Genomic DNA, 922,500 nt, shown 5'->3' with positions numbered 1-922,500 from the left:
GAGCAGGTGCCACTCGAGAAATTGGCAGTTTAGATTGTTTCTCCGCCATTAGCACAGCTGCGGCACACCGACAATCTTGAGTTTGAACCAGAGACGGGCTTTGGTTTTGAATGGTACGCGCTGTGCAAGAGAGGGGTGTGATCAGCGCGTACACGAGCGTGATTGACACTGCTAAGACATTCCTCCTGGCTCTGATTGGTTGTTTCTGACCGGGAGCGTGTATTTCTGCAAATGACAATAGGACCACTGGGAGGAGCCAGAGGAGCTTGATTTTTTTCACAGATTATCTGTCTCATATTCTACTGTCAGGACATAATGACAGTTTTAACAAATATGTAAAACATTTTTTTTATTTTTTGCAAAAGTTACCTACAGCAGCTTTAACTGGCTACAATTCCATGTAACAGATTTCTAAAACATGCATTTTTTATTTGTTTCAGGAAATTCATCAGCAGCAGCCTGTAGCCCAAACAAGCAATGCAGCGATGGATAAGGATAGCCTGGATGTGGAAAATCCACCTGCTGCTAAAGCCAAGAAGAAAACTCTGGCCAGTTTCTTCAAGGAAAACACACGGACAACACCAACAGCATCAACCACATTTGATCCCATGGTACAGTTTAGAGTAGCAGTGGATGCTGAACTCAACGCTTACATTTACATGCCAAGTGTAGACCATGGAGAAGACCCACTGAAATGGTGGAAGTTTCACAAAATAAACCTCCCTTAGGCTATGCAAACTAGCACAGAAATATCTGTGCATACAAGCAACAAGCCCTGCATAAGAGAGAGCTTTTAGCACTAGTGGTAATTTTGTATCGAATCATCGCTCCTGTTTGAAACCAGAGAACGTGGATATGCTTGTTTTTTTTGGCAAAGAACCTCTCAAGTGATAAGTAGAGCCTTTTAGAAGGAGGATTTGGAAGTACCAGTTGTTGTTGTTGTTTTTTTCTTTTTTTTTCTTTAAATGGCCAACAACAGTGTTAGTGGTTTGATTGAGTGAACCACACTTATATCCAGTTTCCTATTTGAAAGTTTATACAAAGCATGTTACATCCTGCTTAAATGTCTCTGTTTGTTTGGACAGAATGTTCCAAATATCTTATTTTCATGAACATACTAATTTTCTTATTCATTGTTCTATTTATTTTATTTACCTGTACTATTGAGACAATAAGAAGTTTGCAGTAATGCAAAGATGTTATTATTTAATTTTGTAAAACACTGTGCATTTATTTGTTGTTGTTGCTTGTTTGAGTTGAGAAATACACATTTCAGCATTATCACTAATCTGTGTGTGTGCATTTTCCTTGAGAACCAAGCAAGTTGACTCATGATAACATTTGTTTATTATATCGCTATCGCAATCGCAATATTGACCACAATAATCGCAATATGACATTTTTCCAAATCGTGCAGCCCTAATTCAAATTGTCACACAAGTGTCTTACCTTACTAAAGCACATTAGTGTAAATTCTGCTTCGAAATTTACAACTAAATTGCATATTATAACCAACATTGTGAAATCAACGTGTTATCATTTCAGAAGTTATAAGCAGTGTTGTGCAAGTTACTTCCAAACTGTAATACATTATATATTACTTGTTACTGTTATTTAAAAGTAATTCATTACCTTACATTATTACTGTCTCAAAATTGTAATGCCTTACATTACTCCTGTATTACTTTTGAGTTACTTTCACCAAAATAAGTAGAACTTAACATTCTAAAATGACTAGGGCTGTAACGATACGCAATATGAAACCGAAATCGCAGATCCAATGCCACCACATCTTTAAATTACAATTAGTTTTATTTGAAGTTAACATTATGAAATACGTAGACCACAAAACTAGTTGAGGATAAATTATTTAAAATTGGGGAATTCCAGCGTTTTGGACGTGACATTTGCAGTCAAAACTTGAAATCTAAATTCTCAGAAAATGCATTTAATACCAAAATATTGAAACGTCTGTTTATCCATGGGCTCCTCCCTGAAAGGAGTCCAGACATTAGAAAAATATCAGTCTACACATGCGTTTTATATTTAATATTAGGGAAATAGACAGTCATGCGTGACAAAAAAATCTTTAACTTTTAGGAGACAAAATATCTTTTTTTGTAATTCTGTGAATTACACTGCGCAAATCGGATGAAGAAGGGTTGGCTCTCCACAGAACATAAAATATTCTTTTTTTTTCTTTTTTTCGTGTTCGCATTTATGAGGAAAAAACAATGTTACAGACGTGACAGTTCTCCGTTACCGAAACTCAGCGTATAAGGTAGCCTACTTCACGGACCTGAGAAATATATCTATATTGAAATGTCTACTTGTAAACAGTACAATTCAAAACGAAAGAAAACGGACTGCTCCCTGCTTATCTGTATGGAATGTGCATTTCTCTCTGGCGCATTCACTACTGCGAAGATCACGAGTCAGCATCGTCAACTTCATCTTTATTAATAAACAATTAAAATGTCTCCTTGCTATATTTGACATTCATAATCATTGCTTTTGCCGGTTCTTTGTGAGAGCTTTTAGGTGCTTATCGGCAGCGCCGCCGCCCTTACATGAACGCGTCACCACCGCATCAAAAACATGATTGCGTGATGAAAACATGAAAAATACCACATAAACATAGCCTAACTGTTTAGAAAGAAAACACAGAACGAATAGCCTAATGCGCATACGTCCATCTCGCGAATGTATACTCTCTTCTTCATGTCATCTTCATGCACCATTAGCCGCTTTTCCACTGGCCAGCGCGAGCACAGAGGCCGAAATCATGCCTCACGGCACTCTTGTAAAAAATAAATCGCTATACAAATATATCAGACGCTGCCATTTATTCTTTATTTACAGACTTGGACACCACACGCGGCTATTGACTGACCACGAACAGGTAATTTAGCCTACTTGCATTTTTCATTCGTTAATGTCTCGCGGTCTTGCTGTTTTTTTGTTTGTTTTACAATTAAAACTAAAAGTCTGTTGTAACGCAACGCAAGCCTTACTGAACATGTACCGAGTAAAATATTACGATCGATCTACGAACGCCGATCCAAGTGCGCTGGTGAGAATGTGAACGAGCTATAAGTTGTGATAAGGTGAGCGCGAACAGCAGGCTTGGATCGGCGTTCGTAGATCGACTGGTATAGGCTGTATTTCAAAGATGGCTTCTGCCTGTATACGCGAAGTTGACTGTATGTTTAAAATATCTTCTTATTAAACTGTCTGGACACTGACAAAGTTCTCAATGCTTCGGTTTGAAGGTAGGGAGCCTCATTATGCTACCGTGCTAGTGTGGGGCTATTTTGAGCCTTGTTAGTGGTATTAACAAGCCATTTTTATTTGTCATTACTGTGACGACCTCTGCTGCTGCTTTTGAGAATTGCAGTTTGGTACCGGAGCCCACTAATTGCCTCAATTGGCGATCAATTGGAAACACCTGTGACCGTGCCTTAGACGCTTCTTAAGAGATCACCAACTGAGCCAAGGGAGAGGGAACTTTGGTTTTGGACTTTGCTTTTGGACTTTGCCTTTTGCTTGCGTTGTATTTTGTTACTTTTTGCATTTACATTTCAACTTCAACATTGCATTACACTTTCGACCATGCATCTTGCTTTACACACTGATCTTGCTGATGAATACAGAAACACTTCTATTTTGTTTAAATGTTTTCATTTTATTATTTAGTTTTGTATTACTTTTGTAGTTAAATAAACATTACTTTTGAGCCTACAATTTGGTTTACGTGTGTCCCTTGTTTTTGTTGCTTCCCTTGAGCCAAGGGTCGTAACAAATTGGGGGCTCGTCCGGGCTTTGGTTATTTGATTGCGTAAAAAAAAAATTTGGATGTTTAGTTTGATAATTGATTATTTGTTGGACACACAAAAATGTTTTTGTGCCAAAGTCAATTTGTTCACCGTGTGAAATCACCAGTTGGTAAGTACATGTGCAATATTGTTTTTTGAACGTGAGTTTTCTCTGATAGGCATAGCGGCATGTTTCTTTTGAGACGTGTCGGATTTGTTATTTTTGTGTAGTGTTGTGGTGAAAGTGGGTAGTAGTAATTATCTCGGGAGCACATCCGTGGTGTTGAAGGCGTCGCTGGTTTGACCAGTTGCGTTTTTCACCCAGCGGGCTATAGTGCATAAATACCCCCCACCAGTAATCGCATGAAGACTAGGGTTGAGTTAGGTAGAGGTACTGGAAAGGTAGAGGGAAAACTCTCGTTATTTGATTGCACTGTGCTGAATAAATTATTCTGGTCATTTTAGCATGGCTGATATTGATGAGTTTGTTAGTTCACCTTCTCATGAATTTTTGGACAGGTGTACTAAAGAGCAATTATTAAGTATTGCTGAACGTTATGAAATTGTGATTAAAGATAAAAGGCTCAAAGATAATGTTAAAGTAGCTTTGAAAATTGAGTTGATTGAAAAAGGTTTCTTAGACACCAAGATGGAGGAATATGTACCAGTGGCATCTGAATTAAAAAGTAATTTGTCTTTTGAACAGCAAAAAGAGCTGCTACAATTAAAGATGGACCATGAGAAGTTAAAACTGCGTGCGGAACAAGGTAAAATGGATTTAGAAAAGGCAAAATTGGATTTGGAGTTTCTCAAGCTCAACCTGATGAAAGAAGGTAAGCTTTCTAGTTCTGGTCAGGAACAGAGTGTGTTGTTTTCAATCAATTCAAACCTAAAACTTATTCCTAAATTCAATGAAGAAGATCCTGATACTTTCTTTACTCTATTTGAACGCATGGCAAAATTAAGGAACTGGTCAGATGATGATTGTGTTGCGCTGTTACAGTGTGTGTTAACTGGGAAAGCACAAGTAGCATTTTCTTCATTGTCGGTTGATGATTGTAAAGATTATGATAAAGTTAAATCTCTAATCTTAAAAGCATATGAATGTGTACCCGAAGCATACAGACAGCGTTTTCGATTGCAGAAAAAAGACCAGTTGCAAACAAACTTAGAATTTGTGCGTGATCTGAGAAAACACTTTAATCATTGGTGTTCAGCATTAGACATTAAAACATTGGAGGATTTAATTCACTTGATGGTGTTGGAACAATTTAAAAATTCCGTCCCGAGCCGTATAGCTATGTATATTAGTGAGCATAATGTTAAAACGCCAGAGGAAGCGGCAATGTTGGCCGATGATTTTGTACTGACGCACAAAACCACTTTTGTGGATTGGCATGCTCGTGATGTTCAGTATGTAAAGTCTCCGTCTAAGAGTAACCGTGTTTTCACTGGAAATTTTGACCCAAGCAAGATTTGCAATTACTGTCATGAGAAAGGACATTGGAAAGCAGATTGTCCTGTCCTTAAAAATAAATTCAAACATAATGCACAAAATTCACATGCTAAGCCTTCTGCTCTTGCGGCACCAGTTCTGTCTTCAGGGAGTGAAGTTGTTGAAAGTAAAACACTTGATGTTGATTTCTCTTCTTACTCGCCTTTTATTACAGAGGGGCGTGTATCCCTGGTTGGAGAGAAAGAGGAAATCCCTGTTAAAATCTTGCGGGATACTGGCGCAATGGATTCATTTATTTTGGAATCCGTATTGCCTTTTTCCTCGCAGTCTCATACTGGTGAGAGTGTGTTAATTCGTGGAATAGGACTGAGTACTCTGTCTGTGCCTCTTCATAGGGTAAGGCTTCAGTCCGATTTGATTCAAGGTGAGGTTGTAGTGGGAGTACGACCAGCTTTGCCAGTTGAGGGGGTCCATATTATTTTGGGAAATGGACTGGTAGGTGAACGTGTGTGGGCTGATACGTCAGTGTTTCCCATAGTGACCACTGATAATAAAATTGAAACTGAACTGAGTTCTTTGTGTCAGGATTCAGCGTGTGTTGTGACTCGTGCAATGAAACGTGCCAATGAGGATGAAGTGTGTGATCAAAAAGAGATAAAATCTGATAAAATCTGCACTAAGTTGTTTATGCCTGATTTGTCTGCCTTGTCTTTTCCTGTTTCTACAGAGGATTTAGGAATAGAACAGCGGACTGACTCCTCTTTGGATGAACTCTTCCAGAGTGTTGTTCTTCCGGTAGAGGAGTGTGACGTTTCCCGTGGATATTTCGTTCACAATGGAGTGTTGTTGAGAAAATGGAGTCCTCACAAAGATTTTGTTGGGGATCCTGTTTTTCAAGTAGTTGTTCCTACTAAATTTCGACAAATGATGATAGAAATTGCGCATGATCAATTAGGTCATCAGGGGGTGCGTAAGACTTATGATCGCCTGTTGCGATATTTTTTTTGGCCGCGATTAAAACGAGACATCTCTGCTTATATTAAGAGATGTAAAACCTGCCAATTAACGAGTAAACCGAACCAGGTGTTGAAACCTGCTCCGTTGAAACCAATTCAGGCTACTGGTGAACCTTTCGAGCATCTTATTGTCGATTGCGTAGGGCCACTTCCCCGTTCGAAGTCTGGTAGCAGTTATTTATTCACTGTGATGTGTTTGAACACACGTTTTCCTGCGGCATATCCACTGCGTACCATTACGTCTCGTTCTATTGTGAAAGCTTTAACCCAGTTTATATCCGTTTTTGGTATTCCAAAAATCATCCAAAGTGATCAAGGTTCGAATCTCACTTCGTATCTCTTCCAGCAGGTGTTAAAACAGCTGCACATTAAGCATAATCAATCTACTGCGTATCATGCACAAAGTCAGGGTGCATTGGAGAGATTCCACCAGTCGTTAAAGTCACTTCTCCGTGCGTACTGTGTGCAGCTGGATAGAGATTGGGAAGAGGGTTTACCATGGATGATGTTAGCTGCACGTGAAGTAGTCCAGGAGAGTATGGGTTTCAGCCCTAATGACTTGGTCTTTGGCCATAATGTTCGTGGACTGTTGTCTGTATTTCAGCAGGTTGGTAAAGCTGTAGAGCCTCCTAAAAACTTGGCGTCATATGTTTTGGGGTTTAAAAATCGACTCATCCAGGTTAGAGAACTAGCTAAATTAAATCTGGGAAAACATCAGAAAAACATGAAGCAATTCTATGATCGTACGGTTGAACATCGAGTGTTTGTACCAGGCGATCAAGTTCTTGTCTTACGGCCTATTGTATCTTCTCCTTTTGAAGCAAAATTCGATGGCCCATTTGTTGTACAACGAAAGTTGACTGATGAAAATTATGATGTCTCAATGCCATCACGGAAAAAGTCAGTTAAACGGTGCCATGTAAATCTATTAAAACCGTATTATGAAAAAGAAACCAAACCTGTAGAAAATTTGACACCTTTGCATCCAGCACTTTCGGCAGTTTCTATCGGTGGGGGTAATATGAGTTTGGTGGGTGAGGAAGAGGAGACCATTTCGCCCGATGATTGTGTTTTTCGCGGCCGTTTGAATAATTCAGAGTCCTTGCACAACTTGGAGTTTACTCTCCGTCATTTATCTCCTGTAAGATGCCAGGAGTTATGTGACCTATTACATAGTTTTCCCGAATTATTTGATGATGTGCCATCGCGTACAGATTGGGTTGAACATGATATCGATGTTGGGGATGCAAAACCTATTAAACAGCGTTTTTATCGTGTTGCACCTGAAAAACGGGAATTGATGGAGAGGGAAATTAAGTATATGCAGGATCACGATATTGCAGTACCTTCTTTTTCTGAATGGGCTTCCCCGTGTATTTTAGTTGGAAAGTCGGACGGTACTGTAAGATTTTGTACGGATTTCCGTAAAGTTAATGCATTAACAAAACCGGACTGTTTTCCTTTGCCCCGCGTCGAGGACTGTGTGGACCAGGTTGGCTCAGCCAAGTTCGTCAGCAAGTTTGACTTGCTGAAGGGCTATTGGCAGGTGCCTTTAACCAAGAGAGCACAAGAAATTTCATCTTTTGTCACTCCGTCAGGATTACATTCTTACCGGGTCATGAGTTTTGGCCTGCGAAATGCTCCGGCGACTTTTCAACGCCTCATGAACCGAGTAATTTGTGGCCTTGAGGGTTGTGCCGTCTATTTGGACGATTTAGTCGTTTTTAGTGATAGTTGGGAGTCTCATTTAAAACGGTTGCGTTCGGTGTTGAGACGTTTGTCTGATGCTCGACTTACAGTGAACTTGGCCAAATGTGAGTTTGCGAAGGCGACCGTGACGTATCTCGGGAAGGTGGTAGGGAACGGCGAAGTGCGTCCGATACAGGCTAAAGTGCAAGCCATTCAGAATTTTCCTTCCCCAACGACAAAGAAAGAGCTTATGAGGTTTTTAGGGTTGGTAGGATATTATCGATCTTTTTGTCGAAATTTTTCTACGGTGGTGGCACCGTTGACCGACTTGTTAAAGGGTAAGACGAAGTTTTTATGGTCTTACAGTTGCGAATTGGCTTTTGAGAACGTGAAATCCTTGCTGTGTTCAGCGCCTGTGCTTATGGCTCCGTGCTTTGACAAACCTTTCACGTTGCACGTCGATGCCAGTAATGTTGGAGCTGGAGCTGTCCTTCAGCAATCTGATGTGGATGGAGTAGACCATCCAGTTAGTTTCTTTTCGAGAAAGTTTAACACATACCAGCGTAATTATTCTGTGGTCGAAAAGGAAGCGTTAGCCCTTATTTGGGCCTTGCAGCACTTTTCTGTTTATCTTAATTCCTGTGCACCTATTGTGATCTACACGGATCATAATCCATTAACCTTTCTCAACTCTTTGCAGTGTCCGAATCAGAGGTTGGTTCGGTGGTCCTTATTTTTGCAATCCTTCTGTCTGGATATTCGACATATACGAGGATCGGAAAATGTGGTAGCTGATGCGCTGTCACGCGCTCCTGATGCACTCTAATCTATTGGATTTGAATTTATTCTCTTTGGCGTTTTTGGGAGCTGTCTTCGGCCCTGTACTTGGGTGTATACTTTGCCTGTTTATTGAGATTTGTTTGTTTTGTTACAGGGATCTTTGTGGGAGTCCCTGTCTTATGGGGAGGGGTGTGACGACCTCTGCTGCTGCTTTTGAGAATTGCAGTTTGGTACCGGAGCCCACTAATTGCCTCAATTGGCGATCAATTGGAAACACCTGTGACCGTGCCTTAGACGCTTCTTAAGAGATCACCAACTGAGCCAAGGGAGAGGGAACTTTGGTTTTGGACTTTGCTTTTGGACTTTGCCTTTTGCTTGCGTTGTATTTTGTTACTTTTTGCATTTACATTTCAACTTCAACATTGCATTACACTTTCGACCATGCATCTTGCTTTACACACTGATCTTGCTGATGAATACAGAAACACTTCTATTTTGTTTAAATGTTTTCATTTTATTATTTAGTTTTGTATTACTTTTGTAGTTAAATAAACATTACTTTTGAGCCTACAATTTGGTTTACGTGTGTCCCTTGTTTTTGTTGCTTCCCTTGAGCCAAGGGTCGTAACATTACACTATGCCCAATATACTAGCGTTATACTAGCTTTATAGGCTAAACGGTTTGTAGAGATAAAACTATTTACATTCGATAATCATGAAAACAAATCTCAGATAACGGTTGACTAGGTAACAATGTGTAATTAGACCAAAGGTTCATTTTGCGCCGGAGTTCTCCTTTAAAGATTTTTTTGTCACGCATGACTGTCTATTTCCCTAATATTAAATATAAAACGCATGTGTAGACTGATATTTTTCTAATGTCTGGACTCCTTTCAGGGAGGAGCCTATGGATAAACAGACGTTTCAATATTTTGGTATTAAATGCATTTTCTGAGAATTTAGATTTCAAGTTTTGACTGCAAATGTCACATCCACAACGCTGGAATTCCCCAATTTTAAATAATTTATCCTCAACTAGTTTAGTGGTGTAGGTCTACGTATTTCATAATGTTAACTTCAAATAAAACTAATTGTAATTTAAAGATGTGGTGGCATTGGATCTGCGATTTCGGTTTCATATTGCGTATCGTTACAGCCCTAGTCATTTTAGAATGTTAAGTTCTACTTATTTTGGTGAAAGTAACTCAAAAGTAATACAGGAGTAATGTAACACATTACAATTCTGAGACAGTAATATTGTAAGGTAATTAATTACTTTTAAATAACAGTAACAAGTAATATGTATTACAGTTTGGAAGTAACTTGCACAACACTGGTGATGAAAACATGAAAAATACCACATAAACATAGCCTAACTGTTTAGAAAGAAAACACAGAACGAATAGCCTAATGCGCATACGTCCATCTCGCGAATGTAGACTCTCTTCTTCATGTCATCTTCATGCACCATTAGCCGCTTTTCCACTGGCCAGCGCGAGCACAGAGGCCGAAATCATGCCTCACGGCACTCTTGTAAAAAATAAATCGCTATACAAATATATCAGACGCTGCCATTTAGTCTTTATTTACAGACTTGGACACCACACGCGGCTATTGACTGACCACGAACAGGTAATTTAGCCTACTTGCATTTTTCATTCGTTAATGTCTCGCGGTCTTGCTGTTTTTTTGTTTGTTTTACAATTAAAACTAAAAATCAGTTGTAACGCAAGCCTTACTGAACATGTACCGAGTAAAATATTACTGAAAATTGATTAGTAATGCCTTACACTACTGCGTTACAGCAAAAAGTAATATGTTACTGTAATGCATTACTTTTGTAACGCGTTACTCCCAACACTGGTTATAAGGACCATCACAGCGTAGAAGAAATTGGCGTGAATTATAAAATTGACCTTAATAATAACGTCTTATTCAGAATTCGTCTTATTAAAGTTCACAACGTAATTTCGGGAACCCAATGAATAATCTTTCAATGAACTGCCGGAGCATACAAGCCGCCGCTCACCTTGCTCGGGCATCAGCTGTTTTGGCATCCCTCAACCTCCCTACCTCCACCAACATAATTTAGTCATCTTGCTACTATATATACTCATCATCCAAGCATTAATAGTCCCACTGGGGGATATATCTAAGCTCGAGTTGAAGCTGCTTCCTTAAGTCGAGGGACCACTGTCCCTCCATTGCGGACAGCAAGCCAAATACGCTTAACCGCATTAGCTTAAAGATTATATGGGCATAGAAATTCGTGAAACATAATGAAATAAGCAGCTTGGAGGTTTTATGTTTTCAGTGTATTCCAAACTAACTGCAGTATTTAAGACTGCGTGTGGAAGTGGAACAACTTGTGTAAATACATATTGTTGTTACAAAATGTAGTTACATAATTCCTGTTACACATGTGTACTTACTAAAGTGAAAAAAGTGTTGCTACCAATGTCCTGTTACACATTTGTACTTACACATATCATTCTGTGGGTTGTTCCATATGCGTAGTTACACAAATATTACAGCTGTAGATACTATGTACCAATGTGTAATTACACTGTAGTTACATACTATGTACACATCTATTTACCATGTAACAGGTATTAGGGTCAGAATATAAAGTGGGACCAAAAAAAATAAAAATACCAGAAAGACTCATAGTTCATTCCTTTGGCAGCAACATCTAGCAAAATGTGAAGAAACCTTTTCATTTAAAGGTTTTTCTATATACATGTTCAGTTTCAGTGCCAACCCCCCAAAAATTATGCAAATCTTTATTATTTTATGTTTGATACAGCCTATAATATAAAATTGATGTAAGCGCCCCTGGTGTCATTATACGGTGGCATCTTTCATTTCTTGCTCATTTTGCAAATAAGGAAATGGTAATTAAGGACCATTTACTCCACAAATATGTGGAATTGAAGGAAAACAAGATTATTAAAACATGGCCTTAGCACTCTGGGCAAATGAGAACAGCCTCCATATATGTCCAGATCACACTGCCAGTGCTACCTATCACAGTACTTCTTACATTACTGCAATTTTTGACTGAATACACAGTATTCTACTGTCAACTACTGTGCACACAGTAAATTACAGTATATTACTATAGCACAGTAAATTACTATAGATTTCACATGTGTTTTATACAGCGTGGGAAATCATTGTGTGGAAAAGTGCAGCAAAGAACATTTCTCCTTTGCATAGAGATTTGGAACAACATGTGGGTGATTAATAACAGAACTTTCTTTTTTGGGTTAACTTATACTTTAAGCAATCTGATGTCTCATCTATACTCATTTGCAGCCTCAGAGGTTTTTTTTTCTTGCCTTTAGCCTCCTAAATCTTTATCTTTCTCAGTATTCATATATCGGTAACCCCATTCCTGCATTCTTTGAGATCCCCAAAGTAAAATAATAATCTCTTTGCTCTTAATTTTCTGTTCCACTCATTGAAAGCGCCTATAAGGCTGTTCAACCTGCCTCATTCAAATCCTCTTCTCTGGAGTTGGAAGTCTACTAGCTTACTACTGGCCTTGCTTTCATAAAATATGTATTATTGTGATGTTCTATTCTTTTTGAGAGTGTAGGGGGCAGCGTGTATTTGGAGATTGTATCCATGATTTACAGCACTTCAGACTTACCAGCTTCCCATACCCTGCAATGCCATGTTCAAAGAGACATCAACTAACAAGAAAACCATGGCCAGTCAAGCTCCTCTGAGAGATAGGGCTGCCATGCTTTATAATGTTGGTAAATTAATATGATGCACAGACAAACAGAAGATGAACATCTTCGTCTGATTGAGCAATCCACACTGGAGTATTCAGGGATGATGTGAGATATTCTGATCTGAGTTTTTCTGATGTGATTGATAACCCTGTAACAACTAGGGCTGTCAACTTATTAATTTAGTACAAATGATGCATACAAAATTAACATATTTAATCATGTCCCAACCTGTAGATATGCTATATTTTTTGTCCTATTAGATTTTTCAAAAAACAAACAATACTATTTATTTTATATATCCAATGTTTTTTGTCTGAATCTAAAGCCATGTGGTGCCACAAACTAAATCATGTGGTGCAACCAGCATGCAAGAAAAAACAAATCTTTTAAAATATTAGATTATAAAACTTTTTGATGGCAAGGTTAGTTTGTTATAAAATATATTGGTCTCTAAAACCTCAATGATATTTATTTTGCATTTATGTATTTGGCAGATGTTTTTTTTTTATCCAAAGCATCTCTCATCACATTTAAGGTATACATTTTTCATATTTATTTATCAGTCCACACTGTTTAAACTACAGGAATATTACAAATTTATGAATTAATAATTCATGATATTTGTATACTTTAACCTTTAAAATATATTTTTAAATACTTTTTACCCTGAAAAATCTATTTCAAAAGCTTTTTGAAAAATAATGATTAAGATCAGGGCTCCCCGGGAGTCTCCCGTATTTCACACCCATCCCCCGCCCCCCTCCCATTTTGTTATTTCTCCCGTGAAACTCCCGTAATTTGTATGGCCCAAGCGTCGTTATATGAATAATCACATCAATATATTATTCCAAGGTTGTCCAGTTGCCAGATCTAGTATGAAACCCATCCTACTCGCGCAATCAACACATCATAAAAATTTCAACCCATTTGTGAGTTTAACCTGCAACCTACATCCCAGTTGCGCTGTTGATATCTGCGCTGGTTGTAGACGCGGGAAGTTGAATAATCACTGGTAGAAAAGGGAAAAGAAGACTCAGTGGTAAATATTATTTAACGCAATTAACGCAGCATCCATTTTTTCTGTCATCCTTTGGCTGCATGGCGTTACATTATATGATGCGCTCTTATTCTTGCAAATGCTTTTAAACCATTCAAGCCAAGACAAATTGAGCGCCAGAATCAAGTTCTCTTTCGGCTTGAAGAGTGCAGTTCAGTGGTTCATGTAGGATGTCTACAAACCAGAAGGTTGGTGGTTCAATCCCCGGTTCCACCTGGCCAAGTGTCGAGGTGTCCATGAGCAAGACACCTAACCCCAGCTGCTCCCGACGAGCTGGATGGTGCCTTTATGGCTGACACCGCCGTCGGTGTATGAATGGGTGATTGTGAGGCAAAAATGTAAAGCGCTTTGGTGGCCATTGGGTCTGTGAAAGCGCTATATAAATGCAGTCCATTTACCATTTGAAGTTGACCGAACACTAACACGTGCAATTATGCCGTTTTGTCGAGTAAGAGCAGAATGAGCAGTCTTAAATGAGTTAAATAAAGTCTTAAATGAACGTAAAGAGTTGTGAGAGAACGAGGCGCTTGTGAGATCAGCGTCTCTGTCAGCAGCGGCTGGTTTTAAAGGGACAGCAGCCAATAATACTGTCAGTCATTAAAGTTAATCAAAGAACAAAGGTAACAGAGAAAATCAGTCACTGCTCTTGACTAAAAAACTTTTGTAACTTTAATAAGGATTAATCTATATATAATTTAACATTTATGCAGCCCAAACGGTTTGATAACTTTATTCAATTTCTGTATATTTCCTACCTTTTAGACAAATATTTAAAATATACTGCCTTTATGTTGTTTCTACATTAATTTGTAGATTAACTGTGAAATTATGACATTATAAAATATATTAAAAACATTAGTTTTTTTATGGCGATTCATCATGATTAATCGCAGAAAAAAATATGTGATTAATCTAGCTAATTTTTTGCAATCGATAAAAAAATAAAATAAAATAAACATGAATAAGTCTTATTCATGTTTTTATTGAATATTATGTATTTATTTATGTTAATATCTGTGCAATTAATGTGTATTTAGCCTGCCTCTGCCATCTAGCACCCCCCATAATCCCCCCAATCCCCCATTGGACTGTTTAAGCGCAATAAGCAGCTAAACTCAATTTAGAACTGAGAGGCAGCTTTAAGCGCACTTTGGGTGCAAGCACAAAATCTGCGTCAATGAGTAAAATTATGACCAATACGCACAATCCCACACCAAAATCCAAGCCCTGTAACACCAACAATATTCAACTGGAGCAAATGAAACGAGTGAGTGAGAGTGCGGGGTTATGTGTCAACTCGCTGTCGGAGAGATGAGAGGGCAAGAAAGCGCAGCTGGTATCGCGTATCTATTCTCCAGAAAATGAGTATTGGAAGCATTTCAGATATTTCGGTATTGATATGTATCTAAAAATCAATATTTTTGACAACACTACATTGCACTTAATTTATTATTTTAGATGCCTTTTTAAAATTCTACAATTTAAAAAATGTATTATGTATAAAATTCAACCTGCCAAAGTGGCTAGTAGGAGTGACTGCATTACACGCAACTGCTGAAATCCACCCGCATTTGGCAGGTTGGCGGGTGTTAATGTCAAGCACTGATTAAGATGTATTAAGGGAGTACACCACATGAGTCATTCACTTTAATCTTTTCTTGAATATGGTATAAAAGTCACAAACATATGAAACCAACATCAATACAAAGAGTACATTTCTAAGAACTTGGCACATGATTTTCTTTATCGTGGACACTCTCATGTCATTGACCCATGAACGGAGCACAACTGAACAGTGGAACAAAAATGTTTTACACTTGACTTTATTCATGGAATAAGGCACTATCCAACCTCTGAAGACATCCTAGAGCAGGGCTGGGCAACTCTGCCCTCAAGCTTCACTGAGCATTTCTAATCCAATGCCCTCAAGATTCCTGCAGAGTTTAGCTCTGATCAATCTCACTTGTCTGTAGCTTTATAGTAATCCTGAACAAAGTTGCTTTGAGGAAACCCTCCAAGGTTAGACTGCAGTACGCAGGGAAGGAAACAATAGGCTTTTTAAATAGATGTCAATAAAGGAAAGGCTTCACTACGCTGAATAAACTACTTTTTGCAACATTGACACAGTTATTGAACTGAACCAACACTGACCTGGCTTGAGCTGAATAATGAAAGTACTGCTGCTTTACAACAGAATTTGATTTTGTCTCATATCTGATAAAGTTTGCATCATTGATTCTGTTATTTCACTGTTTATTACTGTGAAGCTGCAGAGACAATCTGTATTGTATATAACACTATATAAATAAAAGTGACAACTTTTGTGGGAAAAGAGCTTAAAAAAAGAATGAATCGTCTTTCAAATAATCTTTAACATGTTAAAACATGTTTTAACACGTTGATTCGGTTTACAACACTTTCCATTAATTTATATGGTATCCGCAAACAGTGATTGACTGTTGCACAACCCTGAATGAAATTATTATTTTTTTAGATATGAGAATGACAGTGACCATATCCCAGCCTGCATGTGAACCTGGACCCTTATCAAACTGTTTTTTTTTCTCCCTGTCTGAGAGTGTTGTCTCAGTTATGTGCACACAAATGCTCAGTCTGCCAGGGCAAATGCAAAGGTCACAGAGTCAAGTGGACAAATTGTAACGGTGGTGGCTGCCCTTAACTTAAAAAAATAAGTTTGGCCATTTTTCGGCGAACCATTGCCCTTGAAATATTGGCCCGAAGCCAATAGAAGCGGCGGCGTCAGTGAATAGTTGTAATTCTACAGACGATTCGGAAACATCATTATAGAAAAATGAAATGCCGTTCCAAGTATTTAGCAAGCGAGTCCAAAATCTGAGATCGGACATGCACCCTTCGTCTAGCTGGATTGAGTCGCTTAAATTTGGCACAGAGTGGGTCACATTAACAGGCAAGAGATAAATGCCCTGCCTTGAGGAATGACACTCATAGCGAAATTTAGGTGACCAAGCAGAGAAAGCATATCATGCTTAGATATGACGCGTAATGAGAAAAAGGCCTCTATAAAGAGAGCAGCCAGAAAAATGGAGCGTAGCTAGAAGAAAACAAAATTAGAAGTTTTTCGCATTTCGTGGAGAGAGAGCACGATTGCGTACAGAGAGGCCTTAAAAACCGATAGATCTGCTTATTTTTAAACACTCTTAGAAGAAAACAAACACAACCCTAGGTATTTATTCGAAACAGTAGCTAAATTAACGAAAAATAAAACTACAACACCGGACGTTCTCAAACAGCACAGCAGTAATGACTTTATGAACTTCTTTACTTGCAAGATTGATAATATTAGAGAGAAAATTATAACTGTGCAACCGTCTACTACAGTTTCACATCAGACAGTGCGTTGTAGTCTCCCTGAGGAAAAATTTGATTCATTCATTGTTATAGGAGAGGAAGAATTGTCTAAACTCGTTAAATCATCTAAATCGACAACATGCATGTTAGACCCCATACCGACTAATGCTTCCGGTCATAAGCCGCTTTCCGACCGGAGGGACTTTTGCAGTTCCTAGAACCTAACGTTCCTATAACCATTTTTTTTGCGTGTTCCGACCGGACTAAGTTGGGATTTTTTAGTTCCTCAGACCGTAGTTCCTATAACTCTTTCAGTACCTAGTCTAGAGCGAGGACTTTTTTAGTTCCCTTTCCATAGGTCTACGTTGATTGGTTCAACTTATAAGTCACGCCCACTGTCAACACATTTTATTCACTGTCTGTTGCAATTCGCCTATGTAGGCTATGCTAACTCATAACTTAAGACAAACATAATGAATTCAACCAGCTAATTGCTAATGCTTGCTAAACTTACCCGTCGTTTTGTTTGCCTCCTGCGCTCTGCTCTTCTATCTTCTTCCATCATATTACTTAAGATCATATTACGCTGGAGCCTTCGTCTTCTGTGTTTTTCTGAACAGAACTCAAGATCTTTAAACGCCGCCGTTCGTACTCCGTTATTAAGGTCCCGGCAAGGCAGAACAGGAACATTCCGATAGCCTCCTCCATGCTGGTTTGTTGTTGTTGTTGTTGTATGTGGCGCCGCCGCCGCCGTGCTTGCGTCACTCCCTTACCCCTCCTACCAGTTCCTATGGCCACTTGGCCAGTGCGAACGCAAACAGCAAAACCGAGTTTGGGGGAGAGTAGTTCTTAGAACTGTTTAGAAGTGGACAGTTCCTATAACTAAGTAAAAAAAAAAAAAAAAACCTGGTCGGAAAGCGGCTATTGATGCTTCCAGAGGTCATAGATCCTCTTCTTAATCATTAATTCATCTTTGTCACTAGGATATGTATCGAAAACTTTTAAGCTGGCTGTTATTAAACCTCTTATTAAAAAAACGCAACTTGATCCTAGAGAATTAGTCAATTACAGGCCGATCTCGAATCTACCTTTTCTGTCAAAGATACTTGAAAAGGCAGTATCCTCAACTATGTCCCTTTTCTAGAAAGAAATTATATCTGCGAGGATTTCCAGTCAGGATTTAGACCGTACCATAGTACTGAGACTGCTCTCATTAGAGTCACAAATGATTTGCTCTTATCATCCGATCGTGGCTGTATCTCTCTATTGGTGTTACTTGATCTTAGTGCTGCATTTGATACCATTGACCACAATATTCTTTTACATAGACTTGAAAATAATGTTGGCATTAGTGAAATTGCATTAGCATGGTTCAAATCATACTTATCTGACCGTTATCAGTTTGTAGCAGTAAATAAAGAGATGTCTTATCGATCACAAGTTCAGTATGTTGTACCACAAAGCTCAGTACTAGGACCGTTGCTGTTCACTCTGTACATGCTACCTTTGGGACATATCATTAGGAAGCATGGCATTAGTTTTCACTTTTATGCTGATGATACTCAGCTCTATATTTCTTCATGCCCCGACGAAACGCACCAATTCACAAAATTAACGGAATGCATAGCTGATATAAAAATTTGGATGACTAGTAATTTCCTACTACTTAACTCTGAAAAAAATGAGATTCTAATTTTTGGCCAATAAACTTCCTCACTTAATAACCTAGAATACTGTCTAACAATTGATGGCTGCTCTGTCAAGTCTTTGTCGTCGGTTACAAACCTGAGTGTGCTCTTTGATACCAATCTCTCATTTGAAAGTCACGTTTCTAGCATCTGTAAAACCGCATTCTTCCATCTTAGAAATATATCTAAATTACGACATATGCTTTCAATGAAAAATGCGGAACAGTTAGTTCATGCATTCATGACCTCAAGGCTAGATTATTGTAATGCTCTACTGGGTGGTTGCCCTGCACGCTTAAAGGTACAATATGTAAGAATTTTGTAATAAAATATCCAAAAATCACTTGCACAGTGTGATATATTTCCTGCAGTTGTGTACTTACAATATCCCTAAAGTCTCCAAAGATTTTTTATTTCAGAGAAATTCCAATTTTAAATAAGTGGCAGTCCCGGAAAAAATGTCACCTGTCAATGATGCAATATCCACGCTATCCTCGGTTTCCGTTCATACTGCCATAGCCATTGACGTAACCATGGCGACATACGTGGACAACTGCGTAGTGCGTAACGTTTAGCGGCACGCAGTTCTTGTTTCTTTCAAACATAGACCATGGCAAGCAGACTTTGGGACAAACAAGGAGAACTAAAATGAGGATCAATATCAGCGTGGCGTTTTTGAGATGCAGAGAGCTCCACGTCCGCGACTAACTTGGACTTGACAGAGCTTCACGAGTCACGACTTGACAGCTTTATTAGACAGGTGAGCAAATGTACATAAAACAAATCAATGTTATATAACATTAGCTCAACATGATGAAATGTTAGAATATGGTCAGTATGTTATTCTAATGTTGATCTAGCTTACTGCTAGTTTCGTATAGCAAACGAACTAACACGTAGAATAACATTATAACTTTCAACACATTTAAATGCCGTTTAGTGTGATAGTGTAACGTTAGACCAAGTGAAGCAGCGCAGCGTTGCATCACAAGTTTAATTCGTCTAATAAACTGACCTGTGTGAGTTATCCAGCACTTGCGGGTAGTTCGGTAGAATTAAATGTCCTTATTCCTTTATATCCGCGGGACTCGCGTGTGATATCTGTCTCTTTAGCAATCGTGACCTGCTTCATAGCACTGTAATGTTAAAAAACATGAATGTTTGCACTCATCCATAAACATTATCAGATCCATCAGCTTGAAAGCAAGTCCCATCATTCAGCTCATCACGGCCTCATCAACCTACGCCTTTGTTATTGTTGGAAACTGCGTCCTCTTGTGGCGAAAAAATCTTACATATTGTGCCTTTAATAAATAAACTACAGCTGGTCCAAAATGCAGCAGCTAGAGTTCTTACCAGAACCAGGAAGTATGACCATATTAGCCCGGTTCTGTCAACACTGCATTGGCTCCCTATTAACCCTCTGGGGACCAGAAACGCGCCGGCGCGTTTTGCTCGTTTTTTTTCACATAGCAGAAAAATAGACTTAAAGTACTACCATCATTTCTGTTCATATAGAGCTAAGAAATATGAGAAAATAATCTGTTAAATGTCTACTTTTTTTTCTGCCCACATACAATCGAAATAAAATATTGTGCTTTTGTAAAATAAAGAAAATAAACAGGGTGTGCGTTCTGCCTCTCGGTCACCGTGAACTTTTTTTCTGGAGCACGTCTCTAATCTTCAACACAACTCAGCTAATACTATTCACCCAGCCATAAGCAATATATCTTTTAAATCATTTGAGTTTGTACTTTTAAATGATCCGATTCAAAACTAAAATTAATATTCTCCGTTTATGTCATCTATATAAAAAGAGAGACGTGTCAGCCCGTCTCATTATCGTTCTCTCAGCTGATTATCTCTGGTAATGTGACACGCCCACGGACAGCACGCGCTATTCAAACGCAAATATGTGAAGCAACACATTGAGACGCGTTAACGCCCATAAACTCTGAAAACACACATTATTTTTTAGTCAGATTAATCTACTGTCGTCTTGCGCGGCCATATGAGGAACAATCCTGGGACAATTTACCACAGAACAAGTACTGGTTTATTTTCACTTCGAGGAGGAGCAACAGATTCAGCTGAGAAGTAAGTGTTTTATGCAAGTGCTTTGTTCTAATCGCGATATAGAATAACGTTAGTGTCTGTAAACGGAAAAATAGCATACTGTTTAAATGTGAATCATGTTTGTGTGTGTGTGTGTGAATGAATGAATGAATGAATGAATGAATGAATGAATGAATGAATGAATGAACACACAGATACGTACTGTTACAGACTAAATAAAAGACAACATTTCGTTGACTAGTTTTGGATAAAGTTTTTACTCTAAAATAGACATCAAATAAGCTTTTGTTAGGAGTTTCTGCTCATATGTTAAATATATAGTATGTTTTGTCAATAAACTAATCAACTAAGATGTTATAGTATTTGTTCAAACTATATCAAAATAATGAATCCTCAACTTTGAAATATGTATGATCAAACTAAGACATTTATGGAAAAAGACAATTTTCTTTTCAAGATGTTTCCAACTCTAACTTTGAACTTTGAACTGAAATAAAACCATGTCTATATGGTGAAGGGTGTGTGATAGAAGTGTCCAGACGTATGCACACTGTATTTTCCTTATAAATCCAAACAATCTAAAAGCCATTCTTTTTTTAAATCTCCTCATTCTTTGTGCAAGGCTCCTGTAATGATATGGCCTGATAGCACCTAATAGGGCCATTATGGGGAGGGTCTTTGTCTTTCTCAGGTGTGAAATGCCACACATATTAATGAGAGATCACGCCTCCTGCATAAAGCTTTCTCAAACAAAACACGTCATTAAAAATGTCAAATACTTTATTGACTTATCTGAATGAGTAGTCAGGATGATTCTCACATAGTTTTGGAGCAAATATTCTGGACTATGTGATACAATTTTCAAAAGTATTGTGAAGAAATAATCAATATGTGTTTTGTGGTCTTATTTCAGCAACTTTAATTTTTATTTTTTTTCAATAACCACGCATAAACATTATTCTCTTAAAAATACAAACATGTACATACATGTTGCTCACTTATCATGGTAGTCCCGTCTGTGCTATATAGAGTGAATTTACACCTTTGCCATTAACATGTTTATAAATAACTGAAAAAAGCACAAATGTCAGTGCATGTCAAAACATCCCAAGGGCCCCAAAAACACTCTAGTCCCCAGAGGGTTAAACAGCGTATACATTTTAAAATATTGCTGTCTACCTACAAAACACTAAATGGTTTAGCTCCCCAGTACATGTGCGAGCTCTTAACGCATTATAGTCCTTCACGTCTATTGCGATGTAGAAAACTAGCTCTATGAAATATTAATAATCAATCTTAACTTGTTATAATTGATTATGAATATTTGGATCAGAGAGAAAAGAGAGCTGAAGCAGAATACAGTAAAGCAAGAAGTTATAGCATTGTTTGATGTTCAGCAGATCAACAGCCTGAGCAAACCATCAGTTTAGTTCTAACACGCCCTTTTTTAAAAGGGGTAAGGATACTTAATGTATCAAATAATGAGACTAGTTTGATACTTGCATGTCTCGTCCAATTGCATTAAACTGTCCTGATGCAATTTGTTGAGGCTCCAATTGATCTTTGCTGATGTGGTCTTGATGAGAGAGAACCAGTGGGAGTCAGAGGATCTTTGGTGAATGGAAAGACAAGGCCGCAGCCTGGCACAAACTTGAGGGACTTCTAGTTCAGCATCATCTTCACGTTAGGACTTCTTAGGAAGGACCAAGAGAGTCAGAGAGCAAGAGGCTAAGAGCGCAAGGGGCTCAGAGCAAGAGCAAGAGGACAAGAGAGTGCTGATCTTGATCAGTGATTGCGTGAGCCAATAGGAAGCCATCCCTTTGGAGGGAGTTATTTACGACCCTTTGTTTTCTAACACATCTCTTTGACCTAGCATACACATGATACATTATGGACTTCTATAATTCAATGTTAGGCTGCATAGATTAGGTCAGCCGGAATTGGGAACACTTCCCTTAAATCCTGATGTACTCGTTACATCATAAGAAGAATGGCATCTACGCTAACTTTAGTGTCTTTGTTTATCCCGAGGTTTTCCCGCAGCCTGCTGGATCCAGGCGGTATCCAGATCTGACGAAGGAGATTCGCCTGGACCCGATGACAATGCGGTGCTGAAGTGTCAACTATCCTTTCCCTATGGAGGATCCCTTTCCCACTCTACAGATAAAGCGTTATTGAACATCCGGTTCGCGTACCTCGAAGTGATAAAATAAAACAAAATTCTTTATCAAATGTATAGGCAAGACAAGTAGTTTGTTTAGGCATGGTTTGTAGGGAAATTACAAACCTGCGCACATATATTCAAACGAATATAACTATAGAATCAATTTTTAATGCGCATGTGAACGCCATCAAGTCACAGGTTCGCGTTTAAAGTCTGTTTAGAGAGAACGCCTTCGTCTTAGTGGCCCCTAATGTAATAACAAATGATAATTTTGCTGGAAGTGAATCAATCAAAACTAACTTTGGCTGGAAATAACATTATTCAAAAATCGCTATAAAGCCAAAACAATCTCTGTTACCGTAAATTGTATGTTTATCTCTGTAAAGCTGCTTTGAAACAATCTCCATTATTAAAAGCGCTATATAAATGAAGATGACTTGACTTGACTAGCAGGGTATTTGAATGTTTAGGTTCATTGGGTGTTTATGAAAAGAATCTTCAAGATTCTTATAATACTAATGCGTCATAAAGTTAGCAAAATGTAATGTAAATTAACAAATGAGGGACAAAGATTGGATTTTATAGAGACTAAACATGCTACACATATGATTTTGGTTAACCATAGTATGCAAGCAGTGTTGGGCAAGCTACTTAGAAAATGTAGTGAGCTAAGCTAGCAGTTACTCTACATTAAATGTAGCTTCACTACACTGAAGCTACCACCCTGGGAAATGTAGCAAGCTAAAGCTACAGCGATATGGCAAAAGTAGTTTACTACATCTAAGCCATTTAAAAAATATATATTTTTATATTGAACCAACTTCATTCCAAGTCAATGCTATCTCGATGATCAATAAAACTGTCAATCAAACCTATAGACGGGCATAATTTGTCAGTTCACTTGTTTATTCAACAACTGTTCCAAACCAATTTGGCAAAAAAAACAAAAAAAACATAACATAACTATATAAAACCATATAACTATATAAAACTATAACAAAACCAGGTGTCAAGAGTGTGTGCATCTTTTCCCATTAAGTACAGTTCTCACGTGTCAGCCCAAGGATTGATATTGGTACGTGATGTCATACGGAGCAGAAGATGATAGTAATCATGAAATATGAAATCGGTTTTATTTTTCCCCACATTCCAAATTCAGTTTTATTTTGTTTTCATTTTTCTGGACTCCCATTTTAATGCTTAAATAAAATTTTAGTAATCAAAAATATGTGTAATTAATAGAAATTTTGAAACGTATACAATTTAACTCGCCAATTATGGCGCCAATTATGGCGAGCGCTTTGTCGGCCCGTTCGGCAGCGGCAACAGGAACGGACCGGGTGAGCGACTGGTTGCAATGGCCGAGACCAACCGGCTGTTTATTGGCAACAGTCTGTTCAAGAAACGCCCGGCCGCCGATGGACATGGATGTCCCCCAATGGAAAGACAACCAACGAGATCGACTACGTCCTCTGCAGCCACCGTCGCATCCTGCAGGACGTCGCTGTCATCGGCCGCAAGTTCTTTGACACGGGCAGCGACCATCGGCCGGTAAGGGCCAAGCTGGTCATCGACGGCAGGACCGAAAAGCGCGTACTGGCAGCTAGCAACCGGGCAAAGCTACCGGTCACCATTGACCTGGCCGCCTTCTACACTCTGATCGACCACACCAACTGGACCCAGCTTGAAACCGACATCGACCAGGACTACAACCACTTTATTGGCCTGCTCAAGTCAAGCCGCGATGCAGCTGCAGTGCCGACCAACAGCCGAGCCAGCCAAATTTCGGACGCCACCAAGGCCCTAATGCAGAGGCGGAGGCAGATACGCGCTGACGGACCCACACATGTTGAGTACGGCCTGCTGTCCAAGCAGATCCGGCAGCAGCTTAAGACCGACCTCGATCAATACAGACAGAGGCGCCTGCTGGCGACAGCCGAGGGCCGCAAGAGCCTGAAAAAGTGCAGGCGGGCGATGCAACAGCAGCGTGGCCAAATACCAGCACTGAAGACAGCAGACGGGTGGACGACCAGGACTCGGTCCGGCATTGAGGCCGAGTGCAGGCGTTTCTACAGTGATCTATTCGCCAGCAAGGTGCCCGTAGCCCCACCCAACCTTCAACTCGACCAGCTGGCGCCCATCCTACCAGTGCTGGAAAGCGAGGTCCGACATGCAGTCGAGCAGGCACAGGCAGACCGGGCGCCTGGCTTGGACGGCGTGGAGATCGATCTGCTCAAAGCAGGCGGCCACTCCCTTTGGACGGCCATGGTGACCCGATTCAGCCGCTACATGGCACAATGTCAAATCCCCAAACAGTGGAAGACGGCCAAGACAGTACTGCTGTTCAAGAAGGGTGACCGTGAGCTGCTCAGCAACTACCGGCCGATCACACTGCTGTCGGCCGTATATAAGATCTTCACCAAGGTGCTGCTCAACCGGTTGGCCAAGCAGCTAGACGAACAGCAGCCCGTCGAGCAGGCCGGATTTAGATCTGGCTTTAGCACCATGGATCATGTGCAGGTACTGAACCAGCTGCTCGAGCGGACCAGGGAGTACAAGATGCCGCTGGTCCTGGCCTTCATCGACTACGAGAAGGCCTTCGACTCGGTCGAGATCAACGCCGTGCTGCTCGCCCTTCAACAACAAGGCATTGGTGACGAGGATGTGGCCCTGCTGCAGGAGCTGAACAGCAACTGCGCCACCACCATCACCCTGTTCGACCGGCCGCTTAACATCGAGGTCGGCCGCGGAGTCAAGCAGGGCGACACCATCTCGCCTAAGCTTTTCACCGCCTGCCTCGAGCAAATTTTCCGGCAGCTCAACTGGAACGAGGTCGGCATCAAGATCAACGGCCCTGGCTCAATCACCTGCGCTTTGCAGATGACATCGTGCTGATAGGCTGTTCGGCGGTCGATGTACAGCAGCGGCTCGACCAGCTCAACCAGGCTGGTGCTCGGATCGGCCTCAAAATCAATCTGGCCAAAACCATGAAATATAATGAATAATTTGTGTGTCTGATTGGTCCAGACGCTACAGCGATCTCAAAATTCTGGCCAGTTGATAATACCTAGAACATCAAAATCAACTGCTGGCGGTAGATCCTTTTCCTATTTAGCACCTAAACTTTGGAACAGTCTCCCTAACATTGTCCAAGAAGCAGACACACTCTGTCAGTTTAAATCTAGACTAAAAACACATCTCTTTTACCTGGTATTCACATAGAACATTATACATTTCTATTATTCAAATCAGTTAAATGATTATTAGGCTGCATAGATTAGGTCAGCCGGAACCGGGGACACTCAATGTACTCGTTACATCATAAGAAGAATGGCATCTAGGCTAATGTCAGTCTTTCCATTTATTCCGAGGTTTACTGAAGTCAGCCGGATTCGGGCCATATCCAGATAAGACGGTGAACCTGCGCCTGGACACAACCACAACGCATCCCTGAAGTGCCAGCCTCATCAGCCCTGTGAAGGCCTCATGGACACCTCAACAAACTCGTCTCCATACCGGCTTGATGACTGCGATCTCCAACCAGGTGGAACTGGATAATATTGTGAATGTTCTGATCCAATTTGACTTCTGACCTGTAATGCTGCCTGAATCATAATCGCACACTGTTCGTTCGTAGGCCAGAGGAGAACTGGCCCCCGACGGAGCCTGGTTTCTCCCAAGGATTTTTTCTCCATTCTGTCACCTGATGGAGTTTTGGTTCCTTGCCACTGTTGCCTTGGCTTTTGACTTGCTTAGTTGGGGACATTTAATTATTCAACAATATTTTTGATCTGCCTTATTTCAGGTGGACGATGACGCAATTTTCTTCTAGAAACAAACTTCTTGTATTATTTTCATGTTATCACTGTGAAGCTGCTTTGATACAATCTGTATTGTAAAAAGCGCTATATAAATAAAGGTAACTTGACTGACTTGACTTGACTGACATATTGTCTGACCTCGATTAAAATCGATTATTAAAATAGTTGTCAACGAATGTCATTATCGATTAGTTGGTCTGCTTACGTCACGGGGAGCGTTTACTGGTGATTGGTTGAAACAGGCCAATCATGATGCTCTCTGTCTTACATGCGCTGCGCTTCATGAGACACACACAAGGTCTCTCTCCCTTCGCCGATCTGCCGTGCGCGCAGAGACTGAGATCTTTTTTACAGTCTATGTTTGGAGCACAGTCTCTTCTGTCTCGCATGCGCGCTCTTGCTTGCGCGCTCTAGATTCCGGGAGTTTGAACTAATTTGCGGGCATCAGGGAGCCGCTATCAATATGCGGGTGACTTCCGGAACTTCCGCGAGACTTGGGATGTCTGTATTTTGTCTCGAGCATCAGGTTGCGCAATCAGTTCGCTCGCAACATAAGTGATGGATTAAAATAGCGCTACCGCAGAAATAGGTTAAATTAAAACGGTGTTTACAAAGTGAAGCACTAAATATAAAGGCAGTTAATAACAGCAGCAGTAAAAGATTGTTTTTTAGTCACTGTACTCAGTGGTTTTCAGCGAATGCTTGTGCACTAATGGATCATTTTTCCTGTCCTTTTAATCAAGCCTGTTAGCTTGCTGCGTACCTCCACTCTGTTCTCTTTTTATAGCATTTGTCTACTATTAAGTTTCAATTGTTTTTCAAACGCGATCTACTGCGGCTCTACGTTCACACGCTTGTTTTCAGTCTTTCTATATTTATTTGATCAATTATCCTTATAATTCAATTAATTTTAGATAAAAATTAAATGAATTATATATTTGAGATGTTTTTAGTTTATATCTTCACATCTGAACAACATGTCTGTGTAAATTTGTTTTAACAAAAATTGTGTTAAAACACATGTTGGATATAATTTTTAATTAATTTTACATTAATCACGGTTGTCAACTTGCCATCAGCAATTATCATTAAAAACAAAGCAAATATTGATATTAGTAAAACTCAATGTGTGGCTTTTGCACTTTTTAAAGTACACTTTTACACATAAATACCCTTGTGGCGAGCAGGACGAGGCCGAGGGATGTGAGAGGACGGCGAGAGGCCAGTGGCGTGAGTGATAATGAACCACACCTGTGAGACGATTAGTTGGTCTCGCAACTCTCACGTCCCTCGGCCTCGTCATGCTCGCCACAACCCTGATTTAGGGTTTTATTTAGTTATAATAAACAAAAAATCAAATGTAAATTTTTATCCGATTAATCGAAAAAATTATTGTCCGATTAATCGATTTTCAAAATAATCGTTAGTTGCAGCCCTAAACTGCTCAGAGGTCAGAACACCGCCAGCATTTCCAGGCAATTTATGTGCCAGGAGAAATGATGGTCCTGCCATAGACTGTCGAAACGGCTTTCCGGCGACATGACGCTCCCAGCACGGGGCCTTGGGACAGAAACCAAGGTTTTTTACACATAGATAGAGAACGAAGGAATCTGCGCGTAACCCAGATCATGCGGAATGGGTTCCCCCTCTGGGAAACCCCCTTGATTTTCAACCACCACTGCAGGGCCCTCATGTGCAGCAGACCTAATGGAATGACGTTGGACGCTGCTGCCATGAGCCCTAACACTCTCTGAACATGTTTCACAGTGATGGCCTGGCCTAGCTCTGTCCTGGTCACCGTGACCAGGATGGACTCGATTCGTGCAGGAGACAATTGTGCCCGGATCGTGACCAAGTCCCACACCACTTCCAGAAACGTAATTATCTGGGCTGGTGCCAACACACTCTTCTTTGTGTTGAATCTCATCTCTAAGCTCTGGATGTGGGCAAGGACGACATCTAGATTGCGAATTGCCAGCTCTTGTGACTGGGCCATAATAAGCCAGTCATCGATAAAGTTCAGCACCCTGATACCCTGAAGTCTCAGTGGCGCTAGAGCTGCATCAATGCATTTGGTAAATGTGCGAGGGGAGAGAGCTAGGCCGAACGAAAACACCAAATATAAGATAACGCTTCGCCCCCGAAAGCGAACCTCAGGAACTTCCTGTGATATGGAAGGATGGATATGTGGAAGTATGCGTCCTTCAGATATATCGTGACAAAAAAGTGAGCATCTTGAACCTGAACCTCTTCAGAGACCGATTCAAGTGCCTGAGATCTATAATTGGATGCAACCCCCCATCCTTCTTGGGAACTATGAAGTAGCGGCTGTAAAACCTGGACTCACTGTCCGGCAGAGGAACGCATTCTATAGCCTCCTTTACCAGCTGGGAGTTTACTTCCTGTTCCAATACCCGACCCTGCTCTGGGTCGACTGCAGTCTAGACCACCCCGCTGAATTTCGGTGGGCGGAAACCGAACTGCAGCCTGTACCCTTTTCTGAATAGTGCGCAGGACCCAAGGATAAATATTCGTGAAATTTTTCCATGCCCTGAAATAATCTACCAAAGGAACCAGCCTCTTGAGGCTGGCTTCGTGTATCGTTTGAGATTAGTTCTCGACCCCCTGAAGCAGCTCTCCGGCAGGGTTCGATCAAAAATAATTCTCGGTGTGCGGACGTGAGCGCTGCCTGGCCGCAAGCCTGTGGGGAAGACAGTGCAGCGTGCGTTCGTGGGGAAACCGATGCGTCCCGAAGCGCACTTGCCGGAAACCGACATCGATTTCCTGTGGGCTGCGCGGAGGAGGCGACCTCGATCACTCCGTCGCGGGTGGGGCAGCCCAAAGAGGTCCTACAGGTCCTATAGATTAAGCCAGAGATGTCTCTCCATGACCACCATAGCCGCCATAGAACGGTCGATAGCGCGTGCCGTTTCTTTGGTGACACGGAGAGACAGGTCGGCAGCCTTACGGAATTCAGCGATATCGTCAGGTGTTGGACCCTCGTCCACATAAATATACTTAAGAAGGTCGGCCTGGTAAGCCTGCAGCACTGCTATTGTTGGCAGACTGGCACCAGCCCGACCCACAGCCATATAAGCCCTGCCCACCAAAGTAAATGTATCGTGGCAGGGTTTGGTGGGCAGCACCAGCGTCTTCAGGGATGACGCAGCGTTGGGTGAAAGATAACTAGCCAATGGCTCTTCCACCCGAGGCATCATCCCATAGCCATTTTCTCTCGCCGCCGCGATGTTACTATAATCAAGGACAGGGGGGTTGGACAAGCGAGACTTGTGTGGGAAAAAATGGCAGACCCCGGCGATGAGGCTTGCTCTCTGTGCTACAGGAAGCGCTCGTCCATCTCTGCGCTTCCTGCCTTTCATGTGGCCAACTGATATTTAAAAAGGCAAGTTCTGTCCAAGAGCAGAATATACGGTGACAGATCTGCGTGATGTGCATGGGATGGAGAGACAGCTACAATGTGCTGTAAATTTTCCAGCAAAGCTTGTAGAGGTGAATGGAAATGAGCTTTTGTCTGATGACATCTACTCAGCTCCGAAGAACAAATCTGTATCAGGGGACACACACTGCTTCCTTTATACCCGGGGAGTGGTGCATGCAAATTCCACTCACCAATTATCATTGGCCTTTTCTGAAGAGGTGTTTGGGGCTCCCAAATGCGACCCCTCATCACATCAACACCACTTCGACTTGACCACAAATAATGGCACCCTTGGTAAATATGAGCAAAACTATGTAGTGACTGAGACAAATCAGACACACAATTATTTGTGATATTTAAAAAATAATCTTTAAAATCCCTTAACCAACAACAAAACAATACACAAAGGTATCTGGCAACCCCCAAAAGACAGAAAGGGCCTCTGGTTACCGTGGGAGCAAAGGCATGCCAGAGAGATACATAAAAAAAATTAGAAGGCAAAGGCCCCAGCAAAGACACAAAAGTTCCATAAAAAAGGGACTTATTTCCATTAATTCATAGGAAACCTTATATGAATGAACTTGCATATCCCCAGGACATTGTGTGTATGATTATTACGGTCTTATATATTGTCTTTGGTATGGTATCAGGGCCGGATTAACCATTAGGGCAACTGGGCACTTGCCCAGGGGCCCACGACATCTAAAGGGCCCTGGGCAGCAGGGGCGGAGTGGCAATCGGGAGAGTCGGGAGTTTCGAGGCCGCGAGGGCCGGTCTGATAAAATGTATTCATTGCAAGTTCGCCATGCGCACTTGTGGCCAAAGCGAGGGGAAGAAAAAAAATATTTTAGATAACGGAGCGTATATTTGCACTAAGTGCCTGTCTTTTTAGCAAAAAGACGCCCGTCACAGAATAGCTACAGTGGCGTAGGTCGTAACGTGTGAAGTGCTTGAAAGCAGCTTTTGATGCGCTCGACCCGAGTTCGAATCCGCCTTTTGCCGAACTCTCTCTTCTCCCTTTTCCCAACACATATGAGATGTAAAATGTATAACCTAACATGAAGGTCTCTAGCGTTATATTTGGCCAACGAACTAAAATCGAAACCATGATATGGCTTTGTGCCTTTATAAAACAGCACAAGACTTTAAGAATAGGCATCTTGTGTGTGCTGGGTGATTTAAAGAAAAGTGCGCTCTTTGCTCACTCGATCAGCATGGTTATCTGGGGTTTTCTCCTAAATAAAAGCTCAAGGGTTTATTTCTTGCAAGTGAAGAAATTAGGACAAAAGTATATACATTTTCCTGTATTATAGTGTAATGTAGACTAAAATATACTTTTGAAATATTCATTTTCATTTATAGTACATTTATAGGCTATATTATGGATTTAACGTCATAGGAATAATTATATAAATCATTATTACATTATTATAATAATTGTTTGGCATCCTAAAACACCATTGATAATGTAATGTAGACTGAGACTCTCATAACTAAAAAGATGTTTGAGCCCTGGTACAAGTCAATGCTTTTTCTTTGTTCAATGAGCAGTTCATGGGTTGAAGCTCTTAATTTTGACCTCTCAAAGAGCACCAGATTGATGCATTTAACCTTAAAATGTACAAAATTTTCTTGCGGGGGAGCATGCCCCCGAACCCCCCTAGAGGCACAGAGGTCCACCCAACATAGTTTTACAAAATCCTATGGGAAAGAATGACCATTTATGAACTTTACTCCAGCATAGCAACAAAGTTCCTTTTAAGTCAGTAAAACTGTAAATGCCATATTAAAATGTCCTTGGACAAAATATACATTTGGCCCTAAGGGGGGGCCTACAAGACATTGTGCCCAGGGGCCTGTGAACTCTTAATCCGGCCCTGTATGGTATACTGTTTTATGCATGTCTTATGATAGACTTATTAGATAATGTACCCTACTCCTACTCAGATGTACAATGTAAAATCATGTATCCAATTTCCCTATGTGATCACGCATTATTTTATAGTTTTTGCCTATGTATTAATCCTTGAATGAATGTGTTAGTATTACTCGATAAATCAAGATCACATTGTAAGTGAAACAGGGTCAATTTAGCTCAAACGGAATTATTAATTAATTTATAGGGAATTTTGAAAGAAACACTTATTTTATGGCCAAACAAATGACTCGTCCAGCGTTCATTTAAACGGGCCGTTACTATCAGCTCGGCAGCGGATAATAATATCCAAACTATAGTGAAAGCACTATTTATTAGCATCAGCATAACATAGATCAGCAGTTTAACCCTGTGGGGTCCACAGGTTTTTGGGGCCCTGGAGAAGTTTTGACATGCCCTGACATTTGTGCTTTTTTTGTTTGCTTATAAACATTAATAGCAAAAATGTCATTAAACTGTATTCAGCACAAACTGGGCTACCAAGGGGACACTAGAATACTGATTCAGGGAGAATCAGAATGCCAAATACTGACTGACGAGAGGAGGAGCTGGGGATGGAGGAGGGTAATTAGCTTCTTCGGGTTCGGGTCCGAGTCTTACGTTCTTCCTGTCAGTCCCATAGAGGCTATGCTGTCGGTACCGGAAAGAGAAATGATTAGTTTACCTCGCGAGTCTTTGGGTCTGATTCTTCTGAGTCTTTCGTTCTTTTGTCACGTGACGTGATGTGATAGTGCTGGACACATAAATGAGTTAATAATTCCCAAACTTTCTTATAAACAAGCAGTTTTGGGTCTCAAATTATAGCTTTTTTATTTCTTTCAATTTATAATTTTTAGAATTTCTGTCATGTTGGTTCTTTTCCATATGAATGTGGTAGCCAACTAAAAAGTCGGTAATGCTTTAAACTTTATCTATGATGGGGAAAATCACTTTGATAAAGATACCTGTAGCCTAATAACAACATGTAGTTACGTGACATCAAACCGAACGACTCGAACCAGAAGACTCGAGAGATGAACTAATCAATTCTGTATCCAGTACCGACTGCATAGCTCAGCTTATGTAGCTGTCACGCGATGAATCACACTGTCTGGGGCCTCTGGAGAACCCAGAACAGCTTTTTGCATAAAGCTTAAGGTAAAAATAACTGCCATTAATTAGCAAACATTACTAGAATCTTATTACTATGCAATCAGATAAACTGTTCATTCATTACATCTCTGTCTTTATCCCCTTTTTTCCTCTTCTCCTTTTCTTCCCTGCATCAGAGGGCTTCTGTCTTTTTGACGCTGTAGGCTATCTATGGCATACTATAGTGCTAATTTATAATGTGTCATTTGGCCATCCGTCACAATCAGGTAACTTTCACCGTGTCTACAACTGGTGCGAGCGGCCAGGCCCGCTTCTATGGGGGTGCTTGAGTGTGTTAAGCACTCTGAAACTAAAGCAATGCTATCTACATTGGATACGGTGAGTGGCGACCCGACACAACAAATTTCCAACGGTAAACTGATTGCACATTCTATCTCTGACGAACTTCAAGCACTCGCTGGGTGGGGGAAGATCAATGCGGTGGACTGGGATGATGCGGGGGACTTAGTGAAGTTTTTTTTTTTTTTTTTTGCTTTATTTGGCAATATTTAGAATAAATAATATTAAAATAGTATTAGTAAAACAAAACAGAACAAAACAAATCACTAATTTTGACGCCCCTATGGATGAGTGGCACACCTAGCATTTGCCTATTCTGCCTTTGTCGCGGGCCAGCCCTGTGCGCAAGTACACATTTCCCCCAGTGAGTCTCAGTGCACAGACACTGCGCGGAATCAAGGAGAACAACAAGTCTTATTGGTTGCGCCATACTGGCCCAACCAGACTTGGTTCTCAGAGCTTACACTTATCCATATGTGCTGCTGACTGTTACCCTAACGGTTAGTCCCCATGATGAATTACAATAGTAACCAAGATGTTTTCTTTTGTTTTGGTGTGCATTGCATTAGTAAAAATATATGTAGATTTGTATATAAAGTTTTTTTCACAAATGTAATTTTAATGGTATTTTTTTGTGCCATGACCTTGTGGGCGGCAACTATTATGACGTTGCTCTACAGACTTACTAGATGTCCCATTCTAGTGGGTTAATGCTTAGGAAGAGTCTAAGCCTCAGAAGGAAACAGCCTCACCAGGATGCAGGCTTCTGATTTAGAGACACCCATAGACCCCTGGGAACATAGATCCACTCCAATTTCATTTGCTCCATAAATGTGGTAAAATAAGGATCTCTTTTTTTGCATTAAAACAAACAGGGGAATTTGATGGGTTGCAGTTATTTACAATGCTATAACCATGGCACAATGATTATGTGCAAACAATTTTTCTTTTAGTGAAGCCTCTGATAATCTGTAAAGGGTATTTGTTTTTGTTCTGTATTAGATTTTTGTATGTTTGTGTAGTGCTTATTAAATAAAGGTTGATAACTTTTATTAAACTTTAAGTGTGCTGCAAGAAAAACATTTGATGAATTGTCAAAAGTAATCAAGCTGCATTTTTTGAGGATGTCTATCTGTCCAGCATCTTTTTCTTTTTTATATTAAATACACTACAGACACCATCTGGATCTGTAAAAGCTTTACTGCTATAATGGTAAAACATTAAAATTAAATGGAGAGACAACAGTGTTACTTGTTTGAAAAAAAAAAGACATATATTTTTTACTTGTTTGAAAACAATTTTTTTTTCATATATATTGTTTTGTTTCACTAGTGGCACTGAAATGATATACTTTATTATATACAATTATACACCTTTAAGGACAGAGCAACGTTGTGAGACTGTAAATATGTGCAGCCTGAATTGGGCTTGTGAGGTCCATTCAGTATTCTATTTGCTCACACTGTGAGTGTCACAAAGAAAATGTTAATGTATGTGTGATATTTGTGGAGTGTCCAGATGGAAACCGTGTAAAGGAGAGGGCCAAGATCATAGGAACACAGACACACACACACACACAGTTGGGTTTTTATGTTTTATGGGAACATTCCACAGACATAATGATTTTTATACTGTACAAACTGTATACTATATTCCCTAACTCTAACCCCTACCCCTAAAGACAACCCTCACAGAATACAGAATTTTTTCCTGGATGTAATTATTATTTTTTAAATATAATTTATTAACGTCTAGGGTTACGTCTCTGCGCTTGGTGCTCTGGGAACACTTTTTTTTATTGTGTAACACGTCAATGGAATTGACTTTGAATTTTTATAGCCTCGGACAGTGACGTCATCGGAATGCACACTCATCATAGGCTATAATTAGATGTGCCACAGACAGGTGCATCGACAGGTATCATTTTGTATAAAGTGCAGTCCTGGGACATCCTCAGTGGGGCAATAAAGTGCAACATCTTGTTCCCGCTTTTTCAGGGAAAAGGGTTACAGTCAAGTAACCCGAGACGTTGCCTTTCAAAAGCTACAGTTAATGCTGCACTTGATTCAGTGCTCTTCGAACGAGAATACCCACACTGCCGCACTGTGGGTGTCTGGACCCCTCACGGTTGTGTAGTGTGTGCTCACAAGAACGAAAAGGTCTCAGATACGAGGTTGTGATGTTGACTCAAGGACGTATGAGCCCTGAGTGGCATGGACATCCAAACTGTAAAATCTTATTAATGTGTGCGGAAAGCCCAGTGTCCCTCAGTTGGTACCCTTCAGGGGCCAAACATGAAGGTTCCACAGCTCGGGCCGGGGATGAAATAGTATCTCCTGCGCTTGAGACAGAAGGTTCCTTCTTTCCGGCATCGCCCAGGGTGAGCCGTCAAGGAGAGATATTATCTCAGAGAACCATACTCGGTTCAGCCAGCGCAGCACTATCAGTAAGAGGCAAGGCCCTTGTTGGTGAACTATGGCTAGAACTCCCGGGAGCAGAGAAACCGGGGGAAATGCATACGGGGCATTCTGGGCCATGTATGCACCATCGCTTCGAGACCACGGGGGGCTGGGTGACTCAGAGAGAAGTAGAGGGGACATTGCGCTGTCTGTTGGGAGGCAAAGAGGTCCACCTCTGCTTCGTAAAATCTTTCCCAAAATTTGTTTCAGTACCTCTGCCTGGAGTTTCTACTCCCCCGTTGGCATTCTCTGTCTGGACAGTAAATCTAATACCACATTCAGATGTCAAGGGATATTGACTGATCTGAGCGACAGGAGCTTGTCCTGAGCTCAAAGAAAAATTTGACTGCCGCTGTGTTGTCCACCCACAGAGTTGTCCACATGGCAGCCTCTCAGCTGCAGAAGGAAGTATTTCAGGGCCAGAAATACAGATATCAACTCGAGCCAGGTGATGTGCCAACCAAGCTGATGACCCTCCCATTCCCCTTGGGCTGGACGACCACTTAAGACCGCTCCCCAGCCCAACAGGGAGGCTTCTGTCGTTAGCATTTTGCGACGGCAAGACGCACCTAGAGTGGGACCTCAAGGTGAAGAACCGGGGTCTGAACCACATCTAAACTGATGGCAGATAAGGGTTACGTGCCGGGTGCTACGTACCCACTTAGCACTCGGCACATAACCCTTATCTGCCATCAGGGATTGATCCTTGGATGAAATCCTCTGGCTTTGAGCCACAACTGAAATAATCTCATGTGCAAAAAGCCCAAAGGGATCACCGTGGATGCTGATGCCATGAGACCCAACATTCGTTGATACTGATGAACAGTACCATCTTAGCCTAGCCTGACTTTGCTCAGGGTGTTACAAATGATCTCCACTCGAGCGAAGGACAACTGTGCCCGCATCGTTATCGAATCCCATACGACCCCTAAGTATGTCGTTCTCTCGGTAGGACGTTGAGTCTCAATCCTAGAGAAACTAGATGAGCTAGAACAGGGATGGGCAACTTCGGTCCTGGAGGGCCACTGTCCTACAGAGTTTAGCTTCAACCCTAATCAAACACACCTGAACAAGCTAATCAAGGTATTCAGGATTACTAGAAAGTTACAGGCAGGTGATTTTTTTCAGGGTTGGAGCTAAACTCTGTAGGACAGTGGCCCTCCAGGACCGAAGTTGCCCATCCCTGAGCTAGAACGACATCCCTGTGTCATGACACCAGCTCTTGTGATTGTGCTAATATTAGCCAATTGTCGATGTAATTCAAAATACGAATGCCCTGGTGTCGCAGTGGAGCCAGTGCTGCATCCATGCACTCCGTGTATGTGCGGGGTAATAAGGCTAGGCCGAATGGAAGAACCCGATATTGAACCTCACAACCTGTGTTGTGGCAATATTTCTATATGAATATAAGGGTCTTTGAGATCAATCGTGACGAACTAATCACAATGTTGAATTTGCGACACGATCATCTTGACAGTTACCATCTTGAACTTGAGCGTTCTGTCGGAACAGTTCAAGTCTCGAAGATCTAAAATCAGACGCAACCCCCCGTCCTTTTTTGGAAACCAGGAAGTATCTGCTGTAGTAGCCTGACTCTTCCTCTGGAAGGGGAACATGTTCGATAGCCCCCGAAACGCCAGAGGCGGCGGGGATGGTACAGAGCTTTCGTGGGGATGCCAGGAAGGGGTGGGCTGATTTATTTTTAATTAAATGAACAGCCACCCCCACAGAGCTGGGCACAAGACCATCAGGTTTTCTTCTATTTTGAAATAATAGTCCCATGATCTGGCCATATGGGGGCTGCTAAGTGCGACAAGCCGGTCCCCAGTCTTGATGAGGGGGAACGCGAGTCGCCACACTCTGCTTTTGTTAACGTGGCCAGTCTAGCTGTAACCTGGCCACCACACGAGTCACCACCTCAAGTAATTCCTCAGACGCTTTATCATCACACTTCGGGATTGAGCAAAAAGACATCTGGATTTTGGAAAGAGCGCGAGCGAAAGGGACGGACCCGTACGATCTGGCTGATCGTATGGATCAGCCAGATCCATACGAGAGCCCCACAATGGCAAAGTGGGTGCTGGGCCATGGAAGTAACCAAGTCGAGCACGTCGCATCTTAACCGTGAATAATTCACAATGCTCGCCCTCGCCATATTCCTACGTAAGGGCAGCATAATCTTACCCCAAACAAACAAACCAATACTGGTGTGTGTCGCAATCATGAACACAGAGGCAGACACTGTTTGCTTTGCAAATCGCTCATTTCTTTTCTTTTTCACTTTTGAGACAGAGTGAGAGGATAAAGAGAAAGATTTTCTGCGCACTGCCTAGTAAAAACTAACTCCTAGCAGAGAGAGCTTGTCACACACACAAAAAGTATGGTCTGAAGACAAAAGACCAGTTGATGCACCTGTGGTACATCTAATTATATCTTCTGACGAGCGCGCATTCCAATGACGTCAACGGCTATAAAAGTTCAAAGTCAATTCCATTGACATGTTACACACATATATTCAGAGCCGGTTCCCAGAGCGCTGAATCAAGCGCAGCATTAAGTGTAGCTTTTGAAAGGGAACATATTTTATGAGCTGTTTTCCTCATGGGGAACAAAAAAATGTCCCCATCTTTCTGGGGAATTTTGACCGGGCATTGTAGGGTTTACCAGAACCACACACACACACACACACACACACACACACACACACATCTCTGCGTCATAGCTAACATGATAAGACAACAGCAACAACAAGGAAATGAAAGGACTGAATATTTATTCAACGTAAAGAACAGCAAACCAGGACACATAAAGATTGAAAACAACACTAGAATACTGCCATTAGCACCACAAACAAACTTTTACAACAAAAATAAAAGCAAAACACCTTGAAATCAAGATTTAACAAAAACAACATATCTGACAGTCTTTCTTAGCGCTACACAGTGGCAGGGTGGCCACAATGACACAATGGTCATTTTGCATCATTCAAATGACCATTCAAACTAATTGTTTAGATTGCACAACATTTTGTTCCAATTTTTTTCATACAAGTTGGCCATACATAAGACACTGCGAATGTTAAAGTCCATTTATTTCATATACCTCACAGAAACCTTCACACTTAACCCAAGTTCACAACCTCACAATTATAATCTGTAATTACCCAGGGTTCACTGAAGAAACATTTGGGTTTCAGATGTGTTTGACGACGGTGCCACTTGAAAACTATTGCATCATGCATGTAACAAAGTAAGTAAAGGTCATCAAGAGCTTGATAAAGTACAATCACTGTAAAATTTACTTCTCAATTATTTAATATGTAATACTCTTTGTTTGGTCTCCAACCTAGAATCCTAAGCCACCAACAGAAGAAGGTACAGAATCTGCTAGGCTGACCAAACACATAAGCAAGAGGGTCATAAGGGCAAATGCAAGTATGTTGTCCTATTGTAAATACTTAAAATGCATTCTTGCATTAAATTAGTTAATAATAAACCTCACACTTAAGGGGTTGCTACTCAATATCTCATCTGATTTGTGCATTAAACCAGATGGGATATTATTCAGCTAAATGTCAATAGTTTAAAGTGCCACTATTATGCTATTTTAAAGTTTCCAAATGTTGAGTCTCCTATGCATCAAAGCTCAAAACTGTTTAATTTAATTTTTATACATTTGCACATCACCACATTTTCAATAATTCTCAAACGACTCGTCAGATGAATCAATCTCTCTAAATCCCTCCTTTCCGCAAGCTACTCTGCTCTGATTGGCCAGACAGCTCAGTCTCTTGTGATTGGTTTACCGTGTACAGCACGCGCGTCAAAAACAAAAACGCCCATTGCCATAACACAACAGCTCTGCGTGTCCTGAGGCTTCCTACACCATAAACTAAACACAGTAACGAACAATGACGTCGATTTTACCATATCAATGCGAGCGCGATGAAGAAACATTGGAAGAACTATTCATTCAACCCACACCTCCATCGCAAGGACGAATCGAGCAGGATGTTTCTTAGTGATACGCTACTCAGTTTGAGGTACATTATGAGATGTTGCAACTGTAATTCCTCACCATCAGCATTAACAAGTGCATGTCCATCAACAAACCGATTATTTTACTTGTACTAATTTATTTACTGAGAATTTTTTCTAATATAATGTGGTGAACACGTGGAAACTGTATCAATAACAGTGCATGTATGCAATGTATACATTAGCCGAGCTCTAGCGCGAATGACTGATGTAACATAAACGTTGGTAAAAACAAATATTGCTCCATGCCTAATCTTTACTCAAAGTAGTGAGAACGACAGACAATCTGCATTCATAGACACAGTTTTAGGTAATAGTGGCCCACAACTGATTAGCAGAAGTATTCCAGTAAGACAGTGATAACGTGGGTTAGCCAGTTAGCAGGAGACCTACTCAATATAAAACTCAAAAGTAAGTATTTTGAACACCATCCTTCAAGAGCAAGCGGTTTGCGAATCCTGCATTGAACTCTGAGATTTGAGAAGCAGTCGTCAGTAAAATAAAGGGAACATAGCAAAAGTTTAGGATTATACTGCTGTGATATCATGGTAAAGATAAATTTCAACCACTGATTCTTCACATGCTCGTCCTTGGGCAGTGAAAAAAAACTGGCTTTACCTTCACATTGTTGAGCACAGCATCTTCTCGACATGATGCTATCCAGTATCCACAGGAATCAGCTGCAGGTTTGATGTTCAAGTTTTCCCTGGTATCTGTACGAGCAATAAGTGGGCGGTTAATATGCTAATGTTTCGTCTTGATGTCAAAATGACTTATGACTCGTTTGAAAAACGATTAATTTCATTGACTCAGAGTCTACTCTTACTTTTGAAAGACAATAAATTTATATACGGTGCACTTTCAGATTTAAAACTGTGCAGGATGTTTTCATTCACTTAGAGCTATGTTACACACTACATGAAAGGTCATTTTCAAAAATTCATAATAGGGACTGTAACTAACTTGCTCAACATGAATAATAATAATAAAAAAAAAACTGTTTACACTGATGCCCACTATCTAGCGCCTCGTGCGGCAAAGCTGAGAATGTGACTAGCATAGTAACTCCTCTTCCATGAACTATTAACAGAACAACAATCTAGATGCTGAAAAAAAATTCTGATGACAATATTTCGATAGTCCACTTTAGACATTCTACTACAACATTGTACTAAAAAGAGAAAACTTTTTACTTTGCGTTTTTGCATGCAGACGAAAACGTTGTATTTTGCATGTCAGGCCAGTAGTTGGCGATGGCACTTTGAAAATAAACTATGCGCCTTTAGACTGAACATGACGTCACCATTTTCACAAATTTGCATTTTTGTAACTTACACGGAGACGATGACAGTATCGGTTTCAAAAACTTGCACTTTGAAACCTCTTTTCAAAAGTTTGTGTTTTCAGCCCTATCAGTATTAGGAGACTGTTAGATCAGGGTTCTGGTTAGGGTTAGTAGAATAAGTTGACATTTACTTGCATATTTATAGTCAATATAATATCTGTTGGGGTACATCCCAATAAAGTCCTTGCAGATATAAAGATATAAAAGATATAAAGATATAAAGATATAAAGCAGTAAGTCTACTAATACTTTAATGACTGGTAGTTGACATGTAGTTTCAAAGATACTTATAGTTAATTTAATATATAAAGTGGACTATTAAAATAATGCGTTACCAAAATAATAAAATAAATCAGTTTAAAAAATGCACAAGATTTAGGCTACCAAACCTTTCTAGTTTCCATTGACAAAACCACAGGCATTTGGCAAAATTCACTGAACTGTATTTGACTCAATAGCATTGAGCTAGGCTGATGATCTAAGATGAGAGGTGTATCAGCTTGTTATTCCACTAAGGGTATAAATCGGTAATGGTGTCAAATAGGTCAGTTGTTCTACCATTGGGGCAAAGTCTCCATCTTTACAGGGTTTCGCAAATTGCTGGGAAATCAAATGCTAAGCTAAAGCAACTTCTCTCAAATTAACCCATCACAACTGCTCGTGCAAGAAACTCAATATCAAAGGGCAAATCATTCCCCTACACTTTCTCTAAAGGTCATTTGGCACAGCTGATAATTTGGCTATAATCATGATGTATGGCCGAGGCAGCAAATTGTAAACATAGCAGATTTTTTGAGGCAGGCGGCTTCATCAATTCACTTGTGCTCCAGCACAACACTTTACTTAAAATTTATTTCGACTTTCTTTTCTTTTTGGACATTTATGGTACAACTTTTATTGCAAACATATATCCATGACGCACATCTTAGTAACTGTGGGACAAAAAGAGACCGCTCTCGCACAACTGCACTAATATAATAGACATTGAATCATCCGGTATGTCAGAGAAAAAACTTTCCCAAGTTCAAGTGAGTCAAATCATGAGTCAAGAAGTGTCGCCTTAATGAGATTTAGAGGGATTTTAGTCGTTCCCTATGACATGGTCTATGTCGCCTATGTCCTTGTTCTATCAGCCTCTTGCTATTGAATCACAGTGTGACACGACATAACAAAATATCTAGCATGCGCCAGAGTACAAGAAGCATGACGTGACGAACCACCAGGAGGCACAAGATTGATGTATTCAAAACAAACCAACTGTCCTTACAAGATAATGTTTGTCTTACACTATTACATTAATAGAAGCCTGGCTTTCCCACTACCATTTATCAAGAATAAAGCTTTTTGGAAAGAACAAGCCACATTTCAAACCCAGATATTGTGAAAAGAAATCAGAAAACTGAAAAAGATAACATCTACCACGGCTCCACAAACCACAAGGTTTGTCAGATGCAATTGGGACATGCAGCAAAAAAGAAAGAAGAAAAAAAAGTAGCTTTTTTTTCTTCTTGATACAGTATATACAGGGAGCCTGACAGATTGTACATCTGCCTCTTCACAGTAAATGTTCAGAAAAGTGCACACAATGTGGTACATCTGGCAGATATAACATTAGGCTAGTGTTATTAGCAAAGATGCTAACTGTTCAACATTACCCAGAAATATAAATTTCAGATCTGAAACACACAAAGGGGCAAAAGGGGGACATAAAATGTGTAATCAGCTTAACACCAATATTTTAAACAGTAAATCAGCATAATTTTGCAAGTTTTTCAGTTAGAATTTGTCAATTACTTTACCAATTAGCTAACTAATATTAGCCTATACGTGCATGTAAAAAGCCAGATGACACACATTTTAGACAAGTATGCTGACAAAATTTACATAAGTAATATGGCAATTGACACAACTACGTTTCCCACATCTCCTATTTTAAGTTGGCTGACAACATCTAAAAAAATATTACATCTTTTGCTTGTTCTTATATTTGAATAAACTATTAAGACACTACCCTGATAGCACACGTAAGCTATGACAGAGATGTATATTTGATGGGCATGTTTGGATTAGTTTGCTAAAAAAAAATCCTGTCAGATGTTCAAGACATTTAGAAAATATCTTTAATATGTTTATGATTTAGAATGTGTGTAAAAATGCATATTAAAAGTTGGTTATCAGATGCTCGTATACAACAGATATTTTCCAAATGAGGTGTTCTTTAACATGACTTGGAGATGTGCGTGTGCTATCTGGCATAGCTCTGCCCAATATTGTTTTTGTACATCTGTAGTGAAGCTGTCAATGCCTTATACAGTAAAAGCATAGATAATGTATGCTATCAGATAAGTAAATAGATTAAAATTCCTATATAAATATACTTCTTAGATGTGGTTTTATTTATGATTTGTACTACTTGTGTCAACAATCAATACCAACACCAGCTGATCTAGCCCTACCATAGCTCACATGAAATGTAAGGAGCCTATTGAATATGGCTATTTGAAGGGCCCTTACGAGATACAAAAAACATGAAGCCTAATTCAGAAAGATATAGCATATGTGGTGATGTAACTAATGAAAAGATTGTCATGCATTCATTTATTCTTAACACATCCTTAATGGGAGACAAAAAAAACTATACTTATTTGGAATGTTAAAATAAACAAGAGCCCTATCCATTATTTTACTAATAAATCCACTTAAACCTGATGAGTGAGATTTTATGTTGTGTGTCTGAAGCTATTGATCAACAGACACATTAATGGTTCATGAAACAAGTGAAATGGCAAAGTTAATGTTTTTTTGCTTAATATAGCTTGCTGTCACATAAGTACATACTTTACGCAACTTCTTAGTTTATCTACAAAAATGTCTCTATTTAAATTCACATGAAAACCTATCACTTTCTAAGTGAATGCAAAAGATTTTTCGGTTTCACTTTATTTTGATGGTCCCTTTAACACATTCTGTTGACTATAAGTAACGTTGCAACTGCATGTCTACTAACTCTCATTAGAGTGTTAGTAGAGTATTAGTAGACTGGTAGGGTTCAGGTTAGAATAAGTTGACACGTAGTTGCAAAGTTACTTATAGTCAGTAAAATGTCTGTTGTGGGACCATCACAATAAAGAGTTAGCAGATATTATGCAGACAGTCTACTAATACTCTAATGAGAGTTAGTTGACATGTAGTTGCAAAGTTACGTATAGTCAACAGAATGTTCAAAAGAGACCATCAAAATAAAGTGTTACCGATTTTTCGGTGACACTTTCTATGAAGACCATGCTTATAATGAATAATAGCTCCTTTATACGTATTTATAAGTGTGTATTACTATTTAATAAATACACGGATAAAGACTCATTAAGACATTTACTGCATAATAAGTTATAGTTACATTTATATTATTTTTTATAATTCCTTATAAGTCATGCATTTGCTTTTTCAATGCGCATGCTCATAATCTATTATACACTGATTTATAAGTATTAATTAGTCAGTCGAATGGTTCCATGATTTCCATTACACGAGAGTAGATGTTAAAACTTCATGCTGATTTGTACTCGGCTTTCGCCAAGATAAGCAAAACTAAGACGTAGCTTTACAGTAAACTATGCTTCTCCATCCATTTACGCTTCTTTCCATAAGGTAGTGTGACTCCCCTTCTGTCCGGCGTTAACGGCAGCAGTGTACTTGGCGCGTTAGCGCACGCGACGGCTGCAACTACAGGACCAGCACGACAACCGTCTGGATTGAACCGAGTAGGGGACATCTCTAGGTTCTTCAAGTGGGCACCTTCCGTCCTCAGTGTTTCGTCGACTAGCCCACGACACCTCAAGAGGGCTCGACAGTGACTCTGGCGTCCCAGAGTCACCCCCCTCCGTCCCCCACTCAACTCAGCCCAGCTTACTGACCTCTACATCCCTCCTGCTGCTGAGACCTAACCACAATATCACAATCTCTCCGCGACCCAACCATACGCGCCAACCCGTTGACTAAGGCTGTCGAGCCCCACTGGTGCGTTAATATGCAGTTTCAGTGGACAACGGTTCCGTATGGCATACCACCTACCGCAAAACACAATATCTACCCAACCACCCGTCATTCACGCAATATCCACAGGAACGTATACAAACAAACCAACAGACTCTTCAAGTTTTCAAGAACTCTACGAAACCGTAGCGTGGCGGCCTGTACACAGCCAGCTAGAATCTTTCCGTCTCAACCACAGCCAGTTGCTGCTCCTTTCTGCTGCTTCAGATAAGTTCTTTACTGTGCGACGCAACTCTTGGCCACTGAATCCGACGTCTCTGAGGAACCGGGTTGTAGAGTGTGCCACAAAACCTCGACAACCCACTTCCACTGGATAAACCTGGACTCTCCATCCTCGCTGTTCTGCTTCAGTGGCCAGATGAGCATACCGCAGTTTCTTCCTCTCATATGCCTCATCTACCGCATCCTCCCATGGCACTGTTAACTCTATCAGTTGAACAATGCGTGCTGATCCAGACCACAAAACAATATCTGGTCGTAGGTTAGTGGTGGCAATCTCAGGTGGAAAAATAAGCCGTTGGTCAAGATCAGCCAGCATCTTCCAGTCCCTAGCAGCTTCCAGTTGTCCTGGGCGAGAATTGGTGTTAACACCTTTTCTTGGTGGTTGCTCGCCTGGGCGGAGGAATATTGTCTTCTGCGTGTAATGTTTTGCTAGAACAGGTGGCAACTTATTGGTCATGTTACGCTTGCCTTCTAATGCTAAAGCCAAACATCGCAGTACTTGGTCATGGCGCCAAGTAAACCGACCTTGGCTAAGAGCCACCTTACATCCTGTCAAAATGTGCCTTAATGTGGCAGGTGATGAACACAAAGGACAAGAGGGATCCTCTCCTACCCAGAGGTTTAGGTTCTGCGGTGATGGGAGAACATCATATGTTGACCTAATAAGCAAACTGATCCTACTCTCTTCCATTGACCAAAGGTCTTGCCAGCCCATCTTACGTTGTTCCACACTCTCCCATCTCATCCACTCTCCCTGCTTGGCCTGTGAAATGGCCTTTATACACCTCATCCTCTCCTCCTGCTGTCGCACCTCGTTGACTACCAGCTTCCTCCTTTGAGCTGGGCCTGCCTTGTGCCATTTAGGAGGAGCTAAACTGAGCCCATAACCCCCTCTTCCATGCTGTACCTGTCCCACGATATCCCTAATTTGAAGGGCAGCCTTTGCCTCTACTACAGATTTCTTTGCTGACCACTTTCTACCAGTTTTTAAAACAGGGGCTGCCTCCCTTACACATTTGTCGCGTGACTCTACTAAGGTCATTTCCAGTCTGACCTTGGCACACTTGAACTCCTCGGTTAAAGCAGAGACTGGCAGCTGCAATATTCCTTTACTATAAAGTCCTACTCTGCTGAGGCAGCGTGGAACTCCCAACCATTTCCTGATGTATGAACTTACCAACGCTTCCAGCTTCTCCACTGTTGTCAAAGAAACCTCGTACACGGTCAGTGGCCACAGCAACCTCGGCAGTAGACCAAACTGAAAGCACCAGAGTTTTAGTTTACCAGGTAGAGCACAGCTGTTTATGCTCTTCAACCCTTCCACTGCTTGTCGTCTAACTTCTCCCACCCGAACTGTGTCCTTTAGATCCCCATCGTACCATCTCCCAAGACTCTTCACTGGCTTCTCAGAAACTGTTGGTATTGCCTCACCATTAATGAAGAATGTTTTATCTACTACCTTTCCTTTAACTATCGAGATGCTCCTTGATTTAGAGGGCTTAAATTTCATTCGTGCCCATTCAATATTATCTGTTAACTTCCCCAATAACCGATTAGTGCAGGCTACTGTTGTAGTCATGGTTGTCATGTCATCCATGTATGCTCTGATTGGTGGTAGTCGCATCCCAGAAGCCAAGCGCTCTCCTCCTACTACCCATCTTGATGCCCTCATGATTACTTCCATCGCCATGGTAAAAGCCAGTGGAGAAATGGTGCATCCTGCCATTATTCCAACCTCTAGGCATTGCCATGCAGTGCTGAATTTTGGAGTTAAGAAACTGAATTGCAAATCTCCAAAATAGGCTTTCACTAAATTTGTTATTGACATTGGTACTCTGAAAAAATCAAATGCTGCCCAAAGAAGCTCATGTGGCACTGAACCATATGCATTAGCCAAATCCAGGAATGTCACATGGAGCTCCTTCCTCTCCTTTTTAGCTGACTGAATTCGTTGCCAGATAACATTGATGTGTTCTAAGCATCCTGAGAACCCTGGAATACCCGCTTTTTGAACTGAGGTGTCAATGAAGCCATTCTTTAACAGGTAGGTGGACAATCTCTGGGCAATAATGCTGAAGAAAATCTTACCCTCAACGTTTAATAGTGAAATAGGACGAAACTGACTGATGCTTGTAGCATCTTTTTCTTTAGGTATAAAGACTCCACCTGCTCTGCGCCATGCTCTAGGTACAACCTGTTTTTCCCATGCCACTTTTATCAATTTCCACAGAATTCGCAGAACTCCTGAAGCACTCTTGTACACTCTGTACGGAACTCCATTAGGCCCTGGAGATGATGAAGCCCTTGCCTTTCTCACAGCCTGCTCTACCTCTTTCCACTTAGGTGCACAGACCTCCATTTGGTATTCTGGTGGGTTGATAGGTGGTATGTCTGATGGAATTGACATAGGCTCATGCCTTTTTGCATCTGTATGCGTGTCCTCCAAATATCTCTCTAGCTCAATCCTAGATGTTTTTAAAGTGCCATTCTTCTCACTGGTGAATAACTTCTTTACGAATTTGAATGGGTCTTTATAGAAATGAATGTATTTATAAAGATGCAACCTGCATTGCTATAATGTTATTAAATTAAAGTTACAATGACTTTGTGATTCAGATTTATTTCTGTCAAATAAGTGAATCTATTGTTATTAATAGCCGTGTTATGTTCTTATAAATACTCACTGTGAGTGATACTAGTTACTAACCTCTATAAATGCATCATTGATGGCTTTAAAGGATTAGTTCACTTTCAAATGAAAATTAGCCCATGATTTACTCACCCTCAAGCCATCCTAGGTGTATATGACTTTCTTCTTTCAGACGATTACAATCAGAGTTACATTAAAAAAATATCCTGGCTCTTCCATGTTTTATAATGGCATTGGATTGCAACTAACAGATTGAAGCTCAAAAACGTGCATCCATCCATCGTAAATTAACTCCAAACGGCTCCTGTGGGTTACAAGTTACAAAGTAAAATTCTAGCTTCCGGCCAAACGCAGTCCGTCGCATTAGTTGCACTTTAAACTTAAGTGGAATGCATATGTTCGTTTGGCCGGAAGCTAGTTATTTTACATTATAAAGTTTTAAATATTAATATTTTCCTTACACAAACTCATCACTTTGCTTCAGAAGGCCTTTATTAACCCCCTGGCGCCGTTTGGAGTTCATTTGCGATGGATGGATGGATGGATGCTTTTGAGCTTCAATCTGTTGGTTGCAATCCACTGCCATTATAAAACTTGGAAGAGCCAGGATATATATTTTTTTATATAATTCCGAGTGTATTCGTCTGAAAGAAGAAAGTCATATACACCTAGGATGGCTTGAGGGTGAGTAAATCATGGGCTAATTTTCATTTGAAAGTGAACTACTCATTTAAATAAAGTCAAAACATAGGATGCTATTTTCCTAAAACAAATGTTAAGAAATCATGAAGATGAATAGATTTTAGTATAATGAATCATGAAGCTCATTATGCATTTTAAGTTGTTTACTTGTAAATGTAATTAATGTACACTAATTCCTGTAATAAAATAATAGAAAAAACCCAACGCTATCTCACGACCAATTCGTACGAATTCGTACGAGTGATTAAAAATATATTTCTAATTCATACGACCTCACTCGTACGAATTTGTACGATTTGTCTAAACCCACGTGATGGGTAGGTTTAGGGGCGGGGTCAGGGGTAGGTCATTCGTACGAATTCATACGAATTTGGTGACTCGTAAAATATGTACAAATTAGCAACCTCGTAAAATTCGTACGAATTGCCGTGAGATCGGGCTGAAAACCCCCACAGCAATCATAAAAACGAAGTTGAATTTTTTTTATCTTTTTTTAATGCTACATACTAGCAAAACACTGCAACAATAATTTTTTAAGTATAATTTCAAACTGCTATAAGCAATACCATGCATATGGCTGAGGAGATATAGATTTGAACAAATAAAAATAACCATTCATAACCTCTAATGCAAACATTTGTCATTAAAGACATACGGTAATTGACAACTAATTGGTACAGCAAACAAGTGTCTCTGGATCTATTTTATATTTGATAATTTATAAATCAGTGTATAATTGATTATGAGCATGCACATTGAAAAAGCAAATGCACGACTTATAAGGAATTATAAAAATAATATAAATGTATCTATAACTGTTCTTATAATGCAGTATAGGGCTTAATGAGCCTTTATAAATATATTTATAGAATAGTAATACTAATAAATTGGGCAATAACTCATAAGCATGGTCTTCATAGAAAGCGTTACCGATTTTTCTTCTAAAACCTGATGCATAATAAAAATTGAACACACTATGTAAAAATAATTTAACTTATAAGGAAACAATAGTGATAAAAGCAAAAATGCACATCCATGATGAGTGTATGTAATAAGATTATCTAAAATATATGCTTAAATTAACATGGCATTGAAACTACTTCTACATTTTGTGTACATGACATCTCACACACAGGAAAATTAATATTGGCTTGCAGTTGCCAAATTAACAAGATTTTATGATTCAGATAACAATAAAAATAGTGCATTCACAAACATGTACAATACATAAATCAAGAAATCATCAGTGTAAAGATCAAAACCACCAACACTTTTCAGTGTGAGGTTCTGGAAATGCATGTTCCTTCCTGTGTGGCACTGGCCCACATCTAAAATCTGGTCTTGATATTCTTCACAACTAAAATGCTTTATAGCCTGTTATAGTGTCATAATTCACTCACTACTTTCTCTGATCCCAGCTGCTCATATTGGCCATAAACAAAGAACCGTTGGCTGGCGCAGAGCCTTGCTTTTAACCATCAAGTCTAAATCAACTCGCATGCCGGGCGACTCCGAGTTTAACACCAACCACCTGTGAGAGATCAATCAACACTGACGTTTTTCAGTAGGCAGGCATAAGCTTGAAGACAATGTCAGCATGTGCCAAACTATTCATCTCTATGGCGAGTGATTAAAAAGGCACACAGTTTCTTTATCTTGGAGCCTGCTCAGGCTGTTTAAACAATAGAGTCACTGGACAGGTAAATGCACAGATATAGACCCATGGGGATGAGAACACAACTCTAGATGATATTACTCTGGGTCTGCGCAGTGTCAAAGGACAGATAGTTAATAATGATGCGCCTACAGACATCGCTACTGGCTGCTGAAAGGCTACAGGTACTTGTCATGGCGACCGACAGCCAATGGTGACTGAAGTTTTCTTCCTGATGATAGACAGTGTGTGAAGTGAGGGAGGGTTTAGTGGGTAAGTAATGATCATCCATACAAGACCAGTTATAAAGTCATAATATTAATTATTCATACTTTACCTCATGCAACACAGGAAATGTCACATACAAATTTGGAAAACTACTGACTAGGGTTATGTGTCTACGTGGCTGTTTGGCACTACTACAAAATGTAGGGGGAAAAAAGGATAATGGGAATTTTGGAAAATGAAAACAGTAGCATGGTCGACTGGCAGTTTTTCTCTTTTGGCAGTCGCCATGTTCATTTCTGTGGGCTGGACCGGTTAATGGTCGGCTTTCTGTTGACATACGTGGCCCAGTAACCCAGGTTGAAGATGAAGAAGAGCACTGGAAAGATGATACGAGAGATCTTGTCCACTTTGCTGACGCGATTGTATGACTTTTTTCCACCGTCCGGCACATATTCACCATCCATTTTGGGTAGTCGGATGTCTCGGGCCGACTGTGATGGGGTGGATGTGGATGTGGATGTGGCACTCTTGGAGATGGTTGTCAATCCGGGATCTTTGGCTACGCCCATGCTGTAGGTTCCCACAATGTTGAAAGTGTTATTGGTCTTCTTGGAAAAGGATGCCGACTCTCGCCTCTGTGGAAATGTCAATAGGAAAAATGAGGGCAATGATTATTAAAAGAAGCGAAAGTATACCTTGTCAGTTCTTTTGTGCAAAAGTGAAACATTCATCTTACTGATGGAGCTTTTAATACATCTGTTTTCTCTTACTGCTCAAAATGTGATCTGAAAGGTAAATCCAATTTATTCAAGCTTGTGATGAAATATAACGTTCCAAAGATTTAAATCAAATCAATTTGCAATGATGCATAAACAAAAATATTACTGATTGAGCCAGAATATGGCATACACAGGAGGAAATGTACTAAGAATAAATTGTGGCCACTTATAATTGTGCAATCTGCATTGTTTTAGCACTCATTTTTACTAAAGGAATTATTCAAATCAGGTGCACTAGTGCAAACATGTCCACAGAATTTCTGCTGAATGTATTTTACACCTTGCAATTCCCATATCTTATGTGGAAGATGCAGCAGATTATTTCCAGTGCATTTGGTACTTGGTTAACCTGTGGGTATTTAGTGAGGAAGACACGTTTTAACACTCAAACTGAAACTGCCATATTAAGCCTTTGTTGTTGTCATATACTGTATGTATATTTAAATATATATATATATATATATATATTGTTTGTGTCTGTGTGTGTGTCAACGACTAAGGCATAATAGGGCAGTTTCATGTAAATCTCTTTCTTCCTTACTTGTTTGCTATTGCTTTTCTGAAAATTTGTCAATTTATCAACACCTTAAAGTTAAACTTGGAAGTGCTCATCAAGTTCTTTAATCAGGCAAATATATGGGTACTGTTATGACCGCAGGGTGATAAAGGAGCCTTTGCAGTTTGCTTTTGATAAGTTTTTTATTTTTATTCAATAGCCAAGGTTCTTGTGAGAAAAATCTTTTTTCCCCTCTCGAAATTAAGGACGTCCACAAAACTGCCAGGGATTGTCAAAATGTAAAAAAAAGTAAAAGTAAAAATGAAAGGAAAATGAAAGGAAAATAGCATTAAACAAGCTTCACCCACAGTTTATACTGGTACATGAATTAGAGCCATTCTTAAATTTCTCATTCTTAAACTCACTTAACAGTTGTGTCACTTTTGTGTATGATATTTTGCACTGTATTCACAAAGCACCCACAACCCAGGTTAAACAGATGCTACACTGGTATATACAGGTAAAACATTGTGCCATACATATATATGTGCCGTAGCCTATATTAGACTTAATATAGATTGTAATTTATTAACCAACATAATCCAAAGAACAATTTAGCACAGACTCTTTAAGGCATTTGACACATTACCTGATTAAAATGTGCAAAAACATTTTTTTTTTTGTGCAATGATATTTAAAAAAAAAGATGAGACTCTCAGAGGAGGCAAGTTTTCCAGCTTGAGTGAGCTAAATGAATGCATGTCCATGGTAAATCGCACAAGGTGCCATAGTGTAGCTGAAAAATGACAAAAAGGAAGATATGCCCTGGAAGCAATCATACAGTAGCCTACTACTACACACAAACACACACACATACTGGTGGTCTAGTCATAGCTTCCAGGTTTCTGAATGGATATCTAACCAGGCTAGCCTGGGAAAACCCAGACAACTTCCGGCAAATTTAGATTTGCTCTGAAAGTTAGTCTGGCAAAGAGCTCATCCAAGCCCATTTCCAATTCGTCGAAATCGCGGCACCAATTAGAAACGTTGGGGCGGGCTTTACACGATGACGACAGCGCTGGGATTTTAAAGCAGGTTTTGTAGCCTACATTACAAAGATGGATGCCGCCGTCGAACATCACTCGTTCGAATCCTTCGTTTCCTTTTAGTTAAAAACTGAGCAAAGAACAACACTCGGAGATGTTTTTCCGCCGCTCTGCATACGTCATCTCCTTCATCGCTCTGATTGGGTTTAGGTCTATCCGCGACGTCCGTTGGTGACGCCCCTCTGGAAATGATTTGTCTATGACGCTTTGCCAGACTATTAATAATGTAGGCCAGACTATTAATAATGTAGGCTGATTCGAACGAGTGATGTTCGACGGCGGCATCCATCTTTGTAATGTAGGCTTCAAAATCCCAGCGCTGTCGTCATCGTGTAAAGCCCGCCCCAACTGAGAATGGTCTGGTTTTAACCAGGCTATAACCAGGCTTCATTCTTGAGCCATAAACATATCACAGCGAGAAACATTGTATGCCAGTAAACAAACAGAGCCTCAGTAAGCAGGCTACACAACAAGAAACAAACACAGAAGCTGTCTAGTCTAGTCTAGTCTAATCTATTAATAAATCTATAATGCTATAATAAATGCTAATAATCTATAATAAAACTATAATTTTAATAACTAAAGCTTCACTACATGCATGTATACTTGTTCATTGCGGCGAGCAGGACGAGGCCGAGGGCCGTGGGAGAACGGCGCGAGGCCGGTGACGTGATTGCTGATGAGCGACACCTGAGCGTCGCACCGGTCTCGTATCTCTCACAGAGGAGCGGAAGCATAAAAGGAGGAGTGACGATGGTGAAGGACGAGAGAGGCCAGGCCTGGATTTATGTTGTGTTGTTTATGTTTTATTATGTGACAGCAGTCGTCCGTGAGGGGATGCTGTCTTTTACTTTCCTTTCGTTTTGTATTTGTTTTGTCATTAAATTCTTTATTCGCCGGTTCCCGCCTCCTTTCATCCCATAACATAATTTATATCATAAATTCAATGTTGCTGCTATTTTGGATTCCAAAATTCTTTCAAAGGAATAAGGAATTCACCCACAGAAAGTTTTTTAATAGCATTCTTGTCATTCCAAACCCATATGACTGTCATTCGTCAGTGGCACACAGAAAGTTGAAATTTTGTGGAATATCCAGGCTGCTCTTTCCCAAACACGGAGTCTGAATGATGACAGGTGCATTCGAGCCATAAAAATAAAAGTAAAAGTAGTCCACACTAATCTGTCATAGGACTTCAGAGTATATGTGACCCGTGCTGACAAAATGAGTCGCAATGAGCACATTTTCAAAAATTTGTTATTTTTATTTTCACATTCTCTACTAAAAAGCCTTCAAATGATGGTGAATGATTTATTGGAATCAGACAAAAAATGAATGAGCTAAAACCTGTTTGAAGTCGATAGAGTCAGCAAAGTCAATTTTGAGAAAAATCAAATTAAAGTTTTCTGAAGGTTCCAAAACAAAATCACCTAGCAACCATACCTTAAAATCCCCGGTAATAACACCAAATTGGGCACATACCAAGTCAAAACCAAATATCTATAAGAAAAATATATATTCAACTTTTTTTCCCATGATACCACAGTTGTTTGATTAACATGATTGAAACAGACAGCTTATATTAAGACCAACCTGTAGTGCACGGATCAAATATAAAGTTACACATCAGATGTTTTTCCCCAACAGTTAACCAAACGTTCAAGACATAACATATAATGTTTGTGTGAATAGTCGCCAAGACAGATATTTTGAAATACTGTATTCTGTGTATATGTGTAGCCTATAACGGGATCACACACTGTCTGAGGCGTCTTTGTGTGCACGCTTTTTTGGACGTGTCAGTCAGCGCGGGATCATTTTGTTTACATCAGCATGGGTTTGAAAATCACATTTCATTGGTTCAGACTTATACCATTGAGAATTCGCTATGAATATACACAAAGGGGGAAGCGAGAGAAGACAGCATTTTTCATGGACAAAGGAAAGGTAGGCTACTCCTCTCAGAAAACTTACAAATAAAGATACTTTTAGATGTTTAACCCTCTGGGGTCTAAGGTATTGTTGGGGTCCTTGAGATGTTTTGACATACTCTGACATTTGTGCTTTTTTCAGTTGCTTATAAACAAATTACTGGCAAAGGTGTAATTATACTATATTTAGCACAAACAGGGCTACCATAATTTGTTATCAACATGTATGTACATGTTTGTATTTTTGAGAGAATATTGTTTATGCGTGGTTATTGAAAAAACTAAAACTTAAAGTTTCTGAAATTAGGCCACAAAACACATACTAAATATGTGTCCACAAGACTTTTGACTAATGGATGTTGTCGCCTAGAGTTTTTTCTTCAAAATGATCTGAAAAGCATCCTGCCTTATCATTCACATAAAACAATAGATTGGTTTAAATTTAAAAATGACACTTTTTGTTTGGAAAGGCAATATGCGCAGGGGTGTGACCTGCTGAGATTCACACCTGAGAAGACAATGGGCCCGCATAATGAGCGCATAATGGGGCTGCATACTAATGACCCTTTCATTCAGGTGTGTCACTGAGCCACAAGAATGCAATGACAATATATATATATATATATATATATATATATATATATATATATATATATATATATTTATATATATAGGCCTAATACAAAATTGGTTCACAGTTCCAATTATTTATTTATTTTTCAAATTGTGCTTGCAAATTGTATAATATCAAATGTAAACATTTATAGTAATTGTGCAGTTAATAAAACACAATACAAATAATTTAAAGAGGAGGCTTATATTGAGCTTTTAAGATTTACCTAAGATTTATTTATATGTAGCCTACATATATTTTTGCTATTTTAATAAAAAGGTTACAATTACAACAACAATTAAAATTTTAACTATATTTCAAATGTAATCTTTCTTTGTATATACTAAAGTATACATTTTATCATACATATTTCACAGTTGTGGATTTATTAGTTTGAATATAGCCTACAATCGAACAAACACTATAACATCTTAGCAAACAAGCTTATTTGATGTGGCAGTATTTTACAGTAAAAACGACATCTTGTCTTTCATATGTAACATATCGTTTTTATGATTAGGACATATAAATGTTAATTTGCAGTTTAATACGTTGCTTATACAAAAATATTTTATTTCAACATATTTCAGTCGATTTTTACTCATCTCAGTATTGGAATATAGTTAGGTAAAAGCTGTTCATTCATTCACACACAAAATGCGATTCATATTCAAACAGTCTTTTTGTTTACAGACACTATTTCATATCGCGATTAGAACAAAGCACTTGAAAATAAAGAATGTACCTATTCCTCAGCTGGATCCGTTGCTCCTCCAAATGAAACTACCTGCACTTCTGGGGTAATTTTTTCCAGGATTATTATTAAGATAGTATTATTCCTCACAGCGTCGTAAATATGAGTCTCTTTCGGTGGGTTATCCAGCTGATGTGTGGGCGTGGATCGCCTCAGAGCATTTGTGTTTGAATAGAGCGCGCGCTCAGTGGGCGTGGTCAAATTAACTTTAATGACCTGAGACGAGAACGACTATCATCTCTCTCTTTTCGTACAGATTACATAAAATGAGAAAATTAGTTTTTTATATAAATTACTTCATTTAAAAGACGATAATTCAGGCTTCATGCCTGTGTGCCTGTATACCTGTTTGACTGAGTATTTGCAGAGTTACAGTTCATTTTTCGGACGCGTTTCAGAATGGACTTCACTGACAGAGAGAACGCAGAACGCACATCATGTTTATTTTTCTTTATTTGGCGAAAAGCACAACACTTTGTTTTTATTGTAAGGTTCCACAAAAAAAATACAAACTTAACAGGATCGAATGATGTACAACACTTATATGTAAGATTAAAATCAACAGAGTAATTTTAGTCTCTTTTGCACTGATAAGGAAAAAAGTGAGCTGGTATCGCCGCCGACCCCAGAGGGTTAATTGCTATTTGGAACATTGGGATCACTAGACGAGGGCTTATAAAACTCATTTTTGTGAAAACCTGAAATGCGACATTTTTCACTTGTAGTTCGTAATTAGCCCATGCACATTCCGACTCATTTTGCCAGCATGGGTCACACACACATATATATATATATAATGACACATACAAATATATATATATGACAGGTACAGTATTTCAATAGTATAAGCTTATGTTGTACAAACAGATACTGTATTTAGCCGTGCATAAAGTACATGTAAACGTATTTGAAACATCTGTGTATTTGAAAAATATTGCATTTATCTCACTTCAGCTGTGGTAAAGTATGCAAACACAGTGCGAGCGTAACTACGGGAAGCAGAAAGTGTCTTACTTCACGTCGCCGTTTTCAGCTCCTCCCGCCTGCACGCCGCAACTTTCGCCTATCGGTTACATCCAGCCGCAGCTGATGTCGAACACACATACACACTCCAAACAACTGATTCAAAACAAAAGAATTGTAAAAGTTTCAAAGCTTCTTGAAGCAGTGTTTCTAAATCGACCATCCCTACCAGAATGACATACTACTTCCTAAGAGATTCTGAAGTGTGCATAAGATGTGTACACATTTTACAATCCCATGAGGCCATGGGAGAGGATTTGTGAATGGCAATGAAGAGATGTTAATCAAATGACGCTGGTAGGTCACATGATAATGACAACATGACGAATGTAATACGCCCGGATTATATTAATACTACACCAATTCATACTATATAGAACACACTTTTTTTTTTACGGTTGTGAATTACTTAAATTACTACAAAATATGTACCTACTCAAATATGCGATTTCAGACAAAGAATTTGTGTGTTTACCAAAGCTGCTGCGTTTGCACTTCTTCCTATGTGTAGTACCATCTTTGTTTTCTTTTGTTCAATTAACAAAGTAGGTGCACTTAGATCCTCTGCTGCTCTTCCTTTACCTGCCCACTGTGCCCATCCATGACAATATGGAATGATTGACCATTGCTCATTCACTTTCAATCTATGGAAAAGATCATTGTAAACATTGTTATAATATATCTCATTTTGTGCTCCACAAAAAATAAAGGGATACAATAAAAGATGTGTGGGAGTAACTGATGACTGAACTTTTATCTGACAAGAATCAGACAATTAGCTGACTTATAGCTGGTTTCAAAGATTTTAATATCCTTCATAAATACAAGAAAATAAGAATCTTTAAATGCGTAATTAAAGGGATAGGTCACCCCAAAAATGAAAATGATCCCATGATTTACTTTATTAAGTATCATTGCTCTTCCAAGCTTGTTAACGGTAGTAAATAGCGGTCCTGAATTTGAAGTCCAAAAAAGTGCATCAATCCATCATAAAAGTAATCCATTCAACTACAGGGGGTTAATAAAAGCCTTCAGAAGCAAAGCGATGGGGTTTTGTAAGAAAAATATCCATGTTTAAAACTTTAAAAACTTAAATAACTAGCCTCTGGCACATGGCCTACGCAAGTCGACTTACGCCAAAAGAGTAACCCCTGACGCAATGTAGGAGTAGTGTAAGCTTTGACGCCTCTTGCGGTTCAAACAAATAGGGCTGGGCAACAAACTCAAGCACCTCTTCTCTTATACCGAAATCCTCTGATATTTTTCTTTAAAAATTCTCGTTTTAGACTTCTAATTTGTGACTTGCTCTATCCTCTGCGCTTCTGTGTTCGCCAATACGTCAAGCATCAGGTCAGGGGTTACTCTTTCGCCATAAATTGATGCTAACGGCCATCTGCCAGAAGCTAGTTATTTTAGTTTATAAAGTTTTAAATAAAGATATTTTTCTTACACAAACGCATCGCTTTGCTAGCAGAAGGCATTTTTTATATATATCTCCAATTGTGTTTGGCTGAAAGAAGAAAGTCATATACACCTAGGATGGCTTGAGGGTGAGTAAATCATGAGGTAATTTTCATTTCTGGGTGAACTATCCTTTAGTTACACACTGAGAATTTTACTGCAGAAAATCACATAGGAGGGTTTTGATGTAATGCTATCAGATGCTATAATCCTCAATATAATAGCTATGTGCAAACATTTTAATCTTCAGTTAGGTCTCTGATGATCTGTTAAAAAGAGCTGGAAATGTGGATTACATGAGTGTAATCCTCTGTGAAAAAACGATCATCTATGATTTAATATGCAGAGTCAGCTTTACAGGACATGAGTGACTTTGATAAAAATAGGTTACCGAATCAGCGTGTTTGACAGCTATCAGAATAAACTAGGTTAGTGGTGCTTACCCAAGCAAAACTCACTGGCATAGTGCTATGCAGTTGCTAAGGTATTTTTAGAGCATGTGTTCTTATGGGATGTTAGGTATTCTGGTTTCTATAAACCAGTATTTATTGTGAAAGGCAATATACAAATTAGAACTATTAACAATTGTTTTGATATAGTTATAATATTTTCCAGATAATACTTTGCTTAATTTTAGTACACAGTACAATACACACACTGTAAAAAAATACAAATATGGAAAATAACTAAATACATTTTTTCACAGTCGTTTATATAATTTGTTTTAAATTGTACTCACAACTCTCTAAAATTACAAACAAAATCTGTAAAATTAACAACAATTTGAAGTATTATGCTATAAATGACAAATTACAGCAATTCTCATTTTCTCAGTATTTCTTCAACTGTATCATTTATAGTTTTTTTTTTTTCTGTTTTATTAAATTACATACAAATTTATGTAAAATTACAAAAATATTGGCGATAATACACTGAACAAAATAATAAACGCAACACTTTTGTTTTTGCCCCCATTTTTCATGAGCTGAACTCAAAGATCTAAGACTTTTTCTATGTACACAGAGGCCTATTTCTCTCAAATATTGTTCACAAATCTGTCTAAATCTGTGTTAGTGAGCACTTCTCCTTTGCCGGGATAATCCATCCACCTCACAGGTGTGGCATATGAAGTTGCTGATTAGACATCATGATTATTGCACAGGTGTGCCTTAGGCTGGCCACAATAAAAGACCACTCTAAAATGTGCAGTTTTATCACACAGCACAATGCCGCAAGTTTTGAGGGAGCGTGCAATTGGCATGCTGACTGCAGGAATGTCCACCAGAGCTGTTGCCCGTGAATTGAATGTTCATTTCTCTACCATAAGCCGTCTCCAAAGGCGTTTCAGAGAATTTGGCAGTACATCCAACCGGCATCACAACCGCAGACCACGTGTAACCACACCAGCCCAGGACCTGCACATCCAGCATCTTCACCTCCAAGATTGTCTGAGACCAGCCAGCCTGACAGCTGCTGCAACAATCGGTTTGCATAACCAAAGCATTTCTGCACAAACTGTTAGAAACCATCTCAGGGAAGCTCATCTGCATGCTCGTCGTCCTCATCGGGGTCTCGACCTGACTGCAGTTTGTCGTCGTAACCGACTTGACTGGGCAAATGCTCATGTTCGATGTCGTCTGGCACTTTGGAGAGTTGTTCTCTTTACGGATGAATCCCGGTTTTCACTGTACAGGGCAGATGGCAGACAGTGTGTATGGCGTTGTGTGGGTGAGCGGTTTGCTGATGTCAAATTTGTGGATCGAGTGGCCCATGGTGGCGGTGGGGTTATGGTATGGGCAGGCGTATGTTATGTACAATGAACACAGGTGCATTTTATTGATGGCATTTTGAATGCACAGAGATACCGTGACGAGATCCTGAGGCCCATTGTTGTGCCATTCATCTACGACCATCACCCCATGTTGCAGCATGATAATGCACGGCCCCATGTTGCAAGGATCTGTACACAATTCCTGGAAGCTGAAAACATCCCAGTTCTTGCATGGCCAGCATGCTCACCAGACATGTCACACATTGAGCATGTTTGGGATGCTCTGGATCGGCGTATACGACAGCGTGTTCCAGGTCCTGCCAATATCCAGCAAGTGGAGTGGACCAACATTCCACAGGCCACAATCAACAACCTGATCAACTCTATGCGAAGGAGATGTGTTGCACTGCGTGAGGCAAATGGTGGTCACACCAGATACTGACTGAATTTCGGACCCCCCCCCTGTCAGTCATTTTACCGTTTTTTTAAAGATGTGAATCAAGAAGTGTGCGATGCAGTAGGATGGTCCACCCCTCATACTTTTATCAGATTCTATAGCCTGGACATTCCTTCTACGCCAGGCACTCTAGTGCTCTCTTCCTAAGTGTGCCTGTGCAAAGCTTCACAATAGTGGGTACTCATTCCCCAAAGTGTCGTCATCGACTCAGTGCTAGTTCCCTCGATAGGGAACGTCTCGGAGGTTAAGACTGTAACCCTTGTTCCCTGAGAAGGAAACGAGACACTGCGTCGATGACGACACTTTGGGGAATAATCCCTTCGCCATGCCTCCCCCTGCCTGGGAGCGACTTGCTTCATTGCAGAAGCTATCTCTGTTGTGTGTCGGTGTCCCTTTGTAGCTTCCGTGTATGCCATCACATGTTACGTCACGACGCAGCACCAATCAGGATTGGATTAGTTTCATTCATACTTCAGAAGCGTTACGCTAAGAGCGTTCCCCAAAGTGTCATCATCGACGCAGTGTCTTGTTCCCTTCTCAGGGAACAAGGGTTACAGTCGTAACCCAAGACGATTTAGGGTTAGGTACAGGGTTAGTACCTAGTTATTACCCAGTTATTGTAATTACTCTAGTAAGTACCTACATGGGGAACAGGACTGTAAAAAAGTGCTACCTTTTACAGTTTTGAGTAACACATTACTAAAATTGTGTAATAAAGATAATTTGATCTAAAGTGAAAAGTAGGTACACGGAAAAGTGTACTGGTACACGTATTCATACCCAACTGTTTCGGTGCAGGACTTCCGGTATGGTGCACATGTGTACCAAATGCATTACATTGCAACATTAAGGTCTCCTGTTTTGGAACACTTCAGTTTCCCAGTGAATTATGACAACGGACAAAGACATGTGGATAAGATAAAAGTGCACGACGAATACAGCCTTGTAGCCCAACCACCAATAATCGCAATAAGCTCTGTGTTTTGTTACTTTCGATAAAAAACTAAGTGTAATTTTTTTAATTCTGTCCATTTTATCACAAAATTCATATAGAAAATGACATTTTGACAATCTTTAATGTGGCGTGACAGATAGAGATCTCAGTTCACGCGGTAGCGTGAGTGAACGTGATCATCTCTTCCTTGTTACAGAATAAACATGAATGGACATCTGAAGGTATGTTGAAAGATACAGTACAACTTATTGAAACGTATCATATCTCGTGTAATCACTCAATCAGTGTTTCAATGGCGGAAAAACATCAATAACAGCTTGTAAAAAAAAAAAAAGTCACGTAGCATTACATTATTTACCTCAGAAAAGTCATTCAGTGTCCCCAGCTTTTTAGTTTGCTAGAGAAATTAACTCGTTCGCTAAATATATGGACTGTATTAGCCTATATATTCATTTTACTGAACCTGTTAGTGATGTCTTGATTATTTACTGTAGGTTTAAATCAATCTGTCATGAAAATGACAGCCACTGTGCATAAATGATTATATTTCAACAACGAATTGGAGTAAAAACAGAATTTTATTATTAGATTTAGAAGTTAATGCAAAAACTGCCTTATGTGCATCATGTGCATGTTTGCTTACAATTTGTTATTTGAGTGTTATTATATCTAAAAAATAAATAGCAATTGAATTTAAGCTAATAATTTGGGCTCTGTTGTTAACCTTTAATATTATAGTAATGTGCAAGTAAGGGCTCCATACATAGTTTACAGCATTAGTGTCACGGTGTGGTGTGGGTTGAAGAAAGTCCAAAGTCCAAAGGCTCCAATACAAACAATTTACTTAAATTTTACTCACAGGTACATACTGGCAGGCAGGATGACAGGCAGGATAACACACACTCTAAACACAATTATGAACAAAGTTATATAAACGAGAACCGACTAGGACTGACTGAACAGAGGGAAACTAAATACAGGTACAAATGAACACTAACGAGGTGAGGACAGGTGACACAGATGATGATGATGACGAAGAACCAGCCCAGTCTCATCCCAAGACGTCATATGACTGACGCTTTTGACCATACGTCAACATCCGACGTTTTAGGGTACCCTTTAACGTCAGCTAGATGACGCTATCTAATCATAACCCTACCCCAGACCTAAACCTACCCGCGTCATCTAACTGACGCTAAAGGTAAAGCGTCAGTTAGATGACGCCCTAGGATCGTCATCTAACTGACGTTAAAGGGTACCCTAAAACGCCGGATGTTGACGTATGGTCAAAAGCGTCAGTCATATGATGTCTTGGGATGAGACTGTAGGCTTGTTCGACTTCATGCAGCTCTGCGCAGACCGATCGGCGGCAGACTTGAAACAGTGCATGCCGGTTAGAAATGTTGTCCGACTTGATACAGCGCCGACGCCACGTGACTGTGACGTATGCCATCAAAGTACCGCGAGAGCGATTCGAGAGTAGCCGGGGAACTCAGCCAGCGCAGCTTCTGAAGAGCGGCTGCTCTGGGCTGCACGAGCTCTAATGACGACACAGCTGTTCCACGATTGGCCGGATTCACCGCATGACAACGATCACGTGCGTTTCGTGTTTATTCGGTTTATTCTCACACCTTTAGTTCCACTAAAGCTCACAAATCAGTTTTTTTATAACAGTAAACACTCTTTTCATGTAGTCGCGATGTATTGTGTTATGTTTATCAAAATAAAACTGATTAAAAAACGTTGATTCCACTTCATTGATAGTATAGTTGTAGGCTTATGTTGAACTTTATTCTTGTTCAAACAAACGCTGTATGAAGCAGTACATAAAGTATTGAATGAAAATGTCTCTGAAACATCTGTGTATTTGGCAAATATTGCATTTATTTCACTTCAGCTGTGGTAAAGTATGCAAACACCACGTGACCGGTCACTACGGGAACCAGAAAGTGTCCGACTTCACGTCTCCGTTTGCAGCTCCTCCCCGCCTGCACGCGGCTACTCTCGCCGATCAGTTACATCCAGCCACAGCCGATGTTGAACACACCTTGTGTTAGAAGAACAGGTGGGTAATGAGGGAGTGAGTTCAGGTGTGGAGACAAGGAGGATTCTGGAAAGTGTAGTGAAGACGAAGACAGGATGGTGCAGACGATGACTGTGACATATAGCAGAGATGCATTTTTTATCCTTAAGAAACTTTGAGATATAATTGAATTAATTTAAATTAAATTAAATTAATTGAAGACAGAGACACAATTTGTACAGTAAACCACTTTTTAATTTAAAAAAGCAATTTTATGTTTAGCTCCCTTTCGTTGTCACTCCGAGTTCCGTCGGATGACGACGAATGGGGTTTCGCTTAGAAAGCCAATCGACTTCGAGTACTACAAAACGAGCCAATGGCAAAGAAATGCCATGGGTCTGCGGAATTTGCATAGCGTAACTCCGCCTCACCTCGTGGGTATTTAAGGAGAACGCTGGCAGCAAATAGGCATGTTTTCGCTTCGGAGCCAAGGTGATCCTTCGTTCCACAAGTCATTCCTGTACTGTCAGTTCTTCAAGACGAGCGAGATTCTCTGGTGTTGGTGTGACGGCGATCTCCGGCGAGCGCGCACTTCCTGCTTATCTGTCTGTGGTTTGACAGCGAGTGTGTTTCTCCCCGGGCGCTTCAACACAGTCAGAGTTTCTTTTCCTCTCACAAAAGAGCTTGCACGCGGCACGTCTTTTTAAAGATGCCTCGCCCGTGCACTTCTGGTTGCGGTAGACTCGTTGCCGACTCTGATGGGCACGAGCGTTGCATAGTGTGTTTGGGCATTGATCACGCTAGAGCAGCGCTCGTGGATGACTCATGTTCTCTCTGCGGGAACATGACCATCGCAACATTACGATCAAGACTCAGTGATCTCGCAAGAGTGAGAGCCCCCTCATCCACACCCCGATCTACTGACTCTAGAAATAGAGCTAGTACTTCGGCTGGTGGCCAGGGTGATCTGAGGGTGACGGTTTGGAACCAAGCGCCGACTATCAGTCCGTGCCCAGCCGCACCCTCTCCAGTGTTGCAACCCGTGAGTGCTCAGGGGATTCCGGCGGGATCATCTTCGGGTGCCCCGCGGGTTTCCTTTGGTGCTCCAGAGGAGGACGCGATGTCTATCGCGGCATCACAAGGTGGGTCTGAATCTTCTGGAAGTGAAGACTCATCACAGCTGCCGCCTTCGGGTGTGAATACAGTTGTGTCAGAGTCTGATCCGGAGATGACGGCCATGCTGTCTCGAGCCGCCGCGAGCATCGGGTTAGAGTGGACCCCCCCGCCCTGCCCCGAGCGCTCGCGGCTGGATGATTGGTATTTGGGTCGGGCTGCGGATCCCCGTCCCCGTCAGGCCCCGATACCTTTCTTCCCGGACGTGCATGATGAAATCTCGAAGTCCTGGAAGACTCCCATGTCTTTCCGTGACCGCTCGATGATTTCATCCGCCTTTCCTCCCCTCGATGAGGCCGCTGCCCGTGGGTACACTGGGCTCCCCCCGGTTGAACGCTCTGTTGCGATGCAACTGTGTCCTCAGAGCGCTTCTTCTCGTGGTGAGCCTAAGCACCCATTCAAAGCCTGTAGGTACTTGTCTACGCTAGTGGCGAAGTCCTACAGAGCTGCAGGACAGGCAGCCACCTCTTTGCATGCCATGGCCATTCTGCAGGTCTACCAGGCCCAGATGCTCAGGGACATGCACGAGGGCAGGACAGACCCAGGGCTCTTCAATGAGCTGCGCGCCGCCACCGACCTTGCTCTCCGAGCGACGAAGGTGACCGCACGCTCCCTGGGTTTGGTGATGTCCACAGCTGTGGTCCAGGAGAGACATCTCTGGCTGAACCTTGCTGATATGAAGGATGCCGAGCGGTCCCGGCTGCTCGACACCCCCATATCACAAGACGGCCTTTTCGGCGGTGCAGTCGAGGATTTTGCCCAACAGTTCTCGACTGCTCAGAAACAGACTGAGGCTATTAAGCATATTCTGCCCCGACGGCCCGCTGCTGCCTCCACCCAGCCGACCGGGCAGAATACTCAGTCTGTTCGCCGCCGAGGGCGCCCTCCTACGGCTCCCGCCCCTCCCGCCCGGCCCAAGCAGCAGCCTTCACCTGGGCCCGGTCGCGGAGGAAGCCGTAAGAAGGCGCCCCAGCCCTCTCCAGCCCCGCCCCCCGCTAAACGCTTGGCCCGGCGCTGCGAGACGGGCTGCTCAGGAATGTTGTGCACTTCTCAGGAGATGGTGGCAGGACCACTCCTTCCCCCGGTGGAGGGCCGGGGGAGAATCTTTTGTTCTCCACTCCCCGCTGCTCACCCTCGGGTGGGCAGCACCCTAATGTGGTTAAAGAAAGAAGTGACACATTCATTCCTGAGCACACAGAGTTCTCGGACGACACGGTGCGCCGCCCCCGGGCCGTGCACCCCTCGTCCTCCTCTGTCCCAGAGCCGGATGACAGTGCGCGCCGTCCCCGGACCGTGCCGCTCTCATCCTCCTCTGTCGCCAGACCCCTGGCAGAGCAGACCCCCGTGGAACGTTCGTCCTTCCCTGGTCTCCTCTGTCAGGACGCGGTCTATGGCTGTACCCCCACACCGGGCCGCTATGCCGTCCACGTCTGGGTCAGCCATACCGCCTCGCTGCCCCACCGACAGGAAGTCTGTGGTTCGCATGACCCCGCTGGTACAGTCCTTGGGAGCCTGGCTAGAGCTTCCCAATCTGTCCCGCTGGGTCGCACGAACGATCAGGCTCGGCTACGCGATTCAGTTCGCGCGGTCTCCTCCCCGCTTCAGGGGAGTCCGCTCCACTTTGGTCGGTGGCAATGCCCCTATCATGAGAGCGGAGGTTGCTACCCTGCTGGCGAAGGGTGCGATCGAGACTGTCCCTCCAGCCGAAATGAAGACCGGCTTCTACAGCCCGTATTTCATTGTCCCGAAGAAAACCGGTGGGTTACGGCCAATCCTGGACCTGCGCGTTCTGAACCGCTCCCTTCACAGGCTGCCGTTCAAGATGCTCACCGCCAAACGCGTTTTCGAATGTGTGCGGCACCAGGATTGGTTTGCAGCGATCGACCTGAAGGACGCCTACTTTCATGTCTCCATCCTCCCTCGACACAGACCGTTCCTCCGGTTTGCTTTCGAGGGGCAGGCATATCAGTACGCAGTTCTCCCATTCGGGCTAGCCCTGTCTCCTCGCGTCTTCACGAAGGTCGTCGAGGCAGCCCTTGTTCCCCTCCGGGAACACGGGGTTCGCATTCTGAACTACCTCGACGACTGGCTAATTCTAGCTCACTCTCGAGATCAGCTTTGCGAAAACAGGGATTTGGTGCTCCGCCATGTAGCCCGTCTGGGCCTTCGGGTCAACTGGGAGAAGAGCAAACTTTGTCCCGTGCAGAGGATCTCTTTTCTCGGTATGGAGATCGACTCGGTCGCCATGTCCGCGCAGCTTACGAGTGAGCGCGCGCAGTCACTGCTGACTTGCCTGAGACAGTTCGAGGGCAAGAGTGCGGTTCCACTGAAACTTTTTCAGAGGCTCCTGGGGCATATGGCATCCGCAGCCGTGGCAACACCGCTCGGATTACTTCATATGAGACCGCTTCAGCTTTGGCTTCGCGACCGAGTCCCGAGGTGGGCATGGCAACACGGCACTCTCCGAGTACCAGTTACTCCGACCTGCCGTCAGACCTTCACCCCGTGGTCGAACCTCAGTTTTCTACGGGCCGGAGTGCCCCTGGAACGAGCTTCCCGGCATATTGTCGTAACGACAGATGCCTCTACCACGGGCTGGGGTGCCATGTGCAATGGACGTGCTGCCGCGGGCTCCTGGACAGGACCCCACCGCCTATGGCACATCAATTGCCTCGAGTTGCTGGCTGTACAGCTCGCCTTGCGCCGCTTCCGAGCCGTGCTCAGGGGCCAGCATGTACTAGTCCGTTCAGACAATACCGCGACCGTAGCGTACATCAACCGTCAAGGTGGTCTGCGCTCCCGCCGTATGTCGCAACTCGCCCGCCACCTCCTCTTATGGAGTCAGAAGCATCTGAGGTCGCTTCGTGCCATTTATATCCCCGGAGCCCTGAACTGTGCAGCCGACGAGCTCTCATGGCTTCAGCCCCTCCCGGGAGATTGGCGACTCCATCCCCAGTCGGTTCAGCTGATTTGGGACCAGTTCGGGGACGCACAGATAGATCTGTTTGCCTCTCACGACTCGACCCATTGCGCCCTGTATTATTCCCTGACCGAGGGCACGCTCGGCACGGATGCACTGGCGCACAGCTGGCCGCAGGGCCGCAAATATGCGTTTCCCCCACTGAGCCTTCTTGCGCAATTCCTGCGCAAGGTCAGGGAGGACGAGGAGCAGGTCACTCTGGTCGCGCCGTATTGGCCCACCCGGACCTGGTTCTCCGAACTCATACTCCTCGCGACAGCACCTCCTTGGCCAATTCCTCTGAGGAAGGACCTCCTTTCTCAGGGACGGGGCACCCTATGGCACCCTCGTCCCGATCTTTGGAACCTCCACGTGTGGCTCCTGGACGGGACGAGGCAGGTTTGAGTACCCTACCACCAGCGGTGGTGGCTACCATCACTTCCGCTAGAGCGTCGTCCACGAGACACGTCTATGCGTTGAAGTGGAACCTCTTCGTCAACTGGTGTTCTTCTCACCGAGAAGACCCCCGGAGATGTTCGGTCAGTGTCCTGCTTTCCTTTCTTCAAGAGGGGTTGGAGCGAAGGCTGTCTCCCTCCACCCTCAAGGTCTATGTCGCCGCTATTGCCGCACATCATGACCCGATAGAAGGTAAGTCTGTGGGGAAGCATGACCTGATCATCAGGTTCCTGAGGGGAGCGAGGAGACTGAATCCTCCTCGCCCTCCTCTCGTACCCTCTTGGGACCTCGCAGTGGTCTTAACTGCCCTGCGCAGCGCTCCCTTTGAGCCTTTGCAGTCAGTCGAGCTTAACTTCCTGTCAATGAAGACAGCGCTTCTGACTGCATTGGCCTCCATCAAGAGGGTAGGGGACCTGCACGCATTCTCCGTTGACGAAGCGTGCTTGGAATTCGGGCCGGGTGACTCTCACGTGATCCTGAGACCCCGGCCTGGATATGTGCCCAAGGTTCCTACCACTCCCTTCCGGGACCAGGTGGTGAACCTGCAAGCGCTGCCCCCGGAGGAGGCAGACCCAGCCGTGGCACTGCTCTGTCCAGTACGTGCTCTTCGCATCTATGTAGACAGAACGCAGTGTTTCAGGACCTCAGACCAGCTCTTTGTCTGTTATGGTGGGAAGCTGAAGGGAAAGGCTCTCTCCAAGCAAAGGTTGTCTCACTGGATAGTGGACGCCATTGCTCTGGCATACCAGCAGCAAGGTCGACCGTGCCCCCTTGGTGTGACCGCCCACTCCACCCGGAGTGTCGCGTCCTCTTGGGCTTTAGCGCATGGCGCCTCGCTAACAGACATCTGCAGAGCTGCAGGCTGGGCGACACCTAACACATTCGCCAGATTTTACAATCTTCGAGTGGAGCCAGTCTCCTCCCGTGTACTGTCTTTTTCAAGCTAACATGGGATCCGTTAGGTGTCTTCGCTTGCTCGCCATGCCACTCCTCGGACTGGATACGTGCGATATTCTCCTCAGGTGAGCTTTCCCGAAAGCCCTGAGCTCCTCCAGCACTGCTGACGCTGGCGCCAGTGTCTATTGCCTGCGCGTCGGCTAGGTGCCTTCCGTGTGCATGGTACCTCCTCTGAGCTACCCCTACATGTGTATTTCCACTGTAAGCCTCTCTGAGCGTGTGTCTTTCCCTCGGCAAGCCACCTTGCCACCCCTGGGGTTGAAATATTCCACCTGCGGCTGGACACCCCAGTGATTCCCCATATGCATCCCTCGGGTCATATGTGTATTTTTAAGTCCCCCCCTCTGGGTTGGCAGTAATTGCATACTTCCCTAAAAGATCTGGGATATGCTCCCCAGTGTACCTTGGTATTCCTGTGTTAAATAGGAGTCCTTCGTCCGTGCTAGTCTCACGACAGGGATCTCAGATTTACGCAGGGCACTGGAAGACAGCTGAGAAGTGGCGTGATTAGACTGGTATCCCCATTCGTCGTCATCCGACGGAACTCGGAGTGACAACGAAAGGGAACGTCTCGGTTACGGATGTAACCCTCGTTCCCTGAGTAGGGAACGGAGACGTTCCGTCTGCCTGCCACTTCCGCTGTACCGCGGGGATCGCCTGAGCTCAGTCTTGGCTCCTCAGCGAAGAAAACATGCCTATTTGCTGCCAGCGTTCTCCTTAAATACCCACGAGGTGAGGCGGAGTTACGCTATGCAAATTCCGCAGACCCATGGCATTTCTTTGCCATTGGCTCGTTTTGTAGTACTCGAAGTCGATTGGCTTTCTAAGCGAAACCCCATTCGTCGTCATCCGACGGAACGTCTCCGTTCCCTACTCAGGGAACGAGGGTTACATCCGTAACCGAGACGTTTTCCTCCCCCTGCTGTACCGAACCCGAAACAAACCCTGACTTTAAAGCCGACTTTAAACCCTGAGGTATGTACCAAACCGTCGTTTTGTGTTTCGTTACACCCCTAGTGAAAAGTATATCCACATTAATTATTGATTTGTATGGCACTCATTGAGTGTTATTCAAGTTTATTCATCAGAATAAGCCAGTAATTATGGCTTAAGTAATAGTTGCCAGTAAAGACAATTTCTGGTGTGTTCATTACTTGACTAAATAATGCCCATATTAAATTTTTAATATATGTTCAGTTAATCATTAACTACTGGTGAATTGATCCTTAAAATAAAGTGTTACAAAAATAAATAAGCAAACAAACAAACAAACACAATGCATTGTGGTCCATATAAATCTCTAATAAGAGCAAAGGAACTACTGACACCAACACAAAAAGAAAACGGTTGCTTCTGAGTTCTGCATTGGGAGATGCCAGACCATTGGCCCTGTTTTCTGATGCCCATATCTGTGCTAGGGATCTCACAGTGGGGACTGCTGCATGCTGCTTCCCCAATCACAGGCCATCGATTCCTGCTACTACACCAACACCCGAGTTTCTAAATCACAGCCTAGGCTTATGTCAGCATTAGTAAAGGATCTCAACTTCACATCCAACATGACCCACACTGATACAACTGTTACTTTGGCTTAGGTCTCATTTGCATTGTGTATTGGCAAGATAAGCTCCAAGAGTTCACTGAGAAAATACGTAAGAGAATTAGTATGTGATCAACACTCCAAATTCTGCACAAGTGCTTTTGTTCTGGAAGTACAAAGAGATAGAGAGAGAAAAAGAGAGAATGTTTTTGGATTTCAACACACCTTTATTACAATTATCCTAAACTAATACCTACCTAAGACATAAAATGTACACATACAATTCATATCAAATACCCAAATCAAAAATCAATATACAGTACATTACATTTTTTTTTATAACATGTACAAACTGTAAACTCTCATTAATAATTTCACACAAAGCCCCCTTATAACACCAAATCAATTCAAAAGACATAATATCCCCCATTGCCTTATAATACCAAAAGTACAATTAGAATTCTGGATTTCACTAGGTTAAAACCTGAAACAATGGTATGAGCCTGTTACAATACAAAAAAGCATGGACTATATTTTCTTTCTTGAAGCAAAAAGGACATTCATTGCTAATACCAGGGTCTATAACTGAAAGACCATTCTCTGCAATAGCATCATGCATAATTCTCCATTGTAAGTCTCACATTTTCTTTGGCAAAGGTGACTTATATAATGCTCTCCATTCTGGTTTAACATTCTCCCCTAGATGGATAAAAACATTTGTACATCTTGGGACACGTAATCCATACAATTCTGCTCTTAATTTGTTTAAGAGGGGCTCTATAACCAAAGTGTATAGCATTCTAGACAAAGCGCAGCCTTGTCTGATACCTCTAAAAACTTTAAAAGGGGCACACAAATTCCCATTCATTTTCAAAACACTTTCAACATTATTGTACAACACTTTTATCAAGGAAACAAAATCATTGCTAAAACCAAAGGCTGTTAATGCATTCCATAAGTACATGTGTTACACTCTGTCGAAAGCTTTTTCTTGGTCAATGGACACTAGTCCAAAATCCAATTTAAGGCTTTTGCCAATATCAAAAATATCCCTAGTAAAATAAATATTATCAAAGATTCATCTCCCTGGAACACAATACGTCTGGTCAGGATGAATGATTTGACTTAGAACTTCACCCAGTCTATTTGAAAGACTTTTGAACTATATGAAAGTAACTTATAGTCAGTACACAACAAGCTCACAGGTATCCAGTAAAAAAAAAAAAAAAAAAAATCATTTAGATAACCTTTCTTTGGCAATAATGTCAAGTCACCTTAATTTATATAAAGCTTTTAACAATACAGCTTGTTTCAATCTGTATTGTGTGTGGGACTGTGGGGAATGTGAGGACTGCTGTTCTACAACTTAAAGGTAGTTCTGTTATGACAACTCTCGGAGTGATTGGCATGGTAATGGGTATGACAATGTTGTATGTTTGGTCTTGACGGAATAGATCTGCTACGCTGCTGCTGCTGCTGCTGCTTTTATTGCTGCTGCTGCGGCAGAGCAAGTACAGGACTTGCTCCTGCCAATACATACACTACATACATGACACACAGCTGTGAGCAAGCTAGACATGCTGCTGCTGTACAATATAGCATACATGAATTACCCATAGCAGATCGATACAGGTGGAGCTTGGGAAGGTGGAGGGTTTCTGAAAGTGCGCTGCACTGCTAAGGCAAATGCTACCCAAGTATTTGAAGGTTGAGCAGCGAGCTCATTGGCTACTGATACAGCAGGAACCAATCAGCTGCACCCTATAGATAACGATGTGATTAAGAACAGGTTAGTATCATGCCAGAACTTTGTATTTCTGTCATGACAACTTTCGGAGTGATTGGCATGGTAATGGGTATGACAATGGGTAACGCTTCCTTTTACAGTACAGTACTTACGTGTACTTACCTAGAAAGTACTGGCTAATATAAGGTAAGTACATGGGTTAGGGGTAAGTTTAGGGGTAGGTTCAGGGTTAGTACCTAGTTATTACCCAGTAATTATAATTACTATAATAAGTACATAGTAAGTACATGGGTAACAGGACTGTAAGAGGAAGCGTTACCTGACAATGTTGTATGTTTGGTCTTGGCGGAATAGATCTGCTACGCTGCTGCTGCTGCTTTTATTGCTGTACAATACAATATAGCGTACATGAATTACCCCCCAACAGAGCAGGTGACATGGTATTTGACAATACAATACAAGCTGAGTGTACTGTATGTCAGAAAAGGCCAAAAAGGTGTGTGAAGCATCTCGTAGTGTAGCCCTATGTGTACTAGTGTACCCCTTTTTTTTTCAAGGGGTGTCCCCCTAGTGACTTATCAATGTGGTGTTCTACGTATGTGCCTACATATCAGTGTATGCATGCCACTAAACTAAGTAGTCTGGGTCGTAAGGCTTGGCTCTAGTGTCCTGTGACTCTGTGCCCCTGGGCTACCACGCCGAATGACTTAACTTTAGGGGCCTATGACTATGTGTGCTTGAGCTGAAATCTCAAACATATCCAATTAGAATGCGCATTATGTGTGGCTTTAACAAATGGTAACGTTGCAGGCTAATAGATATGAAAATAACCCCCCCACAACCACCTGAGCAAATAATCGTCATTGTCAAACCCTCTATACTCCTATTTGTAAATGTGGAGTCATTTGGACAATGGATGAATAATGGAGTATGACTAACGAGTATTTCCAGACAGCCTTGGTTTCCAGACCTGAGAGAGATGCTGGCGGCTCCTCCTTGGCGGATTCCCCTCAGGAGGGACCTACTGTCTCAAGGGAAAGGCGTGATACGTGAAATAGGTTCGAAGGTGCAAACTATTATCCGCTATCTCTGCGCAAACCTCAAAAACGCAAACCCGCGAAACATAGACGGTGCACACATCACGTGTTCAGTCCATAGGTATGCGTGTTTGAATATGCGTGCAGGCGTGTAGTCCTTCTTCACAAATCAACCCTCAACAAACTACTTGTCTGGTCCTAAAAATGTATGATACAGATATTGTCGCGTTTAAACCAGAATTATCCAGACAAATCCAGACAAAGTTTTATCTGTACAGAGGTAAAGGGAGGGAGGCCTTCACAGGGGATAGGCTCCAGCACCCCTGCTACCCTAGAGAGGAAAAGTGGTTTGGAGAATGTATAGATGGATGGGTGGAACTATGTGCTTCATAAATTATATAAATGTGATATATTTTCCTTTCTGTCCTGACGATATCTCAGCTTTTTTTTGTCCTGAGGACATACTCAGATTAAAGCAGACAGACTCTGCATACCTGCTGTGCAAAGTAATATCCTCGATTTCAATGCACATCTCCTTACTCCTCATGTGGAGACCTCATTTGCAAGGGCACTGGAGCAGCTGAAAATAACTCTGAGCTGAAGATGTCTGTAATGATGTAGATAAATCTAACAATTTAACCCATAATCAGTCATTGGGTAAATATTAAATGTTCATATAGTTGAGAACTTCAGCCCTTCCTAATCCTAAGAAGGTCAGATGTCTTAGAAGGATGTAACAGAATTTTTTAGGTGAATCATTTGGCTGGTATAAATTACTTGTGTGATCTTTCATTTTACAAATTTAAAACCAGGTTGTATGTGAGACTGTGTGTGTTTGTGTCCAGGGGGATTCTTGAAGGTATGTTAATATTTGCAGACTGCTTAAAAAAAATATAGGGCCAGATTATACCACAAATACCAGTAAATTGACAAGCGCAAACCTTAGTAAATCACCTTGCATGATTGATTTAAATACTCTCCCATAAATTTTGCATTTGATAGGGAAACTCCTACAAATGCATATGCAATAGGGTCAGCTGCAAAAATAACTGTGTCCACACCTTGTCAGCGCCAATTTTTTACTGCGTGTCTTTAGTAAATCTAACAGTATTTTTTTTTAACACCAAAAGAGGGTTTGTGCTGGTGCAAGCTGTTAGTAAATCTGGCCCATAGTGTTTTCTCTTTATTGGCTTTTTTGTTACATCCTATCTGTCAGCCAGAATGAAGTAAACAAGTTTTAAAACTGGTAACAAGGTAACTGCTGTCTTCGCTGCGCTGCTAGTATGGAGGAGTGATCCAGCTCTCAGATTTCATCAAAAATATCTTAATTCGTGTTCCGAAGATGAACGAAGGTCTTACGGGGTTGGAACAACATGAGGGTGAGTAATTACTGACAGAATTTTCATTTTTGGGTGAACTAACACTTTAACACAAGCAACAATAAACATGATATTATTTGATATGAATAATATAAAAAGTTTAAATATGATGGTTTCATTATAAATATGATGATTACCTCTCTTAATAAATTATATTAATTGTCTGAATCTAACTATGTCATGTCAACAAATAGAAAAGTCAGTCAGTTATTTATGATTATGTAAATTAATTTTTGTGCTATTAGTCCCAACAGCAGGGGAGCTTTTTAGCCCAAATACCATACTTTCACATATTCTTCAGTTATTGAAAATCTCTTGTTGTTTTTTTCACCTTGAACAAAAATGAAAATCATTAGTAAGACCTTTGTCTCAAAATATATTCTGCAATTTTAACGATTCTCATTTTCTACATACATCTATAACATTTGAAAAACAACATTACTATTAGATAACAGAATCAACTTTGTATTGCTGATGATTGCTATCAAAAACTATGACTGCATCAAAAATATGCTAAATTTCCGCATGCATAGTGAAACGTGGATATTTAGGAAAGGTTTTGTGCCTTCTAGTGGTTTAGAGGAGAATACAATCAAATACATATTTTACAGCAGCGAGCCTTTAGCCCTGTTGTACCGTCTTATTTTCTTTAGAAACACAGAAGGAGACATGTGTTTTTATAGTCCTGGACACTCTTTTCCATCCAATTATAATGAATTGGGACTTAAAAAAAAGGGGGTTGTTCTGAGTGGTTGCGGATTATGTAATCAAGTAACAAAAAAAGGAAAGCATTACATTTACATTTTTTTTACAACAAAATATCTGAGTTTCAATTCATATTTAAAAAAAAAAAAATTAGCAGAAGTTCCTTTTCAAAAGCTACAATCGATGCTGCACTGCTTAGCGCATTGGGAACGTCTTTAATCGTGACCAGCTGTGAATATTATGTGAAAACACGTCAATAGAATTGACCCAGAGGTAATATAGCCTCGGTCGATGACGTCATGATTGCGTGCGCACCCGCGACGCGAGGCTATAAATAGATGAGCCACAGGTGCATCGTCAAGATCTTTTTTCTTCAGATCACTCTGTGCATGTGTGCGTCAAAACTCTCACTCTCACTCTATATCTGACTACAGATCTTTGTTAGGAGTTAGTTTTCAACTGGCAGTGTGCAGAAAATTCTCATTTCTCAATATTTTTCTCTAAAAGTTTGTTAATAGAGTTTAAAAAGTCAAAAAAAGAAAAGAAATTAGTCAACAGCAGAGTAGGAGTAAGTAAGTTGTGTTCCTCCATGCTCCCGTCCCATGTCTGAGCTGGATACACACGATTACTGCTTTGTTTGTTTGGGGGAGGAGCACACGGTTCTGGCGTTAGAGAAAGGCGAGTGCGAGCATTGTGAACTGTTCACAGTGAAAATACTGCCTGCTCGTCTGAACTATTTCCAGACCTCACCTACATTACCATCGTGGTGTGATGAGCAAGAGACGGGTCCTTCCCTTTCTCTTGCTGTATCACCAGATCCACACGTTCCCTCGCATGATCACAAAGCGCGCTCCAGTGCTTCTTCGGCTCGCTCGGGGGATGGTGATTTGTCTCTTGGGTCTGATGACTGTGAGTGGCCGTCCTCTGAGCATTCCTCTCGCGAAAATAAATCTGTCGAGGAACTGCTCGAGGTGGTCACTCCCGCAGTGGCCAGGTTGCAGCTTGACTGGCCTCGCGATCAAGAGCCCCCCAAACAATCTAAGCTAGAGGATAGGTTTCTGTCCGGTGGCAGGGGGGAGGGACCAAAACATTAGTCTCTCCCCTTTTTCGAGGACCTCCATGATGAGCTGTCCAAGTCATGGAGTAAACCATATTCTTCCCGTGTCTTTTTGCCCTCAACGTCGACTTTTTCGACTATCATGGGTGCAAAGTCACGGGGGTATGGGGAGATCCCACATGTAGAAGAGACCCTCACGAGCTATCTCTCGCCTGCTTCGGCATCTTCCAATAAGAAACCTACCCTCCCCACGAAACCATGTAAAATAACATCAGCATTAGTGGGTAAAGCTTATCAAGCTGCAGGTCAGGCTGGTGCTGCGCTGCACACTATGGCAGTGTTACAGGCGTACCAGGCTGACCTATTGAAGGATTTGAGTGCGGGCAGCACTATAGATGAGGAGTCTTTCTCGGAGCTGCTTAGCCACAAATCTGTCTCTTCGTGCGACCAAGTAAACGGCCCGTGCCATCGGCTGTTCAATGTCTGCTTTGGTCAGCACGGAGAGGCACCTGTGGCTTAATCTAACAGGAATAAAAGATAAAGACCGGGTGTTCCTGTTAGATTCCCCAGTCTCGCCCTCTGGCCTGTTTGGCGACTCTGTCAACACAGTCGTCAGCAGGTTCAGAGAGGTTAAAAAGCACGAGGAAGCGTTTGTACAGTTTCTTCCTCGCTGCACTCATAGGGAGGGGCCATCGGCCACCCAACCTCTCTCTTCGGTCCTTCAAGAGCCCGGGAGATGAAGAAGCAGAGTGTGGCGAGTCGTGCTCCCCCTCAGAAAAACTGGGGACAGGCTCGTCGCGCTCAGCAACCTCCCAAGCCAGACCTCAAGACTATTATTAATAAGAAGAGGAAGTCCTGATGGTCTGGTGCCCGGTCTGGTGGGGGTAGCCCCCTGTGGGATGGGGCGCAAATTACATCTAATCACCCCATCCCGTTACCCTCACGAAACCTGTCCATCCCCGTCATCTTTGGTGCTTCGGGGGGCAGCGGTTTCCAGCGAAATGTTAGATGTGTTAGAAATGTCGCCAACGGGTCTAAGGGCTCACTCCACCAGAGGGGTCGCCTCCTCTGCTGCCTTGGCAAGGGGAGCCCCCTTACAAAATGTTTGTGATGTTTGTGTCAACATGTCGAATCGGCCGAAACAAAGCCGACGAGGACCAATTTCAGCCGACGGCATGGAACCGTGCGGAACACACCGAGGAAACTTAGTCGGCTGATGCACAAAAACTGCCTGACGGCTGACCGTCGGCTTGGTGTGTTCCAGGCTTTAGGGGCTCCGTAAATCTTTAATATTTGGCAACTTCTTTTAGAAATGCTACAGCCACTGTAATTTCTTGAATAAGAAAATGTGGACATCAAAACATGCAAACTCAGAGCGAGGGTTTAGACTTTTATTTTGAAATCGCAATGAACAGTTTGCATATTTAGAAACATATAATGATGTATTCTCCTGTGTTGGCATAGGTTTATAAATGATTCACCTTACAAATCTGATGTAGTGACACACATTGCGTTCCCAAATGAATGTTATAAGAAACCCAAACACACAGTATATGCAGAGAAGGAGTTTGAGACGCTCCACACATGTAAATGATAACAGTTCATGTGGAGGCAGTGGTAGCATCTGTGAACGGAGTCGCTCTGAGAAGCACGTAACCTGTATGTAAATAATTAAAGCACTCAATAGCATTATCTATGCTGTAGTGCATTTTTAAAATGGTTTTAATACATTGTGCAGCCTTAGAAAACGGTCTAAAAATGTGGTTCATGGAACCTCGTCCGTTGAACGTACCACTTCCGGTATTTTGCCGGTTACTCGACTCGGCTAAATTGCAATCGAGGATTTTTTAAAATCAAGTATTTGAATTTCCTATGATATTCTAGTCTCTAAAAATGTCCTTCCTTTAATGTTAGTCTACAAAATTGTTTGCCCATTTTTTTTGTGTAAATAGTTGTGTAGGTAATTACATAATATGACTGATGTAGCAAGCTGAATATGTTATCAGATGTTACTACTATCCCTATCACCAAAACTGTGAGCCACTCTCAACAGTGGAGGCGAGACTTCAAAAGAGCAAACGGGCGGTGCAGGACCTTCTTCCCACTAAGGTAAATCACATCAACCCCAATCTGTATGTCATTCCATGTTCCAAAGACAAGTGAACCTAAGAGAGCACAGAGGTCAGTGTCCAACTCGATCTGCTGTGGAAATACAGTAAAGAATCAGTATAATAGCCAGTATCCAGTGTTGGTCTGTAGAACGAGTTCTGTTAGATAATGTCTGTAGTTAGGAACCACTCACGCTCTTGCTATCACACCACTTTTTCAGCTGTGACTATGTGACCCCGCCAACCCCTGCGGTAAAGCCAATGAGATGAGATCCCAACGGTTCAATTTCTCATCACGAGGCCAATCTTCAATACCAACCCATTTCTTGTTCCATTAATCATTCTCTTTTCCTTTCCTTAAAATATATTCTCTTTCTTCCTGAGTGTCTCATCTGTTTGTCTGTTGCTTGCTCTGCTCTTTCTTTTAACTATAACAAATCAGTTTTCATCTTTCTCTTTAGGCATAGACCCCTGTGTTTTCACTTTGTTTTCAATCTATTTTTCATCTGAGTGCTTTCTTCTGCTTTCGATCATTCTCTTTCTTGCTATAAATAGCCATTCATCTCAAAGGTCCAGCAATTGTAAACGGTCTCAAAGCTGCCCATAGCTGTTATTTTGGCATTGGCACAAGAGTCCAGGGGCCAGCCTGTCATTTGAGGAGTGAAGCCTGTTGTACATAAACAGTTATCAGTAGCTTTGCTTGATCCATGTAGCTTCACTTGATCTACCACCACCACCACACAATATGAATTACATTTGACCATATATATATTTCTATTTATATATATCAATTAAGAGGCACTTGCTTTAGGTTTCATCTGTCCATCCACTTCACCAGCAGCTGCAGGTTGTTTATTGAAAAGAAAGATGGCGGACACTATCCATGAATCGACTACCGAGGGCTCAACACAATCACGGGTTATCATGAGTAGCACAAAACTAAACTCAGAGAAGGGTTAACTGACCCAAACTGCATTGTAAAAGTGTTCACAAATCAGAATGGTTCATTTAAAACACTCAGGGAAAGGTTAACTGACATGTGAAGGTTTTCTCAAATCAGAATGGTTAAGTTACACACTCAGGGAAGGGTTAACTGACATGTGAAGGTTTTCTCAAATCAGAATGGTTAAGTTAAACAATCAGGGAAGGGTTAACTGACCCAAACTGCATTGTGAAGTTTTTCTCAAATCAGAATGGTTAAGTTAAACACTCAGGGAAAGGTTAACGGACCCAAACTGACATGTGAAAGTTTTCACAAATCAAGCTCAGTCTAGTGTTTTTGTAATCCAATGGTGTGTGTGTTTATTATAAATTGTTATTATAACTTACATTGTTAAACATGAAAGACGGACTTGGCGACCGGTTTACAGACAAGAGCTTTGCTGTGAAAAAATTCACAAATCTAGCATGTCAAGATGACACTGGGTTCAGACTTCTTAGTGACCGACTTTTGGAGCTATGTATTTAAAATAAAAATTCAGGGGGAAAAAAATACTGATTTCGGACCGGAGTAACCCGTTACACGAATTCACAAATCATAACGACATGAGATATTAATTGCATGTCTACGACACCGCACCTTTTGCTCGTATTTTAACACAAAAGAGTGTGTTTTTAATGTTTATGAATAAAATGTAACGTTACACAAATTAAATAAAAATGACCAGCGTCTATCTCTTGTATGCTGTTAGCGAGCAGCTGCTCTCTCCCCGGGTCTCAGTGCTTGTTTTCAACAGAAACACTCTGACAGCCTGCTCTCATTGTCTGTTGAGAATTTATTTTGAAGAACCATATTTCATTTATAAGGGTTAATAAGTTAATATTCATGTTAAGACAGTTAATGTGATAAATAATTAGTTCAAAACATGGATTCAAGTTCTCCGTCGCTACCACGGGTTTCCGTCATTCAAACTTCACAGAGGCAATTTATGAGATCAATGTATCGGAGAACAAAAAAGTGTTGGCTGATTTTTATTGACAGATTGTCACACTCTACAGCAGGGATGGATGGGCAACTCCGGTCCTCGAGGGCCACTGTCCTGCAGAGTTTAGCTCCAACCCTGACAAAAATTTGTTTTTAGTAATCCTTAAAAAACATTGATTAGCTTGTTCAGGTGTGTTTAATTAGGGTTGGAGCTAAACTCTGCAGGACAGCGTGTGCACGCCTGACCAATGACAGTGTAGTGACCACCATACATTTCAATTGAATATTTGATTTGAAGGGATACTTACACTGGTTAATTTCTAAGAAAATTGATGCTTTACGTTGTAGAAAGGACAGTAATTGTAATAGTTCATTTAAATGTTTTGAAAGGGAAATATATTAAAATATGAATGTTACATGTATGTTTAAAAGAGAAATATATTACAATTTAAAAATGGTGTTAAAAGATAGTGATTGGAAAGCTGTTTAAAAATATAAATAATTCCTTATAAAAGTCAGTAATTTCATTTGTGTTATTTAACATACAGATTGTGAATTCATGATGAATAATTGTTTTGTTTGCACTAAAATATCACTTGCATTCATGTTGAAAATTAAGTTCATGCTACTTAGAAATGTGTTTTAATGTGGCCTAAAAGCTTCTTCACCTTACTTAAAACATTATGTTGGATCAACTTAAATACGTGCATTCATGTTGAAAATTATTAAGTTCATGTTACTTAGAAATGTGTTTTAATGTGGCCTAAAAGCTTCTTCACCTTACTTAAAACATTATGTTGGATCAATTTAAATACTTGCATTCATGTTACTTAGAAATGCGTTTTATTGTGGCCTAAAACATCACTTTGAATTAATGTAATTCTGCCAGCAGTCTTAACCTAAATATTCTAGTGGAAAACGTTAACATATTTTTTTTTGTTGACCCAATGTTTTATTTTTTAGAGTGTGTATGTCAAATCAGAGAAGTGTGAATTCCACACCACAAACATTAGCTTTTTTCGGGAAACTGCGGCACTGGTTAGAGGGGGGCACTCATCCCTTTCAAGTAATCACTGACCACAAGACCCTGGAACACATCAAGAGTGCAAAGACACTGAACACAAGCTCGTTGGTCTTTGTTCTTCACTTCCACTTGACAGTCTCCTACCGTCCAGGCAGCAAAGACAGTAAGGCAGATGCTCTCTCCAGAAGGTATGATCCTATGCACACTACTTAAGGTGAGTGAGTGTGTCGGATGATTCCTTCCCAAATTACTTCCTTCTTAGGAGGATTGTTGGTAACACTTTAAATTAAGGTTTCCTTTGTAAAGGGCCTATAAAGATTTTCAATGACTAATTACTAATATACAAATTGTTGATATTAATGTTGATACAAATCTGCAATAATTAACGCAATACCTGGCAAATAGTGCTTATATTTATTAACATTAATTTTATGATACAATAAAAAACAGACTGTATTCTCATTAATATATCATGCCTGTGTTGCTGTTGCTTACCAGTAGCTATTCTGTGTCTTACAATACTCTGCAAAAACTTCATGATACATATTCACAGCAATGTATAAAAACTGAATTATTGTTTATCAAAATGAAATGTATAGGGTGGATCATTTAATATATATGATTTAATGAATTATTAATATTAATATTAACTTTAATAACCAATGAAAGTGCACCTTAATATAAAATGGACACATATGAACCATTTATTCATGAGTTACAAACATGAATAACTCGTGAAAGTGAACTATAATGTAAAGTGGACACCTGTGAACCATTTATTCATAAGTTATAAACATTAAATGTTATATTTGATTTATTCTGTATGATTCTGAAATCATTATTCCTAGTATAAATTAGTGTAGTATTACCGCAAATCTCTATCAGGATAGATCATACCGAAGGCCCAATGAATGGAGCATGGAGCACATCATCTGGGACATTCCGATTTCTGACTATTACTGACTTAGCAAGTTGCAGTTTTGTGAATATAAAAAAATGTTACAATTTTTGTAATGAGCAAGCAGAGAGTGGCTGACTTAAAGGTAAAATAGATCGCCCTGCATCCTCTGTCTAATGTCATAACTGGCTAGTTTGTTGGTGAGCTCATGATTCGGCCGATGTGCAGTCTCAATGCGATACCTCAATGAACGGATATTTGAACTTATGGGATACCCAGAATAATCAATTATATAAATTTATACATAACCAATATTAATGGTTATTTTTTTAATGGAAACACAATCTAAATTTAATAATCATTTGAAATTGGAGTCAGATTAAGCGTGGAGTTAAAGTAAAATTTTAACTAAATTCTGAAAATTAAAATTAAAACTCCACCAGAGCGCTGAAAAGATACACACGCATTATACCTTTGCCTACGCCATTGGTCCTCACATACTCAAATAAGTACTGAGTAATATTAACCCTCTGGGGTAGGCAAACGCGCCGGTGCATTTTGCTCGATTTTTTTCAGATAGCAGGAAAATAGACTTAAAATACTCCATCATTTATGGTCATACATATTTAAGAAATATGAAAAAATAAACTGTAAAATGTCTACTTTTTTATGTGTCCACTTACAATCGAAACAAAACATTGTGCTTTTGTAAAATAAAGAAAAAAACAGGCTGTGCTTTCTGCCTCTCCATATTTTTTCTGGAGCACGTCTCTAAACTTAAACAAAACTCAGCGAATACTATTCACCCAGGCATGAGCAATATGAACAAATCTTTTCAAGATGTTTCCAACTCTACCTTTGAATCAATTCTGTAGAATGGCCCCTATAGCCTATTTGAACAGGATTTGTTTCTAGGTATGACTGTGTACTCAAAATGTGCTTTTAACTTTCATTTATATTTGGATTATATTGTTAACGGCAGTTAACGGGGCGGCAGTGGCTCAGTGGTTCATGTGGGTTGTCTACAAACCGGAAGGTTGGTGGTTCAATCCTCGGTTCCACCTGACCAAGTGTCGAGGTGTCCATGAGCAAGACACCTAACCCCAGCTACTCCCGACGAGCTGGATGGCGCCTTGCATGGCTGCCGTCGCCCGTCGGTGTATGAATGAGTGAGTGAATGGGTGAATGTGAGGCAAATTGTAAAGCGCTTTGGTGGCCATTGGGTCTGTGAAAGCGCTATATAAATGCAGTCCATTTAACTATATTCTAAATAAATTAAAAGCAATATATATATATATATATTTTGTCCTCACATTCTTTCTAGTAGTTCCCTCTTAGTGACATACCTGACTGAAAGGCTTATTATGCGGCTCATTATGCGGCTCATTGTCTTCTCAGGTGTGAATCAGAGCATATATAGCTTACCAGGTGGATATCCTTGTTTGCAGCAAATGCCTCGCTGGTAGGATTTACTTGTGTCCTTTTGGAGTGTTCCGTGACTGATTGGACTTTTTGATACAATGCAGCAAAAAGGACTGGGGTACATTTGTCTGGGACTAACTAAATTCGCGGTAAGAGATATGCGATTCATCTGTTAGTGCAAAGACTACAGGGACTACTATAAGTTACGACAAGGTGGACTTTGCTCTTGTGGTTGATTAGTGATATGTATATTCTGGGTGTTTGTATAATACACATATTTTTGCATCAGGAAATGACTGAACTATTTGTATCTTTATTGATGTAACATTGCTAATATTTACAACCTGACTATCAAGGAGGCCTTAAAGAAAAGCCTACAATTTCAATTTCAATGGCTATCCAGGTGGCCCGATGAGGGCCAACGCTTTATACAAAGTGGTGGCCTCAGGAGAAACCCCGGAATAGGAACAAGCCATCTCACGCTAACAGAATCTGTTTGAAGCTCTCGTGCACGGCGGGCTCACTAGACATTTCTCTATGAGATGAAGCCAGCCTGTACATCACTGGGTGACCAAGATTGGCACAACCTACTACATAAACCTAACGACTCTAACACAAGAGGAGGCCTATGATAAGGTATGCAAGCCTACCTATAAAAAAGGGAACTTCAGGGCCCTAATTCCTAATTTTAATATAGTTTCCTATCAAACATACCCCTTAATACTTTCTAAACAGGGAACCAAGGTCTAAAGTTTAACAACCTTACATAATTACTCATTACAGCGAGATGGCCTTTCTGCTGGGCCTTAGGCCTGTCGCACCTCCAACGGTGCTTTTGGTGGACTATGCATGGCAGAGGCGTCCTTTCTCTGAGGCAGGCCTAAAACCTGACCGCATACCACACGGTTTTGCTGCTGCAGGATCTTCAGCTGGGGACCACCGCTCATTGACGTTTCACCCCTTAACCCAGAACGTCTCATGGTGGTGGGGCAGTGAACAGGGACGTCTCCCTGACACCCCCTGCAGCAAAACCTAACTTGATGTTACTCCCCAAGCCTTGTCTCGTCGTTTCAGCCAGAGCCAGTGGCTTGCTTTCTCAGCTTCCTCAGAGAGCTCTTTGGTGGATCTACTCAGTGTGGCTCCCCATAGTCCCAGGTCCTTGAGCAGACATGATATTGATCTGCCCACAAAGCCTCTGGCTCCCACCTCCACCGGGTACAGCCTCACACTCCATCCACTTTCCCTGCACTCCGCAACCAGGTCTGCATACTTCGCCTTCTTTCTCTCGTGGGCAGCTTCCAGTCCCTCCTCCCATGGCACTGTCAGCTCGATCAGTATTACTGACTTCACAGCTGCAGACCACAGCACCACATCTGGTCTTAAGGTGGTGCTGCATATCTCCTGTGGGAACTGGAGCTGCCTTCCCAAGTCCACTTACATCTTCCACACCGCCCCTGGTGTTAAAAGCTTGGCAGGTTGTCTCTTGCTGGTATGCATTACGTGTTCCCCCTTCCTAATGAAGTGGATCCTGCATCGGCTCTCTGATGGACTCTGGTTGTTTGCCTCCTGTCGACTTTTCTCCAGCACCTCTGCCAGCTTTCTGTGCACTTGGTCGTGCCCCCATCTGAGCCGCCCCTGTGTCAGTGCTGTTTTACAGCAAGACAGAATATGCTGGAGTGAGGCATTGATGGTCCCGCAGAGGTCACAGGATTGCTCTGTTCCAAGCCATTGGTGGAGGTTTTTAGGGCTCGGGAGGGTGTCGCACGTTGCCCTAATGAGGAAACTGAGCCGAGCCTGTGGCAGTTTCCAAAACTCTGCCCAGCTGATTGCTCGGCTCGCGACACCCTCCCAAGTTGTCCACTGCCCCTGCTGCCCCTGTACGACAGACCTCACTCTGATCTCCTCCTGCTCAATCCTGGTGACCTCTGCAACAACAAGGTCCTTCCTCTCCTTCCTGCTTGCCTTGGACCATGGGATGGGTGGCTTGCTCCATCCAAGACCTGCCCGTCCTGTCTGGAACAATGCCCACGACTTGTTGATGTTGCAGTCTTCCCATCACCTTCTCCACCTCCTCCTTGCCCCTCCATTTCCTTCCAGTCTCAACTCTGGCATTTGCTCAGCCACTGTCCTGTCGGAGGAGTCTCTTAATTCCATCACCAGCCTTGCCTTCTCCTTCCTATAGCCCAGGGTGATGGATTTCAAGGGTAGCTGGAGTGAGTTCCATCCATACAGGCCAGCAGCTGAGAAGCACCGTGGTAGGCCAAGCCATAAAGACCTACCAAGATCATCATCCTGCTGCTCATAGAGTGGCGGCCTAAATGTTATTCTTCGAATGAAGGCCTACCACCCAAAGCTAGAAAGGGTGCGCTCACTACCAAGCCCGACTTCAGACCTTCAGAAGCATTCCGTTTAATAGGAAAATGTCATCATCGATACAGGCCTCAGGTCTGATGTAAAAAGCGCCTGGCGTAAAGAAAAATAGGTGGGAGAGGAAGAAGAGAGGAGAGGGTGGATATTATTCACCCTCAGAGGAAGGGGATCCTTCACTGACGCTGTGAGTGCCTGTGCTGGATCACCTCCCTCAGATCCCTCTTCTTCCTTGAGTCGCGCCTCCTCTGCGACCTACTCCTTGTAGTAGGAGGAGGAGCTCAAGAGGCCATGCTGAACCTATGGCCCTGTCTCCGATCCTCGAACCGGGATGGGCCAGGCCCCCCTGGCTGTCTGGGCGTGGATTCGGACCGCAGTGGAATGCATGATTTGAATGCAGCCGAGCGCACCTTCGCCTCTCGGAACTTTTCCACCACCGTCTCAACGGAGGTGCCGAAAAGTTCAGATGGCAAAACCGAGGCATCTAAGAGAAAACCCTTTTCTTTCTCCCTGATGTCAGCCAGGTTTAGCCACAGATGTCTCTCCATGGCCACCATCGCTGCCATCGACCTTCCAAAGAGCCAGATCTGTGGTGTGGCGCAGCTCGTCCACTGTGTCAGGGGAGAGACCCTGCCCCTGATCCAAATCCTTCAGCAGGTCGGCTTGGTATGCCTCTAACACAGACATCGTGTGTATGGCAGCCCCAGCCTGACTTGCTCCTGTGTGTGCCCTGCCATTCAATCGAGGTGTCATCGTGAGTGGCTTGGAAGGCAGGGCCGGAGCTTTTAGTGCCGATGCCTCTCCAGCAGCGAGATAGTTCGCGAACGGCTCGTCAATTGGGGGCATCGACACATACCCATGTTCATGTTTGCTCGCTGCTGATGATGGATGCGGGCAAAATATGAGTTCCTCCATGCCTTCTTGATCTCAGTATACAGATCAGGAAGGAATGTAAGGCTCACAGGAGTTGGGGAATTGTGGCCAGAAAAGAACCGCTCATCCAGCCCGCCGCAAATGGCTCCTTCCCTCACGCACTCCCACAGCAGCTGAAGCCTCGCTGAAGCGTGCTCCATACCTCTTCTTCACCCTCATCAGCCATCTCCTGCTCTGTCGGGCTAGGTGCCAGCAGAGCACTTGCTGCTGGATCAGAGGATGTAAGAGAGAACACATCCTCGTCCAGCAGCTCACCCTTGCGAGCTTCTGACGGTGGTGAGAGAAACACCTCTCTCAAATTCATCAGTGAGCTCCATTTGGGAACTTCATGATCCGAGTCTCCACAGTGCCTCAGCACGAGCGGGACCCGAACCACTGGGTCCAGATGCCTGTCCCTCTTCCCTCGAGAAGAGGGCCAGACGAGACTTTCTAAGAGGAAAACTCTCACATTTTGCACAATCAGGTCTCTCAAGAGCTGATCGTGCATGCTCTTAGCCCAAACAGTAAATCCACAAGTTGTGTGTGTCATCTGGTGTCAGAAACCTGAGACACGGATCCACACACTTCTTGAAACGCTTATCACTTGCCACAATTGTTACCTTTTTAAGGTGATTGCAAATCAGACAAAACAAAAGATGAAAAGACACACCTGTGCAATAACCATGCTGTCTAATCAGCATCATTATCTCGGATTGGATGGATTATCTCGGCAAAGGAGAAGTCCTCATTAACACAGATTTAGACAGATTTGTGAACAATATTTTAAAGAAATAGGTCTTTTGTGCACATAGAAAAAGTCTTAGATCTTTGATTTCAGCGCATGAAAAATGGGGGCAAAAACAAAAGTGTTGCGTTTATAATTTTGTTTAGTGTAGTTATTAGATTATTACATTAGATTATTCGAGTAAATTGAAACCTAATATTTACATATAAAAGAGTAATTTGTGAATATACGTGTGTGTTTGTGTGTGTGTCATGAAGATCTGGATACATCCAGTGACTGCGGTGAATAGTGCTGCTGGCAACAAGGGAAAGACCTTGTGACAGCCTGGAGAGACAGCTGACAGGAGGAAAGAGACCCCAATGGGGCTGGTAAGGGTTAGCTACCCTTGTCGGCAGTATCCAGCTCCATGTTTACAGGATGCTGGAGACACCCACCCAAGGCTTCTGAGAAATTAAAGAGAAAAATACCCCTAGAGTCTGTGAGAGCGGGGGCGGAAGATGACTCAATGTTGGAGAACATGGTTAACGACTTAGGAATGGAAATGGATATGAGTATGGAGAGTAAGACTAGTTCAAGATCTGCAGTTAGTAAAGTCATTGAACTCCAAGTTTGTGTCTGTGGCTGGAGCAAGGCGACAACGGTCAGGGGTTTGAAGGTTCATCAAGGGAAATTGAAATACTTGAGGGAGAAGGGACAAGGGCCTCGCATTGATCAGTACTTCTTACGAAGTCAGTCAAGTCAGTCGAATGAAATCCAGCGACAGGAAGCAAACCACAGCTCGCAGGATATCAGCACCCCTGTCATTGACGAAAGGAGGGCTTGCACAGGTAGTGATGAACATATTCATACTTGTGAACCCGGTCAGGCTAACCAGCATAAGAGAGAAAAGAACCTCAACGGGCATAGGCCTGGAGTTAGATGGCCAAGAGCTTGTGAGAAAACTGCATGGGACACGGTAAACACAGATCTATGCTTTGCATTGGAAAGATTAACTGGTACAGTTAAAAAGAAGCTGGATAAATTTGGGGACATCATTTACGCATATGGAAGTGAGAGGTTTGGTGTGGAAAAAAGGAAGGAAAAAGTACAAACTACTCCTGGAATGTCTAGACGGCAGCAGAAAATTGAAGGGTTAGTTAGAGAAAGGAGACAGCTGAGGAAGCAATGGAAAAGAGCAGAACAAAGTCAGAAGGAGGGACTCAATCTCTTACAAAGGGCCATAAAAGATAAGCTGGCAACATTACGCAGAGCTGAGCGCCTACGGAAACGCTATAAAAAGAAGGAACGTGCGAGGGCTAATTTCTATAAAGACCCATTCAAATTCGTAAAGAAGTTATTCACCAGTGAGAAGAATGGCACTTTAAAAACATCTAGGATTGAGCTAGAGAGATATTTGGAGGACACGCATACAGATGCAAAAAAGCATGAGCCTATGTCAATTCCATCAGACATACCACCTATCAACCCACCAGAATACCAAATGGAGGTCTGTGCACCTAAGTGGAAAGAGGTAGAGCAGGCTGTGAGAAAGGCAAGGGCTTCATCATCTCCAGGGCCTAATGGAGTTCCGTACAGAGTGTACAAGAGTGCTTCAGGAGTTCTGCGAATTCTGTGGAAATTGATAAAAGTGGCATGGGAAAAACAGGTTGTACCTAGAGCATGGCGCAGAGCAGGTGGAGTCTTTATACCTAAAGAAAAAGATGCTACAAGCATCAGTCAGTTTCATCCTATTTCACTATTAAACGTTGAGGGTAAGATTTTCTTCAGCATTATTGCCCAGAGATTGTCCACCTACCTGTTAAAGAATGGCTTCCAATCAGAGCATACATGGATGACATGACAACCATGACTACAACAGTAGCCTGCACTAATCGGTTATTGGGGAAGTTAACAGATAATATTGAATGGGCACGGATGCAATTTAAGCCCTCTAAATCAAGGAGCATCTCGATATTTAAAGGAAAGGTAGTAGATAAAACATTCTTCATTAATGGTGAGGCAATACCAACAGTTTCTCAGAAGCCAGTGAAGAGTCTTGGGAGATGGTACGATGGGCATCTAAAGGACACAGTTCGGGTGGGAGAAGTTAGACGACAAGCATTGGAAGGGTTGAAGAGCATAAACAGCTGTGCTCTACCTGGCAAACTAAAACTCTGGTGCTTTCAGTTTGGTCTACTGCCGAGGTTGCTGTGGCCACTGACCGTGTACGACGTTTCTTTGACAACAGTGGATAAGCTGGAAGCGTTGATAAGTTCATACATCAGGAAATGGTTGGGAGTTCCACGCTGCCTCAGCAGAGTGGGACTTTTTAGTAAAGGAATATTGCAGCTGCCAGTCTCTGCTTTAACCGAGGAGTTTAAGTGTGCCAAGGTCAGACTGAAATGACCTTAGTAGAGTCACGCGACAAATGTGTAAGGGAGGCAGCCCCTGTGTTAAAAACTGGTAGAAAGTGGTCAGCAAAGAAATCTGTAGTAGAGGCAAAGGCTGCCCTTCAAATTGGGGATATCGTGGGACAGGTACAGCATGGAAGAGGGGGTTTTGGGCTCAGTTTAGCTCCTCCTAAATGGCACAAGGCAGGCCCAGCTCAAAGGAGGAAGCTGGTAGTCAACGAGGTGCGTAAGCAGGAGGAGAGGATGAGGTGTATAAAGGCCATTTCCCAGGCCAAGCAGGGAGAGTGGATGAGATGTGAGAGTGTGGAACAACGTAAGATGGGCTGGCAAGACCTTTGGTCAATGGAAGAGAGTAGGATCAGTTTCCTTATTAGGTCAACATATGATGTTCTCCCATCACCGCAGAACCTAAATCTCTGGTTAGGAGAGGATCCCTCTTGTCCTTTGTGTTCATCACCTGCCACATTAAGGCACATTTTGACAGGATGTAAGGTGGCTCTTAGCCAAGGTCGGTTTACTTGGCGCCATGACCAAGTACTGCGATGTTTGGCTTTAGCATTAGAAGGCAAGCGTAACATGACCAATAAGTTGCCACCTGTTCTAGCAAGACATTACACGCAAAAGACAATATTCCTCCGCCCAGGCGAGCAACCACCAAGAAAAGGTGTTAACACCAATTCTCGCCCAGGACAACTGGAAGCTGCTAGGGACTGGAAGATGCTGGCTGATCTTGATCAACGGCTTATTTTTCCACCTGAGATTGCCACCACTAACCTACGACCAGATATTGTTTTGTGGTCTGGATCAGCACGCATTGTTCAACTGATAGAGTTAACAGTGCCATGGGAGGATGCGGTAGATGAGGCATATGAGAGGAAGAAACTGCGGTATGCTCATCTGGCCACTGAAGCAGAACAGCGAGGATGGAGAGTCCAGGTTTATCCAGTGGAAGTCGGTTGCCGAGGTTTTGTGGCACACTCTACAACCCGGTTCCACAGAGACATCAGATTCAGCGGCCAAGAGTTGCGTCGCACAGTAAAGAACTTATCTGAAGCAGCAGAAAGGAGCAGCAACTGGCTGTGGTTGAGACGGAAAGATTCTAGCTGGCTGTGTGCAGGCCGCCACGCTACGGTTTCGTAGAATTCTTGAAAACTTGTAGAGTCTGTTGGTTTATTTGTATACGTTCCTGTGGATATTGCGTGAATGACGGGTGGTTGGGCAGATATTGTGTTTTGCGGTAGGTGGTAAGCCATACGGAACCGTTGTCCACTGAAACTGCATATTAACGCACCAGTGGGGCTCGACAGCCTTAGTCAAACGGGTTGGCGCGTATGGTCGGGTTGCGGAGAGATTGTGAGATTGTGGTTAGGTCTCAGCAGCAGGAGGGATGTAGAGGTCAGTAAGTTGGACTGAGTTGAGTGGGGGACGGAGGGGGGTGACTCTGGGACGCCAGAGTCACTGTTGAGCCCTCTTGAGGTGTCGTGGGCTAGTCGACGAAACACTGAGGACGGAAGGTGCCCACTTGAAGACCCTAGAGATGTCCCCTACTCGGCTCAATCCAGACGGTTGTCGTGCTGGTCCTGTAGTTGCAGCCGTCGCGTGTGCTGACGTGCCAAGTACACTGCAGCCGTTAACGCCGGACAGAAGGGGAGTCACACCACCATATGGAAAGAAGCGTAAATGGATGGAGAAGCATAGTTTACTGTAAAGCTACGTCTTAGTTTTGCTTATCTTGGCGAAAGCCGAGTACAAATCAGCATGAAGTTTTAACATCTACTCTCGTGTAATGGAAATCATGTGTGTTGGTTTAAATGTATGCCACATATAAATAGCACACACAATATAGTGTGTGTGTGTGTGTGTGTGCTATCTCTATTTGTGGCATACACTTAAGCCGACTATGGATAAGTACCTCATCATGCAAGCACACTTCAAAAATATTACACATGCCATTAATACTTTGGACTGATGTATGAAAAGGTGGTTTCAGACTCCAAAAACAGAAGGGGATTGGAGAGAAATCGCAGATGATATCTACATTTCTACAAATGTCAGTGTGGGGGCACAGGGCAGACCCTCTGATGCTGGAATCTTTGCACAGACAGATTTAAAGAGACCCCTCCTCAACATTCCCTCCGCAAAACCGCTGCCAGGCTCAGCAACTGGAGCCCTCTGTTTTGGGAGACAATGCATACCCTCTCTGTTGCGACCTCATGAAGCCATTTCCTTTCTGCCAAATGGATAATGACTAACTGGTGTTCAACTACAGAATCTCTTGCCAATCGACGGAGAGTCTTCCGCAAAACAATAGTGCTCAACCGTGACAAGTAACTCCTAATGCATCAACAAATGTATACATATACATTCATATGCAATATTGCTTGTAATATTTATCACTGCTCACTTGGTAGGAACACTGTATTTAGGGCAAAGAAAATGCAGATTATATGTATGTTTTTTTCCTACTTGCCTAGGTATCAGCATATGTGGCATTACATGTAAATCAGAGTTTATTTTCACAGCAATTATGCATATTCACACATACTGTAGACACACAACACCTTTTTCATCCCATTTGTTGCTAAACTTAATGTCCAAGGGCCTGATGTATAAACGTTGCGTACACACAAATTATTTTATTGAAATGTGCATACACAATTTTCCCTGCACATACCAGGATTTATAAAATTTAAACTTAACATAAATATGTGCGCACCATCCACATACTTTAGACCAGGGATGGGCAACTTCAGTCCTGGAGGGCCAATGTTCAGCAGAGTTTAGCTCCAACCCTAATCAATCACACCTGAACAAGGTATTTAAGATTTTCAGGATTACAAAAAAAAATCTATAAGCATTTAAGTTTTTTTTTAGGGTTGGAGCTAAACTCACTGGGACAGTGGCCCTCCAGGACCGAAGTTGTCAATCCCTGCTCTAGACCATGCGTACTGGAGTGAGCAAAGTAATGAAGTAGACAGAATGATTTTAAACACTGTTTTCATTTTGATATACACATTTAGATTAAATATTCCACTCTAAATAATATGGAAATAATATGCAGATGACGTTATACATAGTAAAACTAGGTGTTGTAAGCTCCATATATGGTTATTTTGGGGAGGAGACGGTGGAGATGCATGTACGCACAATCTTCTGGGTTTTAAAAAGGGAATTTTGTGCAGGTTATGTAAAAAAAGAAAGATAATTTATTTTGCCAGGAAGGAATCTTGTCCTTTGTAAAAAAAAAAAAAAAAAGACGAAGAACTATACAGTATATAGAACTATATATAAATAAAAGTTATGAGACGGGCAGCGTCGCCTTTCTGTGTGTGGCTCGACGCTGTGTCCTGGATCTTGCTTGCTGCCCAGGCCGCACCAGAGCACATGTAGAAACCACAGGGGTATGCCCTCTGCGATGTGCAGGTGGAGGGGCAGCCCTCGGGGTTCTAGTAGCAGCTGCATCCCGCCGGAGGAAGATTGCCTTGATCACCTTAGTCTGTTTCTGTACTGCTGAGAACTGCTGCTGGGCAAAGTCGAGAATCTTCATCTCAGCTAGGTACAGCCAGAGATGGTATTCCTGGACCACCAGAGTGGATATCATCTGGCTGAGGGCCCACACCGTAACCATGAGGGTGAGGTCAGTCGCCGTGCTCTGTTCCTGCATCGGAGGCAGCCTGTCCGGCAGCACTGTCTTAGCAGCCTTAGCAGCAAGCGTGGCCGAGAATTTACAGGCCTTGGATGGGAGGCGCGGTGCCATCTTTAAAAGACACAACATCACCCATGCTTTGCTCTTTTGTTTTGAAGGGCCCAGGGGTGAAATCGCTGAAGGTGAATGACAAAGCGCTGTGAAACCACCACTCCGAAGCAAAGAGCCTGAATGATTGAAAAGCCGGCAAGCTTGTATATACGTATGTCCGGGGAGTGGCTTGCCTTGCAAATCTCATTCGCCAATGTTCATTGGCCACGCTCCCATGTGAGACCCCAATATGCCAGTATAGACGTAACGTTGAACATGACTGAATGAAACTCCTAAAAATGCATATGCAATTAGGTCAGCTGCAAAAATAACCCTGTCCACGCCTTTTCAGCACTATTTTTTCACTGTGTTTCTTTAGTAAATTCTGACAGTAATTTTTAACGCCAAAAGAGGGTTTGTGCTGGCCCAAGCTGTTAGCATATCTGGCCCTAGGTCTGATACATCAAGTTAATTATCGTAATTGATCCAAAAATATATAATGAACTAAAATCAGTTATAAATGAATTGTTCATATTTCCATTTGAGCTCATTATAAATGCTACAATGCTCTCTTATCCCCCTCAAAGGACTTCCTACAGCCATCAAAACCACTAATGCCCTGTTCTATCAAGTTTTCAGAATCTATGGACTACTAGAGGATATTGTTTTGGAATGTGGACCTCAGGTTCACTTCCAGAGTATAGCAAGATTTTTGCAAACACCTAAACATCAATCTCAGTTTAAAATCTGGTTATCACCCTCCAGCAAAAGGTCAAGTAGAAATACTTAACTGAGAAATTGGATGCTATCTGAGATCCTACTGCAGCTGTGACCAACAAAAATTTAGTGACTTCCTCCTTTGGGCGGAATATGCACAAAACTCTCTAACTCATTCCTCCACAGCACTCGCCCCCTTCTAATTTGTGCTAAGCTATACATCCCCCACATTCCCTTGGTCTGGAGAACTGTCTGAGGTAATCAGGAAAGCAATCATGTTAGAATTCAGCATGCTGTGAGAGCTCAGAGGATTCAGGGCAACCACAGGAGGAGTCCCCACCTTAACTTCCAGCCAGACCAAAAGGTCTGGTTGTCCTGAGATCTTCGATTATGTCTACCCAGCAGGAAGCTCAGTCCCAGCTTTGTTTGCTCTTAGGTAGGGATGGGAATCGAGAACCGGTTCTTCTTCAGAACCGGTGCCCAGTGAATCGATTCCTTGGAACCGTTATCATGCCTGCTTAACGATTCCGCTTATCGGTTCCGCTCGTTGCAAATGTGTCATGACGTCACACACGCGCTGCATTATTTTGGTTCAGAACGCAGCAAACATGGCATCGAGGCAGAAGTGCTCTTAAGTTTGGTTATATTTCACGCGAAAAGACGACAATACGGTCACTTGCAAGTTGCAACACTTGAAAAAATTCCATTTCGTCAAAGGGAACTACCTCCAATATGCAGAAACATTTGGCCACACAGCATGCAATTCATTTGACGCGATTGTGAGTAATTAAAAATGCTCCAACTACTTTAAAAGCCTACATCTGGGCACATTTCGGCTTTTATGACCAACCTGGTAAGCACGACCTAGAGAAGAGACAGTGCGTGTGCGCTCATGTCACGCACAAATAGAATATGCAGGAGGTAATACCACTAACTTGAAATACCACGTTAGCCGTGTTCACTCGAGCTGTTATAACGCCTGCAGAGTCTGACTGCTTTAGAGTAAGCATGAGCTCCAATATCACCCGGACATCAGCCAAAAACAAATCATCCACCCGCCCTAATGTTCTCTGATTTAAGTATCCGCACCCGATGGTCAAATAACAAGTATTCTGTGTTGTTATGCGTGATTATAAATGGATGATCGTCTTCAACAGCGGACTCGTTGACGGATGCGCGTGTCTCTAGGGTAACATATACACTGATGAATGAGCGCTGCTTTTAAATGAACATTTCTTTAAAACAAAATTTATTTCACAGAATTTCATTTTCTTAATGGCATAAACAGACTTTAGTCCCATGAAACTTAAACTGGAATGTCACTGTTTCAGTCACTGCGACTTCCTGAACAGGCGAACACGCACACACACACACACACACACACACACACACACGCGCACATCACTTTTGAAGTAAAATTGAAAATTGGATGCAGTGCATCGTAATGCATCGAGATATCGAATTGAACTGAATCGATGACATGATAATCGTAATCGAACCGAACCGTGAGACACACCACTAATACTCTGTGCTGTGTCTTCTGATCAGATATTAAAGCGAGTTAATACAAACAAACAAATTTGTACTTATTCCCTCACCCAATGAGAATCGATAAGAGAATCGAAAAGGAATCGAATCGATAAGCTATAACCACTGTCCACTTTAGTGGCATGCAGCCATATATATATCTGAATAATAGGAAGGGCCCACCAGCTAAGAACGTATTGTTGCAAAATCTTAAGATATTGTATCTTACAATATGTTACCCAGTTGTAAAGTCACAAACAATAAAGACAGAAATGAACTTTTTATACATTTATATCAATTTAGGAAACAACAAACAAACAAAACAATGCATTTATATGAAAATAAATTGAAATTAAACCAGTTCAACAAATGAAAACAATATCCACTCTCATGGTCTATAAAGAAAGACTTAATCAGTAGAAAAGAAAATTACAAATGAAATCTTATAATTGAATGATTCTTTGAGTAATTAAGGGAATCACTACAAAGAAAATTGAATGTCCAAAGCAAAAAAAACAACCTTCAAGTGCTCTTCCAGTAGTCCAAGGAAATCCATAAAAAAACTAGATAGCCCACAAAATCACAGTCTTGTACTTAGGATATTTGTTAATCCACATGGTAATGCAGTGATATCAATCCATTGGTTTAGAAACCACTTGACGTCCATTTCAGTTGGGCCTTAGCATTTCATATGGACTCAACCGTCTCAAAATATAAAGCAACGTATAAAGAGTCCGTCTACAACAAAAAAAGAAAAAGATATCTATAGTACTATTATATAAATCAAAATGAAAAACAATTACACAACATAAGGAGGAACAAAACTTACATGATTGAACTGGAAACAATGTTTCTCAATCAGGACTCCAATAAGTGTTGCAGGAGGTGCTTGAATAAAACCATGCTTCCCTCTTCCAAACAACTGACTTCTTCTATACTCCCATCCTTTTAAATACCAGAGGTTCTAACGCTCATGAGCCCCCCTAGTGGTGAGTATGATATCACAGTAACAGCTAATACTGTTACATACCCCTCTCCTCAGAAAGAGATTTGCCATAACCATGACAAATCTTAAGATTTTGCACGTGATACGTTTCAGTACTGTCTGGATCAGAAATAAAAGAAACAGAATAATTAACTGGCCCTAACTTTTTGTTAACTTTTGCTGGCCCTTTCCACTTAGCAGACAGCTTAGCCATGAATCCTTCATCGGCTCTAGATAAAGGATGTGTCCGTGCCCAAACCACATCTCCCTCTTGGAAATGCACTGGCTTACGATGCTGATCATAGTATCGCTTTTGCTTGGCTTGAGCTCGGTTCACATTCTCTTTCACAATAGCAAGGAGTTCTTGTTGTCTGTCAAGGATGGGATATGCAGGGTTATTAGGATCAGGCGGTTTAGGTAAGGCTCTCTCCATTGGACCTTTTAATTTACGTCCAAGCGCTACTTCAGCAGGTGTAAAACCTGTACTTTCGTGGTAGGCTGTATTAATAGCAAACCTGAATTCGGCGATCCATCTATCCCAAAACTTATGGTGGTCTCCGACGTAAGAGGCAATCATGGTCTTCAAGTTTCGATTGACTCTCTCTGTCAGATTTGTTTGGGGATGGTAGGCTGTGGTCAGTTTTTGAATGACTCCCCACTGCTTGCACACCTGACCAAGGAGTCGAGAGGTGAATTGGGCACCACGATCTGATACCAGGTAGGCTGGTGTTCCCCATCTGGTAAATATCTCCTCTACTAGAACTCGGGCTATCTGAGGGGTTTTAGCAGACCTAAGGGGAAACAACTCCACCCACTTAGAACAATAATCCACAATAACAAGAAGATACTCGTTTTGTTTGAAACTTTTTGGAAAAGGCCCCATGAGATCGATGCCCATCATGTAGCCAGGTTCAACAATGGGTGTAGACTGTAGGTAACCAGATAATTTTGACATGGATGGTTTGTATTTTTGACAGACTTGGCATTCTTTACAATGTTTCCAAACATCAGCTCTGATAGTTGGCCAGTATACAGTTTCCAGTAGTCTGAGCAAGGTCTTGAGTTTACCTAGATGACCACTGAGAGGATTGTCATGAGCATACTGAACAAAAGCTTGATGATGAATGGAGGGAATGACAAGTTGAAGTTTTTGACCTTTCCGTCCATCTGGAACACTACGGAACAGGAATCCATTTTCTGTTACATAATGAACTCGTGATGAGTCTTGTGGGATTTGAGATGGTACTTTGGTAATCAATTCTTGTATTTCTGGATCGTTGTTTTGAGCTATAGCTATCTGAGATAAATCTACTGGCATACTGACTGGTGATGATATTAAATTAGATGCTTGAGCTACAGCAATAATGTCAGGTGAAATGGTGAGGCTTGAAGCTCTGGATAATGCATCAGGTACCACATTACACTGACCTTTTCTGTACTTAACAGTAAAATGAAATCCTTGTAGTCTTATGGTCCATCTGATGAGACGTGATGATGGTTTGGGATGTTGAAAAGCCCATGTCAATGCGGCATGGTCAGTTAATACTTCAAATAGTCGTCCTTCGAGATATGGCCTCCATTTCTCCACTGCCCACACCACTGCTAGGCACTCTTTCTCAGATACCGAGTATGACCTTTCTGCCCCTCTCAGTAGTCTGGATGCATATGCAATAACGTGTTCTTTCCCTGCACATTCTTGTGTAAGAACGGCTCCCAAACCAACGTCACTGGCGTCCGTTTGAACTCGGAATGGTTGAGTGAAGTCAGGGGAGGTTAAAACGGGAGCTTGCATTAAGTCTTGCTTGATGAGATCGAGTGCCTGTTGGCATTGATCTGTCCAAGTCCAGGTAGAGTTTTTCTGTTTCAAAGCATGAAGTGGAGCAGCCTTCTCTGAGAAACTAGGAATGAACCGATGGTACCAACCGGCCATCCCCAAAAATCGTTGAACGTCTTTGAGAGACCGTGGGATGGGAAATGAACTAACTGCTGACACCTTGGTGGGATCGGTTTTGATTCCCTCACTTGAAACAACATGGCCTAAGAAAGTGAGAGATTTTTGAATGAAATTGCACTTTTTCAGGTTGAGTGTGAGACCTGCTTTGTGGAAACAATTGAAAACTTGTTGGAGATGTTGGAGATGGTCTTGCTCATTTTTGGAATACACCACGACATCATCAATGTAAACCATACAACATTTACCTTTCAACTCCCGCAATACATGTTCCATAAGTCTCTGGAAAGACGCTGCTGCATTTTTCAGTCCAAAAGGAAGACGTAGAAATTCATATAACCCTGAGGATGTGATGAAACCCGTTTTTTGAATGCTATGAGACTCCATTTCCAGTTGCCAATAGCCACTCTTTAAGTCCAGTGTAGAGAATACAGTTGCCCCATGTAATGACTCTAAGATGTCCTGTATTTGTGGCATTGGATATGCATCCAGATGAGTTTTGGCATTCAACCCACGGTAGTCAACACAGAGTCTTGATCCTCCATCTTTTTTCTGAACCACCACCACTGGTGATGCCCATGGAGAGCAAGATGGTCGAATGATTTTCTTATCAAGCAGCTCCTTGACTTGATCTTCAATAAAACTCTGTTTTTCAACGGAAACCTTGTATGCTCTCTTTCTAACAGGTACTTCATCTGTGGTGATGATGCGGTGCTTGATCAAATTGGTATATCCAATCTCCTGGTTGCAAACAGTGGGCCAGCTTAACATGAGATTTTCCAGCTCTTGCTGTGTCTGCATGTCAGTGTCTGCTTTCTCCGATAGTTGATGTATAGAATGGAGTACTTCATCACTGTAAGGCTGTAAAGGTATGGCAAGGTAAAAGTTAATGGTAGAATGAATGTCCTGATGAAGGAATGGAAAGAAAATTGGTGGTTCAGAGCCTTCCATTGGAAAAAAACCATACTGAGCATTATTGAAATCCAAGACCATTCCTGATTTCAACAGAAAATCCATGCCCAGTATGATGGGTACTGTTAAGTCAGTGTCATTCATTATATACAGGATAAGCTCTATTGGACGATTCTGCACTTCACTCTTCCACACCACCTTTCCAACAGCGGTTTGGCGTTGTCCGTTGGCTAAAAGGAAAGTTTGTCCCCCACCAGGTAGGTATATTTCTTGACGGCTTAACTGTTTCCAGCATGACTTTTGAATTAATGACAAAGTACTGCCAGTGTCCACCATAGCAGTTACATGCGTGTCTTGTAGAGTTATAGGAATGATAAGGTTTCTGATGTCGTGTTGCATAAAATTTTGGCAAGTCTGGACAACTCTGGTATTGGCTGCTGCTGATTTGCGTTGTGAATCGTGATCTGGAGGATTTCTCTTCTTTTGCTCATCTCCATTAACTTGACTCCAGTATTTCTTGGACTCAAAAAAATCTCGTTCTATCTGTGTACCTACTTTTACGAGTTCTCCTACATCTTTTATATTGCCACGTAGCAAACTAGCAAGCCGTGGGTTACAGTTACGTAAAATAGCTTGCACTACCTCTCTTTCTACCATGTCCTTCTTCCATCTCAAGCACAGAGCTCGATAGTGAAAAGCAAAGTCTCTGAAACTTTCTCTTGCACCTTGTCTTCTCTCCATCAGCTTCCTTACTGCCAACTCTTCATAATCCTCACTGAGAAAAGATAGCAGAAATAATTTTTTAAACTGTTTCCAATCACGGACATTCCCTTTCTCTGCCATCCACCAATCTTTTGCAGTATGTTTAAGTACAGCAGTTAAAGAAGCTAAAATTTCACTATTCTTCAAAGGTCGAACAGCGAAATACTCCTCACATCGTTCGATGAATAAGATAGGATCTTCATCCGGGCTATTGCTGAAACTAGGGAACTCAAGTTTGACTGGTGGGTTGTACTGGTTTGAACTGTCCATGACAGATTGATTATTTGACTGAAGACTGTAGGTTTGATCTCTCAGTGATCTGTGAACAGTACTGGTATTCTTAGGCTGATTTGGGGTGGATATAAAAGGCTGGAAAGCTTGTAATCTCTGTTCCAATTGTTGGTCTCTTCTCTTCAAACAGTCTAGCATTGACTGTCCAAGATCTTGAATGCTCAGTTCTAGATGTTTTTTCACTCTGCTGCACTCACGGTCTATTTGGTATAACAATTTATCTTCTGTAGCTTTGCGTTGCGATTCAAAATCAATGAAGGAAACTTGTTCACTCACACGTTGATTTATGTCGGTAATCTGCTCCTCGAGTTTGGTGAAACGTTCTGTGAGTTGTTCTAACATCTCTGAAACAGCTGTGGAAGGATGGTGTGTCGGTTCTGCATAAATTTCAGGTGGTGGTGGAGGTAGAAATTGGACTTCCTTTTGGTCGTCGTCCACAATTTCTTCCTCCTCTGAATCAAGGTACAGATCACTGAACGTATTAATCAACTCTCGTAGTGGTTCTCTGTGGGTGCTAAATGGTGCAGATGAGAAATCTGTATTGGGTACGGGCTCATCCTCATCCAACACTTCTAGACTAGCCATTTTATTTATTTATTTACTAACGTGTAAGGGTTTATATGGTGACAAACACTGGAATATTTTCAACAACCTATATGAAGTCTGGTGGTCCTTGTTCGGGCGCCATTTATATAACCACTGTCCACTTTAGTGGCATGCAGCCATATATATATCTGAATAATAGGAAGGGCCCACCAGCTAAGAACGTATTGTTGCAAAATCTTAAGATATTGTATCTTACAATATGTTACCCAGTTGTAAAGTCACAAACAATAAAGACAGAAATGAACTTTTTATACATTTATATCAATTTAGGAAACAACAAACAAACAAAACAATGCATTTATATGAAAATAAATTGAAATTAAACCAGTTCAACAAATGAAAACAATATCCACTCTCATGGTCTATAAAGAAAGACTTAATCAGTAGAAAAGAAAATTACAAATGAAATCTTATAATTGAATGATTCTTTGAGTAATTAAGGGAATCACTACAAAGAAAATTGAATGTCCAAAGCAAAAAAAACAACCTTCAAGTGCTCTTCCAGTAGTCCAAGGAAATCCATAAAAAAACTAGATAGCCCACAAAATCACAGTCTTGTACTTAGGATATTTGTTAATCCACATGGTAATGCAGTGATATCAATCCATTGGTTTAGAAACCACTTGACGTCCATTTCAGTTGGGCCTTAGCAATTCATATGGACTCAACCGTCTCAAAATATAAAGCAACGTATAAAGAGTCCGTCTACAACAAAAAAAGAAAAAGATATCTATAGTACTATTATATAAATCAAAATGAAAAACAATTACACAACATAAGGAGGAACAAAACTTACATGATTGAACTGGAAACAATGTTTCTCAATCAGGACTCCAATAAGTGTTGCAGGAGGTGCTTGAATAAAACCATGCTTCCCTCTTCCAAACAACTGACTTCTTCTATACTCCCATCCTTTTAAATACCAGAGGTTCTAACGCTCATGAGCCCCCCTAGTGGTGAGTATGATATCACAGTAACAGCTAATACTGTTACAAAGCAATATCGATAATGGAATCGGAGTCGTTAAATTCTTATCAATTCCCATCCCTACTCTTAGGGCACTTAGGTATTTTTACCTGCCCTACGAGGGAGGAAGGTGTTCAAGGCCAGGACTTCCCTTGCAATAGAGCACTGAAACTGTATCTTTCTCTTGCTGTAGAGGGAGGAGTAGCTTCATTAAGCAGCCTATGGCTCACAATTTTGCACCGGGGGGTTGATTCGTCTTGACTCTGACTCTTTATTCTGGAGAGTCTATTTATTTTATGCCCACTATTGTCTGCATAATTTAGCCAAGTCGAAGATCCACTTCAAAAGGGAGCGTCTCATGTTACGACTGTAATCATGGTTTGCCATGCATCGTATTTTGCAGGCATCCTCTTGACGTCAAAGACTGCCATCAGCCAATCAATTGTCGTGTTTGTTACATGTCTTCAGACACTGGTCACACAGAGGGAGTTCCCCATAGCATCAGTTCCAGACGGCGTGTCTCTTTCCCCTTCTCAGGGAACCGTGATTACAGTCATAACTAAGGGTGCTCCGATCAGGATATTTGGGGCAGATTACAGAAGCCTTATTTGCAGATACCGATCATGGGGTCTATTTGAAGCCTTTTTTATCACGTAGCATTATTTATAGGGCCACTCCGATCAGAATTTTACAGTTATTAATTCAGGGCCTACATTTTTTTTTGGAAACTGGGGTGAATTTCCTCCTTAATTTATCAAAAAATACATAATTATCTCAGCTAAATGTTTGATCACGCAATGCATTTTTGTTTTTCAATTGGGCAATTTTGTTGCACAAGCTTGATTTCAAACTCTGAATTGAATTTACACAAAATAGAAGTAAACAGTTAATAATAAAATAAGAACAAATAAACAAATTACAATAAGTAGCACAAATAAATGCAATAATAATGATACAAATGAAATAGACAGTGCTTTAAGTTTTCTCAGGTAGGTCTAACAGTAGTATTCAGGTAAGAAATAGTACAGAAATTGAATAAACAAATGTAAAATACCGATGGATAGTCAGATTAATCCTAAAATTTAAAGTTACAAAATATATTCAGTCAAGAGTAGGGCTGACTTCTAATAGTCGAGGATTCGACGATTCGATTCGGAGAGGTCTGATTCGACTATGAACCTCATAGTCGAATAGTAGGCAAGTGTTATGAGGGGTGTGACGTTATTATATAACCGTGAGACCGACGGTAGTTGAACACCGTCATTAGAACTCTATAACCGCCAAAACCGTGCTATTAAAATATTTTTTACAAACATTTTGTATCATAGAGAATGTTTAAATACTAATATCATCTTACGAGGGAAACGGAGGCGGAGTTAGTGGTGTGATCGGAGGCTGAGTGCTGGAGATGATTCGGGAGAGGTCTGTGCACCTTTACTGACCTCCGCTGACACGGAGTAAAGCCTTGTTTATACTCGACGCGTCCGCGCGAGCGCGAAGGTGCGCACGGCAAAAAAAATTACGCGTTGGGTGCGCAAGACCGGCAAGACCCCATTGCTTGGCTGTGTGCACAGCTTTATTTGTAACAGCGCGCGCGGTGCCGCATCCGAGGATGAACGACTTCAAGCCGAATCTGCCCGAGCATGTAGGCTACTCTCACCGCACTGGCACGCAGTTTGTGCGTCTAAATCGCAAAGTTCATTGCAAAGTTTTTTGTTAAGGTTTTGTGTACTGTGTGTGATTTATTTAAAACAAAGCACGTTCATTGCAACGTTGTTTTTGTGTTAAGGATTCATTTAATGGAAAGCACATTCACTTCTAGTTGTCTTGCTGTTCATTTTAAATAAACGTAGAGCGAGTTGTCCTATAACAGACGAACAGTTATTAAACCGAACGTCTAGCTGCTATCTAAAAAAAAAAAAAAAAAAGGTTCGACTATCAGTCGACTACGGCAAAATCTAATGAATCAGATTCGACTATGAAAATCCTTAGTCGAAAACAGCCCTAGTCAAGAGTTTAGATGTCTTTTGTTGTTTGATTAGCATTAATGGCACAAACGGCAACAGGTTTATTAGGCTGCTGTCACTTTAAGACAGCTGTCAAAATATACTGTCAAGGCTCTTTCACATGAGCGCAATGTGATAAAGCTAAGCGAATCGCCCACAAACGGAGCTTTCACACTGAATGCAAAATGATTGATTGCCTTCAGCTAGTTCACGCCAGCACAATAGGTGACGCTAAACACACATTTGAACAACATTTTTCCTCAAGTATGTAACTTGTAGGTTTTCCCATTTGACTTTACCCATGACTGCTGCACAACATACAACAGCAAATTAAGATAAATAAAGTTTGGTACAACACAGAAACCATCATCGGGTGCATGTAATAACTTCCGACAGCGATCTTCAAAAGTGTATTTTGATTGAATAATGGGCAGACGTGCATTATTTGTAGTGTTTTATAGTAAACTGAATGGTACACCTGCTAAGCATTTCTCATTCTTTATTGTTGTAAAAATACCCAGAGCAGCATACAGACAAACATACAGAACATATATCATCGTATAATCATATTTATTTGGCTTCATGTTTCATCTGTAGAAATGTGTCTCTCATTTGTATATGTGTGGAACTGTCTGGAACTCAGAACGAGGAAATGAACACAACGTCGTCATTCGGAAGAGCAGGATTTATGATCACATAATATGATTGACAGCTCTAGAGCGAATTAACTCTCTGACTTATAATAGACACGCACGGAAGAAAGCAGCGCTCTATGCCATTTCAAGCTCTTCAGATTGCATAATTCAGTGGAACATGAATAGAATGATAATCTATATAAAGAACGTGTAAAAATATATCTGTTCTCAGACACCAATGATAACACTCAAAATCCATTCTCTTCTCCCTTCCGGGAAAAATCTCGCTTTGTCGCGCTGCGATAGATCGCGCCCGATGTGAATAGCTCCATAGGGATCTATTGTTTCTTCATAGCGACTTACATTCACACCGTTTAATCACGCTCCGTGTGAAAGGCCCTATACACTTGCGTTTTCTTTATCGACTGTTTACTTTTATTTAAGACATAACCAACTGTGTTTACGTGAAAACTCGGCAAGACAGTAATTTTGTACATGTGTGTATTTAACTATTAAAGCGCATTTTGACCATTGACCTGTTAGGCGGCTTTATGTGTGCACGCTTTGAGCGTGCATGAGTGCCCTGTCTCTCAGAGAGCGTGCGAGTAGGCCTACTGAATGGTTTAAAAAGTGACAATTCCGTCAACTGTGCAGCGTGCAATTCGCTTATGTAGTGTGTGATGTAGAGATGTGAAGTCATTTGCACATTTAGAGAGAGAGAGAGCGCTGATTCTCTCGTGCCATTTGTGAAATTACTTCTCACAAAGTTTTCAATTGACCGATTTATTTAATAAAGATGTATGAAGTGTACTAGCCTGGTTAAAACCATACCATTCTCAGTTGTAACTGAGTTATGGTCTGGCAAAGCGTCATAGACAAATTATTTCCAGAGGGGCGTCACCAACGGACGTCGCGGATAGACCTAAACCCAATCAGAGCGATGAAGGAGATGACGTATGCAGAGCGGCGGAAAAACATCTCCAAGTGTTGTTCTTTGCTCGGTTTTTAACAAAAAGGAAACGTTCAAATCGCTTAAAACAGACGCGATAGCTGATTCGAACGAGTGATGTTCGACGGCGGCATCCATCTTTGTAATGTAGGCTACAAAATCTGCTTCAAAATCCCAGCGCTGTCATCATCGTGTAAAGCCCGCCCCAACGTTTCTGATTGGTGCCTCGATTTCGACGGATTGGAAATGGGCTTGAATGAGCTCTTTGCCAAACTAACTTTCAGAGCAAATCTTAATTTGCCGGAAGTTGTCTGGGTGTTCCCAGGCTAGAAGTGTACCTCACCTTCAGTATTAGAATTATTTTTCCTGCGCCGACAGAGATTGAGATGACGCCACTGAAAGTCATGCCGCACCTCTCAAGTTCACAATTGGCAAATTGAGAGATTGCCGATTGAGTACTTAGAAGTGATTGTCGGCCGATAGCCGATCAATCGGAGCACCCCTAGTCGTAAACTAAACATTTTGTAAACATTCCCCCAAACTTCCATAAAGGAATGCGTTGTGAAAATTAGCATTTATTCAACTAACTAATGTTAGAAAAAGTTTTTCATCCATATTATACATACATAGTCACTCACTTTTTTACTCCATTTTTTAACAGCCGACTTTAACTTCTATTGTCCAAGCCTATACGTGCTATCAGTTTTGCATTGTACTCTCTTCGGAGAGACTCTGCAGCTGTTCTCGACGCTTTCTGTAGAAACACAACATTTCTATTCTATTGAACAGTTAATGAAGAAGTAAAGTGTTTCTCGACAGATTAAGCATGGGTTACAACAAGAGGACGAAACAGGAATTTATATTAGTGATTCCCAGGTACAATATCTCCTCATACTGTGAGCAATGCGGCACCTCGCTGAGCTTTCTCTGCAGCAATTCACATGCATTAGCTCTAAGCACTTCATTTCTCAGAGGTTATCAAGGCCAGGACAGAGGGTGGCAATAATCAAGAGCAAGCAAAAGCGGTGGGGGAAAAAGAGAGAAGGTTGGCAGCCCTTAAACTTATTGAGCGGGAACAACCTCGATGAAAAATTACAATAGTGACAAGCTTGCTAACAAGAAAGCCCATGTTAGTTTAGGATTTATATGCTGAATATTTATTGCTTATTGTCTGGAGGAACTCTATAAAAAAATGAAACAGTGATTGATTACACTGAGAAACACTATAAAAATACACAAGCTTAAAAGGTAAAGCTTACTGCAATTTTGGGTAACACTTTATTTTAAGGTGCTTGTAATAAGCAGTAATTAACAGTTAATAAGACACTTATAAGACCTTATAAGATGCATATAAGCATTAACTACTTCATATAAGGGTTAATTAAAGGTCCAGGCCCTGAAGAGATCAGGGAAACTACTCCCTCTTGGGAAGGTCAATTTTTAAGTGACTGGGAGTTTGTGTTACCATTTATGTTTGTTCGGCTGTTCTAAAAGTGCAATGTATTGATACTTGAGAAATTTATTATTTTATTTAATTTATTTATTATCATTAGTTAATGCTTATATGCATCTTATATGCATCTTATAAGGTCTTATAAGTGTCTTATTAACTGTTAATTACTGCTTATTACAAGCACCTTAAAATAAAGTGTTACCCACTCAAGTGTACAGGAAGTACTGTACTTTTACAGCATTGTGACATCCTACTCCAACGTATTAAATGGTCTATCTTACCCGCATCTCCTGGGCCTCCTTCTGGCCATCCCAGGCCCAGCTGCGCTTTGTGAAGTAGTTGACGGTGGCAAACTCAATGAGAGCAGAGAAGACAAAGGCATAGCACACTGCCATAAACCAGTCCATGGCTGTTGCATAGGCCACCTTGGGAAGTGAGTTCCGGGCACTTATACTCAGTGTGGTCATAGTCAGGACAGTTGTGACACCTAAGAATGGAAATTGATAAGTGTTAGATAAGTGTAAGCATCACCTGTTGTGGTCCAGATTACAGAAAATGTGGAGTAATCTTTTAAAATATCAGTTTGCTTGACATTATAGTTGATTTAGCTAATATAAACACTTTATATATAATTATATATAATTATATAATTTAAACGCTGACAATCAGTGACTGGGACTAGTTTTAAGCCTTAAACAAAAGTGAACAAAAATGTCCATGGAATGAAACACTGAAATGTATTAATATACACAATAATTAAATTAGCATTAGGTATGAATGTTATACATTGTAATTAATGGCACTTTTTGTAATTTAATAATATTAACATTAAAAACTTTTTTTTTTTTCAAGCTTGTCTTTGTTGTCTGAGTGTTTGGTTTCTAAAATGTCTTTAATTTAGACTGCATCATTCCCTCGGTAGCCGGGAGCTCACTGCACAAAATAATGCAGACAATATTTGGCACACAAGTTCATCCTTGTTCCTAGTGAACCCATATTTAATGTTGTCTGGGTTGTATTTTCTTTTACGCTGTGTAGATTTGTTATTGGTTAGATATGAGTTTATTTAATTTCATTTTTCCCCCCTGTCTTATAAGTGCAGAAAATATGCCCTAAATATGGTTGCATTGTATAATTTGTTCCCCTGTTATGTCCCTAATAGGTCTGTGACATATTTTTGGATCAGGACCCACTTGCTGAGAACCAATGTATTTAAAGGAATAGTTCAAAATATAAATGTTGTTATCATTTACTCCTCATATCATTCAAAGCCTGTTTTGAGTTTATTTTCATGTTACAAAAAGGAGAAATGCAGCAGAAATATATAGTTCCTTTTTTCAATACATTGAAATTAAAATTGTAAATTAAAATTGTAATTGGTCAAGCTCCAAAAAAAAAAAAAAAACACTGTAAAAGCAGTCCATATGACTTCTGAAAACTTTTGAAGACTGATGATTTCTGAAGTCATATCTTTGTGTGAGAAAAAGAGCAATGAAAGATCCCATTCTGCCATAACTGTCAAATCTCATTCACACTTGAAGTTCAAAACAGGGGCCTTTTTAGGGGCCTTCAGTCTTTTATTTTTTATAAATTTCATGAATATCGACTCAAATGAAATCCAATCGGTCTCATCGAATTTTATCTTGATCGATATATGGCTTATGCGATAAACGCGGATGGAAACGTTATTATGGCGCGATCCATTTTGCCTAGTAAAACTTTGTTCGCAAATGTTGGCTTGAATGTTGTGAAATTCGGTGAGAAAAAGAATGGAAACACCTTAACATGTCTCGAATCAATTCGATATACCAATTTGATCGCAAAATAGCATGTGACGTCATTACGCACAGGTTTTTATCCGCTTTAAAGTCATTGGATGGAAACACACTTTCACCAGCTTTATTCGCATGAGGTTTTTTACCGAACTTCAGATAATTCGATTGACAAGTGGATGGAAACATGGCTAGTGACAGACAGCACTTATGCACTTATTTAAATTGCTTTTTAGAGTAAATGACAGAGAAACGTGGAGTTATCTTGATTGTGACACATTTATTAGCCTTAGAGTAAAGATATTTATTGGTAAAATGATAGATTTATGTGCTGGTTTTTTATTATATTAATATACATTTTGTCCATATTGTTAAAGGTACAATATGTAATAATTTTTTATTCAAATATCCAAAAACCACTTGTACAGTGTTATATTTCTTTCAACTGTGTACTTCCATTATCCTAAATGTTTCCAAGAATTTGTAAATTCAGAGAAATTCACAATTTTAAAAAGTACCCGTCCCTGTTCACTTGTCGCCTGTCAATGACATAATATCCGCGTTATCCCTGGTTTCCACTTGTACTGCCATAGTAACGACATACGTGGACAGCGTAGTGCGTAACTTCTAGCGGCACAATGTTGTTGCTGTCGTTCAAACATTATGAACCATAGCAAGCAGACTTTGGGACAAAAGGAGAACTAAAACAAGGATCAATATCAGCGAGGCCTTTCGAGATGCCGAGAGCTCCACGTCCACGACTAACTTGGACTTGGCAGAGCTTCACGAGTCACGACTTGACAGGGATGCCACTCTTGCATGTACTTTTTTAGACAGGTGAGCAAATGCACATAAAACAAATCAATGTTATATAGCAACGCATTCTCACCCCAAGGCGTCACTAAAATGACAATTTTGACCATGCTTCAATATTTGACGCTTTAGGCACCCTTTGACGTCAGTTACATGACGCGATCCTAGGGCGTCATCTTACTGACGCTTTACCTTTAGCGTCAGTTAGATGACGCGGGTAGGTTTAGGTCTGGGGTAGGGTTAGGATTAGATAGCGTCATCTAACTGACGTTAAAGGTAAAGCGTCAGTAAGATGACGCCCTAGGATCGCGTCATGTAACTGACGCTAAAGGGTGCCTAAAGCGTCAAATATTGAAGCATGGTCAAAATGATTCCCAAGGCGTCAGTTTCATGACGCCTAGGGATGAGAATGGGCTGTATATAGCTAAACATGATGAAATCTTAGAATATGATCAGTATGTTATTCTAATGTTGATCTAGACTCAAATGCTGTTTAGTATGCTCTTTAGACCAAATGCAACAGCGCTTTGTTACCTCAAGTTTAATTTGTCAAATAAACTGACCTGTGTGAGTAGTAATTCTGCACTTACGGGTAGTTCGGTAGAATTAAATGTCCTTATTCCTTTATATCCGCGGGGCTCACGTGTGGCGCTGATATCTGTCTCTCATTAGCAATCACGACCTGCTTCATAGCACAGTCGTGAATATTTTCACTCATCCATAAACATTATTAGATCCATTAGCATGACAGCAAGTCCCATCATTCCGCTTATCACTGCATCATCAACCTACGCCTTTGTTATTGTAAGAGGTTAGCGACCCCTAGCGGCGAAAAAACAAACATATTGTAGCTTTAATAAATATGTATGAATATTGGTTGGTTAATTAAAACGATTTGAAATTAATTCATTATTCAGGGGTTGACTTGATGGGTAGTGTACAATCTAGTACTGTTCATGCCTAACGTAGATTACAAACAATATAGATATTTAATTTTTTTTAATCAAACCATTATTGGGGGCTGAAATCCTAGAATCACCCCTGTTTCAAAACATTAATATGTGAGGTTCCCTTTTCTTAAATGTGCACAAGCGTAGAATTGAGAGCTACAGTGTGTCAAGGATAGCTGTGTTTTATCAAAAGAAAAGATTCATGATGCAGAATGAATGAAAACATTATTTTAATGAACATCAAGAGATCCAGCAAAACAATTATCATAAACTACACAGAACAATGAACAGAAAGAACTGAGGGCTTAAATACACAGAAGGAATAATCCAACAGAACAAGAAACAGGTTCGCAACTAAATCAGAAACCATGGTAACAAATTATGAACGAGAACTCAGGAAAGGTGACAGGGAAAACGAACATGATCATGAAACTAATGATTTCCATTACACGAGAGTAGATGTTTACCTGTTAAGCTGCAAGCCCACTTTTGAAAAATCCCCAGAAATGGCATTCCCAAACTGAAACAGATACAGTTCATGAACCCTTTGCACTAAAAGCACAAGTATGATCTCATTTGAAAGCTTACACCTGGTAGTTTATTGTACATGTAGAATTAATTATTGTCATAATGATTTTTAAAAAAAAAATAGCTTCAAAGTTTTGTAAAGTTATTAGAATTTTTTTTTATGAAACATCTTCATGAAAATAAAATTGAAGTTGGCCCTGGAGCAATCTAGAAATGCACTGCAGCTAAAGCCATATGTGTGACCATTTTATATTTAAAATCTGAAAATGATAAGTCTAAAACTCTGTATTTAGTTAAATGTTTTTCAAGATCATGTCAAATTACTTTATTTTAATTAGACTGATTTAGTATCTTCAATGCAAACTGATGTTTAGTCATCTATTCAGTCTATTGTCTAGCTATTGTTTTGTGGTGCAAAACGAGTCCCATTCAGTGTCAGTCTCCCCTGCACACATTTACACCTCTCCAGACTGGTTATTATGGCTCTAAATATGCATTTCTTTTGTCTGCATTATAGCTACTAACGACTGGCTATTCACATGCTATTCATAGGGTTTCAAACCCTAATTTCTTTTATCAAAGTTCTCACTAAATATTTGAAACTGGTTTCAAATGCACTGAAACATTTCAGTAAGCATTCCTATTTAGAATAAAAAACATAAAACAATAACTGCTGGTATAGCAGGTGCACCTGGGCTAGCTAGCATTTTAGCTTAGCACACCATCAATACACGACCATTTATGAGATTAAAACCATGTCTGTTCTCCAAACTTACTTTATAACGCAAGTCGAGTGTTTTAAATAATCTTCTGTGATCTGATTTGGCTTCAGATAAAAAAAAATCAGACAGAAAATGTATTATTTATAGTGTTCTGCACGATGATGAAATCTCTATCGATTAGCATTACATTATAAATATAATCTATTATTATGAAATACCTGGCATGGCTTGAAGAACACAGGTAACTCAAATATCATTGCAATCATGTTTATTGTCTTCAAAACATCTTTATCTGCACTTTACAGCGATCTCTGGAAGCTTGTTGTGGCAAGACTTCCTTGTCACATGGTTATGGCTCTTCTTCATGTGATCCATATATGGACTTTACTGAACAAACAGCGCCCTCAGACTGCCAGTATGAATTGAAAACACAGTACATCAGAGTATACAGCGCTCATAATGATTACATCGACGCATTTGGGTATAAATTCAATAAACATTATTCCTGTCTATAGAAATCTGATGTAAACCTATGAGAATCTATTTCTCCAAATCTGCACATGTTTGAGCTAAAAGCCCTGAGGGACGTTGTTTTGTCAAGCGCTGTCATGACGATCGCACGGGAGTTTTTTTCCGAACGAGAGCAGCTGACGCTCATAATTCATATTAAAGGTAACGGCTCATTTTTTAATTTCATAACTCCTGACACAAATTAAGACATAACTGTCACTATAAGTTTCTCAGAATACAATAGTGGTCAAATACTGAAACTTGAGTCTTATATCTTTTTAATGATGTAAAGTTTGTCAAGTTAATACCATTAATTATGATAGTAACTTTGAACTATTTAAAAAAAAAACGCTTCAGAGCGCCTACGCTCTGGTGAAGCTTAACAGGTTAAAACTTCATGCTGATTTGTACTCGGCTTTCGCCAAGATAAGCAAAACTAAGACGTAGCTTTACCGTAAACTATGCTTCTCCATCCATTTACGCTTCTTTCCATATGGTGGTGTGACTCCCCTTCTGTCCGGCGTTAACGGCTGCAGTGTACTTGGCGCGTCAGCACACGCGACGGCTGCAACTACAGGACCAGCACGACAATCGTCTGGATTGAGCCGAGTAGGGGACATCTCTAGGGTCTTCAAGTGGGCACCTTCCGTCCTCAGTGTTTCGTCGACTAGCCCACGACACCTCAAGAGGGCTCGACAGTGACTCTGGCGTCCCAGAGTCACCCCCCTCCGTCCCCCACTCAACTCAGCCCAGCTTACTGACCTCTACATCCCTCCTGCTGCTGAGACCTAACCACAATCTCACAATCTCTCCGCAACCCAACCATACACGCCAACCCGTTTGACTAAGGCTGTCGAGCCCCACTGGTGCGTTAATATGCAGTTTCAGTGGCAACGGTTCCGTATGGCATACCACCTACCGCAAAACACAATATCTGCCCAACCATCCGTCATTCACGCAATATCCACAGGAACGTATACAAATAAACCAACAGACTCTTCAAGTTTTCAAGAATTTTACGAAACCGTAGCGTGGCGGCCTGTACACAGCCAGCTAGAATTTTTCCGTCTCAACCACAGCCAGTTGCTGCTCCTTTCTGCTGCTTCAGATACGTTCTTTACTGTGCGACGCAACTCTTGGCCGCTGAATCCGACGTCTCTGAGGAACCGGGTTGTAGAGTGTGCCACAAAACCTCGACAACCCACTTCCACTGGATAAACCTGGACTCTCCATCCTTGCTGTTCTGCTTCAGTGGCCAGATGAGCATACCGCAGTTTCTTCCTCTCATATGCCTCATCTACCGCATCCTCCCATGGCACTGTTAACTCTATCAGTTGAACAATGCGTGCTGATCCAGACCAAAAAACAATATCTGGTCGTAGGTTAGTGGCGGCAATCTCAGGTGGAAAAATAAGCCGTTGATCAAGATCAGCCAGCATTTTCCAGTCCCTAGCAGCTTCCAGTTGTCCTGGGAGAGAATTGGTGTTAACACCTTTTCTTGGTGGTTGCTCGCCTGGGCGGAGGAATATTGTCTTCTGCGTGTAATGTTTTACTAGAACAGGCGGGAACTTATTGGTCATACTACGCTTGCCTTCCAATGCTAAAGCCAAACATCGCAGTACTTGGTCATGGCGCCAAGTAAACCGACCTTGGCTAAGAGCCACCTTACATCCTGTCAAAATGTGCCTTAATGTGGCAGGTGATGAACACAAAGGACAAGAGTGATCCTCTCCTACCCAGAGGTTTAGGTTCTGCGGTGTGGGAGAACATCATATGTTGACCTAATAAGGAAACTGATCATACTCTCTTCCATTGACCAAAGGTCTTGCCAGCCCATCTTGCGTTGTTCCACACTCTCCCATCTCATCCACTCTCCCTGCTTGGCCTGCGAAATGGCCTTTATACACCTCATCCTCTCCTCCTGCTTTCGCACCTCGTTGACTACCAGCTTCCTCCTTTGAGCTGGGCCTGCCTTGTGCCATTTAGGAGGAGCTAAACTGAGCCCAAAACCCCCTCTTCCATGCTGTACCTATCCCACGATATCCCCAATTTGAAGGGCAGCCTTTGCCTCTACTACAGATTTCTTTGCTGACCACTTTCTACCAGTTTTTAACACAGGGGCTGCCTCCCTTATACATTTGTCACGTGACTCTACTAAGGTAATTTCCAGTCTGACCTTGGCACACTTAAACTCCTCGGTTAAAGCAGAGACTGGCAGCTGCAATATTCCTTTACTATAAAGTCCCACTCTGCTGAGGCAGCGTGGGACTCCCAACCATTTCCTGATGTATGAACTTATCAACGCTTCCAGCTTATCCACTGTCGTCAAAGAAACGTCGTACACGGTCAGTGGCCACAGCAACCTCGGCAGTAGACCAAACTGAAAGCACCAGAGTTTTAGTTTGCCAGGTAGAGCACAGCTGTTTATGCTCTTCAACCCTTCCACTGCTTGTCGTCTAACTTCTCCCACCCGAACTGTGTCCTTTAGATCCCCATCGTACCATCTCCCAAGACTCTTCACTGGCTTCTCAGAAACTGTTGGTATTGCCTCACCATTAATGAAGAATGTTTTATCTACTACCTTTCCTTTAACTATCGAGATGCTCCTTGATTTAGAGGGCTGATCTAGACTGAACAAGATACAGAAACTTAACGTGACACAGTGGAGGGCAATATTTTCCATGAAAAATTCAAGTCGTCACCTTTATTTATATAGCGCTTTTTACAATACTGATAGTTTCAAAGTAGCTTTACAGTGATAAAAGGAAAATAATGCAACATAGTTTATTTCGGCTGTACAGCAGATCTACACTATATTGCCAAAAGTATTGGGACACCCTTCCAAATCACTTCCATGGCCACAGTTGTATATCATCATGCAGACTGCTTCTACAAACATTTGTGAAAGAATGGATCGCGATTTTTGAATTCAACCCAATTTGTATTTTTATACTTCTTAATGGTGCTTTTCATGAGCTTCACAGTCACTGGTCCATCCATTACCACTACAATCCATCCATTTAGCCATCCATTTTTCCAAACTGCTTGTCCTATGTAGGGTCACAAGGATGCAGCAACCTATCCCAGCATCCTAGGTGATATCATAGCACAACATTATGGTGGTCACCTTTTTTTAGTGATTTATACAATATAGATTGTTTCAAAGCAGCTTTTCAGTGATGAACAGGTAAATAATGATTCAAAGATGCAAACAGAGTTCAATTTGACTAAAAAGAAAAAAAGTGTAATTGTTCAGCTGAAGTCAGTTAAGTGTGTTAAGTTCCAGTGTAAACTTTATGAATCAAATGAACACAGCACGATCGGAAACCGCGTTGCCGTTGACTTCAATTATCCTCTAAAGCAGCTCTAAAAAGACATTAGTAAATAGTCAGTATTCAGGTGAAATTAGTTCAGTGCTGATTCATTTCGGTTCAATAACTGTGTAAAGTTCATCAGTTATGGAATGAGATCAATTCATCTATAAAACAGCTCTGAAGAAAACAGTAATTTCATCATCCAGCTCAGTTCAGTTCTCATCCAATAGTGTCAGTGCAGTCAAATCAATATGGACAAAAATTAAGTGTATCCAACTAAGCAAGCCAAAAGGTGAAATCTACATCAAACACATTTTCTACTACTTGATATGTTTATTTTATACGATATGATACATGACTTGTTTCTCTGTCTCACTCTCTCTTTGGATTGTGGCAGAAACCAGAACACCAACCCACACCAAAGTGAAATTCCACACATAAAGGTCTCAAACCGGGACATTCATGCTGTGAGGTGACAGCACTACCCACCCAAGCACCGGGCCGCCCTGGTTACTACTAGGGAAGTGACTGAAGCCAAATACATCATTGGGAAAGGCACGGAAAATGCGAATAATCGGGAAAATATTCGGTAGACACAATCACTCTTCGTGTTTGCTGGATAACAGGTGAGCTAGGTGATATCAGCACGATATTATGGTCAAGTCACCTTTTTTTAGTAATTTATATAATATAGATTGTTTCAAAGCAGCTTTTCAGTGATGAACAGGAAAGTATTGATTCAAAGATGCAAACAGAGTTCAATTTGACTGCAAAGCATGCAGCTAAAAAGTAATTTCATCATCCAGCTCATTTCAGTTCTCATCCAATAGAGTCAGTGCAGTCAAATCAATATGGCCACAAATTAAGTGTATCCAACTAAGCAAGCCAAAAGGTGAAATCTACATCATACACATTTTCTACTACTTGATATCTTTATATGATACATGACATGTTTGTCTGTCTCACTCTCTCTCTCTCTGAGACAAGCATTTATGTATTCTTTATAATTTGTTCAGATGTGCATTTTTATGCTTAGTAAAAGATGTTTTTATTTATTTATTAATAATTTTTTTTAGCCACTATTTAGTTTCAACTTCCATGTTCTCTAATCAGCTATTTTATATGGAGCCCTCTTATTTGAGGTTGTGGATGATTGTCCTGATATATACTGTATCTGTACACAATGTTCCTCTGGAAATAAATAATAATAATAAAATAATAATAATAATTCCCTTTTATTTAACATTTAGTATTATTGTTTTAATTAGAAGACATTTAAATATTTTTTATAATTATAATATATATGTGTTGTATGTTATACAAAGCATATTTGTTCAATGAAAACTAGGATGGTAACAGAATTACATTACAAACCAGCTCCTCATTTAATTTCACAAACTTTCGACTAAAGCCCTGGCCATTTCTGGATTTATCCCAATACAGATACAATTAATTTTGAGATTGTTACAGATACAGATATTGGCTCTGCTACCATAGCCACCATGAGTAGAGCTCAAAGCTATACATTTCATGATAATGTAATGTATGCGGTGGTCTGGTCTCAAAACATCTGCTTTACAAATGTGATTAGAAAGTGAGCTAAACATTTGAGAGTGTTTCAAGGACAGGCGCATTAATTATACAGGTATATACCACTTTATTTTGTAAAGTGTTTTAGTTGATTTCATTTCAAAATGAAAGCTCTCAGCACTGGGATGTATGCCAATGCGCAAAGTGTCATAGGGTAAAAAGACACGTCCATATATCTGATGAGAGTAAACACAAGGGAAGGCGAGTAAACACCCTATAGGAAATATGTGTTACTCTGAAACCACAATAACATTCATAAGAAAATATTATGGGCAATATGTTCTCAAAACTTTCTTCAATTGTTCTTTAACATTACTGTTTTTACTGTATTTTTAATTAAATAAATGCAGCCTTGGGGAAAATAAATGACTTCTTTTAAAAACATTAAAAACCTTAATTATTCCAAAATGATGTCGGCATTTGGCATTTTTTATGTTTATTAAGGCAGCTACAACTGAGGAAAAAACTAATTGTTCCACTCTACAACATGTGGTTAAGGTGGAAAAATATTCAGTTTTGTCAACTGGTTTCCCACTGCAGGTCGGCACAAATAAAATGTACGTAATTGATGCGGTTTCCAGATCCTTTAGATGCTGCCACAGGGCGGCACATAATAATGCTTACCATTACACTCAACCTAACATAGCCTTTTTGTATTCTGTGAGCTACTGGAGGCGCAAAATTAGACGTACTGTACCGCTAAAAGGAGAAAAACAAACCACTGGAAGGATTGTTGTATTAATTAAATATTAGCTTAAAATTTAACTAGATGTCTTGTTCAATTGATTGTTGTAACCTCAATTGGACCTTTGTCAACTCTCAGTTTTTGTCAACTCAGTATTTAACACCGTCAGATGAAGGTTTCTGTTCATTTTATTTTATTTTTTTATTTATTGTGTTAAAATATTAACTGAACTACATGATGTTATGTCCGATTTACCTAAGCACATTGGTTATATATGTTTAATGTTAAAAAGGATTCAGAATTTAGGAACTGGATTGTTCATAATAACCCTAACCCAGGAAAAATTATGTAAAATGTAATGATAAATACATAATAAATAAATAGAGAAAGAGAGAGAGAAATGATTCTGAATAGAACTTGTTACCTCCTGCCCACTGTCTGAGAAAAGAATGCTGAAGGAAGACACTGATATATTACCAGACTGCAGTGCGCATAAGAGTGTTACATAAATAAAACATAGCTATATAATGTGTAATACATGGTGTGTTGTTGTGAATGGCTACTATTAAAATGAATACTGAGTGCTGTTTGCTCCCATAAACTTCAGTGGCTGACAATTAAATTGAAATCTATGGCTGATGAGGAGCTGTAGAGTGACAAAAAGTCGAATGGCAGAGAAGATTCTCATTAAACTTTTCATTAAGCATTATCTCCATCTGGAAATGCAGTGAAAAAGCATTGGGGACATTAGAAAGAATGTCACATAAGTTCCTATTGTCTCTGCAGAGACAGACTGCTATTATGTGCAGCGTGTATTGAAGCCATAAATTAAACATTACACTGTAGAGCTGTAAAGAAAATGACACAACAGGATTATCTGTGTGAAATGTCAGGATGGACCATCAGAGAACATCTGAGAAACTGGCAGCCATCCAGGAAATAAGAGATTGAATATCAGTCTCAAAGTGAGATTTTGTATCAGCCTATAAATAGTGACACAGGCTTTGCTTTTTAGGTGGGTGGATGAGATGTAATCTTCTCTGAATAATTTGTATAGTGGCCAATGCCAGGACTTTATGATTTTTTAGTTATTAAAAAAGTTGACATTATAGGTTCTTTAGATTTTTTAACATACAACCAAAAATGGCAGCCTAAAATTGTTATGATATTTAATAAATCTAAATCTACCTCTATGTATATAATTAATGAGTTATGGAAAAATAACACAGTAAACTGATTCAATACATTTAAAGACCTACGTAGGTCATCTTACATTTCATGCAGTTGTTTGGTGATGAACATGTTTCATGGAAACAACTTACTGTGTGGTGATGTAGCCTATACAATGTAGTTAATGCCTACAAGATTCAAGATATCAGGGCAAAAATGCCCCTGTAGGAGTTTTTGTCTCATATTTATACCATAAGATATTAAGCATTATCACACGAGTAATGAGCACAATATCACACAAGTGTGCTGTTTTTGTCCCGAATAGCACGAGTGCAAATGTTATATTGATTTTATACAACAGATCAATAAATAAGTTCATATTGTCTGTTTTTGCTCCATTTTGCAAATGAAAATATTATAAAGCCAGAGCAGAAATGTGGTTGAACCCATTTATAAAGAGAGCCATTTACGGCTGCGTTTGAGTCAAATTTTTCATACCTTTCCCTCGCTAACTTCCCTCTGTCTCGTTCACTCGAATGTACATCATTACTTACATTGCACGAGGGCCCACTACTGGTGTGTTTAAATGGAACAACTAAAGTGTGTGTTAAATGGAACACCCTAAGCCCTTGATCACTTGTAATCTGCTATGGAGCTGATTTATTATAATTTTTTCCCCCTTTTGAATTTGTTTTACACACCATTCTATAGGGCTGTATGCATGCCTGGGCTTTTGAAAAAATTAAATATAAACAAATATTAATATAAAATGTAAAACAATACACAAACGAAAATAATACAAATTAAGCATAGCGTCAGTTCTGGCAGGTCACGTTAGTAAAGCTTGCATCAGCTGACTCTCAGCTGATCCACGTCTACCTATAGGAACGTCGCCTATTACTGTATACATATATAAGCTCCTTCAGTATTATCAGCAGCTATCACGTTTCTCAGGAGCTAATTAAATGGCGAAATTCGGCAGGCAAACCACATCATCTCACAAGGAATCGTGCAATTGGGAATTTAGCGAGAGGAATTCGTTCCCCACAAGGATTCACCTCAGATTCATTCATGTTCGTGAACTTGAACACCAGATTCGCCGCATTGATCATAAGCTGCCTGATTTGGAAGTGACTTCAGTCTGCATTGCTGCTCGCATCGCTGCATTATTGACTCAGGACTCGATGTGACCCACTCTTTTAATGCTCATTGCTAAAAGCTATCAGGGTATTGGCAACATGCTTGTTGCTAATGCGATCCGTGTTGCTTGGGCTTATCTATTCGTTTTCATTAAAATGCTCTTGCTAGGCTTATGCGATCATATTTGCTATGTGCTTTACTTATCTGTTGTCATTGCCAACTGCTCACGTTGTATGCTGTCCTTTTAGCACTATGCAGCACAGATTCAAGCAGCTTGCGGTGATAGTTAGGAAATAATTCATGGTGCAAATGGAATAATTTCTGCTTTGGCACAGCTTTAAAAAAGACATAGTAAACAGTCACTATTAAGTTGAGTCAGTTCAGCAATGAGTCAGTTCAGCAATGATTCTGTCGGGTATCGGACACGCTTGGTCTATCTAGTTCTTGGAAACACAGCGTTCTTAAAGCTATAGTGTATTGGAAATATTCTTGCTCTAAAGGCTATCTGTTGTTATTGAAACATGCTTGTTCTTAAGGCTGTTTGGTAGCTATTGCAAACATGCTTGTGTTAAGGCTATCTGGTGCTATTGGAAACATGGTTGTTTTAAGGTTATTTAGCCCAGTCGTTATTTGGAACATGGCTGTGTTTTAGGCTTATACCTGGTGTCATTAGCTGCGTTTCCACTGCCGGGCCAGGGCCGAGCCGTGCTAGTGCGTGCCAGAGCCAGTCGCGTTTCCACTGTCACTTCCGGGGCTTGATCGGGGCTTACTCGGGACCAACGGCCAGGATTTCTGGCCCGTCAAATACCTTGGGCCAAAGCGGGCCAGCTCGGGCTAGAGGCGTGGTCAAGGTAAAAGGCGGAGTTTATCGGTGTTATGGAACGTTATGATCTGAAGCAAGATGCACATTTCACTTTTTTATATCGCACTAAATAATAGCTGCTTGAAATGGTGAATCGCCTGTACTGGTCTGTCGAAGATACCAAAGCTCTTCTGAGCATTTGGGCAGAAGAAAGGGTACAACGTCAATTTGACGTTGTGTGAAGAAACGAAGACGTTATAAAATACATTGATGTTGAACTTTCTAAGCTAAGCATTCAGCGAGCAACGCTTCAAGTTCAGGAAAAAAAAAAAAGTTGCGGGCGCAGTATTGTACAAGGCAATTCAAACGCACAATGGACAAAGCGGAGCTCAGAGAAGGAACTTTCCAAATTCCATGGTTCGACTTGATGGACGGTGTGCTGGGTCACCGTCCCTCTGTTAGTGGCGACTCGCGAAACAATCTGGACACTATTGCAGGCTGCAGCCACGGCCGGTGAGTTAATATACATGCTATCTTCCTAACTTAAAAAATAAATAAATTCATAATACCCGCTGAAATGGGTTGGGTTGTATGACGTTTGATCCAGAAAGGCGTGTTAGGGGCGGGGTTTAGGGCAGCGCTGCGGGGCTACTGACCTGGCAGTGGAAACGCAAGCCCGGTGCTTGAGCCCCGAGGCCACTAGCTCGGCTCGGCTCGCTGTTAGCCCTGGCCCAGCCCTGGCCCGGGCCTGCCCCGGCAGTGGATACGCGGCTATTGTCACATGCTGTGCTAAGCTTATCCAGATCAGCAAAATGCTTGTTGTTGTTCAAGCAAGATTGCTATCAGTACTGTACATCTAAAAGGGCAGTTAAACGTAGCCAACTGCATTCCTGAATAAATAAGCCATTTGAATGACTCATTTAGACATTTACCAACACCTACTGGCAGTTTTTTATAGTATCATTTAAACAAATCATATTATGTAATAAACAATTTTGTAAGAAAACGCAATGAAATTTGTTTATTTACAGTTAAGCCTGGTTCACACGGCAGGATAATTAGGCCGATTTTAGCCCCGATTCACCCCTTCCGACAATCTTAAGGATGCTCCGATTATCGTAAAATAATCTGATCAGATATTCCTGTCGTGTGTGGTGTGTTAAGACTGCTCTCGTCTGCTCGGAAGGACGTCGGGACCGCTCCGATCTCAAATCGGGGATATCCAACATGTTGGATTTTTTTGGCCCGATTTCTCCTCGTGTGTGGTCTCCCCAGATGCCAGCAAGGTTTTCCAGCCCAAAACCTCGTCAAGCCTGGGCTTGTTTTCTCGTTTAAACACATTGAAATCATGAACAAGCTTTAAAATTACCCATTGGTCCGTGTACTTTTGCGTCCATTCGTTTTTCCTTTTTTAACCCGTAATTGAAAAATGAACGGTGGTTGTATTTCTAAAACGTAAAGTTGACCACCAAAATTTTTATTTGAAATAGGCTACTCCAAATGCTGCGCAAAACAATAAATATTGACGTATTTTCAGATTTTTGTTTATGACTTTTTGCCCCTAAATTAAACATTTAAAATATTCACAAATTAATATGGAAAAATTTTAGATTTTACTGGTTTTCTAAGGCCAAACGCGGAAATTATATTTTTCCCGCAGAGCTGAAGACCCGTGTCTCTGGAACCATACGAGAGCTGATTTAGGCTTTAGATGATTTATAGGCTAATAATAATAAATGTATCTGAAAAAGTAACGAGGCATTTTTAATTGTTTATTAATAAACTATTTTTTAAATCGGCTGGAAATATCTCCATCTGCTGTAAAGCGGATGCGCCTTTAGAGGAGAAATTCATATGGATTACATAATCAGACTGCATTTGCTTTCGATTCGAATTTATTCGTTTAAAAATGGACATTTCAAGCTTTAGCCTACATATATAAGTAGGCTATGTTTTGTTTCAGTTCATTTTTGAGACGCAATCCACTTCACGGAGACCACGAAAGCGCACCTGATTGTTTTCTTTTATTTTACAAAAGCACAACGTTTTCTTGTTATTGTGAGTTTACACAAATAAAAGTAGTTGCGACTGATGTATTTTTTATTTTCTGTATGACCAGAAATGATAGAGTATTTTAAGTTGTTTCCACTGTTGATAGAAAAACGCAAGTGTTCGCGCCCGCACGCCTCTGGCCATGCAGAGCGCGCTCCACACTCGCACAAACCCTGGAGATGCGTCATTTGTAATAATCTTAGCCCTGTATTATTATTGTCTAACCAGTATTATGACTGACGAATTACTTTGTTCCTTTTTTGGATAAAAGCGTCTTCTAGCCAAAATGTAGGCTAATAACAATGACAATTATTATTTGCATTTATAACTATACATGAGTTCACTTAAGACAGTAGGCTAATATGTTTATCAAAAAATAATTTATTAATGTTTTATTTTTATAGAACTTAACGTTTTACAGTTTTTTAAATGTTTTTGCTTTAGGCTACCCTATATATTTTTTTTATATGTGAAGTATTTTATTGCTTATATTATACTGAGCTTTTTCCTCCCAAAAAATTGACTTTAAAAATACAAGTAGGCTAAATGTCGTTTTTTAGAAAATTCAAGAAATTATCCATTTTGAAAAATAAAGTGTAAACACAATGGTATTTTCATTCATTTCATTCATTTTCATTTTATTGTCCACAATGTGGAAATTTGCCTTCGGTCTCATACAAACAACAATCAAACCGACAATAACAAAAACAACAAGAACAACAATACTAACACACAGACATCTTCAGGGCAAGATGCAGCACAGCAGTGGCAATTACGTTACAACACATCAACGGGACGTGTTGTTCAGCGTCCGAATTGCATTAGGAATAAAATAATTTTTAAAAATATTACGATTTGCCCTAGGTACTCTGGCAGAGGGAAGAAGTTCAAACTCCCTATTGAGTGGATGAGAGGGATCGTTGGCTATTTTAAAAGCTTTTCTCCTGAGAACTTCCTCGTACGTGGAACTTAATTGTTTCTGACTTGTTCCTATGATTTTTGAAGCGAGGTTTACTATTCTCTGAAGCTTACTTCTCCCCTTTACGTTTAAATTACCATACCACATCGCCATGTTAAAGGTTAGAATACTCTCTATCAGGTTCTTATAGACTATTTCCATAATGTGCTTGCTCACTCTGAAGGAGTTGAGCTTGCGCAATAAATGGAGACGTTGGTTACAGGTTTTAAAAATGTAATCTGTGTTTTCACCGAAATTTAGATTAGAATCAATATATGTACCGAGGTATTTAAACTTTTCTACTTCCTCTACAATTTGTCCCCCAATTATAAGGGGCTGCACAGGGTCCTTTCCATGAAAGACAAGTTCCTTTGTCTTTGTTACATTTATTTCTAAGGAACTTTCATCGCACCATTTCTGGAGAGATGACACATGTGCTCTATATACTTCCTCTCCAACTATGTCCCCCCTCTTTAATAAAGCAACCAGGGCCATATCATCTGCATACTTGAACAAACGAAAATTTTCCCGATCTAATTGGAATTCGTTTGTGTAAATGGAGAAGAGTAATGGGGAAAGAATAGTCCCTTGCGGGGCACCAGTATTAAGCACAAGGATGTCAGACCGAGTATTATTAACCAGAACCTGTTGAGGGCGGTCAGAGAGGAAGTCCCTTACAAGGTGGATAATACCACCATTTACTCCTATATCGATAAGTCTCTGCAGCAAGGTGTGAATCTGCATGCTGTTAAAGGCAGATGTTAAATCGATAAACAGGGCCCTAGCTAGGTGGGAGGGGGCTTGAAGGTGCTTTGCCATGGTGTGAAACATACTGACAGTTGCGTCATCGGTTCCCCTCATTCTTTTGTAAGCAAACTGGAGATGATCTAAGCTATTAAAAACTGATGCTGTAATATGTTTGCTTATAACTCTCTCAAAACATTTTCCTAAGATGGAAGTAAGGGCAATGGGCCTAAAATCTTTTAATTCAGTGGCTCCAGGTTTTTTCGGAATAGGCACAATATAGGACATTTTCCATAATTTGGGAATTGTTAAGGAATTAAGCAAGTACTGGAATAACTCCAGCACAATACCTTTTAGTTCATGGACATTTTCTTTTAAAACTCTCCCTCTCAGGCCATCTGGCCCCGGGGCTGACTTGGGCTTAATACTGGACAGGCTGGCTTTAATATCATGTTCATTCAGTGTAATAGGGACATATCCCGAAATGGACCTGCACGCACTGTCACGTGCAGCACTAAAATCATTTTTGTCAAAACGACTGAAAAAGACATTTAGATCATTTGCAAGAGATGGAGAGGAGTGTGACAGGGGGATATGGTTTTGCTTAGTTTCCCGACCCATCATCACATTTAAACCTTCCCATGCTTTCTTGGCATTTCCTGAGAAATAATGACATTCAACTTTATCCTTATAATCTATTTTTGCTTTACTCAGTTTCGATCTTAGTTCGCTTCTTTTTTTCTTGAGTAACTCAATATTACCATTTTTAAAAGCATGTTTTTTCTCACGAATACATTCCTTAATATCACTAGTCATCCATAAATGGTTATTAGGAAATATTCTAACGATTTTAGTTCGAGTGATTTTACTTTCATTAAACAACAGATAGGATGTAAAAGTGTCAATTTGTTCATGCGGTGTGTCACATGAGTTAAGAAATAACCAGTCAGTAGTCTCCAGCTCGCATTTCATCTCCTCCATACAGTCCTCAGTCCAGATCTTAATTTCCTTAATCACAGTCTTTTCTCGTCTCAGCTTAGCCCTGTAACGTGGAAGTAGGTGGACGACGTTATGGTCCGATTTCCCCAAGGCAGGCCTACAGATGGATTTATAGGCGTCTAGTATGTTGCCATAGCACTCATCTAGGGTACGTGCCAGGCGGGTGGGACAGTCCACATATTGATGTAAGGTGGGTAGATGATCAGACAGGTCACAGGAATTAAAGTCCCCGAGTAACAGGACGGGTTGACTGACTGCACGGGACAGGGCGGTGTTATAGCTCTCTGCTATCCTGGCTGCAGCTCCCACAAAGTCCGGCCCAGGTACATAGGCCAATATGATAGTGATCTGTCCAAACTCCCTCGGGAGATAAAAAGGGCGAAATGAGACAACCAGGATTTCGTAGTCATGTGTACACACACGTTCCCGGACGGTATACTGGGTAGCCCAGCGTGTGTCCATATAGACACACAAACCACCACCAATAGATTTCCGAGACGAATTAATGTCTCTATCAGCCCGAATAATTGTATAACCCGGCAATTTGGGGTCTGACATCTCCTCTTTCAACCAGCTTTCCGTAAAACAGATGAGATTACTCTGTCGGAACTCATTATCATATTGAACTTTAGCGATCAGTTCATTCATCTTGTTGCTCAAAGAGCGAACATTAGAGAAAGTTATTACCGGTAGGGGATGTCTACTGCCGCACCTTCTCAGTCTTTCTCTCACTCCTCCTCTTGATCCTCTTCTCTTTATTTTAGTCCCTTTTCGCGTTACGATGTTTTTGAGTTGTGGATACTTGACCAGCAGCTCCAGACCAGAGTCTCCCGGTTTAATTGAGTGTCTGAGTGACAACAGCTGGTCCCTCGTGTAGGTAAGGATTCCGGCATTTCCATATATACTCCATACTTCGGCGATTAAACCACTGAGAAGGCACACAGCCAGCCAAAGTAACACGCCAACGCTGAACTTCATCTTTGTAAGGACTGGGCTAAAAGGGTGAATCTGAATAACTAAATACATCCTGCTAAAGACCCAAAAAGACTGAATGTAACACACACACACACACACACACACACACGAGCCCTTCCCTCCCCCAACACACGAGTGAAGCTCCTGTTACAAACTTTATAACCCATCGGAATGTCGCAGAATGTCTCTGAACAAAGAGACGGACATTTCTGTTGGGTAAAGACATAAAAACCATTGAATATATTTTGTTAAATGTATATGTGTTTTTCCCCATGTCACAGTGAAATATCTTTGTTTGGCCACGGTATAAATAGACATTAGAAATACCTTCTTTATGCATATTAAATACCTCTGTATTTTTCCTTTGACTTTCATTTGATGTGTTTGACACCTCTAAAATGCTCATGGAACGGGCTATCTGAATATGCAAAGAGATATAAAGTAAAGTGTATTTTTAATAGGTTTTACCGCCATTGAAGATTCAAACTGTTAAACTATACACCCTCCTTGAACACACCCCTCTACCACGAGGGGCACGTTCTTCCAAACAAAGGACAATAAACCAAGGGTTCCCGCGTGCAACATCCATTCCCCGATTGGCCCAGTGAACAGGAAGGGGATGGATTTCTCCGAGGTGATAAATGTAGGAGCGCGGCTCCGCCCAACTCTCTCGCAGTCTGACCTTCTCAGAGAAACATGTGATGCTAGCGATCTCCTCATGGAGATCTGATCCCACCATGGATCTTTTCTTTTGTTCGTCTAAAGTTCGTCTCTTCTTTAACTTACTCCCGAGTTCGTCTCCCAGTAAAGGAAATGGACTTTGCCGAACTATTTCCTCGGGTAACGTCACCTCAAAGACTTTAAGCCTTTCAAACACTCGCGCCGAATGCCAACGAACGCCACGTGATCCCCCATGGAGCAAAGGCGCCACGCGCAAGCGGCCAACCATGCACGCGCCGGGACGGGCCGTGCAAAAACGCTGCAGCCGCGCTCCACACGACGCGCGCAAGCAGGACAGGACCTTCGTTCAACATGCGGGCCGACCAGACCGCGCAAGGAGCCCGCGACACACACAGAACTCATGTTAATGTGTAATAAAGTGTAAACGCAGCCTATGTTTCCATCCAAAGTTAAATTAATTAAATTTGCAGATGACACAACCATAGACTCATAACTGGCAATAATGAAACCGCAGAGAGGAGGTCCAGACACTACCTACCTGGTGCAAGGACAACGAGGACAATTTTTTACACAAAAACCCCCCAAAGAAATCATAATAGATTTCAGGAGAAGTAAAAAAAAAAAAAAACATCTCACAATGGTCTGTGTATTAATGGAGAGGAGGTAGAGAGTCTCAAGTTTTAAGTTTCTGGGAGTATATATTACTGAGGGCCTGACCTGGAGCCTGAAGACCACTTGCATCATTAAGAGAGCCCAGCAGAGACTTTTCTTCCTGAGGACCATGAGACGCAACAGACTTCCCCAGAGACTGCTGATCATATTCTACCGCTGCACAGTATTTTAACATACTGTTGTACTGTGTAGTATTCCAGCTGCACTGCTGCGAAAACAAAAAGACCTGCAGCGGGTTGTAAAGATGGCTGAAAGGATTGTCGGCTCCCCACTTCCAAACCTGTGTGACATCCATTCAAACTGGCTCCTCACACGGGCCACAAACATCCAGCAGGACCCCTCACACCCCGTTTTCACCAACCTCCCCTCAGGCAGACTGAGAACCCCAGGAACACGCACTAACAGGCTAAGGAACGGTTTCTTCCTCAGAGCTGTGAACAGGCTGCAGAAGTCATAGCAACCTTAATCTATACCACTAACACTTAGTTCACCTATACACATGTACACAGACACATATACACACACACATACCCCACACGGTCCCACTTTATATTAAGTGGCCCTAATACCTGTGAACTTACATGGTTACTAGATATGTACTTAGTATGTAACTACATTGTAAATACACATTGGTACATAGTATTTACAACTGTAATATTTGTGTAACTACACATATGTAACAACCCACGGAAAGGTATGTGTAAGTACAAATGTGTCACAGGACATTGGTAACAACACTTTTTCCACTACAGTAAGTACACATGTGTAACAGGCATTATGTAACTACATTTTGTAACAACAATATGTATTCACACAAGTTGTTCCACTTCCACACGCAGTCTTCCATACTGTAGTTACCAGTTAAGAACACACTGAAACCATGATGATTCCTATGTGTATACCATGTATTTACTATATGACCAGCAGGACTTATGTTGAATAACAGCTAAAGTTTTCCCTTGTGGTACCAGTGTACTTACATGGTAACTCCTCAGGAACTCTGCACTTGATACAATGTGTTAAACTGTCATAACTTACATGTATTATGCAAAACCCAAACCTCTGTGCAACTGTACTAACAGTGTACTTACATGGTAACTCCTCAGGAACTGTCCACTTAATATAAAGTGTAAAATGGTCATAACTTACTGTGTATTATGCAAAACCCAAACCTCTGTGCAACTGTACTAACAGTGTACTAACATGGTAACTCCTCAGGAACTGTCCACTTAATATAAAGTGTAAAATGGTCATAACTTACTGTGTATTATGCAAAACCTAAACCTCTGTGCAACTGTACTAACAGTGTACTAACATGGTAACTCCTCAGGAACTGTCCACTTAATATAAAGTGTAAAATGGTCATAACTTACTGTGTATTATGCAAAACCCAAACCTCTGTGCAACTGTACTAACAGTGTACTAACATGGTAACTCCTCAGGAACTGTCCACTTAATATAAAGTGTAAAATGGTCATAACTTACTGTGTATTATGCAAAACCCAACCTCTGTGCAACACTGTATTAACAGTGTAACTTACTTACATGGTAACTCCTCAGGAACTGTCCACTTAATATAAAGTGTAAAATGGTCATAACTTACTGTGTATTATGCAAAACCCAAACCCCTGTGCAACACTGTATTAACAGTGTAACTTACTTACATGGTAACTCCTCAGGAACTGTCCACTTAATATAAAGTGTAAAACGGTCATAACAGAGACCATCTCAGCAAACCCAAACCTCTCATAGTTTTATTAACAATAGCATTAATATATATTTTGAGCCACTAATCCTACTCATACCCCTAAACCTACCCATAACCATTCCTTAAAACTACGTAGGCTAACGTTACACTTATGAAGAAAATAAAAACATAACAGACAGACAAGTAACGTTATAAATTTCACAATAATTTGTTTATTGCGAAAATGTCAAAACCGGAACAAAAGTATGGGACGATTATAGTATCAAAATGATTAACACGTGCAAGCACACTTATCAATGAACTTGATACATGTTGCAGAAATGTTTTATCCGTGCCTTTCAACTTGCGTGTGCAAAATTCAAAATTGAATGAATGTGAAGCAATTTGTACAAATAGAGACATTTTTGTGAATACAAATGTTTTCCTTTGTATTAGTGTATCATAATTTACACATGCAAAACAGAAGATGTGCATGTGTGGATCAGGTGACGCGCGTGCATTCATTGAGGTCTTTTCTGAGTCGATCTCATTTGATTCATTTGGATTTTGAGACTTTCTTTTCGCGGTTTTTAAGCATTTCACAACCCACACACAAACAACTACAAATGAATAGGCCTGGTGCTAATTATTAATGTGTGCACAACTACCCATTTATTTGACAAATTCACAAATGTGCGTCACTACATTTAAACTAATACAATACAACTTGTGTGTGCAAAATCCAAAATCACATGAATGTGCAGCATTTTGTACAAATAGAGACATAGTTGTTAATACAAAACCTCGATTTTGTATTAATGTAGGCCAGAATTTGTGCATGCAACAAGTAAGATGTGCAGTTGTGGATCAGGTGACACGCGTGCATTCATTGACTCGTTTCTGAGTCGATCCTATTTGATTCATTTGGATTTTGAGACTTTCGTTTCGCGGGTTTCGCCTTGCACGATCCACACACAGCTGTCTGAGAAAACCTGCTACCACTAGATGGCAGTATTCTGCTAAAACAGATAACGGCAGCATAATCAAGCGTTCTTCCGCATTTAAGACGCTTAATGAGAGTGATATTGAAGCACCAAATTTAGTACACAATAATATAGGCCTACCCTATTAATAAAGCATACTTTATAGAGGCCAACAGATAACATCAGATTATGGACAACACCCATAGAAAACCATTACTTGCATGTTCAATACGGTATATTGGCTACTGAGTTTAAATATCACCGTCTTACTGCATTGCGTTAAGCTTTTTCTTTATAATATGCTCTATGGGAGGAAAACTATAGCCTACAGACAAGTACATGAACGCAAGTTAATGGCATTTTCCTTCCTGTTAAAAAAAAAGGTGAAATTTCGCAGTTGCGTTCATATTATGCTTATTTTTATCTGACTACACATTGTATACATAGTATAGGCTACAAGCTTTGGAATTTGAAAATGTTTTTAAATATTAAAGACGATTTTCGCAGTACATTTGTTTTCCCTTGACCCTTAAGCCACTGTTATAGTCTTACTATAGCACGATGAGTTTTAACAATATGCAACCATTGTATATCGACATGAAATATTAATTGAAAATCAACTGGCGTAGCGGGCCTGTAGCTGCATATTTCTACATGAGAATGCTTCGACGCGCTAAACACAGCTCATGATGCACAAGGGAACGTCTGCCAATTCCACTAACTGCGTTAAAACCACTGATCTATATGTCATTCTATATAGATCAGTGGTTAAAACGTATAATTTGTTTTAATTCAAATTACTTTTAAAATTTAATAACAGACATTTTCAAATTCCAAAGCTCGTAGAAGGTTTCTGTAAGACTGACTTACAAGTAAAATTTGGACAATACTTCCCTTCATGTATTCTGCAGAAAAATACTGTAATTCACCAAAAGGGTTTTTTCATGCTCAAAATGGTTGTAGTATGTTCCTAGTGAGTAGACTGGCTTACTACAGGTGAAATTGCCCCAATACCTCCCTTCATGTAGCCTATTTACAGTAAACAATTATTATTTTATATAAAAATTACTGTAATTAACCAAACGGGTTTTTGGTGACTTACTACAGGTGAATAATGTAAAATTGCACCTGACTTATCAATAGGAACACACTACAACCTTTGGAACAAGAATAGAAAAACAATTTACAGTAATTAAAAAAATTGTACAGTTCAATCGAGATATTGGCTGGACATAGGCCTACAGTAACAGTAGGCTAAGTCAGTCTGCCCACTAGACTTCCAAGGTTATAATATAACCTTGGAAGTATGTTCATTTGAATGAATGACTGGACGTTTACATTTGTTTTTGACTGTGAGTGGAGTTTGCAGATGGTCCCTTTATAAAATGTGGCGAATATCAAACCTAAAACTTACACTGCGCTCTCGGACCGCTCTCTCCCCTACACATGCAAAGTTAAACGCAACTGCAGAATTTCATGTTGAGCTTTTTCTTTTTAACAGGTTCGGGAAGGAACATTTTATTAACTTGAAACGCCGTTCATGTAGTCTCTTGTCTGTAGGCTATAGTTTTCCTCCCATAGAGCATATTATAAAGAAAAAGCTTAAACGTTGATGCAGTAAGACGGTGATATTTAAACTCAGTAGCCAATATACCGTATTGAACATGCAAGTAATGGTTTTCTATGGGTGTTGTTCATGATGTTATCTGTTTGCCTCTATAAAGTATGCTTTATTAATAGGGTAGGCCCATATTATTGTGTACTAAATTTGGTGCTTCAATATCACTCTCATTAAGCGTCTTCAATGCGGAAGAACGCTTGATTATGCTGCCGTTATCTGTTTTAGCAGAATACTGCCATCTAGTGGTAGCAGGTTTTCTCAGACAGCTGTGTGTGGATCGTGCAAGGCAAAACCCGCGAAACGAAAGTCTCAAAATCCAAATGAATCAAATAGGATCGACTCAGAAACGAGTCAATGAATGCACGCGTGTCACCTGATCCACAACTGCACATCTTACTTGTTGCATGCACAAATTCTGGCCTACATTAATACAAAATCGAGGTTTTGTATTAACAACTATGTCTCTATTTGTACAAAATGCTGCACATTCATGTGATTTTGGATTTTTGCACACACAAGTTGTATTGTATTAGTTTAAATGTAGTGACGCACATTTGTGAATTTGTCAAATAGATGGGTAGTTGTGCACACATTAATAATTAGCACCAGGCCTATTCATTTGTAGTTGTTTGTGTGTGGGTTGTGAAATGCTTAAAAACCGCGAAAAGAAAATCTCAAAATCCAAATGAATCAAATGAGATCGACTCAGAAAAGACGTCAATGAATGCAGGCGCGTCACCTGATCCACACATGCACATCTTCTGTGTTGCATGCAGGCCCGTCGGAACAGGACAGGCAAACCAAGCAATTGCTTGGGGCCCCGAGCTGGACTGGGGCCCCAAGACAACGACTGTTTAAGAATAAAATGCAACGACAAACTGTGAGCGCCCCTTTGATAGTCAATGCAGTAAAGTGCAATGACACTGTTATCGGAATCCCCCTCAAGGGGGCCCCCTCAGTAGTCGCTGACAGCAGCCAGCCAACCACGCGATCTCTTCTGCCGGCAAAATACAAACCTCCTCGGGAGTTATCATGAAGCGGAATTATGCTTCAGGAAGCCAGAAAAGAAAGAAGAGAAAGGAAGAGAAGGTTAAGAAAAATACCAGGTAAACTAATAAATTACACTGCATTAAAATAGCTCTACTTGTCTTGTACAAATGGTGTAATTTTGCAGCAGGTAACATTAGGCTAGCAATAATATGTTTATGTTAGCTACCTGCCTGACGGCAAATGCTGCTTGTAACGAACAGTTAGTGCAAATTTTTTTTTCGAACGGATGGAATATGGTTAACGTTACATTCTGTAATATGTTTTTTTACGGTTTAAGGAGTTTCAGAATCACTGTTTATCGTATTTAATGACATGACATTGCTATAGCTTTGTAATAGGTTTTGATGAAAGTGGCATAGCATAACTATTCCACCGTGATAATCTATTTACCAATGGGGGTTAGGAAAACCACACAATAAATTCCGTGCATCAAACATTAGCTTGGGATGTTTTTAAGCATTGGTAGTGAAAGCAGCATCCCTTCCCTTCTAATATCAAAATATGGAAATGGTAACATATCTTTAAGTTTTCTGTAACACTTTATAATGACAATCATTAATAGATAGTACATTGTTAGTTATTTAATATTTAGTTAATTGTCATTTAACTGTTAGCAAACAGTCTTTTTACTTAATAAATAATTTGTAACCTTACCCATCTATAAACATTATTTAACCTGAAAAAGGCAGAGGAACATGATTTTTTCATAGCTTATGTCACTGTATTTTTTTATTTTTTTATGCACAGTATGCAACAGCAGTATTTGCACTGTAAACCTTTTTTATTCATAAAGTGTGTGTAAGTGTGTGTGTGTGTGGGGAGGCGGGGGCGGCTTGGGGGGCCTCCATGTCCATTTTGCTTGGGGCCCCCAAATTCCTTCAAACGGCCCTGGTTGCATGTGTAAATTATGATACACTATGTAGAGACTTTAAGGATGAACCAAACACGAATTAATCTTTCTAATCTCTCATGGGATTCATTCAAATGTGATTCAGCATTTCGGATCTGAATACCACATTCCAAAGTCACAAGACTGGCTCCAAATTGTCTAGAAAACCCCCCAGAGAAGTCTTTTATGGCCCCGCAGGCATCAGAGATAAGCCTAAACAGGAAGAACGTTGTCACTGTTTCATCCTTAAGCAAGACAAAGCTGCTCAGAAATGGTGAGACGAGGCCTGACCACCAAGGGGCCTGACCACCTTTGACCTCCCTCAGCATCACCACTGCTGAGCAGGACAGCGATGTAAGACAGACCACGCTTCCATGGAACGTGAGAGACTTACACAGACTTTACATATCAAACCCATTAAAACTCACGCAGAACAATGCTCCGTGGACTTAATCAAACATCATAATTCTTGTTGTTCCTACAATTCATGTTTGTATTATGCGTAGATCACATATAAATCATGTAATTGTGATATAACTGTGTGTATGGATGAAAGGGTATCGTGCTTCCAATCAAAAGAATCGTATGCACTTAATTCAAAAGGTGGCTTGTTTGAAATCTGTGTAAAATGTTTTGTATGATTATAATAATCTATAATGTTTAAACTGGGGTCTCTTGTTCTCTGCTAAGTGCTGGAACCCAAGCAGATCCCAGATAACGATAAGTAGGAACGATCCACCTCCTAAAATGATGCCATTGTCTCATTGGTCAGATTTCTCTAAAAGAGGTTGGACTAACGTTTAAGTTAAAGACCCGAACAAAGGAGTTAGAGTTGTTGAAAAAGAAATTCGGTTCAGAGAGCAGTTCGGGGTTGCCGTTCGGTTTTGAGTTCGGTTCGGTGTTGAATTAAGTTTTGCGCCTCTCTCTAGCAACAGCAAGAGAGTGTTCCTGTTCGTGCTTCTCTCTGAAAACAACAAAGAGCGTGTTCGCACGCTTCTTCATCGACCAGACCAAATTAGACCAGCAGACAAATAACCCATCAAGATCGGGGTTGAAACAGCTCATTCAAGCCATCTAACTCGTCTTACTTTCATTTCTTCCTTTATTTTCTTTTTTTCATAAAAGTCTCGGTTCAACGTTAAGTTGCTGCGAAGTTCGTTTAAACGTCTCTCCTGCAACGCGCTTCGAACTGTAAAGACTCTTATTCGCCTGCCAATCACACGTGACCGGCTGTTCAGAAACTTCCATCCAGGCACTTCAAAGACAACCAGCCACACGGACCCGGTCGGGAAACCCCTTTGACGAAGCACCGCGAAAAGGGAACTCCCTAAGCAACGCAAAGACAAGCAAGTAGCAGCTACTCCAGACTCTTAACTGAACTGGTGCAAATGTAAATTGAATAACCTGTCTAAGAAACGAAGGTTTAAATTAATGCTTGGTGGTTCGTTCAGGTCATGTCTTACAAAGTGCATCTCACTCTGAAAACTCACTCTCTCTCGCTCTCTTCCTCTGCGCCTTGTATGAATGCGTGTGTGTGATTGTGTTTAGACCTTAGTTTTATGTGTTTAGAATAGTTAATAAAGTCGTCAATATATTTGAAAAGATATTTGCCTTGTGTTGTGCTTGCACATTTAATGTCTTGTACTGTCGATCTAAAGTTACCTTGCTAATACATAGTGTTTCACTATAGATTGGATATTCATATCTGTTGCCAAGGTTATAATTACGGCCCGTTCAAATGAACTCTAAACGAGTCATTTGCTCGGTTCCATAGTGATTCGGTCAAGATTCATTGCAAATCGATGAATCATTCCTTTTGAGCTAAATTGGCCTTCCGGCCCCCCTTAAATACATTTTATGTATATTATTATTGTGTGATTCGTTACAACTAATACAAAGGAAAACATTTGTATTCACAAAAATGTCTCTATTTGTACAAATTGCTTCACATTCATTCAATTTTGAATTTTGCACACGCAAGTTGAAAGGCATGGATAAAACATTTCTGCAACATGTATCAAGTTCATTGATAAGTGTGCTTGCACGTGTTAATCATTTTGATACTATAATCATCCCATACAAAAGTCGTTCACATGATGATGCGTTGCAGCCGCAGTCCTCTCTGGCAGTATTATAATAGTTGTGTATGAGGTACAGATCAGAATATAAATTATAAATCCATGAAAATGTTAATCCGGTTTCGGTTCGCTCTGTGAAGGCGCACGCGCTTCTCCATTTCAAATGTACTACACCGACTGAAACACAGCATGTCGCAATCTGTGACGAAGCAGGCGAGAGCCAATGAGTGTTTGATATCACGGCCATAAAACATGTTGTAACTCTTCTTGAAGGCGCATTTTTTGAATTTGAATTCATCACCAGCGCGCCTGAGCGCGGGATTTGACGTTGGCGGTCGCTGCTGAGAAATGGAGATGGAGATCATAAAGGGCTGAATTTGGATCTGTTTCTTGCAAACAACGTATGGATTCTAAAGATTTGAATTACATCAGGCTAATACAATTGATGTTTTTTTGTGAATTTATGTTGTGTTTTATTGGAGAAAACGCTTTTTGTGTCTCAAGGTAAATAAACTAAATACTACAAAATGGTTAAACAAGGTATTTTTAAGGTTTTAAAGTGTAGGCTATTCTTGTTTATTGTTTACAGAACACTGTAATTTACTGTAAAGGCAAATAGGTCACCACAATGTCAAATCAAAAAATCTAAAATAAAGAGTAAATCTTTAAAAGTGCTATGCCGTAATATCCCAGAATCTATCAAAGCATAACTATCACATTTATATTTCAGAGTTTACTATCCACTACGTAACCTTGTGTTTTGCATTTACTGTGGTACACAACAATGACCCTAACAATTACACTTTATATTAAGTGTACAGTTCCTTAGGAGTTACCATGTAAGTACACTGTTAATGCAGTGTTGCACAGAGGTTTGGGTTTTGCATAATACACAGTAAGTTATGACCATTTTACACTTTATATTAAGTGGACAGTTCCTGAGGAGTTACCATGTTAGTACACTGTTAATGCAGTGTTGCACAGAGGTTTGGGTTTTGCATAATACACAGTAAGTTATGACCATTTTACACTTTATATTAAAGTGGACAGTTCCTGAGGAGTTACCATGTAAGTACACTGTTAGTACAGTTGCACAGAGGTTTGGGTTTTGCATAATACACAGTAAGTTATGACCGTTTTACACTTTATATTAAGTGGACAGTTCCTGAGGAGTTACCATGTAAGTACACTGTTAGTACAGTTGCACAGAGGTTTGGGTTTTGCATAATACATGTAAGTTAACTTATGACAGTTTAACACATTGAATCAAGTGCAGAGTTCCTGAGGAGTCACCATGGAAGTACACTGGTACCACAAGGGAAAACTTTAGCTGTAATTCAACATAAGTCCTGCTGGTCATATAGTAAATACATGGTATACACATAGGAATCATCATGGTTTCAGTGTGTTCTTAATTGGTAACTATATGGAAGACTGCGTGTGGAAGTGGAACAACTTGTGTGAATACATATTGTTGTTACAAAATGTAGTTACATAATGCCTGTTACACATGTGTACTTACTGTAGTGGAAAAAGTGTTGTTACCAATGTCCTGTTACACATTTGTACTTACACATACCTTTCCGTGGGTTGTTACATATGTGTAGTTACACAAATATTACAGTTGTAAATACTATGTACCAATGTGTATTTACACTGTAGTTACATACTAAGTACATATCTAGTAACCATGTAAGTTCACAGGTATTAGAGCCACTTAATATAAAGTGGGACCAAATAGTCCAATGCCATGGTACAACAAGCACACTCGGGCCCTTAAGAGCAGCCAGAAAAAAAGGTGCGCAACTGGAAGAAACCAAAACTAGGCATTTTTCGAATTTCGTGGAGAGAGAGCACGGTTGCGTACAGGAAGGCCTTAAAAACTGCTAGATCTGCTTATTTTTCAACACTCTTAGAAGAAAACAAACACGACCATAGGTATTTATTTGATACAGTGGCTAAATTGACAAGAAATAAAGCTTCTACCTCTGAAGTTTCCAAAGAGCATAGCAGTAATGACTTTATGAACTTCTTTACTTACAAGATTGCTAATATTAGAGAGAAAATTATAACTATGCATCCGTCTACTACAATATCACATCAGGCAGAGCACTGTAGTGTCCCTGAGGAAAAATTCCATTCATTCGTTCCAATAGGAGAGGAAGAATTGTCTAAACTCGTTAAATTATCTAAATCAACATGTATGTTAGACCCTATACCGACTAAGCTACTGAAAGAAATGCTTACAGAGGTCATAGATCCTCTTCTTAATATCATTAATTCATCTTTGTCATTAGGATACATACCAAAAACTTTTAAGCTGGCTATTATTAAAACTCTTTAAAAAAAAAAACACAACTTGATCCTACAGAATAAGTCAATTACCGGTCAATTACAATGATTTGTAATGTAATTATGTTGCCATTAGTGGAATTGCATTAGCATGGTATCATACTTATCTGACCATTATCAGTTTTTAACAGTAAATGAAGAGATGTCTTATCGATCTCAAGTTCAGTATGGAGTACCACATGGCTCAGTACTAGGACCGTTGCGGCTCTTTACAATACAACGAACAGCCATGATAAACTATGCTTTTCTATCTAGTAATTGCTGACTCTATTACTCCAACTCTGAACGAACTCTCTGCTCCTCATCACGGTGCGTCTCGGGTGCTGCGGTAATCGCCGCCCAAGTAGCAGTGCTTCGCCTTCTGAGAATATAGTTCCCAATATTTATACGGTTAAAAGATGGCTGTGTCTCATATGACCTTGTTATTTGTACACTCTGTGACTATACAAATCACAACATGTAAATAGGAAAATGTTTGCGTTATTTTGTCACTTATTGGGATTAGTATGCTAGCTGGAGCCATTTACATCCAGTCTTTGTGCTAAGCTAGGCTAGCGGTGGGTGCGTCAGACAGAGTTACAGCACACACTGAGATGAAAAAGGTATGTATGGACTTATCTAACTTTGGGGGATACGGTGAATAAGTTAAAGTCCCAAAAAGTCGGAGTGTTCCTTTAATTCTGAAAAAACAGAGTTCCTAATGATTGGACCAAAAACCTCCACACGTATTGTGTAGAATACTGTCTAACAATTGATGGCTGTGCTGTCAAGTCTTTGTCGTCGGTTAGGAACCTGGGTGTGGTCTTTGATACCAATCTTTCATTTGAAAGCCATGTTTCAAGAATCTGTAAAACCACATTCTTCCATCTTAAAAATATATCTAAATTACGACATATGCTTTTAATGAAAAATGCGGAACAGTTAGTTCATGTATTCATGACCTCAAGGCTAGATAATTCTAATGCTATTATGGATGGTTGCTCTGCACGCATAATAAACAAACTACAGCTAGTTCAAAACGCAGCAGCTCGAGTTCTTACTAGAACCAGGAAGTATGACCATATTAGCCTGGTTCTGTCAACACTGCATTGGCTCCCTATTAAACATCCTATACATTTAAAAAATTGCTGATTACTTACAAAGCATTACATGGTTTAGCTTCCCAGTACTTGAGCGAGCTCTTAACGCATTATAGTCCTTCACATCTATTGCGATCTCAAAATTCTGTCCAGTTGAAGCATACACACTCTGCCAGTTTAAATCTAGACTAAGAACACATCTCTTTAACCTGGCATATGCATAGGAAATTATACATTCCAATTATTTAAATCAGTTAACCCTCTGGGGTCTAAGGTGTTTTTGGGGTCCTTGAGATGTTTAGACATGCCCTGACATTTGTGCTATTTTCAGTTGCTTATAAACATATTAATGGCACAGGTGAAATTACACTATTTAGCACAAACAGGGCTACCATAATATGTGAGCAACATGGATGTACATGTTTGCATTTTTGAGAGAATATTGTTTATGCATGGTTATTGAAAAAACTAAAAAGTTTCTGAAATAAGGCCACAAAACACATACTAAATATCTGTCCACAAGACTTTTGACTAATGGATGTTGTCGCCTAGAGTTTTTGCTTCAAAATGATCTGAAAATCATCATGCCTAATCATTCACATAAAACAATCGATTGCTTTAAATTGTGAAAAACATTTTTTTGTTTGGAAAGGCAATATGCGGATGGGCGTGAACGGCCCAACCCCCTCATGAATAATTTGGTGGTTCTCACCTGAGAAGACAAAGACCCGCATAATGAGCCTTTCATTCAGGTGTGTCACACAAGAAAGAATGCAAGGACAATATATATACATACATACACACACATATGTGACCTGATCCAGCAAAATGAGTCACAGTGACCCAGTGTTAATTTCGTTGATGAAAATAACGACGAAAATTATTCGTCAACGACATTTTTTCACAGACGAAAACGAGACGATAACTAAATAAAACCTAGTTTTGAATGACAAAGACTATGACGAAAATCTATTGACATTTTCGTCAACGAATAAAAACTAGACGAAAATGTTAGATAGTGACGATTTGGGAAGCGATCCGTCAGAACTGATGTCCTGCGTGTGTGGTAGATGCGCACATTTGTAGGCTACTGTAACGTGATCTACCCCGCGGTCATAAAACGTTTAAAAATGTGAACGTCTGGGAGAATGAGTAGAGCAGACATACAGATCTCTGAATAAGAGTGACGATGCAAAAAAGAGCTCTATTCGGTGCGGTTTTCTGTGCGCACACACCTAACCCGAAGCGTGCAGTCATGCACAATACACCTACAGCGCGCGAGTAGGCTACTGAATTGAGCTCTCTTTCGTGTCTGAATGGAGAAATACACAACAGTATGTCTAAATGTCCTTTTTGGAGAGTATTCATGTAAACTATGCTGGTTATGTCTTAAACTGTGAGTGTGTCGGATGTGCATCAGTGCAATTGTATCCGCATGTCATTGGACATGATCCGACGTCTTAAAGTGACAATAAACCTAATGCGGTCCGTGTCCTTAATTTTGATCAAGCAACAAAAGAAAAAGAGAAAAGCATTCACTGTTTGTTAATAGCTTTAATAAGGATTAATTATATTTAATTCATACAAATAAATATGTCTGCTTGAAAGAATAAAGAATGATGTGTAAGTAGTTATAAGGAATGAATATATCATTCATTGCAAAGAAGACTGTGTTGTACTTTAGGAAAAGTGGTTTTATTTCATTTTAAGATATTTTTTAAGTAACAGCAGTTAAATCTGTATCTGTATTGCATGTTCAAACTTAAAAATCATTCATATTAATAGGTTAATAGATGTTTTCTCCGGGAGTATATGGGTTTGGAAATTTTAGAGAAATTCTAAATTAACGCATTACAATTGAACTAAACCCATTATATTTTAGTTGACTAAATCTACTGTAGATTTAGTCGACTAAAATGTTATTGTATTTCGTCGACTAAAACTAGACTAAAACTAAAACAATTCAGATGACTAAAATATGACTAAAACTAAATGGCATTTTAGTCAAAAGACTAAGACTAAAACTAAATCAAAAATTTGCTGACAAAATTAACACTGCAGTGACCCAAATTTAAAAATTGAGATTTTGGTATTAATGGAAAGAGGAGACCATAAGCTTTCAATTGATATCCTAGTCAAAGTCATACCTTGAATGGTTGTAAAGATATACACATTTGATGGTCGTCTGAAATCTTTTTCCAATTGAAAACCTGAGAAAATCGCTTTTAAAGTTTTTTGCCCGTTTTTTGTTGATATCTTTCAAAATACATTACATTTAAAGGGATAAACTATTTATTTTACTGCTTAATTTGACCAAAGACATTAATATATAAATGCTATTAAACCAGGCTGAAGCTCAAATTATTTTAAAGTTTTTATTTGAATAAATAATTTAACAGTAGGCCTACCTTTTACAAAAATGTACTAAAATCAGAAAGATTGAACAGAGGTGCTACATTTTTGCTTGAGAGAGAGGGTGTGTGTGTCTGTCTGTGTGTGTGTGTGTGTGTGTGTGTGTGTGTGTGTGTGAGAGAGAGAGAGAGAGAGAGAGAGAGAGAGAGATAGAGAGAGAGGCAGAGAGACAAGGAAACAGAGATCAAATAATGCTAGTCTATGCAATCATATCTTAGTGTAGGCTAGTTGACAATAACAGCGTAACAAATTCATAACGGAGATACCAACAGTTAAATATTGGGTTAATCAAACACATTGTGGATTCTCCTTGCAGATAAATAGCTACACTCATTCACATTTGTCAATCACGTTATGTCAATCACGCGGTCACACTACGAAACTTTCATCCGTTATATAAAAACAATCGTAAGTTTTTCGCATCCGTAGCAAGCAGTTTGAACTTTGAATGGTGTTTTGACAATTCGGAGCCACCGAATCAATACGAAAAAACGCATAAGAAAAAAAATGCGGACTCAGTGTGCAATGGCCAGGGGGCTTGATGACGCTTTGGCAACTTTGCTCGCTTTTGACAGCGACATTTCTCAAATTAATAATATTTAATCTTTCTGAGGAGATCTGCTAGCTTGTTTATTACACAGAGCGCTCGCTGCGAGTCTGACAGGAGGGTGGCTGGACCAATCGCGTGCCGGTCAGTCGAAACGGCTTCCCATCGACAAATGATCAGCATTTGTGTAGATTTCTAAGCTTTTTGATTGGTTTTATACAACGTGTAACACCATTTAAAGAGCAGAGATAGTGACGTTTCAGGGGATACCCGGGAAATGCTCAGAGGTGACGAGAGGAGTTGAGAAAAGCAATGTTAATTTCCAGCGAATTAAGTAAAACTTTGTAAACTTTAATAGTAATTTAAATACCTTTACTCAGTTATCTGGACTACGAAACTTTGGGAGATTATTTTTGAATGTCTGTTCTTTGAAATTAGCACAAAAAAAAAAAATCTATTATTTCATTGTTTTTCTACATAATCGGCCCATATCTTAAAATAGAACGTTGCGACTTCCGACTCATTTCGCCAGATCGGGTCACATATATATATATATATATATACACATATATACAGTATATATATATATATATATATATATATATATATATATATATATGTGTGTATATGTATTGTAGCCACATCGAGATGTGCCTTAATTAGCTCAAATTATTTATAGGGAATTTTAATAATTAATCATGAAATATGATTAATATATTTGCATATTACAGTTGTATTATCGAAATTGAAAACAGATCGATCGTATGTATGAATGGTAAATCATAACGAATTATAATTCCTCATTCATATATCAATGGTCTCATTACAGATCGATTATATGAGATAACTTTAAGGGAATTAATTAGTTATCAAACAATCGGTTTGTCCAGCAAACAGCCGTAAGATTAACTTACCAACTTCTCAACAAAGTTATCCCTTTTTATAAACTCCAAGAAATCTCAATGTTTCGGCCGTGAACATTAATTTTCTCGTGTTTATAAAATTTACGTTACTGATATAGTAACAACTTGTAAAGCTTTGTAGCTATGAGATCATCATTTCATTGACTTGTAAATGAGCACTTCAGGATCAATCAAGAATATGGTTTTAATAATTGAAACTACGGGTACAGAATTCTACATTGGAACACAGGATACATGTATGTACAGTTAAACAGTAAAACTAACGAGACAGACGAATAACAAACAAGAGAGAGAGAGAGAGAGTAAGAAGATGAGAGATCTTCTGGTTTGGCAAAATTCATCACAGACAGAACCTTTTGAGACAACAAGAATCACAGATCTTAAACCTCGAAAGAATGGCGTTCACGTGGTCTTTCAGAGCGGGCAAAGCGCGTTAGTTTGAATGAAGGCTTAAAGGTCTTTGGTTCTCCTGGTGTTGCTGAGGAAAACCGCGTCTTGCGTGTGTGTCCTTAGGAGCGGGTGCGTGCTTTCTCAGCTCTTCCGGGCGAGCGTGGTCGCTGCAGATTCAAAGAGTCTCCTTCAGGTTGAAGTTGCCGATTACGTTCATTTCACTGAAACTAAACGTAAGAATAAGTCCGAAGACGAAAATAAAGAAAGATTAAAGAAAACGGAGAAAGCTCCCGAAGGAGCCATGGATCCTCTCACAGGAAAAAGCTCTCATGTGTTTCCAAAGAAACTTCTGTGTCTCTTATGGAGAGGAGGGTTCACGCCTCTGTTTGCGCGAATCACACATGACCGTCCGCGGATCTGGAGCGGACACAGTTCTCTTTGTCCTGTGGGGGATTCCCACTTGACTGACTCATGAGGAGATTGTATTTGAGCCGTTCGGCTCCTGAAATATGAAATGTGTAAAATAATGCACCTTACTTCATTCTGCTATCGGAATTCGGCTCCGTTAGATTGAGCGAATTACAGACATATCAGACACGTCACATGAAGATTATCGGAATATAGAGTTACATTCATATGCAGAATTACAAGCATCTTAAAGTTTGCTTAATACACAATAAAATTGTCAGTACTTCCAGTATGGCATGTGACGACATCTAAGCACAAAAATGAATACATTTAAAACATGTAGAGGTACTTTTCTCTGAAAAGTTCCATGGCTGGTGTTTGTGTGTTAATGTGTTGGAACATTCTTTTGATGAAATCTTAGACTTCAGAGCTATACACTAGCAAACCACACTTCTATTATAAAGCAAAGCTAATAAGATATGCATGCATACAGGAAGGTTGGATACAATTTCTGTGTTATATACATTTATATACACATTATAGGACATGTGTGTGTGTGTGTGCATTAATGTGTGATTGTCCTTCAGCGTTCAGGCAGCTTTGTGGACTCTTTCTGTGGGGGGGTCAGGATGCGTGTCCCGTGAGACGGCGAGGTTTGAATGGTTGACCATTTGTTGAAGACAACGCTGGCTTGTTCCAAATGTGTCATGTGCTAGGGAGACTCCAGCCATAGTGGCACCAATCTGGTCAACATGCCCGAAGGGGGTCGTATACAGAATGCCCCTTTGTTTACTCATGAAGAACTGACCTTTGTTTGCAAATCGGGATTCGCTAATTTAGATACATCTGTCCGGATACCCTGTCAGAGTAGCTACAGTATATATATATATATATATATATATATATATATATATATTAGTGCTGGGCAACGATTAAAAATTGTAATTAATCGCATTGTTACGCGCAAGAGTGAATAATGAATTCTAAAGTAGTGTATCGCGCACTTTTGATTTAAATGTACTGCTATATACACAAAAGTGCAATAACATGTGGTTTGCAAAAACTTTAAACAAATAAGGTGCTTTATACCAGCAGTATTCCCTTTACACAGTAGCAATAAAATATTTATTGTAAATCTGAACTTAAACATTAATGTAATCAAATCAAATATTAAAACAAAGCTATGCCACTGCCAGGGCATTACCTTTTATCTAGCTTGTTAAAACGAGTCCAGTTTTCTTGTTTTTTTTCTGAACAGGTATCAACAGGTATCTTTTATCAGGGAGCAGCAGAAACAGTCAATGTAGTCAGAGGTCATGACCACTACTAGAGATATAAGTCGACCAACGTTACTTCTCTGATAGTAGCTTAGGTTTGGTCATGACATGGTCTCCCACGTACACTAAGATTACATTAAACAGATGTAAAGCCCAATTTATACTTCTGCGTCGAACTCACGCCTTAGCTACGTACCAAAAATGTAACAATGCGTCAATTCTACGCGTACCACAAGCCTGTGATTGCTAGAACCGCTCCCCGGGTTTCACATGCATGCTCCCTCTGCATGTGTAATTGCACGTCAAGGGGGACAACGACGCAGAAGTATAAATAAAAACCAGCGCGTAGTCTATAGCGTAGAGCAGGGCTATTCAATTAGCTTCATTCGAGGGCCGGATTATTAAATCGAAAAGTTGAGTTGGGCCGGTGGGTTTAGCTTATTTATTGAAACATAACAGTATCAATAAGTAAGCTAAAGTAAAAAAAAAAAAAAAAAGTATTGCATTTACTTGGAAATGTGGTACCCTACCCAACAGTATGCAGACCATAATAAATAACTTATTTACAGCTATGTACAAATATATGAATTATATCAAAGCTATTGGTAAGAATTATTTTATTAATAATTATTATAGGCTTAAATTAAAATATCCTGACAGTGATACTTCGTAACCATAGGTAAAACCATGCATGGCTCACTCACACTACCACTGTATAAAAAATGCCTAAACAGGTAAAAACTATACACACAATGAATTATATATTCCTCTACCCCCCTAATAAATCTAATGCAATATAAATGACTATAACATAGTATTCAATATAAATATTCCACATTTCTGCCCAAACCATGGTAAATGTTTGTAAGGGTGGTGATTAGGGGATTTATAGTCTTCTAACTTTGTTCATGTTTCTGCTATTTACCTCATCAGTAGTGTTGGGAATGTTAAGGCTGTTTCATCCGATTTAAAACTAGTTAAAATCATTGAGTGATTTGTGGTTTGTAACAGAGAGAAGTGTCCGATTGAAACGCTTCTCACTGGATGTCGCAACGCTGTTTAATAATAGTGTCCGCGACCGGGAGTAAACGCAACTCCTTTAAGCTTGCGTTCCGTTATCCACTGGGCCGTGCTGCCTAGTTCAAAGTAAACTAGTGAAACAACTGAAACCAGCGCTATTTTGTTGTTGTTACTGACCGAGAAACCGCTTCAGATGATTCAGTGACAGAACGGTCCGAACAAATCCGAATCGTTTCAGACCGTAATGCAAGCGCGTTTGGCCAATTCATGGAAAGGAAATAATCGAACCAACGAATAATTAATATCGCTGGTTCAGTCGACAGAAATACGGGACACACATAATAACTGCTGAAATATTCGGACTGAAAACGTTTCTCTCAGGTCAGTCGGAGCGTTCATGGTACACACACAGTGCGTATTGTCGTCCAGCTGCAGGCTCCACTGCGGCCACGCGCATATCTAACCAAATTTAGCCGCACCACCAGAAAATAGGAGGGAGGGAGGTTGGGGTGCCCTCGGGCCGTATGGAGATGATTGGCGGGCCGCCAATTGAATAGCCCTGGCGTAGAGGCTCCGGCGTAGGTCCGACGCATTATAAATCAGCCTAGAGTGAGGTGAAGCACAGGTGCAGCGTCAAGCGGGTGCGTTCCTGTGAAACTGTTGTGGTCATGCTCGCCTCACGCACGCGCCCGCGCCCTCCCGTTGCCGAAGTTGAATGTAGCTACACGACGCGCAGCACAAATCATTGGAAGAGAGACTGATCCTTGGCTCGCTGTTTGTGAGTTTCCACAATCTAAATAGTTATCAGGACGTCATCAACAGAAGGGAATTCACATGGCAGAGCATCTCCGCTAAACTAAATGCAGGCCTATCAGGTAAAGTTATGTATAATTTTAATTTAAGTAAAAAAGGCTACAGCTGAGTAGCGCACAGAAGCCGTTGCCATAGTTACTATCCATAGAGCGCCAGTCATTAACTCGCGGAGCGCTGTCTCCCTTTCTGTTCACCTGAGAGAACCTGCCAAAGCCTCTCCACTGCTTGTTTGGGTGGGTTATTTGCTGGCTGTCCAACATCCCACCCCTCCTGTGGTCCATGGTTTGACTGTAAGCCTATGTGTATTCAGAGCCAGTGAGCAACGGACTTTCAAAATAATAAAAAAAAAAAAACTGCATTAACGTGCGATAAAAAAATTGTCGGCATTAATTAATAAATGCGTTAACACGATAACGCGTTAACTTGCGTTAACTTGCGTTATCCAGCCCTATTATATATATATATATATATATATATATATATATAGTAGGCCAATACATTTTATCATACATATTTCAAAGTTAAGGATTCATTATTTTGATATAGCTTGCATTAGAACAAACACTATAACAGTTGATTAGTTTATTTTTGACAAAACATACTATATATTTAACATATGAGCAGAAACTGTCTAACAAAAGCTTATTTGATGTCTATTTTATAGTAAAAACTTTATAATCTATCCAAAACTAGTCAACGAAATGTTGTCATTACAGACACTATTCCATATAGCGATTAGAACAAATCTCAGTAGGCGTATAGCAATATAGTTTGGATGTGTTCATGTAAAAATAACGTTTACTAATGTAGGAGCGAGAGTGAATGAACGCACAGATGTGATGTACATCTGTAGTAACATCGAACGCGCGTCTGTGCCATTCATTCATTCATTCACACAGACACGCAATTCATTTTTAAACAGTCTTTGTGCAGTTTACAGACACTATTCAATAATGCGATTAGAACAAAGCACTTAAGAATAAATAACTTACTACATCAGCTGAATCCGTGCTCGTCGAAATGAAACTACCAGCACTTCTGAGGTAACTTTTCCAGGATTATTACGATAGTATTATTCCTCACAGTGCACCAAGACGAGGTAAAGTACAAGATTCTTAAACTGGATGTTTTATCCAGCTGATGTGGGCGTTGGCATGGCTTGCCTCAACATTTGCGTTTGAATAGCACGCGCTCTCAGTGGGCGTGTCACTTTAACACGTAATAAACTATAATTAGCTGAAAGGAAAAAGACTGACATCTCTCTCTTTTCATACAGATTACATAAACTGAGAATGTTTGTTTTTTACATAAATTACTTCATTTAAAAGAAGAGAATTTCAGCTTCATAACGAAAAATCTTTTGTGCCTGTGTGACAAGTATTGACTGAGTTACAGTTCATTTTCGGACGCGTTTCAGAATGAACTTCACTGACAGAGAGAAGGCAAAATTTGCATCGTTTATTTTTCTTTATTTGACAAAAAGCAGAACACTTTGTTTTTATTGTATCCATAAAAAAATAGACACTTAACAGGATCTAATGATGTACAACACTTATATGTAAGATAAAAATCAAAAGAGTAATTTGAGTCTCTTTTGCACTGATAAGGAAAAAAGTGAGCTCGTCGTGCCGGCGCGATAGCCGACCCCAGAGGGTTAAATGATTATTAGGCTGCATAAATTAGGTCAGCCGGAACCAGGAACACTTCCTATAACACCGAATCTACTCATTACATCATAAGAAGAATGGCATCTATGCTAATGTTAGTCTTTCTGCTTATTCCGAGATTTACTTTAATCAGCTGGATCCGGGCCGTATCCAGATCAGATGGAGGACCTGCGCCTAGACACGACCACAACGCATCCCTGAAGTGTCAGCAGAGGTTGTGTCAACTAGACTCCCCCTGTGAAGGCCTCATCGACACGACAGCCATCGGCACTGATCCTCAACAAACCCGTCTCCATACCGCCGTGATGACTCCGATCTTAAAGGTGCTATATGGAACTTTTCTTCTAAAATTAATCCTTTTTTTTATTGCCTGTGTGTGAAGGGGTTGTAATCACACATTACAATGATCCACTTGTCGGGTTTTGTTATTACCTCTGAAGGCCAGTATTCCTATTTCTATGTGAAGTCTCCGGGTCGGATTTTCTGCGAAATCCATCGGATGTGACGTGCGTGCGCACTCCCGAGCCTCTCTCCTTTTTATATACAGGCTATGCGACGGCACTGCAGCTAACGACATGGAGTCTGATAACTACGGTGGCCGAGAGAGCTCAACACGCTGCAACTGAAGAAAACACATGCAAATAGAAAAAAACGCATGCAAATAGAAAAAAACACATGCAAGTAAAAAAAACACCCGCAAATTAAGAAAACATCTTTATCAGTTTCACAACACACGTGTGCTCCAAATACGCACAACACCACCAAATACAGAAACGCGCTGCAAAAGCTCACAACACAAATACAGAAACACGCTGCAAATAACACAGAGCACAACGGAAATGTTTCCAGGGGAACCAAATAAGTGACGAACCTGGCTGGGACGTGCTGGCATAGAAGCTACAGCTTAAAATTCTACTTTATTTATTTATTTGTGCAAAACATACAGAGATTAAATTTTTTAATGACATACAACTTGTATACAATGTACAAAATGTATTAACAATATGTTCAATGTCATCAGAATACAAATGAGAAAAGAACAATGAGCTGGAAACTAAAATAAATAAATAAAAAAGATAAATAAGAAAAACATGAAGGAAAGATATTTATCTATACATCAGTTACATTGTACAAATTGTTTCATGTTATGTTTACATTTTCATAAAGAAAAGTTTCGTAAGAAATGTTAGTTAGGTAATGTAGGGTCCAAAATTTTAAAGTTGAGACACAGATATAACACATAATTTAAAAGCTTTTTTTTAAAGTAAAAATTTAAAGAGCTTGATGTTGATATAAAATGTGCTATATAAAAACTTGAACAGAGCGTTTGAATTATGGAGAGAGCTCCGCTATTTTTATTGTGATAAATTACAAGTTTTCAGATATGCTGAAATAAATAATGGTAAACTGTAATGAAATAGCAAGGTAAACTACAACATACATGAGACATGAAATGAATACAAAAGACTGTTCCAGGATAACAAAAAGTAGGTGCTTTAGGATGTAACTTTTTATTTTATGTACTAGATCTACTGTCTAACGTCACTCATCCCACTACTATCATATTGTTTATAATACACATTTCCAGACACGTTCAAGTACAGTAATGTTACTTCCTACGATCTTACTGTTACACTGAAATTGTTCAGTCTAGTCACTAACCGCTTTCGTTGTCATATTATACATTCACCTATGTTGACATTGCTGATTGTGAAAGATACACGAATAGTTAGTGAAATGCCTTATGCTAGATAACACCACAAATGTAACGTTATCATGGTACGAGCATGGAGCATTAGTTCAACGTCAAGCTGATAAAAGTAGCCTATTATTGTAACGTTGCAGTGGGAGTTTAGGCTACATGAGTTTCCAGCATGTTGTGTGATGCTTTCTCCGGTGTGTTGAAAGTCTCAGTGTGGCCGTGTACCATGAGTGCTCTCTCTTGTGTTCGAGGACGCGCAAGAGCACGAGCGCTCTTGTAAAAATTGGTTGCAATCTGAAACATCACCGATAGAGGCCGCTAAAAAATACATATAGCACCTTTAAACCAGATGGAACTGGACAATATTCTGATTGTTCCAATCCAATCTGACTTCTGACCTATAATGCTGCCTGAATCATAATCATACACTGTTTGTTCGTTGGCCAGAGGAGAACGGGCCCCCTGACTGAGCCAGGTTTCTCCCAAGGTTCTTTTCTCCATCCTGCCACCTGATGGAGTTTTGGTTCCTTGCCACTGTCGCCTTTTTCGCCTTTTTCATCTTTGTTGCCATTGGCTATTGGCTTGCTTTGTTGGGGACATTAAATTTAACATTTAATTTAATATTCAACAATAATACTGATCTGCCTGCATTGACACCATTATATGCGAACTGAACTGAGCTGGACGATGACATCACGGTTTTCTCCAGAGCGGCTATATATATATAAATTAACTAAATTAATAACTTTTTTCCAACAAAATAAACATCACTGAACGTACTTAAGCTGGACTGTGACACTGTTTTCTTCTGGAAACAAACTTTGTTGCATTTTCCTGTAATCTCTGTAAAGCTGCTTTGAAACATCACTGAACGTACTTAAGCTGGACTGTGACATTGTTTTCTTCTGGAAACAAACTTTGTTGCATTTTCCTGTAATCTCTGTAAAGCTGCTTTGAAACAATCTGTATTGTAAAAAGCGCTATATAAATAAATGTGACTTGACTTTACTTGATGAAACTCAATTTCAAGTGTCATGTCTAGAGAGAACTAGGCACCACTCATCACCTGCATAATACCATCCCAAAAGTGTTTTATGGTTGTGGTGGTAACATCGTGCTGTGGGAGTGTTTTTAAGTAGGACTGGCGGACTGATTAGGGTAGAAGGAAAGCTGAACACAACAACATACAGACATATCCTTAATGAAAACCTGGTCTTGAAAACTCAGGACTTTAGACTAAGCCAAAGGTTCAACTTCAAACAGGACAATATGACCCTGAGCACACAGCCAAGACAACAAATGAGTGAATGTCAATTCTGTGAATTTCCATGAGTGGCCCAGCCAGAGCCCGAACTTTATCCAGTCAAACATCTCTGGAGAGACCTGTACATTGAAAGTCCCCATCCAACCTGACAAAGCTTGAGAGGATCTACAGAGAAGATTGGGAAAAATCCCCAAATCTATGCAAAACTCATACCAAAATCTTGAGGCTGTAATCACTGCAAAAAGTTCTTAAAATAAGTATTAAGTTAAGGGGGAGCTAGAGAAAGGTTAACTTGAAGGGATAGTTCACTTTGAAATTAATTTTTGGTATGTTTTAGCTTTCCTCGAGAGCATCCAAGATGTAGGTGTCTTTGTTTCCGCAGTAGTTTCAATTTTGATATTCGCACACGCACACGCGCGAGAGATCACTTCCGGCGCTTTCCGGCGCTTGCCGGAAAAGACCGAAGCGCCCGCGCCCTCAGATCACTTGGACGTGGCTGTGTTTACAAGAGGTAAAAACGATATAAATACTGTTAGTTTTCTCACACAAACTGCTCATTTCGTGTCTTAGGCCATCAATGTGAACTATCCCTTTAAAGGGTTCACCTATAATGGTATTAGGCTATATGAAAAAAAAAAGTTCTCCCATGGTATACTTGGAACCTAAAGGGTTCTCTCATGGCATTATTTAAACTAAAAAGGGTTCTTCTATGGCATCATAGAAAAAAAAGTGCTCCTAAATGGAATCGTATAAACCAACAAAAGTTATCTTATGGCATCACAGGAACCTAACAGGCATTCGTATGGACAGCACAGGAACTACAAAGCATTTCCTATAGCCCAAAAAATTTCCAAATCTATGGGCAGCAGTCAGAGAGCAGATTGTTTGGCTAAAGCTGCTGAGGTTTAGTGCTCAGGAGAGCTGGCTATTAAGGCAAATACAGTAGAGCCTCCAGGCACCTTGGGAAAAACTACATTTAAGATGGCTTTTCTACCAGCCTGGCTTCTCCATTACTTCAACGTCCAGCCTGCAGCCTGTTTCATCACTTCTGCAGACATCGGTGTGCAAGTTCTATGGAATATCAATAAGGGTCTGCTGTACACCTCATTAGTACCTCTCGATTGCAGCCTACCAGCATATCTAAAGTGATTGTCAACAAGCATAGACAGCTGAGAACCTCAGAGAACAATGGATTTGATATGCAAGTTTAACATTCACATGACGAGAACAGAAAAAACTTTGAACAAAATGTTTGTTAAGTATGTAAAATAAAATGTAAAATATGTATTTATTTTATGCATTGCAGATTCCTATAACACAACCCCATTACTTACAGCATTTCTACCAGTAAATAGCCATTTAATTATTTGCAACAGCACTTTATCATCTTTGAATGTTTAACAGATTAGAACAGGTTCTAACATTTATTTAAAATCATTAATTCATTAATCATTAATGTTCCCTTTCAGTCAGTCACGTTCGGCATTGCGTCAGAAGTACACTGATGAATTGGGATCTCACCTGAGAGCCCAATCACCTTAGAGTGTAACGTAAATCTTGCACGCCAATGTGCATTGGCTCGTTTAGATCACGCACCCCGCCCCGTGGGTATAAATATGGAAGCCTGTGCAATCGGACATTCAGCTTTTTTTTTGCTCTTCAAGCAAGTATTGGTGTGACGGCGCGTCAGCCGTGGTCACAATCTAAAGAGCATTTCCTGCTGCTACTGCAGCTTTTCTAAAAGAGTCTTCTGCACAAAAGAGTTTTTCTAAAAGAGTCTTCTGATTATAGAAAGTCTGCCAGTTGTGATGTGACCTTCCCCTGTGCGCTTCAGCACTTATAAAAGAGCAATTTCCCTAAAAGAGCAGAATTGGTGTGACACTGCAAATTTTTTAAGATGTCATTCCAGCCGTGCATTTTTGGATGCGTGGATTGGTGTAGCCCCCTTTGCTATGCCCCGATCTAGGTCCTCCCAGGGGGGACTACTTTGGCGAATGGCCAGGGTGCTTCCGGATGGGATTGCTGGTCTTTCTCATGAGACCTAACATTTCATTCGGGGCTCTGGTGGAGGATCAGATGTCGATCGCTGCATCGGAGAGAGGGTTATTATGCTCTGGAGATGAGGATGACGCCGAGTTCGCTCATCCTGAATCAGATTCAGAGTTCGCTCATCCTGAATCAGATTCAGAGTTGCAGCCATGCTTGCCCGGGCTGCTGCGCGCTCGGACCCGCTCTGAGAGAACGCAGTTGGACGATTGGTTTCTAGGGGAGCAGTATGATGTGTAAATAGCCTTGCCACGCCCCCAGTGTCTTTCTCCCTGGAGGTGCGCAAGGAACTTTGGCAGTATGGAGGTAAATTTGTGCCAGTATGTAAGGCCCATGTTGCCAAAATCTGCTTAAGTTTTTCCTCTCTCACTACCCTTGATGGTGGGGCAGTCAGAGTTTTATGGTGACTCCCAAGGTGGACTGTGCAGTTGCAGTGCATGACTGCAAAGTGTTGCCACCTGTTGGGGTCATCCGCAAACCCATGCAGCACATGTGAGACAGCAGGAGCTCTGGCTGCTGTGGCTTACAGTGCTGCTGGACAGGCCGGCTCTGCCAGTTACTCTGACCCCACTTGCATGGACTCTGGAGGCCTGGCTTGCACTTTCCAGACCATCTCGCTGGCTCATTCGGACCATTAGACTCAGCTATACGATTCAGATTGCCCGGCACCCTCCCAAGTTCAGGGGCATTCAGTGCTAGACAAGGATGCTCTTGCCCTGGGGGCAGAAATCGCAGTCCTGCTGGCGAAGGAGCCTGTCCCTCCAGCCGATATGTAGTCAGGGTTCTACAGCCCCTACTTCACTGTAACCAACAAAAGCAGTGGGTTATGGCAAAACCCAGACCTACGAATTTTGAATATGGCCCTTCACAAGCTCCCATTCAAAATGCAAATGCAGAAATGCATTTCTAGCATCCATCCACGAGATTGCTTAGCAGCGATCAACCTGCTCCTTCGGGCTGTCCATGTCATCTTGCATCTTTATGAAGGTCATGGAGGCAGCTCCTGTTCCTATGAGGGAACAAGGTGTTCGCATCCTCAACTATCCTGATGACTGGTGCATAGTGGCCCACTCGCGAGAGCAGTTATGGGGGACATTGTGCTCAGACACTTCAGCCATCTGGGGCTTCGGGTCAGTTGGGAAAAGAGAAAACTCTCCCCTGTGCAGCGGATCTCTTTTCTGGGTATGGAGTTGGACACGGTCAATCTGACAGCACACAGGGACGTGCTCGGTCGGTGCTGAACTGCTTGAACTAGCTCAAGGGCAGGACGGTTGAATTTCACATCTTTCAGTCGCTAAATGACAACACAGTTTATGCCATCTGGATACTCCTTTTTGATCAGGAGAATATGAGTTTTAAACTGTTTCTGTACAAGTGATTTGCCATAGTAAACTAACGCGCTGCTTCCTTGTGGCTTAAACACACACCTACAAACAGTAGCTCGCACATTACGTGCAGATCGGATGCAGTCGTACACAGAATCATTAAGACATTTTTGTTAACGCTGTCCTGCAATTTATCAACAAATTTCCTTAGAAATTGTAAAGTTTTTGCTTATATGTATTTCTGTGTGAAGTAATTTAAACCTACAGCTTCACTATTGGTAAAGAGACGCTGCACAGACTGGTAGGACAAATTCATACACGCAATCATTCTCACTAATGCATTCAAATAAATGTAATCTTACCGTTCTACTTCATCTGTATCTGATTTAGCATGAACAGAAATCGGCAAATAATGTAATGACCCATAGACAGATAAATTATGAAAATAAACTGTTATGTTGAGGGCTCCTAATGCAAGGATGGATTTCTCCTAAGACTGAATTCAAGAATTGTGAACCTGCAATAAAACAATAAAATTCACTAATCTGAAGGAGGAATCGAAGGGACAGAGAGCACACCACAACTGGCCTAATCTCATTTCTTCCCCCCATGCTGATTTCCCGACTCCTCACACTGTCTCCTTGCCCTCAGGTATCATTCAGTCATGCAAAATCACAAGGTGTTCCACTCCTGAAACACCTTGGCCCTCATTTATCAAAAGTGCGTACACCAAATTTCCAGCGTACACCTGGCGTACACCCAAAACCACGGTGACTTTGAGATTTATCAATATGGACGTTGGTGTACGGCACGCTCAAATCCTTCGCCAGCTCAGGAGGTGGTGTACGCACGTTTTGAGTTAGTGCGGAAATGCGCAGAAAAACAATTCCTAACACCACAAAATGCACTGACAAACTAAAAGATATTATATATTATGACCCACTGTAAAACAAAAAAACAACAACATAGTAATTATAAACTTCAGTGTTTATTTTTGTGCAACATGGACTTCAATGTTTAATTTGTGTGACTTTACCAAAGCATTTGATTTGTAAGCATATGTATTCCTTCAGTTGCGAGCCTGTGCGCTTTACCCTGACGTTTCATGGTTAGGTCCGGCAGGTGCGCACGGACTGGGTTCGGTAATGAAAGGCTTTCAATAACCAAAAATAATTCAGACTGACAAAATAATAAAAAATACATTCTTCTTCTTTTAAATAATAATAATAATACAAATAATAACAATGACATTCTTCCTCTAAATAACAATAAGCATCATTAATAATACAAATCATACTAATAATAAGAAGAATATTACAAATTGTCATGTAATTATTATTGTGAATGAATGGTACTCCACATCACATCATCATCATCACTATTGTACACCCCAATACATGTAACGTGATTCGAAATTGAATGCCAATTCAAAAGAGGTGCTGTAAAATATTGCATTGTGATAGGTCATTTCGCCTCCACGTCAGAGAAGTTTCTCTTCTTTGCCGTCTTCCGTGTGTCCATGGCGTAAAATGAGGGCGTGTGGGAAGCGGAGACTTGAATATATAGGGGCGTGTTATTCTAATGACGATCGTTTTCAGCCGTGGGATTTATCAAGGGCAGGTATTGTGTACACCTGGATTTCAAAGGTACGCACAGCTTCATAAATCAGGCGGTGAGAGGAGTGTAAGCATAATCTTACGCCAACCTATACGCCCGTTTCTACGCAAGAATGATAAATGAGGGCCCTTGTGTTTAACATCTAAAGATGTAACATCTAAAGGTGTCTTATTCCCGCAGCAGAACAGTCAGAAAAAAGAAAACAATGCCTGTTCTTCTGATGTGGGAGATGCCCCAATAAAGATCCTTGATAACCTATTGTCTTCATCCCCCAAACTCAGGCGTGACCACATGGGGCACGAGAAAAGATCCAACAAAAGCTGAATAAATATTTGGGTGCTAGATGTTTATTGTTCTTTTGTTCCATTTGGGTATATAAAGGGAATTGGCAAACCAATTAAGGAAGCATCTGTAAACAGAACTTCCCACACTGTTGCTGTGTGTCTCTATTGCCAGGTATGCTGACTCTTTGAAACTATTTTGATATTGCATTTTGAATTGTATCCCTATGCTGATCAGTTGTGTACTATGTATTCTTTTTAGATTAAGAATAACGCTTTAGATTACATCCCAAAAAGTACTGCGTAATTAAGATGAATTTACAGCGTAACTTTCGGTTATCATACTGTACCTATAAAGTACTTACATGTAAGTATAAGGGAACAATATGTCATGTTTGGGGAATAAAGGGGTAACAGCCAGGAGAATAAAACAGTATAAATATTTTTAAGTATTATAGAACTAAGGAGTACTTATTCTATTATTATGATACAACAATCTTACATTTGGGAACAATTTAGCAAGAACATACACCTTTAATAATGGTGGACCAATTTATACTGTATAGACTTTTTTTTTTAAATACAGGGTTTTTTAATCAAATAAAATACGTAAAAATATTTTTAAATGTAATTTCTACTGCACAATACAACATTTAAATAAGGGATGTGTTGTAAATAGCTTTTATTTGATTTGTTTCAGTGTGTTTTAATGGATTTTTTGTAAAAATGTTTCATTTTTATGTAGTGCTCCTCTTCACCAGGGTGAATATTAATGGTCCAGACTGGGTGTTATCTACTAAAGTTGGCTACTATATTCAAGACGAAACATTCACAAGGCATATCATTGTCTCTGTGGCTTCCCACAAGGTACAGTAGGACATCTTTCTGTCATATTTTTTATTAGTTGAAATGCTCCCCCCGGGCTTGTGTTTGCACTCTGAACAACAGCAGGCTCCAGATCGCTGACTGGTGTACACAGTCGCCTGGTGGTAAACACTTGGGGTAGCTATGGCACACTCCTCACCTCTGGACAAGATGAGCAGGAGTGCAGGAGTGATAGTAGCAGAAGTGGACTAGAAGAAAAAAAAGTCACACAAGATGGAGTGGTGTTTCTGATTGAGGTGGAGAGCTTGCCTGGTGGGGGTTCTCCATTCAAGAGTGGTGACTAGTTAATGATGTGATTCTTACCCACAGTCTGATTATGGATTAGTCACATTTATAGACTCACAAGACTTACTTGGGTAATGTGAAATCAGTCGGATACAACCTTCCACTTGTCTTTATGTAATGATGTATGATATGAAACATTCACAGCCCTCAAAGCTTTTATTCATTAGTTTTTTTTTTGCTGCTTGTATCTTTGCGGTCTCTCCTTGATTACCTAAACAGCCAACTGCTTCAATACAACTCAATTCAATGATTTTATTCTGACTTAAACCAGTCTGTTTGGCATAGTTATTCATTAGCTTTAGATCATCTAGATAATTCATAAGCCTAGAACCATATATCAGAATACAGAATTCTCAAAATCTATTTTGGGAGAGAAAGGAGAGAAAAACAGAGAATAAACTTGTGCTGAATATGTGCCAACTACTGTTTGAAGTATAGTTTCCTTTCGTAAGGGAACTCCCACTGCATCGATACTCAACGCTTTGGGGAATGCGTTAGGCATGATGCGTCTGAAGTCTGTAATGGAACTACTCCAATCTTGATTGGTGCTATGTCTTTCGTCACTCGTGACGTTGCATGTGACGGTGATCCGGAAGCTATAAAAGGACATCGCAACATAGCCGCGTCAGCTTTCTGTCTTCAGCAAGCGTTCTGTGTGACTGTATTGTCTTATTTGGTGTTGTCTCAATATATATGGCGAATATAGACAAACGACTCAGACGGTATGCGTCCCCTTGCCCACGCTATTTGAGCGAGGATGACACGCACTCGTTCTGTGTTGTTTGTCTGGTAGTGGAGCATGCACGGGTAGTGCTCGAGGGCGCTGTCTGTGCAAACTGTTTTCAGTTACCTATGAAAAAGCTCCGCTCCCGTTTGAGCCTGTTCGATCAAATACAGGTCCTTCTCAAAAAATTAGCATATTGTGATAAAGTTCATTATTTTCCATAATGTAATGATAAAAATTAAACTTTCATATATTTTAGATTCATTGCACACCAACTGAAATATTTCAGGTCTTTTATTGTTTTAATACTGATGATTTTGGCATACAGCTCATGAAAACCCAAAATTCCTGTCTCAAAAAATTAGCATATCATGAAAAGGGTCTCTAAACGAGCTATTAACCTAATCATCTGAATCAACTAATTAACTCTAAACACCTGCAAAAGATTCCTGAGGCTTTTAAAAACTCCCAGCCTGTTTCATTACTCAAAACCGCAATCATGGGTAAGACTGCCGACCTGACTGCTGTCCAGAAGGCCATCATTGACACCCTCAAGCAAGAGGGTAAGACAGAAATAAATTTCTGAACAAATAGGGTGTTCCCAGAGTGCTGTATCAAGGCACCTCAGTGGGAAGTCTGTGGGAAGGAAAAAGTGTGGCAAAAAACGCTGCACAACGAGAAGAGGTGACCGGACCCTGAGGAAGATTGTGGAGAAGGGCCGATTCCAGACCTTGGGGGACCTGCGGAAGCAGTGGACTGAGTCTGGAGTAGAAACATCCAGAGCCACCGTGCACAGGCGTGTGCAGGAAATGGGCTACAGGTGCCGCATTCCCCAGGTCAAGCCACTTTTGAACCAGAAACAGCGGCAGAAGCGCCTGACCTGGGCTACAGAGAAGCAGCACTGGACTGTTGCTCAGTTTTGCATGTCATTCGGAAATCAAGGTGCCAGAGTCTGGAGGAAGACTGGGGAGAAGGAAATGCCAAAATGCCTGAAGTCCAGTGTCAAGTACCCACAGTCAGTGATGGTCTGGGATGCCATGTCAGCTGCTGGTGTTGGTGCACTGTGTTTTATCAAGGGCAGGGTCAATGCAGCTAGCTATCAGGAGATTTTGGAGCACTTCATGCTTCCATCTGCTGAAAAGCTTTATGGAGATGAAGATTTCATTTTTCAGCACGACCTGGCACCTGCTCACAGTGCCAAAACCACTGGTAAATGGTTTACTGACCATGGTATTACTGTGCTCAATTGGCCTGCCAACTCTCCTGACCTGAAACCCATAGAGAATCTGTGGGATATTGTGAAGAGAAAGTTGAGAGACGCAAGACCCAACACTCTGGATGAGCTTAAGGCCGCTATCGAAGCATCCTGGGCCTCCATAACACCTCAGCAGTGCCACAGGCTGATTGCCTCCATGCCACGCCGCATTGAAGCAGTCATTTCTGCAAAAGGATTCCCGACCAAGTATTGACTATTGAGTGCATAACTGAACATAATTATTTGAAGGTTGACCTTTTTTTTTTGTATTAAAAACACTACTTTTATTGGTCGGATGAAATATGCTAATTTTTTTAGACAGGAATTTTGGGTTTTCATGAGCTGTATGCCAAAATCATCAGTATTAAAACAATAAAAGACCTGAAATATTTCAGTTGGTGTGCAATGAATCTAAAATATATGAAAGTTAAATTTTTATCATTACATTATGGAAAATAATGAACTTTATCACAATATGCTAATTTTTTGAGAAGGACCTGTAGATCAGGGTCACGTTTCCAGTGCATGAGGTCCCGCGTCTGTCGAGGCAGTGCGCCGCTTGTATGCACCGGATTCGCACGTGGGGCTGGCATATAATACTGAGACTGTCTCGTGCACGGTTGCGGCTTCTACCAACCGTGTTAAAGACCCGGGGCCCTATCTTGCACCCAGCGCAATTGACTTTGTACACCGACGCATCTATCATTCGTATTTTGCACCCGTGCAAAGCGGACTTTTCCCTCCACAGGTGCACGCCGGCAAACTAGGGAATGAACTTGCGCTCCCTGGGCGGTTCAGCACAAAAAAGGAGGCGTGTTCCAGCGCAAACAATCCCTGGTGCTATTTTGCAGTTCCAGAAAACAATTGCGCCACTGACCAGGAAAAACCTAGTCTAAAGTCAGTGGCGCGTTGCGCGTACATTCAGATGCTATTTTAAGCGCGCATGCTTAGCTATAATACAGAGTGTGAAGAACGCGCATACACTGTAGATGATTCTCTCATCTACACAGATGCATTTTACTTTTTACAAATGATACATTATTATAAGGAAAAATATTAAAACACGAGGGAAATCATTGTTGTGTCCATGACGATGGGAAAAATAGGCATAAAGCTTACACATTTACCCAAATTATTATATGCATGTTTAACCGAAGCTAATTTGGGTGGGTTTGTCCCATCCCCAATGTCACTTCTCTTTCTTTTACGGCCCTGACGAGAACATCGATCTCCTCGGCTGGGAACCGATTCTGAAGCGCACCTGGTAAATGCGCCGTAATAATAGTATTGCACCATTGAACAAGCGCACCTCGTTCATCATGCTCATCAGGGAATGTGATATGACGCTCTTATTGGTTTGTTTCCCGTTACGCCCAAACGGCACCTATGAATAATGAAGCTACTTCAGACCAACCCCTTTTAGATTTGCGTCAAGCGCAAGAGTCATTTATCCTGCCGGTTAAATAGCAACAGCGCTGAGATCCGCCCACAAAGTTACTTGCGCTCTGCGCTTGACACTTGCGTTTTAGATAGTTAAAATATTGCCCCCGGTGTTTGATTTATCTGGCTCCGAAGAGTTAGATATTTTCAACACCGAATCACGAGGATATGGGGATTCGCCACCCCATATTCCTGTTATTGAGGAGTTGCTCCCCATTGTAACCAGGGCAGTGGCTAAATTACATGTTGAATGGCCATTTAATAAGCAGGAAGCGACTAAGAAAAATAAAATGAATGAGCGCTTCCTGCAGACCCAGTCACAATCTTCGTGTCAGAGCCTTCTCTTGAGGTACTGAGGTATAGAGATCGTGGAAAAATCCATGTTCATCTCAATTATTCCCCCCCCATGTATATATTTACATCCATTAGGGAATCTAATAAGAATGGTTATGAGGTGATGCCTCAGGTAAATCGCTTGGGGATCGGGGAGAAGGACCCTGACCAAGAGGTCTTGTCGTAACACGCGGACCCTTATGGGCGTTCCCCCAGGAGGGCGAGTACAAGAGTCTCGCCCCCTTATGCAGCCCTTAGGAAATCGATGTTTTCTTCCCGCCACCGATGGCGCCTCGGGACACATCGGCTTCCAGCGAACACAAATCGCAGTGTCCGCCGAAGACATTGCGGCCCTGTCTGTAGAGAGCATATTTCGGTTAGTTCCGGCTAGTTAGCTGCTTCAGGTCACCGAAGCCGTTTGGAAATTTATAGCCGAGGCCAGCCCCGAGGGGTCCTCAAAATACAGCCTAGGGGGCCTTGCTTACAGTGGAGCTAATATAACAAATATTATCTACTGGGGGGGGGGGGTGGGGGGGGGTTGTTCACATGTTGGCCAGCCCCGAGCAGGGTTGGTTCTTGGAACAGGACATCTAGTCCCTCTTAACACAGGATACCTCAAGGTGGGCTCTTCTTCGGTTACGGGAGCCTGGGTTCTACAGCCGGCACTTCATAGTTCCTGTGAAGGGAGGGGGAGTTAGGCCTGGTTTTGGATCTCAGGGGACTGGATCAACCTCCGAGGGGGGTTAGATTCAAGATACCGAATGTCAGTCAATCCCCAGAATGTTCCCTTCTAACCCCATCACAGGAAGTTTCCGAGATTCGCTTTTGGGGGGAAAAGCTTATCAATAGCCGCTTTCCGACCGGAGGGACTTTTGCAGTTCCTAGAACCTAAAGTTCCTATAACCCTTTTTTTCGCGTGTTCCGACCGGACTAAGTTGGGGATTTTTTAGTTCCTCAGACCGTAGTTCCTATAACTCTTTCAGTACCTAGTCTAGAACGAGGACTTTTTTAGTTCCCTTTCCCTAGGTCTACATTGATTGGTTCAACTTATAAGTCACGCCCACTGTCAACACATTTTCTTCACTGTCTGTTGCAATTCGCCTATGTAGGCTATGCTAACTCATAACTTAAGACAAACATAACGCATTCAACCAGCTAATTGCTAATGCTTGCTAAACTTACCCGTCGTTTTGTTTGCCTCCTGCGCTCTGCTCTTCTATCTTCTTCCATCACATTACTTAAGATCATATTACGCTGGAGCCTTCGTCTTCTGTGTTTCTCTGTACAGAACTCAAGATCTTTAAACGCCGCCGTTCGTACTCCATTATTAAGGTCCCGGCAAGGCAGAACAGGAACATTCCGATAGCCTCCTCCACGCTGGTTTTTTTGTTGTTGTATGTGGCGCCGCCGTCGCCGTGCTTGCGTCACTCCCTTACCCCTCCTACCAGTTCCTATGGCCACTTGGCCAGTGCGAACGCAAACAGCAAAACTGAGTTTGGGGGAGAGTAGTTCTTAGAACTGTTTAGAAGTGGACAGTTCCTATAACTAAGTTCCTGTAACTACTTGGTCGGAAAGTGGCTAATATAGGGTTCTTCCTTTCGGCCTAGCCTTATCTCCTCGCACCTTTCCTAAAATGTATGGATGCTGCCCTTGATCCGTATTCTAAAGTATATCGATGACTGGCTCATTCTAGCTTTGTCAGAAGAACTGGCGATTCAACATCGAGATGTTGTTTTGCGTCATCTGAGGTGCTTGGGGTTGACACTCAATGTGAAGAAAAGTTCCTTAACTCCTCTTCAGAGGACTACGTTCCAGTGAGTAGAGTGGGACTCAGTCACGATGAGGGCACAATTGTCTCCTGCTTGTAAAAAAACTCTCTTAACCACAATGAAGAGTATTAGGTTAGGCCAGGCCATCACTGTCAAACACTTTCAAAGAGTTTTGGGCCTCATGGCTGCAGCTTCCTTCGTAGTGCCTTTTGGTCTGCTCCATATGAGGGCCTTGCAGTGGTGGCTCAGGACCAAGGGGTTTTCTCTGCTGGGGAACCCCTTTTCGCATGATAAGAGTTACGCGCAGATGCCTTTGTGCTCGCCATGTGGAAGAAACCATGGTTCCTGTCTCAAGGCCCAGCTTTGGGAACAACATGTCAGAGAAAAACTTTGACTACGGATGCGTCCCTCACGGGCTGGGGTGCGGTTATGGAGGGCCGTTACACCCGAGGTACTTGGGAAGGACCATCATCTCTCATGGCATATTAATCGCTTGTAGATGTTGGCCGTATTCTTTGTCCTGAGGCATTTCCTTTTAGACCTCAGAGGCCATCATGTTCTCATTAGGAGAGACAATATGTCGGTGGTCTCTTATATCAACCGCCAAGGAGGCCTGAAATCACACCCTCTTTCTAGACTGGCGCATCAGATTCTTCTATGGTCCCAGGATAAATTTCTCTCTGTTAGATTTATTTATATTCCTGGGGTTGATACTGTGGGAGCAGATATCCTGTCCAGGCAGGGGCTGAGGTCCGGGGAATGGCGGCTCCACTCTGAAGTAGTTGAGCTCATATGAGGAGAGTTTGGCCGAGCGGAGGTTGACCTGTTCGCCTCTCATGAGAACTCCCACTGTCCGCTCTGGTACTCACTCTCACATCAAGCTCCTTTGGGCCTGGATGCCATGGTACAGATGTGGCTGAGGTCACGTCTATACACTTTCCCCCCGATCGCTCTACTCCCTGGGGTTCTGGAAAGGGTGAGGAGGTACAGTGTGAGCCTACTCCTTGTAGCTACGTACTGGCCGGCCCGAATTTGGTTTTCGGACCTTATTAGTCTCTTGGAGAGTCCCTATAAGGAGAGATCTTCTTTCCCAGGTCGATGGTACAATATTTAATCTACGGCCAGAGTTATGGAGACTATGGGTCTGGCCCCTGAGGGGGACCAACCCATAAATAGGTTGCCCTTTCCACCGAGGTGGTTAGGTCATCCATTCTAGAACCATATTTTAGGAACTAGGAACTATATATTTTTAAGAGGTTAGGTACGGCATTGAACCCAGTTAAATACTGCCCACTGGCTTCAGTACTGGCGTTCCTTCCTGTTCTCTAACGGGACCTCCCGTTCATGCTTAGGGCCTCTGTGGCGGCCTCAGTGCCCTCCGCGAGCTTCTAAGGGTGAGCTCGTAGGGACATTCCCACCAAAAAACTCCATGTTCCTGTAGATTGGAGGATGAATCCTGTCATCTAGCCTATTGGCATCAGGCTGACGTGTTATCCCTGGCACCCGTCATGTCCTGTGGATGAGTTATATGAGAATATATATATAAGAATCTTTTGAGTCTGCTTCCTGTTCGTCCTACTCCCTGGAAGAGCGGTTGCATTGCCCCCTCATACTCGAGGGCATGGGAGCCACTCTATCTTATTTCTGCCTCGACACTGAGGTGCCTGTAGGCAATATCATGATTCTCCGGGTATTCATCATATAAGAATCTATTTGAGTCTGCTTCCTGCTCGTCCTGCTCCCTGAAAGAGTGGTGGTGCTGCCCCCTCTTAAGTGATGACGTGGCAGCCACTCTACTTTATTTCTGCCTTGACACTGAGGTGCCTGTAGGCAGTATGATGATTCTTCAGGTAATCCATCCTCCATCGCATGTGTCGGATGGTCAAGGTCGTAGCCTTGGAGGCCCCCATGTTAGGCCTTGGGCTGGGAGGAGTTAAATCTATCTAGATATGTATCAAGGGCTAGGAGCTATCCCCCTTTTTTCAATTAGATAGTTGGTTATCTACGGAAACCTCTCATAACTGAAGTACGAGGTGCGCTCCTGCCTTCACCTCTCATCTAGTATTTCTTTACTGTCTGGGGTTGAGCCACCGGCTCCAGACCTCCCCTTCTTACACCAAATCTTATGACAATCTAGGTTGGATCTGCCTTCTCATTCCTATCGTCCGTGAGTGTGCCAGATGCTTCACACCAAAGCGTATTTCTCTCAGTGTGGCGGCGTGGGTCTTCGTTCCCCAAAGCGTAGAGTATCACAGGACTTGTTTAGTAAGATTTTACCAGAAAAGGTTTTAGAATTTTTATCATATGTTAACGTTAAAAATCTTGGATAATATTTATTGCTGTATTTTTTCTGTTTGCTTGGTTTTTATTTTTATTGTATGTATGTAACTTGTATTTTTGTAATTCAGTTTTTGCCACAAAGATAGCCATTGATGCTGACATGGCATTAAATTAAACTAAGTCCACACATTTACTATTTTATACACAGTGAATGGCACTATATATGGGATAGGGAACGTTTCAGACAGAGTAAATATGCTTTCCATTGGGGCGAATGAAGTCTGGTTTTACATTAGTGTCACGTGAACTGCACCAGCGCACACTCAGTCTGCTCGGGTCCAGAAACATGACAGCACAGAACGGCTCATATGTGCGAGTCAGCACCAGAAAACACATCTGACCCATTTGAATTCTGCATAGAATGCTATATTTTAAAGCCATATCGAGGAGATTAGGAGGAGAAATGGTTAGATATTAGGAGGAAACTGCAGCTTTATCGAGCTCAACAGCTCGAGCTGAAATATAAACGAAAGCTATTGGCTATTTTAATAAAGGGGAGGGGCTGTTTCGATATGTCCTGCCCAGTCTTCCTGTTTCAGCAAAAATGTTGTTAACACATTGAATAATGCTGCATGTTTCAAGGTAATTCAGTGGGCCTTTAATAATTGTTTATGAAAAGGTATATTGCAGTATAACATACAGTACATTATGCCAGGGGTGTTTCCTCCGAGGAGGCAAGGGGGGCAGCGTCTCTTCAAAAAAACTAGATTAGAAAATAATTGATTTTGCAAAAATAAAACAACGCAAATATTACAAAATATGACATTATAAAAACTAGTGACTTTTACACTTTGTAAAGTTGCACCGGGAGGCGTGCCTTCTCTGTCCCAATTAGCTTGATGGGAAGTAATTGAGAATGAATAGGGGAAAGTCACGTGAGAGGAGGCGATGCCTCCATTGCGCTATGATTGGATATGATCAGTTGTGAGGCGATGCCTCCATTGCGCTATGATTGGATATGATCAGTTATAATTGGATATACTGTAATTGGTTTGTGTGATAAATACCGCCTCTTGTTTTCGTGCGCATTAAGGAATCAGCCTGAAGGCAATGATGGCGTTAAAGGTACAATATGTAGGATTTTTGCAGTAAAATATCCAAAAACTACTAGGCCAATGTTATATATTTTGTTTAGTTGATTACTTACAATATCCCCAATGTTTCCAACTATTTGTAAATCATGAGAAAATTGCGATTTTAACCAAGGAAACGGGACGTGTCAGCAGGGGCAGGGCGTAAATTTCATCTAAATGTTGGGGGGGGGGACGTAGCCTGGTTAAAACCAGACCATTCTCAGTTGTAACTGAGTTATGGTCTGGCAAAGCGTCATAGACAAATCATTTCCAGAGGGGCGTCACCAACGGACGTCGCGGATAGACCTAAACCCAATCAGAGCGATGAAGGAGATGACGTATGCAGAGCGGCGGAAAAACATCTCCGAGTGTTGTTCTTTGCTCGGTTTTTAACTAAAAGGAAACGTTCAAATCGCTTAAAACAGACGCGATAGCTGATTCGAACGAGTGATGTTCGATGGCGGCATCCATCTTTGTAATGTAGGCTACAAAATCTGCTTCAAAATCCCAGCGCTGTCGTCATCGTGACGTGTAAAGCCCGCCCCAACGTTTTTGATTGGTGCCGCGATTTCGATGGATTGGAAATGGGCTTGAATGAGCTTTTTGCCAGACTAACTTTCAGAGCAAATCTAAATTTGCCGGAAGTTGTCTGGGTTTTCCCAGGCTAGGGGGGACTGTAAACATAACATTTCTCAAGAGCAATTTTTGAAGGGGACACCAATAATACAAGCAAAATTGTACTTTCTAAGGATATGTGTTCACAGAGGAAAGCCTACTAACAATAGCATGGAGACCGTGCCATTATCCTTCTTGTCAAAGTTTCTCTCTGGTTCAATGAAAAAGCTGACTAAATTTACCAAAATATTCAAAATCACATTTGTTATCATGCTAATATCTGGAGAAAAACTGCACTCTTCGTGTAATATTATATTAGATTAAATATATTCAATTATATAATCCGACTAAATCACACAGTGAAAGCTGAAAATCGAAATGCACACCAGCACTATTAATCTACAAGACTGCATGTAGCCTACTGTATGCATACACTCTATGGGTGTGTGTGAGCTGTGAGGGAACGGTTTTAAACAAGTTAGACTGCATGAAACAAAGGTAAACATTATCGCTAACATAGCGAGACAGACTACATCGGTGACAACATTGGTTATTATCATAAAGACATTTTTTGTCATGATTTATTAATGACGCAACGTCATCTATATTAAAGAGAAAATAATCACGTCATCCGATGTTTAAAGTGAATAAAATAGCCTTGACTTACTGGAGTTTCACAACTACTGAAAAACTTTATTCTCTCCCACCGGACTTTGTGTGTAGATTAGAGCTTAGATTCTCTGCCCGAGTCCGAACCTGACCAGACCCGACCCTCGGGCCGGGTCGATATTTCCCGTCACTATCCTCGGGTCGGGCCGGGCCGGGCCGGGCCCTTGATCTAGAGACGTGCACTCCCAACGCAAAAGAGTGCGGCGCGGGACTAGATTTGATGGCCGAGTGCGAGCGCGGGTGGTAATGCACTCACGTGTGTGCGGGTTGCCACAAACTAGAAATATCTATAAATAAAACATAAAAATTAATACATTTGTATTCATCTGTTGCAGAAAAGCTACAAGAACAACTAAAACAAAATAGAAACGATTGACAGGCCAGAGTTTCTATTTATAACATGTTTGCAGCGTTGAGCGATGTAGCCAATCACAGACATGTGTTGATTTCTTGAACGCAATGGACAATCAGAAGCATTTAAGATAGACTCCCCTCACCGCTCAAAACGGACTTTTTGTTCAGTGCTGAATTCTGTATGCTGGCAAATCCTCTAATTATAACAAACAAAGTGTATATATTATGAAAGATTATTGTGCAGTCAGCTTCATTGATAATAACAGAGATGTGTGAGATCGCGATGAACTGATTTTTAGGAATTATTAAGAGAGCGCACTTTGCGCGCATCAGTCATGCCAGACCATGCACGCTGTAGCCTGCTTGCTTTTATGTTATAATAGTGTTTTGTGTGTTAATGCTTTAATAACAAAAAAAATATCAGGAGCATTTATGCTGATGTGTATGATGGCGACACGTAGGCTAACTAGAAAGTATTTGGAGGTACAGAAAAAAAAGTATATTTGCGGGCGGGAGCGGGACAAAACATAAATGTTGCGGGCGGGAGAAAGTAACATAGAAAGTAGTTGAGAACGTCAGTTATAACAACCCACGTATTCAAAAAGTGGTCAGGTTTATATCGGGCTCGGGCTTGATTTTTTGGGCCCGATCTAAGCTCTCTAGTGTAGGTGGTGGTGAGGTAAAAGGGGAGCAGGCAGCGGACCAAAGCACTGTGAGGCAAAGGAGGGGGGACTCAAAATGTTAAAAGTTTTTTTGTTGTTGCCCCGTTTGCATTCGTATTGTTTTACTACTTAAATAATTATTTTAAGTATATATCATTATATTATTTACAATACACATATTTTAATGATATTTTTAGGAGGGGACAATCCTCAGATGGGGGGGGGATCCTGACCCCCCCGCGATTTCCGCCTATGAGCAGGGGTGAGGAGTCGCCAGTCAATGGGGTCATATCCGCGTTACCCTCGGTTTCCGCTCGTACTGCCATAGTAACCATGGCGACAGACGTGGAACACTGGGTTGTGCTTAGCAGGACGCTCACGCTGTTGTTGTTTTGTTCAAACATTTTGGACCATGGCAAGCAGACTTTGAGACAAAAAGAGGACTAGAATGAAGATCAAAATCTTTCGAGATGCCGAGAGCACCACGTCCGCGACTAACTTCGACTTGACAGAGATGCGAGTGTTCCATGTACTTTATTTGACAGGTGAGCAAATGTACATAGAACTAATCAATGTTATTTAGTTCAATATGATGAAATGTTAGAATATGATCTGTATGTTATTCTAATGTTGATCTAGCTTACTGCTAGTCTCATACAGCCAACAAACAACCTAACTAACAACATTCAACACACTCAAATGCCGTTCAGTGTGATAGTGTAACTGTTAGAGCAAGTGAAACAGTTCTGCGTTACCTCAAGTTTAATTCGTCTAATAAACTGACACTGTGAGTAACTTAATTCAGCACTTGCGTGTAGTTCGGTAGAATGAAATGTCCTTATTACTTTATATCCGCGGGACTCGCGTTGCGCTGATATACGTCTCTCATTAATCGCGCCCTGCTTCACACCACAGTTATGTTAAAAACATCACTGTATTCAATCATCCATAAAAGATCCATCAGCTTGACGACAAGATCCATAATTCCGCTTGATGCTTTGCGTCATCGATATACGGCTTTGTTATTGATCCCTGGTGGCCAAAAATGACATACTTTTTAATTAGTCTTTCCATTAAACATACAGTAAGTAAACAACTCAGCCACTTAGATATCACCGCTTTATATCACGTCAAAATCAAACTTGAAATGTCTTTTTTTTTTTGTGAGCAATCAGCTTGGGGAAATTAAAGGTACATCTTCATGTCCAGTGTGTTCAACCTTGATGACTGCTGAAAATAAGTTTACTATTAAAAGAGAAAAGCTGAATATTAGTTCACAAATAATATACTATATATTGTTTAAATTGTTACTGCCTTTAGTGCACTAACTTGATGATTTATACTTGGTTTAAATAAATAGAACATTAAATTAGTTGAAAATACAATATAGAATTGTTTATTTAACAAGGAAAATTTATACATAAAGGATTTAAATAAAGTTTTACAGATTTCTCTTCACCTTCAACTGGGCTGTGTAAACTACAGAATGACATCTGACATCTGAGCCGGAGAAAGGAAAGCAGTACAACTCCACCAAATTTCCCACTGGGACAGATGTGGGTGCCAGTTCTCGCACTTGGTCAGAATCAGCGACTGGCTCGGGCTCGGGGACAAGTGTGGCTGCAGGACCTAGCTCCGGGGCGACCTTCTCCACCAGTGGAGGTTCTTGGTGGGTGTTGGCTCTGGCTCGGTTCTCGTGGCGGACGCAGGCTCAATATATATTCGGAATACCATAGCAAGTGCTTGGGAGGACTTCGACTCGGCGCATATATATCTATGGACTCGGCGCAGTAATATCATCACTCCGGAGAGGGGGAGATGACTTTTCACGAGTGATGATATTACTGCGCTGAGTCGAAGTGCTCCCAAGCATACATTATAGTTATCCACTTTACACGCTTAGAAAAGCGCAACGTTTTATTTTATGTCACCATTCTTGGTCGAGTTAAACTACTCGTGTAACTGTATTTAAATAGGGAAAACGTGGAGGTGTTTGGTCGCTTCTCTGGTTGGATCCTAATGAATGAACTGGGCTAAGTTAAGTGCTATCAAAGTGTCTCGCGCGCCAGAGTGATTGAGTGCATGCACTGAGACGAGAGAGGTATGTATCAACTCGTCTTAGTTAAGGGAATAACATTGTTTAATATGAAAAAACGGTAGAGTATCCCTTTAAAGCCTTGGGAGTAACTGGGGACTCCAGGGATCTTATTGATAGGATTCCTGTAAACCCTCTGGGGTCGGCTATCGAGCCTGCGCGACAAGCTCACTTTTTTCCTTATCAGAGCAAAAGAGACTCAAATTACTCTGTTGATTTTGATCTTACATATAAGTGTTGTACATCATTAGATCCTGTTAAGTGTCTATTTTTTTTTGGATACTCACTATAAAAACAAAGTGTTCTGCTTTTTGCCAAATAAAGAAAAATAAACATGATGCGAATTTTGCCTTCTCCCTGTCAGTGAAGTTCATTCTGAAACGCGTCCGAAAATGAACCGTAACTCAGTGAATACTTGTCACACAGGTACGAAAGATTTTTCGTTATGAAGCTGAAATTCTCTTCTTTTAAATGAAGTAATTTATATAAAAAACAAATATTCTCAGTTTATGTAATCTGTATGAAAATAGAGATATGTCAGTCTTTTTCCTTTCAGCTAATTATAGCTTATTACGTGTTAATGTGACCACGCCAACGGAGAGCGCGCGCTATTCAAACGCAAATGTTGAGGCAAGCTATGCCAACGCCCACATCAGCTGGATAAAACATCTTGTACTTTACCTCGTCTTGCTGCACTGTGAGGAATAATACTATCGTAATAATCCTGGAAAAATTACATCAGAAGTGCTCGTAGTTTCATTTCGAGGAGCACGGATTCAGCTGATGTAGTAAGTTATTTATTCTTAATTATTGCGGGTATTTTCTTTCTCTCTGAGTAGAGGTTTAATCTATTCGTAACAGCACGTTTGAAAAAAAAAATGCACAAAATGACAACCACCACCATAAACAGATAAAACAACAGTTGTAATGCTTTTGGTTTTATCTTTAACTTTCCTGTCCTGTCAGCATCACTTTTTGACTTAATTTCATTAAAACATAATCTATCACTATCCAGGTTTAGGGCCTCTCAGGGAATGTACATGGTAAACTTTCATACAGAATACAAACTTTTAAAATAATCCTTGATGCTCTCGCTTACTGAATGCTTCTTGCTGTTTCATGATCACAAATAAAAACAATGAAAAAACAAAAGCATCTCTACAAATTCAAGGAGCAGCATGTTTTAAGGTAGTCTCAATTTAAACAGCAGCTCTATGTTGGATGTGTTATTCGCCAGATAACTTGCAGAGCAAATTTGTGCATTAAGAAACAATATGGAAGAAAAGCTTACCAAAGACAGTGCGTGCTGGCACAGACTCCCGGTTCAGCCAGAAGGAGACCTGAGAGAGAATGACGGTCATTATGCAGGGGAGATACGTCTGGATCACGAAATAGCCAATTTTCCTTTTCAAGTGGAAATATGTTGTCATCACTACATATTCTCCTATATAAGAAATGAGAAAAAGAGAAGAGAGAGAGACCATTAATTACTATTTATTTACCGAAGATCATACAAGCAAAGTAAATGAGATATAGAGAGATGCGGTCTTGTGTTAGAGAGGAAAGTTAACACAGTGCCAACGATGGTGAAGGACTCAAGTGTTTTACCAGAATGGTTGGGGCAGATTGGATGTTCTAACCTTAACAGCAGGAAGAATGTTACAGACAATTGACCAATATGGAAGACCTACCATTTAGTTATTTTTAAAGGTCTAATGGAGCATGGAGAGCTGCGATTATGCCATTAAAATCAGAAGTAGGATGGACAATTTGCTATGTTTAAGTCACATAACATATGTTAAAAATTTTGAAAATCCCAAATAAAGGAAGTAGTAGGAGACCTATATTCTACATTTTATCTCATTTAATCTCATTGCCATCTAGAAGAAACTAAGATTTTCAAGATATTATTTTCTTCTGAGAAAAAAAAAGAAAGAAAATATGCGTCACGGAATGGGTAGATTAAAGGTGCGAGGACTCAAGTGCAGAAATAATGGGTAGTATTTGTTAAGTAAACAAACAAACACAAAACTTCAAACAAAACTCAAACAGAACTTGGACAATGAACCAGCACAGGATTGCAAACATGGATACTAAATAGGGAGCAAACAAAAGAGGGTAACGAACAAAGCAGGTGGGGAAGATTAATCAATTATCAGGTAATGAGATGGGACTGGCTAGACAATTGACATGAGAGCACATGGCACAAGAAATACAAGACAAGCCATGTGCTCACAATAAACCAGACTAAACAAACACAGGACAAACTGGGAATGTCAGAGCTCTGTCACCAACCAGAATATAACCCAGACAGAAGTGACAGAAACCTGACATTATGCCTTGCAAAATATTGCATTTTTCTTTTCTTTTTTGTTGCAGCTTCATACTAAAATTCTTTACATTCATATTTTTTTTCCTTATTAATCTAAAGAAAATTGTATTGACTGTAAATGTCTGTGAGTGGCCCAGCCAGAGCCTAGACTTGGATAACCCATACATTTGCAGAATTTTCCTTATGCTACTTTTGTGTTGTCTTGGCTGTGTGCTTATAGTCACTGTCCTGTTGGAAGGCCAGCCTTCGGCCCGTCTAAGGTTGTGAGTTCTCTGAACCAGGTTTTTATTGGATATGTCTTGTCTCTGAAAAATAAGCCCAAAGTATGATACTACCACCACCATGCTTCACTGTAGGGATGGTGTTGTGCAGGTGATGAGTGATGCCTGGTTTCCTCCAGACATGAATTTTCAGTCTGAGATTAATTTAGGTGCATTTTTGTAAATTCCAAGCAGTCTTTCATGTGTTCAGCACCGAGGAGAGGCTTCCGTCTGGCCACTCTGTCATAAAACCCAGGAGCTCAATCAGTGATTCTTGTCCATCTGCAAATTTCTCTCATCGCCGCACATGATCTCTGGAATTCAACCAGAGTGACCATCAGGTTCCTTGCCACCTTTCTTTCTAGTGTCCATCTCCCCTGATTGTTCAGTTCCACTGGGCAGCCAGCACCCCTGTGCTTATAGGAATATTTAATGCAGGCAATTTTTTGTAGCCTTCATCTCTAAAGGTAATCTAAAATATATATTCAGTCATATGGTACAAGGAGAACATTTAGGGCCAGATGTACTAACGCTTTTGCGCCCACTTCAGGTTTATTTGTTTCGCAAAGTGCGCATAAAACCATGGCGAGGTATGTACGAACGGGACGCACCGAGATGAAAGCACAGACTGCCTAACGCGGGAACTGAAATGGCATAATGCGCTTTTTGTGTCTTGCATATGCATTCATGGAATGGTCAAGGGGAAAGTGGTAGTGTCACATAAAGAGATGATTGGGGGGGGGGTTGGGGGGGGGGGTGCGCCTAATTATGTATTCCGCGTTATGTACAGAAAAAGCCGGTGAAAGCACGCCTCTAATTAGCGCTGAAAATTCTCCGCCTCTCAAAAGCAGGTGTAACTTAGGGTTTCCTGGCATATGCCTCCTGGTGAAATGGCAGCAGAAATCCGAGCAAGACTAAGACATAGGCTACACTGTTAACAATTTTCTTGTATTTTTACAGTACAGTACTGGCAGCAAGGTTGCCAGCAAGGTACTGTATTTCGATTTACAGTAACTGTACTGTAATTCAATTTACAGTACACACGAACAGTACTGTAAACTACAAAACAGTATTGTACTGTATTTTTACAGTTTTTTTTGTCATTTTTGTCTGCTTCTGTTGTAATTTATACGATATTGTACTGTAATATCTATATTGATATATTGATGCATTATTGCAAAACATTGTAATTTTCAAATTACTAATGATATTATAACTATATAATATGTAGTTATTACAGTATATAAATCTATAGGTAATAATATTATAATGCAACTTCAGAATAACTGCAAATCAAAAGACAATCCAAACAATGTTCTTGTCAAAAAAATTTTTTATTGATCAATTACACTATTAAAACCATGTATGGTGAACGCATTTAAGAGAGAGGTTGAGAAACTGCATGACTTGCAGCTGTAGCTGGACATACTTAAAGAGATACCCTACTGGTTTTTCATATTAAACTATGTTATTCCCTTAACTAAGTCGAATTGATGCATACCTCTCTTGTCTCAGTGCGTGCACTAAATCGCTGTCTTGCGGCGAAACTTTGTTAGATCTTATCTCAGCCCTGTTCATTCAAAATACGTGCCAAGAAGAGAAGCGACCAAACACCTCCACGTTTTCCCTATTTAAATACAGTGACACGAGTAGTGTAACTCGACCTAGGACGGTGACACAAAATAAAACGTTGTGCTTTTCTAAGCGTGTAAAATGGATAACTATATTGTATGGCAGAATACCATAGCAAGTGCTTGGGAGCACTTTGACTCTGCGCAGTAATATCATCTCTCGTGAAAAGTCCGCTCCCCCCGCTGCCTCTCCTCCTCCCTCTCATTTCAACGGGAGCGGACTTTTCACGAGAGATGATATTACTGCGCCGAGTCGAAGTGCTCTCAAGCACTTGCTATGGTATTCTGCCATACAATATAGATATCCATTTTACACACTTAGAAAATTTTGTGTCACCGTCCTAGGTCGAGTCACACTACTCGTGTAACTGTATTTAAATAGGGAAAACGTGGAGGTGTTTGGTCGCTTCTCTTCTTGGCACGTATTGAATGAACAGGGCTGAGATAAGATCTAACAAAGTTTCGCCGCAAGACAGCGATTTAGTGCACGCACTGAGACGAGAGAGATATGCATCAATTCGTCTTAGTTAAGGGAATAACATAGTTTAATATTAAAAACCAGTAGAGTATCCCTTTAAAAACTTGGCTGGGATTTTGAGGTGGTACTGGAACCTTGGACCGATGACCAAAACTGAAAAAGACATGACACACAAAAACACATGACAAAATCTGTTAGCCACAGCACCAAAGATGAGCAGACAGACAGTGGAAGAGAGAAAATTCTGTAGAAATAACAAAAACAGACAAAAAAAAAAAAGTAATCTTTAGATTTTAAAACTTTAAGTTTAAAACATTGTATTAACATGGCTAATACTTACATAAAACTCCTTCCCAGGCTGCAAATTGTCCCACACTGTAGAGCTGTAAGAAATCAAAATAAATAGTATTCAGTTAACGGTTATGTGTTTCTTGTTAAGGAAATATCTCATAAATCTGCTTACAATACATCTAAGTTAGGTTAATAAAACATAAGCTTCACTTGACCTCTCTAAATATTCTAACTTGATTTTTTGGCATGCAGTTTACTTGTCTTTGTTGCCTAATAGATCATTAACTCTGATAGTCTGAAGTTTTTCAACAATTTACACCTTTATTTATATTTTTAATTATTATAATAATCAATATAACTGGGTCTCCTGCCTAAATAGAAATGAAGTAAAAGGCTAAACTGGTACCAATAGCCAATCTCTCTAAGCCCATCTCTCTAAGCCCAAATAAATCACCCATTTTGCGTTGCAAAGGAAAGTGCAGTGTTTTTAAGCCTTATTTTCACGCGTCTTATTTTGTGTCTAAACGACTTCAATTTGGTCCAGTATTGATCATAAAATCATTAAGTTCGTCATTCGGGAAACGGACTGCAAATAGGCCTATAGCAGTTTGATCAAAATAAAGATATGTCTATTATAAGTGCTTGTTTTTACCACTGACAGGCTCGGGTGTTCCCTACAGAGATAGGCCTAACAGTAAGACTAACATGTCAAATGCAGTATAATTTTATCTCGCAGACCATCGTAAAACACATTTAATTAAAACTCGACAGAAACAAAATAAAACTCACAAAAGACCATCTCGATTTCTCTTTCCACCGTTCCAACAATCACCAAATCTGTTTTGGACGAAATAAACCGTAAGGTAATGTTAATTCACGGAGTTATAACGTTAAATTTGAAAATGTCAGGACAAGCAGTGAAAGAGCAGATAACGTTAACAAACTTAACAGTGTTTTTGCAACCGTCGCTGGCTAAACTTCCACTGTCATTTCACATTAAAAGCTATGTAGGCTACACACTATAGCGTAAAATCCTTAAACCTTATTATAAAATTCAAAATTAACTTACCAAATATGCAGATATCCACAGAGTGAGATATCCGCGCTGAGTGAGTGAACTGCCGCAGTTGTGCTCTGACGTCAGTCAGGCGGCGCGCGCGCTCTCTGTTTACAGCAACCCTGTATATTTGCCTGGCATGTTACAGCCAGGTTACAGCTAGGTTACAGCAACACTAAAATGTACTGTAAAATGTTCCCGCTCAAACAAAATTACCCAGAATGCAATGCAAATTACGGTATTTTACTGTAATATAGAAATGCAGTATTGTACTGTAGGTTTTTACAGTACTGTGCTGCTAAATCTACAGCGAAAGTTAACAGTGTAAGGAGACGAGCTGAAAATATTTTTGCCAAAAGAATCACACTTTTTCAGTTGAGTGAAAACGAAATCATTAAGCGTTACAGATTAAGGGGGCTTTTACACTGGGCTCGTTTGCTGCAGTCCGAGCCCGAGCGCGTTTGTTCCCGGCGCCCCCCGCAGCGTTGGTCTGGTTTCACACACAACTTGATTCTATCGAACCCTGGTGCGTTTGCGTGCATATGACGTCATCGCAAACGTGCACGGCGCATGATAGAAAACAGAACGTGGGTCAATATTGTTTTTTTTATATATTAATTCGCTGCTATTATGCGCAGTTGAGTGAACACTACAGGTTTACTGTGCGTGTGTCACATAAGATGGACTTCTGCTGCTTGCAAACGGACTCTTTTTAGGAGACAGTGGATTTCCAACTTTGTTGCCCTGATTCCACGCGCAATGCACGATTACACTGCACGCAGGCTCACTCTCACTCGTATCCAAGGTAAATCATCAACACTATCATCCCTTACACGCGTTTTATTTAACTAAATACATCACAATAAGCTAAAAACGCATGCGCAGGTTACTTTACTTCCTGAACAAGTGCGCACCCGAGTCCGTGTTGCTTTCACATTCACGCGAACCGCGGTACGGTTCGGGAGCAACCGAACTCAGACCACCTCTTCCAGGTAGTCTCGGGTTCGGTACCCCAGTGCGCACCCGGGTCCCATGACAGCGTTCACATTAACGATTTTTCATTCGAACCGTGCCCCGTTCCGAACTAAACTGCCAGTGTGAAAGCCCCCTAAGCAGCTGCGCAATATTACAGTTACTGGAAAAAATCAAAGATGACATTGAATCTCCGACTCAGCGTTCACATTCCATTCCAGCAGTTGTTAAACTCCTCGCGACATTACAATTATTATCATCAGAAGGATTTCAAACAGTCATAGCATCAGCAGTGAGTGGAGGAGGCCCATTCAATTGCGCGTTTAAATACGCACAATTTACGGTATAGTGGGTGGGGACAGGCGCTGATTACCTGATGAACTGCAGGTTTGGTACATAACACGCACACTGCGGTTTCACATCAAGCACTTTCTGCGTCTTGGCCATGGCGCTATTAACGCTGCGTTCACAAATGTATTTACATCTGGTCCTTACTATTTTGGTTTGGATATTTGGCTGTACTAAGAATTTTGAATTAAAGTACTAAGAACTATTACTTGTGAAAATAGAGACACAACAACATCTGTAAATATATTCAAAGTTGATGTGTTTGGTTACAAGACACTTGAGAACAAATGCCATCTAGTTTCAATTACATAAAATCTGGTGCAGACCAAATTTAATAGTGCACATGCGCAAAAGTGAATAAATGACTTTTAATAATGAATTTTAATCTATACCTCACACACAAATCATCACATCGTATGACTTAAGTCGTATGGACCAAATTTCATGGTGCTTATTTATCATTTTTTTAAGAGTGCAACAGTCCTCAATATGTAAAAGAAATCCCTTTGTATTCTGTGAAATATCTTCTTCTGATGACATAATTTTCATTTTTAAATTTTTTCATTATTGACTAGACCTGAGGTTGAAATTCTAATCTCTGTGGGAAAACCAATTTTAAACTAAGTTAGTGTTCTCTCCCTGCGCTGGGAGGCAGAGCAGAGAACAATTAAAATGACAAAATGAAGAATAAACGGATGCTTCTGGTGCTTTAAAAAATATTTTGTCATTTCCATTTCATCTGAGGGGGGCAAGTCAATACGAAAGCATTTCAACAGCGCTGACATACACCGAGAGCTTTTTAAAACATGTCTTAATAGTGTCTGTCTCTAAATAATCACTGTCTAAGAACGTGGGCTTGACTTGTGACTTATGACTCATGTGACTAATGTGTTCATTACAGAATGAGTAAAAAAGGCTGCTTCCTATAATAACAATAAGGTGCAAAAAGGTTTGCATGGAAGGGGAGGATGGGGGAAGATGCCTACCTTAAGAACAAGGTACATTTGCGTTTACATTTTACATATTTAGATATTAGTTTAGCATGCTCATAGCACAAAATGTAGAATTGTTCAAATTTTTATACCCTACCATATACAATTTATACACCCTACCATTCTCCACTGTGCCACTTGATTTCACAGAAATTGCTGGTTAGAATCTGATTGCCAATCTTGTTATATTGGAAACTATGGTACGATTATATCCTTACAATAGCACCTGCCAAGGGTGGGATATATCAGGCAACGAGCGAACAGTCAGTTCTTGAATATCATGCATTGGAAAGCGGAATTTGCTAGGAGTTGAAAATAAAGAAATTGAAAATAATTTTGCCCACTGTCTTTGTGTTTGAAATGGCAAAGAATTACAAGCAGAATGTTCCACCATGCCCTCGCTACATCACTAGGGATGATGAATGACAATCTTTGAGTCATCTGCTTGGCAGTGGAGCATGCTTGATCAGCTCTCGAGGGAGCCGATTGCCCTCATTGTGAGAAGCTCACTTTGAGGAAGCTCTGCTCACATCTGGATCTCTTCACGAGCGATGGGAGTCAGGCGTTTGCGCCCCGTGGTTCGGGTCCTACGTCTGCCGAGATGCCCCAGACTTAAATCCATTAAAATCATGGTGTTCGCAGATGGATCTGGTTAATCAGTTTGAAACAGGCTCTGCCCTTTTTCTTGCTCAATCGCCAGAATCCGTGGACTGCGTTCTGTATCCGGAATTTCTATTGGTCCAGACGAGGACCTACTTTCCGCCGCCTCTTGTTCTGAAGAGCTGGGTGGCGACTCAGATGCTGTGAGTGCCACTCGTGCGTCATCAGCACAGTTAAATTGTGTGTTTGAAGAGCTTTTGGAAGTGGTCACTCATCCAGTAGACAAGCTCAAAATAGAATGGCCAGATGAAAAAAGGGATGTTAGGAGAAGCACGCTGGACGTTTGCTTCCTGTCTAGTGAGCGAAGTCAGCAGCCTCATAGGATTCTTCCCGGACCTCCATACTGAGAAAGAGATCCTGGGGCAACCCAAAATTGGCTCAAGTCCATTACTTTTTGATGCCTCGGTTTCGCCGTCGGGCCTGTTCGGGGACACAGTCAAAACTGTCATGGACAGGTTCCAGGTGGCCAAAAAGCAATTCATGCAGGCGACATTCATGCAGTTCTCGCCTTACCTCGCCGAATTAAAACAAAAGCGTCCATTCTCCGAGTCAGAGGGCAACCTTTTTGGGTGCGGTATGGGACTTGACCTCCAGGAAGTCACGATTGTCTCCTGCTCAAGTCGAGTCTATTTAACCACTCTGAAGGAATATGCACAAAGGATTTTGTATCCTTATTGTGTGAAGCAGTCCCTGGTTCCTTATCTTGGGACCCACATTGGGGACATGCTGTCGCCAGAAGTTGGTAATGACAGATGCCTTCCTTTATGGGTTGGGGAGCAGTATCCTAGATGGTAGCCCAGCACAGGGAAACTGGGAAGGCCAACATCTCTCTTGGCACATATATTGACTTGAGGTTATCTCTTATATAAATCATTATGGCGGTCTGCGTTTATGCCCCCTGTTCAGGCTGGTGCAGCAGATTTTGCACTAGGCACAAGGCAGACTGTTTTTTTGAGAGTGGTTTACATTCCAGGGCACACAAATGTGGGGGCAAACATCCTGTTGAGGCAGGGGCTGAGGCCCAGGGAACGGATACTTAACTAGTGGTGGTGTCGTGGTGCAAATCTGGCAGAGGTTCGGCAAGACAGATTCAGATCTGTTCTCCTCTGAGGAATCGACCCAATGTCTTCTATGTTTCTCCCTCATACCTCCACCTCCGTTAGGGCTAGATGCTATGGTAAATGTGTGGCTGAGGCTATATCTGTATGCCTTCCCCCATTACTCTGTTCCCCAGAGTTTTAGCCAGAGTTCGTCAATTGCTAGTTGCTTCATTCTGGACCTAATGTCTCTCCTGGAAGGCTTTCCATGGGAGATTTCTAACAGGAGAGACCTTCACTCCCAGGCTTGTGAGACAATATTTCATGCCCGGTCCAGGATATGGAAGCTGTGGGTCCGGCCCCTGGAGCGGCACCAGCTCATAGATACTGAATGCTAGAGCTCCCTCAACTAGGAAACTGAATGCCCCAAAGTGGCGTCTCCTCGAGTCATGGTGTGTGAGGCGCCAATCTAACCCAGTCCACTATCCAGGTGGTTAAGTGCTGAAGTTTTTACAGGAGTGCCTTTCAGATGGTTTATCCCCTACTATGCTTAAAGTGTACATGGCTGCTATAACTGCTTGCCATGACCAAATAGACAGAGCTCCTATGGGGAGGCATCCCCTGATATCCCGCTTTCTTCTTGATGCCAGACTGTTGAGGCCTATCTGCAGACCGTGAGTTCCTTCCTGGGATCTTTCTATAGTCCTGGGAGGCCTATCAGAGGTCCCGTTTGAGCCTTTGGAGTCAGCATCAGATAAATTCCTGACTATCAAGGTTGCTCTTGTATTAGCATTAAGGGTAGGATATTTGCAGGCCTTATCAGTTGCCCAATCCTGCCTATACATCGCCCCCTGGACTAGTTAAGATAATTTTGCACACCAGGCAGGGATATTTTCGAAAAAGGCTGGTCATCTTTCTAGCTTTTTCTCCCCAGCCCTTTGAATTGCCAGATCGAGAATATCTTCACCCTTTGTGCCCAGTCAGGGCACTGAGGATTTAGGAAGACAGCTTGGGTTGTGGCATAAATCAGATAAGTTGCTGGTCTGCTTTGAAAGCCATGGCAGAGGTTCCACCGTCTCCAAGCAGAGGTTGTCCCATTGGATTGTTGATGCCATTACCTATGACTTCACCTCTAAGAATTTGGGCTCTCAATTAGCAGTGTCACTTCTTCTAAGGCGCTAGCTAAAGATGTGTCATTGCAAGATGTTTGTGCTGTGGCAGGCTGTTCCTCCCGGTTTTACATGATGGATATTCAGTAATACCCTTTTGGATTGATTCCTCTATATCAGTTCTTATTGTTTCTTATTGTTCCAAGAAAAAAACATTATTGGATTTCAATTGTAAAAGAGGTGTTGGGCTATGGATACACCCATTATTTCTGAATGTTTGTTGCAGCAGGTTCCGCACACATTCTTAAAGTGTTTCAGCATCTATGGTCCATTCCATTGATCTTAGGACGTTCTTGTCTCCTTTGGATAACCATTATTCAACCATAGTGTTTGTGCTTGTGTATACTTTACAACCTGATTAGGGTAGGTATGCCTTCAGTATAGCGATGTGGGTATTAACATAGCATCTAAGCCATGATTGAGTTCCACTCAAAAGGGACCGTCTCAGGTTATGTATGTAACCCAGTTCCCTGAGAGGAAATGAGACTCTGCGTCGCTTTGCCATACTTCACACAATACCTGTAAATGTCTTACCTCAGACAATTAGAATCTGGGGACATGCGTTTCAGGCATCTATTTATGGTATCTGTGATGCGCTGATGCTATGTCACCTGACCACACTTTTGGACATTACGATTGACCACGATTGAATCATGTTTCCCACACTGGTTCATGCAGGGGCATTCCCATAGCATCAACGTCATGACGCAGCCTCTCATTCCCTCTCAGGGAATCAGGTTACATACGTAACCAGAGACGTTATTAGCTTACTCACAGTAAACTTACCCAGGCAAGTGTCATAACCTGCTTTCTGGAATAACCACTGTTTCGGGGTATTTATGCAACTTGTCATAGCAGGTTATGTTCCAGGGTTAGTTTACTTCAGAGGTGTTCAGCACATGCGTGCCATGAGAGCATGACGGATGTAGCACAATATTATAATATTAATATGACCTCCTACTTCCGGCGAGACTCTGAAGTGTGCATACAATGGACACTTTACTATCCCATGAGGCCATGGGAGGGGATTTGCGAATGGCAGTAAAGCGACACAACTGACACTGGTAGGTCACATTATAATGACAACATGGCGAATGTAGTATTTCCGGTTACATTCATACTACACATTTATACTATATAGAACATACTTTGTAGCAGTCGTGAAGTAATTATTTATTCAAAATAAGTACCATGAGAGTATTCGATTTCGGATGCAGCCTTGGAAGCGTATGTTTCCATGGTGACTCCTGGATTTGGCCCTCTGTTGAGAATATCTTAAGCTTTTCACTGCGAACATCTTGAATCTTGAACTCCTGGCCACATTTTTGGAACCGCATACAAGCAAGGTTTGGGGTAATTAACCGAGAGTTCAGGGTATACTGCATGTGACGGCAAGTTAACCTTGCTTTCTGGGATGCACTCCTGAAAACATTTAATGCTTTAGCTTCTTTGCTAAATTAAATAAACGGTTTATGTTTGCTATATCAAGTAGTTGTTTCACTGATAACTTAAGGGATTTCTCCATGTTTTCCATTTATGTTACCATTCTCCGTTTTATTTAACCTGTTACTCCCTCTTCCAACCCTAAACTGAGGAGGGGAAGTAACAAATGTTAGTCTTAAGATTACATGGCATTCAAGTAGATTGGAACATTAACATTACATTGCTTGAAAATATATGGTTATATGTTATAAAATATACAGGCACAGGATTGGACCAGTGTCAACTCTTTCCCCGTCAGCGCTTTTAAAAAAAGCTGCCAGCCACCTCCAGAATTTTTAATAATTTTCACAAAAGTTTTATGTCCTCCAGAATATTTATTTTGTATGAATGTCTGAACTTGCAATATATCAAAAGAAAGAACAGAGCCTCTGCTTGAAAAAAAAAAAAAAACTCTTTTTATTCTAGTTATATTCTTAATGTATGTTTTTTATCAACACTTGAATGTGGGTAAGTTTACTTAAAAAATTATAATTTGCTCATACATTTTGAGCAAAAAGCTGGAGAAAATTGAGTTTTTTACAAAGACTATATCCAGATCGGTTTCAGAATGATGAGCACAACATAGATGGAGTAGATCGAGTTCATCAACTAAGCTTGCACAGTCCAATAGCTTGTCCTGGATCAACATTTCATTCGGTAACATTAGGCAGTTTTGAATGCTGTTTAATGTTGATGATTGTGTTATTTTACATAAGGTATTGCTTGTTCCCTTTCAAGGGAACTCGAGCTGCGTCGAGACACGGTGGGAACGCCCCTGCGTGATTGCGTCGTGAAGCACGTGTATAATCAGTCCAATGGAGAGACGAGACGTCATAGGCGGGTGACGTCATCGACCAGGAAACTATAAAGCACACCTGAAAACAGACCGCACCAGCTTCTATGCCTTCAGCAAGTGCTCTGTGTGATCTTATCTCTGTCTATTTATTGTTGTTTGTCCACAAGCATATATGTATATATATATATATATTAGGGCTGTCAATCTTCCTCTATAATACTATTCGAATTCCATTCCTTGTTTTATTTAATATTCGAATAATATTCGAATATTAAATGCTCAAATTCATCCTATTATTAATATTTACGACATTACTCAGGCTTATGGAACGCCAATGCCACTATAGCATGTGGTTGTTGTTACACGTTCTGTCCACTAGAGGGACATCTAACATTACAATAAACATTTTATTCACGCTGAATATGGTTGAAGCGCTTCCGATGGTTTTCGGCTAATATCTCCGCGAAAACACCACCAAAAATTCTGAAATTTATATCGTTCTTTTCAGTTCGACTAGACTGTTCCAGCGAGTTTGGTGCTCACCGAATCCGTTGAGTTTTCGCCAAGATATTTGCGCTTCACGGGCGCTTTTTTACGTCGTTAAACATTTACCATTTTTGACAGTATTGTTATGATGATCAACGTGTATAACGTGCACAATTGTGTTACGATTCAAAAACTTTATTGTTCATCAGACGAAACAAAAGCATTTCATTTTCACATGCGTGTAAGCCAAGAAGGTGGTGAGAAAGACAAGATTGCATATAAAAAAATAAATATTCGAATAGTAACTTCAGCATTCGAATAGTATTGATTTTTTTAATATTCAAATTATATTCGAATTTTGGAATTCGTTCCAACAGCCCTAATATATATATATATATATATTAGACAGGAGTATGGAGAGCAAACAGCCTTGGATCGTGTGTTCGTCCCTGCCCTCGCTTCATTACGAGTGGGGACACACGCGATTCAGGTGTTGTCTGTTTGGGAGTGGAGCATGCACGGTCAGCTCTAGTAAATTGGGTCTGACTGTGTTCATTCATAAATTCCCGACGTGTAACATATGCACTATCGAGAGTTTTAGCTCTGCTCTTGTTGGCTTTCTTCTCGAGGGAACATAACTACATAATTACATAACTGACAGACAAGAACGGTTTGACCGAAAAATATCAAAATTGAAACTACTGCGGAAACAAAGACACCTACATCTTGGATGCCCTTGAGGTAAGCTAAAACATATCAAAAAATAATTTCAAAGTGAACTATCCCTTTAATAATGTGTATTTCATCTTTGTTTCATTTTCACATGTGCACATTGTCGTATTGAGCATGCACACTTCTTGTGGACTCAAACTGGTTTTTGGTCCTTCTTTCTTTACAGAGGCTGAATGACCCCAATAAATGTGGCATAAAGCAATCAATAAACTAGGTCCTTGTAAATCAGGCTAGATAAAACAGACAAAAATTACATTTGTAAGCGTATGACAAGGCTGGAAGGAAAGAGAGAAAAAAACGTGTGGGAAGCAAGCAAAATTAATTAATTCAGGTTGTCAGTTGAAAAAAGAGAGATTTCATAAAGGGAAGGCTACAGCATTACAGACTCATGCATATAAATAAACTGTGTTAAAGATCAATAGAGGTTTTTCAATATCCAGCATAAATCTCTATGCCTCAAATACTGAGAAACAAAGAAGGCAGATGTTTCCATATCCTTCAGGGATACATTTTAAAAGGCTGATTGCAGTATTCAGTGTAACTGCAAGAGATTTGGCAGTGTACTACACTGAAAATAAGTAGGGCCGGGTACAGTATTGGCAATTATCCCATGATGACACAATATGTACTTTGATATACATTTTGTGACTCATATCACAATCCATACTTCAATATATCATCATAACTGGATTGGGTTACACTTTATTTTAAAGGGCACCTATTATGCCCCTTTTCACATGATGTAAAATAAGTCTCTGATGTCCCCAAGTGACTATGTGAAGTTTTAGCTCAAAATGACCAACAAATATTTTTTTACAGCATGTTTAAATTGTCACTTTCTGGGGCTGAGAAAAACGCGCCGTTTTAGTGTGTATCCCTTTAAATGCAAATGAGCTGCTGCTGCCGGCACAGAACGGAGCTTCACGAGCTTGCGCTCAGTGTCAGGAATGATAATATCCAGTAGCTGAGTGGCAATCGGGAGAGTCGGGACTTTTCCCGGTGGGCCGGTATTGTTTTGAGGCCGTGAGGGCCGGTCTGATAATAGATATAGTGATATTATATTATATTAGCAATCCCATCTGGCGGCCTGATGTGCGGCCGCTTCCACTGGTCAAACTGTCACTGTGCAGCCTCTCTGTCTCTGCTCAACACCGTGGGCCGGTAGTGTTTCGAGGCCGCGAGGGCCGGTCTGATAATAGTTATACATTGCAAGTTCGCCATGCGCACTTGGGGCCCAAGCGAGGGGGAAAAAAGTTTTTTTTTACATTTTCGATAATGGAGCGTATATTTGCACTAAGTGCCTGTCTTTTTATCAAAAAGATGCCCGTCATGAAATAACTACAGTGGCGTAGGTCGTAGGGCGTGAAGTGCTAGAGGACCGCTCTTGACGCGCTCGACCCGAGTTCGAATCCGCCTTTTGCCAAACTCTTTCTTCTCCCTTTTCCCAACACATATGAGATGTAAAATGTACCGCCTATACCATAAAGGTCTCTAGCGTTATATTTTGCCAACAAACTAAAATCGAAACCATGATATGGCTTTGTGCCTTTATAAAACAGCACAAGACTTTAAGTATATGGGCATTCTGTTTGTGCTGAGTGATTGAAAGAAAAGTGCGCTCTTTGCTCACGCAATCAGCATGGTGATCTGGTGTTTTCTCCAAAATAAAAGCTCAAGGGTTTATTTCTTGCAAGTGAAGAAATTAGGACAAAAGTATTTTAATTTTCCTATACTAGTGTAATAGGCTAAAATATACTTTTGAAATATTCATTTTCATTTATACAGTGGCCTACATTTATAGGCTATATGGATTTTACGTCATAGGAATAATTATATAAATCATTATTACATTATTATAATAATTGTTTGGCATCCTAAAACACCATTGATAATGTAATGTAGACTGAGACTCTCATAACTAAAAAGATGTTTGAGCCCTGGTACAAGTCAATGCTTTTTCTTTGTTCAATGAGCAGTTCATGGGTTGAAGCTCTTAATTTTTACCTCTCAAAGAGCACCAGATTGATGCATTTAACCTTAAAATGTACAAAATTTTCTTGCGGGGGAGCATGACCCCCAACCCCCCTAGAGGGACAGAGGTCCACGACCGTCCACCCAACATAGTTTTACAAAATCCTATGTGAAAGAACAACCATGAACTTTACTCCAGCATAGTACAACAAAGTTCCTTTTAAGTCAGTAAAACTGTAAATGCCATATTAAAATGTCCTTGGTCAAAATATACATTTGGCCTGCCTAAGAGGGGACCTACAAGACATTGTGCCCAGGGGCCTCTGGACTCTTAATCCGGCCCTGCCCGCGACGAGGGCCGGTGGTCTACGAAATGTCCCGGTAGATTTTTTGGTCCCACTCCGCCCCTGATAATATCAGAACAGAAACTCTCAGTAGCGGTGTTCATTTCAGGGGGTGCTTAATAAACTGGTAAACTTTATATCCTTAAAACGACTCAGATGAACAATAATAAAATGCACGCTCTCTCTTTCATTACTGCCGTGATCAGTAACGTCAGGCCTATCACTCCGGAGACTGTAAGCTGGATCATGAACAGTTGGTACAGATCCATCCTTGAGTAACAACGATAGTAAATGATGACTGCTACAGTTCATTCTTACATCTTATAACAAGACACCTTAATCGCTTAGGAGACATTCTTGTCTACAGCTGCTCTGGCGTCGAAACAATGGCGGACTGTGTACAACTCATTCAGGGCGGGTCTACGCTAAAACTGCAGTGTCAGTCAACAGTCGTGGGAGGGGCTTGTGCAAAAGTACGTCAGATTGCCCCGAATCTGAGAACGGCTTGTTCTGAGACATTGGTTATGATTTATGGGGATTTAAAAAAAAAAGCAGTGGGTGGATTTTTATCATTATAGGCTGGTTGTGCACACACACACTGCAAACAGACATTTATGTTCAAACACCATGTAACAGTGAATTTTGCATAATAGGTGCCCTTTAAAGGAGAACTCCGGTCAATTTTAACATTGAGCTCATTTTTTGGTAAATTTGGAGTGCTGTCAGTACAGATAACAACGACAAAAATCGGTGTTGCCTACACCGTGTTATCCTCTTTTTAAAATTTGCACCCTGTTGACTTAAACGGGGCAAGTTTTAAACCTGCTTTTAGCCTCTTAACATTCTTAATGTGTCATTACAAGTGCACAGCCATGTGAGTGACTTCATTAAGAGTGAACACGGTGAATCTGACTGCAGTAAATGTGAAAAATATTAATAAAAATGATGTTTATTCAGCCAGCTCACATACCCGTATTTACTTCCTGTTTTCGGTCGAAGTCCACAGCAGTTGATTGTCCAGTGCGCGCACACGATCAAACCTCCTACGTGTGTTCAACATCTGGTTCGGATGAACTATCCATTTGAGCTGATATTCTCAGAACACCACACAGCACCGTGATCGGCTGACAGCTGACAGTCTGAGTCTCCACTGTTGTTTAGTTACCAATGATCGCGCGCGCCCACTCGACAATCGACTACTGTGGTCTTCGACCGAAAACAGGAAGTAAATACGGGTATGTGAGCTGGCTGAATAAACATCATTTTTATTCATATCTTTCACATTTACTGCAGTCAGATTGACCGTGGTCACTCTTAATAACACCACTCACATGGCTGTGCACTTGTAATGACACATTAAGGTTGTTAAGAGGCTAAAAGCAGGTTTAAAACTTGCCCCGTTTAACCCTCTGGGGACCAGAAACGCGCGGGCGCGTTTTGCTCGTTTTTTTTCACATAGCAGAAAAATAGACTTAAAGTACTACCATCATTTCTGTTCATATAGAGTTAAGAAATATGAGAAAATAATCTGTTAAATGTCTACTTTTTTATGTGCGCACATACAATCGAAATAAAATATTGTGCTTTTGTAAAATAAAGAAAATAAACAGGGTGTGCGTTCTGCCTGCAGTCACCGTGAACTTTTTTTCTGGAGCACGTCTCTAATCTTCAACACAACTCAGCTTATACTATTCACCCAGCCATAAGCAATATATCTTTTAAATCGTTTGAGTTTGTACTTTTAAATGATCCGATTCAAAACTAAAATTAATATTCTCCGTTTATGTTATCTATATAAAAAGAGAGACGTGTCAGCCCGTCTCATTATCGTTCTCTCAGCTGATTATCCCTGGTAATGTGACACGCCCACGGAGAGCACGCGCTATTCAAACGCAAATATGTGAAGCAACACATTGAGACGCGTGAACGCCCATAAACTCTGAAAACACACATTATTTTTTAGTCAGATTAATCTACTGTCGTCTTGCGCGGCTATATGAGGAACAATCCTGGGAAATTTACCACTGGGTTTATTTTCACTGCGAGGATGAACAGATTCAGCTGAGAAGTAAGTGTTTTTTGCAAGTGCTTTGTTCTAATCGCGATATAGAATAACGTAGTGTCTGTAAACGGAAAAATAGCGTACTGTTAAATGTGAATCATGTGTGTGTGTGTGTGTGTGTGCGTGTGTGTGTGTGTGTGTGTGTGTGTGTGTGTGTGTGTGTGTGTGTGTGTGTGTGTGTGTGTGTGTGAATGAATGAATGAATGAACGCACAGATACGCACTGTTACAGACTAAATAACATTTCGTTGACTCGTTTTGGATAAAGTTTTTACTCTAAAATAGACATCAAATAAGCTTTTTTTAGGAGTTTCTGCTCATATGTTAAATATATAGTATGTTTTGTCAATAAACTAATCAACTAAGATGTTTTAGTGTTTGTTCAAGCTATCAAAATAATGAATCCTCAACTTTGAAATATGTATGATCAAACTAAGACATTTATGGAGAAAGACAATTTTCTTTTCAAGATGTTTCCAACTCTAACTTTGAACTGAAATAAAACCATGTCTATACGGTGAAGGGTGTGTGATAGAAGTGTCCAGACTTATGCACCCTGTATTTTCCTTATATAAATCTAAACAATCTAAAAGCCATTCTTTTTTAAATCTCCTCATTCTTTGTGCAAAGCTCCTGTAATGATATGGCCTGATAGCACCTAATAGGGCCATTATGGGGAGGGTCTTTGTCTTTCTCAGGTGTGAAATTCCACACATATTAATGAGAGACCACGCCTCCTCGCATAAAGCTTTCTCAAACAAAACACGTCATTAAAAATGTAAAAGACTTTATTGACTTATCTGAATGAGTAGTCAGGATGATTCTCACATAGTTTTGGAGCAAATATTCTAGGCTATGTGATACAATTTTCAAAAGTCTTGTGAAGAAATAATCAATATGTGTTTTGTGGTCTTATTTCAGCAACTTTCATTTTTATTTTTTTCAATAACCACGCATAAACATTATTCTATTAAAAATACAAACATGTACATACATGTTGCTCACTCATCATGGTAGCCAAGTTTGTGCTATATAGAGTGAATTTACACCTTTGCCATTAACATGTTTATAAATAACTGAAAAAAGCACAAATGTCAGTGCATGTCAAAACATCCCAAGGGCCCCAAAAACACTCTGGTCCCCAGAGGGTTAAGTCAACAGGGTGCGAATTTTAAAAAGAGGATAACGCGGTGTAGGCAACACCGATTTTTGTCGTTGTTATCTGTACTGACAGCACTCCAAATTTACAAAAAAATGAGCTCAATGTTAAAATTGACCGGAGTTCTCCTTTAAGGTGATTTAGTTACATTGTAATTACTCAAATAAGTAGAGTAATATTATAATGATGAGTAATATTTCAGTCTGTTGGCTTGATAGACTTTTGCCTAGACTTTTGCCTAGTTTTGCAAGTGTCCATGCAGTTGTTGCGCTCTTCTGTTACTGATAATGTGAATATGCAATTAAAAAACTTTTTATTAAAATTAAAAATTTTCTGACTCCAGCCTGTTTCCATGCAACTGGCCTTTTACCAATAAAATAGTGTGCGTAATGTCATCCATTAAAACAAAAACACATGGGTTTTTGAATCGCTAAAAATCTGCCTTTGAGCCGTTTCAATACATTATTGCGCATATTCAATTAGGAACGAAACACTGCTGTGTTGATTGGAGATGCACACCTGTTCTGTATTTGTTTGAAACTATTTTCTTTGGTGATATTATCTCTAAAAAAAAAAAAAAATCTAACTTCTTGTTTATTGAACTGTTGTATAAAATCGATATCAAATTTGTGATCATGCTGATAGTGTCACAGTCTCGGAATCTTATGTTGATATTCTGTTGTGTTTCCCTTAGTTCCTGTTTACCTGCTGTTTAGTTTCATTTTCTGATCATGTCCCTGTTAGTTTCTATGGATAATATGGATAACTATCAGCGGTGTCTTATTTAGTTCCTTGTTATCTCCTTAATATATACTCCCTGTTCAGTTCAGTCCTCTGTCAGTTATTGTCTTTTGTTTATCTCCTGCCTATCCTCTTACTTTTATCTTTAAAGTCAATTTTGATTATTCCTATTTCGTGCGTGTTGTCTGCTACACCGACAGTTTACAGATAGGCTATTCCAAAAAAAAAAAAAAAAAACAGCTCTCTTGCTCATGTAATATATTGTTAAAAAAAGGAACTCATTAGAGAGTGAAGACAAAAAATGTTATTGTTTCATGTTATTTTTAGTATTATTATTCTTTATTAGTATTCATAATCAGTGGTATTATGTATTTTATTAAGTTTAAAGTGCATGAATACATGAAGTATTCTAAATAAGGAAATAGGATTGTGTAGTGTGATCTATACATTATATTTTAAACATGAACATGTTTCTCTACCTTGTAAGGATAGTGTAAGTTCCCTATAGGCATATTTGGACAGAAGACGAGACAGAGTTCTTTATTAAACTCATAAAAAAAAGGAATTAGAGGAATACTGAATTCTAAACAACAAAGAAATGCCACAATTTATCAAGACCACAAAGCTTATATGAGGGAGAAGGGCTTCCAGAGCCATGGCAAATATTACACTCCAAATGGAAAGCTATCAAACAGAAGTATCTTTTGGAATAGAGAAACCTCTGCAAAAGCTGTGCTGGTGGGAAAGGGATAATACAATTTAAAGAATTTCAACCTAATGGACGAAATACTTGGCCAGAGACCAATTGTCACATTGATAAGCACAGTTCTGAACAGCTTAGGTAAATATCTCAAATGTTTTGCGCAAATCTGTAATGAAAAGCAGGTTACTATCTCACCAGTATATTGTCTTTGTCTCCTATGTCATGACATATAATAATAAAAACGGCAAAATAACTGGTGGTCACTTCCGTGATTTGGGGAGGAAAGCTTAATTTCAAGTCTACAGAGAGTAATTTTTGCTCCCATATCTTAAATTGAGGGATTTTTATTCATTTTGGTGGCACTTTTGCCCAACGATCATGTTAATATCTGACCCTGGTCTATCTTTTCGCTTGGGAATATCATTAAAGAAAAGAATAAAAGATAATGTTGATAAACAGGTTTATGGTGCAGTTTTGTGTCGCAACGTGTTGTCTGCTGAGTTCCATGTGAGCCGCGTGGCAGTGAGGACACGTCAATTATTAACTTAAAAAGCATCTGTTGATCTATCATTCACAGCCCATAATGAGAATGAACAGCAATATATTTATATAAATATTTATTTTCTTGCTATAACACCAAGCACACATAAAAGCACATAAAAGCAGACGTTTATTTAATTATGAAGCATTGGTCTCCCCTAGTCCCCTTGTACAAAGAAAACAAATTCAATAAACAAGGAGCAAAACACTACCAACAAAAACAAACTCCGTCGAGGTGTTTCTCCAGATTCACAGACTGACATGTAAAATGAATGTCGACTCAATGGACGAGCAAAGGGAACTCGGAGCTCGGCTGGGGTGCGAGGGAGAAATGGAAACCCCGGAGTAGATCTGGAGCAGCAGAGTCATTACAGAATGCATTTAGCACGGATTGACATCCCCCTCTCAGATACAGTTCTCTGCCTGCAAGAGGGGCACCTCAGCCCATGAGGGAAATTACCTACGTCTGATATAGCTTTCATTCTCTAGGTCAAGACATAATTTCGTAAAAATAATAAATCAGTTTGCCATGTACGGGTGCACTGATGAATCTTTGTCATAGCATCCTCCTTTCAAGGGTTAAGGAGATTTCACATGACAGACATCAGTGCTGGTCAATAAATTGATCTCTATGAAGATTCAATGGTACTCTGGCACTGTGTTACTTGTCGGTTAAGCCTCGCTCAAGGTGGTGTGTAAAATTCAAATAATATGAAATTTTAAAACCTTATTTCATTCCTGAATCAATTAGCGCTTTTGTATTGACTGGATGGACTATCTTCTCTCCCCAGTATTTTATTGGTGAACATTCAGTCACTCAATAAAAAACTTGACGAAGTTAATGCTCGGATTACCTTTCAGAGAGATAAGAAACTGCTGTGTGCTGGCTTTCTGTGAAATGTTGCTTCACAACACAGTGCCCAACGCAGTTCGTATTATCAACGAACTGTTCTCCTGATATTGAACTGTTAACGATTAAAGTGTGTCCCTTATACCTCCCTCTGGAATTCAGTTTAATCATTCTAACTGTAATCTACAATCACAGGTGGATAAAACCAAAACTCTAGATTATCTCTATTTTACTGTAAATGGACTGGAAAAGAAACACCCTTTTATTGTTGTAGGGGATTTTAATAGAGATAACATGAGGAAAGTTATTCTTAAATATGTAAATATGAAACTGAAAGACAGTTTCAAATCCCTCCCCTGGCCTGCCTTTGGTGAAGGTGACCATAGCATACTGCTGTTACCTGCATACAGACAATGCCTAAAACTAAAAAAAAAAAAACCTGTCAGACCAATCCACAAATGGAGTGTCATCTCCAGACTCCAGGATTACTTTTAATCCACAGACTGGGAAATGTTTCAGAATTCAACAGGCAATGACATTGATGAATATACAGACTCTGTGATCAGTTATATATATATGCACAGAGGATGTTCTCACAACTGTCTATGTATGGACATTTCCCATCCAGAAGCCCTGGCCACTGCTTTTAACTCTTGTTAATTCATAGCTTACAAAAAAGTCTAGGTATGACCTTCAAAAAGCTATTAGGGCTGCCAAAAGAGCCTACAGGGAGAGATTGTTAGATTATATTTTAGGTACTTCAACCTCCTTACTAGATGAGCCTAACAACTTCTATGCTCAGTTTGAGGCTGACGACACACTTCCGGTGGTGAAAGTTACTACTGACTATGACAGCTGCCCTCTCATACTTCTGTTTGACTTTAGCTCTGCATTCAACATCATCATCTCCAAATAATAAACAGCCAACTGTGCAACTGGATTCTGGACTTTCTCACAAGTGCAACTGCACGTCCTCCACACTTACACTGAGTATTGGTGCTCCACAGGAATGCATTCTTAGCCCCCTTCTGTACTCCCTGTTAACATATGACTGTATGGTAAAACACAGATCAAATATTATCTGCAAGTTTACGATTGCAACCAGCTTAGGCCTCATCTCCAATTGACTCACAGCATGGTGTAGTGATAATAACCTTTCCCAGAATGTCAGCAAAACAAAGGAGATGATTGCGGATTATAGATCAACTGAGTGGAGCTTCAATAGGTCAAAAGCTACAAGTTCCTTGGTGTCCACAATCACAGGTGGATAAAATGCCTACTCCTGGTCCCACCATACAGACACAACAAGTGAGAGCAGCTCGACAATGTCTTTTCTTCCTGCGGAAGGTTGGCCTTCACTCAATTTTTGACTAACTTCTATTGTTGCACCATAGAGAGCATCCTGGTGGGCTGCATTACCTTACATTTTACTACTACACTTTATTAAATCCCTACTACATCAGTAATTTTTTTAAAAATTATTGGCATTTTTGCTTTACATCCTTACCTCAACCTAAATGTTCAAATATGCACAATCTTCATAAGTAAACTGCAGATTTGGTTTAAAACTACATTCTGTGACACAACAACAGTAGTATTTTGAAAATTATTGTGGATTTTCTCCTCCATCATTATCGTTCGCTGGACGAAATGCTGCCAGTCTAGAATGTGCAGAAACAAGTGGAGTGATGCATACAAATGATGAACAGTCCTCTTGCTGATCTGGTGAAATAGAAGGCCTCTTGGCTAAGTGACCAGACACACTCACATTTTTGACTTGTGTGTCAGGATGCTGATCATTTCACTCAATCTCTACCAAGTTTTGTGTTCACAATTGGATATAAAAAAAAAGAAAGAAAGAAAAAAAATCGATCTGACTGGCACAAAAGAGAACAGTAATTACCTGTACTGGAGCTGATCGTCTCTTTGCCAATGACGTGGCCCAGCAGGTCATACTGGTTGAGTCTAGAGCCATCAGGAGCCACAGAAACAGATTTCTCATCATCCGCTGTCCAGATGTAGACAACCTCGTTGTTGGTGTAGGCATCTTAGAGAGACAAACCACAGTAGGGTACTGGTTTATTCTGACCAAACATTTAACTTGCAAACAATTGCAATGCTGTTCTGGTATTCTTAATGCAGCCTTTATAATTTTTGTCTTTCTTTTTAAAGTGCTTTAAATTGAGTATTTTAGTGTTGCTTCAATTACTCTTAGAACACTGTCAGTCCTGTTCCTGGAGAGTATTTTTAGAGTTCAGCTCCAACCTGCTTTAACACACCTGTCTGTAATTATCAAGTTTTCCTGAAGATCCTAATTAGCTGGTTCAGGTGTGTTTGATACTTGGGCACCCCTGCTTTAAAGTCCCCATGAAATCAAAATTGAAGTTTGTTGGCTTTTAGTATAAATATGTTGGCCTTTAGTATAAATATGTTGGCCTTATGGTGTACTCACACTAGGCACAGTTATCTTGTACTGTGCCCTGGCACGATTATTCCCCTCCCCACTCCCCCACTGGCCTGCATTCACATTGCACTTAACGTTCCGGGCCAAAGCACGCTTACGTCATTTATGATGCAACTTTTTGTTTTGAAGAAAACAGGAATAAAGGCGCTTTCGCTAATAGACTGCCTAATAGATTTATCATTTATGCCACACAGCAATTTTCACTTGATTGTGCTACACGTATCAGAAGATTATTACAGAGGCAGCTGCCTTTGATGGAGGAATTTGCAGCTTACTCGCAAACTAATTCCTGTTTATCAATAAGGTAAGAACCAGACCCTTATAAACCTAAATATACTTGAATTAATTACTTGAATAGTGTAGTAGTAATTGAAGATGTTTGCTGTCGTAATAATGACAGTAGCACACATAATAGTAGTAGCTGTTCCGTGCTCCAGTGCGGTTAGCGATCACACTACGTACGTTCTGCGCCAAACTGAACCGTGCTCTGGCCCACCTCTTCCAAGTGGGCCAGGGACGGTTAGGCAAACTGCACCTGGGCACAGTACGGAGCAATCACACTAGTCAAACGAACCAGACTTTTGGGGTCAAACCTGCTTGGGCACGTTTCAGATCGCCTAGTGTGAGTACACCCTAACTGTTATCTATAAGTAAGTAAGTGTGCTCCAAAACAATGACAAAATCAATATGGATCAATGAGTTTGTGGACACCACTCTGCACTTCAGCTTTTCATCAGATTTTCTGTCCATTCAAATGCTCTCTAGAATCTAAAGCATCCCGCACCCTACATTATAAATAGATGCTGAAGCTGGGGTTAAAATTGGTCACTTGTTCACACATTTACTATTTTCTACATGGTGAATGGCACATAATGCACTATATAGGGCATAGGGAATTATTTAGACAGTGTAAATATGCTTTCCATTGGGGAGAGTGAAGTCTGGTTTCACGTTAGTGTCACATGAACTGCTGCAGTGCGCACACAGTCTGCTCTGGTTTAACCGTTTCTATTCTAAAGCTCCTCCATATCACTTTAAAATATAGGAATCTGTACAGAATATCCCCTATATAGTGCACTATGTGCCATTCACCATGTAGAAAATAGAAAATGTGTTAACAAGAGACCAATTTTAGCTGCAGCTTCCTGTGAAGGCCTCCTTTCCCTTTACCTCTGTACATATAAAACATTGTTGGGATAATTACGTGGCTACGCGGAAGCGATAAATAATTCTTTATTGTACGTTTTTAAGGCCAGACAAGTAGTTGAGGGTTGGTTTGTAAAGGACTACACACCTGCGTACATATATATTCAAATGCGCATACCTATAGACTAAACACGTGATGTGCACGCCGTCTGCGTTTTCGCGGGTTTGCGTTTTTGAGGTTTGCGCAGAGATAGTTTTTGAAAAAAAAGGTTTTCAAGGCTTGCATCTTGGAATCTATTTCAGGGTTTGCGTTCTCGAGCCACCAGGCACTGTTTTGTGCGGATGAGTGGGCCGGAGCGTGTTGATTTGAGAGCGTGTCGTGTTAGTGGCCCCTAAGTTATTTAAGCCCAGTGGCCCCTAAACCCAGAGCGTGTTATATTGACGCTAAAGGATGCCATGTGCGTAAGATTTCGACGAAATATCATATGGCGTCACCGATATGACGCCAAAGGATGAGAATGCGTTGTAAGTTAATAACTAATGATCTTTGCAATGGAAGTGAATCAATCAATCAAAACTAACTTTAGCAGGACAATAACTTTACTTAACTCTTTACATTAACTCTGTTACTGTAATTTCCAATTATCACTGTAAAACTGCTTTAAACCAATCTATATTGTTAAAAGCACTATTTCTGTCAGGACCACTATCGTCAAATATGATTGACAATTAGCATACAGTTTGGATTGGCGGTATGGTTCTGTTCTGGGCGAGAACTCCCTGCGCATCCATGCAGCCTAGCATGGATAAGGGCATGGGAGGGCAGCAATAACCCCCTTAGGGTAAACGGAACAGAACCAACATGAATGTATGCAGATATCATTAATTCAAGATTTTAAAATGCAACATAATTCAAGAATTTATTCTGATTCGAGGGGAATCAGAATGTCAAATTCAAAAAGTTTTCAATGCTTTTATTTTCTAAATCCAAATTTTGTCATTGTTTTGGAGCACACTAGCTCATAGATTCTGTAACACTAACATATTCATACTAAAAGCCAAAAAACGTACATTTTGATTTCATGCGGACTTTAAAGGTGAAGTATGTAGTTTCTGTGACACCAGTGGCACCTAGTGGGATTACAAAAATAAAGCCTATTTTCAAACAACCTTGCAAATGCCCCTTTCGCATGTTGCATCTCACCCAAATCAAACATGACTTACAGGTGCTTTTGAAGGCATGTCTCAGCATGTAAAAGTAGACTACTTTCAATAAAATGTTCAACATATTAGGAATACTTTTAGCTGTGTTGCTATGCTATAAAAGCGATTGAGTAGGCTGACACTTTTTTTGCTTAAAACAATTCATCCAATGTATCTGCACTGGGCACATTTTTAACATGACGCACAACAACTGTTTGAGGTTGTCTACACTGGACACACCAAAGTAAACATTATAAACAGGTACATTTGTCTTTCTGAACGGGTGGATGATGATGCTGTATGTTATTGAAGCATCCATAGTAGCACATAGCATCACAATGGCCCATTCGCTTTGACATTTTCATGATCTGTTTAATCTCTGAGGGTGTAAATGCAGTGAATTTTGGCTTGCACTTTTGTAACCGAGGTCCCATATCGGCTAAACACCTCTGGCTCAGTCTGCTACAGTAGCCAATGCCCAAAGTCTCGCTATAGGTTGCGCTGGAAAGAGACTGACAGATCTGAGCAGACCACTCTCAATGATTTAATTGTGCCCAGGAGGCTCAATGTTTTCACTTTTGCGGGAATAGACCCACGAATTGCATACTAATAGTAGTCAATCAATGAACAATAAACTGGGTTTAGAGAATGTATTTTAACATAAAAAAAGTCTTACATACTTCACCTTTAAAGCCACTCCACCATAGCCATCAAAGCAGTGGCCTTTTAACAAATTCATCGTCTTCAACAATAAACTTGAGCAAAATTACTGTCTGACAAATTACCTGCTTTGTGACTTGCACCTATTTTTGTACATAATCCTTTTTTTAAGGACTTTGATTTTTGTACAATAAAAGGCTATAGCCCAGTTTCACAGACATGGCTTAGAATAGATTAAGCCAGGATTTGGCCATAACTCAATTAGGACATTTAAGTTGATTTTATAAACGGCAGCGGCTATTTTGACTAAGTGCAAAATAGCGATAGATGCTATTTACACTAAGTGAAAATAGCAGTATTTTGTAAATAGTAGTTAGATACTATTTGCAACTCAGTATTTTAGTATTATTATAAAACAGTGTGCAATAATAACATATTGAGTGTAAACGATTATATTGATTAAATTAATGTCGCCTTAATGGGACAATGAAGCCCTCCCTACACCTACCCCTAACCCTACCGGATAAACAATTAATTATTAAAGCTGCAGTCCGGCGTTTTTCCTCTTTGTCGCCATCTCTGTTAGAAATCTGCAATTGCAGTCATTATTCACGGATTATTCCTTTTGGATGTATGACCAACATAAGAATTTTCACCGGAAAATGTCATCTGAACTAGTAAGAAACTTCCACTTTTGTTCTGGTTCTGACATTGCAGTAAATCGCGCTGATTAAATTTAACAATCGCTTATAAGTTATGATATCACGCAAAACCGTGCAAATTATACTTTGTTCTCAAATTGTTAATTTTAACAACGTAAGCATTGCGTGACTACATATAATGTCCTTCTGATATGTATCCTTGTTTTCGCATGGGTCCGGTTGCAGTCTCTTTTTTTCTGTAGCCACTCCGAAGTCCGAACGAAGTCTTTTGCATTTTACAGCGGGTGAATCTCTAGTTGTCACTGATGATTGTCGTTTGAACCTTTCTGGATCCGCCATCAAATTAATAAGTTTAATTATATCAAGTGCTGTGAGAAAAGGCTATAAATCTCCACCTCCAACATCCTCACACGCAATATAGCCTTCTAGCCGAGACTCCTTCTTTATGTGTACAGATGTGACGTAATGACGCAAAGACATGGTCGAATCTCCCGCGGAAATCCACCAGTACCACTGGAATTTAAAACATTATTACAAGCTTACCGCTTTGAATCGAGCTAAGGCAGGCAGATAGTTTTGAACACTGGCTGGTTATGTATTTTCTCAGAGATGTATTTTGGATAATTTTTAACCCAAAAAAAGCTACGGACTGCAGCTTTAAATAACCGTTAGGCACTTCCACTTTTCACATATTTTCTTCATATTTATTGAAATTAAATTCCTTTTCAATCTGATATTTTATATATGAGAAGAATGAGTTCGGCAAAAGGAGGATTCGAACTCTGGTCGATCACGTCAAAAAGTATCTACATCTACAAAAAGTATCTACATCACGCCTCACTCCCTATGCTACTGCTGCTGACAGGTAACAGGCATTTTTTGTGCTTTTGTCCCAACCAGACATTGGTGGGGGGAGTTAGTGTAAATAGCATGTACCAACAAAGCATGCTATTTGCACTTAGTGTAAATAGATAGTCCGTTTATAAATATGTCTTAGAAAAAAAAAACATTACTGGTGTGCATCTTGAGTTTGAATGAAATCCCATTCTTAATCCGTAGGGTTTAATATGGAGTTGGCCCACCCTTTGCAGCTATAACAGCTTCAACTCTTCTGGGAAGGCTTTCCACAAGGTTTAGGAGTGTGTTTATGGGAATTTTTGACAATTCTTCTAGAAGCGCATTTGTGAGGTCAGGCACTGATGTTGGACAATACGGCCTGGGTTTTGCAGTCTCCGCTCTAATTCATCCCAAAGGTGTTCTATCGGGTTGAGGTCAGAACTCTGTGCAGGTCAGTCAAGTTCCTCTATACCAAACTTGCTCATCCATGTCTTTATGGACCTGCTTTGTGCACTGGTGCACAGTCATGTTGGAACAGGAAGGGGCCATCCCCAAACTGTTCCCACAATGTTGGGAGCATGAAATTGTCCAAAATGTCATGCTATGCTGAAGCATAAGTGTAAGTTTATGATTATGAATGCTGAAGCATTAACCCTCTGGGGTCTAAGGTGTTTTTGGGGTCCTTGAGATGTTTTGACATGCCCTGACATTTGTGCTTTTTTCAGTTGCTTATAAACATATTAATGGCACAGGTGAAATTACACTTTATTTAGCACAAACAGGGCTACCATAATATGTGAGCAACATGTATGTGCATGTTTGTATTTTTGAGAGAATATTGTTTATGTATGGTTATTGAAAAAAATAAAAATTAAAGTTTCTGAAATAAGGCCACAAAACACATACTAAATATGTTCATTCACACACAGACACGCAATTCATATTTAAACAGTCTTTGTGCAGTTTACAGACACTATTCAATAACGCGATTAGAACAAAGCACTTAGAATAAATAACATACTACATCAGCTGAATCCGTGCTCCTCGAAATGAAACTACCAGCACTTCTGATGCAACTTTTCCAGGATTATTACGATAGTATTATTCCTCACAGCGCAGCAAGACGAGGTAAAGTACAATATTCTTATTATACTTGATGTTTTATCCAGCTGATGTGGGCGTTGGCATGGCTTGCCTCAACATTTGCGTTTGAATAGCGCTCGCTCTCAGTGGGCGTGGTCACATTAACACGTAATAAGCTATAATTAGCTGAAAGGAAAAAGACTGACATCTCTCTCTTTTCATACAGATTACATAAACTCGTAAATGTAAGTACACATTGATGGCCTAAGACACGAAACGAGCGGTTTGTGTGAGAAAACGAACAGTATTTAAATAGTTTTTACCTCTTGTTGCTGCTTTGAAACAATCTCCATTGTTAAAAGCGCTATATAAATGAAGATGACTTGACTTGACTTGACTCTTGTAACGCACAGACCGAAGCGCCCGCGCCCTCAGATCACTTGGACGAGGCTGTGCTTACAAAAGGTAAAAACTATATAAATACTGTTCGTTTTCTCACACAAACCGCTCGTTTCATGTCTTAGGCCATCGATGTGTACTTACATTTATGAGTCATTAAATCATGTTTAATTTGGACTCTCTTTGAGGTGGTGACCATAGACCTGCATTACATAACTGACAGACAAGAACGGTTTGACCTAAAAATATCAAAATTGAAACTACTGCGGAAACAAAGACACCTACATCTTGGATGCCCTTGAGGTAAGCTAAAACATATCAAAAATTAATTTCAAAGTGAACTATCCCTTTAACACCTGAACTCTCTCTTGCATCTAACAGCAACACCCGAGACACAGCACACAGTGCAGCTCACACCTCACTCTTACAGTCTCATCATCTCCCTCTGCTCTCCCCCTCTTCTCCTCCTCACTTACAACTCACTAAAAACCTATGAAATGTTATGTGTGTACAAAAAAGTAACTATACATGTTTGGTATTATTTAAAATCTCTGTGCGCCTGGTAAAATGGTCTCATTCTCCCAGCCATAATGAAAAGCTAAAAGAAGTTATAAAATATGAGAAATGTGATGTCCCCCTTAAAGGTGTGCCCTCCCCCAGATCCTCCATCTACAAATCAAACTACCTCCTGTATGTAAATAAGGGTATCAACAACCCATTCAATTTCAAATTCTGATCCCACAGTTGTGAACCCCTCAATAGGGGACCAACATCGAATTATAATGACAGATTTGGTAAGCATATTGAATTATCTGGGTTTATGAGGAAAACGGGCAAAAGGTTTGAGGAGGCTGTAGGTAGACTTACCACACAATCGCTGTGTGTAGTTTTTGTTGCCAGGTAAACATTTATTTAATTCCTCGATTTCAGAATTGTTGCTATTATATTTGATTGACCGATAATTTTAAATGAATTGGATTTTGAATTATTGTTCTATTACCTGGTCAATAAATTGTAAACATTTGATTTTATTCTGACTGACTCTAAAATTGTTTTCCCAAGTAGGTTAACTGCATTCGTATGTTCCCGCAAGTTTGCGTCAGATTAGTGACGTCTAATATTTGGCATCAATTCAAGTGTACTTGGTTTGCAGAGACAAGTTATTTCCGTTTAGGGCAGCAAATGCTGTTTGATCAACCTAAATTTGGGTGTGTCTAATTACCTCTGTTTTAATTTAATGTTACTTTAGATAAGTATGGGAAACCACGGCTTGGCCAATCCAAAGCTATTATAAGAGAAGTAATGTTGGTCAACTTATATCTGTAATAGTGGCCATATCTTTAATGAAGAAAATGTTTAAATTAAATTCAAGTGTATGCAATTCCATGGGGCTATACCAAAGTACCTTTGATTGTGTAAACGTGAATGTGACCGATCTCAGGTATATAGCAATTACCTCTGTTTGATGATTAAAACTGACGAGATTGCGATCGTGAGACCCGCGGAAGACGCGAGGACCTCTGAGCGACATTCCTAATCTGAGCGGGTAAAACATAATTAAAGAGTTAAAAAAGAATAATCAAACATTCGCTCACTTTTAATGATGCCCAGATATCATTAAAACCTTTTTCATTTATGGAGTCAGATGAAATAACGAGTTAATACATATGAGAAAATGTATTTCATTTAATATTGTTGTGTTGTGTAAAAGGAAAGACAGTAACGCGTAGAAACCTTCACCTGTATTATTGGAAGACCGCCAATGGACCAATAAATGGGCTATACGCCACGCTTGAATTCACTGAGCTCCTGAGACTCTACAAATGTTTGTAGAAGCAGTCTGCATGCCTAGGGGCTTGATTTTATACAACTGTGGCCATGGAAGTGATTGGAACACCTGAATTCAATGATTTTGGAGGGGTGTACCTATACTTTTGGCAATATAGTGTATATATATATATATGAAGAGTTCAGATGCAAAAGCCTCTAAACGCCACCTCCGTCAAAAATGAGATAATGACATTGAGTGAAAGCTATCTGAACACAGTACACGTTCAACAAATATATTTGCTTCAAATCCTCGAAATCTCAGCCTCAGCCCATTCAGAAATATCAGATTGTCGGCAAAAGCCTCTAGACGCCACTTCCCTTTGGCAGCAAAAGCCACTACATCCCGAGAACCAATCAGAAGGCGCGAGCCGCGCGAATCAGTACAGGCTGTTTCAATAGAGCGGTGCGCTGAGGAGACGGATTTTTTGAGACGGCTGAGGAGATTGTTTTGTTTTTGGATTCAGATTTTTTACATTTTTAAGATGGAGTACGATGAAATGGAGGAGCCTGTCCTACTGACATCAAAAGGCAGAAGAGAACGTCGTTTATCTACCTCAAAACTCTTCCCGTTAATTTACAAGGCAAAAGAAAATCGCTAACTTTACAGTGAAAATAGCTTGGTCGCAAGTGTAGCATGCACTCATAACAGTTCTTGGTGCAGTGCTGTAACTTTGAAGGAATTTGATTTATTATACTTGAGATATACATTATAATATTACTTTACATTATTTAAGTCTTATAAGCTTCTTATACAAAATGCACAGATATTGATGTTTAAGAATGTTGCTCTGTTCTACTTGATTATACAAACTAAAACTATTAAACTATTTTAATCGCCAATTCTTTTTGCCAATGTGGTTGTACTGTGTGAATCGGGGGGGCTTTTGTCTTTATTCAGACAGGGCAGAAAGGTGACTGCAGAGAAATGGGGTGGGATTTGCAAATAATCGCAGATCTCATTCAGCCCCCCTGTAAAGAGGTGTGTCTACTGTTTAGTTTTGAAATGAATGTGCTCTAATCTTTTTCAGTGTTTCTAGTTACATTTTTATTGATTTTTCAGCTATTTACTATGTCTTGTCCCAAAGAGGTGGATTTAGAGGTTTTTGCGAAAAAAGCACAAGTGGATTTAGCTGTTTTTGACGCAAAAGAAAATATAATTTGTTAAAAATCACTGAATTGACTCAAGTGACATTTTTGAAAAAAAGTTATTTTATTCAATGACTAATAACCTTATCAGTACCTTTAAAATGAAACTACTGGACGTGAACATAGGAGCCTGATAAAAAATGCTCATTTAAAGAAAATAAGTCTGACGGATTTAGAGGGTTTTGCATCTGAACTCTTCATATATATATATATATATATATATATATATATGAATCTAATGAATAATATATATAATGGGGAAACATATCAAAATACTTATTGTGTTTGAATACTTGGGGACAAACTTTGCAAAAGAGCTTGAATTTTTATTTTATTTTGGGGTCCGTACGCAGCAGCATACAACACACACATGCAGACCGACACCTGCAGTCGCACAACTCTAAGCAAGTGAGCATGAGAAAAGCTGGCAGGCTTAACACTAGAAATATAATTCACACAGCAGGCAGAGGTTGGCTAATTACATTTTGATGGCCACGGAGAAAAGTTATTGTTTTATTCAATTAGAAGGTCATTAATCAAAAGCTAAACACATCAAATTGAATGCCACTTCATCCATTATAAATAGTATTTCATAATGAAGTGCATTATTCCATCTTCAAATATATATTTGCATTGTACGACTGACATCGGTTTATATTTATGAGGAGTCTGGCCTACAGGAAATGGTACGAGCTGAAAAGGTCAGTGGTGTCACATACTTTCAACACATTATACGAGAAGTCCTAAATTTAGTGCCTGGGCTAAAATTCAATTAATACTGTGATGAGAGAGAGAAAGAGAATGGAACATGAGAGGATGAATTAGAAGCCATTCAAATGGGATTGGAGAAGGAAATATTTAATCTAATATCACTTTCCAACACTGTATTCATGTGAATAACATTGCTTATTGTTTCTTTGTTAAATATTAATGCACAAAACACACACCACAAGTTTTTGTTTAATGTTCAGTGTAAATGTCCATTGCATCTTAAATGAGCAGCTGGTTAATGAGGGAATAAGGAGCTTGTATTTATCTGTGTTTTTAGATCTCTGCTCGCTTGGTCAATATGCGTTATCCTCAATTATAAATCATCATGACTGGCAGTAATACAAAAGCCGGCCATTTGTTCTGCTCGTGTGAAATCATTTTTTTTTATCAGTTTGCTAGATCAAACAATGGAAAATAAATAAGCAGAAAAAAAAATAGGGTCTGGGAATCAAGATGATTTTTTTATGGTGGTCAATTGAATGGTTCTTGAATGTCTGCATTTATTTGCCGATAAAGACAGAAAACCAAACAACTATCAAATTTTCTTGTGATATTAAATGAACAGGCATTCAGAAAAGGAAATAATTTAGTCAAAATTAACTTAGAACTAACTGTTAGTATATGAATGACAAAATATGATATTTCATTAAAAAAATAACCAATTAGATAAGATACACACTCCCAACAGAAAACATCTCAGGTTACAACTGTAACCATGGTTCCCTGAGAGGGGGAACGAGATATTGCGTCTTGGATTGATGTATGAGATGCACTATCTATCTTAGATGGATATAGATACGCTATTGTTGTGATGTATGTCTGTGTTCCCCCTGTCTTTGTGCACTTGGTTCAGTCCTGTTCCCTGTTTTCCCGCTCCCCGTTATCTCTATTAGTCTTCCCAGGTGTTCCCGATTAACCACGCCCCCTTGTCATCTTGTTTAGCTTGTTTGCCCTTGTATTTAAGCCCTGTGTTTCAGTCCAGTCCTTGTGAGTTCTTGATGTTGTAACGTTGATGCTGGTTGTTCTGTTCCTGAGTCCTGTTGTTCCCTGTCTGAGTCCTTATCCAGTTTGGAGTTTGTTTAATAAAGTGTGCTGCAAGTGGATCCTGCTTCTTCCTTGTCTCAACCACATCGTGACAGCCATCTATCTATCTATATATTTTTTTTTTTTTTTTTTTTTTTTAATTAAGGCTTTGAATTTTGCCTTGATATTTAATAAGGCTTGATATCTTCTTGATAAATTCGGTACATGTATATTGTTCTCATCAAACTGGACAACTTTCTAATTTACAGTCATTAGCTCTGACCAGTCTGAAATTTGAATGTGGATTTTTTGAATAATCAGGCTCTGAATTTTTAATCTACTGTTCCTAGGGAATTTATGATTCACACCAAACTTTTTCAACATGATGACAATATATTAAATATCATTTCATTCATTTCAGCAGAATATAATTAAAATGTTACATGTTAACAGTGGTGGCTCCAGACAATTTTGATTGGGGGGGGCAATGGGGGGTCCTGGTCATTTCAATGGGGGTCTCATGAAAACCAACAAAAAAACAGTGGACACGGCTAATAACTGCATATTACTGCTACTTAACAACAAAAACAACACAGCATATCAACTACTTTGTTTTTAATTAATTAATCAATTGCAGTTTGCAAACAATATGCTCGAACTTTAATTGCCATAGCCGCACCCATGACAGAAAACATATTTACAAAATAGTATCCTCCTCATCCTCCAATTCCTCGGTGTCCTCTGTTTCCAGTCTTTACTAAGAAATCCTATGAAAAATTATTTACAAAATCTTCTGCAGGACAGTTCAATTCTTTACAATAATAGAATATAGTATTAAAGAAAAGTAAGCTGTTACACTGAGATGGTTTGGGAAAACCATAAAGTGTTTGCACGCGCGCAGCTTAGAGGGAACGTGATTCTTATGTTTATATATTTTGTATGTCGAATAAATGATTAATTATTACTGTTCTGCGTAGTTTGAAGATAAACATTTTTAAATATTTATCCCGGATATATATATTTTTTAATCAGGAAGGGGGTGGGGGGTCAAATGGGGGGGTCAAAGCATTTTTTGGGAGGGTCTTGAGACCCCCCAAGACCCCCCCTGGCGCCGCCGCTGCATGTTAATAGCCAAATTCCCAAACACATCAACTTGTTGATCACATTTAGTATAAGAAAAAAATTGCAATGCAAGACCAAGGCTAAATTATGAGAAACAGAAACGATTAATTCATTGCTTATCTGGGTCTTCAGGCTTTGCAGTCTTTACCTCACCTCCCTATCTGAGTTGTTCGTTCATCACGTGACAGCCCCATAGGCTATAAGGCTATGCAGTCGGTACAGATACAGAATTGATTAGTTCATCTCCTAAGTCTTCGGGTACGAGCCGTTCGTTCATCCCATGACAGCCCCATAGGCTATAAGGCTATGCAGTCGTTACTGGATACAGAAATAATTAGTTCACCTCTCGAGTCTACGGGTTCAAGTCGTTCATCCTTTTGTTGTATATTTGTCATATAACTGTATTGTTACATGTATGCTCTGTGTCATGTTTCCCTGTGACCTACTTTTCCCCAATCTGTTTGATTAGTTATTTCATTCCCCTGTGTCCTGTCAATTATCTGATTAAGCTCCCTTGTTTGCTACATGTATTTAGTCCCTGTGTTCTCCCTCAGTCTTCGTCCGTTCTCGTTAATGTTTGTGTGGTTTTCTCCTGGTTCCTGAGTGTTTATGTTTAAAGTCTGTTTCCTAGAATTATGCCTCGTCGTGCGATTTACTATTATACCACGTTATGTAACAGAAGAACGGACCAAGACAGTTATATTTTTTTGCGGCATTTTCCCCTTTTGATTCCTTTTTTTCTTTCATGGCCCTTCCCTCAGTTCAGCTTCTCTGCTTGGAACAGGCAGACCGTCCGCTGGAGATCCACACCCACATCTGGCATCTGATGATTTTACATCTGGCATGCCTTACGCACTACCCTGATCCTCACTGGCTCCTCCCACCATCCACTTCTCCATGGACTGTTTTTAGGTGTGTTCGACATCGGCTGCGGCTGGGTCTAACCGATTGGGGAGAGTTTCCGCGGGGAGGAGCTGAAAACAGAGACGGGAAGTCGGACACTTTCTGCTTCCCGTTGTGACGCGCTGTGTTTGCATACTTTACCTCAGCTGAAGTGAAATAAATGCAATATTTGTCAAATACACAGACTTTTCAGAGACATTTATTCAATAATTTATGTACTGCTTAATGCAACGTCTGTTTGTAAAAGAATAAAGTTCAACATAAGCCATTCTATCAATGAAGTGGGGTCTACGTACCACGTCTGTTGAGGTTCCAAGCGTACCGTACCGATACTAAAATGTGACGTGAAAACAGTGCAGATCACTGATTGGTCAGACAGAATGGTCACTACCAGCATCATTGTACTTGAGAGACATAAAACCCGCTAGAATTAAATAGCCAGTAACAGCCACCGCTGTAGCACCTGTTTTAAAACTACTTGCTTGACTTGCTTGAAGAAAAAAGAAAGGAAAAAAAACTAAGCGGTACTAACTGCAGTGGAAAAGCAAACCGAGCTAAAGAGAACTGAGCCATGCCGTGCCGAGCTGAGTCGTACCACACAGTGGAAAAGCGAAGCGAGCCGAACCGCGCCGCGCCGAACCGTACCGAGCCATACCATGCAGTGGAAAAGCGCCATTAGATGCCATACGTCATAGTCACGTGGCGTCAGCGCTGTCTCAAGTCGGACACAATATTTTACCGGCATGCACTGCATCAAGTCAGCCGCCGATTGGTCTGCGCAGCGCTGTATGAAGTCGAACAAGCCTTTTGTTTTTGGCCTGGACTCTTTTTGTTTTTTTGTCAGCTCCAAGCCCTCCTCCAGAGCCCCCTAGTTTTCCCCAATCTGTTTGATTTGTCATTTCATTCACCTGTGTCCTGTTAATTATCTAATTAAGCTACATAGTTTGCTACATGTATTTAGTCCCTGTGTTCTCCCTCAGTCTTCGTAAGTTCTCGTTAATGTGGTTTTCTCCTGGTTCCTGAGTGTTTATGATTAAAGTCTGTTTCTTAGAATTAATCCTCGTCGTTTGATTTACTATTATACCACGTTACGTATGTTGTTATTCGTTTTATCAAAGTGTTTTTTCCCCATCATATATATGAAGTTTAAAGCATTACCAACTCTTTATTACCACATTCAATGTTATGGAAAATAACCATCATGACAGAAATTTTAAAAAATGATAAATTGTGAGAAATAAAAAAGCTACAATTTGTTAAAAAACGGACTGCGCTTGTTTGTAAGGACGTTTGGGAATTATTAACTTTTATTATTTTCTGTATCCTATACAGCTGTAATGTCACATGAAAAAAGAACAAACAATTCCGAGTCAGACCCGAAGACTCTTTCCAGTAGAGACAGCATAGCCTCTATGGGGCTGTCACGGGACTAACGAACGACTCGGAACCGAACCCGAAGACTGGCATCCGAAATGATTGAGATGTAAACTAATCATTTCTGTTTTCTGTACAAAACCTATAGGATGTTGCACATGCGCGGTCAACACACAATGAACAATTCACTCTCTGAGACAGCTCGTTGTTCATGAGTCATATTAAAGATTTGTTCAAAATGAACGACAAACCATAGCAACTTTCCAAATGTCGCCAGTACGCAACTTTCCAAATGTCGCCAGTACTGTCCTGCGAGCGCGAGGTCTTGCTTTCCAGCTGCAGTCACACCTCTCTCTGCGTCTCCTCTGTTCAGTGAGCAGCTGTCTGGCTGAGAGGAGCAGCACATTCTGTTGACTGCACAGCTGACATAGACTTGAATGAGCTGAGCATGTGCACGCTGTGTTGCAATGGACCAATCACTTATCAGCTTCTATTTTGTTTTAAATTTAAACTATTTAATTTGACCATTTATTCTTGTCATTTGCTTCTATTACTTACTCACACTGCAGACACGTTTCAGAACATCAGTGACTACCAGCCGAACGGATTCCAAATTGGTAAAACATGGATAAATTCAAACGTCCCAAAAATAGTTGTGGCGACGATGCGTCATCAGCACCAACCCCAAAGAAGTGTAAAACATGAAAGTATGACATTAGCTATCTTCAGTTTGGCTTTAGGTGGCTGGGACAAATGCACAGGAACTCTAGATGGCACAGGCTGATAGGTCTAATGCTGGGTACACACCAAAAGATAATCAGGCTGATTTTGGGCCGATTTTCCCCCTTCCGACAATCCTAGCTATGTCCCGATTATCTTGATGGTTCTACAGATTATCTTATCAGATTTTCCCTTGGTGTGAGGTGTGTTAAGAGTGTCCGAACCTGCTCGGAAGAACGTCGGAGCCGCCCCGATCGCGAATCGTAAATATTCAACATGTTGAATATTTACGATCAGAAATCCTGATGTGTGGGGGGAACCCCAATGACAAACGTGCGCACGCTGTAGAGATTATCACGTGAAACGAAACAATATCCAATCAGAAAGCGAGATGATGGAAGACGGAAGCATAACAAACGCAGTCATGGCTTTGCAAAAAGTTAAATTGATGTGGACAGCAGAGATGGTGTTATGATGAGGTGGAAGCAAGGAGGAAGCAGGATCCAATTGCAGCACACTTTATTTAATAAACTCAAACTACATAAAGACTCTGGCTAGGGCACAAGACTCAGGAACAGAACCACCAACATCAATGTTACAACAACAAGAACTCACAAAGACTGGACTGAAACACAGGGCTTAAATACAAGGCCAAACAAGCTAAACAAGATAACAAGGGGGCGTGGTATACATGAACACAAACGAGGAGCGGGAAAACTGAACAGGACTGAACCAAAAGCACAAAGACAGGGGGAACACAGACAGACATACAACAGATGGAGGATCAGCTTGTTGATTTGTGGCAACAGCACGAATGTTTTTCTGTGAAAATCATTCCAAACACGATCATCGCAATTTCTTCCTGCATATCGTCCGCCAAGCTCATTCTGAAGTCTCGCGAGATTTTGTGAGATTTCCTTTGTTCACAGTCGAGACTCTGGTTGAAAATCTGTTTGTGTGTGGTGTGCTGTCTTTGTCACATCATGGCACACCACACACTATAGGAGCAAAACGCTTAAATCTAGGATTTTTTGTCCTCATGTTTGTGGTCTATCACATTTTGAAAATCTTATAAGATGTAAAAAATCTTTTGGTGTGTACCCAGCATTACTCATTTGGTAGTGATCACGTCATTATCCACATAGCACAGCTGTAGTTGCGTCAGTGGCCAATGATCTGCGGCTCAACATTCAAACAAATACCGGTAGTGTTGCTGTTAGCAGTCTGCAGTGCACTTTCTGAAGCCCTCCACCTCTCCCTGCGCCACCTGTATAGATCTGCTATGGGGGCTAATTAATTTAACGTGCAGCAGCAGTGGTATGTCTTATATGCTCACAGCAATGTCTATGAATGTATTGGCAATAGCAAGAGCTATTCCGCCAAGACCAAATACATTAACATTGCCATATCCATTACCATGCCAATCTCTATTACCATACCAATGTCCAGAGAGTTGTCATGACAGAATTATGTTTATAGGGCACATCTGGTCCTGTTGTAATTGAGACAATCTGTACTTTGACAATTGGCAGATTAATTAGTACCATAAAGTCATAGTCTTTTAGACAAGAAAAAAAACAAAATATTACAAAAAGGGGGTGACACATTCAATGTGAAACATCTAACATCAGTATCCATATTTTCACATCACCAAGTTAATGTATTGGGCTATTCATCACATCAGGTGTATGATAGCTGGAGATGTGCTTTGGTTGCTTTAGAGAGAATAAACTAACTATTATTAATATTGATGATAACATTTCTCCAGCAATGCAAAAAGAAAATCAAAACAAACACAAACACAAACAGGCACTTTTCTACTAATTCTTAGATCTTTAACCCTTTGACGCGTACGATCACACCGGTGTGATCAGTCTTGGCTGGTCCCTGGAGCGTACGATCACACCGGTGTGATTAGAACGGTCAGTGCATCACGTGATCAACTGCTAAATTCAAACGTGCTTTCGCGCGTTGGCTGGCGCTGAGCCAGAGACAGACGCACTCAGTGCTGTCATATATCACAACTATTGAGTATTTTAAACCACATAATGTTTATTTTAGGTTTCAGACATTTAAATACACATAAGTACTAGCAAAACAGTGATTTTGAATTAGTAAAATAGACACTGATGTCTATGGAAACGGCAACAATAATCATTTCCATTATAATAAGACAAAACGTTTTATTCATATCAGATACACATTGTGTAAGTAGCTTTACATTTTACCCTATTCTTCTCCTAGTTCACCGGCCACTTACTTTCATGTATTTCGTGAGAAACAACAGGTCCGATTCTCTGAACTGTGAAACAAACTAACATGGCGCCGCCCATAGTGCATACAGCTCAACTAACGCGATCGTTATAAATATGTTTAAACAACAAAACACATCCACTTGCACATATTTGACAATCGGAATATCAGTGTTTCATGCTGTAGCTAATACATTTGTGAATATTTTGAATAGAAAAGGAAAAAAGACATAAAAGCAGATCATCACTCATTCAGCTCTGTGTTGTGATTGCGCTGTGTCACGTGACAAGAAATGACGCGTCACCATGGAAACATTAAAGTGACAGGTTCTAAGTAACGGTCGCCTTGAAAAACTCACGCTGGGGGGTCAGTTAGAATATTTTAAACTTACGTGTGAAAGGGTTAAACAGAAATGAGAAAACACGCCTTGAGAAAAAGACAAATTCATAATTGCATTGTGAGACGGAAGCAAGGTTGATTGGGGGATTGAGGGAACAGTGCTTATAATCGACTAGTTAAGAAGCTAATTATGCAGCAGACTGTATGACATCTTATTAGAGAGCTAATTGTTTGCTGTCTTTTGGCTTTATGCAACACAAATCCAATGAGGGCTCACCACGCTGCAACTGTCAAAAAGAGATATTGTGGGGGAAAGGGTACTAGTGAAAATGTATGAGCAGAGTACTTTTGTTTTATTGCCCAGTGGAATGTTTTATTCATAAAGACGTGACAGCTGCGTCATGGCGACCTTTGGTGATGTTGGCTGGGCTATTCATCAATTCTAAAGCGCTAAACAGGAGGAGAGTTACTAAATGTGTTTGTTTGTTTTGGGACTCCACTCATAGTCGCGTACGGAAAGAAAAGTCCATTTGGTTTGTCTACCATTGGGGTTTTATGTTGTATTCTAATGACAATGTTGTCTTGGAAAGATGTTGTTTATTGTAAGAAGCAAGCACAGATGCAATGAGCACCAGATCTAACATTATGTATAATTTTGAGTTCTGAAGAAAGACACTGTATGATTGGGTTCTCTGAGCTGTGACCAGAAGTTATTATCATATTGTCTGATCTGGACTGTCTTTAAGACAAAACAGGAGTCTGACTGTAGTCACAGGCTGTTGGACGCTCTACCTGCACCCACCTAATCCAGTTCAGTATGCTACACAGATTCCGATGTCAACCTTATCACCAAGCTAATTGTGCAGGGTACATGTGCTCAAGGCAAACATGTAATATACTAAAATACTCTAGAGAATCGGAACAAATGCACTTAGACAATCTAGACCAGTGGTTCTCAATGTTTGGGCCAGCCCCCTCCACCCATTATCTAAGTCCCCCACCACCCCCCATCAAATAAAATGCAGTCTAAATATATTTCTTGAATATTAATGTTGATTATTATTCTGTGATTATTATAGTTAGCCCTATTATTAAATTTACACTACCATTCAAACGTTTGGAGTCTGTACAAATGTTGTTGTTTTTTTCATTCACCAAGGATCCATTAATTTGATTCAACAATTTTTGAGCATATTATTGTTGGTGTCTATAGCCTACCCTTTAGTGATGTTGAGGTGTCTTGAAAAATTATATCTATCATACCCTGTTACCCTATCAAAAGTGGAGTTTACCTTTCAAGGGAACTCGAGCTGCGTTTGAGACGCGGTGGGAACGCTCTGCGTGATTGCGTCATGAAGCACGTGTAAAATCAGTCCAATGGAAGCCCGATACGTCATAGGTGACGTCATAGACCAGGAAACTATAAAGCACCCTTGAAAACAGACCGCGCCAGCTTCTGTTGTCTTCAGTAAGCGCTCTCTGTGACTCTGTCCTTGTCTATTTATTGTTGTCTGTCCGATCATCATTTATATATATTTATATCATTATGGCGAGCAAGCAGGATTACAAACGTTGTGTTGTCCCTTGCCCTCGTTTCATTACGGGTGGGGACACACATCAGATGTGTGTTGCTTGTTTGGGAGTGGAGCATGCCCAGTCGGTCCTCGAGGGGGCTGACTGCGAGCATTGCATGAGTTTGTCCAGGAAAACTCTCCGCTCTCGCCGGGCATTCTTTGAGGAGGATGGTTCGGTTCGTGTTCCCCGAGGTGCGGGTCCCGCGGCTGCCGAGGCACTGCGGCGGCGTTCATCTTGGGGTTCACATATGGATCTAGTAGCGGGGTTTGAGACGGGCCGCCGCCCTTTCTCAGCCCTTACCTGCTGGATCCGGTGTCCCAGCCCAGGAAGGAGCCCGCTCTGCGGTTTATCCTCCCCAGGCTGAGGCACCACTGTTGCGGCTATCCAGTTCTGAGGAACTGGATGTCGTTGATACGGGGGAATTTGAGTTTTCGCCAGCTCATACCCCTGCTGATGAGGAGCTTATGGAGGTTTTATCTCGTGCTGTTACTAAATTAAATATTGAGTGGCCAGCTGATGATATTGATGTTGAATCAAGAAAGAGTCTTCTAGATGAACGTTATTTACCATCTAGATCACGACCTCCTCGTCGGGAACTCCCGTTTTTTCCTGATCTTCACACTGAGGTGTCCAGATCGTGGAATAAACCCGCATCTTTCAGAGTTCATAATCCTCAAACTAGCAATTACAGGAAAGTTAGAGGTATTGATAATTATGGTTATTTGACGATGCCTCGTGCGGAAGAGACGCTTGCGAGCTATCTCTCCCCCGAGTCAGCGTCATCACTGAAAGCCCCGACGTTACCCACCAGACCATTAAAAAATACATCAGTGCTGGTGGGTAAAGCGTATTCGGCAGCAGGTCAGGCTGCGGCATGCTTACATACAATGTCGATATTACAAGCTTATCAGGCTGACCTGCTGAGGGACATGGATGAATGTGAGGAAGTTAGTGCTGATACTATTCGAGAATTACGTCGCACAACAGATTTATCTCTCCGGGCCACCAAGGAGACGGCTAAATCTGTGGGCCGTTCTATGGCAGCCCTGGTGGCCACGGAACGTCATTTATGGTTGAATCTTTCTGAAATCAAGGATAAAGATAGATCTGTTCTTCTGGACGCACCGCTTTCTCCTACAAGTCTGTTCGGCGATGCTATAAATTGTGTTGTCGATAGGTTTCAAGAAAATAAAAAACAAGCGGCTGCGTTTCAGAGGTTTCTTCCTCGCCGGGCCAGTGTCCCCGAGGCTGCACGTAATATAAAGATTGAGCAGCCTCGTCCGTCTACGAGCTCCGCACACAGATTCCAGCAGAAACAGAGCGTCGCTGCTCGGGCTCCTCCACAATCCGGGGTTCCCGAGTGGCGTTCGCAGTCCAGGCCTGTTGGGGGTAGACAGGATCTGAGGACTGTCATCTCCAAGAGAGCCTGGACTAAGAAGAAGTCCTGACGCCAAGTGTGCCAGGCTTCTGAGGGTGGTCCCCTCCGGGGAGGAACGATTCCGAGGAACCGTTTCTCTTTGGCGCCCTCTGGGGGGCGATTCTCCGAGGAGAGTCGCAGCGTTGCCACATCGGTTGTTCCCTGCCGGTTCGCCGTTTCAGGGCACCGATGTGTCAGCGTCCCCGTGCAATCCTCTGAGGAGGGTTGTAGAACGGTCAGTTCGGTTGTTCCCTGCCGGTTCGCCGCTTCAGGGCGCCGAAATGATTGTTCAATCAAATCCAGAGGCCAGTCTCGAGAGACTGGTTCCCTTATCAGCATTTCTGGCAGCGTTTGTCACAATAGACCTGAAAGACGCTTACTTCCATGTATCTATCCATCCTCATCACAGGAAGTTCCTGAGGTTCGCTTTCGGGGGCGAAGCTTACCAGTATCGGGTTCTACCGTTTGGCCTAGGTTTATCACCCCGCACCTTTACAAAATGCGTGGATGCAGTTCTGTCTCCCTTGAGACTCCAGGGCATTCGCGTATTAAATTATATCGACGATTGGTTGATTTTAGCTCAGTCAGAGCAGTTGGCGGTTCGGCATCGAGATGTCGTTCTGTCTCACATAAAGGAGTTGGGGTTGCGGCTCAACATCAAGAAGAGTGTTCTCCTCCCTACTCAGAGGACCACTTTTTTAGGTGTAATTTGGGATTCGACCACAATGCGGCACGTCTATCTCCTGCTCGGATCTCTGCGATTCTCACAGCCGTAAAAAATGTAAAACTAGGCCAGTCACTCACTGTGAAACAGTTTCAGAGACTGTTGGGGCTCATGGCAGCAGCGTCCAACGTGATTACTTTTGGCCTGCTGTACATGAGACCCCTGCAGTGGTGGCTCAGAACCAAGGGGTTTTCTCTGAGGGGAAATTCGTTCCGCAAGATCAAGGTCACGCGGCTATGCCTTCGTGCTTTGGTCATGTGGAAGAAGCCTTGGTTCCTCGCCCAGGGCCCAGTGCTGGGAGCTTCTTGTCGACGCGTCACGCTTTCGACGGATGCTTCCCTCACAGGATGGGGGGCGGTCATGAGTGGCCGCTCGGCGCAAGGTCTTTGGCAGGACCATCAACTGTCATGGCACATAAATCGTTTGGAGATGATGGCGGTATTTCGAGCTCTCAAATATTTCCTGCCAGACCTGAGAGGCCATCATGTGTTGGTTCGTACGGACAACACGTCGGTGGTTTCATATATCAACCATCAGGGGGGTATGAGGTCACGTCACTTTTGCAAGCAGGCCCATCAGATCCTCCTATGGGCCTAGGGGAAGTTGCTATCTCTCAGAGTAGTTTACATTCCGGGGCGTCAGAATGTGGGAGCAGATATACTGTCAAGGCAGGGGCTGAGGCCCGGGGAGTGGAGACTTCACCCCGAGGTGGTGGAGCTCCTGTGGGAGAAATTTGGTCGTGCTCAGATAGACCTTTTCGCATCCTCAGATACAACCCATTGTCCCATGTGGTTCTCTCTCACGCACCCAGCTCCTCTCGGACTGGATGCGATGGTGCAGGTGTGGCCGAGGCTGCATCTGTATGCATTTCCCCCGATATCGTTGCTCCCGGGGGTTCTTGAGAGGGTTCGCCGGGAAGGGGCCCGTCTGCTACTAATAGCCCCTTACTGGCCGACTCGAGTTTGGTTCTCGGACTTGGTGTCTCTTCTGAAATGGAAATTATTCTCCACCTGGTGTGGTGAGCGTCAGTTAGATCCTGTTAACTGCCCGGTTGGTTCAGTTCTCGATTTTCTGCAAGACCGTTTCTCTGCTGGATTATCTCCTTCCACCTTAAAAGTTTATGTGGCGGCTATTTCGGCCTATCATACCCCTCTGGGGGGTACTTCTATTGGGAGAGATCCTCTGATTACTCGTTTTCTCCGTGGTACATTGAGGTTAAGACCTGCACTGCACTCTAGAGCACCGGCTTGGGATTTAGCCATTGTACTTGAGGGTCTGGCTCTGGCTCCCTTCGAGCCTATTGAAGAGGTTTCAGAAAAATTCCTCACTTTGAAAGCTTTATTTCTCCTATCAAGAGAATTTGAGATTTGCATGCCCTGTCGGTTGCTCCCTCATGTCTGGAATTTGCACCTGGTATGGTGAAAGCATTTCTATACCCTAGACCGGGTTATATTCCTAAGGTCCCAGTTAATGTTGGGGGCCCAATAGTGTTGCAGGTCTTTTATCCTCCACCTTTTAATACCCCAGATCAGGAACAACTGAACCTGTTATGTCCAGTTCGGGCATTGGATGCCTACGTTCACAGAGCTGCCCTGTGGCGTAAGTCAGAGCAGTTAGTTGTATGTTTTGGGTCACTCAGAAGAGGGTGCCCTGCATCTAAACAGGTTATGAGCAAATGGATAGTCGAGGCTATATCATTGGCCTATGAAGCGGCCGGTCAGCCTTCACCTATGGCTGTACGGGCCCATTCTACAAGGAGTATGGCGGCCTCTACGGCCTTAGTTTCGGGTGTTTCCCTTCTTGACATTTGTAATGCGGCAGGATGGTCCTCTCCGCATACATTTGTCAGGTTTTATGACCTTGACCTCTCCACTCCTGGGGCGAGGTTGCTTGCTTCTTAGTGTGCGCCTAGGACTTCACACAGAACGGGCATTTGTCACTATGGCGTAGTGGGTATGGGGTTCCCACCGCGTCTCAAACGCAGCTCGAGTTCCCTTGAAAGGGAACGTCTCAGGTTACGTATGTAACCCTGGTTCCCTGATAGGGAACGAGACGCTGCGTTTGCCTGCCATACTTCCTGCATACCCTGATCGACTTACTTCAGACTTTTCAGAAGCTGGCGCGGTCTGTTTTCAAGGGTGCTTTATAGTTTCCTGGTCTATGACGTCACCTATGACGTATCGGGCTTCCATTGGACTGATTTTACACGTGCTTCATGACGCAATCACGCAGAGCGTTCCCACCGCGTCTCAAACGCAGCGTCTCGTTCCCTATCAGGGAACCAGGGTTACATACGTAACCTGAGACGTTTTACAGAGTGTTTTCAATTTGTTCTTCATTAGGGTGAATGTTTTTAATGTCTTTCAGTGAATATTAATATTAAATATTTCTGTCCTGGTGAACATGGTGAGCTGGTGGGAATCACATTCACACATGTAAATAGAAGGTATGTAAACCATCCTTTACTTTATTTCTTCATAATTTCCAAATACTGATAAAAACAAAAACCATGAAAAAAAAAAAAACATCTCCATATATTCAACATTCAATAAACTGTACAACCATTTTCGAAGAAGAAGAAATGTTTCTTGAGCACCGAACCATCATATTAGAATGATTTCTGAAGGAACATGCTGAAAATTCAGCTTTGTCATCACAGGAATAAATTACATTTAAAAATATATTCAAATAGAAAACTTTTATTTTAAATTGTAGTGATATTTCACAATATTACAGTTTTTTTCAAATAAATGCAGTAAAAAATATAATAAAAAACAAACAAACAAATACTACCTACCCCTCTGGCGGCCCAAGCCCCTGCCCTTTTTCAAAATGAATCAAAAGTACCTTTCTCAACAATTATATTGTGGCCAATAAAACAAATACATTTTAATTATAATTAATATGACAACATGTACAAAACAGTAACGAATCGCTCAAAAGTCGGAAAAATTCCTGTTTACTTTACGTATCTGCCATCAGACAGTCTGAGACATCGTTGCCATAATGCGTCAGTAGTTGCATATTCATAACTGTGACCGCACAGTCTGTTTACAAAAGCGATTGAGAACTGCAGACCATATACACTCACCTAAAGGATTATTAGGAACACCTGTTCAATTTCTCATTAATGCAATTATCTAATCAACCAATCACATGGCAGTTGCTTCAATGCATTTAGGGGTGTGGTCCTGGTCAAGACAATCTCCTGAACTCCAAACTGAATGTCAGAATAGGAAAGAAAGGTGATTTAAGCTATTTTGAGCGTGGCATGGTTGTTTTTGAGTATTTCCAACGCATTCTCATCCTTTGGCGTCATATAGGTGACACCATATGACATTTCGTCAAAATCTTGCGCACATGGCATCCTTTAGCGTCAATATAGCACGCACTGTTATGGGTAGGTTTAGGTCTGGGGTAGGGTACGGTTATGACGCCTTGGGATCTGCGTCTCATATTGACGCTAAATGATGCCATGTGCCTCGGATTTAGACGAGCGTCACCTGTATGACGCCTTGCGTTCTACGTCGCATATTGATGCTAAAGGATGCCATGTGCGTAAGATTTCGACGAAATGTACAAAGCGTCACATGTATGACGCCAAAGGATGAGAACGGGCTGGTATTTCACAATCTGCTCAGTTATTGGGATTTTCACGCACAACCATTTCTAGGGTTTACAAAGAATGGTGTGAAAAGGGAAAAACATCCAGTATGCGGCAGTCCTGTGGGCGAAAATGCCTTGTTGATGGTAGAGGTCAGAGGAAAATGGGCCGACTGATTCAAGCTGATAGAAGAGCAACTTTGACTGAAATAACCACTCGTTACAACCGAGGTATGCAGCAAAGCATTTGTGAAGCCACAACACGCACAACCTTGAGGCGGATGGGCTACAACAGCAGAAAACCCCACCCATCTCCACTACAAATAGGAAAAAGAGGCTACAATTTGCAAGAGGTCACCAAAATTGGACAGTTGAAGACTGGAAAAATGTTACCTGGTCTGATGAGTCTCGATTCTGTTGAGACATTCAGATGGTAGAGTCAGAATTTGGCATAAACAGAATGCGAACATGGATCCATCATGCCTTGTTACCACTGTGCAGGCTGCTGCTGGTGGTGTAATGGTGTGGGGGATGTTTTCTTGGCACACTTTAGGCCCCTTAGTGCCAATTGGGCATCGTTTAAATGCCACGGCCTACCTGAGCATTGTTTCTGACGATGTCCTTCCCTTTATGGCCACCATGTACCCATCCTCTGATGGCTACTTCCAGCAGGATAATGCACCATGTCACAAAGCTCGAATTATTTCAAATTAGTTTCTTGAACATGACAATGAGTTCAATGTACTAAAATGGCCCCCACAGTCACCAGATCTCAACCCAATAGAGCATCTTTGGGATGTGGTGGAACGGGAGCTTCGTGCCCTGGATGTGCATCCCACAAATCTCCAACAACTGCAAGATGCTATCCTATCAATATGGGCCAACATTTCTAAAGAATGCTTTCAGCACCTTGTTGAATCAATGCCACGTTGAATTAAGGCAGTTCTGAAGGTGAAAGGGGGTCAAACACAGTATGAGTATGGTGTTCCTAATAATCCCTTAGGTGAGTGTATGTCTCTCTCTGCGATTGCTAGTGTGTTGATTAATTTAAAAATAAAGCAAATATTATTGATCTGACTGTACTGACACTGTTGTATGTGAACGGAACTGAGCTGGACGATGACTTCATCAGAACTGCTTTATAGATGAAATGAACTCATTTAATAATTGATGATCTTTACAATGGATCTGAATCAACACTGAACTGACTTTAGCTGAACAACAGCTGAAATGCATCCTTTTTCCTGTTTATGACTGTAAAGTTGCTTTGAAACAATCTGTATTGTATTAAGCGCAATATAAATAAAGGTGACTTGAGTTAAAAAACATTACATATTTTAAAAATATTACATAATTAATCAATGCCCGTTTGTCTCATATTATACACCAACCAATCATGATATGGCACAACAATCTCAAATTTCATTGGACAATGTGAAGTGGTAGTTTTTAGAATAATTTTTATTATTAATTAATTTCTTTATTTATTAACAAAGGTGAAATATCTAAAAGAAGACGAGTATTGTTCTTTACAATCCGAATGGACTGAAGAATGTGCATTTATGGAGTGATCTGGATCTGCGGTTTGTCTCATTTTACAATTGGATTGCATCACTTAGAAATCGGATGTGAATTGACCACAAAGCACAAGTAGTTTTCAATTTACACTTATTTATGTACTGCATATTAAATTAGCTTGATGAAACTATTATAGTTGGATAAATTGCCAAGTGTCATCAAACAGATACCCCATTCTATTTCTGATGTTGTTCCTCCTGTTGTTCTTTGAACGCCCCCATTGAGAAACGCTAATCTAGAAAAATTAAATGACAATGACAGAGATCACTTACAGCTTCCGAACTTCAGTGGGCAGGCATGGGCATCCATGGGAAAATCTTCCAGATGCATGGGGCACTCAGCATGGATGGTTAATCTATGTAGAGAGGAACAGACACATAGAGAGCTTTAAAGTCAGCATTAATGAGACTAGAAATAGGATGTTAATGTTTAAAAAAAAATCATGCCTTATTGTCACATTTAGTAAATTAGAGTTGGGCGATAATATAGTTTACATTTTGCGATGATACAAGCAATCAAGGAGTTGAGATATCTCTATAGTATCGCTGAAGCGAGTATACTCTCATAAAGCTGGACATACTTATATATCCACCTTTATATAAAGATCTGGGCAAAAATTGTATATAGTGAAACAGCACTGACTTCCACATTTGAGGAGGCTTTTTGACTGGAATGTGGAGGATGAAGGTCAGGTTCACCCTCTAGATCTGTACAGTATTAAGTCTTGCTTTCATTTGCTATTAAATATTAGCAATAACAAAATGCAGTTCATATGCATATGTGCAAAATTGTCAGGATCCTGTGATTTCTCATGCCTTTTATTTTGAAATTCATGTGTTCATGTTCATTTGTAGTTCTGTCCTTGGTCTTTGTAGTTCTTTTGCTCTTTGTAATTAGCTCCAGGTGTTATTGTTTCAGTAAGCTATTTAACCTTGTGTCAATCCTTGCTTTTTGGTGGATTATTGTTTGTTCGCTTTCTCCTAAATTGAGAGCGTCATGTATCTATTCTTGGCTAAGTCAATGGCTAAGTGTCATGTCATGGTTATCATCGTCAAGTCATGAAATATGTATCATGTTTGAGCCATTAAACCATCTTTTATCTGTATTTAGATCCAGTAATCTTCCTTTTGTTTCTGAGGCTTTGTTACAGATTTGTTTCATGCTTGTACTGAAAATCATTTCGAATTTCATTGACTGAAATATGTTTAGTAGTGATGTGACGTTCGGCACCGAGGCTTCGAAGCTTGTATAAAAAAAACGAAACATCTCACATGAACCAATGTACCGGAGCTTGATTCGTTTTGCCATAACCATGTGATCAGTGACGTCCGAAGCTTCGTTTCGACACACAACCACGTGACTGCTTCATATTCTGATTCAAAAATAGTGCAAACCCATTGCGCAGGTTTCGAGTGTCATGCGCTTCGGTAGTGAAAAGAGGCCGTTCGGAAGTCTGGCAGCATTTTCATGTCGTATCAAGTCCCATGTGAGAGAATATTCTCAAAGGCAGGGGAAGTAGTAAATAAAAAAAGAAATAGACTTAGCCCTCACACTGTTGAACAAGTCCTGTTCCTTAGTAGAAAATCTTTAATTTCTTCAATTACACAACTCCCCAGTTCACAAGCACTTTCACTACCCAGCCTTTCACCATTCCACAATAGCTCTCTTTTATTTTGATTAAACAGTATGCCTAAATGAGCCTTGCCTATGAACTCATATGTTTAGGACTACGGCTAAAGTTTTAAGGCTATTATGTTCAACAAAGCAGAGTTAATTTGTCCCATGTATTAATTCTTTCATAAATTAATTCATAGACTCATTTGTACAAAGAATGGTGTGAAAAGGGAAAAACATCCAGTATGCAATTCTGTGGGCGAAAATGCCTTGTTGATGCTAGAGGTCAGAGGAGAATGGGCCGACTGATTCAAACTGATAGAAGAGCAACTTTGACTGAAATAACCACTCGTTACAACCGAGGTATGCAGCAAAGCATTTGTGAAGCCACAACACGCACAACCTTGAGGCGAATGGGCTACAACAGCAGAAGACCCCACCGGGTACCACTCATCTCCACTACAAATAGGGAAAAGAGGCTACAATTTGCAAGAGCTCACCAAAATTGGACAGTTGAAGACTGGAAAAATGTTGCCTGGTCTGATGAGTCTCGATTTCTGTTGAGACATTCAGATGGTAGAGTCAGAATTTGGCATAAACAGAATGAGAACATGGATCCATCATGCCTTGTTACCACTGTGCAGGCTGGTGGTGGTGGTGTAATGGTGTGGGGGATGTTTTCTTGGCACACTTTAGGCCCCTTAGTGCCAATTGCGCATCGTTTAAATGCCACTGCCTACCTGAGCATTGTTTCTGACCATGTCCTTCCCTTTATGGCCACCATGTACCCATCCTCTGATGGCTACTTCCAGCAGGATAATGCACCATGTCACAAAGCTCGAATCATTTCAAATTGGTTTCTTGAACATGACAATGAGTTCACTGTACTAAAATGGCCCCCACAGTCACCAGATCTCAACCCAATAGAGCATCTTTGGGATGTGGTGGAACGGGAGCTTCGTGCCCTGGATGTGCATCCCACAAATCTCCATCAACTGCAAGATGCTATCCTATCAATATGGGCCAACATTTCTAAAGAATGCTTTCAGCACCTTGTTGAATCAATGCCACGTAGAATTAAGGCAGTTCTGAAGGCGAAAGGGGGTCAAACACAGTATTAGTATGGTGTTCCTAATAATCCTTTAGGTGAGTGTATATGTCTCGTCTGTGGAAGGTACAATATGATGTCCTACCTGCCTGTCAGCGTATGTATTTCCATTTCTCCGTGAGTAAACGAGTAAACAGGACTGATTATATTTTATTTGGACTTTAAAACAAAGATTAGTCAATAAAACAGAAATCCTGAATCAAATGCTCAAATATATATCATATTTCATTAAATTCAATGAATAATCTCAGATAGTAATTCACAACATCTGGAGACAGAAGCCAGGGAAGAAAAATAGAACAGAACATGTAGATAGAATAGAAATAGAATAGAACAGAACAATCTAGTATTAAGAAAAATGAATAAGTGATAAGAGATTCTTTAAACAGTAATGCAGTATTTGAAAATACAGAGGAGAGTAATCTAGTGGATTAAGTCTTGTGTGTACACTGCATGAGCCATTGCTTGAAATTAGCTGAGTCACAAGCTGACAGCTTGTATGGAGATGGGTAAATTGACCTATAAATAGATCCCTGAAGCTTTTAATTAGCGAGTATCAAGCCTGATCCATTGAGGTGAATCAAAGTCATTTTTCAGACAGTTTAATGACTGTGAGGTGCTGCTTGTTCACATCTGTGGAAAACTAAAGGTGGTTCTGTAATTCATTCTGTTCCCCTCTCCACAGATTGATGTAACAGCGTCTGAGTTCGCTTCGTTCCTCCTTGACTCTCTCCAAGGCCATGGCTGTGAAACCAGAGGCACAATTTATACACAGCTCTCAGAAGGATGTGACATATTTTTCCAGAAGAGGACAGTGAGAAGAGTATGTGTTTGTGGAATGCTGTACGTAGTCTACTGAGTGCCAGAGTGCATGAGTCTGTGAGGACATTAAAGGTCACTAAATTAGAAGTGTTCTTAAACATGGTAGCCCATGAGTGTGAACATGTGCAAGGGTTTGAGGAAATCTCAGACTTACTGTTTGTTTTTATTTTGCTTCTATACCTCCTCATAGCGTTTGTGTACAATGTCATTAGAGTGTGACAGTAAGCCAGCATTACAGCTCTAGTTCAGTGTGCACATGTGTGCCTATGGTCACGTAGCACAGCTGGCCTGTCAGTGCGCATGCACGCCGCTGCGGCTGCTTTACTGGCCATTTGTCAGTTTCACGGTCAGTGACCGTCATGGCTCTCTTGGGTAGGCAGGTCCCCCTGGGCTTTCCCCCCAGCTTTGCGCTAGGTCTCAGGCTCTCCGAGCTTCTGCGCCTCTCATCTCCTCAATAACATATTGACCCAACGGTCCTCGGCACATTACCTGTTCCCGAGGCAGCCCTGACAAGGCCAATGGCAGGGATTTGCTTTCAAAAGTCTCTACCCTGGGCATTCAGACATATAATCCAGATTCATAATACTATTTTGTTCACCTGCTTCAATTGAAAACATTTACCCTTCATAAATATTTCATACAGCCCATGAAACTGTACTTTATATTGTGTGATTATGTTTTCCAAGGGCAGTTTTACCTTTGCAAGATTTTTTTTGAATGTATGCATCATCTTTTAAGTGGAATTCTTAAATATAAATGTATACATAATTTTTTTTTTTTTTAAACAAATTCTGTTAGAATTATATGACACAACTGGGTTTCACCTTGTAAACGTAAATACACAAAAACAGTGTACGAGGTTTGAGGTCATTATTCAAAATGCCTTCTGTCATTCCTTCCCTTGATAATTATTATATTATTTATATAATGTAGATATACACATAGGTTATGAATTATTATGAATCGTCAAGTTGCCAGCACTAGTCAATAAGTACGATTATGCAGATACTTAATATGTATTTTAAGTAAATAGCATTAATAGCAAATAGCAAATATAAACATACAATATAAAACAGACTTCATATGTAGGGCAAAATGTCTAAACCTTTTAAGAAGAGTGCTATGCAAACATCGAGGGAACTCTACACTGCGTCGAGAATCGACTCTTTGGGGACGCTCCCTTAGCATGCGCCTCTGAAGTATGAATGAAACTATTCCAATCCTGATTGGTGTTGCGTCATGACGTAACTTGTGACGGCATAACCGGATGCATAAAAGCGACGCCGGAACAAACACAAACTAGCTTTCGCTCTTCAGCAAGCGCTCTGTGTTGAAAACTGTCTGTCTTATTTGGTGTTGTTTGTCTCAGAAAGTTTGATTTAATGGCCAGCGAACAATTTAAAGCATGCGTGCACCCCTGCCCTCGTTATATCACGGGTGGGGACACACATGCTTTATGTGTAAATTGTTTGGGAGCGCAGCATGCACGGGCAGCTCTCGAGGGAGCTGCTTGTGCAGACTGTGAAGCACTTCCCATCAGAGTGCTGCGCTCCCGGCTGGCGTGCTTTGATGAGCACGGTCAGGCTCGCGTTCCCCACGGTTCTGGTCCCGCGTCCGTTGAGGCGGCGCGGCGATTGAGATCGTGGGGTTCGCAGCGGGACCTCAGCGCCGGGGTTTTCCGTTTTTCCCCGATCTCCACAAAGAGATCTCGAGATTGTAGGATAAACCGCACTCGTCCCGTGTCTCCAATCCCAGTATGGTGGATTACAGTAATGTTATGGGGGCACGGGACATGGGTTATGGGAAGATACCTAAAGTGGAGGAGGCTCTAGCGGGTTATCTTTCCCCTGAGTCGGCATCTTCCCTAAAAACCCCGGCGCTGCCTAGTAAGCCCTGCAGAGATACATCTGCATTAATAGGCAGGGCTTACATGGCGGCAGGTCGGGCTGGTTCATGTCTGCACTCTATGGCTATCTTCCAGGCATACCAGGCCGACCTCCTGAGACGAGGGGGAGGGGCCAACTCCTGAGGATATTGCAGAGTTGAGAAAAGCCAAAGATCTGTCTCTCCGGGCCACAAAAGAGACGGCCCGCGCCATTGGCCGCTCTATGGCAGCTATGGTGGCCATGGAGAGAAATCTGTGGCTGAATCTATCTGGTATCAAGGAGAAGGATAGATCCTTTCTGCTGGATGCGCCGCTTTCGCCCTCTGGCCTGTTCGGCGACGCCGTTACATCGGTCGTCGACAGGTTTCAGGAGGCAAAGAAACAATCTGCGGCGTTCCATCAGTACCTCCCCCGTAAGGCAAAGTCTAAATCGAGTAGGGTGGGGCCAAGAGATCAGCCCCAGCCATCAGCCAGCTCCTCACACCGAGCAGAGCAGAGAGAGAGCGTTTCCTCTAGAGCTCCTCCTCCTGGAGCTTGGCAACAGAGGAAACGCTCTCAGAAATCGAAGTCCTCCAGCCAGAAAGGCGACCTGAGGGACGTCATTCAGGCTAGGAGGGCTTCGGGAAAGAGGTCCTAACTAAAGTGGTAGGACCTCTGAGGGTTGTCCCCTCCGCTGCAGAGCAACCGAGGTTGTTCTCGCAGCGGAGCCCTCTAGGAATCGATGTATGTTGCCCGCCGTCAACGACGCTTCGGGCCGCATCTCTTTCCAGCGAAAATATTCTAACAAAGAAAAAGCATCAATTATGGTCACAAGAACCGTATCGACTACACCCTGCCGGTATTCCGCTTCAGGGAGTCGGGAAAGATGCTCGAAAAACACCAGAGGCCAGTCTCGAGAGGCTGGAACCCTTGGAAGATTTTGTAGAGGCATGGTATCATCTTCCTAACATATCTGCATGGGTCCTGCATTTAATAAAATCAGCGTACAGACTGCAGTTCGCGCACCGCCCCCCCAGGTTTTCTGGGGTGGTGCAGACTACAGTGGTTCCAGAGCAGGCTCAGGAACAAGAAGTACAGACTCTGCTGCTAAAGGAAGCCATAGAACGTGTTCATCCTTTAGACAGGGAGTCCGGGTTTTACAGCCGGTACTTTATAGTTCCAAAGAAGGATGGGGGGTTAAGGACAATTTTAGATCTCAGGGTTTTGAACCGGTCTCTGAGGAGGTTCAGGTTCAAAATGTTAACCATTCCTGCAATCGTGAGTCAGATCAGATCCGAGGACTGGTTTGTCACGATAGATCTAAAGGACGCCTATTTTCACATCTCCATCCTTCCATGTCACAGGATATACCTGAGGTTCGCTTTCGGGGGCGAAGCTTACCAATATCGGGTTCTTCCGTTCGGCCTAGCACTCTCTCCCCGCACATTCACCAAATGTATGGATGTAGCTCTTGCGCCACTGAGACTTCAAGGCATTCGTATATTGAATTATCTCGACGACTGGCTCATTCTGGCTCAGTCTCGAGAGATGGCAGTTTGGCATCGAGATGTCGTCCTTGGCCACATTCAGAAATTGGCGTTGAGACTCAATACAAAGAAGAGTGTGCTAGAACCATCCCAGTGCACAATGTTTTTGCGAGTCGTGTGGAACTCGATTACGATGCAGGCACGAATGTCTCCCGCACGTATAGAGTCAATTATGGCGATGGTATCCAGGTTAAAGCTAGGCCAGGCCATCACTGTAAAGCAATTTCAAAGAATGCTGGGCCTCATGGCAGCGGCATCCAACATCATTCCTTTGGGCCTTCTACACATGAGGCCCCTTCAGTGGTGGTTAAAAACCAAGGGGTTTTCTCCCAAGTTTCTCCGTTTCGTATGATCAGAGTAACGCGCAGATGCCTTCGTTCTCTACAAATATGGAAGAAACCTTGGTTCCTATCCCAAGGGCCAGTGTTGGGAGTGTCATGTCGCCGGAAAACCGTTTCGACAGACGCCTCCCTCACTGGCTGGGGCGCGGTCATGGACGGCCGCTTTGCCAGGGGTCTGTGGCAGGACCATCATCATTCTTGGCATATAAACTGCCTAGAGATGATGGCTGTGTTCAGGGCTTTGAGGAGCTTCCTCCCAGACATCAAAGGTTACCATGTCTTAGTACGATCAGACAATACGTCAGTGGTAGCCTATCTGAACCGACAAGGGGGACTCAGATCGCGCCCTCTGTGCAGACTGGCGCATCAGATTATTATTGGTCCCAGGGGAAAATACTGTCTATCAGAGCAATGTATATTTCGGGGGTTCAGAATCAGGGAGCAGACGTCCTGTCGAGGCAGGGGCTGAGGCCCGGGGAGTGGAGACTTCACCCAGAGGTGGTGAAGTTAATATGGGAGAGGTTTGGACCGATGGAAGTGGATCTGTTTGCGTCTCGAGAGACGTCCCACTGTCCACTTTGGTTCTCCCTCTCACATCCAGCCCCACTGGGGTTGGATGCCATGGTACAGGCCTGGCCGAGGCTTCGCCTGTACGCATTTCCCCCGATCGCTCTGCTCCCGGGAGTCCTGGAGAGGGTTCGTCAAGAGGGCATCAGTCTACTTCTGGTTGCCCCAATGTGGCCGACCCGAGTATGGTTTTCAGACATAATATCACTCCTGATAGCTCCGCCATTGCAGATTCCTCTGAGGAGGGATCTGTTGTCTCAGGCGGAAGGCACAATCTTCCACCCTCACCCAGAGCTGTGGAAGCTGTGGGTCTGGCCTCTGAGGGGGTTCAGTACCTAAATGGTGGTCTATCGGCCGGGGTGGTTGAAACCATACTTAGCTCTAGGGCTCCGTCTACTAGGAGATTATATGGCCTCAAGTGGAATGTGTTTGTCACTTGGTGTAGAGAACATGAGTTAGATCCAGTCAACTTCCCGGTGGCTTCAGTTCTGGAATTTCTTCAAGATCGTTTCTCTGCGGGTCTCTCCCCTTCCACGCTTAAGGTGTACGTGGCTGCCATTGCGGCTTTCCACGCACCACTAAGTGATGGGCCTCTGGGGAGGCACCAGTTGGTCATTCGGTTTCTCCGCGGTACTTGGAGGATGAGGCCGGCAACCAGGTCCAGGGTTCCTTCCTTGGACCTGGCAATAGTTCTGGAGGGGTTATCCCTGGCCCCCTTCGAACATCTACAGTCGGCTTCGCCTAAGGATTTAACGCTAAAAATGTTTTTTCTCTCTGCTATTACCTCACTTAAGAGGGTGGGAGATCTCCAAGCCCTGGCAGTAACACCAGCCTGCTTGGAGTTTGCCCCTGGCAGAGTAGAAGCTTTTTTGCACCCGAGTCCGGGCTATGTGCCTAAAGTTCCATCTAATACGGCTCGGTCTACAGTCCTTCAGGCATTCCATCCTCCACCTCATGTGTCGGCAGAAGAAGAGAAGCTTAATTTGCTCTGCCCTGTCAGAGCTTTGAGCGTGTACCTTGAGAGGTCCTCTTCTTGGAGAAGGTCGGACCAATTATTAGTATGTTTTGGGTCACCTAAGAAGGGGCTCCCGGCATCCAAGCAAACTATTAGTAATTGGATTGTTCAGGCTATTACTGAGGCTTACAAGGTGCGCGACTTGCCTTCACCTTTAGCCGTGAGGGCTCATTCAACTAGAGGCATGGCTTCCTCTAGGGCCCTTCTTTCGGGAGTACCTCTACAGGAGATCTGAGAGGCAGCAGGTTGGGCTACTCTACATACTTTTATTAGGTTTTACAGTCTCCACCTTCCTAGTACGCCTGGTGCACACGTGCTCAGTCCTTGCTGAGTGCCTAAAGAGTTTCACTCCGGGACAGGCCTATTTCGGTGCGTGGCCTAGTGGGCACTCGTTCCCCAAAGAGTCGATTCTCGACGCAGTGTAGAGTTCCCTCGAAAGGGAACGTCTCGGGTTATGACTATAACCCTTGTTCCCTGAGAAGGGAACGAGACACTGCGTCGTTCTGCCACGCCCCTCAAGGCCTGAGAGCGGCTTGCTTCATCGCTAGGCTAGTTTGTGTTTGTTCCGGCGTCGCTTTTATGCATCCGGTTATGCCGTCACATGTTACGTCATGACGCAACACCAATCAGGATTAGAATAGTTTCATTCATACTTCAGAGGCGCACGCTAAGGGAGCGTCCCCAAAGAGTCGATTCTCGACGCAGTGTCTCGTTCCCTTCTCAGGGAACAAGGGTTATAGTCATAACCCGAAACATTTTATATCATTTGAAACTGCTACGGGAGCAGGTAAGAAGCATGGGAATTCATTTGCGTTACTTTTGAGTTATGTTTCCTTTTTACCTAAATCGTTTGACCTAAAACCTACCGTATTCAGACAGTAATACACCTTTTTCAGCAGATTTAGTTCGCACAGTCACAGACACAAACTATGGTTCCCTTTCAAGGGAACTTCGAGCTGCGTTTGAGACGGGGTGGGAACGCTCTGCGTGATTGCGTCATGAAGCACGTGTAAAATCAGTCCAATGGAAGCCCGATACGTCATGGGTGACGTCATAGACCAGGAAACTATAAAGCACCCTTGAAAACAGACCGCGACAGCTTCTGTTGTCTTCGGCAAGCGCTCTCTGTGATTCTGTCCTTGTCTTTTTATTGTTGTTTGTCAAGCCCAATATATATATCACTATCTATCATTATGGCGAGCAAAGCAATATTATAGACGTTGTGTTGTTCCCTGCCCTCGTTACATCACGGGTGGGGACACACATCAGCTTTTTGTTGCTGTTTGGGAGTGGAGCATGCAACAGTCATTTCTCGAGGGATCTGACTGTGCATTGCGAGAAGCTGTCCGTGAGGACGCTCCGCTCCCGCCGGGCGTTCTTCGAGGAGGACGTTTCGGTTCGCGTTCCCCGAGCGGGTCTCTCTGTTGCCGAGGCTCGGAGACGGCTCGTATTTCGGGGTTCGAAAACGGATCTGACAGCGGGGGTTGGGACGGGCTCCGCCCTTTCTCAGCTTTCACATGCCAGATCTAGTGTGCTGCGATTTCCAGTTCCGAGGAATTGGTATCGTTAGTGTTTTGTTTAATAAGAAAGAGAACAAAACAAATACAAATCTTTATAAAAAGGCAGATGTTTGAGTTTTCAGTGAATAAATTTTCCAGCTCATAACTCTGTTGAATAAAGAGGAGCTTTTTTAAAGAAAAAAAGGAGGTTTTATCTAGTGCTGTTGCCAGTTAAATATTTACTGGCCAGTTGAACATTATGAGATTGAAAATAAAGAAGAGTTTGTTAGATGAACTGTATCTTAAAACAGGAAAACTCTGTATCTCAGCCTCCTCGTCGGGGACTGTGGTTTTTCCCTATCTCCACACTGAGGTGTCGAGATTGTGGAATAAACCGGTTTGTATTTTATGTGTTTAATCCCCAGATGTCTGACTATAGTAATGTTTGGGTATTAAGTATCATAGTATGACATTGCCTCGGGTTAAAGAGACGCTTGCGAGCTTTCTCTCTCCCGAGTCGGCGTTATCGTTATTAACCCCGACGTTACCCACCAGCCATCTTAATAATGAATACATTTTTATTAGGCAGCGCTGGTGGGTAGAGTATATAAGGACATGGATGAATGTGAGGGGCGACTCTCTGAGGAGGGTCGCAGCGCTGCCAGTTCGGTTGTTTCCTGCTGGTGGCCGCAGAGTGATATATATGTATATATATATAAGTTTTTTCTGATATAAAGATAAAGGAAAATAAAGATATAATTATGTCTGTTCTTCTGGACGCTCCGCTTTCAAGAAAACTAAGAAATAAACCATTCAGCGGCGTTCCAGAGGTTTCTTCCTCACCAATCTAATGTTCCTGAGATGGCTTGGGGTGCGACTCTCTGAGGAGGGTCGCAGTACTGCCAGTTCGGTTCCCTGCCGGTTCGCCGTTTCAGGGCACCAAGGTGTCAGTGTCCCCAAACGAGCCTTCAAATAAGAAAAAAGAAGAGCAGTCAGTTTGGTTTCCCTGCCGGTTCGCCGTTTCAGGGCGCCGAAGTGCCTGCTTTTTTCAACGATCCTCCGAGGAGGGTCGTAGGAACTAAGCTAGTTAGAGGTAGGCAAGATCTGAGGACTGTCATCATCTCTAATAAAGCTTAGACAAGAAGTCCTGTCGCAAGAAAACGAGGCTATCAGGCTTCTGAGGGCTCCTCCGGGGCAGGGACGGTTTTGAGAAATCGTTTCTCCTCGGCGACCTCTGGGGTGCGACTCTCTGAGGAGGGTCGCAGCGCTGCCAGTTCGGTTGTTCCCTGCCGGTTCGCCGTTCAGGGCACCGAGGTGTCAGCGTCCCCATATGATCCTCCGAGGAGGATCGTAGAGCGGTCAGTTCGGTTGTTCCCTGCCGGTTCGCCGCTTCAGGGCACCGTAGTGACTGTTCAACCAAGGGACGGTTTTGAGAAATCGTTTTTCCTCTGGGGTGCAACTCTTTGAGGAGGGTTGCAGCGCTGCCAGTTCGGTTGTTCCCTGCCGGTTCGCCGTTCAGGGCACCGAGGTGTCAGCATCCCCATACGATCCTCCGAGGAGGGTCGTAGAATGGTCAGTTCGGTTGTTCCCTGGCGGTTCGCCGCTTCAGGGCGCCGTAGTGACTGTTCAAACAAATCCAGAGGCCAGTCTTGAGAGACTGGTTCCCCTAGTAAATTTCTGGCAGCGTGGAAACTACTGCCACATATTTCTCAGTGGGTCCTGCACACTATAGAAAAGGGTTTCAGCGGTTCTCGTTCGCCCAGATTTCTAGGGGTCCCTCCTCTCATTGGTGGACCCCGAGCAGGCTTTGGTTATGGAGCAGGAAGTACTGTCACTTCTGCAAAAGGAGCTGTAGAAGGGGTTCCTCCTCCCAGCAGACAGCCATTACTTCATTGTTTCCGAAAGAGGATGAGGGAGGTTCCCGAGGTTTGCTTTCGGGGGCGAAGCATACCATTATCGGGTTCTTCCATTCGGCCTAGGTTTATTACCCCACACCTTTACAGTATGCGTGGATGCAGCTCTGGCTCTTCTGAGACTCCAGGGCATTCGCGTATTATACTACATCAATGATTGGTTGCTCCTAGCTCAATCTGAGTTTATGGCAGTTCAGCATCGAGATGTCGTTCTGTCTCATTAAGGATGTTGGGGTTGCCTCTCAACGCCAAGAAGAGTGTGCTCTGAGGACCACTTTTCTGGGTGTAGCAATTCTTACAGCCGTAATGGGGTATATCTAGGCCAGTCACTCACTGTGAAACAGTTTCAGACGGGTGGGTCTCATGGCAGTTGCGTCCAACGTATTACTTTTGGCCTTCTGTTCATGAGACCCCTGCAGTGGTGGCTCAGGACCAAGGGGTTTTCTCCGAGGGGAAATACGTTTTCGCATGATCAAGGTCACGCGGCTATGCCTTCGTGCTTCGGTCATGTGGAAGAACCTTGGTTACTCGCCCAGGCCCAGTGTTGGGGGGTTCTTGTCGACGCATATTGCTATCGACGGATGCTTCCCTCACAAGTGGGGGCGATCATGAGTGGTTGCTCGGCGAATGGCGGACAACACACTGATGGTCTCGTATATCAGAGCAGATATCCTGTTGAGGCAGGGGCTGAGGCCCAGGGGATTGGAGACTTCACCCCGAGGTGGTGGAGCTTCTTAGGGAGAACTTTGGTCTAACTAAAGTCAAGTCGACCTTTCACATCGTTTGTACAACGCATTGCTCTATATGGTTCCCCCTCACGCAGCCAGCTCTTCTCGGACTGGATGCGATGGTGCAGGTGTGGCCGAGGCTGCACCTGTACGCATTTCCCCCGATATCTATGCTCCCGGAGGTTCTGGAGAGGGTTCGCCGGGAAGGGGCTCATCTGCTACTAGTAGCCCCATACTGGCCGACTCGAGTTTGGTTCTCGGACTTTGTCTCTTCTGGACGGCTCTCCCATGGAGATTCCGTTCAGGAGGGACCTGCTGTCCCAGGCAGGGGGCACGATATTTCACCCTCGACCAGAGTTGTGGAAACTGTGGGCCTGGCCTCTGAGGGGGCCAGGCTCATAGAATCCAGTCTCTCGACTGAGGTCGTTGAGACATTCTCCATTCCAGAGCTCCTTCCACGAGAAGACTGTATGCACTGAAATGGAAATTATTCTCCACCTGGTGTGGTGAGCGTCAGTTAGATCCTGTTAACTGCCCTGTTGGTTCAGTTCTCGATTTTCTGCAAGACCGTTTCTCTGCTGGATTATCTCCTTCCACCTTAAAAGTTTATGTGGCGGCTATTTCGGCCTATCATACCCCTCTGGGGGGTACTTCTTTTGGGAGAGATCCTCTGATTACTCGTTTTCTCCGTGGTACATTGAGGTTGAGACCTGCACTGCACTCTAGAGCACCGGCTTGGGATTTAGCCATAGTACTTGAGGGTCTGGCTCTGGCTCCCTTCGAGCCTATTGAAGAGGTTTCAGAAAAATTCCTCACTTTGAAAGCTTTATTTCTCCTTGCTATTTCATCTATCAAGAGAATTGGAGATTTGCATGCCCTGTCGGTTGCTCCGTCATGTCTGGAATTTGCACCTGGTATGGTGAAAGCATTTCTATACCTTAGACCGGGTTATATTCCTAAGGTCCCAGTTAATGTTGGGGGCCCAATAGTGTTGCAGGCCTTTTATCCTCCACCTTTTAATACCCCAGATCAGGAACAACTGAACCTGTTATGTCCAGTTCGGGCATTGGATGCCTACGTTCACAGAGCTGCCCTGTGGCGTAAGTCAGAGCAGTTAGTTGTATGTTTTGGGTCACTCAGAAGAGGGTGCCCTGCATCTAAACAGGTTATGAGCAAATGGATAGTCGAGGCTATATCATTGGCTTATGAAGCGGCCGGTCAGCCTTCACCTATGGCTGTACGGGCCCATTCTACAAGGAGTATGGCGGCCTCTACGGCCTTAATTTCGGGTGTTTCCCTTCTTGACATTTGTAATGCGGCAGGTTGGTCCTCTCCACATACATTTGTCAGGTTTTATGACCTTGACCTCTCCACTCCTGGGGCGAGGTTGCTTGCTTCTTAGTGTGCGCAAGGACTTCACACAGAACGGGCATTTGTCACTATGGCGTAGTGGGTATGGGGTTCCCACCGCGTCTCAAACGCAGCTCGAAGTTCCCTTGAAAGGGAACGTCTCAGGTTACGTATATAACCCTGGTTCCCTGAGAGGGAACGAGACGCTGCGTTTGCCTGCCATACTTCCTGCATGCCCTGATCGACTTGCTTCAGACTTTTTCAGAAGCTGTCGCGGTCTGTTTTCAAGGGTGCTTTATAGTTTCCTGGTCTATGACATCACCCATGACGTATCGGGCTTCCATTGGACTGATTTTACACGTGCTTCATGACGCAATCACGCAGAGCGTTCCCACCGCGTCTCAAACGCAGCGTCTCGTTCCCTCTCAGGGAACCAGGGTTACATACGTAACCTGAGACGTTTTCATTTACAATAATACATCCTAAATTTCAGCATTAGCATTAGTAACTTATTTTTCATTCCATCAGTCGCGCGTGCACTCAAGTTCAGAGGATCTCCTGTTTTTGGCTATTTTTATGTCAGACTTGTGATTTCAGTGGAGATTCGCTCTGACCGGATCAGATGCAATCGGATAAAAGATGTCCAAAATAAATAATACTCAGATAAAATGTATTTACATATTACATATAATTGAAAAAATTAGCTGAGGGCCAACTCAATTATAAGGCCAGGCAAGTTTATATAGCACATTTCATACGGTAATTCAAATTGCTTTACATAGAAGGAATTCAAATATTCAAAATAATTACAACAGATGCATAGGTATTTAAAAAATAGCATGCATAAGAAATAAAAATAACAATAAGAGTTGAGAATAAAAATGTATATAAAATATATTAAAACAGTTCATAATAAAAAAGGAGGATACTGAAGGCTAAAATACTTTTCCTGACCTGAATAACTAAGCTCAGGGATCCCCTGTCTGAAATGGAAGAGGTTGAGACTCAGGTTCACGTTTTTACACTACAACTTACCGGCGTCTAGTGTCTGCGTTATTCACTCTCGGAGATGGTAAACCTTATGCGTGACGCACACTTCATCTCTTTTTAAAAATAGAACAATGTGTTTATCCAATGTGATGTGATATGAGAATACGTGTGTATTTTTATGTAAAGTAGTTCTACCACACGTACATTTACGTTTTCATACACACAGAAACGTATAATACTGACGTTTTGACAGCTAAAAAACGTAAATTATTTACGTATGAACAACTTTACTGACGTACAAATTTGTACATATTCCTATTTATGCATATTAAAATCGTGGCATTAATGTTTTGACTATTGTATTCAATTGGCATATCAATGACATGTTTTCGGACGTATTTATTAAATGCAGTTTATTCATTTACTTAATAAGTAATAATAACATTTCGCTCTGTTCATGACTTCTACTGCAAACTCATTTCAAAGGATTACATACAGTAATGTTAAACAAGGCTACACTTTAAAACCTTAAAATTAATAACATTTCTTTAATCGTTAACCTTTCTATAATATTTAATTTGTTTGCCGTAAGACACAAAAGGAGTTTTCTCCTATACAATGACTGAAACCATAAAATACACCAAAGCAGAACATAAATTCACAAAATACATTAATTTTATCTTTGGATTCCATTTGTTTGCGAGGAACAGATCCAAAGTCAGCCCTTTATCCTGCGATCTTCATCTCCATTCTCAGCAGTAAACGTCAAATCCAAAGTAAACGCTGGTTATGATGAATTCAAATTAAAATGTGCCCTCAATAAGCAGTACGACTTTTTTATGGCAGTGATATCAAACGCTCATTGGCTCTCGCCTGCTTCGTGACAGATTGCGACATGCCTTGTTTCAGTCGGTGTACATTTGAAATTGGGAAATGCATGCCTTCACGGAGAGAAGCCGGAATTAACATTTTCATGGATTAATAACTTAAATTCTGCTCTGTACCTCAAACAAAACTATTATATACCGCCAGAGAGGACAAGCAGCGTTCTGTATGAGCTGCAGCTGTCTTATGGTCTTTTTGGGAAGGCCGGTGAGGAGTCCATTACAATAGTCCACCCTACTGGTGAAGAAAAGGGAAGGGACAGTTTTAAAGCACTCTCTTTGGGTAGAGAAACAAGAGTAACATGATTCTAAGTGTAATACAGTGACATAATTCAAAGACAAAAGCCATTGCTCCCTTTCAATTTGCTCAGTTGATTTCATAAAAATAATATTTTGATGAAATCAACTGAGCAAATTGGAAGGGAGCAATGGCTTTTGTCTTTTTCACAGAATAAAAAGAAAAAGACAAGGCATCTCAATGCCTCTAAAATTCTGGGCCTATATGGCTACAGGTATGGCATAGCTTGGGTCAATGTATTAAGGCCTGTTCAAGGCCTGTTCACACTGGGACGAATTTCGCGCGCAATATTCGCCGACGTTTAACGCCTCGTGACTAAACAAAGGGCACCAATGTGAGTGTGCACACCGACGCAAAAACGGCACGAGTATAAAAGCATAATTGTTTTAAAAAACGCCTCGGATTCGTTTTTTTTGGTTTGACGCGCCGCGTCAAAAACTATCCGACCAATGAGATTGGCGCTTTTGCTCACGTGTCTGGAGCTTCTGAAGTTACAGTAAAACACAACTTGGGGGCGCTCAAACTCAAAACGCTCTTGTCGAGCACACATACGTAACGGCGAAGAAGATATACGCCAAGTAGCGTCTACACTGCCAGGAAGAAATAAGACGAGGAAGATGCTAGGCAAGATGAATGTAAATACTTGCTCTCTTCTTCTGAGTGACAAGCGAGTGTCAGAAGCGGAAAGTTGCGCAGCGCCACCTTGTATACGGGGTATTTCTGTTTTACATTAAGCGCCATCTAATGTCAGGGAATGAATTTGCATGTTCACTCGGCTCATCGTCAGCGAAAATCGCTTGGGTGTGAACACAAAAAACGCGCTGAAAATGCTGGCGAATAACGCGCGCTGATATTCGTCCCGGTGTGTACGGCCCTTTATTTTGCAGTTCCTAAGAAAGGTTACCCAACTGACCAGTAAATCAGCCAATCAGTAAATCAACCAATTTTTTCTGGCATTTGGGAATTTTTGGTACGTTTATGTTCTTTTTATCTTTGATCAAGTGTCTCACTCTCAAATTCATTTTAAAACCATAAGAATTGAATTCTCTTATCTGATCCACTTTGAGTAAAAAAAGATACTGTTTGTAAAAGCCACACTGCATCTAGAACACAGCTGTCTCTCCTCCAGCTACATTCCTGTGAGTTGATCTGGGCAAGGTGAGAGGTCCCTAAAGCCTGTAAGGACGAGTGAAACCATCTGTCCATCCTACACCTCTAGCTAACTACACCCCAGGGCTGGAGAAGTGAGCTGTCTGAAAAAGGCCGAAAGCTGGTGAACTGTGTTAAAGTGCAGGTGGGCCCTGTCAGGATTCATGAGATGTGTTACTTGTGTAAAGGAATTTTGCTGGAAGTCTGTAGTAGAAAACTACAGTAGTTAAACATTTAAAGGGGTCATGAATTGAGAAATGTTTTTTTTCCCTTGATCTTTTGACATATAATAGATCATTGTATTATAAAAACGTCCTGTACTTTTTAGAACTCTGAACTTCCTTGTTAGTCCAAAAACAGCTCTTTTTTTAAACCAAGCTGCCAAAAGCATGCGTTTTAGATTTTTTTTCATCTCAGTATGACGTCATAGTGCGATGAAAGACTGCCTCTGCAGATGATCAATGCCTACTTTTAAATCATTGCCTTTTTAACCCCGCCCATCAATTTGCACATAGTAGGAGGTAAGTAAATACTTGAGAAGTAAACACAGGATTACTTGAGCAACAAAATGATTGAGATACCTCTGACGATTAGAAGTTGTGCTGTGTGATGTTGTGCAGTGGTAAATACTGGTCTTTGCATAGCCCTCCGTTTGATCCTAATATTAGGAAAGCGTGGATGAACTTTACTTTTAACAGAGTTCAAGATCGCTTCAGTAAAATTGAGTAGTGATGGAAAAAACAAAGCTTCTTAAATATTTGAAGCATTTCTCTGATTGTTTCTGGAAAATTCGAAGCATCTAGAGTGTCGAAAACAGTACCATTTAATGACAGGTCAAATATTTCTGTTCGTATACCCTGAGAAAAAATCCTGCAGACGCCCCTGTTTGTGGTTACTGCTTAACCCTCTGGGGTCTGAGGTGTTTTCGGGGTCCTTGAGATGTTTTGGCATGCTCTGACATTTGTGCTTTTTTCAGTTGCTTATAAACATATTAATGGCACAGGTGTAATTACACTCTATATAGCACACACAGGGCTACCATAATATGTGAGCAACATGTATGTACATGTTTGTATTTTTGAGAGAATATTGTTTATGCGTGGTTATTGAAAAAACTAAAAAATAAAGTTTATAATATAAGGCCACAAATAACATACTAAATATTTGTCCACAAGACTTTTGACTAGTGGATGTTATCGCCTAGAGTTTTTGCTTCAAATTGATCTGAAAATCATTCTGCCTTATCATTCACATAAAACAATAGATTGTTTTAAATTGTGAAAAACATTTTTTTGTTTGCAAAGGCAATATGCGGATGGGCGGAACGGCCCAACCCCCTCATGAATAATTAGGCAGTTCTCACCTGAGCAGTCTGCATACTAATGAGCCTTTCATTCAGGGGTGTCACACAAGAAAGAATGCAAGGACAATATACTGTATATACACTACCGTTCAAAAGTTTGGGGTCAGTGAGAATTTTATTTTTATTTTTTGGAGGAAAGAAAACAATACTTTTATTTATCAAGGAATAATTAATTTGATCGAAAGTGACAGTAAAGACATTTATAATGTTACAAAAGTCTTTTGAACTTCCTATTCATCAAAGAATCCTAAAACAAACAAAAAAACTGTACAACTGACAGACCAACAACTGTTTCAACATTGATAATAATAATAAACGTTTCTTGAGCATCAAATCCTCATATTATACTGATTTGTGAAGGATCATTTGACACTGAAGACCCTGACACTGGTGATGCTGAAAATTCAGCTTTGATCACAGGAATAAATTACACTTTACTATATATTCACACAGAAAACAGCTGATTTACACTGGAGATAATATTTAATACTATAACTGATTTTTGTTGTATTTTTAATCAAATAAGCGCAGCCATGGTTAGCAGAAGAGAATTCTTTTAAAAGTATTTAAAATCGTACCGACCCCAAACTTTTGAACGGTAGTGTATATAAATAAATAAATGTTTATACACACACACACACACACATATATATATATATATATATATATATATATATATATATATATATATCGTCGCTGTCCGATGAAAACCGCGTATGTCCATTTTGCAGATTTTGAGATTTTTTGACGGATATAATGTTCAGGTTCATTTCCGTATACAGCAAGCTTCACATTATCTAAATGACCAATGAAAAGTTGTTAAATCATGTCATCTGATTTTCACGTATATCCATTTGGTGTCAAAGCTGTCAATCACGCCGCGTATCTCCCACCCTGTGGATGCATCTCGCCGGTCTCGTGAAGTTTCGAACATGGTTTCGAAGCACTGCTACTTGGGCACAGAGATATCACGCAACACCTGAAATAAAGCTTGCCACAAAGAACCGGCGAAACTAATGATTATGCATGAAACATTTGAATTGTTGATAAAGTTGACGATACAGACTCGCCATCTTCGCAGTAGTGAACGCGCCTATAGAGAGAAATGCACACTTCATATGAAGTGCTTATTTATTAATCCAGGCAAATTTGTTGATGAAACATTGATTAAAATGAAGATACAATTTATACAAAACGATATAAAATTTAAAGAAAGGCTTTCTACAAAACAAAACTTACTAGATCAAAATCTGACCCATTCCAAATGTTTTCCGATATAGGCCTAATTGGTCATCTTATGATCCTCTTACTCATCTCATGCGGTTCCGTTTTCATATAATCAACATAGATGAAATAAAAAAAAAATAACATTGTATTATTTAAACATAAATATGAAACGTTAACGTATGTTTAAGTTTTTTAACTTATAAGCGTCACACCGCTCCGCTTTGCTCACATGCTAATAATCAAATAATACCCAGCGATCTTCGAATATTATTTTTGCTTGAAATTTTCGTTTTGTATAAATTGTATCTTCATTTTAATCAATGTTTTCATCAACAAATTTGCCAGCTTTATTTCAGGTGTTGCTTGATAGCTGATCTCTGCGCCCAAGTAGCAGTGCTCCGCCTGTGCTTCCCCCTCAGTATCAGTCTATCATTGCCATGTCAGTGTATTGATTCATTGTCCCTTCATAGTTTGCAAGAGACATATAATAAACTGAGCGTATTAATAAACTGTAGGCTATTTAATAAAGTGAGCGTAGCCTATTCATCTGTCAAAATGAAACGCGACTGGGTCATTCTAATTAATGATCGGAAAAACGCGTATCGACCACCGTTACTGTAAAATATGCACGTATGTCCATTTAAACTCAATTTTGGTCAAATGTGGATTATATCATTACACTGGCAAGAATATGGTTACATTTAAAGTTGTCGTACCAAGTATGACAACGCTACTTCAACTGCTTTTGAAATTACGTGTTTTTTTCACTTCCTGAAAAGTAACCATTTTGGACATACGTGAGTTTCATCGGGCAGCGACGATATATATATTTACAAACAATCAAAATTTAAATGAAAGCCAAAAGCACATTTATAGTCACACCTTTTAGCCATCCACATACCATTTTTAGCCATCCACCGCGGTAAAAATAAACCAGTCGCATTGCAAAGTCGTTCGCGAAATGACCGCCAGGTGGCGCAAAGGGACATTTAGCAAAACGTAAGTGGGGCTAATGTCTATTAACAGTAGCCTAAGGATGAAATACTACAAGTTATGGTAATTTCCAAATAAGCCTACAACAAATTGTTGGTCATACAGATAAGATATAATCTTTTAAAACTTTAAAAGGCTAAAGTAGGCCTACACTCTCACAGGCTAAAGACAAAACGTTTTCTCGCTCATGTCAGAAACAGACGTTTGGGTATTTCTCAGTGAGAAAATTCATAGCTGAGCGTTAGAACTTACGGTTCATCATCAAGATGACACGGGTTCAAATCCCGCACAAACATGGTCTGCTGTAAATTTTATATTTATTATTGCAAAGAGATTTGTCTAGCTCTAAAACTCTGTTACACCATACAGTTTTTTTTTTTGCTTATATTTATAAAATACAATTATCATGCATTTCCATTTTACACTAAGTAAAAATACAAAAAAACAAAATAGTATCCAACAGAACGACTTTGCATCTGTATAATAATAGGCTACCAATCGTAATTTCAAAAGCAGTTCTGTAAAAAAATAAATTATATATAGCCTATATATATATTATTTTTTTTATTCCAGGCTCTCACGCCACACCCCCGATTTCTCACGCTGAAGTGTCAACCCGGTCGGTCAAATTCCTGAAGGATATAGTTTATCTATAGATACCTGTTGAGCCACTCGTGATCGACTAGTTATTATACCGCAAATTAGTTAAAATATCCCGTAATCTATCTAGAGCGAGCGTGCATGCGAGACAGATATTGTGCTCCAAACCGTGCGCGCGCATGGCAGAGAGGTCTGTTCCCTACAACCTAGAGTTTTTAAAAACATGGTTTTAAGTAAAGTGTGATTTGCCAGGGGGGATTGTGATTTCCTTCTGGTCTAAACATCCCTGCTTCTGCTGAATTATTTTAATCCCCACACCCCTCCCTCCACAGCTAATCAATGCTATAGGCTACTTCACCAATATCAAATATATAAAATAGAGATATGCAACAGGCACGTTTAAACGACAAACAATAAAATCAAAACCAGCGTTTCAGTTGTTCATTAGTTCCAGTGGCCTTAATGCATGCACGGCTTTTCAAATTTCACAAAGCGTGTTGAGATTATTTTGAATGAAATATTGAAGTTTATAATTAAGTGTTTTGGCACACCACGCCGAGTGGCCCTATGCATTTTTCTAAAGTCGGGTTTTATTCAGGCATGAGTTAGTGTTCGACAAACACGGCGGCGCGTTCATTTAGATTAATTTATTTTTCTCATTATTACAGCTAAAATAACTTAGTAGGCGACTCCGTAATTTTTTTGTCATACAGATAAGAGTAGAGTAGCTTACATCGTTCAAAACTGTAAACTTGTATTCATATTAGGCTAACAGAGGATCTACTCAAACGTGTAATGTAAGCGCTTCCCAATGAGAAAATGACAAGACAAGGGTGAAAATCTCGCTCTAATTAAATGTAGGCTAAATCGCCCTGAATTAAAATGTAAAAACAGATCAAATAATGTATTTGTCGAAATGTTGCGATATTGTTTCATTTAAGTTCATAATTGTTCTATAAATGTTATTTAGCAGCATTACCACGAAGCACCGTGTTTCGATATTTATTTGAATAATACAAAATCAAATAAAAACTTAATTCACAAATTGCATGCCTGGTTGTAAGGATCCAAAGATCCCTGTAGACTTTAATATTGAGTTGAACATTTTGTTCATGACAACAAATTAACAAGCGTTTTTTCAGATTATATTTAGTTTTGCTTGGAAAAAGCTGCCCCAAACCAGTTTTATTTCATCAATTATTGAAATAATGAAATATTTAGTAATAAACTTTTATGACAGAAACATCACTAGGCTACATGTAATTCCATTTAATTCCTTCATTATCAACACTGTCTAGAATAGCGATTTAAGTGTGAATTGCGACTTCTCTTTGTGTTAAGTCAGCCTCAGACTCCGATAGCCTGTGGGGGGGTTGGAGGGACAGTTGCTGAACAAAGGTGTTAATGTTCCTCTTTCATATGGAGAGTGTCGGATAGCCAGCCTGATGAGCAGGCAAAATTATTGTAAGGATAAATCTGTGTCCAAATGTAGGCCCCATATTTTATTAAATTATAAATATTGTAGTTTATGTATTGTAGCCTATTTAAAGTTTTTTTTTTCACACAAAATTTCAATTGAAGTTATTGTACGGTGAATTCAACAAGGCATGCTGTGTCTTTGAAGCAACAATTAAAGGCTAAATAATTTTTTCGTGATTTGTATGGCTGACACGCAGCGACATATACAGTAGTATTATCAGAGCGAGGGAGACTAAATAAACTTGTTAAAAAGAGATCCAGCGCGAGAGAGGCAAAGAGAAACGCATGTTTTTAATTTAAATATGTTTCTTTGGACAATTTTCGTTTTGTACTGTTTTAATTGTTTAATTTAGCTGTAATTTCTTTGGCAATACGAATTTAAAATGTCGTAAGAATAAGATTAGCCTAGTGTTTCTTATTTTGCATCGCAAAAGAAATAAACTCTAAACCGATGCAACCCTGTTTTAAATTAAAAAAAAACTGTCCCGACACTTTATTTAAACCTTGAAATGTTCGAACTTGCATGGTTTCAAACATAAGTAATTTTTGTGTTCTTTTACATTACACAATAATTTAGCAGACTAAAGACGAGCTTCTTCTTTTTCATTTTCTGATGCAATCGGCTGACAATCTTCCTTCAGTTTTTGTCGTGTGTGCAGCGGCTGCGGTTCTACAGGAATGTAGCAAATTTATGTTGTAATGATAATTAAACAAAACTCTTGACTTTAAATAAGTAAACAGTTATAAACAGTTACCTATTTAAGCATCAAGGTGGTAAGATATAAACGCTGTAGGCCAAAATCGGTTAACAACATGTAGGCCTATGCTACATTGAGATTCGATCTCGGGTCGATTGAAGCTCCTCGAAGCTCGTGTTGTTGCGTTAACCACTGAGCTACCGTCTGTACGCTGTTTTCATTATTTATTCAATTACATTTCAGTAGCCTAATTTCAGTATTGTGATTATGAATTATTTTAACTACATTTCACTTGTTGAATTCTTCTGCTACCAGCTTTCAATCGCTCTGAATCAGCGCGGTGCGGCAGCAGATTACACATTAGAGAGAATAAACCGGAATAAACGAACACTTTTCAGAGTCTATGATTGTAGCGCCTCTTAGCGGTAAAAGGCAGCAAATACACCACACATTTTACCGCCGCGGTGGAACGGCTGATGTGGGCATTGTCATGGCTTGCCTCGACATTTGCGTTTGAATAGCGTGCGTCCTCCGTGGGCGTGTCAGATTAACGCGTAATGAAGTGTAATGAGCTGGGGAAAAAAATACTGACAGCACTCTCTTTTCATACAGATTGCATAAACTGAGAATATTTGTTTTATTATATAAATTACTTCATTTAAAAGAAGAGAATTTAAGCTTCATAAAGAAAAACCTCTCGTGCCTGTGTGACAAGTAATCGCGGAGTTACAGTTAATCTTAGGACGCGTTTCAGAATGGACTTCACTGACAGAGAGAACGCAGAACTCGCATCATGTTTGTTTTTCTTTATTTGGTGAAAAGCACAACACTTTGTTTTTATTGTGAGTATCCACAAAAAAAATAGAAACTTAACAGGATCTAATGATGTACAACACTTATATGTAAGATCAAAATTAACCGAGTATTTTGAGTCTCTTTTACACTGATAAGAAAAAAAGCGAGACAATCGCGCCGGCGCGATAGCCGACCCCAGGGGGTTAAGAGTAGACCTTGTGCTTAGGTTGTGGGTGGTTGCTTCCCTCAATGAGCATTAGAAATGTAAACGCAAGTGCAGTGGCAAGTAACTTACTTGTTCATTGCTATACAGCAAATGTTTTTAAAATTAAAAAAACAATCAAGGGTTCCTATTACTTGGTTTTCAAGTAAATAGTTGTGTAATGTATTGACACATGTTAGAGACTTTACCTGATTTGTTTTAGTGTGTCATAGCTGTTAAATTGAGGTTGTTTTTTAAGTTTGTTTTTACAGTGTAATGTCGCAACACTCGTGTGAGTAACTTCAAGTTCTTAAACTTTATTTGCCTTGTAAAACCTATAAAGCATATGTAATACACATAAATATTTCACAGTTGGCACTTTCTAGCATCTTTGTTTAAACACTAATATATTGTAATAACTATCTTACAAATACACAAGGAATAAATATAAATAATGATGATTAATTTCCATGCTGTTGCAGACACTAAGCATTTGAAGAGTAGGTTTATTGACTGAATTTCATTGGTTTCAACATCGGAAGTTTTCAAAACAAATCCACATGTGTAATGGCAGGGATGATGAAAATTATTTGAATATGCAAAACTGTTACCCAATCATATAGCTTGAGTGTGATATGCGCAACCAAACATAGGTTTTCAAAGCGAGGGTCAAAAACAGGATAGAAAATAGCATATTACTTATAAATTAAGATATAAGATATAAATTACGCACTAGTTTACCAGGGGTGAGATATACTTTTACAGGTAATACATGTTTGATGGAGATTTTTCCTCATCTAAAGAGATGATCTAAAGGCTTTCTCATTCCTTATACTTTGGTGCTGCTTGGGTGTGTGATAAATGAGCAGACAAAGCTATTTTACGTGTGTGTTTGCAAGATCTATATCTGAAATCCATGAACAATAGAGTTTGACGCAGTGTACAGGATCAGACAGAAAACAAGAAGAAGCAGCTAATGGTGATATTTCAGCTAAGCTCCCAAAAGATGCAGCAGACCATGAGCTGAGTACTACAGTTTGCAACACTGACAGATTTGCCCAGTCATGGTGTTAGCACTTTTGTGTCTTTTTCTTCCACAACTTTTCTTCAGCAAAATACTAGCAACTTTAACAGTTTAAAGAGATAAATATGATACCTCCTGGGTATTGTGCCCACATAATAGTTATGATGTTATTGGCCCTGCAAATTAACTTGCATTTGCATGTAGAAGAAGACTGTGGAATTTGACTTTAATAAATTAGTATTCAGAGGGATCCTGAAATCCCCCCTTACCCCAGCCAGCAACAAATCAATAATAAGGGCCTAGAGATATTCACGTAATCTTATGAAAGGACTTATCTGTGTACAAATTACCTCAAAATAAACATATGTATGCACAAACTTTTCAAAAGCATTTTTTTGTCACCAACTTCACTGCATTATTGTGAATGGACAGGCCAATTTCATAAAAAAAAAAGTATTTTCTTTTGGATTGTTTTTGCTAAAATATAGCACTAATACAATATACAAAATATAAATATTATTTAAAAACATTATTATATATTCTGCACAACTTTGTTGTCACTGTTATGGTCAGTTAATTTCAGATTTCATGGTGTAGCCTTCACGGGCCAGCATTGGAGGGTTTGACTCAAAACCATTCACCAGGCAGAGTTTCAATGCAACAAACTTAACTTTTATTCTTCAAAAATGTGGGAGGGGGAAGGGGAAAAAACTGTAACTCAGGTTTTCCTTCTTTCTTCGGTAGCTCCTTTTGGCATCAAATTTATATCTAAAGGGGAGGCAGAAGAAGTGTAGCGTTAGCAGATGTCATTCAGGCTACTCACGTCCTCCCCTAGGCCTCTATCTTCCAGTTCGTGGTTGGGTCAGGTCTGCACTCAGTGTGTGTTGACCTCCTTTGTTCTCTCTCCTACTGTGGCTGCTTAGCTTTATCTTATGTGGCCGCTAATTGGCCCAACAGCTGCAGTTGAGGTTCCCTGTCAGAGGGGGAAATTGTGCACACCTGTGTTGGAGCTATCCTTGGTCCTGAACCTCATTGTGCAGCCTCAACCTTGTGTCTTCCTCTGATGGTGCTCTCCATGGTGCAGCAGGTGATTGTGCTGTGTTGTGAGGGCCATGTTTCCTTCTGGCTACCACATACCCCCTTTTCCAGCTCCAAGCTTCCGCTTGGAGTGTACGTCCCAGAGGAGTCATGCCTCCTAGACATGGCATCTGCATTCGCATGAGAGTTCCCAGTTACACTGTAAACTGGAAGTCCTGCAAGTGAAGAAACCAGCGAGCGATTCGTGTATTTTCCCTTTGTTTTGAGACATCCATTTCAGCGGGGCATGATCAGTTACTAAGACAAATTTTCGGCCCAACAGGTAATACCTCAATTTCTCAATAGCCCATTTGACCGCCAAACATTCCTTTTCAATTGTGGCATAATTCTTCTCAGGGGGCAGTAGCTTATGACTAATAAACATGACTGGGTGCTCCATACCATCCTGCAACTGAGATAGGACGGCTCCAATCCCTACCTCCGAGGCGTCTGTTTGTAGAACAAAGGGTTTGTTGAAGTTTGGGGCTTGCAGGATGGGCTCGCAACAGAGGGATTGCTTTAGTGCGGCGAAGGCCTGCTCTGCTTCTCTTGTCCACTTTACCTGATTTGGGAGGTATTTGCGAGTCAATTCAGTTAGGGGGGCTGCTTTTGTGGCAAAGCCAGGGATGAATGTTCGGTAGTAGCCAACTAGCCCGAGAAAGATTCTTAACTGTTTCTTGGTTTGAGGCCGGGGCCAGGTTAGTATGGAATCAATTTTCTTAGGTTGGGGCTTCACATTTCCCCTCCCAACAGTGTACCCCAGATAGTTGGCCTCTTCCTGGGCGAGTGAACACTTGCTGGGGTTTGCCGTGAGAGCCGCTGACCTTAATGCCTGTAAGACAGCCTCTAGGTGGTGGAGATGTTCTTCCCAAGTCTTGTCATGGACAACGATGTCGTCTAGATAGGCGGCAGCGTATTGCTGGTGGGAACAGAGGACTCTATCCATGAGTCTTTGAAATGTGGCTGGTGCCCCATGGACCCCAAAAGGAAGAACTCGGTATTGAAAGGCTCCCTCAGGAGTGGAGAAGGCGGTTTTTGGTTTTGCTTGAGGGGTTAGAGGTACTTGCCAGTAACCTTTTGTCAAGTCCAGGGTTTTGATGAATCGTGCGGGAACCAACCGTTCAATCAGCTCATCTATTCTTGGCATAGGGTAAATGTCAAATTGTGAAATCTCATTCAATTTTCTGTAATCATTGCAGAATCGTGTGCTTCCATCAGGTTTTGGGACTACGACGATGGGACTTGACCAAGCACTTTGGGACTCTTCGATCACTCCTAACTCAAGCATTTTCTTTACCTCCTTCTGGATGGCTTCCCTTTTAGCTTCTGGAATCCTGTAAGGTCGAATTCTAACAACCTTCCCAGGTTCTGTTACTATATCATGGGCTATAAGAGAGGTCTGTCCCGGGAGATCAGAGAAGACATCACGGTTCCGCCACAAAAGCTCTCGTAACTCCTGCTTTTGTCTAGGGGAGAGCTGGTTACTCGTCTTCACGTCTGGGGTTACAGGGGAGATGACACTGGCTGTGAGGACATCGCTTGGTGGGGCAATCGGTTCGCACCACAGTTTCAAGAGGTTTATATGGTAGATTTGTCGGCTCTTCCTTCGGCCGGGTTGGCTTACTCTGTAGTTGACTGGCCCTGTCTGCTCTATAACTTCATAGGGTCCCAACCACCTGGCCAGGAATTTGCATTCGTTGGATGGGATTAGAACTAATACCTTTTCTCCAGGGTGAAATTCTCTAATCTGTGCCCCTCTGTTGTATATCCTGGCCTGCTGTTGTTGGGCCTGCTGCATGTGCTCCCTTACGATGGGCCAGACCTTCGTCATTTGGTCGTGCACCTGTTCAACATGCTCAATGATGGTGCGGTGGGGTGACGGCTGCTGTTCCCAACTCTCTTTGTCGAGATCCAGCATCCCTCGAGGTCGTCGTCCATAGAGGAGTTCAAAGGGTGAGAAACCAGTGGAACTCTGTGGGACTTCTCGAACAGAGAACAAGACATATGGTAAGAGCTGATCCCAATTTTTCCCATCAACATCAATTACTTTCTTTAACATTTGTTTAAGGGTTTTGTTAAACCTTTCTACCAGCCCATCAGTCTGGGGGTGGAATATGGAGGTTCTGAGTTGCTTTACATTCATTTGTCGGCAGGTCTCTTTTATCACGGTAGACATGAAGCACGAGCCTTGGTCCGTAAGGATTTCGTCTGCTATCCCCACCCAGCTGAAGAGTTGGACCAGTTCTCTGGCCACAGCCTTTGAGGTGGCTGACCGGAGAGGTATCGCTTCTGGGAACCGGGTAGCGTAGTCAAGGATGACTAGAATATATCTGTGTCCCCGGTTGGATTTTGGCAGGGGTCCCACAATGTCCAGCGCAATCCTACTGAACGGGGTCTCAATGATCGGTAAAGGAATAAGGGGATTTCGATATGTTACCTTGGGGCTGTGGAGCTGACATTCAGCACAGTGACGACAATAGTCTTCAACCGCCTTCTTGACGCCGGGCCAATAGAAACGGGTGAGGATTCTTTCGGAGGTTTTTCCCACCCCCAAATGGCCTCCCAGCAGGTGAGTGTGGGCTAAATACAACACTTTAGAGGCATACGGCTTGGGGACCAACAACTGCTCTACAATTTCACCCCTTCACTGATACACTCTATACAACAATTTATTCTTGATCATGAAATGTGGGTACGTGAGTCTACTCACCCCGTCTTGTAGCTGCGCCTCAACTACCTGCAAAGTCCCCCAGTCTTGTAGTTGAGCAGTGCCGAACCGTCCCAGCCTTCCTCCCTGGAGGGTTTCTGCTGGGGGAAATTCAGAAAATACTTCATGGGATTCTATGTCGTCAAGTATCTGTACACCTTCAGGATCTTCTGATGCAGTGGCAGTGGGGTCGGAACCGTCTTCCATACCTTGATCATAATTGGTGGGCTCTTCAGGGCTGGTTGCTTCTGTGTCTGTGGCCCCTGCAGTGGTTAGCGACGGGCGGTGATTGGATAGACGGTCTCTTCGTCTGCGTCGGGTAGGTCTTTTTCCTTCTGCAGTTCGGTCTGTCCAGTAGGCCGAAAACGCTTGACAGTCTCGGCCGAGCAGGACAGGGACTGGCAAGTGATCCACAACCCCTGCTCGTATTTTAAACTGCCCTCGGGGGGTAACCATGCTTACTTCTGCAGTGGGGTAGTTTATGGAGTCCCCATGAATGCAGGACACAGATATCTCTCTTCCCCTGAAGGGCTCTGCAAACCCTGGTTGAATCAGTGTCACCATACTCCCCGAGTCTATAAGGGCTTCTGTGTCCCTGCCCCCAATCTTAACAGGGACCCTAGGGGCCGCTACGCCCTCATGGGCCCAGCAGGTTGTGAGGAAATGGCATTGGAGCCTTGATGATTCTGAGGTACTGGCCGTGGGCATGAGTTCCTCTCTGCCTGGGCAATCCCGAGCCAGGTGTCCTTCCCTTCCACATGTAAAACATCGGAACGGTACAGGATCTCGTGGAGGCCTCTCATCTCTCCAGTTTCCTTGGGCTTTTGGTGGCCTTGCCCGGACCGGTTCGGGGTACTTCTTAGGAGGCTCTTGCCTCGGTTTCCAAGAGGGGTTTTTATTTGTTTCTGTTTTCAACAAGTTCACAGTCACCTGGTGGTTTTCTAGGAGTACAATTAAAGCCTCCACATTTTGTGGTCCTTGTTGAGCCACATATTTTTTTGCATCGGCAGGCAGGCCACGTGTGCACCGATCAATCACTATTCTTTCCACAGCAGGTGGTCCATCCCCTTCCTCTAGCCAGCTTCTCACCATGCGGGATAGCGTGGTCACTTGTGCGCGTGCTGGAAGAGATGCCTGGTATTCCCAGCTATGGACGCGCTGGGCCTTGGCAGGCAGGCTGAGTCCATATTGGGCAAGAATTGCTCTCTTGACCACGCCATAATTGGTTGCCTCAGGAACGGTGAGGTCGCGGCAGGCCTTTTGTGCTTCCCCGGTCAGCAGAGGGAGTATCAGGTTCACCCAGTCTGCCCTGGGCCATCTCTCTCTTTGGGCCATTTTTTCAAAGAGATCGAGGTAGGTTTCAACATCATCTTCTCTAGTCATTTTGGTCAGGTAATCTTGGGGTCTCCTACCGTGTGCCTCAGTCCTTCGGCAGAGCTCGGTGACTGCTGCGTTCAGTGTGGTCTGAGCCTGCAGAATGGCGGTCAGGGCCTCCTCCATTTTCTTATTGTTTTTCGTCTGCCCAGTCTGAATCCAGTGCAAGGTTCAACTTGCCCGCATTCTCCACCATATGTAGCCTTCATGGGCCAGAATTGGAGGGTTTAACTCAAAACAATTCACCAGGCAGAGTTTCAATGCAACAAACTTAACTTTTATTCTTCAAAAATGTGGGAGGGGGAAGGGGACAAAACTGTAACTCAGGTTTTCCTTCTTTCTTTGGTAGCTCCTTTTGGCATCAAATTCATATCTAAAGGGGAGGCAGAAGAAGTGTAGCGTTAGCAGATGTCATTCAGGCTACTCACGTCCTCCCCTAGGCCTCTATCTTCCAGTTCGTGGTTGGGTCAGGTCTGCACTCAGTGTGTGTTCACCTCCTTTGTTCTCTCTCCTACTGTGGCTTCTTAGCTTTCTCTTATGTGGCCGCTAATTGGCCCAACAGCTTGCAGCTGAGGTTCCCTGTCAGAGGGGGAAACTGTGCACACCTGTGTTGGAGCTATCCTTGGTCCTGAACCTCATTGTGCAGCCTCAACCTTGTGTCTTCCTCTGATGGTGCTGCAGGTGATTGTGCTGTGTTGTAAGGGCCATGTTTCCTTCTGGCTACCACAATGGACTTCTAGTTTGTTTTCATTTGTCACATGTTCCTTTGTTTAGATTCCCGCCACTCTTTAGTTTCTATGGTTACTATTATTAGTTAGTTTGGTTCAACTGTGTTCACCTCATTATCTTTTGTAGCCTATATAAGTTCCTATGTGTTCCTTTTGAGCTTGTCCGGTCACGTTTCAGTTAAGTGTGTGTCTCCTGCCACCTGCTTGGATTTGTACCTATTTGAATTCTTATGTTAAACCTTGTATTGGTACGTTATTCGTCTTTGTCTTCATTAGTCTACCGACACACACGCGTTGTGCACTGCATCAACAATTATTTTCTTAAGTATTATTATTATTAAATGATTTTGTGTTCCAGTAAGAAATTCTAAAGTTTGTTAAAACAAGATAAATTTACTTGAAAAGCAGGTTAGGAATAATAAGACATTTATTTTTAAAGAATATACCTTGAATGAACCCTTTGATACACATTATAAAATCTGTGTGATCATTTTATCCTGTTCTCTGAGGGTTCTCACACCAGTGGAATTTTAACATTCTTCCCTTTATTTTTACACTACAAACAGTGAATTAATAAAGTGCTAAGATAAAAGTTAATATTTTGTTTCTAAACACTGATTTATATGGTATAAGAGAAAAGAAAATTACCTTTTGAAAGCAGTTTTGCTTAATTAGCTCTCATTTCAAGAACTGTCAAAAATATCTGTCAAAAATCTCATTTCAAAAACTGTTAAATAAAATGATTTGGCAAAAGATAAAGAAAAAAACGAATATATTATATAGGGCTAGATTTGCTAACAGCTTGCACCAGCACATACCCTCTTTTGTAGTGATGGGTCGGTCATGAACGATTAATTCATTTTGAACAAATCTTTAATATGACTCGGGACTACCGAGTTGTCTCAGAGAGTGATTCGTTAATTTTGTGTTGATCGCGCATGTGCAACATCCTATGGGTTCTGTACTGGAAACAGAAATGATTAGTTCATCTCTCGAGTCTTCGGGTCTGACTCCGAGTCTTTCATTCTTCCTGTCAGTCCCATAGAGACTATGCTGTCGGTACTGGAAAAAGAAATTATTAGTTCACCTCTCGAGCCTTCGGGTCTGATTCTGAGTCTTTCGTTCTTTTGTCACGTGATGAACAAATGACTCGAACCCGAAGACTCAAAAGATGAACTAATCAATCCTGTATCTGGTACAGACTGCATAGCTCAGCCTATATGGGGCTGTCACGTGATGAACGAATGACTCAAACCCGAAGTCGATAGACTCGAAACGTGAACTAATCAATTCTGTATCCGGTACTACAGACTGCATAGCTCAGTTTATGAGGATGTCGGATGAACGAACCGAGCGGCTTAGATCGGGAGGTGAGGTAAACTACTGCTAAGCTCAGTTTACGGGATGAATGAACAGCTTCGGGAGGTGAGGTAAACTAACAGACTGCATAGCTTGAAGACCAAGATACATTAATTAATCGTTTCTGTTTCTCATAATTTGGCCTTTTCCTTGGATTGTAATTTTTTTCTTGTTCTAAATGCGATCAACATCTGATGTGTTTGGGGAACATGTAACATTTTAAATACATTCTGTTGAAATGAACGAAATGACTCGAAAAAAGATTTGTCCATTTTGATTAACGAGATTCAAAGATTCAAACTTCCCACTACTACTCTTTTGCCGAAATTGGCACTGAAAAGGCGTGGATACAGTTATTTTTGCGGCTGACCTTATTCCATATGCATTCCTAGGAGAAATTTAGGTAACACTTTAGAATAATGGTCCGTAGTTAACAAGTAGCTATGCAGGAAGTAATAGGTAGTACTGCATTAACACCGAACCGAATACTATTAACTAATATGGAAGCAATATTAACTAAGCAGTAAGTAATATCTAATTTAGTACAAAGGTAGTTCCTTGGTAGGTATTTGATTATTACTAAAGAAATATATCCTCATTGAGAACTACTTGTGAACTAAGAAAGAATAACCAATTAATTACTAATCACAAAAGTAACATGTCTAAAAAGTGAACAATTGTGTTTTTTTTTTTTACTCTTAACATGGTCATAACATTTCAGAAGCTTGAGCCTCAAATGGGTTCTTTGTGGAAACCAGTTTATGAATATTATATCCCCCCAAATACATTAGCTACAGGTTGAGATTGTGACTACTACTCTTACCAAAGGATGGACGTATGTTCTCTGTTTAATTCAAACTTAAACATAGAATAATACTAATAATGATAATATGTTTAAAATTTTTAATAATTAGGAAGTGATGCTGACATGATTGGATTAGTTCACTATTATGAGCTCTTTTGAGTGTCAGTTCAATATGTCTCAGACTCCAACGACCTACCTTTATGTTACAGTAGCCGCCTGAGGAGGACTTCTCATTAGGATATAAACATTGATGTTCTCTTGTCAAAAACAATTTGCATCCTTAATGAAGAAATTTCCTGCATTTATGTTGCGATAATCGCAAAACCACATCTTCCAGATTACAATGTTTGTTTGAATATTACTAGTGCCTCACAGAAATGTATGCCTGTACAGTATGTGTCAAATATAAAATTAAATAACTTGTATTGTGAAAAACATGCTAACTCCTCACTAATTACTCAATCGTTACCATGTCATCCCGCAGGAACTACTTGTGATGTGGCCCATTATTTTAAAGTGTAAAACATGCTAACTCCTCACTAATTACTCAAGCGTTACCGTCATCCCGCAAGAACTACTAGTGATATGGCCCATTATTTTAAAGTGAAAAACATGCTAACTCCTCAATAATTACTCAAGCGTTACCTTGTCATCCCGCAAGAACTACTAGTGATGTGGCCCATTATTTTAAAGTGTAAAACATGCTAACTCCTCACTAATTACTCAAGCGTTACCTTGTCATCCCACAGGAACTACTAGTGATATGGCCCATTATTTTAAAGTGAAAAACATGCTAACTCCTCAATAATTACTCAAGCGTTACCGTCATCCCGCAAGAACTACTAGTGATGTGGCCCATTATTTTAAAGTGAAAAACACTTAATAAAACTTATAGTTTTTAAACACTTCACTATTATACTACTAGTGAATCACTAGTAGTTCCTGCGTGATGACAAGTTAACGCTTGAGTAATTAGTGAGGAGTTAGCATGTTTCTCACTTTAAAATATGGGCCACATTACTAGTCAACGTGATCTCATAAGAAAAAGTGTAGTTCTACCATACGTACATTTATTTATGTTTTATACACACAGAAACATATAATACTGATGTATTTACAGCACAAAAACGTATAACATTTACGTATGAACAACTTTACCGACGTACAAATTTGTACGTATTGCTATTTAACTTATGCATATTAAAATTGTGGCATTTATGTTTTAACTCTATTGTATTCAATTGTCTTATCAATTAAATGTTCAGTCGCATTTATTAATACAGTTTAACGTTACTCATAAATAATAACATTTCGCTCTGTTCGTGACTTCTGCTGCAAACTCGTTTTGGAGGATTAGCCTATAAGCCTATATAAACAAGAATACACTTTAAACCTTAAAAATACCTTCTTTAATCGTTTAACCATTTTGTAATAACTTACTTGGTTTATTTAACACAACATAAATTCAAAAAAGACATCAATTTTATTAGCTTGATGTAATCCAAATCTTTATAATCCATACGTTGTTAGCAAGAAACAAATCCAAATTCAGCCCTTTATCCAGTGATCTTCATCTCCATTTCTCAGCAGAGACCGTAAACGTCAAATCCCACGCTGGTGTTGCACCCGAAGCGTTACGACATGTTTTACGGCAGTGATATCAGACGCTCATTGGCTCTCGCATGCATCGTCACAGATTACAACATGCCGTGTTCAAGTTGGTGTACTACATTTGAATTGGAGAAGCGTGCGCGCCTTCACAGAGCGAACAGCGAACCGAAACTGGATTAACATTTTCATGGATTAATAATTTAAATTCTGCTCTGTAACGTTACCTCATACAAAACTATACTGCCAGAGAGGACTGCGACACATCGTCATGTGAACGACTTTTGGTACGGTTTTGAGATTTTCTCAATAAATAAATGATTGTGATAGCTACGTGTCTGTCTGTTGTTTTTCTTTATAATTGTAGCCTACGTAGTTTTAAGAAATTCTTAGGTTTAGGGGTAACTTTGGGGTAGGATTAGTGGTTCAAACTATGTTTTAATGCTATATAAACTGCCATTTCCCTACACATATCTGTCCATTACGTTTTATCCTTTTAATATTGTCTATAAAACGGGTAAGTTGTGTTTAGGTGTGTGAGTAGGGTTAAGAGATCTTACATTTATAATCTATAAAATGGTAAAAGAGAAATTATACAGTTATCTTTATAATATGAAATATTCGTAAAAAGTTAACGTTTTTAGCTGTAAAATCGTAATAATATTACGTTTAAACGTTGCAGATGCGTCCATATTATACGTTTCAACATTGCAGATGCGTCCATATTATACGTTCCAACATAGTTGCATAGTTTTCTATCTTTGAAAATTACGTATTAATACCTAACGTTACGTATTAACAATGAGACCAGGCTGCATTAGTAGATCCTGTGGGATGACAAGGTAACGCTTGAGTAATTAGTGAGGAGTTAACATGTTTTACACTTTAAAATAATGGGCCACATCACTAGTAGTTCCTGTGGGATGACAAGGTAACGCTTGAGTAATTAGTGATGAGTTAACATGTTTTTCACTTTAAAATAATGGGCCACATCACTAGTAGTTCCTGCGGGATGACAAGGTAACGCTTGAGTAATTAGTGAGGAGTTAACATGTTTTACACTTTAAAATAATGGGCCACATCACTAGTAGTTCTTGCGGGATGACGGTAACGCTTGAGTAATTAGTGAGGAGTTAGCATGTTTTACACTTTAAAATAATGGGCCACATCACTAGTAGTTCCTGTGGGATGACAAGGTAACGCTTGAATAATTAGTGAGGAGTTAGCATGTTTTACACTTTAAAATAATGGGCCACATCACTAGTAGTTCCTGCGGGATGACAAGGTAACGCTTGAATAATTAGTGAGGAGTTAGCATGTTCTCTTACGAGAGGTTCTCTCGTATTGCGTAAGCTAGCTTACGCTGCGGGAAAGATTCATCTTTGCTGAGAATTTGAAGCCAAAAAATTATTTCATAATTTGTATCCATTGACAACGCAGTTCCTCTGCGGCAGACCTTGAGCAGGCTAGCTAGCAGCTCATTGGTTCGCTCAGAGAGAACTGCTTAAGCCTATGGGAGAGCGGGGCTGAACCCGCTGCCAATGAGAAGCGCCCGCGCGCTCATTGCGTCATGGCCCGCCAGAATGGGCGTGGCTATGGTGTATATAACAGTCTCTCCCAGGCTTATATGTTGATTCATTTCATCTTCAGCGAGCTACACGCTTCTGCTGACTTGAGAAAAGCCGTCGCCGTCGAGAAGGCATCACTCTAGCGAGCTTCCGGACCCTGAAGAAGCCGGCCGTCTTCGCCACCTTCAGCCGCCCTGCAAGCTAGCGCCATCCGACGACTGTATCCTTCTCTCATTATCTAAAAGAGCGCGAGCGTCTTTTTAAAGATGCCTCGCTTCGCCTGCGGCTCTTGCCGCGCTCCTCTCGAGGACGGAGACCGCCATGTCATTTGCGCTCTCTGCCTGGGACTCGAGCACGCGGAACTCGCCCTCGCTGATGGAGGATGCGACTTCTGTGAGAGCCTGCCGTTGTCGTCCCTGCGCTTCTGGCTGATAAATCCGCTCCCGCGCCGCCTCTCTCTTCGCCGCGGAAGAAGAAACGCCGCGCCCAGAGGCCGCCGGAGCCCCCTGCGGAACCATGCGGGCCGCCGCCGCCGCCTCCCGCTTCCCGCTCTCCCTCCCCGCCCCAGCCGGACATACAGTTGCCGCCGAGTGGCCGCTCTGTCGCTTCCGATGACGCCGCGGAGGAGAAGGATTCCTGTTCACTGCTCGCGTCAGACAGTGAGGAATGGTCATCTCTCGGATCCACGAGAGAGTCGGCGGGGATCCGCGCCGGAATAGAGGAGGAACTAATGCGCCTCCTCTCACAGGCCGTCGAACGCCTCGGTCTCGAGTGGTCTCCTCCACCCGAGCAGGCCCCAAACCGGATGGACGGCAGCTTTTTTCATCGGCGCTCGACCCCCGCGTGCAACCGGGCCGCCCCATTCCTGCCTGAACTTCACACAGAGCTGACGAAGTCCTGGAATGCCCCACTCTCGGCCAGAAACCGCTCCGATATCTCCGCCTCGCTGCGCTCGGTGGACGGAGCCGCCGAAAAAGGTTATTCAGCCATGCCGCCCGTTGAGGACTTGGTCGCCGCCCACCTCTGCCCGCCCTCTGCTAGATGGCGCTCTTCCCCCACGCTTCCTTCGAAAGCTTGCAGAGCGACCTCGAGCTTTCATGCTCGCGCCTATGCCGCCGCCGGTCAGGCCGCCGCGGCGCTGCATTCTATGTCTGTCCTCCAGGTGCTACAGAGCGATATTCTCCGTGAGTGGGCGGAGAGCGGCAGAACCCCCCCCTCCGCTGTCACGGATCTGAGAAGTGCTACGGACCTCGCCCTTCGCGCCACTAAAGCCGCCGCACAAGCTCTGGGGAGATGCATGGCCAGCCTTTGTGTATCCGAGAGACACTTATGGCTCACGCTCGCCGACATGGGAGATTCTGAGCGCGCCGCGTTTCTTAACGCGCCCCTCTCCCCGACGGGCCTTTTTGGATCTGCTGTCACGGGGATCGTCGATCGCTTTTCCGAGGTCCAGAAAGCCACTCAGGCCATGAATTTGTTTCTGCCCCGCCGCGCTGGCTCTTCCGCAGGCCGCTCTCGCGAGCCTCCTGCCAGAGCCCCACCACAGCGCCCTCCTCCGCAGACTCAAACAGCCCAGCGCAGACAGGGCGGCCGCCCTCGCTCTCGCTCTGACAGCCGCCGCAGACCGCCGCCCCGTGGGGTCCGCGACCCAAGACCACGCTGAAGCCTGATCATCAGAAGTCTGCCTAGCACAGTTAAGAAAACGACGGCGCTCTCCCGCTGCGGCCGGACCGCCGTCAAAGCTTCACCCTCTGCCAGTCCCCGTTGTTTCGCCGACTGCTGTAGTGTTTACCGCCACAAACAAGCCGGTGTCCCAGCCCGCTTGCGAGCGACAAAAAGCCGTTTTTACGGCTACCCAGAGAAATCTCAAAAAGAGAAAATATGCCAGTTGTGTAGAAAATGTGCCCACAATCATGTGTTCACCCATACACACAAGCATAACATATCCCGTGTCTCTCTCAGAGCCCCCCCACATGAAGCGGGCACAGCCCGCTCTAGTATCAGAGAACATAAACACGCCCACGAGCTCATGCGCGTGTCCCCTCTCTGCTCGCTCTGTTTCACGGCCCATAGACTCCTCTCTGAGTGTAAGTCCCGTTGCCACACACATTCAAAGCGCGCCCACACACTGTGTCCAGCCCGCTATGTGCAGCAATCAGGGCGATATAGCCATTCGGCCACTAGCCGCATGCTCCAAAGCGTGGGAAGCCATTCCAGGCATTTCCCCGTGGGTGCTAAGCATTATAAAGAACGGCTATCTGCTACAGTTTCGCCGCCGCCCGCCTCGTTCGCGCGCTCGGCTCGAATCTACTGTCAGCCCGCTGGCCGCCAACACGCTCCGCTCAGAAATTGCGACGCTGTTGCAAAAGGGCGCTATAGAGAGAGTCCCGCCATCTATGACCGAGTCGGGGTTTTACGGCCGTTATTTTCTGGTTCCCAAGAAAGACGGCGGCCTCAGACCGATTTTAGATCTCAGGTTTCTGAACAAAGTGCTCATGAAGAGACCGTTCAAGATGCTCACTATCAGGAAACTCCTCGCGCAGGTGCGCCAGGGGGACTGGTTCATCTCTCTAGACCTGAAAGACACCTATTTTCAGATCCAGATAAATCCCCGTCACAGGCCATTCTTATGTTTCGCCTTCGAGGGTCATGTTTATCAATACGCCGTTCTCCCGTTCGGCTTATCCCTGGCGCCCCGTACCTTCACGAAGTGTATGGATACGGAGCTCGCCCTCCTGCGGAGCCAGGGGCTGCGCATATTGAATTATCTGGACGACTGGCTGATTTTGGATCAATCACGGACGGAGCTTCTGTCGCACCGCGCAGTTCTCCTCGACCATCTGAAAACGCTGGGCCTCTCTGTCAACTGGACAAAGAGCTCCCTTCAACCCAGTCAATCGATTTCCTTCCTAGGAATAGATTTGAACTCGGTCACAATGACGGCTCGCCTGTCTACACAGCGCGCGCGCAGTGTTCAGCGACTAGCCGCCTCTTTTCAGATGGGCACCCGCACACCTCTGAAAACTTTTCAGAGGATGCTGGGTTACATGGCCTCAGCCTCCGCTGTGCTTCAGCTGGGCCTTCTGCACATGCGCCCGCTTCAGCTCTGGTTAAAAAGCCGTGTACCCCACCGCGCGTGGAACACGGGCCGCCAGCTGATCAGGGTTACGCAGACATGTCTCACGGCACTGCAGCCATGGACAGTAGCAGAATGGTTTCGGCGAGGCGTCACGATGGGGACCTTTTCCCGCCGAAAGGTCATCTCGACAGACGCATCCAACACGGGTTGGGGGGCGGTCTGCGAGGGCTCACCGGCCTTCGGCCATTGGTCGACTCAGGAAAGCCCCTTGCACATAAACTGTCTGGAAATGCTTGCGGTCGAGAACGCGCTCTCGCGCTTCCTCCCGCTCATTCGGGGACACCACGTCCTGATCCGTTCAGACAACATGGCTGTGGTCTCCTATCTCAACCGTCAGGGCGGTGTCAGATCCAGGAATCTCTTCCTGCTGACACACCGCATTCTAGTTTGGTCTCAGAGCCGCCTGCTCTCGCTCAGAGCGACGCATGTGCCGGGCCATCTGAACGACGGTCCAGACATACTGTCCAGGAACCTCATCTCCACAGGAGAATGGTCCCTGAACACACAAACGGTCCAAATACTGTGGCGGCTATTCGGCAGAGCAGAAGTGGACCTCTTCGCGTCAGAGGAGAACGCTCACTGCCCAATATTTTTTTCAAGGAGCGAGGACGCGCTAGCCCAGGAATGGCCTCGCCGCCCGCTCTATGCATTCCCTCCGATCGCTCTGCTACCGCAGGTAATTCAGAGGATCAGGGACACACGCCACTCGGTGCTCCTCATAGCCCCGCGCTGGGAGAGTCAGACTTGGGTTCCGGAGCTCACTCAGCTGTCACAGACAGCCCCGTGGCCCATCCCAGTCAGAGCAGATCTCCTCTCTCAAGCTCGCGGCACGATCTGGCACCCCCATCCACAGCGCTGGGCGCTCCATGCATGGGTGATCAACGACTATTCGTCGATTTGCCAGAGGGAGTAAGAAACACTATCATACAGGCTAGAGCACCTTCCACGAGAAGGCTCTATGCATCTAAATGGTCTGTGTTCTCAAAATGGTGCACCGACAAAAATCTGGACCCACGGTCGTGCGAGGTGCCGTCTTTGCTTGTTTTCCTTCAAGAGATGCTGGACAAGGGCAGGTCCCCCTCCACTCTCAAGGTTTACGTGGCAGCCGTCGCGGCGTTCACTGAACCCCGACGCGCTCAGTCCCTGGGCAAAGACGAGTTAGTCATCCGCTTCCTCAGGGGAGCTAAGAGGATGAACCCTCCGCGCCCCCCTTCGGTTCCTATCTGGGATCTTTCTATAGTTCTCGAAGCTATGAAAGCACCCCCGTTCGTACCGCTCGAGTCTGTGGACCTAAAATACCTCTCGCTCAAAACCGTTTTTCTGACGGCTCTGTCCTCAGTAAAACGCGTGGGGGATCTTCACGCGCTCTCATCCAGCGCCGCGTGTCTTGAGTTTGGACCGAATGATTCTGTCGTCATTCTCAAACCTAGGCATGGCTATGTCCTGAAGGCGATTGGTACCCCGTTCAGGGCTCAGATTATTTCCCTATCGGCTCTACCTTCATCCGATAGTGAGCGCGACGCCAATCTCCTCTGCCCGGTGCGGGCCCTGAGATTGTACACTACGCGCGCTGCCGCGTTCAGACGCGCTGAGCAGCTTTTCGTGTCATTTGGGGGGCGCACCAAGGGTCTGGCCGCCTCAAAACAGACGCTGTCTAGATGGATAGTGGACGCGATTGCCTCTGCTTACGCATCTAAATGCCTGCCCTGCCCTCTGGGCATCAGGGCTCACTCCACTAGAGGCATGGCCTCATCGTGGGCATGGTCCTGTGGAATTTCCATTCATGACATTTGTGTGGCCGCGGGATGGGCCTCCCCGTCCACCTTTGTCAGATTTTACAACTTGGAAGTTCCCGCCTTGCAGGCAAAAGTACTAGCCGTCTAACGATCAGCTCCCTAAGAAGCTGCATTACTGGGAGTCCCTCACACAACCGGTTCGCCCCTTGTGCTCCCCTTAGATGCTTATGTATACACTTCATGTGCCCGCTCTGCCGGCCTCATATTACATTCACTCCACGTTAAGAATCCCCCGGTATCTCCCCGGGATTCATGAGTGGATTCATAGCTCGCACAGCGTTGACCAGGTGTTCCCGCAGCGTAAGCTAGCTTACGCAACACGAGAGAACCTCTCGTAAGAGAACGAATCGGTTACCTAACAAACCTCGGTTCTCTCTAGATGAGGGAACGAGTATTGCGTTCCCGGCCGTGCTTGCGCTACTAGCGTTTCGCTTCACGCTGAAATAAATCAACATATAAGCCTGGGAGAGACTGTTATATACACCATAGCCACGCCCATTCTGGCGGGCCATGACGCAATGAGCGCGCGGGCGCTTCTCATTGGCAGCGGGTTCAGCCCCGCTCTCCCATAGGCTTAAGCAGTTCTCTCTGAGCGAACCAATGAGCCGCTAGCTAGCCTGCTCAAGGTCTGCCGCAGAGGAACTGCGTTGTCAATGGATACAAATTATGAAATAATTTTTTGGCTTCAAATTCTCAGCAAAGATGAATCTTTCCCGCAGCGTAAGCTAGCTTACGCAATACTCGTTCCCTCATCTAGAGAGAACCGAGGTTACGTTAGGTAACCGATTCGTTTTACACTTTAAAATAATGGGCCACATCACTAGTAGTTCCTGCAGGATGACAAGGTAACGCTTGAGTAATTAGTGAGGAGTTAGCATGTTTTTCACAAGTAATACAAGTTATTTAATTTTATATTTGACACATACTGTACAGGCATACATTTCTGTGAGGCACTAGTAATATTCAAACAAACATTGTAATCTGGAAGATGTGGTTTTGCGATTATCGCAACATAAATGCAGGAAATTTCTTCATTAAGGATGCAAATTGTTTTTGACAAGAGAACATCAATGTTTATATCCTAATGAGAAGTCCTCCTCAGGCGGCTACGTTAACATAAAGGTAGGTCCAATCTAATCCAATCATGTCAGCATCACTTCCTAATTATTAAAATTTTTAAACATATTATCATTATTAGTATTATTCTATGTTTAAGTTTGAATTAAACAGAGAACATACGTCCATCCTTTGGTAAGAGTAGTAGTCACAATCTCAACCTGTAGCTAATGTATTTGGGGGGATATAATATTCATAAACTGGTTTCCACAAAGAACCCATTTGAGGCACAAGCTTCTGAAATGTTATGACCATGTTAAGAGTAAAAAACCCCCCACAATTGTTCACTTTTTAGACATGTTACTTTTGTGATTAGTAATTAATTGGTTATACTTTATTAGTTCACAAGTAGTTCTCAATGAGGGTATATTTCTTTAGTAATAATCAAATACCTACCAAGGAACTACCTTTGTACTAAATTAGATATTACTTACTGCTTAGTTAATATTGCTTCCATATTAGTTAATAGTATTAAGTTCGGTGTTAATGCAGTACTACCTATTACTTCCTGCATAGCTACTTGTTAACTACGGACCATTATTCTAAAGTGTTACCGAAATTTATTAGAGGAGAGTATTTAAATGAACCGTGCAAGGTTATTTACTTGTGCCATTATTTACAGCCCCAAAAAACATGTCTTAAACCAGACGCTAATTTGCGCTGCTCTTGGTAGATTGTATTGGTTATTATGGAAATGATCCAGCTACTTCTGTGTTATTTAATTTGTGCGTCGTCAGTAGATCGTCTCGGGTTACTTGATTGTAACCTTTTTCCCTGAAAAAGCGGGAACGAGATGCTGGACTAGATTCAGGGGTCTGGGAACACTTAATGTGAGACTATCTATGAATATATGTGTGCAACACATACTAAAAATTCAAACTGTGTGACAATCATAATTTATGTTAAAGGTGCTATATGTATTTTTTAGCGGCCTCTATCGGTGATGTTTCAGATTGCAACCAATTTTTACAAGAGCGCTCGTGCTCTTGCGCGTGCTCGAACACAAGAGCGAGCACTCATGGTACACGGCCACACTGAGACTTTCAACACACCGGAGAAAGCATCACACAACATGCTGGAAACTGATGTAGCCTAAACTCCCACAGCAACGTTACAATAATAGGCTACTTTTATCAGCTTGACGTTGAACTAATGCTCCATGCTCGTACCATGATAACGTTACATTGCATTTAGCCGGCATGTGGTGTTAGCATAAGGCATTTCACTAACTATTTGTGTATCTTTCACAATCAGGCAGCAATGTCAACATAGATGAATGTATAATATGATAACGAAAACGGTTAGTGACTAGAGGAAACAATTTCAGTGTAACAGTAAGATCGTAGGAAGTAACATTACTGTACTGAACGTGTCTGGAAATGTGTATTATAAACAATATGATAGTAGTGGGATGAGTGACGTTAGACAGTAGATCTAATACATAAAATAAAAGTTACATCCTAAAGCACCTACTTTTTGTTATCCTGGAACAGTCTTTTGTATTCATTTCATATCTCATGTATGTTGTAGTTTACCTTGCTATTTCATTACAGTTTACCATTATTTATTTCAGCATATCTGAAAACGTACTCGGTTACTAACGTAACCTCGGTCATAGCCCGCCAGAATGGGCGTGGCTTAGCGTATAAAACAAGGGGCTGTAGGCTGAATTCCCTGGTTTTCGTCGACTGAAGCGAAGTCGCTCGTGGCGCGAGCACGGCCGGTTACGCAATACTCGTTCCCTCTCTAGAGAGAACCGAGGTTACGTTAGTAACCGAGTACATTCTCTTACGAGAGGTTCTCTCGTATTGCGTAAGTTTAGCTTACGCTACGGGAACTTTTTGTCAACGCCGTGCGCACCAAGCAACCACCCATGAGTCGCCGAGGTTTCTCGGGGAACCCAATAAGTGGAAAAAATAAGGTGGCCAGCCACGCGGGCCATCACTCGTACATAAGCACACATAGGGAATACAGAGCAGAGCACTGGTCTGTATAAGCATATAGCACATCCCTACTAGTGCAGCTCAACCAGGAGAGCTGAGTCACGTGAGAGTGGTCTGAGCATGATATATCTGGGCAGAACGCACAACTCGCTTAGGCTGACAGAAGTTTAGCCTGCAGGGCGGGAACTTCTAGGTTATAGAACCTGTCAAAGGTAGACGGGGAGCTCCAGCCCACCGCTACAAATATGTCGTGGATAGAAATCCCGCTGGACCACGCCCACGACGAGGCCACGCCTCTCGTGGAATGAGCCCTGATGCCCAGAGGGCATTGCAGACCTTTTGACGCGTAAGCGGCCGCTATAGCGTCCACTATACATCTGGACAGAGTCTGTTTCGAGGCAGCGAGACCTTCGAGATCTCGCGGAGGGCGGACAAAGGTGCGCTGCGACCGTCTCTTCCACAGGAGGAATAGCCGTGTATCCTCTCTCGGCGGCGCCGTCCACTTGGGAGAACGACGCGGAGGTCTGAGACTGAAGCCTCGAAGAGAAGGGTGTGTTCCACGGCTTTGTTAACTCCGTGTGAAGCTCCGGTAGGAACGGAGCGGGCCTGCTTGCTGGGGCTGAACGGCGGCGACTTTGCAGGAAACATCCGTCGAGCCTGTTCGGCGCGGGTTCCTTCGGCAGCGACCACTCGAGCCCGAGTCGGTCAACCGCCTGCGTCAGCAGACGCATCAGCTCCGCATCAGCTCCAGCGCGGGTACGGCCGGATTCCTGGATTGACGAGGAGGCGGAGTTTAGCGACCATTCCTCGCTATCCGATGCCAGGATGGAGCAGCAGTCTCTCGTGGCGTGTCCTTCGGCCTCATCCTCAGACGCGACGGCAGTGAGGCTCGTGAGCGGCAGCTGCCGTCGGTGAAGGGAGGTGGGGAGGGCGAGAGCGAGGCTCGAGGGAGGTTCTCCGATGAGCGCGTCGCTGTGGCCACAGGTTCCGGCTGTCTCTGGGAACGGCGCTTCTTTTTGCGCGGTCCCACAAAGGGTGGAGTGACAGCTTTCGGGTTGAAGGCTTCGAGTCGAGCCCGCAGGGTCGACAGTGTAAGCGCTTCACAGAACTCGCAGCCCCCGGACGCGAGGGCGAGCTCCGCGTGTTCCTGGCCCAGGCAGAGAGCGCAGATCACGTGGTGGTCTCCGACGCTGAGCGGGGCCCTGCACGAGCCACAGGAAGTGTGAGGCATCTTGAAAAAGACGCTCGCTGCTCTTTTAGAAGTATGAGAATACAATAACAATGTAAAAAAGGATACGTCGCCGGATAGCATAGCTCGCACGGATGGCTGAAGGTGGCGAAGACGGCCGGCTTCCTCAGCGCTGTCCTAAGCTGGCTGTTCGCTGTTCGACGGCGGCGGTGGCTTCTCTCAGATCCAGCGATGCGAAGGGCTTCGCTGAAGAGACGAAAATCAGGGAATTCAGCCTACAGCCCCTTCTTTTATACGCTAAGCCACGCCCATTCTGGCGGGCTATGACGCTATGAAGGCGCGGGCGCCCTTCATTGGGCGTGACGTCACGCGGGGCTCACTGGTATGCTGCAGCAGATGCCCGCAGGGCAGCCAATGAGCACGCAAGACTGCCTGCTCTAGGTCTGCTAGCTGCTGCACTGCGTTGACAATGAATACAAAATTAAGGAAAATTTTTTGGCTTCAATATCTCGAGAAGATGAATCTTTCCCGTAGCGTAAGCTAAACTTACGCAATACGAGAGAACCTCGAAACTTAAAAATAGCGGAGGTCTCTCCATAATTCAAACGCTCTGCCGATGTTGATCCGTCTTTTCGTCCTAAATCGATCCGATTCACGTTTGGCCTGACGAGCTTCAGCAGATACATTTTTGTTTTGTTTTTTATATTTATGTGGAGTTTGTGTTGGAGTGTGTGTTGTGCTGGAGGCAGGTCGTTTTTTGGTGTTATCAGACTCCATGTCGTTAGCTGCAGTGCCGTCGCATAGACTGTATATAAAAAGGAGAGAGGCCCCTGTACATAGAGGCTCCTGGATATAGAATGTACTACTACTGAATTTTAGCTTGCTTATTGTGCCCAAGAGCATGATCATGGTAACAAGAAATTATGCTTCTAACCAAAGGTTGAGAGCTGTAATTCCAACCACACAAGTTTGCATTGATGTTTGCAAATATTTGTTGGAAATACAAAGCTCTGTCATGAAACTCTAAATGGCGCAGGCTGATAGTTCCTTAACTCAATTTGTTAGCGATCACATTGTTATCTGCATAGCGCAGCTGATTGGTTGCTGTGGCATCAGCAGTCAGTGAGCTTGCTGCTCAACATTCATATACTTTGCATTGTTTGCTGTTAGCAGTCTGCAGCACGCTTCAGAAACACTCCACCTTCCCCAGCTCCACCTGTATAGATCTGCTACGGGGGTTATTTAATGTATGTTATATGTGCAGTAGCAGCATCTATAAAATATTGGCAGTAGCAAGTGTCTGTACTAGCTCTGCAGCAGCAGCAATAATCAACAGCAGCAGTAGCGTAATAGATCTATTCCGCCAAGACAAAATACAGTAACATTGCCATATCAATTACCATGCCAATCAATCGAGACTTGTCATGACAGCACTATGGTTTTGCAAAACGTTGAACTATGTTGGCAACAATGGAACTTGCGACTATATTTGGCTAACAATGCTGTGAGGTTGGGGTGGGTGGTTATCTGTTCGTCTGACCTAAACCAGGTAAACCATTTAGTTTATTAAAAACTATTTTTAAAATCCCATTTGGGGGCCATTTGCGGTGCTGATTACATAATAGTAATACTAATAATAATAATAATAATAATTCGTTACATTTATATAGCGCTTTTCTGAGTACTCAAAGCACTTTAAATGGAAGGGGGAATCTCCTCAACCACCTGGATGATGCGACGGCAGCCATATTGCGCCAGAACACCCACCACACACCATATTACTGGTGGAGAGGAGACAGTGATGAAGCCAATCAGTATATGGGGATGAGTAGGAGGCCATGATGGACAGAGGCAAAGGGGCAAATTTGGCCAGGATGCCGGGGTTACACCCCTACTCTTTTTCGAAGGATATCGTGGGATTTTTAATGACCACAGAGAGTCAGGACCTAGGTTTAACGTCTCATCCGAAGGACGGTGCTCTTTGACAGTATAGTGTCCCCGTCACTACACTGGGGTGTTAGGACACACACAGGCCACAGGGTAAGTGCCCCCTGCTGGCCTCACTAACACCTCTTCCAGCAGCAACCTGGTTTTCTCAGGAGGTCTCCCATTCAGGTACTAACCAGGCTCAGCCTAGCATCAGAGGGCAGCCAGTCTTGGGCTATAGGGTGATATGGCTGCTGGCCTCACCTACACCTACACTGTACATCACCTACACCTTTGCTCTAATTGAAGAAATGAGGTGCCCCATGCTTTTCTGTATGCCTCTGAACCTTCCATGTTGTCAGTGAATCTATCAACACTCTAGTACTCACTAAACTCTTGTACTCTTTTCACTCTTCTCCAAGTATGCTCTTCATAGAAAGAACATCAACAATGACCTCTAGTCTGGCCTCTGGGAGATTTAAACCGCTGATGAGAAGGGAAAAGTGTTCTTGACGTGTGACAAATTTACCGTCAGTACAGCACAGAGTCATCCGTTACATTTATCATCATATCCCTGGACGTAGAAGTTGATCAATGAAGATTTACAGAAGCTGAGGCAAGATTCCCAATGCACTGGTTCTACTGTACTTAATGATGACAGTTTCTGGATTGAGGACTTTGATGCTTGCTCTCGCCAACCAGTCTGCCGTCACAGAAGAGTCGTATGGGACAAACAAAAGCCAGACAGAGCAAGGATCATTACACTTCAGAGACAGAGAGGAGGGAAAACTAAGACATGAAGCTGAACATTCCAAATAAAGAGAACAAAATAACCTGGGTCAAAATGTGGAGTGAAAAAAGTATTTAGCATTTGGATATTTTTACCCTATTTAGGGAAATCTTCTCTCAATGACACACTAGTGATCGCACCAATAAACTGCCATAATATAGTCAATACTGGGTAAATATTCATGTCAAAAGGGGAAATAAAGGGGAAATCGTAGAAAGTCTATTTATTTTCTGTTCCATTATTCCATTCGACTCGGAATGTCAGAATTTTGAGCTTTTTTCGGAAAAAAGTCTATTATGAATAGGGGAATAACAACCATTTTTCTAAGTGTAAATAGGTGTTATATGCTATTTATTTTTAGTACAAATAGCGGCAGATACTATTTGCACCTCAGTGTATTATAGTATATTATAAAACAGTATGCAATAACAACAACATATTCTGTGTATATGATGATATTTATTTAAATCATAAGTGGATGTTGGCTTATTGGGACATTACCGATCAGCAGGTTCAATATGGTTAGGATAGGTGAGGGCTTTAGGGATGGGGACAAGTAAAGGAAAGGGAGAAGAATTAGTTTGGAAAAAGACAATGGTGGGCGGAGTTAGTGTAAATAACCTATTTAGGACTGAAGCACTGAATCACAATAAGTAAATGAATAACTAAATGTTGGTTTTTATATTATTTTTTATAATGGGCCTACTTGATCCAGATTGGTCAATTGTGGCATTTAGTAGTCGGATATAATCACTGTTGTCCTTGGCAATGCTGTTTCTATTTTTTTTTTTAAACATACACATCTGGTGGATTTCATCTTACGTTTTATTTATTGTATTGCAAAATGATGTCAGATAACTTTATTTCAATATTAAAATTAGGCAACTATAATATGGTTGCATCCTATTGGGATTTATTTTGTGATGACTTTAATCTAATGTGCATTTGTTTCCTCAGTCTTGCATGCTCCGCATTTGTTGTGGCAGCACCCATATAATCTGAGATTGTCTCTGTAGTACATTAGGTTATTATCACATCATAATTGATTATTAAATTCCATAATGTACTATTAATATCAAATAAATTTAGTAAACTGTCTTCTTTAGTGTGGGGAACAGCGCATTCCAGGGTCCAGTTTTATGGCAGTGCTCCTCTCTTACTGCAACAGAGGAGAAAGGTTTGCTACATTTAGATTGGATCTAGGTGGACTAGCACAAACAAACGTCCAACACAATCAGATAAGGATGCTAGGAAAAAAAATATGCATATTTAAAACATTATAAAGTAAAATAACTAGCTTCCGGCCAAACATACGGATTCGACTTAAGTCTAAAGCGCTACTTATGCGAGTAATGCAACGTACTACTGATATTTACGCTACGCCATGATGCACTATGCTACTTCTGACATCACAAGTTGCATAAGTTAAGTTGTGCTTTAGGCACAAGTAGACTGTGTATGGCCGTTTGACCGGAAGCTAGAATTTTACTTTGTAACGTGTTAAATATGATTTTTTTTTCTTACACAAACTCATCACTTTGCTTCAGAAGGCCTTTATTAACCATTTATAAGCCATGTGGAGTTATTTCATGATGGATGGATGCACTTTGTTGAGCTTCAAACGGATGGTTGCAATCCACTGCCATTATAAAGCAGGGTGTTTATTAATATAATTCCGATTGTTTTCATCTGAAAGTCATATACACCTGGGATAGCTTGAGGGTGAGTGAATCATGGGGTATTTTTCTTTTTAAAGTGAACTACTCCTTTTAAGGACCTTTTGGATGCAGCAGTAGTGGGTGAAACAAAGGTAATCTGGTGGTGCTTTGGAAAGTAGGGAAATTATTTTGTAAAACTTTAAAGACAGTGTATTAATTGTGTGTGTTATATTATGCAAATAATAGCCTGGCAAAAGAGCAACTGGCATTTTTTTTTCAGCTGGCTAATTTTTTTTTGGTGGACACACATTAATTAAATATTTGTTGTTAGGCATATGGCAATTAGTGTCTTTAGTATTAATGCAATATACTGGAGCCAAACATGAGAAGGGAGTCCAGAAGACTCAACAGCATTCCTGGACACCTAATTTAGGTAATTGTAACTCATGGGCTGGGATTATGCTAATTGTAGATGAGAGTTCACGCCTGCCCTATTTGCGAATGATTGGAATTCACTAACATACACACATTTGACTATCCAATCGGATGTTTAAGAAACGTTTGTGAATCCGGAGGAGAGTTTCCGGGAAGGTCCATTTAATGCCCAAATAACGAAAGTTTAAGGAATGAGGCCCAATGTGTGTACCCCCTGCAAAGGTGAGACATCACTAGATTACATGCTGCGAGTCTATATATTGTGAGGCAGCAACAGATACGACCACATTCTGAACTTACAATTTTTAATCTGTTGCCCATATACACCAAATCCTTACATTTATGGTACTCATTTTAAGCATACATCACTACATCAGACATGCTTCTCACAGGGCACACAATGAACTGGTGTTTATCGTTATGTGTTGTTTAAAACTTGGTAAGTTTTGGAGCTAGTAAGATTGGAATACCTTTGATGAAAAAAAAAAAAAAAAACAGGATTACTTATGATCCCAGAAGAATTCATAGAATAATTGGATTCAGGGGGGCGGTTATAAAAATAACTTGGGTGTAAGCTCTACGCTGGGCTTCCGATAAAAAATTAGGTTCCACTTTATTTCGATAGTCCACTTTAGACATTCTACTAACTATAAGTAACTTTGCAACTACATGTCAACTAGTCATTCGAGTATTAGTAGGCTGTTGTAGACTGTCAGTAGACTGTTAGGTTATGGTTAGGTGTTAGGGTTCGGGTTAGTTGACTTGTAGTTGCCAAGTTACTTATATTTATTAGAATGTCTGGGGAACATCAGAATAAAGTGTTAGCAGATATTAAAGGGACACTTCACCCATTTGCATTAAGCTTTCCATTGTTAGAAACCCAGTCATACTATTGAATGGTCGTGCAACACTCTCTCATTTTCCCCTGAGACGAGAGAAATCCACTATTGACCTTTTTCACTTCCTCCTACAATGATGCAAAAATCGTCATTTTACGTCATTGTAAGAGGAATTGTAAGAGGGGGGGATTTCTGTAAAGACTACAGCACTAGTTCCCACCCTTTCAAACCCGCCCATAGGGGGTTGGACCTAATAGAGCTATCACAGATCAGTGGGTGGGACTTATCTTGTAGATACACTAAAATCAATATCAGCCATCTTGTTTATAAGCTAAGCTAACAAGCGCTGTGGAGATAGGAAGTTATGACAATGACGGAAGAAACTAAACATGATATGGAAGAAGAGGATTTTGAAATTCTGCTGCTCGAATCCGATGTTCGTGGCTATTTTTACGAGCCGCAATATAGTAAAGAGCAGCTGAGGCTGATGGAGGAACAGGAGGCGGCTGCTGCGGCTTCTGCGGCTTCTGCAGCCGAGTCAGAAGACCTGCCTGTCGCGGACGAGGAGCCCGGGCTGGCTCGAGCTGGGCGGACTGCTGGTGCCTGTGCTCTCGCTGTGCGCTACGGACACAGATAGAGTCCGTCTGCTGCAGAGAATTTCAACGATGGCAATTTCTCCTGGACGAAATCTCTGAATCAGACGAGCACACGGACGTTTGTGTTGTGATGTGAACCATCCTAGTTTCGCACCGCATATGTTCTGACTGAAACATCCAGGTATCATGCAATAATTCACCATATAGAAAGAAATACAAACGAGGAGTAATTCGCTAATGAGTTTGCCAATGTAACGGGTTCGTTGTTGTGGGAAGAAGGAGGCGGAAACCGGCGAACATTTAAACATTTTAATAGTAAAATAAACAAATACAAAACAAAAGTATAAGCCAGCTGGCCACACACAACAGAAACAAACAAAACATAACATAAAATCAGGCCTGTCCCTTTTATGCCTCTGCGTCTCACAGGTGTCATTCATTATCACTCACGCCACCGGCCTCGCGCCGTCCTCTTACGTCCCTCGCCCTCGTCCTGCTCGCCACAGCCAACTAACTAGACATTTTGTGTGAAAAGAATTTCAAACTCTTTTGGCAGCTGCCAGCTAGCCTTGTAGACGGAAGAGTGATTTCTTTTCTCTGATGTTTGCGCTGTTCTGGATTAGTGGGAGTGGCTTGCGGAGCTGTGCAATGTGGTGCATTGTGGGAGTTGTTGTCTTACATACAAATGCGCCCAAAAGTTATTTTCTGTCTTTTCTCGGTCAAGAGGGCACCAAATTCAAAATTTCTTTTACATTTCGACTACATATATGACCCACTTTCAATAAAGATTAATGTTGAAATGGGTGAAGTGACCCTTTAAGCAGACAGTCTTCTACTAATACTCTAATGAGAGTTAGTAGACATGTAGTTGACTTATAGTTAGTAGAATGTCTAAAGTGGATGATCAAAATAAAGATAGTCCACTTTAGACATTCTACTAACTATAAGTAACTTTTCAACTACACGTCAACTAACTCTCATTAGAGTATTAGTAGATTGTAGTAGAGATGCGCGGATGGGCTATTATTTCATCCGCAACCGCATCACAAAACTCATCATCCGTCCGCCATCCGTCCGCACCAACGTTTCTGACCACTTTCAAAACCGCACCCGCCCGCCATCCGCTGATACAAGGTGCTGCTGATGACAGCCGCGAGACTAGAAACCGCCCGCCACCCACCCGAATTTAATTAAAAAAAAAAAATTCGTCACGTCATCCGCCCGATCCGCGGTTTATCCGCGGAGTCCGCGGCTATAACCGCCAACCGCGCATCTCTAAATTGTAGTAGACTGTTAGGTTAGGGTTAGGTGTTAGGGTTCGGGTTAGGAGAATGAGTTGACTTGTAGTTGCCAATTTACTTATAGTCAGTTGAATGTATGTTGGGGGAGCATCAAAATAAAGTTTTAGCAGATATAAAGCAGACATTCTACTAATCCTCTCATGACAGCTAGTTGACATGTAGCTGCAAAGTTACTTATAGTTAGTAGAATGTCTACTAGTGGACTATCGAAATAAAGTGTTCCCAAAATTGTATCTGGTTTAGGATGATCTTATCCAATGTTTCTTTGAAAAACTGGCACAAAATTAAGATGAATTACCTAGTCCTGGACAGCAAAATATGTTGTCATTCTGATCCAGATTAAACTTTTTGGGCCATGAATCTTGACATAATGAAACTAGGGTAATGTCATGGTGTACACAGACAAAGGAATGAGAGAGAACAGGAAAACTGCAGCAAGGGTAACCAATGGCAGGATTAACACAAGGCAGGTAAGTACTGACTTGGATGACAGATTGCCGATGGAACAAACTGAATAATAACTTGAGTCTTATCTTTTGCAGGTGGAGAGTGGAGCGCAGACAAGACGAGCACAGAGAGGATCACTGGGAGCAGACTAGTGATGTTCGATTCTTGAACAAATCGTTCTTTTGAGCCGGTTCTCAGGAAGTGACCGGTCGAGCCGGTTCACTAATTGAACTGAATTGAACTTTAGTTCGGGGTTGATGATGCAAGACGCACAGCCGAATTAGCATGTCCGATTTGAAAAGAACCGCATTAGCCGGTTCAACCAACTGTAGGAGTTTGCAGAGGATTACTGAGGAGTCTGATGAGTGAGTTGACAATACTATGCAAGCCTGAGGCACATACTGGAAATATCCTTATTATGACTACTGTTATTAAATAATATTTTATTAAAACCCGCAAAAAGCTTTCTGTCGAGAAATGTAAATAAATGTTATTATAGTTTATTGTGCATGCAGATTATATTTTAAGTTGTTGAGCAAAATCAAAGAGTTTATAAGACTGCTTTATTCTTTCCATATACTGTAGAGATTTTACTCCAAGGCCCCCCTCCTCTCCAAATCAATATTGCAAACCACCAAACCCCCTTTTTATTCACAAAAAAACATTTGTATTCTAGTGTTATTACTATTCAACTCTATATGAGATGTAATCATCTTTATCAAAACTTAATTAGCGACACTGGTTTTCTTTATCCAACTGAGAGATGTAGTTTGCGTATCCTATGTTCATGGAACGGCTTGGGCAGCTCCGAAACAATCACAAAATACGTACAAGAGAGGATGTGCTTTTTTTAAAATGTATTTAACGTATTATTGATACAATTAATGAATTATATTAATTTATTAAAATCAATTTTAAATTATCTTGCAACCCCCTGGCAGCATTTTGGTTTTATTTTGATTAATAATGCCATCCTACTTTTGATATGTAAATAAGCCCTAGACAAAACAGGAGAAAGATCACTGAAGCCATGTATAATGAAGCTAGCAAGTTTATTTATACAAGTCAGTTTTGACTGGCTGCTTTCAGAGAAGTAAAAAAAAGAAAAAAAAAGAACTGTCCATCCTGTGGGTCCTTGAAAGAAGGGCAGCTAAAGTGCAATGGAAAACAAACAAACCTGATGATGGCATACCAGAACTGACAGACAGCTTACATGAGAAAATGAAAACATAGTTTCTTTATAACTCCTCATGCACTCAAGGTTGATTGTGAAAACTGCCTTGGCAAGTGTTATTTCCAGGCTGTCTGTCTTTCATGGTGTGATTATACAGTGATGTCTGACTCATCCAAACAGAAAAAGCTCTGTTTCCACACCTCTACAGGTAAAACTCACAGCACCAACCAAATGAGAACATACTGAAAGTTTATTAACCTGACCGCCACAGTTTATCAAAAATACAAGATGTCAAATTAGAGCTAAAGTGACTTTTAAGAAACCTGACATCTGGGTGCTACATTATGCAAATATTTAGCGAGTTTAGCTTGGATTTGACATTTCTCTTGACAACCACAAAATATATGCCCCTCCCCAAACCCTGTGGGATTTCAAAGTGGTTTTGCACAGAGTGACAAGGATACAGTCATTACATAATGACCGCAAACCATAAGCGTCACTAAACCCTATTTAGAGTGGTTTAGCCCCCAAGTCTTTCATCTCAGGTCCCCAAAAATGAGCGATTAACTGTCAGCACTGTTAAAAATCTGTGATTATGTGATGCTACCAGAGCTATCTCTACATGTTTGCTGACAACAGCAGTTGCAGTGAGCTATCTGAGATATCACTCTGAAAAATCCTATTACCAGTTGTTAAAAATCATTGAAGTATGTTATATTAAAAGCTGCAGTCAGCAAGTCTGGCAGATTGAGGGGACTTAGCCAAAATTTTGACTGTTTACAACTCTCATGCCCCTCCCCCACTATCACCGAGCACTACAGGTGTTTTCTTTTCCTTGGTTGTTTTGGACCTCCTAGCTCTGGTTGTTAACCAAGGAATTGGAAGCTTGTTAGATTTTCTCTCCGCCATCACGCTTCATACAATCCAACACACCTGCGAACTTCAGGCGTGCATGTGATATTGAAACGTGGCGTGCGCGAGGGGGGAGGTGGGATCTGTGGCGTGTGCATGAACTGTGATTGACGGTTAGATCTCACACAGCCCTGAGCTGATTGGACCAGAAGAACCGGGAGTGGTGGATTTTTTGTAAAACAAATAACAGGCTTTAGGTGGAGGTAGAAGCGCAGGTTTTTTTCTAAAACTGATTTCTGATTTATGCATAGTGTCGGTTTCAGTGAATATGATCGAAAAAATCTTGCCGACTGCAGTATTGTATTGTTCAGTATTGTCCTTCTGTGTAGTTAGTGACAGACCCAGTCATTGGTAATATAGGGCAGCAATGGTCGGCATCAAGTGTTGCTGTCACAGGTCTCCCATCCAAAAAAATACACTGTTCCATCTGACAAACATGCCATTTTAAGTCATATAAAAACATCAAGGATGGTTCAAACACCCAATCTATTGAACTTGGGCATTTCTTCGGCTTATGCTTTCATGTCCCAGAGGTTGATTATTATTATTTTATTTTTTTGTGAAACTAACAACTTCACATTATTTTTGTTATATGAAGATTATTTTAAACTTAAAATGCTTTTAACCCTCTGGGGTTAAATAAGGCCATTTAACACATACTGAATAGTTGTCCACAAGACTTTTGTGTTACTATTCTTGTAGGCTAGAATTTTTACTTCAAAATGAAGTGAAAATCATTCTGACCACTCTTTCACAAACAACAATATAACTATTTAAATTTCTTACGTCAGTTTTTGGTCAGCACTGCTGTATGCGTGGGAGTGTGAATGGCCATGAATATTAATGTGATTTACACCTGGGTGGGAAGACTAAAGACACTCCCCCAATGGCCCATCAAGGTGCTGTGAGGCAGCCTGAACTAAGAATGATTCACTGATGAATAAAAAGTTAAAAAGAACAGCATTTATTCAAAATAGAAATCTTTCCTAAGAACGTAAAGACTTAAAGTCATTCCTATCACTTAACACATCCTTTCAAAAAAACAAACATAAAAAGACCAAACTTGTTGTTTTTTGTATATAAAAAAAAATGTATTCAAAGAATCCTAAAAAAATTATTACAGGTAAAAAAAAATTAAGCAGCACAACTGTTTCCAACATTGATTTAAAAAAAAAAACATATCAGAATGATTTCTGAAGGCTGATGGTTAGTTAGGTAAGTTAGCGGTACATCTCACTGATGCTGACATCTGTCCATTTATATTTGCAGCCTTTTGCAGTTGCCTTGGCAGCCTAGGTAATAGACTAACCAAAACTGAACATTTATATATAAAAAATATATTGTATTTAGACAGTATTTGTATAGGCGTCGATTTCGGTGGGGGCGGTGGGTACGCGTCCCCACCAGATTTCGTCATGAGTCATTTTGTACCCACCACTTTTGGAAACATTGAGGCACGGATGTACCTAATACAAATAAAACATCTCCAGTTAACTAGCAGAGCATTCATTTAGTCCGCTCTTAAAAAAGAGATCTAGCGCTTAAATGTTTTGTTTTTGAACTCAAGCTAAGCGCTCGTGTCCGCTGCTATCAGTGTCATGGATACAGTGTTCTCTTGTGGCGGTGCGCACGCAGTCTTCACTCGGACGCGCTCTTCAATCTATCGCCGTTGCGGCGGACACTATTCATTCCGGTGAAATCACAAAATAAAATGCACACAACTCCTTGATATAGACTGTAACCACTGATGATATACATATTCGGTTTTGATGAGGGGAAAAAAACTATACCGAGGGCGGATTAGAACCCGTAACCTCTAACACGCTTGGCAAAAGATCTGCCACTAGACCACTGAAGTACTCAAGCAAAACTGCTATAAAAGTTTACACGAGCGTAATATTTCCTATGTCAAAACTAGGCAAAATATAGTCTGAAAATTCATTTGAGCTCTATGATCAGAAAAGGAATTATATAACACTAAACAACTTACTCCGAGCTTGTATCATCGGCGGGGTCAATTCGTTCTTCGAAATGCAGCCGTTCGTCGTGAGTTTCAAATTCCTCTGAGGAAAAGGTGAATTTTTCCCCGCTGTAAATAATCCTCTGAAGGAGTAGCGTGCTGCCATCCTCAAAACGCGATGAACTATCAGTTATTCTGATGAAGAAAGTTACTTTGTGTTGTTATGGCATTGATCGGGGGGCGTGCCGCGTGTGCGATGCATAGATCGCCTATTTACCATGTGAAAAGCTCTGGGGGCGTGGCGGTCTCAGCTAATTAAAGATAATGAAGGGAGAACGAAAAAACTGTACCTCTCCTTGGTTTCAAACGGATTACATAAACTGGAATAAAAAAAAAAAAAAAATTACTTCATTTAAAAGAAGAGAATTTCAGCTTCATAAAGATATATCTCTCGTATCTCTGTGACAAGTATTGACTGAGTTACAGTTAATTTTTCGGACGCGTTTCAGAATGGACTTTACTGACAGAGAGAAGGCAAAACGTGCATCATGTTTATTTTTCTTTATTTGACAAAAAAAAACAAAAAAACTTTATTTTTATTGTGAGTATCCACAAAAAAAATAGACACTTAATAGGATCGATTGATGTATAACACTTATATGTAAGATCAAAATCAACAGACTATTTTGAGTCTCTTTTGCACTGATAAGGAAAAAAGCGAGCAGATCACGCCGGCGTGATTGCCGACCCCAGAGGGTTAATGTGTATATTTTATAATTTTCCCTTGTCACAGTGCCAAGTTTTAATCTTAAAAAAGCCTGTCTGAAGGTCCAAATCCAAGACCATATTTTCAGGAACATTTGGACCCAGCCTGACTCAGACTCGAATGAGCTGGTCTCGACTAGTTATAGAAAAAACTACTGCAAAAAAAAATAAAAATAAATACTGCTTGTTTATCAAATAAAAGCGACAACAGTGTCTGTGCAGAGTATGCATGATATAATATTTGACACATGTAATCAGTGTTTTTTTCTGCATTGAATTTTTTCTACATTTTCTGAGTCTGCTCAAGTGAAATTTCAGACCGCTGCGGAAAGGTTTTATAATTTCATGATTTTTTGTTTGTTTGTTTTTGGGTGAAGTGATATTGTCATGTCCTGTTTTGCACTTGAGAGCTTTGGTAGAAAAATATTTGTGCTACAAACTAGTGTGTTTATAATTATGACAAGACATTCAATTAGTATGGTAAGAAATAACAGTTTGCAATACCAAGCAGCATAACAAGCTGTTGTCTACAGCAAAAAATAACTGGAAGGAGATGACACCAGAAGCCAGAAGCCAGACACATTCAATCTACAAATGGCCACGTCCGCTCTTATATTGAAAATAAGGTAGAGACTCTTATCTTTTTTGCTCTTCGCTTATGGGTAAAAAGAAGTTTGAATTACCTGTGCAGCAATGTACTGTTAGTGAACATCCTGACGCCACGGTATCTCTTAGCGGTAAAAGGCAACATATACACACCTGCAATTTACCGCCGCAGGAACGATACAAGTATTATGCTGGTTGAGTACCAACTGTACTTTGCCTGGGCCCTGGGACTGGGACGGGGCCCTGGGGCGGCCGCACCCAAGCACCCACGCTATCTCCGCTACTGGACCAAGGCCTTGTCTTGCCTTCTAGTGGATGGACTCTACGTTACTTTCAAAGTTAAGTTTATCATCAATAACTGTTTCAAGGTATTTAAAATTTGAGACCTGCTCTACCGTTTTTCCTTTTATGATGACTGGTTTGAATACAGGGCCTGTACCTACTATTCCTCAGAATTGCTAATTCATTGTTTTCTGTAAATAAAATATACCAATGTAACAAAATTAATTACTTTAAAAAAAAAATCATTAGTACAACATGTAACTTTTAAAAGTGACATATTCCAACACTGGTCCCTAATGTGCAGGCTGAGGGTTGGCCTCACAAACAAGCCCTCTGTAGTTACAATACTGCATGGTAATTAGCACAAAGCAATCTTAGTAATTACCATTATTAGAATTGACTGGTGGGAGTGCTTTTATATCAAGCAGCCACACACCAAACAATTAATTTCCCTTTACGTTCTGAAAATTTTCATTATCTCATGCGGAAGTTCAACTAAAGAGGCGGCATGCAGTGGTAATCACTCAGTGCCGCTCCGTTTCTCAAGGTTCCAGAAGGGAGCGGTGGATGTATGGGGGAACAGATCAAGGCCATCAGGGTTCAGGGCTGTTTACGAGCATTGTGTTAATCTGTGTCAGGAGCCAGTTGCTCGGAAACCTGGGCAAGAGGTTTATTTTTAGTCCACTCAAACCATATGAATGGTTGTTACAGTGGGGGTCTGTTAAAAAGTAAAAATAAGAAAATATCTGCATCAGGAGACGATCTTGCTTTCAACTGTTCCCTACAAGGCTGAGAGTGTGTACATCAGGCTCTTAAAAGGAAATGTGCAATGAACAAATCAATGAGTTGTTTGTTTACAACCCATGATTTGAACAAAACCCTAAGCTTCAAAATTAATTTTCAGCATGTAACTCGTGCTACACAGTCCTAAAAATAAAGGTTCCAAAAGGGAGTTTTCGCATATTGTGGGGTTTGGGTTAGAATAACCTTTTTGCATGCCATAGAATAACCTTTTTTTTTTCAGTGAAAATTTCTTAAAAGAGATAATTTTTCTAACACCGTGTCTACTCCAGTATGCAAGCAGCACAATGTCAAGTCAAGTCACCTTCATTTATAGCGCTTTTTGCAATGCAGATTATTGCAAAGCAGCTTTCCTCTTCCGGCTGACCTAATTTATGCAGCCTAACAATCATTTTACATGATTTGAATTATATAAATTGATAATGTGTTATGTGTATGCCAGGATAAAGAGATGTCTAGATTTAAACTGACAGATTGTGTCTGCTTCCTGAACAATGCTAAGAAGACTGTTCCAGAGTTTAGTTGCTAAATAGGAAATATTTTGCTAAATATATTTTGATATTCTAGGTATTATCAACTGGCCATGATTTTGAGATAGACGTGAAGGACTAAAATGCATTAAGAGCTCACTTGAAATAACTTTTCCACATTTGTCATTGAGAGCATATGTCGTAATTTTGATATGTTTTTAAGATGGAAGAATGCGGTTTTACAGATGCTAGAAACGTGGCTTTCAAAAGAAAGATTGTTATCAAAGAGCACACCCAGGTGTATAACTGACGACGAAGACTTGACAGAACATCCAGCCAGTGTTAGACAGTATTCTAGGTTATTACATGCAGAGGTTTTGGTCCAATAATTAGTTATTATTATTTTTATTTTTATTTTTTCAGAATTAAGTAGTAGGAAATTATTAGCCATCCAATTTTTTTTATATCAGCTATGCATTCCATTAATTTTGTTTATTGGTAAGTTTCGTCGGGGCGCAAAGATATATAGAACGGAGTATCATCAGCATAACAGTAGCCGCGTTTCCACTGTTGGACCAGTGCGAGCCAGGGGTTTAAACGGGCTGTGCTGGGCTAATAGCCTCGGACCTGTAGCACTGAGCCCAAAACCATGCTGTGTTTCCACCGTCGGGCCAGAAGCTCTGTAGCACTTCACTAAAGCCCGATCATAACACGCCTCTCTGGAACAACGTCACACAAACCCATAATTTCACCCAAAAACTAATCAGAAAGAAATCACTGGAAACTAGCGAGATCGCAAAACGAACATGATAAAAGTGACCGTTTGCTGGCATTTTTGTTGTTTACTTAAAGATTTAAAACCCAAGTATCGATGTTTTACCATAGTTTTACAATAATAAGTGATACATTGATCATAATTAACTTGTGTCAAGATTGCACATTAGTCACACATGAATAAAGTGGTTTACCGTTATTTCACAAAAGAAAGAGGACACACATACGTATTCAGTCGCGTCTGTTTCTGTTTATTTGTAGTCACAGGATCCAGTATGGTTTTAATCATATTTAGAAAGAATGATAATTTCTACAAATATGCCACTAAAAATATGACCTTAGGAGCTTTACCACTCTCTCCCAATACAGTTATATTTTCAGTCAGAGAAACAGAGGAAGCTCTCAAAAAACAGGAGTTGCTTTATTTTATTTCATATGCGGAGCTAAATATGGATATCAGACAGTCCGGTAAAAATAGACGATACTGACAGATCAAATAAAAACATGATTGTGATAGCCTATATGATTTGTCTGGTTTCTTCAAGCTGTCAAATTTACCATGTTTATTATGGTAATGTTTAGCATCTTTTGCATCGCGTATAAATATTTCTGCCTTATACGGTGATCAGAATCCACATCGTATCACAAACAAAAGGTATTCAAGCTAAAATTGTGTTAAAAGTCTTTAATGCTGATGTTAGCTGGTACATGGAATAATGCACAGGTAAACTCCGCCTCTGTTCGTAACCACTCCTCAAGCCCGAGTTGGCCCGCTTTGGACCAAGGTATTCGGCGGGCCAAAAAACCCGACAGTGGAAACGCAGCTAGTGAAAGCTAATGCCATGCTTCCTTATGATATCTCCCATGGGTAGCATGTACAGGGTGAAAAGAAACAGTACTGAGCCTTGAGCTACTCCATACGGAACTTGTGATCTATATGACACCTCTTTGTTTACTGCTACAAACTGATAACGGTCAGATACGTATAATTTGAAACCATGCTAATGCAATTCCACTAATCCCAACATAATTTTTGAGTCTATTCAAAATAATGTTGTGGTCAATAGTATCAAATGCAGCACTAAGACCGGGTAACACTAATAGAGAGACTACTACACTGTTAGTATATAAATTGATCCTTTGTTTTAGAAAGGGTAGTTAATTAAATGTTTAATTAACTTCATAGAACTTCATAGAATTTTAAGATTTTTGCATTTGGGCCACAAATGATGCAGCCACGATCGTCAAATCTGCTTGCCAGCAGAATAGACAGACGATTATTTCCTCTTGCTAAGAATAAAGATAACATTATTTGGCCTCTGCTGATTGTGATGACCCCATGCCATAATGACTCCCTATTCAGCTCTCCCCCTCACTCAGAGACCTCATTAGCTCACCATATCTAAAAAAAAAAACACCTTCATTGATGGGAACATCAATGAAGAAACAGGTCGACAAAAAAAAAAAAAACTCTGATACTGATTAGCTTTTGCTGGTGTTACGGATGGAAACACAATTAGGCATCTATGATAGATTGTCTGCAGGAAGCAAGAAGAGATTTGACTGCTTTTGAAATGGAACCCTCGTATGAAATGTACTGTACAGTATCCACTGTATATACTATGTGAAAGACTACAGTATGCTACAAAAAGGCTACTAACAATAGTATGCTCTATTGCTGTCATGTGACCTCACCTCATTGCATGTTTATATCAGCGAGTCATGTCCTATTTTTTTTAAATATAATTTAAATAGCAATTTCATATTTTTAATTCAGCTCTGGGTAAAAGTCTTATTAGTTGATTAGAAAATTAAGTAATGGAAAAGATTTTCTTAATCAGTTCACATTACTTCTTATCAATCACATTGGAAATGGAAGGTAAAGTTGAGTGCATTGCATTCTGGCATATAAGATTTCCTTGAAGTGTGCTCTGTTGTATATAGACCATTTTAACTGCTATTCATTGGTTTAAGGAAGTGATGTCTTTGTTCCTTGGACGTTTCCGGTTAGTTGTCCGGTTAGTTGCATTCAAAACATTGGCGGGAGGCGATCAATGGACAGTAGGATTTTGATCATTTATTTAATCCTGCTATTAAAAATATGAAAATTAAATTTAGGTAACATGTTGCTCGGTTGTTGGATGCTGGAAATTAAAGTGTTTTTAGAATTCCGAGAAACGATGTGACACCTGGATTCCAGCAGTGAAGCAAGAAGGCTGGATATCAACTAGCAACACTAGGATATGCAGCACACATTTTGATTCTGGTTAGTAAATTAATTTCTCTTTTGAAAGGGAACTCACACTGCGAGTGGGGAACATGAACCGGTGTCTGAAAAACTATCCAATCACGGCAATCGAAATTGACCGGCGACAGCCTATGACGTCTACTAGTGCGACCCAGAAGTATAAAAGGGGCGCCTAGAGAATATGTCATCCTCTTTTCGTCTTCAGGGACTGTTTTGTCTGATTTGCAATCACCTGAAAAAGCTGAGAAACAATTATGGCAAGTGATAAGCCTTTCAAGAAGTGTGTGGATCCGTGTCTCAGGTATCTGACACCAGATGACACACACACACCTACTACCTGAACCCTCACAGCCTCCCTGCCCTGCGTATGATGAGCTGTTGGGTGTTATGGAGCGCGCTTCAGCGAGGCTTCAGCTACCGTGGGAGCGTGTGAAGGAAGGATCAACAGGCTGGATAAACGGTTCCTTTCTGGCCATAATTCCCCAGCCCCCGTGAGCCTTTCATTCCTTCCTGATCTGCATACTGAGACTAAGAAGGCATGGAAGAACCAATATTCTGCACTCATCAATTGCCAACAGCGAGCAAACTATGCTGATGTTGAGGGGATGCGTGAACATGGGTATGTGTCGATGCCCCCTATCGACGAGATGTTTGCAAACTATCATGCCGCCGGAGAGGCATCGGCACTGAAAGCTCCGGCCCTGCCTTCCAAGCCACTCGAGATGCCATCTCACTTGAACTTGAGGGCAGACACGGCACCAGGTCAGGCTGGGGCTGCTTTACACACGATGTCTGTGTTACAGGCATACCAAGCAGACCTGCTGAAGGATTTGGATCAGGGTCAGGGTCTCTCCCCTGACGCAGTGGACGAGCGGCGCCGCACCACAGATCTGGCTCTTTGGGCCACCAGACAAACCACTGCCTCGATTGGAAGGTCGATGGTGGCGATTGTGGCCACAGAGAGGCATCTGTGGCATGCCCCTGTTTCGCCATCTGAACTTTTCGGGGCCTCCGTTGAGACGGTGGTGGAAAAGTACAAAGAGGCAAAGGCGCACTTGGCTGCATTTAACCCTCTGGGGTCGGCAAACGTGTCGGCGCGTTTTGCTTGATTTTCTTCACATAGTAGCACAATAGACTTAAACTACTCCGTCATTTATGGTCATACACAAAAAAAAAATATGAAAATAGAATCTGTGAGATGTCTACTTTTGTATTTGTCCACTTACAATCAAAACAAAACATTGTGCTTTTGTAAAATAAAGAAAATAAACGGTGTGCTTTCTGCCTCTCCGTCTCTGTGAACTTTTTTTTCTTGAGCACGTCTATAAACTAAAACAAAACTCAGCGAAGTGTGTACTTTTAAATGATTCAAAACGAAAACAAATATTCTCTGTTTAAGTAATTTGTATAAAACCAACAAGATGTCCAGTTTCTCAAACGCTTGCTCATTAGTTTTAATGTGACCACACCCACACACGCAAAAGAGATTGACATGCAAATCGCCCAGGAACGTCCAGGAAGTTGTAGGCCTTTCTATAGGCCACCTCGATAGTCAGGTAGTGTAAGATTGTACTCCCCTTGTTTAAAGGGTCGATAGTGCTCTGACTGAGTACACTGTCCATTGGCAATGTAAAAATAGCAAAACCAGACCCACAGTATTTCTGTGAGAACACCTATGATATCTGAGGCTAGTTCTGCTAACAAGTATCACTATCAACTAGTAGGCCTTCACAGGCCTCCTTGAAGGTGACTCCACCATCAAGTGGATTTTAGCAATAACTAAGTTCATCACGTTGTAGGCTCCCTTAAAGCCTACCTGATTCTAGCCCAGAGCCTGGTCAAATGTAATTTCCTAGCTAACCCTAAGTCTGGTCAGAAGGTTGAAGGACTCTCATGAGGCCTCCCTGCTAGATCATCCCTAGAGCTGAAGGCGCTCCCCTTATCTAGGGTCCCTTGTTAGAGTGCCCAGCCTCCACAATGTTTCAAAGCACTGTGTAAATCCAGGATCGAGTAGAGTTACTCCCCTCGTTTGCAAGGGTTATAAAGCTCTATGCTGAGTTCTACTCACCAGGATGCTTTGTCTCTATGATCCGGTTTCACTATTGGTTTTGTGAGAGATTTTCTTTAGGAAAACAGACAGGTTGCTGGCAAGATTAGATTTGATCAGGTCAGCCTCCCTGGTGGCATGTGGGGTTGACTTTATGTCCCCCTCAGAAAGTGACTGGATGGGACTCCTTTCAGACCCCCTGGCCATATTCCCTTAAAGGAGAACTCCGGCGCAAAATGAACCTCGGGTGTAATAACACATTGGTACAGACTAAATCGTTCCCTGAGATTTGTTTTCATGATAATCGAATATAAAGAGTTTTATCTCTAAAAACAGTTTAGCTTATAACGCTAGTATATTGGGCATCGAGTAAGCAAAAAGAGATCACTAGTTAATACCATTAACAAGGCTCAAATTAGCCCCACACTAACACGGCAGCATAATGAGTGTCCTTACATGCAAACCGAAGCATTGAGAACTTTGTAAGTGTATAGACAGTTTAATAAGAAGATACTTTACACAGACAGTACAGTTAGCGCATACAGACAGGAGCCATCTTGGAAAACAGTCTCGATCAATCGAACCACGAAGGTGAGCGAACAGTACGTGTAGATATTGAAGATAAGATAAATTATATTTATTTTTTTTATTTTCTCTGTTGCGTTCAGTGCTTCTCTTATGCGCTCAGTGCTTTTTTCTGGAAACAACGGACCATATGAGATTCCAAGTCACAGTTCAGCTCACGTATCACCGTGTTCGTGGCTTGACTGATCGAAACTGTTTTCCAAGATGGCTCCTGTCTGTATGCGCTAACTGTACTGCCTGTGTAAAGTATCTTCTTATTAAACTGTCTATACACTTACAAAGTTCTCAATGCTTCGGTTTGCATGTAAGGACACTCATTATGCTGCCGTGTTAGTGTGGGGCTAATTTGAGCCTTGGTAATGGTATTAACTAGCGATCTCTTTTTGCTTACTCAATGCCCAATATAGTAGCGTTATAAGCTAAACTGTTTTTAGAGATAAAACTCTTCACATTCGATTATCATGAAAACAAATCTCAGGGAACGATTTAGTCTGTACCAATGTGTTATTACACCCGAGGTTCATTTTGCACCGGAGTTCTCCTTTAAAGGAACCCCTTCCATGGAAGCTGTTGGTTCCAAGCCTTTGAGCGGCCTTGGTAGGCTTTTCCTTGTTAGGAGGCCTCTTTGAGGCTTATAGCTTGGGCAGTGATTGTAGGGAATGATGTCACTGACAGCCTGTATGTGACCCAAAGGGGGAGTGTTTTCTTGGCATTTCAAAGTGAAACTGCCAGTTCTGATGTTTCTATCACGAGCCATAATTGGCATGCACTCCCCTCAGCATCATGGGATTGTACATCGTTCCCCATAGCGTCATCGACGCCTTTCGAAAGGGAATGTCTAGGTTACGACTGTAACCTCTGTTCCCTGAGAACAGGGAACGAGACACTGCATCACTAGCCATGATTTGGGGATGCCTGCTGAACAGTCCCTTCAGATGATAAGTGGATGACATGTTCTCTAGGCGCCCCTTTTATACTTCTGGGTCACACTAGTAGTGACGTCATATGCTGTCGCCGGTCAATTTCGATTGTCGTGATTGGATATGTTTTCAGACACCGGTTCACGTGGAGGGTGTTCCCTATAGCGTCATGAACGCAGTGTCTCGTACCCTGTTCTCACGGAACAGAGGTTACATTCGTAACCTAGACGTTTTTTTTTTCATGGAATTATTTGTATTTATTTACTTAATCTGTTTAAGTATGATGTAGCGTAATTTAAGATAGCATTGTGGCTCTGTCATTGTTTACATACAGTATGTAGTTTTACTTCTATATGTTCTGCGGGCTATAATTAGGAAAGTAGCAGTTCACATTAGTTGTCTAGCTATCTAGTTATGGAATTACATTTTTGCCAATAATAATGAACGTAACTTTTCAAGAAACTAATGAAAATATAAATTGAAACTGAAAATAAATAAATCGCAGGCAAATTTTTGTACTTCGTTTTTAATACACTGCATGTTTTGTTAACTGTTTTCTCATCTTTCTTTCGCTGATCTGAACTTACAAATGCGCTTCCAGAGTTTTCGTTACGCTCCCTGAGTTTTCGTTCGCCATTATGGCACGTATCTCTCGCGGGGGCGGGGCTAGCACCAGTGTGTTCTCATTGGCTACTAAGTTTTTGATTGACAGCTTCTTGACCTGGAAGTGAGACTTTTAGGAGTGCATTGAGATCTATTCAGTCTATTCAGGTGTAATTGTACATTAAAGTACTGTATATAATACTGAAAATATTGTATAATGCCCAATGTTTTCGGAGAGTATTTGTTCATTCCTGATGATTATTCTGCATTGTAGGCTCTGATTATTTTGTGCGGTTACAATTTAAAGAGAATACTAGTAGAGCCCTGTGCGTGACTGTTTTTTTAATCACGCTCCCGCTGAATTTCTTACCATTACCGCCCACTCCCTGTGTGTGTTCCACTCCCACCCGCACCCACAAACATTGTTAGGCCTACAGCTTGTATAAATTGTGAAAAAAATTTGGCTACACAAATATTAGAGCTATACGCTAAATGTTCAGAACAGCAGATATAAAACATTGCGTTTAACTAAAAGTAATGCTAGCACCACACATGACAAACAAATTTGTTACGAGTTTTTTTATTACTTATAGCCTACAATTATATCAACTGTTAACAAAAACTAGGCTAGTGAAGCCCAAAAACACATTTAAACACGCGTAACAACACGCACACACACACCTAAAACAAAACAGTTAGGATAGTTCACCATAAAACAAAAATTAATTCACCCTGGTGTTTTAATGCTGTTTGCCCTTCTTTGTTTTATGACCACAAAAGAAAAAAAATTATTTCCTGCTCGCGCTCGTCCATTTAATGGCTGTGAATAGCGACCAGCATAATTTTTTTCAAAAAGACATCAGAACGGTATCACAGAATGATCATATGCGATACGTGCTGTAGGCTATATTCTAAGTGTTCTGGTATACGATATGAAATTTAATGTATTATTTAACGAAAATCCTGACCTTGCCTGATGGTCTATGCTTGACTGTGCGTTCATGAGACAGCACCGCAGTTCACTTTTTGGGGGGATTTCTAGGCGTTGCAAGTATTTACTTAACGAATGAATGAAATAATGAATGAATCACTTGGCCTAGCCTATTACATAATGCTATGGAGAAAGAGTTACTGATTGACTGCGTGGACTTCATTTGTTGACTTCTTTCTTGTTACACGGCACATCGTGGGATCGCAGGCTTTATTTGTTTGACCGCCCACTCCCGCCCGCTGCAAAGGTAAAACCGCCTGCTCCCGCGAGATTTGCGCTGGGTCCCGTGGGACCCGCGGGAGCCCAATCCCAATGCAGCCCTCTAAATACTAGTATACGCGCGTGATATAATCAGCCGCCAAGATAGTCTAAGTTCAACCAGGTAATCAAGGTTGGCAACTGTAGTGTTTATATGCACGTATAAATATGACTAATTATTATTCATAACGGATTATGATCAATAATTAATAATTTAATTATTTTCCAAATTTACTATAGCAGAATCAATAGTATGATCATTTTATCAGTTCATCCAATGAACGGAAAGCATAAACAATTATTAATTCTAGGAAATATAATATCTTCTTGGCCAAGAAAGACTAATTCCCAGCTAACAGCTGAATTAAGAAATAAATCAAGGGTCAAAGTATAGGTAACTTAGATCGAAGTTCAAGACAATAAATCTGTAAGCACATATCACAAGTAATGCTTCTCTTTTCAAATACAAACAATACTTTATTGATTATAAGCCTATGACTAACACATAAAACTAATATCTAACACAAACACATGCACACGCATTCATACCAGTTGAAGAAAGACAGAGAGTGAGGAAGAATGAGTTTGAGTCAGATGGTGAGATCCCAAGTTTCTATATGCACTTATAAGACATGACCTGACGAACCATCAATCATTAATTTAACCCTTCTATCGTTTCTTAGGCGGGTTATTAAATTTTATATCAATATACACCAGTTCAGCTAAAAGTCTGGAGGTACTTGCTTGTCCTTGCGTTGCTTTTGGGGATTCCTTTTTCGGTGTAAAGCGGGTTTCCCGGTCCGTTGCTTGGCTGGCGGTCTCGTGTGCCTGGATAGATCTTGAACAGCCAGTCACGTGGTGTGTTGGCGCGGATGAATGAAAGTCTTTGAAGTTGGAAGCTGGTTTTGCAGTTGAAACGTTAAAACGAAACTTTGCAGCAAAACTTAACTTAGAACTGAGACTTTTAACGGAAAAGAAAACAAACTAAGAAAAGAAAGAAAAGTGAGACGAGTTGAGATGGCTTGAATGAAGATGTTTTAAACCCTGATTTTGAGTTGGGTCATTTGTCTCTATGCGTCTACATGGTTACTATAACCATCGTCGGCTCCACGCGGCTTGTTCTGCCGAGACCTTTTCCGAGGGAGGGAGCAAGAGCACCAGAGAGCAGAGGGCAAGAGCCCCAGAGAACCAGAGAGAGCACAAGAGCAAGAGAACGAGAACACAAGAGAGCATCACCAGAGAGGGATTCTGTGTTCGGGTCTAAGATGTTAAACTCAAAATGTTTGTCCCGCCTCCTGGAGGAATTTGGAATTCGGACGATAAGATACTATGTGGTTATTTGAGAAGGGGGTCTTTTCTATCCTATCTATGTAAAGTTTCTGGGGTTTAAGAAAGACATTCCAGTCTGAGGTCACGGCTAGTTCCTGCTGAAGTCTTGTTCTGTTCACATATCATGAGACCTTGGTTCTTAAAGAAAGGCTAGACTGTTTAGTCGCAGGGGTCAGATGACTTCTTGTTAGGGCCTCTTGTTTCACCATTTCTGAACAGATCTGTTCTTGCCAAATTACAAAACATTGACAACGTTCTTCCTTTAGTTAAACAACAAAGGGTCTTCTGGCTTCATAGCCTAGGGGTAATCTGGAATATGCAGCCCCTTGTGTTTGATTATGTATGTATGCTTCACTCGTGTGGGTTTCATTCTCGTTGTCGCTACACAACCATGGCCAACACTACTCATTCACGAGTTCACACTTACATCAATTAAACAGAGTAAAGATTATGCGTATTTGGCGTGCTGTCCGGGGGGAGGGCTCCGAGCTCGGAATTTTGCCCGAACCCAGAGTACTCCCCCCGTTGTTGTAAGAGTATTAGGACTATAAGTGAGGAGATGGGGTGGTGGAGGGATGCTGTTAAACGGTCAATGAACGGAGGTAAGTTTGCTGTATATATATACACAGCGCTTAACTCGTTGATTAAGCACCACTCGTGTCTAATTAGGTTTGATTATCTGAATGTGCTCCACGTGTGTTTAATTAGGTTTAATTATCTGAACGTGCTCCTCCCGAACTTTGTTAATAAAACATCATTTGTTAGCATATTTACACCATAAAGATCAATCGTGGCTTGCTGTCAGATGACCTCAGACCTCAAAGGGCATTTCATTACATATTTCACACAAATAATGTTCTTGTTGCCATTTTTTTATCATGCTGATAATTTAATTTAGTTAATATTATCTTTTAACATTTAAAATTGGAAATACATTTTTAACAGTCATTAACAGTGTCAATTGTGATTTATAAAGCCAGTTGAATGAATGTATTTGAAAATATGAATTAATTAAAATAAATTTACATTGTTTATTGTCACAACAGCATATACACAAGTATCAAAGTGAAAGTCTTGGATGCAATTATGTTATGATAGGAAAGACCAGAATCCACAAAACATTAACTGCATACTATACATGTAATGCACAGTTTTCTCATGATATACATTACTATACAAAATGCACAAGTACAAATACAGAATACATATTTAAAATTCATATACATTTTAAATGATGCAATGATCCTTTGAACAGTTCCTGTTACAGTACAAGTAACAAAACTGTGACTGGGAGGGTACAAGGATAGTCCACCCCAAAAAAATTATTCTCTCATCATTTACTCACCTTCATGCCATCCCAAATGTGTATGACTTTCATAAACAAACAAAGATTTTTAAGGAAATAATCCATCTTGGCGGGTGTTAATTTCAAACCCTGATTGTAACCTATGTACATATGACAGTTGGTCGGAAGCGATTGTAAATAGTTAAAACAGTTTACATTATTAGTATATTTCTTATCTAGCCTATTGTTTCACTTCAGACGGCATTAATTTATCCACTGAGGTCGCATGGATTACCGTTACGGTCACTGTATGTGGTTTTTAAAGCGTCTTTAGGACTTGCAGAGATGGATTACTTTCCTAAAAATCTTAATTCGTCTCTTAAGAAAAATGGTTCTAAACGGTACCAAATTAGGGTTCCCTTTCAGTCGAGAACGTCAGACGTAGTCGACGTCGACTGAATGGGATCATGCCAGGGAACCAGTCATCTTTGAGTACTATTGAACGAGCCAATGGAATTTGGCGTGCGTGACTTGCATCGCACACTCCGCCCCCGCGGCATGGGTATAAATACGGAAGTGGATGTACGCACTAGTTGCTTTTTCACTGAGGAGCCGAGCGCAACTCGGAGTTAGTGGTGGTCCAGCAGTAGTGGCAAGGGGACTACGTCCTCCGTTCCCTCCTTCAGGGAACGGTGGGTTGCATACGCAACCAGGACGTTCCCTTTCAGTCGAAAACGTCAGACGCAGGCACGTGCACAGGTAGGGCTCAACCTGTGCAGAGCACATGCCCTTTTGCCGAAGTGCCCTTTTTTTGGTGGTGGTGTTTTTATTTTATTTTATTTTTTTATAATAAATCAATGCTATTGGTCACCCTTTAAGTCTATCTGTCTGTCTTAAAAATATTTAACCAATGAAAGATCTTAAAAAGCGCTTGTGTAAATCTTGTTCGATCCTCAAACGGTTAGTAAAGCTGATAACTCCGCCCACTCTATCGTGACTGAATGAACTGAAGCTCCGCAGCCGCCGCCGCACAGCAGACAGCAGCTGAACGAAGTTTTGCAAGGGTAAACAAAGATCTTGTTGTTTGAATAAGTACTAAACACGTTGTCTATAAAAGCTCATTTTATTTATTTGATGTCTGACTAAGATATGTGGGACCTGAGAGAGAGGGCTATGCTAGCATTTGCCATAGTCATTGCCAATACATAGCCTACACTTAAACAGCCTGTGCATACAGTAGCATTTCATTTTTTATAAAATGCGATTTTGACCAAATGTATTTTACAACAGGAAAAACTGAGCGCCTATATATAGCTATAACAATCTAGTTGGTAAGCTGTTGATGAAAATGTAATGATGCCGCCGGAGCCGTTTCCATCGGAAAATCATAAGCAAAGGTGCGCCCCCGCGCTGTTCGTACTGGAACTACAAAGTTATCCTCGTCGCCTAGGTAACATATATTTCTAAGAAATGTGTTCTATTAACATTTAATCATGTTATGGTAATAATATTAAATTAAGGTTAATTCAAGGCTGTTAATATGCACGTATTCGCAATGTAATTTTTAATCTATATAGTAGGCTATTCTATACTCTCCGGTCATCATCACATGTATAAATGTAGTAAAACATGGTTTTACTACAGTAATATTGTAGTAGTAACTTTAAAAAAAAAAAATTACAGAAGATCACTGTTAAATCTTTATATTTTATCATGCAGAATGTAATTCATGATTTAATTCACTCCAAGGCTTAATTTATTTGATCCAAAATAAGCAAAAACAATTTAAAATAACTGTTTTCTATTTGAATATATTTTAAAATATAGCCTAATTTATTTCTGTGGTCAAAGCTGAATTTTCAGCATCTTTACTCCAGGTCAGTACTCTTCAGTGTCATGTGATCCTTCAGAAATGCTTTTCACTGCAACTGTACTTTTCACACTATTTTATAATTTTTTTCATTGCTGGCTTATTTTATTAATAAGAGACCTTCAAGAGACCAACATTGGTCCTCCACAGTATCAAGTTTCTGCCATCAAATTCTTCTTTGCAATCAGATTCTTTTAAAAAATTAAGTTAATTAAAGAGACTGTTCACGCCACGTCTGTTCCTGAGCCGGTTAAGAACCAACTCCGAAGCCTTTGCTCAGAGGAGAGACTCTCAGACCTTCATGGCCGCAGTGAAGTCATAAACATCTTCAAGCATGGCTCACAGAAGGTTGCTGTTGTAATTATGTTTAAAGAAGCCCTAAAACTTTGTATATCTATATTATTATTATTATGGTTGTTATTAATAGTGAATAAATTTAAAGCTTTTGAGACTATTCTTTTTTTTTTTTTTTTTTTTTTTGTCATGAAGATGTGACCATTTCCTCTTTATTTAGGCTTACTAAATAATCTTGATATAAAAAAAGGGAGGGGGGTGCCCTTTTTCAGTTTCAGCACATGCCCCTCAAAAGGTCTGTGCACGGCCCTGGTCAGACGTAATCGATGTCGACTGAGTGGAATGTGACTAAAGGCCCTTTCACTATACTAAAGGCCCTTTCACACTGAACGCGACGCGATAAAGCGACGCGATAAAGTGAGGCGAATCGCTGACGAACGGAGCTTTCACACCAAACGTGAAACGATAGATCGCCTTCAGATAATTCACGCCTGCACACCACCAATCTCGCCCTTTTGTACAACACAAGCTGTTCCAGGTACGTGATCTTAGCTCAAATCCAATTGGATGGCCCGGTTCTTCGTCTGGCAATGGGGGAAAATTCGACACACTGAATGAAAAAAAATCTCACTTTTTCGCGCTGCAATTGTTCGCGCCTGGTGTGAATAGCTCCATAGAGGTATATAGTTCTGATTCAAGAGCGCCGAATTATCGCATTCAGTGTGAAAGGCCCTTAAGACAGTGCTTCAGGAAGACAGGGAGGGCAGCTGATCGTCCTTGCTGTGCCAAAACATTTGTCCCCTCAGACGTGTTCGAAAACTTGAAGATGAGATGCACTGTAGCACTCAAAGCAGCTGGTGGCCACACTGCACACTGATTGTGTGACACAATGACTACATACTTTTCTTATATATACATTGTGTTTTGCATTGCATATCTGTATGTGACTGTATACTTGAAAACCATATAGGAACAGATTTTGCATATGCTGTCATTTATCAGGTTTATGGAAATACTTCCCTTACCTTCAAGGACCTAAAAGGTATAATCTATTCTATTATTTTTTATTATGAACTGCTCTTTGTCTGACTGGATTGAAAAAAATTCTATGTCTTCCACTGGTTTTGGATCAATATAAAACAAAATGGCTTTGAACATTTACTAATCTGCAAGTATCTACTTTGATCTAAAAGGAGTAATACAAGTTTATGTATTAGAAAAGACACAGTAGCCAGCATTGAATTACATGCACCTTCTGTTTATTCGTGACAATACACAGGGCAGATGGAGCATTTAACCCTTTAAGACCGACGGGAGCGCCGGCGACACAAAAATGCATTGCACGTCTTTGCACACATGTTCTGTAGATCTGCGATTGATAGTTACGTCTTCCGATGGCTCATTGACGTATCACGTTCTGTGCACTATGACCCCCGGGTGTGTCGCATATTGTGACGTCACAAGCTGCGTCATTTGACCATGCGTTTGACTCGCGTGATTTTTTTTCCCCAAACCACTTCAGCGGAAATCCCGCCCTGCAGCCGATTCTAAAGTTTTCATTGCTCATGTCAATCACTGTACAGATTGCCTACACCAAACACTGATCCCTAAACCTACCCGTCACTGTAACCTAAACCAATGAAATCGGCTGCAGGGCGGGATTTCCGCTAAAGTGGTTTGGGGGGAAAAAAAATCACACGTTTGACTCCCGTTTGACTCCCATTTGCTATATGTTCCTTCTTATCGTTATTGTCTTTTTACCATTGCTTTATTTTATCATTTCTTTCTCCTTTAGACACTCACAAATACAAGCACATTCACACACACACACACACACACACACACGCGTGCGCGCACGCACGCAACGTTATGTCTAAACGAAAGTACACGGACGCGGAGGTTTTGGAAATACATATTGCGTCCGATGACGATGAACTATACGTCTGCTCATCTATTTATTTTATATTTTAACCAATTCAATGTTCAATCAATATTCAAAAGCAAAAGGTTATCTGTTTGACCACAAATGTAATTGAATATTTTACATGGCATTTCCCCTCCCTTTTTTTGAATGAGTGTAAAAATGAGTGTATCTTCAAAACTAATTTATGTAAACAGTTCAAATCAATTCTGTGTAGTTTTAAATTGTTTTATGCACGTTTTTCACATTGACAAGTTTGAGGTTGACATTTATCCATTTTTTGTATTGAATAAAATATGTAAAAAATAAATAATTAAAATTGTTTTTCTTTTTGTTTATTGCACTTTTGAGATATTTATCTAGTTACTATTGATTTTTTACAAACATAGCCTTCAAATTGGGAGAGTAAGGATTATTTTGATGTATGGGATATGAAAATGCTCAAAAGAATGACAGCACAGCATGTAAAAATACAAAGATATACTCTGGTGGAATTGTTCTATGGCAGGTCATAAAGGGTTAAACCCTCTTACACACTGTTCCACAGCAACATGGCTACAAACAGGATTCCCACACCTTGGTTAAAGGGATAGTTCACCCAAAAATTCTGTCAGTATTTACTCACCCTCATGTTGTTCCAACCCCATAAGACCTTCATTCATCTTCGGAACACGAATTAAGATATTTTTGATGAAATCTGATAGCTGGATAACTCCTCCATAGGCTTCTTCAGGGATTGAACTTGCCGGCCTCGAAAAGTTATTAAAGACATCGTTAAAATAGTCCAAGTGACTACAGTGGCTCAATCTTAAATTTATCAAACGACGAGAACACTTTTTGTGCGCAAAAAACAACAAAAATAACGACTTTATTTCAACTTCATTTCCTTCTCTGTGGGCCTCGAGTCAGTTCACTAGTGTAATAGCGTAAGCTTCTCTTGTTGTACGTCACACGCATCACCCACATGACCAGCGTCGGCCAACAGTGAGCCTACGTGTGACGTAGCTCTACGCAATTACACTAGTTTAACTGACTAGAGGCCCAAAGAGAAGGAAATGAATAGTTGAACTAAAGTCGTTATTTATGTTTGTTTTTGCGCACAAAAAGTATTCTCGTCGCATGATATACTTTAGATTGAGCCACTGTAGTCACTTGGACTATTTTAACGATGTCTTTAATAACTTTTCGAGGCCGGCAAGTTTCACTCCCTGAAGAAGCCTATGGACTAGTATGAAGGAGTGATCCAGCTCTCAGATTTCATAAAAAAAATATCTTAATTCGTGTTCCGAAGATGAACGAAGGTCTTACGGCGTTGGAACAACATGAGGGTGAGTAAATACTGACAGAATTTTCATTTTTGGGTGAACTATCCCTTTAACTTCAAATTCAAGGACCTTTCAAGGACTTTCCAGGTCCAATACCATCAAATTCAAAGACTTAATGTGGGGACACATTTCAAGTGAGAGCAAGGTTACATCGTTTCAGCGGTTTCAGACTATTTTTGCAATGTTTCACGGTGTGTCTGTGAGACGTTGAGGCAGAGGTGGGAGTAAGTCACACATGTGCAAGTCACAAGCAAGTCTCAAGTCTTAACCTTCGAGTCTCAAGCAAGTCCAAGTCAATTTTTTATAAAAGCAAGCAAGTCAAGTCAAGTCACTGCCTTATGTCAAGCAAGTCAAGTCAAGTCGTAGCTTGGGTCACAAGTCACTGGCAAGTCATACAAACGTTTGATGATTTCACTGAATTTATATATTAAAATAAGTTAAAACTACATAAGTTGTGGACTATGGTTTTATTTGCAACATATTTTTTTTAAATATGCATTTCCACATACAGCTGATTGGTTACTGCAATAAAAATCTAAAAAATAAAAAATAAATACAATTTCAAACTACATAGCCTAAAATGTAAATGTAACTGAAATTAGGCCAACATTAAAGCGTGAAAAAATAAATATGCTTCAAACATTGCAGAAGACCATTAAAAGGTATTAAACAATTCACAATTCAAGTATAATGGTTCCTATGCCACCAAATGGCATTCTTCAAACTGGCATCCCCTTTATGTTATATAACAGCCATTGGCATTTAGCCCTATTATGAAGTTAAAACCGCCAATAGGTGGCGCCAAATCACCGTCTTAATGTACGAGTCATAGAAGCAGTCAACTGATTTGTTCAAAATGACAGATTCGTTCTGGAACTAAGCAACTAGGTCACTGAATCACAAATACGCATAACTCTTTTTGTGGCTTGTTTGGAACTATTGTCATTGGAGAAATATAGCAAAAACAGAAAATATTTAGAATATTATGTCTAAAATGTCACATCACAATATTCACTCTTTGTTTACTGAACTGTTTTATAAAATCATCACATTTGCAATCGCGCCAATAATCTGGAAATATTTTTTTATATATGTTATAATTATGAAAATAACTCATACTAGGGCCATTTTTTCCACCACATTTTGAATTTTGGGTGCATATTAATTCTGCTGGCATTTTTTACCACCAACCCCCTGATAACATTAAGAGAAACATAAACGACAAAACTAACAGTTTTCTATATTGTTTTTCGTCATTGGAAAGAACAACATTTTTGGCTTTAAAGCATGATTTAAAAAGAAATGTGGCAAATGTTATACAAAACATATACCATCATTAATTATCATTTGAATATTGACAACATTAAGCTACATTTGAAAACATAATTGTGTATAAAGAGGCATGCTGTTTTGACCAATATTATTCTCTCTAGATTTAAAGATAGTCAAATTAACTATAACAAACAGGTTAAACAAGCCATAGCTTACTTTTAGACGTGGTGAATGAAGTTCGACTGTTCGAGGTTGTGATGGTCGTCTGATATCCCTTGCCAGTTAGTATGCGTACAACAAATCTTCTTGCATGAATATGGTCATTTTCTAGTGTTTATATCCAAAAAGATACGATGCAGGGAGATGTTTTTGTATTTAGTGCGCTCACCGTGATGTAGGCTATTTCTGGGCTTGTGCAGCGTCACGCAATCGCGCAGAATCTGATGACTGACGTCAATGGTTCCGTTGCTTTCATTTTGTTTATCAATGGATGTTGCGATGATTTATATAAAAATGTATATCAAGTCATTCTCGAGTCATACAGTTCAAGTCAAGTCAAGTCTCAAGTCATTGGATCTCAAGTCAAAGTCAAGTCGAGTCATTTTCTTAATTTAGTCAAGCAAGTCTCAAGTCCTTAAATTTGCGACTCGAGTCTGACTCGAGTCAAGTTATGTGACTCGAGTCCCCCATCTCTGCGTTGAGGTACCATCGTAATAGTTTCGTGCACATGTGAACGTCATGGCAACATACAACACAAAGTACCTCACACGCAAAACACTTAACGTAACGCATAAATGCGCGTAACTAACGTAAACCAAACAAGCTAGTATGCATAGGCCACGAAGTGTTGGCGAAATTACACATTAGCGGACCGGAGGGAATAATATAATTTTTTTCCAGAAAACTTCTTGCACAAAATGAATTCAAGCACTTTCAAGGACCTGTATCTATGCATGTTTATTTTCAAAAACTTTCCAGGGCCTTGAATTTTTGTTTTCAGATTCATAAACTTTCAAGTATTTCAAGAACCTTACCTAACCTAAGCACACACATTTTGAAATGTATGAAAGAAGTAATAATGGCACAAAGCAATTCGTATTTGCATAGATGCAGACTGACCCAACCATGCAAGTTCAATATAAACTGATAACCTCCCCAGGCACCTTAGCAATGAACCATGATAAGTACGCTTTTGACACCGTTTCATTTGCTTCAAAAATATCCCCAACCTTTCTGCTAAGAAAGTAATTGTAACCATCCAGACTGCGATATGCTTTTAACGCATCTCATGTGTTGACAAACACAGAATCAACCAGGTAATGATAGTCGTCCGGTGGATACGATACTTCAAGTAAACGTTTAATGTTCTGTGTGTAAAGTTTTGTGCCTCAAAGTCTAATTTAATGTGTCATGAAACCCCAGTTTTAGCACTGGTCATTCACACCTCAGTTTTGAAAAAGAAATGGGTGTGTAAAGCTGTGAAAAAGTGGGAGTGTAGAGGTGGGATAAGGGGAGACAGCAACCAATAAAGCACAGACCATTACGGTATACTAACAACTATCATGAACAAATCAAATACGTTATAATACACTATTCTTAGAATTATCAACACAGCAGCATTATAACTTTGCAGAGCTATTGGTCTGTATGAAAAATGAGGAACAACATTTACAGTTTAATATTTTCATTAAGTTTACAAGCACTACAGTCTCTTAACAAATGATACATCACGGCATAGTTCGTTTTTTTTGCCCTTTTTTCTTTGATATTTTGGTTTACAGTTTCTTCAGTGTATCAGAATAATCCATCACGTTCATGATCAGACGTACCGCTGTATCAGTGTCCTAATTTGCATATATATATTTCATTTGAAGATTTGGAGCACTAGAGTATATGAAATATGTCCATAAAAACTTGAAACACGCTTGCTCCAGTCAGGATATGAACTGAGATCCGCGCTGCAACTGTTGTTAAACTCATCGCGGCGTTCCGTGCAGGATCCGTTCTCATGTGCGCTCCGCATATTGTTACATATTAAAAATTTAAACAGCATTGAGGGAAAAACATCATGAGCCAACATAACTTCCTGTTCTGTCTCCTCTTCCCTTTTGCCTTGTAACTGAATGGGAGTCAGGTAGGCCTAGGTTTCTTTTGACTTCTGATAATCTTATTTAATCTTTGTTGTAATCATTGCTTTTATATCTATATTTTCACTCCAATTCATGTGTAAAAATGTTATTTTACTTATCTGTTATTACTTACTTATTTTTGTCATTTTACCTTTTGAGTTATATTTTAGTTTTCTGCCTAAATATGTATAAATGAGAGACAAGTGCTATCATACTTATTTTATAGAGAGAACAAGGACAGTTTGTTTGTGTTTCATATCAGGTATGTTCCATTTCAAGGGAACTTCGAGCTGCGTTTGAGACGCGGTGGGAACGCTCTGCGTGATTACGTCGTGAAGCACATGTAAAATCAGTCCAATGGAAGCCCGAAACGTCATAGGCGGGTGACGTCATAGACCAGGAAACTATAAAGCACCCCTGAATTCAGACCGCGCCAGCTTCTGTACCTTCAGCAAGCGCTCTCTGTGAAATCTGTCCTTGTCTATTTATTGTTGTTTGTCAAGCCCTATTTATATCACTATCATTATGGCGAGCAAGCAAGATTATAGACGTTGTGTTGTTCCCTGCCCTCGTTACATCACGGTTGGGGACACACATCAGCTTTTTGTTGCTGTTTGGGAGTGGAGCATGCCAACAGTCAGTTCTCGAGGGAGCTGACTGTGAGCATTGCGAGAAGCTGTCCGTGAGGACGCTCCGCTCCCGCCGGGCGTTCTTCGAGGAGGACGGTTCGGTTCGGTTCGCGTTCCCCGCGCGGGTCTCTCTGTTGCCGAGGCATTTCGGGGTTCGCAAACGGATCTGACAGCGGGGGTTGGGACGGGCTCCGCCCTATCTCAGCTTTCACATGCCAGATCTAGTGTGCTGCGATTTCCAGTTTCGAGGAATTGGTATCGTTAGTGTATTGTTTAAAAAGAAAGAGAACAAAACAAATAAAAATCTTAAGAAAAAGGCAGATGTTTGAGTTTTCAATGAATAAATAAGTCAGCTCATAACTCTGCTGAATAAAGAGGAGCTTTTTAAAAAAAGGAGGTTTTATCTAGTGCTGTTGCCAGTTAAATATTTACTGGCCAGCTGAACATTATGAGATTGAAAATAAAGAAGAGTTTGTTAGATGAACTGTATCTTAAAACAGGAAAACTCTGTATCTCAGCCTCCTCGTCGGGGACTGCGGTTTTTTTCCCTATCTCCACACTGAGGTGTCGAGATCGTGGAATAAACCGGCTTGTATTTATGTGTTTAATCCCCAGATGTCTAACTATAGTAATGTTTGGGTATTAAGTATCATAGTATGACAGTGCCTCGGGTTAAAGAGACGCTTGCGAGCTTTCTATCTCCCGAGTCGCGTCATCGTTATTAACTCCACGTATTAACGTTACCCACCAGCCATCTTAAATAATGAATACATTTTTATTAGGCAGCGCTGTGAGGTAAAGTATATAAGGACATGGATGAATGTGAGGGGCGACTCTCTGAGGAGGGTCGCAGCGCTGCCAGTTCGGTTGTTTCCTGCTGGTGGCCGCAGAGTGATATATATGTATATATATATACGTTTTTCTGATATAAAGATAAAGGAAAATAAAGATATAATTATGTCTGTTCTTCTGGACGCTCCGCTTTCAAGAAAACTAAGAAATAAACCATTCAGCGGCGTTCCAGAGGTTTCTTCCTCACCAATCTAATGTTCCTGAGACTGCTGGGCGGGAGCAGTCTCGGCCTATTAAGGTCCTCTCAGCACAAAGTGCAAAACAGAGCTTGAGGGGTACCTGGGTGGCGGTCGCAGTCTAGCCAGTTAGAGACATGCAAGATCTGAGGACTGTTTTATCTCTAAAATAGCTTGGATAAAGAAGAAGCCCTGACGCCGAGGCGATCAGGCTTCTAAGGGTGGTCCCCTCTGGGGTAGGGACGGTTTTGAGAAATCATTTCTCCTCAGCGCCCTTTGGGGTGCGACTCTCTGAGGAGGGTCGCAGCACTGCCAGTTCGGTTTCCCTGCCGGTTCGCCATTTCAGGGCACCAAGGTGTCAGTGTCCTCAAACGAGCCTTCAAATAAGGAAAAGAAGAGCAGTCAGTTCGGTTTCCCTGCCGGTTCGCTGTTTCAGGGCGCCGAAGTGCCTGCTTTTTTCAACGATCCTCCGAGGAGGGTCGTAGGAACTAAGCTAGTTAGAGGTAGGCAAGATCTGAGGACTGTCATCATCTCTAATAAAGCTTAGACAAGAAGTCCTGTCGCAAAAAACGAGGCTATCAGGCTTCTGAGGGCTCCTCCGGGGCAGGGACGGTTTTGAGAAATCATTTCTCCTCGGCGACCTCTGGGGTGCGACTCTCTGAGGAGGGTCGCAGCGCTGCCAGTTCGGTTGTTCCCTGCCGGTTCGCCGTTCAGGGCACCGAGGTGTCAGCGTCCCCATACGATCCTCAGAGGAGGATCGTAGAACGGTCAGTTCGGTTGTTCCCTGCCAGTTCGCCGCTTCAGGGCACCGTAGTGACTGTTCAACCAAGGGACGGTTTTGAGAAATCGTTTTTCCTCTGAGCCCTCTGGGGTGCAACTCTCTGAGGAGGGTCGCAGCGCTGCCAGTTAGGTTGTTCCCTGCCGGTTCGCCATTCAGGGCACCGAGGTGTCAGCATCCCCATACGATCCTCCGAGGAGGGTCGTAGAATGGTCAGTTCGGTTGTTCCCTGCCGGTTCGCCGCTTCAGGGCGCCGTAGTGACTGTTCAAACAAATCCAGAGGCCAGTCTTGAGAGACTGGTTCCCCTAGTAAATTTCTGGCAGCGTGTAAACTACTGCCACATATTTCTCAGTGGGTCCTGCACACTATAGAAAAGGGTTTCAGAATTCAGTTCAGTTCTCGTTCGCCCAGATTTCTAGGGGTCCTCCTCTCATTGGTGGACCCCGAGCAGGCTTTGGTTATGGAGCAGGAAGTACTGTCACTTCTGCAAAAGGAGCTGTAGAAGGGGTTCCTCCTCCCAGCAGACAGCCATTACTTCATTGTTTCCGAAAGAGGATGAGGGAGGTTCCCGAGGTTTGCTTTCGGGGGCGAAGCATACCTTTATCGGGTTCTTCCATTCGGCCTAGGTTTATTACCCCACACCTTTACAGTATGCGTGAATGCAGCTCTGGCTCTTCTGAGAGTCCAGGGCATTCGCGTATTATACTACATCAATGATTGGTTGATCCTAGCTCAATCTGAGTTTATGGCAGTTCGGCATCGAGATGTCGTTCTGTCTCTTCTTATTACTCGTTTTCTCCGTGGTACACTGAGGTTGAGACCTGCACTGCACTCTAGAGCACCGGCTTGGGATTTGGCCATTGTACTTGACGGTCTGGCTTTGGCTCCTTTCGAGCCCATTGAAGAGGTTTCAGAGAAATTCCTCACTCTAAAAACTTTATTTCTCCTTGCTATTTCGTCTATCAAGAGATTTGGAGATTTGTATGCCCTGTCGGTTGCTCCCTCATTTCTGGAATTTGCACCTGGTATGGTGAAAGCATTTCTCTAGCCTAGACCGGGTTATATTCCTAAGGTCCCAGTTAATGTTGGGGGCCCAATAGTGCTGCAGGCTTTTTATCCTCCACCTTTTAACACCCCAGATCAGAAACAACTGAACCTGTTATGTCCAGTTCGGGCATTAGATGCCTACATTCACAGGGCTGCCCTGTGGCGTAAGTCTGAACAATTGTTTGTCTGCTTTGGGTCACTCAAGAGAGGGTGCCCTGCATCTAAACAGGTAATGAGCAAATGGATAGTTGAGACTATATCATTGGCTTATGAAGCGGCCGGTCAGCCTTCACCTATGGCCGTACGGGCCCATTCTACAAGGAGTATGGCGGCCTCTACGGCCTTAATTTCGGGTGTTTCCCTTCTTGATATCTGTAATGCGGCAGGTTGGTCCTCTCCACATACATTTGTCAGGTTTTATGACCTTGACCTCTCCACTCCAGGGGCGAGGTTGCTTGCTTCTTAGTGTGCGCAAGGACTTCACACAGAACGGGCATTTGTCACTATGGCGTAGTGGGTATGGGGTTCCCACCGCGTCTCAAACGCAGCTCGAAGTTCCCTTGAAAGGGAACGTCTCAGGTTACGTATGTAACCCTGGTTCCCTGAGAGGGAACGAGATGCTGCGTTTACCTGCCATACTTCCTGCATGCCCTGATTGACTTGCTTCAGGTTTTTTCAGAAGCTGGCGCGGTCTGAATTCAGGGGTGCTTTATAGTTTCCTGGTCTATGACGTCACCCGCCTATGACGTTTCGGGCTTCCATTGGACTGATTTTACATGTGCTTCACGACGTAATCACGCAGAGCGTTCCCACCGCATCTCAAATGCAGCGTCTCGTTCCCTCTCAGGGAACCAGGGTTACATACGTAACCTGAGATGTTTTCTGTTTTCTCTTTCAATGTATTTTCTTGTTTAATGTGCTTAATCTTTCTTTACTCAATTTATGTTTCATGCTCATTTGTGACCTTTTGCATTGTTACTGCATGGGATAGAAAGAACGAGGGCAATTCACTCTTAAAGAGGCTGCTTGTATGTGTTTCATATCAGGAATTAAACAATTAAAATACAAAAAAAAAAGGTCACAAGTTGGAAGTACAATCTGGGCTGTCTTTTTCAATCTATTCTTCTATAGGTAGATCTTGCCTTTCATCAAGGCCAAGGTCAGGGATCTAGGGCTTGAACAGGTTGGTGACCACTGCAGTTTAAAGGATATAGTTATTCCACATCATCGTTTATTTTCAGATAAACAACAGATCTGACAGATATTGACAGATCTGTGTTTTAAAAATGGCACCACCGGAAATGCTTTAGGACCAGACATGCGCAGCATTCCAACACATCTGCAGATTCTTTTGCAAATTAAATGGCTGGTTGTTCCATGCACACAGCATATGTGCGTACTGTGCACAGTATACATGCTGCAAAATGGTGCTATAGTACGATGTAGATGATCTGAGCATAGGCTTTGACTTGAATACCCCTTGTGCTATTACAATCTGAATTGGATGGTTTTATGGTTTAGTCATGATATCAGGAATGCAGAGATTTAGATAATGCAGAGATTTAATGTACGTTTAGACCATCAATGTAAACAGCTGTGGCATTGTTAATTGCAATAATGGAATGTGATTTAGATGCCCCCGCTGTTCGGTTTAGAGCGTACAAACATCATTAAAATTATGCCCTGAGCCCTTTTTTATTCCGACTGGCAGACTGCAGACTGGCGAGAATGTGATGGCCTTTGAAAGCAGCAGTAGAATTTCTCTTTTTTTTTATATCCAGTACGTGAATCAAATCTTTAAGACTAATACCTAGAAAGCTCATTAAAAATGTGTTTTTTGTGGTTAAGGTTTTTAAGATGGTCATCATGAATAAAAATATGCAGCATAACAGTTTCATTAATAACATTAACTCTATTACATCAAATAATTATTAACTGAGTATTAGTTATTGCATATTTAAATAGGTTGAAATGACAAATTAAGTATTTTATCATGCTGGTATTTGAAACATCAACCACTGATCTGTTAAGTATTACATAACGATTTATTAATGCAAGTAAAGTGTTACTGATGGTTGCATACTTAGCTATTAGTTCTCGATTGCACTGATGCAGCCAGAATAGCGTATAATTGGGCTGCCATAAAGTCTCTGTCTGTAAAATATAATTTCAAAAGATCAATTAAGTGTCTGTACCTCCAGAGATTTTATGAAGAGGTGGTGAAAAAACATTTGCTAAAAAGAACCGACTTGCGGGGTTGGCTGCAGGGTTTGTGTCTATTTTACTGCTCACTGTAAGCACAAATTTGTCTTGATATTTGCACATCTCTTACAACTATGTGAACATGTTTGTATAGTTGTCAGGATCTGTGTTGTTGCTTTTTAAAAAGTAAAAATGGACACAAATATTATCTGAATACAGACAAGGAAATAGACATTACCTTCACAGCTATTTAAGATAAACAATATTAGAGTTTACTGAAGCCAAGACAAAATTAAATAATTTCATAAACTGAAGTCAAAGTAAATAAACACAAAAACAAAAATATTGGAACATTGGTAAAAAAAATAAGAAAATAAATCCGCAATGCTAATAGTAGCATATAAAATGTATCTGAGGTAAATGTTATGCGGCAACATTTTACGTTAGTTAAATGTAAGTTTGTAAGTTTTACGAAAATGAAATGTTTGGTGAGTGGCGCTAAAATGTTAATTCTTTATCATGGAAAAAATTAATGTATCACAAACACTAAATTCTACCCTAAACCTAACCAGTAGTGTGAGAAAAAGCAAACATGTATAACATATAAAAACTTACTTGCTGAAACCACCATTTCATTTTAGTTTGGTTCTTGTGGAGTGCTGTGACTGGTCCCGAGCACTCAGTTCATACAGGACAGCGTTGCACTCCTGATACAATCAAGCAACTTTATGTCCAAAAAGCCATACATACGGAGCAGATTATGTGATGCAAACATTACAATGTATGTGTTTACCAATCATGCACTATGGTAAAAGTGTTGAGGTAATAACATATTGTGCAAGGTACTGCGTAAAAATAAGTCTGCAGTGAAATGTATTTGTCTTTGCTGATTCGCAGAAATGTCTCACAAATTTCTAATAAGCCTAGGCTGAGAATAACCGTGATAACAGTATTCCAGAAAAAGATGAGCAGGTTATCACTTTTTTCTTTGTGCTCTTTTATTGTGTGAACCCCCACCCCCCCCCACACACCCCCCCCCCCCACAAAAAAAAACCTGTTGTACACCAACATATACTTTAAGGTCATTTTTTTACTGACAGTGTGGGTTAAACACCATTAATACACCAGGTATTGTTGCCAGGTATTTTTAAAGCCAATAGTTTGATTTCCAATACACACAATGGGGACCCATTTTAACGTCAGATGTGGGTGACACAGAACTAGGGTTGTGTTAACAACCCTGTGGCCCACACAGTGTAAGAGTAAGCAAACAGCATGCCCTCTATTTAGCCCAACACTACCAGAAGCACATTTAAGGCACCAAGGTTAAAACTGTCAGTCACCTGAGCATGATGGGACACATCCATTCTTGTTCGTCTTGCTCCCAATCCGAACACACAGTGTACTGCCCCGGTGACTTTCCTCCCAATTCAGGGGGATAGACGTCAGTATTGGCTCTCCGATGGCAGTCCGCCAACACTCTCCAAAGAGAGCTCCTGTTATAGCTCTGAACATGCAATTAAATCCTAACCTGAGCAGCTTGGTATTGAGTGCTGGGATGGAGCCAACATTGGGACAGAAGCTGTGAAGGAGAGACAGGCTTCTTTCTGTGAACTCATCCGCCGGCTAATCCCAAGCTAACAAACTGCTGTGGTTGGATTCCCAGGCAAGATGTGAAAGTCACTGTGAGGTCAGGGAGCATTTATTCAACCACAGGGAAAAAGTAGCTTCTCTTTCATTCTGGGCAGGTTCATATGGAAGTGTGTGCCTTAAACGTCTCCTTTCTGACATTGACTGTGAGGGCCAAAATACACTCTACACGAGTATTAAAGAAATGGAAGAAACAGATTTATTGGGCTGACCGATAACAGTCATCATAATAACCAGAGCAATTATGTCATCCGGAATGATGAGTTTGCATTAAAATCTGGAAATGTTATTTCCAGATTGCATTCCCCATTCTTCTTCCTATTATTTCAAGCATGGCAGGAACCTACTGATAAGCTTATGCTCAAGCATGCTGATGTTAAAAATAGTAAAACACCAGTAAAATTAGTTCATATAACCAGTGCAATATATTCAAGGGCCATCTTCACAAGAGTGCAACACACCGCCACCTGGGCTATCCCATCTCTTCATTCAAGATGAATGTGAAACCAGATTTTAATGATATATATATATATATAAAAACCTGCCAAATGGATTGGCTTTATACTGTTAAAATTAGGCTGCAATAGAAACATTTTAGTTGAGGGCAGTCTGTTTCTCAGATGGGATGACCGGGTAAGCATGCTCCCATACATTAGCCTATGATATGTTAATCTGAACTTCCTGGGCCACAAAGACTGCAGTTCTACTAAGTATTCTTTTTTCGATATTTTAGAGGGCTAGATAATCGGTCAAAGCCCACTGCGTTGTCGCCTTGCGTCACATGCATCTGGGCCAAAAGGTTGTGCTTGAACGCTCTGTGAAGACTACAGCCAGGGGGTTTCAATGGAAGTGTCCCCGCCGGGTAAATCCCCACAGGCCTCCCATTCCTCAGCACGCTCATTTCTGCGGTGAGTTTAATTTCTCATTCGGTGCAGCTCAGGAGGAAGATGAGCTGTCAATCGTAGCATCACAGGGCGAGCTTGTGCCTGTCGATGCTGACGAATTACCTGGGCTTCCACCATTGGGTGTGGCTGCTCAGACTGGGACTGACGCTTAGATGGTTTCTGTGCTTACCCGGGCTGCTGCAAACATCAGGTTTAAGTTGATTGGTTAGATGATTGGGTTAAATGATTGGTTCCTATGCTCTGATGTATTATATGCCCACTTTCTTCCTTGAGGTGAATGAGGATCTCACAAAGTCATGGAAAGCACTTTTTACTGCCAGAACACACTTCCTGGGTTATTCCACCCTCTACGGTGGGGCAGCCAGGGGGTACTCCAACATTCCCCATGATGGCCCGAGCTTGCAGCCTGACTCCAACGTAAGGCCCCTTGCAGGAAGGTTTTGACGCTTGCCAGCCGGCTCAGCACTATGATCCCCAGACAGGCTTTGAAGCATTCCTGAGTCAGGCGACCCAGGGTTGATAGAAATTGCTCTACGAAGCCCGACCCAGAAGATGTATTGGCAATACTCAGTTCCCCTGGGAAGGTATGAATTTTCATTCTTACAAAAATTTGTGTTTAAGAAATGCTCTCTTTTTCAGGGAAAAAGCAGTTTCCTGGGACACACATTCTCACAACAGCCATGCATCAAGCGCTTGCTGTGCAAGCATTATAGACATAAGTCTTTCACCTCACACTCAGCTGCAGCACACACACACACACACACACACACACATAGAACACACACATAGAACACACATACACACATAGAACACACACACGCACACGCACACACAAACACACATAAACACACACACACATTCTGCACCTGCAGTCAGGTAAGTTAACGTTAGTGAGAATCCTCTTGATATTGCTCAAAATGCTGAATGAGTTTGTTTAGCGCAAGTTTTCAAAGTTTTACACGCACACATGCTTTTATTATAACAAACTAAGTGAGGGCGTAAGATTTGATGACGTCATCTTAGCTTGCCATAACTTTGCTTTTGGTGAATTGACACTGAGCTAATCACAGTGATCTCTCTCAACAACTGCCCAATTCAACATGAAGACACTTTAGAAAATGTTATTGTGGATGTGGCATTAGATTAACATCATGCAAATAAAGTATTAAAGACACAACCACACTTAAAAAATATTTCTTTGGTTTATCTAAAAGTATAAGTAGCCTAACCTGGTTGCCTTAAAATGTTGACCCAGCACAGGTTTTGTTGTCACTTAAGTCATTATGACATGTGATTTCTTTGGTTCTTGTGTCATTTTTTTCATTGTTTTTTTGTCTTGTCAGATGATTATCAGTTCTGTATTCTCATTAGTCCATTGTCCTGATTACATTCAGGTGTTTCTTTTTTAGTAATTAATGTGTGTATATAGCCCTCATGTTTCCTTAGTCTCTGATCTAGCTTTGTTTGTGTAACCAGCTGTTGGTGAGTGTTGTCAGTTCATACCTGTTCATATCAAGTTGGGCTTAAGTCTGCTCACTGTTTCTCTTGGTTTAGTTTTGTTTAATTTGAATATGGTTTTGGATATTAAATAACACTGCACATGGGTTAAGTTAGGACATTACGTCATAATCAGAGCTAGGTCTCAATTCACATGAGTACCGATGGCATTAAAGACGTCAAAGCTGGTGTGACACCTCAGAAGAGTCAGTTTCTTAATTGAACACAATGCTAAATCAGACGTGTAAACTAAGAGGGAAGATTATCCATGATTTTTACATGACTTTTTGGAATACTTGATTGACTTGGTCAATCTTGTACCACAGACTCACATTCTCGCTTCATAGAAACACATCTGGCAACCTCTCAGTTAAAGCTGCAGTAGGGAGTTTTGAGAAAACGTTGACTTAGCCTGAAAATTTGAACAAGCACAACTTACAGGTCCCACCCCCTTGCTCTCTGCTGCGCTACAGCCCTCCCTCCACAGCTCGTCCTCCACAGCGGAGCCTGTCGTGAACGCGCAGGCTAGTAAACAGGGCCACCGATAACAGCGGATAAAAGTTAAATGGCACATTCACTAATAGGGACTAAACATCAACAATATGCTTTACATTGACTATGGCCTGCCCATACTTTGACTACAAACTTGGTCCTCAAATCATTATGTATTTTGCAATAGCCTATGTAACTTTATAACGTTGCACTCTTTCTATAAGTTATAAATAGCTAGTAAGATAACGTTAATATAACGGTAACTAACGTTACAGTATGTAAGTAATTATTCTAGCGATATATAATGCTAGATAAGGTGTGCTAGTACATTATTTCAGCAACATGACAAGCCAGTGAATTAGCAGGTTTCAATTGTTGCTTAGCAGAGTGCGTGACACTTTATCTACATGTTATGCGGCTAGAGTTTTGACACCGAGTCAATGGGCTCTGTGTAATCCTTTTTTTTTCCGCCTGTTTATCGTCATCGGTCTTTTTCCTTTTACCTCTTTGTTTTATGAGCAGGTGTCACTCGAGAATTGGCAGTTTAGGTTGTTTCTCCGTCATAAGCACAGCTGCAGCACGCCGGCAATCTTGAGTTTGAACGACGGCTCGCGCTGTGCAAGAGAGGGGTGTGATCAGCGCGTACACGAGCGTGATTGACACTGCTAAGACATTCCTCCTGGCTCTGATTGGTTGTTTCTGACCGGGAGCGGTGTATTTCTGCAAATGGCGATAGGACCAATGGGAGGAGCCAGAAGAGCTTGATTTTTTTCACAGATTATCTGTCTCATATTCTACTGTCAGGACATAATGACAGTTTTAACAAATATGTAAAAATTATTTTTTACAAAAGTTACCTACAGCAGCTTTAATCTTGATGACTTCAGTATTAATATTATGATACTAATTCAGTGTTTGTATTGTTGCTGGGCCATTTTTTTTATCCTTTGAAGAATCTTTGATAATATACAGTTGGTAAAATTATAAAATCAACATATTTCTACATATTTATTTGATGAGTAGCAATGTAATGAATGGGATCATAGCAAAATAAACCCCTTCAGGGTGATACAGGACCATTCCATTCCATACAGGGATGATGATCCGGGTTAATTTTGCGATAATGTCTGGCTGATTGTACATTAACCCTCTGGGGTCAGCGGTCGTGCCGACGATACCAGCTCGCTTTTTTTCTTATCAGTGCAAAAGAGTTGATTTTGATCTTACATATAAGTGTTATACATCATTCAAAACTGTTAAATGTCTTCTTTTATTTGTGTACACTCATAATAAAAACAAAATGTTGTAATTTTCGTAAAATAAAGAAAATAAACATGATGCACATTCTACCATCTCTCTCAACGTGAAGTTCATTCTGAAACGTGACAGAAAATGAACTGTAACTCCACGAATGTTTGTCACACAGACTTGAGACATATGTCTTTACAAAGTGTGAAGTCTGTTTTTTAAATTTTGTAAATTATATAAAAAATCAGAGACTTCAGTATTCCTCTGCTTTTCATTGAGTTTGGAAGACTGTGTTTGTGCTGTGCTGTTTACCTTGGCTTTACCTCAGAATAATCAGAAGAACGTGATTTGAAGATGAGAACGATTTTTAAGGTAAAGCATTACCACTCATAATAGTAAGCATGTTATTGTTATATAAACTTTACATTGTAGCAACTAGTCAAACTGGTTCCAGACTAAAATGTACGTTATGAAATGAGATTGGAGTAAAAACATGAAGCCTAATGCTAAATTTATATACATATACGACACGAGCAGGGTTCTAAATTAACACTTACTAGCTTACTAGTGTTAATAACTTACTAGCCAGTTTAGCCGGTGATGCAAAAGGCTCTGTTCTCGGTCATTTATCCCTCTGGCAGTACTTCCTACATTTCCCATGAACACTGTGCCGTAATGCTACGTGATGACGTTTCATACGCCCATTGGCGGCACGCAGTTTGCAGTGAATGAAACCAGCGCGAGAAATGATCATGGAAACGAACGGAGCGTCCGTCCACCAGAAAACACAAGGAAGATGAAGAACGAATGGAGCCAGAGCAGGGAGCAATAATAATATCCACATGCTCGAGTGAGAAAACGCACTGCACTGACACAGACGTTGCAGAGACGCGTGTGTGTGTGTGCAAAGTGAAGTAACAGCACTTTGCGTTTTCTGTTCTTAAACCTGTATCCCTCAACGAAACTTAAAGGAAGCATATGTCTCAATCATTTTGCTACCAGAAGATATCAGGGTATAGCTGCTGACCTGCAGTTGTTAATGCAGTGATGGACAGCTGCTTCCTTTTAAAGCTAAATATTAAAGAAAATTATCGAAGAAATATAAAGAAAATCGAATATTCGTGCACATCCCTAATAGATAGATAGATAGATAGATAGATAGATAGATAGATAGATAGATAGATAGATAAATCCCAAACTTGAAATGAAATGTTTGCACTTTCTGTGTTGTATTGTACTTTATATGTATTTTTCATGCCAACAATGTTAATAAAATGTTTAAATGCATTCAGTGGCACTCATAATTTCTCTTATTTTCACCGGAAAAAAATGGCTGGTGGAAATTCTTAATGGCTGGTAACTTTAGAAAGTTACCAGCCACATTGGCTGGAGATCAAAAAAGTTAATTTAGAACCCTGGGCACAAGGATGTTTTTATGTTCGATAATAAAACACAGCATGATATAAAAGTAGGCATGTATGAGTGTTTACTCTAATATGGTGAATATTATAATGTTGAGACCCGTGTTTACTGTTAAATACTGTGTATTTAAAACGTAGATATGTAAAACGTAGATATGTATATTATGGTAGCATAATGTCTTTCTCAGATGTGAAACACATCAATATTCACGATGATTCACGCCTCCTCGCATAGAGCTTTCCTCCACAAAACATGTCTAACAAATTTTAAAATCAATTGTTTTATCTGAATGAGTATGCAGGATGATTTTCACATAGTTTTGAAGCAAATATTCTAGGCTACGTGATACAATTTTCAAATGTCTTGTGAAGAAATAATCGTATGGGTTTCATGACCTTATTTCAGTGACTTTTTTTCCACAAATCACACATAAACGTCATTATCTCAAAACTACAAACTTTTACATACATGCTGCTGACATACTATTGTAGCAGAGTTTGTGCTGAATACAGTGGTATAAGACTTTAGCCATGAAAATGTCACAAGTAACAGAAATAAGCACAAATGTCAGAGCATGTCAGAACACCTCCAGGGCCCAGAAACCACCTCAGACCCCAGAGGGTTAACATGATCTGAAATCAACCTTCCTACACTCAGCAATTAATCCCTCGTCTCCAGCATGGGTTTCTATACATGAGTGCCACAATCAAACACACACTTCTGTCTCTCTTCATCCTTCCAGCTGTTCAAATGAGAGCTTAAATGAATCATCACTCATCCAGGGTGGGGGTAGGAGGTGACTGGACATGGGGCACAATATATAACATGTATTGCCAATCAGAAAAGAGTGGATGGGAGGACTGTCACCTGTTTTTCCTCACCTTGTCAGTTTAGCTTGCACCTGTAATGGATGGAGCTCTATCATGCAGATCTTATAGGTCCACATCTTAAATGCTGATGGTGCTGATTAGAGCTGCTCCTAATAGTCAACTAACCATAAGTCGACTAGAAGAGGTTTGGTTGACCAACATTTTATTAGTCGGTTAGTCACACAAAGTGGCGAAATCACGCAGTCTGTGATGGACAGATCGTTACCGGCAGGAAATCCAAACATTCGCCTATCATTCATCGACCCTAAAATATGGCTTATCACTTGAAACATGCAAGTAGTAGCAACTTTACAAGTCCACTTGTTTTAATGTTAACCTAGATAAATGTGCGCTGTTATTAGGCACATGAGTTTGTGTGTGGAGAGTGCACTTACTGCATGACATACAGGCGCCAGTGAAATCACTTGCATTTAATTTAAAATACTCCGTAATTTTTGGCCATACAGATAAGAGTAGAGTCTACTTTTGTTTCTGTAAACTTACAAAAACAACAAAACGTTGTTCTTTTGTAAAATAATGAAAAAAATCAGGATGAGCTTTCTGCCGTCTTGGTCTCAGTCACGTCGCAAAATGAACGGAAACTCAGTGTATACTTGCCTAACAGACATGAGATATATATCTATAGAAATAAACCAATTTAAATGGAAAATAAATGTTCTCAGATGATGTAATCCGTATGAAACGGGCATATAGGCAGCTAGGCGCATCCACTAGGAGAGATAATGAGTCAGCATCGTGATTTAATGTCTGCAGCCAAAAACACAGAAAACATTGTCAAAACATTTTAATAATTTATTGATAATCTCCTTCAGTTTTTGTCATGACACACTCATAATCATTACATTTGCCGTTGCGCTGTGGCAAGCTTTATGTGTGCATTTGAGCGCTGATTAGGCTATGTAATATATAGGCAATTAAAGGTTAGTTATTATGATTTATGGCTTATTAATATAAACACGTGATTAGTCGACTAATCGCTTAAATTAACGACTACTAGTCGACTAGAAAATTCTTTAGTCGAGGGCAGCCCTAGTGCTGATGCATCGGACAGATCTGCCTTCTAGAGAGCATTCTCTGCAGTGCTGTGGCATGATTGTGTATGTGTTCCCTCTCCTTATCAGCTGTTTAGTTTAGCATGTTAAAGACACATCTGAGATAACCTACATTTCCCCCGCTGCAAAAGCAAGCGGGTGAATCTCACAAAGGTATGTCAGGGTCATATTTCACCCAACCCAGACTCATTGTAAAAATGGGCCTGTACTCTGAAAGTGTCAAAACAACAATATCATTTTGCAAAGTAAAATGTCCAGTGAGTGTCGCTAAAGGCACATTCAGTTTTATCCAAAACAAATGCACGTGAATCTGGTAAGTTTCACATTGATCTGGCAGTTAGGAAAATAAAGAGCAATTTAATGGAGCTAAAAGCTTTATCACGTTTGAAAATCATGTACCACCTACACTAAACACTACCCTAGATCTAACCAATACTGTCAACAAAAGCAAATGTGACATATAAAATGCATTTGCTGAAGCAACAATGCCATTATAGCTTGCTTCTGCACATTTTTAAGCTCTTTTTTGTTCTTGGGACTCATACCCGAACGTTCCACATTGCAAGTATAATGCTGTACCAGGGGAACTAAGGCAATTTATAGCACTATGAAATCCATATATATGGAGCTGGTTATGTGATGTAAACATCAAAATGTATTCTTTACAAATAATGCATGGCAAAAGTGTATGAGTGAGTGTATGATAGTTGGTGGTGTCCAAAATCACCCCCATACCCTTAAATAGGGCACTATTTGAAGGGACAGCCATTTGTAGTGGTGTCTGAAACGATAGTGGATGTTATCGAGTGCACGCATTCAATCCCACAATGCACCGCAATAACGAGTGTACAACTGGTGTACAACTCAACGGCTAGAGAATACCCATAATCGACCAGCTAGAAACTGCAGTGATTTGTCTGATTATACGTTTTTAAATTTTGCAAAAATCTAGGTAGAGACACACTTTTACAGTGAGCCTACCTGTGTGTTGATTTTACCTACATTCAGAAGACAAAAATAAGGTGTATTTTAGTACTATAAAGAATTTTACAGTAATGAAAAGCATCCTGTCCAGACAATTTATTTTTAAAACAATATAATATTAAAAATACATAGTTTACAGTAAAACATTCTTTACAGTAATGAGAATTGTAGTGACGTGTTAGGGAGTAAGTAGGCTATTAGGGAGCGGGGTTTGATTTTGTTTTATTGTCATAAAAATAGTGTCACACTACCCTTTAAAATAGTTTTTCTTTTCTTGTTCTTTTTTTTTAAGACACATATATCATATTTTAATTGTTTTTATTTGATAAATGATGACCCGATCAACCCAAATGAGCTAAGGAGGAAGGCTTATTTGGCTTCTGTTATTCAATATTGCTGCCACAAGTTCAGAACAAACAGCACAGACAATGAATGAGCAACCTAAAGTTGTCTCTCAGTCAATGTTTAACCTTGCACATCCATTCCAGGAAAAATAGCTGCATTCAATGGCATGTTGGAGGTCGGCACATCATAACAAGTGAAATGTTGGCCTCAGATTTAATGAGATTATGCCAGACTGTCTGTCTCAGAAAACAAAACAACAATCACTTCCTTGTTCTTTTTTGTGTCTTGGCATATTGATTTTCCTGCCACATATTTCCTGTTTTCTGTCCAAGAGAAGAGCCTAAGGCTGCACATACCACAATTAAATGATAACACAAACCTTTTGATAGGCTTTTATGCCTCCACTACTTTCTCCAACAATTACAAGATTTTCCTGAAATTAAAGAAACTTAAAAAAAGAAAGAAAATAATAATAAAAAAATCCAGACCAAAAAATATTTATATTTTAATGCCAATAGTAGGGCTGTAGCTAGGGTATCCGGTGCTCTGGACAAGGACACTTAAATATGAGTATTCCCTTGCCATAGATACCCTTCCTAAAATACAGGAAAAAATACTGAAATATACTGAAAAAAACAACAACATAAAAATAAGTGTGATTATAATAATTATAATAAATTATAAAAAGTGGAAATATTTTTAAACATTGTTAATTGACTGATCGTAAGATTAAATCGCTCAAATTCATCTCAAGATAGCAGTGCCTTTACAGACTTAAAAATACATTTTGTAATTTAAAAATGTTCAGTGGACCCCTGAGTGTCCCATATCCCAGTTTGAAAACACTTGGCCTAGACCATTAATGGTTTAACTTATGACTGCCCACATTCAACCTCAATTCAATATACAACTTGACCACCCAAATGAATGGCAGACAGTGTGAATTATGCATGTGGTCTTACCAGTCATAAAATATATCATTTACATATAGGTTTTCAAAAAGTTGCAGTAGCAAAAAAAACCCCCTGTTAAATCAAGTCAGACAGAGGGAGAATATGGTATTGTAAAACTAAATTATGACTTAAAAAAAAACAACCTTGACATGAATTATAAATGGACTAAAAGCTACATAAGTATAGAATACAACCAGACTGCGATGTGTTGTAATTCCAGCTTATTCAAGGCCATGGAGCTCAATGGGTGGTAAGGAAAGTTATGCAGTTTAAGTACAAATTTAACAGTTTAAAATCTATTTGATTCTCATTCACCATGCTCCACAGTAGTTTATGATCACCGGAACAGAATGCTCTGGGCCAAAACAGCTGCAAAACCCCATGTTTCAATTAATAACTCATTTATGGAATTAAAAGATTAAAGAGCACTGCTGGCATTCCGTGTTTCTAACTCTAAAGCAAACAGACATGCAACATTCCATTATCCCTCCAGGACACTGGAACCATCACAGTAGTAATATGAACTTTGCAAAGCCAAAGGAAAATTATTTGATTTAAAGTGGTGGAAATCTTTTCAGCAGAGGTGAGATTTATTTATATTGCATGTGAAAGTCATTGGAGTGAATATGGTTAAATACTCATCTATTATTGAAATAGTTCCACCACTGTAGCACATGGTATTTCAGTGTGAAAACATGCATCATCTACAGTCTAGTCGAACCAGATGCTTAACATGCTAAAATAGTGCTGTGCTGTATTTAAATTGATTATTTATTTGCAGTGCAAACACACCTTTTTATGTATATCAGGCTCATTAAAGATTGTGCCTTAATCAAAAAAGCAACAAAAAATGCTTTTCTACTGGGCAAGTGGACAGTGGATCCCACAAGGAAATGGAGAAAAAATTGCCCAGTAAAATGCATTTTTTGCTTTTATACAGGGCAAAATGGGGCTAAAGGCGTACCGGGGAAAAAGGTGCATTTGATTTTATTTTCCTCTAAACCACTAGATAGCACAAAAACTTGCAGCGGCACTTTCCAAAACGTCACAGGATACGCATGTACATGGTTACCTAAAAATAGGGTACGAGATGCTAGGGCTCGCTATGGGAAATACCTCCGGCATGACTGGTGTCTTCAGCATGAGTCTAAACACGACAATGAACTTGCCATTGGCAGGTGGAAGCCTATGACGTCATCACAGGTGCGGCCGTGAGTATAAATGGGCACCTGTGAAATACGTCATCCACTTCTTGCCTGAAGGAGACGTGTGCAGGAATAACGGAAGCATGGCAAAGGGAAGCAGCATCTCATTCCCTATTCTCAGGGAACCATGGTTACATGCATAACCTGAGACGTTCCCTTTCAAAAGGGAACTCGTGCTGAGTCCCCTAGGCGCTGCTATGGGGAAAGGAATACACTGCCATGCTGAAGGGATGAGTGCCCTGTTGGCTGAGCTAAGTCAAAGGACTCAAAGGAGTCCTCATCCCTAAGGTGCACCAGCAACTATCATAGACTGGAGCTTCTCAAGAACGGAGGCCTCAACAGGATGACTCTAAAGAGAGGAAGCCTAACTACGTTAAAATTCAGGCCAGCGAATGGGGAGGTTTACACAGAATCTAACACTCAGAACTTCTGTTCAGGCAACCCTGAAGAGTGGAGGCCTCAAACAAGAGGCCTAGGTAACACTCTAACCTAAGGGCAGTACCGAGAAAGTGTCAGAAAGAGCTCTAAGCTCAGTCTAAATGGCCCGCAAAGCTCTGCAGAGTGGAGGCCTCAATACAATGAATCTCATAATGAGAGGAGGCCTAGCAACACTCCGCACTGAGGTCAGTAGCCAAGGAGGCTCTAAGAGAGCCTAACAACGTAGCATACTACCCAATCGCCTGGCCGAGCTCTAGGAGTGGATACCTCACTATGACGACTCTATAAATCGAGAGGAGACCTAACAACGCTCCATGCTCAGGACATCTCGCAAGGAGACCCACAGAGCGCTATCCCAGTGGAGCTCAAGGGAGAGGAGGCTTCCATAAATATAACTCTCTCTAGCGAGAGGAGGCCTGACAACGCTCACAGTAGTAAAGGAGGCTCACAGAGAGTCTCAAAACTTAGCTAAGGAGGCCTCAGTATGACAAATCTCTAAATCGAGAGGAGACCTAACAACACCCCAAACTCAGGATATCTTGCAAGGAGGCTCACAGAAAGCTTACCACTTGCACTTACTATCTCAGCGCAGCTCAAGGGAGCGGAGGGCTCAATAAATATAACTCTCGCAGTAGCCAAGGAGGCTCACAGAGAGCCTAACAACTTAGCAAACATTAGCCAAGCTCTAGGAGCGGAGGCCTCAGCATGATGACTCTCTAAATCGAGAGGAGACTTAACGACACCCCACACTCAGGATATCTTGCAAGGAGGCTCACGGAGAGCCTAAAACTCGTAATTGCTATCCTTGCGAAACTCTGGAGAGCGGAGGGCTCAAGGATAACTCTCTCTAGCGAGAGGAGGTCTAACAATGTGTGCAGTAGCCATGGAGGCTCACAGATAGCCTAACCACTTAGCCAATGGCTGAGCTCATAGGACGAGTCCTAGGCTTGTCATGGAAGCTATATAACAGGGCTAGCAGCCTAACACAATAATGGGAGGAGCTCAGAGGAGTGGAGGCCTCTAATAGAACGACTCTCTAAAGCAAGAGAAGGCCTAACAATGCCCTGGTTCAAGAGCAGTGACCAAGGAGGCTCGCAGAGGGCCTAACAACTTAGAATCAGGCTGAGCTCGGAGGACGGAGGCCTTAAGATAATGACTCTCTAGGCCTTGGAGGCCTAGCTACATCCAATGCCTATCAGGAAGGCCTAAAGAAGGCCTAGCAACTTGACACTAAAATAACAAATGGAGCTCAGGGCATGTACTCCCAACCTAGATGGAAATCGACAGCAACGCAAAAGCCCGCTAGATCCCCCTTCCACTCCCGCCGTCTGACTGATTTCTTAAGTGAGGACAGTACAGTAGTCACTTACTTTAACACTTCAGCACAACATAATGTGCAGGTTAGCACAGATTTTAAAACTGAAATCATGAATGACTGATAAGCGTGAGTTTGGAGAAACAGGCGTGTATTTATTCATTCTCAGGATTGTGCTACGTTATTCTGTTAATAATAACTAAAGTACTTAATTTTGTTAACTATGTAAGATTAATGTAAGATTACTTTATAAATTAATACAATTTAAAATATCATATTTTTTAACATAAATCATTACTTTTTGTCACCCTTTACGTCTGTCTGTGGGTTTTGCAAATATTTAACCAATGAGAAGTATTAAAAAGAGCTTGTGACCAAATCTCGCAACCCCATTGCCTCCTCAAACTGTCAGTCAAACCTCTTAACTCCGCCCCATCTCTATTGTGAATGAAGTGTAACAAGCAGTTTGGAGCATCTCTGCTTATTTACGATGCAAGGGTAAATAAAGAACTGGTTCTCTGAATAAGCACAGTGTTGTTGTTTTTTACTTAAGAAACACATTATATATCAAGGGTAACGTTTTATGTGTTTGAGGAGCGGAGAAGAGTGTCTTGCATTTGTCGTCGAGTCACAGCCAAAATAGCCTGTGCGTAGTGCATGTGAGATTTTGGCCAAATGAAAAAAAACAAGCACCTTTAATCTGATGAAAATTTGATGTGATGGACTGACTGCCTCAGATGCAGCTGTTCTAATGACAAAAAACACGATATTCAATCACTGGACAAAAACTTCCTAAAGCCGAGTTCAGACTGCACGATTTTAGCCGCGACAGGTCATGCAGTGTGAAACCTCCTGTCGCCGAGTCATCGTTCAGTGTGAACACAGCAGCAACAGAATGTTACCCCAGATAGTCACGCAGTGTGAAAAGAACAGTGACCCGACTACTTTGAAAATTGTGCAGTCTGAACTCGGCTTAACTTCATTTGAGATTGATCTAGGTAAAGTGTTAATAATGACATATGCAAGTATAAAGCCACAATATCAAATTTGACATCAGTGTTTAAATTTTTTTTAAGTGTTTTTCCCCCATTTCCTTTAAATGTAGCGGTTTTGGTCATACGGTGTGAGGGTTGTGGGGGGCCCAAAATTTGTTGTTGCCTATATCACAATATGAGGTAAACCCGGCCCTGTTTGTATTATCCATCCGTGTTTTTAAAATTATTTAAATGACGGATGTTCTACCAGCTCATCAGATGTCCTGATTCGATTAGATTCGGATTCACAAGATCTCAATTCGATTAGATTCTCGATTAGATTCTCGATTTGATTCAATTAATTCAATGATTAAATTTTCACTGACCGCACCAGAGAAAAATAAATAAAAAAATAGTAATTGTTTTTGTTGTTTTTGACCCATGTATCTTTGTATGGTAATAAATAAGGTTATGACACCCACAATTTTTGACAAATTAAATTTTAGAACAGTTAACAATTCTCGATTGTTCAATTAATAAAAAAGAACAAATAATTAAACTACAAGCAATAGCACAAATAAATAAATACAAAAGAACAAAGATACAAATAAAATAATCAGTGGTTTTTCAGGTAGGTCTAACAGTAGTTTTCAGGTATATAATCTGAATAAAGTAATCAAATGTAAAATCCTCTATCGCTCAAAATTGTTCTATCCTCTGCACTTCTGCATTCATCAATGTGTCAGGTCAAGGGTTACTCTTTCGCCGTAAATCGATGCGTACGGCCTTCTGTCGGTAGCTAGTTATTTTAGTCGATAAATATTTTTCTTACACAAACACTTCGATTCATTTCAGAAGGCCTTTATTAATCCATCCGGAACAGTGTGGATTACTTTTATCATGGATGGATGCACTTTTATGGACAAAACAAAAATCGTTCATTCACTGCCATTATAAAGCTTGGAAGAGCCAGGACATTTTTTATTTATTTAAAGGGGCTATGTGTAGGTTTTTACTTAAAAAAATCTTTAAGATAGAGTCTTCATTTGTACATTTATGAGCCAACCATAATGTAATAGAAAGAATGACACCTTGACTGTCCACCACGGTTGCCTCTATCAGCCTGTAGGCTCAATTGTGTGTGAAGGAGTCGGGTCCGAATGGGCGTGAAAATTCACAAAATGTGACGTCATGCGCGTTCTCGTCTACTTGGGCTTACATCAACGGCAGCCATTAGTAAGCAGCGGCAATCACTAGCAGTAGTGTTTCAAATGGACTTTGCGGACGGAAAGAAGCGACCAGCCTCCAGCACAATCCAGATACCCACGGAAACTCCTCGTAAGTTTAATTTAAAAAAAAAAAAGCCTTATCTAGCGCGGCCAACGAGCGTGCGAGCGTGCACACCGAGAACGAGCATGAGACTGGCTGCAGTTTCTCTAACGGCCACTGGTGTCAGTAACGCTAAGAAATTTCAGAACTTCCGCAATGCTCCTTTAACTACGATTGTATTAGTCTGAAAGAAGAATGTCATATACACCTAGGATGGCTTGAGGGTGAGTAAATCATGGGGTAATTTTCATTTTTGGGTGAACTATCCCTTTAAGCACTGAATTAATGACAGGATCCCTGCTGTCGCACTAGCACAAGGTAAATAAGAGGATGACATCTAGTGGAGAAGACTAGAAGTACATACTTAAGACTTAATTACTTAAGACTAATAAGATAAACGCCAATTAGATATTGTTAAATGTACATTCAAAAAATTGATGCGTGGCTTTTGAGAATCGATATCGAATCGATCACATTTTAAAAAGCGATTATATATATATATATATATATTTTTTTTTGCCCAGCCCTAGTACCCACTGCTATGCTGTTAATATGAATCAAACAACAAAAGAAAGACAGAAATCCCTCACTGCTCTTGATTGAATATCTTTAGTAGCTTTAATAAGATTTCTTACTTGAATGCTGCTGTTAAGTGCTCTGGTGAAGAGATAAACATGGCGGACTGTGCACAGCTCACTCAGGTCTATGCTAATAGGGCAGTCGTGGGCGGGGCCTGTGCATTGTGACACCACATTGCATATAAACTGCAAACAGCTTATTCTGAGACGCTGCTTATGATTTATGGGGATTAAATAAAAGCACTGGGTGGATTTTTACTATTATGGGGCGGTTGTGTACACACACTGCCAACACACATTTATGTTCAAACACCATGTAAAATTGAATTTTGCATAATAGGTTCCCTTTAAGGTGTGCATTTAGCCCCATTGTATATATATATATATATATATATATATATATATATATATAACCTTTGTTATGATAGGCTAACCTCTTAGTAGGGACATTATCATTAATTTTACATGCAAAGTTGTTGAATGGGCGCTGATATTTCCAATTATAAGTTAAACATAATTGGGATAGTTTCCGAACAAGACATTTTTGCAGCTTTATTTACAATTGCTTTGTGAATTTGTGAATGTTACAATTGACATGTTACAATACTATTCTTATAAAAGAGTAAGGAGAATCCTGTTGATGTTGCCATTTTAATTCAAACTAAATGGCCTTATCATAGAAACACTATTGTTGGAAAAATTTGCTCTTTACAAACATAATAAAGTGCAAACTGTGATTATATGTATATGTGACTGTACTATTTATGTGGGTGTCTAAATGTATTGTAATATACAATGTAAAGCGACCTTGAGCTTTGGAAAGGCGCAATATAAATTAAAACTTCTTCTTCTTCTTCAAACACTTTAAAACTTCAATATCAATCCCTTTACTAATTTGATGTGTGTGGTCTGCTCCCTGTACTCATATATCCAGAGTCAACTCTGTATCCATAACTTACTGAATACAGATCAATATTGAATGATTAAAAAATCATTCATACAGCTTTACCTTATAGTCCTAGTATATCATAACATATACTACTAGCCAAGGCACCTCTGTTAAATGTCAGAAAAGCTGTTGTGTTAGCATTTTTTGTGAAATTCTTTAATACAAAGTAACATGAAAGGAATACCTGATGATTTCACTATGGCCATTTTGATTTCATGGTCCTTACTCACTTTGGCGATCTGAAATATCTGAATATAACTGATGTAACACACAGATATAGTGGAATCTAAAATAGATACAATTATTGTGTCTATATTTGAATATAGCAGTCACATAGAAATAAGAAAAACACCAAAGCAACTGCATCGCAATGCCCATGCAACCACTCGCAATACCCTACCATTGTGTTGGCAACTTCTGCAGGAGAAAGAACCGCTCACATTTTCTGTAGAAAGAAAATGTAAAGAATATAGTTTAATTACTGTTTTTGTAAGGCTTTTTATTACTTACTTACTTATTTATGCCAGTAAAACTCCTTGAATCTAAAACCTTAAAGGGGTAATTCACCACTGTCAAAATGGGCTTTTGAAAAAACTTTGTTGCCTATTAGAGCTGCATGATTAATCGTTAAAAGATCGCGATTTTGATTGAAACATTCGCCTATGTCTATTAAACCTTTGACAAAATCACACCAGAACATTAAAATCTGAGTTGGTGCTGTTGCTGACCCAGAGAAAGCAGTTCAAGTTCAAGTTCAAGTTCAAGTTTATTTATATAGCACGTTTAAGAACAACCATGATTGACCAAAGTGCTTAACAAAATTCAAGATAAAAAATAAACTAAAATAAAAATACACAAACAATACACAATATACAATAAAAATAAGCAACAATAGGTCAAGATATCAAAGCTCAACTTGAATTGAAAGCCAAGGCATAATAATGGGTCTTAAGCAAGGACTTGAATGTTACAATGGTCCGAGCTTTCCTTACATGAATAGGTAAACTATTCCAGAGGTGTGGAGCAGCCACTGCAAAGGCTCTGTCACCTTTATTCTTCAACCTAGATCTGGGCACATCGAGGAGCAACTGATCACAAGACCTCAGTGCTCTGACAGGTGTATGGAAATGTAAGAGCTCCGTTAAATAAGACGGTGACAACCCATTTAAAATTTTAAAAACCAGTAGTACAATTTTAAATTCAATCCTGAAACAAACAGGAAGCCAGTGCAGCGTGGCTAAGACTGGTGAAATATGGTCGCGCTTTTTAGTCCCGGTTAGAAGTCTAGCTGCTGCATTCTGGACTAACTGTAACCGACGAAGGGATGACTGCTCCAATCCAACATACAAAGAATTACAGTAGTCTAAACGGGACATAATAAAAGCATGTATGACTCTTTCAAAGTCTTTGCGTAGCAGGTATTGCTTGACCTTCGCCAGAAGCCTCAGCTGAAAAAAACTAGTTTTAACAACTGAACTAATCTGTTTATCAAATTTAAAAGCATTATCAAAAATCACACCCAGATTCTTGGTAAAAGGTCGAACATGTGATCCTAAAATACCAAGAGCATCTACACAGACATTATAATGTACCGCACGACCAAACACAACAATTTCAGTCTTATTATCATTTAGAGAGAGAAAGTTCTGATTCAACCAAATTTTTAGTTCACTCAAGCAGTTCAGCAAAGGCTGAAGATTATCCTTCTCATTGTTTTTTACAGGCAAATAAATTTGAACATCATCAGCAAAGCAGTGGAAAGAAATGTTATGTTTTTAAAAAATGGACCCTAATGGCAGCATATACAAAGAGAAGAGCATAGGTCCCAAAATGGAACCTTGGGGGACCCCACAAGAAAGAGGAGCAACAGATGAAGAGCAATTCCCAAGGTGGACAGCAAAACTCCTATCTGCCAGATATGATTCAAACCATTTAAGGGCTAAGCCCGTAATGCCAACACTTTGTTTGAGCCGGGATAAGAGGATAGAGTGGTTGACGGTGTCAAAGGCAGAGCTCAAGTCTAAGAGCACTAAAACAGCAGATTTTCCTGAATCGACTGCTAAGAGAAGATCGTTATAAACTCTTAGAAGGGCAGTTTCGGTACTGTGGCGGGGTTTAAAACCAGACTGGAATTTTTCGTAAATACTAAATTCATCTAAAAATGATTGAAGTTGATTAAAAACTACCTTCTCCAAAACTTTAGATAAAAATGGAAGTTTAGAAATGGGTCTAAAATTAGACAAAACTGAAGGATCCAAATTTTTCTTTTTTAAAAGTGGTTGCACAACAGCATGTTTAAAAGCAGCTGGAACAACCCCTGAGCAGAGAGAAGCATTAATCATAGATAGAATACAGTTGTCATGTATAAGTATGAAACCGCTTCACAAACAGTCTTTTTAACTACACAATATCATTATCTCTGTGTTACAAATATTCAAATGATCACAGATGTACTGGGATAAAAGTTTGTAGGTTGGAAAACTTAAGCACCCATAATGCACTAGGTTTGTTGCCATCCAAGGCCACTCTCGATTGCTTGATCGATTACTTGATCGATTGCTACTGTTGCTCGATTGCTCCTGTCTGCCTGCCTGTCTGCCTGCTGCTGTTGCTGCTGCTGCTGCTGCTGCTGAGTTGGTTTGTATCTGTAAGCTTTGTATATCTTTCTGTTTTGAATCATTATTTACTATCATTCCCTGTTGTTTATACTGCTCCTGTTTAAAGAAGTGATGAGATAGTTGGTAGACTGTGCTCACTCAATGGCTGTTGTCTAAGTGGTGTCCGCAAAATAATATAGAATTCATAGACAATTGGAAATGTTTTTGGGGCAGACCTGACCTGTTGATAAGAGATGGTATTCATCCCTCCTGTGATGGTGCTGCTCTTCTCTCTAGTAATATGGCACATAGTCTTAGAGCTCAAACATGACAATCTGCGGCTCAGGTCAGCAAGCAGACAGACTGGCTAAACCGACCATCTGCCAGCTGTCTCACGTCACTGAGGACAGATTAATCCCATCACATAGAGACTCTTTCACCTAGATATCATCATATAGAGACTGTGTCTGTTCCCCGAATTAGGAAATACAAAACACTTCCAAACCCATCTATGGGTAAAAATGTAATTGATGTTCAACAAATAAAAAAAAGATATAATACAAATGAACAAATGATAAAGCTCGGGTTGCTGAATATTCAATCCCTTACTTCAAAAGCACTTATTGTTAATGATATGATTACAGACTATAACCTAGATGTGCTGTGTTTGACAGACACCTGGCTAAAACCAAACAATTACATTACTTTAAATGAGTCCACCCCCCAAGATTACGGTTATAAACATAAAGCTAGAAGTCGGCGTGGTGAGCGGCGGGAAAACCTCCGCGTGTGCTTCATTAATGTGGTGGGAGCAGTGGAGATTGTGTATTGTGTCACATATTTTCTGCTGAATGTTTGGTGTTAATTAATTTACTTTACATAATCTACCCCATATCATCTTGGATGAAAAGAGATCTCTTAAAATAAATACATTAACTTGATGCGTGTCTTGAGTCATCCTTGGTTTTCTGTTTTCACCCGGAGTATATTTATTTTGTTAGTCTTTCACTCCTAGACATATCAGGGACGTAACACTCGTATGAAAGGCAAAGGGGGAGGTGTTGTTGTAATTTCTAGTAATATTTTCAGAATTACTAAGGAGTCTAGTTTCAAATATAATTCTTTTTAAGTGTTGGTGCTTAACCCTCTGGGGTCGATTTTTTTTTTCACATAGCAGCAAAATAGACTTAAAATACTTTTTTGGTCATTTTTGGTCATACAGACTTAAGAAATATGAAAAAATAAACTGTTAAATGTCTTCTTTTTTATGTGTCCACTTACAATCGAAATAAAACATTGTGCTTTTGTAAAATAAAGAAAAAAAACAGGGTGTGCTTTCTGGCTCTCCATCTCCGTGAACTTTTTTTTTGGAGCACGTCTCTAAACTTAAACAAAACTCAGCGAATACTATTCACCCAGGCACAAGCTACATATCTTTACAATCATTTAAGTGTGTACTTTTAAATAATCTAATTCATAACAAAAACAAATATTCTCTGTTTATGTAATCTATATGAAAAGAGAGAGATGTCAGTCGTTCTCATTTCAGCTCATTATCTTTTAATTTGATCACGCCCACGGAGAGCGTGTGCTATTCAAACGCAAATGATCTGAGGCGATCCATGCAAACGTGTCAACGCCCCCACATCAACTCGATAAAACACAAGAAGTTTAATCAGATTACAGTACTTTACGTCGTCTTGCGAGGCTGTGAGGAATAATCCTGGGGAATTTGTTAAGAAATGTGCACAAACGCGCATACATATGGACTGCGCTTTATAAATGTGAAGGTGAAGGTGACTTGACTTGACTCTCAATCTGCTCCTATTGGATAGGCTTATGGTCTAATACAGCCTTGTTGTTTTAATAGGATTTTTTATTTTTTTTGCAAACTTTTAATTACAATGTATGTCAACTTGTATTGTTCATGGGTGCAAGAATTCAAAGAGTAAATGTGTACCGGGAGTGAGTTATTTTCGGTTTCCAGTGAAGGATCCAGAGCGTTGTAGGCCGCAAAGAATTGTAAATATGGAGATAATGCCACAACGGAAAACCTGAAAAAAAAAAATCCTCTGTGTTTGTAGTCTCAAACAGAGGGATAAAACTGAATGAAACTGCCATTTCATTCATTCACTGCAAACTATAGAATTTAGACCATGCAGTATAAAGAGTAGACAAAGTATGATATCATTTTCAGTGATAAACCTTTTCTTAAATTAATTGTTTTGTTAATAACCTTTTGTCAATCCGATTGTTCGTGGGAGATGATACAGAAGGACAATCTGTACGAAAGCACTGGAGCTATCAAAAGTCCGCAGAATGATGTTTTTTTGCATCATTCGCTGGACTTTTGATGACAAATAAACGCACATTTCTTGGTCCAGGTAACATGGAGGAATAAACATTTATATATACCGAGATTGTAACAATACAAAGCGGGTTGAAAATCTGCGAAATTAAACTTTAACCCACAGACCAGCAGTCTTTAATACATTTTCTATAGCCTGACCCTGGACAGACTATTCTTTAATGGGAGAGACTCTTCTTTAATGCATTAAAACAGACTCTAGAATGTGTATTAAAAAAAAGGGTTGACACTGACTTCACTCGAAAAGACTATCACGACAAAGAGCAAAAACAGTTTGCTGCTGTAAGGAGGCGATAAACTATGATCAATAATTTAGATTCTCTTTCTTTTTCTCTTTCTTTTTCTACTACTCTCTCAACACAAAGGCTTTAAAATGTGCTACACTAACCAGGGGAGACAGAACATTTTAAAAGCTGTGACGGAAACCTTCCATTTTTCAAGATGTTGCATTAGCAAGTGCTACAAGGTGATATGTTATGACAACACGTAAGGGGCAAGGACAGCATATTTTTTGTTAGAATGTGGTGAAAAAGTGGAAAGTCTGGAAGTCTTGTACCTGTATTACTACTGACTAAAAAAGTTTGAGAGCTGTTAACTAACTGAGTAAAGCAAATTCACAGAGTGAATTTGGTGAAAACTCAAAAAAAAAAAAAAATGCTATATTCATTTGCAAAAATAATCAGACCAAATACCTCATTGTTTTTTGTGAGGTATCCTCTGAGAAATTCTGAAAAGCATGTGGGACATTGGCAAGTAAACCATGCACTTACAAATATGCAATGCAATTATGCCCTTGCCCATAATGGTCCGGAATCATCAACTTTCTTGTCCCTGGGAGGTCTAGCTAACAACTTCTCTACAACACGCCATCCCGGCGGGCAAACACAATGAGAGTGACAAGCCTTCATTAAAGCATCCAAATTCAAATGTTATTCTTAGCCTGCAGAGCAGTGAAGCCATATTAAATGAATTCATATGAGACAGGGCCTAGAAGAGAACGGAGTGACACCCCCTTCCAGTACTAAAGTATATCTAGTGTGCCACCACATAGGGCCCTATCATGTGCCACCTTCATTATCAGCACAATCCCTGTGGACAAGCACTATTATGAATTTAAAACTCTGCTTAGATTTACAGTTCTGATTAAGGCTTATGTATCTTGTAATTCAAATGCTTGAGATGACAGACCGGGATAGGGTGAATAAGTGATCCAGTTGGTTTTTGCTGAGGTTTAACACCTTATGTGAGTGAAAAAAAGTGCTAAAAAAAATAAAAAAAATCTTGTGACAGGAAAATAATCTTTCAATCACTGGAAAGCTACGGTTTTGACACTGCATTTTAACCATGCAAGATACAGTACAATGTATCCAGACTATTGCACATGATGAATTAGCAAAATGTCACTGTGCTATGTTATTGGCTTTCTGGCAAGAGCAGTCACAGGGTAAAAGGATTTCATAAATATTTTTAAGCTATGTACGTACTGCAAATGTAAAATTCATGTATGTTTAATGCATCAGGCGTGTTGCCGTTAAACTCTGAACACAGCAGAGACAGCAAAAACGTACTTTAATACTTTAATAAATTGCATACGGTTCAGTAGGGTGCAGATCAACATCTAGCATCGATTTGGAAATCTTTTCAAGCACATATAGTAGCTTCTCACAATCATTTCTGCAGTGCTTCAAGAATCGCCATTTCTCATCCATTCAAGTATAAGCCTTTTCTTTTTGTTATGGGAAACCTCAAGGTTATGGCGTTCTGATAAATTAGCAGTAATATGATGATATAGTACCTTTTTTCTGTAGGTTGATGGCCATTTATAACATTCAGGATGAGGTTAAAGTTTTGGAGAGATGAAACCAATCCTAACTCGGAGATGACCAATCTCTCATTGTGACTGTGCACGAGCAGCCCAGGTGCTGTGTCGAAATGGCTGGTGGAATTGGTCTACTCTGTCTATGGCAGCTGAACACATTGCTCTGGACAGCTCCTGGCCAAGCTAGTCACAATTCAATTCCCTGACTCATTCATCAAGCACTTGGGGTGTTTGGGTCACAGGCTGGCCAGCTCCCGATCATCCTGTTCATTCAGAGTCCTCCATCGATAAGAAGGCATTAGTCTACATCTGCCAGCTCATCTGAAAGGGCTGGAGAAATCAGGCTGGATTTGTTTACTGTTTGACAACCTGCTGTCCATTGAATTTGAAATCCACCCCACCCCCCCAAAAAAACATTGATTTCATTGATTTAAGAAGCCAGATAACAGAATGATTGAATAATGCATTAGTTCACCATTTTGTTTTGTGAAAAATCCATGTACATATGTTGCAAGTGTGTGGTGTAATAAAATTAGATTGCTCTCATTATAATCAACTAAGCTGTCTAAATACAAACACCCAAAGTCACCAATTGATTCCATTGTAGACTGGATGCGGAAGTTGTTCAACATGCATCATGGACTTTTTACAGAGACTACCAAGAGTTGAAATCATACCTCATTGTGTAGAGAAGAGTTCCATTGTCTACCAGTCGCAGAAGTTTATTAGGTGTAGTCATATTGTGGGCTACTGACTTCTTCCCATTGTGGAAGAAGGTATCAGGAGTCCAGATCTTGCTGGCGAGCAAGTTGTTAAGTGGAAGGACCTGCATAGGCCCATCAAACTTCAGCCTCTCATCCCGCCAACTTTGCCGGAAGAACACATCAATCGTGTACTCCTAGAGGAAAAAAAAAAGAATGAGTCAAGACTCTCTGACAGCCCTTTTAAAACTTCACTTCACCCCCCAAGTTTCCACGTTTCGCATGATGTAATGTCCTCTTAGTGAGACAGCATGCGCTGGTGTGTGAAGCACTTCACCAATCTTGGCAAATGACTCAAGAGCGGGAAAAAGATTTTGACTTTTGCTCAGATTTGACATTTAACAGATCTTCCTGTTTGGCTGGCCCTGATTGGTCGAGATGCTTTTCTCAGTTGTACACTTCAATAATTCATCGCACTTTAAGGAGAGATTCAGCCCTGTCGGTGTGAGATCCTTGAGGCTCCTTCAAAAGTTCAAACTCGAATGATTGCGTTTTCACAGCTGTCGCTGGAGGGATAAAACAAGCTTTTTTCCAAGAGTTATCTCTCTGACCATATTGCCAACATGGAACAGGGGACACTGTCCTCAGTGAACCTTTGCTTAGTTGGGAGTAGGAATCATCTCAAATCCACAGTGTCTTTTCCAGTGATGAGTATTGCTCATGTTTTATAACCTCCATTATTGATGATGCAATCCTCTACATGTTCTCCATGGGAACAAACATCAAAAGAAATCTTATCTGCTTGCATTTGCCTTTAATAAGTCATCTAATGCCATGCATAAAAATAGTGGCAAAAAGTTCTTCATGTGTTAAAAATTAATGTTGAAATCTTTAGAGGGCAGCATTAATCACTGAGAAGCATCTATAACTGATTATTGTAATTGAGTAAGTGACAGCAAACAATTACAGGACATGTCTCTTTTTTATGTTCTGAATTTCAACAGAGAACTATGAGTTTTTTTGTCACGCTTCACAAGGTCCAATTTGACGGAATGTTATTTGGGAAGAAACAGACGAAAATCTATGTTGCCAAGTCAATCATAAATGTCAAGAAGCTCCTGCACAAAGGCAGAAAACAAGTCAGATAAAGCCACTAATTCCAAATGCATTCTAGCCTTCAGTAGAATGTTTTCCCACAATAGCAGGAATCATACTCACTGTTGCTCACTTAATGATGGTTTATGGAGTTTGCAGCATTAAAACATGAATGCTCTTCATGTGCATGTCTCTGTACATAATTTATTTAGTAAGCTCTAGACTTCAATCTGAAGTTCTCAGATTAAAATTCTGTGGGCACTTCTTTTCCAAAGAAGTAGTCTCCACACCATGAGAAGTAAGGAACAAAGTGAAAGCTGACATCAAATGACATCTACATAAAAAAGCACATGAGTAAGTTCAAGCAGGGTTTTCATAATCAAATTAAATGCTTTTAAGACCTGAACATAAAATGAATACCATTTAACACCAGAATAATCCCAAACAATCTCAAAATGCATCATGTATCACAGATTGTTTTTCGTCACTGAGACAATCTGGGACACACTTTCGATAACGCCTTGGAACTTAACACAGCTTATCAGCAAAACAGGAAGTGGAGCTGGAGCGGAGTGATTATAGAATGCTTTGAGCAAGGAAGGGAAATTACTGTCGCTCCACTACACTAACATACTTTGCTCAGAGTCCCCTAAACTCACCAGAGTGAGTCTTGTGTCTTTCCATCCTCAAATTTAATACCTCTACAAATGATTAATAGAATTACATATTTTTAAAATACTATTTAAGATATTTAAGACTATTTACAGCCTTATTTGTTTTATAATTTTAATGTTTTAATACTGTTTAAGGGCTCTATGAAGTGTTTGTAGCATAGAAATTTGTTTTAAAAAATTGGGTCAGGGGTGTGCAGTAATATACAGTAAAATACTGTTTCTATTTTGAAGTGAACATTTAAAATAAGATCCATGGGGTAAGATGACCCCTGGCAGAAGTTGAGGCACCACAGTAGTGGTCATTATTTATTCATTATTATAATTCATGGATATATTATTTAATAATTATATGAATTAGATGCACATTTCAAAACAATTTCATTCTTCATCATGACCTAAAGGCCAATAGAGTTGAATCATTCAATCTAATTAATGATTTTAATTAAATATATAGGCCTATATATAATAATAGAATTGCATTTTATTCAGATGTAACTATTGTTTATTTTGTCTTTCATTATTGAAGTAAACTGTTTGGTAGAGAGAATGGAATACTGTTTAGTGTCTTTGGAATATGCACTTTACAAAATAGCACACAGACCATTGCAAAAGCCCATGTTGCACACTGAATATGTATTTTATTTTGAGTAAGTGTCTTACATAGATGGTGTATGTTCATGCTAGAAACTGTATAAGACTTCAGTGAAGTTTAGCACATAAAATAAAAAGAGAAAGAGAGAGAGAGAGAGAGAGAGAGAGAGAGAGAGAGAGAGAGAGAGAGAGAGAGAGAGAGAGAGAGAGAGAGAGGAGGGGGGTGGTGGTAATAAATTATGCATAATACTGCATAGAGGGGTTATCCAAGACAATATTTCTTACCAAAACAATGCAAACCATGCACTTAAATATTGCAAATGCCCTTTCCTATAACCCATCAAAATGACAATTTGAAAGATGAAGTACTCTCCTTCTGCTCAGGATTATTTTATTTTTTCCCGCATACATTTTATAATAAAAATATTTGTTTATAGCAAGTACTTACTAGAGCCCGACCGATATATCGGCGGGCCGATATTATCGGCCGATTTTAGGCATTTTCCTAACTATCGGTATCGGCATTTATAATGGCCGATAAATGAATATTTAAAAAAATGCGGGTGCAGTGATTCATGTCAGGGTGGCGCTGCCAATAAAGCACCTAAAAGCTGTCACAAGAACTGGCAAAAGTAATGATTATGAATACAACAAATATAGCAAGGAGACATTTTAATTGTTTATTAATAAACAAGTGTTTTCAGTCAGTGTCAGCCAAAGATGAAGTTGACGATGCTGACTCGCGATCTTCAGTGAACGCGTGCCAGAGAGAAATGCACATTTCATACGATTAGCCTTCATGAGTCTGTCTGTCTTTCGTTTTGAATTGTTCTGTTTAAAAGTAGACATTTCAATATAGATATATTTCAATTCTCAGGTCTATACGCTGAGTTTCGGTTCATGAAACGAGCTCCAGTTCACCCGCAGGCGCCTCCGTGTCGAGATTATCTATCGTCTGCTATATTTACTTCTTATAAATTAAATCCAGGCAAATGGTTGATGAAACATTGATTAAAATTAAGATACAATTAATACAAAACGAAATTCACTTTGAAACGAAAGGTTTTGTGCTTTCTGTTTGATGTCTATGTGAAAGTTTCAAAGCATTAGTGCCGCTTTCAGAGCGCTCACGTCCGTAGTGCTGAACTGTTGCGTCTGTAACATTGTTTTTTCCTCATAAATGCGAACACGAAAAATAAAATAAAATGAATATTTTATGTAGCCTGTGGAGTCTGAGAGGCAACCCTTCTTCATCCGGTGGGTAGTAGCCTACTTGTGATTTGCGCAGTGTAATTCACAGAATTGATTTCTCTGCTACAAGCCTCTGTCACGTATTGTGTGAGCTTGTGACTATTGCAAGCGCGCAGCTGAGAAGTCCTGATTATATTGTCTGCTATATTTAGGCCTACTTCTTATTTATTAAGGCAATTGGTTGATGAAACATTGATTAAAATGCGTGGCGCGAGCGATCTCCGACAGTAAACTGATTCTGCTGTGTCTCGGGTAAACAGCTGTTGCGACGCGAGCAGTAACGGCCGCGTCCGGTGTAGACACAGTGTTAAAGCTCATTCTGCCTATAACGCTACGTTACAACATCAAGCAATATTCCAAAAATGTATATAATTATAACACTTTATATAGGGCCATTTTGCATTAAGAGTAGCCTAGTTTCACGTTTAGTACATTTTGGTTACTAATTATTTAAAATAGTATAAAAGTACTGTATGTAATTAAAAACGTTTTCATTATGATATTATCAATTTTACTTTAGTAAAAAAGATCTGAGTTATTCCTCCACTGGTAGAGATTAGAGGAATTAAGAGTAAAAATAGAAGATAATAAGGTTTTGTCAGTGACAATTTTTATATATTTATTGATACAAGTTATGACTAAATTAAAAGACAAAGTCGTTAGTGAAGATTATGCAACAGTATTTAGAATATAATATAATATAACATGCAATGCAAACTAGTTTGGTTACAGCTCAACTGTATAATTCTCATTCTATTATTCCCCCTGCCTCCATTACATATCTGTGTCACAAGAGTTTGATCACCACATTTGAGTGATCATTGCACAACGTGTTTATAAAATATATTTATTCTGTTTATAGCTACTGTGTAAAGTACCCATCAAAAGTTTGTACACACCAATAGGAAAGTGTCCAAACTTTTGACTGGTATACTGTACTATAATACACATAAATAACATTGCTACTGTATTATAATATACACATAAATAATATCGGCCGATATATCGGTATCGGACTTTTTTCACTCCCTAATATCGGTATCGGCATCGGCCCCCAAAAATCCATATCGGTCGGGCTCTAGTACTTACCAGACTGATGTTCCCTGTATGTAGATGTTCACTTACAAATCAGCACTAACATGGTTTCCGCTGCATGATTTCATAAAGTGACAAATAAATACAGCACTATTGCTTCAAGGCAAATTGGAATGGGACAAGAAACAGAAGTTTACTCTTCATGAGAATGATTGTGACATAGTGTTGGCGAAGAGCAATGGTCACTTTGGAATGTGATTGGACAAGCACATATTTTTCCACAATACAACCCAATGAGAAGGTTGTTTGCTTGGAGCTTTTTCAGAAAGCTGTACAGAATTCTGTTGTTTTGGTCAGACAGGAGAGACGTGTTATGCGGATAAAGCACAAGCAGTTAGTGCGCATTACCCGATGTGCCATGCAGTGGTGATCGTATGGGCATCGGGATCAGATTTTCTTTTTTTTTCTTTTTTGTTACTACTGACACTTTTGCAGATTGATGCAAGGGTTTTCAAAATGGGGGTAAATGAGATTTGACAGAAAAGGTGATTTTATACATTTTTTTTCATTTAGGATATAAATAAATGTAAGATTTTTTATGTTGAAATATCCAGTTACTAAAAACCCAGTTTATTGTTTATTGACTACCGTTGGGTTTAACTCCCCCAAAAGTGTAAACATTGAGCCCCTCAGGCACCATCAAAACATTGAGAGCGGTCCGCTCAGATCTGTTAATCTCTTTATAGCTCAACTCATATCAAGAGTTTGTGGCATGGCTAGCAGACTGAGCCAGTGGGTTTATATCCGGTGTGGGACCATGACTGACGCATTACATAGCAAAAGAAATTTAGCTTCGGTTGCAGAAGTGCAAGCCAAGTTTGCTGCATTTAGACCATAAAAAATTGAACAGCCCTTAAAAAAATAAGTATACTTAAGTAAAGATCAAGTATAATTTTAAGTATATTTTATGTAGTAAGTATACTAATATCAATGTTCTATACTTGTAAGTGTACTCAATAGTTTTTCAATATTACTAAATAAACTAAATTGGCCCACCTTTAGTGTATAAAATATACTTTTAAGTATACTTTAAGTGTAACAATATTAAATGTTGAGTACACAATTAGTTTAAAACAAAATATTTTGTTTGTAATGCAACTATACTACAAGTGAACGTATACTGAATGTTTACTTGTCAAATACTTTGAAGTATACTCTCAGTAAACTATTAGTTTAGTAGTTTTATACTGCAAGTATACTTTTCTTTTTTTTCTTTAAGTGAACATCACATCTGTGGCGAGCTCCCCGAGCACTTGTCAGCTTGTTATGGAAATGGAGAGGATCCAATCGCCAGGAGGTGGAGTCAGGAAATGAGAGCCAACTGAGAACCATCAGGAGAAGAGGATATAATCACAACAGAAAGAAGCTTAGGGTAGACTAGATCTCCCAAGAGCCAGACTAACACTTTCTCTGGTTCTTTTCTCCTGTAGGCTCCAGTGATTGTTAAAGAACCCATGCTGCAGTTCTCCAGCAGATTGCTACACGTTCACTTATGCACTGAAGCACCAGCTTTCCTGCATCTTGGAACATCCACACTAAATTTAATCTTTGTCACTTAATAAAGGCCCCTCCGGGAATGTAAATTTATTCTTACATTTACATCATAAAAATCATAGAAGATTTCATAGCAAAAATATTTTACTTGATAACAAAAAAAAAACATGAACTATCAGAGGGCAGAAGGTAGGAAGCAGATTGTGTATAACAGGTTTATCAGCTTCATTATCAGATCAAGTTTTGATCATGTTGAAAATGTAAATGCCCTAGATTTGTGTATAAAATATGATTCAGTAGGCTAATATATTCATAAATAGACATTATATTCATTGTTTAAAAGGATATTACAACAAATGTTATATGAGAATACAATGTTTTTAAAATGTTTCTTACATTTTGTAGCATGTATTGGCAAACAAGCATTCTGTTTTCAATGACTTTATACCCAAACCTGTAACGTATCCTGGGGAATACAAACATTTAAAATATAGCTGCGAGCAGCGATTACGGGCCCAAGCCGGTGCCACCGCAACCCCGGTGCCTTTAGTTACCTAAAGGCACCGGGGTGGCGGTGCCGCCGGCTTTGGCCCTTCATCGCTGCTCGCAGCTATATTTTAAATGTTTGTATTCCCCAGGATACGTTACACGTTTGGGTATAAAGTCATTGAAAACAGAATGCTTGTTTGCCAAATATATATATATATATATATAAAGCCGGTGGCACCGCCACCCTGGTGCCTTTAGGGTTATTGTGCACAACGTGACACAAAATATCAAAATATCTGCTCGCTATCTGCCGAAGGGCTCTGGTAGTTCCGCTTCAGCACTGATGATGTTGTACAAATAGTGCGCTCTGGTTGGTCTGGATTATTCGGGATTTTTTATTTTATACAGAAATAAGTTTTTTATAATTCAGATGAGAATACAGTAAGTGTTGATTAAAATGAAGGAAAACGAATAGGCGATATTGATCTGAAATATAGCACATTAATTTTAAATTTATTTAGGTTCAATTACCAAGCATACAATCTTAATTTAATTTAAAGCAAACAATACATTTAAAATATATGGGTTGTATGCACATTTTGTAATAAAAAAAAGATATATATCCAAAAAGACAAGGCCTTAAAGGGTTAAACTCTTGTCACTGTAACAGACACAATCTCTCTCACAAACACACACACACACACACACACACACACACACACGTCAAGTAACTTACATTTTAGATGCAATATTGACTTTATTTCAGTTTTAGCAGCGAAAATAGTTAAATAAAGATCACAGCAGAACCATCGAGCATCTCACAGCAACGTGTTTTCTCATTACTAAATGATTCAGCATTTTGAACGAATTGGTTGACTCAAAGATTCAATGACCAATCCATAAACATCTGTCTCATTCATGACTGACTCAGTCGTTCGAAAAAATTGTTTGAACGAATGAATCAATGACTCGCTCATTAAGACGGTCGCCTGGTGACACCTAATGATGTTTTAGTGTTGTTTAAAAGTATCATTCTTTCCAACGATTGTTAATTAACTCATATTTAAAACAATCTCATAACATTATTTAATGCATTGTTATTTTTCAGTGTAAACGATTTAATTTGATCACCCCTACCTAGAGTAACAGCCATATAGTGTCTTATTATTCTAAATAATTGAATTTATTGATCACATTTACAAATTAAAAATGAAAGATGAAGCATACTTTTAATAAGACTAGACTAGGGGTGCCCTGCAGATATTACAATATGCAGATTTAAATATACCATGGCCCCCCACCGTCAATTTGATGTGTGTGTGTGTGTATAATAAAATAATTTAGTCACTACAATTAAAACTTGAACGTGTTTGCTTACTAAATTGTGAGCAGAACGAAAGTTGCAGCAAAGATCAGCAACAGGAGTCAAAATTCATTAATCACGAGAGTGAAGAGCTGACTGAAAAAAATTATGACGGAATATTTTGTGTAAAAGCTTGTTGTTGTGTTTTCCCTGAAAACCGGAAGCAATCGGCCCCCGATATGGCGCTAATTTTAAAGTGACACTAAAAAGTATGCGGCTACACTGGCATTCATAACGGTGCGCGTCCATGGCGACGAGCGAGCAAAACAGAGCGAACATTTTTTCATTTCTACTTCCATAGAAATTAATTGGAGCGCTCTGCGAACGCCACCACTATAAATGTCCACGCGGACGTCCTTACTTTACTTTCACTTTTATATTAGCGATTTAAAAGCCCTCGCTGGTGTCACACGTCGATTAACCGGTGGGAAAAGATCCTCACAGCCACATACCTAATATATTTATATTTAATTACAATAGCCATACCTGATAAAAAGTTTTATGTACTGAGTTGATATCATTTTGGACACAAGAGGGCAGTATAGCCCTATGAATTACTTGATGTATTTATTTTTTAACTGAATAGCGCATTCTGGCTGTTTTAAACTTGTACATTATTCTTAAATTGAAAACAAGAATAAAATGGGTTTAGTTCTGATATTTGTATCATTTTATCTTGAAATAAATGGTGTATAATTAATTTTTTAGAAGATATGAGGCTTTTAGTGTTTACTTTTTTGACATGACTTTAATCCCTTGCCATAGCAAAACAATTTGAGATATTCAATAGCCATTCACAATTTAGCTTCTTTAATGTATTTTCATCATGTTGAGAAAGTTTGGTGGGAATTAAATAAACCACTTAAGAGCAGTGGGTAAAAAATCAGAGGCTGATTTTGGCAAAAAATCTGACTTCCTGTTGATCCGAGCTAATGACTGTTAATTAGAAAGTTGTCCGGCTCTAGGAGAACAATATACATACCGATTTTTGTTACTGTAGGTAAAACTAATACCCCATTTTTGACTAAAGGTAGCGCTACTGAGCCCCTCACCACGCCCGTTTCTGAAACTTTGCACATGTCTCCTGGCTAATAAATGAGATGTGTCTGTCGAGTTTCATGCAATTTCAAGCATGTTAAGAGTCTCAAAAGCATAAAAAAAGAATATTAAAGTGCCATGGCAACAATATTTTAGAGATTAAATAATCCTTTCAGAGGTCTACATCAGCCGTGTGTTTACATTATACAGATGAAGTTTGAAGCAAATCGGGTAAAAATAAGAGGGTGATTTCAAAGCATTTAGAAAGTGACACACTTCCTGCTGCCAGTTGGTGGCGCTATAACTTTGACTCACAATAGTTACATCCATGTGATCGGCCTCTTACCACGAACACACTGCTGAAGTTTCATCAAGATCAGTTAATGTATGAAGAAGTTATAACACACTTCCTGTTTCACGTTTCTCGCCATAAATTAGTTTCCTCGCCACAGCCAAACCGTTCGAGATATCAAAAATCCACTGGCAATTTTTCATCCTCAATGTCTTGACTTCATGCTGACCGAGTTTCGAGGCGTTTGTTTGAATTCTCTGATGTATTTGGATGCTAAACTATTCTTTATTATAGGCTTTGTACTTCACTCACGTTCCAATATCGACAGAAAAAGCATCCACATTCAGACCAAAATAGACGACTTCCTGTTGGGCTGGCTTAAAACTTAGAGCACGAAAGTGGTTTGGCCCGATGAGGTGTATATGTGTACAGAGTTTCATATTATTACATGCAAGTGTGTTTGATTTATGGACCAAATATTCAGACCAATTTATGGACCAAGTTAATTTAATTAATAAACTAATTATATAAAACTATTGTCTATGCACTACAATTAAACTGGTTAAATGCCTTTACTTTATTAATAAAACTTATTTAAAAAATACAAGGCTTAAGACATTTATTTTCTTTTTTAATGCAGGCCAAACCACACAGCAGTGAAATGGTTAATCTAGCCCCCCTCCCCCTTCCCCTACACACACACACACACACACACACACACACACACACACACACACACACACACACACACACACACACACACACACACACACACACACACACACACACACACACACACACACACACACACACACACACACACACACACACACACACACAGACAGACAGACACAGACACAGAGATATGGCAAGCCATTTTAACATTTAACAGCTAGACTGGATATGTGTTGCATATGTAATTCAGTATTGCCTAGTCAAAAAGAACATTTCAGATATCCACAACTACATTATTCCTATCCATAATTGTCATTTCAGATATCCACAAAGACATTCTTCCTAGGACATTTGTATGGGGTTTATCAATACAGATATCTACAATTCAGTTGGAGATATCCACTATGTGAATTATGGATATCTGCAACTGAATTGTAGATATCTGTAATTCCAGTTTGAGATATCTACAATTTGATTCTGACTAGTCATAACTCCAGTTCAAGATATCTTTAATTAACCTCAATTCAAGATATCTTTAATTAACCTCAATTCAAGATATCTACATGTTCCTTTTCAGATATCTTAAATTAAGTTTTGACTAGGCGAAATTACGTTGTAGATATCTGTAACTGGAATTATGACTAGTCAAAATCGCGTTGTAGATATCTCAAACTGGAGTTAGGGATAGTCATAATTTAATTGTAGATATTTATTATCAAGTTATAGATATCTTGAAATTAATTTGGATTGTCATTTAAGATGTGTGACGAGTTGAATGTCGTTTTCCGTTTGTCGTTTAATTCCGGATAGTCAAACTTAGCTTTTAAATGTTAAAAGGGCTTGCCATACAGAGACGTAGGCTCAGAGAGAGGCTCACCATATTCAAACCAAAATATCTGACTTCGTGTTGTTCGGAGCTAATGACTGTCAATTAGAAAGTTGTCCGGCTCGAGGAGAACAATATACATACCGATTTTTGTAACTGTAGATAAAACTAATCCCCCCACTTTTGACAAAAGGTGGCGCTACTGAGCCCTCACCACGCCCGTTTCTGAAACTTTGCACATGTCTACTGGCTAATAAATGTAATGTGTCTGTCGAGTTTTATGCAATTTCAAGCATGCTAAGAGTCTCAAAAGCATCAAACAAGAATTTTAAAGTTCGATGCATTGCCACGGCAACAGTATCTAAGATATCAATAATCTTTTCACAGGTCTACATCTGCCGTGTGTTTACATTATACATATAAAGTTTGAAGCAAATCGGGTAAAAATAAGAGGGTTATTTCAAAGCATTTTGAAAGTGACACACTTCCTGCTGCCAGTTGGTGGCGCTATAATTTTGACTCACAATAGTCACATCCATGTGATCGGGCTCTTACAGCGAACACACTGCTGAAGTTTCATCAAGATCAGTCAATGTATGCAGAAGTTATAACACACTTCCTGTTTCTTGTTTCTCGCCATAAATTCGTTTCCTCGCCACGGCCAAACCGTTCGAGATATCAAAAATCCGCTGGCAATTTTTCATCCTCAGTGTCTTGACTTCATGCTGACCGAGTTTCGTGCCGTGTGTTTGAATTCTCTGGGAGGAGTATTTCGAATTCCTGAGCATGGGTTTTCCAAACAACCCTAAATAGCCGACATCCTGTTGGGCTGGGGTAAAAAATTAGAGCATGAAGTATATATGAACCAATGAGATCTATAAGTGTACCGAGTTTCATATTATTCCTTGCAAGCGTGTTTGATTTATGGACCAAGTTTTCGGACCGCGTTCCAGGGGGCGCTGTCGAGCCCCCCTGCCACGCCCGGGTACCAGCTTCAGCCCGGCCCTGATGGCCGCGGGTTCTGACCCGTGTGCAAAGTTTCAAGAGTTTTTGAGCACGTTAAGGCCCCTAAAAGTGCCCGAATAGTCGATAGAACATTTTTAAAAAATGTATCCTAAGGAAAACAATAGGGCTTGGGCCCTAAAAACAATAGGGCCTTCACCCTTTCAGGGCTTGGGCCCTAAAAATAATAATCCTAAGGAAAACAATAGGGCCTCCGCCTTTTCAAGGCTTGGGCCCTAATAAAAAGAAATAAATACAGGAAATAAAAAACCTGTATAAAAAAAAAATAATAATCACAAATTTGTGTCCTAATAAGATGGAAAATAGCAATAAATACATTTTCTGATGTTTCCATGTCTTGCCCTTTTTAGGGTTAACATGAGCATCCTTTGTTGATGGACCCGTGACCCCAGATGATGAAGCCCCTGATACTCCAAATGTGCCAGAGGACACGGAGAGGCAATCATCTACACCTTCAGCTCAGGAGTTGTTTTTTTAAAATGATTAATTATGAGTGTTGTAAAACATGCCATTTATTTTTGTTACAATTAAAAAAAACTGACCATTTATAATTTGTGTACAAGAACTTTTGAATAAATGTATTATTTGAAAGATCATAAATGGCTCTTAATCTACTCTTCAAATTGCAACAACAGAAATAAAGGTAAATGTTTAAGGGTGATGTTTAGGCAGGTGGGTAAGATGATTCAGGTCGCCAGTTTATGATCAGCTATGGCTATGCGTTTATTTGTAGAAACTGGCTCTATTGGGCATGATGCAGCGGGCATCACAAGTGGTATTGCATTGCACAACTCAAAAAAAGGTTGATCATCGGAAATTCTGAATGCACAGTTCCTCTGTGAAATCATGTACTGTTACCTCCCAGAAACACATGATACCACTCCCAAGTGTAAGGGGCTATCCTTTCCATCAATGACTGGATAACACGCCTAAGTCTCCTTCGATTAAAAATACTGGCTAGTGGCTGTGATAAACATAAACATCTGTCACCATGATTTTTGGAATGACTTATCGCGAGAGGAATAATAAAAAAAAATGTTTTGCCGCATAACATCGTTTAATGGAAACGCCGTCATTTCGCAATAGTTTTTATCAACATTTAGAAAATATCGCAAAAGTTTGACGCATATATGTAATGGAAACGTGGCTACTGGCATTCTGATCACACACTCACAACACGTGCATGCAGCCTGGATGGCCGTATTAAATATTTGCACACCACATGGTCATTGATGCATTCAAAGCGCTTAGACATTCGTAATGTGATTTAGCCATGTAGGACATTTTCATGAATCCTGGATTTTGGATTGTTGGTGCTGTTGGTCTTGCATTCCTGTCCAACACAACTTTCATAAGTATGATAGGCTACTTAGAATTTTCTTCAAGCCCAATCTTATGGTGTAAAATGTAAAGCTATAGTGAAGAATATTGAAATTGAATCCATCATAAAACTAAAATGGGCTCTCCCAACCACAATACTTTCCGTCAGCTGAAATTTCTGCTCCGGCTAACTTGGCATTTTCAAACAAATTACAAGGCCCATGGGGTGATCACACAGTATGTACAGTGGCTGGGAATCAGGAATGATATCAAGAATAAAGTTACAAAGTGCAAACACTGTCAGACTAACTGTCTGGCACCATGCAAAGGTCTCTAATGAGAAGTTAACTGCCTGCGAGACTGTGACAGCACTCCGCTTTAATTACCTGATTGTAATGCAGTACTATTTCAGATACATAGAAATTGCACATCTGTCAGACTCTGTTAGCAGAAGTGTAATTGGGAAGCTGAAATTACATGTCTTTGCATGCCCAGTATTCCAGAGCAGCTCCAGTGTTCTAGTAGTTCCCACTAGTGATGGGTCATTCATAAACAATCAAACAATAATCACATTCCCCCAAGGTTTTTTGGGGTTTTTTTTTTTTGGAAAATCAAAATGCGAACAGTGATTATATTGGTTCCCATCCAACTGATTATACATTCTATAAGTTGTATTCATCAGTACACAGTAGTTATGAGAAGGTCAGATCATTTTACTGATTGATCTTTAAATCTTGTTCAGCAAAATGAACTAATCTTTATTAAAATCATTTCATTCATTTAAAATGTACCTAACACGTCCACATATGCAATCTCTGATCATATTCTGAATAAGGAAATCATTATATAGACCATAGGCTTAAATGAGTGTGTGTGAATGCATCCAGAGTGCTTCCCTGCCTTACAACATGAGGCAAGAGGGCAAGCAGTTTAGAAAATGGGTGTTTATAATACAGCTAAAGATGAATTATGAGAAACATAAATGTTTTGTTCACCTCTGGAGTCCCAAATCTTTTGCACTTTTCGTGACTGACAGACGCAATTAACAAATCATGAATAATCCATCATTGGTTCTCACAGGGTGTCCCTAAGCACAGAATTATCTAGAAATTACCTTTTTACTTCAAGTATATCATATAAATCACAATAATTCATTTGTGGCAGTATGATAATATAGAAGTTGCTGGATTTTATTTTAAATAATCAATCTGTTTGTAAGGACCAGGGTTTTCAAAGGATATAAACTGTTTTATACATGAATAAACATTTATATTTTATGTTATTTTTAAGCTTTTATATTGTCATTTTGCTAAAGCCAAAACTTTATTTTTTACTTTCTATTAGCATATCTGTGTTGTATGAATTCGTTCAAAATAGCCACCTCATAAAATTTGTACGAATTACCGTGAGATCAGGTTGGATATCCTCTGACTGGATAGAATAATAGCCTGAAGCTGCCATAGTCTGTGCCCTTCATACACCACATGATTTTCTGTGACATCTTGTCAATTCTGACTTCCCAAAATCTGCAGACTTGTTATCATTCTTCTCATTTTCATCAAGACTGCAAATATCTGTGCAAAATATCTGTGCTAAAGTCATGTGAATCTGTAAATGGCATACACATAGAAAATTATACACATAGAAAATTATACATTCCTATTATTCAAATCAGTTAAATGATTATTAGGCTGCATAAATTAGGTCAGCCGGAATGGGGAACACTTCCTATAACACCCGATGTACTCGTTACATTATAAGAAGAATGGCATCTATGCTAATATTAGTCTTTCTGCTTATTCCGAGGTTTACTGTAATCAGCCGGATCCGGGCCGGATCCAGACCAGATGGAGGACCTGCGCCTAGACATGACCACAACACATCCCTGAAGTGTCAGCAGAGATTGTGTCTACTAGACTCTCCCCTGTGAAGGCCTCATCGACACGACAGCCATCGACACTGATCCTCAACAAACCCGTCTCCATACCGGCGTGACTCCGATCTTCAACCAGATGGAACTGGATAGTATTCTGATTGTTCCAATCCAATCTGACTTCTGACCTATAATGTGGCCTGAATCATAATCATACACTGTTCGTTGGCCAGAGGAGAACTGGCCACCCAACTTTTTTTTTTTTTTTTTTACATTTGAATACTATTTTACTTTATTTCTTCATCCTTATTTCTTCAAGCGGGGTTGCACAGTGCTTTGTGTATCGGGGTATTTCTGCTTTACTATAAATGCTACCTACTGTCAGAGAGTGAAGCTGAATTTTAATTCAGGCTGTATGCCATTTCATTTTTACACATTGTGTCAGATACAAATTACATGTGAAAATTTCTGACTGAATTTCTGTGTTGAACATTTGTGTTGATGTGAACAGGCCTTAAATCTGACAGCTGTGATCTTTTTTTTTAATCCTCAGACTTCAGCATGAAAACCCCTGTAAGTGGATGTATCAGGACGGGGAGCACATTTGATTGCACTTTATTTTGTGATTTCAACAGAGAGTGGGTCATGGTTGGATGAGTGAAAAAGAAGTGGAATGCGTGTCTGAGAGCTGCAAAAGAGACTTCCCATGCTGCCGTAGAGAATAGTAATGCGAATGACTACTGTATGCCAGAATCTGCAAGAGATCATGTATAATCACAGCTTTAATGGAGGCTGAGAAGAAAGGGATTAATTTTTTTCTTGTGCAATTTAATTGTACAATGTAAAACAGCTATTTTGGAAATCCATGATCTACATTAGATAATATAGTAGACAATAGTTTGTTAAGGTCCTGACTTCTGAGCTGATGTTTAGTTCCAGTTCATCCCTGAATGCTTGTTAGGTCTGTAGAGATGCATGTGTTTATTGCTTGTCAAATATGATTACTATCAATGTGTTCATGCAAATAAAAATATTGTTTATTAATTAGTTTTTTAATCACTTCAGTGCTTTGAATTAAAAGTGCTATGTGGGCTTTTGTGAGTTTATGGATAATATAGTCTTTAAAATGTCTCTTATTTGAGTACTTAAAAGAATAGTTCATTTAAAAATGAAAATTATGTCATCATTTACTCACACTCAAGTTGATTCAAACTTGTATACATTTCTTAAATAAATTCATACAGTTTTGAATCACCTTGAGGGTGAGTAAATGATGACAATATTTTAATTTTTAAGTTAACTATTCCTTTAAACATTTAGTTTCAATCAAATGTTTGCCTCACACAGAGCTTAGCTGTGCCAGAGAAAACACAGTACATACCTAAATATAAACAGCATGTCTTTACGTGGTATTTCCTGTAACATGACTGTAACATGAAAGGAAAGCTATAAGTTTAATACAAGTTACGGATCAGCTCTACAGCATCTGTAGCATGCATTATCTGCCTAAACAATAAGGATTGGGCAAGTGTTGTGTTGCCCTAGCAAATCATTTGTTAATCTTGTACATAATTTTTTATGCGTTTAAAGGTGACCTATAATTCAAAATTGAATTTACCTTGGTATAGTCAAATAACAAGAGTTCAGTGCATGGACATGACATAGAGTGAATCTCAAACTGGACTGTTTTCGCGTTCTCATTTAATTCACGTTTATGAAAAACACCCCTGAAAAACGGTCGGTTCTCCACACAATACCGACTGTGACGCAATAGTCGGGATCATTAACATGTACGCTTCCAAATATTTGCATAATGCCAGCCCTCAATGCCAGGTGGAACTGCGCAGCCGAAGCATGGCAGTTGCTCAGTGTGGATGTACACATGAACACAAAAGTATTTTTTAGTTCCTTCATCTGAGCCTTTGAAGAAACAATGGGTTAATTTTATTTTCTCTGGAAATTTCCAAACATTTCACCGAGTGTTTCCTCAACTTGGGCCAATACAGAGCTGGCCTCGGATCGAGCTACCAAGCAACACTTTCTGATGTGTAATTGTTCGAGTTCAGACAGGTAATCTTTCTCTCAAAATCGTTCAATACTGTTTATGCATCAGTAAGTCAAACCAGTGACTAAAATATCAGCTTCACATCGTTTCTTTTAGTAGGATGAAAATAATCGTATTTAAATTGTGAACAAATTATATACAGAAAGCGATCAGAGAACAATCTTTCCACACAGCGCGAGTTTATCTGGACACTTGCCAAACTCGTTATGAAATCAATGACGCACGTTACTGCACAACAAAGCTCTTACTGTATCATCGTGTTTGCATTGGTGAAAGCAGAGAGAGTGCAGAAACTGCTTTGCAATGATAAGATCTTCAGTCTCGCGATCAACAGACTGTCATCTGCTCAATGCTCATCACGGCAACATTTTATGTGATGGGAATAGATCTAAATACTTTAAAAACATCTCACGATTCGTTAATCTCGATAGCTGTTATAGTAAAAACGTATAATAGCAGTAGTAAAAGTATTCGGGAGAGAGTTTCACATGTAATGCGTTGCTATTTCATATGCAAGCATGTCAGCCAATCACAGCAGTGGCCGCGGTTGCACTGAATCCCACAGCAGACACGCCCCTTCAAACAGAGTGTTCAAATCAGAGGCTAAAAGCAGGCTAGGAAAAATGCCATTTATTTCTAAATTACGATTATTTTTTATCTAAAAAACATACTATCATTATAAGGGTAACCCAGGAAACATTATAAAATAATAAAAAAAAACATTCTAGGGCACCTTTAAAACTTGTAATTTATAGCATAATCTGTGCTGCAATACTTTGGTAATTTGAACTACCAATTGTAGATATTTTGTTAGAAGTTCATACAGTAGTTCAATCATTAAAGTTATTTACACCACCATTAAACACACAAACACAAAATTTTAATAGAGGACTTAAATATATATATATATATATATATATATAAGCTTCACATTTCTGCTTTCACTTGCCTAATTGACTTCTATTGTAAATGCATTATTGTTACCACAATCTTTGTTTCTTTTTATAAACTGATTATCGATTATACAATTTTTTTTTTTTTTTTTTTTTTTTAGGAAAGCAGCAGCATGTCTGTGATAATGTACATGGAGTACTTGGAACCTAAGAAATTATTTTTAAATAGTTTTAAAACCCTGTTTCAGTGGGCTTTCTTTAGCCTTTTAATTACATTTCTCCGCGTTCTGTTTCTACTTTTCCCACAGCCCTTTCCGCACTCGTAAGAATTTACTTTATCCCTTTTAAGTCATCTGTATTAATTATAGCACATGGAATGTGTTAATTATGGCTGAAGAAGCCCGATGGAGACAGAAAAGAAAAAAAACGAAGGAACAAAAATGAGAAAGAACATTGTTGTTCATTCAATCAAGAATTATACAGTGTCCTTGTGCAAGTTTTGGACTTGAAAGTAAGATGTGACATTATTATTATCCTCAACATCCATAAGCACTGATCACCTTTTTTTCCTACATTTACGATATGTGCTTTATCCAGAGGGCTAATTTCATAAAACTCAATCATAGAGTATAGGACATACAGTAGCTGAGCTAACACTTTCTTCTTATTGAATATGAAAGCACAAGTGCCGTTCTTCAAAGGAAAGCCAAAAGAAGTGGATTGTCAAAACATTCATTTGAAGATCAAAACTCCTGTGCAGAGGTCAGGTTGATCCATACAAGGTCACACAAGAGAAGTAAGAGTGTTTGGGGCTTCTCTTACATATGCCCTGCTGGGGCAACGGGTTGTGACCTACTTTTGAGCATTAGAAGAATAAATGAGAATGGGGAAACCCCAGGAGTAGTGGATTCTACCTTGCCCCAAGAAGACACTACAGCAATAAGTACCTGATGGGCTCAAAAAAGGGTGCCCACTGGCTTGTGGCATAATATGTTGAGCTAATGAGCTGTGAGATGCAGTATGGGGATTTGTCAACCCCAAATGTAAGGTGTTGATAATGCTAAGCCACTTCAAACGGGGGAGAAAAACCCTCTAAAGCTTGAGTGAGAAGTGAGAATGGGGTTTTAGTTTTTATCCCTACTGCAGCATTGCAGGCCGAGAGGACAATGTGACCACTTGAGCTGCTCTTCAGAGGGATGATAAGGGGAAAAAACACTTCACTTTCTAACAGAAAAACAAAATAAACCCTCAGATGGTGATGTTTGAGAAAGATTTATAAGATGGTTGAATATTTAAATGCTAAAGTTCACTTTAATGTTTTTTTATCTATTGGGATTTTTTTTTGTGTGTGTGTGTGTGTGTGTAACCGAATACAATTCAACACTATAGTAAGAATACATGTGTTAATGCCATTGAACAAGATTAAATCTTACAATTTATAACTTAATCTCTATCTGCATCTTATGAGATTAAAGTCCTTGCAGAATGTTCCTGCTATAAATTAATCATTAATTTTGCATGATGTTACAGTGATGAGATGTTACTATATCCCGGTCTACTGAAAAATAATATGATTAATTATTAAACCTTTTAAGCCAATCAGGATGTAATACTAAATGAGTACTATTTTTTTTTTTTTTTTTTATAATTAGAAATGCTCTTAAACTCTCACGGAATGGCATACATATTCTTTTCCAGTTGTATTTTCAGATATCCTAACCATTTTATATGAGACCAAAAGATTGTGGGCAGGCCACCTTAGTTTGGCTCCTAATTGAAGCTACTTTGAATATCTTTGTCTGAGCAGCAGAAAAGGATGATCCCAGCCACTGAGCTGCTTGCCAGTTTGTGTGAGCTGAGAAGTCATTCACATCGCAACGCTTATCTGCAGGGCACAGGCTCTACAAGAATGTCTGACATGAGCAAGCATAGTGCCAACTAACGGGACGCAAGCTACTGCGCAAATTGTGCTGGAAAGAATTTGCTCACCTAAAATGAGCTTAGATGCTCAAAAGGCAAGCGGCAGACATTCTGTTGCTTGGAGACCGCCCAGAAACAACAGGCTGACAGCTGAGAGTTTTGTACGGTTTTCTGAGTGGAACAGCATCCAACGAAGCGATCAATCTAATGATCTGTTTAATTTACTTCAATTCAGCCAACCTCTTTAATCCACTTAGGCAACCAAATAGAGATTTTTTTTTTTTGCAGAAAAAAAGTGAGAAATGAAAGGGTGTGAAATCAGGAATTTGGGTTGCATTGATGTATTTCTGAAAAAGAGTGGTAACACTTTATGTGAAGATTTATATGTATTCATAATACATCGTATCAAAAGGATAGTGGATACATCTTTAAAGGAATGACCAAATCTTGAGAAAAAACGTCTCAGGTTACGACTGTAACCATAGTTCCCTGAGAAAGGGAATGAGACGATGCGTCAACGACGCTTTGGGAACGCCCCCTGCGTGAATGCGTCTGAGGCATCTATGTCAACTAGTCCAATGGAAAGAATAATCGTCACGGGCCCGATCACAGGGATGCAGGAAGTATGGCAGGGTGACGCATCATCTCGTTCCCTTTCTCAGGGAACTATGGTTACAGTCATAACCTGAGACGTTCCCTTTCGAGGGAACTCGCGATGCGTCAACGACGCTTTGGGAACGAGAATACCCAAATCGCCAGACTTTCAAATGCCTGAGTGTTAGCCTGTTGTCACACTACACTAAGCACTAGGCACCTGAGACCCTGGGGCAGCATCCAGGTCCAGGCTATAAAACCTGACGAATGTGAGCGGTGAGGACCAGCCCGCCGCATCACAAACGTCTTGTAGAGAAACTCCAGATACTAGAGCTTTAGAAGCCGCCATACTCCTAGTAGAATGCGCCCTAACTCCTGGGAGCAGAGCAACAGGGGAAAATGCATACAGACGTAGCCTCGGCCACGTCTGCACCATAGGGGGGCTGGTTGAGTAAGGGAGAACCAGAGTGGACAGTGCGTTGTGTGCTGAGACGCAAACAGATCCACTTCTGCCTGGCCATAAAACTCCCATATTTGCTCCACCGCCTCGGGGTGGAGTCTCCAGTCCCCTGGCCTCAGCCCCTGCCTCGATAGGGTGTCTGCTCCTATATTCTGGTCCCCTGGAATATACACTGCCCTCAGAGAGAGTATTTTCCCCAGGGACCACAGGAGGATCTGGTGGGCCAGTTTGCAAAGCGGACGCGAACGCAGACCCCCCTGACGGTTCAGATAAGAGACCACCGATGTGTTGTCTGTACGGACGAGCACATGATGGCCCCTCAGGTCTGGGAGGAAATGTCTCAACGCATTGAAGACAGCCATCATCTCCAGGCAATTTATGTGCCAAGAGAGATGATGACTCCTCCACAGACCCTGAGCCATTACCGCTCCCCAGCCGGTGAGGGAAGCATCTGTCGAGATAGCAACTCTATGGCAAAGAGCTCCCAACACCGGACCCTGGGTCAAGAACCAGTGTTTCCTCCATATAACCAAGGTGCGGAGACACTGCCGCGTTATCTTGATCATACAAAGTGGGTTTCCCCCTTAGGGAGAACCCTCTGGTCCTGAGCCACCACTGCAAAGGTCTCATGTACAGCAGGCCAAAGGGTATCACATTGGACGCTGCTGCCAAGATGCCTAACAGTCTCTCGAACTGTTTCACAGTGCGTGACTGGCCTAGCTTTAGCTATTTTGTGGCTGTGAGGATAGCAGCTACACGAGCGAGCAATAGAGCAGCTCGCATCATGACCTGAATCCCATACCACACCAAGAAAAGTGGTTCTCTGTACTGGAGAAAGCACACTCTTCTTGGCATTGAGCCTCAACCCCAACATTTGCACATCCGCTAACTGTTCCGATTCTGCTAGAATCAGCCAGTCGTCTATGTAGTTCAGAATACGTATGCCCTGCAGGCTGAGCGGGGCCAGAGCTGCATCTACGCATTTTGTGAATGTTCGGGGTGATAAAGCTAGACTGAAAGGAAGTACCCGATATTGGTTTTCTTTGCCCCCGAAAGAAAATCTCAGGAACCTCCTGTGCTGAGGGAGGATGGAGACATGGAAGTAAGCGTCTTTCAGATCTATCGTGATGAACCAGTCCTCGGATCTGATTTGAGTCACGATCTGCTTGAGTGTTAGCATCTTGAACTTGTGTTTCTGTACTGAACAATTCAACAGACGAAGATCTAAAATGGGACGCAACCCTCCATCCTTTTTTGGAACAATGAAATAACGCCTGTAAAACCCAACTCTCTGTCAGGTGAGTACACCTGTTCTATAGCTTCCTTCACTAACAGGGCCTTTACCTATTGCTCCATTACCAGAGCCTGCTCGGGATGTACTACTGTGAGTAACACCCCGTTGTAGCGTGGAGGACGAGAACCAAACTGGATTCTGTATCCTTTTTCTACTATCGGCAGGACCCACTGAGATATATTTGGCAGTAGCTTCCACGCTCCCAGAACATTTACTAAGGGAACCAGCCTCTCGAGGCTGGTCCTCTGGTGTTATAGAGACAGCCAGTTCGGGAGCCTGAAACATACCGGCAGGAACTACCTGAACTGACTGTTTTTGAACCCCCCTCAGAGGGTGCGAGTCTGACGCAATGTCGAGTTGACACTGCGCTAGAAGCTCGCTGGAGACCGCTGTGCCCCGAAGCATCGAGGGTGGCGGGGTTGGCAGAACGGCCCCGTGAGGACACCGAGATGGAACGGGCACCGTATTCTGAGTTGTGTACCGTTCCACCCCGGTTGGGGCTGCCCTCACAGGTCTGACGCCTGTGACGTCAGGACCTTTTCTTTTGGGACGAAGCCTTCTTAGCCTGAAGAACGGTCCTCAGATCCGGCTTAGGCTTCGAAGACTTCGGCTGAGAGTGTTGCGACTGTCTCCAGTGTTTCTGTGGAGGTGCACGAGACGCAACACTCTCTTTCTGCTGAGCACGATATGAGGAGCTCGACGGCTGGGGCTGCTCCCGCCCAGCAGCCCCAGGGGGTGGGAAGAGACACGGCGAGGGAGAAACTTTTTAAATGCCTCAGATTGTTTTTTAGCCTCCTGAAATCTGTCAACAACAGCGCTCACTGCATCGCCGAAGAGACCAGAAGGATCTACTGGATCATCAAGGAGGAAGGATCTGTCCTTCTCCTTAATCTCAGCGAGATTCAACCAGAGGTTTCTCTCAGTAGCTACAAGGGCTGCCATAGACCACCCAATTGCTCTAGCTGTCTCCTTTGTAGCTCTGAGAGACATATCTGTGGCCGAACGAAGTTCGCGAACCCCACTCCCTCACTCCTGTCTATATCCCCCAGCAGGTCATCCTGGTATGCCTGAAGCAGTGCCATAGTGTGAAGGCACGCTCCATTCTGAACTGCTGCCGTATATACTTTGCCCACTAAAGTTGATGTTGTCCTTAATGGCTCAGAGACGATGCAGGACCGGGTAGAAGATGGCAGGACCTCGCACAGCTCACTGTGCAGATCAGGGAAAAAAGGAAGGCCCCGTGGTGGAAGTGAAATATTAGATGGAAGAAAACGCTCGTCTAGTTTGCTTTTAGAACGAGTGTCTCTTTTCTCGGCTGGCCAATCAATATTTAATTTCTCAACAGCGCGAGTAATCACTTCCACCAGCTCCTCATATGTGGGGGAAAGAGGTGGCGAATCTCTTTCCCCCATGTGTGTGCTTAAACCTTCGACGTCCAGCACATCTAACTCCTCGGAGCTAGAGCACTGAAGCATCGGGCTCTCACCCCAGGCAGAAGGAATGGCAGCGCGGGCTTCCGACACCGGATCCTCCAGATAAGGAAGGAGATAAGGTCCGGCGACCCGTCTCCAACTCCTCTGAAAGACCCTTTTGCGATCCCCGGGAATGCATTCTCCGTGCTGCCTCGGCAGCAGCGGGTCCTGCACCCTGAGCATCGTGAGCCTGGCCACTTTCCTCGAAAAGCGCCAGGCGAGAGCGGAGCATGCGAAGCGGAAGCATCTCGCAATGCTGGCAATCAGCCCCCTCGAAGGCTGACGCCGCATCCCCCCCTCCCCAAAAAAGCTTGTGTGTGTCCCCACCCGTTAAATAACGCGGGCAGGAAGAAGCAAAGAGTTTGTAAAGCTGTTTCGCCATAACTTTCCAATATATATACAGACAACAGTAAATATTACAGACATAAACACAGATCGCTTGCTGAGGCAACAGAAGCCAATGCCGGTTTGCACCGGATGCGCTTTTATTACTTCCTGGTCATGACGTCACCCGCCCGTGACGATCATTATTTCTGTTGGACTAGTTGACATAGATGCTTCAGACGCATTCACTCTGGGGGCGTTCCCAAAGCGTCGTTGACGCATCGCGAGTTCCCTCGAAAGGGAACAATAGCTCCATCATAGAACAGACCAAAATTTTCATTCGAAATATTGTCACAAAATGTAAAACTTGTTATTCTATTCGTTATTGTGGACATCATGTCATGAAACCAAGGACAACCTTAATAACATTTTGATAGTGTTTATTATCCTTTTGGGAGGTTGACAATAAATCATCTTCTACATTTTTTTAGATAGACTCGTTGGAAAAACGTGACTAGCTACATTTTTTCAAAACTCCAAAAAGTACATATACATACAATTTGCTGCCGTTTCTTTCTGAAATGAACAATAGTGGCAGTAAAACACCAACTTGTATTCATTTTCTTACAAACTATGATTACAGGGTCAGATTATGCATTAATAAAGACTTATTTTGCTCAGTTCCTTGCACATTAGTATGTTAAAGGGTCATAATTCTATGGTTTATTATTTAAGGGAACATGTTTTTTTCTTTCTTTTTTTCTGAGATATTGAGGTATACACAGAGTATACGTGTACTTCATCAGTTTCTGAGCATTTTTCCACATTATTCATGAGAATGAACTTTTTAAATGTAATCACTGTGCTGTATTATGCATGAGATCGCATTAGAGCGGATATTCAAATGTCACAAAAGACATTTTGTTTCAGCACTGTTCCTTCACCTCTGCCCGTTCAGCTTTGCAGACGTGTCACCTTTCCCCGGAAGTTCCGGGAGTCTCCCGCATATTGACAGCGGCTCCCTAACGCCCAAAAATTATGTACAATATCCCGGAAACTGAGCGAGCGAGAGAGAAGCCCTGTTACCACCTGGTATTAAGATGCGTTTTCGATGATTCAATCAAAAGTGGTCAGCCAAGAAGCATTGCCATTTACAGCTGCCATTATCATACATTTCAAATGTCTCTTGTGAACACTTGCAATCAGACTTCGTTGAGACCCTCACCTCTTACAAGAAAGGAGAAAAATCCAATTCTACGTTTAGACCAGGCTATTGATTAGCTTTTAAAGTATAAATCCAAAAGGATTCTCTTTGTAAAAGTTTTTTAAGTCTATCTCCCCCTCTTGGTGATATTTTAACATGTTCTATCCCAAAGATTTTTAGAGTATCGCTACTTCCATGGTTCGCCTCTTTGTAATGTAGAGCCATAGGATACTGGTGGTTGCTTGTTCTTATCGCATATTTGTGCTCTGCTAATCTTTATTTAACTTTACGCTTAGTTCTTCCAATATAAAAACAGCCACAAGGGCATTCAAGTCTATAGACAACGGATGAGGTGTTACAATTAATAAATGAATGTATACTGTATTCACGATTCGATGTCACATCTGTAAAAATATTGGTCTTGACCATATTGTTACAGTGATTACAGTTTCCACACTTATAGTTACCTCTTTTTGTGCCTAGCCAGGTTTTATTCTGTACGGGAGGCATATAGCTTTTCACAAGACTATCTTTTAGAGTAGGAGCTCGTTTAAAGGTGATAGTAGGTACCTCCGGCAGTACATCTCTCAAAACGGTATCACTTTGTATTATGTCCCAATTTTTCTTGATTATTTGCTTTATCTTATTGGCTTGACTACTGTATTGTGTGACAAAATAAACTTGGTTTGGCTCTTGTTGTCGCCTCTGTTTTTGAACCAACAGCTGTTCTCTACTAATTTCTTTAACTCTATTATAGGCTGTATCTAGGGTCTTGTGTTTATAACCTCTTTTCTTAAACCTTTGAACCATGTCTTGAGCATTTTTATCAAAAACGTCTTCAGAATCACATATGCGTTTAATCCTTTGAAATTGGCCAAAAGGGATATTCTCTATTAACCAAGGTGGGTGGTAGCTTTCTGCCCTCAGTATGGTATTCCGATCAGTGGGTTTTCTAAACACGGACGTATGCAATTCACCTTTGTCATCTTTTGATATCTCCAGATCTAAGAAATGGATATTTGTTAATGAGAACTCTAGACTCAGCTTCAAATTAGGATTAGTGTTATTAAGATATGCATGAAACTGTAGCAACTCTTGCTGTGACCCAGACCATATAAGAAGAACGTCGCCAATATACCTACCCCACCATACAATCTTATTAACATATTCATTCAAACTCGAATAGACAAATGTTTCTTCCCAGAGTCCCATAAACACATTTGAATAATTTGGTGCGAAGCAAGCTCCCATTGCTGTACCTTTTATCTGCTTAAAGAATTTGTTTTGGAATAAGAAAACATTGTTAGTTAGTGTCCATTCTGTTAGTTTCAAGATAAACTCTGGGGGCATCTGTTCTGGTGGTCTCTTCTCCAAATAATGTGTCAATGCCTTTAAACCTTCTTTGTGATCAACGTTTGTATATAATGACTCAACGTCCATCGTCACTAAAAAGGCAGTACCAATATTTTTCATTTCTTTGATCTCATTTAACACAAATGTACTGTCTTGAATAAACGAGGGCAAGTCTATTACAAAATGCTTAATATGGAAATCAACAAACTTAGATGCCGGTTCAGTCACTGACCCATTGCCACTTATGATTGGCCTTCCTGGTGGGTTCTCCAAGTTCTTGTGTATTTTCGGAAGCATGTAAAAAGAAGCAATTCTTGGGCATTTACATTGTAGGAAATCATGTTCTTTTTTAGAAATCCAGTCTTCACTTTTTGCATGTTTAAGCATCTCCTCTGGTTCACTCTTAATTTGTTCTATTGGATTAGATGGTAAAGGCTGATTGTACTCACGGTTATCCAGTTGACGCATGGCCTCGTTGATATACTGGTCTCTGCCCCACACTACCACTGCTCCTCCTTTATCTGCTCTTTTGATGAAGATTTCGTTGTTAGTTGACAGACATTTTAATGCTTCTTTTTCATCCTTTGACAGGTTGTAATTCTGTTGAGCTTTTTTACCAGGTGTGAAGAGTTTATTCACTTCATATGTAACTTTTGTAGAAAAAGTATTCAGAGTCGAATTGTTTATATAGGGCATTATATAGGGCTATTTTTTGTTTGTTTTCCTCCACTCATATTGTAACATGTCTCCCCTCTTCCCACCCTCTACAATCCCAATCTTCCACAGCTTTACACGCTCATTTCTTGAGCCTTTTTCAAATGTAATAAAACATTGCCTGATTCACATTTATCTGTTTCAAATAAAAGTGAACAAGCATTTATCGGCACTCACTGGACAGTTCACTTTGAAACTACCATCAAGAAGCAACGTAATAACATTTTGTGGAGATGTTGCCACAGAGACGTTTTTCCATTGAGCGTGGGGTTGGAAAAACAGGACTTTCTGAAAAAATGTATTCCATGTTGAAAGAAAATCATACAGGTCTGGAACAAAATGAGGTTAAGTAACCTATTATATTCCAAAAATATAATAAGATAATACAGATGATTAATGGCTAACCTCATGTGTTACAGCACTATAGGCCTACCCTTTAAATATGTAACTACTGTATGAATGAGGTTACATTACAGCCTATCATTTGACATTTACTGCAGAATGATAACACAATTGTTGTGGTGTATCTAACTTTTTAAACAGTTTGTTTTTCATTAGTGTCTGGTTTGGTGTGTCTGGGTCTTATGCAGTGTGTCTGCTGTAGATGGTCATGTAACAAAGGAGTGGTCTGAAATACAAACTGTGCGTTTTAATTCCCTGCTGCTACATGAGATTGGATCAGCTCTTACGCCAGCAGCTCTGGTAAAAAGCCCTTCATCAAAGTGCCTGTAACACGGCCACATTTTTTTTGATTTCCAAACAAATGTACTGCTTCTACACCAAGTCTATAGCCTACCACCAGCATTAAAAAAGAGCAAATTCGGTCATCTGAATGTCATTTATTTACTCTATTTTAATCTGTGAAACACTATATGATCAATGATAATTTTATGCAGACTTAGGTCATTTCACAAGACTCATAACTCAATATAGAGTATATAGAAATATAAGCTCAAATTCAACCTAAAATGGCATTCGGAACTCATTTCAATTCTGTAATATTACTTCTGAGCAAAAAGAAACAGGGTTGAAAAATAAGAGAAGTAGGTGATGTCAGAGGTGGAAATATTTACGATGCCAAAGAATCATGGACAATACAACCATTTTAAAACCCCTCACCAGGTCTTAAAAACGTGTGTGTGTTATTCACATTCATGGATCACTCTGATTATTGAACAGATATGATTATGAAAGCAACATAGAAAAGGGAGCCGTCTCGTCAGCCTGATTGCTGATTATTTCAGAATTACCTGCATATTACAGGCGAGCCTTGGTGTTGGTTACAATCACCTTCCATAACAAAGAGAATTAGTGCAATGAAAGCAGTGAGAGATTTAAAAATCTCTCTATTCAGGGGAGACAAAGATAAATGGGCCATTGAGTAATGGGGACAAATAAGCTTGTTTGTTATTATCCTTTGTCTTGTCCCTATACAGTGTCATCTCTCTTTCTCACTTAACATGTGTTCCTGTTTCCCCTCCCTCTTTACAGACTGTTTTCTCTACTTAACCTTCGAATGCATCTTTTCAAAGCTTTTTCTTCTCAGCTGGCAATCTTACTGGTCAGTACGTGATTAGCTGTCACTCATCCATTACTGCCATTGCCACTGTGCGTTTTTAGCATTTGGTGGCTAGGCAAAACACAATTGGCAACACTATGTTCAGGCCAAAAACCCTGAGTGACAGTTGCATTTAAAAAAAAAAAAACATGGAAATGTAATATTTAACATACTATATTGCCCTATATCAAGAGTGATATCTTGATGTTTTCTTGTCTTTTATTTTGAAATTTATTTTGAAATTCTCTACACTATCATCTTCGTCAGCACCGTTACCAGTGGCGGATCTAGAAAATGTTACATGGGGGGGCAAAGGGGTGGCAAGAGGTCTTGGCAGGGTGGCAGGGGTAGACGGTACATGGGAATCCTGCTTTAACAAAACAAACACAAAAACACTTTTAAACTACAGTAGTTATTGTTTAATCATGCCCTTACACACTACAAAGGTTTTTAATTCACAACAGGAATAAGCCCAGTGCAGTGTTCAAACAAAACAAAACTGTGCATCTTTTAAAAAGTAAAAGTATAAAAAGCTAAATGAAAATATAAAAAAAGTACAATAATTGTGTCCAAGATGCAGTGGACTACAAGTATAAAACAACGGACTCACGTTCTTATTATAATTAAAAGCTTATAATTACAGTCCACAAATGACCCATGATCACCCATCTTTTTGACAATATCCCCACTTTTAGCCTTCCTTTTCATGGTTAGGCTCCAGCTACTTTCTTCAATTACTCTTGCCTGCAAAAGTCAATTTGAAATCCTCTGGTTATCCTTGTATTACATTACACTGTAGGGCCATGTAGCTAATAAGTAGCCTATATTTAACAAATATAAAATCAGAAAGATTTATCACATGCACACACCAGTTATGTTTAGACTACTTAATCATATTGTATTTGTTATTTCCCCAGTTGTAACCTGGTTTCATTGATGTGATATCTGAGAGGAATTGGATTTATAGGACTGCTTAGCTAATCAAATGATCGATCTCCTAACTGGCACTGTATTGTGTTGTAACGTAACGTCGGCATAACGGCGACCATCAGTAAACGTTATGGATACAAACAATATTTTATATTAAGCTGTTCTTGTCTTTACTAAAATCAAAATTAGGCTAATCAAAGGGAAGAGTGCTCTTACAAATCACGAGGGAGCGATTTGACCGCTGATTTTGGCTAAGGTAATCGTTGTTTTTGCTGATGCTGAATCGTCTTTAGCAAACAATACATTCATTACAAATGTAACTTTAAGTTAAACGTGTGTTTAAACTACACCTGGGGAAACTCACTTCACCTTAAGAGGCTCTGGGGCAGCTCAGTCTCTCCAGTCGGGTTGCAGGGGCACCACACTGCAGCAGACTCGCTGTGTGTGTGTGTGTGTCTGTGTGTGAGCGAGACTGAGCGAACGCCGCTCTGCTGCACGTTTGAATCAGGGGGAGGGGCTAATAATACATTTACAATTCTAAACTAAATTGATCACTGTTGGTAAATGTATTGTTTAGTTCATTGTTTTGAGAAGCTTGTGGCGGGTTGTTTTTACAAGTACAGTTTTTGGATCATCAAAGTTAGGGGGGCAGCTGGGGGGCACCCAGCTGGGGGGATCTACAGGGGGGCACCTGCCCCTCCTTACCCCCCTGTAGATCCAGCCCTGACCGTTACAATATGGAGATATATTATTATCACATACATACATCCTATGGATATATGAAGATATAAGTTTATAACATATACAACATTTGCATATGCACATATGTTACGGATATGTATATCATAATTTTAATATTATTTTATGTAGCGATTATATATGGTCACTATATATATTTAATTTATGTATGCAAGTTTATTAAAACAACATTATAAACAAACATGATATGAATAATGTATATTGGCTTTTGGATAGATATATTTGTAGATAACATGTCTAAAAAACAAGCATATATATTATATATGTAAATATGCATACAGCTTACAAAGGAGATCTTTATAGGATTATGATAAGGATTTCATATAACATTCCTTACACATTTAACGTGTTTCTTTCAAATGTACATTTGAACAAGAAAAACATTGAGTCAGTCTGGGATTTTATGGAATATGTATAACCATACAGTATGTCTATAATATACACTGTAAAAAAACGATATAATATACACTTGTATATGTCTATAATATACATGTCATGGTGTGGATCTTGTCTGTCACGTGATTCCCTGTTTGTCATGTGATCCTGCCATGTGTCGTGTCATTTTGTTATTTGTTTGCTTATTGTCCACAGGTGTTCCTTGTCTTGTTGATTAGTCTCCCCAGGTGTCTCGGATTAACCACGCCCCCTTGTTATGTAGCATGTTGACGTCCCAACACACACCAGAGGGCATACTCTTGATCTGGTCATCACTGATTCTGTTTCCATCAACAACCTGCAAGTGTATGATCTTGGCTTATCTGATCATAAGTTAATTTCTATGGAATTGCCATTCCTGCCCCCTCACTCCAAGCCTAAACGCCAAATCTGCTTTCGTAACATAAAAAACATTGACCCAGACACCTTGACCTTGGATCTCCTGCATCTCTCCTCTGCCAATCTCTCATCAGCCAGCGAATCAGTCACATTTTACAACAATTCACTGTGCAGACTTTTGGATCTTCACGCCCCCATCAAGACCAAAACAGTGTCTTTCGTTCGCTCATCCCCATGGTACACCTCGGAGCTGCGGAGAATGAAGACACTTGGCCGTGCCCTTGAGCGTCGTTTTAAAACATCTGCACTAACCGTACACAGACTAGCCTATAGAGAACACCAACAAGCCTACTCCAAGTCACTTAAAGATGCACGGTCACAGTTCTTTTCGGACATCATCAACAACAATCCTGGAAACTCCAAGCAGCTCTTCTCTACAATAAACCATCTTCTTAAACCTCAGATTAAAATTCACACAGAAAACACAGAGGAACACTGCAACAACTTTATCACTTTCTTTAGAACAAAAATAGACTCCATCCGATCGCATCTCACTGGTCCCTCTGCACTACCTGCCCTTTCTGTCAGTTCACAGACTGGATTCTCCCACTCTCTCCACTGTTTCTCCGAGGTTTCACAACTTGAAATCGAGGGAATCATCAAAAAAATGAAATCATCTTCCTGTGCCCTGGACCCCTTCCCTACTACCCTCATAAAATCAAATCTCTCTGCCATAAGTCCCCTTATCACAAAAACAGTAAACCACTCCCTCCGGTCTGGCCATGTTCCTTCACCCCTCAAAATTGCGGCTATCACACCACTTCTTAAAAAAACCACTTTGGATCCGGAAAACCTTGCCAATTTCAGGCCCATATCCAACCTTCCATTCCTTTCCAAGGTATTGGAAAAAGCAGTTGCTGCTCAGCTCCAGGACCATCTTCAACATCATAACCTATACGATAAGTTTCAGTCAGGCTTCCGGTCCGCCCACAGCACAGAAACAGCTCTGGTCAGAGTCACAAATGACCTTCTGATGGCAGCCAATGCTGGCTCTCCTTCACTTCTCATCCTTCTTGACCTCACCGCAGCTTTTGACACTGTCGACCACAACATCCTTCTCAACTGCCTCCACAGTGATATAGGATTATCATATTCTGCCTTGGACTGGTTCACATCCTACCTTTCTGGAAGGACCGAGTATGTCAGTTTGGGTGGAGCTAAATCTCACCCACATGCTGTCACATGTGGTGTCCCTCAAGGGTCGGTACTTGGTCCAACCCTTTTCATTCTTTACATGCTCCCCCTTGGCCGCATCATTAGCCAACATGGTATCTCCTTCCATTGCTACGCTGATGACACACAACTTTACCTCAAAACAAACTCAACCCCCCACCCCCTCACTTCTCTGCCTTCATCCTCATCCACACCACTCCTACTGACCTCCTGCCTGGAGGAGATTAAGGCCTGGATGAGTCAGAACTTCCTTCAGTTAAACTGTTCCAAAACTGAGGCAATCCTTGTCGGCACTCCTCATCAGGTCCAGTCGTCCCTGATTACCTCTATCACCTTTTCCGGAAAAGACATCCCCCTCTCATCAACAGTAACCAACCTCGGTGTAAGACTTGACCCTCACCTTACATTCGACAACCATATCAAACATCTGTGCAAATCATCCTTTTTCCACCTCAGGAATATTGCCAAACTCCGTCCCACACTCACCCTTTCCGACGCCACAAAACTTGTCCATGCCTTTGTCTCCTCCAGGCTGGACTACTGCAACGCACTTCTCTATGGGATCTCTAGCAAGAGTCTGCAGAAACTCGAACACATACAGAACAGTGCTGCTAGGATCCTGATGAGAGTGCGTAAATATGAACACATAACACCCATCCTTCAAGCACTTCACTGGCTTCCCATCTCCGCCAGGATTCACTACAAAATCACTCTCCTCACCCACCAATGCATCTATGGCAATGCACCACTATACCTCAAGGAACTTCTCACCCAGCAAACATCAACCAGAAACCTCCGCTCACAAAATGGTAATTTTCTCTGTCCACCCAGAACCAAGCTCCGGACCATGGGAGACCGTGCTTTCTCCTCTGTTGCCCCGCAACTGTGGAACTCATTGCCAGACCACCTGAGGGTTCCACAGTCAGTTGACCATTTTAAAAAAGGCTTAAAGACTTTTCTATTTAAAAATAGCTACAACTAATGCTGATCTTAACTGTTTTTACGTTTTCCTTTTCTTGCCCCTGTTTTTACTTTTGAAATAGGTTTGCTGTAGCACTTTGAGATTTGTTCACAAATGAAAAGTGCATTACAAATAAAATTTATTATTATTATTATTATTATTATTATGTTGCTTGTAGCTGTTCCTTGTTCCTGGTTCCTGTCCTGAGCTCCATGTCCTGTCGATTACCCTGGATTACCTGTTTGTTTTATTAAAGTAGTGCTGCATTTGGATTCTCTCTCTGCTTCGTCCTTGCCGCAGCGTTACAATACACTTATTTCTTTACAGTAGTTTGTTATTGTATAAAAAACTGTTAAATTACAAACATTATCTTTAAACTGTTATTTTAGGTACTATTCCAGTAATGACTGTAAAATGTACTTCATTATTTATAATATTGCTCCAGCTATTACCGCATTATTTACGACAGTAATGATCTGTAATTAAGTATGCAGCATATTATATAGAGGTTTATATAAATATATATATATATATATATATATATATATATACACACTCACCTAAAGGATTATTAGGAACACCATACTAATACTGTGTTTGACCCCCTTTCGCCTTCAGAACTGCCTTAATTCTACGTGGCATTGATTCAACAAGGTGCTGAAAGCATTCTTTAGAAATGTTGGCCCATATTGATAGGATAGCATCTTGCAGTTGATGGAGATTTGTGGGATGCACATCCAGGGCACGAAGCTCCCGATCCACCACATCCCAAAGATGCTCTATTGGGTTGAGATCTGGTGACTGTGGGGGCCATTTTAGTACAGTGAACTCATTGTCATGTTCAAGAAACCAATTTGAAATGATTCAAGCTTTGTGACATGGTGCATTATCCTGCTGGAAGTAGCCATCAGAGGATGGGTACATGGTGGCCATAAAGGGAAGGACATGGTCAGAAACAATGCTCAGGTAGGCCGTGGCATTTAAACGATGCCCAATTGGCACTAAGGGGCCTAAAGTGTGCCAAGAAAACATCCCCCACACCATTACACCACCACCAGCAGCCTGCACAGTGGTAACAATGCATGATGGATCCATGTTCTCATTCTGTTTACGCCAAATTCTGACTCTACCATCTGAATGTCTCAACAGAAATCGAGACTCATCAGACCAGGTAACATTTTTCCAGTCTTCAACTGTCCAATTTTGGTGAGCTCTTGCAAATTGTAGCCTCTTTTTCCTATTTGTAGTGGAGATGAGTGGTACCCGGTGGGGTCTTCTGCTGTTGTAGCCCATCCGCCTCAAGGTTGTGCGTGTTGTGGCTTCACAAATGCTTTGCTGCATACCTCGGTTGTAACGAGGGGTTATTTCAGTCAAAGTTGCTCTTCTATCAGCTTGAATCAGTCGGCCCATTCTCCTCTGACCTCTAGCATCAACAAGGCATTTTCGCCCACAGGACTGCCGCATACTGGATGTTTTTCCCTTTTCACACCATTCTTTGTAAACCCTAGAAATGGTTGTGCGTGAAAATCCCAGTAACTGAGCAGATTGTGAAATACTCGTCTGGCACCAACAACCATGCCACGCTCAAAATTGCTTAAATCACCTTTCTTTCCCATTTTGACATTCAGTTTGGAGTTAAGGAGATTGTCTTGACCAGGACCACACCCCTAAATGCATTGAAGCAACTGCCATGTGATTGGTTGATTAGATAACTGCATTAATGAGAAATTGAACAGGTGTTCCTAATAGTCCTTTAGGTGAGTGTATATACCAGTTTCTGTTTGTGGCCTATACACAGGTTTCTTGTATACAAACAATAACGGATGCGCGTGCATCCAGGAGGCAAAAAAACGCAATCTGTTATGGCGAGTTCTGTAAAAGAACATTGTAATTAACATAGATTTCCCATTGTTTGTAATTTCTTGTTGACTCAATAATAAACTGCAATTTCAGAGTTGGATCTGTTTGTTTGTGTTTCATATTAATATAACATTATGTAAAACGTCCAACTGTTTACGAATCAAAATCCGGACATACTGTGATGCATGTATGAATTATCATGTTAGACTAAGTTAGTAATGTAATAGCTTCTATAGAGCCAAATTTGCTTTTATATAAGTTAACCTTGTTTACGTTACTTTACGACCTGCAAAATATCATGACTGCACATGTCACAGGTCGGGGTGAGCGCCAGCGGGCCGCCCACCCCTAAACCTAAACACCGCCCCGAGGAGCAGACCGTGGAAACACATGAGGCAGACAAGAGGTTAAAATAAATAACAATGTTTCTTTATTGGATTATAAAAAGTCTAAAAAAGTTGGCTCCGTGGTTCTTCTTTCCTGGTGACAATGGCTGAACAGCAGAGGATCAGTAACAGCGCTTAGCTTCTCATTCGCTCACCGGCTCAGTGATTCTTCATTCCTGGCGACAGAGACGGCTCAATGGTTCCTCAAGTTCTGAACATCAGAGGGTCAGTCACAGCTCATAGCTTCACATTCGCTCACCGGCTCAATGGTTCCTCCAGCTCTGGATATCAGAGGGTCAGTAACAGCTCATAGCTTCACATTCGCTCCCCGGCTCAATGGTTCCTCCAGCTCTGAACATTAGAGGGTCAGTAACAGCTCATAGCTTCTCATTCGCTCACCGGCTCAATGGTTCCTCCAGCTCTGTACATCAGAGGGTCAGTAACGGCTCATAGCTTCCCATTCGCTCACCGGCTCAGTGATTCTTCATTCCTGGCGACAGAGACTGAACAGCAGAGGATCAGTAACAGCGCTTAGCTTCTCATTCGCTCACCGGCTCAGTGATTCTTCATTCCTGGCGACAGAGACGGCTCAATGGTTCCTCCAGCTCTAGACACCAGAGGGTCAGTAACAGCTCATAGCTTCACATTCGCTCACCGGCTCAATGGTTCCTCCAGCTCTGGATATCAGAGGGTCAGTAACATCTCATAGCTTCACATTCGCTCCCCGGCTCAATGGTTCCTCCAGCTCTGAACATCAGAGGGTCAGTAACAGCTCATAGCTTCCCATTCGCTCACCGGCTCAGTTATTCTTCATTCCTGGCGACAGAGACTGAACAGCAGAGGATCAGTAGCGGCTCTAAGCTTCTCATTCGCTCACCGGCTCAATGGTTCCTCCAGCTCTGAACATCAGAGGGTCAGTAACTGCTCAAAGCTTCTCATTCGCTCACCGGCTCAATGGTTCCTCCAGCTCTGAACATCAGAGGGTCAGTAACAGCTCACAGCTTTACATTCGCTCACCGGCCCAGTGATTCTTCATTCCTGGCGACAGAGACTGAACAGCAGAGGATCAGTAGCGGCTCTAAGCTTCTCATTCGCTCACCGGCTCAGTGATTATTCATTCCTGGCAACAGAGACTGAGCAGCAGAGGATCAGTAACAGCTGGGACCACGAGTGGAAGTAGATCCTAGAATTTCCTAGAATTTCCCACACTCGTGCAATCAGCAAAACACTCAAAACTTCAAACGTGCTTGTTTCCACACCAGACACTGCTGCCGCTGGCTTGGGGTTCTCCAGACTGTGTGAGGAATAAACATACCACAAGTTCTCTCCTTTCGCGGCTTCCCTCCGCTGCCGTTCTGTACCTCTCTCCCTGTGTTCTCTTTTTCCTCGCCGTGTCTCTCTCTCTCTGTGTCTTCACTCCTTCTGTGTTCTCGTTCCCCTTCCTTCACAACAAGATGCCTTTTTATATCCCTTATTGAGCCGTGTGTCCCAAACGCTGATTGTCTCCCTCACTCGTCGCAGCTGTCGCTCATTTCCTCCTCCATTATCCCATGATCGGCCATTACAGGTAAAACCAGAACCGGCCCGGTGTTACACCGGAAGTGCTCCGACGGGGAAACGCCCCTCCTTCAAGAATGGTTCCACCTTGCCTCTTCGTCACCCCGTGACACTCACATAAAACATTATTTTACTGTAAATCAAAGATTTGACGATGGATTATGTGGGAAGCCTTAGTACCTCCGACCGTGGCGATTATATTAAAAAACTTACTCTCAGCAATGGTGAGATCTTGCCGGATCCCTACGCAATACCTGACGATCTTTGGATTGTGGATGACAAGAAGTGGCCAGCAATTGTATGACCTGATATATATAATTATCTAATTCAGACACCAAGTGTGTATACAAGAGAAATTATTAGAGCGTACAAATCCCTTGATGCATACAACTACGGACCCCAATCTGCCCTTCTTATGGCTTGAAGCCATAACCTCCGCCGGTTTTTGCCAAAACCATGCTTCCCCCTAGGAACGTTGAACATCTGGCACCCAGCACTGGCTCGGTTGGTACAATTGACCATGCAACAACTCCTTGGCATTTTGACTAGCGACAACACCACCACTATGCTACTAGCCTAAACCCTTTACTCCGGTACGAAGACCGCGGGTCTTTTGCCTCCTGGTTGCGTGCGCAAGCAGTGATGACGTCGCCGAGAAATCCATGTATAGGTACTAAATGTTACCATACATTATCACATTTTTATTAATAAATTGACTAATTAATCAAATATAACAGCCTACAAATAAAACTAAATACCCACATTTCATTTTTTAAACAAGTCATTTTTTCCTATAGTTGTTATCTTACCACACTGAAATAATTGCTATTGGCTGTCTCACTGTGTTGCTTTGAGCATGATTGGTTAATCTTATTGTCATCCAGAAAACTGGCCAATGACAACTGTGCGTGCCTTTTGACAGGTCAAGTTTGAACATATGTCAGTTTGAATCACTGTTGCCAAGTAAAAAAAAAAAAAAAATTGTATATATATATTCCGTGGGTTAAAGGTTTGACATATTGCATCAGGTATGTTTGGCAGAAATGCTTGTATTGAAATATTTTACTCTAACGGATTTATATTCTACCAATGATAAAAACTGTGCTATATGATGAGACGGAGTAAGCACATTTTTGTGAGGGAGGGCGGGGCACTGTTGGGGAGTCTGTGTGTGTGCGGCTGTTCCAGGATTCACCAGGATCGTTGCTAGTAAATAATAATTTAACAAGTATATGTAATCTACAGAAGAATTTTCCATCGATTAATTATTCATAAGGAATATCATATCAATATCAAACATTGAAATGTTTATTTTATATATTGTTTTATATTTGTAATTAAAATTTTATTTCACAATTTTAGGGTTCACTTTTGCCGGAGTTGTAATTCTGCATTTGCCCGGCCACATCCATTAGCTTTTTAATCGGACGGTAGTCACCTGAAAGACACCATGGACTCCTGGACCTGGTAAATGGTCAAAATTTGGAGAGAAAAAAAAAAAAACTGTAAAGATTGGGAACATGAAGACGGCATTAAGGAGTGGATACAGTGAGTGACTGGGGATGATACAAAGCTTTCTGTAGGTACTGTAAAGCAGACATTCCAGTGATCTTTTGAATCATAGCAAGACAGAAAAACACATTCTAAATGCGGCCCCATTTTCAAGCTGTCGAGTGCGCACTTTGTTTGACAGTGGCATAGTGAAAACTGACCAGTCTGTTAAGGTGATGGAGCTAAAACTGGCAGCACACAATTGCGCTTGCCATTCAAGCATTTTGACATTTAGGAGATAATTTAGGAGAACAAAATGTTCAGCCCTCATTAAGCATGTAATTGGGCCAGATATTCAACGGGAACTACTGAAGGATATAGGAGCGGAACTATATTCTTTAATTATGAACGAGAGCACTGATGTGGGCATGCATACAATGTAGTCTGGTATTGTAGTCAAAATCAACAGCGCATAGTGTCATCTTTAGCTGGGATTTTCATCTGAATAGAGGAGATGCAATGCCAATAACAGAAGTGTTACTAAACTTTTTGCAAGAGAACAACCTTTGTCCTAAATGAAGCATCAGGCTTGCAATGCAATCGTATGTGTGGACAGCAAAACTCGGTTGTCACCAAATTTCGACAGTACAACCCCAACTTTGTGTTTGTGAAAAGTGCGTCCCACTCAATTCAACTGTGCTCAACATAAGCAATGTGCGTCTTGCCAAGAAATGTTGAATATCAGATTTCACAAACATACGCCTGGTTTTCAGATAGCACCATCCGTCAGCAAAACTACCAGCAACTTTATGCAGCAATCAATGTTGGAGGAGCACCAATAAAAATTCTTCAGCTTTCAGACATGAGATGGCTAGCTGTCAGTGCATGTCTCAATAGGGTGCTGGATCAAAATTATCAATTAAAACTACACTTCCAGCTTTCCAAGGATAAGGACAGAAGCTTTAACGCGAATATCCTATTTCAAATGTACTCCGATTCGGTCAACAAGCTGTATTTACTGTTCCTGCAGCCCATTGTTCAAGAAGCGAACAGAGTGAATAAAATGTTTGAGCTAGAAAAAGCAAATCCATGGAAGCTCTTCCAGCAACTGAACACATTCTGCCTGAACCTACTATGAAGAGTTGCAAAAAATCAACCTGGTGGAAGTTATGATGGCCACTGTGTAAATGATTATATTTTAACAACAAATTGGAGTAGAATTTTTTTTATAATTAGATTTAGAAGTTATTTCTTCTTATATGCAATTTTACATGTTTGCATAAAATTGTTATGTGAGTGTTGATTATTACATCTAAAAAATAAATAGCAACTGAATTTAATAGTTTGGGCTCTGTTGTTAATTGTAACCTTTAATATTATAAAAATGTGTAAGTAAGAGCTCCCTATAGTTTACAGCGTTAACAGAGATTTTTTTATCCTTAAGAAAGTTCTGTTTCGAACCCGTACCGAACTGCGACTTCTAAACCGAGGTACAAAAACCGAACCATCATTTTTGTGTACACCCCTACTATTTATACTTTTAAATAGTGGCAGAAACGATTTGCATCTCAGTGTTGTTGTACATTAAACGGTATGCAATAATAACATAGTGTAAATTATTATACAGTATTTATGAAAATTATTAAATGCATGCCGCCTTAATGGGACAAGAAAAGCTCTCCCTACACCTACCCCTAACTCTAACACACTTTATTATTAAACACACGTTAGACATTTTATTTACACTTTTCAAATATGTTCCTGCTTTTTATTGAAAATAAATGCTTTTCCGATCAGATATGTGATGATAAAAGGAAGTACAGCGAGTTCGGCAAAAGGCGGATTTGAACTTGAATTTGCATCAAAACTTTCTGCCAAGTCCCTTAACCTACACTATTGCTTGATGATCCAGTGTCTTCCGTAACATTGTCTGGCCCAATCAGACGTCAGTGTGTGGAGTTGGTCTAAATAGCCTCGGTCAACAAGGTAAAATAGTGTAATATGTGTAATAGAGTAAATAGACACTCTGTTCTTATTTTGAGCGATTTTTAGTTGTGAGATGTCAACAGAGAAGAAAAACTGGAATATGGACACAGATCAGTTAAGTTATGTGAACTTAAAGGGGGGGGGGGGGGGGGGGGGGGGTACAATGGTGTTTCATGTTTTCAGAGTTGTTTACAGTGCTAAAGAGATGGATTCTCATGCTAAACATGGCCAAAGTAAAAAAAATATATATATTTTGGACGAATAACGGAGAATTTCTGTGCCGAAAATCTTACTTCCGGGTTGGTACAAGTTTCGGCTGTTTTTTTTTCGATCGTGGATCTAATGACGTAGACGAGAGTGGAACTCCTTATATGAGCATTTCTCTCGGAAAAGCGCGCCCGCGCACACGTCGACCAGTGGAGAGCGAGACCGCGCACATCAACGCGCTTCAACAGGAAATCATCAGCAGCGCTACATAGGATTTGTTCAAGAATGTCTTTAAATACATTTGTTTAGCTGGCCTCTGTAGGTGTCTGTTTGTTTATTGTAAAACCAAATCATGTCCTCATAAACCATGAGTAAACACACACAAATGTTGTAAGTTATAACTCGCGCATGACATGGTGTTCTAAAAACACTGCGCTCAAGTTCAAATAATTTCTACTTTTAACCCTCTGGGGTCTAAGGTGTTTTCGGGGTCCTTGAGATGTTTTGGCATGCTCTGACATTTGTGTTTTTTTCAGTTGCTTATAAACATATTAATGGCACAGGTGAAATTACACTCTATATAGCACACACAGGGCTACCATAATATGTTATCAACATGTATGTACATGTTTGTATTTTTGAGAGAATATTGTTTATGCGTGGTTATTGAAAAAACTAAAAAATAAAGTTTCTAATATAAGGCCACAAATAACATACTAAATATCTGTCCACAAGACTTTTGACTAGTGGATGTTGTCGCCTTGAGTTTTTGCTTCAAATTGATCTGAAAATCATTCTGCCTAATCATTCACATAACAACAATAGATTGTTTTAAATTGTGAAAAACATTTTTTTTGTTTGCAAAGGCAATATGCGGATGGGCGGAACGGCCCAACCCCCTCATGAATAATTAGGCAGTTCTCACCTGAGCAGACTGCATACTAATGAGCCTTTCATTCAGGGGTGTCACACAAGAAAGAATGCAAAGACAATATATTAGGGGTGGAACGGTACATGTATTCGTATCGAACCGAAACGGTACGGGCGTCATGGTTCGGTGCACGAATTTGCACGGAGAATACACGGTACAAAAAAAACCTCTTAAATAGCGATAAATTTCGCTTTATTCGCTTTTGGTGTGACTGTGAACGCAGCAATGAACAGGCTGCGATCAAGATTGCAATGCTGGAGTGTGTGTGTGTGTGTGTGTGTGTGTGTGTGCGAGAGAGAGAGAGAGAGAGAGAGAGAGGCGCGATTAACAGTATGTGTGTGTGTGCGCGTGCGTGTGTGCGAGAGAGAGAGAGAGAGAGAGAGGCGCGGGCGCGAATCGCGCGATCGAACAGTGTGTGTGTGTGCGCGCGCGCGTGCGAGAGAGAGAATGATATCTCCTGCGCGATCGAACAGTGGAAACATAAAAACATACTCCGTCATTTTTTTTATACAGGACATCATTAAAACTGCAAATTGTTACTTATATTTGTGTACACTCGCAATAAAACACTACATTGTGCTTTTGTCAGACTCTAAACTCTTGTCGAACTGTAACCTACAACTGTTAACAAAAGTTTTGAATGGTAGTATTTAGGGATGCACCGAATCCAGGATTCGGATTCGGCCGAATATTGGGCTTTTTAACGGGGTTCGGTTTCTGCCGAACCTCAGAATTTTTTTCCACCGAACCGAACCCTAGGCTTGCACTACGCGCGCTACGTCGAAGTCACCGATCAGTGAATGACATCAAAGTACCGCGTGAACGAATAGAGAGCAGACGGCTCCTTATGCTTTTGAATTGCTCTCGCGGTAGTTTGATGTCACAAACTGATCTGTCTGTGCAGCGCCGGTTCAAGTCGAACAAGCCTGTAGTGTAACGCGTTGTGTCAGGAAGAAAAATAGGGATAGCTCAGCTAAAGTTATTGCAGAGGCCAGACAGACTCACAGAGGCAATTCGCATCTCACAACTAGCACTTTATTCCACAATCGAACTTGTGTAACTGTCTGTCACACGTTCTACCGTCCACAGCGTTACTTAACAAAATAAGATAAAAATGAGCATCAAACAGAAATAACCCGCATACATGGGCATGTGTTCGAGGCGCACGGCACATACAATACGGACTGCAGACAGTTCAACAGGAAGCGCGGAGTTCTTAAAGGGGCCACACCTTATTTCCACTCGTTACAGTAGGTGGACCGTTCAATGCAGTTGGCTGTGAGAAAGTGAAAATAGAACTCGTGAGCAGAAAAAGTGTTGTTTGGCAGTACTTTTAGTCAAAAGAAGGCAATTCAAGTGGAGCTACATGTTCAATTTGCAATGCCGATTTGTCTCATGGTGGCAAGGACTCTAAACAATAGGCTACACAATATCGCTGCTGTTCAAATGCATAGTGTTGCTTATTAATTTTATTTTTTTACAGTTATAAAAGTAAAAGTAGTGTCTATTATTTACAGTAATAAAATAAAATGAAAAATCCACTTTGTTTACTTAATGTGTTTACTGTGTTAATGGACTGAGGATGAGAGTAGGATTCGGTATTCGGTTTCGGATTCGGCAGAATCTTAAGCAGTGGATTCGGTATTCGGCCGAACCCCAAAAATCTGGATTCGGTGCATCCCTAGTAGTATTATTTTATACGGAAATCAACTATTTATAATTCAGATGAGAATAAAGTTAGGGTTAACTAAAATGAAGGAAAACAAATATATTGATCTGAAATAGCAAATTAATTTTAAATTCATTCAGGTACAATTACCAAACTGGGTCTGGGTACTCAAGGTCTTTTCATCGTTTTAATAATTTAATTAATAAACTAATTATATAAAACTATTGTCAGTGCACTACAAATAAACTGGTTCTATGCCTTTATTAATAAAACTTATTTAAAAAATACAAGGCTTAAGACATTTATAAAAATGCCTTCTGCATTTTTGTTTTGCTTTTCACTCCATTGTACCGAAATCATACCGAACCGTGACGTCTGAACCGAGGTATGAACCGAACCGTAACTTCTGTGTACCGTTCCACCCCTACAATATATATATAAATAAATAAATATTTATATACACACACACACACGGCCGCATTAACAATAGGGCTAGGCGGGGCTAAAGCCCCGGGGCCCGAACAAGGAGGGGGCCCTTGATTGGCTGTGGAGCAGATACTACTAGCCATCTGATTGCCAAAGCCTTACCACGCAACGCCCCCCACAAATTAGCCCTGTTATTTAGTAGCGCTTTGCCGAATATTCCATGCATTATCATGGAATCATTATCATTAATATTATAGTGACCGTTCGCAAAGACCCGCCTTTTTTAGTTACTGTGTGACAAGCCAGGCGGCTCTCACGAGTCACGCACATCATGTTCTCACTCACGCACTGAAAAATACATAGCGGGGCAAAGACTAACGTTACACAATTGACTACGAGAGAGAGTTCAGAGCAGCTTACTGTTGATATGAAACAAAGTCTCAACTTTCAAATATTGTAATTTAAATAATTTAAACCATACCGTTTTCAAGTTCAAGTCCACCGACGTTCATCTACTGACAGCTTTGTTGTCTGACAAAATTGCGTATTCGGCGTTATGAATGGCCATGTCGCCTGTCAATCAAACCCCCGTGGGCACCAGGACAGGGCATGGTGAAATGAAACGTCACGTTTTAATTTAACATAATACATTTATTCTATATTTAACTTGTGAACGATCGACCTGATGCTGCACATAGATGGCTGCCTGGAGTGCCTGTGCCTTATTAGAATATAGCTACGCATCAACCAATAAATCGCCTCCACCCTTCACTTCATTCTAGAGTCTAGACTATTTTTTAAAACACAGCGTCATCGTCGACCCCACAAATTTTCGGTAAGTTTGATTATTAACTTGATGGATGTTTGATCTTGCTTTTTGTGTTTGATCAAACTCTATATTCGCCTAAAGGGCTGGCGATAATATATCCGGTAGAAATATGTAAATTTTGCTGAGACATCATGATGTAAGTTTATAAATTAAACGCGTTTTTAATCATTGTGGTTTGGATACAAATTATTTTAAATGATGGTGAACTTGAGACGGTTTTGCACAGCGCACTTGAGTTCCGACCCTGAGGTCTTAAAGTGACAGTAGCTGCTAATAAAGCTGCTGTCGCCATTTGTGTCCATAATGATAATTAAACATCAGAAAGAAAGTAATTTACTGCCCTTGAATGAATCACTTTTGTAAAATTAATAAGAATGAATGTTGAATTTATAGTGAAAACTATGTTTTGTATATTTGATTACTTTATACAATATAATATTATTCAGTGCTTTAAATTTTTCAAGGTCGATTTCTTATGTGCCTTTGTTCTATTGTTATTTGTGACTCTTGTCATCGGTAAGCTTGAGATTCTTTTCTTAAGTTACTAGCCTATTATTGAAATTGGTCACAAGAATTATGAAATGTTAGTCCCATTAAATTTTGATATGATAATAAATCGTTTTAAAAGTAATATAACTTAACTGTGAAGTATATCATAGATGGATAAAATGACTCGTATAATGATAGAACATTTAGCTCATGTAGTTGGTGACCTGTAGTGGTGGGGGGCCCTGCAGTAACTCATAGCCCCGGGGCCCAGTGAGCTCTTAATGCGGCCCTGCACACACACACACACACACACACACACACACACACACACACACACACACATATATATATATATATATATATATATATACAAACAATCAAAATATAAATGAAAGCCAAAAGCACATTTTTAGTCACACCTTTTAGCCATCCACCGCGGTAAAAATAAACCAGTCGCATTTCAAAGTCGTACGCGAAATGACCGCCAGGTGGCGCAAAGGGACATTTAGCAAAACGTAAGTGGGGCTAATGTCTATTAACAGTAGCCTATAAGGATGAAATACTACAAGTTATGGTAATTTCCAAATAAGCCTACAACAAATTGTTGGTATAATCTATATAAGATATAATCTTTTAAAACTGTAAAAGGCTAAACACTCACAGGCTAAAGTCAAGACAAAACGTTTTCTCGCTCATGTGAGAATCAGACGTTTAGGTATTTCTCAGTGAGAAAATTAATAGCCAAGCGGTAGAACTTACGGTTCATCACCAAGATGACACGGGTTCAAATCCCGCACAAACATGGTCTTCTGTAAATTTTATATTTATTTAGATTTGTCTAGCTCTAAAACTCTGTTACACCATACAGTTTTTTTGCTTATATTTATAAAATACAATTATCATGCATTTCCATTTTAGACTAAGGAACAAAATAGTATCCAACAGAACGACTTTGCATCTGTATAATAATAGGCTACCAATCGTAATTTAAAAAGCAGTTCTGTAAAAAAAAAAAAATTATATATAGCCTATATATATAGGCTATATATTTTTTTTTATTTGATTCCAGGCTCTCACGCCACACCCCCGATTTCTCACGCTGAAGTGTCAACCCGGTCGGTCAAATTCCTGAAAGATATAGTTTATCTATAGATCTACCTGTTGAGCCACTCGTGATCGACTAGTTATACCGCAAATTAGTTCAAATATCCCGTAATCTATCTAGAGCGAGCGTGCATGCGAGACAGATATTGTGCTCCAAACCGTGCGCGCGCATGGCAGAGAGGTCTGTTCCCTACAACCTAGAGTTTTTAAAAACATGGTTTTAAGTAAAGTGTGATTTGCCAGGGGGGACAGGGATTTCCTTCTGGTCTAAACATCCCTGCTTCTGCTGAATTATTTTAATCCCCACACCCCTCCCTCCACAGTTAATCAATGCTATAGGCTACTTCACCAATATCAAATATATAAAATAGAGATATGCAACAGGCACGTTTAAACGACAAACAATAAAATCAAAACCAGCGTTTCAGTTGTTCATTAGTTCCAGTGGCCCTAATGCATGCACGGCTTTTCAAAATTTCACAAAGCGTGTTGAGATTATTTTGAATGAAATATTGAAGTTTATAATTAAGTGTTTTGGCACACCACGCCGAGTGGCCCTATGCATTTTTCTAAAGTCGGGTTTTATTCTGGCATGGTGAGTTAGTGTTCGACAAACGCGGCGGAGCGTTCATTTAGATTAATTTATTTTTCTCATTAACAGCTAAAATAACTTAATAGGCGACTCCGTATTTTTTTGGTCATACAGATAAGAGTAGAGTAGCTTACATCGTTCAAAACTGTAAACTTGTATTCATAGGCTAACGACAAAAACAGTATATCTGTGTCTCTGTCTCCGGGAACTGCGCGTCACAAAAATGAACCGAAAGCCACTTCAGCTCAGTCACGATAAGAAATCGGCTATGTCTAAAGCCTTTAAATGTCTAAATATTTAGGCTAATAAATGTTATCTGATTATGTAGGCTAATCCATATGAAAACGAGAGGTACAGAGGATAGGCTACTCAAACATGTAGGCCTAATGTAAGCGCTTCCCAACGAGAAAATGACAAGACAAGGGTGAAAATCTCGCTCTAATTAAATGTAGGCTAAATCGCCCTGAATTAAAATGTAAAAACAGATCAAATAATGTATTTGTCGAAATGTTGCGATATTGTTTCATTTAAGTTCATAATTATTATATAAATGTTATTTAATTTAGCAGCATTACCACGAAGCACCGTGTTTCAATGTTTATTTGAATAATACAAAATAAAATAAAAACTTTATTCACAAATTGCATGCCTAGTTGTAAGGATCCAAAGATCCCTGTAGACTTTAATATTGAGTTGAACATCTTGTTCATGACAACAAATTAACATGCGTTTTTTCAGATTATATTTAGTTTTGCTTGGAAAAAGCTGTCCCAAACCAGTTTTGTTTAATCAATTATTGAAATAATGAAATATTTAGTAATAAACTTTTATGACAGAAATATCACTAGGCTACATGTAACTTAAATCATTTAATTCCTTCATTATCAACACTGTCTAGAATAGCGATTTAAGTGTGAATTGCGACTTCTCTTTGTGTTACAGTCAGCCTCAGACTCCGATAGCCTGTGGGGGGGTTGGAGGGACAGTTGCTGGACAAAGGTGTTAATGTTCCTCTTTCATATGGAGAGTGTCGGATAGCCAGCCTGATGAGCAGGCAAAATTATTGTAAGGATAAATCTGTCCAAATGTAGTAGGCCCCATATCTTATTAAATTATAAATATTGTAGTTTATTTATTGTAGCCTATTTAAATTTTTTTTCACACAAAATTTCAATTGAAGTTATTGTAAGGTAAATTCAACAAGGCATGCTGTGTCTTTGAAGCAACAATTAAAGGCTAAATAATTTTTTCGTGATTTGTATGGCTGACACGCAGCGACATATACAGTATTATCAGCTGTATGATGTGCTTTTACCCTGATGTTTAATTTCGAGAGATACCCAGCGCGCGCAGCGAGGGAGACTAAATAAACTTGTTAAAAAGAGATCCAGTGCGAGAGAGGCAAAGAGAAACGCATGTTTTTAATTTAATTATGTTTCTTTGGACAATTTTCGTTTTGTACTGTTTTAATTGTTTAATTTAGCTGTAATTTCTTTGGCAATACAAATTTAAAATGTCGCAAGAATAAGATTAGCCTAGTGTTTCTTATTTTGCATCGCAAAATAAATAAACTCTAAACCCGATGCAACCCTGTTTTAAATAAAAAAAAACTGTCCCAACACTTTATTTAAACCTTGAAATGTTCGAACTTGGTTTCAAACTTAAGTAATTTTAGTGTTCTTTTACATTACACAATAATTTAGCAGACTAAAGACGAGCTTCTTCATTTTAATTTTCTGATGCAATCGGCTGACAATCTTCCTTCATCAGTTTTTGTCGTTTGTGCAGCGGCTGCGGTTCTACAGGAATGTAGCAAATTTATGTTGTAATGATAATTAAACAAAACTCTTGACTTTAAATAAGTAAACAGTTATAAACAGTTACTATTTAAGCATCAAGGTGGTAAAATATAAACGCTGTTGGCCAACATCAGTTAACAACATGTATGCTGCTACATTGAGATTCAATCTCGGGTCGAATAAAGCTCCTCGAAGCTCGTGTTGATGCGTTGATCATTGAGCTACCGTCTGTACGCTGTTAAAATTGTAAAGCCTCAGTGATGTAGCCTAAATGTTTTTATTGCAATGTTTTATGTTGAAATGTTTTCATTATTTATTCAATTACATTTCAGTAGCCTAATTTCAGTATTGTGATTATGAATTATTTTAGCTACGTTTCACTTGTTGAATTCTTCTGCTACCAGCTTTCAATCGCTCTGAATCAGCGCGGTGCGGCAGCAGATTACGCATTAGGGAGAATAAACCGGAATAAACGAACACTTTTATGATTGTAGCGCCTCTTAGCGGTAAAAGGCAGCAAATACACCACACATTTTACCGCCGCGGTGGAACGGCTGATGTGGGCATTGTCATGGCTTGCCTCACATTTGCGTTTGAATAGCGCGCGTCCTTCGTGGGCGTGTCAGATTAACGCGTAATTAAGTGTAATGAGCTGGGGAAAAAAATACTGACAGCACTCTCTTTTCATACAGATTGCATAAACTGAGAATATTTGTTTTTTAAAAGAAAGAGATTTAAAAGAAGAGAATTCAAGCTTCATAAAGAAAAATCTCTTGTGCCTGTGTGACAAGTAATCGTGGAGTTACAGTTGATCTTAGGACGCGTTTCAGAATGGACTTCACTGACAGAGAGAACGCAGAACTCGCATCATGTTTGTTTTTCTTTATTAGGTGAAAAGCACAACACTTTGTTTTTATTGTGAGTATCCACAAAAAAAATAGAAACTTAACAGGATCTAATGATGTATAACACTTAAATGTAAGATCAAAATCAACTGAGTATTTTGAGTCTCTTTTGCACTGATAAGAAAAAAAGCGAGCAGATCACGCCGGCGTGATTGCGGACCCCAGAGGGTTAAAAAACTCCCGCATCATTCGGCATCAAACTACACTTCCCACATGTACACCTTTAAAGAAAAAAAAAATACGACGACATAAATTGAAAATTAGTCATTTACAAAAACCGCTAAGCAAATATATAGTTATACAGTTCCAGTACACACCACAGAGAGACGTCCTGCTGTAGTCGTTGCTGCTGCTGCTCGTCTTCAATTTCAGCCTCGGGATCTGATTCGGGATCAAAAATGTATGGTTGAATCTGATTGTTAGCCATGGTTTGATTTGGGATGTCACAGCTTCCAGACGCTCTCAACGCAAAAGCTTTGCGCGCTCGTGATTATTTAGCTCCGCCCACACGGCACGCCTCCACCCACTCGTTTTTTTCCGGAAAGACTCGGTACAGCCTATCTTTCTTTTATAAATATAATAAAACTAAAGATTTTTTGGAGATATGAAGGATGCAATACTACTCTATAGGTACTCAAGATTAACATGAGATTGACTGAAACTGAGTGTTTCACCCCCAACCCCCCCCCCCCCCATTTAAGTATCATTTTCCCTACTATTGTCTGTAACCTAATGTAACGTTATGGTTCTAAACGCGCTTATAGAGTGCTAGCGATATTACCACATTTCACTGTAGTAACAGCTAATGTTACTGTGGAAAGCAAGACGAGGCCGAGGGCCTGATGAGATTTTAATTTTTTTTAGTGTGGGCCAGCCTAAAGTAGAGTAGAGTGTCTAAAGTGGACTATTGAAATAAAGTGTAACTGTTTATATATATATATATATATATATATATATATATTAGTGCTGTCAAACGATTAAAATATTTAATCGCGATTAATCGCATTAATGTCATAGTTAACTCGCGATTAATCGCACATTTGTATTTATTCTAAATGTCTCTTGATTTCTTTTTGTCCCATTCTTTTTTCTCATTTTAATGCTCTTATCAACATGGAAAAGTGGATCGGCTTGCTTTGTGCAAATGTTTTTTATTGAAAACAACATTGGCATATACTGTGTTCAATTTCACACTAACATTCTCACTTGGAGCAAATAATCTCTCACACAATGTAAGTGTAACACTGTCCATCAATAAAAGGGTGAAAGAAATACTGACGAGGTCCTGATATTGACGAGGGGGCGGAGAATTCGCATCAGCTGTGTGTGTGTGTGTGTGCTTGGCCATCATCAAGTGGTATTTCAGACTGGACGCGCTGCGATGATGATAGCTCAGTTCACAACGACAAAACACACAGATCACTTTGGTCTTGTCAATGGAACCATTTGGCAACTTTTTAAAAGTAAACTTTCAATTCAGAATCTTATTGGCATCTATTTCGGCTTCTCGCGCTCGTCATCCACTCAAAACGTAACGTTAACCAAATATTTGGCCGGCTCGCAACAAGTGTGTGCGGCGTGCCTGTTGTTTTGTTTCCGGTCTAGCTAGATCCGCTTGTGCTTTGCAACTAAGCAACAAAACGTCCTCGCACGGCGCAAGCCATTGGAATGAATGGGTTTCATAGCGCAGCGCCGCACATGCCGCGTCCTGTTGCAAAAGCATGTGAAAAAAACTACTAAGTTTGCTAGGCCAAAAAGACCGTTAATCGCGCGATAAAAAAATTAACGCCGTTAAAATGGGTTTGCGTTAACGCCGTTAATAACGCGTTTAACTGACAGCCCTAATATATATATATATATATATATAAAATGAGAATTAGAAAATAAAAAATATCATGGTATGGTACGTATTAAAGTTGCCTCAAATCCAAATGATCCCGTGCGAGTCATATTTATTATGATTTCAGTAAAACCTACTTTCCTCAGCGTAGAAACATGCTTTCTTAGAAAACTTAAATTCTCCTAACTTATAATTATTATTGATTATGTGACATGCCTGATTAAATTCTGAGTCCAGTACTCTGCCTCTATTGTGCTGCAGAATATTTCATGTGAAGGTCAAAAAAGTTATCCACTCTGTGTGATTGTGTTTCCCTGGACCAAGGAAAAATCTTACTTATTTCATAATCCTTCAGCCTACAGAGTCAGAGCATGTTATTAAATCATGAAGCATGAAGTCCTGATTGCAATCAAACAAAAACGTCGTATCACACCCATCCCAATGAAAGATCCAACATTGGGTAATAGTAATAAACTAATCTGAGAGAGAATATCTAGACTGAGACATGGGAAACAGATTCTTACATTGCCTTGCAATTACACAGCATGGATTTGTGCAAACCAATGTAATGACTTGTAGCTATGGAAACACAATACCAGCGCTCATGGGTGCCATCCATTAAGAATGCAAATTGTTCTCTTGTAGACACTGCCTGAGAAGATTTTAACACAACAGCCTTAACATGGAAATGTCAAATTATATATATATATATATATATATATATAAAACCTAGGAGAAAGATGATTTATTGTTATACAATAAAATTATAGATGGATTTGATTGGGACATTTACCTAAAGAAGATTATTTTTTGGACAAATCTTGCAAAAAATGTCTGTATATCCTCTTTAGAGTGCTAATTCGGTTATCCCTTCCCCCGGAGCAAGAGCACACTGTGACTGCCCACACACACTCAGGAACCTCTGCAGCACAACACATGACTAAATTACTTTGCATTGTGTTAATGTTAAAAGATTGTTGGTAAATAATGACTTCGGTTACTCACACAAAGCAATAGTATCACTTAAAAGACTTAATATTTAGCACACTATCTGTATGGACTACTTAATGGTTCTTTTACCAGGTGTTTTTAATGCTCTGATGCCACATGGAATAGAGCTGTATACAGATTTTAAAAACGAAGCAAAAAAGTTTAGTGAGTATAAAATGACAGAATTTTAAGAAACATTTTAGGCTGAATTATCGCTTGAAATGGAGGGCCACATATTGTTCAAACCCCTGGTACTAAGCTTAGTTCTTTTGCAGGTTGCCGCTGCATTTTTATTTTTATTTTTTATCATGTGTACAGCAGTCAGATCAAGCACAGACTAATAAATGTCAGACCTGTGGCCTAGTAGCAAGCAAACATGCTTCGATACTTTGAGCGGTGCTCAATATGAAACAGCATTCACTGTGATGTTTTTCCTTATTATGGAGCCCCCGTAGTACGGAGCCCCTGAAGGGACCTTTGCAAAAAGTAAAATATACAGACTTTCGCATGAGCACGAGAAACCTTTTGCGTGCTTACGAGAAACTATTGTGTGTGCACAATACATTTTTCACGTGTGCATGGGATTTTTTGTTACATTTTCGGGTTTATAACCTGTTTCCTTTGTGTGTCACTGCTATTTTACTATGAAGAAAATGAGAGTGTGGATGTGAATGAATTAGTAAAGTTCTTTTTGCTTAAAATTAGGCTTTTGTTAGGGCAGTATACTTCTAATATCACAGCCTAATGTCAGCCTCAACGCATCCTCTGTGATGGCCGAGAAACCGTGCCGTGGTGCAATATGGCTGTGTGCATTGTCCTATTTGCCAAGTTCAAGGGTCCATAAAAAAGACTGATACAGTAAAAATAGCTCAATATTTGGCTTTCATTAGGCCAGTACATCATATTTCAAGGCCTTATGTACGCTGTAACAAATTTTACTCTGTGGTGGCCAAGAAACTGCACCATGAAATGAGCTGATGGCACAATAGGTGGCTCAGTGTGCATTGTCCTATATGCCAAGTTTATTGGTTCATAAAAAAAGAAAAACATTGGTACAGTAAAAATTTGGATTTTGTTAGGGCAGTATTTATATTGCCCCAAAACTTTAACGACCAATTAAAAAATATTGGTGCAGTAAAATGTACAAAAATGTCATATTTCACAAGATCAAAACACTATATTAAACCACTTTGTAAGATTTAATGCATCCTTAAAAGCAGCGGAGATTTTCTTCATTTAATTCCAACAGCGCTCATTACGAGCAAAGCCAGACATAAAGGGTTTTAGAAAGCATTGCGTCATATACAGTGGAGGCTCATGCAAAAAAAAAAAAAGACAAACAAATAAGTAGCTGGATTTAGCCTCGTACTAGACGAACTGCTGTAACGAAATTTTATCAGCCCAATGCACACAGCCATTTTGCACCATTAGCCCATTTCATGGTGCGGATTCTTGACCACCACAGAGGATGCGTTAAAGCAGACATAAGGCCGTGATATTAGATGTATACTGAACCCTTGAACTTGGCAAATAGGACAATGGACACAGCCGTATTGCACCATCAGCCCATTTCATGGCGCGGTTTCTCAGCCGTCACAGATGATGCATTAAAGCAGATATAAGGCCATGGATATTACAGATATACTGCCCTAACAAAAGCCAAATTTTGAGCAAATAGATCTTTATTAATTAATGCACATCCATACTCTCGTTTACTTCATAGTAAAATGGCAGTGATGCACCAAGGAAAAGGGCTATAGTTTACATAAAACGGAAATTATAATGCGTGAGCAAGCAAAAATTTTACATGCGCATGTTAACATTTTCACGTGCGCATGTGAAAGTCTGTATATTTGTTTATTTTTTCAAATGTCCGGTACTACGTGAACCAGATTTAACAAGAAAAACAAAGAAGGGAATTTTTTTTTTTAAATAACTGGAAAAAGTGGCCATTCCACATCATGGCCATTCCACAACAATGTGGAATGGATGCGAGTTTGCAGTCAACATTGGAGGACGGCTTCTCTGGCCTTAACTTTAACAGCATGACCTCAGTGACATCAGTCAAAAAGGAAAAAATATTCAGAGGCGAAGCAAGTTTCATTCATCCATCATTCCATCCATTTTCCAAAGTGCTTATCCTATGTAGGATTGCATAAGTATTACATATTAAAGAAAGATTACAAAACCATTTTTTACAAAGTACACTGATGAATTACTCATTGAGACCAAAATCAATTCAGTTCATTTTGATGTTCACTTTAAATAAAAACTTGTTCATTAGAACTGGTTGTGATTACTAATAGACCTATCCTGATTTGCCACTGCATTTATGCTGCATTTATATTTACAACAGTCATGTTTGTGATTGGATACAGAGTTTAATCATTGCGAAACACATTATAAAGAGAATATTTTGACACAATGGTTGTAAACCTAAATAGAATGCAGTAACTGACACTTTTTCATTAAGTTTTTTTTTTGCAGCAGCAATAATCGGTGACATTATATTTTGATGGTCCCTTTTGAACATTCTGTTGACTAAGTAACTTTGCAACTACATGTCAGCTAACTCGCCTTAGAGTATTAGTAGACTGTCTACTTAAAGGGTTAGTTCACCCAAAAATGAAAATTAAGTCATTAATTACTCACCCCCATGCTGTCCCAACCCCGTAAGACCTTCGTTCATCTTCAGAACACAAATGAAGATATTTTTGATTAAATCTGAGAGGTGGATCACTGCTACATAGGCTGCCTAAGGGAATGAAACTTGACGGCCCAGAAAGTCATTAAAGAAAATGTTTAAATATTCCATGTGCCTACAGTGGCTCAACTATAAGTTTATCAAGCGACGAGACTACTTTTTGTGCGAAAACCCCCCATAAATAACGACTTTATTCGACTATTCCATTACTTCCTTGTGGGCCTGAGACGAGAGTTCAAGAGATTTCCACGACCCATGCGCGAGAACTGAACAAGAAGTAGAAGAAGAACGTCCTCTTCTCAGTTCTCGCGCATGCATTCTGGAAATCTCTTCAACTCTCGTCTCAAGGCCCACAAGGAAGTAATGGAATAGTCGAATAAAGTCGTTATTTATGGGGGTTTTTCGCACAAAAAGTAGTCTCGTCGCTTGATAAACTTATAGTTGAGCCACTGTAGGCACATGGAATATTTAAACATTTTCTTTAATGACTTTCTGGGCCGTCAAGTTTCATTCCCTTAGGCAGTCTATGTAGCAGTGATCCACCTCTCAGATTTAATCAAAAATATCTTCATTTGTGTTCCGAAGATGAACGAAGGTCTTACGGGGTTGGGACAGCATGGGGGTGAGTAATTAATGACTTAATTTTCATTTTTGGGTGAACTAACCCTTTAATATCTGCCAACTCTTTATTGTGATGATCCTCCAACACACATTCTACTCACTATAAATAACTTTTCAACTACATGTCAACTTATTCTAACCCGAACCCTACCAGTCTACTAATACTCTACTAACACTCTAATGAGAGTTAGTAGACATGCAGGTGCAACGTTACTTTTAGTCAACAGAATGTGTTAAAGGGACCATCAAAATAAAGTGAAACCCAATAATCATAACATTTCCCAAACTGAAAAAATGAAGTAAAAAAACAAACAGAAGAAATGGGAAAACCTTATGAATAAGCCCAGGTTTCACTTGACAACTTTAAAAGCTGAGTTGGTCTGCATTAGTGTGGCCGATACCAGTGGTCTCCTGAGGTCCGCTGTACAAAGAGTTTTTCAAATGAGACGAGGACTTTTCATGCTACAGGACAACCCCCAACTAGCAATGTCATCCTCAGTTTGCACAAGGCTCGACACATCACCTGGGGCGAATTAGCCTGGCCTAAATTTCAAAACAGACGACTTGTCAGATGAAGCCCAAGATAGAGAAAGGGAGAAATGGGCAATGACAGTGCGGACGAGTGAACAAATGTGACACAGCAGCGAAATCTTTCACAAGACAGGTGGAAAAAGAAGCATTAGGCAGAAACAAAAATAGAAGCTAAAAGACTCAGTATGAAAAATGTAACAAAAAAATTGATGTAGAAGAAGATCAAGGATGGAGGTGAAAGGAAAAATGAAATGACACATCTGCTATACTTCAAACTGCAGAAATAACCTTAATGACTGTTCAGATGGCCTTGTAAAGAGAAAACCGCTTCTGTTACTAAGTGAAATAAATGTGTCTCGTAATCTGCCGACGCGGACATAATATAAGTGCTCTGCTCTTTACTGATCTCATAAGCTATTTCTTGACCTTGTTTCACTTAATGTCTTTCCTACATTTCTTCTAGAATAGTGTAATGTCATGACTGACAGCTCAGGCACTCGGTCAACGCTGTGGTGATATAATGGGACTAATGTTAGGCCCGTAGGAACATAAGAGCATAGATGCTGTTTTCCCCCTCTGGAACTTGTGATGTATCTGTTCAATAACAGTATATTTAGAAAGATTTTTGACACCATGCTATTTTTATCCCTTTTGATGAAGATGATTAAGGAGGTTCTTTCATGTTGTCATTACACTACAGTAAAGCTGGTGAAACGAGAAATAGACAAAAATGGCTCCACAGCAGAGTAGGTAATAAAATGACAACTAACACTAAGTTTTAGTCAGAATACAAAGGAATGCATCATGTTCTTTGATTCCAAGAACAGAAATTCGAGGTTCCATCTTTTTTTCTTCCTTATTAGTTTCACACAATAAAATCAAAAGTACTTTTGGCAAATATGAATAAAATGAGGTACATCAGATGAAGACTCAAATCATCGACTAGGAATGTCAAAACTACTGACAATGTGGTTCCAAATCAATACTAAAAAAATAATAATAATAACAACAATACATGTAAAGGTATCAATCTTCTTCAGTTTTCTGTCAAATGCACTTCTTGGTCAAAATGTACCTCTTTCCAAGGTATTAATATTAGTGCTGTCAACGTTAACACGTTAATGCATACAATACATTTTTCTCCAGTTTAACGCATTCACATAGTTAATGCAATTAACGCAGCATCCGTGTTTTCTGTCATCCTTTGGCTAGCGTTACATGATCACACTCTTATTCATGCAAATGCTTTTAAACCAATAAAGTGCAACAAGACAAAAGAGAACACGCTATATGTGAATGTCCTGGTCCTGACAGAGACACAACGCACAAAAAGACGTGTACCAGAATAGAGTTTCCTTTCGCGCTTGAACGAACAATATCCCAAAATGTCCGTTTTTTTTCGAGTATCTACATAAGAGCAGTCTTAAATCTAGTCTTAAATCTAGACTAGTCTTAAGTCTAAAGTCTTATAATAAGTAAAGAGTTGTGAAGAATGAGACGCGTGTGAGATCCGCATCATGTGCAGCAGTGGCAGGTCTTAAAGTGACAGTAGCCACTAATACTGTATGTCATTAATGTTAATCAAAGAACAAAGGTAACAGAGAAAATTACTCTACAATTTAATACATTTTGTAACTTTAATAAGGATTTAATTTATAATGAATGCAGTGCAGACTTTGACTACTTTATAACATTTCTGTATATTTCACAGGGCACAGACAAATCTAACATTTATTATGGGTTTATGTGAGGATTGTTTTAAGTTCACTTAAATTAAAATATGTTTTATTTTTGAAGCTTAATAAATGTTAAAAAATGTATAGCGTTCAATACACTGTAATGTTGAATGGCTATAATTAATGTTTAAAATTGGGGGGGATAATTCTCATCGAGACATCAGTAGCTGTATTAGTACTGTATTAGTATTGATTAGTATTAGTATTGATACTGGCCTTCATTCATAAAAAAGATGCCATTAAACAAGTATTTAAAATATACTGTCTTTATTTTGTTTCTACATTAATTAGTGCTGTCAATCGATAAAAAAAATGTCTGTGATTAATCGTGATATATTTTTAATATATTTTATAATTCTATAATTGTATATTGTTTTTACTTATTATGCTTTTTGTGCTTTGATTTTATTACAACTTTTATTTAAGTTGATTCAGTAAAGCTAAATAACGTTTTTGATTTGAATAATAGATTAATTCAGATGTTACCACATTAATCATTTACTATTTTTTGCACTACTGTATAAATAGTAAATAATCTGATATGAGCAATGAGCAAACATTACCATCCAATAGCAGTTGGTATAAATGAAGTCTGGCAATATAGCCTTACAGCACTAACATGTACATGTGTTCGGAATTTTACCTCTTTATTGTAAAGTGTGAGCAAGTTATGTTCATCTTTAGAAAATACAAGATTTAAATACAATTATTATTGTTAAGAAGTAGTAGTAGTAGTAGTAGTAGTAGTAGTAGTAGTAGTAGTGGTAGTAGTAGTATTACAATACTTCAAGATAAATACATTAAATGAAACAAAAGATAAAGTGAAACAGTAAACATGTGTCATGCATCCACAAATACAGGTGTAAAATAGACAAATTTACTTAGACAAATAAAGTCTAAGTCATACACAAGCAAAATCGTACTGGGTGTTCCTTTAAGATAAAGAGATGAAATGTAAAAGTATGGTCACATAGAAATTTAAGAAGCACATCCAAGCTGGAAAAGTCAGAACAAGAGTTTTGTCTTAACTGTGCAAATTCTGTGACCCACTGGTACCAAATCCCTACAAAGTGATGTGAACAATCAGTCTCTGACAAATCTGGATAAGCATGAACAGGATCATAAGAGAGATTTGCTACAAAGCCTGACAACAGATAATGTTATCTGAAGCAAATCTGACATTTGCACAAGCTGTTGAAATAGCTCTCAGTATGCAAACTGGGGACCTGGCTTGATCTACTTAAAATTAAAATAAGGCACATGACAAAAACAGCCTGAATATTAACATGACTTTGCTAGTAGATTGTAAGCAAATAGTTTGTTGCTATAGCTTGTTCTATCTACTATCTCATGTATAGATTCAGAAATGCATTCTATACAGTGCTTCTTATATATGGGTTCTATCCAGCTCAATCTTGCAAAGAATTAAGAAGAATTTCTTTAAGGCTCTCAATGAAGTAAGTTACCTACAAAACCTTCAAGAAGGACAAAAGATGAACCCTAAAAAGGCTGAGACATTTAAAAAAATGCAGGCTCAGGGTAAAAAAAAAAAAAACCCCAAATGTGATTTCGGTAATAAAGGAAATGTCAAAAGAACTACATATAATGCATTAAGGGATGCTGACAATGCTAATGTTATGCTTTTTTTTAATATCAAATGATAGAGCTTCCATGGAGATCTTCAGGTAATGAGAAAGTCAGAAATGAAAGAAGACCTGACATTGTGGGATGACCTGGATGTACCAAAAATACTGCCACACATATGGGGGGAGGAGAGATAGTGTGGGAATATGAAAAGATGGCAAGCAGAATAGCAGACTACATGAGCCACCTGTACATTGACCTCAGGCGCAGGCAGCTCATTCCCTTACAGCTGTGTAAATAAAGTGTAAATATGGGATATAAAAATATACTAAAATCTGACTTTAAGTGCCTACAACTTATTTAGAGACAATATAATGAAGAGTAAAGAACACCAACATCTGCACATGACAAAGAGGATAATGATCTGTTGAACTCTTTGAGAGGGCATCCTTGTAGAGAGAGTAATGACCTACTAAATGGACCCTGTGACTATTAGTTGAACAGTCAGATATCTGACCATGTCTTAGTAATAAACAATGCATGTGCCAAATTCTTAGAAATTTAATCTTTGTATTCATGTTGGTTTCATATGGTTTTTAAAATTGAAAAACTTTTATACTATTGTCCATAAATAATTAATATTAAAGACTTAAAAATGTCTGATGGTATAATCATCAAGTAATACGTTTACATTTTACTGACACTTTGAAAACATTTCAGTGTACACATCTGTAAATTGTGTCGTTTTTTTTCTTTGGTTGACTGACAAGAACTTTTACATCGTAACTATGAGAGAATCCATAGAATCAGATTGGAGCTTTCCATTTTGGTCAATATGATGATTAATGAATGTATGATTCTCTGTATGAAGTCCCCACAGAATATTGTCACAAATCCAGTTTTTTCCACCAATTTCTGTGAATCATCCATTTTAAACTTGCACTGAATTAGACTCCGCACTGATGTTCCCATATGCAAACCCAATAACTTGGAATCATGGGGGGTTGATGAGATGCCATAGAGAGACAGCCGATCACTTAGGGATGGGTATTCTCAGCACAATGAAAATTACTCTTCTGATGGCAAAACAACAGTCAGAGATGAAAATGTACTCACTATCTCTATGCATGAAGGAATTGCACATTTCCACCAAACAAGATCTATGGTACCAACATAAACTGTACCCTCAATACAATGCAACTATTTATAATACACCATTAGCATTTACTTCAAATTTCCACGTCTAGCCCTATAGACATTTTTGTTGTCTCCCTGTCAATATGAACTATTCTATACTGACCTGTCTAAAGATGAGAGGCTGTCTCTACTTCCAGTGTAAATGTCTTAAAAAGACGACACCTCTGCAGATGCCTATGACGATACCCTAAACCAGATTACCCCCCATAATAATGTAACGTTCACTGAAGTCAAAATCACAATTACTAATGGACCCTTTCTTAATACCAAAAACAGCATGTTATTTATATAAAATAATATAAAATAATAAAATAACCAGTATCTTTCAATTTGTCACTTACTCTTTGCTGCCGAGTAAGTGACAAATTGAAAGAAACTGGTTGTAAACAAGTAAGTTTGTTTTAGCGTTGTCATGGGATATATTCTAAAGGGACAAAGACAAATATATTGCTTTCCTCAGCAGACATTCAAACTAAAATAGTATAATGGAAATAATATTATGACTTAAAAAATTACTGCTATTTCAGATGCAGGTAATACACTCGTTTAGTCAATCTCCCTCTCATAATACCATACATTCTGTGTTGTTTCCATTGTTGCCTTGTTCACCTCATGTCTCCCTGCTACTCTGTTCCCTTGTTTGTTGCTACGGACACTCATTTGACCACACCCATTTCCTTGTCTGTTTCCATGGTAATGTATTAATTTATTGGTTTTGAAAAGCATTTATAGCTCTGCTCGTCTCTAGTTTGTTTGTTAGACATTGAATGGGATTATCTTGTGTGTCCTCCTTTGTCATTGTTTGCTCCAGCTACCTTGTGGATTATTTTCATAAATCTGCACGTGGATCCACTTCCTAGCCTGTTTTTTCACCTGCCTGTATGCCCCACTGTTACACTTCTAAAGTTACGTTTCAGAATTAGCAACGGAGGCTTGGGCTCAACTGTTAACCCTCTGGGGTCTGATGGGTGTGTTGGGACCCTGGAGAAGTTTTGACATGTGCTTTATTCAGATTCCTAAAAACATATTAGCTAAAGTCTGATTGCACTGTATGCAGCACAGACAGGGCTACAATAATATGTGAGCAACATGCATGTACAAAATAACACATGTATGAGAACAAAATATGTATGAGAAAATAATGAAATAATGTTTATGCATTATTAAAATAAGTCACTGAAGTAAGGCCATATAGCACATAGTAAACATTTGTTCACAATACTTTTTAGAACTGAAAATATTGTAGCTTAGAGTTTTTGCTACAAAATTATGTGAAAACCATCCTGATCACTCATTCATACAAAACAATATAGTCATTTAAATTTTGTAAGACACTTTTTGTTTACAAAGCCTGTATGCGAGTAGGTGTGAATGATCATGAATGATGCTGTGATTCACACCTGAGGAGACAAAGACCCCTCCCCTAGGCCTATCAATGAGGAATGTGACAGAGGGAACTACAAGAGAGAATGTGAAGACAAAATAAATTATATATATATATATATATATATATATATACAGTGACACCTATCCCTTAGACTTTTTTTCAAGTGTTACATGAACTAAGGAACGAACCAAACTAATTTTACTCATGAGTCAAATGTATTACATAAAGTTATACAGAACATACAAATTCAACATAGCAGCAATAACTGATGGTCAAACAGTTGGAACCAGAGGAATAAAAAAAAAAACAGTGCACAGACTGTGAGTCTGAAGCCCGAGACTATCCAGACTAAGTCTCCGTCTTCGAATGACTCAATTTCCCTTCTTCTGTTGTAGTACCTTGCTTGTCACTCTTGAGCCTGACTAGTCCTCTCTTTTACCCATTCAAACAGTTCTCTCTGCTTCTCAACAGTTCTATATGTATAGGCCATATGATAAGGACTTTCGGATTAGGCGTTCCAAGGGTCCTTTTTGTGGCCTAAAGCAATCTCTGAAGGGGTTAAATCAGTACGTTCCTGCCATGCCGTGTTTATGGCATACCGGAAATCTGATAACCATTTGTCCCACTGCCTGTGGTTGTCCTGAAAGGGCATATTGCAGGTTAGAGGACCCAACGAGTCAATGTATAGAAAAACAATGTAGTAATTCGATTATCTTTAAAATATACTTATAAATACGTTACATTGGCTTCTGGAGTCGTTTTTGTGAGAGAATTTTACTTCCGCATCTGAAAATGGGCGTGACGGGCGTGACGTAACGGGCGGGAGAGCGGTCGATTCAAACCATTCAAACAACAGGAAAACAATGGATCGCAATGACATTTCGGACTTACTCGTATGACAGACCACGAGAGCAGGGACAGGCCAGGATTAATGTTAGACAGAACAACGGTCAGAGGACACACACATTATTGTAAAAATATTATTATTAAAAAACTTGTGTGGAGTGAGTGTGCGCAGCCGCAGTTTATTGCATCACTTAATCGCGTGTATTTTTGATTAGCCTAGCTGTCAGATACGGAGTAAACATTAAAAGAACAGGCCTATTCAATCTTCCCTGGATGTTTTTTTTAAGAAGAAATTAAATAACAGCAATCAGGAGAATGGAAGCAGCAATAAAAAAATGAGGACTGTCGGCAAAACATTATACCACTGCACTGCAACAAAAAGGTAAGGCATATGTGTTTTTATATTTTATGCTGTTCACTGTGAGTTTTAATTAATAGTGTAATAGAGTTAATAGTGCATCGTTCATTCTGTTTGGTAAAATGTGAGGTGAATATCGATTATTACCATCGTATTAGTTAATAGCAAAGCTATTATTGGTCACCTAGGAGTATTGGATTTTACCAACAGAATAAACTATATAAGCTTTGATCAGGCGCGTATGTCATGCTCATTAATATCCGTCCAGACTAACGTTACGTGATATAACTTAGCTCATCGAGAGACAGATAGATATTTTTATTCCTGATATACACGTTTTTGTTCCTCAGATCTGGTGTATGCTACACACGATCGCGTTTTTCGAAGCCGATGCGGAAGAGAAATCCTGTCTCTACAGCTGCACAAACCGCACACAGGCACGATAGACAGCACCGTCCCTTTTCTTGTTAGGAAACCTGACTCGATGTCCTGACAGGTCGGAGTTTTTGCAACCTCCACAAACACAATAATTTACCATGATGACGATGATAAATTAAAATATAAAAACTACCGAAAACACTGATTCACGACCGCACTTAGCCTACTGACTTTTTTTTTTAATTCGATGCCACAAGAACAAGAGGTTTTACATATTCACAATTAGGGCCGGGACTTTAACGCGTTAATTAAGATTAATTAATTACACACTTTAACGCGTTAATTAATTACACAAAAAAATATTTTTAATCGCACTTATTTTTGCACCGCGGAACGTTTCTTACTGGATGAGTTTCGGCGGACCGATTATACTGGCGCACCAACTAGCGTTCATGACGAAGAAGCTGACGAGATCGCTTTGGTTGGCCGGTGGCTGGGAAATGTTGTTTCAAAAAACGAACGGATGGACGCGTCGATAAGAGCATGGTTGTGTGCAAGCTATGCAACAAGGAATTCGCTATTGCTATTAGTGTAGTGTAGCAATATGCTATTTTGTTGCAATATGCTATTGCTACACTTAATGGCTATTATGGCTATTAGTGTAGTGCTATTAGTGTAGTGTAGCAATATGCTATTTTGTTGCAATATGCTATTGCTACACTTAATGGCAAAAATTGCACTGGTCTGCTGGACTTGGTTGAACAAAAATAAACAATATTTTGTTGCTTAAGCTTATGTATGCAGTCATTATTCAATGGTATACTAAAAATTACTTCTCACAGTTCTCAGGTCAAATATTTATGCGATTAAAATGCGATTAATTTCGATTAATTAATTACAAAGCCTCTAATTAATTAGATTAATTTTTTTAATCGAGTCCCGGCCCTATTCACAATATCACATTAACATTAGCTGCCAGGAAATAAAAAATACAAAAAAAGTTTTACATAAAATCCTGTGGTTTCAAAGCATTACATGTTTTCATTGCTTTTTTGTTTTTAGTTTGTTTGTTCCAAAATATGTACATACAATGTGAAGTCATTTATAAAACGTGAAAAAAGCCCAATTCTTTTTATGTATATGGTATTTTCCTAATAAAACAAATAACTGTATAATATGTTGTTCTTTACATTCCAAATTGTCATTCTGAGTATAAAAAAGCAAATTTACCCACTCGTACTGAATACAAACCTATCTGCGCTGCTGAGGCTCCCTCCCTCTGGTGACGTAAAATGACGCGATGTTGAAAAAAAAACGGTTTTTACGAGCAGTCAAAGAAACGCTCACTTTATCTACTAAATTTGTGCCCTTATGTCGTTTTAAAACATTTTAAATCCTGCATTACCTTTTCATATGGTATTTTCATCAAGGTTATATATTAATTTAGATTTTTTTTTTAACCTGCAATATGCTCTTTTGCATAAGAGGATATCATGGTCTTGAGAGTTCGGTTGGTTCTTTCTGAAATATTAGTTTGTGGATGATTTGCTGTTGCCAGCTTCTGAATAACCTCCCAGTGCTTGCGAACATCATTCAGGAGCTGTGCCATAAACTGTTGCCCATGGTCAGAAACTTGGTAGGTAGGTGTTCCCCATCGAGTGTATATCTATTTTATCAAGATGTTAACAATGAGGTGGGTCTTGGCAGATCTTAAAGGAAATAATTTCCAACCATTTACTGCAGTAGTCTACCACCACCATCATGTATTCATTAGATGGTGAACTATATGGGAAGGGAACCATGAGATCAACACCCAACTATAGTCTAGGCTCCACTACTGGTGTTGACTGTAGATGACCAGACATCTTGGAGATTCTTGGTTTATAAATCTGACAGGTTTGACATGCTGTACAAAAGCTCCAAACATCCTTGCGTAATCTTTGGCCAGTAGACAACATTAAGTAAATGGATCTTGCTTCTGAGCAACTCCAATTCCATCCCAGTAGACAGACAAGTCTGATCCAATGTTAGTCGCCTGACAAATAGCAATCAGACCCTTTACTTCCTGGAAAGGTATACCCCGAGAGAGTGTGTTGGGTACCATGTTACATTGTCCCTTTCAATATTTGACTGAGAAGTCAAAGCTTTGGGTAACACTTTACTTGAAGGGGTGTGCATAAGACTAACATGACACCTTCATAATCATGACATGACACATGTTATGAATATGAAGGAAGTTTTATGCATGTTTGTGACAACTGTCATTAAGTGTCATTCGCTCAATTATGACATTTTTAATGCAAATATGACATTGTTTGAGACGTCTTTGTTATGACACCTTGACATAAACCAATACATCATAACCTGTCAGTGTCTTTGTCATGACAACTTGACATTACTAAGACAACACAACCTGTCATAAACATGACATAGCAGATTAATTATCAAACTTAAGAAATCACTTAGCTTTATGGGTTAACATTACATTAAACTGTCAGGTGGTTGGTTTTGACATTGGCTGTCATGAAGCCATTATAACTGTTTAATGACAAATTCAATTTGTACCACTGTAGTTGAGGTCACGAAAAATATTCATGACACAGTTATAATGGCCTTATGACAGCCAATGTCAAAACCAACCACATGACAGTTTAACTTAATTTAATGTCAAGTTGTCATGACAAATACACTGACAGGTTATGATGTTATGGTTTATGTCAAGGTGTCATAACAAAGACATCTTAAACAATGTCATATTTGTATTCAAAATGTCATTATTGAGCGAAAGACACTTAATGACAGTTGTCATAAACATGCATAAACCCTACTTCATATTCATGACATATGTCATGTCATGGTTATGAAGGTGTCATGTCAGTCTTATGTACACCCCTTCAAGTAAAGTGTTACCAAGCTTTGTAACCTCAAAGCCCACCTGGTTAGTCGAGAAGTTGGTCTGGGATGATTGAAAACCCACGTAAGAGCAGCATGACCTGCAAATACTTTGAAATGTTTCCCTTCCAGATAGTGTTTTCATTTCTCGACTGCACAAAGCACTGCCAGACAATCCTTTTCGGGCATGGAATAGAAAAGTCTCGAAGCATAAGCTGTTACATGTTCAGCTCTGTCATGATCCTGAGACAACACAGCTCCTAGGTCGACATCACTGGCATCTGTCTGGACCTAAAACTTTTTGTGAAGTCAGGGGGTGCCAACACAGGTGTTTTTTGAAAGGCATTTTTTCAGTTTGTTTTTGGAATGCTATCCTCTTCCATAAGCACCTGCCAATAGCTACTTGAGATCCAATGTTCTGAAAATTGAAGCACCATACATTGATTCAGGTGTGTCTTGGATCGGCGGCATGGGAAAATTCATCTAAAGGCGTCTTGGCATTTAAGCCTCGGGGGTCTAAGGTGTTTTTGGGGTCCTTGAGATGCTTTGACATACTTTGACATTTGTGCTTTTTTCAGTTGCTTATAAACAAATTACTGGCAAAGGTGTAATTACACTCTATTTAGCACAAACAGGGCTACCATAATATGTGAGCAACATGTATGTACATGTTTGTATTTTTGAGAGAATATTGTTTATGCGTGGTTATTGAGAAAACTAAAACTTAAAGTTTCTGAAATAAGGCCACAAAACACAAACTAAATATGTGTCCACAAGACATTTGACTAGAGTTTTTTCTTCAAAATGATCTGAAAATCATCCTGCCTAATCATTCACATAAAACAATAGATTGGTTTAAATTTAAAAATGACACTTTTTGTTTGGAAAGGCAATATGCGCAGGGGTGTGACCTGCTGTGATTCACACCTGAGAAGACAATGGGCCCGCATAATGAGCGCATAATGGGGCTGCATACTAATGAGCCTTTCATTCAGGTGTGTCACTGAGCCACAATAATGCAATGACAATATATATATATATATATATATATATATATATATATAATACAAAATTGGTTCAGAGTTCCAATTATTTATTTATTTTTCAAATTGTGCTTGCAAATTGTATAATATCAAATGTGAACATTTCTAGTAATTGTGCAGTTAATTCTCATACTGTATTTACAGAAAGTTTGGGAATATATCCCAAATGTGTCACTAATAAACCACAATACAAATAATTTAAAGAGGAGGCTTATATTGAGCTTTTAAGAATGACCTAAGATTTATTTATATGTACATATATTTTTGGTATTTTAATACAATTACAATTACAACAATTAAAATTTTAACTATATTTCAAATGTAATCTTGCTTTGTATAAACTAAAGTATACATTTTATCATACATATTTCACAGTTGCGGATTAATTAGTTTGAATATAGCCTACAATCGAACAAACACTGTAATAACATCTTAGCAAACAAGCTTATTTGATGTGGCAGTATTTTACAGTGAAAACGACATCTTGTCTTTCATATGTAACATATCGTTTTTATGATCAGGGCATATAAATGTTAATTTGCAGTTTAATACGTTGCTTATACAAAAATATTTTATTTCAACATATTTCAGTCGATTTTTACTCATCTCAGTATTGGAATATAGTTAGGTAAAAGCTGTTCATTCATTCACACACAAAAACGCAATTCATGTTCAAACAGTCTTTTTGTTTACAGACACTATTTCATATCGCGATTAGAACAAAGCACTTGAAAATAAAGAATGTACCTATTCCTCAGCTGGATCCGTTGCTCCTCAAAATGAAACTACCTGCACTTCTGAGGTAATTTTTTGCAGGATTATTATTAAGATAGTATTATTTCTCACAGTGTCGTAAATATGAGTCTCTTTCGGTGGGTTATCCAGCTGATGTGTGGGTGTGGATCGCCTCAGAGCATTTGTGTTTGAATAGAGCACGCGCTCCGTGGGCGTGGTCAAATTAACTTTAATGACCTGAGACGAGAACGACTATCATCTCTCTCTTTTCGTACAGATTACATAAAATGAGAAAATTTGTTTTTTATATAAATTACTTCATTTAAAAGAAGAGAATTTCAGCTTCATAAAGAGAAATCTCTCGTGTCTCTGTGACAAGTATTTACTTAGTTACCGTTCAGTTTTCGGACGCGTTTCAGAATGGACTTCACTGACAGAGAGAAGGCAGAACGCGCATCATGTTTATTTTTCTTTATTTGACAAAAAGCAGAACACTTTGTTTGTATTGTGAGTATACACAAAAAAAATAGAAACTTAACAGGATCGAATGACGTATAACACTTATATGTAAGATCAAAATCAGCAGAGTATTTTGAGTCTCTTTTGCACTTATAAGAAAAAAAGTGAGCTGGTATCGCCGGCAATACCGCCGACCCCAGAGGGTTAAAGCTCTGTAATCAATACAGAAACGTATGGTACCATCCTTCTTGGGGACAAGAACTATGGGAGCTGCCAATGGGGAAGTTGATGGTCTGATTATCCCTTTTTACAACATGTTGAAAACTTCCTGATTAATAAATTTCTGTTTGGACAACAGGGTAAGCTTGATTAAAACCGGAATATCATCTGAGGTGTTAATCTGGTGCTGGATCACAGCAGTGCGTCCAAAAGAATAGGTGCGGACTGTTGGCCGATCAAGCATGATTGCTTCTAACTGACGTTTCTGGGTTCTGGGAACATCCGCTCGACTTGCCAGTTATTTAATGGTTGCCAAGTTGGAGGAAGATACTTGAACTAAATGTAATGCCAGATGTAGACTAATTGCTGCTGAAGAAGCATACAGCATAAATGGATCTTCAAGGGCACATCCTTGAAATCAATCTGGATCCCTGAATCCATCAAAAACTCCTGACCAAGTTTATTGGGTAAAGTTAGATCTTGATCTTTCATCACAAAGGCTCTGAATGGATATTGTTGTCCATGAAGTGTACAATTCCAGACTACCTTTCCTAGAGCTGTCTGTACATGACCATTGGCAAGAGAGAAAGTCTGACCTCTGCTGGACTGCCAAATTTCAGTGATTGACTTAAACTTTTTCCAGTAAGATTCCTGAATTAAAGAATTGGTGCTTCCAGTGTCCAAAACTGCTTGACATCTATAGTCATTGATGGTGATTGGCAGGGATAATGGGTCAAGCTGTCTCTCCATAATTCCTGACAGCACAGCAATGTGACTGTTGCCCTTGTGCTGCTTTATTAGCTCAATTTGACTTCGCCTGATGCTCTGCTTGCCTCCAATAGGCTCTTTCCTCACTAACATCCCTTTCCACCAGGGTAACAACACGTACCAACTCGTCAACCGTAGAGACAGTGCTTCTGAGTATGCTGGCGACACGATTTCAGTTTCTGAGTGTACCTTGGAATATTTCACGTTCTGACATTGAAGGTTTCAATCGCAGGCATAAGGCTCGATATTGATAAGCAAATGTTCGAATATTTTCATCAAGTCCTTGTTTCCATTCTCTAATTCTTCTTTCAACCCCAACTTCATGGTCATCAGGCAGGAAAGATTGAAATTTACATCAAGTTCTTACCCTCTTCTTCTCCGCAAGCCACCAGTCCTTAGCTGTATGAGTTAAAACAGAAGGCAACATGGCTAATATCTCAGAATCGTTCAGTGTTTGAATTGAATATTTTTCAAGATAAGAAATAGAGTCTTCTCCCTCCAATCTGCCAAACCTGGGTAACTCCAGCTTTATTTTTTGTTTTTGTTTTTAAATGTATAGGATAGGTTGGACTATCTGTTTGTAGGGGTGGACTGAAGTGGGGAGAAGATGTTACAGTGTAGGAAGACTGGATTAAAGATTTCAGCTAAACATCCCTTTGTGCTATACAATCCTTCATTGCTTGTCCTACTTGCTGTATGCTCTTCTAAGGTTTCTTTTACCTGCTGGCATTCAGACTTGAGCTCAGTGGGTAGTACCTTCTCCAGTTGCTGTATCCGTTTATGATGGTGCTTTTGCTGGGATGAAAGGTTCTGCATCTGCTCTTCCATTACATTCAACCTGTGATTTTGCCTATCTATATCATGCTGCACATCATTAGAAAACACACGAAAAGATTTCTCCAGTTCATCCATTTTAAATTATATCTTGCTCACCCTTAATTTCAAACTGTAAGTGGTTACATCTTCCTCTTAAAGAGGTGGAGGAGGTGGTAACAGCAAGTACTGAGAACTGTCATCGTGCTCCACCTCATCTACCTCATTCTCTAAATACAAAAAAAGGAGAGATTGAATAAGGTCTTGAACTGGTTCTCATCTGGTGGTGAAAGGTGCAGTGGAATAGTCTGGTTCTGTGGGATTCTCACCCTCTGTCTCGTCACGCTAGTGAATTAACTGGTATTTGTGCCATTATTTAACAAAAAAGCAGGTAGCACTTTATTTTCCAGTCCTGTTCGCCATGTACATACTATGTACTTATTATAGTAATTACAACAACAGGGTAATAACTAGGTACTAACCCTGAACCTACCCCTAAACCTAACCTTAACCCATGTATTTACCTTATATTACTCAGTACTTTCCTAGGTAAGTACACTGTAAGTAAACGTAAGTGCACATACTGTAAAATAAAGTGAAAATAAAAACCATGTCTCCTGTCACACAGCAGATTCACTGGCCAACCCGAAACCAGCTGCTTTGGTTGTGCCTCTATCTTCTTATTTAGTCTTAACACCATTGCAGAAAGAAGGTTGAAGATGATAAGTTATGAGAACATGCAAGGGGTCTATTGCAGAATCTGAAATTCTGGTAACACTTTATTTTAAGGTGCTTGTAATAAGCAGTAATTAACAGTTAATAAGACACATATAAGACCTTATAAGATGCATATAAGATGCATATAAGATGCATATAAGCATTAACTACTTCATATAAGGGTTAATTAAAGGTCCAGGCCCTGAAGAGATCAGGGAAACTACTCCCTCTTGGGAAGGTCAATTTTTAAGTGACTGGGAGTTTGTGTTACCATTTATGTTTGTTCGGCTGTTCTAAAAGTGCAATGTATTGATACTTGAGAAATGTATTATTTAATTTAATTTATTTATTATCATTCAATTCAATTCAATTCAGGCCCTTAGCGTCGAGAACGACGATTGGTATGGCGCTTCAGTCTTCTACTGTCGAGGAAGTCTTTGTACTGCTGGCAAGATCTTTTGGCACCAGATCTTATGGAGGTGTGCCACATTGCTCGGTCACCAGCAAGCGTTTCCCAGTTTTCGCTTGGAAGGCCGAACGACTGAAGGTCACGCTTCAGGACATCCTTGTAGCGGAGCTTCGGCCGGCCGACTGGGCGAGGGGCATCAGCAATTTCGCCATACAAAATTGCTTTCGGTAACCGGTTTTCTTCCATGCGGTAAGTGTGGCCAGCCCAGCGTAAGCGACGGGTGCGCAACATAGTGTAGAGGTCTGTGCTCTTGGTCGTGGAAAGGATAACCGAATTTGGAACAAGATCCTTCCAAGTTATGCCTATAATTGAGCGAAGACAGCGAAAGTGAAAGGTGTTTAGACGATGTTCATGTCTGCGGTAGGTGCACCAAGTTTCACTGCCGTACAGGAGAGTGCTGAGAATACAGGCCTCATAAACTTGGACTTTTAGGTGGAGAGACAGAGAATTGTTCTTCCATACTCTCTCGCTAAGCCTGCCGAAGGTTGTTGATGCTTTCCCAATATCCCAATAAGGTCTTATAAGTGTCTTATTAACTGTTAATTACTGCTTATTACAAGCACCTTAAAATAAAGTGTTACCGAAATTCTTACTTAAAGGCATAGATCAAAGATAATAAGTGTGTCTTTATCTCAACAGCAGCCAATTATAGCAAGCTTGTGGATCTTAGAGGCTTCTGGGTACTTCCAGAACATTTTTATACAGCTACATTTTTGGTTTGTAGCACTACAGTACATACTGTATAGAATACGTAACTTATACATGTTTTTGTTTACCCAAACATCTGGAAAAGTTTTTGTTGTGGACCATAAAAAACTTGTCTATGTACTGTAACTTAGATTATATGATAAACGTTCCCATTGTCCTCGGTCCAACAGATATTGTGTAATTTAATAATAATTAAACTTTCAGAGCAGCAGTTCTACTTTTTGAAGTGGAGTGATTCCTAAGTCATATTTGGAAATGCACTATTTTTGCATACACTTTAACCTTAAAGGAACACTCCGACTTTTTGGGACTTTAGCCTATTCACCTTATCCCCCAGAGTTAGATAAGTCCATACATACCTTTTTCATCTCCGTGCGTGCTATAAGTCTGTTTGACGCACCCACCGCTAGCCTAGCTTAGCACAAAGACTGGATGTAAATGGTTGCAGCTAGCATACTAATCCAAATAAGTGACAAAATAACGCAAACATTTTCCTATTTACATGTTGTGATTTGTATAGTCACAGAGTGTACAAAAAACAAAGTCACATGAGACACAGACATATTTTAACCGTATAAATACTGGGAACTATATTCTCTGAAGGCGAAGCACTGCTACTTGGGCGGAGTGATAACCGGAGCACCTGAGACACGCCATGGTGAGGAGCAGAGAGCGCGTCTCAGGTGCTGCGGTTATCACTCCGCCCAAGTAGCAGTGCTTCGCCTTCAGAGAATATAGTTCTCGTACGGCACGCACGGAGATGAAAAAGGTATGTATGGACTTCTCTAACTCTGGGGGATAAGGTGAATAGGCTAAAGTCCCAAAAAGTCGGAGTGTTCCTTTAAAATTAACCTTGATGATTATTGCTGTGTAATTTGAGTATCGTTTCATGCTCTGTATAATCTGACTGATTATGATGTCATCTTCTCACTATTAGAAAATTATGTCTCATACAAAATACAAAGTGCTGCTGCATGGCTGTGATGATTCATCTTGCATACCAGACCCAATTGTGTCTATGATTAAGACGCATACATTTCTCCATGCAGCCTCGCAACCAATTATCTTCTCTCTTAAATGAGCCCATAAAGGAACACAGCTTCACACATTCACAGGGACAAAGGGAAATAAAGGACGGTACTATGTCTTCCTCTGTGGCACATTTGACAATCAAATCTTTCTGAATTCAATTCAACGACAATGAAAACATTTTAGTTTTCTCCTATGGGATATGTGCTACCAATTACAGTACATGTAACTTTACCTGGTTGAAGTATAATACATTATATAAAAGCAATAAATCTGAAGGACAAACAAATATTGACAGAAGTGAATATGAAACTTTAATTGGTCTTCGACAAATGACCCAGATATGGACTAATTTTGACCCCCAAAAAAAAAAAATGAAGCAATGGAAATGAACAAACATACCATATCGGTGTCTGATACTGGTCCGAAGCTTGTCACATAGATGTTTGTCCTCACTTCAGTCACACTTTCTGAAAGAGCAAGCGTAAGAACATAAATATCTACAATGTAAAATAAATATTTAATAAATTTTGAAGCTATTATTGGTTACACTTTGCTTCAATAGTCCACTTTAGACATTCTACTAACTATAAGTAACTTTGGAACAACATGTCAGCTAACTCTCATCAATTTGCAACTACATGTCAACTAACTTTCATTAGAGTATTAGTAGACTGTTAGGGTGTGGGTTAGTAGAATAAGTTGACGTACTTGCCAAGTTACTTATAGTCAGTAGAATGTATGTTGGGGAAGAAACAAAATAGTTTTAGTAGATATCAGACAGTCTACTAATACTCTAATGACTGCCAGTTGACATGTATCTATAAATGATCTATAAAGACAACAATTCACCTCTAATTGCCAGTAAAATAATACATAATGCACAGGGGACCATCATTGTCAGACAGCTGTAAAATGTATGACCTTGTGTATTAGGGGTGAAAAAAAAAAATCGATATTGCAATATATTGTTGTGCTCTCTGTCGCAATAAATAATCGATACACTAACGCCCAATATCGATATTTTATTACAACACAAAATGATTAATTTACCCGTTGTCAGTGTCACTGTCACTACCCAATATCTACCATTCTGTTTGCGGGGGGCGCTGTTCGAGTAAATAGGGGTAAAGTGGCGCAAACAGCGGCCGGTGAATAACACAAGTTAACTAACAACAACAGAGGCAGAAAAAAAGAGAAGCGAGAAGAATGGCGGAAAACAATAAAAACTAATCAAAGACCCACCCGCTAGTTTCCACTCTAAAGTGTGGAGACACTTCGGGTTTTACGAGACAGTCGACGGAAAGGCACTGGATAAAGACTATGCAATCTGCAAGAATTGCACCTCGTTCGCTATCACGGTGAACTACTCTCAGGTGATGTTAATGTTCATGTTGTTTTGTAATGTTCATGCACTTGTATCTGTCTAGATGTACAGTGTTTACATTTAAGACCAGGAGGCAGTGAGTTATTATGCAAATGCATATTTCTTTGCACAATGTTGGAAATGTTGGCATTAATAAATGCATAAAATTTCCTTATTCCTTCTTTTTCTTTTCAGTCACATATATCGTGATATATCGTTGATGAAATTTCTTCCAATATATTGAATATCGTAGATATCGTGAATCGTGATATTATCATATCGTGGACCACATATCGCCACAGAATTGAATTGTGAGGTACCTGTATCGTCCCACCCCTATTGTGTATTTTTATCAGTAGATTTGTTTCCATTTCTTGCATGCACATGCCTCAAAAAGGGTCTGGATCATTATAGTCCACTAGTTGACTGTTCAGCAACCAAGCCGATTAGTAAGATTTATTTAGATATTTTTGTTTTGTTTTGTTTTATTATTATAGCATGAACAACAACAACAAAAAAAATAAAAAAAAATAAAAAATAAACAGCAATAAACAATCATGAATCATCCAGTTAATGACAGAATAATAGAATCAAGCATATGTAAACTTTTGAAGGGGGAATTTGTCATTTGTACAGTATTTTCAGTTTGTATGTATATATCATTTGTATATGTGTCTTGTGGCTTATATGTAAACACCTGTTGTGAAATAGCTTATTCTGGGCAGTACTAAATAAAAAACAACATGCAATTTTTATGGTCCATCTTATTTTTGTTAAGATTAGGGATGCACCAATTCCACTTTTTCCAGAACGAGTCGATACTTTTATTTTTAGTACTTGGCAATACTGAGTACTGAAACCTGTATTTTCATTGCATTTTTAATTTTCTAAAATATTGGGCAGAGAAACCAAAAGAATATAAATTAAATTAGTTGGCTTAGCCAATAGACATTTCATTCAGTTATTTTCTTGCCTAGTTATGCCTATTACAATGTATTGTATGAGCTACTGTTACTTTCACTTTCACTGTTCATATTATTACTCTATCATATTTTATCTTTAATTTAATAGCACAGTGAATATTTAGAGCTGCTCCAGCAGGGCCCAACCAGTCAAGAGCAGTAAGTGATTTTCTCTGTCTTTTGTTGTTAGATTAACATTGAGGATAAAGACAGCAGTACTGTAGGTTTTTAGTCTGCTGTCACTTTAAGAGCTGAACGTATCCAACATACTATTACACAAAAGCTTTCTTTTCAACTGTTCAAACTATACGTTCACTTGAGACATAACCGACTATGTTTCACAAGGATACTTGCCTATACGGGCATTTTGACATACTTTTGTGTGAATTTGTCCGTTAGAGCACAAGAAGACATGAAATAGAACTCAATTTAATAAGCTATTCGCACGCTGTCGGAGAGTCAACATTCTAGGCGCGTGCTTCGGATGTTTGCGCACAGAAAATAAAATGTCATGTGATTACTGTACCGCCTTCCTGCAATAATGTAGGGAACCACTCGTTATGCATCATGTAACAGTTCATGTTTTTACTTGCACATACAATTTATTTTTAATTCAAATGATGCATGTGTGCTGAGTGAACAATAAACAACCACAAGCATGCAACAGAAGTGCTCTCTATCTCTCTCTCTCTCTGCTGGGAGTGTTTGGGTGCGTGTGAGAGTGTTCAAGAGAAGAGGGTGAATGAAAGTGTTTTTTTCTACTGTTATTCTTTTTTCTTTCTTCTATCTTTTGGGGATTATTTAAACGTGAGAACCTAGGAAGAAAAGTGTTTGAAATTATTTGGCCCATCGTAAGGAGGATTGTTGACGGAGTTGAGATGGCATCTCGGCCATCATGGCGTCATGGCGTCAGGTGTGAGGTTGAATCGAGTGTGGAGTTTTAGTATCAATTGGAGAACAAGTTGGATATGAGAACATCTCTTCGGCGTCAAGAATGAACAAAGCTGTGGTGTTTTTCTTAAAGGAGGAGAATTTGGTTAACCGTCTAGTAAGCAGTGGGATTTCGGTAAGTGGACTTTTTGTTGCTGTTTCACCGCTAGTTAACCCGACCAGAAAAGTAATAATTTCAAATGTGCTCCCACTCATCCCTGATGATAAAATTGAGCATGCACTTTTATGGTATGGAAAGTTTGCTAGTACGCTAAAAACGATTCCACTCGGATGCAAAAATACGGCTTTAAAACATGTAATGTCGTTTAGGAGACAGGTGGCAATGTTTCTGAAACAACCTGAATTGGATGTGTCTTTCAAAGTTTCATATGAAGGGAATATGTGACCCGTCACAGAAACCAGGGACACAAGTCGGCAGCACAACTTTCGAGCAAAATGAGAAAGAAGAGGTTTTTTTTTTCAAAATTGGTGAATTTCAATTTTTTGCAGAATCTGTTAATTGAAATCATGAAGAAGCCTCTCCATGTTTGAGATAGCAATATTGGTATATTTAAAAGCTTAAATTTTGAGGTTGAAATCAGCTTGTTTTCGGAGATTCTAGCACGCAGTAGGGGCGTGGCGTGTCATTGTCTGTGTGTATTTCCATACTGAATAACCCGCCGCTTTTGCCCCCGCCCTCCAAGTGAACCGCATGGCTACTTATTATGCTGAGCTCTGGCCAGCTCTATCTGATATCAAAATTCAATGAAGATGGACGCCGCAAAGATTGTCGCAGACGAGCTGAACCGCGGCAGTTACACCGAAAATGTTTTTGCATTTGCCTCCTGCATAAACTTTAATATTGTTGACATTTTGGGCACACGCGCGTTGCGCACTATTTGCGTTATATGTAGGCCTATGGCTTATTGGTCTTTGTGTGTTGTTGCTGGTTTTGCGTTATATGTATATGGCATATTGGTCTTTGTGTGTTGTTGCTGGTTTTGGGTTATATGTAGGCTATATGGCATATTGGTCTTTGTGTGTTGTTGCTGGTACGTTGCAAAAAGAGGGGCAGCACAATTGTTTTTCGCCTAGAGCGGCAGAGATGCAAGTCAAGTCAAGTCAAGTCATTTTCATTTATATAGCGCTTTTAACAATGGAGATTGTTTCAAAGCAGCTTTACAGAGATAAACATACAATTTACGGTAACAGAGATTGTTTTGGCTTTATAGCGATTTTGAATAATGTTATTTCCGGCTAAAGTTGGTTTTGATTGATTCACTTCCAGCAAAATTATCATTTGTTATTACATTGGGGGCCACTAAGACGACGGCGTTCTCTCTAAAAAGACTTTAAACGCGAACCTGTGACCTGATGGCGTTCACATGCGCATTAAAAATTGATTCTATAGTTATATTCGTTTGAATATGTGTGCGCAGGTGCACTCATTCGAAGTGCGAAAAAAGCTGTAAAGCACAGGGGGGAGTTTTACAGGGGTATGGATTACCTAAATTAGATGTAAATAAGCCCTATTGTCACTCCCAGCAGCAGAGACAGGTGAGAACTGCACAATCTTTAGAGGTCGTTTTCTCATCTTTGAGCTTTTTTAAGTGCCTACCTTCAAATGGCCACAACTTCTCCAAATATTATCAGATTTCCACATGTTACACATCGTTGGAAAGCTTGGAGACTACACTTTCAGAATCTATGAATAACTCAAAATGCCCCAGAACCGACTTGTGTCCCTAGTTTCCGTGACCGGTCACATATGTCACCGGTGCGGGCCCGGATGACCAGCCGCCCCTGACTTGCACACCACCGTGAGGAGCCGACACCACGGGTACGCAACAGATAGATGACGAGACCAGAGGTAATTTCAAAGGAATAACAATCTTTATTGAACACAATATATCAATAAGCATTGACGTGATAGACCTCTGTGTCTTCCAGGTCTTCTTCAGCTACGGGTAGATACTGATTAATTGTCACAGTTTCGCCCTGACGGCGACTTCACGCATAATACGGCTCCCTTCAGGACTCAGACGGTAAGTAGGAAGGTAAGGATTCTTCTCAGTACAGGATACTTTCGTTGGTGCACAGTAGTGGGACAGTGGGTTGGAAGCTTACTTCACCAGCGATGCTGCACACTTCCAGTCTCAGATTCACCAGCGATGCTGCATACTTCCAGACTCAGACGGTAAGTAAAAAGGTAAGGATTCTTCTCAGTACAGAATACTTTCGTCGGTGCACAATAGTGAAACAGTGGTTTAAAAGCTTACTTCACCAGCGATGCTGCATACTTCCAGGCTCAGACGGTAAGTAGAAAGGTAATGATTCTTCTCAGTACAGAATACTTTCGTCGGTGCACAATAGTGAAACAGTGGTTTAAAAGCTTACTTCAGTCCAGCAGATTCCCACAGACGAACTCCAATCCAGCAGACTTCAATGGGCAGCTTCCACACCCAGGCAACTTCCCAGAATAAGCCTGTGTCCACCACTGCTCCGAGAAACCCAGAACCACAGAACAACAGAACAGCACGAGACCAACACGGGACCAACGACCGGACCAACGACCGCAGACGGTCTCCCAATAGCCCTTTTATCTATGACTTATGAAGCAGACAGCCCGTGTCAACAGCCCTCTCTCTCTCTCGCACCTGCAGTGCATTAGCGCTAATCAGGCCGGGCAATGATTCTGCCACACCCGGAACCGGAGTGGGATGTGTCACACACAAATCGTTCCCTCGGCAAACTCGTGACTCATCAAGAGGGTACCGCTCACTAAGCGTTTTTGTCACCCGTGACAAATACATACATGGTTTATGCTAGTACAGGCATTATAAAGTGCTTTGAAAGTGGAAATGTTGTGCATAAAAGGTCTACATGTCCACATAAGGCTGGTAGTAGTGGTGTTAATATTACACCGAATCCTGTTGCTTCAGAGGCCAATGAATCTAATGGAGAGCAAACGACTCCTAATGTGATTCCTACTGTTGATTCAGAGGCAAGAAACAAATCCAACAGAAAGCAAACGACTCATAATGAAATAAAAGAAAGTGATGGAAGCTCAATAAGAATTGCTTCGAAACTGAGAGATGAGATATTTGCGGTTTTGCCAAGCAGGTACCTTGTTGCTGGGGGAAATGTACAACAGCTAAAAGGAGGTTTTCAACAGAAGTTGAAAGCTACTGCTGTCAGTAGAGAACAAGAAGAAGAACTTGATGGATCTATATTGTCTTTTAAAACGCGTCGAAAAAAACATAGTACTATGTTACAGTGAAAATTATTCACATGAACTTACTCAGCAGGCAGAGTTTTTAAGTCTTTTAAAACGCGTCGAAAAAAACATAGTACTATGTTACAGTGAAAATTATTCACATGAACTCACTCAGCAGGCAGAGTTTTTAAAAGTGGACAGAGACAATGGAGCCAATGGGGGGGGGGGTTGTAGGTTTTGTAGTGTTGAAGAAACTATAGAACATTTGTTCTTGAGATGTTTGAGACTTGGAGGTCTTTTTAAGCTGCTTGGTTTCAGGGTTTTGGTGAGGAGTTTTCCCACAACGTTTTTATAGGGGGACTCAAATACAAAGTGCTTGATAGAGGATAAGTGTGTTTATTACATTATTTGATTGGTACAGCAAAGCTTGCAATGTGGAAAACAAGGAAAAATAAGGAGTTGGAACTTGGTTCAACAGATGTAGAAATAATGTTGAAGTGTATGGTAAAAGGAAGGATAAAAATGGAATTTTCATTTTATAAACTGATCAATAATGTTGAGAGTTTTTCAGGAATTTTGTGTATAAATGAGGTTTCATGTGTTATTGATGATGAAGCTTTATTTTTTACTTTTCAATTTTAATAAAAATTTTAATTGTTGTTGAGGTAAAATAATACGTAACAATAGTGTTGTAAATATTTTTAATTGTTGTTGAGGTAAAATGATACAGGTAACAATAATGTTGTAAATCCAGTATTTAATGTAATAATAAACATCTGTTCAACCTCTCTCTCTCTCTCTCTCTCTCTCTCTCTCTCTCTCTCTCTCTACCATCAGTTTACGTTAGTTATATGCTCCTTATTTTACATTCTTTGCAATTGCCATATCCGACCGAACTACAAACTTTCCAGCGATGTCTATGAAAAAGGGATGTGCGCTTGAAAAGCTCACGCGTCTGTGCCGCTGTACGCTCAATCCACTTTGTTTATCTGCTTGAGCACAGCAGCTATATAGGCATAAACATTTAATTTGTTTAACATTCTATTAATTCAATATATTTACTTCATAGACATCCTTCTCTGATATATCCGTTCTGCTCTCTGTTTGCTCTGTTGTCTGTTTCTTTGTCACAAGGACTGTACTGTACAGGCTGTGTGATATCGGTTGTTGGTATCTGTAACGGTCACTAGCTGGAGTGCCGTTGAGAGCCACCAGAGGGCACTCCACATCAGACTATTGTCATTCCCCTATATTAGCCTGGTTTTCACATTCATTCCCTGTGAAGTCTTGTTAGTTGTTTACACTGCATCTCTGAGCGTTTTCCTCTGTTTTCCATAATCCTCGGTGTTTGATATCTAACCCTGGTTTTCAAGTTCCTGTCTCACCCTCTGGATTTGTTTGTTTGATTGGACTGATTTACTGTGCTCTGACCTCTTGCCTGTTTTTGACTATGATTGTGGATTGCCCTTTCAATAAAACTGCATTTGGATCCTCAACCTTCTTGTCTCAGAGCAGTAAGTGACAGTATCGGAGCATTTTAATGAGTACGAGCATGAATACACAAGCGCAGTATTGGGCCCGATACCGGGTGCATCCCTAGTTAAAATTATGAACATATTGCAGATTCTGCAAGGTTTATGTGTAACTTGTATAATATATTATAAATGCTATAAATATATTATGTATGTAATTTATTATATATGCGACAGGCCCAAGGCCCAGCAGAAAGACCACCTCGCTGTAATGAATAATGCATTTCTGGAGACAGTGGCTACTGTGAATAGAGCAGTTGGAGTCCAGGGAAGACTGAAGGACAACCAGGATAGACTGCATCGGGAGATACGAGCTAGGAACCCTACCCTCTAGTTTTCCAAGAGGAAGACACCCAAAGCCTATTACAAAAAAGAAACAAAGAAAACAACCTGAAGGCCCTCCGAGAGGCGGGATGAAAGAAGGACCAACAAGGACGAACCACACGGTAAAGAACGCAAGGATATCGGTAAAAGAGAAGATTCCAAGGAAGTGTGGGTGTGGCTGGGAAAAAACAACAACGTTGAGGGGACTTCACATCCACATGCAACTAATTCCCTGATGCAACCATGCACTGCCCCGGTAAGGGTAGGTCAGACAAATGGTATCCAAGGCCGGGTTTACAACCACAGTGCCAACAGGCCCAATGTTGCAGAGGTAGAGCAGGAAGAAATGAAGGAGGAGGAAGAAAGAGATATTGATGAACCCCAAGATGTGAACCCAGTAGCACCCCCAAGTGACCCAAGAACGGAGTCGAGCCAAAGGGCCAGGAACCTGAAGAACCCATTTCGAAGGGACAAGATAAAGTGGCCAAAGGCCAACGAGGCCGAGGAGTGGAGAAAGCTGGACGAACATCTGAGCGGGCTGCTGCAAAAAGCTCTGTGCAGGTCAGTGGTAGCCAAGCTAAATCTGTTCGTGGAAATCCTGTATGAAGAATGCAGTAACAGGTATGGTGAGGTAACCATCAGAGAAGCCGCATTAAGATCAAAGAGCAGGAGGGAGAAAGAGTTCGGTGACCTGGTGGCAAAAAGAAGGCAGCTTCGCAAGTGTTGGAGGAAGGCAGAGGAGTCTGAGAAGGAGGGCAGGAAAATATCTCTGGGATGAGAACAGAAGACTCCTTGCTAACCTCCGGAGAGCAGAACGCATCAGAAGATGGAGAAAAAGGAAGGAGAAGGAAAGATCAAGTGTCTTCAGGAATCCATTCCGGCATGCACGCAGGCTCCTTGAGGAGAAGACAAGTGCAACGCTGGATATCTCCAACAAAGAACTGCAGAAGCACATCCACACTCAGTAAAGTGATCCAGCAAGGAACAACCCCCTAGGGTCGCCAGGGTATGTGCTTAGACCCTTAGAACCATCAGCCCTGTTTGACACATCATCACCCAAGCTCAGCGAGGTCAGGCAGGTGATCCAGCGGGCAAGATCTGCTTCAGCACCAGGCCCGAACGTAATACTGTACAAGCTGTATAAGAACTGCACAGGAGTGCTGAAGCTGCTATGAACCCTGATGAGAATCACCTGGACTAAGCAGACCATACCATCTGAATGGCAGAGGACAGTGGCAGTCTCTATTCTCAAACAACAGAACGCTAAGACCATCGAGCAGTTCAGGAGCATAGCTCTACTAAATGTGGAGGGGAAAATCTTCTTCTCTGTGATGGCGAGAAGAATGACCACCTACCTCACGGAGAACAACTACATCAATACCAGCTGCCAGAAAGCCGGGATTCCAGGTTTCCCTGGCTGTGTAGATCATGCTTCCATGATTTCGGAACATATCCAGACCACTAAGAGGGAGAAGAAAGATCTGCACGTCATATGGCTAGACCTAGCCGATGCCTATGGGTCTGTGCCACACCTCCTAATAGCCTACGCTTTGGAATTCTTCTACATCTTAGACAATATCAGGACCATGATCATGAACTACTTCCAGGACATGCACATGTGCTTTGCACTGAAGAAAGTCACCAATGGCTGGCAACAACTGGAAGTAGGGATCGCAATGGGATGCTCCAATTCCCCCATCCTCTTTGTGGCAGCGTTTGAGGTCATCCTGATCGGGGCAAGGCAGGTGGTGGGTGGGGTCCGGCTGCCTGCATGCTCCTAAGGAGCTAAATTGACGACATCACCTGCCCGCTAAGAACCGCCCCATGCACATCCAGGCTAGTTAAGAGGCTGGATGAGCTGATCACTTGGGAAAGGATGAAGTTCAAGCCGCAGAAGTCAAGGAGCCTCTCATTGCAAAAGGGGGAGAAAAACAACACAGTCACCTTCACCATCAGCGGGGAAGACATCCCCCGCATCGTGGATCAACCCATCCGAAGCCTGGGAAGACTTTACACATCTGGTCTCTCAAGCAAAGATATGGGGAAAATCAGCCTTCTGCAGCTGTCAGAAGGCCTGTCCAAGATCGACGCAAGCCAGTTAGCCAGTTTCATTCATTCATTCATACCTGGAAAGTACAAGGTGTGGTGTTATCACGTCACCTTGTACCCAAGGGTGATGTGGCCTCAGAAGCTGTGCTAAGTTACCTCATCAGCCGTAAGCCGGTGGGAGGCAAAAGCCAACTCCTTCATCCGCAAATGGCTTGGCCTACCACAGTGCTTCTCAGCTGCTGGTCTGTATGGATGGAACTCAATCCAGCTACCCCTGCAATCTATCACCCTGAGCTACAGGCAGGATAAGGCAAGGCTGGTGATAGAATTAAGGGATTCCTCTGGCAGGGCAGTGGCTGATGCAAATGCCAGAGTTGAGACTGGAAGGAAATGCAGGGCTAAGGAGGAGGTGCAGAAGGTGATGGGAAAACTGCAACATTAACTAGTTGTGGGCATGGTCCAGACAGGGCAAGCAGGCCTCAGATGGAGCGAGCCACCCATCCTATTGTCCAAGGCAAGCAGAAAGGAGAGGAAGGACCTTGTTCACCAGGATTGAGCAGGAGGAGCTCAAAGTGAGGTCTGTGGCACAGGGGCAGCAGGGGCCGTGGACAACTCGGGAGGGTGTCACGAGCCGACCATTCAGCTGGGCAGAGTTCTGGAAACTGCCACAGGCTCGGCTCAGTTTCCTCATTAGGGCAACATACGACACCCTCCTGAGCCCTAAAAAACATCAATGCCTCACTCCAGCATGTTCTGTCGGGCTGCAAAACAGCACTGATACAGGGTCGGCTCAGATGGCGGCACGACCAAGTGCTCAGGAAGCTGGCAGAGGTGCTGGAGAAAAGTCGGCAGGAGGCAAACAACCAGACTCCGTCAGAGAGCTGATGCAGGATCCGCTTCCTCAGGCAGGGGGAACCCGCAATGCATACCAGCAAGAGACCACCAGGGGTTGACACCAGGGGCGGTGTGGAAGATGAAAGTAGACCTGGGAAGGCCAGCAGTGAAGTCAGCGATACTAATAGAGCTGACAGTGCCATGGGAGGAGGGACTGGAAGCTGCCTACGAGGGAAAGAAGGCGAAGTATGCAGACCTGGTCGCGGAGTGCAGAGAAAGTGAATGGAGTGTGAGGCTGTATCCGGTGGAGGTGGGAGCCAGAGGCTTTGTGGGCAGATCCACATTACGACTGCTCAAGGACCTGGGACTGCGGGGAGCCACACTGAGTAGATCCACCAAAGAGCTCTCTGAGGAAGCCGAGAAAGCAAGCCACTGGCTCTGGCTGAAACGAAGAGACAAGGCTTGAGCAGTAACATCCAATTAGGTTTTGCTGCAGGGGGTGTCAGGGAGACACCCCTGTTCACTGCCCCGCCACCAGGAGATGTTCTGGGTTAAGGGGTGAAGCGTCAATGAGCGGTGGTCCCAAGCTGAAGACCCTGCAGCAAAACCGTGCAGTATGCGGTCAGTTTTAGGCCTGCCTCAGGGAAGAGGATGCCCCTGCCATGCACAGTCCACCACAGGCACCGTTGGAGGTGCGACAGGCCCAAGGCCCAGCAGAAAGACCACCTCGCTGCAATGAATAATATATAGACTATCTATTGCTAATTTTTAAGTGTGGAAACCTATCAAAATAAAGGACAGCATTTTAAGTAATCCTCTAAAATGCTGTAATGTTTTAAAAATGTGCTCAGTAGTTTCTTGATAAAATGTGTCCCCCACTACAACTGTAGCAACTGGATTTGAACCTTGCTCAGCTGAGCAAATTAAAATAGCATATATTTGTATTTTAGAATAGTTTTTTTCTGTGAGAAGATCACCTCTCTAAGATCTCAGTTGCAACCATCTGCTAATGTCTCACCTGAACTGAGTTGTTCTTCAGCCAGAGTCTCTTTGAACCAGTTTCTCTTCTGTCTCTCAGATAAATTGTTGATCATTTAAAACCTTCCTTCTGCTCTCTTGATGTTCTTTCTCCCCATATCTTGAAACAAACTTTTGATTCAGTTGGAACATGTTTGGTGTCTTTTCTGAACAAATCCTTGAGCACAGGGACTATCCCTGATATACTAAAACAAGCTACTGTTACACCTCTTCTCAAGAAACCTTCACTTGATGATAGGGATTTTAATAATTTTCAACCTATTTCGACCCTTCCTTTTATTACAAAAGGATTGGAGAAAACGGTTCCCAATCAACTCAAATCAAATTCTTGAAACTTTCCAGTCTGGTTTTAAGCCTCTGCACAGCACTGAGTCTGCTTTATTAAGGGTTTCTAATGATGTACTGTTAGCGACTGACGCTGGTGACTCTGTGATCCTAATACTGTTAGACTTAACCTCGGCCTTTGATACAGTTGATCATAAAACTCTTTTATCCCGACTAGAATATTTTGTGGGCATCCAGGGAAGTGTCCTCAGTTGGTTTAGATCGTATCTAACAAATATAAGTTTCTGTCAAACTGGGTAATTTTTACTCCTCGCCAGCCCAACTCTCCTGTGGAGTGCCGCAGGGGTCTATTCTAGCACCCATTCTTTTTTCCATTTATTTACTTCCTCTGGGCTCCATTTTCAGAAAGCATGGTGTATCATTTCACTGCTATGCAGATGATACACAAATTTATTTGCCTCTGAAACACAACAAAGATACTGCTCTGAAATCTCATTTTGCATGCCTAGAAGAAGTAAAAATGTGGTAAAAATTTCTTATTTTTGAATGAATCCAAAACCGAGGTTATAGTCTTTGGCCCCCATGGCAACCATAATAGCAGTAACATTGATCTGGATTATCTTTATCCAACTTCATCTTGCATTAAGAATTTAGGTGTTCTCTGGGATCAGAACCTCAAATTTGAAAAACAAATAAATGCGGTGATTAGTTCTTGTTTGTTTCCAGCTACGTCTTCTCTCTAAGATCAAATACTCTCTCTCTCTGAGAAAACCTTAGAGATTGCTGTCCATGCGCTCATTACATCGTGGTTGGAGTATTGAAACTCTCTTTACTATGGCATACCCAAACACTCTATTGGTCGTCTCCAATTAGTACAGAATGCTGCGGCAAAGTTCCTCAAAAGAAAACGTAAATTTGATCATGTTTCACCTATCTTAAAATCACTGCATTGGCTACCTGTGCATTTTAGAATTGAGTTGAAAATTCTTCTCTTTGTTTTTAAATCCGTAAATAATCTGGCACCGAGCTATTTGTCTGAGGTACTGTTGTGATGTCTGTCTGTGTTCCCCCGTCTTTGTGCATTTGGTTCAGTCCTGTTCCCTGTTTTCCCGCTCCTCGTTTGTGTTCATGTATACCACGCCCCTTGTTATCTCGTTTAGCTCGTTTGTCCCTTGTATTTAAGCCCTGTGTTTCAGCCCTGTCTTTGTGAGTTCTTGTTTAATGTTGTAGTGTTGTATGTTGGCTGTCCAGAATCTGGTTATCTTGTCTGTATTTGTTAGTTTCTAGATTATTTAAATAAACCCCCCTGCTGCACTTGGATCCAGGGGCGTAGCCAGTATTGGGCCAGGGCGGCACTGGCCCGCCCACATTACTCACTGGCCCGCCCAGGCAAGTTTGACAAAAATAAATTTTTAGTTTATTTTTATTATTCAAATATATTTGTGAAAATATATTAATATATACCTGATTAATTGTTGACTGCTGTGTGTGTTTAATTTTTTTTCCGAATAAAATTTAACTGGTGAAGCAAGTTGTAGAAAGCCTCTCTCCGGAACGTTATTGGTCGCTATGGTTGCTGGGGGTTCCGACAGGAAAACTCTCAGAGGCGTCGGCGCCACAATAATGGCTAAACAACTTTCTTTAATATGCTATTTGAAAAACAGCAAGAGTTGAGGAAGAAGACACGCCACTGCCTTCATCTTCCGAGTCCACCCAGCCCAGTTCTTCCGACTCATTACCCCAGGCAGTGGCGGTTCTACATTGAATTACACCCTGGGCGAGACCCCCTTCAAGCGCCCCCCCCCCCCCAAGAAAAAAAACAACAACAATAAAATCACATACCGTTCATTTGAAAAAAAAACAGTAAGAAAATCCAGTTATTTTGCTATATTAATCTAACTTTCAGGGAGGAACCATTAGCTCATTGGTTACTGCCTCGAATTCTATGCATGGCACACTTTTAGTTATGACTTGTTAAACTATACTTTGTCACGAAATAGAGTTTTTAAAAGTGAAAGTGGCCGAGAGATACTTAGTAACACAATACTTATCTCTTAAATAATTTCTAATAACTCTAATATTAACAACTATCCAAACTGTTTTAGACCTAAAATAGCTTAGGCCTTAAATGTCAGAGAAAAGGACAGAATCAGAGATTATTTTTTAATAGAAAATTGTACTTTGCATATTATAGGCTACTGTAAAAACACATAATTATAGTTGATTTTAGTTGATCATTATGAAAATTATTTTCATTTCATGAATATAGTGAACAAAATGATCACGGTTAAACACAGAATCTTGTTAAAGAAAGTAGGCCTAATACACAATGAAATCTATTCACCAAGTTAATAACATTAAAGATGATGGCCAAATTTTAAAGGAGTGTGTTTTATGTTATCTAATGACATGTACACGTTCAAATAAACTTTTGACAAAAAAAGGTTTTATAAAAAGATAAACCTCACATATTTCAGCCTTTAAATCATCTATATAAAAAGAATGGGTCAATAAAGATAAATTCCTGACATTTATAATGCACAGTAGCTTATTTTTTATTATTAATAGTAAAATTCGGTCCGATTTTCCCATGGCTGTCGTTGCTAAGCAACCATGCACTGCGCTCTCCACAACGACAAAGAAATGTTAGTAGCTAATGGATTTCCACCACAGAAAAACGCTTGCTGTAGCTCTGCTAAAAGATTTATTTACGGAGAAGAGAAAAACACCCACGTGTTTGGGTGCACCCCCATACTTAAAAGATTAAAAATGTTCATCTCGCTGCTCCTGGAAAAAATGAGCGCGTCGCTTCAATTATGAGCGCGCTTCCCGTGCGCCTACATTTGAAATAAGGACCTCGAGCGCGCAAAAGACGCGATATGTGAACGGCCCCTTGGTGAGTTACCTCCAATCTGGAGACCCCCTTGACATAGCTTCTGTGCATGGCACCTTCTCAGCAAGCAGGGGCGCCATTGGCAATAATTGAATTGAAATTATAGAAAATAGAAAACCTTCGCGGCGCAAAGGATTTTTTTAAACTGCCCGTGCCGCCCCCCATGTGACATGAAAAAATGCCGCCCCGGGCGACTGCCCGGTTCGCCCGTGCCTAAAACCGCTACTGACCCCAGGAGAAGGTTAGTCAGGTGCTGGCGCCGGCCGCTTCTTGCTCCCTCTCTCCCCGTCAGCCTGAAGCGGGTTTATCCGCCGATCTAACTGTGATATTATTATTTTAGCTTACTTTATTTTCGGGTGAACTGTATTTGCACTGCTGAATAGAATAAAATAGACAGGTTATTGTCTATACTGGTTTGTCCAGCCTTTGAGCTCTGTTGGTTGAACATGATGATTATAAAGGTGTAACTTTTTTCAGTTTGTCTATTAAATGTTAATTATTATAGAAGTCATTTTTCAATAATTATTATTAAAGTCATTTTTTTCTAGGAAAAACTATAGGCCCAGTCACATTTTCACTGGCCCACCCAAAATACAATTTCTGCTTACGCCACTGCTTGGATCCTGCTTTTTTCCTCTGCTTCAGCCGCATCATAACAGAAGAACTCACCGCCAATGGATCCAGCAGTTGTTAGCAACCAGGCCTTAGGGAAATTCCTATCATCTCTGTCTCAAGATGGCCAGCCCTTGGAGAGGTATGTGAGGGACTTTTTGGCGTGTTGTCATCTGGGAGCGCTAAATGACGCCCAGCTCGTGGACCTGTTTTGTAGCGGGCTGGATTGGCACATCACTCAAGTGATGCCGGAGGATCATACTGGCTGGACCCTGAAAGGGTTTGTTGATCTGGCCCTTTCCTTGGGCGGTTCGGCACTTGCAGAACCTGAGTTTCCCCACGTCGCCCCAACCATCAACCCAGCCATCGGATCGGTCTATGGCCATCCAGGACTTGTTTCCAGCGTGGCTGACCCCCCGCTGATGTCAGTTCGTGCTACCAAGAGAACCATCGCTCCCGTGCCCCTCCAGCCAGAGACCGTCCAGCCAGAGCTTCACGTCAGCCACGTCCAGCCAGAGCTTCACGTCAGCCACGTCCAGCCAGAGCTTCACGTCAGCCACGTCCAGCCCGTCGCCTGCCCGCCAGAGCCCGAGCCCGTCGCCTGCCCGCCAGAGCCTGAGCACACCGCACGTGAGTCCACTCAAGATACAGCGCTGATTGTGATGTCTGCGGCGATTCTGTGTGTGTGGGCTACACACACATCAATGATGGCCCATGAGCCCAATTCCGAGTCCCATGATGTGCTGGTCCCGTCCGATCCTGTGCCAGAGCCCGCTGATCCTGCGCCAGAGCCCGCTGATCCTGCGCCAGAGCCCGCTGATCCTGCGCCAGAGCCCGCTGATCCTGCGCCAGAGCCCGCTGATCCTGGGCCAGAGCCCGCTGATCCTGCGCCGGTGTCTGTTCCTGCTGATGACCCCATGGCTGCCCCTAAGAAATTTTTTTGGGGGGGGCAGTAGGACCCTGGATGGGACTATGAAGGCCGCACCGCCATGGCCGGCCGAAGGGTCCTCTCCGCCATGGCCACCCGAAGGGTCTTCTCCGCCATGGCCGCCCGAAGGGTCTTCTCCGCCGTGGCCGCCCGAAGGGTCCTCACCTCCGTGGCCGCCCGAGGGGTTTTCACCGCCGTGGCCGCCCGAAGGGTCTTCTCCGCCGTGGCCGCCCGAAGGGTCTTCTCCGCCGTGGCCGCCCGAAGGGTCCTCACCGCCGTGGCCGCCCGAGGGGTCTTCACTGCCGTGGCCGCCCGAGGGGTCTTCACCGCCGTGACCGCCCGAGGGGTCTGCTCCGCCGTGGCCGCCCTGCTTGTTTGTCCCTTGTATTTAAGCCCTGTGATTCAGCCCTGTCTTTGTGAGTTCTTGTTTAATGTTGTAGTGTTGTATGTTGGCTGTCCAGAATCTGGTCAGCCGCATCATAACAGCTACTCTGTCCACACAATCCCACATGAAACCTGAGGTCTGGTGATCAGAGACTTTTGTCTGTCCCCAGATCACGGTTAAAGAATAGTGGAGACAGAGCATTTGCGATTGCTGGCCCTAGGCTGTGGAACAGCCTTACGGTTTATATCAGAGCGGCTCAATCTCTAACTGTTTTTAAACTGTCTCTTAAAACCCTTTTTTTTCCTTTAGCTTTTAATTCATTGTGATATTTTGTCATGAATGTGTGGTTTGTCCTTGTTATTTATCTTGTCTATTGTTCAGCACTTTGGTCAGCCCTGTTTGCTGTTTTTAAATGTGCTATAAATACAAACTTGAAACTTGATTTGCAAGTAGATGTATATTGTTAATGGTGGTGTATTTGGTTATTTATTTAGTGAATACACTTGGATGGAGATTTTCTGATTGAGAAATTGAGAGTTCATCTGTGACAGCTGTGCGTGGGGAGGAACACGCAGGTTCCTTATGTCACCTATGACTGGGTCTGCCACTGACTAGTGGGAAGGATAATACTTAATTTAATTAACTATAAAGTTGTTAATGGAGAAAAGGGGTAGACGAAAGCTTTCCCTTTCCCTTCGTGTGTAATGTAGCAATTTGTGCATGTAAATGATCTGCAAACTATTACAAAGCACAAAGTCATCACCAAAAGGATTGAATCTATCCAAAAGAAAACTCTTGCCTGAACCAGTCGTTTGTAGTTCTGCCATTATTTCTGTGACTTAGCTATGTCACCATGTTATACATTTGCATAATGCCCACCTGGCTGCTTTGGCCTGCTGTCAAAAAACAATTTCGTAATGTTGAGGAGACGTTGATTTTTTACATAAACAATGTAAATGTATTCTGGCAGACTTGTAAATGAGCATAACATAGGCACTTAAAAATGTGTCCTGTATATAATGCATTGTAGGCCTTTAAAGTCATCTGAAGTAAGTCATCATGTTCCAGTTAGCAAATTTGATGTGATGAGTCCTGTATTACACATCAGCATCTATGTAAAGCAGAGTGGAAATGAAAAGATTTGATCGAGCTTAAGAGAGGTGACTGGAAGGTGGCCAGGATGGTGGAGACAGCAGGACTCAGGCAGTTGAGTAATGGAAGCCATCCAGCTCCACAGCATCAGCCCACAGCTCTCGGTGTGGCAATGTGACTTAGCCCATTTATCAAAAACATACATCTTGATTTTTGACTGCCCACCACTGGGCTCACAATTTAGGCACTGTACTTTCAGAGGTCACTAGGGATTCCCTCTGTGAGACCTCTGTGGAGAAGGAAAAATGTACACAGAGGGAGATGAAATAATGGACTTCGGTGGGACATTTCAGCAAATGTCATTAGGAAATAGACTATAGTTTATTGATGCTCAGAGACCAGCATTTAACAGTAATGCACTGAATCCAAAATGATCAGGGGATCCGATCATCTTCTTCATTATGATTAAGTGAGCAATCTGTGGGTGTGTAGCAGGGTGGACTAACTCCACCTGCTGAGAGCGTGCACATGCAAGTAGTTGATTGGGCGCCGTGGGATGGCGTATAAAGGAAGGGGATTTGGGCGACCGGATGTGTGCCTTGGCGGCATCGGATGTCACTTTCATCCGTGGCCGCCTAAGGGTTAGTCTGGTCTCCCTGTCTGCTGGGCACGTGCAGCCGATTCATCTCAGGTAACATTAGTTTGTTTACGTGTGTTATGCCTTGCTGCTCTTAGCGAGATATTCATAGTCTGTCAATTACAGCGGCATGTTTCCGACTGAGCGTCTGTATCCCCGCATGGTGCGTGGCCATGAATGGGCCGATTACACCTGCTGGTATGTATAATTATATCTGTCGACCTTAGTTATATTACTTTCATTAACATATTGTTATGCTCGGCAGGGTTATCGGCATATCTGAGGGCTCCCCCGTTGTATCTAATGGGATCGAGCGACAAATCTAACTTGGGGAACGGTTGAGTGGGACTACGTTGCTGTTTTGCTTCTATGGGGTACCTCTTGGTAACTGCGCACGCCGTGATGATCCGGTGTGCTGGTCGGTCTGCTTTTACCCGCGGCCACCTGTCTAACTTTGATGTATGTCTTGCTTTTACGATTAATCTCCGTATGTCTTGCTTTTACTATTAATCTCCGGATGACTATGCACGCCGTAAAGATACTGTGTGCTGGTTGGTCTGCCTTTACCCGCGGCCACCGTTTCCACCGTGATACTATAGTTGTGAATGGAGTTGATGCTTATGATTGCTTGTTATTCGTTATAGTTTGCCGTGCATTCTGTGCATTGTATTGATTCCTGTTGATTGAGTGAACTGTGTGTTTTTAATATGGTTTCTCTTAGGAGAACGGTGATTTGTATGTTTTCTGTGTGTTATGGTGAGTTTATATTGTGTTTTAAATGTGCTGATCCATTTTTGTGTGATTTTCTTTTTTTGTAGGAGCTGGAGGTTCCTGGAGGGGGGTGGCTAGCTGCCATTGTGTGTGGGGTGGTTACACCTATGCCGTGTGTCTGTTTGCAGCTAATCTTCATGTGTGTGTGTGGGAGCGCGTGTATGGGGATAGGGGCTCATATTAAATTAGCGGCTAGCCTGTACCTCCAGGTACCACCACTCCGGTCGAATGGGTTTATTGTGAGTATGTTGTTGTTGTATGATACAGATGGTACACGTTACTGTGAAGTTGAGCCTGAGATTATGTGACCTTTTTAATTATTTATTATGTAAATGCATATGAGAAATAAAAATACTTATTTTTGCACATGTTTCACCCACGTCTCTTTGCCCACGTTGATAACGAATCTGTGCGCCCTTGGGGCGGTTAGTCCCCAGTATTCTGGGGTGGCGTAGTCGACATTTAGCTCTATTTTTCAATAAGCCCGAGCCCCTGATGCCACAGGTGCACCATCACAGCAGCGGTCAGGGCTTCCTCTTTATTTTATTTCAGTTTTTTTTTTTTTTTTTTTTTTCAGAGATGTATAACACACAATAATCCTGGGGCTTCTTAAGCTTAGGATTTGTAAGTGATCTCGGGAGAGCATTGTGGAGAGCATCTGTTGTAGATCTGAGTGGTGTGAGACTTGTTGCAAGAAGTGTCAAAATGAAAGCAAGACTGAGAAAGATCATACTCCGTCTACAAGCTAACAGTAAGGCCAGCATATGGAGAATAGAGACAATGAGGAAGGAAATGTGTACATGTATTCATCGTACCGCCTAGTCCAGGACGCAACCTGTTGTCATAACCATCCAGCAAGCGGTCCAAGATCCGGGTAAAGATGGTGATGTTGTCTTTGCTGTCATCAGGAATTGGTTCTCTGTGCCCGGTTACAGCCCTGTGGAGAAGAAAAGGAAGTGAATCAGGTTTCGTAAAAGGAAGTAAAGGCCCCAATATACTCACGGCAAAGTTCTTTTTCGTTCTTTGTTTAGGGGTAAAAAGTTGTTAGAAATATACAAACTGTAGTCCACAACAAAAATAACAGCTATGAGAAAACAACAGTTAAGAAAGGATCTGATCATAGCGATGTGGATGTGTTTGCATAAGCTCTGCAACTCTGCTTTCCAGTCTAGTCACAGCTTTACAGCATTAAATATGAAAAACAGTGTCAATTAGAATTACAACTTTATTTTCTACTTTAAAGCTGCTCTCCGGTGTTATTTTTTTTTTACTTTACACGTGGACGTTCGACTCTGGACTGAAAAGAAGAAATTAACCTGAGAAGATTTCTATGTCAAAGAAGCCGGAGCCCCAGAGCATATGTACAATGCAAATGTAAATGTAATAAATCATGTAAAAATGTTTTATTATACAACATTTTATCAAACTTTGATAATCTTTTAAACAAAATGTAGTTTGGTCACTGTCAAGCTTATACCTATTACATCAGCATATGAGAGTCAAATCGGACGACTACAGGGACTCATCTCAAGATCACTCATTAAGCAATTAATCTATTGCCAAAATTCAGAAAACGAGATCAGTCAAGTATTGAAAATTATTGAAAATATTCAAATCAGGAATGTCAGAATCAAATTTTGTCAAAACCAACACATTGAAAGATGTTCACTAACCTGGCAAAGTTTTTCAATTAGATTGGCATTTATTCTCTTTAACATGCAGTGTGAAGTATTTCACTCAGTTCCCTTATCGTTCCGAATCAATTTCAGCGAATGAAGAACAAATTTATACTTGCGTGTGTTATGTTTTATGCACGTTATCGTCTCTGATATAGAGCATGTTGAAGATAATAATTATTTATTTCTTAGGTAACAAGTATTCAGTAAAGTGATTGATACTAATGTGTGTGTTGATGTTTTTAGTTCTAATATTTCAACCGACAGCTAGCCTATGTTTTTGACGAACGTGATAACCTGTGTGAGGGGTGAACTATGTTTGATTTTTGGGTAATTATAAAACCTGCTGAAGATGTTCAAAATGCTTTTTTGTGTAGTTAATTATAGTTATTTTACAGAATTTTGTGACTTAAATAAATTACATGTTACTCAGAGACTGACATGTTTGGCTTGTCAAAAATGCTACATTCAGCTGATGCAAATTCATAGACTTTTGAAAATCAAGTAAATTTTTTGTTTGCCTTTTGGCTTCGTAAGCCAAGGCGATGGCATCTAGTTGGCCATCCTCTGCTTGGAGACAGCCTTTCCCTTCGGCTGGCCTCCGTAACAGATGAAGAGCTGGTCTGAGGTCCTGAGGCTTTGCGTTCTGTCCACGTATAGGTGCAGAGCACGAATGGGACAGAGAAAAGCCAGGGCTGGATCTGCCTCCTCCGAGGGCAGCGCTTGCAGGTTCACCACCTGGTCCTGAAGGGAGTGGTGGGAACCTTGGGCACGTATCCGGGCCGGGGTCTCAGGATCACGTGAGAGTAAGCCGGGCCAAATTCTAGGCACGATTCGTCGACCGAAAATGCATGCAGGTCCCATACCCTCTTGATGGAGGCCAATGCCAACGGCGGAGCTAGGGGGTCAATTCTTGCAATAAAAAAAGAGACAGAAACAGCAGTTTTGTTCAGGGGTGGCCAAAGGGGTGGCCAAGCTTAGACCAAGGGTGGCCACGGCCACCCCTTTGGCCACCCCTCTCACAACTGCTGTTTCTGTCTCTTTTTTTATTGACAAGAATTGCGTTTTTTAAAATGCAGAACAGTCTCTTTAAGACCACAAACAAACGTGAGAGTTCACCTCAGCAGCAGGCTCAAGTCAAACGAGTGCGGAAATCAGTGGTTGGTAGAGTATCCAAAAACTGTACTCAAGTAAAAGTACAAGTACTTATAGAAATATTTACTCAAAGTAAAAGTAAAAGTAATAATCTTAAAAGTTACTTGAGTAAGAGTAAAAAAGTATCCAATGAAAAAACTACTCAAGTAGTTAGTTACTAGTTACTTTGGATCACATAGGCTTATATATATATATATATATATATATATATATATATATATATACACTCACCGGCCACTTTATTAGGTACCCCATGCTAGTAACGGGTTGGACCCCCTTTTGCCTTCAGAACTGCCTCAATTCTTCGTGGCAAAGATTCAACAAGGTGCTGGAAGCATTCCTCAGGGAGTTTGGTCCATATTGACATGATGGCATCACACAGTTGCCGCAGATTTGTCGGCTGCACATCCATGATGCGAATCTCCCGTTCCACCACATCCCAAAGATGCTCTATTGGGTTGAGATCTGGTGAATGTGGAGGCCATTTTAGTACAGTGAACTCATTGTCATGTTCAAGAAACCAATTTGAAATGATTAGAGCTTTGTGACATGGTGGAAGTAGCCATCAGAGGATGGGTACATGGTGGCCATAAAGGGATGGACATGGTCAGAAACAATGCTCAGGTAGGCCGTGGCATTTAAACGATGCCCAATTGGCACTAAGGGGCCTAAAGTGTGCCAGGAAAACATCCCCCACACCATTACACCACCACCACCAGCCTGCACAGTGGTAACAAGGCATGATGGTTCCATGTTCTCATTCTGTTTACGCCAAATTCTGACTCTAACATCTGAATGTCTCAACAGAAATCGAGACTCATCAGACCAGGCAACATTTTTCCAGTCTTCAACTGTTCAATTTTGGTGAGCTCTTGCAAATTGTAGCCTCTTTTTCCTATTTGTAGTGGAGATGAGTGGTACCCGGTGGAGTCTTCTGCTGTTGTAGCCCATCCGCCTCAAGGTTGTGCGTGTTGTGGCTTCACAAATGCTTTGCTGCATACCTCGGTTGTAACGAGTGGTTATTTCAGTCACTGTTGCCCTTCTATCAGCTCGAACCAGTCTGGCCATTCTCCTCTGACCTCTGGCATCAACAAGGCATTTCCGCCCACAGAACTGCCGCTCACTGGATGTTTTTTCTTTTTCGGACCATTCTCTGTAAACCCTAGAGATGGTTGTGCGTGAAAATCCCAGTAGATTAGCAGTTTCTGAAATACTCAGACCAGCCCTTCTGGCACCAACAATCATGCCACGTTCAAAGTCACTCAAATCAACTTTCTTCCCCATACTGATGCTCGGTTTGAACTGCAGGAGATTGTCTTGACCATGTCTACATGCCTAAATGCACTGAGTTGCCGCCATGTGATTGGCTGCTTAGAAATTAAGTGTTAACGAGCAGTTGGACAGGTGTACCTAATAAAGTGGCCGGTGAGTGTATATATATAACATGATATTATTTAGATATTTTTTTCATTTAAATGACTATTATCATCATAATTAGATAAGCTATCTTTGCAACAAAAACAGAAGAGACAAACATTATTTCTGTATATCTGTATATTATATCTGTAGCCCGAAAACCATTGCCTGTCCTTTGGTTTGTATAATAGTATAGTAACTTATACAACTACATTTGGATTATTAGAATAAAGTGACTCTAAAGTGACTCTATGGAGTTTTGCATTCATATGTAAAGGGATGGGAATTGACACAGATTAGAAAGTGTTAAAACTATGGAAGTAAAATAATCCCAAATGTTTTTGAAACAAAAAGCCTGTTGAATTGTACTACTTGAAAAAAATATGCATTGCATTAACCCTGCTTGTATTTTAATGCATTGTATTTTTAGGGCTTGCATTTTTATAGGCTGAAATTTAGCATGGTTGAATATTTAAGCTGTGAATATTTCAAATCAAATCATTTCAAACACATTTTCATTAGTAAAATTTCAATAATCCATATTCACCTTTCATATTTCATTTCCCAAATATTCAAACTGATTAAAAATACAACCTATAATATTCAACAGGCGGTTTTCGGTCCATTTTATTTCGCTTTGCAAATTCGCTTCCACAAATTCAGTGGTTCAAATTCGACAGTAAATTCAACATTGACATCCAGGAGCTGCAGGAAAAAGAGTAGATTACCGAGCATAATCTCCATCTGCTGTTAGTCGACCACACCAGCAGGGGGTGCAAGCGCGTGTTGTTGACGAAGACCAGAGCAACAGTTAGTGCAAGCCATTCATTCATAAAAACTTATTTACAAAAATGTAAGTGTATTTGTGATTATTATGACGTCTGTTTTATGTGAAATTCAGTGTGTTCACGATTACTTTTCCTGTGTAGCCTACATGCATCTTTCTCTACCATGAACGATAATGTTATTCCCCCGATGCTGATGTACAGATCCAGTGTTACATTTGACATATTTCTCTTGGTTGTTTAGTTGCCTTAACCTTATTTTGCAGTGATGTGCTGCATGCAGTACTAGGGTTTGGTTTCCCTCAATATGTCAGGATTCCCCTGCTGGACATATAAAACGCTTAACGTAGCTTAATGGACATAAAAGACCAAACTCGCAGGCTAGCAGATGGACTCAGAATATGAATTTAACGCGCAAAGTTTAATGCTGCGTTTCCCAGTGATATACTGGCATAAATTTGGTTTGACATTGGACATTCGCACATTTAGGGACCGTCTCTAAAGTTACATACGAAATTGGTATACACGTTTCTAACTTAAATACCATTTGAAAAGAACGACTTACAGTCATAAAACCAACTGTAAAGTGTTCATGTAGGTGTCAGGCTCAGGCATAATGCGCAATTTATTCAAATAGATTGAAGTTTGCTATTGAAGTTAGAAACGTTTAGGCCTATAGGACTTGTTACTTTAGAGACGGTCCCTAAATGTGCGAATGTCAACCCAATTTTACATTTAGTCTTTTAGCTGGCACTTTTATCCAAAGCGACTAGTTAAACTAACAATATAGAACAACAATATGAAAGTGCTACTTCCCAGTTTAATCTAATGCAGTACATGTACAATACATACTTTCCAAATAAGGTGCGAGTTTGGTCTTTTATATCACTGTAGTCCATTAAGCTACGTTAAGCGCTTTGTCCAGACGGAATTCGGGGAATCTTTGAGTATGATGATACTGAGGGAAACAGATTATAATCCCGTTCACTGTAGAAAAGGGCTGATAACATAAGGCTACACAGGGAAAGTAACAATGAATGAAACATAAAAACAGCTTTTGTGCCTTTATCATCGTTTCCGCATATATACTGACCCAGATAATCGTCACAAAAAAACATAATGCATGCTGAGTTTTTATGAATGAATGGCTTGCGCTAACTGTTGCTCTGGTCTTCGTCAACAACACGCGCTTGCACCCCCTGCTGGTGAGGTCGACTAACAGCAGATGGAGATTATGCTCGGTAATCGACTGCTTTTCCTGCAGCTCCTGGATGTCAACGTTGAATTTACTGTCGAATTTGAACCAATGAATTTGTGGAAGCGAATTTGCAAAGCGAAATAAAATGGACCGAAAACCGCCTGTTGAATATTATAGGTTGTATTTTTAATCAGTTTGAATATTTGGGAAATGAAATATGAAAGGTGAATATGGATTATTGAAATTTTACTAATGAAAATGTGTTTGAAATGTTTTGATTTGAAATATTCACAGCTTAAATATTCAACCATGCTAAATTTCAGCCTATAAAAATACAAGCCCTAAAAATACAATGCATATTAAAATACAAGCAGGGTTAATGCAATGCATATTTTTTTCAAGTAGTACAATTCAACAGGCTTTTTGTTTCAAAAACATTTGGGATTATTTTACTTCCATATAAAACTCTTCACATGCTCGCAGTCATGTCATGCCCAACGCAAACAACGATCAAATACACGGATCTTCTTCTGTCTGTTCTCCAAAATGTATTTAAATGTAGGCTATATTTATGAAAGCATCTTTTAACTGAGTCTAATAAGGCAGGCAAAGGCATTCGTTTTCAAGTCGAGTTCGCACGCCACTGCGCAATACACACACATTGTGTGTGTACACACATTCATAAACTGGACGATGATAGCTTATTTAATATATAAAGTAATGTATATGTCCAAAAAAGGGTAATGCCATACTTTGTAGTAGTGCTATATGGCGTAATAATCTGTTTGGTTGTAAAATGTATTAGCTGAATGAAATGAAATCGAATGTATCGTCGTGTGGAATAATTCATTCACAGACAGCTTACGAAGTAACATACGAAGATGTTCAACTAATAAAGATCTTCATCGCTGGCAAAAAAATATGATGCATTTGCAGATTTACTTTCTAGACTGTACTGTAGACTGTGGACCGCTAGTAACGCTCTTGATGTTCTTAAATCTTCCTGTTACGACTCCGAGACGATTCAGTGCGTGCGGGAAAACTGAACAGATCATTCAAACTGATTCGCGAGCCGATTCAGATCTGCCCAACTTGTTTGATGAAGTCTTTGAACAGAATCGACTCAAAAGAGTGATTCATTTGTGAATTGAGCATCGTTCATGCCCAGAAAAAAGAGAGAGCACGCGCTTAGAATAAACTACGCTTTTAACAACATATTGCATTAAAATAAAGTAACGAGAGGAACGTCGACCAACGTAACGAAGTAAAAGTACAGTTTTTTTCATTAGAAATGTACTCGAGTTAAAGTAAAAGTACCCACAATTAAATCTACTCTTAAAAGTAAAAATTTTCCAAAAAAAATACTGAAGTAAATGTAACGAAGTAAATGTACTTCGTTACTACCCACGTCTGGCGGAAATGTGGAGGTGCCGAATGAGCTTCAGCAGAACATCAAACAGTGATATGCGCACAGTAAATATAGAGTCAATCTTTCTCAACTGGTGGGTTGCAAGACCGTTTTGAGTGAGTAGTGTGCAGGCAGAGAAACAACAACAAACGTAATTCTCTTTTTTTCTGATGCTACTTTTATTTTAGAAGATGTGTGTGAAAGCTTATGACACTTCTGTCAGATGCTGAGAAAAGCACGTTGTCCTTATTCAGTTGGCTATCTTCGGTAAGATGAGATGTTGTCAGGCCAAATGTCAGTAAAACTCAGAAAAACGAACTTTCCTGTCATACGGCTGACAGCCGTTGTACTGTGCTTGAGGTGCGCACATCACACGCAAATGCAGTGTGCTGTAGCCGTAGTTCAGTCGTCAATTAACTCTTTAAATATTAAAGCTGTCAAAACTGCATGCATGTATTTGTTATATATGCGTCACGTGTCTGGATTAAAATATTCTCCTATGTGAGATCACAATATAAGGCACAAACTGATATATAATTTTTTAATGTACAAATTAATGTGAGCACTGTGCATTTGTACTAAGATAGGCGGTAATTTTGCGTTCATTTTTAAAGAAAAAACAAAAATGGATCATTTTTAAATTAATAAAATAACAAATTTTACATTCTGGCAATTATGTGCTGTTGACTTCCGCCTTGGTCACATTATTGCACATGGGAATTCAAAAGAGAACTTTTTTCCCTTTTTAGAACTGTTGCAATTATTTATTTTGACAACTCATATAGAAAGTTGCAACTTTTTTTGACAATCTCGGAATTGGTTGAAGAGTTTATTGATTATATACAATTCATTGAAGGTTGAATAGGCTTTGAACTACAGTAGTTATCTGCATGTTATCTCATCCATGAAGATGCAACAGTGTAGAACAAGCTATTGGAGATTTTGAGAACCAGAACCAAGCTAACTGAGCAAGTTGAACTATAGTGTGTGCCCTTTTATTAATATTTAATGAATTTTAATATGAGGTGGTGGGTAATAATAAAAAAAAGATCAAATTCACTCAGTATTCCATGATTCCTAATTCACTACTATCTCAATTACAATTAAGTACAAATTAACTGTATTCTGTTGTGTAGGCACTAAAACACTACAATACATTAAAGTCAAATTAATTTGTATGTTTAAAATAATTAAGATTTCTGTGCCATCCCAGGCTGTTTGCTGACCCTTGCCTGGCCACCCCTATGAAAAAATCCTGCTCCGCCACTGGCCAATGCAACCAGGAGCACTATCTTCCAAGACAGAATTTTTAACTCTGATTGCAAGGGCTCGAAGGGTAGTCTCTGAAGTGCCGAAGGACCAGAGACAAGCCCAAGAGGTTTTCGAGAGCGGGAGAGGCATATTTAGTCTCCTAGCCCCCCTCAGGAACCTGACCATCAGGTCGTACTTTCCCAGCAACTTACCTCAACTGCATCGTGGTGTGTGGCGATAGCGGTAACATACACTTTAAGGGTGGAGGGAGACAGCGTTCGCTCCAACCCAGCTTGCAGGAAGGAAAGCACTGCCCTGATTGAGCAAGTTCGGGGGTTCTCCTGGTGAGAAGAACACCACTAAACGAACAGGTTCCACTTCAAGGCATAGAGGCACCTCATAGAGGGGGCTCTAGCGGAGGTGATGGTGTCTACCACTGCTTAGGGTAGGTCACCTAGAACCTCTGCGTCCCGTCCAGGGACCAGACATGGAGTTTCAAGTGGTCTGGACATGGGTGCTATAGGGTGCCCCGTGTCTGAGAAAGCTCCAGTTCTGGGAACCAGGTCCGGTTGGGCCAGTAAGGTGCAACTAACAAGACCTTCTCCTCGTCCTCCCTGAGAAGGCTCACTGGGGGAAACGCAACTTGCGTAGGCCCCGGGGCCAGCTGTGTGCCAGTGCATCCGTGCTGTGGGAGCCCTCGGTCAAGGAGTAAAAAAACTGGCAGTGTGACGTGTCCGAGGCGGCAACAGATCTACCTGTGATGTCCCGAAGCGCCAATTCAGATGGACCACCTGGGGATGGAGTACCTGGGCAGGGAGCACATCAGGGCAAGCTTTTGGTTACCTCAGCCTGCTTCTGAACTGCGGAGAACCGCTGGGCACAGTCTCCAACAGTGTCGCCGAAAGCCCACCTCCTGAGAGGGGAGCATCGAGAAAGCAAACTTTGGCAATGTCTCGCACCTCTGCAAGGTTTAGCCAGGGGGCACTTCTGGACCACTAAGGTGGACATTATCTGGCGGAGGGCTAGTGTTGCTTTCGTCAACGAAATTTATGACTAAATATCGTCGTCAACGAACCTTTATCACGTGACGAAAACGAGACGAGACGCAACGTAAATGCTGGTCATGTGACGATGACTATAACTAAATGTATAATGCAATATCGTTGACGAATAAAAACGAGACTAAATGCGGTTTACAAAATAAAAAGTATGCTAAAATGTCTCTTCATTTTCGTTGACCAAAACGAGACGAGACGAAATGTTATTTAACGTTATTTCGTCTCGTTTACTTGCATTATCTATTATGCAGCATTTCTGTTTCCTGTGTCACTTCAGGGGCTGCATCAGATCGCACTACGCAGACGCAGGCAACTTCATATCCTCAAGCCCCACTCGCGGCATTATTTAGAAGATCCAGCTGCGTGAGTTACGGCTGTTTCACACATACTCCGTGTGTAGTGCGTATGCGGTGCGTGTTGCGGTGTGTATGCAGGAGCAGCACGAGCTATTTTGCTTTCACGTGTGCTCTGTTTGCAGTGCGCAACTGATCTACGGCTGTACCACAATCACAACATTTATTCTCTATTTTTATTTCAAATCAATATTTTTAGCCTACATCCATTATGTCGCGTTGTAGAGGTAGCTACTGTGTAGATCTCTGCTCTTCTGTTATGCACGCACGCTCCTGGAGCGCATTGACGGACCGCATCCGTGTGCGTGTGAGCGCTCTAACCATAGGCTCTACATGGGTGCGGGAAAAAAAATTCGGAGTATGTGTGAAACAGGCATTAGCATAAACAACAACAAACAAAGTTAAGTCTGACACAGAGAAAGGGATTCGTCTTTGGGAGAAAAAGAAGAAATTACATTAGGAAAAACTTTCATTTCATCATGTGTGTAGGCTACTTCTAACATGTTTGGGTGGTAAAATAAATATGTTGTAAATTCAAATCAGAGCATTTTCCGTGTCTGGAATGGATGTATTCTTGAGTCTATAAGGTAACAATAATATAATAAGACAACAGAAGATAAGATTGTTTGAAATGGGTTTGGCTAAAAGAAAATTTTGGTTTCGTATACTATAGGTACTTATAGGCTACTATATTGACTGGGTTAAATAGAATACTAAAAAGAGACTAAAATACAATTTTCATTGACTAAAACTAGACTATGTCTTTCGTCGACTAAAACTAGACTAAAATGTCATCAGTTTTCGTCGACTAAAACTAGACTAAAATGTCATCAGTTTTCGTCGACTAAAACTAGACTAGACTAAAAAGAGTATGAATGTGACTAAAACTAATAAAAACTAAAATGACAGCTTGACACAAAGACTAGACTAAAACTAAAATTAAAACAGGCCGCCAAAAACAACACTACGGTGGGCCAACACTGTGACTTTAAACATGGTCATTCAGCACGCGCAGCTCAACCTCGACTCAGAACTACCCTCATGGATTATGACTGTGTGGCCTTCCACAGTTTTTTTATGTTTTATTATTCATTGCAGGGTGGCCGTCACATGCAGGGAAGAGGCGGTCTGCAGTAGCACTGCTAACTCACCATTGAGGGCAATGAGAGAGGAAAAACTTTTTCTTCTGCTTTTGGCATGTTTGGCTTGCCATATTGGTGCCAAAATGCTTCTATACAGCAAAAAGTTCTTCAGAAACATCCGGGAAGGCACAGGGGCAGGGCAAGGCGATTACGGGTTGCACTGCGCCCCCAGTGTAACCCGGGCAAGCATGGCTGTCAAGTCTGAATCTGATTCAGCATGAGCACGCACACCATATAGTGGGAGTTCAGCATCATCTTCATTTCCAGAGCGTAACAGCCTTCTCTCTGATGCAGCGATCGACATCTAATCCTCCCCTGGAGCCCAAATGAAATGCTAGGTCCATCATGAGAATGACCAGCAATCCCATCTAGAAGCTGCCAGGCTTGCGAGACAGTGAATGTGGCTGTCATCTCGACGGCAAACGACACGCTGATCGCTTAAGCCTTAATGAGAAAGGCAAGACGAACAACATGCTGACGTGGTCATGTTCTCATGAGAGAATATAACCACCCACAAACACAGTCTCAACATGTTTGCAATGCGATAGAGGAGTGAGGGGCCCACACGGATTGGTTACCGAGCAGGGAAGCCCTCACTCTAATCCTCCGGTCACCCTGGCTTTACGCAGAAGTAACCCTTTTCTGGTGCACTAAAAGAAGAACTAGATCGGGGCATAGGCCAGGGGAGTCCACCTCGTATGAGGCACCGACCGCGCATCTAGAGCGCCGACGACGCGTGCTGGGTTGCTGTGACAACCGGTGTCAGCCGGCAGCTCGACGGCACACGGCACGCTGATCGCTTAAACTTAATGAGAAAGGCAAGACGAATAACGTGCAGACGTGGTCATGCTCTCAAGAGAGAACATAAACCACCCACGAGCATAGTTTCAGAACGCTTAAAGGGGTCATATAATGCCATTTTTGTACAAGCTAATATGATTCCTTAGGGTCTAAATTAAAAGTTTGTAATATACTTTAATTAAAAATTCTCATTAGTATTGTAAGAAAACAGTTATTTTACCTGGTCAAAAACAGCTCCGTTTTCAGCACGCCGTTTCAGTGCATATGCCTTTAAATGATCATGAGCTGTGCTCACTCCGCCCCTCTGTTCTGTGCGCAGGTTTGAAACACAATAACCATAACGCGTTGCTCATTATAAACGTGGGATTATGAATTATATTGAGAACGTCGTACATAGAAAACATGCCGTAATGTACCCTGAGTGTAAACCTTAGACTCATTCATCGTGAAGCGTGCAAGCGATTTGCAAAGATATAAATATTAATATAAAGGTTAATAAAACGTTACACTCACTTCAGTTGTTCTAGAGGTTCAGCAGGAACATGAATAGCTGGTACCGATCCTTTTTTACAGGAGTAGCTTCTTAGCAAAACCAGCTTTATACTGACCCTCGTTTATAAAGCAGTCTGCTGAGAAATGATTCGCGCAAACATGAGAGCATTGACGTTGCTCGTGGGGAATATTCCCTTCGATAACAAAACTCAGCCACTGCGTCTTCAGCGGTTCGGATTTGGGAACATTAAAATGACTGCTGTGTTCGTTATTGCACCCAAGAACAGAACACCACAATCGCTTAGACGCCATTCTGCTCATAGACAGTGCTCCAGCATATCAACAATGACCACGCCGGTCCGCGCAGACTATGATTGACAGCTGGCTCACGAGCGAGGACGGTTCTGTGTTGAACCCCGGCTGTCAATCAACAATCGTGGGAGGGGCGTCCGACCGTGTGACGTCACACGGTCGAACGGCTCGATTTGAGGCAGGGGAAAACATATAAGGAGATTAAAACAAAAACACTGGATGGATTTGAATCATTATATGATGGTTGTGTACAGGCACTGCCAACACACATTTCAGTACAATCAACTTGAAAAAGTGCATGTACCATTATATGACCCCTTTAAGCCCAGGCATGTGAAAAAGTGATCGTGGCCATCATATGAGGATAGTAAACAACCGCATCCAGAAACACACGGTTTGAATGACATCTTGATAAGGACTCAGTGTCAAACCGTGAATGCTTTTTCAGGAAAAACTGCTCTCTCTCTGGTGCTGAAGCAACCACCGCAGCTACACAAACAGGACAATAGTGCAAGTGATGTGAGTACTCACATTCCCATTGAAGGCGCAACATTCTGAGCCGTGAAAACAGCTGTTTTGCTCTCAGTGAGATCGCGGCCAGCGCTGTAACGCCAACACCAGATTTGAAGAGGCATTCTCCTGAAGAAGCAGACTTGTTTTCTTAACAGTAGAACCGCTCGGCTCCAATGCGAAAAGCAAATATGCGACGCACATGCTGCTCGTTATATGCTCGTGCTGCAAGCAGAGCAGCTGATTCAATTATCGCATTGGCTCGTTTTAATACACTTGAAGTAGATTGGTCTCTCAAGGCAATCCCAATTATCCCGGCACGTACCAGTAAGGTTATTTTACATCTGTTTATATTTGTTATTTTAATTGAGATTAAATTGTATACAGAAAGTGAGCAAATAACTCCCATTTTATAATCGCTAGAGGTGTCAATCACTTTAGTTCAGTGCAAGTTCTGCACGGAGTTCTGCAAGTTCTGCATCAGTGACTGAGTTCTGCACGGTCCTAACCCTATATATATATTAGGGATGTAACGATTCATCTACTACATCGATGTATCGATTTATGTTCCTATGATCCAACTACATCGATCTGTGCTCGGCAAGTTGGCCTTCCGGGCGACATATATCGATCTAACATCGTTTTAAAAGGTAATCAATCGATTTTATCGATACTAGGAAATAACACTTTGGATTTAAGCAGGTCAGACTTTATATGGATGTTTTTTCTTAGCACTTTTAATGATAAAGGCGTTAAATGTTACTCGATTCAGTCTGCCTATCTGTGACGTCATCACCATCGCCACGCGCCAGCAGCAGCGCAAAGACAACAAAACATAGCATGGCGGATGGCAGAGGAGAAGCCCGACAAGTGAGAAATTATCAAGCGTCCAGTGTGTGGAAACACTTTGGCATTTGCAAAGACGGAGATGTTCTAAATAAGTCGCTCGCTGTTTGTAGGATATGTAAAGGTCAACTGGTTGCACTTTATTCAAATAAAATGTGAATGCATTTGCCATTAATTGTTGTTTACCTGTTTTTTTATATCCATAATTAATTGATACCTGATTCCCTTACAAGAAACAACATGAATCTAGGAAACTTCACCTGCACTGTCCAGTATCCAGGTATTTATTTCAGTCACACTGGTTGAATTTTTGGCTAAAAAGTTACTGAATCGATTTCAAGACACTGAATTGTTTCGGATCGTATCGTTCTAAATAAACCAATATCGTCCTGAATCGTATCGACAACCACGAATCGTGATACGAATCGAATCGTCATTAAAACGAATCGTTACACCCCTAATATATATATATATATATATATGCAATGCATGACCCCTTTAAGTAAGGATAATGCCGTGTTTTATTTTTACGATTACTTTATTCAGTTTCTGTTGCATTTTTTTACTTGAATACAACTGCTGTGTAGACCTGTCTGAACACGTACTCAGCAACTCAACGCTTACATTAGACTGTGGACAGTTTCATAGCATTAGGGCATGCAGACCAAGTAAGTCAGTAGGAAAATTAGTTGAAGTGAGAAAAAGGAAAGAGAAACAGAAAGACAGGCAGAGAAGTGATATAACTTATGTAAGTCCAAGTGGATTAGTGAAACCTGTCACACAATTGAATATGGCTTTGCAGAAATCCCTGCTCTAGGATTTGGCAGCATTATTTCCCAAAACTTGTAAATGGGGTCTTGAATATGCAGCCAAGCGCTGTTTCTTTAATTACCTGAAATATGCAGAATAATTATGTCCTGCTGGGGCTGTGATTCCCTGATGAACAATGCAATGGCACGATGGAGGGCATGATAGACAGAAAGCTGATGAGATGAGTACTGTCCTCAATCAAGGGCTGCGCTGGAAGCGACCTTGCACCAATTACATGCTGACCTTTAAAGGCCTTAAAATAGCATTTAAAACGGTCTAAAATGCATGTACTGCATGTGACAATGCTCCAATAAGTTTTGCTTAGTCTTGTGGCAGGCAAAAAAAAGTTGTTAGATTTAGATTTTCTTATGTTGTAGTCATTTATGCACAACATTGGTTAGTCATTTGTGGGAAGAATGACACAGAGAGAGAACACTGAGATAAATTATCCAATATTTTCAGCTGAAATGTGTTTGTACATTTATCATTATTTATCATTACTGTATGAAAAATATGTTATGTTATGAAAAAAAAACCCTATTTAAATTTAAAATTGTCTGGTATGCTTGAGTTTGGTCAAATTAGAAAATCTAAACGTAATTATAATAATACTAACAAGCTGCTCCAGGAAATGTTATGTAACAACTATAATTGTAACAAAAAATATATATATATATATGAATCAGGTCTTTTTTAAACATGCATTAAAATAATATTTTAATACATTTAAAAATTATATTCTTAATATTTAAATTTTTGTTTTTATGTTTGAGCTTATATATCTCCATATTAATAACAGTCTGAGTGTCTGAGTAATTATGAGTCTTGAACTGTAAACTCCCAAGTATCGGCTTTCTAAATATATGTTGGTTTTGTGTCTATTCAGAATGACTTATGAGCAGCAACCTTTTTAGTTTGGGTATGCCATTTATGCCCCACTTGCCAAAATGGGGGCGGGGGCAGTAAAGGGGTTAAAACGACAGAGTGCCCACAGCTACAATATACTTTGCAACCTGCAAGTTGATGAAAACGTAATGCTGAACATTAATGGTCTGCCTCAGATGTGATCATTAATGACTGACAAAACACAAGTCTCTGACATTCGCTGGTGGAAATAACCTCTCCATTTTGGGAAAATGTTAATAATAAAATGACACACACATGTGTTACGGAATATCAGACTCAGAATGTTAGTGGAAATAAGGAATACAGATTTGTTGCATAAGATGAGCAGATTGTAATAGCCGGTAAGCAATTCAGAATTATAGCAGTTTGTGGTGATAGATAAATGGATGGTAAGTGGATTTATTGTTCTGCAGGTGACGGTGGAGATTGGGGATGAGGAGATCAGTGACGTAGAGATGCATACACCTCGTCTTGGTAGTGGTAATTTAACAGATAATATTACGCACGCACACATGAGAATCGTTGGAGATCCGCTGGAGCTTAAAAAATCAATCTCGCCTAGGGCAACCAAAGGACTAGAGCCGGCCCTGGATAAAATAACGTTATTAACTGATTATAGGTCAAGTTTCTGTTCAGAATGATTTAACTTCGGTTTCGTTTTCGTTATTGTTTATCTTCCTGTTCCTGTTAAAATGTATTAGTTTCCGGTTTTTGTTTTCATTCCTTGATTTTCAAATTACTAACAATAGCACAAATAAATACAATAGAATAAAGGTAGGTCTAACAGTAGTATTCAGGTAAGAAGCTGAATAAAGAAACAAATTAATCAAATTTAAAATAACATTGGATAATCTTCATTTAAAAAAAAATAGAGAATAATCAGTCAAGAGCAGTAAGTGATTTTCTCTTTGTCTTTTGTTGTTTGATTAACATTAACAACATAGAGAGTGGCACGTCAAAAATATATATTTTATTATATTTTCATAACAATAAACTTAAACTTCAATAACTTTTATATAATTTAATTCTATTAATTTATTCCACTTCAGCAATAATCTGCCAAGTGTCTTCTTTTAAAAGAGACCAACCGTAAGTCTTTAGTCCAAAGGGTTCATGAATTACAACCGTTTAAGTTTGGGTAGTGCATTTTCACGTCAACGCTCAAAAAGGGGGGTGACAGTTAAGTGGACCTGACACTCGCAGGGATCCAAAATACTGTTACACATTCTTCCTGAACTGTTTATGACTGTTTACATTAATACTCACCAAGATGGACATTGTGACATTATTTTTGAGTGTATTTGACCATTAATAAGCCGCGAAAAATAGCTCATTTTGGCACTTGTATATCAGAGGCGGCTTTATTATGTGTCTGTGCTTCGGATGTGAGTGCTAAATCTGCAGGAATTAATAGAATTATGCGCAATCCCACACCTAAATTCAGACCCGGTCACACCAACACTATTTAACCGGAGTGAATGAGATGGCTGACTGAATGAGAGGGGGCGGGTGTGTGTCAACTCATTGTCGGAGAGGAGAGCAAGAAAGCACAGTTGGTATCAGTGTATCGATACTGCAGAAAGGAATCGTTCAGTCTCGATACATGTTAAAATATCTATATTTTTGACAACACTAGAAGCTACAATAAACAAGTATTTCATGGTGCCAGAGTGTTTGTGAAAGGTTTTTCTCCATCTGAGCATATTTTGTACTGAATCATCTCAAGAGGCTGTCTACTCTATTGTGGAGCTGGAAATGCAGCAGCACAAAGAGGTAAACATGGCGGAACGACTGCCTTCAGCCCACAGCAACAGCAGAGCAGTCTCCATCCAATGTTAATTCATTTTCTTTGGGTTTACATCTCCTTGCAGGAAAAAACCTGTTTTACCTTAGTGTGTGGGGCTTGGCCGAAAGCTTTGCACTGATTGACAGATAAGGGTGTCTTTGTATCTCTCCCGCAGCTCAAGTAACTGCATACCATATAACTGATCTGTGTGTGTGTGTCAGTCGGCCAGTGAAGGATCAACCAGGTCATCAGATATGTGACATTTTGAAAGCTGATGATAGTCCCAGTGTGTTTGATTAAGTACTGATCATTTATTAGTATCAAGAAAACCACCCAGATTGATACTACCATCCTAACAAGATGACAAATTGCAGTTTTTAACCCTTTCACACTTATTCCAGCTGACTCCCCAGAGTATGTTTTTTAAGGTGACTGTTATTTTAGAACGTATCAACATTCTTATAATAAGTTTTTATAATGATCATGTGCACCATGTTAGTTTTGCACCGCAATTCAGAGAATCATATCTGTCGGATTTACAATACATCAATTCATCCACATCCCGAAATATATGAAAGTAAGTGGCCGGTGAAGTGGGAGAAGAATAGAGTACATTTTATAGTTACCTAATACCTACACAATGTGTATCTGATATGAATAAAACAGGTCGTCAATTTATATAGTCTGTGTGGTGCACTGAACGTTCTAATCACACCGGTGTGATCATACGCTCCAGGGACCAGCCTGGATTGATTCAAAGGGTTAATGACACTCCAGAGCACTGTTTGTATACGAAAACTGTCCCTGCATACTCTGTCTCATGTCATTTTCACTGCTGATTCTTTCTATATCAGCTCATTGATATTAATAAGCAGTGGATGATGCAGCCTCTTTCTTTTGTCAGAAACATGGCAGCTGTATTTAGCAAATGAAAGAACAATGGACACTGTCTATGACCGTTCTTTCTGTTGTCTGTGTGTAGAGAAGATAAAATGTACTGGCTTCCAGGAGAAACCAATCAGGTAGAACAATAACAGCTAATGCCGATTGATTGACTGAGGTGACAAAGTGAACATTGCGGCTTTTCATGGTGTGATGTGTCCACATTGCATTTTTATGTATTGAGTTGAAGCTAATGAATGTGGAACTTGCCAAAGAACCTCGTCCAGTGAACAGGGCCATTGAGTGAACTCAAACCAGAGGTTTATTAGAGGGATTCATGAGGCTGCAATCCAGGTCCTCCTTCACGTTTGTTTCCCAGCCTCTTCAGCGGGTTTATGTAACCTTGTGAAGGCGAATCTTTAAAGGTAATTTACAGCCCATTAAAAGAAGCAGAGGAGGATAAGAGTGAGTGCATGGTAGGGTAAACGTGAAATACTGTATGGAGTGATTACCAGAGGGAGAAAAAGACAGGTGAAGAAAGATGATACAAGCTACCAGGTTTCTTTGCCCACGCATCTTTACAATACAGTCCTTAAGGAAAACCTTTGAGAAGTATCACTTCAAATGATTTCCAGGGCTCTAGCGTTCATCGTTTACCTCAAACAAGCACTTTCAACTATAGAAGTTTCCATTGGAGCTGTGGCCTTCGACACAAGATTAAGTCTCGCTAGTGTTGGGCGGAATGACCAAAAATACATATCATGGTATTTTTCAAAATTATACCGGTTTCACGGTATATGACGCTATTTTTTTTTCCTAAGCATGACTGGGTTAACCACATTTTCTACTGAGTGAGAGAGGAAGTACTGCAGTAGATTGACTTAGAATGCCCTATTTTACTGTCATGAGTGAATATTGTAGAAAAAATCCACACTAGTATTAATACAGGTTTCCAAGGCGGTTTACAAATAGGTGCCAGCAGGAGGCGCTTTAGGAGCGCCAGAAATAGCAGTTTCCCCGGTAACGGCTGTACACAAAGCAGCGCAACGTACATAAACGCTGCTTTATCAGGAAAGATAAAGAAAGATTCAATCGTAATAAAGAAACTTTTCTAAAGACCGTTAGTTCACTTCAGATACATTCATATAAAAACACCCGTGCCGCGTTTTGACTTTGAAACGTGCAGTGCTCATGTTTATTCAACGATGTCAATGCCAACCACAAATAGATTTTCCAAAAGGCTGTGTTGATATTGTGAACCAATGTATGGGAAACACTGTAATATAATTTGACAGCTATCAATGATAGTTTAAAGGGGTCATATAATGCCATTTTTGTACAAGCTAATATGATTCTTTAGGGTCTAAATTAAAAGTTTGTAATATACTTTAATAAAAAATTCTCATTAGTATTGTAAGAAAACAGTTATTTTACCTGGTCAAAAACAGCTCTGTTTTCAGCACGCCATTTCAGTGCATATGACTTTAAATGATAATGAGCTTTGCTCACACCGCCTCTCTGTTCTGTGCTACACCGTAACTCAATAACACAATAACCATAACGCGTTGTTCAGTATAAACGTGGGATTATGAATTATATTGAGAACGTCATACATAGAAAACATGCCGTAATGTACCCTGAGTGTAAACCTTAGACGCATTCATTGTGAAGCGTGCAGCTAGCGATTTTTAAAGATTAATATATTAATATAAAGTTTAATAAAACGTTACACTCACTTCCGTTCTTCTGGAGATTCAGCAGGAACACGAATATCTGGTACCGATGCTTTTTTCATGAGCAGCTTCTGAAACATGAAAGCATTGACGTTGCTCGTGGGGAATATTCCCTTCGAAAACAAACTCAGCCAATGCGTCTTCAGCGGTTCGGATTTAGGAACATTAAAATGACTGCTTTGTTCGTTATTGCACCCAAGAACAGAACACCACAATCGCTTAGACGCCATTCTGCTCATAGACAGTGCTCCAGCATATCAACAATGACCGCGCCGGTCCGCGCCGCGCAGACTATGATTGACAGCTCCCTCATGAGCGAGGGCGGGTCTGTGTTGAAACAGTGCTGTCATTCAACAATCGCGGGAGGGGCGTGCGAGCCTGTGACGTCACAGGCTCGAACGGCTCGATTTGAGGCAGGGGAAAACATATAGGGAGATTAAAACAAAACCACTGGATGGATTTTTATCATTATATGATGGTTGTGTACAGGCACTGCCAACACACATTTCAGTACAATCAACTTGTAAAAGTGCATGTACCATTATATGACCCCTTTACCCTATCCATCTTCACAGTCATGCTAAGTAACACATGCATCACCACAGAGTGCAAGATTGGAAAGGAACCCTCTCAAACAGTGTCGCCGCGCCGCGTTCCGATCGTTATTAAAGTGTCATACACCGGTATTGCGGTATATAAAAAATTCATATCATAACAAAAATAAACACCGGTATTTGTATGAACCGGTATTCCGCCCAGCACTATCATTTTCTTGTCGCTTCTCTACTAGCAATGTAAATTGTGAAATAATTTAAATAATTAAAAAAGCCCACTCTCATGTCTTTAAGATATTTTTTTCCAAGATATGATCTTTGGTTAAATTAAAAAAAATGTTTGTTTTATTGTCCAACAAACAAAAGGTTAAATGCGTCCAAGATTTATTATTAATAATAATAATAATTGTGGCAAGCAGGACGGGGAGACACACGTTTGGGTCCACAAATACTGCCAAAAAAAGGCAAGCTAATCCAATCAACAGATTTGCTTGATTTGAGTTGACAAGGTCAGTCAGATTGGACAGGAAACATGTATCATCTGTGCGCAGCCAAACATAAAACATGTGTGTTCCCATCTGGTGTTATGTGAGGTGTGTGAGTGGATTGGAATTTCTCTCTCTTAGATGCCAGGCTGGAGGATCATGAGCCCTGGCGGCAGCTGCTTCATCCCTCTTCATTACCACCACATCATCCCTGCAAATAAAAAAATTACTTTTCCTCGTAACACCCTTCCTCCACCCCCATCCCAACACATTCTCTGTATTGGTATCCTTGAAGCTCTCTTTCTCTTTCTCTTTCTCTTTCTCTGTCTCTCCCCCTCCCTCTCTCTCTCTCTCTCTCTCTCTCTCTCTCTCTCTCTCTCTCTCTCTCTCTCTCTCTCTCTCTCTCTCTCTCTCTCTCTCTCTCTCTCTCTCTCTCTCTCTCTCTCTCTCTCTCTCTCTCTCTCTCAATCTCATGTCTCCTTTTTAATCACCTCCCTTATTCCTCTCTCTTTACCATATTCCTCTTTCTTAGAAAGTATGTGGCAAAGAAAAATATTCAGGAGGCCAAGACTGTAGCAAATGTGATTAATTTCACATTCATATAGCCGCCCCTATTTCATATGTATACAAACAGTACACATAATATTTCAGTAGAGTGAAGTGCAGCAAAGACACAGTGTTGAACTCCTGAATATTGTATAATGTATTTGAACACACTTTCAGATTACGCACTTTACGAACATTGCAGGGGGGTTTATAATGCAGGAAATGACGTTGTTAGGATACAATCACCTTCCGAAGCAGAAAATATATTAATAGAATTGTTTAAATCATTTCCAATTAGTATTTCACTACACAACAAATAACACAACAACGCAAGTTTCACTATAGAAAATTCTGTGGTCTGCTGTGGACACAACCAAAGCTGGTAATTGAAAACAATTATCAGCCAATTCATTTTTTTTTAAGAAATGGAAAAACGCACATGACACAATAACAGTTAGAGAATATAACAGTAAAATGTAAGTAAAACATTTCTCAAGTACATTAAACAGCACAAGAACTCGGTCAGCCCATTTAGAGATTATTGGCTGATAACCCATACAAAAAAAACAAACAAACATGATTTGGTAGCACTATTATCAGTTTCAAATTTACTGACAGAATTGTCAATAAATAATAACCTAAACATTTTTTTTTAAACAGGCCAATTTAAGAGAATATCACCAGCAATATTTAAAAAGCCTCTAACAGCAATTATCACAATATATTAATAACCTCTAAAAAGCCTACAGTTGAAATAAATGCTTGGAGAGACACCTTGCAGTACACAAACACTTGGTTGAATATTGGGCAAACTATGACAATGTTAAAGGATTTGCTTACCTATTATATATATATATATATATATATATATATATATATATACAGAGGTGGGCTGTCAGGGCCATCAGGGCCTTCTCTGGCTCCCTGTCAAAATATAATATAATATAATATAATATATAATTAATATATAAAATATATATTTTTTCATTTTTACGATTATATTTCCTGAAAGAATATGGTTATTTTGTTGAGGCTGAGCTGGATTTTCCATATGGTCATCTAAACGCATCACAGCTCCGTGGACCAGCACTAGTAGTATAGCTAGCCTTCCGTTGAAGCTGCCATTTCCCATTTGATCTTAACTTTGACTGACGTGTATCATTAGCCAATCAAATTTTGATGCGCAGTGACAGAACGCCCCAGGGGGCAGCGATGTGTATCGGCGCTAGCCCCCGCTGATGTCATCAGCCGTTTGAAAATTCGGCGGGTTGTGAGCAATGTCAGTAAATGTCAGCTTTATGCCCTCACATGCTTGATCGCGACCATTCCAGTGTCCACCGCATCAGTTGAGCGATCTTTCTCCGCTCTCAAGCGGATCAAAACGTATGTGCAGGTTGAATTTATAACTGAATTAATACTTGATATTGTCTGAAGAGGTCTTTTAAAAACACATATGTAGAAATTACTAATGAAATCTCATTTGATGTAGAAATTTTGATGAAAATGTGCTAGGCTCTGGAATACGCCTTTCCCGCTAGAAATGCGTCATATGACGTAGGCCGAGGCAAATAAGAGCTCGCGTTCAGCTCTCTCATTGTGGATGTAGATGTAGCGTCATTGTAGCGTTTTCTGTGTCTTTGCACACCAGAAACGTGTCTGACGCGGCGCTGCTGCTACAGTAGGTGACTTCATAGGTGACTATACTTCATGTTAAGCATAAATATAGAGCCTACTGAGTATTGACAGAAAAATAGACTGCAGAATATTTCGTTCTGTATTGACAGGTGCAATATTTGAAAATGGATAATTATTTATTTATTTATAAATTATATTTATTTCTGAATTTACTGAAGGCCCTGACTGAAACCCCACGGTACGCTACTGTATATATATACCGTAATTCCTCAAATAAAGACCGGGGCCTTTATTTACCTGAACTGCAGATGGTAGCCGGCTTTTATTTGAAGCAGGCTTTTATTAGAGGCAGGCCTTTATTTCTAATTCGCGATCCCCGCCCGCCCGCCAGCCAAGTTTCCATGGTGACGCGTCATGCTTGGCACGTGTTCACCACAGCCAAAATAGCGCTGTATGACAGATATAGCGCTTTTATTTCTAAATATTAACAAACTTGCTTACCATGTCATCAACTATCTTCTATTCTGACTCTCAAATCCGTGTAAGTGAGTTTGTTTTGTCGTTTAAAACCCTTTATAAATTATCTTGATCTGTAACGTGAGATGGGCACCGCAGTTCAGAGATTCCTGTCTGTTGGATTTGTTACGTTACAGCGCGTGAATTCTTCAGTTTCTCCCGAAATACATGAAAGTAAGTGGCCGGTGAATTGGGAGAAGAATAGAGTAAACTTTATAGTTACTTACACTGTGTATCTGATATGAATAAAACACGTCGCCAAATATATTTGAATGGATTGTTATTGCTGCTTCCATAGACACCATTGTGTATTTTACAAACTATAAATGTATTGTTTTGCTATAAATCATATCTATTTAAATGTCCTGAAACCTAAAATAAACATGTGGTTAAAAACACTGAATAGTTGTGATATGACAACCGCTGAGCGAGTCCGTCTTTGAGTGTACACTAATTTTTCCCCGGCCTTAATTTAAAACCGGCCTTTATTTGTCCGCGTTGACCACGCCCCCGGCCACTATCAGAGGCCCGGCGTTTATTTGAATACCGGTCTTTATTTGAGGAATTACGGTATATATAAATCTCCTTTGTAAAAGCTTTACGAGGCATAAATAGTCCTCACTTTAGATGAGCTCACAAATATAGTTAACTGACAACTACTAAATGTTTATAACTACCTGAATTAATCATGAATTACAGTATATGTCTAAATAAAAAGGTGTATAAATGTACTACATTTAAATAGTTCATTAATCATTTACTTACACTTTCTATATGATCTTATGAACCACTGACAACTATGCTTATAAATAAATCAACAATAAAGCATTTATAGTTGTATTAACTGCTTATTAATGTATATTAATGCTTTATAAATTATGAATTAACTATTTACAAATGCTTAACTAATGATTCATTGCATGCAGTTATTATAGTGTTACCTAATTGTCATGTTTTGCTTCAATAAATAAATAAATAACATTTTATTGAGGAAAAAGTTTTATATAAATATGTCTTCACTGTCTCCCATTACTATTGGTATTCACCACATCATGTCACTGTTCATTTGCTTAAAGTGTTTTTCTTTCTTTTTTTCTTTCTGGGTGCTTTCTCGTGGCAAATTGCGTGTGAATACCCTTAACCCTCTGGGGTCTGAGGTGTTTTCAGGGTCCTTGAGATGTTTTGGCATGCTCTGACATTTCTGCTTTTTTCAGTTGCTTATAAACATATTAATGGCACAGGTTAAATTACACTCTATATAGCACACACAGGGCTACCATAATATGTGAACAACATGTTAATACATGTTTGTATTGTTGAGAGAATATTGTTTATGCGTGGTTATTGAAAAAACTAAAAAATAAAGTTTCTAATATAAGGCCACAAATAACATACTAAATATCTGTCCACAAGACTTTTGACTAGTGGATGTTGTCGCCTAGAGTTTTTGCTTCGAATTGATCTGAAAATCATTCTGCCTAATCATTCACATAAAACAATAGATTGTTTTAAATTGTGAAAAACATTTTTTTGTTTGCAAAGGCAATATGCGGATGGGCGGAACGGCCCAACCCCCTCATGAATAATTAGGCAGTTCTCACCTGAGCAGACTGCATACTAATGAGCCTTTCATTCAGTGGTGTCACACAAGAAAGAATGCAAGGACAATATATATATATAAATAAATAAATAAATATGTATACACACACACACACACACACACACATATATATATATACACTCACCGGCCACTTTATTAGGTACCCCATGCTAGTAACGGGTTGGACCCCCTTTTGCCTTCAGAACTGCCTCAATTCTTCGTGGCATAGATTCAACAAGGTGCTGGAAGCATTCCTCAGGGAGTTTGGTCCATATTGACATGATGGCATCACACAGTTGCCGCAGATTTGTCGGCTGCACATCCATGATGCGAATCTCCCGTTCCACCACATCCCAAAGATGCTCTATTGGGTTGAGATCTGGTGACTGTGGAGGCCATTTTAGTACAGTGAACTCATTGTCATGTTCAAGAAACCAATTTGAAATGATTAGAGCTTTGTGACATGGTGGAAGTAGCCATCAGAGGATGGGTACATGGTGGCCATAAAGGGATGGACATGGTCAGAAACAATGCTCAGGTAGGCCGTGGCATTTAAACGATGCCCAATTGGCACTAAGGGGCCTAAAGTGTGCCAGGAAAACATCCCCCACACCATTACACCACCACCACCAGCCTGCACAGTGGTAACAAGGCATGATGGTTCCATGTTCTCATTCTGTTTACGCCAAATTCTGACTCTAACATCTGAATGTCTCAACAGAAATCGAGACTCATCAGACCAGGCAACATTTTTCCAGTCTTCAACTGTTCAATTTTGGTGAGCTCTTGCAAATTGTAGCCTCTTTTTCCTATTTGTAGTGGAGATGAGTGGTACCCGGTGGAGTCTTCTGCTGTTGTAGCCCATCCGCCTCAAGGTTGTGCGTGTTGTGGCTTCACAAATGCTTTGCTGCATACCTCGGTTGTAACGAGTGGTTATTTCAGTCACTGTTGCCCTTCTATCAGCTCGAACCAGTCTGGCCATTCTCCTCTGACCTCTGGCATCAACAAGGCATTTCCGCCCACAGAACTGCCGCTCACTGGATGTTTTTTCTTTTTCGGACCATTCTCTGTAAACCCTAGAGATGGTTGTGCGTGAAAATCCCAGTAGATTAGCAGTTTCTGAAATACTCAGACCAGCCCTTCTGGCACCAACAATCATGCCACGTTCAAAGTCACTCAAATCACCTTTCTTCCCCATACTGATGCTCGGTTTGAACTGCAGGAGATTGTCTTGACCATGTCTACATGCCTAAATGCACTGAGTTGCCGCCATGTGATTGGCTGCTTAGAAATTAAGTTTTAACGAGCAGTTGGACAGGTGTACCTAATAAAGTGGCCGGTGAGTGTATATACACTACCGTTCAAAAGTTTGGGGTCAGTGAGAATTTTATTTTTATTTTTTGGAGGAAAGAAATCAATACTTTTATTTATCAAGGAATAATTAATTTGATCGAAAGTGACAGTAAAGACATTTATAATGTTACAAAAGATTCTAACCCTAACCCTATTAATCAAAGAATCCAAAAAAAACAAAAAAAAAACTGTACAACTGACAGACCAACAACTGTTTCAACATTGATAATAATAATAAATGTTTCTTGAGCATCAAATCCTCATATTATACTGATTTGTGAAGGATCATTTGACACTGAAGACACTGACACTGGTGATGCTGAAAATTCAGCTTTGATCACAGGAATAAATTACACTTTACTATATATTCACACAGAAAACAGCTGATTTACACTGGAATAATATTTAATACTATAACTGATTTTTGTTGTATTTTTAATCAAATAAGCGCAGCCATGGTTAGCAGAAGAGAATTCTTTTAAAAGTATTTAAAATCGTACCGACCCCAAACTTTTGAACGGTAGTGTGTGTATATATATATACAAACAATCAAAATATAAATGAAAGCCAAAAGCACATTTTTAGTCACACCTTTTAGCCATCCACATACCATTTTTAGCCATCCACCGCGGTCAAAATAAACCAGTCGCATTTCAAAGTCGTTCGCGAAACGACCGCCAGGTGGCGCAAAGGGACATTTAGCAAAACGTAAGTGGGGCTAATGTCTGTAGCCTAAGGATGAAATACTACAAGTTATGGTAATTTCCAAATAAGCCTACAACAAACATTTATAGCCTACTCCGTAATTGTTGGTCATACAGATAAGATATAATCTTTTAAAACTGTAAAAGGCTAAAGTATAGGCCTACACTCACAGGCTAAATGAAAAAATCGCTCATGTGAGAAACAGACGTTTGGGTATTTCTCAGTGAGTAAATTCATTGCCGAGCGGAAGAACTTAGGGTTCATCATCAAGATGACACGGGTTCAAATCCCGCACAAACAAGGTCTGCTGTATATTTTATATTTATTTAGATTTGTCTAGCTCTAAAACTCTGTTACACCATACAGTTTTTTTTGCTTATATTTATAAAATACAATTATCATGCATTTCCATTTTACACTAAGGAAAAAAAATAGTATCCAACAGAACGACTTTTGCATCTTTGCAAAGCAGTTATGTAAAAAAAATAATTATATATAGCCTATATATATATATATATATATATATATATATACTATATATATATATATATATTATTTTTTTTCAGGGCTGCCAACTCTCACGCAATTGACCCAAATCTCACGCTCTCACGCCACACCCCCGATTTCTCACGCTGAAGTGTCAACCCGGTCGGTCAAATTCCTAAAAGATATAGTTTATCTATAGATCTACCTGTTGAGCCACTCGTGATCGACTAGTTATACCGCAAATTAGTTAAAATATCCCGTAATCTATCTAGAGCGAGCGTGCATGCGAGACAGATATTGTGCTCCAAACCATGCGCGCGCATGGCAGAGAGGTCTGTTCCCTACAACCTAGAGTTTTTAAAAACATGGTTTTAAGTAAAGTGTGATTTGCCAGGGGGGACTAGGATTTCCTTCTGGTCTAAACATCCCTGCTTCTGCTGAATTATTTTAATCCCCCCCGTAATTTTTTGGTCATACAGATAAGAGTAGGCTTACATCGTTCAAAACTGTAAACTTGTATTCATATAGGCTAACGACAAAAACAGTATAGGCCTACAGAGGATCTACTCAAACATGCAATGTAAGCGCTTCCCAATGAGAAAATGACAAGACAAGGGTGAAAATCTCGCTCTATGTAGGCTAAATCGCCCTGAATTAAAATGTAAAAACAAATCAAATAATGTATTTGTCGAAATGTTGCGATATTGTTTCATTTAAGTTCATAATTATTCTATAAATGTTATTTAATTTAGCAGCATTACCACGAAGCACCGTGTTTCGATATTTATTTGAATAATACAAAATAAAATAAAAACTTAATTCACAAATTGCATGCCTTGTAAGGATCCAAAGATCCCTGTAGAATTTAATATTGAGTTGAACATTTTGTTCATGACAACAAATTAACATGCGTTTTTTCAGATTATATTTAGTTTTGCTTGGAAAAAGCTGGCCCAAACCAGTTTTATTTCATCAATTATTGAAATAATGAAATATTTAGTAATAAACTTTTGTGACAGACATATCACTAGGCTACATGTAACTTAAATCATTTAATTCCTTCATTATCAACACTGTCTAGAATAGCGATTTAAGTGTGAATTGCGACTTCTCTTTGTGTTAAGTCAGCCTCAGACTCCGATAGCCTGTGGGGGGTTGGAGGGACATTGCTGGACAAAGGTGTTAATGTTCCTCTTTCATATGGAGAGTGTCGGATAGCCAGCCTGATGAGCAGGCAAAATTATTGTAAGGATAAATCTGTGTCCAAATGTAGACCCCATATCTTATTAAATTATAAATATTGTAGTTTATTTATTGTAGCCTATTTAAAGTTTTTTTCACACAAAATTTCAATTGAAGTTATTGTAAGGTGAATTCAACAAGGCATGCTGTGTCTTTGAAGCAACAATTAAAGGTTAAATAATTTTTTCGTGATTTGTATGGCTGACACGCAGCGACATATACAGTATTATCAGCTGTATGATGTGTTTTTACCCTGAAATGTTTAATTTCGAGAGAGAGACCCGCGCGCGCAGCGAGGGAGACTAAATAAACTTGTTAAAAAGAGATCCAGCGCGAGAGAGGCAAAGAGAAACGCATGTTTTTAATTTAATTATGTTTCTTTGGACAATTTTCGTTTTGTAGGCCTACTGTTTTAATTGTTTAATTTAGCTGTAATTTCTTTGGCAATACAAATTTAAAATGTCGCAAGAATAAGATTAGCCTAGTGTTTCTTATTTTGCATCGCAAAAGAAATAAACTCTAAACAAGATGCAACCCTGTTTTAAATTAAACAATTTAAACCTTGAAATGTTCGAACTTGGTTTCAAACTTAAGTAATTTTAGTGTTCTTTTACATTACACAATAATTTAGCAGACTAAAGACGAGCTTCTTCATTTTCATTTTCTGATGCAATCGGCTGACAATCTTCCTTCATCAGTTTTTGTCGTTTGTGCAGCGGCTGCAGTTCTACAGGAATGTAGCAAATTTATGTTGTAATGATAATCAAACAAAACTCTTGACTTTAAATAAGTAAACAGATATAAACAGTTACCTATTTAAGCATCAAGGTGGGAAAATATAAACGTAGGACAACATCGGTTAACAACATGTATGCTACATTGTGATTCGATCTCGGGTCGAATGAAGCTCCTCGAAGCTCGTGTCGTTGCGTTGATCACTGAGCTGTCTTCTGTATGCTGTTACAGTTGTAAAGCCTCATTCATGTAGCCTAAATGTTTTTATTGCAATGTTTTATGTTGAAATGTTTTCATTATTTATTCAATTACATTTCAGTAGCCTAATTTCAGTATTGTGATTATGAATTATTTTAACTACGTTTCACTTGTTGAATTCTTCTGCTACCAGCTTTCAATCGCTCTGAATCAGCGCGGTGCAGCAGCAGATTACGCATTAGAGAGAATAAACCGGAATAAACGAACACTTTTCAGAGTCTATGATTGTAGCGCCTCTTAGCGGTAAAAGGCAGCAAATACACCACACATTTTACCGCCGCGGTGGAACGGCTGATGTGGGCATTGTCATGGCTTGCCTCGACATTTGCGTTTGAATAGCGCGCGTCCTCCGTGGGCGTGTCAGATTAACGCGTAATGAAGTGTAATGAGCTGGGGAAAAAAATACTGACAGCACTCTCTTTTCATACAGATTGCATAAACTGAGAATATTTGTTTTTTATATAAATTACTTCATTTAAAAGAAGAGAATTTAAGCTTCATAAAGAAAAACCTCTCGTGCCTGCGTGACAAGTAATCGCGGAGTTACAGTTAATCTTAGGACGCGTTTCAGAATGGACTTCACTGACAGAGAGAACGCAGAACTCGCATCATGTTTGTTTTTCTTTATTTCGTGAAAAGCACAACACTTTGTTTTTATTGTGAGTATCCACAAAAAAAATAGAAACTTAACAGGATCTAATGATGTACAACACTTGTATGTAAGATCAAAATTAACCGAGTATTTTGAGTCTCTTTTACACTGATAAGAAAAAAAGCGAGACAATCGCGCCGGCGCGATAGCCGACCCCAGGGGGTTAAGGGTGGTACTTTGGTCTTCCATTGGAACAGGCCGTTTAGAAATGTTTTAAATCATTTTTTTGTTAAACTCTTGTTAAGTAAATTTCTACATTCTTTCAGTGATAATTAACTCAAGGCACTGTATCTACAAACTTAAAACATTTAATGAAACTATGCCAAGCTCCTCTGAAAGTGTATTCAAGACCATATTCAGTTATTTCTAAATTTGCTCCAAAGTCTCCAGGAGTAGAAATCTCTGAAGTATTTTAGAGGAAGTCATTCTGAACTTGCACTTAATACTGTGTAACATTTCAACCTTGTTCATTAAAAGCTAATTTTTTCAGAGGTTTCAGCTAAATTAAGAGCATCGGCATTAGGACCCTAATGAATTATAAATCCACCAAATATAAACTCAGAAAGAGCATACACTCTAAAAAACGATTCGTTGGCTGAACAACCATTACTTATAAAAGTAATTAGATTAAACACAAAAAATTAAGTATTCATAACTTTTCAACCTCTACTTAACATATGTAGTGTGTGTAACACAAAAATATAAGTTACTAGGTGAACTTAAATGTATGCATAAATAAAATCAAAAAACATAAGTCATGTCAACTACTATAATAATTGCTTCAAAATTAAGTAAATCGAGCATAACATTTTAAGTAACTATACGAGCCACATGATATGCAATTTCCCGTGATGCCTTTCCAGCCAAAAATTGGAGCCATTTTGTGAAGCACATATGTGAAGATGCTGAAAAGAGGTAAGCTTAACTTTTTTTAAAACTTAAGGTACACTCGATCGTTTATTGCATTTTTGGTCAAGAAACTAATTTTTAAACTGAATTTCAGAATTGCTACGAATTTTGCATCAACAATTAGGAACGTGTTACAAACACACATGTAGTCTACATCTTAATGTATGAAATGAGTGACTTTGCACGCGAGTATATTTGAATTATTAAGCGAGTGTGCTTCCATCGAATGTATCAAGTGTCAAGTGTTTACAGTAGTCAGAGTATTTATTGTGTTTTTCGAAATATTGACCTTGGCACGTATGCATTAATGGTGTGTTCACACCGAACGCGAATTTAATAATTTGCGCGAGTAGATTACATAGCCTCCAAAGTCAATGCAAAGACACGAATAGAGGCATCATTCGCGCCGGGCGTCGCGAATGACGCGAATTGGGTGACGCGTTTGCCGCGAACGTCTTCCACGCAAGTTGAAAAATTTGAACTCGAGCAGATTCAAGCGTCTAACTAGACGCGATAGACGCGTATTTGACGCTCTATTTGCGTTCGGTGTGAACACACCATAAGAGGACAATTCGGACGGCGCTCTTCCCCACGGATAAATTTATAGGCCTACTTTATTAACGAGTTGTCACGTAGCTTATACTTGAGTATGTTTTAAGTACTGTAGGCCTAAATGTAGTTGTCATTTATTATATGCAGGCTATGAGTTTTCGGATAAAAAAAATGTACTTTGCATATTTACAAATTCCCATATTCTATTCTCTAATATCTATAATTGGATCGCGGGAAAGGGGGGCGGCCAGGCCTTGGGCGCGGGTTAGCCTACTGGTAACATTCGTTAACATACAAACATTAAATTCGAAAACACATTGGCTACAGCTCCGTGTGCACGATTTATCATTAAATAATGGCGATCTTGATTCAAACACAATATTATTCCTAAATGACAGCTACAACCCTATTAAACCTTCAAAATTATTATCAAAATGAGTAAATACCCTTTAAGCAAAAGTTTAGCTTCAAACAAAGATTGTAGATATTTATTTACTGTTTGGCTATTCCAGTAGTGACTGTTAAAATGTTTTGAAGAGATTCGTTCAAAACCTCTGGACAAAAGTCTTCATTAATTAACTTCTGTTTTGTTTAAATTAATAGATATTATTTAATAGACTCATTTTTATATTTATAGGCATTTAATAATGGACTAATTTGTAACATTTTATTTTTATTTATTTTTTAGATAGATTTTTGATAACCAGAAAAAAAAATGTATATGTGTATATATATATATATATATATATATATATATATATATATACACACACACAAACACAACCAGTAAGATTGTTTAATGTTTTTAAAAGAAGTCTCTTCTGCCCACCAAGCCTTCATTTATTTGATCCAAAATACAGCAAAAACTGTAATATTGTGATTATTATTACTATTATTTTGTTTACAATTTAAAACAACTGTTTTATATTTGAATATATTTTAAGATGCAATTTAAACGTTTTGGGTCAATTAGAACTTTTTGTTTTTTAAAGAAATAAAATAAATTAATACTTTTATCCAGCAAGTATGCATTAAATTGATAAAACGTGACAGTATAGACATTTATAATGTTGCAAATGTAAGAGGCTGTAAGAGATTTATTTTATTTTAAAATATAAAGGTACATTTCTTTCTCATTCTGTGTTTCAATGCAATTGATTTTTTTGCAACAGTCTGAACAATAACAAGTGATGTTGCAAAAAAATGAAATGTTTTAAAATTATATATACTCATAGGAACGAAGAGGAACTGGAACATCTCACATTGAGGATCATCACGAAAGGTGGCTCAGCAGATGCTCCTTTACAGACTGGGGTAACGCTGGAAGGCATAGAGGTGATGAGTCACAAACGCTGTGCTAAGTGAGCTGGTCGATAGAATTACGTTTGTGAAACTAATTACATGGAAATGCATAAATTATATCTGTTTATTAAAATAGTTTCTTCCGGAAACAACGGACCATATTATGAGATTCCAAGTCACAGTTCATCTCACTTAGCACGGCGTTTGTGGCTCGACTGGTCGAGACTGTTTTCCAAGATGGCTCCTGCCTGTATACGCGTAATGTACTGTCTTTATAAAGTATCTTCTTATTAAACTGTCTGTACACTTACAAAGTTCTCAATGCTTCGGTTTGCATGCAGGGACCCTCATTATGCTACCGTGTTAGTGTGGGGCTATTTTGAGCCTTGTTAGTGGTATTAACTAGCGATTTACTTTTGCTTATTCTATGCCCCATATAAGCTAATCTAAATATAAAATGTTCCAAAAGTAAATGTTGGAAAAATGTAAATCTTTTGAGAAGTGTTGCAAAGGTGAAAAAGTGACCTGTCAAAAGTGATTTTCCACTTGTCGATTTGCCACATTTTGTTACATTTCATGTGTGGTTTCAGGCTTTCAAGCCTTTGGCAAAAAATAAAAAATAATAAAGTTAAATGCTTTATTGTGTGTGATTTGCATGTTTAATTTATTTTAAGACATTGAATGTACTGGAGCAGTGCAGTAAGCAGACCAATAGCTGAAGATCTAAAATAAGTTAAAATGGTTGGTTCAACTCATTTAATTGTCTTATTTTTATATACAAATGAGCTTAAATGTTAAGTTAACAGAACTAAGATTTGTTTTGATATCACATGGCCTGCACTGTGTTGGATTTACTTAAAATGTATATGCACCATTTTTGCATCATACTTTTTAAGTAATCCCAACTTGGAATTATTTTACATAAAATAAACAAGAAAACCTTTGTTATATGTACTTAAATATTTGAGTTCACGCAACCTTCTTTACTTAAAAATATATGCATCACATTACATATATTTTTAAGTAAAGAATGTTGCGTGAACTCAAATATTTAAGTACATATAACAAAGGGTTTCTTGTTAATTTTAAGTAAAATTATTCCAAGTTGGGATTACTTAAAAAGTATGATGCAAAAATGGTGCATATATATATATTATAAGTAAATCCAACACATCATTTTTTAGAGTGTATTTTTGCTTGTAGTCTAAATTATTTTGTGTACATTTTCTGAATGTGTCTTCTAGCATTCTCATACTTTAATGGTATTCTTTATTTTACAGACAGTTTGTAGCTTTCATTAGATAGCCCAAGGTATTGTGAACAAACATTGATTTTCCACCCAGCCTCAGACAGGTCAAGACTGCACTGTAATATTTTATTGGAGTCTCAAATTCTATTCCATTTCCTATTTTCTTGGTCTTGAGGTTTGTCATATATTAGTTATTTACTCAGTGCCGGGTTTCATGTTACACTCTAAAAAATGCAGGGTTAAAAAATAACCCAACCTTAACCACACCGCTCGGTCACTATTGGACAGAACACGCGCTGGGTTGGTTTGACCCAAGTGCTGGGTTTTACCATTTAACCCATATTGCTGGGTCGTTCATTTAACCCAACCAGTGGGTGAAATTAACCCTCTTGCTGGGTTAAATCTTACTCATGTGCTGGGTTATTTCCTGTCTCATTGCCTTATTAAAATTAGTAACAAATATTTGTTATATTACGAATGTAAAATAATTATTGACTCTGTAATACAATAAACCAGAGAGGCCACTGTATATTTGAGTTCAATCTCATTTAATTGTTCTTTTTTTACATTTTAAACACATTTCTCTAATACTTCTTTGTGTACAATTATTACAATTATACAATGTATACTCATTCTAAGGTAATAAAAACATAACGGTTCATTAAGTAAGGTCTTTATACACCACTGAAAACATAGTCATGTATATGGATACTGCATTTCTGTCAACAGATACTCCTAAACATTTGATACACGGCATGCTGGAGAAACTCCCAGGCAGGGAGACACTGCTTCGTGTATTTAACATGAAAAACATGAAACAACAAAGAAACAAGAAACAATATCTTAGAAACAAAGATCAACAGCCTCCAGCAAAACTCGGTCTCAATGGAGTGGCCTGGAACAATGGCATGGAAGAATGTGCAGCAATGCTCCAGTCATCTCATTTTGTAAACATTCAACCATGTTGGTCCCCACCTGTTGATTACACACAATCATTTAGTGTTGCAATGTAACTGCACATTTTTTTTTTATTGCAAACATTACCAAATATGACCAAATTTGAAAAACAAACAAAATGTCTATTTACATTCAGTATTTGCAAACTGAATTATAGTAATAAAAGAGTAATTTGGACTAATATTATCAACATTTAGGCAACAGAAGTCAAAATATTAGAGTAATGTTGATAGTGTCTACTTCAACATTAAAACTCACAAACCCACAAAGCTGCTCGTAGCTGTAAAATTCGGGATAACCAGTGATCCCTGCGGCTCAAGGGGTTTTAATCTCCTGACTGGCAGCGCTGATGATCGCCTCACGTAGATAATGTTACACAATAAAATGAAAGATGACATGCATGGTAGGGTATAATGTGAATCAAAATTTTTAAAGTTTTAAAATATTGACGATCATTATTAGGTTTTAAGTAAACGGGTATCATTTTATTCTCAAAACATGACGAGTCACGCAGGTACTGTGCTCCTCTGCCAGTCTTGTAGTCTGAATATAAACACTTATTATAGGTGTACAGGGATTCAGGATAAGACAAAAACACAATTTGGAAAATGGATTCACGATGTACTCGCTCATAATATACATTTTGTACATTTTAACACAAAAAAAGTTATGGATTGCAGCTTTAAAAATGAACAAAAATCTATAAAAAGAAAAAAGAAGCAATTTTACGTTTCAAACAGAGATGGCGGCAGAGAGGATTGCAGCTTTAAATATTCTAACCCTAAATTACTTTCATAGTTATCAAGCATATCAAACAGTGCAAACTTCCACCCTTATTAAAGTAGAAACACTAAAGCAAAACTTACAAGGTTGCATGTCAATAAAGTACCTCTGGGCCTCCTCTGTGGTGGGTCTGAAGACCTCTCCTCCTCTCCTGTAGATGGATGGGGGAAGCAGAGTTAGCAGGCCCTTCAAAACTGTCTCCCCTTTAGCAGCTAAACAATTTGACATAAAGTTGCATTAACATTTAAATAGTATGCTGTACAGTATATAACAATCCATATTTCTAAAGTAACATTTCTGACTTTTCTGCCCTGGTGTTTAAGATGGCGCTGTTGTGAATATAGCAAAAAAGAATATTTGGCCTCAAAAATTCTTTGCACACATTTGGCCCATGACCACTGTCTTAATGGTAAATGGACTCCATTTATATAGCGCTTTCACAGACCCAATGGCCAACAAAGCTCTTTACATATTGCCTCACATTCACCCATTCACTCACTCATTCATCGACGGTGGTGTCTGCCATGCAAGGCACCATAAAGCTCGCCGGGAGGAGCTGGGATTAGGTGTCTTGCTCATGGACACCTCGACACTTGGTCAGGTGAAACCGGGGTTTGAACCACCAACCTTCCGGTTTGCAGACAACCTACATGAACCACTGAGCCACTGCCGAGTTTTAATTTTAATACTAAATTAGTCTTAGTCTTAACAAATTGTAATGGATTTTTAGGGCGAGAAAATGCTTAACATGAAATCGATTTATTTCTCCTTTCCTCAGTAGCTGTTTGTAAAGATTGCACATCATACATTTACAAAAAAAAAAAAAAAAAACTATCAAGCTCATAAAAGCATTTTTTTTTTTTTTGCAAAACCGATCCTGGTTCCGACAGAGACATTACAGAATACACACGCAGACTGTGCCTGAACTTACCACAGTCGCTTCTTCTGACGAGTATTTCTTAAATATGCCTGCAGAATTTCCACACACAACTCACAAGACTAATTTCCAGCGGTTTTTACGTGCGAGCCCTGTGAGGGACTAAAACATACGGCGCTCGTATACGGTTTCATTCAAAACGCTTTCCTCACTTTTAATTACGCAACGTCCACAATGAATATTATAATTACGTGACGAATTTACAATTTAAACTGCATATTTCAGAAAGGCTGCTGATATAGCACGTTTACAACTAAGGATTTGACGATGCGGCATTTTGTCACGAAATCTAACCGGCTAGCTGTTACTATTTAATGTTTTACAGAATAAATACGTTACCCCTCACACTTCCATATCAAAGACTGTATGCTGTAGAGTGAAATTAGCTTGCTGTTACCACAGCTTGTTAAAAATATGGGTAAACATTCATAAACTTACCATAAAACACTGCCCGCTCCGAGTGACGTCCTCCTCGAGTCAGAAGTGAAGAATCCAGAAAGTTCCGCAAAGAATGAAAACGTAATAAACCTTGCTGAGTCAAAATAACCCAACCAGCTGTTTATTTGTGAATTAACCCCTTACAACTCATTTGACCCAGCATGAGCAACCCAATATTGTGTTTACAGTGCCCCAAACAACCCAGCATTTTGACCCAGCACAATCAACCCAACAATTTGTTTACAGAAACAACCCAGCATTTTTTTGAGTGTACATGTGTTCTAGTGGCACTTAATGTCAGCGATTGTGCGTCAGTGATTAAGCAACTAGTCTGACAAATGATGGCATTTTAGATTATTACATGAATTAGATTATTACGCCATTGGTCTCTATCATCAGGCATCTGGCTAAAATACAATGAAATGGCGAGGATAAAAGTCTAAAAGTGAAGACCAAAAGGCAATTTAGTATGTAATGGATACTGGTTCTGTACTGTAGCTAAAAGCAGTCTTTCTCTAAGATATTTTAAAGTCAAAATGAAATCTTGTTTTCTTTCTGAATGCATATTCCTGGCTTTATTGTGCACAAATGTTTATAATCTTTCATTGAAATCTAATAACTTGCTCCTCCTGTGACAACTTTTGTTTTAGGCCGATGTAGCCTAGGCTGCACAAGCTATTGGTTAATGTTAACCAATGGCTAATTTAGTATTTGTTCTTTTAGTGCATAGCAGGTTGGGGCTGAAAAAATAAGACATTGGTTCTCATTCACTAACCCTGCATATGGACACATTTATATGTGATATCTGCAAATGAAAGTTTGCACAAAAACATAATTTATCAATAACCTTCGTTCTAAAATGTATTCTAAATTTCTGGGAAAAAAAGTAGGAACAACAAATCACATACCCTGAATGGCGTTATAAACGTGTTAAAGGGGTCATATAATGCCATTTTTGTACAAGCTAATATGATTCTTTAGAGTCTAAATTAAAACTTTGTAATATACTTTAATTAAAAATTCTCATTAGTATTGTAAGAAAACACTTATTTTACCTGGTCAAAAACAGCTCTGTTTTCAGCACGCCGTTTCAGTGCATATGACTTTAAATGATAATGAGCTTTGCTCACCCCGCCTCTCTGTTCTGTGCGCAGGTTTGAAACACAATAACCATAACGCGTTGTTCATTATAAACGTGGGATTATGAATTATATTGAGAACGTCGTACATAGAAAACATGCCGTAATGTACCCTGAGTGTAAACCTTAGACGCATTCATTGTGAAGCGTGCATCTAGCGATTTGCAAAGATTAATATAAATATTAAAGATTAATAAAACGTTACACTCACTTCAGTTATTTTGGAGGTTCAGCAGGAACACGAATAGCTGGTACCGGTCCAGAAGCAGCTTCTTAGCAAATCCAGCTTTATACTGACCCTCCTCGTTTATAAGCAGTCTGGTGTGTGAAATGATTCGCGCAAATATGAAAGCATTGACGTTGCTCGTGGGGAATATTCCCTTCGAAAACAAACTCAGCCACTGCGTCTTCAGCGGTTCGGTTTTAGGAACATTAAAATGACTGCTGTGTTCATTATTACACCCAAGAACAGAACACCACAATCGCTTAGACGCCATTCTGCTCATAGACAGTGCTCCAGCATATCAACAATGACCGCGCCGGTCCGCGCAGACTATGATTGACAACTGGCTCACGAGCAAGGGCGGGTCTGTGTTGAAACCCGGCTGTCAATCAACAATCGCGGGAGGGGCGTCCGACCGTGTGACGTCACACGGTCGAACGGCTCAATTTGAGGCAGGGGAAAACATAAGGAGATTAAAACAAAAACACTGGATGGATTTTTATAATTTTATGATGTTTGTGTACAGGCACTGCCAACACACATTTCAGTACAATCAACTTGTAAAAGTGCATGTACCATTATATGACCCCTTTAAGATGAATCTGTATACAAAGATATAGATCTTAAATATATTTCATCATATATATGTAATCTGGGTCCATGTAAAAGGAGTTTATTGCATTAGAGGATGGCACACTCTGCATTGCACCAGGATCTTGCTGTGTGTGATCTCAGGCGAGAGCGCATCTTTAGAGAGGGTCATGTTTGCTGTGGGCGACGAAAGGAAACGGTGTGTGGAAAGCCCTTATATTGACATGGTTTGGGTGCAAATTACTGTCCTCGGGCACGCAGGCACTCATTTAGAATACTCCAAATTCATTAATGTTAAAACAAGGCTAAGAACAAATTCATGTGTGTACGCACGTGTTGTGAATCAGGCAGAACATTTTCGTGAGAAGTTTTCCTGTGTGTATAAATAAGAATAATCCATGCATTCATTAGTGAATGAGACCTAGGACAAAGGAGGACTTGTAGAAATGGCCATTTTTTCACAGTCCAATCAATGCCAGATCAATAAAATCAACTCCCAGCATACATTTTCACTCTAAAATACATAATACTATTAACTGTGTGCAATATTGACAAAACTGATATCTCTATGTTTTCTGGGATTTTTGTAAATAACGATAATGAGCCAATATTTTCCCGAGTGTGTTTTTGTGCTAGTACCTTCACTGGTTTATTTGTCATGGACAGCTAACTGTGTGGTGGTTAACTCGCAGTGAGATATATCCAGCTGCAGACCCGCAGCACCACCAGTTTCAGAACCCCAGCGCCAGAACCGGAAGTGAGGGAGGGGAGGAATTATTGACAATGAGACAAGCATGGTTATTTTTGGAAGAATGTAAGGACAAAATGGGCCTGAGAGTGAGTTCCTCATTTGATACATTGTAAGTTAAATGTATACATGATTGTCATGATAAAATGGGCCTAGGGGTGAATTGGTCATTTGTTGTATACATTTTTATTGTTTCTTTTAAAACAATGCTGAATTTTCTCTCTTTTTTAGACTTTTGACATTATTATACATAAATAAAAATGCATGCTGCACATGTTCTTGTGAAATAAAGTATATTTTATATAAAATGCCCATAAGTTTCAAGCATTATTTTTCACCATCATGATCAGGAAGTAACTTTCATAATACAATGAAATGGATAACTATATACAATTATATTACACAAAATCAATGTTTTAAAATGCTTATTGTACTGTACCTTAATGTATCATTATAACATACGTATAAAGTATGACGTTTCGTGTGTAATTAAAGCATGCCGTTTCGTGTCTAAGCAAATTACGCTCCAAAACGTTAGGTGGCGTTACTCGGTTTAGAACGTAAGCTCCGCCCCTCACTTCCGGCCCTGGCGCTGGTGTTAGAACGTAAACTCCTCCTCTTTCTCCCGGTTCTGGCGTTGGGGTTCTGAAACTGGTGGTGCTGCGGGTCTGCAGCTGGATATTATTGCTCGCAGCAGTGTCAAAAATTATGTTTTCCATTATGAGGCAATATTTTTAAACCTTTTTAGACGTACGCATCATCTTTCATGTCATGTTGTTACATTTAATCAACAAATTAAATTATAATAATAAGACACTGTTAATAATTAAATGAAAGCAGTATCAAAAAAATCGATCTATGCACTGCAGAAGTGACACAGAAACTGCATTGGCATTTGGATGTATTTATACAGACTGTTCAGACTGTTTAATGCAGCTCAGAGGTGACTTACTGCCTATGTCAGGTTAAATTTTTTTTTTTAGATATATTAAATAAGGGTTAGATGTCTGAGTGAAAATGTAATTATCATTAAAATTATTACTGTAATTACCCTACAGTAAGCTTTATAGCCATTTCTGTCAATATCATATTTTTAAAACACAGCTGAGCTGTGACGTCAGAAGAGGGAGACGTTCCACAAACGTTCTATTCAAGTATGGAGAGTTTTGAGTCTAAGGAGACTTTGTTGCTATTAAATGACATTATAAATGCCTTGGACAAAAAGCAGCATTGTGCTGCCTTATTTTGTGAATCTGTTCAAAGCATTTGACTCTGTTGATCATGAGCTATTGCTAAATAGATTAAGGAACATTGGAATAGGAAACACAGCTATTAATTGGTTCAAAAACTATCTTACAGAACGAACGCAATGTGTTTCTATAGATGGTCTTGAATCAGACTTTATAGAGATTACCAAGGGTGTTCCTCAAGGTTCGATTTTAGCCCCTATTTTATTTTCTATATTCATAAATAATATTGGAAAGGGTGTGCAAAATGCTAAACTACACCTTTACGCAGATGATACAGTGATATATTCAGTTGCCCCTTCATTGAACCAAGCCATAAACTACCTTCAGTTAGCCTTCAAACAGCTTCAAATCTCACTACATGGTCTCAAGCTAGTGCTAAATACTAAGAAAACCAAATCTATGACGTTTTCTAGGTCTCGTTCCCAATCCCCAGATAAAACAACTATTAACACACTAAATGGGGACTTAATTGAAAATGTTTCCTCATATAAGTATTTAGGTTTTTGGCTGGACAACAAACCTTTTTTCAAAGTTCATGTTGAAAAGCTTGTAAAAAAGCTGAAACTAAGGCTGGGGTTTTACTTTAGGAATAAGGCTTGTTTTAACATGTTAGCTAGAAAAAAACTTGTGCAGGCCACTTTTTTAAGTGTTTTGGACTATGGTGATGTCGTCTACATGCATGCTGCTTCTAGTACTCTCCACCTTTTAGATTCTGTGTATCATAGTGCTTTACGCTTTTTAACTAACTCTGGTTCCCGTACTCATCATTGTACGCTGTATGGACTGGTAGGCTGGACTTCACTAAGTCTACGTAGACAACTTCATTTGCATATTTTTCTATACAAAGCCATGTTGGGTAAATTGCCGGCATATTTATGTAATCTCTTTAAAAAGAATTCCAGCAGTTTTCATCTCCGTTCCACCAGATGGCTCTCTTACCAGGTTCCAAGGGTTTCTACTGAGCTGGGAAAAAAAGCCTTCTCTTACTTTGCACCACGATCCTGGAATAATTTGCAAAATTTGCTACATCTAAATGATCTAGTCCCATTAAATGAATTTAAGGCCATGTTAAAATGCCATATAATTCAAAAGTGTAACTGCCATTTTGCAAATTATTCCAGGATCGTGGTGCAAAGTAAGAGAAGGCTTTTTTTCCCAGCTCAGTAGAAACCCTTGGAACCTGGTAAGAGAGCCATCTGGTGGAACGGAGATGAAAACTGCTGGAATTCTTTTTAAAGAGATTACATAAATATGCCGGCAATTTACCCAACATGGCTTTGTATAGAAAAATATGCAAATGAAGTTGTCTACGTAGACTTAGTGAAGTCCAGCCTACCAGTCCATACAGCGTACAATGATGAGTACGGGAACCAGAGTTAGTTAAAAAGCGTAAAGCACTATGATACACAGAATCTAAAAGGTGGAGAGTAACTTAGAGGTGGAACGGTACATGTATTCGTATTGAACCGAAACGGTACGGGCGTCACGGTTCGGTGCATGAATACACGAGTATAAAAATAAATAAAACTCGCGTGCAAATTAATTAATGCGGAACTACTGTTAGATACGCGGGCTGTTGGTGTTGGTGTGAGAGAGAGAGAGAGAGAGAGAGAGAGAGAGAGAGAGAGAGAGAGAGAGAGAGAGAGAGAGAGAGACACGCGGGCGCGATCGAACAGTGGAAACATAAAAACTGGAAGAAATGTGCGCTGCAAATGACCGAAGTCTTGGATACCGAAGCAGCACTGAAGTCAGTGCGTTTGGTCCGAACAAAGTTGACCCAGGCACGGAACACAGACCTGCTTTTTGGGAAAAAGTGGACTCTGAGACCGGTTTTAACTGTGTTTTAGCACCGAGCACAAACGCAGTAATTCACCATTGCGAAAATGCGCCTGCGTATACCTAACTAACTACCTAATTTAAATAGCTAACTAAATAAATAAATGTCCTAATCACTAATTCTCTCGCTCTATCACTCGTTCAATTATCAACACAGCTCACAAACTCACTTTCTCAGCGCCCTGGGAGACGTCTCCCTCTTATGACGTCAAGCGATCCGTATCTGCCTTTAGGTATCGAAAATCATACAAAACAATACAACAACTTGTCAAACGTGTATTTCCCCTAACTATTTTGTGTTAATCATAATTACAAATTTAACCTGACATACGCACTTTAAATGCATCTACACTGCATTATAATGCTATGCAATTGTTGTTTTTTATTTTTTAAATTGTAAAATTATGACTTTTTTCCCCATTCTTTTTACACTTTAAGTATGAATCTTAACTGACAGTAGGTGGTAACAAGTCATTAACTGCATTCCAATTCAGAGGCTGCATCCTTTGAAGGACTCAGACTTCAAATGCCTAGACGTTAAAGGCAACGAAGGTCGGACTGAGCTTTGTTTAAAGGGACGGTCTAGCCTACGGAGGAATGTTTTTGTCTCCAAGCAACTCTGACAGCTGCCTTTGACAAGTGGCAGTTACGTTTATACTGGACTTTTTATGTTCAACTGCCAAAAACAAAACAGGGTTCAAAACCTGTCAAAATATGTTCACCTTGGTGCATTTATGAACATAGTAAAGAGCATTACTATATAAAATTGCATCTTGGTAAGATATAGGCCCTAAGTCAAAATTTGAACCGCTTTATATATATATATTTTATATTTTACATTTGTATCATTGGATACATTAGATTATTTGAGTAAGAGTAAACCCAATATTTATATTTAAACGTGAAATTAAAAAATCCTGTCGTTCCCACCGCGCAATGAATTCTGGGGTAGGGGATGACGCAAAGGATCCATCCATTCTATCCTATAATGAAGGATGCATTTCAAGGCCACATTTAAAAGAGCCTTCGAATTGGGACGGCCTTTGTTGCGCAACGGTGAAACAATCAGCCTCGAATGCGGCCTTCTAGATTGGAACGCAGCTAATGTCTTAATGAGTCATTCATCCATTCATTCAGTCGCCGAATCATTAATTAAACTGATTCATTTAAAATGCGGATTCATTCAGTATAAACCACTGCTACTTTGTGCTCAGAGACACAAAACAGTTCTACTGTGGTTTATTGAACTACTTTATAAAATGAATATGACATTTTCAATCATGCTGACATTTGGGGAAAAAATAACTCATATGATATTGCTTAACTATATCATTTGATATAAATAAATAAACACTCATGGGGTAAAAATGGCCCTGGGTATCTTGAATTTCAGGGGAATTCTAACAGTATTAAAATAGACATGCAGTAAAAGTGTACATTCTCAGGAAATTCTATTGTTTGATTTTTTTCCCCAATGTGAGTGACAATCCAAAATGTCAGCTTGCAATTCGTTAAAGCAATAATTACGATTATATAACAATTATTATTGCAGATGATAAATATCCCACACACCTTTAAATACTATGCAAGTAAATTGGGTTACAAATACTATTTCATGTTAACCCAAAAATGGTGCATGTGTTGGAGACAGCATAGACATTAAAAAAGTATTTTCAATGCTGCTACACCCATCATACACAGAGTGTTATAATTTCACCACAAAAGCTCAGTGGTTTTAGCTCTTTCTATATCAATTCCACGAGACCATGTGCCCACCATGCTATACAGAAACAAGCAATTACTAGAGCCCGACCGATATATCGGCGGGCCGATATTATCGGCCGATTTTAGGCATTTTCCTAACTATCGGTATCGGCATTTATAATGGCCGATAAATGAATATTTTAAAAAATGCGGGTGCGGTGATTCATGTAAGGGTGGCGCTGCCAATAAAGCACCTAAAAGCTGTCACAAGAACTGGCAAAAGTAATGATTATGAATACAACAAATATAGCAAGGAGACATTTTAATTGTTTATTAATAAACAAGTGTTTTCAGTCAGTGTCAGCCAAAGATGAAGTTGACGATGCTGACTCGCAATCTTCAGTGAACGCGTGCCAGAGAGAAATGCACTTTTCATACGATTACATGAGTCTGTCTTTCGTTTTGAATTGTTCTGTTTACAAGTAGACATTTCAATATAGATATATTTCAATTCTCAGGTCTATACGCTGAGTTTCGGTTCATGAGACGAGCTCCAGTTCACCCGCAGGCGCCTCCGTGTCGAGATTATCTATCGTCTGCTATATTTACTTCTTATAAATTAAATCCAGGCAAATGGTTGATGAAACATTGATTAAAATTAAGATACAATTAATACAAAACGAAATTCACTTTGAAACGAAAGGTTTTGTGCTTTCTGTTTGATGTCTATCTGAAAGTTTCAAAGCATTAGTGCCGCTTTCAGAGCGCTCACGTCCGTAGTGCTGAACTGTTGCGTCTGTAACATTGTTTTTTCCTCATAAATGCGAACACGAAAAATAAAATAAAATGAATATTTTATGTAGCCTGTGGAGTCTGAGAGGCAACCCTTCTTCATCCGGTGGGTAGTAGCCTACTTGTGATTTGCGCAGTGTAATTCACAGAATTGATTTCCCTGCTACAAGCCTCTGTCATGTATTGTGTGAGCTTGTGACTATTGCAAGTGCGCAGCTGAGAAGTCCTGATTATATTGTCTGCTATATTTAGGCCTACTTCTTATTTATTAAGGCAATTGGTTGATGAAACATTGATTAAAATGCGTGGCGCGAGCGATCTCCGACAGTAAACTGATTCTGCTTTGTCTAGGGTAAACAGCTGTTGCGACGCGAGCAGTAACGGCTGCGTCTGGTGTAGACACAGTGTTAAATCTCATTCTGCCTGATAACGCTACGTTACAACATCAAGCAATATTCCAAAAATGTATATAATTATAACACTTTATATAGGGCCATTTTGCATTAAGAGTAGCCTAGTTTCACGTTTAGTACATTTTGCTTACTAATTATTTAAAATAGTATAAAAGTACTGTACATATGTAATTAAAAACGTTTTCATTATGATATTATTAATTTTACTTTAGTAAAAAGATCTGAGTTCTTCCTCCACTGGTAGAGATTAGAGGAATTAAGAGTAAAAATAGAAGATAATAAGGTTTTGTCAGTGACACTTTTTATATATTTATTGATACAAGTTATGACTAAATTAAAAGACAAAGTCGTTAGTGAAGATTATGCAACAGTATTTAGAATGTAATATAATATAATATAACATGCAATGCAAACTAGTTTGGTTACAGCTCAGCTGTATAATTCTCATTCTATCATTCCCCCTGCCTCCATTACATATCTGTGTCACACAAGTGTTTGAATACCACATTTGAGTGATCATTGCAAAACGTGTTTATAAAATATATTTATTCTGATTATAGCTACTGTGTAAAGTACCCATCAAAAGTGTGTACACACCAATAGGAAAGTGTCCAAACTTTTGACTGGTATACTGTACTATAATACACATAAATAATATTGCGACTGTATTATAATATACACATAAATAATATCGGGCGATATATCGGTATCGGGCTTTTTTTACCCCCTAATATCGGTATCGGCATCGGCCCCCAAAAATCCATATCGGTCGGGCTCTAGCAATTACTGTGATTGGGAGCAGATAGTAGAGATGCACATATCTGTTCATACTTGCTGGTCTAACTCTGCTGAAAATATACAGTGGTCCTCTTATCTGGCATAGCCTGATCATCAGGGTGACCCTTGTCATTGTTTTCTGATAGACTATGACAAAACTCTCCATCAGTTCAGCTAAGCCTTCTCACATTTGAGTGTCAGACACATTTATCTTGAAGACAATGAGGAGTAATTTCAGGAAGAGCAGGGTATGGAGGACATAGATTCAAAAAGACAGTTAGAAAGAGAAGCAAAAATTGAAAAACAAAATGCATGTTTTGAGTATCATGATTTAGCCTTATAGTATAATAAAGTAGAATATGGCGCTCACACTAGAAAAATAAAAATTTAAATAAAATGTAAATAAAAATTAAATAATAAAATAAAAATAAAAATAAAAATTTATTCAGAGGCCCAAACTGAGCAAAAACATGCTATTTGGTGCAGTTTCTGAAATGTAAATGGCCAAAAAGTGAGATATAAGTATGATAGCTTGTAATTTAAATCAATTAGGCTAAATATTAATAACAACAGCAGACTACTTTCATAAACTGCATATAAATATCATATGTATCAATATCAATAACACATCTCTCTGTATCACACAATAACAAGTCTTAGTAAGATGATATTCAAGTGCTTAGTCTTAAAATCACAGCTCTGCAGTTTTTATTGTGGGGGCGAAACATATAATGTGATGCAATATGATAATTGAAAGCCAAATAAACGTTTCTCAAAATCCTAATGGATCAAATTTGATATGGATGTGATACATGAAAGAAAAGAAAGCCTGTGTCTGCAACAAAAATCGCACAGCTGTTTTAAACCTGTGATATTCCCTCAGTGCAATTAAGAAGCAAATCAGCGGGGAGGATTAAAACATCCACAGCTGATGGTCCATTTTTGAAAGGCCTTCCCAAGTTCCGCTACACATTTACAAAGTCCTGCAGAGCACCCTGGAGAAAAAAAAATGCTTTCCACTCAAAATGTTTTGAAGGGTACTTGAAATGTCATTTTCACTATAAATACATTATGGCCACTGACAGAGTAGGATTTATGTTGAAACATAAATTATTTTGTTTCCTTTCACCTCTTGTGTGAACCAAACATGTGCTGTGTAAAATCCTTCTTCAAAATAAAGGCTCATGTTGCGACTGGAATGAGATAGTGTTCGTTCCATGCACTAGGATGGTGACATTGATTTCCTCCTTTTGGCCTGCAGCCCTTCAGAAATACCCTCCGCTAAGCCACCGGGGAATGTAATCAGTTTCCCACAAAGCCAGCTGAGACCATCAGCCACTTAACGTTTCTGATGTTGACAATGCTATTACTCAGTTTATCAACAAGTGTAGAAATGCTACAGTGAGACAGGGAAAAACATACTAGCTAATTAGCATCAGTATCAGCAGTATCACAACATTGGAAACATACTGTATGCGCTACTTGTAATAGACAAAGACAAAATTAGTCTAGGTTCTGCAGTTACATTTATATCATTAGATCCATTCGATTATTTGAGTAAGTTGAAACCCAATACTTACATTTTAATACTTACAAGTGTAATCCAGCAATTTCTTTTTAAAAAATCCTGTTGTCACAATATTTTTTAAGAGTACTTAGTGCACGTAACTTAACTTAGTGGAATGTTCACTGAAGTAATGCAACTGCAAATCCTGATAAATTACCCTGCTGGAGGTGGCAAACATTGAAACTCTTGGTAAGTGATGCACGCTGAGAATTGCTAAGTGGACTCCTGCCCCTCAACTACCCTTTCCCCCAACCCTCTAACACATTAACCATGACAACGTCACACCGGCCATTGACAGCATGTTATTTGTTGGCTCGGTCACATCTCCTAGTGCCACCCATTCCTTCTGAAGCCTGTGAATAATGCATGCATGAAGAGCAGGAGGGAGAGAGGGGCCGGAGCGCGAGAAGTTCAGAGGTAATCCATATGGAAGGAGTGCAGGAGTGACTCTCTCCCCTTCTTTATTATTGATTTTATGTCACTTTGGACAGTTCCACTGATACTGATTCCAAACAAAACAGACAACAAAAGAGGTTTGAGCTATCCACAATCGTTAACCCAAGATTGCACCATTAAGGGGTGGGGTGTGTGTTTGTGTGTGAGCGTGATGGAAAAGAGGTTCTGCAGCACTCTGTCTGGGAGGCAAAACACAAGTGGCTCATTCATATGTAAAAGATGGATTGTTGTGAATAATAGTTTAATCAAACCCTGCCTATCGGTGCACTTGCGCACTGTGAGGGATGGCTGCGATGCGTAGAGTGACATTAGCTAATATGGTAAATTTGTCTGTGACAACTTTATCCATTAGCAAAGTCTTCGGCCTGTGTTTTTGCAAAAGCCGATTTAGAGTTGTGTGATAGTATCGTAGAGCATCAGCGAGCCTGCAGGACTCGTTGAGCGACAACTGTGCTGATTCGGAGAGATACTCATGAGGTATAAGCACTCTGCTGATCTGAAGTCTAAAGGGATTATGCCTAAACTTGGTCATGGGTCTTCCGGGCTTGCTGCATTTTCGAGGAGGCACGGATATGAGCCATCCACACAGATTGTTTCTCTCTGCAGCATGGGGGAATAAAATAGCAGCTAGTCGAAGCTAAAAGTGTGTGACGAGGTCAACGTCAAAGAGCCACTCTCTTGTCTTTCTTGTGATTGAGGTTGCCTCGTTAGTATGCGCAGAGGGTTTCAGCTGGTTTGATCTGCCATCCAAAATAGACTAATATAAGGACCTGGCAGTCAAAGTAAGAGTGTCAGTGGTCATTTAGACTTATTTAACAATATATGTATAGCTCAATCAATCTCCTGAAGCTTTACAGGCAAGTATATTTGAAGCTGGGGACAATAAGGACACAAGATGTCCTATTATGTTGTCTCCAGTAGTGCCTCTGATATGGCGGAGTGAGTTTGATGATGGAGAGAGTGGGTTGCTGGAAGAATGCTTTCACCATTCTCAATGCTTATTAGTATGTGATCCAATTTTCAGATGCTTGCCTAGATAATATTAAGCACATCTAATCTGCACTAAGACATGTTTTTCTGTTTCTGTTTGTTTGTTTGTTTTCCCCTGATAGAAGACCAACTTTAATGCTAACATTAAGCCTTGGTCCATTGGCTCGCACCGCCTCATTTCTTGGATACTTTTCTGCCTTTTTTTTTGGCCAAGGTTTTATTTTGTACATGCCTGGGAAGGCTTAAATTTAATTTACTTGGGAAGAAGCTAAGCAACAAAGGGCTATGGATCACAATAAAAGCTTATCAAACCCAAAGAACCCTCTCTGACTGTAAGGGAAATGGGTCAGCTGAATAAACAGGACTATTTAAGTCTCTCACTTTAGTCAAAAGGAAATGTATTCAACACAACAAAGTAAGTAGCACCATGAAGCATGCTGTAACAGGGCCCTGGTTTGTCCATTTAATTGTCTTGTTTACTCTGTTTTTTGTGTGTGTTTTTTTTTTAAATCTATATCAATTATTTACAACCAAATGATAAGCTCATGTTTCTGGGACAGACCAACAAGCAGACACAAAATTCTTAAGAAACAACTTGAAGTCTCCCAGATAACTGTATTGATCTGTGCAATAGAACAAACTATTGCTAAGCTTATAGCTTATATTGCTTGTAGCGCTGTAAAATCAATGATGATATAGTTCAGATAACATGGTCTTCATACGGAAAGTGATGCACCAATGTAGCATCACCACATTTACGGTGTTGGATGGTCTACATTGTAAGGGGCCGGTCCTTAGTGGATCGGGCGGCAGTCGAAGGTGGGGGCCTCGACAACCCGATCTCTGGACACGGAACCTGTATGTCTTGGACACTCGGGTGAAGAGAGGGGCGGAGCTGTCAACTGATCACCACCTGGTGGTGAGTTGGATCCGATGGTGGGGGAGGAAGCTGGACAGACTCAGCAGACCCAAACGTACTGTGAGGGTCTGCTGGGAACGTTTGGCCAAGTCTCCGGTCAGAGAGATCTTCAACTCCCACCTCCGGCGGAACTTCGACAGGATCCCGAGGGAGTCTGGAGATATTGCGTCCGAGTGGACCATGTTCTCCACCTCCATTGTCGACGCGGCTGCTCGGAGCTGTGGCTGTAAGGTCTCCGGTGCCTGTCGAGGCGGCAATCCCCGAACCCGGTGGTGGACACTGGAAGTAAGGGGCAAGCTAAAGAAGGAGTCCTATCGGGCCTGGCTGGCTTGTGGGACTCCTGAGGCAGCTGACGGGTGCCGGCAGGCCAAGCGAACTGCATTCCGGGTGGTTGTGGAGGCAAAAAATCGGGCCTGGGAGGAGTTTGGTGAGGCCATGGAGAAGGAATACCGGTTGGCCTCGAAGACATTCTGGCAAACTGTCCGGTGCCTCAGGAGAAGGAAGCAGTGCCCTACCAACACTGTTTACAGTGGAGGTGGGAAGCTGTTGACCTCAACTGTGGATGTCGTTGGACGGTGGAAGGAATACTTTGAGGATCTCCTAAATCCTACCGACACGTCTTCCATTGAGAAGCAGAGGCTGAGAGCTCAGAGGTGGACTCATCCATCACCCAAGCTGAAGTCACCGAGGTAGTCAAGAAACTCCTCGGTGGCAAGGCCACCGGGGGTGGATGAGATCCGCCCTGAGTACTTCAAGTCTCTGGCTGACACGCCTCTGCAGCATCGCTTGGCGGTCGGGGACAGTACTATTGGGCTGGCAGACAGGGGTGGTGGTCCCTCGCTTTAAGAAGGGGGACCGGAGGGTGTGTTCCAACTACAAGAGAATCACACTTCTTAGCCTCCCTGGGAAAGTCTATGCCAGGGTACTGGAGAATAGGGCCAATAGTGGAACCTCGGATTCAGGAGGAACAGTGTTGTTTTCGTCCCGGTCATGGAACGCTGAAGCAGCTCTATACCCTCTCCAGGGTGCTGGAGGGTTCACTGGAGTTTGCCCAACCAATCCACATGTGCATTGTAGATTTGGAGAAGGCATTCGACTGTGTCCCTCGCGGCGTCCTGTGGAGGGTGCTCTGGGAGTATGGGGTCCGGAGCCCTTTGCTAAGGGCTGTCCGGTCCTTGTGCGACCAGAACAGGAGCTTGGTTGGCATTGCCGGCAGTAAGTCAGACTTGTTCCCGGTGCATGTTGGACTCTAGCAGGGCTGCCCTTTGTCGCCGGTTCTGTTTCGCAGCCAGGGGCCGGGGGGTGTCAGGTTTGGGGACCACGCGACTTCATCTCTGCTCTCTGGATGATGTTGTCGTGCTGGCCCCTTCAGACCAGGACCTTCAGCATGCACTGGGACGGTTTGCAGCCAAGTATGAAGCGGCTGGGATGATAATCAGTGCCACCAAATCTGAGGCCATGGTTCTCAGTCAGAAAAGGGTGGCTTGCCCACTTCAGGTTGGTGGAGAATTCCTGCCTCAAGTGGAGGAGTTCAGGTATCTTGGGGTCTTGTTCACACGTGAGGGAAGGATGGAACGGGAGATTGGCAGACGGATCGGTGCAGCTTCTGCAGTAATGCGGTCGATGTACCAGTCTGTCGTGGTGAAGAAAGTGCTGAGCCGCAAGGCGAAGCTCTCGATTTACCAGTCAATCTACGTTCCTACTCTCACTTATGGTCATGAGCTGTGGGTCATGACCGAAAGGACAAGATCCCGGATACAGGCGGATAAAATGAGCTTTCTCCGCAGGGTGACTGGGCGATCCCTTAGAGATTGGTTGAGAAGCTCGTCACTAGGGAGGAGCTCAGAGTAGAGCCGCTGCTCCTCCACATCGAGAGGGGCCAGCTGAGGTGCTCGGGCATCTATTCCGGATGCCTCCTGGACACCTTCCTGGGAAGGTGTTCCGGGCGCGTCCCTCCGGAGGAGACCCGAGGGAAGACCTAGGACACGCTGGAGGGACTATGTCTCCCGGCTGGCCTGGGAACGCCTCGATGTCCCCCCGGAAGAGCTGGAGGAAGTGTCTAGGGAGAGGGAAGTCTGGGCATCTCTGCTTAGACTGCTGCCCCCGCGACCCGGCCCCGGATAAGCGGAAGAAGATGGATGGATGGATATATGGTCTACAGTCAGCTTTTTTTCTGTTTGTAATATATTATAAGTAAATGATGCCAAAATCAGACAATCCGCCATTTAAGACCATGAACGCTTGTAAAAGGTAGAAAAAAAAAACACTTAAGACATCAACGTTAAGCAGTTTTAAAAGACGGATTGGTTTGGAAAGGGCACAGCTTGAGCCCCACCAAGATAACAGCAGAGGATGGTTTGATCCTCAAGACCAAAGATCCAAAACAGACCTTCTTCTTCATAAAGACCTTTGAATGACCTCTCTTACCACATGATTGAAATCCACAGTACAGCCCACAGAGACTGTTTTTACATATAAAATGAATCAAATCATTCCAAAACAATGCTAGACAGACTTATAATCAAACATCGTTCAACTGCAAAATTCTATATCATGTCTACACCCTACAGTTGTAATTGCAATTGCAAATCAGGTTTAGGGATGCACGATATTGGATTTTTGTGCGATATGCAGATATTTTTCAACTCATTTTGGCCGATAGCCAATACTGTTACCGATTTACATTTATTTGTTCCCTTTGTTTGGAAGCAACACCATGTCTCTCCTGTGCAAGAATTATAAACTAATTATTTTTTAATTTCAGTTAGTATTGAGCAAAAAATATTTTTTTCTTTCATTCTGATTTCAGAGTTCTGAAGTCTCCTTACCAAAAGGTTTCTTGTTAAAGATAAATAAATGTTAATAAAGTTATTTTTATAATAAGAGTACATTAAAAGCTAAAGAAAATAATTAAAAGAAAATAACAATAATAAAGACTTTTATCCCCCCAGACAAATGTAGATGCAGTTGTAACCTAAATATTTTATTTTTGGATTTAACTGTAGATGATCTAGAGCAGTGGTCACCAACCTTTTCAAGCCTAAGATCACATCCCAAGTCCAAATGTAAACCAAGATCTACCACTTGCAGAAAATTATGAAAAAACAAGGCCACAATGTAGTTCTACTTTGACATTCTTTGTTGCCTGTTAGTCACTAGGAAAATATTTATTTAACTATACAAATAGTATATAACTATACAAACTGTCAACTATAATTCAACATTTTCAACAGGAATATAACATTGTTAAGTATATATCCACAGGCTTATTACTCATATATAAACACAATAATCAGTCAATTACAGGCCTAAGCCAATAATGTATTGTTTCATTTTCCCTTTTAAAACATAGGCTATTTCAAATCAAAATGGTAAGTGCAACTAGCATACAAAATATTATGACAACAGTCATCCTTCAATTCTTCAAAAATATTTTCACACAAATTACAGACCTTCTACTATTCATTACCTCAATAATCAATCAATTACAGGCCTAAAACTGATTCTCTTTCCCTTTTCCAACAACATAAAACACAGATCTCCTTTTAACAATAGCCAATACAGGGTTTTTCCTGGCTCAAAATGAGGCGGATGTGGTAAAATCGTAACACTAGGGGGGACCGGGGGCATGCCCCCCGGGAGAAAAATTTGTACATTTTAAAGATAAATTCATTAATCTGGTGCACTTTGAGTCACTCAAATCTGTTGTTAAAAATAAATAATAATCCACCCGCCAACCACCCATATTCTTTGATTTAGATATCTGCATCTGATCATCACATTACAATTATTCAATTAAGCATGATAATATAGTAACATATCACACTGAAGTAGGCTGATTTAAAATGAACATTTATTTAAATTAAAAGTGCTTCTTTTGGCAAAATTACATTTCCTTTATAGCCTAAACAGAGGCTTTAGCCTACTCCCTTTAAACTTAAATTGTCAATGTTTCATTTTTGAAAACGCTCTTATCGGAATAATTTGTTGTACCTTTATAAAGGGCATTTTCCCCCTAATTTTATTTAATGTACTGGTATGCTCTAAATTTCATTTCAAATTCTTACATTTTATCAATACATTCAATTAAAATAATAAGACAAGGCTGTTACCAATCAAATGTAATAATTTACATTGAAAAATTATAACTGTGTTAAATGAGATTATTTTGAATATTTTTTGAATATACAAATAAGGAATGTTGAAAAGAATGATACTTTGAAACTAAACCGCCAGTAGAAGCGGCAGGCGGCCGTCTTAATGAGCGAGTCATTGAGTCATTCATTCAAACGATTCGTTCAAACGGCTGATTGACTCAGAATGAGGCGGTTTAATAATGGGTAACGTTAATTGAATCTTTGACTCGAGCGATTAGGTCAAAACGCTGAATCATTCAGTGATGAATCATGGATGAGTGTTGCTGTGAGATGCGCTGGTTCTGTTGTTTGGAACTATTTTCGCTGCTGAAACAGAACAAAAACAGTAATTACGTCTAAAAATTTAAGTAACTTAATTTTAACTATTTGTTTATTGAAATCTGTTATGAAATCAATATCTTGGTTTCAATCGTGCTTGCATTCAGGAAAACAGCACTCTGGTCGTGTGTAGTCTATAACGTTATATTGTTTCTTAACTATAAATTTGACGGAGGCGACCGCCTCATAATTGTCTATGCAGGAAAACCCCTGCAGATTTCAAACTAGCAATAGCCTACTCCCTCGTTGTGCCATCGTTTCGTTAGCTTGCGTATCGTTAGCTTGAAGAGCTTGATGTGAGCGTAGTGTGAAGTGGCTGAGCTGGTTAAAGCGTGAAGCCTTGTTTATACTCGACGCGTCCGCATGAGCCAAAAATGACGTGATTGTAACGGCGCGCGCGCCTCCGCATCCCCTAGACACCATTTACTACACACAGTAGGCTAACACATGGTGCATTTTTAATTAATAAATAATAATGAATACAAATATTGGTGTTTTTTCTCTGATTTTGAAAACTCTTCGCGATCGACTTAAAATGCTTCCAAGATCGACTTGTCGATCGCGATCGACGGGTTGGTGACTCCTGATCTAGAGCAATGGGCGTCATCAACACGTGAAGTGTGGGTGGAATGACTTCAGTTGATGCTGTCTTTAGCTTAAAAAAAAAAAAAAAAAAATTCTACAATTATTTTAGAGCTCATTGGTGTTACATGGTGTCCTGTGTTTCCCCCTGGTTACTGTTTTTGGTTTAGTCCTGTCAGTTTTCCCGCTCCTTGTTAGTGTTCAGTTCATTCACCTGTGTTTAGTTAATTTGCCCCAGCTGTGCCTTGTTTACCTAATCTGTTCTCTGTGTATTTAAACCCTGTGTTCTCCCTCACTCCTGGTCCGTTCTCGTTTATGTCAAGCGTGTGTTAATGGCCGTTTCTCAATACCAAGTATGCAAACTTCGGACTCGCTTTCTTGGTAGTTTGGACTTGCCAAGTTCGACTCAGGAGAACGAACTCCCGAGGACTAGAGGACGCAAGTCTGGTTATTCTGCAAATGGAACAGCGCGTTCTTGATCGCGTCACTCAGCATGCTCTGGCTACTCCGGTTATCTCTTTATGTATATTTTAGGCAACAATAAAACAAAATATGCTACAACTCTGCTTCTTTTCGTCAACAATAAAACGAAATATGTTATAAAACACCACTCTGCCTCTTTTCATTAAAATAATTCTTAAACAGCCTAATGGCCATGTGGTTCAGGCAACGCGTACATTGATTATCTTCACTGCATATATTTATAACAACATGAACATGATCTTTTTGTTTTCATTTAAAAAATATGAAACATTATTGATTTTTATTGACATTTAACAAACAGAGACAGGGTTGTGTTATTTTATTTTTTTGAATATAGTGAAGAGAATGTTAAAATAAATATCAATATATATATATTAGTGCTGTCAAACGATTAAAATATTTAATCGCGATTAATCGCATTAATGTCATAGTTAACTCGCGATTAATCGCACATTTTTATCTATTCTAAATGTCTCTTGATTTCTTTTTGTCCTATTATTTTTTCTCATTTTAATGCTCTTATCAACATGGAAAAGTGGATCGGCTTGCTTTGTGCAAATGTTTTTTTTATTGAAAACAACATTGGCATATACTGTGTTCAATTTCACACTAACATTCTCACTTGGAGCAAATAATCTCTCACACAATGTAACTGTCCATCAGAGGTCCTGATATTGACGAGGGGGCGGAGAATTCGCATCAGCTGTGTGTGTGTGTGTGTGTGTGTGTAGCGGTGAGAGCTGACGTAAGCAGGTTTCAGCTTACCACACCCTTGGTACGAGCTACCACGTCCATGGCAGTGTAAAAACCATCTTGTTTCGTCAAAACCAATGTAGCGAGTCAGGAGTTGGAATTGCGAGTATTAAAAACGATCAGGATAGAGTATCCGTTCATCCCCTCTATCTCCGAGATCACTTTGGTCTTGTCAATGGAACCATTTGGCAACTTTTTAAAATTAAACTTTCCATTCAGAATCATGTTGGCATCCATCGGCGTCTCACGCTCGTCATCCACTCAAAACGTAACGTTAACCAACTATTTGGCCGGCTCACAAGCCTAAACAAGTGTCGTGCCTGTTGTTTTGTTTCCGGTCTAGCTAGATCCACTTGCACTTTCAAAACGTCCTCGCGCGGCGCAAGCATAGACTGTAAAAAATAGGGCGCAAGCCATTGAAATAAATGGGTTTCATAGCGCAGCGCCGCGCAATATTGCGTCCTGTTGCAAAAGCAAGTGAAAAAAACTACAAAGTTTGCTAGGCCAAAAAGACCGTTAATCGCGCGATAAAAAAATTAACGCCGTTAAAATGGGTTTGTGTTAACGCCGTTAATAACGCGTTTAACTGACAGCCCTAATATATATATATATATATATATATATATATATATATATATATATTTTAAAGTATATAAATTAAAATTACACAACCCTGTCTCTTTTTGTTAAATGCCAGTTTAATGATCAATAATATCTAGCCTAAAAGGTATAGAAGCTACAATGAGAAATAAAGCAAACAATTCAGTCAAACATAAGCTCTCTAAGCTACAACGTTAAAGTTAAATAGCCTAAATAAAGTTATGAAACTTCACTTTTTACCCTCAGCCAAAAATTTTTTTTGCCATGGAACAAACTATAGATTAATGACACCAAAGATCGACTTATACACAAGACGAATTATACGTCATGTTTATCCACTAGACTAGAGACATCATAGCCAGCGGCAAACGTCAGAAGCACTAGCCGAGGAAAAGCTGTTCCAGTCGGGGTTGATGAGCGTGGAACACCCGGTGATCACCTGGATGTCACAACTCCGAAAACGTCAGATACATTTTTCAAATAGGCGCTATCTTTATAAATAAACCAGAGATTTGAGCTTTAAACAACTACATTCTCGCCTGAAACACTCTTAAAATTACATTTCATGACACAATAACAGTAGTATTTTGATATTACGCGGGTTTTCTCCTCTGCTATTGACGCTTGCTGGTTTGTGCGAGATGCTTTCTGGGATACCCGGCTGTCTCAAGTCCGCACAAGTCACCTCTCGATGCATCCTCGGTAAACGGGGCGGATCAAGAACACATCCAGGGATTTGAACTGGACTTGGCTAGATGTGAACTTTGAATTGGGACAGTACTTGGGCAGTGACTGATGACGTTTCACAAGTCCACAAGAACACAAGTACAGACAAGAACGCATATTGAGAAACGGCCAATGTTCCTGAGTTCTTCATTATTAAATATCCTGTTCCTCCTGGTCTTCTCGTGATTCCTGGCGTATCGTAACAGAAGAACGGACCATAAACTGTACAAGGATGGCTGAAGACAAACTCCTCTCCATTTCCCAGAATGGGCGATCATTGGAGAGGTATGTGGAAGAGTTCCTGAGTCTTTATCATCAGGTGAGCTGGGGTAACTCTACTATTAATGCCTGCTTCCGGATGGGACTAGATGATAATTTATTCAGATTTATCACCTCTGATGATTGTTACAAGTCAATCCCTAACTTCATTAACTATATCCTAGAATTACATGGCTCTAATTTCTTTGTTGATATAGTAGAAGACAATCAAAATTGTCATCCAGTCCCTATCCGAAAGCATGTAGATACCCCAGTTCACCCCGAACCAGCACCTTTCACATACCTCTCCAAGGGTTCGAAGTCCTCCGGCTCATCCAAAATGGCCGCGGGGGAAAATCTGGCGAGTCCTGCCAAGTCCGATCTCCACGTCAGCCCCGCCGAGCCTGAGATCCACGGCAGCCCTCCCGAGCCTGCATTCCGCGTCAGTCTTCCCAAGCCTGCACTTCACGTCATGCCCGCCGAGCCAGAGCTTCACGTCACGCCCGCCGAGCCTTCTCTGCTGGTCCCGTCCAGTCCCGAGCCTTCTCCGCTGGTTCCGACCAGCCCAGAGCCTTCACCGCTGGTTCCGACCAGCCCAGAGCCTTCACCGCTGGTTCCGTCCAGCCACGCCAAGCCTGCGCTTCACGTCAGCCACGCCGAGCCGTCACCGCCATGGCCGTCCGAACAGGTGTCCCCGCCATGGCCGTCCGAACAGCCTGCTCCGCCTTGGCCACCTACACCGCCAGCTCCACCCTGGCAGCCTGCACATCCTGCTCCGCCCTGGAGGCTTCCTGCTCCGGGTAGGCCACGCCCTCGTCAGCCTCCAGGGCGCCCGCCCCTCCACCACCCCTGTTGATGTTCTACGGCGCGAGGTCGCGCCTTTTTGGGAGGGGGCGTAATGTTACATGTGTGTCCTGTGTTTCCCCCTGCTTAGTGTTTTTGGTTTAGTCCTGTCAGTTTTCCCGCTCCTCGTTAGTGTTCAGTTCATTCGTGTTTAGTTAATTTGCCTAATCTGTTCTCTGTGTATTTAAACCCTGTGTTCTCCCTCACTCCTGGTCCGTTCTCGTTTATGTCAAGCGTGTGTTAATGTTCCTGAGTTCTTCATTATTACATATCCTGTTTCCTGTTCCTCCTGGTCTTCTCGTGATTCCTGGTATACCACGTATCGTAACAATTGGATTCAAGTTATTTAAAAAAAAACTGATCAATAAACAAGATCAATAACCTTTGACATAAAAATGTATGGCATCGATTACTGCTTTATTTATTCAGAAACAGAAGTAACTTCAAGTTATTTGTGTATTCTATTTTTCATTGTATTAGTATAACAACAGCACCCCCACTAAATAAATATAACATTCTACCAGGCGGGCATTAAGGCTTCTGCTGCTGTCGAGGCTTCTGTTCGCGCTAGAGAGTAGAGAGTGGCTGTTGACGGGTATCGCATTCACAAATTCAAGGCAGCAATTTGAAAACTGTGAATCTAATTACCATAAATGCAAAAGTTCACTTCAAGAATGACCACACTGCTGATGTGATCTTATCGCCAGCAGTCCTTGCACGTGAGTTATTGTGGGCACATATCAACACATTATCATATCGGCAAGGCATATCGGCATATTTTTTTCATATCGGCCAATGCCGATTATTATATTTTAAGCCTTAATTGGCCGATTCCGATGTCATGCCGAAAATATTGTCCATCCCTACTCAGGTTTATTGGCACAATTGACAGACATCCAGCAGTTTGCAATGAACAAATCAAACAGTATTATGTGCTTACAAATATAATGTCTTAAACTGCTGATCTAGTTACCTTGCTAACAAATAGTGGTTTTCACTATAGATTTGGATGAATATCCGCTACAGAGTTGATAGTTACGGCCAGTTCAAGTGAGTACTGGACAATTCATTTGCTCGGCTGTAAAATAAGTGATTCCTTCAAAATTCCCTATAAATGAATTAAGGTTACTGAGCTTCTGCTTTCTGGTATGGAATAGCAATGTATCTAAATCCAAAGAAGAGATGTGTGAAGCAGAATGATGGTGAACAAGTCCATGAAACTATAAACAAGACACATCATGAATGTGACATGTTGAGGTGTCCATGAGCAAGACACCTAACCCCAGCTGCTCCCGACGAGCTGGATGGTGCCTTGTATGGCTGACACCGCCGTCGGTGTATGAATGGGTGAATGTGAGGCAAAATGTAAAGCGCTTTGGTGGCCATTGGGTCTGTGAAAGCGCTATATAAATGCAGTCCATTTACCATTTAAATTAGTAATTTGGGTTACACTTTATTTTAAGGTGTCCTTGTTACAGTGTAATTATACATTTAAGTATTGAGTAATAATAATTAACTACATATACTTATGATTGTCACGTTTTGAGTAAAAAAACAAAACGAAAAAATTCTCTGTTCTGTTCATGTTTGAGTTTCTTTGTTAATTAGTTCAGTTCTCCTCCGTTCTCACCCTGTTTGTCTCCATGGGTTCTAATTGATTGGGTTCCTCGGTTCAGGTGTGTCTATTTAGTTTCTCCCTTTGTCTACTGTATATATAAGCACTCAGTTTGCGTTAGATCTTTGTTCCGGTATTATTATTGCGTAAGCTGTGTAGTTCTGTTATTTCTCCTTCGATACCCTCGTCTTCTGTTTGTGACTTCTGTGGATTTGGATTCCTGCTTCCAGTGAGTGTTTAACTATACAGCATTCCAGAATACTGGAACCTTTAAAGGGGTCATATAATGGTACATGCACTTTTACAAGTTGATTGTACTGAAATGTGTGTTGGCAGTGCCTGTACACAAACATCATATAATGATAAAAATCCATCCAGTGGTTTTGTTTTAATCTCCTTATATGTTTTCCCCTGCCTCAAATCGAGCCGTTCGTTTTTGTGACGTCAATAAAACGGACGCCCCTCCCACGATTGTTGATTGACGGGAGCGTTTCAACACAGACCCGCCCTCGCACATGAGGTAGCTGTCAATCATAGTCTGCGTGGCGCGGACCGGACCGGCGCGGTCATTGTTGATGTGCCGGAGCACTGTCTATGAGCAGAATGGCGTCTAAGCGATTGTGGTGTTCTGTTCTTGGGTGTAATAACGAACACAGTCATTTTAATGTTCCTGAATCCGAACCGCTGAAGACGCAGTGGCTGAGTTTTGTTTTCGAAGGGAATATTCCACACGAGCAACGTCAATGCTTTCATGTTTGCGCGAATCATTTCACACACCAGACTGCTTTATAAATGAGGGTCAGTATAAAGCTGGATTTGCTAAGAAGCTTTGCTAAAAAGGATCGGTACCAGATATTCGTGTTCCTGCTGAACCTCCAGAAGAACGGAAGTGAGTGAAACGTTTTATTAAACTTTATATTAATATATTAATCTTTGCAAATCGCTAGCTGCACGCTTCACAATGAATGCGTCTAAGGTTTACACTCAGTCAGGGTACATTACGGCATGTTTTCTATGTATGACGTTCTCAATATAATTCATAATTCCTCGTTTATACTGAACAACGCGTTATTGTGTTATTGTTTTACAAACGGTGTACTGTACACAGAACAGAGAGGCGGAGTGAGCGCAGCTCATGATCATTTAAAGGCATATGCACTGAAACGGCGTGCTGAAAACAGAGCTCTTTTTGACCAGGTAAAATAAGTGTTTTCTTACAATACTAATGAGAATTTTTAATTAAAGTATATTACAAACTTTTAATTTAGACCCTAAATAATCATATTAGCTTGTACAAAAATGGCATTATATGACCCCTTTAAGACAAAATAATGTCTCCCTCCGTCAAGATGGTCATCCTCTGGAGCAGTACGTGGATGAGTTTTTAGAGTTTTCACATCTGGTGAGTTGGAGCAACACTACACTCAATGCCTGCTTTCAGATGGGACTGGATGATGAGGTAATTCGGTTCCTGTCTCCTGGGCATTGTGATTCACCCTTAGCCGATTCCATTTTTTTTTTCCTTTGGCTAAATGGTTCTGATTTCATGGTTGAATAAGCTAAAGAGGACAATTACAACCCTTATCTAGTCCCATCCCGAAAGCTTTTGGGCACTCCAACTCACCCGGAGCCTGCAACCAAACCCTCCACATCCCTGAACAACGGGACCATCTCATCCGCTCCAGAGTCCACTCCAGCCCCAGAATCCACTTCAAAATTCAGTCAAGAGTCCACTTCCAAGTCCGTTTCATTGATTTGACACAATTTGTACATTGCGTACATACAGGTTTTTACATTGTACTTATTTTTTTAATTACCTGCATTTCACTCATTTCTGTAATTACAACTATAATTGTTTTTAAAAAATGTGTTTTGCGATACAAAATGAATAAAATAAGTACATAGTACATTTTATTTGATTGATTGATTTATTATTATTAGTTAAAGACACCTACGTGTGACCAAAATATATTACAATTGGAACTGATTGTGAAAAGTGTTGATTACAGCATTATATTTGGATCTACCGCAATGTAAAGTTGACTGTTTAGTCCCTGGCTTGATTTATTTATGCATAAACAGCAATACAAATTTTTGAAACTATATAGTACAATGACCTCTATATGTTAAAAGATCAAAGGAAATGTGATCCCTTTAAACAAAAAGCTCTATTTTCACACCATTAATTCTCATTAGGTGGAATAAAAAAATAAAGAGATCTGTTTTGTGATCTGAGCCCAAATAATGTCTCGGTTAGGTATGTAACCATGGTTCCCTGAAAAGGGAATGAGACGCTGTGTCATAAGGCCAAGAAATCAGTCCAATTGCCCAAGCCTGTGAGGACCAGCCTGCCACATCACAGACATCTTGGAGGGAAACTCCTAACAGTAAAGCTTTAGAAACAGCCATACCCCTGGTGGAGTGGGCCCGGACAGACAAAGGTGAAGGCTGGCCAGCCTCATAAGCAAGTAAGATAGCCTCGACCACCCACTTACTCTTCCACTGCTTAGATGCTGGGAAAACTTTCCTGGGTGACCCAAAACAAACAAAAAGCAGTTCAGAATTTGTACATAGGGCAGCTCTGTGGACGTAAACATCTAGTGCCCTAACTAGGCAGAGCAAATTTAGTTTCTCTTGGTTAGACGCCCGAGGAGGGAGGAGGACAGAAGGCCTGCAGCACAATAGGTCTTACAGTAGTAGTAGTTACCTTGGGAATATAACCCGGTTTAGGGATAAGAAAATCCTTCACCATACCAGGAGCAAATTCAAAACACGAGGGAGTAGGGCTGTCACTTTTTATTCGATATTCAAATATGCATTCGAACATGACGTGAAATATCCGTAATCGAACTATAAATAAACTATCCGGTTTTTAAAGTGCCATGTGTAGCGCATTTTTTTACAGTCTATGATTAGACCGTTTGTTTTTTATTTTATTGTTTGCCATCTCATCCAGTAGAGGGCGCTCTAAACGTATTGTAGCTAAGGCCCATGACCAAATCAAGTGAATAATAACAACACATTAGCCACCCTGTTTTGAAAATGGAAGATAACGCACAGAACGGACAGTATGAGCGGACAATTACGACCCCAACTCATTTAAAAAGTGGTGTCTGGAAATATTTTGGGTTCTACACCGTGGATGGTAAAGTAACCGTTAAAGATAAGGTAGTTTGCAAAAAACGGTTTACTTACACATCCTCGACATCCAATCTTCGCGCTCACCTGTCGAGTTACCATCCAAATGAGGCAGCGGCGTCAGACACAAAGCAGACGGCCAGAGCATCGCCAGGCGTCCAACATCGTATGACTGCATACTTTCCTGCACAACCGGTTGGCACCTTGCCAGATGCACGGGTAAAGGCCATCACCGATAAGATGGCAAGGTTTATTTGCAGGGATATGAGACCTATAAGTGTAATTTCGGGAGACGGGTTTCAGGACCTCATAATGGAACTGGAGCCACGATACACAATTCCATGTCGCACCACTATATCAGCCCGCATAGTAGAGTTGTATGACACCACAGGAGAAAACATTAAAACCTTATTGCAGGACAAGAAACTCTCTCTAACTACAGACGGGTGGGCATCACTGGCCACACATGCTTACGTGACAATCACAGCTCACTTCCTTTCAGACACATGGGACCTAGAGAATTTCGTTCTTTGTACGAAAGAGCTAAGAGGAAGTCACACAGCTGCCCATGTCGCAGAGAGCATCAGCAACAACCTGGACGACTGGGATATATCCCATGAAGCAGTAATAGCGGTTACCAAAGACAATGCGCAGAATTAAGTGAAAGCCAAACGTGATTTAGGCCTCATACATGTACCTTGCTTGGAGCACACGTTAAACCTAGCCGTGCGCAAGGGAATAGTGGTGAGGGCTATTGATACGGCCCTTTCTCGCCTTAAACAGACGGCAGCTCATTTTGGGAAGTCTCCTGGTGACTGCTGCCTGTTAGAGGCAAAGCAGGAGCTTCTCGGACTGAAAAGGAGAGACTGATAAATGACTGCGTCATGAGATGGAACACGACGTATGACATGATCTGCCATGCCTCCGAACAGCAAGCAGCCTTTGCCGCGGTCATTTTTGAAAAGAAAATGTCCCACTTGGAACTCAGCACTTCGGAGTGGTCTGTGGTTGAACAACTAAAAGACACACTGAAACCATTCAAAATTGCAACTCAGGCCCTCTCCATCGATGCCTACCCTACAGCATCCGCCGTCCTCCCTCTAAAACATGTTATGCTCTCTCAGCTGACCACCACTCCTGATGCAACACAGAAAGCAGCTATCAAAGAAATGAAAGGTAGGCTTGTCTTTTCCTTCTATTCATTTTAGCACAGGCTAATGCTTAACATTAACGGCCTAATTTCGTTATTGTCGAAATTATAAATAATTTCCCTAATTTCGGGGATAGAAAATTGACAGTTAATATCACGAGTTACAAACAAAACAATTAGTTTCAGATACAATAATTGATTAATTTTATTTCCATTCTTAGCGAGGATGGTCAACAATTTCAAACTGCGCTACAGTGAAAACAACACCGAATGTATGCTTCTCAATAAAGCGGCCCTTCTGGACCCCCGGTTCAGCCGCTTGGTTCACCTTTCGCCTGGGCAGAAACACGTCTTAATTGAAAGCTTGTTTCAGGAGCTGAAGGAAGTTGAGAGTGAGATCGACAGCGACTGTGCGCAAGAGAGGGAAGACGTGGCTCCGGCCTTAGGTGCCATGGGAAGCTTGTTTGGGGACATGTATAATTCGATCGACTCGGCCACACACAACACAGATGGTCTCCAGGAGCTTAAAAACTACATAACTGAACCTCGTCTCCCCACAGACAGCAACACGCTGCATTGGTGGAGAGACACAGGCTCTCAACATTGACGTGCAAATACCTGTGTGTGCCAGGCACGTCTGTGCGCTCCGAACGTGTGTTCTCCACCGCGGGGAACATTGTGAATAAAAAGACAGCTGCACTTGATCCAGATCAAGTTGATAGATTGGTGTTTCTAGCAAACAACATTAAGAAATGAATTAGGCTGCTATATGCCTTACTCCTGGCTGTTAAGTTGTCATGTTATTGTGCCATGCTGTTCCGATTCTGTTTTTTTCCATGTAGCCTAATGTTGTGATTGGGTATGCATAGTGGCACTTCATATAGATTAAGTTGATAACCTGCTGTTTCAAACATTTAAGTCAAACATTTTTTTCAGACAGGCTATTGCCTGAGTCCTGTTTATGACAGTCAAACTGTTAATAAATTTGTGATTGAATCTCCGTTATGGTGTTTTTTTGTGGGGGGCTCGTAGATATTCGAATATATTCGAATACATTTCTTGATATTTGATATCCGTTCGAATTTGAACGTGACAGCCTTACGAGGGAGATACCGAAGGGGCTTGGGAGTCTCCAATTCTTTTAAAAGACGAGATAGCGAGGAGAAAGACAGTTTTCAGAGTGAGAAACTTCTCAGGAACCTCCTCAATAGGCTTGAAGGGAGCCAAGGAAAGGCCTTCCAATACTATGGCCAAATCCCAAGCCGGCACTCTCGTGCAGACTGCAGGTCTAAGCCTTAAGGTGCCACGGAAGAAATGGGTCACTAGAGGGTGTCTCCCCAAAGACACACCACCCAAAGGAGTGTGGTAGGCAGCTAAGGCCGCCACATACACCTTTAGGGTGGAGGGGGATAGCCCTGTGGAGAACCGTTCCTGCAGGAATTCCCGCATTCCACCCACTGGTCAGTTAACTGGGTCCAGCTGGTGATTTTCGCACCATGAAGTGAATAATCTCAACTTCAAGGCATAAAGTTTCCTTGTGGAGGGAGCTCTGGATTGAAGGATGATCTCAACAACCTCGATGAGAGACCTGAACTTATGAGCTGGGCCCCCTCAGAGGCCAAGCCCACAGTTACCATAACTCTGGATGGGGGTGAGGAATCGACCCCTTCGCCTTAGAAAGAAGGTCCCTCCTGGGCGGAATCTCCAGAGGAGAGCCGTGGAGGAGAGGCACGAGGTTAGAGTACCATACCCGGACAGGCCAGAACGGGGCTACTAGCAGAAGATGGACCCCATCCCGGCGAACTCTCTCCGGAACTACCGGGAGGAGAGCAATCGAGGGGAAAGGCATACAGAGGTAACCACGGCTACATCTGTACCATGGCGTCCAGTTCAAGAGGAGCTGGATGAGTGAGGGAGAACCACAGTGGACAATGTGTCGTCTCTGAAGATGAGAACAGATCTACTTCCACTCGGCCGAACTTCTCCCACAGGAGCTCCACTACCTTGGGGTGGAGTCTCCATTCCCCGGGCCTCGGCCCCTGCCTTGACAGGATGTCTGCCCCCTGATTTAGATACCCCGGGAAGTATACTGCCCTCAGAGAGAGCATCTTCCCTTGGGCCCACATGAGGATCTGGTGAGCCAACTTGTATAATGGGCGTGACAGCAGACCCCCCTGAAGGTTTATGTAAGAGACCACCGATATGTTGTCTGTATGAACAACCATGATTTCTTCCACATAACTAAAGCACAATCATGCAGGGCAGGTTTCCCCTTTGGGAGAACCCCTTGGTTTTAAGCCACCACTGTATGGGTCTCATGTACAGCAGGACAAAAGGTATCATGTTGGACGCAGCTGCCATCAGACCCAAAAGCTTCTGTAACTGTTTTACAGTGAGTCACTGGCCTAGCTTTAGCTCGTTTACAGCTGAGAGAATTGAAGCAATACGAGCAGGAGACAGATGTGCCTGCATTGTCTTCGAATCCCATATCACACCTAAAAAAGTGGTTCTCTGAGCTGGAGAAAGCACACTCTTCTTGGCATTCAGCCTTAGCCCCAACTTTCTCATGTGTGCAAGAACAGCATCTCTATGTTGAACTGCCAGGTGCTCCGTTTGAGCTAGAATCGACCAATCATTGTTTTTCAACAATCATGTAATTTAGTATGCAGATGCCCTGGAGTCACAGAGGAGCTAAAGTTGCATCCACACACTTCGTGAAAGTACGGGGTGATAAAGCTAGGCCGATAGGACGAACCCAATAGGAACTTCTTGTCTTGAGGAAGGATGGATATGTGGAAGTATGCATCCTTGAGATCTATCCTGACAAACCAGTCATCGGACCTAATTTGTAACATGATTTGCTTCAGAGTAAGCATCTTGAATTTGAGCTTCCCTACAGAGCGACTTCCCAAAACAAACAAGGTGGCGGAGATGGCAGAATGGCCCCCTGAGGAAACTGAGGAGAGACGGGCACGTATAGTGAGGTGAAAACCGTCTCCCCCGGAGAGCTCTGCCCTCGTAAGCCGCCAAAGCCCTCTTAGAAGCAATAACAGTCCTTAGATCCGTTTTGCCCATCGAGGACTTGGACTGCGAGCGTCTCCCCGATCCTTAGTCTTTCTGCAAGGGAGTACGGGTAGCGATGCTCGGCTTCCGATGCTTCCGATAAGGAATTTTTGGAACGGCGCCGCTTGCTTTTTTGCCTCTCGGAACCTATCGGCGACTGAATTTACAGCGTCGCTGAAAAGGCCAGATGGAGAGAGTGGGGTGTCCAATAAAAAGCTCTTGTCTTCTTCTTTGAATCCAGACAGATTTAACCACAGATTTCTCTCCGTAACCACGAGGGCTGCCAGAGAGCTACCGACTGACTTGGCCGTCTCCTTGGTGGCCCGGAGAGATAAATCTGCTGCTTGACACAGCCCTTTGATAGCTTCAGAGCTAACCCCCGGAAAAAATGGTAAGCCCCATCGAGGAGGTTGTGAGTGTGATGGCAGAAAGCGTTTGTCTAATCTACTTTTATAAAGACGCTCCTGTTTCTCGGCCGGCCAGTTGATGTTTAACCTGGCTTCGGCTCGAGTCACAACCTCCACAAGCTCCTCAAATGCAGTGGCAAGTTGTGTGGGATATGAAGTGGCGAGTCTTTAGTATCTACATGTGTATCCCCACCCGTAATACAACGTGGGCAGAGATGAACACAGTTCCTGAATTGTTGTTTGCTCGCCACAATAATGCCACTTACACAATGGTGAAAAACTCCTGTCTAACAGTTTTCTCTGAATAAGCTGAACGCAAATCACGTAGAGGCGTTCCCACAGCGTTTTAACGCAGTGCAAGTTCCCTTTGAAAGGGAAACTTGATTCTTCAACTTAATACTTGACAAATTTTGTGGGAAAAAGGGTAAAACAGGGGTGTTAAATGCTGATTCCAGAGGGAGACGTATGTCAAATTTGTGCCAGCCTCTTCAACAACTGAAATCATCTTCTGAAAATTTTTTGGTGTTATTTGTAATGGTGTTGGGGTGATAGATGTTCCAGAAGACTGGTGCTGTGATATCACACTGAATCAAATTCAGTACATTTTCAATCTGCTGACATAGTGGAAAATGAATTTCTGCTCCCAAAGCAAGGACATCACATTCAGTCACCCCTACTGAATATCTTGTGTGTGGTGGGTGGAAGGAGGGGGGTGCAATAAAATGAACGTCTGCTATCCTTCCGCTTTCATCTCAGATGCTTCTTTCATCACTCTCTCTTGTGCATGTGTCTCTTTTTTCCCTATGTTACTGGCAGATGGAATTGGTAGATTCCAATCAATGTTCTTCTTTGACTAATTACTCTGACAAAGATGGTGAGGATCCAGATGAATAGATGCCTGCTGCGCATATCTGGCAACACACACACACACGCTGTACCAAGAAAATGCCAAATATATCCTGATCAGCAGCTATAAATCTGCAGTAGAATGATTCTCTATTAAACACTTACCAAGTTATGATCTGGTATGATGGCTCTGGATTTAGACCACTGTAAAGGCCCTGTTATGCTCACTGCAAAGTTATTTTTTGTCCTTCACCCAGGGTTAAAAAGAAATTTGAAAAGGCTAAACAATGATATACTGTTTGTAAAAACACTGACACCACTGCTGGGAGCTGAGTTTAAATTAATTTTTAAAAGTCCATAGCAGAGGTGGACTTTCATTACAGTACTTCAGTACATTGGTCAATTTGTTCTACTTTCTTGAGTACAATTAAATTGTGGTACTTTTACTTTGACTTCAGTTGAATAAAAATAAAGTATTCAATTTTGCTACATTTATTTTTCACCAGAAGTACAAAGTACACAAATGACAAAGGTGCCGACGGAGAAACAAGGCGAGCTGGCATTTGACGGGCACTTTTCAAACCGCGGTGGAGCCCTGCGCTTCAAGCAATAATAATGTCTGACTCGAGTGCAAAACCAATCAAAACTTCCAGTTCAGTTGTGGGGCGTTTAAACCACACTTTGACATTAAATCACTGTCGTTGTCCTTTGGAATCAGTATCCCTAACGTTTCAATATTTTAGGGAATGTAAGTGAGGTATGCTCATTTTCTGATTCTAAATTGTAATTTTTGCAGCTCCTGACATGCATTCTAGTGTCTAAAATGCAGGCACACAGTTAATTTGTATGGTAAAGCTTGCCCTCTAAATAATGCATTTAAACTAAATGTACAAAGCAAACTTTGCACAAAGCTGAACTAACCTCAACATTAACAACAACATTGAAATAAGAGTGCATGGTTTATCTGTCAATCATATGCATGCACGTAAAAGTGTAGTTTGTTACTCTATAGGGTTGCCAACTGTCCCGAATTACGCGGGACGTCCCGATTTTTGGGCCTACTTTATTTGTCCCGATCGGGACCTCTCTTGTCCTGATTATTGAGTGCTGCGCTGATCTGACTGATACAACAGCAACACGACACGTAAATTAGTTCAAATCTCCTAGAATCTAGAGCTGCGCATGCGAGACAGAACATAGCCTAATGTATGTGCGTCAGCGCCAAACAGTGTAGCGCGGAGAGAGGGAGAGAGCGAGAGACCTTGCCTGCGAGATCCTCTCCTAATAGTTGTGATTTAATGTTGTATTTTACTTTTAGAAGACCATTAGCTCTGGCACTTGATTGAAAGCACAAAATCCCTTTTTACCAAAATCCCTGTCTATATGACCCTTCACAATGCTGACATGTGCGAGTGAGCTAATGAGCAGTAAAAACCAACTGGCATCACTGCAACACAATCTAGGCTAAACTCGTCTCGGAATCCTACAGGTTTTTCCAGCGTCAGTTTCTTTCCAGGTTATTGAGTCACACTTGTAACCAAGCCCGCTCTGCCACTGAAAATCCAATTCATGGCAGTTTGTGCGAGCGATTTACAGCCAACTATGGTTGGCTCCAATGGCATTTTGCAGATCGTAAAAGACCCTGCACAGTAATACAACCTTATTAATGAATGTATTAGTTACAATGCATCCCTAGAGCCAGCAACATGGGAAAAAGAGAGGCTAGATGGGGAGGGTTGATGAGTCATCCTACCCGGTTTGTGAGCTGGGGTCGAAAAGCATGAGGAAGATCCACACGCAGGGGACGCGTGCTGTGAGCTTGTGGAGAACGGCAGCCATATCACTTTGAGTGCTGAAAGCCTGCAGAAAGAAGAGAGTAAAGATGGTGAGAAAATGCAAATTAGTAAAGTGGAGAACTTTGAGAATATGGCATACAAGCTCTGTCCCTCTGTCATTCTGAGATTCAAATTCAAATGATGCTCTTCAGCCCGCAGGTGATCTGTACAAGGTATTAATGTGCATAGGAATGCACAATACCATATTTTGAGTCTTAAGCCAGTGCACACTGTACGATTTTGGCCATGATTTGGCCGTCTAGGATTTCCTGACTGAAATTTGCTTATATACAGTATTCTAGTCTGGTAAACAGACTTTTTTTTTTCTTTTTTCTTTTTTATGTCTAACAATATATTTGGTAAGAACTTCTGTATCGGATCAATCCCTTGACATGTCAGCGTGAAAATGCAACCTGTTTGTGACAAGTATTTGCTGGAACCTACTATGCAGAGCAGTACTGCAAGAATTTGATTAAACTGTCTGGAGATGTTTTGCTCTGATAGCCTTCCAAATGGCAGCCTGCAGTCACATTTCTTCTGTTAACTTTGCAGAACTTTTTTTATGGATATACTGTATATCTATATCTAAAGCTGCTAGGGGCAAACATGTCTCTGATAGGAGGCTTGAAATTGTTTTCACTTGTAAAATTTTGAGAGGAAGATTAATATGAACATTTATATGCAAGTTCCTCTAAGTGCATTGAGAATTAGGAGCGGACTTTAATCTAATTGCAAAGAGCCAAAAACAGAAATGCAATCCCTTTGCAAAGCAGTACTCAATAAACACAAAGTAATTTATTTAACAAAAGTAATCTGCAGTAGGCAACTGCATTCAGAGCAGGTTTTTTTTTTTTCTGCTAGTACTTGCGAAGCCATTATTGCTATGTATTGCTAGTGGCAACACCTGTGTATGATGAATACATTTCAAAGGATTAATGAAACACATATACACAACTTGGCATACTTTGGTTCAAGAAAAAAAGAAAGAGCCGAACTGAAGTCTCAGCACCTTTGACTGATCCACGATCAACAACTAGGAAAAATTAGATATTGCCCGTGTCGGCATCCCACGTTGGCCCGCTGCTATGGCTTATCTTAAATTAAAAGGTGAAAATACATTAGGTTCCAAGGTGCTTGTGGGCTTTGCACTAGTGCTACCCTTGATTTTATAGTCTGCTGCCAGACATACACAGTAGAACAGTATAAGCACAAGGGTAGCATGATAAATAAGTCCTTCATCTACCCTATTGATCTGTCTTTCTTTTCTCAAAGCTGTGGCAACTTTACACATCATGATCCATCTACAGCACTAGTACAGAACAGCAGAAATTCCTTCTCTTGTCGTCTGATTTTTCATGTTGACTATAATCTATATTAAAGAAACAGTTGGTGTGCATTCCTTGATCCTATAATATTCTCTGGTTCTTTGTGTTCCTTAGTTTCAGTTTATGTTTGTTTGTTCTATAAACCCCTTGCACTCAGATCCGCTCTACACCTGCCATCTCTTCCGTTCATGCCACAGATTACATGCCACGACTGCAACCCTGGTTCCCTGAGATCGATGTTCTCGTCAGGGCCGTAAAAGAAAGAGAAGTGACACTGGGGATGGGACAAACCCACCCAAATTAGGTTTGGTTAAACATGCATATAATAATTTGGGTAAATGTGTAAGCTTTATGCCTATTTTTCCCACCGTCATGGACACAACAATGATTTCCCTCGTGTTTTAATATTTTTCCTTATAATAATGTATCATTTGCAAAAAGTAAAATGCATCTGTGTAGATGAGAGAATCATCTCCAGTGTATGCGCGTTGTTCACACTCTGTATTATCGCCAAGCATGCGCGCTTAAAATAGCATCTGAATGTACGCGCAACGCGCCACTGACTTTAGACTAGGTTTTTTCTGGTCAGTGGCGCAATTGTTTTCTGGAACTGCAAAATAGCACCAGGGATTGTTTGCTCCGGAACACGCCACCTTTTTTGCGCTGAACCGCCCAGGCAGCGCAAGTTCATTCCCTAGTTTGCCGGCGTGCGTCTGTGGAGGGAAAAGTCCGCTTTGCACGGGTGCAAAATAGGAATGATACATGCGTCGGTGTACAAAGTCAATTGCGCTGGGTGCAAGATAGGGCCCTATGTAGGGATGGGAATTGAAAACCGGTTCCACTCGAGAACCGGTTCTAAGTTTTACGATCCATCGATATTGTATGCCCTCGACGTTAACGAGTCCTCTTATCGATGCTCCTGCTCTGAGTCAGCCATACAGACCGTGAACTCACAACTGTCCCTTTTGTCCTTTATCAAGCACCAAGGCACGGCGTCCAAAGCGAATTTTTGTACCACCAAAGTCTTATTTGATCGGTGAGTAATGTAGATGAACTGCTGCGCTTGTGACAAGGCACATGTTTAACTATACGATCAGAGAGAGAGAGCCCCGGTCGCGCGCGCACTCTCTCTCTTCGGAGCAAGGCGGCTTCACCGTCTCAAAACTAAGCGCTGTCTTGCTCTCTCTCCCTCGCACATATTAATCAAAATAAACGACACGATGGTAAGGTCGGGAGACTAAAGTTTCATGTGGAGCATTCGGAGACTTGTTTTTCCTGAATTAGGCTACCGCTGGGTGTGAATTGTGCTAAAATACGTTGCCTTATCTTCTCTGAAAAGCGTTCCGCACATTCAGCTGACATAAACCACACTTTAAATAAACGAAAAAAACTATCCAGTGATGAAATGTTTTCTGTGATGACACATCTTTTGGGATGTCCCAACCGCCGGCACACGTCCGATAATGACACGTCCAATTCGCGAACTAATGACTTATTTGAACCGATTCGTTTTAATGAATGGTTAAAACAACTGATCTTTCCAACACTGAACTCACGGTACGTTTAATCGGTGTATAACTAATCAGTAACACTTTACAATAAGGTTCCATTTATTACATATATTACATAAAAAGTGCAGTTTGCTTACTCAAGTGTAAGCTTTAAAACAAATAAAACCACTTGTGTTTTTCCCCCCCAAAAAAGCATGACTACTTTTTTCCACACAGTGCTATCAGGAATCGATAAGAGAATCGTTAAAGAATCGGATCGATAAGCAAAATCGTTAGTGGCATTGATATTGATAAAATCTTATCAATTCCCATCCCTAGCCCCATGTCTGTTCCACGAATTAGTAAATAAAAAACCACTCTCAAACCCATTTAAGGGTAAAAATAACAAATATAACAAATAAAATAAATATAATACACAGATGAACAAACGATAAAGCTTGGGTTCTTGAATATTCAATACATTTCTTCAAAAGCACTTATTGTAAATTATATGATTACAGATCATAACCTAGATGTGCTGTGTTTGACAGAAACATGGCTAAAACCAGACGATTACATTACTTTAAATGAGTCTACCGCCCAATATTACTGTTTTAACAGTATTTTTTGCTGTAATTTATAGTAATATCTACAGTATTACTCAGAAGTCTAGGTTCAAATATTGAAGTGTTGGTGCTTTATGTAACTACAATGGTACAATGAGCACACCCTTAACGCCTGTTTCACACATACTCCGTTTGCAGTGCATATGCAGAACGTGTTGCAGTACGTATGCAGTGAAGGAGCAGCACGCGGTATAGTGCTTTCACATATCCCGCGTTTGCAGTGCGCAATTGATCCGCGGCTGTATACCACAAACACAACATTTATTCACTATTTTAATTTAAAATCCAAAAGTTGTTATCAGCAACTTTTATAAAAAAAAAAGTTTTGTCAGCATTGCGATTCTCTTTGTACAAAGAAGCCAACAGTTATACACTCGTTTATAGACGTATTCACGTTTAAACACAATAAACGTATTAAGGCTAGACACTACAGGTGAATAGGGTAACCTTTTTAAATAATATATATCACCATGACACTTTCTCAGTTGATAACTTACACAAGTATATAAAAAAAATTATTATAAGTTTTTTTAATTTGTATGTTTAATTATGCAAATTAGGAATTATCTCATTAAATATGCGCAATGTTGCATATATTTTCAGATAGATTTGAACATATGATAAAGCCAGGCGCAAAATTATTTTTTCATTTTGTTTACACACAAGATGAAAAAAAAAAGTTCAGAGGGATTTCAGGATATGTGGTTTCATTACCTAGGAAATCAACATATACTGTCCATAGCCTTAAGAAATCGATTTTCACCATATTTTTTTTATTAAAATCTCACATAAATCAGGCCAGAAATTATTTATTAACAAATCCCTCTGAAAATATCTTCAGAATACTGCTAATTGTATAACTGGAAAGTTTAGTGTACATAGGGGTCACGATTAGCCACGCACTTCCTGGTTTTATTTGGACTACATTTCCCATCATACACCTCCCTGGACTGATTACAACAAACACCATACACCTGCACTGCACTGTTTGCACACACACCTGCACTTCATTTACACACACATAAAAGCCACTTCCACACACCACTTCTCTGCGAAGTATTGCATTGCCCCGGCTTTCAATTGCCCTGATCTCTGTTCTCGTCTGCCTGTTTCCTTACCTCTGCCTGGATACCGACTCCCGTCTGCTCGCCGCCTGCCTCGACCATCGCCTGCTGACTATCCCTGGATTTCCTCTGATACTGCTGTTTGCCTGTGATATTGATCTTTGCCTGTTCGACTCTGCTTTCTAATAAACACGCTGCATTTGGTTCTCCTAGACTCACGTGATTCGCCACACTGTGATCCAGCAGCGCCATTGATCAACATGAATCATGAACCAACATTGACTAACAGGTACCATTCAGGACCCGCTGAGAAAACTGTGTACTATTTATCAGTTCTAATCGCATCATTGAGGAGTATGTGGAGGAGTCTCTTTTTTATAGTCATCTTGTTCCTGGCGATGAATCAATGATTAAAGACTGTTTCTGGAGTGGACTAGACCCGGACATTAGAATAAATTTACCAGAGGAAGACCCCAGCTGAACCCTGGCACAGTATATTGACTTTGTCCTGGAGTTTTGTGGATCCCCCTTCACCGTAGGGAAGGTGGAGGAGGATGTTATCACGACCGCACTGCCTGAGAATCTTCTCGTCATTTCAGCCGTCAAGCTAGCCATGGCATCGGTCTATGGGTGTCCAGGACTGATGTCCACCGTGGCACAGCCGCCGCTTATGTCAGTGCGGAGGGCCAAGAAGACCATCATTCCAGGGTCCCATCTCCCAGAGCCTGTCCAGCCAGAGCATCGTCACGTCTCAGCAGAGCTTCCAGAGCCTCGTCACGTCTCAGCAGAGCTTCCAGAGCCTCGTCACGTCTCAGCAGAGCTTCCAGAGCCTCGTCACGTCTCAGCAGAGCTTCCAGAGCCTCGTCACGTCTCAGCAGATCTTCCAGAACCTCGTCACGTCTCAGCAGAGCTTCACGTCACGCCTGCCGAGCCAGAGCTTCACGTCACGCCTGCCGAGCCAGAGCTTCACGTCACGCCTGCCGAGCCTGCGCTTCACGTCAGCCACGTCCAGCCAGAGACTGTCCCTGTTCCTGAGCCGGTGTCTGTCCCTGTTCTTGAGCCGGTGTCTGTCCCTGTTCCTGAGCCGGTGTCTGTTCCTGAGCCTGCCTCGACCATCGCCTGCTGACTATCCCTGGATTTCCTCTGATACTGCTGTTTGCCTGTGATATTGATCTTTGCCTATTCGACTCTGCTTTCTAATAAACACGCTGCATTTGGATCCCCCAGACTCACGTGATTCATAACAATAGGTGTTACGGAGCTATTTGTACTGGAGAATGACAAACTCATTTTGAGAAAAAGGCATTTAAAGATTTAAGTAGGGAATTTAATACATTTCTATTGGAAAAAATTGCTCAAAAACAGAATAAATGCTCAGGCCCTTAGTAATATATAATATTTCAAGCTCATGAAAACTGATTATTTAATAACATGGCAGGCATATAAGGCCTACAACTGCAGTAACTCAATTAATTAACATGGGCAGAGTACACCACGTGATGCGTCTGAGCGAATCGCGTTAGCAGAAACCAGCAGTAGCCAATGAGATTTCGTCATTAGCTTTAAATCATTCACGATTGGTTACTGATAGAAAGGAAATGCCCATATTACACAGGCTTATATGGTGGCTGGTCAGGCTGGTGCATGCCAGCACTCTATGACGATTTTGCAGGCGTACCAGGCCGATCTTCTTAAAGATCTATATGAGGGCGAGGGACCAACTCCTGCTGACTTTGCGAAGTTGAGAAGAGCCACAGATTTGTCTCTCCAGGCCACTAAGGAGACGGCACGTGCCATTGGCCGCTTTATGTCAACTATGGTGGCTATGGAGAGACATCTGTGGCTAAATTTGTCCGGTATAAAGAGAAAGACACATATTTTCCGTTGGACGCTCCGCTATCACCTTCTGGCCTGTTCTCCGACGCTGTCACTGCAGTTGTCGACAGGTTTCAGGAAGGGGAAAAAACTGTCAGCGGCGTTCCAACAGTATCTCCCTCACCGCTCTAAGTCTGGATCTAGGAGGGCTGGTCCAAGTGGCCAGCCTCAGCCGTCAACCAGCTCCTCCCATCGGCAAGAGCAAAAAGCGAGCGTTGCCTCTAGAGCCCCTCCTGCGGGAGCCTGGCAACAGAGGAAGCGCTCTCAACCGAAGTCCTCCAGCCAAAAGGGTGACCTGAGGGCCGTCCTTCAGGTGAAGAGGATTTCGGGAAAGAGGTCCTAATTGTAGTGTAGGACCTCTGAGGGCTCGGGTTATGGAACAAGAGGTACAGACTCTACTGGAATTAAGGGGCCATAGAAAGTGTTCCCCTACCAGACAGGGAGTCCGGGTTTTACAGCCGCTACTTTATAGTTCCAAAGAAGGATGGCGGACTGAGGCCGATTTTAGATCTAAGGCTTTTGAATCGTTCTTTGAGGAGATTCAGGTTCAAAAGGCCTACTATTCCCATTATCGTGAACCAAATCAGATCATGTCCATTTTGCTTGGGGCCCCCAAATTCCTTCAAACGGCCCTGATGATGAGATTACTACATTTTCATCTAAATCCGTGTTCATTTTGACCACGAACTATGCGCTGTCACTTTAATTCAGCGCGTGCAGCAAAGTAAAAATAGACTCAGTGCGGAAACAATCACTGCATTGCTATATACGCACCACTCCTGGAACTGCACTGTATCCGCATGCAGTGTGAACGCTCTAACGTACGGAAAGAAATACGCAACGCATACGCACTGTAAACGGAGTATGTCTGAAACATGCTTAATAGTGCAGCCCGAAAAATTTAGCGCAATTGTAAGAAAACAAAACTAGAGGTTTTTCGCTTTTCATGGAAATAAAGCATTATTGCATACAGCAACTGATAAATTTATATAAATTTATATGCTGATTTTTTTACTCTCTTAGAAGAAAACAAACACAGCCCTAGGTATTTATTTGATAACAGTGTCTAAATTAACAAGAAAAAAAGCTTTAACCTGTTAAGCTGCAAGCCCACTTTTGAAAAATCCCCAGAAATGGCATTCCCAAACTGAAAGATACAGTTCATGAACCCTTTGCACTAAAAGCACAAGTATGATCTCATTTGAAAGCTGACACCTGGTAGTTAATTGTAAATGTAGAATTAATTATTGTCATAATGATTTTTTTTTTAATAGCTTCAAAGTTTTGTAAAGTTATTAGAAATTTATTTTTATGAAACATCTTCATGAAAATAAAATTGAAGTTGGCCCTGGAGCAATCTAGAAATGCACTGCAGCTAAAGCCATATGTGTGACCATTTTATATTTAAAATCTGAAAATGATAAGTCTAAAACTCTGTATTTAGTTAAATGTTTTTCAAGATCATGTCAAATTACTTTATTTTGATTAGACTCTAAAATTCAAACTGATGTTTAGTCATCTTCTGAGTCATCTATTCATTCTATTGTCTAGCTATTGTTTTGTGGTGCAAACGAGCCCCATTCAGTCTCAGTCTCCCCAGTACACATTTACACCTCTCCAGACTGGTTATGGCTCTAAATATGCATTTCTTTTGTCTGCATTATAGCTACTAACGACTGGCTATTCACAGGCTATTCACAGGCTATTCATAGGGTTTCAAACCCTAATTTCTTTTATCAAAGTTCTCACTAAAATTTGAAACTGGTATCAAATGCACTGAAACATTTCAGTAAGCATTCCTATTTAGAAAAAAAAAATCATAAAACAATAACTGCTGGTAGCAGGTGCACCTGGCCTAGCTAGGATGTTAGCTTAGCACACCATCAATACACAACCATTTATGAGATTTAAACCATGTTTGTGAACCAAACTTACTTTATAACGCAAGTCGAGTGTTTTAAATAATCTTCTGTGATCTGATTTGGCTTCAGATAAAAAAAAAATCAGACAGAAAATTTATTATTTATTGTGTTCTGCATGATGATGAAATCTATATCGATCATTACATTTTAAACATAATCTATTATTATGAAATACCTGGCATGGCTTGAAGAACACAGGTAACTCAAATATCATTGCAATCATGTTTATTGTCTTCAAAACATCTTTATCTGCATGTTACAGCGATCTCTGTCAGCTACTTTCTGTATCAGTGACGTCCTGGAATGTCACATGACTATGGGTCTTCTTCATGATCCATATATGGACTATTATTGTGCATACAGCGCCCTCAGGCTATTGGTATGAATTGAAAACACAGCACATCTCAATAAGAAGCGATCATAATGTTTACATCGACGCATTTTGGGTATAAATTCAATAAATATTATTCCTGTCTATAGAAATATGATGTGAATCTATGAGAATATATCAATATTTCTCCAAGTCTGCACATTTTTGAGCTAAAGCCCTGAGGGACGTTGTTTTGTGAATCGCTTTCATTACGACAGCACGGAGTGTTTTTTCCTGAATGGACCAGCTGACGCTCATAATTCATATTAAAGGTATCGACTCATTTTTTCATTTAATAACTCCTGACACAAATTAAGACATAACTGTCACTATAAGTTTCTCAGAATACAATAGTGGTCAAATACTGAATCTTGAGTCTTATATCTGTTTAATGATGTATAGTTTGTTAAGGTATAACATAAAATCTGATAGTAAATTTGAACTAAATAAAAAAAAAAACGCTTCAGTGCGCCGACGCACTGGCGAACGTTAAGAGGTTAAAGGGGTCATTTAATGGTACATGCACTTTTACAAGTTGATTGTACTGAAATGTGTGTTGGCAGTGTCTGTACACAACCATCATATAATGATAAAAATCCATCCAGTGGTTTTGTTTTAATCTCCTTATATGTTTTCCCCTGCCTCAAATCAAGCCGTTCGAGCCTGTGATGTCACAAGCTCGCACGCCCCTCCCACAATTGTTGATTAACAGAGCGTTTCAACACAGACCCGCCCTCGCTCATGAGGGAGCTGTCAATCATAGTCCGCGCGGACCAGCGCGGTCATTGTTGATATGCTGGAGCACTGTCTATGAGCAGAATGGCGTCTAAGCGATTGTGGTGTTCTGTTCTTGGGTGTAATAACGAACACAGCAGTCATTTTTGCACAGCAGTCATCAGGTGTCTGCTGTGACTGATTTTTTTTTTTCAGTCACAGCAGACACCGACGTACTGAAGCACTCTTTGTTTATTTATACGTATTTACACGTAAATTCTGCCCTACATTCCTTTTCAAGAAAATGGTCTGTGACCCTGTCATACCAATCGTCTTTTCCAGTAACTTGACCAGTGTCCTCTCAATGGCCAGCAGGGGAAATGTGGGAATTAGGTTAAACCCAGGGTTTTTCCCACATAGAGAATTACGAGGCGGCCGTCTCCGTCAAATTTTGTGCCGCCTCCGGCTCTCGACAAAACTCGGACAGGCAGTCACATGCTCAGACACCCTTTTTCCACTGTGACGGTTCTGTTGTGGGTTCCTGGCCTGTGTTCATTCTCAAACCGTATAGTTTGCCAATAGTGCTGTGTGGATCGCAGGTGGTCTATATCTGTGGGTCAGGCGGACCAAATAATAAAAAAAATAACATTCCAATTAATTGCGGCTGGATGAGAGATGAATCATTATGTGTTGAGTTTAATAAAGACACGGAACTCTCATAAAGGTAAAACACAATGAACATGCGTAACTTTTTTACTTTTGTTTTCAACAACATAATTCAACCAATCAAGGAAAACATATGCCAGGGCTCGACATTAACCCTCTGGGGTCGGCAAACGCGACGGCGCGTTTTGCCCGATTTTTTTCTACATAGCAGCAACATATACTTAAAATACCCCGTCATTTTTGGTCATACAGACTTAAGAAATATGAAAAAATAAACTGTTGAATGTCTTCTTTTTTATGTGTCCACTTACAATCGAAACAAAACATTGTGCTTTTGTAAAATAAAGAAAATAAACAGGGTGTGCTTTCTGCCTCTCCATCTCCGTGAACTTTTTTTTTGGAGCACGTCTCTAAACTTAAACAAAACTCAGCGAATACTATTCACCCAGGCATGAGCTATATATATTTATAATCATTTAAGTGTGTACTTTTAAATGGTCTAATTCATAACAAAAACAAATATTCTCTGTTTATGTAATCTATATGAAAAGAGAGAGATGTCAGTCGTTCTCATATCAGCTCATTATAGCTCATTATCGTTTAATTTGATCACGCCCACCGAGAGCGCACACTATTCAAACGCAAATGATCTGAGGCGATCCATGCAAACGTGTCAACGCCCCCACATCAACTCGATAAAACACAACAAGTTTAATCACATTACAGTAGGCTACTTTACCCCGTTTTGCGAGGCTGTGAGGAATAATCCTGGGATACATCAGAAGCGCTGGTTTAAATTCATTTCGAGGAGCAACAACGGATCAAGCTGATGTAGTAAGTTTTTTATTATTAGTGCTTTGTTGTAATCGTGATATGGAATAGCCTATGTAAACCGCAAAAAGACTGTTTAAATATGAATCGCATCTGTGTGTGAATGAATGAACAGCTTTTACCAAACTATATTGCTATACTGAGATGAGTAAAAATCGACTGAAATATGTTGAAATAAAATGTCTTTGTATAAGCAACTTAAACTGCAAACATTTATATGCCCTAATATATCATAAAAACAACACGATCTCATGAAAATGCGTATCTATAGCACGAATTAAATTTCTCGTACCATCCTACGCCAAAAACAGTTTTTGCATGCAAATGATACGCACTGTAAACCCCTTGGGTAGGATTAGGCGTGTGGAGTGCGTGTGTATTACACGCCATGAAGTGCGTATCATATGCACGCGTAAACTGCGTATGCACGCAAAAACTATTTTTGGTGAGAAATTCAATTTGTGCTATAGATACGCACTTTCATGAGATCGCAACGATATGGCTATGTTACAGACGAAATATGAAAGACAACATTTCGTTGACTAGTTTTTGTTATAAACTTTTTACTGTAAAATAGACTACTGCCACATCAAATAAGCTTTTCTTTTTATAGTTATTATAGTGTTTGTTCCAATGTAGGCTTTATTCAAATTAATGAATCCTTGAAATACGTATGATAAAATGTATACTTTAGTTTTTACAAAGAAAGATTACACTTGAAATATTGTTACAATTTTAATTGTTGTTGTAATTATAACCTTTTTAATAAAATAGCAAAGAATATATTTACAAGGTAGATGTCAACAAAATCTTAAAAGCTCAATGTAAGCCTTCTCTTTAAATTATTTTTATTGTGTTTTATTAGTGACAAATTTGGGGATAGGATACATATCCAAAACTTTCAGAAAATACAGTATGTGAATTAACTACACAATTACTAGAAATTTTTACCTTGGATATTATACAATTTGGAAGCAAAAATTCAAGTGGAAAAATACAGATTTTTTTCGAGATGTTTCCAACTGTGAACCAATTTTGTAGTATATATATATTCAGTATAGCAGTGTTCAGTTATTGGACTCCTGTGCTAGTTACAGTTTGTCCATAACGAACACCATGTTCAAGCATAAGGGTGTCCACCAGTGCACGTGGCACCAGGACACCCTAGGTCGTAGGTCGATGATCGACTTTGTGGTCGTTTCATCTGACTTGCGGCCGTATGTCTTGGACACTCGGGTGAAGAGAGGGGCAGAGCTGTCAACTGATCACCACCTGGTAGTGAGTTGGATCCGATGGCGGGGGAGGAAGCTGGACAGACACGGCAGACCCAAGCGTACTGTAAGGGTTTGCTGGGAACGTTTGGCTGAATCTCCTGTCAGAGAGATCTTCAACTCCCACCTCCGGCAGAGCCACGACCGGATCCCGAGGGAGGCTGGAGATATTGAGTCTGAGTGGACCATGTTCTCCACCTCCATTGTCGAAGCGGCGGCTCGGAGCTGTGGCCGTAAGGTCTCCGGTGCCTGTCGAGGCGGCAATCCCCGAACCCATTGGTGGACACCGGAAGTAAAGGATGCCGTCAAACTGAAGAAGGAGTCCTATCGGGCCTGGTTGGCTTGTGGGACTCCTGAGGTAGCTGACAGGTACCGGCAGGCCAAGCGGACTGCAGCCCGGGTGGTTGTGAAGGCAAAAACTCGGGCCTGGGAGGAGTTCGGTGAGGCCATGGAGAAGGACTATCGGCTGGCCTCGAAGAGATTCTGGCAAACTGTCCGGCGCCTCAGGAGAGGGAAACAATGCCCTACCAACGCTGTTTACAGTGGAGGTGGGCGGCTGTTGACCTCAACTGGGGATGTCGTCGGACGGTCGAAGGAATACTGCGAGGATCTCCTCAATCCCGCCGTCATGTCTTCTATTGAGGAAGCAGAGGCTGAGGGCTCAGAGGTGGACTCGTCCATCACCCTAGCTGAGGTCACCGAGGTAGTCAAGAAACTCCTCGGTGGCAAGGCACCGGGGGTGGATGATATCCGCCCTGAGTACCTCAAGTCTCTGGATGTTGTGGGGCTGTCTTGGCTGACACGCCTCTGCAGCATCGCGTGGCGGTCGGGGACAGTGCCTCTGGGATGGCAGACCGGGGTGGTGGTCCCTCTTTTTAAGAAGGGGGACCGGAGGGTGTGTTCCAACTACAGGGGGATCACACTTCTCAACCTCCCTGGGAAAGTCTATGCTAGGGTACTGGAGAGGAGAATATGGCCGATTGTGGAACCTCGGATTCAGGAGGAACAGTGCGGTTTTCGTCCAGGCCGTGGAACACTGGACCAGCTCCATACCCTCTACAGGGTGCTGGAAGGTTCATGGGAGTTTGCCCAACCAGTCAACATGTGCTTTGTGGATTTGGAGAAGGCATTCGACTGTGTCCCCCGAGGCGGCGTGTGGAGGGTGCTCCGGGAGTATGGGGTCCCGGGTCCTTTGCTAAGGGCTGTCCGGTATGACTGAAGCAGGAGCTTGGTTCGCATTGCCATGTTGGTTCCATGAACCATGTTGGTTCGCATGTTGGACTCCGGCAGGGCTGCCCTTTGTCGCCGGTTCTGTTCATAATTTTTATGGACAGAATTTCTAGGCGCAGCCATGGGCCGGAGGGTGTCAGGTTTGGGGACCTCGCGATTTCGTCTCTCTACTTTGCGGACGATGTTGTCGTGTTGGCCCCTTCACACCAGGACCTTCAGCATGCACTGGGACGGTTTGCAGCCGAGTGTGAAGCGGCTGGGATGAGAATCAGCACCTCCAAATCCGAGGCCATGGTCCTCAGTCGGAAAAGGGCGGCTTGCTCACTTCAGGTTGGTGGAGAGATCCTTCCTCAAGTGGAGGAGTTTAAGTATCTTGGGGTTTTGTTCACGAGTGAGGGAAGGATGGAACGGGAGATTGACAGACGGATTGGTACAGCTTCTGCAGTAATGCGGTCAATGTACCGGTCTGTTGTGGTGAAGAAAGAGCTGAGCTGTAAGGCAAAGCTCTCGATTTACCGGTCAATCTACGTTCCTACTCTCACCTATGGTCATGAGCTTTGGGTCATGACCGAAAAGACAAGATCCCGGATACAGGCGGCCGAAATGAGCTTTCTCCACAGGGTGGCTGGGCGATCCCTTAGAGATAGGGTGAGAAGCTCGGTCACTCGAGAGGAGCTCAAAGTAGAGCCGCTGCTCCTCCACATCAAGAGGGGTCAGCTGAGGTGGCTCGGGCATCTGTTTCGGATGCCTCCTGGACGCCTTCCCGAGGAGGTGTTCCGGGCACGTCCCACTAGGAGGAGACCCCGGGGAAGACCTAGGACACACTGAAGAAACTATATCTCCAGGCTGGCCTGGGAACGTCTCGGTGTCCCCCCGGAAGAGCTGGAGGAAGTGTCTAGGGAGAGGGAAGTCTGGGCATCTCTGCTTAGACTGCTGCCCCCGTGTAGAACTTTCCATCAGGTATAACTAGTGTTTACATATATAATATATATTAGTGATGGATGTTATTATTATGTTCTGGGGTATTTGAGAAAATTATTATTATTATTCCAAATGAAGGCATATTTATATGATATGTTATATTCTTACTAGGTTATAGGTTTGTTTATTATTATTCCTGGTCTCCAGACTATTTGTCTGCGTATGCTTAATTAGTTACAGTGCGCAGGCGCCTTTGCCTTTAGGTTTCATTTTCATTTAGTTGATGTTCAGGATTGGTACGCCTTGCCGGTGAGTGACTATGAACTAGCATTGCTAGTAATTCAGATAAAGAATTAATATCACATGATTGTGTAAATGTATTAGTTAATTCTGGTATTTGTATGTTCATTGCAGGTTTACAACCTAACCAACGCAAACTGTCACTAATATACAGCTGACAGACTAGCGTATAGCATTCAGGCTACCTTTGTGGATGAGGATTGTGTAACTTATGTGTTCGCAATAAAAGCTCATAAAGTGACTCGAGTTGTATCCGCCGTACTTTTCCTGAAACCCTTCCAGTGGGGAGTTTATTGAGCTATAGCAGGTAGCTTAATAGAGGACTGGACAGTTGTAAACCGTCGTCAGAGCCGTGAAAGAGCGTACGCGGACCCCGAGCGGAAGAAAGCCATTGTTGATGACCGGCGCCGTGATCGGATTCAGATTCTGAAGCAACCGTCAACAACACCACTACAACGGAAGAGCCGAAGTCGAGGACTAACGGGGCCGTTAAAAGACTGAATAACTTCCACAACCGTGAGTAGGACTGTGTGGATTATGATGACAGCCGCGGGGCTAATATAGTGACTTTGTAACGCCGCTATAAGCCATAACAGCTGGCGAAGACGTCTGTGTTGTTCGCGAACGAACGATTCTTTTGAACGATTCTTTTAAACGATTCTTGTGAACGAGTCATTTTTCTAAAAGGTGATTTTAGAGATTCTGTTCACTAGAAAAACAGAAAAAGAAGAAGTAAGGAGATAAATAAAATAAAGAAAAGGTCAAAATGGCAGATGACAAGCCAGATCTAGAGAGCTTAAAGCGAAAACGCTCAAATGCGCAACGAAACTTTACAACACGAATAAACCGCCTTAACGTTAGTGCTTGCCGTTTACGTGAAGTTGAGTTGTCTGAAGAGTTAGCGAGATTGAAGGATGATTATGACAAACTTCTCGATGTCAGTAATGAATATGTTGACGAACAGAGCCAGATAGACCCTACGGGTGAAGACAGTGAGTTGAGGGATGATGCCCTGGCGAAGAGAGATGCAAGTGAGCAAAGGTTCCTTGAAACTGAGAGCAAGATCATGGAAATGCTGTGGTCTAAGTATGCAGCGCCGGACATAGACGTTCTTGTAACACAGTTCAAGTCTGCTCTTGATCGGTCTGAGGCGCTCGGGAAAGGTGAGATAGTGCCATGGACGCAGCAAGGGGTCGAGAGTGGTAAGCTGGATAGGAAACTCCATGAACTCAGGGAGGCTGTGTACACTTGGAGAGACTATCGGCCACATGGAAAGGAGAAATGGATGCTCTTTTTATCATTAAGAGAGGACAAGGAGCAACTGATGGATGAGTGGACATGCCGACGTGATAATGAGGTCATGAAGAGGAACAGTACAGACCTAAAAGACGATGTAGACGGAGGTGAAGAGGAAGAGGATGAAGATGTGGGAGCCAATGATGCGGTTGGTGGGCCTGTCACAACAGCTATCGACAGCCTTACAGCTGCAGATAACATCACCTTTACCCAACCAGTAAGCCTTGCTATTTCTACTCCACCTGTTAACACCCCGCATGCTTGCATCAATCCGCCCACTGACGAGCAGGGAACTATATATGTTACGAGCTCACCTTCATTCATGTTCTCTGATAGAGCAAGCATCTCTACATGTGCTGCTCAAGTTTCTACTGTCACTAGTCGACCTCAGAGCAGGTATGTAGCATCTACCACACACAGTAACCCCAAAGAGACGTTACAGCCCAACCTGCAGTCAAGACGGTCTGATAGTGGACTTGGTGTCAGTTTCGCTCAACCTCCGACCCATGCCAGCACGCCACAATTGATGAGTGTTCGTACCGCTCCGCCCGTTAATCTCAGCATGGGACAAGGTAGTAGCATGCCATATAGCAGCCCTGGTTTGTACGCTGGTGGAGAAAACAGCTCTCAATGGGCCCGACCAAAAATAAGGCTCACACCCATAAGTTTGCCTAAGTTCTCCAGGGATAGGAGGGACTATTGGCGCTGGAAGGTTGAATGGGAGAGTATCCAGGTGCAGGCGGAACCTACGGGGTCAAAGGAATGCAAGAAACTTCACTTGCTAGACAGTATAGGAGAGTCTGTGAAAAGTGAACTCAGACTGTTGCGCTGCAGAGATGCAAACGATATCTTCAGGGAATTAGAAAACCGTTATGGTGACAAAGCACAAACGGCAGAAGAGATTGTGTTGGAGCTTCAATCACGACCTGCTGTAAAGAACCACCAGCCACGAGAGACGTTAGAGTTAATCCTAGCGGTGGAGAGGGCAGCATTGGACCTCACGGACCTGGGGTGCGCAGACGCTGTACAGAATCAGCTGGTGATACGGTCTTTGGAGAGCAAACTCCCTGATGTCATGAAAAGAGAGTGGCTCATGTGTGTGAGAAACCCTGTTAACGACGTCCACCCAGGAAACCGTTTCGACAGGCTCTTGCTGTTCCTGGAAGACCAGAAGTCGTTGCTCGTGAGGTTGGAGCAGTTGCTGCCCAGCAAGCCATGGCCTGCTAATGCTCCTGAGCGACCAAGCTACCGGGAGAAACCAGGTGACCGATGGAGAGAAAAGAAGTCATTCACTAAGACTACGGCAAGTGAAGTCAAAAGAGACTCCAAGCAGTTACCATGTGCTGTGTGTGGTGATGAAGAACATGGAGGTAAACTGTTTCGCTGTAAAACTTTCAGGAAGGCCAGTCTGTCGGAGAAGAAATCTCAGTTGAGAAAGGCAAAAGCATGTACAAAGTGCCTGGATGTTCACGGGGTGGACAGTGGCTGCACTCCTAAGTTCCTATGTCGTAAGGAGGAGTGTAAGAAAGGCGACACTCCAGTGGACCACCACTATTTTCTCTGCCCTAAGGCATCAATTAAGAAAGATGCTACTAAGAGGGAAAACAAAGCAGGGGAAAAGAGGGGACCTCGTGGTCCGACAGAGGAGCAAGAGGCTGTGTTCGCTGAGTTGGGACTGACTCCCCACCAGTTGGAGGCTGTCCGCAAAGCCTGTACTAACAAGGCAATGTCGACAGTGTGTTCTGGCGAGGGTTTGATAGAACAGAGTGGCTTGAAAGAACATCCAGTCCTCATGATGCTCGTTCCTGTCACAACGAAGAGAGGAGACAGTCTTGGAGCCTTGGTTGATCTCGCATCTGACACAAATTACATTACGCACCAAGCTGCGGAAAGGCTCGGACTGACGGGTGAACCAATCTCCCTTGTCGTGTATGGTGTCGGCACGATGAAGGTGAAGGTTGATACAAAAAGGTATCTCGTGACAATAAAAGTGTGGACCTCAAGAGGAACCCTGAAGTTTCACGAGATGATCTACTACGGGCTGGAAGACATCGCCAAAGTGGATCGAGTGGTGAGATCAGAGCGACTAGAGCAGTTCTTCCCTGAAGCTAAGCCGGGAGAACTGGCCCGCCCAGAGAAGATCGATCTATTGATCAGTACTCGAGAAGGTCGATTAGCTCCACAAAGGCTGCAAAGGGTCGGCGACCTGGTGTTGTGGGATGGTCCTCTGGGTAAGATCGTGAGTGGTGTGCATCCAGACCTCTTCGAAGAAGTGGAGGTGACAACATGGCAGTCAGAGACGCACTTTGCTCACTCAATGAGGTCGGTAGCCGTCAACGTTGAAGAACACTTCGTGGGAAGGCCAGGATGCCATTTGGAGCAAGAAAGCAGTGTAGAAGTTCGAACGACAGCAGTGTGCAATAAAGAGATCCTTGAGTGGCTAAAATGGGATAGCATCGGTGCTGCCTGTGACCCTACCTGTGGAGGGTGTCGCTGTGGAAAGTGTCCACCAGGAGGAAAGGAGATGTCCCTGGCTGATGAGAAAGAGCTGGAGATAATAAAGGCAGGTCTAACCTTCAGGGAGGGAGACGCCCACAGCGACCAGCCACACTGGGATGCGAAGTACCCTTGGAAGGAAAACCCAGCCTCTCTTCCCAACAACCGAAAAGCTGTGGAAGCAACGTTCCTGAGGGCTGAGAAGCGGCTTGTGAAAGACCCCCTTTGGAAAGAGGCTTACATGAGGCAAGTCCACGAGATGGTGGGGAGAGGAGCTGCTGTTAAGCTCACTAAAGACATGATGGACGGCTGGAAAGGTGCTGTGTGGTGGGTGAGCCACTTAACCGCTCCAAATCCCCACTCAGTGACTACGCCGGTGCGCCTCGTCTGGAACAGCAGCCAGGAGTTTAGAGGGGTGAGCATGAATAGCATTTTGCTCAAAGGCCCAGACGTCCTAAATCCCATCAGAGCGGTGCTCCTCAGATTCCGGGAAGGAAAACATGCAGCCATCGGAGACATCACCAAGATGTACAATTCGGTTTGGCTGGAGGAACAAGAGGTCCATGTGCATCGGTTCCTATGGAGAGACTCACCAGAAGATGAGATTGAGGATTATGCTGTCGTGAGGGTGAACATGGGGGACAAACCAGCGGGGTGCATTGCACAGGTTGCCATGCGCGAGACCCCAAAGTTGCCCCAGTTCTCTGAAATGAAGGAGGAAAGAAGAGTCATCGAGGAAGACTCCTACGTCGATGACCTCCTTACGTCCCACAATGACCCACACTGTCTAGACAAGATCCAAGAGGGAGTAGAGAAAATACTGAAAGCTGGAGGCTTCTACCTCAAACCTTGGGTCCGGTCCGGTCAAAGTGGGAGGCGGGACGGGACAGAGTCCAAGCCAATGACTCTGACGTTGCCCAACTAGCTAAGGGAGGAAGATAACAAAGCCCTGGGGGTTGGTTACCTCGTGCAAGAGGACAAACTCTTTGTGATGGTCTCCATCAACTTCTCCAGAAGGAAGAAGAAGATGAGGACTGAGATTGACCTCACTGAAGGAGAAGTGGAAGTAAAGACACCGAACCCACTGACTCGTCGTGTCCTACTGAGCCAGATCGCCGGGCTGTATGACCCGATCGGTCTAGTCACACCTGTGAAGCAGAAAGGAGTGATCCTTGTGAGAAGAGCCTTCCAGGAAGCTGGCAAGCTTACTAAAGACACGTGGGATGAACCTCTGTCTGACGAGCTCAGAGGAAAGGCGATTGAACTGTTCAAGGAGTATGCTCGTTTGAATAGCATTAAGTTCCACAGAAGCCTCACACCCTCTGACTGGAGGGGTAAACCCTGGGGAATCACGTTTTCTGACGGGAGCTGTGAGTCCTATGGCGCTGTACTGTACTTGCGATGGGAGACGTCAAATGGTGTGGTCACCCGGCTGGTAGAGTCAAAGGCCAAGTTAACTCCCCTCAACCAAAAAGGTGACGCAGTCAAGGCTGAGGTATGCGGGGCTGTCTTCGCCACACGTCTAAAGGGATACATATTGAAGCATGGACGGTTAAACGTGGGGAAGTGGTACCACTTCATTGACAGTCAGACGGTGCTGGGGGCTATCCAGAGAGAGAGCTACGGATTCCAGACATTCTTTGCGAACCGAGTCGGAGAGATTCAGAAGGCTGGACCCGTAACTGACTGGTGGTGGATACCAGGCGAGGTCAACATCGCTGATCTAGTCACGAGGGGGTGCTCTCCTGAATTGCTGGGTGAAAACTCTGTGTGGCAGGAGGGTCCTGAGTTCCTGTCTAGTCCAGTCGAGGATTGGCCCATGAAGTCTTCTTCAGAAGTGGCAGCTGATGCTAGGGAGGTGGTGAGTAAACTCCAGAGAAAGGCCTTTTCGGCAGTCTTCACCAGAGCTCAAGCCAAGAAGCAGTTGAACCCTGACAGTCCTGGTGGTGAAGATCCAATAGCCATAGTTGGAGTTAGCGGGGTTTCAGCGTCCTCAGAAAATGGGATGAAATTGACCTTAGCTGAGGCCAAAGAAACGGTCTATGAGCATGGCTCCCCACAGTGTCTCCAAGTGGAACCAACAAGGTGCAGTTCTCTAGTTAAGCTTTGTGGAGTAGTTGGTTATGTCCGCAGAGCTGTGAAGAAGTGGTTGGCCCGTGTAGGCAGGGCCTCTATACCAGCAAAGTGGGAGGCAGTATTGACAGTAAAGGAACGCAAAGCTGCATTCCAAGACCTGTGCCTAGCTGCCCAGAAGAGAGTTACGTTTCCTGTGACGACGCTAAACAGACTCGTTGTCAGCAGGGATGAGGCTTCAGGGCTCCTAAAATGCCATAGTAGAGTCCAGACCATTACCCAGGGAGATACCGGTGTGCCCCTGATCCCCTACAATGCATGGATTAGTACCCTTCTCACACAAGAGGCCCACAATGTTAACCACGAAGGTGTTGCTGGCACACTCCTCCGTGTAAGGTCTAAAGCATGGGTGGCGCTGGGACCAAGGATTGCCAGAAATGTCATTGACTCCTGTATGCACTGTCGAAAGACCAAAGCGAGAATGTGTAAACAGGTGATGAGTGAGCTTCCCCTCGAACAAACTGAACCAGCTGCACCTTTTGAGTTTACAACATTGGACCTTTTCGGACCATATGTTGTTAAAGATATTATAAGAAGAAGAACAAAGATGAAAATCTGGGGTGTAGTGTTCAGCTGTATGGCTTCGAGAGCAGTACATGCTGACATTGTGGAAGATCTGTCGACCGAAGGATTCCTGAAAGCATACCAGCGCTTTACAGCTCTCAGGGGTCACCCAAGAAAGCTCTGGTCGGATCAAAGGACAAACTTTGTGGGCGCCAGGCCAGTATTAAAGGAGCTTTATGAGTTTCTAAGTGGCATTGACAAGGATCAGGTCCAGAAGAAGGCGGCAGCTGTAGGAACCGACTGGATGTGGGTGTTTCACCCAGCGGACTCTCCCCACCGAAATGGTGCAGCTGAGGCAGCTGGTGCACCAGAACGCGCTGAGGGGCCAGTTCAGGCTGGGTCGAGTCGTGGAGGTGTGTCCTGATGTGAAGGGCGTAGTACGAGATGTGAGGGTGAAAACATGTCGAAGCTGTCCAGTTTCCGGCGGACAGTTCAAGAAAAACCAAGGTGTGGAGAACTATCCCTCCACCATCCTCCACAGGGACGTTAGGAGGTTGGTGGTTCTGCTTCCAGTGGAGGAGCAGTAAAGAATCCCCACCATGGTGTGTTTCGCTTGGTAAAGGATCCCCACCATGGTGTGTTTCGGTTGGTAAAGGATCCCCACCATGGTGTGTTTCGGTTGGTAAAGGATCCCCACCATGGTGTGTTTCGGTGAAGGAACAAGACTCTCCCCACTACCATCCTCCCGAAGGCTGGTGGTGTGTTTCGGTAAAGGAGGTTGTAATGTCAGCAAGGACAATGTGTGTTGTTCATGGACATTAAAACTAACTTGAAGAGATAGTTATTCATGTTGTAACATAGTACGGTAATATCCAAGTATGCAATGTTATTTGCATGGTCATGGGGAGAATTTCATATCTAGAAGTTTAACTGTTTTGGTTATGGTGGCCTACTTAGATTCTAGAATCAGTAGACCAAGTGGGAGGTGTAGAACTTTCCATATATATTAGTGATGGATGTTATTATTATGTTCTGGGGTATTTGAGAAAATAATTATTATTATTCCAAATGAAGGCATATTTATGTGATATGTTATATTCTTACTAGGTTATAGGTTTGTTTATTATTATTCCTGGTCTCCAGACTATTTGTCTGCGTATGCTTAATTAGTTACAGTGCGCAGGCGCCTTTGCCTTTAGGTTTCATTTTCATTTAGTTGATGTTCAGGATTGGTACGCCTTGCCGGTGAGTGACTATGAACTAGCATTGCTAGTAATTCAGATAAAGAATTAATATCACATGATTGTGTAAATGTATTAGTTAATTCTGGTATTTGTATGTTCATTGCAGGTTTACAACCTAACCAACGCAAACTGTCACTAATATACAGCTGACAGACTAGCGTATAGCATTCAGGCTACCTTTGTGGATGAGGATTGTGTAACTTATGTGTTCGCAATAAAAGCTCATAAAGTGACTCGAGTTGTATCCGCCGTACTTTTCCTGAAACCCTTCCAGTGGGGAGTTTATTGAGCTATAGCAGGTAGCTTAATAGAGGACTGGACACCCCGCGACCCGGCCCCGGATAAGCGGAAGAAGATGGATGGATGGATATATATATTATTTTTTGTCCTTGCATTCTTTCTTGTGGCTCAGTGACACACCTGTGTGAAAGGCTCATTATGCGTCTCATTATGTAGCTCATTATGCGGGTCATTATGCAGGTCATTGTCTTATCAGGTGTGAATCACGCCACAAATAAACCAACAGTTAAAATTAAGTCACTTAAATTTTAGACGCAATGACTGTTTATGTTCTGTTTCAGCAGCGAAAATAGTTCCAAACAAAGATCACAGCAGAACCATCGCGCACAGGAATCACAGGAGCCGTGTTTCATTACTGAATGATTCCACGCTTTGAACGAATCGGTTGAGTCAAAAGATTCAATGACCCATTCATAAACTGCCTCATTCTGAATAAAATCAGCCGTTTGAACGAATCGTTTGAATGAATGACTTAATGACTCACTCATTAAGACGGTCGCCTGCCGCCACCTACTGGCTGTTTAGTTTCAAAGTATCATTCTTTTCAACATTCCTTTTCATTTTCAATGTAAACGATTTAATTTGATTGGTAACAGCCCTATACTGTCATCTTATTCTAATTGAATGTATTGATCAAATTTAAGAATTTGAAATGAAAGATGGAGCATGCATTTAATAAAATTAGGGAAAAAATGCCCTTTATAAAGGTACACAAAATTGTTCTAATAAGAGTGTTTTCCAACTGTGATGTAATGAAACAGTGACAATTTAAGTTTGCAGGGAGTAAAGCCTCTGTTTAGGCTAATTTGCGTTTATTGGCTAATGTAATTTTGCCAAAAGACGAACTTTTATTTTAAATAAATGTTCATTTTAAAGCAGCCTGCTTCAGTGTGATATGTTACCATATCATCATGCTTAACACTGAGATTTTGAATAATTGTAATGTGATGATCAGATGCAGATATCTAAATCAAAGAATATCATAGAGGTTTGGGTGATTGGCAGGTGGATTAATTATTTTTAACAGCGGATTCGGGTGACTCAAAGTGCACCAAATGAATGAATTTATCTTTAAAATGTACATCATTTTCTTATGGGGGGTGTGCCCCCGGACCCCCCTAGAGGTACCGAGGTCCACCCACAAAAAAACTGTGAGAAACTAAGTTCTTGCACAGGCCTACATGATCAGGATTTTACTACCTCCGCCTCGTTTTGAGCTCAGGCTCAGGCTCGTCAGGGCTGAAGTGAAGCTCAGGCTCGTCGGGGGGTGACAGGAAGCTCAGGCTCGTCAGGGCTGACGTGAAGAAACACTGGCTCAGTGTTAAAGACTATAAGCCAGTCTTCAAACTTGACTAAAATTCCCACTGGCACGGCGGGCTTGACGTGATGCGCAGGCTCGGCAGGCGTGACGTGGAGCGCTGGCTCGGCAGGCGCGACGTGAAGCTCTGGCTCGGCATGAAGCTCTGGCTCGGCAGGCGTGACGTGAAGCTCTGGCTCGGCAGGCGTGGTTGGAGATGGCTGGAGATGGTGGTTGAGTGGCGATGTCATCTACCTCACCTACGGTGAAGGGTGAGCCACTCAACCACAGCACATGATCCAGGTACTGGGCAAATGATCCTGGGAATGCCGCCGCTGGAGTTTGATGATAAAGGGTATCATCTAACCCAAACCAAAAGATGGTCTTTTGGACCACTTCTGCCCAGCTTACCCCTTCGGAGAGCTCCAGGAATTCGGCAACATACTCCTCGATGTGCCGTCCGTCCTGGAAACAGATCAGCTTCGAGTTGTTAGAGTTGGAAGGGGTGAGGAAAGTGCCCATCTTGTTACTTTCTTGTGGGTCCTTCTGCAGTCACCCTCTTTCTCTTAAGGTCAGTTCTTCTGTTACGGGTGGTGTTGGCAGAAGATGAAGGTGAGGCACAAAGGTTCCAATACAAATTACTTTTACTTCCAATAACTTTTGGTAACGGGTGCAGGCAGGATAACACAACACACACTTTACATAAACGAGAACAGACCAGGAATGAGGGAGAACACAGGGTTTAAATACACAGAGAACAGATCAGGGAAACAAGGAACAGCTGGGGCAAATTAACAACACAGGTGAATGAACTGAACACCAGCGAGGAGCTGGAAAACTGGGAACAGGACTGAACCAAATACACAATGACGGGGGGAAACTCAGGAAAACAGATACAGGACAGACATAACTATAACAGAAGAGGCATATCATGTGACATTACAGGAACTCGCTGACATAAATGCTTCCAGAGATCACTACAACATGCAGATAGACACTTTTGAACACAATAAACACACGATTGTAACGATGCATGGTTTATCTATGTTCTTCATACCATGTCGGCGATTTCATCATTCATCATTATATTTATAATGCAATGCTAATTTACACAGCCTTTATCATTTTGCAGAATACTATAAAATAATATATTTTCTGTATGTTTTTTTATCAGATCACAGAAGGTTATTTAAACCTCTTATTAAAAAAATGCAACTTGATAATAGAGAATTAGTCAATTCCAGACCTATCTTCAATCTATCCTTTCTGTCAAAAAATACTAGAAAAGGTAGTATCCTCACAACTATGTTCTTTTTTAGAAAAAAATGGTATCTGCAAGGATTTCCAGTCAGGATTTAGTCAGGCAGTGTGTGTACACAACCACCCTATAATGAAATTTTTTTTTTTTTTTAATTTTTAAAAAAATCCCTATAAATCATAAGCACTGTCTCAGAACAAGCCGTTCGCAGATTCTAGGCAAAGTGACATCACTTTGCACAGGCCCCTGCCACGACTGTTGAAAGACACTGCCGTTTTAGCATAGACCCACCCTGAGTGAGCTGTACACATTCCGCCATTGTTTCGACACCGGAGCAGCTGTAGACAAGAATGTCTCGTAAGCAACTCAGGTGTTTTGTTGTTGGATGTAAGAGTGAACATAGCAGTCTTCATGTACTCCTGACATCAAAGGCGCTAATTTTATTTTTGAAGGGCCGGCTCTAACCCTTTGGTTGCCCTAGGCGATATTGAGTTTTGCTTTAATGCGCACTTCTTGTACTGTTTTATTCAGCTCTTACAGAGATTTTCTGGAGTGAAAAAGGACGTTCATCTGCGATGTACAGATGTATGTTGTGTGATGTACAGTAAACTTCATAAAACTCATTAGTAAAGTTCTGGCCATCATTCAGACGGGGTCTGATACAACAGGCTTGTAGTGGATAAAAGCAAGGTGACAGCATATGTTATAACCATAATTAAACTATATATAACTAACTATACCTGTCCTATGTCCATACAGCATGTATTCTCTGGCTCTGTAGGCATTATTTTCCGACTCCAGTTTGAACTGAACACTGCTGACCTTTCAGTGCATGAGATTATCCTGTTTGTTTGTTGCATGAGCTCTTGAAGCTCCGCCCTCTTCTTGACAGGGGGCCGGGAGCAGCAGCTTATTTGCATTTAAAGGGACACACACAAAAACGGCGTTTCTGCTCACCCCCCCCAAAAGTGGGAATTTTAACATGCTATAAAAAATTATCTGTGGGGAATTTTGAGCTAAAACTTCACATACACAACGTTGGAACAGTCTTCCTAGCATTGTTCGAGAAGCAGACACACTCTGTTAGTTTAAAAAGCGCTATGTAAATAATTTGACTTGAAGGGAGATGATGGCACCTCCACAGAACTTGAGCCGAGCGGCATTCCATGACTACTTCCCAGCCCGTGAGGGATGTATCCATGTATCCTCCAGACTAACTTTTTTTACTAGGAGCGCTGTTGCCCCTGACTGAAAATTTTAGGAGCACAAGCAGAAAATGTAGGGGCACACCTTAAATCAGCTTGCAATGCAATTATTCAAATTTCCCCCCAAATAACTGTAATACTGACAAATCTTTAATAATAAAGAGACTTAACGTACAGATATTAAGTTCACAGGGCTCCAGACTCAAATTTGAGGGCAGCATCACCTCAAATGAGAACTCACACTGAGTTCTACAAAAAGAAAAAGAAAAATTCTGGTAGCACTGGGGCAGACAATAGCTTAATTTAGGGTGTAGATGAAATTAACTTTTGTTATTATTATCATTCAAAATGTCTTAATATTAATTAAAAAACAAAAGCAGTGAAAAAAATGTATATTAAGGAGTGAACATAGCCAATAAACATCCTACTGTTTACAATGGTATTTTGTTTAAATAAGAGTTATCCAACATCTTAAAATTTTTAGTTTTAGGATAATCTTTGAAGGATGAACAAAAAATGTGTTGGTCATCACATAAAAAAATAAATTAAAAAAAGCATTTATATATGATATTATAGTTTTGAAGTGCTAGAAAAGATGTGTAGGCTGCGTTTGACTATTTCTGTCACATTATCATATTTATGGTTAGAGTTACTTACTACATTAGCCTAAATCCATGGTGAATGTTGCTGATTTGTGGACTGAAAGCCTTCTATAAGTTTTTCTCCTGGTTTCCACGTCAGCACTGCTTGATCTGATATCTATGGTTTATAACAGAACTCTGCGCCGAATCGGAATATTTCTCACTGGATCTCGTAGCGATGATGTTATTAATTCTGAGGCGAATTCAATGGATTTCTTCACTGGATCTCCTAGTAACAGTGTCGCGTGAGCGAGATCGGCCCGCGACTGGCAAGTTCGGGTCTTTATTTTACTGTCAATGGTTCGGGGCGCTGCTCCATTGATATACATAAGAAAGGCTATGCGCTGCTCTGTCTATTATTGGTCCGGAATAATTAACGGTCTGTGAAGCATAAATGAGTAGCGTATTTTCGTTCCACTTTCATTTTGTTTGCATTCGCTGCTTGGTAACGAGTCGATAGATCGCTCATTGCTCAGACGCACATAGCAGCTTGTGATATTTGTCTCCGTCTCCTTCCCACAGACACGCGCGCTCTCTATTCTTGTCACACTCACTCATTCCGGATTCATTGACGTGCCCCTTCCACGCTTAACCATGCGTTTAACGTGAGGCAAATTTACTGGTCGCACATGTGCGACTGGATGTAAAATTCAGTCGCACACTCTCAAATTTTAGTCGCAAAATGCGACCATTTGGTCGCAGTCTGGAGCCCTGAAGTGTCACGTGACTCCCAACACGGGTCCCTGGGACAAGAACCAAGGCTTCGACCACATCACCAAAGTACGAAGGCATCTGCGCGTAACCTTGATCACGCGGAGTGGGTTGCCCCTCAGGGAAAACCCCTTGGTCTTGAGCCACCACTGCGAGGGTCTCATGGATGGCAGGCCAAATGTATCACATTGGACACAGTTGCCATCAGACCCAACAGTCTCTGAAATGTTTGACAGTGAGTGACTGGCCTAGCTTTATCTTGTTTACGGCTGTGAGAATCGAACCGATACGAGCAGGAGACAGATGTGCCTGGATGCAGCCAAAGCTCAACCACACAATTTAACATGGTCTGGATGAAAGGCTGAATTTATTAGAATAGTTCCAATATACAATAAAAGAATCATAAAGTCATAACTTGCAGACACACATAACTAGTTTGCATGCCAGAATAGGAACGAGAGAATGGGAATCTCCCGTATGGTCAGTTCCCTCTGCATTATATTCACTATACGGACTCGTAATCTATGCGTTGCCTTGGCAAACGCGAGATCCAAGCCACTACATTTTTTATTGTATAAGACTTTTCTTCCCTTGAGAACAAAAGTCAACAGGAGCGGAGCTAAAACTCCCAATATTGCATTTCTGTACAAGTCAGGAAAATTTATGAATGAACACAGCCAGCCTCCTTGCGCAGGGGATGAGGATGGAGAGTCCTCAATTTCCCCAGCATCGATGCTCAGCACATCTACCACCTCAGAGCTAGACAGAAGAAGCTCCGGGCTCTCACTCAGGGTGGAAGAAACCACAGCGCGGGCTTCTGAAACCAAAGAGAGCCATGTTTTTCAAATGAGCTTGGGTTGATCGTGACTAGATTTTTCTGCCTGTTTCATTTTTATATTATGAAAAGTGGTTGTGTAGGTTTGGGGTATAGGATTAAGCGATCTCAATTATAGCTATAAAACGGTGCAAGTTTGGTCATCTACCCAACATACAAAAATACCTGTAAATGTTATGCACAACTAGTATAAACAATAAGACCAGGCAAGGAAAGAATAGCCAGGACATTTTGCTTAAAGACTCGATGAAGACAAACAAAAAATGCAGGGTTTGTAACAACATAAGGGTGAGTAGATGATGGCATTATGATTTTCATTTTTTGTGAGGACTTATAAACTGTGAACGTCCTGTTTTGGTCTCGTTGAAAGAAGATACATAATTCAATAACTACAGTGGTTCATGACACAACTGACAAAGTCAGTAGAAAAGTTCATAAACCAAAGATTGGCTGATGCAGCTACACACAAGTCTGAGAAAAACAAGCAGACAAAAGAGAGTTATATGTAGCTGCTGAAACTGTCAAAGCATCAGCGGAAGGTCAAAGACCTTGACCATCTTTACGTACATGCCAAGCTGTGTCAGTAATTCTGTGCTGTTAGCTTGCCCGTCTGTCACTGTCCTTCAAAAACTCATACACATACACAAACACACAATTGTCTGTTGTATGCCTAGGCTAATTGGAGACCATTAAATACACATGGCCTCAGGAGTTTTGCTAGCATGGTGGATTTTGAATAATTTAAAAGCAGTTCATCTAAATGGGAAATTCTGAAGGCTGTTGTTCTTATAACATAATCAACAATGCCATCTTAGTGTTTGCGTCCTTATTAGTGTGGCATGATTTCCTGAGTTAAATGGTTGGGGCGGGCATTTTAATGTCATCAATTGTGCGGGCTATAAAAGCCATTGTCGAATGCACCTAGGCAGATCGTCATTTCCCGGATGTGATGTGATTTCCGCTATCGCGATTGAACGCGACTGTGGTCAGTAAAGGAGAGCGGCTGTGTTTATGGTCGCTTTCGTGTTTGGCGTTTTGTCACAGCTGCTTTAAATGGCTGATGGACATGAGTGTGCATCTGTCCTCTTACAGGTATGCGTTTTAATTTATTATATCCGTTTATCAGCCGTGGAAGTGGTGCGAGTCGCAATTTGTGTTTTATTTCAGTTAATGCTTTATGTACGGGTGACGGCTGTTGCAAATAGGCTGAGTAGTTAAACTTCCAGCTACATCCCGGTTCCCACAGCTGTCGTTTGGTAAGTGGTAGTTTGTTTTCTTTTCCCCCTTCGACTATTGAATGTTTATTGTATTTTTCTTGCGCGGATTGCAGGGTGGATAACATCCTTGCAGTGGCAGCACCGCTGTCTCGTCCTAGGTCGACCTGCATTGAGTCTTTGTGTGTTTTGGGTCACGGTTGTGTTGGACCCGTGCCAACGAAATTTGTCTTTTGTGTTGTAGTGTTACAAATTTATTAAAATGTTTAATTTAGATTTCCAATACTATAGTATTAAACTGATGAAGTTTATTAGTGTGAATTTTGTAACTAAGGTAAATTATGTCACAAACCTGCCTGTTCCTGTCTGTCCTGATCTCTCTATTGTAAGTTAAATTGATCAGAGCACTGAGACTATCAATTTTTGTTTTTATGCACTGCCTGGCCATTAAGCTCTATGATAATGTGAAGGTATGGGTGATACAATCAGGCTGATTGGATTACCATCTATACACATAGGTTAAATTGGGGCGGAGCCCACCGGAGCGCAGCTCCGCCTCCTCGGGTCCACAACACACCCTGCCGGAGCTCAGCTCCGTCTCCTTCAGCACCAAAAATATAAAATTTGTTGAGTGAATATAATCAAAGTTATGAAATAATTGGCTAATATTAACTCGAATTTGGTGCTGCAATGATTCGCCCATCTCAACGATAACTGACCTTCTCGTCTGAGCTGCTTCAGCACTCACCCGCACGTCAATGTCAAAATGTTTGAGTCCAATCAAAGCAAGTGGGATTTATGTTCACAGAAGCGCAAGCCGAGCGCGAATCCCAACGCGACGCTTCACGCTTCACAACGGGCATACCGTGCGAGATAAGATGCAAGTAGCTAATCTAAACAGCTGTTTGTCGATAGAAGTTTTAAATGATCGACAGAAATACTCAGTTTGATCAAAGACAGTGGATAGCCTACTATAAGCTCAATTTAACAACACAAGCACCCTATTAAATATATTGCCATTATTATTGTAATATATTTGGATAACGTTACCTCGAATGTGTTCGACTTTTCACTGTTTGTATCACTCCACTTGTTCGTGTTTGCGCAACTTGCATCATTAAGCCAGAAGGCGGCGACAAGTGACTGTCTTTATGAGTGAACAATTGAACCATTGATTAAATGAACAGATTGGCTAGTCCAAAAATATTGATTAACTTAGGAAAGAAAAGTAGCTGAAACTGATCTTTGATGCTCATACTAATTGCCCATATGCCTCTGGGCACAGAATGATTGCATTGGGGTTTGTTTGAAATGTAACATCTACAAAAGAATCCTTGAATCATTTCTTATTTAAGGACATTCCCGTTTCGAATATGTGATTGTGTATTGTCAACAATATGCATAAACATTCTGCATTTCCATTTTATAGTGTGGATCACTCATTGCGACATTTAAACTGATTCTCATGTTAAAGAATCTGTTATCTGATAAAATAGGCCTACTTCATGTTGACCACTGACATGCTTTTAAAGCTACTGTTGTCTTTTTTTTTTTTTTTGGCCTTCAAAACACCTTAAAATGGACATGTTGAGATCAGGAAAACCAAAATTTTCTTGGGGGGGCATGCCCCCAAACCCCCCTAGCAAGCTCATTTTTCCGAAATTTTATTTATAAAAAACCCCGTACGCCCCTGTGTGTCGGGGTGATTAAATCAAACAACTAATTGCCAAAGAAATTGGCCCTGATTCTTTTAAATCAACATTTTTTCTTGTTTTAAAAAGATATTTGCCAAACAATATTTTCAAACATGTTCAATTCATGTTCATACATTTCCCGAGGGTGGAATCCGTTGCTGTCTGTTAACATTAAAGGTAAAAAAATAATTACAAAAAGTGAATTGTAAAGTATTTCTCTTTGTTTAAATACGTTCTCAGCCTTACTTTACACATTGATACTGGAAAAAGAGCCTTTTTGGTGTAAAAACACATATGCGTTTTATTAAATGCGGGCTCCCCCTCCCTATAAAAGCCAATTTAACCACTGTCTATACATGACACTGTTATGCTGATGAGATCAGGGCTGGGGAATTTCTGGTAACAAGCTGAATCCTGTGTATCATTTACATGCTTTGTTTCAGAGTGTCTCCACCTTTATGTAACTCCTCCCCCTTGTAAGGTATATGAACACAAGGTATTTTGGCTTAGTCAGACTTGGGTAAGATTTTTGGACGAAGCTGACTTGAGAATACAACAGCGATGCAACAGCAATAAAGAACCCTGCTTAAAAGATACACCCGAGTCTCCTGGTCTTCGCTTCGGAGTTTTCAAACACTTTAGAAGAAATAAGTTCACAACAGTGTGTTTTGTCTCTAAAACAGCGTTGAGTGTCCTTATTTTGTGTTGTATTTAGTCTTGTTAAATTTGTTTGGGACTTCCTATTAATTTCACCCCATTCATTTAATTCAAATCAGTTTATTTTTTTGTGTATCAGTTATTTAGAATTATTTTTGGTTGATCGTGTTTAAAAAAAAAATCTTTTGTATTGTTTCTGTTTCTTGTGTATTATAATTGAGTTTTCCTATTAATGTGGAATTGGTTTATCATTTGAATTTATTTTATTTTATTTAGATTTTCTTTCTCTGTCTTAATTTGTGTCTTGAGTTTATCGTTTTCGTTTTGAATTTATTTATTAGGGCCCAAGCCTTGAAAAGTCGAAGGCCCTATTGTTTTCCTAAGGATTATTAGGGCCCAAGCCTTGAAAAGGCGAAGGCCCTATTGTTTTCCTTAGGATTATTTATTATTATTATGTGCTCGAAAACTCTTGAAACTTTGCACACGGGTCAGAACCCGCGGCCATCAGGGCCGGGCTGAAGCTGGTACCCGGGCGTGGCAGGGGGGCTCGACAGCGCCCCCTGGAACGGGGTTTGAACACTTGTCCATATATCAAACACGCTTGCATGTAATAATCTGAAACTCGGTACACTTATAGATCTCATCAGGCCAAACAACTTTCGTGCTCTAAGTTTTACGTCAGCCCAACAGGAAGTCGGTTATTATGGGTTGTTTGGAAACTCATTTTCTATATTTTTCTTACGACTATTTGGGCACTTTTGGGGCCCTTAACGTGCTCGAAAGCTGGTACCTGGGCGTGGCAGGGGGGCTCGACAGCACCCCCTGGAACGGGGTCCGAAAACTTGGTCCATAAATCAAACACGCTTGCATGTAATAATATGAAACTCGGTACACATATAGATCTCATCGGTTCATATATCCTTTGTACTTTTACTTTTTACCCCAGCCCAACAGGAAGTCGGCTATTATGGTTTGTTTGGAAGCGTATGCCCCTGGAATTCGATATACTCCTCCTAGAGAATTCAACCAATCGCAACGAAACTCAGTCAGCATGAAGTCAAGACATTGAGGATGAAAAATTGCCAGGGGATTTTTGATATCTCGAACGGTTTGGCCGTGGTGAGGAAACGAATTTATGGTGAATAATGGAAACAGGAAGTGTGTTATAACTTCTGCATACATTAACTGATCTTGATGAAACTTCAACAGTGTGTTCGCTGTAAGAGTCCGATCACATGGATGTGACGATTGTGAGTCAAAGTTATAGCGCCACCAACTGGCAGCAGGAAGTGTGTCACTTTCAAAATGCTTTGAAATCACCCTCTTAGTTTTACCCGATTTGCTTCAAACTTGATGTGTATAATGTAGACACTCGCCAGATGTAGACCTGTGAAAGGATTATTGATATCTTAGATACTGTTGCCATGGCAACGCATCAAACTTTAATATTCTTTTTGGATGCTTTTGAGACTCTCTAAAGCAGGGGTTCTCAAAGTTTTGAGAGGTGAGGGCCAATTTAGGAACCCAACATTGAACTGAGGGCCGCCAAAGTGGCGGGGGAGAAAACGAAGAAAAAAAAAACTGAAAAGAAAATCCCATTTGAAATTATTTTAATGACCAGGTTGCATCTCTACAGTTTACATTAGTTGCAATAAACACATTTTAATTCATAACTGAGGCTAAACCTGGCAAAACTCGTGAAAATTTTTGGGGGGAGAGAAAGAAACTTTTAAAATAGAAGCTTACCAAACAAGTCATCATCATCATTCATTTCTATCATTGCTTGTCAGTCGCGTTTCCATTATTGCAGATTTGCATATTATTATCTATCTTTTTTAACCCGTAACTGAAAAACGAAAAATGAACGGTTGTTGTCTTTTTAAAACGCAAAGTTGAACAAAATTTTAATTTGAACTGGCTTCACCAACTGCTGCGCAAAAAAAGTAAATATCGACAGACTTTTTCAGATTTTTGTTTAAATGACTTTTTGCCCCTTTATTAAACATTTTAAATATTCACAAATTAATATGGAAAACATGTCGATTTTACTGGTTTTCTAAGGCCAAATTAGAACCTGGAATTTATATTTTTCCCGCAGTGATGAATGAGAAGAGCCATATAGCCTGTACGTGTCTGATCTAGCCTGATTTATAGGTGAGTTATAGGCTAATGATAATAAATGCGTCTGAAAAAACAGCGAGGCATTTTAATTGTTTATTAATAAACTATTGTTTTCTAAGTGTCGGCTAAAAACATATCTCCATCCACGCTGTAAAGCAGATGCGCTTTTAGAGAGAAATCCACCTTTCATACGGATTACATAATCAGGTATTTGCTTTCGATTCGAGTTTGTTTGTTTAAAAGTGCACATTTTAAGCTTTAGCCTACATAGGCTATATTTTGTTTCAGTTCTCGCGCTCCAGTTCACGGAGATCATGAAAGCGCGTAGTAGCCTAGGCTACTGATTGTTTTATTTTATTTTACAAAATCACATTTTCTTGTTATGAGTTTACACAAATAAAAGTAGTTGCGAATAATGCATTATTATTTTCTGTTTGACCAGAAATGATAGACTAGTTTAAGTTGTTTCCACTGTTGATAGGAAAATGCAAGTGTTCGCGCCCGCGAACATTTTGAAAGGTAATGAAAACGCGGCTATTAATAAGCTTGACATTGTTAAGATTATTATTAAGTCACATTGAATATTGATTACTTGGTCAACATACCCTTTTAAATTGCAATGGGATTTGTGGTGCTGGTTTCGGTTGGCCACGATTCCTATTCCTGTGTAGACAGCCACTGTTCCTGGTGGCCTTGGGAGTGAGGTCAAGTGCGATCGGTCGGTCGGACCATGTAATTACCGCTTATGCCTATGGATGCCGCTAAACACCACTAAACGGAGATATTCATTTTTTCAAAGCAATAGTTTTAACAGTTTTACAGATGTTATCGCGGGCCGCCAGAACTGTTTCGGCGGGCCGCCATTGGCCCGCGGGCCGCACTTTGAGAACCTATGCTCTAAAGGCACCGGGGTTGCGGTGCCACCGGCTTGGGCCTGTAATCGCTGCTCGCAGCTATATTTTATTATTATTATTCTTTTTCTGTCAACCTTTCGGGCACTTTTGGGGCTCTTAACGTGCTTGAAAACTCTTGAAACTTTATAAATGAAACTTTATAAATGAAAATATCTGACTTCCAGCAACGATCGACGCGCGTTCACGGGTGATGGAAGTCGGCGTACGAGGTAGGACGTAGCGTAGGAACCGTCGTGACGTAGAACGAACGCGCCTGCGCAGCCAGAGAGCAGAGCAAAACAACGTCTACGTCACGACGGTTCCTACGCTACGTCCTACCTTGTACGCCGACTTCCATCACCCGTGAACGCGCGTTGATCGTTGCCGGAAGTCAGATATTTTAATTTATAAAGTTTTAAATATGTATATTTTTACGACAAAACCGCACGGATTACCCTCAGAAGGCCTTCGTTTATCCCCCTGGAGCCGGATGGATTACTTTTGTGAAGGATGTATACACATTTTGGGACTTGAAGGAGGTGGACCCCATTGCTTCACATTATATCCACTGAAGGGTCTAAGACATTTTCTAAAATAACTGAAAATGTGTTCGTCTGAAACAAGATTGACATATCGTCGCTGTCCGATGAAAACCGCGTATGTCCATTTTGCCGATTTTGAGATTTTTTGACGGATATAATGTCCAGGTTCATTTCCGTATACAGCATGCTTCACATTATCTAAATGACCAATGAAAAGTTGTGAAATCATGTCATCTGATTTTCACGTATATCCATTTGGTGTCAAAGCTGTCAATCACGCCGCGTATCTCCCACCCTGTGGATGCATCTCGCTGGTCTCGTAAAGTTTTGAAGCACTGCTACTTGGGCACAGAGATATCACGCAACACCTGAAATAAAGCTTGCCACAAAGAACCGGCGAAGGTAATGATTATGCATGAAACATTTGAATTGTTGATAAAGTTCTTCGCAGTAGTGAACGCGCCTATAGAGAGAAATGCACACTTCATATGAAGTGCTTATTTATTAATCCAGGCAAATTTGTTGATGAAACATTGATTAAAATGAAGATACAATTTATACAAAACGAAATAAAATTTAAGGAAAGGCTTTCTACAAAACAAAACTTAGTAGATCAAAATCTGACCCATTCCAAATGTTTTCCGATATAGGCCTAATTGGTCATCTTATGATCCTATCTTACTCATCTCATGCGGTTCCGTTTTCATATAATCAACATAGATGAAATAAAAAAAATAACATTGCATTATTTAAACATAAATATGAAACGTTAACGTATGTTTAAGTTTTTTTTAACTTATAAGCGTCACACCGCTCCGCTTTGCTCACATGCTGATAATCAAATAATACCCAGCGATCTTCGAATATTATTTTTGCTTGAAAATTTCGTTTTGTATAAATTGTATCTTCATTTTAATAAATGTTTTCATCAACAAATTTGCAAGCTTTATTTCAGGTGTTGCTTGATAGCTGATCTCTGCGCCCAAGTAGCAGTGCTCCGCCTGTGCTTCCCCCTCATAGTATCAGTCTATCATTGCCATGTCAGTGTATTGATTCATTGTCCCTTCATAGTTTGCAAGAGACATATAATAAACTGAGCGTATTAATAAACTGACACGTAGGCTATTTAATAAACTGAGCGTAGCCTATATTCATCTGTCAATATGAAACGCGTCATTCTAATTAATGATCGGAAAAACGCGTATCGACCACCGTTACTGTAAAATATGCACGTATGTCCATTTAAACTCAATTTTGGTCAAATGTGGATTATATCATTACACTGGCAAGAATATGGTTACGTTTAAAGTTGTCGTACCAAGTATGACAACGCTACGTTCAACTGCTTTTGAAATTACGTGTTTTTTTCACTTCCTGAAAAGTAACCGTTTTGGACATACGTGAGTTTCATCGGGCAGCGACGATATGCATCTCGAACGGCTTGAGGGTGAGTAATGCATGTGTTAAATATCATTTTTGGCCGAACTATCCCTTTAACAGCTCAGACCAAGAGGAAGTCAGATATTTTAGTTTGAATGTGGATGTTTCTGAGAATTTTCTCTCCCTCTCTCTTCGTCTCTGTGTGTGAGGGATTTGTCTATTGCTTTTAATGGAGTTCAAGGTTTCAGGGGCTTTTGGGGCTCTTAACGTGCTCAAAAACTCTTGAAACTTTGCACACAGGTCAGAACCCACGGCCATCAGGCCCGGGCTGAAGCTGGTACCCGGGCGTGGCAGGGGGGCTCAACAGCGCCCCCTTGAACGGGGTCCAACAATTTGGTCCATATATCCAACACGCTTGCATGAATTAATATGAAACTCAGTACACATATAGATCTCATCGGGCCGAACATCTTTCCCCCGGTCAAGTTTTACGCCAGCCCAACAGGAAATCGGCTATTATGGGTTGTTTGGAAAACGCTTGCTGTGGAATTTGAAGTACTACTCCTAGGCAATTCATTCAATCATTGCCAAACTCGGTGTGCATGAAGTCAAGACATTGAGGATGCTAAATTGCGGACAGATTTTTGATATCTTGAACGGTTTGGCCGCGGAGAGGAAATTCATTTTCATGACTAAAAAAGGACAAATAAAATGTGTTATAACTTAGTTAGTTTTACCTACAGTTACAAAACTCAGCGTGTATATTCTTCTCCTCAAGCCGAACAACTTTCTAATTTAAAGTAATTAGCTCCGACCCTCAGAAAGTCAGATATTGTGGTTTGAATATGGTCATTTTCTCTCTCTCGCTCTCTCTCTCTGAGCCAATATGGCAAGCCGCTTTAACATTTAATCATTTTAACCTACTAGTCTCTATTTTCATGCTACTAGTACTTATTTTTTTAGATACTAGTATCTATTCCATTAAGTACTAGTACCTATTCATTTGCGACTAGTGCTTATTCTTTAGTACTAGTGCCTATTCTTTAGATACTAGTGCTTATTCTTTAGATATTCTTTTAAATACGTATTAGTAGCTAATGAATAAGTACTGGTATCTATTTAATAGGTACTAGTATCTAATGACTTAGTCCTAGTATTTATTGAATAAATACTAGTATCTATTAATAGGTACTAGTATCTAAAAGGTCATTTGCTCTCTCTCTCTCTCTGAGCCAATATGGCAAGCCGTTTTAACATTTAATCATTTTAACCTACTAGTCTCTATGCTCATGCTACTAGTACTTATTTTTTAGATACTAGTATCTATTCCATTAAGTACTAGTACTTATTCATTAGTGACTAGTGCTTATTCTGTTTTGAATATTCAAAGTGCTTATTCAATTTTTATGCTTATTTATATTTTCAGAGCAGAAAATCCTATTTTTCTGCTTATTCAATATTATCAGGCGGGAGATCCTTTTCCTATTTAGCACCAAAACTTTGGAATAGTCTTCCCACCATTGTCCGGGAAGCAGACACACTCTGTCAGTTCAAAGCTAGACTAAAAACACATCTCTTTGACCTAGCATACACATAATACATTATAGACTTCTATAAATTCAATGTTAGGCTGCATAGATTAGGTCAGCCGGAACTGGGAACACTTCCCTTAAATCCAGATGTACTCGTTACATCATAAGAAGAATGGCATCTACGCTACTATTAGTGTCTTTGTTTATCCCGAGGTTTTCCCGCAGCCTGCCGGATCCAGGCCGTGTCCAGATCTGACGAGGGAGCTTTGCCTGGACCCGATGACAATGCAGTGCTGAAGTATCCACTTTCCTCTCCCTATGGAGGATCTCTTTCCCACTCTACAGATAAAGCGTTGTGAATTCCGGCTCGCGTACCCCGAAGTGATAAAATAAAACAAAATTCTGTATCAAAATTTATAGGCAAGAAAAGTAGTTTGTTTAGGCTGGGTTGTATGAATTACAAACCTGCGCACATATTTTAAAAAGCACATAACTATAGAATTCTGAATGAGCATGTGAACGCCGTCAGCGTTAATCACAGGTTCGCGTTTAAAGTCTGATCATTTCGACGGAGGTGAATCAATCAAAGTTAACTTTAGCTGGAAGTAACATTATTCAAGAACCGCTATAACGCCAAAACAATCTGTTACCTTAAATTATATGTTTATATCTGTAAAGCTGCTTTGAAACAATCTATTGTTAAAAGCGCTATATAAATGAAGATGACTTGACTTGACTTGACTTTCAAAATGCTTTGAAAGCACCCTCTTATTTTTACCCGATTTGCTTCAAACTTCACTACTATAATGTAAACACACGCCAGATGTAGACCTGTGAATGGATTCTTGATATCTTAGATACTGTTGCCATGGCAACGCATCAAACTTTAATATTCTTTTTTTATGCTTTAGAGACTCTTAGCATGCCTGAAATTGCTTGAAATTGCATGAAACTCGACAGACAGATCACATTTATTAGCCAGTAGACATGTGCAAAGTTTCAGAAATGAGCGTGCTGCAGGGACTCAGTAGCGCCACCTTTTGACAAAAGTGGGGGGGTTAGTTTTATAGTTTTACCTACAATCATAAAAATCGGTACGTAAATTGTTCGGATCAAGCCGAACAACTTTCTAATTTACAGTCATTAGCTTGGACCAACACGAAGTCAGATATTTTAGTTTGAATGGGGTTGTTTTCGAGCATTTTCTCTCCCTATGTCTCTCTCTGACAGAGAGAATGCACCCACAAAATCATACATAGGGCCATACTGCCCTCTTGTGTCCAAAATTATATTTATATATACATATATTTGGTATGTGACTGAGGACCGAGAGCTTTTAAATACGGACGTCCACACGGACATTGATAATGGTGGCGCTTGCAGAGCGCTGGAATGAATTCCTATGGAAGTAGAAATTAACTAAACGTTCTCTCAGCTCTGCTCGCTCGTCGCCATGGACGCGTACCGTTATGAATGCCAGTGCAGCCGCATACTTTTTAGTGTCACTTTAAAATTAGTGCAATATCGGGGGCCGATTGCTTGAATTGTGAGTTCAATAGTCTATTATTTTTCACGGAAAACACAACAACAAAAGAGTACAATGATAGATTCGCTTAAATAGGGGCTTTTACATAAAATAGCCTATTCCGTCATCATCTTTTCAGTCAGCTCTTCACTCTCGTGATTAATGAAATTTGACTCCTGTTGCTGATATTTGCTGCAACTTTCGTTCAGCTCACAATTTAGTAAGCAAACACGCTTCAAATGTGATTTTATTTTATTTTTGTGTATATATATGTGTGTGTGTATATATATATATATATATATATATATAGCTTATGTTTCAAATATGAGTTAATTAACAATCGTTGGAAAGAATGATACTTTTAAACATATCACTAAACCGTAGGGGTGGAACGGTACATGTATTCGTACCGAACCGAAACGGTACGGGCGTCACGGTTCGGTGCACGAATTTACACGGAGAATACACGGTATAAAAATAAATAAAACTCGCGTGAAAATTAATTAATGTAATGCGGAACTACTGTTAGATATGCGGGTTCTTTAGGGACACATAATCTGTACCATCGGCTTAGCTCTGAACGCGCGTTCACTTCAAACGTTGGCTTTATACGCGCGTCCTACTCGCTTTGGACTAGCGTCGAACTAGACGCGATAGACGCGAATTTAACGCTCTATTCGCGTTTGGTGTGACCGCATAATGAACAGGCTGCGATGTCAAGATTGCAATGCTGGAGTGTGTGTGTTTGTGTGTGAGAGAGAGAGGCGCGGCCGCGATTGAACAGTGGAAACATAAAAAACATACTCCGTCATTTTGTTCATACAGATCATTAAACCTGCAAAGTGTTTACTTATATTTGTGTACACTCGCAATAAAACACAACATTGTGCTTTTGTCACACTGTAAACTCTTGTCAAACTGTAACCTACAACTGTCACCCAACCAATCTCTCTCTCTCTCTCTCTCTCTCTCTCTCTCTCTCTCTCTCTCTCTCTCTCTCTCTCTCTCTCTCTCTCTCTCTCTCTCTCTCTCTCTCTCTCTCTCTCTCTCTCTCTCTCTCACACACACACACACACACACACACAAACTGTTTTAAAAGCAAAACGAATGCGTTTTTAATGGTAATATTATTTTATACAGAAATCAATTATTTATAATTCAGATGAGAATAATGTTACATTGTTAATTAATAATGTTAATTAAAATTAAGGAAAACAAATATATTTATCTGAAATATAGCAAATTAATTTTTAATTAATTCAGGTACAATTACCAAACATATCGCAAGGTCTTTTTGTCTTTTTATTAATTTAATTAATAAACGAATTATATAAAACTATTGTCAGTGCACTACAAATAAACTGGTTCTATGCCTTTATTAATAAAACTTATTTAAAAAATAAATTTTGTTTTGCTTTTCCCTCCATTGTACCGAAATCGTACCGAACCGTGATGTCTGAACCGAGGTATGAACCGAACCGTGACTTCTGTGTACCGTTCCACCCCTACTAAACCGTCATTAGGTGTCGCCAGGCGACCGTCTTAATGAGCGAGTCATTGATTCATTCGTTAAAACGATTCGTTCGAACGGCTGAGTCATTCATGAATGAGACAGATTATGGATTGGTCGTTGAATCTTTGAGTCAACCGATTCGTTCAAAATGCTGAATCATTCAGTAATGAGAACGCGTTGCTGTGAGATGCTCGATGGTTCTGCTGTGATCTTTGTTAACTATTTTCGCTGCTGAAACAGAAAAAAGTCAATATTGCATCTAAAATGTAAGTGATTTGACGTGTGTGTGTGTGTGTGTGTGTGTGTGTGTGTGTGTGTGATTGTGTCTGTTACAGTGATTGTTTAACCCTTGTTAAAGTTTAGGCCTTGTCTTTTTGGATATGTTTCTTTTTATATTAAAAAAATAGCATACAACCCATATATTTTAAATGTATTGTTTGCTTTAAATTACATTGAGATTTGTATGTTTGGTAATTAAACCTGAATGAAATTTAAATGAATGTGCTATATTTCAGATCATATATTTGTTTTCCTTAAAATTTGAACTAACACTAACTTTATTCTCATCTGAATGATAGATTATTTATTTATGTATAAAATAAAAACACATTTGATTTTTCTTTTTTAATCAATGCAGAATGTGTAACTGAAAAAATAAACAGATTAGGGCTCTGTTCGAGGACAAGAAATGAAAACCAATGCAATATGATGAATGTCCAAAAGATTTGTTTGCTTTTAAACTATGTGTGTGTGTGTGTGTGTGTGTGTGTGTGTGTGTGTGTGTGTGTGTTGTGTGTGTGTTGTGTGTGTGTTGTGTGTGTGTTGTGTGTGTGTGTGTGTGTGTGTGTGTGTGTGTGTCCAACACCAATGCAAGCTCTACAGCACGCTTCTTCTCAAAGGTCAAAGCGGGGTTACGTTATTGCCCGTCATGCACAGTAACCCTAAAGGCACCGGGGTGGCGGTGCCACCGGCTTGTTTATATATATATATATATACACTCACCGGCCACTTTATTAGGTACCCCATGCTAGTAACGGGTTGGACCCCCTTTTGCCTTCAGAACTGCCTCAATTCTTCGTGGCATAGATTCAACAAGGTGCTGGAAGCATTCCTCAGGGAGTTTGGTCCATATTGACATGATGGCATCACACAGTTGCCGCAGATTTGTCGGCTGCACATCCATGATGCGAATCTCCCGTTCCACCACATCCCAAAGATGCTCTATTGGGTTGAGATCTGGTGACTGTGGAGGCCATTTTAGTACAGTGAACTCATTGTCATGTTCAAGAAACCAATTTGAAATGATTAGAGCTTTGTGACATGGTGGAAGTAGCCATCAGAGGATGGGTACATGGTGGCCATAAAGGGATGGACATGGTCAGAAACAATGCTCAGGTAGGCCGTGGCATTTAAACGATGCCCAATTGGCACTAAGGGGCCTAAAGTGTGCCAGGAAAACATCCCCCACACCATTACACCACCACCACCAGCCTGCACAGTGGTAACAAGGCATGATGGTTCCATGTTCTCATTCTGTTTACGCCAAATTCTGACTCTAACATCTGAATGTCTCAACAGAAATCGAGACTCATCAGACCAGGCAACATTTTTCCAGTCTTCAACTGTTCAATTTTGGTGAGCTCTTGCATATTGTAGCCTCTTTTTCCTATATGTAGTGGAGATGAGTGGTACCCGGTGGAGTCTTCTGCTGTTGTAGCCCATCCGCCTCAAGGTTGTGTGTGTTGTGGCTTCACAAATGCTTTGCTGCATACCTCGGTTGTAACGAGTGGTTATTTCAGTCACTGTTGCCCTTCTATCAGCTCGAACCAGTCTGGCCATTCTCCTCTGACCTCTGGCATCAACAAGGCATTTCCGCCCACAGAACTGCCGCTCACTGGATGTTTTTTCTTTTTGGGACCATTCTCTGTAAACCCTAGAGATGGTTGTGCGTGAAAATCCCAGTAGATTAGCAGTTTCTGAAATACTCAGACCAGCCCTTCTGGCACCAACAATCATGCCACGTTCAAAGTCACTCAAATCAACTTTCTTCCCCATACTGATGCTCGGTTTGAACTGCAGGAGATTGTCTTGACCATGTCTACATGCCTAAATGCACTGAGTTGCCGCCATGTGATTGGCTGCTTAGAAATTAAGTGTTAACGAGCAGTTGGACAGGTGTACCTAATAAAGTGGCCGGTGAGTGTATATATATATATATATATATATATATATATATATATATATATATATATATATATATATATATATATAAATATAGCTGCGAGCAGCCATGAAGGGCCAAAGCCGGCGGCACCGCCACTTCGGTGCCGGGGTTGTGGTGCCACCGGCTTGGGCCCGTAATCGCAGCTATATTTTTGTTTAATATTGTGAAACATTGTTTTGTAGACTTTGGGTTACATTTGTAATTACACAGTTGACCCTTCCCTTACACCTTAACCCACCCTTATACCTACCCATACCACCACACCTGTCCCTAACCTTACCCGTATCACATCTCAATCAATAGCAGCAAAAGTGTTTTACAATACAACATGAGTACATTGTACTTATTTTTCGATGTAAGTACATAGTACTTAACCCTCTGGGGACCAAGGTGTTTTTGGGGTCCTTGAGATGTTTTGACATGCTCTGACATTTGTGCTTTTTTCAGTTGCTTATAAACATATTAATGGCACAGGTGAAATTACACTCTATTTAGCACAAACAGGACTACCATAATGTGTGAGCAACATGTATGTACATGTTTGTATTTTTGAGAGAATATTGTTTATGCGTGGTTATTGAAAAAACTAAAAAATAAAGTTTTTGAAATAAGGACACAAAAAACATACTAAATATGAGTCCACAAGACTTTTGACTAATGTACGTTGTCGCCTAGAGTTTTTGCTTCAAAATGATCTGAAAATCATCCTTCCTAATCATTCACATAAAACAATAGATTGTTTTAAATTGTGAAAAACATTTTTTTGTTTGCCAAGGCAATATGCGGATGGGCGGAACGGCCCAACCCCTATCATGAATAATTAAGTGGTTCTCAGACAGTGACCCTGCATAATAATGAGCCTTTCATTCAGGGGTGTCACACAAGAAAGAATGTAAGGACAATATATATATATATATATATATATATATATTGTCATTGCATTCTTTCTTGTATATATATATATAGCCTACATGTATATATATATATATATATATATATATATATTTACACACACACACACATATATATATATATATATATATATATATATATACAAACAATCAAAATATAAATGAAAGCCAGAAGCACATTTTTAGTCATACCTGGAAACAAATCCTGGTCAAATGCTATATGGGCCAGTCTACAGAATTGGTTCAAAGTTACAGTTGGAAACATCTTGAAAAGAAAATAGTCTTTTCCCATAAATGTCTTATAAAGTATTATTTTTTAAAGTAGACCAATACAATAAAAATAAACCAGTCGCATTTCAAAGTCGCTCGCGAAATGACCGCCAGGTGGCGCAAAGGGACATTTATCAAAACGTAAGTGGGGCTAATGTCAATTAACAGTAAGGATGAAATTCTACAAGTTATGGTAATTTACAAATAAGCCTACAATAAACATTTATTTTTAAACAAATATTTTTAAATATGCAACATGCTCGTTTAAACAACAAACAATACAATCTGAACCAGCGCTTCTGCTCCTGTTTTGAGACATGCAGCGCGTTTCAGTTACGATCCTGGTTCCAGTGGCCTTAATACATTCACGGCTTTTTAAAATGTCACAAAGCGTTTTGAATGAAATATTGAAGTTTATAATTAGGGTATTTTGGCACACCACGCCGAGTGGCTATGCATTATTCTAAAATCTGGCTTTATTCTGGCATGTTGAATTAGAGTTTGACAAACGCGGTGGCGCGTTCATTTGGATTTATTTTTCTCATAACAGCTAAAAGAACTTACTGCGTAATTGTTGGTCATACAGATAAGATATCATCTTTTAAAACTGTAAAAGGTCTACTTTTATTCATGTAGGCTAAAGTAGGCCTACAATCACAGGCTAACGACAAAACGTTTTCTCGCTCATTTGAGAAACAAACGTTTGGGCATTTCTCAGTGAGAAAATTCATAGCCGAGCGGTAGAACTTACGATTCGATCATCAAGATGACACGGGTTCAAATCCCGATCAAACATGGTCTACTGTAAATTTTATATTTGTTAATGCAGAGAGATTTGTCTAGCTCTAAAACTCTGTTACACCATACAGTTTTTTGCTTATATTTATAAAATAAAATTACCATGCATTTCCATTTTACACTAAGGAACAATAGTATCCAACAGAACGACGTTGCATCTGTACCAATCGTACGAGGCTACCAATCGTAATTTCAAAAGCAGTTCTGTAAAAAAAATAATTTTATATATATAGCCTATATATTTTATTTTATTTTATTATTAGGCCTAATATTATTATTATTTTGATTCCCTACAACCTAGAGTTTTTAAAAACATGGTTTTAAGTAAAGTGGGATTTGCCAGGGGGGACGGGGATTTCCTTCTGGTCTAAACATCCCTGCTTCTGCTGAATTATTTGAATCCCCACACCCCTCCCTCCACAGTAATCAATGCTTTAGGCTACTTCACCAATAGACCATATCAAATATAAAATAGAGATATGCAACAAGCACGTTTAAACAACGACAAACAATAAAATCAAAACCAGCGTTTCAGTTGTTCATTAGTTCAAGTGGCCTTAATGCATGCACGGCTTTTCAAAATTTCACAAAGCGTTTTGAGATTATTTTGAATGAAATATTGAAGTTTATAATTAAGTGTTTTGGCAGACCGCGCCGAGTGGCCCTATGCATTTTTCTAAAGTCGGGTTTTATTCGAACTTTTGCTAACGACAAAAGTTTATCTGTCGTCTCTGTCTCCAGGAACTGCGCGTCACAAAAATGAACTGAAAGCCACTTCAGCTCAGTCACTATAAGAAATCGGCTCTGTCTAAAGCCTTTAAATGTCTAAATATTCAGGCTAATAAATGTTATCTGATTATGTAATCCATATGAAAACGAGAGGTACAGAGGATGTACTCAAACATGTAGCCTGTCGCTTCCCAATGAGAAAATGACAAGGGTGAAAATCTCGCTCTAATTAAATGTAGCAGGCTAAATCGCCCTGAATTAAAATGTAAAAACAGATCAAATAATGTATTTGTCGAAATGTTGCGATATTGTTTCATTTAAGTTCATAATTATTCTATACATGTTATTTAATTTAGCAGCATTACCACGAAGCACCGTGTTTCGATATTTATTTGAATAATACAAAAAATAAAAACTTAATTTACAAATTGCATGTCTGGTTGAAAGGATCCAAAGATCCCTGTAGACTTTAATATTGAGTTGAACATTTTGTTCATGACAACAAATTAACATGCGTTTTTTCAGATTATATTTAGTTTTGCTTGGAAAAAGCTGGCCCAAACCAGTTTTATTTCATCAATTATTGAAATAATGAAATATTTAGTAAAAAACTTTTATGACAGAAATATCACTAGGCTACATGTAACTTAAATCATTTAATTCCTTCATTATCAACACTGTCTAGAATAGCGATTTAAGTGTGAATTGCGACTTCTCTTTGTGTTAAATCAGCCTCAGACTCCGATAGCCTGTGGGGGGTTGGAGGGACAGTTCAGTGCTGTATCGAGCGCGCAGGACAATAGGCCTAGGTGTTAATGTTCCTCTTTCATATGGAGAGCGAGGGAGACTAAATAAACTTGTTAAAAAAGAGATTCAGCGCGAGAGAGGCAAAGAAAAACGCATGTTTTAATTTAATTATGTTGCTTTGGACATTTTTCGTTTTGTAGGCCTACTGTTTTAATTGTTTAATATAGCTGTCATTTCTTTGGCAATACAAATTTAAAATGTCGCAAGAATAAGATTAGCCTATAGTGTTTCTTATTTTGCATCGCAAAAGAAATAAACTCTAAACCCGATGCAACCCTGTTTTAAAAAAAAAAAAAAAACTGTCCCGACACTTTATTTAAACCTTGAAATGTTCGAACTTGGTTTCAAACTTAAGTAATTTTAGTGTTCTTTTACATTACACAATAATTTTGCAGACTAAAGACGAGCTTCTTCATTTTCATTTTCTGATGCAATCGGCTGACAATCTTCCTTCATCAGTTTTTGTCGTTTGTGCAGCGGCTGCGGTTCTACAGGAATGTAGCAAATTTATGTTATGATAATTAAACAAAACTCTTGACTTTAAATAAGTAAACAGTTATAAACAGTTAGCTATTTAAGCATCAAGAAGGTAAAATATAAACGCTGTTGGCCAACATCGGTTAACAACATGTATGCTACATTGAGATTCGATCTCGGGTCGTTTGAAGCTCCTCGAAGCTCGTGTTGTTGCGTTAACCACTGAGCTATCGTCTGTACGTCTGTAAATGTCTTTATTGCAATGTTTTATGTTTTCAGTAGCCTAATTTCAGTATTGTGATTATGAATTATTTTAACTACGTTTCACTTGTTGAATTCATCTGCTACCAGCTTTTAATCGCTCTGAATGAGCCGCGGTGCGGCGGCAGATTACGCATTAGAAAGAATAAACGAACACTTTTCAGAGTCTATGATTGTAGCGCCTCTTAGCGGTAAAAGGCAGAAAATACACCCCACATTTTACCGCCGCGGTGGAACGGCTGATGTGGGCGTTGCCATGGCTTGCCTCAACATTTGCGTTTGAATAGCGCGCGTCCTCCGTGGGCGTGTCAGATTAACGCGTAATGAAGTGTAATGAGCTGGGGAAAAAAATTCTGACAGCACTCTCTTTTCATACAGATTACATAAACTGAGAATATTTGTTTTTTATATAAATTACTTCATTGAAAAGAAGAGAATTCAAGCTTCATAAAGAAAAATCTCTCGTGCCTGTATGACAAGTATTTGCAGAGTTAGAGTTAATTTTTCGGACGTGTTTCAGAATGGACTGCACTGACAGAGAGAAGGCAAAACTCGCATCATGTTTATTTGTCTTTATTTGGCAAAAAGCACAAAACTTTGTTTTTATTGTGAGTATACAGAAAAATAATAGACAATTAACAGGATCGATTGATGTATAACACTTATATGTACGATCAAAATCAACAGAGTATTTTAAGTCTATTTTTCTGCTATGTGAAAAAAAAAACGGCAAAACGCGCCGGCGCGTTTCTGGTCCCCAGAGGGTTAAAGCCACTTAATATTAGGGGTGGGAATCTCTAGGCACCTCACGATTCGATTCAATTACGATTCAGTGGGCTGCGATTCGATGCTATATCGATTATCTGAATCTTTTTTGTGTGTGTGTGTGACTATAAATACTTTGCTTTAAAAGTACCAAGTAATGACCCATAAAGAATTAACGTACAATATATTTTATTAACATTGCAAAGATTAATAATATAACAACGACCGTTACAGCCGAGTGTTTTTCCTCCTCTGGGTGGAAACGTGTCATATGGCTTCTCATATTTGTCGTGTTTCCGAAATATTTTAGTTCTCTTACGAGAGGTTCTCTCGTATTGCGTAAGTTTAGCTTACGCTACGGGAAAGATTCATCTTCTCGAGATATTGAAGCCAAAAAATTATCCTTAATTTTGTATTCATTGTCAACGCAGTGCAGCAGCTAGCAGACCTAGAGCAGGAAGTCTTGCATGCTCATTGGCTGCCCTGCGGGCATCTGCTGCAGCCTACCAGTGAGCCCCGCGTGACGTCACGCCCAATGAAGGGTGCTCGCGCCTTCATAGCATCATAGCCCGCCAGAATGGCCGTGGCTTAGCGTATAAAAGAAGGGGCTGTAGGCTGAATTCCCTGATTTTCGTCTCTTCAGCGAAGCCTTTCGCATCGCTGGATCTGAGAGAAGCCGCCGCCGCCGTTGAACAGCGAACAGCCAGCTTAGGACAGCGCTGAGGAAGCCGGCCGTCTTCGCCACCTTCAGCCATCTGTGCGAGCTACGCTATCCGGCGACGTATCCTTTTACTCTGTTGTATTCTCTTCTTGCTTCTCCTAAAAGAGCGCGAGTGTCTTTTTAAAGATGCCTCGCATTTCCTGCGGCTCGTGTAGGGCCCCGGAGACAGCCGGAACCTGTGGCCACTGCGACGCGCTCGCCCGAGAAAATCCCTCGAGCCTCCCTCTCGCCTTATCCGCCTCTCTTCACCGACGCCCAGCTGCCGCTCACGAGCCTCACTGCCGTCGCGTCTGAGGATGAGGTTGAGGGACACGCCACAGCTGTTCTAACCGCAGCTAGCTTCCTTTACGTTACAAGGAAGCTACCGCGCCCCCCATAGAAGCAGTCACTCCGCCCTTTGTGGGACCGTGCAGTGATAAGCGCCGTTCCCAAAGGCAGCCGGAGCCTGTAGCCACAGCGACGCGCTCGCCGGAAAGCCTCCCACGAGCCTCGCTTTTTCACCTTCCCTTCACCGACGCGCAGCTGCCGCTCACGAGCCTCACTGCCGTCGCGTCTGAGGATGAGGTGAAAACTGTGATGACGCTCTCTCTCTTATCTGCTCGCGCCAACTAAAGCTTATGTTGTTTCCCCTGTGGCTCAGTGGCTAAACCCTAAGCTTTCATACCAGAGACCCGTGTTCGATTCCGGCTCCCGCAGCAGATAAAATTTATGCGGCTCTCCTCAGCGAGACGCCGTATTCAGATCCGGCTCACGCCGATGGTGTTTTTAATGTAGAAAGGTGCCCACATCTCAGTGTTCATCCCTACACACAAGCACAACACTTCCCGTGTTATTCACAGAGCCCACTCCCTTAAAGCGGGAAACCGCTCGAGTGTTGAACGTAGGAAATGTGTCTACGAGTTCGTGCCCACGCCTATTTTTCTGCCCGCTCTATCACTGAAGACTCATATCAAACTATGAGAGAGAAAGACGCGCGTGTCCCACTGCGGCCGGACTGCCGTCAAAGTTTATTTCCCTGTCAGTCCCCTTCAAACAGGCTACTGCAGTGGTCCATTTAGCAGCCAACGAGCCGGTTCATTTGCCCTCTCGCCTGCACACATACGCCGTTTTCACAGCGACCCAGAGAAATCTCAAAAGAGTATAATGTCTGGTCCGGCTCACGCCGTTGGTGTTTTAAGTGTAGTGAAAGTGCCCACGCCCCAGTGTTCACCCCTACACACAAGCACATCAAATCTCGTGTCACTCACAGAGCACACTCTCATAAAGCGCAGAAAAGCCGCTCGAGTGTTGAATATAAGAAATGTGTCCACAGGTCTGTGCCCACTATCTGCCCGCTCTGTTACACGGTCAATAAAACAGGTTATGAATGTAAGTCTCGTGCCCGCCGGAGAGCGTTCACGCTTACTAACACACACCTCCCCCCGTGCTCCGCCCGCGCGTTTAAATGTTATCACAAAACGCAGGGCATTGATAAGACGCTCCCCATCCGTTATGATCGGGGAGTCAAATACACTTGTAAGTCTCGTGCGCCCGCACACGCGCTCACGCTTACAGAAAGCTTTTCCGCCCAAAGCACTGCTCGCGCGTCAAAAAGTGAGAATAAAATGCTCCCCATCCCTTATGATTGGGACACCTCACATAAATCAGACGGTCTCGGCTTTCAGCAAACAGACATTGCCCAGAACCGAGAGCGCGCGCGCCGCGCTTTCGGCTCCGGCTCAGTTTCACAAGCCCGCAAATGGCGGCGATCTGAACCCGGAGGCCATTCGCCCCCTAGCGGCTCACATAGCTGCGTGGGAAACTATCCCAGGGATTTCAGAATGGGTTCTGAGCACAATAAGCAGGGCTATACACTTCAATTCATTCGCTTTCGAGCCCGGACCGCGACGATAGTGAATGCGGAAGTAGCACACCTACTTCACGCAGAAATAGCAAAACTGCTGTGCAAAGGGGCTATAAAAAAAGTACCGCCTTCTCTGAGCGAGTCAGGCTTTTTCAGCCGATATTTTCTCGTACCCAAGAAGGACGGAGCTTTCAGACCTATTCTAGATCTGAGACATTTGAACAAAGTGCTTACAAGGAGACCGTTCAAAATGCTTACGACCAGAAAAATCCTCGCGCACGTTCGCCAGAGGGACTGGTTTATTTCTCTAGATCTGAAGGATGCCTATTTTCAGATTCAGATATTACCCCGTCAATCAATACACCGTCCTGCCGTTCGGCCTGTCTCTAGCACCCCGTACATTTACGAAGTGCATGGACGCGGCGCTCGCCCCCCTGAGAACTCAGGGGCTGCGAATAATGAACTATCTGGACGATTGGCTGATATTGGCACAGTCAGAGACGGAGCTGTTATCTCACAGAACAGTGCTTCTCAGTCACCTGGAAAGCTTGGGTCTCACGGTCAACTTGACCAAGAGCTCATTAACCCTCTGGGGTTGGCGGTCTCGCCGGCGATACCAGCTCACTTTTTTCCTTATCAGTGCAAAAGAGACTCAAATTACTCTGTTGATTTTGATCTTACATATAAGTGTTGTACATCATTCGATCCTGTTAAGTTTTTTTTTTTTTTTTTTGGAACCTCACAATTAAAACAAAGTGTTGTGCTTTTCGCCTAATAAAGAAAAATAAACATGATGCGCGTTCTGCGTTCTCTCTGTCAGTGAAGTCCATTCTGAAACGCGTCCGAAAAATGAACTGTAACTCTGCAAATACTCAGTCAAACAGGTATACAGGCACACAGGCATGAAGCCTGAATTATCTTCTTTTAAATTAAGTAATTTATATAAAAAACAAATTTTCTCATTTTATGTAATCTGTACGAAAAGAGAGAGATGATATTCGTTCTCGTCTCAGGTCATTAAGTTAATTTGACCACGCCCACGGAGCGCGCGCTCTATTCAAACACAAATGCTCTGAGGCGATCCACGCCCACATCAGCTGGATAACCCACCGAAAGAGACTCATATATACGACGCTGTGAGGAATAATACTATCTTAATAATAATCCTGGAAAAAATTACCTCAGAAGTGCAGGTAGTTTCATTTGGAGGAGCAACGGATCCAGCTGAGGAATAGGTACATTCTTTATTTTCAAGTGCTTTGTTCTAATCGCGATATGAAATAGTGTCTGTAAACAAAAAGACTGTTTGAATATGAATCGCATTTTTGTGTGTGAATGAATGAACAGCTTTTACCTAACTATATTCCAATACTGAGATGAGTAAAAATCGACTGAAATATGTTGAAATAAAATATTTTTGTATAAGCAACGTATTAAACTGCAAATTAACATTTATATGTCCTAATCATAAAAACGATATGTTACATATGAAAGACAAGATGTCGTTTTTACTGTAAAATACTGCCACATCAAATAAGCTTGTTTGCTAAGATGTTATTATAGTGTTTGTTCGATTGTAGGCTATATTCAAACTAATTAATCCGCAACTGTGAAATATGTATGATAAAATGTATACTTTAGTATATACAAAGAAAGATTACATTTGAAATATAGTTAAAATTTTTATTGTTGTTGTAATTGTAACCTTTTTTTATTAAAATAGCAAAAATATATGTAGGCTACATATAAATAAATCTTAGGTAAATCTTAAAAGCTCAATATAAGCCTCCTCTTTAAATTATTTGTATTGTGTTTTATTAGTGACACATTTGGGATATATTCCCAAACTTTCTGTAAAAACAGTATGAGAATTAACTGCACAATTACTAGAAATGTTTACATTTGATATTAACAATTTGCAAGCACAATTTGAAAAATAAATAAATAATTGGAACTGTGAACTAATTTTGTATTATATAGGCGTATATATATATATATATATATATATATTGTCATTGCATTCTTGTGGCTCAGTGACACACCTGAATGAAAGGGTCATTAGTATGCAGTCCCATTATGCGCTCATTATGCGGGCCCATTGTCTTCTCAGGTGTGAATCACAGCAGGTCACACCCCTGCGCATATTGCCTTTCCAAACAAAAAGTGTCATTTTTAAATTTAAACCAATCTATTGGTATCGGCGCATAATGGACCTGCATACTAATGACCCTTTCACAGAACAACCTCTTGGACGACAATCAGTCTGGTTTCAAAAGCGGACACTCAACTGAGACTGCCCTGCTCTCAGTAATTGAAGCTCTGAGACTGGCAAGAGCAGCTTCCAAATCCTCAGTCCTCATCCTGCTGGATCTGTCTGCTGCTTTTGACACAGTTAACCACCAGATCCTCCTGTCAATCCTAAAGATGAAGGGCATTTCGGGAACTGCACTCCAATGGTTCGAGTCTTACCTCTCAGGTAGGTCCTTTAGGGTGTCGTGGAGAGGTGTGGCATCTAAGACCCAACATCTAGCTACTGGGGTGCCTCAGGGCTCAGTGCTTGGACCACTCCTCTTCTCCATCTACATGACATCACTAGGATCTGTGATTCAGAAACATGGCTTTTCCTATCATTGCTACGCTGATGACACGCAACTCTACATCTCATTCCAGCCTGACGATCCGACGGTAGCTGCTCGTATCTCAGCCTGCCTGACAGACATTTCTGGCTGGATGAAGGACCACCACCTTCAACTAAACCTTGCGAAGACAGAGCTACTTGTGGTCCCGGCCAACCCAACACTTCATCACAACTTCTCCATTCAGCTAGGCTCGTCATCCATAACTCCATCAAGGTCAGCTAAGAACCTTGGGGTTGTAATTGATGATCAGTTGAAATTCACAGACCACATTGCTAGAACTGCCCGGTCCTGCAGATTTGCCTTGCACAACATTAGGAGGGTCAGGCCCTTCCTTACAGAGCATGCCACACAACTCCTTGTCCAAGCACTTGTTTTATCCAGACTGGACTATTGTAATGCTCTCCTGGCTGATCTTCCAGCTTGCTCTGTCAAAAGCAAGCTTGCTCTGTCAAACCTCTACAATTGATCCAGAATGCTGCAGCCAGAGTAGTCTTTAATGAGCCGAAGAGAGCACACGTCACTCCTCTCCTCACACAATTGCACTGGTTGCCAGTTGCCGCTCGCATTAAATTCAAGGCACTGACGTTTGCCTACAGAACAACCACTGGCACTGCTCCCTCTTACCTAAACTCATTACTTCAGACTTATGTGCCATCCAGAAACCTGCGCTCTTCCCTGAGCTGTTCCCTGTTGGTGGAATGATCTGCCTAACTCAACCAGAGCTTCTTAGTAGCCACTTTCAAGAAACTGCTGAATACGTATCTTTTTCGGCAGCACTTGATTCAGTAGAATTAACACTTTCTCTTCTCTTCTATTCTATAAAAAAAAAAAAAAAAAAAAAAAGACTGCACTAAAATTAAACTGAGAGGGGTTATAGCACTTACATATTGTTGTCCTACTGTTAGTTTAACTGCTTCTATTGTTCTCATTTGTAAGTCGCTTTGGATAAAAGCGTCTGCTAAATTAATAAATGTAAATGTATTGTTTTATGTGAATGATAAGGCAGGATGATTTTCAGATCATTTTGAAGAAAAAACTCTAGGCGACAACATCCATTAGTCAAAAGTCTTGTGGACACATATTTAGTATGTGTTTTGTGGCCTTATTTCAGAAACTTTAAGTTTTAGTTTTTTCAATAACCACGCATAAACAATATTCTCTCAAAAATACAAACATGTACATACATGTTGATAACATATTATGGTAGCCCTGTTTGTGCTAAATAGAGTGTAATTACACATTTGCCAGTAATTTGTTTATAAGCAACTGAAAAAAGCACAAATGTCAGAGTATGTCAAAACATCTCAAGGACCCCAAAAACACCTTAGACCCCAGAGGGTTAATACCCAGTCAGTCAATTTCCTTTTTAGGTATAGAACTGAATTCTGTGGCCATGACGGCTCGTTTGTCGACACAGCGCGCGCGCCGTGTTCGCCGCCTAGCCGCGTCTTTCCAGAAGGGCAGCTTTCTCCCTTTGAAAACGTTTCAAAGGATGCTGGGCTGTATTGCTTCAGCGGCAGCGGTGCTCCAGCTGGGCCTACTGCGCATGCGCCCGCTCCAACGCTGGTTGAATGTTCGCGCGTCTCACCGAGCCTGGGTTTCTGGCGGCCAGAAAATCAGAGTGACTCAGACCTGCATAGCGGCTCTGCAGCCCTGGTTAGTAGCCGACTGGTACCAGCAGGGAGTGATGATGGGAACCATCTCTTATCGGAAAGTCATTCGACAGACGCGTCCAACTCGGGTTGGGGCGCGCTGTTCGAGGGCAGACCGGCCTTTGGCCAGTGGTCAGACCAAGAGAAGTGTTTTCACATAAACTGTCTGGAAATGATAGCGGTCGAGAACGCGCTGAAGAGCTTCCTCCCATTCATACAGAACCAACATGCTCTTGTCCGCTCGGACAACATGTCTGTGGTTTCCTATGTAAACCGTCAGGGCGGTGTCAGATCCAGAAACCTCTGCAATCTGACGGAACGCATCCTTATTTGGTCCCAGATGCACCTGCGCTCGCTGAGGGCGGCGCATGTGCCTGGCCATTTGAACGACGGCCCAGACAAACTGTCAAGGGACAACGTTCCCCCAGGGGGAAGGTCCCTGCACCCCCAAACAGTCCAGAAACTGTGGCGCCTATTTGGCAGAGCGGAAGTCGACCTATTTGCGTCAAAAGACAATGCTCATTGCCCGATGTTCTTTTCGAAGAACTTGGACGCGCTGGCCCAGGTCTGGCCCAGCCTCCCACTGTATGCTTTCCCTCCGGTCTCCCTGTTACCACAGGTGATCAAGAGAATCAGGGAAATGCGCCACTCGGTGCTCCTTATAGCTCCGCACTGGGAGAATCAGAATTGGTTCCCGGAACTAGCACGGCTGTCACATGCAGCTCTATGGCCTATTCCGGTGAGGGCAGATCTCCCCTCTCAGGCTCGCGGCTCGATCTGGCATCCCCATCCAGAGCGCTGGTCTCTGCACACATGGTTGATCAACGGGTACTCGTTGCCCTGCCAGAAAGAGTGATGAACACGATCACGCAGTATAGAGCTCCTTCCACGAGAAGGCTCTACGCGTCTAAATGGTCGGTGTTCTCCAAGTGGTGCACCGACAGAGATCTGGACCCGCGGACATGCGAGGTTGCGCATCTGCTCACTTTCCAACAAGAGCTGATGGATAAAGGGAGGTCCCCATCCACGCTCAAAGTTTATGTGGCGGCCGTGGCGGCGTTCGCAGAATCGACGCACGGCCAGTCACTGGGAAGACATGAGCTGGTCATCCGCTTCCTTAGGGGAGCTAGAAGGATGAATCCGCCGCGCCCCCCCCCGTCGGTTCCTATGTGGGATCTTTCCTTGGTCCTCGAGGCCCTGAAAGCCTTCCCATTTGAGCCACTTGACTCCGTGTAGTTTAAATACCTATCACTAAAAAACGTTTTTCTGACTTGACGTGTCTTGAGTTCGGGCCGAATGACTCCAAAGTCATCCACAAACCTAGACATGGCTATGTTCCAAAAGTGATGGGCACTCCTTTCAGAGCGCAAGTCATTTCACTGTCGGCTCTGCCAGCGTCAGACAGTGAGACAGACGTGAATCTCCTTTGCCCGGTCAGGGCGCTGAGGTTTTACACTACGCGCTCCGCCTCTTTCAGGCGCACGGAGCAGCTGTTTGTTTCGTTTGGTGGGCGCACCAAAGGTCTCGCTGCCTCGAAACAGACTCTGTCCAGATGGATAGTGGACGCTATAGCGGCCGCTTACGCGTCAAAAGGTCTGCAATGCCCTCTGGGCATCAGGGCTCATTCCACTAGAGGCATGGCCTCATCGTGGGCGTGGTCCAGCGGGATTTCTATCCACGACATATGTGTAGCGGCGGGCTGGAGCTCCCCGTCTACCTTTGTCAGGTTCTATAACCTAGAAGTTCCCGCCCTGCAGGCTAAACTTCTGTCAGTCTAAGCGAATTGTGCGTTCTGCCCAGATATATCATGCTCAGACCACTCTCACGTGACTCAGCTCTCCTGGTTGAGCTGCACTAGTAGGGATGTGCTATATGCTTATACAGACCAGTGCTCTGCTCTGTATTCCCTATGTGTGCTTATGTACGAGTGATGGCCCGCGTGGCTGGCCACCTTATTTTTTCCACTTATTGGGTTCCCCGAGAAACCTCAGCGACTCATGGGTGGTTGCTTGACGCGCACGGCGTTGACAAAAAGTTCCCGTAGCGTAAGCTAAACTTAAGCAATACGAGAGAACCTCTCGTAAGAGAACATACTCGGTTACTAATGTAACCTCGGTTATCTCTATAGAGGGAACGAGTATTGCGAAACCGGCTGTGCTCGCGCCACGAGCGACTTCGCTTCAGTCGACGAAAACCAGGGAATTCAGCCTACAGCCCCTTCTTTTATACGCTAAGCCACGGCCATTATGGCGGGCTATGACGCTATGAAGGCGCGAGCACCCTTCATTGGGCGTGACGTCACGCGGGGCTCACTGGTAGGCTGCAGCAGATGCCCGCAGGGCAGCCAATGAGCATGCAAGACTGCCTGCTCTAGGTCTGCTAGCTGCTGCACTGCGTTGACAATGAATACAAAATTAAGGATAATTTTTTGGCTTCAATATCTCGAGAAGATGAATCTTTCCCGTAGCATAAGCTAAACTTACGCAATACTCGTTCCCTCTCTAGAGAGAACCGAGGTTACGTTCCGTAAATATTACGTTATTATAAATATATATATTAATTCTTTTTTTTTTTTTTTTTTTTTAAATCGATTTTTTTTTTTTGTGAATCGATTTAGAATCGTCCACGTCCGCATCGCGATGCATCTAAGAATGTCCCCCCCCCCACCCCTACTTAATATAAAGTGGGACCGAATTTTCACCGGAAAATGTCATCTGAGAAGTAACATGCACTTTTGTTCTGACCAACTAAGGGAAAAAGTATTGCAGTAAATCGTGCTAATTAAATCTAATGATCGCTTATCATATCACGTCAAACCGTGCAAATTATACGTTGTTCTCAAATTGTTAATGTTAACAACATCAGCATTGCGTGACTACATTTAATGTGTATTAGGGCTACCTGTAGTTAGCCTGACTACGTCAGACTTCCTACTTCCGCTAATTTCATTTCGCTCCTGTAGTCAGTCTGAGATAGCAGCCTATCTTTCTGTTTTCCACCGGCCTGAAAACAGCCTGGCCAATCAACGAACAGAGGGCGGGCTGAAAGCCGTGACGTAGTCGGTAAGCGCCGTGTTTAAGATTAGGTCAGGGAAATCGAAAACGACCGCTGATATGGAGACGCGGATGCAATTCGCTCTGTTGTGGAGAATATTCCCGGCATTAGCAAACTGAAGCCCGAACACGAAGAGTGTGTATTAAACATTTTGAATGGAGGTGATGTTGTGGCCCTACTCCCTTTGGGAAAAGTTTAATTTATCAACTATTACCGATCGTCAGCGAGAAACTGGGGAGCCTTTTGACAGGTCAGTGTCTCTTTTCTTTTCCAGGTCTTAAATACCGTAAAACTTCAAATAATAGCCCGGGCTTTTATTTGCCCAAATCGTCGAACTGCACCGGCTTGTACTTGAGACAGGCGTCTAACTTATATGAGACAGGCCTTTATAGTTGAGATGTTGTTCATTGAGATGTTGTTCCTAGAGTCTATAATCTCTAAAAATCTCCAAATGCTCCACGTGAAACCGCGGTCTTCCGACCTCTTACTATCTTGTCGATTGATTTTTATGAATATGCGCGAGGGAGAGAGAGCAAGACAGCGCTCGTGTTGTTTGTAGACGTGGGAGTGCGCGCGCGCGGCCGGGGCTCTCTCTCTCTCTCTCTCTCTCTCTCTGCTCGTTTGTGCCCTGTCAAGCGCAGCAGTCATTCTATTACATCACTCACAGATCAAAAAAGTCGTTTACAGCCATGTTCACTCGGGTATTTCGCTCGCATCATCAAGTGTTTACAGTGGAAGTTCGATCATAGATTTGAGTTCGATGCATGATGTCTGTGGTTCGATGGCTGTGTCGGCGCATAACATACGTCATAAACAAACTTATCTGATTGGCTTACGGGTAACCAATGATTTTAAACTTCAGTACGCGCCCCCTAGCGAGAGAGAAAACACTTCTCTATTATGCTATCCCAGACTCTGTGTACGAAGCAAAGTGAAGTAGCAGAGTCTGGTATTACCAGGCTAACCTGTAGTTCCCTTTCGAGGGAACTCGCGATGCGTCAACGACGCTTTGGGAACGCTCCCAGCGTGAATGTGTCTGAAGCATCTATGCCAACTAGTCCAATGGAAGGAATGAACGTCACGGGCGGGTGACGTCATGACCAGGAAGTGATAAAAGAGCATCCGGTGCAAACCGGCATTAGCTTCTGTTGCCTCAGCAAGCGATCTGTGTCAAACTGTCTGTTATATTTACTGTTGTCTGTCTGATATATATATATATATATATATCTAAACACTATGGAAACGAAACAATTGCACAACTCTGTATTCTCCCTGCTCGCATTATTTAATGAGTAGGAACACACACGAGCTTTGTGTGATGTGTTTGGGAGTAGAGCATGCGGTGTCAGCCTTTCGAGGGGGCTGATTGCCAACATTGTGAGAAGCTTTCGCTTCGTATGCTCCGCTCCCGATTCTCAGGGAGCAGGAACCGCGTCTGCCGAGGCAGCGCAGAGAATGCATTCCTGTGGATCGCAAATAGGATCTCTTTACGGGGTTGGAGACGGGTCCACGGATCTTATCTCCTCCCTTTCCTGAGCGATCCAGTGCTCTCTCTCCGGTCTCGGAAGCCCGTGTTGCGGTCTCTTCCGCCCGGGGAGAGAGACCAATGCTTCAGTCCTCTACCTCCGAGGAGGTAGATGTGCTGGGCATTGAAAATGACACAATCATGGGGGAAGTGGATTTGCCATCTCTTTCCCCAGCGTATGAGAAATATATATATATATAATAGTTTATATATTATATTTAAAATATAATAAATATATATAAAAAAAATGTATATAAAAAATAAATAAATAAAATGAAAAGTTGGTGGAGGTGTTTACTAAGGCTGTAAATAAATTAAATATTTAATGGCCAGCAGAAATAAGGGGGCGCTCGTCCTAAAAATAAATTAAACGAGCTTCCTTCCCTCATTTTTTCACCGCCATCACAGGCCCTTCCATTTTTTCCCGATCTGCACAGCGAGCTGTCTAGATCATGGAAAAAGCCTTACCCATTTTGTCTTTTAGCCCCCAAGTTCATGTATATTCAGATATTAGGGGGTTAACCCTCTGGGGTCGGCGGTCTCGCCGGCGATACCAGCTCACTCTTTTCCTTATCAGTGCAAAAGAGACTCAAATTACTCAAGTTGATTTTGATCTTACATATAAGTGTTGTACATCATTCGATCCTGTTAAGTTTGTATTTTTTTTTGTGGAACCTCACAATAAAAACAAAGTGTTGTGCTTTTCGCCAAATAAAGAAAAATAAACATGATGCGCGTTCTGCGTTCTCTCTGTCAGTGAAGTCCATTCTGAAACGCGTCCGAAAAATGAACTGTAACTAAGTCAATACTTGCCACAGAGACACGAGACATGTGTCTTTTTAAAACTTGTATTCTCTTCTTTTAAATGAAGTAATTTATTAAAAAAATTAATATTTCCAGTTTATGTAATCCGTTTGAAACCAAGGAGAGGTACAGTTTTTTCGTTCTCAGTTCATTATCTTTAATTAGCTGAGGCCGCCACGCCCCCAGCACTTTTCACATGGTAAATAGGTGATCTAACGTTATGCATACCACACGCCCACCGATCAATGGCATAAAAACACAAAGTTTCTTCACTGATAGATTCATTGCGTTTTGAGGATGGCACGGTACTCCGACAAAGAGGCCCTTCAGATGATTCTGGACAGCGAGGAAGAATTCACTTTTCCTCAGAGGAAGATTATAACTCGGACGAGGAACGGCTGCATTTTGAAGAACGAATTGATCCCGCGCCGAGGATAGGCCTACAAGTTCGGAGTAAGTTGTTTAGTGTTTTATAATTTCTTTTCTGATCGTATAGAGCTCAAATGAATTTTCAGACTATATTTTGCCTAGCTTTTGACATCTTAGAGAAAAGATTGCCTCACAATATCCCTAACATTCGCTCGTGTAAACTTTTTAAATGTGATATTTACTCTCTAAACATATTTGTATATTAAATATATAGTTTTGATTAGCTTATGACACTGATTATCATGCTAAAATACTGCCTTATGCGTTATGTATTTTGTTTGCGAATAACTGCATGTTTAGGTATAGCCTATTGATTTAGTGAAATATATTTCAGCCTCCGGTAAAATATGTGATACTGTCTAAATACAATATATTTTTTATATAAAAATGTTGAGTTTTGGTTAGCCTATGACAGGGGTTTTCAAACTTTTTGTGTGTGTGGACCACTATTTCTAATCAAGAATTTTCGCGGACCACCTCATAATACACATAATAAAATATGTCTACACACAGTCCTCCCTGAATTAATACGCACCTCTAAATAGGCTTACTAGCACTAAAACTATAACTGGTCATCACATCAGTACAACAGGCTTGTTAAAAGAACGTTTACTGCACACACATTTTTTTTTTTTTTTTACAAAATACACATTTAAAGGCCATGGTGCAGGTTTTTTTTTTTTTTTTTTTGCCAGTTTTCTAGTTGGTAATAAACATTTAAACAGTTATCCTTTGTATTTTATGTTGTAGGGGATTACAAAAAAGAAATATAATACGGAAAAGTCGGTGATGTGTTAGCATTTACCACTAGCCTAGCGAGGATTCTAATTTCTCCCACAATGCATTGCATGACGTCACATGAGGTACTCGCTGTTGGACAACAGACGAAAGCCCGCGAGTAGTAACTTAGCTAACGGTAGCTAGTGAAAGAGTGACAGTATCAGATAAGTAAATATATCGAGATAGATAGATAGATAGATAGATATCATAAGCATAACATAGATAGATAGTGAGAGATAGCATAGCATAACAGCTTAGAGATAGAGAAGAGTAAGCTAGATAATAAGTAGACAAAATGGTTTATTACTGTGTTTGTGGCGGGTGCAAAAACTTTATCAAAACTGGACATGGGGTCCATTGTTTCCCCAAGGACAAAGGGAGCTTCCGAAGCTGGGTGCAATTTGTCAAGATTAGGCGAGCAGATTTTTCAGCTAAGTTAGCTCTGTCGCCGCCTACTCGAGAATATGCAGCGCGCATTTCAAAGAGGAGGATTAATTTACCACTCAGGGGATGCCAAGATGGTCTCACTTAGTTTATTAAAGAGTGAGAGGATGGCAAAGTTACTTCCTACCGCCGTGCCGTCTGTGAATGCAAACCTCTCTGCTTGCCCTGTCCCGAGGTCGAGAGACACCGTCTGCCGCAAGCGAGATATTGCCACGGTAAGTTCATTCTAACGTTAATGTTTACAAGCTGCGTGCTAGCTAGCTCTGTGTGTATTTTGTATAGCTACCGTGTTCCCTTTGACACAGCCTCCACTACAAGCACGATCACTCTGACATTAGAAGAGCATTTTTCGTGATTCACGAATTTGAGCCAAAACAAAATTGCCCTGAAGTAAATGTCCATATCGTCATGAAAGCTTCATGGCTAGTGTTTGGATCAGTGGTGATGATCATCAAGCGGCTTTCGCAATCGTGTGTTTGCTTTTTGTGTTAGACTGCTACGGTTCTCTTTCACATTTGACCGTGACCGTGTCGTCAGGGCTGTAGTGGAGGCTAAACGCAGTTTACCCACCGCTGAAATTATGTCAGAAACAGTTTATCCACTTCTCACTTCAGAGTTTAGCTACCTCTCAGTAAATTCACTACCTCGTAGAGTTTATGTAACTTTACCACATGTATTACCACTAGGATTGGTGTAAACATTTAATTGTAACATTCAAATAATCAAATATGTTCTGAATTTCTTTTATGTATTTTTTAAAACATTTAGTAGCGCATATCAGGGTCCACTGTACTGTAATCTCCCTGGCAATCTCGTAACATTCTGTTTACTGTTTATGTTTGCTATAATTCATATGCAGGACAATTTCATGTGTTTCCATTAGTGTCAATGGTCTTTATACAGTATTATTATTATGTCTGCAGGTTATGCAACATCATTAATGAAGGCCCTTCGGGAAAGCTACACCAATTCACCTGCAGCTCTTCGAGAGGTTAGCGCCAGTTTGTCCTGATGCACTCGCCCCCATCGCCACATCCTTCAAACAGGTTCCTGAGGAGGCCGTCAGCCTCTACCTAGCCCGGCAGTCACGCTACAAGAACCTAATTTCACATTATTTTCTTTCCACAGACAAGTCAATGATTTAGTTGTAAGTATTCATTTAGTGGTGGTTTCCTGCATTCTGCATGTTTTTTTTTCTTTGTGTGCTGTTGCTTTGGTTTTACTTTGCACAAAATCATTACTTTTTTTCTTAGGCTATTGATTCCCGTGATCTTGCTTATAAATTCCGATTCAGCCATTAGCCTACCTTCGTGATCACGCAAAGAGGTCTGGAGAGGCGGTCCGTTCAGAATTACAACCAACATAAAATATAAGTGTGCATGTACAAATTTGCAGTAATGTTCGGTAAATATAAACTATATATATATATATATATATATATATATATATATATATACACACACACACACACACAATTCATTTATTTAAATGGGTTAGGGTTATGTGTGTATATATGCATAGGCGTACAAACATACATACATGCATATGCTATGCATATATATTATAAATAATATAATATATACTTCAGGTTACCAGAAGTTAGCTAACTTTAATGAAGAGTTGGTAATGTGAGCTATAGCTAGCTGCAAGTAACCCATTATCTTCCAATAAGCATTAACTAAAACTGGCTACATAAAATATACTGACTAGATTCACGAGAGGTCGGCTAATGTGTGTAAAAGTAAAAAAAAATACAGTATTTTCATTATTTTACCAGCGAGCGTACTTCGGAAGCACTGAACATGAATGGGGTTCAATGCTGGAACTATCAGTGTTTGGAACTATTGGCTGCTCCACGACACGCGTTACTTGCGCATTTTTAAGTTCCTATGGCGGTCTATGGGAGTGTTGCAACTCTCTCTCTCTATGGCTCACACTATTGCAGGCAAAAGAAACAATGTGCAAACGTTTCAGGTCTAGCCCTACATCAGTGGGCTTTTTTTTTATATAGATTTGTTTACTTGCAACCTGTGTCTTTGTTCAGTAATCTTTGTCCTTGTTCAGTAAATGTTTAGTAACCATTACAAGCAATGCCAATAAACTTTTTTTTTTTTCTTATAGAAATTCATGTGTTCTGTGTACTTTATAACATTTTGAGGGCAAATTGGGCGATCACAACAGAATAAGCAATTATTATTTTTATACATTTTCATCCAAACGAGGCGATTGAAAGCCCTGATAGGTCTGGTCACGACTTTGGAATTGTTGTCTGATGGTTGAAACCACACGAGAGGCTTCTTATACTCCTGCCTAAAACTCCAAGCCCAGGCCAGCGTATAGCCTGCCTGTACGCAGTGTACCGGTATTGCCTAGGGATAAGTAGGAAAGATTCTTAAGTTTTAAACTCTGTAAGTAGGTTGGAAACGTCTCTGATGCATGTTTATTGTGTATGCAACACATCTCCTGTCACCTATAGCTGTTGTTCAAAGGACTCAGTGTAAAAAAATAAAAAGGTAAAGTAAACATAAACCATGAACATACTCGTGCGTGCTGGCTTGAAGGGGACCATTATCCTGCATGAAGTGTGAGTATGCTATGTGTAGCACAAACGGATTCAGGCATTATGCCTCATATCCAGGATGCTGCGTTAGGCACGTTACAACTGCTGGCCGCGGGGTGAGGTCCTCGACCAGCGACCAAAACGCGCTCACCTCCCTACAACACAAGCTCTCCACCACAGTTTCCATGGGACGACACCGCCCACAACTCACTCCCTCTCCTGGTAAGCCTGACGGTGTCAATGACAATCATGAGGAAAACTAGTTAGCACTATCAACAATAATCACACTGACTGAAGACATGACCAGCCTACTCGTCGTCAGCTACGTTTGCAAACAACATTTTCACTGGAGATAGAGGTGAAAGCAGGACACTCGGCCTGGCAAACAGATACTCAAATTATACTCGAAATTTACTCAATGATGCCTTATTAATTTCAGTATATTTAAAGTAGCCTATGCCTCCTCTGTAGAAAATGGTTATATTACAAGACACAAATTCAGATAGCCTTCTCAGAGCCTGTTTTATTAAAGGTTTGAATGAATGAAATGTCTCTTGTATTAGAAAAAGAAATATATAATTATTACAGGTTTGAATGAATGAAATAATGTCTCTTCTGTATTAGAAAAATAAATATATAAATAAGAAATAACTAAAAGAAATACCTCCAAATTTAACAAAAATAGCTCTCACAAGCTTACAAAAACAAACTAACAAAATGTATCTTTAGTCTTCCTCTTTATCCTGTTTTTCTTCCTCATTCTCCTTGTTTGCCCATCTATGTTTTGCTTTAGAGCTGATCTTTCCCAGAAGTTTTGAAAACCAGGACATTTTCATAATAAAAAAAAAAAAACCCAGCCAGGACAGGACGTGAAAACAGGACTGTTGGTCACCCTAACCTAGTCTAAAGTCTAGGTCTAGCGCGTACATTCAGATGCTATTTTAAGCGCGCATGCTTGGCCATAATACAGAATGAACAACGCGCATACACTGTAGATGATTCTCTCATCTACACAGATGCATTTTACTTTTTGCAAATGATACATTATTATGAGGAAAACTATTTAAACACGAGTGAAATCATTGTTGTGTTCATGACGATAGGAAAAATAGGCATAAAGCGTACACATTTACCCAAATTATTATGTGCATGTTTAACCGAAGCTAATTTGGGTGGGTTTGTCCCATCCCCGGCCCAATGTCACTTCTCTTTATTTTACGGCCCTGACGAGAACATCGATCTCCTCGGCTGTGAACCATCAGAACTGTAACTAAACAAAGCGCACCGCTGCCTGCGTCTACCTCATGTGACGTCATCGCCGAGTCGCGTAAAAAAATAACCGTTACTAACCAAAAACGTCAAAAACTGGACTTTAACACAATTTTGGAGACATTTCTAACTTTATATACATATCTTAACTGCTTTATGTACCCATTAATCGACAGTGGTGTTTAACCTGCACCATGGCCTTTAATGAAAATACAGCAGGCCTACTCCAGGTTAAAAATAAAAATAAAAGTTGTCAAAAGGAAAAGCCATTGGAGTCTATTTGCTAGCCCGATATGAACGTAGGCTAATATCCCCCTTTGTCCCCCTCCACATCTTTCCCTTCCTCTTTTTATCGTCTGTCTGTCTAATATAGGCCTATATTAAAAACAAACAAACAAACAACTAAATACATGCTGACCAGCTCGGTCTCATGAAACTGCGTATCTATACCACGAATTTAATTTCATGTGCCATTTATATGCTAAAAATAGTTTTTGCGTGCATATGATACGCACTTTATGGCGTGTAATACGCACGCACTCCAAACCCCTAATCCTACCCAAGGGGTTTCCAGTGCGTAGCATATGCACGCAAAAAATATTTGTAGCATATAAATGGTACGTGAAATTAAATTCGTGGTATAGATACGCACTTTAATGAGATCGTGTTGGCTCACCTAATGAGATGGATGATGTTGCTTTGCAGACGTTAATTTCTGGATGTCAGGTTCCAGTGATGACAGCCTCAATCTGAGATCTGGTTCAATATTAAGTCTGTTCCAATATTTTGACTTAAACATGACCAGGGATGAAAATCCTGATTCACAGAGGTAAGTTGTTGGAAAAGGCACAAGCCACTTCAGGGCTTTGTCGGACAGCTCGGGGTATTCTGTGGCAACTTTCAGCCAAAAAGCAGGCAGGCATTTCTCAGAAAAGTCCATTTTTAAAGCACTGTCACAGGACAGTTCGGCCAGGCTGTCTTGCTCTCTGGAGGTGAGGTTTGTCAGGATGTAGTCATCCAGTGTGGCAAACGGATTTCTTATCCAATTCGCTGTTGTGTCGGGGGTTGGGAAATAAATCCGTAGCTGAGTTTTTAGCAGGTGCAGGTGCTGTCTGATATCATCTTGCACAGCACTTAAAAGGTGCGTGTCTGAGCTGTCTAAAAAATCAGAAAGATTTGGAAATGAGTCATAGTTTGCCTCCTCCACGCGCCTGGCCCACATCCCCATCTTCTTAATTGCGGCTTCAACTTTGTCTTGCGTATGAAAAAGAGTAACTGACTTCCCCTGTAGGCTCCTATTTAGTCCATTCAAGTGCTCAAAAATGTCAGACAGATATGCCAACTTGGCAAGCCAGTCAGCATCATTGAATCGACCAGAAAGGTCGAACTTGGAGTCAAGTAGAAACAGTCTCACCTCATCTCGCAACTCGTAAAGCCGTGCAAGCACCTTCCCTCTTGACAGCCACCGGACCTCGGTATGGAGCAGCAATTGTCGGTGCTCACTGCCCATCTCGTCGCATAAAACTGAAAACAGTCTTGAATTCAGTGGGCGGGCCTTGATAAAATTGACAGTTTTTACTGCTTCATCCAGAATAGTTTTGAGATCAGGTGGCATTCTTTTGGCTGCGAGAGCCTCTCTGTGGATGCAGCAGTGGATAGATTTTGCTTGCGGAGCAACTGCTTGCACACGTTTAACAAGGCCGGTGTGTTGGCCTACCATGGCTGCTGCCCCGTCTGTGCTTATTCCCACGCATCTTGACCAATCAATCCCATGTTCTGTGATGAAACCGTTCAACATGTCAAAAAGTGCCTCTGCGGTTGTGCGTGTCTGCAAAGGTTTACAAAAGAGAAATTCCTCCTCTATTTCTCCGTTGTATTCATACCTTACGTAGGCGAGCAGGTTAGCGAGGTTCGCTATGTCAGTGGATTCGTCCAGCTGAAGAGCAAAATATCGACTGGCTTTGATCCGCGATATTAGCTGGTCGTTCACATTGCTGGCCATCTCCGCTGCACAGTGTTGTCTGATAATGGAATCAAGTCCATTTGCTGTCGTGCTTTGTCACCCAGCATGATACCCACAGTCTCTTTAATTGCTGGGAGCACCACCTCCTCCCCGAGTGTATGTGGCATCCCTTTTTTTACAATGATTCGGGACACCCGATAAGAGACTTCCACTGCTTTAGCAATAGCACCACCTGCAGATGTCGATTCTATAACTTTTTTGCTTGTGCGGTATTCCTAGAGCTTGCTTTTGAAAAACTCGACTGGCTTGGACTTAAATTCCCCATGCTTGGTTTCCAGATGCCGGCGAAGATTTGATGGCTTCATGCTCTCGTTAGCCAGTGCCTCGTAGCAACAAACGCAAATGGGCAACGGCTCGTCTTCGGGGCCCGTGTAGCTGAAACCTAATGCTAAGTAGCTTTCGTCGTATTTTCTCTTCACCCTCCTTTTCTTAGTTTTTTTATGAGGAATCTGGCTCGTAGATGCCTCCGACTCACTGTGAATCTCTTTATTGGTTGCCTCTTTTCTCTTCAGAGAACCTGTTTCTATCCACCGATCCATATTGTGGTTCTAACGGCACTGAACTTGAACGTCACGGCCGAGCGCCACTAGCTCATTTTAAAGGTGACCTATAATTCAAAATTGAATTTACCTTGGTATAGTCAAATAACGAGTTCAGTGCATGGACATGACATAGAGTGAATCTCAAACTGGACTGTTTTGGCGTTCTCATTTAATTCACGTTTATGAAAAACACCCCTGAAAAACGGTCGGTTCTCCACACAATACCAACTGTGACGCAATAGTCGGGATCATTAATATGTACGCCTTCAAATATTTGCATAATGCCAGCCCTCAATGCCAGGCGGAACTGCGCAGCCGAAGCATGGCAGTTGCTCAGTGTGGATGTACACATGAACACAAAAGTATTTTTTAGTTCCTTCATCTGAGCCTCTAAAGAAACAATGGGTCAATTTTATTTTCTCTGGAAATTTCCAAACATTTCACCGAGTGTTTCCTCAACTTGGGCCAATACAGAGCTGGCCTCGGATCGAGCTACCAAGCAACACTTTCTGATGTGTAATTGTTCAAGTTCAGACAGGTAATCTTTCTCTCAAAATCGTTCAATACTGTTTATGCATCAGTAAGTCAAGCCAGTGACTAAAATATCAGCTTCACATCGTTTCTTTTAGTAGGATGAAAATAATCGTATTTAAATTGTGAACAAATTATATACAGAAAGCGATCAAAGAACAATCTTTCCACACAGCGCGAGTTTATCTGGACACTTGCCAAACTCGTTATGAAATCAATGACGCACGTTACTGCACAACGAAGCTCTTACTGTATTTACATCATCGTGTTTGCATTGGTGAAAGCAGAGAGAGTGCAGAAACTGCTTTGCAATGATAAGATCTTCATTCTCGCGATCAACAGACTGTCATCTGCTCAATGCTCACCATGGCAACATTTTATGTGATGGGAATAGATCTAAATACTTTAAAAACATCTCACGATTCGTTAATCTCGATAGCTGTTATAGTAAAAACGTATAATAGCAGTAGTAAAAGTATTCGGGAGAGAGTTTCACATGTAATGCGTTGCTATTTCATATGCAAGCATGTCAGCCAATCACAGCAGTGGCCGCGGTTACACTGAATCCCACAGCAGACACGCCCCTTCAAACAGAGTGTTCAAATCAGAGGCTAAAAGCAGGCTAGGAAAAATGCCATTTATTTCTAAATTATGAATATTTTTTATCTAAAAAACATACTAACATTATAAGGGTAACCCAGGAAACATTATAAAATAATAAAAAAAAACATTCTAGGGCACCTTTAATATAAGCACAATAACTTGACAATTTAATTTAAATGTTATATCAATATAGGCCTACATTTTCTTTTTATTTATTTATGGGAATTTCCTGGTAAAATGAAGGTAAAAAAAATATTCTTTTATATTTTATTTTGCCCTTTCTACGGACCACCTGCAGTAGTGGTCCGCGGACCACAGTTTGGGAATCACTGGCCTATGACACTACTTATGCTAAAATAGTGCCTTATGCGTAATGTAGCCTATTTTGTTTGCGAATAACTGCTTAGGTTATATAACGAGAAATATATTTCAGGCTCCGGTAAAAGAGGTCTAAATACAATATATTTTTTATATAATTAAATGTTCAGTTTTGGTTAGCCTATGACACTATATCATGCGTAAATAACTGAATACAGGTGTAAATGTTTGAAATGCAGTGATGTGTCGTTCGCGAACGATCCGTTCATTGCGTGTAGTCCTATCACTAAATGCGTGCGGTCTATATGGGCCATCAACAGATATTTCTCCGTCCCATGGCCCATCAACAGATATATACATACATTTTGCATCCATACCCATTAATTGTCCATCAGTTTACTTTGGATAATGTATGCTAACAGTTTTTTTTTTTTTTTTTTTTTTTTTTAGGAATGTGTCTGCATCATGCTCTCCTTCGCCAGCACCTGGTGCCGTTCAGTTCTCAGTGCGATCGAGAATCATACTGAGTAAGTGCACAGACGTAATATTTTACAGATGAAATTTAGCCTAATTGTGTTTACATTGTCATAATGTAAAAGTAGGCTACCTATTCTTGTGTGAAAAAAAAAAAAAAAAAAAGATCCATGGCAATTAGTGATTGATAATGATAATAATACAGTTTATTTGATTGTGTTATCAGCATGCTCATGCTTTTTTCTTTTTTATAACAGATGTGACAATGAACACGTCCATCCACCAGTTCCGAAGAGAGCCAAGGCAAACAAGCAGGCAAGCAACAGGCAGTCCACTTTTTTAGATATATAAAAAAACAAGTTTGGTCTTTGTATGTTTGTTTTTTTGAAAGGATGTGTTAAGTGATAGTAATGACTTTAAGTCTTTACGTTCTTAGGAAAGATTTATATTTTGAATAAATGCTGTTCTTTTTAACTTTTTATTCATCAGTGAATCATTCTTTGTTCAGGCTGCCTCACAGCACCTTGATAGGGCATTAGCCATTGGGGGAGTGCCTTTAGTCTTCCCAGGTGTAAATCACATTAATATTCATGGCCATTCACACTCCCACGCATACAGCAGTGCTGACCAAAAACTGACGTAAGAAATTTAAATCATTATATTGTTGTTTGTGAAAGAGTGGTCAGAATGATCTTCACTTCATTTTGAAGTAAAAATTCTAGCCTACAAGGATAGTAATTCAAAAGTCTTGTGGATAACTATTCAGTATGTGTTAAATGGCCTTATTGCGGTGACATTTTTTCCCCCAAAACGTACTAACCACGCATAATATTTTTTTCTATAAAATGTACATCCATTTTGCTCACATATTATTGTAGCAGAGTTTGTGCTGAATACAGCAAATGTATATGTTGGCAAATGGTATGTTTTAAGTAGCTGAAATAAGCACAAATGTCAGGGCATGTCAAAACATCTCAAGGACCCCAAAAACACCTCAGACCCCAGAGGGTTAAGAGAGTATGGCTATTGGGCAATACCCCGGGTAGAACAGACGCTTGCGAGCTATCTGTCTCCCGGTTCAGTATCGTCCCTGAAGGTGTCGGTTTCTCTCACTAAATCATTAAAGAAAACTATTTTTAATCTAGTGGGAAAATCATTTACGGCAGTGGGTCTAGCAGGAGCCTGCTTGCACACAATAGCAGTGCTACAAGCATATCAGGCTGACCTGCTGGGGTACTGGACAGAAGTGAGGGAGTTTGGCCCGATGGTGTTTGAGAACTTCGTCGGGCCACAGATGTATCTCTCAGGGATACTAAGGAGACCGCCTAAGCAATTGGGCGGTCTATGGCAGCCCTTGTGGTCACTGTGAGACACCTCTGGCTCATTTTGATGGAAATCATGGAGAAAGATGCAAGAGAATCTCTCTCTCGCTTTGTCCAACCCCCTGGAGCTGCTGGGCGTGAGCAGCTCCAGCCGCCTAGTTTCTCATATGCAACACAACAGCCAAAGCCTTCAAAGCTGAAGCCGGATCCGAGGACCGTTCTTCACGCTGAGAAGGCTTCGGCTCAAAAGAAGAGGTCTTGGCGCCACCGGCGTCAGACCGGTGAGGGCAGCCCCAACCGGGGTGAAATGGTGTACACCTCATTATACGGTGCCCTTTCCATCTCGGTGCCCTCAGGGGACCGTTCTGCCAACCCCGCCACCCTTGGTGCATCGGGGCGCAGTGGTCTCCAGCGAGCTTCTGGCGCAGCGTCAACTCGACATTGCGCCGGTCTCGCGCCCTCTGAGGGGGGTTCGAAAACAGTCAGTTCGGGTGGTTCCTGCCAGTATGCTTCAGGTCCCCTAACTGGCTGTCTCAATTACACCAGAGACCAGCCTCGAGGGGCTGGTTCCCTTAGTAGATTTCCTGGCAGCGCGGAAGCTACTGTCAAATATATTTCTATGGGTCCTGCAGTTAGTAATAAGAGGCAGATTTGGTTCTCGTCCTCCAGGTTACAACGGGGTGTTGCTCACGTTAGTGCATCCCGAGCAGACTCTGGTAATGGAGCAAGAGGTAAAGGCCCTGTTGGCAAAGAAAAGCTATAGAGCAGGTTTACTCACTCGACATGCGTCGGTCTTTACAGTCGTTATCTCATTGTTCCAAAAAAGGATGGAGAACTGCGTCACTTACTAGATCTTTGTCTGTTGAAGTGTTCGGTGCTGGAACTCAAGTCCAATGCTGACACTCAAACAGATCGTGACTCAAATCAGATCCGAGGACTGGTTTGTCACGATAGATCTGAAGACGCATACTTCCACATCACCATCCTCCCTCAGCACAGGAGGTTCCTGAGGGTTTATTTCAGGGGCAAAGAACACCAGTATCAGGCACTTCCTTTCGGTCTAGCTCTATTACCCCGCACATTCACGAAGCGCGTAGATGCAGCTCTGGCCCCGCCAGGCTGCAGTGCTTACACATTCTGAATTGCATAGACAACTGGCTGATTCTAGCGGAATCAGAACAGTTAGCGGTTCGGCATCGAGATGTCGTCCTCGCTTATATGCGAAGGTTGGGGTTGAGGCTTAATGCCAAGAAGAGTGTGCTTTCTCCAGTACAGAGGACCACTTTTCTTGGAGTGGTCTGGGATTCAGTCACAATGCGAGCCGTTCTGTCGCCCGCTCGTGTAGCTTCTATCCTTACTGCCACAAAAGAGCTAAAGCTAGGCCAGTCACACACTGTGAAACAGTTCGAGAGACTATTAGGCCTCAGGGCAGCAGCGTCCATTGTGTTACCCTTTGGCCTGCTGTACGTGAGACCTTTGCAGTGGTGGCTCAGGACCAGAGGGTTCTCCCCGAGGGGAAACAGAGGGTTCTCCCCGAGTATCCCCGCGCCTTGGTTATATGGAGGAAACACTGGTTCTTGTCCCAGGTTCCGGTGTGGGGAGCTCTTTGCCATCGAGTTGCTATCTCGACAGATGCTTCCCTCACCAGCTGGGGAGCGGTATTGGAAGGCCGCTCAGCTCAGGGCTTGTGGAGGAGTCATCATCTCTCTTGGCACATGAATTGCCTGGAGATGATGGTCATCTTAAATGCATTGAGACATCTCCTCCCAGGTGTTGCTCTGGAACAGTGACTATTAGGCCTCAGGGCAGCAGCGTCCAATGTGGTACCCTTTGGCCTGCTGTACGTGAGACCTTTGCAGTGGTGGCTCAGGACCAGAGGGTTCTCCCCGAGGGGAAACCCACTCTGTATAATCAAGATCACGCGGCAGTATCCCCGCGCCTTGGTTATATGGAGGTAACTCTGGTTCTTGTCCCACAGACAACACGTTGGTGGCCTCTTATTTTGGTCCCTCAGGAAAATACGCTCTCTGAGGGCAGTGTATATTCCAGGGGGCCAGAATATTGGAGCAGACACCCTGTCGAGGCAGGGGCTGAGGCCAGGGGACTCCACCCTGAGGCGGTGGAGCAAATATGGGAGTTTTACGGCCAGGCAGAAGTGGATCTGTTCACGTCTCAGCATACGACGCACTGTCCACTCTGGTTCTCCCTCACTCAACCAGCCCCCTCGGGGCTGGATGCTATGGTGCAGACGTGGCCGAGGCTACGTCTGTACGCATTTCCCCCTGTTGCTCTGCTCCCAGGAGTTCTGGAGTGAATTCGCCAGGATGGAATAAGCATATTGCTAAAAAGTAGCACCACCCTGGCCAAGCCGAATTTGGTTTGCGGACCTAATTCTTCTCCTCGACGGCCCTCCCTTGGAGGTCCCGATCAGGAGAGACCCTTAGTCTCAGGCAGGGGATGCAACATTGCACCCCCGGCAGGGGATTTGGAAACTGTGGGTTTGGCCTCTGAGGGGGCACAACTCATAGAGAGTGGTCTCTCAACCGAGGTTGTTGAGACCATTCTAAGCTCCAGAGCTCCCGCTACAAGGAAACTGTATTCACTATTTCGAGAGTTTTTCACTTCTTGGTGTTACCAGCGTCAGTGGGATCCGGTTAACTGTTCAGTAAACACAGTATTCGAGTTTCTGCAAGAACGCTTTGTATCAGGTCTATGTCCTTCCACGCTTAAGGTATACGTGGCGGCTGTGTGGGATCCGGTTAACTGTTCAGTAAACACAGTATTCGAGTTTCTGCAAGAACGCTTTGTATCAGGTCTATGTCCTTCCACGCTTAAGGTATACGTGGCGGCTGTGTGGGATCCTGTTAACTGTTCAGTAAACACAGTATTCGAGTTTCTGCAAGAACGCTTTGTATCAGGTCTATGTCCTTCCACGCTTAAGGTATACGTGGCGGAGGTAAACATTGCGGCTTTCCACGCCCTGGTGGGTGGTACATTTTTGAGTCGAGACCCCCTGATCACTCGTTTCCTTCGTGGCACTTTAAGGCTGAGGCCTGCAACTTGCACTAGGGTGCCGGCTTGGGACCTTGCAATAGTTCTAGAAGGCCTATCTGGGGCTCCCTTTGAGCCCTTAGATTTGGTCTCAGAGAAGTTCCTTTCTTTTAAGACTATTTTCTGCTAGCTATTTCGTCCCTCTAAGAGTCGAGACCTTCAGGCCTTTTCGGTCTTACTCCAAACATGGTTATGGTCCTAAGGTGCCTACCATTATTCTGAGGCCTATTGTGCTGCAGGTTTCTGTCCTCCCCCGTTTATCGGACCAGGAAGAGCTGAACCTCTTGTGCCCAGTGCGAGCACTGGACTCTTATGTTCATCTGACTTCTCTGTCGAGAATATCCAACCTATTGAGCAAATAGATAGTCGAGACTATTCTTCTTGCTTGTGAGTCATCTGGCCAACCATTTGGTGGTCAGGGCTCATTCCACTAGAAGTATGCCTTCTAAGCTTTATTATCTGGACCTCTTTTATCACTTCCTGGTCATGACGTCACCCGCCCGTGACGTTCATTCCTTCCATTGGACTAGTTGACATAGATGCTTCAGACGCATTCACGCTGGGAGCGTTCCCAAAGCGTCATTGACGCATCGTCTCGTTCCTTTTCTCAGGGAACTATGGTTACAGTCGTAACCTGAGACGTTCAGTTTCCATTTCTGTGCAGTCTAATTTCTAATTGTCAGAAAAAAAGCCGTCTTTGCGTCCGTTTTGAACCACGCCACCTTTCAAAAGCCCTTCCGATATTTATCCTTGTTTTCGCATGGGCCCGGTTGCAGTCTCTTTTTATCTGTAACCACTCCGAAGTCCGAAGTCCGAAGTCTTTTGCATTTTACAACGGGTGAATCTCCAGTTGTCACTGGTGATTGTCGTTTGAACCTTTCTGGATCCGCCATCAAATTGATAAGTTTAATGATACCAGGTGCTGTGAGAAAAGGCTATAAATCTCCACCTCCAACATGCTTACACGCAATATAGCCTACTAGCCGGGACATCTTCTTTATGTGTACAGATGTGACGTAATGACGCAAAGACATGCTTGAGTTTCCCGCGGAAATCCACCAGTACCACTGGAATTAAAAACATTATTACAAGTAGGGATGCACAATATATCGACCACATATCGATATCGGCCGATAAATGGTCTTTTTTGATGTTATCGTTATCGGTCCGATAAGAAAATTGGGCCGATATATCAAAGCCGATAAATAATAGATTACTTCAGTTGAGAGATGCGCGCAGTTCGCCATGATGGTTCTGAATGATTGGAATCACTTCGAAAAGGAAGATACAGTTCAGTGCAACATGTGCAGCACAAATCTGTCACATAGGCTTCATAACATTATAATAAGAGCACGCCTGTAAAAGAATGTTGTGAATTCGTGTTCGCCAGGGTTTCAGTGCGTCGAGCGCATTGTGGAAAGAGCGCGTCTGTGGAGTTAAGCCTTCATGACAAGCACAGTCAAGTTCTCTTGAGCATTCGCACCATTCTGTGCCATTGTAAGTTGTAATATGTTTATTTTGGTGGAACGAGTAATAAAATATTCTACTCAAGTAAAAGTACTACTACTTCAATTAAATTTTACTTAAGTACAAGTAAAAGTGCCGGTCTAAAAATCTACTCAAGTAAAAGTAAAAAGCAGCTCATTTAAAATTTACTCAGAGTAAAAGTTACTGAGTAACTTTTTTAACAGCGGGGGTGGGGGACTCTCCCGTGTAGGGTTGTAATGGTATGAGATTTTCACAGTATGATAACATCTCAGAAAATATCACGGTTTACAGTATTAATCAATTATTAAATAAATAAACTGTATTATTAAATTATGGATATTATTATTATTATCATCAGTTAAAATTACAGTTAAATTAAAGGGTCACTTCAGGATTTTGCATTAAGCTTTGTATCAGTAGAAAACCTGTAGTATTTTCGAATTATCGTGCTCATCACGGAGACTCACTAGTAGCCTAGACTTGTTGTTTAACCCTCTGGGGTCCAAGGTGTTTTTGGGGTCCTTGAGATGTTTTGACATACTCTGACATTTGTGCTTTTTTCAGTTGCTTATAAACTTATTACTGGCAAAGGTGTAATTACACTCTATTTAGCACAAACAGGGCTACCACAATGTGTTATCAACATGTATGTACATTTTTGTATTTTTGAGAGAATATTGTTTATGCGTAGTTATTGAAAAAACTAAAACTTAAAGTTTCTGAAATAAGGCCACAAAACACATACTAAATATGTGTCCACAAGACTTTTGACTAATGGATGTTGTCGCCTAGAGTTTTTTCTTCAAAATGATCTGAAAATCATCCTGCCTTATCATTCACATAAAACAATAGATTGGTTTAAATTTAAAAATGACACTTTTTGTTTGGAAAGGCAATATGCGCAGGGGTGTGACCTGCTGTGATTCACACCTGAGAAGACAATGGGCCCGCATAATGAGCGCATAATGGGGCTGCATACTAATGACCCTTTCATTCAGGTGAGCCACAAGAATGACAATATATATATATATATATATATATATATATATATATATATATATATATATGCCTATATAATACAAAATTGGTTCATAGTTACAATTATTTATTTATTTTTCAAATTGTGCTTGCAAATTGTATAATATCAAATGTAAAAATTTCTAGTAATTGTGCAGTTAATTATCATACTGTTTTTACAGAAAGTTTGGGAATATATCCCAAATGTGTCACTAATAAAACACAATACAAATAATTTAAAGAGGAGGCTTATATTGAGCTTTTAAGATTTACCTAAGATTTATTTATATGTAGCCTACATATATTTTTGCTATTTTAATAAAAAGGTTACAATTACAACAACAATTAAAATTTTAACTATATTTCAAATGTAATCTTTCTTTGTATTTACTAAAGTATACATTTTATCATACATATTTCACAGTTGCGGATTAATTAGTTTGAATATAGCCTACAATCGAACAAACACTATAATAACATCTTAGCAAACAAGCTTATTTCATGTGGCAGTATTTTACAGTAAAACGACATCTTGTCTTTCATATGTAACATCGTTTTTATGATTAGGACATATAAATGTTAATTTGCAGTTTAATACGTTGCTTATACAAAAATATTTTATTTCAACATATTTCAGTCGATTTTTACTCATCTCAGTATTGGAATATAGTTAGGTAAAAGCTGTTCATTCATTCACACACAAAAACGCGATTCAAACAGTCTTTTTGTTTACAGACACTATTCCATATCGCGATTAGAACAAAGCACTTGAAAATAAAGAATGTAGGCCTACCTATTCCTCGGCTGGATCCGTTGCTCCTCCAAATGAAACTACCTGTACTTCTGAGGTAATTTTTTCCAGGATTATTATTAAGATAGTACTATTATTCCTCACAGCGTCGTAAATCTGAGTCTCTTTCGGTGGGTTATCCAGCTGATGTGTGGGCGTGGATCGCCTCAGAGCATTTGTGTTTGAATAGAGCGCACGCTCCGTGGGCGTGGTCAAATTAACTTTAATGAGCTGAGACGAGAACGACTATCATCTCTCTCTTTTCGTGCAGATTACATAAAATGAGAAAAATTGTTTTTTATATAAATTACTTCATTTAAAAGAAGATAATTCAGGCTTCATGCCTGTGTGCCTGTATAACTGTTTGACTGAGTATTTTTCGGACGCGTTTCAGAATGGACTTCACTGACAGAGAGAACGCAGAACGCGCATCATGTTTATTTTTCTTTATTAGGCGAAAAGCACAACACTTTGTTTTTATTATGAGGTTCCACAAAAAAAATACAAACTTAACAGGATCGAATGATGTACAACACTTATATGTAAGATCAAAATCAACAGAGTAATTTGAGTCTCTTTTGCACTGATAAGGAAAAAAGTGAGCTGGTATCGCCGGCGAGACCGCCGACCCCAGAGGGTTAACTACTGCGCTCTGTTACCGGTAGGCGTGGCCTCCTAGGGCAGCGAAGCAATTGCATTCTGGGAGTTGTTGTCTTTCATCCACATAAGCCAAAAATACATTTTCTGGCTTTTCTCAGTCTAGAAAGCTCCAAATTCAAAAATAATTTCACATTTTTTCTACATACATGACCCATTTTAAATACACATTCATCTTCCCAGAGGTGAAGTGCCCCTTTAATGAAAACAGGATTTTTTTTTTGGTTGAACAAATGCTTTTATTATAACAAGCTTGAAACCATTTGTTTGTTTTGTTTATTACAATTTCAATAAAACATGTCTAATCAATTCAATTTGATAATTGATAATGAATTAGATAAACAACTTATTTTTAACATTAATAATTTATTAAAATGTTTAAGAAAAATATTGTCCTATGAAATGTATTTTATTCAGAAAATGAATGTTTCTTTTTATGATTCAATCCAAATATATTATCAAAAACGGTTGTAATCAAATGTAAATTTAAAATTGTGTCCTTTTATTTTTTGGGGAAGCTCTGCAAAAACAGATTTACTAAATTAAACCATGGACAAAAAATATATTCGTAGAAAAAAATAAGTAGGCTACGTTCTATTGTATAATAGTAATATATTTCTGTCCTAATTTCTCCTAGTAAAACCAAACTTTTATTTTGACGGGTTGTAGTGAAGACCAAAAGTGTAAAAAAAAGTGTTTCAAAGTGTATTTGACAATGGTTTATCTCAAATAAAATTATGAAAATGCTCATTAGGCGTTCTCTCAGAGCAGCTCTGGGAATGTTCATGTATCATATCCTCAAATTGTTTGTGAGACTCTGAATGTCACGCGTAGCCTACTTGAGTATGTAGTAGACAAAGCGGCGCAGCTCAGCAGAACAAATAGGGTTATATTTACATGCAGTATTTTTGTGCTTAGCTTAAATATTCACAGACCATGTCGCGATTGGATTTATTGCACAGTTCTACTTTCCATGTATTCATCCATCCATTATTTTGCGCGTTTTACGTGACATCTGCGTTATGTAAATTTCATCATAAATCGGGACATACCTTTATCTGCAGGAGGGATGGTGTCCTATATCCTCCTTTTGCAGCCACTTTGCGTCCACATTTTTTGCAAATTGGATATCTATCCTCGAGGACAACCACGCTTTTTTTCTACAAAGTATTTTCATACTGGCCATAATTCGCTTGGCGCTTTGGTTTCAGCTTCAGCTGGGTCTGCGTCACCTTTTTTGCGCGTTTGTTCTCCCGCCCTTCAATCAATGCAGTAGTGTTTTTTTTTTTTCCTTCTTGTATTATTATTTTTTACTCAGTAACGGATATGATTTCAAATGTAGCGAAGTACAATACTTCAAAGAAAACGTACTTAAGTAAAAGTAAAAGTACAGATTTTAAAAACTACTTAAAAAAGTAGAAGTACACAAAAAAACTACTCAATTACGTAACGCGAGTAACTGTAATTCGTTACTTTCCACCTCTGTATATATATATATATATATATATATATATTTCTGATTAATCTAATATAGGATGCGTTTGGTTGAGTTAATGAACGATGCATAGCGCTTCATTGTATGCCTACCGGTGATCATCTTTATCTTTAGCGTGCGCAGCTTAAACAGCAATGCACATTTATAACTACAGTATAGGACTGTCATATACATGCCATGAGAACACTATTGTAATAAAACGTTGTGAATTCTCTGGGTTTAGTTGCCGTTTCAGCGTGTTGTTGTGGGAATAGCGCGTCCAGAACAGGGATTAGCCTACACATTATGATCCAGCACAAGTTCGATTGTGCATTCACGTCATTTTGTGCAGATAAATCGTAATATAAAGTTGATGTAATAAAAATATCTGATTAATCTCACATATGATGTGTTTCGTTTAAACAACCTGCTAGAAAAGTTCTTCAGTTTCCCGGTGCTCGTTCTCTTCAGCTTCAGCGCGCGCAGATTAAACAACAATGCAAAACATTAAAAGCTATGATTGGGACTGTCATATAATTATAATTGTATCTACTATTGTAATAAAAATTGTAAATTCAGCAACCGTTGAGTTGATTAACCTTCTAGCAAAGCGATTCAGTTTCATTCTGTTCAGCTTCAGCGCGCGTGCTCACACAGCTTAGTTACAAATGACATTGCTATTAAAGATGTTTACTATCACTGTAATATTAAAAATGTTTATTTCTTTTCAAAAACATTGCGTTATAATTAATAACTAACATTATTTTCTTCTCGTATTATTTTCTTTATGGTTTGATTAAAATAATTTCCTTATTGTCCGCGCGGAGGCGATTCCATTTTATTGATCCATGGCTCATGCATTTTGTTTCTTTATATGCAGCCCAATGTTATCCAATGACTTGTTTGCATTATTTAGGTATTTTATTTTTTGTTAGGCAATAGATTTTTTGATAACACTACAATAAGGTCTCATTTGTTAATGCATTAACTAACAGAGAGGCAATAGCTTTTGTTATTGTTATAATAAAATATGTGTTCATGTTAGTTCACAGTGTGCATTGACTAATGTTAACAGATACAACTTTCTTAAAAATGTCTTAAGTTCATGCTAACTAATGGCTGCTAACAAAATTAAACCTTATTATAAAGTGTTACCATTTTTTAATAAAGGAAGTTGCCCAGTGTAAAATTAATTTTAAAAGTTAAGGAATCTTACACTGCTTCAAACTAGGCTATACTGTATTGTATATGTTTGATTTATGTTAAAAGTGTTTGAGACAAGGCTTTTAATGGTGAGCCTTTGGTTTATGTATACAGGCTATCAAAGTATATACATTTTTTAATTGAGATTTATCGGCCAATATATCGGTTATCGGCTTTCAAATGTAAAGAATTATCGGTTATCGGTATCGGCCAAAATGTTCATATCGGTGCATCCCTAATTACAAGCTTACCGTTTTGAATCGAGCTAAGGCAAGCAGATAGTTTTGAACATTGGCTGGTTATGTACTTGCTCAAATTTATTTTGGATAATTTTTAACCCAAAAAAGTTACTTTTTTTTTTTAGATAAGACAAAACCTCTTGTGCCCAGTGCGAGCACTGGACTCTTATGTTCATCAAAGATAAGCCAAATCGGTAACACTTTACAATACGGGTGCACTAATAAGCATTAATTCATGCTGAACTAATGCACAGATAATACTGAATTAATGTGTAACTAATGATTATCTAAGCTATTCATTAATGATTACCACATTAGGAACTAATTAAGAGTCTGTATGGTTAATGTATTAGTTCATACATGAATTGTTATTAATTAAATATGTAATTGTGAATTAATTCCCTAATAACTCATTTTTGTAACTAATAGTGTTAATTAATATGTTAATTTCCAGAATGAGCCAAAGCCTTGTATTTCAACTTCCAGATAATATAGGTACACTAATATGCATTAATACATAATTAATTACTTCATTGTTAGTGCAAATTCATGTGTAAATTACTACAATTACTAAATGACTAGTTAATAATGATGTGCCTCAACAAGTAAAGTCATAACATAATGATACCTTTGCAAATCATTAGCTAATGATTAATTAAAGCAGACAACTGGTAGTTGAAGTGCATAGCTTTGACTAATTGTGGTAATTAACACATTAATTTACACTATTAGTTAATAAAATAGGTTATTAAGGAATTAATACACAATGACACATTGAATTAATAGCAATTCATGTATTACTGAATCTATTAATAATATAGACTCTTTATTAGTTGCTGATGCAGTAATCATTAATTAATGGTTTAGTGCTTCATGAATCATACATTAACTCATGATTATCTATGCATTAGTTAAACATGAATTAATGCATATTAGTGCACCCGTATTGTAAAGTGTTACCGACAAATCTTGCAGCTTGCAACAAAACAAAATAATGATATTGTGAAAAATAAAACAAAAAACTTACATTTGAATTCAAAATTATGAAAAGTATTCATTTCTATCACTTTATAGGCTACATGATATCAAACTAAAAGTTATTTAACATAAAGCAAACAGTGAAAGTTGAGTGATTAACTTTCCACTTGTCTTTTTTCAGCTGTTCTGTGATGCAGATCCAAAGAAGACTGTGGTTTATTCAAAAATCAGAGTTTATACACTGCTTTAGTGACAAATATAGTACAGTCTGAACAGTTTTGAAAAATAGTGGTTTTACTAATGCTACAATATCCTACTATATACAAGAGCCAGATCACATCAGCAGATGCTAAGCATCATTTTTATAATGTTATTACTAATGAGCCAACATTACAACTAATTCTGCATCATTCGTAGAGACGTTTTGTGAGCAATAAAAGCTGTGGGACACCTGCCTTTTTCAAGAGCCAGAAATAACATTTCCATGGTCATTAATGATAGACAATATTGCTTTCCTTAATGTCATGTCTTCCTCCACATTCAATGGTAATGGTAATTAATAAGGGCTAGCTCGTATGCCGGTTGTTACATCAAGTGTTCTACTCAGTCTTAACAGTCCTAAACATCAGTGATGAAGCATCACAGGGATGGAATCCTCACAGATTTAATGGATGTGCAATAATTAAGTTACAAAACAAGACATTTAGACCTAATATAAGAGTGTATGTGCCTAATGACACTATAGACATTTGCTGGACTAATATGGCCATCATGAATGATTGATTTCTGACATAATTTTATTTTGGCTCTGAATATCTTGCAAATTTTAAGGTTATTAACAGTGATCATTCTTCTAGGTTTTCAAGTTATTATCTGTGAGACCATGTGGATCACTATGGAGATGTTAACATTTGAAGCTGGCATTAGGAATGCAGTCAATAGCCAATTGCATTTCACCAACACAGGTCAAACTGGTCACTATATTGCTGCTACATGCATGCAGATATTTATTTTGCTACATGTACACAGAACAATAGTGATTATAACTGGATTTTGAAACAAGAGTTCATATCCAACCCTGATCCAAAAACGAACTTAGAACATATTTTTGTTAGCTGGGTATCTACCAATCAATCAATGAATCAATCAAATATCAATTTAATTAAAAATAGCCCAACTTTTGCCATCCCTGTATTGTTTCATTCCACTGCAGTCTGTCTAGCTGATTTTGAATACAAGAAAAATGTCTAAAGCCCTATTCGGATGGGATTGGTTTTTCAAGGGTAGATGTAATAGTGTAATTTTACCACAAGATGTCTGTAATTCACATGGGATAAGACATCTCAGTAAAACTAGTAGAAGTGGGAGGGGTAACTCAATTTATGCACCGCCATTAATTAACAGTTTATTAATGAAATGATTAAATTAAACAATTATTAATTACATTAATTCAATTCTGATTGGATTCTGTTGGTAATAGGCACTTCCTTAAAGCTAAAATGTTTTGTGCCTCTAACAAGTGCTTACCACCATCTTTTTGATCTGAATAGTATGTGGAAAAAACTTGAGGTTTGCTACAGACTTGTCGCACCACCTAAAATGCAAATTAATGCTTCTTCAAGCGCCTCCATACTTGAAAAACTGCGCAAAACTACTTTTAAACAGGAAATGATGGAATAATAAGTACATATTCACAGCCGGGATTATCATTACCTGAGGTAATTTTTTTCAGAACTTTTTACTCAAGGTATGTCATCGTAATCTTTACTGACATTGTCCGTAATGAGTAATGAGATGGCACATTCGGAGAGGACTAAAATCACTGAGAAGCTCTAGTAATAATTACTTTACCTCTTTACTTTATCTCCATGTAAAACTAATTCCGTCCAAATAGGGCTAAAGAAATCAATCAGACAATACGTTTGATCAGGGACAGGTAAACCCAAAACCATCCTCAATTCGTCAATTTGTTGTGCGAACAACCCCGTACTTTTTGGACATACCTAGGCCCCAATCACACCAAACGAGTTTTTCAGGTTCGAAAACGCAAGGTGCACAGCACTGCCCCGTTCACATAGAACGAGCAGTGCGCTGCGTTTTTTATGTTGCTAGGCAACCACCGAAACAGCTGTCCTGAAGGTCAAGTAAACATCAAATCAGCCTTTTATTAACTTTATTTACTTTCTGTTAACATTGTGGTAGTTACGGTTACCCGCATTGTGGTAGCTCCTGGTAACCCGCGAGAGCCCCACAAGTTTCTCCTCCATCGCACTCTCCGGCCGTTCAAAGCAACAGTAGCTTTCATCACTACAACGGAAGGCCCGCCTCTCCATTCATTCGATTGGACAGTGGAAAAAACGCGATGACATCGGATGAAGTTGCTTTTTTTTCAACTGCAAAAATGCGAGGCACAGCAGGCGGTAAAACGCAAGGTGCCTGGGGCACATAAACAGCGCACAGAACGCTCACTGCCATAGGAATTTTTTTTTAAAAAGAAGCCTCTCACTGCAAAAAACGTGTTTGGTGTGATCGGGGCCCTAGTCAGCAAAAAAACACCTGATACTGTAACTCAAGCTGGCATCAGTGCCAAGTCACCATTTTGGCACAGCCAACACCTCTGTCAGAGTAGCAGCACGGTGTAGGTGTGCTTTCCAATGGTGTCTGCTCCTATTCACACCGACAGGTCCTGGGATCAGGCAGCACACACAGTACTGTCATCACTGGCATTTTAAGTAAAGGAAAAAAAAACTGATAACCAGATAACAATGAGGCAGGAGCCACACACACAGACATACACACACTCCGGCCAAACAGGTGCAGGCAGCTGACAACAAATAATGAGCCTGTAGGCGACCTTGGTTTCCTTAAGAACTAATTTGCATGTTGGGGCGTGAAGTGGGTTTCAGGGTGGACCGCCTATGTTCTTGAGGTAATACAAAGCACTTCAAAGCAGTACCTGCCCTTCCTCTGGCAAAAGCACATCAACAGCCAGAAGTAGTGTGGAGGATGGAGAATGTAGAGTCATACCAATGACAGGTTTTTTTGGCATACTGAATGGTAAATGGACATTATCCACCATTTCATATCCATTGCTGCAGCCCATTAATCATTTGGAGTATGTCAGACATATGCCCGAGGTGTAATAAGAGGAGCTATAAGAAAGGCAGGATTATGATTTAAAAAGGCAGGATTATATGATTGTGAAAATGTTTTTTTCTCCAGCATCTCTTTTTCTTCATAATTTGTTATTTTCCAAGAATGGAAAAACATCAGTACAGTAAACAATCTGCATTATAGGCCCTTTTTCCATTACACTGTAATATGGGATCCATTAATCATTTCTTCTGAAAAGCCTGACACAAACAGAAGCAGCTCTATAGATAACATTCAGTGTTGAAAATGTAAAGTTTGAATACAGTCTAGATATTGTCAAGATATTGAATCCTTTAATTTCCTGAACCTGAGGCAGTGGTTCAGAGAGAAAGATAACAATGTGTGCATGATTTATCCACATTTCCATTATACTATAGCTAAGTTTCAAACAAATGCATGTACTTTTCTTTGTAGATGTGCCAGGAACGTATCTATGGTTAAACAACAAAAGTCTCACCGTATAGAGAACTGCCAGAAATGTGCATTAGTAAATTTTGCATCTAGATACTTTTCAATACAGAAGGATCAAAACTCTCTGCCATGATGCTAGGGCGCTGTGGGTGGTTATCAGAGCATTGCTAAGGTGTTATGAGAGGTTTTTAGCTTGTTGTTATGGATATGTTAGGGTGTTCTGAGTGGTTGCTTACCGGTATGATTAGTCGATTAATTGGTCGATACGTTCTGGTTCGACCAAAATTCTGATTGGTAGATTTTTTGCCGTTAATTTCATCAGGTGGAAAGCACTAACTGCTAATGGGGGTGTTTTCAGAGTACCCCTGTTTCAGTCTGTCTTCAGAACACCCCCTTGATTTCAAAAAGGTTGAATGCAAAGTTTGTCTGAATAACATGTTGTAGCCTACTTTACTTTTATGGTTCCCTTTTATTATTGTGCAAACTGCAAATTTATTTCTAGTATTATTTATTGGATTTGGGCACTTTATTATTATTTATTTTTTTATTTGGAGCCTAATGCGCAATTGCCCTGTGTTTGTGTTAGTTTTGAGCCTAAGATGCTTTATTTTTCAGTTATGCACTTTATTTCGTTTCTGCTCTTGATCTGGTTTGTTTAATACATTTTTTTTTTTTATTAAAGTGGATGTGCCTTTTGTGTTTATTAAGAGTAAAAGCTTTAAGTTAATAGTCTATTTGTGTCTCAGCCGCGAAGCTGAGCTCCTATGTTCAGCCTCGCTCTGTGCGAGGACATGCACAGAGCGGCTGAAATGATAGTGTCTGACAGTTATAACTTATTATTATAACATATGACAAAAAGAATTGTCTAAATTATGTTACATATTCCTCAACAGTTCTTGTGATGATATCACTAGTTGACAACATAGTACTATTAATGGAAATCATAGGCTATAATATTGCGCAGGTGCACGTGATACAACGCTGTTAGAGCCGACAGACTCGTGTGTCAACTCATTTCAGTGCAAAATAATTAGGTCAAAAACGATTTAATATACTGCAAATAGCCTACTAGTTTTTTATGTTTATTTATAATTCATTTAGGCGGAAAACAAGACTACCAAGTACTGCGCACAGTGCGCAGCTAATTAATGTAAAAAAAAAAATTCGAACGTCATTTTTAGTCGATTTTTAGTAGAAAATTTCAGGACTTCAGTCGACCAAGATTTTCTTTGGTTGAGTACAGCCCTACTTACCGGCCGAAGTCAAAAGACCCCATCTCCAAGTCTTCATGATATTCTGGTCCCTAGATATGTTTCAGTCCCACCATTAACATGTCTTTTTTTTAACCATTTTATCATGTGTCAGGCACTAAACCCAATCATTTAGAAAAGTGAGAGCACTACTCTGTGCTTTGCTGTATTTTTATCATATTACAATTACAGAGAAGATGGTGGTCTATCAGAGACAAAAGAAAACATCATTCTTATATTATCGTTTACCTCTGTGCGGTAATTCATCGAGATATGCTGAGATTATCTTTCATTCTTTCTCCTGGTGTTTCTGTGGTTCAGTCTCAGCGGTTAGTGAAATTCCACAGGGATCTTTTCATTCATCCAAGACACTCAAGTGTGTAATATACACGTCCTGATTTTATTGGAGATAAATTGTAGCCTGTCTCACAGGGCAAACGTGTGGAATGTTTACGGTATATTTTATGCAAACAACTCTCTAATCATGGTTATTCCTGTAGTTGCAAGCTTTCATTTGAGTTCTCAGGGAAGCACAAAACATATTTTTCTGATCCAGGTAGGCTGCCAAGTTCCAGTGTATATGTATAATCATTTAAAGATATTTCAGTTAAAATGTTGCACAACAAGTACGTGTAATATGAATATTTTAGATAGGTGTGGATGAGTAGCTAACTGATGGGTCTGTATAATGTATTTCCTTGTATTTACACAAATTGTTTAGCTATATTTTATTTTTGAATTAATTTATATTAACATATTTTTATATTTACAGTAGGCATAATTGGTCAGGGAATAAGACATTGCGTATGTGTACATGCGTCCGTTTGAAATGCGATTGGCTTATGTAATAAGAATATAGATCTATAATAGTAATAAAGATTTATAGAACTCTAAAAGATAATTTTCGGCTTTCACCGGCTCTCTGCACTGGCGTCAGGCGCAACCGGAAGTGTCTATGCACACACTCGCTAGATCGGAAATCCAACATTGTGGCCATATGCAACTATAGCCCATTTTACTATTAGTATGAGCAATATTAACAGTGATGCCTGCCTCAGCAAGCACCAGCAATTATCCAAAAGTATGTGGCAATTAGGATCACTAGAGACCTGTAGCATGTTGCTGTGACTGGTCACACATAGATGAAAATGATGATAACATTCATCATTACAACTGGGACCAGCTGCAAGTGCAATGCCAGCGTGCCTAGTGGGTGAAACCTGTCCTAATGCATTACAGTTCCGTTCTGAAGATAAAATGCTACTCTACACCACTGCCACCAGTACTTGTCACTAATCACCCTTATCTGGTTATATGCTCTGTTACCACACATTTGTGACCCCCCACACACAACACAAACCAGTGGTGTTTTTTGTATAGGCTGTGGTCCACTGAAAGCATACAGCTAATTTCAGTTGCACATGAGAGCTCTCTGAAGGTACTAATAATGAGATTTATCAATAGGCCGTCATGGGTGCCTGCATATCTAGTAGTGGTTGTCTAGGTAGCAAATCCACATCCACAAAGTGATTACTTTCTGTCAATAAAGGATGCTGGCCTGAATGGAGATAACTGGATATAGACCACCAATTATGGCTGTCCCAACAGAAAAAGTAAAGGTTCTCTCAAAAATGCACATTTTGTTATTTACTCTCTCTAATGTAATTTCAAATGGATTATATGGATTTATATATATGGAATATAAATTTGCAAAAGAAGCTCTAGTAAAAGTCGATGGCCATTAATCAGTGTTGTGCAAGTTACTTCCAAACTGTAATACATTATATATTACTTGTTACTGTTATTTAAAAGTAATTCATTACCTTACAATATTACTGTCTCAGAATTGTAATGCGTTACATTACTCCTGTATTACTTTTGAGTTACTTTCACCAAAATAACAATACAGAAGTAGAACTTAACATTCTAAATGACTAGGGCTGTAACGATATGCGATATGAAACCGAAATCGCGACACTCATATCCACGAACCTGCAGAATCGCGACACACCCCTTCCAACTCCCAGCGTTATCCATACCGTCCAGATCCAATGCTACCACATCTTTAAATTGCTATTACCGTATTTTCCGCACTATAAGGCGCACCGGATTATAAGGCGCACCTTCAATGAATGACCTATTTTAGAACATTTTTCATATATAGGGCGCACCGGATTATAAGGCGCATGAGATACTGCAGTCAAACGTTTGACTGGGTTTGCGTTATGCATCCACTAGATGTGCTAAAGGGAATGTCAACAAAACAGTCAGATAAAGTCAAACTTTATTAAGCGTTCTGACAACTCCGTTCACTCCCATGGTAACGTTGTTCAAACGTTAAAGGAGAACTCCGGTCAATTTTAACATTGAGCTCATTTTTTTGTAAATTTGGAGTGCTGTCAGTACAGAGAACAACGACAAAAACCGACCGTGTTATCCTCTTTTTAAAATTCGCACCCTGTTGACTTAAACGGGGCAAGTTTTAAACCTGCTTTTAGCCTCTTAACCCTCTGGGGACCAGAGTGTTTTTGGGGCCCTTGGGATGTTTTGACATGCACTGACATTTGTGCTTTTTTCAGTTATTTATAAACATGTTAATGGCAAAGGTGTAAATTCACTCTATATAGCACAAACTTGGCTACCATGATGAGTGAGCAACATGTATGTACATGTTTGTATTTTTAATAGAATAATGTTTATGCGTGGTTATTGAAAAAAATAAAAATGAAAGTTGCTGAAATAAGACCACAAAACACATATTGATTATTTCTTCACAAGACTTTTGAAAATTGTATCACATAGCCTAGAATATTTGCTCCAAAACTATGTGAGAATCATCCTGACTACTCATTCAGATAAGTCAATAAAGTCTTTTACATTTTTAATGACGTGTTTTGTTTGAGAAAGCTTTATGCAGGAGGCGTGGTCTCTCATTAATATGTGTGGCATTCCACACCTGAGAAAGACAAAGACCCTCCCCATAATGGCCCTATTAGGTGCTATCAGGCCATATCATTACAGGAGCCTTGCACAAAGAATGAGGAGATTTAAAAAAGAATGGCTTTTAGATTGTTTGGATTTATATAAGGAAAATACAGGGTGCATAAGTCTGGACACTTCTATCACACACCCTTCACCATATAGACATGGTTTTATTTCAGTTCAAAGTTCAAAGTTAGAGTTGGAAACATCTTGAAAAGAAAATTGTCTTTCTCCATAAATGTCTTAGTTTGATCATACATATTTCAAAGTTGAGGATTCATTATTTTGATATAGCTTGAACAAACACTATAACATCTTAGTTGATTAGTTTATTGACAAAACATACTATATATTTAACATATGAGCAGAAACTCCTAAAAAAAGCTTATTTGATGTCTATTTTAGAGTAAAAACTTTATCCAAAACGAGTCAACGAAATGTTATTTAGTCTGTAACAGTGCGTATCTGTGCGTTCATTCATTCATTCATTCACACACACACACACACACACACACACACACACACACACACACACACACACACACATGTTGTGTTTTCTTGTTTTATGGGGACTTTCCATAGACATAATGATTTTTATACTGTACAGACTGTATATTCTATTCCCTTACACTAACCCTATCCCTAAACCTACCCATCACAGGAAACATTCTGCATTTTTACATTTTCAAACAACATCACTTAGTATGATTTATAAGCTGATTTCCTCATGGGGACCAAAAAATGTCCCCACACAAACAAGGATTTCGGATATTGCCATCCTTGTGGGGACATTTTGTCCCCATAACGTAGGGTTTACCAGGCCACACACACACACACACACACACACAAACATGATTCACATTTAACAGTACGCTATTTTTCCGTTTACAGACACTAACGTTATTCTATATCGCGATTAGAACAAAGCACTTGCAAAAAACACTTACTTCTCAGCTGAATCTGTTCATCCTCGCAGTGAAAATAAACCCAGTGGTAAATGTCCCAGGATTGTTCCTCATATAGCCGCGCAAGACGACAGTAGATTAATCTGACTAAAAAATAATGTGTGTTTTCAGAGTTTATGGGCGTTAACGCGTCTCAATGTGTTGCTTCACATATTTGCGTTTGAATAGCGCGTGCTCTCCGTGGGCGTGTCACATTACCAGGGATAATCAGCTGAGAGAACGATAATGAGACGGGCTGACACGTCTCTCTTTTTATATAGATGACATAAACGGAGAATATTAATTTTAGTTTTGAATCGGATCATTTAAAAGTACAAACTCAAACGATTTAAAAGATATATTGCTTATGGCTGGGTGAATAGTATTAGCTGAGTTGTGTTGAAGATTAGAGACGTGCTCCAGAAAAAAAGTTCACGGTGACTGAGAGGCAGAACGCACACCCTGTTTATTTTCTTTATTTTACAAAAGCACAATATTTTATTTCGATTGTTTGTGGGCACATAAAAAAGTAGACATTTAACAGATTATTTTCTCATATTTCTTAACTCTATATGAACAGAAATGATGGTAGTACTTTAAGTCTATTTTTCTGCTATGTGAAAAAAAACGAGCAAAACGCGCCCGCGCGTTTCTGGTCCCCAGAGGGTTAACAACCTTAATGTGTCATTACAAGTGCACAGCCGTGTGCGTGAACACGGTAAATCTGACTGCAGTAAATGTGAAAGATATGAATAAAAATTATGTTTATTCAGCCAGCTCACATACCCGTATTTTCTTCCTGTTTTCGGTCTAAGTCCACAGTAGGCGATTGTCGAGTGCACGCGTGCGATCATTGGTAACTAAGCAACAGTGGAGACTCAGACTGTCAGACTGTCAGCCGATGACGGTGCTGTGTGGTGTTCTGAGAATATCAGCTCAAATGGATAGTTCATCCGAATCAGATGTTGAACACACGGAGGAGGTTTGATCGCGCGCGCGAACTCGACAATCAACTACTGTGGACATCGACCGAAAACAGGAAGTAAATACGGGTATGTGAGCTGGCTGAATAAAGAGATTATTCCTGCCTTCGTGAAAGCTTGGATCACAGTTGAGACTGATATATCAGCCCAGGCATCCACAATCCATTGGCAGATAGTGGCGTAACATTACATTATAAACATTATAAAATATGTAGACCTACACCACAAAACTAGTTGAGGATAAATTATTTAAAATTTGGGAATTCCAGCGTTATGGACATGACATTTGCAGTCAAAACTTGAAATATAAATTCTCAGAAAATGCATTAATACCAAAATATTGAAACGTCTGTTTATCCATAGACTCCTCCCTGAAAGGAGTCCAGACATTAGAAAAATATCATATTACACATGCGTTTTATATTTAATATTAGGGAAATAGACAGTCATGCGTGACAAAAAAAATCTTTAACTTTTAGGAGGCAACGATTTTTTTTTGTTGTAATTCTGTGAATTACTTTGAATTAATTTATTTTCGTGTTCGCATTTATGAGGAAAAAAAACAATGTTACAGACGTGACAGTTCTCCATTACGGACACGACCGCTGAAGCGGCACTAAAAGACTGCTTTAAAACTTTCACAGAGACCTTACACAGAAGACACAAAAGCCTTTCTTTAAAGTGAATTTCGTTTTGTATTAATTGTATCTTAATTTTAATCAATGTTTCATCAACCAATTACTTGGATTTAATAAATAAGAAGTAGGCTAAATATAGCAGACAATTATAGATAGGCCTAATCACGACACGGAGGTGAACTGGAGCGCGCCTCATAAATGAACCGAAAATCAGCGTATAAGGTAGCCTATTCACGGACCTGAAAAATATATCTATATTGAAATGTCTACTTGTAAACAGAACAATTCAAAACGAAAGAAAACAGACTCTGCTTATGAAATGAAATGTGCATTTCTCTCTGGTGCATTCACTAGCTGCGAAGATCGCGAGTCAGCATCGTCAATTTCATCTTGACTTTATTAATAAACAATTAAAATGTCTCCTTGCTATATTTGACATATTCATAATCATTGCTTTTGCCGGTTCTTTGTGACAGCTTTTAGGTGGTTTATTGGCAGCGCCGCCGCCCTTACATGAACGCGTCACCACCGCATCAAAAACATGATTGCGTGATGAAAACATGAAAAATACCACATAAACATAGCCTAACTGTTTAGAAAGGAAACACAGAACGAATAGCATAATGCGCATACGTCCATCTCGCGAATGTATAGTCTTCTTCATGCCATCTTCACCATTAACCGCTTTTCCACTGGCCACCGCAAGCACAGAGGCCGAAATCATACTTAACGGCACTCCTGTAAAAAATAAATCGCTATACAAAGACGCTGCCATTTAGTCTTTATTTACAGACTTGGACACCACACGCGGCTATTGACTGACCACGAACAGGTAATTTAGCCTACTTGCATTTTTCATTCGTTAATGTCTCGCGGTCTTGCTGTTTTTTTGTTTTGTTTTACAATTAAAACTAAAAGTCTGTTGTAACGCAAGCCTTACTGAACATGTACCGAGTAAAATATTACTGAAAATTGATTAGTAATGCCTTACACTACTGCGTTACAGCAAAAAGTAATATGTTACTGTAATGCATTACTTTTGTAACGCCTTACTCCCAACACTGCCATTAATACTGTCAAGTTTCAAAAAAGATTACATAATACCATAAAGGCAACATAAAAAGACAATTCATACAATTTGTGTGCTGTATTGCTATATATAATTATTAAATCTGTCTATAGCATTGTCTCTAAAATATGAAAGCTGTTTGATAGGTTTATGAGGAACAAACAAAATTATGCATTAATCACCATCCTCTTTAGCTGTGCTTAAAGGTGTTGCTTAGACATGTTGTGGTCATACAGATTTTCATCATGGTGACTAAATTATAAAATGTTTTGTATAAAAGGGCACCGAACATATTTCTCAAGAGCTGGTTTTTTCTCAAGTTTTTTTTTTTTTTTTTTTTTTTTTAATAGGGAAGATAATGTTTGATATATAGTATTATATTAAGAATATCCTTAGATTAGAGAAAAGCAACAAAAAGAAAACTATGAACTGGCCACCAACACACCTCAAATTCACTTTGCCATTTTCTGTTCTTTGAAGAAAACAACACTCAACACACTATTATGTTTTGTTTTTAGTCCCCAGACTGAAAAACATCAGAAGTGCCTACTGGAGCTGAACAGAAACACAGCATTTTGACTTATCGCTACAGACATGAAGAGGAGGGAAGGAATCTCATTATAAATTGTGTTTTCTGTGCGTTAGTTCAGAATGGTTCACACTTCAATACTCCTTCTCTATACATGAGCACAACTACCGGCTGATGCTAATGCTGTTTACTCTGATCACACTCTTTATCTGAGTAACAGGGAATAACACTGGGAAATCCAGACCTTGTTGTGTGCATTTTGCTAATGTTTAGGAATAAATCATTCTAAAAGTCTATTCATGCAAGTCTGAAACAACATGAACAGCTAAGTTTCTTGTAGAATGTTTGTCTATGCTCATTTTACACGAAACAGATTGTACAGCCAAATTGTTATTGTGTTTACATTTATAGCTCTTCTTTTATTGTAAACAAGATAACACTCATGCAGTCTTTCCATCTTTATGTGAAATATAAACAAGAGAACACTCATGCAGTCTTTCCATCTTTATGTGAAATATAAACAATGAAAGCTTGGATAGGCTCAGTCATTAAGAACACCTCAAAAGTTAATAAAGTCTTTGTATCATACATCATGTTGAGGTTTTGAGAAATGCTTCCTGATAGCATGAAACGCTCTGGCAAGGAGCTATTAAGTAGGACAAGAACGTTTACATGCACATTAGCTCATTAAAACTGATTAATTATGGAACACCATTAAGGTATTGCAGAATCTAAAATGATCAGGGGAAACTGATTATTCCAAACTCTGATGTGACTTGTCTTTAGTTTATGTAACTTACAAAACACTTCAAGAGATGGTTAAGGACACACATATACTGGCTGGCACGACACATACAAAATATATGGAACAGATATTATCAGGTATTCTTGTTTGTTTAACTAAATCAGATACTAGTGGTCAAGCTTTTTTATTACCTTTTCATGGCCAGAAAATGACTCTGTATTTGAACGAAATCTCCTAAATCATGACACTATTCTAGTATGCTGCAACAGTACACAATTCTGTACTGTACATCAAGCATGTCACCACTTTGCTTGCAGTTTTTACGACTGAACAGTTTCAGTTGACATACTGTCAAAATCCTACGTTCTTACTAACCCATTCACACAAGCACTGACACATACGCAATTCTTCTTTTAGGGTACAAAGACAGTCTAATAAATGGAGATGGCAAAAAGGGCAAAAGCAATTCCATTATAAAGAGGAAAGAACAGCATTGCCAAAGTTCTCCAGAGGGCAGCGCTTTAATTTTGAAACAACCCCAAACTTGTACAGTGTCAAGATGCATTTGCACTCGCCTGAACATGCCTGCATGAAATGACCTATCGACCCTGCCACATCAGCACTGCTTCATGTGAGTCACATGCGAGGGTTGACAGGCGGACGGATTGAGGGCGAATGAGGTTTTATGGCTTCTCGCCTCAAATGTCTAAAAGCACATTTATGATACACTCGCTCCAGTAAAGCTCTTTCCAAGGAACGCCGGGGAGCAATATCAGTGCTCCTGCAAGGCCCATGGAACACAAAATAGTCCTTCCATCCATGTGACAGCTGTGAATGAAGTGAAGAATTGAGGGTACCGCTAATTAAACATCTAGGTAGGTAATGAGGTAAGTAAGAGACATTGGTTCTCCAATGAATACCCCAGAATTGGAAGTGGAACCTAAATGAAGATGTACTTATGTGTGGTGGAGACATCGTAAACCATGTTCAATCTCTCAGACAAAAACAAGGGTTATTTTCAGAGACAAATACATTTTATAAGTCAATCATAAAATTAATATTGTTTTGTTATTAAGTGCAGTTAGCGGGCCTCCGATGCTCTGACGCAGTTTTCAAAGCCCTATTGTAGGGCTATTGTACTATCCAACTCATTGCACAATTAATACAATTTTAATCACAATCACGATTTTGGCTTCCCACGATCAAATTCGCGTTTTTTTTTTTTTGCAAATCCAATCAGGCTGCAGGTCATACGCATTCTGAACTACTTCGACGACTGGCTGATTCTGGCGGAATCAGAGCAGTTAGCGGTTCGGCATCGAGATGTCGTCCTCGCTCACATGAAGAAATTGGGTTTGAGACTCAATGCCAAGAAGAGTGTACTTTCTCCATTACAGAGAACCACTTTCCTTGGTGTGGTATGGGACTCAGTCACGATGCGAGCCGTCCTATCGCCCGCTTGTGTAGCTGCTATCCTCACAGCCACGAAAGAGCTAAAGCTAGGCCAGTCACGCACTGTGAAACTGTGCGAGAGACTGTTAGGCCTCATGGCAGCAGCGTACAATGTGATACCCTTTGGCCTGCTGTACATGAGACCTTTGCAGTGGTGGCTCAGGACCAGGGGCCTCATTTATAAAACTTTGCGTAGGATTTGCGTCAGAAGTGGCGTACGGATGAAACATAGGACGTGCGTACGCACAGAAATATTCAGATTTATAAAACCGTGCGCATGCACATCCTACGCATTTTTCCCTTAATAAATCACAATCAATTCTAAATGTAGCGCAGCTTTTGCGGCTTCATGTCACGCCCATAATTGCCCATAAATAGTCCGTGAAACGCCCACAAGTTAATATTCATCGATTGCGTAATCATGGCAAACATAGAGAGGAAATCAAAAAAACATAACTTTATTCAATGTGAAGTAGAAGTTATCGTTGGCGAGGTGGAAAAGAGGAGAAAAAATGTTGTTTGGAGGGCACAGTGTGGGCATTAGCCTACTAATGCCAAAAAGGCACTTGAGTGGCAAGGTTGCAGACGCCGTATGCTGTAGCCTCACAACCTCGGACTGTGGCCGAAATAAAAAAGAAATGACAAGCTACAGATGTCGGTTATAATCTACTTGGAAATGGGAAATAGTTCAGCGCAAATGTAATTTCTTGCTGCTTTCTGAATGGATGAGACATACGTTATTTTTAAAAAAATAAAACAAACTAAAGGCATATGCATGAAATACCTGCATGAATACCATGATTCCGTAGCTGATAAAGACATTTTTACTATGAAAACAACTTTCCCCAGTGGACAAATAATACATCTATCTATTTATCTATCTATCTCTCCCTAATTATCTATCTATCTGACTGACTATAGCTATATCTAGCTATATCTGCTCCGCCAGATGGACACATTGGCGAGAATATCAGTTTTGTACATTATTTCGTTCTGTTTACCATCTTATTTATGAGGATGAATTGTATAACATGCCAATATTATTGCAGAACATTTCACTTTTCTTTGTGCAAATATGTGTTAATTTGCATTTCTGTTGCAGATCGATCAAACGGGTGTTCTTGTAGGCTGTTAATTGTAATACTTGCTTTGTGACGTCTTCGTGTTATTTATGAGAGGCAGTATTGCCATTTATTTTACACAACGGTCTACAGTTTCACACACTTTCACGTGTTTCTTCCATCTGCCGACGGTGTCGCCATTTCTCATTTCACCCGTTTTTGTGCGTACGCCTGGGTCAGAGCTTGCGTGAAGGACCGCACATTTTACCGTCAAGTTTGCTTTTTATAAACACCAATTATTGCGTAGAGAGCGGCGTACGCCTTCTTTTGTACGTACGCAACGTTTATAAATGAGGCCCCAGAGGATTCTCCCCGAGGGGAAACCCACTCTGTACGATCAAGATCACGCGGCGGTGTCTCCGCGCGGGTTATATGGAGGAAACATTGGTTCCTGTTCCAGGGTCCGGTGTTGGGAGCTCTTTGCCATCGAGTTGCGATCTCGACAGATACTTCCCTCACCGGCTGGGGAGCAGAAATGGAAGGCCGCTCAGCTCAGGGTCTGTGGAGGAGTCCTCATCTCTCTTGGCACATAAATTGCCTGGAGATGATGGCCATCTTCAATGCGTTGAGACATTATCTCCCAGACCTGAGGGGTCATCATGTGCTTGTCCGGTCAGACAACACATCGGTGGTCTCCTATATAAATCATCAAGGAGATCTGCGTTCACGTCCACAATCATACTGGCGCACCAGTTTCTCTAGTGGTCCCTAGGGAAGCCGCTCTCCTTGAGAGCAGTTTATTTTCCGGGGCATCAGAATGTAGGAGCAGACATCCTGTTGAGGCATGGGCTGAGGCCCTGGGATTGGAGGCTCCACATCGAGGTGGTGGAGCACATTTGGGCTTTTATGGCCAGGCACAAGTGGATCGGTTAGCGTCTCAGGATACGACGCATGGTCCACTTTGGTTCTCCCTCACACACCCAGCTCCCTTGGGGCTGGCCATTGTGGTATAGACATGGCCGAGGCTATGTCTGTACGTCTTTCCCCGATTACTCTACTCCAAGGAGTTCTGGAGGAGGTCCGCCAGGACGGAATAAGTCTACTACTAGTAGAACCGTACTGGCCGAGCTGACTGGTTCCCGGACCCGGCTCACTCTCAGAGATTCCAGTCAGGAGGGACCTTCAGTCTCAAGTGGAAGGGGTGACCCTTCACCCCAGCCCAGAGATATGGAACCTGTGGTTTTGGCCTCTGAAGGGGCCCAACTCATTGACTTTGGTCTCTTAACTGAGGTTGTGGAGACCATAATTCTCTCCAGAGCTCCTTCCACGAGGAAACTGTATGTATTAAGTGATGGGTTTTCACTTCATATTGAGGATCTCGGACAGTGGGGCCCAGTTTACTGCCCGATTGGTACAGTGCTGGAGTTACTGCGGGTTCATTTTTCCGCAGGCAAGGATAGGAGTATGGCAGCTTAGAAGCCTTATTATAAGTAGTTATCCCTGTAGGATAAGGTATGCGGCGGGCTGGTCCTCTCCACTCACATTCGTAAGGTTTTACAACTTCGACCTAGGCACTACTCCAGGTTCACAGGTGCTCTTGTCTTAGTTGTGCTCTCAGTATTCACACAGACAGGCTCTTGTTTGTAAGGCGTGTTGGGCATTCTCGTTCCCAAAGCGTCATCGACCCATCGCAAGTTCTCTATCAGGTTACGACTGTAACCCTAGTTACCTGAGAAAGGGAACGAGACGATGCGTCACTTTGCCATACTTCCTACATCCCTGTGATCAACTTGCTTTTTCGAAGCTAGCGCGGTTCTAAACCGGATGTGCTCATTTCGGCCGACCGTATCCGGGATATTGTCTTTTCGGTCATGACCCACAGCTCATGACCATAGGTGAGAGTAGGAACGTAGATTGACTGGTAAATCGAGAGCTTCGCCTTGCAGCTCAGCTCCTTCTTCACCATGACAGACTGGTACATTGACCGCATTACTGCAGAAGCTGCACTGATCTGTCTGTCAATCTCCCGTTCCATCCTTCCCTCACTCATGAACAAGACCCCAAGATACGTGAACTCCTCCACTTGAGGCAGGAACTCTCCACCAACCTGAAGCGGGCAAGCCACCCTTTACCGACTGTGAACCATGGCCTCAGACTTGGAGGTCCTGATTCTCATCCCAGCCGCTTCATATACGGCTGCAAACCGTCCCAGTGCATGGTGAAGGTCCTGGTCTGATGGGGCCAACATAACAACATCATCCGCAAAATGCAGAGACGAAACCGTGTGGTCCCCAAACCGGACACTCTCCGGCTCCTGGCTGCGCCTAGAAATTCTGTCCATAAAAATGATGAACAAAACCGGTGACAAAGGGCAATTTCACGGTGCTCAAGAACTACATAAACTCGCACCAATAATCAACATCAAATGTAACAGAGTTAGAAATGTCAGTTAGTGTTTGTATGTGATTTTCACCATAATTAAGCAGCTGTATTGAGTTTGGTGTTTTGGAGCCCTCCTTTGGAGAAACGGTGTACTGCAGCTCTGCTGCGTTTTGTCCTTGTGTTGTTGCCATACCCGATCAGAAGCGGGATGCTTTACATCGGGTAGGTTCACTGTATAAAGCACTCTCATTTTGTTTTAATGATATAACTGTAAAATGCCGTTTAAAGTTGAAAACTTCGACATATGATCTGTGTTATATTATTTTACATGTATTGTTAAGATTCAGGTGCAATTTCAGCAACTTAGAGAAAGTTTATTAATGCTTTCATTATGACCACGATTTCATACACTCTGAGTCTAGCGTGGCTAGCTGTAAACTCCGCTAGTAACTAGCCGTGTATTCAGTGTGTATTTCTTTTATTTTTGTATGTGCAGATGCTGTTATATGTACACCAGTGCCTGAAGGCATGTTTTGTTCTGATTTTTCCAAAGGTATGTTGCTTCATATGTTAAATGTGAATTAGTTTCAGAATGAGGAAATATTTTCCTGTGTTTATTTTTCTTATGTTTATTTTATACCCTTCTTGTATGCTAAAGGTGTATCCTTCTGTATGAATGTTTCTTTTGTAACAATTTACCAAAGAGATCAGAAGCGGGATGCTTTACATCGGATGCTGTTATATGTACACCAGTGCCTGAAGGCATGTTTTGTTCTGATTTTTCCAAAGATTCTCCAAAGGAATAAATGTGAGAAAAGCCAGTTCTGGTTTCAGTCCCTTCACTGCCTGACCACCGTTACACTGGTGCCGTGACCTGTCGATCTCCCAGATCAGCCCAACGCCGATCGCCGTGGATGCTGCATTGAAGTCCAGCTCGAGTGTGCGAGATCAAGTGTGGTTAGAGTTGTCTTTGTATATGGTTAGGCAGTATAGGACTGTGTTTAAATTATTCCTATGTGGGGAATTGTTCGTTATCTTTGATAAACAATAAGCTACAGCTTTCTTTCTCTGATATTGTTATCTCTTATAATTATTATTTTTTTATTTTTTTATTTTATTTTTTGCATTTGATAATACACAACGCAGATACTTGCCATTATGGCTGAGAAATATAGTTACAGTAATGTTGGAGATAATTTTGCTAGTCCAGTTCTTCCTAAAGGGAGGGGTATGTGGGGTGCATGGCGGGGTTCTGATAGCAGTGCTGTTGGACATAGGTTGGACAGTGGGGAGGTGGGTTATTCCCAGTCATTAGCTGACAGCGGGAGGGGTACAGAGTCAAGTCAGAACTCAGGTTATACTCCCGTTGGCCAGTCTTTGGGGGAGGGTCCTCTCACATCCACACCCAGCAGTATTGATTCTGCTGCTATTAATCACCTCACAAGCATGGTGGGACAGTTAGGTGCCCAGATTGGTGAGTCTATTGTAGCCAAGTTAATGTCTGCTGGCATAGTGAATAACAGCAGTGAACAGCAGGGCGGCCCATCCCCTAAACATCACATCGTACACATGCAGAACACATCACCTACTTGTACAGGAACTGACTCTAGCACTGTGAGAAAGACAGACTCACCAGTTACTGTACATGTAAAATCAGACAAAGAGCCTAAGTTGTTCAGAGGTGACGGTTCTGACAAATATCCAGTCCAGGACTGGATTGACATAACTAAAGCTTATCTGAGAAAGCAACGGTGCCCTGTGGATGAGCAGGCAGAAGAGATTATGGGGAAGTTGATGGGCAAAGCAAGAGATGTGGTGAAGGTTGCCCTGCGCAGTGATCAGACTCTCGACGTGAAACAGAACCCTGGCCTCATTTATGATATTCTCCTCCAGTATTTCAGTGATGTGTCCTCATGTCCCCCACTTGCAGATTTTTACTCCACTCTGCCCAGACCTGGCGAAAGCCCAGTTGATTACTGGTTGAGAGTAAACAGAGCAGCTGATCTGGCTGATGAAGGCCTCCGCAGTCAAGGCAGGCGGATGGAGGATTCCGGTGATGAGGTGACGCGTATGTTTGTCAAGCATTGTCCCGACCCAGAACTCTCCTCCATCTTTAAGTGTAAGCCCATCCATGAGTGGAGTGCACGTGACATACAGTTGAGAATTGATGACTATCAGAGAGAGCTAAGGGCCTCTGGAAGGGCCTGTGCAGATGTGCGGGTAAAGAGCCACACCGCCACCCTTGCCAACATGCAGCCTAACCCAGCGACTTACATTCAGCCTGTGCCTGAGCAGCGTCACGCTCAGTGCACTACCATCACTACTGCTCCAGTACCTAGTCCAATGTGTCACCAGCAGTGTCCCTCTTCTGTCACAGTTTCAAGTCAGAGCTGCACCTCACATCAGACTCCATGCCCCCGCTCATGTGCCTCTACGCCAGCTGTATTACAGAATAGTCAAGACACTGAGGATAGAATTATGTCTCGTATGATGGCCATGTTAGAGCAGATGATGGGGAAAGTGCAGCAGCGCAGCAGTGTTCGTGGCGGAAGATTCCAGGGTGGTAATCGAGAGAGAGCTTGTCGTGTCTGTGGTGACAGCAAGCACACCACCATCACCCATTGCATGTCAGAGAAGCTGTGTTTCACTTGCCTTGCCCCAGGCCACACACGGGTGGGATGCCCCACCAGGTCTTCCCCTGAGCCTCAGTCTAAGGGAAACTAGTAGACTCATATTCAGAGGGAGACAGTATGGGTCATAATTTTAACTCCCGAAGTGAAAATATTTCAAATGCAGAAACCGTTTACATGATGAACAAGGTGGCTTGTAATGACACTCAAACTGTTGTCTTTCAGAACATACACAAAGTTGTCGGCAGTGACAGTCTTTTTTATACTCCTGTGATGATTGATAATACAGTGACCCTGAACGCTATGCTAGACAGTGGCTCTATGGCTTGTACCATAAGTGAAACTGCTGAGATGAAGCTTAGAGAAGCTGGAGCTTTGACAGCACATGATCAGTACAGTACGGATGTTGTCCTCATTGGCTGTGGTGGCCGTCGCGTCATGCCAAAGTCAGCTGTTGATCTTCGGATGGAGGTGTATGGCTGCAAGATCATAGTTCCTACTCTAGTTGTCCAGGGCCAGCATGATGAAATGATATTAGGTACCAATGTAATCAAGCATGTTCTTCATCAGTATAAGCAGTGTGATGTCTATTGGAAAGCTGTGTCTGCCCCTTGTCCTGCTGGTGATCCAGAATCTGAACAGTTTCTCTCCATGCTTGCTGGTGTGGACCGTTGGAGAGGTGAGGAAGTCCCCTCCAAGATAGGCACTGTGAGAAGCAACTCGGCAGTGTGTCTTGAACCTGGTCGTGAGTACTTGATGTGGGGAAAGCTACCCAAGTCGGCTGCTGTATCTCCTGGTAGCACTGTGATGGCTGAACTCACATCATGCCGCTCAGCTCCAAGGGGAATTCTGGTGGCAAGAATGGTGACGTCTTTGTGGGGAGACAGATGGGTTCCGTTAAAGCTGATCAACACCTCTGATAAACCCGTCTTGGTGAGACGCAATGCTAAGTTAGCTGACGTTTTTCCCTGCATTGCCCTTGAAGATATGGATGACACACACACTGGGGTTTCAATGGCCAGGTGTTCTTTAGCAGCTAGTAGATCTGAGAATAAAGCATGTTCTGTTGACGACAAACTCAAGGCAGCTGGATTGAGTGAGATTGACATAAACGGCTGTGAAGTGTCCGAGCAGTGCAAAAGCAAGCTGACTGAACTGGTTGTGCGCTACAATGATATCTTCTCACGTCATCATCTGGACTGTGGAGAGGCAAAATATTTTGTCCATCGCATTCACCTCTCCGATCACAGGCCATTCCGACTCCCTTTCAGGCGGGTGCCCCCAAGTCAATATCAGAAGCTGCGCCAAGTGCTGAGTGAGATGGAAGAGAGGGAAATCATTAGGAAGTCCACCAGTGAATATGAGTCTCCATTAGTTCTCGTTTGGAAAAAGAATGGGGATCTCCGAATCTGTACGGATTTTCGCTGGCTGAACAAGCGAACTTTTAAAGATGCTCACCCTCTCCCTCACCAGGCCGACTGCCTAGCAGCACTTGGAGGAAACGCTCTTTTTAGTACCATGGATTTGACTTCCGGGTTCTATAACATGCCATTGCACGAAGATGACAAAAAGTACTCTGCCTTCACCACTCCAATGGGTTTATACGAGTACAATCGTTTGCCACAAGGTCTCTGCAATAGCCCTGGAAGTTTTATGCGTATGATGACTAGCATTTTTGGAGATCAGAACTATCTGAGTTTGCTTTGCTACTTAGATGATTTGCTTGTCTTTGCTCCTGATGAAGAGACTGCTCTACAACGTTTGGAGGTGGTGTTTAGCAGATTACGTAGCCACAACCTGAAGTTAGCCCCCAAAAAGTGCTTTTTCCTTCGAAAGGCTGTGAAGTTCCTTGGGCACATAGTCGATGAAGCTGGTGTGTCGACTGATCCCAGCAAGGTTGAGGGCATCATGAAAATGACAAGTGCTGACCTCATGGAATTAGACGGTGTGACTCCCTCAGCGAAACGGGTTAGGTCCTTCTTGGGTATGATCAATTACTACCAACACTTTGTACCCAATTACTCAGCTATCGCTATGCCACTCTTTTCTCTGTTGTCAGGCCAGAAACGAAAAAGTAAGCAGAAGCTAATGAGTAAACACAGGTCTCAGAGCAGGAAGTTGAGTACTGCTGACTGGACCCCTGACATGGAGCAAGCCTTCCAGAAACTGAAATTGTCACTGGCCGAAACAGTTGTCCTTGCTCACCCAGATTTCACCCGTCCTTTTATGCTGTCTGTGGATGCTTCTCTTGACGGTATTGGTGCCATTTTATCGCAGATCAAGGAGGGAGAAACAAGGGCAAGGCCCATCGCATTTGCCAGCAAATCACTTTCTCTGTCTCAGAAGAATTACCCAGCACACCGGTTAGAATTCTTGGCATTGAAGTGGGCCATCTGTGACAAGTTCAGCCACTGGTTGAAGGGTCATGTGTTCACGGTGTGGACAGACAACAATCCATTGACCCACATTATGACAAAGCCCAAGTTGGATTGCTGTGAGCAACGTTGGGTGGCCAAGCTAGCCAGCTACAGCTTTGATATAAAGTATGTTCCAGGTCCACAGAATGTTGTTGCCGATGCCCTAAGCCGTGTGCCTTTTGTGAAAGAGAGAGTCAGTCTTAGATTGCTTCAGGAGCCTTACACCACACTTCTCTCTGAGGTCCAAGGTTTGACGTGCGACTCTGTTCAAGACACCTTTCGCTACTCCAGTGCCTATGATGGGAATCTACGGCAAGGTGATGATCGTGTTGGGAGTATGTCTGCTCCTTTATGTGTTCACACTCAGTCCATTGGGATGGATGATATATCTGCTGTCCTGCAGTCACACAGTGAGTGGGAGACTGGAGCAAGAACCCGTGCTGTTGCCGCTCTGCACCACGTGCCACAGTTTGTCCCTGATGGTCAGGATTCACTGCCTGCTTACACAGAGAAGGAACTTCGTGATGAACAGCTCGCTGACGGAGCCCTTCTTCGAGTCTTGTATTATGTGGAAAGACATCGCAGACCATCCAGGAGAGAGCGAGTGAAAGAATCAGTCACTGTTTTGAGATATTTAAAGCACTGGGAGAAGCTTATCGTGAGCAATGGGATACTCTACAGAGTTTCAAGAGACCAGACCACAAAGTCAAAGCGTCACCAGTATGTAGTCCCTGAGTCACTTAAAGCTGTTGTCCTGAGAGGTATTCATGACGATGCTGGTCACCAGGGTCAGTTCAGAAGTCTTGGGCTGGCTAGGCAGAGGTTCTTTTGGCTTAGTCTTGACAGGGACGTGAGGGATTATGTCCGCAACTGCAGGCGTTGCATCGTCGGCAAGACAGCCGAACCTGCTGGCAGGGCACCCTTGGAAAGCATCACATCCACCAGGCCTCTACAGCTTGTTTGTATTGACTTTTGGTCAGCAGAGGATGCACGGAATAATTCGGTCGACGTGCTGGTGGTGACTGACCACTTTACAAGGATGGCCCAGGCATTCCCCTGCAAGGATCAATCAGCAAAGCAGGTGGCGAGAGTCCTCTGGGACAAGTTCTTCTGTGTATTTGGGTTTCCAGAACGTATCCACAGTGACCAAGGAGCTAGTTTTGAGAGTCAACTGATCAGCGAGCTACTTAGAGTCTCTGGTATTAGGAAATCACACACCACACCGTATCACCCTATGGATAACGGGAGCGTGGAACGTTTTAATAGGACCCTTGGCAATATGATCCGTGCACTTGCTCCAGACACAAAAGCTAATTGGCCAAGACGTCTTCAGACCCTCACATTCATGTACAACAGCTCAGTTCATGAGACAACAGGATATGCGCCTTTTTATTTGATGTTTGGACGGACTCCTCGTCTGCCAGTCGATGTCCTTTTCCGTACTGTTCTGAATGATCCAGCTGTGGTCAGCTATGACAAGTATGTTGCATCTCTGACGAAAGATCTACAAGATGCTATGTTAATAGCTCAGGAACATGTCATGAAAGAACAGCACCGTCACACTGAGATCTACAACAGGAGAGTCAAGGGCCCTACCATTGAAGTTGGTGACCGTGTATTAATGGCTAACAAAAAGGAAAGAGGAAAGAGGAAGACTGCAGATCGTTGGGAATCCACTGTGTACACTGTAGTAGACAGGAACACCGAAACACACACTTACAGGATATGTGACACAGTCTCTGGACGGGAGAAAGTCGTACACCGTAATCTGTTGATGTTGGTGAATTTCCTGCCTGTGGAAAACACAAGTGTGATCTATGACCCAGTCTCATCTTTGTCTTCTGTTCAGCAGTCAAACCCAAGTGAGGACTCAGTGTCAATAGTGAGACAAAGTCATTTGCGTGACGACATGAGTGAGGACTGTGATGATCTAATTTCTAGCCCGGGAATTCAGGGAGAACGGATGGGACGAACAGAGGGAGGGAGAGTTGAATCTGATTCCATAACTGTTCCAGGGCAAGTGGATTCTGAGGGACGAACTGTAGAGTGGATTGCACTATCACCATTCCCTGATACCCCGCAAGCTGAGTCAGCTGATAATGGAGGAATAGAATCAGTTCCTCTTGTCTCTCAAAGTGACCCGGTAATATCTGAGGACAAGATAGGAGACCAGTTCATGGCCTCTGACTCTTCACCTGTGACAAGCACTGACGGTAGTACAGTTGTTGCCAGCAACATGGATGGACAGACTGTTGTAACACAGATAGACAAAGCTAATGACATGGATAGTGTTGACACAGTAGCTTCTGTTTCACAGTCTGAAAATCCTAGTACGTTCACACAGGTGAGGTCTAGATTTGGTCGCATTCTTAAGCCAGTTGACAGACTAATTCAAACTATGTCAAGGCAAGATATTATTCACGCACATCCGTCTATGACGGCTATCTGGAAGTCAGTGTTTTAGGTTTTTCATGACTAGACTTAGAGTTGAGGTCATACACACGTTTGGTAACATTGGTTATATGGTCCAAGCTTTTCTGGTGAGCTTTATTAAAAGAAATGTTTATCTGTTTTTGTTTTCCTTACTTTTCTTAGTGGCTTTAGTACACAGTATACGTGGGTCTTGTGGGGTGTATAAGGCACCCTACTGCCAGTGGTTGGTTGGAGAGTTTGCGCACCTCTTCTTCCACTTCATCCTTATTGGATACCTTTGGGTTGGCTGTCCTGTAATTGGTGACCCTCTGTCTAGTGTTAGAAAGTAATGTACTTAAAGTATTGCCGCTCAAATTTGGTGAAATTCAGGGGAGGTGGGTGTAACAGAGTTAGAAATGTCAGTTAGTGTTTGTATGTGATTTTCACCATAATTAAGCAGCTGTATTGAGTTTGGTGTTTTGGAGCCCTCCTTTGGAGAAACGGTGTACTGCAGCTCTGCTGCGTTTTGTCCTTGTGTTGTTGCCATACCCGATCAGAAGCGGGATGCTTTACATCGGGTAGGTTCACTGTATAAAGCACTCTCACTTTGTTTTAATGATATAACTGTAAAATGCCGTTTAAAGTTGAAAACTTCGACATATGATCTGTGTTATATTATTTTACATGTATTGTTAAGATTCAGGTGCAATTTCAGCAACTTAGAGAAAGTTTATTAATGCTTTCATTATGACCACGATTTCATACACTCTGAGTCTAGCGTGGCTAGCTGTAAACTCCGCTAGTAACTAGCCGTGTATTCAGTGTGTATTTCTTTTATTTTTGTATGTGCAGATGCTGTTATATGTACACCAGTGCCTGAAGGCATGTTTTGTTCTGATTTTTCCAAAGGTATGTTGCTTCATATGTTAAATGTGAATTAGTTTCAGAATGAGGAAATATTTTCCTGTGTTTATTTTTCTTATGTTTATTTTATACCCTTCTTGTATGCTAAAGGTGTATCCTTCTGTATGAATGTTTCTTTTGTAACAATTTACCAAAGAGATCAGAAGCGGGATGCTTTACATCGGATGCTGTTATATGTACACCAGTGCCTGAAGGCATGTTTTGTTCTGATTTTTCCAAAGATTCTCCAAAGGAATAAATGTGAGAAAAGCCAGTTCTGGTTTCAGTCCCTTCACTGCCTGACCACCGTTACACAAACATAAATAAACCCATAAAATGCATACCAACATCACAATATTCTTAACAAAGACAAATTAACTATAAACACAACATTTCCCACATCACACAACACATAGTATCCTCCGTTCTGGGTGGCGCCATTAGTGCAGAGACATGACAGAGCGCCACAAATAGCCCTAGATACCAACAATCAGGTTTAATCTCTGTCTCTTTCGCACCCAGAATCAACACATAAACGAACTGGTAAACCGATTTGAATGTTTATGTATGTGTGTGTATGTGATGTGAGTTTATTGTAGCAGGGCGATGGGTACGTTGAGTTTGAATGAACAAATGCTATGGGTCTTGTGTGCACCCGGACCATAGCGGTAACAGAGGAGCAGCAAATTATAATGTGTGTGTGTCAGAGCCAGCGCCAAACTGCCACCAGATTAGGTCTCCCTCTTTACACAGCCCCACAACATCCAGAGATTTGAGGCAGGGCTCCAGACTGCGACCAAATGGTCGCATTTTGCGACTAAAATTTGAGAGTGTGCGACCAGTAAATTTGCCTCACGTTAAACGCATGGTTAAGCGTGGAAGGGGCGCGTCAATGAATCCGGAATAAGTGAGTGTGACAAGAATAGAGAGCGCGCGTAAACGTCTGTGGGAAGGAGACGAAGACAAATATCACAAGCTGCTATGTGCGTCTGAGCAATGAGCGATCTATCGACTCGTTACCAAGCAGCGAATGCAAACAAAATGAAAGTGGAACGAAAATACGCTACTCATTTTTGCTTCACGGACCGTTAATTATTCTGGACCAATAATAGACAGAGCAGCGCATAGCCTTTCTTATGTATATCTATGGAGCAGCGCCCCGAACCATTGACAGTAAAATAAAGACCCGAACTTGCCAGTCGCGGGGGGATCATGCTCACGCGACACTGTTACTAGGAGATCCAGTGAAGAAATCCATTGAATTCGCCTCAGAATTAATAACATCATCGCTACGAGATCCAGTGAGAAACATTCCGATTCGGCGCAGAGTTCTGTTATAAACCATAGATATCAGATCAAACAGTGCTGACGTGGAAACCAGGGGAAAAACTTATAGAAGGCTTTCAGTCCACAAATCAGCAACATTCACCATGGATTTAGGCTAATGTAGTAAGTAACTCTAACCATAAATATGATAATGTGACAGAAATAGTCAAACGCAGCATACACATCTTTTCTAGCACTTCAAAACTATAATATCATATATAAATGCTTTTTTACATTTATTTTTAATGTGATGACCAACACATTTTTTGTTCATCCTTCAAAGATTGTCCTAAAACAAAATTTTTTAAGATGTTGGATAACTCTTATTTAAACACTTATTTTAAAAAAAATACCATTGTAAACAGTAGGGTGTTTATTGGCTATGTTCACTCCTTAATATAAATTATTTCAAGTTAGTTTCAAGTTTCAAAAGTTAGTCTGGAGCCCTGAACTCAGGGCGGATCTCATCCACCCCCGGTGCCTTGCCACCGAGAAGCTTCTTGACTACCTCGGTGACTTCAGCTTGGGTGATGGACGAGTCCACCTCTGAGCCCTTTGGGTCTGCCGAGTCTGTCCAGCTTCCTCCCCCGCCATCGGATCCAACATATCAGTTGACAGCTCCGCCCCTTTCTTCACCCGAGTGTCCAAGACATACGGCAGGAGGTCAGATGAAACGACCACAAAAAGAGACCAGAGACTCCAAGAGGGACGGGTACTCTGCACTGTCGTTCGGCCTGTAGGCACACAAGACAATGAGAGACCTGTCCCCGACCCGAAGGTGCAGGGAAGCGACCCTCTCGTTCACCGGGGTGAACTACAACACATGGCGGCTGAGCTGGGGGGCTATAAGCAAACTCAGATAGTCTGACCCTAGATAGGCCCATGTATGAGCATGCACTGCATTGTCTATTATTGCTCCGAGCTGATAAACGGTCGGCGCAACCCAGCTAAAACGAGTAGCTTGGTTCCGTTCCGCTTTCGTTTTCAGTTTGATGTTTCTCATATGTTACAGAAATGGCAGCTCTTATCCGTTGGGCAACTTGGTGGTTGCACCAGTACAACCTCTAACAAAATTTTGTCGTACCAGTAGAAATGTTTTTCGCAAAATGCGACCATTCGGTCGCAGTCTGGAGACCAGTGTAGACCCTCTAAATAGAGTAAATATACTCATTCACTCCAGTACTGAGGATATTAGTAAATGTTTCAGTCACACCTGCACATCTCAACTTATTTATAGATGCATGGCACACTGCCAAAGAACGGCTCTGTCAAACAATGATCAGATGTGATAGCAGCAATGCATAGTTTTTTTATGCTTTTAATTAATCAAAATACACCTAGTGAAATGCATTCTTGATGATCCATGTTTGGAGATGGGTTGTCCACACATGCTTCATACAATTTAGTAAAGTGAACTCGGTCAAAATCAATATTTCTTTTTGCAATATTTTAGCAGCAGTGGATACATTTTAGAGATGCAATTTTCTTGAATAGGGCTTTAGCGGTGCGCGAGAGTCTTACATGTCTCTATTCTGTTGTGTTCCATTAGTTGTTGAACACAATCCTAAACCAGCCTAATTATACAGGTTTTCTTCAAGGGCGACTAGTTTTCAGACAGCCCACCAATCCTCTGGGTCAAATGCAGATACGTCACAAGGTTATCAGTGGTCCACCAACATTATCTGGATTTTTTAGAATTATAATTAAGCTTCTTTGTATGCATAGCAATTGAGAATATAATCATGCATTTAATGAATACCATTATAATAAAAGAAAAAAATCTACACTCCAGGCTTGTTGGTTATAATGCAGTACGAAGAGCCATTCGTACAGGACACATTTTTGCATTTCTTTGGTTCCATTTTTTTAATTGTTGGCCTATAAACACATGCACTAGATGGGTATTTAAGTGGTATGTAACATTTTGCTGTTTTTCTGTTTTGCATGCCATGCTTATTGTATTTTTAAGTAGGGATGCACCGAAATTTGAGCCGTCGAAAATGGTATTTTCGTTTTTTGGCCGAAAGAGAAAAAAAGACGAAAATATAAGCCGAAAATATAAGCCGAAAATATGCCGTCCCTCCGTGTTCAGCAATCAGGTTTTAATCTCGCGTAGCATTTTTTGTAACTTTGCGTGCAGCTCCTCTTTCCCGCTCCGTGTGTGCGCCACGCTCATATAGTGCTGGGCAACGCTGGTAAAATGACGCTACCCTCTCATTCACTGATCCACTCCCTGCTATCTGCTCACATGCTCTGATAATAATAGCTTTGTAGGACGATACTTTATTTTGATAATTAGTCAAAAAATAAATCTGTTAAATCTGATTCTGTTGCATAGAACTGAATGAAGGACAATATATTGATATATTGATATTTAATATTATTTTAATATAGGGCTGTCCAATTTTTGTGTGTTACTTATAATAAAAGAGTGGTTATTGTATTGGCTTGTAGTTTTTTTTTTTGAATTCAGATTTAGTAAAATGATTGCATTTAATTTAAAAGTCTAATAATAATACAATTCTAAAAAAATATTTTTAAAACCAGAAATAAATAATTATTTTTAAAAGGTCATTTTCAGTTTCGGCTTTCTGCCAAGTGCATTCAGAATTTTCGGTTTCCGCCCAGAATTTTTATTTTGCCGCATCCCTATTTTTAAGAAGCAGTGTCAAATTAGCTTGAATTTGAAAGATATACAAATTCCATCATTATTGACTTCTACACAGTGACATGCTACACTCCGAATATTCAAATTTTAAACTGTATGCATTAGGGCTGGGCGATACCTAAAATTGTTATAGGAACCAGAGGAAGGGTATAACGATACTTGATGGTTACTGTGTTAGTATTTCGATGTTTGGGAGCAGATGATCTGGATTAGAGGGTGTGATAGTTGGTGTGGTAGAGCCTTTGACAAAAATGTGATATCTCAATATCTTTCCAAATTTGTATTGATATACTGTATGTCTCCATATTTTTGCATTTGCTCTAGAACAATATATATAATATATATATAAGCCGTTCTAAAGTTTTGCTTCACAGATGACTGTCACCTAAAGGGTAAACTAAACACAAGATGCCTGCACTCTGGTGGGTCTCATGACTTATCAATACCATCAGTCAAGTGCCATGTGTGTCACTGTGCATTATCTTTCCTGCCAAGGCATTCTAGCCCTTCAGATGTGACAGGTTTCAAGCTCTCTGCCCTCATCTCTACACACTTGCTTCCACTGTGTAAACAACTTATCTGTTAGCTAACAATTTAGTGACATGTCATTTTAAGATGCCTCAATTTGATAACCTGCTGCCCTTCCATTGACCGACCGCATTTGATGCCTCAAGTTTGATCAATAGCTAATGCAATCTAAAACCCTATCCCTCATACTGATTAATGCCAATTGAAATCATAATACCATTATTGTTCTCAATCTGGCTCACCTCCAATCCCAACTGACTCTATATGAAATAATGAAATAAATTTTATACAATGAGTCTGGAAATGATTAATAGGGTAGAAATGGAAAGTAAAATGTTGACTGGGCTCCGGCAGGCAGGAGAAAATTAGTGTGGTGCAGTCAACACGTAGTTAACGAGGCCAGTGCAGCCACAGGACCAGACGAAAGAAAGGTAGAGAAATGATCGAGGTCTGAGTAATTGTCCCAATCTGTGCCTGAAGACCACTATGGTTAGTGGGTTGAATTTTTATGGACGAGTCCAGGTCATTATATGCTTGTGAGCAGGCAGCCACCGAAAAGTCTGGGAAGATGATAAGTAGTTAAAGGGGTCATATAATGCCATTTTTGTACAAGCTAATATGATTCTTTAGGGTCTAAATTAAAAGTTTGTAATATACTTTAATTAAAAATTCTCATTAGTATTGTAAGAAAACAGTTATTTTACCTGGTCAAAAACAGCTCTGTTTTCAGCACGCCGTTTCAGTGCATATGCCTTTAAATGATCATGAGCTGTGCTCACTCCGCCCCTCTGTTCTGTGCGTACACATTTATAACACAATAACCATAACGCGTTGTTCAGTATAAACGTGGTATTATGAATTATATTGAGAACGTCGTACATAAAAAATATGCCGTAATGTACCCTGAGTGTAAACCTTAGACGCATTCATCGTGAAGCGTGCAGCTGGCAATTTGCAAAGATATAAATATTAATATAAAGTTTAATAAAACGTTACACTCACTTCAGTTGTTTTAGAGGTTCAGCAGGAACACGAATAGCTGGTACAGATCCTTTTTTCATGAGCAGCTTCTTAGCAAAACCAGCTTTATACTGACCCTCGTTTATAAAGCAGTCTGGTGAGAAATGATTCGCGCAAACATGAAAGCATTGACGTTGCTCGTGGGGAATATTCCCTTCGAAAACAAACTCAGCCACTGCGTCTTCAGCGGTTCGGATTTAGGAACGTTAAAATGACTGCTGTGTTCGTTATTATACCCAAGAACAGAACACCACAATCGCTTAGACGCCATTCTGCTCATAGACAGTGCTCCAGCATATCAACAATGACCGCGCCGGTCCGCGCAGACTATGATTGACAGCTGGCTCACGAGCGAGGGCGGGTCTGTGTTGAAACGATGCTGTCATTCAACAATCGCGGGAGGGGCGTCCGACCGTGTGACGTCACACGGTCGAACGGCTCGATTTGAGGCAGGGGAAAACATATAAGGAGATTAAAACAAAAACACTGGATGGATTTTTATCATTATATGATGGTTGTGTACAGGCACTGCCAACACACATTTCAGTACAACCAACTTTAAAAAGTGCATGTACCATTATATGACCCCTTTAAGCTGTGGGGAAAATGTGAAGCTGTGACCTCAAAAATTATTTTTTATCTAAAATTAATTCTGTCCTTATCTTTAACTTTGCAAGTCTTCTGTTTTCCCTTTTGTCTCTTCAACTTACAAGTTCAGCTGTCAATAAAAAATTGAACAAAGAAAAAAAGGGCTTGCTTAATGAGAGCATGTCCCCTTCAAACTGGTCTTATCAAATAAAAGTTTAACAATATTTATTCTACACAAAATAAAATTAAGTCAAAACAGTCACTTGAAGCTACTGAAAAATAACATTATCTACATGCTAAAATGTGTGACAACTACCTTTAGAAGATGAGACGTGTTGGTCAAAGTGTAAATTATAAGTACTGGCAGGGAGAGTTGAAGAGAGTCTAACATTCTGGAATAACATTGCCTCTTTCCACCCCATGAATAAAAAAATATATAAAAATGAATTCAGTTTCAATAAGTTAATTTTAGTTCCCTGAAAAAGGACAAGCAGTTTTGATATCTTGAGGACAAAATCAAGTTTTAAAAGTTAGGAATAATGGATGGTTGGACCAAACAACAGCACAACTAATAATTTCTCCTAGTAACTTTCATCACTTTGGGACAATTCCTTTAAAAGTGAAATGCTAATCTCTCCATGAAGTTAGCAGAACCAAAGGCTTAGAGAGAGAGCAGACATAAACTGTTTAGTGCTGCTGTCACAGTCACCACCTAATTGTCATTGTCTCTGTCAGTGTCATCGTCACTCTCATGTGTTAGCACTACAGTTCCCATCATCCTCCTTGGCCCACACCTGCACCTCCTTCATCATTACCCGCACCTGCCAGCTCTCATCATCATCTGCATCACCTGTGTTCTGCCAATCAGTGTTCATCTGTGTCACCTGGTTTCTGTTAATCTGTGTTTGTAATTGGAGCCATCTGACTCATCGTGTTCGTCTTCCTACACCACACCGTGACAGAAGAACCAACCAGTTAAATTTAATATGGGTAGTTCCCGCACCCATCAAATTTCTAGGTCGTCTACTGACCTGTTTTCAAGATGGCCGTCCAATCGAGGAATACGTGCAAGATTTTGTAGAGCTTTCACGCTTGGTCAACTGGACAGATGGCGTCCTTATTAAAGTGTTCGGGCTTGGACTGGACTATCCCCTGCACCAACCAACTCCAGCAGCAGCGATCCCAGGTACGTTCGCTCAGTACTAGGGCTGGGACAACGTGTCGACGTCATCGATGATGTCGACGCAAAAAATACGTCGACGCAAAATATGCGCGTTGATTGGTCAGACCCAAAACAAAGATGGCGGCGCCGGAGAGTAGTAGCTGACTGGATTGTTGACTATACTGCGCGCATAACATACATAGCGCGAGTACGGCAGAGAGGGAGAGAGCGGAGGTCTCTCGCTCTCTGCCGTGCGCGCTATGTATGTTATGCGCGCAGTATGTTCTGTCTCGCATGCGCGCTCTAGATTCTGGGAGATTTGAACTAATTTGCGGGCATCAGGGAGACGGCGGGGGACTCCCGGAACTTCCGGGAGACTTGGGATGTCTGAGTGCGGGTTTTTTCCCCCCCGGCGTGCATGTTAATCAATGAGTGCATTCACACCGGGAGCGGGAGCAGGAGCAGCGCGTGAGCAACAGTGAAGCGCGGGTTTCGGCGCAGAGTCTTAATTTGCTGCTGCCCACGCTCAATTAAAGTGAAAGCACACTTTTGATGGATAAAATAAATATGATTTCACCCAAAAAGTGAGGAAAAATGCGCATAATTTGCATGTCTGGTGTGTTTTAACAAGAACTGGAGTAGGGTATGTATGTCAGAAAAGAAAATGAAGACTCAAAAATATTTATAGAATTTTTTTTATTGAATGTTAGACATCAAGTTATTATTTTCATCTTAAAGAAGAATTACAATATGCACTTTCTTTCAGTAAGCTAGGCCTATGTGTTTTCAAGGCTTCAAAGTTTTATTGAATGCTACCTCTGACTAAGAATGCATTACTTTAGTTTGCACTTGTATAGTCTTTTATTTTGGAATTTTAAGAGCAATAAACATATATTGCAATGTTAAGGAATTCATGTTGTTTCATTCAGATATGTAAATCAACATGTATAAATTGCTATTAGTCAATTAATGGGGAGATAATCGATAACCGAATCGAAATCGAATCGGCCTGGAAAAATGAATCGTTAGATTAATCGATGCATCGAAAAAATAATCGTTTATCCCAGCCCTACTCAGTGCCTGGATCATGTGCTGAGGTTGAGTGGCTCAGCCTTCACTGTGGGTGAGGCTAAGTGAAGCTTAGCCTAAGTGAAGCTTAGCCTAAGTGATATCTCCACTCAACCACCATCACCACCTGATCTTCTCGTCATGCCTGACCAGCCTGATCTTCACGGCATGCCTGACCAGCCTGATCTTCACGTCATGCCAGACTAGCCTGATCTTCATGTCCTGCCTGACCAACCTGATCTTCACTTCATGTCTCGTTCTGCCGAGACCACCCGTCCAGGGTCTCATCCCGCTGAGACCACCCGTCCAGTATCTCGTCCCACCGAGATCGCCCCTCATGAATCCTCTGTTCCTGTCCTCGTCCAAGGTCCGGAAGAAATTCCCTTAAAGGTTCTCTAAGCGATCCTGGGTGACGTCACTTCTTGTTGACGTTCGAACTATTGTCAAACAAAACGGAGGCTAGCTAGACCCTCCCTCCTCCTAATCCGCACACTAACCCCCCAAACCCTTCTTGTCGGTCATTGGCTGGAACAGTTTGTTATGTTTCGGGGAGCGGGTCGCCGCAGTTTGTTTTTGTTGCTGTTTGTGGAGCCTGGGCTGTCTACAGAGATCGCGTTTCTTTACAGTGTGTTCAGGGGACAGGCAGCCAGCGGATAGTGAGGAGATGTTTGCTGTATGTGACAAAAAATGTTTTGGCCTAAAAAACGCGTGACATCGCTTAGAGCACCTTTAATAGACATTTTCACACCGAACTTGAGACTCTTCACGTCATGTCTACCGAGCCTGAACCTCTTCACTTCATGTCTGCAGAGCCTAAGTTTCTTCACTTTATATCTACAGAGCCTGAGCTTCTCCACGTCAGTCCTGCTGAGCCTGAGCTTCTCCACGTCAGTCCTGCCGAGCCTGAGCTTCTCCACGTCAGTCCTGCCGAGCCTGAGCTTCTCCACGTCAGTCCTGCCGAGCCTGAGCTTCTCCACGTCAGCCCTGCCGATCCTGAGCTCCACGTCAGCCCTGCCGAGCCTGAGCTCCACGTCAGTCCTGCCGAGCCTGAGCTCCCAGTCAGTCCTGCCGAGCCTGAGCTCCACGTCAGCCCTGCCGATCCTGAGCTCCACGTTAGCCCTGCCGAGCCTGAGCTCCACGTCAGTCCTGCCGAGCCTGAGCTCCACGTCAGTCCTGCCGAGCCTGAGCTCCACGTCAGTCCTGCCGAGCCTGAGCTCCACGTCAGTCCTGCCGAGCCTGCACGTCACATCAGTCCTGCCGAGCCTGCGCGTCACGTCATGCCCGCCGAGCCAGAGACTGTTCACGTCATTCCCGCCGAGCCAGAGACTGTTCACGTCATGCTCGCCAAGCCAGAGACTGTTCATGTCATGCCCGACGAACCAGAGACTGTTCAAGTCATGCCCGCCGACCCAGAGACTGTTCACGCCAAGTCAGCCTCCATTGAACCCTCACCTCCGGCCAAGATGGCCGCCTCACCGCCTGAACCCTCACCTCCGGCCAAGATGGACGCCTCGCCGCCTGAACCCTCACGGCGCCTGTCCCTCCCGGAGCCTGTCCCTCCCGGAGCCTGTCCCTCCCGGAGCCTGTCCCCATAACTCAGCCCAAGAAAATTGTCTCCGTCTCCGCCATGGCCGCCCAAAGGGACGTCTACGCCATGGTCGAACAACCTGCTCCGCCCTGGTCCCCCATACCGTCCTGGAGTCATCGGCCCCTGGTGACCCTCCGGGGGAGGAGTCCAGGATGCCCGCCCCAGTCACAGTCACCACCTAATTGTCATCGTCTCTGTCAGTGTCATCTTCACTGTCATGTGTTAGTCTCCGTCTGCACTACAGTTCCCATCATCCTCCTTGGACCACACCTGCACCTCCTTCATCATTAGCCGCACCTGCCAGCACTCATCATCATCTGCATCACCTGTGTTCTGCCAATCAGTGTTCATCTGTGTCACCTGGTTTCTGTTAATCTGTGTTTGTATTTAGTTCTTTTCAGTTCAGCCAGTCTTGGTCGGTTCTTAGTTCTAATTAGTGTGTGTGTGTTCATCCTGCCTGTCTGTACCTGTTGGAATCTTATTATATTTAGTAAAAGTTTGTATTGGAGCCTTCTGACTCATCGTCTTCATCTTCCTACACCACACTGTGACCGCTGCCACTAACGACTAATTTTCTAACAATTAATCTTTGGACTAATTTTTCGATTAGTCGACTAATCTAAACGACTAATTAAAAAAAATCAAGTGTTTATTTCGTTGTGTCCATTTTATTTTGAACTCAACTGAAGGGCCAAAACATAAAATGTAACCTGTTCAAAAACATTATGCAATAACAATCTAAGCATAAGTATCTGCATTTCCATTAGGCTATACCATGTTAGTCAAGAGTCCTAATCTCATCATCATGGCTTGGCTTCGCGAACGAAGATTTAAGAAGGATTTTAACCCTCTGGGTTCGGCAATCACGCGTGATTTGCTCGATTTTTTTCACATAGCAGCAGCATAGACTTTTTACTTGGTTAATGAATACTATGTCATTTATGGTCATACAGAAAAAAAAAACATGAAAAAAGAATCTGTGAGATGTCTACTTTTGTATGTGTCCACTTACAATAAAAACAAACCATTGTGCTTTTGTAAAATAAAGAAAATAAACGGGGTATGCGTTCTGTCTCTCCATCTCGGTGAACTTTTTTTTCTTGAGCACGTCTATAAACTGAAACAAAACTCAGCGAATACTTGTCTCACATTTATGAGCCATATATCTTTATAAACATGTGTGTACTTTTAAATTATCTGATTCAAAACAAAAACAAATATTCTCTGTTTAAGTAATTTGTATAAAACCAACAAGATTTCCAGTATCTCAAACGCTTGCTCATTATTTTTTATTTGACCACGCCCACGCGCGCAAAAGAGATTGATATGCAAATATCCACGTGAAGGAACGCAACGCCCTCATTAGCTCAAAAACAACGCACCAAACTTCATCAGTCCAATGCTTTTCGCCGAGGTTGGAAAACATGCTGTGATCTTACATTGGATTTAACTTACCTCAGAAGAAGAAGAAGATCGCGATTTGAAGATAAGAAAGTTGTAAGGTAAGAAATGTATTATGAATAATATTAGTTAGTGTTATTGTTGAATTGCAGTTAAGCTGTTGCTAGACTAAAATGTATGAAATCGACAGAAACATGTTGAAATATGAACTATAGACAGGCAGGCATACCTTTCAATACGAAATTTATATTCATGTACGACACAAGGTTGTTCTTATGTTTGATAATAAAACACAGCATGATATAGTAGGCTAGTAGGCTATAGTGTTTACTATGGTGAATATTATAATGTTTAGATCCGGGTTTACTGTTAAATACGGTGTTTGTGGATATCTGCTCAAATGTAACGTTAGATATGTATAATATGTTAATAATAATGTTTCATAGTTGCTCGATCCAGTAAATTTTCTCTGCGCCCGCTCTGAGTTCGAAAAGCAAAACGCACCAAACATTAGCTTTCATGGTTTACGTCAGAACGTCATAACGATTGTAAACATTTGAAGTAACATATCAATAAATTTTTCTCTAGTGTAGTGTTACTAGGCCACCTGCTATAGGCTATTGTTATTATTTTATGCAGCCATACACGTTGGCTAAATGCATTGCACAACAAACCTGGTGTTCATTTTAAATATATATATGTAGGCTATGTGTGTGTGTGTATTTTATAAATTGTAAAAAGCTATTTTAACCAGAAAAATCTCAAATGTATTCCCAAAATCGTGCAGCCTTTCTCTTGATATCAGCATTCACAGTTGTTTTTTTGTTTGCTGTTGTTGTTTTTTTTTTGCAGGGACCACTGAGCCACTGAGTCCTGCTGACATTCACATGAGTCTCTGTACATGAACATGGTAAATGGAACATGGACAGGTATGTACTATGTTTCAGGAATGGCACAAAGGTCTCTGTTGAACAGAGTGTGTGTGTGATCTAAAGATCAGTGTGTTCAATAATGTGCTTTTTTGTCATTTGTTGTGTATCTTTGGATTATGTTGTGTTGTAAATAAATCCAAACAATCAAAAAGCCATTCTTTTTTAAGGCTCTCCTCATTCTTTGTGCAAGGCTCCTAATGATAGGGCCTGATAGCACCTTATAGGGCCATTATGGGAGGGGTCTTTGTCTTCCTCAGGTGTGAAAAGCATACATATTAATGAGAGATTCACACAAAACACGTCATAAAAGACTTTATTGTCTTATCTGAATTAGTCAGGATGATTTTCACATAGTTTTGAAGCAAATATTCTAGGCTACGTGATACAATTTTCAAAAGTCTTGTGAAGAAATAATTAGTAAGGGTTTTATGATCTTATTTCAGTGATATTTGTTTTTTGTTTTTTCACAAACCACGCATAAACGCCATTATCTCAAAACTAAAAACTTTTACATACATGCTGCTGACATATTACGTAGCAGAGTTTGTGCTGAACACAGTGTAATCAGACTTTAGCCATGAAAATGTCACAAGTATCAGAAATAATCACAAATGTCAGAGCATGTCAGTAGGGCTGTCGCGATAACCGCAATATTGCGGTACCGCGCTACTGACAGGCCAACCGCAGAGGAGCCGCCAAACCGCGTTCTCTTACGAGAGTATCTCTCGTACTGCGTAATAGCTTTACGCTAGGGGAAAAACTCTTTTCCACGAGATATTGAAGCCAAAAATTATCCTTAATTTTTTATTAATGTAAAACGCTTTGCAGCAGCAAGCAGACATAGGCGAAACAGCTCGCGCGCCTATTGGTTGCTCTTGCGGCAAATGCAGCAGCCTATCGAGAGAGACTCTGCGTGACGTAATGACCAATGGGGGCAATTCGCGCCCATATCGTCACGTCCCGCCAGAAAGGGCGTGGTCTCACCCTATAAATATGCTCGTTAGGCTGGTAGAAGCTGATTTTTATCTCTTCAGCGACGCACACGCATCGCTGGATCCGGAGTGAGAAGCCGCGCCGTCGAAGCAAGCCTTTCAGCGGGACGAGCTCTGGAGTCGCTGGCCTCGCCGCCTTCAACTGCCGTACCTGCTGCGCTTTCCGGCGTTCTATATCCTTTTTATACTCTGTGTATCTTTACTCTGCTGAGAGTGTTTGCTCGCTTACTTGACGCGACTCACACTTCTCTTCACAAAAGAGCTGCGTCTTTTTAAAGATGCCATCCTGTGGCTCGTGCCGCGCCCCGCTCAGCGACGGAGACCGGCACGTCATCTGTGTTTCCTGCCTGGGTGAGGATCACGCGGCTCTCGCGCTCGCTGACGGCGGATGCCCTCATTGCGAGCTTTTGCCTATGGTGACTCTGAGGACTCGCCTGGCATCATTCTCCGAGCCTTCACCACAGCCCGCCGTGGTGCCGCGCCGCAAGAAGCGCCGCGCCCAGCGCGCTCCCGAGCTTTCTCCAGCCCGCCAAAGCTCGCCGGTTCGCCCGCCAGCTTCGCCGGCTTCGCTCGAGTCGCTCACTGACGGACAACGGCCGCCGCCTGCCGCCTGCCGCCGCGTCCGTCCACGAGTTCGACGAACCCACCGAGGCGTGTTCTCTTCTGGCATCCGATAGCGAGGATTGGGCGAGCTCCGTGGACCTCCCCTCCGCTAGCGTTTCCCGCCAGACCACTGGTAAGAGAACCGGCATTGAGACTGAGCTGATGCGTCTGCTCTCTCAGGCCGTGGGAAGCATCGGCCTCGATTGGGAGGCGCCCGCGCAACAGGCGAGCTCTGTGGACCTCCGCCTTCTGTCCGTGAGTCGTCAAGGAAACGGGCCAGCATCAAGACCGCGAGCCCTAAAAACCGCGGCTAGCTTTCTTTACGTTATAAGAAATCTACCCCGCCCCCCATGGGCGTGCGTCACCGGCAAATGAGAAAAGAGTGTGTTTTAGTCCCCGCCGAGGCCGGACTAATCTCCATTTCTCAAACATTTCTCAGCTCCTAGTTTGAGCGGCTGAAAATGTCATTATTGCAGCAATGAGCCTGTTGTATAACACGCACACCTGCATACAAACGCCGACACACACAAAACTGTGATGACGCTCTCTTATCTGCTTGCGCTAGTGTCTTTCTCCCTGTGGCCCAGTGGCGGAACCCGAAGCTTTCACGCGAGAGACCCGTGTTCGATCCCGGCTCTCGCAGCAGATAAAAAATTTAGTCTCGCCGCGGCCAGACTTCCACCGAAACTTTTCGCTCGTTCAGTTCCAGAAAATGCGACTGTTCCAGTGTATTTTGCAGTAAACAAGCTGGTACCACGGCCCGCTTGCCTGCACATAAAGGCCGTTTCCATGGCGACCCAGAAAAATCATGTAATCTTTGTATTTCTGGTTTTCCGGCCACAGCCGATGGTGTTATAAGTGTAATAAAATGCTCACAGCCCAGTGTTCATTTCTACACACAAACACAGCCCGCCACGGTACAGGGCTCGCACAAATGAAATCGACGCATGTCAATTGTGCATTAAATGTAGTGAATGTGCCCACAACCCAGTGCCCACAAACACTACCACGGTTTCTGTAAAACGAAACCAACACAAGTCTTCCTAGCCTCCTAGGAAATCGACGGTGTTTCAGTCTCGCCGTTTCCAGACTTCCACTGAAATTTTCGCTCGTTCAGTTCCAGAAAATGTGACTGTTCCAGTGTATTTTGCAGTAAGCAAGCCAGTACCATGCCCGCTTGCCTGCACACAAATGCTGTTCCCACGGCGACCCAGATAAATCACATAAATGGTGTATTTTCTGGTATTCCGGCCACAGCCGATGGTGTTATGAGTGTATTGAAAATGCCTACAACCCAGGGCTCAATTCTGCACACAAACACAGCCCGCAAAAATGCAGGGCTCGCACAAACAAAATCGCCTCATGTCGATTGTGCACTAAATGTAGTGAATGTGCCTACGTCTCAGTGCCCACAAACACTACACACCACATGTCCCACGGGTTCTGTGAAAACGAAACCAACACGCATTCAGTCAGCTCAGGCCGACGGTGTTTTTCAGTGCAGTAAATGTGCCCGCTGTCCTGCGCCCACATTCACTCACAGACATGTTAAGCCCCACGGGGCTCGTCCCGCTCTCTCTCCCTCAGCAAACTGCTATAAGGGTTTTGAGCGCGGCCAGGCTGCCCGCCGCGATCGGCGCGCCCCCCGCCTCACACACTGTAAACACAGTGTCTGCGTTACAGCACGCCGGAGCTCTCTTGCCGTCACTATGTCTCGGCCAGAGCCCAGATCTCATTCTACCCCTAGTGCGCCACGGGGACTGGTTTATGTCAATAGATCTGAAAGACGCCTATTTCCAAATATTTCTCACTGAGAGCAGCGCACGTGCCTGGTCACCTGAATGTGGGACCAGACAGACTGTCCAGGAACAATGTTCCAGCAGGGGAATGGTCGCTGCACCCGCAGACGGTCCAGCTGCTGTGGAAAACGTTCGGCAGAGCACAGGTGGACCTATTCGCGTCCCACGAAAACGCTCATTGCCCGGAGTTTTTCTCGAAAAGCAAGGACGCGCTGGCTCATGTTTGGCCCTGCTGCCCCCTATATGCTTTTCCTCCTGTCTCGCTCCTGCCTCAGGTGTTGGAACGAATCAGGGAGAACGGATGCCCAGTGCTGCTCGTAGCTCCGCTCTGGACAAACCAGAGGTGGTTCCCTGCCCTGATGCAGCTGACCAGCACTGCCCCATGGCCTGTACCATTGAGGAGAGACCTCCTCTCTCAGGCCGAGGGCTCGATTTGGCACCCTCGCCCGGAGTTGTGGTCCCATCAACGGGTACCTGCTAGCCTCCCAGAAGGAGTGTTAAACACGATCGCGCAGGCTAGAGCTCCGTCTACCAGGCGGCTCTACTCCTCGAAATGGTCTGTTTTCTCTGCATGGTGTCAAGCCCAGAGCTTTTCACCTGTGGAATGCGGGGTTTCGGAAGTGCTTTCCTTCCTTCAAGAGCTACTGGATAAGGGCAGGACCCCATCCACGCTCAAAGTATATGTGGCGGCCATAGCAACGTTTGCAAAACCGGTGTCTGGCCAGTCGCTGGGGAAAAACGACTTAGTCGTGCGTTTCCTTAGGGGAGCTCGGAGGCTGAACCCTCCCAGGCCCCCTTCAGTCCCGACGTGGGACCTTTCCACGGTCCTGGAGGCCATGAAAGGCGCCCCGTTCGAGCCAATCCAGCTGGTGGACATGAAACACCTGTCGTTCAAAACAGTGTTTCTCATGGCTCTCGCTTCAGTGAAGCGCATAGGGGACTTGCAAGCGCTTTCAGTAAGCGCGTCGTGTATGGAGTTTGGGCCTAATGACTCGAAGGTCATTCTCAAACCTAAGCACGGGTATGTCCTGAAATCCCTCAATACACCGTTTAGGGCCCAGGTAATTTCCCTGTCCGCCCTTCCGGTTCTCAGTGAGGAGGAGGACGCGAGTCTCCTTTGCCCCGTCAGGGCATTAAGAGCTTATGTGTCACGCTCGTCTGTTTTCAGACAGACGGAGCAGCTTTTCGTTTTGTTTGGCGGGCGTTCCAAGGGACTCGCTGCCTCAAAACAGAGCCTATCCAGATGGATAGTGGATGCCATTGCGCTCGCTTACTCTGCAAAGGGCCTACAGTGCCCCTTGGGTGTCAGAGCGCACTCCACGAGAGGCGTGGCCTCTTCGTGGGCTTGGTCGAGCGGGGTTTCCCTGCAAGATATCTGTACGGCTGCGGGCTGGGCCTCGCCGTCTACATTTATAAAGTACTATAACCTGGAGGTACCCGCCTTACAAGCTAAGCTTTTGGCGGTCTAAAATTCAGTGCTATCTGCCCCGCTGTGCGGCCCAGATGCTGAGTTTACTGCAGCCCCATGAGTGTTGACACACGTATGGCCACCCAGATCAGGCTGAAAGCTTTCACCCTGGCTGCGCGTTTTATTGTCATATGATAGCCCCGCTGGGTGCTTTTTTATAGGGAATGACGCTTCCAGCCTCTCTTCCTCCACTCTATGTGAGTTTATGGTGATTATGCACTACATGAGCCCTGGGCTTCGGCCCTTGGGACTTTGGTGTTGGATCCCTGTACGCACGGCGTGTTGCATTGTGTTCCCCTAGCGTAAAGCTATTACGCAGTACGAGAGATACTCTCGTAAGAGAACGTACTCGGTTACTAACGTAACCTCGGTTCTCTCTAGAGAGGGAACGAGTACTGCGTATCTTGCCGTGCTTGGAATACGCTCTGGTTCGCTTCAGCGATAAAAACCAGCTTGTACCAGCCTAACGAGCATATTTATAGGGTGAGACCACGCCCTTTCTGGCGGGACGTGACGATATGGGCGCGAATTGCCCCCATTGGTCATTACGTCACGCAGAGTCTCTCTCGATAGGCTGCTGCATTTGCCGCAAGAGCAACCAATAGGCGCGCGAGCTGTTTCGCCTATGTCTGCTTGCTGCTGCAAAGCGTTTTACATTAATAAAAAATTAAGGATAATTTTTGGCTTCATTATCTCGTGGAAAAGAGTTTTTCCCCTAGCGTAAAGCTATTACGCAGTACTCGTTCCCTCTCTAGAGAGAACCGAGGTTACGTTAGTAACCGAGTACGTTTTTCCCCTAGCGTAAAGCTATTACGCAGTACTCGTTCCCTCTCTAGAGAGAACCGAGGTTACGTTAGTAACCGAGTACGTTTTCTTTTTTCATAAGGCCACCCTTCGTAGTTCGTAGTCAAGTCAAGTCAAGTCATCTTCATTTATATAGCGCTTTTAACAATGGATTGTTTCAAAGCAGCTTTACAGAGATAAACATATAATTTAAGGTAACAGATTGTTTTGGCGTTATAGCGGTTCTTGAATAATGTTACTTCCAGCTAAAGTTAACTTTGATTGATTCACCTCCGTCGAAATGATCAGACTTTAAACGCGAACCTGTGATTAACGCTGACGGCGTTCACATGCTCATTCAGAAATCTATAGTTATGTGCTTTTTAAAATATGTGCGCAGGTTTGTAATTCATACAACCCAGCCTAAACAAACTACTTTTCTTGCCTATAAATTTTGATACAGAATTTTGTTTTATTTTATCACTTCGGGGTACGCGAGCCGGAATTCACAACGCTTTATCTGTAAAGTGGGAAAGGGATCCTCCATAGGGAGAGGATAGTGGATACTTCAGCACTGCATTGTCATCGGGTCCAGGCAAAGCTCCCTCGTCAGATCTGGACACGGCCTGGATCCGGCAGGCGGCGGGAAAACCTCGGGATAAACAAAGACACTAATATTAGCGTAGATGCCATTCTTCTTATGATGTAACGAGTACATCTGGATTTAAGGGAAGTGTTCCCAGTTCCGGCTGACCTAATCTATGCAGCCTAACATTGAATTTATAGAAGTCTATAATGTATTATGTGTATGCTAGGGCAAAGAGATGTGTTTTTAGTCTAGCTTTGAACTGACAGAGTGTGTCTGCTTCCCGGACAATGGTGGGAAGACTATTCCAAAGTTTTGGTGCTAAATTGGAAAAGAATCTCCCGCCTGCAGTCGATTTAGATATTCTAGGTATTATCAACTGGCCGGAATTTTGAGATCGCAATAGACGTGAAGGACTATAATGCGTTAAGAGCTCGCTCAAGTACTGCGGAGCTAAACCATTTAGTGCTTTGTAGGTAATCAACAATATTTTAAAATTTATACGATGTTTAATAGGGAGCCAATGCAGTGTTGACAGAACCGGGCTAATATGGTCATATTTCCTGGTTCTGGTAAGAACTCGAGCTGCGGCATTTTGAACTAGCTGTAGTTTGTTTATTAAGCGTGCAGGGCAACCACCCAGTAGAGCATTACAATAATCTAGCCTTGAGGTCATGAACGCATGGACTAATTGTTTTGCATTTCCCAATGAGAGCATATGGCGTATTTTAGATATATTTTTAAGATGGAAAAATGCAGTTTTACAGATACTAGACACGTGACTTTCAAAAGAAAGGTTGGTATCAAATAGCACACCCAGGTTCCTAACCGACGACGAAGACTTGACAGAGCAGCCATTAAGTGTTAGACAGTATTCTAGGTTATTACGTGTGGAAGTTTTTTGTCCAATAATTAGAATCTCTGTCTTTTCAGAATTTAGTAGTAGGAAATTACTAGTCATCCAATTTTTTATATCAGCTATGCATTCCGTTAATTTTGTGAATTGGTAAGTTTCGTTGGGTTTTGAAGAAATATACAGCTGAGTATCATCGGCATAACAGTGAAAGCTAACTCTATGTTTCCTAATGATATCTCCTAATGGTAGCATGTACAGAATGAACAGCAGCGGTCCTAGTACTGAGCCTTGTGGTACGCCATACTGAACTTGTGATCGATAAGACATCTCTTCATTTACTGCTACAAACTGATAACGGTCAGTTAAGTATGATTTAAACCATGCTAATGCAATTCCACTAATGCCAACATAGTTTTCTAGTCTATTTAAAAGAATGTTGTGGTCAATGGTGTCAAATGCAGCAAAAAGATCAAGTAACACTAATAGGGAGAGACAACCATGATCGGATGATTAGAGCAAATCATTTGTGACTCTAATGAGAGCGGTCTCAGTGCTATGGTACGGTCTAAATCCGGACTGAAAATCCTCGCAGATATCATTTCTTTCTAGAAAGAAAATTCGTACCATGTCTATTGAATGTTAAATAAGTTAATAATGATAACAAGACTGTTTATCATGGTGATTTGTACAGAGGCTTCGTGGATATGGACAGTGAAAGCTAACTCCATGTTTCCTAATGATATCTCCTAATGGTAGCATGTACAGAATGAACAGCAGCGGTCCTAGTACTGAGCCTTGTGGTACGCCATACTGAACTTGTGATCGATAAGACATCTCTTCATTTACTGCTACAAACTGATAACGGTCAGTTAAGTATGATTTAAACCATGCTAATGCAATTCCACTAATGCCAACATAGTTTTCTAGTCTATTTAAAAGAATGTTGTGGTCAATGGTGTCAAATGCAGCACTAAGATCAAGTAACACTAAAAGGGAGAGACAACCATGATCGGATGATAAGAGCAAATCATTTGTGACTCTAATGAGAGCGGTCTCAGTGCTATGGTACGGTCTAAATCTGGACTGAAAATCCTCGCAGATATCATTTCTTTCTAGAAAGAAAATTCGTACCATGTGTATTGAATGTTAAATAAGTTAATAATGATAACAAGACTGTTTATCATGGTGATTTGTACAGAGGCTTCGTGGATATGGACTTAAGCCTAAACAGACAGTGAATGAGATCGCCTGAGCGCGTGCGATTACCTGCGTCTGTCTTTGAAGTCAAGTCATGTATATTCGTGAAAAGGTTGCCGTTTCCAAGGAAAGCGAATTTGTCGTATCATCCTTTTAACGTGTAAGGGTAGGCTATTTACCATGAATGGCGTCAGCGCTGGTCAGCATTACACAGCGCGAGGAAGCCGTGGGGGGAAAGCAGCGAGTCACGCATTGGTCTCTATTAAGTGAAGCATTGCTTCAGCTTTGCCCAAAAGTGAAGCATTGCTGGCCAGCTGAGCCTTGAAAAGTGGAGCTCAAATTTAAAAAAAATAATTAACGCCTTGTTTCATTACATCTATCATTTAAGGAATCAGCTTTTTTGAACGTTTTCGTTGAATGAACGGTTTAACCTGTTAAGCTTCAAGCCCACTTTTGAAAAATCCCCAGAAATCACATACCCAAACTGAAACAGATACAGTTCATGAACCCTTTGCACTAAAAGCACAAGTATGATCTCATTTGAAAGCTGACACCTGGTTGTTTATTGTAAATGTAGAATGAATTATTGTCATAATGAAAAAAACAATTTTAAATAGCTTCAAAGTTTTGTAAAGTTATTAGAAATTTATTTTTATGAAACATCTTTATGAAAATAAAATGGAAGTTGGCCCTGGAGCAATCTAGAAATGCACTGCAGCTAAAGCCACATGTCTGACCATTTTATATTTAAAATCTGAAAATGATAAGTATAAAACTCTGTATTTAGTTAAATGTTTTTCAAGATCATGTCAAATTACTTTATTTTGATTAGACTCTATTAGCAAACTGATGTTTAGTCATCCTCTGAGTCATCTATTCAGTCTATTGTCTCTATTGTTTTGTGGTGCCCCATTCAGTGTCAGTCTCCCCTGTACACATTCACACCTCTCCAGACTGGTTATTATGGATCTAAATATGCATTTCTTTTGTCTGCATTATAGCTACTAACGACTGGCTATTCACAGGCTATTCATAGGGTTTCAAACCCTAATTTCTTTTATCAAAATTCTCACTAAATATTTGAAACTGGTATCAAATGCACTGAAACATTTCAGTAAGCATTCCTATTTAGAAAAAAATCATAAAACAATAACTGCTCGTGGCAGGTGCGCCTGGGCTCGCTAGCATGTTAGCTTAGCACACCATCAATACACGACCATTTATGAGATTAAAATTATGTTTGTGCTCCAAACTTACTATATAACGCAAGTCTAGTGTTTTAAATAATCTTCTGTGATCTAACTTGGCTTCATATTAAAAAAAAATCCGACAGAAAATGTATTATTTAGTGTTCTGAACGATGATGAAATCTATATCGATTAGCATTACATTATAAATATAATCTATTATTATGAAATACCTGGCATGGCTTGAAGAACACAGGTAACTCAAATATCATTGCAATCATGTTTATTGTTTTCAAAACATCTTTATCTGCATGTTACAGCGATCTCTGTCAGCTACTTTCTGTATCACTCAGTGACGTCCTGGAATGTCACATGACTATGGGTCTTCTTCTTCATGATCCATATATGGACTTTTATTGGACACATATAGCGCCCCCATGCCATTGGTATGAATGGAAAACACAGCACATCTCAGTAAGAAGCGATCATAACTTACATCGACGCATTTGGGTATAAATTCAATAAATATTATTCCTGTCTATAGAAATATGATGTGAATCTATGAGAATATATCAATATTTCTCCACATCTGCACATTGTTGAGCTAAAAGCCCTCAGGGACGTTGTTTTGTGAATCGCTGTCATGACGACAGCACGGAGTGTTTTTTATGAATGGACCAGCTGACGCTCATAATTCATATTAAAGGTATCGACTCATTGTTTTCATTTCATAACTCCTGACACAAATTAAGACATAACTGTCACTATAAGTTTCTCAGAATACAATAGTGGTCAAATACTGAATCTTGAGGCTTATATCTTTTTAATGATGTATAGTTTGTCAAGGTATAACATTAAATCTGATAGTATATTTGAACTAAATAAAAAAAAAAACGCTTCAGTGCGCCGACGCTCTGGAGACGGTTAAGAGGTTAATGACTCACTCAAAGACAGTCCGTTGGGATAACAATGTAACTGCGCGCTGAGTGACAGTCTTTCAATGCGCAGAGACGCTGTTTAGTTTCGGTTACATTGGTTACATTGTTTTTGTGTATGCTGACCACGTCATAACACGTATTTATAGCAACAAATAAATATAAATAAATAAATGGCGGTAATACCGCATATCGCGCTATTGAGCCACTCAAAATTACCGCAAGGGAAATTCCTTCACCGCAACAGCCCTACATGTCAGAACACCTCCAGGACCCAGAAAACACCTCAGACCCCAGAGGGTTAATTTAAGGACTGATAACTACAGACTTTTGCATGCACACGAGAAACTTTATTGTGCCCTCGAGAAACTATTTACATGCAGGAATTTTTTTGCATGCTTACAATTTACAATTACGCATTACAATTTTTACTTGTATATACTATAACCTAATCTATGAAGAAAAAGAGAGCAAATATGCGCATGAATTAATAGAAATCTAGGCCTATTTGCTCAAAATTTGGCTTTCCTTGGGCTGATGGGCTGATGGCACAATATGGCTGTGTGCATTGTTCTATTTGCCAAGTTCAAGGGTCTATAAAAACACTGGTGCTTAAAAAAAAAGTGGTCAAAATTTGGATTTCATTAGGGCAGTACATTATCCTATTTCAAGGCCTTATGTCTGCTTTAACACATTCTCTATGGAGGCCAAGAAACCACAGAGTGAAATGGACTAATGGTGCAATAGGTGGCTCAGTATGCATTGTCTAAGCTAAGTTTAATGGTTTCTCAAACACACACGAAAGTCAGCATATTGTTTTTATTTTTGCAAAGATCCTTTTAGTGGCTCTGTAAGAATGCTAAGAATATCATGAGAAGAAACCCAAAACGCTTATAACCTGCATTTTTGCATAATGAAAAAGCGCACCTTGAATTCATTCAGTCGTTTTTGACAATCACTAAACAGCTGCCATGAAAACACACTTCTTGTATGATAAATTTATTTTCATTAAATTCTTAATTTTCTATTATAGAAAACTAAAATAGGGCCAATAGTCTGGCAATGCAAATATTTTTCCATACTCTGCTTTCTTTTTTCCATACTTTTCCAGACCTGGAAATTACTCAAATTAAATTTCACACTTTTCCATACTTTTCCAAACTGCGTAGGAACCCTAACTGGTCTTATCAAACAAAGTTTACCGATATTTATTCTAGACAGTTGTAGCCAAGAATAAAATTAATTCAAAACAGTCCCTTGAAGCTACTAAAATGTGTGACAACTACCTTTAGAAGATGAGACGTGTTGGTCACTGAAGTGTAAATTCTATGTACTGGCAGGGAACAAATTACAATTACACCAATTACAAGTTTTTCTTGCATAGTACATATATAACATATTTGCATGTAAAGTGAAGTAATCCTTCTAGATACATTTCTAAATTGTATATGCATTAAATAGATACACATAAGATTTTCATTTGCTACACCAAATCAGTGATCTTACATACGTCTTAGGTACATGAGCTGAATCATTGAGTCATGAGTGCTATTAACTAACTCTCATGTGCTTCCACCTTTCACATCTCTGTCCACCACCTTTCACATCTCTGTCCACTCACTGCTTGTGCTAGTGAGTGACAAGCCCTTCACTGACCATGGTAAAGTCTTCTTGCCATTAAAAAGGCTCACCAAGTTTACCTCCTGTCAGAATTGATTAACCCACAACTCTACTGTTCTTTCTGTTTATGTGGCTCAAGAGACAGTGATTTAAACTCAAGATGACATATCTAACACAATTGCATCAAAGTAAACCAATCTATTTTACTGTATGCTAACAGTTAGGCTACGATTGGTCTTGGTTTTGAAAAGGAGAAGTCTTGTGTTTTTTTATATAAAAGGATTTACAATTACACATCAGCACCTATCCAGTGTTCAACAACTTAGCTTACTCAGTTCTAATGAAGTAACAATTACTCCAGTTGTTATACAAGTAACAATTACTCCAGTTGGTATACAAGTAACAATAAAATGAAGCTATGGGGAAGTCTGCCAAATAAATTCATAAAAAAATAATAATAATTCATATGACCTCTTAAAGGACACTGAAGCCATTCTGACCGAAGCTAGTATTGCAGTCAGACACAACGTGGCCAGGTCTGACCTGAGACAACCAGATACATAAATGTGGCTGTCTGGCACACTCTCCTTTGTGTTTTCCTCCTGCATGCTGACCACATGCAAATTTCAGTGGGGATTGTCAAATAACCCTACTTCAGAGGCGTCAAAACTGCTGAGTCATCTAGGAATACCAAATACTAAGGATTTGAAGAGCTCAGACACATTTTTCTACGTTAGAAAAAAGCGGTGCTTTTTTTCAGCCATCCCATTTTGACGTGTAAATCTGGATCTTTCACTTCTTTCCAGCATAGCCGCCCACTCAAAAAGAGGCTCTGAGCTCCAAGCACTTGAGAGGTTGAAGTAACAGTGAAAAGTCTGTTTAGAGACAGTCACAGTTAAGAAGTCATCTTGTTATTTGCCTCGCTCTGCCTATGTGATACTGTAAACAAGGTGTAAAGGGTAGGGCAAGGTTAATGCAAAAACCTGCAACGCCATGGTAGATGAGTCATAGCTCATTTAGATTAAAACAGGTGGTCAAATGTCAGAGAGTTGAAGAGGGTCTAAAATTCTGGAATAACATTGCCTCTCTCCACCCCATGAATAAATAAATATATAAAAATTAATTCAGTTTCAATATGTTAATTTTAGTTGGCTGAAAAAGGACAAGCAGTTTTGATATCTTGAGGACAGATGCAAGTTTTAAAAGTTAGGGATAATGGATGGTTGGACCAAACAACAGCACAAACTAATAATTCCTCCTAGTAACTTTAATCACTTTGGCACCATTCCATTAAAGTGAAATGCTAATGCACAGCATAAATCTCTCCTTGAAGTTAGCAGAACCAAAGCCTTAGAGATAGAGAGAGAGCAGACATAAACTGTTGCTCACTTTAGTTTTGCAGAAGTGCTGAAAGCGGGTTCATTTTCTTGCTTTAAGCACTGCATTTGGAGCTATAATTGTAACTTTGGCCTGAGCCAAGCTCACAAGCTAGCTGAAAATGGCTCCCTTGAGGGAGGAGTCTTCTATCTTTTTTAGGAGCTCACAGGCCTTCAGCTTTCAGAACTTGACCTGCCATATTTCTTATCTGCCACAGAGCTCATTATCATGACCTTGCCAAGAGATATGGGCCGTGGTCTTCACATCTTTAACGTGGTTTTCAATCTGTTCCAGGCCATTTCACAGCTGTATTTCTATATGCCTTCTCTCCCACCGATTTGCATACACACCAACAGCAATGCTATATGAGTTAATTTTTCTTGTTGAGCTGTATTGAGCAACCTTTAGTGTGGAATATTTATATAAAATAAAGGTTATAACTGATAACCAAACCGAAAAACAAGACATTTCGATACTCGACAGTATCGAGGCAATTCTGTCGGTATCTAAAAAGTATCGAACTCGATACCCAGCCCTAGTCCCATTCATGGGGTGGGCGGGGTTTATGACCTATACTGGAACCAACCACCTGGGGGGCGATCAAGACGCTTTGCCTTCACTTTTCAGGCCTTGTGCGGCGTGCTTGTTATAACCAAGGGGGTAATCCACCAGCCGGAAACTGAAGTCTCCCCGGGCGCCGCCATTGGCTAACAAGCCTTCACCTGCTGTTAGCATTCCATTGACTCCCATTCATTTTTGCGTCACTTTGACAGCGAATAACTTTACATCTGAGACGCTTAAAGACTCCATTTGTCCATTATTTATTTCTAAAGAAACACGACAATGTATAAAATGCTCCATTACCTTGTATCTTACGCTGTGGCTCCGTAGAAGACGTTTTTGTAAAAATAGGCTAACGATTGCGTCATAACACGCGACTCTCTGTCGCATAGAAGAGAAATGACCGTAAAGACAGATGTAAAAGCTCACGCGCAATCGGGGGACGTGGAGGCATAAAGTCAAGGGAGAAGCCCATAGAGAGTCATAAAGTTGCTCCTGCTGCGAGCTCATGAACAGCTAATACTCACGATCTCCGGCTCTGCAAGATTCAGAAGGGAATGATTCAGATTCCTCTTGCCACAGCTACTAGAAGACGTACAACTGTCAGTCAGGTTTCTCACGTCACAACTACGTCTTCAAGCTCAGTTTGAGCATGCGCAGTGCACTTGCACTGAAAAAAATGAGTCGCTGGATCAAAGTAAAAATATTACTTCAAATTGTTACAAGTAATCGGTTTACTTTTTCTCAACTTGACTTACTTTCAATTGACTATAGAAATGTGATTTGAGTAAATTTAATTTTATTTACACAATACACATTTCTATAGTCAATTGAAAGAAAAAATACTCTTTCAACCAAAGAGATTTGTTTAATTAGCATTAAATTATAAATTATTATTTGGATTAGCTTAATTTTTCAAACTTTTAGATATTAACCCTCTGGGGTCGACAATCACGCCGGCGTGATCTGCTCGCTTTTTTTCTTATCAGTGCAAAAGAGACTCAAAATACTCGGTTGAGTTTGATCTTACATATAAGTGTTATACATCATTAGATCCTGTTTAGTTTTTATTTTTTTGTGGATACTCACAATAAAAACAAAGTGTTGTGTTTTTCACCAAATAAAGAAAAACAAACATGATGCGAGTTCTGCGTTCTCTCTGTCAGTGAAGTCCATTCTGAAACGCGTCCTAAGATTAACTGTAACTCCGCGATTACTTGTCACACAGGCACGAGAGATTTTTCTTTATGAAGCTTGAATTCTCTTCTTTTAAATGAAGTAATTTATATAAAAAACAAATATTCTCAGTTTATGTAATCTGTATGAAAAGAGAGTGCTGTCAGTATTTTTTTTCCCAGCTCATTACACTTCATTACGCGTTAATCTGACACGCCCACGGAGGACGCGCGCTATTCAAACGCAAATGTCGAGGCAAGCCATGACAATGCCCACATCAGCCGTTCCACCGCGGCGGTAAAATGTGTGGTGTATTTGCTGCCTTTTACCGCTAAGAGGCGCTACAATCATAGACTCTGAAAAGTGTTCGTTTATTCTCTCTATTGCGTAATCTGCTGCCGCGCCGCGGAGCGATTGAAAGCTGGTAATAGCAGATGAATTCAACAAGTGAAACGTAGTTAAAATAATTAATAATCACAATACTGAAATTAGGCTACTGAAATGAAATTGAATAAATAATGAAAACATTTCAACATAAAGCATTGCAATAAAAACATTTAGGCTACATCAATGAGGCTTTACAACGGCATAAGACGTTAACACTAACAGCGTACAGACCGTAGCTCAGTGATCAAAGCAACAACACGAGCTTCGAGGAGCTTCAATAGACCCGAGATCGAATCTCAATGTAGCATACATGATGTTAACCGATGTTGACCTACAGCGTTTATATTTTACCACCTTGATGCTTAAATAGGTAACTGTTTATAACTGTTTACTTATAGTTAACTTATAAGTTTACTTATAGTTTTCTTAGTCAAGAGTTTTGTTTAATTATCATTACAACATAAATTTGCTACATTCCTGTAGAACCGCAGCCGCTGCACAAACGACAAAAACTGATGAAGGAAGATTCAAGATTGTCAGCCGATTGCATCAGAAAATGAAAATGAAGAAGCTCGTCTTTAGTCTGCTAAATTATTGTGTAGGCTAATGTAAAAGAACACTAAAATTACTTAAGTTTGAAACCAAGTTCGAACATTTCAAGGTTTAAATAAAGTGTTGGGACAGTTTTTTTTTATTTAAAACAGGGTTGCATTGGGTTTAGAGTTTATTTCTTTTGCGATGCAAAATAAGAAACACTAGGCTAATCTTATTCTTGCGACATTTTAAATTTGTATTGCCAAAGAAATTACAGCTATGTTAAACAATTAAAACAGTACAAAACGAAAATTGTCCAAAGAAACATAATTAAATTAAAAACATGCGTTTTTCTTTGCCTCTCTCGCGCTGGATCTCTTTTATCCTTACAATAATTTTGCCTGCTCATCAGGCTGGCTATCCGACACTCTCCATATGAAAGAGGAACATTAACACCTTTGTCCAGCAACTGTCCCTCAAACCCCCCACAGGCTATCGGAGTCTGAGGCTGACTTAACACAAAGAGAAGTCGCAATTCACACTTAAATCGCTATTCTAGACAGTGTTGATAATGAAGGAATTAAATGATTTAAGTTACATGTAGCCTAGTGATATTTCTGTCATAAAAGTTTATTACTAAATATTACATTATTTCAATAATTGATGAAATAAAACTGGTTTGGGGCAGCTTTTTCCAAGCAAAACTAAATATAATCTGAAAAAAAACGCTTGTTAATTTGTTGTCATGAACAAAATGTTCAACTCAATAAAGTCTACAGGGATCTTTGGATCCTTACACCTAGGCATGCAATTTGTGAATTAAGTTTTTATTTTATTTTGTATTATTCAAATAAATATCGAAACACGGTGCTTCGTGGTAATGCTGCTAAATTAAATAACATTTATAGAATAATTATGAACTTAAATGAAACAATATCGCAACATTTCGTTTTTACATTTGCATTTACATTTTACATTTTAATTCAGGGCGATTTAGCCTACATTTAATTAGAGCGAGATTTTCACCCTTGTCTTGTCATTTTCTCATTGGGAAGCGCTTACGTTTGAGTAGATCCTCTGTACCTCTCGTTTTCATATGGATTAGCCTACATAATCAGATAACATTTATTAGCCTAAATATTTAGACATTTAAAGGCTTTAGACATAGCCGATTTCTTATCGTGACTGAGCTGAAGTGGCTTTCGGTTCATTTTTGTGATGCGCAGTTCCCGGAGACAGAGACGACAGATAGCTATACTGTTTTTGTCGTTAGCCTAATATGAATACAAGTTTACAGTTTTGAACGATGTAAGCTAGGCTACTCTACTCTTATCTGTATGACCAAAAAATTACGGAATCGCCTATTAAGTTATTTTAGCTGTAATAATGAGAAAAATAAATTAATCTAAATGAACGCGCCGCCGCGTTTGTCGAACACTAACTCACCATGCCAGAATAAAACCCGACTTTAGAAAAATGCATAGGGCCACTCGGCGTGGTGTGCCAAAACACTTAATTATAAACTTCAATATTTCATTCAAAATAATCTCATCAACACGCTTTGTGAAATTTTTAAAAGCCGTGCATGCATTAGGGCCACTGGAACTAATGAACAACTGAAACGCTGGTTTTGATTTTATTGTTTGTCGTTTAAACGTGCCTGTTGCATATCTCTATTTTATATATTTGATATTGGTGAAGTAGCCTATAGCATTGATTAGCTGTGGAGGGAGGGGTGTGGGGATTAAAATAATTCAGCAGAAGCAGGGATGTTTAGACCAGAAGGAAATCCCTGTCCCCCCTGGCAAATCACACTTTACTTAAAACCATGTTTTTTAAAACTCTAGGTTGTAGGGAACAGACCTCTCTGCCATGCGCGCGCATGGTTTGGAGCACAATCTGTCTCGCATGCACGCTCGCTCTAGATAGATTACGGGATATTTTAACTAATTTGCGGTATAACTAGTCGATCACGAGTGGCTCAACAGGTAGATCTATAGATAAACTATATCTTTTAGGAATTTGACCGACCGGGTTGACACTTCAGCGTGAGAAATCGGGGGTGTGGCGTGAGAGCGTGAGATTTGGGTCAATTGCGTGAGTCTCACGCTCAGTGCGTGAGAGTTGGCAGCCCTGAAAAAAAAATATATATAGTATATATATATATATAGGCTATATATAATTGATTTATTACAGAACTGCTTTTGAAATTACGATTGGTAGCCTATTATTATACAGATGCAAAGTCGTTCTGTTGGGTACTATTTTGTGTGTAAAATGGAAATGCATGATAATTGTATTTTATATATATAAGCAAAAAAACTGTATGGTGTAACAGAGTTTTAGAGCTGGACAAATCTAAATAAATATAAAACTTACAACAGACCAGGCTTGTGCGGGATTTGAACCCGTGTCATCTTGATGATTAAACGTAAGTTCTACCGCTCGGCTATGAATTTTCTCACTGAGAAATACCCGAACGTCTGTTTCTCACATGAGCGAGAAAACGTTTTGTCTTTAGCCTGTGAGTGTAGGCCTATACTTTAGCCTTTTACAGTTTTAAAAGATTATATCTTATCTGTATGACCAACAATTACGGAGTAGGCTATAAATGTTTGTTGTAGGCTTATTTGGAAATTACCATAACTTGTAGTATTTCATCCTTAGGCTACAGACATTAGCCCCACTTACGTTTTGCTAAATGTCCCTTTGCGCCACCTGGCGGTCATTTCGCGAACGACTTTGAAATGCGACTGGTTTATTTTTACCGCGGTGGATGGCTAAAAATGGTATGTGGATGGCTAAAAGGTGACTAAAAATGTGCTTTTGGCTTTCATTTATATTTTGATTGTTTGTATATATATATATATATGTGTGTGTGTGTGTGTGTGTGTGTGTGTGTAAATATTTATTTATTTATATATATATATTGTCCTTGCATTCTTTCTTGTGTGACACCCCTGAATGAAAGGCTCATTAGTATGCAGTCTGCTCAGGTGAGAACTGCCTAATTATTCATGAGGGGGTTGGGTCGTTCACGCCCATCCGCATATTGCCTTTGCAAACAAAAAAATGTTTTTCACAATTTAAAACAATCTATTGTTTTATGTGAATGATTAGGCAGAATGATTTTCAGATCAATTTGAAGCAAAAACTCTAGGCAACAACATCCACTTGTCAAAAGTCTTGTGGACAGATATTTAGTATGTTATTTGTGGCCTTATATTAGAAACTTTATTTTTTAGTTTTTTCAATAACCACGCATAAACAATATTCTCTCAAAAATACAAACATGTACATACATGTTGCTCACATATTATGGTAGCCCTGTGTGTGCTATATAGAGTGTAATTTCACCTGTGCCATTAATATGTTTATAAGCAACTGAAAAAAGCAGAAATGTCAGAGCATGCCAAAACATCTCAAGGACCCCGAAAACACCTCAGACCCCAGAGGGTTAAACATCAAAATAAGTACAAAACAAAATTACACACAACATGAAATATCACAGACTTTTTGTCTGAAAAAATAAGCCTTTTACACTCTGGAATCAAACATTTAACTGTTTATTATATAGGGCTTTGTTGATACAATTATATATCTAAAAATAATCACTCTACTTTTTCTAACAATATTGTATTGATTCTTAAGATCCTATTAGCAATGACCGTTCATATTATGTCCTAGTGACTATTTACACTTGGCCATATCATGCGTTTTCTCTGATCAAATAGCTATAGTGAAAAGACTAGGTTTAAATGCGATCTGAAACGCTTTCAAGACACTTTCACTTTATGAGGTGATTTGAGACACATTCCATATGCAACTGTACAAATGTAAAAGCAAATTCGCCACAGCAGACTAATAGGTAAAAAATTAATGTGTGAAAGTGTGTTATACTGGCTCCCAGTAGCCAGATTTCACAGCACTACTTGCAACAAGCATCTCCATCTCCACAGATATGGCTCACCAGAGATGAGCAGAACTGCTGAAAATGAAACTCAATGTTCTGCATTACATCCTGAATCTCAACACAAAGGCATCTTTATTAACAGTGGAACACTAAATTCTCTCTTCTGTTGAGGAAGAGCCTCTCTCTCCTATTACAGTCTTTGATCTTGAAATCAGCTGATGATAAATAAAATGGAGCACATATCTGTTGCTTTAAGTGACTTGAACTCTGTTGAGTTTGTATAGCGCTGGATTGGATTTGTATTCAATGTATGTAGACTCATTTATTTGACCAAGTGTAAGAATCAATAATGAAGAAGTGTGTCTAACTAAGAGCAAACATTAAAAGCAGAGCTGCTTCCATGAGACACAGGACAAAACATGAACAAGGCCTGTTGAGCTCTAAAAATGAGCTCTTTTTTTTGACACTTTCTTTCAAATTAAAGCCAAAAGACTAGATATGATTAAATTAATTTCTCTTTTGTCAAACATGGCACTTTAAGGCACATCATACAAGGGCTGATAGTATGTCAAACATCATTGGATCTCATGTCTAATTCATAATGAAACTCAATTAATTTGCCAACATTAATGAGATTTAAATGCTATACAGTAAACAGGAAGAATTTAACATTTTCCTTCTGTTCCTCATACAGACATATGATATGTCATCAGGATACATGAAATAGCAGAAAGAAAATCGTGGAAACGACATCCATTCATCCATTTTCCAAACCGCTTGTCCTACTGTATACGGTTGGGAAGACGGATGGCCAGTTGGGAACAACATGATGATGATTAAATAATGACATTTCTTATTTTGGGGTAAATATTCCTTTAACATTAGCCTATAATGAAAACTGCAAAAATGTTGATGATTTTGTAATTGCAGGACCTACAGTACATGATAAAGTGTTTTCATACATTTCCAAGGCGCTTCATGTTTGCGCACTAAAGACCCATTTCTCTCTCTCTCTCTCTCTCTCTCTCTCTCTCTCTCTCTCTCTCTCTCTCTCTCTCTCTCTCTCTCTCTCTCTCTCTCTCTCTCTCTCTCTAAATATTCAAACGTCTTCCATTCATTGCTGCTTGGAAAGCAAGCTCGCTTGCATTAGGAACTGGCTGCATACGCGCTTTACTGTTGGGCGCGTTAATAGAGTAACTCCATAAGAACCAGAATAGGCTATTTGTTGACTGAAACGATTTGTCACGATTGAAAACCAGCAGACAGAACAAACTACACAATACGCACGCGCAACCCAAGTGTTATCTCTTACAAACTGCGATCTGACCGATCGAATTTCCAACACTAAGATGTAGTTTTTTAAACTGAGTTAATTCGTAGTCATATTAAAATATTTAAGTTCCGAATATGACCACAATATCACATTTCTACCAGATAACACATTGGAATTTTGAATAGAAAAACAAAATCAGGAAATGTAGTACAAGTTTTCATTCAAGGTTATACGTTATAAGAGTATGCAAATTTCTCCCACATTTCCTATTAGAAAAATGTCCACTATAAACGCACAACAGTTACACGTTCACTTTTACCTCAGTAAAACAAAAGCTTTATGTCGCATCATTAGCTAGTAGCCTATATTACAACAGTGTGAATAAAATGCCGATCGATAGAGTGACTAATTCATCTTTAAAAAAAAATGCATCCTATATTTGAGTGATATCCTCTCAAAGTAACATTCGTCAGTCTTGCCCGTGATAAGCTCTTGCTCTTGGTCAGGTTCACGTCAGTGTATCGGTCTGCGGTGGCGGGAGGAGACCTGTTAAACCTTCAAACAAATGACATGTTCCTCTCAAAACCACTTACTCGTGAATAAAACACTGCGGGATTTTACAAAGACGTGCCTTTAACGACGTTTTCCGATCTTCAAATCCATATGACACACGTTTTACGCACCATTCAATCTTAATAATATGAAATGCACCTCACCAGAGATAAATCCTTTTTTTCCTCCGACGGACTTGAGACACTTTCTGAGCTCTGGCAGTTGATTTCCACCTCTGTCTTTCCACTTATTTTCCAGCAAATTCTTTCAAGTCCAATGGGTGAATTTTTCAAGTATTTGCCTCAGATGCTGAAAAAAATGGTAGTGGGGAGCGCTGGTAACGTTGGTAAGCCTGCCCTCATCAAACGAACCTTCCCGCCCCCTCCTTCTCTCACGCACAGATTGGTGCTGGATGGCGACAAATTTCCCGCTCGGAGGGGGGTATAAATACATCGCCGTGGATCGTTACAAAGCAGTTAGTTAGATGAAGGCTACGGTGACCCATTGGCAGTGCGCCGCTAAACAATTAAAGTATAGTTCAGACAAAATTATGTTACTATTTCACAATACTCATGTTGTTCCAAACCTGAATTTTCGTTGGAATCCAAACTGATTTTTATTTATTTATTTCACTTAGGTTCATTAGGTTCAGTTCAATTTCCTCAGAGCTTTGTATAATTAAGACAAATCATATTACACATTTTATCCACTACTTTTGTCATGCTTTTAGTTATATGAATTTATTGCACATTTTTTTCGCCCCTATAATTGCAAGATGAGTCATCAATATTTCTGGTTTGTTTCCTGGAAGTAGAATATTTTATACAAATAATTTATTAATTAGTCATACAACTATTTTAGATGTTTTACACAAATGTCTACTAAAAGACAATTATGTAAACATATGCAAAACAGTCCACTACCATAGTATAGCCTACCATAGTGGAGCTGATAGAGATGAGCTAAAGCCACAAAAAATGTTTTTTGTTGATTTCATAAGGTCTTTAAGGGTGGAGTTTTGGAAAAACACTTTTGAAAACTGTGTTGGACCAAGTACCAAAACACACTTGTAACCAATCAGCAGTAAGGGGCGTGTCTACTGATGATGGGGAGGAGAGAGCGCAAACTACAGAAAGAGAGAGATGGCAGATAAAAAACAAAAGAGAAAAATGTCGGCAGAACTTAAAATTTAAAGGTGAACTATGCAGGTTTTTTATCTCAACCGAACAGCTTCGGAGTCATTGGAATGGTTATATTACTCTTTTCGGGTTGAATGGTGGTCGTTTCGCACCCCCCTATCGCAGGGCCGGCGATTGCTATAGGCGAACTAGGCGGTTGCCTAGGGCGACAAATGTGTTGGGGGTGCGGGCGCCCTCTAGTGTCGCCCTTGGGCTACTTCCCATTAATCATAGAATTAGAATGACAAGCGAAACAAAAACATGTTTATTAAACATGATCATCCTAAGGCGCCCCTCAGCCATACATTTAATTACTTGTCAACCTGATTATTAGATTGAATGGATGATTATTATCGATCATTTCCTAAAGGGGGGGCGGGGGTTAGTTGCGTTACGTTACGTTAGGCAAGTGCTCGGCTGCTGCGCGCGCTGATCGAAAATGAAGCGGTCTAAACCCTCTGGTGCACAGGGACGAAAACGGAGAAAGCAACAAGATAAAAATAAAGCCCGGTATAGAGGTAAGTCTTCTCATCTCATCCATTAAGGTGTCAAAAGTTCTGACCATCGGGACAACCGATCATTCCCGCGGGCCCGACGTGCTTTTTGGGCCGATACATACATCTCATACTTTTATTTTTCTATTTTTGTCTTAACGGCCCATAAAACTCGTACATCGGCGGCCCATTCGTTTTGTTTTGTTTTGCTTAATTGGCGGCGCTGGGTTACTTCCAAATATATAACTTACTTTCAAGTATAGAAATTTGTACAATAGGCTACTCATGAAAGTTTCCTTTATTTTTCAGTGCATTTGTTTTACAATATAGCCTATGGCAATTACTGTCATGGGATTAATATTATATCTATTAAATGTAGTAGTGTAATAGACATACACTGTAATTAAAAGAGGTTTGAATTTTTCTTTGTTCAATTTGCACACTGAATATGGGTTGGAGCTTTTAGTTTTGAACTCTCAAAGTGCACCAGATTGATGAATTTAACATTAAAATGCACAAAATTTTCTTAAGGGGAAATACCCCCGAAACCCCCTTAACCTTGTAGCAGCCCAATAGATTGTAATAGTTGTGGTAGTAGTTGTCATTTATCTACTAAAAGTTATTTATGGTCAGATAAAATATACACTCACCGGCCACTTTATTAGGTACACCTGTCCAACTGCTCGTTAACACTTAATTTCTAAGCAGCCAATCACATGGCGGCAACTCAGTGCATTTAGGCATGTAGATATGGTCAAGACAATCTCCTGCAGTTCAAACCGAGCATCAGTATGGGGAAGAAAGTTGATTTGAGTGACTTTGAACGTGGCATGATTGTTGGTGCCAGAAGGGCTGGTCTGAGTATTTCAGAAACTGCTAATCTACTGGGATTTTCACGCACAACCATCTCTAGGGTTTACAGAGAATGGTCCGAAAAAGAAAAAACATCCAGTGAGCGGCAGTTCTGTGGGCGGAAATGCCTTGTTGATGCCAGAGGTCAGAGGAGAATGGCCAGACTGGTTCGAGCTGATAGAAGGGCAACAGTGACTGAAATAACCACTCGTTACAACCGAGGTATGCAGCAAAGCATTTGTGAAGCCACAACACGCACAACCTTGAGGCGGATGGGCTACAACAGCAGAAGACCCCACCGGGTACCACTCATCTCCACTACAAATAGGAAAAAGAGGCTACAATTTGCAAGAGCTCACCAAAATTGAACAGTTGAAGACTGGAAAAATGTTGCCTGGTCTGATGAGTCTCGATTTCTGTTGAGACATTCAGATGTTAGAGTCAGAATTTGGCGTAAACAGAATGAGAACATGGAACCATCATGCCTTGTTACCACTGTGCAGGCTGGTGGTGGTGGTGTAATGGTGTGGGGGATGTTTTCCTGGCACACTTTAGGCCCCTTAGTGCCAATTGGGCATCGTTTAAATGCCAGGGCCTACCTGAGCATTGTTTCTGACCATGTCCATCCCTTTATGGCCACCATGTACCCATCCTCTGATGGCTACTTCCACCATGTCACAAAGCTCTAATCATTTCAAATTGGTTTCTTGAACATGACAATGAGTTCACTGTACTAAAACGCCATAGACTGCCCAGAATCAGTGGTTAGCATGATATCGTTTAAAACTCTTAGGAGCGCTGTCTCAGTACTATGGCGGGGTTTAAAGCCAGATTGAAATTTTTCATGAATAGAACTGATAGTCAGATAGGACTGAAGTTGATTTAAAACAATTTTCTCTAAAATCTTAGATAAAAATGGTAGATTTGAGATAGGTCGAAAGTTAGCCAATAGTTTGGAGTCCAGACTAGTTTTTTTAAGATGGGGTCGCACTGTGGCCAGTTTAAAATCAAAAGGTACCGTACCAGTACGGAGACATTTGTTGATTACAGACAACAGGTCAGGGCCGACAGTCTCAATAACTTGCCCCAGGAAACGAGATGGAATAACGTCATTGGGGCACGTAGTTGGCTTCAGATGAGACATAGTCTCGATCAAAGAATTGAGGCTAACAGACTCAAAGACAGACCAAGTGGAAGAGGAGAGTGGGACATCAGACAGTTTATACGATGAGGTACACAGCGAAGATGTAATTGAGTACATTTTTTTAGCTTTGTTTCTCAGAACTAATATATGCTGGCCATTGCTTGAATATGCTTGTGCATCATTTTTGCTTATTGTCTTTCGCTTCAGCTATGAAAAAGACACATTCATTTCCACACCATATAAGCCTGGAGCATCTAAACCTCCTTCACTGTCTGTTTCAAGCGTCGGCTTCCAAAGTGTGTCTGAAAAGTAAGATAAAATACTCCTAATGTAGGCTATGTTTGCTTCCTTTTGTGATCGATATAACCCCCAAATCGTGTTATAGTTGTAATATTATCATTACTATGACTGTCGTTCTCATGCTATCGAGTTGATCATGATAACTTTGTGTTTTTGGGATGGGTGTTGAGCGTCGTCTTCCACGTAAAACGTAGCTGAACCATTGACGCATTAAAACACACATTACAACCAATACACTTTCGACATGGATTACCATAGTAACACATTGCTTTCACTGATTATTATTATTTGATGACGGCAGATTCCACCATAGTCGTTGCCTGGGTTACGGTCGCGTACGTAATTGTGGGGTGGAGCTATCAAATTAGGGGCGAGATACTTTTGGGGTAGGGGCGTGTTTGTTTTGGTGATTTCAAATATCAACATTGGCCAAAAGTTTTTTTCAAAAACTACTGATCCCACCATTAAATAAGCAGTAGCATGTTGTGATACACTATTTATACCTGTTTTAGTCCAGTCAGTGTGCGTATGAACAAAGCTGTGCAGCTAGTTTATGGATCTCGCTATTATGGTCTTGTTACACTGGTCTAGGATGCTCTTGGGTGCCTTTAATAGATCTAGTCACTAGCTTGGTTTCTTTCAAATAGATACCAGGACTTTGAGTCGTTACTTAGCCTGTAAGTTTTGTTCAGTTTTCTTTGTCATTGGTGTTTGATTTGCCCTTACGTGTCTCACCCGTGTCTAGTTAATTTATTTACATGTGTATTTATATAGTACGGTGACCAGATTTCTGAAAATGGAAACCGGGGACAGTTCCTATTTGAGTGGTCAAAATACCACTGAAATCTCATTTGTTATTATCTATTAATTTAAAAACAGGTTTTTTGTTTTGTTTTTGTTTTTTATTGTTGTGGGTTCCCTATATTATTATTATTATTGGAATCCATAATTATTATGATTTAGTTTGATTATTAGGATTCTCACTGCATCCACAAAAATAATGTATTGTGTATTCTGCAAATGTATTTGTTGCAAGTGTTTAGTGTATATTGTAGCAATGTTCAGGGAAGAAGGAGGCGGGAACCGGCGGACAATCAAAATAAAACTTTATTTAAACGAAATAAACAAAATACCTGCCAGCAGCCCCTCACGGACGACTGCTGGCTACCAAAATAAAATAAAACAAAGCACAAACAAAAGCAGGCCTGTTCCTCTCTCTCAGCCACTCCGTCGCTCCTCCTTTATGCTTCCGCTCCTCCGTGAGAGATGCGAGACCGGTGTGCTTCACAGGTGCTGCTCATTAGCAATCGTACCACCGGCCTCGCGACGTTCTCTCACGTCCCTCGGCCGTCCTGCTCACCACATACCCCTATCACCCCTTTACAGGCCGGGGGGTGCACCCGGGCTGTGCCTACTCCCTCCCCCCAGCGGTGGCGATCCCTGGGGGATATAGACAGACGAGCCGAGGGAAACGGAGACGGAAGCATGAGGAGCGACGGACCCGAGAGAGGGGAGAGAGGAAAGAAAAAAATTGGTCCGGCTCCCACAACGCGCTGCCATCTTGTCCCTCACCAGCTGGTCGATCTCCTCCGCAGTGCCCGGCGGCGACGCTGGATGGCCCTCGGTGGACGCCTCGACGCTCCCCCGCCCCCGGTGGACCGCGACGGCTCCTCTGGTGCCTTGGGCAGACGGCAGGAGTCCCCCGCTCCCTGCTCCTCCCTTCACTGGCGGATGACAGCAGGCTCCGGCCCACGGCAAGCGGCGGTGACTCCTCCTCTGCCTCCCGGAAGGCAGCCGCCCCTCCATTCCCAGGCGGTCGGCGGCGAGCTCGGGCGTCCCAAGGAACCCGAGGACGTTCCCTTTCGAGGGAACTCTAACTGCGTCCAATGACACTTTGGGGGAACGAGTACCCACTACGCCACAACGTGCCCTGCCTGCCCTAGTGTGAAGCTGCTCTCAGGCACACTTAGGACGTGAGCACAAGAGAGCCGGGTGTTGACGGAATGTCCAGACTATAAAACCTAATAAAGGTATGAGGGGTAGCCCATCCTGCTGCATCGCAGCCTCCTGGATGGGGCCCCCCGCGAGAAGGGCTCTAGAGGACGCCATGCCTCTAGTAGAATGAGCCCTCACGGCCAAAGGTGAAGGCATGCCGCGCACCTGATAGGCCGTGGAAATCGCATGGACAATCCAGTTGCTGATGGTCTGTTTTGAGGCGGGAAGCCCCTTTCTGGGTGACCCGAAACACACCAGCAACTGGTCCGAATTCCGCCATGAAGAGGACCTCTGAATGTAAATACTCAGTGCTCTGACAGGGCAGAGCATGTGAAGTCTCTCTTCATCCGCCGTCACGTGAGGTGGAGGATGAAAAGCCTGCAGAACCGTAGGCCGTGCCGCACTGGACGGCTCCTTAGGCAAATAGCCGGGCCTAGGGTGAAGAATGGCCTTAATGTTGCCTGGAGCAAACTCCAGGCACTCGTTAGATATGGAGAGCGCCTGGAGATCTCCTACCCTCCTCAGAGAAGTAATGGCCAACAGAAAAGCGACCTTCAGCGACAGGTTCTTGGCCTCAGCCAACTCCAGCGGTTCGAAGGGGGCCTCAGCCAACCCTTCAAGAACCACTGCCAGGTCCCATGTGGGAACCCTGGTACGAGCCGCAGGTCTCATACTCCATGCCCCACGGAGGAAACGTACGACCAACTGGTGTCTCCCCAGAGGCCCATCACTCAGAGGAGCGTGGAAAGCCGCAATGGCAGCCACGTACACCTTGAGTGTGGACGGGCTAAGACCAGTGGAGAAGCGATCTTGGAGGAACTCCAGCACTGAAACCACTGGGCAGTTAACTGGGTCCACCTCACGCTCTCTACACCAAATGGTGAAGACATTCCACTTTAAACCTTACAATTTCCTCGTGGAGGGAGCTCTAGAGCTGAGTATGGTCTCCACTACTCCAGCTGATAGGCCGGCCTCTAGGTACTGTGCCCCCTCAGGGGCCAGACACACAGTTTCCAAAACTCGGGCCGAGGGTGAAATATTGAGCCCTCTGCCTGTGTCAGCAGGTCCCTCCTGAGGGGAATCTCCCAAGGAGGGCCGTCCAGGAGCAAAATTATGTCGGAGAACCATACTCGGGCCGGCCACAACGGGGCTACCAACAGTAGACTAATCCCGTCGCGACGGACTCTCTCTAGAACTCCCAGGAGCAGAGCGATCGGGGGAAATGCGTACAGACGTAGCCTCGGCCACGTCTGCACCATGGCATCCAACCCCAGCGGGGCTGGATGGGAGAGGGAATACCACAGTGGACAGTGGGTCGTCTCTCGAGACGCGAACAAGTCCACTTCCACTGGGCCAAACCTCTGAGATATTGACTCCACCACCTCGGGATGGAGTCTCCATTCCCCGGGCCTCAGTCCCTGTCTCGACAGGATGTCTGCTCCCTGATTTTGACTCCCCGGGATGTATGTTGCTCTTAGAGACAACAGTTTCCCCTGGGACCACAGGAGGATCTGATGCGCCAGTCTGCATAGAGGGCGAGACCACAGGCCCCCCTGATGGTTTATATAGGCCACTACCGACATGTTGTCTGACCTCACAAGGACATGATGACCTTTGAGGTCCGGCAGGAAGCTCCTCACAGCTCGGAACACCGCCAACATCTCCAGGCAGTTTATGTGCCAGGAGGCATGATGGTCCTGCCATAGGCCTGTCATAAAGCGGCCGTCCATGACCGCGCCCCAGCCCGTGAGGGAGGCGTCTGTCGAAACAGTTCTCCGGCGACATGACGCTCCCAACACTGGACCTTGGGACAGAAACCAAGCTTTCTTCCACATAGATAGGGAATGAAGGCATCTGCGTGTAACCCTGATCATGCGGAACGGGTTTCCCCTCGGGGAGAACCCCTTGGTTTTTAACCACCACTGAAGGGCCCTCATGTGCAGCAGGCCGAAAGGAATGATATTGGATGCTGCTGCCATGAGCCCCAACACTCCCTGGAAGTGCTTTACAGTGATGGCTTGGCCTAACTTTTTCCCGGACACTGTGGTCAGGATGGACTCGATCCACGCGGGAGACAATTGTGCCCGCATCGTGACCGAGTCCCACACCACTCCCAGGAACGTGGTTCTCTGGGCTGGTGTCAACACGCTCTTTTTCGTGTTGAGTCTCAACCCCAGGCTTTGGATGCGACATCTCGATGCCGAACCGCCAGCTCTTGTGACTGTGCTAAAATCAGCCAGTCGTCGATATAATTGAGCACCCTGATGCCCTGAAGCCTCAGCGGTGCCAGAGCCGCATCCATACATTTGGTAAATGTGCGAGGGGAGAGAGCTAGGCCGAACGGAAGAACCCGATATTGGTAAGCTTCGCCCCCGAAAGCGAACCTCAGGAACTTCCTGTGAGATGGAAGGATGGATATGTGGAAGTATGCGTCCTTTAGATCTATCGTGACAAACCAATCCTCGGATTGAATTTGACTCACGATAATGGGAATAGTGAGCATCCTGAACCTGAATCTCCTCAGAGAACGGTTCAGGTGCCTGAGATCTATTATTGGACGCAACCCCCCATCCTTCTTGGGAACTATGAAGTAGCGGCTGTAAAACCCGGACTCCCTGTCTGGTGGAGGAATACGATTTATAGCCTCCTTTGCCAGCAGGGAGTTTACTTCCTGTTCCAATACCCAACCCTGCACTGGGTCGACTACAGTCCAGACCACCCCGTTGAATCTGGGTGGGCGGGAACTGAACTGCAGCCTGTACCCATTTTGAATTGTGCGCAGGGCCCAAGGAGAAATATTCGTCAGATTTTTCCATGCCTCGAAATATTTTACCAAGGAAACCAGGCTCTCGAGCCTGGTTTCGGGTATTAATCGGGATTCATTCTCGGCCCCCTGAAGCGGATTCCCGGCAGGGCTGAACCGAAAACGATTCTCGATGGGCGGACGCGAATGCTGCCTGACCGCAAGCCTGTGGGGCGGACAGTGCGGCCTGCGTTCGCTGGATACCGATGTGTCCCGAAGCGTGTTTACGGCGGGAGAGCAACATCGATTTCCTGCGGGCTCCGCGAAAGAGACGACCTCGGTCGCTCCACCACGGGTGGGGCCGCCCGCAGAGAACCTAGGCTGGCTAGAACCTCTTTGAGGAAGCCTTCTTAACCCTGCAGGACGACCCTCAGGTCACCCTGTTTAGGCTGAGGCTTCGCCTGAGAGTGCCGTCTATGCCCCCAAGCTCCTTGAGGAGGGGCTCTAGAAGCGGTACTCTTTCACCAAAAAATACTGTTTTAATATTATTACAGTCTCGTAATCTACACGCTGCCTCGGCAAACGCGAGAATCGAGCGGTAACAATATATTTGGCTTTCATCCCTCGAGAAGAAAGTCAACAGGTGTGGGGCTGAAACATCCGACAGCGCATGGTTAATTTTGTAGGCGTCAAGATATTTCTCAATGAACACTGCCAGCACCCTCAGGAGCTGACTGTGAATGCCTCACACAAAACAGTATTATTTCCCAGATTGTGTGTCCCTATTATTGTAGACTCGTAATCTACGCGCTGCCTCGGCAACGGCGAGATTCGAGTCATTCACAATATATTTGGCTTTCATCTCTCGAGAAGAAAGTCAATGGGCGCGAGGCTGAAACACCCGAACACACGGCTGTGTGTGCGTCGCGATATTTCTCAATGAACACAGCCAGCGCCCTCAGGAGCTGACTGTGCATGCCTCGCACCCACACAGAATCTTTATTGCAGAGTAGACCGAATCTACGCGCTGCCTCGACAAACGCGAGATCCGAGTCACTATAGATTCTTTATTGCAATGCAGACCTTAAATCTACGCGCTGCCTCGGCAAACGCGAGATCCCAGTCACAGAATCTTTATTGCAGAGTAGACCGAATCTATGCGCTGCCTCAACAAACGCGAGATCCGAGTCACTAGATTCTTTATTGCAATGCAGACCTTAAATCTATGCGCTGCCTCGGCAAACGCAAGATCCTAGTCACAGAATCTAATTGCAAAGTAGACTCGTAATCTACACGCTGCCTCGGCAAACGCGAGATCCGAGCCACTATAGATTCTGTATTGCAATGCAGACCTTAAATCTACACGCTGCCTCGGCAAACGCGCGATCCCAGTCACAGAATCTTTATTGCAAAAGTAGACCCGTCTACACGCTGCCTCGGCAAACGCGAGATCCGAGCCAATAGATTCTGAATTGCAATGCAGACCTTTAATCTACGCGCTGCCTCGGCAAACGCGAGATCCCAGTCACAGAATCTTTATTGCTGAGTAGACCCGTAATCTACACGCTGCCTCGGCAAACGCGAGATCCGAGCCACTAGATTCCATACTGCAATAATTTAGGACAATTCTTATGGGACAAACAACACCAAATAAGACTGACAGTTTGACACAGAGCGCTTGCTGAAGAACAAAAAGCTGACATTTCATGTGGCCGGCGACCCTTTATAGCTTCCGCCTATGTGCCGTCACACATTACGTCATGACGCAACACCAATCGGAGATTGGCTTAGTTTCATTCATACTTCAGAGGCGCTACGCTTAGGGGCGTTCCCCCAAAGTGTCATTCGACACAGTTGGAGTTCCCTCGAAAGGGAACCCGGACTGTCCCAGGACAGCCATTTGTAGTGGTGTCCGAAACCATAGTGGACGTTATCAAATGCACTCATTCAATCCCATAATGCACAGCAATAACGAGTGTACAACTGATGTGCACTTAATGGCTTGAGAATACTGCACTGTGACGATTGCACAAACTGAATTCCCGCATCTTGCCAGGAGATGGCGCCCACTGGTGAATCCCCCATCCATCCATTTTCAAACTGGATGAGACATGGAAAGACATGATGTGTCCCGAAGCGTGTTTACGGCGGGAGAGCAACATCGATTTCCTGCGGGCTCCGCGAAAGAGACGACCTTGGTCGCTCCACCACGGGTGGGGCCGCCCGCAGAGAACCTAGGCTGGCTAGAACCTCTTTGAGGAAGCCTTCTTAACCCTGCAGGACGACCCTCAGGTCACCCTGTTTAGGCTGAGGCTTCGCCTGAGAGTGCCGTCTATGCCCCCAAGCTCCTTGAGGAGGGGCTCTAGAAGCGGTACTCTTTCACCAAAAAATACTGTTTTAATATTATTACAGTCTCGTAATCTACACGCTGCCTCGGCAAACGCGAGAATCGAGCGGTAACAATATATTTGGCTTTCATCCCTCGAGAAGAAAGTCAACAGGTGTGGGGCTGAAACATCCGACAGCGCATGGTTAATTTTGTAGGCGTCAAGATATTTCTCAATGAACACTGCCAGCACCCTCAGGAGCTGACTGTGAATGCCTCACACAAAACAGTATTATTTCCCAGATTGTGTGTCCCTATTATTGTAGACTCGTAATCTACGCGCTGCCTCGGCAACGGCGAGATTCGAGTCATTCACAATATATTTGGCTTTCATCTCTCGAGAAGAAAGTCAATGGGCGCGAGGCTGAAACACCCGAACACACGGCTGTGTGTGCGTCGCGATATTTCTCAATGAACACAGCCAGCGCCCTCAGGAGCTGACTGTGCATGCCTCGCACCCACACAGAATCTTTATTGCAGAGTAGACCGAATCTACGCGCTGCCTCGACAAACGCGAGATCCGAGTCACTATAGATTCTTTATTGCAATGCAGACCTTAAATCTACGCGCTGCCTCGGCAAACGCGAGATCCCAGTCACAGAATCTTTATTGCAGAGTAGACCGAATCTATGCGCTGCCTCAACAAACGCGAGATCCGAGTCACTAGATTCTTTATTGCAATGCAGACCTTAAATCTATGCGCTGCCTCGGCAAACGCAAGATCCTAGTCACAGAATCTAATTGCAAAGTAGACTCGTAATCTACACGCTGCCTCGGCAAACGCGAGATCCGAGCCACTATAGATTCTGTATTGCAATGCAGACCTTAAATCTACACGCTGCCTCGGCAAACGCGCGATCCCAGTCACAGAATCTTTATTGCAAAAGTAGACCCGTCTACACGCTGCCTCGGCAAACGCGAGATCCGAGCCAATAGATTCTGAATTGCAATGCAGACCTTTAATCTACGCGCTGCCTCGGCAAACGCGAGATCCCAGTCACAGAATCTTTATTGCTGAGTAGACCCGTAATCTACACGCTGCCTCGGCAAACGCGAGATCCGAGCCACTAGATTCCATACTGCAATAATTTAGGACAATTCTTATGGGACAAACAACACCAAATAAGACTGACAGTTTGACACAGAGCGCTTGCTGAAGAACAAAAAGCTGACATTTCATGTGGCCGGCGACCCTTTATAGCTTCCGCCTATGTGCCGTCACACATTACGTCATGACGCAACACCAATCGGAGATTGGCTTAGTTTCATTCATACTTCAGAGGCGCTACGCTTAGGGGCGTTCCCCCAAAGTGTCATTCGACACAGTTGGAGTTCCCTCGAAAGGGAACCCGGACTGTCCCAGGACAGCCATTTGTAGTGGTGTCCGAAACCATAGTGGACGTTATCAAATGCACTCATTCAATCCCATAATGCACAGCAATAACGAGTGTACAACTGATGTGCACTTAATGGCTTGAGAATACTGCACTGTGACGGTTGCACAAACTGAATTCCCGCATCTTGCCAGGAGATGGCGCCCACTGGTGAATCCCCCATCCATCCATTTTCAAACTGCTGTTCTAATGTGGGTACAGCACAATATCATACAGGCATAAATTTATTTTTAATTGATAATTACATTGTTAAAGGAGTAGTTCACTTAAAAATGAAAATTACCCCATGATTTACTCAACCCCATCCTAGCTGTATGTGACTTTCTTCTTTCAGACGAATACAACCGGAGTTATTGTATTAAACACCCTGATGCTTTCAAGCTTTATAATGGCAGTGCATGCAACCATCACTTTGAAGCAGTGGCGTAGCCACGAGGATTTCTGATTGCTTAAAAAAATTTTGTTTTGTTTTGTTAGGATTGATAGATTGACCAATCAAAATGCTGCACGGTGAAATGCGGCTTATTTTCAGTTTATGTCACGTGTTGCGCGTAACGTACGCTGTCATCTTCGCGTGAGAGTTAATATGCAGTGACAATGGCAGGCGCGCAAACTCAAAGTACAATATTACACTTTTTTTAAAAAGCATGGAAAGATGAACTTGAATAAGAAAATGTGCCATCTATGTCACCAGGGTGACAAAGTTAGGCGGAACCTTTAATCACGGTCGGGTGTCGGAAGGGAAGGATTTCCGGTGTGGGACCCGGAAGACGCCAACCCGGAAGCGCCGGGAAGAGACGGAGAATCATTAGTAAAAGATTCAAAACAGGTGCGGAAGAGCGCGAACAGGATGGCGATTGGGACACGTTGTCCTTGGAGAAGGATAAAAGGGCATTTCATCTGCAATTCGGGGTTCGAGAAGGAAGGGAAAGGAAAGCTGTGGGCGTTCGGGCGAATCTGGAGATGCCGAGAGGAGAATCACGGTGGACGAGAGATAAGTGCTGTTAATGTTGGGCTTGTGACATGAGGAGTCGTTTGGAGGGTGTGTTGATGCTTCAGGATGTGTAGAACTGTCTTTTTGGAGAAGGTGTGAAACCCCACTTCATTGGGAGAAGTCGAGGAGATTGTAGTGACGCATAGTGGACCAGACCCCCTGTCTACGCCCTAAATCTGTGAGTGACGAGACTTTGCAGTGTTATACCTTAAGATATTCACGTTTATGAAGTTGTGTGGGTTGCAGTGGAACACGTGTGGAAGTGTAATGCAGTGACATTGGGGAGGCGGTCCTTGCTGTGGAACCATCGTCTGCATCTCGTCGGAGTGAAGCCCATGAAGAAGCCATCTAGTGGTGAAGTTCCCTTCTCTCTATTTTCCATGTGAGTAGAGTCAGCTTCGCTGTTGAAACCTCATCTTCTCTCGGTTTGCCTGAGCCCTGTAAAGAAAGCCCGTTTTGCTGTGGAATCCTCATTTTCTCTCTGCCTGCCCGAGCCCTGTGAGTAGAACCAGCTTCGCTGTTGAAACCTCATCTTCTCTCTGTCTGCCTGAGCCCTGTAAAGAAAGCCAGCTTCGCTGTGGAATCTTCATTCTCTCTCTGCCTGCCCGAGCCCTGTGAGTAGAACCAGCTTCGCTGTTGAAACCTCATCTTCTCTCTGTTTGCTTGAGCCCTGTAAAGAAAGCCAGCTTCGCTGTGGAATCTTCATTCTCTCTCTGTCTGCCTGAGCCCTGTGAGTAGAACCAGCTTCGCTGTTGAAACCTCATCTTCTCTCTGTCTGCTTGAGCCCTGTAAAGAGAGCCAGCCTCGCTGTGGAATCTTCATCTTCTGTCTGCCTGAGCCCTGTGAGTAGAACCAGCTTCGCTGTTGAAACCTCATCTTCTCTCTGTCTGCTTGAGCCCTGTAAAGAGAGCCAGCCTCGCTGTGGAATCTTCATCTTCTGTCTGCCTGAGCCCTGTGAGTAGAACCAGCTTCGCTGTTGAAACCTCATCGTCTCTCTGTCTGCTTGAGCCCTGTAAAGAGAGCCAGCCTCGCTGTGGAATCTTCATCTTCTGTCTGCCTGAGCCCTGTGAGTAGAACCAGCTTCGCTGTTGAAACTTCATCTTCTCTCTGTCTGCTTGAGCCCTGTAAAGAGAGCCAGCCTCGCTGTGGAATCTTCATCTTCTGTCTGCCTGAGACCTGTGAGTAGAACCAGCTTCGCTGTTGAAACCTCATCTCCTCTCTGTCTGCTTGAGCCCTGTAAAGAGAGCCAGCCTCGCTGTGGAATCTTCATCTTCTGTCTGCCTGAGCCCTGTGAGCAGAACCAGCTTCGCTGTTGAAACCTCATCTTCTCTCTGTCCGCTTGAGCCCTGTAGAGAGAGCCAGCCTCGCTGTGGAATCTTCATCTTCTCTCTGCCTGCTTGAGCCCTGTAAAGAGAGCCAGCTTCGCTGTCGAAACCTCGTCTTCTCTCCGTCTGCCTGAGCCCTGTGCCGAAAGCTAGTGACACTAGCGAACCCTTGCCTCTCCTCCGGTCGCCTGAGCCCTGAGAGGAGAGTTAGTCATCCTGCTGGAGCCCATTTTAAACACATTGTATTCAATAAAGACCCTGTACTTTGACTCTGGATTGTTCGGTCTCTGTGTCTTCTGTGGTGTCGGCTCCTCGCGGTGGCACGGAGTCGGGGGGTTAGAACGGCTGGTCATCTGGCGTTCATCCTCCCACCGGTGACATCTACATCAGACTGTGCTTCAGCTAACTATGAGGCGACAGTGAGTGAAGCGGCACCTAAAGCTTCTCAGGACACAGAAACCGAACGACCATCACAGGAGTGTAGCGGTGAGACTTCCACACAGATCGGCAAAATGCCCAATGATTTGTCTGCAATTGATGAACCGCCTTCACAACCAGTGATGACCACATTTCCTTACACTGAGTTTGCTGGAAAGAATCGTTGCTTTTCCCCAAAATGGTACAGTGAATTCACATGGCTTGAATATAGTTCAACAAATAATGCTGTGTTTTGCAAAGCATGTCGGCATTTTCCTGATCCATGCGCAGAAAAAGCATTCATTTGCGATGGATTCACAGACTGGAAACACCTCCGCAGGTCATGCATCAGACACCAAGCCAGCAAATCTCATTCCCTTTCCATTTGTAAATATGAGGCATATAAAGCAACCCGTAAAACCCAGGGTACTGTTTTAAACCAGCTCTTTTGGGATGACCGCACGTTTGTGGAGAAAAGCTGTGAACACGTGATAGTGGTCATTGACATTGTTTTGTTCTGTGCAAAACAAGGCATTGCTTTACGTGGCCACAGGGAAAATGAAGAGGCCTTAAATAGGGGTAATTTTTTTGAACTGTTTAGCTTAATTGCCAAGCATGACCCAAACGTGCAAAATCGTCTCCAGGAAATACCAAAAAACGCCAGACTAATGAGTGCAGAAATTCAGAACGAGTTACTTGAATGTGCAGCCTCACTACTTCTACGAAAGATTAAGTCTTAGTTGCATGATACACCATACACCTACTACGCAATTATGGCTGATGAATGCAAGGACATTTCCAAACGCGAGCTGGTGGCTGTGTGTGTAAGATACGTTCATGCAGGCAAAGTTAAAGAGAGAGCGGTTGGATTCATTGAAACAGAAGAAATCCCATTAGCGCTCATATCTCCTTAGATTTTGCAAGTCATTGAGCCATTACAGTTGGATCCATCTCTTTGTGTTGGCTTTGGCTTTGATGGGGCTTCTGTGATGTCCCGCAACAAGGGTGGTGTGCACTTGATTTTAAAGCGTACTTTTCCAAATGCCTTTTATGTGCATTGCAGCTCGCACAGGCTGAATTTAGTTATCTGCACCGCAGCGAAGGTCTCTGGCCATGTCAATACTTTTTTTGATACTGTGAACTCTTTGCACACTTTCATGACTGGTGCGCACAGGCATGCCCGTTTTTTAGAGATCCAGAAGGAGCTTTATCCTCACAGAAGGTGTCTTGAACTTGAAGGATCTACAGATACAAGGTGGAGCTCGAAATCTGGCTCCATCGGCAAAGTACTGACGTTATTTGATGTAATTTTAGAAACGCTGTCGGAGTTCTCCGAAACAAGTGGCCAAACAAAACTGGAAGCTGATTCACTCATGCATCAAATTCAGAGAAAAAAAAAAGTATTTCTGTTGGTGACATTTGGGAAATTATGGGACTGCCTATCGCTGATCAAAAATCTAAGGGATATGTATGTACAGTTCCGAGAAAATGTGCAAAATGATTTCGACAAAGTTTTAAAGTTGACTGATGAACTGATGGAAAAGAATTCAATTTCCAACTGGGATGTCACCAGCACCAGAGTAAGAAAGCTACCAGTCCGACTGAAAGAGTCTCTGGTTTCATGTTTAGGCAAAACCACAGCCATAAAGGAGAATGCTGATCTCAACAAACTATGGGTTGATATTTTAGGCTGACAAATCACCGAACTGAACAGCCGCTTTCAAGAGGATCAATGTTGATTAATGCGTGCAGCAGCTGCATGTTTGCCCGGCTCTGATTTTTTTTCAAAAGGCGAGCTACTGAGGATGCCCTGCGAAGTTGCGAACACTATGGCGTTTCATTTGAAGAAGCCGACCTACGCATTTTCTTTCAACTTCTGTGCAGGAAAACAGACGATGGCCACTCTTTCTCTTCCCTCATGGAGGTTTTGGACACCTGCGCCTCTGATGTCTTCCCAAACATAAGTAGACTCTTAAAAATAATGGTCACACTGCCAATGACTTCTTGTTGTGTCGAAAGACTTTTCTCAACAGTAGGAAGAGTCAAATCATCTTTGAGATCACACATGACAACTGTGCGTTTAAATAATCTTTCCCTGCTGTCTTTTGAACGGGAACTGGTGGATTCTTTGGACTATGATGACATCATTGACATTTTTAATAATCACCCCCATAGACTCCGCCTCTGTCATGTAAAAGGTAATCCCATGGTTTGAATAGATGCTGAGCTATGTTTTTGATTTGCTGCTAAAAACAGTAAAGTAAAAATGCTTTAATTGTATGCTGTATATTTGCTTTTAAATCTTTCCATGATGTTTTTTTCGAACGTGAATTGGTGGATTCTCTGGACTGAGTATGTAGACTTATGTAAAAGGAAATAAACACCGCTGTTTTAGGCTGTAATGTTATGAGTGTTCTGCTGAAACGGTGAATTAAATATGCTGTTTTAAATTTGTGCAGGTGTTAAGCTGTTTTATTTATAGGTGTTAAGATTATATATATATATATATATATATATATATATATATAATATCATATATATTTAAATATACACATATAATGTTGCCCCCTCATTTAAAGACGGGACCCCCCAAAAATAAAATTCTGGCTACGCCCCTGGTTTGAAGCTCAAAAAAGTGCATCCATCCATCATAAAATAACTCCACATGGCTCCGGGGGGTTAACAAAGGCCTTCTGAAGCAAAGTGATGAGTATGGAAAATATTCATTTTTAACACGTTACAAAGTAAAATTCTAGCTTCGTAGTCTATTTGCATCTAAAGCGCAACTTACGCAACTTATGACGTCGGAAGAAGCGTATTGCGTCATGGCGTAGCGTAAATATCAGCAGTACGTCACATTGTTCGCATAAGTTGCACTTTAGACTTAAGTCGAATCTGTATGTTCGTTTGGTCAGAAGATAGTTGTTTTACTTTATAAAGTTTTAAATATGAATATTTTTCTCACACAAAGACTAGGGAAAGGATTATTTAGCATTTTTGCTCAGTTCAGTATGTCACTTGCATAATGAGTCATTCTTCCTCTCAGTAAAACTGCAGCTGTTACAAAAACATGAAGACATATTTTGATTTTGTTCCTCATATGTTCACTTTGGTGTCTTAATGCAAAGAATGTTTAACATATGCATCACCACATGGTGTTCTAAAAAAAGACTGCTGAGAGTTGTGACAATGTTTTCTCAAGGAGACGGTTTTATTTGGATTACTCATGACATTTATCGTACATCAGCTAATTGTAAGATAATAATTCTAACAATTTGATTTAAAACATATGTTATATTAAAGTTATATGCCAACTGGAGAAAAAATATATTTTCTTGCCAAAGCCAATTTTTACTCAAGGTTTAATCTTGGATCCTGGATGCCAGGCTCTCAGGGGAAAAAACAAAAAGGATTACAGTGAGGCAAAAATATCAGGGGAATTCCAACTGAAATTGAGTATCACCTCTGCCTAAGCACTTAAAATGAGAATTCAGACCATTGCTGTCTAATATGTGCCTGTTTGATACCACCTGAATTTATAGTATATTCCTGGCCACTAGTTGTCATACATTTACAGGAATGATTACAGTAGCAGGTCTACAGTGTATTAAAATTTAATTTCACCTATATGCTGTGGCTCCACAATAAAGAGATTTAGCAGCATTGTACTGTATCATCCTAATTTGTTCAATGCGAAAATAAGCTTTATCACTTCATATACTTAGCAGCAAGATACATATTTAGAAGAATGAAAAAGTGCTGTAAATTGATCAAACTTAAACCAGTCTGTTTATGATTGCGATAATAAATTAAAATAATATATAAAATACCCAACAATATCAAGAAGCAAAAAAGCTAAAATAACTGGAAGTGGCTAACACAGGAAACCTTGCATATTCAAGGTTTTGAAAAACCTTGCGATATTTTATCGCGTTGCTGTATAACCCACCCTGCCGGTCTTGTTTGCTGTCTCCTCAGGTGGTGAGGGTGAAGGTCTGTCCCCAGAGCAGTATCTGCAGTGTGCCACCCTCCTGATTAGCCCACCTCACAAGGACCTGCACCTAGTTAATTAAGTTATGCTAAATTATTTTGTTCCGTTAAAATTGTACTAGTTGTCATCTGAGGCAATAAACTAATGACAGTCATTTTGCTGTATTATATGTCTTGTGTGACACATTTCCATTGGGAGAACAGGGTTATGTTGAAATTAAAAAAATGCTTAGACCATGATGTTTAATAATGTGGACGTTATCAACCATGTTAAATATCCAGTATGTCTTTCGGAATTTTGAGTGTAGCCTAAAATTCTATTGAGGTTCTGAGCCTGTTGATCGTCAACTGATCATCACAGATCCATTGATTTTGGTTGGATGTTTATAATTTTTTCAGTGGAATGAGTATACTGTTTGGTGAAAAGAATGGCATATTGACTGATGTCATAACTTGGGGGAATAGTTAATTAGTTAATTACCAATGAAGAAAAGATGACAATATTGGAAAAAAGTGAGAAAACGGCAAACAAAATTTTTTTTGCATTAAATTGATTCAAAATCATGTAGAAATGTGTTTTAAGAGTTATTATTTCAGTGGATGTTGTCAGCACATGTGTTCTGTGTATCTGGAATGCATTTATTGACAGCCTACCCAACCCACTGAGGATTTGAGGAAACAAAATATTTTCTGATAAAAAAAATAAAGGGTGCATACACTAAAATGGCCACAATTTGTTTTTGCAATATTTCCGGCAGAGCAGACCCTCCAATTATTTGTTCTTAGGGTCAAAGTTAACAGAAAAAAACACAAATAAAAAGTATGGCAGACCATATCAGATTCAACCCATTTTTGAGACTTTGGCTCCCCTACTATCATAGGGATATTGTAATTAAATACTGGACTCGAATGTTCCTGATGTGTGCCAAAGCAGAGGTTCCTCCATATCTCTACAAGGTACCCTTGGTCCAATAATTTATTTCTATAAAAGCTGCTTTCAGCAGTTGTTGCTGAAGTGTGAATAGCCCCATTTGAGGCTAAGGCATGGGTGTCCTTGACTATACTGTGCATTTTCTATGCACACTTTATACCGCAGATAAAATGTTTAAAACACGTTTGGCACAGATTATTTAATTTATATACAATACTGTATACATGATTAAATTTGTAATAAACTCTATAAATGTAACTTTTTTTAATATAATGACATAATATCTTAAATGGTAAATAAATAGTACAAAATTTAGGGACGGAAAGGAACTATAAATCATAAATAAATATGATTAAATACTATTCGAGTTCATTTTTATGCAAGTTCATCATTATGATTTGAGTTTATTTAGTGATAAACTGGAAGTTGATTATTTCAATTATGTTATTACTAGTGCTGGGCCGTTATCGGCGTTAACGTGCTGCGTTAACGTGAGACTCTTATCGGGCGATAAAAAAAATATCGCCGTTAATCAAAGTTGGGTTGGGATCATAAATAGCTTTTTCGAATATCGTTATATTTTCTCGCAATTCTAATGTGTAGTATGACGCCGCGCCTACTGTCACAGATCGCGCAGTAGGGTATTTTCCTGTCAGGGACACAAGGTGTACTTTTACTTTGTTACGTTGGGCGACGTTCCTCTCGTTACTTTATTTTAATGCAATACGTTGTTAAATGAGTTTATTCCAAGCGCGCTGTGTCCTTTGTATGGGCATGAGCGATGCTCATTTACAAATGAATCACTCTTTTGAGTCGATTCTGTTCAAAGACTTCATCAAACAAGTTGTCAGATGATCTATCTAAATCGGTTTGCGAATCAGTTGATCTGTTCAGTTCCTCGCGCACTGAATCGTCTGAAGCGCTTTCAATTCACACTCGGAGTCGAAACAGGAAGATTTAAGAGCATCAAGAGCGTTGGATGAAGTGGCCGATCTACAGTCTAGTCTAGTGAATGCAAATCTGCAAATGCATCATATTTTTGCCAGCGATGAAGATCTTTATTAGTTGAACATCTTCGTATGCTGTCTGTGAATGAATGATTCCACAGGACGATACATTCGATTTCATGTCATTCAGGTAATACATTGTGTGTGTATTGCGCGTGTATTGCGCAGTGGCATAATCACACGAATAGTTTACATTGATTGAAACTAATTTGTTTAAAAATGAGGCTATTGCAGTAACAAGGCAGGTTCACATAAAATTCTTATGACATATGATGACATTATTTTTTGATCTAACGAGCATTGGCGATGCAAAAACGGACTGTCGTGCGTATTGTTTTTTTTCTTCTTCCAATTAGCCTACTATGTTAAAAAAAAGGACGAAAACATGTTACTTGTTCAATTAATAAACAGTTTGTTTGATGACAAATCGCTAAAGATGAAATTGGCCTCCCTTTCTGTCATTGCGTTTTTTTTTTGTTTTTTTTTTGTTTTTACGATATTCGACTTTTGCTCCTCGATTGTCGAATGGCATTTTTGGCAGAAATGCACATCCCTACGCGAGGCAAACTATTCTCAAAGACTTACTTTTAGTCATTATTTGGGTAGCACACATATTCTGAATGCCTTCGGGAGAATTCAAATGAGCCATTTTAATCTAGATTAATCTAGATTAATTTCAATATTAATCTAGATTAATCTAGATTAAAAAAATTAATCTATGCCCACCTCTAGTTATTACATGAAATATTTTGAAACTACTAGACAAATGGTTAATACACTGAACAAAATTATAAACGCAACACTTTTGTTTTTGCTCCCATTTTTCATGAGATGAACTCAAAGATCTAAGACTTTTTCTATGTACACAAAAGGCCCATTTCTCTCAAATATTGTTCACAAATCTGTCTAAATCTGTATTAGTGAGCACTTCTCCTTTGCCGGGATAATCCATCCACCTCAAAGGTGTGGCATATCAAGTTGCTGATTAGACAACATGATTATTGCACAGGTGTGCCTTAGGCTGGCCAAAATAAAAGGCCACTCTAAAATGTGCAGTTTTACTGTATTTGGGGGGCCCAGGGGGGGGTCCTGGACCGAAAAAACAAACAAACAAAAAACTGGTTGTTGATTATGGCCTGTGGAATGTTGGTTCACTCCTCTTCAATGACTGTGTGAATTTGCTGGATATTGGCAGGACCTGGAACATGCTGTCATATACGCCGATCCAACACATTCATTCATGCTGACAGCAAAATAGTTTGCTCAGCGTTCCCTCATAGATGGCATGAATTAAACGATGCTCACATGGGCTTGAGAAACCAACATATTAGTATACTATTTAAACCCGAAATCTAAAAAATCTGAATGCATACCGCGAGAGCGCTCTCCTGCCGCTCCATCACGAGCACAACTATGCCATCAATATCGATTAGGTAAATGCACATTTTAAACAGTTATTGTACAGGTAAGTAAATCGCCATTCTAAACTAATGCGCTGCACACACACACACACACACACACACACACACACACATACAGACAGCAGCCTGCACATCACATACAGATCGCTTGTGCACAGAAACTTTCAGGAGTATAGAAACTTATAGTCAACGCCTTCTTGAGATCTATCAATAAAATAGCTTGCAAACTGCAAAGCAATGACAGATACTTTTTTCTATTTAAAAGTAACCTAAACTCACAGCTTCACTATCAGTAGAGATGCTCAGACAGGTAGGAATAATTCACTCATGCAATCGCTATCTCACTAATGCACAGTTCTGTCATGAAACTCTAGATAGCGCAGGCTAATGGGTCCTTAACACAAGCTGATGATATTTACAGCGTTAACTAATTTGCTCAATTTGATTGGTTCATGTCGCAGCTGCAGCCAATGAGCTTGCTGCTCAGCATTTAAATGGCTGGTTACCATTCCATTTCAAGGACGTAAACAATAACAAATGTGTTGGAATGCTATTGCGCATGTCTGGTCCTGAAGCATTTCCGGTTGCGCCATTTTTAAATCACAGATCTTTCAAAGCAAGAGCATACTTTTAGTCTAGCTCAAACAGAACTGTTAAGGTATTTACAAAACTGAAAATAAATGATGGTGTGAAATTACTGTAGCCTTTAAATAAAACTTTGAGGTGCAAACTTTTCACACATAACATTTAATGTTTACCTGAAGTATCCAGACGTTTATCATTATCTGGTTGTCTGCGTAAACTAGACTACACTAGAGATGCGGTAAAAGATTGTCTCAGTCTGAATGCTTACAATTACTTTCTTAGCGGAAAGGTTGGGTGCATTTGTTTGTACAATGTAGATGAAATTTGCCTTGTTTTTGGTGAAGCTGAAGCAAGCGAAACGCTGTCAAAAATGTCGCTAAGGGGAGATTATTAGTGGACATTGCATTTGCACGGCTGGGTCAGTCTGCTATCTATGCAAATAATAAATTACATTGCTAATACTATGCTGGTAAACTAAATATGCAGTGTTGGGAACGTTACTTTAAAAAAGTAATTAGTTATAGTTACTCACTACTTGTTCCAAAAAGTAACTGAGTTAGTAACTGAATTACTCTATAATAAAAGTAACTCCTTACCAGGGAAAGTAACTATTTGCGTTACTATTAAAAAAAGTTGCTATATGTCAAAGAATTTGGATTTTTTTTTAGCAGTTTTCACAAGTCAGTTGAAATGAGTAGAACAGAGAGGTGTTTGTACGTAACTTTCGATATTTATTGCACGTCGACAGACAGCAAGAGGTTTATCCTGCACCTCAAGTATGATCTTTGTAAGAAAAGTAAACAGTTACACCATATAAAGTGCATTTAACTCTAGCGAATTAAATCAAATGTCCGGTCATATAACCGCTTATTCTTAGCAGCAGCTGTGTTTATTCGATTCGTGACCTCTTCATACGCCGAATGAAGTCGCTGATGGTGCTTGTCTGCCCAATCGGTCAGGCTCATACCTTCTCCCGCCGCTGCCGTTCCGACCAGTAAATCCGTGGGCAACCGCACATGCCTCCCAAACATCAAGTATGTCGGTGCGTACCCAGTTGTACTGTGCACACTATTGTTATAGGCCTGAACCAGAGCGGGAAGACTATCCACCCAGTTACTCTGACGGTCCGTGTCCAGCGTTCCCAATAAGCCCAGCAAGGTCTGGTTGAACCGCTCACATCCCCCGTTTCCCTGAGGGTGGTACGGCGTGGTGTGGGTCTTCTTACACCCATAGAGCTGACACAATTCCTGAATAACCTTAGATTCGAAGTTCGGCCCTTGATCTGAATGAAGGGTCTCTGGGCACCCAAATGGCTGGAATACTGTCTTCCACAAGGCATTCGCAGTTGTGATGGCAGTCGGAATGGCCCAAGCATATTTTGTGAACAGGTCAGTTACCACTAGAATATTCTGGATACGGTCCGCCGGTCGACTCAACGTCAAGTAGTCCATGGCCACGATGTGCAAAGGGGCTTTGGCTCGTGTAGGGACCAATGGGGCTCTCACTTCTTTTCTTGTTTTAAAGAGTGTGCAGCGCAGGCAGTCCCGGATGAACGAGTTTACTGACGCCTCCATCCCTGGCCAATGGAAATGCCTCCGCAACAAAGATAGCGTCCTCTCCTGCCCTTGGTGTCCCAACTGAGTGTGGTAAGCTTGCAGAAGAGCCTGAACCTGACCCTCTGGTACTACCACTTGGCAAACTGCTTCGCCCCGCTCAGCATCCTGGATGGACCGACAGACCACCCCATCCCTCAGATAGAGCCTCTCCCACTGCCCTAAGAGTTTTCTCACTGCCCATGTCTGGGACCGGCGTTCTGCCCCCTCCGGCTGCAGCCCCTGTGCCAACCAAGACCGTATTGCCAGCAGCCCCGCGTCTACCTCCTGCCGTGCCCTCCACCGCTCGGGGTCCCAGCCCCAACTAGCGGGGGCTTCCTCCGGCTGGAGGCCCGGTGCTTCCACAATTCCTACCATGAGTCCCTCCTCACGCTCCTCCATGGTCTCCATTGGAACGCTCCGGCCTTCAGCCCCTGGAAGTCTGTCGCGTTGGCATTAGTGTGTTCCCGCCCCGGCCGATACTGAAGTTCGTAATCATAATTAGCCAGTTGTGCTACCCAACGCTGCTCGACTGCCCCCAATTTAGCTGTCTGTAAGTGGACCAAAGGGTTATTATCAGTTATCACCAGTACCTTTGCTCCCCATAGATAAACTTTAAATTTCTCGCTCATCGCCCACTTCATCGCCAGCAATTCGTTCAGCGGGATGAAGACTTCGGCTTGCATAGGCGACGACTCGTTCCACTCCCTGCTGCCGCTGGGCCAGCACTGCTCCTAAGCCGAGGTTACTAGCATCGGTATATAAGATGAACGGCTGGGTGAAGTCCGCATAGGCCAGAATTGGGGCCTGAAGCAACTCCTGCTTAAGCCTCTGAAAGGCCACATTGCAGGCGGAGTCCCAAGCAACAGGAGGGGACCCACGACCACGGGGACGGCCTGAACCCGCAAGGAGCTGGTTTAACGGTTTGGCGATCTTAGAGAAATCCTTGATGTACCGCCGATAGTACCCCACGAACCCCAAGAAGGACCTTACTTGCCGCACTGTCTTCGGCACGCTCCACTCCTGTACAACGGACACTTTTTCGGGGTCCACAGAGACTCCAGAGGCACTTACACAGTGGCCCAGAAATTTCACTTCTTTACGAAACAGCTGGCATTTATCTGGTTGCAACTTCAGTCCGTACTTCTCCATGGCCCGAAACACTTGTTCTAAGTGCCGAAGATGGGATGCGAAGTCAGGAGAGTAAACAATGACGTCATCTAGATATACTAACGTGGAATCTACTAACTGGCCACCCAGACACCGTTGCATCAGCCTTTGGAAGGTGGCCGGAGCGTTGTAAAGGCCGAATGGCATCCGGTCCCACTCGAAAAGCCCGAAGGGGGTAGTAAATGCGGTCTTTTCTCGGTCTCCCTCCTCCACTTGTACCTGCCAATACCCGCTGGCCAGATCTAGAGTGGAATACCATGCGGCTTGAGTCAGGCTGGTGAGAGAGTCCTCGATCCGCGGCAGCGGAAAGGCATCCTTCTTGGTGACTTGGTTCAGTCTACGGTAGTCCACGCAGAACCTCCAAGCTCCGGTCTTCTTTCGCACCAGGACGATCGGAGCCGCCCAAGGGCTACTGCTCTCCCGAACGATCCCCTTCTCCAGCATCCCCTTCAACAAGGTACGAACCTCGGAATAGAGGGTCGGTGACACCGGACGGTACCGCTCCCGGCTTGGTGCGGCATCACCAGTAGGGATCTGATGTTTCACGATGTCGGTGCGACCGTAATCCTCATCATGTGTGGAGAATACGTGTGCCCACTTCGCCAAGAACGCCTGGAGCTGTCGTGTCTGACTGTCTTCCAGCCCCTCTCCTTGCAGGGACTCCCCCAGGAGATGGGCCGGCATCCTCTCTCCCGACAAGTCCACCGGCTGATCCACTCGTGCCAGGGCAACCTCAACTACAGTGGGACTCACTTGGCTGAAGCTCACTCCCCCGCCTTCACTCACTTGTTGGGGACTCACCGAAGTAACCCGGGCCAGTCGCTGATGGCGGTACAGGTTGACGGGGTAGAGATTCGCATTCCGTACCTTCACAGCGACTCGGCCTCGCCTGGCCACAGCCAGCCCTCGGGCCACCTCAACGACCTGGCAGTCCAGATGGGGTTCGATGAGCACCCACTCTCCCGGTCCATACGCCTGGACGGGTAACCGAGCCCAGACAACGGCCTCACTTCGAGCCGGGATAGACAGGGCATATCGACAAGCAACCCGGCCGGTGCCCTCACGGCTCCCCTGAGAACTGGCGGCGTGGACCCGGCGACAGTCCGCGGCAATTCGCTCCCATTCTCTTTCCTCAGCTGGAGGAGTAGCCCGAAGAGGCCGAGCCTGGAACACTTCCTCCCAACAATCTGCAATAACATTCATACCAAGGAGGGCTCGATGCGTACCCAGACAATGGTCCCGGACAACCACAACTCTCTTCTGTGGTACAGTGATCCCATGGATCTCTAGGTCCGTAACCAGGTAACCGATATAAGGAATGTCCAGACCGTTTGCCCCTCGTAAGGTAAGCCAGGGGGCCTCCGCCTCCTGCAGACATAGAGCACTGAAGAGTTCTTTAGACAGGCTTTCAGAGAATAGTGTGACTTGGGACTCGGTGTCAACTAGGCACTGGACCTTGATGCCATTCACCTGGATCTCCACAAGGGGGCAATGCCCGACTAGACGGTCTCTAGGGGAAGCAGGCAAGGAAGGGTCAATTAAGGGGGTCCCGACCACTTGACCCACAGTGGCCGGTAACTCTAAAAACCCCCCTGTGAGCCGCAGCGAGTGCCACACTGGCGACTGTAATGTCCAGGCTCTCCGCAGTTATTACAGATTGGGCGACCCTGGTCGTCCCACTGGAATCTAGGCCCCATAGGCCGGAATGGACGTCTCCCTCGATCTCGACTCCCGTCGGAGTAAGAACGCTCTCGAGGCAAGGGCAATGGACTTGGCCGGTCCCGACGAAACTCCTCCAGAAGAGTCTCGGACAGCTCGGTCATTTGTTCCCGGACGTCTTTCATGAGTTCAGCACGGAATGTCTGCTTCCAATCGGACAGCCCAGCAAAGACTGAGTCGCGGGTCCCACTGGCGGCCATACAAACAGAGGGGTCCACCACCTCCGCATGGTCCAGTTCTAAGGCCAGCGCCTCCCTTCCCAACTCCTCAAAGGTCAACTCGGGGTTTCGGCGGAGCTGTATCCGCAAGCTCTGACGAATGGGGCCCTCCCTAAGCCCCAGGAGAAATTGATCCCGCAACAAGGTCTCTTCGGCTCCCAGACCATGGTTGCGCCTCCCCTTCAGCCTGGTGTACTGCTCCCGTAATCGCAGAGCAAAGGCCCGTAGAGTTTGTCGGGGTCCCTGTTTACAATTAAAGAACTGAGCCCGGAGGACGGCCGCGGGGGTAGCATCGCCATACTGCCCAGTCAAGAAATCGAAGACAGCTTGTGCTGTGGCTCAAGTCGCTTCTGGTGCGGCCTGTACCTCTCTCCAGGCCTCTCCCTCAAGCGAATTCAGGACAAACTGCAACGTCTGCGGGGCACTTAGTCCCTGGAGTCCTGCCAGATATTCAACTTGGGCTTTCCACTCTGACAAGCTCAAGTCCAACCCTGGTCCTCCATATCTTTGTGCCCACGGGGCTCCCATAAAGATGGGCATGACTTGAGGCCGGGCCGCTGGCAAATCTTCGTCTGCCATCGGGTGTCCCTGGTCACTCCACTCGAGATGGTAACCCTCCCGACTACGCCAATTCTGTCACAGGTCGGGATGCCCCCCCCCCTGGCGCAGACCACCCCTGTGAGCGTACCACCTCGAGGAGTTACCCAGAGACACCATGAAACCAGACAAGGTATCAAGTATAAAAAGTATTTTATTGAATTAAAATTTCCTTAACTAAAACTTAGTGTCTCCTCTTCCTGCCCGCCAGGGGTGTGCGACGGAGCAGGCACTAACAGTGGATACACGCAGCGGGACCTCTTCGGGCGGCCAAAGGTAGGTCACGGAACAGACTCTTGCAAGGAATTCACACCGTCTTTCTCCTCACAGCCAGAGGCCAGTAAATGAGCCGATGTTTCTCAGGAGTTCACACGACAGTTCCTCTTCACACCACCAGAGGTAAGTAATGGAGCAGACGCTTTTCTGGAATTCACACAACCATTCCTCTTCGGACAGCCAGGGGTAAGCAATGGAGCAGATGCTTATCTGGAATTCGCACGACAGTTCCTCTTCGGGCAGCCAAGGGTAAGTAAGGGAGCAGATGCTTCTCAGGAGTTCACACGACAGTTCCCCTTTGGGCAGCCAGGGGTAAGTAAGGGGAGCAGATGCTTATCTGGAATTCACATGACCGTTCCTCTTCGGGCAGCCAGGGGTAAGCAATGGAGCAGATGCTTATCTGGAATTCGCACGACAGTTCCTCTTCGGGCAGCCAAGGGTAAGTAAGGGAGCAGATACTTCTCAGGAGTTCACACGACAGTTCCTCTTCACACCACCAGAGGTAAGTAATGGGGCAGATGCTTTTCTGGAATTCACACGACCATTCCTCTTCGGACAGCCAGGGGCAAGCAATAGAGCAGATGCTTATCTGGAATTCGCACGACAGTTCCTCTTCGGGCAGCCAAGGGTAAGTAAGGGAGCGGATGCTTCTCAGGAGTTCACACGACAGTTCCTCTTCGGGCAGCCAGGGGTAAGTAAGGGAGCAGATGCTTATCTGGAATTCACACGACCATTCCTCTTCGGGCAGCCAGGGGTAAGCAATGGAGCAGATGCTTCCAGGAGTTCACACGACAGTTCCTCTTCACACCACCAGGGGTAATTAATGGAGCAGATGCTTATCAGGAATTCTCACGACAGTTCCTCTTCGGGCAGCCAGGGGTAAGTAATGGAGCAGATGTTGATCTGGAATTCACACGACCGTTCCTCTTCAGGCAGCCAGGAGTAAGCAATGGATGAACGTTTCACAAATCCTCTTCAAGTCAACAGCATGCACCTACTCATGACAGGGCTTTCTTCAGGGTGAGAAGCTCAATGGGCAGATGTTGGTTCTTATTTGGAACAGGAGAATCAAACAGCAATACATGAATGTTTCACAAATCCACTTCAAATCATCAGTATTCAAATACTCACAGCAGGGGCTTGCTTCAGTGTGAGAAAGCTCGATGGGCAGATGTTGGTTCTTGTTTGGAACAGGAGAATCAAACAGCAATACATGAATGTTTCACAAATCCTCTTCAAATCATCAGTATTCAAATACTCACAGCAGGGGCTTGCTTCAGTGTGAGAAAGCTCAATGGGCAGATGCTGGTTCTTGTTTGGAACAGGGGAATCAAACAGCAATACATGAATGTTTCACAAATCCTCTTCAAGGCATCAGTATTCAAATACTCACAGCAGGGGCTTGCTTCAGTGTGAGAAAGCTCAATGGGCAGATACTGGTTCCTATTTGGAACAGGAGAATCAAACAGCCATACATGAACCTTCCACGAATCCTCTTCACACTGGTCAGGCTGGAGCTACAACCCTGTACAGTGCACACTCATCACACAGTAAATGGTTACTTCTGACTCAGCACTCAAGGACAGTGAGTGTAACGGCTGGGAACACGGACAGACACAAGGTGACAATCCTCACACCGGTGCATACATCAATCACTTCAAATAGTAACAGGTGTTCACTTCACACTAAGCACTGCAACTCACACCAACTCGCAGTGAATAAGGTCTCCGCTCGTTATCCCAGCCGACTCTCTCCTCCTGAGTTGATGAAACAGCACATCCAGACTGTACGGGAAATGTACTACGCACACACCACTGACATTAAAAGCTGCAACAGCATCAGACATCAGATTTCAATAGGCATCATCAGAATTCAATAGGCTTCAGGGCAAAATCGCCAGACGTTTGTATACAACACAAGCATCGAGTCAGATAATAAGGATTCCCGATGGCACTTAACTGTCTCCCTTCTCTGTTACTGTTGTCTCTCCTTCCCCGTCCAGGTTGAATCGCCGTTTTAGACTCCTCTGCCGCGGATCGGCCCTTCCCGCTCTATCCTTCCAGCTCTGCGTGCTTTCTTTACTCAAACATCCGCTTTTATGATCCCCCTCGTGAGCGCCGTGATTCAATCTCCGCCCATCTCGCAGCTGCCGCTCGTTTCTCCCGTTTGCGGGATCCAGCCGAACTGTTTTTCCCGGGGAATTTACATTAAATTAGCTCCCCATGGAAACAACACCGAAATAATGGTTCCGCCCTTCGTCACCTGGTGACACAAACTCTCTCAACCTGAGACAACTGGTCAAGTTAACAACCTGTACTTCCAAGTGTTTTGTTCATTTGTGTTTGTGTGCATTTTATTTTGTGATTTCACCGGAATGAATATAGAGTCTCCGCAACGGCGATAGATTGAAGCGCGCGTCCGCGTGAAGACTGCGCGCGCCATGAGCCACAAGAGAACAACTGTATCCATGACACTGATCGCAGCAGCACGAGCGCTCAGCTGGATCTCAAAAACAACAGATTTAAGCGCTAGATCTCTTATTTAATAGCGAACTAAATTAATGCTCTGCTAGTTAATTGGATATGTTTTATTTATTTGTATTAGGTATCCGTTCTATGACATTAGTATATTTTTTACTAACTGTATATTTACGTATATTGCGTCGTTGTACCCAGCACTTCTGAAAGTTCACTTCCGAATGCGTCTCTGTCCCCCCCACATTTCAAACCAAACTGACGCCCATGAATCAACGCATAGTAACGCACCGCATTTAACGTCCAGTAACGTTAACGGCGTTGTAACGACGGAAAAAGTCATTAGTTAGATTACCCCTTTACTGAAAAAATAACGTCGTTACCTAACGCCGTTCTTTTAAACGGCGTTATTCCAAACACTGTTGATATGTTGCATTATTACTTGTTTCATACTTTTAAAATGTGAATGCTTAGGTTAGGTAAGGTTTGGAGCCCGGTTGCTTTGGAACAGTGTAAGAGAGGTTGAATCTGCAACATCTGAGCCCTGCGTGTGGGCACGAATAAACAGAAGGTACATGCAATTCAATGCTGGCTACCATGTCTTTTCTAATGCATAAACCTGTAATATTCCTTTTAGATAAAGTTACATACTTGCAGATTAGTAAATGAACAAACCAACTTTGTTTAAGATTGCTCCAAAACCAGTGGAAGACATTGACTTCCAAGCCAGTCCAAGAGCAGTTCAGAATATAATATACTTTTTAGGTCCTTGAAGGTAAGGTAAAGATTTGTAGAAACCTGATGAATGACAACATATGTGACCCGTCACGGAAACCAGGGACACAAGTCGGCAGCACAACTTGCGAGCAAAATGAGAAAGAAGCGTTTTTTTCCAAAATTGGTGATTTCCGCTTTTTTGCAGAATCTGTTAGTTGAGATCATGAAGAAGCCTCTCCATGTTTGAGATAACAGTATTGGTATATTTAAAAGCGTACATTTTGAGGTTGAAATCGGCTTGTTTTTCGGAGATTCTAGCATGCAGTAGGGGCGTGTCATTGTCTGTGTGTATTTCCATACTGAATTGCCGCCGGCGCTTTTGCCCCCGCCCCCCAACAGCGTGGCTACTTATTATGCAGCACTCTGGCCGGCTCTGTCTGATATCAAAATTCAATGAAGATCGATGCCGCAAAGATTGTCGCAGACGAGCTGAACCGTGGCAGTTACACCGAAAATGTTTTCGCCGCACTTTGTGGGCTCGGGAAACTGAACCGGAGGTATGGGCGCGGCGCGCGCGCCCTCGGTGCTTGAATACGGCGGCTCGGCTCGCTGACAGCGGTGGCTAACTGTTTCATATGTGACGTCCCGATTGCTTTGAATGGGGAACGTTTTGTGAACAGGGAACAGACTTAATGGACTGGCAACAATCTCCATAGAACATGAACTGGCACAGAGAATCGAAATAGAGGATGCAGTTAAGACCTTTGCTGCGATGAAGGCCTGCCGTGGGCGTTTCTGAAACGTAAGTTAAGCTTTATTTGCTCCTTAGTCGTTATGTAAGATGCTGAACCTGCTGATGATATAATGTGCTTGCGACATTTCATTTGTGTGTGTATACGCACATAAGAAAGTGGTGTAAAGAGATTTGCAACAGTAATCTGAGGAGGAAATATGATTATTTGGAAAATTCCTGTCATGACTGCTTAAATAAAAATGCCAGCAGGCATTTACCTCCTGCATAAACTTTAATATTGTTGACATTTTGGGCACACGCACGTTGCGCACTATTTGCGTTATATGTAGGCCTATGGCTTATTGGTCTTTGTGTGTTGTTGCTGGTTTTGCGTTATATGTATATGGCATATTGGTCTTTGTGTGTTGTTGCTGGTTTTGCGTTATATGTATATGGCATATTGGTCTTTGTGTGTTGTTGCTGGTAAACGTTGCAAATAGAGGGGCAGCACAATTGTTTTTCGCCTAGAGCGGCAGAAGTGCATTCGCCGGTCCTGGGGGTGAGTTTGCATTAAACATTAAAGTTTGTCGTTTTGTTTTAATTCTAAGAACACGTACATGTTATCTCATGTTTAGTCTGTTTAGACCTTCCCATACCTACCTATTGTTATTAGCTAGCTCAGGAAAGAAAAAAAAGCTGTAAAGCACAGGGGGAGCTTTACAGGGGGTATGGCTTATCTAAATGAGATGTAAATGAGCCCTATTGTCACTCCCAGCAGCAGAGAGAGGTGAGAACTGCACATCTTTCGAGGCGGTTTTCTCCACTTTTAGTTTTTTTGAGTGCCTAACTTCAAATGGCTACAACTTCTCCAAATATTATCAGATTTCCATGTGTTACACATCGTTGGAAAGCTTGGAGACCACACTTTCAGAATCTGTGAATAACTCAAAATGCTCCAGAACGACTTGTGTCCCTAGTTTCCGTAACTGGTCACATATGCAAAATATGTTCCTATATGGTTTAAGTATATAGTCACATACATATATGCAAGGCAACACACACACACACTATATATATATATATATTAGTGCTGGGCAACGATTAAAATTTTTAATCGCATGATTTTCTTGCGATTAATCGCGATTAATCGCATTGTAACGCGCAAACTTTAATAATGAATTCTAAAGTAGTGTGTTACTCACTTTTGATTTAAATGTACTGCTATATACACAAAAGTGTAATAACATGTGGTTTGCAAAAACTTTAAACAAATAAGGTGCTTTATACCAGCAGTATTCCCTTTACACAGCAATAAAATATTTATTGTAAATCTCAACTTAAACATTAATGTAATCAAATTAAATATTAAAACAAAGCTATTTGCCACTGCCAGGGCATTACCTTTTATCTAGCTTGTTAAAACGAGTCCAGTTTTCTTGTTTTTTTTTTCTTAACAGGTATCAACAGGTGTCTTTTAGCAGCAGAAACAGTCTATGTAGTCAGAGGTCATGAGATATAAGTCGACCAACGTTACTTCTCTGATAGTAGCTTAGGTTTGGTCATGCCATGGTTTCCCACGTACACTAAGATTGCATTAAACAGAGGTAAAGCCCAATTTATACTTCTGCGTCGAACTTACGTCGTACCCTGACGTGCACCTCTCCAAAAATGTAACAACGCGCCAATTCTACGCGTACCGCAAGCGCTGTGATTGCTAGAACCGCTCCACGGGTTTCACATGCTCCCTCTCTGCATGTGTAATTGCGCGTCAACGCGGACAACGACGCAGAAGTAAAACCAACCAACGCGTAGTGTATAGCGTAAGTCCGACACAGAAGTATAAATCAGCCTTTTAGAGTGAGGTGAATTGGTCGAGCACAAGGTGCAGCGACAAGCGGGTGCGTTCTGTGAAACTGTTGCGGTCATGCTCGCCTCACGCGCTCGCCTCACGCACGCGCCCGCCCGTTGCCGAAGTTGAATTGTCTAAAAGGACTTTGATTGTCTATAACTTTTTGTACACGACGCGCAGTACAAATCATTGGAAGAGATCTGATCCTCGGCTCGCTGTTTGTGAGTTTCCAATATTTAAATAGTTATCAGGACATCAACAGAAGGGAATTCACATTGCAGAGCATCCCCGCTAAACTACACGCAGACACATCAGGTAAAGTTATGTATAATTTTAATTTAAGTTAAAAAGACTACAGCTGTGTAGCGCACAGAAGCCGTTGCCATGGTTACTATCCATAGAGCGCCTGTCATTCACTCGCGGAGCGCTGTCTCCCTTTCTGTTCACCTGAGAGAACCTGCCAAAGCCTCTCTCCACTGCTGGTTTGGGTGGGTTATTTGCTGGCTGACCAACATCCCACCCCTCCTGTAATCATGGTTTGACTGTAGGCCTATGTCCTATTCAGAGCCAGTGTGCAACGGACTTTCAAAATAAAAAAAATAAAAAAACTGCGTTAACGTGCGATAAAAAAATGATCGGCATTAATTAATAAATGCGTTAACGCGATAATAACGCGTTAACTTGCCCAGCCCTAATATATATATATATATATATATATATATATATGCACAGGGGTACGCATAACTTTTGTGGTTCTCAAGGGAGCACCTGGATATAGTGCTTGGTACTTACACTTATCCTACAAGCTGTCATCATCACTTTCCTCCTGACTGCTCTCCTTACTACCTTCTTTTCTCTCGAACATGGTAGATGATGATGATGTTTTATTTTAATTTCATTAATGACACAAACAATAGCAGGAATATTAGGCTGCTGTCACTTTAAGACACACATCCAGTTTCTTTCTCTACTGTTCACTTAATGATGTTTTATTAACAAAGTTCGGGAGGAGCACGCTCAACTAATCTATCCAATCAACCAGAGGTGTAAAGTCCAGGTTCAGAAGTAAAAGTACTCCTCAGTATTTTGTTCCAATCACCTGGATTTGCTAATTAGCACAGTTTTTCAGCCAGGAGATAGAACTAATTAGTGAAATCAGCTGGCTGAGTTCATGGGTGGAATAAACATATGGCAGGACTTTTACTTTCTGACCCTTGGACTTTAAACCTCTGCAATCAACTCGTCATCAGCAATTAACACGTCTATCCTATCAGTACGAGAGGAAGCCTATACACAGTCGACTCACCATTATTCCTTGACAGTTTTCAACATTTGGTCCCACCCAATTGTTACGATGTCCGATATTGAATTGTTCCCGTCTGATGACAAATCCCTTGTTTTCCAGGATCTTACGCCGCATCTCACTGATGCAACGAGCACTCAACAGGACACCGCAACAGAGCCTCCAGCAACACTGCAATACTTGTCGTACCCCAAGGGCATCCTCCTACCCCTCAGCACAATCCACAATTCCTGCAAAAATGGACAGTGTTGGGGTTAAGACAAGCGCTAATTAGGAGGATGAACAAAGCAGAGCTATACAACCTTTATGTTTCACTTCAGTCAGCATTTCCATCTCCAAAATCCACTCCACCTTTCAAAGCCGCTAACAAAGTGAGTAAGAATTGCAAGGCCCTGAACCCACGCTCTCAAAAATCAGCGTGTCCCTCCTTCGCAAGACTGGTTCTCCTGCGAGCGTCAGGCCACGGCAGCAGCCTTCAGCTAGTTTGGGCTGCGCCCCGGATTCCGCCCCTGCCAGGCCTCTATCTTTTCTTCGCTCTGCCGAGCTCCATAACGCAGCTTTCCCCAGCGCTGCACCTCACATAACAATGCCAACATCCATCGACACAGGCCGCCTATTTAGCGTGAGTATGCCTCCGCCAGCGCCGCTGGCCCAGCCATCACAGGCTTTTCCTATCACTTTCTCCAATCCCCTCCCCTGTCCGTGGCCTGCAGCCCAACCATCAGACCCCAGTGCAAGGCTGCCTTCGCTTTTCCTCACCTCTCTTTTTCCCACTTTTTTCATCCCTCCCCAGGCACCATGGTTCGACCCAAGCGCGATGTTGCCTCCGCAAGCATCCTTTTCCCCAGCCTTTATTCCTCCTAACACTCCTAACGCCGCACTTCCCCACAGGAGACGAGAACTGAATGATTATCTCGCGATAATCGCAGAACTATCATACGGAGGAACTCACTTTTACGCGCTCAGTGGAATCAGTGCCGTTACTGGGGGGCTTTAGACATGTATCTGCACAACAAAGTGTTCTTGGGCTGCTGTAACACATGCGCTATCTGCAGATCAGTCGCTCACTCCACCACAGTTTGTCTCCTGATACACCCTTCAATTCCCGCCTTGAGAGGAGAGCCAGCCTGCTGCTGAATCCTTACTCCTCTCCGTTCATCTGGATTCTGTGAGTAAAGTCAATTATACTGTTGCACACTCACCTGTGTTCGCTGTCTGCCTGCGCCTTGAGAAGAGAGCCAGCCTGCTGTTGAATCCTTACTCCTCTCCGTTCATCTGGATTCTGTGAGTAAAGTCAGTTATACTGTTGCACACTCACCTGTGTTCGCTGTCTGCCTGCGCCTTGAGAAGAGAGCCAGCCTGCTGTTGAATCCTTACTCCTCTCCGTTCATCTGGATTCTGTGAGTAAAGTCAGTTATACTGTTGCACACTCACCTGTGTTCGCTGTCTGCCCGCGCCTTGAGAAGAGAGCCAGCCTGCTGTTGCATCCTTATTCCTCTCCGTTCATCTGGATTCTGTGAGTAAAGTCAGTTATACTGTTGCACACTCACCTGTGTTCGCTGTCTGGCTGCGCCTTGAGAAGAGAGCCAGCCTGCTGTTGAATCCTTACTCCTCTCCGTTCATCTGGATTCTGTGAGTAAAGTCAGTTATACTGTTGCACACTCACCTGTGTTTGCTGTCTGCCTGCGCCTTGAGAAGAGAGCCAGCCTGCTGTTGAATCCTTACTCCTCTCCGTTCATCTGGATTCTGTGAGTAAAGTCAGTTATACTGTTGCACACTCACCTGTGTTCGCTGTCTGCCCACGCCTTGAGAAGAGAGCCAGCCTGCTGTTGCATCCTAACTCCTCTCCGTTCATCTGGATTCTGTGAGTAAAGTCAGTTATACTGTTGCACACTCACCTGTGTTCGCTGTCTGCCTGCGCCTTGAGAGGAGAGCCAGCCTGCTGTTGAATCCTTACTCCTCTCTGTTCATCTGGATTCTGTGAGTAAAGTCAGTTATACTGTTGCACACTCACCTGTGTTCGCTGTCTGCCTGCGCCTTGAGAAGAGAGCCAGCCTGCTGTTGAATCCTTACTCCTCTCCGTTCATCTGGATTCTGTGAGTAAAGTCGGTTATACTGTTGCACACTCACCTGTGTTCGCTGTCTGCCTGCGCCTTGAGAGGAGAGCCAGCCTGCTGTTGAATCCTTACTCCTCTCTGTTCATCTGAATCCTGTGAGTAGAGCCAGTTATACTGTTGAATCCTCACCTCTGTTCTCTGTCTCCCTGGGCCCTGTGAAAAGAGCCAGCCATATTGTGGAATCGTCAGCTTGGCTCCCTGACTACCTGAGCCCTGAGAAGAGAACCAGCTTTGCTGTCGATTCCTTACTCCTCTCCGTCCATCTGAATCCTGTGAGTAGAGCCAGTTATACTGTTGAATCATCACCTCTGTTCTCTGTCTCCCTGGGCCCTGTGAAAAGAGCCAGCCATATTGTGGAATCGTCAGCTTGTCTCCCTGACTACCTGAGCCCTGAGAAGAGAACCAGCTTTGCTGTCAATTCCTTACTCCTCTCCGTCCATTTGAATTCTGTGAGTAGAGCCAGTTGTATTGTTGAATCCTCGCTTTTGTTCTCTGTCTGCCTGAGTCCTGAGAAGAGAACCAGTTCCGCTGTGAATCCTCGCCTACTCTCTGTCTGCTTGAATCCTGAGAAGAAAGCCAGCTATACTGTTGAATTCGCACCTTTGTCTTCTGCCTACCGGAGCCCGGAGAAGAGGGCTAGCTATACGGTTCAAGCCTCACCTTTGTTCTCTGTCTGTCTGAGCTCTGAGAAGAGAGTCCGCTATACTGTTGAAACCTCACCTTCCTTCGGCTTGCTGGAGTTTGTTTTAGCATAATTTATTCAATAAAGATCCTGTATTTTTTTCTAAAGTGCTGTTGCCTCTGTGTCCTCTCAGAGGAGTTACATGATGAAGCCACGCGGAGACGAAGGAAGATAGAGGGCTGATCTTGAGGATCAGGGATTTTAAAGCGTGAAGACGTCACACCCTCTGGAGGTGTGTGACCCAATGGGCAACTGCCCCTTGGGAGGGAGTTTTATGGCTCTTTGTCTCCTTGCCGGGCATTTGAATGTTCAATTTAATCGGGAGTTTACGAAAAGAATCTACAAGATTCTTACAATACTAATGCGTCATAAAGTTAGCAAAATGTAATGTAAATTAACAAATGGGGGACGAAGATTGGAGTTTATAGAGACTAAACATGCTACACATATGATTTTGGGTTAACCATAGTATGCATGTCATGTCTCAAACATTAACCGATTAGAGTTTACAAGAAACAGACCAAACAACATAAAGGAAAATCATGAGATGGAACATTAGATACATGTTAATACATTTATCACATGGTTATATATATATATATATATATATATATATATATATATATATAATGGGTTCATTTCTTCTTCTCAGCAAGAATTAAGAAAGAGTCACACTCTCTGGAAATTCCATTGGTTAATAAAATTAATCAGTCTTGTAACAGAACACCGCGTTCTGCCAGTGTTGATTCCATTTGTGGGGGAAGTCTCATAGAGAGTCTGTGTGTGTGTGTGTGTGTGTGTGTGTGTATGTGGTGTAGACATTTGCCTGCCATAAAGGTGTCAAGGAACGCAATTAGGAACAGACTTTCTGGCGCCCGCTGGTGAATTATTAGACGCGAGTCAAATGTTAAAAGCTTTTTACATTGTAGAATTGAATGAGTCCCAACTGACACAGTCCAGATACCCTACACGGCTAAACAGGCTTGTTTCTATGCAACTGTACAAGTGTGTTCAGGTAGTATAGCACAGGAGACAATTCTGCCTCTTGAATCAATAATTGATCTGTACAAAGACGTTCCACTGTATGAAGCATGGACATGGTTAGACAAAGGAGCCACAGTGGATTCATCCGGCTGCTGGACCAAAGGGGGAAAGTATGTCGCTCCCAAATCACTGCTGCCATATTTGGCTCAACAAATACACAATTTGGGTCACAGTGGTCCAGCAACGATGAATCACAGGTTCCCAAATCAATGGTGGAATCCAAAATTGAATCCATTAGAACCTAAGTGGCACGGACCACATCAAGTGATGTTGATTACAGCAGCTGCAGTATTGTGTCAGGGAAGGAAAACCTGGACTCATGTGTCACACTGTAAAGTTGTTCCCCCACCTACAGGGATAGAATAGGACACAGACCAGTGAGGAGCCCAGGGAAGAACCAAATGCAACAGGCTTCGGGGGCCAACCCTGCAGTGAAGACTCCCTCATAGGCCTCCCCATCCATTAGTCCATCCTTTCCTCACTGTTCTTTAGGTGTCACAAGAATTGAGAAATAGGGAAAGAAGGAACAACAATAGCAGACTCAGAAAAGGATACAACCCTAGTGTTTAAACAAATACTGCTACAACCCTAGTGTTTGAAGAAATACTGCTCTCTGTTTTTGTTTTCTTTCTTACTCTGTGCAGATACCACTTGATGGCTGTCCCGAGACCCATATGCACGACCTCCTCACCTGCGTATGAAGCCACAATCTTCAAGAAAACAACTAGACCCAGTGCTGAGCCAACTATCACAAAAGAAGAAAAAAAATACACAACGCAGAGACCCAGATACGGAACCTTCCATCATCCATCAACATGATCAAGATTGTCGTACTAACCAACATGGACATCGCACAAAGTGTGGACTCCAGAAACAACATATGCTTAGAGCTGATGAATATGTCAAAAAACGCCTTGTTTGCTGGAAAGAATGTTTGCATGCCACACCCGAAGATGGCTGCATTCCAGGACTCACTTGTGCACAAACATGGTGGTCAAGAACTCTTGGAGCATTGATCCCGTCTTATGGTGTCATACAGGTCCTTGATCAAGTAAATTCTGTACAGAAATTGGCCAATGATCCGGCTTTGGCCCTGGGTAACATCACGGACACACTAGCTTTGCACAAGATAATGATCTTACAGAACAAGAATGGCCTTGGATTACATTCTTGCAATGCAAGGAGAAGCCTGCACCATTATTGGCCCTGAATGCTGCGCACCGGGTTAATGGATCCAACAGACAACTTGAACAAAATCCAACAAGACATTCTTGATCTTTCAGAAAAATTACACCAGATTACTAAAGATAGTTACCCGTAAGAACTTAATGGACCCTAATTGCATGTTTGTTTCTGTGTCAGCATGCAATTACATAAAATCAACACAGAGCATGTGCCTGTAACGATCACAGGTTACAAGAATGAACTTTTAAGTGTCTAAATTTGTATTTTGTGAGAGTTATTAGAACTCTCAAACGGGGGAAATGTAGTGTTACAAATGTATTGAATGTTTTATTTAGGTTCCAGTACTGTCGCGCTGTGTGTCTGTCTCCCGTGAGCCTGTCTCTTCTCCTCCTCCATTACGTCTTATCTGCGTGCCGCTCTGCATTGGTAGCGCGCACGTGACTGTGTGCGCCTTGGCACTCGCGACCAGGTGAATTAAATTGGGGTAATCAGAAGCTCGCGCTCAGTTCAATGAGCGGGAGCACATATACACAATGCAATCATTTGGTTGTAATGAAATGGACTGAGAGGACGGCAGAAGCATTGTGCATCCACTGTGAGGAATGAGACTTTTGATTGTGACGGGCTATCGGTAAGCTCATGGACTGTCATTTAGATCTTTGTCTGTTTAGGTGCAGAAATGTATTTAATAAGCTAAATGTGTTAATGTGGGTGTGAGTTAAGAGTTGTCACTGCATAGTTAAAGAAATAAATCTAAAACCAAATGCTTGGATGTATATGGTTAAAAAATGTGGGCTTCTTACCTTATATTTGCGAGTAAATACTTAAATAGACTTGTTAATGCTTAAAATACATATTAGTAAATGCTGTTAAAATATAATTGTTTGTGGGACATTATACTTCATCTAAAAATATTTTATATTGTTGGAATACTTACCTTGACATGTGTTTACTGTAACTGTGAATAATACCTGTTTATTCAAAATGCTTATTTTTGTATTTAAAGGTTTTTCACCTGTTACTTCTATTACTTCTGTTGAATTGGTCAAAATAAAATCATTTGAGTGAAATCCGAAGTCTGGTCCTTGTCAAGTGTGGACACCTCACAGCTAGAAGAAAACACTTGACAGTGAAAAACCGGCCTGGCCAGAAGGAAACCGGCTGTGACCAGTGAAGACTCCACAAAAGCCCACCACAAAGAGGGAGAAGACTCCACCTGGGGGCCTGGAGGAAATCAACTACCTGCCGTCCACCTGTCAGTCCAACAGCCAAAAAGGGCAACATGGCCGAGTCCAAGTCACTCGAAGAGCTGAAATTGGAGCGAACTACAGTAAAAAGACTTTTTTCCCGACTCGCCAACCATATAAAGAGGACCCACATGGAGATGTCTGTAGAGGAGCTACAAGATAACTTCAAAAGACTCACAGCAGAGGGCGCCAAAGTGATGGATGTAAATGAGGAGGTTGAGGCTGCTTACATTGAACTCGGCAGAGGAACCGAAGCGGAAGGCGCACCTGAGTTAAGTGACCAGCAGAGAGCCGACCTCGAGAAGACGGAGAAAGAGTGTGAGCAGAAGTTAAAAGAAGGAAAGCACCTAGTTCAGGAGACACTATGGGCCTCATTTGGTGAGAGAGAACTGACCCTTGCTCTAAAAGCTGCAGAGGCAGAGTGCGAGAACGTCTTCTCCGCTCAGCCTAACACACCCCTGGAGGCGTATGACTTTATGCTCCACCATTTAGAGAGCCTGGTGCACAAAGCCAAAGAAGCGCACCAGACCTGGAACCGCTGGGCTCCCCCAGCCGAGAAGCAAGACTCCACTCGTCGGCTAACGGAGCTCGAAACCCAACTTCCTAAGCTGGTGTCAAGGAAAGCCGCCCTGATCGGAGCAGCAAGAATTAAAGAGGACACCAAGAAGGTACCCGTCACAGCCCACAGCGCAGCCCCTGTTGCAGCCATAAAGCTCAAAGCCACAGCTTTACCAAAGTTTACTGGCAGCCAGCGTGAGTACTACAGATGGAGGAAGGAATGGGAGGCTCTGCAGAGGCAAGGTGAACCAACCGGGTCCAAAGAGGTGAAGAAATTTCAACTACTTGATAGCCTCGAGGAAAGAGTGGCCAAGGATCTACGGCTCTCTACTTACACTTCAGCAGACGAGATCTTCAGAGTCCTAGAGAACCGCTATGGAAACCAAGCCACCATCGCCATTGAGATTGTCGAAGAGCTACAAGCTATTCCACCTGTCCGTGGTAACCACCCAAGAAGAATCATAGAGCTCATCCAAGCAGTGGAAAAAGCCCTCTATGATTTGACTGAACTGAAGAATGCAGAAGCCATAAAAAACCCACTGGTGTTAAAATCCATTGAGAGTAAGTTGCCAGAGTCTCTGAAGAAAGACTGGCTTACCCACGCTACTGACCCGAATAATGCTGTGACTCACTGGAACCGCTTTGACAAGTTACTGGCATACCTCCAATCCCAAGAGTCCATCTATGAGCAGTTAGAACAGCTGGGAGACATCGACCCTGCCAAGGAAAAGACCAGGTTTCAAACCAAGCATGCCCGAACACGGACAGTTAAATCCAGCAGTGAAATAGCAGGCTGCATCATCTGTGGAGATCCGAAACACAAAAGAAAACTTTATATCTGCAGGAGGTTTAGGACCACTACAAAGCTCCAAGAAAAGAGGAGCGCAGTGCAACAGCTTGGAGCCTGTGAGGGGTGCCTCGAAATCCACAGCGAACCCTGCAGAAAAACTACTTACCTGTGTGGGAATCCAGAGTGCAGAGACCAACACCACTACCTTCTCTGTCCCTTGCCCAGACACCAGTCCCAAAGACCCAAGTTCGGTCCTGTGAGAGCTGAGGGGAAAAGACACACCGAGGCCCAGGAAGAGTTTCTCTCTAAACTTTCATCTGAGCTAGCGCAGCAGTGTCGCAATGCTTTCTGCAACATCGCATCTCAAGCATATAACTCCACTACAGCAGAGAGAGGCCTTCTGGAGGAGACTGGTCTGCACGAATACCCAGTGCTCCTGATGCTCCTTGACGTCACTGCCAATGACGGGCAAAGAATCGGAACACTTATTGATCTTGCGTCTGACACGAATTACATAACCCATAAAGCTGCAAGCAAGCTGAACCTCCGCAGTGAAGATGTCGCACTAGTCGTCCATGGCGTTGGAGGGATGAAAGTGTCTGTTGCAACCAAGCGCTACCTCCTTAAGATCCGCGTCAGCACTCCGAGAGGAACTTTGAAGTCTCACCAGCTGATCTGCTATGGACTTGACAAGATTGCAGAAGTGCACAAGCATGTTCCATCTGACAAGTTGCAGAAGATCTTCCCCGATGTTCCCCTCAAAGACCTCATCAGACCCAGAGAAATCCAGCTTCTCATCAGCCACAAAGAAGGGCAGCTGGTGCCCCAAAAGGTCCGTTCAGTTGGTGACCTGGTGCTCTGGGACGGTCCACTCGGTAAGACAGTCGGGGGCATGCATCCAGACCTCTTGGAGGAAGTCATCCTGAAGGCACACTCGTCCAAGACTCACTTCGCTAGATCGATGAGAACTTCAGCAGTCAAGTATTGTGAATTCACTATAGACTCAACTTCCTGCCAGTATCCCGACCACCCCGAGATCCAGTCTAGCACAGCCACCAGCAGCAGAGACTTTCTGAAGTGGTGGAGGTGGGAAAGCATCGGAGCCGCCTGCCAGCCGAAATGTGGAGGGTGTCGCTGCGGGAACTGCCAGCCAGGGGGTAAGGAAATGACGATTGCAGAAGAAAGGGAGATGGAGATCATAAAAAATGGCTTGACCTACACGACTGGAGATGTACACAGCACCGGACCACACTGGCATGCTAAGTATCCGTGGGCAGAAGATCCAGCAACCCTGCCAAACAACAGGAGAGCAGTTGAGGCAACATTCCTCAGAACTGAGAAGCAGCTGTCAAAAGAACCTGAGTGGAAGGCAGCCTACGGTGCACAAATCCATGAGATGGTGAACCGCAGAGCTGCAGTGAAGCTGTCCGAAGACGTCCTGCAGAGTTGGACTGGGCCAGTGTGGTACATAAGTCATCTCATCGCACCAAACCCACACTCAGTCACCACCCCAGTCAGACTAGTGTGGAACAGCAGCCAAAAGTGCAGAGGTCTCAGTCTGAACGATATCCTCATCAAAGGTCCTGATGTCCTGAACCCGATCAAAGCTGTCCTACTGAGATTTCGAACTGGTGTCTATGCTGCCCTGGGTGACATTCGGAAAATGTACAACTCTGTCTGGCTGGAAGATCGAGAGGTCCACTTGCACAGATTCCTGTGGCGTGACAGTGAAGATGCTGAAATAGAAGATTTTGCCATAACAAGAGTCAACATCGGAGACAAACCTGCCGGTTGCATAGCCCAAGTCGCCATGCGAGAGACTGCAAACTTGCCTTCATTTAGTCACTTTAAGGAAGAGAGACGCGTGCTAGAAGAAGATGTCTACGTCGATGACATCCTGACTTCACACAACGATCTTGACCATCTGAAAGGCCTCACAACCAACATCAAATACATCCTGAAAGCTGGAGGATTCCACATAAAGCCCTGGGTTTACTCCATTCAAAGTGGGAGGAAAGAACCTGAGAAGGAGATGCCAAAGACTATGATCCTACCAAACCAGCTGACGGAAGGCGACAACAAAGCCCTTGGCCTTGGTTACATCATCAATGATGACAAACTCCATGTCATGGCTGCAGTTAACTTCTCAAAGAAAAGGAGAAATATGCGTCTTGGTCAAAACCTGCTCAAGGAAGAGGTCAGAAATGAAACACCAGATCCACTCACCAGACGAGAGCTGCTAAGCCAGGTTTCTAGCCTGTACGACCCACTCGGCCTTGTGACTCCTGTCAAGCAAAAGGGTGCCATCCTTGTTAGGAGAGCTTTTCAAGAAGCCAAAGTAAAATACTGGCTAGAGGACACGTGGGATGCTGCTTTGTCTGAAGGTCTCAGAGAAGATGCTATAAAGCTATTTGAGGAATATGCTGATCTGAGCCAACTTCGTTTCACCAGGTCCCTGACTCCGCCAGATCCCTGCGCAGAGCCCAGTGCCATCACGTTCTCTGATGGCAGCCAACACGCATATGGCGCAGTGATGTATCTTCGCTGGAGCTGCAGCCATGGTGTCGTTGTGAGATTGGTCGAATCCAAAGCCAAGCTGACCCCCCTTGACCACAAAGGGGATCCTGTGAAAGCTGAGATATGCGGAGCAGTCTTCGCAGCCCGCCTCAAGACCTACTTCCAGAGACACTGCCGACTCCAGGTCAAGAGATGGTATCATCTTGTCGACAGTCAAACAGTCCTGGGTGCAATACAGCGTGAGAGTTATGGCTACCAGACTTTCTTTTCAAACCGTGTTGGTGAGATCCAGAGCAGTACCGATGTCCAAGACTGGTGGTGGATTCCTGGGCTAGCAAACATTGCAGACATCATCACCAGAGGGGCCTGTCCAGATGCCCTAACTGAGGACTCTGAGTGGCAGTTGGGTCCAAAGTTCCTCCAACTTCCTGACGATGAGTGGCCGAAGAAGTCTGCCAGAGATGTTGCAGCCCAAGCTCGAGACAAAGTCACAAGGATCCAGAAAAAAGCATTTGTAGCACTACTAACCAGAAGTCGCCTGAAGACAGCGCACAATCCAGCCCAGCTAGAGTCTGGAAGACCACCAGCAGGAGCAGCAGTGCGACAACTAGTCGATGAAAAGCGCTTCAGCAACCTGAGAAGGCTGGTTGGGACTGTGGCTTGGATCTGGAGAGCAGCTAAGAAGTTCTTGAGTGCCAAAACCAGAGACCAAGAAAAGTGGGAGGCAGTGCCATCCTCGGGTGTCCTTACAGTCAGTGAGAGACGAGACGTGTTTCGAGACCTTTGCCTAGCAGCACAAGAGGGCGTCAACTTCCCAAGCACCACAACAGACAGATTAGTCGTCTACAGAGACCAGACAAGTGGACTTCTAGTTTGTGGTGGCAGAATCCAGACCTTTAAAGAAGATCGCAGAGCTGTTCCACTCTTACCATTCCAAGCCTGGTTATCCACCTTGCTAGCCAGAGAAGCACACAGTGAAGCACATGACGGAGTGGCGGGAACCCTGCTGCGGATGAGGATAAAGGCGTGGGTCATCAGAGGAAGGATCATTGCCCAAAAAGTTGTTGACAAGTGTATCGTCTGCAAGAAAGCAAAAGGAAGAATCTGTAAACAAATAATGGGAAACTTACCTGAAGAGAGGTCAAGTCCTGCAGCACCATTCGAATTTGCATCCGTTGACCTGTTTGGACCTTACCATGTGAAGGATGATGTCAAGAAGAGAGTGACCATGAAAGTATGGGGCGTCGTGTTTTGCTGTATGTCCAGCCGAGCCATCCATGTCGAGCTAGCAAACACACTATCGACAGAGAGCTTCCTGTTTGCTTACCAGAGATTCACTGCTGTCCGAGGCCATCCCCGTAAAATCTGGTCTGATCCTGGTACGAACTTTGTCGGAGCGAGATCTGTCCTAAAAGAGATGTACACTTACTTGGATCAAAAGAAAACCGAGTCACTTGAAGAATATGCTGCCAAAAATGGGACCACCTGGACGTGGAAAATCCTCCCAGCTGACTCGCCTCACCGAAACGGGGCAGCCGAAGCCGCTGTCAGAGTCACCAAGAGAGCCCTTCAAAGCCTTGGCAATGTAGAAGGCCTTACCTTTAGTGAGTTTCTGACAGTGCTGCAGCTAGCTGCTAATCTTGCCAATGAAAGACCCATCGATGCCAGAGTCCAGAGTCGAGAAGAGCGCATCCAGTACATCACGCCGAACAACTTGCTGCTTGGTCGAGCCACACAAAGTGGAGATTTTAAAACTGTCGACTACACCATTTACCCATTCAAGAGGCTCAAAGAAGTACAAACGATGGTAAGCAACTTCTGGAAGTCCTGGAGCCAACTTGCTGGTCCGAACTTGTTCATTCGCAGTAAGTGGCATACTGCTGAGAGGAACGTTACCGTTGGAGACATAGTTTGGCTCTGCGACCAAAACGCACTGAGAGGGCAGTTCAGGCTTGCAAAAGTAATCAGCGCAAATCCTGATTTCAGAGGTGTCGTTCGAGATGTTCATGTGAAAGTCTCTCCAAGTTCTAGCACCTCTGTGAGAAATTCAAAACCTGGTGCCACGGATCCCGAATCGGGTACCATACTGCATCGGGACGTCCGACGCCTTGTGGTCCTCATGCCAGTGGAGAATCAAGTTAGAGACCAGCCCACTTGAGAGTACGATCTTTCTGGGTGTTGCCACGTAAAGATCGAGTGGGAGGTGTCGCGCTGTGTGTCTGTCTCCCGTGAGCCTGTCTCTTCTCCTCCTCCATTACGTCTTATCTGCGTGCCGCTCTGCATTGGTAGCGCGCACGTGACTGTGTGCGCCTTGGCACTCGCGACCAGGTGAATTAAATTGGGGTAATCAGAAGCTCGCGCTCAGTTCAATGAGCGGGAGCACATATACACAATGCAATCATTTGGTTGTAATGAAATGGACTGAGAGGACGGCAGAAGCATTGTGCATCCACTGTGAGGAATGAGACTTTTGATTGTGACGGGCTATCGGTAAGCTCATGGACTGTCATTTAGATCTTTGTCTGTTTAGGTGCAGAAATGTATTTAATAAGCTAAATGTGTTAATGTGGGTGTGAGTTAAGAGTTGTCACTGCATAGTTAAAGAAATAAATCTAAAACCAAATGCTTGGATGTATATGGTTAAAAAATGTGGGCTTCTTACCTTATATTTGCGAGTAAATACTTAAATAGACTTGTTAATGCTTAAAATACATATTAGTAAATGCTGTTAAAATATAATTGTTTGTGGGACATTATACTTCATCTAAAAATATTTTATATTGTTGGAATACTTACCTTGACATGTGTTTACTGTAACTGTGAATAATACCTGTTTATTCAAAATGCTTATTTTTGTATTTAAAGGTTTTTCACCTGTTACTTCTATTACTTCTGTTGAATTGGTCAAAATAAAATCATTTGAGTGAAATCCGAAGTCTGGTCCTTGTCAAGTGTGGACACCTCACAGCTAGAAGAAAACACTTGACAAGTACAATAGTATATAAACTGAGAAAGTTTAGTAGACTGAATTTAGCTTTTGATGTATAAATTATGATTATATCAGAGTTTCCAGCAAGAGATTCTGCCAGTCCTGGTCTCTCTATTGCAAGTTAAATTAATCAGATTACTGATACTCTTTGTCTTTAACCCTAAGGTGTTTTTGGGGTCCTTGAGATGTTTTGACATGCCCTGACATTTGTGCTTTTTTCAGTTGCTTATAAACATATTAATGGCACAGGTGAAATTACACTCTATTTAGCACAAACAGGGCTACCATAATATGTGAGCAACATGTATGTAAATGTTTGTATTTTTGAGAGAATATTGTTTATGCATGGTTATTGAAAAAACAAAAAATTAAAGTTTCTGAAATAAGGCCACAAAACACATACTAAATATGTGTCCACAAGACTTTTGACTAATGGATGTTGTCGCTTCGAGTTCTGGCTTCAAAATGATGTGAAAATCATCCTGTCTAATTATTCACATAACACAATAGATTCTTTTAAATTTTTACATTTTTTTTTTTTTGGAAAGGCAATATGCGTGGAGGCATGAACGGCCCAACCCCCTCATGTATAATTAGGTGGTTCTCACCTGAGAAGACAAAGACCCACATGATAATGAGCCTTTCATTCAGGTGTGTGCAAGAATGCAAGGACAATATACTGTATATGTAAGATCAAAATGACCAGAGTAATTTGAGTCTCTTTTGCACTGATAAGGAACAAAGTGAGCTTGTCGCGCCGGCGCATAGCCTACCCCAGAGGGTTAATGGCTCTGGGAGCCCCTGGCTCAGTTTGAATAGTTATGCTGATTAGATTAGGATTGGTATCACTCTCAGTCTAGGGCAGGTTTCTAAAACTGTATACTTAATTTACATGCTTTGTTCAATAGTGTCTCATCACAATCTAAATCCCGCCCCTAAATGTAAATAGATTTTAAGGGAACGTTCCCTTAGTTTAGACTTGACGATGATTGCAGCTACCAACAGCTCGCGTTCTCAATAAAGAATCCTGCTGAAGATACCACCAAGTCTCCTGGTCTTCGCTTCTGAGTTTCCTAAACTTTTGAAGAAAAAAGTTCACAACACTATAATAGTCCCCCGAATTCACCATTATAGCAGGTTTAACGACTGAAGCGACAACTCGCCAGGTTACTATAGTGCGGCTAGCTACGCAATACTCGTTCCATCTCTCAGGGAACTGAGGTTACGATAGTAACCGAGTAGTTCCCTTTCGAACGGTCACTTTGTATTGCGTAGCTATACGCAGTGGGGGCGCCATGCAAAACGGCGCACTATAAGTAACTGGTTGCCACTGCAACTCAGGACCCCTGAGCTCACAGAACAAGCCAGAAAACCAAGTATATATAACAAACCGGACACCGGCGGGACTAGAATAATATATATGTGTCAGTAACAAAACCAACATAATATACTAACAAAACCAGACTCTGTCGATATTATTAGTATAGGGAAATATAACCGGCCAAAGAGGGTTTTATAAACATGCATGTGATTGTGCACAGTAACATTTTTAGACATGACCAGACACCGTCGGGCCTTAATCATACCGAAAGCACCTTCACCTGCAGGGAAGGCACCTCCATATTATAAAACTTCATAAATGTGGTAGGCGAGGACAAGCTGGCCACATCTCAAATATGTTGAATGGGAAAGCCAGATGACCAAGCCCATGACGAAGCAATGCCTCTGGTCGAATGGGCCTTGATACCTATGGGGCAAACCTGATCCACCGAAGTATAAGCCATAGAAATGGCATCCACTATCCATCTAGACAGTCTTTGCTTAGTGACTGGATCACCCTTAGATCGGACACCAAAGCAGACAAAAAGCTGTTCTGATTGTCTAAAAGACGCAGAACGCTCCAGATAGATTCTCAACGCTCTGACAGGGCAGAGAAGATTAACCTCCCCATCCTCGGCAGAAGGGGGAAGGGCTAATAACGTAATAACCCGTGCTCTGATCGGCGTTGAGAGCACCTTGGGTACATAACCATGGCTGGGTTTGAGGATGACCCTGGAGTCATTTGGTCCAAACTCCAAACATGAAGGGCTCACTGAGAGAGCCTGCAGATCTCCCACTCACTTGATAGATGCCAGTGCCAACAGGAGAGCAGTCTTTAGTGAGAGAGGTTTAAGATCAACCGACTGGAGCAGTTCAAAGGGCAGACCCTTCAGAACCCCAAGGACTGTGGAGAGGTCCCAAGGAGGCACAGAAGGATGTCTGGAGGGGTTAATTCTCCTAGTACCTTTTAGAAACCGTACCACCAGGTCGTTTCTTTCTAGTGATTGGCCAGCCACCAGAGCATGATGCGCTGCAATGGCTGCCACATACACTTTGAGCGTGGACGGGGAGCGGGCCGCGTCCAATAGCTCCTGCAGGAAGGAGAGTACCACAGATACCTCACTTGACTCTGGGTCAAAACGATTTTTCGAGCACCAGCTGGAAAAACCCGACCACTTCAAGCATAAAGGCGCTGAGTAGACGGGGCCCTGGCTTCAGAGATGGTGCTTAAGACCTTCTCAGGAAAGTCCCTGGGTACCCACTAAGTGGCGGAACGTCATTTTAAAAAGAATGGAAACGTTGAATGCTGCCGCTTGGTTTATTTTCTAAGCACATCTGTTTTAGCCCTCGGGCAATTAGCCACCTCAGGGTAGAGTAGTTTGTCTCCTCTCTTTAATAATAATAATAATTTTTATTAGAGAGTATATAGATTTTTTTCTAGAGACTGACGCTGGAGCTTCAGATAGATCTCATGTCCGGCCCAAGGGGCCGTCTGACATTTTCCTGAGTACATCGCTCCCCTGAGCTCTGTTTGGGTTTTTCATACAGGCTGAGCGGTTTTGCAGCCTCTCATATGAGAAATCTTTCTCTTGAGGCTGTTGCTCCTTTGAGCCTCAGGTAGATCTATGCTTATAGGCTGGCCCTCACCACTCCCACCTCAATAGCTGGCCTAAGCCATACTAGGGATAGTGAAGGCATTCTGCTCAAGCATTTTCTGCCTCTGGCCCTTCACTATGTGAATGTAGGCTTTTTAGCATCCTTATATGACATCCTCCTCCCATTGTAGGGAGTCGTTCGGCCAAGGCCCGTCCACTTCTCTGCATTTGGGGTTGAGAAGAGTAATGCAGGTTGGTGTAGAGGCATGATTGATAAAGACCTAGGGTTAGGCCTCCAATAAGGCCTCCCCAGTACAATGGGTCTTTTTGGGCAGGGTTAGGCCATCTTTTGCTCTGCGAAGAGATACTTTTTTGTTTGCCAGACCCCGCCGTGCAGAGTTAGCATAAGGACTTGGGCCTCCAGAGTAGGCTCCACTCAGCTCGCTGAGCTACTGCTCAAGTGATGGGTTGAAGGTGGTTGCCCACTCCCCTAGGCTGGGTGCAGGACAATTCCTGTCACCTCTAGAGCCACTGGCAGGCCCGCACCCTGTTAAATTCTTAGGGGCAGGTGGTTTGTACTCCCCTATTGATACAGGGTAGTTTTGAGTATTCCACTTTCAGCTCTGTATTATTCAACCTCACACCTCTATGGCTCGGGTTGAGTGGAAAGTTCTAACCTTCACTTCATTTTGGTTTTCGAAGTACGCTCCCATGAAGCCAGAGCATTGCCATGAGCTGACGCCCATGCATATAGATGGTAGCCCCCTCAATCTGGGGACTCGTTTTTGCTGAGTACACTGCCATGGGCAGGTTAGGTACCAGGCGCTGTGTAAACAGCATATCTGCCAATGAAAGCTGCGCTGTCAAGTAGTAGGCCTCAGCAGGCCTTCTTGACAGGCAGCCCCCAAAAGGGCTCTATAGTTCAGCTTGCCTCAGCCTCAGGTGGTTGGCCTTAGTAGTCCGGGCGGTAACACTTTACTTGAAGGGGTGTACATAAGACTGACATGACACCTTCATAACCATGACATGACATATGTCATGAATATGAAGTAGGGTTTTTGCATGTTTATGACAACTGTCATTAAGTGTCTTTCGCTCAAAAATGACATTTTGAATGCAAATATGACATTGTTTAAGATGTCTTTGTTATGACACCTTGACATAAACCATAACATCATAACCTGTCAGTGTCTTTGTCATGACAACTTGACATTAAATTAAGTTAAACTGTCATGTGGTTGGTTTTGACATTGGCTGTCATGAGGCCATTATAACTGTGTCATGAATATTTTTCGTGACCTCAACTACAGTGGTACAAATTGAATTTGTCATTAAACAGTTATAATGGCTTCATGACAGCCAATGTCAAAACCAAACACCTGACAGTTTAATGTAATGTTAACCAATAAAGCTAAGTGGTTTCTTAAGTTTGATAATTAATCTGCTATGTCATGTTTATGACAGGTTGTGTTGTCTTAGTAATGTTAAGTTGTCATGACAAAGACACTGACAGGTGTGTCTATTAAAAATGTCATAATTGAGCGAATGACACTTAATGACAGTTGTCACAAACATGTATAAAACTTCCTTCATATTCATAACATGTGTCATGTCATGATTATGAAGGTGTCATGTTAGTCTTATGCACACCCCTTCAAGTAAAGTGTTACCGAATTTTCCAAGGCCCTGTCTATTTCAGATGGACCCCTGTTTCACATTCAGTTTGAGAAATTCTCTGAGTAGTGGTAATGCCACAAGGCCACATTTTCGAGGATGACTTGGTAGCTCGCTGATGTGAGTGAGCCGACTGGTCCTGGAACCACACTTGCCAGAGGTCAACCAAGACATGGTTTGCGGACTGTTTTTTCCTTAGCCTTTGCCCATGCAGCACACCTTAAGGCATAAATCTGTGCTGACCAAACACGCAGCAGGAGAACGTTGTCTTTTATAATCATCACCAGCCACAGGAAGGACAACTTGAATCATTGTTTGCTTTATGGCTAACACAAAAACAGTGCAGATATGTGCTGGGTACCCAGCTAACAAGTATATGTTCTAAGAATATTTTGGCAATGTTCTCATTGAGTTATGAAAAAAAAATCTGAATGTACTTTTAACGTTCAAAATGTCTAGTATATTTAATGTTTTAAAAAAAAATTCTTGGTTATGTGCATGTTAGAGAGAACATTCCATTTTATCAATTTGCAAACATAATGGGATCTGTAGTTTTGGATGTTCTCTTAATGTACTGAAAAAAGTAGCAAGGTAGTAACACCCCAAAAAAGTTAGACGGACATCCAATTAAAATGTGTTAGTTTGTTCATAACTTGAGAGAACCCTACCAGAATGTAAGCCCAAGTTCTGAGAAAGTTCCTTGTCTGATGGGGTAGGACACATTGAAGCGTAGCTTAGTTTAATGAAGTTTTCACTGTTGAAGAGCTCATTGTCTGTGGGTGGTATTAGAATTTTATTTCTTAATTGTCAATAGTTGGATCACTGAAACTCACTAAAGTACTACAAAATTGTCATTTTGGTTTAAGCCGGCTTTGCATTGATTGACAGCTCAGCCTAATGCCAAATGCTTGACAGCAAGTTGACACGTAGCTGGGGGTTAGCCACTAATCAAGAACTGAAAATGCTGGGGGAAACAGATTCTTTTTATACAATAGCTCAATAAGATAAATGTATTCACTGAGGGGATATCCTGAGATGCAATTAAAGTGCAGAATCCACAGGGAGGAATCCTAACACACATGTGTGTACTATCATCGAGCAGGGTGAGAACACAAAATAAAGCACTGTTAACAACTTCTTGTCACACTCCAATGTAATCCATATGAGATTCAAATATAAATTTAGCTGGGGACTGAATACAGTCATTAAAAGCGTCTAATGAATTTTACTGGTTTAGGTGTGATGGAAGAACACTAGTGTTAAATATTTATGTCTCTTACCAAGCAATTTGTTTGTACTTTTGTTCTTTTCTTTCCTTTTCCACATTCACCTCCATTTAAAGGCAGGGTAGGCAGGTTTTTTCTAAAACCTTTTCCCAAATTTGTTTAAACTGTCTTTATATACCAATACATATTTAAAATGTAAGTACTCTGAAAAGGAGAGTATAAAAATCGAGTGTCTGTAGTCCTCTCAGGGCTGCAATAAACAGCTACTTATTCCATTCGGAAAGGAATGATTGGAATGATTGGCTGGGCGACTGTCACTCTCCCTCGCTACCATGGCTACCACCCCTCCTGCTACAGGAGCTGCCCACATGCGCGCACTCGGTTGACTAGCTTGTTACCGAATCAAACTCAAAAGGAGCTGGAGGACACCTTTACCAGCGCCGAGCGGAGAGGAGCGCAGTAGTGACATCATTTCAGAATCAGATGTAAGAAAATACCTAACTTTATCATTATAAATATAAACAACTAACATGGCTGTTAGTACTCACTATCAAACTAGCATATCGATACTGGTAAAGTTTAAAATATATTGAGTTTGATTCGGTATCGAGCTAGTAACATAAGGCAAAGCTAAAAACAGGTTGCATTGATACACGTTTTCCCGTTACCATCAGTTACACTGTGATGAAGGTGAATTTCGTGTAAGATTCATAACATATACGGTGTTTTGCATGTAAGAGCTTCCACGATGAGAGCCTCTCCTCCTCCGAAATGAGCGAGTCAACCGAGTGCGCGCATGTGGGCAGCTCCTGTAGCAGCAGGGGTGGTAGCCATGGTAGCGAGGGAGAGTGACAGTCGCCCAGCCAATCATTTCATTCGTTCCGAATGGAATAAGTAAAGTAGCTGTGTTAATTGCAGCCCTGAGAGGACTACAGACACTCGATTTTTATACTCTCCTTTTCAGAGTACTTACATTTTAAATATGTATTGGTATATGTGATATAGCTCAGAGTTCGTGTGTGGGTGATGGAAGGAGACTCGGGGTCGGCAAGTAGTGGAGGTCGTGCACTTTATTAATGATGCTCTTTGCACAGCGCTTTCTTGCGCTCTCAGAATTAACTCAAAACAAAACACTCAATTTCACATGTAAGGCAATACTCTTCCCGCTGACTACAGCTTCTCAGGTTACCAACGAGGCAGCACTCTTTCCACTGTTCACAGCTTCATAAGCTTTTCGTCCCGATCGTCAGCGTGCACGAGCTTCCAGTCTCTCTCTCTCCTCCGTTATCAGCACAGCCCGCTTATATGCGGTCTCCTCACGCCAATTACTGAAATCACAAACAGGTGTTTGTCATTTGAACTTGACCCACTTACTCACCGCTCGGCTCCGCCCTCGCTCTCCCGCTACAGACTTCGCTGAACCACGCCCCCCTCGCCACAGTATATAAAGACAGTTTAAACAAAAAGTTGTTTAGAAAAAACCTGCCTACCCTGCCTTTAAACCCAATATCTCATTATGCACCAAACATGTACCAAGGCACCTAATCGACGCCCTTAAACATCTCCTGATCAACGTTCAATAATATTTATCCTCTAGAGCGTCTCCTAATCAACGGCGACTGAGGCGGTCAACGTCTTCTTGATCCCCTTGGAACACTATCACTTGGGAAATAAGACCTCTAATGCTCCACGAACATGCTGCGCAGTAGTAACCAGACAGACTCCAGACAATGCCTTAGGATATGCTTTAACCACGCCCGGGGGACCTCAGACTAATTTCATAGAGAATCCCACCAGCAAAAATAATACAACAGTTTGTTTAAAGAATAGGAGCATGGCAAAGGTGGCATGATTCATTATATAATTTTTATACAATATGAATCATATATATAATTCTACAAACCCTTCTGTTACTAGGTAAAAGCAAATCTGGATTTCTTGATTACTCAAAAGCATGAGTTTATGAATTTAAATTTAATTTCACCTTTTGTTATATTCAGACATGATTAAGATACACACACCGACTTTGGCCAAAAGTGTCAGGACATTTAGGTTTTAAAAGCACATAATTGGTAATTATTGTATTTTGTGTTTTCATATTCATGAGATTATGATTTCCATTACACGAGAGTAGATGTTAAAACTTCATGCTGATTTGTACTCGGCTTTCGCCAAGATAACTAAGACGTAGCTCTACAGTAAACTATGCTTCTCCATCCATTTACGCTTCTTTCCATATGGTGGTGTGACTCCCCTTCTGTCCGGCGTTAACGGCTGCAGTGTCCTTGGCGCGTCAGCACACGCGATGGCTGCAACTACAAGACCAGCACGACAACCGTCTGGATTGAGCCGAGTAGGGGACATCTCTAGGGTCTTCAAGTGGGCACCTTCCGTCTTCAGTGTTTCGTCGACTAGCCCACGACACCTCAAGAGGGCTCGACAGTGATTCTGGCGTCCCAGTGTCACCCCCCTCCGTCCCCCACTCAACTCAGCCCAGCTTACTGACCTCTACCTCCCTCCTGCTGCTGAGACCTAACCACAATCTCAATCTCTCCGCAACCCAACCATACGCGCCAACCCGTTTGACTAAGGCTGTCGAGCCCCACTGGTGCGTTAATATGCAGTTTCAGTGGCAACGGTTCCGTATGGCAATACACCTACCGCAAAACACAATATCTGCCCAACCACCCATCATTCACGCAATATCCACAGGAACGTATACAAATATACCAACAGACTCTTCAAGTTTTCAAGAATTCTACGAAACCGTAGCGTGGCGGCCTGTACACAGCCAGCTAGAATCTTTCTGTCTCAACCACAGCCAGTTGCTGCTCCTTTCTGCTGCTTCAGATAAGTTTTTTACTGTGCGACGCAACTCTTGGCCACTGAATCCGATGTCTCTGAGGAACCGGGTTGTAGAGTGTGCCTATTGAAAGCAGTTATTTTGAGTTAGATGCCAAATGTTCTCCTCCTATTCAAATTTGACATTGAGGGAGTGCATACAACATATTTGCACACCGGCAACTATAGTTGCCGCACATTCAAATACGATTTTCAAGAAAAGAAAAAAACCTGGGGAAAATAAATGCAGAACATGTTCACATAGGACACTATTAACACAACTATATGCATTAAACCATTCAGAAAAAGTGGGGCACAAATGAGTTAACATCCTATTTTCAAGAGTCAATTGATGGACATGGTGCCATGGAACAAGGAACATAAGATAGCAAACAAGTAAAGTCTGAACAGAGTTTATTTAAAGACACACAGGCTATTACCAGGTGAGTCTCTGGATTTCAGATAGTACTGGTGATACTGGCATGGGAATGAAAGTCTCATCTGTTGCAGGTAATGAGAGAAGTGGCTGGAGGACTGGCAGACAATGACACATAGAAGACGAGACACAAGTTCAATGCACAAGTGTGTTTTCCACAAGTATAGGTAGTCAGGTAAGAGTTCAGTGTCAAACAACAAGACCAGACCAAGATTTGTGTTTGGTGCTAGCTTTTATGGAGGAACTGATGAGGCTGATGGCAGACAGGTGTGGTGATTGTTGAGTGTGAACAGGTGGTAGCAAGAGAGGATAATGGGAAAAGTAGTGTGCTGATGTGACTGGTCTGGTGACTGAGGAATGTGACTCATGGAATGTTCTACGTCTATTTTAAACTAACTCGAGGCCAATTTAGGTAATGTTTTGCAAAGCGGAATAGTTCATAATGGATCCATTGATCCAAATCATTGACTCTGTAACCACATTGCGGATTAAAAAAGCTTTTCAGAATTTTGTTGTATGAGCAATTACTCTATTTTGCTGGGATGTCTACTCTAAACTGTTCAGATTCATGTTTTAAAGTTTGGGTCACATTTTTATTGGTCTAGGTTTGTGCCCCCTACATAAATTATTTTTATTCATGCTCTGAGCTTGATTAAAACATTAAAATCTTTAGCAATATGTTGGAAATTTTGTTATGCTATAGCCATTCAACTAATAATAATCTAGAAATGAAATGTGTTTCCCCTTACAAATTGCATTTTCACAGATTTTCAGGATTAGTCGGATTCTCTTTTTGCCCTGAATTGCGAGCTTTAATCGAATTGCATGAGAATATTCAGACCTTTTTCACAGACTGTGATGCGCATTTTAACGATCATCAGCATCGTAAATCCTGCAAAGGTTTTATATTGTAATTTTTTTTATGGCCAAAAATTTACATTTACAACACTATACTTAGTATTATATTACCTTTGCATCAAAAAAAAAAAAAAAAAAAAGATAAGACAAAAAAATGAATGCTGCTGTAAGGTTGTTTCTTATACAGTCAGGGAGTGGCGGCAAAATTGACGTCTTTCTATCTTCTGTCCTGACTGCCGTTATCAATCTATCTCTATTTTTAGTCTTTATGAAAGTTGTGAAAACACTATTTGAGCAAATGGGAACACAAAAAAATATATTTAATGTGGTCTCTCATTTACCGCTATTGAAGTTTACCCATGTATGACAGCTTCCGCTTCTGAAAAACCCAGAAATGTGAAAAGGGTATATATTCAGACCTAGTCTGAAGCGCCTTATCACACATTCTCTCTTATTTAGACTAAACATCACATGAATTGATTCTTATGCTAAGTTTAAACCATTAGTTGGTTTGCATCATCTGGGTGTGATGATCATCTCGTTCGCCCCATGGACATTCCATCTTCACCAGGGTGACTCTTTGCAAGTCGTTGCAATGGGCTTTCCCTCGTTGGTGAGGGAGGTACATTACTATCACGTGCCCTTGATCCCTCGCTTTATGCCTTGTGTGGTTATTGAGGCTGGTTGGTGTAGTTTAAGGTGAGAGACTTAGACCCAGGTGTCACACTCTCCAACCATTTTGCTGTTCTTTGCCATTGGTCCTTATTGGTGGAGTAAACCATTTCCTGGCTGCTTTCATCTGTGAATGGAGAACTTAAGTATTTTTGTTAGTGACAACATGTATTCTCATCTGCTAATTGTCATAGAACTGTGCTGTTAGAATACACATGAACACAATGATGAAGATATGGCAGTCTTTAATAAAGCCACAGGCAGGTAAATCCAAACAGAGAGCACAGCTTTCAATACAGGTATACGTGAACGAGACAACAATGAACAGAAACAGAGGAACTTAAGTATACATGCAAGCGAGGATAATTAACTGCACACATCTGAACTAAATGATGAAATCAAATTAACAACCATAACGACAGATTCAACTCAGGAAAACAGTAAAAACTGAAAAACAAAGTCCAAATGGTATGTGACTGTGATACTTATCTGGGGTGCGTTTCCCGAAATTTCGTTAGCCAACTATGGTCGCAAGTTCCTTTGTTATCAGCATAGTTATCAACGAGTCAATGTTTACCGAAACCATCAAAACCAGCTCTCGGCCTGTGGTTAGAAGCATAGTTTCTAGTTTGCATGACATGTGGACTTAATAAATCCTTATCTTGAGCAAATTAAGCAAGCTGACGTTCAGTACAACCTGTGTATTTTATTTAGAATACATACAAATGTCATTTACATCTTTTAGTTTGTCAAGAGATTTAACCCTCTGGGGACCAAAAACGCACCCGTGCGTTTTGGCAGATTTTTTTCACATAGCAGAAAAATAGACTTAAACTACTCCATCATTTCTGGTCATATAAAGAGTTGAGACATATTAAAAAATAAACTGTTAAATGTCTACTTTTTTATGTGCCCACCTACAATCGAAATAAAATGTTGTGCTTTTGTAAAATAAAGAAAATAAACAGGGTGTGCATTCTGCCTCTCCGTGAACTTTTTTTCTGGAGCACGTCTCTAAACTTAAAAAAAAACTCACCTAATACTATTCACCCAGACATGAGCAATATATGTTTATGATCATTTATGTTTGTACTTTTAGATTATCTAATTTAAAGCTAAAATAAATATTCTGTTTATGTAATCTATATAAAAAGAGAGAGGTGTCTGCCGTTCTCATTATCGTTCTCGCATCTCATTATTGCGCTAATGTGACACGCCCACGGAGAGCGCGCGCTATTCAAACGCTAATGATCTGAAGCAACACATTGAGACGTGTAAACGCGCATATAAACTCTGTAAACACACTATTGTGATGCAGAGGCTGAGGCAGAGTGATCCATATGCAATACTTTTATTGAACACAAGTAACGAGGTAAGGCAGAAGTCCAAAGGGTAATCCAAAACACAAGGTCTAACACAGGCAGAGGTCAGGGCAGGCAGCAAAGGTTCACCGAGTCCGAGGTTCAGGCAGAGGTCGAGATAACAGGATAACACCGACAGACAAAGAGAATGCTTGGTAATGTTCATGGGTAGGGTTGGGTACCGAAACTCGGTGCCAATAGGGAACCGGTTCCGACGTAAACGGTAGTAACCAGACCGAATAAGAACGAAAATTTCGGTGCCTGATTTCGGTGCCTAACTTCATTAGGCACACACGCGCGCACACACACACACACACACAAGGTCTCTCGTTCGCTCTCTCTCCGCCGTGCGTGTGCTACACAGTTTGGAGCACAGTTTCTTCTGTCTCGCATGCGCGCTCTTTCTCACAAGGTTTGGCTGCATTTCACGTGTAAAATTACGTGTCAGAACGCCCTCTGGGTGTGCCGATAGTCTGAATACCATATAGAATCAAGCCAATTCATTGGCTGATGGCGCGGGCGCCGCATCGACGCACTTACGTCGTCATACTATGTTGGCGCGCGCGCGCCATCTGCTCCTCAGATTTCTCTGCCGAAAAAGGAAGCTGGTCGGCAGCGCGAGGAGCTTGGCAGCGTCCCGTTCCCTATTGAGAGATATGTTACACCAGTAACCAGAGATGTTCTCTTTCATAGGTTCACTCAACGCTGCATAGCTAAGAAGCAGTGGATTTGTAGGCTGCTGTATCACGTGCCGTTTGAACTGACGCGCTACAGCGATCTGTCACATTTCAAAGAGCCAAAACGTTATTTATTGTGTGAATCTCGTAAAAATATTGACAGAATCTGACAGCTGTGGATTTGTTCCATATCAAAAGTAACCTTCTCTGTCTTGTCTGTCAGTGTCCTATTTGTCTGCGATTTTTCTGTGTGAAAAGGGTCATTTGCGTGAGTCTCACGGTCAATGCGTGAGAGTTGGCAGCTCTGCCTGCTAGTAATCTCTATTAATCTCCAGTATTATTACATTGTTTGATACAATATTGTTTCATTTGATATTATGTAAATATGAATTTTTATTTTATATTGGTTTTATTATTACCATATGTTACTTGTATTTATATTGTTTAAAGATTTAAGTTAATATTGTGTCCAGTTTGGCCCTGTAAATTAAAGGGTATTATTTTTTGATAAAGTGTGTGCGGTTTCATTTTCTTAAGTACCGATTTAAGAACCGTTTAAGCACCGGAACCGTTTAAAAAATACCGAGTAGGTACTGGAATCGGATAAAACCCAAACGATACCCAACCCTATTCATGGGTGAAAACAAGACTTTGCACTGAGCAATGGAAGAACCAGTTCATATAAAGGGGATTATGATGATCCACAGGTGACGGGGATAAGGGTGATAATGACGGAGGGGATGCTGGGAAGTGTAGTGCTAGTATTCAGGGGAGAGAGATCGAGTGAAACCAGAGGGTGGCGTGAGTGGGCGTTCCGTGACAACTATATTTAGTCAAATTAATGTACTGTCGTCTTGCGAGGAATAATCCTGGGACATTTACCTACCTCAGAACAAGTGTTGGTTTATTTTCACTTCGAGGAGCGAGCTGAACTTTAAGTGTTTTATTCTTGTGCTTTGTTCTAATCGCGATATATAATGACGTTAGTGTCTGTAAACGCAAAAATAGCCTACTGTTTAAATTTGAATCATGTTTCTGTGTGTGTGTGTGTGTGACTAGTTTTGAATAGATTATAAAGTTTTAACTCTAAAATAGACATCAAATAAGCTTTTGTTAGCAGTTTCTGCTCATATGTTAAATATATAGTATGTTTTGTCAATAAACTAATCAACTAAGATGTTATAGGCTAGTGTTTGTTCCAATGCAATCTATATCAAAATAATGAATCCTTAACTTTGAAATATGTATGATAAAATGTATATGTCCTACTAAGACAGTTATGGAAAAAGACAATTTTCAATTTTACTTTGAACCAATTCTGTAGAATGGCCCATATAATATTTGAACAGGATTTGTTTCCAGTTATGAATAAAAATGTGCTTTTGACTTTCATTTATATTTTGATTATATATATATATATATATATATATATATATATGTATGTATGTGTGTGTGTGTGTGTGTGTATATTGTCCTTGCATTCTTTCTTGTGTGACACACCTGAATGAAAGGCTCATTAATATGCGGGTCGTCTTTGTCTTCTCAACCACCTAATTATTCACAATGGGGTTGGGCCGTTCACGCCCATTCGCATATTGCCTTGGATAACAAAAAAATGTTTTTCACAATTTAAAGAATCTATTGTGTTATGTGAATAATTAGACAGGATGATTTTCACATCATTTTGAAGCCAGAACTCGAAGCGACAACATCCATTAGTCAAAAGTCTTGTGGACACATATTTAGTATGTGTTTTGTGGTCTTATTTCAGCAACTTTCATTTTTATTTTTTTCAATAATCACGCATAAACATTATTCTCTTAAAAATACAAACATGTACATACATGTTGCTCACATATTATGGTAGCCCCGGTTGTGCTATATAGAGTGAATTCACACCTTTGCCATTAACATGTTTGTAAATAACTGAAAATAGCACAAATGTGCTCTACTATGAAAGAACAAGCCTATGATTGAATCTGTAAATACAGCAAAATAACTGAGAAAAAATCAGAAATAGTCCTCAGATGCCATGTCTGTAATTTATATCAAAACATCAAGCGTTAATTCGATCTCAAACAGTTTCATTAAAGGAACCGTATGTAAGAAATGTATTTCAATTAATCATAAAATTACGGTGGCCGAGAGAGCTCAACGCGCTGCAACTGAAGAAAACACATGCAAATACAAAAAAACACATGCAAATAAAATAAAACGCATGCAAATAGAAAAAAACGCGTGCAAATAAAAAAAAACACCCGCAAATTAAGAAAACATCTTCATCAGTTTCACAACACACGTGTGCTCCAAATACTCACAACACCACCAAATACAAACGCGCTGCAAAAGCTCACAACACAAATACAGAAAACGCGCTGCAAATAACACAGAGCACAACGGAAATGTTTCCAGAGGAACCAAATAAGTGACGAACCCGGCTGGGACGTGCGTGCTGGCAGTGGCATAGATATCCATAAATCTATGCGTGCTGGTGCTTACAGCTTAAAATTATACTTTATTTATTTATTTGTGCAAAACATACAGAGATTACATTTTTTTTATGACATACAACTTGTATACAATGTACAAAATGTATTAACAATATGTTCAATGTCATCAGAATACAAATGAGAAAAGAACAATGAGCTGGAAACTAAAATAAATAAATAAAAAAGATAAAGAAGAAAATCATGAAGGAAAGATATTTATCAATACATCAGTTACACTGTACAAATTGTTTCATGTTATTACATTTTCATAAAGAAAAGTTTCGTAAGAAATGTTAGGTAATGTAGGGTCCAAAATTTTAAAGTTGAGACACACAGATATAACGCATATTTTAAAAGCTTTTTTGTAAACTAAAAATAAAAATGTATTTGCATCCGTTATGTTGACAGCATTATATTTCTGTGGTAAGAACAGCTCTTCAGCTGATGGACGCTGTACTGCGTTGTCATGGGAACATCCCAGGTGAAAATAATGAGGAAATTAATTTCAATTTCAATTTTATTAATGGATAGCCCCTTGAGATGCAACATCTCATTTTCAAGAGTGTCCATACATATAGACATAAAACTATATGTATGGACGCATAGATTTATGGATATCTATTCCAGCACGTCCCAGCCGGGTTCGTCACTTATTTGGTTCCTCTGGAAACATTTCCGTTGTGCTCTGTGTTATTTGCAGCGCGTTTTCTGTATTTGTGTTGTGAGCTTTTGCAGCGCGTTTGTATTTGGTGGTGTTGTGAGTATTTGGAGCACACGTGTGTTGTGAAACTGATGAAGATGTTTTCTTAATTTGCGGGTGTTTTTTTTTATTTGCACGCGTTTTTTTTTGTATTTGCATGCGTTTTATTTTATTTGCATGTGTTTTTTTGTATTTGCATGTGTTTTCTTCAGTTGCAGCGCGTTGAGCTCTCTCGGCCACCGTATAAAATGGCCCTGATATGTCACTAGACATTAATAAATCATGTTCATTTCAAATACTTATATCACTGACAACAGTAGGCCGGCCAGGGTATTGTCATTTAAAAAGTGAAGTTGCAGCCTTCAACTGATGTTGATGTTGTCATGCTGTGTTTTGGTCTGATGGCCACCCTCCACCTATCTACCAATCACGAAGTCAGTAGTGTTGCGGCATCCGGGTTGCCAGCTCTGCTGTAGTTACCACAGCTGCAGCTACAAACGTGTCGGATAAAAACATGTCTAACGTTACGAATCCAAAAAAAACTTGTTTTGATTCCGAAATACTTTGTGACAAAGTCCGAAATAAAACAAGGATTTGTATAGGAGATGCCTTTGAAAGATGGAGACGGCTGAAAACGGAGAATAATTTTTGTTGGTTTGGAAGGACTAGACGCAATTCCACGGTAAAATAACTTTTTCTAACGTCCATAACACCAATGAAAAGCACATTGTAGCCTATGATGTGAATAATTTGTCCCACTTGGAACGTTTTGTAGCCTACATGTTTATCATGCAACTACAGCCAAAAATAGTAGAATGACATGCAATCTTTCACATCACATATTTTAGCGTTATGGACGTGTACTGCAGGGTAAGTTAAAAAATACCGCTTTCACTTATAGCGTCAGCTAAATGAATAGCTATATCTTTGATATCGGTTACACACAGTGACAGAGGCTTGTGCTTGTACTTATGTTAATGACAGATACCTACCGTTACAAGTTAGACTAACAGCTACTGTTCTAACAATGTAGTAAGTTGTTTTTTTCTTAATATCCAGTTCTCCTGTTGCTCTGTTTACCATTTGTCAAGTAAGTAGGGCTATTTTCGATTCTTTGCTTATTTGTAATTTTTATCTTCACTAAATATCTTTATTTTAATTAGACGCGTTCCTATTTTTAATATCTGCCGTCTTAAGGGTTGTAGTCTGTTTGTTATTGTAGCACTTAAGTATTGCTGTTCATAACAGCTAGTTTCGATTTCGCCCATTCTCGGGATATTTGCTTTCGCTGTGCTAATTGCAAGGGCTACCACAGCTGTCCTCACTCAGGCGATTGATAGCATTATATCTATGTAGTGTGCGCTGTCGCGGAAGCGTCAGCGGAAGCATTCAGCTCTCGTGTTCAACATCCTCGTGTGAAGACCGACTCGGGTAAAGACCTGCGACTCTACCTGTGCGACTCCACCGAGCAAGGACACCTGCAAGGCACTTAAGTATCTTCTTCACCCTTTCCTTTCCTACCTTTCTCGTATTTCCCTTTAACAACATGTGCTTTCAATACATTCCTGTTGTCTCTCGACAACGCTCTCTCACCACGCACAAAAGGCAGCGCAACACCGCTAATCTGCGCCAGGCACGTGCACAGGTAGGGCTCAACCTGTGCAGAGCACATGCCCTTTTTGCCGAAGTGCCCTTTTTTTTGGTGATGGTGTTTTTTTATTTTTTTTATTTTTATTTATTTATATAAATGAATGCTATTGGTCATCCTTTAAGTCTATCTGTCTGTTTTAAAAATATTTAGCCAATGAAAGATCTTAAAAAGAGCTTGTGTAAATCTAGTTCGATCCTCAAATGGTCAGTAAAGCTGATAACTCCGCCCCCTCTATCGTGACTGAATGAACTGAAGCTCCGCAGCGGCCGCACAGCAGACAGCAGCTGAACGAAGTTTTGCAAGGGTAAACTAAGATCTTGTTGTTTGAATACGTACTAAACACGTTGTCTATAAAAGCTCATATTTTATTTATTTGATGTCTGACTAAGATATGTGGGACCTGAGAGAGAGGACTATGTGCTAACATTTGCCATAGTCATAGCCAAATACATAGCCTACACTTAAATAGCCTGTGCATACAGCAGCATTTCATTTTTTATAAAATGCGATTTTGACCAAATGTATTTTACAACAGGAAAAACTGAGCGCCTATATAGCTATAACAATCTAGTTGGTAAGCTGTTGATGAAAATGTAATGATGCCGCGGCCGCCGGCGCCGTTTCCATCGGAAAATCATAAGCACATGCGCGCCCCCGCGCTGTTCGTACCGGAACTGACACAAATCGACGAGTGATCCTCGTCACCTACCTAACATATATTTCTAAGAAATGTGTTCTTTGATTTATGATTGCTGCTGATACACTTAATTTATTAACATTTAATCATGTTATGGTAATAATATTAAATTATGGTTAATTCAAGGCTGGACGTATTCGCTGTCTAATTCTTGGATCTATAGTATTTTATATACTCTCCGGTCGTCCTCACATGTATAAATGTAGTAGGCTAAAACATGGTTTTACTACAGTAATCTAATGTTGTAGTAGTAACAAAAAAAAAAAAACATTACAGAAGATCACTGTGAAATCTTTAAATTTTATCATCCATAATGTAATTTGTGATTTCATTCATTCCCAGGCTTAATTAATTCACTGCAACTGTACTTTTCACACTATTTTATCATTTTTTCATTGCTGGCTTATTTTATGGAAAGTGTTGTGAATAAGAGACCTTCCAGAGACCAACATTGGTCCTCAGTGTCAGGTTTTTGCCATCAACTGCAACTGTGGAGAGATCCTTTTCAAAAATGAGGTTAATTAAGAACCAACTCCGAAGCCTTTGCTCAGAGGAGAGACTAGACCTTCTCCCCATAGCCATAGAGAGGGACATCACAGTGAAGTCATAAACATCTTCAAGCATGGGTCACAGAAGGTTGCTGTTGTAATATGGTTCAAAGAAGCCTTGAAGCCCTGTATATCAATATTATCTATATTATTATTATTATTATGGTTGTTAATAATAGTGAATAAATCTAAAGCTTTTGAGACTATTTTTTTTTGTATTGAATTTGTCATGAAGATGTGACCATTTCCTCCTTTTATGTAGGCTTACTAAATAATCTTGATATTAAAAAAAGGGAGGGGGGTGCCCTTTTTCAGTTTCAGCACATGCCCCTCAAAAGGTCTGTGCACGGCCCTGATCTGCGCCCTTTTCTCTCATCCTCACACTCACCTCTCACTCTTTCTATGGGTCTATGGAATTGTCAATCAGCAGTAAATAAAGCTGACTTCATTCCAGCCTTTGCATCTCATTCTACTCTTAATATCTTGGGCTTGACTGAGACCTGGATCCGTCCAGAAGACTCAACAACCCCTGCTGCTCTCTCTAACAACTTCTCTTTCTCTCACACCCCTCGCCAGTCGGGGAGGGGTGGGGGGACTGGTCTTCTCATTTCTAACAATTGGAAATACTCAACTCTCTCTTCTCTATGCAATAACAACTCATTTGAATATCATGCTGTTACACTTACAACTCCCATTAAGATCCATATTGTAGTCGTATATCGCCCCCCAGGTCAACTGGGAAGCTTTGTGGAGGAGCTGGATGTGCTGTTGTCATCCTTCCCTGAGGACTACCCCACTTGTAGTCTTTGGCGATTTCAACGTTCATCTAGAGAATGGTAAATGGTAAATGGACTGCATTTATATAGCGCTTTCACAGACCCAATGGCCACCAAAGCGCTTTACAATTTGCCTTACATTCACCCATTCACTCTCTCATTCATACACCGACGGGCGACGGCAGCCATGCAAGGCGCCATCCAGCTCGTCGGGAGCAGCTGGGGTTAGGTGTCTTGCTCATGGACACCTCGACACTTGGTCAGGTGGAACCGGGGATTGAACCACCAACCTTCCGGTTTGTAGACAACCTACATGAACCACTGAGCCACTGCCGCTCCGTATGCAACAGACTTCATCTCTCTTCTAGCCTCTTTTGATCTCAAACGGCTCATCACCACAGGTACTCACAAGTCAGGCAACTAACTGGACCTGGTTTACACGCGCGACTGCATCACAGACAACATTTTGGTGAAACCTCTCCACGTTTCAGACCATTTCCTCATTACTTTCAATCTACAACTCACTACCCATGCTCCACCAACCCCCCTACCAGTTACTTTCAGACGAATCCTGCGCTCACTTTCTCCGTCCCATCTTTCCTCTGCTGTGTCATCTTCTCTTCCCTCACCCTCGCATTTCTCATCTCTGGACGTGAATACCGCAACGGATACTTTATGCTCCACTTTAACCTCTTCTTTAGACTATATCTGCCCTCTCTCCTCCAGGCCAGCACGCACTACTCCCTCTAACCCCTGGTTATCTGAGGTTCTTCGTGAACACCGGACCGAACTCAGGGCAGCGGAGAGGAAATGGCGCAAATCAAAAGACACATCTGACCTCAGTGGGTATCAATCTCTGCTCTCTGCCTTCTCTGTTGATGTTCATGCCGCAAAATCTTCATATTTCCACAACAAGATCAACAGCGCCTCTAACACACGTTCACTGTTCAAGACATTCAACTCCCTCCTCTGTCCACCTCCATCAACACCCACCTCCTTGCTAACTGCTGATGATTTTGCTAACTTCTTCACTAACAAAACTACATCTATCAGCAGTCAGTTCTCAGCGTCACACACACAGGAACCCAGACTAACCTCTCCAACAGCCAATAACCTTCTCTCCTCCTTCCCCCCACTAACTGAGGAAGAAGTATCTAAACTTCTCCTCTCCAGTCATCCTACCACCTGCCCTCTAGATCCCATCCCTTCACACCTTCTACAAGCCATCTCTCCCACACTTCTACCAGCCCTCACGCACATTATCAACTCATCCCTCCACACTGGCATTTTCCCTACAGCATTTAAGCAGGCTCGAGTAACTCCACTGCTTAAAAAAACAACATTAAACATCACTTTTAGAGAATTACAGACCTGTCTCTCTCCTACCATTCATTGCGAAAACACTTGAACGAGTTGCTTTCAACCAAGTGTCATCTTTCCTGTCTCTGAACAACCAGCTGGATGTCAACCAATCTGGCTTCAAGAAAGGGCATTCAACCGAGACCGCATTGCTGTCGGTCACAGAAGCCCTGCGGATCGCAAAAGCTGCTTCCAAATCTTCAGTTCTCATTCTTCTGGATCTGTCTGCTGCCTTCGACACTGTGAACCATCAGATCCGTTTGTCCGCCCTCTCATCACTGGGCATCACGGGAACTTCCCTCCACTGGTTTGAGACCTATCTCACAGGTAGGTCCTTCAGGGTCACATGGAGAGGCGAGGTATCCAAAGCACATCAACTGACCACAGGGGTTCCTCAGGGTTCAGTTCTTGGACCGCTCCTCTTTTCCATTTACACCACATCACTGGGACCCATCATACAGGCACATGGTTTCGCTTACCATTGCTATGCTGATGACACCCAGCTCTACCTCTCATTTCAACCAGATGATCCCACAGTAGCGGCACGGATCTCAAGTTGTCTGGCGGACATCTCGGAATGGATGAAGGAACATCACCTGCAGCTCAACCTGGCAAAGACTGAGCTTCTCGTCCTCCCTGCCAATCCGTCTCTACAGCACAACTTCACTATCCAGCTAGATTCTTCCTCAATCACCCCATCAAGGTCGGTCAGAAATCTTGGAGTAATCTTTGATGATCAGCTGACCTTCACAGATCACATTACAAAGACAGCTCGATCATGCAGGTTTGCTATGCACAACATCAGGAAGATCAGGCCTTACCTAACTGAGCATGCAACACAACTTCTCGTCCAGGCCCTGGTCATTTCTAGGCGTGATTACTGCAATGCTCTTCAATGCTCGCTCTCTAGTGGAACGATCTGCCCACCCCCATCCGGAACGCAGAATCCCTGACAGCATTCAAAAGACAACTGAAAACTCATCTCTTCCGTGAGCACTTAACATAAAAAAAAAAAAAAAAAAAAAAAAATTCCTTTTCCTTTAAATCCTCGCTTATCTGGCTTATGCTACTCCGAGCAATGTCCGAACTTGGTATTTTGAGCACTTCTTGCGTTGTTTCCTTGCCTTTTTCACGATGACCTGCTTGCGTCTGCTAAATGACTAAATGTAAATGTAAATGTACTGTCACATATGAGCGTACATCTTTACGATTATATTTGGCTAATCGCCATTAGTACATTTCTGTGATATATAATTACTTCGCAAAACATCTCTCATGAAGCATAAACATAATTAACAGAAAAAAAAAAACTTACTGTGTAGGACTCGTCACTTGCCATTGGAAGTTCCTTGTAGCAGCCTACGTTCCTGCTGGATCCTGCAGGCTATCTGGCAACCTCGAGTCAGGGGAGGGGGAGGGGATACACCGCTCTACAGTAATTTGAAAGTGATTGCTAGGCCTGTCACGATAACAAATTTTGCTGGGCGATAAATTGTCCAAGAAATTATTGCGATAAACGATAATATTGTCGTTCTGAGACCATTTACATCTAAAATAATGATAATGGCATAATAATGCAGGTACACCTTTTCAAAGATCAATAAACTTTTATTTCTAAAGACTATTTAACACTGAAAATGGAAAACATTTTAAATATCCACAATAAATGAACAAAACAACCAAAAACAATAAAAGTAATGGACTCTCAGTCTCTGTTAGCAAAAAATGCACTTGAATAAATACCAAAAACAATAAATAAAATGGATGTAAACAAAACCCGACCCTACCCTATGATAAATTATTTTTTATTAAAGCATTAACACACAAACCACTGTTAATTTAACATAAAAGCAAGCAGGCTACTGCGCAAATGTGATGAACGGGTCTGATACAATTGCAAGTAAAAGGTGTTTATTCAAGATGGTCAGATTTAACACAGAAACACAGGTCGGGGACAAACACTCAGATGTTACTGTGACACAGGGACGTCGATTGTCAACCCGGAGACTCGTGGTGATGAAATCGATGTGCTCAGGAACCAGGAACAATAAACAATCCAGACTGGGAAACAACGACGACGATCCACGAAGACTGGAACACAAGAGGAGAAGCAGAGAGCCACACAGGAACAGGACACGACACCGGGGAAGCCACAACGATCTGACAACATGAGATGGAAATTACTGAACATATAAAGGCACTGGTAATGACTTGCAGCTGGTGCAAACAATCAAACGGGAATTGATAACCAAGCCCACACAGACACACATACACACACACACACAACATACCAGAATGAGACAGTGGATTCATAAACCGTGACAGCAAACTGCGCTCCCTTAATAATTCCTAAAAAGCTGACAGTTCATCGCGATCTCACACATCTCTGTTATTATCAATGAAGCTGACTGCACAATCAATCTTTCATAATATCCACACTTTGTTTGTTATAATTAGAGGATTTGCCAGCATAAATAATTCATCACTGAACAAAAAGTCCGTTTTAAGCGGTGAGGGGAGTCTATCTTAAATGATTCTGATTGGCCATTGCGTTCAAGAAATCAACACTTATGTCTGTAATTGGCTACATCGCTCAATGCTGCAAACATGTTATGAATAGAAACTCTGGCCTGTATATCATTTCTATTTTGTTTTAGTTGTTCTTGTTGCTTTTCTGCAACAGATGAATAAAAATCTATTCGTTTTTATATGTTTTATTCATCGATATTTCTAGTTTGTGGGAGTCCCGCGAATCGTTTTATTCTCCCGCAACCCGCACACACAGAGTGAGTGCATTACCGCCCGCGCTCTCACTCGGCCATCAAATCTAGTGCCGTGCCACACTCTATTACGTTGGGAGTGCACGTCTCTAGATCAAGGGTATCGGCCCGGCCCGAGGATAGTGTCAGGAAATATTATGCTCGGGCAGAGAATCTAAGCTCTAGTTCACGCTAAGGAACCGAGAGTTGTCATCCAGTCTCTTTGGTAGAGAGAGAGAGAGAGACAGAGAGAGAGAGAGAGAGAGAGAGAGAGAGAGACTTTGACTTTACAACTCTTTATTAAAACATGTACTAAAACACTAAAATACAATGTATTTCACCCCTGTAGACATACTGCTACAATCTACACATGCAAAGAAAAAAATTCAAAAAAATATAAATAAAAAAATAAAATAAAAAATGACCATTAAACATCACCGATTAAACACTATAGTTTCATCTTCACATATTGACAATAAAGCACCATTCACACACCATTTAGACTCAAATTCAAAAAAGTTTTTTGTGATTTCGTAGAATTTATGTTCCAGTCTGATTCTTGATTCAACCAAAGCAGTAAACATTTTCAGCGCGCTCATATTTCTCCCCTCAGCAGCCATTCTGCAAGTCTTCCAAATGGCTAGTTTAGCTTGTCCAACTACAAAATTTGCCAAGGTACACTGTTCTCTGTGTGTTTTTGAATACTTACATCCATAAATAAAAAATGTCTTGTTAAAACAAAAACCTAGGCTTCCAAGTATTCTTTCCAATAATGTAAACAGTGATACTAGCCTAGGACATTCAACAAAAACATGAAACACAGTCTCTGGTTTAGTACAAAAATTGCAGAGTGATAAAACAGCCATATTAAACTTAGAAACAAAACTATTTGTAGGTAACACACAGTGCAATATTCTCCACTGCAAATCCCCAGATCGTTTTGGAAGGGGACCTTTATACAACAGTCTCCAAGAGGGAGCAAGATCATCAGAGTCCATAAGATACTCTCTCCATTTTGTATCACATCTCTGATTAATATTCCCAAAATAGTCAGTCTTTACACATATCTGATAAAACTCTCTTTTTCCAACAGCCTGAAAATCAAGCTCCTGCAACCCCTTCAATTTCAATAACTTCCCCTCTTGGTCATCCTCTGTACAAACCCTTGGAGACACAAGTAACTTAGGGAAAGAACATTGCATCGAATCACCAGACAGGAAACAATTTACAAAATGGAGAAATTGGGAGGGAAAATCAGCTTTCAGACTGTTTATGAAATGTTCCACCATCCTCACAGACCTGAATCCCACCTGTTCACAAATTTTGGCTGCTGGTCTCCATTTTCTGGAAGCAATATCAAACAGATGTGCAACTGTGGTCAAACCCTTATCTATAAATGTTTTAGCAATGATATTAGACATGCAAACATTACCACCAAGAAAGGGATTATAAAACAGTGGCTCATTCAGGCCAAAATGGTCATTTTTTCGTCCAAATTCCTTAAAAACAGTCCAGGAATTTAAAACTGAGGCATAAAATCTTACATCAGATAGACCTATAATGTTTCTACTATACAAAGACATCAAAAACAATTGTTTATCAAGAGAAAAGCCTCCAAAAGTTCTGAGCAAAGCCAGGCCAAAAGACACCCATGATGTTGTTTGCCCTTTAGAATAAAGCAAAGTCTGAGCAACTTTAAGCCTCATAGCTTTAACTTTAGCGGTCACATCAATTAACCCTTGACCTCCTTCGGTAACTGGCAAGTAAAGAACTGCAGGGGGAAGCCAATGGTGACCGTCCCAAAAAAAATCTACAAAAATCTTCTGCAAATGTTGCAAAAGAAGTTTTGGTGGATCAAGTACATTTAATCGATGCCACAACATAGATGCAGCTAGGTTATTAATTATAAGTACTCTACCCCTATATGACAAATTAGGGAGAATCCACCTCCACCTTTGTAGACGGCCAGACACTTTATCAATTATACCTTCCCAATTATTCTCCATATATTGATCTAGCCCCATAAAAACCCCAAGCACTTTGAACCCTTCCAAGCTCCAAGAGCAGAGCTGAGGAAGTACTGGAGGGCCTCCGTTCTCCCATTTGCCCAGCAAAAAGGATACACTCTTTTGCCAATTTATTCTTGAGGAAGATGCTCTTTGATATACATCCAGAGATGCTACCAGATTCTTAATATCCTCATCTGACCTTATTACCACTGTAACATCATCAGCATATGCACTTAATCTAGCCGTTACCAAATCTGTACTATAAGGACACACTGTAGAAATCCCACTTAACTGACGTCTCAAAACTGCCAAGAGTGGTTCAATAACAATAGCATATAAAATACCTGAGAGGCTGCACCCTTGTCGTATGCCTCTGCCAACTAAAAATGGTCTTAAAAGAGTGCCATTTACTTTTAATATGCTATATACATCCGTGTACAGCCGCTTAACATAAGAAATAAATGACGAACCAAAACCAAAAGCATTGAAACATTTAAAAAGAAAGCCATGATCAACTCGATCAAAGGCTTTCTCTTGGTCCAAGGAAACCAAACCTACATCGAGTTTATGCACTTTAGCAAAGGAAATTAAGTCTCGAACCAAAAAAAGATTATCAAAAATAGATCGATTCGGAATACAATAAGCTTGATCTACATGAATCACTGAAGATATACAAAGTTTGAGTCTATTAGTCAAAGCTTTGGAAAATATTTTGTAGTCAACTCCGAGCAATGACACAGGGCGCCAATTTTTAATGTCTCCAAGATCACCCTTCTTGGGTAGTAAAGTAATCACGGCCCTCCGAAGGCTCACAGGTAATGTGCCTCTTTCCAGACACTCCAAGAAGACAGAAAACAAGTCCTTCCCGATCACCGACCAAAACTGTTTGTAAAATTCAGCATTCAACCCATCCAATCCTGGAACTTTGCCCGAAGAGAGTTCCTGAACAGCTACAGTCAGTTCAGCAAAAGTCAAAGGTTGATCAAGTCTAGATTTCTCCTCTTCTGTAAATTGAGGTAAATCTTGAAGAAGAATATCAGCCATTTCATCATCACAGGGTTCAGCCTTGTAAAGATCTTCATAAAAAGATAAAGCATGTGACATGATTCCACGATCATCAGTCACTTTTCCTCCCCCTGGAAGTTTCAAATGACATAAAATCTTCCTATTTACAGTTTTCTTCTCCAGATTAAAAAAAGGATGATGTCGAAGCGTCCATATTGTTAATGGTGGTAAACCTTGCTCGTACAAGTGTCTCTTGGGCCCTCTCTTCTAAAAGATTCGGTAAGAGAAATGTATTCCGTTTTAGGATTTCAGCAGTGTCCACACCATCCGCTTTATCATCAGTGTAAAGGATGTCTTGTTCAAGCTGTTTCAATGTACTTTCCAGAATGCTTTTATTATAGGCAATATAGTTTTGACAAAAAAGTTTAATTTGTGTTTTGCCAATATCCCACCATTGACTTAGGGACTTATATAGCATTTTACTCTCTCTCCACATCTCCCAAAAAAAGGTGAAAGAGTGCACAAAGTTGTGATCTTGCAACAGTCTACTATTAAACTTCCAAAGCGAGTGCTTAAAAGTGCTCTGTGCAGTAGAAACTTCAACAGACATGTACTGGTTATCCGATAAGGCAGTGGGCATAATACAACTCTTAAAAAACCTACCCCTAACACTTTTCTGCACATAGATTCTATCAAGTCTGGCTCCAGATATCATATTAGAGTTTACTTTCAACCAGGTATATTGTTTGGTCTGAGGGAAAGCTTCTCTCCAAACATCTACAAGACAATGATATGTTAACACAGTTTTAAGTTCTTCTGACGACTGCTTATGTGGTTCTGCATGGTTCCTATCTAAGGTATGATTTATGGTACAATTAAAATCCCCAGCCAGAACAACCATTCTATCCTGCAAAACATCACTTAAAGCATTTTTCAGTTTTTTAAAGAAAAGAATTCGCTCTGAACCAATGTTTGGAGCGTACACATTAAATAGCGAAAGATTGAGTCCAAGAATCGTTATATCAACACGCAACATTCGACCAGGAACCAATTCAAAAACACTCACAGGATGCTCCTTATACTCTGGCCCAAAGAGAATTGCAACCCCTGCGCTAACACTAGAGCCATGACTTAATATAGCCTGCCCCTTCCATTCACTCTGCCATTGTACTTGATTATTTAAATCTGTATGAGTTTCTTGAAGAAAAACTATACTAGCCCTCTTTAACATAATATAATCAAAAAGACTAAACCTTTTAACAGCATCACGACACCCATTAATATTTAACGTGCCAAATCTCATGGATGCCATAAAGAAAAAGAAAGAAAAATACCCCAAAAATTGCATGCTAGCCATATCACTTTTTGCCTGGTAAATTCAGTATACTTCTTACATTGCAAAGGATCTTCTTAAGGCGGTACCGTTTTGGTCTATCAAGCTCATCAAAAGTTGCCTTCCGCATAGCTACAGTACAAGACATCAGGAAAAGTTTCAAATCCGGAAAGTGCGACTCAATACTGGGCTTGCGAAGCCCCTTCGTATTGTCAAGGAAGGTATTTATCTGCTGTAATGAATAAAATTTAATCCTACCTTCAGAAATGTTCTCCAAGTCCATCATGTCATTCCCATATAGTTCCTCGTCATCCTTATCTAAATCCACTTCTTGCGAAACATTATCTCCTTGACTCTGATCAATCGATTCATCAGTAGTTATTTTAATATCACTTAACGTTACTTCGGGTCGTATTTGTTGTTCATTCTCGAGTGATTCGGACTCATGCGCATCTTTTGCACGCGCATGATCCGAACTCAACTCTGGCTGTGTAACAACGGCTATGACATCAGCTACCTGGTCAACCTGAGCTATCTCCACGGCACTATTGCTGGAATTAGTCGACAGGGATCTTTCCCCATTCTCCTCGAGCGAGCCACTCGGCGCCGGCGCTGACTCCGCGACGGCTTGTGGAAGTAGTAACGGCGCAGCGTCTGCAACGTCAGAACCTCGCGCCCCACCATCAACCATATTATCAGCCAAACCTTCATTAGCGCTATTTTTATTACGATTCGGGCAAGTCTGTCGAACGTGTCCGAATTCGCCACAAATGAAGCATTTCATGGACTCAGAACTTATAAAAATAGTGTAATCCTTCCCTTCAATAGTTAATTTCGCCGACAAGTTCAATGGATCGCTCTGAGAATTCAAAATCATGAAAACCTGGCGCCGAAACGACATCACATGCTTAAGTTGAGGATTTTTGCATCCAAGCGTGATCATCTTAATGGGACTCACTAATTTACCATATCGCAATAGTATTTCCTCTAGCTTCTCATTTTTGACAAATGGAGGTACGTTTGACAGAACAATCTTTTTTGATGGGCTCAACAGAGGCAAAACGGGAACAAACATTTCGTTTATTGTTAATCCGCTCTCTATTAAATCATTAACCATTTGGCTTTGACTCAAAAAAATGACTATCGCCTTATTCATGCGAGAGGCAGACCTGATGTTTACGCCGCTGACTGCAGCACTCACGGCCACCAGGCAATCCTCTACTGACACAGACGCATCAGGCATACATTTGCAACCATGTCTGATAGTCAGTTGCGAGAAATCACCCGCATTAGTCCCCTTTTCCCCACTCGCTGACCGAAGTCAGCCAAAAATAATCCTACCACTAAATAAAACTAAATTCAAGAAAGAGAGAGAAAAGAAAAAAAAGGAAGAAAACAAAAATATATAAACTCCAGCTCAACAACACCTCTCACCCACGCCAAACTCCGTTCACTCGCTCCCAGCATGCAACACACACAGAGAGAGAGAGAGAGAGAGAGAGAGAGAGAGAGAGAGAGAGAGAGAGAGAGAGAGAGAGAGAGAGAGAGATGAGGAAAACAAACAAGCATGTAAATGGAAATTATCGCGGCTGGAAAAATGATCGAGCTCATTTTTTAAATCGTGCGATTAATTGATTTAATTGATTGCGACAGGCCTAGTGAGTGCAGTACCAGTTTTGGTCACAATCTTACATACGGTTCCTTTGAAAGAAGTTATTACTCCACCACGTGCGTGACTTCATAAACCAACGTGGTTGAACGACCACTTTGCGACAATATGGTTTCGGGAAACAGTCATGACTAGCTAGTTGATTTCTTCAACGATGCATCGAATATGGTAGTGAAGCAGCGAGTTACGTTGTTGTACGGGAAGTGCAACTCCTTTTTGGTGTGACCTGTGGAAATGTCATGTGGGTTGAGGGCTGTCGTGGCTTTTTTTTGGATTCTTATTGTCACAGAGTGACGAAAAGGCAAGGTGGAACCTTTCTTCGAGCAAGGACGTTCCCCGTCGGAGCACTTATGGCCGATCGCGGGATAATGGATTGAGAAATGAGTGTCAGCTGCGAGAAGTGAGGGAGGCGATCAGCAATCGATACACGTGTCTCAATAAGGGATATAAAAAGGCATTTTGGTGGAGGAGAGAGGTGTGACTGGAGAAGGGAAAGAAGCGGCCGAGATAGAGTGGGAACAGGACAGATGATTGCAGTCTTGGCGGATGCTATGAAGGAGAACATTCATGGACTGAAGAATTAATGTGCACCGATCACTCCTGAGACAGTTAAGTACCACGATCACGCTGATGACAATTCTAAAAGCCTTCTGATATTACCTATGTGCTTTAGCCTGAAAGTTAACCCCAGTGTTGTTGTGATCTCTCGAGGCTCGTGTTTCTGTCGACATTTCTCTCTTATACTGCCCCTAAGTCATAGTTTCAGGGGAATGGAGGAAACTGGATGAATACGGAAGTGAAGGCCTTAATTCGTTGTACGTGTGAAGATTGCAGTGTCTGTGGTGATGTAAGCACTTTTAAAGTCTTGAGAGTTTGAATACACGAGTGTGGGAAGAACAGTTCTGCCTTTAACCGTAACTTCGATCAGTTGACTTGTTATCCCCGTGGGACGCTGGGCCGTATTAACTGTGATGTGTGGAGTGTGTATCAAGCAGGAAAGAGCCATTATTATTCTCGACGTGCTGGTGTGATTTGAAGAGGAGTTTACATCCGTGTGGTGCTTTGCCTGTTCTGGAGAGGGCTTCGCACCAGCCTGTGGAACGCTGTTTGAGCTGAAGAGGAGTTCCTACCCATGTGGTATGCTTTGTCTGTTCTGAGGAGGGTCTGTACCGGTACACTGTCCACCGTCTGTTCTGCAGGTTCACTGGGAAGTTCCTTACCTGAGTGCTGGTCACCGTCTGTTCTGCAGGTTCACTGGGAAGTTCCTTACCTGAGTGCTGGTCACCGTCTGCCCTGCAGATTCGTTGAGAGGTCCCTCACCCGAGTGCTGTCCACCGTCTGTTCTGCAGGTTCACTGGGAAGTTCCTTACCTGAGTGCTGGTCACCGTCTGCCCTGCAGATTCGTTGAGAGGTTCCTCACCTGAGTGCTGTCCACCGTCTGTTCTGCAGGTTCACTGAGAAGGTCCTTACCTGATTGCTGGTCACCGTCTGCCCTGCAGATTCGTTGAGAGGTTACTCACCCGAGTGCTATCCACCGTCTGTTCTGCAGGTTCACTGAGAAGTTCCTTACCTGAGTGCTGGTCACCGTTTGTCCTGCCGGATCGCTGTGAGGTCCCCACCCGGGTGCTGTTCATTGTCTGTCTGATCCGCTGTGGAGCTCCTTACCTGATTGCTGTCCACCGTTGTGAAGTTCTCACCTGAGTGCTGTGCACCGTCTGTCTGGAGGACTGCCGTGGGATCCTTCACCGCTGCCCGCGTCAAAGAGTGCCTCTTACTTCTCTGCCATCATAACCTGTCTTGAGGATCTGTTGTAAAGTTCCTGCCTGAGTGTTACTTACCGTCTGTCTTGAAGATCCGCTGTGGAGCTCCTTGCATGCTTGCTGTTTACCGTTGTGAAGTTCTCACCTGAGTGCTGTGCACCGTCTGTCTGGAGGACTGCTGTGGGACCCCTTACCGCTGCCCGTGTCAAGAAGCGTCTCTTACTTCCCTGCCATTGTAACCTGTCTTGAGGATCTGATGCGAAGTTCTTACCCGAGTGCTACCTACCGCCTGTCTTTGAGATCCGTTGTGGAGTCCCTCACCTGAGCGCCGCTCACCGTCCGTCCTGCAGATTCATTGGGAAGTTCCTTACCTGAGTGCTGGTCACGGCCTGTCTGGAATATCCGCTTACGGATACCTTACCATTGTCAACGCCAGTGAGAGCTTTCCCTTCCGCAGCCGCTAAAACTCTCAAGACCTTGGAAGACAAAGAAGAGAGCGATTAGTTGATGCCCTGTTTTGAGAGACTATTTTAATCTAATAAAGTAACACAACTTTGTATCTTATCACGTTGTCCTGTCTGTGGTGTTCCTCTGGTCAGGCTCCTCAGGGTGGTACACTTGAAAGGGGCGGCGTTTAAGGCCTGTTTGCCGCCCCGACCTGTGACATTATACTTTAATTAGTATCAATACAATAGAGGGTATGCGCGTGACGTCACCGTCGGCCGGAGGGACTGCGGTTACACCCACTAAGTGGCAAAAAGACTGAATGGCAGCATTTGTTTTCAGCCTGAATGGCGCGAAAAACACATCTAAAACTGGAAAGAGCTTTACGACTGACTGTACAACTAGATTTGACAAGAAATCTGAGGTATATTTTTACAGACTGCCGAAAGCTACAGAACAGAGAAGAAAATGGATCGCTGCAATTCATAGAAACAACTGGACTCCAGGCAGCAAAATATGGATTTGCAGTTATCATTCTGTGTCAATATACTGAATTTAGGGATAAAACCATACCCTATATATTGTATTGTTATATACTGTATTGACAACTCATCAATTGAATAATTACCATCGTTTATTCTGCATAATTGGACGTTTTTAAATAAACACTGACAAAAAACTATATACGTTTTAAGGCTGGACGATATGATGATATATAACATTGATTTAAGTGATCACATGGATTTAGACCTACCTATATTGTATTTATATAAAGGAAAATTTGCTTTATGTATTTCCCCGGCGTGGAAATCCAGCCTGGTCTCATTGTTAATACGTAGTATTAATACGTAATTTTCAAAGATAGAAAACGTACGTTTTATACGTTTGGATAGATGCTGAAACGTATGATATGGACGTATCTGCAACAATTAAACGTAACAATATTACGTTTTTACAGCTACAAAACGTTAAATATTTACGAATCTTTCATATCATTAAGATATCTGTATAATTTACCCTTTACCGTTTTATAGATAAATGGAAGATCCCTTAACCCTGCTCCCAAACCTAAACATAACGTTACCCATTTTATACAGAATATAAAAAGGACAGAGATGTGTACGTTAGGGAAATGGCAATTTTATTAACAATAGCATTAAAATATTTTTTTAGCAGCTAATCCTACTCCTACCCCTAAACCTACCCATAACAATTTCTTAAAACTATATAACTTAGGCTACAATTATGAAGAAAAACAACATACGTGTAATCACAATAATTTATTTATTGCGAAAATGTCAAAACCGGTACCAAAAGTCGTTCAGTTGCAGTCACAGTCCTCTCTTTCATTATAAAATAGTTTTGAATGAGGTATAGAGCAGAATTTAAATTATTAATCCATAAAAAGGTTAATCGTGAAGGCGTGCGCGCTTCTCCATTTCAAATGTAGTTTACCGACTGAAATACGGCATGTCGCAATCTGTGGCGAGCGAGAGCCAATGAGCGTTTGATATCACTGCCGTAAAACATGTCGTAACGCTTCTTGAGGGCGCAATTTTTGAATTTGAATTCATCACGAGCGCGGGACAGTTACCGACTGCGCTGCTGTGATAGCCTGTGTGAAATGAAGATGAAGATCACTCACTGGATAAAGGGCTGAATTTGGATCTCTTTCTTGCAAACGTATGGATTCTAAAGATTTGGATTATATCAAGCTAATAAAATTGATGTCTTTTGTGAATTTATGTTGGGTTTTGGTGTATTATTGTTCTATTGGAGAAAACGCATTTTGTGTCTCACTGTAAATAACGTTAAAATAAATATTACAAAATGGTTAAACGATTAAAGAAGGTATTTTTAAGGTTTTAAAGTATATTCTTGTTTAACTGCATGTAGGCTAATCCTCCGAAACGAGTTTGCAGCAGAAAGCACGAACAAAGCGAAATGTTATTGGCCTATTTCTTGAGTAAACTGCATTTAATAATTGCGACTGAAAACGTAGGCTAATTGATAAGACATTTGAATGCAATGGAGCCAAAACATTAATGCCACGATTTTAATATACATAAATAAGAATACGTACAAATATGTATGTTGGTAGAGTTGTTCATACGTAAATAATTTACGTTTTTGTGCTGTTAATACGTACATATTTTACGTTTTAGTGCTGTAAATACGTCAGTATTATACATTTCTGTGTGTATAAAACGTAAGTAAATGTACGTATGGTAGAATTACACTTTACGTAAAAATACACACGTATTCTCATGAGATCACGTTGGGAAATCAGGCACATATAAATGTCAGGAAACATGATTCCTGGCTGCATGTCAATATCCATGATCACTGGATCTTTGGTAAGTTGTAAGGAACACTATAATGAGTCCAACCTTTAGTTTAAACTGATTATTTTTTGTTCTACTTGTGTTTTTGCAGTTTCCCCTATTAACTCCAGTCATGCAGCAGCTCTTTTGCCACTCAGTCCAGCTGAGGGGGGCGTGTTCCAACGAAAGTGACGTCAATGCATACCCTCTATTAGCAGGGCTTGAACCCATTTCTTCCCATTTTCTGTCATGCACAATGAATTTCAGATTAATTCTCAACATTTAGCCAATTCAATTCTGTTTCTCCTTGTTTTACAAACTGAAACATGTTATCACCAGATAATTTCTCGAGCTCACTCAGTAGCATAGTCCTTTTTACCTGGAAAACCCTCAACCCACTTTGCTCATGTTAACAGTAACAAGACAATATTTTATACATTTGGAACAGAATCAGTTCCGTTCGATGGAATCCATCATGACATCCTGCAAAAGGAAAAAGTCAAGTGTGGGGTGGACAGGGCAAGCTTGGTTGCTCGCTGCCTTCCCAAGTTACGCGCTGCATGCACAGGTGTTGCACTGTTTCTTTCTGCCACAACAATTACACAGGCCAGGATAGTTAGCCACATTCATCCATGGCCATTATTTTATTGGGCATATTGTTCCCTGTGGGCCCACTTAATAAATTTAGATACAGCTGTTTTGTTTGGAATGATTTATTTGTCTTGGTATCTCACTAAACACCATCTCACCATCTTTCAAACACACTTTCACACCCTTTCACACCCACCTCTGACCAGAGAATAATGCCTTTTTGTCTGCCTCAGCAGATTGTGAACTGAATGGGGAATATATATATTGTTATAATGGTGGAATACCACCAAATCTGAATGGAAACACATTGCAATTAATTGCAATTGTCTGATGTCAGTCGCCATGGGATTGAGTTTAACACCGCAAACATAAACCTTCCAAAATTGAATAGATTAAATGGTTTAAAAAAATGATATAGACCTAGGCCTGCAGTTGAAAGAGGCCATTTCAATTTCTCAAATGCAATTTGTCATTCATTGCACAATTACATTTTTTTTAACTTTTTGTTGTTGCTGTAACGACTGAGCCAAACTAGACACATAATTATTTGTTACATTTAATGAATAAGCTTTAAAGCCCACTCTTAGTAATGAAACGTCCCCCGAAAAGAGACACGAGAGCAGAAAAGGCCCCAGTCACCAGGGCGACCATCAGATAAGACGGTTTTATTGCTGTGAAAAATGTGGTCATGTGGTAAAACAGAGGCCATAGGAACATTCATTAACTTTTCTGCATTCATTCATAGACAAACTGCTTTACATATGAAAATGCATATCCCCAGTTTATTACTGTTTGTATGTTGTCTCTAGTACAGAGTTCCCTTTCGAGGGAACTCGCGATGCGTCATCGACGCTTTGGGAACGCCCCCAGTGTGAATGCGTCTGAGCAACAATGTCAACTAGTCCAATGGAAAGAATGAGCGTCACGGGCGGGTGACGTCATGACCAGGAAGGCATAAGAGCACATCCGGTGAAACGCGGCATTAGCTTCTGTGTCTCAGCAAGTGATCTGTGTCATTTTGTCTCTGTCTATTTACTGTTGTCTGTTGCGGAAAAGCTATGGAAACGAAACAAGTGTACAAACAGTGTGCTTCTCCCTGCCCGCTTTATTTAATGGGTGGGGACACACACGAGCTTTGTGTCATTTGTTTGGGAATGGAGCATGCGGTCTCAGCCTTTGAGGGGGCTGAGTGTCAACACTGTGAAATGTTACCCCTTCGCATGCTCTGCTCTCGCCTGTCACTCTTTGATACTGAGAGTGGGCAGGCTCGCGATCCTCAGGGATCAGGGAGAATGCATTCCTGGGGATCGCAAAAGGATCTTTGCTATGAGGTCGATGCTATGAGTTTGGAGAGTGAAAGCACACACATGGGGGAAAGAGATTCACAATTTATTTCCCCAGCATATGATGAGCTGGTGGATGTTATGTCGCGGGCTGTAGAAAAATTAAAGATTGAATGGCTATCTGATAAGAGGGGCACTCGTCCTAAAAGTAAATTAGATGAGCGCTTTTTATCTTCTACTGCTTCATCTCCACCACGAGGGCTTCCATTTTTTCCTGATCTTCACAATGAGATTTCTAAATCATGGAATAAACCATACGCGTCACGACTTTTCAGCCCTCAAGTTAATATTTATTCGAGAATTAGAGGGCTGAAAGAGTATGGTTATGAGGCGATGCCCCAGGCGGAACAGAATTTAGCCAGCTATCTTTCCCCTGGTCCCGCATCGTCTCTGAAAGCCTCAGCTTTGCCCACTAGACCGCTCAAAGCCACTTCGGTGTTAGTGGGCAAAGCTTATCCGGCAGCAGGTCAAGCTGGAGCATGTCTGCATACTATGGCAGTGCTTCAGGCTTATCAAGCTGACCTGCTGGGGGATCTGGATAGTAGTGAGGGAGTCAGTCATGACGATATTCGAGAACTTCGTCGGGCTACCGATCTTTCTCTCAGGGCTACTAAGGAGACCGCCAGAGCAATTGGGCAGTCTATGGCAGCTTTGGTAGCTACTGAGAGACATTTATGGTTAAAGAAAAAGATCGTGCTTTTTTGTTAGATGCTCCGCTTGAACCTTCTGGTCTCTTTGGTGACGCAGTCCACGCGGTCGTCGAGAGATTTCAGGAGTCAAAAAAGCAAGCTGACGCTTTCAAAAAGTTTATCCCTCGCCGTGTCCAGCCCCCTGGGGCTGCTGGGCGTGAGCAGCCCCAGCCATCAAGCTCATCATATCGTGTGCATCAGAAAGAGAGTGTTGCGTCTCGTGCACCTCCACATGGAAACTGGAGACAGACGCAACCCTCTCAACCAAAGTCTTCTAAGTCGAAGCCGGATCTGAGGACCGTTCTTCAGGCGAAGAAGACTTCGGCTCAAAAAAAAAAAGGTCCTGATGTTCATGCATCAGGCCTGTGAGGACAGCCCCGACCGAAATAGAGTGGTGTACACCTCATTATACGGTGCCCGTTCCATTTCGGGGTCCTCACGAGACCGTTCTGCCAACCCTGCCACCCTCGGTGCTTCAGGGCCCAGCGGTCTCCAGCGAGTCGCTGATACTATGCTGCGGCACAGCATTGGTTTCGCGCCCTCTGAGGGGGGCTTTAGAGCGGCCAGTTCAGGTAGTTCCTGCCATTATGTTTCAGGCTCCGGAATTAGCTGTCTCGATAACACCAGAGACCAGCCTTGAGAATATTCCTCGTTGGGTCCAGCCTCGAATATTTCTCGTTGGGTCCTGCAGATTGTAGAGAAAGGATACCGAATCCAGTTTGGTTCTCGTCCTCCTCGTTACAACGGGGTGCTGCCCACAGTGGTGCATCCCGAGCAGGCTCTGGTAATGGAGCAAGAGGTAAAGGCCCTGTTAGCAAAGGAAGCTATAGAACAGGTGTACTCACCCGACAGAGAGTCGGGTTTTTACAGCCGTTATTTCATTGTTCCAAAAAAGGATGGGGGGTTGCGTCCCATTTTAGATCTTTGTCTGTTAAATCGTTCAGTACAGAAACTCAAGTTCAAGATGCTGACACTCAAACAGATCGTGACTCAAATCAGATCCGAGGACTGGTTTGTCACGATAGATCTGAAGGACGCTTACTTCCATATCTCCATCCTCCCTCAGCACAGGAAGTTCCTAAGGTTTTCTTTCGGGGACAAAGAATACCAATATCGGGTTCTTCCTTTCGGTCTAGCTTTATCACCCTGCACGTTCACGAAATGCGTGGATGCAGCTCTAGCCCCTCTCAGGCTTCAGGGCATACGTATTCTGAACTACATCGACGACTGGCTGATTCTAGCGGAATCAGAGCAGTTGGCGGTTCGGCACCGAGGTGTCGTTCTCGCTCATATGCAGATGTTGGGGTTGAGGCTCAATGCCAAGAAGAGTGTGCTTTCTCCAGTACAGAGAACCACTTTCCTTGGTGTGGTATGGGATTCAGTGACGATGCGGGCCACTCTATCGCCCGTTCGTGTAGCTGCTATCCTGACAGCCACCAAAGACCTAAAGCTAGGCCAGTCACGCACTGTAAAACAGTTCGAGAGACTGTTGGGTCTTTTGGCGGCAGCGTCCAACGTGATACCTTTTGGCCTGCTGTACATGAGACCTTTACAGTGGTGGCTAAGGACCAGAGGGTTCTCCCCGAGGGGAAACCCACTTCGTATGATCAAGGTCACGCAGCGGTGCCTTCGTGCCTTAATTATATGGAGGAAACATTGGTTCTTAACCCAGGGTCCGGTATTGGGAGCTCTTTGCCATCGTGTTACTATTTCGACAGATGCTTCCCTCACCGGCTGGGGAGCGGTAATGGAAGGCCGCTCGGTTCAGGGTCTGTGGAAAAGTCATCATCTTTCGTGGCACATCAATTGCCTGGAGATGATGGCTGTCTTCAATGCGTTGAGACAGTTCCTCCCAGACCTGAGGGGCCATCATGTGCTTGTACGAACAGACAACACATCAGTGGTCTCTTATCTGAACCGTCAGGGGGGTCTGCGGTCGTGTCCGCTTTGCAAACTGGCGCACCAGATCCTCCTGTGGTCTCTGGGGAAGGTACTCTCCCTGAGTGCAGTGTATATTCCTGGGGACCAGAATATTGGGGCAGACATCCTGTCGAGGCAGGAGCTGAGGCCAGGGGACTGGAGACTCCACCCCGAGGCGGTGGAGAAAATTTGGGAGTTTTACGGCCAAGCAGAGGTGGATCTGTTTGCGTCTCAGCATACGACGCACTGTCCACTTTGGTTCTCCCTTACTCACCCAGCCCCCCTGGGGCTGGATGCTATGGTGCAGACGTGGCCGAGGCTACGTCTGTACACATTTCCCCCTGTTGCTCTGCTCCCAGGAGTTCTGGAACGAGTCCACCAGTACGGAATAAGCCTACTGCTTGTAGCACCACGCTGGCCGAGTCGGATCTGGTTTGCGGACCTGATCCATCTCTTAGACGGTCCTCCCTTGGAGATCCCGATCAGGAGAGACCTTCTGTCTCAGGCCGGGGGCACAATATTTCACCCTCGACCAGGGATTTGGAACCTGTGGGTTTGGCCTCTGAGGGGGCCCAACTCATAGAGAGTGGTCTCTCAGCTGAGGCTGCTGAGACCATCCTAAGCTCCAGAGCTCCAGCTACTAGGAAACTTTATGCGCTTAAATGGAGAATTTTTTCTGTATGGTGTCACCGACATCAGTTGGATCCAGTTAACTGTTCTGTGAACACAGTACTCGAGTTCCTGCAGGAGTGCTTTACGTCAGGTCTATGTCCTTCCACGCTCAAGGTCTACGTGGCGGCCATTGCGGCTTACCACGCCCTGGTGGGGGGTACATCGTTGGGTCGAGACCCCCTGATTACACGTTTCCTTCGTGGCACATTGAGGCTGAGGCCTGCAACTCGCACTAAGGTGCCAGCTTGGGATCTTGCTATAGTACTAGAAGGCCTGTCTAGGGCTCCGTTCGAGCCCTTAGATTCGGTTTCAGAGAAATTTCTTACCCTCAAGACTATCTTTCTGCTAGGTATTTCTTCCCTTAAGAGAGTTGGAGACCTTCAGGCCCTTTCGGTTTCCCCCACCTGCCTTGAGTTTGCACCGGGGATGTTCAAGGCATTCTTATATCCGAAACAGGGATACGTCCCTAAGGTGCCGACCTTGATTCCGAGGCCTATTGTGCTGCAGGCTTTCTGTCCTCCTCCTTTTACATCTGCGGACCAGGAAAGGCTGAACCTCTTGTGTCCAGTGCGAGCACTGGATACTTATGTTCATCGGACATCTTCAATGAGGAAGTCCGACCAGTTATTTATTTGCTTTGGATCACCTAAGAAGGGTCTTCCTGCTTCTAAACGGACGGTTAGTAAGTGGATAGTCGAGGCTATTTCAGTTGCATACGAGTACTCTGACCATCCGTGTCCCTTGGTGGTCAGAGCTCACTCTACGAGGGGTATGGCGGCCTCTAAAGCCTTGTTATTTGGGGTTTCTCTCCAAGACGTTTGTAATGCGGCAGGCTGGTCCTCACCGCTCACATTCGTCAGGTTTTACAGTTTGGACCTGGATGCTGCCCCAGGTTCTCAGGAGCTTAGTGGTTAGCTACGACAGTCTGACACTCAGGTACTTGGAATTCTGGCGTTTTGGGTATTCTCGTTCACAAAGCGTTGATGACGCATCGCGAGTTCCCTCGAAAGGGAACGTCTCAGGTTACGACTGTAACCATAGTTCCCTGAGATAGGGAACGAGACGATGCGTCACCCTGCCATACTTCCTGCATCCCTGTGATCGGCTTGCTTCGACTTTTTGAAGCTAATGCCGCGTTTCACCGGATGTGCTCTTATGCCTTCCTGGTCATGACGTCACCCGCCCGTGATGCTCATTCTTTCCATTGGACTAGTTGACATTGATGCTCAGACGTATTCACGCTGGGGGCGTTCCCAAAGCGTCGATGACGCATCGTCTCGTTCTCTATCTCAGGGAACTATGGTTACAGTCGTAACCTGAGACGTTTCCGCTAGAAAAAAATGGTGCCAGCAGAGGTTTCGTTAAACGGACATTTTGATGATATGCCGGTCAAATATCGCCTCTTAATTAGTCAAGTTGAGGAAAACTGGAGGCAGGCTATGTAACTTAAAAAATGACATAATCAGGCCTTATAGAATGCAACATGTTATTATTAGCCTACCTTTCAAATAGACGGAAAAAACCATGAACGTCCGATTGGCGTCAATCAACACCAATTGTTTTTTACTATGGTTTCACACACATTCACTTTTTGAAACATTGAGGCACGGATGTACCTAATACAAATAAATAAAAAATCTCCAGTTAACTAGTAGATCATTCATTTAGTTCGCTATTAAATAAGAGATCTAGCGCTAAAATCAGTGGTTTTTTAAATCAAGCTGAGCGCTCGTGTCCGCTGCTATCAGTTGCATGGACGACGCACTGCGCGAGTTGCGCAATCTTCACTCGGACGCGCGTTTCAATCTATCGCCGTTGCGAAGACTCTACACAGGCAAAGCACTGCTACTCGGGCGCAGAGATATCACGCAACACCTGAAATAAAGCTTGCCACAAAGAACCGGCGAAAGTAATGATTATGCATGAAACATAAATTGTTGATAAATTGATAAAGTTGACGATGCAGACTCGCCATCTTCTTCGCAGTAGTGAACGCGCCTAGAGAGGGAAATGCACACTTCATATGAATAAATTCTTATTTATTAATCCAGGCAAATTTGTTGATGAAACATTGATTAAAATGAAGATATAATTTATACAAAACGAAATAAACTTTAAAGAAAGGCTTTCTACAAAACAAAACTAAATAACTGGTCAAAATCATGTCTGACCAATTCCAAATGTTTTCCGATATAGGCCTATTGGTCATCTTATGATCCTATCTTACTCATCTCATGCGGTTCCCTTTTCATATAGCCTAATCAACATAGATGAAATAAAAAAATAATAATAACATTATATTTTTTATAAATATGAAACTTATATATATTTTTTTTTACTTATAATAAGCGTCACACCGCTCTGCTTTGCTCACATGCTCTGGTGTGTAGCCTAATGCATGTGTGCGTGCATGTGGTGGAGGGGTGCGATTTTCGAATAATAATCAACCCAGCGATCTTCGAATATTATTTTTGCTTGAAAATTTCGTTTTGTATAAATTGTATATTAATTTTAATCAATGTTTCATCAACACATTTGACTGGATTAATAAGAAGCAAATATAGTGGACAATATAGGCTAATCAGGACACGGAGGCATCGGCGCGTGCACACTTCTCTCTATAGGCGCGTTCACTACTGCGAAGATGGCGAGTCTGCATCGTCAACTTTATCAATTTATCAACTTTATCAATAATATCAATGGACCTGGCCATATTTGAAACGTCTCACTCAATCGTTCGTTGTTTAGGTCTATATTACAGCGGCGTGCGCTTTATTTTAAATGCAGCATGCAATGTTGTTTAATAACTTTCTAACGGTAGAGCCTGTTCCTATAACATAGCCAAAGGTCGGTGTATTTTTGCTTTATACATTTTAGGCTTATTCTCAAATTCATATTGTGTTAGGGGGGCGGGATTATTACGCAATTTTAATCGGACAATTTGACCGGAGAGATTTAATTTTGTCGGACATTTCATTTTTTTCCCGGCCAATGTCCAGTAATTACCGGACAACGGAAACCCTGCTCTAGTAGTGTATTTCTATGAATGCCTCATGAATCATGATAGAATTATTAGATAATGTACCCTATTCCTACTCAGTCGAATAATCACTTGAGGCATGTACAATCATGCTTCCCATTTCCCTATGTGGTCACACATTCTTTATATTGCTTTTGCCTACTGTATGTATCAATCCTGTTATGAATGTTTCAGCTTAAAGCTTAAGTACGATTGGCTCACTGACCCCAAGGAGGAGAGGCCATCCTCAGAGGTTAACAAGCCCCCGCACAGATCCTACGTTCTCTTCCCTCACTTGGCCCTTCTCTGTATCTTTGGGTTGCTGTCCTGTGTGGCCTCTCCAGGACCCAGGTCAGCGGGCCTTGACTTACAACCAGCCATGTGCTCATTCAGGAGAGAGAGCACTCTCTCAACCACAACAGAGTCAAGGACAACATCGCGAGTTCATCACAATTTCCTAATTCAATGCAGAAAAAGTCAATCGCAACTCCAACCACATCGACTCACGGAACCAATGAGATCCTCTTCAAAGAGCACAGACTTTGGCCAAAGTGTTGGGGACATTTAGGTTTGAAAATCACATAATTGTTAATCCTGCAAGAAAAATAAATGTTAGTTATGATTTATTAAAAAATCTTTCACAGTTTCCATAATGAACCAATCGTCACATGAAGCATTAAAATGGCAATTTAGCAGAACAAACAAAACCGAAAAACAATACAAAAAACAATATCTCAGGTAAATTACTTTAAAATGTTGATGACAGTACAGTTATTTATTTCATGGCCATATTCACTAATAAGCTTCTTCTTTCATTAAATCAAAAGACATCTAATCTCATAATAATGTTTAGAGGTGCATGCAAATCTTGTCCCTCCATTAATTTTCTAATTAATATGCATTGCACTTTTTTATGAGCAAAACATTATCCAGATTTTGAGGTAGCAGAGGTATTTTATCAAATTGTCTCCACGGACGAAATAAAGATGGAACAACTCATTTCTGCCACTGGAAGGTTTTCATAAAACATAAATCTCCAGATATGATGTTGGAGTAATATCACTGTCGGCTGTCAAATGCGATGACTGAGTTTAAACTTCCCCAAAGTGTGTGATGCAACACCATGCCATGGATTTGTTTTCAACAGACTTCCCCACCTATCGTTCTCTGTCTTGCCTAGCAGGCAACTTGACATGAATAATATTTTAGCACTTGCTTCCTTTTCCCTTTGGCTGAGTCAAGTGAATTTCAGGTGCCAATTTCACACTGGGTCAAAACTGAGCCAGCCCATCTTACGCCTTATTTAATAGACTTGAATGGTTGGAGATTGACTTAGATTGATGGGTCTCATAAAATGGAAAATCGTGTCATCTAAATCCCACCAGGGGGAAAGTCTACAGTTCTTAACTCTACACAGTAACACCATTTGATGCTTTAGTTATTCAGTTGCTGTTTGTTCATATACTGTACAGTAAATGGTAGAAAAGGAAATGTTAGTTATATAGTTTTATAATTTAATTTCTTATTCAATTTAATTTGATTAAATCAACAATATCCAATCATTTATCAAATTATTTCACTAGATTACACTTAAAATCTTTCCTCTCGTTTATCTTTCTAAAGAAAGTGCTTTATAACTTTTCTCCCCTTTCTTCACTTGCAATCCCTGTTTCTTGTCTCTCCTTTTACTGAGGGTTTCTATCTGACTGCACTTGGATAATTAGTATAATTGGAATGAAGGTGTAAATGCAATCCGCCTTTTCAAAATGTGTAAAGGTAATTTTGCCAAATCTACTGCTGGATCAGTTATGCCTTTATTATTATTATTGTTATTATTATTCTGTTATACATAGATTTACATCTACCACTGTGTGACTCGTGTATATAACAATCTAAACATTTTCTGCTGCCTTTGTGATTTTAGTCAGAATAAAATGGATGCAATGGACTATTATAATACTGTAGTTGCACAAGCCTGTTGCCTCATATATTTTTTTATCATTATTCTTCAACAACAGTAGACAAAATGCTCAAAAACTAAATTATAAATGTAAATTTGATTAATACCAGCTTAAGCCATGATTCTTTAAATTGTGACAGTGTAATGTTGTATATGTAGGTTTGCATTATTAATGCACTGTTTTAGTGTTAAAGATGTAAGGTTTTATTTCAGTATACCATTTTATTGAAATCCAAACTGACACTAGTTACCAGGGGTTCTTGCTATAAGGCAAGTACCATTATTACTATTGCTCCTACTAATTAAGCTAATTTAAACAAATCCCTAACCCTAAGTATTAACTTAGGCTGGACCGGAAATTACATTTCAATATAATTTTGTGCCAGACTATTTAAATACAGTTTTATTTTCAAGAATTCCATTGGATAATTAATACTTTTTCTTCATTATGACTTGAGTTTACACCCCTAAAAATATTGAAACTAATTTAAATTAAGAAATGAAAACATGCATCATAGATATGGTGTATTCAACCACTATATCTAGAAATTGCATTTTTGTATTTGAATAAATTAATAGATCCAGACATCGTTTAATTGACGTCTGCTCAAGGACCTGGGACTACGGGAAGCCACACTGAGCAGATACACCAAAGAGCTCCCTGAGGAAGCTGAGAAAGCAAGCCACTGGCTCTGGCTGAAACAACGAGACAAGGCTTGGGGAGTAACATCAAGTTAGGTTTTGCTGCAGGGGGTGTCAGGAAGACGTCCCTGTTCACTGCCCCGCCACCACGTTCGGGGTTAAGGGGCGAAACGTCAATGAGCAGCAAAACCGTGTGGTATGCAGTCAGGTTTAGGCCTGCCTCAGAGAAAAGGACGGCTCTGCCATGCTGTTACGGCCCTTTATCTAGCTTGGCTCGTTAAATCACATATAAGACAAGGACCGAACATACTTAGTAATCACAGACGATTGAGTGGTATTCTGACGTTAATCACGCCATAAATTTTAATCCAGTCCACAACAGACAAAGGACAGAGCACCACATAATAAACAACAAACAAATAAACAGCACAGGTAGGGCAACAGAAAGAAACATAATCCCTTAACTAAGCCTATCGTAGCAGGAAAGATCTTACCTAACTCCCGACAGAAACAACAAACAGGTGAGTCTTCCGGGCCACTGCTTCGCTACGCTATAATCTAAATAAATAACAAAAAGTGAACTAAGGAAATAACCTCTACCTGGCTTTAAATAATAAAGAAAACTCAGTTCACTATCATCGAAGTCTTCAGCATGGAGGCGCGACACGAGACGATGAGCGTTCTCGCCATCAGGCGAACCACCCCAGCTGACAACAATCAGGAACGGAGGCGAAGAATGAGGAGCAAGAGAAGCGGAGAGAGACCGCGCCCTCAACACCAGGCCGGCCTAAGTGCAGGAATTCCCATGACGTCACTCATTCCGTAAATCAGGGAAAAACCCCTAACTCCACCTACGAACTCAAATAACAAAATTAATACACTCAGTAGTTCAGTATATATATAGATCCACGCAACACCCTTAAATGATTAATTGGAGGGAGAAAGAAAAAGAGAAATCTTACCTCAAAACTACAATTAATTCAGACACGGGATAAGGCATCAGCAACCACATTATCCTTACCCCGAATGTGACGAATGTCAAGCTCAAAAGTCTGTAAAAACAAACTCCAACGCATCAGGCGTTGATTGTTATTTTTCATTCGGTTAATGAAGATCAAGGGATTGTGGTCCGTGTAGATGATCAGTGGATGTGAAACAGACCCAATATACACATCAAAATGTTGAATAGCAAGGACAAGGGCGAGTGCCTCCTTCTCAATGGTGGAGTAACCTCGCTGGTGTTTATTGAATTTTCGTGAAAAATAGCAAACAGGATGCTCCACCCCGGTCTGGTCTAATTGGAGGAGAACAGCTCCTGCACCAGTGTCACTTGCGTCAACAGCGAGAAAGAACGGAGTAGAAAAATCAGGTGCAGATAAAACAGGAGAATTAACTAGAAGTGCTTTGATTTTCTCGAAACTCGATTGGCAAACCTCAGACCATTTAAAATGAACCTTAGGACTAAGAAGATCGGTTAAGGGCGAAGCAACAACAGAAAAATTCTTACAGAAATTTCTGTAGTACCCTACCATACCCACAAATCGACGGAGCTCACGGCGTGTCTTGGGCACGGGGAAATGAGTGATAGACTCGACTTTAGACTCAACAGGTCTAACCTGACCGCCACCAACAATATTTCCCAAATAAGTGACCGTAGCTCGACCGAATTCGCACTTCGCTAAATTAACCGTGAGGTTAGCTCGAGACAAACGACTAAACAGCGCATCGAGTTGTTCCACATGTTCTGACCAAGATGCGCTATAAATGACCAAATCATCCAAATACGCTTCAACGTTATGCATGCCTTCGATGACACGATTCACCAACCTCTGAAAGGTTGCCGGGGCGTTTCGTAAACCGAAAGCCATTACGTTATAATGGAGGAAATGATCCGGTGTCACGAACGCACTGATTTCCTTTGCGCGATCGGTCAAGGGCACCTGCCAGTATCCCTTAAGCAGATCGATTTTCGTAACAAACACAGCATTTCCAACATGATCCACGCAATCTTCCATACGAGGCAATGGATAGCTATCTGGTTTGGTCACAGCATTGACGCGTCTAAAATCTGTACAAAAACGAAACTTACTGTCAGTCTTTTTAACCAATAAACAAGGTGAACTCCAAGGACTAAAACTTTGCTCTGCGATGTCATTTTCAAGCATAAAAGTCACCTCATTTTGCAACAGAATTCTTTTTTCAGGACTTACCCGATATGCGTGCTGCTTAATAGGCAACGAGTCACCAATATCGATGTCATGCTCTATTAATGAAGTACGAGATGGAACATCAGAGAACAAATTACTGTACGTCCGAATAATGTTAATTATGTCAGCTCGTTCAGCAACGGTCAAATGGGAAAGATGCGAGTCTATGGTTCGGATCATCTCAGAATTTTTCAATCTCCCCGCAACCAATTCCGTCGAAGGAAACTCTACATCCTCCTCAAAAGTGGAATCATCACTGCTGTCTGACACAGCCAAACTCAATGTGCGGATAACTTCAGGTCCAGACAGCACTTCAACTTCAGGTACATCAGCACTGGACAGCGCCTGTTCTCCTGTCACCGGAAAGTCTGTGGGTGAAACAATTAACACAGCCGACTTCCTTCCAGACGAATCTGGCGGTCTCTCAAAGTACGGCTTAAGCATGTTAATGTGACATAGACGAGTTTTTTTTCTTCTGTCTGTTGTCAAAATAACATAGTCAAGCTCGCTCACCTTTTCTTTCACTTGATAGGGACCATAATAACGAGCCTGCAATGCAGACCCAGGCACTGGCATCAGCACTAACACCTTGTCACCAGGAGCGAAGCTACGAAGTCTAGCCTTACGATCAAAACGTTTTTTCATTCGTTGTTGTGACATCTCCAAGTTCGCTTTGGCCAACTCACATGCGCGGCGCAACTTGAAACGAAACTCTGAGACATGGTCAAGAATGTTGTTTGAAGTCGTATCATTAGTCCAATGATCTTTAATCAATTTTAGTGGGCCACGTACAGTATGCCCAAACACTAACTCAGCCGGACTAAAGCCCAACGACTCCTGCACTACCTCCCGCACTGCGAACATGACCATAGGCACCCCTTCGTCCCAATCCTTTTGAAACTCAAGACAAAACGCACGCAGCATCGACTTTAAAGTCTGGTGGAACCTTTCGAGTGCGCCCTGGCTTTCTGGATGGTAACAACTGGACGTGCAGTGTTGGATATGCAATTGATTCAGAGCTTGCTTGAACACACGGGACATAAAATTCGTACCTTGGTCGGACTGAATAGTACGCGGAAGACCAAACAATGAAAAAAAATTGATAAGTGATCTCACAATCACTGTTGCAGTAATTTTACGCAGAGGAATTGCCTCCGGAAAACGCGTTGACGTACACATTATGGTGAGTAAGTATTGATTTCCCGACTTCGTGCGAGGCAAGGGACCAACACAATCAATCATCACACGTTCAAATGGTTCACCAATAGCTGGAATTGGATGTAGCGGAGCAGGTGAAATGTTCTGGTTCGGTTTTCCCGTCATTTGACACACGTGACAACTTCGGCAATAATTTGCAACATCAGATTTCAAGCCTGGCCAAAAAAAATTTCGAAGTATGCGATCATACGTTTTGTTCACTCCTAAGTGACCAGCAAATTAACTATCATGCGCAAGACTCAAAATTTCGGAGCGATACGAGGAGGGAACTATTATCTACCTAACGATTTACCACTCATCATTAGCAGATGCAGTAGGTGGTCTCCACCTCCTCATCAACACCCCATCTTCCACAAAGTATCCTTGCGATGCATGCTCGAGTTGCTCGACAGGAACAACAGCTTTAAAGAGGGACGACAATTTCTCATCTTTCCTCTGTTCAACAATAAGCTGCTCGCTAGACAGGGACAATTTATTAGGCATGAAATGTTCATCAAATTTATTAACGGCAGGATCTGAACCGTCAACAAGGTCTGAACACTTAACTTCACAAGGATCAGAATTAGAAAAGAACGTATCACTCAGATCAAACTTACACTCATTTTCCAATTCACTAAGGCTTTTATCTTTTGGCCTCTGAGTCATAGCGCGAGTAACAGCACATGAGGGAAAAATCTCAGGATATTTCTGAGCTAATACATCAGCTATAGGACAGAGAAGAGGAACATCAGTTACCTCGGGGCTAGCAAAAACTTTTCCTCCCGCTAAGTCATTCCCTAAAATAAATGTAACATCTCGAACGGGAAGACACGGTCGCACTCCAACCACAACGCGGCCAACAACAAGGGAAGACTCAATTTCAACCTCATGTAAAGGTACCTTCACGAAGCCCATTTCGAAACCCTGCACCAAGACGCTTGAACCAGTAAAGCTCTCATCAGACAACGGCAATATTCCTTCCAGAATAAAACTCTGAGCAGCGCCGGTATCACGAAGTATCTTGATTGGTTTTCGTAAACTAGCATTACCTGCCAAAGATACAAATCCGTCCATCATAAACGGCACATACCCCTCATCTTCACACATGTCAGCTTCCAAAGCCAACGACTCCAGTCCTTCCCCTTGTGGCGAGGACGTCATCAATAAACCTACAGGTTTAGGAACACGGTTCTTCTTTTTAAGCACATTGCACTCAGAAATAATGTGTCAACGTTTCTTACAATAGAAACAAATGGGTGAGAACACAGACTTATCAGAACTCACCGCCACTCTGTCAACGGGTAGGGGGCGTTCAGAATTACGCTGAAAAGACCGATTACTGTTGTTACCGGATGAGAACTTCGGTACAACGCTAAACACGTTCTTGTGTGTAAGCACATATTCATCAGCTAATATAGCAGCAGCAGAACATTTTGAAACTTTTTGCTCATTTAGATAAGTTACAACGCGTTCTGGTAGGCAGTTTTTAAACTCCTCTAAAATAATCAATTCTCTGAGCTCTTCAAACGTTTCCACTTTCATGGAAGCACACCAACGATCAAACAGGGACTCCTTCCCCCGAGCGAACTCCACGTAAGCCTCATCACTTTTCCTTAGATTACGAAATTTTTGACGATAAGCCTCGGGAACCAATTCATACACTGAGAACAGATGCCTTCACTCGATCGTAATCAAGAGACTCCTCGATTGATAAAGAGGAAAAAGCTTCCTGGGCTTTACCCACAAAAACACACTGCAACAACATGGGCCAAAATGTTTGCGGCCATTTCATATTGACAGCAACGCGTTCAAAAAGAGCAAAAAACTTATCTACCTCCTGCTCTCGGAAAGGAGGAACCATGCGAATATTACGACTCACGTCGAAATCAGAAGCATCAAACACACCCCTTTCGCGAGATTTCAACTCCATTTCTTTTAGGCGACACGCTTGTTCCATTTCAAGCCTTTTCAGTTCAAGTTCATGTCTCTCACGATCACTTCGTCTCTCTTTCTCATGCTCCCATTCTTCTCTCTCCTTCAACGAAACTCTGTCGTGCTCTATAGCTTGCAGTTCCAATTTCCTAATCTGCATCGCAAGATCCTCGGAACTACCCTCAACTAATTCAGGATAATCCGTCATCTTTTCCTCCTCACCAAAAACGCCCTGTTCATGCAATGAATCAACAAGCAACATCTGAAGTTCACGTTTAGTTGAAGTCTTACGAAAACTGACCTTAAAGTAAGCAGCAATTTTCATCAGATCTGCTCTGTTGATATTCAATAGCTCAACTTGCGTCGGATTCTCAATAAAGCTTGCTAATTCAAACATGATCAGATTCAACGTTTAGTTATTAGGAGTGGGGGGGGGGGGGGGGGGACAAAAACAACAACGAGCACTACTCGGGCAAAACCCACCAATCGACCGTGATTAAACAAAGTTACTCCAAGTTACTCAAGTAACACAAAGTGTGAGCAGATCAAAGAAAGATCAAAGCAAAGCCACACACAATTCAATATCAATCCCGGACGAGCCCCCAAATATGTTACGGCCCTTTATCTAGCTTGGCTCGTTAAATCACATATAAGACAAGGACCGAACATACTTAGTAATCACAGACGATTGAGTGGTATTCTGACGTTAATCACGCCATAAATTTTAATCAAGTCCACAACAGACAAAGGACAGAGCACCACATAATAAACAACAAACAAATAAACAGCACAGGTAGGGCAACAGAAAGAAACATAATCCCTTAACTAAGCCTATCGTAGCAGGAAAGATCTTACCTAACTCCCGACAGAAACAACAAACAGGTGAGTCTTCCGGGCCACTGCTTCGCTACGCTATAATCTAAATAAATAACAAAAAGTGAACTAAGGAAATAACCTCTACCTGGCTTTAAATAATAAAGAAAACTCAGTTTACTATCATCGAAGTCTTCAGCATGGAGGCGCGACACGAGACGATGAGCGTTCTCGCCATCAGGCGAACCACCCCAGCTGACAACAATCAGGAACGGAGGCGAAGAATGAGGAGCAAGAGAAGTGGAGAGAGACCGCGCCCTCAACACCAGGCCGGCTTAAGTGCAGGAATTCCCATGACGTCACTCATTCCGTAAATCAGGGAAAAACCCCTAACTCCACCTACGAACTCAAATAACAAAATTAATACACTCAGTAGTTCAGTATATATATAGATCCACGCAACACATGCATAGTCCACCAAAGGCACCGTTGGAGGTGCGACAGGCCTAAGGCCCAGCAGAAAGACCATCTCGCTGTAATGAGTAATGCATTTCTGGAGACAGTGGCTACTGTGAATAGAGCAGTTGGAGTCCAGGGAAGACTGGAGGACAACCAGGAGAGACTGGTGGCAGCAGGATAGACTGCACCGGGAGAGGCGGGCTAGTAACCCTAACCTCTAGTTTTCCAAGAGGAAGACACCCAAAGCCTACTAGGAAGAAGAAACAAAGAAAACAACCCGACGGCCCTCCGAGAGGCGGGATGAAAGAAGCGTTGGAGAAAGGCAGAGGAGTCTGAGAAGGAGGGCCTGAAAGCTCTCTGGGATGAGATCAGAAGACGCCTTGCTAACCTCCGGAGGGCAGAACGCATTAGAAGACGGAGAAAAAGGAAGGAGAAGGAAAGATCAAACTTCTTCAGGAATCCATTTCAGCATGCACGTGGACTCCTTGAGGAGAAGACAAGTGGAACCTTGGATATCTCCAAAAAAGAACTACAGGAGCATATTCGCACTCAGTACAGTGACCCAGCCAGGAACAACCCCCTAGGCTCGCCAGGGTATGTGCCTAGACCCTCAGAACCATCAGCCCTGTTTGATGTATCACCACCCAAGCTCAGCGAGGTCAGGCAGGTGATCCAGCGGGCAAGATCTGCTTCAGCACCAGGCCCGAACGGAATACCGTACAAGCTGTATAAGAACTGTCCAGGAGTGCTGAAGCTGTTATGGACCCTGATGAGAATCACCTGGTCTAAGCAGACCATACCATCTGAGTGGCAGAGGGCAGTGGCAGTCTCTATTCCCAAGCAACAGAATGCCAAGACCATCAAGCAGTTCAGGAGCATAGCTCTACTGAATGTGGAGGGGAAAATCTTCTCTGTGATGGCAAGAAGAATGTCCACCTACTTCACGGAGAACAACTACATGGATACCAGCTGCCAGAAAGCCGGGATTCCAGATTTTCCTGGCTGTGTAGAGAATGCGTCCATGATTTGGGAACAGATCCAGACCACTAAGAGGGTGAAGAAAGGTCTGCATGTCATATGGTTAGACCTAGCCAATGCCTATGGGTCAGTGCCACACCTGCTCATAGCTTACGCTTTGGAATTCTTCTACATCCCAGACAACATCAGGACCATGATCATGAACTACTTCCAGGACATGCACATGTGCTTTGCACTGAAGAAGTTCACCACTGGCTGGCAACAACTGGAAGTAGGGATTGCAATGGGATGCTCCATTTCCCCCATCCTCTTCGTGGCAGCGTTTGAGGTCATCCTAATCGGGGCAAGGCAAGTGGTGGGTGGGGTCCGGTTGCCTTCAGGCCAGAGGCTCTCGCCCCTAAGGAGCTATATGGATGATATCACCTGCCTCCTACGAATTGCCCCATGCACATCTAGGCTGCTTAAGAGGCTGGATGAGCTGATCACCTGGGCCAGGATGAAGTTCAAGCCGCAGAAGTCAAGGAGCCTCTCATTGCGAAAGGGGGAGAGAAATGACAGACTCACCTTCACCATCAGCGGGGAAGACATCCCCCGCATCGTGGATCAGAGGCAGAGGTGCTGGAGAAAAGTCGACAGGAGGCAAACAACCAGAGTCCATCAGAGAGCCGATGCAGGATCCACTTCATTAGGCAGGGGGAACACGTAATGCATACCAGCAAGAGACAACCTGCCAAGCTTTTAACACCAGGGGCGGTGTGGAAGATGGAAGTGGACTTGGGAAGGCAGCTCCAGTTCCCACAGGAGATATGCAGCACCACCTTAAGACCAGATGTGGTGCTGTGGTCTGCAGCTGTGAAGTCAGTAATACTGATCGAGCTGACAGTGCCATGGGAGGAGGGACTGGAAGCTGCCTACGAGAGAAAGAAGGCAAAGTATGCAGACCTGGTTGCGGAGAGCAGGGAAAGTGGATGGAGTGTGAGGCTGTACTCGGTGGAGGTGGGAGCCCGAGGCTTTGTGAGCAGATCAATATCACGTCTGCTCAAGGACCTGGGACTACGGGGAGCCACACTGAGCAGATCCACCAAAGAGCTCTCTGAGGAAGCTGAGAAAGCAAGCCACTGGCTCTGGCTGAAACGACGAGACAAGGCTTGGGGAGTAACATCAAGTTAGGTTTTGCTGCAGGGGGTGTCAGGGAGACGTCCCTGTTCACTGCCCCACCACCATAAGACGTTCTGGGTTAAGGGGCGAAACGTCAATGAGCGGTGGTCCCCAGCTGAAGACCCTGCAGCAGCAAAACCGTGTGGTATGCGGTAAGGTTTAGGCCTGCCTCAGAGAAAAGGCCTGCCTCTGCCATGCATAGTCCACCAAAGGCACCATTGGAGGTGTGACAGGCCTAAGGCACAGCAGAAAGACCATCTCGCTGTAATGAGTAACCCAACCACCTAAAACCCACTTAAAATACCCAATAATGCACAATAATGCCCTAACAATGACCAGAAATCATTAGTAATTGCATTGCAATGCCTTGCCAACAACCAACGACTCACATCATCTTAAAGGGGTCATATAATGCCATTTTTGTACAAGTTAATATGAATGTTTAGGGTCTAAATGAAAACTTTGTAATATACTTTTATTAAAAATTCTCAGTATTTTAAGAGAACACAAATTTTACCTGGTCAAAAACAGCTCTGTTTTCAGCACGCCGTTTCAGTGCATATGCCTTTAAATGATAATGAGCTTTTGTCACCCCGCCCCTCTGTTCTGCGGGCAATTTGATACAACACACGTGGAGTGTTGCCTTGACAACGGTTAAGGGTATATTTTGGAGAAAGAATGGCAGCGGGATCTCTGAGGACACATCTGTGCAACCGTATCAGTTTGAACCGGAGTCGGACCCGGAACAAGATGACGGCCGCAAAGAAGTTCGACAATTAAGGCTCGAACAGGACGTTTCTGAATGGTTGGTTAACGTAATGTCACTTTGATCTATTTTTGTATGCACTAGCAGGGTAGAGAAGTGAGATACGAACGCTATGTGTTTACTGATGTATACGTTAGTTCATTGACAGATTGACGTTACAACTAATGGTCATGAAAAACTTTTTTCGCGATTTGCAAAGTTTACTAAAAGGTTAATAAAACTTTACACTTACTTCTGGAGGTGCAGAGGAAACATAAATAGTTGCTACCGATTCTTTTTTCAGGAGCAGCTTCTTAGCAAAACCAGCTCATACTGACCCTCGTTTATAAAGCAGTCTGGTGAGAAATGATTTGCGCAAACATGAACGCATTGACGTTGCTCGTGGGGAATATTCCCTTCGAAAACAAAACTCAGCCACTGCGTCTTCAGCGGTTCGGATTTAGGAACATCAAAATGACTGATTCTGTTTAAACAACATCAAAATGACTGTCACTTTACTTCCTGCTCTGCTACTGTTCGGACGCTCTTGCTTACCGCTCCGTGCTTTGCTCTATCGCTTTTATATTTTTACATTTTATATTTTATCTCCTTTTATCACCTAATTTTAACTTCAGCTAATCAGCACAGTGCTCAAACGCTTGGATTACTACAAAAAAGCAGAATACTTTTATTCAACCAGCCTCCAACTGCTTACATTCCGGGGAAGAAAACACAACTGCCTACATTCTAAAGGGTAAGAGAAAATGCCTCTTCTGGAATCTACTTGCTGAACTAACTGCCAGAGACTTTTAGAAAGGATTGTAGTTCTTGAAACAAAGTTACTTGTGGGACCACCAAACCAGTCGGAACACATAACAGAGCTTCGTCATGGACGCCCTCAGCATACAGCCGGTGAGTCCCATGAATCTAGTCCTCCTCGACAGGCCATACTGAGTGTAGAGAAACAAGCCGATCGACTTACAAACCGATGGCAAAAACAGGGAGCGAGACCCAAAGGCACTCGAGACATTAGATTGTCACGAGCATCACATATTGCCGCAGTAGCATCCTCTACCCCAGATACGGCTCTGACAAGGATTGCAAACACTGGTCTCCTACCACCGCCTATACATCTTGAGAACAGATTTGAAGTATTAATGAATGAGGAATCCCTAAATGTGATGAATGTGATCGAACATAGACTGAACCAGCCAGTAGCTAACACTGCTAACTGGCGCTCAAGGTCGAGCAGACAGCGGCACTCAGCTCAGAGCGCAGCCGAGCCCAGGACTCTGATAGTGGGTGACTCCATAATCAGAAACATTAGTAGCAGGGAAACAACTACGTGCTGCCTTCCACAAGCAACGACTTCTGATGTAAACAGAGACCTTGAGAACATTCTGACGAAACATAAGACTGCAAATCGACTCATCATTCATGTGGGGAAAAATGATTTTCATAAAGAGCAGTCAGATCTCCTTAAGAAGGATTTCAATGAACTTTTTGAAACACTTAAAAGACTGAAAGTACAAACATTCATCAGTGGACCACTCCCAGCAAGAGGAACAAACAGGTTTTCATGGTTGCTTGGGCTCAACACATGGCTGCAAAAAAACTGCAATATAAAAGGAGTAAACTTCATTGACAATTTCAATCTTTTCTGGAGTCAGAGGCAACTGTTTCAACAGGATGGCCACCACCCAAACAAACTTGGTTCAAGAGTGCTAAAGGACAATATCCACTTCTCCCTCAATCATCCTTCTGCAGTGTGTGCCAATCCACTCAACCTGAATGGCACACACACACCTGGACACAGTATGAATGACCACAGGACTTCACTTCAGCACGTGGATGGACATGCGGTTGACATATCACACAAGGACAATGATAACACCATGCAGCCACAACAACTTCTGCTCACGGACACAACCTCAGCTGAGCCCTGCCCACAGAGCTCACCACAGACAGACTGTGACATACTAGAACTGCTCCAAGTTTCAGCTCCAAAGGATGACTTGCTGGAAAACCAGGACAGCATTTTACAGCCTCCAATAATACCAGAGAAACAGCCCCCTCCAGCCTCTACCCTCTCACCAGACACGTTATCCCTATCTCCAGCATCTCCACAGCATCTTCTGTGCTTCTCAGAAAAAATGGAAAAACTGGTGTTTGCTGGAACCAAACTATCTGCAAGCCCCCAGACATCAACCAAAAAATGGCAGGCCCCAAAACCACGAAAGCCTGCGGGCCCAGCTCGCTCTCCGCTTGTGAGAGCTCTTCGGCCTCTGCAAAAACGCCAGGGCCCACACCCTCCTCCATCGGCTCGAGGTGAACCAAAAACAACTGATACCAGCTCTCAGTGATATGTGCCGGGTGCCCGCTATGATAACAGTAACTTTCTCAAATGTTTACAGAACAAGCGGGAACCCAGTGTGCCTGTATCTTTCTCTATTGCTGTTCGATTACATGATAGAAAGTCTAAGGCCTTCAAAAGCCGTACAGCAAACCCATCTAATCTGGTGCCTATTACACGCCAAACTAAGACAAAAGTAACAAAAAGTAAGACTGTTAAGTTAGCACTTTCAAACATCCGCTCACTTAAAAATAAATCACTTCTAGTCAATGACTTAATAACCACATACAACCTGGATTTTATGCTTCTAAACGAAACTTGGCTAGAAGACAGCTGCAGTGCAACAGTCCTCAATGAAACAGCCCCCCCTAACTTTACTTTTATGAGTGTCTGCAGAGCGGGTAAGAGAGGTGGAGGAGTAGCTGCTCTTTTTAAAGATGTCTATCAATGTAAGCAAACATCATTTGGTAACTATCCCTCTTTTGAATATCTGGGTATTATGTTAAAAGGTGCCCCACGCACTTTACTTATCATTATTTACAGGCCTCCAAAATACTCTCCAGCCTTTGCTGAGGACTTTACAGAACTGTTATCAACAATTTCCTCAGAGTTTGACTGTTTTGCTATTACTGGAGATTTTAACATTCACATAGATAATGATACAAATATGGCAAAAGAAATCAAAACTGTTTTAAAAACTTTTGATCTGACTCAGCATGTACATGGTCCCACACACAATCGTGGACACACTCTAGATTTACTTATCAGTAAGGGTCTAAACATCTCATCGATTGTTATTAAGGATGTAGCACTGTCTGATCATTTCTGTATTTTCTTTGATATATTGATCTCTCCTGCCATTGAAGCTAGATCTGTGTATGTCAAGAAGAGATGCTTAAATGAGAACACTAGTGTACTATTTATGAAGGCTATATCTTTAAAACCAAGCATATCTGCTGACTCTGTTGATTTTCTCCTTGAATCTTTTAACTCAAAGGTTAAAGGTGTAATAGATTATATTGCTCCTGTGAAAGTCAGGAAGAGTGGTAGACAAAAAGCACCTTGGAGAAACTCAACAGCTGTGCGAAATATGAAAAGAACATGCAGAAGAGCAGAGTGCATGTGGCGGAAGACAAAACTTGTAGTCCATTATAACATCTACAAAGACAGCATCCATGCTTTTAATATTGAACTAGGCAAAGCTAGACAGACTTTCTTCTCAAATATTATAAACAGCAACTTAAACAACACACGCACTCTTTTTGCTACTGTAGAGAGACTGACAAACCCCCCAAGCCAGATTCCCAGTGAAATGCTCTCAGACTGCAAGTGCAGTGAGTTTGCTTCTTTCTTCTCTGAGAAAATTAAGAATATCAGAAAGGTGATCAGCACATCATTGAGCCGCACTGGGGTCAGACAGATCAGACCACTACCTGAGAAAGTAGTTACTATGTCTGTTTTCGAAGAAATTGATGGCAAAATTTTGGAAGAATTCGTACAACACCTTAAAACATCAACCTGCGCCCTTGACGCACTTCCCACATCTTTCTTCAAAAGTGTGTTAAACAGTTTAGAAGCAGATCTCCTAAAAGTGGTTAATGCCTCACTTCTCTCTGGGAGTTTTCCAAACTCCCTGAAAACTGCAGTTGTCAAGCCCCTCCTGAAAAAGAGCAATCTGGATAAGACTATATTAAGCAACTATAGACCGATCTCAAATCTTCCTTTCATTGGCAAGATCATTGAAAAAGTTGTCTTCAATCAGCTGAACAACTTCTTAATCTCGAATGGATACTTCGACAATTTTCAATCTGGTTTCCGATCGCATCACAGCACAGAGATAATAATAAAGATAATAAGCGATATTCGCTTAAATACTGATACAGGCAAATTATCAGTACTGGTACTACTCGACCTCAGTGCTGCATTTGACACTGTCGATCCCAACATACTTCTTGACAGGCTGGAAAACTGGGTGGGGCTTTCTGGGATAGTCCTAAAATGGTTCAGGTCATACTTAGAAGGGAGAGGTTATTATGTGAGTATAGGAGACCATAAGTCTGAGTGGATATCCATGACATGCGGAGTCCCTCAAGGCTCAATTCTTGCGCCACTCCTGTTCAACCTATATATATGCTCCCAATGAGCCAAATAATGAGAAAGAACCGAATCTCTTACCACAGCTATGCAGACGACACACAGCTCTACTTAGCCCTATCGCCTAACGACTACCGCCCCATTGACTCCCTGTGCCACTGCATTGATGAAGTAAACAGTTGGATGTGCCAAAACTTTCTTCAGTTAAACAAAGACAAAACTGAAGTCATTGCGTTTGGAAACAAAGATGAAGTTCTCAAGGTGAACGCATACCTTGACGCTAGGGGTCTAACAACTAAAAATCAAGTCAGGAATCTTGGTGTGTCTCTAGAGCCAGACCTTAGTTTCAGTAGTCATATCAAAGCAATAACTAAATCAGCATACTATCACCTGAAAAATATTGTAAGAATTAGATGCTTTGTTTCCAATCAAGACTTAGAGAAACTTTTGCATGCTTTTATTACCAGCAGGGTGGATTATTGTAATGGACTCCTCACTGGCCTTCCTAAAAAGACCATAAGACAGTTGCAGCTCATACAGAACGCTGCTCCCAGGATTCTGAGCAGGACCAGAAAATATGAACATATCACACCAGTCCTCAGGTCTCTACACTGGCTCCCAGTTACATTTAGGATTGATTTTAAAGTATTATTACTGGTATATAAATCTTTTAATGGGCTAGGACCTCAATATATTGCAGATATGCTCACTGAATATAAACCTAACAGATCACTCAGATCATTAGGATCACATCAGCTAGAAATACCAAGGGTTCACTCTAAGCATGGAGAGTCTGCTTTTAGCTACTATGCCAGCCGCAGCTGGAACCAGCTTCCAGAAGAGATCAGATGTACTCCTACAGTAGTCACATTCAAATCCAGACTCAAAACACATCTGTTTAGCTATGCATTTACTGAATGAGCACTGTGCCACTGTTCGTCCGACTGTTTTTACTGTACTTTATTTTATTTTTTATTCTAAACTGTTTTAATTATTCTTATTTGTTTTGATTATTTTAATTTCTTCTATGTAAAGCACTTTGAATTACCATTGTGTATGAAATGTGCTATATAAATAAACTTGCCTTGTCTTGCCTGTTGTGTTCGTTATTACACCCAAGAACAGAACACCATAATCGCTTAGACGCCATTCTGCTCCAGCGTATCAACAATGACGGACTATGATGACAGCTCGCTCAGTGCGGGTCTGTGTTGAAACACTGCTGTCAATCAACAATCGTGGGAGGGGCGTCCGACCGTGTGACGGCACACGGTCGAATGGCTCGATTTGAGACAGGGGAAAACATATAAGGAGATTAAAACAAAAACACTGGATGGATTTTTATCATTATATGAAGGTTGTGTACAGGCACTGCCAACACACATTTCAGTACAATCAACTTGTAAAAGTGCATGTACCATTATATGACCCCTTTAAGAAATGTTGAAAATCTACTATTATAATGTATAATATATGAAGTGTGTTATAATGATCACACTACCTGTTCTGGGTATGTTATTGTTGTGTATGACAACCCAGACCATATATGTAAAATTGAGATGGCTTAATGTATGTAACAATGCAGTCAGTTGAGAATCCTTTAGACCATTGACTTACTGTTTGCAGAGTGGGTGGTGGAGAACTGGGAACGGTTTGATTTCTCATCGTCTAGCTTTAGGCCTTTACATATTTACTCTTCCTTTCTCTCTCTCATTCTGTCACACACTTATATCTGCCTGTGTGTTGAGTAGTGAAACTGTACACTCTCCGCTTCCTCTTGCCAAACTGCAGCATTTGGGTATAGTGACACATCGTGTCCACCTGCCAGACGAACAATCACATCACTGCGCCACATCAAATTACAGTAATCCTGCTAATAAGATTCACACACACCAGGACGAGTGTCTGTGTGTGTGTGTGTGTGTGTAGTTTTAACCTGCATTGGGGACCAGATATCATATCCCTCAAGGATAGTAAAACCTGAGATCACCTACATTGTGGGGACCAGCCAGTGTGGTAGAAATTCACATTCAATTCAATTCACATTTATTTTGTATAGTGCTTTTCACAATACAATTCAAAGCAGCTTTACAGAAAATGCATGAGTCCACATTTCAAATGGATTAATAAACATTAATTGTACTTATTTAAAAATGTTAAAATGCAGAAAGTTTTCTGTGATGGGTAGGTTTAGTGTAGGGGGATAGAGTACTGTACAGTTTGTACAGTAAAAAAACAAACCATTATGTCTATGGAGAGTCCCCACAAAGATAGCGAAACGTAACGTGTGTGTGTGTGTTTAACTAGTCAGGCTAAATTAATGGAGTTTTCAGCACGCCTTTTCAGTGCATATGCCTTTAAATGATTGGATTGGATCACAGGAAAAGGCTTGAAGGGTGAAGACTCCCCTTCCAGAAATCATTAAAAAGCTGGAATGCAAGGCCGGGAATGTTCATCAAATTAATGCCTGAGCCTGAGGGTTTCATAGCAGGCCATGGAGGCAATAAGGCCCCTGTCCACAAACCAGCAAGCTTTGGCGACAGAGGATTGGATGAATGGGCAAAAGGAAGAGAGTAAGCCAGGAGCAGAGAGTATAAGAAAAATGGACTATATAGTTCTTATGGTTCATTGGCCACACAGGGACAGTGCTGATTTTTGCTTTTGGGGTAGCCAAAGGGAGTTTGACACAGTTAACCATTAAATTCTGACAGAGACAGCTGTGGATTTGATAGTCATTGTGAGTTCATTGTATCTTGAAAAAAGAACTCACCCCCAATAACAATTTAAAACTGTCCAAACGGACGAGGCATGTATACTTGATGCGCTCGCCGTAGTACTATTCTTTGAAACGACAGAGGGTGACTCGGAGTAATTGTCCTATAAACCATCAGGAATCAGCGGTGAGTTGTTTATTTTAGTACACCACCAATACCACTACAAAATAATCGTGTAAAGCAGTAAACCTTGAGATTATTGCTTGTGACATTAGAACAAAAGAAATGGATATGGGAAGGTAGCCTATACAACTAAATTAACTATATCTTACATATTTTCTAATTTCACTAAACATTTCCATATCGTTCATTAACATTTTTATAAAACATGGAACTTTATTTTTATTAAAAGGGCTCATTTTGTAAATGTAAGCAACTAATTTAGACGAACAAACTGGGTGCCGGTGTAGTGAGACAGATTCGGCTCGAAGTCTCGAAGCCGCGCAAAAAGTTACAAAAAATGCCATGCACACTGCCACGCGAAATGGGGTCTTGCGCACTCAACGTGCCCGACCGCCCACACCGCGATGACATCATTTTTGACGCACGCACCTTCGCGCTCGTGCGGATGCGGCAAGTATAAACCAAGCTTTAGCTCTCAATTAAGGTTTTTTAAAAAATTTTTTAAAAAAAAGTAAATTTTCACTGTTTTTGTTCTATTGCGCCAGCGAAAATAGAAAAACAAAGCAGAACAGTTGTGTCTACCAGCAACAAAAAGTGGTGCTTCAGTGTTGAATGATTCAGCATTTTTGAACAAATGCTGAATAAAAGGAACACAGCTCTTAAAGGGGCCACACCTTATTTCCACTCGTTACAGTCTGAAATAAAACAAGATGAGAACTTAAATATTTCCAGCACATTCTGTGATGTAGTATGCTTGCTTATCATAGGAAGTAATAAGAAATGACTCTACATTAAGGTAGTAGCCTAATGAGAACTGGGTGTTGGGGGAATCACTTTTTTTTCTCTTTTTCATCAAACCGCAGTTTTTGCAAGTTCCCGCAATTTTTGCAAGTTCCCGCAATTTCATCGCAAAAAATTGCATAAATATCCCGCATATTCCATCGCATTTTTAAAGAAAACGTAATCAAGGATTTTTGCCCGCAACAATCACAAAAACACTCCGCGTTTTTCTGGAAGGACTAGTCTAACTATTATATGTAGATATGTAAAAAATATCCAGGGAACCCTTTCTAAGAGTAATCATGAGTAATAAACAGATTTCAATATAACAAACAGTTTAAATTGATTGATTTGTGTGTGTGTGTGTGTGTGTGTGTGTGTGTGTGTGTGTTTGTGTGTGGTTCTTTGTTGTGGAGACAAAATGTCCCCAAGGATAACAATACCAGAAATTGTTGACAGTGTGGAGACATGTTTGGGTCCCCATGAGGAAAAAAGCTTATAAATCATATTGGATTATGTTTTTTGAAAATATAAAAATTCTGAAAGTTTTCTGTGATGGGTAGGTTTAGGGCTAGGTTTAGGGTTTTTGGATATACAGTTTTGTTTATATATTGTGTGTGTGTGTGTGTGTGTGTGTGTGTGTATCTAGCTATGTTGCTGAAGGTGTGTTTTTGAGTGCTTGCACACATTTATGCATGTGGCGTCTCTGACACCAGACCCGGTTCTAATGAGGCGGTTCAGCAGACTGACTCAGGTGCCGCACCCTAGCCATGCCACAGAACATTGACAAATGGCTCTGGTCTCCTCATTTAATCTAAGTGAGCGAGGCCACAAGAGCTACCGGCAATTTCATAGAAACGAGTCCCCTGAGTCTAAATGTGACTTCCCCTTTGCCTCAGTTAGAGTGCCATACAAGAACATTGCATTAATTTCCTTGGAAACAATTGTTTCTGAGTATGGGGGTGGGGGAGGTTTATGGAGGGGTTTATATTGGAGAAAGAAAAGTGAGTGAGTGCACATTGAAATGGTAAACATACAAAGAGACTCTGTAAACTTTTCCTTTGCTTTGCCAGATGAAAGAGGAGGCTTATGCAAATAATTTCGCACCACAGCCCTTCAAGATAGCCGGGTTTTGGCTTTTTTTCCCCTGTTGGGTTTTGCTGCAGCTTGCTTGTCTCCTTTTGTCTGTTTAGCATGTTACACAAACATATGCTATGTTCGGAAAGCACACTTACACAATATTTATCCAGAAATATATTTACTCTGCACATTACACACATTTTTCTGTATGCACAAAATATCTGGATGATCTACTACATTTGCCAAAATGTGCAACAGAGTACATTGCATGCACTACTGATTCCCACAATGCAAAATGCTTAAAGGTACAATATGTAGGATTTTCGCAGTAAAATATCCAAAAACCATCAGGCCAATGTTATATATTTTGTTTAGTTGATTACTTCCAGTATTCTTCAATGTTTCCAACTATTTGTAAATCATGAGAAAATTGCGATTTTAACCAAGGAAACGGGACGTGTCAGCAGGGGTGAGGAGTCGCCAGTCAATGACGTCATATCCGCGTTACCCTCGGTTTCCGCTCGTACTGCCACAGTAACCATGGAGACAGACGTGGACAACTGGGTTATGCTTAGCATGACGCTCACGCTGTTGTTGTTTTGTTCAAACATTTTGGACCATGGCAAGCAGACTTTGAGACAAAAAGAGGACTAGAACGAAGATCAACAATTTTCGAGATGCCGAGAGCTCCACGTCCGCGACTAACTTCGACTTGACAGAGACGCGAGTGTTCCATGTACTTTATTAGACAGGTGAGCATAAAATATTTTATTAGTACATAAAACTAATCAATGTTATTTAGTTCAATATGATGTTAGAATATGATCTGTACGTTATTCTAATGTTGATCTAGCTTACTGCTAGTCTCATACAGCCAACAAACAACCTAACTAACAACATTCAACACACTCAAATGCCGTTTAGTGTGATAGTGTAACTGTTAGAGCAAGTGAAACAGCGCTGTGTTACCTCAAGTTTAATTCGTCTAATAAACTGACCTGTGAGTAATTTATTAATTCAGCACTTGCATGCAGTTCGGTAGAATGAAATGTCCTTATTCCTTTATATCCCCGGGACTCGCATTGTGTGTGGCGCTGGTATACGTTTCTCATTAGCAATCGCGCCCTGCTTCATACCACAGTCATGTTAAAAACATCACTGTATTCACTCATCCATAAAAGATCCATCAGCTTGACGACAAGATCCATAATTCCGCTTGATGCTTTACGGCATCGATATACGCCTTTGTTATTGTAAGAGATTAGCGACCCCTGGTGGCCAAAAATTACATACTGTAAGTTTAAGGTGACCTTATATTTTAGTGCTGTAATTATGAATATTGATTTTATTGGGAAATTTATTTCTTTTTTTTTACATGTAAATAAATTAATATATGCATGCATACATACAGATGACAGCTGAAGCCACACAAATGCAAAGTGACAGTGGCATGCGGTCCATTTGAGACAGGAATGCTTAGTGTGGGGATTTGCTAATTAATATTAACATTGCTATAAATTTCTTTGTGAATAAGCTTTGTGTTACACCTCAAATTATATAGTAAAATCATGGTGATATGTTGCTGTCTTCAAGTAATTCTATTGCCAAAAGGTAGTTTTCTAACATGTTTTACAGAGGGATCTGTCAATGTTCTGCGTTCTCATTGGTTGGTTGGCATGTGGGCGATTTTAAGATGCAACAGAATTGCTTGCCCAAGCAATTTTCACAAAACAATTTGTGTAAAATTCACATTTTTATTGTGAATTCATGCTGTTTAATGTAAATATTAAAATTGTGACAAGCAAATAATTATTAAAAATTAAATGTTATGACTTATATTAAAGGCCAGTGGCCATTATTAAAATTGTATACTTTTTTTTTTAAAGTTTAACTTCAATTAAGCATTATATGATTGCAAAAATAATCAAAATGTAAAAATTGAGGAAATAAGCATGCACAATGCTAAATTTATTGGACTGAAAACAAAAAATCTGAAAAAAAAAAAATCCCTTTAAAAAAAAAAAAATTCAATCCTGTCTCCATGTTTGTGTGATGGCATTCTCCCACATTTTTGAGATTTACATTTCCACATGTGTTTACAAGCTGGAATTCCAACTTCATATGACGTTCTGTTACAGTTACATAGTAAAATAGTATTCCCTTCCAAACATAACCATTCACACTTGGTACAAAATGTATCGACATTCACGCATCCCGTTGTGCAATTCTGACAATTCTGAATACAAACTCTCAGTAATAGACTCTAACACCCAAAAAAAGACTGTAGACAACTGTCTTTCTCACTCTTTGCACAAAGAGTTCCAAGCAGCTTTTAAATCTGCCTAATGCATATCTATCAATTAATAGGCTGCAGAATAAGTCCCTTTCTTGGTGGCCCTCATTGGATTCCGTTTGTTATATATTGCTTCCTTTTCTCCCGCTACCCTAGTCATACTCTTGGCTCTAATGTTGAGGATTAGCCAGTCCTATTTACCCCCTCTCTACAGAACTCAACATTACCTCGCTCTCTCTCTTTCACCCCACTCCCATCCTCCAGCCGAAGCTCAGCCCACATGATCATGTAATCATGCGTACCTATGCAGCTAGAATACTAAACGCCATGCTGAAGCCCTGCAGAGAGCTTCTGAGGCAAGATGAGCATTTGTGTTTTGACTGTAGCTGCATGATTCTTGCAGAAAAATAACTGCACTTAGCAGTTGGCGCCGAATTAACTGGTGACAAATTGCTAAGCTGCGGTGCTCTCTTACTCAAAGGTATACTCTTAAGAAGAGATTGACAGTAATTATTCAGATGTAGACTTAAAACGGAAATGTTTGCCAGAAAAAAATAAATATGACGACTTGCTATAAGGAAAGCAGAGCAGGAGTACAGTAGATCTACAGTGGAACTGGCCTCCAAAATGTCAAGTTTCAAATAAATTAATATTTGTGTGCCTTACACTTTGGCAAGCATTCATTTAGAAGCCCGTTTCTGCCACGGACTAAAAAATGTAAAAGATAATTGTGACTTTTTATCTCCTAATTCAGACTTTTTTTCCTCATATGTTTTATATCTCACAAGTCCTATTTTTTTCTTGCAAATGCAAGTTTGTATCTCACAATTCTGACTTATTTTCTCAGAGTTCTGAGATATAAACTCGGAATTCGGAGAAAAAAAGTCTGAATAGTGAGATTAAAAAGGCATAATTACCGTTAATATGTTTTATTCAGTGGCAAAAACAAGCTTCCATACATTCCTGATTATGATTTTAATTGTTTCCACGAACACTTTCTGTTTCTTAAAAAGGTTTTTTATTTTGAGATAGAGAAGATGAAGTTATGATACTGTGATTCTTATGAGAATAACCTCTGCTAGTTTACGCATTTGTTTTCTTAATGTGTCAGATTTGTTCGTAGCAGTGATTTACTGTTTAAAGCTCGCATTCACATACGACTTGGAAATTGTGTAAACTGAAGACTTCCTGATTAGGGAATTACCCTGCTCCTCTGACACACTTTGATTTTTCCTCATATTTGAGAACTTCAAGAATTTTCAAAGGTTGTAGAAGTGGAAGAAAGAGAAACAAAGCACAGGATGTGCACAAAGGCCAGGTCAGTGTGCAGCAAGACATTCTCTCGAATGAGAAGTCCCAGAAGTGGCGTGCCGCTTCCAAAACCGTGGCCCACATATCTTGTAGCTGGGAAAGGCAAAGACCTTTATGCATCCCCACAGAAATCCTTGTAAAAATACTCAGGAAGAAATACAACAAAACTCAGTTTCCCAAACTAACAGAAAGTGTTTCATAACCTAGATGTGTCAGGTCTTGCAATATACAAGGCTTATTATTCACATGAGAGCCTTTGTCCCGAGCTCTGTGTCAGTGGGAGAAGTCTAGCGTGCTTGAAGATAATGGTAAGATCCATGCAAGGTCAAACTATGGAAACCGTAGTGAAGACTATAGCAACAAATTTCCTTTAAGGCAAGTCAGTTCACTCTGTGGCCAACTTGGGCCTGGGGCGTCTAGAGGCAGCACTACATTTCCTACAGCTTGAACAGAGAAACACTGAAACATCCAAACACAGTTTGTCAATATTAAAATTAAATCAAATATATCAAAGCAGATATAAAATAGGACAAGAATTGCAAAAGTAACAAACAAAAAGTAATACAAATTAAAATTAAAGTTACTAAAATGAACATGAACTGCATTGACTTGGCCCAGCAATCAGCTATTTCAAGCTTTTTAAAGCTTTTTTATCTGTGGTGATAATCAAGTTTTTAATGTTGTTTATATGTCTATGTGGCATTTTTTTAATGTGTTTTAAGACAAACCATGAACAAATTCATGTCAACACCATTGCTGGGTATTTTCTCCTTAAAACTGCAGTGAAAAAAGTTTGAAATCCCAGGTGTTTCTGATGTCACAAACTACCTTGTAACCAATCACAACGCAGGCTCGGCGGCCAGTGAACCAGCAGTGGAGTCTTGAGAGATGCCAAGTTATCCTGGTATATTTTTTTGTTGATATGAAAAATCGGTTAGATTTATGATATATGTTACGATGTTATGATGAACTATATGCCTTTCTCCACTGACATTCTGAGTTGTTCAAAATGTTTCTGATGATTGTTAGAAGGCAGACTGAGATGGCGAACGAGAACATATTTTGTGTAACATTAGCAACACGTTATTAGCTGTTTGATATAACATAGTCAAGCAAAAGGCTAATCATATTAATTACTGTTATGTGTCCGACGTTGTTAAGAGCGATACCATTGTGCAGCGTTTACCTCAGTAAAGTTGGCCGAGTAAATCTCTGAGCTGGAGTGAGTGGATGCGGGGCTAATCAGCATATTCATGGTTCTACTACTGCTACTCTGCATGAAGCAAGGGTGTAGAGTAGCATTCAAGCTATTTTAAGGCATGAATAATATTATTTCACAGGAAAAAACGTTTTTTTGGTGATCAAAGATGAGTTTTATGGGGTAAAATTATTGACTAATGGGGGACTTTAAAAAAATACAGCAAGCTAAGCTACTTTACAAAAGTAGTAGTTAAGCTAAAGCCATCATTTAGAGAAAGTAATTATTGCAAAAAGTAGCAAAATCATATATTTTTTAAAGTAATAAATGTGATGAGCAGAGCGTGGCCGAGAACCATATGCGACTGCTAATGAGCAACACCTGTGAGTTACACGGAGAAGCTCCGGAAGGATAATAGGAGTGACAACACAGAAGGATAACTTTCAGGGTATGTAAGTAGCCATAGCAACTTACTCTCTGAACATAACCTGCTTAGGAGTTAGGTGTCACAGTGTCTGGGTGATGTCCCCTGGGTAGCCACTAGAGGTCCTCTTCCCCCACAGGTGTCAGTCACTATTGGACTACAATCCCCATCACCCTTGTCGGACTCATTATTCATCATCACACTCAGCTGTTCCCACTCACCCTGTTAGTGTCTGTCTATTTATACCCTGTCTGTTTAATCACTTGTTCTGGAATCCTTGTTTGATGTCACCCGCTTCCCAGAGTCTGTCTTGATTTGGTTTAGTGTTTATTTCTTGTTTTTGGACTGCTTACATGGACCTTGACCTCTTGCCTGTTCCTGGATTTATGATTACGGATTACCCAATAAAACTGCACTTGGACTATCACCCTTTTGTGTGCGTGTCGTGACAGAAGGATTCCAGCAATATGTATAGATCCAGCAGTAGGGGTTTTCGTATCCGTCCCCCAACCACTGAGAAGGAGAGGAGGGGACGATTTAGTAATTTAACAGCCCTACGTCAGCAGGGACAGACGGTGGGTTGCCTGTCTCAGGCATTTTGGACGCTCTCGAGAGGCATGGGTTATAATGATGCTACCCTCAAGGATCTTTTTAACAGCTGCCTGGATGATCCCTTGCCTCGATGGGAGATGGAAGGGCTGGAGATCCTGGATTTTTGGGGTTTTACCAGTTACCTTATACATCGGAGCCAGTGGGATGTACCAGAGCCTCGCCATGCCGACGCCGCCCCGAGTCCGGTGGTCCCGGTTCCCGTGGTCTCTGTTCCGGTGGTCTCTGTTCCCGTGGTCTCTGTTCCCGTGGTCCCGAGCCCGTTGGTGTCTGTTCCGGTGGTTCCAGTTCCGGTGGTCCCGAGTCCAGTGGTCCCAGTTCCGGTGGTCCCAGTTCCGGAGGTCCCGAGTCCGGTGGTCCCAGTTCCGGTGGTCGCAGTTCCGGTGGTCCCGAGTCCGGTGGTCCCGAGTCCGGTGGTCCAGAGACGGAGGAGGAGGAGAAAGGTCTCCTCAACGACTTGTCCGGTGGCCCCTAACCCAGAGACCATCCCGGAGGTGACTGCCATCCCTGACGCGCCGCCCAGGCGACTTGCTCTGCCCGCGCCGCCCAGGCATCCTGCTCTGCCGGCCCTGCCCGAGCTGCTCGCCCTGCCGGCCCCGCCCGAGCTGCTCGCCCTGCCGGCCCCGCCCGAGCTGCTCGCCTTGCCGGCCCCGCCCGAGCTGCTCGCCCTGCCGGCCCCACTCGAGCTGCTCGCCCTACCGGCGCCACCCCGGCAGACCGTCACGTCTGCCGAGCCAGAGACTGTTCACATCACGTCTGTTGAGCCAGAGACTGTTCACGTCACATCTGGCGAGCCAGAGACTGTTCACGTCAAGTCTGCCGAGCCGGAGACTGTTCACGTCAGTCCTGTCACGGCCAAGCGGGCTGTCTTCACGTTTTATGTAGTGGCTGTCATGCGGGCCTGGGCAACACACACCTCAAGGATGGCTGCTTTCAGTCCGGTGTCTGTTGCTGTTCCTGAGCCGGGTTCTGTTCCTGTGCCGTGGCCGCCCGATGGGTCTTCTCCGCCGTGGCCGCCCGAGGGAAAGTCTCCGCCGTGGCCGCCCGAGGGAAAGTCTCCGCCGTGGCCGCCCGAGGGAAAGTCTCCGCCATGGCCGCCCGAGGGAAAGTCTCCGCCCTGGCCGCCCAAGGGAAAGTCTCCGCCCTGGCCGCCCGAGGGAAAGTCTCCGCCGTGGCCGCCCGAGGGAAAGTCTCCGCCGTGGCCGCCCGAGGGAAAGTCTCCGCCCTGGCCGCCCGAGGGAAAGTCTCCGCCCTGGCCGCCCGAGGGAAAGTCTCCGCCCTGGCCGCCCGAGGGAAAGTCTCCGCCCTGGCCGCCCGAGGGAAAGTCTCCGCCCTGGCCGCCCTAGGGAAAGTCTCCGCCCTGGCCGCCCGATGGACTGTCGTCTCCGCCATGGCCGTCCGGTCGACTGTCGCCTGCTTCGCCCTGGCCGCCCGATGGTCTGTCGTCTCCGTCTTGGCCGCCCGATGAGCCGTCTGTTTTGCCCTGGCTGTCCGTTGAGCCGTCAACTCCTGTTTCTGTTCCCTTCCATGGACCTGGCCCCCCATCCCTCCCCCTGATCCTCCTTTCCACCTCCCTCCTGGACTCTTGTTTGGTTTGTTTTTTGTGGGTCTTGGAGGGTCTGGTAGCCTCTCCGTAGAGGGGAGGTTATGTCACAGTGTCTGGGTGATGTCCCCTGGGTAGCCACTAGAGGTCCTCTTCCCCCACAGGTGTCAGTCACTATTGGACTACAATCCCCATCACCCTTGTCGGACTCATTATTCATCATCACACTCAGCTGTTCCCACTCACCTTGTTAGTGTCTGTCTATTTATACCCTGTCTGTTTAATCACTTGTTCTGGAATCCTTGTTTGATGTCACCCGCTTCCCAGAGTCTGTCTTGATTTGGTTTACGGATTACCCAATAAAACTGCACTTGGACTATCACCCTTTTGTGTGCGTGTCGTGACATTAGGAGTTCTGTTCCAGGGTTAGTTTAATTGAAAAGAAGTGGGCAAGACAGATTGCACACGATATTATATATATATATATATATATATATATACACACTCACCTAAAGGATTATTAGGAACACCATACTAATACTGTGTTTGACCCCCTTTCACCTTCAGAACTGCCTTAATTCTAGGTTATTCTACGGCATTGATTCAACAAGGTGCTGAAAGCATTCTTTAGAAATGTTGGCCCATATTGATAGGATAGCATCTTGCAGTTGATGGAGATTTGTGGGATGCACATCCAGGGCACGAAGCTCCCGTTCCACCACATCCCAAAGATGCTCTATTGGGTTGAGATCTGGTGACTGTGGGGGCCATTTTAGTACAGTGAACTCATTGTCATGTTCAAGAAACCAATTTGAAATGATTCGCGCTTTGTGACATGGTGCATTACCCTGCTGGAAGTAGCCATCAGAGGATGGGTACATGGTGGCCATAAAGGGATGGACATGGTCAGAAACAATGCTCAGCTAGGCCGTGGCATTTAAATGATGCCCAATTGGCACTAAGGGGCCTAAAGTGTGCCAAGAAAACATCCCCCACACCATTACAGCACCACCACCAGCCTGCACAGTGGTAACAAGGCATGATGGATCCATGTTCTCATTCTGTTTACGCCAAATTCTGACTCTACCATCTGAATGTCTCAACAGAAATCGAGACTCATCAGACCAGGCAACATTTTTCCAGTCTTCAACTGTCCAATTTTGGTGAGCTCTTGCTAGTTGTAGCCTCTTTTTCCCATTTTATTGGAGATGAGGGGTATCCGGTGGGGTCTTCTGCTGTTGTAGCCCATCCGCCTCAAGGTTGTGCGTGTTGTGGCTTCACAAATGCTTTGCTGCATACCTCGGTTGTAACGAGTGGTTATTTCAGTCAAAGTTGCTCTTCTATCAGCTTGAATCAGTCGGCCCATTCTCCTCTGACCTCTAGCATCAACAAGGCATTTTCGCCCACAGGACTGCCGCATTCTGGATGTTTTTCCCTTTTCACACCATTCTTTGTAAACCCTAGAAATGGTTGTGCGTGAAAATCCCAGTAACTGAGCAGATTGGCACCAACAACCATGCCACGCTCAAAATAGCTTAAATCACCTTTCTTTCCCATTCTGACATTCAGTTTGGAGTTCAGGAGATTGTCTTGACCAGGACCACACCCCTAAATGCATTGAAGCAACTGCCATGTGATTGGTTGATTAGATAATTGCATTAATGAGAAATTGAACAGGTGTTCCTAATAATCCTTTAGGTGAGTGTATATGTATTATAAGAACAATTAAAACAAGATATTGTTTCATATATATATATATATATATATATATATTAGAATAAAATAAACATTACCTTGTTTTAATAGTGCTTTATTTTAAATGCTTTATATACAATTTTCATCTCACACATCTTTGATCTGCATTCAGATATTTATTTTTATCTTTGCAACAGGACGTGGAAGCAAAATGACTACACATAAAAAAAAGGTACTTATACAGCCATGGTATCTTTACAAGTACATGCTGTTTAGTGTAATCAGTCTTTCTTTTTATTATATAATTTGCATCAAACAAACAATATAATTATTTTTTACAGGGATTAAAGATGATTGATACAAGATGGAAAAAATTGTATGTGGTGATATTCGCTAAGTATGTAAATCGTCATTAAACAAAGAAGAAGAAAGATTCAAGAAGTGGTATGCTTGCTTTTTCTTAGCGTCCCTTTCCATAGCGACTGGTCGATTCGTAGCTCTGTTAAGAATGTCTTGTGTGTTAATCGTGAACAGTGTTGGGGAAAGTTACTTTAAAAAGTAACGCATTACAATGTTGCATTAGTTACTTTTTTAGAAAAGTAATGTGTTACGTTACTTTTGCATTACTTTGTTTTCACCTGGGCTGAGCTTCTTTTTTATAACAAAAAAAGTTATATTTTTGGGGATATATAAAGACCCTTTCACACCAAAAGTGAAATAATAAGCCTCAGGCTGAAGGAAATGCAGTGTACAGATGTACAGTAGCGCAGCTCAGGCAAACCTCTCAGCTGTGCTGCCATTTCTGGATAACGGAAGAATAGAGTGCAGGAGAAAAAAGTTTAACACTTAATTTGCACAAACAATTAAATAATCTAGTCATTTTTAGACTATAGAATAAAGTACATTGGCCAATAATCTGAGATTAAATGCATAAAAATGTATGTTTAATTTAACAGATTTATTATTGGAGGTTTGCATAGTATTCTGATTCTGCATTTCACTGATTTTATTCATTTTGAGGAATATTTAATCTTTTTTGTGCAAGTGAGAGGAATAAATGCACGCTCACATTTAGTCTAGAACTACAATAACCATCATGTTTACACACAACGCCTCTACACTTCGATTTGTCTCAACATGGGGACAAGAGAGCTGTCAGTCAATAAATGGGAAAACAAAGTAACTTAGATATTTTTTTTGTAAGTTTTAAAAGTAATGCGTTACTTTACTAGTTACTAAAGTAATCTGATTACGTAACTCAAGTTACTTGTAATGAGTTACCCCCAACACTGATCGTGAACATACTCAGGGTTGGCTGAACTTACTCACGGACTATGGAACCAGAATACCTTGAGTAAGCAAGGTTTGGGTCAATCAACCGAGAGTTCATGGTATGTTTGACGGTAAGAAAACTTTGTTATAATAAATATTAAAGCAGTCAGCTGTCATTTAATCCAATTTTGTATGTTTATTTGAAAAACATCTCCAAAAAGCACAAAAGAAACTACACTGACAGATGCTGTGTGTGTTTGTCTTAACAAGGAAAGCATATTATTCTGTTGCACAGTAGGCTACTCTGCCGCTGTAGTTGTACATGTTTTTAAAATGTTCATTGCAATAACATATTATCTCTTTCTCATTAAAAAATGGACCAAGGAATGCCTTGACACAAACTGTTTTGTGGCAGGCTCTAGACAGAGCTTTACTATAGGTTTGGCAAATCTGGAGCATCGTCAACTGACCCCCATGTCAAGTGCAGTCTATTGCTGTGTTTAAGTCGTATTCAAAAGGTATTTGAGTATTCGCGTGACTGGTGTCTGAGGCAAGTGCAAACGAAAGCCAATTACCATTGGCAGACGGCAGTCCATGATGTCACACGGGGAGCACCCATGAGTATGAAAGGGCGCCTGAGTTACATTAGGTCCTGCTCTCGTTCTCGTTTGCCTCCCTTTCCTGAGTATAGGTAAGGATGTATGCTCCTCCTTGGGTGAGTAGAAATTACAGAAGGGAGGTGCTAATTTCTGAGATTTTTCACAGCCTGATTCACAGCCTAGTGAGGCAGGCATTCGCTCAGCATGGCGTATGGGTATTTTTTCCCCAGAGTGTCAATACCAAGACACACCATCAGAGCTCCACTTTGAAAGGGAATGTCTCAGATTGCATGTGTAACCCGGTTCCCTGCGAAGGGGAACAAGATGCTGCAACTAGTTGCCATACCTCGGGCCTGCCAATGCGTCTCCTTCAGACAAAAGGATTGATGATGTGTAACTTTATACTCACAGGCTCTTCATCATAATGTCATCTATCTGTCTAAAAATACCTTTTAACAATGATATAGTAAAAATAAACATGACTCACAAAATCATGTGAACCAGGGTTCCTCCTGTCTGGCCCTGGATGTCCACTGCCCAGCAGAGTTTAGCTCCAACCTTAATTAAACACACCTGCAGAATCTAATCAAAAAAATTACAGTTACTAGAAAATTACAGGTATAGGTTACTTTGTTCAGGGTTCCCAGTAAACACAGAATGTTCCCCTAATGTCCCCATATGCTTCCCATTTGTTTATTGAACCAAATAAGAATGTTCTCGGAACCAAAAACTAACCTTCACAGAGCATTGCAGGCAGTGGCGGTTCTAGGATTTTTCTGTAACAGGGGCCATTAAGGGGCCACATGTTACATTCAGGGGCCAAGTACAGGGTACATTCAAGCACACAAAATAATTTATTCAGTACGGTGCAAATACATTTCGGCAGTCATTCCTTTTTCAAACGCTCTAATAAAAAATTATGAGCCAGTAAAGTTCTTAATGATTTTTTTCATTTATTTATACTGTGCATAAAGGACACAATGCATAAATCACACACACACACACACACACACACACACACACACACACACACACACACACACACACACACACACACACACACACACTAAAGTACAGCAAAGAGATTAATTAATCAAATACAATACAATTTACAGTGTGGATATATTTATACCTCCCAGCTTAAACATCTCATACAGTACACTCTAATAAGGTAAAGTGCAGCAGAGCACAGCAAATTCAGAACAAACAAAGAGGTATTTTAACATGTTGTACGTATGTAAGCATAGCACTGAAAGTATTTATTCAGCGATCGGTGGTAAAAGGTCATCTGTACGGAATATCGTTGTGTAAGGCGGTAGGCCGTGTGTCCACCAAAGCGTTTTTAGTCAGCTGAAAACGCTAGATGCTCTGCTGAAAACGACTAGCTTTGGGTGCTTGAGAGCGTTTTGGTAGCGCAGTGTATTTTCAGTTGAGACATTTTGTTGCATTGATACAGAATATCCAGCCCGTTCTCATCCCAAGGCGTCATACATGTGACGCTTTGGACATTTCGTCGAAATCTTACGCACATGGCATCCTTTAGCATCAATATGAGACGCAGAACCCAAGGCGTCATACAGGTGACGCTCGTCTAAATCCGAGGCACATGGCATCGTTTAGCGTCAATATGAGACGCAGATCCCAAGGCGTCATAACCGTAACTCTACCCCAGACCTAAACCTACCCATAACAGTGCGTGTTATATTGACGCTAAAGGATGCCATGTGCGTAAGATTTTGACGAAATGTCATATGGCGTCACCTATATGACGCCAAAGGATGAGAATGCGTTGGAATATCTGCAGCACAGTTTACTTGTAACAGATTTCGCAGATAATTTGGTTCATACTAAAAATAAAATTTTCATCCATTTTGTTCGGTTAGCTCTGCTGGTGGATGTCGTTGTTGTACAGAAAGAATGTTGTGACAGTTGGTCGTTGTGGTATTTGTCCCACCCCTCCTCCACTGTGATTGGACGGCTGGGTAAAAAGTGACAGTGATGAGCGCTGCGTTTTACCCAAAGTTGAACATTCTTCAACTCTCGGCGACCAGTAAAAACGCTGAGCTCTCAGCGCTTGAGCGGGAAAAAAACGTTCAGTGCCTCGTTACGTTCATGGCGTTCTAAAAACGCGGCGCTTCCATTGAAAACAATTGAAACAATATTCTGTCACAATATTCTTTCTATACAACGACATCAATCAGCAGAGCTAACCAAACAAAATGAATGAAAAATACATTTTTAGTATGAAACAAATTATCTGCGAAATCAGTTATAAGTAAACTGCGCTGCAGATATTCTGTATCATAGTAACGAAGCGTCTCAACTGAAAAAAAGCTGCGCTGCCAAAACGCTCTCAAGAAGATCGTTGTGAAGAATTCTTTGGTTGCTCTTCTCGTCGACGATTGATGAAACGGGGGCCAATCAGATTTCAGCAGGGGCCAGGGCCTGTGGCCCCGCCTCTAGAATCGCCCCTGATTGCAGGGAGTTTTTTTTGTAACGACCTAAAGAGAACCTATACAGAATTGTCCCTGCAGGTTATTTTTAGGTTTTATTTGTGTAACCTATGGGAACCTTTCCAGAAAATTCCTTGCAGGTTATTTATATATATATATATATATATATAAATCATGTAAACTGTGCTTAAGTACAGAGATTATTCTAATGCTGAAATGGGTAATTTTTCATAACCATAAACTATATTTTGCAGAATTACATGTCTGAAGTTAATTTAATACTGCTTTTAATAAAATGTAGAATATAGAACAGTCAAAACGCATTACAATGATCGGAAAAATCCAATTCCATAGTTAAAAATATTAAGCCAAGGCAGAAAGACACAGAAAGACAATGATTGTTATGATTGTTCTCAATTATTTTTCTACAGGTGGTCGATTTCCTCCTCTTTAGGCTGTTTCCTCTGGCAATCACTAGCCGAGGTGAAAGGTCAGCTGCCAGTCATGGTACATCTCTAGCCTGATCAACTTAGTGGCTACAGTAAGGTGAATATCTCAATATCTGGTTTGATTATTAACTCCACTGCTCTGAAGGGAATTATATACAGCCACAGGGTACAAGTATAATTGATTGGGGGTGAGCGCTGAAGTTGCGAACCTTTGTGATGGATGTGGTGGGTGAATGAAGTTTGTCATTGACTGATAAAAGCTAATAAACATCAACACAGCAGTTAGAGGGAAATAAATTAGCCATACAGTTACAAAACATTCATTACTCTGTGACTGAGGGAAAATCGGGAGCTTGGATTCATAATGAGATTGGCGAGAGACTGTTAACCTTTAAAATGCATTTTATTGTACAATACAATGCTTTCCTATACATTTAAAATGTCTGTGTATGATATGCAATCATTTTCCTTAATGATCACATCCATTATCCCCTGGTGTGCCCACCAGTGAACCTTCAGAGATCTGAGATGAAAATAGATGCAAGCTTGCACAAAAAAATAAAAACACTTCACATCAATACAAGAAAAACTTTTTTGTAATCCACTGTGGTGAAAAAAGCTGGATGTGTTTATTCTGAGTGTTTGATGTGAAACCATAAGACATGTCATTTTGTTTTGCAGAGGCGGTGGTGCTCATGGGAAATGGCAGCTGCAGTGCCAGAGGCCTCTCCCCAGAACAGCATGCATCTTGTGCGTAAAGCTTACCAGAATATTACTTGAAAAATCCATGCAAGGAAAAGAGTTTGTTCAATATCCATAACTTTATTCAAAGACATTACCTTGTAAGCAGCGTTTGGAAATCTAATTATTTGAAGGTAGAAGGTTCACAGATTATAAGGATTGATATGAAATCCATTCAAAAGCAATCACATAGCCAAGTTTTCTGCATCCAAACTGTGATCTTTACTAAATCACAATATTGTAATGAATATTTGAATATCTTAGTGTTTCTTCAAATTTTATGATACCAGATTGCAAGGTTTTTTTCTTCTTTTTTTCACGAGTTCACATCTACATATAATTATTATGGTAAAGGTTATGCGTACTTGGGTACTTATGCGTACTTATGCGGGTGGAGGGCTCCGAGCTCGGAATTTTTGCCCGAACCCAGAGTACTCCCCCCAAAAAAGCAAAAGAGCAAAAGGACAGCCGCCAGACTATAGACCCCGCCCCCAAAGACTCTGCGAATTTGGCGGGCTGGCGTTTCAATAAGCTTGATCGCTTGATCAAGTATATCTTCATGGCGTTACCGGGTGAGTAACGGGTGAGTTAAGCGGGAATCGAAAAAACGGCTGACCAGGAGGGCCCATGTAGCTTCTGACGTGAACGGCTCGATGGCGTCAGGATATTGGGCTCTACCGGCCGCCTGCGAGGTTGAATGAATTTGAAATTGCTGGCTGGGCAGGAAAGATAGATACGTGTCGAGTCCGCTGAGAGACCAATGCTCGCTGGACAGAAATATGAAAAAGGTAGATATATGCTGTCCGCTGAGAGACCAATGCTCGCTGGTCAGAAATATGAAAAAGGTAGATACTTACTGTCCGCTGAGAGACCAATGCTCGCTGGACAGAGGTAATGGGAAGATAGATACATGCTGTGTCTGCTGGGGAGACCCGTGCTCGCTGGACGGGATAGAGTAGAGATAAGTACTGTAGTGAACTTTTCTTCTAAAGTGTAGGAACTCAAAGCGAAGACCAGGAGACGTTGGGATATCTTTCAAGCAGGTTTCTTTATTGCTGTAGTCTGCTTCGTCCAAGATCTGACTAAGGCAAAATAATTTGTAGTTTATAAATCTTTCAAGGGGGAGGAGTTACATAGAGGTGGAGACACTCTGAAACAAATAATGTAAATGAGGCACAGGAGTCCGCCCTGCTATCTGAAACTCCCCAGCCCTGATCTCATCAGCATTAACAGTGTGATTCGAATGCATAGAAACTAATCTAATCAGCCAGACCATTCAACGACAAAAGGTGATAGTCTCAGTGCTCTGATCAATTTAACTTCCAATAGAGAGATCAGGACAGACAGGAACAGGCAGGTTTGTGACATAATTTACCTTAGTTACAAAATTCACACTAATAAACTTTTTCAGTTTATATACTATAGTATTGGAACCTAAATTAAACATTTTAATAAATGTGTAACCCTACAGTACATAGTACGTCCGCTGGGAGACCCATGCTCGCTGGACGGGAGAGAGTAGAGATAACACTGCTATTATGTCAACGAAACGATTTTTGTCAACGAACCGATTCAGCCCTCGTATATGACGTCCAATAGCGTCTGGCTGCAGACAAGTGACGTCACTTGCACTCTCGGACTTGCACGCTCAGACACGAGCGCTTCCTCTGCAAGTGACGTCACTTGCACTCTCAGACACGAGCGCTTCCGCTGCAAGTGACGTCACTTGCAATCGACGCCTGCTCTCTACGGAACGCGATAAACGGAACGCGTGAAATTTGACCGCGTCAACACGCAGTGTTTGTCCGCGGCAATTTTTTACGTGTTTCTTTTGAACGCGTAGACACGCTCATTTTGGTCGTGTTAAGGTGTCATTTGTCATTTTGTTGACAGTTTTTTTCAAATTGCTAAAACACTACAAGTGGAATTTGAGGCTCACTCAGTGAAACCATTCACTCATGTACCCAATCTTTAGACCAAGCCTGCAAAAATACAAGGACATTATATGCTTTGCTTGCACTCAGTTTGGATTTGAAAAACAAACTATTTGCAAAACTCTAAACACATTTCTCTACATTACACACATCATTCAAAACTAACAGCTCTTGTGTTTCATCTGGGAAACACTGGAATTTAAATGCCACATTACCAAATTACCACATTTACTGATGACCTACAGCCAATAATCATGTGGGAAAACACTTGTACATAAATTGATCACTTAGAAATCAAAACTCAGTTATGAGAAAGAAAGAAATTATTTGTACTATTATTATATATTTAATTATTTTTAATTATTTTCAAGACATTTTGGACAATTTCATGCTCCCAACTTTGTGGGAACAGTTTGTAGATGAAAAACATCAAGATGATGCAATTTCTTTTTCTTTTTATTGTAAATGTCAATTTACAGTACACAGTTAATGTGCAAAACAGACAAATACAAGGTACAATTAGACAATATACAACATATATAAAAACACATTAGCACATTATTCACTTTGCTCTAGTGTAGTTCGACAGTTTACCTTTAATTTCATGACATCGACTACATGTTCAAGAAACATTTGCATGTCATTCATTACAGTAAAGATGAAGCAAAAGGGTTCCAGAGCATCGATTCTGTCCTGTGGAAACTCAGCCTTCTCTAATCTCTCAATGGCTTCCGCAACGTCTTGTTCCTCCATACACACTACTTTGGGCAAATGAACAGAACCATGCAGTGCACTAGATTGATCCAAACACCACTTGCTGGCTATCTTCAAATCTGGCATCAATCGACTCTGTGAAATAACACGGAGAACAAGGGATTGCAAGTGACGCCACAGCCGGTAGCGGAGAGCAGGTGTCGACTGCAAGTGACGTCACTTGCAGCGGAAGCGCTCGTGTCTGAGCGTGCAAGTCTGAGAGTGCAAGTCTGCAGCCAGACCCTTCTCATGACGTCACTTCTACACTTCAAGCATTCTGGTATGTTTTGCGCGTCCGAGTCGGAGAAAAACAGACGCCACCCAGAAAGCTGTTGCTATGGTAGGACTGGCCGAGTACCAGGCGCTCATCAAAACGCAGCCATTTGAACTTCAAAAAATTTCACTTTATTTCATGGGTAACACTTTAGAATACGGTTCCTTCGTTAATGAATAACTACACAAGAACCAATGAGTAACACAATATTAACAATCTAGTAACTATTATTAACTAACAAGAAACTCTGATTAACGAACTAGTAAGTAATAGCGCACAGATGAAAGTAGTATTTCACTATTAACTAATCAATGACTACTATTTTTTTAATGCTTCCCAGAGAACTAGTGAAAAAGTTTATTAACAATCTAGTAACTACTATTAGCTAAAAATAAACTCTGATTAATGAACTAGTAAGTAATAGCGCACAGATGAAAGTGGTAGTTCACTATTAACTAATCAACAACTACTATTTTTTAATGCTTCCCAGAGAACTACTGAAAAAGTTTCATAATTCATGCAAAACTAATCAATAACCAATGCAGTTCTACACTTTATTGGCTTTTCATTAGTAACTACTGTAAGAATCATGGTAACAAACTAGTAATGACTCAAGTTCTATGGGAATTACTAATTATTTGGATCCGTATTCTAAAGTGAAGATCATGGAAACTAACTAGTAATGACTCAAGTGTTACTACATGATCTAGTCATGATTTGTGCAACCAAACACAAAAGTCATTGTCAAGCGTTTGAGATTTTTGGTGAACTTTTAAACTTTTATAAAAATTCTTTAGAAGTATGTAGTAACACTTTAGTCATTCCTTGAGTCATTACTAACTAGTTCCCATGATCTTCACTTTAGAATACGGATCCAAATAATTAGTAATTCCCATAGAAGTATGTAGTAACACTTGTGTCATTACTAGTTTGTTACCATGTACAGTACAGTAGTTACCAATGAAAAGCCAATAAAGTGTAGAATCTTCTAATCACTCACAAGATATGCACACACACACACACACACACACACACACACACACACACACACACACACATATGAGCTAGGAGACATACATAAAAACATTTTTTTGGGGGGAGGTAAATAATAAAATAACTGTATCTGGTATTTGGGTGGCTGATGACTCAATATGTTCCAGTACTCACCGTGACTCGAGTGATTCAATGCCAGTCTAGAGGAATGCCGGGAAATTGGCCACAGGACAAGTAAGGTCCCGACAACTGCATTTAAAAATCAATTTCTTTAAAATTATTCAGTTGATAAATAGACAGCATAGGCCAATTATTAACAGATTTCCCAAATCATAAGTCTGCTATGCTATTACATATTAATAATGTAAACAACCTTGTGTTGTTTACAGTAGCAGTTAAAATGTTAATGTAGTGCTAGTCATTTGTCCTGCATTGGTTATTGATTAGTTTTTGCATGAATTATGAAAATTTTCAGTAGTTCTCTGGGAAGCATTAAAACAATAGTAGTTATTGATTAGTTAATAGTGAACTACCACTTTCATCTGTGCGCTATTACTTACTAGTTTGTTAATCAGAGTTTCTTGTTAGTTAATAATAGTTACTAGATTGTTACTAGTGTGTTACTCATTGGTTCTTGTGTAGTTTTTCATTAACGAAGGAACCGTATTCTAAAGTGTTACCATTTCATGTTTTAGTTATCTTCTGTTAGCAACGCTAGCCACATCAGTAACACCTGTTTGAAACAAGGCTTCATTCAATAATGCACTCAGAACAAGGCCAATTCCCATACCCACAGGCAGTGATACAGACGCAGTAAGGTATTGCAGTAATACGAGTGATTAAAATCGTCATTTAAACAAGCAAAGCGGTCCAAAAACAATGAAAACAATTCATACGAGTCACATAGGGCACGGCCATCTTGGATTTCGTATTGGTTCTTGCTCGGTGTCCTCACGATTGTTTGACTTCCGAGCTGGGAAATCCGAGGAAAGGGGGCATGTTGCTAGGCAACGTCTGTCTTCCTAGTCGGTTCCTAGTAACTCCTTGTTCCTAGTAACTCCGACACGCATAAATAATAGAACGCAGCATAAGTCACGCATAAATAAATATCCGACACGCATAAATAATAGAACGCAGCATAAGTACATCCACTGGGAGACCAATGCTCGCTGGATGGAAAAGAGTAGAGATAGATGCATGCAACGTCCGCTGGACAGAGAAAATCATCAATTAGGGGTTTTAACGGGAATATTAATTCTGAATAGTGAGGTACTGGAGAGAAGACATCACTGCTGCAGCAGTGGAGAAAATTAGCCAGAGAAACAGAGCTCCTGTGGGAGCAGAGGAGACATCACTGCTGTGGCAGTGGAGAAACTTACCTGGAGCAATTGAGCTCCTGCGGGAGCAGAGGAGACATCACTGCTGCGGCAGTGGAGAAAATTAGCCAGAGAAACAGAGCTCCTACTGGAGCAGAGGAAACATCACTGCTGCGGCAGTGGAGAAACTTACCTGGAGAAATTGAGCTCCTGCGGGAGCAGGGGTGACAATGGGGCGGCAGTGGCTCAGTGGTTCATGTAGGTTGTCTACAAACCGGAAGGTTGGTGGTTCAATCCCCGGTTCCAAGTGTTGAAGTGTCCATGAGCAAGACACCTAACCCCAGCTGCTCCCGACGAGCTGGATGGCGCCGTGCATGGCTGACACCGCCGTCAGTGTATGAATGGGTGAATGTGAGGCAATATGTAAAGCGCTTTGGTAGCCATTTGGTCTGTGTAAGCGCTATATAAATATATAAATGCATTGCTGCGGCACTGGAGAAAATAGCCAGAAATAGAGCTCCTGCGGGAACAGAGGAGACATCACTGCTGCGGCAGTGGAGAAAATTAGCCAGAGAAACAGAGCTCCTGCGGGAGCAGAGGAGACATCACTGCTGCGGCACTGGAGAAACTTACCTGGACAAATTGAGTTCCTGTGGTGTGAGGCTGAGTGAAGGGAGGAGTACATTGGGGCCTGGCGGGCCGATGCTCGTCTTCTTGCGCGTTAATCACAGCATCTGAAGTTTAAGTGGTCGACCAAAGATAGCAGTTCGCGTTTAGAACAGTTTAGACTGTCTGGGAAGGTTGACGAGATCAGAAATATCCTATCCATTTTTTCTTGTGCAGTGAGGCCTGGAAATCCACTGTATCCAAGTTAATGCCCAGAATTCCAATGGTTGAGGCTGAACAGACTGTGGTCGAGCTCAGCAGAAACTGTGCGGGGCTGAGAGATCGATTATTAAACGTTTGAAAACGTTCTTATTTTCTGTTTATTTAGTTTATTTTCATCATTTCTATTTTCACAGTTTATTTAGTTTATTTTCATCATTTCTGGGTCACATTCCCTGCCGATTTGTTCGTTCTGAATCAGAAAAACCAATAGTGAAGCTGTGGGTTTAAATTACCTACTTCAAAATAAAAATACATTTATGCTATAACTTTAAGTTTCGAAGCGATTTTGTGTAAGTAAATTGCAGGACAGTGTTAATGAAAGGTTCTTAATGATTCTGTGTGCAATCTGCACGTAATGTGCGACCTACTGTTTACGTGTGAGTTTACGACACAAGGAAGCATCGCTTTAATGAATGGCAAATCATTTGTACAGAAACTATTTACAAGGCGTATTCCCCCGATCAAAAATTACTATCCAGATAGCATAACTTGCTCGTGATTCAACAACTGAAGCGATGCGAAGTTCAATCAGAGACAGAAAACGAAAAGGTTTTGAGCTGAGCACTCACGGAGTTGACCCAGCAGACGTTGAGAGTGTAGACTGGCCGGGACTGAATCTCTAGCGTGGCTTACTTAGGGCCTGCTGCGGCGGCCTGACACTGGAGGAAGGCCCGTTCCTTCGCTTTAAGAGGGCGGCATTGCCTTATTGTCCATTTCTCTATGGCAGGAATTATTGAATGGTCCGGTTTAAAGAAATACGCGGAAGTAGATTGCGGAGGACCCGTTTGTTTTGCCTGACGCCCACAAGATAATACCAGAGGATTGCGGAAAAGATTCCTAATTCTGAAGGACGAGATTCTTCATCGAACGGGAAGAGCTCGATTCGGACATGTTAGGAAGGTACTGCGGGGCCAAATGCTGATAAACTGTCAAGGAACAAAGGTGGGTTTTGCTGTTATTTATCTTGTCCTGAGTTGATTACTGATTGATCTCCACTTGTGCTGATTGGGTTAATTATCTGCACCTGCTCCTCCCGAACCTTGTTAAATAAAACATCATTTATATGGTCACATTAAAACTTCTTATATTTTTTACTCTTTTTATTTTTGCTACTTGACAAATTCCTTGTACCACAATGTATAAATGTTTTCCCTTGTCCCAGATCGTAAGTCTTGATGTATTAACATGTATTATTTTATAAAACTAAATGAAATAAATGAAAAATAAAGGTAAATATCACAGAACAGAATGTTTTATTGTGCAACTTTTCTACATTTTGCAAAACATGTGAAAATATTGTTTAATTTAAACAAAATAAATAATTAATACATTGTGAATCCTGCCTTCGGAGAATGCATTCCAAGGTAGGACGGAATCAAGGCACGTCCCAAACCAATGTTGGCTTCTCTTCCTGTCTCCTGAGATACTGTCACATTTTGAGTTTATTTGTTCATGTTTAGAGTTTGTGTTTGATCTCTTTTTCTGTTCTCCTCATGTCTGTGTTTCCTATATAATCTTCTTATCTGTTAATTGGTTCAGGCCTTGTCCACACTAATACGTTTTTTGTTTGAAAAACGTTTTTTTCTTTTTCTCTCCATTTTGGCCTTTCGTCCACACTGAGACGACGTTTTTATTAATGAAAACTGAGCTTTTTGAAAACGCTCTCCAAAGTGGATCAATTTAAAAACGCCGTTTTCGCGTTGTAGTGTGGACTGCCAAAACTGAGGTTTTTAAAAACAATTATTTAAGTTTAGTTGTGACGCATATTGTACCAATAGATATTCATGTTTATACTGGTATTGTGCCTGTTATGGGATATTCACTTTCACGCAGTTGCTAAAATATGTTACAAATTTGCACACACTTCATATCACAGTCCTGCATGACAGAAAATTCACTCGTATTTGATGTCCTGCATCAATACATGAGAGCAGTTGCGTTTTAGGCCAAACATATTGTGAGTGAGTGCGACCTGGTTGGCAACCATGTAATGGTGACTGAGTTGGACGCATCAGTGAATGGTAAGATATTTTGCTAAATAAAATTATCCTGCCAGAAGAATTGCGCAATAACTTTATCATATATTTTCCAGTCTGTATCATCTCAGTGAGCTTTTGTAAGGGTTTATGCATGCGCAATAAGGTGAGTTTAGCATTTTCTGATGTTTCAGTCTGGATGAGAAACTTGGAAAATGCCTGAAAACGCTAGTCTGGATGGAGAGCAATTTTAAAACGAAAACTAAATTTATAAATGCATCCGGATTAATGTAGACGTAGCCTCAAGGCTTGTTCGACTTCATACAGTGCTGTGCAGACCGATCGGTGGCTGACTTGAAGAAGTGCATGCTGGAGTCCAACTTGAGACAGCGCCGACGTTACGTGACTGTAACGTGTGGCATGAAAGTACCGTGAGAGCGAATCGAGAGAAGCCGGGTGATTCATTCTGCGCAGCGGCTGCACAAGCTCTGATGACGACACAGCTGTTCCACAATTGGCTGAATCCACCGCATGACAACGATCACGTGTGTTTCGTGTTCATTTGAACACCTTCAGTTCCACTAATGTTCACAAATCTGTTTTTTATAACAGTAAAATCTCTTTTCATGTTGTCGCGATGTTATATTGTGTCATGTTTTTCAAAATAAAACTGATTAAAAAATGTAGACCCCACTACATTGGTATTTATCCTCTTAACCGTTGCCAGAGTTCAAAGTTACTATCATATTTAATGTTATTACCTTGACAAACTATACATCATTAAAAAGATATGACTCAAGTTTCAGTATTTGAACACTATTGTATTCTGAGAAACTTATAATGACAGTTATGTCTTAATTTGTGACAGGAGTTATGTAATTAAAAAATGAGTCGATACCTTTAATATGAATTATGAGCGTCAGCCGCTCCCATTCAGAAAAAAACTCCTGTGCTGTCGTCATGACAGCGCTTGACAAAACAACGTCCCTCAGGGCTTTTAGCTCAACAATGTGCAGATGTGGAGAAATATTGATAGATTCTCATAGGTTTACATCATATTTCTATAGACAAGAATAATGTTTATTGAATTTATACCCAAATGCGTCGATGTAAACATTATGAGTGCTGGATACTCTGATGTACTGTGTTTTCAATCCATACTGGCAGCCTGAGGGCGCAGAAAATGCCAGGAACTGCCTGACATAAACAAAGCTAACAGAGATCGCTGTAACATGCAAATAAAGATGTTTTGAAGACAATAAACATGATTGCAATGATATTTGATTTACCTGTGTTCTTCGAGCCAAGGTATTTTCATAATAATAGATTATATTTATAATGTAATGAAAATCGATATAGACTTTATCATTGTGCAGAATACTATAAAATAATATAATTTCTGTCTTATTTTTTTATCTGAAGCCAAATCAGATCACAGGAGGTTATTTAAAACACTCAACTTGCGTTATAAAGTAAGTTTGGAGCACAAACATGGTTTTAATCTCATAAATTGTCGTGTATTGATGGTGTGCTAAGCTAACATGGTAGCTAGATCTAGGTGCACCTGCCACCACGTTAGCTGTTATTTTTATGAATTTTTCTAAATAGGAATGCTTACTGAAATGTTTCTTTTTTTCAAAAAGGGCATTTGATACAGTTTCAAATGTGAAGTGAGAACTTTGATAAAAGAAATGAGGGATTGAAAGTGTGAATAGCCAGTCATTAGTAATTATAATGTAAACAAAAGAAAAGCATATTTCGAGCCATAACCAGGCTGGAGAGGTGTGAATATGTGCAGGGGAGACTGACACTGAATGGGGCTCGTTTGCACCACAAAACAATAGAGACAATAGACTGAATATATGCTTAGAAGATGACAATAAACACCAGTTTGCATTTTAGAGTCTAATCAAAATAAAGTCATATGACATGATCTTGAAAAACATTTAACTAAATGCAAAGTTTTAGACTTATCATCTTCAAATGTTAAATATAACATGGTCAGACATGTGGCTTTAGTTGCAGTGCATTTCTAGATTGATACAATGCCAACTTCAATTTTATTTTGATTTTTTATTGATTTGATTCAATCAACTTTTTTATTGATTTGATAACACAAGCTAAAGGAAACAATCACTTGGTCTGGAAGCACATTAATACTATTTCTCGGAAAAAAATGTCTCAAAAATGTTATGAAATTAAAATAAATAATGTTTTAACGCAAAAGAATCAAAGGTAGCTAGTGCTTTTAATAGTTTTTTCAAAGATTCTGTTAATGATTTGGTTGTTGTTTTTGGTGACAGAACAAGGGAAATGAAATATGTAGATTCAACTAAACCAGTGTTTCACTTAAGTGAGGTCTCGGAGCAAGAAGTCCTTAAAATTTTACAAGGACTTAAAATTTCAAAGTCACAGGATGGTTATGGTTTAGATTCGTGTATGGTTAGAAGGAATGCTGCCACCCTATGTCGACCTACTACTCAGCTAATCAATCGATCCATCAGAGAAGCGGTCTTCCCCGACTGTCTAAAAAAGGCAGTGGTTACACCTTTGCATAAGGGAGGAGATAAAGCTGAGCTGGCCAACTATAGACCAGTGAGTATCCTACCTATAATATCTAAGGTTGTCGAGAAGGTAGTGGCCATGCAACTGATGGATCATTTGAATTATGGAGAGCACCCCCTGAATCCTCTTCAGTTCGGTTTTTAGAAAACACCATTCAACTGAAACGGCACTTTGTTATTTTGTTGAACAACTCAAAGCCATGTTGGATAAAGGAGGGGTGGTGGGTGCCATATTTTTAGATCTGAAAAGAGCATTCGACACGGTAAACCATAACATCCTGTTATCTAAATTGTCTGCTCATAATATTTCTGACGAGACATTACGATGGTTTAAATCTTATTTAAAGAATAGGATGCACTGCACTAGAATTAAGAGCACTATGTCTTTGTTTTTAGACTGCTCAGTTGGGGTGCCACAAGGCTCCATTTTGGGCCCTCTCTTATTCAGTGTTTATATAAATGATCTTCCAGCCATTTGTCCTGAAGTTCACGTACAAATGTACGCCGATGACGCCGTGATATATGTCCATGCAAAACTAAGACAGAAAGCAGCAGCTGTGCTCCAGGGAGCAATGGAAAAAATTTCAGATTGGATGGTGCAATCATGCTTGACACTAAATTTTAGCAAAACTGTCAGCACGTTTTTTTCAATAAGGAATACTTCTCACTCTGCGCCGGAAATTATTGTAAAAGGAACAAGGATTCACGAAGCAGAGTCTGTCAAGTATTTAGGCGTAGTGTTCGACAGGACAATGTCATTTAAAAAGCATGTTTCAAAACTGATAAAAACTGTAAAATTTAATTTATCGCAGTTCAGATATATTCGCCCGCAAATGAGCACAGATGCAGCCAAGCTTTATTTGCATGCGATGATATTGTCACATTTTACATATTGCATCACAAATTGGTCTTTATCAACCAACTCTGCGTTACAGCCGCTTCAAAGCTTGTACAAACAGGCACTCAAAATTTTAGATAAAAAACCTGTTTCATACCATTACTGTAACACTGTGAAGAAATATAGATTATTAACGTTTGAAAATTTTGTTTTGTTTTCGAATGTTAATTTAGTATATAAAAGTTTACATGATTTGGCACCACAGCCCCTGAGTATGTTTGTTAAATCGTGTGAAGAGGTAGGACTTAGAACAACGTGAGCCACCTCCAGAGGAGACTGCTATGTCAACTTTAGGTCCTCTGCTTTTGGACAGAATTGCTTCTCTGTGAAAGCTGCAGGGATGTGGAACTCGCTGCCTTTAACTATGCGAGAGAGTAGCACCTTGCAACAGTTTAAACTTAACCTGAAGAAATGGTTGAAAGACGGTCAGATTTGTGATCATTAGCACAAAACTGGTTAATTGGGATTTGGTTAAAAATGTAAGAAGGTAAATTTAAAAGGGAACTGTAAATAGTTGTAAACACTACTGGTAGTGCAATTGCATGTTTTGTTGAGATGATCCTTTTGCTGGTGTTTTATCTGTAATTTTGTATTACGAAAGGACTCATCATTGGAAATGCTCAATGTCCACTGTATTAACCTGCTGTCACCTTGCCTCTGTCCAGGGACTACAGATGAAAATTAGCTTCTAGCTATTTCTGGTCTGTGCAACACATGTGTTGTGCAATGTCCCTGTTAAATAAACAAATAAATAAATAAATAAAATAAATTTTCATGAAGATGTTTCATAAAAATAAATTTCTAGTAACTTTAAAAAACTTTGAAGCCATTTATAGTTATTTTTTTTTAAATTATGACTAATTAATTCCACATTTACAGTAAACTGCCAGGTGTCAGCTTTCAAATGAGATCTTACTTGTGCTTTTAGTACAAAGGGTTCATGAACTGCATCCGTTTCAGTTTGGGTATGCCATTTCTGGGGATTTTTCAAAAGTGGGGTTGCAGCTTTACAGGTTAAATAGAATAGGCGTATGTTGTACTTTATTCTTGTACAAACAGATGCTGTATTTAGCAATACATAAAGTATTAAATGGAAACTGTAGATTTGAAAATCATGCTTTTCCCCATAATTGTTGAATCACGGAAGCTACACCAGATATTTTGCCAAGAGATTTATTATTTATTATTTTGATACATGTATCAGACAGAGAGAAACAGGCATAGAAGAATAAGGCTGCAGGTGAGGAGGTAGCTTTGAATGCAAATGCTGCCTACAAAGTCATTGCCTGATAGAGCAGCGAGACAACAAGTCAGCTGCCCAAGTTCTCTTTCATAGGTTCACTCAACGCTGCGTAGCTTAAGACGCAGTGGGAACGCCCTCTGGGTGTGCCGATTGTCTGAAGCCCTTATAGAATCACTCCAATTCATTGGCTGATGGCGCGGGCGCCGCCCCGACGCTCTTGCGTCGTCATATTTTATTAGCGCGCGCGCCATCTGCTCCTTAGATTTCTCTGCCTTCACAAAGCGGCCATCTTAAGCCCTTCGGTCTCGGTTTTTCTGGCCCAAATAATTCGGATTTGTCATCAGCATTCTTCATCTGCACTTCAGCGACTGCGAATAGTGGAACTCAGTTCTCCTTGCGGTGAAGTGCCATGGAGTTTCGTCGTTGCCCGCCGCCATGCGTTCGCTTTATTGCGAACGACGACCCTCACAGTAAGTGTGTTAAATGTATGGGTTTTTCGCATGCGCGCGAGGCTGTTTTAGGCTCGTCTAAATGCAAGTTTTGTGACAACCTGCTTCTCAAAACCCTCCGCTCTCGGCTCGCGGTTTTTGAGAAGGAGTCATTCGTTCCCCCCCGTCGCGCTCCCGAGGCTGCCGAGGTCTCGTTGGAATCCGCGACCTGGGGTTCGGATGCAGAGCTAGAGGATATAGAGTACGAGCAGACGGGCCAGACCCTTTCTCGCCCTCCCTCTCCCGAGCACGCACGCGGTGTTCGGCCAGTCGAGTTTTCGCCCCCTCCTTCCCTCTAAACCATGCAGGACTACTTCCGCCCTTATCGGAAAGTCCTACATGGCAGCTGGTCAGGCAGGCATGGCCCTACATACTATGGCCATCTTCCAAACCTACCAGGCGGACGTCTTGAAGGAGATGGACGAGGGAACAGGAATTACGCCAGAAGCTGTCAAAGAGCTTCGTAAGGCCACGGATCTGGCCTTAAGAGCCACCAAGCACACCGCACGCGCTATAGGTCGTTCTATGGCGGGGCGATTACTGCATAGGTGGTGGCCACCTATGGCTCAATCTCACGGAGATCCATGACAAAGAGAAGGTTTTCCTCTTGGACGCCCCAGTTTCTCAATCTGGACTGTTTGGGGAGGCGGTCAACACTGTGGTTGACAAGTTTCGGGCCGCAAAATCCCAGTCAGCTGCCTTCAGGCAGTTTATGCCCAGGAGGGCTAGGGAATCCTCGAACCCCTCCCCGGCTCAACCCAGAGAACGTTCGTCTCATAGGCCGGATTTTGCTCCTAGGAGAAGTGACTCGGCTCATCCCCCACCTGCTACGGTTTGCGGAGCCCGTGGTCGCCCGTTTCCCCGCCAGCGACCTCATAAGCGTCTGGAGCTGAAGCGGTCTAACAAACCTTTCGCTCCAGCCTCCTCGAATCGTTCCTGACCTGCAGGTCAGAAAAAGGAGAGCTTCCCTCGATTTACGAGGTTGAGACAGACCGCGAAAGCGTTTCTGCCCACCTCTCACTTGCTCTCCTTCTCTAAACCTGTCACTTTCGCCACCCAGCGTGTTTCGAAGTGCAGTTACTACTCAACCTCGTTCAAACCGTCTGGCGCAGGAGGACGGAGACACGTTCAGCTTTCTCCTCTTGCCTCTGACGCGTTTGATACCTGCCGCTTGCATCCTCGGAGAGACTTTTGGTTTTCCTCAGGAGCAGGCAGACCCTATGATCTTGATCGAACAGGCAGTGGTACCTCCCACTACGTGTCAGGACGTCAAGTGCTCTCCTTCACATTGGACCACACCACCCCACAGGAGTCAGCGCGTCACCCTAACACAGGTATGTCCGCCGCATTGCAACACTCCACTTCCTCTATATCATTTCTTTCAAGAATGGAGGCGTCTGCCAGGGGTATCGCCTTGGATCCTCTGCACGGTTCGGCTCGGCTACACACTTCAGTTCTGTCGCCCGCCCCCTTGCTTCAGCGGAGTCTTTCCAACTGTAGTCAACAGCGCCTCAGAGGCTTCTTTACTACAGCAGGAGATTTCGTCCCTTCTCCTCAAGGTAGCAATAGAAGAGGTTCCTCCGAAGGAAGTCGAGCAAGGATTCTTCAGCCGTTATTTCTTAGTCCCGGAAAAGGGAGGAGGTCTGCGACCAATACTAGACCTGCGCCGGCAAAATATCTCCCTTTACAAAGGGAAATTCAAGATGTTGACACTGAAAGCTATCATATCTCAAATTCGAGCAGTGGACTGGTTCGTGACAGTAGACCTGAAGGATGCATATTTTCATATTCAGGTCGTACGGCGACACAGGAGGTTCCTCAGGTTTGCCTTTGGAGAGAGGACGTACCAGTACAGGGTCCTTCCCTTTGGTCTTGCTCTAGCGCCGAGAACGTTCACAAAGTGTATGGATGCTGCTCTGGCCCCGTTGCGGCAGGCTTCTGGGTCTCATGGCCGCAGCATCCCCTGTGCTTCCCCTAGGGTTGCTCCACATGAGACCATTTCTGTGGTGGATGAAACTCTCAGGTGCCCAGTCCACAGGACCGGCTCTTCGCCTGTTGAAGGTGTCGCGCAGTTGCTTCCACGCCCTTTCAATTTGGCGGGACCCTCTCTTCCTTCGGAAAGGGGTCGGCATGGGTGCAGTTTTCCGTCGCCAAATGGTTACGACGGACGCCTTTCTGACCGGCTGGGGTGCGGTTTTCGAGGGCAGGCCAGCATGTGGGGTCTGGTCTGGAGAGACTCTCTCTTGGCACATAAACAGCTTGGAGCTGAGAGCTGTTTCCCTGGCCCTTCTTCACTTTCTCCCCTTTCTCGAAGGACACCATGTCATTGTCAGAACAGACAATATGGCGGTAGTGTCTCATGTAAACCGGCAGGGGGTTCACGGTCGCGCACCCTGGACAGGCATGCGCGCCACCTTCTCCTGTGGTCTCAGGGCAAGTTCCTTTCACTGAGGGCAGTCCATGTTCCTGGGATCCTGAACCTTGCAGCAGATTTTCTGTCGAGGCAGAAGCTCAGGTCGGGGGAATGGATGTTGAACCGCCAAACAGTAGCCCTGATTTGGGAAGTGTTCGGAAAAGCAGAGGTGGACCTCTTTGCATCACAGGAGTCGTCCCAATGCCCACTTTGGTTCTCCCTGAGCCCCCCAGCACCATTGGGGATAGATGCATTCGCCCACCCATGGCCGATGCAGAAACTTTATGCATTCCCGCCTGTCAAGTTGATCCAGGCAGTTCTGTCCAGAGTGAGTGAGAGCGGATCCCGTCTCCTACTTATAGCCCCATTCTGGCCGTCTCAGCCGTGGTTCTCGGAGCTGGTTCCTCTTCTGGAACTCCCCCCTTGGGAGATTCCGGTCAGGGAGGATCTGCTGTCCCAGCTTCAGTGCAGGATATGGCATCCTCGCCCCGAAATTTGGAAGCTATGCGTATGGCCCATCAGAGGCCGCTAACTTTGAGCTTTGGTCTTCCCGCTGACGTCCGGGAGACCATTGCGAGTGCGAGAGCCCCTTCCACGAGAAGGTTATATTCCTCCAAGTAGAGGGTTTTTGAGTCGTGGTGTTCGACACACACTACAGACCCAGTCAGCTGCCCAGTCGGTTCAGTGCTGGAATTCCTACAGGAGAAGTTTGCTTCTGGAGCGGCCGCTACTACTCTGAGAGTGTATGTTGCTGCTATAGCCGCTCATAGAGAGTCGGATGAGATCCCCCTAGGTAAATTGAGGTTAGTCTCAGCATTTATGCGTGGGGTTAGGCGCCTGAAACCAGTACGCTCCCCTGGAATTCCCTCTTGGGACCTGTCGGTCGTCCTGGAGGGCTTAATGGAGGCTCCCTTTGAGCCCTTAGAGTCAGCTCCAGAGCGGATTCTGACTCTCAAGGTTACTCTTTTGTTAGCCTTGGCTTCTTTGAAGCAGGTGGGGGATTTGCAAGCTCTTTCTGTTAGCAAGACTAAATAGACTTCGCTCCTGGTCTGGTCAGGGTGACTTTGAGACCGAAACCGGGATATGTGCCCAAACTATTGTCCACAGCATTCCGGTCTCAGGTTATTAACCTTCACTCTTTCCATCCTCCTCCTTTTGTCTCTGAGGAGGACAAGAAGCTTAATTTGCTCTGCCCTGTCCGAGCATTGAAGTTATACGTGGATCGCTCTGGCGGTTGGAAAAAAATCTAATCAGCTCTTGGTATGTTTTGGTGCTGGCCGCCACAGGCTTGCCGCATAAAAGCAGATAATTTCCCACTGGGTTACAGAGGCTATTTCACTGGCATATGAGGTGCGCGGTCTGCCTTCACCTCTTAGCATCAGGGCACATTCCACCAGAGGCGTGGCTTCCTCTCAAGCACCTTTTAGAGGTGCCCTCCTGGAAGACATTTGTGTAGCGGCAGGCTGGTCCTCTCCGCACACTTTTGTCAGATTCTACAGTTTGGATCTTGACATGACTCCAGGTTCCCAAGTTTTATCTGCTTGAACCAGTCGTGTGAGCTATCTGGTCTTTGTACTAGTTATGGCAGCGCTTAGCTTGGCGAGTTTGGTATTTTGTTCCCACTGCGTCTTAAGCTACGCAGCGTTGAGTGAACCTAAGAGAACATCTCTGGTTACTGATGTAACCTATGTTCTCTGAATAGGGAACGAGACGCTGCGTTCACTGCCAAGCTCCTTGCACTGCCGACAAGCTTCCTTTTTCGGCAGAGAAATCCGAGGAGCAGATGGCGCGCGCGCGCTAACATAATATGACGACGCAAGAGCGTCGGGGCGGCACCCGCGCCATCAGCCAATGAATTGGCATGATTGGCATGACATCAGTAACCAGAGACGTTTTCGAACAAAGCCATGGTCACTCTGGACTCTGTAGCACGCTTGCACTCTGTAATCACATACACCTGCAACTTAACACCTGCTCGCTTGGACTGCCATTTAAGCAGCACTCCGGGTACGTTTACACGACAACGATGTGCTAAAAACGGAAAAGTTTCTTTGTACTGATGACAACGTTATCAAAACAATCCCCGTTCACACGGATCTGCGAAAACAACCAATAATGCTGTATTATGCATGCCAGACAAGCAGTTAGTGATGTCACTTTATAAAGAAAGACTAAACATGTAATACCCTACGCATTTCACAGATTTGAGTTTCTGTTGTTTTACAGAGATAAGGGTGTCGTTTTGAAAAACTTGTTTTCATAAGTTTGCGTTTTCAGGCCACCAAAACGCCGTTGTCGTGTAAACGAACTGACAAAGCGCATAAAAAGTCTTCCTTTTTTAGTTCCGGCCCCTTAGTCACACATCTCTTTTTTTTTATTTTTATTTTTTATTTTTTTATTGCAAATTAACAAAGGAGTAATACATACAAGGTAGTGAGACACATATACAATACATAAGAGAGAAAAAGCACAAAAACAAAACAAAAACAACGAAATACAAAACAGCCCAGTACAGTCATCGATAAAGTGTGTATGTAGGGACATGAGATCCTTTCTGTGATGCAAGTATGGATAGGGACAGTCCGGTAGTATCAGTATAGTTTTAGTGAAGTATTAATTATCCCAACAATCACAACAACAACAGCAATATATTAATATTAGTGGTGATAGTATCAATGATAATATTTATAATGATAATTCATGACAATAATAGGAGCATTAGCACTAGAAATCTATAATAATAGTAACAATAGTACTAATAACAATACATTTAGGTCAGTCAAAAAAATGTCACCGTACCTGCTCTAAACTCTAGGTCAGGGGGCTGATCCACAGCTGCCAGTGAGCACAACCAACAGACATCCCCACCCCCCTACCCACACAAACACCGACACCTCTCCTCTATTCAATAATCCGATAGTCACACATCTCTTACCTGGGGTCCGTTCTTCGTACGTCGCTAACTCAGTTTGCTGGATTTGATTGTTGACGATTTGGCATGATCTTGGATTGTTTGGTTCTTCGACGCTCCTCCTGGACTTGCTGTCATAGCAACAAGTGGGTAAGCTTAAACCTGTTCGGGAGCAGCTTATTTCATGTAAACAAGATTAGATTGCGGCTTTATAAGCGGAGGTAATACGGGAATGCTCCTTTAGCGCAGCGCGATAGTGTACTTTCTGAGAGATATCATTTTTCTCGTGACTCGGGAAGGTGTCATTTACATCATTAATTTGTTGGAACACCACATTTAATGTTCGACTCGTCGGAGTCAGGCTTTAACAACAGCACAAACTATGCGTATTGCCCTGAGATTATTTGCAAGTCCCTTACGGAACAAAAATTACATTACAAGTACATTAAACATTTCCATAAATGGGAAACTAGTGCTTATATTTTTCAATATACTGTAATATATGCATTGACCATAGGCTATGGCTATATTAATACATATCAAATATTTGGTTTCACTTTATTTGGATGGTCCCTTTCACACATTCAGTTGACTATAAAGCCCCTTTCACACAGCACTTTGAACCCGGCAAATTGCCGGCAAATTGCCAGAGTGCCTTCTGTGTGAACGCAAACACGACCCGGGATTGATGCCGGGATCGATGCCGGGTTGGGGACCTTGTAACATTGCCGTGTTCAGACCCGGAACGCGCGCTGTGTGAACAAAACCAATGCCGTGTAAGGGGTGTGTCGTAGTGAGGATTCACGAGCCTTTGCAATGACGTAGTTATCGTGCGGCTCAGTTACTCTAGAAGAAAGTTTGTGTTTGTCATCGATACAAGGAAGAACGAAAAATTGTCTGCAAACTGGACTGAAGTAGAGACCCGTCACATCCAACGTCACGCGTCTTTCCGGAACATACACGGGTTGTGTGTGAACGCGCTTCTCTGATTCCGGCAAATCACTGGCAGTGTGAATGAAGCAAAATCAAACGAACCCGGGTCAAATCCCGGGTCACTTTATCCGTGTATTTTCCGGAATCTCTGTGTGAAAGGGGCTTAACCCTCTGGGGACCAAGAACGCGCCCGCGCGTTTTGCTGTTTTTTTTTTCACATAGCAGCAACATAGACTTAAAATACTCCGTCATTTATGGTCATATAAATAAAATCAATACATGATTATAAACTATAGAGGGTCTTCTTTTTTTGTGTACACTCACATTAACATCAAAACCTTGTGTTTTTTTAAATAAATAAAATAAACAGGGTGCGCTTTCAGCTCACTCTGTCTCCGCAAAAATCTTTCTGAAACATGTCTGGAAAATGAACGGAAACTCCGCTAATACTTATCACACAAACATGAAACATACGTCTAAAGAACGCTTTAAATTTCTACTTTTAAATAAAACAATTCACATTTAAAACAAATATTCTCCTGCAATGTAATCTGTCTGAAACTAAAGAGAAGTACAGTTTCTCCTGTCTCAGCTCATTATCGTTAATTTGTTCACACCCACTCGCAGAACGCGCTATTCATAAGATAATGTGTTGAGGCCATTTGCAAAATAGATAAACGCCCCCAGGCAAATGCTGTAAACACACAATATTTTTTAGTCAGATTAAGATTCGTCTTGCGCGGCTATGAGGAATAATCCTGGGACATTTACCACAGAAGAAGTGCTGGTTTCACTTCGAGGAGGAGCAAGAGATTCAGCTGAGAAGTGTAAGTGTTTTGTGCTTTGTTCTAATCGCGATATAGAATAACGTTAGTGTCTGTAAACGGAATAGCAAAAAAATAGCATAGCCTACTGTTTTGTGAATCATGTTTCTGTGTGTGTGTGTGTGTGTGTGTGTGTGTGTGTGTGTGTGTGTGTGTGTGTGTGTGTGTGTGTGTGTGTGTGTGTGTGTGTGTGTGTGTGTGTGAATGAATGAACGCACAGATACGCACTTACAGACAAAATAAAATAACATTTCTTTGACTAGTTTTGGATAAAGTTTTTCAAATCAAATAAGCATCAAATAAGCTTAAAATAAGCTTCAAAATAAAGACATCAAATAAGCTTATGTTTTGTCAATAAACTAATCAACTAAGATGTTTGTTCCAATGCAAGCTATATGAAAATAATGAATCCTCAACTTTGAAATATGTATGATCAAACTAAGACATTTATGGAAAAAGACTATTTTCTTTTCAAGATGTTTCCAACTCTAACTTTGAACTGAAATAAAACCATGTCTATATGGTGAAGGGTGTGTGATAGAAGTGTCCAGAGTATGCACCCTGTATTTTAAAGAAGAACATTTAATTATTTGCGATACATTATTCTTTCACAAAGAATTCAGGGACATTATTCATTTCCCTAAAGGTTGGAGTTTTCCACATTTTTTAAATTAAGGCATTAAGATTTTTTATTCCTCTTTTTAGTCAACTTTAGCATGGGTGTTTTCACTTATTCTAAGCAGTGTGTGTGTGTATATATATATAATTAAAAAGCAATTTTAACCAGAAACCAGTCCTTTGTTGTGTATCTTTGGATTATGTTGTGTTGTAAATAAATCCAAACAATCTAAAAGCCATTCTTTTTTAAATCTCCTCATTCTTTGTGCAAGGCTCCTCCTAATGATAGGGCCTGATAGCACCTAATAGGGCCATTATGGGAGGGTCTTTGTCTTTCTCAGGTGTGAAATACCATACATATTAATGAGAGATCACGCCTCCCCGCATAAAGCTTTCTCACACTAAACACGTCATACACATTCTAAAAGACTTTATTGACTTATCTGAATGAGTAGTCAGGATGATTCTCACATAGTTTTGGAGCAAATATTCTAGGCTATGTGATACAATTTTCAAAAGTATTGTGAAGAAATAATCAATATGTGTTTTGTGGCCTTATTTCAGAAACTTTTATTTTTAAGTTTTTCAATAACCATGCATAAATAATATTCTCTCAAAAATACAAACATGTAAATACATGTTGCTCAAAGATTATGGTAGCACCGTTTGTGCTATATAGAGTGAATTTACACCGTTGCCATTAACATGTTTATAAATAACTGAAAAAAGCACAAATGTCAGTGCATGTCAAAACATCCCAAGGGCCTCAAAAAACCCTTGGTCCCCAGAGGGTTAAGTAACGTTGCACCTACATCTCTACTAACTTTCATTAGAGTGTTAGTAGACTATAAGTAGACTGGTAGGGTTAGGGATAGAATAAGTTGACATGTAGTTGCAAAGTTACTTATAGTCTGTAGAATGTCTGTTGGAGGAGCATCACAACAAAGAGTTGGCAGATATTAAGCAGACAGTTTACTAATACTCTAATGAGAGGTAGTTGACATGTAGTTGCAAAGTTACTTATAGTCAACAGAATGTTCAAAAGGGACCATCAAAATAAAGTGTTACCAAATATTTATAAATGAAGACAAAAATTGCATTACATGTAATATTCAAAAGGTTTATCCTTTGTGTACATATATTGCACATACACGTTCCCATATAAATGGTAGTGTATGTCCACACACACACAGGCCTACACACACATTCATGGAATGAGTTACAATGGATTTCTAGTTCCCAACATGCTTTGCTTCGGACTATTAAAGGAAAACTAATGTTAAAATGAAGTTATTTAATGTGTTTTGCTCAATATTACGGTGGCCGAGAGAGCTGCAACTAATGAAAACATATTCTTCAGTTTTACAACACATGTGTGCTCCAAATACTACCAAATAAAGAAAAGCGCGGCAAACGTTCACAACACAACCAAGACCAGAAATGCGCTGCAAAAGTTCACAACACAACAAAATACAGAAACGCGCCTAAAACTTTCACAATACAACCAAATACAGATACGCGCTGCAAATAGCACAGACCACAGCGGAAATGTTTCCAGGGGACCCCAATAAGTGACGAACCTGGCTGGGACATGCTTATAGGGAAACTGCCATCAGCTTACATTCTGGAGAAGGGAAAACACAGCTGCCTACATCCAAAAGGATAAGAAAGAAAAATGACTCTTCTAGAATCTACTTGCTGCACAAACTGCCACAGACTTTTACAAAGGATTGCAGTTATTGAAACAAAGTTACTTACGGGACTACCAAACCAGACGGAACACACAACAGAGCTTCGTCATGGACGTCCCCAGCATACAGCCGGTGAGTCCCATGAATCTAGTGCTCCTTGACAAGCCATACTAGACAAGAGTGTAGAGAAACAAGCCGATCAACACACTAATCGATGGCACAAACAGGGAGCGAGACCCAAAGGCACTCGAGACAGATTGTCACGAGCATCACATGTTACCGCAGTAGCATCCTCTACCCCAGATATGGCTATGACAAGGATTGCAAACACTGGTTTCCTACCACCGCCTATACATCTTGACGTGACCACCAGGGGGCGCTCTAAAGCATGTAATTTGGATACATAAGCTAGAAAAAACCAAACAGCGCTCCCCTTTAAGCTATCTTGGCAGGTTATGTCCAATGAAGGAACAAAAATGGGACTGATGTACTCAAATATGTAAATTTATTAAACACTAGACAATACATTGGTTGACAATCAGAGCAAGCAAATATTTCCCATAGGTAGGGAAATAGACGAAATTTTACAATCAAAAGTCACAGTGAATAAAGTCTCATAGTAAACGAGTTACAATGTATAAAATATCATAATACATAGGCTACAGTGAATAAAGTCGAATAAATAGATACTGTTAACATACACACACTCCAACACTGCAAGAGACACTTCACACCAAATAGGCCGTACACACACTAAAACGGCGTTTCACACTTCACTAGTGAACAAGCACTGTCCCCACAGGATATATTGCACAATGCCCATGGGCCGAATACGGTGATACAAATATTGCCAAACAAACAGACAAAACAAACAAAACATTTAAATTTAGCTGGCTATCACTAGCAGGCCTCCACCCTAGGCCCACCTAGTTCCAGATCCGCACGTCACGATGGTGTCAGATTTACTAGGCACGTATACATTCAAAGAAATGAAAAATAAAACAAAATAATTAAACCCAGGAAAAACAGTGGCTAGTTGGACAGACGAAGGCAACCCTCGTTTCGAAACCAGCCTAGATGAATTAGCGCTATCTGCACCGTAGCTACCGATGAATGTTAATGGTGTGGATGACTAACAGTGTTGTTCCTGAACGCGTTCATTGAACGATAGTTCATGAACTCGTTCATATTTTGGGCGAACGTGAACTGAACGTACTGTATTACTGCCTGATGAACGTTACTGTGAACGCGTTCATTCTGGTCTCTGTGAACGCATGCTCTCTCAGTTTAACTTCGTTCAATAGGGTGCCAAATTTCTATAGAGCCTTCCAGGCGAAAACACGTTAACAGGCCTTAATATGTAGCGAAAAAAACACCCAATCTGGCAACACCTGTTACGTTTCTACGAGGGAGGACTCAAATGCAGAAATGTGTTAACAGGTTTTATTGAAAGACAGTTGACAAGACGAGATGGTGGTGGGTGGGGAGGTGAATAGTCCAAACAGTAGGCAGGCTGAGAGAGTGCTGAATCCAACCCAGGATGATAGGAGGGAGGGTAGACACAGAAGGCCAGCAAGAGACTGTCTTGCTGCTTGGCTGATGGTAAAAGCGGCCAGGGAAATTCAGCTTGGAGACAAACTGGGAAGACAAAAGACACAGCAAGCACAAGAAACGACGAGACGAGGTGAGATTTAAGTTAGCTCTGACTAGAAATTACTAGACTGTCAAACAAACAATGTAGCACAACATCTATACAGAATAACAACATCTAACGAACTGGCAACTTATGAGGGAAAGAGCACACATATAAAGGGAGCTAAGAACAAGAGGAACAGGTGAGCACACTCAGACAAGGAACAGGTGACCACACTCAGGTAAACGAGGACTCGAACAAGGGAGCAGAGAACATGAGGAACAGGTGACAACACTCAAGCAAACGAGGACTCAACTAGACAAGAGGGTGTGGTACAGGGAAACAAGGAGGCAGGAACAGAGCACATGGCCAACACAAACAAAACCATACGTTCAAGCACAACACAAACATAGAGACATGAAACAAAGACAACACAGACAAAGCTGCCAGAGCAAGACCCTGACAGTACGCCCCATCTAATGGACGCCTCCAGGCGTCCATTAGATGGGAAGGAGGCATAGAAGTCCAAGGAGGCAACAACTGGGGAGGCGGGTGGGGCGTAAACATAGAAGTCCCAAACTGACCAGGAAACACAGAGGGAGGGATGGGGCGGGTGGGAACAGAACCGGGTAAAAAGTTCAAGGTTGACAAAGGAGGTGCCGGCTTAGGGGAACCATAACCAGGAAATGCAGAGGGTAAGATGGGAGGAATGGGAACTTGATAGGAGGTACTCTTGGACACAGGAACTGGCCTAACTGGTCTGGACTTCCAACTGGGCTTGACAGACTTGGGGGCAAAAACATGACTAGCAGGATTGGTGAAGGTCTTGGAATCAGGTACAGGGACTGACTCTGGAGTGCCCTCCTGGGCTGCACTTGCGTGCTCGGGGACTGACTCGCTAGCGCCCTCCTGGGCTGCACTTGCGTGCTCGGGGACTGACTCGTTAGCGCCCTCCTGGGCAGCACTGACGTGCTCTGGAACTACACTCTCTGGAGCAACGCTCACATCAGCGGGCTCTGGGACCTCCCTCTGAGCAGCGGGTGCTGGGACCACGTTCATTGGGGCGGGCTCGGGGACCGCCCTCTCTGAAGCGGCGGGCTCGGGGAACGCCCTCTCTGAAGCGGCGGGCTCGGGGAACGCCCTCACAGCAGCGGGCTCGGGGAACGCCCTCACAGCAGCGGGCTCGGGGACCGCCCTCACAGCAGCGGGCTCGGGGAACGCCCTCACCTTCACAGCAGCGGGCTCGGGGAACGCCCTCGCAGCAGCGGGCTCGGGGACCGCCTTCACAGCAGCGGGCTCGGGGAACGCCTTCACAGCAGCGGGCTCGGGGAACGCCCTCACCTTCACAGCAGCGGGCTCGGGGAACGCCCTCACAGCAGCGGGCTCGGGGACCACCTTCACAGCAGCGGGCTCGGGGACCGCCTTCACAGCAGCGGGCTCGCATTATGTGGTCTTGACAGGCTTGGCAGAAATGTCTAGGGACTTGAAAAGACTTGTAAGACATTCAGAGAAGGCCTCTGCAGCAATGACAACAGGCAGCTTGGGAATGGCCTCTGTGAACATGACAGGACTGGGAGAAATTGTCTCTGTGGGAATGATATTGCTAGTCAATGGAATTGATACCTCAGAAACCACTGGGCCTGGAGCTTGAGAATGGAGAATTGTAGACTGTTCTGCACAGGCCTTTCTCTTCTTCCTCTTTCGACGGGCTGATACTGTGTGATGGACTGCCTCTGTAGTATCTACAGCTAACTCAGCCAACCCAGGCAGAATAGCAGTGACCGTCGACTCAGCAGTGACTAAAACAGACCTAGCAGACTCTGAAGTAACAGGAACACTCTGGGTAGTTACTGGGAAAACAGAGGTTAAGTCAGCAGACTCAGAGGTGGCTGGAACTGCCTTAATTGTCTGAGAGATGACAGCGGTTGACTTGACTGGGTCTTGCATAACAGAAAATGACGTGACTGGGACTGACCTGGATGCCTGAGAGATGATGGTGATTGGTTTGACTGACTCTGGGGTAGCTGTGGTGGACTGAACTGTCCTATTCCGTCTGAATCTTAGTTTCTTAGTGGAAGCCAGAGGAGGATCATAAATGTGACGAGACAGGCGAGGAAGGGCAGGGTGGTTGTTGAAAGCAGATTCCGGTGGACTTGGCGGCATTCCCCACTTACTGCGATTACCAAGGTACCTAGAGAAACCCCAGAAATCCAGAATCCTGAGAGAATCCATCTCCCATGCAGGCAGGGGGTCATCCAAGCAGATGTTCAAAATGTCCTTGAGAGCAGCGTCATTATAATCTAGCCCCACAGACATGGTCCAAAAGAATTGGGCAAAACCCCCCACCTCAAAGCCATCCTGGCGAAGAGCAGTGAGACCACGATGACGAGCCATTCTCTCAGGGATGTTAGCAGGTGGCAGGATTTTGATGTTCATTCTGCTGAGTCCTGAACTAGCCAGTTCGTTCTGTTACGTTTCTACGAGGGAGGACTCAAATGCAGAAATGTGTTAACAGGTTTTATTGAAAGACAGTTGACAAGACGAGATGGTGGTGGGTGAGGAGGTGAATAGTCCAAACAGTAGGCAGGGGTGAGGCACAAAGACAGGCAGGCTGAGAAAGTGCTGAATCCAACCCAGGATGATAGTAGGAGGGAGGGTAGACACAGAAGGCCAGCAAGAGACTGTCTTGCTGCTTGGCTGATGGTAAAAGCGGCCAGGGAAGCTCAGCTTGGAGACAAACTGGGAAGACAAAAGACACAGCAAGCACAAGAAACGACGAGACGAGACTAGACGAGGTGAGATTTAAGTTAGCTCTGACTAGAAATTACTAGACTGTCAAACAAACAATGTAGCACAACATCTATACAGAAGAACAACATCTAACGAACTGGCAACACATGAGGGAAAGAGCACACATATAAAGGGAGCTAAGAACAAGAGGAACAGGTGAGCACACTCAGACAAGGAACAGGTGACCACACTCAGGTAAACGAGGACTCGAACAAGGGAGCAGAGAACATGAGGAACAGGTGACAACACTCAAGCAAACGAGGACTCAACTAGACAAGAGGGTGTGGTACAGGGAAACAAGGAGGCAGGAACAGAGCACATAGCCAACACAAACAAAACCATACGTTCAAGCACAACACAAACATAGAGACATGAAACAAAGACAACACAGACAAAGCTGCCAGAGAAAAGACCCTGACAACACCAGCCACCAGTGTCGCACCGCCGCATGCGTCATCAAAACTAAAAGCAGCATGTAGTCGACAAAGCAGCGAGCGAGGAGGCGTCGTATGATTATTTAAACGAGTTTTATGACAAGGTCGGTGAGGATGGGAAAAATCTTACATTTCTGTGCAAACTTTGCCCGTCGATAAAATAATTGCTGTCTGTGGTTGTATATGGGCTGTGGCAATAATAATTAAAAAAAAAGCTTGCAGCAACATATGGAAAAAAATAACTATGAACTAGTTCATTTTTTGAAGTATAAACTATGAACTGAACTAGTTCATTTTAAAATTTGTGAACTGAACTTTGAACTAGTTCATGTAGAAAGTGAACTTTCCCAACACTGATGACTAATAACTGTGCACACTCTCGCCAGCGTTGCTTATTGCTGCAAACACGTGTAGAAAGAATCACTACTCGCTATTATGCGAGCAAAGTTTCTGTAGACTCGTAAATCCATGTACCATTTACTGGTCACCATACGCACAGACGCCAGCCCGAGGTCCTCCCGTTTGCACAGATGATACTCCAAGAGACTCACTCTTCAACTCACACCGCACTAATGTTCCTCTGTCCATGTCTCACCACACATTTAAAGGGACGCATCACTTGTGCCACCTGGCCCAAATAATCAGTGCCAATGGGCAGGGCTTCAAGCTACACTTCCCATCTCAACCACCCTACCCGCTACATTGAGAACAGATTTGAAGTATTAATGAATGTAGATGAGGAATCTACAAACGTGATGAATGTGATCGAACACAGACCGAATCAGCCAGTTGCTAACACTGATGCTAACTGGCGCTCAAGGCCGAGCAGACAGCGGCACTCAGCTCAGAGTGCAGCCGAGCACAGGACTCTGATAGTGGGTGACTCCATAATCAGAAACATTAGCAGAAAGGATACAACTATGTGCTGCCTTGCACAAGCAACAACTTCTGATGTAAACAGGGAACTTCAGAATATTCTGATGAAACATAAGACTGGAAATCGACTTATTCATGTGGGGAAGAATGATACTCAGAAAGAGCAGTCAAAACTCCTCAAGGGGGTTTTCAGTAAACTTTTTGAAACAATTAGAAGACTGAAAGTTCAGACGTTCATCAGTGGACCACTTCCAGCGAGAGGAACAAACCGGTTTTCACGGTTGCTTGGGCTTAATACATGGCTGCAAAAAACCTGCAATATAAAACGAGTAAACTTCATTGATAACTTCAATCTTTTCTGGAGTCAGAGACAACTGTTCAAACAGAATGGCCTCCACCCAAACAAACTTGGTGCAAGAGTGCTAAAGGACAACATTAACTTCTCCCTCCATCACCCTTCAGCAGTGTGTGCCAATCCACTCAAACTGAATGTCACACACACACTTGGACAGAGTATAAATGAAACCAGGACTTCACTTCAGCACCTGAATGGACATATGGTTAACATATCACACAAGTACAATGATAACACCATGCAGCGACAACAACCTCTGCTCACGGACACAATCTCAGCTGAGCCCTGCCCACAGAGCTCACCACAGACAGACTGTGATGGATTAGAACTGCTCGTTTCTAAAGTTTCAGCACCCAAGGATGACTTTCTGGAAAACAACCAGGAAAACCAGAACAACATATCACAGCCTCCGGTAACACCAGAGCAACAGCCCCTCTCACCATACATGTTATTCCTCTCTCCAGCTTCCCCGCCTCTGGGCATCTCCGAGAAATTGGAGGAACTGCTGTAAGCTGGAACTAAACTATTCCACTCTTTTGCTGCAAGCCCCCAGATATCAACCAAAAAGGGGCGACCACCAAAGCCTGTGGGCCCAGCTCACTCTCCCCCTCCTCCTGTGAGAGCTCTTCGGCCTCTGCCACAACGCCAGGGCTCACACCCTCCTCCATCTGATCTAGGTTTACCAAAAAAAACTGATACCAGCTCTCAGTGATATGTGTCAGGTCCCCGCTATGATAACAGTAAATTTCTCAAATGTTTACAGAACAAGCGGGAACCCAGTGTGATATAAACAGCGCTGCCATCGTGAAGCGGGGGCAACAGAGAATTTATCTTCTCCGCAAACTAAACTCCTTCTCTATCACGCCGGTCATCCTGTATAGATTTTGCCAGTCTTTTATTGAGAGTCTTTTAAGTTTTTCTTCTATCTGTTGGTTTCACAATCTGACAGTTAAAGACAGGAATAGCCTGAACAACATTGTAAAAATCTGTTCTAAAATTATCGGTGTGAAACAGAGAGACCTTAATGTCTTCTGTAACCAAGAAATAGTTCGGAAGGCAGCGAGTATCTTAGCCTCTCCGGGACATGCTTTGGCAGGTGAATTTTCTCTGTTGCCTTCTGGGCGTCGTTATGCGCTTCCTGTGTGTAAGATGAACCGCCACTCCAAATCTTTCATCCCTTCTGCGATCAACTTTTAAACTCTGTGTAGGGTTCTTTGGGTTTTTTAAAAGTGCACATATTGACTGCTTGCATGTTGTGAGAAATGTGTGTGATCTGTGTTATGTACTGTTGTATACATGCTGCTCTTAACTAATTGCCCCTTGTGGGATTAATAAAGTTGATAAAGTAAAAAGTAAATAAAGTAAAGTAAAGTGTTCCTGTATCTTTCTCTATTTCTGTTAATTTACATGCTAGAAAGTCTAAGGTCTTCCCAAGCCGTACAGCAAACCAATCTAATCTGCTGCCCGTTTCATGTCAAACTAAGATTGCTGTGTGGGGAAAAAAATATACTGTCAAGTTAGCACTTTTAAACATTCAAGTCAAGTCAAGTCAAGTCATCCTCATTTATATAGCGCTTTTAACAATGGAGATTGTTTCAAAGCAGCTTTACAGAGATAAACATACAATTTACGGTAACAGAGATTGTTTTGGTTTTATAGCGATTTTGAATAATGTTATTTTCGGCTAAAGTTGGTTTGGATTGATTAACTTCCAGCAAAATTATCATCTGTTATTACATTAGGGGCCACTAAGACGACGGCGTTCTCTCTAAACAGACTTTAAACGCGAACCTGTGACCTGATGGCGTTCACATGCGCATTAAAAATTGATTCTATAGTTATATTCGTTTGAATATGTGTGCGCAGGTTCAATCACTTATGGTCCTTACGTATCCTGGGTGTTTAAATCTCATCGAGTGTGACCTTTCAACGTGATGACATATTCCCGGCGTGTTGCAGATCAGCTCAATCCGAACAATTATAGTTAAAAAGTATATATATATATAAAAAATTTTAAATGACCTATCGTTTCGCTAGATAAGACCCTCTTCCTCAGCTGCGATCGTGCACAGCCCGTTGAAGTACTTCAAAGACCTTTGAAACTGCATTGATTTGGACTTCAAAACGTTGGTTGCCATTGAAGTCCATTATTCGAAGAAAAATCCAGAAATGTTTTCCTCCAAAAACTTATTTTCTCTTCCACTGAGGAAAGAAAGACATGGATATCTTGGATGGCATTGGGGTGAGTAAATTATTAGGAAATTTTTATTTTGAGGTGAACTAATCCTTTAAGTTTAGAGACGTGCTCCAGAAAAAAAGTTCACGGAGACGGAAAGGCAGAAAGCACACCCTGTTTATTTTCTTTATTTTACAAAAGCACTGTGTTTTATTTCGATTGTAAATGGACACATAAAAAAGTAGACATTTAATAGTTTATTTTTTCATATTTATTAAGGATGTAGCACTGTCTGATCATTTCTGCATTTTCTTTGACATATTGATCTCTCACACTATTGAAGCTAGATCTGTGTCTGTCAAGAAGATATGCTTAAATGAGAACACTAGTGTGCTATCTATGAAGGCCATATCTTTAACACCAAGCATATCTGCGGACTCTGTTGATTCTCTCCTTGAGTCCTTTAACTCAAAAGTACAGAGTGTAATAAATGATATTGCTACTATGAAAGTCAGGAAGAAGAGTGGCAGACAAAAAGCACCTTGGAGAAACTCAACAGCAGTGCAAAATAAAAGACAATGCAGAAACGTCTCAGGTTACGGCTGTAACCTATGTTCCCTGAGAACAGGGAACAAGACAATACGTCATTGACGCTATTGATTGATTGATTGATTTTATTTGACCCTTTTGTTTAAAATACGATACATCTTCGCACCATATATAAAAAACAAAACAAAAACAAAGTCAGGATAACACAATAAAGCCCTAGGGCTTATTTCCATTGTGGTCTTGGGGGGGGGGGGGGGGGGTTTGGGGGGGTTTGGGGGGGGGGCAGAACTATGGGGAACGCCTCAGGCGTGACAGGTGTCTGAAATCAAGTATCAACTCACAGCAATCATGTTGACCGGCGACAGGCCGTGTATCATCAGCTCGAATGATGAGCACGCAACCTGGATGTATAAAAAGGGTGCCTTGAAACCGTGACAACATCCTATCGTCTGAAGGGACTGTTGCAGGCAGGCCCCGAGGTATGGCAGGGAGACGTATTGTCTCGTTCCCTGTTCTCAGGGAACATAGGTTACAGTCGTAACCTGAGACGTTCCCTTTCGAAGGGAACTCAACAATACGTCATTGACGCTATGGGGAACGAAATACCCACGCTGCCATACTGAGGGGGGTGCATGCCCAAGGGCAGTGACAACTGTCAGAACCAGTAATTCAAAAGACACTAAAACCACTCACCCTTAGGTCACGTTGGGCTGTCAGTGACAGTACTCCCTACCGGTCATAGCCCAAGCTAATGAACCGAGAAAACTGCCAGAACATAGTTCATGGGAGGTATATCTGGGCCAGCTCAAAGGCTTAGGACCACAACTTCCTAATAGAAGGGGTCCCTTCACGAAAATTCGCAAGAGCAATAAGAGATTTGAAGCTCATGGCAGATGCGCCCAATAGATGCTTCGCGCTGTGATTGGCTGAATGTTAGTTCACTCAAGTCTAAGTAACAAATCAGAGAGAACACGGGCAGAAATTGTGGCGCTGGGTCAAAAAAAAATGCGGGGGACAGAATCACCTGTTTCTAAAAGTGTGGGGGACGTGTCCCCCCCGTCCCCCCCGGTTGCTACGCCCCTGCCACAGACAGTGTAAGAGTAAAACTATATGCAAAATAAGAGACACTGGTGTTTTGCCAGATGGGAATTTATTCTTCATTTTACTCTAATTCATTTTATAACTGTATCATTTATCTCTTTTAATTCCTTTTATAACTGTTTTAATTTTCCTTGCTTTTATTGTGTGATTATTTGTATTCATTTCTATGTAAAGCACTTTGAATTGCCATAGTGTATGAAATGTGCTGTATAAATAAACTTGCCTTGCCTTGCCTATAGTTCAGTCTACTTTTTGTTTTATTTTTTAAACTTTTTTGTGTGCAAAACATACAGAGATGACATGTTTATGACATATAACTTTGTATACAAAATACAAAATGTATTAACAATATGTTCAATGTCATCAGAATACAAATGAGAAGAGTTAACAATGAGCTGAATAAATAATAATAATAAAGAGGGGTTAGTTGTAACACTTGTGTGTAACACACATAATTCAGTACTATTTTATCTGTATAGTTTGATATTGTTTGTACATCTGTATAGATAGATATCCATACATCCATCCCTCATCCAATCTTCCTTCTATTATGGATCAATATCATGGATAGAAATATATGAAAGAGCTGCACAATTTTGCAATAAATATATAAATAAAATCATCAAATATTGTAATTGCTATTGATTATATTTGTGAGTGGCAGCTGCATGCAAAATTATTAATATTAATAATAACAGTAATAATAATAAAACAAGCTCAAAATCACATTTTAAAGGGTATATTGCATGAAAAAATGGCTTAAAAAAAAAAAAAAAAAAAAGTGATCAATTCATAGTTAACAATTGTGAAAAAAATCCTACTTTGACATTTAAATTCCAACATTGTTTTTGAAAGTCCAACAAAGTTAAATGTGGCAAAATTAATATATAAATAAATAAATAATCAAACCTGAAAAGTTGTGCGAGAGCGGAAACACAACCTGCCTGACCCTGACAAACTATGTAAAAGGTCCGTGTTGCATTTAACCCCACGTTAGGTTGTGCCCCGTACACTTTTACTTGTTCCCATATTCTAGTGGGTTGTGGCTCAGACATTAAAAATTAACAAAGTAATTATTAAATTATTAAAATACAAAAATATATACTGAAATAAGTGTAGCTCTGCTGTGGAGAAAATCTGTGTGCGCATATTTGGCCACGGTGAGCAGCCAATAGCAGCGTTGCTGATCAATGATTCTACTATCGATAGATATCCCCTTTTAAACCAACGCATGAACGCGCAATTATCTCAGATAACTCAATCCAGCGATACTAATCATAAACAACAGGTGTGTTCGAAGAACCTAATTAGTCAGATCATAGCACGATGATATCATCTTGGATGTGCCATTTGATCTCGGTTATATTTATCGACGAACGAAGAACGGACCCCTGAAGTCTTGTTCCCATCCCAGTCATCCTGCTCCTTGTATTGTTAATTCCTAGAAGAAGAACAAGAAGAAATTCAGTAATCCTTTGGTTTGTTGTCTTTTGAAGAACTGTTTACTTACCTGTTTACTTACCTGAATGCTGCCACGAACTGTTCCTCAGAGTATCTCTGCGTTCATGTTTAAGTTTAAAAGACTGTGTGTACTGCCTATATACCTGCAATACTCACCTGCATTGTTATCCAGTTTTGCAATAAACTCCTGTTCCTGGGTTCATCTCTATTTCAGTCATGTGATATGTGGTGGTAATGATTTTTTTTTTCAAAAAGAGAAAAAAAAATTCTGTTCGGACAAAATGACAGAATTCTCCCCTGATATATGTACATACCCTGTTGGACATTATTAGTAGACAATTTAATCTGAGAGTGTGAATGGTGTTTTAGATTAAAAGTCAACAGAGCCAAAAGTGCCCGAAACACCCAACTTTGTTAAACAGGTCTCCATCATGCTCACAATTGTTGTTTTAAAATATATAAACTTGAGGGTTGGCTTCCATATTTCTTATCTTTTATAGTGTTTATCCAAGTGTGGTAGAGAATTTTAATGAAACCCAAATAAAGGCTATGGTTGAGAGATTTGTTTTTTAAAAAAAAAAACATCCCGCAGATAAGCATTCTCATTGTGTTTTGACTGAATAGGCTCAGGATTTAAATTTAAATCAAGACATATCCTTGGGCAACTCGGAAAAGTATAAAGGAATTCGGCAAGCGCGTGAATACAAACAAAAATATGTGATGTCATCTAAAAAAATAAAAAATAAAATCTTTATCTCCCACATTTTACCTCTAGCAAAATAAAGCATCAACTGTGTGTGACCAAGTACTCCATCACTAAACCATTTCTCAGACATGATCATCTACAGGGATAATGTGGTCAATAAATCAATGCAACCAATCTTTAAAATACTTCTACAGCATGGTGACATCTCAATAATCAAACCTGTTCAATCACTTCCATTATTTAGTTAACACTAATCTTTCACATTCACATTTTACTATGTCCTTGCAGGGAAAGCTAAAGGGTTCCCTTTCGAATGGGAACTCGCACTGCATCCAAGGATGCTAATTGGGAACACCTCAGTGTGACTGGTGTCTGAAGCAAGTGTTTAATCGCGACAACTGTATTGGCCGGCGACAGCCTATGACGTCACTACTAGTGCAACCGTGAGGTATAAAAAGGGCGCCTAGAGAACATGTCATCCTATTCTTCATCTTCAGGGACTGTTTTGTTTGAAGTTTGTGATGGTAAGAAAGCGATTTATTATGGCTTGTGGTAAGCGTTTCAAGAAGTGAGAACGTGTCAAGATTTTTGACAGCTGATGACACACTCGACTTGTGCTTTAACTGTTTGGGCATGAAGCACGGACGCTCAGTCCTCGAGGAGGCTGTCTGCGTGAACTGTGAGCTTTTTCCTATAAAAAATCTCTGCTCTCGTTTGTCCCTCTTTTTGAGAGGGGAGGGACAGGCACCTGTAGCTCGGGTCCTGCTCTCGCTGAGGCGTGTTGAGTTCGCTGAGGAGTTTGAAAGATATAAATCTCTCACGCTCTTCAGTGGCTGATGAGAGAGAGCTGCTGGACGAAGTTGTTTTATCTCTTACATCTTCCGATCCACCACAGACCTAGCTCTTCATGCCACAAAACAAACTGCCGCCACGATCGGCATATTGATGGCAGCGATGGTGGTCACGGAGAGGCACCTGTGGGTGAACCTGGCCAGCATCGGGGAGAAAGAGAAGGGCTTTCGGTTTCGCCTTCTGAATTGTTTGGCACATCGGTTGAGAGGGTGGTCGGCAAATTCAGGGAGGCGAAGGCACGCTCGGCTGCTTTTAAAACCTATGTAAAACCTAGGCATAAAAGGAGGAGCGATGACAGTGAAGAGTGAGAGAGGAACAGGCCTGGACTTATGTTGTGCTTTGTTTATGTTTTATTATATGTGACAGCAGTCGTCCGTGAGGGGCTGCTGTCTTTTACTTTCAGTATTTGTTTATTTTATTATTAAAGTGTGTGTTAAATGTTTGCTGTTCCCGCCTCCTTTTTCCCATAACAACGAACTGTGTTTCAGAGGCATGTAGCTTAGGCAGTGGCAGTAGGGAGTAATGTTACCGACAGCAGAATACTAGTGTGTACTTTTGTGGAATTTAACTGTGTATATCATATAATATAATATAAGTAAGGAATAATTGACGACAGGCCATTGAATTATTAGAAAAATAATGCACACCCCCCCCCCCCCATCCGGGAGAGGAAGTCGGCCACAGCCATCTGTGCACCCGGCCTGTGGATCACCTTGAACTTGAAGGGCTGTAAAGCTAGATACCAACGGGTGATCCGCGCGTTGGTATCTTTCATGCGGTGGAGCCACTGCAGGGGAGCGTGGTCCGAACAGAGGGTGAACTCTCGCCCCAGGAGATAATAGCGGAGAGTGAGGACAGCCCATTTGATGGCCAGGGCTTCTTTCTCAATGGTGCTGTACATAGTCTCTCTCTTTGAGAGCTTCCGACTAACGTACAGCACCGGCCGTTCCTCACCCTCCATCTCCTGGGTCAAGACAGCGCCCAACCCCCTGTCCGACGCGTCAGTCTGTAGTAAAAAAGGGAGAGCAAAGTTAGGAGCCTGTAACAGCGGGCCGCCACACAGGGCAGCCTTTATCTGGGTGAAAGCCTGCTGGCACTGTTCCGTCCACTGGACGGTATCTGGCGCTTCCTTTTTAGTTAGATCAGTCAGCGGGCTAGCAAGGTCCGAATAATTAGGAACGAACCTTCTGTAATATCCTGCTAGCCCCAGGAACTGTCTAACCTCCTTTTTGGTCTTGGGTCTCGGACAGGTTGTAACTGCTGCTGTCTTATCAATTTGGGGACGCACCTGCCCATGACCCAAGTGGAAGCCCAGATACCTAACTTCCACGCGCCCAATTGCACACTTCTTTGGGTTAGCCGTGAGCCCCGCCCCCTCCAGCGACTTGAGGACAGCTCGCAAATGCTGCATATGCCGCTGCCAGTCGTTGCTATAGATGATAATATCATCCAAGTACGCTGCGGCATATGCAGCATGCGGCCGGAGGATCCTGTCCATCAAACGCTGAAAGGTGGCCGGTGCCCCGAACAACCCGAAAGGAAGAGTGACAAATTGGTGTAATCCAAACGGCGTCGTGAAAGCAGTTTTTTCTTTGGATATTGGAGATAAGGGGATCTGCCAATACCCTTTTGTCAAATCCAGTGTCGAATAAAAACGAGCAGTACCGAGCCGATCAAGCAATTCGTCAACCCTTGGCATTGGATACGCATCGGATTTCGATACGGCATTCACCTTGCGATAATCCACACAGAACCGAACTGAGCCGTCAGTTTTAGGCACTAAAACTATCGGGCTCGCCCAGTCACTGTTGGATTCCTCTATTACTCCCATATCCAGCATCGCAGCTAATTCATCCTGAACTACTTTCTTTTTATGTTCAGGTAATCTATATGGCCGGCTGCGAACAACCACGCCCGGCTCAGTCTCAACATGGTGCTGTGTGAGGTTCGTTCGACCAGGGAGGGGCGAGAACACATGAGCAAACTCAGTTTGTAAATTTCGAATGTCAGCGATCTGGGACGGTGAGAGGTGGTCTCCACAAACGGCCAGAGCGGAAGATTGAGAATTTAGGTTCGCCTCTGGCCCGAGATCCTCCTCCCCACTCACCACCGTCGCCAGCATCGCTGACTCCGCCTCATTCCACTTTTTGAGCAGATTGAGGTGGTATATCTGATGTGACCCGTCCCTGTCTGATCGAATAACCTCATAGTTAAGATCCCCAATACGGCGTGTGACCACAAACGGTCCTTGCCACTTGGCGAGTAATTTAGAGCTGGATGTAGGGAGCAATACAAGTACTTTATCTCCCGGTGTAAATTTGCGTAGTCTAGCCCCCCTGTTGTATAGCCGACTTTGTTTGTCCTGGGCCTGTAACAAATTCTCCATAGAGAGCCGCCCCAGAGTGTGGAGTTTTGTTCTCAGGTCCAGGACGTATTGAATTTCATTTTTGCTATTCGAAGGTCCGTCCTCCCAAGCTTCCCTAAGTACATCCAGAACCCCGCGGGGCTGGCGTCCATAGAGGAGCTCGAAGGGGGAAAACCCCGTGGAGGCTTGGGGAACCTCGCGTACAGCGAACAAGAGGGGTTCTAACCACTTATCTCAATTTTTGGCGTCTTCCCGAACGAACTTACGAACCATGGATTTTAACGTGCGATTAAATCGTTCGACCAAGCCATCCGTTTGTGGGTGATAGACGCTGGTACGAATCGATTTAATGCCCAGTAATTCGTACAGTTCGCGAATTGTGCGTGACATAAACGCCGTGCCCTGATCGGTGAGAATCTCTTTCGGGATTCCCACCCGGGAGATTAATTGAAACAGTGCGCTCGCAACACTTTTAGCAGAAATGCTGCGAAGCGGCACTGCTTTGGGGTATCGCGTTGCATAATCCACCAGAACTAATGCAAAGCGATGCCCCCGTGCGGATCGTTCTAATGGCCCGATGAGGTCCATGCCAATTCTCTCGAAGGGGACCTCTATTAATGGAAGGGGGCACAAAGGTGCTTTTCGGTTGGCCGGTGGATTCACCAACTGACATTCACGACAAGACGCACACCACCTGCGCACATTCTCGTGAATGCCCGGCCAGAAAAATCGGGTCATTAGGCGATTCAGTGTAGCTGTTTGCCCTAAATGCCCAGCCATCGGATTACAGTGAGCCGCCTGAAAAAGCATTTCCCGGCGGCTCTTTGGAATTAACAACTGAGTTGTATCTTGTTTTGTTTGAGTGTCTTGGGTCACCCGATACAACTTATCTTTTATCACGGCAAAATAAGGATATGAGAGCGCTTGGTCTGGGTGGACAGGCTGTCCGTCGATCACACGGACCTGATCAAACGCATTTTTAAGCGTTTCATCTTGGGACTGTTCCAGAGGAAAATCATCGCGCTCAAAAAGGATTTCCCTTTCTGAGGCGCTCCGTTCCTCTGAGACAGACCCCGATGGTCCCGGCACAGCCTCGCCAACCTGAACCATCGCTCTCTTCTCCTGCCTTTTTATCCCAGAAGCACCCGTACATAAATAAGCCAATAATGTTTTAAACCCCGGCCAATTGGTTCCCAAAATTAACGGGTGCTGGAGGTGCTGATTAACTGCCACCTCGACACTATGCTTTTTCCCCCGAAATTGGATAGTGACTGGCACTAAGGGGTAACCCACCACCTCACCGTGCACACACCGCACCTTAACCATGCGGCTCTTATCCAATGCCATTGGCTAAATCAAACTTTGATGGATGGAGGTCTGGTTACAACCTGAATCCACCAAAGCTTGATAGGTACCCCCCTTTACACTTACTGGAATTTGGTACATCCCAGCTTGATCGGGGGCAACCTGTGGTGCGTCGGGGACCCTGACCAGCGTTCCGACCTCCATCACCGGACACCTATCGATGAAGTGCCCAGGGTCCCCGCAACGCCAGCAGGCCGGCCCAGGCCTCCCCGCCACCCTAGTGGCGGGAAGTGGGTCAGGTGATTGACGCGAGGAGACCGCAGGGGCCGGTGCTGGCAGACTGCCAGCCGTCAATGGGGTTCCCCGAGGCGGCGCACACGGGGACGGGGCCGGCTCAGCTGCCGTGCCGGTCCTCCAACGGGGTGCCGGGCGAGGTATGAAGCCGCCTCGGGACCTGGGAGCAGGGACAGGGCGAGAGAGAGAAGAAGAAGGGAGAGAGAGAGAGAGAGAGAGAGATGTCGGTAGGGGTTCGCCAACCCCTGGGCACGCCACCAGCTGGTCCTCTGCCAATTGGATGGCCTGGTCCAGCGACGTCGGGCGGTGGCACTGGACCCACTGTGCTGTCTTCTTTGGCAGACGGGCGATAAACTGTTCCAGTACCACCAACTCGATGACCTCATCGACGTCGCGGCGCTCGGCCATCAGCCATCTGCGGCACGCGTCCCGGAGCTGTTGCGCAAAGATGAAGGGCCGGCCGGATTCCCCGAACTCCATAGAGCGAAACTGCTGACGACTCTGCTCCGGGGAATGGCCGACCCGCTGAAGAATGGCGCGTTTCAGGTCTTCATAGACTAGGAGGTTGCGGACTGGCAACTGCTGGGCAGCGATCTGCGCTTCACCCGAGAGCAGTGGGATCAGACGCACAGGCCAGTCCGCGGGCGCCCAGCTCCCGGCCTCGGCCGACCTCTCAAAGAGGTCCAGGAATGCCTCCGGGTCGTCCTGGGGACCCATCTTATGGAGGGGAAGGGCCGTGGCCGGAGCTGACGAAGTAGACATCCGAGCCTCCCGGTCTAGCCAGCTCCGGAACTGCTCGCGGTCCTCATGCTGGGTCTGGAAGAGTGCCTCGAAACGGCGCTGTTGCTGGTCCTCCATCTTCAGCAGAGCTTCTTGATGTTGTTGGTGTAGTCCCGCGAGCGCGTTGATGATATCCGCAAACGGCGATGACAGAGTTGATCTGGCGGCGGCCTCTCCTTCCATCCCGGGTTTCGGCACCAGTGTGATAGAACTCAGGATTCGTGTGTGGGTGATGGAAGAAGACTCAGGATCGGCAAAGAGTGGAGCTCGTGCACTTTATTAGTAATGCTCTTTTCACTGCGCTCTCTGGCGCTCTCACAACTAACTCAGAATTATGAACTCAATTCACATGTAAAACAAAAACTCTTCCCGCTGGCTACAGCTTCTCAGGATGCCGATGAAGCAACACTCTTTCCGCTGTTCACAGCTTCCCGATCTGCAGACACAAACGGCAGCATGCACGAGCTTCCAGTCTCTCTCTCAAACCGCTGTCAGCACGGCCCGCTTATATGCGGTCTCCTCACACCAATTACTGAAATCACAAACAGGTGTTTGTCATTTGCACTTGACCCACTTACTCACCGCTCGGTTCCGCCCTCGCTCTCCCGCTACAGACTTCGCTGAACCACGCCCCCCTCGCCACAGTTTATTATATTTATTATATTATCTGGAATAATTACGAAAACCCGTGCACCAGGACTATCAATTTATTTATATAGCCTATTCAGTTTAATTTTCTATTTAGCCTATTACAGATAGGACTACATACTTTATTTATTAAAATTAAACTGTATGTGTCCATTGATTGTGAAGTTAGACATTGAAAACTGCAGATCAAGCGCATGCATGGGGCGCATGTTTTTTCTTGTTATGAATTGTATCCTATTTTCCGTTATTACAGTTAACTATGCGCAGTGATATGGAACTGTAATGCGGTCAAACCTGCCTGGAACTACTTTAGCCGTCCGTTTCCCTGAAAATAATTGCACACCTTAGAACCTTTTCAACCAATCAGAATCAAGCATTCAACAGCCCTGTAGTATAATATAATATAATACATATTATATATAGTATAATTTATATATATATATATATATATATATATACTGTATATATATATATATATATATATATATTATAAATATCATATTTTGTGGAATATAATTTTCTTGTGCTTAGTCACAGCCATTCTGGCATGCATTCCCCTCAGCATGGCAGCATGGGCATTTGTTCCCCATTAGCGTCCTAGGACGCAGTGTGAGTTCCCACTCGAAAGGGAACATCTCGGGTTACAAATGCTATATTTGTATATATATTTTCTTGGTTCCCTGAGAAGGGGAACGAGACATTGCGTCTCATTGCCATGCTTACTGCATGGTCTCTTCAGATAAGAAGTGGATGACATGTTCTCTAGGCACCCTTTTTATACCTTACGCTCGCCCTAGTAATGATGTCATAGGCTGTCGCCGGCCAGTACAATTGTCGTGATTAAACACGCGCTTCAGACACCAGACACGCTGCATTCCCCACTAGCGTCCTAGGATGCAGTGTGTCGTTCCCCTTCTCAGGTAATCAAGGTTACATTTGTAAACCAAGACATTTTGCTGTTACACAGTCTCTTGTCTTCTGCCCTCAGCTGAGTGTGTAGCTACTCAGCCTATGCAGCGAGCTAAACAATACAATAAAGAAAGGCGGTTCTAGGAATGACAAGACTCAGTTTTCTTCTTAGGGTCTTTACTGAAGACTTCTCTTTCTCACTATCTTCCCTTCTTGTTGTGTTTACTGTAAAACTGTGAACATGCAAACAAAGTTTATCAAAAATACATTATTTAACAAACCAAACCACATTGTTGTGCATTTACATATTGGAAATGATTAGAATACAAAACACAAGAATCACAAGATTACAGTGATTAAACAATACAGCTTGTATCAAGTCGCTATCATGCAGACTGCTGAATATACTGCAGATAATTTCGGCTTCAGTACACAAAATCAGAAGCAGCTCAGAATACAGTTCAACATATCTGAGATCCTGACATATATTCCCGTTACTGAATAAGAAAGTTGAAGATTTTGTTCTTTCTACATTCTTTTGTAAAAGTATAACAGGATTCTCCCTTTTAGTAAGATTTAACTCAGCCAGGCTTCGTCAAAGCTATACAGGAAACACCAAGACTATTCGTTTAACCTTTAAAACCTATAAGTACAATTTGACGACCGGGTTGAGAGAAAACAGAGCTAACATCGACTTATGGTATTTTGCGCGATCGCATACTAAACGCGAAGCTAGTAACGTTAGCTAGGAAGAGTTAACATAACCTCTCAAATAACAGATTATTTAGAAAACAACATAGGCCATTAAGTACTTACAGATTATGGCATGTCAACGCTTCTCGAAGATATACGGGGGGACTGAGAGGAGAGTAGAAATGTAAACGCTTCAGGAACACCCTCACACCGCGTGAGACCAACTTTTCTGCTGCTTCCGCACATCACTACCGAGCGTTTTTTTTTACTAGCGCACGCGAGAAATCTTAGAAGAAACCCAAGACCCGCTAAAGGAGATACTGACCCCCAGAGGTGGGACAAAGAAATACAGCGGCGAACTAATTCAATACTAGAGAGCATAGAGAGCCAGAACATCTTGAACCATCCTAGTAGTTGAAAACAATGCTTTATGCATTAATGCTGCCATTGTGAAAAAGAAGTACATCATAACATAGCCTACTTTTAAAAAGAGTAGCCTACTTATTACGGAAATAATATAAATATACTTCAAAAGAATAAACTTAAGTACCAACTGAACCTAATGTTTTCAGACACTTTTTTTTTTTTTTTTTTTTATTAAATGAAAATGTATTAAGTTCAGTTCATTGTACTTAAAATCAGCATGAAATTAAAATTCACCCTATGTATTTTCAAAAGGCATGTTATTGATCTTATTGTGAACAACTCATAGATTCCGTAATGCGATAATCTATCAGACTTGATTGTATATCACAATGCCGAATAAAAGATCTGTCACTAATTCTTTTTCATCTTGACTTTAAGAGTGCTTATTTTAACCACTTAAGTAGGGTAAATCTTCAGTAAATCTTTATCTGGAATTTCATAATTACATCTATTGTCTTTTATGCTAACTAAAATATGCTTTAATGTAATTTATATTGAAACTTGTAAGTGATGTATTTAAATATATTTGTAATTACACATTTTGTAATAATAAAGTTGCAATTTAGTGCATTTAAAATACACATGCTTTAAAACTGGATAACACACTACAGTTCGAATTATAGTCCCATCGTTTTACATGTGTGTAGTGTGAAAACTACATCAAAATAAGTGTACTTTAAAGAATGACAAAATATTTTTAAAAGATAATGATTTAATGTACTTTAAGGTAAAACGTTTAATTTGAAATGATTACAAAGTGTGATTAATTTTGTTACCGCGTGCAGTGGTTCACCAAAAACCCATGAGGCATTTTGAATGGGGAGAGAGTGGAAGTACATGGAAAAGATAAATATCCAAATGCAACTTCAAAAAGTGTTTGCTGAAAAATATTTGTAATTCATTTAGTGCTAAGAGAGTATGAAATTGTCAAATTCCAACATTTCTTTAATTTATCATACTCAGATATTTATATATGTACTTATTGTTCACTTGGTAGTCAAAGAATAAAAAAAAAAACATGTTGCCCTCCTTTACAAAAAAGATAAACATGCTCCAGTGCTTATAAGTATTTGAAAGTAAAATATTGCAAGGTGTTGCCTGTAATCGTAGGTCTTGCTTGAGGAAATATAAAAAAAGAAAAAAAAAATCATATTTAAGCATGTGCACAGCTCAATAGTCTGCAGGGGCAGCCGAGGAGCAATGAATGTGCTTTACACAATGCACATAGCCTTTAGAAAATACTTACAGTAACACCTCTGAGGCTGCAATGAGAATGTTTTGGACATTATTATTTTTTTCTCTCTATGCACTTTTCCTTCAGTCCGCACCGCTCACCCCCTTTGGCGCTTGGCATCAGCTCTGTCACAAATTTGAGAGAGGCCTTATCTAGCTCGTGGTCTGGTTGCTTTGTCAAATAATCAGCCCTTTGGGATTGAGCAGGATCTGAGAGATGGGGCTTTGGGGCCTCAGGGATTTCTCACCCCAGGTCTCACCTCCATCCCTTTAGTCTTTAAAGGTCTCCCCTCTTTTTTTCTACCACCTCATCCATTTCCCTCTCAAGGATATCCTTGTTTCTCATGTCCCCACAGGGCTGATCTTGTTATATCCATTACCCTTTTATTCACTCTACCTTCCAGGAGCAACTCACCCACATTATACCCATCTTAAGCACTCATTTTCTGCTTTTCTTTCCTGCAGGCCAGTCTTGCGCTATTTGGAAGAGATTTGTTTCCTAAACAAGGGATTTCATCTGAGGGTACGCACCGAGTTTTCAAAAAAAAAAAGTAAAAAGTAAAAAAATGTAATATATACTTTTGTTAAAAATTCAACTCTGAGAGAGGTTTTCATGAGAATGTGTAACATTCATGCAACTATTACACACTTCTATAAGACTTGAGACTCTTCTTTTTTAATCTTCTCAAAAAGTAGCCTTTTGTTTAAATTGTTTTTAGGTGAATATTAAATATTATTAATTCAATTTTTGCAGGGAAAACATTTCTCATATCAGGCATCTGTGAGTCAACGTAGGATGCCTGTCCTTTAATGATTGGCCAATAGGTTGTTATTTAGGTTGGGATTAGGTTTTTATTTAACTCTATTTGGACTAGATTTCCCTATATATTTATATCAAGACAACTCTCAGAAGATTTTTAGCATGGTAATGGATATGACAATGTTAGTGTATTTGGTCTTGGCTGCTTCTGCTGCTGCTGCTGATATTGCTGCTGCTGCTGCTGATGATGATTATTGCTGTTGTTGTAGATTATTGTTGCTGCTGGAGAGCCAGTATACAGGGACTTGCTACTGCCAATACAAACACTGATACACTACTGTGAGCATGTAAGACATACTGCTGCTGTACAAATAGCATATATAATAATGCCTGTAGCAGAACTATACAGGTGGAGCTGGGGAAGGTGGGGGGTATCAGAGGAACACTGAAGCACGCTGAAAACTGCTAAAGCAGGGGTACAAATCTCAGCCAAATCTCAGAATTTAGTTTCAACCCCAATTAAACACACCTAATCCAGCTAACCAAGTCCTTCAGAATTATTAGTCTTGGTTTAAACTAAACATTTTTGGACAGTGGCCATCCAGGAACTGAGTTTTGTTTTGGACCACTGTTCTTTAGTAAATGCTAACCAGCTATTTAAATGTTGAACAGCAATCTCTTTGGCTTCATATGCCAAAGGAACAGGAACCAAACAGCCTTGAGCCATATTGTAAACAATGTAAATGTGATCAGGTTGCATTAAGGACCCATCAGCTTGTGCCAGAGTTTCATGACAGAAGTTGGTATATATGTATGTATATATAATTGTGTGTGTATGTGTGTGTGTGTGTGTATATATATAGCCTATATATATATATATATATATATATATATACGCACACTTATATTTATTTACACAAAACAAAATTGCTACTGCTGTCATGTGACTTAGTGCTTTTTTCTGTTGTTTTCCTATGTGAGCATGCACAATATAGTGTGCATGTTTTAGTCCATTTTGACCAAAAGAAACCTTAGTTCTCACTGATCATGTAGCCTCAAGAGCCTCAAGTCAAATATTCAAGTACGTTTTAAAACAAAAAATCATTACCTCTCTTACAAGCCACATCAAAGTCCTATATAACTTTGACTTAAATGTTGTTTGGAAAATGCATCCCATCTGAAATGTATAGATATATAATATAATAATATAATAATAATAGGTTTTAATTGTCTTCATGTGGGAACTGCAGAATGTCATGTGCTTTTGGTTGTGCATATGGTATGATGTACACAATTAAGGGAAATAATTTATTAATGTGATGGTCTTACCTGACTCTGCTACTAAAATGGCAATTTTGAGCAAATTGGGATCAGACTCTCCTCATTGATTAATTTCATGTTTTACTTTTTAATGGGATGTCAGCAGGCAGTATTTGAACAACCAACAGTTATTTGACCCAGAATGTTAGCAAAAAGGTCTAAATTCATAACGAAGATGCACCAGGCAGGCAGAAGGATTGCACACAGCAAGAAAATTAGCATTATGGTATTCAACAAAGGTCAAAATAAATGAGGAGATGCCCTGTGAAAATTCAATCTGCAATTACGGACATTCAAATCCCAAAGGATGCACAAACGAGGAAGTTAGGTATTTGCTTCATTATTTCTACAGAGCTTGTGAGAAAGAAAAAAACAAACGAACAAATATGTTCAGTTTGGATGGGATTTAAAAGTATGTCTGTGAACATTTATATGTCTGTCTGAGTTTTCAGTGCTCGGTCCCTCTGCATGGTTAAGCAGATAACCTCTTATCGAGCACACTGTGGGACAGCCCCTCTGTCTGGCACCTCTGCGTGAAGTGCTGGCTAGAAGATTACAGAGAACCCAAATTGGCCCACAGGCTCACCCAGGCCTCAATGTCCCGCTAAAGCCAAGTTCATTTTTTTTTAAATCGTCCTACTTACTTTAGGACCATGTGGACAAAAGTAAGTAAGTGAAGAGCAAAGAGGAAAACCAGAGTGATGGATGCCTTGTCTTACAGAGGATGGATATTTGAGACACCCTGGAGGAGATAGGTGGTACTGCAGCAGAATTAGACATTTGTCTGTTGCTATACAAAGAAAAACGCTCACTGATGTATAACTGGTAAACCCACCACTTGTGTGAATGTATATTTGTAACATTATTCGAGGTCTAATTGTTAAACAAAAATATAGGGTTTGTGTTGCTGAATTGCCCCGTCTTGTTTTTCAGTGAAAATATGCAAACATGCTTAAAATAAGAAACTTTTGAAAAGTGTGAATCAGAATAAGCTTTATTCACCACTTACGCCAACACAACAAATTTGAATTATGTAGCAGAAGATGACAGAGGCACAATAGCAAGACAGAATAATAAAATAGCATATGTACAGAAAGGCACAAACTAAAAAAAAAAAAACATGTACACCATGTACCACATGTGTGGTCTATATAAATATGTATTTAAATTTAGAATTAAAAGCACAGATGCTGGGATGACTTCAGATTCCCTGACCTTAACGGGACTAGTGGTTTAGAAAATAGATGGATGGATAGATGCATGGATAAAATATTTGATATTTCCCAATTATCAATTAATAAATAATTTACAATTGGCAAAAAAGGTAAAGTCAATCTTAAGAGAAAGTAAAAAAAAAAAAGATAGTGTAAATAAACTAGACATAAACAAAACAAGGTATAAAAGAAAAGGAAAAAACACCTGGGAAAATTCAATATGGAAATTCCTTCATGGTAACTTTTTTTTTTTAGAGTGAAGGTCTTATACAAGTGCTATAAATTTAGCTAACAGAGGAATAGTCAACATATAATTACAAATGAAGAATCAGATTCAGTGGGATACAGTTAGGGGGAAAAACTAATCTTCAATTAACAAAACAATGTAATAACTGTCACAGTTATGCTCAGTTTATGCTTAGCTTATGTTTTCAAGGACTTTTAGTTTGTTATTTTCAGTCACATGTGTTCCTTTGTTCAGTTTCCCACCATTATTTAGTTGGCATGGAGATTCATTTAATCTGCACAGATGTTAATCATCATTACCCTCATTTGCTTTGTATTTAAGTTGGTCTTTTCAGCTGTTGTTCAGTCACATCTACGACTTTTGAAACTTGATCATCATCATTGTCTCGTTCTTCCATCAACATTGTGTGACAATAGCACATATCCAATAAAATAAATCACAAACCACAGTTAGTGGTTAGTGGTTATAGAAATGTATATTAACACTTTATGATAAGGTTGCATTTGATAACATTAGTTAACTACATTAGTTAATGAACTAACAATAAAAAAAACATTTGGAAAACATTTCTTAGTTCATGTTAATTTGAACATTTATTAAAACATTAAAATAATAATGAACAGCTGTATTGTTATTAATTAACGTTAACAAAGATGAATACAAACTAGCAAAATAATTGCTCATTATTAGTTCACTTTAGTTAATCAACTTAACTTAACTAATAGAACCTTGTAAACTGTGGCCAAATATATTGTAATAAATAATAATAATATATACAAAAATGCATTAATAAATGGATTCTGGACCGGCTCTTGTGATTAGCCTTAAAATCAAAACAACACTCTCAAATCTCACATGATCTAAACCGCAGCTAACACACTGGCCTGTCAAACAAGAAACTGGACAGCAGGTGGCGGTGTTCGGGCACGTTGAAGCTCGACAAAGAGAGAGAGCGCACGACATGCACAGAAGGAGAAGGAGGCGATGTGGTTTGTTCATGCTGAGGGGGGAGATGGGAAAGTAGAGCACCCACATCAGGACGATCATTATATCTCCAGGCGTCTGGCGTGCAGAGAGATGTCCACCATAAATAAGACAGAGAAATAGGGCCAGCGTTCAGCCAGACCCCCATGGGAGGATGAATTCTTCTGCATTTTACATGAATGAGGCGCAACTGTCTTTAAGCATTCTAATTGGATCACAGGGCTTTATTGGTTTATAAGTAAAGGGCATCAGGTAATTAAGCTTACTACTTAAAGGCATCCAATAACTAGTTAATTCCTCTGACAAAGGTAAACCCAGCTCAACACACCAACGGCATACGTTTGGGGGCGGTACATTTTTTTTTGTTCAACCAATGGCAAATGGGTGGATAGTTTGATGAAACCTATTTAAAAAAACAATTATCAGTAAGACTTTACAATATGGTCTCATTTGTTAACATTAGGTAATGAATTAACTAACATTAACAATGACCAATACATTTGTTACAGTATTTATTCATCTTTGTTAATGTTATTGTTGAAACCTTATTCTAAAGTGTTTACCAATTGTTTTTGTGTTTCTACTTGGTGAGGCTAGTGGTGCAAAAATTACACATTTCAACTTTTAGGGTGTGTTCGCACTTGCCATTTTTTGTTCGATTAAAACGAACCCTGGTGCGATTGTTCTGTTAGTGCGGTTCATTTGAATTAGTGTGAACGCTGCCATCCGAACCCTGGTGCGCACCAAACAAGTGGACCGAGACCACTGAAAAGATGGGTCTCGGTCCGCTTCCAAATGAACTCTGGTGGGGTTCAAATGAAATATGAAAGCAACAACACGGACCAAAGACATGTAAACGAACCAAAAAGGCGACATAATGTCATAAGATGCGACCCTAAAAAGGACAGAATGTAAAGACAGAAAGTCACAATGTTGCCCATCACAGTTCGGTACAGGCATCAGAACCCCGTCTCCTCGCAGCAGATCTTTGTTTGTGTGTGACGGAGGGATTCCTGCTGCTTTGACTCCTTTACACATTTTTTAACCTCTTCTCGAGCCGGTCAAAATACTATCATATGTAGGCTAAACACATACAATAAGCGCATTTAGCCCAGCACACAGCATTGCTTGGGATGTTCGGTAAGTACCAACACAATACGAAATAAAAGCTGACCAATCAGGTTGTGAACATATCTCTATGTTTTTACGTTAGGTATCTTAAAGTTCGGTGTTAAAATGCCAATTAGAATGCTAAGTGGACCAGGACAAAAATTTTGTGAACCAGTGTGAACACCCTAAAATACAGAATGAATGAATGAATACAATATCTTAATTATTATAATTTAGTTAAGAACGAATGCATCAATTTGATTAGCTAGATACATTATCTGGGTAGTATATGGAATATTCTTCAAATAAAGTAGTATTTTACCTCAAAATATTGGGAACTATCCATTTAATAATATAATAAATACAATTTACAAAATGTACAATTGTCCAATAAAATAAAAACATAACATACAAGTGACTCTGTGCTTCAGTTGTTCCTCAGGTGTCGAGCCTGGTTTCCGTATTTGGCCAGACCCCTACACTGCAGTGGCCTCAGTGGGCTATGCCATGTTATGGGAAATCCTAGGAGACTCAGGTGGGCGTATGGAAGCTTGCGCTGGCATGGGGAATGGGCGGGCGGGAGGGAGGATGAGGAGAGTTCCAGATGGGTTTAGGCATTCCATTAGCCACATTCCGACAGTCAGGCCAGCTGCCACTCCGGACCGGAGAGACCTGGGACTCTTCCCCCAGGAGTTACCCCAACATCAGGATCCTCACTGTCCTTAAAAGTGAGAGCAGGTCAGATTTGAAAGGTAAATGAACTGATAATTATACATTAGCCATAAGATATTCCCCAGGGAGGGAATACCGAAGCTAAATTAGAACAGAATATTAACTTTTAGTCATTCCTTGTCTGAAGTTTACACTTTTAGTCATTCCTTGTCTGAAGTTTATATATTATATATACCAATTATTATTATAATTATTATATATACATATTATTCCAATCTTTTGACTGGCAGTGTATATAAAACACCGATTTTATAAATGCAGAGCTACATTTAATCATGAATTACTTCAAAGGATTCAGAAATATAGCACACAACTTCATTATGAAGTTTTTTTGTGTATCGTGGATTACATGTGGGATTGTGTGAATAATTACTTTTTTGATAAACTATTCCATTGTTGTTGTTTTTTTTGTTTTTTTTAAGAATCAAACATTTTCAGATCACAAGAATGCCTAGTTCATAATTAACAGCCACAATGAACCACAGTCAGGCCCTGCCCTTAAACCTAATGTATTGTGTACCTACACACCTTTATGGAAATTGCAGTGATTGACAGGAAATAATTACACATGTGTAATTACTGCTCTGCATGGTTAAATAATTGCTGACACTGAGGGAGGCTGTGATTTTGCATTTGCCGCCCCAGCGGTGGGCAAGAACCCAGGAGCTTCTATGATAAAATATCTAATAGACCTTGTTTCTGCATTTGTACCAAAGCTTTCTGCATAGTACCGCAATCAGTATCACATACTGCTATTACATCATGGTGTGTAAACAGAATGCGGAAACTGTATGGAAATGCTAAAAAGCAGAACATAGTTTTACCACCGATTCTGTTTTCTCCTCCACATGGAGTGAGCATTTGTCTGGGAGCTGTATAGACACAGGAGGTGGCCGTGCCAGTACCGACAGCTCTGCTGCTTTAAAATGGGCTCCGCTAACAACGGGATTTCCTGCCCCCCGCTGCTCAGCTTCTCTTGTCAATCAAAGGGCCGCCATTTTATAAGTTCATCTAGCCTGTCTGGTTTAGCACCAGTCAGACGAGACATCTTTGTCAGCAATGGCTGTTTTTCCATTTCCCTTTCGTTTTCTCGTTCCATCTTAAATAGGCCTTTGTTCTCTGGTCCTACATCTATTTTTATCCCCCCGTTTCCACGGGAAGAGTCATGCTGATGACGACGCTTGGGAGATTTGCTCCTGGTCACCATGGCAACACTATCAAAAGCTTGAGTCAAACAGGCTCATGGTTGCTGTCTCTCTAGAACATGCCTTGTTTTTTCTCTTCATTCTCATTCTGCTTCAGCCCATTATGATTTACTTACATTTTACACAATGTCAAGATGTTACACTGTTCTCGCATGTTTTTTTTTTTGCTCACAGTATAAGTATCCTGAGAAATTCTTAAGACCCATCCCCCCAAACATGCAAATCAAGTCATGTTGTTTTCATTCCGCTCATCTACCTCATTTCTACACAGGATTGAGCTGTCTTTACCTCCATAAACCAACTGGTGTGCTGTTGTAGAGTGAATTAGAGCCACCATATAGGACTTGTTTTGACTACTCCATTGGACGTATTGTAGCAACACTGCTAGCAAACTTTCGAAAGAGTAACACAGTGTGGACAATGGTCGTGATTACATGTGGCATTACCTTGCTACCTTTCTTTGGATGTTGTCCACTGCATTGAAAAGACAAGTGTAACACATCTGTGATTGGTTGTTATTTGGTTCCGAGGTAGTCGTGATCTCAGTATAATATAGCCATTGTATATATAGTCAGTCACAATCATTGTTCAACATCGCACAAAACCCCACCTGCTATCATTATGCCCCCTTTTCTCTTCAAGGGCTTTACCAGACAATATACCCGAAACGCTTAGTGTGACGCTTTCCAGAAGGGTTTTAAAAGCAACCCTAGCATTTCACATGAAGAAAAAGAACACCCCTTTATGATCACTGAAGCTGTCACTCAATACAGTTTAGAGAGACCTCAATGATTGAGTTCTGCACTCATAAAGCTTTCTACACTGCACTATGAATATCTTTTTTTGCATTGTGTCAACAATTTATTAGTTATATTATAGAACTCAGCGCATGCTGAACACCACTTTGAGGTTTTGAGTGGAATTTAGCCCTATTTGGATGGCAATTGTTTTCTATGGGAACATAAGGAAATTTCAACATTTACAGGGCCTAGTCAGTGATTTTATTGCCGCCCAAATAGAATGTAAAAAATAATGAGTTTTTCTTTCACCACCCACGTAAATTCAACCCCTTACCCCACACCCCCATTTTGGCAAGTGGGACTTAAATGACATACCCAAAATAAAAAGGTTGCTGCTCATGAGTAATTCTGAATAGACACATAACCAATATATATTTAGAAAGCCTACACTTGAGAGTTTACAGTTCACAGGTTTACAGTTTACAGTTTACAAGACTCAGAATTACTCAGACTGTTGTTTATATGGAGATACAGTATATAAGCTCAAACATAAAAAACAAAAATAAAATATAATTTTTAAATTCATAAAAATATTATGTGAATGTAGTATAACAACTTATAACCACGATTAAACTGAAGCCACAAGTGTGGTCATGCTTCATTTCAGATCTGAGGATGACATCTCTTGAATTATGAATTATAATTATAATTATGAATTACATCAACTATGAATTTTATTAAAAGTTTTTTAAGATCCTGTCGTGAGTTTTTACAGAAGGCTGATAAGATGCTAATAAAATAGTTTATTTCCCTTAAAACCCATTTCCAGTCAATTATCTAATGTCTGGCGAGGAGAACTGCTCATATCATGTTCTATTGTTCTCACTTGACGAACCTTTTACACCTCGTCCGGTCTGAGATCTAATCTTTATTATTCTTTTATTGTTATTCTTTTGTTTGTATTCAGCCATTATTAGCCTTTATTCCGGCATTATGGCTTGCCCATCTACACCACTTTCATCCCACTATACATTAATCCACCTTTTATCCGAAGTCTTTCTAGAAACCAAACAAACAAAAGAGTATTATTGGGACTTTGTGAATTCTTTTAACAAATTAGATTATGGAATGGAATAGCTCCTGGCATGACAATTGCATTAGAGCTACAATTAGCAACAAGCTAGATGACACAATTTAAAAGATTAATATCAAACTTTTACTAAAAACTCACTTTAAACAACCGTCGAGTGTTTATATGAACTTCAGATCGCGATTTAGTGGATCTTGTCAAATAATGTTGTTCAAATATGTTATTTACCATTTTATTTGGAATTAATTGTTACACCTGCTTAGCATGTGTACTGTAAACATTCTTTATTCATATGAATATACCCATAATTGCATGGAAATCTCACACAAATCATAAACTATCGTAATCGTGTGTTTATTAGATTCTTGTTTTACATGTTGAAATGTTTCTTTAGCTTTGACATTTTCACAGAGCTCAGAATGAGGAAGTGTACAGGACAGCGTCATGCAGAAAGGCAGGATTATGGTCACGTTGACTCACGTAAGATGATTGACAGCTGTAACTGAGGAACTAGATGCAAACCAGGAAAATAACAGACAGTGTACGCTGTTTCAGTTCGCATTATTCAGAGTGAAATGAATAGAAATGGTATTCTGTATAATGAAATATTTTGCAAACATGTGATGATACAGTAAATCAATATTTCTCCAAATATGCGCACCATTGAACTAAAAGCCCTAACGGACGCTGTCTAGTGCATCTTTGCGAACACAAACAAGCCGGAGCAGACGTGATATTCGTTTATATTCTATTCAAAATATAAAAAATTACAGATTGATTATTTTTTACTTCTGACGCATGCACGTGTGGATGATGTTGGAGTTGGCGTTCTGACATAGTCAAGTCAAGTCAAGTCATCTTCATTTATATAGCGCTTTTAACAATGGATTGTTTCAAAGCAGCTTTACAGAGATAAACATATAATTTAAGGTAACAGATTGTTTTGGCGTTATAGCGGTTCTTGAATAATGTTACTTCCAGCTAAAGTTAACTTTGATTGATTCACCTCCGTCGAAATGATCAGACTTTAAACGCGAACCTGTGATTAACGCAGACGGCGTTCACATGCTCATTCAGAATTCTATAGTTATGTGCTTTTTAAAAGATGTGCGCAGGTTTGTAATTCATACAACCCAGCCTAAACAAACTACTTTTCTTGCCTATACATTTTGATACAGAATTTTGTTTTATTTGATCACTTCGGGGTACGCGAGCCGGAATTCACAACGCTTTATCTGTAGAGTGGGAAAGGGATCCTCCATAGGGAGAGGATAGTGGATACTTCAGCACTGCATTGTCATCGGGTCCAGGCAAAGCTCCCCGTCAGATCTGGACACGGCCTGGATCCGGCAGGCTGCGGGAAAACCTCGGGATAAACAAAGACACTAATATTAGCGTAGATGCCATTCTTCTTATGATGTAGCGAGTACATCAAGATTTAAAGGAAGTGTTCCCAGTTCCGGCTGACCTAATCTATGCAGCCTAACATTGAATTTATAGAAGTCTATAATGTATTATGTGTATGCTAGGTCAAAGAGATGTGTTTTTAGTCTAGCTTTGAACTGACAGAGTGTGTCTGCTTCCCGGACAATGGTAGGAAGACTGTTCCAAAGTTTTGGTGCTAAATAGGAAAAGGATCTACCGCCTGCAGTCGATTTAGATATTCTAGGTATTATCAACTGGCCGGAATTTTGAGATCGCAATAGACGTGAAGGACTATAATGATCGCAATAGACTATAATGCGTTAAGAGCTCGCTCAAGTACTGCGGAGCTAAACCATTTAGTGCTTTGTAGGTAATCAACAATATTTTAAAATTTATACGATGTTTAATAGGGAGCCAATGCAGTGTTGACAGAACCGGGCTAATATGGTCATATTTCCTGGTTCTGGTAAGAACTCGAGCTGCGGCGTTTTGAACTAGCTGTAGTTTGTTTATTAAGCGTGCAGGGCAACCACCCAGTAGAGCATTACAATAATCTAGCCTTGAGGTCATGAACGCATGGACTAATTGTTCCGCATTTCCCAATGAGAGCATATGGCGTAATTTAGATATATTTTTAAGATGGAAAAATGCAGTTTTACAGATACTAGACACGTGGCTTTCAAAAGAAAGGTTGGTATCAAATAGCATACCCAGGTTCCTAACCGACGACGAAGACTTGACAGAGCAGCCACAATGAGTAGGTCCCGACACGTGTTGTCTAACTCCAATTGAGTTTACAATGTCTTTAAATGCCAATCCCAAAGCATCTTTTTCATTATCTACATGTATATTAAAATCACCAACAATTAGTACTTTATCTGCAGCCAATACTAAATCTGATAGAAAGTCCGCAAATTCTTTGATAAAATCTTTGATAAAAGACTTGACAGAGCAGCCATTAAGTGTTAGACAGTATTCTGGGTTATTACGTGTGGAAGTTTTTTGTCCAATAATTAGAATCTCTGTCTTTTCAGAATTTAGTAGTAGGAAATTACTAGTCATCCAATTTTTTATATCAGCTATGCATTCCGTTAATTTTGTGAATTGGTAAGTTTCGTTGGGTTTTGAAGAAATATACAGCTGAGTATCATCGGCATAACAGTGAAAGCTAACTCCATGTTTCCTAATGATATCTCCTAATGGTAGCATGTACAGAGTGAACAGCAGCGGTCCTAGTACTGAGCCTTGTGGTACGCCATACTGAACTTGTGATCGATAAGACATCTCTTCATTTACTGCTACAAACTGATAACGGTCAGTTAAGTATGATTTAAACCATGCTAATGCAATTCCACTAATGCCAACATAGTTTTCTAGTCTATTTAAAAGAATGTTGTGGTCAATGGTGTCAAATGCAGCACTAAGATCGAGTAACACTAATAGAGAGATACAACCACGATCGGATGATAAGAGCAAATCATTTGTGACTCTAATGAGAGCGGTCTCAGTGCTATGGTACGGTCTAAATCCGGACTGAAAATCCTCGCAGATATCATTTCTTTCTAGAAAGGAACATAGTTGTGAAGATACTGCTTTTTCTAATATCTTTGACAGAAAAGGCAGATTCGAGATCGGCCTGTAATTGACTAATTCTGTAGGATCAAGTTGTGGTTTTTTAACAAGCGGTTTTATCATAGCCAGTTTAAAGGTTTTTGGTACATATCCTAGAGACAAAGATGAATTAATGATATTAAGAAGAGGATATATGACCTCTGGAAGCATCTCTTTCAGTAGCTTAGTCGGTATAGGATCTAACATACAAGTTGTCGATTTAGATGAATTAACGAGTTTGCAGAATTCTTCCTCTCCTATAGCAACAAATAAATCAAATTTTTCCTCAGGGACACTACAATGCACTTCCTGATGCGATACTGTGGTAGACGGTTGCATAGTTATAATTTTGTCCCTGATATTATCAATCTTATAAGTGAAGAAGTTCATAAAGTCATCACTGCTGTGTTGCTTTGACACTTCTGAGCTTGAAGCTTTCTTTTTCGTTAGTTTAGCCACTGTTTCAAATAAATACCTAGGATTATGTTTATTTTCTTCTAATAGGTTTGAAAAATAAGCAGATCTAGCAGCTTTTAAAGCCTCTCTGTAAGCAATCGAGCTCTCTTTCCACGAAATCCGAAATACCTCTAGTTTAGTTTTCTTCCAGTTGCGCTCCATTTTTCTGGCTGCTCTCTTAAGGGCCTGGGTGTGCTCGCTGTACCACGGCGTTGGACTATTTTCTTTAATCTTCTTTAAGCGCAACGGAGCAACTGCGTCTAAAGTGCTGGAAAAGAGAGAGTTAAACGTTTCTGTTGCAATATCAAGTTCTTCTAAGCTATCCGGGATGCTGAGATGATGAAACTGATTAGGAAGATTATTGATAAAGCAATCTTTAGTGGCAGAAGTTATAGGTCTAACGTATTTATAACACGGAGTAGGCTTTGCAGCGTTGGCTAAATGTAATTTACATGAGACTAGATAATGATCTGAGATGTCATCGCTCTGCTGCAGAATTTCAACAGCATCAACATCTATTCCATGTGATAATATTAGATCTAGAGTATGATTACGACAATGAGTAGGTCCCGACACGTGTTGTCTAACTCCAATTGAGTTTACAATGTCTTTAAATGCCAATCCCAAAGCATCTTTTTCATTATCTACATGTATATTAAAATCACCAACAATTAGTACTTTATCTGCAGCCAATACTAAATCTGATAGAAAGTCCGCAAATTCTTTGATAAAATCTTTATGGTGCCCTGGTGGCCTGTATACAGTAGCCAGCATAATTCTCAAATGTGATTTTTACATTAAGCACCATTACTTCAAAAGAAGTATATTTAAAGCTACATTTCTTAGTGGTTTTGAAAATATTACTATAAATTACAGCAACACCTCCCCCTTTGCCTTTCAGACGAGGTTCATTTTTATAACTGTAATCTTGTGGGGTTGACTCATTTAAAATAATGTAATCGTTTGGTTTTAGCCAGGTTTCTGTCAAACACAGCATATCAAGATTATAATCTGAAATCATATCATTAACTATGAGAGATTTTGAAGTAAGGGATCGAATATTCAGCAACCCAAGCTTTATCATTTGCTCATCTGTATTATATCTGTTTTTTATTTGTTGAACATCAATTAAATTTTTAACCTGACGTTTTTTGGATTTCCAAATTCGGGGAACAGACACAGTCTCTATATGATGATATCTAGGTGAAAGAGGCTCTATGTGATGGGATTTATCTGACCTTGGTGACGTGAGGCTGCTAGCAGACGGTCGGTTTAGCCAGTCTGTCTGCTTCCTGACCTGAGCCCCACATATGACCTACAAGCAGAGGAAGATGTACGCGAGGTCACGCATGCGTTGTGGTGCTCTCATGAACGCGCGTCGGAGACTGATACAGAAGAGAAGAAATTACGATATTTAGTTTTTTGGATCACAAAAAGTATTCTCGTCGCTTCATAAAATTAAGGTTGAAACACTGTAGTCACATGGATTATTTTAACAATGTATTTTCTACCTTTTTGGGCCTTCAAATTGTTAATTTAAATGCTGTCAATGGAGCCTGTCACAGTCATCGTCTGCACCATCCTGTCTTCGTCTTCACTACACTTCCCAGAGTCCCTCGTGTCTCCACACCTGAACTCACTCCCTCATTACCCACCTGTTCATCATCATCGGTGTCACCTGTCCTCACCTCGTTATTGTTCGTTTGTATCTGTATTTAGTTTCCTTCTGCCCAGTCAGTCATTGTCTGTTCTTGTTGATGTCACCAGTACTGTGTATGTTACCTAGTGTGTGTGTGAGTGTTACCTGCCTGTCTGTATCTACCCTGAAGTATTATTTAGTAAAAGAGATTATATTGGAACTTTTGCCTGCTCGCCTTGTCTTCCTCCAACACCATACCGTGACAGAGCCCCTCCTGAGCCACCGGATTTCATTAAAAATATCTTAATTTGTTTTCCGAAGATGAACAAAGGTCTTACGGGTTTGGAAGGACATGAAGGGTGAGTAATTACTGACAGAGTTTTCATTTTTTGGTGAACTGACCCTTTAAGGAATAATGTTTTGGTTTGTTAGAAAATTAAATGAATTACCTTTCAGTTGTGAAGTGTTTAATATAGACATTGCAACATCCTTGATATTAAAAGATAAACTATTTGTGGTTGAATTTATAACAAAATAATGTCTAATAACTGATCTTGATATATACTGTATGTTTACAATAATATAAAACGTCTTATAGAATAATTTTTTTTTTGTAACTTCTCGGTAATGATTTCATGTAATTTAAGTGCTTAACTCTATTATTCGGAATGGCATATTTAATCTAGATGTGTATATTAGATAGTTTAAATTAATCTTTTATTTATTTAAACTTTTATTGTGAACATGCACTGTATTTATGATTAGGACTCATAATGAGGATTTAAAGTGGTTTTCCTTCATCTGCCGTCAGTCCCTCAGCTCACCATCGGTGTTGCCAAACTGCCTTGTCTCCAAAATGTGGGTACGCATGGCTCAGAGTTTACTTACAGGTGCACACATTCTCCCGTCAAGTTTGTTTTTAATAGATCACAACCTTTGCGTGGGAAGTGGCGTATTCACGTTTCCATCCCCGTTTTGTGCGTACGCCACTTCCCACGCAAAGATTTATAAATGAGACCCCAGGAGTGTACGCTTGGAAAGTGTTCTTTCCATGGACATTGCACTATGGAGACTACATCCTGCCCACAGGGAGCTTAACATGTGGCTCACCTGAAAAGGGCGAGTAATGAGGCTGGTAGCAAATTACTCGGCAGAATTCAGCTACAGATGAGTACTGGATAGTCGGAGTTAGCTGGGCACGGGGAAAGGCACTATGTGCAAGCAATACACCTAGCTGGTTGCTCGAAAATGACCAGTTCATACACAATAACACTCGGGATGAAACCGGCTCTACTCTGAGATTTTAAAATCTCACAAAAGTATTCAATGTAGCCCAGCCTGCCACTTTACAGATGTCTGCCAGGGAGGCACCATTTGCTAGTGCCCAGGAGGATGCGACACTCCAGGTGGAGTGTGCTCGCACTCCCATGAGGCACTGCATTTGGTATGCCAAAGAAATGCAATCCTTTGTTTGGAGTAGGCATGTGCCGGTATCAAATTTTCATGCTGCGATTAATTGATTGAGCTTTTATCACGGTATACGGTATTATCACGATATTTTAATAGCACAAGAGAAACAGGTTAAAAAAATAAACAAACTTCAGTTTTGTCCACTTAGTAACTTTAATAACTTTTTAAATAACAAAAAGTACCTCAAACATTTAAATACAAATAAATATAAATAAAACAATACACAATACAAATGTATAAAGTTAGTAATTGTACTATCAAACAGAAAGTGCAAACTGCAAAATAACCACTTTTGTTATTTGTTTTTAAATAGAAAAAACACAACTATAAAGAATCAACAATAAACATTTTCAACCTGGTATCTCTTCTGGACTGGCATGTGTTAGTCCTCCAGATTGAAGTGCAAAAATGTGAGCATGTTCACTTTTTCTGGCTTGAGCTTTGAACGCTGAGGTGAGAGGATGTGTCCACTGGCACTAAATACCCTCTCTGAAGGAACACTTGTTGCAGGAATGCAGAGAAACTTCTCAGCCACGGTAGCAAGATGAGGTAGTTCTTCAGCATGCAAACTCCACCACTGCAATGGATCTGCCTCTGATTTTATTAGTGCCACAGAAACATACACTTTTATCTCAGCTTCAATCTTTGACTTAATGTTGCCTTCACCCTCCTGCTCCTCTGCTCTCTGCTGCCTTGTGGAGGTGATTTTGTTGAGCAGGGTGGCCAAGCTTTGTTGCTGTTTTTCAGGAGGGGGTGGGAGGTGGGGGGTGGGAGTTGTGCTGCTTTGCTCTGTCTGGGCAGCTCCCTCACTCAGTGTTGTCATCTCTTCCAGTTTTGAGGCTTCCTCAATGCAGCAGTTGACTGTGGCATCAAGGTCATCAGAAAAGCTTCCCTTAAACCGGGGATCAACAAAGCTTGTCAAGTCCATCACCTTCTTTGCATCGGCAGTGTACCTGGACTCAAGATCTGACTTCATTACCCTCTTCAGGTCTTTGGTGAGGGCACTGTCTTCATTTTTTACCTCAAGAATGTCTGAGATGATGTGACTTAGCACCGGCCTCAGGGCTGACAGACTTAAGGCCTGTACACACCGGGACGAATATCGGCTCGCGTTATTCGTCAGCGTTTTTCAACGCGTTTTTTGTGTTCACACCCAAGCGATTTTCGCTGACGATGAGCCGAGTGAACACGCAAATTCATTCCCTGACATTAGATGGCGCTTAATGTAAAACAGAAATACCCCGGTCCACAAAGTGGCGCTGCGCAACTACGCTTCTGACACTCGCTTGTCACTCAGAAGAAGAGAGCAAGTTTGTCGCGTTTGTCATATAGTTCTTTATTGTCGTTGGTGTCTCTTTATAAAGACACCAACAAGACCAGCAGCTCTACATTCATCTAGCCTTGCATCTTCCTCGTCTTATTTCTTCCCGGCAGAGTATAGACGCTGTATATCTTCTTCGCCATTACGTATGTGTGCTCAGCAAGACCGTTTTGTGTTTGAGCGCCCCCAAGTTGTGTTTTACTGTAACTTCAGAAGCTCCAGACACGTGAGCAAAAGCGGCAATCTCATTGGTCGGATAGTTTTTGACGTGGCGCGTCAAACCAAAAAAACGAACCCGAGGCGTTTTTTAAAAAATGACGCTTTTACGCGTGGCGTTTTACGCGTCGGTGTGCACACTCGCATAGGCGCCCTTTGTTTAGTCACGAGGCGTTAAACGTCGGCGAATAACGCGCGCGAAATTCGTCCCGGTGTGAACAGGCCTTTACTCTGCTCTCTGAAGCCAAAGCATCAGTAAAAGCACTGAGTGGTTGAAGGATTTGCAAGACTTGCTCAATGACTGCAATATCTGCATCCTTTGGCATCAAATGCCATGCCCCTCTCTCAGTTGCCAGTACAGCACAGACTGCCTGCTGTTGTTCAATAAACCTCTGCAGCATTTTCTGTGTCGATCCCCATCTAGTGACTACGTCATGGATGAGCGACCTCTGAGGGATGTTTAAGGCCTCTTGTTTATTTCTGAGCTCTCTTCTTCTCTTCCAACTTCTTGAAAATCCCTGCACCAAATGTCTACAGCTTCGGACAGCTGTGTCCACCCTCTGATTTTTCAGAGCTTTAGAAATGGCCAGATTCAAGTTGTGGCCAAAACACCCAAACCACTGACTGGGGAAGGTGGTGTCATTCTCGAATGCCTTTTTCATGTTTGTAGCATTATCAGTTGTAACACTGACAAGACGCTCTTTGTTGATGCCCCACTCCTGCAACATGTTTTCAAAAAATTCCCTGATATTGTCAGCAGTGTGGTCTTCTGGAAAGAACTGCGTTTCCAGGCAGTTTGATTGAAGTTTCCAATCTGTGAGGTAGTGGATGGTGAAGCTGATGTATGGATGTCCACTTCCTCCACTGCTGGTCCATAGGTCAGTTGTTGCTGCATACCATTTTCCCTGGGCTATACGCTTGCCAACATCCTCTTTTAGACTGTTGTACATTTTGGGTAATTCTGTCTTCGAGAAAAACTACTGTGAGGGAACTTTGTAAAGTGGAACTGTCGTCTTCATCAGTTTCTGAAATCCTGGTTTTGCTACTGTGTAAATTGGTATCATGTCCTTAGCAATACAATATGCTATGGCATGGTTGATTTCCTTGGCCCGATGAGATGAGGGTCCATATGAAGCCTGACGCTGGAATGCCTCTTTGACTGTTGGCTGGACGATGGCTTCAGCTGAAGATGAACCAGCAGCACTGCTAGATGCATGGCCACTCTGTAAAATAGGGAAGAAAAATATTACTTCATACCTCTGAAAATGTCAATAAAAGATGCTGTTCAGACAGAGAATACAGGCAAAGTAATGCTAACTGAAAATTTGTTTTTTGTTTGTTAGATTAAATATATAATTTTAAATAATTAAATTAATATTAAATATTATAAACACATGATGATGAGCTTTCTTCCACTTTACAATAGTGTAATCAACACCACAATTACATAGCCAAATAACACATATAACATCTCTTGATATTTAAAGGGTCATACTGACAAATTACTTACCAACGACTTGTCAGTACGACAGTAGCACTGTAATTCAAGTTATTTTTTCTAAATAACAAAGCCAGTAGGTAAGCTAATATAGCTAGCTAAACATTTATAAACAAAAAGTTTAGTGCACTGTGTGGAAAATGTATTTGTGTTGCGTTCCTTTTTAACTTTAATTTCAAATTAATTATTCTGCCAAACCTCCATTATTAATTACACAACTTACTGATTATTGTATTTTTGTTGTTAATACAAGACGCAAACTTTAGCGTTGCTAGTGGAGTTCAGGCTAACTCTTAAACTACGTGGAAGCAAGCTACAAGCAGCAAATGGAAATAAGTTAACGTAATTTTGCCATCCTGTCTTTTCAAATAGTATTTTTTTTTGTGGCATTCAACATGAGAAATAAAGTGTCTTACCTTTATCTCCCTGAATTGCACTGGATGGTTGTCGCGAAGATGAGCGAACATGTTAGACGTGTTCCCATGTTTCGCAGCCACTTTCCGTCCACACGTCTTACACAAAGGGAAACCGTCTTCGATCAGCAATCCCTCTGCATTTTTTTGGAACCCAAAATATTTCCAAACCTCTGACTTAATTTACCCTTTTAGAAGGTGGATAAATCGTAGGCAGCATTCCCCCTTCCGCCATGCTTCTTCTCTATGTGAGAATTATTTACATTAGACCTCAGTGCGCACTGCGCGCATGCACACAGTGCTTCTACACGTGGGCATTGTTTACAGAGTGCGTTCGCTCACGTGTTTTGCGCAGCATATACGCAGTGTTTTTTAAGCGGTTGATGGAAAATAAGCTGATGCGCGTTCTAGACATCTAAATTCGGATCTATTATTATTCACGGTATTTTGAAGTGCCCGCGATAACAATATCGTGCATATTCATTACCGCGATTTATCGCATTACCGAATACCGGCACATGTCTAGTTTGGAGATATCCTTCTTCTGCCAAAACAGACAAAGAGCTAGTCCGAGCATCTAAATAAGTTCAAATAAATGCACAGGGTGCACACTGGACACAGCAGGAATAAGTGCTTGCAATATCACAACTTAATCCCTGAAAGGATTGGTGGGAACTTTGGGCACATGGCCGGGGTGTCAGGATCATGTGAGAGTATGCCGGCCAAACTCAAGGCACGTATCGCTAGCAGAGTGTGCCTGTATGTCCTCAATCCTCTTGATGGAAGTGAGCATGGTCAGGAGGGCCATCTTCCAAGAAATGGCACTGAGCTCAATAGGGCTCTCTGCAGGGCCAGTAAGACCAAAGAGAAATTCCGAGAGGGAATAAGGTATTGCCTCTGAGGATTCAGCCTCCTCGCGGCTCTGGGGAACATAATGTTCAGGTCAAGCTGTCTTACAGTCCACCATGTCTTGATATGCTGCAATCGCAGCCATGTACACCTTGAGAATAGAGGGGGATAACTACATCTCCAGTAAGAATGAAATCACTGACCTAATAGCACACTTCTGTGGTACACCTTCCTCTAAAGGAGGAAATGGTGTTCGAGTTGTGGCATGTGACGTGAGCGAACACCACCCTGGCAATTTATAAATACAACTGTCGCTATATTGTCCATCTGAACTAAGACATGCTTGTCCTGGATCAATGGTCGAAACCTCCACAGGGCCACCAGTACAGCCAAGAACTTGAGGCAGTTGATATGCCACCGCAGTCGAGGCCCTGTCCAAGGTCCCAAAGCTGCTTGCCTGTTGCAATGCCCCAGCCTGTTTTCGACATATCTGTTCTAAAGAAACCCCTGCCCTATAATAAAAGATGTGTGCCACGGAGCCATACCCATCTCGGTATTCACGCCAGTTCTGAAGCAGTCTTGTATGCATAAACCCGAGCGGTGACTGCCGGTTCACGTGCTGCTGGTGCAGGGGGGTGAACTCTGCAATGAGCAGGAGGAGTGCAAGAACTCGGGGGCCAAGACGCATGAAGAAACCTACCTGCAACGCTACCCGAAAAACTATGTGCAGGTGTACCTAGGGCAAAAGATGGGTGGTCACACCAAACATTGATTTGATTAAGGTAATAGAAGTTAATTGATAAATACAATCTATTTATGACACAATTTTATTTTAGTTATCAGTCAAATTAATTTTTACTTTGTTTATATAATTATTCTTTTTTTACGCAACAAGCATAAGGGTACAAACAAAAAAATTAAGTGCAAATACAAAAATAAGATGGTTCTTAATAATCACCCTTTATTAAATGTATGAACACAGAAACTCCGTTAACAGGTTGATGTCACGTTTCCCATTCCATGACTAGTAAAATAATCGCAGGGTGATGGACACGGAGATGGGTAAAAAGGTTGGTGGCTACACATTCTGCAGCGCCGCGTCGCGTGTAGGACAACTCGAGGTATCGCACACCGGATGCGCACTTTCTCAGTTTATGGCCAGCAGTATTCTTATGTTTAAGGAGATTATGAAATTAAGATAATGTCTGTACTATGTTATGATTGTACTGTACAATTAAATACAATAGTTGCTGAGTCTGTGATCTGAACACTTTACCTCAGAGCATACATTAACTGAATGAATTGAGAATATCACCTGAAAATCCGATAACATCAGCAATTTTCATTCAAGCAGCTGATTTCTGTAAATTTATGTAAAACTAAATGTACATTGCAGCACAGGGTGAAGTCATTTACGATGATTTGAGACAAATATAATGTACATTTAATATAAAACTATGTAAATGGCGCTCTGTGTCGCGGCAGGATTTTGAACAAGAGCCGTTGCTGGGCGCCGCAGACAGACGCCGAATGGCACTGCGAATATTTTACTAGTGTGTACACTCGAAGAGAAAATGTGTTCGAATTTTAAAGACGTGGCGCTGCGCTTCTCATCCGGTGTGCGACCCCCTTTAAAGTGCCGTTTACTTTTGAGCCGAAGAACTCCCATACAGGTGAACTTACTTTTTTCGGGTGTGGACAGAGTGTTTCACTCTCTCGCTCAGACGACATTCTTCTCAGAGTAGCTGCGCGGCCCAGGTTGCATCTTCTTTGATAGGTGTCAGCCGCAGCGGGTGCAATACAGCCACCTGAGAGGTCAACCAGGTACTCGCGCTGGAGTATTTACGTGTCATGTTATCATAACAGTCCTATTCATTTTAAACGTCGTGGTTATCGCCAATACCGGTATATTGCCACACTCTAAATTAACACGATGTCGATATTTCATGCTTTGAATATCACGATTATCGTCAACACCGGTATATTGCGACACCCTTAGTTTGGATGCAAGCCACCTCCTTTTATATCCATATGTCTGGGGAAGTGACATGCTAATTCCACTCACCAATTCTCATTGGCTTTTTCAGAAGTATCAGTGGTGATTGGGGCTCCCAAGTGCGACCCCTAGTGTCACTATATCAACACAAAGTCAAAGTGAGTGACATATAGAGAACTACTTCTAAAACGGATAGTTCCAGCCCTTGATGGTGATTGGTCAACAGCTGTGTTTTTTATGATAAAAACAGAATATTGGTATATTTTTATCCCTGTTGCATTTGAATCAATATACTGGAAAAACTTTTCATGTATTGTGCATTTCAGCACAATTAACTGACTCTAATTTAATTAAATGATAAACTGTGTTATTTTGGGATCACTGATTTACCAATACTTTTTTTGTTTTGTTAATATTTTGAATGAGATTTTAATTTTCAATTTTCACTTTAATTTTAAAGTTTTAGGCTTAAAATTCGCACTGCAGGCAAAAGTGGCCCAAATCATATTTTATTATAAATGGAAAATTATTATAGTGTAAACAGCACAAACCACATGGAATCAGATCTTTTTGATTCTGATTTGGGACACTTCCAAATGTGGTCCTAAATCCGGTACAGGTCAGGGCCCGTATTCATAAAGATTCTAAGAATCCTCTCAGAAAACTCTTAATTTAGCTTAAAAACCTTTACGTAGGAGTCTTAGCTTAAAGAGCGATTTGGTAACGATCTGAGAGCAACTCTGAGTAAGGAAAAAAAAAAACCTCATCTTTGTGAGGAGGCGGGGTTGACCCCGTTGCTATGTATGACACAATCTTTTGAAGACTGTGATTGGTTGGTTGTCCAAGAAGGAAAAAAAAGAGCCATTTTAAGTATAGAGTTCACACACATTATATTTATGTATATAAATCCTTTTTTTTATCTTGCTGTTAATTTCCTAAGGTATTTGATTGGCTTAGAATGATAAACATTGTTTCACTCTTTCCAATTACACTGATTGCTGTCTATTTAAGTGGTGGTTTGAATGTTTGTTTTAATATAGCAAACATGAATAAAAAAACAAGAGAGACAAGAAAGCCCGACTGGTCAGAAAACCGTGTTTACTGTTAGCCCAGTTAGTGGATGAACACTAGGCCATCATTAAAGGAAAATTCGGGCCGGGTGTCACAGCATGGAGCGAGAAGTGGACGTGGGAGCCTATAGCGCAAATTATTAACGGTTCATTGCCCTGCTTGTGTGCACCAGGGAAGCCTGCTATATTCATAACTGCAGTTTTTTTGAGCCTGCAAGGTGGGAATTTCCAGTGGAAACTAAATGAAATACGACACAATAAGAGGTTCTGAAAGTGCTGTAATGTTTGTGTGATCACTGCTTACAGAAGGTTGTGACAGACCCAAATCATCACTGCTGCTTTATTGCATTTTCCCATTTGCCAAATATCTTAATGTAGTGATTACTTTCATTTCTGGCGTTATGGCATTCCTGCGCTGTGTCGGAGATATTAGTCTCTAATAAGATCAGTAACAAACATGATCCCTGCACGATCTCATCTATAGCGTCTTATTAACTCACTGTCTTACTAACTCACCTCTTCATCATTTTGCCATCTCGCCTCTGCTAAAGAAACTCTTAAGCCTCTTAAAAGTCCTCATCCGTACTCCTAACAATTTTGACCTTAAGACCTCTTTTAAGGGTTAAGACGCTTTCTGAATTACTTTTTTCTTTACTAGGATTTTTTCTTTAATTTTAAGAGTAAACGCCCACATTTCTAAGAATTTTCTTAGAATTTTGTCACTAGGAGCTACTCTTTGCATTAAGATTCTTTATGAATACGGGCCCAGATGTTTTGCAGTGCGGAATTCATGCAACATTTTACGTTACACTAGATTGACATTTGTCACAATTCTGCGCTTATGGACATCAGTCCAAATATTGTGCATACCAGTAGTTCTTTGAATATGGAAGACATCAGATAAGTTAGTCAGGCATTTACCAGCCGTAGTGAACTTTTCCGGAAAGGATCTCCCAAAATGAACTTCGTTTTGGTCTGATTTTGTTCAGAATTACGTCACATCAGTTCGTTCTTTGATTTCGCTTGAAGTATATCAGAACTTTTACAGTGACCGCTCCATGCAAACAACACTTGAGGAAAAACTGTGCAAGAAAAATGTTGCTCTCTCTCTCTTCATTCTCGTCTGTGTCCTCATTATCACCTGCTCACAAATTTCCCTGGCTTCCACAGCACATAACCTAAATAAATGAATGCGTAAATGTAACCTCTGTGTTTACTTCTGTACGACTGTGTGTTGCATTAATCAACTAAGAATTCAGTGCTTAATGTGACATTAAGTTTGAATACCCCATGGCAGACAAGAGCACACGGCAAAGTAACCAACAACCAATGCCATGTACTCACAAAAGAAGACAAGGATCCTGTCACCAAACTTTAAACATGACAGATCAAAGTGACAGGATCCTTAGACTCTCATATATTATTGCTTACTCATATCATCCACTCCTACAAACATATAATCCAATTTTCCAATTTACTTAATGTGTACATGATCTTCAAATATGCTATCACACCGCTAAAGCAGGCTGTACAGCTACAGTAAACACACGTGCACACACAGACCCATTTACTCAATGGTACAAAAGCAGTCATGCATCTCTACAGCAGGCTACAGAATTGAGGCAATCTCCAGTGAGATCCCATGTTAGCTGTTAAATATGAATGCTTTACTGCTCCCCCTGTGATGCTAAATGTTTTCTCCTACTGATGTCCTTCCTGTTCCGACAGTGACCAGCTTTTCCTCGCAGTTTCATCTGTTGGCCAGGAGGCAGGTGTATGCAGCAGGCTGACTGTACTGGTAATAGCTTCACCTGCTAAATCATTACACCACACATGACCTACAGATCAAATGAATTCAACACTAAACTGCCCCTGTGTAACTAATTTGAGTAGCATATGAGGCTGGTTAGGCAAACCGGGCATTGTATAAGCTAAACTTACTTGTATAAACATTACTTGTATAAGCAAAATATGTTGTAATCATAAGGTCCTTCCAGGCCTGTTGATTAAATTCAAAATATTTCTGTAAGCTCTAAAATACTTAATTCTTTAAACACTGAACGGTCAAGTATTACATTGTATTGGAGGCCAGGCTGAGGCCTCATTAGAGATGGATTGGCTATAAAGAGCACTTTTTTTCCTGGCTGTCAAAACGTCTCGGGTTACGACTGTAACCCTCGTTCCCTGAGAAGGGAACGAGACGCTGCGTCGAGAATCGACACATTGGGGAATGCCTTCGGCATGAAGAGTCTGAAGTCAACTATTCAATCTCGATTGGCATAGCCTAATCACGTCCTTGCCTACATCCAGAGCCTGAGGTTGAGATTTAACATAAAAAAAGCGTTTTATCCAGATTGGCGCATCAGAACCTCCTGTGGTCCCAGGGGAAACGGTTATCTCTCAGAGCAATGCACATCCCATTGGACCAGAATCTGAGAGCAGACATCCTGTCGAGGCAGGGGCTGAGGTCCGGGGAATAGAGACTTCACACCGAGGTGGTGAAGTCGATAAGCGAGAGGTTCGGCCCAGTGGAAGTGGATTTGTTCACGTCTCGAGGGACGTCCCACTGTCCACTGTGGTTTTCTCTTACCCATCCTGCCCCATTGGAGTTGGATGCCATGGTACAGACATAGCTGAGGCTACGCCTGTACACCTTTTCCCTAATGGCTCTGCTTCCGGGAGTTCTGGACAGGGTCCGTCGAGACTGGATCAGCCTATTTCTAGTAGCCCCGTACTGGCCGGCCCAGGTATGGTTTAGAGTAGTGATGCGCGGGCCGACTCGTAACCCGCGGACCCCGCGGGTAACCCGCGGGTCGGGTTGGGGCGGGTAAAGAAATTGTCACTTTATTTGCGGGGCGGGTCATTATTACTGTTTGTTTTTTAATCCATGTGTGGCAAAGTGGTGCAGGAGCGGCAGCGCTATTTTATATAAAATTGGGCGGAACAATAATTTATACTCACGCTCAATTCAGTTTACTATTCCCGACTACGCCACTTGGGGGATTTCGCCCCAAGAAATTAATATACCACCTAAGCTAAGGCAAGCACAGGTCCTAACCACAGTTGGAGTCAGAGACATAGGCATAGGCATAGGAAAACATATATATTTTTTAGTGCTGGGCAACGATTAAAAAATTTAATCGCGATTAATCGCATTGTTACGCACAAAATTGAATAATGAATTCTAAAGTAGTGTATTGCGCACTTTTGATTTAAATGTACTGCTACAAAAGTGCAATAACATGTGGTTTGCAAAAACTTTAAACAAACAAGGTGCTTTTATACCAGCAGTATTCCCTTTACACAGTATCAATAAAATATTTCTTGTAAATCTCAACTTAAACATTAATGTAATCAAATCAAATATTTAAACAAACCTATTTGCCACTGCCAGGGCATTACCTTTTATCTAGCTTGTTAAAAGAGTCCAGTTTTCTTGTTGTTGTTGTTTTTTCTGAACAGGTATCTTTTATCAGGGAGCAGCAGAAACAGTCTATGTAGTCAAAGGGTCATGATCACTACTACAGAAATAAGTCGACCAACGTTACTTCTCTGATAGCAGCTTAGGTTTGGTCATGGCATGCCATGGTTTCCCACGTAAGATTACATTAAACAGAGGTAAAGCCAATTTATACTTCTGCGTCGAACTCACGCCGTAGCTGTGTAGCGCGCGTACCCTGACGTGCATCTCTCCAAAAATGTAACGTCAATTCTACGCGTACCGCAAGCGCTGTGATTGCTAGAACCGCTCCCCGGGTTTCACACTCTCCCTCTGCATGTGTAATTGCGCTTCAACGCGGACAACGACGCAGATATATAAATGAAAACCAACGCGTAGTCTATAGCGTAGAGGCTCCGGCGTAGGTCCGACGCAGAAGTATAAATCAGCCTAGAGTGAGGTGAAGTGGTCGAGCACAGGTGCAGCGACAGGCGGGTGCGTTCCTGTGAAACTGTTGCGGTCATGCTCGCCTCACGCACGCGCCCTCGCGTTGCCGAAGTGGAATTGTCTAACTTTTTGTACACGACGCGCAGCACAAATCATTGGAAGAGAGACTGATCCTCGGCTCGCTGTTTGTGAGTTTCCAGAATCTAAATAGTTATCAGGACATCAACAGGAGGGAATTCACATGGCAGAGCATCCCCGCTAAACTAAACGCAGGCCTATCAGGTAAAGTTACGTATAATTTTAATTTAAGTTAAGAAGGCTACAGCTGTTTAGTGCACAGAAGCCGTTGCCATGGTTACTATCCATAGAGCGCCTGTCATTCACTCGCGGAGCGCTGTCTCCTTTTCTGTTCACCTGAGAGAACCTGCCAAAGCCCCTCCACTGCTTGTTTGGGTGGGTTATTTGCTGGCTGACCAACATCCCACCCCTCCTGTGATCATGGTTTGACTCTAGGCCTATGTGTATTCAGAGCCAGTGAGCAACGGACTTTCAAAATAATAATAAAAAAAACTGCGTTAACGCGCGATAAAAAAATTGTCGGCATTAATTAATAAATGCGTTAACGCGATAATAACGCGTTAACTTGCCCAGCACTAATATTTTTATTAATGGTTAAGAGGCAGTTATTTTCGATAAAAGGTGTTGACCAGCAATCACTCTTCAATTTACTAGGGTCTAGAGTGGGCGGCAGGGAAACCTGGGCATACCCAAGGGCAGTCTCGAGGTATCACCTCTATGAAGAGAACTCTACTCAGTGCACACCCATCAGCACAGCACAGCACACACTCCACGACTCATGTCAGAGAAGACCACGACACACAGTGAAGACACTACCACCTAATTGCTCTCTCGTCTGCCCCCGGGTGCCCAGGCCCTGCCAACAAACAAAAGGGAAAAAAACCACATTAAAGAACAGTATTATACAAAACAAAACAACAACAAAATAAAGAAAATGATTATACAATTCCAGGGCGGAACCAACTCCTTGGTCCCGACCTGAACGTCGCCAATCAAAAACCAAAAATAACAACAAATCACATAAAGTCAACAGTACAATTCAACCACAAAAATATATATATCTAAATTCACTAGTATGACAATTTGGTTGAAGCAAAACACAACTTCAAAAATACTCAGTCTCGAATAGTTAAGAAAATAAACCAGAAAAAGAAAACACAAACTCAAAACATATCAGACACAGAGTCATCCTTCGCTGGAAACCGTTCACTTGAAATGATTCACCTGAATGGCTCACTTAGAACGATTCGCTTGAAATGGTTCACTTGAATGGCTCACTCCAGACGGTTCACTTGAAATGGTTCACTTGAATGGCTCACTCAGGACGGTTCACTTGAAATGGTTCACCTGAATGGCTCACTTAGGACGGTTCACTTTAACGGCTCACTCAAGACGGTTCACTTGAAATGGTTCATTTGAATGGTCCGCTCGAGACGACTCACTCACAACGAAACAACACACAAAAAGCAAAACCCAAACAGAACAGCAGTTGATGAGGCACAGCGTGAACAAAGTCTCATGACGAAACACAGGGCAGATAATACTCATTCAGAAGGTCGGTATCGTCCTTATCACATGCCTATAAAATAAAACAGAGAGGTGTTACACTGAGAGTTCTTCTCCCTTGGCTTACGCTCAAACAGTATACTCACAACCAAGCACGCTGTCCCAGAATCACCATCCCCAGACTATGCGATAGATGGAGGCGAAAGTATCCGACAAGCTCGTTGGCATGCAGCGCCGATAAATCGTACAGCGTCTCAATTGTCCACATTCAACTCTCCAAACAAGCCCATAGACCCGCCAACAGCACCGCCAGTGGATAAACAGCTTCGGCAAATTTTACAAACAGCACATTACGCTGAACTCAGCAGAAAGCAGCAGGGCGCATAGATGACGTCACGACCCCGGATAATGACGCACGCCAAGGAACTGGTAGCTCATGCTCTTAACCGCACCGGAACTCTGGCCATTGGCCAAACACTAAATGATGACGTAGGAGGTAGGAGGGGTAATAACCCTTCCTGCTACAATCTTCCCCCCCTTTTTTGCATCGGCGCCCCGCCGATGGACTCAATACGGAGCCACCAACACCATTCATGACCAAGGCCTGAACAAGATACCAGCAGTGGTTACCTCAGAGCTGACTACGACCCTACTTCCTATCTCTCCTACGGTCCGGGGAAGGTGGTGCAAGTTCCCATGCCGACCAGCACCAACTCGGCCTGTCCGCCGAGGGGCAACCACCATATCATCCTGGGAACCCGGAGACACTGTGGGTTCCCCCACCACTGGTCCCCTGACCTGGTCACCTGACTCTCCTCCAACTGCACCTATAGAGGGAGGATCCAATGGCACTCGATTCATACCAGAATGGTCGCATGCCGGATGACCAGTCACTCGAGCAACACAGGGGGTCTCTGGCACAAGCACAACCAAGTCAACATCATCTGCTTCATCTACCTGTGGTTCTTCCTGAACTTCTCCCCCAACCCCAGGCTGACCGTTTGGCAGGCCCTCTTTCCGGCCGCAAACCTTCAATAACGAGCGGTGGACGCGTCGGACCTTACTTGGGTCCTCCACAGGTGCGATAGCATACACCACACCTCCCGCCTCCGGAGGACGAACCACTTGGAACAACACCGGGCTCCACAAGTCTGCAATCTTATGCCGCCCCTTAAACGAATGATCTCGCAAGCAAACAAGCTGACCCTTTGACAAAGGCAAGTCACGAACATGTAAGTCATGTCGTTCCTTTCGACGATCAGCAGCTGCATTCAGGCGCTCCCTTGCCCCCTGGAAGGCAACCTGTAACCGCTTTCTATGTTCTACGACCCAACTCTGCACGCTACCTGCCATTGGTTCCGACACATTACCCAGCAGAAAGTCCACCGGCAACCTAGGTTCTTGACCAAACATCGCAAGCAAACAAGCTGACCCTTTGACAAAGGCAAGTCACGAACATGTAAGTCATGTCGTTCCTTTCGACGATCAGCAGCTGCATTCAGGCGCTCCCTTGCCCCCTGGAAGGCAACCTGTAACCGCTTTCTATGTTCTACGACCCAACTCTGCACGCTACCTGCCATTGGTTCCGACACATTACCCAGCAGAAAGTCCACCGGCAACCTAGGTTCTTGACCAAACATCAAATAGTGAGGAGACTCTCCTGTCCCCTGGTGAGGGGTGGTGTTATAACAGAAGAGTACCTGCGATAGACACGAGGCCCAGTCCCTCTTCCTAGGGCCGGGCAAGGTTCGCAACAAGTTATACAAAGTGCGATTGAAACACTCGCATTGGCCATTTCCGGCCGGATGGTACGGCGTCGTACGGGACTTCTTAATGTGATAAAGCTCACAGAGCTGCCGAATCAAGGCTGACTCAAAATTGCGACCTTGGTCGGAGTAAATACGGCCCGGGACCCCAAACTTAAAGAACCACTCCTCAACCAGAACCTGCGCCACTGTCTCGGCTCGCTGGTCACGGGTAGGTATTGCCATAGAGAATTTGCTGAATACGTCGGTCATGACCAAAATGTTCTCATGGCCTGACTGAGAGGGTTCAAGTACCGTGAAATCAATGGCCAGGACCTCGTTAGGTCTGGACGCCAACAAATGGCCCATATAGCCCCGTGCCACTGGTTGACTCTCTTTAGCAAGCTGGCACCGGTCGCACTCTTTACACCAGCGAGTAATATCCGCAAACATGTTTGGCCAGTAACACCGACGTCTAATCAACTCGCTAGTCCGTTCGACTCCCTGATGACCATGCTGTCGATGCAGCTGCTCTAAAACTTCCTGCTTCATTACCTCAGGTAATATTAACTGATAACACTCTTCTCCTCCATCAGGAAGGAAAATTTTCCGATACAGCACACTCTCCTTCTCCACCAATCGGCCCCACTGCTGCAGCAGTGTAAGCACGGGCTTAGCCAGCCTGCGCCGTTCTTCGGGCACAGGACGCCCGCCCCGTCTCCAGAACTGCAACAGTGGTCCAATGATGGGATCCCCCTCCTGCTTAACACACAAGTCGGGAACAGAATAGCTAGGTAAGACAGTCATCTCGTTTACTACGGCCTGCACAACGCCATCTGATCTTATGGCTTGCTGCAGTGCCCCAGGCACCGAGATGCCAGTGGCCAAACCCTCAACATCACCCAGATTGACGGGATTCTGGCGGGACAGAGCATCCGCGTTGCCATTACTCCTCCCGGACCTATACCTCACCTCGAAATCAAAGGCAGCCAGCTCAGCGGCCCAGCGCTGTTCAGTGGCCCCAAGCTTTGCCGTAGTCAAATGGCTCAGGGGGTTATTATCGGTAAACACAAGACACTTATGTCCCAACAAATACTCCCTGAATTTCTCTACCATGGCCCACTTGAGTGCCAGAAACTCCAGTTTCATAGAACTGTAATTACTCATATTACGCTCAGTGGGCCTCAAGCTTCTACTGGCATAAGCTATGGGTCGCACTTTCCCATCATGTTCTTGTGAGAGTACGGCGCCTAAGCCGCCATGGCTAGCGTCTACCTCCAAGATGAAGGTTCGGGAGAAATCTGCATAAGCCAGTACAGGTGCAGAGATTAACCTACTCTTCAACGCCTCGAATGACTCCTGACACTGTTGCGTCCACACCTGAACTAAACTCTGTCCCTTCCTTTTCCCTGACTTACCTCCAACAACTTCGGCTACCAATCGATGTAAGGGAGCCGCCAGCTTGGCGAAACCCTCGACGAAACGCCTATAGTAGCTCGCGAACCCCAGGAAGGTCCTCAACTCGGAGACGATCGTAGGGCAACGCCACTGCGCCACTGCCTCGATTTTGCCCGGATCAGTCGCCACTCCCTGAGCCGATATAACATGGCCCAAGTATTTTACCTCCCGTTTGAAAAAGGCGCATTTCTGCAAGTTTGCCTTCAACCCTTCTCTCTTCAAACGGTCCAAGACCATTTCCAGCCTCTGTAAATGCTGAGCTACTGAAGTAGAAAACACAACGATGTCATCAAGATATAACAAAAGCGACTGACATTGTTGGTCACCGAACAAGCGCTCCATCAACCTCTGAAACGTGCTTGGCGCGTTGCAGAGGCCGAATGGCATACGATTGAATTCAAATAGCCCGAAGGGTGTACAGAATGCGGTCTTCGGCCTATCATGCTCCGACACCGGAACCTGCAGGTACCCGCTGGCTAAATCCAATGTGGAAAACCAGCGGGCCCTGGACAATGAATCTAACGATTCCTCGATGCGGGGAAGGGGAAAGGCATCCTTTCTAGTTTTGGCGTTCAAATGACGGTAGTCCACACACATGCGCAGACTACCGTCTTTCTTTTTTACCAATACGATAGGCAATGCGTATGGACTACTGCTCTTGCGTACTATACCAGCTTCCAACAATTGGTTAATATGAGTTTGACCACTTCATATTCGGAAGGGGGAACACGCCTATTCCGCTGGCGCACGGGGACGTCATCCAAGACCGGTATATCATGGGAGATTAGTCGGGTGCAACCTAAATCTCCCTCATGGCAAGAGAACACTACTTGATACTTCCGTAAGAAGTCCCTAACTTGATCCTGCTCTGCAGCCGGCAGAACGGATAAGTCAAGAGACTCAATCTGGTTAAGCGAAGGAGACTCCCCCCCTGCACTATGGGACTGAACTGTGGCGACCGTGGCCTTAACTTCAACGACCCCCTGTGGCAAGTTAACCAAATAGACCTCCTTCACACTCCCCCACCACTCCTGCTCTTTTTCACTCACGTGTTGACAGTGCTGAAAAGCCCTCAGTACACCTGGAAGTTGCATAACCACAGGGAGATCAAAAAGTGCTGCGCCGTGTTGGCCAAAGAGCTCCCGGTAACACCGGCTAAGTACATTCATCCCCAACACTCCGGGGATGCCTGCACTCAGCCCACCAGGAGGATCCCTAACCACCAGGACACCACACCCCGCAACCAACCTGCCACACATTTCTACATCCAGCTCCAAATAACCGAGGTACGGGATCTCCAGCCCATTAGCCGCTCGAAGCTGCAACCACTGACAGCCCTGTAACCGGTCCCGCCCCCAAGGCTCAAAATGTTGACGAAAGAAACTTTCTACAATAGTCGACACCATTGATCCGGTGTCGACTAAACAGGGTACTAACACTCCTCCTATAGAGACGGTCAAATGTGGACATGAAGAGATCAAGCGAGAGAAGGGACCACATGCATCTGTGAGATGGGAGTCAACTACCTCCCCACCAAGGTCGTGACTCTGCGACCTGGCGGGAGCTAGTTTTCCGCCGGATGAGGAGAGCGCGGTTGCCCATGTGTAAGAGTAGACGGACCCGCTACAGGCTCGAGAGGGCGTGGGGGGGCCCGGCCCATATCGCACTCTCGAGCGTAATGACCCGGGCGCTGACACCGTCTACATATAACTGGGCGCGATGATCGACCATGCACGTACGGGGTTTGGAGACGAGCAATGGTCTGTGTGAGCTGGTTTAATTGTTGTTGTTGCTGTCGGAACATTTCGCGCAGCTCGCTCATCTCAGACTGTGGTGGGGGGTTTTGCCTATCAGCAGAGGTAGCCCCACGTACCCCATACTGAAGGCCATAGGCTACTGGGACGGACTGGCTACGCGCCCTTACACCCCCAGGCATCCCCTCACGTTCCCACCTAATTGCTTCTCCCCGAACTTCTAATAGCGTAGCAGTAAGCCCCGCGATGGACTAATTGTTTAAGCTCACGCCGCAGAGTATTATCGGATGCATGCTCCACAAATTGATCCCGCAATACAATCTCAGAATTCGCGACGGCGTTGGGTGCTTGGTTTTTAACCCTCTCTAAAAGAGCCATAAGCGCAAGGGAGAATTCTAACAGTGTCTCACCCTCCTGTTGCTTCCTTGAAAAGAAAGCCTCTTGTAATGCAACATACGACTGTGAACACCCATAAAGTTCTTGTAATGCTTTGATAATTTTATCAGGATCTCCGCGCTCTGCCTCAGGGCGATACCGAATCTCTTCTCAAGCCTCCCCCTCTAGGTGGTCGAATACAAAGAAAGCTTGTTCAGCGATCCCCATATATCAACGCACCGATGCTCTCGAGGCACAAAAACTAATCGTTCCGGTGCACTAGCACCCGAAGATTGGGGCCCTACAGGTGAAGCAGTCGAAGTACCAGCCACAGGCGCCTGTAGCTCCTGCATCCTGGCATTATCAGCCTTTAACTGGGCTACCAACTCCCGCAACTCCTGTAATTCTTCCTCCATTTCGGATGAAATTTAAATAAACTTACCACCCCGGAGAAGAGCCACCTGTCCTTACACCAAGCTGCTGTTCTGTTTCCAAAATAATATAAGAAAAAACATAAAGACAATACAAACACAACAAAAACCTATTATCTCTGACCCAATCTGGTGATAATCCTGCCGACTATACGCCAAATGTGGCAAAGTGCTGCAGGAGCGGCAGCGCTATTTTATATAACATTGGGCGGAACAATAATTTATACTCACGCTCAATTCAGTTTACTATTCCCGACTATGCCACTTGGGGGATTTCGCCCCAAGAAATTAATATACCACCTAAGCTAAGGCACGCACAGGTCCTAACCACAGTTGGAGTCAGAGACATAGGCATAGGCATAGGAAAACATATATATTTTTATTAATGGTTAAGAGGCAGTTATTTTCGATAAAAGGTGTTGAACAGCAATCACTCTTCAATTTACTAGGGTCTAGAGTGGGCGGCAGGGAAACCTGGGCATACCCAAGGGCAGTCTCGAGGTATCACCTCTATGAAGAGTACTCTACTCAGTGCACACCCATCAGCACAGCACAGCACACACTCCACGACTCATGTCAGAGAAGACCACGACACACAGTGAAGACACTACCACCTAATTGCTCTCTCGTCTGCCCCCGGGTGCCCAGGCCCTGCCAACAAACAAAAGGGAAAAAAACCACATTAAAGAACAGTATTATACAAAACAAAACAACAACAAAATAAAGAAAATGATTATACAATTCCAGGGCGGAACCAACTCCTTGGTCCAGACCTGAACGTCGCCAATCAAAAACCAAAAATAACAACAAATCACAAAGTCAACAGTACAATTCAACCACAAAAATATATATATCTAAATTCACTAGTATGACAATTTGGTTGAAGCAAAACACAACTTCAAAAATACTCAGTCTCGAATAGTTAAGAAAATAAACCAGAAAAAGAAAACACAAACTCAAAACATATCAGACACAGAGTCATCCTTCGCTGGAAACCGTTCACTTGAAATGATTCACCTGAATGGCTGACTTAGAACGATTCGCTTGAAATGGTTCACTTGAATGGCTCACTCCAGACGGTTCACTTGAAATGGTTCACTTGAATGGCTCACTCAGGACGGTTCACTTGAAATGGTTCACCTGAATGGCTCACTTAGGACGGTTCACTTTAACGGCTCACTCAAGACGGTTCACTTGAAATGGTTCACTTGAACGGTCCGCTCGAGACGACTCACTCACAACGAAACAACACACAAAAAGCAAAACCCAAACAGAACAGCAGTTGATGAGGCACAGCGTGAACAAAGTCTCATGACGAAACACAGGGCAGATAATACTCATTCAGAAGGTCGGTATCGTCCTTATCACATGCCTATAAAATAAAACAGAGAGGTGTTACACTGAGAGTTCTTCTCCCTTGGCTTACGCTCAAACAGTATACTCACAACCAAGCACGCTGTCCCAGAATCACCATCCCCAGACTATGCGATAGATGGAGGCGAATGTATCCGACAAGCTCGTTGGCATGCAGCGCCGATAAATCGTACAGCGTCTCAATTGTCCACATTCAACTCTCCAAACAAGCCCATAGACCCGCCAACAGCACCGCCAGTGGATAAACAGCTTCGGCAAATTTTACAAACAGCACATTACGCTGAACTCAGCAGAAAGCAGCAGGGCGCATAGATGACGTCACGACCCCGGATAATGACGCACGCCAAGGAACTGGTAGCTCATGCTCTTATACGCACCGGAACTCTGGCGATTGGCCAAACACTAAATGATGACGTAGGAGGTAGGAGGGGTAATAACCCTTCCTGCTACACATGTATGTTGCTTGCAATTTCCAGCCTATATTAAATATTTGGGAATATCTATTTTCGTATTTTATTAGGTTATTTGATAATACGAATGCCGTAGCAACTTAACTTGCGTGAGGTCCATAAACCTTTGGCGTCACGTGACACGTCATGAAAGCGGCGCGCCAAGCAGCTCCGCAGCTCCCGCCGCCAGCCACGACAACAACAAGAACAACGGAGAAATAAAAGTGAAGATGGAAGACGAGGTGCGGGAGAAATTGAGGTTGGGAATTTACCTGATTGAATTGAAAAGAAAAATAAGGTTAGGCTGCTAAATCTAATGTTTGGGAGCTGTTCTCAGAAATAGTTGCAGCAGGAGACAACTGTAGCTAGATCGGCGAACGTTTCCTGAAGTGCAACTCATGTGAAAAATATACAAACAGTAGCGCCACAAAACGGGCACTTCCAGCATGTCAAGACATATTTGTGGGGGGTCTAAGAAATAAAAAATGGTTTAGCCTATTAGATGAATACAAACGCTGCTTTGTAAATGTTGAAAATGTTTATTAGTATCTTATTAATATGACCTGATTTATGATTCATATTCAATCGTCTCTTGTTGCCAGTTTACAGGGTTTGTTTCCTAGCACTTTCAGGCTGAAATAAAGGCTGTTTTAATTTACATTACAATGCCTAGTAGTATGTCTATTTAACAGTCGTGGGTGCGGGGCGGGGCGGGTTGTAAAAATAGATACAGTGGTGCGGTGCGGGCTGGGGCGGGCCAAATAATTTCATAAAAGCGGGACCCAAGGGTTGCAAAAAAAGCCGTCCCGCGCATCACTAGTTTACAGACATCATAGCACTCCTGGCATGCCAGCCTTGGCAGATCCCTCTGAGGAGGGACATGCTTCCACAGGCCGGGGGCTCAATATTCACCCTCGACCAGACCTGTGGAAACTTTGGGCCTGGCCCCTGAGGGGGCTCAGTACCTAGAGGCTGGCCTGTCAGCTGGAGGGGTTGAGACCATCCTCAGTTCCAGAGCTCCTTCCACGAGGAGATAGTACGGCCTAAATTGGAATGTGTTTCTACTTGGTGTAGAGAGCGTGAGGTGGACCCAGTTAACTGCCCGGTTGGCTTCAGTGCTGGAGTTCCTCCAAGATTGTTTCTCGGCTGGTCTTACCCAGTCCACACTCAAGGTGTACGTGGCTGCCATTGCGGCTTTCCGCACTCCTCTGGGTGATGGGCCTCTGGGGAGACATCAGCTGGTCGTACATTTCCTCCGTGGGGCTCGGAGGATGAGACCTGCAGCTCGTACCAGAGTTCCCACATGGGACCTGGCAGTGGTTCTCGAAGGGCTAGTCGAGGCCCCCTTCGAAGTCGGGTAGATTATGAGTCGGCTGAGGCCAAGAACCTTTACCTCAAGGTAGCTTTTTATTAGTCATGCGAGATTCGAGATTCGATATTCCTTTATTTGTCATTTTCATGGTGTACATAAAAACGAAATTGTGTTTCACACATCCACCACTCAGTAATTCAGTGCAATAGTAACTAATCAAAAAAGCACAATTTAAATATAAATATACTAAAATACACTAAAAAAAAATAATAAAATACATAATTTCAAATTTCAAATCACGTTCTCTGGTTAAGCAGTCTAACAGCTGTGGGGAAAAAGCTATTTAATAGCCTTTTAGTTCTTGCTCTGATACTTCTGTATCTTTTACCAGACTGAAGGAGTATGAACATGTCCCGTGAAAAATGAGTGAAGTCCTTAACAATGTTATTTGCTCTATGCACACAGCGCTCTGTGTAGATGTCCTGAATACGTGGCAGTGAAGCACCAATGATTTTTTCAGCAGTTCTCACAATCCTGTTCAGTTTATGTCTCTCGTCTGCCGTACTGTTTCCAAACCAGCAAGAGATGCAATATGTGAGAATGCTCTCAATGGTGCCTCTGTAGAACATGGTCAAAGATGGAATAGGGAGATCCACCTTCAGTCTGCGAAGAGAATGAAGACGCCGTTGGGCCCTCTTGATTATAACTGTTGTGTTTTCTCTGGAGGTTAACTCATCGGTCAGATGGAATCCCAGGAACTTAACATTGTGTACTATATCCACCTCCGAACCATTGATGGTCAGTGGGAGGTGGTGCCGATGACTAGTCCTCCTGAAGTCGACAACCATCTCCTTGGTTTTTTTGGTGTTAAGAGCAAGGTTGTGTATTTTACACCATGCTATCAACTGCTCCACGTCCTCTCTGTAAGCCGACTCGTCATTGTCAGTAATGATGCCAACAACTGTGGTATCGTCAGCAAACTTTAAAATATGATTGGTGTTAAAACTAGCAGAACAGTCATGTGTCAACAAAGTAAACAGTAAAGGGCTAAGTACACACCCCTGTGGTGATCCCGTGCTCACTGTGGTTGTCTTAGATGTTTTGTTACCTATTCTGACTGTCTGCCGCCTCTGTCAAAAAGTCCAAAATCCATCTGCACATGCCAAGATCCACTCCCAGCAATAGCAACTTTTCAATGAGTTGTTGTGTTAAAAGCAGAGCTAAAATCAATAAATAAAATTCGTACATAAGTATTCCTGTTCTCCAGATGTGTCAGACTGAGGTGGAGCAGAGTAGATAGAGCATCCTCCGTTGATCGGTTTGCTCTATATGCGAACTGCAATGGGTCCAAACTGGTTGGGAGACATGATTTGATGTGATTCATAACAAGCTGCTCGAAGCATTTCATGGCTATTGGGGTCAGGGCTACGGGACGGTAATCATTCATGGTGGCTGGATTTGGCGTCTTGAGCAGAGGTATTATAGTTGCGCTTTTAAAACAGATGGGCACTGTGGTTTGGCTGAGAGAGATGTTGAATATGTCTGTAAAGACATCTTTCAGCTGTTCTGCGCATTTCTTCAGCACACAACCTGGGATGTAATCTGGACCAGCCGCCTTTCGAGGGTTAATTTTAGAAAAGACCCTCTTCACGCTATCAGACGTCAGCTGGACTGCCTGGTTGATAGGAGGCAGCACCTGCCTTTGTGCTAGTTTGTCATCTGTAATCTTAAACCGAGAAAAAAAGGTATTAAGATTATCTGGTAAAGAGGGATAAATAGCTGTCTGAAATCCCTGCCATAGCCGCCTTGTGTCCCTAGTGTCATTAAAATTACTTGACAGCTTTTTCCCATACTCACTTTTAGCCTCTCGAATTGCTCTCTTTAGATCATTTCTTGCTAAATTGTACGCTTCATTACTTCTCTGAGGAGAGTAGGAGACCTTCAGGTGCTCTCTATATCTCATGGGTGCCTGGAGTTTGCTCCAGGCGACATTAAGGCTATCTTGCATCCCAGGCCAGGCTATGTCCCTTAAGTGCCATCTAATGTGGCACGGCCTACGGTTCTGCAGGATTTTCATCCTCCACCTCACGTGACGCCGGAGGAAGAAAGACTTAATTTGCTTTGCCATGTCAGAGCTCTCAAGATTTATGTCCAGAGGTCTTCTTCATGGCGGAAGTCAGACCAATTGCTGGTGTGCTTCGGATCTCCCAAGAAGGGGCTTCCCACATCCAAACAGACCATCAGTAACTGGGTAGTTCAGGCTATCTCTATGGCCTATCAGGTGCGCAGCTTGCCTTCACCGTTGGTCGTGAGGGCTCATTCAGCCAGAGGCATGGCGTTCCCCTCCTTTCAGGGGCCCAGATCCAAGAAGTGTGCGATGCAGCAGGATGGACCACCCCTCATACTTTTTATCAGATTCTATAGCCTGGACCAGAGCCAGAAGCTAACTCTGTTGTGTGCCGGCGTCCCTTTGTAGCTTCCGTGTATGCCGTCACATGTTACGTCATGATGCAGCACCAATCAGGATTGGATTAGTTTCATTCATACTTCAGATGTGTTACGCTAAGGGTGTTCCCCAAAGTGTTGTATCGACGCAGTGTCTCGTTCCCTTCTCAGGCCTTCTCGTTCCCTTCTCAGGCCTTCCGAGACGTTTCCTCAACATGATGGGCAATAAATATTATGTTTAAAAGACGCTACAGTACAGGTGAAATTAATCAAGTGAGGGAAAATCTATTTTGTCTGCTACTTTATTAAAGACTGCAATGTGCAATAATTCAGAAAATGAACCAAAGTCTCTGTGATTTCCTACTCTACAGTAGAGTTGGGAAAAAATCTGAAATTTCCATTCAATATGACTATGTAATTATTATTTTGATTACAGCTGTATATACAACTTTATACAATGCTGATTGTTTTAAAACAGATTTACAGTGATAACAGGAAAATAATGCATTTCAGCTGTTGTTCAGCTGAAGTCAGTTCAGTATTTATTCAGTTCTGTTGTAAAGATTATCAATTATTAAATTAGTTAATTTCATCTATAAAGCAGTTTTTTCTCTCCCCGAAACAGTTGTGAATTTCCGTTGTGACTTTTTACTTTAGACAAATTTTAATTTGTTTAGTCTTGTTATGGTGAAACTAATGTTAGGGTGAAATTGACTTTTTTTTTTTTTAAAGCAACACCACAAACACAGAGATGGCTGCTCTCGATTAAGCTATTCTCAGTAGAGCAACCACTCCAGCAAAAAACAGTGATTAGGCTTTGATTAGAGTGATTAGAGCCCAATTCGATCAGTTAGCACATCACAATTGTGTTGAATCTATTTCAGCTTTTCCTCTGCAGCAGAACCAGCTGGTCAGGAACGACGCACTCTCTGGGTTTGTGAAGCCCAGTACAGAATTATCAAAAGTATTAGCAAATAGCCGTTGAGATCTCAATGCAATCAAAAGACTCTATATATACTCTACCTTCTTGAGTTGAATATACTCTGCCAGAAGCCTTTGTATCTGTAATGTCGGAAGAAGGCCCTGAAAACAGAGTTAAATCCTGCCTGTGTTTGATGACTGCTCATCAAATCTTTTGAGGGTTAAATGTGGTTCGGACAAGTGTTGCCAACTCTCGCAAGACAAATAAGCAACAGTACCTTCAAAAACAAGCCCAATATTATTATATTATTTATTATCAATTGTTTATTATCAATAAACGAGCCATTTTAAACTGAAACCACTCAGAATTTTTAAAGCAAAAGCAGAAGATATTTTACAAAAATCATCAAATTGCAACAAAGCACTATCTACTCTAAACACTCTATCCGATCACCTGTGAGCAGATAGGCATGGAGATGAAAAAGGAGAAAAGGACAAGAGCACTAAGGTGGAGCTTTAATATAGCGACATATTTATAATAAATTTGAACCATGTGTATCTACTGTTATTATAGCCTGTAATGATTAATACTTTATAATTTTTTTTTTAAATTACACTGACTATCATCTATGTTTCCTCTCCATCTCTGTACATCGTACATTTGTGTCTACTAACTATCATTGCTAGCATTCACAACGTCACATGCCTGCAAGTTGAATGCAATTTTTCTCCAATGAGCTGGAGCAGGGGGCTACAGCACTTGTATTATTGCACGGATTGGCTATTAGCTGTGAGAAAACAGTGTCAATCAATGTATTGGAGAAAACATAACCATAAATGTAAAGAAACGCAGTGACTTGTCAGATTTTCTTGACATGCAACCGTATTTTTTCAAATAAGCCCAAAAAAACCACAACCCGTCATTTTTTTTTAGTGCAACTTACCAAAAAAAAGTCCATAGTTGAGTATTATAAGCATACTTGGCAACTCTGGTTCGGACAAGTTAATCTGTCGGGCTATTCAAACAAACAAAGCATGTTTTAAAAGTGCCACAGAGCCAGAGTGTTCATACTTTTCCGGAACCTATCCTACAAACGGCTAGCCTGGTCCCACCAGACTCTCGTACATTTCATTTGTACATAGAGTCTGGCATCACTCCATTGACAAGCGTTAACTTCCTTGAAGGTGGGTACTCTGGGCAGATCCAATAGTTTTAGACTTCAACAGAGTCACTCTGGATCTGCCATAACCAATCGCTAACGTTTGGTCGTGACGTATGACGACTCAAAAATTGGCCGGAGAAAACCAAAGAATACAGCACAATCCCAGGTGTAGTACTGAAGGAAAATGAAAATTGAGCGGAAGGGCATCCACTCTCCCAATTAAAATGGGAGAAAGTATTTTAGCATGGAAGGAATATTTCTGTCCTCATTTACGTAGAACACAAAGTTTTTGAAGAAAATCTTTGAAGAATGTTCATGCTGCTCTTTGCCATAATGAATGTCAATGGTACTCAGGGGTAAAGCAGCGAAAAAAATACTTCAAAGAAGTAAAACTTGTGTGCTATATTTTAAGTATGCTGTATTTTAATATATAATTGAACCCTTTTATATATCTCAATATATTTGTGAACATTTTCATTATTTGTTATTCAATAATTTTCCAATCGACTTCTTGCTCTTCACCTCTACTCTCAAATTTTGTATGTATTCACATATTCAAACGGTGTGTTAGGATCACATGAGAACGAATTCACTTGTCACAACGTGTCTTCACACACCATTTCTGAATATGGCGAGAGGGTAATATGATATTTAATATGATAATGTGATATTTTAAGATGTATTTTGGTCCTTTTGAGCTTGAAAACATCTAAGGTTACGACTGTAACCTATGTTCCCTGAGAACAGGGAACGAGACAATACGTCATCGACGTTATGGGGAACGCCTCAGGCGTGACAGGTGTCTGAAATCAAGTATCAACTCACAGCAATCATGTTGACCGGCGACAGCCCGTGCATCAACAGCTCGAATGATGAGCGCGCAACCTGGATGTATAAAAAGGGTGCCTTGAAACCGTGACAACATCCTATCGTCTGAAGGGACTGTTGCAGGCAGGCCCCGAGGTATGGCAGGGAGACGTATTGTCTCGTTCCCTGTTCTCAGGGAACATAGGTTACAGTCGTAACCTGAGACATTCCCTTTCGAAGGGAACTCAACAATACGTCATCGACGTTATGGGGAACGAAATACCCACGCCGCCATACTGAGGGGAGTGGATGCCCAATGGCAGTGACAACTGTCAGAACCAGTAATACAAAGGACACTAAAACCACTCACCCTAGGTCACATTGGGCTGTCAGTGACAGCACTCCCGACTGGTCATAGCCCAAGCTAATGAACCGAGAAAACTGCCAGAACATAGTTCATGGGAGGTATATCTGGGCCAGCTCAAAGGCTTAGGACCACAACTTCCTAATAGAAGGGGTCCCTTCTAGGGAGTGTGGCTAGGGGACTCAAGGGACTCCCAGCCAGTCACTATTCAGGAGAGCATGCCTCCTGACATGCCACCAGGCTGGCCTGGTGATCTATACTAAGACGCACAGTCTGGCCATTGCCTGTCTGTCCGAGACAGAGCCTCTGGAAACTGCCTTGGAAAAGGCATTCAAAACTGAAGGCCTGCAAAGCTGGCAGAAACCATTCAGTTCCGGATCACAGAGACGGGACCACCTGGAGAGTGTAACTCAACCTCAAGAAATGACGGAAGTCGTCCACTCAATCCATGGGGTCTACCCAGTGCTCGTACTGAACACTGAGGAAGTAAGAGAGGGATCAAAACCAGGAAGGTCTGCTGAGGCCAAAGACCTGATTACCCCTGAAGAGACCTGAAGACCTGATTATATGTGGGGAGCTCCAGTACCTGAGAGCTCACATCAGAAAAGGCCGGTGAGGCCTGTAACCTGGCGACCACAGTATGTGGGAGCTCATAACCAGGAAGGCCAGGTGAGGCCTGTAACCTGGCGACCACAGTATGTGGGAGCTCATACCAGGAAGGCCGGTGAGGCCTGTAACCTGGCGACCACAGTATGTGGGAGCTTATATCAGGAAGGCCGGTGAGGCCTGTAACCTGATACCCAGTATATGGGAACTCATATCAGGAAGGCCGGAGAGGCCTGACACCTGACGACCACAGCATGTGGGAGCTCACATCAGGAAGGCCGGGTGAGGCCTGTAACCTGGCGACCACAGCATGTGGGAGCTCATAACCAGGAAGGCCGGGTGAGGCCTGTAACCTGGCGACCACAGTGTGTGGGAGCTCATAACCAGGAAGGCCGGGTGAGGCCTGTAACCTGATACCCAGAATATGGGAGCTCATAACCAGGAAGGCCTGATAAGGCCTGCAACCTGACAACCACACCACGTGGGGGCTACATTAGAAAGTACATGAAACAAAAGTGCATGTACTTAGTCATTCCGAGTCCAGAAAAGGCCTGGATCAGAATGAAGAAGTTAGCCAGAAAGGCGACTGACGTAGCATATTTTGACGACAGGACGCATCTAGAGTGGGACCCGAGGTGAAAGACTTGGGTCTGGGCCACATAGAAAGTGACTGAAGCGTACAGCGCATGACCCTTACCATAAAAATGGATTTTAGAAAGTACACAAGATGTTCCATCATGTGACTTACCATAAGTATGGTTTTGACATGACCAGGAAGGCCAGATGAGGCCTATAACCTGATAGTCAAAATGTGTGGGAGCTCACATTCAAGAAGGCCTGATGAGGGCTGCAACCTGACATGTGAAAGCTCACAACCACACCCTAGCGACCACAGTGAGTGGAAGTTCACATTCAGGAAGGCCTGGTGAGGCCTGAAACCTGACATGTGACAACTCATAACCAGGAAGGCCGAGGGGGCCTGAAGCCTGGTGACCACTGAATGTGGGAGCTCAAAACCAGGAAGACCGGCGAGACCTGTAACCTGACAACCACAGTAGGAGGGAGCTCATATCAGGAAGGCCTGACAAGGCCTGTAACCTGACAACCACACCATGTGGGGGCTACTTTCCGATGGGCCATAAATATGGATTTTAGAAAGTACATGAAACAAAAGTGCGTGTACTTAGTAATTCCGAATCCAGGAAGGCCTGGATCAGAAAAAGCCGTCTGTCGTAGCAAACTTTGACGACAGGACGCATCTAGAGTGGGACCCGTAGTGAAAGACCTGGGTCCGGGCCACATAGGAAGGGACCGAAGCATACAGCGCATGACCCTTACCATGAAAATGGATTTTAGAAAGTACACAAGACGTTCCGTCGTGTGACTTACCATAAGTATGGTTTTAACATAATCAGGACGACCAGATGAGGCCTGCAACCTGATAGTCAAAAACTCACAACCACACCCTAGCGACCACAGTGAGTGGGAGTTCACATTCAGGAAGGCCTGGTGAGGCCTGAAACCTGACATGTGACAACTCATAACCAGGAAGGCCGAGGAGGCCTGAAGCCTGGTGACCACTGAATGTGGGAGCTCATAACTAGGAAGGCCGGTGAGGCCTGTAACCTGACGACCACAGTAGGTGGAAGCTCATATCAGGAAGGCTGGTGCGGCCTGTAACCTGATACCCAGTATTTGGGAGCTCATAACCAGGAAGGCCGGTGAGGCCTGTAACCTGACGACCACAGTAGGTGGGAGCTCATATCAGGAAGGCTGGTACGGCCTGTAACCTGATACCCAGTATTTGGGAGCTCATTACCAGGAAGGCCGGTGAGGCCTGTAACCTGGCTACCACAGTATGTGGGAGCTCTTATCAGGAAGGCCGGTGAGGCCTGTAACCTGGCGAGCACAGTAAGTGGGAGCTCATATCAGGAAGGCCGGTGAGGCCTGAAACCTGACAACCACAGCATGTGGAAGCTCATACTCAGGAAGGCCGGGTGAGGCCTGTAACCTGGCGACCACAGTATGTGGGAGCTCATATCAGGAAGGCCTGGGAAGGCCTGTAACCTGGCGACCACAGCATGTGGGAGCTCATAACCAGGAAGGCCGGGTGAGCCCTGTAACCTGGCGAGCACAGAAGGTGAGAGCTCATATCAGGAAGGCCTGTGAGGCCTGTAACCTGGCGAGCACAGTATGTGGGAGCTCTTATCAGGAAGGCTGGTAAGGCCTATAACCTGATACCCAGTATTTGGGAGCTCATAACCAGGAAGGCCGGTGAGGCCTGTAACCTGGCTACTACAGTATGTGGGAGCTCTTATCAGGAAGGCCGGGTGAGGCCTGTAACCTGGCAACCACAGTATGTGGGAGCTCATAACCAGGAAGGCCTGGCGAGGCCTGTAACCTGGCGACCACCGTATGTGGGAGCTCATATTCAGGAAGGCCTAGTAAGGCCTGTAACCAAAAACCCAGTATGTGGGAGCTCATAACCAGGAAGGCCGGTGAGGCCTGTAACCTGGCGACAACAGTATGTGGGAGCTCATATCAGGAAGGCCGGGTGGGGCCTGTAACCTGATAACCACAGTATGTGGGAGCTCATATTCAGGAAGGCTGGATAAGGCCTGTGACCTGACATATGGAAGCTCATAGCCTGGAAGGCCTGGTGAGGCCTGTAACCTGGCGACCACATGTGGGAGCTCAGCTCACCTTACAATACATTACCTTTGCTTGCCAAACATGTCCCCGGCTCTGTACAGGAGACGAGTTCTGAAAAAGAAGAGAAAAATGTTATTTGCGCAGAAAAAAACATTTTCACTCAACATAAAACCTGAAGCGTGCGAAATGAAGCACACCAGGACTCAGGAACTCAGAAACCTGAGTTCTACTGTTTCACAATGGTTAAGAGACAAGATTCAGGGAGGTGATGTCTAACGTTCAGTCCGAGAACATTTACTCTGGATCACCTCCCTAAGATCCTGCCTCCCGCGGGAGTTATGCCTCCTGCGCGCCCTGCTCCCCCTGCTAGGAGGAGGGGGTGCACAGGAAGCGACACTGGCCTTCTGAGTCTGTCTGTGATCCTCAGACCACAACGGACCAGGCCCTTCCGGCTGCCTGGGCTGGGCCGAGGACCTCCGCGGCATGCAGCTCTTAAACGCCGCAGAGCGCGCCCTCGCCTCCCTGAACTTATCGACCACCGTCTCAACGGAAGGTCCGAAAAGCTCAGAAGGCGAAACCGGCGAATCGAGGAGAAAGGCTTTTTCTTTCTCCCCGATGTCAGCCTGGTTGAGCCACAGATGCCTCTCCGTGGCCACCATAGCCGCCTGATGTAATCTTAAGCGGCTTGGATGGCAGGGTCGGAGCTCCCAGCGACGAAGACCGATCAGAGGCGAGATAGTTAGCCAACGTCTCGACCGGCGGCATCGACACATACCCGTGCTCCGCGGCCCCATCCACAGCAGCGAAACTAGCCCGCTGATGTAGATGAAGACGCGCGGAGAACGGGTTCTTCCATGCCCTCTCGATCTCAGAGTGGAGATCGGGAAGGAATGGATGGCTCGTCCGAGCTGGTGGCTTATGGGTAGGAAGGAACCGATCGTCCAAAACACCACGAACAGGTTCCTCCCGGACGCGCCTCCACTCCAACTGCAATCTGATGGTGGCGCGCCCCATAACATCCACCAACTCAGCGTACACTGGGCAGCAGGGCTTGAGTTGGTTCAGTCCTAACCAGACTGATATCATCGGTAGCCGACTCCTGCCCGGCCCGAAGAGAATCAGTCACAGATCCATCAGAAAGAGAAAGTTACCTCCTCTACATCGACCTGTAACTCATCCTCGTCAGCTGGCAGATCATCCGCGAGGTTAACGCCCCTCTCCAGCTGATCTGCCAGCTCCATCTGAAAGCCCCAAGAACTCAAGCGCCGCTGAGCCTCAGCCCGAGCGGGACCGAAACCGCGGGGTTCAGATGCCGCGCCCACTTCCCTCGAGAAGTGGGACAGACGAGAACGGTGCGTTTTCAGAGAAAAACGCTCACAGTTTGCGCAGGAAGTTCCCTCGAGAACTCCCCGCGCGTGCTCTTCTCCCAGGCAGAAAACGCACAGATCGCGTGAATCCTCCGGTGTCAAATATCTGGGACACGGGTCGGCACACTTGTGGAAAGTATTTTCCCCTTCTCTGCACGCTTCATTGTTGATTACTCAAAACAGACAAACAGTCCCTGAAGACGAAAAGATGTTGTCACGGTTTCAAGGCACCCTTTTTATACATCCAGGTTGCGCGCTCATCATTTGAGCTGATGATGCACGGGCTGTCGCCGGTCAACATGATTGCTGTGAGTTGATACTTGATTTCAGACACCTGTATTGTTGAGTTCCCTTCGAAAGGGAACCCTTAGTTACTTTCATTATGTAAAATAACACCTTGGGAATTCTGCTTAACCTATTCAGTAACACTTTACTTAAAGCCTTTAATGCAATATACAAGTATTTTAATGCATTCATGTTTACCATATACCATTTACCATTACCATAATATAATGCATTGTATGGTCTCATGAATAATAGTAACCACAGATGTTATGCATTATAATACTTATTTACTAATTTTTACACCTTTTTAAAGTTTAAAACATGTGAAAAACATGTGTTGACTAACATACAACACATGTAAAGTACTTTATTATAATTTTAACTGTAGTGTGTTATTTGATATTTTATTTAATTAAGTTAAAATATTTTAAATGTACTAATTTTCAACCTCATAACAAATGTGTAATGTCATTACATTCAACAGTACACTAAAGATGATAGATGCAATTATGGAATTATATATAAAGATCTACGTAATGCCTACTTGGTTGAAAAATGACTACTTTCCTCAGATAAATGTATTTATTGTAAACTAAAATACATTTTCATTTAATTGTAAATAACATGCAATTAAATGTACTAAAACATTACATTCAGTTTGCACTAAAGTATATTCTCTAAAGTATATTATTTCCGTAATAAGTACTCTTTTTTTTTTTGTATGCCAAAGTGTACTTCTTCTTCACAAGAAATTCATTTAATTAAAATTTGCATGTAAGATATATGAGTCAGTATTAATGTCCTGATAGTTGGACAGAGATAAGTAATATCGTCTTTAAAACAGAATAAGCAACTGCCTTTCCTCCACCTCAAAGCTATCGTTTGTACACCACATTCACACTTCTGAGTAAATACATTCAGTGACAAGAGGCCAGAATCTTGGCATCGGTCCCTTACCCTACACTACAGTAAAATGCTGCGGACATAAGCCAGTCACTTGAGTGTGTTGGCACCTACTCACTGCCCCGTCTGTCTTCCCACCTCTACAACTTGCCACCCCCAACCAAAGCAACCAGGCACAGACGCCTCGCTCAGGAGGATTTTGTATGCGTTGACACAATCTCCCAGAGTGCTTCTCTTGCGAATAATAATAATACGGATGGTCTAATGCACGGGAGTGGCGAGGGGGGCATGACCTCGCTGCAGTCTGAGTGACAAGTAGGCAATCTGCAACAGATGTCCCAGGTCACGCGCCATTGAAATACTGCCTGATCAATAATGGCAATGAGAGATAACGGTTAGGAGGGCTGCCTATCAATTGGAAGGCTTAACAGCCTCCCAATGCTGAGGGCAGAGGAACAACTCACATAAATCAATCTTGTCATTCAGGTTGGGCTGTCTCTCTGAGTCTTTGGTAATCTGAAGATGAGATGAGGCAGGTGGGGTTGTCCACCCCCACAGTGGAGTGATGTGTTTGCGCAATATGGGATGAGGCTTCCAGGAAGTGCCTCTTGAAGGGGAAAGAGAAATCAGGTCGAACTACATCGAGCAAGATGACTACAAGCAGATTGCTTTCTCTCAGAAATTTTAATGCATTATATATCTACTGTAATAGCATATTTATGGCATTTCAGCCTCACCATATGAGTGTCAACACAGTTAGGTGCATATTCATGCATTTGCCTAAATAGTACAACCAAACATTTAAGGTGCTTTTCCACTGCATGGCACAGCTCTGTAAGGCTCGGAATGGCTCACTTAAAGGGCACATATTATGCCCGTTTTCACAAGATGTAAAATAAGTGTCTGATGTCCTCAGAGTGTGTATGTGAAGCTTTAGCTCAAAATACCCAACAGATAATTTTTTACAGCATGTTTAAATTGTAACTTTTTGGGGCTCAGAAAAACATGCCGTTTTAGTGTGTGTCCCTTTAAATGCAAATAAGCCTCTGCTGCCGCCCCGGGGGCGGAGGCTCACGAGCTCGCGCTCAGTGTCAGGAATGATAATATCAGAACAGAAACTCTCAGTAGCGCTGTTCATTTTGACCCAGAGTCGGACAATAATGCCCACAGAGCCAGAGAATACATATTGTGTGGAGATATAACAGGCATAGTTTAGTTTAATTACGGTTATAACGTATTTGTCATCTGCATGTATCTACTATTAATACTAGCCTGCTGTAGCAGACCCGTCCGAAGGATTTAATTATTATTAAAATATACTGATGAGTTCAATGGAGTCTATTGTACATCACACAAAAGATGAAGCGTTAGTTTTACTCCAGAAAATCACTGTAAGAGCAGAATAAACACTGTATAAGAAGTGCGCATTAAAGTCTTATCCTTAAACTCTCTTTCTCTCCCTTTCATTATCATCAATATACACAGCGAATTACACAAAACACTCATTACAACTAACAGTACACAAATATATACACACCTTTTCAGAGGGGGCTAAAATAAACTGGTAAACTTTATATCCATAAAACGACTTGATGAGCTGTCATAAAGTGCGCGCTCTCACTTTAATTTCTGCCGTGATCAGTGACGTTAGGCCTATCGCTCCGGAGACTGTAAGCTGGATCACAAACAGGACAGATCCATCCTCGAGTAACAACGAGAGTAAATGAAGACTGCTATGTTAATTCGTACATCCAAAAACAAAACACTTCAATCGCTTTAGAAGACATTCTTGTCTACAGCTGCGCCGGCGTCGAAACAATGGCGGACTGTGTACAGCTCACTCAGGGTGAGTCTACGCTAAAACTGCAGTGTCAAGTCAGCAGTCGTTGGAGGGACTTGTCCAAAAGTACGCCACATTGCCCCGAATCTGAGAACGGCTTGTTCTGAGACAGTGCTTATAATTTATGGGGATTTAAAAAAAAGCACTGGGTGGATTTTGATCATTATAGGCTGGTTGTGTACACACACTGCCAACACACATTTATGTACAAACGCCATGTAAAAGTGAATTTTTTGCATAAGAGGTGCCCTTTAAATAGTACCACCTCGGTAGAGGTTCCAAGCGAGCCGTACAGTACTAAATTGTGACGTGTAAACACTGCAGATCACTGTTGGTCAAAGAGAATCATCACTACCAGAGTCATTGGATTTGCAACACGACACACACCAAACCCGAACAAACAAACTTCTTCTTGCAGTGAAAAACATCCAATTGCCGAGGATCAAGAACACCATTCCATTGATATGCTCCATTGCTCCTGTGTTGTGTGATTGTTTGTGTCGCGTTTAAGATTATGTCACGGCAGTAGAGGTGGCATAACTATAATGATCAGTCTATAATCCCACCCACATTGAAGCGGTACTAAACTGCTATTGAAAAGCAAACCAAGCCTTGCCATGCCGTGCAGAGTCGAGTTGTACCATGCAGTGGTAAAGTGCCATTAGTCTGACCTGCTTAAAGCTTAGCTGTCTCTTTTTCTACATTTAAAGGTTGACCATACAAATGTTTGTTCTGTGATGTTTTTTTTAAAACATTGCTCACCGACATGCCAGTCTCTGGTCAAGCAATGATGTGCATTTTTTTTGGCAGGACTACCTGTTTGACTGAACAATGAAGGATGAGGGTAGTATTTGCGAAACCTGTTTAAAAACCATCATTGGGGTAGTACTATTGCTCATACTTAGGTTTAGGGATTTGAACAAATTCATTTCTATTCATTTCAAATTATATTCAATTTGCTGTTGGTCTTTCGCAAGTTGGACAATAAAACTGTTGAACATTTTTTTTTTGTAAAAATTATCTTAGCCAAATCTACGGACCAAAATATCATATTGTCGGTGGGCTTTTTGTGTACTGTAGATAACACCTAGTCATGACCTTAAAAATCCCATCAGCTATTAACATCAGGCGAGTAAAGTGCACTCATTTATTCACCATGATAAGCTGCAGGATATCCTATGCCTCATTTTAAGACACACACAACACAGGTTATATACTCCCTATACCTCATCACTTTACATTTAGCATGTCCGTTTACTTTCAACTCTTGTTCTGTGGAAACCTAAGTGGTGATGTAAGACATATGACAGAATCACTAGACCGATAGACAATGCTCGCTACCCGGGAAGGGCTCTGCATGCTTCATTGCCTAGTTAGCTCCTCTCTGTAAGCTGGGATTCTGTTCAGTTGTAACCTTCAGGTCTTTGAACATGATGAATGTTGGGATGGGGGGTGAGGGGTGGGTCGGTGTCCGCTGTATGAGAAAGGGGAGATGATTTACTGCGTTCTGATGCCCTCTACCTGAAGAGAGAATAGACCCAGAATGTCTGTTTTTGAACCTACATGCATGAATATGGCATATTGCACGGTTTGGATGAGCAGAACGGGAATGGCCAGCTAACAGGGAACGTTCTCGGAAACAAATGTTTCTTCCAATAATGTTTATAAAAAATAAGTTGAATGGTCTTTAAAAATGTTCTCAAAAATTTTGCACAAAAACATTATTGGTAACACTTTACAATAAGGTTCATTAGTTAACATTAGTTAATGTATTAACTAACATGAACTAACAATGGAAAATACATTTTGTCACAGTCTTTATTAATCTTTGTTAATGTTAGTTAATAAAAATACAGCTGTTCATTGTTTATGTTAGTTTACATTGCATTAACTAATGGTAACAAATGCAACCTTTGATTTTAATAATGTATTAGTAAATGTTTAAATTAATATTAACTAAGATTAATAAATGCTGTAGAAGTGAAGTTCATTATTAGTTTATGTTAACTAAGGTAGTTAACTGATGAACCTTATTGTAAAGTGTTACCACATTATTTATACATGTTTTTGCCTGAAATGTTTATTTGGATGTTCGAGTTATCTACTTGAAATGAAAACGAACTGCTAAAATGAAATGTTCTCTTAACCCTCTGGGGTCTGATGTGTTTTCTGGGCCCTGGAGGTGTTTTGATGTGCCCTGACATTTGTGCTTATTTCTGTTACTTATCGCATTTTCATGGCAAAAGTCTGATTACACTGTATTCAGCACATACTCTGCTACAATAATATGTGAGCAGCATGTATGTGTAACCCGGGTAGGGTTATTATTATTATTATTATGATTATTGCTGAACTAATACCAGAATGCTGGGTAAAATAAAACAAGTTAATATTGAGTAAATAATATCTAATTCATGAGAAGATAATTTGGAATTCATGCAATGTATGTATACCATTTATGTTTATGTGCATGTGATATTTTGTTCAATCAAGGGATACATTTTCAAGTACTGTTTCTTTAAGAATTACCATTGACATTTAAAGTTTGTATGTTATGCACTTACTGAAAATATGGTTTTGCCTAGCAAGTTCACTCGTTCACAAGTCATTATAGCGCTGAGTTCAGTCATTAGTGTGAGAGTACGACGGATAAACGGACAGTTAAGTAAACTAACGTTTATTTCCATCTAATTTGACGAGGATTTCTGGATCGACAAAGACCCAGATAGCATTCTAAATTCCTGCATGATTTAGAATACTTTTGGTGCCGTGATAGACGATCAGCGCAACATCGTCACATGAGAAAGAGTGTGTTCGAGTTTCTTAGGAGGAGTTTGAGGAGAACGTCACATTTTATTTTATTTGCTCAAAAGAGTGAAGAGGTCATTTGTTGTTTCAGGCCCCAACGATTACTAGCAACGTCCAGGCCTGTAACGGAGAGGGATTGTGTGTGTGTGTGCGAGTGGCCACTAAAAGGTAAAGTTTCACATATTAGTTTTGAAACAAATATTTTGTATTGACATTATTGGTTTCTTTGAGGTATAAAGAAAGAATAGTGAAGTGATTATGTGAGGTGATTTCATATTATTTCTGAAGGGGAAAGAAAGACATTGCCTAACTGAAATAGGGGAGAGGATAGCATTAGTGCATAGTCGAGAGACACTTTATGAACCCGCTCTGGTCACATTCAGGGCATAGGTGGCGCTACACAATTTGGGGACTTGTCCGGAATCCATATTCTCTCCCTGGAATCCTGAAATTTAAGATTAAGAGTTAAATAGAAGATAAAGGGGAATTACTGACTATTCTTTCCAATATTCAGAATGGCGTTTAGGAGTGATTCACATTTGTCTGTTGAACTTTCAAATTAGTGCAAGGAAGCCATGATTGAGGAAAGTCATGCTATAATGTTAATGGGAGTACCTGCAACAACTGACGTGGCGTTTATTAAAGAGGCTGTCCAAACGTCTCGGTTACGTATGTAACCCTAGTTCCCTGATAGGGAATGAGACGCTGCATCAAATGCTGTGGGAATGCCCCTGCGTGAGTGTGCGTCCTGAAGCACGTATGGAATCAGTCCAATGGCGAGACGGAACGTCATAGGCGGGTGACGTCATTGACCAGGAAACTATAAAGCACCCCGGAATCACAACCGCATCAGCTTCTGATAGCCTGAAGCAAGTCGATCATGGGGATGCCGGGAGTATGGCAGGTAGACGCAGCGTCTCGTTCCCTATCAGGGAACTAGGGTTACATACGTAACCGAGACGTTCCCTTTCAAGGGAACTCGAGCTGCGTCAAACGCTGTGGGAACGCTAATACCCACGTCGCCATAAGAACAAGTGTCCGTAGTGTGAAGTCAAAGCGCACATTCAGATGAAAGAACCTGCGCCCCAGGACTGGAGCTGAAGTCAAGGTCATAAAACCTAATGAATGTGTGCGGTGAAGACCAGCCTGCCGCATCACAAACATCATGGAGGGAAACTCCTGACAATAGAGCTTTAGAAGCAGCCATACTCCTAGTCGAGTGAGCTCGAACAGCCAATGGTGAGGGCTGACCAGACTCGTAAGCAAGTGAGATGGCCTCGACCACCCACTTGCTCATCCTCTGCTTGGAAGCGGGACACCCTCTCCTGGGTGGCCCGAAACATACGAACAGTTGTTCAGATTTCCTTCACAGGGCAGCTCTGTGGACATAAGCATCTAAGGCCCTCACAGGGCAGAGCATATTAAGTTTCTCCTGGTCCGACGTCAGAAAGGGAGGAGGACAGAAGGCCTGCAGAACTATAGGTCTCATAACATTAGTAGGAACCTTGGGAACGTAGCCCGGTCTAGGGTGGAGAAAAGCCTTTACCATACCAGGCGAAAATTCCAGGCACGAGGGAGAAACCGAGAGTGCTTGAATTTCTCCAATTCTCTTGAGAGACGATATAGCAAGGAGAAAGATAGTCTTTAGAGTGATGAATTTCTCAGAAACTTCTTCAATGGGCTCAAAGGGAGCCAGGGAGAGACCTTCTAATACGATGGCCAGATCCCAGGATGGCACCCTCGTGCGAACTGCTGGCCTCAGCCTCAAAGTACCACGAAGAAAGCGAGTTATTAGTGGGTGTCTCCCAAAAGAAACTCCACTTAAAGGGACGTGGCAAGCAGCCAGTGCCGCCACGTAAACCTTCAGTGTGGAGGGGAATAACCCTGTGGAGAAACGTTCCTGCAGGAACTCCAGCACTGCACCCACTGGGCAGTTAACTGGGTCCAACTGGGTTCACCACACCATGAAGTGAAAAGTTTCCACTTCAGGGCATATAACTTCCTCATGGACGGAGCTCTGGAGTGGAGGATGGTCTCAACAACCTCGGTTGAGAGACCTGAACTTATGAGCTGGGCCCCCTCAGAGGCCAAGCCCACAGTTTCCACAGCTCTGGACGGGGGTGAAGAATCATACTACTCGCCTGAGAGAGTAGGTCCCTCCTGATCGGAATCTCCAGAGGAGAGCCGGCGAGGAGAGAAAATTGGTCCGCAAACCATACCAACAGTAGACTGACCCCGTCCCGGCGAACCCTTTCCAGAACTCCTAGGAGGAGAGCGATCGGGGGAAATGCATACAGACGTTAACTCGGCCACGGCTGCACCATAGCGTCCAACCCCAGCGGGGCTGGATGCCTGAGGGAGAACCACAGTGGACAGTGTGATGTATCCCTGGAAGCGAATAGGTCTACCTCGGCACGACCGAAACTGTCCCACAGGAGCTCCACCACCTCGGGGTGGAGTCTCCATTCCCCGGGCCTCGGCCCCTTTCTTGACAGGATGTCTGCCCCCTGATTTAGATACCCTGGGACATAAATTGCCCTCAACGAAAGAAGCTTCCCCTGGGTCCAAAGGAGGATCTGGCGAGACAGTTTGTATAACGGGCACGAACGCAGACCCCCTTGATGGTTTATATAAGAGACCACCGCTGTGTTGTCTGACCGAACAAACACATGATGGCCCCTCAGGTCTGGGAGGAAGTGTTTCAGGGCCTGAAACACCACCAACATTTCTAGACAGTTTATATGCCACGAGAGATGATGGTCCTGCCACAGACCTTGGGCTGGGTGACCACTCATGATCGCCCCCCAGCCCGTGAGGGAGGCATCTGTCGTTAGCGTTACACGGCAACAAAGAGCTCCCAACACGGGTCCGTGGGACAGGAACCAAGGTTCTTTCCACATGACCAAAGCACGAAGGCAGCGCCGCGTGACTTTGAGAGGCGAAGTGGGTTTCCCCTCGGGGAGAACCCCTTGGTCCTGAGCCAACACTGTAACGGTCTTATGTACAGCAGGCCTCAAGGTATAACGTTGGACGCTGCTGGCATCAGACCTAGCAGTCTCTGATACTGCTTTACAGTGAGCAACTGGCCTAGCTTCACTTGCCTTACGGCTGAAAGAATCGAAGCGATACGAGCAAGAAACTTCTTCTTAGACGAAGCCTTTTTGGCAAGGACTGCAAGGACTGTCCTCAGATCAGCTTTACCCCTCGAAGACTGCGCCGCGTCTCATTCTTTTTGTAAGGGAGCGTGAGACGCGACACTGTTTCTGCTGCGCCCGATTTGAGGAGCTCGTCGACGGCTGGGACTGCTCCCGCCCAGCAGCCCCAGGGACATGAACGCGGAGTGGGAGGTACTTCTGGAATGTCGCCGCCTGCTTTTTTTGTTCTTGAAACCTATCGATGACCGAATTTACCGAGTCACCGAATAGGCCAGCAGGAGAAAGTGGGGCGTCCAGAAGGAAGGTTTTCTCTTTTTCCTCCATACCAGAAAGATTAAGCTATAAATGTCTCTCCGTGGCCACCAGGGCTGCCATAGACCGGCCCACTGACTTGGCCGTCTCCTTGGTGGCCCGAAGAGTCAAATCTGCAGCCTGACGCAGTTTGCGAATTGCGTCAGAGCTAACCTCCTCACTCTCAGTGATATCCTTTAACAAATCGGCCTGGTATGCCTGCAGGATAGACATTGTGTGCAGGCATGCCGCGGCCTGACCTCCCACCGAAAATGCCTTACCAACCAAAGCCGAGATATTTCTGAGAGGCTTGGAAGGTAACACTGGTGCTTTAAAAGAGGATGCCGACTCAGAGGAAAGGTGACTAGCAAGGGTCTCTTCAGCTCTAGGCATAGCTCCATAACCGTGATGTTTAGCGCCCACGATATTCGAATATGTAGAGGTCTGGGGGCTAAAAATACGGTACGAGACCGGTTTCTTCCAGGACTTCGACACCTCGGTGTGGAGGTCCGGAAAAAACGGTAAGCACCCGTGTGGAGGTTGTAGACGAGAAGGTAGCAATCGTTCATCGAGTTTACTACGAGATCTAGACTCCTGCCTATCTGCTGGCCACTCAATGCTTAATTTTGGAACTGCACGAGTGAGAACCACCAGAAGCTCCTCATTCTCGGGGGACTGAAGTGACGAGTCCTCAGTATCCCCCGTCCCGATACTGTCAACATCCAGCTCCTCAGAACTGGATAATTGTACGGGAGCCTCAGCCTGGGCGGAAGAAACCACAGTGCGTGCTTCCGAACCCTGAACTGAGGCTGTGGATCAGGCAAGTGAAGGCTGAGAAAGGGCGGGGGCCGTCTCAAACCCCGCAACCAGATCCATTTGCGATCCCCACGACTGAAGCCGCCGCTCTGCCTCGACAAAAGCGGGACCCGAGCCGTGGGGAGCGCGAACCGAACCACTCTCCTCGACGAGTGATCGGCGGGAGCGGAGCGTTTTTAGAGGCAAACGCTCGCAATACTCGCAATCAGCCCCCTCGAGAGCTGACTGGGCATGCAGCACTCCCAAACAAGCAACACATAGAAGATGTGTATCCCCACTCGTGATGTAACGAGAGCAGGGAGGAACACACTTTCTATATAATTGTTCGCTCGCCATATTCTCAATATATATATACATATATATATATATATATGTAGTTTTTTTACATGTGAAAACTCCTGCCAAGTGAAACTAAGGACAGACAAAAACACTTGGACATATATTGATTCACACACCGAGCGCTTGCTGAAGGCACAGAAGCTGACGTGGTTGTGATTCTGGGGTGCTTTATAGTTTCCTGGTCGATGGCGTCACCTGCCTATGACGTTCCGTCTTGCTATTGGACTGATTCCATACGTGCTTCAGGACGCACTCACTCAGGGGCGTTCCCACAGCGTTTGACGCAGCTCGAGTTCCCTTGAAAAGGAACTATAAAAGCTGTAGGGAGAGTGAGAGTTAGAGACTCTAAAAGGGGACAAAGCTCAGATACTGTGTTAGTATTATGTGAATGCCATGAAGTAATAGATCCGACCCGCATTCCAGCTGAATTGCACAGAGGCGATGGTGAAGAGACATGCAGGGTCATTATAGCACCAGTTGATGTTCCTGCATCCATTTTTTCTGAGAAATTACCAAAATTTCTGCTTGAGGAAGGAAAATCCACTTGGAATCTTTATTCCATTCATCTAGTTCCAGTGTTGGTTCACCCGAGCCCATTATATGTGCAGTTGGAGACCTTCTGGTAAAACAAAGCCCTCTGGAGACTCTAATGCATATTGGCGATTGTGTTTGTTTTCTGGTACTATTCCCACCCCGTCTGGAGAAGAGAATCTTGAGAACTGGATGGAACAAGCCAGATTAATGACAGCTGAATGTGAGTGTTCAGAAAGAGAAAAACACAGACGACTAATGGAGAGTTTGAAAGGCCCTGCTCTTGACATTAAGGCGGTATGGTTTTCAAGTCCGGAAGCTAGTGCTTCGCAGTACCTTGAGCCTCTAGAAAATACCTTTGGAACCTCAGAAGAAGATAAGAAGACCTTTACTTTACTTTCAGACTTCTGAGGCAATTCCCCAGAGTCTTGCTTCCTTGGACGAGTAGAGAAATCGTTGACAAAGGTTGTGCAAAAAGGGAGGTTGATGTCTCAGATGATGGATAAAGCTAGGATTGAACAGCTAATCAGGGGTACTGTGGAATCAGACCTGATGTTATTACAGCTGAGGCTAAGAGAATGGAAAGACCAACCTCCCACTTTCCTGGAATACTTTAATGAGATAAAAACAGCTGAGGAGAATGAACTAGCACGTAATAGAATCATTCAACCGCTAAGCCTATTCAAACTAACAGAGCTGTAGTAGGCTAAACTACAGAACAATGCCTTTGCGTAACAATGAAAAACAAATGAAGCCTACGGATGATTACTTCTGTTACCATTTTGGGGAAGACAGACATAGCCACAAAATGCAGATACCAGAAAATACTGCAAAAGGGACTGTTCGGTATTTATGGAATGGACCACCGTAGAAAAATAGGGGAGGGTCATGTCTTTTTATTCTTTGTTGAGGAGAGGGTCATCCAACTTTTTTTAGTCTAGGGGGAGGGTCACTCAACTTTTGTATTCATGAAAACAGCAACATTTCAAAGTGGCTTGTTTGGTGCATATCTTTCCATGTAGCTCTCTCAGTCTCAGCCCCCCATCGCTAGCAGATGGGTCTGACCCAACAAAAATCAGACGTGAGAGATAAAGTCCAGTTTGGCGCTGTTTGACAGTGCGCACGTGCTTCGGACGTAGGCGCTCAGAAAAAGTGCATCATGTCCAGGGCCGTCGCTAGTGGGGTGAAAGGTGGTGACAATTATAGGGGCCCCCGCTGCCCAGGGGGCCCCACAAAATCCAGCAGTTATACTATTTAGGCCCCTGTTGTATGAATAATTCTAATATTTATATTAGTTGTATGCCTGAGATTTAAATGAAAACCACAAAAACTTGCAATTTAGGTAAATATTTTTCCAAATATCTGCTTCTCTTACCTCCATAAAAATGGTTTAGTCCGACCTAAAGTATTTATTAATTATTCAGTCAGAGTCAGTGACAAACATCAGATGGACCCAATAAAATTGTAAGTCCCACCCCAGCTCGTGAACAGAACCAATCAGAGTTGAGGCGGCAGCCTGAAGTTAATGATGAACTTGGTGGAAGAGCAGGAGACTGACTGACTGAAAAATATGAAGAAGACTGAAGAAAACATAAATCAGGGAACCAGAAATGCCAGGAAAAGACGGAGAGGGAGGCAAGGAGAGTGGTTGTGTCCCAGTCGATCAAGACGTTCTTAAAGACCGGTTATATATTGTTATTTCGCTGGGAATTAGAAAACTTCCGTCTACAGTCTGCCGTGTACAGTCATTTTTTTATTATCGGTGCGCGCCACAATCGACCGAATGATTACGTGGTCTAAATTCCTGTCTTTTTACACTATTGAAAATAGAGTTTAAAAAAAATTACACGAGTCACGACGCAATGCATTATGCATCTGACCTGCCGGCTGATGATATTTAAAACATCGAGAAAACACGAATACAACACACTGCACTTGGATGAATAAATGTATTCGCTTTATTTAATAATATTACCAGTTCCATATTATCTTTATTAAAAAAATAAGACAATGAATGGTTTTATTTTTTTAATTAGACTGCATTCTTGTCAATTTCTAAATGTTTACCTTTTGATTTATGAATTATAACAGACTGATGGGGAAAAAAATATTACTTTTAAAAAATTGGTTTTATTATTATTTAACAATTTCTTGCTTTTTGTTAATTTTTATTAGTTGTAATTTTTATATAAACATTTAACTTTTAAAATAAAGGTTTTACAACAACATCACCATCTTCTGTTATGTGGGCCTCCATGTTCATCTATTGTACAGTATATGATATTGGTGGAGGGTGGTGGGGGCCCACATCAATATTTTTTCAGGGGGCCCCGAATCCTCTAGCTACGGCCCTGATCATGTCAGAACAGAACGACAATGAAATGTTTACCCGGCAAAGCTTTAAAGTATGAGCAAATAATGACCTTTTGTGCGAATAAGTGTAGTGTCCTGTGAGTGTAACTCTACCACTGCATTAACATGTGATGTGAATGTACGTCGAGTTTTACAGTATTGGGACTTAAGCCTTGTTTATACTTTTATCCTGGCTCCGCAGCGTGAGCCTCTGCTGCCTGCGCGCGCACCTCCCCAAATGGACGAGGCGTTTATACTTGAAGCGCTCGCCGTTGTACTGTTCTTTGAAACGACAGGAGGCGTCTCGGAGTAATTGTCCTCTAAACCACCAGGAATCAGCAGTGAGAAGAAGTAAGGGACACAGGTGAATGTTTATTTTAGTACACTTCACCAAAACCACACTACAAAAGAATCGTGTAAGGCAGTAAACCTTGAGATTATTACTTGTTACTTTAGAACAAAATAAATGAATTTGAGAACATAGCTTATACAACTAAATTAACGATGACTTACATATTTTCTAATTTCACTAAACATTTTCATTTAGTTTCGAGAACATTTTTTATAAAACATGGACCATAATTAAAAGGGCTTATGTCTGCTATTGTAGGCTCATTTTGTAAATTTAAGCAACTACTAGACGCACAATGGGTGCCGGTGTGATGTCACGATTTGGTCTTGTCTGTCATGTTTTGGTTTGTTCATGTCATGTTTCATGTCTGTCATGTGATTCACTGTTTGTCATGTGATCCTGCCATGTGTCTTGTGATTGGTTAATCGTCTGTTCATTGTTTACATGTGTCCCTTTTCATTAGTGTCACGGATCTTCAGGAACAAACCCAATTGCAGACAGTTTGCTGACACACAAGGTTTATTGATAACAAAAAGGGAAAACAAAACCCCACGAGGGAGGAAAAACAGCACAGGCAAAGCAAAAGACTAACAACAATAGACTAAGACTTAAACATAAAACTTCACAGGAACAAAATAACTATACCAAGAAAACTTCTTTGTTTAGACAGATCTCAAGACAAGGTACTCACAAGTATTACCGTGTGTGGATACACACACAATCAATCACAATGAACCAGCACAAGACAGCAAACACAAGGGGATAATATAGGGAGAACAGATAACGACAGCAGGTGACACTGATCAGGCAATGAAGACAAGATGAGGATAACAAGGGGGCGGGGAAAGAGACCGAGACAACACAAGCACACAACCCAAAATCAAGGCCATGTGCCTGCACACAAAACATGGGTCTGTCATGATCCTGCCTCAAGACTAGAGAAATAAAATGACAAGAGGGCAGAATCATGACAATTAGTCTGTGTATTTAAGCCCTCATGTTTGCCATGTGTCCTGGTCAAGTTTTGTTTTTATGTAATCTCTGTCGGTAAGCGTCATGTCATGGTTTTTGTTTCATGCTTTTGTTTCATGCTTTTGCTTCATGCCACGCCATGTTTTGTTTTGTTTTGTTTAATTGATAAATAAACTGCACTTGGGTTCTCTATACAACTTGCCTTCAGTGGATCTTTACAGAAAACTTGACCAACTATGAACCCAGCAGTTCTTTGTCTACTGAACCTTCGTCAAGGTGACCAGACCATTGAAAATTATTTCGAGAACTTTTGTGAACTGTGTAATTTGCATTTTTCCCTGGCCCAATTAATTGACTATGCCCTTCTTTTGAGCGGTTCTCCATTTACTGTGGGTTTAGCGGACAAGGAGCCCCGCAACCCCACAGTGCCTGCCAAGTCTGAGTCTCTTTACGTCATGCCTGCCAAGTCTGAGTCTCTTCCTGCCGAGCCTGAGCTTCTTCACATCATGCCTGTTGAGCCTGAGCTTCTTCACTTCATGCCTGTTGAGCCTGAGCTTCTTGACTTCATGCCTGTCGAGCCTGAGCTTCTTCACGTCATGCCTGTCGAGCATGAGCTTCTTCACGTCATGCCCGTCGAGCCTGAGCTTCTTCACGTCATGACCGTCGAGCCTGAGCTTCTTCACGTCATGCCTGCCGAGCCTGAGCTTCTTCACGTCAGGCCCGCCGAGCCTGAGCTTCTTCACGTCAGGCCCGCCGAGCCTGAGCTTCTTCACGTCAGGCCCGCCGAGCCTGAGCTTCTTCACGTTAGGCCCGCCGAGCCTGAGCTTCTTCACGTCAGGCCCGCCGAGCCTGAGCTTCTTCACGTCAGGCCCGCCGAGCCTGAGCTTCTTCACGTCAGGCCCGCCGAGCCTGAGCTTCTTCACGTCAGGCCCGCCGAGCCTGAGCTTCTTCACGTCAGGACTGCCCAGCCAGAGACCGTTCACGTCACGTCTGCCCAGCCAGAGACCGTTCACGTCACGTCTGCCCACCCGGAGACCGTTCACGTCACGTCTGCCCAGCCGGAGACTGTTCACGTCACGTCTGCCCAGCCGGTGTCTTCGGACAGAATGGCCGTCACTGCGCCGCTTGAGCCCTCAGGGCCGTCTGGAGCCGCCCTTAGAGGGGGGATTCTGTCACGATTTGGTCTTGTCTGTCACGTTTTGGTTTGTTCATGTCATGTTCCATGTCTGTCATGTGATTCCTTGTTTGTCATGTGATCCTGCCATGTGTCTTGTCATTGGGTAATCGTCTGTTCATTGTTTACAGGTGGCCCTTGTCATTAGTCTGTGTATTTAAGCCCTCATGTTTGCCATGTGTCCTGGTCAAGTTTTGTTTCTATGTAATCTCTGTCGGTAAGCGTTATGTCATGGTTTTTGTTTCATGCTTTTGTTTCATGCTTTTGCTTCATGCCACGCCATGTTTTGTTTTGTTTAATTGATCAACTGCACTTGGGTTCTCTATACAACTTGCCTTCAGTGGATCTTTACAGATGAGACATAAATGTTCGGCTAGATTCGCCGAAAAGTTGTACATCTTCGGATGCCATGCACACTGCCAAGTGAGCACCTTCTCGCTCGTGCGGATGCGGCGAGTATAAACCAAACTTGAGGCGCCAGAACTGCAGCTGATAGAATGTGCGCTGTAGCACGATACTACCATATTTTTTTCTTCAAAAGCAGATCATGGAGACATTAAATCATCCACGATCAAAAATTGTGATATCTCACAAGTATAAAACGACTGTTATCATGTCTGAAAACAAACACAAGGAGTTTACAAAACTATATCGCACGCGTGCTACAGTGGTATATTTATTCATCACACAGACCAATCTTTTCGTAGATATATGTCGCACTGTACAGCCCTTTACAGGACCCTTTTTAATGAACGTTTGGTGTAGGTCTACTAGGCATAGAGATATCTGAACATCTTTGCCAAGCGCAAACCAGTACAGAAGTAACAATTAATAAATTATCGGGGAGGGTCATGCCTTTTTTCACAATCATTTTGGATGGTCATAGAAAAATGCATTGCTGGCGAAGATAGGGTCAAGTCTATTTTGACTATAGATCTCAAAACTCCTCCGGTAGCCCCTTAAATAAAAAACAAACAGTCCCTAAGTCATAGAAATACTGGTGATATTCCTCCAAAGGGCTATAACAAAAGGGAACAGAGCAAAGGAAGATCCTGCTGCTTCTAAAGTTCCGGATTGTTTCTCCAAGAAGGGACTAACTGATGTCAGTGAGAATACATGTGTGCCTAGGTTTAGTGGGATCGGTTTCAACCATTTCAGTTGACTTGAATGGATGTCCATACAGTGCTTTACTGGATAGTGGATCTCAAGTTACCATTGTTTTTGGCCAGTGGCATGCCAAGTACTTACCACAGATTCCCATACAACCTTATCTTGCTCTGTCAGCACAGGGAAAGGAGGTTCATGCAGATCGCATTTTCTCTTTACATGTTGCCTTTAGTATCCATCTTCCGAAAGTACAATGTATCTTTCCACTGTTATGCGGACGACATTAAGATCTATATTCCATTGAGTCAGTCGGACATGAAAATTATCGATAATTTATTGGCCTGCCTACAGGACATTAACCCTCTGGGGACCAGGGTGTTTTTGGGGTGTTTTGACATGCACTGACATTTGTGCTTTTTTCAGTTATTTATAAACATGTTAATGGCAAAGGTGTAAATTCACTCTATATAGCACAAACGGGGCTACCATGATATGTGAGCAACATGTATGTACATGTTTGTATTTTTAAGAGAATAATGTTTATGCGTGGTTATTGAAAAAAATAAAAATGAAAGTTGCTGAAATAAGACCACAAAACACATACTTAATATCGTCCCCTTGGAATTATAAGGTTCTATCTGCGTTCTGAGCAGTTTTGAGATATTGAGCTTCAAAGTTTTTGCATTACATATAGGAAAATTTATATGGGGAACAAGTTTCTTTCAAACATGAAAATAACAGGGACCCTAAATGTATTCTAAATATAAAATATCAAAATCCTCTCAAATTTGTAAATGTTTTTTTTTGGAATGGGTCAAACGCAGATAGAACCTTCTAATTCTAAAAAAACACTTTTCGCTTAGAATTATAAGGTTCTATCTGCCAAAACATTATTTGAACATTAAATATAAAATTAATGTTGTAACAATGTCTCAACATGTGTTAGAAAGTAATATTTTATCATTTCTATGACATTTATTTCATATTTTTTAGCACTTCCGTGTATTTAGGACATTTCAAATTAAGCAAGGTAGGTCTAAATATTTTGTCCAGTGCAGAATCTTAATTTCCGTTACCAATTTGGTGGGTAATTAAACACATTATTGCAGAAATTGTTACTTTAATCTTTCTTTTGTTTAGACAGAAAGCAGCTACTGTAATACATCTGAGCAGGACTTTATTCCAGCTAAAGTGGGCCAGGTGAAATGGCTTTCTCTCTATACATCAGTATGGCTGAAATAACATGCTAACGTTTATTGTTGTAATTAAGACCCCATCAATGAAATTGTTAACTATTTGACCTTTAAGGCTTAAAATTGTAAAAATTAAGACATTTTAAGACTTTAAAAACTACAAGAAAATCGACATGCTTCAGCAAATTAATTCATAAAGTTTAATAATCATTGAAAAATGATTCACTGACTATATGATCACAAAAAATGTCAGACTAATTTTTTAATCACACACACACACACACTCTCTCTCACTCACACACACACACAGTCACACACTTTCTCACACACACACACACACACACACACACACACACACACACACACACACACACTCACGCACACACACACACTTGCATGTTAAATGTTTTTTTTTTAAATATTCAATTTACTCACTGCATATTTGTATAATTCAGATAATAATAACTATAATAATAATAGTTATTAATAATAACCTCATTGATAATTAATAATAATAACCAATACACTATAAAGAAAATGGCCAAATTGAAGCCACTTCATAACACTACACAATTTAGTGAATATTTAATTTACTGTAAATGTATAGCATTATGCCTTTATGGGGTTTCTTTTTGTCTTCAAGGAAAAGTTGGTGACATGACATATAAAGTTGACTCTGATTGGTCCTCTTCTGTGCATTCCAAGTGCTGATTGGCTCACGCAGATAGAACCTTATAGAGCCAAGTTAGAGTTCGATTTTGTAGATAGAACCTTTTTGTTTTTTCAATAAAAAGTCCCACAATGTACACAATTTAAAAAAACACATCACATAATGTAAATAAGTTGTCACAGAATAAGAATATGTGAATAACTCAATTTTGACAAAAATGTCAGATATAACCTTATAATTCCAAGGGGACGATATGTGTCCACAAGACTTTTGACTAATGGATGTTGTCGCTTCGAGTTCTTGCTTAAAAAAAATGATGTGAAAATCATCCTGCCTAATTGTTCACATAAAGCAAAACATGAATTCATACTTTGTATGACAGTTTTTTTGTCAGAAGAGGTTTATGCGAGGGGGTGGTAATGGCCTATCAATATTAATGAGATTCAGACCAGGGGTGTGACAGACACTCCCCCAATGGCTAATGGCCCATCAAGTGAGGCAGCCTGAACAAAGAATGAGAGGAGCTTCAAAGGTTTTTCAATCTGTTTTATTGTAATTCCTCTATGTGGAGAAACGTCTCAGGTTACTACTGTAACCATAGTTCCCTGAGAAAGGGAACGAGACGATGCGTCACTTGACGCTTTGGGAACGCCCCCAGCGTGAATGCGTCTGAGCATCAATGTCAACTAGTCCAATGGAAAGAATGAGCGTCACGGGCGGGTGACGTCATGACCAGGAAGGCATAAGAGCACATCCGGTGAAACGCGGCATTAGCTTCAAAAAGTCGAAGCAAGCCGATCACAGGGATGCAGGAAGTATGGCAGGGTGACGCATCGTCTCGTTCCCTTTCTCAGGGAACTATGGTTACAGTAGTAACCTGAGACGTTCCCTTTCGAGGGAACTCGCGATGCGTCACTTGACGCTTTGGGAACGAGAATACCCAAAACGCCAGAATTCCAAGTACCTGAGTGTCAGTCTGTTGGAACTAAGCACTAAGCACCTGAGAACCTGGGGCAGCATCCAGGTCCAAACTGTAAAACCTGACGAATGTGAGCGGTGAAGACCAGCCTGCCGCATCACAAACGTCTTGGAGAGAAACCCCAAATAACAAGGCTTTAGAGGCCGCCATACCCCTCGTTGAGCGAGCTCTGACCACCAAGGGACACGGATGGTCAGAGTACTCGTATGCAAGTGAAATAGCCTCGACTATCCACTTACTAACCGTCTGTTTAGAAGCAGGAAGACCCTTCTTAGGTGATCCAAAGCAAATAAATAACTGGTCGGACTTCCTCATTGAAGATGTCCGATGAACATAAGTATCCAGTGCTCGCACTGGACACAAGAGGTTCAGCCTTTCCTGGTCCGCAGATGTAAAAGGAGGACAGAAACCTGCAGCACAATAGGCCTCGGAATAATGGTAGGCACCTTTGGAACATATCCATGTTTCGGGTAAGAATGCCTTGGCCATCCCCGGTGCACTCAAGGCAGGTGGGGACCGAAAGGGCCTGAAGGTCTGACTCTAATAGGGACGAAATAGCTAGCAGAAAATAGTCTTAAAAGAAAGGAACTTCTCTGAGACCAAATCTAAGGGCTCGAAGGGAGCCCCAGATAGGCCTTCTAGAACTATTGCAAGTTCCCAAGCCAGCACCCTAGTGCAAGTTACAGGCCTCAGCCTCAAAGTGCCACGAAGGAAACGAGTGATCAGGGGGTCTCGACCCAAAAATGTACTACCCACCAGGGCGTGGAAAGCCGCAATGGCCGCCACGTATACCTTAAGCGTGGAAGGACATAGACCTGATACAAAGCGTTCTTGCAGAAACTCGAATACTGTGTTTACTGAACAGTTAACCGGATCCCACTGACGCTGGTAACACCAAGAAGTGAAAAACTCTCGAAATAGTGAATATAGTTTCCTCGTAGCGGAAGCTCTGGAGCTTAGAATGGTCTCAACAACCTCGGTTGAGAGACCACTCTCTATGAGTTGGGCCCCCTCAGAGGCCAAACCCACAGTTTCCAAATCCCCTGCCGGGGGTGCAATATTGCATCCCCTGCCTGAGACGGAAGGTCTCTCCTGATCGGGACCTCCAAGGGAGGTCCGTCGAGGAGAAAAATTAGGTCCGCAAACCAAATTCAGCTCGGCCAGGGTGGTGCTACTAAATAGGCTTATTCCATCCTGGCGGAATCACTCCAGAACTCCTGGGAGCAGAGCAACAGGGGGAAATGCGTACAGACGTAGCCTCAGCCATGTCTGCACCATAGCAACCAGCCCCGAGGGGACTGGTTGAGTGAGGGATAACCAGAGTGGACAGTGCGTCGTATGCTGAGACGAGAACAAATCCACTTCTGCCTGGCCATAAAACTCCCATATTTGCTCCACCGCCTCGGGGTGGAGTCCCCTGGCCTCAGCCCCTGCCTCGACAGGGTGTCTGCTCCAATATTCTGGCCCCCCTGGAATATACACTGCCCTCAGACAGCGTAATTTCCTGAGGGACCAAAATAATAGGCCACCAACGTGTTGTCTGTGGGTCAAGAACCAGAGTTTCCTCCATATAACCAAGGCGCGGGGATACTGCCGCGTGATCTTGATCGTACGGAGTGGGTTTCCCCTCAGGGAGAACCCTCTGGTCCTCAGCCACCACTGTAAAGGTCTCACGTACAGCAGGTCAAAGGGTATCACATTGAACGCTGCTGCCCTGAGGCCTAACAGTCACTGTTTCAGAACAACACATGATGGCCCCTCAGGTCTGGGAGGAGATGTCTCAACGCATTGAAGACGACCATCATCTCTAGGCAATTCATGTGCCAAGCGAGATGATGACTCCTCCCAAGCCGTGAGCTGAGCGGCCTTCCAATACCGCTCCCCAGCCGGTGAGGGAAGCATCTGTCGAGATAGCAACTCGATGGCAAAGAGCTCCCAACACCGAACCCTGGGTTAAGAACCAGTGTTACCTCCATATAACCAAGGCACGAAGGCACGGCCGCGTGATCTTGATCATACGAAGTGGGTTTCCCCTAGGGGAGAACCCTCTGGTCCTGCGCCACCACTGCAAAGGTCTCATGTACAGCAGGCCAAAAGGTATCCCGTTGGACGCTACTGCCACAAGACCCAACAGTCTCTCGAACTGTTTTACAGTGCGTGACTGGCCTAGCCTCAGCTCTTTTGTGGCTGTTAGGATAGCAGCTACACGAACGGGCGACAGAGTGGCCCGCATCGTCACTGAATCCCATACCACACCAAGGAAAGTGGTTCTCTGTACTGGAGAAAGCACACTCTTCTTGGCATTGAGCCTCAACCCCAACATCTGCATATGAGCGAGAACGACACCTCGGTGCCGAAACGCTAACTGTTCTGATTCCGCTAGAATCAGCCAGTCATCTATGCAATTCAGAATGCGTATACACTGCAGCCTGGCGGGGCCAGAGCTGCGTCTATACACTTCGTGAATGTGCGGGGTGATAGAGCTAGACCGAAAGGAAGTGCCTGATACTGGTGTTCTTTGCCCCAAAGAAAACCTCAGGAACCTCCTGTGCTGAGGGAGGATGGAGATATGGAAGTATACGTCTTTTAGATCTATCGTGACAAACCAGTCCTCGGATCTGATTTGAGTCACGATCTGTTTGAGTGTCAGCATCTTGGACTTGAGTTCCAGCACCAAACACTCCAACAGACGAAGATCTAGTATGTGACGCTGCTCTCCATCCTTTTTTGGAACAATGAGATAACGACTGTAAAGACCCGACGCAATGTCGGGTGAGTACACCTGCTCTATAGCTTTCTTTGCTAACAGGGCCTTTACCCCTTGCTCCATTACCAGAGAGATTACCATTACCCATAGAGATATATTTGGCAGTAGCTTCCGCGCTGCCAGAAAATCTACCAAGGGAACCAGCCCCTCGAGGCTGGCCTCTGGTGTAATAAAGACAGCCAGTTCGGGGACCTGAAACATACTGGCAGGAACCACCCGAACTGACTGTTTTCGAACCCCCCTCAGAGGGCGCGAGTCCGACGCAATGTCGAGTTGACGCTGCGCCAGAAGCTCGCTGGAGAACGCTGCGCCCCGAAGCAACAAGGGTGGCGGGGTTGGCAGAACGGTCCCCTGAGGGCACAGAGATGGAAAGGGCACCGTATAATGAGGTGTACACCATTCCACCCCGGTTGGGGCTGCCCTCACCGGTCTGACGCCGTGGCGCCAGACCTTTTCTTTTGAGCCGCAGCCTTCTCAGCATGAAGAACGGTCCTCGGATCCGGCTTCTGCTTTGAAGGCTTTGGCTGCTGTGTTGTGTATGAGAAACTAGCCGGCTGGAGCTGCTCACGCCCAGCAGCCCCAGTGGGTTGGACATAGCGAGGGAGAGATTATCTTGTATCTTTCTCCATGATTCCCATCAAATTGAGCCAGAGGTGTCTCTCAGTGACCACATTTCTTTGGCTGCCATCCCTGAGAGATAAATCTGAGGCCGACGGAGTTCTCAAACCCCATCGGGCCAAACTCCCTCACTTCTGTCCAAATACCACAGCAGGTCAGCCTGATATGCTTAAAGCACTGCTATAGTGTGCAAGCAGGCTCGTGCTAGACCCACTGCCATATATGCTTTTCCCACTAGATTAAAAAATAGTTTTCTTTAATGGTTTAGTGAGAGAAGCCGACGCCTTCAGGGACGATACTGAACCGGGAGACATAGCTCGCAAGTGTCTGTTCTACCCGGGGTATTGCCCCATAGCCATACTCTCTCAACCCCCAAATATCTGTATATACATGAATGTGGGGCTAAAAAATGAGTAAGGCTTTTTCCATGATCTAGACAGCTCGCTGTGCAGATCGGGAAAAATGGAAGGCCCCGTGATGGAGGTGGAAAAATAGAGGGAAGGAAACTCGTTCAATTTATTTTAAGGACGAGTGCCCCCTTATTTCTGCTGGCCATTAAATATTTAATTTATCTACAGCCTTAGTAAACACCTCCACCAGCTTATTATTATATATATATTTTTTTTATATACATTCTTTATATATATACACTTTATTTTATATATAATATATAAACTATCATATATATATATAGGCTGTATATAATTCTCATACGCTGGGGAAGAGATGGCAAATCCACTTTTGACCCCATGATTGTGTACACTTTCAATGCCCAGCACATCTACCTCCTCGGAGGTAGAGCACTGAAGCATTGATTTCTCTCCCCGGGCGGAAGAGACCGCAGCGCGGGCTTCCGAGACCGGAGAGAGAGCACTGGATCCCTCGTGGAAAGGGAGGAGATAAGATCCGCGGACCCGTCTCCAACCCCGTAACGAGATCCTATTCGCGATCCACAGGAATGCATTCTCCGCGCTGCCTCGGCAGACGCGTGTCCTGCACCCCGAGGATCGCGAGCCTGGCCACTTTCCTCGAAAAGTGACAGGCGGGAGTGGAGCATGCGAAGCGAAAGCTTCTCACAATGTTGCAATCAGCCCCCTCGGAGGCTGATACTGCATGCTCCACTCCCAAACAAACTACACAAAGCTCGTGTGTGTCCCCACCCGTTAAATAACGCGGGCAGGGAGAAGCACAGAGTTTGTAAAGTTGTTTCGCCATAACTCTTCCCAATAATATCGAACAGACAACAATAAATAGACAGAGACAGAGTAACACAGATCGCTTGCTGAGACACAGAAGCTAATGCCGCGTTTCACCGGATGTGCTCTTATGCCTTCCTGATCATGACGTCACCCGCCCGTGACGCTCATTCTTTCCATTGGACTAGTTGACATTGATGCTCAGACGCATTCACGCTGGGGGCGTTCCCAAAGCGTCAAGTGACGCATCGCGAGTTCCCTCGAAAGGGAACTAAATGTTCTAAATTTGCTCTAAGCAAATCAAATGTAAGTAAAATAAATAAATAATCAGTCGGCTATAAACAAAGCAATTGTGAAGTCATACAGGCTCATATTGTATTAACACTAAGTATAAACAAAATTGAACTAACATCTGTAAAATTGTAGGTAAATATGTACTTACTCTTTCTGATTTCTGACTGTGTTGCTAAGCGCACTCCGAGTTGCGTAGTGATGAAGCTACATTCCTTTTTTTTTTTTTAAGTTGAGGAATATTATTACATAAATATAACCATAGCAGCATTAGTCTATAATGAAAAACTGATGTAAATAATTTTAGGCGAGTGCAATAAATATGCGTGTCAATGGACCATTGCCGGAGAGGCACACCGCAAACAAAACACATGTGCGCAATTCATTAACTGGGTATATTTACACATTTCAGCACATTTACACACATTTACAACTGATATTTGCGAGCATGCATCGTCAATGATAATAATGAGGCAGCATTTAAACTATTGAAAATAATCGAAACATCTAGTAGGCCTATTTTCTAAAATAACTTCTACATTCTAGCTTTCATACACAATGATCTAAACATATCATTTACACATACAAATTTCCTAACTGGGGTTTACAGTGCGTAGCATGCACTAAAAACAAATTGGAGTTCGCTGACAGAGAGAGTGAAGAACTTGCATCATGTTTATTTTTCTTTATTTGGCAAAAAGCAAAACACTTTATTTTTATTGTGAGTATACAGAAAAAAAATAGAAACTGAACAGGATCGATTGATGTATAACACGAACATGAAAGATCAAAATTAACAGAGCAGTTTGAGTTTATTTTGCATTGCTAAAAAAAAAAACGAGCACCCTCTGGGGTCGGGAATCACGCCGGCGTGATCTGCTCGCTTTTTTCCTTAGTGCAAAAGAGACTCAAAATACTCTGTTGATTTTGTTCGTACATATAAGTGTTATACATCAATCGATCATATTAAGTGTCTATTTTTTTGTGGATACTCACAATAAAAACAAAGTGTTGTGCTTTTCGTCAAATAAAGAAAAATAAACATGATGCGCGTTTTGCCTTCTCTCTGTCAGTAAAGTCCATTCTGAAACGCATCAGAAAAATTAACTGTAACTCAGTCAATACTTGTCACAGAGATACGAGAGATGTATATTTATGAAGCTGAAATTCTCTTCTTTTAAATGAAGTAATTTATTTAAAAAATATATATTTCCAGTTTATGTAATCCGTTTGAAACCAAGGAGAGGGACAGTTTTTTCATTCTCCCTTCATTATCTTTAATTTCCCAAAACGTACTAACCACGCATAATATTTTTTTTTTCTATAAAATGCAAACATGTACATCCATTTTGCTCACATATTATTGTAGCAGAGTTTGTGCTGAATACAGCAAATTTATATGTTGGCAAATGGTATGATTTAAGTAGCTGAAATAAGCACAAATGTCAGGGCATGTCAAAACATCTCAAGGGCCCCAAAAACACCTCAGACCCCAGAGGGTTAAAGCCTGGATGGCTGCAAACTTTTTGAAATTAAATGATCTACCCCCCTGTCAAGCGTAATTACAACTAGTGTAAAAAATTTAGGGTTTGTTCTGGACACCGATTTAAAAATGGACAAACAAATAAACTCGGTTGTCAGATCTAGTTTCTTTTACCTTTGTCTCTTAGCCAAAACTAAACCTTTTTCATCAACTGTTGATTTTGAGAAAGCAATCTCTGCTGTTGTCTTCTCACGAATGGACTACTGCAACTCTCTTTATTTTGGAATTGACAATAAAGCATTGGTGCGTCTTCAAAAAATACAAAAAGCTGCTGCAAGAATGGCGTGTTTTTAAGGCGTTACACAATTTTGCCCCTTCTTATCTTTCAGGTATGCTAGCATTTTATAATCCACCTAGATCCAGTCATTGAGATTGTTTCTTGGATTCTGTGGATTCTACCGCAGGTTCATCAAGAACTACTCCAAGATAGTACGGCCATTAACAGAACTGATCAAAGGGTATGCTCCAATGAGGAGTAAACTGAAAGTGGCACCAAAGGGCAAATATTACCAAGAGTTGTAACCTTTTGGAAAGCGGTGGACTGAGGAGTGTATGGAAGCCTTCCATACCATTATCCATTATCTTACCCATGCCCCAGTACTAGCATATGACGATCCATCCAAGCCGTACATATTGCATGTAGACGAAATCCGCAATCTAACAAGGTCTGGGTGCCGTGTTGAATCAAGAATACCTTGAGTGGTTGAGACCAATTATTGCATTTGACAGCAGGAAGCTGAGTACGGCTGAGCAACAATATCCCATTCATCAGTTGGGATGTCTTGGCACTGAAATGGGCTGCCGTTGATACATTTCATGACTACCTGTATGGAGAAAAAAAATCACAGTAAGGACTGACAACCTTACATTTGTTCTATCAAGTGTGTGGTTGGCTGCCTTAGCCACTTATGATTTCAGACTCCAGTATAAACCTGGTAGTCAGAATACGGATGCTGATGTACTGTCATGTTATCCCTTTGGATACTTGTCTGACCACAGAATGGATAGATATTCCTAGATCAGGATTAAAATCTATCTGTAAACGTGCTACTAGTAATTACCTGTCCGATGAGTCAACTGACAAATTGGAAGATCAGTTGGGTGTCTATTCTGAAAGTATTTACCTGTCTGATGAGTCAACTGACAAATTGGAAGATCAGTTGGGTGTCTATTCTGAAAGTATTCCTGAAGTGTATGTGTCACGGGTGACAAACACGCTCGGTGAGCGGAACCTTCTCTTGTGTGCCGAGTTCCTGGAGGGAAGCAATTGTGTGCGACACCTTCCACTCCGGTTCCGGGTGTGAGAGAATCATGGTCCGAACTGATTAGTGCTAATACCCTGCAGGTGCGAGAGAGAGAGGAGCGGCGCTCACACAGGCTTCCTGCTTCACAAGCCAAACATAAAAGGGCCATTCAGAGAGTGTTGAGTGTCGTTCAAACGTGGTTCAAAGAGGGTCGTTGAAGTGGGTTGAAGCTGATGGTCTCAGAGCAGTGTTGGACACAAGCTTCCTCGGGAAAATGTCTGGGTGTGGGAGCCGCCCATTGAAGTTTGCTGGATCAGAGTGATCGTCTGTGGGAAATCTACTGGACTGAGTTATCGATTGAACCTGCACTGTGAAGAGAGGGAGAAAGATAAGTGAATTGATTTCATCTTACTAACATTCAAACAGCTTGAAGAGGGTGCAGTGAGTGTGGATCTGACTGTTGGAGAAGCTATGTGTTTCAGAGTGTGTTGAGCAGGAACTGAAGATTTAATATCCCCCACGTGAGTGTAACAAACGGATTGAGGCCTCTGAACAGCCTTATGTGAGTGAATTGCAGTGCTTTTGCCTTATTGATACACATTGATTCGTGGCTGTGGAATTGAAGTGAACACAAGTGTGGTGTGCTATTGCTGAGAAGTGGCCCCAACCCATGCGTACACGTTTGTGGAAAGTTGTTACTATATCTGTTCTCCATCAGAAGCCTAGAGTGCTACAGCTGAGCTGAAAAGTACTTTGTACTATGAAGATCCTTACCTGTTCTCCTTACCGTCTGAGTCTGGAAGCATACAGCATGGCTGGTGAAGTCAGCTTTTAAACCACTGTCTCACTATTGTGAACCGAAGAAAGTACTTTGTACTGTGAATATCCTTACCTGTTCTCCTTACTGTCTGAGTTTGGAAGTGTGCAGCATCACTGGTGAAGTAAGCTTTTAAACCACTGTCTCGTTACCGTGCACCGACGAAAGTACTTTGTACTGTGAAGAATCCTTACCTGTTCCACTTACTGTCCGAGTCTGGAAGTATGCAGCATCGCTGGTGAAAGAAGCTTTTAAACCACTGTCTCATTACTGTGCACTGACGAAAATACTTTGTATTGTGAAGAATCCTTACCTGTCTACTTACCTTCTGAGCCCCGAAGTGTGCATCTATCGCTGGAAAAGGAGTGTTTACCTCTCTACTTACCTTCTGAGCCCCGAAGTGTGCGGCTATCGCTGGAAGAGGAGTGCTCATCTGACTATCTTCCTTCAGAGTCTAAGGTGTGCAGCTATCGCTGGAAAAGGAGTGCTTACCTGTCTACTTACCTTCTGAGCCCCGAGGTGTGCAGCTAGCGCTGGAAGGAGAGTGCTTACCTGTCTACTTACCTTCTGAGCCACGAGGTGTGCAGCTATCGCTGGAAGAAGAGTGCTTACCTGTCTACTTACCTTCTGAGTTCCGAAGTGTGCAGTTATCGCTGGAAGAAGAGTGCTTACCTCTCTATCTACCTTCGGGGCCGTGGAGTGTGTAACATCCCGGGGAAGGAGCCCTCGATCTGCCAAGCTGCTCCGGGGAGAAGGCCCAGCGACCGTTACCATCCTTTCTTTACTTCCATAAATACAGTGCTTAATAAAGATTGTTATTCCTTTAAATTTACCTTTGCCTCTGTCTGGTCCATTCCGTTGCGTACCTGTGGTGTCGGCACCTCGCGGTGGTGTCTGGAGTCAGGGGCGGCTGGTCATACGAGTCCGCCCCGGCCTGCACCGGTTACATAAGATACACTTGGGCACAGATCATGGAACTGCACTGTCTAACTCGGATTTTAGATTAGCGCAAGAACAAGATCCTGTCATTGGTCCAGTGTTACTAGATGTGGAGAAGGGGAAACTTCTTAATGCTTTAAAGAGTTCTAATGTTTCTGAAACATTATTGAGGCAACAGGGTAAGAAGTTGGTCATTCGTCATAATCTCTTGTACAGAGTAACAAATAACCCTCTTGGGTTCCTTAGCAGCAGTTAGTCTTGCCTGACAAATACTGAAATGAGGTCTTGAATTCTCTTCATGATGAGTCAGGTCATCTAGGAATAAAGCGAACCACTGAACTGTGTAAGGACAGAATCTGTTGGCTGCGTATGTCTATGGAAGTGGAGAAAAATTTGAAGAATTGTGGAAGATGCATTGCGAGAAAAACACTGCCACTAAAAATAAGCCTACCTGAGTCTTATTACCAGCAGTGGGCCAATGGATCTTGTTTGCATTGACTTTTTGTCAATTGAACCGGATTCAAAGGGAGTTTCCAATGTTCTTGTAGTGACCGACCACTTTACCCGTTATGCGCAAGCGTATCCTGCAAGAGATCAGAAGGCGTTACCGGTTGCAAAGATCCTAGTGGAGCAGTGTTTTGTACATTACGGTTTGCCGGGATTAATTCGGACTAGGGTTGTAACTTTGAGAGCAGACTAATCAAGGAGTTACTTGAAATCCCGGGGATCCGAAAGTCGAGAACTTCACCCTACCATTCTCAAGGAGATCCCCAACCGGAACGCTTCAACCAGACTCTTCTATCCATGTTGGGTACGCACGCACGCGCGTTTGAGTGGCCACCAAAAGGTATTGGTATTCACATATTGGTTTTGAAACGTATATTTTGTATTGATGTTATTGGTTTCTTTGAGGTATTAAGAAAGAGTTTTGATTATTCATTTGAGTTTGCCATTTTATTTGTTTATAATCTGGGTATTTAACCTCTTAACCTTCTCCAGAGCGTCGGCGCACTGAAGCGTTTTTTTTTTAATTTAGTTCAAATATACTATCAGATTTAATGTTATACCTTGACAAACTATACATCATTAAAAAGATATAAGACTCAAGATTCAGTATTTGACCACTATTGTATTCTGAGAAACTTATAGTGACAGTTATGTCTTAATTTGTGTCAGGAGTTATGAAATGAAAAAAATGAGTCGATACCTTTAATATGAATTATGAGCGTCAGCGGGTCCATTCATAAAAAACACTCCGTGCTGTCGTAATGACAGCGATTCACAAAACAACGTCCCTGAGGGCTTTTAGCTCAACAATGTGCAGATGTGGAGAAATATTGATATATTCTCATAGATTCACGTCATATTTCTATAGACAGGAATAATATTTATTGAATTTATACCCACATGCGTCGATGTAATCATTATGTTCGCTTTTTACTGAGATGTGCTGTGTTTTCCATTCATACCAATAGCATGGGGGCGCTATTATGTCTAATAAAAGTCCATATATGGATCATGAAGAAGACCTATAGTCATGTGACATTCCAGGACGTCACTGATACAGAAAGTAGCTGACAGAGATCGCTGTAACATGCAGATAAAGATGTTTTGAAGACAATAAACATGATTGCAATGATATTTGAGTTACCTGTGTTCTTCAAGCCATGCCAGGTATTTCATAATAATAGATTATATTTATAATGTAATGCTAATCGATATAGATTTCATCATCGTTCAGAACACTAAATAATACATTTTCTGTCGGATTTTTTTATATCTGAAGCCAAATTAGATCACAGAAGATTATTTAAAACACTAGACTTGCGTTATATAGTAAGTTTGGAGCACAAACATGGTTTTAATCTCATAAATGGTCGTGTATTGATGTTGTGCTAAGCTAACATGCTAGCGAGCCCAGGCGCACCTGCCACGAGCAGTTATTGTTTTATGATTTTTTTCTAAATAGGAATGCTTACTGAAATGTTTCAGTGCATTTGATACCAGTTTCAAATATTTAGTGAGAACTTTGATAAAAGAAATTAGGGTTTGAAACCCTATGAATAGCCTGTGAATAGCCAGTCGTTAGTAGCTATAATGCAGACAAAAGAAATGCATATTTAGAGCCATAATAATAACCAGTCTGGAGAGGTGTAAATGTGTGCAGGGGAGACTGACACTGAATGGGGCACCACAAAACAATAGAGACAATAGACTGAATAGATGACTCAGAAGATGACTAAACATCAGTTTGCTAATAGAGTCTAATCAAAATAAAGTAATTTGACATGATCTTGAAAAACATTTAACTAAATACAGAGTTTTATACTTATCATTTTCAGATTTTAAATATAAAATGGTCAGACATGTGGCTTTAGCTGCAGTGCATTTCTAGATTGCTCCAGGGCCAACTTCAATTTTATTTTCATTAAGATGTTTCATAAAAATAAATGTCTAATAATTTTACAAAACTTTGAAGCTATTTAAAATTGTTTTTTTCATTATGACAATAATTAATTCTACATTTACAATAAACAACCAGGTGTCAGCTTTCAAATGAGATCATACTTGTGCTTTTAGTGCAAAGGGTTCATGAACTGTATCTGTTTCAATTTGGGAATGCCATATCTGGGGATTTTTCAAAAGTGGGCTTGAAGCTTAACAGGTTAAAACCAACAAAACTAAAACAGGGAAAATGAAGTGACTATGTGAGTTGATTTCATATTATTTCTGAAGGGGAAAGAATGACACAAGACAAGTGTATGGTTTAATTTGAAGTTTATTGAACATATTTATTTATCTATTTATTTTATTTAGTCTGTATAAATAAACCTAACTGTTAATATTGTTATATTTACCTCCTTGTGTTGATTGAAGTCTTTATACAGTGACATTGCCTAGCTGAAATAGGGGAGAAGATAGCATTAGTGCATAGTCGAGAGACACTTTAAGAACCCTGTGCGTCGCTCTGTTCACAGTCAGGGAATAGGGAAAGCGACATATGAATAAGTTTATAGTTTTGAGAAAATTATGTTTATCCGTGGTAAGTGAAAAATATATATTTTTAAGTCACTGAAATAAGGCCATAAATCCCATACTGAATATTTGTTCGCAAGACTTTTGAAAACTGGATCTTGTAGCCTAGAATTTTGACATCGGCTGCGGCTGGCTAAAAGCACTGCTGGTAACTTTTGTGTTCATGGTGTTTGCATACTTTACCACAGCTATAGTGAAATAAATGCAATATTTGTCAAATACACAGACGTTTCAGATACGTTTCCATTTAATACTTTATGTATTGCTAAATACAGCGTCTTTTTGTTCAACATAAGCCCATACTATTTAAATACCAATGAAGTGGGGTCTATGATTTTTTATCAGTTTTATTTTGATAAACATGACACAATATAACATTGCGACTAGATGAAAATGTAGATTTGTGAACATTAGTGGAACTGAAGGTGTTCGAATAAACATGAAACACACGTGATCGTTGTCATACGGTGGATTCGGCCAATCGTGGAACAGTTGTGTCATCATCAGAGCTTGTGCAGCCGCTGTGGAGAAGCTGCTTTGATGGCATACATCAAAGTCACGTAGCGTCTGCGCTGTCTCAAGTCGAACACAATTTCTAACTGGCATGCACTTGTCACAGGCAGGGGGCGCTAGCCGCCACTCTTATTTCTCTACTACTCTGAGGAGCAAACCGTATCCCTTAACCGTAACTCGATGGATAGCTTCAAAACATATTTCCTTTTATTAAATTATTAAAAGAGTCTTAGGGTGGGAGCTACTCTCAGGGGGACTGGGCCATAGGAGACCAGTCAGTGTCACAGCAGTTTCTCGTTCGCTCCAGCAGGGGGCTTGGGCAGTGGGAGGCTAGTAGATAGCAGGGCAGCAGCTACGGGTTTCCTCCAGCAGGGGGATTGGACAGTGGAAGGCTGGTTGGCGTAAGCACAGCAGTTTCTCATTCTCTCCAGCAGGGGGCCTGGGCAGTGGGAGACTAGTTGGCGTCAAGGCAACCGCTGCTTATAATACTCGGGGTTAACTCAAGTTACTAACATAACCCACCCAGGTTACATGTGACTGATTATCTGGAACTGTAGTGGCCTAGGTGCAGCCCAAACAATACAAAACAGTCAAAGCAGTCGTATACGCACTTCAAACAGTTAGATACTTCCCAATGTGAACACTTCAAGCAGCAGGACACTTCAAACAGTAAACTCACTGTGACCAAGGAAAACGAACAGTATCCAGGCAAACGTCTCCCTGAAGTTGGGCTGGGCTGGTTAGCTACTGTGTTAGGAGAGCAGAAAAGCAATCGGGCCGAGGGAACACCTTAGAAAGTTTTTATTTTTTTCTAACAGAGGGAGTGCCGGTGATGGGATAACTGACTGCCTGTGACTCCCCTGATCTGTACGTCATTGTGAGCTCATCTCATATCCTGGTCTCTCTGCCTGACTCCCTCTTTTAGAAGAAAAAAAAAACTTTCTAAGGTGTTCCCTCGGCCCGATTGCTTTTCTGCTCTCCTAACACAGTATCCAGGCAAACGTCTCCCTGAAGTTGGGCTGGGCTGGTTAGCTACTGCGCTGATGGTCCCTGAGTCTGCAACGGAGCCGCAGCGACGGCCTCCCAAGATGGAAACAAGGTACCAGAGGGCTGAGGTGGAGCTGGAATGACTGAGGGCTGAGGCACAACTTGAGCGAAGGTGGAGTCAAATGGAGCAGTAGGGGTAGAGAGCCGGAGACCAGTGAACTATATAACTTTTGGGTCCAGTTTTCTATCATGGTTGAGCTGCATACAAAGGCACGAAGAAAAAGATGAACAGTTAAATTAGTATTTAATAATATCCAAAGGTTAAATCCAGATGAAGAATAGCAAGCAAACGCAAACAAAAAATAAATGAGACCGGACAAAGTTGAACTGAAAATAAAGGACTTAAATAAACAGACAAATTAAGTAATTAACGATACACAGCTGACAGTGATGATTAATAAAATGAGTGATTATGATGACAGAATGATGCTTTTAGCTGATTCAGTTAACAAAACTGGAATAAGTATTTCATTAAATAATTGGACTGATAACTTCTTTAGTTTAACTCACTTACTCAATCTAATTACTTTGGTTCCCTATTGATACGATTCACTTGCATAGCTAGACGCAGTGAGAAAACTCCTTTTTCTAAGATTACTGAAGCCATATAGAATCATGCAGTCAAGTCAATGGTTGTGCTGCAGAGTTTTATGATCCAATACGACTACGGCTAAAGCCTGCCGAAATGGGTGGGGCTACCCGTCTATATGAGTGGGCATTCTGCCTTGGAACTCAGATTAATTCTCCTTCAGCGATGAAGATCTTCTTTTGTTGGACTCCGAGACAAGAATGAAAAAGCATTCTCGCTGTCGAACAAGCCTCGCAGCAGATCAAGCCCTGCAAGCAAGCTGACGTTCTGCCAGCAAGCTACTGAGCGGTGCTCTGCATGCAAGCTGATTCAGCGTCTCCCCTGCGGCTATTCTGTGATTACAATTACAGCGAATTTCTGTGCATTTCCGCTGACACTCAGTGGCTGAGAATGACGCTCCTCCCCTGCTACTATCAGGAGAGTCTGACAGAGCTTATTTCCCTAAAAGAGCATCTTTTCGCAGAAGTTTGTTTCAAAATGCAACACCTCTAAGCGTTGCATACCCGCCCCCGCAAGCCGCGTTCATTGAAGAAAGATGCTCTCACTATGAGAGAGCAAGTCTCGCCTCGCTGTGTTCACGGACCGCTTTTTCTAAAGAAAGCGTCTCCTTCCCTCGTTCTCCACCGTTCTCTTTCGCTACCCATTTCTTCTCAGTGGTGTACAACAGGTCCTATTCTCCCACCTCAGTGCGAGACACAGCCTGTAATACTTCAACCATTTGCCACTCGACTTGGGGCATGGCAGGCCATCCCCGGAGTGTTGAGCTGGGTTCAATCAAATAAGGTTACTTACTTCAATTCGCTCGAAGGCCCCCTCACTTTAGGGGCGTGGTCTGCACGTCGGTAAGGAGCAACGTCGCTCACATCCTCTGCACCGAAGTAATGAATTTGCTGGCGAAAGACGCTTTAGTCTTTCCAACGGCCCACAGCGAGTCAGGCTTTTACAGCCGCTACTTCCTCTTTCTCAAGAAGGATGGAGGCCTCAGGTCCACCCTCGATCTCAGGCATCTGAACCACGCCCTAATGAAACGGCCGTTCAAGATGTTAACATTGAAACAAATCCTCTCGCAACTCTGCCCAGAGGATTGGTTTTTCTCAATGGTTCTGAAAGACAGCAACTTTCATATCCAGATAGCCCCCCCATCACAAACCGTTCTTGAGATTCGCGTTAAAAGTTGTGGCTTACCACCCTACCGTCCTTCCATTCGGACTGTCTCTGGCTCCGCACACTTTCAGGAAGTGCATGGATGCGGCCCTCTCCCCTCTGAGACAGAAGGGAGTGTGCATCCTGAATTATGTCGACGACTGGCTCGTATTCGTCCAGTCGGAGGCCGAGCTATACACACAGATCCTAGCTCCTTAACCATTTAAAATGTCTGGGACTTAGGATCAACGTTGCCAAGAGCTCACTGTCTTCCAGTCAGAAAATCACGTTCCTGGGAGCAGTTCTTGATTCGGGCCATATGCGGGCCACACTCACGCCAGAGCACACTCTGACGATTCAGCAGCTTGTGCTGTCATTCAAGGTTGGGGTCCCCCTCCCCGTCCCCTTGGCCATAGAATGATTGTGGTTCCGCAGTTATAGCACTGCGTGATTGGACTGGGTTCCCAATGCATCTAGCGACGCAATATGAGTGAACCGCATCAATAGAGAACATACTCTGTTACTAACGTAAACTCAGTTCCCTGAAATAACGGGCGAAATAAATTGCGTAGCTGGCCGTGCTGTCATCCTGCACAACACGGCATTCATTGCTTCAGTCGAAATGATTTGAGTTCCTAAGGCGGAATGCCCGCTTATATAGATGGTTAGCCGTGCCCATTTTGGCTTAAGCGCCGTTCGTGCAACTCTGCTGCACAACAGAGGCGGACAGAGTACAGAGCTTTGTTACTTGAGTAAAAGTACAGATACCCCTTGCTAAATTTTACTCAAGTACAAGTAAAAGTACTAAAGTACTTGTTTTTAAAAGTACTTGAGTATCAAGAGTACAAGAGTAAATTTTCTAAATATTGCATTACTAATCTACTGCCACAGTGTTTACATTTATGCACAGAAACGTCCTACATGGAGTTATGAAAAATGTTAATGTTAATACCTTGGAGAATGTAAAAGGAATTGAAAGTAAAATCAAGTCATTTTCATCTTTTTACCATGTTGCTTTATTTAATTTAATTAAAATTTTGGGGGGTCCCATCTTTAAATGCGGGGACAACACACACACACACACACACCACATGTAAGGGTGGCGCTGCCAATAAAGCACCTAAAAGCTGTCACAAAGAACCAGTAAAAGGAATGATTATGAATATGTAAAATATAGCAAGGAGATATTTTAATTATTTATTAATAAACACTTGTTAATAAACAAGTGTTTTCTTTGTCAGTGTCGGCTAGATGACTCGCGATAGACTCGCGATCTTCAGTAGTGAACGCGCCAGAGAGAAATGCACATTTCATACGGATTACATAAGCAGAGAGCAGTCTGTAGTCTGTTTTCTTTCGTTTTGAATTTTTCTGTTTAAAAGTAGACATGTCTGTGAGAGGCAAGTAGGCTACCTTATACACTGAGTTTCGGTTCATTTATGAGACGAGATCCAGTTCACGTGCCGGCGCCTCCGTTTCTTATCTATCGTCTGCTATTTACTTCTTATTTATTAAACCCAGGCAATTGGTTGATGAAACATTGATTAAAATTCAGATACAATTAATGCAAAACGAAATTCAGGTTAAAGAAAGGTTTTGTGTTTTCTGTTTGATGTCTCTGTGAAAGTTTTAAAGCATTTTTTATGCCGCTTTCAGAACGCTCACGTCTGTAACGGAGAACACATCCATAACATAGTTCCCTTTCGAGGGAACTCGCGATGCGTCATCGACGCTTTGGGAACGCCCCCAGCGTGAATGCGTCTGAGCATCAATGTCAACTAGTCCAATGGAAAGAATGAGCGTCACGGGCGGGTGACGTCATGACCAGGAAGGCATAAGAGCACATCCGGTGAAACGCGGCATTAGCTTCTGTGTCTCAGCAAGCGATCTGTGTCATTTTGTCTCTGTCTATTTACTGTTGTCTGTTGCGGAAAAGGATGGAAACTAAACAAGTGTACAAACAGTGTGCTTCTCCCTGCCCGCGTTATTTAACGGGTGGGGACACACACGAGCTTTGTGTCATTTGTTTGGGAGTGGAGCATGCGGTCTCAGCCTTCGAGGGGGCTGAGTGCCAGCATTGTGAGATGTTACCGCTTCGCATGCTCCGCTCTCGCCTGTCACTCTTTGATAAAGAGAGTGGGCAGGCTCGCGATCCGCAGGGATCAGGACCCGCGTCTGCCGAGGCAGCGCGGAGAATGCATTCCTGGGGATCGCAAAAGGATCTTTCGGAGGGGTTGGAGACGGGTCCGAGGGCTCTTTCTCCTTCCTTACCCGAAAGATCCAGCGCTCCCCCCCCGGTGTCGGAAGCACGCTCTGCGGTTTCTTCCGCCCGGGGAGAGAGCCCTCCATTACTTCATTGCTCTTCCTCCGAGGAGGTCGATGCTATGAGTTTGGAGAGTGAAAGCACATGGGGGAAAGAGATTCACAATTTATTTCCCCAGCATATGATGAGCTGGTGGATGTTATGTTGGCCATCTGATAATAGGGGCGCTCGTCCTAAGAGTAAATTAGATGAGCGCTTTTTATCTTCTACTGCTTCATCTCCACCACGAGGGCTTCCATTTTTTCCTGATCTTCACAATGAGATTTCTAAATCATGGAATAAGCCATACTCATCACGACTTTTCAGCCCTCAAGTTAATATTTATTCAAGAATTAGAGGGCTGAAAGAGTATGGTTATGAGGCGATGCCCCAGGCGGAACAGAATTTAGCCAGCTATCTTTCCCCTGGTCCCGCATTGTCTCTGAAAGCCTCGGCTTTGCCCACTAGACCGCTCAAAGCCACGTCGGTGTTAGTGGGCAAAGCTTATACGGCAGCAGGTCAAGCTGGAGCATGTCTGCATACTATGGCAGTGCTTCAGGCTCATCAAGCTGACCTGCTGGGGGATCTGGATAATAGTGAGGGAGTTAGTCATGACGATATTCGAGAACTTCGTCGGGCTACCGATCTTTCTCTCAGGGCTACTAAAGAGACCGCCAGAGCAATTGGGCGGTCTATGGCAGCTTTGGTAGCTACTGAGAGACATTTATGGTTGAATCTTTCGGAGATTAAAGAAAAAGATCGTGCTTTTTTGTTAGATGCTCCGCTTGAACCTTCTGGTCTCTTTGGTGACGCAGTCCACACGGTCGTCGAGAGATTTCAGGAATCAAAGAAGCAAGCGGACGCTTTCAAAAAGTTTATCCCTCGCCGTGTCCAGCCCCCTGGGGCTGCTGGGCGTGAGCAGCCCCAGCCATCAAGCTCATCATATCGTGTGCATCAGAAAGAGAGTGTTGCGTCTCGTGCACCTCCACGTGGAAACTGGAGACAGACGCAACCCTCTCAGCCGAAGTCTTCTAAGTCGAAGCCGGATCTGAGGACCGCTCTTCAGGCGAAGAAGACTTCGGCTCAGAAAAAAAAAAAAGGTCCTGATGTTCATGCATCAGGCCTGTGAGGACAGCCCCGACCGAAATAGAGCGGTGTACACCTTATTATACGGTGCCCGTTCCATTTCGGGGTCCTCACGAGCCCGTTCTGCCAACCCTGCCACCCTCGGTGGTTCAGGGCGCAGCGGTCTCCAGCGAGTCGCTGATGCTATGCTGCGGCACAGCATCGGTTTCGCGCCCTCTGAGGGGGGCTTTAGAGCGGCCAGTTCAGGTAGTTCCTGCCATTATGTTTCAGGCTCCGGAATTGGCTGTCTCGATAACACCAGAGACCAGCCTCGAGAGGCTGGTTCCCTTAGTAAATTTTCTGGCTGCGTGGAAGCTTCTGCCGAATATTTCTCATTGGGTCCTGCAGATTGTAGAGAAAGGATCCAGTTTGGTTCTCGTCCTCCTCGTTACAACGGGGTGCTGCCCACAGTGGTGCATCCCGAGCAGGCTCTGGTAATGGAGCAAGAGGAAAGGCCCTGTTAGCAAAGGAAGCTATAGAACAGGTGTACTCACCCGACAGAGAGTCGGGTTTTTACAGCCGTTATTTCATTGTTCCAAAAAAGGATGGGGGGTTGCGTCCCATTTTAGATCTTCGTCTGTTGAATCGTTCAGTACAGAAACTCAAGTTCAAGATGCTGACACTCAAACAGATCGTGACTCAAATCAGATCCGAGGACTGGTTTGTCACGATAGATCTGAAGGACGCTTACTTCCATATTTCCATCCTCCCTCAGCACAGGAAGTTCCTAAGGTTTTCTTTCGGGGGCAAAGAATACCAATATCGGGTTCTTCCTTTCGGTCTAGCTTTATCACCCCGCACGTTCACGAAATGCGTGGATGCAGCTCTAGCCCCTCTCAGGCTTCAGGGCATACGTATTCTGAACTACATCGACGACTGGCTGATTCTGGCGGAATCAGAGCAGTCGGCGGTTCGGCACCGAGGTGTCGTTCTCGCTCATATGCAGATGTTGGGGTTGAGGCTCAATGCCAAGAAGAGTGTTCTTTCTCCAGTACAGAGAACCACTTTCCTTGGTGTGGTATGGGATTCAGTGACGATGCGGGCCACTCTATCGCCTGTTCGTGTAGCTGCTATCCTGTCAGCCACCAAAGAGCTAAAGCTAGGCCAGTCACGCACTGTGAAACAGATTGAGAGACTGTTGGGTCTCTTGGCGGCAGCGTCCTACGTGATACCTTTTGGCCTGCTGTACATGAGACCTTTACAGTGGTGGCTAAGGACCAGAGGGTTCTCCCCGAGGGGAAACCCACTTCGTATGATCAAGGTCACGCGGCGGTGCCTTCGTGCCTTAATTATATGGAGGAAACATTGGTTCTTAACCCAGGGTCCGGTATTGGGAGCTCTTTGCCATCGTGTTACGATCTCGACAGATGCTTCCCTCACCGGCTGGGGAGCGGTAATGGAAGGCCGCTCGGTTCAGGGTCTGTGGAAAAGTCATTATCTTTCGTGGCACATCAATTGCCTGGAGATGATGGCTGTCTTCAATGCGTTGAGACAGTTTCTCCCAGACCTGAGGGGCCATCATGTGCTTTTACGAACAGACAACACATCAGTGGTCTCTTATCTGAACCGTCAGGGGGGTCTGCGGTCGCGTCCGCTTTGCAAACTGGCGCACCAGATCCTCCTGTGGTCTCTGGGGAAGGTACTCTCCCTGAGGGCAGTGTATATTCCTGGGGACCAGAATATGGGGGCAGACATCCTGTCGAGGCAGGAGCTGAGGCCAGGGGACTGGAGACTCCACCCCGAGGCGGTGGAGAAAATTTGGGAGTTTTACCGCCAAGCAGAGGTGGATCTGTTTGCGTCTCAGCATACGACGCACTGTCCACTTTGGTTCTCCCTTACTCACCCAGCCCCCCTGGGGCTGGATGCTATGGTGCAGACGTGGCCGAGGCTACGTCTGTACGCATTTCCCCCTGTTGCTCTGCTCCCAGGAGTTCTGGAACGAGTCCGCCAGTACGGAATAAGCCTACTGCTTGTAGCACCACGCTGGCCGAGTCGGATCTGGTTTGCGGACCTGATCCATCTCTTAGACGGTCCTCCCTTGGAGATCCCGATCAGGAGAGACCTTCTGTCTCAGGCCGGGGGCACAATATTTCACCCTCGACCAGAGATTTGGAACCTGTGGGTTTGGCCTCTGAGGGGGCCCAACTCATAGAGAGTGGTCTCTCAGCTGAGGCTGCTGAGACCATCCTAAGCTCCAGAGCTCCAGAGCTCCAGCTACTAGGAAACTTTATGCGCTTAAATGGAGAGTTTTTTCTGTATGGTGTCACCGACATCAGTGGGATCCAGTTAACTGTTCTGTGAACACAGTACTCGAGTTCCTGCAGGAGCGCTTTACGTCAGGTCTATGTCCTTCCACGCTCAAGGTCTACGTGGCGGCCATTGCGGCTTACCACGCCCTGGTGGGGGGTACATCGTTGGGTCGAGACCCCCTGATTACACGTTTCCTTCGTGGCACATTGAGGCTGAGGCCTGCAACTCACACTAAGGTGCCAGCTTGGGATCTTGCTATAGTACTAGAAGGCCTGTCTAGGGCTCCGTTCGAGCCCTTAGATTCGGTTTCAGAGAAATTTCTTACCCTCAAGACTATCTTTCTGCTAGCTATTTCTTCCCTTAAGAGAGTTGGAGACCTTCAGGCCCTTTCGGTTTCCCCCACCTGCCTTGAGTTTGCACCGGGGATGGTCAAGGCATTATTATATCCGAAACAGGGATACGTCCCTAAGGTGCCGACCTTGATTCCGAGGCCTATTGTGCTGCAGGCTTTCTGTCCTCCTCCTTTTACATCTGCGGACCAGGAAAGGCTGAACCTCTTGTGTCCAGTGCGAGCACTGGATACTTATGTTCATCGGACATCTTCAATGAGGAAGTCCGACCAGTTATTTATTTGCTTTGAATCACCTAAGAAGGGTCTTCCTGCTTCTAAACAGACGGTTAGTAAGTGGATAGTCGAGGCTATTTCACTTGCATACGAGTACTCTGACCATCCGTGTCCCTTGGTGGTCAGAGCTCACTCTACGAGGGGTATGGCGGACTCTAAAGCCTTGTTATTTGGGGTTTCTCTCCAAGACGTTTGTGATGCGGCAGGCTGGTCCTCACCGCTCACATTCGTCAGGTTTTACAGTTTGGACCTGGATGCTGCCCCAGGTTCTCAGGTGCTTAGTGCTTAGTTTCAACAGACTGACACTCAGGTACTTGGAATTCTGGCGTTTTGGGTATTCTCATTCCCAAAGCGTCGATGACGCATCGCGAGTTCCCTCGAAAGGGAACGTCTCAGGTTACTACTGTAACCATAGTTCCCTGAGAAAGGGAACGAGACGATGCGTCACCCTGCCATACTTCCTGCATCCCTGTGATCGGCTTGCTTCGACTTTTTGAAGCTAATGCCGCGTTTCACCGGATGTGCTCTTATGCCTTCCTGGTCATGACGTCACCCGCCCGTGACGCTCATTCTTTCCATTGGACTAGTTGACATTGATGCTCAGACGCATTCACGCTGGGGGCGTTCCCAAAGCGTCGATGACGCATCGTCTCGTTCCCTTTCTCAGGGAACTATGGTTACAGTAGTAACCTGAGACGTTTTTTCCTCATAAATGCAAACCCGAAAAATAAAATAAAACAAAATTAATATTTTATGTACTGTGGAGACTGAGCGCCAACCCTCCTTCATTCGCTGGGTAGTAGCCTACTTTGGTTTGCGCAGTGTAATTCACACAATCAGTAAAATATTTTGCCTCCTAAAGTTTTTTTTTTTAAGAAATCAGAAATCCCTCGTGGGTATGCCACTGCCACATTTGAACCTGACTGTGTTAAACACACCACATACTCAAGAACATCAAACCAAATGCTTGGCTTACATTAATGTGTAATATAAAATCTGAACATGGAGTTGACTTTGGCGGAAAGCTGAAAGTGATTGCTGATAGGCTGTCCCAATCAGTGGCGCCTGCACAATCCAATCACGTTTGAGAGGGAAACAACAAATTGAGGGTTTCCGAGATTTTTCTTTTTTTTTTTACTTTTTTTTTTTTTTTACTCGGGGACTCACGGTTATGGATAGAAATGTATTGGAGTAAAGAGTACAATATTTGCCTCTCAAATGTACTTGAGTAAAGTCATGAGTACTCCCCAAAAATGATACTCGAGTAAAGTACAGATCCCTCAAAATTGTACTTAAGTACTGTACTCAAGTAAATGTACTCCGTTACTGTCCGGCTCTGCTGCACAACAATACTCGTTCCCGTTATCTCAGGGAACCGAGGTTACGTTAGTAACCGAGTACGTTAACAGCTCACTTGACTGGAAGATTATCAGCAAGCAACGACCTGAATTTTGATTTGTTCAACAGACAACGTTATCATATGACTTGGAATATAAGGCACTGTACAGACCACTTTAATAATACTTTTTAAGTAATATTTTTTAAAGTTTAAAATCTTTAAAAGCCTAAATCCCTACTAATTGCATAGAAAAGAGTCGCCAGTGCAAATATATGTTCCATGGAAGAAATAGTTATATGAGCTTGAAAAGACATAAAGGTGAGTAAATTATCACAATATTGTAATTCGTTGGTGAACTATTCCTATTTCTAAGTTTAAGATGTTTTCAGGAGAAAGCCGTGAACTATTAACCTTGTTCCCTTGGGCACAGCACATATGGTGCATTCAAGTGCTCTTGGAAAGTTGCTACTTGAAGTTGTAATTACGATGTAAAGTGAGTCCAATAATTTTTAGACAGAAAAAAAAATCATATTTATTCCTCTCTTTTATCAAAGATGTTTCATGAATTGAACTGATCTGGTGCTTGAGTTCCACTTACTGACTCAATGATTCGGTCACAGTGGTTAATAGCAGTTTTGTTGTACAAGCCATTTGCCTCATAAACCATATAAATAAGTACTATTTTCTGGCAAGATTTATTATTCTTAATCAACTGTAATAATTATTGCAATTAACCTACAAGTTTGTCCAGAGGGATTGTTCCTGTAAAATTATCTAATTTCAAGTTTATAGGAATTATAACAATCAGCTGTTGCGCTGCTTTACTACTGTAAGAATTACAAATGTGAAAACGCATATGTGCTATTAAGAGGTGGGTAGTAACGAAGTACATTTACTTCGTTACATTTACTTGAGTATTTTTTGGAAATTTTTTACTTTTAAGAGTAGATTTATTTGTACTTAACTCGAGTACATTTCTAATGAAAAAACTACTTTTTACTTCGTTACGTTGGGAGACGTTCCTCTCGTTACTTTATTTTAATGCAATATGTTGTTAAAAGCGTAGTTTATTCTAAGCGCGCGCTCTCTCTTTTTTCTGGGCATGAGCGATGCTCAATTCACAAATGAATCACTCTTTTGAGTCGATTCTGTTCAAAGACTTCATCAAACAAGTTGGCCAGATCTGTCTAAATCGGTTCGCGAATCAGTTTGAATGATCTGTTCAGTTTCCTGCACGCACTGAATCGTCTCGGAGTCGTAACAGGAAGATTTAAGAACATCAAGAGCGTTGTATGAAGTGGCGGTCCACAGTCTACAGTACAGTCTAGAAAGTAAATCTGCAAATGCATCATATTTTTTGCCAGCAATGAAGATCTTTATTAGTTGTAACATCTTCGTATGTTACTTTGTAAGCTGTCTGTGAATGAATTATTCCACACGACGATACATTCGACACAATGGCCCCGATTTATCAAAAGTGGACAAAATAATAAAAAATACATTCTTCTTCTTTTAAATAATAATAATAATACAAATAATAATAATGACATTCTTCTTCTAAATAACAATAAGCGTCATTTATAATACAAATCATACTAATAATAATATTACAAATTGTCATGCAATTATTTATGTGAATGAATGGTACTCCACATCACATCATCATCATCATCACTATTGTACACCCCAATGTAACGTGATTCGAAATTGAATGCTAATTCAAAAGACGTGCTGTAAAATATTGCATTGTGATAGGTCATTTCGGCTCCACGTCGGAGAAGTTTCTCTTCTTTGCCGTCTTCCGTGTGTCCATGGCGTAAAATGAGGGCGTGGGGGAAGCGGAGACTTGAATATATAGGGGCGTGTTATTCTAATGACGATCAGAGTGTACAAGAGTATTTATACGGTTAAAATATGTCTGTGTCTCATGTGACTTTGTTTTTTGTACACTCTGTGACTATACAAATCACAACATGTAAATAGGAAAATGTTTCCGTTATTTTGTAACTTATTTGGATTAGTATGCTAGCTGCAACCATTTACATCCAGTCTTTGTGCTAAGCTAGGCTAGCGGTGGGTGCGTCAAACAGACTTATAGCACGCACGGAGATGAAAAAGGTATGTATGGACTTATCTAACTCTGGGGGATAAGGTGAATAGGCTAAAGTCCCAAAAAGTCAGAGTGTTCCTTTAAGAAACATACTGTAGGCAATCAAATTGATATAAAATCCCAATATAGTTATATAGTAATAGTGCATAGAAAAAAAGAGTGCTATTAATCACTGCAGTCAACAGAATGTTATTTATGATACTTTTCTTATTTTAAAGCAACAAGCAAAGAAAATTGTAACACTCCAAGTCCATGTCTCTGGACCTTGTGCTTGGCAAAAATGTCGTCCAGTTCCCAGTGAGAACTGAAAGCACTTTAGCCAGCTGCTAACCAAGTGTCCTCAGAGAGAGACTTTCTGCTAGAACGAATTAGATGAATGGCTGAAGGAAAGTCGTGTTTCTGAGGTTACCTCATATTTCTGCTGTAGTTCATTTGTTTAAGCTCATATAAGACGTCCCCTGACATGGACAGTTTAATGACATTTGCACTTACTGCTTTATTGTTGTTCATAGTTGTGCTGAAACATGTTGAGACAGGAACGCAAAGGCGATTCTAAATCAGTTGTTAAGAGCGGGGAGTCATTCAGAGCCCTTGGGCCATAGGCAGATCAGGTCATGCAAGGACTTGTGGGTAAATGTGCTGCTCCAGTCACTGTGTACAAGACTAAGGCTGCATTCGAATATGCATACTTCTCTACTATATAGAAGGTGAAAAACAGTATGTAAAAAGAGTAGTATGTTCAGATTCAAATTATTTATAAAACAGTAAGTGCCTTGATGATGTACTACTTCCAGTGAGATTCTAAAGGGCGCATCCAATGGACACTTTACTATCCCACGAGGCCACGAGAGAGGATTCGGGAATGGCAGTGAAGCGTCACAACTAACGCTGGTAGATCACATGACAACGGCAACATGAGCAATGTAATATTTGAATTGCATTCATACTACATACATTAATACTATTTAGAACATACTTTTTAATGGTCGTGAAGTAATTACTTATTCAAAAGAAGTACCTACACATAGAGTATTTCAAATGTAGCATAAGACCTTCCATTTAATTTTCAAAAGTCTTCACATAATTAATTGCATACGGTATACAATTTGAATTTTTATAATAACAGCATATATTGATAGATCCACATGGCCAACAGTGAGTCCACCTGTACAGTGCTTTTTCCATATGGAAAACTGTATTGCTAAATTTATCTACATCCTCCATCACACATAGGGAAAAGAGCCTACAGTATTCAAATGTGTTTGCTTAACATACACTGCTGCTGAAATTGGCCGGGGGATTTGTCACCATGTGTTCACTTCTGTCTCGAAAGAATCAAGATTCAAGTGTGGGGCCTGACCCAACAGAATCAGCTCCCGGCTTCAGCATTTTGCCCATCCACTGAAATATTGAACTGGAACTATATGTGCCATTGTACAGCAAGCAAGGCAGAACAAAAAGCCCCAGGGAGATTCTCTAGCCCCAAATTAGTGGCCATTGAAGGCTGCATTACGGAAGAGTGCATAATCAGCCTTCAAGAGTGCTTAGTGCAACACTGACCAATGAGAGAGCCAAATACACACACACACACACACACACACACACACACATATATGAATGCAAAAGAGCAGTGATTCTCAACTGGTTTTGCTTCAGGACCCTGATTTTACATTGGACACGGTGACCTAACATAGTACTAAAATGATTTATCATATATATATACACTCACCTAAAGGATTATTAGGAACACCATACTAATACTGTGTTTGACCTCCTTTCGCCTTCAGAACTGCCTTAATTCTACGTGGCTTTGATTCAACAAGGTGCTGAAAACATTCTTTAGAAATGTTGGCCCATATTGATAGGATAGCATCTTGCAGTTGATGGAGATTTGTGGAATGCACATCCAGGGCACGAAGCTCCCGTTCCACCACATCCCAAAGATGCTCTATTGGGTTGAGATCTGGTGACTGTGGGGGCCATTTTAGTACAGTGAACTCATTGTCATGTTCAAGAAACCAATTTAAAAATGATTCGAGCTTTGTGACATGGTGCATTATCCTGTTGGAAGTAGCCATCAGAGGATGGGTACATGGTGGCCATAAAGGGATGGACATGGTCAGAAACCATTTAAACGATGCCCATTTTGGACTAAGGGGCCTAAAATGTGCCAAGAAAACATCCCCCACACCATTACACCACCACCACCAGCCTGCACAGTGGTAACAAGGCATGATGGATCCATGTTCTCATTCTGTTTATGCCAAATTCTGACTCTACCATCTGAATGTCTCAACAGAAATCGAGACTCATCACACCAGGCAACATTTTTTCAGTTTTCAACTGTCCAATTTTGGTGAGCTCTTGCAAATTGTAGCCTCTTTTTCCTATTTGTAGTGGAGATGAGTGGTACCCGGTGGGGTCAGCAATTCCAGTCTCACTTCTGCTGTTGTAGCCCATCCGCCTCAAGGTTGTGTGTGTTGTGTCTTCACAAATGCTTTGCTGCATACCTCGGTTGCAACGAGTGGTTATTTCAGTCAAATTTGCTCTTCTATCAGCTTGAATCAGTCGGCCCATTCTCCTCTGACCTCTAGCATCAACAAGGCATTTTCGCCCACAGGACTGCCGCATACTGGATGTTTTTCCCTTTTCACACCATTCTTTGTAAACCCTAGAAATGGTTGTGCATGAAAATCCCAGTAACTGAGCAGATTGTGAAATACTCAGCCGGCCCGTCTGGCACCAACAACCATGCCACGCTCAAAATTGCTTAAATCACCTTTCTTTCCCATTCTGACATTCAGTTTGGAGTTCAGGAGATTGTCTTGACCAGGACCACACCCCTAATTGCATTAATGAGAAATTGAACATGTGTTCCTAATAATCCTTTAAGTGAGTGTGTATATATATATATACACTCACCGGCCACTTTATTAGGTACCCCATGCTAGTAACGGGTTGGACCCCCTTTTGCCTTCAGAACTGCCTCAATTCTTCGTGGCATAGATTCAACAAGGTGCTGGAAGCATTCCTCAGGGAGTTTGGTCCATATTGACATGATGGCATCACACAGTTGCCGCAGTTTGTCGGCTGCACATCCATGATGCGAATCTCCCGTTCCACCACATCCCAAAGATGCTCTTTTGGGTTGAGATCTGGTGACTGTGGAGGCCATTTTAGTACAGTGAACTCATTGTCATGTTCAAGAAACCAATTTGAAATGATTAGAGCTTTGTGACATGGTGGAAGTAGCCATCAGAGGATGGGTACATGGTGGCCATAAAGGGATGGACATGGTCAGAAACAATGCTCAGGTAGGCCGTGGCATTTAAACGATGCCCAATTGGCACTAAGGGGCCTAAAGTGTGCCAGGAAAACATCCCCCACACCATTACACCACTACCACCAGCCTGCACAGTGGTAACAAGGCATGATGGTTCCATGTTCTCATTCTGTTTACGCCAAATTCTGACTCTAACATCTGAATGTCTCAACAGAAATCGAGACTCATCAGACCAGGCAACATTTTTCCAGTCTTCAACTGTTCAATTTTGGTGAGCTCTTGCAAATTGTAGCCTCTTTTTCCTATTTGTAGTGGAGATGAGTGGTACCCGGTGGAGTCTTCTGCTGTTGTAGCCCATCCGCCTCAAGGTTGTGCGTGTTGTGGCTTCACAAATGCTTTGCTGCATACCTCGGTTGTAACGAGTGGTTATTTCAGTCACTGTTGCCCTTCTATCAGCTCGAACCAGTCTGGCCATTCTCCTCTGACCTCTGGCATCAACAAGGCATTTCCGCCCACAGAACTGCCGCTCACTGGATGTTTTTTCTTTTTCGGACCATTCTTTGTAAACCCTAGAGATGGTTGTGCGTGAAAATCCCAGTAGATTAGCAGTTTCTGAAATACTCAGACCAGCCCTTCTGGCACCAACAATCATGCCACGTTCAAAGTCACTCAAATCAACTTTCTTCCCCATACTGATGCTCGGTTTGAACTGCAGGAGATTGTCTTGACCATGTCTACATGCCTAAATGCACTGAGTTGCCGCCATGTGATTGGCTGCTTAGAAATTAAGTGTTAACGAGCAGTTGGACAGGTGTACCTAATAAAGTGGCCGGTGAGTGTATATATATATATATATATATATACACATTCACTGGTTTCAGGAATAATTTATAATAGTAATTTATAATAATAATTTATACAGTCATGAAAAAACCATGACTGTATATTCGTATGTAATCAAACAGACCTAAATACGATCGGTTAATAGCATTTTAAAGATAAGATGTATGGGACAACATTTTTGTGAAGATCTCGTCCAGTTTGGACACTTCAGTGAATGAGGAGCAGCAGCTGTCCTCAAAATGCAACAGTCCCTGGATGTGATGTCCCTCCAGTCCCCAGACAGCGACTCATACAGCTGTTCCTGATAAGAAAATGCTCTACGACTGGCCCAGTGTATATGCATGCAATATTTTCCCCCAGTGGAATGGGCAGCCAATGTCTACACCCCATGGGCAAACTGCTCTGGCAAGCATATAAGACAGGTAAATATTTACATTCAATATGGCATCATCATCGGTTTGCCCTCCAATGGCCAGTTTCTAATAATAGCCACACAGTGCTTATGTTTTACTAAGGTTTACCATTCACTGCTTTATTGTTATAGGCAACTTTTCTCAAGTATAATAACTCAGAATGTGCAGTCAATGATGTCATCTGACACGCACCAGATGGTAACAGGCTTTGTGCAATATATGCCTAAGCTCACGACTTGGATCCTGTATAGCCAGTCCTCATTTATGAAACATGATATCTGACAGGGCTTGAAACTAATTATGGAAACTAAATAGATGTAAAATGTTGATTTGGGGTCAAATTGTTTAATTTAATTATGTATGAAGAAATAGAGCGCAGGGTGATACTACAGACGTAAATGTAGCACAGCTGCCTGGGAAAACAGTAAAACAGTTTAGCGGTCATTATACAAATATATTTGACCGCAGGATGCAGCAATTGACCAGCAAGCCTTCTAATGATATACAATAAAAAGATACATCACATATATAACCACATAATCAGCTTGTTTTTACACTGAAGGAAATCATTCAAATCCATCGTCCTGGACCCCATGAGCTTGTCTTGTTATGATAATGACTTTAACAAGGTTGCTGAGTAATGAAAATGCAGTCAGTGCAGTGAATGCCATTTGGTTATTATAGATAGTGCAGAAACCTTCTGTGGGCACTCATACTGTACAGTACAGTATGCAAATCACATACACCTGAGAGCAAGACAGTGCGAGTAAAAAAAGTAAAATACTTACATGAAGTTGCTATAGTAATAACTATAAATTATGCATAATTACATGCAACTAACCCTAAACCAAACCCTAATCCTAACCCAATAGTAATTACATGTATAGTTACTTAATATTACTCAGTACTTAAATGTATAATCTGTAATTATTAAGTGTAACCCAAAAATAAGAGCATATTAATTTGGAACAACATGAGGGTGAGTATATATTATGTAAATCATTTTCATTTTAAGGTGTCCTTGTTACAGTGTAATTATACAGTTAACTGAGTAATATTAATTAACAACATGTATTTAAAATAGGGTTAGGATTAGGGCTTGGTTGAGGTGGAAAGAGTAATAAAATATTCTACTCAAGTAAAAGTACTACTACTTCAATAAAATTTTACTTAAAGGTGCATTGCGCAACTTTTCATGTTAAAAATACCTGTTTTTCTATCCTATACATCCTTAAAGAACTGCCTGATGGGCTGAATGAGCATTGAGAATGCCTCTACAATCCTGTACAGTAAAATATATAAGAGGGATTCGGGCTTGAATTTGAGACTGGGCGTGACGTCATGCGCGTTCACGCTCACCAGGCTATGTCTCGCAGGTTTGTGTATTCGCCGGTGCCGCCATTCTCCGCATCAGCGAAGACAACTCGTGCGTCAAAGGTAGAAGATGGATTCAAAGAGACCGGCTTTTAGTCCATTCCAAACCCCAACGCAAACTCCACGTAAAGTAAAGAAAAGAAAAATTTTGTCTAGTGCCACCAAAAGGTCCACATTGGAGTCAGACAGGCGTCGGAGTAAGACGAGAGTCAACCTCGGGAAGGCATTCAACAAATCTCCGGTCTGCTCTTGGTCTCAAACGGGATCCTCAGTTGGCTTTTTTTCTTGATTAAACGGTAAGATATAGCCCAGTCTCTAATGTCTGATACGGCAAAGCTATGACAACAAATGACGATGCGTAAAATGTGTAATGCTTTAGCGTAAGCTAGATAAATGTACAATCAGATTTGGTTTTACTACCATTGTCAGTGAACAGGTTCATAAACTAGGAATTGTCTTCGGAAGAATGGTACAACATAAAACATATCCCATAAAAGATGCTAAAGTTACCTATGTTTTTGTGTATGACCTACCGGTAGCCTTGTGTACTTTTGCTAACATGATAAGGTGCTCATGTCCTTGACCAACAAGGAAGAACGCCGTTGTATTGGCTATATTTTCTTTTTCGTAAAAAAAATAGTAAATTGTTCCCGGGAATGTGAATTCGGCGGATTAGCCTGTTTGGCTTTTACAGTAACGTCATAGTGCCATTTGATTGTTTATTACCGTGAGACATTTGAGTGTACTTTGTTGACCAACTGTGTATGGTATGATTATTATTTTGAGCTTTTACAAAGTAATAACTTATATTGTTCATGAACGTGTTTCCATAATAATACACTCATAAGTGGATACAGTAAACACATAAAACAGTTCAACATACATGGAGATAGATGGAAACAAAAAGCTAACTTTTCTACCACCCCCGTTTTCCCCTCACACACAAGTGTGTAATTTACTCAAATGCCTTTCCTTTCATATATTTAAAATGACTTGCAGATTTATAACTTTATTACCTCTGAAGACATTATGACTGTCAACAAAAGATTTGTGCGGCTGATGCTCTTTTGGTTATGAACAGCTCGTGCAAGCGTGCGTGTGATCCATGAGCGTGCACATCTCTGGTTGCAGTGGGGGCATAGTTCTGCAAAAACTCAGAAACCTACGCTATGCACCTTTAGCTACAAGTAAAATTACCGGTCTAAAAATCTACTCAAGTAAAAGTAAAAAGTAGCTAATTTAAAATTTACTCAGAGTAAAAGTTACTGAGTAACTTTTTTAACAGCGGGGTGGGGTGGGGGACTCTCCCGTGTAGGGTTGTAATGGTATGAGATTTTCACAGTATGATAACATCTCAGAAAATATCACGGTTTACAGTATTAATAAATTATTAAATAAATAAACGGTATTATTAAATTATGGTTATTATTATTGTAGCCATGGTCAGATCTGCTATTTTCTTAAACTGCTGGTTTTGCATTCTTTTAATTCAGAGACTATGACAAAAGTAAAGGTCATGGGACTGTTGATTAGGTTACCGAGTCAATCACAAAGTCTCTCTGTTGTAATTTGCCACACTAAGCGGATGGTGACTGGACCTGATTGAATTACTCATAGTGAGGCGCTCATGAGGTTTCCCTCTGAGCAAAGTGGACAGACGGACCTTACACACACGTGGAATCCCCCTGGGGTTTTTCGCTTACACACACAGAAGAGAATTGTAAGATTAGACAACTGGCCATTGTAGCAGTTGTTTAAACTCATCAAATTCGAAGCACACACGCTCACACGGGACTGGTCGCGAGTTCACCCCCCGTCACCATCGGTCAATGAACTCTGAACATACATACATACGCATGAACACACACACATACATACTGGACTCGATCACAAATTCACCGCGTGACCAACGCTGGTTGAACTTCTGAACACCCATTTACACACACGGAACACTCGGAACACATGGGATCAAAAATCCCCTTTTGTAAATGTATAATGTTTTGTGGTTGTGTTTTCATGATTCCCTGGTGACAAAACTGGTATAACCGTAAGCTTTTATGATATGTGATCAATTTAACATCCGTTTTAATCACGAAAATCATGTATCTGCATTTCACTAAGCCCTAGGAATGCCGAATTTGGTATGGTTGTAATCAGAATAATCAAAGAAGATTGAATCATCAACCCAGAATGTAATATGATGCATGCTTTTATTAACCCTCTGGGGACCAGAAACGCGCCCGCGCGTTTTGCCGTTTTTTTTTCACATAGCAGAAAAATAGACTTAAAATACTCTGTTGATTTTGATCGTACATATAAGTGTTATACATCAATCGATCCTGTTAATTGTCTATTATTTTTCTGTATACTCACAATAAAAACAAAGTTTTGTGCTTTTTGTCAAATAAAGAAAAATAAACATGATGCGAGTTTTGCCTTCTCTCTGTCAGTGCAGTCCATTCTGAAACACGTCCGAAAAATTAACTCTAACTCTGCAAATACTTGTCATACAGGCACGAGAGGTTTTTCTTTATGAAGCTTGAATTCTCTTCTTTTTAATGATGTAATTTATATAAAAAAACAAATATTCTCAGTTTATGTAATCTGTATGAAAAGAGAGTGCTGTCAGATTTTTTTTCCCCAGCTCATTACACTTCATTACGCGTTAATCTGACACGCCCACGGAGGACGCGCGCTATTCAAACGCAAATGTCGAGGCAAGCCATGACAATGCCCACATCAGCCGTTCCACCGCGGCGGTAAAATGTGGGGTGTATTTGCTGCCTTTTACCGCCAAGAGGCGCTACAATCATAGACTCTGAAAAGTGTTTGTTTATTCTCTCTAATGCGTAATCTGCTGCCGCACCGCACTGATTCAGAGCGTTTGAAAGCTGGTAGCAGATGAATTCAACAAGTGAAACGTAGTTAAAATAATTCATAATCACAATACTGAAATTAGGCTACTGAAATGAAATTGAATAAATAATGAAAAAGTAAAACATTGCAATAAAAACAGTCACAGACGTATAGACAATAGCTCAGTGGTTAACGCAACAACACGAGCTTCGAGGAGCTTCAATCGACTCGGATCGAATCTCAATGTAGCATACATGTTGTTAACCGATGTTGCCCTACAGCGTTTATGTTTAACCTTCTTGATGCTTAAATAGCTAACTGTTTATAACTGTTTACTTATTTAAAGTCAAGAGTTTTGTTTAATTATTATTACAACATAAATTTGCTACATTCCTGTAGAACCGCAGCCGCTGCACAAAGGACAAAAACTGATGAAGGAAGATTGTCAGCCGATTGCATCAGAAAATGAAAATGAAGAAGCACGTCTTTAGTCTGCTAAATTATTGTGTAATGTAAAAGAACACTAAAATTACTTAAGTTTGAAACCAAGTTCGAACATTTCAAGGTTTAAATAAAGTGTCGGGACAGTTTTTTTTATTTAAAACAGGGTTGCATCGGGTTTAGAGTTTATTTCTTTTGCGATGCAAAATAAGAAACACTAGGCTAATCTTATTCTTGCGACATTTTAAATTTGTATTGCCAAAGAAATGACAGCTATATTAAACAATTAAAACAGTAGGCCTACAAAACGAAAATTGTCCAAAGCAACATAATTAAATTAAAACATGCGTTTTTCTTTGCCTCTCTCGCGCTGAATCTCTTTTTAACAAGTTTATTTAGTCTCCCTCGCTCTCCATATGAAAGAGGAACATTAACACCTATGCCTATTGTCCTGCGCGCTCGATACAGCACTGAACTGTCCCTCCAACCCCCCACCGGCTATTGGAGTCTGAGGCTGATTTAACACAAAGAGAAGTCACAATTCACACTTAAATCGCTATTCTAGACAGTGTTGATAATGAAGGAATTAAATGATTTAAGTTACATGTAGCCTAGTGATATTTCTGTCATAAAAGCTTATTACTAAATATTTAATTATTTCAGTAATTGATGAAATAAAACTGGTTTGGGCCAGCTTTTTCCAAGCAAAACTAAATATAATCTGAAAAAACGCATGTTAAT

The 922,500-nt window shown here is 41.6% G+C and overlaps 4 protein-coding genes across 4 annotated transcripts; 1 reads left to right on the top strand and 3 right to left on the bottom strand.

Annotated features, from left to right (window-relative positions):
* Nucleotides 1-50,867: 50,867 nt before the first annotated feature.
* Nucleotides 50,868-648,066, bottom strand: gabra3 (gamma-aminobutyric acid type A receptor subunit alpha3). The gene is made up of 10 exons (XM_056239111.1): nt 647,859-648,066; nt 504,304-504,410; nt 432,608-432,729; nt 412,340-412,407; nt 338,052-338,272; nt 225,660-225,742; nt 198,459-198,602; nt 174,755-174,907; nt 108,738-108,943; nt 50,868-51,426 (listed from the first exon to the last, which is right to left on the bottom strand). The coding sequence occupies exons 2-10, from the start codon at nt 504,387-504,389 to the stop codon at nt 51,082-51,084; spliced, it is 1,428 nt and encodes a 475-aa protein (XP_056095086.1). The 5' UTR covers nt 504,390-504,410; nt 647,859-648,066; the 3' UTR covers nt 50,868-51,081.
* LOC130073632 (zinc finger BED domain-containing protein 5-like) lies at nt 571,620-572,945 on the bottom strand. Its single transcript, XM_056239149.1, has one exon. The coding sequence runs from the start codon at nt 572,943-572,945 to the stop codon at nt 571,620-571,622; it is 1,326 nt and encodes a 441-aa protein (XP_056095124.1).
* LOC130073602 (uncharacterized) lies at nt 611,626-613,918 on the top strand. Its single transcript, XM_056239112.1, has 2 exons — nt 611,626-613,289; nt 613,564-613,918. The coding sequence occupies exon 1, from the start codon at nt 611,645-611,647 to the stop codon at nt 612,761-612,763; it is 1,119 nt and encodes a 372-aa protein (XP_056095087.1). The 5' UTR covers nt 611,626-611,644; the 3' UTR covers nt 612,764-613,289; nt 613,564-613,918.
* Nucleotides 648,067-835,614: 187,548 nt separating the features above from the next.
* LOC130073631 (E3 SUMO-protein ligase ZBED1-like) lies at nt 835,615-837,719 on the bottom strand. The gene is made up of 2 exons (XM_056239148.1): nt 837,000-837,719; nt 835,615-836,313 (listed from the first exon to the last, which is right to left on the bottom strand). Exons 1-2 carry the CDS (start codon nt 837,717-837,719, stop codon nt 835,615-835,617), a joined length of 1,419 nt encoding a protein of 472 aa, XP_056095123.1.
* Nucleotides 837,720-922,500: the final 84,781 nt, after the last annotated feature.

The sequence above is a fragment of the Rhinichthys klamathensis genome, unplaced genomic scaffold (assembly GCF_029890125.1).
Source record: "Rhinichthys klamathensis goyatoka isolate OS25496 unplaced genomic scaffold, OSU_Roscu_1.1 h1tg000554l_1, whole genome shotgun sequence".
Lineage (NCBI taxonomy): Eukaryota > Metazoa > Chordata > Actinopteri > Cypriniformes > Leuciscidae > Rhinichthys > Rhinichthys klamathensis.
Note: the sequence above shows the minus strand (reverse complement) of the source record. Positions and strands in the feature narration are given on the sequence as shown.

Excerpts from the sequence above, each read along its gene's own strand:
- gabra3 (XM_056239111.1), bottom strand. The coding sequence starts at position 504,389 with ATGGCTGCCGTTCTCCACAAGCTCACAGCACGCGTCCCCTGCGTGTGG. Across the intron at positions 412,408-432,607 it reads GTTGCGTCCTGGACTAGGCG|AAAGTGTGACTGAAGTGAGG; the intron begins GTACGATGAATA and ends TTGCTCTTTCAG. Across the intron at positions 198,603-225,659 it reads CCCACTGAAGTTCGGAAGCT|ATGCCTACACCAACAACGAG; the intron begins GTAAGTGATCTC and ends TGTCTCTCTAAG.
- LOC130073632 (XM_056239149.1), bottom strand. The coding sequence starts at position 572,945 with ATGGCCAGCAATGTGAACGACCAGCTAATATCGCGGATCAAAGCCAGT.
- LOC130073602 (XM_056239112.1), top strand. The coding sequence starts at position 611,645 with ATGTACAACAGCTCAGTTCATGAGACAACAGGATATGCGCCTTTTTAT.
- LOC130073631 (XM_056239148.1), bottom strand. The coding sequence starts at position 837,719 with ATGTACAACAGTCTAAAAGAGGATGTTGGCAAGCGTATAGCCCAGGGA. Across the intron at positions 836,314-836,999 it reads CTTTGGCTTCAGAGAGCAGA|GCCTTAAGTCTGTCAGCCCT; the intron begins GTAAAGGCCTGT and ends CGGTGTGTACAG.